Below are 1,048,017 nucleotides of genomic sequence, written 5' to 3'. Positions count from 1 at the left end.
ATTTAGGAGATCTTGGGTTCTCAGAACGTGTTGAGACACCTCATTTTTAATACTTATCTATAATTCCATTATATGAATAGACCATGATTTATTTAATATTCTTCTATTGATGGGTATTTAGTTCTTTTCTAGACTTTTGCTACTACAAATGGTACTGCAATGAACATCCTTTACTTAGGCACTATAGGATAATGGTTATGAGTTCAGATTCTTGGCCAGACTTCCTAGATTGGAGTCCCACTTTCATCACTTACCGATTGAATGGCCTCAGATAAGTTACTTAACCTCTCTGAATCCGTTTCCTCATAGGTAAAGTGACAACAATATTACTTAACCCTCCATGATGGTTATGAGGGATAAATAAAGTACTGAACACTATATTTCACTGGTAGTAAGCACTCAAATATTAGTAGTATTAAGTAGGAGTAGCAGCAGCAGTAGTCATTGTGAGCAATAACCAACTTTCACCCATCAGACTGGCAAAATGAAATCATTTGATAACATACAGTATTGGTAAATTTCTGGGGGAGCAGTCTCCCTCATACACTGCTAATGGAAGTGGAAATGGATATAATTTCTTTCTTTAAAAAAAAAAGACTTTATTTTTAAGTAATCTCTACACCCAACACAGGGCTCAAATCACAACCCCCAAGATCAAGAGTCACATGCTCTACTGACTGAGCCAGCCAGGCGCCTCCTGATATAATTTCTTTGAATGGCAATTTGGCAGTATCTGTCAACATTTTAAATGCTTATATTTGGTTATTTAGCATTTTTTCATTTGAAATTTATCCTGTAGACTAGTGAATTTTTTTATTCTTCTTTGAAATGATTGATACCATATTGATCATTTCAATATTTTTTTCTGACTTTTGGGTTTTAAATTCATGTGACCGAAAAATAATTTTTCATATTAATAGTTATTTTGTCATGCAGTATTATAGAATATATAATTTGTTCTTAAATAAAATATAAATTATCTCCCTCCATAATGGCTTAGGAATTGAACATACAAACATATTTAAGAAAGGCTTATCTAAATTCAAGGATTGTAAAATTTAGTAGCATAAGGGTAGGGGTCTTTGTTCACTGACTCCTAAGCTTCTAGAAGAATGCCTATAATTGAGTAAGAGCTTAATAAATATTTCTTGAATGCTGAAGGAATGGAGATCTGTCACTATCCCCTATGAAATCCTTTTCAGTGCCATGGTCAACCTTTTTCCTAAAGTGGGTTCTGGGGAAAAGTAATTCTGTAGGATGTTAATAGGGGTTTCATGATCAAATACATTTAGCGAGCAGTTAAAGTCAAATGGTTTCTTTACTGGAGGACTCTTCAGATCTTTTATAATAAATATGTGAACTATCAAGATTTAATAATAAACTTTTAAAAATGTTTTTTATTTGAGTATAGTTGACACAATAACTCTTTTAAGTGGCATATTTATTTATTTATTTGAGAGGGAGAGAGAGCACGCACACGAGCAGGAAGGGGCAGAGGGAGAAAGAATCTCAAGTAAATTCCGCACTGAGCATGGAGCCAGACTCGGGGCTCTATCTCATGACCATGAGATCATGACCTGAGCTGAAATCAAGATTTAGAAGTTTAACCGACTGAGCCACCCAGATGCCCCAACACAATAACTTTTAAAGCACAGGACATACTTTGGGAAACACTAGCCTGGACTATTGGCCTGACTCAGATTGACATTTCTTGTGTTTTCATAGATGATGTTTTTGCTCCATCATCATTAGGGCACAGCAAAAAATTTTCTAGGAGTGGTAATGGGGTCAGATGGAGCAGAACTATTACAAACACTTTCCAGATGTCAGTGTTACTAGTATAGTTTATGATCCAGCAGCCACATAACTTTATACACATTTGCATGCATGCACACACACACAAATTGAATTCACTACCATGGAATCTCATTCTTACCATATTGTAAACAACCAAACTTACCAGACACCGATCTTCTAGTATAAAGTAAGAGTGCCAGATAAGCCATCAATACCCTGAGTTCTTTAGGTTTAAAAGAGCTTCTTAGAAAATAGTTATGTCTGTGTGAATGTATATCTCTTAACACCATGAAAAACAAGCAATAGCAGTTAAAAAGTAGATTACTAACTCCTTAATACAAGTTCCAGACTTACAAAAGAAAAAATTTTTAAATGCAGAATTAATGTTTGAGCTTACTTTGTTTTTTTTAATAGTTTCACAATTTCTAAATGTTCTTTCTTTCTTTTTTTAATTTTATTATGTCATATTAGTCACCATACAATACATCATTAGTTTTTGATGTGGTGATCCACAATCCATTGTTTTCATATAACACCCAGTGCTCCATGCAGTATGTGCCCTCCTTAATACCCATCACCAGGCTAACCAATCCCCCGTCCCCCCTCCCCTCTAAAACCCTGTTTGTTTCTCAGAGTCCATAGCCTCTCATGGTTCATCTCTCCCTCTGAATTCCCCCCCCCTTCATTTTTCCCTTCTGTCTCCTAATGTCCTCCGTGCTATTCCTTATGTTCCACAAATAAGTGAAACCATATGATAATTGACTTTCTCTGATTGATTATTTCACTTAGCATAATCTCCTCCAGTCCCATCCATGTTGATGTAAAAGTTGCATATTCATCCTTTCTGATGGCTAGGTCATATTCCATTGTATATATGGACCACATCTTCTTTATCCATTCATCTGTTGAAGGGCATCTTGGCTCTTTCCACAGTTTGGATATTGCAGACATTGCTGCTATGAACATTGGGGTACATATGGCCCTTCTTTTCACTACATCTGTGTCTTTGGGTTAAATACCCAGGAGTGCAATTGCTGGGTCATATGGTAGCTCTATTTTTAATTTTTTGAGGAACATCCACATTGTTTTCCAAAGTGGCTGTACCAACTTGCATTCCCACCAACAGTGTAAGAGGGTTCCCCTTTCTCCACCACCTTTCCAACATTTGTTGTTTCTTTCCCTGTCCATTTTTGCCATTCTAACTGGTGTAAGGTGGTATCTCAATGTGGTTTTGATTTGAATTTCCCTGATGGCTAATGAATATGAACATTTTTTCATGTGTCTGTTAGCCATTTGTATGTCTTCTTCAGAGAAGTGCCTTTTCATATCTTCTGCCTATTTTTTTGACTAGATTATTTGTCTTGTGGGTATTGAGTTTGAGAAATTCTTCATAGATCTTGGAAGTCAGCGCTTTGTCTGTAGTGTCTTTTGCAAATATCTTCTCCCATTCTGTGGCTTGCCTCTTTGTTTTGTTGACTGTTTCCTTTGCTGTGCAGAAGCTTTTTATCTTGATGAAGTCCCAAAAGTTCATTTTTGCTTTTGTTTCACTAGCTTTTGGAGATGTATCTTGAAAGAAGTTGCTGTGGCCAATGTCAAAGAGGTTACTGCCTATGTTCTGCTCTAGGATTTTGATGGACTCCTGTCTCACATTGAGGTCATTCATCCATTTTGAGTTTATCTTTGTGTATGGTGTTAGAGAATGGTCGAGTTTCATTCTTTTGCATGTGGCTGTCCAATTTTCCCAGCACCATTTATTGAAGAGACTGTCTTTTTTCCATTGGACATTCTTTCCTGCTTTGTCAAAGATTTTTTGACCGTAGAGTTGAGGGTCCATATCTGGGTTCTCTATTCTGTTCCGTTGGTCGATATGTCTATTTTTGTGCCAGTACCATGATGTCTTGGAGATCACAGCTTTGTAATATAGCTTGAAATCGGGCAACGTGATGCCTCCAGCTTTGTTTTTCTTTTTCAATATTTCCTTGGAAATTCGGGGTCTTTTCTGATTCCATACAAATTTTAGGATTGTTTGTTCCAGCACTTTGAAAACTGTCATTGGAATTTTGATCAGGATGGCATTGAAGGTATATATTGCTCTGGGTAGCATAGACATTTAACAATGTTTATTCTTCCAATCCATGAGCATGGAATATTTTTCCATCTTTTTGTGTCTTCTTCAATTTCTTTCATGAGTGTTCTGTAGTTCCTAGAGTATAGATCCTTTACCTCTTTAGTTAGGTTTATTCCAAGGTATCTTATGGTTTTTGGTGCTATTGTAAATGGAATCGTTTCTCTAATTTATCTTTCTACAGTTGCATTGTTAGTGTATAAGAAAGCAACTGATTTCTATGCATTGATTTTGTATCCTGCCACATTACTAAATTGCTGGATTAGTTCTAGTAATTTGGGGGTAGAGCTTACTTTGAATTAAAATTTTTCTGTCTCTAAAGCTGTGGTGGTAGTGGTAATCAAAAGTCATGAGCACAAGTGTTCTGGACAGTAAAACATAGCTGGAATGGAGAAAATTGAGTCTACTGGAGAATAACCTGAAACTACCCAAAGTAGCCCTTTTGTGAGCATGCATACTCTTCAAGAAGTTTTACAGTATACCCACTTGAAGTCAACTTGGACTTTTCCATTTCAAATATATACAAATATTATCCCATCATACCATTTTCTGTTATATAAAATTCAGGTTGAATTCATGTTCATTTTTACCTTTAAAATATAATCAATATCATGACACCAATTATTTCCACTATATTAGAAATATGTTTTAAGTACTAGTTTTAGTAACAACATAATGATTTGTACTAACTGCTGTGTCTGTCAGCTTAGTCAATACAGAAATATTCAGAATACATTTGTATTTTTTCAAAGTCCTTGCAAAACAAAGCAAAAATCTATGAATAATTTTGTGGGAATTTCATGAATGTTTATAGATAGTCTTGCTGTTCTTTTAGCTGTTTAATTGTAATGTCATAGTAATAGAAAGCAGCATACCAAATTTTGCATGGATGGATAAGCACATTCAATAAGGAAGATTAAACAGAGTAAATCAAATAGTGTATTAAACATTTTCTGCATAACAGACCACAAAATGGGCATTTATCTGACCAATGGATCCTTGGCATTAGAAGCAAATAGAAGTACATACCAATATAATTTAACTGAATATTCAATGGCCTGATTGCAAAGTTTCCCTATATTTTATTATACCAAAATCCAGTTAATTAGAATTGTCTAAACATATTCAAGTACACATATTGAAAAGATTAAGTGTAAACACTATTCATTTGCATTTCATCATCCAATAAATTAATTTATTATCCCCTAAGTTTGAGCATAGTAAATTTTCTGTATGGTTGCACAAAGTAAAAAATTCAGACAACCACATGGAAATCTGCAATATGGGATGATTTCACATTTTAATTATACTTGATTTTTTCATTTTTGATAAGAAAAAAGTTCTTAATGTAAAGATATATTTAGGGGCACCTGGGTGGTTTAGTCGGTTAAGTATCTGACTCTTGATCTCAGCTCAGGTCGTCATCTCAGGGTCATGAGTTCAAGCCCCATATTGGGCTCCACACTGGGTATGGAGGCTACTTAAAAAAAATAAAATAAAGATATATTTAATCTCAGAAGGTGCACTATTCCCCCCAAATTTGCTGACAAAACCTCACATCAAAAAAAATTTTTAAGATTTTATTTGTTTATTCAAGAGAGACAGAGAGAGAGAGAGAGGCAGAGGCAGAGGGAGAAGCAGGCTTTTCACGGAGCAGGGAGCCTGATGCAGGACTTGCTCTCAGGACCCTGGGATCATGACCTGAGCCAAAGGCAGATGCTTAACTGACTGAGCCACCCAGGCACCCTCACATCAAAATTTTTAACATGGCTATTCATAGTAAAATTTTCAAATATCCTATAATTTATACTTATAGCCTCTCCTATTATTTGTATTTTATTAGTACAGTTCCTACTATAATGCATTCGTGTTGTATTTCAATGCAAAAGCATTTTCAATTAATTAGTTTTTATCAGGAAATGGTTGAATAACCTAAGGTTCAGAGCTTTTATTTATCCTAATCCTCAAGAATAATGTTTTATTAAGGCAATGTATGACTCAAAACATTAGGAATTGAAAGTCATTTCATGTTTGGACTAAGTTTATGACAAGATTGACTATAATGAGGTCATTTGAACTATATTTTGTATTCTATAAAGGTACAAAATGGAAGTGTGGCGAAGAATGCCTATTAAAAAGCAGGAATTGTCTCGCATTTTTGTAGTACTAATGTCTACCACTGCAACTGTACTTTCTCATGGAGGCTCCCCCTCCTACACACCTGCCAAAAGGCAGCAGTCATGTCTTAAATGCCACATGACTTCAAGCCTCCAGCCATAGTTGATTGGAGGACAAAGAATAAAGCTGACCCAAGGGAAACCATGGCTTGCAAATATTTATGCCTAAAATATTTAGGCCGGTGTTAAAAAGGTAACCTGAGCCAATCAGATTCCCTTTTCAGGAAATTCTAAATAAATGACATAGAAGATGCAGTATAACAAAATCTGAAACAAAATACTGATTTGTCTTGAAGTAAAGTGGGTTGAAGCAGCCATTATGTGAGGCACCCATCTTTTGTATATAGTCAAGATAAGTACCAGAGGAAGTCAACTGGTAGAGAGAAAGGAGAGTAGAGGAGATCTAGAGAGAGGAGTACAGGCACCATGAGAGCAAGAGCAAGTTCCTGCTCTTGTGAGAGAAGAGTTGTGATCTCTGTCCCATGAAGATCAATTGTGTTTTGTTTTTTATCCTTCAACTCCTGTAAACTCCAGTGTATCCTTACAGTAATACCCTGTTTTCTTTAGGTAGCCTGGATTAATATTGAGACCAAAAAGTTTGATTTTATTTTTTTTATTATTATGTTACGTTAATCACCATACATTACATCATTAGTTTTTGCTGTAGTGTTCCATGATTCATTGTTTGCGTATAACACCCAGTGTTCCATGCAGAACGTGCCCTTTTTAATACCCATCACCAGGCTAACCCATCCCCCCACACCCATCCCCTTTAGAACCCTCAGTTTGTTTTTCAGAGTCCACAGTCTCTCATGGTTCGTCTCCCCCTCCTGATTTCCGCCCCCTTCATTTTTCCCCTCCTATCTTCTTCTTTTTTTTTAACATGTAATGTATCATATGACCTCACTGATATTAGGAATTATTAATCTCAGGAAACAAACTGAGGGTTGCTGGAGTGGTGGGGGGTGGAAGGGATGGGGTGGCTGGGTGATAGACATTGGGGAGGGTATGTGCTATGGTGAGCGCTGTGAATTGTGTAACACTGTTGAATCACAGACCTGTACCTCTGAAACAAATAATACATTATATGTTAAAGAAAGTTTGATTTTAAATATTTAAAGATTTTAAAATGTCCATGTAGCCAAGAGCATATTAGCACACAGGCCCTACAAAATAAGAAGCAATTACAGACAGTTTTTTGTAAACTATTTCTCCACCTGAAAATTACAGCTGAAAGAGGTTTTTATTAGCACTATTCAAATACTAGAAATACTAATTCAAATCCAAATAGTGATTGAGCAATCATAGGATGAAAACAGATTTTAAGAAATGATCTGTCTATCCTTTGCCTTCAGCCCAGTTCATAGCCAAAATGTTCCAGGCAACTGGAAAAAGCTATTCTATTTTCAATACCTCTAGGGAAGCATATTTCAATTCTTTTTTGCCCATTTATTCATGGTTAGGAATCTCTATGACTGCAATATTGGTTTCTATATTTTTTAATATTAAATTTAGACTTCTATGTGATGTATTAGCATATTAATATGACATCATGAAATGGTTGAAAATGTATTAACATATTAATATGATATCATGAAATGGTTGAAAATGTACTAACATATTAATATGACATCATGAAGTGGTTGAAAATAAAACAATTCAGCCCAGCATTCAAAACCTCCATATAGTGGTCCCAATATAAGCATAGTATCATATGGAGTCTGAGAAATTTTATGTAACTATCAAAACACATGAAGTTAACAGCATTAATGGTGAAACCTCAGTTTCAGTCCTAATTACCCTACAGTAATATACAAATTACAAGTTTTCATCAAGATAGGAAAATCATAACTGTGGCAGCCAGCCAGCCTCTAAAAAGGTATCAGTAGGCCTCACATCCTGGCAGTCATGCCCTTGTGCAATCCCTTCTGTAAAATCAGCTGACCTAATTATAAATTAAGATTTTGTGGAAATGATGGAGTGTGACTTTAGAAGAGAGGTCATTTAAGACGTTGCAATTTCCGCCTTAATCTATCTAGGATCACTCACTTTGGGAAAAGCCAGTTGTCAGTTCATGAGGAATTCCAACAACTCTTTGGAGAGGTGTTTGTGGTAATAGCTTTTGCACACATGCGGCAAGGAACCAAGACCTCTTGCCAGCAGCCATGTGAGTGACTGAGCCATCTTGGAATTGGATCTTCCATCTCCAGTTAAGCCTTCAGATGACTATAGCCTCAGCTGCTATCCTGACTGCAACCTTATGAGAGACCCCAAAACAGAACCTCTCAGCCAAGCTGCTTATGAATTCCCGAATCTTAGAAACTGTGAGATAATAAAAGTTGGTATTTCCATCATGCTGTCTCATGGAGAGAACTGATACTACTACGTCCAAGAAACCTATGCCCACCCCATCCCAAATGTTTTAGTCAAATCAAGCCCTAATCTAAACTTCCTAGCATTATCTACCACTAATTCTACACTACCTATATTCTGGTTCAGCAAAACTGGTCAATTCACTCTTCCCTGAGCATTTTATATCTCCATGTCCTTCTTAAAATTGTTTCCTCTCACTGAAAAGCATTTGTTTACCTATCTTTGCTGTAAAATCACACATTTCCTTCAGAATCCCTCTAAGCTGCCATCTGCTTCTTGCAAACTTTACAGATCTCTGAAATTGGAAGACATATCTTCTTCGTTTTAAGCCCTGTGTTATTGGAGACTATTTTAATTGCAAGTGACAGAATTGCAACTCAGACTAGCTCAAGCAAAAAGGGCATTTGTTGGAGGGGAAGATAACAGTGGAATAGAAGAACACTAGGCTCATGTCATCCCATAAATACAACTAGACAACTATCAAATCATCCTAAATACCTCAGAAATTGGCCTGAAGACTAACAGAAAAAACTCCATAACTAAAGGTAGAGAAAGGCCACATCAAAGAAGGTAGGAAGTGCACAGATGTGGTTTGAGAGAGAAATTGATCATGGCCACCATAGTGGAGAGGGAGCCAGAGTTGAGAAGGGCTGGAGAAAGACTAGCACACAGGGGAGTGCATGGAGAAAATGAATTCCCATAGCAATTTTCTTGGAAAGCAAGAGGGGCTGAATTTTATGAGTTCTTGCAACCAGTGAAGCTTAAAACCTGAAGTTCTAAAAGTCAGCAGGTTTGGCTCAGATAGAGCTTGGAGGGCATTGGGGCTACTCTTGGAGAGAAGGCAGGGCCAACAGCCCATGGATGTACAGTATGGATACAGCAATCAAAAGGGTACCTGGGTCACACAGGAGAGAGGTTAGTTGCTCATCTCAGATCATGTCCCAGAGAGGCAGCATTCATGGAGAGACCCCTCTGGGAACAAAGGAACTGGCAAGTGCCATTTGCCTCCCCTGCTTCTTGGCATAAGCAGAGGACCACCTGTGGGAACCATCACAGAGCAGACCCTTACCACCTAACTTGCTTACACCAAGCCCTACCTCCCACACTCTAATGGAATTCCCCTTCTCAGTCACACTTGCCTCAGTCCCAGCATGGCAAGCCTCCTTCCCCAGAAAACAAACCCAAACACCTACCCACACGTCATCTCCTGACTCAGGAGATTTGCAGGGCCTTGGCTCCAGCAGCAGTGACAACTGGTCTCATTTCATAAGCAGACCATAGCACACCTAGTTAAAATTTACCATATTTAGGCCAGAGATCCAACACTGCCCATAATAATCAAAGAGAGCCTCTGTAAATGACTAGCCTGAAGGATAAAGCAGCCAGAAGTGTGCATGCAGCACACAATGGAGATATTCCTGGTGCAGCAGGACCTGGGGAAGAGGGGACACTACACAGCAGGGCACTATAGGACCTCTTCTCCATAAGGCCATTACCCTCAAGAACAGGAGACATAGCTGACTTTCCTAACACAGAGAAGCAGGCACAGAGACTCAGACAAAATGAGAAGACTGAGGAATTTGTCCCAAATGAAAGAACAGGACAAGTCCACAACCAGAGACCTAAGTGAAACAGATATAAGTAACATGTCAGAGAGACAATGTAAAATAATGATCATATACTAACTGAATATGAGAAAAAAGTGGAAGGCATCAGTGAGGCCTTTAACACAGTGATAAAGAATAACATAGCAGAGATAAAGGGCTCAATAAATGAAATAAGAAATATGCTTGATGGAAAGAACAGCAGTCTGGAAGAAGAAGAGGAATGTATTAATGACCTAGAAGACAGAGTAATGGAAAGTAATCAAGCTGAACAAAAGAGAAAAAAGAATTATGTAAAATGAGAATAGACTTAGGGAAATGAGTGACGCCATCAAACATAATAATATTCATCTTATAGGAGTCCCGAAAGAAAAAGAGAGAGAAAAGGGGACATTAATTTTTATTTGAAGCAATAATAGGTAAAAACTTCCTTAATCTGGTGAATGAAACAGATATTCCAGATCCAGGAGGCACAGAGAACCCACAACAAATTCAACAGAAGCAGATCCACACCAAGACATATTGTAATTAAATTGACAAAATATACTCATGTAGAAAAAAAATTAAAGATTTTATTTATTTGAGAGAGTGAGCGAGAGAGAGAGAGCAAGCATGAGCATGGGGAGGGGCAGAGGCAGAGGGAGAGGGAGAAGCAGGCTCCCAGCTGAGCAGGGAGCCCGACATGGGGCTCAATCCCAGGATCCTGGGATCATGACCTGAGCCAAAGGCAGACGTTTAACCAACTGAGCCATCCAGGTGCACCAAAGAAAAAATTTTATTTTTATTTTTATTTTTTTTAAAGAAAAAATTTTAAAAGGAGTAAGACAGAGGAAGACAATAACATACAAGGGAAACCTCATAAGGCTATCAGTGGATTTTTCAGCAGAAACTTTCCAAGTCAGTAGGGAGTGGAATGATATATTCAAAGTACCAAATGGGAAAAATCTGCACTCAGTACACTATCCAGCAAGGCTATCATTCAGAATATAATGAGAAGTAAAGAGTTTCCCAGACAAACAAAAAATGAGTTCATGACAGTAAACCAGCCCTGCAGAAATATTAGGGGACACTCTGAATGGAAAGGAAAGACCGAAAGTGACAGTACAAAGGTAGAAAACATAAAAGCCATAAAAATGAATATTTCTATAAAAAGTCAGTCAAGGAACTCACAAAGCAAAAGGTTGTAAAATATGACACCATATACCTAAAATGTGGGGAAGTGAGGAGTAAAGAATGGGTTCAAATTTAAATGACCATCAAATGAATATAGACTGCTATATGCAGAAGATGTCATATACAAACCTAATGGTCACCACAAATCAAAAATAACTAATAAATATGCAAAGAATAAAGAGAAAGAAATCCAAATATATCACTAAAGAAGACCAGCAAACCATGAAAGAGAGAAAGAGAAGAAAGGATCAAAGAAAATCTTCAGAAACACCCACAAAAGAAGTGATAAAATGGCAATAAATACACATCAATAATTACTTTGAACATAAATGGACTGAACACTCAAATCAAAAGACATAGGGTGACAGAATGGATAAAAAAATAAAACCCATCTATGTGCTGCCTACAAAAGACTCATTTTAGACCTAAAGACACCTGCATTTTGAAACGGAGGAGATGGAGAAACATATATCACACAATGAATGTCAAAACAAATCTGGAGTGGGAACACTTATATTGGACAAAATAGACTTCAAAACAGAGACTACAACAAGAAGCAAACAAGGACATTATATAATAATAAAGGAGACAATCCAACAAGAAGATATAATAATTGTAAATATTTATGCACCCAACATGTAAGCACTCAAATATATAAAAAGTTAATAACAAATGTATTGGATATAACGACTAATAATGCAGTAATAGTAGGGGACTTCAACACCCCACTTATATCAATGGACAAATCACCTAAACTGAAAATCAACAAGAATAGTGGCTTTGAATGACACACTAGACCAGATGGATTTAACAAATATATTCAGAACCTTCCATCCTAAAGCAAAATATATATTCATTTCAAGTACACACAGAACATTATCTACAATAGATCACATATTAGCCCATAAAACAAGCCTCAATGGGAGTGCCTGGATAGCTCAATTGGTGGAGCATGCAACTCCTGATCTCAGGGTTCTAAGTTCAAGCCCCACATGGGGTGAAGTGATTACTTAAAAATAAAATTTAAAAAGCCTAAACAAATTCAAGAAGACCAAAGTCATACCATGCACCTTTTCTGACCACAATCCTATAAAACAAGAAATCAACCACAAGAAAAAATCTGGAAAGACCACAAACACATGATGGTTAAATAACACACTACTGAACAATGAATGGATCAGTGAGGAAATAAAAGAAAAAAATCCATGGAAACAAATGAAAATGAAAACATAATGGTCTAAAACCTTTAGGATGCAACAAAAGTGTTCTAAGAGGGATGTTTTTAGTAATATGGACATACTTCAAGAAGCAAGAAAAATCTCAAATAAACAACCTAACCTTATGTGTAAAGAGGCTAGAAAAAGAACAACAAAACCTAAAACCAGCAGAATAAAGGAAATCATAAAGATTAGAGCAAAATAAATGATGTAAACACTAAAATACATTAGAACAGATCAATGAAACCAGGAACTGGTTCTTTGAAAAAGGCAACAAAATTGAGAAACATCTAGCCAGACTTATCAAGAAAAAAAAGGGGAAGGACTCAAATACATAAAATCACAAATGAGAGAGGAAAAATAGCAACCAAGTCCACAGAAATACAAACAATTATAAGAGAATTTTATGAAAAACCCTATGCCAACAAGTTGGAAAACCTAAAAGAAATGGGTGAATTCCTAGAAACATATAAACTACCAAAACTGAAACAGGAAAAAATAGAAAATATGAACAGACCTATACTAGCAAAGAAATTGAATCAGTAACCCCCCCCCCCTAAAAAAAACTAACAAACGGAAGTCCAGGACCAGATGGCCTCACAGGTGAATTCTACCAAACATTTAAAGAAGAGTTAATACTTATCCTTCTCAAACTATTCCAAAAAATAGAAAAGGAAGGAAAACTTCCTACTTCATTCTATGAGGCCAGCATTACCCTGATTCCAAAACCAGATAAAGATACCACAAAAAAAAAAAGAGAGAGAGAGAGAGCCACAGGCCAATATCTCTGATAAACATAGATGCAAACATCCTCAACAAAATACTAGCAAACCAAATCCAACAGTACATTAAAAATCATTCACCACAATCCAGTGGGATTGACTCTTGGGTAGCAAGGGTGATTCAATATCTGCAAATCAATCAACGTGATGCATCACACCAATAAGGGAAAGGATAAGAACCATATGATCCTGTCAATGGATGCAGAAAAAGCATTTGACAAAGTACAACATTAATTCATGGTAAAAATCCTCAACAAATTATGTTTAGAGGGAACATACTTCAATATAATAAAGGCCGTATATGAAAAACCCACAGCCCAACATCAACCTTAATGGAGAAAAACTCACTGAGATCTTCTCCTAAGGTCAGGAATGAGACAAGGATGTCCCCTCTTACCACCTTTATTCAACACAGTACTGGCAGTACTAGCCACAGCAATCAGAAAACAAAATTAAATAAAAGGCATCCAAATTCATAAGGAAGAAGTAAAACTTTTACTATTTGCAGATAACATGATACTATATATAGAAAACCCAAAAGACTCCACCAAAAAACTGCTAGAACTGATAAATGAATTCAGTAATGTTGCCAGATATAAAATCAATGTACAGAAATATGTTGCATTTCTATTCGCCAATAATGAAGCAGCAGAAAGAGAAATTAAGAAAATAATCCCAATTACAATTGCACCCCAAATAAGAAGATATCTAGGAATAAACCTAACCAAAGAGGTGAAAGACCTGTACTCTGAAAACTATACAACACTGATGAAAGAACTTGAAAATGACATAAATGGAAAGACATTCCATGCTCCTGGATTGGAAGAACAAATATTGTTTAAATGTCTATATACCCAAAGCAGTCTACACATTTAATGCAACCCTATCAAAATCCCAACAGCATTTTTCACAGAATTAGAACAAACAATTCTAAAATTTGTATGGAACCACAAAATACCCTGAATGGCCAGAGCAACCTTAAAAAAAGAAAAGCTGGAGACATCACAATTCTGGACTTCAAGTTATATTACAAAGCTGTAGTGAACAAGACAGTATGGTACTGGCCCAAAAATAGACACATAGATCAATGGAACAGAAAAGAAAACCCAGAAATAAACCCATAATTATATGGTTGACTTATCTTTGACAAAACAGGAAAGAATATCTAATGGGAAAAATTCTCTTTAGAAAATGGTTTTGGGGTGCCTGGGTGGCTCAGTTGGTTAAGTGTCCAATTCTTGATTTCAACTCAGGTCATGATCTCAGCGTTTTGAGGTCAAGCCCCACATCAGGTTCCACACTGAGCACAGAGCCTGCTTAAGATTCTCCCTATCCCTCTCCCCCTGTCCCTCCCCCACCTCTAAAATAAAAGAAAGAAAATGGTGTTGAGAAAACTGGACAGCAACATGCAAAAGAATGAAACTGGAGCACTTTATTACACCATACACAAAAGTAAATCCAAAATGGATTGAAGACCTAAATGTGAGATCTGAAACCATAAAAATCCTAGAAGAGAACATAGGCAGTAACTTCTCTGACATCAGCTGTAACAAGTTTTTTTCTAACCATAACAAGTTTGTCTCCTCAGTCAAGGGAAGCAAAAGCAAAAATAAACCATTGGGATTACATGAAAACAAAAAGCTTCTTCACAGCAAAGGAAAGAATCAACAAAATTAAAAGGCAGCTTACAGAATGGGAGAAGATATTAGCAAATGAATATTTGATAAAGGGTTAGTATCCAAAATATATGAAGAACTTATAACACTCAACATCCCAAAAACAAATAATCAAATTAAAAAATGAGCAGAAGACATGAACAGACGTTTTTCCAAAGAAATCATCCATATGGCCAACAGACGCATGAGAAGATATTCATCACTTATCATCAGGGAAATGCAAATGAGAACTACAGTAAGATATCATCTCACACCTGACATAATGGCTAAAATCAACACAAGAAACAACAGGTGTTGGTGAAAATGTGGAGAAAAACAAATCCTCTTGCACTGCTGGTGGGAATGCACACTGGTGCAGCCAATGTAGAAAACAATATGGAGGTTCCTTAAAAAGTTAAAAACAGAACTACCCTATGATCCAGCAATCGCTCTACTGGGTAGTTACCCAAAAATACAGAAAAATAATTCAAAGGGATACATGTGCTCTGATGTTTATAGCAGCATTACTATTGTTATACCAGCCAAGACATAGACGCAGCCCAAATGCCCATCAATTGATGAATGGCTAAAGAAGTTATGGTATATATATGCAATGGAATATTATTCAGCCATAAAAAGGAATGAAATCTTGACATTTGCTATGTCATGGGTGGAACTAGAGTGTATAATGCTAAGTGAAATAATTCGGAGAAAGAAAAATACCATATGATTTCACTCATGTGGAATTTAAGAAAGGAAACAATTGAGCAAAGGGAAAACAGAGAGAGAGAGAAAGAAATAGACTCTTGGGGAGCCGGGGTGGCTCAGTTGGCTTAAGTGTCTGACTTGATTTTGGCTTAGTTCATGATCTGAGTCCTGAGATCAAGCCCTGCATAGGGCTCAGTGCTCAGCATAGAGTCTGCTTGGGATTCTCTCCCTCTCCTCCTGCTCACACTCTCTCTCTCCCCCTCTCTCTTTCTCTCTCTCTCTCTCAAATAAATAAATAAAATCTTTAAAAAAAGAAATAGACTCTCAGGGGAGGGGGGTGGGGGGATGGGATAGCCTGGTAATGGGTATTAAAGAGGGCACATTCTGCGTGGAGCACTGGGTGTTATGCACAAACAATGAATCATCCCCAAAGGGATGTTTACCAGGGGAGAGGTGGTTGGGGTATGGTTTAAACAGGTGATGGACTTAAGGAGTGCACTTTTTGTGATGAGCACTGGGTGATGTATGGAAGTGTTGAATCACTATATTTTAAACATGAAACTAAAGCCATACATTGCTAGCTAACTGGAATTAAAATAAAAAAATGCATTTACTGATTCACATAACAAGGTATGAAGTTGGCTTAACTATGGATACTGAGACTCAAACAATGTCATTAATTCTCTGTCTCTGTCTCTCCATTTCTTGGTCCTGCTTCCCTAATTACCTGTGAAGATTTCCTTAATTCCATAGACAGTCTCCTTATTGGGGAAAATAGCTGTTAGAAAGATACATCTTAAATCCCTACATCAAAAACTAATGATGTAATGTATGGTGATTAACATAACATAATAAAATTTTAAAAAATGTAAAATAAAAAAAAATTCTTAGAGTTTGTTATTCCAAAGTAGAGAGTCTCTCCATCTCTCCCCAGGTCCATATATAAGAACAGTCCCTGATCCTGTCATCAGGGCCCCAACAGAAATCGAGGGCACACTCAACCTAGGTAGTTTGTTGTCAGAATTTGGGGAAACCTACGAAGAATCTTGCAGCAGTTACAACAGAGGAGAGCTGTTATCTGTGGACCAGAAGAGGTAAGAGGCAAGAAGAGTTAGCTGTGCTCAGAGAGGGTAGCTGTATGGAGAAGGCCACCTGGCAAGTGTTGTGAATTAAGTAGATGATTGTAGCCAATTCACAGCAACTTTGAGAGAAACAGAGACTAGACCTTTGTGGTTATAGTATGGATCATGGGGAATTGCTTAAAAATGAGATTTGCAAAGTGGGTTATGATGAGATCATGAGGGACTTTGAATGAAAGGCTAATTGTGGACTTTATATGTAACTGGAAACACTGAGCCTTTTGTATGGGGAAAGGCATATTTATATCTTCAGAAGAAAATTCTGCCCCTGGTATGAAGGCTATAATAGAAAGAACAGGAGGTAGAAAGACCAATTACGAGGCTATTGTAATATTTTAGGAAAGGAAAATGTGTGGTGAAACTAGAGCAGTGACAGTGAGAAGGGCATAAAAATGAATTTGGGAGACTTACCAGTAGAAATGACAAACCAGTCAATATATTATGGAGTGGATGTGATGATAAGTGAAGTCAAACTTAACCCTAGATAATTAGAGAATGGCAATGAAACCAAAGAAGATTTTATAAATTCTACCATATTGCTCCGTTTTAGGAGGCACCATTCACATTGTGATCTATGTAAATGGCATCCTCTGGAGTAGTGTTGCACATAGACTGCAGTCTGCCCAGATATAAACAGGGATCCTGGCTTCTGTTTCCTTCTTGTATTAAGAAAGTACCATTTTCTATTATTGACCAATGGAAATTTTAATGGCACTGATTGCTGAGATGACAAGTAACTTACATAGTAAAGGGGGAAAATGTGAGAGAATTAAATTTAGGAACAGCAAGTAAACAAGTAAAGTTGAATAACAAGTGAAGTTGAATCCAGTGAAGTGATTAGGGCTGTGTGTTTAAATATTATTTATGGGGATGCCTGGGTGGCTCAGTCAGTTAAGGGTCTGCCTTTGGCTCAGGTCATGATCCCAAGGTCCTGGAATTGAGTCCCGCATCCAACTCCTTCCTCAGCAGGGTGCCTGGTTCTTCCTCTGCCTGCCACTCCCCCTGCTTATGCTCGCTCTCTCTTTCTCTCTGTTAAGTGAATAAATAAAATCTTTTTTTAAGATTTTATTTATTTATGGGAGAGAGAGAATGAGAGAGAGAGAGCACATGAGAGGGGGGAGGGTCAGAGGGAGAAGCAGACTCCCTGTCGAGCAGGGATCCCAATGTGGGACTTGATCCAGGGACTCCAGGATCATGACCTGAGCCAAAGGCAGTCGTTTAACAAACTGAGCCACCCAGGTGCCCTGAATAAATAAAATCTTAAAAAAATAAATATTATTTATGTATTAGTTTACTATGTTGTTTCATTTGCATTGTTACAAGAAGCAGTTGTTTGGGAGAAATAGGTTTTCAAACTAGTGTTTCCAGGGTTTAGGATAAAACAGAGTTTAACAACTTTATTGAGAAATAATTCATATACTATAGAAGTCATCCATTTAAAGTGTACAATTTGGTGGGTTTTTAGTTTATTCACAAAGTTGGGCAGCCATCAACACAGTCAATTTCATCACCCCCTAAAGAAACCAACTACCCTTTAGCTTTACCCCCTTACCCTTTTTGGCACCACCCCCAGCCTACTTCCCAGCCTCTATAAACCACTAATCTACTTTTTTAAAAAATGTTTTTACTTATTTATTTACATGACACAGAGAGAGAGAGAGGGATCACAAGTAGGCAGAGTGGCAGGCAGAGGAAGAGGGAGAAGCAGGCTCCCTGTTGAGCAGAGAACCTGATGCGGGTCTCAATCCCAGGACCCTGGAATCATGACCTGAGCCAAAGGCAGATGCTTAACTGACTGAGCCACCCAGGTACCCCACTACTAATCTACTTTTTATCTCTATAGAGTTCCCTGTGCTGGGAATTTCATATGAATGGAATCATACAGTATGTGATATTTTGTGACTGATTTATTTCACTCAATATAACGTTTTCAAGGTTCACCCATGTCATATCATGTATCAGTACTTTATTCCTTTGTGGCTGAATAATTTTCCAGTGTATGGATATACAACAGTTTTTTTATCCACTCATCAGTTGAAGGACATTTGGCTTGTTTTTGTCCATTGGCTATTATGAATAATGCTAACATAAATATTCATATAAATATTCATATTGAATGGACATATGTTTTCATTTCTTTTAGGTATATATCTAGGAATGGAATTGATGGGTCATGTGGTAACTCCATGATTCATGACTTTAGGAACTACCAGACAGTTTTCCAAAGTGACTGAATCATTTTACATCCCCACCAGCATTGTATCAGGATTCTGACTTCTCCACATTTTACTAACACTTGTTTTTATCTGACTTTTATGCTAGCCATCCTAGTAGATGTGAAATAGCATCTTATGATGATTTTTATTTACATTTCTCTAAGTGTTTGGGTCTAATAGCAGAACTTCAAACTAATATCCTCACATTTTACATAAAGCAAAGGTTATTTAAAAATCTTGAGACCAGTTTATTTAAGATATGTTTACATCATTTCTTTGAGTATATATATTAGAATGAATCAAAAATTGTTAAAGTTTAAAGATATATAGAGTAGACCTACTAGGTTCAAGAAACTAGCAGAGTGTATAAAGAGACACATAAATGACTTATAATACCAACAATTAGATGATAAATGCCATAATAAAGGAATAAACAAAATGTCATAGACATGCAAAGGAAAGAACTCTTCCTTCTGCTCAGAGGGCTGGTAGAAATATTCAACGCGATTAAAGCATAGAAGTCAGGATATGGTTGAAGAATAGGGAAGAGGTCTGTGTGGCTATAGCTAAATAAAACTGTCTATACTTACTTCATCATGTAAAGATTTTTAAAGTAATAAAACATTCTGTATATCTTTATAATTGTTAGGTGATAAAGCCAAGTTTTTCCCTTTTTAAATTGTTTTAATTTTTAAAATTTTCTATGTACTTTTAAAAATTTCAATGATACTTTAATTGATAAGCGTGTCATGTTTATTGCTGCACATAGTTGAGCTTTCTTTTGGTTTTAGCTGGGGTAGAGAAATGGGGGAGGGGCGTTGGATGTGACCTGATTACAAAATACCTTCCACAGTCGATTTTTTTATTTTTTTATTGAAGTATAGTTCATACAATATTTTTTAAAGATTTTATTTATTTATTTGAGAGAGCAAGAATGAGAGAGAGAGAGAGCACATGAGGAGGGGACGGTCAGAGGGAGATGTAGACTCCCTGCTGAGCAGGGAGCCCGATGCGGGACTTGATCCCGGGACTCCAGGATCATGACCTGAGCCGAAGGCAGTCACTTAACCAACTGAGCCACCCAGGCGCCTAGTTCATACAATATTGTATCAGTTTCAGGTGAAAAACATAGTGATTCAACATTTATATACATTATGGAATGATCACCATAGTAAGTTTAGTTACCATCTATCACCAAACATACTTATTACAATAGTATTGACTATATTCCCTAAGCTGTGTATTACATCCCTGTGATATTTATTTTATAATTGGAAGTTTGCACCGTCTAATCCCCTTTACCTGTTTTGTCCATCCCCCCACCCATATCCCCTCTGGCAACCACCAGTTTGTTCTTTGTATTTATGAGTCTGTTTCTGTTTTGTTTTGTATATTCATTTTGTTTTTTACATTCTACAAATAAGTTAAATCAAACAGTATTTGTATTTCTCTGACTTATTTCACTTAGCATAATACCCACTGGGTCTATCCATATTGTCACAAATGGCAAGATTTCATTCTTTTTTATGGCTGAGTAACATTCCATTGTGTATACACACACCTACACACACACATATATGTATGTATATACACCATATTTTTTTCATACACACACACATATATATACAACATATTTTTTTATCCATTCATCAGTGAACACAGGTTGTTTCCATATCTTGGCTACCATACATAATGCTGCAGTAAACATAGGGGTGCTTATACCTTTTTCAATTAGTGTTTTCATTTTGTTCAAATATCCAGAAATGGAATTTGTAGATTGTATGGCATTTCTATTTTTAATCTTTTGAGGAATCTTCGTACTGTTTTCCACTGTGGCTGCTTCAATTTACATTGTCATCAGTAATGCACCAGAGTTCTCTTTGCTCCATGTCCTTACCAACACTCGTTATTTCTTGTATTTTTGATACTAGTCATTCTGACAGGTGTGAGCTGATGGTTTTTCCCCTTGATTTCATCAATATATGAATTTTTATGTGATTCATCAAAAATCTCTGCTGATTAAAGACATTGCAAAGGTAGATTGAAACAAGTTCTTTTACGTCAAAGGAGATAAAACTAGTTTTTATTGTTTTTATTTTTTAATTTTTAAAAAATTTTTTTACTTTCATTAGGTTCTGTTAGTCACCATACAATACATCATTAGTTATGGAAGTGGTGATCCACGATCCATTGTTTTCGTATAACACACAGTGCTCCATGCAGTACGGGCCCTCCTTAATAGCCATCACCAGGCTAACCCAACCCCCCCCACCCCCTCCCCTCAAAAACCCTGTTTGTTTCTCAGGGTCCATAGTCTCCCCCTCTGATTTCCCCCACTTCATTTTTCCCTTCCTTCTAATGTCCTCCATGCTATTCCTTATGTTCCACAAATAAGTGAAACCATATGATAATTGACTTTCTCTGCTTGACTTATTTCACTTAGCATAATCTCCTACAGACCCATCCATGTTGATGTAAAAGTTGGGTATTCATCCTTTCTAATGGCTGAGTCATATTCCATTGTATACATGGACAACATCTTTATCCATTCATCTGTTGAAGGGCATCTTGGCTCTTTCCAAAGTTTGGCTATTGCGGACATTGCTCTTATGAACATTGGGGTGCAAATGACCCTTCTTTTCACTACATCTGTGTCTTTGGAGTAAATACCCAGGAGTGCAATTGCTGGGTCATAGGGTAGCTCTATTTTTAAATTTTGAGGAACGTCCACATTGTTTTCCAAAGTGGCTGTACCAACTTGCATTCCCACCAAGAGTGTAAGAGGGTTCCCCTTTCTCCCCACCCTCTCCATCATTTGTTGTTTCTTGCCTTCTCAATTTTTGCCATTCTAACTGGTGTAAGGTGGTATCTCAATGTGGTTTTGATTTGAATTTCCCTGATGGCTAATGATGATGAACATTTGTTCATGTGTTTGTTAGCTATTTATATGTTGTTTTCAGAGAAGTGTCTGTTCATGTCTTCTGCCCATTTTTTGACTTGATTATTTGGTTTTGGGGTGTTGAGTTTGAGAGGTTCTTTATAGATCTTGGAAGTCAGCGCTTTGTCTGTAGTGTCATTTGCAAATATCTTCTCCCATTTTGTCAGTTGCCTCTTTGTTTTGTTGACTGTTTCCTTTGCTGTGCTGAAGCCTTTTATCTTGATGAAGTCCCAAACATTCATTCTTGCTTTTGTTTCACTAGCTTTTGGAGGTGTATCTTGAAAGAAGTTGCTGTGGCCGATGTCAAAGTGGTTACTGCCTATGTTCTCCACAAGGATTTTGATGGATTCCTGTCTCAAATTGAGGTCTTTCATCCATTTTGAGTTAATCTTTATGTATGGTGTTAGAGAATGGTCGAGTTTCATTCTTTTGCATGTGGCTGTCCAATTTTCGCAGCACCATTTATTGAAGAGACTGTCTTTTTTCCATTGCATATTTTCTCCTGCTTTGTCGAAGATTATTTGACCATAGAGTTGAGTGTCCATATCTAGGCTTTCTATTCTGTTCCATTGGTCTATATATCTGTTTTTTTTGCCAGTACCATGCTCTCTTGGTGATCATAGCTTTGTAATATAGCTTGAAATCGCACAATGTGATGCCCCCAGCTTTGTTTTTCTTTTTCAACATTTCCTTGGCGATTCGGGGTCTTTTCTGATTCCATACAAATTTTAGGATTGTTTGTTCCAGCACGTTGAAAAATGTCATTGGAATTTGGATCGGGATGGCATTGAAAGTATAGATCACTGAGGGTAGCGTAGACATTTTAACAATGTTTATTCTTCCGATCCATGAGCATGGAATGTTTTTCCATCTTTTTGTGTCTTCTTCAATTTATTTCATCAGTGTTCTGTACTTCCTAGAGTATAGAACTTTACCTCTTTGGTTAGGTTTATTCCGAGGTATCTTATGGTTTTTGGTGCTATTGTAAATGGAATCGTTTCTCTAATGTCTCATTCTACAGTTGGATTGTTAGTGTATAAGAAAGCAACTGATTTCTGTGCATTGATTTTGTATCCTGCCACATTACTGAATAGCTGTATGAGTTCTAGTAATTTGGGGGTGGAGTCTTTTGGGTTTTCCACTTAAAGTATCATGTCATCTGCAAAAAGAGAGAGTTTGACTTCTTGTTTGCCAATTTGTTTTCTTTTTTTTAAGATTTTATTTATTTTTTTGCCAGAGAGAGAGAGCACAAGCAGGGAGAGCAGCAGGCAGAGCAGGTAGAGGGAGAAGCAGGCTCTCCACCAAGCAAGGAGCCTGATGCGGGACTCGATCCCAGGACCCTGGGATCATGATCCAAGCCGAAGGCAGACACTCAACCGACAGAGCCACCCAGGCGTCCCTCTTTTTGCCAATTTGAATACCTTTTATTTCTTTTTGTTGTCTGATTGCTGTTGCCAGGACTTCTAGTACTATGTTGAACATAGTGGTGAGAGTGGGCATCCTTGACGTGTTCCTGATCTTAAGGGAAGGACTCTCAGCTTTTCCCCATTGAGGATGACATTCACTGTGGGTTTTTCATAAATGGATTTTATGAACTTGAGGAATGTTCCCTCTATCCCTTTACTCTGAATAGTATTAATCAGGAAAGGATGCTGTATTTTGTCAAATGCTTTTTCTACATCAATTGAGAGGCCCATATGGTTCTTCTCCCTCCTCTTTTTAATGTGTTTTATCACATTGATTGATTTGCAAATGTTGAACCACGCTTGCATCCCAGGGATAAATCCCACTTCGTCGTGGTGGATGATCCTTTTAAAGTATTGTTGGATCCTATTAGCTAGGATTTTGTTGAGGATTTTGGAATCCATATTCATCAGGGATATTGGTCTGAAATTCTCCTTTTTGATGGGGTCTTTGCCTGGTTTGGGGATCAAGGTAATGCTGGCCTCATAGAATGAGTTTGGAAGTTTTCCTTCTGTTTCTATTTTTTTAAACAGCTTCAGTAGAATAGGTATTATTTCTTCTTTGAAAGTTTGGTAGAATTCCCCCGGTAGTCCATCAGGCTCTGGACTCTTTGTTTTTTGGGAGGTTTTAGATCACTGCTTCAATCTCGTTACTGGTTATTGGCCTATTCAGGTTGTCAATTCCTTCCTGTTTCAGTCTTGGCAGCTTATAGGTTTCCAGGAAGGCTTCCATTTCATCCAGATTGCTCAGTTTATTGGCATATAGTTGTTGATAATCATTTCTAATAATTGTTTCTATTTCCTTGGTGTTAGTCGTGATCTCTCCCCTTTCATTCACAATTTTATTAATTTGGGTCCTTTCTCTTTTCTTTTGGGTAAGTCTGACCAATGGTTTTTCGATCTTATTAATTCTTTCAAAGAACGAACTTCTAGTTTCGTTGATCTGCTCTACTGAGTTTCTAGTTTCTAATTCACTGATTTCTGCTCTAATCTTAATTATGTCTCTTCTAATGCATGGCTTACGCATCGTTTATTGCTTTGTCTCTAGTTCTTTAAGGTGTAGAGTTAGTTGGTGAATTCGGGATTTTTCCTTTTTTGGAGTGAGGCTTGGATGGCCATGTATTTCTCCCTTAGGACCATCTTTGCAGTATCCCATAGGTTTTGGACCGATGTGTTTTCGTTTTCATTGATTTCCATGAATTGTTTAAGTTCTTCTTTGATTTCCTGGTTAACCCAAACATTCTTGACCTGAGTGGTCTTTAGGTTCCAAGTGTTTGAATTTCTGCCAATTTTTTCTTGTGATTGAGTTCTAGTTTTAAAGCACTGGGGTCTGAGAACATGCAGGGAATAATCTCCGTCTTTTGGTATCAGTTGAGACCTGATTTGTGACCCAGTATGTGGTATATTCTGGAGAAAGTTCCATGTGCACTCGAGAAGAATGAGTATTCTGTTTTTTAGGGTGAAATGTTCTCTCTCTATATATGAGGTCCATCTGGTCCAGTGTGCCATTCAAAGCTCTTGTTTCCTTGTTGATTTTCTGCTTAGATGATCTGTCCTTTGCTGAGAGTGGAGTATTGAGGTCTCCTACAATTAACGTATTGTTATCAATATGACTCTTTATTTTGGTGAGCAGTTGGCTTATGTAGATGGCTGCTCCCATGTTGGGGCATAGATATTTACAATTGTTAGATCTTCTTGTTGGATAGACCCTTTAAGAATGATATAGTGTCCTTCTGTGCCTCTAACTACAGACTTTTGTTTAAAATCTAATTTGTCTGATATAAGAATTGCTACCCCAGCTTTCTTTTGAGGTCCGCTGGCATGGAAGATAGATCTCCATCCCTTCACTTTCAGTCTGGATGTATCTTTAGGTTCAAAATGAGTCTCTTGTAGGCAGCATATGGATGGGTCTTGTCTTTTTATCCAATCTGCAACCCTGTGCCATTTTATGGGAGCGTTTAAGCCATTCACATTGAGAGTGATTACTGAAAGATATGAATTAATTGTCATCATGTTGCCAGTGATGACCTTGTTTTTATAGATTGTCCTTGTAAATTTCTGTTGTATATCACTCTTGGGGGCTTTTTCCTTTTATAGAAACCCCCCTTAATATTTGTGGCAGTGCCAGCTTAGTGTTCACATATTCTTTCAGTTTCTGCCGGTCTTGGAAGTTCTGCATCTCTCCATCCATTCTAAATGACAGTACAAGAATACAATAAAGTATTCTCGGCTGAATGTTCTTCTCTTTTAGTACCCTTAGTATGTCTTGCCAGGCCTTTCTGGCTTGTCAGGTCTCTGTGGATAGGTTTGACGTTATTCTGATGTTCTTCCCTCTGTATGTAAGGAATCTCTTCCCCCTAACTGCCCTTAAGATGTTTTCCTTGGTTCTAAGATTTGCGAGTTTTAATATTATATGCTGGGCTGTTGGCCTGTTTTCCTTGATCTTGGGAGTGGTCCTCTCTGCCTCTAGGACACGAATGTTTGTTCCATTCCCCAAATGAGGGAAGTTCTCAGCTATGATTTGCTCAAATACATCTTCTAGTCCTCTCTCTCTCTCCACTCCCTCCGGGATTCAAATAATTCTGACACTGCAATGCTTCATGGTGTCACTTATTTCTCTGATTCTATTTTCATGGATTCTGAGTTGTTTTTCCCTGGCCTCCTCTTTTCCCTTTTTATCTATTAAATTGTCTTCCAGGTCGCTAATTCATTCTTCTGCTTCACTTACCCTAAATTTTAGATTATGTAGATTAGGTGAGATCTCATTTATAGCATTTTTAAGTTCTGCCAATTCAGCTTTCATTTCTGCCCTTAGAGACTCTATGTTGCCATTAATTGATTTTTCCATTCTAGCTATTGTCTTCCCAATTGTAGTCTGACATCTTGGTTATATCTGCATCCATTTGTAAATCTGAGGCATAAGTCATACTCTGAGTCTTTCCTATTTTGGGGTTCCTCCTTCTAGTCATTCTGTTGATGGATGGTTGAGGGAATGTATGGAGTCCAGATTATTGACCACAACTGAAGCAAGATGCACCTGTTTTCTAGGAACCTTAGGGATGCTGGCCTCTTTTTCTCCCAACCTGTCTTCTGGGGGAGGGGTCTGCCACGCTGTTAGTCAGGCAACCGTTTATGGGCAGAGTTTCCCTGCCCCCCTGTGGTGGGGGATGGGCTCAGTGGGAACCAGTTTTTTGGGGCTTTTTTCTGGCGTCTTTCCCTGTTGGCTTTCCATGTCTCTTCCGAGAGTCAGAGCAGAAGAGACCGTTTCCAACCCTCTGCCTCAGAGCAGAGAGATCTCAGTCTGTTCTTCAGTGAGCTCTCCAGGCCACACTATCTCCGTTTCTGTCTGTGCTGCTATAAACTGCAGTGTCCTGGGTTGTGTGTCCCTCCACAGTGCTCCCAGTCCTGTCTCCGGGTCGGGGTACGTCTCTGCCCTTTGTGCTTCTAAAACCGCCAGCCACTCCCAGTTTGCATGTGCGGCCCTGCTGCTCCAGGTTTCCGTCCTGGGGGCTGCCCTAAAGTCCTTTCCCCACTGCTACCGGTCTGCAAGTCTGTGCCCTGTCCCCAGTGGGGGAGGCTGTTGCTCACCGGCAGTGTAGGATCCCCATGGCCGGGCTCCCTCCCACTGCTGTTTATCCTCCCATATCTGTCCGCGGATTCACGGCTCCCCACTTTGTACCTCGAAAGCAACCGCCTGTGATATTCTGTAGAGATCCAGATCTTCTTACATCTCAGGGTGATTTGGTGGGTGTTCACTGTGGTATGATAGATATCCAGCTTAATTCTGGGGACCAATTGGAATAGGGTCCCTACTCCTCCTCCATCTGTTCCCCCTTCTCCAAAACTAGTTTTTAAATGGCAGAATAAAGTCTTATTTTGAATAATGTATAAGGATTTTAACAATTAAATGCAGTGGGGTTTAATAATAATAATTGCCATTTTTTTTTGCTTTCAATATTTTATTTAAATTCTAGTTAGTTACCATACAGTGTAGTATTAGTTTATGGGTACAATTTAGTGATTCATCAGTTCTATATAACACCGAGTGCTCATCATATCAAGTGCCCTCCTTAATGCCCATTGGCCATTTATCCCATGCTACCATCCACCATCCCTCTTGCAACCTCAGTTTGTTGCATATTGTTAAGAGTCTCTTATGATTTGCCTCCCTCTCTGTTTTAGGGGAGTTCTATTTTTAACTTGTTGAGGAACCTCCATACTGGTTTCCAGAGTGGCTGCACCAGTTTGCATTCCACTAACAGCATAAAGGGGTTTCCCTTTCTCCACATCCTCACCAACATCTGTTGTTTCCTGAATTTTTAATTTTAGCCATTCTGACTGGTGTGAGGTGGTATCTCATTGTGGTTTTGATTTGTATTAGCCTGATGATGAGTGATGTTGAGCATTTTTTCATATGTTTGCTAGCCATTGGTATGTCTTCTTGGAGAAATGTCTTCAGCCTATTTCTTAACTGGATTTTTTATTTTGGGGGTGTTGAGATTGATGAGTTCTTTATAGATTTTGGATACTAGCCCTTTATCCAATATGTTATTTGCAAAAATCTTCTCCCATCCCATTGGTTTCCTTTTAGTTTTATTCATTGTTTCCTTTTCTGTGCAGAAGCATTTTGTCTTGATGAAGTCCCAATAGTTCATTTATGCCTTTGTTTCCCTTGCCTCTGGGCAAGTGTCTAGCAAGAAGTTGCTGTGGCCAAGGTCAAAGAGGTTGTTACCTGTGTTCTCCTCAGGGATTTTTATGTTTTCCTGTCTCACATTTAGGTCTTTCATCTATTTTGAATTTATCTTTTTGGTATGCTATAAGAAAGTGGTCTAGTTTCTTTCTTCTGCATGTGGCTGTCCAATTTTCCCAGCACCATTTGTTGAAGAGACTTTTTTCCATTGGATATTCTTTACTGCTTTGTCAAAGATTATTTGACCATAGAATTGAAGGTCCATTTCTGGAGTCTCTATTCTGTTCCATTCATCTATGTGTCTGTTTTTGTGCTAGTACCATTCTCTCTTGATGATTACAGTTTTGTAACACGGCTTGAATACTGGAATTGTCATGCCTCCAGCTAATATTTAGAGAAGCATTAATGTCGATTCTTCTCAAACTATTACAAAAAGTAGAAATTGAAGGAAAGCTTTGAAAGTCATTCTATGAGGCCAGTATTACCCTGATTCCAAAACCAGACAAAGATCCCACTAAAAAAGAGAACTATAGGCCAATATCCTTGATGATCATGGATTAAAAAATTCCCAACAAAATACTAGCAAACTGAATCCAACAGTACATTAAAAGAATCATTCACCATGATCAAGTACGAGATATTCCTGGTTTGTAAGGGTGGTTCAATATTTGCAAATCCATCAACATGATACACTACATTAATAGAAGAAAGGACAGGGGCGCCTGGTGGCTCAGTTGGTTAAGCAACTGCCTTCGACTCAGGTCATGATCCTGGAGTCCCAGGATCGAGTCCTGCATTGGGCTCCCTGCTCAGGGGGGAGTCTGCTTCTCCCTCTGACCACCCCCCTCATGCTCCCTCTCTCTATCTCATTCTCTCTCTCAAGTAAATAAATAAAATCTTTAAAAATAAAAATAAAGGACAAGAACCATATGATCCTCTTAATAGATGCAGAATAAGTATTTGACAAATTATAACACCCATTCATGTTAAAAACACTCAACAAGTAGGGTTAGAGGGAACATACTTCAACATTATAAGACCATATACAAAAATCCCACAGCTAATATCATCCCTCATGGGGAAAACCTGAGAGTTTCACTTCTATTGTCAGGAACAAGATGAGATATCCACTCTCACCAGTTATTTAATGTAGTACTGGAAGTGCAAGCCACGGCAATCAGATAACAAAAAGAAATAAAAGACATCCAAATCAGCAAGGAAGAAGTCAAACTTTCACTATTTGCAAATCACAGGATAATCTATGTAGAAAACCTGAAGGACTCCACCAAAAAATTGCTAGAACCGATACATGAATTCGGTAAAGTCACAGGTTAGAAAAGCAATGTACAGAAATCTGTTTCATTTCTATACATCAATAATGAAGCAGCAGAAAGAGAAACTAAAGAATCAATTCCATTTAAAATTTCACCAAAAACAATAAGATATCTAGGAATATACCTAACCAGAGATGTAAAAAATCTGCACTCTGAAAAATAAACAAACAAACAAAAACAAAACAAAAACCCAAACCGATAAAAGAAATTGAAGATGACACAAAGAAATGGAAAAGCATTCCATACTCATGGATTGGAAGAACAAATATTGTTAAAATGTCTATATTACCAAAAGCAATATACATATTTAATGTAATCCCTATCAAAACACCAACAGAATTTTTCACATAGTTAGAACAATCCAACCTCAAGTTTATAAGGAACCACAAAAGACCCCCGATAGCAAAGGCAACCTTGAAAAAGAAGAGAAAAGCTGGAGGCATCACAATTCTGGACTTCAAGTTATATTACAAAGCTGTAGTGATCAAGACAGTACGGTACTGGCAAAAAAATAAATAAATAAATAAAACCAGACATATTGATCAATGGAACAGAATAGAAACTCCAGAAATGAACTCACAACTATATGGTCAATTAATCAATTAACAAAGTAGAAAAGAATGTCTAATGGGAAAAAGATAGTCCTTCAACAAATGGTGTTAGAAAAACTGGATAGTAACATGTAAAACATGGACCACTTTCTTACCATACACAAAAATAAATTCAATAAGCACTGGATGTTATACACAACTAATGAATCATTGAACACTATATCAAAAATTAATGATGTACTCTATGGTGACTAATATAACATAATAAAAAAAAAACTAATGATGTACTATATGTTGGCTAACTGAACATAATAAAAAAATTTTTTTAAAAGAAAGACCTAATGTGAGACAAGAAACCGTTAAAATCTGAGAGGGGAACACATCTTTGACATTCGCCATGACAACTTCTTACTAGGTATGTCTCCTGAGGCAAGAGAAACAAAAGCAAAATAAATTTTGTAGCTTCGTCAAAATAAAAGGCTGGTGCATAGCAAATGAAACGATAAAATAAAAGCAATCTATGAAATGGGAGATGATATTTGCAAATGACATATCTGATGAAGGGTTAGTATCCAAAATATATGAAGAACTTATAAAACTCAACACCCAAAAAACAAAGAATCCAGTTAAAAAATGGGCAGAAGAAATGAATAGACATTTTTTCCAAAGAAGATACACAGATTCCAACAAAAGGAGTTTCTCAGCATCACTTACCATCAGGGAAATGCATGTCAAAACTACAATGAGATAGCAATTCATACCTATTAGAATGGCTAAAATTAACAATACAAGAAACAAGAGTTATTGGTGAGGATGCAGAGAAAGGGGAACTCTCTTGCACTGTGGGTGGGAATGCAAACTGGTGCAGCCACCCTAGAAAACTGCATGGAGACTCCCTAAAAAGTTATAAATAGAACTACCCTACAATCCAGCATTTGCACTAATGGGTATTTTCCCATAGAATACAAAAATACTAATTTGAAGCAATACATGCACCCTGATATTTATAGCAGCATTATCAACAATAGCCAAATTATGGAAAGAACTCAAATGTCCATTGACGATGAATGGATAAAGAATATGTGGCACACACACACACACACACACACACACACACACACACACACACACACAGTGGAATATTATTCATCCATAAAAAAGAATGGAATCTTGCCATTTGTAACAATGTGGATGCATCTAGAGTATTATACTAAGAGAAATAAATCAGCCAGAGAAAGACAAATGCCAGGTGATTTCACTCATATGTGGAATTTTAGAAACAAAAGAAATGAGCATGAACAGGGGGTGGGGAAGAGAGGAAAATCAAGAAACAGACTCTTAACTATAGAAGACAAAGTGATGTTTACCAGAGGGCCGGCTGGTGGGGTGGGGGGTAGGGTTAAATAGGTGATGGGTATTAAGGAGGGCACTTGTGATGAGCACCAGGTATTGTATGTAAGTACTGAATCAGTAAATTCTACACCTGAAACTAATATTATACTGTATGTCAACTAGCTGGAATTTAAATAAAAACATTAAAAAAAGAAGAAATGTATCATCAAAAAGTCTGTGAGGAGTAGTAATTTGTGAGCTTACATCTACCCCAGCCACCATAATGTTCTGAAGGTAGAATCCAGAAAACTTCAAGAAAACTTAATAAAGTATATGGTATCAAAGTATAAAGTATCAAAACAAGATGCCTCCACAGAACAAGTTGAACAAATAAACTGATGGATTTAGGAGCTGGAAGAAACTGGGGGCAGGTGAAAAATGACTCTTCTGAGGAAAATTGGGGGTATGAGTAGACATCCTGTTTTTCTTGAAGACTTCAGAAAACTAAGCCACTTGGGAAGGAATCAAATGATTAAAAAGTTCTATTGGTAAATAATGAAGAATGTTTTTGTGGATTTTTATAAACCTTAGATGGGAATCTTATTTTTACTTTTCTGAAATCAGTTTTATACCTAAAATTTTCAAAAATTATAGGTCAGAAAATGAATAAAATATATATTTCCTGATGGACTATTCATTTCATTCTGTCAAACAGTAGATAGGTATCTCAAAATAAAGTGACATATAGATCAATGGAACAGACTGTGTTTGTATGTGCATGCACATGTATGTGTGTGAAATGAATTAATAACTTTAAGGGATTACAAACATATCTATGGAAATCAGGCAGGTAATATAAATAAAGTGAGCTATTTAAGACAAAGGATCAGTAGGAACTGTGGTGAACTGGAAAGTAAATATGCTACTCAATTCAGTTTCCCTGTGGGACTATGGATCTACTATTGCCATATCCCCTGTGTTTTCAAGAAAGTCTCAAAACCTATATTTTTACATAAATACTCCAATTTTTAAATATTGGCAAATATTCTCTTATTGTTTTCAATACTGTGCATGCCAAACAAAATAAAATCCAGGTTATTAGCCATCAATTTAAATTCTAGCATTCATTCATGCAGGGAATATTTACTGAGATTCTAATATTAATTGACGTATACTAATCACCAAGGATAAAAACAGTGAAGAAAATGGACAACATATCTTCCGACATGGGACTTATACTAGGAGCAGAGTGAGCAACACAATTTATAGCAATGCTTCTCATGTTCCTTGTTCATAAAAGTTGACAAAAACAGAAGAGTTTCTGTGGAACACATAAGGAAATATACATGCATTTCCATGTATCATTTTTTTTCTTCCTCTTCTTCAGTAAATAATTATTAATTCAAGTTGTGTATAATATTATTGTTAATATAACAATAATTATATATTTTTTAATTTTCCATTGTTTTCTAGGGAGTGTAGATACTGATAAATTAAGGGACATTTATTTGTTGAGCTTCTGCGTGTGTGTATGTATAATAATATCCTGATCTAATATTCTGAGATGTTTAATTTCCACTGCCTCTATTCCTTGTATACATTATTCTTTCCCACTAATCTGGCAACAGAGATAGCTTTCTATATGTCTTGCCCTTGCTTGAAGGATGGACCTGAGTTAGAATAAATATGTTAATCAAGCTGCTGATTGGATTTTGAAACTTGCAGCACACATGATAATATAAAAGCCAATGCATTTTGATTTATAAGAGCCAAGTATGATTAATAAATAAAAATATTCCTGGAATTCTAAAATTTATTTATGGAATCAAAACTGAGAAAATGGAATTTATGTCATCAACCACTAAGTGAGATTTTTTGTTTTGTTTTTGTTTTTTGGTGGGTGGGACCCATACTACCAGAGACCATTGTCTAGCTTCCCAAAATATAGTATTCTAAAAGGTACAAGTCTCATAAGGATGTACCTTGGCAACAGACTAACAATGGCAGTAAGAGATGTTCAGGAAGATAGACTTCAAGGCAGCCTGTGTATATCATGTATACCTCAAAATGGTGCATGGAAAGCAACCATGTGCTCCAGAGTCCACAAGAAGAGATCAAGACAGTGCTGATAGAACCAGCTGTGAAGACACATACAATAAAAAGCAGGACATGAAAAATTCAAATTCTGCGCTGACCAAAGTTAAAACTAGACTTGACTGAAATACATTAAATTGGCAGGTTTAGGTTTTTCTGCCAGTTGTGAAAATGAGATTCATGAACTGACTTGAATTACAGTAAAATACAAGTTCTGAGGCTTCATATCTGACTTTTGAAACAGTGTTATTTATATCTGCTACATGAGTTTGGAAGAGCTGAGGCAAGCTTCAACAGTACCACTTAAGAAAGGAGCAAGATTTAAAGGTCCAGGCGGAAAGATCTTGGATCCAAAAACATCCAAGTCAGCAAAACTAGATAGTAAGGAGAAAGACTGAAAGTGAAAAGCAAGGAGGGGATGGAAGAATCACTATCCCCTACCCAACACACACACACATACGCACAAATATTAATGCAACTAGGGAAACTTGGAAGGAGACATATGTCTACTGACAATTTTTACCATTAAATTCTATGCAATGTGCAATCAATGTGCAATGTGATCCTTTCTGTGTTCCCACAAATGTTCAGTAAATCTCAATACAAAAAAGCAAACAAAAACAAAGAACAATAATGTGTTCAATAAAATTAGAATTCTTGTGAAAGCCAGTGAAAAGGTCACGTTTTCTGTCAAGGTTTGTGGGAAGCCAAATTATGGTCACACTATGCAAATGGGGTATGTAGCCAACGGGTGAGCTTTAAAAAGTTAGTTATTTGTGAGAGAGTTCAATATAGGTATTATGTCTCAAATGTCTTTGTACTTCTCTACACCTCAGCTATCTACTCTGCAAAATGAAGATGAAGATATCTACCTTTTAAAATTACTCAAAGGATTAGAGATAATGTATTTTAAATGCCTAAAATGAAAAAAAATACCTAAGATAGTGTCTGGCACAGCAACTTTATAAGAAATAATGGCAATTATAGGGAGGAGTTAGATGGCAGAGAAGTAGGGGGACTGGGCATTCCTGTCCCTTGAACACGGCTGTATTGAGCTCAGATCACTTGGAACACCCAAGAAATTGATCTGAGGACTGGGAGAAGGCTCTCCATGGTTGGAGGGAGACATCTTGGCAGGTGTGAGGTATATGGAAGTGAATTGGAGTAGAGAAAAACAGTGATTCCGCAGAGGGGAGGGAACCCTTTCCACAGAGAGAGAAAACGGAGAGAAAGAGAGAGGGGTTGAGAGAGTGCAGTGTTGGGTTCACACAGAATGAAAACCCCTCTGCACCATGGACTGGGGAGCAAAGGGTACAGAGTATCACAGGTTTTTTTGCAAACAGCATGTAGCTCAAACTTAGGTTTTGGAAGTGTGGGACTTTCACCAGAGCTGTTGCCTGCACTCCTGGAGAGAAGGAGGGTGCTTGCTAGGGAGCACACAAAGTGGTGTAGGGATCTCCTGGGTCGCACTGGGAATGTTCCCCTTCCTGAAGTACATTTGGAGGAGGGTAGAGTGCCTCTCCAAGGACAAAAGACCCTGCAGGTGCCAGCAAACAGCCTTTTATGGGAAGAGGACAGAAGTACATGCAGAGGGTGGATAACTGCGTTGCTGCTTTTCACAGTCCCACACCATAGATTTCATCCACTGAGCAGATGTGGGACTATTGTTCTGGGACAAAAGACACCAAAAACAATGTAGCAAGCCTCTTCTCTGTAGGAGAGGAGCAGGTCCATTCCATCCAGGTTCCTTTAAGATTTGGAGTTTTGAATCCCAGCCATGTGCCAAAGATAAAACACAGGAGAGCTGTGGAGCCAGGTGTGCTGATGTCCTTCACTTTTCTATGAGGGCTTCCTAAACAGAAGGCGGTGTGAGATCTCCTGTCCAGGGATGAAAGAGGGGGGTGGCGCCATTTCCCCCCTCACTGACAACATTGTGGGACTTCAGTGAGCAACACAGCAGCCCCCAGTGGAGACTGGTGCCACTCACACCAAACTCTGCCCCCCTGTGCCAGGGAAATGCATATTTACTGGGACAGATCTGACTCTGAGCCAGGGCAGCAGGCCTTTCCCCCAGAAGAGTAGGCAGCACCATGCATACACCAAGTCTAATGATCATAGAGTGCTTCAAAGTGTCACCTGCAGATGTGGTAGAAATAGGACCAGGCTTTACTTCTTTTTTTTTTTTCCTTTGGAATCAGGCTTATAGTTTCTTTCTTTATTTCTAGTTTGTTTTTTCATTTCCTTTTCTCTTTCTCTTTTGGATAAGGTGTCTTTCTTTTATTTTTCTTCTTCTTCTTCTTTTTTTTTTTTTTTTTTTTTTTTTTTGCTTTTCCTGTCTTCTTTGGAATCAGGCTTGTAGTGTTTTGATTGTCTGTTTGGTTTTTTTCATTCACTTTCCATTTCTATTTTTTTCTTTTTTTCCAGGCTTATTTTAACAAACAAATCAAAGCATATCTAGTTAAAGTTCTAAACACTCCCCACTGCAAGTGGGGAGGAGCTGTGCAGATGACTGAGCAGTGGGAAAGAGCACCCAAAATGCAACAGCAGCGTGCACACAACATACACCAGAAACACTTCCTTGAGTGCCAAGTCCTGGACAGTGTATGCCTCCTTTTTAATGTAGCATTACTCTCAGGTGCTCTCAGGAAACATAACAAGCTTTTAAAGCACACAAATGACAGAAACTTAGCCAAAATGACAACACAGAGGAATTCTCCCCAAAAGAAAGGTCAAGAAGAAATCACAGCCAGTGACTTGCTCAAAACAGACATAAGCAATATATCTGAACAAGAATTTAGAACAACAGTCCTAAGATTATTAGCTGGGCTTGAAAAAAAAAGCATACAAGGCACCAGAGAGGGGCGCCTGCATGGCTCAGTAGGTTAAGCATCTGCCTTCAGCTCAGGTCATGATCCCAGGGTTCTGGGATAGAGCCCCGCATCAGGTTCCCTGCTCAACATGGAGTCTGCTCCCTCTGCTCATGCTCTCTCTCACTCATTTTCTCTCTATCAAATAAATAAAATATTTTTTAAAAAACTATAAAAAAGAAGACACCTGAGAAATCCTTGCTGTAGAGATAAAAGACCTAAAAACTAGTCAGGCTGAAATAAAAAAATACTATAACTGAGGTGCAAAACTGACTGGATATAATCACAAGGACTGAAGAAACAGAGGAGAGAATAGGTGATACAGGAAAAAATTATAGAGAATAATGAAGCTGAAAAGAAGAAGGAAAGGAAACTATTAGATCATGAAGGTAGACTTAGGGAAATCAGCGAGTCCATAAAATGAAAAAAAATATCTGTTTTATAGAAGTCTCAGAAGAAGAGCCAGAAAAGGGGGCAGAAGATTTATTTAAACAAATTATAGCTGAGAACTTCCCGAATCTGGGGAAGGAAAGAGGCGTTCAGATCTAAGAGGCACAGAGACTCCTCTTGAAATCAACAAAAACACATCAACACCATGACATATATTAGTGAAACTTGCAAAATACAAAGAAAAAGAATTTTGAAAGTGGCTAGGAACAAAAGGTCCTTAACCTACAAAGGTAGACACATAAGATCAGAGGCAGACCACTGAAACTTTGCAATCCAGAAGACGTGGAAAGAAATATTCAAAGGGCTAAATGGGAAAAATATGCAGCCAATAATAATTTATTCAGCTAGGCTCTCATTTAGAATAGAAGGAGATCTAGAGTTTCCAAGACAAGCAAAAACTAAAGGAGTTCATGAACACTAAACCATCTCTGCAAGACATTAAAGGGAAAGTGTAACCAAAAGCAACAAAGAATAGAAAGGAACAGAGACAATCTATAGGAACAGTAATTTTACAAGTAGTACAATGGCACTAAATTCATCTCTATCAATTATTACTCTGAATGTAAATGGACAAATGCTCCAATCAAAAAGCATAGGTTATCAGAATGGATTAAAAAACAAGATCCATCAATATGCTGCTTACAAGAAACTCATTTTAGACCTAAAGACACATCCAGATTGAAAGTGAGGGGGTGGAGAACCATTTATCATGGTAAGAGACATTGAAAAAAGTTGGAGTAGACATACTTATATCAGACAAACTAAATTTTAAACCATAGACTGTAATAAGATGAAGAAGGGCACTATATTATAATAAAGGGGCCCATCCAATAAGAAGATCTAACAATTGCAAATATTTATGCCCCTAAATTGGGAGCACCCAAGTACATAAATCAATTAAAAACAAACAAACTCATTGATAATAATACAATAAGGTAGGAGACTTTAACATCCCACTCCCAGCAGTGGACAAATCACTGAAGCATGCTTAGAAGATCAACAAGGAACCAAGGGCTATGAATGACACACTGGAACAGATGGACTTCACCAATATATTCAGAGTATTTCATCCTAAAAAGAGCAGAATACACACTCTTTTTGAGTTCCCATGAAGCATTCTCCAGAATAGATCATATACTGGGTCACAAATAGGCATCAACTGCTACAAAAAGATTGAGATCATACCATGCATATTTTTACACCACAGTGCTATGAAACTTGAAGTAAATGAGAACAAAAAAATCTGGAAAGACCACAAATACATGGAGGTTAAAGAACATCCTACTAAGGAATGAATGGGTTAACCAGGAAGTTAAAGAAGAGATAAAAAAAAAAATACATGGAAGCAAATGAAAATGAAAACACAATAGTCCAGAGCCTTTGGGATGCAACAAAAGCAGTCCTAAGAGGGAAGTGTATAGTAATGCAAGTCTTCCTCCAGAAGCAAGAAAAATCTCAAATACACAATGAAACCTACACCTAAAGGAGCTGGGAAAAGAACAGCAAATAAAGCCTTATCCAGCAGGAGAAGGGAAATAATAAAGATTAGAGCAGAAATCAATGATATAGAAATAAAAAAAAATCAGTAGAACAGATCAATAAAATTAGGAGCTGGATCTTTGAAAGAATTAACAAACTTGATGAACCCCTAGCCAGGTGTACCAAATAGAAAAGAGAAAGGACGCAAATACATAAAACCATGAATGAAAGAGGAGAGATCACAACCAACACTACAGATATACAAACAATTATAAGAGAATATTATGAGCAATTATATACCAACAAATTAGGCATTTTGGAAGAAATGGATAAATTCCTAGAAACATACAAACTACCAAAATTAAATCAGGAAGAAATAGAAAATCTGAACAGACCCATAACCAGCAATGAAATGGGATCAGTCATCAAAAATCTCCCAACAAACAACAGTTCAGGGACGGATGTCTTCCCAGTGGAAGTCTACCAAACATTTAAAGAATTAATACTTATTCTTCTGAAGCTGTTTCAAAAAATAGAAATGAAAGGAAAACTTCCAAACTCCTCCTATGAAGCCAATATTACCTTGATTCCAAAACCAGACAAAGACACCACTAAAAAAGAGAATTACAGACTAATATCCCTGATGACTATGGATGCAAAAATTCTCAAGACGCTACTAGCTATTTGAATCCAACAGTACATTAGAAGGATTATTCACCACGATCAAGTGGGATTTATTCCTGGGCTGCAGGGTGGTATAATATCCACAAATCAATCAACATGATACACCACATTGATAAAAAAAAAGGATAAGAACCATATGATCCTGTTAATAGATGCAGAAAAGGCATTTGACAAAATTGAGTATCCTTTATTGACAAAAACCCTCACGAAAGTAGGGATAGAAGAAGCATACCTCAACATCATAAAGGCCCTATGTGAAAGACCCACAGCTAATATCATTCTCAATAGGAAAAAACTGAGGGCTTTCCTCCTAAGGTCGGGAACCCGACAGGGCTGTCCACTCTCACCACTATTATTTCACATAGCACTGGAAGTCCTAGGCTCAGCAATCAGACAAAAAAAAAAAAAAAAAGAAAAAGAAAAAGAAATAAAAGACATTCAAATAGGCAAGGGGGAAGAAGTAAAACTTCCACTATTTATGTAGAAAACCCGAGGGGGCACCTGGGTGGCTCAGTTGATTAAGCATCTAATTCTTGGTTTTGGCTCAGGTCATGACCTCAGGGTCATGAGATCGAGGCCCACGTCTGGTTCCATGTTCAGTGTAGTCTACTTGAGAATTTCTCTCTCCCTCTGTCCCTTCCCCTCCACTCTAACTCTCTCTAAAAATAAATAAAATCTTTTTAAAAAGAAAACCCAAAAGACTCCACAAATAATTGCTAGAACTGATTCATGAATTCAGCAAAGTTGCAGGATATAAAATCAATGCACAGAAGTCTATTGCATGTCTATACACCAATAGTGAAGCAGCAGAAAGAGAAATGAAGGAATCAGTCCCATTTACAATTGTGCCAAAAAACATAAGATGCCTAGGAATAAACCTAACCAAAGAGGTAAAAGATCTATAGTTTAAAAACTATAGAACACTTATGAAAGAAATTGAGGAAGACAGAAAAAGATGGAAAAACATTCCATGTTTATGGATTGGAAGAACAAATATTGTAAAAATGTCTATACTACCCAAAACAATCTACACATTCAATGCAATCCTTATCCAAATAACACCAGCTTTTCTCATAGAGTTAGAACAACTCTAAAATTTGTATGGAAACAGAAAAGACCCAGAATAGCCAACACAATCTTGGAAAAGCAAAACTGGCAGCATCACAATTCTGGACTTCAAACTGTATTACAAAGCTATATGACAGTATGGTACTGGCACAAAAATAGACACATAGATCAATGGAACAGAATAGAGACTCCAGAGATGGACCTTCAATTCTATGGTCAACAGTCTTCAACAAAGCAGGAAAGAATATCCAGTGGAAAAAAGACAGTCTCTTCCACAAATGTGCTGGGAAAATTGGACAGCCACATGCAGAAGAAAGAAACTGGACCACTTTCTTATACCATACAAAAAAATAAATTCAAAATAGATGAAAGACCTAGATGTGAGACAGGAAAACATAAAAATCCTTGAGGAGAACACAGATAACACCTCTTTGACCTTGGCCACAGCAACTTCTTGCTAGACACTTGTCCAGAGGCAAGGGAAACAAAGGCATAAATGAACTATTGGGACTTCATCAAGACAAAAAGCTTCTGCACAGAAAAGGAAACAATGAATAAAACTAAAAGGCAACCAGTGGGATGGGAGAAGATATTTGCAAACAACATATTGGACAAAGGGCTAGTATCCAAAATCTATAAAGAACTCATCAATCTCAACACCCCCAAAATAAAAAATCCAGTTAAGAAATAGGCTGAAGACATTTCTCCAAGAAGACATACCAATGGCTAGCAAACATATGAAAAAATGCTCAATATCACTCATCATCAGGCTAATACAAATCAAAACCACAATGAGATACCACCTCACACCAGTCAGAATGGCTAAAATTAAAAATTCAGGAAACAACAGATGTTGGTGAGGATGTGGAGAAAGGGAAACCCCCTTATGCTGTTAGTGGAATGCAAACTGGTGCAGCCACTCTGGAAACCAGTATGGAGGTTCCTCAACAAGTTAAAAATAGAACTCCCCTACAACCCAGGAATTTAACTACAGGTATTTATCCAGAGGATACAAAAATAGTGATTTGATGGGGCACGTGCACCCCAATGTTATAAGCAACAATGTCCACAGTAGGCAAAACATGGAAAGAGCCCAGATGTCCATCAACAGAAGAATGGATAAAGAACAGGTGGTATGTATGTATAATGGTATATTACTCAGACATCTAAAAGAATGAAGTCTTGCTATTTGCAATGATGTGGATGGAACTACAGTGTATTATGCTAAGTGAAATAAGTCAGAGAAAGACAAATACCATATGATTTCACTCATATGTGAAATTTAAGAACAAAACAGATGAACATAGAGAAGGGAAGGGAAAGTAAAATAAGATAAAAACAGAGAGGGAGGCAAATCATAAGAGACTCTTAAAAATATGCAACAAACTGAGGGTTGCAAGAGGGATGGTGGGTGGTGGCATGGGATAAATGGCCAATGGGCATTAAGGAGGGCACTTGATATGATGAGCACTGGGTGTTATATGGAACTGATGAATCACTAAATTATACCCATAAACTAATAATACACTCTATGTTAACTAAATTGGATTTAAAGAAAAAACTACAAAATAAAATAAAATATAAATATTTGGTAGAATTTGCCTTTGAAGCCATCTGGCCCTGGACTTTTGTTTGTTAGGAGATTTTTGATTAATGATTCAATTTCTTTGCTGGTTATTATTCTGTTCAAGTTTCTATTTGTTCCTGTTCCAGTTTTGGTAGTTGATATGTTTCTCGGCATTTATCCATTTCTTCCATGTTGGCCAATTTGTTTGCATAGTTTTTCATAATATTGTCTTATCCTTGTTTGTATTTCTGTGGTCTTGTTATTTCTCCTCTCATTTGTGATTTTATTTATTTAGGTCCTTTCTCTTTTCCTTTTCATAAGTCTGGCTAGGGTTTTATCAATTATATTAAGTATTTCAAAGAAACATCTCCTGGTTTCATTGATCTGTTCTACTGTTGTTGTTTCTTATTTTGTTTTGTTTTAGTTTCTATATAATTTATTTCTGCTCCAGTGTTTATTATTTCCATTCTTCTGCTGGTTTTAGGCTTTGCTTGTTATTCTTTATCTAGCTTCTTTAGGTGTAAGGTTATGTAGTTTATTTGAGATTTTTCTTGCTCCTTGAGGTAGGCCTGTATTGCTATATACTTCCCTCTTAGGACCACTTCCGCTGCATCCCAAAGGTTTTGGAGTATCATGTTTTCATTTTCAATTCTTCCATGTATTTTTAAATTTCTTCTTTAATTTCCTGGTTGACCTATTCATTCTTTAGTAGCATGTTCTTTAACCTCCATATATTTGTGGTCTTTCCAAATTTTTTTGTTATAATTGACCTCAAGTTTCCTAGTGTTGTGGTCAGAAAATATGCATCAGGGTTGCCTGGGTTGCTCAGTTGGTTGAGCATCTGCCTTCAGCTCAGGTCATGATCCTAGGGTCCTGGGATTGAGAGGAGTCTGAGTCGGGCTCCTCTTCTCCTCTCCCTGCCTATGCCTTCTCTCTCTCTCTCTTTCTCATGAATAAGTAAAATCTTAAAAAAAAGAAAATATGCATCTTATGATCAATCTTTTTCTACTTATTGAGGTCTGATTTGTGACCCAGTATGTGATCTGTTCAAGAGCAGTCCCATGTGCACTTGAAAAAATGTGTATTCTGCTGTTTTAGGATGAAGTGTTCTGAATATATCTGTTAAGTCCGTCTGGTCCAGTGTCATTCAAAACCATTGCTTCCTTGTTGAGTTTCTGCTTAGATGGTTTGTCCATTTATGTAACTGGGTGTTAAAGTCCCCTACGATTATTGTATTATTATCAAGGAGTTCCTTTATGTTTGTTATTAATTGTTTTACATATTTGTATTCTCTAAGTTGGGGCCATCAATGTTTACAATTGTTATTGGATTTTCTTGTTGGATACTCCCCTTTATTATGATATAGTGCCATTCATCTCTTATCATCTTGCATGATAAATATTTCTATATCACCTCACTTTCAATCTGCACGTGTCTTTGGGTCTAAAATGAATCCCCTGTAGGCAGCATATAGATAGGTCTTGTTTTCTTATCCATTCTGACACCCAGTGTCTTTTGATTGGAGCATTTAATCTGTTTAAATTCAGAATAATTATTGATAGATATGTATTTTGTGCCATTTTATTAATTGTTTTGTCATTGTTTCTGGAGATTTTCTATGTTCCTTTTTAGTCTTTTTTGCTTTTAGTCTTTCTTTCCCACTCAAGGAGTCCCCTTTAATATTTCTTGCAGGACTGATTTAGTGGTAAAGAACTCCCTTAATTTTCATTTGTCTGGGAAACTCTTTATCTCTCCTTCTATTCTGAATGATAGCGTGCTGGATAGAGTATTCTTGGCTGCATATTTTTCCTGCTCAGCATGTTGAATATATCATGCCACTTCTTTCTGGCTTGCCATGTTTCTGTAGAGAGATTTGCTGCTAGCCTTATGTGTCTTCCCTTGTAAGTTAGGGACTTCTTTTGTCTTGGTGATTTTAGGAGTTTTCTTTGTCACTATAGTTTGCAAAGTTAACTACAATATGTCTTGGTGTTGACCTGATTTTGTTAATTTTGATGGGATTTCTCTGTGCCCCCTGGATTTGGATGTATGTTTCATTCTCCAGATTAGGGAAGTTATCAGCCATAGTTTCCTCAAATAAACCTTCTTCCCCTTTTCTCTCTCTTCTTGTCCTGGGACTCCTATGATACAAATGATGTTGCATTTGATGGAATCACTGAGTTTCCTAAGTATACTCTCATGATCCAATATTTTCTTTTCTCTTTTGTTCAGCTTCATTATTTTCCATAATTGTTTATTGTATATCACTTATCTGTTCTACTTCTTCCTTCCCTGTGGTCTTTACATCCAGTTGGTTTTGAATCTTAGTTATTGCATTTTTCATTTCAGCCTGATTTTCTTTTTTAGTTCTTTTATATGTGCGGTAAGGGTCTCCCTGATGTCTTCCATGCTTTTCTCAAGCCCAATAGTATCCTTATGATTGTTGCTTTAAATTATGGATCAGGCATATTACTAATATCTGTTTTGATTATATCCCTGGTCATGACCTTTTCTTCTTTCTTTTGGGATGAATTCCTCAGTCTTGGCATTTTGTCTAGGTCTGTGTCTTTTTCTGTAAGAGAGTTATGGCTTTATTAAAAAGAGATCATATAGTGTCCAGGGCCTGGCTCTTCATGGAGTGTCTCTGGTGGGTCCCATGTGCACTCTCCTACTCTGTTTTGACTGCTGTATCCCTCAGGTCAGTCATCTGTAGAGGTTCTCATTGCCTGCATTGGGAAGTGTTTGGACCTTGGCCAGAGTGTAGTGATTTTTTAGATGTGTTCTGGTCTGCTCGTTAAAGGAGACTTTATGTTATTTCCACTAGAACTGAAGCTTTGCAGAATTCTGTGGTCAGTAGACATGGAACATGCAGGGTTCTTTTCTGGTCTCTGGGAAAAGCGCCCACTGCATGGGTTTTTAATCACACTTGCCCAAGAAAAGCAATACCAGCAGAACACAGGATGGTGGGACTTGGTGTAAGCAAGTTAGGCAGCAGTGTTGATTGTGTGCTGTTTACTAAGTTGGTTTATGCTGAGGTGTGGGTGAGGGAGATGGTGCCAGCCAGCTCCTTTGTTCCCAGGGAGGGGAATCTGTTTTTTTTTTTTTTTCAGGTTTCAGATATTTATTATTCAGTGTAAACCCCAACACAATACACCAACATGATTTCGTGCATTTAGAGGGGAAATATTTCCTGGTAAGTGGAAAATTGCACAGATGGCTTCTGAAAGACCTTCATTCTAAGCACCTTTATAGTGAAACATTTCATTTAGAAGTCTGGACCTTCTTTCTTCAGTTTGCTGTAATCTGCATTTACTGAGTAGAACTTGTATTGATCATTGGGACCCAGTTTGTTCCAGGGTTCTGGGTTATTCTTCCTATCCCAACTGACATCTGGAGTGAACAATGCTAGGCTCAAGACATACAGTGCTGCTCCAGTACCTCCTGTACCAATAAATACGAAGAAGGGGATCAAGCTCGGATGCTTCTTGGCCTGACCGATGATCTGGTGTGACATGTTTGTGGCAGAGGCCTCTTGTCCAGGAGAAGAAATAAACAAACGTGGAACTCCCGGGCTGGGGAGTCTGTTCTTAAAGCTCTCAGGGAACCACTTTTAGAGGAGCAAATAACTTCCCCTTGTGCATCCCAGGCATTTTTAGGATCATGGTTTTCACATTGTCTCTGGGTTCTTGCCTGCCTGGAGCAGCACAGTGCACCTTGGGCTCTATCTTAGCCACGCATTCTGATTTTTAAAATTCCAAACATCAGGGACCTGTTGTGGCAGGGACCTGCACTGGTCCTCTGGAAGGGTTTTGCTGCCCTGGAACTGATGCAGGTTTGATGCAGTCACCCCAGAGCACAGGAGCAGGGGATTTGGAGCATAGCTGGCTAAACAGCCTGTGTCCCATTTAGATGCCTTCAGCAGGTGTCTCTGCACCTATGCTGAGGGGCGGGGGAGGGAAATGACACCCAACTGTTCTTTTGTCCCTAGAGAGGCAATGTCACCTCTCACATATGCACTCCAAAAAGTATGAATAGTCTCTCCCTGTGCATCTTAGGCAATCTTCAGATTGTGCAGTCTGCCCTGTGGTGCTTGCCTGCTTCCTCCAGGAATAGGGTGGTGTCCTCTGATCTCTATCCCAGGCAAACCCAGGGACCTCTAAAACTCCAGTCTTTGTGCCCTGCTGGTTGTAAAAACTCTCAAAAATCAGCCCTTCTCATTTTCTCAGCCAATAGCTTTGGGGAAGTGTTCTTGTGTGTGTCCATGTTCACTCCACTCTCTCTCACTTTTCTCCATGTCCAGGGCTCCCTCCCCTACACAGCAGCGATGGTCAGTTTTTCCCCCAAACCACATCTCTGCACCTCCTACCTTCCTCAATATGGCCTCTTCTCTCCCCCTAATTGTGCAGTTTGTTCTATCAATTCTCAGGTCGATTTCTTGGGTATTCAAAATGGTCTGATAGCTATCTAGAGTGTTCAAGGGACCAGGCAAACCTAGGGTCCTCCTACAGTACTGCCATCTTAGCTCTTCTCTCCCAGCTTTTACTGATTTTGATGGGAGTTCTCTGAGCCTCAGGATCTGGATGCCTGTTTCCTTCCCCAGATTAGGGAAGTTTCCAGCTATTATTTCATCAAATAGATTTGCTGCCCTATTTTCTCTTCTTATTCTGGTACTCCTATAATATGAATATTATCATATTTGATCGAGTCACTGAGTTCCCTAAGTCTATTCTTGTGTTCCATACTTCTTTCTCTCTTTTGTTTAGTTTCATTGTTTTCCATTGTTTTGTCTTCTGTATCACTTACTTATTCCTCTGTGTCTTGCAGCCTTGTGTTCATTGCATCAAGTATGTTTCCAATTTCAGTTATTGCAGTTTTCATTTCAGACTCATTGTTTTTTAATTCTTTTATCTCTGGGGTAAGGGCCTCCCTGAAGTCTTCCATTCTTTTCTCAAGCCCAGTCAGCATCCTTATGATTGTTGCTTTAAATTTTCCATCAGGCATGTTACTTATATCTGTTTCACTTAGATTTCTGGCCATGGCCTTTTCTTGTTCTTTCATTTGGGATGAATTCCTTGATCTTGGCGTTTTGTCTAAGTTTCTGCCTTTTTCTGTGTGTTAGAGCAGCCTTTTTCTGTGTGTTAGACTTCTTTATGAAGAAGAGGTCATATAATGTCCAGAACTTGGTGCTTCTGGGAGTGTCTCTGGTGTGTATTGTGTGCACTCTGCTGCTGTGTTTTGGCTGCTCTATTTTTCACACCACTCATCTACAAAGGCTCTGTTTACCTGCAGTGGGCAGTGTTTGGTCCTTTGCCAGAATGTGGTGATTTTAACTAGGTGTGCTCTGGTCTGCTTGTTAAATGATACTATTTCCACTAGAACTGAAGCCCTGTAGAATAATCTGGTCAGGACATGTGGTGTCAGCAGGGATTACTGCTGGTCTTCTGGGAAAGGGACCCACCACACTGGAACTGAGGCTAGCTTGGCTGAGAAGGAGGTACTACCAGAGCACAGAGTTGTGGGACTTGATGTAAGCAGGTTAGGCAACCAATGTAGAAGCCATGCTGCTTACTCCAGGTTTATGCTAAGGGGTGAGGGAGGGAAATGGTGCCAGCAAGCTCCTTTGTAGGAGAGGAGAAGCGTCTGGAGAGACATCTCTGTGCACACTGCCTCTCAGGGAAGCACTCTGAGAAGAGGGAGTAATTTTCTGCACTGTGTGTCACAGGCATTTTTCAGATTGCTGTTTCAATACTGTCTGCCTCCAGTTGTTTGCTTGCGTTCTCTCCAGGAGCAGCATAGTGCCCCCCGGGCTCCAACCCAACCAAGCGTGTAGCCTTCTGAAACTCCAGGCTTTAGGGACATGGTGTGGGCAGGGGCCTGTGCTGGTCTTCTGGGGAGGGTCCCACCATGCTGGGACTGAGACAAGCTTGACCAAAATGGGCTGTCATGCCAGAGCACAGGGGTGTGGGACTTGGTGTAAGCAAGTCAGGCAGTCATTGTTGGAGATGAGCTGTGTTTATGCTGAGGGGTGGTTAAAGAAATGTCCCCACAGCAGTGTCTCTCTGAACTCTGCCTCTCAGGGACAAGCTCTTCTTCTTCTCCAAGAAGAGCAAAAAAAAATATCCCCTTTGTGCCCCAGGCGTTCTTCAAGTTGTTGTTTCCAGGCCTTCTGCCCTTGGGTTGTTTGCCTGTCTTCTCTCCAGGAATAGGGCAGCACCCACAGAGCTCTATCCCAGCCAAGCCTGCTGATCTTTAAAACTCCAGACTTTAAGCCCTGCTGGTTGCAAGAACTCATAAAAATCAGCCCCTCTTGTTTTCCCAGCCATTGGCTTTGGGGAAATGTTCTCCTTGTGCACTCCCCTCTGTGCTCCTGTCTTTCTCACCCTTCTCTGTGACTATGGCTCCTGTCCTCCTAAGCACCTGCAATCTCTCCTTTAATCCATGTCTCCACACTTCTTACTTTCTTCTATGTGTCTTCTTCTCTCCCTTTAGATGTGGAGTTTGCTCTGTCAGTCTTTAGGTTGATTTCTGGGGTATTTAGAATGATTTGATAGTTATCTAGTTGTGTTTGAGGGACGAGATGAGCCTAGAATCCTCCTACTATTCCACCATCTTAGATCCTTTACTGCCATTTTTAAACTTACATTAAAATTCAGTTTATTTTAATATACCCTTAATTTCTTTCACATCTCAGAACTGAAGGCTTTTACTAATTTATATTATTGTTTGTGGATTCTGGTGATTTAAGATACATCTTTATCTTATTTTAAATATCTTATTTTCTCTTTTTTTAGTGCTTTGTATTTATACATCCTGTTAGCATATATCCTGTACATCTATGGTAGACCTGGGCAGGATAAAGAAGAAGCTCCTGAGAAGTGCCTTCTCTAGGAAGATGTCCCAGGATTTAGTGCTTGAATAGTATGACAACTAATAAAATCATCATTGGAGACACAGCTTCATTATATTTTAATCTTTCTACAGCTGCTTTAGGGAATCCTTTTTAAGCCTACATTTTGTTTTAGAAGCTCTCAAAAATAAAATCATACCTAATTTACCTGTTTAGAGGATTTGTGAGAAAAAGTAGGCAACAGAAAAAAATACTATCATGTTTGTCTAAGTTTTCCAGACATTTCAACCTAGAGCCAAAATCTGTGGAGTGTAGAATAGAAGTTTACTGGAAGGATACAGGAGAAGGAGTTGCAACTGGGCTAAGAAGACTAACATTGTTGTCCTTGGTATAGGTAACTGTTTCCATTTCTGCTGGCATCTGTATGTAATTCTCAAGTGTTTTATTTGTGGTTCAGGCAAAAACACTAATCCTTTCAGATAAGAGGACTAAAGTTCATTGAAAGGGGCAGAAATTAAGTCAAAGTGACCAAAATTACATGTTGGTATTGGTAGGAAAGATTGCACCTGGTTGAAAATGCAGGTGCATGAGGAGCTTGTTTCCAGCCTATTAGATTAGGGCAGTTGTTCTCAAATTTGAATATCAGAATCACCTGGAGGGTTTAAAAGATGGATTTCACTAATCCCCAGAGTTCCTGATTAGATATATAGGCCTAGGGTGGGGACTAATAATTTGCCTTGGAATTTTGTTGAAAGTTCCCATGTAATACTGATGCTGCTGGTCTTGGGACTTTACTTTGAAAACTACTAGAATATAGCAACAATACTAATTACAGACTCCCATCTTCTAGTGGAAATAGAGCTCCTGGTAAAATGCCAGGCTTGCTCAGGATTGCTTTGGGAGGGGATAATATTAAATCTACGATTTGGAGGTTTCAATATCCAAAGCTTGATAGGGCAGAGTAAGTGGGGATTAACATCTCCTGGGCAGTGATATGCTGGAGCCAGTACTTACTGGCTCCTGAGAGACAACAAGCACATCTATTCCCAGCTCCATGTTCAGAAATATCAGGTTGATAGCTTGAAACCAACCTTGGTGGGAGATTTACACCACACATATTTACCAGCATTCTACTGCCTAAAAGTGATAGTGGGTGCTCATATGTGCATAAGGTTAGATACACTAGAGACCCTAAAAACCACAGACCCTGCTTTTAAAAAGTTACAATCTAAATACAAACAATTATAGCCATCCCATTAAAATTATGTGGTATTATTCATTTAACAAGCACTTATTGAACCCTTGCCATGTGTCAAGAACTGTAACAGATGCTGGAGATACAACAATGAACCAGGAAAACCACGGTCCTTACCTTCTTGGAGCTTACACAATTTTTTAAAAGATTTTATTTAATTTGACAGAGAGAGACACAGCGAGAGAGGGAACACAAGCAGGGGGAGTGGGAGAGGGAGAAGCAGGCTTCCCACCGAGCAGGGAGTCTGAGGCAGGGCTCGATCCCAGGACCTTGGGATCATGACCTGAGCCAAAGGCAGACACCAAACAACTGAGCCACCCAGGTGCCCCAGAGCTTACACAATTTTAAAGAAAAGATATAACTGTAATGTGAGTGGTTTAACTTAATTCTTTGTTCAAAAACGATTGCAAGTACATTAGCAGCAAAGAGCATAAACTCTTTAAAACTCAAAATAATGAAGAAAATTCCTAATAATTATCTTTACAAACACAGTCGTGTTTAAAAAACAAATTCAGCCAATTAAGTTTGATGATCTAATTGGCTTTATTAAGTGATTCATGAATAGGGCAGCATCCCATTTAGCCTATGGAAAGATGCTCTGAGGAGTTGTACAAAATGGAAGATTTTTATGAATAGGAGGCTGGGGTAAGAAGTTATTAGCAAAAGAAAAGAAAGGATCTTTCTTTCTGGCAAGGTCAGCTTCCCTTAGGGGGAAGAGCAGGGATCTTATCATGCAGATTACCTCATCTTCCCTAGGGGAGGTAGGGGATAGAGAAGGCCCAAGGTGGCAGATTAGCTCTTAGGTACTGACCTGTTGACACTACATTTCTGGGGGAAGTTGAAACTGCAATTAAGTTAAGTATTAAGCACTTGTTTGGTAACTTGGCCTAACATAAGTGACTCCATCTTGGGCCAATGGTTTTCTTTTTAACAGTGGAATATTGTGATTTTGAAAATTATATTTATCTATTGACATTTATTACATGTTTAATATATTTACTGAAAGTATTTAGTTTAGATATACTTACTGTCTACTTGGATCTCTCTAATACTAAATGTATTCAAATTTAGAAACAGTGTGGGTACTTTCTGCTTCTTAGGTAAATGTTCCCTCATTTCCAGTTGCAGAGTGCATTGGCTTCATTCTCTATATATTTTTAGAACAGAAAACTTGTGCCATATGGTAGAAAACAGAGTTGAAGGAAGGAGACTTAAGGGTATTAAAAATATTTACATTTTTGACAAAGAGTAAACACATTAATTTCAAGAAGAATGTTTTTAACATGGCTTATTAGTTTTGTCAGTTCTTCTAGTTTCTTTTATTTAGTGACAAATTTTTAAAAGGTAATTATTCAAGGTGGGTTCAGTATAGTAGGGCAATTTATGAGGTAGGTAATGGAGAAGAGGACAGAAGTGGGATTTTAAGGAAGCCCTCCCAAGAACATCAATGTTGCCTCTGGGTTATACCCACAGCACCTCTCTCCACTCCATCGCCAGCTAGAACTTGACAGGTTCCAAAAGGGGTGTGGAATGGGCAAGAGCCTACACTTTTTGGTTGGTGGGTGAATGAAGACATAAAAAAATATAGCCTTTACTCCCAACTCAGGGACTCAGTACTAATTTTTCAATTGCATAATTAACATTATATCTTTTAAGGGCTTCTCATCATATTCTTTTTGTTTCAGTTTTTATTTAAATTCAAGTAAGTTGGGGTGCCTGGGTGGCTCAGTCATTAAGCATCTGCCTTCGGCTCAGGTCATGATCCCAGGGTCCTGGGATTGAGCCCCACATCGGGCTCCCTGCTCCATGGAGAAGCCTGCTTCTCCCTCTCCCACTCCCCCTGCTTGTGTTCCCTCTCTGGCTGTGTCTCTCTCTGTCAAATAAATAAAATCTTAAAATAAATAAATAAATTCAAGTAAGTTGATATATAGTGTAATATTAGTTTCAGGAGTAGAATTTAGTGATTCATCACTTACATATAACCTCCAGTGCTCATCACAAGTACCCTCCTCAATACTCCTCACCCATTTAACCCATCCCTCTGCCCACCTTCCCTCCAACAACCCTCAGTTTTTTTCTCTATAGTTAAGAGTCTCTTTTTTGGTTTGCCTCTCTCTTTTTCTCCCCTATGTTCATCTGTTTTGTTTTTTAAATTCCACGTATGAGTGAAATTATATGGTATTTTTCTTTCTCTGACTGACTTATTTCACTTAGCATAATACACTCTAGCTCCACCCACATTGTTGCAAATGGCAAGATTTCATTCTTTCTATGGGTGTGTAATATTCCATTGTATATATATATATATATATAACACATCTTCTTTATCCATTCATTACTTGATGAACATGTGGACACTTTTCATAATTTGGCTACTAGTGATAATGGTGCTATAAACATCAGGGAGCATGTATTCCTTTGAATCGGTATTTTTGTATCCCTTGGATAAATACCTAGTAGTGCAATTGCTGGATCATAGGGTAATTCCAATTTTAACTTTTTGAAGAAACTCCATACTATTTTCCAGAGTGGCTGCACCAGTTTGCATTCCCATCAACAGTGTAAGAGGGTTCCCCTTTCACTGCAATTTCACCAACATCTTTTATTTCCTGTGTTCATTTTAGCCATCCTCACAGGTGTGAGATGATATCTCATTGTAATTTTGATTTGTATTTCTCTGATGATGAGTGATGTTGAGAATCTTTTCATGTGTCTGTTAACCATCTGTATGTCTTCTTTGGAAAAATGTCTATTCTTGTGTTCTGCCCATTTCTTAACTGGAGTATTTGTTTTTTGGGTGTTGAGTTTGATAAGTTCCTTATATATTTTGGATACTAACACTTTATCAGATAGGTTATTTGCAAATATCTTCTCACATTGTGAAGGTTGCCTTTTAGTTTTGTTTGTTTGCTTCACTGTGTGGAAGATTTTTTATCTTGATGAAGTCCCAGGAGTTCATTTTTGCTTTTGTTTCCCTTGCTTCCAGAGACATGTCTAAAAAGAAGTTGCTATGACCAGTGTCAAGGAAGTTGTTGTCTGTGTTCTGCTCTAGGATTTTCATGGTTTCCCTAGTTCACATTTAGGTCTTTCATCCATTTTGAATTTGTTTTTGTGTATGGTGTAAGAAAGTGGTCCAGTTTCTTTCTTCTGCATGTGGCAGTCCAGTTATCCCAGCACCATTTATTGAAGAGACTGCTTTGTTGAAGATTAGTTGACCATGTGGTTGTGGGTCCATTTCTGGGTTCTCTATTCTGTTCCATTGATCTATGTGTCAGTTTTTGTGCCAGTACCATATTATCTTGATCATTACAGCTTTGTAATTTAGTTTGAAGTCTGGAATTATGATACCTCCAGCTTTGCTTTTCTTTTTGAAGATTGCTTTGGCTACTCAGGGTCCTTTGTGGTTTCATATAAATTTGAGGATTATCTGAATGAATGGAGCACTGGGTGTTATATGCAAACAATGAATCATGGAACACTACATCAAAAACTAATGATGTAATGTATGGTGATTAACATAACATAATAAAAAAAAAGATTTTTGTCATCCAAAAAAATAAATAAATTTGAGAATTATTTGTTCTCACTCTGAGAAATGCAGGTGGTATTTTGATAGGGATTGCATTAAATGTGTAGATTGCTTTGGGTAGCATAGACATTTTAACAATATTTGTTCTTCCAATCCATGAGCATGCAATGTGTTTCCATTTCTTTGTGTCACCTTCAATTTCTTCCATAAGTGTTCTACTTTTCAGAGTATATATCTTTTGCCTCTTTAGTTAGGTTAATTCCTAGGTATCTTCTGTTTTTTGGTGCAGTTGTAAATGGGATCAATTCCTTGATTTCTGTTTCTTCTGTTTCATTACTAGTATATAGAAATGCAACAAATTTCTGTATACTTAATTCTGTATCCTACAACTTGACTGATTTTGTGAATCAGTTCTAGCAATTTTTTGGTGGAGTCTTTCAGGTTTTCTACATGGAGTATCATGTCATCTGCAAATAGTGAAAGTTTGATTTCTTCCTTGCCTATTTGGATGTTGTTTATTTCTTATTGTTGCCTGATTGTTGAGGCTAGGACTTCCAGTACTATGTTAAATAACAGTGGTGAGAGTGGACATCCCTGTCTTATTCCTGACCTTAGAGGAAAAGCTCTCAGTTTTTCCCCATTGAGGATGATATTAGCTGTGGGTCCTTTGTATATGACCTTTATGATGTTGAGATATGTTCCTTCTATCCCTACTTTGTTGAGGTTTTTAATCAAGAATGGATGCTTTGTACTTTGGCAAATACTTTTTCTGCATCTATTAAGAGGATCATATGGTTCTTATCCTTTCTTTTATTAATGTCATGTATCACATTGATTGATTTATGAATATTAAACCATACTTACAGCCCAGGAATAAATTCCACTTGATCGTGGTGAATGATTCTTTTAATGTACTGTTGGATTCGATTTGCTAGTATCTTGTTGAGAATTTTTGCACCCATATTCATCAGGGATATTTGCCTGTAATTCTTTTCTTTAGTGGAGTCTTTGTCTGATTTTGGAATCAAGATAATGCTGGCCTCATAGAAAGAATTTGGAAGTTTTCTTCAATTTCTAGTTTTTGAAACAGTTTGAGAATAGGTATTAACTCTTCTTTAAATGCTTGGTAGACGTCCTGAAGGCAGCCATCTGGCCCTGGGCTTTTGTTTGTTGGGAAATTTTTGATTACTGATTCAATTTCTTTGCTAGTTATCAGTCTGTTTCAGTTTTCTATTTATTCCTATTTCAGTTTTGATAGTTTGAATGTTTCTAGAAATTTATGTATTTCTTCCAGATTGCCGAATTTGTTGGCATATATTTTTTCATAACATTCTTTTATAATTGTTTCTATTTCTGTGGTGTTGGTTGTGATTTCTCCTCTCTCATTGGTGATTTTATTTATTTGGGTCCTTTCTCTTTTCTTTTTCTTAAGTTTGGCTAGGGGGTTATCAATTTTATTAATCTTTCGAAGAACCAACTCCTGGTTTCATTGATCTGTTCTACTGGGTTCTTTTGTTTGTTTTTTCTATGTCATTTATTTCTGCTCTAATCTTTATTATTTCTCTTCTTGTGCTGCCCCTAGGCTTAATTTGTTCTTCATCACTTTCTACTCTATCCTGGATATTTTGAATGTTGAATTGTGGAGATTTTGTATTCTGTTATTTTTCCATAATGAATGTTGTTTCCTTTGTTTTAGCAGGTGATTTTTTTTTTAAAGATTTTATTTATTTGACAGAGAGAGATAGCAAGAGCAGGAACACAAGCAGGGGGAGTGGGAGAGGGAGAAGCAGGCTTCCTGCCGAGCAGGGAGCCCAATGTGGCACTCCGATCCCAGGACCCTGGGATCATGACCTGAGCCGAAGGCAGATGCTTAACGACTGAGCCACCCAGGCGCCCGCAGGTGATTTTTTTTTTAAGTGAGGTTTAGGCTTGAACTTCAAACTTCAAAGTCAGTTCAGATTGGATTTAAATGTGTCTGTGTGTAGGGATTACCCATGAGTTGTCAGTTTGCAATCTCTCATCTAGAGTAAAGATGGTCTTTAGCTGAGATGGTTTTAGGCTCTCCCATACATGCCTAAATCTGAGTTCAGTCAGAAATGTGGGTGGACAGTTTGGGGATCTGCTATATGGTTCTTTTCCTTGTAGGATTCCTCCATTCTCTTCAGCACTCACATTTTCCTGGGTTCAGTTTTCATGTTTTATAGGCCAAAGAGGGATTGTTGTTTTGGTTTGGTTTGGTTTGGTTTGGTTTTTTTCTGCATGAATTCCAGTCAGTTGTAGACTGCAATTACCCTCAGGCTAAAAACCTCAGCTTAGGTATTTAGTTGTCACCCCTCCTCCAAGTGAACTTGTACTGCAAACCCAGCAGACACTTATCTTCACTCTCCAGTACATTCATGTTCTTTGTTGTATACCCAGGTTTTATAATTATTTTATGCAGTGGGGTGGAGGTGGAGAGTTGTTAGGTAGGATCTTAATTTATCATACCTAAAAGTGGAACTTTCTGTAGTTTTAAATTTTAAATGTCAAATTTCAAATAAAAAAATAGAAAATAGTACAATGGATCCTCATATGCCCATCACCAGACTCTATTATTTTTGCCTCACTTGTTTCATCTACCTCTTTTTTTGCTTTTCTCATTTTTCCTAAATATTTAAAGCAAATCCCAGACATCTCATTATTTCACCTCTACATTCTTCTGTATGCATCTCTAAATACCATGGATACTCTTATATAACCATAATGCCATTATTATGTCTAAAAAATTAACAATATTTTTGGTATTATCTAATATTTAGTCCATAAATAAATGTTCCTGATGATTTAAAAATGCATGTTTGCATTAGAATAAAAATAAGATCCACAATTGCATTGGATTGATACTTGTGTGGTCTCTTTGAATCTAGAGGAGTATATTCTCATCATCTTCATTTTCCCTGCCATTGGCTTGTTGGAGTAACCACCTTAGTTATTTGTATGCAATATTCCACACTGTAGATTTGTCTTTTTCCTTGAGGTGTCATTTTACTTGTTCCTCTATGCTTTATATTTCTATAAATGGAAGTTAACTCTAGAGATTTAATTAGGTTCAAGGTCAACTTCTTGGCAAGAGTACTTTGCAGATGGTGCTGTGTGCCTGATATCACAGTGTCTGGATAGCCTAACAATTTTCGTATTTCACTCTAAACCAGAAATCACAAACTAGTAATGCATAACCAAATCTTGCACATTAACACATTTGAATACAATTATTAGTTGCTACTTCTTGTTTTGTTTGCATTGTTATTTTTCCTAAAGTAATACAAAGGAAAACAAACATAAAAGCTATAGTTGTATCTTAATCAAAAGTAGTAAAATGGAAGAACACAATTGCTTCCTGTTTCAGTATAGTTTATTTTTATACTAGACATCTCCATTCATTGTTATTACCTGCCAGACCCCTGTAAACACAAGTTTGTGACTGCTGCTATATATATTCTCCAACCCATCATAGCAAGTACAGCAAAACTCTGATCACAAGTATTAAATCCACACTTAGTAGTGAACTAACATTTGCCTAAACCATATACAGTTAGTTTTGGTGTACTGAAAGCACTGTATCACTCACAGCTGAGCTCCAATTTGAAGTTTACATTGTCTGCTTTTTAAGAAATGAGAAAATTAGGGAAATTTTAAAAATATATTTAACCTTCCTATAATCCTGAAAAATAAAATTATCCAGGACCAAAAATAATCTTCATTATCCTTAAAGTTTTGAAACTGGTTAAATTCTTGAAAAATTTTTCCATGCATTTCATCACAAAATTAAAAGAATTTAAGGTGGTTCATAAAGCTAAAGCACTGATGTCTTCCGTATGAAATATCTTCACTTGGACTTTTTAAAGACAAACTATAAACAAAAGGCCATAAAGACATCATATGAAATGAGTTCTTGCAAACTCGGATTTGTTGAAGAAGACAATTATTTTAAACTCACAAGGGATATAAACAAATATGAAACTTTAGAACCCCAGGACATGCAAACCAGAATGTTGAAAACATAAGTTTCAAGTTGGACATCATGTTTCCAGTTCTTTCAGGAAAAACATTTATCTAGTGTCTAAATTGGGACACAGGAAGTCAGAGCAGGGAATTACCAAAATAGTGTATTATAAGTGTTCTCCTTGAGATTGTATCTGAATGCCTTTAAAAACTGGGTGTGTAAGTTAAAACTGCTTTTAGCACTTCCTCGACAGCTTACCTTAGATTTTGCTAAACTTGGCAGCATTATAAGGGTCATATTTTCACACAGATGCACTCTTCCTGAACAGAATGTATTTGACAGAAACAAGTTTTTCTTTCATGCCAGGCATTTATGTGTCTGCTTTCCATAACAAACAGCAAGACAAAGCTTACCATTCTGGACTCTCTCCCAATATTTCCAATTTAGCTATGAAAACAAGATTTTTTATTTCATGGTTTGGCGGAGTGCCCTTTAAAAGTTAACTCTTTAAGAGAACATAACTTTTTCCCTCAATAATCATCTTATGTCCTATGATTTGAATTTTGTTTGCATTTCTTCAGATGTCCCAAATTCTATCCTTATATCACCTGAGTTGGAGACATTTTCATAAGTTATCCTTTTTTCCCCCTCTCACATAATTTAGCACTTTATTATAGCTCTCATTTGCATTATTTTCTGTTTCTGATACTAAGTCTAATCAAATTGAAGTCAGCATTTGTTTTGTTTCTAGGTCTTTGACGGAGTCTTGGAAGAGTCTCTAGCTGCCAGAGTTTTGTCTGAAATGGACTCATTTCCAAGAGTTCAGCTGTTTTCATACTCTATCCTTTCATAATGAATGGTGTCTATCCAAATAAAAGGGCAAATTATTATGGTAGGTTAGGACCTGGTAAAGTAGGGAAAAAATCTTGCCAGGATATATCTAAAACCAAAATTGAAATACACCATAAGCCTAACTCCTGCAGTTCCAAGGATAACCATGCTATGCATCCAGCATTCTCAGTCTTTCAGAGAAGTCAAAGCATCCAATGCAAACTTTTTTTTTAAAGATTTTATTTATTAATTTATTTGACAGAGAGAGACACAGCGAGAGCAGGAACACAAGCAGGGGGAGTGGGAGAGGGAGAAGCAGGTCTCCCGCTAAGCAGGGAGCCTGATGTGGGACTCGATCCCAGGACCCTGAGATCATGACATGAGCCGAAGGCAGACGCTTAATGACTGAGCCACCCAGGCACCCAACGACTGAGCCACCCAGGCGCCCCCAATGCAAACTTTGATACTGAAAGGATGACTATTCAGTTTTTCATTCTGAAGCAGGTTATTAGAAGGAGACTGACAAGAAGACCTATTTTTAAAATTATTTTTTCTATTTGTAAAATAAATTGGATGAATTAAAATTGAATATAATTTTGCCATCATAATCATCATCATTACCTTTATGAACCTAAATGAATGATTTGGAATAGAATGTTAGTATATTTCACATGTCACCTTAATTCCTTTTTTTTTTCCTTAAGATTTTATTTTTAAGTAATCTCTACACCCAACGTGGGGCTTGAACTCACAACCCCAAGTTCAAGAGTCACATGCTGGGGTGCCTGGGTGCCTTAGCTGGTTAAACATCTAATTTTGGCTCAGGTCATGATCTCCGGGTCCTGGGATGGAGCCCGGCATCAGGCTCCCTGCTCAGCAGGAAGTCTGCTTGTTCTTCTCCCTCTTCCTCTGCCCCTCCTCCTGCTCATGCTCTCTCAAATAAATAAATAAAATCTTTAATAAAAAGAGTTACATGCTCTACCGACTGAGCCAGCAAGAAGCTCCTGTCAACTTAATTCTTTACTGTCATGCTTTCCTTTTAAAAATTTGTCTTCTTTAAGACCTAAATGTAAGATGCGAAACCATAAAAATCCTAGAAGAAAGCACAGGCTGTAATTTCTCTGACATTGGCTGTAGCAACATTTTTCTAGATATGTCTCCTGAGGCAAGGAAAACAAAAGCAAAAATAAACTATTGGGACTACAACAAAATAAAACACCTCTGGGATGCCTGGGTGGTTCAGTCGGTTGAGTGTCCAACTCTTGATTTCAGCTCAGGTCATGATCTCAGGGTGGTGAGATTGAGCACTGTGTTGGGCTCCACACTCAGCATGGAGTCTGCTTGTCCCTCTCCCTCTGCTCCTCCCGATCCCTCTCTCTCTCTCTCTCTCAAATAAATAAATAAAATATTAAAAAATAATAATAAAATAAAATAATAAAAATAAAATGCTTCTGCACAGCAAACAACAAAAAAACTAAAAGACAACCTACAGAATGGGAGAAGATATTTGCAAAGGACATATCCAATAAAGAGTTACTATACGAAATATATAAAGAACTTATACATCTCAACACAAAACCCCCCCCCAAATAATCCAATTAAAAATGGTCAGAGACATGAACAGACATTTCTCCAAAGAAGACAGAGATGGCCAACAGACACATGAAAATATGCTCAATATCACTCATCATCAGGGAAATGCAAACCAAAACCACAAAGAAATATCACCTCACACCTGTCTGAATTGCTAAAATCAATGACAAGAAACAACAAATGTTGGCAAGGATGTGGAGAAAAAGGAACCCTCTTGCACTGTTGTTGGGAATGCAAACTGGTGCAGTCATTGTGAAAAACAGTATGGAAGTTCCTCAAAACATTAAAAGTAGAATTACCATATGGAGGTTCCTCAAAACATTAAAAGTAGAATTACCGTATGATCCAGCAATTGCTCTGCTGGGTAGTTACCTAAAGAATACAAAAACACTAATTCAAAGGGATACATGCACTCCAACGTTTATAGCAGAATTATTTACAATAGCCAAGATATGGAAGTAACCCAAATGCCTATCAATAGATAGATGGATAAAGAAGATGTGATATAGATAGGTAGATAGATAGATAAAATAGAATAGTACTCAGCCATAAAAAGGATGAGATAGTGCCATTTGTGACAACATAGATGGGCCTCGAGGGCATTATGCTAAGTGAAATCAGTGAGACAGAGAAATACAAATACAAAATTATTTCACTCTTTGTGGAATTTAAGAAAAAAAAAAACACAACAGACTTAACTATACAGAACAAACAGATGGTTACAGGGGTGGGGGGTGAAATGGGTGAGGGGGATTAAAGAGTACATTTATCTTGATGAGCACTGAGTAATGCATAATATTGTTGAATCACTATATTGTACACCTGAAACTAATGTAATGCTGTATGTTGGCTGTAATGGAATTTAAAAAATAAATGAAATGAAAGTTGTGTTCTTTCACCTCTGAACTATTCAAAGATGCTGTTATTATTTTCAGCTCCTAGGCCTACATTATTCATTCTTTGGATATAATATAAAACTAGAACAACTATTTTGTGCTGAAATATATTTTGCCATTTTTGCTTGGAGAAAAAATACCAACCTTCTTATAGACAGAAAACTGACATATAGAGATACTAGTTGATTCTTTAGTACATAGGAGTGCTACTTGTACACAAAATAATGTTAATGCATATATTATTAAATGTTAATGCATATATTATTCAGTATGAATTCAGATCTCATCACTAAGACTATTTTGAATAGTGGCCGAATTAGATACAAATCAGATGCTGAAATCAAGAGGAGGATAAATGAACTCTTACATAGAGATTGGCAAAAGAACCATAAAAAATAATTTTATATCACTGGAATATTAGTTGAAATTTATTTTTAGTCTCTTTTTCTCAGGGTTCAATATAGTAATTATAAAGCAAGGATTACACTTCACAAACTGGGCCTTCTCAGCATCTACATATGTGTGTGGAGCTTTCAATTTTTAGTTTGAATAAAAATACTGAACTTTGCTGCACATGTGTAAAATCCCTGAATTTTCTAGGCCATTCCAGCCTGAGGATAAAATTCATAACATCAGAAGAGCAATAAAACTAAATTTTTCTGATATTTCCCTTATAACTATTACAGGACTTCCCTATGTAGTTCAAGGAGTTTGAGAAGAATGAGTAGGGGTGGTATATCTTAAATAGGAATGTTCTTCCTCTCTGTTTTTATCTAGCTAACTCCTATTCATGCATCAGTGCCTAATTCAAGAGACACATCCTTTGGAAAGCTTTTCCTGACCCATTCTGATTAGATGGCCTGCCTCTATACATCCATAAAACCTTATGCCTAACATTGTCCAAATTTTCATAGTGCTGATTATGGAATTATAATCATTGATTTGCATATTTACTGCCCTATGCTCTTTGCATCATCTCCTTCCTCTTCTCCTATTTTCCCACTTCCAAATGACCACACATACACAAGACTATTAGTTCCTCACCAGTAGAGACTATGTTTTGTTGGGCTTTGAATTTCTAGCACTTAGAATAATGTCTGATATATAGTAATGACCAACCAATATTTATTGAATGAATATAATATGAATGGATGAATGCCTAGGAACTGGTCATATCAGCTATCACCATTTATTTCTTTTCCTCTATCTTGCTAGCATGACGTATCCTGTTGCTGCCCATGCCCAGTGAATTAGTAATGTCTATAACAAAATACCACAGACTAGGTGACTTAAACAACAGAAGATTATTTTCTCATAATTCTGGGGGCTTTGAAGTCTGACAACAAGGCATCAGTGGGGTTGGCTCCTTCTGAGGGCTGTGAAGGAAAGATTTATTCCTGGCTTTTCTCCTTGGCTTATAGATCTTCTCCCTGTGTCTTTACATATCTACCCTTTGCATTTGTCTGTGTCCAAATTTCTTCTTTTTTTTTTAAAGATTTTTATTATTTATTGAGAGAGAGAGAATGGTAGAGAGAGAGCATGAGAAGGAGGAAGGTCAGAGGGAGAAGCAGACTCCCTGCTGAGCAGGGAGCCTGATGCGGGACTCGATCCCGGGACTCCAGGATCATGCCCTGAGCCGAACGAAGGCAGTCGCCCAACGAACTGAGCCACCCAGGCACCCCAAATTTCTTCTTCTCATAAGGATACCAGTCATATTAAATTAGGATCCACCCTAATGACCTCATTTTAAGTTAATTCTTTAAAGACCCTTTCTCCAAATACAATCAGATTCTGATGTGAATTTGGCCCTAACACTCACTGATTGTGCTGTTACTAGTAATAATCGTGTTATTAAACAACCATTTTCTGAGCATGTATTTTGGGTCAGAAACTGTGCTAAGTGCTTTATATGCACATCTGTGACACATAAAGTTATTTCAATGCCTACCACAGGCACCCATACCCACTGAAGCTCAGCAGAAGCACCAATATTTTGCCCATCCTGTGGTTTGGCAGTTAACTCCACTGGATAAAGTACCCTCTACTTCCATTGGTGTGAGATCCTACTAAGTAGGGTACAGAGAAATGCTGTTCAGCACGTTTAAGGATTTACAGAAGTAGCTCTTTTATTCTTTTATTGCACTCTCCATATATGAAAACTTGGCCATGGGTCCACAAGGAATTGAGCCAGGGGACCATGCTGAGACAATCTTAGGGCTATATTTAGAATTGTACCTCCCCATCCATTCCTTTGTACTGTCTTTGTGTGCTTTGATTCTTTCTTCTTTTGGTTTGAATTTTTCCCCAAGACTTACATGTAATAGATCCATAGCCAACTCACTTCCATCATATCTCCATACATGCCTAATTTCTAGAAAACACATAACCTAAATTCTCAATGGAGACCCCAACTAAATCTAGCTGTAAATTTAGTCTTTACTATGATTTTCTAAAAAAAAAACTTTAATGATGCCATTGTTTTTCCATTTTAAATATATTGCAAGAGGTGGTGGAGTAACTTTCTTAAATCTTTAAGCATTAGTTTAGTATGAGGACTGAGGAAATTTTGGACTGAGCTGAAAATTAAGGGAACTTAGGTATTTGGGAGGAAAAGGAGACTGTAGTGTAAAGAGGAGTAAACTTGTGAGTTCATGTAATTTACCTTTTTTGACCTAGGTTATATAAATGCCTATATTATAGCATTTAGAAGCATAATTAGCTCCTATTTATCTTTCTCGTGGGAAAAAGGGGTTTATACAGAGATAGGAGAAAAAGAAAGGAGTTGATGCATGAATGACAAAAAATCTATCTCATGATGTCTTTTAGAGGTGTTGGGAATAGCTACAACTGTGGCTGCTCCAAGGCTAAGCAAGGCCCTGTAGGTGAATATGTTTAACCTCAGCCTTTCATGGGCAGACGACATTATCCTGCATTCAGGGCCATGCAAAGTTGACTTATTCAGTCCTTCACCATGTGAGTAGAGAGAATTGTACAGAGATTTTATCCATCTAGCTAGATCCCTAATCTTTTAAAGATGATTTTGGAAATCCAATTACTCTAGAGTTTTAAAGATTTTATTATTATTTATTTGTTTGAGAGAGAGAGAGAGAAACTGAGCATGAGCAGGGGGAGGAGCAGAGGAAGAAGGAGAGGGACAAGCAGACTCCCCACTGAGCAAGGTGCCTGACGTGGGGCTCCATCCCAGGACCCTGGGATCATGACCTGAGCCAAAGGCAGATGCTTACCCAACTGAGCCACCCAGGTGCCCAAAAATTACTCTAGAGTTTTAAAAAAGGAATCCCAAGTATACTCTACAAGCTTTATTTTAAAAATCTGAGATCAGTAGGGGAAGAAGGAAGTTCAAAATTGTTTCTCATTCTACAAGTGCTCCTCCACATAATTCAATTAGCACCTTTGTATTTATCACAGTTTTAAATTTAATTAACAACATGTTTTATTATGCTTTAATATTATGACAACATTGCAGTACATTAATGGTATCAAAACTTTTCAAGCCAGATTACCAAAATAGTGGTGATTTTTATTGCTAGGATGTGATAGAGAGATTGTTTCCTCCAATCTTCAATTCTTTCCCTCTATATTTAGTTTACCAAAGCCTCTTATGATTGCTGTTCTTGTAATGTCAGGAAGAATTTCACATCTCTTTGCAGATTAAACTTATTGAGTTAGAGTTTCATATGCCCAACCTATAAATTTTTTTCTTATCCTTGGGGAATGCCTATTCACATTAGTGGGAGCTGAGGTAAACATATCAAGCAATTAGGAGCCCTCCCTTCACTTGAGAACCAGGTAACAAGGGTACAGTTATCAGTGTTAGTAATATTATATCTCCAGTAGAATGTAAAGGATCACTTTTAATTACAGGGAGATAACTAAACTTAATAGGGTATTACATAGCTGAACTATTTATAAAATTACAAATTCCTTCACAGAAGTTTTTGGAAAACTGACCTTTACATGTTAGCGTTATCATAAAAATATATTTTTAAATGTATACAATTAAAATTTTTGCCAATAATGTTAAAAACTTGAAGTCACTTGTGGAGAGCAAAATGGCCCTTAGTATATATTCCTTATGAGAAGGCAACACAGCACTTTTTCACCTGGAATTTTAATTTGCAGATCCAATATCTCTCTCCAATCAATGCAATTTAGTATAACTTGTATCAGTATGTAACATGCCAGTTAGGTGCTCCAAATAAGGCCAAGATTCATCTCAGTGACCCATAAGTAGGGCCGAAGGACTGACAGGATTTCTTTACAGCTTTAGGCTTGACACTGTTGGCACTTCTCATAGATTGAAAATGTTTCATTAGGTCTTATGTTCCTAACAGTATTATAGGATATCTATAGGTAAATCTTCATGTTTCCCAAGCAACAAAGAAAGGGGAGGGGCATTATTAAAGAGAAAACATCATTAAATTTTCTGTTTTAAATTGATACCATTTTTTATATAATACCTATTTCACAGTCTTAATTATTTTTCTTGAACAATAAGCCAGACCAAATTTATATAGCAGGTATAAAGCACGATTTGAACATTACACCTGTCGGTGCTTTTCCACATCATTATTGGAAACATCACACTCCTGGCTATAGAACATAAGACTAAAACTCAAGAAGGGTTACACTATGAGAGTATACTTAAAGGTTCTGATGGGGGTGGAAGTGACATGTAAAACCACATGTAAATAAAATAATCCTGTAATATTCTAATAGATGCTCCTTTGAGAAAACATGTTTAAAAGCTTTGTATAGAGATCTGTTTTTCCATGTATTGTCTGCCTGAATGGCTTTTCATGTTCCCACAAAGAAACAATAGATGGTCCTTTCTCTTAAGCATGCTATACACTTGCTTCTGTTGTACTGAGAGTGCACTGAGGAACAGTTACAACTGATGAGTTAAACTTAAAGGTCTTCCAACTAGTGAGGTCCTACTTTGACCATGTGATGAATACACATGAGGCAATTCAAAGAATCATCAATCTTGAAATAAAGGTGTTGTGCCTGCTTTCTTTCACCCCAACCTGATTTTTCTTAGGTTGAAAACAGGGACATTTAAAGCTGCAAATCCTTGTTTTTGTAGTGAACTGAATTTCTGCATCATTGTCCTTGACATATTTATTTTTAGTATTTCTTGTTATTTGATAAAGTCTGATAAATCCATTAAGTAGTCTAAAACATGTTTTCATTTATCAACTTTCTGTAATGAAAAGAACTAAAATTTAAAAATCCTGAAATGCTTAAAGGCAGATATCAAAAATAAACATTAGTAAGCTTTCTTATTAAGGTTTAAAGAAAATTACCAATCCACATTTGACGTGGAATTCAACAAATTCATTCTTCTTAGCAAGTGTAGAGAAAATAGTAATAGTAATAGAAATGTAGTCAAATTTCTAATTGGAAATGTAAAATTGATGACAATTATCAGTTCCCCTTATCTTCTGTATTTTTATCCAAATGGTTTTTTAAGGAATGTAGATGATTTTGGTTGACAAGGGCACTGAATACTGACCAACAATCCAATGTATTTTTTTATTATGTTAGATTACAAACTCAGCAATTTCTATTTTTATGAGTATTCTGATAAAATAGAAATTGTTGAGTTTGTAATCTATGTTCTCATCCAAGTCATTCTGACCCATTCCTACCCAAACTAGTGCTCTGTGATTCAATATAGAGCCATTACTTGTGGTTGATACTGATCCACTAATTAGTGTTCACCCAATTTTCCAGCTAATATTTATTTATTTTACTATAAAAATGTAACTAAATATAAAAATGTGAAAATTTTCTAATTCATTTGGTTATGAAAGTTCAGAGAAACTATGCCTTTAGGACTCCTTTCCCCACTGCTTGGTGGTTTCTTGTGTGTCCATCTAGAGTTATACTGTGCAAATAAAGTGTATATGTATATGTAAGTTTGTATTCCTTCTTTTTACACAAATAATAGCATACTGCATAAATGATAGCATACTATGAAACTGTTTTGCATGTTGCTTTTTGCACATAATATATCTTGGACATTTTTCCAATAAATGGCTACACTGTATTGTAACTGTAGTCAGTTCCCTTTGATAGACATTTAGGTTGTCACCAATCTTTTGCTATTGCAAATAATCTTCAGTAATTATCCTTGAACATAGTTCTTGGTACACACTACATACTACATTACAATAATACCTATTGAAAAAAGATCCTAAAAGTAGAATTGTTAAGTGAAAGAGTAGGTTACGGGTGCCTGGGTGGCTCAGTCGGTTAAGTGGCTGACTCTTGGTTTCAGCTCAGGTCATGATCTCATGGATTATAAGATCAAGCCCCACATCTGGTTCCTCACTCAGCTGGGAGTCTGCTTGAAAATTATCTCCCTCTGTCCATCTTCTCCCTCATGCTCTCTCTCTCTCTCTCAAATAAATACATCTTTTTTTTAAAAAAAGGAGTACTTTAAATTCTAATAGATTTTGTCAAAATGCTTTCCAACCAAAATTTTATGGGAGTGCTTGATTCCATGTATTTTAGCTCTTCTATTTTTGTGTGTCTCTAATTGTTAAAAGTTTTTTCTTATATTGAGCTGCAATCTATTTTTCTATAATTTCCTCCATCAGTGCTAGTACTGACTTCTGGATTCATACATAACATATGCAGTCTCTCTCCCATATAACTATCCTTTAAAAAGTTAAAGAACATTATCATGTTCTGCCCAAGTCTTTTTTCTCCAGATTTCACACTCCGCATTACACATTTACCTGTGGGGCTGTCATATTCATCCTTTGCCCTACTTTTGTTCTGCTCTGAATCACAAGGGGCTACCTTTGAAATTGTTTTCCCCAGACTCATATGTTGTCTGACTTCTGACTGTTCACCATTATGAGACAGGAGTTTGGAAGGAGGAAGGATCTTGTAATCTTGGTATCCATTTCAAGAAATTAGAGAAAGAACAGCAAATTAAACTCAATGGAAGTATGTGAAAAATAATAAAAGCAGAATTCAATTAAGTAGAAAGACATATACTAAATTCAAAAAGTCAGTTACTTCTTTGCAAAGACTAGTAAAATCAATAAACTTTTCGCAAAAGTGCCCAAGACAAAGGGGCATCTGCTTGTTCATTTGGTAGAACATATGACTCTTGATCTTGGGGTTGTGAATTCAAGACCCACATTGGGGGTATAGTTTACTTAAAAAAAAAAAAACTGCTCAGGACCAAAAAAAAGTAGGTAAGACACAAATCACCAGTATCAAAGGTGAGAAAAGGAATTCCGCTAAGGAATTTACAGATATTAAAAAGATAAGAGGTTATTTTAACCTTATGACAATAAATTTCAATTTTAGATAAAATAAAAACTTCCTTGAAAAATACAATTTACCAAAATCGACACAAGAAATAACACATTTGAATAGTATTATATCTATTAAAGAAATTGAATTTGTGGGGTTCCTGGGTTGCTCAGCTGTTAAGCGTCTGCCTTCAGCTCAGGTCATGGTCCCAGGGTCCTGAGATTGAGCCCCGCATCAGGCTCTCTGCTCAGCGAGAAGCCTGCTTCTCCCTCTCTCACTCCCCCTGTTTGTGTTCCCTCTCTCTCTGTCAAATAAACAAATAAAATCTTAAAAAAAAGAAAATTGAATTTGCAGTTAAAAACCTTTCCACAAAGAAAACTCCAGCCCCAAATGACAGTAAATTTTCAATACATGTAAGGAAGAAATAGCACTAATGTCACACAAACTCTTCCAGAGAATAGAAAATGAGGGAAGGTTTCTTAATTCACTCTATGAGATCAGAATAACATAACAAAATCTGACAAGGACATTATAAGAAAGAAAAATTATAGGCCAATTTCTCTGATACACATAAATGAAAATTTATTTATTTATTTATTTATTTGTTTATTATGTTCAGTTAGCCAACATACACTACATCAAAAACTAATGATGTACTGTATGTTGGCTAAATGAAAAATTCTTTTAAAGTATTATAAAATTGAATCCAGTGATATATAAAATTGATAATCATCATGGCCAATTTGGATTTATTTCAAGAATTCAGAGGTGAAATGATATTCAAAAAATTACTCAGTATATCAAAGTTTTGATGGCTCTAGTTTTAAGAGTACTATCTTTTCCTATGGTGCATTTAGTATTTTTTAAAAGATTTTATTTATTTGAGAGAGAGAGAGCACATGAGGGGGGGAGGGTTAGAGGGAGAAGCAGACTCCCTGCTGAGCACGGAGCCCAATGCGGGACTCGATCCAGGGACTCCAGGATCATGACCTGAGCCGGAGGCAGTCGCTTAACCAACTGAGCCACCCAGGCGCCCCCATTTAATATTTTTTTCAAAGTACTTTAACATGAGCTTATTGAATATTGAATCCACGTTAATGATAAAAATTAACTTTTTGTAAAGAAAAGTCATTCAAGGGATGCCTGGGTGGCTCAGTCGACTGCCTTCAGCTAAGGTCATGATCCCAGGGTCCTGGGATTGGGTCCCACATCGGGCTCCTTGCTCAGTGGGGAGCCTGCTTCTCCCTCTGCCTGCCACTCCCCCTGCTTGTACTCTCTCCCTCTCTCTTTGACAAATAAATAAATAAAATCTTAAAAAAAGAAAAACCATTCAATTTATTACTATAAATTAATTGAATTGATAAAAATTAATTAAGGAGAAATGAGAAAAGAAAGAGAAATTAGAAGAAACCTGTGATAATCTCAATAGATGGATTAGAGTTAAAATTCTATATCTATTTGTAGTAAAGAACCCACAAACTTTTAGCAAACCAGGAATAGAATAGCACTTCCTTAATTTGATAAATAGTATAAAACCTTACAGAAATGTCATGCTTGGTGGTAAAATATTGAAAGATTTCCTCCTGAGAGTGGCAATAAGATAAGAATACCTGCTCTCATCTCTTAACATTCAACATTGTACTGGACATCCTAATCTGTGCAATAAAGCAAGAAAAATAAGTAAAAGGTAAAAGAGTTAGAAATGAAAAAAAAAATAAAGGCATTATTATTTGTACATGACACTCTTCTGTATGGAGAAAATCCCAGAATACCTGCACACATATGTTAAAAGTAGTAAGTGAATTTAATAAGTTCTCTGGAAACAAGGTCAATATACAAGACTCAATGTTAGAATGTGGGGGAAATGATATCTTTTATAATAGCATCGAATGCCTAAGAAGAAATCTAACAAAGGATTGTTACACAGAAAGCTATAAAATATTATTGAAAAAAATTAAGGAAAACCAAAATTAATGGTGGGATATGCATGTTCATTAATTGAAAGACTCAAAATTGTAAAGATGCCAATTCATTGCAAATTGATATATGTGACCTTCATGAAAACCCCAGCAAGTTTTTTATAGAAACAGACAAATTGATTCTCAAAATTATATTGGAAGTGCAAAAGCTAAACAATAGCCAAGGATAGACAAGAAAAGCAACCTCAAAGAGGATTAATACAACAAAACTGCCAAATATTAAGACCTACCATTAGTATATATATTGATTAGGGTAGTATGGTATTGGTGCATGTATAGACAAATAGAGTAAGGAATGGAATAGAGAATCTAGAAACAGACTCATACATATCCGCTCACATGATTTATGACAATGTTGAAGTGCAATGGGTAAAGAATGTTAAATAAATAGATCATTTTGATAGCCACATAAAAAGACCCTTTTTTCACACCATAAAAAAAAATCACTTCTCAGAGGATTGAAAATAAAAATATGTGTGAAAGGTAAAACAATAAAACTTGTAGAATACAACATAGGAAAATATCTTCATGACCTCCTGAAGTAGGCAAAGATTTTTTAAACAGAACACAAAAGGCACAAACCATAAAGGAAAATATTAATAAATTAGACTCCATCAAAATTAAGATGTCTATTTTTCAAGAACTCTAAATACTGACATTTTAGGGATCTGCTTGTCTTACTGCTCAATCAGGTAACCTTGAAGCTTATGCATCTACAAACTCTACCCATGGACATAAAGAACAGAGAAGAGGTGTTAACAAGCTTTTCGAGGATGCTGAAATGACTGCTCAGAAATAGTCCACTGAAAAGTGAGCCTGTGTACGTCATTTTCTGCCATAGGCTAAGTAGTTTACCACACCTCTATCTACTTTACATCTTCCTTTATCTCTCTGAGGATAGTAATTATAATTTTTGTAGTTTTCTTCTGTTCCTAGCCTTGTCTTTATTTTTCTTCTATTTCCCTTCTGTGTTTTTGTCCCTGTCACAATTAAGGTTTAATTTTTTTTTCTCACTATTATTTTAACGGAATTTGGGGAGGGAAGAATGAATAAACTGTCTTTGTGCCTTCCACCATGTTCAACCTACAGTCTCCAGGTGATTTTCAGGTATACCTTGAGAACACTAGGCTATATCCAACAATGTAATATTAACCAACCAGAGAGGACTGATTCTCTTTTTGTCATATTTTAAATTTCCAGGATCTAAGTCTTGTGAGCTGATAACTATTTTTATAGTTATTTTGTTCTTGTTTCATAGCTGCAACATCTCTCACCTGTCTGAGCATATTACTTACATATTTTAAGTTTTATTTTGTTCCTAGCCTTGGCTCTCATTTTTTTCTTTTTAAATATTTTATTTATTTGACAGAGAGAGAGACAGCGAGAGAGGGAACACAAGCAGGGGGAGTGGGAGAGGGAGAAGTAGGCTTTCCATGGAGCAGGGAGCCCAACGAGGGACTCAATCCCAGGACCCTGGGACCATTACCTGAGCTGAAGGCAGATGCTTAACCAACTGAGCCACCCAGATGCCCCACTCTCATTTTTTTTCTTTCTCCAAGTTTTCATTGTTTATTTTGGCCTCTGTTTTTTACAATAAGGGTATTCCTTAAATATCTAGTAATACTTGGCTTACCATTTTAGTAATACTTGGCTTATCATTCATGTTAAAAATGAGACACGGCAAAGCTGATTGTTAGCTATAAGGATATTTTCAGACATGACAGGACTCAAAAAGTACCTTCTATGTAGCACTCAAAAAGCAACTAGAGGATATGGCCTACCAAAAGAAAGGAGTAAATCGGTGAAGATTAAAGGAACAGGGGATCCAACACAGGATAATGGCAAAGGAAATTCCTAGAATGATAGACATGCAACCCTGTAGAGAAACTACCTGAAGCAGAGCATAAAGGTAAAGAGCTCCAAGAGGGAAGACTTCTGGGAAAATAGGAATTGAGAAATTACCTGATGTGTTTGCTTATGTGGAAAATAGTACTGAGGCAATTTTGGAATGTTTGGGTAGAATTAGCAATCATTACATAAAATCCAAGCATATATGAGACAATTACTAATATTTGGAAAACAAGAAACTGTTAGAGAAAGGAGTGTAATCACAGTATACTAACTGGCTCAACTACAAATAAGATACATATGATCATGCCAATGTAAACACTGAATATTGTTTTTCCCCAAATTGTGATGTAACTATACAGAGTGTGGGGGAGGAGGAAGTATATAGGTGGAAGTGTAAGGGACTTAAATCTTTATCTACTATAAGAAGTCAAAGATAATATTTAAAAGTGATTAATCAAGAAATCGCAATATAGCATATTACTTAGAAATGTGGAGGTAGGGGCGCCTGGGTGGCTCAGTCATTAAGCGTCTGCCTTCCACTCAGGTCATGATCCCAGGGAGCCCGTTGGGCTCCCTGCTCCACAGGAAGCCTGCTTCTCCCTCTCCCACTCCCCCTGCTTGTGTTCCCTCTCTCGCTGTCTCTCTCTGTCAAATAAATAAATAAAATCTTAAAAAAGAATGTGGAGGTAAATGCCAGTAGAGATAACCAAAACATTTGAAAGTTGTTACCTTTGAGGAGGAATTTGAGGGTTTGAGAAAGGATTGGCTAAGGAAACTATTATTTACTGCATGTCTTTTAGCATTACTTGACTTTATTTTTTTTTTAAGATTTTATTTATTTATTTGACAGCGAGAGAGACAGCGAGAGAGGGAACACAAGAGGGAGAAGCAGGCTTCCTGCTGAGCAGAAAGCCTGATGTGGGGCTCGATCCCAGGACCCTGGGATCATGACCTGAGCCGAGGGTAGACACTTAACAACTGGCCCAGGCACACCACATTACTTGACTTTAAAAACAATATTCACTTTCTGCTTTGAAAAAATTAAACAAATTTACCTGGGGATTAAATTAAATTAATTAAAAATGGGAAATTTGGGTCCTGGGTCCATTCCTGGAAATTTGGAATCTGCATTTTAAATAAGCATCCCAACTCTGAGAAACATATTGGTGTAGCCCTTTTTTGTTTTTTGTTCTTACTCCAAATATAACTTTTTAAAAGACACTTCTGGTGGTTTTAAGTTTTTCTTCTAATTTATAATTCTCATCCCTTCCTTGGCTTCAGCCTTCCAGATAATGTATAAATAGGCATATATGTGCCATCTAAAAATATTTGTCGAGTATATTTATTTTTCCATTTTTTGTGTGCCTCCTTTTATAATTGGAGCTCATCTGAAAGCTCCCTATAAGGTCACATCATTTTAGATTCACTCTTCTTTTACGTGAGGATTGTTTTTAGTTATATAATGAAATTCATTTTTGAGACTTCCTATCCTCTTAATACAGTTTCTCTCTTAGGATCTCAGTCAAGTGGATTCTGAATAACATTTTCTCTGAGCTTAATTGCCTCAGATTACTTAGACAATCAGAGTTGCCTGATTTAAAATTTATTGTCTTTGTTTTAAATTTAAGAATTAACTCTCAGTCTAATTCTTGCCTTATGGTGCCCTAAGATACAATGATACAGGGTTTCACTAGGTTTTAAGAACACTACAACAAAATCTCCTACTCCAGAGTTAACACATGGGAGTTTCCTTCTGATATATTACTGTAGCCTAACCCCTGACCTACATGGCTGCTTTTAAATAAGAAATGCTGAATAGATTTGAAACATGCATTTTAAATTGAAAGCAAAATATCTAGTTCGGAACTGAAGAAACGAACATAAATATTTGGACAAATGAGTATTTCATTTTCCTTTAAATTGCTACTCTAACATTATCAGTGATGATTTTTGGACACCTGAAAAGAAATGATTTGTATCTATATATGTAAAGTAAAATGTTTCTTCTAATGATTCCTCTTGTTATATTAATATCTTATTTAGGAAATTTCACTTTTTTAAAAAAACTAAGGTTCTCATAATACAGATGAGGCAATGGTCTCTTAAAAAATCAAGGTGAGAAAAGGTACTTTTGATGTTTGAGATATCTGTGCTTATTCAATTTAATCATTTTAGTGCCCTATTTATTTTCACATTAAACATAAAAGATTTTGGATTTTCCTAATGTTGAAACCATTACATAATTCCTATCACATTCTTTATTTGCATACATTAAAGCAGTGTTATATAATATCCAGGGTACACCATGGGCACTCACTATTTTTCAATTTAGATTCCACTTAGGAGGTAAAATCACAAATATGAGAACAGAGAAAGATGCCCAGGAACAAAGACTATTTTATATTGCTTTGAATATTTTATATGATACAAATAGATTGCCTCTTAAATATGGGAAATAAATTTTTATAATTCTCAAATAGCAACGTAATTGAACCATATTGTATGTATTTAATTTGAAATCATTTAAAACAATCTAACCATAGACTAAATACTCCAATTAGTAGATGTCTATTTCTAAGGCATCAGCTAATTTTACATTTCTAATATTATGACTCAGTAATTTCATTATGATACTTCTTAAATTCAATTCTGATATTAAATTATGAAAGAGCTAAACCTCCGAAATCTACTGTTTACTTTTGTTTCCTTTTCTAGCCCAGATGGAGAAACTATTACATTACACACATTTTAATGTGACCTCTATAACTTTTTATAAGACATAGATTAATGAGCCTTGGTTCCAGTGACTCTGGGAAATAAAAAGTGGCTGCTAACCTAGAGACCCAGAACCTACCCATTCATATTTAAGGGTTTTCCATACAGGCAGAGACAAAAGAACTGGCCTAAGCACCCCAAGCAGTTCTTCAACTGGATGAAGTGATTAAATTCCCTTTTGGAGTGGTCAGTATCCATGGTAGATATTTTTATCCTGTTCGTCAGGGAAAAGTGAACTAACTGAATATATTATATATAATTCTTTATATTTTTAATTGTCAGGACAGATGATTTTTAAATAAGCACTATTTGACATTATAAACTAGTTCTTTATAAAATTTGGACATTTAATGGAAGTTACCATTTGTAGTCAATAGGACTGCATTTGATTCTTAAAAAGACTGAACTGAAATTCTGCAGTATCTCTGTGTTTCCTAGTTTAAACAAGAGGTCACTTTCCAGATTGAGGTTATTATGCATGTGGCTCTGAAAACTGATAGTAGGGCACTGTTTTAAAAAAGCTTTGTAACTCCTACGCAGCTAGATTTTACAGATATTTTTAGCTTAAGTTATTTAATACCCTATTTCTGAAAGAATTCTAAAGTATTTTGACCAAATGTTAACACTTTTTTCCTTCAAGGCAATATTTATGTAGTCATGAATGCAAGGAAATCATTTGTGACAACATCTCAGGAACCTGCACATACAAACTTCTCAAGATAAGAGCTGCAGATGAAAGCACCATTCTTTAGAAATAAAAAAATATTATTACTGAAAACAATTAGTCAATAAAAAGAAATATTATTTCAGCATACAATTTCAATAAGCTTAAGATGCAAAGGAATACATAATCTGTATAGTTTACATTTCGTCACAAAGTAAAATAGTAACATGTTAGAAACCTGGAAGAAATCCAATTTATTTGAAAACAAAAGTAATTACCTTCATTTACAGTCAAAGAATACTGTGGCAGTTATATTATAGACTAAAGAGTTCTTTCGGAGTATATATATTCATGTTCTTCTTTATTTCCACTTTATTTTACTTTTTTAAATGTTTGGCAATTTAGTTTTGAAAAATAAAAGGATTAAATACCCCTACTTGTCACTAGATGGCGGTAACTCCAGGATGGGTTTCTTTTCAGTAAGCAGTAAAATGGAAATTTTTGTTCGCTTTCACCAAAGATAAAGATACATAGTAACCCATGATCAAGTTTTTAATGGTAGCGGTAAAAAGAGTGTGTTTGTTGGGAAAGGGAGGATGGAGGAGTGTGTGTGTGTGTGTGTGTGTGTGTGTGTGTGTGTGTGTGTTTTTATTTGTATCAAAGATATAGTCCATGGTTTACAAGAGAATTGAAACTGTTTTAGATCCCCTTTTTTTGCATATGTATGAAATTAAAACTAAATAACAAATAGAAAAATATAAAAATATTATATGATAGAACAGAGAGCATTTTTACTTTCATACATCACCCTTGTATACAGATATTTAGATTTTGTATTCCAAACAGAATGATTTACAAGTCATCATTAATGATGATAGTAGCACATGTTGATTTTTATTTAAAAGCAGGTCCCATCTTCCACTTGATGTTTTCTTTCTTTTCAGACATTTTGGGCTCAAAATGCATGTATCCATGTGTCTCTATATTTTAAGTAAGGAGTTTAGATAAGCTATTTGTAAATGCATGTATTATTGAGTTCGGAATGAATTTTTGAGACTCCTCATGATGAATGATATCAATTGGAATGTATACTTTGTATGAAGAGTCTTCCCAGGACAATGGAGACAAGTGTGATCTGCCATAATAAAGGCCTCATATTGAGAGATTTTAGTGAGTAACATGATGAACAACAGTTCGTGCTCAGAGCAAAACTTTTCAGAAGGCGGTATGCAAGCAGGATACAAACATCGGTTTACATTAAAGGACATTTTGTTCTTTCATCAACCATCAGTTATTGGTGAAAATTTTCCTTCTGGAGCACTCAAATTTCCTACTCCAGCCATAAAATTACACTGAGACCTGACATCCTGACAGGTGGAAACAGTTGCATAGAATGTGGAATGTGACATGTTGAAAGACAAGAGAAGCAATAGGATTCCTTACTGGAGAGAATCAAAGGCTGATTAGCTCCCACAGAGCAAGGTGAAACCTCTCAAAGGTTCTGAAAGAAGAGAAAGAATTTTGGACAAGAGAAGCTTTGTATTCTTGTAAGCAATGTTTTTTTTTTTTTTTTTTTGCACAACTGCTGCTGTGTTTACACCTGCCAGACTTCTCTGTGAACTTGGAGAAAAGGGTTGGAGATTCAAATAAATAATGTCCCTTTTATCGGTTATCATTGTGGAGTTTGAAGTTAATTTTTTAAATAAACTGAAGGGCTCACCTCTACTTTTCATCACTCTCTCACACTCCTATTCTCAGCCATATTTACTAGTATTTTCATGCCTCTGACTCAACGCCTTGCCCCATCCTTCCTCCCACTTTTACCTAGCCAACCTCAAATGATCCTTCATGATGGCTCAAATATCACCACACCTGAGAAGACTTTCCTGATTCACCCTATGTAAGGGTTAGTAGATTTAGGAAACAAAGATACAGGAAACATAGTTAAATTTGAATTTCAGATCAGCAATGAACAAGTTTTTCTATAAGCATATTCCAAATATCACAGTGTGTTTTACTTGCTAAATCCAGCAACCCTACCTTAGTTAAGAGCTTTTTTAATTCACTTCCAAAATGTAATGCTTAATTGACCTTATCAAATAATCCCAGACGAACATTCCTTTCTCATTGTTTGCTTTGTATACTAACAATATAAATGAGTATGGCTTTTGTGAAAGGACTGATTACAAAATGTTACAAATTGGCTTTCAACATAAAATACTCCACTGTTCTTTTTTGGCTTGATTACACTGTACCTATATCTTTGCTCTGCAACTTCTAAGTGTGGCAGAGGAATAGCCTACCGTTACTAATTGATAAGCTTTCAAATTTATAGGGCAATGTAACAAAAGAATTCCTCAATTTACTTCCACAGAAACAAAGGGTTTATGCCTGAGTATTGTTACTCATAATTGATAGTGGATTAAAACGTAGTTATTGTAAGAGGTATAAATGCCTTTATTTGATCTCCTTGAAGATACTACCATAAATGCCAATTACTGAAAATATCTCTAGTAACTACTTCTTCTGCTTAAGATATCCTATCTTTAAAATATTAAAAACAGATGTCGCTGCATTACTTCACTGCTGATGTATGTAATAGAAATGACACACTAATTAATTTAATGCACTATAAGTGTACTGATTATTTATCATGGCTGACAATAAAATTATGGAAACATTCAATTACAATCAGTGGTAATTCATTATTTATTGATTTTACATTATGCACACATAAATACAATGCACTTAATTACACAGAAGATGGGATCATTTTTCTGTTGATATGCAGACATTTGAATTCATCAGTTTTATTTAAAAACAAAATTAAGTTTGAGTAATAAGAGTTGATCCAGACTGAAATAAGAATGCACTCAGAATATTAATATCAAACTGATTTTCAGTCTTCTTTAAAAGAATGCTTAAGAAATATGAGCTTTTGAGCAAGATTGCATTAATTCTAATATGCTGCTCAATTATATATCTCTGAGGCAGCCAATGATTCTTCGCTTCCTAGAATTGCACAGCTTTCAGCCCTTAAACACATACTCTGAATAATCCCTGACAGAAGGCTTTGTGCTTAGTAGGAATGAAACAAATATTTGCTGCCTAAATGTTGATCTTGAAGAAAATGTAAAAAATATTGTATGATTGAAATGTGTTCTAGGGTTTCTGGAGAAGATAGTGTCACCTTTCCCTGTGGCAGTCAGGGAAGACTTTAAGACAAACTAAATGTTTTGAAATGTGCATTTTCATAAGCTGAGAAATAAAATTTTAGGCCGAGAAACAGCATCTGCAAAGGATTGGAGGCATGGATGAGAAATGTGGGCTTAGAGGATATTGACTCCAACAGTTTGACTTGTAGGAGAGTCGTGAGAACAGCATGTAATGGTTCATTGGGGCCAGGCTGGGGAGCAGGATGGAGTGAGCAGGGTATCTAGAAGAGGGAAGTTCAGAGTGGAAACAAGTTCTATTACTTATGGCCACCCTAAGTAATTATTCTTCCTACTTTCCCATAGGCCCCAAGTAGTCCATTGGCTTGGTATCTGGCTCAACCTCGAATTGTATATATAAATGAATTCTAAAAAGTGAATCATTCTATTTGGTGTAGGTCGTTGGAGATGGTAGGGGGCTTATTTTTCTTACAATGTAAGACACTATTTCTTCTACCTTTAAGGTTTCCATTAAACTGAATTTGATTTTGATAATATTAGTAAAACCAAAACCGTGGTGAGACTGTTCCCACCACCATCACCTGAGTTCCACACCACAAGCAAGAATTTTCTTTTTAGTTCTGAGAGGAAATTATTTTCGTAATTATTTTTAGAATCAGAAAACAGATTGCATTAAGTATAAGCAAAGAAGAAATCATCATTCTAGTTGGCAAAAGTGGGGGAGGATGACAGCTTCATTTTCTTATGCTTTTGTTCACTTGTTTTTGGGGGTATAACTCTCACTTAATTGTAAAGGCATACTGTTTTGGTTTTCATTATTTGAACAACCTGCTTTCTAGAGGCCTGTTACCCATTAGTTTTTCCATATCTCTTGCAACCTATATAAATTACTGTCCACAAAAACATAGAATATGTATGCATTTAGAGAAAACTCTAATGAAGAATATCATGTATATACTTCAGGTTCTCCTTGACTTCAATCCACTGTCAGTATTATCAATTCGACTTCAGCACCCAGGCAAGTTAAGACATTAAAACAATATTCCATGTCTACATTTAACTTGGAATTTAGCTGAGAATTGAGTCTTTTATGGACAAGGCAAAGGTGTGGCTTGTTTGTATCTACCAATAAATTTATAGGCTTGATGGATATGATGGCAAAATTGGAACTGGGTTGAGGAGAAGCAGAATTATAGGCAAAAGCTGTCTCTGGCAAATATGTCTCCTATCTCCTTTGCCTGTATCTTGGGAGCTGTGAGGGTTAAGCATGACTATGAGAAGAAATGGTGGAGATAGGAACTGATGAAAACTAATGTATGAGTGGAGCTTCACAGATTAAATTGATCATTCAATTGCAACTATGAAATCAGCACAATTCTGGAATCCAGACAACATGGAGGAGTACAGCACCAGTTAAGGCTTCCTGTATATTTTCATGCATAGGACCCATTAAAACTAAGTAGTTGAAGGATAAGTGGACAAGATGAGGTCCAGTCAACAAATGAATGAAGAATATAAGTAGGTTCCCCTTTTCATATAATGTGATCCTGGAGAATATATTATTTACATTTTTTATCATAATTTAAAATCAAGCAGCATGTGTACTTTATTGTGAGTGCATATGCAGTGCTACCCTCATGTCTTCTGACAGCACTGGAAATCACAAGTAAGGAGTTAAAGTAGGCAAGAAGTATAACAGTTGGGTCCTCTACAATCATGAGGGCAAGGTCCCTCAAAATCTCTTTGGTAGAAGTCATGTTTGAGGAACTTAAAACTTTAGGTATCTAGGTTTAAAAGAATTGACCCCATGAGTGCACCTAAAAGCCCTTACAAATTAATTTTAAATGCACTAAACTGAGGCGATGACCCTGGCCCATTAAGAGACAGACTTACAAGGGCTATTTTTCCATATTATAAATGACCAATACGAGGACTGGACAATTAGTGTTCACTTGTCATACTTTGCTCATAAGAAACCGCTCAGGATTTCCTCATTTCTCCCCTCCACTCTTGTGGTTTCAAGGAGCAGCTTACCACTTTGTTTCACTTTAATGATGGTTGTATTCACATTAGTAGATGGTAATAGTGCTCCTTTGTGTCTAGTCCCCATTCAAGTGTTCAAGGCCTTTCAGGTGTCGTGGCTCCCTGTTGTTTTTTCAAGCTGCAGATACCAGAGAAGTATATACCCCTGGAAGTTTGAGATGAAAAGAATCTTTATGGGAGTCTTTTAAAAATGACCCCATTTAGCTGAGTTAGTTGTGTTTCATCTGTTCTTCCCACAAAATATGCTGTCAGATCTTGCCTATATCTCAATTCTCTCCTTCCTCAGATACCTGAATACAATTCTATGGCTTGGGTTACTTTCCCTCTGCTTCTTGTATCTCCCCCAGCCTGCACTGCAGAAATGTATACTTCGACTTTGCTTCCTACTCCTTTTCCTTTTCTATTACCACTTGTCCTCCTACCCCTTTCTTGCCTTTACTAATTATTCCAAGTTGAGGGAACCACAGCTTGTATATACTGAAACTGAAATTTTGAAAAAAAGAAGTTAAAAGATAAATGGTAATAGTTAACAGGAATAGCACTTATTCTGTGACAGGCACTATTTTAAGCACTTTATATACATTGTATACATTAACCCTTGTTATCTCACAAAACCCTGTGAAGAAGTACAATTATTATTGTTCCGACTTTACCGATCAGGGAACCAAGGTACAACCAGGTGAAGTAATTTGCCCCAAATTGCCCAGTTTACTTAATTGTGGAGCCGGAATTTGGACCGAGGCAGTCTGTGTGCAGATTCCACTTTCTTACCCACTTTCCTAGACTGCTTTCTCACAGAGGAATAACCAAGTTTTGACCCAAAGGGATCTTGCAGTTGTGGAGGGATTACTGTACTGTAGAGTCCTAATTAGGCAGCACTCAATGAATAAAGCACTGAACTGTAAAGTAACAACAAGTACAAGTACTCCTCCTACTGCAATGGGATGTCTTGGATTTATGTCCATTTTCACAAAGTATTCCTCTTCATTGGTTGAATGTAAGGCAAGTTTGGGACATGTTGAAAGTTTCTCAATAGTTTGGAATGTGTGTATACATTTTTGTGCCATTTTCTATCACCTCAGAACTTAGGGGTTTCAAATGTCAACTTTGAAAGTTGTTCTATTAACATTTCTAAAAAAGCTTAAAGCTGCAATTTATGGTTTGTGCCACCATATGGAGAATGGCTTAAACTCCGAGATAAAAGCTTTGTCTGAGATTCAGATAGGTAATTTTTCCAATGCTACACCCCCCCACTTCTTAAAATACTTTTGCTATCTTATTAAAGATGCAATTTTATATTTATAATATCTGAACTTTAAATTTAGTGTAGAGTAATATTTTTAAAGAAATAGTGCAGTGGTTATGAATTGGGTTTCTAGATCACATCTGAATTCTATTTTCAGCTCAACCACTTCATATCAGTGTGACCTTGGACAAGTTAATCATTTTAAGCCTCGGTTTCCTCATCTGAGAAATGGGGATAATGTCAGAATCTCCTTTGCAGAGCGGTCATGAAGATTAAATGAAAGGATGCATAAAAAGTTTTTAATACAAGGCCTGTACAAAGTAAGCATTCAATAAATGTTAATTATATAAATAGCAATATAGTAACTTTATTATGAATACTTTAAATTTTTACACAACTAACCCAACCCTTAGCTGGTATGTATATATATTATTGGGAGTTGATGGTCAACTTTACACTGGCTTGGTGATGAAGTGCCTAGAGCTGCTTAGCTATATGAATTCAGCCAAAAATGGTCCAGTCATATGTCTGGCTTGTTCCAGTAAAACCCAGGGAAGGCCTTTGCTATGTTCTCAGTAACAGCACTTAAGAGTTCTTGCTTTCTTTACTCATCTTTTCCAGAAGAAAAATAACAACAACAAAAGGCAACAATTGCCTGGTGTTCTGATGCTGCTGGGAGTATAAATACCCTCCTGTGAATATTTTTCCCACATAAGAGAAAGGTACTGATTTCTCTTCTACTCAAGAGGAAGATTTTTTTCTCAAGTTAGAGCTGGTTATTTGCATATAGTAGCAAATTCACATATTAGCCCTGTGTAGGCTTAACATCTCCCAGCAATGATTTGAAATAGTTATCTCAATGATATACCTCCTCTGTTAAGATATCCTTACATAGAACAAAACATATAGAATAAAAAAATAAATAAGGTTTCACACAGAGATTTAAATATGTTTTATTGAAATTTTGTTACGTGTTCATTACAAATGTATAACAAATAAATTGTTTAGAGTTCATAGAAGCAAACATAACATATAAATTTATCACACTTAGATGAAGCTTTTGTGAGGAAATTAATGCTTAGATAGATAAAAATTGAAAAAATTTTTAATACGAGAAACCAGCCATCACTAAAAAGATCCAGAAACTACTAATAAGCAAAATAATCAGTATTTTAACAAAAAACACAACTCTTTAATGCACACTAACCTCTTAGACTACTTCAGAATTGGTAATAAACATTTATATTACTTAACAGTTTATAGATGAGTATCACATACCCTTTCATTTAATAAACATGTATGGGCACCTCTGATGTGCCAGGCACCGTGGTTGGCACTTGAAATTTTGATTAAGACACATGTGATTCCTAACTTGACTGAACCTTATTCTAGGAGAAGACCCAAGACTGTAAGATACAACAAACCATGAAACAAGGCACAATGTTTTAATTGTGTTAAGGAAGACACAAAATGTTGTTAAGAGTTCAGAAAAGGAGAGACCATTTCTGGCTGGGAAAAAAGAATGAGGGAAGTCTTTGTGGAGGTGAATTTGAGTAGTCTTAAAGGAGGGTTCAGATTTGGATGAATGGAGATGAGGAGATGTGCAGCAACATATTCTACGTGGAAAGACTGACATAAGCATTAGCACCAAGGTGGGAAGGTATAAAATGTTCAAGAGTGGAGAAAAGTAATACCCATTTACTGGTGCAATGCAACATGTCAGAGTATTGGAAGAAAGGATGAAAGCTAAATCACAAAAGGAGTTAAATGTCACTTTAAAGAGTTTGGAATTTATCTGGTGGCCCGAGGGTAGTAATGAAGATTTTTAAACTGTAAAGTAAAACTTTAGACAAAATAACCTGGTATGCTAACTAGGTTGGAGGAGAAGGACCTGAAAGTAGAGAGATTAGGAAGTAACTGTTGTAATGGTACAAACAACAAATAATGGACAAAATTAAGGTGGCAACATTGAGAATGGAAAAGAATAGAAGAGATAGATATTGCTGAGAGGGAACTCACAAAACGTAGTGACTAATTGGATGGGGATATAATGGATACAGAGAAATCAAAGGTGTCTCCAGAGTAGGGGACTAGCATCATGCAGACAGCATTAAGAAATATGGGAAACGAAAAACAAAGAAAAGATTTAAAGGAAGTAAGATTATCAGTTTTGGGCATGCTGAGATTGAGGTGACCATGCGACATCCAAACAGAAATGCCCAATTCTCCAGGAGAGTTTTAAGAAAGCTAGAAATAGGGGCTCCTGGGTGGCTCAGTCTGTTAAGTGTCTGCCTTGGGCTCAGGTCATGATCCCAGAGTCCTGGGATCGAACCCCACATCGGGCTCCCTGCTCAGCGGTGAGTCTGTTTATTCCTCTCCCTCTGCCCCTCTGCCTGCTTGTGTGCTCGCTCTCTCTCTCTCAAATAAATAAAATCTTAAAAAAAAGAATGCTAGGAATAAGATTTGGGGTAATCTGTAAAGCGGTGGTTGTTGCAACTATAGAAAGTTGATGCAATTGCCACAAGTAAAAGTGTAGACATTGGGAATTTTAACATTTCTGGGTCAAGAGCAAGGACATGAAAAAGAAAAGGGGTGTAGGAAAGAGAAGAAACAGATTGTTGGAGAGTCATGAAAGCCAAGGGATAGGTGTTCAAGAATGATGCTGGTGGTGTAAAAAGCTATAGAATATCAAAGGATGAGGATTTAGAAAATAATTTTGGATTTGGCATTTAGACCAATAATTACCTCTGTTAAAATAGTTTCAGCCAAGTGGTGAGCAGAAATCAAATAGTAAAAGGTTAAAGCATGCAAGTTTGTTGTTAAGGAAGAAGAGAAACAATCGTAGATTTTCAAAAAGTGCTTGAATGTTTGGTAACTCCAGGGCAAGTCGGTCTCAAACTTTTACCTACATCAGAATCACCGAGGCTTGTAAAATGCAGAATGTCGGGCCCAACAAGTATCCCATTCTGGAGCTCTTGGGTAGAGTCCAACAATTTGTATTTCTATCTAGTACTCACTAATGCTGATGCTGGTGGTCCAGAGACCACTCTGAGAACCCTAGGGTTGAGGAAATTTTTTGTTTGTCTTAAGGTTCCTGGCCTTGCCCATTTTCAATAATAAATGGGGAAAGAAGTAGAGAGGGAGAGATATTGGAGATGCCAAAGAGAGAGGTAGGAATAAAATTGCCATATTAGTGACTTGGAGGAGGTAAGAGGGGTCAAGAGCATCAGCGAAGGGAGTAGAGATTTTATTCTCTGAAGGACGAAGGAAGTAGGAGAATATAAGAGAGAATATGGGAAAAAAAACTTTGTAGGGGGAGAGAAGGGAGGTTGAGGGATCTCCCACTGAATAATTTTGTGATAAAATCATCGAGAAGTAGGGAGGGATAGCTGATGAGTGAGGGGGAGGGGCATTTGCAAATAGTAGGAAAGGGTTGGAGTAGCTGTTGCAGGGAATTCAACAGGGAGTCAACAAAATGAATAAAAGGATACTAAGTAGCAGTGGGAATCCAGCTGAAATTAGAATGGCTTGAATTTGAACAGTTTGAAAGCCTAAAATTTAAAGGGGAACAATACAGTGAGAGACATAGGTGGAATTTAAAGGAGACACATCTCCTTCTCCCCAAGAGCAGTGCAGTTCCGGGTATGATATGTTAAAAGTTGGCAAGTCCTTATACTTTATAAGACCCTTTGAGAGTATCCTTTTTATATTTCAGTTAGTAAATGTCCATTTTTTCCTCTAAGCATCTGATTTTAACTGTTACTCCTTGGGTTTTGACCAGTTTCCTTCTTACTCCAGTGATTCCCCTTTTTCTATCTTTGCTTCCTTGGAACTCATCTTCAATTTAACACTGAACGGAATGAGAAAAAAGAATTTATGTTATAGAAGGTCATTTTATAGCCAGTTTCCTAAGGGAACATATATTCCATTGAATGGGGGTATATCTTAGCCTTAGCCAGTTAAGTTCTCAGTTATAGGAATGCTCTCATTTCACATTTTTGCCTTGCCTAATGAAATTTTTTAATTGAAGTATAGTTGACATACAAGATTATATTAGTTTCAGGTGTACAACATAGTGATTTGACAATTGTAATCAATTTCATTTTATTGTTTGCCTAAAGATGAACCTCAGAGGGCTCCTGAGAGGTTCTGATTGGAGCCCATATTAAAGCCTGCAATGTCAGTTGGCTGAGGGTTTCAAATAATTCCATTTATTACCTTGGGTTTTGCTTGAATGCTCATTGTGAAAACCAGCTCCTTTAAATGGTTCTGGGCATTTTGTAATCCTGCATAAGATTGCCAATATATTTATTTATTTTTAATTAAAATAGTATCTGCATCTCACTGACAATGTCAAAGTGGAATATTTGACCTAAAGTCATGAGGGAGCATCCTTCCCCTCCAAATTGAGTATGAATTAAGAGAACACGTAAATTGCTAATTAAATCTTGGAAGACTGCAGCATTTCAGAGTGTGGGAAGCTACACTTAGGCCCCAAATCATTCCACTGGAATGGTGCCATCTAGAATTTTTCTGATGAAATATGATATCTGTACTAATTTTGTTCTCTTTTTTGCTGGGGTGATCTGCTCTTGTTTGGAAATAATTCATACACCTTGAGTATTTTCTTAGTTTTGGTGCAGTGCCTCTCTCCATGGAGAGTCATCTCCCAAGGATACTCTGTTTACTGCAGCTTTTGTGATTTTATAGTGCTTCATGAAATTCCAACTTCCAGGGTGTTGATGCACAAGGATTCCTCTGGCCTTGTAGAAATCAAGCCTTATTTAGAAATGTGTTAGACTTATGGAAGACATGAAAGTCAGAAAGGGATAAAAACAAACTCTCCATGTGGAATTTATCTCAATCTCAAAGCATAGATAACAGGAGTTGTAGTAGCAGTAATAGAAAGAGAGTAATCAAAATATCAAGAAAATCCAAGGAGACAACATCTGGCTTCTTAGATCTAAATGACTAAATCTTTAAATTACAGGTATCCCTTAAGACAATTACCAAGTTTATTTTCTAGAGGACTGCTAATGGGAAGGAATTCAAATAATGAGGCCAAGGGTCTTTTGTGTATGGACAGGCTTCCAAGGGACTTTAACCCTTAAATGATCAATGACCAATTTTAGTCGTTAGTATTTTTACTAAAATTTGAACCTTAATCTCTGGTAATAATTAAAATATTACTACAGGGGCACCTGGGTAGCTCAGTCGGTTAAGCATCCGACTTTTGATTTCAGCTCAGGTCGTGATCTCAGGGTTGTGAGATTGAGCCCCACATTGGGCTCCATGCTGGGCATGGAGCCTGCTTAAGATTCTCTCTCTCTCTCTCTCTCTCTCTCTCTCTCTCTCTCTCTCTCTCTCGCTCCCTCTGCCCCTCCCCCCACTTGTGCTCTGTCTAAAAAATAAAATAAAATAAAATAAAATATTACTATGTATATGATAGATCACATTAAACATATAAGACATATCTAGTTTGAGTCTTTTCTAAAGTTGTCAAAGTGCATTTGTTTTTCAGTATTGCAAATAGTGATTGCAGCCTGAATGTTCTACTTTTCCTTTTTATATTTCAGCATTTCTTAAATTTGAAACAGTATAATATACGTGTAAATGTCCTATTGCTGAAAACTCCACATCACTTTGCAAATAAAAAGGATTTGATAATGTGAGTGCAGCCATGTATAGGAAGTAGCTTGGCCTTAGGATTATTAATGAATTTAGAGGAATTCCCCCTCAAAAAATAAGAGAAGGCAACTTTCTTTAAAGTCAAACTTACCTAAAATTTCAATTACAAGTTATCAGAGGTAAGTTATATTAACAAACAGCTTAATAGCCATTTCTGTCAAAACAACTGTTGAACACAATTTAGGATTTATCTTTTTAAAAACTGGTAAATAAAAACATTTCTGTCAGTGCTTTTCTATTACTTTTTGAAAACCCCTAGCTTTTTGTGGAAGCTTTTTCTGCCTCTGATATCCTTTCTCAATTGTCCTTTTTTGCTCTATATTTTCTTCCCACAATACCAAACTACCAAAATGATTTAATACCTTTTAAAAGTGTTTTGTGGTTGCATGCATTCTAGCCTATTATGTTAGAGTCACTTATTACTGTATTCTAAAAGCAACTATCACAACTTCTTAGCATTTTAACTCCATACAGTTAAAATTGTAGCAGTAGGGGCGCCTGGGTGGCACAGTCAGTTAAATGTCTGACTCTTCGTTTCAGCTCAGGTGGTAATCTCAGCATCATGAGATCAAGCTCGCATGGAGCCCCTCCTGGGGCTCCACCCTCAGCAGGGAGTCTGCTTGAGATTCTCTCTCTCCTCTCCCTCTGCCCCTCCTGCTGGTGCTCTCTTTCTCTCTCTCTCTCTTTCTCTTTCCCACTCTAAAATAAACAAAGCACTGGGTGTTATATGCAACTAATGAATCGTTGAACACTACATCAAAAACTAATGATGTACTACTATATGTTGGCTAATTGAACATAATAAAATAATAATAATATATAATAAAATAAATCTTTTAAAAATTGTAACACTATGAAGCGATTCAAAGAGTAGTTCTTTACTACTTGGTTGATGAAATGACAAAAGGTGAAATATGTTGAAGAGAGAGGCAGAAAAATCCAATTTAGGACATTTATGTCTTATTAAGGGGAGGGGGAAGCCCACCCACTCCTACTTTTTGATACTGCTAAGTACAAGGAGATCTAAATAGAATTAAGCAAGGATCTAAAATTATTTACATTTTGGAAAGATATTGGAGAAGTTGCCTTAGCTATATCATTGGTTAAAACCAAGCATGGATTTCACTTTCTGAATAACAGCCTGTAAAGGAAAGAAACAGAGGAAAGGAAATACCTTGATTTCAGAGAATCAAAAGCTGGAAAAGAAGTCTTAAAACAATTTTGCTACAGTGATCTAACTGCCAAATGCTGTGTGGGAAAGACCATGCCTTTTCCCTGGAATGTACCTTGCCTAGACATTTTGCTTATCACGAGCTCTAGTAGCGCAAACGTTTAGGGGCACTTGACATGTGGGGGAAGAGGAATCTTGAGCTTCAGTGCAGGACATGGAGCTCTAATTACCGGACCATCAAAGCCCATAGACAAGGGAAGAAAACGCAGTATTAAAGAATGCAAACCCTTGCTCTTCTCTCATATTTGTAATGACTGTTTTGAGTCACACGGGAACTTTTCCTATCAATTTTAGCCAGGGATGGGGCAGGACAATCTTGAAACTAAGGAATGGAGACAGAAAAAACTGAGTCTATTCCAGGACAGTGGTGGAAGTACTGTAAAATGAGGCATCCGTCCACCACTCGCAAACCAAAGTCCCTCAGCCTGTTTTTCCAGAGTGATCACAGGCTCCCTGCGCGTGCAGGAGCGGGTTAGCAACCTGCAACTCTGATTTGAATGCGGTTTTGGATGCTGGTTCCCGTGTGCGCTGGGTATTGGAGAACTCACACTAAGCGCTCTAGGTGGCCTGAACTGTTTACTTCGGAACTCACTAGAATCTTTCTCCTGGAAGCGGGGCGAAGCTATCTTAGCCCCGCAGAGTATGGGAGCAACGTGCAAATGGAATTGGAGCTGCCACCACCCTTTCTTGAATTGAACTCAGGTGCAGGGTGGCGCAGGGTTGCGGAGAGGCATGTTTTGGAGTCCTGCTTTGTGTTCCCACCTCAACACTGGTGGGGCATGGAGGGGGAGGCGCTTGTAGCCTAGGCCACTTTGAGAGCTCTGCGTGATAATTGGCCGTTCTCTCGTCTGCTAGGAAGAAGCGGAGGAACCATATCGCCCTCTTCTCGGGCTCCATCCTCCTTCGCCAGCGAACCCAGAAAGGCCTCAGGTAGTTGGGAGGCCGGCCAGGGAGTCTCCACCTCCTTGCGGGGAGCAGCCATTCGGTGCGCTTGGGAGCCGAAGAGGGTGGGGTCCATTGGCTGGGGCATGCTGCCAGTCTCGGAAGGGGGTGTGTTGGGGGTGGGTTCTTGGACCGCCGCGCGTCCCGGCTACTCGCTGTTCGTTGGGTGTTGGGTGAGCGTGAGTGTGTGAGCCGGGTTACTGTAGACTTGAGAACAGTTTGGAGAGAGCAGGGCGCGCCACAGAGAGCGCGAGAGAGTGAGGGAGCGAGTGCGAGCAGATCTAGAGGAGACAGGGCGAGAAAACAGGGCCCAAAGACCTACGGTTTGAGACTGAATGACCATGGCTGTCTCCGCACCTCCGGTGATCTCTGCAACTTCCAGCGGTGCCGGCGTCCCAGGGGGCTTATTTCGGGCAGAGACCTTGTACTCGACTCCCGGGGAGCCTCCCCGTCTCACCCCTAATATGATCAACAGTTTCATGGCCAATAACCACAGCGGCAGCGCCGGGGGTGGCGGGATCGGTGGACCCAGCGGAGGCAGCGGCAACACTAACACCGAGTGCAGGATGGTCGACATGCATGGTGTGAAGGTGGCTTCGTTCCTGATGGACGGTCAGGAACTGATTTGCCTGCCTCAAGTCTTTGATCTCTTCCTCAAGCACCTGGTGGGAGGGTTGCACACGGTGTACACCAAGCTGAAGAGACTGGACATATCCCCCGTAGTGTGTACTGTGGAGCAGGTCCGGATCCTCCGCGGTCTGGGGGCCATCCAGCCTGGGGTGAACCGCTGCAAACTTATCACCAGAAAAGACTTCGAAACTTTGTTCACCGATTGCACCAATGCCAGGTGAGATACTTATTTTTTAGCTTGTTCTCCCCCCGCCCTTTGCCCTCTTCTGTATGTTTCATCATTCTCATCCAACTTTGCAGAGTGTCTTAACTAGCTTGCCTCTACTCTTCACGTTCTAAGTCTGTGGGAAAAGAGGACTAGAAGGACTAATTGCCCATCCCTTCTAGTCCCCGCTCAGTGGCAGGGCTTGGGTCTAAGATAAGCCCCGCACAAACTTCAGTTTGCTGTCCTCTACTGAAACTTTACGGCCTTTCGCCCATATATTGCATGGCTTATTGGCTGCTTCTGGTTATTTGTTAATTTCTCTATGTGGTTTTCATTACTCTTTTGTGGCCGTACGGGTCGAATAGGTTTTCTCCTGAACACAGACACCAGGGACTTTCTAGGGCAGAAGGCTGGCAGAGCTGTAAACTGGGCTCCTAAGCTAGCTAAATCCACAACACAACATTTGGGGGTTGCAGAGGGTCGGAAGTTTAGAATCCATCCCAGAGGGTGATTCGTTCCCTATCCTGTGTGTTTGTTGTTAGACTACGTGGGGTGTGTGACGGTGGTGGTTGTGGTGTTGTGTGTATGAGTGTGCGTGTGTTTAGAGAGAGAGAGAGAGAGCAGAGGCAGAGACATAGAGACAGAGAGAGAGCAAGAACGAGCGTGTGAGGGAGCGCGAGCCTGTGAAGACATGTGCATATGCCTGCTGTGCAAAGCTCCCCCGGTTCACAATACAGTAAAGTCGATGGATCGACGACGGATGTCACTTTCCTGGGATAGTCCATTTTAGGTCATCTGCAGAGGGCAATGCGGGCATGAAACGCTGGGACTGGGAACTGGTTGAGGGTTGAAGTAGAAGTTGGAGATGATGCTTCCAGCTCTTCTCCCCAGGCAAACAGTTGGAAGGATCCTTTTCCCCCAAAGAGGGGACTTCTTAAATGATGATGACCAGCTTCTGTTGTAAGTGTTCTTCCTTCATATGACAGTAGAATAAATGTCCATTGGCTATGTCCATAAGCAAATTGTATTCAATGTTTCTAAGTTTTAAAAAGAAAGTAAAATAAACTATATTCAAGATTATTTGAGTTTTTAAAGACCTGTTAATTAGTCCCCATAGTGTTTATTCCATCTCCTGTCAGGTAGCATCTGTTAGGCATGTACACATTTGGCATACAAACCAAGAAATCATCATCAGTTTAAAGGGAGCAAAGGGTTTTGTTGTAAAACAGCATTACTGTTGATCATTTTGCAGAAAACTTCTGCAGAGGTTGACTTTCTCACAATGCAACTTTAAATCATAAGAACCCTGGATTTACCAACTAAAAGGAACTCAGTTGTCAACATCCCTTGTAAAATCTAAATTACCATGTATAGTTGAAGTATATGACACCTTGTAGACAAACTGTAGCTGACTGCTACAATAAGATAATGCTACAGAACTTACAAAGGAACCTTTCTTCCCCCACTTTGAGCAGTGTCCTGTGTTCTAGAAATTAAACAGAAACCTGTTTATATGAGAACCTCTAGGTGATTCGTATCTGGGGCTTACAGACCTGGTTTATTAGGTCAAATATTCTTAAGGTAGATAGGTGGTCTTAAAACACAAAGGATAACTGCTCCCTTGATAAAATAAGCAATTAAAAGTTGTAAGAGTAGGAAGGAAATCTTATTTTTACCACAAAGCACTTCACTAATGCACAAACTCAGAAAGTTACCAGGGACTTCAGATGAGGGCCATCTAGTTCATGTGTTGCCAGTTCAAAAAGATACATTTAAACAATTGCAGACCTGAAAACCTTTCTTTCCCCCTCACTCTCTCCCTCTCCTTCTCTCTCTCCTTCTCTCTCCCTTCCCCCTTCTCTCTTACAAACAGCCATTATTAAAGTGGAACAATTATTACACAGAGGAAATTTGTCCTACCTTAATAATTAATTTACACATCCTTGAGCAAAATCTATGACTTTCATTTAAAAATAAATAGATTAGTATTTTAATGTGACTTTGATGCTTTCCTCTAGGTAGAAAGTTTTCTTTAATTAATTTTTATGAGAGCTACTTACTGAAGGGAAAAATGATAAATTACTCTATATCAAGAGGCAGGTGTTCTTATACTATTTTTGGACCCTATTTTATGATATGTTTTAGGTTATTATTTTAATTCAGTTAAGTTTTATTTACTCCTATCACAGCATTTACAATGCTAACTTTTTGGGGTCTTAAATTGCTTTTGTGTATATGCATGTATAAAGATGATAGGGAAATCTTAAGAATATAAGAAGAAATATGTATGAGATATGATGCCTATTCTTCCTTTTGCATTTATTTCTTGATGGGTATGTTATTGATTAACATGCATTTTCTATAAGTGTGTTACAAGTGTTACAGTATATGATTGTAAAAATTTATGAAGTATATTCTATGAATGCAGTCCATCAATGGAGATGAGGAAAACTACTAGAAACACACCTGTATTGCAATTTCTAGAGAGTAAAAACAACAACAACAACAAACAGCCCACAATATCTGGGGGAAAGCTTGTTAATGATAAAATAACATTACTGAATTTCGTCACTGCAAAATGCCCTCATAACCATGTTGTTAAAACCTACAAAATATGATAATGCATATAATAGAGACTTTATGACTTTAGGTAACATTATTTACAGAAATGTGTGCCTTAAATCCCCAACATCTGAGTGATTTTACAAAATTGTGAAATTATTATTTAGATCAACATTATCTCTCTATGACTTTTCTAGTCAGTGAGAAGAAAGGTGAGGGATGTAAATAGGAATGAGACTCAAGAGAGACAAAATAAGGTAGATGAGACGTGAAGCCAGTAAGAGAAAAGAGATGTAGGGTATGAGCAGAATGATGCTATGAAAGGAGGTGAAAGGTGGATCAGAAGAGCCTGGAGAGATGCTCAAAGAAATGAGAGGTGAATCAATGGAGACTTGGCTAAGGAGGATTGTCACTGAGGACTCATGACTTCTTAGCTCTTCTGGCTAAAGGGGGATGCAAGGAAAAAGTATATGTATGTTCAGTGAGTGGAAACTCTTATATGCTATTCTGATTTGAGATAAGAGATTCATCTTCATCTCCTGATGAATAAATTTCCATAATGTATTGTTCAATGGAAGGCCTATTTCTAATGGTGTCATTGGCAATTTTATTTTCCTACATAATAAGCATTTCTTCCTCTCTCTGTCAGTTAACTAAGGGAGAGTACAAGTCCTGACTTAGGGTATTCTAATTTGAAATATTTCCTACACTATTCCAGAAGACGCAAAATGGACCATTTTCAAATTGGTCATTTTCGAAGACCTTAACGTATTGCCACCAAGTGGCATTTGGATTCATTCGGCTCAGGACATATTTTTATTAATGTGCACTGAAGAAAGCTGAATGAATAAAATACATATGTGATTGTTTCTTTGAAAGTACTGAGAGTCACCAGAACTCTAGCAGTGCTTTATATTAACTATTTTGTTATTAGCTAATTTTCAAAATATTCAAACTTGTCTTCCCATAAAAGAAGTTGGAAAATAATACCTGCCTTAGCTACTAAAGAATAGTAAGACTAAAAAAAATCTCGACTATACATTGTTCTATTAAAGAAATCAAGCTTTACATCACCGCAATTCCAAAGGGCTGTGCAATATTTTTCCTTGATGCTTTTTTACTTCAGAAACTAATTGTAGGGAGATTTTTCTGAGGATTATTAAGAAAATGATGATATAAAGACCCAAACCAAATGGGAAAAGTTATCTTGTTGTAGATCGTTTTTTTTTTCTAGCTAAAGCACTGTGATTTTTTTTTTTAATTTCTTGTGCAGCAAAACTTGGAATTTTTAACATCTGAGCAGGCAGATTCAGAAAGCAAATGTCTAAAAAATCTCACTCTCATACAATGGATTTTCCTTACTAAATTCTTCAAAGTTTAATGCAGCAGTAAAATATTTAATTAAAAAATTGGTATTCAGTAAATGTGAAAAATCAGCCAGCACATTTTAGTGTTAATTTTTTTTTATCTACCTAACTATATAAAAATAACATTGTTAGATTTCATGATCGGCATTTCATTTGAGGATCAACTGATTAAATGTTATTCAGTCATTTATGTATAGTTAAATGAATGCTTAGAGAAATAAGAATGTATGATTAAGAAAACATTTAAATGTATTTGGAGACATAATTCAACATATATTCAAATGAGTAAAATTCAGTTTTTTAAATTAAAAATTTAAATGATCTAATTGTGGTTAATTGTTATTTTGACCATATGAACAGAACATAAATGGGCATCCATGTTAGAATAACTTTATGTGAATTATGACTTTAAAACAATTTAAAACCACTTTCAAATACAAGAAATACAATTTTTGTAAGTACTCAATGATTTTGGCTTTGTATTCACACTCGATGACTATGGTTCATAACCACACAGAATAGCAATTTACTTTGAAAATTGATGTTTTTTTCCGTAGGAAAGTTACACAAAACCAAATTTTTGAAGAACTTGCATCACTTTCTTGGGCTAATATTTTGTATGACTTAACATTTGCAGAAACAATAAAAAGATTCTAAGAATTATTCTGGGCAGTAAAGGCAGACATTTTATTTCATAGGATAATGAGGGGATAGTTGGATTATCTATTAAAAGCAGTCACTTAGTCGTCATTGCTCTTTTATTAGAAGAATGATGTCAAGATTATAATTAAAGCGATTTAGTCATGTGCCAGTGCACAGAATGTCCACATACACATTCATTTAAAATGGACACTTCTGCATAACCAACAATTTTTGTATTTATCTAAATACCTGAGCTGGATTTAATATTTGTCCAAACACTCATTTATTAGGTGATGGATATTACATTAAAGAAATGATGCATGATATGATGGAGAATTTCTTTGGATATTTATGTGTAATATTACCCCCAATGTGTAAGTATGCCAATAATTAGGAAGTGATGGTCTTCAGACATTAATGTTTTAATGTTCTTTAAGAAACCCTTAATGCCTGTAGAAAATATTGTCTGAATTATTTGATGCTTTCTTAAGTAATCTTATTTTGTCTGAATGAAATCCCTATGTGCTTTAAAAGTGCTTCTAGCAGGCAAATATAATTGTGAGAAACCTTAATCACAATATATTAGGTTTCATTTGGCAATCTAGATCTTCAGGGTCACTTTATGTGGTGCTGGTGCACTAAGAGATACAAATGATTTAGGTTTATCCATTGTACACATTTCAAATATGTATTAAAATCACCCTAATTGACTGAAACTGAAAATATTGTTTTCGGAGAAAGGACATCAAACCTTTCCCCAAAAGCAAAACAATTAGGTATTAATGATATTCTTGTTGCATATTCAAAAGGTCTTTGGTAGCATTTTTTTCCTCCTTTTCTTCCCTTTTGCCATCTCAACCTGCAAAACTCTTCACTGTCACTTCAGATCACACAATTCTAAAAAAATAAAACAACATTTAAATACATTTGCTTTGGAAGGGAAATTGAGCATTTGCACCCAATAAGCCTGATTGTGGAACTGCATGCAAATTGTGTTTTGATTTATCTCTTTTACACTTTTTTCCATTTGAATTGATCTTGCATTAATTTCACCAAGCGGCTCTGTGAGGCTGCAGATGTTGCCCTGTGTTTAATAAATCAATGAGACAGATCTGAATGAATCACTTCAGATGGATTCTCTGCTCGGTTTGATGTCTAGATGTTATTCTTAGCTTGTTATCATGACAGATGCATTAATGTTCCCATACACTGCCAGCAATGTCAAAGAGATCGAAGCTTTTAAAGTGGCAGCATCCCTTTTTCCATTTTCTGCTAGAACAACTAAATTCATTTTATTTTATATAAGGATCAGAGAAAAATATCAAATCAATCATGAGTTTCTTTATGAAAAAGATTCTTCATTTTCATGCTATATTAACTATTCCAAAATGGTGGAAATCAATATATTAAAACCTAAATACAGTGTAGCTACTTAAAAGTGCCCCCGCATTAATATTTAATCATGGTAGGAAAAATGAGAATAAGTAATATATGATTGGGACACCCTGAAAATGTCACTATAAATAGAATAATGCTGTATCCAAATTGATTACAGAAGGGTGTTAGTTTTTAAATCCTTACTAATAAGCTTCTTGTTGGCTTAATGCAGCTGTAATATACTCTTACCAAGGGATTTAGAACTCCTTCAGGATTTAATATTTCTTTTTAGTAGGAAGAAGATAGCCTGTCCACTGTATATTCATCATTTCCTCACTTTGTAAAGCTGAAAATCTTAGAAAAGTTTATTTCATTTTAGTATATTTCAGTTATTTATATTCTGGGTAATTATTTGTAAATCATTCAGTAACAATAAATGCTACTTTTATAATTTAATTTCTCAAACTGTAGAAAAGCATAGGCACACCAAAAGGAACTTTATTATAACTCCGGTGAAATTTATTACCTGCCTGCATTGAATATCATGGCGACCATTCTTTGTATCATTTAACCCAAGGCTTCATTATCTTGGTTTTAGGAGAGAAACAGTTCTGTCAATTCTGTCAATTGTGAAATATTTTGAATTGAATGTTGTGGGTGTTATAACTTTTTAGTTAATCTCTGATATTTGAAAATACAAATTTTAAAAAGGAGATTCAATTTCTCTGAAGAATATATATTAAATATATATTAACTTTCTGAAGAATATATATTAAAATCAGCTTTTAGAGGTAGTTCCTTTTTGCAGCCTTTACAGTATTCTTTCATCATAATTTTGTTAACTTTATTGAATAGGAAAACAGGAAACACTGTTAATTGATACTGTTGAGGTCTCAAATTCTTCAGGAGAATTTTTATCTCCAAAGTTAGGCTAATTTTGGAAGCTTAGGATATATGCTATGATCTATAGTTTAGAGAGAAATTTATAATGAAGTTTAACAAAGTTATGTACAGGAGTTATTTTTCAAATTTTGCTTTAAACATGGAAATGTTTTCATGATAATTTTTTGCCACATCTTTCTTTAGAGCTAAATTTATATATTAGAATTGGTGAAATTATTATATTGAGAATGTGAATATAATATAGCTAAATTGAATATAATATAGCTAAAGAGCAAATTGACATATTTATCACTACCTATAATGATATCCTTAAAAGAGAACTGAATTTGTTACAAAAAAAAAAGCCCTTGAATTCATAATAATAATTTCTAAGGAGTAAATTTTAACTTTAGTAATATTCATTGCAAAACTTCATTCAGCCTAATATTGTGTATATTTTAGGCACTTAATTCACATTTGTTTAATGAATACAATCATGCGCACACACACACATTTATTCCTCATCAGAATTCTTTGCACAAATTGCCATTCCTTTGAAAAGCTAGGAAATAGTTATATAAGGTATGCAGTTATTAAAGACACTAATCTTGAAATTTTAATTCCATTATAAAACCATTTGTAATCATGCCATAAACTTTTCACAAATATACATATAAAGCTACCAAAATCTAATATAGGAAATTAGAATTTTGAACTGAAATATATCTTTAAAGAAAGGGTGACTTCTTGATATTTCCTTTTAGTGAAAACCCACAGAAGATACTCTAATATGAATAGGCAAGAATTAATAAATAAGACAAGCCTACCTCCATAAAATCATTCTCAGCTATTTAGACTTATACTATTTGATATCAGCACCATCCCTAGTGACAGTTTACTTTCGATCATTCAAACAGAAAATGCATGTTTATCCAAAATGAGTTGGTAAGAGGAGGGTTTTCCTCCCTTCTATCTAGAGCCTGTGAATAGAAACACAAATACCTAAGTATTATGATTTACTTTTCTCCTGGATAATCTCAAGACACATTCAGTGCAACATGAATTTACATGAAGTACCCCCCTCCATCCATTTAAAGGAATAACTTAGTTCTTTCAGGTATAATTAATTTTGAAGAGTAAAATTTCCTTTCATCTAGGATCCCTGAGGTTTAAATTACTCATATATATGTACTATTTTGATCCATTAAAATTATTTGTTTTATTAGGGCAAATCGTGGTGAAAACTTTGTAATTATGCTACTGGAATAATATATATAGTACAGGAAATTAAAAAAAATAATGAAACACGGTATTTTCATTGCTGTATCACCATTTTATTCTTAAACAAGTTGACTGCTTAATAGCATATAATGTAGTGTGTATGTTAAGGTATAAAACATTCAATCGCAATTGTGTCCAATGATCTTATCAGGTTGCTGGCAACTGTTAGCTGGTAACAGCATTTAGGCTACATTTAGTATAACTGCTATTTATGTGATGAGTTAAAAAGAAAAAAAGTAATATTGATCTGCCTCTGGATTAAAGTTTGAAATGGGCAACAGCCTGAACACAAAAGGCTTTTTTATGATTTCTCAGCTTGCCATTGATCTCCTAGTTTTATTGCATTCATTATTTATTAAAAGAATTTGCAAGCTAAACATAACGTTAAGCTAGTTTGCACACAGGGACCGCACTTAGGAAATTGAATGGAAATTGCATTAGAGATGAACATCTGTGCTATTTTTCCACTCATGTGTTTATGGGTTTGTATAAAAGGTGTATTGGATTAACAGTTATAACCATTATAGCTTACAGCAATATGTTAGATTCTGAGCTTTTAGTTATTTTGGAAGAAGTCTGTCTCTCACTTATTTGTCTAAAAAAGCATAGTAATAGCATCACAAACAATATTGTGATAAATTTATTTTTTATTATATTTGTTAAATGCATTATCTACATTATGTATCAATTGTGAGATACTCTTCTGTATTGAAGTAAAAACATTTAAAAAATACATACATAATTATCATTTAAGACTATTCTATCTCTTAATGGCTTTAGGTAGTAGGCTACATAGGTGCAATTTACATAGCACTTATTTTAAGAATGTTGAGTTCAGTGCCATATTAAAGCACACCAAATTCACAGAAACTATATAAAAACTTTAATGTGACCATCCATAAAATATTATTATATATGTATGTTAGATCTTGATCCTTCTAGAAGGATCATAACCAAATAGACACTGAAGACTTACTTTATTTAATACTATGAATAATAGGGTAGGATACTGTATGATATGGTTTCCCTCTTGAATTCAATCCAAGGAAATTTATTTACAAAAACTTGAGTACTTCAACTGAAACAGTTCTCCACAGGACATGTTAGACCCTCATGAATATCTTTTTTCCAGTGTTGTCTTTAATCTGTAGACATTTGGAAAACTCAATCTATCAATTTAATTATTGGAATTAAAATAAAATAAAAACCTCCTTACAATCATTTTGATCTTATGATTAGATTTGTCATACCTGTGTGTGTGTGTGTGTGTGTGTGTGTGTGTGTGTGTGTGTGTGTGTGTGTGTGGAGAGTATACTATGTGGTGCCAATGTTTTAGTTGCTACAAACAGAATGAACACAACAGTGTCTTCTGTCATGGAGCTTACATTCTAGAACCATGCTGTCTTTAGCTTAGGGTACTTAAACCATATATCCCCTTTGTTATATTTGCTAAATTGTGAAATCTTTGTGATTACAAATTTTTTGCCAGATATCCATTGTTGAATACTTCAATTTCCTTTCTCATATCTGTCTTGTGTTATATCAGGAAATGACAGCTTTTTTTTTAGTTTTTAGAATTATACCAGGAAGTTACAACTAAAAATAGTTATTGAGATATAAAACAAATTATTTTAGTTTTATGAATGTAGAGAATTACTCATGTTATAAATAAAATGCATATCAAGAGGAGATTGGAATAAAACATGTATTTCTACTTAATGGCTGTAGTTAATTGACTTTAGTATCTTTTCTCTGATATATATTTGCTGAGTCCTTATGATATGAGCCCTTAAAAATTCATAAAATTAGTCATTCTGTGAGACATGTTTTTGTAGTAAAATGTACAACTGTGGATTAAAAAACATGTTTTTCCCCATGTAAAAAAGCTTTCTTCCATTTGTGTTAGAGTTTTAAATAGATCCTCAAGCTTAGAGTTTGATTTGCTTTGCAAGATTATTTGCAAACATGTATAATTAAATGTTTAATATTAACATTAAGCCTGCTGCTTTGAAAATAGCCTGTGATCTGCTAAACTTCTAAATTTATTTTGTAAAAAAATTTATGAGTAGCCCCTAGGTTTTTATTTGAGGAAAACAAAAGGGGAATTTTTTAATAGAAAAAAATTTACTGCATAGTACATTTTATGCATAGTACACAAGTTTTAGGTTTCATTTTATAAACCAATTAGAATATTCAGTTTGAACATACACACACACTATGTATGTATATATATAATGTTAACTGATAATATATGAATATTATACATATTCATATATAATATAAACATGTATACATATATGTATAAAATATTTTCCAAGTCATTTCATTTGTCACTTCGTTTCAACAAATATTAAATAAGTACATACTACTCATCGGTACAAGCGTACTTATCAAGGGGAAAGTAGTGATCTTAAGAACTATCCAAATTCTTATTTTTCTTATTTCCAGATTACATAGGTAGAGTTTTATTGTTATGTGGTTAACTCTCAGCTAACCTACATTAATGCAAGGAACAGCAAATGATGTATGCAATTCAAAATTATGGAAAATTAAAGTAACATTAATTAGACTTTGCAGTGCATTTAAAAATGTTTATGGCATATTTACCTGTCTAAATATATTTTGCTTATTCTACTATTAAATTGTATTTATATTTTATGAGTATTCACTGGTGGGAAGGAGAAAGAGCTCAGAAACATGCTGAGGTTATCTAAAGTGCATAAAGTATAAGCAGACATAGAACTTATATGTTATAGGGCGCCTGGGTGGCTCAGTTGATTAAGCGACTGCCTTCGGCTCAGGTCATGATCCCGGAGTCCCGGGATCGAGTCCCACATCGGGCTCCCTGCTCAGTAAGGGAGCCTGCTTCTCCCTCTGACCCTCCCCCCTCTCATGTACTCTCTCTCTCTCATTCTCTCTCTCTCAAATAAATAAATAAATCTTTCAAAAAAAAAAAGAACATATGTTATAGCTAACAGCAGTGCACTGGGTCATGTTAGTGAGTAACTGAAGTAGTATATTTTGCTTGAATTTTTTATGTTGTCTATGGAAATATCTATATACTTGATGGATATAGTAGTCATTACAGCTATTAGCAGATCAAAACCTGGAAAACTGCATGAAGCCAGTTGTTGATTTTAGCATGCTTTCCTATATTTAGGTCCCCTAAATAACCATCTTCCACAAGCTAAACAAGCATTCATTGACAGAGAAAACATGGCTTTTGGGTTAAAACATTGATGAGTATAGCTCTAAGTCATTTTTGTGAAGTGTTTCTATTCTACGATGAGAATATTTAATCGATTTTCAGCTTGCAGTTTTAAAAAAATGGAACATTATAATCTTAATGCCAATCATGTCCTGCAAGAATGGTCATTTTGATGATGTGTACATGTTGAACACCTTGACCTCTGAAGACGGTAGTAACTGCTCCAGAGCTTAGTTGATATGAGTACATTTGGTATATCCACTTTCTTATGTTTGCAGTTGTTTTAGATTTGTCCTTGTCATACTAAAAGACTGACAGGTTTTTGTTATTTTAGGGACATGTTCTTTTTCATAAGGTTGTGTGATGTTTACATAATCTCCATGTTGCCAGAGTCTAAAGCTTTTCTTATTCTTTATAATTTATTCCCATTGAACTGAATGATTGCTCTTCTGTGTATTGTTTTTTTTTCAAGAGTACTTTCAGTTTTTAAATGTAAATAAAATTCAAGGAATTCCCCTTTTAGATATTTTTTCTAAAGATTTTATTATTTTTAAGTAATCACTACACCCAATGTGGGGCTTGAACCCACAACCTTGAGATCAAGAGTCTCATGTTCCACTGACTGAGCCAGCCAGGTGCCCCAATTAGGAAGGCTTTTGATTTAAGGATAGAAGGACCTTAATTTGGGTAATGTTAACATTGATACAGTTCCATTTGGGCATGGACAAAGGAATGAAGCTAAATAAGGGTGGAGAAAACTTGAGAAAATATTTCTCATGGAAATATTGAATGGATCAGGAACTAGCTGATAGATGAGAGGTAGGCAGTATAGTGTGGACTGATAAGGCCTTTCACGACACAGTTTTTAAATGAATTATCCCTTTTAATTGCATTCATTTTATTTTAGTGGTTATTTTAAGCAGATTCATGAACAGGCACAGAAAACATAAAAAATATTAGCTGTAAATAAAAATATAAACACTAAAGGCAAATGTGGAAATATTCCATTTGAGGTGAGCTGGTGGCATTTGAAACCATAACAGAATATTTGAATACATCTTTTCACTAAAATATTTGTTTTCTATGCTAGTAAATATTAATTTAATTTCTGAAATATTTTATATAGCCTCCATTTATATTTCTTCTGTAAGTTCCGTTACTATTACTGGTCTGTTAGCCTGATTTTAGCTTGCCATAGCACATTTTTAAAACACATGTTGACAGTGAACTTTTTTAAAAGGGTTACATTTTGCCTTTGGGTATGTGTGTGACGTTTTTATTGTATTCAATAGTAACTAAGTGTGCATTTTAGGAAGTAGTTTGAACCACTGCATTCAAGATTATTTAATGAACATTAAAATTTGAATTAAAGAACATCAAAGTGGCATTTTTGTTATTTTTGTATTTAATAAGTACAGTAAAGTTTAAATACTTCCTTCATGCCTTCTGCCTGAAAATATATCTGGAAGTTTAAAATTACTAGCTAAGTATAATAGTAAAAACTTTACATGTATATACTGGTACATAATTTATATAGTGCTTTCATATATGTTAGGTCATTTAATCTGATCATTAGAATAGTCTGCTTTTACAATTTTGTTTTGAAATTTCTAAATTTTTATAAACAGATGGCTGATCATGTTACAACATGGTATTTCTGGGGATCACTTAATCTCATTTAGATTTTTTTCACTCAATGCTAAATCAGCAACATCTATAGTTATAATGAAACTTACAATGCTTCCGGGGAACAATAGTACCTTATGTTTGTGCAGAAGTTCACAGGCTACAAAGCTTGTTCATACACTATCTGCATTTATCCTCACAGCAACTCAATGAGGCAGGTCACCTGATCGTGAATTTAGGTGAGAAAATTGAAATGTGGACAAGTAAAGTGAATTGCTGAAGGCCATATAATCTAGTACAGGCAGAACCAGTTCTTGAATCTAAGTCTTCTGTTGTACCCCCTCTGGTACGCTTTGCTCTGGCTGCTGTCTCTGAAATGGTTAAGTCTTGATAGATGGATATGAGCAAACAAGTTTAGTTAGGTGGTGGATTGTTCCAGGTATCTGCAGAATTATGGAAAAACGAGGAATGGAAATTAGAGATAAGCAAACTAGTAAGAGAGACAAGCACTACACAGGAGCTTCCCTAGAATGTCTTCAGGTTACATGCCCTGAGAGATGCTGCCTTTTAATGATGATGTTTTCAGAAATACAGTAACTAAACTCTCTGGGTGATGACTCAATTCCATATGTATGTACAGGAAGGTTTTGGGAACCAACAAAAACTTAACATTTTGAGTGGAAAAGTAAAAGGAATAATAATAAGTCAGGAAAGTGTATAGAGATGACAGTAGTTCATCAAAGCATAATATTGAAGGAATTTATGAAATTGGGACCTAGGGGCACCTGGGTGGCATCTGCCTTTGGCTCAGGTCATGATCCCAGGGTCCTGGGATCAAGTCCCACATCAGGCTCTCTGCTCGGTGGGGAGCCTGCTTCTCCCTCTCCCTCTGCCGCTCCCCCTGTTTGTGCTCTCTCTGTGTCAAATAAATAAATAAAATCTTTAAAGAAATTGGGACCCAGTTACTAAAAAATATGAATTGTCTCTTGTGTCCAGAATACTATGCTAGGATCTACGGATACCTTTAGAGAGCTTTAAATTTTGTTGTAGAGACAAGGCATACACACAAAGAAAAGATTATGTCATTCATTTATTCATTCATTCATCAAATAGCTATTGGCCACTCTGTTTACTTGTGCTCTCTCTCTCTCTGTCAAATTAATAAATAAAATCTTTAAAAAAATAAAGTTCCCTGCTCTTGGGAAGGGGGTCATATTCTAGGGTATGGTAGTGTGTATGGAGGAAGACAACAAACAATATGCATAATAAAGAAGTCATTTATATTGTACAAAGGTGGTGAGTGCTATGGAAAAAAATAGAGTAAGGCAAAGGTATGGGGGGAATTGGAGTTGGTTGCAGTTTTAAACAGAATGGGTATTATAGCCCTCATTGAAAATGTGAACTTTATTCCCAGACTTGAAAGAGAGGGAAGTTAGTTAAGCCACATCTGGGGAAAGAGTGTCCTAGGCTGAGAAAACAGTTTGATCAAAAGCCCTAAAACAGGAGCTTGCCTAGCAGTTTTGAGGAACAGTAAGGAGGCTAGTGAGGCTGGAGTGGAATGAGTTGAGGGGAAGAATAGTAGGAATAAGATTATAATGGTAATGTTGGTGGGGGTCATATAGGGCTTTTTAAGCCGTTTAAAAAATTTTTTTGAATGAAATGAGGAGTCACTGCAGAGTTTTGAGCAAGGCTGTAACAGGATTTGACTTAGGTTTTTAAAGGATCATTCTTGCTGCAGGTTGAGAAAAGGCTTAATTAAAGTGGGGCAAAGGTAGAAGCAGTCAGGTTGCTATTGCAGTGAACTGGGAGAGAGATGGTGGTGGTTTAGACCGTAGTGGTAGAGTAGGGGTAATAAGAATTAGATTCTGAGTAGATTTTGAAGGTAAAACCAATAGGACTTCCTGATGGATTAGACACTGAGTCTGAGAGAAAGAAAAAAGTCATGAATAACTCCAAGATTTTGGTATGAGCAACTGAGAAGATTAAGTTTCCATCATTTCAGAAGGGGAAGGCTGTAGGTAGAGCAGATTTGGGCAGAAAGTTCAGGAGTTCAGTTTTATATTTGTTAGTTTTTAGATATATTTTTGCCTTTTCAGCAGAGATGTAGAGTGGCCATTGGATAAAGAAGTTTGGTATTTGGAAGAGACATCTGGACAGGAGATATAAATTTAGGACAGGAGTGATTGTAAATAGAAAAGAGGAGAGTTTCAGAGACTGAGTCCTGAGTCACATCAACTCAAAGATGATGAAGAGGAGGAATCAGCAAAAGCCTGAGAAAGAAAATCCAGTGAAATAGGACCAAAAAAAAAAAAAAAAAAAAAAGAGAGAGAGAGAGAGAAAGAAAAAAAAAAAAAGAGAGAGAGAATGATGTCCTGAAGCTAAGCAAAGAAAATATATCAAAAAAGGAGTGATTAACCATATCAAATACTGCCAATCAGCAAAAAACCATGAGGACAAAAAATTGGCCATTAGATGTGACAATGGAAGTCACTGGTGATCTTGAGAGCAGTATGGTTGGTAAAATATGATGAAAAGTCTGGCTGACATGTTGTTTAAGAGAGAATAGAAGGAGAGGAATTGGAGATAGAGTATAGACAACTCTTTCCAGGGATTTGTGGCAAAGATAGCATAGAACTCAAGGTGGGAGGGAGTAGCTTGAAAGCAGGGATCAAGAGGTTATTATATTTTATTAAGATGAAAGACATAATAGCATTGTGCAGTCAGCAATTTTCCACTAGAAATGTTTATTTTTTTTTGTTTCTGTATTCGGTTTCTTTTTTCACATTTTTTAATTTTATTATGTTATGTTAATCACCATACATTACATCATTAATTTTTGATATAGTGTTCCATGATTCATTGTTTGCATATAACACCCAGTGCTCCATTCAATACGTGCCCTCTTTAATACCCATCACCAGGCTAACCCATCCCCCCTCCCCCCTCCCCTCCAGAACCCTCAGTTTTTTTCTCAGAGTCCATAGTCTCTCATGGTTCCTCTCTCCCTCCGACATCCCCCCCTTCATTTTTCCCTTCCTACTATCTTCTTCTTTTTTTTTTTTTTTAACACATAATGTATTATTTGTTTCAGAGGTACGGGTCTGTGATTCATCAGTCTTACACAATTCACAGCACACACCATAGTACATACCGTCCCCAATGTCTATCACCCAGCCACCCCATCCCTCCCACCCTTCCCACTCCAGCAACCCTCAGTTTGTTTCCTGAGGTTAAGAGTTCCTCATATCAGTGAAATCAGATGATACATGTGTTTCTCTGATGGACTTATTTCGTTCAGCATGATACTCTCCAGTTCCATCCATGGCATTGCAAATGGCAAGATTTCATTCTTTTTGATGGCTGCATAATATTCCATTGTATATCTATAACACATCTTCTTTATCCATTCATCTGTCGATGGACATCTTGGCTCTTTCCACAGTTTGGCTATTGTGGATATTGCTGCTATAAACATTGGGGTGCATGTACCCCTTCAGATCCCTATATTTGTATCTTTGGGGTCAATACCCAGTAGTGCAGTTGCTGGGTCGTATGGTAGCTCTATTTTCAACTTTTTGAGGAACCTTCATATTGTTTCCCAGAGTGGCTGCACCAGCTTGCATTCCCACCAACAGTGTAGGAGGGTTCCCCTTTCTCCGCATCCTTGCCAACATCTGTCGTTTCCTGACTTGTTAATTTTAGCCATTCTGACTGGTTAAAAATTTCTGTCGGAAAGAGAGAGGAGCATTGCTGAAGTGATATTCTTGAATTGGAGAGAGTATATAGGTTCCAGTGCACAAGTGAAGTCATCAGTTTTGGATAAGAGCGAAGTTAGTGTATCTCCAGATGGGAAGCCTGAGTATGTAAATGGAGATTCTGGTTGATCTGGTATTTGGACTCTATGGAAGTCCTCTTCTATTAGTTTGGGAGGACTGGAAAGGAAGCGTTGGAGGTTTGAAGAGAAAAAGAAAGTGTAAAATAGCCATCTAGTTGAGGAGAGTGAACTATTTAAAGAGGTTAATATGATTCCTAGGCAACATCAAACACCTTTTGATGTTTATGATCATAAATTCAAAAATGGTTAGTGTGGTTGTGTGTTTTAATTCCACTTATGCAGAGCTGCATCGGTACCGGTGCAAAGTAGGCAAAAATTGGATTTAATGAGATTTATGGCTTTGCTAAGTGGTATGAGTATAACAAAACCAGAGGGGGCAAGGGAGTTGAAGGTTTATGCAAAAAGCGATTATAATGGATGACAATGCATTTTGAACTGCTAAGGAAAAAAGAGGACATCAAGGATGTGAGAGACAATGAAAAGATAGTAGTGTCCATGAATTGGAGGTTCCAAGAAAAGGTCAAAGGATTGTTGCAGTGGGAGTACTACAAGGTGTGAACCAGAGAGAAGTAGTGAGGGTCAGAGAGTAGGATGCAAAAAATTAAAAATATGGAACTGTTGCAGTTAGAGGAGAGGAGGTCAAGAAATTAAAAGGCCAGCATGTTGGTCATATCATCTATGTATATACTATTCATTGAAATTGCTAAGGATTAAGAGAGGAGTCAATGTATTGCATTTCAAATTTTGTAGTACATACAGTAATGCTATCAGAGTTTGCTTTGTTAAAAAAACTATTTTTAACTTAATTTCTAAAATCTTAAAATTACAGTTGTTAGAATTAAGAACTCAGGGAACTCAACCTGATCAAATTATTTTAAAAGTATTCCTCATTCACTATATTATGAAAGTTTGAATATTTACTCTAACAATCCCCATTTTGCCATGAGAATGCTGTGCTTTAAACTGTCTTGAAGAATATGGGGAAAAATAACATTTTCTAAATAATTTAAATAATGTTTGGCTTATTTTATCTATTTTTAACATTTTTTACAATAGATAATGCACTTCATTTTAATATGAACAGAGTTTTCTCCCCAAGTTTTTATTTGAATCCCAGCTCGTTAACAAACAGAGCAATATTACTTTCAGGTGTAGAATTTAATGACTGATCACTTATATACATCACGCAGGGCTCATCACAACAAATGCCCTCCTTAATACCCATCACATATTTTTTTAAAGATTTTATTTATTTGAGAGAGAGAGAGAGAGAGCACAAGCATGGGGAGTGGCAGGCAGAGGGAGAGGGAGAAGCAGGCTCCCCGCCAAGCAAGGAGCCCGATGTGGGGCTCAATCCCAGGATTTCGGGACCATGACCTGAGCCGAAGGCAGTCACTTAACCAACTGAGCCACCCAGGCGCCCCTACCTATCACCTATTTAATCCATCCTCCCATGCACCTCCCCTCTGGTAACCAGTTTGTTCTCTCTAGTAAAGAGTCTGTTTCTTGGTTTGCCTCTTTTTTCCCCTATGTTCATCTCTTTTGTTTCCTAAATTCCACATATGAGTGAAATCATATGGTATTTGTCTTCCTTGGACTGACTTATTTTGCTTACCATAATACCTTCTAGTTCCATCCATCTCATTGCAAATGGCAAGATTTCATTCTTTTTGATGGCTGAGTAGTATTCCATGGTGTGTGTGTGTGTGTGTGTGTGTGTGTGTGTGTGTGTGTGTGTGTGTGTGTACACTCTTTATCCATTTATCAGTTGATGGACACTTGGGATCTTTCCATAATTTGGCTATTGTTGATAATGCTACTATAAACACCAGGGTGCATGTATCCCCTTGAATCGGTATTTTTGTATCCTTGGGGTAAATACCTAGTAGTGTAAGTGCTGGAACTTAGTGTAGTTCTATTTTTAACTTTATGAGGAACCTCCATACAGTATTCCAGAGTGGCTCTACCAGTTTGCATTCCCACCAACAGTGAAGGAGGGTTCCCCTTTCTCTGCATTTTTGCCAACACCTGTCGTTTCCTATGTTGTTAATTTTACCAATGAACTGAGGTTTTTTTTTTATTATTATGTTAGTCACCATACAATACATCATTAGTTTTTGATGTGATGATCCACGATCCACTGTTTTCATATAACACCCAGTGCTCCATGCAGTACGTGCCCTCCTTAATACTCATCACTGGGCTAACCCATTCCCCCACACCCCTCCCCTCTAAAACCCTGTTTCTTTCTCAGAGTCCATAGTCTCTCATGGTTCATCTCTCCCTCCGATTTCCCCCCCTTCATTTTTCCCTTCCTTCTCCTAATGTACTCCATGCTATTCCTTATGTTCCACAAAAAAGTGAAACCATATAATCGACTTTATCTGCTTGACTTATTTCACTTAGCATAATCTCCTCCAGTCCCATCCATGTTGATGAAAAGTTGGGTATTCATCCTTTCTGATGGCTGAGTAATAGTCCATTGTATATATGGACCACATCTTCTTTATCCATTCATCTGTTGAAGGGCATCTCGGCTCTTTCTACAGTTTGGATATTGCGGACATTGCTGCTATGAATATTGGGGTGCATATGGCCCTTCCATTCACTATATCTGTGTCTATGGGATAAATACACAGGAGTGCAATTGCTGGGTCATAGGGTAACTCTATTTTTAATTTTTTGAGGAAGCTCCACACTGTTTTCCAAAGTGGCTGTCCAACTTTCATTCACACCAAGAGTCTAAGAGGGTTCCCCTTTCTCCACAACCTCTCCAACATTTGTTGTTTCTTTCCCTGTCCATTTTTGCCATTCTAAATGGTGTAAGGTGGTATCTCAATTTGGCTTTGACTTGAATTTCCCTGATGGCTAATGATGATGAACATTTGTTCATGTGTCTGTTAGCCATTTGTATGTCTTCTTCAGAGAAGTGTCTTTCATATCTTCTGCCCATTTTTTGACTTGATTATTTGGCTTCTGGGTGTTGAGTTTGAGAAGTTCTTTATAGATCTTGGATACCAGCCCATTCTGTGGGTTGCTTCTTTGTTTTGTTGACTGTATCCTTTGCTGTGCAGAAGCCTTTTTTCTTGATGAAGTCCCAAAAGTTCATTTTTGCTTTTGTTTCACTAGCTTTTAGAGATGTATCTTGAAAGAAATTGCTGTGGCTGATGTCAAAGAGGTTACTGCCTCTGTTCTGCTCTAGGATTTTGATGGATTCCTGTCTCACATTGAGGTCTTTCATCCATTTTGAGTTTATCTTTGTGAATGGTACTAGAGAATGGTCGAGTTTCATTCTTCTGCATGTGGCTGTCCAATTTTCCCAGCACCATTTGTGGAAGAGAGAAAAATATATGTATTTTTCCATTGCATATTTTTTCTTGCTTTGTCAAAGATTATTTGACCATAGAGTTGAGGGTCCATATCTGGGCTCTCTATTCTGTTCCATTGGTCTATATGTCTTTTTTTGTGTGTGTGTGTGCCAGTACCATGCTGTCTTGGTGATCATAGCTTTGTAATATAGCTTGAAATCGGGCAATGTGATGCCCCCAGCTTTGTTTTTCTTTTTCAACAATTCCTTGGAGATTTGGGGTCTTTTCTGATTCCATACAAATTTTAGGATTGTTTGTTCCAGTACTTTGAAAAATGACGTTGGAATTTGGATCAGGATGGCATTGAAGGTATAGATTGCTGTGGGTTGCATAGACATTTTAACAATGTTTATTCTTCCAATCCATGAGCCTGGAATATTTTTCCATCTTTTTGTGTCTTCTTCAATTTCTTTCATGACTGTTCTGTAGTTCCTAGAGTATAGATCCTTTACCTCTTTGGTGTGGTTTATTCCGAGCTATCTTATGGTTTTTGGTGCTACTGTAAATGGAGTCGTTTCTCTAATTTCTCTTTCTACAGTTGCATTGTTAGTGTATAAGAAAGCAACTGATTTCTGTGCATTGATTTTATATCCTGCCACATTACTGAATTGCTGTATGAGTTCTAGCATTTTGGGGGTGGAGTCTTTTGGGTTTTCCACATAAAGTATCATGTCATCTGCGAAAAGAGTGAGTTTTACTTCTTTTTTTTTTTAAAGATTTTATTTATTTAAGAGACAGAAAGAGAGTGAGAGAGCACGAGGGGGGTAGGGGAGGCTCAGAGGGAGAAGCAGACTCCCCACTGAGCAGGCAGCCAGATGTTGGACTCGATCCTGGGCCTCCAGGATCATGACCTGACCCGAAGGCAGTCGCTTAACCAACTGCGCCACCCAGGCACCCCAGAGAGTTTTACTTCTTCTTTGCCAATTTGAATACATTTTATTTCTTTTTGTTTGATTGCAGTGGCTAGGACTTCTACTATTATGTTGAACAATAGTGGCGAGGGTGGGCATCCTTGACCTGTTCCTGATCTTAAGGGAAATGCTCTCAGCTTTTCTCCATTGAGAATGATATTCACTGTGGGTTTTTCATAGATGGATTTTATGAACTTGAGGAATGTTCCCTTTGTCCCTATACTCTGAAGAGTTTTAACCAGGAAAGGATGCTGTATTTTGTCAAATGCTTTTTCTTCATCAATTGAGAGGACCATATGGTTCTTCTTCCTCCTCTTATTAATGTGTCCTATCACATTGATTGATTTGCAAATGTTGAACTACTCTTGTATCCCAGGGATAAATCCCACTTGGTTGTGGTGTATGATCCTTTTGATGTATTGCTGGATCCTATTAGCTAGGATTTTGTTGAGGATTTTGGGATTCATATTCATCAGGGGCATCAGTCTGAAATTCTCCTTTTTGATGGGGTTTTTGCTTGGTTTGGGGATCAAGGTAATGCTGACCTCATAGAATGGGTCTGGATGCTTTCCTTCTGTTTCCATTTTTTAAAGCAGCTTTAGTAGAATAGGTATTATTTCTTCTTTGAATATTTGGTAGAATTCCTCAGGGAATCCATCAGGCCCTGGACTCGTTTTTGGGAGGTTTTTGATCACTGCTTCAATCTCGTTACTGGTTATTGGCCTATTCAGGTTGTCAATTTCTTCCTGTTTCAGTCTTGGGAGCTTATAGGTTTCCAGGAAGGCCTCCATTTTATCCAGATTGCTCAGTTTATTGGCATATAGTTGTTGATAATAATTTCTAATAATTGTTTCTATATCCTTGGTTAGTCGTGATCTCTCTCCTTTCATTCATAATTTTATTAATTTGGGTCCTTTCTCTTTTCTTTTGGATACGTCTGGCCAGTGGTTTATTGATCTTATTAATTCTTTCAACGAACCAGCTTCTAGTTTCGTTGATCTGCTCTACTGTGTTTCTGGTTTCTAATTCATTGATCTCTGCTCTAATCTGAATTATTTCTCTTCTAAAGCTTGGCTTAGGCATCTTTTGTTGCTTTTTCTCTAGTTCTTTAAGGTGTAGATTTAGTTGGTGAGTTTGGGATTTTTCAGTTTTTTAAAAAAATATTTTATGTATTTATTTGATAGAGACAGACATAGTGAGAGAGGGAACACAAGCAGGTGGAGTGGGAGAGGGAGAAGCAGGCTTCCCACTGAGCAGGGACCCTGATGCGGGGCTCAATCCCGGGACCTTGGGATCATGACCTGAGCCAAAGGCAGACGCTTAATGACTGAACAACCCAGGCGCCCCGGGATTTTTCTATTTTTTTGAGTTAGGCTTGGATGGCTATGTATTTCCCCCTTAGGACTGCCTTTGCAGTATCCCATAGGTTTTGGACTGAAGTGTTTTCGTTCTTATTGGTTTCCATGTATTGTTTAAGTTCTGTGATTTCCTTGTTGACCCAAACATTCTTGAGCAGAGTGGTATTTAGCTTCTAAGTGTGTGAATTTCTTCCAGATTTTTTCTTGTGATTGAGTTCCAGTTTTAAAGCATTGTGGTCTGAGAATATGCACGGAATAATCTCAGTCTTTTGGTATTGGAGGAGTCCTGATTTGTGACCCAGTATGTGGTCTGTTCTGGAGAAAGTTCCATGTGCACTCCAGAAGAAGAATGAGTATTATGTTGTTTTAGGGTGGAATGTTCTGTATATATCTATAAGGTCCATCTGGTCCAGTGTATCATTCAAAGGTCTTGTTTCTTTGTTGATTTTCTGGCTTAGATTATCTGTCCATTGCTGAGAGTGGGTTATTGAGATCTCCTACAATTAACGTATTGTTATCAATATGACTCTTTATTTTTGGTTAACAGTTGGCTTATGTAGATGGCTCTTCCCATGTTGGGGGCATAGATATTTACAATTGTTAGATCTTCTTGTTGGATTGACCTTTTAAGAATGATATAGCATCCTTCTGTGTCTCTAACTACAGTCTTTAGTTCAGAATCTGATTTGTCTTAATTAAGAATTGCTACCCCAGCTTTCTTTTGAGGTCCGCTGGCATGGAAGATGGATCTCCGTCCCTTCACTTTCAGTCTGGATGTATCTTTAGGTTCAAAATGAGTCTCTTGTAGATAGCATGTGGATGGGTCCTGTCTTTTTTTTTTTTTTTTAAAGATTCCATTTATTTATTTGAGAGAGAGAGTGCACGAGAGGGGGTAGGGTCAGAGGGAGAAGCAGACTCCCCGCCGAGCAGGGAGCCCGACGCGGGACTCGATCCTGGGACTCCAGGATCATGACCTGAGCCGAAGGCAGTCGCCTAACCAACTGAGCCACCCAGGCGCCCCGGGTCCTGTCTTTTTATCCAATCTGCAACCCTGTGCCATTTCATGAGAGCATTTAGGCTGTTCATGTTGAGAGTGATTATTGAAAGATATGAATTAATTGTCATTACGTTGCCTGTGAAGACCTGTTTTTATAGATTGTCACTGTAAATTTCTGTTGTATATCACTCTTGGGATCTTTCTCCCTTTATAGAACCCCCCTGAATATTTCTTGCAGGGTTGGCTTAGTGGTCACATATTCTTTCAGTTTCTGCCGGTCTTGGAAACTCTGCATCTCTTCATCCATTCTAAATGACAGCCTTGCTGGATAAAGTACTCTTGGCTGCATGTTCTTCTCATTTAGTACCCTGAATATGTCTTGCCAGGCCTTTCTGGCTTGCCAGGTCTCTGTGGATAGGTCTGACATTATTCTGATGTTCCTCCCTCTGTACATAAGGAATCTCTTCCCCCTAACTGCCTTTTAGATGGTTTCCTTGGTTCTAAGATTTGCGAGTTTTACTATTACATGCCGTGGTGTTGGCATGTTTCCCTTGATCTTGGGAGGGGTCCTCTCTGCCTCTAGGACGCGAATGTTTGTTTCATTCCCCCAATTGGGGAAGTTCTCAGCTATGATTTGCTCAAATATATCTTCTAGTCCTCTCTCTCTCTCCACCCCCTCCAGGATTCCAATAATTCTGACATTGGAATGCTTCATGGTGTCACTTATTTCTCTGATTCTATTTTCATGTTTTCTGAGTTGTTTTTCCCTGGCTTCCTCTTTTCCCTTTTTATCCATTAAATTGTCTTCCAGGTCACTAATTCATTGTGCCTCACTTACCCTAGCTGTTAGATTATCTAGATTAGATGGGATCTCATTGATAGCATTTTTAAATTCTGCCAATTCAGCTTTCATTTCTGCCCTTAGAGACTCTATGTTGTCATTAATTGATTTCTCCATTCTAGCTATTTTCTTCACAATTGCTAGCCTGAATTCTATCTCCAACATATTGGTTATATCTGCATCCATTTGTAAATCTGCAGCATAAGTCATAATCTCTGAGTCTTTCCTATTTTGGGGGTTCCTCCTCCTAGTCATTCTGTTGAGGGGTGTTTGAGGGAATGTATAGAGTCCAAATTATTGACCAGAACCCATGCAAGATGCACCTGTTTTCTAGGGACCTTAGTGTTGCTGACCTTTTATTTTCCCACCCTGTCTTCTGGGGTCGGGGCCTGCTGTGCTGTTACCCAGGCAACCCTGTTTGGGCAGATTTGCCCTGCCCCTGTGGGGAGAATGGGCTCAGTGGGAACTGGTGTTTTGGAGCTTTTGTTCTCTGGCGGCTTTCCCTGGTGGCTTTCTGTGTCTCTTCTGAGAGTCAGAACAGAAGAGGCCCTTTCCAACCCTCTGCTTCAGAGCAGAGAGATTGCAGTCTGTTCTTCAGTGAGCTCTCCAGGCCACACTGTCTCCATTTCTGTCTGTGCTGCTATAAACTGCAGTGTCCTCGGTTGTGTGCCCCTCCGCAGTGCTTCCAGTCCTCGCCTCCAGGTCTGGGTACGTCTCTGCCCTTTGTGCTTCTAAAATCTCCAGCTGTCCCCAGTTTGCAGGCATGGCCCTGCCACTCTGGTTTCCTTCTGGAGGGCTGCCCTAAAGTCCTTTCCCAGCTGCTACCAGTCTGCATGTCTGTGCCCCGTCCCCATCATGGGAGGCCTTCACTCACTGGTGGTGTAGGATCCCCATGGCCGGGCTCCCTCCTGCTGCTGTTTTTCCTCCAATATTTGCCTGTGGAATCACGGCTCCCTGCTCTGTACCTCGAAACCAACCACTTTTGATCTTCTGTTTGTAGAGATCCAGATCTTCTTACATCTCAGGCTGATTTCGTGGGTGCTCAGAGTGGTCTGGTAGATATCCAGTTCAATATTGTGGAGCAGTTGTAATAGGGTTCCCTACTCCTCCACCATCTTTTCCCAATCCCATCTGAACTGAGCTTCATATCAGGAACATTATCAGTCTCGGGATGTGTGTTTGTTAATATTATTATATCATATATTCATGAAGAGTAAATTTCCTACTTTCATTTCAGTACATTGGTATTTTATAAACAGAATACTAAAAATCTGGTAGGTACATCATAAAACTAGTAGTCATAGTTCTTTACGTATAGATGGTTCATAATGCATTCAAAGTTGCAGAAACCCAATCAATAAATATTTTTGACACCTGCTATTCTCTGATTCATGCATTATTTACCTCACATGAAAGCTACTTAAACAGCTCCTGCTGTAGTCACCACTTCTCCTAACTATTCTTTGACTACTGGTTAGATTTCTGTGACATTGCAGGTTTGCTGATGAAGACATAGTTAAGCTTTAAATCAGGTGCTCATGTGAAATCGTTGCAGAGTAAAGCTAAGAAGTTGGTGTTCTCAATAGCAATTCCTTGTTAATTACCTGGGAAATGAATTTTCTCTGGTAAAGTTTGCCCAAACATTCACTTGGCATTTTAATAAAGTGGTTGGGAAGAAGGGTTTGGTCAGCATTTGCAAACTCTCATTAGATTCTGTCACTGATTCTGAGTGAGTTTTAGTTTCTACAGCTGGAGAAAAGCAAGGGAAACCAGATGTAGTAACTTCTGCTATTAAGACTCTTGTTTAGGGAAAAAAACAGTTCCATTGTTAAAACTTGATTTTGGCTCTGTTGGGTTGATTTAAAATATCTTGTTTCCCTTCTTTATGTAGCACTGAGAAGAGACATGTACATACACTAGATACTGGATTATCTCAATCAGGATATGCTGTCCAAAGTGTTGTAGAAGGACTGTTTTAGGTACTATGACCCTAGGATCTATTATACAAAAGCAAAGCAGAGGAACAAGTTATAACTCATCCTGTCTGATATTTCAAATTTGAATAGATTAAACTTCAAAGGAACATTTTATCCAAGCATGAATCATTGACAGGTTTGTTAAAACTGAATGGAAGTGAACTGATGTCATTTAAACTGCCTAAGGAAAATGATAGCAGAAAATGTTAAGGTTGAGATTCCAAGAGGAATTGCCTCTACTCAAGAATTGAAAACGATCTTTAAAGATCTAGCTGAAGTCTTGCCTCCTCTATGAGGACTTCCCTTATCCCCTGCAGTGATCTCTTGCTTCTCTGAAATTTTATCTGCAGATAGCTTTCCTCCTGCTCCTGTTCTTCTTCTTTCTCCGAATTGTTAATTTTTAAGCCATATATGTTTTCTCTTTCTCCCAACTGATTTCTAAATTCCTCAAGTTCAGGAACAGTCTGATGTGTTTCATTTTATCTCTCATAGTGCCTAATATAGTACACAGATGTAAATGTGCAAAATGTTTTCAGTTTGTTAGACAGTGTAACTATGATTTATTATAATTAAATTATTTGCTTTGGGAAATATTCATATTTTAAGGAAAGTTATTGCTATACTTGAAGGGTGTATTATTCTGATTCTGACTGACAGATCCTCTTGAACAACAGAAACCTACGGAATTACTATTCTGTCTCAGATACCCACATTTGTTCTGATTCCAAAACTTTCTAAATGTATGACCATCCAAGCCTCAGTTTTTTCATCTAAAAATGGGGGTAATATTAGTTACATCACTTATGGGGTTGTTAAGAATAAATGAGATTATGTTCATGAAGTGCTTAGCACATAATGAGAATTCAGTAAATGTTAGCTTTTATTACTGAAAGTGGTATCACACCAATATGTGTGAACCCACATATATACCTACATTGAGAACAAGAAAAAGGGCAAATCTCAGCATAAAATGAACCAGTTTTCAAAAATTTTTGCAACCAGTTCTAAATTAACTGGTTGACTCTGAGTGACACTCTATGCACTTCATTTTCTAGGAAATTCTTATATGTTGACTTTCTGGGCTGATATGGCAGCTGGTAGGCCATTTATTACTAGTTCTATTTTGGTGGAAAATTCAGCCTTGTGTGTCATTTAGAGTTTGTGACACATGTACCCTCCCTAGGCTTAATGAGTTGTCTACAGATGGGCTGTTATTTATTACAATCATGTAGAATGAAATTGATTGTCTTCTAAAATTAATTTTTCATTTGCCTCCAGCCTTCCTTTAATAGAGGACACACAGTTGCCTGTTTGCAGAAATACTGTTTAATCACATTAATATCTCAGCCCCCCAGGCTGAAGAAGATAATTGTACAAACGAACAGCAAAATCTGTATCTTTAACTTCTTTTATGATTAAATTATGCAAATGACTTATCTCCTGCCCTTCCAAGCACTAATCATCTAATTAGGAATGATGTGTTAAAGGGATGGTTTTAAATCAGGAGACGGACGAAGGCAGGAAGCAGAAAATGGGAGCTGACAATGAAACCACTGAAGGTACAGTAGTGTGTACTACATGAATCTATGTATTTGGTATGAAAAGAGATGAGAAGGCTCATATATACTGTCCATAGACCTGACATGTGCCATCTTTTGACAGGAGATATAATTCCTTATCTCTGATGACATCTTTTTTGAGATTAACCTCAAATTCTTAGTGAGGCAAATGTTAAGTTTCCTTTATTCTTGAACACTCAAGGGATCTAGGGTTTTATTATTTCACCCAGTGAAGGAGTTGGCTTGCTCTTTTCATCCATGGAGGATAATCTGCGGCAAAGGAATGGGACTGCACCTGGACCAGGAGCATACATTAGGTTTTTCAGACTACTTTAGCAGAAGCAGTTCCCTTTTCCATGAAAAATTAAACAAAGTCAAGATACACAAACTCAGAGGGAATATAGTCTTCCTACTGGGGAATTCAGGTTTTAAATTCCAAGGTGCACTCTAGATATGTATTTGCAAGATCTGACCATGGCTTTGTGCTTCTGCTTCCAGACATTGATTGTATACAGTTTTTAGCACAATAGTCCTATTTAGTTGTGGCCATAGTTATTTTATACAATATAGATATTGTCTCTTTTTTGATAACAAACACTTATTATGTTAACAATAACTATGATAACAAATCATATTATTAATGTACCTTAGCAACCGTGTCAAACTTTATACATTGATATAGTTCTTATAATAATGTAAAAACATAATAAATCATGTTGTAGAAATGAAAGAAAATAAGTTTACTGTGTATATTTTAGTGCCCTCTAAAATTATTTCCTATAGGTCCATTTGTGGGAGTCAGGAATCATAACATTTATGTCCTTTTACTATGGTCTTTTATTGATTTGAATTCTGTGCTTTAACTGGTCATTATGGTGAACTCTAGGATATTTTCCTTATATAATGTAAACCATTTTCCAATGTGTTTGAGAACAAAATCTCAAGAAATGCATTCTAAATAGAACATAAACATTTGTGGATTGCACCTGATAATTTTTCTCAAGTTCCTGAGGCCAGTGCTGTCATTCTTTTACTATTTCTTGTGGAGCTTATTCTTCTGCATGTGCTAGGTTAGTTCACTGAGAAGACCCACTGATCACCAGCAGCTGCTATTGTCTGTTGGAGTGCAGGTCCTTACTATATTGACGACAACTGTATATAGGCATTTATTTAACATCATTGCTTTTTTTTTTTTAGAGAGGGAGAGAGTGGGCAAGGGGCAGAGGGAGAGAGAAAATTTTTTAAATTTAAATTCAAGTTAGTTAACATGTAGTGTAGTATTAGTTTCAGGGGTAGAATTTAGTGATTTATCAGTTGCAATATAGCACCCAGTGGTCATTACATCCAGTGCCCATCACCAAATTACCCCATCACCCCACCTGCCTCCCCTCCAGCAACCCTCAGTTCATTCCCTATAGTCAAGAGTCTCTTAAGGTTTGCCAAGAGAGAATCTTAAGCAAGCTCCATGCTGGGTGTGGAGCGTGATGTGGTGCTGGATCTCACAACCCTGAGATTGTGACCTGAGCCGAAATCAAGAGTTGGACGCTTAACTGACTGAGCCACCCAGGCGCCTCTAACATCATTGCTTGTTCACTTATTGCGAAAAAAAATGTTTAAGCTCTTTATTTTTTTTTTAAGATTTTATTTATTTATTTGAGAGAGCGAATGAGAGAGCGAGAGTACATGAGAGGGGGGAAGGTCAGAGGGAGAAACAGACTCCCTGCTGAGCAGGGAGCCCGATGTGGGACTCGATCCTGGGACTCCAGGATCATGATCTGAGCCGAAGGCAGTCGCCCAACCAACTGAGCCACCCAGGCGCCCCTAAGCTCTTTATTTAGGTAATTGAAGCCAATGAGTCTGACTTATCAGACATTCTAAGGTTGATTTTTTTTAACTTTGTTCTGGAGATTTGACATGTATTCCTGTAGAAGACAGGTATTTATAGATTTCTACAGTGAAGGGACTACTGCCTTCAGGATTGCACCAAATTCAGAAGGGCCAGGTTATCCTGCGGAAGTGAAGAGTGAGTCCTTTAGAACTTATTCCATTGCTATTCCAGGAAGCTTTATCTCTCTTTTCCCTTTGGAAACTAACATGATTATAACATCCCACCCACCCAGAAAAAGTGATGCATTACTATATTGTATGATATAAAAAACAACGAACTGAATATGTCCCTGTTAATACATTTTTTTTTCTGAGATTGAGTTAATCCTCAAAGTCATTGCTGTGGTTTTCCAAAAAATCTAAGTAAGTTGAACACACATTGCTTTCGTTTTAAAGGAGACCAAGAAGAATGGTTTGAATATTTGGGAATAGTAGTAATTGATTTTATAATCCCTTACTTCTTTTTTTTTAAAGATTTTATTTATTTATTTGAGAGAGAGAGAATGAGAGATAGAGAGCACAAGAGGGAAGAGGGTCAGAGGGAGAAGCAGACTCCCCACTGAGCCAGGGAGCCCGATGCGGGACTCGATCCCGGGACTCCAGGATCATGACCTGAGCCGAAGGCAGTCGCTTAACCAACTGAGGCACCCAGGCGCCCCAATAATCCCTTACTTCTTAAGTTTTCCACAACACGTCATTTGTATAACAATGATAGAATAGTTGTATTCACGGTCATTTTTATTATTTTATTACAATAAAATAAATACCTTTATGGTTTATCATTTTATCATTTACATGAAAGTTTAACAAGAGATCTGCTGTTATTGATTGAGTCTCCACATCTCCACTGACTCAGTCACATCATTAAGTGCTACCCACATCTTCTGGTTTTTTTTTTTCTTTAAGATTTTATTTATTTATTTGACAGAGAGAGACATAGTGAGAGCAGGAACACAAGCAGGGGGAGCGGGAGAGGGAGAAGCAGGCTTCCCGCAGAGCAGGGAGCCTGATGTGGGACTCGATCACAGGACCCTGGGATCATGACCTGAGCCGAAGGCAGACGGTTAACGACTGAGCCACCCAGGTGCCCAACATCTCCTGAGCTTTGAAAGCACTTCTACAGAATCTGAAGGTTATGAGAAATAGATTTTAAAACATAGTATTGAGCAATTAACTGGTTTTTAAATATTTTCAAGAAAGTTGGAAAATAATTTGAATTAAATCTCCACTATTATTTTTCATTCAAGGACTAGAATAAGAAGGCATAAAAAGCTGATTATTCACCAAATGGGAGATTAAGTACCCCCTATGTAGGAGGCTTATATTCTCTAAGAATTAAAAAAAAAAAACTCAGAGAAGTTTATCATCAACTGTTTTATTATAGTCAGAATTATGACATCACTTTCTTAAAATTCTGAACTGTAGAGCTAAGCTGGTAATATGTCTCAGAAGGACTCAGAGGAATAGGAAGTATGGAAGATTAATCTGCTACTGTTTTATTTCTCCTCCTCTTCAATAATTGGGAATGTTGAGTGATCTTTTGAAAAACCTAAGATTGCCACATGTACATGGCAACTTGGTATATGTCAAACCTTAATAAATGATCTGGCAGTATGGGGCGTCTGGGTGGCTCAGTTGGTTAAGCGGCTGCCTTCGGCTCGGATCATGATCCTGGGGTCTTGGGATCCAGCCCGGCATCGGGCTTCTTGCTTGACAGGGGGCCTGCTTCTCCCTCTCTCTCTCCCTCTGCTGCTCCCACTGCTTGTGCTCTCCTGCTCTTTCTCTCTGCCAAATAAATAAAATCTTTAAAAAAATGATCTGGCAAGAAAGAATATATGTCTCTGGTAAACCCTACCTGTAAGAGGCAAACCTCTCAGCTTTCTAAGAGTATAGGGAAGTACAGTCAATAGTTTTTCTCAATGCTTTTCTCATTGATCTGACTTTTCCTTTTTCTCCAGTCCTTTATTCTGTGTAGAGATAGGGAATCTTAATGAGATGGAACAGAGTCTAACCCCAGCCTGTAATTTCTAGGTAATTAGTTTAAGAGGCTGGGACAAAGAAGAATATGTCTTTTAGTTTTCTAAAGGGCCTGATTCCTTACCCAATACATGCTTCACTTTCTGGCATGCTCAGTTCTCTAGAATCTTGCTCTTAGTTGATACAAGTTTGGTAGTAGTGATTAATTTCTTTTTTTATGGGGGCTTTTGAAGTTTGCTCATTTAAACAGTTCTAATAAACTATCCAGGGTGACATTTGTTAAATATAGAGCATTATATAGCTTTCTTCCATACATATTCGGTATATAGCAGTTACTAAATAAATTTTGAATAACTTTCTAACTTCCAATAACATTATTTAAAAACCTGATTTAACAAATGGCATCCATTACCATGTATCTATACTCAAACATAGACATGGCTGCTATACTAATATTAAATGAAAATGTGTGGATTAAATTTTTTGGAAAAAAGGAAGCCTGCCATCTTTATAAAGGGTTTGATGTTATAATAATAATTTCTATTTATTGAGCGTCATCTGTGAGCCAGACACTGTCCTTGGATCTTTTTGTTCATTACCCAATTTAATCCTTATGGCTATCTTAGGAGTTTGCTATTGCTAGTCTCTTTTACAGTTAAGAAAACTGAAGCTAAGGGAAATTAGGTAAAAGAACTAGTCAATGCAGAGCCAGGAATTCATTGACACCAAACCCAGACTCTTTTGATTGTATAATCCTGTACTAACTAAAATAATACATTAATTAAACATCTTCAAATTATGACACCAACTGGATCAGGCTTGAGGAAAGGATATTTGAGATAAGGATATAAAATTAAAATATCTACTCTTGGTTGCTTAGAATATGGAACACATCTTGATCATTGGTATCTACTAGTACATTTTAAAGGGGTGCTAGTATTGGGAAACATGTTTTCTTCAGAAATATTCAAGCTCTGGTTACAGATGGGATAGAGGCTGTCATCTGTAAAATGAATATCTATTTATTTTGACAAGTCCCTTATTCACTGAACTTCTCAGTGGACATTCTAAATAATATAGAATATATTTCAGGGGGAAATAGAGTCATTGAACCTACCATTGTTCTGTTTCTCTTGTTCACTGCCTTTAAATTATAAAATGCTGTTTTTGAAGACAGGTGGTAACAATTCTCTAAAAAATAATTTAGGCTGTTGAATGTAAAGTAGGATATTTATAGGGAGCTATAAACCGGAAAAAGTCTTATGTCTCTACTGCACAGGATTTAGTTATGCAATTTGCTGTGACTTCAAGGAGAATGAAAGAATTGTTTCATACTGTATTGCAAAGGAAGCATATTGGGGAGAGGAGTAATGAGAATCCATACAAATTGGGGTCTAGACCCCACGCTGGGGTATAGAATAGGTAAGTCAATTAACATTTTCTTAATAATAGTGGTGGATCTAAGTTGTAGGGCATATATGGACTCTCTTCTTCACACATATATTTTCATGACACCTTTGTCAAGTTAGTACTATCTTATGGAGGAACCAAGTCTTGGAAAAATTAAGTGTTTTATCAAAACCAAACTGGCACTGGTAGAAAAGAAATGGCAATGTATTTACTTTGAGTCTTCTAATCACTGGACAATGTTTCCTATATCATTTTCATTGCTGTGTAACTCAATTTACTTAGGGATCTTGGAATAGCTTATTAACAATACTTAATGAAGTATCATGGTTATATAGGATAACAATAAAACTTATTGAGAAGTATTTCATGAGCAGAGTGAGATGTTTGACTGACTATTGGGAAAGCATGGTCAGAGGTGTCAACTACCTTGAGATTATAATTGATGCCATGAGAGGAAAATTTCTCCTAAATTTTTGACATAGCATAAACCAGTATAGGAGTGTATAGAAAAAGGTTTAGATATGGTCTCTACTTTCAAATCTTACAATATAGGAAGCTGCAAGATATTTTAGTTGATGTGTAATTCCTATTCAGTAGTAACTAATAAGGTAACTTACTGACTTAGATGGTTTTTGGGAACACTTTTAGAAAACTTTTCCAACTTAGACTAAAAGTCTACCAAAATGTATATGAAATTCCACTATGAGAAAGAAGGAAACTCTAGGACATAGAATATCAAAAGGGTAGTAGTAGGGTTAGAGACAAGATATACCAAAGAGATCAGATAAAATAAATAATGAGCTCCCATGTTTAATTTATTGTCATATACTTCTACAAAGGTTTCCAGATAGCTACTGACCTATCTTCCAGCAACTATGAGTAAGGATATGCTATGCCAGTAGTGAAGGAGCTTATTTTATTGGTTAGATAGCCTATTTTTTTCAAGATTTACTTATTTGTTTGACGGAGAGAGAGGGGCGGGGAGGGGCAGAGGGAGAGGGAGAGAAAGTCTTAATCAGACTCCATGCTGAGTGCGGAGCCCCATGTGGGGCAAGGAGCTTGATGAGGAGTGCAGAGCCTGATGCCTGCTCGATCTCACAACCCTGAGATCACGAACTGAGCCGAAACCAGGGTGAGTTGCTTAATGGACTGTACCACCCAGGCATCCCTGGTTAGATAGCTTATTTAACCCCAAAGAAAGGGAGCTTATAAAATTTTATGTGGTCTGATACATTTTAGGCTTTCTTATCTGTACGACTGGTAAAATGAAAGGGACTCAATAGTAAGTTCAGACCAGCCAGTTGTTCCTGAGAGTATAACTGGCATGAGTTGTTAAATCCATTCTCTTTTCTCTGGTCCACTGTATAATTGCTGAGAAGATAGTGATTGAAACTCAGGGTGAATCAGTAGGTGGAAAGAATTGTGTTGCCCTCTACTCTCAAACTTTGGTCTTAATTACAAGTAAGGAACTGTTCTTTGATGGTGCCTATGATAAAGTATTTATCTGTGTCTACACCACTGAGCTTACCAGATAAGGTAGTTGGCATCAGTTTCTATTTAATATGATGTGCCTTGTGATTGGCTGAATAATGGCTTCCCAAAGATGTCCACATCTAATCCCTGGAACCTGTGTATGTTACCTTACATGACAAAAAGAATCTTCCTGACGTGATTAGGGTTCAGGACTTTAAAATTAAAATGAAGAGATTATCTTGGATTATCTGAGGGGACCTGATATAATCACAAGGCTCCTTATAAAACTGAGGTTGGAGGATCAGAATCAATAGTAGGAGATGCAACAATGGAAACAAGAGCTTGGAGTAATGTGAGGAAGGAGCCATGAGCCAAGGAAAGCAGGTAGCCTCTAGAAACTGAAAAAGTCAAGGAAATGGATTCTCCCCTGAAGGAACCAGGGGAGATACCTTGAGTTTGTCCTCCAGAACTGTAAGAGAATATATTTGTGTTGTTTTAAGCCACTGAATTTGTGGTAGTTTATTATAGGCACAATAGGAGCCTAATATACACCCTAAGCTCTGTTGTTTCTCCCACAATATCCGTCATATGACTGAGTACTTGGCAGACGGTAAACATTTTTTGCTTGGCTATCTTACCAGAAAACCTAGGACATGATTAACTAGAAGTGATTCTGAGACTCTATATGATCAGTGGACAGTTGTTATAACGGACTTGGAAAATCTTCAACATTTCTATAAAATGCTAAATTTGCTCTGAGTAGATTAAGGATTAATGTAACTGAATTCTATGCAAAATACTATAGGTCTACATATTCATACACAAATATTTAGAAATTACACGAAGTTAGTAGTTAAGACATTTTGATTTTTTTGTCATTGAGCTCTAGCAGAAATGTCTAAGTGCAATAAACCATCCACATTGCTATTTTTGTCATTGGAATTAAAATCCAATCACATTAAGTAGGAAGAAAGATAACTTGACGTTTTAGGGGGCTTTGGTTGCATTCACCTTCATAAACCATGTCAATGAACAAATGTCATTTATTTAATTGCTTATTAATAGTCTATCATATTGGGGCACATGGGTGGCTCAATAGATTGGGCATCTGACCCTTGGTTTCAGCTAGGGTCATGACTTCGAGGTTGTAAGATCAAGCCCTGGCTTTGGGCTCCACTTGAGATTCTCTCTCTCTCTCCCTCTGCTCCTCCCCCCACTCAGGTGCACTCTCTGTCACTATAATAAATAAATAAATCTTTTTTAAAAAAGACTATCATATAGAGATAGGTTCAAATAATGGACAACCTAGAGGTAGGTTCAAATAATGGACAAGGGCACGTTGTAGCTAAGCATGTTTAAAATAACAGTAGCTTGACCTATTTCACTTAGCATAATCTCCTCCAGTCCCATCTATGTTGATGCAAAAGTTGGTTATTCATCCTTTCTGATGGCTGAGTAATATTCCATTGTATATATGGACCACATCTTCTTTATCCATTAGTCCGTTGAAGGGCATCTCAGCTCTTTCCACAGTTTGGCTATTGTGGCCATTGCTGCTATGAACATTGGGGTGCATATGGCCCTTCTTTTCACTACATCTGTGTCTTTGGGGTAAATACCCAATAGTGCAATTGCTGGGTCATAGGGTAGCTCTATTTTTAATTTTTTGAGGCACCTCCACAATGTTTTCCAAGGTGGCTGTACCAACTTGCATTCCCACCAACAGTGTAAGAGGGTTCCCCTTTCTCCACACCCTCTCCAACATTTGTTTTTTCTTGCCTTGTCCATTTTTGCCATTCTAACTGGTGTAAGGTGGTATCTCAATGTGGTTTTGATTTGAATTTCCCTGATAGCTAATGATGAACATTTTTTCATGTGTCTGTTAGCCATGTATATCTTCTTTGTAGAAGTGTCTGTTTATGTCTTCTGCCCAATTTTGACTTGATTATTTGTTTTTTGGGTGCTGAGTTTGAGAAGTTCTTTATAGATCTTGGACTTATGCTAAGTGAAATAAGTCAAGCAGAGAAAGTCAATTATCATATGGTTTCACTTATTTGTGGGACAGAAGGAACAGCATGGAGGATATTAGGAGAAGGAAGGGAAAAATGAAGAGGGGGAATAGGAGGGGGAGATGAACCATGAGAGACTATGGACTCAGAGAAACAAACTGAGGGTTTTAGAGGGGAGGGGCGGGGATGGGTTAGCCCGGTGATGGGTATTAAGGAGGGCACGTACTGCATGGAGCACTGGGTGTTATACGCAAAAAATGAATCATGGAACACTACATCAAAAACTAATGATGTACTGTATGGTGACTAATATAACATAATAATAAAGTAAAATAGCAGTAGCCTGTATGGCTCTATAACAGCTTTAGAATGAGTTATATAAAGTACTGTGTATGTTAGTTTAGTCTGAAGGCCCTTAAGTATGGTGCATTGATCATTAAGTAAGTGACAAAACCAAAAGAATGTAGATAAGAATTTTCTTAGGCTATAGTGCCAGAATTCTCAGTAAAAATATTATATAGGTTATAGTTGGATTAAGAATCTACAAAATATTAAAATAAAACATTCATATATTTTCATATTCATATTTTAATGTTCTTCTGGCATTGAAACATCTCACAAATGAAATTTATCATTTTCCCATTACCAGGTGGTCACTCTTTCTACTTTTTCCATCTTATTAATAGGGTCACCTAATCCCGTAGACTTTTGATCTTATAGTAATTAAAAAAAACAAACCCTTCACTTCTTTGTCTTTCATATCCAAACTACCAAATCCTGCTGATTCTTCTCATTATCTGAGATAACCATCTCCTCTCTGGACTCTTATGTAGATCTCTACATTTTGTTCTTTTATGTTCATAACATAAATCCCTAAAAGAACTCCTCCTTTTTTTCATCCTCTACATATTTGACCAATGTTATTACTCATTATTCTGAATCATGGAATCTATTCTGCAGACATTTTAATCTGCTTCAATTTCCCTGACTCAAGGTGTGTTCATTTCTGGAAAGTCCTCCCTGTTCTTTTGCACTAATACATGTCTCCTACCCTTTCAAAACTACTTCAAAACTTACGTTTTAAAATAATCTGTCTTCATTAGTTTTACTTAACTCTGATTCCTCTTTATTCTTACTGTGGTTTTCAACACTTGCTGACTTCCTGACTTGTGTTTTGTATGTGAGGCAATGTTGGCCCATACTCAAAATGGCACCCTTATTGCCAGGTGCTCATTTTGCCTTGCCTCTATCAGTATTCAGTATGCATGTAGTATCTGTTCATTGTAGTTTCAAATTTATACATAGGCAAGTTTCATAGAACAAGGGTCAAAAATATTACTCCATATCCTCACTATTATGAATAGTGTTGAAATAAACAATCATATTTGAAGAAAAATCCCCCCCCAAAAAAAACCATAGCCAAAGAAAAGAGTGCTTTGTGCATCTGATTGCTGCTTTCTAGGTTATCTTCTGGAAATCAGTATAAGCCTCGTGTGTTTTGATTTTTCCACAAAACAATGCCTTACATATAGGGGGTGCTTAGTATTAAGTTTAATTTAAACACTATAGTGAATAATTTATTAAAAATTAGATGATACAACTAGCTAGCTGCTTTTGGTGTTCACTATTCAAACTGTTTGCAACCAGCTTTAGTTTAACAGTGAGAAATATTGCCCAAATCATGTGATATAGTGAAAAATTCAGTATTTTGTATAAAGTGTATGTGTATATGTGTGTATTGTGTATGGCGTAGCACAAGACCTATCACATAGTGAATGTTCAGTTAATGGTACTTACCAAGAGTAATATTTGAAAAAGATCCAGTCTTCCTTTATGGGACAGGGAGTAGAGATTTTGTGGATTGCTGCTGAAAGTTGTTGTCCTAGTTAACTCCACCATGACCTTCTAAAATACATTTACCAAGTAGTGTTCACTAATATATTTAGTAAATGACCTGTTTCTGTGTCCTGCCTTCAAGGAATCCTATTTGGTAACAGCAATATGTGCACACATGAAACAAAAGGATATAATATATAATATATTTAATAAATATAATATATTTAGTAAATGACCTGTTCCTGTGTCCTGCCTTCAAGGAATCCTATTTGGTAACAGCAATATGTGCACACATGAAACAAAAGAATATAATTAATTTTCAAAACATGTAATATAGACTATTTTTTTCCATGTTTGAATCAGATTTATTTAAATTAAGAAAACATCATAGATTTGGTTTAAACATACTCTGTGTTCTGCTTTTTTTTTTTGATGTAGTGTTTCATGATTCATTGTTTGTGTGTAACACCCAGTGCTCCATTCAATTCCTACCCATCACCAGGCTAACCCATCCCCCCACCTCCCACCCCTCTAGAACCCTCAGTTTGTTTCTCAGAGTCCATAGTCTCTCATGGCTCTGAAACAAATAATACATTATATTAAAAAAAAAAAAGAAGAAGAAGAAGATAGCAGGAAGGGAAGAATGAAGGGGGGTGTGGGAAACCAGAGGGGGAGGCAAACCATGAATATAGACACTTTAGATTATGTGAAAGTTTAGAAAAGGAAAGGATCTTGATGTTTTAAGTTCTGTATGAAAAGTCTGCTTTTCATTTATTTTGGGATGGTGTGGAGAATCACAATCTCCTTATTTTTACACGTTTAAACTATACACTGCAAGAATTGGCTTATCTTTTTTTATGCAGTATAGTGCCCTCTGGTGAATGTTCATTTCAGAATAATAATTCTATTCCACTGACTTTTTTGTAAAATTAGTTATTCTATGAAACATTACTGGAAAATAAATTCTATTTGCTCATTAGTTTGCAGAAAATAATGATATGTTGAATAAGAGAAAGACAATATTCTGATTTATAATTAAACACTTAAAATGATTGTAACTTAAGCCCACATAGATTTCTTTTACTCAGTTACACTAAAAATTTGCCTGCCTTCTTTTTTCCATTACCCTCCTATGTGAAAAATAGATTAAAATCCCTGAATTTATTGATAGTGTTGCCAGTTGCTACTTTTGCATTTCTTAAAGACAAAGAGGTTGTACTAAATTTGATACTTCAATAAAATACAACAAAATAAATGGTGGTATTATTCTACAAGGGAAAGCATTTGATCTGTAGGCTCAAATATCATAGGTCAAAACTAGGTTGCATTATTTTTTCTCCTTATTTAAACAATGAATATTCTTAACGCTTTCTTTACAACATTCTTGCTTAGGAGGTAGATACTATTTTTTTCTGGATGTAACTGGAAGCTATCTGGTGTTTAAAGTGGTTTGTAAAAATATAGTAAGTTAGGGTGGATAGCTGTTTTAGATAGATATATTTGAAGAATTTTCAATATAGACCTCAATTTATAACCTCAGCCCAATTCTTGACTATTCGCAGGGAGTAAACCAAACTTCACCAGAACAAAGAAGGTGAATATATTAAAAGAACAGTAATGTCCTTATGAATTATTTTTTCTAGGTACTAAGAACTCCTTTAGACAGTTTATATGCTAAGAGGTATGTGAAGCTAGTCACAACTAACTGCAGATTCCATCTACCATTTGTGAATGACTCTATTGTTTTCTTTATTTTTTAAAAAAGATTTTATTTATTTATTTGAGAGAGAAAGCGCACGAACACAAGCAGGGGGAGAAGCAGGCAGAGGGAGAGGGAGAAGCAGGCTCCCCACTGAGCAAGGAGCCCGATGTGGGGCTTGATCCCAGGACCCTGGGATCATGACCTGAGCCAAAGGCAGCTGCTTAACTGACTGAGCCACCCAGGTGCACTGTTGTTTTCTTTAGATACCTGCATATGACATTCGTATTATAAAGATATTAATTTTGCTTTAGTTTTTTAAGTGAATATAGGTCAAAGGGAATATACTGTGAATTCTGCTAATTATTCATAACCAACTTTGTTGTTCACATCACTGTGAAGTGATCTTCTTGCCCCACTAGTAACCTCCATGGATATCACCTGAAACTGACAGATCAGTGGAATTGTTTAGAATTCTGTGTGACATAGAAAGAAACCAGACTGCCCCAATTCAGCAAATTTGACTGAGGGACACTAATTAGCATTGAGTTGTGTTTTATAAAGGTATCAAAGCCATGGTTAAACTTGGTTAGAGTGAATACCCATCTTATGTTGGGGAATTTAGTGCTTCTTGGGAAAAACCCTGTATATTCTTCATGAAGAAGTATATAAATTCACTAAAATGTAGTCTCCCTTTAAGATATAACTAAGTAGAAAAATTGGACAAATATTATTTTATGCACTTAGGTAAAGTTATTTATTTCAGTTGTTCATTCTAAAAGACTCTGCTATTGTAGTTTCTTAAGCTACTCTTCAAGGGAGCAACTATTAAATATGTAACGAGCAATTTTATAGAATGACAATGAGAAATTATTGACTAATAAATAAGATATATAACTTATTTAATAATATTTAGTTTTAATAGATTGAAGTATTTTTTATTTAGGCAGGCTGAGAGAGTAGTTCTAGCATGATGCCTACTAAAACCAGTCTAAATTCATACAACTTGGGCAAGTGCTTACTATGATTTTACCTTCTTCAGACTAGATATGTACTTACTCTGAGCCAACTGACTGAGGTTCTAGTTTGTCCTTTTCCCATTTTTTTTCATTTTTTCAGTTTTAAGAGGAATAATTGACAAAATTGTGTAAAGTGTACAAACATGATGATGGTATATATTGTGCATGTTGTGAAATTATTTCCACAATCAAGTTAATTAGCATCCATCACCTCATATGGTTGGCTTTTTCTTTTTTGATTCCACATAAAGTGGTACTATACAGCATTTGTCTTTCTCTGTCTGGTTTATTTCACTTCACATAATGTTCTCCAGCTTCATCCCCATTTTACTGTGTATGGCAGGATTTCCTTTGTTTTAAAGGCTCAATAATATTTCAGTGTGTGTATGTGTCTGTGTGGGTGTATAATCACAATTTCGTTATCCATTCATCTGTTGGTGGGTGCTTCAATTGATTCCATATCTCGGCAATTGTGACTTGATGCTGCAATGAAAATGGGACTGCAGCTATCTCTGTAGGTTGCTGATTTCGTTTCCTTAAGATCCACACTAAGAAGTGGGATTGATGGGTCACATGGTAGTTCTATTTTTAATTTTTTGAGGAAACTCTGTACTTCTTTCTATAATGCCTGTACCAATTTACATTTCCAGCAACAGTGTATAAGAATCTGAATAGACATTTTTTCCAAAGAAGACATACAAATAGCCAACAGATACATGAAAAATGTTCAACATCACTAACCATCAGGGAAATGCAAATCAAAGTCACAGTGGGATATCACCTCACACTTGTCAGAATGGCTGTAATCAAAAGGACAAGAAATAACAAATGTTGGTGGGGATGTGGAGAAAAGGGAACCCTGTCCCTCTCTAATTTGCTGTGTAGTGTGCGGCAAGCAACCTATCCTTTGTCAGCCCTGTTTATTTGTAAAAGAGGGATAATAACCATTTTACTCACTTCTCTGAGTGATTGGAAAAATTGAATTAAAAATGTGACTGTAGGTTTTCAAAACATCAATGTACATTTTTATATTTGTTTTATCCTTCTCTTCACTAAATTATAAGCTACTTGAAGACAGAAACTGCATCTTATTGTCTTATCCTAGTTTTCATTTACTAGGTACCAACTACATGTTCTGTTATAGCTACTTGGAATAAAAAGGTTAATAAAATATAATCCCTATGCAGAAGGAGCATATACTTTATTTTATGGAGGGAGAGAGGAGGAGGTTAAGTGGAAGCAGTAAACAAGTATTTAACTATGATGCCATAGAGTTATGCAATAGAGGCATATTAATGATACAGGAAGTGCCATGGCAATGGAGATGGGGAAGTTACTGATCCCAATTTGGGATCAGTACAATTTCCCAAAACAATTTCCCAAAAAAGGCTTTAGAACTGATTCCTAAAGCATGGGTAGGATTTTTTTTAAGGCAGATTTGGAAAGAGAGAACATTCTAAGGAGAAAGAAGAAGCCAGAGAAAGTACAGATGTATGGAAGTAGCTTATGTGTTTCAGAGAGACTGAGTAAGTTGGTATGGTTGAGGTGTAGTGTAAATGCATGGGGAAACTGGCTACAGATCCTAAAGAAGTTGGAAAAATGTATTCTAAGAAGAAAGATTGGAGTGAAGAGGAGACTAGAGGTTGGAAATGTATCTAGGAGCTTGCCATAGTGCTCTGAGAAAGAGATTTTGAAGACTTGGCTGTGGCAATGGGAATGGAGTAAGGATTTATTTGAGAGCCATCCCAGGAGTAACATTGACAGGATTTGGTGACTGAGTGAAAAACTGGAGAGCCTTTTTAGGTAAAGAAAATAAGCCTTTTTAGGTCTTGTGACTCAGAAGTATGCATAGTGCCTAGTACATAGAAGGGGGTCATTAAATTGATGTCTAATTGGATTGATTAAAGCTCCTGACTAGAAGATATTAATATCGTCATAAAGATAAGGCTTTAGTTTCTTATTTCCATTCTGTTTTTCAAGTAAAACCATAAAGAATTTATAGATTGGCTTCCTTGTTATTGAGAACAGGAAATAGGTAGAGATATTCAGAATTTTGCTATTTAATATCATGTGAACAGAACTGGATTGATGTTTATCTTTTCAATATGCCTGATAAAAGGATTTGCTAGACAGATTTATAGTATTCTTAATTAAAATATTACATTTGCAAAAACTTTTAATTACCCTAGGTAGTTCTCAAAAAAGCCCTCTGAATTTGACAGAAAATATATTATCACACTCATATTGTAGCTGAGGACACTGATACTTGAAGAAGAAAAATAACTTCTCTAAGGATGACAGCTAGTAAATCTTAGTGTCAGGAATTCCCTTCATTTCTGATTTCAATTTCTCAGCAAGACCCGGGAATATGTATTTTTATCAAGTTCCTCAGGTTATTCTTCAGCAGATAGTACTTAAGAATCATACATTTGTAAACCAAACTGGAGTTGGGAAATGAAAACGGACTGGGGAAGAGGGGTTATCTAAAAGAGAAGTAGGTGTCTAAGGGGTTATAATGGGATTATGAAGGAGCATGGGGTAGAGTCCAGGAAAGGTAGGGAAACAGTCACATTTCTAAGCCCTTAATCTATCCTGGCTTCAGAAATGAGAGTGGTTCTTGTGGTGATGGTTGTTGTTGCTGCTGTTTCTGCTAGTATTTAATGTTATTATTATTATTAGCGTCTTATTTAAGCAGATGTGGAGTTAAGCAGACGTGAAGCAAATTCAAGCTACTTCTTGAAAGTGTCTGCCTTGTCTTACCAAGACCTAACGGTGAAGATGTGTTCATGGCTCCTTTGGCTGAAAGAATGCATTTCTTGCATTAAAATATAAGTTCCAAGAAGGTAGGACTTTTGTTTGCTTTGTTCATTGTTCTCTCCCCAGAACCTAGAACTGTGTCTGCCACAGAGTAGATATTCCAAAAACCTTTGTTGAATCAATTTTCCTGTAGAAAGACATGTTGTAAATTCAAACCTCTGTTGTTGTTAAGCAATGATACTCTTTCTGTAATTGAAGTCTCAAGGGGTAAAGATCTGTGACATAAAAGTAATAGTGTTCGGTCGTGTTGTTCTTTGTAGGACTGCCACAAGTACTCCCCAGGACTGGGCCATGCAGGTTCTAAAGACTTGATCTCAGTATTAGTTGGGTCTATTAGAAAAATAACTATAACTTCAGGTGCATTATACATTAAATAGGCCTTTGTGGGCTGGCCTAGGGACATATTTTTTGAGTGAGTTAAGAATAACTTAAAATTTAAGAGAGTGGTAAATTGAAGTCCAGGGTATTATTGTGACATAATCTAAAAAAGTGTTCACATCTTGGCAATGGTTAATTTACACTAAAATTTCAAACCAGCAAAAATAAGTTTAGAAAAACTTTTCAGATTGAATTTAAAGCAATACATAAGAATACAGTTAGAACAATTTGCTGCCTAGCACGATTCCAACAATATAATAAAAGGTAACAAGAATGAGAAGTAACTAAAAATTAGGAATGATTTATAATTTCTAAGGCACTTTTACATGCCTTATTTCACTGGATTCCTGAAATAATGCCTATTTTATAGGCAAGGAAATCAAGGCTCACAGAAAATAAGTGACTTATCCAGGGGTACCTATCTGGCAAGAGTTGTGTTCCACGTCTGTAAAGTGTATTTCTCCAAGTGTGTCCACAAAAAAATGAGTTTTGAGGGTTTTTAAAAAAATTTTTTTTAAATGATCTTTTTTTTTAAGATTTTTTTTACTCATTTATTTGACAGAGAGAGACACAGCGAGAGAGGGAACACAAGCAGGGGGAGTGGGAGAGGGAGAAGCAGGCTTCCCGCCCAGCAGGGAGCCCAGTGCGGGGCTCTGTCCCAGGACCCTGGGATCATGACCTGGGCAGAAGGCAGATGCATAACGACTGAGCCACCCAGGCGCCCCAGTTTTGAGGGTTTAAAGAACTATTCCCTCCCACCACCCGCAAATGAGAGGAAGTTTCATTTTCAAATGTCTAGGAAACCTAAATAGGTTTCTTAATGGTAGTACTTATAATCGTTAGCCTGTAAAGTGTTAATTTGTATCATGTTTTCATGTATCTAAATGGAAAATACAATAGTCAGAGTTTTCTAATTTTTTCTGATTATAGAACGTTTTTCTTTTCATAGAGCCTTTCCTAAGATTGGTGTTTCTCAGTTTCCTTTGGGAAATGCTGTTTCAGGGCTTTGCTTTCAGCTGTCAAAGTCAAAAAGCATTGTCATAGTAGTTCAAGGTGTAACTTCTAGAGTTATTTGACTTTTACTATAGGAATCTTAAAGATAGAAGTTTTCAAGGTCCAAAAAAACGTCCTTAATGCAAGGATTGTTTTTAAACAAAACCAAGAAGCTGGGGGAGGCATCTGGGCAGGAGTTATATCCTAAGTGCCCCTCAAATTATATTATATAAACAACTACCTATTCCATATACTTGAAAGGAAGCCCTATGTAGCTGACCTTGATAAAGAAATGAGGCTTTTGCATGAGAATATGACACATATTATAGCATTTTCCCTTCCTTATTAACAAGGAAAGCAATTCATAAATGATTTATGCTTTTACTTATAATAAAAGCAGAACTATCTAGCCCTTGGATACTTTAAAACAATCATTTGAAAATGATTTGAAAGGTACTACATTTTTTAAATTTAATTTAATTTTATTATTTATTGTTAGTCACCATACAGTACATCATTAGTTTTTGATGTAGTGTTCCATGATTCATTGTTTTCATATAACATCCAGTGCTCCATGCAGTACGTGCCCTCCTTAATATCCATCACCGGGCTAACCCATCCCCCACCTCTCTCCCCTCTAAAACCGTCAGTTTGTTTCTTGGAGTCCATAGTCTCTCATCGTTCATCTCCCCCTCCAACTTCCCCCCCTTCATTTTTCCCTTCCTTCTCCTAATGTCCTCCATGCTCTTCCTTATGTTCCACAAATAAGTGAAACCGTATGATAATTGACTTTCTCTGCTTGACTTGTTTACTTAGCATAATCTCCTCCAGTCCCATCCATGTTGATCTAAAAGTTGGGTATTCATCCTTTCTGATGGCTGAGTAATAGTCCATTGTATATGTGGACCACATCTTCTTTATCCATTCATCTGTTGAAGGGCATCTTGGCTCTTTCCACAGTTTGGCTATTGTGGCCATTGCTGCTATGAACATTGGGGTGCATATGGCCCTTCTTTTCACTACATCTGTGTCTTTGGGGTAAATACCCAGGAGTGCAATTGCTGGGTCATAGGGTAGCTCTATTTTTAATTTTTTGAGGAACCAACTTGCATTCTCACCAACAGTGTAAGAGGGTTCCCCTTTCTCCACATCCTCTCCATTTGTTTCTTGCCTTGTCAATTTTTGCCATTCTAACTGGTGTGAGGTGGTATCTCAATGTGGTTTTGAACTGAATTTCCCTGATGGTTAATGATGATGAACATTTGTTCGTGTGTCTGTTAGCCATTTGTATGTCTTCTTTGGAGAAGTGTCTGTTCATGTCTTCTGCCCATTTTTTGACTTGGATTATTTGTTTTTTGGGTGTTGAGTTTGAGAAGTTCTTTATAGATCTTGGAAGTCAGCACTTTGTCTGTAGTGTCTTTTGCAAATATCTTCTCCCATTCTGTGGCTTGCCTCTTTGTTTTGTTGACTGTTTCCTTTGCTGTGCAGAAGCTTTTTATCTTGATGAAGTCCCAAAAGTTCATTTTTGCTTTTGTTTCACTAGCTTTCGGAGATGTATCTTGAAAGAAGTTGCTGTGGCTGATGTCAAAGAGGTTACTGCCTATGTTCTGCTCTAGGATTTTGATGGATTCCTGTCTCACATTGAGGTCTTTCATCCATTTTGAGTTTATCTTTGTGTATGGTGTTAGAGAATGGTCGAGTTTCATAGCCTTAGGGAATAGAGAATAAGTTTTCTTATTGTATTTTATTTCATTCAATTTAACAACTCAATAAATAGGTTTGTTGAGTGAATGAAAAAGTGCATGAATTAATAAATGCCAACTGTGTATAATGTTCCTTCTGAACAAGGAATTTTGAAATTTTGAAGATAACTAAGATGTGTTTCTTTATCCTCAAAAGTTTGTAATGGAGTTATGAGCTCTTACCTGCTGCCTACTCCAGATCAATAGCTTTCATGCTTTACAAAGTATTTTTACATCTATTCTCTCATTGAATCTTCATAAAACTCTTATGTAAAACAGACTTTTACTTCATTTTATAGGGAAGGAAAATTACCTGCCTGGGGTTCTACTGCTGATAAATGACAGAAAGACTAGTGTTATCTGTCTTATATGTGTAGAAAGCCAAACCCTAATCAATCCCTTGCTAGGTTCCTAATGAACCACACCCATTTTATCATTCTGTTAAGTCAACCTTACATATGAATTTGCACTCCTTGGTATATACATTCAACTTGTCTTAAGTTATTTTCACTGGGGCATGTTCCAAAAGGAAGAAACTAGACTTACTTGTTTTTTAAATCCTCTCCTAGTTAGTGTTGTGTTGGCACATGCTGAAGAATGCACTTCACTGAGAATCTTTGGCACCAAATGATGGTTTTGTCTGGGTCTGTCTGGTCCTTGTACTCCCTGTTTACATGAACACTGTTGGTAAAGTACACACTGCATTTGTAAAATATAAGATGATTTGCACCCTTGTCTTCTGAATGATTAAAATACAAATATATGCATTCTACTAACCAGGAAGGCATCGTGAAAGACACCAGAAGCTAGACAAGAGAAGACCCTGTTAAAGTTATGACTCCAGAATTTACAAACATGTAGCCATGGCAAAGTCATTTAGCCTTGCTAAATCTCTTTCCTCACTTACAAAAAGACAGGATTACTTCTCTTTGTCCATCTGTAGATTGGTATTTACAAAACTACTGGGCAGACGTGTCTTTGTGGAGGACTTTGAACTTCTACCGGGAAAAGCATTATAAAATGTACCTTTTATTATCATCATCACACAGCCATTATAACTGGTACAATTGATTGTGTTCAGCATTTAAGATCAGGGTTCATGGATTACATTGTCAATTTTGTCATAAACTTCCTATTTGACTGTGAATATCCAACTTCACACTTTTCTTCCTGGATTTACCTTCTGTAAAATGTAGATAATAATATTTAACTATATCATACAGGATGTTATTGAACTTTACTTTCCTTTTTTGAGATTCTCAAATATAAAGAACCATAATGATTATTAGTACTACTTTATTCTGATTGGCATCCTCGCGGACAGTCTTAGAATAGCTTGTATAAATAAATTAGGTAAAGTCTTCTCTCTAGTATGTAGTTAAAGAATTTTACGTATATCTTTCTCCTATATTCCCTCTTCCTTAAACAAATATTTATTGAACACCAACTGTGTGCCAGGAATTGGGTTTAGTGCTAAGAATTCAAAAGTGGTACTTCCCTGTCCCTTCTGTTAGAAGACTTAGAAGTATAGATCACAAGTTTCTTTAGCTGAGTCCTGCCGTTGCTTCAGGTACAGTGCAAGAAAGCAGGACGCTGATAGGGCCCAACTAAGCGTGACAGTTGAAGCTATTAATGATCACATCGACTATTTCATAGGAGTGAGGCTCCACGTGCTGGCTCTTTGTATCCATCATTCATCCTTTACCTAGCTGTGTGACCTTGGGCACATCAGTTCCACCCTTGGCATATCAGTTTTCTCATCTATAATTTTTAAGACCTAATTTAGTCCGGAGTTTCTGTGGTTTCTGTCTTCTAGCTGTAGGTAAGACAACAGTTTATAAAGACAAGGGAGTTTGTTTCTTTTGATTAGCTTCATTAGCCAGTCAAGATTAGAAAAGAATGGTCCCCTACCAGCCTTCAAATGAATAACCTTTCATGGTGTGTGTAAAAGGAAATGATGAGTTTGGTGACCTAATCTAGCCCACCATAAATACAAACAAACTCTCAAGCCAAGTTTGTTGTTTTCTTGGATAACATTTCCCTAATGGAGAGGATCGGTCAAAATTGGATTGTACTTTGAGGTTAATGCTATTTGCATGTTAAGTGAAGGCAGAAATTAAACATTTTATTTTTCAGAGGGCTTTATGTGATTTACTCTATCTTTGTAGTAGGCAGTTTTATCTTGCTCAGAGTATCCTTATTGTTTGTACTCCTTGGAGTCCTAACAAAACTCATGCATAATTTCCATTTTAGTGCAGATAACACAAGCTTCCTAAAAGTTTCAACCTAGAATTTGTGGAGTTTCTTTTCCCTGCTTGACTTAAGTGGCAGGAGGCTTAAGGGCTACTATCACTTGTGTATCATGGCCCAGCAACTTGATACTTTAGGTATTATTTAAAAATCCAATATATTCAAACTTTGGCATCTGAGAGCAGTAGAATCAGTACACACAGTTGGTAGAGTGATAAATATAGAATTTTCATTAAGGAAAAGACTATGTTTTGTCTTTTTAAATGTTCAGAAGGTAATCTCAATATTTACTACCTACTCTGTGCTTTAGCTTTGTGCTCATGAAGAAAAGGAAGGAACAGAAAAGTTGACAGTTCTTTCAAATATTATTGTGGCATAAAGAAATAAGTTTAACATATGCCAACAGTGAGCTCCACTAACATTGTGTCTAATGCGAGTCTCACTAATTTGATGCAAGTCTCAAAATTGCTGTCAAGAAAAGTAGTGCAGCTCAATGAAGAACAGTTTGTGTGGAGCCACCCAAAATTTGTGTAGCTGACTAGAGTAACACTACTGTTAAACTTCCTAGTTTTATTTTTCTTCACAGTATTGGTTCATTAGTGAAGATAAAAAAAGGGGGGCTCTATAAAAATTCCCATTTTGTTCAAAAGCATGATTACTATCTAGATTTTCCTTGAATTGCTTGTTATTTTATGTTCATAAAAGCTATTTGGTATTAAATGCATGAACTTTTGTATTTAGGATGTGTATAATTTTTCTGTGTGATCATATCCTTTTAAGAATAATAATTTAAAAACCTCCTTCTTTTAACCTTGTGATAGTTTAATTTAAAAAAAATCTCAAAAAGCAAAGGAATAAATTAATAGTAGCTTTATTGTTGTTAGTCTATGGACTTGGATTCTGCAAACTTCTGTTTAAGATTCCTTTGATAGAGACTTAATTTAAAAGAAAATAAAAGAAAGACAAGAAACACTGACATCAGCTCAAAAGTTTTTTGCTGACTTTTAGTTAACAAAGCTCTAAATGGCTACTAGCTTTCCACCTGCAATCAAGTGTAATAAACCTTCAGAGCAGAAGTCAAATTCTAGGGGAAAAAAGTTGGAAGCACATACTTACACCATAAAACCTTGTTTATTGCAACCATCAGTCTTCCAAGATACGCCCCACAATGGGATTTGGTAAAGCCATTACAAGGTGCCATATGAGTTCCATTTGCCTACAGTAAATAGAATGTCAGAAGTGTCAGGGGGAAATAAATATCGGGCTGGTTAAAAGGGAGCAGAGATGGCTCAAAGCATCATTGAGAGGATTGATTTATCTGGCATGCTGTAATGACTGCAGATGTGGATCTGTTATTCTAGATGAGCAATGAATTTGATGAGCTGATAACACAGGGCCAGAGAGGCCTGCTTTTAATTACTGATGAGGAATTTATTTGTGAAGCGCTGTGATTTACTGAGGGTTTGTTCTGTTATTGACAGGTGACCTTGGGGCTTTTCTCTTCCGATGAATCCCCAAAAAGGAGCTTTTAAAAGAAATAATCAAACAGAAAGTATTTTATCTGTACTTAGAACACAATGAAGTCATTTGAGATACATTGTTGGGGTGGAAGTTACATTCTTTCTACACACAAAGAGTTTGCTGTTCTGGTTATTTGCTGTTTATAAATTACTGCTGATTTTTACTCAAGTATATTTTTATATTTTTCCTTTTAAGTAAGTCTTGACTCTGAGACTAGATGTTGGCATTTATTAGCATGCTTCTGTCATTAGTATATACTATTGAGGCAGATTTCTTTGGAACCCTGGGATGCCTAGCATAGCTGCTTCATTAAATGATAGCTACTTTGTATAATATGAGGGGAGTTTATGCTTCTGACATAGTTCTGGTGGTGACCAGCAGTTTCTTGTTTTTATGAATGATACAGAAAATTAACATTAAAAAGAAGAAGTTCAAAAGAACAGTGATCATTTGTATTCATTGTATTAACTCCCCTCTTTAAAGTTACAGAATTTGCCTCAAGTTAACTAAATGACAAATTTTGAATATTTGTAGTGCCATTTGTATGCCTTTTATCTTGGCAAAGTAGGGTTGAGTATGGAAATTCTGTTTTTTTTTTGATAATTTTATTTTATTTTTTAAAGATTTTATTTATTTATTTGAGAGAGAGAGAGAATGAGAGATAGCATGAGAGGGAAGAGGGTCAGAGGGAGAAGCAGACTCCCCGCTGAGCAGGGAGCCCGATGTGGGACTCCATCCCGGGACTCCAGGATCATGACCTGAGCCGAAGGCAGTCGCTCAACCAACTGAGCCACCCAGGCGCCCTGTTTTTTTTTTTTTTTTTAGGAATTTAAATGTAGGACTTTTAGATTTTCATCTAAAGTATATAGTCAAAACTGTGAGTTCCAAAGCATCACTTACCTGTTTTATTTTATTTCAACCAGCAGTTTATAGAAGTGATTTTGTAGTGATTGTGTGGCAAACAGTAATTTCTGTTGCTAGACTTGTTTGCAAAAAACATTGACCCTCTCCAGTTTATAGATAGGGTTAATTGTTTACAAGCTATTTAAAAAATCACTAAAACAGGAAAACATCTGGATCTCAAAAGTTCCTAGAAGAGACCTAATGCTATTTATGTGTATAAACCTCTTACTAGTTTGGGAGAAAGTCAAGGATCAAGTCAGTTTGCGAGGTAGTCAACTAATTTTCTTTTGCAAATTTTGTATCTTATTGTTCTTATTTTACTTTATAAAAAAAGATTTATTTATTTATTAATTGAGAGAGAGAGAGCATGAGTGGGGGGGAGGGGCAAGGGGGAGGAAGAGAGAGAATCTCAAGTGGCTTCCCACCTGATACTGGGGTTCCATCCCATGACCCCAAGATCATGGCCTGAGCTGAAATCAAGAGTCAGATGCTTAACTGACTGAGGCACCCAGGTGCCCCTCTTATTTTACTTTTACTTCTGAAGAGCTAACAGGCAGTGGCAATGCAATTTTTTTGTGAGGATTGTAATGTTTTCTGTAAAAAGTATTAAACAGTCTACAGTGTTGAAAATCTTTGCATAAATAAATAAGCCAAGGCTTTTATATATGCATTTGTATGCATGTATAACTCAATAATTAATTAAACTATTTTATTTAGCAAATCAAAACCACAATGAGATACCACCTCACACCAGTCAGAATGGCTAAAATTAACAAGACAGGAAACAACAAATGTTGGTGAGGATGTGGAGAAAGGGGAACCCTCTTACACTTTTGGTGGGAATGCAAGCTGGTACAGCCACTCTGGAAGAGTGTATGGAGGTTCCTTCAAGGTGTTAAAAATAGAGCTACCTTATGACTCAGCAATTGCACTACTAGGTATTTACCCCAAAGATACAAAGGTAGTGATCTGAAGGGGTACCTGCACCCCAAGACACCCTCTTCGGGGTCTTTTCTGGTTCCATAAAAATTTTAGGATTATTTGTCCCAGTTCTGTAAAGAAAGATGATGATATTTTGATATGGATTGCATTGAATGTATAGATTGCTCTAGGTAGCATAGACATTTTATTATTTTTTTATTTTTATTTTTTTAAAGATTTTATTTATTTATTTGAGAGAGAGAGAATGAGAGATAGAGAACATGAGAGGGAAGAGGGTCAGAGGGGGAAGCAGACTCCCTGCTGAGCAGGGAGCCGGATGTGGGACTCCATCCCGGGACTCCAGGATCATGACCTGAGCCGAAGGCAGTCACTCAACCAACTGAGCCACCCAGGTGCCCCGGTAGCATAGACATTTTAAAAAATATTTGTTCTTCCAATCCATGAGCATGGAACATTTTTCCATTTTTTTGTGTCTTCCTCAATTTCTTTCATGAGTGTTTTATAGTTTTCTGAGTACAGATCCTTTGCCTCTTTGGTTAGGTTTATTCCTAGGTATCTTATGGTTTTTGGTGCAATTGTAAATGGGATGGATTCCTTGATTTTCTTCTGTTGCATTGTTAGTGTTTGGAAATGCAGCTGACTTTTGTACATTGATTTTATGCCCTGCCATGTTGCTGAATTCCTGTATGAGCTCTAGCAATTTTGGGGTGGAGTCTTTTAGGTTTTCCACATAGAGTATCATGTGATCTGCAAAGAATGAAAGTTTGACTTCTTCTTTGCCAATTCGGATGCCTTTTATTTCTTTTTGTTGTCTGATTGCTGAGGCTAGGACTTCTAGTACTATATTTGAACAGCAGTGGTGATAGTGAACATCCCTGCCGTGTTCCTGATTGTAGGGACAGCAGAGCTATCTACAGAGACCTGGCAGGCCAGAAAGAACTGGCATGATATAGTCACAGTGCTAAATGAGAAAAATAAGCAACCAAGAATACTTTATCGAGCTAGGATGTCATGCAAAATGGAAGGAGAGATAAAAACTTCCAGGACAAACAGAAACTAAAAGAATTTGTGATCACCAAACCAGCCCTACAAGAAAAATTAAAAGGGATCCTCTAAGCAAAGACAGAGCCCAGAATAACATAGACAAGAAAGGAACAGACAATATACAGTAATAGTCACTTTACAGGTAATACAATGGCACTAAATTCATATCTTTCAGTAGTTACTCAGAATGTAAATGGGGTAAATGCCCCAATCAAAAGACATAGGGTACTAGATTGGATAAAAAAGCAAGACCCTTTGATATGCTGTCTGCAAGATACTCATCTTATCTTATTTTATTTTGTTAAAATAATTTATTTATTTGTCAGAGAGAGAGAGAGAGACAGCACAAGCAGGGGGAGCAGCAGGCAGAGGGAGAGGGAGAAGCAGGCTGCCCGCCAAGCAGAGAGCCTGATATGAGACTTGATCCCAGGACCCTGGGATCATGACCTGAACTGAAAGCAGATGCTTAACTGACTGAGCCACCCAGCTGCCCCAAGAGATTTATTTTAGACCCAAAGACACCTCCAGATTGAAAGTGAGGGGGTAGAAAACCATTTATCATGTTAGTGGACATCAAAAGAAAGTTGGGCTCAAAATCCTTATATGAGACAAATTAGATTTTAAACCAAAGACTGTGGTAAGGGATGAAGAGGGACACTATATCATAGTTAAAGGGTCTATCCAACAACAAGATCTAAAATTTATAAATATTTATGTCCCTAACCCGGGAGTAGCCAATTATATAAGCTAATTAATAACAAAATCAAAGAAACACATTGAAAATAATGCAGTAATAGTAGGGGACTTTAACACCCCATTCATTGCAATGGACAAATCATCTAAGCAGAAGATCCACAAGGCAATAAGGGCTTTGAAGGACACACTGGACCAGATGGACTTCACAGATATATTCAGAACATTCCATCCTAAAGCAACAGAATACACATTCTTCTCTAGTACACATGGAATACTCTCTAGAATAGATCACATACTGGGTCACAAATCAGATCTCAACTGGTAACAAAAGATTTGGATCATTCCCTGCATATTTTCTGACCACAATGCTTTAAAACTGGAACTCAATCACCCGAGGAAATTTGGAAAGAACTCAAAGACATGGAGGTTAAAGAACATCCTACTGAAGAATGAATGGGTCAACCAGGAAATTAAAGCAGAATTGAAAAAATTCATGGAAACAAAATGAAATGAAAGCACAACTGTTCAAAATCTTTGGGATGCATCCAAGGCAGTCCTAAGAGGAAAGTATATAGCAATACAAGCCTTTCTCCAGAAACAAGAATGGCCTCAAATACACAAGCTAAGTTTACACCTAAATGAGCTGGAGAAAGAACAGCAAATAAAGCCTAAACCCAGCAGGAGAAGAGAAATTATAAAGATCAGAGCAGAAATCAATGAACTAGAAACCAAAAGAACAGTAGAACAGATCAACAAAACTAGGAGCTGGTTCTTTGAAAGAATTAAGAAAATTGATAAACCCCTTGCCAGACTTATCAAAAAGAAAAGAGAAAGGACCCAAATACATAAAATCATGAATGAAAGAGGAGAGATCACAACCAACACCAAAGAAATATAATTATAAGAACATATTATAAGCAACTATATGCCAACAAATTAGGCAATCTGGAAGAACTGGATGTATTTCAAGGAACTTATAAACTACCAAAACTGAAACAAGAAGAAATAGAAAACCAGAACAGACGCATAACCAGCAAGGACATTGAAGCGGTAATCAAAGATCTCCCAACAAACAAGAGTCCAGGGCCGGATAGCTTCCCAGGGGAATTCTACCAAACATTTAAAGAATTAATAACTATCCTTCTGAAGCTGTTTCAAAAAATAGAAATGGAAGGAAAACTTCCAGACTCTTTCTTTGAGGCCAGCATTACCTTGATCCCAAAACTAGACAAAGACCCCACCAAAAAAGGAGAATTACAGACCAGTATCCCTGATGAACTTGGATGCCAAAATTCTCACCAGGACACTAGCCAATAGCATCCAACAGTACATTAAAAGGATTTTTCACCAGGACCAAGTGGGATTTTTTCCTGGCTGCAAGGTGGTTCAACATCTGGAAATCAGTGTCATACACTGCATTAATAAAAGAAAAGGCAAGAACCATATGATCCTCTCAATAGATGCAGGAAAAACATTTGACAAAGTACGGCATCCTTTCTTGATTAAAACTCTTCTAAATGTTGTGATAGAGGGAATATACCTCAATATCATGACTTGAATTTTTAAAATTGGAAGTTAGTTGAGATTAAATAATAATTAAAGCAGGATTTAACTTTTTTGTGTTTTGTTTTGTGGTTTTGTCTTTTTAGGGGGAAACATTGTTTTTCCTTTGCTTTTTTCTCTTGTGGATTTACCATTAAAAACTATATATAGACTTCTATATTTTCCCATCAACTAGAAGATTCACGTCTCATCTTAATAATTTTAGGTAGGTTAAGAAATGTCAAGTGTATGTTTTCAGTAATGGGTAAATGCTCTCAGGGTAGGAAGATCTGTATTTTGGGAATCTTGAGCACATTCAAGGGTCAAATGTCTAAAATTACAGTTTTCTTACCACAGAATTTTACCAGGAGGCAATAGAGTTGTACCTACTGCAAAGTATGCGACTTACTTCCATAGAACAAAATTTATTTATATTCCTTTACACACTCTCTTTATATTCTTCACTGCAATCTCCTGACAGCATTTTATTAGTCTCCAAGGCCAATTTCTAAAGAAAATAGAAGTAAATGGCATAAATTCCATTTGCTGTGGTGAGACTGAGGAACCAAAATTAAATACTTTAAAAAAGTTGATTCAGAAAAGGAATGAGCCTAATTAAGAGGCTACTGCTCAACAAAGGAAAAAGGTAGAGTAGGTACTTGCCTATGAAGTTTGTCTACAATGTGATATTTAATCAACACATCAGAATTTATGTATCTAAACTAGTTATAAGTCTTTCCAAATAACATTGCTTCTGTGCATAACATTTTCAAATCACCCTTTTTGGAATTATATTCTTATATATTTCATTTTTCTAAATATAATCAGTAATGACAGTCATTATCCTTTACAATGAATTATTTTTCATTATAACATCATAAAATTTACATATTAGTGGAAAACTGAAAACCCAAATAATCTTTTTCTAGTCTCATTTTCCTTTTTCCTTCCTGCAGCTTTTGAAAAGCTTAAAAATCTTTCTTCTTTGCCTTCTGTGACAATATAATTTTCTAGTTTTCTTTTGCCTCTTTGATTAATCTTCATCACTTGCTGGTCCCACTGTACCTCTGTACCTAATTAATAAAAAAAAATTTTGTTGTTGGCTCTCTGTTTTTCTACCTCTATATTCACTGCCTTGAAGAGATCATGACTTAAACTATTACCTCTTTAAAAATGATCCTCAAACTCCAGAAATAAAAGCTTTTCTTCTTTCCTGTCTTAAAATCCTGGCTGCCTTTAGTCATGTTCTTATACCCCCAAACTGGGCTTAGAATTTTCATCTCTAAATCAGCTTTCATAATTGTCTATATTAATATTAGTTGTATATATAATAATAATATATATCTTTGTGTATAGCAGCTCTGTGATTCCATTTTATAAGCTTATGATTCTCATTCACACTTTACTGTCTTTTGACCCCCTTTACCCTCATTTTCCCCCTTCCCTACGTTCTAATTCCAGCCAACTCTAACACACAGTAACTATAATGGTAAAATGGCCTCTTGGCTTTTTGAGTCCCTTATTATTCTGGTGTACCCTTCGTATTGCTTCTAGGATAATCATTTCAAAAAACTGTATGGCATGCTCTTATTTTCCTTTAAAGTCTTTAGTGACTCTTTTAGTAATTTTCAAAATTACCTTTAGTATTAAATTTGAACTCCTGAGCTAAAAATTCAGTCTTTTCCCTTAATTGATTACCTCCTACCTATAAAACCTATCTGGTCTTGAGTTTTCATTCTAACAGCTTCAGCAATTACTCATGAGCATGTGGCTTACAAATTGATATCTTAAGTTTGACGTTGTAGAAGAAAGATGAAACTGGTAAATCAAGTCACTTAATTTTTCCTCTAGCCAAGTAAGTATGGATAAGTCAGTAATCTCTACAGTACATGCAGAAGACACTTAATAAATGTTGATAGAATTAAAATACTATCTTAAAGTGTTTTCTCTAAATATGACCATTTAAGAGTAGTTATCTTTATTTCCATGGATGAACATCTATATCACAAATAAAATGAAATCCAGAGAGTTTTCTGCATTTGTTCTAGACACCCCCTCTTTGTTTGTATTCAGTTTATTATAAAATTATCTTCTTTATGTAAGCTACACAATGTACTGCTCTTCCTCATCCTTATATACAAAGTTTTTTTTTGTTTTGTTTTTTCTTTTTTTTGGTTGTTGTTTTTGTTTTGTTTTGTTTTGCTTTTGTTTCTTTACCAAATAGGAAAAAAGTTAACTCCACACTATTCCTTTTTTCCTTAACCTCTCAGCAGACTTGGGCATTTGATGGCTCCTGGGCATTCTTATTTTGGTTTCTCTGAAATAATCTCAATTTTCTCCCTACCTGCTTGATCTCTTTTTAAAGATTTTTTTTTTAAATTTTTTATTGTTATGTTAATCACCATATATTACATCATTAGTTTTTGGTGCAGTATTCCATGATTCATTGTTTGTTCATAACACCCAGTGCTCCATGCAGAACGTGCCCTCCTCAATACCCATCACCAGGCTAACCCATCCCCCTACCCCCTCCCCTCTAGAACCCTCAGTTTGTTTTTCAGAGTCCATCATCTCTCATGATTCGTCTCCTCCTCTGACATACTCCCCTTTTCTTCCTCTCCTGTTATCTTCTTCTTTTTCTTTTTTCTTAAAATATGTTGCGTTATTTGTTTCAGAAGTACAGATCTGTGATTCAACAGTCTTGCACAATTCACAGCGCTCTTTTTTAACTTGTTGTTACATGGCGTGTATTTGGAAAGAGATCTTTATTTATTCTGATTTTCTTTTGGAGACAATATTCCTCTTACAGTGGCATAGAAAGATTTATTGAATTCAGAAATTTATTTGGGATTTTATTTCTTGCCTACGTGACATTCAAAATGATGCAAATTAGCAGTTTTCATGGTTTTTATAGAATCATTTGGGTTCACACTGAAGGACCATGTGGTTGAACTGAATGCTCTTACATCTACTTAGCTAAGTAGAGGGGAATACACAGTTATTTAGCACTTTTATCATGTAAAAAATAGATACCTAAAACTATTGTATCAAACATAAAATTTACTTAATTCAAGTTATTAACATTCTAAAAAACAAAGTCGACATTAACTCATGAAGAAAGCATTTGTGATGTCAGGATATGGAACAACGTGTAGAGCATGAGATAGTTTCCTTTCTTTTTCTCCCCTCTCTGTCTCATTTTTGGTTACAGTCCTTCCTAGTATGCCCATAATTACATTAACTTTTTAAATAATAACATTATTTTCTTCTTATTGGAGATATTTCTTTCTCTTTTTTTTTTCCCTCTACACTTTTTGGGAAATAAGTGACCCTTTGGAAAACACATAGTTGACAAATTGGATGCACATCTCTAGAATACGTGGTTCTAAGGAAAAAGTAGAGGTAAACCTCAACCTTTACCTTAAATTCTACCATTTAAGAATTCTTGATGGGGAGACAAACCATGAGAGGCTATGGATTCTGAGAAACAAACTGAGGGTTCTAGAGGGGAGGGGGGTGGGGGGATGGGTTAGCCTGGTGATGGGTACGAATTGAATGGAGCACTGGGTGTTACACACAAACAATGAATCATGGAACCCTACATCAAAAACTAATGATGTATGGTGATTAACATAATGTAATAAAATTTAAAAAATGGACAAAAAAATTTCTTGACAGCATATTACCCAGAACGAACTGAGGTTTTTTTGGTGTCCTCTGTGGGAAGAGTTTGCTAAGCAAAACAGTAATGGTAAGATTCAATATTTATTATTTTTAAAACTATGCAAGATAATTTTTAGATGTTTTAGTCATATTTAATCACATGTAAGCAATGGATTACTATCATATGTTGCAGAATATACATAGACATAAAATTGAGGTTCTTTTTGAATAGGTAATGAATGCATGCACTAAGAAAAATTACAAAAGGGTATGACATAAAAGGGAATCTTCCTTCCATAGACTCCTGTCTGCTAGTCATCTAGTTCCTTTTTATTGAGTTTGCATTTATTTGAGGTTGTGACAGTTTGTTTCTGAACACCTTCCCCTTGCTAATTAACTGAGTAGTTTGAGGAGCAGTTGGTAAGTATGTAAACACAAGTCCCAGGTGCTTGTGTCCTTGACAGCAGGTGAGGGAAGTTCTGCTATTTGAAGTTACTAGAGAAAAGTAAGGATAGATCATGATTCATATTCCTACAAAAAAGAATTCATGTTGACATGTGTTAGATAGACTCAAATAACAAAACAATTATGCATCAGAACTCCTATTCATGAAATTTAAAAATGCCCTTTTAACCCTTGCTCAGTGTTTGTGGGAATGCAAATTGGTGCAGTCACTGTGGAAAAGAGTATGTATGGAGTTTCCTCAAGAAAATAAAAATAGAATTGCCATATGATCCAGTAATTTCACTATTGGGTATTTATATACAGAAAATGAAAACACTAATTTGAAAAGATATATGTACCCCTATCTTTATTGCAACATTATTTATAATAGCCAAGATATGGAAGCAAGCCATGTCCATTCATATATATATATACATATATATATAGGAATATCACTCAGCCATAAAAAAAAAATGAAATCTTGCCATTTGCCACAACATGGATGGACCTAGAGGGTATAATGCTAAGTGAAATAAGTCAGAGAAAGATAAATACCTTATGATTTCACTCATATGTGGAATTTAAGAAACAAAACAAATGAACAAACAAAAAGAGACCAAAACACCAGAGAAAAAGGTTATTCTTAAATACAGAGAACAAACTGGTAGTTGACAGAGTGGAGGGGGGTGGGGGAATGGGCGAAATAAAGGAGATTAAGAGTACACTTATCTTAATGAGCACTGAGAAATGTAGAGAATTGTTGAATCATTACATATGTTTACTTCAGTAAAAAAGAAAACGAAGTTTAAAAAATTTTAAAAGCCCTTTTAATAAATTTTTTAAAAGTTTTAATTTAAATTCCTGTTAAAAATACAGTGTAATATTAGTTTCAGGTGTACAATATAGTGATTCAACACTTCCATACAACACCTGGTGCTCATCACAACAAGGGCACTTCCTAATCCCCATCCCTATTTAACCCATCCCCCCACCCACTTCCCCTCTGGTAACCATCAGTTTGTTCTCTATAGTTAAGAGCCTGTTTCTTGGTTTGCCTCTCTCTCTCTCATTTTTCTCCTCTGCTCATTTGATTTGTTTCTTAAATTCCACACATGAGTGAAATCATATGGTATTTAACTTTCTCTGACAGACTTATTTCACTTAGCATAATACTTTTTAGTTTCAGTCATGTCATTGCAAATGACAAGACTTCATTCTTTTTTTGTTTTTTGGGGTTTTTGTTTGTTTGTTTGTTTTTTGTTTTTTTAATTTTATTATGTTATGTTACCATACAATACATCATTAGTTTTTGATGTGGTGATCCACAATCCATTATTGTCGTATAACACCCAGTGCTCCATGCAGTACATGCCCTCCTTAATACCCGTCACCGGGCTAACCCATCCCCCCTCCCCGCCCTCTAAAACCCTGTTTGTTTCTCAGAGTCCATAGTCTCTCACGGTTCATCTCTCCCTCTGATTCCCCACTTCATTTTTCCCTTCCTTCTCCTAATGTCCTCCATGCTATTCCTTATGTTCCACAAATAAGTGAAACCATATAATTGCCTTTCTCTGCTTGACGTATTTCACTTAGCAAAACCTTCTCCAATCCCATCCATGTTGATGAAAAGTTGGGTATTCATCCTTTCTGATGGCTGAGTAATAGTCCATTGTATATACGGACCACATCTTCTTTATCCATTCATCTGTTGAAGAGCATCTGGGCTCTTTCCACAGTTTGGCTATTGCGGACATTGCTGCTATGAACATTGGGGTGCATATGGCCCTTCTTTTCACTACATCTGTGTCTTTGGGGTAAATACCCAGGAGTGCAATTGCTGGGTCATACAGTAGCTCTATTTTTAATTTTTTGAGGAACCTCCACACTGTTTTCCAAAGTGGCTGTACCAACTTGCATTCCTATCAATAGTGTAAGAGGTTCCTCTTTCTCCACAACCTCTCCAACATTTGTTTCTTTCCCTGTCCATTTTTGCCATTCTAACTGGTGTAAGGTGGTATCTCAATGTGGTTTTGACTTGAATTTCCCTGATGGCTAATGATGATGAACATTTGTTCATGTGTCTGTTAACCATTTGTAGGTCTTCTTCAGAGAAGTGTCTTTCATATCTTCTGCCCATTTTTTCACTTGATTATTTGTTTTTTGGGTGTTGAGTTTGAGAAGTTCTTTATAGATCTTGGAAGTCAGCGCTTTGTTTGTAGTGTCATTTCCAAATATCTTCTTCCATTCTGTGGCTTGCCTCTTTGTTTTGTTGACTGTTTACTTTGCTGTGCAGAAGCTTTTTATCTTGAAGTCCCAAAAGTTCATTTTTGCTTTTGTTTCACTAGCTTTTGGAGATGTATCTTGAAAGAAGTTGCTGTGGCCGATGTCAAAGAGGTTACTGCCTATGTTCAGCTCTAGGATTTTGATGGATTCCTGTCTTACATTGAGGTCTTTCATCCATTTTGAGTTTATCTTTGTGTATGGTGTTAGAGAAAGATCGAGTTTCATTCTTCTGCATGTGGCTGTCCAATTTTCCCAGCACCATTTATTGAAGAGATTGTCTTTTTTCCATTACATATTTTTTCCTGCTTTTTCGAAGATTATTTGACCATAGAGTTGAGGGTCCATATCTGGGTTCTCTATTCTGTTCCATTGGTCGATATGTCTGTTTTTGTGCCAGTACCATGCTGTCTTGGTGATCATAGCTTTGTAATATAGCTTGAAATCGCACAATGTGATGCCCCCAGCTTTGTTTTTCTTTTTCAACAATTCCTTGGCGATTCGGGGTCTTTTCTGATTCCATACAAATTTTTGGATTGTTTGTTCCAGCACTTTGAAAAATCTCATTGGAATTTGGATCAGGATGGCATTGAAGGTATAGATTTCTCTGGGTAGCATAGACATTTTAACAATGTTTATTCTTCCAATCCATGAATATTTTTCCATCTTTTTGTGTCTTCTTCAGTTTCTTTCATGAGTGTTCTGTAGTTCCTAGAGTATGGATCCTCTACCTCTTTGGTTAAGTTTATTCCGAGGTATCTTATGGTTTTTGGTGCTATTGTAAATGGAATCATTTGTCTAATATCTCTTTCTACAGTTGCGTTGTTACTGTAAAAGAAAGCAACTGATTTCTGTGCATTGATTCTGTATCCTGCCACATTACTGAATTGCTGTATGAGTTCTAGTAATTTGGGGGTGGAGTCTTTTGAGTTTTCCACATAAAGTATCATGTCATCTGTGAGAAGACAGAGTTTGACTTCTTCTTTGCCAATTTGAATACCTTTTATTTCTTTTTGTTGTCTGATTGCTGTTGCCAGGACTTCTAGTATTATGTTGAACAATAGTGGCAAGATTGGGCATCCTTGACGTGTTCCTGATCTTAAGGGAATGGCTCTCAGCTTTTCCCCATTGAGGATGATATTCGCTGTGGGTTTTTCATATATGGATTTTACGAACTTGAGGAATGTTCCCTCTATCCCTACACTCTGAAGAGTTTTCATCAGGAAAGGATATTGTATTTTGTCAAATGCTTTTTCTCCAGAGGACCATATCGTTCTTCTCCCTCCTCTTATTAATGTGTTCTTCACATTGATTGATTTTCGAATGTTGAACCCCATCCCGGGGATAAATCCCACTTGGTCATGGAGGATGATCCTTTTAATGTATTGTTGGATCCTATTAGCTAGGATTTTGTTGAGGATTTTGGAATCCATATTCATCAGGGATATTGTTCTGAAATTCTCCTTTTTGATGAGGTCTTTGCCTTGTTTGGGGATCAAGGTAATGCTGGCTTCATAAAATGAGTTTGGAAGTTTTCCTTCTGGAAAACTTTCTATTTTTTGAAACAGCTTCAGTGGAATAGGTATTATTTCTTCTTTGAATGTTTGGTAGAATTCCCTAGGGAGTCCATCAGGCCCTGGACTCTTGTTTTTTGGCAGGTTTTTGTTCACTGCTTCAATCTCGTTCCTGGTTATTGGCCTATTCATGTTGTCAATTTCTTCCTGTTTCAGTCTTGGCAGCTTATAGGTTTCTCGGAAGGCCTCCATTTCATCCAGATTGCTCAGTTTATTGGCATATAGTTGTTGATAATAATTTCTAGTAATTGTTTCTATATCCTTGGTTAGTCGTGATCTCTCCCCTTTCATTCATAATTTTATTAATTTGGTATCATGTCATCTGTGGTGACATGACATCTGTCCTTTCTCTTTTCTTTTGGATAAGTCTGGCCAGTGGTTTATCGATCTTATTAATTCTTTCAAAGAACCAACTTCTAGTTTCATTGATCTGATCTACTGTGTATCTGGTTTCTAATTCATTGTTCTCTGCTCTAAAATAATTATTTCTCTTCTAATGCATGGCTTATGCATTGTTTGTTGCTTTTTCTCTAGTTCTTTAAGCTGTAGAGTTAGTTGGTGAATTCGGGATTTTTCTATTTTTTGGAGTGAGGCTTGGATGGCTATGTATTTCCCCCTTATGACTGCCTTTGCAGCATCCCAGAGGTTTTGGACCAATGTGTTTTCATTCTCATTGGTTTCCATGAATTGTTTAAGTTCTTCTTTGATTTCCTGGTTGGCCCAAACTTTCTTGAGCAGAGTGGTCTTTAGCTTCCAAGTGTTTGAATTTCTGCCAAATTTTTTCTTGTCATTGAGTTCCAGTTTTAAAGCATTGTGGTTTGAGAATATGCAGGGAATAATCTCAGTCTTTCAGTATCGGTTGAAACCTGATTTGTGACCCAGCATGTGGTCTCTTTTGGAGAATGTTCCGTGTGCACTTGAGAAGAATGTGTATTCTGTTGTTTCAGGGTGGAATGATCTGTATATATCTATGAGGTCCATCTGGTCCCTGGTGTCATCCAATGCTCTTGTTTCCTTGTTGATTTTCTGCTTAGATGATCTGTCCATTGCTGAGAGTGGGTTATTGAGGTCTCCTACAATTAACGTATTGTTATCAATATGACTCTTTATTTTTGTTAACAGTTGGCTTATGTAGAAGGCTGCTCTCATGTTGGGGGCATAGATATTTACAATTGTTAGATCTTCTTGTTGGATCAACCCCTTAAGAATGATATAGTGTCCTGGGCGCCTGGGTGGCTCAGTTGGTTAAACGACTGCCTTCGGCTCAGGTCATGATCCTGGAGTCCCTGGATCGAGTCCCACATCAGGCTCCCTGCTCGGCAGGGAGTCTGCTTCTCCCTCTGACCCTCTTCCCTCTTGTGCTCTCTGTCTCTCATTCTCTCTCTCTCAAATAAATAAATAAAAAAAATCTAAAAAAAAAAAGAATGATATAGTGTCCTTCTGTGTCTCTAACTGCAGACTTTAGTTTAGAATCTAATTTGTCTTATTTAAGAATTCCTACCCCCACTTTCTTTTGAGGTCTGCTGGTATGGAAGATGGATTTCCATCCCTTCACTTTCAGTCTGGATGTATCTTTAGGTTCAAAATGAGTCTCTTGTAGACAGCATATGGATGAGTCCTGTCTTATTATCCAGTCTGCAACCCTGTGTCATTTTATGGGAGCATTTAGGCTGTTCATGTTGAGAGTGATTATTGAAAGATATGAATTAGTTGTCATCATGTTGCCTGTGAAGATATTGTTTTTATAGTTTGTCCCTGTAAATTTCTGTTGTATATCAGTCTTGGGGTATTTCTCCTTTTATAGAACCCCCCTTAATATTTCTTGCAGGGCTGGCTTAATGGTCACATATTCTTTCAGTTTCTGCCAGTGTTGGAAGCTCTGCATCTCTCCATCCATTCTAAATGACAGCCTTGCCGGATAATGTATTCTTGGCTGCATGTTCTTCTCGTTTAGTACCCTGAATATGTCTTGCCAGGCCTTTCTGGCTTGTCAGGTCTCTCTGGATAGGTCTGACGTTATTCTGATGTTCCTCCCTCTGTATGTAAGGAATCTCTTCCCCCTAACTGTCCTTAAGATGGTTTCCTTGGTTCTAAAATTTGTGAATTTTACTATTACATGCTGGGGTGTTGGCCTGTTTTCCTTGATCTCGGGAGGGGTCCTCTCTTCCTCTAGGACACGAATATTTGTTTCATTCCCCAGATTAGGGACGTTCTCAGCTACGATTTGCTCAAATATATCTTCTAGGCCTCTCTCTCTCTCCTCTCCCTCCAGGATTTAAATAATTCTGACATTGGAATTCTTCCTGGTGTCATTTATTTCTCTGATTCTATTTTCATGTTTTCTGAGTTGTTTTTCCCTGGCCTCCTCTTTCCCCTTTTTATCTATTAAATTATGTTCCAGGTCACTTATTCCTTCTTCTGCCTCACTTACCCTAGCTATTAGATTATCTAGATTAGATTGGATCTCATTGATAGCATTTTTAAGCTCTGCCAATTCAGCTTTTTTTTTCTACCCTTAGAGACTCTATGTTGCCATTAATTGATTTCTCCATTCTAGCTATTGTCTTCAGAATTTCTAGCCTGAATCCCATCTCCGACATCTTGGTTATACCTGCATCCATTTGTAGATCTGCTGCATAATTCATAATCTCTGAGTCTTTTCTATTTTGCGGGTTCCTCCTGCTAGTCATTCTCTTAATGTGTGGTTGAGGGAATGTATAGAGTCCAAATCATTGACCAGAACCCAAGCAAGATGCACCTGTTTTCTAGGACCTTAGGGTTGCTGACCTCTTGTTTTCCCAGCCTGTCTTCTGGGCAAGGGGCCTGCCGCACTGTTACTCAGGCAACCCTGTTTGGGCAGAGTGACCCTGTGGCTGGGGATGGACTCAGTGTGATCCAGTTTTGGGGGGCTTTTGTTCTTTGGTGGCTTTCTCTGGAGGTTTTCCATGTCTCTTCGAAGAGTCAGATCAGAGGAGACCATTTCCAACCCTCTGCCTCAGAGTAGAGAGGTTGCAGTCTGTTCTTCAGTGAGCTTTCCAGGCCACATTCTCTCCGTTTCTGTCTGTGCTGCTATAAACTGCTGTGTTTTGGGTTGTGCACCCTTTTACAGCACTCCCAGTCCTGCCTCCAGGTCGGGGCATGTCTCTGCCCTTTGTGCTTCTAAAACCGTCAGCCGTTCCCCGTTCTCACCCACGACCCTGCTGCTCTGGGTTTCCACCCCGGGTGCTGCCCTAAAGTCCTTTCCCTGCCACTACCAGTCTGCGAATCTGTGCCCTGTCCCCAGTGCGTGAGCCTGTCGCTCACCTTCAGTGTAGGATCCCCACGGCCAGGCTCCCTCCCGCTTCCCTTTATCCTTCTATATCTGCCCACTGACTCGTGGCTCCCTGCTTTGTACCTCAAAACCAACTGTCTGTAATATTCTGTTTGTAGAGATCCAGATCTATTTTCTTATATCTCAGGCTAATTTCGTGGGTACTCAAAGTAGTCTGGTAGATATCCAGCTCAATTCCGGGGACCAGTTGGAATAGGGTCCCCTACTCCTCCACCATCTTTTCTCTCCGAAGACTTCATTCTTTTTGATGGCTGAGTGATATTCCATTTTATTTATGTACCACATCCTCTGTATCTATTCAACAGGTGATGGATACTTGGGCTGTTTCCATAATTTGACTATTGTAGAGAATGTTGCTATAAATATTAGGATGCATGTATCCCTTTGAATTAGTGTTTTTGTATTCTTTGGGTAAATATGTAGTAGTGCATAAGTGATAAAGGGTTAGCATCCAAATTATATAAAGAATGTATAAAACTCAACACCCCCAAAATGAATAATCCAATAACAAATGGACGGAAAACATGAAGAGACGTTTTCAAAAAAGACATCCAGGTGGCCAACAGACAGAAGAAAAATTTTCAACATCACTCATGTTCAGGGAAATACAAATCTAAGTTACAATGAGATATCACCTCACACCTGTCAGAATGGCTAAAATCAACAACACAAGAAGCAACAGCTGTTAGTGGGGATGTGGAGAAAAAGGAACACTTGTGCACTGTTGGTGGGAATGCAGACCAATGCAGCCCCTCTGGAAAACAGTATGGAGGTTCCTCAAAAAGTTAAAAGTAGAACTACCTTATAACTCTTTTAGTAAATTAATGTGTAAGCTCTAAATTCATTATTAGTAACAAAACTACAGAAAATATGTCATTCATCATATCTAAATATTTACAATGGTAACTTGAGACAGTGATAATTATTTAGAGAATCAATTTATTAGACTAGTATACTAGTAGTTCAGAGAATGTATCAACACACATGTAAAATGCATAAAATAGTAGTTAAGTCAGTAATCAAACCTGGAAGTGAAATATGGGCCTGGATTTGACAATAATAGATAATATCAAAACTATAAATTATTAGAAATGTTGAGATCTTAGTACATATAAAACTAATATAAAATAAATATTAGTCCTTTAGAAAAAGAAAGAAAACATTTACTAACCTTATGAAGAAGAAGGGAAAATCATGTAGAAAGCAATAGAAACAAAATATTTAGGAATTATAAACAGAGTGAATACAGGTAACAAATATGATGTCATGAAATCTCTCAGGTTACATAGACCATAGGTGGACAGATCTAATGTTTTTCCAACTGTGGTTCTTGGAATTCCAAAATTATGTACATCAGGGGCCATCAACCAGGGTCTGACAGTTATAAAGCATATCGATTAGATAAATCCTATTACATGTTGGGCTTCCAGGTAGGATTATTTAAAGTATATAGTGGTGTATCTCTTCAATGTCTTTCTGTCTCTCTCCCTCTCTCTCTGTATATCTCTCTCTCTCTATGCTCTACACTTGCTCTGGTTTTTGCCCAAAGTCTCACAACTAGTATGAGGAGAAGGCATGAATATTATGCTGTGTGTTACACATAAGATAGTGTGTAAATAAAACATCCAAGAAGAATATATGAATTTATTACACCTCAAACACATTCAAATGTTAAGATTTTTGGTTTTAGTTTTTTTGATAATTGTATAGAAAAAAACTTTTTAAAAGTATTGTCTTGTTATACTAACATTTTGAATTATATTTAGTGATTATATAAATGGTTTCCTTAAAAGAACTGTTTATCAGCACCATCACATTTATTGCATGGTTAATGCTTTCTGGTTATTCTTGGTATTAAAGTGTGATGGTTGATCGTACAATTGAAATGTATAATTGCATGAATTTTAAAGAAGAATAAAGCACAATTCTGTGGATCATAAGCTGCAGTTTACTTGTGAAATTTAACATTTGTAAGGGCTTCCACTATCTCTCCCTTTTTATTCTTTTTGTGATTTCCCATTAGGATCTACATATTATATAAATTCTGAGATTTGAATAAGGACAAGTATTTTTATATTATTTGTAATCCATATAATATGGCTTAGAACTCCATTTTATTAAAAAATGTGCTTAAAGGGAAACACTTCTCCAGTCCCACAAAACTTCAGTCTTCATCCCTGGGTTGTAATTACTAGAAACGTGATAGTAGGATATTTAAAGAAATACATACGGGGTTGATTTGCTCTCATATCTTCTTTGTTATCCTGATAGAACTTGGGAAAATAGTAGAATGTCCATCAAATACACATTAATAGAAATAAGATGTCTGTTCCACTTTTATATTTTTTCCTTTAGTACATGATTTTAGTAATAACTGGCACTATGACAAACTACTTAATTCTAGTTTTCTAATGAAACATCTGTACAAACTCAGAATGTGAGTTAATGCATTTAGAATGTAAGGTCTGGGCTTATGCATCATTTTCAATGGGGAGCACTTCATATGAAATAGATTCCCCTGGTAGCAATTGCTGAAAGAGGATTTATGATCCCTATGGAATTTTCCACAGAATCATTTTTTTTTTATATTATGTTGTTTAATGCAAAAGGGCTTGTAACCAAACTACCTTTAAATAAAAATATTTGGTAAGTTGAAACATGAATAGTGGAAGTGATTATCTGTAACACATTAAATTTTATGTAATGGAATTTGTGGACAAAGTTCAGACGTAGAATGTCATTACATTAAAATAAAAATTAAATGAGAATATAGCACTGTAGTGAGTTCTAGTTCTTGTTTCTTGAGGGAAACAATTTATGATCCTTGCCATTTAATAGTTGGTGTATTTATATTAATATTTTTAAAATAAATATTTATTAGCATAAATAGCAAACTAGAGCCATACTTTGATCCATAAAGTCAGATGTATTTGTCTACCTAGGCTGCCATAACAAAGTACCACAGACTGGGTGTCATAAACAACAATAATTTATTTTCTCACAGTTCTGGAGGCTGAATGTCCAAGATCAAGGTGTCAGCAAGTCTGGATTCTCTTGAGGCCTCTCTCCTTGGCTTTCAGATGTCCAGTTTCTCCCTTTGTTGTCTAATGGCCTTTCCTTTGTGTATTTGCACAGCTAAAGAGTGAGATCTCTAGTGTCTCTTCCTCCTTTTATATGGACACCAGTTGTATTGGATTAGAATCCCACTTTTATGACCTCATTTAACCTTCATTACCTCTTTAAAGGCCCTATCACCAAAAACAGTTACAGTGGGGTTTAAGGCTTCAACATATGACCTTTAAGGGGCATAATTCCGTCCATAATATCAGGTAAACTCTGCTATATAAGAAATAATTTGTTGTACATGAAAATAATGCATTAAATTGTATTAAAATATAAGAAGAGGAATCTCTCAATCCTCTCAAATATTAACAGGATGGGTTGGGTCTCTAGAAATTATTGCTTCAAATTGTGAGAGGCTAGAGTAATAGGTCAGTTCTAGAAGATGAACTGTGATTCCTAAAAGCAAGGATCTGCACATATATTCAGAATACTATTCTGGAAATAAAAGATGGGCAAGATCTAGCTTAACAGCAGCACATAAACAAATGACCTAATAGCCAACAATACAAGAAGGGGATCAAGGTAAGTATCAGTAAGTAGTGAGTAGATTCCTTTGGCAATTGGATACAAAGCAAACATGTTGGGCCTAGATGTGGAAGAGTTCTGGCGCATGGGCTCAGTCATTGGGTGAGAGGGTTTAGGCCATCAGGGATAACACAAAGACACTGGAACTGATACTAGGAGTGAGAAGCTGGAAATAAAATGGTAGTTGAAGAGTCTCAAAATGCAGACTTAATTTCATGATTTCACCCAAGGATGCTAAAAGGAGAATGAATGCAGCACTAGTGAATGGGGACACAAAGCAAGCTACTTAACCAAGAGTGTTGGATCAAGGAAAATGGCCACCAACCAGGAGAGCATTGGAAAGAAAAGTCTGAGAACATGTCATGAAAGAAGGAAGGGAAATTACATCAGTTCTGTATGAAGGGAGGCCACTTTATAAGAGCCAAAGTTGAAAATGACAAACAGAAAAAGAAAATGCTTCAGAATGTACAATGAAAAAGTGGTATGTGTGGGACCAGGGATAAAAATTTAATGTCTAGGAAAGAGGGTACAAAATTTATGTTATGATACAATGTGAACTTGTCTCAAAAACCACACCACCAAATACCTACAGCTCTATTTGAAGGTGGGGGCGGGAGAGACCGTCCTCCCCATTGAAAAGGCAGTGGAGTCCAGAAAACCAAGCAGGCAACTCCATAGAGTTTATACAGCTTTATTCAGGGTAACTTACTGATGGAGGATTGGGCAGGCAATGATCCAGAGGTGTTCAGCTACTCTCTGCGAAGTTCAGACCTTACTCCACAGATTTTATAGATTGCGAGAATGTGCAGAAGGGCACTGTAATGAGATCAAAGGGTTCGCATGAACCTCAAAGGGCTTGCTTGCCCCTAATTGACAGCTAACCTTTAATTAAATCTCATGGAGTCATCTGTGTATCAGGAAGGAGAGAGAGTCTATGTCACCTTTAACAAATTTATGAAGAGCCAAAGTAAGGCTTCCCCCATCCTGGCCCTGGCAGGCATTTCTAAGGTATGAATATTAATCTCCTGGGGCCCAGAATACATAGCCTCAAGAGAGGACATGAACAAGATGGAGGGTTAAAGATGGAGTCAGTATTGTCAGCACTCCCACAAGCTCCTGCTTACTAAGTGGAGCCTATTCCAAAAGAAAGCACCTTATTAAATGTCATAATGTAACTCATGGATAAATTAGTTATTTATTGATTTGTAAACAGTAAGAATCAATAATACCTACCTGATAATCACAGGTCTTTGCACTATAGCCATTTATCCTGTACATAATAAGGGATTGAAGTATAACCACCTTGCTGAACTTCATACTTTTTCATGTCTAATGTACTGTCCTTATTAGAAAACTTTGTTTCTTTTTACATCAAACCTCAAAAAAGTGTTTGTTTTTTTACTTCTAGAGTGGTTTCTGTTGGTGCCTTTTAAAATTTTAACCTGATATCCTTTTTGTTAAATCTCCAACATTAACATGATGTTCCAGCAATGAATTCCCCTCCCAGAGCTCAAGTACACTCTGTATTTTGATGCCTATAATTAACCTTACATAATTATGTATATTGTGTAAGTAAGTGTATATTATTTTTGTATGTATATATAGTAAAGGACATCTTTTTTCTTTCCATCATTTATTTAATGCTAGATAAAACAAAAACCTTTTTCTTATACCAGAAAATAGAACTGAGAGGTCTTTATAATGACAAGCTTACTATCAGCTCATAGATCATTCTGACAACTTCTGTTTTCAAGGGAAGGTCCGACAGAAAGGGATATCACAGTTTGTCTCTCTGTCAAAGGGAAGGATAGACCTGAGCTTTAAGGAGAAATAGCCTTTTGCTGTTCATTTGACCGTTAGGGTTGTAGTTATTTATCTTTCATTGTGCACACTTTCTAAAGCATTGAATGCTGGACTGATGTTCCCATTTTCAGATGCTGACCATCTCTTGAGAAGTAGGGCCTTGGTGTATTACTGTGTAGCTTGTATGTTTTAATGACATGGTAAGCTGTGTCTTCATTTATCAAAGAGGGTTCTCTTTGAAATTCTAGTTTCATAGATTTCTCTGTCAGTCTCATCTGCATGTTTGGAGTATTGTTTCTTTTGTTTTAGCACTATTGATCTGGTTTTTCCCCTTTCCCATAGGAAAGAAAGCTGTCATTTAGAAATAATGTGAATTTCTATGTTTATTCTTTTTTTTTCCCTTTAGGAACTGTAAATGGGCTGAGGTACGCACATTTATCTAAGGATGAGTTATTTAAGAACATGTGCACTTTTTTGGTGAAGTTTTGGTCATTAAAAAAACAATCTTGAGAATTATCATGAGAATTAATTTGATTCTTGTGCCTGTATTTGTTGGTGTGCTCACTATATCTAGTCTGAAAAACATACTCCATACATATCTGGTGGTTAACACTGATATATGTGTATTCTGTAACTTATTAATCACAAACCAGCACCTTCCACATTGAATTGTACAAATACCAGTAGATGATACAAATTACCTAGAAATTTCAGAATAAAGTTAATAATCATCCTTATTTTTCTATTTGAAATGGTTGTTAATAACTTAACAAAATGAGGTGGCTCATGAAAAGTTGTATTAGTTAGGATTTTTCTTTTTGCGTTTGAGTGGCAAAATTTGCAAATATAGTTAATAAAGCATTTAAGAGTAAAAAATTTCCTCAAATGCTGAAAACAACTGAATTTTTCTCAACACATTCAGCATTCTGTTAATCATGTCTCTGAAATAATGATTTAATATGCAATCATTTTATACATTTCAAGAACAGGAAAATGCATGGTATTCAAGAAAGTCTAAAGAGTTCTCTTGTTACTGGCATTGCAAATAATGCATGTGCTTTAATCAACAAAGCAATCCCGAGCTCCATTTTCACCCCTATATTTGGAATCAGTTTGTGCATGTGGCAATAGCCTTCAGTGAGGTTCTAAATGATTGGTGAGAGCTGGCAGTCCTGACAGGGAATGGAAGTATTCTTTGTAAACAAAATCAGCGGTAACTTGCTCTTCACTTCCTAGCCTTAATATTTCTCCAGTAAAATTATGAATATTGCATGCACTCCATCAACACTCCAAAATGAGAGCCAGTTTGTATTTCCAAATATGTCGATCACCTGCTTCCCGAAGTATAGATATATAATTCTGGATTTAAGATCCAATAAAGAATTTTATTGTGATTTTGTTCCCATTCAATATTGCAAAATATTCACTCACCCCTCTTGGCGTTTTAGGAAGCTTGTGTTCTTTAAAGAAAATTCTTGAACTAGCTGATTTTCATGACTCTGGTAATTAGTGGCTTGGGATGTTTTTATTTTAGATTTTAGACTGGGAGTCACCTAGTTTTAGAATTTACCAAAGAGATTCCCCCATTCTTTTTTTTCTTTTTTTTTCCCATAAAGTGTGTGTGTGTGTGTGTCTTAATTTATAAAATGTGACACAAAATCAAAATTCTTCTTAGTGGATATTATTCTGAGGTTTTTGAATCTGGATCTGACTTTTGTCTATCCTTTGCTTCACAAGTTTTCTCCTTTGAAAAAACAAGTCTGGAGCTATAAAGTAACATATTTTGTGCCAAAACTTATGAAAAGGAGGGGGAGGGAGTGTTGGGACCCATCTTTTTTCTTAAGTTTTTATTTAAATTCTGATTGGTTAACATACAGTGTTGTATTTGTTTCAGGCGGGACCCATCTTGATAACAACAATAAGCCTTTGGAAATTTCATTCCAGGCTAATGGCTGGTGAAATTGTTCTGGGTAGTTGAAATGAAATGAATTAAAGAACATGAAGGAGAGCAAGCAGAATGGCTTATTGCTTTTCTTTGAAGGCACAATAGTTATACTCTCTTTTTGTTACTCATTATCTATGTGGCAGATATTTAAACCCAGGGTTTTGAATACCATGATGGCTGAATTAGAGCTATAAATCCAGGCTAACGTGCAAAATTCTATGGCTAGCAGGTACTAAAACAGGATACCGAAAACTCCAGTCCTTAAATTCTTTTAACTGATGAATATTCATAGTTGAAGAAAAGAGCAAGTACAATTTTCCCCCTCTCTGAAACACCATTATTAGAAGTGAAAACTAATGCCTGATTTAAAAAATACATGTAATGTATATGGACATAAGAAGGCCAAGCACCATCAAAGTCGGAATTGTTATTTGTTTCAGAAGGGTTCAGAAGTTTTCCTGAGAACTCTATAAAGATGAAGGCAGTTTTGAATGTATAAGACAGTCAAGTGACTTATAATTCAATTAAAAAAATAATCAGGTGAGTTGGATCTTGCAATGAAGAAAAATCGTACTTTTAAATGTCTGGAAGCTTACAGCTTTCTTTTTTTTTAAAGATTTTATTTATTTATTTGACAGAGAGAGAGATAGCGAGAGCAGGAACACAAGCAGGGGGAGTGGGAGTGGGAGAGGCAGGCTTCCTGCCGAGCAGGAAGCCTGATGTGGGACTCAATCCCAGGACCCTGGGATCATGACCTGAGCCAAAGGCAGATGCTTAATTACTGAGCCACCCAGGCGCCCCAGCTTGCAGCTTTCAATGCAAAAGTTTCATGAGTTGGTATAGTGCAGCTTAAAAATCACTAGGTTTTACGGTGTAGCACAGCTGAAAAAATAAAGTGTCATATCAGGTTGGGGTCACATTTGTCTAAGAAAAACTAACAGGATTTCTTTTGTCAACACAGGAGATGAGCTGTATGATAAGGGAAAGTTATACTCTCTGATCTGTCCTTCTTTTATGGAAGTGACTAGAGATTAAAGCCTCAGTCTGGAGTTGCATTACTTTTATACATTTTTCATGTAAGGCAATTTTTGCAAGAGAAAAATGAGGGCAAAAAGAGGTCAAAATTTCTTTACAAAACTCATAAGTCTGTTTGGGATACTCTTTTTTTTTTTCTTTTTTGTTATTCTTACAAATGGATATACAAGGAGAAAAAGCCTAGTATTCCAAATAAAGAAATTATGTGTATGCATACTATGTGTTTGTAAGATGTCTGTACTCATCATAAATGCTATATGAAAAACAATTTACTTATTTTTATTTCAATTAGTGGAATATGTATTACAGTGTCAATATAATTTGTTATTGCAAATTACACTATTTTTTATTTCAAGTATTTATTTCAATTCCAGTTAACATGCAGTGTTATATTAGCTTCAGGTGTACAATATAGTATTTCACTTCCATACATCCCCTGGTACTCATCAGGACAAATGCACTCTTTAAACCCCATCACCTAGTAAAGCCATCCCCCCACTACCTCTCATCTGGTAATCATCAGATTTTTCTCTATAATTAAGAATTTGTTTCATGCCTTGTCTCTTATTTTTCTTCCCCTTGCTTATTTGTTTTGTTTCTTAAATTCCACATACAAATGAAATCATATGGTATTTGTCTTTCTCTGACTGATTTATTTTGCTTAGCATTATACTCGGTAGCTCCATCCATGTCATTGCAAATGGTAAGATTTCATTCCACAGTATATATATAACATTCCACAGTATATATATATACACCACATATTTATCCATTCATCAGTCAGTGAACACTTGGGCTGCTTCCATATCTTGGCTATTGTAAATAATGCTGCTATAAACATATGGGTGCATGTATCTCTTTGAATTAATGTTCTTGTGTTCTTTGAGTAAATACCCAGTAGTGCAATTGCTGGATCATAAGGTAGTTCTATTTCTAATGTTTTGAGGAACCTCCACACTGTTTCCTAGAGTGGCTGCACCAGTTTTTCTCCCCACCAACAGTACATGTATGAGAGTTTCTTTATTTCCGCATCCTCACCAATACCTGTTGTTTCTTATGTTGTTGATTTTAATCATTCTGACAGGTATGAGGGGATTTCCTACTGTAGTTTTGATTTGTGTTTCTCTCATGATGAGAGATGATGAGCATCTTTTCATGTGTCTGTTGGCCATTTCTGTGTCTTCTTTGGAGAAATTTCTGTTCATATCTTCTGCCCATTTTTCAACTGGATTATTTTTTAGGGTGTGTTGAGTTTTATAAGTTCTATGTATACTTGGGATACTAACCCTTTATCAGATATGTCATTTGCAAATATCTTCTCCCATTCTATAGGTTCCCTTTTAGTTTTGTTGATTGTTTCCTTCACTGTGCAGAAGCTTTTTATTTTGATGTAGTCCCAATAGTTTATTTTTACTTTTGTTTCTCTTGCCTCAGGAGAACCATCTAGAAGGAAGTTGCTATGGCCATTGTCAAAGAAGTTACTGCCTGTGTTCTCTTGTAGGATTTTTATGGTTTGAGGTCTCACATTTAAGTCTTTAATCCATTTTGAATTTATTTTTCTGTATGATATAAGAATGTGGTACAGTTTCATTGTTTTGCATGTTACTGTCCAGTTTCCTCACCACCATTTATTGAAGATACTGTCTATTTCCTATTGGATATTCTTTCTGCTTTGATGCTATTAATTGACCATATACTTATGGGTTTATTTCTAGATTTTCTATTCTGTCCTGTTGATCTACATGTCTATTTTTGTGCCTGTACCATACTGTTTTGATTACTACAGCTTAGTAATATAACTTGAAGTCTGGAATTGTGATGCCTCCAGCTTTGCTTTGCTTTTTGAAGATTGTTTTGGCTATTGGGGTCTTTTATGGTCCCATACAAATTTTAGGAATGTTCTAGTTCTGTAAAAATGCTGTTGGTATTTTGATAGGGATTGCATTAACTGTGTAGCTTGCTTGGAGTAGTATAGACATTTTAGCAATATTTGTTCTTCCAATCCATCAATGTCTTTCCATTTCTTTGTGTTGGCTCTGATTTCCTTCATCAGTGTTGCATTGTTTTTAGAGTACAGGTTTTTTGTTTTTTTTACCACTTTGGTAAAGTTTATTCCTAGGTATCATGTTTTTTGGTGTAAGTGTAAATGGGCTCGTTTTCTTATTTTCTATTTCTGCTGCTTCATCATTGGTGTATGGAAATGCAACAGATATCTGTACACTGATTTTTGTATCCTACAAATTTACTGAATTCACTGATCTTTTCTAGTAGTTTTTTGGTGGAGTCTTTTGGGTTTTCTACATATAGTATCATATTATCTGCAAATCAGGAAAATTTTACTTCTTCCTTACAGATTTGAATTCCTTCTATTTCTTTTTTTGTACTATTGTCATGGCTAAGACTTCCAGTACTATGTTGAATACAAGTGGTGAGAGTGGACATCCTTGTCTTGTTTCTGACCTTAAGGGAAAAGCTCTCAGTGTTTCTCCATTGAGAATGATGTTAACTGTGGGTTTTTCATATGTGGCCTTTATTTTGTTGTGGTATATCCCATGTAAACCTACCTTGTTGAGGGTTTTTATCATGAATGGATGTTGTACTTTGTCAAATGCTTTTTCTGCATCTATTGAAATGATCATATGATTCTTATCCTTTCTCTTATTGATGTGGTGTATCATACTGATTACTAATTCAGTTTCTTTGCTGCAGATGGGTCTGTTCAAATTTTCTATTTCTCCCTATCTCATTTTTGGTCAATTATATGTTTCTAGGAATTTATTCATCTCTTCTATGTTGCTTAGTTTTTTAACTTTTCATAATATTTTTCATAATAGTTTTTTATAATATTCTCTTATGATTGTATTTCTGTGGTATTGGTTGTTATTTTTCCTCTCTCGTTTGTGATTTTATGTATTTGAATCCTTTCTCTTTTTTTCCTGATATGTCTGGCTAGAGGTTTATCAATTTTATTGATTTTTTTTTGAAGAACCAGCTCTTTGTTTCATCTGTTCTATCGTGTTTTCTTAGTTTCTGTATCATTTATTTCTGTTCTAATCTTTATTTCCTTCCCTCTGCTGGATTTATGTTTTGTTTGTTTTTTTCTAGCTCCTTTAGGTCTTTCCATAGTTTGGCTCTTACTGATAATGCTGCTATAAACATCGTGGTGCATGTACCCCTTCAAATCTGTGTTTTTGTATCCTTTGGGTAAGTACCTAGTAGTGTAATTGCTGGGTTGTAGGGTAGTTTTATTTATTTTTTTATTTTTCACATTTTTTGAGGAACCTCCATACTGTTTTCCAGAGTGGCTGCACCCTTTGCATTCCCATCAACAGCGTAAGAGGTTCCCCTTTCTCCACATCTTCACCAACATCTGTTTTTTCTTGTGTTGTTGATTTTAACCATTCTGACAGGGGTGAGGTGGTATCTCATCATCATTTTGATTTGTATTTCCCTGATGATGAGTAACGTTGACCTTCTTTTCATGTGTCTGTTAGCCATCTGTATGTCTTCTTTGGCAAATTGTCTATTTGTGTTTTCTTAACTGGATTATTTGTTTTTTAGGTCTTGAGTTTGATAAGTTCTTTATAGATTTTTGATACTAACCCTTTATCAAAAATGTCATTTGCAAATATCTTCTCCCATTCCATAGGTTGCCTTTTGGTTTGTTGATTGTTTCTTTTGCTAACAGAAGATTTTTATCTTGATGAAGTCCTGTTAGTTCATTTTTGCTTTTGTTTTTCTTGCCTCCAGAGATGTGTCTAGTAAGAAGTTGCCACAGCCAATGTCAAAGAGGTTGTTACCTGTGTTCTCTAGGATTTTGATGTTTTCTAGTCTCACTTTTAGGTTTTTCATCCTTTTTGGTTTTATTTTTGTGGCTGGTGTAATTAAGTGGTCCAGCTTGATTCTTCTGCATGTTGCTATCCAGTTTTCCCAACACTATTTCTTGAAGAGACTGTCTTTTTCCATCGGATATTCTCTATTTATTTATTTATTTATTTTTAAAGATTTTATTTCTTTATTAGAGAGAGCATGAGAGAGAGAGCACAAGCGGGGTAGGAGGGTAGAGGAAGAAGCAGACTCCACCATGAGCAGGGAGCCTGATGTGGGACTTGATCCCAGGACCCTGAGATCATGACCTGAACTGAAGGCAGATGCTTAACTGAGCCACCCACGCACCCTCCACTGGATATTCTTTCTTTTTTTTTCAAGGATTAGATGACCATATAATTGTAGGTTTATTTCTGGGTTTTCTATTCCATTCCATTGATCTATGTGTCTGTTTTTGTGCCAGTACCACATTGTCTTGATGACTACAGCTTTGTAATATAGCTTGAAGTCTGGAATTGTGATGCCCCCATCTTTGTTTTTCTTTTTCAAGATTGCTTTGGTTATTTTGGGTCTTTTTTGGTTCCATACAAATTTTAGGAATGTGTTAATTCTGTGAAAAATGTTGGTGGTGTTTTGATCAGGATTGCATTAAATATATAGATTGCTTTGTGCAATATATAGATATTTTAACAATATTTGTTCTTCCAATCCATGAGCATGGAATTTTTTTCCATTTCTTTGCGTTATCCTTAAATTGTTTCATAAGTGTTTTATAGTTTTCAGAGTACAGATCCTTTTGTTCTTTGGTTGGGTTTAGTCCTAAGTATCTTTTGGGTTTTGGTGCAATTGTAAATGTGATGTATTCCTTGATTTCTCTTTCTGCTGCTTCATCATTGGTGTGTAGAAATGCAACAAATTTCTGTACATGGATTTTATATCCTGTGACTTTGCTGAATTTGTGTAATATTTCTAGCAAATTTTTGGTGGAGTCTTTCAGATTATCTACATAGAGCATCATGTCATCAGCAAATAGTGAAAGTTTGAAGTCTTCCTTGCCTGTTTGGATGCCTTTTATTTATTTATTTATTTATTTATTTATTTATTGGTCTTATTGCTGAGGCTAGGACTTCCAGTAATATGTTAAATAATAATGGTGAAGGTGGACATCCCTGTCTTCTTCCTGACCGTAGAAGAAAAGCTCTCAGTTTTTCCCCATTGAGGATGAAATTACCTGTGGGTCCTTCATATATGTCCTTTATGATGTTGAGGTATGTTCCCTCTATCCCTACTTTGTTGAGGTTTTTTTTTTTTTTTTTATCACGAATGGATGCTGTATTTTGTCAAATGCTTTTTCTGCATCTATGGGGAGAATCACATGGTTCTTATCCTTTCTTTTATGAATTTTGTACCCTTTATTATTATATAGTGTCTGTCTTTTGTTACAGTTTTTGTGTTGAAGTCTATTTATTTGAAATAAATATTGCTCCTCTAGCTTTCTTTTGACATCGATTTGCATGATAGAATTTTTTCTATTCCCTCACTTTCAATCTGCAGGTGTCTTTAGGTCTATAATGTATCTCTTATAGGCAACATATAGATGGGTCTTGTCTTTTTTTATCCATTGTATCACCTTGTGTCTTTTGATTGGAGCAATTAGTCCATTTATATTCAAAGAAATTGATTGATGTATATTTATTGCCATTTTCTACTAGTTTTATATTTGTTTCTGAAGATTTTCTCAATCCTTTCTTGTTTTCTGTCTTTGATGTTTTCCTTATTTTTTATAGCAATATATTTGGATTTCTTTGTCTTTACTTTGCATGTTTCTTAGTGGTTTTTTTTTTTATAACCTCTGTATATCATAGTCTATATTAAGTTGATGGTCTTTTAAATTTGAACCCACTGTTTTCTTCTCTCCTCCCCACAATTTTGTTATATGTTATTAATTTTATATCCTTTTTTGGAGTTCCTTGACTGATATTTTAGAGAAATATTCATTTTCACTGCTTTTGTGTTTCCTACCTTTATACAGTTTTGGTGATTCCTTTCCACTTCCATTTCTTGTTGGTCTGGTTAATGGTCACGAACTTCTTTAGTTTTTGTTTGTCTTGGAAACTCTATCTCTCATTTTATTCTGAGTGGTAGCCTTGCTGGATAGAGTATTCTTGGCAGCAGATTTTTCCCATTCAGCACTTTGAATATATCATATGAGATCGGGCGCGTTCAGGGTGGTATGGCCGTAGACAGCACTTTGAATATATCATGCCACTCTCTTCTGACCTGCATAGTTTCTGTTGAAAAATTTCTTGCAACCCTTGTGGGTTTTCCCTTGTAAGTTAATATCTTATTTTGCCTTGCGACTTTGAAGGTTTTTGTCTTTTTCATTATATTTTGCAAGCTTAATTACAATATATCTTGGAGTGGGTCTGCTTTTGTTGATTTTGATGGGCGTTCTCTGTACCTCCTAGATCTGGATATCTGTTTCCTTCCCCGGATTAAGGAAGTTTTTATGCTATTATTTCTTCAAATAAATTTCCTGCCCCCTTTTCTCTCTCTTCTTCTGGGACTCCTATGATATGAATGCTATTACATTTCATGGAGTTCCTGAATTCCCTAAGTCTAATCTTGTTTTGTATAATTTTTTCTCTTTTGTTCAGTTTGATTACTTTCCATTAATCTGTCTTCTAGGTCACTAATTCGTTCCTCTGCTTCTTCCATCCTACCGTTCATTACATCAAGCATGTTTCTCATTTCATTTATTAAGCCCCTTATCTCTGTAATGTTATTTCTTATCTTGGTGTTAAGGGACTCACTCATGTTTTCCACTCTTTTCTCAAGTCCAGTGAGTATCTTTATGATCATTGCTTTAAATTCTCTATCAGGCATGTTACTTATATCTGTTTCACATAGATCTCTGACTGTGGCCTTGTCCTTTTCTTTCATTTAGGATAAATTATCTGTCTTTTCATTTTGTCTGTCTCAACAGTGTCTTTTGCTCTTGAATGTAGTGAATTTATGAAGAAATGTTCCTGGGGTTCCCTGCAGTGCAGTGCCCCATTTCCCAGAAACTGTTGCTTCAAGAGAATATCCTATGTGTGTTTCATAGGTCGTGCTGTTGTGTCTGAGTCACTTTTCCTTTCAGTGCAGTTGCCTGCCTGTTGTGGGGCTATTCTTGCTCTCTGTGGTGTTCGTTGGAGTCAGGCAGGCCAGGACTGAGCGGATGTGCCTTCTGAGGAATTTGGGAGTGTGGTGGCCATATAGCAATATTTGCACTGAGCCACTAGTTTTATGTTGGATATGCTGAAGCACTGCAGCAGTTGGGGGCTCTGTGCCAGGGCTGCTGGGGTTGGAGGCTGGGTGAGGTGCAGGAAGATGGCTGGATGCTCCTGCTCCTGCTGTGTGATCATGGCTGGATGCTTGCAGCTGTGACTGGTGGGTTGATTGGGCCCTGATGCAGCAGCTGGACAGAAAATGTTACAGTGGCTCGAGGTGCCCTATCAGGCACAGTGCAATGGATGTGTACCCACGGGCTGGTAGGAGTGAATGCATGACTTTAACAAAATTCACCCTAAACCCAGAGCCCAGGCCAGCAGGCTTGGAGTAGGCTAGTCCTCAGGAGATCTTGTGGTTGTGGCACACAGCCAGCGGGTTAGACAGCAAGTGTCTGTGCAACCCTGCCTCTGGCAGGTTGCTGTGTTTATGGTGCAGGGCAGGGTAGGGAAATGGTACATGCCAGCTCCCCCGTTTTTGGAGAAGTCCCCCAACAAACTCTGAAATCAAAATTAGTACGAGCAGATCTGTCTCCTGTTTGCCCCTGGCATTGTGCAAACTATTGGCTTTTTGTTGCATCTCCATGCAGACTGCTGTCTTTTTAATGGCGATGACCCAGTGATCATTCACCCTCCTGGCTCGCCCAGTTCTGAGTCAGCAGACTTTTAAAACTCCTAGCCTCCAAATACCACTGGCTTTATAAAATCACAGAATTCAGCCCCTCTGCTTTTCAAAGCCAGATGTTATAGGGATTAGTTTTCCCCTTGTGAGCTCCCTGGTGCATGGGCCTATTTCTCTGCAATCTCTGTTTGCAGAGCTCCCTCCCTCCTGTAAGTAGCCTCCCTCTGCTTTTCTGACCTTAACTTTTCAGCTGCAGCCTCTTTATATTTGTGGAGTTTGTTCTTCCAGTCTTTGGATTGTTCTCTGGTTTGTTGACTTGGATCTGGATGATATTTAGTTGAAAATGTAGAACAGGGTGAGCTCAGGGTCCTCCTACTTCACCATTTTCCCATGCTCCTCCAAAAATTTCCTATCAACTTTTAAATATATCTCTATTGCCTCCTTTGAAAGCCTTCAAATATTTCATGGCTCTCTGGTAGCACTAGATGCCTGTGATACATTCTTGCAAGGAAGTAATCAAGTCCTTCATAGCAAAGAAACAAATTCCAAACTAGCAGCTTTTTATGGTTATGAAACCTATTCTTAAACTTTGAAAATATGTATACTATATGTATACTATTAGTATACTACTAGTAAAATATATACATATTTTACTATGTAAAATATGTGTACTATATGTATACTATTAAAAATATAATGTTCCAGCAAAAGTCATTGCCTATTTATTAAACTACTATGACAGTACTGTATTTACATAATGAAAACTCGACATTTGGATACTGTTTACTTTAATAAAATTGCTCACTGTTTCTGATTTTATCTGTCTTTGGATAAAAGAGTAATTCAGATATAATAATAGTTTGCATGGCATAATGAATGTGTGTCCCTACCAGTACATAATGCAACAACATGAAATTAATCAAAATATACATTTTTGTAAAGTTTCCAATATTGGGTGTTTTCTTTCATCTTGTGTTCAGTTGATTAGTGGGATAACTGAATTTTATATTAAAATTCAATAAAGACGGTTTTCATTTGAAAAATATTAACATTGTTCTTTAAACAAAATAAGCAAATGTAAATCATGATAAGATAATCAGCTATGACAGGATGATTTTAGTGTGTGTATATTTATGAGGATTAATATGGTGACTGCTAAAAAATGAGAAGTACTAAAAATCAAAGGAAAGTAAAGAGGACTCTTTGGGATTTGCATTTTTTTTTAAGATTTTATTTATTTATTTGACAGAGAGAGAAAGCACACAAGCAGGAGTAGCGGCAGGCAGAGGCAGAGGGAGAAGCAGGCTTCCCTCTGAGCTGGGAGCCTGATGTGTGGCTCAATCCCAGGACCCTGGGATCATGACCTGAGCTGAAGGCAGTCGCTTAATCAACTGAGCCACACAGGCACCCTAGAATTTGCATTTTTGTTACCAGTGAGTCATTTCTCTTTTCTACAATAGAGAAAAGAGTAAGGTCGCAATTCCAAATCTTATCCATCATAGTTTATATCATAGTTAATGCGGTATTATTATACATCAGAGAAATGGGATAAAACAGTCATGGCTGCTGGTGTGAACTGTGAAGTAACTAATTCAGGTTGTTAATTTTCTTTTTCTTCCTCCTTCTTTTAATGTGATATATATACAGAGGAGTGCACAGATCATTGGTATACACTACAGGAACATACCTGTGTTTGTGAGGCCAGCACCCAGATCAAGAATTAGAGCATCGTTAGCACCCTTTTTTGCTCCATTTTGGAAAACACCATCCTGCCAAGGAATAACTTGTATTCTGACATTTATCATCATGTATTTGTTTGCCTATTATTGAGCTTCATCTAAGTAGAATCACAATGTGTATAGTCTTTGGTATCTGACTACTTTTATTCACTATTATGTCTGTAAGATCCATCCATATTTTTATGTGTAGCAGTAGTTTGTTCTCTTTTTTATTGGTGCATAATAGTCTATTATATGATCTATCAAAATTTATTCATTCTACTATTAATAGACTCGGGTTGTTTCCATTTTGGGGCTATAATGAATAGTGTTTATCTGAGCATTCATGTGTTTGTCTTCCTGTCTTTGGTGAACATAAGCACACATTACTATCATAGGAGATATATATATATATATATATATATATCCTATATATATAATATATATGTAATATCCTTATATATATATATGTATATATATATTAGAATATTCTGATTTTAAGCCTTATAGATACTGCCAGATAGCTTTGTGCTCTCACCAGCAAGCAGAGTGTGAGAGTTTTGGTTTCTTCACTTTATTGTTAACATTTGGTATTATCCATCTTTTCATTTTAGACATTCTTATGAGTGTGTAATGAAGTCTGTTGAAGTTATCAGAAGGGAAAAATATGTGTCTGGATAGGGGTTTTTAAATATAGAAAATTATATTCAGTGAACATCTGTAAGTGATAACCTGATATTAATTGTAGAGTCCCCTGGCTGGAAAGAGCCAGTGCTTGGTGTCATCATTTCCCCATGAGGTAACTCAATGCATTCACTTCATTTCAGTCTTTTCATCTGATTAATTACAAACAAAGCAAGCAACTTCCAAAACTGTTTCTATTTAAACTGTCATTTTAAACCAGCCCTGTAAGCTAGTGTGTGTCTTGGAAATGAATTCTTAATAGTCTTGAAAGATTAACCTGATTAAGCTCAATTCTGAATTTTAAGCATATACGCACCACACCGGAAAGTTTTTTTTTTAAAAGATTTTATTTATTTATTTGAGAGAGAGAATGAGATAGAGAGAGCATGAGAGGGGGGAGGGTCCGAGGGAGAAGCAGACTCACTGCTGAGCAGGGAGCCCGATGCGGGACTCGATCCTGGGACTCCAGGATCATGACCTGAGCTGAAGGCAGTTGCTTAACCAACTGAGCCACCCAGGCACCCACACACCGGAAAGTTTTGTTGTTTGTAAGTGCTCATCAAGTAGGCTATGAATTTGGAAAGTCTATGAAACTTTTAGGAAATGTTAAAGTTGGATATTCTTTTGTTTGGGCTACAGACATTTTGTAACTGAATGTACTGAGAGAATACATTCATCACTGTGGCTGCTGTGTCAGAGTATTGTTATTGTATTTCTTGTTCTTTATCCTTTCCCAAATGTTTTTTTTAAATTAATTAATTTATTTGAGAGAGAGAGGGAGAGAGCATGAGCAGGAGGGGCAGAGAATCTCAAGCAGACTGCACGCTGAGTGGAGTGGAAAGCGGGACTTGATCTCAAAACCCTGAGAGCAGGACCCGAGCTGAAACCGAGTCAGATGCCCAACCAACTGCATCACTGAGGCACCCTGTTTCCCAAATGGTTTTTAAACAAGGTGGCAGTGAAGAGATAGTTACTCTGTCAACCATCATTGTCTGATCAGTGCCTCTCTAGGACAGATAAGTTTTCATCTGCTTTAAACAGATTGTCTCAATATGATAAGTTGCCCACTACTCAAAGAAAGTGGATTTATGGAGGCAGAGACTATTTTCTTTGGTGTTGTCATCACTCAAGGATCCTTCCAAGAAAGGTATGCTTTCCACAGTGTCTGGTTATATCTTTTTCAGTTCATCATAATAAATCTGTATTTATAACATAGAAAGAGATGTTTTGAATTTATCTGGTCATTGTTTATGAAGGCTAATTGATAATAGAATACTCAATTAGGTCATAAATTAACTGTAGGGTGGCATTGTCATGGAATCAATTTATATTTTTCTGTCTGAAACCATGAGATTCTTTGCATTTCTACCCCATTACCCCAATTTTAAGCAATTGACAGTATTTTTGTAGATTATACTTAATATTTTAATATTTATTAGAATTGTTGCATTGATGGTGTAGAATTACTCATTTTTTATTTTACCATATGTCAATATCTGACTATATGGGAAATTCAATGAGTATTCTATATCCACAAAGCAATATTTGTAGGTCAGGTCTATACTGTAATGCATTTTAAGAATTGATTATCTTATATTAAGAGGTGGGGTTTATTCCTAAAAGGACTTAATCTGTCATTAGGTTGGAAGAGAGGCCACATTGCAAAGCCACTCAAGACCACTGGTTACATCAGTCTGGGTTTATTGCATGTCCACAAGGAATTTAAAAAAGGACAGAAGACTTTATATTGTGTAATCAACCCCTGAGTGAATTGATTATTGTAATACTACTACTACTACTTATAATACTGAATAAATATTTTGAAAAGAGAGTTATAACTAGATTATAGATGGAATAAGGAAATATATTGGATTAGACTGTTGCTGGGGCAGTGTGTTTTAGCAAAAAAATGGAATAGGTGGCAGAAAATTTCTAGTTCTTGGTTGGCAGAGTCAGTTACTATCTGTGTAGTATTATGCAAATCACTTAACTTTTCTTGATTTTAGCTTCTTTATTTGTAAAATGAGGAGAAATATTCACTGTTACCACTTTACATATTCATATAAGCATTAAAATCATTTGTAAATTTAAAGTGCTCTGTAAACATAGTACACTATTATTAAGATTTTACACATGTAGGATAGAGAGATTACCACTAAAAATTATTACAGGAAAAAAGGAAAACTTGGTTTCTGTTGGGTACACATTATATATGATAACCAGTGAATAACTGATCATAAAACAGAAATACATTCATATCTTGTGTTATATATATTATGCAATCTTATTTAATAAAGTTTTGCAGTATCTGTAAGATATAGTCTGATAAAGGATTTAAGGCAAACTATAAGAACAAAATTAATATAGTTATAGAAATAATATAAGATATAATGTGATAAAACCAGTAAAGCAAAGATATTAGTATAATTGTCTTACTTTGAGGAATCATTGAAAAAAAACCTCACTATGAACTCTCCACCTTTCATTCTTCTCTTCTATAGCAAAGTAATTAAAAAAAGTAAATGTGACTATTAAAGATTATCAAAGAAAAGCTGATTAAAATGTCAGCAGTGAGATCATGTATATGTACTGGCTAGGTATATTTGACAACTGAAAGTCTGTTACTTTGGTACTAGTTCAGGAGGAATATTAAATACTTGGCTATCACTTGGCTATTTCTAGCCCAGTGAGAGTATTGCTTTGTTCTTGGGTAATAGCTCCATATTCTTTAATGGATATACATAAGATTATTTGAAGTTATAAAAACAATAATATTGCATATTATTGCATACAGTACATGTTGTACTGTATCAAAGTTCTTTTTACATCTTTTTCTTATTTTCTTCATTTTAAGTCATTACAAGCTTTGAAAATGTTATCTAAGTGGTCAATATACATTCTTACTATAAGCTGCCTTTACAGGTAACCACTAAGTTCCAAGATCAGGAAAATTAGGATACACCATGCCAAATAAGACATATTTGGTTTTTAAGTTAATGTCACTGAAAAACCTCTGCAATATAATAATTCAATGAATCCACGGTAATTTAATACCAAATAAAGAGATTATAATATTGATCTTTCTGGGTTATTACATCTGCTTTTAAAGGTAAATGAGGCATTAACATCTGAGACTGCAGGATAAATCATAATAGCGTCACTGTGAAAGCCTCACTGCTGTCGGTTTACTTCTAAGATAAAGGACAGCCTACCTTCAAAATCAGGTGATTAACTTACTGGCTGCAATGTGAGGTTTCCAGTTAGTTTCAACAAAGCACATTTCCTGTAGGAGTTCTGACTCCTAACTGTAGATGCTGCAGGCATCAGATACTAGCTTGCATTGTTTTCACAGTAATACCATGTATCTACATCTGCTGTGTATTAAAAAATGTTATTAAAACAATTTATGTAAAGCATAGTTGTTCATTAAAAATAGACATATACATTAAATGAGTCTTGGAGATGGTCTGCCTTCACAGTCTCATGGAAATATCAAAGATGTAAAAGCAGATGTTATCTAAGTCTCATTAAATGAAGAACTACTTTAGCTTGTTTGAAATTTCTTGATTGTTATATCTCCTCTTAAATGACTACTTCCTAAATTCTCTTCTATTATCTTGTTATTGCCCAAAGGATCGACATGTATTGCCTTTTTGCATGTTGTTGTGCAAATCAAAGAATTTAGAAAAACCCTTCAAACAAGATTAGTGAATTCAAGTTTAACATGTAAATATCTCTAGAAAATAATGTTCTTAACCAATTTTGACACAAAGTCAATTTTGACACAATTTGACACAAATAATAGATTTTTATGGTGTCATTTTAAGAATTTTAGGGAATGGGCGCCTGGGTGGCTCAGTTGGTTAATTGTCTGACTCTTGATTTCTGCTCAGGTTGTGATCTCAGGGTCCTGAGATCAAGCCCTGCATTGGGCTCCACGCTCAGTGGGGAGTCTGCTTGAGATTCTCTCCCTCCCCCTCTCCCTCTGCTCATTCTCTCTCTCTCTCTCTAAAATAAATAAATAAATCTTTTTAAAAAAGAATTCTAAGGGAACTTTTTATAAACATGTGATTCTTAGAGAAATGTGCTACTTGTCTACAGAAAAATGTTTTGCTTTACTCTCTATTTGCATTCATCTTTAGTTTAAGAACCAGATGGGTTTTGAAATTCAGAAAGCTCTGAGATGGACAGAAAAATAAAGAAAAGATAAATCCTTAAGTGCCATGTAAGCCATCCAGAGGCCTGGTTGGATTCTTCATGTTTACTGTATTAGGGAGATGATACTAGAAGGGAGGGTGACATAGATAATTGCAAATTATGTTATCTGTATTTTTGACACTCCACTCAGTATGCTTCCAATATTTACAGAGAAATCCATTAAATCCTAATAAATATTTTGTGTGGTTTATTGGATTTTTAAATGTTCCCTATGAATATTATAAATAAGAGAATACTAAGTTAAAAGGAATTAGCTCCAAGAACAATCCCTGAGTATAAAGGGAACATCAAACCTACTGTTTAGTTGATCAGGTTTTATCAAAATATATTCTACTTTGAATATAGTATCTACATCTCAGAGTATGGGGAAATCGGAAGTTTCTGACAATTGATTTATTCTTTCTTACATGTTTAAATGATTTTTGAGCATATATTATAGATGATCATCATATAAACAGATATGTGTAACAGCATCATTTTAATATTCTTCCATTTATTTCAGAGTAAGGCAAATAAAATCTTCAGAATTATTTCTGGCTACCTAAACATGGATTGTATTTATTAATCTTTTCTTTCTGTTATTCATTACCTTTCCAGAAACTAAAGATTCTCATATGACACTCTCTCCCTCTTTTATGTTTGCTTTTAAATATTTTTTGCAAAGTCATTAAAAGGCTTGTCTCAGTAACTTACATTATGTGCCAAATTAAAAAATAATAGCTTAAAATAAAATTCAGCTCTAGCAAGGAGGCTTTTAAAGGAAGATCCTTGCATCTATTCCAGTGATTTCCTAATAGTAATTAAATCATTTCTTGATTCACTATTTCTGTCATATTCTGCAAATGAACTTCTCTACTTACTTTTTGTGATATTTCACAAGAACTAAAAGGGAACTCATAAAAAAGGGAAGGAAGAAAAGCAAGTACAACTTAAGTTATACTGCCAAGTATGTGGTATGTCATTCAAATATATATGTGAGGGAAGAGGTTTGTAAAACAAAAATTGTAGAAAATATATTTTCACACTTTGTTTAAAGAAGAATCCACACAAGAAGATTTTCTGCGATAAAGATGAAAAATGCATTTAGGAGCAGGTGTTGCTATTAGCCCTGCTGTTGGGACTGACGGATCAGTACTGAAGTGGCATCAGGGCAGGGAGGCATCAGCCTCAGTAATGGAGAAATGTCTGGGGGAAAAATTGCTCTATCACAGTGATGGGTTCCTAGCACGTTATAAATCAAAGATTGTTCTTTCCTGCCACTGAGATGAGCAGTTCTTTCTCCTTTTCCAAATGAAATGTTGGATAGAGACAAAGAACGATGAAAACAAAAAAGTAAGAGAAAATTTTATCTCTTTTACGTAAATCTCCAGAAGGGACAGAAAGACAGTGTAGTGCCAATCTCCAGCTTAAACATGAGGTAAAAAAATACTCCCTTTTAGCAATTCCTTCTCATCCCAGGATGCAGAATAGGTAAGTTATGGTAACAGTCTTCTTCTTTGCTTGGTGTAACTTGGTTCTTAATTTAAAAAATTGGAAAAGAATTTTTTTAATAGAGTCACACTTTTGGATTTGCCTGAAAGACATGTTGATCTGGGATGATAATTCAGTTAAAAGAAGGTACAGTAGGGAGTAAACTATGTAGAGCCCAGGTCTTGATTTCTGGCTAACCACAATTCTATGTAAGTAAACTTGCAATTCTAAGCAAGGTGCTTATCTCATCAGTAAATTTAGAATAATAATATTGATCTCATAAGTTACTGCAAATATACATGGGATGATATGTAAAAAAAACAACCTAGCACAGTGCCTTATGCATAATAAATTATTGAAAAGCGTTAGTCTCTTTCCCTTTCTACCATCTATTAACTTGTATAGCCAGCATTTATTTGCCTTTTTCTAGAAATTATTAAATGGGAACCAAAAAAATCCCTTTTTTCTGATTATTAAAGAAATCATCATTACAGTCATCAAGATGTTATCAACAAAGTTCTGTATATATATCACCAAGTTACCAAAATTGACTGAACTTTTAATAAACAATATAAAAGGAAACACACCTAATTTATGGAAGAAGAATTTTCAACCAAGTATCTAGGGTAAATTTGTAATGCGGGGAGGGTGACAACTTTATCATCAACATTTTAGCCACAGGTTAGTTAAGCCAGTTGCCTAAAATCCCATAGAGGATTACTAGCAGAGCTAGAAATGAGCAGCAAGTCTTCTTTCTTTCCATCTAGCATTATAGCTTTTGGTTCTTATAATTTGACACTGGGCAACCTGGATTCACATAGGTATTTTCTTTCCTTCTTTTTAATTTTTATTTAAATTCAACTTAGTTAACATAGAGTGCAATATTGGTTTCAGGAATAGAATTTAGTGATTCATCACTTACATACAACACCAAGTGCTCATCATAACAAGTGCCCTCCTTAATATCCATTACCCATCTAACCCATCCCCCACCCACCTCCCTTCATTAACCCTCAGTTTGTTTTCTACCTTTAAGAGTCTCTTATGGTTTGTTTCTCTCTCTCTTTCCCCCCTCCCTTATATTCACCTGTTTTGTTTTTTAGATTCCACATATGAGTGAAATCACATGGTATTTGTCTTTATCTGACTTATTTCAGTTAGCATTGTACATTCTAGCTCCATCCACATCATTGCAAATGGCAATATTTCACTCTTTTAGATAGCTGAGTAATATTCCATTGTGTATAACTATTATCTATCATCTACCTATCTATGATCTATCTATCAATCTATCATCTATCTATCATCTATCTACCTATCTATCATCTATCTATATCTATCATCTATCTATCTATATCACTTCTTTATCCATTCATCAGTCAAATAAGTCAATGGATATTTGGGCTCTCTCCATAGATTCACTATTGTAGATAATGCTGCTATAAACATCAGGGTGCCAGTATTCCTCTGAATCTGTAGTTTTGTATCCTTTCAGTAAATACTTAGTAGTACAATTGCTGATCATAAGGTAGTTCTATTTTAACTTTTTGAGGAACCTCCGTACAGTTTTCCAGAGTGGCTGCAAGAGTTTGCATTCCCAGCAACAGTATAAGAGGGTTCCCCTTTCTCCACATATTCCTCAACATCTGTTGTTCTGTGTTGTTAATTTTAGCCATTCTGTTAGATGCAAGGTGTTATCATCACTTTAATTTGTATTTTCCTGATGATGAGTATTGTTGAGCATCTTTTCATATGTCTGTTGACCATCTGGATGTCTTCTTTGGAAAAGCGTGTATTCATGTCTTCTGCCCATTTTTTAAGTGGAGTATTTTTTTGGGAGGAGTTTGAGTTTCATAAGTTCTATATAGCTTTTGGATACTAACCCTTTATCAGAAATGTCATTTGCAAATATCTTCTCCCATTCTGTAGGCTGTCTTTTAGTTTTGCTGATTGTTTCCTTTGCTGTGCAGAAGTTCTTTTTTGTCTTGATGAAGTCCCAATAGTTCATTTTTGCTTTTTTTCCTTTGCCTCCAGAGATGTGTCTAGTAAGAAGTTGCTACAGCTGAGGTCAAAGAGGTTGTTACCTGTGTTCTCTAGGATTTTGATGTTTTCTTGTCTCACATTAAGATTTTTCATCGATTTTGAATTTATTTTTGTGTATGGTGTAAGAAAGTGGTCCAGTTTCATTCTTCTGCATGTCCCTGTCCAGTTTTCCCAACACCATTTGTTGAAGAGAATGTCTTTTTCCATTGGATACTCTTTAGTGCTTTGTCAAAGATCACTTGACCACATAGCTGTGGGTCCATTTCCAGGCTTTTTGTTCTGTTCTGTTGATCTGTGTCTGTTTTTGTGATACTAGCATACAGTCTTGATGACTACAGTTTTTCAATATAGTTTGAAATCCACAGTCGTGATGCCTCCAGTTTTGTTTTTCTTTTTCAGGATTGACTTGGCTGTTTGGGGTCTTTTGTGGATTCATACAAATTTGAGGGTAGTTTGTTCTAGCTCTGTGAAGAATGCTGGTGGTATTTTGATAGGGATTGCATTAAATGTGTAGATTGCCTTGGGTAGTATAGACATTTTAACAATGTTTGTTCTTGAGCATGGAATGGTTTTCCATTTGTGTGTCTGTGTGTCCTCTTCAGTTTTGTCCATAAGTGTTCTATAGTTTTTAGAGTATAGATCTTTTATCTCTTCGGTTAGGTTTATTCCTATGTATCTTATGGTTTTTGGTGCAATTGCATGGGTAAGTTCCTTGATTTCTTTTTCTGCTACTTCATTACTGGAGTATAGAAATGCAACAGATCTCTGTACATTGATTTTATATCCTGTGACTTTGCTGAATTCATGTATTAGTTCTACCAGTTTTTTGGTGGAGTCTTTCAGGTTTTCTACATAGAGTATCATGTCCTTTGCAAATAATGAAAGTTTGACTTCTTCCTTGCTGATTTGGATGATTTTATTTATTTTTTCTTGTCTGATTGCTGAGGCTGACTTCCAGTACTATGTTAAATAGTGATGATGAGGGTGAACATCCTTGTCTTATTCCTGAACATAGAAGAAAGGCTCTCAGTTTCTCCCCATTGAGGATATTAGCTCTTGGTCTTTCATATATGACCTTTATGATGTTGAGGTATGTTCCATCTATCCCTACTTTGTTGAGAGTTACTATCAAGAATGGATGCTGTATTTTGTCCAGTGCTTTTCCTGCACCTATTGAGAGGATCATATGGTTCATTATCCTTTCTTTTAGTAATATGGTGTATCACATCGATTGATTTACAAATATTGAACCACCCCTGCACCCCAGGAATAAATCCCACTTGATCATGGTGCATAATTCATTTAATGTACTGTTGAATTTAATTTGCTAGTATTTTGTTGAGAATTTTTGCATCCATGTTCATCAGAGTTATTGGCCTGTAATTCTCCTTTTTAGTGGTGTCTTTGTCTTGTTTTGTAATCAAGGTAATGCTGGCCTTATGGCTGAGTTTGGAAGTTTTCCTTCCATTTCCATTTTCTGGAACAGTTTGAAAAGAATAGGTATTAACTCTTCTCTATTTATTTATTTGTTTTTATTTTTTAATGTTTAATTTTTTTTTTTAAACTCTTCTTTAAATATCTGGTAGAGTTCCCCTGGGGAGTCATCAGGCCCTGGACTTTTGTTAGTTGGAAGAATTTTGATTACTATTTCCATTTCTTTGCTGGTTATGGATCTGTTCAAATTTTCTATTTCTTCCTGTTTCAGTTTTGGTAGTTTGTATGTTTCTAGGAATTTGTCCATTTCTTTCAGATTGCCCAATTTGGTGGCATATAATTTTTCATAATATTCTCTTATAATTGTTTGTGTTTCTGTGGTCTTGGTTGTGATCTCTCCCCTTTCATTCTTGATTTTATTTACTTGGGTCCTTTCTCTTTCCCCTTTGAAAAGTCTGGCTAGGAATTTATCAATTTTATCAGTTCTTTCAAAGAACCGGCTCCTGGTTTCATTGATCTGTTCTACTGAGGGTTTTGTTGTTGTTGTTTTTGTTTGTTTCTGTATCATTTATTTCTGCTCTAATCTTTATTATTTCCATTCTGTTGGCTTTAGGCTTTATTTGCTGTTCCTTTTCTAGCCTCTTAAGTATAAGGTTAGTTTGTGTATTTGAGATATTCTTCCTTCTTGAGGTAGGCCTCATAGGGCCATCTTTACTGCATCTCAAAGGTCTTTGATGTGTTTTCATTTTCATTTGCTTCCATGTAGCTTTTTATTTTGTCTTTAATTTCCTGGTTAATCCATTCACTTTTTAGTAGGATGTTCTTTAACCTCCATGTATTTGTGATCTTTTCAAATTTTTTCTTGTGGTTGACTTCACGTTTCATAGCATTGAGGTCAGAAAATATGCATGGTGTGATTTCAGTCTTTTTAACAAAGGGCTGTTTTTTGGCCCAGTATGTGATCTCTTCTGAGGAATGTCCCATGTGCACTCAAAAAGAATGTGTATTCTGCTGCTTTAGCATTAAATGTTTTGAATATATCTGTTAAATCTATCCAGTCCAGTGTGTCATTCAAAGCCATTGTTTCCTTGGTGATTTTCTGCTTAGATGATCTGTCCATGTAAGTGGGGTGTTACTAAGTCCCTTACTATTATTGTATTTTTATCAATGTGTTTCTTTATGTTTGTTTTAATTGATTTTTATATTTGGGTGCTCCCATGTTGGGGACATAAATATTTACAATTGTCAGATCTTCTTGATGGATGGACCCCTTAATTATGATATAATGCCAATCTTGATCTCTTGTTACAGTCTTTGTTTTAACATTTAGTTTGTCTGATATAAGCATGGGTACTCCAGCTTCTTTTGATGTCCATTAGCATGAAAGATGTTTCTCCATCCCCTCACTTTCCATCTGGTCTAAAATGAGTCTCTTGTAGGCAGGATATAGATGGATCTTGTTTTTTATCCATTCTGATACCCTATGTCTTTTGATTGGAGCATTTAGTCAGTTTATATTCAGAGTGATTATTGAAAGATATGAATTTAGTGCCATTGTGTTACCTGTGAAGTTGGTGTTTCTGTTGATGTTCTCTGTTCTTTTCTAGTCTTTGTTGCTTTTGGTCTTTTTTTGTTCCCACTCAAAGAGTTCCCTTTAATATTTCTTTCAGATCTGGTTTAGTGGTCATGAACTCCTTTAGTTTTTGTTTGTCTGGGATACTATCTCTCTCCTTCTATTCTAAACGACAGCTTTGTTGGATAATGTATTCTTGGTGCATTTTTACCTCATTCAGCATGTTGAATATATCCTGCCACTTGCTTCTGGCCTGCCACATTTCTGTAGACAAATCTGTTATGAACCTGATCTGTCTTCCCTTGTAGGTTAAGGACTTTTTTTTCCCCTTTGTGCTTTCAGGATTCTTTCCTTGTCTGTGGGTTCCCCCCTCTTTGGTGAATTTGAGTATGATATGCTTTGGCAATGGCTGGTTTTTGTTGAATTTAATGGGAGTGCTCTGTGCTTCTTGGATTTTGATATTTATGTCCTTCCCCCAGATTAGGGAAGTTTTCAGCTATAATTTGCTCAAATAAACCTTCTGTCCCTTTTTCTCTCTCTTCAACTTCTGGGATTCCTATGATAAGAATGTTACTCTGTTTTAATAAGTTGCTGAGTTCCCTAAGTCCACCTTCATGATCCATTACCTTTGTTTCCCTCTTCTTTTCAGCTTTATTATTTTCCATAATTTTATCATCTATATCACAGATTGTTCCTCTGCTTCATCCATCTTTGTTGTTATGGCATCCATTTGGGATTGCATCTTGGTTGTAGCATTTTTAATTTTGACCTGACTAGGTTTTTGCTCTTTTATCTCTGTAGTAATGGATTCTCTAGTGTCGTCTATGCTTTATTCAACCCCATTTAGTATCCTCATAATTGTTTTAAATTCTAGTTCAGACATCTTACTTATATCTGCAGTGATTAAATCCCTGGCCTTCATTTCTTCCTGTTTCTTTTGGGGTGAATTCTTCTGTCTTCTGTGCGTCATTTTCTCTGTAGATGTACAGCTTTGTTCTTGAAGACTTCTGATCGATTTCTTGGGCATTCAGAATTATCGATATTTATCTAGTTGTGTTCGAGGAAGAAGGCAACCTTAGGGTCACCCTACTCTTCCACCATCTTAAGCCCCTCTCCCACATAGCGATTTTCTTAAAAAAAAAAAAGTAAAAGAGAAAAAAAAACTAGTAGGAAAAAGGCATATAATGCAGACTTATGTACCCCTTTAAGGGGAACAGGAAGAGCATCAATGTGGATACTAATTGATCTATATACGAATTAATCATCATACTTGTTAGCTGTAAAATGCCAAATTCTAACTCCTTGAAGAGGAGCATGTTGCTCCTTGACCTACTCTATTTTGACTAAAATCATAGATCATACCTTCCTCCTGAAGAGATATCACCGATCTCCAAAATGAGAATTATAGTAAAAGTATAGAAAAAATCTCACAAAATAACATGTTGAATTAAGGCAGCAGTTCTCAAAGTATGGTCTAAAGTATCTCGGGGGACCTGAAGATACTTCCAAGTGGTCACAGTGTCCCTTCCTTTTCCCATTACACATGTGTGTAAGACCAGATCTTCTCCCTGTACTTAAACAAAAATGACATTGTGCCACAGATTGATGTAGATAGAAAATCCAGATGTCTGCTAAATTTACAAAAATGTAAAACAATGCCATTCTTCTCACTAAATGCTTTTTGTTATTTTTTGCTTTGGAAAATAGTTACTTTTTCACAAAATGTATATGTATGTATGTACTTTAAGTAGGCTCCATGCCCAGCATGGAGTCCAATGCAGGGCTTGAACTTGTGACCCTGAGATCAAGAGTAGGATATATATATATATATATATATATATATATATATATAGAGAGAGAGAGAGAGAGAGAGAGAGAGAGAGAGTCTGATTAGAAAAGTAAAATACGCTTTAGAGAACATTTGGGAATCTATATATAAATGTAAATATAAACCCCTTATCTTCCCAACACCCAGAGTTACTGCATGATTTTTCTTTCTTTTGTGCATACATCTACATATTTATTTAAACAAAATTTGGATTTCAAAATATGCATATTTCTCCATTCGTTTTCTTTTTTAACTTTGTATTATGAATATTTTTGCAGAGTTTTTAATAATCTTCAGAAACATGCTATTTAATCATGATGTAATGAATCCTTATAGTCTTTAAGCATGTGATTAATAAGCATATAGATTATATTGTATTTTTAGATATTGTTATTATCTTATCATCATCACTTTTGTCATTATATCTAACATTTATTAGGTTCTAGTTATGTTCTAGCCACTGTGCTAAACTTAACATGCCTTAGCACATTTAATCCACTTTTGTGTTGTCTATTGTCTCTAAGAAATAGTCTTTCTTTTGTTCCTTCAATTCTTTCTCTTATGGCATCTAGTTGATAGATCATACTTGAAAGGGAATAGGATGTATTGGACCATCTCTTGCTTTTAATATATAAGAACCAAGGAAAACAACAACTAATTATTGCAGTCTAACTCATTCTTATGAACACTATCTATATTAGAAATGCTGTGGTTATTTTTTTTTCTGCTTGTTTGATATGATTAGCTATGATGTTCTCCTCCTCTCTCTTTCTCTCTCTCTGTCTTTTCTATTCAGGATTCCTGGGATGAGGGAATTTGCTTTACTTTGTTTGGTTAGAAATGGTGCAGATTTGGGTCCAGATCTGATAGGGCATAGGTAGCCTTAAACCCAGAGAAATTCTATCTCACAGATATGCAGTGTACTGCTAATTCCTGTTAACTGTTAAGAATGCATGCGAGTGGTGACAAGGAGAGTCAGGCAAGACAGAGTGGATAGCTCAGTACAAGCTATCTACAAGGATGGTGAAGTACTAATGACATTTCTTGTATATTGAACAAAAAATACTTGACAAGACAAGATGCCAACATAGGAATTCTGATTATTAATTGCCTCATTTTCATACAGTTCTGTTTAAATTATTTTATCAGAAATTTGTTCATAATTTTTAGCTTGACTTTGCACATTAGAGTTTTAAAAGTATTGTGGCATTCCAAACATCTCAGACATGAGGAAACAAAAGACACATTTATTGAAGTGTAAAACTCTAGAAAACAGTTTTCTTTAACTGAATTTTTTTCTATTTTGCCCTTTATAAATGTTACCAGTGAGTCTGATTTAATTAGATAAGAAAATCAGAGGCTAAACAGATTTTGTCTCTTATCTGCATGTGCATACCAATTGAAATAAGTGATTATTTTTCATTACAATCAAGATTATCTATTATGAGTACTTTAAATGCCATATCCTATAGTTTATGCATGTATCCTTTTTAAATATAGCACCTTGGGACCCCTGTGTGGCTCAGTTGGTTAAGCAGCTGCCTTCAGGTCAGGTCATGGTCCCAGCGCCCTAAGATCAAGTCCCCCATCAGGCTCCTTGCTCAGCAGGGAGCCTGCTTCTCCCTCAGCCTTCTTCTCCCCATGCTTGTGCTCTCTCTCTCTCTTTCTCTCTGACAACTAAATAAAATCTTAAAAAAAAATAAATATAGCACCTTAATAGAAACTCATGTTAGAAGTGTAGCAGCTAGCAATGAAAATATCTTCTTAAAATCAATGATCAAGGGACGCCTGGATGGCTCAGATGGTTAAGCATCTGCCTTCGGCTTAGGTCATGATCTCAGGGTGCTGGAATTGAGCCCTGCATCAGGCTCCCTGCTCTCGTGGAGCCTGCTTCTCCCTTTCCTTCTACTGCTCCTCCTGCTTGTGGGCTCTAAAAAAAAAAAAATCAATGATCAAAATGCATGAAGGGACAAGAATACTTAGTCTAATACATTTTCTTGTGTACATATTTATGTGCCATGTTTTAACTTCAAAGTTGTATTCTTTGAGTAACTTGTTATTTATAGAACAAAATACTTTTTCAGAAAGTAACCATGTTGGTTGTGACAAAACCCATTAAACATTTAAATAATGTTATTCAATATATCATTAAAATGCATGTAGAAATTGTTTATTTTAGGTTGTTTATCTGTGTATCAAATACAAAATGTTATTAATGTGCTGAGTTGAAGAGATTTTGGCTAATCTTTGAATGCGCTTATTGTCATCTAATCTTTTGGGAATCTTTCATTTCTTTAAGGAAACATATTAAAAGGAATTTTTATTTCTATGGGTGATTGTGACAAGCACATTTAAAAATGAGAAGTTTAATGGAATTATGAGTAAATGGAAATAAATTTGTCTGTCAAAAATTAAATAGCAGTATTCTTTGACTGTTATCAAAATCTAATCTAAAATAGTTTTAGCCATTTCATACAGGTGACATCTGTGCTTAAATATAATTTTCCATCCCTGTTCTGGTAATACTGTTAATTACTTACTCAGTGTAGTTCAACATTTAGTTAATAAATATGTCAAGCTTTTACCATGGTGTTCTTTTTGCAGAGTTGTGAATTTGCAATTAGTTTTAGATTTACAACATGGTGACAGACAGTGTTGTATAAATAGAGGTTAAACACACAATTTACATATTAATTTCATGATTCATTTATTCAACAATTTATGTGGGTATAGGTTGTATTTAATCTCTGTGCTGTAGTTGTTTCAGGCATGATGAACAGAATCACTATACTGGCAGAGAAGTAATGATGTCTGTAGTGAACTACAGGAAGTTTAAAGGAAAATAAGAAATGTTTGAAAACACAATGATTCATTATCTTTAATACTCTCTGAGAGGCAAGTGAAAAGCAATAATGGATTTTTAAAAGGACCACATCTGACAATACTAAGAGTAGAGGAGGAGGGAAGTTAACCAGCTAACACAGTGTCTTGCTCATAGTAAGCACTGCAACATTTGTTAAGTTCAAATGACTTGAAGTTGGGGATCATAATATATTTCTAAGTCTGGATAAAACCCAAGTTAAACCTTAAGAAGTTTAAAGCAATTTCTTTTAACTGACTTCAGAACCTTGTTTCCTCATGACAAACACCCTGATATTTAAATAATCCTCTTCTTATCCATTCATGTAGTTTTATTTGATATTCTTGACCATATTGATGCAATGTTAAATATAGATTATAGTAAATAAGATATTTTCTTTCTGTTCATTTTTATTTTTATTTTTTTAGAAGTTATATTTATTTATCTGAGAGAGAGAGGGAGTCGGCCAGGGGAGGCACAGAAGGAGAGGGAGAGAAGCAGACTCCCAGCTGAGCATGAAGCCAGATGTGGAGCTCACTCCCACGACCCTGAGATCATGACCTGAGCCAAAATCAAGAGGCAGACGCTTAACTGACTAAACCACCCAGGCACCCCCTGCTTATTTTTATTTGAAATACTGATATGTCTGAAGTATTGAAATAGATTATGTCACCTTATAAAAAAAACCTCTCAAGTCTGTAGTAGATATAGGTCAGCTTTAAATTGATCTACTTAAATTTTTCAACATATTACAAAAAAAAGATCTACTTAAGATAAGTAAATCTTGTATACACTGCTCTTTTTGCGGTATCAAACCTTATGATTAAGCAGTTTAAACTGGACAAAACTTAATAGTTATGGTAACATTTCTGGAACAGCTTATGGACTTTAAACTGACCTCATTTTTCTCCTTTTAAATGGGAATCACATTAGTGTGGAGAATCCTTAACTTAGTGATAAAAGATTGACCGTGTTTTGTTCTTGAGAAGGATATCATGCCCTACCAACCTCATATTCTCAAGACCTTCTCTTATATGAAGATACAGATGTAAAACCCATTAATGCTCAGCAAGGACTGTGGAATGCTTACACAGGTCACTGAGCTAGATTCTTCCAATAAGTAAACTCCTTTGGGCATCTTTGCATTAAGCATATTTTCAAGCCACTAAGGTTAATATTTAGTATAAGACTGGCAATTTTTGAAATGAAAATCTAAATAAACATGTACCATTTATTTAATTTAATAAAATAAATCTATTCAATATGAATTTATTTAGTTTTTATTTTATGCTGGGTCCTTTTACATATTCATAAAATCTCATTTAATCCTTGTATACCCCTGAATGAGGTATTATTAATTCAGTTTTGCAGATGAAAAATTCAAGCCTCTGAGAGAATAAATGGTTTGTTCCATGGCCAGTTTATGAAGATTTGAACCCATAACAGGGCTCCAAAGTCATTTCTTCTTTCACATTATGCTGTCTCCTATTAAGGGAAGGAGTTAATGAGTTTGCAAATGTACCTAAAATATTCCAGGAAGTAAAAATGGAGGATCTAATTCAGAGTGCTCAATCTTCATTCTTGGCAATATTGGTTCCACTCATACTTAAAGTCGCCTAACAGTGTCTATGATGATTCCAGTAATTTTAGCAGATTTACTTAGTAGACAAAATTGATTGCTTCTATTGTCTGTATTGCCTTTTGTTGGTTCAATTTCAACTATTTCTCCTGTTCAGAGCTCCTGTATTCTTCAGAAAAGTTCTAAGAGCCAAAGTGTTACATGATTACTAAGTAAATGTTCACACTTCTTCACTCTGTAGTGTCTCAGTGTTTTTCTTGAATGCAGTAGTTTCCAGTAGAGGTAATATACAAATCTGTGATGTGTTCAGTTACTGGGGTAATCTAATGATTTAATACGGGGCAATTTAGTGGAAAATAAATCAATTGCATCAAAACAATTGGTGTTAAAGCAAAAAAGAAAATTTCACAAACTAATTCTTTGGTTCTTTCCCTAATGGTTTTTTTTTTAAGATTTTATTTATTTATTTGACAGAGAGATAGAGAGAGAGCACAAGTAGGCAGAGAGAGAGAGAAGCAGGCTCCCCACCGAGCAAGAAGCCCAATGCGGGGCTCGATCCCAGGACCCTGGGATCATGACCTGAACCAAAGGCAGCCACTTAACCAACTAAGCCACCCAGGCGCCCCTCCCCTAATGGTTTTTATCCCCTTTCTTCTTCACTCAATTTTCTACTGCCATGCCACTTTCCATAGAGTGAGACAGGGATTAAGACTTGATCTCTTTTTTTAAAATTTTATTTATTTATTTGAGAGAGAGAATGAGAGAGAGAGAGAGAGAGAGAGAGAGAGTACATGAGAGGGGGGGAAGGTCAGAGGGAGAAGCAGACTCCCTGCCGAGCAGGGAGCCCGATGCGGGACTCGATCCTGGGACTCCAGGATCATGACCTGAGCCGAAGGCAGTCGCTTAACCAACTGAGCCACCCAGGCACCCAAGACTTGATTTCATCTGAAGACATTTTTTAACTACTTAAACTTCACAGCAAAAAAAAGTGCTGGATTTGAAATTGTCAAAAGTGATTGACTAGGAGTGGAAGATGGAGAGGAATTTCTGGGAGGATGATGCTTAGTGGAGTATGTTGCATTCTGGGGCCCAAACTTGAAATGATAACTATTCCCATTTGCTGAGTACTTAATAGGAACTTTTCAGCTTGAGCAAATGGAGATAAATAAAATAAGCCTATTCCCATTAAAGAAAGTTAGTTTATTATAGCCTTCTGCACTGTGGGTTTTCTTCTTAGCCAATGAGCAATGCCACCTAAAGTATGAAGGAAAGTTGAAGAAGTGGGGTGAGGAAAGTGGTCATTTTCAATAGTAGATCACTAGAAAAAGGCAATTTAATGAATGGACAAGTAGGTATTCTTGGCAATATTTCAAATATGATCTCAAAAATAAACACTTGAAAGCTAAGGGCAGGAAAGTGTGCCAAGGCTTAAATATTCTCCAACATAAACCCACAAAACTAAGTCGATTGCATTTCCATTTATTTAAATAATTTGCATACTATCAAGCAGCATAGTTTCGGTTTCTAGATGAGTTTCTTTTTTCTTACTAGATGTAGAGTTAAATCTCACTTTTAGGTCCCTTGAAATTATAATGTGATCAGTAGCTTACTATAGGGAGCAGGTGTCGAACAATATCTAAATGACATTCTCAACAAAATAAATATTGAACCACCCTGTCACTTTGGTGAGGGAATAATCTGCTCCAAAAAAAAAAAAGCCCCATTCATCGTGTACCACCTCTGACATTTGTTCTTCAGGAATTATCTGCAGTTTATCTTCTGAGCTGGAGCCTTTTATCTGCACAGCAGTTGAACTACAATGTTTAAAAAAAATGTTAATTGAGTATTTTATCAAGTGCTTCTAACAAAACGGACTTTGCAAGTTGTAAATGAAGATTAAAACCATTGCTTGCAGGGATGAACAAATTGGAATGATTTATTATCTGAAACATCAATATGTCACTGTTCAGAAATAAAATAGAAAGAAACAAACAACCCCTGCTCCCCTCCACATTAACATTCCCCTCCCCACCCCAGTCCCAGATATATGCACCCAAAGCACTCTTAGTTGCAGCCAAAACAGTGGAAGGTAAGTACATTTTAATTATTTGTGCTAGTGAAACCGATAAAGAAAAAGGAGAAAAAAAACATCACAATAGGCCAGCTTCTGTGGGGTACTATGTAAGAAAAAGAGACAGTAATAAAAGAATGGTGTCAAAGGGAAGCAAATATGCATGTGCACTTCAGTGCTCCTAATTACAGAAAGAAGGATTAAATATAATATATGGGGTGATTTAGAAAAGTGGATTTACTGCTTATGTTTAACATCTATGTAGCCAATGCTTTTAAAATGGGCTTTATCTCACTTATCTAAAATAGTTTTAAAGAATGATGTTAGAAGAATATGCATTGCAAGAGTATTTTGTCTTAATTATTTTAATTTTAGGATGATTTGGATTAAATGCAGCATGTCTGCTAATTCAGATTGCAGCCATGAAAGAGATTAACAATATGAAAATCATTTATAGGAGCTTGATTTTTTTTTCACATTTTATTAAAGTAAATACTAAGGTTTTTCTTTTTTAAGAATTAAGTTGAGTAAAAGAGAAACCCCCTTTTTGGGGATATTTCAAGCTACTAAAAATGGTGTCCTTACTTTGGGGGATGTCATTGAATAAAAATGTTTAGCTTCCTTCCAGGTTGCCAGCAGGATACCATTGTCTTTGCTGTTCATTCTCTGTGTGAATCTAAGATCTTACAACCCATGACTCCTCACTAAGTACAAATCATATGTGCTTGCATCAGGTAGAAACCAAGGCTGGGACCTTTTTAAGGCATGTGAAAAACAATTAGGTACAACTGTTTTGGTTTGGATAAAAGGAGCTTTATTCTCTTACTTCATTGCTGCAGAACTTCCATCTCTTTCAGATCTATTGGATACAGAATTAAAGAGACAGTTGACTGTAACACAGCAAGTGTAGCATAATTTTATAAAGTCATAAATGGTTGAATAATCTTTTAAAAAGCAAAAGAATATGCTTTTCTGTTTCTGTCACATGAAAACAAAACAATTTTCTGAATATGATTTATATGTAACATATGCTTAAAATATTTCTGTGATTTAGATGTTGGAAGCAACTTGAAAACCTAGATTCATCCAAGATAGATGCACATAGATTTGAGTAAACCTAGCAAAAATCTGTAGAAAAATGAAAAGATAAACTCAGAAGTACTAAACAAGCAAAGGGAAAAAAAAAGAGAGAGGGACAAAACAAGAACCACACTCTCAACTACAGACCAAACTGATAGTTACCAGAGGGGAGGTGGATGGGGGATGGTTGAAATAGGTGATGGGGATTAAGGAGTGCACTTGTGATGAGCACTGGGTGATGTATGGAAATGTTGAATCACTATATTGTACACCTGAAACTAATATAACACTGTATGTTAACTAACTGGGACTAAAATAAAACTTTAAAAAGTCAGATTACCAATTTGCCCCTGGGAGAGGATATTCTGAATTAATAAATTACAGGATATTTCTAAACATTGAAATTATTAAAAAACAACAAGAAAGGGACACAAAGAAACTTGGAGGTGATGGATAAGTTTGATTATGGTGATAGTAACATGGTATATATATGTCCAATCATATCAAACTGTATACATTAGTTATGTGCAGTTTTTGTATACCAATTACACCTCACATCTGGGGGAAAATAAATTATGTATTTCAAACAGAAGCAAACATTCATATGTAAATCTATTGCAACATAAGGATATAAATATAAATTATGCTATTCAATTCACCATATTTATTTGTGATGTTAACAAAAATTTTGATCTTTCCAAAGAAATTTTGGATATGATTTTTCTTATAAGCACAATATCAAAAATTAGTTCTATTTCTGTTGAGAAAAAAATTACTTTAAAATTTTGACGTTACCTGGTTGGAATTAGTAAGTCTGACTATAAGCTGCACTCCAAAAATATTGGTGATAATGTCAAATGTGTTTAAAAAATTAAATCTGAAGTGAAAATATGCATGGACACTGAACATTGTTAATTTATAGCAACATTTTTTTTAATAATAAAAAGCCAAAAATAAAACCTATTATAGAATAGTTAAGCAAAAAACTGCAATTCTTCATGCACACTCAGTAACTTGAATTGCTCTTTTCTGGCAGCTATCATCAACTATTCTAATGAATAGATATTTACACACATTTGTTGTGGGAATGTTCTTAAGTAGCTTGGTTTCTCAGGTGGGTTGTCAGCCCACCTACCTCTTTATATTCACCTTCCTTTAGTTTTACAAACTCCATTTTTACTAGATAGTACAAAGATATTCAGCATTTTATCTGTGAAACTGCAAGATTAAATCCTTGATATTAAAGGTCTAGTATCTCTACTAGTTCTTTCTAATCTAGGTTAAATAGTCAAACTCATGAACTTTTAAAAACCTGAAGATTCTAAAAAAAAAAATGTTCTCTTACATTTGAAACAGTGAATTACTATGTGTACCCGTTTGTGTAACAATGCAAAATCTTTTTCAAGATTTCTATTTTTATAGGAGTTGGGAATATTGTACATAGTATTATTGAAAGAAAGATATTATGGTGTTATAAAAAGGATTGATAGGCTAGCCATCAGGAGATGAGTTCTGCTGCTACTCTTGTGATTTGGCTACAGTAAGCTAACCTGCTTACTTCAGTTGTCTTATTTGTAATATGAGAGAGGCTTGATTATTTCCTTTAACTCTTAACAATCTGTGACTTGCCTGAAACTGGGACTAGAACATTGGTGTCCTGTTTTACAGTTCATGACACTATGCTATATAGACTTATCCTGCACTGTGAAGGCCAATTAATTAGTTTCTTTTGGACTGGAGAAAAAGAATTTCCAAGTTCTTGGTTCTCTGTGGGAAATATCCCTGTGATATTTATCATGATTTTTGCTGAAATACAAACCAGGGGATAGGGTAACAAGAGGGCTGTAAATAATATCTCTAATCATAAAGGTACATGGGGATTTGAGAAGGGGTGGGTAATCTCCATGGCCATTAGGTTCAAAGCCATCTTAAAAGTTTTAATATGTACAATGGAATATTACTCAGCCATAAAAAATGAATGAAGTCTTGCCATTTGCAATGACATGGATGGAGATAGAGAGTATTATGCTAAGTGAAATAATTCAGTTCTGAGAAAGACAGATACCATATGACTTCACTCATATGTGGAATTTAAGAAACAGAACAAATGAACAAAGGGGAGAAGAGAATGAGGCAAACCAAGAAACAGACTCTTAACTAGAGAACAAACCGATGGTTACCAGAGGGGATGGGGCGGGGGATGGGTTAAATAGGTGATGGGGATTAAGGAATGCACTTGCTGAGGTGAGCATTTGGTGTTGTATAGAGGTGTTGAATCACTATATTGTACACCTGAAACTAATATTACACTATAAACTGGAATTTAAATAAAAACTTAAATAGTTTTAAATGGGAAAAATAAATAAACATTTAGGTTAAAAAACTTTTTAATACGTAAGCTCAGCATTGAAATATACAGAAAATCAGTGCATTTTGGAGAGAGAGTGTAGCAGTTCCTCATATTCCTGTTTCAATAGAAGCAGTTCCTTTTATAAATGAATGTACATAGGCAACACTACTGTGGGACAGATGAGTGGTAAAACAAATTCTCTCAGTCTTCCTTGAGTGTAGAAATCTCCTTCTGTTAAGGAAACATTTATATTTACCTCCAATAATGCATATTGTTTTAACTTTCTAAATGACTAGGTTCACCCTTTGCGTTTTAAAAGACTTACCACTTTTTCCCTTTGTTAGTTGCTGACCGATTTTCAGAGAGCAAAGGCAAAAGGTAAAGTTTATTGAAAACAGAAAACATTAAGTTTTGTTTTTGGTAATTAGAGACTTTACACCCTTGAAACAGAATTCCAGTAACATTACTGTTTTGTCTGTTTAAGAAGTACTATCTGAATAAAGGTAATCTGATGGGCACACTCTGTCTTTGAATCAACATTTTGAATGTTGAGTCAGTACTTTTGTACCTAGTATAAATGAAAGAATAAACAGTTAAAGCATTAATCATGCATCCCTATTTCTTTAATTAGCACATTTCTTTTTTTAAGATTTATTTATTTTAGAGAGAAAGATAATGCAAGCAGGGGGAGGGAGGGGTAGAAGGAGAAGGGGAGAGAGAGAGGAGCAAACTCTTTGCTGAGCCTGACACAGGGTTTGATCCCATGACCCTGAAATCAAGACCTGAGCTGAAATCAAGAGTCAGACGCTTAACTGACTGAACCACCCAGGCACCCCTAGTTAGCATATTTCTAAGAGTCATTGCTATTTTAGCAACTTTGCATCTTATGAAAGAAATGGTCCCTATTACAGTGTAGTCCACAGATGCTGAGATCAGAGAGAAAAGAGGATGCATTTCACTGTCTTAAAGAGGAACTTTGATAGAGGGGAATGTTTTCTTTTTAAAGGTAGGTGAGCATGGACATTGGAATGAAAATATATCTGGGGTATGGCAGAACTATCTACTTAATATATATAAATAACATGATTATACAAATTTATGTGTATTATGTAGATAGTATTAATTATGTTAGTTATTATAATTATATTTGTAAGCATGATCAGGTTATCTATGTGTATATTGTAAACAGTATTTTACACATATCTATATACATAAAAATAAAATCTGTGTGTGGGGGAGTAGATGAAAGGGATAGTTTTTCAATCTGTCTGTAAAACTGAAGGGATTTCAACTAAGAGAATGAAGTTGTCCAAAGCTATAACTACAGTTTAGAGGAAAAGCAGGTTCTGGACTAATGGTTTTCAAATTTTGTCATGCATCAGAGACCCCTGGAAGTCTTGTTAAAACACAGATTGCTGGAACCCACCCCTAAGTTTCTGATTTGGTAGATATTCCATGGGTTTGAGAATTTGTATTTCTAAGAAGTTCCCAGGTGATGCTGAGGCCTCTGGTCTGGGAACCACACTGAGAAGCATTGTTCTAGAGTCAGTCTCCTAGATTTCACTTTCATATGCAGTATGTCTTAACTGGGTAGGAAACAAGGATGAGTGCTAGTGTCAGCTCATTCTTAGTTAATGTAATGATTTTAAACAATCAAATTTCAGAACCTACTTGAACCTTAGTTTCTTCATCCATAAAATGAAGAGATTACACTTGAATAATTTCGAAGTCCACTACAACACTGAAATTCTAAAAAAAAATAAGATAATGACAATTGATAATAACAAAGTACATAATTTTACTCTATTACATGACTTCATGCAGTGTTTCATGCAGTGTATTGCATGTAAATTTTTAGCATGATTTGGAGGCAGCATATCATAGTAGTTAATACTGTAGGTGCTGGAACAGACTGCCTGGATTTGAATCCTGGCTTCGCCACTAAGTTGGAGTGTGGGCTTGGATATGTTACTTAACTTCTCTGTGCTTCAGTTTTCTCAACATGTTACATGGTTTCTGCCTCATGGGATTATAAAGAATAAACTATATTATCCCTGTAAAAGTGCATAAAACATGTTCCTAACCCACAATATAACAATCAGTTATATTGCCATATAACAGTTACTAATATTATTTGCCAATTATATAAATTTATCTCTATAAAATGTTTTACAGAATATTGAACTAACTTTTCTTTTTTTGTCTTTGATATTCATATCTTCTATGGATGAAAAAATAGTAGTCTTAAATAATTATAATGATGCATCTCTGACTACTTTCTAAATTACATTTTCTAAATCTTTGAAGCCAAGTTTAAGTCAGTTCAATTGTTTAATTATGTTTATATTGATAAATGATCATGAGTTTATACTAATGATTAGCCTCATGTTGATTTGTAATTTTTGAAAGGAATATATCACTTATTACTGTGGATGAAACCTTCTGTATACATATACAGAGTATTCAGTATCTAAATGTTAGAGAGTATTACAATAAGTGCTAGAAAATTGAGATAAGTGAACCAACCTTATTCAGTAGAACATCTGCTGCTGAGACATGTGTCCATATAGAGATCTGCAAAGATAACAATCTATTTAAATATAAATAAGCATCTGAAGACTGTCTTGACTGACATCTGAAAATTATAAATCTGAACATTTCAAAAGCTATGGATTTTTTGAAAAAATTTTTTTAGTTTCTTAAAAATCAGTACCTGAATGAAGACTAATGATTGAATGCCTTCTCAAAGATTAATTAATATGTTTTTTCATGTCCCCACTATTTATGTGTCACTGGTCTATTCATTTAATCATTTTAGGCCTTAGTTACCTCAATTGTAAATGTGGTCAGAATCAGTGGTTTTAAGATCCCTTTCAGCCATAATGTTCTACAATTCTAACTATTAGTACTATAAGAAAGCCATCATAGTAGTGTGCCAAAATGATTATTCATATTCATTATCTCGATGTTTAAAAAGCATTCCTGGCTTAGTATGTTAAGTACCTTCCCCCATTTTCTGGCACTAAATGTTATAGTTCAATTCATTGTAGACTGAAATCTCACCATACATTGGCTTCATGGTTAATATAGGTAAAACACAAGTACTCATTTCATGAATGTCATAGACTTCACTCTGCCAGGTTAAATTCTGACACCCCAAATTTTGAGGTCAGCCACTATGTGCTAACTTTTCATTTGTATGTGTTTATAGTTGGGAGAACACTGGTGGATGAGAAAAATTGTCAGGGGAGAAAAATCACTAGAAAACGTAAGGAAATTTTTTCTTCAAAGAAAGTAATGATTCCAGCTCTGTGGATGAAAAGAGCCTGGTTAAGTTAATTTTATTACTATAGTGTAATAGACTTACTTCATTGCTTTATTCATGTAATGGAAATATAATAATCTCAAGTTTCTTAGTTCCTTGAGAAAAGCCAGTGTGCAAATTAAAAGTAATCATAATAAATAGTAGCTAACAGTGAATACTTAGTGAATATGTGCCAAGGATTCTTCTAAGGGCTTTATATGTATTGACTCATTTAATCTTCACAACAACCTTTGAGGAAGGTACTATCATTTTCCCTGTTTTTCAGCTGAGACACAAAGAAGCTAAACAACTTGACCAATGTCACATGGTAAGTAAAATGTGAAGCTTGATTGAGGTCTTAATACAATGCTAGTGGTAAGCAGTACTCCTTAGTGACTGTTATTACTAGATGCAACTTTACTTACCTGAGCCAAATATAGAGTAATTGTAGAGATCATTTTCTAAAGACTAAGTTTACAAACCAATGATGATTGCTTAAAATTAATATGTAGGCTTTATCCAGGAGGATAGTTGAAGGTGTGGTTAGGCTGTCTTATAGGTTTGTCTTGTGCACTCTACTGCTGCTGTCTTTGGAGAGTTGTAAGTGTTGGTGAGAGCTCTTTTTGTTACATTACCACATTGGCTTGAACTTTCAGCAGCTAAATTCTACTGCCATGTATTTTAGTGACTCAGACAGTAGTCTGCCAATTTTTTTAAAAAGTGCAAGCTCTTGACAATACAGATAATCAAATCTCATAATTCAGAGGATATACTGGTCTCCTCCTGCAAGGGCAGGGAGAAAATTTTCTGCCCTCAACAGTTCACTAGGTGCATTATGTTTTAAACCCCCATCCACAGGTCCTGGCATTTTCTTTTACCAAAGACAGGACTAAAACTTAGAAGTATATTACAGTGGGACAAAATTACATGTTAGGCACCAACCTGCTTAATAGAATAGAATGAGCTGAAACTACAGAATTTACTGTTACTCTCTAATGGGGTTCATTGACATTTGTCATTTTGTGTTAAAAATTACTCTGAGACTTTAGCGTTTTGCTGCTTGGTTTTATATATTCACTATTACTTTCTATTAGGTTTGAATCTTAATTAAATGGGATGGCTGATTCTAAATGTAAGGCTTTTCAGAAAAGTGAATAGGAAACAATTCTCCTACTCCTCAAAGTGGGAAACAAACCAAAATAAAATCCATCTGTTAGATTTTTTTCCCTCAAGATTAACCAACTTTCACATCAATTTTCTAATTTATGATAAGAAAATTCTTCAATTGGGGTAAAGTTGGGTTGAGAGTGGGGATGCATGCAGATTGCAGAAATTTATGTTTCCAAATGGGTGTATTTTGGTCAGTACAAAGTTGAATGATTGTTGAGTTTTTTCTAATTTTAATTCCAGTAGAGTTAACATACAGGGTTATATTAGTTTCAGGTGTGCAATATAATGGTTCAACAATTCCATACATTACCCAGTGCTCATCGCAACAAGTGCACTTCTTAATCCCCATCAACTGTTTCACCCATTTTCCCTCCCACATCCTCTCTGGTAACCATCAGTTTGTTCTCTAGGGTTAAGAGTGTTTCTTAGTTTGTTTCTCTCTCTCTTTTTCCTTCGCTCATTTGTTTCTTTAATTCCACATATGAGTGAATTCATATGGTTAAAAATAGATCTACCCTACAATCCAGTAATCACACTAGTGGGTATTGATCCAAAAAATACAAAAACAGTAATTCAAAAGGATACATGCACCCCTATATTTATTGCAACATTATTTGCAATAGACAAATTATGAAAGCAGACCAAGTGTCCATCAATAGATAAATGGAAAAAGATGTGGTATATATACACAATGAAATATTATTCAGTCATAAAAAATAATGAAATCTTGCCATTTGCAATGACATGGATAGAGGTATAGAATACAATACTAAGGGAAATAAGTCAGAGAAAGACAAATACCATATGATTTCACTCATATGTGGAATTTAAGAAACAAAACAAATGAACAAAGGACTTGTTGAGTTTTGAAGGCTGATATTGGAACCTAAGTCTCCTGATTCCTAATCTAATACTCTGTTTCTTAGACTTTAATACAAAATATGATTTTAAATATTAAAGCCATTTTATCTACACAGACATTAAAAATAGAAAAGAAACAACAGATACATTTCTTTCTGAGACTATAGAAGGGCCTTTGATAGTGGAGCAAGTTAGAAGGGAAATTGAGACAATGATCATTAAGTAAATTTCTCCATATATATGCTTGTGAATAACTCACTCTGTATAAAAGAGTTATGAGTTGAGTGTAATTTGCCAGCACCTCTAGAAATCATTTGGATTGTAAATAAATGGTTAGTTAGAAGTGAGATTAGTTTTGGGGCGCCTGGGTCCCTCAGTCAGTTAAGCAGCGGCCTTTGGCTTAGGTCATGATCCCAGGGTCCTGGGATCGAGCCACACATTGGGCTCCTTGGTCAACAGAGAGCGTGCTTCTCCCTCTCCCTCTGCTTGCCTGCCGCTACCCCACTGCTTGTGCTCTCTCTCCCTCTGTGTCAAATAAATAAATAAAATCTTTTAAAAAAAAAGAAGTGGGACTAGTTTCATGTTGTATTTTTCTATAAATTTATAAGGTTAATTCCTCAGTAGCCACTGATTTTGATACTTCAGAAGCATAAGCAAGTAATCAAATCCTTTCACTCTTTATACTTGCACATGTTTTAGCAGTTTTTCTTCTAACTCACTGATTATCACTTTTGCCAAATGCATTATTATATTTGAGTAGTAGGAACAGAGGGTGTAGACTCAATAGTACTTGAAATACAGTTTTCCATTTTATTTGAAAGTGTGCAGATTTCATCTGTGCTTCACTTTTAACATGAAAATGAATACATATATCCTTTTTGGGTGCTTATGGGTTCCCTAAAGAGGGAGAAATAATCTCTTTAAAAAAAGAATCAAATTAAATCAAATTAATATTTAGATATCTATAAAACCTTCCATTTGAATCAGTCAATAACTATTTCTTGGTTGTCTACTATGTGCCCATTCTATAATGGAAATTTATAAGAAATGTAAGATGTTTAGGCATTTGCAGAGCTTACGGTGTCTTGCATCAAGACATCCAAAAAGTAAGAGTACATGACAGCCCTACAGCAAATAAGTGCTGTAGGAGGTCAGAGAAGAGATTAATTTGAAATACTTCCATTAAGACACTTGAAGCTTGTTTGATTCTCTGACTTGTTAATGTTGTTCTTTCAGCTTTATAGTTCACCTTGTCAATGTTCACTGCCCCACCCCCTGCTAAGGGGTAAATCAAATGCTACCCTTTCCATGAGTCCTCACGGTTGGATTTGATTTTTCCCTTTTCTGTGCACAGAATATTGTATTGTAACGCAATATTTCTATTATTTTATTTACCTCTAGTGTCTATCATAGTTCTTTGCTCATAATAGGAACCTCGATATATGTTTATTCAATTTATTTGACAATGGAATTGTTATTAAAGATGGGAACTGTATAGAAGCTGAGCCATGAGAGATGAGTAGGAATTGGTTAGGCAGAGAAAAGTAAGGAACACAGCTCTGGGAGTACAAATGAATTTGTCAGTTTAGAAGGAGTACAAAAAGTGCATGATTTGAGTATAAAAAAGACATTTTTAAACTTTACATTCTATTTCCAAGAACCAATGGATTTTAATGCAAGAACTAATATATGCTACCTTAAATTTTATCATGCTTTTGTTAAAATAGTTTTATAAAAAGGCTTGGTATATTTCCAATTATTCTTAAAATAATGCCTACCATGTTAAATATATTGTTTTAAAAGAAGAGAAAATTTTGAGGAAGATATGAAAAAAGTAAAAGGTGAAAAAATTTAACTTGGATTCAGAGAGAACTGAAGATTAAACACTAAGAAGGTTATTAGATTTATTGTAGAGGTCACTCTGAAAGTAGATAGAAATTAAGTAATAACCAAAAAAAAAAAAAGAAGAAGAAAACAGCATTATGTGAGCATTACCAAGATAATTTGGACTGGCATGGATTGGACATCTAATTAAAGGGTTGGAGAGATCTCTAGATTTTTCTGAGGCAGTGTGAAAATGAACCGGTACCACAGAAGAGCAACTAGGTTTAGATTGCTGTTGAGTTGACTTGTGTGGATCAATTCAGAAGTCAACTCAAGTGAGCTGGTCCACATCAGAGAAAAGTCCCTGTAAAGATTTAATGATTCCATATCATAACATTAGTTGAAAATCTTTTCTGAATAAACAAAATCTTTCCCTAACATTGTACATACTGCCAGACTCTCAATGGAACAATGTGGCTTTTATCAGTATATCAAATCTGTGGCTCTCTTGGTTTGGTGTATGTGTTGACTGTGTTACAATCATTTTATGGGGTGGGGGACTAAAGATTTTTAATGCTGACAAGACCACAAAAGAGACCCCACAAGTGGTTGTCTCCCTCTGTAGCAAAGATGATGTCCCAATGGGAGACATGCAAATGACTCCATGCCACTCAACAGATAAACCAATATTTTGATAATAGCGATGTTTTTATTTTATTTTTTTTAAACTATGCATTCATGTCTCTGTTACCATTCATAGACCTTTTCATAGTGCCCCAGTTATCTGTATGTGTATTTTAGGAAAATGAAATTGTAGAAATAAAAAGTTATGTATTTTTTACCAATAGTATGTAGATTTGTTTGTTTTTGAGATCTAACTTCATGTTTACTTTCAATTAGCCCTATACATTAATTTCCTATTTGTTTATAAAAGAATGAGCATTTCCCTTTTTTTTCTGAAGTCCCCTACTTTATTTGAATAATATGGCCAGCCAATTCTCCTAGAATTTCCATTACTTACTAGATGTTAGTTACATTTTAATTTACTCTTTGTGGACTCTATTTAGCACACTTAAATTGTTATATATTAAGTATTTCCTCAGCCAGTGTCCTGAAAGAATCTACGTATTCCCAATGGTCCTTAATGAGAATGCACACTATGGCTAATAAGGGAAAAAAGTCTCCAAAACAAATATTCCATCAGATAAAATGGAAAATTACTAAAAATAGTTTTAATATATCACCATTTAAGTTTTCTCCAGATTAAAAAGTAAAGCATGCTTTTGATATAAATTTAGTCAATAAGGGATACAATGATTTGTACTGTGGGAAATAAAAGATCAGTTCACATGAAAACAAGCCAAGCTCTTGATATCAGTAACCTTTGGGAAAATCAGAAATAGTTGGCATTTCCCAATTTAATGATTCTGGTCTATTGGGGTCCCAACCAGACTCATATTTAGGAGAAACCCACCAGGTCATAGGAAAAATATGCTTATTGCTTTCAGCATTGATTTTAATGTTCAAAATACTTTCTTTTGATCTTTACAGAATGTGCATTTTAGATCTAAGTATCCTATTTTGGTATTTTTATATTTTTCCTTTAGGGAACATTATTCGTGTGCATCCTGTACTAGAAGTTTCAAGGTCAGCATTACTTGCCAGTTGTAATAGTCCCCACAGAAAGATGAATATATATTGACTGCAGCTGAAGTTCCAGTTCTTTCAGTTGCTGAAGGTCAACAGCCCCTTAGAGGTACTCTCCAACCTTCAAATGTCTATAGGTTAAATTACTGGTGAATTACTGCACTTTTCTAAACAGAGGAAACCTACATTGTACTGGGAAGAAACCCGATGTATTGTGTCTTTTGCCTTGATGTAATTTTGAACAAGATGCAAAGCCATTTCAATCCAGCCCCAGTTCCAAAACTTTATGGAAACAATTGTAAAACTGACCACTCAGGCTGAGTGTACTGGAAAAAAAAAAAAAAAGATTTAGGGGCAACCTTTCTTTTGCAAACCTGAGTTGTAACATTGTCTTAGGATGAATTTAAAATGAGCTGGCAGCACTCACTTTATATTAAATAACTAAAATTTAAATAAAAATTAAAAAAATAAAATGAGCTGGCACTTTAAATTCTCAATCATGTTAACATTTTAAATTATGCAGGTACTGAAGGCATATAGTATTGAAAAGGCTAGGGTGTTGGGGGAAGGATTAATAAAAATAATAAAGGACATCATAAAATAAGATAAATAGAAAAATCATTTTCAGTGAATACAAAATTATTTGAGGCTTGATGTAATCATGTAACAGAGTATTGAAAGCAGCACAGCAGAACATACTAAAACTAAATGAGACACTTAACTTTGCACGTTTCTACTGGCATATTTTAGACAATGTGTTCCTTGTGGGTCAGGGTTGAGAGAACTAAACAGGCAGAATAAAGAAGAATGCATTGCAGCTGCTGAATTTTTTCCTCCTGATTTACACATAATAAAGTAAAATACCATAAAGGGTTTATACAACAAACATTACTGTGTAACTTAAAACTTCTCTGTAGTTCAGTAAACTTTCCATTACAAAAAGTTAATATCATAACAATGTTTTGATATTGTCCTTTAAAAATGCTTTCATGTTTAATGACATAAATTTTAATTACAGTTTGACACTCATTTAGAATCATTTAATTACTCAGCTGTAAAAAAGAATGAAATCATGCCATTTGCAACAACATGGATAAATCTAGAGGGTATAATGCTAAGTGAAATAAGTCAAAGACAGATACCATATGATTTCACTCATATGTAGGGTTTAAGAAACAAAACAAATGAACAAAGGAAAAGAGACAAACACAAAAAACAGACTATTAAAAAAACAAAACAAAACTAGTGGTTGCCAGAGGGGAGATGGTTTGGGGGGATGGGTGAAACAGGTGAAGGGAATTAACAATACACTTATCGTGATGAGCGCTGAGTAATGTATGGAATTCTTGAATTACTACATTGTACACCTGAAATTAATATAACACTGTATGTTAATTATACTTGAATTAAAAAAAAGTAAATAAAATAAAAGATGCCCCCAAATTCTTAGGTGGAATAATAATTTAAAATAACTTTTTTAAACAAAAATTATTTGTGAAAGTTATATGTGAAATATCTTAATATATGATGTATTTGATAGAATTTGTTACAAATGTAACACCTCAATTATATGAGTCAAATTTAATAGTACATCATATGTCCAAGTTTGCCTATAAAATGTAAGAATCAATGGCAGTGTCTTCCATAAATTTATATTAGAATAATCTCACTTTTTATTATTAAACAATTTATTATTAGATCCTCACTATATTTTGATTTCTTTTGGTTTGTCTATAAGCTGAATAAAGTTGGAATCTTTTTTATTTCAAATGGGGATGTTGAGATTTACAATTATATATCACAGTGATTAAACACAGTTCTTAGGAACACACAGGGGAACACACAAGGAGAATATTTCCCCAGGCCATTTGGCTTGGAAAATGAGAGGGGCTGAATTTGTGAGTTCTTACAAACAGCAGGGTTTAAAGCCTGGAGTTTTAAAGATCAGCAGGATTCTCTGGGGGTACAGCCTGGAGGGCACTGCACTGCTCATTAAGATAAGGCAGGCAAACAGCCTGGGGGCAGATAGCTTGGAAACAGTGATCTGAAAAACACGTGAGGCACACTAGGGAGAGATTATTTGCTCTTCTCAGAGCATGTCCCTGAGATGCAGTGTTCCTATCCAGGAACTGTGCCATTTCTCCCCACTCCCACCTCTCAGCATTAACACAGAGCAACTTGCAGGAATTAGCACAGCACCAACACAGGCTCCCTAACTTGCTTTCACTAAGCCACACCCTTTAGTGCTCTGGCAGGACTGCTCTTATTAGTCAAGATGACCTCAGTCTCATTGTAACAAGCCCCTCCCCCAGAAGACCAGCACAAACCCCTGTCCAGACCATGTCTCCTGAACAGAGAGTTCTGCAGGGCTTCAGTTCTGGTGGAGTTGGTATCAGGGCTCATTTCACAAGCAGACCAGAATACACCTAGTTAAAATGTGCCCCATTCAGGCCAGGGACTAAATGCTGCACACTATGGGCAATGAGAGCCTCTGCAGATGATTGGCCTGATGGATGGAGAAGCCAAACACAACAGCACAGCACATGCAGGACATACCAGAGACATTCCCTGAAGTGCTATGCCCTTGGGCACTACATGGTTTTTTCATAAGGCCATTACTTTCAGAAGCAGGAGACAGAAATGGCTTTTCTAACACAGAAGAAGGCAGAGACTTAGAAAAATGCTGAGATGGAGGAATTTATCCCAAATGAAAGACTAAGATAAATCCACAGCCAGAGATCCAAGCAAAACAGATATAAGTAACATGCCTGAAGGAGAAGTTATTATTTATTTATTTATTTATTTATGATTTTATTTATTTGCGAGAGAGCACAAGCAGAGAGAGTAGCAGAGGCAGAGGTAGAAGCAGACTCTGCTGAACAGGGACCCGAATTTGGGGCTCAATCCCAGGACCCTGGGATCATGACCTGAGCTGAAGGCACATGCTTAACCAACTGAGCCACCCAGGCACCTCCTGAAGGAGAATTTAAAGCAAAGGATACTCAATGGGCTTGAGGAAAGAAGACATCAGGGCGATCCTTCCCACAGATATAAAGAGTTAAAAAGAATCAATCAGAAATGAAGAATGTAGTAAATGACATTGGAAACAAGCTTGAATAAATAAACAGCAGGTTGGAAGAATCAGAGGAATGAATTAGTGACCTAGGAGAAAAAATAATGGGAAATAGTGAAGCTGAACAACAGAGAGAAAGAAGAATTATGGAAAACGAGAATAGACTTAGAGAAAACAGTGACCCCATCAAATATTATAACATTCATATTATAAGAGTCCCAGAAGAAAGAGAGAAGAGTGGGCAGAAAATTTGTTTCAAAAAATAATAGCAGAAAACTTCCCTAATCTGTGGAAGGAAACAAACAGCCAGATCCAGGAGGCACAGAGAATTCCCATCAAAATCAACAAAAGCAGGACAACACCAAGACACATTGTAATTAAATTTGCAAAATATAATGATAAACAAAAAAATCTTAAAAGATTTTTAAGGCCACATTTTAAAGCCACATCCCTTTTAAAAAATGGACTTAAAAGAAGTCCTTAACTTAAAAGGGAAAACCCACAAGTCCAGCTGGAGATTTCTCAACAGCAACTTGGCCAGAAGGCTGTGGCATGATATACTCAAAGGGCTGAATGGGAAAATCTTCAGCCAAGAATATTCTATCACAGAAGGCTATCATTCAGAATAGAAAGAGGGATAAAGAGTTTCCCAGGAAAACAAATCTAAAGGAGTTCATGGCCGCTAAACTAGCCCTGCCAGGAATATTAAAGGGGACTCTTTGAATGGAAGGGAGATACTAAAAGTGACAAAGACAAGAAAAGATTAGAGAAAATTTTCAGAAAAAAAGACAAAACAAGTAATAAAATGGCACTAAATACAGATCTATCAATAATTATTCTGAAAGTAAATGGACTAAACACTCCAAAAGACATAGGGTGTCAGAAAGGAAAAGAAAACAAGATCCATCTATTTGCTGCCACCAGGAGACTGTTTTATTTATCTATCTATCCATCTATCTATTTATTTATTTAAGCTTTACTTTTTAAGTAATCTCCACACCCAATGTGGCCCACAAACTCACAACCATGAGATTAAGTGTTGCACAGTCCACTGGCTGAGCCAGCAAGGTGCCCCACCAGAGACATATTTTAGACCTAAAGACGCCTGCAGATTGAAAGTGAGGGGATGGAGAACAATTTATCACACAAATAGATGTCAGAAGAAAGCCGGAGTAGCAATACATACATTGGACAGACTAGACTTTAAAACAAAGACTGTAAAATGAGAAAAAGAAGGACATTATATTTAGTCATAAAGGGCAAAGTCCAACAAAACAAAATATACCAATTGTAAATACTTATGCATCCAACATGGGAGCACCCAAATATATAAAACAAATAACAAACATAAAGGAACTCTTTGATGATAACACATAGTAGTAGGGGTCATTATCACCTACACTTACATCAACAGACAGATCATCTAAGCAGAAAATCAAAAAGGACATAATGGCTTTGAATGGCACACTGGACCAGATGGTCTTAAGAAATATATTCAGAACATTCCATCCTAAAACAACAGAATACACATTCTTTTCAAGTGCACATGGAACATTCTCCAGAATAGTTCACACAGTAGGCCACAAAATAGGCCTAAACAATTACAAAAAGATTGAAATCATACCATTCAACTTTTCTGACCACAACACTATGAAAGTAGAAGTCAATTACAGGAACATATTTGTAAAAACCACAAATACATGGAGTCTAAACAACATGCTACTAAACAATGAATGGCTCAAGCAGGAAATTAAGTAAGAAATTTAAAAATACATAGAAAGAAAGGAAAATGAAAACAACGATCCAAAAACAGTGAGATGCAGAAAAAGTGGTCCAAAGAGGAAACTATATAGCAATACAGGTCTACCTCAAGAAACAAGAAAAACCTCAAATACATAACCTAACCTCACACCTAAAGGAGCTAGAAAAAGAACAACAAATGAAGGGTAACACCAGCATAAGAAGGGAAATAATAAAGATTAGAGCAGAAATAAATGATATAGAAGCTAAAAGAAAAAGAAACAAATAAAAAAAACCCAAAACAACAACAAAAAACTCAAAGAGATCAATGAAACCAGGAGCTGGATCTATTAAAAATTAATAAAGTTGATAAATCTCTAACCAGATTATCAAAAAGAAAAGAGAAAGGACCTAAATAAATAAAATTATAAATGAGAGAGGAGGAAATCAAAACCAACACCACAGAAATACAAAGAATTATAATATTTTGAAAAATTATTTGCCAATAAAATGCAATCTGGAAGAAATGGATAAATTCTGAGAAACATATAAACTACCAAAACTGAAACAGGAAGAAATAAAAACTCAAACAGGCTCATAACCAGCAAAGACATTGAATCAGTAGTCAAAATTCTCCCAACAAACAAAAGCCCAGGACCAGGGGGCTTCCCAGAGGAATTCTACCAAGGATTTATTCTTCTCAAACTATCCCAAAAAATAAAAATGGAAGGAATACTTCCAAACTCATTCTATATAAAGCCAGATTTATGAGACAAAGACTCCACTAAAAAATAGAACTACAGGCCAATATCCCTGATGAACATGGAGAAAAATTCTCACCGATAGAGTAACAAATCAAATCCAACAGTACATTAAAAGAATCATTCACCATGATCAAGTGGGATTTATTCCTGGGTTGCAAGGGTGGTTCAATATTCACAAACCAATCAACATGCCATGCTACATTAATAAAAGAAAGGATAAGAGCCAGATGAACCACAGAATAGTTGCAGAAAATGTATTTGACAAAGTAAATCCATTCTTGATAAAGCTCTCAACAAAATAGGAATAGAGGGAACATACCTCAACATCATAGAGGCCATATAGGAAAAATTCACAGCTAATACCATCCTCAATGGGGAAAAGCTGAGAGCTTTTGCTTCTATGGTCAGGAATAAGACAGGGATGTCGATTCTTACTACTGTCATTTAGCATACTGGATGTCCTAGGCACAGCAATCAGACAACAAAAAGAAATAAAAGGCATCCAAATTGACAAGGAAGAAGTCAAACTTTCACTATTTGCAGATGACGTGATAGTCTATTTAGAAAAGCCAAAAGACTGCATCAAAAAACTGCAAGAACTGATACATGAATTCAGTCAAGTCACAGGATACAAAATCAATGTACAGAAATCCGTTGCATTTCTATACACCAATAATGAAGCAGCAGAAAGAGAAATCAAGAAATTGATTCCATTTATAATTGCACCAAAGTCCATGAGATACCTAGGGATGAACCTAACCAAAGAGTTAAGAGTTCTATACTCTGAAAACCATAGAACACAAATGAAAGAAATTGGAGATGACACAAAAAAATGGAACAATATTACATGTTCATGAATTGGAAGAATAAGTAATGTTAAAATGTCTATATTACTCAAAGCAATCTACACATTTAATATAATCCCTATCAAAATACCACCAGTAATTTTCAGAGTTAGGAAAAAAACATCCATCCAAAACTTTCTATGAAATCAGAAAAGACTCTGAATAGCCAAAGCAATCTTAAACAAGAAAAGCAAAGATGGAGGCATCACTATTCTGGACTTCAAGGTATATCACAAAGCTGTAGTCATCAAGACATTATGGTACTGGCACAAAAACCAACACAGATCAATGGAACAGAATAAACCCAGAAATGGACCCACAAGTATATGGTCAACTAATCTTAACACAAAGCAAGAAAGCATATCAAATGAAAAAAGACAGTGTCTTCAACAAATGGTTTTGAGAAAACTGGACAGCCACATGAAGAAGAATGAAACTGAACCACTTTGTTATACCATGCGTGAAAATAAAATAAAAATGGATGAAAGACTAAAATGTGAGACAGGAAACCATGAAAATCATAGAGGAGAACAAAGGCAGTAACAGTTTGACAACGGCTCAGGCAACTTCTTACTAGATACATCTCCAGAGGCAGTATTAAAAAGCAAAATTAATTACTGGAAAATCATTAAGATAGAAACCTTCTGTGCAACGAAGGAAACAATCAACAAAACTAAAAGGCAACCTTCAGAATGGGAGAAGATACTTACAAATGACATACTCAATAAAGGGTTAGTCTCTAAAATATGTAAAGAACTTACCAAACTTAACATCCCCAAAATAAAAACCTCCAGTGAAGATATGGGCAGAAGACATGAACAGACATTTTCCCAAAGACATACAGATGGCTAACAGACATGTGAGAAGATGCTCAACATCACTCATCATCAGGGAAAGGCAAATCAAAACTACAATAAGATATCACCCACATCTGTCAAAATGGCTAAAATTAACACAGGAAACAACAGATGTTAGGGAAGATTCAGAGGAAGGGAAACACTCTTAACACTGTTGGTGGGAATGCAAACTGGTGCAGCCACTCTGGAAAACATTATGGAGATTCCTCAAAAAGTTAAAATTGAGATACCCTGGGCGCCTGGGTGGCTCAGTTGTTTAAGCATCTGCCTTTGGCTCAGGTCATGATCTCAGCGTCCTGGGATTGAGTCCTGCATTGGGCTCCTTGCTCAGCACAGAGTCTTCTTCTCCATCTCCCTCTGCCCCTCCCTTCTACTTGTGCTCTCTCTCTTTCAAATAAATAAATAAAATCTTTAAAAAATAGAAGTACCCTATGACCCAGCAATTGCACTACTAGGTATTTACACAAAGGATACAAAAATACTGTTTCGAGGAGACACATGCACCTCAATATTTATTGCAGCATTATCAACAATAGTGAAATTATGGAAAAAGCCCAAATGTCCATTGACTGATAAATGGATATGGGAGTTGTGGTATATATACAAAATAGAATATTACTCAACCATATAAAAGAATGAAATCTTTGAATGGAGCTAGAGTGTAATATAATAAATGAAATAAGTCAGTCAGAGAAAGACAAATTCTATATGATTTCACTCATATGTGGAATTTAAGAAACAGAACAGATGAACATAGGGGGGAAAAGAGGCAAACCATAAGATTCTTTTTCTTTTTTTTTAATTTAGATTCAATTATTCAACATATATTTTTTTCTTCTTGTCAGGGGTCATTTTAGGACACTGCAGCCTCCCAGTGGTGAGGGGGAGTGGTCACCTCCAAGGTGCTATAGACTCAATGTTTGTATCCCCCCATTCATATGTTGAAACTTAAACCCCACTGCAATGGTATGTGGAGGTGGGGCCTTTGGGAGGGATCCCCCCTCGTGAATGCGATTAGTGCCCTTATAAAGGAGACGTCGGAATGCTTCCTTGCCCCTTTCTCTGTATGGGAACAGAGCAAGAAGATGGTCAGCGAGGAGTCAGGTCCTCAGGAAACACTGAATCTGCCAGTGCCTTCATTTTGGACTGCCCAGCCTCCAGAACTTTCAGCTGGGACAGATCCAGGAAGCCACAGAGGTTCCAAGTGGCACTGTACTCCCTGACAATGTGCATTTGGACTCTGATTAAGGACAGCCCAACTGTAGGCAGGCCAGTAACCAGACAAGGCTGCATCAAGGATGTCACCAAGTCATCATTAGATTCAGAGGTAGTGTTCAATAATTCATCAGTTGTATATACACCCATTTCTCACCACATCACATGCCCTTCTTTATGCCCATCACCCATTTATCCCATCCCCCCACACACCTCGCATCCAGCAACCCTCTGTTTCTTATAGTTAAGAGTCTCTCATGGTTTTTCTCCCTCTCTGATGACTTCCCATTGAGTTTTCCCTCCCTTCCCAATGATCCTCTGTGCTGTTTCTTATATTCCACATATAAGTGAAACCATATGATAATTGTCTTTCACTGATTGACTTATTTCATTCAGCATAATACCATCCAGTTCCATCCATGTCGATGTAAATGGTAAGGATTCAACTTTTCTGATGGCTGAGTAATATTCCATTGTATATATGTACCACACCTTTATCCATTCCTCTGTCAATGGACATCTAGGCACTTTCTACAGTTTGGCTATTGTGGACATTGGTACTATAAACATTGGGGTGCAGGTGCCATTCAGATCACTACATTTGTAAATTTGGGGTAAATACCTAGTAGTACAATTGCTGGGTTGTAAGGAGCTCTATTTTTAATGTCTTGAGGAACCTCCATACTGTTTTTCAGAGTGGCTGTACCAGCTTGCATTCCCACCAACAGTGTAAGAGGGTTCCCCTTTCTCCGCACCCTCGCCAACATTTGTTGTTCCCTGTCTTATTAATTTTAGCCATTCTGACTGGTGTGATGTGGTAACTCATTGTGGCTTTGATTTGTATTTCCCTGATACCAAGTGATGAGGAGAATTTTTTCATGTCTGTTAGCCATTTGTATGTCTTCTTTGGAGAAATGTCTGTTCATGTCTTCTGCCCATTCTTGACTGGATTATTTGGTTTTTGGGTATTGAGTTTGATAAGTTATTTTTAGATCTTGGATATTAGACCTTTATCTGATATATCATTTGCAAATATCTTCTCCCATTCCATAGTTTGCCTTTTAGTTTTGTTGACTGTTTCTTTTGCTGTGCAGAAGCTTTTTATCCTGATGAAGTCTCCAAAGTGCATTTTGCTTTTGTTTCCCTTGCCTTTAGAGACATGTCTTGAAAGAAGTTGCTGTGTCCAGTGTCAAAGAGGGTACTGCCTGTGTTCTTCTATAGGATTTTAATAGATTCCTGTCTCACATGGAGGTCTTTCATCCATTTTGAGTTTATCGTTGTGTATGATGTAAGAAAATGGTCCAGTTTCATTCTTCTGCATGTGGCTGTCCAATTTCTCCAGCACCATTTATTGAAGAGACTGTCCTTTTTCCATTGGATATTCTTTCCTGCTTTGTCAAAGATTAATTGACCATAGAGTTCAGGGTCCATTTCTGAGTTCTCTGTTCTGTTCCATTAGTGTATATGTGTTTTTGCTCCAGTACCATACTGTCTTGATGATCACAGCTTTGTAATATAGCTTGAAGTTCAGCATTGTGATGTCACCAGCTTTGGTTTTCTATTTCAACATTCCTCTGGATATTCAGGGTCACTTCTGTTTCCATCCAAATTTTTGATGATTGCTTCAATTTCCTTGTTGGTTATCAATCTATTCAGGTTTTCTATTTCTTCCTGTTTCAGTTTTGGTAGTTTCTAAGTTCCTAAGAATGCATCCATTTTTTCTAGATTAATTTTGGTGCACAGTTGCTCATAATATATTCTTAAAATTGTTTGTATTTCCTTAGTCTTGGTGGTGATCTCTCCTTTTTCATTCAAGATTTTATTAATTTGGGTCCTTTCTCTCTCTCTCTCTCTCTCTCTCTCTCTCTCTCTCTCTTTTGATACGTTCGGTTAGGGGTTTATTGATCTTATTCATTCCTTCAATGATCCAGCTTCTAGTTTTGTTGATATGTTCTGTTCTTTTGGTTTCTATTTCATTGATTTCTACTCTAATCTTTATTATTTCTTTTCTCCTGCTTGGTTTAGGTTTTACTTGCTGTTCTTTCTCCACCTCCTTTAGGTGTAAGGTTAGCTTGTGTATTTGGGACTTTTCTAATTTTTTGAGAAAGGCTTGTATTGCTATGTACTTCCCTCTTCATACCACCATTGCTGTATTCCCAAAGGTTTTGTGTGTTTTCATTTTCATTTTTTCCCATGAATTATTTTAATTCTTTAATTTCCTGGTTGACCTATTCATTCTTTATAAAAATATTTTATGTATTTATTTGAGAGAGAGAGAGAGAGCCCAAGTGGGTGAAAGGCAGATAGAGAGAGAGAGGGAGAAGCATACCCCTCACCCAAACTGGGAGCCAAATGTGGGGCTTGATCCCAGGACCTGGATATCATGACCTGAGCCAAAGGCAGACACATAACCTTCTGAGCTCCCCGGGAGCCCCCCATTCATTCTTTAGTAGGATGTTCTTTAACCTCTAAGTATTTGAGTTCCTTCTAAATTTCCTTTTGTGATTGAGTTCAAGTTTCAAAGCACTGTGGTCTGAAAATATGCAGGCAATAATCCCAATCTTTTGGTATCTAAGAGATCTGATTTGTGACCCAGTATGTGATCTATTCTGGAGAATATTCCATGTGCACTTGAGAAGAATGTGTATTCTGTTGCTTTAGAATGAAATGCTCTGTATGTAACTGTGAAGTCTATCTGGTCCAGTGTGTCCCTCAAAGCCCTTGTTTCCTTGTTGATATTCTGCTTAGATGATGTGTCCATTTTTGTGAATGGGGTGTTGAAGTCCCCTACTGTAATTATATTATTATCAATGTGTTTCTTTAAGTTTGTTATTAATTGGTTTATATACTTTGCTGCTCTCAATGTAAGAGCATAAATATTTATCATTGTTAGATCTTCTTGTTGAATAGACCCTTTAATTATGATATAGTGTCCCTCTTCATCCCTTTCCACAGTCTTTGGTTTAAAATCTAATTTGTCTGACATGAGGATTGCTAACGCAGCTTTCTTTTAATGTCCATTGAATCTTGAGAGCTTGTTTAATGTCCATTGGCATGATAAATGGTTTTCCATCCCCTCACTTTCAATCAGGAGGTGTTTTGGGGTCTAAAATGAGTCTCTTGTAGACAGCATGTGGATGGGTCTTGCTTTGTTATCCAATCTGATACCCTGTGTCTTTTGATTGGAGCATTTAGCCCATTTACATTCAGAGTATCTATTGAAACATATTAATTTAACACCCTTGTATTATGTGTAAAGTCCCTGGTTTTGTAGATTGTCTCTGTTTTTTGTTTTTGTTTTCGTTTTGTCTTTTTGTGGTTTGTGTTGCTTTTGGGCTCTCGCTTTGCTTACAGGATCCCCTTTAATATTTCTTGCAGGGCTCATTTGGTGATCACAAATTCTTTAAGTTTTTGTTTGTCCTGGAAACTCTTAATTATTTTTCCATTCTGAATGAAAGCCTTGCTGGATAAAATATTCTTGGGTGCATGTTTTTCTCATTTAGTACCCTGAATATATCATGCCAGCACTTTCTGGTCTGCCAGATCTCTGTGCATAGGTCTGCTGCCTGTCTAGTCTTCCTACACCTGTATGTTAAGGAGCTCTTCCCTCAAGCTGCTTTCAGATTTTCTATCTTTGAAATTTGCAAGCTTCACTATTATATTTTGTGGTGTTAATCTATTTTTATTGATTTTGAGAAGGGTTCTCTTTACCTCCTGGACTTGAATGTCTGTTTCCTTCCCCAGATTAGGGAAGTTCTCAGCTATGATTTGCTCTGTCCCTCTGCCCCTTTCTCTTTCTTTTTCCTCTGCAATCCCAATAATTCTGTTTCACTTTATGGTATTGGTGATTTCTCAAAGCCTCCCCTTGTGATCCAAGAGTTGTTTTTCTCTCTTTTCCTCAACTTCCTTCCTTTACATCATCTTGTTTTTTATGTCTGACTCTCTCTTCTGCCTCATTTACCCTAGCTGTTAGAGCATACATTTTAGACTGCATCTCATTTAAAGGATTGTTAAATTTGGCCTGACTAGACTTTATTTATGCACTAAGAGATTCTCTAGTGTCTTTTATGCTTTATTCAAGCCCAGCTTGTATCTTTATAATCATTATCCTGAATTCCAACTCTGACATTTTACTTATATCTTTATTGATTAGATCTGTGGCAGAGAGTATTAGCTCTGGTTCTTTCTTTTGTTGTGAATTCCTCCCTCTAGTCATTTTGCCCTGAGAAGAATGGATGAACAAGAGAACAAAATAAAAATATCAACCATGACCTAAGCAAAATACACAGTAGATAAATCCAAAGATATCAGAAATGAAAAAAAAGAAAAGGAAAGGAAAAGGGAAAAAAGAATATAATCTCTCAGATGGACAAAACAGGGTGATCCACTTTGTCCTATTTGTACTTTGGTTTGTTTGTTAGAAGACACTAAATTCCAAAATTGTAAAGAAAGCAAAACATATAGATACAAAAATAAAATTGAATACAATGAACCAAAACCCAAAATGAAGAATATATCTATAAAATATAAATGTAAAAATGAAAGTTAAAAAAAGACTTAAAAACTAAGAGTTGAAAATATAAGAAACTCATTGAAAAGGAAAAAAAGAATAAAAGAAAAGGAAAAATTTAAACTGAATGTTAAAAGAATCATGAGAAAAAACTTCGAATTCTGTATACTATATTCCCCTAGTGCTGGAGTTTTGCAGTTTGCAGTGTTCTTTGTAAACTTTGTATTCACCTGATTTTCCAGCTGGTCTTCTAGGGGAGGGGCCTGCTGTGCAGAATCTCAGGTGTCTTTACTTGGGTGGAGTTGCACCACCCCTTGCCAGGGGGCCGGGCTCAGTGTCAGCTGCTTTGGGTTGCTCTATGTGGCTTTTGTTCCCTGAAGGCTTTCTGTGCCACTTTTGAGGATGAAAATAAAAATGGCAGAGCCCTGATCTCCAGCCCTGGAGCTGAAAACTCATGTCCCCCTCTCTTCAGTAAAGCCTCAGGGAGAAGCAGTCTTCACTTTTGTGTGCACCAACTATGTGGACTCCTGCAGCGCACATTGGCACCAATCCTCCTTGAGGAGGGAGGAAGGTCACCACAGGCTTGCCACTTGCAAGGCCCCTGCAAGGAGAGTGGTCACCCGATTGTGCCCCGGTTTGTGGTTTATGGCAAACTGAGCTGAGAGCTCACTCCCTGGCTCACTGACCACTGACCATTCCCTGCTACAATGCTTGGGAACTCTGCCAGTTCAGGCACCCCTGTTCTTTCTGTGACCCTGGGGACCTGAGACCACATTGTCCCACCTAGGAGTCTGCCCCACTTTGCCACCTGAGAATATTTCAGTCAGGGATGTCTCTCACTGTAGCAGGCTTCTAAAAGTTCCAATTTGGCACCCTGGGGCTATATCACTTTCTAGTAGCTGGTTTATGGAGGCTTCCTCCCACCACCGTTTATCTTCTGATATAGCCCCTTAGATTCATGTCTCTGCACCTTCTACCTTGCAAAATGCAGTCACTTTTCTATTTGTAGAATTCCAGCAATTCTTTTCTTATATCTCAGGTTGAGTTCATGGGTGTTCAGACTGATTTGATAAAAATCTAGCTAAATTCAAGGGACTAGATGAAATGAGGTCCCCTATTCTGCCTTCTTGCCTCCCTCCATAAAACAGATTCCTAACTATAGAGAACCAACTGAGGGTTGCTGGAGGGTAGGTGGGTGAAGGAGACAGGTTAAATGGGTGATAGGTATTAAGGAGGCCACTTATGAGCACTGGGTGTTGTATGTAAGTGATGAATCACTAAATCCTACACCTGAAGCTAATATTACACTGTAAGTTAACTAACTGGAATTTCAATAAAAAAATTAGAAAAGAAGAAAAGACCTATGAAAACAGAAAAAGGAAAAAAATGGAAAATTTGAACAGAATGATGAACAACAAAATATTGAATCAGTTATCATAAAACTCCCAACAAGCAAAAGTTCAGGGTCTGATGGTTTTGTACAAGAATTCTATCAAACATTTAAAGAAGAGTTAATACCTATTCTTCTCAAGGTATTCCACAAAATAGAAAAGGAAGGGAAGCTTCTAAATACATTCTATGAAGCCAGCCTTACCATGATACCAAAACTAGATAAAGATTACACTGAAAAAAGAACAATATACCAATATCCCTGATAAACATGGATATAAAAATTTTCAATAAAATACTAGCAAACTGAATCCAATAATACATTTAAAAAATCATTCACAATCAAGTGGGTTCATTTGTATTATGCAAGATGGCTTAATATTTGCACATCAATCAACATGTTACACCACATTAATATAAGAAAGAATAAGAACCATATTATCATTTCAATCAATGCAGAAAAGCATTTGACAAAGTACAGCATCCATTCTTGAGAAAAACCCTCAACAAAGTAGGTTTGGAGGGAATATGCCCTAACATAATAAAGCCTGTTTATGAAGAACCCACAGCTAATATCATCCTCATTGAGGAAAAAGTGAGAGCTTTTCCTCCATGGTCAGGAAGAAGACAGGGATGTCCACTCTCACCACTTGTATTCAGTATAGTACTGGAAGTGCTAGCCACAGGAATCAGACAACAAAAAGAAATATGTTGCATCCAAATTGACAAGGAAGAAGTCAAACTTTCATGATTTGCAGATGACATCATATTCTATATAGAAAATCTTAAAGACTCCACAAAAAACTGCTAGAATGATACATGAATTCAGTAAAAGTTGCAGGATACAAAATCAATGTACAAAAATCTGTTGCATTTCTATCTACCAGTAATGAAGCAGCAGAAAGAGAAAGTAAGGAATCTATCCCATTTATAATTGTACCCTAAACATTAAGATGCCTAGGAATAAACCTTACCAGAGAAGTGAAAGACCTACCCTGAAAACTATAAAACAGTGATAAAGGAAATTGAAGATTACACAAAGAAATGGGAAGATATTGCATGCTCATGGATTGGAAGAACAAATATTGTTAAAATGCCTATACTACCCAAAGCAATCTACACAGTTAATGCGATCCTTATCAAAATACCAACAGCATTGCTTACAGAGTTAGAATGAAAAATCCTGAGATTTGTATGGAACCACAAAAGACCCTGAATAGCCACAACAACGTTGAAAAAACAAAGCAAAGTTGGAGTCTTCAGAATTCCAAACTTCAAGTTATATTACAAAGCTGTAGTCATCAAGATATTATGGTAATCATACAAAATTAGAAACATAGGTCAATAGAACAGAATAGAAACCCCAGAAATTAACCCAGAAGTATATGCTCAATTATTCTTTGGCAAAGCAGAAAAGAATATCCAATGGGAAAAAGACAATCTCTTCAACAAATTGTTTTAGCCAATGTGCACAGCAACATTCAAAAGACTGAAACTGGAACACTTTCTTACATCATACACAAAAATAAGTTCAAAATGTATTAAAGACCTAAATTTGAGACAGGAAACCAACAAAATCCTAGAGGAGAACACTGGCAGTAACCTCTTTGACATCAGCCATAGCAACTTCTTTGTTGATATAACTCCTGATGCAAGGGAAACAAGAACAAAAATAATCTATTGGCACTTCATCAAAATAGAAAGCTTCTGCAGAGTGAAGGAAACAATCAAAAGAAGTATGACAACTTACAGAATGGGAGAAGGTAATTGCAAATGACATATTTGATAAAGGGTTAGTATTCAAAGTATATAAAGAACTTCCTTCTCCTAATGTCCTCCATGCTCTGCCTTATGTTCCACAAATAAGTGAAACCATATAATAATTGACTTTCTCTACCTGACTTATTTCACTTAGCATAATCTCCTTTGGTTCCATCCATGTTGATGCAAAAGTTGGATATTCATCCTTTCAGATGGCTGAGTAATATTCCATTGTATATATGGACCACAACTTCTTTATCCATTTGTCTGTTGAAGGGCAGCTTGGCTCTTTCCACAGTTTGGCTTATAAGACTCAACAGTGCAAAAACAAATAATCCCTTTAAAAAATGGACAGATGACATGAATTGCCATAGAAAGATTAAAGGTGCTCATTGATCATCAGGGAAATGCATGTGAAAACTACAATGAGGTATCACCTCACACTGGTCAGAATGGCTAAAATCAACAATACAAGAATCAACACTTCATGGTGAGGATGTGGAGAAGGGGGAACCCTCTTTCATTTTTGATGGAAATACAAAATGGTGCAGTCATTCTGGAAAACAGTATGGAGGTTCCTCGGTATGTTAAAAATCAGACCTACCCTATGATCCAACAATAGCACTTCTATGTGTTTACCCCCAAAATACAAAAATACTAATTCAATGGGATACATGTACCTGATGTTTAGAGCAGCATTTTCTACAATAGCTAAATTATGGAAACAACCTAAATGTCCACTGACTGACGAATGGATAAAAATGTGAAAAAAAAGAAAAAGAAAGAAAAAAAATATATATAGGTAATGGAATATTACTCAGCTATAAAAGAATGAAATCTTGCCATTTGTAATGAAATGATGGTGGTAGAGAGTGTTATGCTAAGCAAAATAAGGCAGTCTGAGAAAGATAAATACCACATGATTTCACTCATATGTGGAACTTGAGAAACAAAACAAGTAAATGGGGGAAAAAGGAGATAGGGAGGTAAACCAAGAAACAGACACTTAACTATAGAGAACAAACTGATGGTTACCAGAGGGGGCGGTCGTTTGAAATAGTAGATGGGGATTAAGTATATCATTTGTGATGAGCACTGGGTGTTGTATGGAAGTGTTGAATCACTATATTGTACAACTGAAACTTATATTATACTGTATGGTAACTAGAATTTAAATAAAAACTTTTTAATATATATAAAAAAGCTTTTAGAAGAATCTAGTAAAATTGATTACATATATATTGGAATTATCACAACATTTTACTGGGATTAGTAATTTTATTTTACTTGAGTTTATTCTTGAGAGTTCAGGTTGGGTTGTGAGGAATATGTAGAGACTGCACAAAGAAGATAAAATAGTTGTTACTGGCAGTATCATGTTGGAAGAGAGTAAACTAGGGAAAAGGGATATAGCCCATATATATGCATACATTGCATAATACACACACATTCACAAACTTACTGGCTTCAGAGTCTTATACAGAAACATATACAGTCATATATGGAAACATATAATTTGAGTAGTTAAGCCAATGAAAACCCTTCGATTCTACCCACACAACGTGTCAATCTGGTAACCTTATAATAGGGTGGTAAGTAGACTAATTTTCAGAATATTATAGAATTTTTTTAAAAAGAGCTTTGACCTTCTTAGATAAATACTTCTAAAGGCCATTCACAGTCTATGAGTCACATTTGGCTCCAATATGATTTGATATAACCTGTATTACTACCCAGTGATAGCAAGTGCCTTTCTGCTTTCTGGTGTAAAAAATTAATTTGTCAGTTGTATTGGTATATGAGCAGCTGCCTGAGCACTAAAGTATATAGCAACCTTATCATAGGAGGTTAGTTGTACCAGGAATAGGTGGCCCTGTGATTATATGATTTCATTTTATGTGGAAAATTTCAGAAGCCTTCTAAATGAAATCTTCTTCTGACAAGATTAATGACAAAAAGAGAATTTATTGGAATTCAGTCAGAATGTAGGAGGCTGTTAAATTACTCTGCTGCAAGTGAATCAGGCTAAGTGTGTGAAGTGGTGGTAGCTGAAATGTGAGTGATAATTCTCAGCGGTCATACCATATTATGGCCTAGAAAATGTTTCATACTCATACTGCTGTCTGAAGAGCAATCTCTGGATAAAGGAGGAAGTGAGGATATTTCTTGTAGTAGATAATTCTAGATATTTATTTTTGGTCAGTGGGATATTAATAGGGAGGTCATATAATTTATCTTCCTACCAGAATACTTTTGAGGGTGAAAGGGGTTACCATTAGTAAGTACATCAGTACAACTGGCATAAATCAGGAAGGACTATTTCAGATAAACTAGGATGTATAAGTGCCCTAAGAATGAGATATAAAATTTTACAAGATAGTTCCACAGGTAACCCAGGACTAGTCCATACTGAAACTCATTGTCATTAGCCTAGTACCAAAGTGATATTTGTTTAAACGAAATGTCCATATAATAAATATCCATTTTATAACAGGATATACTATGGCTCCTGAATATGTTATGTGTATGGATTTTCTTCTGAGCCCTACAAAAGTTTGAATATGGTAGGGCATTGCAGCATCATTAGATGGAAGTGCTTGATACAATGGCTGTCATCAAAAATGATATAATTCCATAATTTCCACTAGTGTTTTGACTTTTTGGCCTACTTCTAGTTTCTGTTTCTCTTTAGAATTTTCATTTGAGGCTTATTTACAGTCCAATGAAACATGGTATATTTTATTTGCTTCCCCTTTAAACCCTATTTTTTCTGAACACCTTATATATTGTAGTTAAAAGAGAGGCTTCAGAGAGACACTTTGATTCTCTTGTTGTGCAAGTGTTTTTTATGTCTTTATGAAGTTTTATAATAAAATAAAATGTGTGAGTGCATTTTATACAGCTTACTTAGGTTTTTAAATAAAGACAATATAGCTACATGGAGTAGTATTATCTCAATAGAACCACAAACTGAGCCCTTTGCAGATGAAGCATTCATCCAAAAGTCCTTAATTCCCTGTACAAAATGATGTTGTAAAGGTTTTTTCAATTTGAATATACCTAATTATATCAAATGTTCCAGTGTCTGTGAGTTATTTTCATAGGAAAGGTTTCAAAGTGGAGGTGCAACTTGTAAAATGATGGCAAAAATAATTTTAGCTGTGAACTGCTTGGCTAATTCATATTTTTTGTGTCTTTCTGCACCTCTGATGTATAACGAGATTTACTTAATTTTCATTATATTTTGAGGAAAAAACAGTTAAGCTTAAATGAAAGATAAGGACAATCCACCCTCTTCATTGGTCAAGAGGAAATGAAATGATCAATGTATTGTTATTTCAGTCCATTGTAAAGTTGCATGATTTCTTTTTTTTCTTTTGCTATGTATTTATTTATTTATCATAATAATTTAGTACAGTTTACAGAACAATGGCACAAATATATTTAACCCCCAGGTGCCAGTTGACCTTCTATGCCATGTCTGGGGAACTGGGTTTTACTACTAACTCCACTAGCTATGGGATCAAGAGCAAGGCACTCAATTTCCTGGGGAGCAACTTCCTAATTTTTAAAATAAGTGGTAAGACGAAAGATTTTCAATGGAGGAGCAAATGGCCCTGAGGCAGGACAATTCTTCCATGTGTGAGACTGCCTTGCACATTGCAGGATGCTTAAAACATCTGGCCTCAAACTAGTAGCAACTCCTCATCTTTATGACAACCCAAAATATCTCCAAATATTTCCAAACAATCTGACTTTTCAACACTCTGCTTCCAATTATAGAATTCCAAGATTGTTGTAATTTTTTGACAATTAAATATATGGCAAATGCCTCTTTATCTGAAATATAAGCTAATCAGAAAACTCAGATAACCAAGTGCATTATTTCTTAATTTGTATCTATAGGTACTGAGATCTGTTGAGTTTGGAAAGTTCCTTTTGGCTCTGTCAACGTCTTTCTTTATTTTTAAATAATTGTCCACTTTATACTCACATATTTTAGTGATTTCAAGCTTTACTTTTGTAAACTAGACAGCTGTTTTTCATGAATATACAGTACCTTTTATTAAAGGAGAATGGGCAATGTCACTTACATTTTATAATTAACTTACTCTGGATCACCTTTCCAACCATAAATAAGAGGCAGCTTTATTATGATTTTTTAAAAATTTAATGATGTTTATTTTAAAAGCAAATTGGAACTGATAATTATGTTATTTTTTTCTTCCAAGATTTTATTTAAATTCAAGTTAGTTAACATATATTGTAATATTGGTTTCAGGAGTAGAATTTAGTGATTATCACTTACATATAACACCCAGGGCTCATCACAACAAATGCTCTCCTTAATGTCCATTACCCATTTAACCCACCTCTTCACCCACTTCTCTCAGCAACACTCAGTTTGTTTTCTAGAGTTAAGGAGTTTCTTATGGTTTGCCTCACTCTCTTTTTTTATCCCCTTCTCCTATGTTATATATATATCCTACATCTTCTTTATCCATTCATCAGTCAATGGAGATTTGGGACCTTTCTATAATTTGCCTATTGTTGATAGTGCTGCTATAAACATTGGGGTGCATATGCCCCTTTGAGTCATATTTTGTATCCTTTGGGTAAATACTTAGTAGTGTAATTGCTGGGTTGCAAGGTAGTTCTATTTTTAACTTTTTGAGGAAGCTCCATACTGTTGTCCAGAGTGGCTGCACCAGTTTGCATTCCCACCAACAGTGTAAGAGGGTTCCCCTTTCTCCACAACCTCTCCAATATTTGTTGTTTCTTGCCTTGTCCATTTTTGCCATTCTAACTGGTGTAAGGTGGTATCTCAATGCGTTTTTTAAATTTTTATTGTTATGTTAATCACCACACATTACATCATTAGTTTTTTTAATTTTTTATTGTTATGTTAATCATCATATATTACATCATTAGTTTTTGATGTAGTGTTCCATGATTCATTGTGCGTAACACCCAGTGCTCCACGCAGAATGTGCCCTCTTTAATACCCATCACCAGCTAACCCATCCCCCCACTCCCTCCCCTCTAGAACCCTCAGTTTGTTTTTCAGAGTCCATCGTCTCTCATAGTTCATCTCCCCCTCTGTCTTACCCCCCTTCATTCTTCCCCTCCTGCTATCTTCTTCTTTTTTTTCTTAACATATATTGCATTATTTGTTTCAGAAGTACAGATCTGTGATTCAACAGTCTTGCACAATTCACAGCGCTCGCCATAACACATACCCTCCCCAATGTCTATCACCCAGCCACCCCATCCCTCCCACCCCCCCTCAGTTTGTTTCCTGAGTCAATGCGGTTTTGATTTCAATTTCCCTGATGGCTAATGATGATGAACCTTTTTTGGTGTCTATTAGCCATTTATATGTCTTCTTTGGAGAAATGTCTGTTCATGACTTCTGCCCATTTCTTAAGTGAATTATTTATTTTTTGGGTGTTGAGTTTGATAAGTTCTTTAAAGATTTTGGATACTAGCCCTTTATCCAATATGTCATTTGCAAATATCCTCCCATTTTGTAGATTTTCTTTTACTTTTGTTAAATGTTTCCTTTGCTGTGCAGAAGATTTTTGTCTTGATGATGTCCCAGTAGTTCACTTTTGCTTTTGTTTCCCTTGCCTCTGGAGATGTGTCTAGTAAGATGTTGCTATGGTCGGGGTCAAAGAGGTTGCTACCTGTGTTTGCCTCTAGGATTTTGATGGATTATTGTCTCACATTTAGGTCTTTCATCCATTTTGAATTTATTTTTGTATAGATGTAAGAAAGTGGTCTAGTTTCATTCTTTTGCGAGTAGCTGTCCAGTTTTTCCAACACTATTTGTTGAAGAGAATTTTTTCCATTGGATAATCTTTCCTGAGTTGTCAAAGATTAGTTGACCATAGAGTTGAGGGTTCATTTCTGGGTTGTCTATTCTGTTCCCTTGATTTATGTGTTTGTTTTTGTGCCAGCACCATACTATCTTGATGATTACAGCTTTGTAATAGAGCTTGAAGTCTGGAATTGTGATGCGTCCAGCTTTGGTTTTCTTTTTCAACATTCCCTTGTCTATTCAAGGTCTTTTCTGGTTCCATACAAATTTTAGAATTGTTTGATCTAACTTTGTGGAAAATGCTGGTGTTATGTTGATAGGGAATACATCAAATGTATAGATTGCTTTGGGTAGTATAGACATTGTTCTTCTAACCCATTAGTATGGAATGTTTTTCCATTTCTTTGTGTCATCTTCATCTTTCATCAGTATTCTATAGTTTTCAGAGTACAGATATTTTATTTCTTTGGTTAGGTTTATTCCTAGGTATCTTATGGTTTTTGATGCAATTGTAAATGTGATCAATACCTCAATTTTATAAAGGCCATATATGAAAGACCCACAGATAACATCATCCTTAATGGGGAAAAAATAAGAGTTTTGCCCCTAAGGTCAGGAACATGACAGAGATACCCACTCTCACCACTGTTGTTCAACATAGTACTGGAAGTCATTGTCCCACTAATCAGACAATAAAATGAAATAAAGACATCCAATCAGCAAGGAAGAAGTCAAAATTTCACTCTTCACAGACAACATAATACTCCATGTAGGAAACCTGAAAGACTGCATAAAAAATTGGTAGAAATAATATATGAATTCATCAAAGTAGCAGGATATAAAATCAATGTACAGAAATCTCTTGCATTTCCATTCACCAACAATGAAGCAGCAGAAAGAAGTCAGTGAATGAATCCCAATTACAATTGCTTTATTATGATTCTTATGTTACATTGCAATTGAGTTTGCCTCTCTCTACCTTTTTTCACCTCCCCACATGGGGATTTTCATTCTACTTCTGCTTTTTCAGGTTCAGTGATATGTACATATAATGATTAATGTGCATATATTAAACTCTGCAGGGACTATGAATGTGTTCAGCACAAAGTAGATGCTTAGTACTTTTTTGCTGAATATAATATTGGCATAAATGTAACTCTTGTAGCTCACAAAGATTTTTGTGCTATGATTACCAAAGGAATATTCAGGATAACTGGGAGTTGTGATGGTTGCTTTAGGCTAGGTTTTACATGTAGTAGGGGAAAAGGGTGATTGTCGCCCAAAAATTTGTTTCACATTCTGAAAAGTCAGGTTATCCCATAACTTGAAAAAGATGTCATTGCTCATTCAAAGGAAGAAGCAAATGTTTCCAAATAATGTGCATCCACATAGAGCTCAGATTAAAATCAGGGCCATTTGTAGCATTTATCCCCCTTTGACCTCCTCCATCTGTTAGCATTTTGAGAAGGGTGTATGTGTTTACATGCAAGTAGTCTTTTCTATTGAAATTTTCAGTTTGCTGAGAGCAACAACTTAAAACCTATTTTAAAGATTCTCATTTTAGGGGCACCTAGGTGGCTCAGTTGGTTGAGTGACTGCTTTCAGCTCAAGTCATGATCCTGGAATCCCGGGATTGAGTCCCGCGTTGGGATTGAGTCCTGCCATCGGGCTCCCTGCTCAGTGGAGAGTCTGCTTCTCCCTCTGACCCTCCCCTGTCTCTTGCTCTCTCTCTCTCATTCTCTCTCTCAAATAAATAAATAAAATCTTTAAATATTCTCATTCTATATTTTCTTAAAATACAGTAATCCTAAATAGAACACTTAATGAAGAAACTTGAAGGAACTAAAGTTTTCTTCTTTGTGAAATAAAATTGCATCTTGGTAATTGATAAAAGATATCTCTAATTCAGTACTGATAATGTTGAGTTTTAATGAGATTTCACTTTCCTGGTAGAATTTCCCATGTAATGTTACTTTTATTTCATTATGAGAAACCCTTATTTTTAAAAAGTTTTTTTATGAATATACCAGTTTTTAAATAAAAAAAGTTTTAGTAGTATAATGAAAATAACCAAAATCCAAGTGGCTGGTCTTAATTTAACTTCCCAGTGGCCTTGTACTTGGATTCCTAACTATACAATTTATAATTACTTGAGGGTGTGGTACACAAAAATTCTATTTTGATAGCTTTTCTGCTCATTTATTTTCTTATGATTTTAGAATTATTAAAATTGAGCAAATATTTAGCCTCATCTAGGAAAAGTTTTCTTTCAATCTGAAACAATGAAAATGTTAATGTTAGTATTGTGAGCAATGTAGTATGAAATGGATTCCTTTAGTGGTCCATAAATTAAGGAAGGTAACAGAAAAAAGGAAAAGGAATTCAATGTATGTGTTATATGTGATCTGTCTTGCCCTTAGCATATTGAACTAACACACTGGGCTTGAGAATGGTAAGAGGAATAATGATCATAAAGCATTTAGAAGCATCCATTGCTTGTGGCTTTCAATTATTTCAGTCATGGAAAAATTGGACATGGGAGAGAAAAGTAATGAAATTATTCTATATGTTCAATAATGTTAACAAAGAACACCATAAAAATTTCTTAATCAAAGTTTTCACTGCAACACAATGGATTGGGCAACAGATATACATAACACCATAATTTTCTTTGCTTTTACCAATGCTGGATATACATTAATAAATACATTATTGAAGGTATTTTAATTTTTAAAATCTTGTCTTCCTGCTTTAGTGCTAAAAATTATTCTTGAAATATAAAGAAAATTATTCTTGAAATATAAAGAAACTGCCCTGTGGACAATGATAGTCTTAACTACCTGTCAGTCAAAAGCAGAAGTTTGTTGAGACATTTAATTACAAGATAATGTAGTCATCAAAATGTCATTGTGGTAACTGACAGCTCATTTTGGACTGAAAGTGTGTAACTACCTCTCCTGAGGTCAGAGATTGTTGGAGGTTAAGTTAGTAATCACAAGTCCTTTATTATCACATTATGACATTGAAAAAAATTGCAATTATACTAATAAATTAATAACAGTAATAAAGTGACAGTCATAATTGCATAATATACAAGTTGTCAACTACATTTTTGTTACATGGTTGGAATTTTTATCTTATCAGTATACCTGCACTATGTTAATTGTTCCCAATATGGCATAGACAAAGAAGGATTTCTGAAATTTTTCAAAAGCTATGTCTATGCTTATGGGAGATCAATGTATCCATATTTTTTTGATCCCACCTATTGTCTACCCTCCTCTTTCTTCCCTGCTATTTTACAAAGCTTTAAAATAAATAAGAATCAGTAACTACCACCTGACCCAGTGTTAATATAGAGTTAACAACCTTATTACTTCACCAAGCTTTGTTTTCTTTTTTCTTTTTTTTTCTTTTTTTGGCTGAAATGTCTTCTATTTAATTCATTCAGATACATGAAGGGAAAAGGACCTGGTTTTACATTTTTGTTCTCATTTCTTTTATTCCATAAACCTCTTCATACTCTGGGAGAGCACACTGTATTTAATCAAACATTTTGCACAGATGTACTATAGAGTAGAGGCACTTTTTATGTTAAGATGAATGATAACACCAGTAACTACTTCCAAACAGCTGTAAATACAATTTTATTTTTTATTATTTTTTATTGTTTTTAAAGATTTATTTATTTATTTGAGAGAGCGAGAATGAGAGAGAGAGAGAGTACATGAGAGGGGGGAGGGTTAGAGGGAGAAGCAGGCTCCTCGCTGAGCAAGGAGCCCAATCCGGGACTCGATCCCAGGACTCCAGGATCATGACCTGAGCCGAAGGCAGTCGCTTAACCAACTGAGCCACCCAGGCGCCCCTGTAAATACAATTTTAGTATTTAGGTTAATCTAAATAGCTGTAGATAAAATCTTTGATTTCCTAATTTTGCATAAATTAGAAAGTAGACCTTCTTAGTATCTGACTTCTTTCTGCTGTGAAACTTCCCAGTTAATGTAATTTAAGAAAGGACAAACTTCTCTACAAGTAGATTATTAATAGATTTATGTGTGGAGTGATCTAGCCATGAGTTTGCATTTGGTAGTTGATATTTATTTATATAGAAAGCCTGTGAAAAAATGTTTAGATGCCTACTGCTTCCATTGACGTGAATTTCAGACAATTGTGTGCTTTTGCAAACTTCTCCTGGGATCTGAGCAAAACTTTTATAATGGTGATTTGTTTTTTTCTTTTTATATTTTCTTGCATCTCTTTCTTTCTTTTTTTTAAAGATTTTATTTATTTATTTGAGATAGAGAGAATGACAGATAGAGAGCACGAGAGAGAAGAGGGTCAGAGGGAGAAACAGACTCCCTGCCAAGCAGGGAGCCCAATGAGGGACTCAATCCCGGGACTCCAGGATCATGACCTGAGCCGAAGGCAGTCACTTAACCAACCGAGCCACCCAGGCGCCCCTTGCATCTCTTTCTTTATATCTTCTTTTGAGTGTGCTGAAAAACTCCTGAGTGTGCTGGGGAGAAAAATCTTTCTCTTTGGTTCCCAGAGTCAAAAAGTTTACCCAAGTTACTGTCCAGTCTATAACATTAATGAATTGATAAAAAATGAATTAGTCTGCTTTTGAAGCTCTCATAATCCCAGATTAGAAACCCCTGAACTTGACTCTGAAAAACAAACTGAGGTTTCTAGAGGGGAGGAGGGTAGGGGGATGGGTTAGTCTGGTGATGGGTATTAAAGAGGGCACATTCTGCATGGAGCACTGGGTGTTATGAACAAACAATGAATCATGGGACACTACACCAAAACAAATTATGTAATATATGGTGATTAACATAGCAATAAAAAATTTAAAAAAAAGAAACCCCTGAACTTGTCCATTTTTCAGGTGAGGAAACTTGGGACAAATGAATAATCTTGTAAAAGATCATAGGATTATTTAGTATCAATAAAATGATATTAGCAATCCAAGTCTCCTGATTCCCGTTCCAGTGCTCTTTAAAGTATATTGTCCAATGATATCCCTTACTGATTTAACAGCATGGACTCTAAAGACTGGCTGGATTTGAATCTCACCTTTACAACACACTAGTGTTTGTTCTCTATAGTTAAGAGTCTGTTTCTTGGTTTGTCTTTTTCTCTCTCACTCTCCCTCCCTCGCTCTTTCCTTTACTTTTTAAGTTCTTAAATTCCACATATGAGTGAAATCATATGATATTGGTCTTTCTCTGACTGACCTATTTCACTTAGCATTATACTCTCTAGCTCCATTCGTGTTGTTGCGAATGACAAGACTTCATTCTTTTTTATGGTTAAATAATATTCTATTGTATATATATACCACATCTTCCTTACCCATTCATCAGTTGATGAGCATTTTGGGCTCTTTCCATAATTTGGTTATTGTAAATAATGCTGCAATAAACATACAGGTGCATATAGCCCTTTGAATTAGTGTTTTTGTATTTCTTGTGTAAATATCCAGTAGTGCTTTTCTTCATCACAGGGTAGTTATATTTTTAACTTTTTGAAGAACCTCCATACTGTTTTCCACAGTGGCTGCACAAGTTTGCACTCCCACCAACAGTGCAGGAGGGTTCCTTTTTCTCAACATCCTCACCAACACTTGTTGTATCTTGTATTTCTTGTGTTAGCCATTCTGACAAGTGTGAGCTGGTATCTCGTAGTTTTGATTTGCATTTCCCTGATGACCAATGATGAGCATGTTTTCATGTGTTTGTTGGCCATCCATATGTCTTCTTTAGAGAAATTTCTGTTCATGTCTTCTGCCTGTTTTTTTTCTTTTGAGAGAGAGAGAGAGAGAGAGGATGAGGGAGAAGGAGAGAGAGAATCTTAAGCAGCCTCCATGCTCAGTGCAGAGCCTGATATGGGACTTGATCTCATGACCCTGAGATCACGACCTGAACTGAAATCAAAAGTCAGATGCTTAAATGACTGAGCCACCCAAGAACCCCAATCTTCTGGCCATTTTTTTTAATTGGATTGTTTTTTGTGTGTTGAGTTGTATCAGTTCTTTATATATTTTGGATACTAATCCTTTATGTTGCATATTATTTGCAAATATTTTCTCCCATTCAGTAGGCTGTCTTTTAGTTTTGTTGACTATTTTCTTTGTATGCAGAAGCTTTTATTTTGATTTAGTCCCAATAGTTTATTTTAGCTCTTATTTTCCTTGCCTCAGGAGACATGTCTAGAGCAATGTGGCTATGTCTAGTGTCAGAGAAAATTACTGTCTGTGCTTTCTTCCAGAATTTTTATAGTTTCAGGTCTCACATTTAGGTCTTTCATCCTGTTTTATTTTTAAGGTTTATTGAAGTATAAACACAACAAGATAAGATTATTATGAGAAAGAGAAGCCTGAATAAGACCTTTGATAGTTGACCAAAATCTTCCTCCAGTCCAGGAGTTTAACCAATTAAAAGAGGGAGAGAAATCATTTAAAGTGCCAGTTTGAGTATCTATGTCTTCTAGTAACCCTGTCACATTTCCGTGGTAATCTATATACATAACATTCTGTTTCAATAAAGTGTATGTTCCTCCTTGAGCTGTAGTCAGGATATCAGGGGCCATTCAGTTTTGGAGGTCCATCTTTTGAATTTGCGGGTGACTGCATTTTGGGCTTGATTAAAGGTGGCTGCTATATGCTTGGCTAAAGCCTCTATTTGCAATTTTATATCAATAGAGGCAACTCCTGGGACAAATATGGCTAAGGGATAAAACCATCAAGAAGTCCTCTTTGTTTGATATCTAGCCTTAACAATACCTTAATTATGAGGTATCACTGGCAAGTGGAAGAAGACTTGTCACAAGAGGTAAGGGTATCCCCAAGTGCATCATCCAATCCAATCACAAACAAAGTGGGGCCATCCATTATTCCATAAGTCCATAGTTATTCCCATAGAGTGGAGTATGCTCCAGCTTTTATGGAGCGATTTTGTCATCCCAGCCACACAGAATTGGTCAAGGTGATAGTTATAAAATTGTTGGGGAGTCCATTCCAGCTGTTCAAGTAATCATATGACCATGGGTCCTATTATTATGGCCACAGAGTAACAAGCATGAAGATGTCTATACATGACCTATTATAGCAACTTGTCTGAAGTACACCTAAAGTTGTCTAGCTTAGGCAAACAACAAACATTTGAAGACAATTAATCAAAACTAGAATTTAACACCCACAAAGGTATGTTATTGAAACATAATTTTTTCTCTAAATTCACCCTTATTTCCAGAGCTGGCTAAATCAAGACTAATTCATTTGTAAAACAGCTCCTGTTTTAACAAACTTGGCCCAGTTATTTACATAAGCTCATCAAAAATAGTGATTGATCATAAAGATCCTTTAAAATCTGCTTTCTTGGAACTTTTTATAAGGAATATCTAGGTTGAACTTTTGATAGACTCTTGAAGCCAAACCAAATAGTTGTCATCAGATATGCCTGCAATACCTCTAGATTTGGCTGAATTCCTCTTCTCAAGGTCCCCAAAATAAAATATCCCGAGATTGCTGCACCTGCCAGGAAGTGACTTAAAAAAAAAAAGATTTTATTGGTGTTTAAAAAAGATGGCAGAGGAGTAAGGGACGCTATTCCAACTGGTCGCTGGAATTGAGCTGGATATCTACCAGACCACTCTGAGCACCCACGAAATCAGCCTGAGATGTAAGAACATCTGGGTCTCTATAAACAGAATATCGCAGGTGGTTGGTTTTGAGATATGAAGCAGAGAGCCGTGATTCTGCGGGCAGATATTGGAGGATAAATGGCAGCGGGATGGAGCATGGCCATGGGGATCCTACACCGCCCATGAGCGATAACCTCCTGCGCTGGGGACCAGGCACAGACTTGCAGACCCGTAGGGACGGGGAAAGGATTTTGGACAGAAATCGGAGCTGTGGGGTTGCGCCTGTGAACTGTGGGTGGCTGGCGGTTTTAGAGGCACAAAGGGCAGAGACGTGCCCCAACGTGGAGACAGGACTGGGAGCACTGTGGAGGGGCGCACACCCAGGATGCTGCAGTTTATAGCAGCACAGACAGAAATGGAGATAGTGTGGCCTGGAGAGCTCACTGAAGAACAGACTGCAATCTCTCTGCTCTGAGGCAGAGGGTTGGAAATGATCTCTTCTGCTCTGACTCTCTGAGGGACACTGAAAGATGCCAGAGAACAAAAGCCCCCCAAAATGGTTCCCATTAAGCCCATTCCCTGCCACAGTGGGGCAGGGCAACTCTACCCAAACAGGGTTGCCTGAGTAAGAGTGAGGCGGGCTCCTCCCCCAGAAGACAGGCTGGGAGAACAAGAGGCAAGCAACCCTAAGGTCCCTAGAAAACAAGTGCATCTTGCTTGGGTTGTGGTCAATATTTTGAATTCTATACATCCCCTCAAACACCCATCAACAGACTGACTAGGAGGAGGATCCCCGAAAACAGGAAAGACTCAGAGATTATGACTTGTGCCTCAGATTTACAAGTATATGCAGATATAACCAAGATGTTGGAGATGGAATTCAGGTTAGCATATGTGAAGACAAAGCTAGAATGGAGAAATCAATTAATGGCAACATAGAGTCTCAAAGGGCAGAAATGAAAGCTGAATTGTCAGAACTTAAAAATGCTACCAATGAGATCCAATCTAATCTGGATAATCTAACAGCTAGGGTAAGTGAAACAGAAGAACGAATTAGTAACCTGGAAGACAATTTAATAGATAAAAAGGGAAAAGAGGAGGCCAGGGAAAAACAACTCAGAATCCATGAAAATAGAATCAGAGAATAAGTGACACCATGAAGCGTTCCAATGTCCGAATTATTGGAATCGGGGGGGGGGTGTAGAGAGAGAGAGAGTACTAGAAGATATATTTGAGAAAATCTTAGCTGAGAACTTCCTTAATCTGGGGAATGAAACAAACATTCATTTCCAGGAGGCAGAGAGGACCCCTCCCAAGATCAAGGAAAACAGGCCAACACTCCGGCATGTAATAGTAAAACTCGCAAATCTCAGAATCAAGGAAACCATCTTAAAGGCATTTAGGGGGAAGATATTCCTTACATACAGAGGGAGGAACATCAGAATAACATCAGACCTATCCACAGAGATCTGTCAAGCCAGAAAGGCCTGGTAAGACATATTCAGGATACTAAACGAGAAGAACATGCAGCCAAGAATACTTTATCCAGCAAGATTATCATTTAGAATGGATGGAGAGATGCAGAGTTTCCAAGACTAGCAGAAACTGAAAGAATATGTGACCACTAAGCCGACCCTCCAAGAAATATTAAGGGGGGTTCTATAAAAGGAGAAAGGCCCCAAGAGTGATATACAACAGAAATTTACAGGGACAATCTATAAAAACAACGTCTTCAAAGGCAACATGATGACAATTAATTCATATATTTCAATAATTACTCTCAAGGTGAATAGCCTAAATGCTCCCATAAAACAGAACAAGGTTGCAGACTGGAAAAAAGACAGGACCCATCCATATGCTGTCTACAAGAGACTCCTTTTGAACCTAAAGATACATCCAGACTGAAAGTGAAGGGATGGAGATCCATCTTCCATGCCAGTGGACCTCAAAAGAAAGCAGGGGTAGCAATTCTTATATCAGACAAATTAGATTTTAAACTAAAGACTGTAGTTAGAGACACAGAAAGACACTATATCATTCTTAAAGTGTCTATCCAACAAGAAGATCTAACAATTGTAAATATCTATGCCCCCAACATGGGAGCAGCCATCTACATAAGCCAAGTGTTAACCAAAATAAAGAGTAATATTGATAACAATACGTTAATTGTAGGAGACCTCAATACTCCACTCTCAGCAATGGACAGATCATCTAAGCAGAAAATCAACAAAGAAACAAGAGCTTTGAATGACACTCTGGACCAGATAGACTTCATATATATATAAACAGAACATTCCATCCTAAAACAACAGAATACTCATTCTTCTTGAGCGCACATGGAACTTTCTCCAGAATAGACCACATATTGGGTCACAAATGAGGACTCATCTGATACCAAAAGACTGAGATTATTCCCTGCATATTCTCAGACCACAATGCTTTAAAACTGGAACTCAATCACAAGAAAAAAATTGGCAGAAATACAAACACTTGGAAGCTAAAGACCACTCTGCTCAAGAATGTTTGGGTCAACCAGGAAACCAAAGAATTGAAGCAATTCATGGAAATCAATGAGAACGAAAACACATCAGTCCAAAACCTATGGGATACTGCAAAGACAGTCCTAAGGGGGAAATACATAGCCATCCAAGCCTCACTCCAAAAAATAGAAAAATTCCAAATTCACCAACTAACTCTACAGCTTAAAGAACTAGAGAAAAAGCAAGAAACAATGCGTAAGGCATGCAGTAGAAGAGAAATAAGATTAGAGCAGAAATCAATGAATTAGAAATCAGAAACACAGTAAATCAGATCAACGAAACTAGAAGCTGGTTCTTTGTAAGAATTAATAAGATCAATAAACCACTGGCCAGACTTACCCAAATGAAAAGAGAAAGGACCCAAATTAAGAAAATTATGAATGACAGGGGAGAGATCATGACTAACACCAAGGAAATAGAAACAATTATTATAAATTATTATCAACAACTATATGCCAATAAACTGAGCAATCTGGATGAAATGGATATCTTCCGAGAAACCTATAAGCTGCCAAGACTGAAACAGAAAGGAATTGACAACCTGAATAGGCCAAAAACCAGTAAGAAGATTGAAGCAGTGATCAAAAACCTCCCAAAAAACAAGAGTCCAGGGCCTGATGGATTCCATGGGGAATTCTACCAAACATTCAAAGAAGAAATAATACCTATTCCACTGAAGCTGTTTCAAAAAAATAGAAACAGAAGGAAAACTTCCAGACTCATTCTATGAGGCCAGTGCTACCTTGATCCCCAAACCAGGCAAAGACCCCATCAAAAAGGAGAATTTCAGACCGATATCCCTGATGAATATGGATTCCAAAATCCTCAACAAAATCCTAACTAATAGGATCCAACAATACATTAAAAGGATCATCCTTCACGACCAAGTGGGATTTATGCCCAGGATGCAAGGGTGGTTCAACATTTGCAAATCAATCAGTGTGGTAGCACACGTAAATAAGAGGAGAGAGAAGAACCATATGGTCCTCTCAATTGATGGAGAAAAAGCATTTGAAAAAATACAACATCCTTTCCTGATGAAAACTCTTCAGAGTATAGGGATAGAGGGAACATTCCTCAAGTTCATAAAATCCATCTATGAAAAACCCACAGTGAATATCATCCTCAATGGGGAAAAGCTGAGAGCCTTTCTCTTAAGATCAGGAACACGTCAAGGATGCCCACTCTCACCACTTTTCTTCACTATAGTACTAGAAGTCCTAGCAACTGCAATCAGACAACAAAAAGAAATAAAACATATTCAGATTGGCAAAGAAGAATTCAAACTCTCTCTTTTTGCAGATGACAGGATACTTTATGTGGAAAACCCAAAAGACTCCACCCCCAAATGACTAGAGCTCATACAGCAATTCAGTAATGTGGCAGGATACAAAATCAATGCACAGAAATCAGTTGCTTTCTTATACACTAACAATGCAACTGTAGAAAGAGAAAATAGAGAAATGATTCCATTTACAATAGCACCAAAAACTATAAGATACCTCGTAATAAACCTAACCAAAGAGGTAAAGGATCTATACTCTAGGAACTACAGAACACTCATGAAAGTAATTGAAGAAGACAGAAAAAGATGGAAAAACTTTCCATGCTCATGGATCAGAAGAATAAACATTGTTGAAATGTCTATGCTACCCAGAGCAATCTATACCTTCAATGCCATCCCGACCAAATTCCAATGACATTTTTCAAAGTGCTGGAAGAAACAATCCTAAAATTTGTATGGAATCAGAAAAGACCCAGAATCGCCAAGGAAATTTTGAAAAAGAAAACCAAAGCTGGGAGCATCTCATTGCCCGATTTCAAGCTCTATTAAAAAGCAGTCATCACCAAGACAGAATGGTACTGGCACAAAAACAGACATATAGACCAATGGAACAGAATAGAGAGGCCAGATATGGACACTCAACTCTATGGTCAAATAATCTTTAACAAAGCAGGAAAAAATATCCAGTGGAAAAAGACAGTCTCTTCAATTAATGGTGCTGGGAAAATTGGACAGCCACATGCAGAAGAATGAAACTCGACCATTCTCTAACACCATACACAACAATAAACTCAAAATGGATGAAAGACCTCAATGTGAGACAGGAATCCATCAAAATCCTAGTGGGGAACATAGGTAGTAACCTCTTTGACATCAACCACAGCAACTTCTTTCAAGATACATCTCCAAAAGCTAGTGAAACAAAAGCAAAAATGAACTTTTGGGACTTCATCAAGATAAAAGGCTTCTGCACAGCAAAGGAAACAGTCAACAAAACAAACAGTCAACCCACAAAATGGGAGAAGATATTTGCAAATGACACTACAGATCAAGGGCTGGTATCCAAGATCTACAAAGAACTTCTCAACCTCAACACCCATAAAACAAATAATCAAGTCAAAAAATGGGCAGAAGATATCAGAAGACACTTCTTTGAAGAAGACTTACAAGGGGCTAACAGACACATGAACAAATTTTCATCATTAGCCATCAGGGAAATTCAAATCAAAACCACATTGAGATACTACCTTACACCAGTTAGAATGGCAAAAATGATCAGGGAAAGAAACAACAAATGTTGGAGAGGTTGTGAAGAAAGGGGAACCCTCTTACACTTTTGGTGGGAATGCAAGTTGGTACAGATACTTTGAAAACAGTGTGGACATTCCTCAAAAAATTAAATATGGAGTTACCCTATGACCCAGCAATTGCACTTCTGGGTATTTACCCCAAAGACACAGATGTAGTGAAAAGAAGGGCCATATGCACCCCAATGTTCATAGCAGTAATGTCCATAATAGCCAAACTATGGAAAGAGTGAGATGTCCTTCAACAGACGAATGGATAAAGAAGATGTGGTCCATATATACAATGGAGTATTATTCAGCCATCAGAAAGGATGAATACCCAACTTTTTCATCAACATTGATGGGACTGGAGGAGATTACGCTAAGTGAAACAAATCAAGCAGAGAAAGTCAATTACCATATGGTTTAACTTATCTGTGGAACATAAGGAATAGCATGGAGGACATTAGGAGTAGAAAGGTAAAAATCAGAGGGAGAGATGAACCATGAGAGGCTGTGGAACTCTGAGAAACAAACAGAGTTTTAGAGGGGATGGGTGTGGGGGAATGTATTAGCCCGGTGATGGGTATAAGGAGGGCATGTACTGCATGGAACACTGGGTGTTATACAAAAGCAATGGATCGTGGATCACCACATCAAAAACTAAAAAAAAAAATGAATTATTATTTGAGACGGAGAGAAAGAGAACATGAGCAGGGGTAGAGGGATAAGCAGACACCCCACTGAGTGGGGAGCCCCACACAGGGCTTGATCCCATGACCCTGAGATTATGATGTGAGCCAAAGTCTGATGCTTAACTGACTGAGCCAACCAAGCACCCCAGGAAGTGACATTCTTTACACCCCTGATAAAGCTGCTGGCAACCCTGTAATCAAGGTATCAGGCCAATGTTTCCAAGGGGCTTTATTGGCTCTATAAAGTCATCCTTAATTCCTTAGAGCTGTGTAATCATATCTGAGTCTATGTGTGCTTCTCAAATATGACATTCCAGTCATAGCGTTGGTAATATAACCAGTTTCCAATGGTGTCTTGTTACAAGGAAAACAGTTTCTTATTGAACTTATATAAACAATTCCAATTGCCATGGAAGAAAGAATACTCATTGAGAGTTTCTGAATTTTGGAGGGTTCAGGTAGGGAGAAACGTTAAATGTTCCAATTTGTTCACGAAGGAATACTTTATCACATTTCTGTATATCCTAGATATCTTAAGAGAAAGTTTCCTTGGGCATCTGGGTGGCTCAGTGGGTTAAGTGGCTGCCTTCGGCTCAGGTCATGATCCCAGGTTCCTGGGATCAAGCCCTGCATTGAGGTCCCTGCTCGGCAGAGAGCCTGCTTCTCCCTCTCCCTCTGTCTGCCACTCTGCCTACTTGTTCTCTCTCTCATCTCTGTTAAATAAATAAAAATCTTTAAAAAAAAAAGAAAGTTTCCTTAATCTGGAGGAGCAAAACATTAGAGAACCAGCAATGTTTCAAACAAGAGTTCACAAAATGTATAATCATCTTTCTCAGTTAATTTAGTCCCATATTACCAATTGTAGTTGTTTGGATGCAGCTCTTTCATTAGTTCTGGATATTCTTACCCCGTTCAGTTTTATGTTCTTAAAGATATCAAATACCTGTATTTGTAAAAAAAAAAAAAAAAATCCTTTTCATGAATCTCCTTGAAGACAAATCTCACTTTGCAAGAGCATCAGAACAATAACTCTAAATGACAAAAAAAGAAACCCTCAGAAATGGACAAAGTTAAAGATCTGATATGAACGTTCATTATAATATAGCTGACAAGGAAATCCAGTTATTTCTGTGACATGTAATATTTCAATAATTTAAGTAGTGATCTTATACCAGAACATATTAAAACTTCAGGAATTTCATATAATTTCTATAATAGTTAACCAAGGTGGCAATAAGAGATTATACAGGAAGTTATATAGTTGTTAACAAAACTTAGCTTCTTTAATATTGAGAGGTTTTAACTTAAGAAATCAAAGATCTGATAAAGACAAAACATAGAAACTTTGGTTTTCTGGACAGATAAAGAAAAAAAACTTTTGGTACATTTTCTTATTAATAGCAGACCAACAATCCAAGAAAACTTTGTGTTTCTAACAGAGAGTAAAGCAGAATTTTAATTTCATACCAGTGTACTTTTAAAATCCATTCATTTCAATCTTAGTCCATTCTGACCACATAAAATTATTTTCTAAGACCTTCCCTTCACAAACCTTCAAACAACTTTCTTTTACATTCAGATTTTGTCCCAAGCCTTTTTTCTCCAAATAACCAGTCTAAATATTTTAGGACAAAATTACTTTCTTTTTCCCTCAACAAATATATTCTCATTTCTTATACCTTTCTTTTTTTTAAAGATTTATTTGTTTATTTCAGAGAGAGAGAAATTTTTTCTAGGTTTTTATTTTATTTTATTTTATTATGTTATGTTAATCATCATTAGTTTTTGATGTAGTGTTCCATGATTCATTGCGTATAACACCCAATGCTCCATTCAGTACATGCCCTTTTTAATACCCATCACCAGGCTAACCCATTCCCCCACACCCCTCCTCTCTAGAACCCCCAGTTTGTTTCTCAGAGTCCATAGTCTCTCGTGGTTTGTCTCCCCCTCCGATTCCCTCCCTTCATTTTTCCCTTCCTGTTATCTTCTTCTTCTTCTTTTTTTAACACATAATGTATTATTTGTTTCAGAGGTACAGGTCTATGATTCAACAGTCTTACACAATTCACAGTGCTCACCATAGCACATAACCTCCCCAATGTCTATCACCCAGCCACCCCATCCCTCCTACCCACCACCACTCCAGCAACCCTCAGTTTGTTTCCTGAGATTTAGAATTCCTCTTATCAGTGAGATCAGATGATACTTGTCTTTCCCTGACTTATTTCGCTCAGCATAATACCCTCCAGTTCCATCCATGTCATTCCAAATGGCAAGATTTCATTCCTTTTGATGGCTGCATGATATTCCATTGTATATATATACCACATCTTCTTTATCCATTCATCTGTTAATGAACATCTTGGCTCTTTCCATAGTTTGGCTGTTGTGGACATTGCTACTATAAACATCGGGGTGCACATATCCCTTCGGATCCCTACATTTGTATTCTTATACCTTTCTTACACATCTCCTACTTTCCTACATACAGAGTTGCTTTCCTTATCATTTCCATCAGTCTTAATTACATTTAGCAGAACGTTAACTCTTAGAAACCTTAGTCTCCAGTAAAAATTAAGTAGTAACCAATTGTGAGCTGTCTATTACATTAGGATTCTTTAGATTGGTAAATTTATGAATATAATTCATAATTTCTAGGAACATACATTTTTTCATAGTACAATTTTTTAATAAGGCAGAAAGCATGTTTTCCAACAGACCCAAGTATCTTTAATTTCTCTGCAGTAAGAAGTCAAAAGCAGATAAACTTTCTGTTTAGTAATCAATGCTTCAGTATTTTATCTTATTTGGAGTAGACTTAGATACTCAATGAATTAGACACAATTTTTCATTTAACTTAGCAAAATTTCCAAGTTTCAGGTTTGATAGCTATTCACAGGGTCAGATGGGCCATGGAACCAAGCAAGACACATTCTACAGTTTTTTGGAGGTTGGGATTTTTGGAACAATGTCATGAAGGCTTGCATATATGGGACTTCTGACCATTTGGAGGAGTTCCAGCAAAAGAAGTCAAGCTGGAAAAGTGTATTATAAAAAAGGGTTCCATGGAGGGGCCATAACTCCCGATCTTAGAGTTTGTACTGAGGCCAGGAAATATTGTATTAAAATATGACATGTATTTCCTTAGGCTTTGGGGGGTCAAATTAGTTCCAGTTTTTAAAAATACAGCCCAGGGTGCCTGGGTGGCTCAGTTGGTTAAGCGACTGCCTTCAGCTCAGGTCATGATCCTGGAGTCCCTGGATGGAGTCCCGCATCGGGCTCCCTGCTCGGCAGGGAGTCTGCTTCTCTCTCTGACCCTCCCCCCTCTCATGTGCTCTCTCTCTCATTCTCTCTCTCTCAAATAAATAAAAAAAAAATACAGCCCAAGCATGAGTCCAAAGGAATAGAAGGGATTTGTCCTGTAGCGGGAAAGGTCTGCTGCCAGTTCCCAAAGGGGTGTCCCACCAAAGGGAATGGTGCTCTGACTTGTGGTCACAATTTCAATCCAGGTGTCCCACTGAGCTGAAAAGAATGGACCTTATACAGGGCGACTGACTCTACTGGGGCATCCCACCAAGGAGAGAGTCATGGCAAATGACAATAGCAATCCCTTCTGGGACATCCCTTGCGACAAGGAAAGCTGGACACTGGTTAGCCAAACTGGGTCAGAAAAAGGAGGGGGAGAACTCACCACTCAGATCATAGGAACATGTTTTGCCTGTAGATCAAGATGGCAGCTGGATGCTGGGAGTAAGGAAAGTGGGGGCAGTACCAAAAGAAGCATATAGGGAATAGAAACCTCAGAGGAGACAAAGTGAGAGAGGAGAAGAAAGGGGTCCTTTACCTTCACAGGGACAGGCAGTCTGAATTGTTTTCCTTCAGACCACACCAGGGAGCCACACTGGACAGCGATCTTCTGTTGTCTGAAGAGTACTAGGGATAGACCACTGAAGGGCTGAAAAGATAAAGGAGAGGGAGGGAAGGATCCATCTGAAGGGCAAGAGTGGAAATCCTTCACCCTTTTAGGCAAGGGCTGCCCAGAGGACTTCCCATGGGGCTTTGGATCTTCGTCAAGGAGTAACCTCGGTGGACATTGTCAGTTCCATAAGGAGTACTAGAGTCAGTACACTGAGGGAAAGTCCCAAGAAATTTATGGAGAATCTGGGGAGAGTTCTGAGCCAAGAGGGCCCCATACCGGCAACAGAATATGGGGATAACCTAATTGGGTGGAGGCCAGTGCAGGGGCGGTGAAAGAATTCACACAAGGAAGAACAAAAGAGAGAAGTTTATTGAATACACAGCAACTGAAAAGTGGGCAAAACAACAAAGGAGAGTTTGTCTGCCTAATATGATTCAATGTTGACTTAAAAAATATGGTCGAAGATTGATGGTGTATTTAAAGCTCATATAATGTCAGTATTGCTGTGTGAATATCTGGTATCTAAAGGATATGGTTATCATGTCAATATACACTAGCTGTCTGCACTTTAAACATTGGCCAGAGACCTCATGCTCAATTGTGTGCTCTACAGCTTCCACCAAAATCTCAATAAAAATGGGTGAAATGAAGAGAGAGCAACAGTGAGAGTGAGAGAGAAAGATGTAATAACTAGATTCTTTCAATACCATTTTTATATCAAGTTAGATGACTCAAAAGTGTCCCATAATGTATTATCTGATTGTCCTTGGAAATGCTTTTACTGAATTGTGATTTAATATTGGAGGCTTAGCTTTTATTGAAGATTGAACTAAGTTTTAGTCACATGAACAATAATTTTGAATGTATTTTTAATGAAATCATCTTTTTATAAATGTTGATTTTTATTATTTTCATTAAACTTTCTTTATTGCCATTTGCTATAGTAAGGATGTTATATAATCAACTTGGTGCCATTTTAATATGGCCAATTACTACTTTTCAATATTTTGTCATTTGCAACTGGGCATGAGAAGTAAAATCTTTCACATGGCATTTCCAACTTGAGAAGAAGTACCATTAATTTGAACTGGTCATGGAAGTCCTAGGCTTAAAGAAAAAGAATGTTGTTGTGTTAGTTAAATTCTTTAATTAAAACAAGGTGAGCAGAGTTTTTTGTTTGTTTGTTTACCTTAATATAGAGACTATTACAGTACAGTAGAAAAATGGAAACTTTGGAGTAGATAGATGTGAATCTAATACTTAGAGTTGGAGGACTGCATTAAATAATTCACATAAAATATCTATTGAGTGTAAGTACATGAATGACTATTTCTGAGGAATTTAATTTCCCCACCTTGTCAGGCTGCTCCCTTGAACTTCTTTAAGATCATTGTTTACACAAAAGACAGTGTGAATGACACTCCCTCTAAGTTGTACAATCTTTGGCCCTTGTTTACATTTAAAAAATTTATTTCTTAAAGGACTTTTTTTTTCTGTATAACAAAGGGATAAATTTCAGGTTGGAAGTGTTCAGAAAAATTCTAATCTTTTGTGAGTAGTCAAGGAACGAAGTAATGGAAATAATGATCAGTCCATCCATATATCCATTTACCAGTCCATTCATCCATTCATTCATTTAACAGATATTTTTCAAGAGTGGGCTCTGTGCCAGGCGCCATCATAGCCACTCAAATTTGTGTAAGGGGGTGAAAATGAAATATGTGTTGGAACTTGAATAAGCAAACACCCTGAGGGATAAAATAACACAATTGCCTTTTTAAAATAAGGACTCTCTATTATTAGATACAAACTAGATAAGAGACCTGGTATTCTTTGTACTTCCCCTTAGCTCTAGACATCTGCCCAATATTCCTCCACTTGTCACTATGAAATATTGGGTATTTTAAAAACGGATGGTGAAACTTAAAGGAAATGTTAAATATAAATACCCTCTTTCTAATCACTTACATATTTTTGTGATTTCCCTACCTCTGGCCTTCCCTTCCTCCAACATGTATATTATTCTCAAGCCACTCTTTTACCCTACACTTTGAGAGAAAAGGAAATGTTACATTGAGATTCCTATTAATTTCCCACTGATTAGTAATTCTTGATGAATCAATGTTCTTTGCTAAGTGACAATATCAAATAGTGAAGTTGTTAAGAATGGATTATTTTTCCTCTGCTCCTGTTACAGAATGAAGCTATCATGAGTGTAAGAAGGAAAGAGTAAAAAATCAGTAATGAAAATATTAAAGCTTTTCAGTGGCTTCAGTTATCTCAGAATTTTCACTGTTTAAGGGACAGAAGGGACATCAGAGATCATTTAGTTTAACTTTTCATTTTGTAGATGAGGAAACAAATTCTAGAAAAATGAAGTGACTTGCCTTTGGTAGCTCAGATATTTGGCAATAGCCATTGGAACCTAGTTTCTGAGGTTTGTCCTACTGTACTTTCTGGTGTATCAAGGTTATTCTCAGTTTTCCTTTATTATTTCATTTATCTTCATGACTGTAAGGGTAACTGGAACAAATATTTCTTTTCAAAATCACATTAAATCAAGATTTCAGGATTTTTACTTTCTACATTTGTATAGTTTCCAGTTTTCCTTATAAATTCTGCCTTTTCCTATTCTTTCTTTTTAAAAAAAATTATTGTTATGTTAATCACCATACATTACATTATTAGTTTTTGATGTAGTGTTCCATGATTCATTGTTTGTGTATAACACCCAGTGCTCCATGCAGAGCGTGCCCGCTTTAATACCCATCACCAGGCTAACCCATCCTCCCACCCCCCTCCCCTCTAGAACCCTCAGTTTGTTTTTCAGAGTCCATTAACTCTCATGGTTCGTCTCCCCCTCCGATTTCCCCCCCTTCATTCTTCCCCTCCTGCTATCTTCTTCTTCTTTTCTTTTTTTTAAACATATATTGTATTATTTGTTACAGAGGTACAGATCTGTGATTCAACAGTCTTGCACAATTCACAGCGCTCACCGTTCTTACAATACTTGTTTTTTTCTTCCTCCTTCATGACTTTATCGGGCTTTCTTCCTTATTTTTTTCCTTCCTCATTGGAAATATTTACTGTAGCCACATACAAAAACACAAAAATAATTGCATTCACACCTAGCTATGTTAACTTTGTAGTTTTAATCTGCCTCTGTGCATAAAGTAGGGTACTCTTTTCCTTTTGGTAATGGATGTTGTACCAGACTGAAAGCGTAGATATCCTGGTCTAGTTTTAGACTAAGAGAAGGATGTATTTTACTTGTGAGACTATAATTATCTAATATGATATATGAGAATCTCGTTGGGAGAAATATTCACTTGAATCTTTATTTTTGTAGGTGACCATTAACCAACAAATGAAAATTGGAGATAAAATAAGGAGAAAAGTGCTCACTTAAAATTGAATTTTGAAGCAAAAATTCTAGGAAATTTATTAAATTAATTCCCTTGTAGCTTTGTTTTTAATTGGAAAAATCTTTTAACTTTTTCTCTCTATCTCCAAGCATGAACAAAGTGGTATGAGTATGTTTACTTCTGTAAAATGGGGGAAAACACTTCTCAGCTTTCTCTTCAGTCACTAAACAGCATGTTTTTTGGTTTGTTTCCATTTGGATTTTAGAAGATTATGCTTATACTTAAATTTCAAATCATTTGCCTTTAATTTTTTTAAAGATTTTATTTACTTATTTATTTGCCAGAGAGAGAGAGAGAGAGCACGTGAGAGTACAAGCAAGGGGAGAGGCAGGCAGAGGGAGAAGTAGGCTCCCTGTTGAGCAAGGACCCCGATGTGGGGCTTGATCATGACCTGAGCTGAAGCCAGCCGCTTAACTGACTGAGCCACCCAGGGGTCCCTGCCTTTAATTTTTGAACTGCAATTAGATGTAAACTTTTTTTCTCACCCTTATTTCTCTTCTTGCTTTTTAGGGCAGCAATTAGGACGGATTGGATGATTGGTTACTATTTTATCCATCTCTACTACTCTGACTGATAGAGCTATTAAATAAAAGCAAACTGTTATTTTTTATTATCTGTCTGCCACAGTTCTGCAGGAGAAGAGCTTCATTAAAGATCATAGTGTTATTGAAAACTCCTGAAAAATAATAATTTCGCCACTCAAACAATGACACAATTCCTTGGAAAAACAGAGTGTATGTGTGGATGGGGAAGGTTATTCATCTTTAAGTATTGAAGTGGTGTGATAGGGCTGGAGAAATTATACAGAAAGTATTGCTCTAGTATAGTTGAGAAACAGTGGTATTAATAACGAGAAACTGAGTATGTCTATATGATAAATATAATTAGTGAAATCATTAGCATGGACAAAGTGTACTTTAGTATTCACAAAGAAGTCTCTAAACTAGGCAGTTAGCTTCACTATGAAGGGAAAAAAAAAACAAAATGAGCTATATACAGCTGAATAGACGTTTCAGTCTCCAAGGAGGTAACTTGTCTGTCCATGGCCAGTGGTGGTGGACGAGTGAAATAATTACTTAACATTGTGTAAACAATGTGAGATGTAAAGTATGCTTTTCCCCCTTATCCCCACCCTTTTTCATTGAGAGAGTTTCTTGTTGTGATGGCTCCACTGGGACAGGCAGCAAAGAAATTTGATTAAATGGTTGCCTGGGGCCATGACCCTGTCTAAATGTAGTGCAGCTCTCAGCATTAATCAAATAATTTTTTTCTTAAAAAAAATTCTGACCTTGCTGTTTATGAGTATTAGTGAACTTTGGATTTGATTGTGGTGGAATAGAGGACTGTGCAAGTCTGTGTGAGCATTCTGTTTACAGAAAAATAACCAAAGAGAAGGCTGTCTTCAAGGACAATAGAGAACTATAACCTTATTTTGGATCACGTTAAGGGATTTTTATTTGATGATAACCTGTCAACAGCCAGTGGGATTTGGAGCTACATTAGAATTCACTAGGACTCATTTATTGCAAACTACCATTAACATTGATCTGCGTGTTTAGAAGATATTTATAGCATTGTAGTTGGTGTGGGATTCCTATGTTCAGGAACATTCTTGGGATGGCTTTATTTTGGTCTAGTGTTTGAAAGCTGATTGGAAGTGATTTTCTTGGAAAATCAAGAAAATTGTATGTTTTGTGAGAGAACAACTAGAATAGTGATCACTGGTGACTCAGATAAGAGCAAGAAAAATAGAACATCCCTGAGCAGGCACCTGCCATTGTATTAAGCAGATTATTTGGTTCGGGTGAGAAACTTCTTGTTATTAATCCTTATTTTAAGAAAGAGAACAAATATGATACAATGAAGTAGTTCTTCCCTCACAGGAATTGATTTAGCAGAGTGTACAATTTATATTTTTATTTTATTTTATTTTAATTCCAGTTAATTAACATACAGTGTTATATTAGTTTCAGGTGTACAATAAAGTAATTCAACACTTTCATATATCACCCTGTGCTCATCACAAGTGCACTCCTTAATCCCCATCACCTATTTAACCAATCCCCCCACTGACCTCCCCTCTGGTAACCATCAGTTTCTTCTCTACAATTAAGAGTCTGTTTCTTGGTTTGTCACTCTCTCTCTCTTTTTTCACTTTGCTTATTTGTTTTTTTTCTTAAATTCCACATATGAGTGAAATCATATGGTATTTCTCTCTCACTGACTTATTTCCCTTAGCATCCTTGTTGTTGTAAATGGCAAGATTCCATTGCTTTTTATGGCTGAATAATATTCCACAGTATATATATACCACATCTTCTTTATCCATTTGTCAACCAGTGGACACTGGGGCTACTTCCATATCTTGGTTATTGTAAATAATGCTGATATAGACATTGGGGTGCATGTATCTCTTTGAATTAGTGTTTTTGTATTCTTTGGGCAAATAGCTAGTAGTGGAATTATTGGATCATAAGGTAGTTCTATTTTTAACTGTTTCTTTTTAAAGATTTATTAGTTTATTTTAGAGAGAGAGAGCACAAGTGGTAGGGGTAGAGAGAGGGAAAGAGAATCTTAAGCAGACTCCATGCAGATTGTGGAGCCTGACACAGGGCTCAATCTCACAACCCTGAGATCATGTCCTGAGCTGAAACCAAGAGTCCAGTGCTGAACCAATTGAGCCACCCAGGGGCCCCCTATATTTTTAAATTTTGAGGAACCTCCATACTGTTTTCCAGAGTGGCTGAACCAGTTTGCATTCTCACCAACAGTGGAATAATTAGTCCATTTACATTCAAAGAAATTATCGATAGATGTGTATTTATTGCCATTTTATTGTTTTGTGGTTGTTTTGTAAGATTTTCTGTGATCCTTTCTTGCCTTTCTCTCTTTCGTGTTTTAAGTAATATATTTGGATTTCTTTCTCTTCATTTCTTACATGCTCATTAGTGTTTTTTCTTATATGGTTATGGTTAGGTGTGTATATAAACTTCTGTGCATATAGCAGTCTATATTAAGTTGATGGCCACTTAAGTTTGAACCCATTCTTTTCTCCTCTATTCCCCACTTTTTAGTATATATTATTATATTTTATATCTTTTCTTATGAGTTCCTTGACTTTTTTTACACAAATGTTTATTTTCACTGCTTTTGTGTTTCCTACTTTTTAACCTTTTAAAAATGTTGTATTATTATGTTTAATTAACCAACATATAGTAATTAGTTTTTGATGTAGTGTTCATCGATTCATTAGTTGCATATAACACTGAGTGCTCGTCACAACACCTGCTCCTCAATACCCATCACATGGTTACCCTATTCCCCCATCTCCCTCCCTTCTGTAACCCTCAGTCTGTTTACCGGGGTCCAGAGTCTCTCATTGTTTGTATCCCTCTCTGATTTCTTCCCAGTTTTTGTTCCCTTCCCCTGTGGTCCTCCACACTGTTCCTTATGTTCCACATATGAGTGAAACCATATGATAATTGTCTTTCTCTGCTTCACTTATTTCACTCAGCATAATCCCCTCCAGTTCAATCCATGTCGATGCAAATGGTGGGTATTCATCCTTTCTGATGGTTGAGTAATATTCTATTGTATATATGAACCACATCTTCTTTATCTGTTCATCTTTTGAAGGACATCTCAGCTCCTTCCACAGTTTGGCTATTGAGGACATTGCTGTTATGAACATTGGGGTGCACGTGCTCCTTCTTTTCACTACACCTGTATCTTTGGGGTAAATAGCTAGTAGTGCAATTGCTGGGTAATAGGGTAGCTCTATTTTTAACATCTTGAGGAACCTCCATACTGTTTTCCAGAGTGGCTGTACCAGCTTGCATTCCCACCAACAGTGTAAGAGAGTTCCCCTTTCTCCACATCCTCACCAACATTTGTTGTTTCCTGTCTTGTTAATTTTTGGCATTCTTTTTTTTTTAATTTAATTTTATTATGTTATGTTAGTCACCATACAATATATCATTAGTTTTTCACGTGGAGATCCACAATTCATTGTGTTTGTATAACACACAGTGTTCCATGCAGTACAAATTTTTGTCATTCTAACTGGTGTAAGGTGGTACTTCATTGTAGTTTTGATTTGTATTTCTCTGATGGCAAGGGATGTTGAACATTTTTTTCATGTGCCTGTTAGCCATTTGTATGTCTTCTTTTGAGAAGTGTCTGTTCATGTCTTCTGCCCATTTCTTGACTGGATTATTTGTTTTTTGGGTGTTGAGTTTAAGAAGTTCTTTATAGATCTTGGATACTAGACCTTTATCTGAAATGTCATTTGCAAATATCTTCTCCCATTCCGTGGGTTGCCTCTTAGTTTTGTCAACAAAACTTTGCTGTGCAAAAGCTTTTTATCTTGATGAAGTCCCAAATGTTCATTTTTGCTTTTTGTTTCCCTTGCCTTTAGAGACGTGTCTTGAAAGAAGTCACTGTGGCCAATGTCGAAGAGGTTACTTCCTATGTTCTTCTCTAGGATTTTGATGGATTCCTGTCTCACATTGAGGTCTTTCCTCCACTTTGAGTTTATCTTTTTGTACGGTGTAATAAGAGAATGGTCCAGCTTCATTCTTCTGCATGTGGCTGTCCAATTTCCCCAGCACCATTTTTTGAAGAGACTGTTTCCATTCAATATTCTTTCCTGCTTTGTTGAAGATTAGTTGACCACAGAGTTGAGGGACCATTTCTGGGGTCTCTATTCTGTTCCATTTATCTATGTGTCTGTTTTTGTGCCAATACAATGCTGTCCTGCTGTTGTGATGATCACAGCTTTGTAATATAGCTTGAAGTCAGGCAACGTGATGGCCCCAGCATTGGTTTTCTTTTTCAACATTCCCCTGGTGATTTGGAGTCTTTTCTGGTTCCATACAAATTTCAGGATTGTTTGTTCCAGCTTTGTGAAAAATGTTGATGCTATTTTGATAGGAATGACATTGAAAGTGTAGATTGCTCTTGGCAGCATAGACATTTTCACAATGTTTATTGTTCCAATTTGTGAGAATGGAAAGTTTTTCCAACTCTTTGTGTCTTCCTCAATTTCTTTCATAAGTGTTCTGTAATTTCTAGACTATAGGTCCTTTACTTCTTTGGTTAGGTTTATTCCTAGGTGTCTTATGGTTTTTGGTGCTATTGTAAATGGAATCAATTCCATAATTGCTCTTTCTTCAGTCACACTGTTAGTGTATAGAAATGCAACTGATTTCTGTGCATTGATTTTGTATCCTCCCACATTACTGAATTGCTCTGTGAGTTCTAGTAATTTGGGGGTGGAGTTATTTGGGTTTTCCACATAATGTATCATAAAATCTGCGAAAAGAGAGAGTTTGACTTCTTTTTTGCCAATTTGAATGCCTTTTATTTCTTTTTGTTGCCTGATTGCTGAGGCTAAGACTTCTAGTACTATGTTGAACAAAAGTGGTGAAAGTGGTCATCCTTGTCGTGTTCCTGACCTTAAGGGAAAAGCTCTCAGTTTTTCTTCATTGAGAATGATATTCGCTGTGGGCTTTTCATAGATGGCTTTTATGATATTGAGGTATGTTCCCTCTATCCCTATATTGTGAAGAGTTTTAATCAGGAAAGGATGTTGTATTTTGTCAAATGCTTTTTCTGCATCAATTCAGAAGATCATATGGTTCTTGTTTCTTTTTTGTTAATGTGATGTATCACATTGATTGATTTTCAAATGTTAAACCACCCTTGCACCCCAGGGATAAATACCACCTGGTCATGGTGAATAATCCTCTTAATGTACTGTTGGATCTTATTGGCTAGGATCTTGTTGAGTATTTTGGCATCCATGTTCATAAGGGATATTGTCTGTAATTCTCCTTTTTGATGGGGTCTTTATCTGCTTTTGGGATCAGGGTAATGTTGGCCCCAATAGTTTTCCTTCCATTTCTATCTTTTGGAACACCTTCAGTAGAATAGTTATTATAGGTATTATTAGGCTTTAAATGTTTGGTAAAATTCCCCTGGGAAGCCATCTGGCCCTAGACTTTTGTTTACTGGGAGGTTTTTGATTACTCTTTCAATTCCCTTGCTGGTTATTGGTCTGTTCAGATTGTCTGTTTCTTCCTGTTTCAGTCTGGGTAGTTTATAAGTATCTGGAATGCATCCATTTCTTCCAGATTGCCTAGTTTGTTGGCATATAGCTGCTGGTAATAAATTCTAATAATCGTCTCTATTTCCTTGGTATTGGTCATAATTTCTCCTCTTTCATTCATGATTTTATTAATTTGGTTCTTTTCTATTTTCTTCTGGGTAAGTCTGGCCAGAGGTTTATTGATCTTACTAATTCTTTCAAAGAACCAGCTTCTAGTTTCATTGATCTATTCTACTCTTCTTTTGGTTTCCATTTCATTGATTTCTGCTCTAATCTTTATTTCTCTTCTCCTTCTTGGTTTAGGCTTTATTTGCTGTTCTTTCTCCTGCTCCTTTAAGTGTGCATTTGCGATTTTTCTAATTTTTTGAGAGAAGCTTGGATGGCTATGTACTTCCTTGTAAGGACTGCGTTTGCAGTATCCCATAAGTTTTGAACCAATGTGTTTTCATTCTCATTGGTTTGCATGAATTGTTTAATTTCTTCTTTAATTTCCTGGTTGACCCATTCCTTCTTTAGCAGGATGCTCTTCAACCTGCAAGTGTTTGCATTCGTTCCAAATTTTTCCTTCCAGTTTTAAAGCACTGTGGTCTGAAAATATGCAGGGAATAATCTTAATCTTTTGGTATCAGTTGAGACCTGATTTGTGATCCAGAATGTCGTCTATTCCATGTGAACTCGAAAATAATGAGTTTTCTGTTGTTTTAGGATGGAATGTTCTGTATATATCTTTGAAGTCCATCTGGTCCAATGTGTCCTTCAAAGCTCTTGTTTCTTTCCTGATCTTCTGCTTAGATGGTCTATTGCTGTGAGTGGAGTGTTGATGTCTACTACTATTAATGTAGTATTATCAATATGTTTCTATTTTGGTTATTAGTTGGTTTATGTAATTGGATCCTCCCATGTTGGGGGCATAGATATTTTCAACTGTTACATTTTCTTGTTGGATGGACACTTTAAGTATTATATAGTGTCCTATATCTCTTACTAGAGTCTTTGGCTTAAAATCTAATTTGTCTGATATGAGGATTGCTACCCCCACTTTCTTTTGAGGTCCACTGGTGTGGTAAATTGTTCTCCATCCCCTCACTTTCAATCTGGAGGTGTCTTTAGGTTCAGAATGAGTCTCTTGTAGACAGCAAATGGATGGTTCTTGCTTTGTTATCCAATATGAAATCCTGTGTCTTTTGATGGGAGCATTCAGCCCATTCACATTGAGAGTAACTATTAAAAGATGTGAATTTAGTGCCATTGTATTTCCTGTAAAGTCCCTGTTTCTATAGATTGTCTCTGTTAATTTCTGGTCTATATTACTCTTTGGGTCTTACTTCGTTTATAGAATTCCCCTTAATATTTCTTGCAGGGCTGGCTTGGTGGTCACATATTCTTTCAGTTTCTGCCTGTCATGGAAGCTCTTTATCTCTCCATCCATTCTGAATGACAACCCTGAAGGACAAAGTATTCTTGGCTGCATGTTCTTCTCATTTATTACCCTGAATGTTTTACCAGCACTTTTTGACTTGCCAGGTCTCTGTGGATAGGTCTGATGTTATTCTGATGTTCCTTCCTCCATACGTACAAAATCTCTTCCCCCTAGCTGCTCTCAAGATAGCTTCCTTGGCTCTAAGATTTTGCAAGCTTCACTATTATACATTAGGGTGTTGATCTATTTTTATTGATTTTGGGAGTTGTCCTCTCTGTCTCTTGGACATGAATTTTTTTTCTTTCCCCAGATTAGGGAAGTTCTCAGCTATAATTTGCTCAAATATACCTTCTAGTTCTCTCTCTCCACCCCCTGGGGGATCCCAATAATTCTGATATTGGAATGTTGCATGACATCATTGATCCCTTTAACTCTATTTTCATGGGCTACTAGCTGTCTATCCCTATCTTCCTCACCTTCCTTCTATTCTATCAGCTTATCTTCTTGATCAGTGATTTCGCTTTTCTGCCTCATTTACCCTGGCTATTAGGGTACTCTGTTTAGACTGCATCTCCTTCATAGCATTTTTAAGTTCAGCATGATTAGATCTCATTTCTGTCTTTAGATATTCTATAGTGTCACGAATGCTTTTTTCAAGCCTAGCTATTGGTTTCATGATTGCTATCTCTGATCTTGCTTATATCCATATCCTTTAGATCTGTGGCAGAGGACATTGTCTCTGGTTCTTTTCTTTGTTGAGAGTTCCTCTTCCTAGTTATTCTGCTGAGGGATGGTTGAGTGAATGAACAGAGTCCAAAATATCAAACAAAAGCACCCTAGAAAAATTCTGAAGTGGTCAAAAGGTACCACAGATATGCTACCCAAGCCAAGATGATCCAAAACAATTAAAAAAGGGGGGTGGGGAGAGAGATTATAATCTCTCAGTGTGGACAAAGCAGGGTGATCTGCCTGTTCCTGATTGATTTTTGGTCTGTGTGTTAGAAGACACTATATCTCAAAATTGCAAAGAAATCAGAACTTATATATATATTTCACGATAAAATTGAATAAAGTGAAAAACAGGCTAGTAGGGGGCATAAATCTATAAAACGTAAATGTGAAAAAAAAGTTAAAAAGTGTCTTAAAAAGATAAATTGGGAAATAAGAATGTATTTGAAATGGGAACAGGGTAAAAAAAAAAGAAAGAATAAGGAAATATACAAAAAAGAAATGTAAAATTTTAGCCTGAGGTATAAAAGAGTCGTGAAGAAATACCTGGAGCTCCCTATATTATTTTCCCCTGGTGCTGGAATTTTAGTCCTGTGGGAAATAAGCTTATCAGTCACCTGTTCTTCCATTCTGTCTTTTGGGGGAGGGGCCTGCTCCTCAGCTTCTCAGGTGTCTTTGACTGGGTGGAGTTGCCCCCTCCTTTGTCAGAGGGATGGGCTTAATATGAGCTGGTCATGCCTGTGCACCTCTCTAGGGGGAGTTATGGGGACTGGTGAGTGTCTCTGCGTTTTGTGACTGCAATTGCTAGCAGCCTTGGGCTCCAATGTGCATTCTCTTCCACAGGTCTCAGGTCACGCTGGGTGCTGCCCCAGTGTCCTTTCGTGGCCACAGCACCCTGAGAGCTGTTGCCCTGTTAGTTTAGTTTATTTTGTTTTGTACTCAAAGTGACCTATTTAATATTTCTTACAAGGTTGGTTTAGGGGTCACAAAGTCCTTTAATTTTTGCTTGTCTGGGAAACTTATTATTATTTTTTTTAATCTCTCGGATTCTAAATAACAGCCTTGTTGGATAGAATGTTTTTGGGTGCAGATTCTTCCCATTCAGCACTTTGGATGTATCATGTCACTCCCTTGTGGCTTGCAAAGTTTCTGTTGAAAAATCTCTAGCTAGACTTACAGATTTTTCCTTGTAATTTACTGACTTCTTTTGCCTTGTTGCTTTCAGATTTTTTCTTTATTCCTATATTTTGCCAATTTAATTAATATATGTCTTGGTTTAGGTCTGCTTTTTAAAATTTTTGATTTGAGTTATCTGTGCCTCTTGAATCTGGATATTTGTTTCCTTCCCCAGCTTAGGGAAGTTTTCAGTATTATTTCTTCAGATAAATTTGCTGCCCCCTTTTCTCTCTTTCTTATTCTGGGACTCCTGTAATATGAATGTTATTATGTTTCATGGAGTCAGTGAGTTCCCTAAACTATTCTCATTTTGTGTAATTTTTTTCCCTCCTTTTTTCAGTTTGATCACCTTCCATTACTCTGTATTCTAGGTCACTAATTCATTCCTCTGCGTCTTCCATTTTGTTATTCATTCCAAGTGTTTTTCTCATTTCATTTATTGAGACTTTTATTTATATGTTATTCCTTATTTATTTGTTAGGGGTCTCTCTCTTGTGTTCCAGTCTTTTCTCAAGTCCAGTGAGTATTCTTTTGATCATTAATTTAAATTATCTATCAGGCATGTTACTTATATATATTTTTTTGCTTTAATATCTGGCTGTGGCCTTGTCTTGTTCTTTATTTGTGATAAATTTCTTTGTCTCATCATTTTTTCCTGCCTTTCTGTGTCTGTTTCTGTGTTAAAAAACTCAGTTGTATCTTCTGCTTTTGAAAGTAGTGACGTTATGGCAGGGTGGCCGGGGGAATGAGGTTGGGTGTGGCATGTGACAATGGCTGGGTGTGACTGGGCCCCATGTGTGATAGTGGCTGGGGGTGTGCAGCTGAGTGTGGTGCATGGTGGCAGCTGTGCATTGGGTTGCTAGGCAGGACAGTCACACAGCTTTAACAAATTTGCCCTGAGCCCTGGACAAGAGTACAAGTGTCTGTGCAGCCCTGACTCCTTTAGGTGGCTCTGTGTTCATGTTGGAGGGAATGGTGTCTGCCCGCTTCCTCATTTCCGGAAAAGTACCTCAAAGTGCTCCAAAATTATTATGAATAAGTTTGTCTCCTCTTTGCCCTTAGCATTTTGTAAACTGCTGTTTTTATGTTGTCTCTCCACACAAGCTGCCATCTCTTTAAGAGAGCCTTCCAGTTACCACTCTCCCCACTGGCCCTCCTGGCTCATCCAGTTCTTAGTCAGCTGACTATTAAAACTCTGGGCTCCAGGGCCCAGTGGTTTTATAAACTCATGGAACTTAGTCCTTTTGGTTTTTAAAACCAAACATTATGGGGATTAGACTTCCCTGTGTGGGCTACCTGGTGTGATGGTTCTTTTCTCTGCCCTCTCCATACATGCAGCTCCCTCCCTTCTGTTGGCAGCCTCTCTCCACTTTTTTGACTTTCCTTACCTTTCAGATGCAGCTTCTTCTCTATATTTAGTTGTGGAATTTTTTCTGCTAGTCTTCAGATCACTCTTGTTTATTGACTTGGATATAGTTGATATGTAGCTTTAAACATTCCGTGAGGTGAACTCAGGGTCCTCCTACTCCGCCATCTGCCCAAGCTCCTGGAAGATAGAGTATACAACTGGTTTTAGATCATCAAACTCTTATTTGTTCCAAATAGTATTTATTTTGTGGAATGTGGACTTGCTTACATTAAAAATCTTGATGGACTAGAAAGATCAGTTAAGGGGGTTCCAGCTAATTGAAGTTAATTATATGTTTATGTTGTCAATCCTTGTTGAAAATATTTTTAATAATATTGGTCCATTTTATTGCCTGCCTTAGCTAGCATAGTAGAGTTAACATAAATGCAACTTTATTTGGGTCATTGAATTCTTGGGGCCTCAGAAACATCATTCTACTCACCAATTTTGATTGTATAGTGATATAGCTATAGAAGCTATAGAGCTATCCATATAGAAGTTTGGTCTTACTGTGTCTTGGAATATAATTGGTATTTAGTGATGCTTCACAAGACAATCATAATTTTTATTTTTATTATTATTTTTTTAATTTAAATTCAAGCTAGTTAACATATAGTGTAGTATTGGTTTCAGGAGTAGAATTTAGTGATTCATCACTTACATATAATACCCAGTGCTCATCCCAACAAATGCCCTCCTTAATACCCATCACTCATTTAGCCCATCCCCCCACCCACCTCCCCTCCAACAACTCTCAGTTTGTTCTCTATAGTTAAGGGTCTCTTATCTCTCTGTTTTTATCTTATTTTATTTTTCCTTCCCTTCCTCTATGTTCATTTGTTTTGTTTCTTAAATGCCACATATGAGTGAAATTATATGATATTTGTCTTTCTCTGACTGCCTTATTTTGCTTGACATAATACACTGTAGTTCCATCCACATTGTTACAAATGGCAAGATTTAATTCTTTTTGATGGCTGAGTAATATTCCATTGTGTAAATGTACCACATCCCCCCATCCACCCATCAGTCGTTGGATGTTTGGGTTCTTTACATAATTTGGCTATTGTTGATAATGCTGCCATAAACATCAGGGGTATGTGTCCCTTCAAATCAATATTTTTGTATCCTTTGGGTATATATCTAGTGGTGCGATTGCTGGGTCATAGGGTAGTTCTATTTTAACTTTTTGAGGAAATTTCATGCTGTTTTCCAGAGTGGCTGCAGCAGTTTGCATTCCCACTAACAATGCAAAAGGGCTTCTCTTTCTCCACATCCTTGCCAACATCTGTTGTTTCCTGAGTTGTTAATTTTAGCCATTTTGACAAGTGTAAGGTGGTATTTCTTTGTGGCTTTTATTTGTATTTCCTTGATGATGAGTGATGTTGAGCATTTTTTCATGTGTCCGTTAGCCATTTGTATGTCTTCTTTGGAAAGCTGTCTGTTCATGTCTTCTGCCCATTTCTTATCTGGATTATTTATTTTTTGGGTGTTGATTTTGATGAGTTTTTTATAGATTCTGGATACTAGCCCTTTATCATATATGTCATTTGCAAATATCTTCTTCCATTCTGTCAGTTGCCTTTTAGTTTTGTTGATTGTTTCCTTTGCTCTGCAGAAGTTTTTTTTTATCTTAATGAGGTCCCAATAGTTCATTTTTGCTTTTGTTTCCCTTGCCTCTGGAGATGTGTCTAGTAAGAAGTTACTGCAGCCAAGGTCAAAGATGTTGTTGTCTGTTTTCTCCTCTAGGACTTTGATGGTTTCCTGTCTTACCAATCATAATTTTTAAATAACACTTCATGTTTAAAATTTTTTTTCTCTTAATAGTATAAATTTTAAAAATGGTGTTGTTTAGCAAATTGAGTTTTAGATAATCAAGGTATTTAATTTGGGTCTTTGGACGACAGTGTATGGAAGAGTATTAAGAAATACCCAAGTGGAATGCACCCTTCCCTTGAAGTGGAAGTTTAATTTAGTGACTGGAAGTGTATCATTTAGAATAGTTAAACCATGACCATGTGGATTTAGTCCCTAGTTCATGATTTCAACATTTATGGAAACATAATTTCAAATGTACAGAGACCATCTGAACTTAATATACTATTTACACATATATTTTTACTTGAAAACCAGAATCTCACTGTCACTCTGAGAATGGGAAAGGGAGAGTGCATTTTTCACTACAGAATTATGAAACAAACTGATTGTACTATAAGAAATAAAACACTAGCCTTGTATTTGAACTTGTAAAGCTACTTTAAAAGCCTTTCTGTTCACCATGGGTTTGCACATGTCAAAGCAAACATGTTTTTCTGTCATACATCATTGGATGAAAGGTTTAGCAAATTACTACTCTTGGGACAGTTACAACGGAGAGGCTGGTGGTATTGGTCAATGTAGGTTCCAACAACAAAAACTAACCAAATATGGTCAATTATACAGCTCCCTGACAGCTGCTTAAAATAACAATAAGGTCACTTGTATAACATTCCTGACAAGAGCCCTTTTCTAGATAGAACATTGATATTACCTCTATCTTTAGAATATTAAATACTCTAAATTACAATAGATGTCTGAAGAAAAAAACAAAAGTCTGCAGACAGTTTTTTTTTAGTTACTCACATTTTATTTATTTACTATTTATTTATTTATTAATTATTATGTGCAGCCTAATTGTTGTGACTAGTGCCTCTCCTCCAGGTTGACTTTGCTATCATATAGGGAATTTTATCTGCACTCTACTTTTACATAAGGGGTAAATGGCAGGAAAATGTTCATATTAGGGATTTATTATGGAAATCATCAACACTTCTATTGATTGTATGTGACTTTTTCCTATCAAATGTCTACTTTCCCTCACAACTGAAAAATCATAGAATAATATGAAAAATATACTATTACAGGTGTCAAACTTATAATTTCCTGTGCATGTAGTTGGTGTGGTTTAGAGGAGGTGGAGGAGTAGAAGTTTGATCCAATTCCAGGATCTAACCCTTCTCAAACCTGCAGGTTCTTATCTTAGTAATGATATATGTGCAGAGTGAGCACTCTGAGGCCCTTGGTGGTCTGAACCATCAGGGAAAAAGAGGAAATACATTCCTATTCCGAGCTTTTAAGAGTCCATTTAAGAAGATTTTCATTAACATAGACTTTCTGTTTAACGCCCAGTTTACCTGAAAATTAACCTTAAGTAAAAGCTCACATTTGTTTAAAGAATATGGTAGCTAAGATTTCCTTGTAAAATGTTGATGAATTGTTTTAAATTTATGTCTCCATAGTCACTGAGTGTGATATCTAAAAAAAACTATGCAAATAATAGGTAAAATTTTTATGACCTATTGGTATATGTGCCTTAGTGCTCTGGACGATTCATTTCTCACCATTATTTTTATAATAAATAATACGATTTTATTTTGAAAATGCCTTGATTCTTCAAGATCAGTAGTGTCCACTTAATAATACTACTTTCCAGGATACTAAATTTTATCTAAGGATCATAATTGTTGGTGTGGTCTCATACTACCAGCTATTCGTTCTATTTGTGTATGATCAGTCTAATACTTAGCAGTGTATTTCAATAAGTATTTTAATACCTAAAGAGTAAAATGAGACAATTTTGATTGCTGTTCCACCTTAACTACTGAACACAACTTCTGAGTGAGAGTTAGTTGATCTGCAAATTAATGATTATAGCATCTGTGTTTGCTATTATTTTTGTATATATATGTCTACTAAGATAATATATTGAAAGTCATTGTTAGTTCTCTAAAGAAATGTTATGAATAGACACATAACACTAACATCTCTAAAATGCAGGGACCTGAGAAACTACGGTACTGTTATCATTAGAGGATTAACTATGATAGTAGTGATTATGATGAACTGAACATTTTTTTTAAAAGACAGATTTAAATTCTGAATATTTCTTTGTCTTTTGTGTTTGGCTAAGAGAAGATTGCATAATGAAAATTTCTATCTGAGAATTCTATCAATACAACATACCATAACCTATTCGTTTCATCCTATCAAATTTATATGATTATATCACAGGAAAAAATACATAGAGAATAAGAAAAACATGTTTGTGTTTGTGCATGTGTTATATTTTGCTTAATGCTACAATTTTAAACAACCTTTTAGTAATTTATGCTTATTAGTTTTTCATTGATCTGTTGCTGACTAATAAGTTTATAAATTGATATTATAGTAACTCTTACAATAAAAAGAAAACATCATACAGAAAGTACTTTGTAATTTAAAATATTCAAGATCCAGAAATAAACCACTGTATGATTTAATATCTCCAGATGTAGACTCCTTATATTTTCACTTTCTCTTCTTTCATTCTGTTGATCTCTAATTTTTGAAGTGTTATATTTAGCAAATAATAATTTAATCTCATTCCCTGAATCTCAAATGAAGTAAAACTTAAAAGATGAAGTAGTTACATTTGTAAAAGTTATGCACACTTAAAAAAGAAGGTAAGCTTGCTGGATAATTTCAAAAGGCTGTGTCATCGAAAGAGTGCATTTTATTGAAGGGAAAATGCAATAGAGGCTTTATTTCATATCTTTGTGTGAATTCTCTAGTGAGTCTATGGGAAGGAATGACCTTGCTGACCTTCTCACACTCTTAACAGTAGCAAGTGTGATCATTTAGTCTGAATTGGAAGCAAGGGGGCCATGAAGAGAGCCTGAAAGCTAACAATGAGAATCCATAACAAGCAGACAAGTTTAAACATAGGCAACAGTACCCTGGATGACTTAAATCAAAAGCCTGACACTCCTTTATGTACCACTCTTTTACCAATACATATCAAAGAACAATAGGTATTTGGGAGAAAATGAGAAAAAAATTCTGTAAACTTAATCTTGATCAAATGTTAGCCCTTTGAGAAGTATTTTGAAATTAATTTGAAACAAGCATAAATATGAATTTCATTAGCTGGCACAATATGAAACTGGAAGTATCTTTAAATCTGGTACTATCTTTCAGAGCAATTAAGAACCTGATGGAGCAAGAACTTATTCCTTATTACATTGTTTCGAAAGAAATCAGAGCAAGGGAACTAACCGGTTCAAACTTTTAAATTTTGAAGTTTCATTTAGTAAGTAAAGTCGATTTTACAGACTTTTTATCCCCCAAAAGCAAATGAAACAAATTCCCTTTAATGTTATTGTAATGGTACTTGGTTTATGAGAATAATCATTTTAGCAGATGCTTATATTCCTTACTATTTGCCAGACATTAACCTGAGCACTTTAATAAATTTTGAACTCATGGAATATAGGCAACAGGCCTATGAAATAAATGCTATTATTATTCATATTTTACAGATGAGAAATCTGAGGCATAAGAAGGTACAATTATGTACTCAAAGTTACATGGTTAATAAGTAATGGAATTTCCTGAATGAAGTTTCCAATTCTGGCTTCATAGTCCATGCCCTTTATACCTGCACCACACTGCCTCATAGGTTTGGTGCAGGTTTGCCAGGAAATCAGAAAAAAGAAGGAAAGAGTTTGAAGATCTGCAATAATTTAAAAAAAATTCTCTCTGAAATTTTTTATAAAAAAATGCCAATATGATGCAGATTCACTATGTGTACCTGTTTTTCTTTCCTTCATGAGGTTAAATGAAACTCTAGAAAATAGTAAATGAAATACCCTGATACCACAACATTAAATTCTTTCCCCCACAGGGATTTCTTCATGTTATATCAAGAACTTGTTGGCAGCATAAAGTGTTTTAATAAACATTGTATATTATCTTTACATAATCCCTAGTCTTCATAGAAATCCTTTAAAAATGTTCTTGAAATGTTTTTATCATCTTGTCACCTGAACAGTTAATAAAAATCAGTAAAAACATTGTTTAACTTCTATCCAGCAAATGTTTTTGGCTTAGGTGATTTTTTTTTTTAGGATGCTTTAAACTGCTGGATTTGGGTACTGGTTCATTCTTTATCCAGGAAGGTAAATGTCAGGTATCCATTATTATTTTTAAAGTTTCTATTTAGGGGCACCTGGGTGGCTCAGTCATTAAGCGTCTGCCTTGGCTCAGGTCATGATCCCAGAGTCCTGGGATCGAGCCCCACATCGGGCTCCCTGCTCATTGGAGAGCCTGTTTCTCCCTCTCCTGCACTCCCTCTGCTTGTGTTCCTGCTCTTGCTATCTCTCTCTCTGTCAAATAAATAAATAAAATCTTAAAAAAAAGTTTCTATTTAAATTCTAGTTAGTTAACATATAGTGTAATATTGGTTTCAGGAGTAGAATTGAGTGGTTCACCACTTACATATAACATGCAGTGTTCACCACAACAAGTGCCCTCCTTAATTATCCATTACCCATTTAGTCCCTACCCCTACCCCCTCCCTTCCTAGCCACCCTCAGTTTGATCTCTATAGTTAAGTCTTTTATGGTTTGCCTCTTTTTCTGTTTTTTTTTCCTTACTCTGTGTTCATCTGTTTGTTTCTTAAATTGCGCATATGAGTGAAATCATATGGTATTTGTCTTTCTCTGACTGACACATTTAGCTTAGCAAAATACTCTCTAGCTCCATCCGTGTCATTGCAAATGGCAAGATTTCATTCTTTATTATGACTGTGTAATATTCCATTGTATATGTGTGTATATATATGTGTGTTTATATATATGTGTATATACATATACACACATACCACATCTTTATCCATTCATTAGTCAATAGACATTTGGGCTCTTTCTATAATTTGACTATTGTAGATAATGCTGCTGTAAATATCATGTGCCCCTTTGAATCTGTATTTTTGTATCTTTTGGGTAAATATTTAGTAGTGCAGTTGCTGGATCATAAAGTAGTCTTATTTTTAACTTTTTGAGGAACCTCCATACTGTTTTCCAGAGTGACTGCACCACTTTGCTTTCCCACCAACAGTACCCCTCTCCACATCCTCACCAGCATATGTTGTTTCCTCTGCTGTTAATTTTAGCTATCCTGACAGATATGAGGTGGTATCTCATCATGGTTTTTATTTGTATTTCCCTGCTGATGAGTGATGCTGAATATCTTTTCATGTGTCTGTTGACCATCTTGATGTCTTCTTAGGAAAAATGTCTAATGTCTATTCATATCTTCTGCCCATTTCTTAACTGAATTATTTGTTTTTTTGGGTGGTGAGTTTGATAAGTTCTTTATAGAATTTGGATACTAACCATTTATCAGATATGTCATTTGCAATGTCTTCTCCAATTCCGTGGGCTTTTTATCTTGAGGTCCCAGTAGTTCATTTTTACTTTTGTTTCCCTTGCGTCCAGAGATGTGTCTAGTAAGACATTGCTAGGGCCAAGGTCAAAGAGGTTGCTACCTGTGACTGCCTCTAGGATTTTAATGCTTTCCTGACTCAAATTTAGGTCTTTCATCCATTTTGAATTTGTTTTTGTGTATGGTGTAAGAACGTGGTCCAGTGTCATTCTTCTGCATGTTGCTGTCCACTTTTCCCAACACCATTAATTGAAGAGACTGTCTTTTTTTCCATTGGATATTCTTTCCTGGTTTGTAAAAGATTACTTGGCTATATATTTGTCAGTCCATTTCTTAGTTTTCTATTCTGTTCCATTGAACTATGTGTCTGTTTTTTTGCCAGTACCATACTGTCTTGATGATTACAGCTTTGTAATAGAGCTTGAAGTTTGGAATTGTGATGTCACCAGCTTTGCTTTTTCTTTTTCAAGATCGTTATGGCCATTTGGGGTCCTTTTTGGTTCCATGCAAATTTTAAGATTGTTTATTCTAGCTCTGTGGAAAATGTTGGTGTTATTTTGATTCCAGTACTATGTTAAATAAAAATGGTGAGAGTGGACATCCCTGTCTTATTCCTGACCTTAGAAGAAAAGCTCTCAGTTTTTCCCCATTGAGGATGATACTGGCTGTGGGTATTTCCTATATGGTCTTTATGATATTGAGGTATGTTCCCTCTATCCTTACTTTGTTTAAGGTTTTTATCAAGAATGGATGCTTTACTTTGCCAAATGATTTTTTCTGCATGTATTGAGAGGATCATATGGTCCTTATCCTTTCTTTTATTAATGTGTTGTATCACATTGATTGATTTGTGAGTATTCAACCACCCTTGCAGCCCAGGAATAAATCCCATTTGATCATGGTGAGTAATTCTTTTAATATACTATGGGTTCTATTTGTTAGCATCTTGTTGAGAATTTTTACATCCCTGTTTATGAGGGATATTGGCCTGTAATTCTCTTTTTTTAGTGAGGTCTTTATCTGGTTTTGGCATCAAGGTGATGCTGGTTTTGTAAAATGAGTTTGGAAATTTTCCTTTCATTTCTATTTTTTGGAACATTTTGAGAAGAATAAGTATTAACTCTTTAAATGTTTGCTAGAATTCCCCTGGGAAGTCATCGACCCTGTACTTTTGTTTGTTGATTTCTGATTATTGATTCAATTTTCTTGCTGATTATGGGTCAGTTCCAATTTTTTATTTCTTTCTGTTTCAGTTTTGGTAGTTTACATGTTTCTAGGAATTTATCCATTTTTTTTCAGATTGCCCTGTTTGTTGGCATATAATTTTTCATAATACTCCCTTTTAATTGTTTGCATTTCTTTGGTGTTGTTTGTGATATCTCCTCTTTCATTGATTATTTTATTTATTTGGATCCTTTTCTTTTTGATACGTCTGGCTAGGGGGTTATCAATTTTATTAATTCTTTCAAAAAACAAGCTCCTAGTTTCATTGATTTGTTCTACTGTTTTTTGGTTTTTTTTGTTTGTTTCTATATCATTTATTTCTGCTCTAATATTTATTATTTTCCTTCTGCTGTCCTTAGGCTTTATTTGTTGTTCCTTTTCTAACTCCTTTAGGTGTAAGGTTAAGTTGTGCATTTGAGACTTTTCTTGCTTCTTGAGGTACACCTGTATTGCTATGTAGTTCCATATTAGGACGGCTTTTGCTGCATCCCAGAGATTTTAGACTGTCATGTTTTCATTTTCATTTGCTTCCATGTATTCTTTTATTTCTTCTTTAACTTTTTGGTTGAACAATTCATTCTTTAGTAGGACGCTCTTTAACCTCCATGTATTTGTGGTCTTTACAAATTTTTTTTCTTGTGGTTGACTTTGAGTTTCATAGCATTATGGTCTGAAAATATGCATGGTGTGATCTCAATCTTTTGTACTCGTTGAGGCTTAATATGTGAACCAGTATGTTATCTATTCTGTAGATTGGTCCATGTGCTCTTGAAAAAAATTTGTAATTTGTTGCTTTAGGATGGAATGTTCTGAATACATCTGTTAAGTACAAAAACTGGTCCAATGTGTCATTCAAAGCCATTGTTTCCTTGTTGATTTTCTGCTTAGATGATCTGTCCATTGCTGTAAGTGGGGTGTTAAAGTCCCCTACTATTATTGTATTATTATTAATGAGTTTCTTTATTTGTTATTAATTGATTTACATATTTGGGCACTCCCAAGTTGTGTGCATAACTATTTACAATTGTTAGACCTTTCTGTTGGATAGACCCATTTATTATGATATAATGCCCTTCTTCATTTCTTCTTACAGTGTTTTGCTTGAAATCTTGTTTGTCTGATGTAACAATTGCTACTTTGGCTGTTGATGTCCATTTGCATGATAGTGTTTTTCCATTCCCTCACTTTCAATCTGCAGGTGTCTTTAGGTCTAAAATGAGTCTCTTGTAGGCAACATATAGATGGGTCTTTTTTTTTTTTATCCATTTTGCTTTTATCCCTCTGTCTTTTCTTTGGAGCATTTAGTCCATTTACATTCAGAATGCTTATTAATAGATATGAAGTTAGTGCCATTTTATTACCCATAAAGTCAGTATTTCTGGAAATTTTCTCTCTTCCTTTCTACTCTTTGTTGCTTTTGTTCTTTCTTTTCCACTCAAAGAGTCCCTTTTATTGTTTCTTGCAGAACTGGTTTAGTGCTCAATAACTCCTTTAGTTTTTGTTTGTCTGGGAAGCTCTTTATCTCTCCTATTCTGAATGAGAGCCTTGCTGGATAAAGTATTCTTGGCTGCATACTTTTCCCATTCAGCACCTTGAATATATCATACCACTGTCCTCCAAAATTTCTATGGATAGATCTGCTACTAAACTGATTGGTCTTCCCTTATTAGGATTTTCTTTTCCCTTTCTGTTTTCAGGATTCTTTTCTTATCTCTCTATTGTGCAGTTTTACTATGATATATCTTGGTGTTGCCCTGCTTTTGTTTATTTTGATGGGAGTTCTCTGTATCCTGGATTTTGGTGTCTGTGTCCTTCCCTGGATTAGGGAAATTTTCAGCTAAACTTAGCTCAAGTAAACCTTCTGCCCCCCTTTCCCTCTTTTCATCTTCTGTGACTCCTATGATATAAATGTTATTATACTTTATAGAATAGCTGCATTCCCTAAGTCTACCCTGGTGATCTAATATTTTTCCCTCTTCTTTTCAGCTTCATTCTTTTCCATAGTTTCCAATATTGCCTATTCATTCCACTGCTTCTTCCATCGTTGTGGTCATTACATCCAATTGGTTTGGCATCTCGGTTATAGCATTTTTTTAAATTTCAGGCTGACTAGTTTTTAGGTCTTTCATCTTTGCCCTAAGGGAATCCTTGGAGTCTTTTATGCTTTTCTGAAACCCAGATAGTATTCTTATGATTGTTTGTTTCAGTTTCTGGTTCAGGCATATTACTTATATCCGTTTTGATTAGCTCCTGGCTATGATCTCTACTTGTTCTTTTGGGGTGAATTATCCCATCTTTTCATTTTGTTTAGGCGGTCTGTCTTCTGTTTGTTACTAAAGCCTGTATGTTTCCTGATCCTTGAGAGTGATGGCTATATTAAGAAGAAGTCTTTTACTGTCCAGTGCCTGGAACCTCAGGAACTGTTTTTAATGTATGCTGTGTGCACTGTGCTGTTGTGTTTTTGTTCCTTTTTCCCTCAGATCGGTCCTCTGCACAGTTTCTCCTTGCCTGCAGTGGGAAGTATTTGGACCTTGTCCAGTGTGTAGCAAGTTTTAACTAGGTGTGCTTCGGTCTGCTTGTTATAAGAGGCTAGGTACTATTTCCCCGAGAACTGAAGTTTTGCAGCACTCTATGATCAGTAGACCGGTTGTGTGTGTGTGGGGGGTAGGGGTTGTGCTGGTCTTCTAGGGGATGGGCCTCCTGCTTCTTTGACTCTCAAGCACACTTGCCCTAGTTCAGAACCACCAGCACATGGGGATGGGGCTTGGTGAAAGCAGCTCAAGCCTCCATTGTGGGGTGATGTGCTGCTCACTGAAGTCTCTCTGTGCTGATTTGTTGGGGGGAAATGGTGTCAGCCAACTCTACTGTCTCCAGAGAGGGGAGTTTGCACCTGTTTTTATTCAGGAGTCTTTCATAGAAGAGTGAACAATTTCCCCTCATTTGTCCCAGACATCCCTCAGATCCCTGCCTTCACCCTGTCTGTGTCTGAGGTATCTGCCCACAGGACAGGGCAGTACTCCTGCATTTTATCTCTGGCATGCTGGCTGAGTTTCAAAACTCCACGTTTTAGGGACATGGTGTGGCACAGGCCCTTGCCAATACTCTGGGGGAGGGTCTTGCTGTCCTGGAACTGGTGCCATTTTGTTCAAGAAAGGCAATCACATGAAGGCACATGGGCTTGGACTTTATGGTAAAGTACAGCAAGGTGCTGGAGTCTAGGTTAGCTTTACTCAGCAGTCATCTCTGCTCATATGCTAATGAATGAGACAGCTCAATGGTGCCTGCCTGCTCTTTTGTCCCTGGAGAGGAAGCGCAACCTCTCCTAAATGCACTCCAGGAAAGGGAATTTTCTCCCAGTGTGACCCAGGGCATTGGGGCCTCTGCCCTCCTTCTCCACAGGAACAACTCTACACCCTCCAGGCTCCACACAGCAATGGTGTGGACTTCTAAAACTTTAGTCTTTGAGCTCTGCTGCTTGTAAAATCTTAAATAATCAGCCCCTCTTTTTCCCTATCAATGGTTTGGGGATGTGTTTTTCTTGTGCAATGCCCTGTGTTCCATTCACTCTTTCTCTCCTCTCTTCCTGATCAGGGCTCCCTCTCCTCTGCAGCACTGGCATATCTTGTCTCTCACATCATATCTCTGCATCTCCTACCTTCCACCATGTGGCCACTTTTCTCCCTGTAGTTGTGCAGTTTGTTCTCTCAGTCCTCAGATCAATTTCTTGGGTGTTCAGAATGATCTGGTATTTATCTAACAGTGTTTGAGGGATGAAGCAAGCATAGGATCCTCCTACTATTCCACCATTTTAACTCCTCAAGTATCCATTGCTGAATGGAAAAAGAATCTACTTCTGTTGGAGAGTTATTTAGTTTACAAGTAACTAAAAGTGGTTGTGTGTGGGGGAGTGATTGTGAAGGGAGTTGTGTGACATCCCTTCATGTAATTTATATACCAAGCTTCCAACAACAGTTCTTGTTTAGGAAATTGGAGACTTGGTCTTATCAACTGGTCTGAGTATGTTTTTAGTCTCAATTCCAATTTGTATCATCTGTGTTCAGGACTGTAGAATGATTCAAATCCTAGTAAACTACAATCATAGAGGCTTGTAATCATATTCAGTGAAAGAAGTATCCTTTTTTTAAAAGACAGCATTCTGCTGCAGTTGCTGATTGTCTAGAGGAAAAGAGAGAATGTAGTCCAAATAGTAAAGGTCAAGAATAACAACTAAATTGAATATTACCCTGAGCATTAATAATGCCCTAGGCATTAGAGTTTGGACTTAGAGACTTCAAGAAAACTGGTAAGTCTTTAAAGATTTAGCTGTAGATTAAAAGTTCATCACAGGGATTAGCAAGTGAAATTTGTGAAATAAGTTCATTATATTGATGTTCTTGGAAGCTATAATTTAAAAAAATTCTTCAATATATTATACAGAGGGCAGATAGTGAAAACTCAGATCACTATTTTTTTAAAATTCTAGAATTGGAAGAACACAGTGGAAAGAAGCAGCAAAAATCAAGCTTTTATTGATATTGACTTAATTAAAAAGTATTTTATGTTACTGATGCTGTCTTTTGGAGACTTAGTGTAGTTATGATTAGGAATCCTAGAGACCCACATGAGTGAGCAGTATTACAATGATATTACTATTCCTTTCATCTGACATCATTACGCTTTTCAAGCTGTTTCTTTTGCTCTAAAGTTTTGCTCCTCTTTCTGTCAAAAGGAGGTAATTCAGAGGCTGAATTGTACTTCAAGTGTCCAACCAGAATTAGTGGGTATTGATGTCTGTATCCTGATGAAGTTGATCCATCAGCTGTGGTTTCTTTACTCTTTTGGGCTCAGGAAACTAGAAGTGTTGTGGTTGTGTCACACTTATTCCATTGCCAATAATATTTTAATAGCTCTGTGAGTTCACTATTTCACACATGACAAATAGATTTCCTGACAAGGATTAGGTTGTGTTTTTCAACTTACTGCAGAAAGAAAAATGGAAGGAAGGGAAGGGAAAGAAAGGAAAGAAGAAAAAGAAAAGATAAAGGAAAGGAGGGAGCAAGGAGTGAAGGAAATAAGGAAGAAAATAAATAAAACAGTCACTTAGTAACAGAAAAAAGGAATACATTATTTAATCAAAATTGCAACTTTCTAGAGGTAAAAATAATTCTTCAGTATGATTCAAGGAATTAGCCTTGTTTATTAGGAAGCATAATGGACTATGCAGCCTCAACTCACACTAACTGCCTGACAAGACAAAGCTGGATTTATGCAAGTCTCCTGTTTACCCAGGAATGCAGACATTTCCCTTATGAAATGAGGCATCTTTGTCTTTATTAGTCTGGTGCATTTTAGTTTATGAGTTTCTTGTAAACTGTTTCAGAAGCATATTTCAAGATTTCTAAATACATGAACTGGAAAGAATAATGCTCAGTACTGGTAATCTACATTTCATGTATTGCATGATTGAAAGTATTGCTGAACAGGAAAAAAATATTGATAGTTGTGAGGAAGATGGTGGCAGAGTAGGAAGACCCTAGGCTTGCCTACTACCATTAACACAACTAGATAACTATCAAATCATCCTAAATACCACAGAAATAAATCTGAAGACTGACAGAACAAACTCCACAACTGAAGGAAAAGAAGAGGACACATCAAAGAAGGTAGGAAGTGTGGAGACATGGTTTAGGGGAGAAATGGATCATGGGTGCTGCAGAAGGGAGGGGGCCATGGACACAGAGAAGGATGAGAGAGACTGGAGCACACAGGGTAATTCACAAGGACATTTACCCTGAGCCATTGACATAGAAAACGAGAGGGGCTAAATTACGTGAGTTCTTGCCACCAGTGGGGCTTAAAGCCTAGAATTTTAAAGGTGAGTGGGCTTGGCTGGGCTAGAGCCTGGACGACACTGCACTGCTCCTGGAGAGAAGACAGACAAACAATCCAGGGGCAGACAGTGTGGAAACAGTTATCTGAAGAATACCTGGGACACACAGTGAGGAAATTATTCACTCTTCTCAGAGCACATACCTGAAAGGCAGTGTTTTGGAGACACCTCTCCAGTAACAAAGAAGACGGCAGTGCCATTTCCCTTCCCCACCCCTCGTCATAAACACAGAACCACCTGCTGAAAAAAGTGAAGTGCCAGCATTGGCTGCCTAACTTACATACACCAAGACCCACCCTCCTGCACTCTGATGGGACTTCCCTTCTCTGTCAAGCTTGCCTCAAACCCAGTGTGGTGGGTCCCTCCCCCAGAAGACCAGCAGAAACCCCTGCCCACATGACATCTTCTGACCAGAGATTTCTGCAGGGCCTCACTTCTGGTGGAAGTGGTGATGGGTCTCAATTTACATGTAGACAAGACCACACCTAGTTAAACTTGGGCACATTCAAGTTAGGGACCAAACACTACCCACTGCAGGGAAGGAAAGCCTGTGCAGACAATTGGACTGATGGATAAAGCAGTCAAAACACAACAGCAGAAGGCATGCAACATACACCAGAGACACTTTTGAAGCACCAGGCCCTAGTCACTACATTAACCTTTTCTTCATAAGGTCATTAGTTTCAGGAGCAGGTGACATAATTGGCCTTTCTAGCACACAGAAGAAGGCAGAGAATTCAACAGAATGCCAAGACAGAGGAATTCATCCATAATGAAAGAACAAGATAAGGCCATGGCTAGAGATCTAAGGGAAGCATATATAAGTAACATGCCTGATGAAGAATTTAAAGCAGTAATCATAAAAATACTCACTGGGCTTGAGAAAGGAATAGAAGACATCAGGGAGACCCTTACCACAGAGATGAAAGAGTTAAAAACGAATCAATCACAGATGAAGAATGCAATAAATGAGATTATAAATACGCTCGATACAATGAGAAGCAGGATGGAGAAGCAGAGGAATAAATTAATGACCTAGAAGATAAAGTAATGGAAAGTAAGGAACGTGAACAAAAGAGAGTACGAACATGAGAAGAGACTTAGGGAACTTAGTGACTCCATCAAACATAATAACATTCATATTATAAGAGTCACAGAAGAAGAGATAGAAAAAAGGAACAGTTTATTTGAAGAAATAACAGCTGAAAACTTCCCTGATATGGGGAAGGAAACAAATATCCAATCCAGGAAGCACAAAAGAAAACTCCATTCAAAATAAACAAAAGCTGATCAATAGCAAGACATATTGTAAATAAATTTGCAACATATAGTGATAAAGAAATTTTAAAAACAGAAAGAGAAAAGAAATCCTTAAATTATAAGGGAAAACCCATAAGTCTAGCTGGATATTTCTTAACAGAACCTTGGGAAGCCAGTACGGAATGGCATGATAAATTCAAAGTGCTGAATGGGGAAAAAATCTGCATCCAAGAAGACTTTACCCAGGAACGCTATCATTCAGAACAGAAGGAACTGTAGAGTTTTGTTGAGAAACAAAAACTAAAAGAGTTCATGGTCACTAAACCAGCCTGGCAGGAAATATTAAAGGGGACTCTTTGAGTGGAAAGGAGTGACCAAAAGTGAGAAAAACAAGATCAGAAAAAAATCTATAGAAACAATGACAAAACAATTAGAAAAATGGCATTAAACATATCTTTCAATAATTACTTTGAGTGTAAATGGATTAAATCCTCCATCAAAAGATATAGGGTGATACAATGTATAAAAAAACAAGACCCATTATATGCTGCTTACAACAGACTCATTTTAGACCTAAAGTCACCTGTAGATTGCAAGTGAAGGGATGGAGAAATATCTATTATGCAAATAGATGTCAAAAGAAAGGTGGAGTAGCCATACTTACTTCAGACAAACTGACTTTAAAACAAAGACTCTAACAAGAGACAAAGAAGGATACTATATATTAGTAAAGGGAACAGTCCAACAAAAAGATGTAACAATTGTAAATATTTATGAACCCAACATGGGAGCACCCAAATATATAAAACAATTAATAACAAACATAAAGGAACAAATTGATAATAATACAATAGTTGTAGGGAACTTCAACACCCCACTTACAGAAATTGAAATATCATCACACTGGACCAGATAGACTTAACAGACATATTCAGAATATTCCATCCTAAAACAGCAGAATACACATTCTTTTTGAGTGCACATGGAACAATCTCCAGAATAAATCACATAGTAGGTCACAAATCAGGCCTCAACAAATACAAAAAGATTGAAATCATACTATGCACCTTTCTGACCACAATGCTATGAAACTTGAAGTCAACCACAATAAAAAAAATTGGAAAGACTACAAATATATGGAGGCTAAAAAACATGCTAATAAACAATGAATGGCTCAACCAGGAAATCAAATAAGAAATAAAAGATAAATTGAAACAAAAGAAAATGAAAACACAATGGTTCAAAATCTTTTGGATGCAGCAAAAGCAGTCCTAAGAGGGAAGTATATAGCAATACAAGAACCAAGAAAAATCTCAAATGCTCAACCTAGCTTTCACCTAAAGGAGCTAGAAAAAGAACAACAATGCCTAAAGCCAGCAGAGGGAAGGAGATAATAACAATAAGACAGAAATAAATGATACAAAAACTAAAAAACAATAGAACAGTGTAATGAAAACAGTTCTTTGAAGAAATAAAGAAATTTAATAAACCTATAGCCAGACTTATCAAGAAAAAAAAAGGAAGAACCAAAATAAATAAAATCATAAATGATTTTATGGAGAAATAACAGGAGAAAGGAGATATATAATAAATAGGAGAAAGGAGAAATAACAACCAGTACCACAAAAATACAAACAAGTATAAAAGAATATTATGAAAAAGTATATGCCAGCAAATTGGACAACTTGGAAGAAATGAATTCCTAGAAACATGTACATTACCAGAACTGAAACAGGAAGAAATAGAAAACTTGAAGAGACCAATAACCAGAAAAGAAATTGTATCAGTAGTAAAAAACTCCCCCAAAAATGTCCAGGACAAATGGCTTCACAGGCAAATTTTACCAAACATTTATTTTTTAGCTTATTTTTTAAAAGATTTTATTTATTTATTTGAAAGTGAGAATGAGAGAGAGAGCATGAGTTGGAAGGAAGGGAGAGGGACAAGCAGGCTCCCTGCTGAGCAGGGAGCCTGATGCAGTGCTCCATCCCAGGACCCCAGGATCATGACCTGAGCTGAAGGCAGAAACTTAAATGATTGAGCCAAGGAGGTGCCCCTTTACCAAACATTTAAAGAGTTGATACCTATTCTTCACAAACTATTCAAAAATAGAAAAGGAAGGAAAACTTCCAAATTCATTCTATGAGATCGGCATCACCCTGATACCAAAACCAGATAAAGACTCCTACAAAAGAGGACTACAGGACAATATCCATTATGAACATAAATGCAAAAATCCTCAACAAAATACTAGTAAACCAAATCCAATAATACACTAAAAAATTCACCATAACCAAGTGGGATTTATTTTTTTCTTTTAAAGATTTTATTTATTTGACAGAGACACACAGCGAGAGAGGGAACACAAGAAGGGGGAGTGGGAGAGGGAGAAGCAGACTTCCCACAGAGCAGAGATTCCGATGCAGGGCTCGATCCCAGGACTCTGGGATCATGACCAGAGCCGAAGGCAGATGCTTAACAACTGAGCCACCCAGGCGCCCCTCCAAGTGGGATTTATTCCTGAGTTGCAAGAGTGGTTCAATATTCTTACATTAGTCTAGTGATACATCACATCAATAAGAGAAAGGATAAGAAACATATGATCATTTCAATAGATGCAGAAAAAACATTTGACAGAGTACATCATGCATTCATGATAAAAACCCTCAACAAAGTAGGTTTATTTTTTAATTCTTTAATTTTTGCAATTTTTAATTATGTTCAGTTAGCCATCATAATTAGTTCAACAATTCATCAGTTGTGTATAACACCCAGTGCTCATCACAACACATGCCCTCCTTAATACCCATCACCAGTCTACCCCATCCCCCCAACCCCTCCCTTCTGTAACCCTCAATTTATTTCCCAAAATCCAGAGTCTCTCATGATTTGTCTCCATCTCTGATTTCTTACCATTTAGTTTTTCCTTCCCTCTCCTATGGTCTTCCATGCTATTCCATATGTTCCTCATATGAGTGAAACCATATGATAGTTGTCTTTCTCTGCTTGACTTATTTCACTTAGCATAATCCCCCCCCAGTTCCATCCATTTCGATGCAAATGGTGGGTATTCATCCTTTCTGATAGCTGAGTAATATTCCATTGTATATATGAACCACATCCTCTTTACCCATTCATCTGTTGAAGGGCATCTTGGCTCCTCCCACAGTTTGGCTATTGTGGATATTGCTGCTATGAGTGTTGGGATGCATGTGCCCCTTCGTTTCACTGCACCTGTATCTTTAGGGTAAATACCTAGTAATGCAATTGCTGGGTCATAGGGTAGCTCTATTTTTAACATCTTGAGGAACCTTCATACTGTTTTCCAGAGTGGCTGTACCAGCTTGTTCCCACCAACAGTGTAAGAGAGTTCCCCCTTCTCCACATCCTTACCAACATTTGTTGTTTCCTGCCTTGTTAATTTTTGCCATTCTAACTGGTGTAAGGTGGTATCTCATTGTGGTTTTGATTTGTATTTCCCTGATGATTAGTGATGTTGAACATTTTTTCATGTGTCTGTTGGCCATCTGGATGTCTTCTTTGGAGAAGTGTCTGTTCATGTCTTCTGCCCTTTTTTTTGGACTGGATTTACAATAGCACCAAAACCCATAACATACCTAGGAATAAACCTAACCAAAGAGATAAAGGATCTATATTCTAGAAACTACAGAACACTTATGAAAGAAATTGAGGAAGACACAAAGAGATGGAAAAATATTCCATGCTCGTGGATTGGAACAATAAACATTGTGAAAATGTCTATGGTGCCCAGAGCAATCTACACTTTCAATGTTATCCCTATCAAAATACCATTGACATTATTCACAGAGCTGGAACAAATAATCCTAAAACTTGTATGGAACCAGAAAGACCCTGAATCACCAGGGAAATGTTGAAAAAGAAAATCAAACCTGGGGGCATCACAATGCCTGACTTCAAGCTATATTACAAAGCTGTGATCATCAAGACACCATGGCATTGGCACAAAAACAGACACACAGATCAATGGGACAGAATAAAGACTCCAGAAATGGACCCTCAACTCTATGGTCAACTAGTCTTCGACAAAGCAGGAAAAAATATCCAATGGAAAAATAAGACAGATTCTTCAGTAAATGGTGCTGGGAAATTTGGACAGCCACATGCAGAAGAATGAAACTGGATCATTCTCTTACACAATACACAAAGATAAAATGGATGAAAGACCTCAATGTGAGACAGGAATCCGTCAAAATCTTAGAGGAGAACATAGGCAGTAACCTCTTCAACATTGGCCACAGTGACTTCTTTCAAGACACATCTCCAAAGGCGAGGGAAACAAAAGCAAAAACGAACTTTTGGGACTTCACCAAGATAAAAACCTCTGTACAGCAAAGAATACAGTCAACAAAACAAAGAGGCAACCCACGGAATGGAGAAGATATTTGCAAATGACATTACAGACAAAGGACTGGTATCCAAGATTTATAAAGAACTTCTCAAACTCAACACCCAAAAAACAAAGTGGGTTTAGAGAAAACGTATGTTAACATAATAAAGGCCATATGTGAAAAACCCACAGTAAATATCATCCTAAATAAGGAAAAACTCAGTTTTTCTTCTATGGTCGGGAATAAGTCATGGATGTCCACTCTCACCACTTTTATTCAACATAGTACTGGAAGTCCTACCTACAGCAGTCAGACAACAAAAAGAAATAAAAGGTATCCAAATAAGCAAAGAAGAAGGAAAATGTTCACTCTTCACAGATGACATAATACTCTATGTAGAAAACCTGAAAGACACCACCAAAAATTGCTAGAACTGATACACAAATTCAGGAAATTCATAGCGTAGAAAGTCAACAAAAAGAAATGTGTTGCAATTTTACACACTGATAATGAAACAGCAGAATGAGAATTTAAGGAATCAATCCCATTTACACTTGCACCAAAAACAATAAGATACCTAAGAATAAATCTTATCAAGGAAGTGAAAGTCCTGTCTTCTGAAAACCATAAAACATTGATGAAAGACATTCAAAACAACACAGAAATGGGAAGATATTCCATTCTCATGGATTGTAAGAACAAATACTGTTACAATGCCTATACTACCCAAAGCAATCTACACATTTAAAGCAATCCTTATCAAAATATCACCATCATTTTTCACAGAAATAGAACAAATAATCTGAAAATTTGTATGGAATCACAGAGGATCCTGAATGGCCATAGCAACCTTGAAAAAGAAAAGAAATCCTAGGGGCATCACAATTCCACACTTCAAGTTATATTACAAAGCTGTTGTAATCAAAAACAGTATCGTCCTGGCACAAAAATAGACACCTAGTTGAATGGAGGAGAATAGAAAGCATAGAAATGAACCCACAACTATAGTCCAATTAATTTTCCACAAAGGAGGAAAGAATATCCAATGCGAAAAAGATCTCAACAAATGGTGTTGGGAAAACTGGGAAGCAACATGCAAAAGAATGAAACTGAAACACTTTCTTTTAAGCACACACAAAAATAAACTCAAAATGGGTTAAATACCTCAATGGGAGAACTGAAACCACACAAATCCTAGAAGAGAACAGAGGAAGTCACTTCTTTGACATCAGCCGTAGTACTTACTTTCTTGATATGTCTCCTGAGGGAAGGGACACAAAAAACCAAAATAAACTATTACGACTACATCAAAATAAAAAACTTCTGCACAGGAGGGAGGGGCAAGATAGCAGAGGAGTAGGAGATCTGGATTTCATCTAGTCCCAGGAATTCAGCTGGGTAGGGATAAAACCAATCTAAACACCTACAAACTCAACAGGAGATCGAAGAAAAGAACAGCAACTACTCTCTGAACAGAAAAACGACCACTTTCTGGAAGGCAGGACATGCGGAGAAGTGAATCTAAGGCAATATTCGGGAAGATAGACGGGGGGGAACAGGGCCTCCATCGCCCGCTTCTGGCAAGTGATAGACCAGCTGAGCACAAAATCGGAACTTTTAGAAGTTGGTTCCGCTAAGGGACGTCTCTCCAGTAGCTAAGCGGGGGGTGGGGATTGGGGTGGGGGGGTGGAAACCTCGCTGGGACAGTGTGGTCTCAGGACCCTTGGGGTCACAGAAAGACCGGGGGTACCTGAGTGCAGCAGAGTTCCATGGTATCAGAGCGGGGAATCTGGCTGCAGAAACGGAGCCGAGGCATGGGCTCTCAGCTCGGGGTTGCCATAAACCGTGATCTGCAGCACAGTCGGGCCACTGCTCTTCCAGCAGGGACCCAAAAAGCGGCAGATCTGGGGAGACTCCCCTTCCTTCCCTGGGGGGAGTGGTTCAGGAGTGCACTGCAGGGATCTGCTGGGTTTGGAGACTCCACATGGGGTCGGGTGCCAGAGATAGAAACACTCGGTCACAGGCCGGGTGAGGACGGAGTGCGGCCAGAGACTGGGGAGACGGGAGTGACTGACTGCTTTTCTCTGGGGACGCACTGAAGAGTGGGGCCCCGGGTTCTCAGCTCCTCCAGGGTGGAGATTGGGAGACCGCCATTTTCACTCTCCTCCAAAGCTGACGGAAATTTTGCAGGGAACAAAATCTCCCGAGAGCAAACCCGAGCGGATTACTTAGCCCAGACCCGGCAAGGGCGGGGCAATTCCACCTCCAGCAAAGACATTTATGAACCATGGCAACAGGCCCCTCCCCCAGAAGATCAGTAAGAACAGCCAGCCAAGACCAAGTTTACTGATCAATGACAACGGCAGAACTGCAGCACTAGGGGAATACTGCACATAGAATTCATGGCTTTTTTCCCATGATTCTTTAGTCTTTCAAAGTTAATTTTATTTACCTTTCTTTTTTTTTGAAATTTTCTTTTTCCTTTTTTCAAAGACCATCTTATCAATCCCTTTTTAAAAAAATCTTTTTTACTTTTCATTTTTAGAGTCATATTCTATACCTTCATAGTAGTTAACTTTATTTGGTATATATATATGTTGTTCTCGCTTTAAAATTTTGGGATACAGTTTCTTCTAACAGATCAAAATATACCCTAAATCTCTAATGTATGGCTTTTTTCTAGTCTCCTGCCCTATCACATTCTCTCCCATTTTTTTTAAATCAGCTTCTTCCTTTTTCAAGCAACTTCTTATCAATTCCTTTTATAAAATCTTTTATAATTTTCATCTTTACAGTCATATTCCATCCCTTCATCATATTAACCCTTATTTTTGTACACATATAAGTTTTTCTTTCTTTAAAGTTTTGAGAGGCACTTTCTTCTAACAGACCAAACTATGCCCAAAATCTAGTGTGTGGCACTGATCTATGCACCAGCCTGACCATATTTGATTATATTCTGTTGTTTTGTTTTTGTTTGTTTTTATCTTCTTCTTTTTCTTTTTCTTTTCTTTTTTCTTTTTTCTTTCTTACCCTTTCTTTTCCCCCGGTTTCAGGTCTCTTCTGACTTGTTTAGTGTATATTTTCTGGGGACGTTTTTACCCTGTTAGCATTTTATTCTTTCGTTCATCTATTCTCCTCTGGACAAAATGACAAGATGGAAAAAATCACCTCAAAAAAAAGAACAAGAAGCAGTACCAACTGCCAGGGACCTAATCAATATGGACATTAGTAAGATGTCGGAACTAGAGTTCAGAATGATGATTTTAAAGATACTAGCTGGGCTTGAAAAAAGCATGGTAGTTATTAGAGAAACCCTTTCTGGAGAAATAAAAGAACTAAAATCTAACCGAGTCGAAATCAAAAAGGCTATTAATCAGGTGCAATAAAAAATGGAGGCTCTAACTGCTAAGATAAATGAGGCAGAAGGGAGAATTAGTGATATAGAAGACCAAAAGATGGAAAATAAAGAAGCTGAGAAACAGAGAGATAAACAACTACAGGATCACGAGGGCAGAATTCCAGAGATAAGTGATACCATAAGATGAAACAACATTAGAATAACTGGGATCCCAGAAGAAGAAGAAAGAGAGAGGGGGGGCAGAAGGTATATTGGAGCAAATTATAGCAGAGAACGTCCCTAATGTGGGGAAGGAAACAGACATCAAAATCCAGGAAGCACAGAGAACCTCTCTCAAAATCATTAAAAATAGGTCAACACCCAGACTTCTAATAGTAAAACTTATGAGTCTCAGAGACAAAGAGTAAATCCTGAAAGCAGCTCGGGAGAAGAGATCAGTAACCTAAAATGGTAGAAATATTAGATTGGCAGCAGACCTATCCACGGAGACCTGGCAGGCCAGGAAAGACTCGCATAATATATTCAGAGCACTAAATGAGAAAAATATGCAGCCAAGAATACTATATCCAGCTAGGCTGTCCTTGAAAATAGAAGGAGAGATAAAAAGCTTCCAGGACAAACAAAAACTAAAGGAATTTGCAAACACAAAACAGCCCTACAAGAAATATTGAAAGGGGTCCTCTAAGCAAAGAGAGAGCATAAAAGTAACATAGACCATAAAGGAACACAGACAATACACAATAACAGTCACCTTGCAGGCAATACAATGGCACTAAATTCATATCTTTCCATAGTTACCCTGAATGTAAATGGGGTAAATGCCCCAATGAAAAGACTCAGGCTATCAGATTGGATAAAAAACAAGACCCATTGATATGCAGTCTGCAAGAGACTCATTTAAAGACAACCCCAGATTGAAGGTGAGAGGGTGGAAAACCATTTACCATGCTAAGGGACATCAAAAGAAAGCTGGGCTGGCAATCCTTATATCAGACAAATTAGATTTTAAATAAAAGAGTGAAATAACAGATGAGGAAGGACACTATATCTTACTTAAAGGGTCTATCCAACAAGAAGGTCTAACAATTGTAAATATCTATGTCCCTAACATGGGAGCAGCCAATTATATAAGCCAATTAATATCAAAAGCAAAGAAACACATTGACAAGAATATAATAATAGTGGGGGACTTTAACACCCACCTCACTGAAATGGACAGGTCATCTAAGCAAAAGATCAACAAGGAAATAAAGACTTTAAATGAAACACTGAACCAAATGGACTTCACAGATATATTCAGAACATTCCAACTCAAAGCAACTGAATACACATTCTTCTCTAGTGCCCATGGAATATTCTCCACAATAGATCACATCCTAGGTCACAAATCAAGTCTCAACTGGTACCAAAATATTGGGATCATTCCCTGCATGTTCAGACCACAATACTTTGAAACTAGAACTCAGTCACAAGAGGAATGTCAGAAAGTACTCAAATACATGGAGGCTAAAGAGCATCCTACTCAAGAATGAATGGGTCAACCAGGAAATTAAAGAAGAATTAAAATAATTCATGAAAACAAATGAAAATATAAACACAACTGTTCAAAATCTTTGGGATACAGCAAAGGCAGTCCTATGAGAAAGTATATACCAATACAAGCCTTTCTCAAGGAACAAGAAAGGTCTCAAATACACAGCCTAACGCTACACCTAAAGGAACTGGTGAAAGAACAGCAAATAAAGCCTAAACCCAGGAGAAGAAGAGAAATAATAAAGATCAGAGCAGAAATCAATGAAATAGAAACCAAAAGAACAGTAGAACACATCAACGAAACAAGGAGCTGGTTCTTTGAAAGAATTAACAAGATTGATAAACCCCTGGCCAGAATTATCAAAAAGAAAAGAGAAATGACCCAAATAAATAAAATCATGAATGAAATAGGAGAGATTACAACCAACACCAAAGAAATACAAACAATTATAAGAACATATTACGAGCAACTATATGCCAGCAAATTAGATAATCTGGAAGAAATGGATGCATTCCTAGGGATGTATCAACTACTAAAACTGAACCAGGAGGAAAGAAAAAACCTGAACAGACCCATAACTGCTAAGGAAATTGAAGCAGTCATCAAAAATCTCCCAAAAAACAAAAGTCCAGGGTCAGATGACTTCCCAGGGGAATTCTACCAAACATTTAAAGAAGAACTAATACCTATTCTTCTGAAACTGTTCCAAAAAATAGAAATGGAAGGAAAACTTCCAAACTCGTTTTATGAGGCCACCATTACTTTGATCCCCAAACCACACAAAGGCCCCATCAAAAAGGAGAATTACAGTCCAATATCCTTGATGAACATGGATGCAAAAATTCTCACCAAAATACTAGCCAATAGGATCCAACAGTATATTAAAAGTTTTATTCACCACGACCAAGGGGGATTTATCCCTGAACTGCAAGGTTGGTTCAACATCCACAAGTCAATCAGTGTGATACAATTCATTAATAAAAGAAAGAACAAGAACCGTATGATCCTCTCAATAGATACAGAAAAAGCATTTGACAAAGTACAGCATCCTTTCTTGATCAAAACTCTTCAGAGTATAGGGATAGAGGGTACATACCTCAATATCATAAAAGCCATCTATGAAAAACCCACAGCGAATATCATTTTCAATGGGGAAATACAGACAGCTTTCCCCCTAAGGTCAGGAACATGGCAGGGATGTCCACTATCACCACTGCTATTCAACATAGAATTAGAAGTCCTAGCCACAGCAATCAGACAACAAATAGAAATAAAAGGCATCCAAATCAGCAAAGAAGAAGTCAAACTCTCACTCTTTGCAGATGATATGATACTTTATGTGGAAAACCCAAAAGACTCCACCCCAAACCTGCTCGAACTCATACAGGAATTCCTTAATGTGGCCGGATATAATATCAATGCACAGAAATCAGTGGCATTCCTATACACCAACAACAAGACAGGAGAAAGAGAAATTAAGGAGTCAATCCCATTTACAATTGCACCCAAAACCATAAGATACCTAGGAATAAATCTAACCAAGGAGGCAAAGTATCTGTACTCAGAAAAGTATAAAATACTCATGAAAGAATTTGAGGAAGACACAAAGAAATGGAAAAACTTTCCATGCTCATAGATTGGAGGAACAAATATTGGGAAGATGTCAACTCTATCTAGAAAAATCTACACCTTCAATACAATCCCTATCAAAATACCATCCACTTTTTTCAAAGAAATGGAACAAATATTCATAAAATTCGTATGGAACCAGAAAAGACCCTGAATAGCCAGAGGAATGTTGTAAAAGCAAAGCAAAGCTGGCAACATCACAATTCTGGATTTCAATCTCTATTACAAACTGTCATCATCAATACAGTATGGTACTGGCAGAAAAACAGACGCATAGGTCAATGGAACAGAATAGAGAGCTCAGAAATGGACCCTCAACTCTACAGTCAACTAATCTTTGACAAAGCAGGAAAGAATGTCCAGTGGAAAAAGACAGTCTCTTCAACAGTGGTGCTGGGAAAATTGGACAGCCAGATGCTGAAGAATGAAACTGGACCATTTCTTTACTGCACACATAAAAATAGACTCAAAATGGTTGAATGACCTAAATGTGAGACAGGCGTCCATCAAAATCCTAAAGGAGAACACAGGCAGCAACCTCTTCAACCTCAGCCGCAGCAACTTCTTCCTAGAAACATCACGAAAAGCAAGGGAAGCAAGGGCAAAAATGAACTATGGGGACTTCATCAAGATAAAAAGCTTTTGCACAGCAAAGGAAAAGGTCAACAAAACCAAAGGACAACCTGCAGAATGGAGAAGATATTTGCAAATGACATATCAGATAAAGGGCTAGTGTCCAAAAATCTATAAAGAACTTCTTAAACTCAACACCCAAAGAACAAATGATCCAATCAAGAAATGGGCAGAAGACATGAACAGACTTTTTTTCCAACGAACACATCCAAATGGCCAACAGACACATGAAAAAGTGCTCAAAATCGCTCAGCATCAGGGAAATCCAAAGCAAAACTTCAATGAGATACCACCTCACACCAGTCAGAATGGCTAAAATTAACAAGTCAGGAAACATCAGATGTTGACGGGGATGTAGAGAAAGCGGAACCCTCTTACACTGTTGGTGGGAATGCAAGCTGGTGCAGCCACTCTGGAAAACAGTATGGAGGTTCCTCAAAAAGTTGAAATTAGAGCTACCATACGATCCAGCAATTCCACTACTGGGTATTTACCCCAAAGATACAAATGTAGGGATTGGAAGGGGTATGTGCACCCTGATGTTTATAGCAGCTATGTCCACAACAACCAAACTGTGGATAGAGCCAAGATGTCCATCAAGAGATGAATGGATAAAGATGACGTGGTGTATATATACAATGGAATATTATGCAGCCATCAAAAGGAATGAAATCGTGCCATTGGTAATGACGTGGATGGCACTGGAGTGTGTTATGTTGAGCAAAATAAGTCAATCAGAGAAGACATGTATCATATGACCTCAGTGATATGAGGAATTCTTAATCTCAGGAAACAAACTGAGAGTTGCTGGAGTCGTGGGGGGTGGGAGGGATGGGGTGGCTGAGTGATAGACATTGGGGAGTGTATGTGCTATGGTGAGCCCTGTGAATTGTGTAGAGACTGTTGAATCACAGACCTGTACCTCTGAAACAAATAATACATTATATCTTTAAAAAATAAAGAAGATAGCAGGAGGGGAAGAATTAAGGGGGGGAAATCGGAGGGGGAGACAAACCATGAGAGACTATGGACTCTGAGAAACAAACTGAGGGTTTTAGAGGGGAGGGGGTGGGGGTATGTGTTACCCTGGGGATGGGTATTAAAGAGGGCACGGTTTGCAAGGAGCACTGGGTGTTATACTCAAAGAATGAATCATGGAACACTACATCAAAAACTAATGATGTAATGTATGGTGATTAACATAACATAAAAAAAAAAACTTCTGCACAGTGAAGTAAACAATCAACAAACCAAAACACAATGTGTGGAATGGGAGAAAGTGTCTGCAAATGACATATTTGATAAAGGGTATGTATCCAAAATGTTTAAAGAACTCAACACCCAAAAAAGGAATAACTGAATTAAAAATGGGCAGAATATATGAATAGACATTTTTCCAAGAAGACATACACTTGGCCTACAGACACATGAAAAGATGCTCAACATGACTGATCATTGGGGAAATATAAATCAAACATGCAATGGAAAAAAAGATAGTCTCTTCATAAATGGTGCAGGGAAAATTGGACAACCACACGGAGAAGAATGAAACTTGACCATTCTCTAACAGCATACACAAAGATAAACTCAAAATGTTTGAAAGACCTCAATGTGAGACAGGAATCCATCAAAATGCTAGAGGAGAACATAGGCAGTAACGCCTTTGACATCAGCCACAGCAACTTCTTTCAAGATACTTCTCCAAAAGCTAGTGAAACTAAAGCAAAATGAACTTCTGGGCCTTCATTAGTATAAAAAGCTTCTGCACAGCAAAGGAAACAGTCAACAAAACAGAGTCAACCCACAAAATGGGAGAAGATATTTGCAAATGACACTACAGATAAAGGGCTGGTACCCAAGATCTATAAAGAACTTCTCAAACTCAGCACCCAAAAAACAAATAAGTCAAAAAATGGGCAGAAGACATGAAAAGACACTTCTCTGAAGAAGACATACAAATGGCTAACAGACTCATGAACAAATGTTCATCATCATTAGCCATCAGGGAAATTCAAATCAAAAACCGCATTGAGACACCACCTTACACCAGTTAGAATGGCAAAAATGGACAGGGAAAAAACAACAAATGTTGGAGAGGATGTCGAGAAAGGGGAACCCTCTTACACTGTTGGTGGGAATGCAAGTTGGTACAGCCACTTTGGAAAACAGTGTGGAGGTTCCTCAAAAATTTAAAAATAGAGCTACCCTTTGACCCAGCCATTGCACTACTTGGAGAGTATTTACCCTAAAGATACAAATGTAGTGAAAACAAAGGCCATATGCACCCCAATGTTCATAGCCGCAATGTCCGCAATAACCAAACTGTGGAAAGAGCCAAGATGCCCTTCAACAGATGAATGGATAAAGAAGATGTGGTCCATATATACAATGGAATATTACTCAGCCATCAGAAAGGATGAATACCCAACTTTTACATCAACATGGATGGGACTGGAGGAGATTATGCTAAGTGAAAAAAGTCAAGCAGAGAATGTCAATTATCATATGGTTTCACTTATTTGTGGAACATAAGGAATAGCATGGAGGACATTAGGAGAAGGAAGGGAAAAATTAAGGGGGAAATACGAGGTAGAGATGAACCAGGAGAGACTATGGACTCTGAGAAACAAACAGGGTTTTAGAGGGGAACGGGGAGGGGGGATTGTTTAGCCAAGTGATGGATATTAAGGAGGGCAAGTACTGCATGGAGCACTGAGTATTATACGAAAACAATGGATCCTGGATCTCCATATTAAAAACTAATGATGTATTGTATGGTGACTAACATAACATAATAAAATTAAAAACATTAACAAAAAAACTACAATGAGATATCACCTCACACCTGTCAGAATGGCTAAAATGAACAACACAAGAAACATCAGGTGTTGGCGAGATTGTGGAGGAAGGGAAACTCTCTTGCACTGTTGGTGGGAATGCAAAATTGTGCAGCCACTGTGGAATCGGTATGGGTTAAATATGTTATTTGGATGATGGAGTGTACTTGTTGTGATGAGCACTGGGTGTAGTTCGGAAGTGTAATCACTATATTGTATACTTGAAACTTATATTACACTGTATCATAACTAACTGGAATTTAAATAAAAACCTAGAAATAATGATAGTTGTGCTTTATTTATGTAGAATCTCTGTGAATAACAGAATTTAAACTGGGGTGCTGTAAAAACCTTGTTTACGTATATTTTTAAATGTAAACCAGACAGTGATGATTTTGAAACTCAAGTACAAGTAACATCAAAAAAGATATCCCTCTTTTAATCTAATCTATGTCAGAATTGCTATTATGGTAAAACATGTTTGCCTGAGTAGTAATATACAGTGCACAATAATGTACCCAACCCCTAGTTAGGTATAAATTCATCTTGTTTCCATCTCTTTTTTTGTGTGGGCTGAATGCCAAAGTTTTATTTACTATAGAAAACATTCCTTGGCCAAAACCAAATAATTTAACATGAATTCCATTGTCCTATCCCTGATTCCCACAGGAAGTGTCACTTCCATATCTCAGGACAAACTCAGAGTCTCTGTGTGCACAAGAGAACTATCCATTATTTGTCATAAAAATGAAGTAAGGTAGAACAGTGAGCATCATTAGTTTCTGAAGACAAACTCCTATAAAATAAAATATTTAGTGTAGGTTGAAGTGGTATGTACCACTTTCATCTTAAGGTAAAACCCAATGAGATAAAATGCTGACTGGAACAGGCTGTGCTATCTTTATACTACAAAGGTCTTTCTTATTTTCTGTCTATATATCTGAAACATCAGTTTGAAAAGTTTTACATTGTTTTTCCCTTTTCCCCATTCAAATAACATTTTTCTTTGGTAAATATAAATTAAAATTTAGATTCCCTATTGAGGTTTTTTTTTTTTTTTTTGGTGGTAGTTTTATGCCCTGAGACCTTGTGGGAGAAATTTGACTGCACACAATCAGTGGGAACATAGACTATTTCATGTTAGAGTTCAGGATATTCTCTGTGACTTCACAAATAATTATACTAGTTTTTCAGTATAATGCAGAGTTATAAACATGAATATACTTTTATTTATTTTCCTATCTTAATGTCATGTCCTAATTGTTTAGTGCTCTTCAGACATAAGGTTTTCAGGGAGAACTTGTTTGTAATTTAAAACACACAGCTCCATTTGCCATTTCCCTTAAATATTTAAGGATTATCAGTGTGAAAAGAATAAGAGAAACTTTTTGATAGTGATACTTCTGGTAGAAGTAGTTACTAACTAGTTTCAGAAGGATTCTGTGATGTACAGTGGGAATTTTTTAATTTAAGAAATGCTTTTGAAATTAGAAGACTAACAAGTGAGGGAAAACCATCAATATCCAAATCATCATTATCCCATTAGTATTGCTTATTCCATCTTTTGAATATTTTCCTCTGATTAAGTGTAATTTGGATTTCCTGAGACCATAAAATAAGCATTGAGTCACCCACAGCACTATAGCTGAAGTAGCTATAAAGGACAGTTATATCTCCATACTTCTTTCCACTCAGCACATGAGTACATTTGCACACACACACAATTTCTTTAGTTTTACGGACTCACTCCAGGAGGTTTGTTTCTTTCTAATTAGATACACACAGTGCATTCAGCCCATTTGTGAAGTTCATAAGTTCCCTCTCGCTTTCTCTTGTCTTCACTGTCTTCAACTAGACAATGAATACAAAGATACAGTAGAATTCATTTTCTCATTATTGATTTCATGCACCAGCTGCCAGCTGTTTTGGCTTGTTGGTTTATATAACCCTCTGGGCAACTTTTTGAAGGTACTTTTCTTTGACCATCTGCTAAATATGATTGGTACAATAACTAAAGACTCACCATCATCTTTCAAAGAAACATAAATATTCCTATTGCAGCTGAGACATCAACATTATTTATTTAAACACCCAGACAGGTTTCATTCTATGAATCAAACACTTTGAATACTGCCTGTTTCCCCTTCTCCCCCACCAGTTTATGCTATAGAGAAAAGTTCCTTAATATTTACAATTTAAGCTTTCTGTTCGAGATCTTATTTTCCTCCTCACCTTTTGCTTCCAAGTATAAAGCATTGATTCTTAAGCCTTTTGAAGTCTAATTTTTATAAATACACAGTTTCTGAGCACATATTCAGGAAGGCACTCCAGGCAGATACACTCATAAGACCATTCATTATAATGAATGCAGATATATTTCCAGAGAGAATTATGCTCATGGCATCTAATGTGGAAGCACAGTTTTCATGTCAGTGTGCCATTATTTGTCTTTATCTTAGTTGAAGGTTATCTCATTTATAGACAGAATCTGGGAGTAAACCTACTCAGACCTTTTCATCTTGGAATGTTGATAAAATTGACATGCTTTGCCATTAGGCTTATGAGTAATGTATTTCTTATTTTTCTTTACTTAGCATGATAGATCTACACTTTGTGATATTGACTCAGGATGTTTAGGTTTTTAACCTTGAGTATTAGAAGTGCATTTGTTGGGTAATAGGCATGAGACATCAAACCATTATTGTGAATGGTATCACCAGAGTTTAATTCAGATGTAAGATGGCTGCAACCCCAGTTTGAACTCTTCTTTAAGGCTCTCATTAGACCTAAACATTCCAATGATTTTTCATTGCTTAAAATGTTCCTTTGAAAACCATTGTTTATAAAAGTGTTTACCCTTTGTTTTCGGTGTACCTTGGAACTGCCAGTAAAATTACAGTCTTACAAGGGTAAAAAGGGGTATTTCATTTTTTATGCCACTTATATACTCTTATAAGTGAATTTAATTCTGTTTTTTACAAAATCATTTGTGCATCATGGCTGCAAAATTCGTGTTTGCTAAATGGGTTATGAGGGAAATTGTAGTATATTTTAGATTTTTTTAGGTGGATGTAACATTTTCTTTTTGTAAAATCTAACAAAACAGGTTTTTAAAAATGGAATAAAGGATTTGCTTACTAAGGTGAACATAACTTATATTAGCTCCTGTGAACCTGAGAATTTGGACTATTTCAAAAAAGCATTCCCATCTTTAACATTTTTATTATTATAAACATAGCTCTATTCTACTCAGCTTTGAATTCTGGTCCCTATTAATTTTCAAAATGGAAAAGAACAAAATTCCAAGAATTTGGTTAAATATTCGTACACATCAAATTGATCTCATTCAGATTAAGGTGTTAAAGTTTGAATAGGAAGCTACTTTTTTTACAGTAATCTTTGTTTTTCTGTGAATCTTCTCATTATGGTTCTTTTGCATCTCATACCCCACAATCATTTTTATAAATGTAACCAAGAACTAATGAACCATGGAAGCTAAGCTGAATGGTAGCCCTCTGAGTTGATTTTCTCAGTGCCTTTTCTTAGCTATATTAACTTGTCTTTATTATGTTTAATAAATAAATCTGTATTTATGAAACCTCTGCATTTACTATTTTTTTATGTACAAACAGTATTACAAATCATTTGGCACTTGGTTCTGTGCTTTAGTTTTAGGATAGAGTAAAAAGAAAAGTTCTTCCTTCCTTTTAGAGATTTAAATTGTCTGGGCACTCAATATTTTACACATGGGAAGCAACCTGAAGTCTCTATAAGGAAGCATATAGGTAAGTGTTCCTCTTATAATAGCCAGTATAACTTACAGGATCAGGTCCAAAAAGTAATGTTCCCGTTTTTTGAGTAAAATTTTATTATGTGACATTCTTCATATATTTAGATAAATTACAATGAAGCAATACCATTTTTACCAAACTTTTTCATGGCTTTTCCAAACACATAGCCTTACTGAGGTAATGCTTTAGTATTACATCTTTGTTTTTAAGCTCATTCTTATTTTTGCCTGTAAACCAGTGGATGAAATTGAATTTCTAGAGCTCTGTATTCTTGATTAAATGGAATGAACTGATTGAATGATAGCAATAGAGATCTTGTTTATGAATTTCCATTTTTTTTCTGCATACCCATCATGCAAAAGTATTGACAGCAATCTTCTCTCCTTCAGTCCAAAACAAAGGGCTTAGGTCAGTCCTGTAGGGACAGAGGAGGTAACACTTGACCTGAGTTTTTAAGGATGATTAAGAGTTTTCTGGACAGAAGGTGTTTGTGGGTGGGGTGATGGGAATTACAGGTAGTGAGGAGACTAGATTTATGGATTGCTTTCCCCTTCACACACCCTATTTTATATTTCTTCATCTTCCCTATCTCTTTTCCTTCCACCCTACTCCCCCGTCTTTCCCCTGCAGGATTTTGTTGAGTTCGAGTATAGTCTATTATTTAAAATTGGCTTAACACCAATATTTCTCTATATAAAACATATCATTAGAAACAATTCTATCTTTTAGTCAAATTGTAAGAGATAGAAAACATTCACTTTAGAAGATCTTTATTACTAGCTAACGTTCTCTGAGTATGTGTGTTTCTTCTAATCACTTTCTCCATTTGTTAAATGGGCTTATTTACAGTACTAGTCAGAATAGATTTAGTTGAGACAGAAATGTGTTTTCCAAATTAACCCTCTGAGCCTACACACACACACACACACACACACACACACACACACACACACACCAAATCTGAGTAGCAATTATGGAGTTGTGACAAGGTGCCTCCTACCCTGCTGTTAACTGATAATCCCCTTCTTTATGCCCTATTATCATTTGGCTACCTGCAAATGCTGCTGAACAGACTCATCATGAGAATCTCAGTCAGAAAGAGTACCCAGCAGCATGGTAGCAAAAGTGAATAGGGAAAAACCCCTCTTAGGAGCTCTTTCTTCCTCTCGGCTCATCTTTGATTATTCTTGATCATAAAAAGAAAACATATATAGTCTCAGTTTTGCAAATGACTGGTGATGGGATTCTACAAACATTCTGTTAAAATTGAAATTTAATGCAATTTGTGTAAGTCCAGTTTTTGCTGGCATATGCTAGTAACAATCTGATAAATGGAGGTTGGACGGAAACTTGAGTTCCTTTGATAAGAGTCTAGGTCTGCAGAATATCTTTGAAGTTTTCATTTTTAAAACATTCAGATCAGATTTAAAAATGATGAGCTAGTGTCACAGAACCAGGTTTCATAGCCAGTGGGAAGTGAGACATGTTAATGTATGTTATCTGTTGCTCAAGAACGTGCCATCAGAAAAAGGGAGAAAAGTAGGACCATTATATTTTGTCTTATGTATGTTTAACTAAAAAGCATACTTTTAGTTTCTTACAGGTAATTTAATTATAAGTAAGATTAATCTATTTTGATTCTGATGCTGAAAATAAATGCTATAACTTTTTAAATTTAAATTCAATTATCCAACATATAGTACATCATTAGTTTCAGCTGTAGAGTTCTATAATTCATCAGTTGCATATAATACCCAGTGCTCATCATATCCTGTGCCCTCCTTAATGCCCATCACCCAATTACCCCATCCCCCAACCATAAGCAACTCTCATTCTGTTTCCATAGTTGAGTCTCTAATGGTTTTTCTCCCTCTCTGATGACTTCCCATTCAGTTTTCCCTCCCTTCCCCTGTGATCCTCTGTACTGTTTCTTATATTCCACATATGAATGAAACCATATGACTGTGATTCTCTGATTGACTTATTTCACTCAGCATAATACCCTCCAGTTCCATCCACATCAGTGCAAATGGTGGGTATTCATCCTTTCTAATGGCTGAATAATATTCCATTGTATATATGTACCACATCTTCTTTATTCATTCATTTGTTGATGGACATCTCAGCTCTTTCCACAGTTTGGTTATTGTGGACATTGCTGCCATGAACACTGGGGTGCAGGTGCCTCTTCTTTTCACTACACCTGTATCTTTGGGGTAAATACCTAGTAGTGCGATTGCTGGGTCATAGGGTAGCTCTATTTTTAACTTCTTGAAGAACCTCCATGCTGTTTTCCAGAGTGGCTGTACCAGCTTGCATTCCCACCAACAGTGTAAGAGGGATCCCCTTTCTCTGCATCCTCACCACAATTTATTGTTTCCTCACATCTTAATTTTAGCCATTCTGACTGGAGTGAGTTGGTATCTCAATGTGGTTTTGATTTCTATTTCCCTGATGCCAAGTGATGAAGAGCATTTTTTCATGTGTCTGTTGACCATTTGGATGTCTTCATTGGAGAAATATCTGTTCATGCCTTCTGCCCATTTTTTTTGACTGGATTATTTGTTTTCTGGGTGTTGAGTGTGATAAGTTATTTATAGATCTTGGATACTAGCCCTTTATCTAATATGTCATTTGCAAATATTTTTCCCCTTCTTTAGGTTGCCTTTTAGTATTGTTGACTGTTTCCTTTGCTGTGCAGAAGCTTTTTATCTTGATGGAGTCCTAATAGTTCATTTGTTGTTTTGTTTCCCTTACCTTTGGACGTATGTCTACCATAAGTTGATGTGGCCAAGGTCAAAGAAGTTGCTGCCTGTGTTCTCCTCAAGGATTTTAAGGAACTCCTGTCTCACATTTATGTCTTTCATCCATTTTGAGTTTATTATTGGGTATGGTGTAAGAAAATGGTCCAGTTCCATTCTTCTTCAGGTGGCTGTCCAATTTTCCCAACACCATTTGTTGAAGAGACTGTCCTTTTTCCATTGGATATTTTTCCCTGCTTTGTCAAAGATTAGTTGACGGGTCCATTTCTGGGTTCTCTATTCTGTTCCATTGATCTGTTTGTCTGTTTTTGTGCCAGTACCATTCTGTCATGATGATTACAGCTTTGTAATATAGCTTGAAGTTCAGAATTGTGATGCCACCAGATTTGCTTCTTCTTTTTCAGCATTCCTCTGGCTATTCAGGGTCTTTTCTGGTTCCATCCAAATTTTATGATTATTTGGTCCAGCTCTGTGAAAATGTCGATGGTATTTTCATAGAGATTACATTGAATCTGTAGATTGCTCTGGGTAGCATAGACATTTTCACAATATTTGTCCTTCTCCATATCTTTGTGTCTTCCTCAATTTCTTTCATAAGTGTTCTCTAATTTTTAGAGTAGAGATCCTTTAACTCTATTGGTTAGGTTTATTCCTAAGTATCTTATGATTTTTGGTGCAATTATAATTGGGATAGATTCCTTAATTTTTCTTTCTCCTGTCTCATTGTTAGTGTGTAGAAATGCCATTGATTTCTGTGCATTGATTTTATATCCTGCCATGTTGCTGAATTCTTGTATGTGTTTTTGCATTTTTGGATGGAGGCTTTTGGATTTTCCCATAAAGTATCATGTCATTTGTGAAAAGTAAGAATTTGATTTCTTCTTTGTCATTTTGAATGCTTTTTATTTCTTTTTGTTCTCTGATTGTTGAAGTTAGGACTTCTAGTATTGAATGACAATGGTGAGAATGCGCATCCCTGTCATGTTCCTGACCTTAGGGGAAAAGATCTCTGTTTTTTCCCATTGAGAATGACATTCGCTTTGGGCTTTTCATAGATGGCTTTTATGATATTGAGATATGTTCCCTCTATCCCTACACTTTGAAGCGTTTTAATCCAAAAGGGTGTTGTATTTTGTCAAATGCGTTTTCTACATCAATTGAGAGGATCATATGGTTTTGTCTTTTCTTTTGTTAATGTGAAATATCACATTGATCGAGCTGTGAATGTTGAACCACCCTTGTAGCCCAGGAATAAATCCCAGTTGGTTGTGGTGAATAATATTTTTAATGTACTGTTGGATCTTATTGGCTAGGATCTTGGTGCAAATTTTGGCATCCATGTTCATCAGGGATATTGGTCTATAATTCTCTTTTTTGGTGGGGTCTTTGCCTGGTTTTGGGATCAAGGTAATGCTGGTCTCATAGAATGAGTTTGGAAGTTTTCCTTCCATTTTTATGTTTTTGAAACAGCTTCAGAAGAAAAGGTATTTGTTCTTTAAATGTTTGGTTGAATTCCCCTGGGAAGCCATCTGGTCCTGGAGTCTTGTTTGTTGGGAGATTTTTGATTACTGCTTCAATTTCCTTACTGGTTATGTGTCTGTTCAGGTTTTCCATTTCTTCCTGTTTCAGTTTTGGTAGTTTATAAGTTTCAAGAATGCATCCATTTCTTCCAGAATGCCTGACTTGTTGGCATATAGTTGCTCATAATATGTTCTTAAAATTGTATTTCCTTGGTGTTGGTCATGATCTCTCCTCTTTCTTTCATGAGTTTATTAATTCGGATCCTTTCTCTTTTCTTTTTGATAAGTCTGGCTAGGGGTTTATCAATCTTATTAATTCTTTCAAAGGACCAGCTTCTAGTCTCAGTGATTTGTTCTACTGTTTTTCTGGTTTCTATTTAATTGATTTCTACTCCAATCTTTATTATTTCTCTTCTCTTGCTTGGTTTAGGCTTTATTTGATATTCTTTCTCTGGTTCTGTTAGTTGTAAGTTTAGCGTGTGTATTTGAAATCTTTCTAATTTTTTGAGAAAATCTTGTACTACTATGTACTTTCCTCTTAGGGCCGCCTTTGCTGCATCCAAAAGGTTTTGAACAGTTGTGTTTTCTTTTTCATTTGTTTCCATGAATTATTTAAATTCTTCCTTAATTTCCTGGTTGGCCCATTTATTCTTAACAGGACGCTCTTTAACCTCCATATGTTTGAGTCCCTTCTAAATTTCCTCTTGTGATAGAGTTCAAGTTTCATATCATTGTGGCCTGAAAATATGCAGGGAATAATCCCAATCTTTGGTATCTATGAGACCTGATTTGTTACCCAGTAAGTGATTGTTACCCAGTAAGTGATTTATACCCAGTAAGTGAATGTTCCATGTGCACTCAAGAAAAATGTGTATTCTGTTGCATTAGAATGAAATGCTCTGTGTATATCTGTGAAGTCCATCTGGTCCAACATGTAATCCAAAGCAATTGTTTCCTTGTTGATCTTCTGCTTAGATGATCTGTCTGTTGCTGTTTGTGGGGTGTTGAAGTCCCCTACTATTATTGTATTATCAATATGTTTCTTTAAGTTTGTTATTAATTGGTTTATATAATTGGCTGATCCCATTTTAGGAGCATAAATATTTATAATTGTTAGATCTTCTTGTTGAATAGACCCTTTAATTATGATATAGTGTCCCTCTTCATCCTTTACTGCAGTCTTTGGTTTTAAATCTAATTTGTTTTATATAAGAATTGTCTCCCCAGCTTTCTTTTAATGTCCATTAACATGATAGATTGTTCTCCACCTCCTCACTTTCAATCTGGAGGTGTCTTGGGTCTAAAATGAGTCTCTTGTAGACAACATATGGATGGGTCTTACTTTGTTATCCAATCTGATACCCTGTGTCTTTTGATTGGAGCATTTAGCCTATTTACATTCAGAGTAACCATTGAAAGTTAATTTAGTGCCCTTTATTCCTTGTAAAGTCCCTATTTCTGTAGATTGTCTCTCTTTCTGGTTTATGTTATTTTGGGGCTCTCTCTTCGTTTATAGGATCCCTTTAATATTTCTTGGAGGGCTCATTTAGTCATCACAAATTCTTTTAGTTTCTGATTGTCCCAGAAGCTTTTTATCTCTCCTATTTTGTATGACAACCTTGCTGGATAAAGTATTCTCTGCTGCATGTTTTTCTCATTTAGTATCCTGAATACATCATGCCAGCCCTTTCTGGCCTGCCAAGTCTCTCTGGATAAGTCTGATGCCTGTCTAATATTTCTACATTTTTAGGTTAAGGCACTCTTTTCTTGAGCTGCTTTCAGTATTTTCTCTTTATCTCTGAAATTGGGAAGTTTCACTATTATATGTCAGAGTGTTGATCTGTTTTTATTGATTTTGAGGGGGGTTCTCTGTAGCTCCTGGACTTGAATGCCTGTTTCCTTCCCCAGATTAGGGAAGTTCTCAGGTATGATTTGCTCAAATATACCCTCTCTCCCTCTCTCTTTCTTCTCCCTCTGGGACCGCCAAAATTCTAATATTGTTTTGCTTTATGGTATCACTGATTTCTCAAAGCCTCCCGTCATGGTCCATTAGCTGCTTTTCTCCCTTTTTCTCAGCTTCCTTCCTTTCCATCATCTTGTCTTCTATGTCACTGACTCTCTCATCTGCTTCATTTACCCTAGCTGTTAGAGCATACATTTTAGACTGCATCTCAGTTAAAGGATTTTTAAATTTGGCCTGATTAGATTATATTTCTGCACTAAGAGATTCTATAGTGTCTTTTATACTTTTTAAAAATCCAGCTAATAATTTTATAATCATTATTCTGAATTCCATTTTTGACACATCCTTATTGATTAGATCTATGGCAGATGGCTATATTATCTCTGGTTCTTTCCTTTGCTGTGAATTTCTCCTCCTAGTCATTTTGTCCAGAGAAGAATAGATGAACCAGAAAACAAAAACAGAAATATCAACCACAACTGCAGTGAAATGCACACTAGAGAAATCTGAAGAGTCAGAAATCAAAAAATAAAAGAAAAAATGGGAAAAAAACCAGTATAATCTCACAAGTGGACAAAATAGGGTGATCCACTTGGTCCTGGTTATATTTTGGTATGTGTGTTAGAAGACACTAAATCCCAAATTTGTAGGGATAGAAAAACTTTATATATTATATATATGTATGTGGAATTAAATACAGTGAAAGGAAGCCCAAAATGAAGAATATACCTATAAAATGTAAATGTAAAAATGAAAATTGAAAACAGACTTAAAAGAGCAACTGGGTGGCTCAGGTGGTTAAGTGTTGGCCTTTGGCTCAGATCATGATCCCAGGGGCCTGGGATCAAGCCCTGCATTGGGTTTCTTGCTCAGTGGAGAGCCTGCTTCTTCCTCTCTCTCTGCTATTCCCTCTGCTTGTGCTCTATGGCTCTCTCTATCTCCCTGCCAAATAAATAAATAAAATCTTTTAAAAAACGGACTTAAAATCAAAGAGTTGATAAAATATGAAACTAGTTGAAAAGGAAAAAAGGGAAAAAGAAAAAGAAAATTTTAATATGAAAGACTAAAGCCTCATGAGAAAAATCCTCGAAATCAATATGCTATTTTTCCCTAGCACAAGAGTTTTTCAGTTCTGAGTAATCCATAAACTTGGTAGTCAACTGATGTTCCTGCTTGTATTCTGGGATAGGGGCCTGCTGCACTGATTCTCAGGTGTCTTTGCCTGGGTGGAGTTGCACCACCCTTTGCCAGAGGGCCAGGTTTAGTATACACTGCTTTGGGTTCCTCTATGTGGTTTTTTTTTTCCCTGAAGTCTTTTCATGTCACTTTAGAGGATGAACAAAAGGTAAAAAAGACAGCGCCCCAATCTCCAGCCCAGGAGCTGAATGATCGCTGCCTCCACTCTTTAGTGCAATCACTGATCCCACTCTTTAGTGCTGGGAAAGGCAATCAGTCCCTTTTCTGTGTGCCAAACTCTGTAGACTCCTGCAGTGCACACCTGCACCAATCCTCCCAGAGGGGAGGGGGGTTTCACTGCACCCCATGGCTCACTGGGCCCCTGCTTGGGGAGCAGTTGCCTGATTGTGTGTGCACCTCTGCTGCTCCTCCCAGGGAAAGAAACAGGGTCTCCCAGTGTTTGTGGCTTGATGGGCCTCTGCTTAGAGATTGATTGCCTGCCTGTGGGAGTTCAGAGTTTATGGCAATACCTAGTCGAGAAGCCACCTCAGGGCTCACTAATTGTAGCCAGAAAACTCCACGCCAATACTTGGGAACTCTGCCACACTCAGGCACCCCCACTCTTTCTGTGACCCTGAGGATCCTGAGACCACACTGTCCCACCTAGGATTCTGCCCTGCTTTGCCACCTGAGCACCTTTCAGGCAAGAATGTCCCTCACAGGAGCAGACTTCTAAAAGTTCTGCTCTGCCACTATATCACTTTCCAGTAGCAAGCTTATGGAGGCTCCCTCTCCTCACAGTTTATCTTCCAATATATCCCCTTAGATTCATGTCTCCACACCTCCTACCTTGCAAAAAGTGGTCACTTTTCTATTTGTAGAATTGCAAGAATTCTTTTCTTAGATTTCAGGTTGAATTCACAGGTGTTCAGAATGATCTGACAGATAACTAGCTAAATTCAAGGGGCCAGTTGAAACACGGGTTCCCTATTCTGCTGTCTTCTCTCTAGAAAAACTAAATGTTATTATCAACTTAAAAATATAAATGCAGGGCTCCCTGTTGGGTTAGTCAGTAGAACTTGTGACTCTTGATCTTGTGGTCTTGAGTTCAAGCCCCACATGGGGGTTTAAGTGGTACTTAAAGAATTGGCAAAGCTGAAATAAAAGTGAAGATGGAATCTATTGCAATTACTAGTTTCATATGGAAATGTCACCTGTGAGCTGAGCTACATTCCAATACTATACATTAAAAACATCCACCTTCTGTAATCTGTGACATTTTGTATTATCCTAGAACACAAAGTTTTCTGATATCCTCAGATCAGGGAAAGAAAGCATAAACTTGTATGGTCACATTGAAACTAAGAAGAAGGTAAGAAAGTGTTAAATTCCGGTTTTAGCTGACCAGAATGATTACTTCTGCCAGCCTAGTGAATACATTCGATTCTTCTGTTCATTTTTGATTTGTGGTTTCTTTAAGATTTTTTCCTCTAATTAAATATTCATTGTTTATATAACATCCATATAATGGCATCTAATGTGTTATATATCTTTATGTCTTCTGTTCCTTTAGACACTATAAACATTTATAGGATAATAATGTTCAATCAGATGTTTCAGTATCATGATCACTGTCACCCTTCAGAATGATCTCTTTCCCAAGGATGGTCCCCCTGTGCTGCACACTTCCATTCTGTTGACATCTTTCTATAAAACAATGAAGGAATGATAGATGGAATATAAGGGGGAAATACACACACACACACACACACACACGCACATGGATTAAAATGGACACTTCTTACCAACATGGTTTTCTTCTTTTCCCCAAGAATATAAGATCAACAAAATTTTCAGTGTTTCAAAACCTATAAGGAGGGACACCTGGGTGACTTAGTCGGTTAAGTGTCCAACTCTCGGTTTCGGCTCAGGTCATGACCTCAGGTTTGTGAGATCAAGGCCAAATTGGGCTCTCTGCTCAGTGTGGAGTCTGCTTAAGAGTTTCTCTCTCTTCCTCTACCCCTCCCCACTTTAATTTCCCCCTCTCTCTAAAATAAATAAATAAAAACTTGAAAAAACCTATAAGGTAAAAGCACATCTTTACATTTTATAGTATTAACAAAATGCTAACTCCCATGCTCTTGTTAATAGGTCTGCCCCTCCCCCTGCTCTCTCACTTTCTCTCAAATAAATAAATAAATCTTTAAAAAAATAGGCAGAAGACATGAATAGATATTTTCCCAAGTAAGACATCCAGATGGTCAACAGACACATGAAAATATGTTTAACATCAGTCCTCATAAAGGAAACACAAATCAAAACCACAATGAGATACCACCTGACACCTGTCAGAGTGGCTAAAAGCAACAACTCAAGAAACAACAGGTGCCAGCGAGTCTACTTAAGACTCTCTCCCTCTCCTTCTGTCCCTACACCCCTCAAATAAATAAATAAATAAATAAATAAGTCTTTTTTATAAAATGTACCTGCTTTTTAAACATTTTTGAGTAACAATATATATTTTATAAAATGGTACATAATTTTATTATTTTCTGTGTAGTCCCACTGCTTATCTTTTTTTTGTTACTGTCTTAATTGGAGTATTTAAGGTTCCCACAGACAAATTGGGAATATTACTTAATATTCATTTTTAAAAATGTGATTAATATCTAAGGGTGGTGCATACTGGAATAATGACACATTTTTTAGTTTACATATGAACTTTTGTTTTTGAAATTTTAATTTCATTATTTGTTTTCAATGTTTCAAAAGGAGAACTCCAATAGTTTTCTTGATATTTTATGACAGGATCACCCTTCAAGAGATTTAATGGTGTTTCAGTATGTATAACCATAGCAAAATTATTATTCATGTTGTTAACACTTCCTTTCTATAAAAGAAGATAATTTCATAATTAAGTACAGTGTTTAAGGGCTTTATTTGTAAGATGTTGAAATGCAGTGAACTTAACTGGTGTACTAAGGCCTTATAATTTTTTTATTCAAAAGATACAAGCATATTATGTATTATGAAAATACATAAATTTAATAAACTGTTCCTTTTTGTAAAATGTTCTAAACACAGTGCTTAACATATCATTTGACAGAATGATTAATAGTTTAAAATGAAAATTCAGTTGAACAGAAGAATACGGAATAAATTATATCCATTTTTCTCCTTTAGGTATTAAGTTAAATATGGCAGACACAAAAGAATTTATTTTGCAGAATTTAGAAAAAGACCTCATTTTAAATTCAAAAATAAGCAAATTAACTTATGAGATATTATTGTGATGGTTACAATTGTAATAATTATGAAAGAGTAAATAAACATCTTGTCCATATTAGTAAATCTCCTTCCCTACAAATGATTGTACTTATAGCAAAACATACTGAGATTATGTCATAAAAATCCTTGGGTTACTCTTGCTTTTCACTCAGCAAATATCTATTGTGTTTAAGATGTGCTACTTTTTAGAACAATGCTAGTTACTCTTTAAACCTAAATATTCAAATAAGAGTCCTGTTGGGAATCTTACAAAGAAGTCATTATGGCCCCAAAAAGATTAATGTAGAATTTAGAGTTCAGGATTTTAGCTATATTGTGAGGTATAAATTCAGAGATAGAAAGAGAACATCTTTATGGCATTAATTTTAATAACTGAAATTATTAAATTATAAATATATGTACAGAATTGACATAAAAATGTAGACAGGCAAGAAATAAACTAAAAAACTGGCTAAAGTGTAAAGTGTAAAAGTGATCATACTCAATGGTGAAAAACAGCATTTCCCCTAAGGTCAGGAACAAGACTGAGATGTCCACTCTCACCACTGTTATTTAACACAGTACTGGAAGTCCTAGCCACAGCAATTGGAAAAAGAAATAAAAGGCACCTAACTTGGCAAGGACGAGGTAAAACTTTAACTATTTGCAGATGACATGATACTATATATAGAAAACCCTAAAGACTTCTCCAAAGAAACTACTAAAACTGATGAATGAATTCAGTAAGGTTGTAGGATACAAAATCAATGTACATAAATTTGTAGCATTTTTATATACAAATAATGAAGCTACAAAAAGAGAAATTGAGAAAGCAATTCCGTTTACAATTACACCAAAGATAATAAAATACCTAGGAATAAACTTAACTAAGAAGATGAAAGACCTGTACTCTGAAAACACTGATGAAAGATATTGAAGATGACACAAACAAGTAGACGGAGGGGTGCCTGGGTGGCTCAGTCAGTGAAGTGTCCAACTCTTGGTTTTGGCTCAGGTCATGATCTCATGGGTCATGGGATCTAGCCCCAAGTCGGGCTCTGCACTCAGTGAGGAGTCCACTTGAAGATTCCCTCTGCCCCTTCCCACTCTCTCTATCTCTCTCTCAAATAAATAAATAAACAAATATTTTTATTTTTATTTTATTTTTATTTTTTTAAAGACTTTATTTATTTATTTGAGAGAGAGAGAATGAGAGATAGAGAGCACGAGAGGAAAGAGGGTCAGAGGGAGAAGCAGACTCCCTGCTGAGCAGGGAGCCTGATGTGGGACTTGATCCCGGGACTTCAGGATCATGACCTGAGCCAAAGGCAGTTGCTTAACCAACTGAGCCACCCAGGCGCCCTAAATAAACAAATATTTTTAAAAAGGAGAAGGATATGCCATGCTCATGAATTGGAAGAACAAATATTGTTAAAATGTCTATACTACCAAAAACAATCTACACAATTAATGCAATCCATATCAAAATACCAACATTTTCCACAGAACTAGAACAAAGAATCTGAAAATTTGTATGAAACCACAGAAGATCCTGAATGGCCATACAATCTTGAAAAAGAAAAACTGGGGCAACTAGGTAGCTCAATTCAGTTAAGAATCTGCCTTCAGCTCAGATCGTGATCCCAGGGTCCTTGGATCAAACCCCGATTTGAGCTCCCTGCTCAGTGTAGAGCCTGTTTCTCCCTTTCCCTCTGCTGCTCCCCCCTGCTTGTGATCTCTTTCTCTCTCCCTGTCAAATAAGTAAAATCTTTAAAAAAAGCAAAAGCAAAATAAAGCTGAAGGTATCACAATTCCAGATTTTAAGTTATACTACAAAGCTGTAGTCATCAAAGCAGTGTCGTACTGGCACAATAATAAGCACATAGTTCAATGGAACAGAATAGAAAGCCAGAAATAAACCCACTTTAAAACAAAAGATTTTACTTATTTATAAATAAATAAATGACTGAGCTGAGCAGAGAGCCTGACTTGGGGCTTGATCCCAGGACCCTGGAATCATGACCTGAGCCAAAAGCAGATGCTTAACCAACTAAGCCACCCAGGCATCCTGAAATATACCCACGTTTATATGGTCAATTAATTTTTGACAAGTAGGAAAGGATATGCAATGGGAAAAACACAGCCTTTTCAACAAATGATGCTGGGAAAACTGGATGGCTACACGCAAAAGAATGAAACTGGACCACTTTCTTACACCATACACAAAAATAAACTCAAAATAGGTTAAGTACCTCAATGTGAGACCTGAAACTACAAAAATCCTAGAAGAGAGCAGAGGCAGTAATTTTTCTGACATTGGACATAGCAACCTTTTTCTAGATATGTCTCCTGAGGCAAGGGAAACAAAAGCAAAAATAAACTATTGGTACTACATCAAAATAAATAGCTTCTGCACAGGAAAGGAAACAATCAACAAAAGGAAAAGACAACCTCTGGAATGGGAGAAGATATTTGCAAAGGGCATTTCTGATAAAGGGTTACTATTTAAAATATATAAAGAACTTATAAAACTCAACACCCGAAAAATAAATTATCCATTTAAAAAATAAAGATAAGACATGAACAGACATTTCTTCAAAGAAGACATCTACATGGCCAACAGACACTTGAAAAGATGCTCAACATTATTCATCAGCAGGGAAATACAAACCAAAACTACAATGAGATATCACCTCACACCTGTAAGAATGGCTAAAATCAACAACACAAGAAACAACAATGTGGGTGAGGATGTGGAAAAATAGGAACGCTTGTACACTTTTGGTAGGAGTGCAAATTGGTGTAGCCACTGTGGAAAACATTATGGAGGTTCCTCAAAAAGTTAAAAATGGAACTACCCTAAGATTCAGTAATCTCACTACTGGGTATTTACCTAAAAACTACAAAACACTACCTCAAAGGGATACATGCACTTCTATGTTTACTGTAGCATTTTTACAAGTATTTACAAATTATGGAAGCAACTCAAGTGTCCATTGATAGATGAATGGATAGGGAAGATGTGGTATATATATATATATGTATACCATGGAATATTATTCAAAAAGAATTAAAGAATTAAATTAAACCATAATTAAAGAATTAAATCTTGTCATTTGCAATGAAATGGGTAGAGCTAGTGAGTATAATGTTAAGCAAAGTAAGACAGTCAGAGAAAGACAAATACTATATAATTTCACCCATACGTGGAATTCTAAGAAAAACAAATGAACAAAGGGAAAAAAAGGCAAGAGAGACAAACCAAGAAACAAATTCTTAACTATAGAGAACAAATTGATGGTTACCAGAGGGGAAGTGGGTGGGGTAATGAGTGAAATAGTGAAGGGATTTAAGACTACACTTACCCTGATGGACACTGAGTAATATATAGAATTGTTCAATCACTATATTGTACAACAGAAACTAATATAACACTGTATGTTAACAATACTGAACTTAGGGGCGCCTGGGTGGCTCAGTTGTTTGAGCGGCTGCCTTCAGCTTGGGTCATGATCATGGAGTCCCGGGATCGAGTTCCGCATCGGGCTCCCTGCTCGGCGGGGAGTCTGCTTCTCCCTCTGACCTTCTTCCCTCTCGTGCTCTCTATCTCTCATTCTCTCTCTCTCAAATAAATAAATAAAATCTTTTAAAAAAAACAATACTGAACTTAAAATTAAAAAAAAATGTTAGCAAAAAGAAATTTCAATCAACCATACTGGAAAAAAAATAAAGTGTAAAAGTGATGAATTTTAACTAAAACCTTTAAAAGAAATTAAAATAAATTTAAGATGACATATTAAATAAAATAAAGAAGTTCAAATAAGAGGATTGTTTTGAAAAAACATTCATAAGAGATGCACAGTTAAAACATATGGATAATTTGAGGGAATTTGTTTGCAAAGGACAGAAAAGTCTTAATTCCCTGACATTTCCCCACTTCATTCTAATAATTTTCTTAAGTGAAAGGAAAACGTATACTTCCATGTTTTCTAAGACATGTAATCTCTCCCTTTTCTAGAGCCGGTACAAACAGAATTGCTTATCACTCTAACATGTCATGAAGTTGCTGAACTCTGAAAGGACAATGACTCTAAAATACTGTATATTTGCCAGTTACTAAATAGATGATTTTCAGCAGTATATTCTATATTTTACAGTTGGGTTTATTTTAAATTGTGATAATATTTGTATTCTAAAAATCACAACAATAGCTTAGTTGAGAGCAGTCCATCAGTATTTAGCAAAAATCCTTTGGTGATTTTTCCATAGTATATTCTATATTTTACAGTTGGACTTATTTTTAATTGTGATAATATTTGTATTCTAAAAATCATAATAATAGTTTAGTTGAGAGCAGTCCATCAGTATTTAGCAAAAATCCTTTGGTGAGATGGCATAGGCTTGACAGTTGGTGCTTCAATTTTTTTCTGGCTCTTTGGCTACTTCAAATATAGGAAAATAAGTCCAGAATCTAGTATATAAATATAATATTGATCAATTTTCAACCCAAAAGAAAATGGGTTCCAGAGAAAAATTATTTGTCAAGAAATTTAGTTTTTTAGAATTTATTCCTATTTCATTGCATATTTCCTTCATAAAAATTTTCCAACTAGACAAGTGTGTTTAGATTATATTTGAAGTCTATCATATAATCTAGGGCTTCAACATCAAATTTAAGTGCTTTATTCAGAATCAGATTTTCTTAATGACATGTTTTTTGGAAAGGTAGTAATTAGAAAAGAAGAAATTGACATCAAGCCTCATTTTTTTCTTTTTGAAGGAGTTCTTGGTGCTTTGAATATATTCCAAAGAAAATTTTCTGTCTCAAGATCCTTCTGACAGCTCCATATCGTTTAAAATTTTTCACTAGAATGTGATATGGTTAGCTTTAAAATATTTTGATCATATAAATGATCTTGTTGATAATGTCATATGACAAGGTGGTGAAGTAAATTTCCATATGTGGTGACAATGTGGCTTGCATAACCACCGTTTAATATTCTTATAACTGATTTTCAAAAGTTTTCTATGAAGACAGCTTGCTTTTATTTAATTGCATATACATATGATTGCTTTCACTAGTCTTTTTTTTCCTTTTTAAGAAGACATCAAAATTTAAATTGTAATAATGACAGTTAATTATAAAATTATATTTTTTCCATGAAAAATAGTTTGGAAAATTCATGTGGTCTGGTATTAAGATTTTGTTTCTCTGGATGGAACACACACACACACACACACACACACATATATGTGTGTATATACATATATATATATATATGTAAGTTTGAATTATACACACATATGTTTAGCAGATAAAATGTTTGGACCACAGTACTATTTGAATGATATGAAAAAGCTATTTGATTTGCAGGCTTTTTGTAACTTACAAATGAATTTTTTTCCTACAATTAAAAAACATTTATTCTTGCATTGCACATTGTTTCTATTTTATTTTAATACCCAAGATTATTAAAATAGGACATTAGTTTCCTTCCTACTAGGGCCTTTAAAGAAATAGACCTTTTTTTAATTTTTTAAATTTTATCATGTTATGTTAGTCACCATACAATATATCATCAGTTTTTGAAGTGGTGATCCATGATCCATTGTTTTCATATAACACCCAGTGCTCCATGCAGTACGTGCCCTCCTTAATACCCACCACCAGGCTAGCCCATCCCCCCACCCCCCTCCCCTCTAAAACTCTGTGTGTTTCCCAGAGTCCATAGTCTCTCATGGTACATCTCTCCCTCCAATTTCCTCCCCCTCATTTTTCCCTTCCTTCTCCTAATGTCCTCCATGCTATTCCTTATGTTCCACAAATAAGTGAAACCATATGATAATTGCCTTTCTCTCCGTAACTTATCTCACTTAGCATAACCTCCTCCAGGCCCATCCATGTTGATGTAAATTTGGGTATTCATCCTTTCTGATGGCTGAGTCATATTCCATTGTATATATGGACCACATCTTCTTTATCCATTCATCTGTTGAAGGGCATCTCGGGTCTTTCCAAAATTTGGCAATTGCAGACATTGCTGCTATGAACATTGGGGTGCATATGGCCCTTCTTTTCACTACATCTGTGTCTTTGGGGTAAACACCCAGGAGTGCAATTGCTGGGTCATAGGGTATCTCTATTTTAAAATTTTGGAGGAACCTCCACACTGTTCTCCAAAGTGGTTGTACCAACTTGCTTTCCCAACAGCAGTGTAAGAGGGTTCCCCTTTCTCCACAACCTCTCCAACATTTGTTGTTTCTTTCCCTGTCCATTTTTGCCACTCTAACTGGTGTAAGGTGATATCTCAATGTGGTTTTGATTTGAATTTCCCTAATGGCTAATGATGATGAACATTTGTTTACGTGTCTGTTAGCCATTTGTATGTCTTCTTCAGAGAAGTGTCTTCTCATATATTCTCCCCATTTTTTGACTTGATTATTTATTTTTTGGGTGTTGAGTTTGAGATGTTCTTTATAGATCTTGGATACCAGCGCTTTATCTGTAGTGTCATTTGCAAATATCTTTTCGCACTCTGTGGGTTGCCTCTTTGTTTTGTTGACTCTTTCCTTTGCTGTGCAGAAGCTCTTTATTTTGATGAAGTCCCAAAAGTTCATTTTTGCTTTTGTTTCACTAGTTTTGGAGATGTATCTTGAAAAAGTTGCTGTGGGTCAGGGCGCCTGGGTGGCTCACTTGGTTAACCGACTGCCTTCAGCCCAGGTCATGATCCTGGAGTCCTGGGATCGAGTCCCACATCGGGCTCCCTGCTCAGCAGGGAGTCTGCTTCTCCCTCTGACCCTCTTCCCTCTTGTGCTATCTCTCATTCTCTCTCTCTCTCAAATAAATAAATAAAATCTTTAAAAACATAAAAGAAAAAGTTGCTGTGGGTGATGTCAAAGATGTTACTGCCTATGTTCTCCTCTAGGATTTTGATGGATTCCTGTCTTACATTGAGGTCTTTCATCCATTTTGAGTTTATCTTTGTGTATGGTGTTAGAGAATGGTCGAATTTCATTCTTCCTCATGTGGCTGTCCAATTTTCCCAGCACCATTTTTGAAGAGACTGTCTCTTTTCCATTGCATGTTTTTTTTCCTGCTTTGTTGAAGATTATTTGACCATAGAGTTGAGCGTCCATATCTGGGTTCTCTATTCTGTTCCCTTGGTCGATATGTCTGTTTTTGTGCCAGTACCATGCTGTCTTGGTGATCACAGCTATGTAATGTAGCTTGAAATCGGGCAACGTGATGCCCCCAGCTTTGTTTTTCTTTTTCAACATTTCCTTGGCGATTCAGGGTCTTTTCGAATTCCATACAAATTTTAGGATTATTTTTTCCAGCACTTTGAAAAATGTCATTGGAATTTTGATCGGGATGGCATTGAAGATATAGATTGCTCTGGGTAGCATAGACATTTTAAAAATATTTATTCTTCTGATCCATGAGCATGGAATATTTTTCATCATTTTGTGTCTTCTTCAATTTCTTTCATGAGTGTTCTGCAGTTCCCAGGGTATAGATCCTTTACCTCTTTGGTTAGGTTTATTCTGAGGTATCTTATGGTTTTTGGTTATATTGTAAAGGGAATCGTTTCTCTAATTTCTCTTTCTATATTTGTGTTGTTAGTGTATAAGAAAGCAACTGATTTCTCTGCATTGATTTTGTATCCTGCCACATTACTGAGTTGCTGTATGAGTTCTAGTCATTTGGGGGTGGAGTCTTTTGGGTTTTCCACATAAAGTATCATGTCATCTGCAAATAGAGAGAGTTTGACTTCTTCTTTGCCAATTTGAATACCTTTTATTTCTTTTTGTTGTCTGATTGCTGTTGCTAAGACTTCTATTACTATGTTGAGCAAAAATGGCGAGAATGTTCATCCTTGACATGTTCCTGATCTTAAGGGAAAGGCTTTCAGCTTTTCCCCCTTGAGTATGATATTCACTGTGGGTTTTTCATCAATGGATTTTATGAAGTGGAAGATTGTTCCCTCTATCCCTATACTCTGAATAGTTTTAATCAGGAAAGGATGCTGTATTTTGTCAAATGCTTTTGTGCATCAATTGAGAGGACCATATGGTTTTTTTCCCTCCTCGTATTAATGTGTTCTATCACATTGATTGATTTGCGAATGTTGAACCACCTTGCATCCTGGGGATAAATCCCACTTCATCGTGGAGGATGATCCTTTTAATGTATTGTTAGATCCTATTACTTAGGATTTTGTTGAGGTTTTTGGAGTCCATATTCATCAGGGATATTGGTCTGAAATTCTCCTTTTTGATGGGGTCTTTGCCTGGTTTGGGGATCAAGGTAATGCTGGCCTCATAGAATGTGTTTTGAAGTTTTCCTTCTGTTTCTATTTTTTGAAACAGCTTCAGGAGAAGAGGTATTATTTCTTCTTTGAATGTTTGGTAGAATTCCCCAGGGAATCCATCAGGTCCTGGACTCTTGTTTTTTGGGAGGTTTTTGATCACTGTTTCAATCTCGTTCCTGGTTTTTGGCCTATTCAGTTTGTCAATTTCTTCCTGCTTCAGTCTTGGCAGCTCCTAGGTTTCCAGGAAGGCCTCCATTTCATCCAGATTGCTCAGTTTATTGGCATATAGTTGTTGATAATCATTTCTAATAATTGTTTCTATTTCCTTGGTGTTAGTCGTGATCTCTCCCCTTTCATTCATAATATTATTAATTTGTGTCCTTTCTCTTTTCTTTTGGGTAAGTCTGGCCAGTGGTTTATCGATCTTATTAATTCTTTCAAAGAACCAACTTCTAGTTTCGTTGATCTGATTTACTGTGTTTCTGGTTTCTAATTCATTGATCTCTGCTCTAATGTTAATTATTTCTCTTCTAATGCGTGGCTTAGGCATCGTTTGCTTTTCTCTAGTTCTTTAAGGTATAGATTTAGTTGGTGAATTCGGGATTTTTCTATTTTTTGGAGTGAGGCTTGAATGGCTATGTTTTTCCCCCTTAGGACCACCTTTGCAGTATCCCATAGGTTTTGGACCGATGTGTTTCCATTCTCATTGTTTTCCATCAGTTGTTTAAGTTCTTCTTTGATTTCCTGGTTGACCCAAACATTCTTTTTTTTTTTTTTTTTTTTTTTTTTTTTTAATTTTTTTATTGTTATGTTAATCACCATATATTACATCATTAGTTTTTGGTGCAGTGTTCCATGATTCATTGTTTGTTCATAACACCCAGTGCTCCATGCAGAACGTGCCCTCCTCAATACCCATCACCAGGCTAACCCACCCCCCTACCCCCCTCCCCTCTAAAACCCTCAGTTTGTTTTTCAGAGTCCATCATCTCTCATGGTTCGTCTCCCCCTCTGACATACTCCCCTTTTCTTCCTCTCCTGTTATCTTCTTCTTTTTCTTTTTTCTTAAAATATGTTGCGTTATTTGTTTCAGAAGTACAGAACTGTGATTCAACAGTCTTGCACAATTCACAGCGCTCACCGTAGCACATACCCTCCCCAATATCTATCACCCAGCCACCCCATCCCTCCCACCCCCAACCACTCCAGTAACACTCAGTTTCTTTCCTGAGATTAAGAATTCCTCATATCAGTGAGGTCATGTGATACATGTCTTTCTCTGATTGACTTATTTCACTCAGCATAACACCCTCCAGTTCCATCCATGTCGTTGCAAATGGCAAGATCTCATTCCTTTTGATGGCTGCATAATATTCCATTGTGTATATATACCACAGCTTCTTTATCCATTCATCTGTCGATGGGCATCTTGGCTCTTTCCACAGTTTGGCTATGGTGGACATTGCCGCTATAAACATTGGGGTACACGTACCCCTTCGGGTCCCTACATTTGTGTCTTTGTGGTAAATACCCAGTAGTGCAATTGCTGGATCGAACGGTAGCTCTAATTTCAACTGTTTGAGGAACCTCCATACTGTTTTCCAGAGGGGTTGCACCAGCTTGCATTCCCACCAACAGTGCAGGAGGGTTCCCCTTTCTCCACATCCCCGCCAACATCTGTCGTTCCCTGACTTGTTAATTTTAGCCATTCTAACGGGTGTGAGGTGGTATCTCATTGAGGTTTTGATTTGGATTTCCCTGATGCCGAGCGATGTTGAGCACTTTTTCATGTGCCTGTTGGCCATTTGGATGTCTTCTTTGGAGAAATGTCTGTTCATGTCTTCTGCCCATTTCTTGATTGGATTATTTGTTCTTTGGGTGTTGAGTTTGATAAGTTCTTTATAGATTTTGGATACTAGCCCTTTATCTGATATGTCATTTGCAAATATTTTCTCCCATTCTGTTGGTTGTCTTTTGGTTTTGTGGACTGTTTCTTTTGCTGTGCAAAAGCTTTTTATCTTGATGAAATCCCAATAGTTCATTTTTGCCCTGGCTTCCCGTGCCTTTGGCGATGTTTCTAGGAAGAAGTTGCTGCGGCTAAGGTCGAAAAGGTTGCTACCTGTGTTCTCTTTTAGGATTTTGATGGACTCCTGTCTCACGTTTAGGTCTTTCAACCATTTGGAGTCTATTTTTGTGTGTGGTGTAAGGAAATGGTCCAGTTTCATTCTTCTGCATGTGGCTGTCCAATTTTCCCAACACCATTTGTTGAAGAGACTGTTTTTTTGCCATTGGACATTCTTTCCTGCTTTGTCAAAGATAAGTTGACCATAGAGTTGAGGGTCCATTTCTGGGCTCTCGATTCTGTTCCATTGATCTATGTGTCTGTTTTTGTGCCAGTACCATACTGTCTTGATGATGACAGCTTTGTAATAGAGCTGGAAGTCCGGAATTGTGATGCCGCCAGCTTTGCTTTTCTTTTTCAGTATTCCTCTGGCTATTCTGGGTCTCTTCTGGTTCCATACAAATTTTAGGATTATTTGTTCCATTTCTTTGAAAAAAGTGGATGGTATTTTGATGGGGATTGCATTGAATGTGTAGATTGCTCTAGGTAGCATTGACATCTTCACAATGTTGATTCTCCCAATCCATGAGCATGGAACGTTTTTCCATTTCTTTGTGTCTTCTTCGATTTCTTTCATGAGTATTTTATAGTTTTCTGAGTACAGATCCTTTGCCTCTTTGGTTAGATTTATTCCTAGGTATCTAATGGTTTTGGGTGCAATTGTAAATGGGATCGACTCCTTGATTTGTCTCTCTTCTGTCTTGTTGTTGGTGTATAGGAATGCCACTGATTTCTGTGCATTGATTTTATATCCTGCTACTTTACTGAATTCCTGTATGAGTTCTAGCAGTTTTGGGGTGGAGTCTTTTGGGTTTTCCACATACAGTATCATATCATCTGCAAAGAGTGAGAGTTTGACTTCCTCTTTGCCGATTTGGATGCCTTTGATTTCTTTTTGTTGTCTGATTGCTGTGGCTAGGACTTCTAATACTATGTTGAATAGCAGTGGTGATAGTGGACATCCCTGCCGCGTTCCTGACCTTAGGGGAAAAGCTCTCAGCCTTTCCCCATTGAGAATGATATTCGCTGTAGGTTTTTCATAGATGGCTTTTATGATATTGAGGTATGTACCCTCTATCCCTATACTCTGAAGAGTTTTGATCAAGAAAGGATGTTGTACTTTGTCAAATGCTTTTTCTGCATCTATTGAGAGGATCATATGATTCTTGCTCTTTCTTTTGTTAATGTATTGTATCACATTGATTGATTTGCGGATGTTGAACCAGCCTTGCAGCCCAGGAATAAATCCCACTTGGTCCTGGTGAATAATCCTTTTAATGTACTGTTGGATCCTATTGGCTAGTATTTTGGTGAGAATTTTTGCATCCATGTTCATCAAGGATATTGGTCTGTAATTCTCTTTTTTGATGGGGTCTTTGTCTGGTTTTGGGATCAAGGTAATGCTGGCCTCATAAAATGAGTTTGGAAGTTTCCCTTCCATTTCTATTTTTTGGAACAGTTTCAGGAGAATAGGTATTAATTCTTCTTGAAATGTCTGATAGAATTCCCCTGGGAAGCCATCTGGCCCTGGGCTTTTGTTTCTTGGGAGATTTTTGATGACTGTTTCAATTTCCTTAGTGGTTATAGGTCTGTTCAGGTTTTCTATTTCTTCCTGGTTCAATTTTGGTAGTTGATACGTCTCTAGGAATGCACCCATTTCTTCCAGGTTATCTAATTTGTTGGCATAGAGTTGCTCATAATATGTTCTTATAATTGTTTGTATTTCTTTGGTGTTGGTTGTGATCTCTCCTCTTTCATTCATGATTTTGTTGATTTGGGTCATTTCTCTTTTCTTTTTGATCAGTCTGGCTAGGGGTTTATCAATCTTGTTAATTCTTTCAAAGAACCAGCTCCTAGTTTCGTTGATCTGTTCTACTGTTCTTTTGGTTTCTAGTTCATTGATTTCTGCTCTGATCTTTATGATTTCTCTTCTCCTGCTGGGTTTAGGTTTTATTTGCTGTTCTTTCTCCAGCTCCTTTAGGTGTAGGGTTAGGTTGTGTATTTGAGACCTCTCTTGTTTCTTGAGAAAGGCTTGTATTGCTATATACTTTCCTCTCAGAACTGCCTTTGCTGTATCCCAAAGATTTTGAACAGTTGTGTTTTCATTTTCATTGGTTTCCAGGAATTTTTTTAATTCTTCTTTGATTTCTTGGTTGACCCATTCATTCTTTAGTAGGATGGTCTTTAGCCTCCATGTATTTGAGTTCTTTCCGACTTTCCTCTTGTGGTTGAGTTCTAGTTTCAAAGCATTGTGGTCTGAAAATATGCAGGGAATGATCCCAATCTTTTGGTACCGATTGAGACCTGATTTGTGACCTAGGATGTGATCAATTCTGGAGAATGTTCCATGGGCACTAGAGAAGAATGTGTATTCCTTTGCTTTGGGATGGAATGTTCTGAATATGTCTGTGAAGTCCATTTGGTCCAGTGTGTCATTTAAAGTCTTTATTTCCTTGTTGATCTTTTGCTTAGATGATCTGTCCATTTCAGTGAGGGGGGTGTTAAAGTCCCCCACTATTATTGTATTGTTATCAATGTGTTTCTTTGCTTTTGTTATTAATTGCCTTATATAATTGGCTGCTCCCATGTTCGGGGCATAGATATTTACAATTGTTAGATCTTCTTGTTGGATAGACCCTTTAAGTAGGATATAGTGTCCTTCCTCATCTCTTATTACAGTCTTTGTTTTAAAATCTAGTTTGTCTGATATAAGGATTGCCACCCCAGCTTTCTTTTGGTGTCCATTAGCATGGTAAATGGTTTTCCACCCCCTCACTTTCAATCTGGGGGTGTCTTTGCGTCTAAAATGAGTCTCTTGCAGACAGCATATGGATGGGTCTTGTTTTTTAATCCAATCTGATAGCCTGTGTCTTTTGATTGGGGCATTTAGCCCATTTACATTCAGGGTAACTATTGAAAGGTATGAATTTAGTGTCATTGTATTACCTGTAAGGTGACTGTTAACTGTCTGTTGTCTGTGTTCGTTTCTGCTCTTTGCTGCTTTTAGGTTCTTTCTTTGCTTAGAGGACCCCTCTCAATATTTCTTGGAGGGCTGGTTTCGTGTTTGCAAATTCCTTTAGTTTTTGTTTGTTCTGGAAGCTTTTTATCTCTCCTTCTATTTTCAATGATAGCCTAGCTGGATATAGTATTCTTGGCTGCATATTTTTCTCGTTTAGTGCTCTGAAGATATCTTGCCAGTCCTTTCTGGCCTGCCAGGTCTCTGTGGATAGGTCTGTTGCCAATCTAATGTTTCTACCATTGTAGGTTACATATCTCTTCTCCCGAGCTGCTTTCAGGATCTTCTCTTTGTCTCTGAGACTCGTAAGTTTTACTATTAGATGTCGGGGTGTTGACCTATTATTATTGATTTTGAGAGGGGTTCTTTGTGCCTCCTGGATTTTAATGCCTGTTTCCTTCCTCACATTAGGGAAGTTCTCTGCTATAATTTGCTCCAATATACCTTCTGCCCCTCTCTCTCTCTCTTCTTCTTCTGGGATCCCAATTATTCTAATGTTGTTTCGTCTTATCGTATCACTTATCTCTCGAATTCTGCCCTCGTGATCCTGTAGTTGTTTCTCTCTCTTTTTCTCAGCCTCTTTATTTTCCATCATTTGGTCTTCTATATCGCTGATTCTCTCTTCTGCCTCATTTATCCTAGCATTTAGTGCCCCCATTTTTGATTGCACCTCATCAATAGCCTTTTTGATTTCGATTTGGTTAGATTTTAGTTCTTTTATTTCTCCAGAAAGGGTTTCTCTAATAACTTCCACGCTTTTTTCAAGCCCAGCTAGTATCTTTAAAATCATGATTCTGAACTCTAGGTCCGACATCGTACTAATATCGGTGTTGAGTAGGTCCCTGGCTGACGGTACTACCTCTTGTTCTTTTTGCTGAGGTGATTTCTTTCGTCTTGTCATTTTGTCCAGAGGAGAATAGATGAATGTGAGAACAAAATGCTAACAGGTTAACAACGTCCCCAGCAAATATACTGTATACAAATCAGAAAAGACTTGACACCAGGGGAAAAGAAAGGGAAAGAAAGAAAAAAGAAAGAGAAAAAGAAAAAAAAAAAAGATAAAAACTAAAACAAAACAATACAAAAAAGGCAGAATATGATCAAATATGATCAGGCTAGTGCATAGATCAGTGCCACACACTAGATTTTGGGCGTATTTTGGTCTGTTAGAAAAAAGTGCCTCCTAAAATTTTAAAGGAAGAAAGACATATATGTACAAAAGAAGGGTTGATACAATAAAGGGATGGAAGATGACTGTAAAGATGAAAATTATAAAAGATTTTATAAAAGGACTTGGTAAGATAAGTTGTTTGAAAAAAGAAAGAAGATATAAGAAAAAAAAAAAAAGGAAAAAGGGAGAGAATGTGATCAGGCAGGAGACTAGAACAAAGCCATACACTAGTGATTTAGGGTATATTTTGATCTGTTAGAAGAAACTGTACCTCAAAATTTTAAAGAGAGAACAACTTATATATATATGCCAAAAATAAGGGTAACTACTATGAAGGGATAAAATATGACTCTAAAAATGAAAAATAAAAAATGTTTTTTTTTTTTTTTAAAAAAGGGATTTATAAGATGTTGGTTGAAAAAGGGAAAAAGAAAAATAAAAAAAAACAGTCAACAAAAATTAACTTTGATGAAATAATGAATCATGGTAAAAAAAAAAAAAAAAAAGAAAAAGCCATGAATCTATGTGCAGTATTCCCCTAGCGCTGGAGTTCTCCTATTCTCCTTGATCGATCAACTTGGTCTTGGCTTGCTGGCTGTTTGTGCTGATCTTCTGGGGGGAGGGGCCTGTTGCCGTGGTTCCCAAATGTCTTTGCCGGAGGCGGAATTGCCCCGCCCTTGTCGGTCCGGGCTAAGGAAGCTGCTCCGGTTTGCTCTCAGGAGCTTTTGTTCCCTGCAAGCTCTCGGTACAGCTTTGGAGGCCCAGGGCAGAAATGGTGGCCTCCCAATCTCCACTTGAAGGAGCTGAGAACTCGGGGCCCCGCTCCTCAGTGTGCCCCCAGAGAAAAGCAGTCACTTCGGTGTCCCCGGTCTCTGGCCGCACTCCGTGCTCACCCGGCCTGTGACCGAGCGTTGCTCTCTCTGGCACCCGACCCCGCGCGGAGTCTCCAAACCCAGCAGATCCCTGCAGTGCGTTCCCGCACCGCTCCTCCCCGGGAAGGAAGGGGAGTCTCCCCGGATCTGCTGCTTGTTGGGTCCCTGCTGGGGGAGCCGTGCCCCGACTGGGCCGCAGATCACAGTTTATGGCAACCCCGAGCTGAGAACCCGCGACTCTGCTCCGTATCTGCAGCCGGTTTCCCTGCTCTGATACCTGGGAGCTCTGCTGCACTCAGGCACCCCGGTATCTCTGTGACCCCAAGGGTCCTGAGTCCACACTGTCCCGCGAGGGTTCCACCCCCCGTTTAGCCACTGCAGCGACGTCCCTCAGCGGAGCCGACTTCTAAAAGGTCCGATTTTGTGCTCCGCGGCTCTAGCACTTGCCAGAAGCGGCCGGCGGAGGCCCCTCCCCCGCCGTCTATCCTCCCGAATATCGCCTCGGATTCACTTCTCCGCAAGCCCTACCTTCCAGTAAGTGGTCGCTTCTCTGTTCAGAGAGTTGTTGCTACTCTCCTGTTCGATCTCCTGTTGAGTTCGTAGGTGTTCAGAATGGTTTGATCCCTATTCAGCTGAATTCCTGAGACCAGACGAAATCTAGGTCTCCTACTCCTCCGCCATCTTGCTCCGCCTCCCTCTGACCCAAACATTCTTGATCAGAATGGTTTTTAGCTTCCAAGTGTTTGAATTTCTGCCAAATTTTTCCCTGTGATTGAGTTCCAGTTTTAAAGCATTGTGGTCTGAGAATATGCAGGGAATAATCTCAATCTTTTGTTATCGGTTGAGACCTGATTTGTGACCCAGTATGTGGTCTATTCTGGAGAAAGTTCCATGTGTACTCGAGAAGAATGTGTATTCTGTTGTTTTAGATTGGAATGTTCTCTAAATATCTATGAGGTCCATCTGGTCCAGTTTATCATTCAAAACTCTTGTTTCCTTGTTGATTTTCTGCTTAAATCATCTGTCCATTGCTGAGAGTGGAGTATTGAGGTCTCCTATAATTAACGTATTGTTATCAATATGACTCTTTATTTTGGTTAACTGTTGGCTTATGTAGATTGTTGCTCCCATGTTCAGGGCATATATATTTACAATTGTTAGATCTGCTCATTGGATAGACCCTTTAAGGACTATATAGTGTCCTTCTGTGTCTCTAACTACAGTCTTTAGTTTAAAGTCTAATTTGTCTGATATAAGAATTGCTACCCCAACTTTGTTTTGAGGTCCACTGGCATGGAAGATGGATCTCCATCCCTTCACTTTCAGTCTGGATGTATCTTTAGGTTCAAAATGAGTCTCTTGTAGACAGCATATGGATGGGTCCTGTCTTTTTATCCAATCTGCAACCCTGTGTGTTTTTATGGGAGCATTTAGGCCTTTCACATTGAAAGTGATTATCGAAAGATATGAATTAATTGTCATCATTTTTCCTGTGAAGATGTTGTTTTTATAGATTGTCCCTGTAAATTTCTGTTGTATATCACTCTTGGGGTCTTTCTTCTTTTATAGAACCCCCCTTAATATTTCTTGCAGGGCCGGCTTAGTGGTCACGTATTCTTTCATTTTCTGCTGGTCTTGGAAGCTCTGCATCTCTCTATCCATTGTGAATCACAGCCTTGCCAGATAAGGTATTCTTGGCTACATGTTCTTCTCGTTTAGTACCCTCAATATGTCTTGCCAGGCCTTTCTGGCTTGCCAGGTCTCAGTGGATAGGTCTGATGTTTTCTGATGTTCCTTCCTCTCTACATAAGGAATCTCTTTCCCTCTAACTGCCTTTAAGGTGGTTTCCTTGGTTCTAAGATTTTGAGTTTTAATACTACATGCCGGGGTGTTGGGCTATTTTCCTTGATCTTGGGAAGGTTCCTCTCTGCCTCTAGGACAGAAATGATTGTTTCATCCCCCAGTTACGGAAGTTCTCAGCTATGATTTGCTCAAATATATCTTTTAGTCCTCTCTCTCTCTCCAATCCCTCCGGGTTTCCAATAATTCTGACATTGGAACGCTTCATGATGTCACTTATTTCTCTGATTCTATTTTCATGGATTCTGATTTGTTTTTCCCAGGCCTCTTCTTTTCCCTTTTTATCTATTATATTGTCTTCCAGGTCACTAATTCGTTCTTCTGCCTCCCTTACCCTAGCTGTTAGATTATCTAGATTAAATGGGATCTCATTGATAGCATTTTTAAGTTCTGCCAATTCAGCTTTCATTTCTTTCCTTAGAGACTCTATGTTGCCATTAATTGATTTCTCCATTCTAGCTTTGTCTTCACAATTGTTAGCCTGAATTCCATCTCTGACATCTTGATTATATCTGCATCCATTTGTAAATCTGCAGTCATAATCTCTGAGTCTTTCTTATTTTAGGGGTTCCTCCTCCTAGTCATTCTGTTGAGGGGTGGTTGAGGGAATGTATAGAGTCCAAATTATTGACCAGACCCCAAGCAAGTTGCACCTATTTTCTAGGGACCTTAGGGTTGCTGGCTTCTTGTTCCTCCAGCCTGTGTTTTGGGGGGCTGGCTTTCTCTGCTGTTATTCAGGCAACCCTGTTTGGGCAGAGTTGCCCTGCCCCCTGTGGAGTGGGAAAGACTCAGTGGGAACCAGTTTTGGAGGCTTTTTTTCTCTTGCGGTTGTCCCTGGTGGAATTCCCCGTCCCTTCCAAGAGTCAGAGCAGAAGAGACCTTTTCCAACCCTCTGCCTCAGAGCAGAGAGTTCGCAGCCAGTTCTTCAGTGAGCTCTGGAGGCCACACTGTCTCCGTTTCTGTCTGTGCTGCTATAAACTGCAGCGTCCTGGGTTGTGCGCCCCTCTGCAGCACCCCCAGTCCTGCCTCCAGGTTTGGGCACGTCTTGCCCTTTGTGTTTCTAAAACCACCAGCCACTCCTAGTTTGCACGGATGACCCCACCACTCCAGGTTTCCTTCCCGGGGGTGCCATAAAGTCCTTCCCCTGCCGGTACCAGTCTGTGAGTCTGTACCCGGTCCCCAGTGCAGGAGGCTATCACTCACCATCAGTGTAGGATCCCCATGGCCAGGCTCCCTCCCACTGCCATTTATCCTCTGATATCTGCCTGTGGAATCACGGCTCCCCGCTTCATACCTCAAAACCAACCGTCTGCGATATTCTGTTTGTAGAGATCCAGATCTTCTTACATCTCAGGCTGATTTTGTGGGTGCTCAGAATGGTCTGGTAGATATCCAGCTCAATTCCGGGGACCAGTTGGAATAGGGTCCCCTATTCCTCTGCCATTTTTTCTCCACCCCAGAAATAATGCTTTTAATAGAAAGTCAAGACTTTCAGCACCTTTGAGTTTTTCCCCATCCACTAATGCTCTATAATTTGTGTGTGAATAATTTAAGACCTCTTTGCCTATTTTGTGTGACATTGCTATTATTTTTTTTTATTTCCATTTGTTGCAGTTTGTAATGGATAAATGGTCAGTATCAGGGAATAAGGACATGCTTTTCATGAGCATGTATTGTTTCCTACTATGAATGCACCTTCAGAAATAACTGGGTGGTCTTTGCCACTTGATGTGACATTTAGGGGGAAGCATTCACAGATACAAAGACATTCTTCAAGATTTGATAAGTATAAGACCAAGAACCTTACAAGTAAGTAGAGTAAAAGTTTAAAGATCTCATATGGGATTGCTACAATGAATACAAGGGAAAAAAAGAAACCTAGTTGCCCTGGAGAGATGAAGATACAGTCTGAAATCCTTGATTTTCAATGTGAGGACTGCTATACTTTCTACATTGTGGAATAGAAAGAATGTAATGCTAAGGAGTCCTAAATGAGAGGTAACTTAGAGACATAAGGAGAAGCATGATGTGATGGTGGGAAGAACCCCAAATGCATGCAGGGTAGTATTGAATCATTTCCATTAGCAGTGGTTCATATTCACATAACTAAGAGGAGAGTGGAGTTCTTTTCTTTCTTTTATTCTTTCACTGTCTTTCATTTTTTTATTCTTTTAAAATTTGTTTGAATCAAGAGACAAAATGATTGGAAGAGTTTTCTCCAAAACCCTGTGGCAAGTTTGCTGATGAAACTAGGAAAAATGCATGCCTGGTGAAGTTTTAGACTTAAGGGGGAATATCTTCTAATAGGTGGAATATATATATATATGAGAGAGAGAGCTATGTTTGAATAAAGAAAATGATTATGCATTATTTGAGGAGATAGTTTATATGAGTAACCTCTAGTAATTGATAAAGTCAATTTACAAAAGGAATAATCTGAAAATATACAAAAGAAATAATCTGAGAAAGAGAAAAAAAAAAAACACTGGTCACTTAAACAAACATAATGACCAAAAGAAAATATTAGGGAGTGGAATAGCTAATAGCTTTCATAGGCACTCATTTAGTGCTAATCACATCACTTGATGTGAACTTAGGTACAAGAGTCATATTTGAATAAGCTGACTAGATACCCATATATTGGAAATTTTATTTAGAGACTTGGTGGACCCGTTTGATTTTGCCAAAATGTTAAAATTGGTGCCTAAAATAGAAGATAGTGTCAGTATATTGATTTTCACCAAGGGCAAATTATTCTTTTCTTTGTTTGGGATCAAGAGATAAAGGCAAAAAATATGCATAAAAATGGAGTGAGATGATATTGAACACTTATGAGGCAAGAGAAAACTATAAAAGGTGTGGAAGGAATACAATAATCCTCGGGGAAGGAAATTTCAGTTGTAGAAAACTTTGTGTAATTCAAAATTTATGGCATCGTAACAAGTATGAAAATCAGAGAATGACAAAAATTCAAACTCTCTGTTTATAAAGATTTTAATAGTATTCATTAAAATCTGAGGACTAATAAACATAAAGAAATAAAGATTAATTTTAAATTTCCATTAAAAGGCCATATAATAAACCATTAAGCTACAATATCCACTTCAAATTTGAATATGTTTTTGAAGCAATGAAGCAAAAATTTGATTTCCAGAAAAATGAAATTGATTTTTTTGGAAGAAAGAAACCCACTTGATTATTTATTTACAAAACAAGGAAAACACTCCAATGGGGTGCCTGGGTGGCTCAGTCATTAAGCGTCTGCCTTCGGCTCAGGTCATGATCCCAGGGTCCTGGGATCCAGCCCCGCATTGGGCTCCTTGCTCCGTGGGAAGCCTGCTTCTCCCTCTCCCACTCCCCCTGCTTGTATTTCCTCTCTTGCTGTGTTTATCTCTGTCAAATAAATAAATAAAAATCTTTTTTTTTAAAAAAAGAAAAACACTCCAGTGAAATTTATATATGTATATCTATGTGCATGGATTTCTCCAAATCTTAAAATAAATAAAAATATATATATATATCATATGCTTTACCTTTGCACTAGTGATTGTACCAACTGGAGAAAACTCTCTGCAGATGTTTATTATTAATACCATCATCAAGATTTTTTATATAAATGTTAACACCCTAAAAAAGAAAAGAAAAGTGTAGAAAAAGGACAAAGAAAACCACAGTGGTACTTACGCACACTTCCTAGTATTTATCCCATGTTTCTTCTCCTCCCCCCCTTTTTTTAAAGATTGATTGATTGATTGATTGATTGATTTGACAGAGAGGGACACAGCGAGAGAGGGAACCCAAGCAGGGGGAGTGGGAGAGGGAGAAGCAGGCTTCCCGCTGAGCAGAGAGCCTGATGTTGGGCTGATCCCAGGACTCTAAGATCATGACCTGAGCCAAAGGCAGATACTTAACGACTGAGCCATCCAGGCACCCCGCTTGCCCCCGCTTAAACCCTCCAGTTACCTGGCAGCAACTGAAGTGAACATAAAATAAGTTTCCGCATACCTGTCTTATTTTGCTTGTCAATTAAAAATGAATGTGGGTAAAAATAGCAATATTTCATTGCATCAAAGATTTGATATAAGGCCTGAAAAAAATAAACTTTATCTTGACATTCACATTTGAAATAAATACCATCATCTCAAATACTTTTTATTAAACATGTGTCTTCTAAAGACTTTAATAATGTTTTATAATGTTGGAGCTGATTAAGGGGGTGTTTAGTAGTTAGTTTTTGTTGCTCTCACAACCTACTGAGGGAGACGCATAATGACTGAATGCTATTAACAAAAGCATGCACAAAGTGCTATGTGAGCAGAGAGGAAGGAGCCATAGTTCAGTTTATGTACTTTAAAAATGACAAAAATGAGTCCACCAGGGATAATGTTAATATTAGCATATAGTATTTGACCTGATTTTACTAATAGAAAGGAATATAGTAACTTATTCACAGTAGATGTGAGGGTCAGAAAGTTTCACAGTCCTTTTAAATGTTCATTATAATCACTTTGTAATTAGGTGCTTTTGTCTGCATGATCTTTTGCTAGACATTACAGGGAGATATCCATTAATTATGGTTCTTGCTTTTAGTTGTTTGAATTTTAAGTGATAAAATCAACAGACACCCATGGGGTTGGGTGATGTGAACATATCAATAAATAAATGAAAATGTACATATGTCCTTTTACTTTTATCTGAGGAGGATGAAAAGGATGGTAGACAAAGTCAGTAAGAGTGCTGTGTTTTAATATTGCAACTGTTAGCCAAACTAGGTAATTTATTCTCTTTATAAGAATTTCCAGTCAGGAAATCCAAGATAAAACTAACTACCCAAAGGAGAACTGAAAATAACTTTGGCTTTCTTGATGAATGACAGCTTATTTTTACCTGCATACATGGTTATAAGAAAGATCTAAAAATTTAAAGGATATAGGATGAGATTACAGCATTCTTACAACCACACTTAAAATACTATGTTTAGTTCTGGTTACCATATTTAAAAAAAAAAAAGATGTAGCATTTGAAAAGGGGAATTAGATTGACCTTAGGGCTGCAAGGCACGAGCTGTGAAGACAAGACAGAATCCTGAGTTTCTGCAACCTTTAAAGAGCAAAGGTTGAAGAAGATTTAATTGAAAATAAACTCACTTCAATATACATATAGATAGATAATGTCAACTCTGTTTGTTATTACAACACAGATTATTGTAAAAGAGATGTATAAATTTTAGTAGAAGTGAAAATTTCTAAAACAAACATCCGTACTCCTCAGGTTTTTAAGTCCATCTTTCTGTAGCATGTTAGTAGAATAATGTTCTACTGATTTCTTCTATGAAGTAAAATGTCTGAAGAATTTTCAGTCAATGTTTCTCTGCAACATAGAAAGAAGATGCCCTTAACTGAATACCACTAACAGTCATTCTGATAACTGTTTATAAATCAAAGGAAAAATAGTATATCTTAGGAGTGGGAACTAAGCTGCAATTGCCACTAACTTCTTAGAGGAAATTCATTTTAATCTACCTGTATTTTAGCAAGATAGTCAGCAATTTAAGAATCAGAGAACCATAGGGTATTTGAGCTATGATGGGCCACTGTGGTCAATTTGTCTAACCCTGGCTTTACAAATTAGGATACTGGGATGTAAAGAAGGGAAGTCATTTGTTCATTGTTACACAGCTGTTAGTTGCATAGTTGAGACTAATACCCAACTCTCTTTATGCCTTGTTCAGTGTTCTTTCTGTTAACACTATTCTTCCAGAAGGTGGTTATTTGAAAATTCATTTATAACTTGGTTTCATGCAAGTTGGAAAATAACTTTTCATGGAAACAAAGTCATAAACTTAGAGTTCTCCTTTGCTCTATTCTATACACTGTTTCCATGTAAATTTAGGCTTCCAATCATATTAATGCTAGCTTTAGACTTTTTGTTGCACATGTCCCTTCTTTTTGATTCTCATATCTGTCAAAACTTGGTCATTTTATGTTGAGAACCCTGCAGTAACCTCCTATTTGGTCTCACCTCCAAACTCTTTTGTAACAATTCATTCTGCCCATCCTTTCAGTTGCAATTTCCTAAAGTGTTTTTGTCCTCTTTTTGTCTTTGGTTTTCAAAACCTATCTTCAAGACTCAAATCAAATTTCATCTCTTCTATAATGATTACCACTTCAGGTAAAAGAGATGCCTTCATTTAAATTCTTATAATGCTTAGTTTATATCACCCACGCATTCAACATTTGTTCATCAGATTTTCTTGAGTGCCTACTCTATGCCAGGAAATTGTGTGGTTTATCATTCACAGACTTTCAATGTAACAATTTGGGACTATGATTTATCACTTTTTTATATTGTAATATTCTTGATATTAGGAACCATGCTTGAAAATCCTTGTATTCTACATAGCCCATAGCAAAGAGCCTTCTGTACATGGTTGATGATTAGTAAGTATTTGTAGAATAAATACTGAACTAAGAGGCTGATATTCATAGTATGAAGAGATAAATGTGGCCTCCATGGGATCAGTAAAAAAATTGTGAGATATCAATTATAAGCATGTTTGATGAACTTCCTTTAACTCTTAAAGAAGTTGGTTCTTTACATATCATGAAAGTGACAAGATGATCAAAAATAATAGTATCAAAACAGTATTTCAGTCATATTCTGATAGATAAATATTGTCAACAAGAAAAAGTAGAAGGCATGGAATCATACATAAAACACTTCAGTTTCAGCTTCTAGATATTTAAAAGTGAGAAAATGTTTCAAATCCACTTTACAACAGAAGAGTTTACTCCATTAGTTAATAAAGAATAAATGCTCCATTAACTTTAAAACTATGTAACAGTAAGATGTTATTGTTTAACATATGATTTTAGACACAAAAAAGAGCTAGATCTAGTTTTTCAAAAGATAATCATTTTTAATTTTAAGTAACTGCTTCTGGTATCATAATTTGTGAAGAACATGCTATTTAATTTAATTTAATTTAATTTAATTTTTTAAAAATATTTTATTTATTCATTTGAGACACAGAGATACAGAGAGAGAAAGCATGAGCAGGGAGAGAGGCAGAGGGAGATGCAGGCTCCTCGCTGAGCCAGGAGGTCGATGTGGGGCTCGATTCCATGACCCTGGGATCATGACCTGAGCCGAAGGCAGACACAACTATCTGAGCCACCCAGGTGCCCCTAATTATTTAATTTTAGATAGTAGAGTAGCCCTTGTCAGGGATTACATTAAGGGGGATGAATATTAAGGGATTTAATAGACTTTAAAGTAAGTAATCCTCTTCATTCCCACTCCTGCCTTTTAGTAATACATTGAGAGTATGTCTAGGCCAAGATTCCTTTGCTTTAACCCTGCTTGATTGTCTTCATCTGCGCTAGACTAACCAGATAGGATTACCAAGAATGATCAATTGGCAAATAAACTCATTTTCTTAGAAACAGCTTAGCTGAGTTATACTTACAGAACTGTCAGCATTTTACATCCAATTTAAGCTTCACTAAACAAGACAAATGTTAAAAAAAAAGTTAAGGTATAATTAAAATAAAATTTTAGAATTTTTTTCTCTCTGAATAACTTTATAATGAATCTATATTTTTTATTCTTCAATAATTCAGCATATTTGTTGTCATCAACTAAGTTTGGGCTCATGATGTTTCTGATCAACTTTAGGTGCTCAGTGAAAGTTTACTCAGATTCTAAAGCACCATGGCTATCTTTATATAAATTAAGCATCATCATCAATGATTAAACTATGCTGCATAGTAGAAATAGGTTCTTAAAAGATGTTTTGTGAAAATGAGTTTGAAGACCCTACAGTGATAAATTTGAATGAGTAAAGTATCCCTTCACATAGCCATCCTCAGTTTATTCGGCAAATATTTACTGGATGCCCATTCTGTGCCAACATCTTTGTTAGGTTTTGGAGTGAAACAGTGGACAAGAAACCTAAACCCATTCTTACATGGAGATTGCATGTTCATAGGGAAGATAGATCTAAAACAACTAAATAGATAAAATATTTACACATTGTTATAAATGCTATGAAGGAAACACCATTTTAGCAATTCAGTATTGGAGGCTGCTACTAATTTCTCTACATAGGCAGCATATTATTTAGAAAGTGGGTCAACTTACTATTATCTCAGTGCGATATCAAACCATCAAACCTAAAGCTAACTAGAGGCTAGTAAAGAAGTAATTGTGTTCAATGCCTCAAGGGTTTTATTTATTTATTTATTTATTTTAAAGACTTTATTTATTTATCAGAGAGAGAGAGAGACAGAGGCAGGCAGAGGGAGAAGCAGGCTCCTTGCTGAGCAAGGAGCCCAATGTGGGATTCGATCCCAGGACCCTGGGATCATGACCTGAGCCGAAGGCAGACGCTTAACTGACTGAGCCACCCAGGCGTCCCTCAAGGGTTTTAATATATATCTACCATAAATTTTTTTTCTGGCTTCCAGAACATTTCCTTAGTGCTTTCTGTGAGTCATTCTGAACATAAAATAACAAGACATGATCCTCAACTAGAAGACATGAAATATAACTAGTATTCAGTGTTTTAAAATGCTTTTATAAAAGGCTGGCTAGAACCCCCATAGATCAAAGGACAAGATTCAAAGTGTCACTCTTTGTGTCTTTAGCCAAACCTACAAACATGGATAGCAAGACTATAAGGAAAAAAATTTACAACAGAATTATTGAGGACAAAGATGTCACAGCAATAAGAGATTTAAAATGTATGAAGATTCTGAGGGATGTTTATAGTTTTATACAATATAAATGATTTCAGGTAAGCTATTTAATAATCAGTTCATTTGTGTGACTGATATTTTTGAGTTTGAATATGTGAAATATATTATTGAAAAACCTATTTGAGATGCATTAATAGTACCACTAAAGATATTTAACTGTTCTCCTTGATGGGACATATACTCATATTGTGCATACTGAATATAATTATTACTGTATTGGGAAAAGAACATGTTATTTTTTATGATCATTGCTATGAAAAACACATTTGATGTTCTGAACTATAATTCTATTTCTGAGATTCTTTATTATTGTAGGACATATGAGAAATATCACTGAACCTACTGAGACTCTACAGACTGGATTGACAAAATTCTGTTTGTGTAAAAGATCATCTGTGAAACACAATTGGCATAGAGCCTTGCAGTCTTTAAATTATATTGTTAGCCTTTGTTAATACAATATATATCCTGAAGCTTCCTTTTGTACAAATTTTAAAAATGCTATAGGCTTATTTATTTTACTATTACCCCATCCCATATTAAATTTTTCTTTTCTCTTTTTTCTCTGGACTCTGATTTTAAATCTCACTGACTTTTAAAAGAGTCAAATTTATGCACCAAAGTCTTTCAGAAGAAGCAGATATTTAATATGACCAAGGGTTTTGTTATTCCCAAATAGTTGTAGGAAAAATAAATTCCTGAACTTACGAAAATGGTTGGTTGAGTCAGAAGAATGTGTCTTTGTAGAATTAAGTGATGCAAAGTTTGTTTGGATATCTTCTGGAAACTTAAGTAAGCTTAACATATCCAGGCCTTTATTTTTATACTTTTGTATTAAGAGATATTTTCAGTCCCTTTTTTTAACCTACATACTTATAAAACAAATTCTGGGATTCCCAAAGAGATTAAATAGCTTTATAACTGCCACTAGGGAGCAAGAGTTGACATATAAAATGAATAAAGTTATTAGCTAAGAGAGTGAGAAAAGCTCCCTAAAAGCTCCAACAGTGGAAATGCAACAGCTAATATGATTTAATCACATCTTCAAAGAGAACCTAAAAATGTTTTATCAATGCATATTTACTGGCCATTTGTACTCTACAGATGAAATTGGGGGAGGGACAGAGCATTGCTTGACTTATGTCCTATTTATTTGTTACATTTTTTCCCAATCAATATTTTGTTTATCATATTGGGCCAGAAAAAGAAGTAACATGACTAAAAGTTCTTGTATGTGTAAGGAACTGGTAAAGCCTAATTTGGTAGTCCCTAAAATATGGCAATACATGCCAGGTTAACAGGTGACTCCTATTTCAAAACATAAGAAACATTTTTTTCTAGCTTTATTGAGGTATAATTGACAAAAATTATATTTAAGGTATACAACCATTTCACAATGTATACATATATTGAAACATAGGAAACGTGTTATTGATTTGTTAGAATTTTAAATATAGCTACTACTCTGAAAGATAAGGTGACTCAGTATAATCAGAGTTTCTTATTGAATCTATTTTCATTTAACACAACTTGCTTTAGGTTTGTTGTTTTTTTTTTTTTTGTATGTGAAAAAATAGTAAAATGGTTCTACTTCAAGGGTTGAAGGCTTGCGTTTCCTTATTAAAGAAAGTGCATATGACCCTTTAGTTAGATAACAATCTAGCACTTTTAGTGTACCCTCAATCAATAGTGTACACATATATGGAAGTTTCCAGTTATCTCATATTTTCTATGAAGAAATTGACTAATGTTTGAGGTAAATTATATCCACAAACTTTAAAATAGTGGCCATAAAACTCAAATCCCTACTGGAACCAGGGAGATGACATATATTAATTTAGAGGGCCACATATAAGGTCATAGGACATTGTTGATCCTATTCTGATCCACAATTCTGTAGGGGACAGAAGAGTGCATGCTCTGTCTATGGATAGCCATTGCTTCTCTACTTCATCTAGTTGTGCTGAGCCAGTAAATATGTGGGACCAGAGCTTTTGGAAGATTTTTTTTTTTTTTTAGAGAATCTATTGGAAATTCAGATCTTATATAAAATTCTCAGATTTTCATATCTCTGGGCAGACCAAACAAAATATGTTTGGCAGCCTTGGTTTTCCAGTTTGCAACCTTTGCTTTAAAAGTAGTGTGGTGTAGAAAAAGCACTTGCTTAGAGATCAAGGGAGACACAGATCTTGTCTAAATGTATAGCACATCTGTCGACTTTATTATGTTCCCATGAGAATAAAACAGATATGATAATCTTTGGGGAGAGTTCAAAAAGTGCTTCCTTAATATATAGTAGAGGAAGCAGGGTGATGAATTCAGGTCAGGGGCAGTATCTTGAATTAGGAGTCAGACGACTTCTGACACTAATTTTCTATGTAACATTGGCCAAAACATTGAACATCTCAGGGGCTAATTTTTTCATCTGTCAAATGGTGGTGGTGGTGGTGGTGGGTAGTAAAGTAGAGCAGTTCAGACTCACAATATATCATGTAGAGAAAAGAAGGGCTTCACTACTAATTGAAGAGATGAAAAGGAATGACTCCCTCTTATCTTTCCTTCTACTAACCACCAGCACTTTAAATTTTCTTTAGAGTCCAGTTTCAAATTCACTGGAGAAGATCATCTCAAAGGATGTCCATATCTATAAAATGCTCTGTTTTAAGTAACTTTCCCTATTAGAATAATTAGTGAATGTAGCACTTTATTTAGTTACCCTCACATCAGAGGTAGGACTTACTATGTGATATTTGATAGTGAATTTTCAATTTATCTTCAAAAGGACTAAAAAACCTAAATCCAATGATTCTCTGAGTTCTTAACTGGTCTTCTCACTTTATGATATTTTGTTGCCTCTTGTCATGTGTTTTGTATGCTGTTTTTCAATTGTTAAATGTGATTCTGTGGTCTAAGTTTAGGTTTCAAAAGTAAGGATTCCATATCTCTGATTCTTCTACTAAACTGACTCCAATCAGAGAAGGGTACTGGGTAGCAATCATTGTCATTAACTTTGTTGCCTTGTATCCACACACTGCAAGTTAGAAGAATCAAAGTATGAACATGTATTTATCAGCAGTTCAGGGTAAAAATGATCCTGACAAATTCAAAACACAGCCTTCTCTCATTTATTTAATTCTTGGGTCTAAGCCAGTGCAGACTCAACTTCTAGTCATAACTTGTATGTGGGGGACAGTCTATCTAGAGTTGGGAAAATTGGTGTTCTGATGCTGTGCAGCAATGATGATGATTGGAGCTGGTAAGCTGTGTAGAGACCCTTACTACTTATCACCATATGTTGTAGGACCTTGGTTGGTAATAATTCTGTTGGTGGTAGTGATATATTGATTATAGTATCTGGTCCAGTGTTCTTGAACATGTGTAACACCATTTTGTCAGTATTTTCGTAAGAATGTGGTCATATGTATATTTCAGCCACAAAGATAAGTTCTAGTGAATTTCAGGCCCTTTATTCGTGGTTTACATTTTACAGCCAGATTAGAAGTGGGGAGAGGCTGCAGAAAGGTAATTTCAGGAGAATAAGAGATATTAGAGGGGGATATGAAACATTCTAGGTCAACTCCAGGAAATGCAGATGAGAGCTGTTTTATACTGATCTGATAATATTTTTAGCATCATCTGCTTGTTCAGTAAAATTTTCCAAAATGCTGATTACTTGGCAAAGTATAAGGAAATCTAAAATAAATTAAGTGACACACAGAATGAACAAATTCAGAAGTATAGAAGTCACATTTTATTTTGAATGTCAAAAATAAAGTATACGAATTTAACTTGTACTCCCTAAAGTCCTAGAGCCATAGCTAGTGTTAGGCAGTATTGTAAAATACATTCTCACACTTGACAAGGCAAACGAAACAATTTTTAAAGTCAAGTAAACTCCTAATTTCTAAGAAGGTTTTAAATCCTTAATAAAAGAACAGTTAATTCATGGACATTTATATATTTATTGGATAATTCTAACAAGAAAGTTTTAGTATTTGGCAATTTAAAGTCTAAACTTAAATAATCTATGAATCTCAGGTCACAGAAGATTTAAATGATTTTTTGGGGGACTTAGTATAATTATATATATATATACATATATATATATAGTAATAGCTGAAAAAGTTCTTTTGAGTTCAGGAAGTTTTCTACATATAGAAGAGAGGGGGAATCTCTGGTAAAAGGAAAAATAAGTCCTCCAATCCAATAATATACAGCTCATTGAATTAAGAAAGTACACATTATCATTGATTTGGTATGCATGAGTAAGTATATTTTACCTTAAGAAAGTGTCATTTTGGAGTGCCTAGGTGGCTCAGTTGGTTAAGCATCCAACTCTTGATTTCAGCTCAGGTCATGATCTCAGGGTCATGAGGTGGAGCCCCATGACAGCCTCCATCTGCTTGGGATTTTCTCTCTCTCCCTCTCCCTCTACCCCTCCCTCCCCCCCTGCCTTTCTCTCTCTCTCAAAAATAAAAAAAGAGAAAGTGTCATTTCAAAACAGTTTGGGTGAGTGAACTAGAAAGCAAAATCAAGTAGTTCTGACAGTCAAGCTGCAGAACACAAAAATAGGTGAAAAAAAGTTTCGCCTGGGTGGCTCAGTCGTTAAGCGTCTGCCTTCGGCTCAGGTCATGATCCCAGGGTCCTGGGATCGAGCCCCGCATCAGGCTCCCTGCTCAGCGGGAAGCCTGCTTCTCCTTCTCCCACTCCCCCTGCTTGTGTTCCCTCTCTCGCTGTGTCTCTCTCTGTCAAATAAATACATAAAATCTTAAAAAAAAATTTCACCTTCCTCCACTCCTGCCTCCCTTTCCCTAGCAACCCCAGGTACATGTTTGCATTTATGGTTTATTTAGAAATCTTTCTAGAGACCTTTAAGCAGAAAAGCAGTTGTCTTTCAAAACAAACAAGCAAACAACAAAAAGAGAGATGTTTTCCAATTTAATTTTTTTAACTCCAATAAAATTAACATACAGGGTTATATTAATTTCAGGTGTACAATATAGTGATTCAACAATTCTATACTCAGTGCTCATTAAGATAAGTGTACTCTTAATCCCCTTCACCTATTTCAACCATTCTCCAACCCACCTGCCCTCTGGTAACCATCTGTTTGTTCTCTTAGTTAAGAGTCTGTCTCTTTGTCTCTTTTTTTGTTTGTTCATTTGTTCTGTTTCTTAAATTCCACATGTGAGTGAAATCATATGGTATTGGTCTTTCCCTGACTGACTTACTAAAAGGAGACTTAACAAAAATGCTATTGCAAGAGATTACAGAGGGGTAATGAACAAACCATATGTATTTGTTGTGGGCATTATAGGGAGGTTCCTGTTTCTGTACCACTAAAAAGTGCACTAAAGCTCAAAAGAGCCAAATTAAAGTCCTTATAGATGTTAGCATGTTGTTTTATTTTTATGTACTTATTTTTTCATTTTTGATTTTAATTCCAGTACACTTAACATACAGTGTTATATTAGATTCAGGGGTGCAATATAGGATCCATCCATTCTATACATTATTCAGGGCTCATCAGGATAAATATATTCTTAAACCTCTTCACCTATTCCACCCATTCCCCACCCAACTCCCCTCTGGTAGCCATCAGTTTGTTCTCTATAGTTAAGAGTTTAGTTTTTTTGTTTCTCTTTTTTTCTTTGTTCGTTTGTTTCTAAAATTCCACATATGAATGAAATCATATGGTATCTGTCTTTCTCTGACTGACATATTTCACTTAGCCTTCTATCCTCTAGATCCATCCATGTTGTTGCAAATCCAAGAATTTATTATCTTTTATGACTGAGTACTATTCCAATATCTATATATATACCTTATCTTCTTTATCCATTTATCTGTGAATGGACACTGGGTTGCTTCCATAATTTGGCTGTTGTAAATAATGCTGCAGTATACATAGGGGTGCATATATGTTTTTGAATTAGTGTTTTTGTATTCTTGGGTAAATGCCAAGCAGTGGAATTACTGGATCATATGGCAATTCTATTTTTAAAAAATATTTTATTTATTTATTTATCAGAGAGAGGGAGAGAGAGAGAGAGAAAGAGGGCCCACAAGCAGGGGTAACAGCAGGCAGAGGGAGAAGCTGGCTCCCCACTGAGCAAGGAGCCCAATTCAGGACTCGATCCCAGGACCCTGGGATCATGACCTGAGCTGAAGGCAGATGCTTAACGGACTGAGCCACCCAGATGTCCCTCTATTTTTAATTTTTTGAGGAACCTCCATACTGTTTTCCACAGTGGCTGCACCAGTTTGCATTCCCAACAACATGAGTGTTCCTATTTCTCTTCACCAACACCTGTTTTTTTGTGTGTGTTTTTGATTTTAGTCATTCTGACAGGTATGAGATGATATGTCATGGTGGTTTTGATTTGCATTTCCCTGATGATGAGTGATTTTGAGCATCTTTTTATGTGTCTGTTGGCCATCTGGATGCCTTCTTTGGAAAAATGTCTTTCATGTCTTCTGTCCATTTTTTATTTGGATTGTTTGTTTTGGGGTGTTGAGTTTTATAAGTTCTTTATATATTTTGGATACAACCCTTTATTGGATATGTCATTGGCATATATTTTCTTCCATTTTGTAGGTTGCCTTTCAGTTTTGTTGAATGTTTCTTTTGCTGTGCAGAAGCTTTTTATTTTGATGTAGTCTCAATAGTTTATTTTTGCTTTTGGTTCCCTCGCCTCAGGAGACATATCTAGAAAAATGTTTTTATGACCAGTGTCAGGGAATTTATAACCTGTGCTCTCTTCTAGGAGTTTTATGGTTTCAGGTCTCCCACTGAGGTCTTTCGTCCATTTTGAGTTTATTTTTGTGTATGGTGTAGGAAAGTGATTCAGTTACATTCTTTTGCATGTTGCAGTCCAGTTTTCCCAACACCATTTGCCTTTTTCCATTGCATATTCTTGCCTCCTTTCTCAATGATTAATCAACCACATAATCGTGGGTTTATTTCTGAGCTCTCTATTCTGTTCTATTGATATATGTCTATTTTTGTGCCAGTACCATACTATTTCGATTACTACAGATTTGTAGTATATCTTGAAATCTGGGATTGTGATATTTCCAGTCTTGTTCTTCTTTTTCAAATTGCTTTGGCTATTCAGGGTCTTTTTTGGTTCCATACAATTTTAGGATTGTTCTAGTTCTGTGGAAAATGTTGTTGGTATTTTGATAGGGGTTGCATTAAATCTGTAGCTTGATTGGATATTATAGGCATTTTAATAATATTTGTTCTCCTAATTCATGCTCATGGAATATCTTTCCATTTTTGTTATCTTCAATTTCTATCATCAGCGTTTTATAGTTTTCAGATACAGGTTTTTCACCTCCTTGGTTAAGTTTAATTCTTGCTTTTTTATTCTTTTTGGTGCAAATGTAAATAGGATTGTTTTCTTAATTTCTCTTTCTGTTACTTCATTATTAGTGTACAGAAATGCAACGTATTTCTGTATATTCATTTTGTATCTTGCGACCTTACTGAATTTTTATCAGTTCTAGTAGTTTCTTGGGTGGAGTCTTTAGGGTTTTCTATATATAGTATCATGACATCTGCAATAGTGAAAGTTTTACTTCTTCCTTGCTGATTTCAATACCTTTTATTTCTTTTTGTTGTCTGATTGATGTGGCTAGGACTTCCAGTACTATGTTGAATAAATATGATGAGTGTGGACATCCTTGTCTTGTTCCTGACCTTAGAGGAAAAGGTCTCAGTTTTTCACCATTGTGTATGACGTTGGCTGTGTTTTTTTCATATAAGGCCTTTATTACATTGAGGTATGTTCTCTCCAAACATATTTTGTTGAATATTTTTATCATGAATGGATGTGAAATGCTTTTTCTGCATTTATGGAAATATCAAAGTGGTTTTTATCTTTACTTTTATTGATGTGACACATCATATTGATTGATTTGTGAATATTGAACCACCTTTGCATCCCAGGAACAAATCCTACTTGATCGAGTTAAATGATTTTTTAAATGTATTATTGGACTTGGTTTGGTAATATTTTTCTTAGGATTTTTTTCATCTATGTTCATTGGAGATACTGGCTTATAGTTTTCCTTATCTGGTTTTGGTATCAGAGTAAAGGTGACTTCATAGAATGAATTTGGAAGTGTATTTCCTTTTCTATGTTTTGGAATAATGAGAGAAGACTAGGTATTAACTCTTCTTTATATGTTTGGTAGAATCCATCTGTGAAGCCATCTGGTTCTGGACTTTTACTTGTTGAGAGTTTTTTGATTACTGACTCAATTTCATTACTAATAACTGTGTGTTCAAATTTTCTATTTTTTCCTGGTTCAGTTTTAGGAGGTCATATGTTTTTAGGAATTTGTTTCCTTTAGGTTGTCCAATTTGTCAGCATATAATTTTTCAAAATCTTATGATCCTTTGTGTCTCTGTGGTGTTGGTTGTTATTTATTTTTCCTCTTTCATTTCTGGTTTTATTTGAGTCCCTTCCTTTTTTTTTTTTTTTTGTTTCTGATGAATCTGGCTAAAGGTTTATCCACTTTGTTGATCTTCTCAAAAACCCAGCTCCTGGTTTCAATGATCTGTTCTATTTGTTTTTTTTTTTTTTTTGGTTTCTATTTCTTTCATTTCTGTTCTACTCTTTAATTTTTCTTTCTTTCTACTCTTTTGCGGTGTTGTTTGTTCTTTTTCTAGCTTCTTTAGGTGTAAGGTTAGATTCTTTGAGATTTTTCTTGCTTCTTGACGTAGGCTTCTATTGGTATAAACTTCCCTCTTAGAACCATTTTTGCTGCATCTAGAATTGTTCTGACCATCGTGTTTTCATTTTCATTTCTTTCCATGTATTTTTTTATTTTTCTTTGATTTCTTGTTGACCCATTCATTGTGCGGTAGCATGTTATTTAACCTCCATGTATTTGTGTTCTTTCCAGGTTTTTTCTCATGGTTGATTTCTAGTTTCATAGCATTGTCATTGGAAAAGATGCATAGTATGACTTTGATCGTTTTTAATTTGTTGAGACTTGTTTTGTGATCTGTTTTGGAAAATGTCCCATGTGCACTTGAAAAGGATATGTATTCTGCTGTTTTGGGATGGAATGTTCTGAATATATCTGTTAAATCCATTTGATTTAATGTATCATTCAAAGCCACTGTTCCCTTGTTGATTTTCTTGGATAATCTGTCCATTGATGTAATTGGGGCATTAAAATACCTTTTTATTGTATTACTATCAATTACTCCCTTTATGTTTATTATCAGCTGCTTTATGTATTTGGGTGCTCCCATGTTGGATCATAAATATTTACAACTGTTATATCTTCCTGTTGAATTCTTCTCTTTATGATGATGTAGTGTCCTTCTTTATCTTGTTAAAGTCTTTTTATAAAGTCTATTTTGTCTGATATAAGCATTACTACTCTCACTTTATTTTCACTTTCATTTGCATGGTAAATGTTTTTCCATCCCTTCACTTGCAGACTGCATGTGTCTTTAAGTCTGAAATGAATCTCTTGTTGGCAGCATATATATGGGTGTTGCTCTTTTATCCATTTTTTTTTTTTACCGTATATCTTTTGAATGGTGCATATAGTCAATTAACCTTCAAAGTCATTATGGATAGGTATATATTTATTGCGATTTTGTTACTTGTTTTTGTGGTTTTTCTCTCTTCCTTCTCTTGCTCTCTTCTCTCATGATTTGCTGTTTTTTTTGTTTTTGTTTTTGTTTTTTGGTGATATACATGGATTCCTTTCTCTTTTTTTTGCCTATCACCAGTTTTTGATTTGTGGTTATTACCATTAGGCTTGTATATATAACATCTCATGCATATAGCAGTCTGTATTGAGTTGATGGTTGCTTAAGTTTGAACCCATTCTAAAAGCACAACATTTTTACTCCTCTTCCCCGAGCATTTTAGATATATGGTATTGTACTCTATATCCTTTTATTTTGTGAATCCTTTGACTGATTTTTATAGCTATAATTAATTTTAGTGCTTTTGTGCTTCCTACTTTTATTACTCCTGCTTTCCACTCCGGCCTACACAGAGGTTTCCTTTCCACTCAGTGTCGTCTTTAACATTTCCTGAAGGCTGGTTTAGTGGTGTTGAATACCTTTAACTTTTGTTTGTCTGAGAAACTCTTTGTCTCTTCCTCTATTCTGAATGATAGCCTTGCTGGATAGAATATTCTTGGTTGCAGGTTTTGTTTTCTTTCAGCACTTGAATATATCATGCCACTCTTTTTAAGCCTGCACACTTTCTGCTGAAAAAACAGCTGATAGCCTTACAGAGTTTCCCTTGTATGTAATGTTTTCTTTTCTCCTTCTGCTTTTAAAATTCCCTCTTATCACCACATTTTGCCATTTTAATAAGTGTGTGTCCTGGTGTGGACCTCCTTGGGTTGATTTTATTGGGGGCTCTCTGTGTCTCCTGGATTTGGATTTCTGTTTCCTTCCCATATTCTGGAAATTTTCAGCTGTTATTTCTTCAAATACATTTTCTGCCCCCTTTTCTCTCTCTTATCTTTCTGGGATCCCTATAATGATAACATTTTTATGCCTTATGGTGTCATTGAGTTCCCTAAGTGTATTTTCATTTATTATTTTTATTTTTGCTCTTTCACATTCTGCTTGATTGCTTTCCTTTCCTCTGTCCACCATGTCACTGGTCTGTTCTGCTTCCTCTAGTCTAGTTTTTATTTCCTCTAGTGCATTTTAAATTTCAGTTATTGAGTTCTTCATTTCTTTTTTTAAAGATTTTATTTATTATTAATTAATTAATTAATTAATTTATTAACAGAGAGCAAACACAAGCATGGGGAGCAGCAGAGTTCTTCATTTCTGATTGGTTCTTTTTTATGTTTTCTATCTTTTTGTTAAGGGTCACTCTGAGGCTTTCCACTGTTTTTCCAAGTCCAGTGAATATCTTTATGGTCATTACTTTAAATTCTCTATTGGTCATGTTACTTATCTTTGTTTCATTTAGCTCTCTTGCTGTGATTTTGTCCCTTTTTTCATGTCACATTCCTTTGTCTCCTCATTTTGTCTAACTCTCTGTGTCTGTTTCTTTGTGTTAGGAAAGTCAGTTATGTCTCCTTCTCTTGAAAGTAGTGGCCGTATGAAGATGCCCTGTGGTGCTCTGCAATGCAATGTCCCTGGTTCACCATAACCTGGCACTTCTGGGGTGTCTTCTATGTTTGTTGCATGTACCCTGCTTTTGCATTCAGTATAGTTGTCTGCAGTGGCTCTCTTTGCCTCGTGGTCGGGGTTTGATCCCTGTGTTGTTAGGAGGCAAATCTGGGGCCACTTTAAGATTGATTTGAATCAGACCATGCATTTGCCAGAGCTGTGGCAGCACCAAAGTGCAGGGTGCTCTCCTTGTTTTGTCCCCTGAGAAGCTGTCATTGGTGGGTGGGTCCTTCAGTCAGACCAGATGTGTGCTCCCAGCCCACTGCTGGGTTTGCAGTCGGAATGGTGTTTGTGGTTATCTTCTTCTTTTCCTGGGGCAGGAGTCACTTTGGAGTACTTCTGACCTCTATCAGGTTTGCTTCACTCTATCAGGCTTGTGGCACTCCTTTGGATGGTCTCCTGCCAAGGGCATGTTGGAAGGGGCATGTCCACAGGAGAATGTGGGGTGGGGCACACAGTGCCAGGAAGATCTAGGCTATTCCACTGCAGAAGGAGACCCCCAGCCACCCTGGGAAAACTGCCCAGTCTGGGATGGAGGGGATGGTCTGTAAAAGAGCACAGGGGTCAGGCAAGCTTTGTGGAGAGTGCTCATCCTGCACTGGTTCCCACAGTTGTCTGGGTAGGTAGGCTGTAGGGAAGTGGAGGGAAATTGCACCAACAAGCTCTTTCATTCTAGGAGTCTTCCAAAGATCCCTCCCCCAGCACATGTTCTGAGATTAGTAAATAAATCTCCTTCCTGTATACCCTAGGCATTGTTCAAACCGTTGCTTCTATGCTGCGTTTCAGTGGGGCTGTTTATTGTGCTGTTTAAGGGCAGGGACTCAGGTTCCAATCACTCTCTGGCTTTCCCAGAGTGGAGCTGCTGAATTTTAAAGTTCCAGGTGTTAAGACTCACTGATTGTAAGAACTCACAAAACAGGTTCTCTTGGTTTTCAAAGCCAAATATTATGGGAATTCATCTTCCCAGTATGGGTCTCTAATGCCTTTGGTGTCTGGTATAGGGTCTGCTCCTCTCTTTTCCTAGCCCAAGATGTCCCTCCCTCCCATGGACAGTCCTATGGGTGAGTTTGGCTCCTGACCATATCTCTGCCCTCTCTACACTTTTTGATGTGGCTTCTCTACATTTAGCTATGGAGAGTCTGTTCTGCCAGTCTTTGGTTATTTTCTGGTTTATTTACTCTGATGTGGATATTATTTAGGTGTAACCACAAGATGAGGTGACAAGTAGGGTACAGGGATCCTCCTACTCTGCCATCTTCCCCAGAAGCAGCATGTTGTTTTAGATTTTATAGTTCCTCACTAAAGAGTTTGGAAACACTAGGAAATACTATACTATTAGAAAGAATGTTTGTTTTGTTAATTAAGCTAATTTTGTGGGTTTTTTATTAATCTCTTTTGTATGTGTTTATTTTGTATGGGTGTGTGTATGACTTTGTGTGTGTGTGTGTGTGTATGTGTGTGTAACCCTTTTCGGAAGGATGTAAGATAGTTTATTATTGCTCCAGAAATAAGTGTATAGTGAGCTGTGTGATTAATAGCTCCATGTTTAGAAAATTAAGGCATAACATTGATATTGGTTCACTTTCATCATCCTGTTGGCCAAATGAAAATGGGGGGCAAAACCCTAGAAAGAGATTTTTTTCCTCCTAAATATATTGGAATACCCATTGGGATGGGAAGAAGACTCTTGAGAGAAAGGAAGAAGACACAATATTGCAGAAACTTTCTTAGGAATTGTTACGACCCGAGGCCATTTTTTTTTTCAACAGAAATCTATAACCTTTTTTCCTTGCCTTCATATATGGAAAAGCCCTAAACAAGATGACATTTCACATTATTCTTTACTCAGTGGGGATTAGACCAGAACTACAATAGCATTGTCCATATATTTAAAACATTATCTTAACAATAACAATTCAGGCTTTCTTACCTTCTTTGTGCTCTTCCCTTCTGGTGTTTCATTGTGTGTAACCTATCTAAAGTTCCTGAAGAATTGAACAAGATTTTTTTTTTTGTGAAATATAATAAAGCCTTGACTAATTGGAAGCAAACTAACCAGAACTCTCAATTAACCAGTTTTATTTATTTATTTTTTGCTATACTCTCCTTTTAGAAGGAAGAGGCAAATGACAAGAAAACAAGCTGTTAACAGGTATTTATGTATTTATTTTTTAAAAATCAACTTCCTGGGAATGTCCTGGAGCCGGTATAGATTCAGCCCAACTTCAATAATTTTGTTCCCTGTACTGTAATTATTAAGGTAGGAAAGTAGAGCCATTTAAAATTTTCAGAGCAAATGCTGAATCTTTCTTAATCCTTAGTTAATAATAAGAAATATGAAATCCAAATAGCTAATTAGACCCTGTCTATCCATTTGAGGGTACTAGTTAATTGGGTCTTCACACTTTCATTATTGGCAGTAATCATTCATATGTATTAACTGGGAATGGATCCTAGGACCATGCAGTGGGGAGATGACTTCCAGTCACAGGGAACAACTCCTTTCCCGGGAACTAAAGCAGAAGCTAGGAAAAGGCTGCAAAGTTGATGTGGGTTGAGTGAGGGTCATTGACACAAAAACCATGACACCTGTGTAAAATAACGAGAAGGTAATTCACTCATCCCATGACTCTGGAATGCTTAGGAAGGTACATTCACTTTTGCAGGGCAGCGCAGGTTATTAAGTGTGCTGGTAAAGCAATAAAGGAAAAAAAATAAGCCATCTAATCTTGTGGAGCTGTTCTAAGCATTAGGCATGGATATATTCTGTAAGCATGCTAGTAGTTCTAAAATATTTGAAATTATTTTTTTCTAAAAATACATTTTTTTAAAAAAAATTGGAAGTCTAAGAAGATTTATGTTTGAAACTTCTTAAAATTATCTATGGCAATTTCAGTTGAATTGCAATGAGAGATACCATATTGCTCTAGACTTTATACCTTTTAGGTTGTAATGTGGAGAATAATGGACAGTAACTCAAAGAAGCAAGGGAAAAAGAGGGCAACCCATGGTAATAAAGTACAAAAGTACATTTTGATATTGCCTGACAATTGTGCCCCCTCTTCTCTTCCATATACCTTTCTCAGGTTAAATCACCCTTTGGTGACTTTTCCCCAATTTCTTCAGGGCTGCCCTTGATAATATGTTTTATCCATATTTTTTTCTACAACAAAAATGCCATAGGGTTATGGGGGAGATGGGGACCATGCCGTGTGGGTTTTCAATGTAGAAAATGAAAACCACTATGGTGATGTTTGTAATATCTGGGACATTTCCTATTCTAAATATTACTTTTAAATATCATGCACACTAAATAATACCCAAGTGACCTGAAGCAGTGGATGTGCCTCCTTAAGTGCCAAACTTTCTATTAGACTGTAACTTTCGTGTTGGGGGAGACTAGAACCCACTAGATTTCATTAATGAATGATTTTAACTGAAAAACTTTACATAGTTTGAGTTTTGAGTTTAGGTTTGGGATATTGAAAGTAAATGTTTTTGTATTTTAAATGAATGCAATTGAATTCAGACACTGAAATTGACTTTCATTTTATTTTAATTTTCCTGGTAAAATGACATGCAAATTAATATAATGTTCTCTTCATTAAATTAATTATATCAGTAGTTTATAACTGTATAGATTTATTTTAGATTAATCAGAGCACACATTACATATATACATATGTATGTAATGAGTTTTTACATTTGCTGTAATCTGAGAAAAACCATGAAATGTTCTTAAAAGTATATGCACTGATTCACTTACATAAACTACAGAGAAATAGGAGAGTCGCAAACTCTAATGCTTACTGATGCAAGGCTGGTAATGTAAATGAAAGGCCATAAGCAATAGGAAGTGGTGGGGACTAGGGTGACCTAGAGAGTATATATTCTTTCCAAAGGTGTCAGCTATTACTCAGTGTAGCTGATTGCCACCATGTGGGAATGTAGGCCAAATATTATTAAACTCTGAGTTTTTAAGAGAAGCCAGGAATGCAGATTTTTATATGAAATTCCCTAATTCTTAAATGTTGGTAACCAACTCAATAAAAGCAAAAACAAAACCAAAAAAATAAAGAAAGGAAAAGAAAGAATAACTATGTAGGCTGAAGAAAATCATCTATGGTCTGTATCTAGCCCATGGGCTGTCAGCTTGCGACCTATTTTAAATTGTAAATCCTCTAGGTACTGCAGTTTAAAAAAAAAAAATCACAGTATGTTATAAATACACCCGAAGATCTTGATCATGGAAAATTCATGTAAAGTGAATTAAAAATAAGTGGAGTGCTTGTAAATAATTCTCCTGGGACTCAAAGTGGTGAATCACGTCATGATTTTTTCCTTACTATATGGAAATAACCAAGATAGTTTTCCCTTAATTTGGTTTGAAAATTAAGATAAAATTATGATTTTGTTTTGCTTTCATATTTATCAATGAAATGCAGTATGAAAGATCATTAGTGCCATCTCCAAAGAGAACATTTAAATATAGGTTCTGTCACATAACATAATTATGGCTTCTATTTAAAACCTAATTCATGGTGCTTTAATAGGAAGAAAACTATATATAGTATGTGTTCTTTTAATTTTAAATTGACTTGCCTTTCAACAAATTTCCAATTTCTTCTAGCAAAATTCCTTTATTTTTACAAATGGTTAAAGAAATAAAAGAAATGTAAGTAGTTAACACAATAAAACTTCATCTGAACTTTTCATTGGCATTGGCAAAGATAAAACAAAAGTTGGTCATCTGAAATTTTTGTTTGAGGTAACTGATTGATCTGAAACTCCACTTGTTTGTCTGTCTTGCCATGGACCTTAGCACATAATCCCACTGTGCCACAATGCTTTTAACATTTGTATGCCCCTTTTATCACTGGCAATCCAAAAGTGTATTTGTCTAAAAAGGAAACAGTTAATTCCAATCTTTCTAGAAAAAAAGAAAGGAAAAAAAAAAAAACAAACTTCATTGTTTTAATGGCTCCTATGATGTGCACTATAAATCCTTAGTCAGGGTGGTCAGTTAAGGGGCACCTGGGTGATTCAGTCAGTTAAGCATCTGTCTTCGGCTCAGGTCATGATCCCGGCTTCTGAGATCAAGCCCCACGTCGGACTCCCTGCTCAACAGGGAACCTGCTTCTTCCTCTCCCTCTGCCTGCTGCTCCCCCCTGCTTGTGCTCTCTCGGTCAAATAAATAAATAAAATATTTTTAAAAAGGGTGATCAGTTAACATTATCATTTCTGATGAGAAACTTATCAGAGGACTAAAAAAAGAGAAAAGTGAAATTAGAGAAAGAAAGGAATGCACAGTCTCAAATTCTAAATTAACTTAAAAAAGCCTCCCATTTGTCAACAAATTATTCTAGTTGCAGATTTAACACAGACATATATGAAAGATGAGAAATTGTTGGACAACTTGTCAATATATATGATGTGCAAAATAGGTGATGTTTAACTAAATAGAATTTTTGTAGACAGTGCTTCCCTTTGTAGCTCATCAAATAGTTTTGACCACAAGTAATCTGTTGTGTGATAGGTTGAACAATGCTTAAATATACTAATTAATTATAATTGTTCTCTAAAAACTCTAACAACTGGAAATTCTTAGTTAATTGGTTAGCCTTCAGAGGTAGAGAATATAAGAAATGAGTGATTATTTGATACATTTAACCAGTGTAGACATATAAATAAGGTAATTCAGGAAAAAATTTGATGAACAACTGCTACTCTTATTTTTGCCAGAACATAATATCTAACATTTTTCAGACATGATATCCCAGGTTATTTTAGTTCATTTAATCTTCATAACAACCCTACAAGGTAGGTGATATTATTGTGATCCTTGTTTTACAGATGATGGTACTGAGGCACAGAGAAGGTTAAATGACTTATCTGAGACCACACAGCCTACAAATATCAGAGCCAGCATTTAAATCAAGGCAGTCTGATTACAAAGTTCATATACTTTGGATCAATATATTTTATAACCTGACAACTGGAATCAGACTAATTACCAAAACACCTCATTTCATTATATATATATATATATATATATATATATATATATATATATATATATATACATATATATATATTTCTGAAATCAATTTTGGTAGCATCATTTTGATTGTGTAATAAATTAGCAAGATTGATTATAAAATAGCTCAAATAAATCAAGAGATAATGAGAGACAGTTGTGGACCAATAACCAAGTCTACATTTTGTTACATTTGATTCAAAGCTCATTTTTTAAAAAAAGGTATCTGTAAAGCATTATTGATATAACTAATGCTAATCTCCTTTCTCCTCCACCCTTCATTAGAGTTAACCACCGTTTTAAAATTTGTGTGAATTATTGCTTGGTGTTTTTTTTATCATATGTGTATTTATGCACAAACAATATGCAGTATTAGTTTTTGTGTTTTTAAAATGTACCTAAATGGTTTGGTACTATACTATTCTTTTGTAATCATTGTTTTTACATTATGTTTTTGAGATTTATCTAAGTTGATACATGCTGATCTAGTTCATTCATTTATTTTTTAATTGTCCATTCTACTATCTAATTGCATGAGTACACCACAGTTTGATTATTCTTTACTATATTGATGGACATTTAGATTGTTTTCAATTTTTTGTTATTACATAGAGTGCTGTAAATGGACATCATGTTTTCTTGTGCCTTTGTGGGAGAATTTTTCTGGGGTATAAACCTAGAAGTGAAATCATTGAGTTGTGGACTATGCACATCTTCAAGTTTAATAGTTATTGTTGAATTGCTCTCCAAAATCGTTCTGACTTACATTCCCACTAGTGTTATACAATAATTCCTATTTTCCCAAATTTTACCAATGTAGTAGAGTGTTTTTAGAGATTTTATTTATTTGAGAAAGAGAGAGAGAGTGAGAGAGAGGGAGAGAATGAGTGTGGGGGAGGGCAGGGGGGGAGAGAGAGAGAGAGAGAGAGAGAGAGAGAGAGAGAGAGAAGCAGACTCCCCACTGAGCAGGGAGCCTGATTCAGGGCTCGATCACAAGACCCCAAAAATTATGATTGAGCCAAAGGCAGATGCTTAACTGACTGAGTCACCCAGGTGCCCCTGTGGTAGATATTTTTAACAAACAATTCCTTTGAAGAAAAAAATAATTATTTTTATTGATTCTCTTTCATGATTATACCCAGAGATTAAACACTGATTCTGATCACTTAGGGCACATAACAATGCTTACTGAAACTATTTGTGTCATTATTCTTCATTTTAAAACATATGTAGTTCGGATATGAATAAAAATACTATTTAAAATTTGTAAAGTATTTTCCAGGTTACAAAGCACTTTCCCATAAAGCCTCATTTGATGAGAGTGTGGTATAGCAGGAAGAGCTTTGGAAAGAGTCAGAAGTCCATGGACTTAAAACAACACTGAAAATAACTCTGTGGCTTGGGACCTCAGTTGCCATATCTGTAAAATTAGGATGTTGGACTAAACAGTCTCTTAGAGACATATTATATAACCTTTGATCTATAATGCATATGTTCCCTTTTCCCTGAAGCTATAATTTACTTATTGTGCATAAAACATAAAGACAAAATTGAATTTTATCAATTTGTGAAAAGTGTTATAACACTCTCTGGCATAGTTAAGATCATGTTTATCTTATTTATCCTATTTATCTTTGTGTTTCTCTTAATTTAAGGACAGTTGGGGTGGGAGTGGGATAGAAGATTGGAGCAGAATCTCAGCATTATGACTAGACAGTAGCCACACACCATCTTGAATTAATATTCAATGTTTCCCATTCTGAATCATCACATTACAAATGCTGAAATATAATGAAAGTCCAACTACAATTTATTATGGTTTTGCGTTTCTCCTCAAGTTCTTTTTAAATATGTTTCAGATTCAGAGAAGAGGTCTTTAATATTTTCAACTCATTTAAGATTTGATTCCAATAATGCTTTTATTGTGCTGCACATAGCTACTTAAAGTAGAGGGAGGACTCAGATTGACTATTCTGTCATATTTTCTTTTTGGATGGGGGGGTAACTAATTGAATTTTGTGTTTGGGGAGATTTTTTATTGGAATGAGCTGGATCTGTACCCTAGAGTTTAACAAAGAGCTTTTGGGGTTTCTTAGATTCCATGTGTACTGGTAAGAATGTCCAGTTAGAAAACTGTCTAATATTGTAAGAGATTAAATTATAAAAGGTATTCAGTTGGGGCACTCCTGGGTGGTTCAGTAGGTTAAGCGTGTGCCTTTGGCTCAGGTCATGATCCCAGGGTCCTGGGATTGAGCCCAGCATCGGGCTCTCTGCTCAGCGGGGAGCCTGCTTCTCCCTCTGCCTGCGGCTCCCCCTGCTTGTGCTCTCTCTCTCTTCCTATGACAAATAAATACAATCTTTAAATAAAATAAAAGGTAGTTAGTTGAAACTGATTTTACTTAAACTCCAAGAATTATCAGCCTACCACACACTCACATATCATCACACATTTACACACACAAATATATCCTATCTCTATCACAGAATACCTATTATTTTCAATTACTTTAAAAAAATCTTTGAAAACATGAATAGAGTTATGTTTTTAGTGAAATTTCTACTTATGGAAGATGGCAATTCTGGCAAACAAAATCTAAATCAGTTACTCTCCTGTGATGATGACATTTTTAGGGACTTCTCTATAAGTAGTCCTGGGAAAAATTTTTGATAATGGCATTCCTGGGGAGTGAACTGAGTTCCTACAGTGTTTCAAATCAGATATTACAAGAAAAATGTGGTTCATACACTTTGTTCAGATGATCTCCAGGTTCATACAATTCAAATATGTATACCTCATTGTTCAAATGTGACAATAAGCCTGGAGAATCCCATGTAACTTGTTTTTGAGGGTTTGTACCTACTCGCCTATTTGTGAACTGACTGTGGGACTCCTATTTAAGAAATTCCATTGCTATTTTTGCTAATTGGCACCCCATTTTATAGTTTAAGCAGATTCTGATAACCACTATTTGCCTTTCTCTGTTACTTCCACAAGTTCAGAGGAACTTGTGCCAAATTAATCTAGATTAATTTTGCCTAGATCCTACCTATCCTACAAGGAGATTTAATTAGGTTATCTAACTTTTTCAATAAGCACTAAATAAATCACTTAAAACACAAGATATTGCAAAACCTTTAAGCTAGTTTTATAAGTCAGAGCATTTTCACAACAGCACTTCTTGGACATAATACACTAAGTGGCTGACAAAACTATTGAAAAATCATTACTTTAAGAAAATAAATATTATGGCTACTGTTAAAATAAAAAAGCGGGGGCGAGGCGCCTGGGTGGCTCAGTCAGTTAAGCGTCTGCCTTTAGCTCAGGTCATGATCCCATGGTTCTGGGATTGAAACCCTCATCATGCTCCCTGCTCAGTTTCTTTCTCTGCCCCTCCCCTTGCTCATGCTCTTGAGTTCACCTTTATCTCTCCCAAATAAATAAATAAAATCTTAAAAAAAAAAACAGGAAAGGTGGAAATACAAGTATTGTTGTATTGCCTTTATCATCTGTGTTTCTAAAAAGTGCTCTTTATATTTGAGATGTTAATGGATCTTTACAAAATAATAAGGAATATGTAATATTCCTTTTTTAATGGAGTACTACATATTTGTTAGCCTAAACAAAGCCTTGGCAAACAACATTTATTTTTTGTCTACAAAACATTAAAACAATGGACATTTTTATTTTTACCTCTGTCTCCAAGAATTCCCATGTGTTTTGCCATGGATGGTATCTAAATAATAATACTATAATATAGTATGGTAAATACTCCTTTTTGCTATTATTGAAAACCCAGTTTGAACCTTGAGCAAGTCATTTACATGAAGTTTCCTTGGGATTACCTACATTCTTGTCCACTCTGACCTTGTAAGTTTGCTCACAGTTGGAAATATAATGCAGAGTGACTAAGATAATGTTGTTTACACAGACTTTAAGTGGATTGACATTATAGTCAAGCAAGTGTCACATCACCCAAAGTGAAGGAAGACTTAATTACCATAATCCTGTGAATACTAAAATTTCTTGGTCATGTGTAGAATAATAATGTGTAATGTTCTGCATGTTACATTTAATAATGTGAAGGTACAATATATTAGGTCTCAGACTGTGTGTTGCTTTAATATAAATGAAAGGAAAGTGGAATTATAGAAGGAAAATGTACTTTGTAGTAGGATGCTTGTCTGAATGTTCAGGTGAAGTCTGTCTTTTTTTTTTTTTTAACTTAGAAGAGTTGCCTAGTGATGTGAAAATGAAGGGACTGCTAAAATATCCCTAAGTCTAGACACCAGTGGGTAGGTGACAGACCATGAATTTCTCTGGAGGGGCAGGGTAGATTTAACTAAATGACTGAGACAGGATAAAAAGGAAAGGCTGATAACCACCTATTATTATGCAATGAGGAGCATATCATTATTTTACAAAGATAGTGGTGACATTTTCTAAAATTGTATAGCCCTAATCTTAAATTTGTCAGTGTAACCAACTAGTTGCTGAAACAGAGTTGATTCTAAGACCCAGTATGAATGTATTTAAAAAGGCAATGCATTGTTCCTAAATTGGTAGGGTTTGTAATACATCTTGATGAATGCTACAAAATAATGTTAAGAAATGGGACTACTATGCCAAAATGGCCGTTCTTTGGTTTGTAGTCCTTGAAGGAATTATGTTCCATGGCAATGTGCTCTACAGTCCTGCAGATAGATAATGTGAAGTACCCTGAAGACTAGTCGTGCTTAGTGTTTTTGATAACACTATGTTTTCAATACAAAAAATACATTTGCTGCAAGAGTTCTCCTTACAGCATATTTGGACTCCAAAGATCTGCTGTTACTTTAGATGATCATCTGGAATTTTTGTTTTTTAACTAATCCTAATGTTAAGAGGGGGCAAGTATAAAATGATTTAGCCATAAAACATAAAACATTGTTTTTAAATAAATCCATTAGAAAACTGAGATGTAAAAAATATGTAACTCAATCAACTGATTTATGTAAATGATATATTATTCATAATCCACAATACAAAGTGCTAGATCATCTGATATATACAGTGTTCTAGATTTTTAAAAAAATACATGAAAGCTGTTTAAAACATATAAAATACTGAAGGCTGTTAATAACAGCAGCCATGTTTTGATTTGTTACAAGTAGGAGAATTTAAAGCATTTTGAACTGATACATCATTATAAAATATTCTCCCCACAGACAATATTTTTATTTAAGTATTAAAATAAAATTATTTGATTTTTATTGATGAAAATCAAATTATTTGGGCATTTTCAGTTAATTAATTAATAAGATTTTATTTACTTATACTAGAAAGAGAGAGAGAGCTGGGGGAGGATCAGAGGGAGAGGGACAAGCAAACTCCACACTGAATGCAGAGCCTGAAGTGGGGCTCCATCTCAGGACGCTGAGATCATGACCTGAGGCAAAACCAAGAGTTGAACCCTTAAGCGACTGAGCCACCCAGGCGCCCCAGACATTTTCATTTTAAATGGCTAGTTCTAGCCAAATAATATATTACTGTAATACAATTGGTTAGCAGATCTGTACAGTTATGTTGCTTTAAGGTGAAATTAGCCTAAATAACAAAAATAGTGATTTTATATTCTTTATGCTGTAAGAGTTTTACAAATACCCATTAAATCACATATTGATATATCTAACATATTAAGTATAAAGTGGTTTTTATTTTTTGATCATGATTTACATTTGGCAGTAAAGCACCTACTGAACATTATATGAAAAGATTTGGGACATCTATTTGAGGCAGCCCATTAAAAAATAGTATATACATATTTTACTTTTGGTTGCATTAAAAACAAATTATGCTTTCCTTAATTTGTATTTGTCCAGTTTTCCTGCTTCAAAAATCACTGCTTGTGTTTTTGGAGTTAAGTTAAACTACGATTTGTATAGAGATAAAGGAATTTTTAATAAAGTTGGGCTTGGCACAAACAAGGTGGTTAGAGGCAGTGTTTTTTTTTCTTTTAATGAAATTTTTATTTTAGAACAGCTTTAAATTTATACAAAAATTGCAAAAATAGTACAGAAACTTTCCATTCACTCTGAACTCAGTTATCCTATTGTTAACATCTTATAATTAATGAATCAATTTGTCACAATTAATGAAGCACTACTGATACACCATTATTAACTAAAGTTCAGACTTTGTTCAGACTTCCTCAGTGTTTTCTTAATGTCGCTTTTCTGTTCCAGGAAGTAGGATACCACCTTACATTTAGTCATCATGTCTCCTTAGATGCCTCTTGGTTATGACAGTTTCTCAGACTTTCCTAGTTTTGGATGCCTTTGACAGTTTTGAGGAGTACAGGTCGGGTATTTGTAGAATGCCCTTCAATTGGGGTGTGTCTGGTGTTTTTCTCATTGTAAAATTGTGTTTGAGGGAAGAAGACCACAGAGGTAAAGTGGCATTTTCATCACATCATATCAAGGGTACACACTATCATTATAACTTATTACTGTGGCAGTTGACCTTGATCACCCGGCTCATGTAGTGTTTGTCAGGTTTCTCTACTGTGAAGTTACTTTTCTCCCTCTCCCTCTTTCTATTGCTCTGGAAGTTTTTGGAAGGAAATCACTATGTGCAGCCCACAGTTAAGGGATGGGGAGTTTTACTTCACTTTTGTTCTTTTAAAGATTTATTTATTTATTTGAGAGAGAGAGAAAGAGCACGAGTGTGGGAGGGGCAGAGGGTGAGAGAAAATCTCAAGCCGACTCCATGCTGAGTGAGGAGCCCGACCTGGGGCTCAGTCCCACCACTGTGAGATCATGACCTGAGCCGAAACCAGAAGTCAGAGGCTCAACTGACTGAGCTACTCAGGCGCCCCTGCTTCACTTTCTTAAGCACAGAGTATCAATATAATTTATTTGGAATTCTGCATGGGAGAGTTGTTCCTTCTCCATTATTTATTTGTAATTTATTATCTATTTATTTAATTATTTATTTAATCATTTATTTCAGTATGGACTTAGGTATTTATTTTATACTTTGGATATAATCCAATACTATGATATTTATTTTATTGCTTAAATTTTTCCAGGTTTGGCCAGTAAGAGCTCTTCTAGTTGCCCATATGTACTTTTTACATGCTCCAATCATTGTGTATTTTTTTTAAGCACTTTCTTACTTTCTACCACTACGTAATGCTTCAGGCTCATCTTGTATATTTTTTGCCCTAGTCCTAGATTCAGCCATTACAGGAAGTTTTGGTTAAGGGACAATTTGATCTTTCCAATTCTGAGCAATTACTGGAGGTGGCTAAGAAAGAAGGTTAAGGGAACTCTCTCAGTTCCATTTTCTTGCTGGTACCCTATATTTTCTATCATTTTGATAATGCATATAAGCTTCATTGTTTCACCACACACATCTGCCCTTTCTTTCATAATATTTAATAAGGAGAGAATAAAAAACCTTGTAGTCTTCAGTAGTCACAAACATTCATGGTCAAGTATAGATTTAGAAACTCTCCAACATACATGTCCTTTCTGCAACCTGCGCCTACTCTGCATCCAATATAGTAGTTTATCATCAGTTCCTGAGTCACCATGGATTCATTTTTTTTTTCCCTCAGAGAGGTTTTGTAGTCAAACAAGTTTGGAAAATATGGGGTTAAATACAAATAAAAATTTATCACAGGTCTTCTCAGAGCCTACAGTTCGTTAATTTGCTCAATGAACCTATAAGAGAAGATATAATATGCAAGACTTCTCAGTCTTTTTTGATTAAAGGAAACTTTTTATCCAGAGAACCAGCATTCTATGAAACACACTTTCAGAAATGCACTATAATGGTAAGACACCTGAATTTGTAGTCATACATCTTGTGTTTAATCCTTTCTATACCAACAACTAGCTCTATTATCACAGGCAAATCATTTAACATCTATAAGTCTCTGTTTTCTTGTCTATAAAATGGATCTATGAATGTCCCTCACAAGATTATTGTGAAGAGCAAAAAATGAGCAAACATATGTCAGAATGTTTTGGAAATGCTGAAATGCTGTGGAAATGTAATAAGCACCATGAAGGTAGGAACCATGCCTTTGTTTTGCTGACCACTTTTATATCCAGTATCTAGCATATTTTCCTGACATTTAGTCTTCAATATTAAATAAATATTTATTGAGCAATTAAATGGTATTACTATTTCTTACATTATTTTCTGTTTCCAAGTGCTGCATAGCAGCTTATGATATTTTATAAAGTGTTTTTCTTTTTTGAAATTAGGAGTCCATGTAACAAAATGCAGGTAGAAACGTACAGTTGAAGTGGCTATGTATATGCAAAAAATCCTTGTGATGCCAGCCTTTGTTTTGCTGAGCATGTGCTCACAGCCAATGACTGGCTGCATTCAGATTAGTTTTCATTGCTTCAAGCTGACCAGATTTTTTTTTTTTTAATAAGAACACTGGAGCTTTCACCTCAACACTGTGGTGATGTGAAATTCCTGCTGCAGAGTCACTGAGCTGGTGCTAGAAGAAGAGAAGTGCCTGTGAGCACAGGCTGTCAGAAGGCCTTCAGAGCCCTAGAGTTTGAGGCTACAGCTGCTTGGTTTAGAAGCAATTGGAAGTGCTTTGTCATTCCTTTGCAACCACAGGAGACCAACTAAAGAATTTTTACTTTCTTTGGATGTATAATTTGTGTTGATTAACAGTAGTTATTGGGTAGAGCTGCAGTGAGGTTGGTAGGGCAGGCCCTGTTAAGAAATATATTTTGGTGAGGATAGTAGTGTACAGATAGTAACAGGAACAGGGATCTCATATCATTCATTTTGCCTAATCCCCCACAAAACAATGCATTCTGTAGGTGTTTCCAGAGGTAAACTTTTTAGGTATCAGTTTCTCTTTTCAGAGAATCAATTGGAGCATGCTTATTATATTTGATTTTGAGAAATTGCCAGCCTTCCTAGAAATGCTAGGTGATTATTTGAAGTCCAGAAAGAACCCATTCAGCTTTGGAAATTGTAAAAATATTTAAATCAAATTCTAGGCTTGTGAGTTAGTGAGAAAATAGAAAAGATTAGTTTAGAAGTCTTTCTTCTCTTAATATATAAATCATGATACATATAGCAAAGATTTGTCTGTCATGAAATTCATGGATACTGAAAAATAGAAGTGCTTTACTTTCAAAATGCTATATAGGATAATGGTATCCTAAATTTTTACAGGTGTTGGTCAGAGGTAGAAATTCTCCAAAGATACTTTAACAATTTGTAGCACTGCTCTTATTCACATACTGAGATGGTTAGAAATTCTCTCCCCCCACCAAGTCTCCTTCCCTTTCAAAAGATGAAGTATAAATTTTAATTTAAGGCTTGTATAAAATAAGTGTGTAGGTGGAGAAGGGGGGACTTCATATTAGATTATATAGTGCTATGGGGGCACCTCGGTGGCTCAGTTTGTTAAGCATCCAACTCTTGATTTTAGCTTAGGTCATGATCAAGGTTGTGAGGTCAAGCCCCATGTGGGGCTCTGTGCTGAGCATGGAGCCTGCTTGTGATTCTTTCTCTCTCTCTCTCTGCCGCTCCCCTACCACTCATGCTTGTACATGTGCTCTCTCTCTCTCAAAGAAAAAAAAAAGATTATATGGTACTATGCATTTGCCTGATGGATTTTTCCTTTTTCCCCTGAACCTACTACTTTCTTTTTAAAAGTGAGATTTCCCATTCAGAGTATCAACTAGTACCTTCATAAAACTATTCATTGTAGGTTTTAGCCAAATATATTAGCTCTTCATTTAACTGAAATGAATAGATTGTGGGACAAGACACTCATGTGCTCTTCAAAATGTTGTAACTTTCATAAATCCAGTATAACCACCTTCTTTAAAATAGGCATTTACAGGAAGGAGTTTTAAGCAAACATTTCAACTTTAATTTTAGAAATCTTTACTTGCACTTTGAAAATCCACTGAGTTTACTGAATTTGTAGCAGCAGCACAGCTAAGTTCCAGCAACTGCAAAAATAATTAGTGAAATTAAGTTGAAAATTTTGTAAACAAGGGAAGTTATTATTTATTCTGTACCACACTACAAATGTGGGAGGACATTTTAAATGATAAATTGGGCATGGACTGCTTTAATCTGCAAACTGAACATGATAGCAAATGGCTTGCGTTTGTAATTAGTATTTATGGCCACAGAAGAGTGCCTCTTTTAAAACAGTGACAGGAAATTGATCAGTTTATGTTGTCATAGCAACCAAAGAGTTGCACTGCTTCTGTTGGATTTAGCCTATTATGCTATATACCCATGTTTAGAAATATATTTATGAACTATAAAGATAAACAACTCAATAATGCAAAAGAGGTTGGGATGCCAATATGCCAAACTGACTGAGTCCAAAAGAATGCTTGAACACTTCATAACAAGCTTAAGTGTTCTATGGTTGTCATGACATTTCTTTTACAAAGCAAATGATGTCTGGAAAAAATTCAAACTAGATGAAAATGCAAATCCTTTTATGACAGTATGTGGTTGTCACACTCATAATAACAGACAATAATTGATGATTTATGAGATGACACCAAGGCAACAAAGTCTTTCATCATTGGCACCCCTTGGTTACTTTCATATCAGGGGCTTGTGGGTTCCTATGAAAAGTTTCCAACATGACATACAAGAAAGTCTACTCATATCTTAATCAATTAGATCTTATTTGATGCAGGGTAGAAGTGTAGAGATTTTAAAATCATCTGACAAAGTGAAAGCTAGCAAAGTCTTTGGTAAAAAAAAACTCTGTTAAACTAGTAAGCATGTTCAGTAGCTGAAAATGGACAGATTTGTTTCTGTCACTTAAGCCTTCAAAGAAAATCTGTAATGCTCTTAAGTTTGAGTGCAAGCTGTTAGGTTGTTTAAAGTTACTGTGTCTTATAATACCCTTATATAGGAAGGTGAGAGAAGGAGAAAGGGAGGCACTATACATTGACTAGCTTTAAGCTCAGAAGAAAGATGATTTTTAAAATTTGATTTTAATGTTGAGGTCTTTATAAAAGTGGAATAAATATGTAATTGGATGTTATAAAATGACTTTCATGTGTTTGGTAGGCTGAGGAGTAACATGTTAGTATTACTTACAGGAGATCCTCTATCAGTTTTTCTGTTAAACAATCTGTAAATTATTTAAAATATTGGAAATACAATGAACTTCCTTCCTTGGTTTTATTGTCAATTTATCAAAAATGAAAATTTTTGATATTTGGACGTCTACAAAGTATCCTGGATTATTCAACCACCTACTTGATTGAAACAAAGGGTTAGATCAGATGATCATTCTGAGGTCCTTTCTGGTGGAATTGGTCCATGATTTATAAGGACTTGTAGAAACATTAACAATTGGAGGTATTGAATGTAGAATACTGAAACTATCCAACTTAAATGACACGAATATAACATAAACATGAACATCAAAATTAACCTAGCTTTTATACATGAGGTTTTAAAAAATATGGATGTAAGGAATTTTCCAAGCACTTATTTCTTATCAAATTTTAGTCTTTGTGAGGATAAAAATCCATAATACTCATTTCCAGGATAATCCAATTGTATAAAGTAGGATCTCTGGTATTTATGCATTAATACTTTTTATTTATACATTTTCTGAAGGGATACAAAATCCTTAATTAACTCTGACTATGCTCAGAGTTTATAATTTTGATCTCAATTAATAGCTAAGAAAATAAAGTCTACTATTCAATGTCGTAATGATTTACCTCAATTAATATAAAAAATTAGCTAATTTTGATTCTGAATCTTCTTCTAGGTGGTGGAGAAATCACACAAGAGAACATGATTCTTAATTCAATTAAAATGACACTTGCTTTTGGCTCAAGATTCTGCTCAATGATCTGGAATAGATATAAGATGGAGAACACATTGTCTCTATTTTCTAGGAGTTTATAATCCAGTTGACTAACTATAAACATGAGTCAACTGAGAATAAACCCAAAATATTAAATTAAGAAAGTGTGCAAGTGATGAATCATTAACTCCCAAAACCAGTACTACACTATATGTTAACTAACTTAAATTTAAATAAAAACTTGGAAGAAAAAAAGTATGATATGGCATTATATATAGACTTCAGGCATAAGAATTAAAGCTATTTATGATAAGGTAAATTTTTTGAAATGGTTGCATAGAGGACAATAAGTCAGGAGGTAAGAATATTCCAACTCAGACCTTAAATTAATTTAGGAAATTTGAATTGTCAAAAAAGTGCATTATTCTAGGTTTCGAGAGCCCACATGAAAAAAGGCACACAGATACAAATAATTACAGCCTATGATGGGAACACTGTAGAACTCTGCTTCACTTACATTGAAGTGATAACACTGGGGAATAATAAGAATAACATTTAGATATTGAATAGTCTCCTTATTTGCATCTTTATCTCCATTCTTAACTGATGGTGAGAATTAGTCCCTCCTCTACACTGTGGCACACCACTACGCCTCTTGATCTTGGAATAAAGTCCAAATATCTTAAATATGATTTTAAAGACCTTATATCAGTGGTTATCATCTGGAGATGATTTTGCTTCTACAAAACATTTGACAATGTTTGGACACATTTTTGTTTGTCATACTGGGGGTGGGTGGGTGGAGGTGCTACTGCCATCTAGTGGGTAGAAGCCAGGAATGCTGCTAAATCCTGTAATGTCCAGGGAAGTTCCCCAAAAGCAAAGAATTACCCAGCCTGGAACATCAATAGTGTTGAGGTGGAGAAATGAGAAATGCTACACTTTATGGATCTAACCACTGCCTACTTTTTAATCTCATCTCTGTTACTTGTTCCCTTAATATCAATTCAATTACTTTGGTGCCATTGAAGATTTCATTTTCTTTCTCACTTTCAGATTTTCATAAACACTGTTCTCTCTACCTGGAACACACTCTGTTCCCCTTTTTACCATACTTTTGACTTTAATTCTGCTACACCTGCTTACTCTTCTATATATGCCTATCACTTAGACTCTTTGAGTTTAAGAAGTATGTTTTATTCATCTTTGTATCCTTATTGCTCAGTATGTTACTTGAGATGCAATAAATGCTTGTTAAAGAAATACATAGACTAGAGGAGGGTTTGGATACTTAGCTAAGCAAAGATGGTAAGGATCTGGGTGATTATAATAGCTATGGGAATGAAGAGGAAGAAGTATATTTGAAGGTGACTGCAAAGGGAAAATTCTGATGGATAGGTAAATTATTTGATGTGGATTGTGATAGAAGATAATTTCTGCAAGCCAGGTAGACTGAGGGAATGGGGACAGAAATGATGGAGTTAGGAAGGAAGCTTAATCTTGAGTCAGAGCATGAGAACCTATATTCATTGACTTAGTAATGCCTATAAGCAGCTGGAAATAGACTTCAGTCTGGATGAATGTATTAATTCTGTGATCATTTAACCTCAATTTATCTGTAAAATGGGAAAAATAGGAGTATCTGCCTGAGTGGGTGGTTGTAAGGATAAATGAGTTTATACATGTTAAGCACTTATCTCAATGTTTGACATATAGTTAACACTTAATAAATTCAGCTATTATTATTATTATTAATTTCCACTGCTATGAGTGTCCTTTCATTCCTTGGCTTTTGAAATGAAACCTGTGATACATCTACCACCTTTTCCATGAAGACTTTTATGATGATTCCAGGGAAAAATGATCACCTTCCTCCTCTAAACCTTATAGCATTTTAGTTTATCCACTTTTTGGCAATTCTCACATACTACCATAACTGCATATGTATTTACGTTGTAAGTTCCTTGAGGGTAGGTCTATGACATCAACAGAGGTGTGGTAATTGACTCAGAATTAATGTGTTCTCCCACCTATATTCAGTATTAATGCTTTTAATGTTTTCAAAGAATATCAGTTATGTTTTATGAAATGGAACAGAGCATCATTTTAAACTGAGTAAGTGCTAAATAGTTTGAATAATTTAAAATATGTTTGAAGGAGGAGTTAAGATAGTGGAGTAGTAGGGGGACAATATGCTATCCTTGTCCCTCCAGCACAGCCATATAAATATCGAATCATTCTGAACACCCAAGAAATCAATCTGAGGACTGAGAGAACAAATGGCACATCTAGAGGGAGAAAAATGGCCACATGTGGAAGGTAGGAGCTGCAGAGAGTTGATGTGGGGGAGAACAGAATTACAGGTGCTGCAGAGGGGAGGGAGCCCTGATTATGGACAGAGAGGAGAGAGAGAGAGAGAGAGAGCAGTGTGCAGGGGATTGAACAAGAAAAACACTTCCCCCAAATCACTGACTGGGAAAGGGAATGGGGTTGACTATCACAAGATTTTATAAGCAGCAGAGCTCTAAGTCTGAAGTTTTAGAAGTCCATACCATCACCAGGGTCATGCCTGGAGGGCTTAGCGGTGTTCTGTGAGAAAAGAAAGCAGAGGCCCAGGAGTGGACAACATGGTCTGAGGATCCCCTGGATCCCATGGGGAGAAATAGTTCCCCTTCTTGGAGTGCATTTGGCAGAAGTGACACTGCCTCTCAGGGGACAAAATAGAAGGTGGGCACCATTGAACAGCCCCATTAAATAGCATAGCAGCAGAAGCACCAACTGAAGGCAGCTAACCTGGAAACCAGCTTTTGGCTGTGCTTTACCATAAACTCTTAGGCCTGTGCAGTCATGCAACTACTTTTCTGGGACAAACTAGCACTAGCCACAGTGCAGTGAGACCTTCCACCAGAGGATAAGCATGGGTCTGCACCATGCTGGGTTCCTAAAATTTGGAGCTTTGAATCCCAGCCACATTCCTGAGATAAAACAAAGGGATACTGTGCTGCCAGGTAGATGGATGGCTTGGACATAGATGAAAGCCTGGGATACAAAAGGGAAGATTGTTCACTCTTCTGTGAGGGCTTCCTGAACAGTGGTGGGCATGAACTCTCCTCTCTGGGGATGAGATAGTGGGGTGATGCCATTTTCCCCCTACCATCAGCACGGACAGCTTTCAGTGAGAAACATAATGCCTCCAGTGGAAGATGGAGCAGCTTAAACCAAGCTCCACCCCAATGAGCCCTGCAGGTGTATCTTTACAAGAGCAAGTTGGCCCAGGAAACAGCACCGCAGGCTGCTCCTCCAGAAGACTAGCACAGATGCCCTACATGCACCAAGGCTATTGATCATAGAGTGCTGCAAATCTTCTGCTCTAGGAGAAATAGGATCTAGCTTTTTTTAACAAGCAGACAAAAACACACTTAGTTAAAACTTGCCACACACTGGCCCAGGTCCAAACACTCCACACTGCAGGCAAGGAGAAATTCTGCAGAGGACTGATATGAGGGAAAGAGCAGCCAAAACACAACAGCAGAGTGCACACAACATACAACACAAAAACTTCCTGAAGTGCTAGGCCTAGGACAGTATATGACCTCTTATTAGTGTAGCCATTACTCTCAGGGCAGGAAATGGAACAGGTTTTCCTAACACACAGTAGACAGAGGTCTAGGCAAAATGCCAAGATCTGGAGACAATGAATCCCCCCCCCCAAAAAAAAAGAACTGGAAGAAGTCACAGCCAGGGATCTAATCAGAACAGATATAAGTAATATGTATGAACAGAATTGAAAGCAACAATTATAAGGATACTAGCAGGGCTTGAGAAAAGCATAGAAGACACTAGAGAATTCCTTTCTGCAGAGATGAAAGAATTAAAAAGTAGTCAGGCTGAAGTAAAAAAAAAATGCTATAACCGAGATGCAAAACTGAGTGGATGAAATGACAATGAGGATGGCTGAATTAGAGGAACGAATCAGTGATAGAAGATAGCATTGTGGAAAAAAATGAGGCTTAAAAGAAGAGGGAAAGAAAAGTATTGGATCATGAATGTAGACTTAGGGAACTCAGTGACTCCATAAAGCTTAATAACATTCATATCATAGGAGTTCCAGAAGAAGAGAGGGGGAAAAGGGGGAAGAAGGTTTACTTGAGGAAATTATAGCTGAAAACTTACCTAATCTGGGAAAGCATTATCCAAATCCAGGAAGCACAGAGAACTACTATCAAATTCAAAAAAAGTTGGCCAACACCAAGACATACTGTAGTACAATTTGCAAAATACAGAGAAAATGAAAGAATACTGAAAGCAGCAAGGGAAAAGAAATCCCTAACTTACAAAGGAAGATAAATAAAGTTAGCATTAGATCTCTCTACAAAAATGTGGCAGGCCAGAAGAAAGTGGCATGATTTATTCAACATACTCAAGGGGAAAAATATGCAGCCAAGAATACTTTATCCAGCAAGGCTGTCATTCAGTATAGAAGGAGAGATAAAGAGCTTCCAAAACAAACAAAAATTAAAGGAGTTCATGACCACTATCCTAGCCCTGCAAGAAATATTAAAGGGGATCCTATAAGTGGTAAAGAAAGACAAAAAGTAACAAAGACTAGAAAGGAACAGAGAATATTTCCAGAAACACCGAATTTAGAGGTAATACAATGGCACTAGATTCTTATTTATCAATAATTACTCTAATGTAAATGAACTAAATGCTTTAGTTAAAGATATAGGATATCAGAATGGATAAAAACAAGACCCATCTATATGCAGCTTACAAGAGACTCATTTTAGACCTAAAGACATATCCAGAATGAAAGTGAGGGAAGGAGAACCATCTATCATACTAATGGATGTAAGATGAAAGTTGGAATAGCCATACTTTTATCAGACAAACTAGATTTTAAACCAAAGATTGTAACAAGAGATGAAGAAGGGCATTATATCATCATAAAGGGGTTCATCCAACAAGAAGATCTAACAATTATAAATAGTTATGCTCCCAAATTAGAAGCACCAAATATATAAATCAATTAATAACAAACATAAACTTGTTGATAATAATACAATAATAGTAGGGGACGTTAACACCCCACTTAAAGCAATGGACAGATCATCTAAGCAGAAAATCACACAAGGAAATAATGGCTTTGAATGACACACTGGGCCAGATGGACTTAACAGATATATTCAGAACATTTCATCCTAAAGCAACAGAATATACATTATTTTAGAAGTCACATAGAACCTTCTCCAGAATAGATTGCATACTGGGTTACAAATCAGGCCTCAACAAATACAAAAAGGTTGAGATCATACCATGCATATTTTCTGACCCCAATGCCATGAAACTCGAAGTCAACCACAAGAAAAAATTGGAAAGACCACAACTACATGGAAGGTAAAGAACATCCTACTAAAGAATGAATGGGTTAACCAGGAAATTAAAGAAGAAATAAAAAAATACATGGAAATAAATGAAAATGGAAAAATGACCATCCAAAACCTCTAGGTTGTGTAAAGGCAGTCATAAGAGGGAAGTATATAGCAGTACAGGCCTACAGCAAAAAGCAAGAAAAGTCTCAAATACACAACCTACCTTACACCTAAAGGAGCTGGAAAAAGAATGGCAAATAAAGCCTAAATCCAGCAGAAGAGGAATAATAAAGATGAGAGCAGAAATAAATGATATATTAAAAAAAACCAACAACAACCCAGTAGAATAGATCAATGAAACCCAGAGCTGGTTCTTTGAAAGAATTAATAAAATTGATAAACTCCTAGCCAGACTCATCAAAAAGAAAGGAGGAAGGACCCAAATAAAATCATGAATGAAAAAGGAGAGATCACAACCAACATCACAGAAATGCAAACAATTATAAGAGAATATTATGAAAAATTATATGCCAAAAACAGGGCAATCTGGAAGAAGTGGACAAATTCCTGGAAACATACCAACTACCAAAACTGAAATAGGAAGAAATAGAAAATTTGAACAGACCCATAACCAGTAAAGAAATTGAATCTGTAATAAAAAATTTCCCAACAAAAAAAAGTCCAGGGCCAAATGGTTTCCACAGGAATTCTACCAGATATTTAAAGAATAGTTAATACTTATTCTTCTCAAACTGTTCCAAAAAATAAAGATGGAAGGAAAACTTCCAAACTCATTCTATGAGGTCAGCATTACCATGATTCCCAAATCAGACAAAGACCCCACAATAAAGGACAATTATAGGCTAATATCCCTAATGAATATGGATGCAAAAATTCCCACCTAGATACTAGCAAATTGAATCCAACTGTACATTAAAATAATTACTCACCATGGTCAAGTTGGATTTATTCCTATGCTGCAGGAATATGTATGGAGGTTCCTCAAAACATTAAAAATAGAGCTACCCTAGATCCAGCAATTGCATCATTAGATATTTTCCCAAGGATACAAAAATACTGTTTCGAAGGGGTACATGCACCCAATGTTTATAGCAGCATTATCAATAATAGCCAATTTATGGAAAGAGTCCAAATATCTATCAACTGATGAAAGGATAAAGAAGATGTGTTATATATATACAATATTACTCAGCCATCAAAAAGAATGAAATCTTGCCATTTGCAATGATGTCAGAGCTAGAATGTAGTAGGCTGTGAAATAAGCCAATCAGAGAAAGACACAGACCATATGCTTTCAGACATATGTAGAATTTAAGAAACAAAACAGATGAATATATGGGAAGGAAGAAAGAGAGGGAAGCAAACCATAAGAGACTCTTAACTATAGAGAGCAAACTGAGGGGTGATGGAGGGAGTTGGGTGAGGTATGCGTAAATGGGTGTTGAGAATTAAGGAGGGCACTTGTTTTGATGAGCACTGTGTTTTATATGTAAGTGATGAATCACTAAATTCTATAGCTATTCCAATTTTACCATGTATATTAAATAACTAGAATTTAAATAAAAACTTGAAGAAAGAAAAAAAGCCAATTCCACAAGGTTACATACTGTGATTGAAATGCCAAAATTATAGAAATAGAGAACAGATTAGAGGTTCCTAGAGATTAGGGATAGAGATTGAAGGGAGGTAAATCTGGCTATAATTGGGTACCAAGAATGTATCCTTGTGGTGATGGAATTGTTCTGTATCTTGACCGTATTAGTATCTGTATCCTGCTTGTGATATTTTTCTCTAGTTTTGCAAGCCATTGGGGGAAACTGTGTAAAAGTTAGACTGGGTGTCCCTGTATTATTTCCAATAATTGCATGAGAATTTATAGGTATCTCAAAATAAAGGTTGAATTTAAGTGAAAAATGTATTTAATTGATGCTAGTCAGATTTCATTATTATAGAAAAGTATACTTGATTAAAGGATGTGTTTTGAATAATTAGGTATTTTCAAGCTATTAAGTAACAGTGAAAAGTCTGTTCTTTATAATATATGAAAGAATATTTTCTTTTAATTCCAAACCTTTAAAGAAACATATGCAGTAAAACATCTCATAAAAGATGTTTTTAAAAAATAAAATAACCAACATCCATGAATTTCAAGAATGCATATTCCTTGTGGCTTCCCTTGAGATGTAAGATATAAAATATCATGTAGTTAAGTGTTCACAATTAAGTTCAGAAAATATAGCCCAAGAATGTTTGGAAAGGTTTGTAGTTGCATTATATGACTTAAGAACAACAGCATGAACTTCTACTTTGATTCAGTGATTCAATAAACTGCTTTGTTTTAGGAAAGTGTTTTATATTTGTCATTTATTTATTATATGTGGGCATGATCTCTGCTTGGACTAGCCTTATTTTACTATAGATGTGAGTGCAGCTACTATTGAATTCAATTGGGACTTCAAATGCACATCTTAAAGACATAATTTGGCTTTGGTCTACATGTGTAAGGAAGGCAGTATGATTTATTTATTTATCTATCTATCTATTTATTTATTTAAATATTATTATGTTATGTTAGTCACCGTACAATACATCATTAGTTTTTGATGGGGTGATCCACGATCCATTGTTTTCGTATAACACCCAGTGTTCCATGCAGTATGTGCCCTCCTTAATACCCATCACCAGGCTAACCCATCCCCGCTCCCCTCTCCCCTCTAAGACCTTGTTTGTTTCTCAGAGTCCATAGTCTCTCATGGTCCATCGCTCCCTCCCATTTCCCCCCTTCATTTTTCCCTTTCCTTCTCCTAATGTCCTCCATGCTATTCCTTATGTTCCACAAATTAGTGAAACCATATGATAATTGCCTTTCTCTGCTTGACTTATTTCACTTAGCATAACCTCCTCCAGTCCCATCCATGTTGATGTAAAAGTTGGGTATTCATCCTTTCTGATGGCTGAATAATATTCCATTGTATATATGGACCACATCTTTTTGTTTAAGATATTATTTATTTATTTGAGAGAGAGAGAATGAGAGATACAGAGCATGAGAGGGAAGAGGGTCAGAGGGAGAAGCAGACTCCCTGCTGAGCAGGGAGCCCGATGCCGGACTCGATCCCGGGACTCCAGGATCATGACCTGAGCCGAAGGCAGTCGCTTAACCAACTGAGCCACCCAGGCGCCCACGGACCACATCTTCTTTATCCATTCATCTGTTGAAGGATATCTCGGCTCTTTCCACAGTTTGGCTATTGCAGACATTGTTGCTATGAACATTGGGGTGCATATTGCCCTACTTTTCACTACATCTGTGTCTTTGGGGTAAATACCCAGGAGTATAATTGCTGGGTCATGGGGTAGCTTTATTTTTAATTTTTTGAGGAACCTCCACACTGTTTTCCAAAGTGGCTGTACCAACTTGCATTCCCACCAACAGTGTAAGAAGGTTCCCCATTCTCCACAACCTCTCCAACGTTTGTTGTTTCTTTCCCTGTCCAATTTGCCATTCTAACTGGTGTAAGGTGGTATCTCAATGTGGTTTTGATTTGAATTTCCCTGATGGCTAATGATGATGAATATTTGTTCATGTGTCTGTTAGCCATCTGTATGTCTTCTTCAGAGTAGTGTCTTTCATATCTTCTGCCCATTTTTTGACTTGATTATTTGTCTTTTGGATGTTGAGTTTGAGAAGTTCTTTATTGATCTTGGAAATCAGCACTATTTGTAGTGTCATTTGCAAATATCTTCTCCCATTCTGTCCCTTGCTTCTTTGTTTGGTTGATTGTTTCCTTAGATGTGCAGAAGCCTTTTATCTTGATGAAGTCCCAAAAGTTCATTTTTGCTTTTGTTTCACTAGCTTTTGGAGATGTGTTTTGAACCAAGTTGCTGTGGGTGATGTCAAAGATGTTACTGCCTATGTTCTCCTCTAGGATTTTGATGGATTCCTGTCTCACATTGAGGTCTTTCATCCGTTTTGAGTTTATCTTTGTGTATGGTGTTAGAGAATGATCAAGTTTCATTCTTCTGCATGTGGCTGTCCAATTTTTCCAGCACCATTTATTGAAGAGACTGTCTTTTTTTCATTGCATGTTTTTTCCTGCTTGGTCGAAGATTATTTGACTATAGAGGTGAGGGTCCATATCTGGGTTCTCTATTCTCTTCCATTGGTCTATATGTCTGTTTTTGTGCCAGTACCATGCTGTCTTGGAGATAGAGCTTTGTAATATAGCTTGAAATCAGGCAACGTGATGCCCCCAGCCTTGTTTTTCTTTTTCAACATTTCCTTGGTGATTCGGGGTCTTTTCTGATTCCATACAAATTTTAGGATTGTTTGTCCCAGCACTTTGAAAAATGTCATTGGAATTTTGATCGAGATGACATTGAAGGTGTAGATTGCTCTGGGTAGCATAGACATTTTAACAATGTTTATTCTTCCAATCCATGAGCATGGAATATTTTCCCATCTTTTTGTGTCTTCTTCAATTTTGTTCATGAGTGTTCTGTAGTTCCTAGAGTATAGATCCTTTACCTCTTTGGATAGGTTTATTCAGAGGTATCTTACGGTTTTTGGTGCTATTGTAAATGGAATCGTTTCTCTAACTTCTCTTTCTACAGTTGCATTGTTAGTGTATAAGAAAGCAACTGATGTCTGCGCATTGATTTTGTATCCTACCACATTACTGAATTGCTGTATGAGTTCTAGGAATTTTGGTGTGGAGTCTTTTGGGTTTTCCACATAGAGTATCCTGTCATCTGCAAAAAGAGAGAGTTTGACTTCTTCTTTGCCAATTTGAATACCTTTTATTTCTTTTTGTTTTCTGATTGCTGTTGCTAGGACTTCTAGTACTATGTTGAACAATAGTGGCAAGAGTGGGCATTCTTTTTTTTTTTTAATTTAATTTTTTTATTGTTATGTTAATCACCATATATTACATCATTAGTTTTTGGTGCAGTGTTCCATGATTCATTGTTTGTTCATAGCACCCAGTGCTCCATGCAGAACGTGCCCTCCTCAATACCCATCACCAGGCTAACCCATCCCCCTACCCCCCTCCCCTCTAGAACCCTCAGTTTGTTTTTCAGAGTCCATCATCTCTCATGGTTCGTCTCCCCCTCTGACATACTCCCCTTTTCTTCCTCTCCTGTTATCTTCTTCTTTTTCTTTTTTCTTAAAATATGTTGCGTTATTTGTTTCAGAAGTACAGAACTGTGATTCAACAGTCTTGCACAATTCATAGCGCTCACCGTAGCACATACCCTCCCCAATGCACATACCACTCCAGTAACACTCAGTTTGTTTCCTGAGATTAAGAATTCCTCATATCAGTGAGGTCATGTGATACATGTCTTTAAGAGTGGGCATTCTTGACGTGTTCCTGATCTTAAGGGAAAGGCTTTCAGCTTTTCCCCTTTGAGGATGATATTTGCTGTGGGTTTTTCATAGATGGATTTTATGAACTTGAAGAATGTTCCCTCTATCCCTATACTCTGTAGAGTTTTAAACAGGAAAGGATGTTGTATTTTGTCAAATGCTTTTTCTCCATCAATTGAGAGGACCATATCGTTCTTCTCCCTCTTATTAATGTGTTCTCTCACATTGATTGATTTTCAAATGTTGAACCACCCTTGCATCCCAGGGATAAATCCCAGTTCGTTGTGGAGGATGATCCTTTTAATGTATTGTTGGATCCTATTAGCTAGGATTTTGTTGAGGATTTTGGAATCCATATTCATCAGGGATATTGGTCTGAAATTCTCCTCTTTGATGGGGTCTTTGCCTGGTTTGGGGAACAAGATAATGCTGGCCTCATAGAATGAGTTTGGAAGTTTTCCTTCTGTTTCTATTTTTTGAAACAGCTCCTGGAGAATAGGTATTATTTCTTCTTTGAATGTTTGGTAGATTTCCCCAGGGAATCCATCAGGCCCTGGACTCTTGTTTTTTGGCAGGTTTTTGATCACTGCTTCAGTCTCGTTCCTGGTTTTTGGCTTATTCAGTTTGTCAGTTCCTTCCTGTTTCTGTCTTGGCACCTTATATGTTTCCAGGAAGGCCTCCATTTCATCCAGATTGCTCAGTTTATTGGCATATAGTTGTTGATAATAATTTCTACTAATTGTTTCTATTTCCTTGGTGTTAGTCGTGATCTCTCCCCTTTCATTCATAATTTTATTATTTTGGGTCCTTTCTCTTTTCTTTCGGATAGGTCTGGCCAGTGGTTTTCGGTCTTATTAATTCTTTCAAGGAACCAACTTCTAGTTTCGTTGATTTGATCTACTAGGTTTCTGGTTTCTAATTCATTGATCTCTGCTCTAATCTTAATTATTTCTCTTCTAATGCATGGCTTAGGCATCGTTTGTTGCTTTTTCTCTAGTTCTTTAAGGTGTAGAGTTAGTTGGTGAATTCGGAATTTTTCTATTTTTTGGAGTGAGGCTTGGATGGCTATGTATTTCCCCCTTAGGACTCTCTTTGCAGTATCCCATAGGTTTTGGACTGCTGTGTTTTCGTTCTCATTGATTTCCATGAATTGCTTCAGTTCTTTGATTTCCTGGTTGACCCAAACATTCTTGAGCAGAGTGATCTTTAGCTTCCAAGTGTTTGAATTTCTACCAAAGTTTTTCTTGTGATTGAGTTCCAGTTTTAAAGCATTGTAGTCTGAGAATATGCAGGGAATAATCTCACTCTTTTAGTATCAGTTGAGACCTGATTTGTGACCCAGTATCTGGTCTATTCTGGAGAAAGTTCCATGTGTGCTCGAGAAGAAGGAGTATTCTTTTGTTTTAGGGTGGAATGTTCTGTAAATATCTATGAGGTCAATCTGGTCTGGAATGTCATTCAAAACTCTTGCTTCCTTGTTGATTTTCTGCTTAGATGATCTGTCCATTGCTGAGAGTGGAGTATTGAGGTCTCCTACAAATAACATATTGTTATTAATATGATCCTTTATTTTGGTTAACAGTTGGCTTATATAGATGGCTGCTCCCATGTTGGGGGCATAGATATTTACAATTGTTAGATCTTCTTGTTGGATAGACCCTTCAAGAATGATATAGTGTCCTTTTATGTCTCTAACTACAGACTTCGGTTTAAAATCTAATTTGTCTGATATAAGTATTGCTACCCCAGTTTTCTTTTTAGGTCCGCTGGCATGGAAGATGGATCTCCATCCCTTTACTTTCAGTCTGGATGCATCTTTAGGTTCAAAATGAGTCTCTTGTAGGCAGCATATGGATGGGTCCTGTCTTTTTATCCAATCTGCAACCCTGTGCGGTTGTGGGAGCATTCAGGCCATTCACGTTGAGAGTGATTATTGAAAGATATGAATTAATTGTCATCATGTTTCCTTGTTTTTATAGATTGTCCCTGTAAATTTCTGTTATATATCACTCTTGCGGTTTTCTCCTTTTATAGAACCTCCCTTCATATTTCTTGCAGGGCCTGCTTAGTGGTCACATATTCTTTCAATTTCTGCCAGTCTGGGAAGCTCTGCATCTCCATCCATTCTAAATGACAGTCTTGCTGGATAAAGTATTTTTGGCTGCATGTTCTCGTTTAGTACACTGAATATGTCTTGCCAGGCTTTTCTGGCTCGCCAGGTCTCTGTGGATAGTTCTGACATTATTCTGATGTTCCTCCCTCTGTACTTAAGGAATCTCTTCCCCCTAACTGCCTAACTGATGGTTTCTTTGGTTCTAAGATTTGCGAGTTTTACTATTACATGCTGGGGTGTTGGCCTGTTTTCCTTGATTGGAAGGGGTCCTCTGTCTCTAGGACACAAATGTTTGTTTCCTTCCCCAGATTAAGGAAGTTCCCAGATATGATTTGCTCAAATACATCCTCTAGTCCTCTCTCTCTCTCCACTCCCTCTAGGATTCCAATTATTTTGACATTGGAAGCTTCATGGTGTCACTTATTTCTCTGATTCTGTTTTCATTGATTCTGAGTTGTTTTTCCCTGGCCTCCTTTTTTCCCTTTTTATCTATTAAAATGTCTTCCAGGTCACTTATTCATTCTTCTGCTTCACTTACCCTAGCTGTTAAATTATCTAGATTAGATTGGATCTCATTGATAGCATTTTTAAGTTCTGCCAATTCAGCTTTCATTTCTGCCCTTAGAGACTCTATGTTGTCATTAATTGATTTCTCCATTCTAGCTATTGTCTTCACAACTGCTAGCCTGAATTCATCTTGGTTATATCTGTATCCACTTGTAAATCTGCAGCATAAGTCATAATCTCTGAGTCTTTTCTAATTTGTGTGTTCTTCCTCCTAGTCATTCTGTTGAGGGGTGGTTGAGGGATTGTATAGATTCCAAATTATTGACCAGAACCCAATCAAGACGCACCTCTTTTCTAGGGACCTTAGGGTTGCTGGCCTCTTGTTCTCCCAGCCTGTCTTCTGGGGGAGGGCCCTCATGTGCTGTTACTCAGGGAACCGTGTTTGGGTAGAGTTGCCCTGCCCCCTGTGGTGGGGGATGGGCTCAGTGAGAGTCAGTTTATTGGGGCTTTCATTCTCTGCTGGCTTTCCCTGGTGGCTTTCTGCATTTCTTCCAAGAGTCAGAGCAGAAGACACAATTTCCAACCTCTGCCTCAGAGTAGAGAGATCGCAGTCTGTTCTTCAGTGATCTCTCCAGGTCACACTGTCTCCATTTCTGTCTGTGCTGCTACAAACTGCAGTGTCCTGGGTTGTGCGCCCCTCTGCAGCACTCCCAGTCCTGCCTCCAGGTTGGGGCACATCTCTGCCCTTTGTGCTTCTAAAACTGCCAGCAGCTCCTAGTTCGCCCGCATGAACCCCCCGCTCTGGGTTTCCGTCCCGAGGGCTGCCCTCCTACACCTACAGCCAGGCTCCCTCCTGTTGCCATTTATCCTCTGATATCTGCCTGCGGAATCATGGCTCCCCATTTTGAACCTCGAAACCAACTGCCCACGATATTCTGTTTGTAGAAATCCAGATCTATTTTCTTACATCTCAGGCTGATTTCATGAGTGCTCAAAGTGGTCTGGTAGATATCCAGCTCAATTCCGGGGACCAGTTGAAATAAGGTCCCCTAATCCTCCACCATCTTTTTCCCCAGCAGTATGATTTATAATGACTACCTCTAACATATAGCATCAAAGGACTAGGCGAATCTCCATTTGGAAGAAATAACTTGAATATATTACAGTATTTCTTTCTAAGCAATTTCACTCTAATCTTTTTTTTTTTTTTTTTTTAAGATTTTACTTATGGGTGCCTGGGTGGCTCAGTCCTTAAGTGTCTGCCTTTGGCTCAGGTCATGATCCCAGGGTCCTGGGATCGAGCCTCACATCGGGCTCCCTGCTCGGTGGGAGGCCTGCTTCTCCCTCTCCCACTCCCCCTGCTTGTGTTCCCTCTCTTGCTGTCTCTCTCTGTCAAATAAATAAAATATTAAAAAAAATAAGAGATTTTACTTATTTTGACACAGAGAGAGAGAGAGAGTACAAGTAGGGGGAGCAGCAGGACTGTCTGAGCCACCCAGGCACCCCTCACTTTAATCTTCTAAATGCATAGCTTTTCCAAGTGTTCAGCAGCCTTAGTTAAGGTATACATAATTAATCAAGTTATTTTTTGACATTTGAGATAATTTTTTAATGTGATTAGTTATTAAGCATGTGAACATTTTTCACATGAAGTTGAGAATTGCTTAATTTTTGGAAAGATTTTTTATTTATTCATATGAGAGAGAGAGAGAGCTAGAGCATGAGCAGGGGGGACGGTCAGAGGTGGAGGGAGAAGCAGACTCCCCACTGAGCAGGGTGCCCAATGCAGGGCTCAATCCCAGGATTCTGGCATCATGATCTGAGCTGAAGGCAGACACTTAACTGACTGAGCCACTCAGGCACCCCGATAGTTGCTTTAAAGAAGAGAAGGGGCAGAGTTACCTGGCTGTTGCATAAAGAGGGAAAAATAATATGAGAAAATATCAATATTTATTCATGAACATGCATCAACAAGCAGTGACATTTGGCTTGCTAAAAGCAACCAAAAAAGATAAACTAGTAAGGCAGTAGTATTCCATAAATATCAATATTTGGTTGACTTTCTCAGAACACGTAAGGGACAAAGGCTAAAAATAGATGTAATTTCATAAACATATAAAAACATCATAGAAAAGAAAACATCTTATTATTGAACCATTTATTTAAACAACTTGGTATTTAAACACAGTTAAATTCAATTTCTTGAAATATAAAGGGGAAAATGCCTTTTATTATAATTATCTATATTCTATGCTTCCCCCATGTTTTGAGGCCTAGAGTCACTTCCTCCATGGACCCTTCCTTGAAAGGAAGGGAACACCAGAAAATATTCTCTCTTTTTTGAATTCTTCTTACACTCTTTGTCGTGCATCACTCATATTTATTCTTTCTTTAAATTTATTTAAAAAAATCTGAGTACCTATACATGCCAAGTGCTGGTGTAGGTAACCAACAAACAGTATGAATAAAGCAGACAGAAGAAAATCCCTGTACACAAGGAACTTATGTTCTAGTGGGTGGAGACAGACAACAGACAAGATAAACTAGTAAAATATACATTATATTATATAGTAATAAGTGCTAAAGAGAAAAATAAAGGTGGAAAGGCAGATTTGAAATTTGAGAAAGGGAATGAATTGAAGTTTTGGATAAGGTGATTAGGGAAGACTTTACTGAGGTGACTTTTAAGGAAAGATCTGAAAGTTGGGAGGGAACCAGCCATGAGGACATCTAGGAGAAAACCCTCCAGGCATAGGGAATAATAAGCACAAATATCCTCAGGTAGGAGTTTTGACAGACTTCTTCAAAGAACAGCTAGAAGGGCAGTGTGACTGGAGCAAAGTGAATAAGGGATCCAGTGGTAGAAGATTACACAAAAGAGGTGACAAGGGGCCAGAACATATAGACTCTTGCTTTTACTTTTAAAGAAATGAGAAGCCATTGAAAGGTTTTGAAAAGAGTGATATGATGTTACTTCGTTTTAACAGAATTATATTGTAGAAGGACCTCATCTAGTAGGATATTTAAACAAGGATTATAGGGGATCCTGGGTGGCCCAGGTGGTTAAGGGTCTGACTTGATTTTGGCTCAGGTCATGATCTCAGGGTTGTGAGATCAAGCCCCATGAGATGGAGCCCTGTGTTGAGCCCAGCACTAGGTTTCATACTCAGTGGGGAGTCAGGCAGATTCTCTTCATCTCTCCATCTCTCTCTCCCTCTCCATCTGCCCTCCCCTCTCAAATAAATAAATCTTTAAAAAATAAATCAAGGATTAAAATAGGAATAGTTCTAAAATCAGAGAATGATCCAGGTGGCAAAATTTCAAAGAATTAGAAGGAATCACCTGTAAATCAGTAGATGACTTCTAAAAAGGAGGACTGTTTGAGGATATATTTTGATAATGTGGGATTCAAAGCTGACTATTTTATGGAGAAAGTGAAAATGATCTGGAATGAATAATGAGGAGCAAGGAAAACATCTACTTAGCCTCTAGTCTAGTAGTATGAGGGGTGTGGGGGAGTAAACAGATAACACTTGAGTAGGCTGATATATTTTAACCATGTAATAATGCCTTTAACTGTGGTTTTATTCATTCAAGTAGCAAGTCCTATAAATAAGATTGAATGAGAGTGTGGGGATGCATAGCTCTTCAGGTTTTGTATGTACTTGCCTCATTGTATTTGTAAGTTCCTGGGGCAAGGGTAAGGTCAATGTGCAGAAGTTCTTTGTATAGGAAGAAAAACTTCACAGTCACCTTTTAAAATGACGAATCAGGGGTGCCTGGGTGGCATACTTGGTTAAGTGGTGGACTCTTGGTTTTGGTTCAGGTCGTGATCTCAGGGTCATGAGATCAAACCCTGCATCAGGTTCTTCTCAGCATGGAGTCTGCTTAAGTTTCTCTCATCCTCTTCCTCTGCCCCTCCCCCACATTCTCTCTCTCTCTCTCTCTTTATCTCAAATAAATAAATAAATCTTTAAAAAAATGATGATTCATATCATCCCTGGTTTATTCTTCAGAGAAGCAAGGTTGCTTTTAAAAAGTTTTAGTAGTATAGGTTGCAAAAAAAAAAGAAAACAATTCTATTATAACAGAATGAACCCTAAAACCCTGAAAAAGCAGTTCTTTCACCCAGTGCACTAAATGACATAATGAAAATACTCAAAAGTATTACACTTAACTCTATTTTGACAACCTATGAGTATAGGACAAGTTGAGGTTGGTAATAAAAAGAATAGTTTTGCTGTGAGTTATTCAAACAATTAAAAATAAATGTAAAAATATCTTATGTTACTGAAGGCAATATGAGTTTTTAACAAGTTTAAGTAGTAAGACATATGTTAAATGTAGGGTTTATCATTTCTTCTTAAATAGGAAAATGCTTTATCCAAAGAACACTTTGGGTTTTTATAGCAAAGGAAAATAATAGAATTATAGGAATAAAAGATGTTCCTAGAACTTTCATTACTAAAAATAACAGTAAAATATGGTACTGACAAGACTGTAAATTTAATTAAGAAGTTTGTTAGATGTACTGCTCATGAAACTGGCATGGTTTTAGTTTACATCAACATGACTTAAGACATAGACATAATTTATGTTAGTTCAGAAATATTAAGATATGTCCAGAATATATGAGAGAATGACCACTCCTTATTATAAACTTTGGTCAAGTGCTGGGGAAAATATGTTCCAGATTTTTACTCATGTTCTAACACCAGAAACAGATCTATATCCCTATTTTCCATTTCTGCAGAGAATAGCATGTATATCTGGACCATGGGCAAAAGAAGAGTGTTAGATCCTAATTTTAAAAATCTTATTAAAATCATTTACTCTAGATTTTCTTTTTTTAATGAAAACTTCCCAACTTGAAATTCTTCCAAAGAATTTCAAAGACCCAGAAAGAAACTATAGAGGGAAAAAAATGCATGTGAATCAACTCATGAGACATAAACTTTAGAATTAGTGTCAGACTGAATTAACTTTTTTCTTCTTTTCTCGCCACCTAAAGTAAAACTACTTGAGCACAGAAACTTGAACTAACATGATTTAGCTTGAAAAGTTTTAGTTAATATACTAATGTGATAATCAAATAAGTGCATTTATCCATTCATTCATCAACAGTATTGAGAACTGATAATGCTGTGCTAGGTGCAGGGAATAAAGTTTGGAAGTTTGGAAATCTAGCTGGGAAAACAACATAGCAAACTTGAATGAGCATGATAGGTCTGGATCACTTGCTTTGTGATCTTTTGCCACTTACATAATCTTGATGAGCCTCAATTTTCTTATTTATAGAAAAGGATAATAATTATTCTCTAAATTATTGCCTTGTTGTGAGAAGATATAATGCATGCAAAGTGCCTATCCCTCAGTACTCAATCAACCAAGGGTGATTTTTCTTTTTTTCTTCTTTTTTCAAAAAAGATTTATTTATTTTAGAGAGAAAGGGAGAGAGGGAGAAAGTGAATGGGGAGTGGGGGGATGGGCAGAGGGAGAGAGAGAGAATCTCAAACAGACTCTCCACTGAGCATGGAGCCCCATGCAGGTCTTCATTCCAACACCCGTGAGATCATGACCTAAGCCGAAACCAAGAGTAGGAAGCTTAACTGACTGAGCCACCCAAGCCCCTGAGGGGTGGTTTTTCTTATTATTATAACACAAAATCTATAAATTTCAATTTATTGTCTGGGATTACAAATTTGACATAATTAGTACAGACAAAAGTTTTGAGGCAAGAGAGATCGTTGTGACCTATAACCCTCTGTAAAACCATGGATAAGAAAATGGCATTGAGCTTTTGTTGAATGTTGAACTGTATTCAATTGCTAATGAATGGGGAAGAGCTTCTAGATGAGGGTATACCATACCCAAAGATGCAGAGAAAGGAAGGGAGACAAGTGTGATAAGTCAATTGAGGCAGTTTTTTCTAGGGCCTTGAATTCCAAAGGTTTAAGAACAGGGGTATTACATATGAAAAGGATAGGCAGAATATTCCATCTCAAGGATGGATGTGGGTTTTGCACATCCAGATTTAAACAGTTCTTGAGCACTGGTTGAGCAATTGACAATGATGCTTCTTCTTTGACTTGCATTTTTTTTAATTTTATACAGCTTTCTGATATTCCCAATCCATTTATTTCTCAGGCCATCCATGTGAAAAGGGCAATAATAGATATTATTTTTCTCTTTTTTTTTCAGATGAGGAAACAAATTCTCTAAAAGTATTATTCTTATATAAATGTTTTTTTTACTAAAAGTAGCATATTAAATCATTTCACTGGGATTGTGATAGGTGCTTCAATTAAAAATTTGTTATGATAACCTCACAAGTAAACCAGCTGCATTTGTGTGAGGATCTTGGGACTTGAGAAATAGGAGTCTAATTGAAGTGGAATAGAAAAAATATATCTGGAAGGAGCTCTCCTGGGATGTGGACTTTCTAGCTATTCCTAATAGGACCTGGACACAAGACAGCCTTTGAACTGCGATTAGTCATAAACACCATATATGTTTTGTTTTCCTCACTATATTGTAAACTTCTGGAGGACAAGTGTCAAGAAATTTGTTTTGATACTCTAGATCCAATATTGTGCATATTAGTAGATGCCTAATAAATAACTAAAATAAATGAATGATTAAATAAATAAGAATTGAACAAAAGAAATGGTTGAACTAAGGCAGAAGGTGATATTAAATTAAATAGAAGTATATTGAGTCTTTACAGGTCCTTCAAGAGCCTACCTTCTTTTATCCTTCCAGGATGCTCCAGGGGAGTAGTTTAATTTTTGACATTAGTAAGGGAGAGGAATGTTTGGCTAATTATCTGTTGAATAGAGAGAACTGAACATCACTTTTCCTTGCTGAGGATTCATCAAGTTACTCATACAAGGCTGAATAATTTTAATTATTTTTACAGACCATTACATATTTTATCACCCATCTCAGATTACATAGGTATAATGTGTGATGCAGCTGATTAAAAGATTATTCATGATTAAGTGACCACTGATGACTGAAGCATTTGGAGTAGTAACTGGACAGAGTGGCACTTCATATGGATATACTAAGAGTAATATAGAAAATATAGGAAAGGGAGTAAAACTAATATTTTTCATATAGTTGATCTAAAGCTTGTTTCAATTTGATGAATACCCTCTGTCCAAACAAAAAACTAAACAAAAGAAACTGAAAACTTGCTCTGAAGTAAACAGGTAGTTCCCCAAGGCATTCTTGGTACATGGTCATTATTTAACCCCTGACTGAAAATGAACAAGGCTGACAGAGTGTGTTGGGGAGCTATGATATATGAACAGTGTCAGTGCTGTAGGCTGATAACCTACAGCTTGACATTCTTATCTATAAACTTTGACAGATACATCACTTTGTTATTGTCACTTTATTAACTTGCTTCTTTGATAGCCAAAGATAATCTTCCCACTGTCTAGTACAGCAGTACTTTACTAAATGAAATATTTGGGAAGCTGTCAATGAAGTTCAGTTTTTACTAAGGAACAATCCTTTATACTTGGATTCATATTAAATAGCTATTTCTCAATATGGGATGAAGTTGTTTGCATATCAACAGTAAACTGTTCTGTTACATTAAATTATTTATGCCAAATAATCACGAGAGCCTCCTTTTAAAAATAATGCTTTGTTAGAAAATGTTGTTTTGGTTGCCTAAATTAAACATTGTTGCCTAATAAATTAATATTTTGGTCTTGTGAATTTTAATTGAATAATAACAGCTGTTCCTAGTTGGAACTGACTACTTGCTTTTCTAATAGTTTTCTACTGTGTGGATATAGTGGGAATTACACAAACCTCTAGAAAAACATGGGAAACTAAATCGATTTCATCCTACTGTGTCTGGGAATTAGAAAAATAATCTTCTAGTACAGTTTTCCAAAAGTTAGGATTTTTAGCTTGATGGATTTCTTCCTATTGATATTAGATTAATTCCTGATATCAATTTGAAATTTATTGCCTCAAACCCCAAACCAAATGAGTTTGGAACTGGGATGCAGATCATGATTATGCTTATTTTTTTCACCTTTTCCTTTCCCAAAGAATGTTCTAATTTACCCTATTTTCCCTTACATCATCTTTGCTATTCTGACCTCCACAGTGTCCTTGTTTTGTCCTGTCTCTGAGAACCTTTAACTGATGGTTCAACCCATCTTTCCGCCACACTTGCTGGGTCTGTCCATTTATATTAATCATACAGTTTATTGTTAAAGTTGTGCTTAGGACACGAGAATGGTTTCATGAGCTATATAGCCTTGGTAAGTTTATTAAGTGTTAGTTTATAAGAAAACAATGTTCTCCTTGTTTAGATTAATTGCCAATATGTATTAAACACATGTGTCTTATTAAATAGATTAGCATTGGTGGAAAAGATGAGGCAAAGCAGATTGAGATTATCATAGCTGGGATTTTTATCTTCTTTTTTTTTCAACTCAGAGCTCATTTATGGAGAACCTGGTTAGAAATATTTAGTCAAGTTTATATAGTTTCCTCATTGCTCTCTATGATGTGCATCTGTCACTGGAGAACAGAACCCTTTTGGAAACAATCAGTTCATATTTGTTTTCATTTGGTGTAATTCTAAATTATCTTTTCTTTGATTTTTCCTGTGATAAGAAAAAGTGAACTATGTTTTCCCATTATATTTATATTCTATTTTAATAACATCGTAACTTTAGATAACAGGACATCATGAATTTTTAATTTTAGTTCAGGGGATCATTTTGCTTTTGAGTTTGGCTTGATGTAGTTTGTTCTTAAATTCCTTCCTCATTCACTGTCTCCCTTCCCCTTCATTCTTGGTACTGACATTCAATTTTATGTGTTATATGAAAATACTTATAAGAAGATTTCCCTCAAATTTATAAAAAATAAAATGTCACCAGAGTGATTTGTACTCAGCACAAAATTTTATCTGGAGAAAATGTGTGGCTGCCATTGTGCATTGGTTCTAGTTATATTTTCCAGCAAGGGGAATTTATAATATATTCTCTACCAGGAGGAAATTATTAGAGGTTGTTTGGGAGAGTTATCCACCTGATGCACTGAGAAACTTTACCAAAATGTTTGATATATATAAGGGTATTACTGCCTCTAGAAACCACCAGGAGAAGGAAGAAAATAAACTCATTAGTTTCATTCCTCTTTTAAAGTTTCTCAGTCTGTTTTTGCTTATATCCTTTGTTTGTAGTCAAACATGTTTGCTGGCCCTTATTGAGAAGCTGATGGACCAAAATGGGAGTCATAACCGGGAAACAGAGAAAAATCAATCAAAACGTGGGAGAGTGAAAGACAAAGGTTTAGGAATTTAACAAGATTGTACGTACAGAAAACTCTTTTTGTCTCAGAAATGAAATTCCGCAGAGGGATGAAGACAAATGTGTCTTTGAACTTATTTAAAGAAATGAGTGGTCAGTTTAAGTTCTTGAGATTGACTGGGTAGATTGACTAGGTAGGGTGAGAGGAGTACAGCTCAGACAATTGACTTTAACAGTGAATGGATTCAAGTCATTTATCCTCTGATTTTAAGGCATCTTCATTTAAGGCATCTTCAATGCCTTAATTGAATTTATTATAAACATATTTATTTATATTTGTTTATTCATTTATATGCTTATTATATATCAAATATATATGTACTATGTGTTTCTTGCTGCAGTTTATATATGATATTTTTTTAAAAAAAGAGACTGTCTGAGGGGTGTGTGTGTCCATTTATTATAAATGAGCTTTCTGTTACTTGACCGAAACTTGCGTCCCTTCAAGTTGCATTTCTAGTTATGATAGTGGCAAAAAGATGCACAAATATCTGTTCATCAGGAATGTGGGAATAAAGAGCTCTAGATTTACTTAATTGTTTAAAAAGGCAGCAATGCCCTTGTGCAATGTGGAATGGGAATTTCATGAAAGTGTAGTTGTTGGGGGTTTCAGAAAATCATGTGAGATGGTAACATCACTAAATACATAGTTGTTTTTGTAGGTAATCTCCTGATTCTTAGATTGAAGGGAGGCAACCATAAAAGCATGCAGGCAATACTCAGCTTCAGGAGATAATATGGTCTGTACATGGTCTGTACAAAGGGCACAGACTTTGGCATCAGAGAAATCTTGGTTTAAATCCTTGCACTAGGGACGCCTGGGTGGCTCAGTCGTTAAGCATCTGCCTTCGTCTCGGGTTGTGATCCCAGGATCCTGGGATCGAGTCCCTCATCAGGCTCCTAGCTCAGTGAGGAGCCTGCTTCTCCCTCTTCCTCTACTGCTCTCCCTGCTTGTGCTCTCTTTCTCTGACAAATAAATAAATAAAAATCTTAAAAAAAATCCTTGCACTATATCTTCTAGCTATTGTGACTTGGGGCAAGTTTCCTAAACTCTCTGAGCTCAGTGTCCTCAGCTGCAAAATTAAAATAGTATGTATCTTGAACTGTACTTGTGTGGAGATTAAGTGGGACCTGACATACATCAGTGCTCAATAAATGCAGTTTCACCTGCAATGAGCATCTTAGTTATACAGTTTTCCTACTGGCTCCAGTTCCTGATAGAGGACAAAAACATTTAAGGAATAAAGCAAAGTGGCTAGTCATTCATATTTATCTCAGTTAGAGGAAGGCATGCCAGTAAATGCATGGTACCAGTACCATATACCAGTTAAATAAGCAACAACAATTTTTGTGTCTATATTTTACTACGCTCTAGGTGTCTGAATAAGATACTTTTCTTTTGACCGGAAATAAACATCACTGATGACTTTATTGTCTTGTGATGCATAAATGAGGAGGAAGACTGTTAATAAATTTTTTTTAGATTTTATTTATTTATTTGAGAGAGAGAGATAGAGAGCACAAGCAGGGGGAGCAACAGAGGGAGAGGGAGAAGCAGGCTCCCCACTGAGGAGGAAGTCCAATGTGGGGGGCTCCATCCCAGGACCCTGAGATCATAACCTGAGCTGAAGGCAGATGCTTAACCGACTGAGCCACCCAGGAGACCCTGTTAATAAATGTTTTTTAAAGATTTTATTTATTTTATTTATTTGAGAGAGAGAGTATGTGCATGAGCAGAGGGAAGAGCAGTGGGAGAGATACAAGCAGACTCCACCCTGAGCATGGAGCCCAATGTGGGGCTCTATCCCATGACCCTGAGATCATGACCTGAGCTGTAATCAAGAGTCAGCTGCTTAACCGACTGAGCGACCCAGGTGCCCCGATTTTTGTAATAGACATAGACATGCACACTTTCTTTTCCTTATGGAAATATAAATTAGCATTTTTAGAGAAGACTTCCTTAAAATATTTTGTACGGTTTTTGACTTGCCCAATAAAATCACAAGTACTGTACATGTATTTGTGCCCAAGCATTTTCTTTTTGTAATAGGACACCTTTACATAAACAAAAAACAGAACTTGCCATTTTCCCAGCCACTTATTTTATGCTACAACTGCATTACAGAAAATTTACCCTCTGTCTAACCCGCAATCATATTCACATGCACCTAAAGTATATTCTTTCATATCGAAGTTAGTAATAATATTCCTTTTACATTTATGTAAAATTGAAAGAACATAGGAAATTGTAAATGTTTAGTCATTTGCTTCATTAAAACATACATTAATGAAAGTTTTGAGCCTATGAATTCTTAGATTTAAATAATCTTGATCATATTTTATTGTTTTTAATAATAAAATATCTTGAACAGTTTTAAAGAAGTTTAGTATATTGTATGCTGCCCTTAAATTTTTTCAAATGACTTTTTATATAATGAATCAAACCCAAGGAAAAATATAAATAATTATATATTATGTAGGAGTTTTTAGGAACCGATGGTGGAAACTAATTTTCATCCAATTATACAAGCATAAAATGTATGTTTCTTTTCTAGAGTTTCCCTTTCTCATAATTTATCATGTGCCAAAGCACACAGTACTTCATAATGTACACTTGGACCCAGACTTCCAATGCAAGTAAACTGTAAATTATGAATATAAACTTTATGGCATCTCCTCATAGAGCTTGAAGATTAAGAAAATATTTCATGGTTATAAGCAGATGCTTTCATTCATGTATCCAGCAAGTATTTTTAGAATGCTTGCAACTATAGTTTACAATTGTATAGTGCTTCATAATTTAGTAAGTGGTTTAACACGTGTTATCTCATAGATCTTTAAAGCAGGCCCAGGAATTAGGTGGTGCTCAGTAGAGTCCTTTTAGAGTGACAGATCAAGGATGCCAGGGTTATTAATGGCTGAGGGAAGATTTAAAACATAGTATTTGAGCATTACCTTGAAGGGTGATTGATTTGAATTGGGTGGAGATTAAAATTAAGGATATTCCAGATGGAGGGAATTGCACAAGAGTGAAGTGATGAGGAAGCATAGGATGTGTCTGAGAAATGAAGACCAATTCTGGGGCACCTGGTGGCTCAGAGGCTCAGAGAAGCCTCTGCCTTCAGCTCAGGTCATGATCCCAGGATCTTGTTATCAAGTCCCACATCGGGCTCCCTGCTCAGCGGGAAACCTGCTTGTCCCTCTCCCACTCCCCCTGCTTGTGTTCCTGCTCTCACTGTGTCTCTCTCTGTCAAATAAATAAATAAAATCTTTAAAAAAAAGAATGAAGACCAATTCTGTTTGTCTAGAAAGAGAAACAGGTTAAAAGTTTTTGAGTGAGGACCTGGTAAAAGAATTTTCTTTGCCTTGCTAACCTCTTTAAGGATAAACCCAAATTCCCAACACAAAAATTTATTATTTGGAAATGAGGGTTAGTTAGTGGAAGTTTTTTCATAAAGTATTAATTTATATAGCTAATTTCTAAATTAGTTTTAAAAAATCATTTGTAGTGTAAATGTATTGGTATCACCTTCTTTTGTCAAATCAATTTATATTATAAAATAATTCTATTTTTGAAAGCTATTTAGCTTTTAGCTGGAAGGGGAAAATTCTTAGACATGTGAAAGAATTGCTTATACTTTGTTTATTCCATCTGGAGGTACTGAAAACAAGACCTGCTTAGTCATATAGGATAACATTTATAATACTTAAATTCTTACCCCATTGACATTATAGCTATGTAAATGGCTTCATGGTTTAATGGAAAACACAAAATGAGGTAAACCTCCTGGGGAGGAGGGTTGAGGCAATGGGCCAGAATAAAGCTGAAAAACTTAAATTTATGACAATAATGTGCATGTAGGAACTACATTGAAAATTAGAGGAAAAAACTCTCACTGTGTAAGTATAGTTCATTATTTGTTAGTATTTAATAATATGACATCCTTAAAATTAAGAGACTTTATGTTAAGTTAGTGCAGAACAGAAGGGAACTGACACAGATAGCATAAATGGTAGAATGAGTCAAGTAAATAGTCTATGGGGAAAAAAGTTACAGATCCAAGTTTCTTTTTTTTATTTTACATTTTTAAAAAATTTTATTATGTTAATCACCATACATTACATCATTAGTTTTTGATGTAGTGTTCCATGATTCATTGTTTGCATATAACACCCAGTGCTCCATTCAGTACGTGCCCTCTTTAATACCCATCACCAGGCTAACCCATTCCCCCACCCCCCTCCCCTCTAGAACCCTCAGTTTGTTTCTCAGAGTCCATAGTCTCTCATGGTTTGTCTCCCCCTCCAATTTCCTCCCCTTCATTTTTCCATTCCTACTATCTTCTTTTATTTTCTTTTTAACATATAATGTATTATTTGTTGTAGAGGTACAGGTCTGTGATTCAACAGTCTTACACAATTTCTATTTAATCATTTTCTTTGTCTTTTCCCTGAATCAACTGACAGGATAGTTTTAAAAGACTATTTCCCCTTGGTTTGTTTTATATTTTGATTCCATTATTTACCTTCTTTGCCTATAGTTTTCCTTCCTCTTCTTGAGGAGGTTGATAGAATAGCATTGCCATATTTGGAAACTTTTGTGATACTTACAGGGAATGGCTACCCTGTAACTGATTGTCCCTCATACATTAAAATCACCCTTTTGAGTCATGCTTTTAATGTTTTTTAAAAATTATTTTGTTTTGCTTAACTCAGGCTATATTATCTCATCTTCTCCCCTTCATTTTTTCCCCCAATGGTGTGCCTTTGCAGAAACCTGACTGGTGTTAGGAAACAATCTGCAATTGCTGGCCTATACAGTGATCAAAACCTTTGCTTTCGGGCACCTGGCTGGCTCAGTTGGTTAAATGTCTGCTTTTGGCTCAGGTCATGATTCCAGGGTCCTTGCTCAGCAGGGAGCCTGCTCGTGCTCTCTCTCTCTCTCTCTCTCTCTCTCTCTCTCTCTCTCTCTCTGTTAAATAAATAAATAAATAAAATCTTAAACAAAACAAAACAAAAATCCTTTGCTTTGGCCTAACCCAGTATTCTAAAAAAACAGTCTATATTCATGATAAGTCAAATGCTAAATTGCTAATAACTTTTTTTCAAATCATCATCCAACCATTATTAGACTTGAGTAGTTACTTATTATACTGCCCTACTGGCCTCAAAGAGTTCATGCAACCCTCAAAAATAATGTCATACTGTTAAGAATGATATATAATAGAAAATAATTATAATGATTAGGTTCATCATCTTTATCATATCAAATGTCATCCAGTAGGCATGTATTTGCCATATTTCCATGCTAGCTAGAATTTGTGTAGATGATCTGAATACAGTGATGTCTTCCTGAAGGATTTTGAAATTGAAGACAAGTCTGATGTATGTCAACACCTAAAGGATATGTGAAAGGATAAAACATTGAAGAAATATACAGATAGGTAAAATGTTTACGTTACATACTTGGGAGGGATAAATGTATTTTAGGTATGAAGATAGTAGATAAATTCTTTTTGGGAGTAGAAAAAGGTACAATTAATTTTGAGAATTTATGTTGATTACATCTGGATATAAGAAAATGATCTCTCCTTTGATCTTTCTAGAAAGTTTCAAGAAGGGAAAGATATTTGGGAATTATTAGTAGGAATAGTGATGAAATGATTTGGCAATTTTTGGAATCCTAGCAATAGCTTTTCTTGTGCAATTTGAGTGAAGCCCTTGAAGGAGAGGAAAGGAATTTGCCATACTCAACCCAAGTTATATTTAAGGGTGCAGGGTTAAAAGATCAGCTTTAGTTAGTCTAAAGAGTTCTGATGAAGAACTATGAAGCACACATTATTAAATGAAGTGATAAATTAAGGTTAGTTAAGGTTTAAGGTACAGTGTGACCCAGATAATGGGCTAGGATGACAGCTTTCCTGACAGTGGCAAATAACTATGCTTAGCGTGCTAAAAGGTGAAAGAACAAGTTGGAGATTATAAGAACTGGGATGAGCAGGTGGTGGACTGGTTTAAGATAAAAAAATAAATTCATACAAAGGAATGATAATATTTTTGAAACTGCATGCTTAGGAGACTTGTATATTGGAACAATCATGTAATAGTGCCGTGATTTTAAAATAGCAAATACTTTAGTCATGAAATTGAATGATGAGTGTTGAGCTAATATTTCATCTTCCCTATATGGCTTGGTATGTGCATAAATTTAGCTAGGCAAAATCATATTTATCACAGTACTAAATTTGATGGTACTGCTGCAATTCCATCTGTTGATGGGGTGACATTACTTACATGTGTATGTATGTGGTGTGTGTGTATGCACATGCACCTAGCAGTTTTTTTCCCACTCCATGTGTGCTCTTTTTCTCCCTTGTTTGATAACTATAGTTATTTCCTTAAACTCTAATTTGCTTTCTCTCTCTACTTAAGAACAAGTCACACCAGTTCTGAGGGTTGATTTGGCTATATTGTCTAGGGTGTTTCTCTACAAACTTTTTTTAATCATCAGAAGGAATTTTTTTAGAAGCTATAATTACTACAGAAAAGCCTTTTGTAGAAGATTTATGAGATAACTTTGTAATGTAATGTATTCCTAACCCTGAACAACTTTGCTAAATTTATACAGTTATATAATCCCTCCCCCATTTCTAGATGCTTAATTGTAGAATTTTAAAGATTTTGCCTATATTTCTCTGTCTGCCTCCAGCTTTCTCTTTCAGAGAGAAGATAATTTCTTGTCATCATGGTTAAAATATTTTAATTCATTATGCTTATCAGAATGCTGGCTTGTAGAACTAGTATTATCAGTCTAACTGTCATTCCTCAGTCTAACCCCAAAAAGACAAGGTACAGGATCTCCCCAAGGTATTTATGCATTCTGAATATTTTCATTTGCTTTTATTTACAAAACAGGATAAAAATAAATGAAAACAAAGCAGAAATATGTAAATAAGAAACTAGAAAAACATTTAATAAGAATAAATTAAATCCAGTTTAGACCCTCTAGAAGAGCTGATACTGTATTTGCTTTTTCTATAGATTTCATTTAGAGAGTGCCTATCAGCAAAATGCAGAAGCAGTAGTAAAATATTTAGACTACATCCCTTTTTGTGAGGTTTCTTTTGTTATTTCTTTTGCCTGATGATTCCACTTATATCATTCAAAAGAATTCAATCCAGATGATAGGAACTCTTTGTTACATTTAATAACTTGCAAGAGCAATTTACTCTTACCTTAATGAGTCTGTCCTTTATCTTTATCTTTAAAGACAGGTTATGCTGTAGATTGAAGTCTAGGGTTGGTTGTATGTTGGACATGGATCATACCTCTTAGTTGGTTTACAAAGTACTGTTTTATGTTTGAGGGAGAGATGTAGGTTTTAGATTTTTTTCTAGAAATAAGGCTGGGAATTGGGTAAAATCTTTTATAAATTCAGGATCAATAGAAAATTGTTGAGGATTAGTTCTTCGACTCTAGGGAGAGTTTTGCTACTTCTTTTTATCAGTGATTTATTTCTGTGAAATAAATTTGGTTTCAGTATGTGATGGATTGTCTGTGGAAAAAAGTCCATTCTGGGACTATAACTGTTAGGAACAGCAGTTGTTCATAGTGTCTTGGAAATATTTCCACAAGTTCAGAGACCATGGCTGGCTTGTTACTTGGAAATGCTCTAAATTTTAGACTTTTCTTTGCTGAAACTAAAGTTGACTTTAGATCCCTAAGAACAATTTGTTTATAAAAAGAAGTGTTATTCTAACCATGTTTGTCATGAAATAATGATAAATCTTTCAAATATAAATTAAAAGTCTTAAATATATAATCTGTAAAAAGAAATACCATTAAATATTTACTAACTTGGTTCAAGAAATGGAAATTAAAAACAACCAAGGCTAGAAAAATCTGAATCAAATGGCCTAATTGACAATATAAGGGAAACTTTTGTGTACATGTTTGGACTTAAGTTTCCTTGTTCTATTTCAGGAAAGATAATAGTTGGAAGTTTATTTTAGAAGACAAAAGATTAAGGTTGTGTCAGTATTTCTTTAATTTCAGAAATGGATGTTGAAATCTTTTCAGGTTAAGCGATGAAAAAATTTAGAGGGTTCTTCAAATCCCAATTCACCTAAACAGAAGTTTGTACATTATTTAGAAGTTAGAAGACTACTTGTTTATTTCAAAACTACAGTGAAACTGTTAAATTCAGAAGATATAAACAATTTAGCAAGAGAGATGAAATAAAACTCTTAGTTCCCATATTATACAATTTAAAAATTAAAAAGACAATAGCTTAAATATAATGTAAACATACTGAATAAAATCCCAAATTAAACTAGAAAATTTAAGATTAAATAATAGCCACTGAAGTGGATATCATGCTTATTCTCTTCAAGAAATGTCATTACAAAAATTCAAATAAACAATGGACATAATACAGATTATTAAGTTTATGATAATTTATAGTTGCATATTTTCACAATATGCAACTGAATTCATGTGTTAAAGTGCTGTTTTGTTTTGTTTTTATTTTTACAAAAGCCACCACTGCTAATGCCTTTTTGATTGCTGGCCTGCTTGCAATGGGTGACTAATTATTATTGATGATGTTATGAGTTTATGGGCTGTTCTAATTCTGCAAATACAATTCCTGCAGCCAACTGAGAGTGTCTATTATTAGAACTGGGAAACAGTCAAATGAGTGGCCTAGAGTGAAAAGATATCTTATCAGTTTCTTCTTTAGTTATTTAACAAATGTTTTTTAACATTAAAAAATATTGATATAGAATTTTTGTGTCAGAGAAGAATATATAGTATATTCTTTAAATTTATATTCTTAAGTTCATTATTTACTTTTTTGGAAAAATCTGGACTTGTCTAGAAATTCATGTATCAATATTATTGGAGCTAGTCCCTAAACTTGTTATTTTTATTAATGTATTTTATAATTTGAAGGTAATATTAATTGGTAATTCTCCCCTTTTATATAAATGAAGGGTAGGTTGGAGGCCTGATCTACTTGCTTTTCATTGTATCCTTACCACCTGGCATGGTGCATTGCATATACAGCTTGTTGAATATATAAATAAAGGCCAGGTTAGATTGTCTCTCAATTTGTCCTCTATAAAATTTTAGATTTTATGAACTTGGAAAAATGCAGATGAAACTTTTATACTTTTTTCTGATGAACACTAAAATTGGGATATTAACAAAACTATATAAATAGTGTGAAGAATCTCTGTGAATTGACTTTCACTTGGCCCTATTATTTTTTTTCTTTTACCCATTGTATTTCCCCCCATACTTCCTATAAATTGTGTCCACTAAGATTCCAGGTAAGCAAAATCTTATTTGGATTTGGGAAAAGAAAAACATTTGGGGTATTGAAATAAACAATGATTTCTTTTAATTTTTTTAAAAAGATTTTTATTTATTTCTTTGTCAGAGAGAGAGAGAGAGAGCACAAGCAGGGGGAGCGGCAGGCAGAGCAGGCAGAGGGAGAAGCATTCTCCCTGCTGAGCAAGGAGCCCGATGTGGGACTCCATCCCAGGACCCTGGGCAGAGGGCAGATGCTTAGCCCAGGCATCCCATGAAATAAACGACTTCAAATGTAATCTACAGATGTTTTGGAGGATGAAGTTCTAATCTTTAAAAATATAATTCAAAGAAAAAAAGACAAGGCTTCTTAATGCCTTCATTGTTAATAAAATGACTTTTGAAGTGGATTTCTAAATTGATGCTGTTTCTTTTCTGAAACATATAACTTTTAGAATTTCATAAAGATAAATGAGACAAAGCAATAAAATAACCTTTGGAGATGAAAATGAGAATTTTCTTTTTGTCAGTACTGCAACAAAATGCAGAATATTTTCAAACAGGTTTCTATAGAATTCATCTGATTTCAATGAACTCTTGTGACAGATTCTTTTCAATTTATGCAATATTGTGGCAAGGTTTGAGGAAGTGTAGGCTAACTTATCTGGTATTACTAAACTTTGTTTATAGTTTACATTATATTTTGTGTAATGCATTTTATAGTTTGTGTGATAGTTTTATATTGTGTGGCTCTAAACCTGCTCTGTCTTATATGCTAGGTAGTAACTAACTTCATGTGGCTCTTCAGCACTTAAAGTGTGGCTAGTCCAAATTGAGATGTGCTGTAAGTGTGAAGTACACACTAGGTTTTGAAGACTTAATGTGAAAAAAAAAGAATATAAATATGTCATTAATAATTTTTAGTATTGATTATATGGTGGACTTTATACTGGGTTAACTAAAATATTAAAATTAATTTCACTGATTTCTTTCTTTTTAAAAATGTGGCTATTAGAAAATTTAAGATTACATATGTAACTCACATTGTATTTCTTTTTATCTAACAGTGCTTGTCCAAACTGTTTTAATTCAATTATATCTAAATCTGGCAATTATTCTGTGTGTGGTAGTTAGGGACTTGCTACCTAGAAGAGAACTGAGCATAAAGTGTCTAAGTCTTTAGTGCATTTCCTGGAGCCTGAGAAATGAAAATGCTTATTATTTTACTGGTCATATTTGATTGAAAGATTGTCTTGTCCTGATTCACCTTCTCTAAAAATGAAGCATGGAAGGCCAAGGACCAGAAAAACATTCTCTTGCTGTTTCTGATCTTTCAACCCCATTCCCACAGAGAATAGAAAATGTACCCATGTAACTTAAAAGCTATTCATCTATTCCAACCAATAATAAGAGACATACTAAAAGTCAATTTAGGTGATGTTGAAATCTTATAAAATTGTTGAAAATATGGTCTACTTTTTGTTACCTAGAAAACTTAGCTTATTATCCTATTCAAAGTTGCAGCCGCTGTGCATGCCCCCTTCTGTATAAACATTCATTCTGTTGTGAGGAACTAAACTCTACAGCTTGATGTCTTGAAGTTGTCTAGATTTTAACTATTGATTTCATTGAGTAAATTTCCTCTGTTCTTTAGGCTTGGGAGTGAATAATTTAGGCATAGCAATCATATATAGTAACTTTTTAATGGGTTGTTAGCTTCTCCAAGGGAAGACCAGAAGCTGCAGAAGGCAAAATTACATTCCTCCCATGATGGTTTTTTTAAAAAGTGTATAGCCAGACTTACATAAATTTGTGCACCTGAGAAAATTGGGGTCATTATTATTTAGCCAAATTTGTATTATTGAATTATTTAAGGATGAAATAATGGGTTATATAGTATACATAACCAGAATAATTTTTAAAACAAATTGAGGAAAAGAGGCAAAAAAGAAAAATGAGGCAAATAGTGTCTCATTTAGAATGTTGTGTTCAAATGGATTTAAATACCACAAAATTTTTCATAATATATAGTCATCAGTTACAAGGAAGAATAATGTGAGGTTTTGAAGACTTGTATCCAACTGAGAAGATGAAAGATCAGACAGAAAATGTGAATGTGATGATTGTCATAGGTAGTGTAGTGAATGAAATGATAGAATTATTTAAATGCATGAGTCTGAATGCCCTACACAGAGTGACTCAGAAACTGTTATAAAATCATTATATCACCATAAAATCATAACAAATATATTAAAAACAACATAAGAGCAGTATAATGAGAATAATACCAGCAGTCATTTCTACAGTCTCTTAAAATTTAAGATTCTTGATTAGATTATTTGCTTAAGACTAGTTGTATAATTAGTACCATAAGTAGACAGTGGCTGTTTTGAACATTTAAAAAAATATTTGAGAGAGAGAAATCAAGAGAGAAACAGTGAGCAGGAGTAGGTGCAGAAGGAGAGGAAGACAAGCAGATTCCCTGCTGAGTGCAGAGCCCAAAGAGGGGCTTGATTCCAGGACCCTGTGATCATGACCTGAGCTGAAATCAAGAGTCTGACATTTAACTGACAGAGCTGCACAGGTGCCTGAACAGGGGCTGTTTTGAATTTTGCAGAAGTCATACATTTGACTTATACTTTTTTAAACAACTCATAAAGTTGAACTTGTAAAGATACCATTTATTATTCTCTTTGTGATAAACCTAAGATGACATTGGGAAAACATGCAAAAGAATGAAACTGGATCACTTTCTTACATCATATACAAAAATAAATTAAAAATGGTTAAAGACCTAAATGTGAGACATGAAATAACAAAAATCTGAGAGGAGAACACAAGCAAGTAATATTTTTGACATTGGCCATAGCAAAGTCTTTCTAGATATGTCTCCTGAGGCAGGGAAAACAAAAGTAAAAAAGTTATCAGAGCTTCATCAAAATAAAAAGCTTCTACACAGCAAAGGAAACAATTAACAAAACTAAAAAGCAACCTACAGAATGGGAGAACGTATTTACAAATGACATATTTTATAAAGGGTTAGTATTCAAAATACATAAAGAACATATAAAATTCAACAACCCAAAAAAGGAATAATCCAATTTAAAATGGACAGAAGACATGAATAAACATTTTTTTCCAAAGAAGACATCCAAATGGCCAACAGACACAGAAATGATATTCAACATTACTCATCATCAGGGAAATACAAATCAAAAACGACGATGAGATATAGCCTCACATCTTTCACAATGGCTAAAATCAACAATACAAGAAACAACAGGTGTTGCAAGGCTGTGAAACAAAGGGAACACTCATGCACTGTTGGTGGGAATGCAAACTGGTGCAGCCATTCTGGAAAATAGTATGGAGATTCCTCAAAAATCTAAAAATAGATCAATTGCACTAATGGGTTTTACCCAAAGGATACAATAATACTAATTCAAATGGATATATGTACCCCAATGTTTATAGAAGCATTATCTACAATAGCTAAATGTTGGAAACAGCGTAGGTGTCCACCGAATGATGAATAGATAAGAAGTGGTATATATATACACAATGGAATATTACTCAGCCATAAAAATGAACTCTTGCCATTTGCAACGATGTGGATGGGGCTAGAGTGTAGTATGCTAAGGGAAATAAGTCAGTCAGAGAAAAACAAATAACACGATTTCACTCATATGTGGAATTTAAGAAATAAAAAAATTAGCAAAGGGAAAAAAAAAGAGAGAGAGTCAAACCAAGAAAGACTCCTAAGTATAGAGAACAAACTGATTAGCAGATGGGAGGTGGGTGGGGGGGGTGGGTAAAATATTTGATAGGAATTAAGGAGTGCACTTGTGATGAGCACAGAGTGATGTATGGAAGTGTTGAATCACTATATTGTACACCTGAAACTAATATAATGCTGTATATTAACTAACTGGAATTAAAGTAAAAACTTTTTAAAAAAGGTTTTGAATTATAACAAAGAATTTTCCATATTTAGTTTGAGTTTTTATGGTCTTGGTGAAAAAAAGTTTGTTCTTTCTGGATTGTCAAGTCTGTAGTAAAAAGTTTTAAGGTCCAGAGAAAACTCATTTTAACAAAAAAGAAATCTATCTTCCAGTTTTATTTGGATTGACAAGCATGCTGAGGGTACCCTGTTGGCTGCCACTGAAACATGCTCTATCAGGGAGGTCCACAAAGTCCCTAAAGTCAGCTGAAATGTTGAATAACAGAATAACTTGGAAAAGTTTGAGTGACAAGAAATGAAAGGGTTTTGTTTTCTATTTTGTTTGTAGGTACAAAAAAGAATTCAGTGAGTATTTACATCTTACCATGACCTTTTTTACTGCTACAGTTTTGAACAAATTAGAGTAGAATATTAAATAAAAAAACCACCAAATGAGCTCAGGGTTCTGTTTCCCCTGGTACTGAGTGACAGTAATCCTCTCTCAAAAAAGAGGGTTTCTGCCATTATTAAAAGCTGATATGTAGTTCCCTCTATAGCTGTAATGTATATTGAGAAAAATAAGAAGGATCAGAATATCAGACTGAGAAGAAATGTCATTCATGTGAAACTTGGAAGAACACTTAGGTGTTCCAGATGTCCCAGGTAAATGTCTATTCTTTCCATCTTTATTGCGATATAACTGACATATAACACTGTGTAAATTTAAGGTGTGAAATATGATGATTTAATACACATAGGTATTGGGAAATGTTTACCACAGTAAGATTAATTAACACATCCTTCAACTCACATAATTACTATCTTGTTATTTGTTATGGTGAGAACATTAAAGCTTTATTCTCACCATTTTCCAACTACATAATACAGTATTGTTAACTATAGTCACTATATGTTGCTATATGTTGCATCCCTAGAACTTATTCATCTTATAACTGAAAGTTTGCACCTTTTGACCATTTCTCCATATCTTCAATCCCTCAGCCTCTGGTAACCACCACTCTATCCTTTATTTCAATGAATTTATTTTTAGATTCCACATATAACTGAGACCATACAGTATTTGTCTTTCTCTGTCTGACTTATTTCACTTAGCACAATACAGGCAAATATCTTTTTTCTCAGGGAAATATCTTGATTACAGACATTTTAGTTGTGTATGACTTACATGTAACAGTGAATATTGGAGACTCAAAATGTTGCATCTCATTTACAGAATGAGATTTTGTATTAGGCAGACTTGTTTTTCTCCAGCCTATGGGTTTATTATTGTAAACATCTAAAGAAACTTATCTATGAAATTACTTTCCTCTGGAATTTTATTTTTAGATTTACAAAATTTTACACTTACATGACTAGATGAGAGCTTTACCCTAATTAAAAGTTTTCAAATTGTGATTAAATATGAGTCTTTCAGAAATTATCAGCAGCTTATATTGAAAACTTGTGTATTTCCAAGCTTAATTTGAACTTTTAAATTCGGTTTGTCTATTAGCAGAAACTTAAATAATAAAATATTAAAACTTAAATTTGACTTGAATCAGAGCAAACGTGACTAATATTCAATATTAAGTTCTCAAAAACCTGTGAAGCGTGATTTCAAAGAAATTTCCCAATAGCTTTTTTTTTTCTTTTTGGTTTGGCATACCCCAGTAGGGACTATTTTGGATTAATTATGAAAGGAATATGCAATCGCAGATTTAGATAGAAGGTTGAATTTACGTTATTTCTAAAGGCCTATGACCCTGTCTCAGTATACATAAATGTGTTTGCATTTAGTAGAATGTCAGTTTCTATACTCTTCTTACAGAAAACTGGCCAAAAATGTCAGAACAAAATTGTGTGGTCATTCTGAAAGAGGCTTAGCTACCTTTTTTGCAAATAAATGAAACTATGAATGTACAAAATAGCATGAAGTGGGTTATGCCTGTGTTTTAACAAGGGATTAGTGACCCAAAGAAGTGAAATCTGTCTCCACTAAATTTGTAGCATTTTGCATTTATGAATTTTTTATTCCATAATTTATGAGTATTGACTGATTTTTAAATGAATTTTGTATACTAGTAAATATATTTCAGAATACCTTGATATGATATCTTCTGTAATTGCCCCAAGGGAGATCTCTGGTTCACTAATCAACACTTAATTAGTTTATGATGTATTATGAAATTTGAGCAGTCCTTTGAATTATAGATTTTCCATAGGACTATACCATAATTCTAAAATTTCTGTTAATGTAATATTAAAAGTTCAGAAGTTATATTCATAAGAAAACTTTTATCAACTACTAATTTAAATTAAGGATATAAATGCAACCCTTCAGTAGTGTTCAACTTTTTCTAAAAAACAGCTAACTCTTGTTTTCATCTTGCTCAAGAATAAATTCCTGTGGCAAAATGGACCTGAGACCAGTTGCATTTTCCTCTGCCTAACTTTTTAAATAGAGAAAACATAAGCACAAATACAACACATGTAGTTTTCTTTTTTAGCTTGTTGATATGATGGAGTACATTAATTTTCAAAAGTTGAACCATACCTGGAATAAAACACAGTTGGTCTTGGTGTAAAATTCTTATTGTACATTGTTGAATTTGATTTGCTAATATTTTGCTGAGGTATCATGAGAGATTTAGTCTGTAGTTCTCTCGTAAAATTTTTGTCTAGTTTTTTTTTTTTAGATTTTATTTATTTGACAGAGAGAGACACAGCGAGAGAGGGAACACAAGCAGGGGGAGTGGGAGAGGGAGAAGCAGGCTCCCCACTGAGCAGGGAGCCCAATGCAGGGCTCGATCCCAGGACCCTGGGATCATCACCAGAGCCGAAGGCAGACGCTTAACAACTGAGCCACCCAGGTGCCCCAAGTTTTTGTGTTTTGATGTTAGGGTAATTTTGGTCTCTGAGAATAAGTTAGGAAGTATTTCCTTTGCTTCTACCCTCTGAAAGATATACTAGAGAAATGATATAACTTCTTAATGGTTTTGTTGGATCCACCAGTAAACCCACCTCAGGCCTGGTGCTATTTTCAAAGTTTAATAATTATTGATCAATTTCTTTAATAGATATATATTTTCAGATTGGCTATTTCTTCTTATAAGAGCATTGGCTGATTATGCTTTTCTTATATTTTTATTTATTATTTATTATTTTTATTTTTATATCATTTTATTTTTTAATGTTTTGAATTTTAATCTAAATTCTAGTTAGTTAACATATAGTGTAATATTCCTTTCAGGAGTAGAATTTAGTGATTCACCACTTACATATAACACCCAGCACTCATTACAACAATGCCCTCCTTAAAATCCATCATCTATTTAGCCCATCCACCAGCCCAACTCCCCTCCATCAACCCATAGTTTGTTCTCTTTTGTTAAGAGTCTCTTTTATGGTTTTCCTCTATTTTTTTTCTTCCTCTATGTTCATCTGTTTTGTTTCTTAAATTCCACATACAAGTGAAATCATGATACTTGTCTTTCTCTAACTGACTTATTTTGCTTAGCATAATACCCTCTAGTTCCATCCACATCATTGCAAGTGGCAAAATTTCATTCTTTTTGATGGCTGAGTAATATTCGTGTGTGTGTGTGTGTGTGTGTGTGTGTGTGTACACTACCTGTTCTTTATCCATTCATTTGTCAATGGACATCTGGGCTCTTTCCATATTTTGGATATTGTAGATATTGCTGCTATAAAAATTGGGGTTCATGTGCCCCTTTGAGTCACATTTATACCCTTTGGATAAATACATAGTAGTGCAATTTTTGCATTGTAGGGTATTCTATTTTCAACTTTTTGAGGAACCTTCATACTGTTTTCCAGAGTGACTGCACCAGTTTGCATTCCCACCAAGAATGTAAGAGGGTTACCCTTTCTCTGCATCCTGGACAGTATCAATTGTTTTCTATGTTGTTAACTTTAGCCACTCTGACAGATGTCAGGTGGTATCTCATCATGGTTTTGATTTGTATTTCCTTTATGATGAGTGATGCTAAGCATCTTTTCATGTGTCCGTTGCCCATCTGTATGTCTTCTTTGGAAAAATGTCTATTCATGTCTTCTGCATATTTTTAAAAAATATTTGTTTATTTGAGAGAGAGCAGGGGAGAGGGACAGAGGGATAGGGAGAGAGAGTCTTTTTTTTATTATGTTATACAGTTACCATACAGTACATCATTAGTTTTTGATGTAGCGTTCCATGATTCATTATTTGCATATAACACCCAGTGCTCCATGCAGTATGTACCCTCCTTAGTACCCATCACTGGGCTAACCCATCTCCCCACCCTCCTCCCCTCTAAAACCCTCAGTTTGTTTCTTGGAGTCCATAATCTCTCATGGTTTGTCTCCTGCTTCGATTTACCCCCTTCATATTTCCCTTCCTTCTAATGTCCTCCATGCTATTCCTTATGTTCCATAAACAAGGGAAACCATATGATAATTTACTTTCTCTGCTTGACTTATTTCACTTAGCATAGTCTCCTCCAGTCCCATCCATGTCAGTGCAAATGGTGGGTATTCATCCTTTCTGATGGCTCAGTCATATTCCATTGTATATATGGACCACATCTTTATCCATTCGTCTGTTGAAGGGTATCTCCACTTTTCCCACAGTTTGGCTATTGCGGACATTGCTGCTATGAACATTGGGGTGCATATGGCCCTTCTTTTCACTACATCTGTGTCTTTGGAGTAAATACCCAGGAATGCAATTGCTGGGTCATAGGGTAGCTCTATTTTTAATGTCTTGAGGAGCCTCCACACTGTTTTCCAAAGTAGCTGTATCAACTTGCATTCCCACCAACAGTGTAAGAAGGTTCCCCTTTCTCCACAACCTCTCCAATATTTATTGTTTCTTGCCTTGTCAATCTTTGCCATTCTAACTGGAGAGTTTTAAGCAGACTCCACTCTGAGTGCAGAGCCCAACACGTGGCTTGATCTCATAACCCCGAGATTACGACCTGAGCCAAAACCAAGAGTTGGACACTTAACCGACTGCACCACCCAGGCACCCCATCTTCTGGGGTACATTTCTTAACCGCATTATTTATTTTTTGGTGTTGAGTTTGATCAGTTATTTTTTTTAAGGTTTTAATTATTAATTTAAGAGGGAGAGAGAGCGAGCATGAGCAGGGGGAGGGGCAGAGGGAGCGGGACAAGCAGACTCCCCTAGCCCCCCACTGACTGGGGAGCCTGACCCAGGACTTGATCCTAGGACCATGAAATCATGACCTGAGCCAAAGTCAGATTCTTAACCAACTGAGCCACCCAGGTGACCTTGAGATTGATAAATTCTTTATACACTTTAGATACTAACCTTTTATCAGGCATGTCATTTGCAAATATCTTCTCTCATTCTATAGGCTGCCTTTTAGTTTTGTTGATTGTTTCCTTCACTGGGCAGAAGTTTTTTTTCTTGATGAAGTCCCAATAGTTCAGTTTTGTTTTTGTTTCCCTTGCCTCCAGAGACATATCTAGTAAGAAGTTACTATGGCCAAGATCAAAGAGGTTGCTGCCTGTGTTCTCCTCTAGGATTTTGATGGTTTGCTGTCTCACATATAGGTCTTTCATCCATTTTGAATTTATTTTTGTGTATGGTGTAAGAAAGTGGTCCAGTTTCACACTTCTGCATGTTGCTGTGCAGATTTCCCAAAACCATTTTTTGAAGAGACTCTTTTTTCCATTAGATATTCTTTCCTACTTTGCTGAAGATTAGTTGACCATACAGTTGTGGGTCAATTTCTGTGTTTTCTGTTCTGTTCCATTGATCTATGTGTCTGTTTTTGTGCCAGTGCCATGCTGTCTTGATGACTACAGCTTTGTAATACATCTTGCAGTCCAGAATTGTGATGCCTCCAGCTTTGCTTTTTTTTTTTTTTTTCAAGTTTGCTTTGGCTATTTGGGGTCATTTATGGCCCCATAGAAATTTTGGAGTATTTGTTATGCCTCTGTGAAAAATGCTGGTATTTTGATAAGGATTGCATTCATTGAGTAGATTGCTTTGGGTAGTATAGACAGTTTAATGATTTTTGTTATTCCAACTCATGAGCATGGAGTGAATGTCTTCCCATTTCTTTCTGTCCTCTTTAATTTCTTTCATAACTGTTCTATAGTTTTCAGAATACAGATGTTTCACCACTTTGGTTAGGTTTATTCCTAGGTATTTTATGGGTTTTGGTACAATTGTCGGTGGGATGAATTCCTTAATTTCTTTCTGCTGCTTCATTATTGGTGTACAGAAATGTGGCAGATTTCTATATATTGATTTTGTATCGTGTGACTTTACTGAATTCATATATCAGTTTTAGCAATTTTTTGGTAGAGTCTTTCAAGTTTTCTATTATCTTGTCATCTGCAAATAGTAAAAGTTTGACTTCTTGCTAATTTGGATGCCTTTAATTTTTTTTGTTGTCTGATTGTTGAGGCTAGGATTTCCAATACTATGTTAAATAACAGTGGTGAGAGTGAACATCCCTGTTTTGTTCCTGACTGGAGAGGAAAAGCTCTCACTTTTTCCACAATCAGGTTATATTTGCTGGGGGTTATTCCAGCCCAGGAATAAATTCCACTTAGTTGTGGTGAATTATTCTTTCCATGTATTGTTGGATTTGATTTGCTAGTATCTTGTTGAGAATTTTTGCATCCATTTTCATCAGGGATATTAGCCTGTACTTCTTTGAACCAAGGTAATGCTGGCCTTGTAGAATGAGTTTTGAAATTTTCCTTCCATTTCTATTTTTTTTTTTTTTGGAACAGTTTGAGAAGAATAAGTATTAACTCTTCTTTAAATATCTGGTAGAATTCCCTGGGAAGCCATCTGACTCTGGACTTTTGTTGCTGGGAGATTTTTGATTACTGATCTATTTTTTTTTTTTTTTTTTTTTGCTGTATATGGGTCTGTTCATATTTTCTATTTCTTCCTCTTTCACTTTTGTAGTTTTCATGTTTCTAGGAATTTATCCATTTCTTCCAGATTGCTTAATTTGTTGGCATTTAATTTTTCATAATATTCTCTCATAATTGATTGTATTTCTGTGGTGTTGGTTGTGATCTATCCTCTCTCATTCATGACTTTATTTATTTGGGTCCTTTCTCTTTTCTTTTTGATAAATCTGGCTAGGGATTCATCAATCTTATTAATTCTTTTAAAGAACCAGCTCCTAGTTTCATTGATCTGTTCTATTGTTTTTGTTTGTTTGTATATCATTTATTTCTGATCTAATCTTTATTATTTTCCTTTTTTGTTCGATTTAGGCTTCATTTGCTGTTGTTTTCTACTTCCTTGAGGTATAGGTTAGGTCGTGAATTTGAGATTTTTCTTTCTGAGGTAGGCTTGTATTGCTATATACTTCCCTCTTATGACAACTTTTGCTGCATCCCAAAGGTTTTGGACTGTCATGTTTTCATTTTTATTTGTTTCCATGTATTTTTTATTTCTTCTTTAATTTCCTTGTTAACCCATTAACTCCTTAGTAGGATGTTACTTTATTTCCATGTATCATGCTCTTTCCAATTTTTTTCTTCTGGTGTACTTCAAATTTCATAGTGCTGTGGTCAGAAAGTATGTATGGTATGGCTTCAATACTTTTGTATTTGTTGAGGATGGATTTGTGACTCAGTATGTGATCTATTCTGGAGAAGGTTCCATGTGCACTCAAAAAGATATGTATCCTGCTGCTTTAGGATAAATGTTCTGAATATATCTATTAGTCCATCTGGTCCAATATGCATTCAAAGCCATTGTTCCCTTGTTGATTTTCTGCTTAGAGAATCTGTCCATTGTTGTAAGTGGGTATTAAAGTCCCTTAATATTATTGTATTATTATCAGCGAGTTTATTTATTTTTGTTATTGTTTTATATATTTCAGTGCTTTCAATTTGGCGGCATAAATATTTACAATGATCAGATCTTCTTGTTGGATAGATCCCTTTATTATGATATAGTGCCCTTCTTCATGTCTTTGGTTTAAACTCTAGTTTATCTGATGTAAGTATGGCTACTCCAGCTTTCTTTTGGTGTCCATTTGCATGATAGATAGTTCTCCATCCCCTCATTTTCCATCTGCAGATGTCTTTAGGTCTGAAATGAGCCTCTTGCAGGCAGCATATAGATGGGTCTTGTATTTTTTCATCCATTCTGACACCCTATGTCTTCTGATTGGAGCTTTTAGTCCATTTATATTCAGAGTAATTATTGATAGATATGAATTTAGTGCCATAGTGTTACGTGTAAAGTCGTTTTTGGAGATTTTCTCTGTTCCTTTCTAGTCTTTGTCACTTTTGGTCTTTCTTTCCCACTCAGAGTCCCTTTTAATATTTCTTGCAGGGCTGATTTAGTGGTCATGAACGCCTTTAGTTTTTTTGGTCTGGGAAACTATCTCTCTTTCTATTCTGAATGACAGTCTTGCTGGATTAAGTGTTCTTGGCCACATATTTTTCCCATTGAGCACATTGTGTATATCATGCCACTTTTTTTTCTGGCCTGTCATGTTTCTGTGGATAGGTCTGTTACTAACCTTATTTGTATTCTCTTGAATGTTATGGGTTTCTTTTCCCTTGCTGCTTTTAGGGTTTTTTTTTCCCCTTATCTCTATATTTTGCAAATTTTACTATGTTAGGTTTTGGTGTTGGCCTGCTTTTGTTGATTTTGATAGAAGTTCTGTATGCCTCCTGGATGTGGATATCTGTTTCCTTCTGCAGATTAGGGAAGTTTTCAGCTATAATTTGCTCAAATAAACCTTCTGGCCCTTTTCCCCTCTCTTCTTCTGGAATTCCTATGGTACGAATGTTATTACACTTTATGAGGTCATTGCATTCTGTAGGTCCACATTCATATCCAATATTTTTCTTTCCCTCTTCTTTTCAGCCTCGTTGTTTTCCATAATTTTGTATTTTATATCACTTATTAGTTCTTCTTCTTTTTACATTCTTGTGGCAAGTACATCCAGTCAGTTTTGTATCTTGGCTATAGCATTTTTTATTTCAGGCTGACTAGTTTTTAGGTCTTTTATCTCTGTGGTCAGGGACTCCCCGTTGTCTTCTATGCTTTTCTCACACCCAGCTAGTATCCTTATGAATGTTGCTTTAAATTCTGGATCAAGCATATTACTTACATCTGTTTTGATTAGATACCCAGCCATGACCTATTCTATTTCTTTCTCTTGGGATGAATTCCTGCGCTGTGGCATTTTGTTTAGTTCTCTGTTTTATTCTCTGTGATAGGAAAGCCTGTTATGTTTCCTGCTCCTGAGAGTAATGGCTATATTAAAAATGGCCTGGGGCTTCAGGAAGTGTTTCTGGTGTATGCTGTGTGCACTCTGCTGCTGTATTTTGGCTGCTCTTTCCCTCAGGACAGTCCTCTGCAGAGTTTCTCCTTGCCTGCAGTGGGGAGTGTTCAGACCTTGGTCAGTGTGTGTTGAATTTCTTTTTCCTTTGTCAGTATTTCTTTTTTTAAATTTTTTATTGTTATGTTAATCACCATACATTACATCATTAGTTTTTGATGTAGTGTTCCATGATTCATTGTTTGTGCATAACACCCAGTGCTCCACGCAGAATGTGCCCTCTTTAATACCCATCACCAGGCTAACCCATTGCCCCAACCTCATCCCCTCTAGAACCCTCAGTTTGCTTTTCAGAGTCCATCGTCTCTCATGGTTCGTCTCCCCCTCCGACTTACTCCCCTTCATTCTTCCCCTCCTGCTATCTTCCTCTTTTTCTTTTTTCCTAACATATGTTGCATTATTTGTTTCAGAAGTACAGATCTGTGACTCAACAGTCTTGCACAATTCACAGCGCTCACCATAGCACATACCCTACCCAATGTCTATCACCCAGCCACCCCATCCCTCCCACAGTGTGTGTTGAATTTTAACTAGATGTGCTTGGGAATGTTTGTTAAAAGAGGCCAGATCCAATTTCCACTAGAGTTGAAGCTTTGTAGCACTCTATGGTCAGTAAACTTGGTGTGTGCTGGGTATTTTTCTGGTCTTGGGGAAGGACCTCCTGCTCTGGTTCTCAGCCACACTTACCCTAGTAAAGAAGCACCTGCAGAGAGCAGGTGGGTGGGGTTTGGTTTAAGTGTCTGAGGGCTCGCTCCACTGTTGGTGTTGTTCTCCTCACTGAAGTAGATCTGTGCTGATAGGTGGGAGGAAAATAGCACATGCCCTCTTCCTCATCCCTGGAGGGGGGAGGGTATGCCCACCACTCTCCAGGAAGACCTGAGAATGAATGAACAACCTCCCCTCATGTGTCCCAGCCATTCCTCAGATCTCTGCCTTCACCCTGTCTGGGTCCAGGCCATCTGCTCACCTGGCAATGCAGTACACATGTGTTTTATCTCAGACAGGCTATCTGAGCTTCAAAACTCCAAACTGTAGATACTTGGCATGGCACGTACCCACACTGGTCCTCTGGGAATGTGTCACAGTGCTGGGACTGATGCATGTTTGTCACAGAAGGGCAATCACACTAATGCACAGGAGATTGGAGCGTACAGTAAAGCACAGCAAAAAGCCAGTTGTCCAGGTTACCTGCCCTTAACAGGTGTCTCTGCACCTATGCTAAGAAATGAGAAGCTCAATATTGCCTGCTGGTTTTTTTGACCCCTGATAAGTAATGCCGCCTCCCCCAGATTCACTCCAAGAAGAGGGAAATATCTCTCCCAGTGCATCCCAGGGGATCTTGAGATAGATAGATAGTGCAATACACTTCTGGGCCTCTGTTCTTTTCCACAGGAGCAATGCCGTACTCACCAGGGTCCAGATTGACCATGGTACAGACTTCTAAAACTCCAGTTTTGGAGCTCTGATGATTGTAAAAACTCATGATAATCAGCCCCTCTTGTTTTTCCAGTCAATGGTTTTGGGCAAGTGTTTTTCATGTGATCCTCTGTGCAGTGTTTCCCCCCCCTCTTCTCTGTGATCAGTGCTCCCTCCCCTCTGAAACATCCACCATTCTTTTCTCCTCCAAATCATGTCTCTGCCCCTCCTACCTTCTACAATGTGACCTCTTCTATCCCTCTGGTTGTGCAGTTTATTCTCAGTCCTCAGATTGATTTCCTGGCTGTTCAGAATGATTTGATATTTATCTTGCTGTGTTCAAGGGATGAGGCAAGCATAGTGTCCTCCACCATTTTAACCTCCTTTGGCTGGTTGTGTTTTTAAAGAATTGGTCCATTTCATAAAAGTTATAAAATTGTGGGCATAGAGTTGTTCATAATATTCTATTACTATCCTTTAATATCCATGAGATCTGTAGTGATGTTCCTCTTTCATTTCTGATGTTAGCAACATTTGTGTCTTCTCTATTTTTTCATAGTTTGCATGGTTAGAGTATTACTGATTTTATTGAACTTTTCAAAGAATCAACTTTTGCTTTTGTTGATTTTTTTTCTATTGATTTCCTGTTTTCATTTTCTTTTTTTTTTAAAGATTTTATTTTTTATTTATTTATTTGAGAGAGAGAGAGAATGAGAGATAGAAAGCACGAGAGGGAAGAGGGTCAGAGGGAGAAGCAGACTCCCTGCTGAGCAGGAAGCCCGATGTGGGACTCGATCCCGAGACTCCAGGATCATGACCTGAGCCGAAGGCAGTTGCTTAACCAACTGAGCCACCCAGGCGCCCTCCTGTTTTCATTTTCATTAATTTCGATTTCACTTACTATCTCTTATGTTCTGCTTACTTTGGATTTAATTTGCTCCTTTTTCTGGTCATAAAATGGAAGCTTAGATTACTGATTTCAGATATTTACTGTTTTAAAATATACGCATTCAGTGCTCTACATTTCCCTCTGAATACTGCATTCAATGCATCCCACAACTTTTGAAAAGTTATATTTTCATTTTCATTTAGTTTGAAATATTTTTAAAATATTTTAAAAAATTTTTAGAGAGTTTGTTTTGTTGCTACATGTGTTTTTTGGAAGTGTGCTCTTTAGTCTTCAGGTATTTGGGATTTTCTGGCTTTGTTATCGATTTCTACTTTAAATCCATTATGGTCTGAGAGCTGACATTGTACAATTTCTCTTATTTTAAATTTGTTGAGGTGTATTTTATCGTCCTGAATGTGGTCTATCTTGGTGAATGCTACATGTTGGCTTGAGAAAAAAATACATATTTTGCTGTTTTTTTAAAGCAGTCTGTATATGCCAATTATATCCAGTTGGTTGATGATACTGTTGAGTTCAACTATGTCCTTACTGATTTTCTGCCTGTTGGATCCGTTGAAGTCTAAGACTATAATTGTAGATTCATTTATTTCTCCTTGCAGTTCTATCAGTTTTAGCCTTACATATTTTGATGCTCTGTTGTTTGGATCATACTCATTAACAAGTGTTGTGTCTTCTTGGATAATTGACCCTTTTATCTTTATGTAATGGCCCTCTTTAACCCTAATAATTTTCCTTGTTCTGATGTCTGCTCTGTCTGAAGTTAATATAGCTAATCAAGTTTTTTTTTTTTATTAGTGTTAGCATGGTATATCTTTCTCCATTCGTTTACTTTTAATCTACATGTGTCTTTATATTTAAAGTGGCTTGCCTGTAGACACATATATTCAGATCTTGTTTTTTGATCCATTCTGATAATCTCCATCTTTTTATTGGTACATTTTAGACCATTCACATTAAAAATGATAACTTACATAGTTGGATTAATATCTATCATATTTATTACTTTTTCCTATTTGTTGTCCTTGTTATTTGTTTCTATTTTTGTCTTCTACCCTTCTTCTGCCCTCTCTCATTTTAAATGAGCATTTTATATCATTCCATTTTCTCTTATTTCTTAGTATATTAATTATACTTGTTCTTTTTTTTCTACTTTTTTTAGTGATTGCCCTAATGTATACAATATGCATTTAAAACGAACCCAAATGTAATTTCAAATAACATTATACTACTTCCCAATTAGGGCAACTACCTTATAATAGCAAAATATTTCTAATTCTTCCCTCTTGTACTTTGTACCATTGCTATCATTCAATTTCACTTATATATAAGCTATAATCATTGAATACATTGTAATTATTTTGAACAAACTGTCATTTGTTAGGTAAATTAAGAAAAACAAAAGTTAAAGTATTTATTTTACCTTCACTTATTCTTTCTCTAATTCTCATGCTTTATGTGGACTGAATTTCTGACATATTTCTTTTTCTTTCTCTCTGAATAACTTATTTTGACATTTTTTTGCAAGGAAGATCTACTGGCAACAGATTCTTTCTTTCTTTCTTTCTTTCTTTCTTTCTTTCTTTCTTTCTTTCTTTCTTTCTTTCTTTCTTTCTTTCTTCTTGTCTGAGAAAGTCTATTTCCTCTTAACTTTTGAAGGATAATTTCACAGAATACAGAATTCTAGATTGGTGTTTTGTTTTGTTTTTTTCTCTCAACACACTCTCTTCTTGCTTGCATGGTTTCTGAGAAGTCAAATTTAGCTCTAATCTTTGCTCTTCTATAGGGAAGGTGTTTTTGAATCTGACTTCTATCAGGATTTTTTCTTTATCTTTAATTTTCTGCAGTTTGAATATGATATGGCTAGACATACTTAAATATAGTTGTAATACTGATGTCTTGTGGTACTCAAGGAATTCTCATTCGTGAAGACAGATAGCAGTTCTGTGAGTAACAACAATTGTAGGGGCCAGAGTACTACATGCTTTTTATATCAGCCAGACAGAGAAAAAGGATCATGAGGCATGGCCTTTTATATGTATTAACTGTGTTTATGACTGGTTGAGAGCAGCTAGGCATTCAGGGGCAAAGTCACCCACATGAAAGAATCTCATCAATCAATTTAACTTACACTGTTGTGTAAATATATATGTATTGTGTACCTAAATACAAGTTTATTAATTTATTAAATTGAAATTTATTGATTGATTGATTAAAAATATTTATTGAACACATTTGCTGGGTTTTGTTCTAGGCACAAAAATGTAATAATGAACAAAACATAATGACACCTCTGTTACAGTTGAGGCAGATAGATGATCGACAAGTAAAGAATAAATTGCAAGTCATAGGAAGTAAGTGTTACGAGGAAAAATAAAGCAGAGAAAACAAAATGAGAATGATTTGGGGTGTTCTTTCAATTAGGATTGTCAGGAAAGGTTTCTCTAATAAGGAGGCATTTGAGCCTGAATAAAATGAGTGACCATGCAACCTACATATTGGGCAGGAAATTTTTGGGCAGAGAGAGCAGAAGGTTCAAAGGCTCTGAAGCTAACATTTTAAGGCCTAGTCTGGTGAGAGAAGGGTGAAACTTTTTTATCCATTGGTATTTGTTTGGAGGATGGCAGATTCAAAAGTGGATTGTCCCTGGCAATACTTACCAATACATCCATGAAATATGACATAACACAGTGGTTGAGTTTGAATAAAACACCTCCCTTCATTTAGTAACTATATTTAGTCAATTGTTCTGGGAAATTTGATTGGCAAATTACATGAAAGGCAAATTTTGCTCTTTAAATCCTCTTACACATTGCTCTTTTTACCATCTCAGAGTCTAAGCTTTTAAATGAAACATCCAATCTCCTCCTCTTACTTTTAAAGATCTTTTATAGTTTATGCTATTTTTGTATTATATTTTACATAATTAAATTTTCATAAGAAAGCTAAACATTGGGAAGAGCTCCAAGTCAAAAAGAATTCTTCAATTTGACATTAATGATAATAATTATATATTATTATTTATTTATCACTTATGCATTTGTATATATTTTAAAAATATATTTACATATTTACTTTATATATAAATACATGTAATTTTAATTCTAGTATAGTTAATATACAGTGTTATATCAGTTTCAAGTGTACAATAATCAGTTACAATCAATTACTGTAGTAATTGAACAATTCTATATATTACTCAGTGCTCATCAAGATGAGTGTACTCTTAATCCCCTTCACTTATTTCACGCATCCCCCACCTACATCTCCTCTGGTAACCATCAATATGTTCTCTATAGTTAAGAGTCTGGTTTTTGGTTTGTCTCTTTTTTTCTTGTTTGTTTGTTTCTTAAATCCCACATATGATTGAAATTATATAGTATTTTTCTTTCTCTGAGTGGTTTATTTCTTTTAGCATTTTACCTTCTACATCCATTCATGTTGTCACAAATGGCAAGATTTCATTCTTTTTTATGGCTGAGTAATATTTCATTGTCTATGTATAATAGATCTTCTTTATCCTTTCATCTATCAATGGACCCTTGAGATGCTTCCATAAGTTGGCTATTGCAAATAAATAATACTGCAATAGACATAAGGATGCATATATCATTTCAAATTAGTGTTCTCATATTCTTTGGATAAATGCCCAGTAGTGGAATTACTGGATCATATGGTAATTCTATTTTTATTTTTTTGATGAACTTCTAAACTGTTTTCCACAGTAGCTGCACTGGTTTGCACTCCCACCAACATTGCAAAAAGGTTCCTTTTTCTCCACATCCTTGTCAACACTTGTTTCTTGTGTTTTTGATTTTAACCATTCTGACAGGTAGGGGTGATATCTCACTGTGGATTTGATTTGCATTTCCCTGATAATGCATGATGTTGAGCATCTTTTTATGTACCTGTTAGCTATCTGGATGTCTTCTTTGGAAAAATGTCAATTCATGTCTTCTGCCCATTTTTTGAATTGGGTTATTTGTTTTTTTGGAGTTGAATTGTGTAAGTTCTTTATATATTTTGGATACTAAACCTTTATCAGATATGCAGTTTGCAAATATTTTCTCTTATTTAGTAAGTGGTCTTTAGTTCTTTTAGTTTCCTTTGCTATGTGGAATGTTTTTATTTTGATGTAGTCCCAATAGTTGATTTTTGCTTTTGTTTCCTTGCCTAAGGAGACATATCTATAAAGATGTTGCTACAGCTGATGTCAAAGAAATTACTGCCTGAGCTCTCTTCTAGGATTTTTATAGTTTCAGGTCTCCCATTTAGGTCCTTAATCCATTCTGAGATTATTTTTGTGTATGGTGAAAGAAAGTGGTCCAGTTTCATTCTTTTGCATGTAGCCAACCTGTTCTCCCAGCATCATTTGTTGAAGAGGGATTTTCCCATTGCATATTCTTGTCTCCTTTGTCTAAGATTAATTGACCATATAATCATGGGTGTATTTCTGGGCTCTCTATTCTGTTCCATTGATATGTGTGTCTATTTTTATGCTAGAACCATACAGTTTTGATTAGTACAACATTTTAGTATATATCCTTTCTTTTTTCAACTGATGAGGTTCTTTATTGAGATGACATAATCAAACCTGGGACGTAGGATTTGCATAGGATGACATATTTTATTCACATCAATTCAGGTACAGGTGTAGAAAATATAATTTTGAATAATAATGCTTACTGTGTGCCATGTAGTCCAAATGCTTACCATGTAGTAATACACGTAATCACCCAAACGACCCTATTAGGAAGGTATTATGATTATCCCTGTTTTATTTATTTATTTTATTTTTATTATGTTAGTCATCATACAGTACATCATTAGTTTTTGATGTAGTATTAAATGATTAATTATTTGTGTATAACACCTGGTGCTCATTGCAAAACATGCCCTCCTTAATACCCGACACTGGGCTACCCCATCTCCCCACCCGCTCCCATCTGAAACCCTCAGATTGTTTCCCGGAGACCATAGTCTCATGGCTCATCTCCCCTTCTGATTTCCCTCCCTTCAGTTTTCCCTTCCTTCCCCTAATGTCCTCTGTGCTATTCTTTATGTTTCACAAATGAGTGAAACCATATGATAATTGTCTCTCTTTGCTTGACGTGTTTCACTTAGCATAATCCCCTCCAGTTCCATCCATGTTGATGCAAATGGTGGGCATTCATCCTTTCTGATGGCTGAGTAATATTCCATTGTATATATGGACCACATCTTCTTTATCCATTCATCTGCTGAAGGACATCTCATCTCCTTCCACAGTTTGGCTATTGAAGACATTGTTGCTACGAACATTGGGGTGCATATAACCCTTTTTTCCACTACATTTGGATCTTTGGGGTAAACAACTAGTAGTGCAATTGCTGGGTCATAGGGTAGCTCTATCGTTCACATCTTGAGGAACCTCCATACTGTTTTCAAGACTGGCTGTACCAACTTGCATTCCCACCAAAAGTGTAAGAGAGTTCCTCTTTCTCCACATCCTCGCCAACATTTGTTTTTTACTGCTTTGTTAATTTTTACCATTCTAACTGGTGTAAGGTGGTATCTCAATGTGGTTTTGATTTGAATTTCCCTAATGGCTAAGGATGTTGAATATTTTTTCATGTGTTTGTTAGCCATTTGTATATCATCTTTGGAGAAGTGTCTGTTCATGTCTTCTGCCCATTTTTTGACTTGATTATTTGTTTTTTGTGTGTTGAGTTTGAGAAGTTCTTTATAGATCTTGGAAGTCAGCACTTTGTCTATAGTGTCATTTGCAAATATCTTTTCCCATTCCGTGGGTTGCCTCTTAGTTTTGTTGACTCTTTCCTTTGCTGTGCAGAAGCTTTTTATCTTGATGAAGTCCCAATAGTTCATTTTTGCTTTTGTTTCCCTTACCTTTGAAGACGTGTCATGAGAGAAGTTGCAGTGGCCAATGTCGAAGAGGTAACTTCCTATGTTTTCCTCTAGGATTTTGATGGATTCCTGTCTCACTTTGAGGTCTTTCATCCATTTTGAGTTTATCTTTGTGAATGGTGTTAGAGAATGGTCGAGTTTCATTATTCTGCATGTGGCTGTCCAATTTTCCCAGTACCATTTATTGAAGAGACTGTCTTTTTTCCATTAGACACTCTTTCCTGCTTTGTCAAAGATTAGTTGACCATAGAGTTGAGGGTCCATTTCTGGGGTCTCTATTCTGTTCCATTTATCTATGTGTCTGTTTTTGTAGCAATACCATGCTGTCTTGGTGATCACAGCTTTTTAATGTAGCATGAAATCAGGCAACGTGATGCCCTCAGCTTTGGTTTTCTTTTTCAACATTCCTCTGGTGATTCAGGGTATTTTATGGTTCCATACAAATTTTAGGATTATTTGTTTCAGCTCTTTGAGAAATGCCAATGGTATTTTAATAGGGATGGCATGGAAAGTGTAGATTGCTCCGGGCAGCATAGACATTTTAACAATGTTTATTCTCCTAATCCATGAACATGGAATGTTTTTCTATCTCTTTGTGTCTTCCTCAATTTCTTGCATAAGAGTTCTGTAGTCTCTAGAGTATAGATCCTTTACCTCTTTGGTTAGGTTTATTCCTAGGTGTCTTATGGTTTTTGGTGCTATTGTAATTGGAATCGATTCCTTAATTTCTCTTTCTCAGTAACATTGTTAGTGTATAGAAAGGCAACTGATTTCTGTGCATTGATTTTGTATCCTACCACACTACTGAATTGCTGTATGAGTTCTAGGAATTCGGGGGTAGAGTCTTTTGGGTTTTCCACATAAAGTATCATGTCATCTGTGAAGAGAGAGAGTTTGACTTTGCCAATTTGAATACTGTTTATTTCTTTTTGTTGTCTGATTGCTGAAGCTAAGACTTCTAGTACTATGTTGAACAATAGTGGAGAGAGTGGGCATCCCTGTCATGTTCCTGATCTTAAGAGAAAAGCTCTCACCTTTTCCCCATTAAGAATGATATTTGCTGTGGGCTTTTCATAGATGGTTTTATGATATTGAGGAATGTTCCTTCTATCCCTACACTCTGAGGAGTTTTAATCAGGAAAGGATGCTGTATTTCATCAAATGTTTTTTCTGCATCAATTGAGAGGTTCACATGGTTCTTGTCTTTTCTTTCATTAATGTGTTTTATCACATTGATTGATTTGCGAATATTGAACCACCCTGGCATCCCAGGAATAAAACCCACCTGGTCGTGATAGATAATCTTTTTAATGTACTGTTGGATCCTATTGGCTATGATCCTGTTGAATATCTTGGCATCCATATTCATCAGGGATATTGGTCTGTAATTCTCCTTTATGACGGGGTCTTTGCCTGGTTTTGGGATCAAGGTAATCCTGGCCTCATAGAACTAGTTTGGAAGTTTTCCTTCCATTTCTATTTTTTGAAACAGTTTCAGAAGAATAAGTATTATTTCTTCTTTAAATGTTTGGTAGAATTCCCCTGGAAATCCATCTGCCCCTGGACTCTTGTTTTTTGGGAGTTTTTTGATTACTGCTTCAACTTCGTTACTGGTTATCGGTCTATTCAGATTGTCAATTTCTTCCTGTTTCAGTCTTGGTAGTTTATAAGTTTCCAGGAAAGCATCCATTTCTTCCAGGTTGTTCAGTTTATTGGCGTATAGTCGTTGATAATAATTTCTAATAACTGTTTCTATTTACTTGGTGTTAGTCGTGATCTCTCCCCTTTCATTCATAATTTTATTAATGTGGGTTCTTTCTCTTGTCTTTTGGATAAGTCCGGCCAGAGGTTTATCTATCTTATTAATTCTTTCAAAGAACCAGGTTCTAGTTTTGTTGATCTGCTTTACTGTTTTTCTGGTTTCTATTTCATTGATCTCTGCTCTAATCTTTATTATTTCTCTTCTCCTGCTTCGTTAGGTTTTATTTGCTGTTTTTTCTCCAGTTCCTTTAGGCATAAGGTTAGGTTGTGCATTTGGGATTTTTCTACTTTTTTGAGTGAGGCTTGGATGGCTATGTTTTTCCCCCTTAGGACCACCTTTGCAGTATTTCATAGGTTTTGGACCAATGTGTTTTCATTCTCATTGGTTTCCATGAATTGTTTAAGTTCTTTAATTTCCTGGTTGACCTAAACATTCTTGAGCAGAGTGGTCTTTAGCTTCCAAGTGTTTGAATTCCTTCTAAATTTTTTCTTGTGATTGAGTTCCAGTTTCAAAGAATTGTCGTCTGAAAATATGCAGGGGATAACTTCAATCTTTTGGTATTGGTTGAGACCTGATTTGTAACCCAGTATGTGGTCTATTCTGGAAAAAGTTCTGTGTGCATTCGAGAAGAATGAGTATTCTGTTGTTTTTAGGGTGGAATGTTCTGTATATCTCTGAAGTCCATCTGGTCCAATGTGACATTCAAAGCTCTTGTTTCTTTGTTGATCTTCTGCTTAGATCATCTGTCTATTGCTCAGAGTGGAGTGTTGAGGTCTCCTACTATTAAGGTGTTATTTTCAATATGATTCTTTATATTGGTTGACAGTTGGCTTATGTAGTTGGCTGCTCCCATGTTGGGGGCACAGATATTTACAATTATTAGATCCTCTTGTTGGATAGACACTTTAAGAATGATATAGTGTCCTGGGCGCCTGGGTGGCTCAGATGGTTAAGTGTCTGCCTTCGGCTCAGGTCATGATCCTAGGGTCCTGGGATTGAGCCCCGCATCAGGCTCCTTGCTCGGCGGGAAGCTTGCTTCTCCCTCTCCTTCTACTGCTCCCCCTGCTTGTGCTCTGTCGCTCTCTCTGTCAAATAAATAAATAAAATCTTTAAAAAAAATGATATAGTGTCCTTCTGTACCTCTTACTACTATCTTTAGCTTAGAATCTAATATTTCTGATATCAGAATTGCTACCCCAGCTTTCCTTTGAGTTCTGTTGGCATGAAAAATTATTCTCCATCCCCTCACTTTCAGTCTGGATGTATCTTTAGTTTCAAAATGAGTCTCTTGTAGACAGCCTATGGATGGGTCATGTCTTTTTATCCAATCTGCAACCCTGTGCCATTTCATGGGAGCATTTAGGCTGTTCACATTGAGAGTGACATTGAAAGATATGATTTCAGTGCCATCCTGTTGCCTGCGAAGTCCCTGTTTCTACAGATTGTCTTTGTAAATTTCTGGTCTATACTACTCTTAGGGTCTTTCTCCTTTTATAGACCCCCCTTAATGTTTCTTGCAGGGCCAGCTTGGTGGTCACATATTCTTTCATTTTCTGCAGGTCCTGGAAACTCCTTGTCTCTCCATCCATTCTGATTGACGGCCTTGCTGGATCAAGTATCCTTGGCTGCATGTTCTTTTCTTTTAGTACCCTGCATATATCTTGCCAGCCCTTTCTGGCTTGCCAGGTCTCTGTGGACAGGTCTGATATTATTCTGACATTCTTCCCTCAGTACGTAAGAAATCTCTTTCCCCTAGCTGCTTTCAGGATTGTTTCCTTGTTTCTAAGATTTGCAAGGTTTGCTGTTATAGGTCGAGGTGTTGATCTATTCTCATTGATCTTGGGAGGGGTCCTCTCTGCCTCTTGGACATGAATGCTTGTTTCCTTCCTTAGATTAGGGAAGTTCTCAGCTACGATTTGCTCAAATACATCTTCTAGTCCTCTCTCTCTCCACCCCCTCAGGGATCCCAATAATTCTGATATTGGAACGTTTCATGGTGTCATTAATCTCTTTCAGTCTGATCTCCTGGGCTTTAAATAGTTTATCCCAGGCCTCCTCAGCTTCCTTCTTTTCTATCATCTTATCTTCTACCTCACTAATTCATTCTTCAGCCTCATTTACCCTGGCTGTCAGAGTATCCAGTGTAGGCTGCATCTCATTCATAGCATTTTTAATTTTGGCCTCATTAGATCTTAAATCTGCCCTTAGAGATTCTATATTGTTGCTAATATTTTTCTCAAGCCTAGATATTGACTTCATAATTGCTACCCTGAAGTCTATCTCTGACATCTTGCTTATATCCATATCCATTAGGTCTGTGGGAGAGGCCATAGTCTCTCATTCTTTTCTTTGTTGGGGGGTCCTCCTCTTAGTCATTCTGTTGAGGGGTGGTTGAGGGAATGTACAGAGTCCAAAGTATTAACCACCATTGAAGCAAGATGCATCTGTCTTATAGGGACCTTAGGTTTGTTGTCTTCTTGTTCTTCCAGGCGCTCTTCTGGGGAAGCGGCCTGCTGTGCTGTTATTCAGGCAACCCTGTTTGGGCAGAGTTGCTCTGCCCCCTGTCGGAGGGGGGGGGTGGGCTCAGTGAAAACTGTTTTTTTTTTTTTTTTTTGAGCTTTTGTTCTCTGTTGGCTTTCCCTGGCAGGTTTCTGCATCTCTTCCAAATGTCAGAGCAGAAGTGACCGCCCTGAAACCTCTGTCCCAGAACAGAGAAATCACAGTCTGCTCTTCACTGAGGTCTCCAGAACACACAGTCTCCATTTGTGTCTGTGTTGCTAAAAACTGCAACCTTCCCTGTTGTGCGCCAGCAACTTTCTCAGAGATCCATCCCAGGGCCAGGCACATCTCCACCTTTGTGCTTGTAAAACCACGAGCAGCCCCTGGTTCGCGAGCACACACCCCCGGCTCCTGGATCCTGTCTTGGGGCTGGAATAAAGTCCTTTTCTCCACCGCCACTGGTGTGCGAGTCTGTGCCTGGTCCCCAGCACAGGACGCTTTTGCGCTCTGGTGTTATATCACCTTCCTGGTGTCAGCATATGGTGGCTCCCTCCCCCTTCTGTTTATTTTCCTATATCTGCCTGCAGAATCATGGCTCCACCCTTCGTACCTCCTAACCATGGGAGATATTCTGCTTGTAGAATTCCAGATATATATTTTTACATCTCAGGCTGATTTCGTGGGTGTTCAGAATGGTTTGCTAGATATCCAGCTAAATTCAGGGGACTGGTTGAAATAGGATGCCCTACTCCTCTGCCATCTTGCCTCCTATACTCGCTTTTTAGTATATCTTGAAATGTCAGATTGTGATACTTTCAGCTTTATTTTTCTTTTTCAAGATTATTTTGGCTCTTTGGGGTCTTTTATGGTTCCATAAAAATTTTAGGATTATTTTTTCTAGTTCTGTGAAACATGCTTTTGGTATTTTGATAGAGATTGCATTAAATCTGTAGATTGTTTTGGATAGTATTGACATTTTAACAATAGAAAATATTTTTAAATAAAAGCAATAAGAAATATGTTTTTATTTTTTATTTTTATTTTTTCAAGTTTTTATTTACATTCCAGTTCGTTAACATACAGTATAATATTAATTTCAGGTCTAGAATTTAGTGACTTACCACTTATATACCACACCCAGTGCTCATCATAAGTGCCTTCTTTTAGGGGTATTTTTAATCATAAGTAATTGGTTTCAAATCATGAAAGCATTCCAAAAATAATTTTTTCACTTCAAACATAAAAATAACATGTTCTTTTGTTCTTCTTTTATAACAAGTTTACCCATGTAAAACTGATTTTCATATGAAGTTTATGTGTAGATCAGAATAAAATATTTATAGAAGCTGTATTGAACTATTAACTATTAGAAGACATCTAGATGCCACTCAAAAAAATTTTAAGGGTTAATTATAGTTTTGCAAGAACTTTAACCCTGACTTTAGAATGCTTTCTGAGAAAGTTCTTTCAGTTATTTAAAAAAATTCTTTGAACCCCCACTATGTACCTGGCACCATGCTGTAAGCTTTATATGTTTGCTCATTTGAATTCATGAGGATTCAATTGTATTTTAATAACCTCTAAGTTTGTGTGACAAAGTAATGTAGAATGCAAATATATTTTTCTGACCTTTAACTTAGCAAACTTAACTTGTAAATATTAAAGATAATTTAAAGGTCCTAGTTCGTTCTTTGTCGTCTCACCTTTTTGAGATAATATTTAGTTTCACTTAGTGAATGAGAGGCCTTTAAATTTCAGTTTACCAAATCTAATGATTAGAATGGCAATTGTTTTGTAATGAAAACAGCTCTGATGTGATAGTAAATGTGCAGACCTGGTGCTATTAAGTAGAGTGCTTAGAATTTCTATTCCTAAAGTTAAATTTCTTTACTCAAATTCTCTTTGATAAAATGAAAATACCATTAACAGGATCTTGAAATTTTTTAATAAGCCTATAATAAGAAGTTGTCTTTGTATTATATTATTGATTTCTTCATTATTTACTGTTTAACTAGTATAAAATTGTCCAGTGATTCTCAAAATGTATTTCTACAATTGAATTGCTAGTTTAACCTTAATTTGAAAATCAGGTTTGCTCCCCTTAAATCTTAATAACTCAGAAACTTCTTTTTTGATTTCATAATAAGTGAAGAATTTGTTACTTAAAAATAAAAGAATAAAAAGCTAAAAACCTCAACCTGCTATCACTGGAATAAAGCATTATAGGGATCACTGTGTTTTCTTAAAGAAAGAAACTAAAAAAATTTTTCATATTAATAAGTGTAACAGCAATTTAATAAATATTATCAAGGGAGAAATTTTGCTTTTGAAATAGGAAAGGACTGTACATGTTAACTTTATATAGGAATATTATTTTTATTGCTATAAAATTACTAAATTTCAAACTCTTATGTGTCAATAAATTATGAATGTTATGTTTAAAGTGTAAGTTTGCTCTGGGCTTTCTTTCATTGAAGAATGGTTTGTGTACTCTAACCATTTGTAAAGTTGAATTCTGTTATATAGAGCTTATTTTTTAAAGCACATATTTGATTATACTACAGATCAAATCTCACCTTTAGAAACATAACCAATGCATACCTTAATGCTGAATAAGTAGTATGCACTTAACACATGCAAGATACTCTACTAAGCACTTACATTTTGGGGTTTTAGCATATATAAGTTGCTCTTTTAAACATGAGGATCTAAAATTTTAAAATTATTAATTATTCATTACTAGAATGTACCCTTCTTTTACAGACAACAAAACTCAATGATCTAAAAGGTTTTAAATTTTTCCTGAGAACTGATAACAAGGGAAATAATGCTTATCTGTCAGTAAGTAGAGCATTAAGCAAGGAAACTTACAAGGGGGACTAGAACAGTGCTTCAATATGGAATTATATTCTAAATTAACACTTTTCACCAAATTCACATGTAAAATGAAAAAAAAAGAGATCCATGATGTTACAAAATTTTTATTACCTATTCTCCCATCACAATGAGATATATAATTGCAAACATAATTGCAGTATAACATTATTATTTCTTTCCTTGCACAAATTGCTAGTTTTAGTGACTCCTTATAAATCTAGTTCAAATGAATACTGATTTTTAATTTAATGAAAAAAACAAACAAAAAAACTACCCAAATGTTTAATGCAGCTGCTAGCTTAAAATTGAATTAAATGGTCTTGAATTGTAATTATACTTATTAAAAAAAAATCTATGAATTCCAGCATAACTTCTTAGTAACACTCTTCCACTTGAATACCTTGATAATGTGTGAGGAATGACTTGTGTCATCTTTGTCATCCATATATATCCCAATTCAGAAAACAATGACTCAAGTGTTTGAGGGAAACATTGTTTGCATGAATGGATTAAAGATTCATTTATTCAATTGTTCTTTAGTGAATAAATTCCAAATACTGTTAACTTACACATAGTGTTTCTTAACATGGGATCAATGGACAACCATTACATCTAAGGAGTATTAAATTGAGGGTAAGGTTATCCTTCCTACTCCCACCTCCAGTGTTTGGAAGAAGAAGATTATGCAAATAAAATTGTGAAAGAAAATTTTTTTTATTGCTAGAAAAAGCTTAATGGTGTTTTAGAAGTGATATTGCACCTCAGAAAAGGAGCAATGCATCTTTAAAAGCTTAACTACAACTTCTTTACTTTTCTCAAATTCTCTATAAATATTTCATGACAATTTAACAAAGTGTCATTGAAACTGTATAGGTGATTGATGTGACTCATGTAAGATCAACATGAAATGTTTGTGAATGTCAGCAAAATGTGACCATCTATAAGCATATAAGGATGGAGTTTCCATGAAAGTGAAAAACAAACAGAAAAATGTTTATCTTATTCTTTGCTTTCCAGTATGCAATTACAAATTCATAGAAGAAATTTCCATTTGATTTTCCTTGGAGTTCATGTCATCAAAGGTCTAATTTACTTTTGACATTCACCCTTTCAAAGCCTTGGTCTCTTATTCACTGGATACGTTTCCTCTATCATCTATGGAAAAATAATAGAGTCAAAATTTCTTAGCAAAATGATAATAAGTTTGGAAAGTATGGGCAGAACCTTGACCAAAAACTTTCTGTAGAAATTATAGGAGGCTATCAACTTGCATTGTCACCAAAGAGTTCTTGTTTACTCACATAAAGAAAAAAGCATTGTTGGTTTCCCATTTAACTGAATAAAATACTGATATAAAAACAAATATAATAAGATAGAGAATAAAAAAGAAGGAAAAAATAACAGATTAAGCTATAAATATATAAGGAGAGTACACCAGTAGCTCACTCTAAATGAAATAGTTTCTTTTTTTCTTTTAAATTCCACTATAGTTAAAATACAGTGTTATTTTAGTTTCAGGTATACAATACAGTGTTTCAACAAATTCATACACAACCAGTACTCAACATGACAAGTACACTCCTTAATCCCCTTCACCTATTTTACCCATCCCCCCACCCACCTCCCCTCTGTTAACCATTAGCTTCTTTTCTACACTTAAGAGTCTGTTTCTTGGTTTGACTCTCTTCCCCACTGCGGTTTTTTTGTTTGTTTGTTTGTTTGTTTGTTTCTTAACTTCTACATATAAGTGAAATCATATGATATTTGTCTTTCTCTGACTGACTTACTTCACTTAATATTATACTGTCTAGCTCCATACATGTCTTTGCAAATGGCAAGATTTGATTCATTTTTATGTCTGAATAATATTAAATTGTGTAGGGGTGCCTGGGTGGCTGGATTGGCTAAGCACCCGACTCTTGATTTCTGCTCAGGTCATGATCTCAGTTTCATGAGTTCGAGCCCCATGTTGGGCTCCATGCTCAATGGGGAGTCTGCATGAGATTCTCTCTCTCTATCTCACTCTGCTCCTCTCCCCAATCACTTTCTCTCTAAAAAATATAAATATTTAAAAAATGTGTATCTATACCACATCTTCTTTATCCATTCATCAGTCGATGGACACATGGACTACTTCTATAATTTTATTGCAAATGCTGCAATAAACATAAGGTTGCATGTATACCTATAATTAGAATTTTTGTATTTTTTGGGTAAATACACAGTAGTATGATTACTAGATCATAGGGTAGTTCTATTTTTAACTTTTTGAGGAACCTCTATACAGGTTTCCACAGTCGATACACCAGTTTGCATTCTAACCAACAGTGCACAAGGGTTCCTTTTTCTCTACATCCTCAACAACACTTGTTTTTCTTGTTTTGTTGATGTTAGCAATTCTGACAGGTTTGAGGTGATATGACATTGTAGTTTTGATTTGCACTTTTCTGACGATGAGCGATATTGAGCATCTTTTTATGTGCCTATTGGCCATTTAGGTGTCTTCTTTGGAGATATGTCTGTTCATGTCTTCTGCCCATTTTTTAATTGAATTATTCATTTTTTGGGTGTTGAGTTTTATAAGCTCTTTATGTATTTTGGATACTAACCCATCACTGGATGTGTCATTTGCAAATATCTTCTCCAATTCCATAGGTTTTCTTTTAGTTGTGCAGAAGCTTTTTGCTTTGATGTAATCCCAATAGTTTATTTTTGCTTTTATTTATTTTTTTGCCTCAGGAGACATATCTAGAAAAATGTTGCTATGGCCAATGTCAGAAAACTTACTGCCTCTGCTCTTTTTTTTAAAAAAATATTTTATTTATTTATTTGACAGAGAGAGAGAGAAAGAGAGAGAGGACAAGCAGGGGGAGTGGCAGGCAGAGGGAGAGAGAGAAGTGGGCTGCCCACAGAGCAGGGGGAGCCTGATGTGGGGCTTGATCCCAGGACCCTGGAATCATGACCTGAGCCAAAGGCAATTGCTTAACCAACTGAGCCACCCAGGTGATTTCTATGGTTTCAGGTCTCACATTTAGGTCTTTAATCCATTTTAATTTTGTTTTTGTCTATGGAGAAAGAAAGTAGTCCAGTTTCACTCTTTTGTATGTAGCTGTCCAGTTTTCCCAACATCATTTTTGAAGAGACTATCTTTTTCCTATTGGATATTTTTCCTGTTTTGTCAAAGACTAATTAGCCATATAATTGTGGGTTTATTTCTGGGTTTTCTGTTCTGTCCATTGATCTATGTGTCTATTTTTATGCCTGTACCATACTGTTTTGATTATTACAGCTTTGTAATACAATTTGAAGTATGGAATTGTGATGACTCCAGCTTTGCTTTCTTTACCAAAGTTGATTTGTCTCTTCAGGGTCTTTTGTGGTTCCATATAAATTTTAAGATTGTTCTAGTTCTGTGAAAAATGTTGGTGGTATTTTGATAGGGTTTGCATTAAATGTGTAGATTGCTTTAGGTAGTATAGATATTTTAATAATATTTGTTCCACCAATCCATGAGCATGGGGTATCTATCCATTTCTTTATGTCATCTTCAATTTCTTTCATTCTTGTTTATAGATTTCAGAGTACAGGTCTTTGATCTCTTTGGTTAGGTTCACTCTTAAGTATCTTATTGTTTTTGGTGCAATTTTAAATGGGATTGTTTTCTTATTTTCTGTTTCCAGTACCTCATTATTGGTATACAGAATTGTAACAGAATTCTTTTTTTTTAAAGATTTTATTTATTTATTTGCTAAAGAGAAAGACAGTGAGAGAGGGAACACAAGCAGGGGGAGTGGGAGAGGGAGAAGCAGGCTTCCCGCTGAGCAGGGAGCCGGATGCGGGGCTCAATCCCAGGACCCTGGGATCATGACCTGAGCCGAAGGCCGGTGCTTAACAACTGAGCCACCCAGGCGCCCCTGTAACAGAATTCTTCACATTAATTTGTATCTTGCAACTTTTCTGAATTCATTTATCAGTTCTAGTAGCTTTTTGTTGGACTCTTTAGGGTTTTCTGTATATAGTATCTTGGCATCTGCAAATAGTGAAAATTTTACTTCTTCCTTACCAATTTAGATGCTTTTTATTTCTTTTTGTTGTTTGATTGTTGTGGCTAGTATTTCCAGAATTATGTTGAATAAAAGTGGTGAGAGTGGACACCCTTGACTACTTCCTGACCTTGGGGGGAAAGTTCTCAGTTTATCAGCGTTTAGTATGATGCTTACTGTGGGTTTTCATATATGGCCTTTATTATGTTGAGGTAAACATAAACCCTACTTTGTTTAGGGTTTTTATTCTAAATGGATGTTGTATTTTGTCAAATCATTTTTCTACATCTATTTAGATGATCATATGGTTTGTATCCTTTCTCTTATTGATGTGATGTTATCACAGTGAATGATTTGTGGATATCATTCTTGCATCCTTGGACTAAATCCTGCTTGAATGGGATGATTCAACTGGGAAGGTGAATGTTTTTTTTAAATATATTGTTGGTTTCTGTTTGCTAGTATTTTGTTGAGGATTTTTGCATCTATATTCATCAGGGATATTGGTCTGTAGTTCTCCTTTTTTTTGTGGTGTCTTTACCTAGTTTTGGTATCAGTGTGATACTTGCTTCATAGAATGATTTTGGAAGTTTTCTTTCCTTTTCTATTTTTTGGAATAGTTTGAGAAGAAGAGGTATTAACTCTTCTTTAAATATTTGGTATAATTCGCCTGTGAAACAATCTGGTCCTGGAATTTTGTTTGTGGGGAATTTTTTGATTACTGACTCAATTTCTTTCCTGATTATTGGTGTGTTTAAGTTTTCTATTTTTTTTTTGTTTCAATTTTGGTAATTTTTTTGAAGATTTTATTTATTTGACAGAGAGAGACACAGCGAGAGAGGGAACACAAGCAGGGGGAGTGGGAGAGGGAGAAGCAGGCTTCCCGCCGAGCAGGGAGCCTGATGTGGGGCTCGATCCCAGGACCCTGGGATCATGACCTGAGCCGAAGGCAGACGCTTAACGACTGAGCCACCCAGGTGCCCCTCAATTTTGGTAATTTATATGTTCCCAGGAATTTATCCATTTCTTCTTGTTTGTCCAATTTGTTGGCATATAGTTTTTCATAATATTCTCTTACATTTGTTCATATTTCTGTGGTGTTGGTTGTTATTTCTCCTCTCTCATGTGTGATTTTGTTTAGATGGTTCCTTTCTTTTTTCTTTTCTTTTTTTTTCTTTTTGATGAGTTTGGCTAGAGGATTATCCATTTTGTAGGTCCTTTCAGAGAACCAGATCCTGGTTTCATTGATCTGTTCTCTGTTGTTGTTTTTGTTTGTTTTTAATTTCTATGTCATTTATTTCTGTTCTAATCTTTATTATTTCCTTCCTCTACTGGCTTTAGGCTTCATTTGTTTTTCCTTTCCTAGTTCCTTTAGGTGTAAGGTCAGGTTGTTTTATTTGAGATTTTTCTTGCTTCTTAAGATAGGCCTCTGCTGCTTTATATTTCCCTCTTAGGACCGTGTTTGTTGTATCCCAAAGGTATTGGTTTCATTTTCATTTGTTCCTATGTATTTTTTAAATTTCTTCTTTGATTTCATGTTTGACCCATTCATTGTTAATAGTATGTTGCTTTACCTCCATGTTATTTGTGGTATTCCCCAATTTTTTCTTGTGGTTGACTTCAAGTTTCATAGTGTTGTGGTCAAAAATATGCATGGTATGATCTCAGTCTTTTTGTACTTGTTGAGGCCTAATTTGTCACCTAATATGTGATATATTCTGGAAAATGTTCCATGTGCACTTGTAAAGAATGTGTATTCTGCTGTTTTAGGATAGAATGATCTGCATATATCTGTTAAATTCATCTGTTCCAATGTATCATTCAAAGCCACTGTTTCCTTGTTTATTTTCTGTTCAGATGTTCTGTTCACCAAAGCAAGTGGGGTGTTAGAGGCCCTAGTATTGTTGTATTAGTATTGATTAGTTCCTTTATGTTTGTTATTAACTGTTTTATGTATTTGAGCACTGCATAAATATTAAAATTGTCATATCTTCTTGTTGGATTGTCTCCTGTATTAATATATAGTGTCTTTCTTTGTCTCTTGTTACAGACTTTGTTTTAAAGTCTATTTTGTGTGATATAAGTATTGATACTATAGCTTTCTTTCCATTCATATGATAAATATTTCTCCATCCCCTCACTTTCAATCTGCAGGTATCTTTAGGTCTAAGATGTGTAGGAATAATATAGATGAGTCTTGTTTTTTTTTAATCTGTTCTGTCACCCTATTTCTTTTGATTGAAACTTTTAGCCCATTTACATTCAAAGTAATTTTTTAAAATATTATATTTATTTATTTGAGAGAGAGTGAGAGAGAGCAAGAGTGCAGGGGAAGGAGCAGATGAAGAAAGATAAGCAGACTCTCTACTGAGCACAGAGCCCAAAATGTGGCTCGATTTCATAACCCTGAGATCATGACCTGAGCTGAAATCACAAGGTGTTCACTTAACTGACTGAGCCACTCAGGTGCCCCCCAAATAATTATTGATGGGTGTGTATTTATTGCCATTTTGCTACCTGATTTGTTGTTGTTTTTGTAGTTTTTCTGTCTCTCATGGTTTGCTGGGGATTTTTAGTGATATATTTTGGTATCTTACTCTTTATTTTTTCATACCTATTAGTGCTTTTGTTTAGAACAATAAACACCTTTATTACATGTTCAAAGATAGAAAGTAGGAAGATTTATTTGCCTTTCTGAGATTTTCTTTTCCTCGGATGGAAGTTTACCTCCTTGTCCTCTAGCATATAGCCATCTTCTTGGCCACATTGGCCTGTTTTTGAAATGAGGCATGCAAGAAGCTTGCCCTGCTGGCACTGCTCCTCTGGAAAACTGCTGATTTTGGCATTTTTTTCTTTCATTATATTTATTTTGAATTTTCTGAGTTTTTTTTTTAATTTCTTTCTCCCTTGGTGTCAGCTTGCCCCCCTTCTTGTGGCCAAGGGGCAGTGCATAGCAGGACTCATACCACTGTGGGTTGTCAATGAGCATGATACAGTTCTTCACCAGGATCTTTGTGTGGACTAGTTCCTTGTTGGATGCATTGTAGACAACACTTTAATCCTTGTTTTACACATACAACAATCAGAGCCCCAGACAAAGTTCCCCACATCCAGCCTCAAAGCATGGTTCTTCTTGTTGGCTCCCCACATGTGGACTGTATGAATGTGGCAGGGGCCAATCTTAGTGTTGAGAGTGGGGCATCCTTGCTCATACTTCTGCTTTTTATGGTAGGACTTTCTCTTGCCCCCAATATTGTGGTGCTTGTGCCAGTTGTCCTGAGAGATTCCCATCACTTGGCACTAGTTGTAAAAGAAGTATTACTGTTTTTTGATTTGTGGTTACCATTCACCTTACATATAACATCTCCTGCATATAGCAGTCTATATTAACTAGACAGTTGCTTATTTTTGAACTCACTCTTTACTCTTTTCCCCTCCATGGTTTAGATATTTGGTATCATATTTTACATCCTTTTACTTTGTGCTTCCAATTTTTCTTACTCTTACTTATTGTTTTTTGTTTTCCACTCACAGAATCCCACCTAACATTTCTTGCAGGGCTGTTTTAGTGGTCATGAATTCTTTTAAGTCTGTTTACCTGGGAAACTCTTTATCTCTCCTTCTATTCTGAATGACATCCTTGTTGAATAGAGTATTTTTGGCTGCAGATTTTTCTTTTCAGTACTTCAAATACATCATGCCACTCACTTCTGGCCTGCAAATCTGCTGAAACACCTGAAATAATTATGGGGTTTCTTCTGTATGTAAATGTGTTTTCTCTTACAATCTTTAAAATGATCTCTGTGCCTCCTGAATCTGGATCTGTTTCCCTCCCCAGATTTGGGAAATTTTCAGGTATTGTTTCTTCAAATATGTTTTCTGCCCACCTTCCTCTCTCCTCCTGGGATCCTTATAATGTGAATATTGCTATGCTTGATGGAGGAACCATTTCTTAAAGTTTATTCTCATTATGAAGTATTTGTTTATCTCTCACATGCTCAGCTTCATTATTTTCAATTACTCTGTCTTCCAGATCATTGTTATGTTCCTCGGTTTCCTGTTGCATATTATTTATTCCATCTATTATATTTTTAATTTCACTTATTGAGTTCTTCATCTCTGATATGTTATTTTTTATCTCTTTGTCAAGGGTCTCACTGATGTCCTCCACCCTTTACTGAAGTCCAGTGAGTATCTATTTTTCCATGTTTTCTTATAATTTAAATTCCAGTTAGTTAACATACAGTGAAATATTAGTTTTAGGCTTACAATATAGTGATTAACCCTTCCATAAAACACCCAGTGCTCATCACAGCAAGTGCGCTTCTTAATCCCCATCACCTATTTAACCTGTCTCTCTGCCCCCCTCCCCTTTGGCAACCATCACTTTGCTCTCTATACTTAAGAATCTGTTTGTTGTCTTGCCTCCTTCTCTTTATTTTCCCCTTATGCTTATTTGTTTTGTTCCTGAAATTCCACATATGAATGAAATCATATGGTATTAACATATGGTATTTGTCTTTCTCTGATTGATTTTTATCACTTAGCATATTATTCTGTCTCTACCCATGTCATTGCAAGTGGCAAGATTTCATTCTTTTTATGGCTAATATTCCATTATATATACCACTTCCTCTTTATCCATTCATCATGGGTGCACATTTGGGCTCTTTCTATAATTTGGTTATTGTTGATAATGATGCTATAAACATTAGGGTGCATGAGTCCCTTTGAATCAGTGTTTTTAAATCTTTGGGTAGATACCTGGTAGTGCAATCACTGGACCATAGGGTAGTTGTATTTTTAACTTTTTGAGGAAGTTGCATACTATTTTCCAGAGTGCCTGCAACAGTTTACATTCTCATTAACAAGGCAAGAGGGTTTCCCTTTCTCCCCATCCTCTCTGGCACCTGTTGTTTCTTGTGTTGTTGATTTTAGACATTCTGACAGGTGTGAGGTAATGTCTCATTATAGTTTTGACTTCTATTTCCTTGATGATGAGTGAGGTTGAGCATTTTTTCATGTGTCAGTTGGCCATCTGGGTATCTTGTTTGGAAAAAATGTCTATTCATGTCTTATGCCCATTTTTCATTGAATTATTCATTTTTAGGGTGTTGAGTTTTATAAGTTCTTTTTATATTTTGGATAATAACCCTTTATAAGATCTGCCGTTTGCAAATATCTTCTCCCATTTACAGGGTGCCTTAGAGTTTGGTTGATATTTTTCCCTTCATTGTGCAGAATCTTGTTATTTTGATGAAATCCCAATAATTTATTTTTGCCTTTTTTTCCCTTCCTCCAGAGACATATCTAGAAAGAAGTTATTTTGGCGTATGAAAAACGGTTACAGCCAGTGTTCTTCTCTTGGATTTTTAAGGTTTTAGGTCTCACATTTAGGTCATTCATCCATTTAGAATTTATTTTTATGAATCATGTAACAAAGTGGCCCAGTTTCATTCTTTGCATATTGCTGTCCAGTTTTCCCAACAGCATTTGTTGAAAAGACTCTTTTTCTCATTGGATATTCTTTCTTGTTTTGTTAAAGATTAATTTACTATATAGTTATAGGTTTATTTCTGGGTTTTCTATTCTCTTCCACTGAAATGTGTCTATTTTTATGCCAGTGCCATACTGTTTTGATCATTACAGCTTTTTAATATAACTTGAAGTTCGGATTGCAATGCCTCCAACTTCACTTTTCTTTTTCAAGCCTGCTTTGGCTGATTTGGGGTGTTTTGTAGTTCCATGTAAATTTTAAGACTGTTTGTTCTAGCTTTGTGAAAAATGTTGGTGGTATTTTGATAAGGATTGCATTAAATGTGTATATTGCTTTGAGTAGTACAGATATTTTACCAATATTGCTTTTTCCAATCCATGAGCATGGAATATTTTCCCATTTCTTTGTTTCATTTTCAATTTCTTTCATTAGCGTTTTATAGTTGTCAGAGTACAGTTCTTTCACCTCTTTAGTTAGGTTTATTCCTATTCCTAGGTATCTTATTGTTTTTGGTGCAATTGTAAATGGGATTGATTCCTTAATTTTCCTTCTGCTGTTTCATTATTGGTATATAGAAATGCAACAGATTTCTGTACATTGATTTTTTTTTTACTTAATCTTTTTCTTTATTAACATATAATGAACTATTTGTTTCAGAGGTACAAGTCTGTGATTCATCAGTCTTACACAATTCACAACACTCACCACAGTATATACCCTCCCCAAAGTCCATCACCCAGCCACTCCATCCCTCCCACTACCCTCCATTCCAGCAACTGTCAGTTTGTTTCCTGAGATTAAGAGTCTCTTATGGTTTGTCTCCCTCTTTGGATTCATCTTGTTTCATTTTTCTTTCCCTGCCCCTACGATCCTCTGTCTTGTTCTCAAATTATATCAGTGAGATCATATGATACTTATCTTTCTCTGATTGACTTATATATATCCTGTGAGTTTACTGAATTCATTCATCATTTCTAGCAGTTTCTCATGGTGTCTTTTGTGTTTTCTATATAGAATATCATGTGATCTGCAAATAGTGAAGGCTTTACTTTTGCTGTAGATTTCGAAGGCTTTTATTTCTTTTTGTCGTCTGATTGCTGTGGCTAGGACTTCCAGTATTATGTTGAACAATAGTGGTGACAGTGAACATCCTTGTCTTGTTCCTGACCTTGGAAGTAAAACTCTCAGATTTTCCCCACTGAAGATGATATTAGCTGTGGGTTTTTCACAAGTGGCTTTTATGATATTGAGATATGTTCCCTCTAACCCTATTTTGTATGAGGGTTTTTATCATGAATGGATGTTGTACATTGTCAAATGTTTTTTCTGCTTCTATCAAAAGAATCATAAGTTTCTTACCTTTCTTTTACTTATTTATTTTTTTAAAGATTTTATTTATTTATTTGACAGAGAGACATAGCAAGAGAGGGATCACAAGCAGGGACAGTGGGAGAGGGAGAAGCAGGCTTCCCACTGAGCAAGGAGCCCAATGCGGGGCTCAATCCTAGGACCCTGGGATCATGACCTGAGCCGAAGGCAGACGCTTAACGACTGAGCCACCCAGGCGCCCCTTACCTTTCTTTTATTAACATAAATTGATTGACTTGCAAATACTGAACTACACTTGGAGCCCAGGAATACATCGCACTTGATCACAGTGAACGTTTTTTAATTTACTGTAGGCTTCAGTTTGCTAGTATTTTATTGAGAATTTTTGCATCCATACTCATCAGGAATATTGGCTGGTAGTTCTCTTTTTTGATAGATTCTTTTTTTTTAATTATGTTATGTTAATCACCATACATTTCATCATTAGTTTTTTTTATTTTTATTTTTTATTGTTATGTTAATCACCATATATTACATCATTAGTTTTTGATGAAGTGTTCCATGATTCATTGTTTGCGTATAACACCCAGTGCTCCATTCACTACATGCCCTCTTTAATACCCATCACCAGGCTAACCCATCCACCCACGGCCCTCCCTTCTAGAACCCTCAGTTTGTTTCTCAGAGTCCATAGTCTCTCATGGATCGTCTCCCCCTCTAATTTCTCCTCCTTGCTTTTTCCCTTCCTGCTATATTCTTCTTTATTTTTTTTTTATTTTAACATACAATGTATTATTTGTTTCAGAGGTACATGTCTGTGATTCAACATTCTTACACAATTCACAGCACTCACCACAGGACATACCCACCCCAATGTCAATCACCCAACCACCCCATCCCTTCCACCCCCACCACTCCAGCAACCCTCAATTTGTTTCCTGAGGTTAAAAATTCCTCATATCAGTGAGATCATATGATATATGTCTTTCTCTGATTGACTTATTTTGCTCAGCATAATACCCTCCAGTTCCATCCACGTCCCTACAAATGGAAAGATTTCATTTCTTTTGATGGATGCATAAAATTCCATTGTGTATATATATACCACTTCATCTTTATCCATTCATCTGTCGATGGACATCTTGGCTCTTTACATAGTTTGGCTATTGTGGACATTGCTGCTATAAACATCGGGGTGCATGTACTCCTTTGGATCCCCACATTTCTATCCTTGGGGTAAATACCCAGTAGTGCAATTGCTGGGTTGTACGGAAACTCTATTTTCAACTTTTTGAGGAACCTCCATACTGTTTTCCAGAGTGGCTGCACCAGCTTGCATTCCCACCAAAAGTGTAGGAGCGTTCCCCTTTCTCCACATCCCCGCCAACATCTGTCGTTCCCTGACTTGTTAATTTTAGCCATTCTGACTGGTGTGAGGTGGTATCTCATTGAGGTTTTGATTTGGATTTCCCTGATACCAAGCGACGTTGAACGCTTTTTCATGTGTCTTTTGGCCATTTGGATGTCTTCTTTGGAAAAATGTCTATTCATGTCTTCTGCCCATTTCTTGTTTGGATCATTTGTTCTTTTGGTGTTGAGTTTAATAAGTTCTTTATAGATTTTGGATACTAGCCCTTTATTTGATATGTCATTTGCAAATATCTTCTCCCATTCTGTTGGTTGTCTTTTGGTTTCCTTGACTGTTTCTTTTACTGTGCAAAAGCTTTTTATCTTGATGAGGTCCCAATAGTTCATTTTTGCCCTTGCTTCCCTTGCCTTTGGTGATGTTTCTATGAAGATTTTGCTGCAGCTGAGGTCGAAGAGGTTGCTGCCTGTGTTCCTTAGGATTTTGATGGACTCCTGTCTCACATTTAGGTTTTTCACCATTTTGAGTCTATTTTTGTGTGTGGTGTAAGGAAATGGTCCAGTTTCATTCTTCAGCATGTGGCTGTCCAATTTTCCCAACACCATTTGTTGAAGAGACTGTCTTTTTTTCATTGGACATTCTTTCCTGCTTTGTCGAAGATTAGTTGACCATAGAGTTGAGGGTCCATTTCTGGGCTCTCTATTCTGTTTCATTGATCTATGTGTCTGTTTAGGTGCCAGTACCATACTGTATTGATGATGACAGCTTTGTAATAGAGCTCGAAGTCTGGAATTGTGATGTCACCAGCTTTGTTTTTCTTTTTCCACATTTCTCTGGCTATTCGGGGTCTTTTCTGGTTCCATACCAATTTTAGGATTATTTGTTCCATTTCTTTGAAAAAAGTGGATGGTATTTTGGTAGGGATTGCATTAAATGTGTAGATTGCTCTAGGTAGCATTGACATCTTCACAATATTTGTTCTTCCAATCCATGAACATGGAACGTTTTTCCATTTCTTTGTGTCTTCCTCAATTTCTTTCATGAGTATTCTATAGTTTTCTGAGTACAGATTCTTTGCCTCTTTGGTTAGATTTATTCCTAGGCATCTTATGTTTTGGGTGCAACTGTAAATGGGATTGACTCCTTAATTTCTCTTTCTTCTGTCTTGTTGGTGTAAAGGAATGCACTGATTTCTGGGCATTGATTTTATATCTTGTCAGTTTACTGAATTCCTGTACGGGTTCTAGAAGTTTTGGGGTGGAATACTTTGGGTTTTCCACATAAAGTATCATATCATCTGCAAAGAGTGAGAGTTTCACTTCTTTGCTGATTCAGATGTCTTTTATTTATTTTTGTTGTCTGATTGCTGTGGCTAGGACTTCTAATACTATGTTGAATAGCAGTGGTGATAGTGGACGTCCCTGCCATGTTCCTGACCTTAGGGGGAAAGCTCTCTGTTTTTCCCCATTGAGAATGATATTTGCTGTGGGTTTTTCATAGATGGCTTTTATGATATTGAGGTATGTAGCCTTTATCCATATACTCTTGGTATTGAAGTATTTATCCTCTATCCCTATACTTTGAAGAGTTTTGATCAAGAAAGGATGCTATACTTTGTCAAATGCTTTTTCTGCATCTATTGAGAGGATCATATGGTTCTTGTTCTTTCTTTTGTTAATGTATTGTATCACATTGATTGATTTGCAGATGTTGAACCAACCTTGCAGCCCAGGGATAAATCTCACTTGGTCTTGGTGAAAAATCTTTTTAATGTACTGTTGGATCCTATTGGCTGGTATTTTGGTGAGAATTTTTGCATCCATGTTCATCGAGGATATTGACCTGTAATTCTATTTTTTGATGGTGTCTTTGTCTGGTTTTGGGATCAAGGTAATGCTGGCCTCATAAAACGAGTTTGGAAGTTTTCCTTCCATTTCTATTTTTTGGAACAATTTCAGAAGAATAGGTATTAATTTTTCTTTAAATGTTTGGTAGAATTCCCCTGAAGCCATCTGGCCCTGAGCTCTTGATTCTTGGGAGATTTTTGATGACTGCTTCAATTTCCTTAGTGGTTATAGGTTTGCTCAGGTTTTCTATTTCTTCCTGGTTCAGTTTGGGTAGTTGATACATCTCTAAGAATGCATTCATTTCTTCCAGATTATCCAATTTGCTGGCATATAGCTCCTCAGAATATGTTCTTATAATTGTTTGTATTTCTTTGGTGTTCTTTGTGATCTCTTCTCTTTCATTCATGATTTTATTTATTTGGGTCCTTTCTCTTTTCTTTTTGATAAGTCTGGCCAGGGCTTTATCAGTGTTGTTAATTCTTTCAAAGAACCAGCTCCTAGTTTTGTTGATCTGTTCTACTGTTCTTTTGGTTCTATTTCATTGATTTCTCATCTGATCTTTATTATTTCTCTTCTCCTGCTCGGTTTAAGCTTTATTTGCTGTTCTTTCTCCATCTCTTTTAGGTGTAGGGTTTGTTTGTGTATTTGAGACCTTTCTTGTTTCTTGAGAAAGCCTTGTATTGCTATAATCTTTCCTCTTAGGACTGCCTTTGCTGCATGCCAAAGATGTTGAACAGTTGTGTTTTCATTTTCATTTGTTTCCATGAATTTTTAAAATTCTTCTTCAATTTCCTTGTTGACCAATTCATTCTTTAGTAGGATGCTATTTAGCCTCCATGTATTTGAGTTCTTTCCGACTTTCCTCTTGTGATCGAGTTCTAGTTTCAAAGCATTGTGGTCTAAAAATATGCAGGGAATGATCCCAGTCTTTTGGTACTGGTTGAGACCTGATTTGTGACCTAGGATGTGATCTATTCTAGAGAATGTTCCATGTGCCCTAGAGAAGAATATGTATTCTGTTGCTTTGGGATGGAATGTTCTGAATATTGCTGTAAAGTCCATTTGATCCACTATGTCATTTATAATCTTTATTTACTTGTTGATCTTTTGCTTAGATGATCTGTCCATTTCAGTAAGGGGGGTGTTAATGTCCCCCACTATTATTGTATTGTTGTCATTGTGTTTCTTTGCTTTTGTTATTAATTGGCTTATATAACTGGCTGCTCCCATGTTAGGGGCAGAGATATTTACAAGTGTTAAATCTTCTTGTTGGATAGACCCCAAGTAGGATATAGTGTCCTTCTTCATCTCTTATTATAGTCTTTGGTTTAAAATCTAATTTGTCTGATATAAGGATTGCCACCCCAGCTTTCTTTTGGTGTTCATTAGCATGGTAAGTATTTTTCCACCCCCTCACTTTCAATCTGGTGGTGTCTTTGGGTCTAAATTGAGTCTTTTGCAATGGGTCTTGTTTTTTTATCCATTCTGATAGGCTGTGTCTTTTGATTGGGGCATTTAGCCCATTTACATCCAGGTTCACTATGGAAAGGTATGAATTTAGTGCCATTTTATTGCCTGTAAGGTGACTGTTACTGTATATTTTCTGTGTTCCTTTCTGGTTTATGTTACTTTTAGGCTCTCTCTTTGCTTAGAGGACCCCTTTCACTATTTCTTTTATGGCTCGTTTGGTTTTGCAAATTCTTTTAATTATTTTTTGTTTTGGAAGCTTTTTATCTCTCCTTCTATTTTCAGTGACAGCCTAGCTGGATATACTATTCTTGCCTGCATATTTTTCTCATTTAGTGCTCTGAATATATCATACCAGTCCTTTCTAGCCTGCCAGGTCTCCATGGATAGGTGTGCTGCCAATCTAATGTTTCTACTATTGTAGATTACAGATCTCTTCTCCCTAGGTGCTTTCAGGATTTTCTCTTTGTCTCTGAGACTCGTAAGTTTTACTGTTAGATGTCAGGGTGTTGACCTATTTTTAATGATTTTGAGGGGGGTACTCTGTCTCTCCTGGATTTTGATGCTTGTTTCCTTGCCCAAATTAGGGAAGTTCTCTGCTATAATTTGCTCCAATATACCTTCTGCCCCCCTCTCTCTTTCTTCTTCTGGAATCCCAATTATTCTAATGTTGTTTCATCTCATGGTATCACTTATCTCTCCAATTCTGCCCTCGTGATCAGTAGTTGTTTATCTCTCTTTTTCTCCGCTTCTTTATTTTCTGTCATTTTGTCTTCTATATCACTAATTCTCTCTTCTGCCTCATTTATCCTAGTAGTTAGAGCCTCCATTTTTAATCGCACCTCATTAATAGCCTTTTTGATTTCGACTTGGTTAGATTTTAGTTCTTTTATTTCTCCAGAAATTGTTTCTCTAATATCTTCCATGCTTTTTTCAAGCCCAGCTAGTATCTTTAGAATCATCATTCTGAACTCTAGTTCCAACATCTTATGTCCCTGTTGATTAGGTCCCTGGCAGTCGGTACTGCTTCTTGTTCTTTTTTTTTTTTGAGATGATTTTTTCTGTCTTGTCATTTTGTCCAGAGGAGAATAAATGAATGAGAGAACATAATGCTAACAGGGTAACAATGACCCCAGAAAAATATACACTAAACAAATCAGAAGAGACCTGAAACCGGGGCAAAAGAAAGGGAAAGAAAGAAGAAAGAAAAAAATAATAAAATGATAAAAAACAAACAAACAAACAAAAACAGAATATGATCAAATATGATCAGGCTGGTGCATAGATCAGTGCCACACACTAGATTTTGGGTGTATTTTGGTCTGTTAGAAGAAAGTGCCTCCCAAAATTTTAAAGAAAAGAAAGCTTATATATGTACAAAAATAAGGGTAAATACGATGATGGGATGGAATATGACTCTGAAGATGAAAATAATAAAATATTTTATAAAAGGAATTGATAAGAAGTTGGTTGAAAAAAGAAAAAGAGGATTTTAAAAAAAGGGAGAGAATGTGATCAGGCAGGAGAGTAGAACAAAGCCATACACTAGAGATTTAGGGTATATTTTAGTCTGTTAGAAAAAACTGTATTCCAAATTTTAAAGAGAAAACAACTTATATATACTAAAACTAAGGTTAACTACTATGAAGGGATAGAATATGATTCTAAAAATGAAAAATGGAAAAGATTTCTTAAAAAAGGGATTGTAAGTTGTTGGTTGAAAAAGGGGAAAAGAAAAATAAAAAAAAGAAATTAAAACAATTAACTGTGAAAGACTAAAGAATCAGGTGAAAAAAGTCATGAATTCTATGTGCTGTATTCCCCTAGTGCTGGTTTTCTGCTGTTCTCATTGATTGGTAAATTTGGTCTTGGCTGGCTGTTCTTGCTGATATTCTCAGGGAGGGGACTGTTGCCATGGTTCTCAAATGTCTGCTGGTCGCCAAATTGCCCTGCCCTTGCCAGGGCCGGGCTAAGTAATCTGCTCTGGTTTGCTCTTGGGAGCTTTTGTTCCCTGCAAGCTTTCTGTACAGCTTTGGAGGATGAGAGTGAAAATGGCAGCCTCCCAATATCCACCCCAGAGGAGCGAGAACTTTGGGCCCCACTGCTCAGTGAGCCCCCAGAGAAAAGCAATCAATCACTCTCGTGTCCCTGGTCTCCGGCCGCACTCCGTGCTCACCCAGCCTGTGACAGATCGTTTCTATCTCTGGCACTGGTGGAGTCTCCTAACCCAGCTGATTCCTGTGGTGTGCTCCTGCACTGCTCCTCCTAGGGGGAGGAAGGGGAGTGTCCCCCGTTCTGCCACTTGTTGTGTCCCTGCTGGAAGAGCAGTGGCCTGACTGTGCAGCAGATCACAGTTTATGGCAACCCTGAGCTGAGACCCCACTCCTCAGCCCCGTCTCTGCAGCCAGCTTCCCTGCTCTGATACCTGGGTGCTCTGCCACACTCAGTCACCTCCAGACTTTCTGTGACCCTGAGGGTTTGAGACCACACTGTCCCAGTGAGGGTTCCACCCCCCATTTAGCCACTGGAGCAACGTCCCTCAGCAGAGCTGACTTCTAAAATTTCCAATTTTGTGTTCCTCAGCTCTATTACTTGCCGGGAGCTGGCTGATGGAGGACCCCTCCCCCGCCGCCTACCTTCCCGAATATCGCCTGGGATTCACTTCTCCGCCCGTCCTACCTTCCAGAAAGCGGTCGCTTTTCTGTTCAGAGAGTTGCTTCTATTCTTTTCTTCGATCTCCTGTTGAGTTTGTAGGTGTTCAGAATGGTTTGATCCCTATCTAGGTGAATTCCTGGGACCAGAGGAAATTTAGGTCTCCTACTCCTCCACCATCTTGCTCCTCCTCTTGATGGGCTCTTTATCTGGCTTTGGTATCAGGGTAATGATTACATCATAAGATGAGTTTGGAAATTTTACTTCCATTTCTATCTTTTGGATCATTTTGAGAAGAACAGGTATTAATTTTCTTTTAATGATTTGTAGAATTCTCCTTTGAAGCCATCTGGACTTTGACTTTTGTTTTTTGGGAGTTTTTTGATTATTGACTCAATTTCTTTGTTGGTTATCAGTCTGTTCAAATTTTCTATTTCTTCCTCTTTCAGCTTTGGTAGTTTTTATGTTTCTAGGAATTTATCCATTTGTTCCTTGTTGTCCAATTTGTTGGCATATGGTTTTTCATAATGTTTCCTTATAATCATATTTCTCTAGTGTTGGTTTTTATTTCTCCCCTCTCATTTGTGCTTTTATGTATCAATTTTATTAATTTTTTTCAAAAAACCAGCTCCTGGTTTTATTGATCTGTTTTATTTATTTATTTATTTATTTATTAGTTTCTATATCATTTATTTTTGCTCTGAACTTTATTATTTCCTTCCTTCCTCTGGTTTTGTGTTTCTTTTTGTAGTTCCTTTAGATACAATGTGAGAATGTTTATTTGAGATATTTCTTGCTTCTTGAGGTAGGCCTTTATTGCTCTATACTTCCCTCAGAGGACTGCTTTTGCTGTATCCCAAAGGTTTTGTATCATTGTGTTTTTATTTTCATTTCTGTCCATGTATTTTTAAATTTCATCTTTGATTTCCTGTTTGAGCTATTCATTGTTGAATAGCATGTTGTTTAACCTCTATGTATTTGTGATCTTTCTAATTTTTTTCTTGTGGTTGACTTATAGTTTCGTCATGTTGTGGTTAGAAAAGTTGCACGGTATGTATTTCGTCTTTTTGTGTTTGTTGAGTCCTGATTTGTGACCTCACATTTGATCTATTCTGGAGAACGTCCCATGCACACTTGAAAAGAATGTGTATTCTGCTGTTTTAGGCTGGAGCGTTCTGAATATATCTGTTAAGTCCATCTGATCCAGTGTGTCAGTCAAAGCCATGGTTTCCTTTCTGATTTTCTGTTTAGATGATGTGTCCATTGATGTAACTGGGTGTTAAACTCTCCTACTATTATTGTGTTATTCTCAATTAGTTCCCTAATGGTCATTATTGTTTTATATATTTGGGTGCTCCAATATTGGAGGCATAAATATTTACAATTGTTAAATCTCCTTGCTTGATTGTTCCCTTTATTATGATATAGTGCCCTCCTTTATCTCTTCTTACAGTCTTTGTTTTAAAGTCTAGTTTGTCCCACATAAGTATTGTTACTCTGGCTTTCTTTTTCTTTTCTTTCTTTTTTTTTTTTTTTTTGTTTTTTACTCTGGCTTTCTTTCGACATTCAATTGTGTGATAAAAATTTCTTCATCTCTTCACTTTCTATCTGCAGGTGTATGTAGGTCTGAAATGAATCTCTTATCAGCAGAATATAGATGGGTCTTGTTTTTTTTTTTGTTTTTTAATCCATTCTGACACCCTATGTCTTGATTGGAACATTTAGTTCACTTGTATTCAAAGTAATTATTGATAAATATGTATTTAGTGCCATTTTATTACTTGTTTTGTCATTGTTTCTGGAAATTTTCTCTGATCCTCTCTTGTCTTTGTCTACTTTGGTCTCTCCTTTTCACTCAGAGTCCCCTTTAATATTTTTTGCAGGGCTGTTGTAGTGGTCATGAATTCCTTTAGTTCTTATTTGTCTGGGAAACTTTTTATCTCACCTTCTTTCCTGAATGATAGTGTTGCTGGATAGGGTATTGTTGGCTGCATATTTTTCCCTTTCAGTACTTTGACTATATCGTGCCTTTTTCTTCTCTTTTTCCAAGTTTCTGTTGAGATATTTCCAGGCAGCCTTATGGGCTTTTCCTTATAAGTTAACGACCTCTTTTTTTTTTTTTTTTGCTTCTTTTATTTATTTATTTATTTTTTGTTTATCATTGTATTTTGTAAGTTTAATTACAATACGTCTTGATGTTGGCCTGCTTTCGTTGATTTTGATGGGAGTTCGTTGTTCCTTTTGACTCTGCATAACTTTTTGTTCCCCAGATTAGGGATGTTTTCAGCTATTTTTTCATCAAATATATTTTCTATCCCCTTTCTCTGTCTTCTTCATTTTGGACTCCTACAATACAAATGTTATTACATTTGATGTAGTTACTGATTTCCCTAAGTGTATTCTCATGTTGCATAATTTTCTCTTTTGTTTAGTTTCATTATTTCCCATTATTTTGTCTTTTATGTCACAATTTTCCCCCTGCTTCTTCCAGCCTCCTGTTAATTGCATCAAACTTGTTTCTAATCTCACTTATTGCATTCTTCATTTCTGATTGATTCTTTTTAAACTCTTTTTTCTCTGTGGTAAGGGTCTATTTCATGTCTTGTACTCTTTTTTCAAGTCCAGTTAGTATCCTTCTGATTATTGCTTTAAATTCTCCATCTTTCTTGTAATTTATATCTGTTTCACCTAGAACTCTGGCCATGACTTTACTTTGTTTTCATTTGGGATAAATTCTTCTGTCTTTGCATTTATCTAAGTCTCTGCCTTCTTCTCTGTGTTAAAAAAGCCAGTTATGTCTGCTGCTCTGGAAAGTAATGACCTTAGGAAGATGAGTTCCTGTAGTGCCCGGGATCTGGCACTTCAGGGAGTGCCTCTAGTGTGTGTTGCATGCACTGTGATGTTGTGATTTGGCTGCTCTATCCTTCAGGCCAGTTGTCTGCAGAGGTCCTTATTGCTAGCTGTCAATGATTTCTGATCCCTTGCATGAATGTGGTGTGTTTTAAATAGGTGAGCTTTGGTCTACTTGTTTAGTCTCATTATCACCTCTTCTACAAGAACTAAAGCCTTCAGACCTCTCTGGTTGGCTGTGGTGGTGTGGACAAGAGTTTTTGCTTGTCTTCTGGGGGAGGGTTCCTCTGGGCTGGGACTGAGGCAAGCTTGACTGAGAAGGGTAGTTCAGCTTGAGCTCAGGAAGGTAGGGCTTGGTCTAAACAAGTAGGCAGCCAGTGTTTGTGCTGGGTTGCTTCTTGCAGGTGGCTCTGTGTTTATGTTGAGGAGGAAGGGAGTTAAATTGTGCCAGCCAGCAGCTTTGGCTGGAGAGGCATCTCCATAAATGCTACCTCTCAGGGACATGTCCAGGAAGAGAGAATTATCTCCCCCTTGTGTGCCCCTGTTGTTCTTCAAATTGTTGTTTCCACACTGTCTGCTTCTGAGCTGTTTTCCTGCTTTCTCTCTAGAAGCAGGACAGTACGCTCCAGGTGTATCTCAGTCAAGCCTGCTGACCTTTATAATTCTAGACTTTAAGCCCTGCTGGTTGTAGGAACTCACAAAATTCATTCCTACTCACTTTCCAAGCCAATGGCTTTGAAGGCATGTTCCCTTTGTGTGTTCTCCTCTGTGCTACATCCCCCCACCCTTCTCGGTGACTATGGCTTCCTCCCCTCTGCAGCACCCAAGATTCCTTTCTCCCCTAAACCATGTCTCTGCACTTCCTAACCTCTTCAATGTGCCTCTTCTCTCCCTTTTATTGTGGAGTTTGTTCTGTGAGTCTTCAGGTTGATTTCTGGGGTATTTAGGATGGTTTGATAGTTATCTAGTGTTCATGGGCCCAGAGGATGCTAGAGTTCTCCTATTTTGCTGCCTTCTTCCTCCAATGTCCCAGTGAGTACCTTTATGATGATTACTTTAAATTCTGCATGAAGCATATTACTTATTTCTCTTTGGCTATATCTTCTGCTGTGATTTTTTGTGTTCTTTCATTTGGAAAATATTCCTCTGTCTCCTCATTCTGTTTACTTCTCTCTGTGTGTTTCCTTGTGTTAAGGAAGTTAGCTTTGTCTTCTGCTCTTGAAAGTATTGGCTTTATGAAGAGTTCCTGTAGTGCCCTGCAGTGCAGTATTCCTGTTCACTAGAACCTGCCACTTCATGAGTTTGCCATGTATGTTGCTTGTGTTGTGCTATTGTGTCTGAGTCACTTTTCCTTTCAGTCCAGATGTCTGCACTGACTTTGCCTGTTATGAGTTGTGTTTGCTCTCTGTGATGTTAGTGAGATCCAGGCACGCTGGCTTTGTTGGGGCATGACAGCAGAAGGGCTTGGGGTTGGGGTGACAGTGTTAGGAAAATTTGCAATGAGCTGCTAGTCCTAGGTGATTCCCTGAGCACAGCAGCTGGGGGCATGGTTCACAGTAGGCCAGGGGCCCATAGCCTTTTGTGCACAGTGGCTGGGCCCAGTGTCTGCACCTGGTGGCAGGTTGTGCCATGTGGCGTCTGTGTGCGTGGTGGTTGGGCATAGAGTGCAGTGGTTGAGGAAATCCACATCTGTGTGCAGCAGCTGGGTGAGATGTGCAGTATTAACAAAAATTATGCTGAGCCTAGGACCGAGTCCAGGAGGAGCCCTCAATAGAACTTGTGGGCATGGCACTCTGCCAGCAGTTTGGGTAGCAAGTGTCTCTGCAGTGCTGCATCTGCAGGTGGCTTTGTGATTTTGCTGTGGGTTGGGGGATAAAAATGGTGACTGACTGCCAGCTCCTTTGTTCCCAGAGAAGTTCCCCCAACATGCATTGAAATCTGTATAAACAGATCTCCCTCCCATTGTGCAAGCTGTCCCTTCTATGTTGTCTCTTCTTGAGCTGTTGTCTTTTTAATGACGGAGACCTGGCTAACACTTGTCCTCATTGCTCCTCCGGTGTTGATTCCACTGACTTTTAAAGCTCCAGCCTCTAAGTTCCACTGTTTATAAAAACTCACAGAATTCAGCTCCTCTGGTTTTCAAGGCTAGATGTTAAGGGGATTTGTGTTTCCTGGGTGGGCTCCCTGGTGCTTCTCCCTCTCTGGGACAGTAGTTCCCTCCTTCCTGCAGGCAGCTACCGACCACCATTTCTGTCCTTCCTAATCTCTCTGTTGTAGCTTCTTGTCTACATTTAGTTGTGGAGTTTGTTTTGCTAGTCTTTGGATTGCTGTCTGGTTTATTGACTTGGATATGAGTGATATCTAGTTGTAAATATAGGATGGGATGAACTTAGGGTCCTCTTACTCTGCCATCTTCCTGGCACCGCTCTGAGAATTTGAATAGTTTTTTACATTTCTGTTTGATGTATTTTTGTATAAAACAAATATTTTCCTTAGAACAGGGCACATTCTTTCCTTGAGAGTAATGTTTTGGTTGTCATATTTTTGCATTACATTGACACAAAAGAAGAATGCATATGGTGAAATCATTGCAGATGATGGACACAGAATACAAAACTGAAATTAGAAAGTCAGTTGGCATCATATGATTTTCATTGCAATGAGCATATTTTTGCAAGAGGGGATTTGCACACATATTGTTCACCTAATTAATACATTCTTTATTCTTTTTTGCAAATAAATACAGAAGTCTGCAATTTCCATGAAGAATTGTAGAATGCCTATGTATCATTGCAAACTGTTTATTATCACAATGGTTATATATACACACACATATATGTTTATGTATATATACACACATATGTATATTTACATAGTATATATTTTTAAATGGTATTTGGATGCCTTGTTCATTTATGGAGCTGGCAGGAAATGTTTGGTAATGGTGCAACAAAGCCATTATTAACTGAAAAATAACTACTTTAAATCCTCAATTAAACATATTTCTCTGTGAAATTCTATTTATCTTTAAGGAGGACATGGCATGATAATATAATTTAAGAAATACCTTGAAATCAGTACTCATTTCATTTCAATTTTATTTGCTCTCTGCATCTCTAGTATGGCACAATGGTTAATTATGTCCAGAGTAATGACTGTAAGCTATAGCAAGACTTCTGCTCATCTGAGAAAAATCCTATTTTGTTATAAGCTTGTATTTACAAAACTAAGAAATTGTTCAAACATATTTTGGAAGGATATTAAAACACAGGACTTTAAGAACTATTTAAATTGTCACTTTTGAGCAGATTCTGATGGTAAAGCTCAATTACAGACACTAACAACAATGTCCTATTCCTTGAACCATCCTGTTAATTATTGTACTTTGAGAAACATGCTAACTATCTTTCACCCCATTATATATCTATAATTATATTTTCATGTATATAATATTCAAAGAACTATACTGGGCATTGTAGGAATATATGTAGGCACAGAATCAGTTCCTCCTTGCCTCTTGATGAATCTAGTGGGAGAAATAACACATGATTTTATTTATTTATTACTTAAATAAAAAGGAAGAAGTGCAAATGCCTTAAGAGAGGTATAGATAAAGATTGGGGATAGCAGCAGAGAGGTCATAGAGGGACGAATAGCTTTTGGCTGTTAAGAATAGGAAGACCTACAATGAATTAAAATGACTGAAAGTCCAAGTCTCTTTTACAAAAAGAAATATATGCTATTTTTAAAAGGTTTTATTTATTTGAGAGAGAGAGAGCACACAAGTGGGGGGAGGGGCAGAAGGAGAGGGAGAAGCAGATTCCTCACAGAGCAAGGAGCCCAATGCGAGGCTCCCTCCCAGAACCCTGGGATCATGACTTGAGGCCAAAGGCAGCCACTTAACCAACTGAGCTACCCAGGTGCCCCAGAAATATATACTATTAAAAACAGAGCTGATATTTTCCTAAGTATCTACCAATCATAATTCAAAACTAAATAGTTTTTATAAATTTATATTGTTGTTTTTCTGTGTAAGAAATAATATGGATAGTTTTTTTTCGGGGATTTTTATGACAGTACTTGATTTTTACTCTAGTGAAAATATAAAACTTGAAATATAGCACAGTTTTAAGTTCACATAGACAGACAAATAGCAAAATATTTGATAATGTCATAAAATTCCACTAAATTAGAAACCACAAATGGGGAGTGTGAGTATACTTGGAATTCTTCTATCCTTTCAAGGAAAGAAGTAGGGACAGAGATTTGCATGCATATCCATGTCCAAAACAGAGAGTAGCTACATCTGCCTCCTTTGTGAACCCTCTGTCCTGATACTCACAGGGATACTTTCGTGTTCCTAGCAGCTCAGCTTTGAAGGGAGGCTGGGGTGTCCATCTTGTCATTTTTAGATGTTTGGAGCACCCAACACAATGGCTTTGAACTTGTGGCATTCCTAAGTAGTCCACATTCAGATACCATAGATTATGACAGATACCTATAGGCTCCTTGAAGTAAGAGGCACCAGATCCAATGAAATTGGCCATAATTTTGACAACATAGAAGAGCTATATATATAATATTGTAGGAAATCAAGTTGATGTCTTAAGCCTTCCCTGCCCTGACTTGATTCCTTCTGTTTTTTTTTTTAATTAACATATAATGTATTATTTGTTTCAGGGTTAGAGATTCATCAGTCTTACACAATTCACAGTGCTCACAGTAGCACATACCCTCCCCAATGTCTATCACCAGCCACCGCATCCCTCCCACGCCCTTCCACTCCAGCAACCCTCGGTTTGTTTCCTGAGATTAAGAGTCTCTTATGGTTTGCTTGCTCTCTGGTTTCATCTTGTTTCATTTTTCCCTCCCTTCCCCTATGATCCTCTGTCTTGTTTCTCAACTTCCTCATATCAGTGAGATCATATGATACTTGTCTTTCTCTGATTGACTTATTGCACTTAGCATAATACCCTCCAGTTCCATCCACGTCATTGTAAATGGCAAGATTTCATTTTTTGATGGCTGCATAATATTCCATTGTGTGTGTGTGTATGTGTGTGTGTATATAGATAGATAGATGATATAGATATATAGATATAGATATATACCACATCTTCTTTATCCATTCATCTGTTGATGGACATCTTGGCTCTTTCCACAGTTGGGCTATTGTGGACATTGCTGCTATAAACACTGGAGTGCACATACCCCTTTGGATCATGACATTTGTATCATTGGGGTAAATACCCAGTGCAATTGCTGGGTCATAGGGTAGCTCTATTTTCAACGTTTTGAGGAACCCCCGTACTGTTTTCCAGAGAGGCTGCACCAGCTTGCATTCCCACCAAAAGTGTAGGAGGGTTCCCCTTTCTCCACGTCCTCACCAACATCTGTCATTTCCTGACTTGTTAATTTTAGTCATTCTGACAGGTGTGAGGTGGTATTTCATTGAGGTTTTGGTTTGGATTTCCCTGATGCTGAGTGATGTTGAGCACTTTTTCATGTGTCTGATGGCCATTTGGATGTCTTCTTTGGAAAAATGTCTGCTCATGTCTTCTGCCCATTTCTTGATTGTATTATTTGTTCTTTGGATGTTGAGTTTGATAAGTTCTTTATAGATTTTGGATACTAGCCCTTTATCTGATATGTCATTTGAAAATATCTTCTCCCATTCTGTTGGTTGTCTCTTGGTTTTGATGACTGTTTCTTGTGCTGTGTAAAAGCTTTTTATCTTGATGGAGTCCCAATAGTTCATTTCTGCCCTGGCTTCCCTTGCCTTTGATGATGTTTCTAGGAAGATGTTGCTGTGGCTGAGGTCAAAGAGGTTGCTGCCTGTGTTCTCCTCAAGGATTTTAAGGGACTCCTGTCTCACCTTTAGGTCTTTCATCCATTTTGAGTTTATTTTTGTGTGTGGTGTAAGGAAATTGTCCAGTTTCATTCTTCTGCATGTGGCTGTCCAATATTCCCAACACCATTTGTTGAAGAGACTGTCTTTTTTCCAATGGACATTCTTTCTTGCTTTGTCAAAGATGAGTTGACCATAGAGTTGAGGGTCCATTCTGGGCTCTCTATTCTGTTCCATTGATCTATGTGTTGGTTTTTGTGCTAGTACCATACTGTCTTGATGATTACAGCTTTGTAATATAGCTTGAAATCAGGCAACGTGATGCCCCCAGCTTTGTTTTTCTTTTTCAACATTTCCTTGGCAATTCGGGGTCTTTTCTGGTTCCATACAAATTTTAGGATTGTTTGTTCCATTTCTGTGAGAAAAGTTGATGGTATTTTGATAAAGATTGCATTAAATGTGTAGAGTGCTGTAGGTAGCATAAACATTTTCACAATATTTGTTCTTCCAATCCATGAGCATGGAATGTTTTTCCATTTCTTTGTGTCTTCCTCAATTTCTTTCGTGAGTATTCTATAGTTTTCTGAGTACAGATTGTTTGCTTCTTTGGTTAGATTTATTCCTAGGTATCTTATGGTTTTGGGTGCAATTGTAAATGGGATCGACTCCTTAATTTCTCTTTCTTCTGTTTTGTTGTTGACGTATAGAAATGCAACTGATTTCTGTGCATTGATTTTATATCCTGCACTTTACTGAGTTCCTGTATGAGTTGTAGCAGTTGTGGGGTGGAGTCTTTTGGGTTTTCCACATAAAGTATCATACCATCTGCAAAGAGTGAGAGTTTGACTTCTTCTTTGCCAATTCGGATGCCTTTTATTTCTTTTTGTTGTCTGATTGCTGAAGCTAAGACTTCTAGTATTATGTTGAATAGCATTGGTGTTAGTGGACATCCCTGCCCTGTTCCTGACCTTAGGGGAAAAGCTCTCAATTTTTCCTCATGGAGAATATTCTCTATGGGCTTTTCATAGATGGCTTTTTATGATATTGAGATATGTACCCTCTATCCCTACACTGTGAAGAGTTTTAATCAAGAAAAATGCTCTACTTTGTCAAATGCTTTTTCTGCATGTATTGAGAGGATCATATGGTTCTTGTTCTTTCTTTTATTAATGTATTGTTTCACATTGATTGATTTGCAGATGTTGAACCAACCTTGCAGCCCAGGAATAAATCCCACTTGGTTGTGGTGAATAGTCCTTTTAATGTACTGTTGTATCCTACTGGCTACTATTTTGGTGAGAATTTTTGCATTCATGTTCATTGGGGATATTGGTCTGTAGTTCTCTTTTTTGGTGGGGTCTTTGTCTGGTTTTGGGATCAAGGTAATGCTGGCCTCATAAAATGAGTTTGGAAGTTTTCCTTCCATTTCTATTTTTTGGCACAGTTTCAGAAGAATTGGTATTAATTCTTTAAATGTTTGGTAAAATTCCTCTGGGAAGCCATCTAGCCCTGGGCTCTTGTTTGTTGGGAGATTTTTGATGACTGCTTCAATTTCCTTACTAGTTATGTGTCTGTTCAGGTTTTCTATTTCTTCCTGGTTCAGTTTTGGTAGTTTATATGTCCCTAGGAATGCATCCATTTCTTCCAGATTATCTAATTTGCTGGCATATAGTTGCTCATAATATGTTTTTATAATTGTTTGTATTTCTTTGGTGTTAATTGTGATCTCTCTTCTTTTATTCATGATTTTATTTATTTGGGTCCTGAAATGGACAGATCATCTAAGTAAAAGTTCAACAAGGAAATAAGGGCTTTAAATGACACACTGGACCAGATGGATTTCATAGATATAATCAGAACATTCCATCCCAAAACAGCAGAATACACATTCTTCTCTAGTGCACATGGAACATTCTCTAGAACAGATCAAGTCCTGGGTCACAAATCAAGTCTCAACCAGTACCAAAAGTTTGGGATCATTCCCTGCATATTTTTGGACCACAGTGCTTTGAAACCAGAACTCAATCACAAGAGGAAAGTTGGAAAGAACTTCAGATACATGGAGGCTAAAGAGCATGCTACTAAAGAATGAATGGGTCAACCAGGAAATTAAAGAATTTAAAAAAAAATCAATGAAGCAAATGAAAATGAAAACACAACTGTTCAAAATCTTTGGGATGCAGCAAAGAGGGTCCTAAGAGGAAAGTATATAGCAGTACAAGTCTTTCTCAAGAAACAAGAAAGGTCTCAAATACACAAGCAAACCCTACAACTAAAGGAGTTGGAAAAGGAACAGCAAATAAAACCTAAGTCCAGCAGGAGGAGAGAAATAATAAAGATCAGAGCAGAAATCAATGAACTAGAAACCAAAAGAACAGTAGAACAGGTCAACGGAACTAGGAGTTGGTTCTTTGAATAAGATTAATAAGATTGATAATCCCCTGGCCAGACGTACCAAAAGGAAAAGAGAAAGGACCCAAATAAATAAAATCCTTTTGTCTTTTTTTTTTAAGATTTTATTTATTTATCTGACAGAGACTGAGACAGCGAGAGAAGGAACACAAGCAGGGGGCGTGGGAGAGGGAGAAGCAGGCTTCCCTGCAGAGCAGATAGCCCGATGTGGGGCTTGATCCCAGGACCCTGGGATCATGACCTTAGCTGAAGGCAGCCGCTTAACAACTGAGCCACAAAGGCGCTCCAAAATCCTTTTGTCTTTTAAGAGATGGTTTAGAATATTTATTACTTCAGAAAGAGATTTCCATTTTTAATTTGAATAGAAGGTTTGCTTTAATATATTCCTTTTCAGTGTTTTTTTCAGGACAGACGACCTAAAGAGCTTGCAATTGGGGCTGTCTGTATAGTTGAATACAAATATGGGATAATATATTTGTTTTGCCTATATGTCATTGATTTCCTATATAGTGATCCTTGAAGGTAACCATGAAGACCTTGAGAAATACATTTCATTTTGCTAATTTAGGGGAAGAGGTTTGGAGAGGTTGAAGACTGTGCTGTGTGGTTCCACATAGCTGTGCAACCTAAATGCAAAGCTAACATTGCAGACAAAAGTACATGAGTGAATTGTTGGATGGTAGAAGTGGGGTAGGTACTTTACAATGATAGATTATAGTTAATGAACCTTCTTCAAGGTCATACAGCTGTTGTCATGTTACTTTTTACATGTTGGGGAAACTGGCATCAGATACCTAATATTGTTTCTTGTTATCAGCAACCAGAAGTGATTATAAAATTCCAAATCTGCTTAAGAATGAAAAATGTGGATTGTTTTGGGTAATATGACATTTTAATAATATTAATTCTTCCAATCCATGAGCATAAAATATCTTTACTTGTTTGTGTCATCTTCAATTTCTTTCATCAGTATTTTATGATTTTTGGACTACAGATAGTGGTCTTTCACCTCTTTGATTAAGTTTATTCTTAGGTATTTTATTCCTTTTGGTTCAATTGTAAATGATGTTTTTTAAATTTCTCTTTCTGCTACTTTGCTATTAGTGTATATAAATGTCAGTAATTTCTGGTTATTAATTTTGTATTCTGCCACTTTACTGAACTTGTTTATTATTTCTAGTAGTTTTCTGATGGACTCTTTAGGATTTTCTGTGTATAGTATCATGTCATCTGAAAGTAGTGACAGTTTAACTTCTTCTTTACCAATATGGATGCCTCTCATTTCTTTTTCTTGTCTTAGTGCTGTGGCTAGGACTTCTAGTACAATGTTGAATGAAAGTGGTGAGAATGGACATTCCTCTTTTGTTCCTGACCTTAGAGGGAATGCTTAGTTTTTCAGCATTGGGTATTATGTTAGCTGTGGGTTTTTCATATATAGTTTTTATTATGTTGAGGTTTGTTCCTTCTAACCCCACTTTGTTAAATTTTTTTTATCATAAATGGTTGTTGATTCTTGTCAAATGTTTTCTCTGCATCTATTGAAATAATCATATGATTTGTACCCTTCATTTTGTTGATGTGGTGTAAGATGTTGATTGATTTCCAAAGATTCAATGTAATCCCTATCAAAATGCCACAGCATTTTTCACAAAACTAGAATAATAGTAAAATTTGTATATAACCACAGAAGACCCCAAATAGCCAAAGCAATCCTGAGACAGAAGAACAAAGCTGGAGGTATCACAATACCAGATTTCAAGATATGCTACAAATCTGTAGTAATCAAAACAGCATGGTATTGGCACAAAAATGTACACATTCAATGGAACAGGATAGCCCATAAATAAACCTATGATTATACGGTCAATTGATCTATGACAAAGGAGGAAAGAATATGCAATGGGAAAAAAGCAGTCTCTTCAATAAATGGTGCTGAGAAAACTGGACAGCTATATGTTCAAGAATGAAACTGGGCCACTTTCTAACACTATACGCAAAAATAAAGTCAACATGGATTAAAGACCTACACATGAGACATGAACCCAAAATCCTGTAAGGCAGCACAGGTAGTAATTTCTCTGACTTTGGCCATGGCAATATTTTTCTAGATCTGTCTCCTACAGCAAGAAAATAAAATTAAAAAAATAAACTATTAGGAGAATTCAATATCAAAAACTAATGATGCTATCTTGATTAATTGAATTTAAATTTTAAAAAAAGCTTTCACACAGTGAAGCAAACCACCAACAAAACTATAAGGCAACATACTGAATGGGAGAAGATATTTGCAAATTATGTAACTGATAAGGGGTTCATGTCCAAATTATATAAAGAACTTATACAACTTAACACCAAGAAACAATCCAATTAAAAAATGAGCAGAGGACCTGAATAGACAGTTTCCCAAAGATTGAGAGATGACCAACAAACACATGAAAAACTGCTCAACATCACTAATCAGGAAAATGCAAATGAAAACCACAAAGGGATATAGCCTTACACCAGTTAGAATGACTAAAATCAAAATGACAAGAAATAACAAGTTTTGGTAATGATGTGGAGAAAAAGGAACACTTGTGCACTGTTAATAGGAATGTAAATTGGTATAGCCACTGTGGAAAACAGTATGGAGGTTCCTCAGAAAATTAAAAATAGAAACACCATATGATCCAATAATTCCACTACTGGGTATTTACCCATAGAAAATGAAAACCCTAATTCAAAAATATATATGCACTCCTATGCTTATTGCAACATTATTTACAATAGCCAATATATGGATGCAACCTCTGTCCATCAGTAGGTAAGTGGATAAAGAAAATGTGTAATATATATACAATGGAATATTATGTAGCCATAGAGAAGATGAGATTGTGCCATTGGGACAACATGAATGGACCTGGGGTGTTATGCCAAGTGAAATATATCAGACTGAGAAGTACAAACACCATATGATTGCACTCATATGTGAAATCTAAAAAAAAATAATGAAGAAAGGAAAAGCAGAATCAGACCTATAAGTACAGAGAACAAACTGATGGTTGGGGGTAAGTGTTGGACAGAATGGATGAAGGGGTGAGGGAGGTACAGGCTTTCAGTTATGGAATGAATAACTCACAGGAATAAGAAACACAGCATAAGGAATACAGTCAATGATATTTAATAGTGATGTAACAGGACAGATGGTAGCTACCCTTGTGTTAAACATAGTATAACGTATAAACTTGTCAAACCGCTAAGTTGTACCCCTGAAATGAATGTAACATTGTATGTAAATTATACTCAAAGGAAAAAAAAAGAAAAATGTGAAAGAATTAACAGAGCAATGCTTGGTTACTGCATTCTTGTTTGGACAGTAGCTTTAACCTAAAAATGTACAGTACCTGTTGAAAGGTTATGGGTCAAGTTTATCAGTGCTTGGATAAAGATATACAATAGAGTATAGGCAAAATACTAGGAAATACATAAAGTCACTAATTTAAATTTTGGTGTGGAGTATTGCTGACTACAGTAATGTTCTATATACTTAAATATGTAGGGCACTCTCCTTTTAATTTGGCTATATTTGAGACTTTGTAAAATATTCCTCATTTTATTTATCTTGTTATTTTCTTGTTATTATTTCTTGGCATACCATATACCATTTGTCTTTTTTCCATTTTTTTGGTTTTATTTAAATTCAAGTTAGTTAATATATGGTGTATTATTAATTTCAGGGTAGAATTTAGTGATTCATCAGTTGCATATACCACCCAGTGCTCATTACATCAAGTGCCTTCCTTATTGCCCATCATGCAATTACCCTACCCACCTCCCCTCCAGCAACCCTCAGTTTTCTCTATAGTTAAGAGTCTTTTATGGTTTGTCTCCCTTTCTGCTTTTATCTTATTTTATTTTTCCTTCCCTTTTTCTATGTTCATTTGTTTACCATGTGCCATGCATTCTACTAGGCTCTGATGATGTGGAAATGTGTATATATACATATTATTTGTGTGTGCATACAGTTTTCAAATTCTACTATATCTATACTGAGTGCTAATCAACAGCAAATATTAATAATTCAGTAAATATTTGCCATATCAAATAAATGAATTGAGATTTTTACTGTCTTATCTTCCACTTTTGACAATGGGAATTTAACAATATCTGTTTCCTACCTAATTTTTGTCTCTTTCTATCCTGACAGATGCTCTCAGTAAGTTAGAGATTAATAGATATTCTGATGTAACTCTTGCTCTTATTTTGATTGAAACAGGGTTGTGGACAGCAAAATTGATAGCTGCTTATGGTGAGACTGTTGCCATAAAAGTGGTAAAAAAGCTTCATATTTAGTTGTGCCTGGAGCAAGAATTATGGCCTTCCTTAAAGTTATAATTTAGAAAAATACTTTGATTATTGTGCTTCTTTTAGCACAGTGTGGATTATCAGTAGATGTATTTGAGCAATTTTAATATCTCTATATTTTGATTGACATACTTTTTGTCATTTTCAATTATCTTCTTGCCCAAACAACATATGATAGAGTTGCACCATGGATAGAGCATTTATCTTTCTTGTTAGGTGATGTCTTTTCCAACACAGAAGTTTTACAGCTAGTGATATATCATATAATGTCATCATATTCTGGAAGATAAATATTATACAGCATATTTATTGCATAAGTTAATTTTAGGGCACTTTTGCTAGATATAAAATATAGAGAGGAAATAAAATGAAAATACAGTGTGGAAGGATGTTCTGCTTAAAGTGCATGTTATATATCAAAAGACAAGATATTTTTGCACAGTGCTATAATTTTGTCATTAGTCTAACCTTTTGTTATTATCTAAAATAAGGATTTGAACTAAGCCAAATAATTATGTAAAAACTTAGTAAGCCTTACTAATTTGTAGAATCCAATCCCCCATATTATTATCATTATTATTTTTACTAAACCACAAGCTGAGCTAGTTTTTTTTTTAATCCAATGATGTGGTTAGAACTGGAATTGAATGTATAGATTTTTTCTATATCTATTGAACTGGAACAAAACTAATATATAAAATATTCTCTAAACTGAGCAGATATTTCATTCAGTTCATACATTCTCAGCATAAAATATTTTGCACTATCTCCATCCTTAAGATATGTTTAAAAATAGGGGCACCTGGGTGGCTCAGACGTGCCTTCAGCTCGGGTCATGATCCCAGGGTCCCGGAATCATGCCCAAGTCAGGCTTCCTGCTCAGCAAGAACAACAGTTTGTTCTCTATATCTGAGTCTGTTTTATGGTTTGCCTCTCTTTTTCCCACTATGGTCATCTGTTTTGTTTCTTAAATTCCACACACAAGTGAAATCATACAGTATTTGTCTTTCTGTGAATGACTTATTTCACTTAGTATAATACTATCTAGCTCCATCCACATTGTTGCAAATGGCAAGATTTCATTCTTTTTTATGGCTGAATAAATATGACTGAATCACAGATTCAGATTCTTTATCCATTCATCAGTTGGTGACATTTGGGCTCTTTCCATAATTTGGCTATTGTTGATAATGCTGCTATAAACATTGGGGTGCATGTGTCCCTTCAATTCAGTATTTTGTATCCTTTGGGTAAATACCTAGAAGTGCAATTGCTGGGTCATAGTGTTGTTCTATTTTTAACTTTTTGAGTAACCTCCATACTGTTTTTCTAGAATTTCTACTCCAGTTTGCATTCTCACAAAGAGTGCAAGAGGTTTCTCCTTTCTCCATATCCTCACCAACATCTGTTGTTTCCTGTGTTGTTAATTTTAGCCATTCTGACAAGTGTGAAGTGATAGCTCATTGTAGTTTTCATTTGTATTTCCCTGATGATGAGTGATATTGAGCTTCTTTTCACATGTCATTGGCTATCTGTACGTCTTTTTGGGAAAAGTGTCTATTTATGTCTTCTGTCCATTTGACTGGAATATTTGTTTTTGGATGTTGAGTTTTATAAATTCTTTATATATTTTGGATAATAACCCTTTATCAGATACATCATTTGCAAATATCTTATCCTATTCCAAAGGTTCTCTTTTAGTTTTGTTGATTGTTTTCTTTGTTGTGCAGCTTTTCATCTTGCTGAAATCTAATAGTTTATTTTTGCTTTTGCTTCCTTTGCCTCAGAAGACATATCTAGTAAGAAGTTGCTACAGCTGATGTCAAAGAAGTTACTGCCTGTGTTCCCCTCTAGGATTTTGATGTTTTTAATTAATGTTTAGAATAATGAATAACTTAGAATAGATTGATCTACATCTGGTAAAATGTCAGTCTTGTTATTTGGATTATGACGGTTTTATTTATTAACAGAATTTGAATTCCCTTTGGTTTGAATTCTGCTGTGGTTTTTCACCAAGGAAACATTTTCCTTTCTTTAAGAAATTAAGAATTTACAACAGTAAGCATAAGAAATTAAAAACTCTTTTATAATCATTCAATAATCATTCAATAAAACATTATTCAATATTAGGACTGTGTGCCTCTGAAACATAAAAAACAACAACAAAGTTATCGGGGGGTATAGCATTTAACTTTTTTTTTCCTGAAAGAAGGGAGAAATATGTTTTTTTTGAAGAGAGACATTTGGCAGGTATAATACATTACTCTTCACTTAAGGAAAGATATCATAAGACAATTTTTAGTTGTAAATAGCAATTATGATTTAAGACCTGTATTGTGTAAGGCAAAAGCATTATAGTGGTAAATGGTCACTAGCTGTTCAGGTATAGTAACCTTAAATCGTATGTGTCCCTATTACACTGCATTATTTAGAATAAAATATTTTAGATATTATTTGATCAGTTTAATTGTTATAATGAATAATTATTCTGAAAATGTGTCTATATACTTTTTTTCTGACTATAATACAACTACAGTTAGCTTCTCAATCATAATTAAAACACATAGGTTTAATAGGGTATAGAAGTGGAAGATTTGAGGAAGACTTGAAGAACTTAACACTGAATGCTGGAATATTGGACACATTGTTAATTGAAACTGATAACCTGTGAGAGAATCTTTTGTTCAGAACCAAGCTCTAATATTTTTTCTCAGGGTTAAATTATAGTCAAGAGAATAACATTATACATGCACACTTAATATTTTGTCCTATAATACTATTTTCTCCCATTCCAGATAGTAAAAATTCTGCCTCTTATAAGGTTTTGCATTAAATTTATATGACAAATGTAATATACATCTATTAGTATTATCTGTTAGGAGGAAAGCAGGATTTTGCAAGTTGCAATAAAAGGCAAATACTATTTTCTTATAGAATAAATCCACTTATTGCTATCTTAATATTCTAGCTAATGTTCAGCAACAAACTAATACTCAATAGACTTTAAGATTGGCTAATAGTCAATATTATATATGTATATATGTGCAGTTTATACTAAACTATCTGATCCGTATACCATAGAATATAATAGATAAGTAGAAATACAATGTTTATCTCACATATTCTTATTGGTCTTTTTTCTGCTTTGAACATTAGGAGATTCTCAAGCTAGTTTTGATTTTGTGTTTTTCCAGCAACACACATACTGAAATTGGAGTGAAACATACTGAAATTGCAGAGAAAGATTTGCATGGCCCCTCTACAAGGATGTACATTTATAAAACAGTCTTCATATTTATCCTACTCATCTTTAAAGACCAGATCAAATGCCACTTCCTTTGATCTCTTAAGGTTGAATAGTTCTCTTTTGTGCTCCAAAAGCATTTTTTTCTCATTAAACTTTTGTTTTAATGCATCTCAAAATCCTGTAACAGATTTTTGGTCAAGTTGTTTCCATTAAAAAATACTGATTTTAAAAGAGGGTACATATTGAATGGAGCACTGGATGTTATATGCAAACAATGAATCATGGAACACTACATCAAAAACTAATGATGTAATGTATGGTGATTAACATAACATAATAAAAAAATTAAAAAAGAAAACAAACAAAAAACAAAAGAAAGCAAAACTTGCCATGAATGCAAGAAGGCTGTTGAATTGCTATCACTATGCAGTTGCACCAAGATTAAGTAAAATGATTGTCTCTTTCAAACAAATTTAGCTCAGTAGAATCCATCAAATTGTAGTCATAGTTTTTTAAGCATGCTTGGAACTCTGTGGATGTGCAAATGAAAGGCCATATGGAAATGGCTTTCTCCAAGGTACCAGTTGGTATGGTTTTGTGGGTGCATGTGCCTGTTGGCACTGTTGGCAGTTCAGCACCCTGGGAAAGGCATTGCTTTCAAACATGAGTAATTGATGAATTGTATGTAATATGCAAATGTGAATGCATAAATCTCCTGAATGACAGCTTAATTTATGTGAGCTTTTAAGAATGTGGGATTAGATTTTAATTAAATATCCTCAAAGGCACCCTGACTTTTTCCAGTTTTTGGCTGCTATCTTTAGAAAGAAGTGGGGGAAGGTTTAAATCATAATTTTATGCAGATTATTCACATTTTTCTAAGAAGTGTTCATTATTTAATAGAAAAATCAACATATTTAAAGAAGAAAGGCATTTATCTTTAATTATAAAAATACTGCTGTTATATTACAATGTCTGCAGTTTGTCATATATGATAGAGAAAAATATATGTGGTTTGAAAATTAATGTCTTAAACTTCAAGCATAATTCTTAAACATATTTCAGATACTACCATATATTTTAGTATGCCAGGTTGAACAATGGTAACTGTGGATCACATTTCTTAGTGCGTGTTGTTGAGACATTAATATTGTATATGACATTCTACATATTATTACCTTCAAAATAGCTAAAATAAAGAGTTGATGGAGATAGAGCAAACCCCCTTTGCTCTTAAATATGTAGTGTGTATAGATGTAGCTGTGTATGTATATAGTTATAACCTCTGTTTGATAATAGTATTTTGAACCTTATGTAATATGCCAATTAGGATAAAAAGAGGCTAATTAAAAGTCTTTGAAATTTATGAGCACTTTTTCTACTTAATCTTTCTATGTGATCAGATTATAAATTAAAAACAAAAATTTAATAGATCTACTTAAAGTGTGATGTAAATACTGTTAATTCTTTTAAAATATATTTCACATTATTTATAATTTACAGTAGATCACATTGCCCATAAGTTATAAATATATAAAAATTTTGACCATTTATGGGCTTTGCCTAGTATTACTTGTATTTCCTATATATTTGCTTCCTCATAATTTATATTGAAAAGCTCAATTTTTGACTACATAAAAAACAACTACCTATATCTCTTCACTTGAATATATATTTCCCCTAATGTATCTTTTATGTATCTTCTAATGTATCATTGTAGTGTTTAATTGCATAAACTCTGGAATCATACTTCATAGGTTCTAAATCCCAGCCCTGTCACTACCTGTTGTGTGACTTTGGGTCGATTATTTAACTCTGCCTTAGCTTCAGGATTTTTGCCAGAATGAGATGACTTAATATAAAGCACTTAGAAGTGTGCCTGGCACTTGTAAGCCCTATGCAACTTATTGTTATTATTTATTTCCACTGTTCCCATTATAACCTCATTTTTAACAAACAGATTTATCTCTTCTCTGATCCCAAGACAGCTTCATTTCCATCTCCACGATTTAATCTGAAATGTGTCTATCATGTACTTTCTTGCCTGGGTCCCACCCAGTCTGAGACCTGGCTAAGGGCTCCTTTCCTCCATAAAGCCTTTAATGACTCCCTCTAAACCAGTTCCACTTTTCCTTAGTTTTCTTCTATTATAGCCTTTGCTGTTTAATCATTTCCTCTTTCCTTTCATTTGTGCTAAGCTTATAGTTGTGAAATTATAGTCCACTTATTTGGTATCTTTCATGTAACTTAAAAATTACTCCTAGTGTGAAGTCCTAGATCCCTTTGTCTGATTTGCCTTTATCGAAGTTTGGTAAATCATGGAGATACAAAATGTTCAAGCCCCAAGTGAGATGACCATGAACAATTCCCCCTTTAGTCCCTTGCTTATTTTGTTCTGTTATGGTTGAGTTTATTTATTCAACTCTGAGGTGGTGTTCTTCTATTTATAGAAATTAAGGAAGGGGGTGCCTGGGTGGCTCAGTCGTTAAGCATCTGCCTTCGCCTCAGGTCATGATCCCAGGGTCCTGGGATTGAGCCCCGCATCAGGCTCCCTTCTCAGTGAGGAGCCTGCTTCTCCCTCTCCTACTCCCTCTGGTGTTCCCTCTCTCGCTGTGTTTCTCTCTGTCAAATAAATAAATAAATAAAATCTTTAAAAAAAAGAAATTAAGGAAGGAAAAGTCATTTGTCTTAAACTAGGTTGAGAAATATATGCCTACTATAAAGTGGATTTAGAGTCAGACAGATGAGGGCTACTGTATGGATCTGCTGGCTGGCCTTCAGCAAACAATCCTTTCTAAGGCTTAATTTCTCATCTTAAAATAAGATAATAGTTATGGAATTATTTAGAGAATTAAATGAAGTTGATGTAAACCCTAGCATAATGCTTGACACATAGTAGGTGTTAATTTGTCTGTATTATTTCTTCCTTTTAATCATCCAACAACAGTAACAAAACTCATACAATTCCATACAATGGAATAAAGCTCTTCCTTAACTGAGATCTGAAATGAAAGGAATAGTGAAGAGTTTGTCCTGGAGAAGTGTGGGACTAAATTTTCTAATTTCTTTTCTGTAGGGACCAGAATGTATGGATACCAAATTTTAATGTTTACTTTTAAAAATTGAAGTATAATTAACATACAATGTTACATTAGTTTCAGGTATACAATATAATGATTCAACAACTATATATATTTCTCAGTGCTCATCAAGATAAGTATAATCTTAATCCCCTTTATCTACTTAAGCCATCCTCCCCTACCTCCCCTCTAGCAACCACCAGCTTGTTCTCTATATTTAAAAGTCTGGTATTTTGTTTGTTTGTTTGTCTCTCTTTTTCCTTGTTTATAACATTTGTTTTGATTCTTGATACATATGAGTGAAACCATATGGTATTTGTCTCTGGTTTACTTATTTTACTTAGTTTTATATCCTCTAGGTCCATCCATGTTGTGATAAATGGTAAGATTTCATTCTTTTTCATGGCTGAGCAATATTCCATTATATATATATATATATATATATATATATAATTCTTCTTCCTCCATCATCTATTGATGGACATTTGGGTGGCTTCCATGTTCCTTTTTTGGGTTAGTTTTTATTTAACTTCCTGTTTATTAACATATAGTGTAATATTGGTTTCAGGTATATAATATAGTGATAAAACCCTTCAATACAACACCTGGTCCTCATCACAAGTGTATTTTTTAATCCCCATCACTTATTTAAGCCATTCTCCCACCCACCTCTCATCTAGTAAACATCAGATTGTTTGCTATAATTAAGAGTCTGTTTGTTGTTTTCTCTCTCTTATTTTTCTTCCTTTGCTTGTTTGCTTCGTTTCTTAAATTCCACATATGAGTGAAATCACATTGTACTTGTTTCTCTGACTTATTTCACTTAGCATAATACTCTCTAGCTCCATCTATGTCATTACAAATGGCAAGATTTCATTCTTTTTTATGGCTGAGTAATATTCCATTATATATATATATATATATATATATATATATATATATATATATATATATATATATATATATATATATACACACCACTACTTCTTTATCCATTCTTCAGTTGGTGGACGTTTGGGCTCTTTCCATAATTTATCTATTGTAGATAATGCTGGTATAAGCATCAAAGTGCAGGTATCCCTTTGAATTAGTACTTCTGTATTCTCTGGGTAAATACCTATAATTGCAATTGTTGGATCATAAGGTAGTTCTATTTTTAACTTTCTGAGGAACTTCCATAACTATTTGCCCGAGTGACTGTACCAGTTTGCATTCCCACCGACAGTGCTAGAGGGTTCCCCTTTTTCCACATTCTCATTGGCACCTGTTGTTTCTCGTGTTATTGAATTTGGCCATTCTGACAGAAGTGAGGTGATATCTCATTGTAGTTTTCATTTGTATTTCCCTGATGATGAGTGATGTTGAGCATCTTTTCAAGGTCTGTTGGCTGTCTGTATTTCTTCTTTGGAAAAATGTCTATTCATGCTTTCTGCCCATTTTTAATTTCATTATTTGTTTTCTTGGTGTTGAGTTTTATAAGTTCTTTATATATTTTGGATATTAACCCTCTATCAGATATGTTATTTGTAAATATCTTCTCCCATTCCATAGGTTGTCTTTTACTTTTGTTGATTATTTCCTTTACTGTGCAAATCCTTTTTATTTTGGTGAAGTTCCAACAGTTTATTTTAGCTTTTGTTTCCCTTGTGTCAGGAGACATATCTAGAAGGAAGTTGCTATGGCCAATGTCAAAGAGGTTACTGCCTGTGTTCTCCTCTAGGATTTTAATGGTTTCAGGAATCATAGTTAGGTCTTTAATCCATTTTTAATTTATTTTTGTGTTTGGTGTCAAAAAGTGGTCTGATTTTATTCTTTCACATATTGCTTTGCAGTTTTCCCAACACTATTGTTCATGAGGCTCTTTTTCCCATTGCATATTCTTTCCTGCTTTGTTGAATATTAATTGGCCATATAGTTGTGAGTTCATTTCTGTTTTTTCTACTTTGTACTATTGATCTATGTGTCTATTTTTGTGCCAGTACCATAATGTTTGGATCACTACAGCTTTGTAATATAACTTGATATCTGGAATTCCAAGGCCTCCTGCTTTGCTTTTCTTCTTCAAGGTTGCTTTGGCTCTTCAGGGTCTTTAATGGCTCCATATAAATTTTAAGATTGTTCTACCTCTGTGAAAGATGCTGGTGGTGTTTTCATAGGGATTGCATTAACTGTGTAGCTTTTTCTTGCGTAGTATTGACATTTTTACAATATTTGTTCTATCAATCTATGAGCATGGAATGTCTTTCCATTTCTTTGTGCCCCTTCAATTTCTTTCATCGGTGTTTTTATACTTTTCAGAGTATAGGTCTTTGACCTATTTGGTTGGGTTCATACCTAGGTATTTTATTGTTTTTGGTGCAATTGTAAATGGAATTGTTATAACTTTTCTTTCTGCTGCTTCATTATTGGTGTATAGAAATGCAACAGATTTCTGTATGTTGATTTTGTATACTGCAACTTTACTGAGTTCATGTATCTGTTCTAGCAGTTTTGGGGTGGTCTTTTGGGTTTTCTATATAGAGTTTCATGTTATCTGCAAATACTGAAAGATTTAATTCTTCTTTACAGATTTGGTTGTCTTTTATTTCTTTTTGTTGTCTGATTGTTAAGGCTACGATTTCCAACAGTATGTTAAATAATCGCGATGAGAGTGGACGTCCCTGTCTTGTTCCTGACTATGGAGGGAAAGCTCTAAGTTTTTCCCCATTGAGGATTATATTAGCTGTGGGTCTTTGGTATATGGTCTTTGTGATGTTGAGTTATGTTCCCTCTATCCCTATTTTGTTGAGGGTCTTTATCAAGAATGGATGCTGTAGTTTGTCAAATGCTTTTTCTGCCTCTATTGAGAAGATAATATGGTTTTTATCCTTTCTTTTATTAATGTGGTGTATAAAGTTGATTGATTTCCAAATATTGAATCACTCTTGTAGCACATGATAAATCCCACTTGATTGAAATGAATGATTCTTTTAATGTACTGTTAGATTCAATTGGTTAGTATTTTGTTGAGAAATATTTGCATCCCTGTTTGGCTTGCAATTATCTTTTCTAGTGGGGTCTTTGTCTGGTTTTGGCACCAAGGTAATGCTGGTCTTGTAAAATGCATTTGGAAGTTTTCCTTCCATTTCTATTTTTTGGAACAGTTTGGGGAGAATCTTTATTAATTCTTTAACTGTTTGGTAGAATTCCCCTGGGTAGTCATCTGCCCCTGGACTTTTGTTTGTTGGGAGATTTTTGATTACTAATTCAGTTTCTTTACTTGTTATCAGTCTGTTTGGGTTTTCTATTTCTCCCTGTTCCAGTTTTGGTAGTTTGTATGTTTCCATAAATTTATCCATTTTTTCCAGATTGCCCAATTTGTTGGCATATAATTTTCATAATATTCTCTTATAATTGTTTATATTTTTCTGGTGTTGGTCACGATGTCTCCTCTCTCAGTGATGAGTTTATTTATTTGGGTCCTTTGTCTTTTTTTATTTTGATAAACCTGGCCATGGGTTTATTAACTTTATTAATTCTTTCAAAGAACCAGCTCTTTGTTATGTTCTACTTGTTTTTTGTTTGTCTTTTATTTCTGCTCTAATCTTTATTATTTCCTTTCTTCACTTTATTCTCATTTGTTGTTCTTTTTCTAGCTCCTTTAGGTATAGGGTTAGGTTGTCTATTTGAGACTTTTCTTGCTTTTTGAGGTAAGCCTGTATTGCCATATATTTTCCTCTTATGGCTGCTTTTGCTGCATCCCAAAGGTTTTGCAATGTCATATTTTCATTATCATTTTTCCATGTATTTTTTTCTTCTTTAATTTCCTGGTTAACCCATTCATCTTTGCTAGGATGTTCTTTAACTTCCATGTATTTGTGGTCTTTCCAAATTTTTTTGTGGTATACTTCAAGTTTTATAGCATTGGGGTCAGAAAATATGCATGGTATGATCTCAATCTTTTTGTATTTATTGAGTCCTGATTTGTGACCCAGTGTGTGATCTGTTATGGACAACATTCCATGTGCACCCTAAAAGAATGTGTATTCTCCTTCTTTAGGATGAAATGCTCTGATTATATCTGTTAAGTCCATCTGGTCTAGTATGTCATTCGAAGACATTGTTTCCTTGTTGGTTTTCTGCTTAGATGATCTGTCCATTTGCTGCAAGTGGGGTGTTGAAGTCCCCCACTGTTATTGTATTATTATCAATGAAACCCTTTATGTTTATTATTAATTGTTTTATATATTTGGGTGCTCTCAAGTTAACACCTTTATTATGATATAGTACCCTTCTTCATCTCTTGTTACAGTCTTTGGTTTAAAATCTAGTGTGTCTGAAATAAATATGGATACTCAGGCTTTCTTTTAATGTCCATTTGCATGATAAATTGTTCCCCACCCCCTCACTTTCAATCTGCAGGTGTTTTTAGATCTAAAATGAGTTTTTTGTTCTTAGCATATAGGTGGATTTAGTTCTTTTTATCCATTCTGACACCCTATGTCTTTTGATTGGAGCATTCACATTCAGAGTAATTATTGATAAAGATTAATTTAGTGCCACTTTATTGCTTGTTTTGTCATTGTTACTGAGATTTTCTGTTCATTTCCAGGCTTTTTTCCACTCAAAGAGTCCTTTTTAATATTTCTTGCAGGGTTTGTTTAGTTTCTGTTTGTCTGCAAAATTTTTTATCTCTTCTTCTGTTCTGAATGATAGCCTTGCTGGGTAAAATATTCTTGGCTGCATATTTTTCCCATTCAGCATGTTGAATATCTGTTGTCACTTTCTTCTGGCCAAGGTTCTGTGGAGAGATATGCTGCTAACTTTGTCTTATAAGTGAGGGACTTTTTGTCTTGCTGCCTTTAGGATGTTTTCTTTACCTGTATATTTTGCAAATTTAACTATGATATGTCTTGATGTTGACTGGCTTTTGTTGATTTTGATGGGAGTTCTCTGTGCTTCCTAGATTTGGAAATCTGTTTTCTCCCTCACAGTAGGGAATTTTTCAGCTATAATTTCCTGAAATAATCCTTCTGTCCCCTTTCCTCTATCTTCTTCTTCTGGGACTCCTATGATACAAATGTTATTATGTTTCATGGAATCATTGTATTCCCTAAGTCTACTTTTGTGATCTACCATTCTTCTTTCTCTATTTTATTCAGCTTCATATTTTTCATAATTTTATCTTCTATATCACTTATTTGTTTCTCTGCTTCTTCCATCCTTGTGGTAGTACATCCAGTTGGTTTTGAATCTCAGTTATTGCATTTTTCATTTCAAGCTGATCGGTTTTTAGCTCTTTGATCTCTGTGGTCAGGGACTCCCTGGTGTCTTCTATGCTTTTCTCACACCCAGCTAGTATCCTTATGATTGTTGCTTTAAATTCTGAGTCAGGCATATTGCTTATATCTGTTTTGATTAGATCTCTGTATGTGATCTTTTCTTGTTCTTTCTTTTGAGATGAATTCTTCTTTCTTGTCTTTTTTTTTTCTTGGTCTATGTCTTCTTCTGTGTTTTAAGAAAGCCAGTTACGTTTCCTGCTCCTGAGAGTAATGGTTTTATGAAGAATCAGTCGTATAATGTCCAGGCCTGGTGTTTTAGGAAGTTTCTCTGGTGTATGCTGCAGGCACTCTACTGCTGTGTTATGGCTGCTCTATTCCTGAGGTCAATCCTCTGCAGGGTTTCTCCTTACCTGGAGTGGGGAGTGTTTGGACCTTGGAGAGAGTGTGGCATGTTTTAATTGTGTTCTCTGAGCTGCTTGTTTAAAGTGACCTGATGTGGGCGCCTGGGTGGCTCAGTTGGTTGAGCGACTGCCTTCGGCTCAGGTCATGATCCTGGAGTCCCGGGATCGAGTCCCACATCGGACTCCCTGCTCGGCGGGGAGTCTGCTTCTCCCGCTGACCCTCTTCCCTCTCGTGCTCTCTCTCACTCTCTCTCAAATAAATAAATAAAATCTTAAAATAAAAATAAAGTGACCTGATGCTTTTTCCAGTAGAAGTGAAGTTTTGCAGAACTCTATAGTCAGCAGACCTGGTGCTTGTTGTCATTTTTGCTGGTCTTCAGGGGGTGGGGCCCACTGCACTGGCTCTCAGGCACATTTGCCCAATAAAAGCAGTACCAGCATGGTGCAGGGGGGTGGGTCTTGGTGAAAACAATTTAAGCAGCTAGTGTTGGCTCTGTGCTGCTTACTGAAGTTAGTTTATGCTAAATATGAGGGGAGAGAAATGGCACCAGACAGTTCTTTTGTCCCTGGAGAGGCGAGTTTGTGTTCCCTGCTGTCAGGAAGGCCCTCCCAGAAGAGCAAATAATTTCCATTCTGTGTTTTATGTGTTTTTCTGATCACTGTTTTTACACTGTATGTGTCTAGGTTGCTTGCTTGCTTGAACCAGCACAGTGCAATTTATGTTCAATCCCAGCCAGGCCTACTGAGTTTTAAAACTCAAAACTTTAGGGACCTGGTGTGGTGGGGATCTGTATTGGTCTTCTGGGACAGGGTCTCGCTGCACTGCAGTTGATGCAGGTTTGACCCAATAGGGTGGTTGCACTGGAAGGCAGGAATGTGGGGTTTGGAGCAAAGCACACTAAAGAGCCAGTGTCCAGGTTAGCCACCCTCAGCAGATGTCTCTCCACCTATGCTGAAGGGTAAGGGGTGAGGGAGGGAAATGGCATCCTCCAGCTACTTTGTCCCTGGGGAGGCAATGCCACCTCTCTCAGATGCACTCCATGAAGGGAAAATCATCTCTCCCAGTGCATCTCTGGTTATCCACAGATTGCACCCTCTGCCCCCAGATTACCTGTTTGCCTTCTCTACAGGAACACTGCAATGCCCGTAGAGCTTTATACCAGCCATGCTATGGACATCTAAAACTCTAGTTTTTGAGCCCTGATTGTTGCAAAGATAAAAATCAGCCCTCCTCTTTTTCCCAGTCAATGGCTTTGAGGATGTGTTTTCCTTGTGTGATCCCCTGTGCATTTCTTTCTTTCTTTTGCTTCTCTCTGTGATCAGGGACCCCTTCCCACAACAGTACCTATGATCCCTTTCTTCCCCAAAGCACATCTCTGCATTCCTACCTTCCACGATGTGGCTTCCTTTCTCCCTCTAGTTGTGCAGTTTGTTCTGTCAGTCCTTAGATCGATTTCTGGGGTATTCACAATGATTTGATAATTATCTAGCTGTGTCTAGAGACAAGGCAAGCCTAGGGTCTTCCTACTACTCTACCATCTTAACTCCTCAGTGGACTTTTGAAATAGAAAGTTGTAGCCCATCTTTTGTAGACATAGGCAGGTTTTTTCAATCAATGCATGTGTGGATTCATTAACATAATTGCATGTGACTGGATTTGGAGGATTAGAATTAAGTCTGTCAGCCAAAATGGTTACATAAAATACATTAAAATCAGGGCGCCTGGGTGGCTCAGTTGGTTAAGCGACTGCCTTCGGCTCAGGTCATGATCCTGGAGTCCCGGGATCGAGTCCCACGTCGGGCTCCCTGTTCAGTGGGGAGGGTGCTTCTCCCTCTGACCCTCTCCCCTCTCATGCTCTCTCTCACTTTCTCTCTCTCTCAAATAAATAAAATCTTAAAAAAAATACATTAAAATCAGCCTAGATATCAGAAATAAACTCCATGTAGAAGCAAACTGAGTTTCTTAATATGTCTTAGGCACTCATTTGATAGAAATCTTTAGAATAATTCCACAAGAAAATACCCAACTTTTACATCAACATGGAAGGGACTGGAGGAGATGATGCTAAGTGAATTAAGTCAAGCAGAGAAAGTCAACTATCATATGGTTTCACTTATTTGTGGAACATAAGGAATATCATGGAAGACATTAGGAGAAGGAAGGGAAAAATGAAGGGGGGAAATAGGAGGTAGAGATGAACTGTGAGAGACCATGGACTCTGAGAAACAAGCAGGGTTTTAGGGGGGGGAGGGGGTTTGGTTAGCCAAGTGATGGATATTAAGGAGGGCAAGTACTGCATGGAGCACTGAGTGTTATATGAAAACAGTGGATCATGGATCACCACATCAAAAACTAATGATGTATTGTGTGGTGACTAACATAACATAATAAAATTAAGAAAAAAGAAAAGAAAAGAAAATTGTAACCTAAAATGTGAAAAGGTCAGTCAGCCAGTCTATCTTCTGGCTATTTGGTGTGTACAATGCCTTTTACTCCAGATGTTTCGCTTGTGTGGACATAACCATTTTACAGGACAAGCTCCTTAACAGGGTGACTGAGTTTCTCATTACTCATGTATTTTTTTTCCAATATAGTTGCTACTTCAGAACATTAAATCTGTATAGGAAGGGAAGTTTTAGAGTACAAGGATCCCTAATTTATTTACAAAACAATCTCTGTATACAGTGATGTCACTAAGAGTGGTCATAATCAATATTCAAGTAATTTATACAAAAATACAAAACATTTTATTCAACAAAATATTTGCTTCTATATGAAAAAAGAAACTTTTATTTTGGCAGCAAGCATTTCCAAAGGAAGCAAATGTTTCAGTCACTATGGCCAAAATAAATGTTTTCTTTAAGGCTGTTAAGGCAGTCAAATGTTTTCACAGCACTTTCAAAATATTTCCACCCTTTATTTTCACTGAGTGTCTCTCCTTCTCACCGATCACCCTATGGAAATATTTTGAGAATGTGTTTTGACCTTGAAAACAGTGAAAACACTTTGAAAATATTGTCTTTATAAATGTTAAAACGATGCCCTCAAAGTTTAAAAAGGATTAATCAAAAATGACAGTATGATGCAATTGAAAGAACACTAGAAATAATAGAAATAGATTTTAGCTTTGACTCTATAGCTTACTTGTTGAGTGACCTTTAACTGATCATCTCATCTCTCTTGGCTTTCAGTTTATTAATCAACAAGATGAGAAAGTTTTACTAAATGCCATATAATCTACATTTTGCATTTCAGTAAAATATATATTGAATATATGTGTCTTCAAACATCAAAATGATGACCCATATCATATTATTTTTCTAATGGCAAATTCTCCTACCTTTGTGTTTTATGTAAATAAATAAAAGAAACAATTAAAACAATCAGTATTTTAACCTGAATTAAATATTGCCAAGTATGTGCATTGTATCCCCTAGCAGCTATGGATGTATTCAAATTTCTTCTGCTACAACACAATCATCTATAAAACCAGTTTAAATAATTTTCTTCTTTGCCTCAGTTTCACAGACTCTGCAAATAAAAATATTTGTATTTATCTTGAGTTAAGTTTGATAATGAGGGAAAAAGTGAATATAAACATTAAGTGAACCATGAGTAGTGTTTTTTTGTTTTGTTTTGTTTTTTGTTTTTTTTCCATGAGAGTAGTCATTTATTAACTGGCCAGATTACAAAAATAATCATGGCAGATACCTTAGTTCATCCTTCTAATAAGCCTATTGATCTGGTCTTCCCTGTTACCAGCATCTCCACCTTCTACAAAATAGGTGGTCTTTTTCTTCATTCCCCCTCGTGGAGCAGATAATTTGAAGGGCCATAAAAAGTTGTTTGCTTCTTTGAAACGTTTTCCAACAGTATAGATCTCGTGAATCAGATCCTCCATGCAGATGATGCCATATTTACCAAGAGATCGGGCAATCAATGTGTTATCTGTCAGGGCAATTCACTTCTTGTTGATTTTGCCATAACCACGCTTGTAGATCAATTCATTCACCGACTTCAGATTTGGGTACCCCCATGCTATATAAGGTTCCACAATCCTTAGCATGTTAACTGAAGCCTTGTTGAGCTTAACAAAGGTGCCATTGAAGATCTGGCGAAGGCGAAGAAGCTGCAACACCTTTCGAACCTTTGGGCTCACACCATTGATACCTCTGATCCTGATGACAAATGCCAATTTGGGTTCCGCAGGTACGTATAAGTTGCCAGCTTTTCTTGCCATCCTTGCCATTCGAATCTCAGTTCTGTACATCTGCCTATATTCCTTGTGGTAATGCTTAGCTTTTTCATAGATAAGCTTCCTTCTTGCCTTTCGAAGCATCTTCTGAGCAAACTTCTTCCTCAGACGCTTGATCTTCAACTCTGCGAAATTCCTTCGCTTCTTCTTAAGGGTTTCTGGAACAGCAGGAACCTTCTTTTTCTTCTCTTCTGCACCCTCCATGGTTCCAGCCGGAAAAGAGGAAGTCCATGAGTAGTGTTTTTTACCCCTTACTGTCATTTGTGGTTTAAAACTTTAGACTGCTTATGGAGTTCTGAGGAGTTTTACTTAAACATTATGGATAAGAAATTCAAAAGAAGCAAAATATGATATTCATTCCATATTATATTACAGTGAAAGAAAAATATTGTACCAATTAAATAAGCTATACCAATTAAACAATTCTAAGATTCTTCATTATACCACTACTGCTAATAATATCTGCCAAATTATTAAGCACTATCATTAAAGACTACATGCTAAGCATTACTCTGCAGGCATATTTTGTTCCTCTTGTGTGTGCTAGGATATGTGTATCTTTACGACAACTCTAGAGGTAGGTGTTAAAAGGTAAGTAAGGTGTTACTTCCAATTTGTTGATTAAGAATCTGAGATGTATAGAAGTTACATGACTTGCCTATTATCAAGTGACTTGCCTAGGTATAGCTGGTAACAGGCTCAAACCTGGTCTATCTGATATTAAAAGAATTTAAAACTTCTGTGTTTCTTTATCACACAATTACAGCGAATAACAGCCTTTATAATATTAATACAAAAGATAGGTGAAGAGTATAAGCTGGACAATTTCATCAGTTCCTAGAGACCTTTTCACTTGGACTTTAGAGTGAGAGTAAGATAGAAGCCATCTTGCCTTGACAAATGATCTGTCTAAAGCAAGGCCCCAAAGTCAAACTCTGGTTATAATTCTTGGAGGTCTATTTTGTGTCATTTGACTTAGAAAGATATAAGATACTTTAAGTCCATTAGTGTGACTTAAACAGAGAGAGTGCTGGCCCTGCTCTAGCCTGACCATGCACAGTTCTGAATGGCAGTGAAACCCATATGGGTGCAAGTGAGCACATAGTATAACAACATTACAGGAAGACATTGCTGTGACATTTTGAATACATGAAAAAAGGCTTTAGCAAATAAGGAAAAGTATCAGGGAGTAGAATTTTTTTTATTTGTTTGTTTGTGATTGCTCTTAAAGTAGATGTTTTCCTCTCTGGATCAACTCGCAAATAGTTAATGAATGCCTACTAAAAGCCCAACACTTTTTTAAAGCATTAGTGATATATGTAAGTAAGTATAAAGATGCAGGCAGTTAAGAAAATAAAACATTAAATAAATTTTAAATTGGAGAGCTACTTGAGAACATCAGACTAGGATATAAGAAATGTCACAATGAAGATGAGTGGAATGTAGAAAGTGTTGTAATAGTGCTGTGACTGGCACCTAACTTGATATCTTCTAATCAGTATGTTTAATTGTATCTTTTTTTCTGGTATAAACCATTATGCATATTTCTTTTCTACATCTGACTCATCAGTGATACCTTTATCTCTATTCATTTTATCTCATCCTTTTTGGTAACTCTTCTTTCATTTTATGTCAGTGAAGTGAGATTTAGAAAACAAGAGCATCATTTGATACACCAATATTTACAGATGTAAGAATATATATTCTAGACCAGTATAGTCCAATGGAAATATGTGAGCCACAAATGTGACCCCCATGTGTAATTTTCGGTTTTCTTTTTTTTTAAATATTTTATTTTAGAGTGAGAGTGAGCAAGCGAGCGAGAGAGAGAGTGTGTGCATGCACAAGTGGGGAGAAAGAGAAGGACTCCACACTGAGCATGGAGCCTGATGCAGGGCCGGATCCCATGACCACCGAGATCATGACCCCAACCAAATCCAAGGTCTGAAGCTCACTGAGCCACCCAAGTGTACCTAATTTTAAGTTTTCCAGTGGCAACTTTTAAAAAGAAAAAGAAGTAGGTGAAATAATTTTAGTAATATGTTTTATTGACCCCAATATATCCAAAGTAATATTGCAATATATAACATAAAATATTAATGATATATTGGCAGTATTATTTTTGTATCAAATTTTCAAAATCCAGTGTGTATTTTATTTACCCAATATCTCAGTTTGGACTCACCACATTTCAAGTGCTCAACAGCCACGTGAGGCTGGGGGTTACCTTACTTCGCTGCACAGCTCTAGACTTACATAGGCAAATAGAATTCAAGCTGTGTGACCTCATGTAAGATATTTAACCCATCTTTGCTTCATGTTTCTTTTTTGGAAAATGGGGCAATAATAGTACCTACCTCATAAAATTGGGGATAAATGAAGTGAATTTGTATAAAGATTCAAACAGTGCTTGGCAAATATGTTTTCAGTGTTAGAAATGATTTTTGATTATTGTCACTGTTGTATACTACATAATATTATAAAATAAGGCATATTTTGATGTATAGACTTCTATATTTTAGTTATAACTATTATAATAAAAGTACAATTTAAATAAAAGGAATGGAATTCTTAAAAATGTTAGAACTATGATAAACTATTTCTTTAATACCTACATCCATCTTTATTAAACAAGCAAAAGCCAGTGACCACAGTTCTAACATATGACTGAACAATGACATTGAAAATATATTTGCATCACAGGTAGATGATTTACAATAACATAGATGCCTAAGTACATGGTATAGACATAGTATTATCATGTTCATGTTTTCAAAATGCTTTTTATTTCTGCACACCACATCATCTGTACTTTATAACATGGGAATATAACATGCTGTAAACATTCCTCAGAATTAATCCCGCCTGGGAAACTGGCAGTTACTTAGCAGTCATCTTAACCCTATGTTTTTACTTTGTTTTCTTTTTGAAATTTTATTTTATTATGTTATGTTAGTCACCATACATTACATCATTAGTTTTTGATGTAGTGTTTCATGACTCATTGTTTGCATATAACACCCAGTGCTCCATGCAATATGTGCCCTCCTTAATACCCATCACCAGGCTAACCCATCCCCCCACCACCCTCCCCTATAAAATCCTCAGTTTGTTTCTCAGAGTCCATAGTCTCTCATGGTTTGTCTCCCTCTCCAATTCCCCCCCTTCATTTTTCCCTTTCTACTATCTTTTTTTGTTTTTAGACATATAATGCATTATTTGTTTCAGAGGTACAGGTCTGTGATTAATCAGTCTTACACAATTCACAACGCTCACCATATCACATACCTTCACCAATGTCCATCACACAGCCCCCCATCCTTCCCACCCCCCTGCACTCCAGCAACCTTCAGTTGGTTTCCTGAGATTAAGAGTTTCTTAGGGTTTATCTCCCTCTTCGGTTTCATCTTGTTTCATTTTTTACTCCCTTCCCCTATGATCCTCTGTCTTCATATCAGTGAGATAATATGATACTTGTCTTTCTCTGAGTGACTTATTTTGCTTAACATAATATGCTCTAATTCCATACACGTCATTGCAAATGGCAAGATTTTGGGTTTCTTTTTTGATGGCCGCATAATATTCCATTGTATGTATATATACCACATCTTCTTTACGCATTCATCTGTTGATGGATATCTTGGCTCTTTCCATAGTTTAGCTATTGTGGACATTGCTGCTAAAAATATTGAGGTGCACCTGCCGCTTTGGATCACTACATTTGTATTTTTGGGGTAAATACCCAGTAGTGCAATTGCTGGGTCATAAGGTAGCTCTATTTCCAGCTTTTTGAGGAACTTCCATATTGTTTCCCAGAGTGGCTACACCAGTTTGCATTCCCACCAACAGTGTGGGAGGGTTCCCCTTTCTCCTCATCCTCGCCAACATCTGTGGTTTCCTGACTTGTAAATTTTAGCCATTCTGGCTGGTGTGAGGTGGTATCTCACTGAGGTTTTGCTTTGGATTTCCCTGATGCCGATCAATGTTGAGCACTTTTTCATGTGTCTGTTGGGCATTTGGTTGTCTTTGCAGAAATGTCTGTTCATGTCTTTTGTCCATTTCTTGATTGGATCATTTGTCTTTTGGGTGTTGAGTTTGATAAGTTCTTTATAGATTTTGGATACTAGCCCTATATCTGATATGTCATTTGCAAATATTTCCCATTCTGTCAGTTGTCTTTTGGTTTTGTTGACTGTTTCCTTTCTTGTGCAAAAGATTTTATCGTGATGAAGTCCCGATAGTTCATTTTTGCCCTTGCTTCCCTTGCTTTTGATGATGTTTCCAGGAAGATGTTGCTGTGCCTGAGGTCAAAGAGTTTGCTGCCTGTGTTCTCCTCAAGGATATTAAGGGACTCCTGTCTCACATTTAGGTCTTTCATCCATTTTGAGTCTATTTTTGTGTGTGGTGTAAGGAAATGGTCCAGTTTCATTCTTCTGCATGTGGCTGCCCAATTTTCCCAACACCATTCATTGAAGAGACTGTCTTTTTTCCATTGGACATTCTTTCCTGCTTTGTCGAAGATTAGCTGACCACAGAGTTGCGGGTCTATTTCTGGGCTCTCTGTTCTGTTCCATTGATCTATGTGTCTGTTTTTGTGCCAATACCATACTGTCTTAATGATTACAGCTTTGTAATAGAGCTTGAAGTCCGAAATTGTGATGCCACCAGCTTGCTTTTCTTTTTCAACCTTCCTCAGGTTATTCGGGGTCTTTTCTGGTTCCATACAAATTTTAGGTTTATTTGTTCCATTGCTTTGAAAAAAGTGGATGGTATTTTGATAGGGATTGCATTAAATGTGTAGATTGCTCTAGGTAGCATAAATATTTTCACAATATTTGTTCTTCCAATCCATGAGCATGGAATGTTTTTCCATTTCTTTGTGTCTTCCTCAATTTCTTTCATGAGTATTTTATAGTTTTCTGAGTACAGATTCTTTGCCTCTTTGGTTAAATTTATTCCTAGTTATCTAATGGTTTTGGGTGCAATTATAAATGGGATTGACTCCTTAATTTCTCTTTTTTTTCTGTCTTGTTGTTGATGTATATAAATGCAACTGATTTCTGTGCATTGATTTTATATCCTGCCACTTTACTAAATTCCTGTATGAGTTCTAGCAGTTTTGGGGTGGAGTCTTTTGGGTTTTCCACATAAAGTATCATATCATCTGCAAAGAGTGAGAGTTTCACTTCTTTGCCAATTCGGATGCTTTTTATAGCTTTTTGTTGTCTGATTGCTGAGGCTAGGACTTCTAGTACTATGTTGAATATCAGTGATGATAGTGGACATCCCTGCCGTGTTCCTGAACTTAGAGGAAAAGCTCTCAGTTTTTCCCCATTGCATATGATATTCGCTGTGGGTTTTTCATAGATGGCTTTTATTATATTGAAGTATGTTCCCTATATCCCTATATTTTGAAGAGTTTCAATCGAAAGGATGTTACACTTTGTCAAATGCTTTTTCTGCATCTATTGAGAGGATCGGATGGTTCTTGTTCTTTCTTTTATTAATGTACTGTTATCACATTGATTGATTTGCAGATGGTGAACAAACCTTGAAACCCAGGAATTAATCCCACTTGGTCGTGGTGAATAATCCTTTTAATGTACTGTTGGATCCTATTGGCTAGTATTTTGGTGAGAACTTTTCATCCATGTTTATTGGGATATTGGTCTGTAATTCTTCCTTATGATGGGATCTTTGTCTGGTTTTGGGATCAAGGTAATGCTGGCCTCATAAAATGAGTTTTGAAGTTTTACTTCCCTTTCTATTTTTTTGGAACAGTTTCAGAAGAACAGGTATTAATTCTTCTTTAAATGTTTGGTAGAATTCCCCTGGGAAGCTATCTGGCCTTGGGCTTTTGTTTTTTGGGAGATTTTTGATTACTGCTTCCATTTCCTTGGTAGTTATGGGTCTGTTCAGGTTTTCTGTTTCTTCCTGGTTCAGTTTTGGTATTTATACTTCTCTAGGAATGCATCCATTTATTCCAGATTTGCTGGCATACAGTTGTTCATAGTATGTTCTTATAATTGTTTGTTTTGTTTTGGTGTTGGTTGTGATCCCTCCTCTTTCATTCATGATTTTATTTATTTGGTTTCTTTTTTCTTTTTGATAAGTCTGGCCAGGGTTTTATCAATCTTATTAATTCTTTCACAGAATCAGCTCCTAGTTTTTTTGATCTGTTCTACCGTCTTTTGGTTTCTATTTCATTGATTTCTCCTCTGATCTTTACTGTTTCTCTTCTGCTGGGTTTAGGCTTTATTTGCTGTTCTTTCTCCAGCTCCTTTAGGTGTAAGGATAGGTTGTGCATGTGAGACATTTCTTGTTTCTTGAGAAAGGCTTGTATTGCTATATACTTTCCTCTTAAGACTGCCTTTGCTGCATCCCAACGATTTTGAACAGTTGTGTTTTCATTTTCATTTGTTTCCATGATTTTTTTAAATTCTTCTTTAATTTCCTTATTGACCCATTCATTCTTTAGTAGGATGCTCTTTAGCTTCCATGTATTTGAGTTCTTTCCAACTTTCCTCTTGTGATTGAGTTCTAGTTTCAAAGCATTGTGGTCTGAAAATATGAAGGGAATGATCCCAGTCTTTTGGTACTGGTTGAGACCTGACATGTGACCTAGGATGTGATCCATTCTAGAGAATGTTCCATGGACACTAGAGAAGAATGTGTATTCTGTTGCTTTCTGATGGACTTTCTGAATATATCTGTGAAGTCCATTTGGTCCAGTGTGTCATTTAAGCCTTTCTTTCCTTGTTGATCTTTTGCTGAGATGATCTGTCCATTTCGGTGAGGGGGGTGTTAAAGTCTCCCACTATTATTGTATTGTTGTCGATGTGTTTCTTTGCTTTTGTTATTAATTAGCTTATATAATTAGCTGCTCCCATATTAGGGGAATAGATATTTGAAATTTTAGACCTTCTTGATGGATAGAATCTTTAAGTAGGATATTGTGTCCTTCCTCATCTCTTACCATAGTCTTTGGTTTAAAATCTAATTTCTCTGGTGTAAGGATTGCCACCCCAGCTTTCTTCTGGTGTCCAATAGCATGGTAAATGTTTTTCTATCCCTCACTTTCAATCTGGAAGTATCTTTGGGTGTAAAATGAGTCTCTTGGAGGCAGCATATCAATGGGTCTTTTTTTTTTTATCCAATCTGATAACCTGTGTCTATTGTTTGGGGCATTTAGCCCATTTACATTCAGGGTAACTATTGAAAGATATGAATTTGATGCCATTGTATTGCCTGTAAGGTAATAGTCACCTGTAAGGTGACTATTACTGTGTATTGTCTCTATTCCTTTCTGGTCTGTAATTTTTAGGCTCTCTCACTGCTTAGAGGAGGCCTTGCAATATTTCTTGTATGGCTGGTTTGGTTTTGAAAATTCTTTTAATTATTTTTTGTCCCAGAAGCTTTTTATCTCTCTTTCTATTTTCAATGAGATCCTAGTGGGGTATAGTATTCTTTTCTCCCTATTTTTCTCATTTAGTGCTTTGAAGATATCATGCCAGTCCTTTCTGGCCTGCCAGGTCTCTGTGGATAGGTCTGCTGCCAACCTAATGTTTCTATTGTTTTAGGTTACAGACCTTTTGTCCCGAGCTGCTTTCAGGATTTTCTCATGTTTATGAGACTTGTAAGTTTTACTATTAGATATTGGGGTGTTGACCTCTTTTAATGATTTTGAAGGGAGTTCTCTGTGCCTCCTGGATTTTGATGCCTGTTTCCTTCCCCAAATTAGGGAAGTACTCTGCTATAATTTCCTCCAATATGCCTCCTGTCCCCCCCTCTTTATTCTTCTTCTGGGATCCCAATTATTCTAATATTGTTTTGCCTTATGCCATCACTTATCTCTCGAATTCTGCCCTCGAGATCCAGTAGTTTATCTCTCTTTTTCTCAGCTTCTTTATTCCTCATCATTTGGTCTTCTATATCACCAATTCTCTCTTCTGCCTTATTTATCCAAGCAGTTAGAGCCTAAACTATCGATTGCCCCTCATTTTTTTAAATTTTAGATTATTATGTTATGTTAGACACGATACAATACATAATTAGTTTTTGATGTGGTGATCCTTGATTCATTGTTTTCGTATCACACCCAGTGCTCCGTGTAGTACTTGCCCTCCTTAATACCCATCACTGTGCTAAACAATCCCCCTACCCCCTCTGCTCTAAAACCCTCCGATTGTTTCTGAAAGAGCATAGTCTCTCATGTTTCAACTCTCCTGATTTCCCCCCATTCCTTTGTCCTTCCTTCTCCCAATGTCCTCCATGCTATTCCTTATGTTCCACAAATAAGTGAAACCATATGGTAATTGACTTTCTCCTCTTGACTTATATCTCTTAGCATAATCTCCTCCAGTCCCATCCATGTTGCTGTAAATTTGGGTATTCATCCTTTCTGATGGTTAATATTCCATTGTATATATGGACCACATCTTTATCCATTCATCTGTTGAAGGGCATCTCGTCTCTTTCCACACTTAGGCTATGGCAGATATTGCTGCTATGAATATTGGGGTGCATATGGCCCTTCTTTTCACTACATCTGTGTCTTTGGGGTAAATCCCAGTAGTGCAATTGTTGAGTCATAGGGTAGCTCTCTCTCTCTCTCTCTCTCTCTCTCTCTCTCTATATATATATATATATATATATATATATATATATATATATGTATGTATATATATATTTTTTGGGGGGGGCACCTCCAGACTGTTTTCCAAAGTGGTTGTACCAACTTGCATTCCCACCAACATTGTAAGAGGGTTCCCCTTGCTCCACAATCGTTCCAACATTTGTTATTTTTTACCCTGTCAATTTTTCCATTCTTACTGGTATAAGGTGGTATCTCAATGTGGTTTTGATTTGAATTTCCCTGATGGCTAATGATGATGAACATTTTTTCATGAGTCTGGTAGCCATTTGTATGTCTTCTTCAGAGAATTGTCTATTCATATCTTCTGCCCATTTTTCACTTGATTATTTGTTTTTTGGGTGTTGAGTTTGAGAAGTTCTTTATAAATCTTGGAAATCAGCCTTTTATCTCTAATGTCATTTCCAAATATCTTCTCCCATTCTGAGGGTTGCCTCTTTGTTTTGTTGACTGTTTCCTTTTCTGTGCAGAAGCTTTTTAACTTGATGAAGTCCCAAAAGTTCATTTTTCCTTTTGTTTCACTAGCTTTTGGAGATATACTTGAATGAAGTTGCTGTGGCCGATGTCAAAGAGGTTATTGCCTATGTTCTTCTCTAGGATTTTGATGGAATTGTGTCTCACATTGAGGTCTTTCATCCAATTTGAGTTTATCTTTGTGTATGGTGTTAGAGAATAGTCGAGTTTCATTCTTCTGCCTCTGGCTGTCCAATTTTCCCAGTACTATTTATTGAAGAGACTGTCTTTTTACCATTACATATTTTTCCTGCTTTGTCGAAGATTATATGACCATAGAGTTGAGGGTCCATATCTGAGCTCTTTATTCTGTTCCATTGTTCTATATATCAGTTTTTGTGCCATTACCATGCTGTCTTGGTGATCATTACTTTGTAATATAGCTTGAAATCAGGCAACGTGATGCCCCCAACTTTGTTTTTGTTTTTCAACATTTCCTTGGCAATTTGGGATCTTTTCTGATTCCATACAAATTTTAGGATTGTTTGTTCCACCACTTTGAAAAATATCATTGCAATTTTAATCCGGAAAGCAATGAAACTATAGATTGCTCTGGGTAGCATAGACATTTTATGTTTATTCTTCTGATCTATGAGCATAGAATGTTTTTCCATCTTTTTGTGTGTTCTTCAATTTCCTTCATGAGTGTTCTGTAGTTCCTAGAGTATAGATCCTTTACCTCTTTGGTTAGGTTTATTTCGAGATATCTTATGGTATTTGGTGCCATTGTAAATGAAATCATTTCTCTAATTTCTCTTTCTACAGTTGCATTGTTAGTTTATAAGAAAGCAACTGTTTTCTGTGCATTGATTTTGTATCCTGCCACATTACTGAATTGCTGTATGAGTTCTAGTAATTTGGCAGTGGAGTTTTTTGGGTTTTCCACATAAAGTATCATGTCATCTGTGAAAAGAGAGAATTTGATTTCTTCTTTGCCAATCTGAATACATTTTATTTGTTTTTGTTGTCCGATTGCTGTTGCTAGGACTTCTATTAATATATGGAACAATAGTGGCAAGAGTGAGCATCCTTGACGTGTTCCTGATCTTAAGGGGAAGGCTCTCAACGTTTCCCCCATTGAAGATGATATTCGCTGTGGGTTTTTCATAGATGGATTTTATGAACTTGAGGAATGTTCCCTCTATCCCTATACTCTGAAGAGTTTTAATCAGGTAAGGATGCTGTATTTTGTCAAATCCTTTTTCTGCATCAATTGAGAGTACCATATGGTTCTTCTCTCTCCTCTTATTAGTGTGTTCTATCACATTGATTGATTTGCAAATGTGAACCACCCTTGCATTCCAGGGATTAATCTCACTTGGTCATAGTGGACGATACTTTTAATGTATTGTTGGATCCTATTAGCTAGGATTTTGTTGAAGATTTTGGAATCCATATTCATCAGGGATATTGGTCTGAAACTCTCCTTTTTAATGGGGTCTTTGCCTGCTTTGAGGATTAAGGTAATTCTGGCACCATAGAATGAGTCTGGATGCTTTCCTTCTCTTTCTATATTTTGGAACAGCTTCAGGAGAATAGGTATTATTTCTTCTTTGAATGTTTGGTAGAATTCCCCAGGGAATCCATCAGACCCTGGACTCTTGTTTTTTGGGAGGTTTTTGATCACTGCTTCAATCTCATTACTGGGTATTGCCCTATTCAAGTTGTCAATTCCTTCCTGTTTCAGTCTTGGCAGCCTATAGGTTTCCTGGAAGGCATCCATTTCATCCAGATTGCTCAGTTTATTAGTGTATAGTTGTTAATAATAATTTCTAATAGTTGTTTCTATTTCCTTGGTGTTAATCATGATCTCTTCCCTTTCATTCATAATTTTATTAATTTTGGTTCTTTCTCTTTTCTTTGGATAAGTCTGGCCAGTGGCTTTTTGATCTTATTAATTCTTTCAAAGAACCAGCTTCTAGTTTCGTTGATCTGATTTACTGTGTTTCTGGTTTCTAATTCATTGATCTTTGCTCTAATCTTAATTATTTCTCTTCTAATTCATGGCTTAAGCATCACTTGTTGCTTTTTCTCTGGTTCTTTGAGGTGTATAGTTAGTTGGTGATTCTGTGCTTTTTCTATTTTTTCAGTGAGGTTTGATGGCTATGTATTTCCCTCTTAGGCCTGCCTTTGCAGTATCCCATAGGTTTTCGACCAAGTGTTTTTATTCTCATTGATTTCCATGAATTGTTTCAGTTCTTCTTTGATTTCCTGGTTGACCCAAACATTCTTGAGCAGTGTGGTCTTTAGCTTCCAAGTGTTTGAATATCCTCCAAATTTTTTCCTGTGATTGAGTTCCAGTTTTAAAGCATTATGGTCTGAGAATATGCAGTGAATAATCTCAATCTTTTGGTATCAGTGGAGACTTGATTTGTGACCCAGTGTGTGGTCTATTCTGGTGAAATTTCTGTGTGTCCTTGAGAAGAATGAGTATTCTGTTGTTTTAGGGTGGAATGTTCTGTATATATTTTTGAGGTCCATCTGGTCCATTGTATAATTCAAAGCTCTTGTTTCTTTGTTGATTTTCTGCTTAGATAATCTGTGCATTGCTGAGAGTGGAGTAATGAGGTCTCCTACAATCAACGTATTGTTATCAATGTGAGTCTTTATTTTGGTAACGGTTGGCTAATGTAGATGGCTGCTCCCATGTTGGGGGCATAGATATTTACAATTGTTAGATCTTCTTTTTGGATAGACGCTTTAAGAATGATATAGTGTGGTCTGTGTCTCTAACTACAGTCTTTAGTTTAAAATCTAATTTGTGTGATATAAGAATTGGTATCCCAGCTTTCTTTTGAGGTCCACTGTCATGGAAGATGGATCTCCATCCCTTCACTTTCAGTCTGGATGTATCTTTAGTTTCAAAACGAGTCTCTTGTAGACAGCATATGGATGGGTCCTGTCTTTTTATCCAGGTTGCCATCCTGTGCCATTTTATGGGCGCATTTAGGCAGTTCACGTTGAGAGTGATTATTGAAATATATGAATTTATTGTTCATGTTGCCTGTGAAGACCTTGATTTTATAGATTGTTCCTATAAATTTCTGTTTTATATCACTCTTGGGGTCTTTCTCCTTTTATAGAACCTCCCTTAATATTTCTTGCAGGGCTGGCTTAGGGGTCACATATTCTTTCATTTTCTGCCAGTTGTGGAAGCTCTGCATCTCTGCATCCATTCTAAATGACAGCCTTGCCAGATAAAGTATTCTTGGCTGCATATTCTTCTTGTCTAGTACCCTGAATATGTCTTGCCAGCCTTTTCTGGCTTGCCAGGTCTCTGTGGATAGGTCTGATATTATTCTGATGTTCCTCCTTCTGTATGTAAGTAATCTCTTCCCCCTAACTTCCTTTAAGATGTTTTCTTTGGGGGGGCGCCTGGGTGGCTCAGTTGGTTAAGCAACTGTCTTCGGCTCAGGTCATGATCCTGGAGTCCCGGGATCAAGTCCCACATTGGGCTCCCCGCTCGGCAGAGAGTCTGCTTCTCCTTCTTGCCCTCCTCCCTCTCATGCTCTCTGTCTCTCATTCTCTCTCTCAAATAAATTAATGAAATCTTTAAAAAAAAAGATGGTTTCTTTGGTTCTAAGATTTGCGAGTTTTACTATTATATGCTGGGGTGAATAGATGAATGAGAGAACCAAATGCTAACAGGATAACAACATCTCCAGAAAAATGTACACTAAACAAATCAGTAGAGACCTGATACCGTGGGCGGGGGGTCGTGGGGAAGAAATGGAAAGAAAAAAAAGAATATGATCAGGTTGGTGAATAGATCAGTACCACATCCTAGAACTTGTGAATATTTTGGTCTTTTAGAAGAAACTGCCTCCCAAAATTTTAAAGAAAGGAAAACTTATATATGTACAAAAATATGGGTAAATACTATGAAAGGATCGAATATGACTGTAAATATGGAAATATAAAAGATTTTATAAAAGGAATTGATAAGGTAAGAAGTTTGTTGCAAAAGGAAAGAAGAAAAATTTTTTAAAAAGCGGTGGGGTAGAGAATATGATCAGGCAGGAGACTAGAACAAAGCCATACACCAGAAATTTAGGGTATATTTTGGTCTGTTAGAAGAATTTATATCCCAAAATTTTAAAGAGAGAAAAACATATATATACAAAAAAATAAGGTTAACTACAATGAAGGGATAGAATATGACTCTAACAATGAAAATTAAAAATGATTTTAAAAAAGGAATTGATAAGATGGTGGTTGAAAAAGGGAAAAAGAAAAATTCAAAAAAAATAGAAAAAGAAAAAACAAATTAAAAAAAAAATAACTTTGAAAGACTAAAGAGTCATGGGGAAAAAAATCCATGAATTCTATGTGCTGTATTCCCCTAGTGCTGGAGTTTTGCCCTTCTCCTTGATTGGTAAACTTGGTCTTGGCTGGCTCTTCTTGCTGATCTTCTTGGGGTGGGGCCTGTTGCAGGGATTCTCAAATGTCCTTGCCTGAGGCAGAATTGCATGGTCCTTGTCAGGGGCCAGTTAAGTAATCTGCTTGGGCTTGCTCTCTGTAGCTTTTGTTCCCTAAAAGCTTTCTGTACAGCTTTGGAGGATGAGAATGAAAATAGCAGCCTCCCAATCTGTGCCCTCGAGTATCTGAGAACTTGGGGCCCCACTTCTCAGTGAGCCCCCCGAGAAAAGCAATCAATCACTCCTGTCTCCCTGGTCTCCGGCTGCACTCCGGCCGCACTCCATGCTCACCCGTCCTGTGACTGAACGTTTCTATCTCTGTCTCATGACCCTGTTTGGAGTCTCCAAACCCAGCAGATTCCTGTGGCAGCCTCCTGTGCAGCTCTTCCCAGGGGAGGAAGGGGAGTTTCCCCACTCTGCCCTGGATCATGGTTTATGGCAACCCCAAGCTGAGGGTCCACTCCTCGGCTCCATCTTTGCAGCCAGCTTCTCTGCTCCGATTCCTGGGAGCTCTGCCACACTCAGACACCCCCAGTCTTTCTGTGACCCTGAGGGTCCTGAGACCACACTCTCCCAGCGACAGTTACACCCCCCACTTCGCCATTGGAGTGACGTCCCTCAGTGGAGCTGACTTCTTAAAAGTTCCGATTTTGTACTCCGCTGCTCTATCACTTGCCAGTAGCCAGCTGACAGAGGCTTCCTCCCCCGGTGGTCTATTTTCCCGTATTTTCCCCTCCAATTCACTTCTCCGCAGGTGGTCGCTTTTTAGTTCATAGAGAGGCTGATATTCTTTTCTTCGATCTCCTGTTGCATTTGTAGGTGTTCAGAATGGTTTAATACCTATCTAACCGAATTTCTGGGAGCAGATGAAATTTAGGTCTATTCCTCCCCCATCTTGCTCCTTCCTCCTTCCTTTGTTTTTTTTTTTTTAATTTAAGAATCACACCTATTTTATAGTTATGAATTGTCATAAATTTTCATGAGTTATAGCAAATTATAAAGATGGCCTAAACCATTTTATTCATGTATGAATATTTTCTCTTTATTATTTGAATGTTTAATTTTTGCCTGTGTCAAATAACATTTCTCTCAAGTGTATGATCTCAGATTCTGAAATATTTAGATCAACTAATTTTGGGGGCACCTGGGTGGTTCAGTCAATTGAGCATCTGCCTTCTCCTCAGGTCATGATCCCAGAGTCCTGGGATTGAGCTCCTAATCAGGCTCCCTGTTAAGCGGGGAGTCTGCTTCTCCCTGTCCCTCTGCCTGCTGCTCTGCATACTTGTGCTTTCTCTCTCTCTGTCAAGTAAATAAAATCTTTAAAAATTTTAATTCTTGCTTTTGTCACTCCAAATGCAGACAGTTCTGATTTATATATTGCTTATAAATATTTGTTTCTGGTTCTAGAGGCTGATAACTTTCCTTGTATTTCTTTGGTGATACATAATCAGCTTTAAAAATTGAATAGCATATAGAAATGCAACTGATTTCCATGCATTGATTTTGTATCCTGCCACATTGCTGAATTGGTGTATGAGTTCTAGTAATTTGGGGGTGTGGTGTTTTGGGTTTTCCACATAGTATCGTATCATCTGCAAAGAGAGAGAGTTTGACTTCTTTGCCAATTTGAATGCTTTGTATTTTTGTTGTTGTTGTTGTTGTGTGATTGCTGAGGCTAGAACTTTTAGTACTATGTTGAATAAAAGTAGTGAGAGTGGGCATCGTTGTCATGTTCCTGACCTTAGGGGAAAAGCTCTGGTTTTCCCCATTGAGAATGATATTCGCTGTGGGCTTTTCATAGATGGCTTTTACGATATTGAAGTATGTTCCTTCTATCCCTATATTTTGAAGAGTTTTAGTCAGAAATGACGCTGTGTTTTGTCAAATGCTTTTTCTGCATCAATTGAGAGGATCATATGGTTCTTGTCTCTTCTTTTGTTAATGTGATGTATGACGTTGATTGATTTGCGAATGTTGAACCACCCTTGCATCCCAGGAATAAATCCCGCCTGGTCATGGTGAATAGTCCTTTTAATGTACTGTTGAATCCTATTGGCTAGGATCTTGTTGAGTATTTTGGCATCCTTGTTCATCAGGGATATTGATCTGTAAGTCTTCTTTTTGATGGAGTCTTTGTTTTTGGGATCAGTGTAATGCTGGCCTCATAAAATGAGTTTGAGTGTTTTCCTTCTGTTTGTATTTTTTGGAACAGCTTCAGTAGAATAAGTATAATTTCTTCTTTAAATGTTTGGTAGAATTCCCCTGGGAAGCCATCTGACCCTGGACTCTTGTTTTTGCATTACTGCTTCAATTTCCTTTTTGGTTATTGGTCTGTTCAGATTATCTATTTCTTCCTGTTTCAGTCTTGGTAGTTTATAAGTTTCTAGGAAGGCTTCCATTTCTTTCAGTTTGCTTAATTTGTTGGCATATAGCTGCTGGTAATAATTTTTAAAAATTGTTTCTATTTCCTTGGTGTTAGTCATGATCTCTTCCCTTTCATTTATGATTTTATTGATTTGGGTCCTTTCCCTTTTTCTTTTGGATGTGACTGAAGAAAGAGAAATTAAGGAATCAATTCCACTTACAATAGCACCAAAAACCATAAGATACCTAGGAATAAACCTAACCAAAGAGGTAAAGGAGCTATACTTTAGAAACTACAGAACACTTATGAAAGAAATTGAGGAAGACACAAAGAGACAGAAAAACATTCCACGCTCATGGTTTGGAAGAGTAAACACTGTGAAAATGTCTATGCTGCCCAGAGCAATCTACATTTTCAATGAAATCCCTATCAAAATACCATCAACATTTTCACAGAGCTGGAACAAACAATCCTAAAATTTGTATGGAACCAGAAAAGACCCTGAATCACCACGGGATTGTTGAAAAAGAAAACCAAAGCTGGAGGTATCACAATGCCTGACTTCAATCTCTATTACAAAGCTGTAATCATCAGGACAGCATGGTATTGGCACAGAAACAGACACATAGATCAGTGGAGCCGAATAGAGAGTCCAGGAATGGATCCTCAACTGTATGTTCAACTAATCTTCGACAAAATAGGAAAGAATATCCAATGGAGAAAAAGACAGTCTCTTCAATAAATGGTGCTGGAAAAATTGGACAGTGACATGAAGAGTGAAACTGGACCATTTTCTTACACCATACACAAAAATAGACTCAAAATGGATGAAAGACCTCAAAGTGAGACATGAATCCATCAAAATCCTAGAAGAGAACATAGGCAGTTATCTCTTCAACACTCGCCACAATGACCTCTTTCAAGACATGTCTCTAAGGCAAGGGAAATAAAAGCACAAATGAACATCTGGGACTTCATCAAGATAAAAAGCTTCTGCTCAGCAAAGGAAACAGTCAACAAAACAAAGAGGCAACCCTCAGAACGGAAGAAGATATTTGCAAATGACACTATAGATAAAAAGCTGATATCCAAGATCTATAAAGAACTTCTCAAACTCAACACCCAAAAAACAAATAATCAAGTCAAAAAAGGGCAGAAGACATGAACAGACATTTCTGCAAAGAAGACATACAAATGGCTAACAGACACATGAAAAAATGTTCAACATCACTAGCCATCAGGGAAATCCAAATCAAAACCACAATGAGATACCACCTTATACCAGTTAGAATTGCAAAAATTAATACAACAGGAAACAACAAATGTTGGAGAGGATGTGGAGAAAGGGGAATCCCCTTACACTGTTGGTGGGAATACAAGCTGGTACAGCCACTCTGGAAAACAGTATGGAGGTTCCTGAGAATGTTAAAAAAAGAGCTACTATACAACCTAGAAATTGCACTACTAGGTATTTACCCCAAAGATACAGATATAGGGAAAAGAAGGGGCACATGCACCCCAATGTTCACAGCAGCAATGTCCATGATAGCCAAACTGTAGAAGGAGCTGAGATGCCCTTCAACAGATGAATGGATAAAGAAGATGTGGTCCATATATACAATGGAATATTATTCAGCATCAGAAAGGTGAATACTCACCATTTGCATTGACATGGATGGAAGTAGAGGGGGTTATACTATGTGAAATAAGTCAAGCAGAGAAAGACAATTGTCATATGGTTTCACTGATATATGGAACATAAGGAATAGTGTGGAGGACCACAGGGGAAGGGAAGGAAATCTTAGTGGGAAGAAATCAGAGGGAGAAAACCACGAGAGGCACTGAACTCCAGGAACCAAACTGAGGGTTACAGAAGGGAGGGAGGTGGGGGAATGGGGTAATCTGATTATGGGTATTAAGGAGGACACGTGTGGTGATGAGCACTGGGTGTTATATGCAACTAATGAATCATTGAACGCTACCTAAAAATTAATGATGTACTATACACTGGCTAATTGAACATAATAAAAAATAAATATAAAAAAAGAAAAATTGAATAGCATTTTAAATGTTTGCATCATATAAAAAATCTTATTTAGTAACACTGTATTAACTATCAGGATATGCATAGGCAGCTTCTTTCTTTTTTTTTTTTGTTTTTTTAAATAGATTTATTTTTTATAGAGGGGCGAAAGAGAGGGCACATGAGTAGGGGGAGGGGCAGAGGAAGGCAGGGAGAGAAACCCAAGCAGACTCCCTGCTGAGCACAGAGCCCAACACGGGGTTTAATCCCAGGACCCCGAGATCATGACCTGAGCTGAAATCAAGAGTCAGACACTTAACTGACTGAACCACCCAGGTGCCCCACAGCTTATTTCTTTTGAAATATCCTACCCAGATTATAAAAAAATAATTTTAATTTGAAATAGCTAATCTTAACTGAAATTAAGGACATTGTTGCTCAGAATGCAATTTGTTCTGTATGCTGAACATTTACTCCATTTACTCTTATGGGTAGTTAATGTACAGAAAAGAATTCTTGATAATGTAAGATGATCAAAAGAAAAAAATCAAGACTCCAAATGGGTGGGAGTTGCTATTGAATTCACCATAAGCCATCCTGAGTGGTATCTTCTCCCATAAAATACAGGAGAACTATATCTGTATGGAGGCAAGTGAAAGTTCTATGTTATTATCACAAAGATCCTATAATATTAAACATAAGGAATGGGATTCATTTCAACTGTCATCTTCAGCTTACAAATATAGAGCCCAGGGCTTTAGGTGATTTGTCCAAGATTGGAGAGATAATAATGGCAGTTCCAAGTCTGATGTAATGCTTTCCTGCCTCTATGCTCATTTTCATGGCTACCAAATGTTGAGGAAAACAGCTTTCCATATGTTTTGGTACATTATATATGTTTCCCATACTTAAGGTACTTTAAAATGTCTTCATGATTTTTCATTGCAGATATAGTGGTTTTATCTTCAATTATATAAAAAACGAAAACAGAAAGTTCAAATAAATTGTTTGATTTAGAAAACATGACCACAATGCTTTCCTTTCGGATAGTTGTGTGCTGGTAAATGTTTAACACCTGGCTGGAGGTTAGCATGGGAGTAGAGCCCTGATTTGTAGTTTTTGCTGATTTCCACCTATTGGTGGCCTATTTCAAGCTACCAACATGAGATCCTCAATGAGAAATTAGGAAGTAACACACACATTTGATGCTTGCAAGCTAGTACATGTTGGCTTAAGCACATTTCTGCTTTCAGAGCACATGACAGACTGGGGACCTAATTCAGGATCTTTTTATCTCACTTAGGTCCTTATTTTCAGTTTATGTACATATATAGGCATACATACAGTCAAGACTCCTGGATTTCATGTTTTTATCTGTATTCCCTTTAAACCCAATATTCATTGCTTTGGTAATAGATACTATCTCTCCATATATTCAAAGTATTGTTTTGAGTTACAGATACTTATTTATAGGAGGATGTAAACCTTAACATTTATCAGTGCCTTTCAGGAGGAGAAAAACAACAACAAAAGAAAAGGAATTTCCCAACAATACAAGCAGCAAGACTTGGGCAAAATCCCAATGACTTTGATTTTGACTTGAGGTCCTAAATAATATGACATACTTCCTTTAGGAACATCCTTTATTCATATCCCACACTCCAGCTCACTCCTTCAAGGAATGAAATTGTAAAAATAAATCTGTTTAAAATAGAAATCTTGAAAAATAAACCATAATTCCAGTGTAATGTTTCAACAGAGAATGGAAACATCTTGGATTCATTGCAATTTATCTGGAACACAATTTACTTAGATTTTCTGTAGTACTCTTAGAGGTGATTAACTACCAGTTTTAGAGCACCAACAATTGCAGTTAATGTGTAATTAGCAAAAGGGAAACACCTGTAGTGTGGAGGAAGCCACTCCAAGATTAGACTATACACATTCAGGTTGTAACAAAGGACAAATTAAAAGAGCATACTAATTTATCTTCAGGGAAAATATAGTTGCTGAGTTGTTAGATAGCTCCAACTCATGGGAAGTACAAGCAGTAAGTAACCTTTTGCATGTGTATTTCATTGCTGGCTTTTTACCAATAAATTCCAATGAGGAATGTTTGTGCATTTTCCTGTTCTTTCAGCACAAAGGCAGGCTGGTTGTGCTTGGGACGGTAAGATTATTACACCTTCAGTTTAATATGCCATGCTTTGCACTTGATGTGTTACCTTTCAACCCAAAAATTGATTCACCACCTTCACCAAATTCTCTTCTTCATTGGCCTTCTTGTATTCAAATGGAGAGTATTTTAAGTGCTTTCTTAACACCTTTCTTTTGCTGTCACTTTCACATTTATAATTATCCTTTTACAAAAGGATAAAAAGATTTATAATGATTATTCTTGGCAACAGGCTTAAGGTGAAACCCTGTTGTATTTAATGTGTAAATTATAACGTGTGCAGTTGTAAAGATAGGTTTGTGAAATGCTCATGTACCTGCAGGAATTTAAAAGAAGCTGCCAGAGATTTTGTACTCTTTAGTGGCTAATATTCACTGAAAATCATCTCATAATATTTTATATCTGAAGGGTTAATGAATAGTTTAAACACAACCACTAACTTTCTGGAAGGCAGGAAGATAAAGAATACAATAGCCTCTCAGCAGGGGTTTAGGGAAATTCAAAACCTCTGCCTTTTTTACTATTACTTTGATGCTTATTTGGAATGATTAATTTTCCTGTGGCTTAATGTAAATTGAGAATTAAATAGAGACCGTGTTACCTTGCTGAACTTGCTTCCCCAGTTTTTAAGCTAAACTTGTGGATGGCTTTTATAACCAAGTACATTTGAAGCAGAATCAATCTTTTCATCAAAATAGGAAACTAAGGAAAAATATTTTTCAGTTTTTGTTCTGCCAATTTTGAAAAAAATTTCCTTTCTAAATTTCAATTGCAAAAATATTCAGTGTGCAGCTCTCTTGTTGCACTAATTAGTGACCCTGCCACCTGTTAATTTTGATATTTTAAACCAGTTCTGGGAGAGTTCAGGAGAAAATCAATGTATTTGGATCTTATTTCTACTTCCAAAGTTTCAAAGGAAACTCACAAAGTGCTTACATGGCACCGTACAAAGTATTCTGGTAAATTATTAAAAACAATTCTCTTATCCCTTCTTCCATCCCTCCCTTCATCCTTCCTTCCTTTCTTCCTTCCTTCCCTCCTAGTTGATGTTTACTTTGTACCAAGAACTATGTTAGGCACAAACATGCGATACCTATACAATAAGATACAGTCTCCATCAATAAGAAATTTAGAATCTAGATAAGTAGCTACAGTCTATTTACTTCTAAGTTTTTACAACAGGCAGAGTGGGACAAACTGCTCACTTAACTATGGTGCCACGATGAATTCAATTTACATTCCTGCAGTACCTAAAAGGATGAAATTGCTGTACACATGCAGGAAGTGTCTTGCTACTCTGATCATGGAAGGGGTGTTAGAGTGAGGGTCATCACTAGCTCTTTCAGGAGGTGGATGTTACAGCGCTCTCAGTATGCCTTATTAAATTTCCAAAAGTGTTTAAGAACTTTAATCTTACATGGTTTTGACCTTGATAATTTTTTTTTCTCAAAAAGGAGAAATAATCAGCAGGCTTTTACTGCTTAAGACAGTCTTTAAATTGTATTTAGCAATTATATAATGGGATCATGTTAGTTGAATTTATCTTAGAAAAAGTTATCAGTGATGAAAAACTTTTAATTTTAGGGTACAAAGGTCTATTTCTATGTTCTCCTGCCTTGAGAGGGTGTTATTCAACAGCATATTTGTTATTGTTTACCCTGCTAAGCCAGAAAATAGCATTTCCTCAAAGCATAGAATAAATAACACCCAGAAAGTCCGAAGACAATGAATACATACACTGTTAAATTCTTTCACACAAAGTATTTTCTAGTCAAATAATTATAATAATATAAGTAGAAGAGTAATGGACTAGATAAAGGCATGATACAAAGAAAAAGCAAAAACACAGAATAAATGCATACACTTATGTCTCATTTATAAATACAATTCCCACATCTAAACTTTGAAAAGGTTTCTAAAGTTTCTTACTCCCTTTCCATCCCTATATTTTGGGATACATTTTGTGATATCAAGTATTAAACAGTGAATATTAGAGTGAGTATATGTTTTCTTTCTCACAGTAAAACTATGGTTTTCCACATTGAGCTGTATCAGGACATTTTCTAACGTTGAGCTGTGCTGTGGGTTTAGCCATCAGAAGTGTGTCCATAACAGCATATCCTATTCTTAAAGGCTTGTACAGTATTTGAATCTAAAGATAACATATGGGTAAGCTTGTTTCTGTCCTGATTAATTTTCTACTGTCAATGTTTTGCTCATGGAACAAGCTTTGTTTGTGATTCAAGAACATACCATATGCTTTGAATTTTTTCCCACTGACACTAGGAATTAATGAAGAAGAAAAAAACCAGCAGCTGTAGCAGTAGGACAAATCCCTGCTTCAAAGAAAATGTAAGAAGAAAGGCCGACTTTCTGAGGTTCATCCTTCTGCAGGCTTGGTTTCCTCATCCACAAACCACACTGTCAATTCTACCTCTTGCTGGGAAGTCCTCCTGCCTCCCACTGCTCCCAACTCCTTTATAACAAAGAAGATGAATCCTTGAATCACAGTCTGCTGATTGGCACCCTGTTGCTAGGAAACTGAAATGAATGTATCATATTTCATAATAAAAATGCCTCCTACCCATCCTTGAAAAGACATGCACAATGAGTTGAGGCCCCGTGTGGAACAGGCCTGGGTTGACCTCCCACCTCTCCTTTCCTCTGCAACCTGCTGGGGTCATTATGAGATAACTAGTTGTCCTTAATAGAGGTCACTCTCTGGCCACACACAGGGCTGTCTGTGGCCTGACTTAGGGTTCTGTTCATGACTAAAGTTGGGAGAGTGGCCATCTATGGCCAGAATAGGGGGCTCAGTCTATGATCAGGATTGGCAGGATGTTCAGTTCACGACTAAGTTTCAATACTCAGTCTAGGACTGTGATTAGGGTTTAGGTTGTTGTGAAGTCCTATTAGGGAGAGAAAAGAAGAAAATGACCGTTAGGGTATTGACAGTTGAATTATATTATAATAAAAATGATCTACATCAAGAAAAAAAAGGATTACCCTTTTTCCAACCTTGACTTGTTGCTAGTAGGAACTATAGGATCAACTTGTCATCAGTAGTATCAAAGAGATTCTCACCTGAAATTGAGACTGACATTAGTTGTAGGTGCTATTAATTTCATTTTCCTCAGAAAGTGGTAAAACATTATAGTGGGAATCAAATGTACTCATGAGAGAATATTAAAAAGCATACTGCCAATTATGCAAATTACATCGATTTTAATTTTTTCTAGCACATAAGTTTTAGGTATAGGGGAAAATACCATGTTTTTAGGAAAAGGTTCTTTCTTACAGGGAAGAGGGGAAGCTAGAGGGAAACAGGAAAATAATCTTCGCCAGTGGTGGGATTTGGCAATTTTGTTTACTTGAAGACAGTGAGGTAAAAGGATATTTTTGAGGAATTAAATAATGAAAATGATAATGTTTTTGACTTAGAACAACTAAAAAAAGGATGCAACAGCTTCAGGGATACCCGTATAAAAACATTATCAAAGTAATTGTATGATGCAACACACCACTACTATATAAAATGAGAATCTATTTATTTTGGAAAATTCTACTCAAAGAAGCTCACGCATTGGCTGCTTCTTTTCCCTTCTTGCACATTACTTAATTATGGAGGATTTTAGAGAAAAGAATTTATAATTTCTCATAATTCCTTCAATCAAATCATTTTGGTACCCATTTAGCAGATGATGAAACTGAAGCATAGAGAGGTTGAGCTTCTTAGAGTCACAAACTGAATTCACAGACATTGTTGGCTTATCAAATTGTGTTGCCTTGTGGAAACCATGATTTAGGGAGAAAAATGACTTTTTGGAAAAGTGTGTTAATCTGTAAACAGGCAGCTGTGTCTCAAGACTTACTTGTTGCATTTGAAGGAAAAATAATGAGAAAAACATCTATGTGTAAACATGTATTACAGTTGCTTTAAGAAAAATTAGAATTGTGAAATTAAAATGTAAAGCTTGAACTCTTGAATTCTGCCTTAGAACTAAGGACTTCTTGGGATGTAACTTAAATATGTGGTAGGAGATGATTGGGAGAGTTGGTAATTCTTTTAGTACTAGCATTCAGATGAGAATACTACTTTTCTAATATGTGAACTGCAGGGTGTATTCTTTGTATAGAAATTTTTGGCATTCAAAATGATTTCCATGGAAATTTTAACTATAAATAACTGCAAGCATAGTAACAATACTCCCTTATATTTGCATAGCACTTTAAAAAATTGTGGTAAAATACATTTTAGTACCATCTTAACCATTTTTAAGTGTACAGTGCAATAGTGTTAACTATATTCACATTGTTGTCAAAAGATTTATAGAACTTTTTCATCTTGCAAAACTGAAACTCTATACCTATTGAACTCCCCATCCCCCGCTCCCACCCTTATCCTGGCCCCAGGAAAACACATTTCTACTTTCTATTTCTATAAGTTTACTACTATATATACCTCATATAAGTAGAATTATACAATATTTTTTGTGACTGCCTTATTTCTCATAGCATATGTCCTCAAGGTTCATTCATGTTGCATGTCTGTCAGAATTTTCTTCCTTTTAAGTTGTATAGCACTTATAACTTTTCAAACCAGTGTTCATATATATTGACTAATTACACACAACCATCAGGTGAGGATAATACTATGGCATTATGCACACATTTTGTTCTTTTTTGGGTCATTTTCCATAGAATCAATCCAGAAACTTAATGTAACTTAAAATATAAGCTAAAATAGATAGATGAGAAAGTGCAAAATTATGCATACTTTGGAGTTAATGAATTATCTGAACTAGACCAGAAATGTAACATGGTTCTAATGATCAGATTCATAGATTATTTAGCTTACATCTCTAATTTTAAAGTGACAAAGTACATCTAGAATAGTCATGTAATTTACCTGAGGTCACATGTCTCAATAATGGCAGAACTGGTGTACTAGTTTCCTGTTGTGTAACCAATTGCCTCAGATTTAGCAACTCAGAAAAACACCCATTTATTTTCTCACAGTTCTATGTATCAGAAGTCGGGAGAGGCTTGAGTGGGTTCTCAGAGTTTTGGAAGGCTGAAATCAAGGTGCTGACAGGCTGGGCTCTTAATCTGGAAGATTTTGGGAAGAATCTACTGACAAGCTCATTGAAGTTTTTGGCAGAATCTAGTTCAGTTGTAGGATTTGGATACCTATTTCCTTGCTGGTTGTCAGCCCAGGATTGCACTTGGTTTCTAGAGGCTACATACACATTCCTTTATACATGGCTTTTTCTATCTTCAAACCAGCAATGGTAAGTTCTCTGATTTCCTTTCTGTTTTTATTTTTTTTAATTTTTTATTGTTATGTTAATCACCATACATTACATCATTAGTTTTTGATGTAGTGTTCCACGATTCATTGTTTGTGTATAACACCCAGTGCTCCATGCAGAGCGTGCCCTCTTTAACACCAATCACAAGGCTAACCCATCCTCCCACCCCCCTCCCCTCTAGAACCCTCAGTTTGTTTTTCAGAGTCCATTGTCTCTCATGGTTCGTCTCCCCCTCTGATTTCCCCCTTCATTCTTCCCCTTCTGCTATCTTCTTTTTTTTTTTTTAAGATATAATGTATTATTTGTTTCAGAGGTACAGATCTGTGATTTAACAGTCTTGCACAATTCACAGCGCTCACCATAGCACATACCCTCCCCAATGTCCATTATGTGACATTAGGAGAAGGAAGGGAAAAATGAAAGGAGGGACATTGGAGGGAGAGATGAACCATGAGAGACTATGGAATCTGAGAAACAAACTGAGGGTTTTAGAGGGGAGGGGTTGGGGGGATGGTTTAGCCCAGTGATGGGTATTAAGGAGGGCACATACTGCATGGAGCACTGGGTGTTATATGAAAACAATGAATCGTGGATCACTACATCAAAAACTAATGATGTATTGTATGGTGATTAACATAACATAATAAAATTTAAAAGAAGAAAAAAAATAAAGGGTTTATGTGATTGGATTGGATCCATCAAAATAATCTCCTCTTTGATTAACTCAAAGTAAGCTGGTTAGTTCACTTAATCACATGAGCAAAATCCCTTTTGCCATGTAATTGTAATGACCTCAGGTGTAATTATTCACAGTTCTAGTGATTACAGCTAGAAATCTTGGGATGGAGGAGAATTTTAGAATTCTGCCTACCACAACTGGAGTTAGAACTCAAGATTTAACTTCTAGAGCTTTCCACTGCACCACACTGAATATCTAAGATTGTTTAAATTATTTTTATTTTAGTATGAGTTGCTAATATTTATCCATGCAAAATTAAGAAAAAATTGAATCAGCAAGGAAACACCCACTTGTGTTTATCAGTTGAATGTGTGCTTTCAGGCTATATCCCTAACCACAGAGACTAATGCAGTCAGGTTAATAGTGATTGCATTCCTAAAGGTCTTGCTCAACTTCCTAAGCTCTTCTGAATTGTGATATTAAGGTCATGCTCCTGTATTTTCTGATTGACATTCAAATATGAAATGTTAACTATTGAGATCATCATAGGATTATACACACACTGTGACAATAACCAATGGGACCTCATTTGCCAGACATGAAAAACAATATTTTGGCTATTTGGAACAGGTTCCCTAATGCTGGTATTGAAGTGCACTTTAAAAAAAATATATATATTATGTTATGTTATTCACCATACATTACATCATTAGTTTTTAATGTAGTGTTCCATGATTCATTGTTGGGTATAACACCCAGTGTTCTATTCAATACATGCCCTCTTTAATACCCATCACCAGGCTAACCCGTACCCCACCCCCCACCCCTCTAGAACACTCAGTTTGTTTCTCAGAGTCCATAGTCTCTCATGGTTCATCTACCCCTCTGATTACCCCTCCCTTCTTTTTTCCCTTCCTGCTATCTTCCTCTTTTTTTTTTTTTTAACATATCACTGTATTATTTGTTTCAGAGGTGCAGGTCTGTGATTCAACAGTCTTACACAATTCAGAGTACTCACCTTAGCACATACCCTCCCCAATGTCTATCACCCAGCCACCCCATCCATCCCACCCCCACCACTCCAGCAATCCTCAGTTACTTTCCTGAGATTAAGAATTCCTCATATCAGTGAGATCACATGATACATGTCTTTCTCTGATTGACTTATTTCACTCAGCATAATACCCTCCAGTTCCATCCACGTCATTGCAAATGGCAAGATTTCATTCCTTTTGATGGATGCATAATATTCCATTGTATATATATACCACATCTTCTTTATCCATTCATCTGTCACTGGACATCATGGCGCTTTCCATAGTCTGGCTATTGTGCACATTGCTGCTAAAAACATCGTGGTGCACATACCCCTTTGGATCCCTACATTTGTATCTTTGGTGTAAATACCCAGTAGTGCAATTGCTGGGTCGTATGATAGCTCTATTTTTAACTTTTTGAGGAACTTCCATACTGTTTTCTAGAGTGGCTGCAACAGCTTGCATTCCCACCAACACTGTAAAAGGGTTCCCCTTTCTCCACATCCCCGCCAAAATCTGTGGTTTCCTGACTTGTTAATTTTAGCCATTCTGACTGGTGTGAGGTGATATTTCATTGAGGTTTTGACTTGCATTTCCCTGATGCTCAGCAATGTTGAACACTTTTTCATGTGTCTGTTGACCCTTTGGATGTCTTCTTTGGAAAAATGTCTGTTCATGTCTTCTGCCCATTTCTTGATTGGATCATTTGTTCTTTGGGTGTTTTTTTTTTAATATTTTATTTTTCTGACAGATAGAGAGACAGCGAGAGAGGGAACACAAGCAAGGGGAATTGGAGAGGGAGAAGCAGGCTTCCCGCGGAGCAGGGAGCCTGATGCAGGGCTCGATCCCAGGACCCTGGGATCATGACCCAAGCCAAAGGCAGATGCTTAATGACTGAGCCACCCAGGCGCCCCTATTCTTTGGGTGTTGAGTTTGATAAGTTCTTTATATATTTTGGACACTAGCCCTTTATCTGATATGTCACTTGCAAATATCTTCTCCCATTCTGTTGGTTGTCTTTTGGTTTTGTTGACTGTTTCTTTTGCTGTGCAAAAGCTTTTTATCTTGATGAAGTCCCAATACTTCATTTTTGCCCTTGCTTCCCTTGCCTTTGGTGATGTTTCTAGGAAGAAGTTGCTGCGGCTGAGGTCAAAGAGGTTGCTGCCTGTGTTCTCCTTTAGGATTTTGATGGAATCCTGTCTCATATTAGGTCTTTCAACCATTTTGAGTCTATTTTGTGTGTGGTGTAAGGAAGTGGTCCAGTTTCATTCTTCTGCATGTGGCTGTCCAATTTTCCCAACACCATTTGTTGAAGAGACTGTCTTTTCCATTGGACATTCTTTCCTGCTTTGTCGAAGATTAGTTGACCATAGAGTTGAGGGTCCATTTCTGGGCTCTCTATTCTGTTCCATTGATCTATGTGTCTGTTTTTGTGCCAGTACCATACTGTCTTGATTACAACTTTGTAATAGAGCTTGAAGTCTGAAATTGTGATGCCACCAGTCTTGCTTTTCATTTTCAACATTCCTCTGGCTATTCGGGGTCTTTTCTGGTTCCATACAAATTTTAAAATTATTTGCTCCATTTCTTTGAAAAAAGTGGATGGTATTTTGATAGGGATTGCATTGAATGTGTACATTGCTCTAGGTAACATTGACATCTTCACAATATTTGTTCTTCCAATCCATGAACATGGAACATTTTTCCATTTCTTTGTGTCTTCCTCAATTACTTTCATGAGTATTTTATAGTTTTCTGAGTAGAGGTTCTTTGCCTCTTTGGTTAGATTTATTCCTAGGTATCTTATGGTTTTGGATGCAGTTGTAAATGGGATCGATTCCTTAATTTCTCTTTCTTCAGTCTTGTTGTTGGTGTTGTTGGCCACTGATTTCTGTGCATTGATTTTATATCCGGCCACTTTACTGAATTCCTGTATGAGTTCTAGCAGTTCTGGAGTGGAGTCTTTTGGGTTTTCCACATAAAGTATCCTATCATCTGCAAAGAGTGAGAGTTTCACTTCTTCTTTGCCGATTTGGATGCCTTTCATTTCTTTTTGTTGTCTGATTGCCTTGGCTAGGACTTCTAATACTATGTTGAATAGCAGTGGTGATAGTGGACATCCCTGTCATGTTCCTGACCTTAGGGGGAAAGGTCTCAGTTTTTCCCCACTGAGAATGATATTTGCTGTGGGTTTTTCATAGATGGCTTTTATGATCTTGAGGTATGTACCCTCTATCTCTATACTCTTGATATTGAGGTATTTACCCTCTATCCCTATACTCTGAAGAGTTTTGATCAAGAAAGGATGCTGTACTTTGTCAAATGCTTTTTCTGCATCTATTGAGAGGTTCATATGGTTCTTGTTCTTTCTTTTATTAATGTATTGTATCACATTGATTTGCAGATGTTGAACCAAACTTGCAGCCCAGGGATAAATCCCACCTGGTCGTGGTGAATAATCCTTTTAATGTATTGTTGGATCCTATTGGCTAGTATTTTGATGAGAATTTTTGCATCCATGTTCATCGAGGATATTAGCTTGTAATTCTCCTTTTGGTGGGGTCTTTGTCTGGTTTTGGGATCAAGGAAACGGTGGCCTCATAATACGACTTTGTAAGTTTTCCTTCCATTTCTATTTTTTGGAACAGTTTCAGAAGAATAGGTTTAATTCTTCTTTAAATGTTTGGTAGAATTCCCCTGGGAAGCCATCTGGCCCTGGGCTTTTGTTTGTTGGGAGATTTTTGATGACTGCTTCAATTTCCTTAGTGGTTATAGGTCTGCTCAGGTTTTCTATTTCTTCCTGCTTCAGTTTTGGTAGTTTATACATCTCTAGGAATGCATCCATTTCTTCCAGATTATCTAATTTGCTGGCATATATTTGCTCATAATTCTTTGGTGTTGGTTGTGATCTCTCCTCTTTCATTCATGATTTTATTTATTTGTCCTTTCTCTTTTCTTTTTGATAAGTCTGGCCAGGGGTTTATCAATCTTCTTAATTCTTTCAAAGAACCAGCTCCTACTTTTGTTGATCTGTTTGGTTTCTATTTCATTGATTTCTGTTCTGTTCTTTATTATTTCTCTTCTCCTGCTCGGTTTAGGCTTTATTTGCTCTTCTTTCTCCAGCTCCTTTAAGTGTAGGGTTTGGTTGTATATTTGAGACCTTTCTTGTTTCTTGAGAAAGGCTTGTATTGCTATATGTTTTCCTCTTAGGACTGCCTTTGCTGCATCCCAAAGATTTTGAACAGTTGTGTTTTTATTTTCATTTGTTTCCATGAATTTTTTAAATTCTTCTTCAATTTCCTTGTTGACCCATTCATTCTTTAGTAGGATGCTCTTTAGCCTCCATGTATTTGAGTTCTTTCCAACTTTCCTCTTATGATTGAGTTCTAGTTTCAAAGCATTGTGGTCTGAAAATATGCAGGGAATGGTCCCAGTCTTTTGGTACCAGTTGAGAACTGGTTTTTGACCTAGGATGTGATCTATTCTAGAGAATGTTCCATGTGCACTAGAGAAGAATGTGTATTCTGTTGCTTTGGGATAGAATCCTCTGAATATATCTGTGAAGTCCATTTGGCCCAGTGTGTCTTTTAAAGTCTTTATTTCCTTGTTGATTTTTTATTTAGTTGATTTGTCCATTTCAGTGAGGGGGGTGTTAAAGTCTCCCACTATTGTTGTTTTGTTGTCAATGTGTTTCTTTGCTTTTGTTATTAATTGGCTTATATAATTGGCTGCTCCCATATTAGGGGAATAGATATTTACAATTGTTAGATCTTCTTGTTGGATAGACCCTTTAAGTATGATTTGAAGTATGATTTGGTGTCCTTCTTCATTTCTTATTATTGTCTCTGGTTTAAAATCTAATTTGTCTGATATAAGGATTGCCACCCCAGCTTTCTTTTGGTGTCCATTAACATGGTAAATTGTTTTCCACCCCCTCACTTTCAATCTGGGGCTGTCTTTGGGTCTAAAATGAGTCTCTTGCCGACAGCATATCAACGGGTATTGTTTTTTTATCCAATCTGATAGCCTGTGTCTTTTGATTGGGACATTTAGCCCATTTACATTCAAGGTATCTATGGAAAGTTATGAATTTAGTGCCATTGTATTGCCTGTAAGTTTACTGTTACTGTGTATTGTCTGCATTCCTTTCTGGTCTATGCTACTTTTAGGCTCTCTCTTTGCTTAGACAACCCCTTTCAATATTTCTTGTATGGCTGCTTTCGTGTTTGCAAATTCCTTAATTTTTGTTTGTCCTGGAAGCTTTTTCTGTCTCCTTTTATTTTCAATGACAGCCTAGCTGGATATAGTATTCTTGGCTGCATATTTTTCTCATTTAGTGCTCTGAATATATCATGCCAGTCCTTTCTGTCTTGCCAGGTCTCTGTGGTTCGGTCTGTTGCCAATCTAATGTTTCTCCAATTGTAGGTTACAGATATCTTATCCCAAGCTGCTTTCAGGATTTTCTCTTTGTCTCTGAGACTCGTAGGTTTTACTATTAGATATCATGGTGTTGACCTATTTTTATTGATTTTGAGGGGCATTCTCTGTGCCTCCTCGATTTTGATGACTGTTTCCTTCCTGAAATTAAGGAAGTTCTCTGCTATAATTTGCTCCAATATACCTCCTGCTCCTCTCTCTCTTTCTTCTTCTGGGATCCCAATTATTCTAATATTGTTTTGTTTTATTGTATCACTTATCTCTCGAATTCTGCCCTTGTGATCCAGTAGTTTTCATCTCTCTTTTTCTCAGCTTCTTTATTTTCCATCATTTGGTCTTCTGTATCACTAATTCTCTCTTCTGCCTCATTTATTCTAGCAGTTAGAGCCTCATTTTTTATTGCACCTCATTAATAGCTTTTTGTTTTCAACTTGGTTAGATTTTAGTTCTTTTATTTCTCCAGAAAGAGTTTCTCTACTATCTTCCATGCTTTTTTCAATCCCAGCTAGTATCTTTAGAATCGTCATTCTGAACTCTAATTCTGACATCTTACTAATGTCCGTATTGATTAAGTCCCTGGCAGTCGGTATTGCCTCTTGTTCTTTTTTTTGAGGTGATATTTTCCATCTTGTCATTTTGTCTAGAGGAGAATGAATGAATGAGAGAACAAAATGCTAACAAGGGAACAACGACCACAGAAAAATATACACTAAACAAATCAGAAGAGACCTTCCAGAAAGTGGTCTCTTTTCTGTTCAGAGATTTGCTGCTATTCTTTTCTTCGATCTCTTGTTGAGTTCGTAGGTGTTCAGAATAGTTTGATCTCTATGTAGCTGAATTCCTGTGGCCTGATGAAATTTAGGTCTCCTACTCCTCCGCCATCTTGCTCCTCAGGCACTAAAGTGCCCTTTTTGATAAACATTTAAGAAAACCTATAAATGATGGTGCAAATAAAAGTCAGTGGCCTTTCAGAGAAGCAGCAGCAGTTACAGCAGGTTATACTGAAACCTTCCCAAGGCAGTGGAGCTTAAGAAAGCATGTCTCTAAGGACTCTGATACCTTGAAAATGTTTCACAATGAAAGTGTTCTAGGGTCAAATACTATGCTTAGCAGACAGTGAATCAATTTTTCCAGCTGGAATAGAAGACTCATTTAAGAAGTAATTGGAGAAAGGGAAGAAATATATTATTGGGGGAGATTGCCAGACTAAGACATTTAGACTTTGTTTTGTATGCAGTCAGGAAGTATTGAAGGTTCTAGAGCAAAAGATAACATAATGAAAGGGAAGTTTCACCAAAATTCACAGAACAGTTTACATAGAATGAATTGGAACAATGAAGCAAATTGTTAAAAATAGCCTGGGCTTGAAGTGATAAGGGCCTGAATTAGGGTGTTAGCAATAGATGGAGATGGAAATCTGCAACCCATATTACAATGAGCAAAAATATTGGAGACTGAAAACGAAAGGAGAGGAAGAGGGAGAATCAAAATTGCCCTCAAGTTTATAGTTTTGGAAATCAAGAGGAGAGCATGCCTGTACTGATGACAAAACAAGAGAAGGGAGGATTGGAGATTGGGATTTGGAGGCATATGTTGAATTTGAAATGCTAATAGAATGTATCCAAAAGTGAATGTTAACTTCTTATCCATTCTCTTAATATCAGAAGTTTTGCATAGTGATATACTCTGAATTCAATAATGCCTTAAAAAAAAAAAGACATTGTATCTGACAGTGATATGATACACTTTAGAAGGGGAAATGTTTATTTAATTTGATTTACTCTAAGATTTACCAAGGTGCATTGATTCCACTGAAGTTAATACTAATTACACAAGCAGAATAAAAAGAGGCCACTAAGAATTCAAGTCATATGCCAGCATTTTTGTTATACGATCTTTGTTAATTATATTAAAACCTTTATTAGAATTCAGTCAATTTATGACAAAAAGTAAACTTGTTTATAGGTGCTAACAACCAGGCCTGGAGCACATTTAATTTAAAAAAGGAGCAGAGTCAAGTAAATGAAGTATAAAATAGCTTCACAGTTATACTTTCTATCAAGTGGGTAGTCAACCCTTAAATTGTCTATTACATCAGATTTCTTTTTTTTTTAATTGAAGGAAAAACAGAAACTCAGCATTAACAAGGGAATTAACATTATAATTTAAGATAATAGATATAAATAATTCAATTTATCACAATTATAAGATTAATGCATAAACAAATTGCTCTACATGATCCTCGATATTGTAATGTGTGATCCATTAACAAGTGGAGGTTTTCTTCATCCCTTGAGCATCCTTATGTTAAAGATAATTTCCTTAACTTCCCTAACTCGAATGGAATGCTGGTGTTGATGATTTTAACATATCCAAATTTGAGTTTTGGATTGCCTATAAGAACTGGAAAAGGTATACCTGAAACTACTATGTATCAACTATACTAAGAAACAAAACAAAAAAACCTGACAAAAGAGTAAATGGTAATGGAATATAAATGGTCTTGCTTCTGGTGGTTTTTTTTTTTTGTTGTTGTTGTTGTTTTTTGAGTTGTTGTTCTTTATATTGATAGCTCCTAGAGACATGATGAGCGACACTTTAAGTTCCCGTGAACGAACCAAGGACCGATTGATGCCCAGCTTAACATAAGCACCTTTTTATAAGAGTTACCATAGTTACCAGGTTCTAGTTATCAGCTTGAAAAATTTCATATATGATTAAAGTTAATTGCCCATTTTTCATGGATGACTTTCTCCCAGTTGCTGAATTGGTTGCTGCTGCCTTTGATCTGGTTGGGAATATAATCCAGTGCAATAGTTAGACAAATTATCAGTTTGTCAACACTGAGAGAAGATGGATTCAGGTTGCTGTGAGGTCAGATTTTGTTTCTCTTCATAAATACTGATAGGTCAGGTAGAGTTTAACTACCACTGGCATCCCTGAAATGTAATAAATGTCAGGCCTAAGAGATTATTATTAATCCATGATGCAATTAAAAGTTTTACTGTTCTGACAAGAAGATTCTTATCTAATTTAAAAAGCACATTGAAAGTCAGAGCAGTACTCCCATAGTCAGGTAAACAACACCTTCAATATTAATGTCATTCTTGGCTTCTAATATGAGTGAGATCATGATGCATTCAGAGATTATCCCAAGGGATTTTAAATAACAATGATAGCTCTGAAAAGTGAATCCCAGGTCATTGCTAACAGGTCCCACTTCGGGAATCCAATTGCAGTGGTCTTACAAGTGGCTGCTAATGCCACCCTAACTGCCACTATATCTTCAGCAATTTACTCAGTTTGTCCCAGATTGTTACAAGTATTTCTTTAAAAGTAGTAAACCAAGCTTTCATTGAAGAGGATAACATGACTTGTGATTCCTCACTAAATCATGTACTGACTATATGATTCATATTAAATATCCTGAAGGCTCATGTCATCACTAACTAATTTATTAACAAGACTTTTATTCTTTGAAAAACAAAATCACTCATCTTACTCAGTTGATTATTCCTTGATTCATGTACAAACGGATGCTAACATGAGGTAAAAATAACTCTAACAGTGAAATTTCATAATCTTAATGAACAAAGTATTAGCTACTTTATCTATTACAACATGGAATAGCTATATCATAGAATGTGTCATATCTTATTGATACCAGAAGACCTACTGAATTCCCTAAGAGGGAACCACAAACTCTATAAAGTTTATAAACTGAGGTAATGCTCTGATGGTAATCCACTTCAACTGCAGAAATATGAAATACTATATATATATGTGTAGTATATATACTACACATATATATATAGTATATGTAATATGTAATGTAATGTAATATGTATATGTAATATGTAATACTATATCTATAGTATATATATAATATATATATATACTATAAATATGGTTTATTCTTTTACCTCAGGAAGCTGAATTATTTTATTTCTTCTAAAGAAGTTTACAGAATGAAGGAGGAAATATATATTAGGATAAATTATGTTAAAGAATGACCTGGACCCAGAGAAAATCTTGATTTTTTGGTATAATTTCCCTACAAACCACCCATTAATTAGGTGTAACCAACTAATGTTGATTCTATAAGCTGAAGCTCTTAAAGATTTAGCTGAGTTATTTAATAAAAGTTTTTCTATTACTTAGGTTGTTTGTCTTGTACCTTAACAACTTTTGTATGGTGTTCATGGATGATACATCCACTGAGTCATTTGGGTGGGAATTTTTTTTTAAAGCTGTTTTATTTTACAGAGTTCAAATAACTTTGTAATTAAGCAGAAAACAAATAATTGCCAACAAGCAATTATCATTCAATTAAAGAGTAATTACATGGTTATTTGTTCCCTGTAAAATAAAGCATTACTGAAATAAGTAACACAATCAATATTTCAGCAGAGATAGGATGATGCAATGATGGACCTTTCAACCTATGCTGATTAAATTGTCATCCAAATAACAGTTTTCTAGTTAAATCACCACATGTTTTTTTGTCTTGATTAATATGTAAATATCTGCCTGATGTTAATAAAGCTCTTAAAGATAAGAAGCTGCATCATCTGTTAATGATCTTTTCCAAATTTCTACAGTGTCCTCCATAGTCTTGCATCATGTTGTTAGGTTTGTGTTCTTTGAAAAGAAATGCAGGCATTAAGGAGAGCATGAGATGTGATGAACACTGGGTGTCATATGCAACTGATGAATTACTGAGCACTACATCTGAAACTAGTGATGTACTATATGTTAGCTAATTGAATTTAAAAAAAATGCAGGAACTTTAGTGCTAGGAGTGCCTTACTAGAGAGGGTAATTTAGTCTAAAGGTAAAAATAAAGCTATCTTCTATTAGTATGGAACTTTATTGAGTATAATGCACTTTTAGAAATTTGATTCTAATTAATTTATTCTAGGGGTCCAAGTATTCTTTCCAAAAATAGAAACAAAGGCATCTGAATATGATTTTTGCTCACTGAAAAATTTAAACAAGTTTGGATATCATACAATTATACCAACTAAAGAGTTAATCAAAACTTTAAACAATAGGTCAGACACACATCTCTATCACTAGACCATAAGCTCTTCAAAGATAGAAGCTGTTCTAGGTATTCATATTATATCAATAAACAAAGAGACCAAAACCATTTCCTTTGTTAAGCTTCAATTTTAACCTCTATAATTCTTATAGATAGTACCATGCCAGACACATACTGGTTGGGCACTTAGATCATGTTTGTTTACTGGATGATGAAGTGTTTACTGAATGATTGAATAAGTGATATTGTCACTGCAGATGCGTAACTCCAGGAACCTTTAGTCCTTGAGTGGTTCTTGAAGTGGCATAAGATAAGTGGCATCGACCCATCTTTAACCTTGTGCACAGTTGCATCTAACCTTCTTTAGCTTTGTACATATTCATATTCAAGTGGATCATATCTTGAAGCTCCTATAATTATTGTGGATTTCAAGATTTAAGAATGATTATCTGATGATTAAATGTTGCAACCAACTTGCTATTCATGTAGTCAAGGAGAATAGAGTGATTTAAGGAATATTTGGAAACTCTAGCAACACTGAAATATTTACAATTAACTGAGTTAATTAACAGTTTACTGGACCCTACTGTGTGTAGATACCATGAGAATTGCTCAGGATGCAGTGACAATATTAGAGATATATACAGCCTTCATAGAGTGTACATTCTTATTGGGGAGACTCAAACATACCAACGTATGATTTCAACCAACCAACTGAAAAAAATGTTAGGATTGAGAATATGGTCCTCTTGGTTTATAACATATGTAGTAAATACTACCAAGCCACTTATAACATAAGCCATGAATTCCCCAATATAGATATGATGGTGGGAAATTTTACCAATTTTTTTTCAAATCTTGGAATTTAAGGTAGAACCACCTGAGAAACCTCTAATGACTCTCAAATGTGAGTCAGCTCATTGGAAAAGAGCTACTTCAAATTGTGAGATTGACCAAGAAATTTGGAACAAATCTAGTTAAACCTTAAAGGTTTCAAAGTGCACTGGCTCATTATATGGAAATAGAAGGAACATCAGACTGCTTAATTCTGGGGGCAGTCTGAAAGTGATGGTGAGCATGAAGACAACACTGAAATGTTTACATTGGAAAAGTACAAAGTAATAGGGTAGACTTGAATAAAGTTAGTAGCCTTGTATTCTGACTAATGAAAAGACAAAGAAGCACTTAGAATGTACAGATTTGGTGAAGCTTATTCAACTTCTAATGACTGGATATACAGTGATGAACATTGTTCAGTGATCTTGGGACCCTTGACATTTGAAGTATATAGCTCTTCTCTTATCACTTCCTTAAAAGAGGAAGCCATAAAACAAGGTAAAGGCAAACAGGATAACAATACTGAATTAAATAAAATAAGTTATGGCTCAGAATCGAGTAGAAAGGAGGGGAGAGTCAGTTTATAAAATTGAAACATTTAATGAGAAAAGCAGAATCTCTCATGCTAAATTGATATACAATATTGATGTACAATGAAAGTAAATAACACCAGCACAGTGTATGAAAAATAAAATGGGCAATGGTACCCCTGTGTGAGGTTGCTAGGAGTTGTCTTCATTTAAAAAGCTGAGTTTGTCTTACATTGATGGAGCACTTTGCTACTGCAAAATTGATAGAATAAGGTTTAACTTAAACTTTTTTTTGTGAACCAAAAGTCATTTTTGGAAATGTTTTCTATCTGAACCTCATACATTTTTGTGGCTTGGGCTATTTAATATAGTTTCAGTATTTTGTCAAAAGCCCTATTATTCAGCTTTTAAACTGCATTTTTACTGAAAACCAATAGAAATATCTTAGGCAACATTAGAAACTAATATTTGGGATATATTGGATGACTTGAGAATAACTTGATCCTAATGTTCAATGGCTTAAAAATCTCTTCATTTTATTATTAAAGATTTTTATTTATTTATTTATTTAACAGTGAGAGAGAGAGCACAAGTAGGCAGAGCGGCAGACAGAGGGAGAGGGAGAAGCAGGCTCTCCGCTGAGCAGGGACCCCTATGCGGGGCTCAATCCCAGGACCCTGGGATCATGACCTGAGCCGAAGACAGCCGCTCAACTGACTGAGCCACCCAGGCGCCCTAAAAATCTCTTCATTTTGTGACAGCTTCCAAATGATGTAATCAGTACACTGACTGTATTAGAGTCATGGAAGCCAGATACTGACTTTCTATTTTATTACTTTATGGATTAACATTTGCAACTGCAATTCCTGAACTGCTCACACTAAGGTGAAGAATGTGCAAATGGAATAGATCAGGTTAATGCTATGAATTTAGCCTGAACTCATCACTTAAAAACACTAATATATCTGTGAGAAAAGACAGCCTAGATAGCAAAAGTGGCAGGTTTTGTTAGTACAGCCACTCCAAGAGAGTGCACTACTGGTTATATAGCCTGGTTTAAATAATAGGTAGATTTAAAAAATCTACTGAGAGTGAGGGTCCTTTGTTCCTGGTGGTCTCCTGGCATCTGTGGAAATGCTAAAAAGAAAATCACATCATATTCCCCATCTCTTAGCTCTTTACCCCTTTATCTCTCTGTGCAGAGACTTAATCACTTCACATTCTATACAATCTGAATTCTGTGAGTCACTATCTCAGTAGCATGTACTAATAATACTTGGGATCAAATGTAGCTTTAAACAGGAGGTAACTTTGGGTTTCTCACAAGTAAGCTGTATTTCAAAATGCTGGCTTGAAAATGTAATCTAAACTAAAAATTAGTCTTTTATAGTTTTAATTTTTGCCATAACTATGTTGGGAAATTGAGTAGAAAGAAAAGTATTGGTCTTTTGGTAATCAATGAAAATAGTCTTTAAAATAAAATTCTATCACTCTTGGTAATTAAAAAAGATTGAGGAGACAAATATAGCAAGTGATGGTATTTCCAAAAAGAGTACATATTTTTTAACCTGATCTTTGTTTTTGTCTGTTTTTTAACAGTTCCAGGCCTGGCAGGCCTCCTAAGCGTTCTTTGGGAGTTTTGCAGGACAATGCTCACCTTCTGCCCCATTCAGTCCCCGGCCTTTTATCACCAGGACTTATCACTCCAACAGGTAATAAAATCCATCTGATGATCAGCCTTGTCTGTTCATGCTGCCCAGAATTAGAAATAAACTAATATTGATCTAACTGTCTTGTCCTTCAGAGCTTTTCAAGCTGTACTAGAGGTTACATTATTGAATTTTTAAAGTATTCAACAAAACAGTTTTGTTATTCTAGTGACTCAAATAAAATGGACCTGACTCTTTAAAAAAAATTGTCATTTCCTCGTAGGAAATTCCTTTCAAGGCCTTATTGTATGTATTTTTTTGTGTGCTGGGGGCAGTGATGAGGGGCACTAGCCAAACCAGCCTTGTCTCAAAGCCTTCTGTAGAATGCAGCACATCTGCTCACTTATATGTCTCAATAATATATAGTTTTCTTTGTTTTTAAGGGTTTTGAGCATCTGTGTATCTTGTCCAGTTTTAATTTAGGTTAAAAAGTAGAAAGAAGATGTATCCTCGGTAGAGAAGCCTTATGATTACAAAAGAAGAACATCCAAATGGTCATTGTCTTAAATAATTCAGTGTTTATCAACACCATGATAAGCAGTGCTCCCTTAAAAATACCAGTTTCATACTTTAGCATTGAACTTTTTATTCACTATAAAAGAACTTAAAAGTGCATGAAACACTTAAAAATAAGCTTAACATTTCTCTAACTGAAACTTTAAAAATTATTAAAGTTATTATATGGTAGAAAATGAAAATGAATTTAATGACAGTGAGATTTTTATAGCTTTAGTCATATAAAATTTTATAAAGCACCTGCTGTATTGGGGTATTTTGTCTAAGGTAATGAAAAATTATATGAGTAGCAGTCCTTGTCAACAGTAGAACTAGAGAGAAGGACATGCAAACTAATAATTGCACAAAAGTGTGATACAGACTATAATAAAAGTACATACCAGGTGCTATAAGATCACAGAGATGGGAGCAACTAAGTCAATTTGGTAAGTTGGGTAATACACAGAAAGATGGAAACTTTGGAGCTATGTTTTGTAGACTGAATGTCAGACAGGAGGAGAATCAGTGAAAAACATTCTAGGCAGAGAGGACTACAGAAAGATAAACACTAATGAGAAAGAGCCTAGTGTGTTAGGGGGAATACCAATTAAGTTGAAGACCTAGAGCAGACGTTTGAGGTGGGAGACTCATAGGCAATAGGTTTAGTATAGAAAGGGTGGGGAAAACCAACCTGTGAAGCTAGTTTTTTATCAAGTTTCAAAACTTGGGATTTCCCCTATAGAACAGTGGTTTACAAAGTGTCTTTCAAGGACTTTCCTTACCTCCTGACATGGAATTGGGGAAGTATTTCCAGATTCCTCATTTTGCTTCAGAATTTTATATATCCTAGTTCACATGTTTAAATTTTAAAAAAAATGCTGTATCGGGTGCCTGGGTGGCTCAGTCAGTTAAGGATCTGCCTTCCGCTCATGTCATGATCTTGGGGTCCTGGGATTAAGCCCCACATCAGGGAGTGTGCTTCTCCCTCTCCCTCTGGCCCTCCACCTGTTTATGCTCTCTCTCTCTTTCTCTTTTTCACTATTTCAAACAAATAAATACAAGAATCTTTAAAAAATAAAAATAAAAAACCCTGCTGTAGGTAAAAAGAACCACTGTTAAGGCTCTGGGGGTTGGAAAAATGATTTTTTAGACTAAGTATCTATAAGCAAATTCTGATACAAGAATAAATTAGTCCTGTACATATAAAAGGATATTGAGGGGATAATAGTGCTGGAAAAATATCTTCGTACTCAATAGATGATAATCTATTTCTTTTTTTTTTGATGTAGGGTTCCATGATTCATTATTTGCATATAACACCCAGTGCTCCATTCAGTGTGTGCCCTCTTTAATACTCATCACCAGACTAACCCATCCCCTCATCACTCTCCCCTCTAGAATGCTCAGTTTGTTTCTCAGAGTCCGTAGTCTTTCATGGTTCGCCTCCTCCTCTGATTCCCCCCTTCATTTTTCCCTTCCTGTTATGTTCTTCTTTTTGGTTTTCTTTTTAACATATGAGGTACTAATTGTTTCAGAGATACAGGTCTGTGATTCAACAGTCTTACACAATTCACAGCGTTCACCATAGCACCCACCCTCCCCAATGTATATCATCCAAACCACCCCATCCTTCTCACCCCCCACCACTCCAGCAACCCTCAGATTCTTTCCTGAGATTAAGAATTCCTCATATCAGTGAGATCATATGATACATGTCTTTCTCTGATTGACTTATTTTGCTCAGCATAATACCCTCCAGTTCCATCCACATCATTGCAAAAGGCAAGATATCATTCCTTTTAATGGATGCATAATATTTCATTGTATATATATATACCACAACTTCTTTATCCATTCATCTGTCGATGGACATCTTGGCTCTTTCCATAGTTTGGCTATTGTGGACATTGCTGCTATAAACATTGGAGTGCACGTATGCCTTTGGATCCCTACATTTGTATCTTTGGGGTAAATACCCAGTAGTGCAATTGCTGGGTCATACGGTAGTTCTATTTTTAACTTTTTGAGGACCCTCCATATTGTTTTCCAGAGTGGCTGCACCAGCTTGCATTCCCACCAATAATATAGGAGGGTTCCTCTTTCTCCGCATCCCTGCCAACATCTGTCATTTCCTGACTTGCTAATTTTAGCCATTCTGACTGGTGTGAGGTGGTATCTCATTGAGGTTTTCTTTGGATTTCCCTGATGCCGAGCGTTGTTGAGACTTTTTCATGTGTTTGTTGGGCATTTGGAGGTCTTCACTGGAAAAATGTCTGTTCATGCCTTCTGCCCATTTCTTGACTGGATCATTTTTTCTTTGGGTGTTGAGTTTGATAAGTTCTTTATAGATTTTGGACACTAGCCCTTTATCTGATATGTCACTTGTAAATATCTTCTCCCATTCTGTTGTTTGTCTTGGTTTTGTTGACTGTTTCTTTTGCTGTGCAAAAGCTTTTTATCTTGATGAAGTCCCAATAGTTCATTTTTGGCCTAGCTTCCCTTGCCTTTGGCGATGTTTCTAGGAAAATTTGCTGCGACTGAGGTCGAAGAGGTTGCTGCCTGTGTTCTCCTTGAGGATTTTAATGGAATCTTGTCTCACATTAAGTCTTTCAACCATTTGGAGTCTATTTTTGTGTGTGGTGTAAGGAAATGGTCCAGTTTCATTCTTCTGCATGTGGCTGCCCAATTTTCCCAATACCATTTGTTGAAGAGACTGTCTTTTTTCCATTGGACATTCTTTCCTGCTTTGTCAAAGATTAGTTGACCATAGAGTTGAGGGTCCATTTCCGGGCTCTCTATTCTGTTCCATTGATCTATGTGTCTGTGTTTGTGCCAGTACCATACTGTCTTGATGATGACAGCTTTGTAATAGAGCTTAAAGTCTGGAATTGTGATGCCCCCAGCTTTGCTTTTCTTTTTCAACATTCCTCTGGCTATTCGGGGTCTTTTCTGGTTCCATACAAATTTTAAAATTATTTGTTCCATTTCTTTGAAAAAAGTGGAGGGTATTTTGATAAGGATTGCTTTGAATGTGTAGATTGCTCTAGGTAGCATTGACATCTTCACAATATTTGTTCTTCCAATCCATGAGCATGAAACATTTTTCCATTTCTTTGTGTCTTCCTCAATTTCTTTCATGAGAATTTTATAGTTTTCTGAGTAGAGATTCTTTGCCTCTTTGGTTAGATTTATTCCTAGGTATCTTATGGTTTTGGGTGCAATTGTAAATGGGATTGATTCTTAATTTCTCTTCCTTCTGTCTTGTTGTTGGTGTATATGAATGCCACTGATTTCTGTGCATTGATTTTATATCCTGACACTTACTGAATTCCTGTATGAGTTCGAGCAGTTTGGGGGTGGAGTCTTTTGGGTTTTCCACATAAAGTATCATATCATCTGCAAAGAGTGAGAATTTGACTTCTTTGCTGATTTGTATGACTTTTATTTCTTTCTGTTGTCTGATTGTGGTGGCTAGGTCTTCTAATACTATGTTGAATAGCATGGTGATAGTGGACATCCCTGCCGTGTTCCTGATGTTAGGGGGAAAGCTCTCAGTTTTTCCCAATTGAGAATGATATTCGCTGTGGGTATTTCATAGATGGTTTTTATGATATTGAGGTATGTACCCTCTATCTCTGTACTCTGAAGAATTTTGATCAAGAAAGGATGCTGTACTTTGTCAAATGCTTTTTCTGCATCTATTGAGAGGATCATATGGTTCTTGTTCTTTCTTTTATTAACGTATTGTATCACATTGATTGATTTGTGGATGTTGAACCAACTTGCAGCCCAGGGATAAATCCCACATGGTCGTGGTGAATAATCTTTTAATGTACTGTTGGATCCTATTGGCTAGTATTTTGGTGATAATTTTTGCATCCATGTTCATCAAGGATATTGATCTGTAGGGTCGCCTGAGTGGCTCAGTCGTTAAGCATCTGCATTTGGTTCAGGTCATGATCCCAGGGTCCTGGGATCGAGCCACGCATTGGGCACCCTGCTCTGCGGGGAGGCTGCTTCTCCTTCTCCCACTCCCCCTGCATGTGTTCCCTCTCTCGCTGTGTCTCTGTCAAATAAATAAATAAAATCCTAAAAAAAAATATATTGGACTGTAATTCTCCTTTTTGATGGGGTCTTTCTCTGGTTTTGGGGTCAAGGTAATGCTGGCCTCATAAAATGAGTTTGGAAGTTATCCTTCCATTTCTATTTTTTGGAACAGTTTCAGAAGAATGGGTATTAATTCTTCTTAGATGTTTGGTAGAATTCCCCTCAGAAACCATCTGGCCCTGGGCTCTTTTTTGTTGGGAGATTTTTGATGACTGCTTCAATTTCCTTAGTGGTTATAGGTCTGCTCAGGTTTTCTATTTCTTCCTGCTTCAGTTTTGGTAGTTTATACATCTCTAGGAATGCATCCATTTCTTCCAGATTATCTAATTTGCTGGCATATATTTGCTCATAATTCTTTGGTGTTGGTTGTGATCTCTCCTCTTTCATTCATGATTTTCTTTATTTGGGTCCTCTCTCTTTTCTTTTTGATAAGTCTGGCCAGGGGTTTATCAATCTTGTTAATTCTTTCAAAGAACCAGCTCCTACTTTCGTTGATCTGTTCTACTGTTCTTTTGGCTTCTATTTCATTGATTTCTGCTCTGTTCTTTATTATTTCTATTCCCCTGCTGGGTTTAGGCTTTATTTGCTCTTCTTTCTCCAGCTCCTTTAGGTGTAGGGTTAGGTTGTGTATTTGAGACCTTTCTTGTTTCTTGAGAAAGGCTTGTATTACTATAATCTTTCCTCTTAGGACTGCCTTTGCTGCATCCCAAAGAATGTGAACAGTTGTGTTTTAATTTTCATTTTTTTCCATGAATTTTTTTAATTCTTCTTTAATTTCCTTGTTGACCCATTCATTCTTTAGTAGGATGTTCTTTAGCCTCCATGTCTTTGAGTTCTTTTCGACTTTCCTCTTGTGATTGAGTTCCAGTTTCAAACATTGTGGTCTGAAAATATGCAGGGAATGATCCCAGTCTTTTGGTACCAGTTGAGACCTGATTTGTGATCTAGGATGTCATCTATTCTGGAGAATGTTCCATGTGCACTAGAGAAGAATGTGTATTCTGTTGCTTTTGAATGGAATATTCCGAATATATCCGTGAAGTCCATTTGGTCCATTGTGTCATTTAAAGTCTTTATTTCCTTGTTGATTTTTTGCTTAGATGATCTGTCCGTTTCAGTGAGGAGGGCATTAATGTCCCCCACTATTATTGTATTATTGTTGATGTGTTTCTTTGCTTTTGTTATTAATTGGCTTATATAATTGGCTGCTCCCATATTAGGGGCATAGATATTTACAATTGTTAGATCTTCTTTTTGGATAGACCCTTTTAGTATGATTTGATGTCCTTCCTCAACTCTTACTATAGCCTTTGTTTTAAAATCTAATTTGTCTGTTATAAGGATTGCCACTCTAGCTTTATTTTGGTGTCCATTAGCATGGTAAATTGTTTTCCGCCCCTTCACTTTCAATCTGGGGGTGTCTTTGGGTCTAAAATGTGTCTCTTGCAGACAATATATCGATGGGTCTTGTTTTTTTTTAAGATTTTATTTATTTATTCGAGAGAGAGAGAATGAGAGATAGAGAGCATGAGAGGGGGGAGGGTCAGAGGGAGAAGTAGACTCCCTGCTGAGCAGGGAGCCCGATGTGGTACTCGATCCCGGGACTCCAGGATCATGACCTGAGCCGAAGGCAGTCGCTTAACCAACTGAGCCACCCAGGTGCCCAATGGGTCTTGTTTTTTTATCCAATCTGATAGCCTGTGCCTTTTGATTGGGGCATTTAGCCCCTTACATTCAGGGTAACTATGGAAAGTTATGAATTTAGTGCCATTGTATTGCCTGTAAGTTTAATGTTACTGTGTATTGTCTGTGTTCCTTTCTGGTCTATGTTACTTTTAGGCTCTCTCTTTGCCCAGAGGACCCCTTTCAATATTTCTTGTAGGACTGGTTTCGTGTTTGCAAATTCCTTTTATTTTTTATTTGTCCTGGAAGCTTTTTCTCTCTCCCTCTATTTTCAATGACAGTCTAACTTGATATAGTATTCTTGGCTGTATATTTTTCTCATTTAGTTCTCTGAATATATCATGACAGTCCTTTCTGGCCTGCCAGGTCTCTTTGGATGTTTCTACCATTTTGGGTTACAGATCTCTTATCTGGAGCTGTTTTCAGGATTTTCTCTTTGTCTCTGAGACTCGTAAGTTTTACTACTAGATGTTGGGGTGTTGACCTGTTTCTTATTGATCTTGAGGTTGGTCTCTGCACCTCCTGGATTTTGATGCCTGTTTCCTTCCTGAAATTAAGGAAGTTCTCTGCTATAATTTGCTCCGGTATGCCTCCTGCCCCTCTCTCTCTTTCTTCTTCTGGGATCCCAATTATTCTAATGTTGTTTCATCTTATGGTATCTCTTATCTCTCGAATTCTGCCCTCATGATCCAGTAGTTGTTTACCTCTCTTTTTCTCAGCTTCTTTATTTTCCATCATTTGGTCTTCTATATCACTAATTCTCTCTTCTGCCTCATTTATCCTAGCAGTTTGAGCCTCCATTTTTGATTGCAACTCATTAATAGTCTTTTTGATTTTGACAGAGTTAGATTTTAGTTCTTTTATTTCTCCAGATTTTCTCTAATATCTTCCATGCTTTTTTCCATCCCAGCTAGTATCTTTAAAATCGTCATTCTGAACTCTAGTTCCGACATCTTACTAATGTCCGTATTTGATTAGGTCTCTGGCAGTCGGTATTGCCTCTTGTTCTTTTTTTTGGAATTGATTTTTTCCATCTTGTCATTTTGTCTAGAGGAGAATAGATGAATGAGTGAACAAAATGGTAACAGGGTATCAACGACCACAGAAAAATACACACTAAACCAATCAGAAGAGACCTGAAGCCAGGGGAAAAGAAAGGGAAAGAAAGAAAAAGAAAACGAAAAAGATAAAAAACAAACAAAAGACAGAATATGATCAAATATGATCAGGCTGCTGCATAGATCAGTACCACACACTAGGTTTTGGGCGTATTTTGTTCTTTAAAAAAAAGTGCCTCCCAAATTTTTAAAGAAAGAAAAGCTTATATATGTACAAAAATAACAGTAAATACGATGAAGGGATGGAATATGAGTGTAAAGATGAAAATTGTAAAGGGTTTTATAAAAGGAATTGATAAGATAAGAAGTTGGTAAAAAAGAAAGAAGGGGATTTTTTTTTTTTAAAGGTGAGAATGTGATCAGGCAGAAGACTAGAGCAAAGCCATACACGAGAGATTTAGGGTATATTTTGGTCTGTTAGAAGAAACTGTGACCCAAAATTTTAAAGAAAGAACAACTTATATATAAATATACCAAAAATAAAGTTAACTACTATGAAGAGATATAATATGACTCTAAAAATGAATAATAAAAAAGATTTTTTAAAAAAGGGATTGATATAGATGTTAGTTGAAAATGGGAAAAAGAAAAATTAAAAAAAAAGAAAAAAGAAAATTAAAAAAATTAACCTTGAAAGACTAAAGACTATTGGGGAAAAAAAGCCATGAATTCTATGTGCTGTGTTCCCCTAGTGCTGGTGTTCTGCCGTTTTCATTGATCGGTAAACTTGGTCTTGGCTGCTTGTTCTTGCTAATATTCTCAGGGAGGGGCCTGTTGCCATGGTTCTCAAATGTCTTTGCCAGACGCGGAATTGCCCCACCCTTGCCAGGGCTGGGCTAAGTAATCTGCTCTGGTTTGCTCTTGGGAGCTTTTGTTCCCTGCAAGCTTTCTGTACAGCTTTGGAGGATGGGAGTGAAAATGGCAGCTTCTCAATCTCCACCCCAGCGGAGCCAAGAACTTGGGGCCCCACTGCTCAGTGAGCCCCTGGAGAAAAGCAGTCAATCACTCCCATGTCCCCAGTCTCTGGCCGCACTCCATGCTCACCCGGCCTGTGACCGAGTGTTTCTATCTCTGCACATGACCCTGTGTGGAGTCTTCAAACTCAGCAGATTTCTGCAGTGCACTCCCCCACCACTCCTCCAGGGGAGGAAGGGGAGACTCCCCGGATCTGCTGCTTGTTGAGTCCCTGCTGGTAGAGCAGTGGCCCGACTGTGCTATGGATCACGGTTTATGGCAACCCCGAGGTGAGAGCCCACTGCTCGGCTCCGTCTCTGCTGCCGGCTTCCCTGCTCTGATACTTGGGAGCTCTGCCACAGTCAGGCACCCCTGGTCTTTCTGTGACCCTGAGGGTCCTGAGACCACACTGCCCCAGCGAGGTTTCCACCCCCCACTTAGCCACTGGAATGACGTTCCTCAGCAGAACCAACTTTTTTTAAAAGTTTTGATTTTGTGCTCTGCTGCTCTATCACTTGCAAGTAGGGGCTGACGGTGGCCCCCTCCCCCACCACCTATCTTGTCGAATATCGCCTCATGATTCACTTCTCCGCACGTCCTACCTTCCAGAAAGTGGTCGCTTTTCTGTTCAGAGACTTGCTGCTATTCATTTCTTTGATCTCCTGTTCAGTTCGTGTTGTTCAGAATGGTTTGATCCTTATCTAGCTGAATTCCTGGGACCAGAAGAAATTTAGGTCTCCTACTCCTCTGCCGTCTTGCTCCTCCCCCTGATAATCCATTTCTTAACTTACAAAATACATTGGTAGGGCCTAGAAATAGTACCATGTAAATAATTAGTTCTGATTTTGAGGGAATGTGTAGATGAAAGAAGAAAAGGATTTAAAGACTGCTTTGAAGTTAATGTACTCTTGAGTAAACTTTAGTACTTTATCTATTGAGGAAAATCTGTAATATATATTAAGTTTGTATTATATACCAAGACCTAAGTGTTGGTGTGTGTGTGTTTGTGTGTGTGTGTGTGTGTGTGTGTGTGTGTGTTTTAAAGATTTTATTTATTTATTTGAGAGAGAGAGAATGAGAGATAGCACGAGAGGGAAGAGGGTCAGAGGGAGAAGCAGACTCTCTGCTGAGCAGGGAGCCCGATGTGGGACTCGATCCTGGGGCTCCAGGATCATGACCTGAGCTGAAGGCAGTCGCTTAACCAACTGAGCCACCCAGGCGCCCTGTGTGTGTGTGTTTTAAGTTTCTATCAAGATTTTATTTAAATTCTAGTTAGTTAACATATAGTGTAGTGTTAGTTTCAGGATATGTAAATGGGCTGAATGTTCCAATAAAAAGACACGGTATCAGATTGTATAAAAAAGCAGGGTCCACAAGAGTCTACAAGAGACTCATTCTGAACCTAAAGACACTTCCAGATTGAAAGTGAGGAGATGGAGAAAAATTTACCATGCTTATTGACCTCAAAAATAGCTGGGGTAGCATTCCTCCTATCAGACAAATTAGATTTTAAACCAAAGACTGTAGTAAGAGATGTAGAGGGACACTATATCACACTTAAAAGGTCTATCCAACAAGAAGATCTAGCATTTCAGTATTTAGAAGTAATGAGTAACTAGTAGTTTAACAGTCTGATTTTGTTTCAGTAGTGTAAATAAACATTTGGACAGAAAAAATAGTCTATTTTATCTGATTTTTTTAAAGATTTTATTTATTTATTTGACAGAGAGAGAGACAGCGAGAGAGACAGCGAGAGAGGGAACATAAGCAGGGGGAATGGGAGAGGGTGAAGCAGGCTTCCAGCTGAGCAGGGAGCCTGATGCGGGGCTTGATCCCAGGACCCTGGGATCATGACCTGAGCTGAAGGCAGACGCTTAACGACTGAGCCACCCAGGCGCCCCGTATTTTATCTGATGTTAACACAGCTGTTCACTCTTGGATTTTATGATTAACGTTTGCATGGTATATTTTTCCCTATCTTTTGCATTTCAGTCTACCTATGCTACTGAATTTGAAGTGAGATGTTATAAACAGCATAAAATTGGGCTGTGTTTCTTTTACCCATCCTGCCAATATATCTAAATTTTACTTGGTATACTTATACCTAAGATAATTATTGCTATATTAGGGCTTATGTCTGTCATTTTATTATTTTCAATTTCTTCTGTTTTGCATTCTTGTGTTTCTTTTTTTTTTCTTTTCTTCCTGTGTGACCTGAACATTTCTAGGTTTCTATTTTGATTTATTTTAGGTGTTTTTTAGTGTATTATTTTTTATATAGTTTTTGAAGTGATCGTTCTGGCTATCAAATACACATAATGTGACTTGTCATAGTGTACTGGTATCAGTAACTTACCCCTTTAATGAAGTGCGGAAACCTTCTGCTTATGTGCCTTTACCTTCCCCAGTTTTAAGTACCATTGTCTTAAGTATCAGACAGATGGTACTATTACTTTTGTTTCAATCATCAAATATAATATAGAAAATTCATGAGGAGCAAGACAGGCATATTTCTGCATTTTCTGTTGTTATTTCTTCCTCCCTACTGCCCTCAAATTCCTCTTCTATCATTTTCCTTTTGTGTGAAGAACTTCCTTTAGTCATTGTTTTAGAGTAGGCAAGCTACCAACAAATTATTTTAATTCTTTTTCTTCTGAAAATGTCTGTTTGTTCCTTCATTCCCTGAAGGATAGTTTTGCCAAACATAGAATTATTGGTTGAAAGTTATCTTCTTCAATATGTGAAAAATATTGGCCTTCTGGTCTCTAAGGTTTCAGATAAGAAATCCACTGTCATTTGAATTGGTATTCTCCCATACGTAATGCATCATTTCTCTCTGGCAGCATTCAAGATTTTTTGCATTGTCTTTAGTCTTCAGAAGTTTAATTTTGATATGCCTAGGTGTGGATTTCTTTGCATCAGTCTTGCTTGTAATTCACTCAGTTTCTTGAATCTGTAGGTTTATGTTAAATTTTTCCCCAAACTTGGGATGCTTTTGCCATTATTTCTTTGAATATTCTTTAAGCCCTATTCTCTGTCTCCACTTATAGGACTTCAGTGATACAATATCGAATCTTTTGTTATTGCTCCACAGGATTTTAAGGCTCTATTATCTTATTATCACTTTTGTGTGTGCCAAACTCTGCATCCATATCGATCCTTCTGAGGGAAGGCAGAGGGTCCCATGTTACTGCAATTTGTAGGGTTTTGGCATGGAGAGAAGTCACTGAATCATGCATGCACCCACTCTGTCCCTCCCAGGGGGAGGTGGAGGTTCACCCCCTACCATCCTTTACAGGATTCCTGTCCTGCGAGCTGTTGCCAGGTCATGCATGCACCTGCTCCACCCCTCCCAGGGAAAGTGAAGGGACCCCGAGTTCCTGTCTTTGCCTGGTCTCCATGGGAAAGCACTCACCCAATAGAGCCGTGGCTCCTGGTTTATGGCAAACTAAGCTTAGCGCCCCCTCCCAGGCTCACTGAAGGTAACCAGTAGAAGCGCTCCAATGCTTGGGAACTCTACCGGCTCAGGCACCCCTGTTATTTCTGTGACTCCAGGGATCATGAGACCACAGTGTCCCATCTAGATTATTGCCCCTTTTCACTCCTTGAGCTCCTTTCAGGCAGGGATGTCTCTCACTGGAGCAGATTTCTAAGGGTTCAGATTTTGCCCTCTGGGGCTATATCACTTTCCAGTAGCCGGCATACTGAGGTTCCCTCCCCCAATAATTTATCTTCTGATATATCCTCTCAGATTCACTTCTCCACACCTCCTACCTTGCAGAAAGTGGTCACTTTTCTATGTGTAGAGTTCCAGATATTCTTTTCTTACATCTCAGGTTGAATTCCTGGGTATTCAGAATGATTTAATAATTTTCTAGGTAAATTCAAGGGACCAGATAAAATGAGGTCCCCTACTCTTCTGCCATCTTGCCTCTTCTCTACATTTGTTTGTATTATTTCTTTCCATTTATAACTTAAAAATGGGGTCTAAAGGTAAACAATAAAATGACCAGGGTGTCTCTTTTCAGATATTGTGATGTTTTGGCACAATATTTTTGTATTTAAGTTGATTTTCCCCCAGCAGTTCCAAGCAAAAAATGCAAGTGAAAAGGATTAGAAATGGTTACATCATTATCCTTTAATTTATTTAAGAAGAGTTCTTAAATTATTCATATTGCTTGACATGTATATCTTTATATAACAGAACCTGATTCATTCAAACTCCACTAATTCAGAATTTGAAATAATTCAGACAGTGGCTATGCTAAAGTCTCTAATATTAATAAAAATATCTTCCTTAGCAAAGCAAAACTATAAACAAGAAAGAAATGTACATGGGTATGACTGTGTGTATTGGCGTAGGGTTAAAATACTGGAGAGGTTTAAATTTACTTAGGTACCTAAAAAGTACTTTAGCAAGATCTGATTCTATACAAATAATCAAGATACTAATTATTGATGATAGGTCTTTATTCACTAAAATAAGACCCATAGGATCTATTCTTCAAAATATTGCCTGATATCCATTTAGATATTACACCTATGTAACTATAGATAGATATAGTATCTATCTTTATCTCTACTGATATCTCTATCTCTACTGATATAGTGTATATATATATATATATATATATATCATATGATATATATATAGAAAGAATATATATATTCTTTCTTTTCATTTAACATATATTTATTAAGAATTTATTCTGCACCAAACAATATGAGAGAACATTACACCTTAAAATACATAAAATTCATTTTGTGAGTCGGATTTTTCCCAAATTTCATCCAGCCTTCTCCTTAGTTCTTACAAAATGACGAAGTTTGGCTGCATTTTGCCTTCATATATTGAACTACTTGATATTTTGAACATTTCGTGTCTGTCTCTGTTCCTATTGTTCAATTCATATCTTAATTACTGATAGCATATTAATACATAATAATCCCATTTTCTGGTATTGTTTTGTAAGATCTTTTGGCCTGTAAGGAGAAAAAAAAAAGAGGAAATATTATCCCCATCTTTCTCTGCAGCTCTGTGGAAGTGCTACAATTCCTGATCACACTGAAGGGATGGATTAGCTTTATGTGCCTTTGGATTTCCCAAAAGATGATGGCTCCCCTTTCTTTAGCTTATGAAGCATTTCAAATAGACAGATGTAGAATTTGGCTTGAGAGAGATTTAAACTGACAGCTTACAAGGAAGCAATATAATGCTTCAGATGAAATTCATGTGGTGTTCATTTCTTAAAAGGTAGCAGATTCTTCAGCTGTTTTTTTTTATTATTATTCTAGCTCTATTGTGGCAAAATATTTTTAGGAATATTTAGGAATTTCATCCATCCTCCAAATCCCTGGTGAAGATACCAGTCCATGAACCAGTGAAGATACAATGCCATAATTGTGGCTACAATACTAAACTCAAAATTGGCAGAACCATAAGTAGAATCATGCCAAGTCTTGGCAGTGTGATGTCAACTTCATGATATGATAATAACGCCAATTAGCCTGATCACATTGCTGGAATCAGCGTCCCTTCTTTTTCATGATACATTTCATATTCTCACTCCGTTTAGATGCTAAGAAGTGGTCTTAAGGAGGACAGAGAGGTCTTAGGTTGTTCTTTTGTAAGTATAAACAGGAAAGATTAACCTAGGAAAAAAACAAGCCTTTTTGATGGTTGACTTAAAACATGTCTGTTTCTATGACTGTCTTTGGGTTTTTGAATGAGCAATATTGTAAAGCATACTTCATATCACACAAATGGTAACTGCTTTTATGTCATTACATTTTCATTATTTCTTGTGCGGTCAGGAAGACCATTGTCCTAATAAGAGCCAGAAGTTGAATTACTGCTATTTTCTAACATAGTGTGGAATTTAGACTTAATATGCAATTTTAGTTTCTCTACTAAATGAAAAACTTAACTACATCAGTTTGTTAATAAGAACCCCATTCATTCTCTTAGCTGAATCTGTTTTCCCAACTCTCAATTTCTGTGTTAAGGTTTTTTTTTTTTTCTGTATGTGTTATAAATATTTTAACATAAATTGTACCCAACGTTTTTAGACTCCTGTCAATTACTTTTGTACTGCATGAGTCTCTCATAGAGCAGAACCCATTGAAATTTCCAATGTAGGTAAAGGAGAAAACTTGGAATTTAAGCAAACTTTACAGGATGATAGTGGTGGTATGATGATGATGGTGATGAGAATGATGATGATGGTGATGATAATCTATATAGTGCTTTTATAAAGTACTTCTACATCTTTAAGATGTCTCTATGTGTATGCATGTTGCTAAACTTTAAGTTTAAAAAGAACGATTTTCCAATTTTTTTATTTGATCCTTTCAACAATCCTGTAAGCTTAGCATTAATATTTCTGACTAATGGATGAAGAAAATGAGTTTTCAGTAAGTTAACAGACTTGGCCCAAATCTCAGAGACAGTGAAGTGTGGAGCCAGGTTTCTTGACCATTAATTTCTTTTTTTCCCTTTTCAATATTTATTTTATTTTTTAAGTTTTAATTTAAATTCTAGTTAGTTAATATACAGTGTAATATTAGTTTCAGGTGTACAATATAGTGTATAGTATACAACACTTTCATATGATATCCCATGCTCATCACAAGGGCACTCCTCACTCCTCATCACCTATTTAACCCAACCCAACCCATCACTTATTTATATCCACCTCCCCTCTGGTAACCCACCCACCTCCCCTCTGGTAACCATCAGTCTGTTCTCTATAGTTAAGAGTCTTAACCATTAATTTCAAAACCCAGGTCTCTGGACCATTAATACCATAATTTTACAAACACCCTGAACTATATCTTTCATGAAAAAGCTTGGTATTGAAATTTTAAGCTAGAAATCTTCAGGGTTATATCAGAACTACTTAAGTATGAGAGATAATGGGTGGGGGGATGGGTTAGCCTGGTGATGGGTATTAAAGAGGGCACATTCTGCGTGGAGCACTGGGTGTTATGCACAAACAATGAATCATGGAACACTACATCAAAAACTAATGATGTAATGTATGGTGATTAACATAACAATAAAAATTATTTAAAAAAAGTATGAGAGATAAGATGTTTGTTGTTTCAGAAGTAGGAAATCCTAGAACAATCCATGTAATTAACTGTTGGTGACTACATAACTTCAATAAAATAAAACTTTAAAGTGTTCCTTTCCTTTTTTTTTTGTTCTTACAGTATTTTACAGTGTAGAGTAGCTAGTATAATTAGATGTGGCTATAATTTTTCTTTCCATGGAGCATAAAAGCAATCTTCTGAATGGTTGCAACCTACTTTTCCTATAGAGAAAGGTAAAAAAAAATGTTCCTTGTGACGATTCTTTAGTAAATTATTTTGATATATATGGATTGAATTAATATGATTAAGTTAATGAGAAATAGAAATATTGCCAAAGACCACTAGTCTGGCTGCAGTGTTGCTTCACATTTACAGTTCTAACTTCCCTCTGTGTTGAGAGGATCACTGATGACTACACACTGTTATTGTGATAAGTGATATATTCCACAGTGCCCTGCTTTCCAACTGGCCAATCCTTAAACTATCCCCAAATAAGAAATCTTATAAGATTCATATAGTCACAAGCCAAATCTAGTGGATTGTAGAAAGACACATTTGCATCTCCAGAGCTCATCCCCCAACCTCATTTTTCCCATCACACAGAACTTACATGAAATGAAATACACAACTCTTCACCTACTTCATTTGTTACTCCTTCAAGTGTCTGCCCTTTATGCTGACTTGCTTTTCCCAGGGGAGAAAATGTACATTTTAATAGCACAATAAATTTTTCCAATGTACAACATACCTGACAGATGATAAGCTGCCTTCTCACTACTTTATTTTATTGGAGGCAGTGGATGGCTGCATTGAAATAACCCATTAAACTAAAGCATATAGTTAGGAAAACACACTAAGTATCAATCATTCAAGGAATCCTACAAAACAAAAATAAATTTCCTATCATTTTCTATTAAAGCAATAAAGGGTAATAAGATTTAGAATCTACAGGCATCACCTTCATTTGTGACTAGAACTGAGTAACAAAACATAGCCTTGATAACTAGTCCTCAATGTTAAAAAAAACTATAGTTCATAAGATATCCTGCCTTTAATAACAACCAAAAGCTGGAGGTAGGGATTGGTTACTGTAGTGGTGGTGGTGGTGAAAATGTTTTGTGTGACCTCTTTCTTTCCCTTCTTGCAATGTATAAACTTTGGATCGTGGTTTCAAATCATTTTGTTTATATTCAATATAGGCAAAATCTTGAGAATTCTCAAAATGTCAAAAATTTTACTCTACATTTGTACACATGTCTGAGTCAATGTAGACAGTGCCAAAATATTGAGCTTAAAAATGTTATTAGTGTATGCTTTTCCTCTCTTGGGTTCTCTCACTGAGTCATTTTTAATGTACACATGAAAGTGCCAGGTAAGAATTTTTAAAAAATCTTTCTGTAAAATAAATGTGGGTTAGAAAATAATATAATGTACTTCTTACATAATCACTAGAAATAAAAATTAGCATTCTGAATTTAAATGACAACATAAAAGGGGTCAGTAAGTTACATTAACTCAATTTTCTCTTTTCTCTGAATGATTAAAAGTAATGATGTTTTCTTTTTTAATAGTGTTACTTGTATAACCCAAAGACCAATAGAGAAAAACTCTTTTTAATTATATAAAAGACCCTTTCTCCCTTGCACCTTATGTGAAGATAAATGAAATTGCTTAAATCACTGTAATAAAATTAAATATAGGGGCACCTGGGTGGCTCAGTCTTTGGGCATCTGCCTTTGGCTTAGGTCAAGATCCCAGGTTCCTGGGATCGAGCCCCGCATCGGGCTCCCTGCTCTGCCGGAAGCCTGCTTCTTCCTCTTCTACTCCCCCTGCTTGTGTTCCCTCTCTCGCTGTGTCTCTCTCTGTCAAATAAATAAATAAAATCTTTAAAAAATTTAAATTAAATTAAATTAAATTAAATGGGCCATACAGGATAGCAGTGAATATTAATAAATTGAAGTTAGAGTAAGAAAGAAGGGGGAGTTTATCATATAGGACTAACGTTGGATGAAAAAGGGCAATTGGTAATAATCAGGTGATGGATAGAGGGTCATCATATGCAACTATGGATTGCTGTCTGTGTATCATATTTGAAAAAGACTGAGAAAGTCTCTTGCTAAAGGTACATTAAAAAAAATCTCTTGTGGCATAACTGGCATAGAATAAACTTATATATTTAAATGTACAATTTGATGTTTTGACACATGTGCATAGCCACAAAACCGTCACCACAATCAAGATAGTGAGCATATTAATTTCCTTAAACTTTCCTAGAACCTGATCTTTCCTTCCCTGTCTGCTTCCCAGGCAACCACTGGTCTGCTTTCTGTCACTATAGTTTGTATTTTCTAAAGTTTTATATGATGAGAATCTTAGGATATGCATTATTTTTTGTCTGATTTATTTTACTTGGTGTAATTATTTTGAGAATCCGAATTGTGTGCATTAATACTTCTTTCATTTTTATTGCTGAGTAGTATTCCATGGTATAAATATACCATAATTTATTCATATATTTCTCTCTTGTAAACATTTGATATGTTTCCAAGTTTTTGGCTATAATGAATAACACTGCTTTAAGCCTTCATTTATACATATTTTTTCCTGCAGATATATTTTCATTTTTCTAGAATAACTATAGGAGTGGGATTACTTGGTTGTATTGTAACTGTATGTTTAAGTTTATAAGAAACTTTGAAACTGTTATACAAAGTTGTTTTATCCTTTTACATTCCCATCAATAGTATATAAGATTTCCAGGTGTTCCATATCATTGCTATCACTTGATGTGGTTGGTCTTAGAATGTAAAGAAATGCATTATTTAACAATCTATCCCTGAATCCTGAATTCAAGCATTTGCACCAAATACTGTTCCCTCTTTAAAGGTTAATCTTTGAATTAAAATAAGTCATACTTTGCTTAATCATGTGACCTTAATATAAATGGGTATCCATTTCTACATAAGTGTATGTTTATAGTCAATGAGGAATGGAGACTGAGCACCAGGGTGAAGGACACATCCTTTGGGGGTGATTAAAGGTTTGTTTCTGTGCAGCATTGTGGACCTTGACATTGTAAAGAGGAACGAAAGGGGCAGAGGAGACAACCAATAATAAAGAAGGTAGAAAAGTGATCCAAATGAATTCTTAGTTCACAATTTTTTCTACGGTCAGCCTAAGGTAGAAATAGATAAATATTTGCAAGCTGAAAGTTGGAACTGTACTTTTTATGATTTTGTTGTTTTACACAGTTGGCTTTTTGATCAAGGATCACACTTGAGGGGTGGCTCAGATGGCTGAGCGTCTGCCTTCGGCTCAGGTCATGATCCCAGGGCCCTGAGAGTGAGCCCTGCATCAGGCTCCTGGCTCAGTGGGGAGCCTTCTTCTCCCTCTCCCTCTGCTTCTCCCCCTGCTCATGCTCTCTCTCTGTATCTCTCTGTCTTAAATGAATAAGTAAAATCTTTAAAAAAAGATCACACTTGAAAGCTGAAGTAGATTTTTTTCTGGGGAAAGAAAGCAACTTCAATGGTTTTCTTTGAATTCATTTATGGGAAGGGCTTTATGAAAAGAACATACCCCCTTGGGCTTAGATACTTTGGTCACAATGGATAAAAGACCTAATCTACTTTTCCAGGAAAATTTCATAAGATATTACACCTTATTGTGAAAGTGTGAGTTGGATTAAAAGCTTAATTAAAATAATTAGATAAATAGATTAATAAATGACAAAGAATATTGTCCTTAAACTCTGAGAAATGCATGGTATTCCATCACACTATCAAAGTAAAAACTGAAGTTTCAATTTAAACAGTTCTGGTGTGCATTTTAGTGAAGAATGTATGATTTGTGGAAGTGGACTTTTCATTTTCATAACTTCTATGCTTATTCCCTTTTAAAAAAAATGTGTCACAGCCTGATGTTTGTTATATGTACATTTTATTATATTTTAGGACCAGAATATCTGTTGGGTGTTTTGAGAAAGATAATTAAAATGACCAAGGGCCTGGAGAGTCTTGCATATGAAGCAAGTTAAAAATGAATAGCACTCTTCAAGCAAGATAGATAAAATTTAAAAGGGAATATAATCTAAGTATATTAAACCATTCAAGACATGCACTGAGTAATTGAAGACCTGTCCATTTGTTTATAGACTATGAAATAAATATCTTGAAGATTAAGGGATAAAATAGGAGTAATCCTTGAAAATTTGGGCTGAAAGGAAGAGAGAGAAATTGCTTTTTGGTTTAAATATTTATTTGTCCCAATTATAGTCTAGTTCAACTCTTGTTAGAACTTATTGAGATAAATTCATAAGGAGTGATTAAGAAACCATAGGGGTGTTCATGATAGGCCCATTTTTTTTTGAAGGTGACATCTATTGGAGTTAGTGATCACAGTCTCCCACAAGTCATTCTTGGGTGTTCTTTTAGAGATAGAACAACAACAACAAAAAGGTCTATCTTCACATGACATTGCTTACATTGTTCATTTCTAAAGGGGTATGTAAAATAAAATTCTCTTTTTTTGTATGTTTTTTGAGGAATTCCAACTAAAACCATGTGTTTCCCTATATATTAGTTTTGTTCATTTGACCAGCAATGAACAGTCCTTTAATAACTTGCATTATTCGAATTTACTTTAATTTTATATTAGTAATTTGCAATCAACATTAACTGAAATTTTATATAACTTTTACTGATATATTGTGGTTTTCCAAAAATTAAACATAAAAATTAGCTGAAGAGAAAACACAATTTCCATAATTGCATCCTTGTTTAAAATCCAAAAAGGACATTACTTCAGCATTATTCCTGCTTGTAGTCAACAGACCAGACTTCTTCTAACACTGTTCTGATCTTCCAAAAATACAGATCTGTTATTATCCCTTGCCTGAAACTCTTCTATGCCTTTTCACTGACAGCAAAATAAAGTTCAAATTCCTTAAAATGGAAAGACTTTCTGACCTGCTTCAGCATAACTTTCTCTCATCACCTCCCACAAGTCCTTCCTCAAATACCATGCACTGTATAACTTCATTAAACTTCTCTCTATTCATCAGATACCCCATGCTCCTTCATACATCCATGACTTTGTGTATGCTCTTCCCTCTGGTTTGCTCTACTTATGAAGATGAGCAAAAACTTATTATAAATACAGAATCTCTTTTGACATGGGAACTTCTGAATTAGTATAGCAGAATATTAATTATATATAATTATTATATTCTCTTTAAAATAAAAATAAAATACTTGAATAGTACGAGTATGTCTGTCAATTTGCTATGAGTATCAAGTTCTTTCAACAATTATTTAATGAATAATTATTGAGCACCAATTACACTTTGAATCTTACAAACTCCTTGGTGTTACTAATTCTATGCCATTTTAGGGTTTTTGATTTCAGAATGGCAGGGTCAAGGATGTCAGATAAAGCAAATGATATCTCTGGCATGTCAAATGTACACAAAAACAAGAACTTCTATGATGACATCTCTATCAATTTGATTGCTTGAAAAAGCCACTGCCATCCTTTGTGGACTCCTAGGAATTATTACATGCATTCTTGCTACCCAGAAAAATGGACTGTCAACTTGAGACTGTTAAAATTACTCTAGTATAGTGTTCCATCTGTTAGTAGATTCCCTATAGCCTGATTATTTTTAATTTTTAATTTATTAATTTGAAGTCTCAGTCACTTGTTTGCAGTTTCTCATGAAGGAGTAGGGGAGTTATTGGAAAACAAGTAGAAATCAAAGATGGTGGAAAGAAAAGTACCCCAAGGTTAAGTTTCATCACAGTAAGGCTACAGTGTATGGAGTTTTGGGAGGGAGGAAAAAAGTTAATTGGCCATTCATATTTGTATAGTTAGGAAAAGTGTATTGTATGCAGTGTTTCTGTTCACAGGATAGAAAATTGAAAAATTATTTCTGAATTTTATCACCTGTATTGGGTATAGAAAGACAATAAATGAATAGGTAAGGAATTAACAATATTTTGAAAGGGACAATATATCTTCTCTTTCATTAATATTCTTCTATAACAATGAAACAAAAAAAATTAAAAGCCTATATGCATTGAGGACTGTACTGCTCAACGGTTTGCCATCTTGCCATAATGCTCAGACCATATCTTACCTGAGCTAAATCATACATTAGATTACACTTATCCTTCTTTCCAGACTCAGAAGTACTCCCTTTCCTTTCTATGGTTGATCCATCCAAGAATGACCTAAAACTGTATTTCATATAGCCCCATAACTTTATCAAAATTCTTTCTCTTTTTAAATTAAGTATTTATTTTCCTTTATGGATCTTCAGTAGTCATGCCTTTCTTCTTGAAAACCTTGTGTGCTTTTGGCTTTATGATTGTATACTTTTCCTAATTTTTCTCCTAATATGTCCCATTTTCTTTTTACTTCATTTTGTACCTTTTAAATGTTATTTCAAGCAACTTGATAATTACTTGTTAGTTTAAATGGAATTTGTCTTTTTTCAAAACACTTAGTCTTACATTTTTAATTTGTCTTATCAAATTTACATTGATCCTCAACTAAAATAAAACAAAGAAATCCAATTATGTGATTACATTGAGCATGTTTATAGTCTTCCCACCACATTCAAATTTCCTTAGTATACACAAAGAGATGGAAAGGACAGCCAATATGTAGATATTTCTCAATTAATTATGATATCCCAAACAATGCATAATTAAAAGTTATTCATAGTTCTCTTTTGAAAATGTTGTTTTAATTTTTATGTTTTTTTAAGGATGAAGTAGTACATTTATTTGTGTAATGTCTTGTTCATTCAACTCATTTATTAAGTATTCAGTGAGCATCTGTTATGTGCCTAGAAATGAGGATTCAAAATTTGATATGATATGACCCTATCCTCCAAAGAACTCATCCTTCAGATTGGGAGATTGTCCCAATAGGTAAGCAGTTATAACTTTATTTATCACTGTGCATATGTAAAACAGGACTCCAAGAAAGAGAGAGGCTGAGAATGTTTCAGACAAAAGAAATAATTATGTGGTAATTATTTTTGAATGTGTAGAGAGACAAAGGAGCGTACCATTAACAATAAAGTGGAGCATATTTCTTTGAGTATAATGAGTGCAAAATGGAAAGAGTGATAACATATCTTCTAAAAGAGGAGGAGAGAAAATATGGCAGAGGAGTGGGGACCCTATACCAACTGGTCCCTGGTCTTGAGCTGGATATCTACCAGACCATTCTGAGCACCCACGAAATCAGCCTGAGATGTAAGAAAATAGATCCAGATCTCTACAAACAGAATATCACAGGTGGTTGGTTTCGAGGTACGAAGCAGGGAGCTGTGATTACATGGGCAGGTTTCAGAGGAAAGATGGCAGCGGGAGGGAACCTCGCCGTGGGGATCCTACACCACCGGTGAGCGACAGCTTTGCCCGCTGGGGACCGGGCACAGGCTCGCAGACCGGTAGTGATGGGGAAAGGACTTTAGGGCAGCCCCAGGGACAGAAACCCAGAGCGGCAGGGTCGTGCCTGTGAACAGGGAGTGGCTGGCGGTTTTAGAAGCCCAAAGGGCAGAGACGTGCTCTGACCTGGAGGCAGGACTGGGAGCACTATGGAGGGGTGCACAACCTAGGACCCTGCAGTTTATAGCAGCAAAGAGAGAAACGAAGAGGCTATGGCTGGAGAGCTAACTGAAGAACAGACTGCGATCTCTCCGCTCTGAGGCAGAGGGTTGGAAACGGTCTCTTCTGCTCTGACTCACAGAAGAGACACAGAAAGCTGCCAGGGAACAAAAGCCCCCCAAAACTGGTTTCCATTGAGCCCATCTCCCACCACACAGGGCAGGGGAACTCTGCCCAAAAATGGTTGCCTGAGTAACAACACGGCAGACCCCTCTCCCAGAAGACAGGCTGGGAAAATAAGAGGCCAGCAATCCTAACTTCCCTAGAAAAAAGGTGCATCTTGCTTGGGTTCTGGTCAATAATTAGGACTCTATACATTCCCTCAACCACTCCTCAACGGAATGACTAGGAGGAGGAACCCCCAAAATAGAAAAGACTCAGAGATTATGATTCATGCAGCAGATTTACAAATGGATGCAGATATAACCAAGATGTCAGAGATGGAATTCAGGCTAGTAATTGTGAAGACAATAGCTAGAATGGAAAAATCAATTAATGGCAACATAGAGTCTCTAAGGGCAGAAATGAAAGCTGAATTGGCAGAACTTAAAAATGCTATCAGTGAGATCCAATCTAATCTAGATAATTTAACAGCTAGGGTAAGTGAGGCAGAAGAACAAATAAGTAACGTGGAAGACAACTTAATAGATAAAAGGGAAAAGAGGAGGCCAGGGAAAAACAACTCAGAATCCATGAAAATAGAATCAGAGAAATAAGTAACAGCATGAAGTGTTCCAATGTCAGAATTATTGGCATCCCAGAGGGATTGGAGAGAGAGAGGGGACTAGAAGATATATTTGAGCAAATCGTAGGTGAGAACTTCCTTAATCTGGGGAATGAAACAAACATTCATGTCCTAGAGGCAGAGAGGACCCCCCCCCCAAATCAAGGAAAACAGGCCAACACCCCGGCATGTAATAGTAAAACACGCAAATCTTAGAACCAAGGAAACCAACTTAAGGGCAGTTAGGGGGAAGAGATTCCTTATGTACAGAGGGAGGAACATCAGAATAACGTCAGACCTATCCACAGAGACCTGGCAAGCCAAAAAGGCCCGGCAAGACATATTCAGGGTACTAAATGAGAAGAACATGCAGCCAAGAAAAATTTATCCGGCAAGGCTGTCATTTAGAATGGGGGGAGAGATGCAGAGCTTCCAAGACTGGCAGAAACTGAAAGAACATGTGACCACTAAGCTGGCCCTGAAAGAAATATTAAGGGGGGTTATATAAAAGGAGAAAGACCACAAGAGTGATATAGAAAAGATATTTACAGGGACAATCTATAAAAACAAGGTCTTCACAGGCAACATGATGACAATTAATTCATATCTTTCAATAATCACTCTCCATGTGAACGGCCTAAATGCTCCCATAAAATGGCACAAGGTTGCAGACTGGATAAAAAGACAGGACCCATCCATATGCTGCCTACAAGAGACTCATTTTCAACCTAAAGATAGATCCAGACTGAAAGCGAAGGGATGAAGATCCATCTTCCATGCCAGTGGACCTCAAAAGATAGCTTGGGTAGCGATTCTTATATCGGACAAATTAGATTTTAAACTAAAGTCCATAGTTAGAGGCACAGAAGGACACTATATCATTCTTAAAGGGTCTATCCAACAAGAAGATCTAACAATTGTAAATATCTATGCCTCCAACATGGGAGCAGCCATCTACATAAGCCAGCTGTTAACCAAAATAAGGGGTCATATTGATAACAATATGATAATTGTAGGAGAACTCAATTCTCCACTCTCAGCAATAGACAGATCATCTAAGCAGAAAATCAATAAAGAAACAAGAGCTTTGAGTGATATATTGGACCAGATGGACTTCAGAGATATATACAGAACATTCCACCCTAAAACAACAGAATACTCATTCTTCTCAAGCACACATGGAACTTTCTCCAGAATAGACCACATACTGGGTCACAAATCAGTTCTCAACTGATACCAAATGACTGAGACTATTCCCTGCATATTCTTAGACCACAATGCTTTAAAACTGGAACTAAATCACAAGAAAAAATTTGGCAGAAATTCAAACACTTGGAGGCTAAAGACCACTCTGCTCAAGAATGTTTGGGTCAACCAGGAAATCAAAGAAGAACTTAAACAATTCATGGAAACCAATGAGAGCGAAAACACATCAGTCCAAAACCTATGGAATACTGCAAAGGTGGTCCTAAGGGGGAAACACATAGCCATCCAAGACTCACTCAAAAAAATAGAAAAATTCCGAATTCACCAACTAACTCTACACCTTAAAGAACTAGAGAAAAAGCAAAAACGATGCCTAAGCCATGCATTAGGAGAGAAATAATTAAGATTAGAGCAGAGATCAATGATATTAGAAACCAGAAACACAGTAGATCAGATCAACAAAAGTAGAAGTTGGTTCTCTGAAAGAATTAATAAGAATGATAAACCACTGGCCAGACTTATCCAAAAGAAAAGAGAAAGGACACAAATTAATAAAATTATGAATGAAAGGGGAGAGATCACGACTAACACCAAGGGAATAGAAAGAATTATTAGAAATTATTATCAACAGCTATATGCCAATAAACTGAGCAATCTGGATGAAATGGAGGCCTTCCTGGAAACCTATAAGCTGCCAAGACTGCAACAGGAAGAAATTGACAGCCCGAATAGGCCAATAACCAGTAACAAGATTGAAGCAGTGATCAAAAACTTCCAAAAAACAAGAGTCCAGGGCCTGATGGATTCCCTGGGGAATTCTACCAAACATTCAAAGAAAAAATAATACCTATTCTCCTGAAGCTGTTTCAAAAAATAGAAACAGAATGAAAACTTCCAAACTCATTCTATGAGGCCAGAATTACCTTAATCCCCAAATCAGGCAAAGACCCCATGAAAAAGGAGAATTACAGACAAATATTCCTGATGAATATGGATTCCAAAATCTTCAACAAAATCCTAGGTAATAGGATCCAACAATACATTAAAAAGATCATCCACCACGACCAAGTAGGTTTTATCCCTGGGATGCAAGTGTGGTTCAACATTTGCAAATCAATGAAAGTAATAGAAATCTTTAATAAGAGGAGGGAGAAACCATATGGTCCTCTCAATTGATGCAGAAAATGCATTTGACAAAATACAACATCCTTTCCTGATGAAAACTCTTCAGAGTATAGGGATGGAGGGAACATTCTTCAAGTTCATAAAATCCATCTATGAAAAACCCACAGCGAATATCATCGTCAATGGGGAAAACCTGAAAGCCTTTCCGTTAAGATCAGGAACACGTCAAGGATGTCCACTCTCCCCACTATTGTTCAACATAGTACTAGAAGTCCTAGCAACAGCAATCAGACAACAAAAAGAAATAAAAGGTATTCAAATTGGCAAAGAAGAAGTCAAACTCTCTCTTTTCGCAGATAACATGATACTTTATGCAGAAAACCCAAAAGACCCTAGCCCCAAATTACTAGAACTCATGCAGCAATTCAGTAATGAGGTAGGATAGAAAATCAATGCACAGAAATCAGTTGCTTTCTTATACACTAACAATGCAACTGTAGAAAGAGAAGTTAGAGAAACGATTCCATTTACAATAGCACCAATAACCATAAGATACCTCGGAATAAACCTAACCAAAGAGGTAAAGTATCTAACTCTAGGAACCACAAAACACTGATGAAAGAAATTGAAGAAGACAGAAAAAGATGGAAAAATATTCCATGCTCATGGATCAGAAGAATAAACGTTGTTAAAATGTCTATGGTGTCCAGAGCAATCTATATCTTCAAAGCCATCCCGATCAAAATTCCAATGACATTTTTCAAAGTGCTGAAACAAACAATCCTAAAATTTATATCGAATCAGAAAAGACCCTGAAAGACCAAGGAAATGTGTGAAAAAGAAAAACAAAGCTGGGGGCATTACATTTCCTGATTTCAATATTAAAAACCTGTGATCACCAAGACAGCATAGTACTGGCACAAAAACGGACATATAGACCAGTGGAACAGAATAGAGAACCCAGATATGGACCCTCAACTCTATGTTCAAATAATCTTCGACAAAGCAGGAGAAAACATGTAATGGATAAAAGACAATCTCTTCAAATAATGGTGCTGGGAAAATTGGACAGCCACATGTGGAAGAATGAAACTCGAGCATTCTCTAACACCATACACAACGATAAACTCAAAATGGATGAAAGACCTCAATGTGAGACAGGAATCCATTCAAATCCTAGAGGAGAACATAGGCAGTAACCTCTTTGACATAGGCCACAGCAATTTCTTTTAAGATACGTCTCCAAAAGCAAAAATGAACTTTTGGGACATTATCAAGATAAAAAGCCTCAGCACAGCAAAGGAAACGGTCATCAAAACAAAGAGTCAACCCACAAAATGGGAGAAGATATTTGCAAATGACACTACAGATAAAGGGCTGGTATCCAAGATCTATAAAGAACTTCTCAAACTCAACAGCCAAAAAACAAATAATCAAGTCAATAAATAGTCAGAAGTCTTGAACAGACACTTCTCCCAAGAAGACATCCAAATGGCTGACAGACACATGAACAAATGTTTATCATCATTAGCCATCAGGGAAATTCAAATCAAAACCACACTGAGATACCACCTTATACCAGTTAGAATGGCAAAAATGGACAGGGAAAGAAACAACAATTGTCGGAGAGGTTGTGGAGAAAGGGAACCCTCTTACAATGTTGGTGGGAATGCAAGTTGGTACACCACTTTGGAAAACATTGTGGAGGTTCCTCAGAAAATTAAAAATAGAGCTACCCTATGACGCAGCAATTGCATTCCTCGATATTTACCCCAAAGACACAGATGTAGTGAAAAGAAGGGCCATATGCACCCCAATGATCATAGCAGCAATGTCCACGATAGCCAAACTGTGGAAAGAGCCGAGATGCCCTTCTACAGATGAATGGATAAAGAAAATGTAGTCCATATATACCATGGAATATGACTCAGTCATCAGAAAGATAAATACCCAACTTTTACACCAACATGGATGGGACTGGAGGAGATTATGCTAAGTGAAATAAGTCAAGCAGAGAAAGTCAATTATCGTATGGTTTCACTTATTTGTGGAACATAAGGAATAGCATGAAGGCCATTAGGAGAAGGAAGGGAAAAATGAAGCAGGGGTGAATCGGAGGGAGAGTTGAACCATGAGAGACTATGGAGTCTGAGAAACAAACAGGGTTTTGAGTGAGGGGGATGGGGGATTGGATAGTCCAGTGATGGGTATTAAGGAGGGCACGTACCTCATGGAGCAGTGGGTGTTATACAAAAATAATGGATCGTCGATCACCACATCAAAAACTAATGATGTATTGTATAGTGACTAACATAACATAATAAAATAAAAAAAAACTAAGTTCTAAAATAAAATCAATATTCATCATAGGGAAGTGTCCTTTTGAGGAGAGTTCCAGAATGAATGTCTTGAGGGTCTCACCTTCCACTTTCATTTTATAATACCTTGAAACTGTTCATTTTGTTGTTGATGATGATTACTTAAGTGTTCATAGTACTTTAGAGATTTTCAGAACTTTGGTGACTATTACCACATTAAAGTCTCAAGGTGGACAGAGTGGAGTGTTTATCTTAACATTTTCCTGATGAGGAGATTGGGCATCAAAAGTTAAATGATTTGCTCAAGAATACACAATTAATAGCAGTAGAGTCAAAATAGAAATGAGAATGTGATTTTTTTCTGCTCCATATTTAGTGCTCTCATAATGGCAAAAAGATATCAAAACTGCTAGATTGAGAACTGAGTTAATACATTTAAATATGAGGCATACAAATATGTCATATAATTTTAGTTCTACAACTCTGAGCATATTACACTTTCTATTCTGTGCCTGACTTTCTTCATTTGTAAAATGCAGATAATTGTGTTGACCTTATAAGTGTGTTGTAAGAGTTAAGTGACATTATGCATGTAAATAACTTAGCATTGTGTCTGGCATAATAAGCATTCAATAATGGTCAGCTATTACTATATTTTTATTTTGGAAACCTAATTTAAAATCATGAAGCCATGACATACATATACTATATTAGAGTTGAACCATCTGAAAAAAGGTCTTTCAGAGCACAACTTGATTTGGGAAGTTTAAAAATCAGCAAAAATAACTTATTAAAAAAGTGAATGATTGCAAAATTATGGTCATAAAGCAGCCCAATTTTTCTCAACCTAAAAAAAGTTATGAAAAATGTTATAGTTAGCTGTTATAAACCCAATACATCTTTAAAAATCTATATTTGAACATAATATTATTTGATTTTTTTGTCTGGTGTTTTAGAGAATGTGTTTGATTAATCATTTTTCTGTGACTGGGTAGTTGCTACCTGCCAGTTTTCAGATAATTCTAAATGCCTCTCAATTGACCTCTTTTTAATTTGAAGAAAATTAGGAGCAGGCAGTACATGTAAATCATTTAGCAGTCTACACTGGACCTACTAACAGATAAAATGCCAGGAAGATCACAAACTGAGAAACAGGATGTTAAATGTGAAAGATTCTGATAACAAATGCTGTAACATTGATGTAAAAAAAATATGCATCACCTAACCTGTGTGAGAGCCAGTATTGGCTTCAGACCCATTTTTGTAACCACATTTGTATGTATAAAAAATAGCCCAATCGGCAGAATCATTGTCAAATATGAAGAACAACGACATGTGCCTTTATCTCTTCTGCTGTCACATTTAGTAGAGTCACATCTTTTGGTGAATATCCAAATTATTCCTGCTGATCTGGAAATTAAGTTGCTGGATGGATAGCTGCTCCTTAGTGGAACATGGCAAGAGTTTGTTAGTTTATTTAATGTAGCATAAAGCTGATTCACTTGGTCTCAAATTTACAAACTCCAAACTAGATAAATATTTGCTTTATGTTGTAATTTTTAGTGTTATGATTGCTATAATTTGTTGTTATTCTGACAGGTTGTGGAAAAGATGTGAGTCTTCAATACATAAAAATACAACAAATTCATGGTAACTACTCTGATAGAGAAGTAATAGTCCATATATTTATGAATGCTAATGGGATGCCTGGTTGACATCCAGGAATGTTAGGACTAAACAAAGATTCCATCCAACAATGAATATCATCTCTCACTTTTTTTCTTTGAGCCAAGGCACTGAAATATTCATGACCAAATGCTTACCTATGAACAAGACATGTATTGCAAAAATGTTTACAGTGTTTGGTTAAACCTAATGATGGGCAAAGCGAGCTTCTTTTCTTGCTTTATTTTTTTTAAGTTGTTATTTAAATTCCAGTTAGGTAGCATATAGTGTAATATTTGTTTCAGGTGTATAATATAGTGATTCAACACCCAGTGCTCATTATAAATTCACTTCTTAATCCCCATCACATATTTAACCCATTTCCCCACCCACTTCCCTTCTGGTAACAATCAGTTTGTTATCTATAGTTAAGAGTCTGTTTCTTGGTTTGCTTCTCTCTCTCTTTTTTCCCCCTTTGCTCATTTGTTTTGTTTCTTAAATTCCACATATGAGTGGAATCATATGGTATTTGTCTTTCTCTGAATGACTTATTTTGCTTATCATAATACTGTCTAGCTCCATCAATGTTGTTGCAAATGGCAAGATTTCATTCTTTTTGATGGCTGAGTAATATTCCATCATATATAGATAGATAGATATAGATATATATCTATATCTGTCTATATCTATACCTTTATCTATCTATCTATCTATCTATCTATCTATCTATCTATCTATCTATCTATCTATATCTTCTTTATCCATTCATCAGTTGATGGTCATTTAGGCTGTTTCTATAATTTGGCTATTGTACATAATGCTGCTATAAACATCGAGGTGCATGTATCCCTTTGAATTAGTATTTTTTTATTCCTTTGGTAATTACCCAGTAGTGTGATTGATGGATGGTATGGTACTTCTATTTGTGAATTGTGTGAGACTGTTGAACTGCAGACCTGTATCTCTGAAACAAATAATACATTATAGGTAAAAAAAAAAAAAGATGATAGCTGGAAGGGAAAAATGAAGGGGGAGAAATCGGAGGGGGAGAAAAGCCATGAGAGACTATGGACTCTGAGAAACAAACTGAGGGTTCTAGAGGGGAGGGGGGTGGGAGGATGGGTTAGCCTGGTAATGGGTATTAAAGAGGGCATGTACTGAATGGAGCACTGGGTGTTATATGCAAACAATGAATCATGGAACACTACATCAAAAACTAATGATGTAATGTATGGTGATTAACATAACATAATAAAATAAAAAAAATTAAAAAAAATAAAATGTATTCAAAATTTTCAAAATTAAATAAGCATGATGGAGGTTTAAAGAATTCCACTTTCAAGTGAAAAAATAAATATTTGAGGAACCTCCATACTGTTTTCCAGAGTGTCTGTACCAGCTTGCATTCCCACCAACAGTTCAAGAGAGTTTCTTTTGTTCCACAACCTCACCAACACCTGTTGTTTCTTGTATTGTTGATTTCAGCCATTGTGTGACAGGTGTGAGGTAGTATCTCATTATAGTTTTGATATGTATTTCCCTAATAATGAGTAATGTTGAGCATCATCATTACATATTACTGCTGGCCATCTAGATCTTTGGAAAAATGTCTATTCATGGCTTTTGCCCATTTTTTAATTGGATTATTCAGTTTTTGGGTGTTGAGTTTGGTAAGTTTTTATAGATTTTTTATACTAACTCATTTCTATACATGATGATAATGAAACAGCAGAAAGAGAAATTAAGGAATCAATTTCATTTACAATTGCACTTTTCTTGCTTTAAAATAAAATTTTGACTAAAGACATATCATGTTCTCATTCCTATTGTACTGAATTTGCAAAATGCATGAGAATATGTAATTGTTACTTGATGGTATTAGATTTTGTGCTCCATACCATGCAGTTTTGTCTTCTGTGATAGTGCTTCTTAACATCTATTCTGAATAATAGTTGCTTTCCTACCACCACAGTTTATACTCTCATTATAGTCAGAGTCCCTCCTGCTCCTCTTCACAGCCTCTAACAGTGTATTGCCTTTAATAGATTCTGAGTATGTGTTTGTTAAATTGAAATATGCATATAAAAATATGTTATTAAATAGGCTAGACTCAAAACAAAAGAGGTAAACTTGGTCACTTATTAATTCCTTGTCATTGATAGAAAGAGTCCAGGTCTTGCTGGGTTAAAATTTGTTCACCTTAGTTTGGAAAATGGCAAAAGAGAAAAGTCATTGTGGTCTAAAATTATTTTTAAAAATAAATCAAAGATGATACCAATAATACTAAATTTATTTGCAATTATATTTAGAAGAAAAAATTAATAGACTAAATTTACTGAATATTCTGTATGCCTGATAATGTGCTGTACATACATTATTTCATTTACTCTTTTTTTTAAACCACACACAGGTTAAGAGTACAAGCTCTGGAATCAGGACTCCCGAGCTGAAATTTAATGGACATCATTTATGGAGATAGGTACTCTTAATATTCTAATGTTAAAAATAAATGAATTGTGCCACAGGACTTAGAAGGTAATGTGACATTTTCAAGAATCAATCTACCATAAATGTTGGCCATCAGATTTCAGCTCAGGAGTTCTGAATCCAGAGCTTGTACTCTTAACCCCAGAGAGGTTAAAAAAAAAAAAGAGCTTATTTTTTTTCAGGGTTAGGGGATGATTAATCAATATCTGAAGAATTTGGAAGTGTTTTTAATTTTTATTTTATTTTCAAATGTTTATTTAAATTCAAATTAGATTACATATAGTGTAATATTGATTTCAGGAGTGGAATTGAATGATTCATCACTTAACATCATATAACACCCAGTGCTCAACATAACAAATGCCATCACCCATATAGCCCATCCCCTGCCCACCTCCACTCCATCAAACTTCAGTTTGTTCTCTATAGTTAAGAGTCTCTATTGTTTTCTTCTTCTCCATTTTTCCCTTCCCCTATGTTCATCTGTTTTGTTTCTTAAATTCCACATATGAGTGCAATCATATGGTATTTGTCTTCCTCTGACTGACTTATTTCACTTAGCATAATATACTCTAGCTCTATCTATGTCACCACAAACTGCAAGATTTCATTCTTTTTGGTGGCTGGGTAATATGTCATTGTGTGTGTGTGTATCATATTCTATATATACATAATACATAATGTCTTCTTCATTCATTCATCAGTCAATGGACGTTTGGGCTCTTGCCATATCTTGGCTATTGTTGATAATGCTACTATAATAATCTGGGTGCATGTGTCCTTTCGAATCTGTATTTTTCCAGCCTTTGGGTAAATACCTAGTAGTGCAATTCCTGGGTCATAAGGTAGTTCTATTTTTAACTTTTTAAGGAACCTCCAAAATGTTTTCCAGACTGCCTGCAACAGTTGGCATTCCCAACAATAGTGTGAGAGGATTCTCCTTTCTTGGCATCCTTGCCAACATCTATTGTTTGCTGGGTGGTTAATTTAGTTGTTCTAACAGGTGTGTGGTGCTATCTCATTGTACTTTTGATTTGGATTTCCCTGATGCTGAGTGATGTTGAGCATCTCCTCATGTGTCTATTGGCATTCTGGATGTCTTCTTTGGAAAAAATGTCTATCCATGTCTTCTGCCCAATTCTTTTATTTTTTATTATGTTATGTTAGTAACCATACAATACATCATTAGTTTATGATGTAGTGATCCGCGATCCATTGCTTTCGTATGAAACCCAGTGCTCCATACAATATGTGCCCTCCTTAATAACCATCACAGGGTTAACCCATCCCCCAAAACCCCTCCCCTCTAAAACCCTATTTGTTTCTCAGAGTCCATAGTCTCTCATGGTTCATCTCTCCCTCCGATTCCCCTCCCTTCATTTTTCCCTTCCTTCTCCTAATGTCCTCCATGCTATTCCGTCTGTTCCACAAATAAGTGAAACCATATGATAATTGACTTTCTCTGCTTGACTTATTTCACTTAGCATAATCTCCTCCAGTCCCATCCATGTTGATGTAAAAGTTGGGTATTCATCCTTTCTGATGGCTGAGTCATATTCCATTGTATATATGAACCACATCTTCTTTATGCGTTCATCTGTAGAAGGGCATCTCAGCACATTCTACAGTTTCGCTATTGTGGACATTGCGGCTATGAACATTGGGGTGTATATGGCCCTTTTTTTCACTACATCTGTGTCTTTGGGGTAAATACCCGGAAGTGCAATTGCTGGGTCATATGGTAGCTCTATTTTGAATTTTTTGAGGAACCTCCACACTGTTTTCCAAAGTGGCTGTACCAACTTGCTTTCCCACCAACATTGTAAAAGGGTTCCCTTTCTCCACAACCTCTCCAACAATTGTTTCTTTCCCTGTTCATTTTTGCCATTCTAACTGGTGTAAGGTGGTATCTCAGTGTGGTTTTGATTTGAATTTCCCTGATGGCTAATGATGATGAACATTTGTTCATGTGTCTGTCAGCCATTTGGTTGTCTTCTTGGGAGAAGTGTCTGTTCAAGTCTTCTGACCATTTTTTGACTTGATTATTTGTTTTTGGGGTGTTGATTTTGGGAAGTTCTTTATAGATCTTGGATACCAGCCCTTTATTTGTAGTGTCATTTGCAAATATCTTCTCCCAATCTGTGGGTTGCCTCTTTGTTTTGTTGACTATTTCCTTTGCTGTACAGAAGCTTTTTATCTTGATGAAGTCCCAAAAGTTCATTTTTGCTTTTGTTTCACTAGCTTTTGGAGATGTATCTTGAAAGAAGTTGCTGTGGCCGATGTCAAAGTGGTTACTGCCTATGTTCTCCTCTAGGATTTGGATGGATTCCTGTCTCACATTGAGATCTTTCATCCATTTTGAGTTTATTGTTGTGTATGGTGTTAGAGAATGGTCGAGCTTCATTCTTCTACATGTGACTGTCCAATTTTCCCAGCACCATTTATTGAAGAGATTTTCTTTTATCCATTGCATGTTTTTTCCTGCTTTGTCAAAGATTATTTGACCATAGAGTTGAGGGTCCATATCTCGGTTCTCTATTCTGTTCCATTGGTCTATATGTCTATTTTTGTCCCAGGACCATGCTGTCTTGGTGATCACAGCTTTGTAAAATAGCTTGAAATTGGGAAACGCGATGCCCCCAGCTTTGTTTTTCTTTTTCAACATTTCCTTGGCATTTCGTGGTCTTTTCTGATTCCATACAAATTTTAAGATTGTTTGTTCCAGCACCTTGAAAAATGTCATTGGTATTTTGATCGGGATGGCATTGAAGATATAGATTGCTCTGGGCACCATAGACATTTTAACAATGTTTATTCTTCTGATCCATGAGCATGGAATCTTTTTCCATCTTTTGTGTCTTCTTCAATTTCTTTCATGAGTGTTCTGTAGTTCCTGGAGTATAGATACTTTACCTCTTTGGTTAGGTTTATTCTGAGGTATCTTATGGTTTTTGGTGCTATTGTAAATGGAATCGTTTCTCTAATTTCTCTTTCTACAGTTGCGTTATTAGTGTATAAGAAAGCAACTGATTTCTGTGCATTGATTTTGTATCCTGCCACATTACTGAATTCCTGCATGAGTTCTAGTAATTTAGGGGTGGAGTCTTTTGGGTTTTCCCAAAAGTATCATGTCAGACATAAAGTATCATATCATCTGTGAAAAGAGAGAGTTTGACTTCTTCTTTGCCAATTTGAATACCTTTTATTTCTTTTTGTTTTCTGATTGCTGTTCCTAGGACTTCTAGTACTGTGTTGAACAATAGTGGCGAGAGTGGGCATCCTTGATGTGTTCCTGATCTTAAGGGAAAGGCTTTCAGCTTTTCCCCATTGAGGATGATATTCACTGTGGGTTTTTCATAGATGGATTTTATGAACTTGAGGAATGTTCCCTCTATCCCTATACTCTGAAGAGTTTTAATCAGGAAAAGATGTTGTGTCAAATGCATTTTCTGCATCAATTGAGGGGACCAAATGGTTCTTCTCCCTCCTCCTATTAATGTGTTCTATCACACTGATTGATTTGCGAATGTTGAACCATCCTTGCATCCTGGGGATAAATCCCACTTCATCGTGGTGGATGATCCTTTTAATGTATTGTTGGATCCTATTAGGTAGGATTTTGTCAAGGATTTTGGAATCCATATTCATCAGGGATATTCATCTGAAATTCTCCTTTTTGATGGGGTCTTTGCCTGATTTGGGGATTAAGGTAATGCTGGCCTCATAGAATGAGCTTGGAAGTTTTCCTTCTGTTTCTATTTTTTGAAACAGCTTCAGGAGAATAGGTATTATTTTTTCTTTGAATGATTGGTAGAATTCCCCTGGGAATCCATCAGGCCCTGAGCTCTTTTTTGGGGGGGAGGTTTTTGATCACTGCTTCAATCCCGTTACTGGTTATTGGACTCTTCAGGTTGTCCATTTCTTCCTGTTGCAGTCTTGGCAGCTTATAGGTTTCCAGGAAGGACTCCATTTCCTCCAGATTGCTCTGTTTATTGGCATATATTTGTTGACAATAATATCTAAAAATTGTTTCTATTTCCTTGGTGTTAGTCGTGACCTCTCCCCTTTCATTCATAATTTTATTAATTTGGGTCCTTTCTCATTTCTTTTGGATAAGTCTGGCCCATGTTTATCGATCTTATTAATTCTTTCAAAGAACCAACTTCTACTTTTGTTGATCTGATCTACTGTGTTTCTGGTTTCTAATATCATTGATCTCTGCTCTAATCTTAATTATTTCTCTCCTAATGCGTGGCTTAGGCATCGTTTGTTGCTTTTTCTCTAGTTCTTTAAGGTGTAGAGTTAGTTGGTGAATTCAGAATTTTTCAATTTTTTTTTTTTGAGTGATGCTTGGTTGGCTAAGTATTTCCCCCTTAAGACTGCCTTTGCAGTATCCCATAGGTTTTGGACCGATGTGTTTTCGTTCTCATTGGCTTCCATGAATTGTTTAAGTTCTTCTTTGATTTCCTGGTTGACCCAAACATTCTTGAGCAGAGTGGTCTTTAGCTTCCAAGTGTTTGAATTTCTGCCTCTTTTTTTCTTATGATTGAGTTCCCGTTTTAAAGCATTGTGGTCTGAGAATATACAGGGAATAATCTCAATCTTTTGGTATTGGTTGAGACCTGATTTGTGAACCAGTATGTGATCTATTCTGGAGAAAGTTCCATGTGCGCTCGAGAAGAATGTGTATTCTATTGTTTTAAGGTGGAATGTTCTGTATATAACTATGAGGTCCATCTGGTCCAGTGTGTCATTCAAAGCTCTTGTTTCCTTGTTGATTTTCTGCTTAGATGATCTGTCTATTGCTGAGAGTGGAGAATTGAGGTCTTCTACAATTAACATATTGTTATCATTATGACTATTTTTGTTAACAGTTGGCTTATGTAGATGGCTTCTCCCATGTTGGGGGCATAGATATTTACAACTGTTAGATCTTCTTGTTGGATAGACCTTTAAGAATGATATAGTGTCCTTCTCTGTCTCTAATTACAGAGTTTGGTTTAAAATCTAATTTGTCTGATATAAGAATTGCTACCCCAGCTATCTTTTGAGGTCCACTGGCATGGAAGATGGATCTCCATCCCTTCACTTTCAGTCTGGATGTATGTTTAGATTCAAAATGAGTCTCTTGTAGGCAACATATGGATGGGTCCTGTCTTTTTATCCAATCTGAAGCCTTGTGCCATTTTATGGGAGCTTTAAGCCATTCACATTGAGAGTGATTATTGAAAAATATGAATTAATTGTCATCATGTTGCCTGTGTAGACATTGTTTTTATAGATTGTCCCTGTAAATTTCTGTTTTATATCACTCTTTTGGTCTTTCTCCTTTTATAGAACACCCCTCAATATTTCTTGCAGGACCAGCTTAGTGGTCACATATTCTTTCATTTTCTGCTTGTCGTGGAAGGTCTCTATCTCTCCATCCATTCTAAATGATATCCTTGCCAGATAAAATATTCTTGGCTGCATGTTCTTCTCATTTAGTACCCTGAATATGTCTGCCAGGCGTTTCTGGCTTGCCAGATCTCTGTGGATAGGTGTGACGTTATTCTGATATTCCTCCCTCTGTACGTAAGGAATCTCTCCCCCCTAACTGCCCTTAGGATGGTTTCCTTGGTTCTAAGATTTGGAAGTTAACTATTACCTGCTGCGGTGTTGGCCTGTTTTCCTTGATCTTGGGAGGGGTCCTCTCTACCTCTAGGACACGAATGTTTTTTTCATTCCCCAGATTAAGGAAGTTCTCAGCTATGATTTGCTCAAATACATCTTCTAGTCCTCTCTCTCTCTCTCTCTCTCTCTCTCTCTCTCTCTACTCCCTCCGGGATTCCAATTATTCTGACACTGGAATCCTTCATGGTGTCACTTATTTCTCTGTTTCTATTTTCGTGGATTCTGAGTTGTTTTTCCCTGTCTTCCTCTTTTCCCTTTTTATCTATTATATTGTCTTTCAGGTCACTTTTTCGTTCTTCTGCCTCATTTACCCTAGCTGTTAGATTATCTAGATTGGATTGGATCTCATTGATAGCATTTTTGAGTTCTGCCAATTCAGATTTCATTTCTGCCCTTAGAGACTCTATATTGCCATTAGTTGATTTCTCCATTCTAGCTATTGTCTTCACAATTGTTAACCTGAATACATCTCCGACATCTTGGTTATAGCTGCATCCATTTGGAAATCTGCAGCATAGGTCATAATCTCTGAGTCTTTTCTATTTTGGGGGTTCCTCCTCCTAGTCATTCTGTTGAGTGGTGGTGAGGGAATGTATAGATTCCAAATTATTGACCAGAACCCAATCAAGATGCACCTGTTTTCTAGGGACCTTAGGGTTGCTGGACTCTTTTTTCCCAGCCTGTCTTCTAGGGGAGGGCCCTTCCGTGCTGTTACTCAGGCTACCTTGTTTGGACGGAGTTACCCTGCCCCCCTTTGGCAGGGGATGGACTCAGTGGGAATCAGTTTTGGGGGCTTTTGTTGTCTGGCATCTTTCCTTGGTGGCTTTTCGTGTCTCTTCCGTGATTCAGAGCAGAAGAGGCTGTTTCCAACCCTCTGCCTCAGAGCAGAGAGTTTGCAGTCTGTTCAGTGAGGTCTCCAGGCCACAGGTGTCTTGGTTTCTGTCCGTGCTGCTATAAACTGCAGCATCCTGGGTTTCTTTCTTCAAGTTTCATAGCATTGTGGTCTGAAAATATGCTTGGTATGATCTCAATTCTTTTTGTACTTGTTAAGGGTCCTGTTTTTGTGATTCAGTATGTGATCTATTCTGGAGAATATTCCATGTGCACTGAAAAAGAATGTGTATTCTCCTGCTTTAGGATGAATTGTTCTGAATGTCTCTGTTAAGCTCTTCTGGTCCAGTGTGTCATTCAAAGACTTTGTCTCCTTGTTGATTTTCTGCTTAGATTATCTGCCCATTGGTCTAAGTAGGGTGTTAAAGTCCCCTACTATTATTGTATTGTTATCAATGAGTTCCTTTATGTCTGTTATTAATTGATTTATATATTTGGCTGCTCCCAATTTAGGGGAATAAATACTTTCAATTGTTAGATGATCTTCTTATTGGGTAGACCCCTTTATTATGATATAATGTCATTCTTCATCACTTGCTACATTCTTTGTTTTAAAATTTAGTTTGTCTGATATAAGTATGGCTACTCTGGCTTTCTGTTGACATCCATTTGCTTGATAGATGGTTCTCCATCCTCTCCCTTTCAATATGGAGGTGTCTCTAGGTATAAAACGAGTCTCTTGTAGGCATCATATAGATATTTTTTTCCATTCTGTTACCCTATGTCTTTTGATTGGAGCATTGAGTCCATTTACATTCAGAATGATTTTTGATAGATATGAATTTAGTGCCATTGTATTACCTGTAAAGTCAGTGTTTCTGGAGATTTTGTCCATTCCTTCTTAATCTTTGATGCTTTTGGTCTTTCCTTCCCACTCAGAGTCCCCTTTTATATTTCTGGCAGGGTTTGTTTAGTGATCACTAATTCCTTTAATCTTTGTCTGGGAAACTGTTTATATCTCCTACTCTGAATAACAGCTTTGCTGATTAAAATATCCTTGCCTGCATATTCTTTTTGCATTCAGTATGTTGTATATATCATGCCAGTCCCTTCTGGCCTGCCTTGTTTCTGGCGATAGCTCTGCTGGCAACCTGATTTGTCTTCCCTTTTAGGTTAGGATTTCTTTTCCCTTGCTGCTTTTATAATTCTTTTCCATTCTCTGTATTTTGCAAATTTTACTACAATATATTTTGGTGTTGGCCGGCTTTTATTGATTTTGGTGAGAGTTCTCTGTGCCTCCTGGATTTGGATGTCTGTTTCCTTCCCCAAATTAGGGAAATTTTCAGCTATAATTTGTTCAAATAAACTTTCTTCCCTTTTCCCCCTCTTTTCTTCTTCTGGGACTCCTATGATGTGAACGTTATTACACTTTATGGAATTGCTCAGTTCCCTAAGTCTACAGTCATGATCCAGAATTTTTCTTTCCCTATTCTTTTCGGCTTCATTATTTCCATAAGTTTATCTTCAGTATCACTTATTCATTCCTGTGCTTCTTCCATCCTTGTGTTCATTACAATCAGTCGGTTTTGCATCTTTGCTAATTGTTTTAGTTCAGCCTGAATATATTTTAGGTGTTTTATTTCAGTGGTAAGAGACTTCTGGTTTCTTCTGTGCTTTTCTTAAGTCCAGCTAGTATCCTTAATGGTTGTTCTTTTAACATCTGGTTCAGGCATATTACTTATATCTGTTTTTTATTAGCTCCCTGGCTGTGACCTCTTGTTCTTTCTTTTGGGATGAATTCTTCCATATTGGCATTTTGCCTAGGTCCCTGTCTTTTTGTGTTAGAAAAGCCTGGGCCTGGTCCTATTTCCCCGAGAGTTTTGTACCACTCTCTGATCAATAGAACTGGTGCATGTGGGGTGTTTGTTCTGGTCTTCTTGGCAAAGGATCCTACTGCTGCTCTGGCTGTCTAGCACATTTGCACTTCTAATAAAAGCCCATGCAGATCACGGGGGTGGGGGGGTTGCTTAGTTTAAGCTGTTCAAGCCTCTAGTGAGGATGCTGTCCTGCTTGCTAAATTCCATTTGTGCTTCCAGGATTTGGCCTTTTTTCTACCTTTAATTGTGCTGTTTGTTCTCTCAGTCTTCAGATCAATTTCCTTGGTGTTCAGAATGATTTGATATTTATCTGTCTGTGTTGGAGGGACAAGGCAAAAATAAGGACCTCTTATTACTCTGTTATCTTAACTCCTATTCTGGAAGTATTTATATGTTAGAATAAAATCCTCATCTCCAGCCAATACTTGCTTCATTATTTCACTTTGAAAAATTTGTTTGCAGAGACAGTGATATAAAGATGTAGGACACTCTGTCACTCTACCTTTACTCTTATTTGTCTGTTTTTTGTCTCTTTCTCTGCTTGTTTGCTTCTATATCAGACATGTAAAAAGAAAAAGAAAGCCAAATTCCCTGGAGCAAGAATAAGGTATCAGATTTATCTTGGCATTTCAATAACCCTTCCACTCAACACAGATAATTTAGAATTTAATATAATCCCTCCAATCTTAAAAACATAACTAAGGACAAAGATTTCACATGATTTAGAGCCAATTTTTCTTTTTTTTGGTAAATATCAATATTCTCTTTCAAATCTCAGTCTGTTCTAGTAAGTTAGATTCATAATGTTTGTTATTTTGTACATCTATGATTTAAATTAGAAATGAGACACTTATTAGGAAAAATAAATTTTATTAAAAGCAGATCATATTGCATAACTTTTTTTTTGTAACTGAGAAGTGTGAGCAGATTGAAAAGCGAACCCTAAAAGGAAAGAGTAACCTCAATAAATGAAAGATATAATCTTTTATAAGTCTTATCATATTGAAAGAGTATTTCTACACTGTCTAATTACATTAGGTAAGATCACCATTTCATTTTACTAAAGAGATGGTTTGTAAGATTATGTACTTAATTCCTAGGGAAAAAAAGGATAAATCATATCATGGAATATGAAATAAAACATGGGCTAAAATAGTAGTAATCTAGGTGGAATTTAATAGTATGTGATATCTTTCAATTATTTTTGTTTTTTTTCCCCCTTGAATGGCTCAGTTAATGTGGGAATAAATCATATGCAGATTGATTTGCTATGCCTTTCAAATGCACTTTTTCCAGAATTCCTCCAGTAGGTGTATTCACCTAAGACAGTCAATATTCAGTGTCTAGCTTGGTGAACTGATCCTCTTGCATCTGAAATCTCTTTACCATCTCCCATTCAAACTGTAGATGATGGGAGAATATGCCTCTGAGCTATTCTTTGCCAATATCTACTTATTTACCCTTTATTTTCTTTTTCTCTTTCTCTCTCTTTTTTTTTTTACAAGTTTTTATTTTAATTCTAGTTAGTTGACATATAATATTAATTTCAGGAGTGGAATTTAGTAATTTATTACTTACATACAACAAGCAGTGCTCATCACCAATACCCTCTTTAATACCCATCATACATTTAACCCATCTACTTGCCTACCTCCCCTATAGCAGCCCTCAGTTTGTTCTCTATAGTTAAGAGTCTGTTTTATGATTTTCTTCTCTTCCCCCCATGTGCATCTGTTTCATTTCTTAAATTCCACATATGCGTGAAATCACATTGTCTTTGTTTTTCTCTGACTAAAATATTCCACTTAGTATAATAAACTCTAGTTCCATCCAAGTCTTTGCATTTGGCAAGATTACATTCTTTTTTATGACTGAGTACTATTCATAATATTCAGGAATTTTCATATTCAATATTCAGTATATATATATATAGCTTCCTTATCCATTCACCAATCAATGGATACCTGGGCTTTTTCCATAATTTGACCATTGTTGATAATGCTGCTATAAACATGCATCCCTTCAAATCAGTATTTTTGTATCTTTTATGTAAACACCTAGTAGTGCAATTGCTGGATTGTAGGGTAGTTCTATTTTTAACTTTTTGAGGAACATCCATACCGTTTTCCAGGGTGGCTACACCAGTTTGCATTCCCACCAACAGTGCAAGAGGGCTTCCCTTTCTCCCCATCCTCGCCAGCAATTATTTTTTTCCTTCATTGTTAATTTTAGCCATTCTGACATGTTTGAGTCAATATCTCCTTGTTCTGATTTGTATTTCCCTGATGATGAATGATGTTGAGCATCTCTAATGTGTCTGTTGGCCATATGGATGTCTTCTTTGGAGAAATGTCTATTCATGTCTTCTGTCCATTTCTTTTTTTTTAAGGTTTATTTATTATTATAGGCAGGTGGGGAGGGACAGAGGGAGAGGGAGAGAGAAAATGCCAAGTAGACTTCCCACTGAGCATGGAGCTTGATGTGGGGCTAAATCCCACAACCCTGAGATCATGACCTGCGGTGAAATCAAGAGTCAGACACTCAACTGACTGAACAACCCAGGCCCCCTGTCTTCTGCCCATTTCTTAACTGGATTATTTGTTTTTTGGGTGTTAAGTTTTTATGTATTTTTGATACTAACCCTTTATCAGATATGTCATTTGCAAATATCTTCTCCCATTCCGAAGGTTGCCTTTTAGTTTTGTTAATTGTTTCCTTTGCCGTGCAGAAAATTTTATATTTTTAAAGTCCCAATAGCTAATTTTTGCTTCTGTTTATCTTGCCTCCAGAGATGTATATAGTGAAAAGTTACTATGGCAGATGTCAAACTGGTTGCTGCCTGTGTTCTCTAGGATTTTTATGGTTTCCTGTCTCACATTTACATCTTTCATCCATTTTGAACTTTTTTTGTGTGTATGGTATAAGTCCAGTTTCTTCCTTTTGCATGTCGCAGTCCAAAATTCCTAACAACATTTGTTGAAGAGATGGTCTTTTTCCATTGGATATTCTTTCCTACTTTGTCGAAGATTAGTTGACCATATAATTGTGGATCTTAATCTGGGTTTTTTATTCTGTTTCATGGATTTATGTGTTTGTTTATGTGCCAATACCATATTTTCTTCATCACAACAGCTTTGTAATATTTTGAAGTTCAGAATTCTGATGTCTCCAGGTTTGTTTTTCTTTTTCATAATTGTTTTGGCTATTCAGTGTCTTTCGTGGCTCTGTACAAATTTTAGGATTGTTTGTTCTAGTTCTATAAAAAATGCTGATAGTATTTTGATAGGGATTTCATTAAATGTGTAGATAGCTTTGGGTGATATAGACATTTTTTTAAAAAATATTTATTTATTTATTTGAGAAAGAGAGAGAGAGACTGAGAGCGAGCAGGAGGGAGAGTTAGAGAGAATCTGAAGCAGACTCCATGCTAAGCATAGAGCCCCATGTGCGGCTCAATCTCCTGATCCAGAGATCATGACGTGAGGCAAAACCAAGAGTCAGACACTTAACCAAATGAGTCACCCAAGTGCCCCGATGTAATATAGACATTTTAACAATATTTGTTCTTTCGATTCATGAGCATGGAATGTTTTCCATTTCTTTGTATCATTTTCAATTTCTTTCATCAGTGTTCTATAGTTTTCAGAGTACAGATTATTACTCCTTTGGTTAGGTTTATTCCTCAGTATCTTATGATATTTGGTACAATTGTAAATGTGATCAATTCCTTGATTTCTCTTTCTGCTGTCTCATTATTGCTGTATAGAAATGCAACAAATCTGTACATTGATTTTTTTTTTCTCCTGCAACATTACTGAATTTGTGTATTAGTTCTAGAAATTTTTTGGTGGAGTCTTTCGGGTTTTCTACACAGAGTATCATGTCATCTGTGAATACTGAAAGGTTGACTTCTAGCCAGTTTCACTGCCTTTTATTTCTTTTTGTTGTCTGATTGCTGAGATTAGGACTTCCAGTACTATGTTACATAACAATGGTGAGAGTAGCCATCCCTTTTTCCTGACTTTAGAGGAAAAGCTCTCAGTTTTTCCCCATTGTGGATTATATTAGCTGTGAGTCTTTCATATACAGCCTTTATGATGTTGAGGTATGTTCCCTCTAAACATACTTTTTTGAGGGTTTTAATCAAGAATGGATGCTGTTTTTTGTCAAATGCTTTTTGTACATGTATTGAGAGGATCATATGGTTCCTATCCTTTTTTTATTAATGTGGTGTATTACATTGGTTCATTTCTGAATATTGAACCACACTTGCAAACCAAGGATAAATCCCACTTGATTTAAGGGAATGATTCTTTTAATGTACTGTTGGATTCAATTTCTTAGTATTGTATTGAAAATGTTTGCATCCATGTTCATGAGGGATATTGGCCTTTAATTCTCTTTTTTAGTGGAGTTGGTGTCTGGTTCTGGCATGAAGGTAATGCTGGTCCCATATAATGAATTTGGAACTTTTCCTTTCATTTCCATTTTTTGGGGGGAACAGTTTGAAAAGAATAGGCATTAACTCTTCTTTAAATGTCTTGTAGAATTCCCCTGGGAAAACATCTGGCCCTGGACATTTTTTTTTGTTGGGAGATTTTTGATTAACAATTCACTTTCTTTGTTGTTTATGGTCTGTTCAAATTTCCTATTTATTCCTGTTTCAGTTTTGGTAGTTTATGTTTTTAGTAATTTAACCATTTCTTCCAGACTGCCCAATTTGTTGTCATATAATTTTTCATAATTTTCTCTTTTAATTGTTTCTATTTCTGTGGTGTTTGTTGTGATCTCTCCTCTCTTATTCATGATTTTAATTATTTGGGTCCTTTCTCTTTTTCATAAGTCTGGCTAGCTATTTATCAATTATATTAATTATTTCAATGAACCAGCTCCTGATTTCATTAATCTGTTCTACTGTTGTTGTTTTTTTTGTTTGTTTCTGTATCATTTATTTCTGCTCTTATCTTTATTATTTCCTTTCTTCTGCTGTTTTAGGTTTCATTTGTACTTCTTTTTCTAGCTGCTTTAGGTATAAGGATAGTTTGTGTATTTGAGACCCTTCTTGCTTCTTGTGGTAGGCCTGTATTGCTATATACTTCCCTCTTATGATCACTTTTGCTGCAACCCAAATGTTTTGGACCATCCTGTTTTCATTTTCATTTGTTTCCCTGTAGTTTTTTATTTCTTCTTTAATTTCCTTGTTGACCCATTCATTCTTCACTAGGATATTCTTTAAACTGATGTATTTGTGGCATTTCTAAATTTTTCTTTTTGTTGACTTCAAGTTTCACAGTGTTGTGATCTGAATATATACATGGTATGATCTCAATCTTTTTGTACTTGTTGAGGCATGACTTGTGACCCACTATGCAATCTATTCTGGAGAATGCCCCATGTACACTTGAAAAGAATGTGTATTTTGCCACTTCGGAATGAAATGTCCTGAATATATCTTTTAAGTTCACATTTCAGTGTGTCATTAAAAGCCATTGTTTCTGGGGCGCCTGGGTGGCTCAGTTGGTTAAGCTACTGCCTTCGGCTCAGGTCATGATCCTGGAGTCCCGGGATCAAATCCCGCATCAGGGTCCCCGCTCAGTGGGGAGTCTGCTTCTCCCTCTGACCCTCCCCCTTCTCATGTACTCTCTGTCTCTCTCTCTCTCTCATTCTTGTTCTCTCAAGTAAATAAATAAATCTTTTTAAAAAAGCCATTGTTTCTTTGTTGATTTTGTGTTTGGCCATCTGTCTATTGTCATAAGTGGGGTTTTAATGTTAGCTAATATTATTATATTATTATCAATGATTTTATTTATATTTTTTGTTAGTTGTTTTATATATATATGTGCTCCCAAGTTGGGGACATAAGTATTTACAATTGTTACTTCTTCTTGTTGGATATATTCCTTTGTTGTCATATACTTACCTTCTTCATCTCTTGTTACAATCTGTGTTTTAAACCTAGTTTGTCTGATATAAATATGCCTAGTCTTGGTTTCTTGTGATGTCCATTAGCATGATAAATTTCTCTCCATCTTCTCACTTTCAATCTGCAGGTGTCTTTAGGTTTAAAATGAGTCTCTTGTAGGCAGCATATAGATGGGTCTTATATATTTTTTATCCATTCTAACACCTTATGTCTTTTGATTGGAGCATTTAGTCCATTTACATTCATATTGATAGATATGAATTTAGTGCCATTGTATTACTTGTTAAGTAGTTTTTTCTGTTCCTTTCTATTCTTCATTGCTTTTGGTCTTTCTCTCTCACTCAAAGCGTCGCCTTTACTTTTTCTAGGAGAGCTGGTTTAGTGGTCATGAACTCCTTTAGTTTTTGTTTGTTTTGGCAACTTTTTATCTTGTCTTCTCTTTTGAATAGCAGCCTTGTTAGATAAGTATTCTTGGCTGCATATTTTTCCCATTCAGCACGTTGAATATATCATGCCACTTTCTTTTGGCCTGTTATGTTTCTGTGGCAAGATCTGCTGCTAAGCTGATGTCTTTCCTTGTAAGTAAGGGTTTCTTTTCTCTTCTTTTAGGATTTTTTTTCCTTATCTATATATTTTGTAAATTTCACTATGATATGTCTTGTGTTGGCCTGTTGTGCCTCCTGAATTTGGATGTCTATTTCCTTACCCATATTGGGGAAGTGAAGTTTTCAGGTATAATTTCCTCAATAAACCTCCTGCCCCTTTTTCTCTCTCTTCCTCTGGGACTCCTATGATACAAATGTTATCACACGTTATGGAATCACTCAGTTCCCTAAGTCTATATTTGTGATCCAATATTTTTCTTTCTGTCTTCTTTTAAGCTTCATTCTTTTCCATAATTTTATCTTCTATATCAGTTATTCATTCCTCTGCTTCTTCCATTTTTGTAGTCATTATATCCAGTCAGTTTCACATCTTGGTGATAGCATTTTTTATTTTGATCTTACTTGTTTTTAAGTCTTTTGTCTCTGAAGTGAGGGAGTTCCTGGTGTCTTCTATGCTTTGCTCAAGCCCAGCTAGTATCCTTATGATTATTGTTTTAAATTCTGGATCAGGCTTATTACTTATATATGTTTCAGTTATATCCCTGGCCACCACCTTTTCTTGTTCTTTCTTCTTGGATGAATTCCTCGGTCTTGGCATTTATCTATGTGTCTGTGTTCCTCTGTGTGTTAGGAAAGCCTGTTATGTTTCCTGTTCCTGACTGTATTGGCTTTATGAGGAAGGGTTCATATACTGTCCAGGGTCTGGTGCTTCAGGAATTGTTTCTGATGTATGCTATGTGCACTCTTTTGCTGTGTTTTGACTGCTCTTTCCCTCAGGTCAGTCCTCTGCAAAGTTTCTTTTTGCCTGTAGTAGGGAGTGTTTGGCCCTTGGTGAGTGTGGCAAATTTTAACTAGGTGTGCTCTTGTCTTCTTGTTAAAAAAGACTTGATATTATTTCCACTAGAACTGAAGCTTTGCAGCACTCTATGGTCAGTAGACATGGTATGTGCAGGTGGTCTGTGCTTTTTTTCTGGGGGAAGGGCCTGATGCTCTGGTTCTCACACACATTTGCCCCAGTAAATCAGCACCTAGAGTGCCAGTGGGCGGGTCCTGGTGTAAGTGGTTTGGGCTGCTATTGTTGGTGCTGTGCTGTTAACTAAAGTTAGATTATGCTGAGGGGTAGTGGAGGGAAATAGCACCAACCCTCTTGCTCATCTCTGGAGAAGGGTGTTTGCACCTGCCACTGTACAGGAAGCCCTCACAGAACAACAGAACAACCAACAATCTCCCCTCATGTGTCCCAGATGTCTATCAGATCCTTGCCTTCACCCTGTTTGTGTCTGGGCCATCTGTCTGCTCTGCAGTGTAGTGTTGTGTTTTATCTCAGGCCCCTGTGTTTTACCTCAGGCATGCTGGCTGAGTTTCAAAACTCCAAACTTTAGGGACCTGGCACATTGCAAACCCATGCTGGTTTTCTGGGGGATTGTCTCACTCTGCCTGGGCTGGTGCTGCCTTCCCAGAAGGGCAGTTGCATCAACATGCAGGAGCTTGGAGTTCAGTGTAACGTGCAGCAAAAAGCCTGACTCCAGGTTAGTCGACCTCAACAAGTATTTCTGCCCCTGTGCTTAAGGGGCAGGGAATGCAATGGCTCCTGACTGCGCTTTTGTCCCCTAAGAGGCAATGCCGCCTCTCCCACATGTGCTGTAGCTAGGGGGAACTGTCTCTCCCTTTGCATTTCAGGGGATCTTCAGATCATATTGTGTGCTACTGCACTATCTGCCCTCCTTGTCCACAGGAACACTGCAGTGCTGTCAGACTCCACACCATTCATGCTGTGGACCTCTCAAACTCCAGTCTTTGAACCCCACCGGCTGCAAAGACTCATGTAAATCAACCCCTCTGTTTTTCCCAGTCAATGTCTTTGGGGAAATGTTTTCCTTGTCTGATCCCGTGTGCTCCTCTCTCTCTCATCTCTCTCTGTGACCAGGGATCCTTCCTCTCTACAGCACCCAGGATTCTTTTCTCCTCCAAATCACATTTCTGCACGAGGTGGTCTCTTCTCTCTGTCTAATTGTGCATTTTTTTCTGTCAGTCTTTTTATTATTTATTAAATATTCAAAATGATTTGATATTTATCTAGTTGTGTTTAAGGGATGAGGCAAGTCTAGAATGCTCCTACTTGTCTGCCATGTTACCTCTCTCTGTTACCTCTATTTATCTACTTTTTGGTAGGTTATAAACCAGTTGAACTGTCTCCGCTTTTACTTTGTGTTAATATTAGCAATGTAGGACTCGACCCTCTTCTCCCTTGTCCTTTTTGTGTGAACCTCACTCCTCAAGCCACTTTACCTGGACACTGGACCTATAAAGCTATCTTTTCCCTCAAGATTGAAAAATCTGGGCCATGTGCCTGTAGATTAGATGCACCTGTTTTTAATAGAATGAAAGCAATGTAGATTTCTCCAATACTCCAATCTAGTAGTTTTGTTTGATGCTCATTTGACATTCCAGAGAGAATCTCCAGTATGTAAAGACAAACAAACAAACAAACAAACAAAAAATGTCAACTCGTGGAAACAAATATATATGCATTCAATGAAACTTTATTTAAATGCAGCTTACTAAGTGCATGAAAATTAAAATAAACCAAGAGAGTTTCCTTAAATGGTACTTGTAATTTTATTGATCAGTGGGAATGTTTATTATTCATTGGTAACAAATGGAAATACATTTTGCAAAGGTCATCATTTATGAGTTAAAGTTTGTATTTTTAAGTCATTATTGTTTTATTGTTTCTAAGATCATTTCAATCTTGTGATTTGATGTATTGTCTTGCATTATATTGGGATGGTACCAGTTTAGTCAACTTTTAGAATAAATGAAACCTAAAGTGCCACAGTGTGCACACACACACACCATAGCTGCTTAGAGGTAAGTACATTATTGACATGAGTTAATTTTGAAAGATATATGGTGTTACAGTGTTTTCCTTTGAACTTTTTCTGGTTGATTTTATTTTTATTATTTTATTTTTTAAATGTAAATTTAAAATCTATTAGTGAAGGAAGCAAACCTACCATTAGCACTGATTGGAATGGGTGGTTTCTTGAGGAAGTAAGATGGCTAACTCCTTTTCACTTTACATATTATACAGAAAAGAAAGCACAATAATGCATTAGGAAGAGTTAATTGCTGCTATCATTAACGCTCAATAGTTCTGCACATATATGTAGAAAGCTGTTCTTCTTTTTACTCCCTGCACACTCTCAGTGCTTAGTGGAATGAAATTGACTTGGCCCTAGCAATGGCTGAGCAGGTGACTTGATTACACTGAAATCAGGCAGAAAATGTCCTCTTCTGGCCATGCAAGTGAATCAGTCAAATTATCAAGTGGCAAAACTAATTCTATGCCGTGGGCCATCAGAGCTGCCACTTCCTATAAGTCAAGCCATCACTTAGTGTGAAATTGTTTTTTATTTTATTCTCTTTCATTTATTATGCTTATTTCAGCTAATACATTTAGTGAATGTGAATCAGCAAGTGTGCTTGGGTGGGTTTAGATTTGCAACCTCTAGATCTAGTGGTTCTGGAGTTCTCAAATACTTTAAAGTTGCAATCCATTTAGGAAACATACAAAATACATTATGATCCATGTACTTAGCAGGTACAAAACAATGATTATGATTTAAAAAATGAGACACAAATGAAGAAAGATTAAATAAGATCAGCTTTAATGAAATTTTACTCCTATTAAATCTTTCCTAATAGAAGTACAAACACTAAAGCTTTATAAGTGGGACATATCTTTGGTTAAATGAAGATTCTTAAATGAGAGATAATTCACTTTTGTTTAAACAAATGGTTCCTCTGTCCATCTCTGAAACAAATCTCCATGCAGTTCCTTACATACTTTTGAATTTCTGAATCAGATTTAACTAGAATTAACAGAATCATTGTTATCATTGTGCATATATATGGACAGTGAATGTGCACAATAGAATCTTTATATGCACATTGACTTCTATTTGTCATTTGAATGGGACAAAATATTTTACCATCTTAAAATATTTAACAAAGAATTTATGTATTTGTGCAGCAATCAAAACCTGAAATTAAGACTGACATTTAAAAAAATAACTAATATTTGCATATATTACTGTGATTGGGGGCATCTTTTTAGTGAACTGGTAGGCTCCTTCAAGAGTTGTTCTCCTATTACAGAATGTCCCTTAAATTTTGTTAGGAAATGGCAGTTGAATTGTTGAGAATTGTTTGCCTACACACATTCATTTAATGAGATTAGATTGTACCTACAGAAGTGGATGAGCTATGGTGTAAGATGTTAGATGTCAGATATCAGATGTCACACACTTCCATTTCTTTATGTTGATAGTTGGAAATCAAAATCTCATGTTCTACATATTCTGTTAGACATCTCAAGAGGCATTTGAGTACTTTGTGATATGCAGGTATGAGTCTTTTTCTCTTGGAACAATATATCCAAATTATATGTGATATATTTGTAATAATCACATTAATCTTTTCCCTCAAGATAGCAAAGTTTAAATCCATAATATATGTAATGTTCCTGGTAGAAATGTTTTTAATTTCTGTAAGGCAGTTACTAGGAAATAGTCTTAGACATGTTTCATGTTTTCCACAATTTTGAAGTGTAGTTTTATGGAATTTTGATAACATGTAAAAGAAATATTTGAAACCTTACTTAAAATGTATGAATAGAGGAGAGAAAGATGGCAACAGAATATGAGGGCCCTAAGCTCATCTAATTCCATAAAAACAACTAGGTAACTATCAAATCATCCTAAATACCCAATAAGTCAGCCTAAAGCCAACAGAACAAACTGCAAAATTAAAGATATAGAAGAGTCCACATCAAAGAGGGTAGGAAGTGTGGGGACATGGTTTAGGGGAGAAACAGATTGTGGGTGCTGTTGAGGGGAAGGAGCCCTAGTCATGGAGAAGGGCAAGAGAAAGTAGAGCACTCAGGGGAGTGCACAAGGAGAATATTTCCTCAAAGCCATTGGCTTGGAAAATGAGAAGGGCTGAATTTCATGACTTGTGCAAATAGCAGGGCTTAAAGCTTAGAGTTTTAAAGGTCAGCTGGCTTGACTGGGATAGAGCATGGAGGCCACTGCACTTCTCCTAGAAAGAAGGCAGGCAAACAATCCTGGGGACTGAAAGCATAGAAAGAACAATCTGAAAAACAGTTGGGGCACACACTGGAGGTTATTCACTATTCTAGGAGCACTTCCCTGAAAAGGAGTGTTCAGGGAGTTGCCTCAAAGGTAACAAAGGAGCCAGTTCCATTTTCCTCCCCTACCCCTCAGCATAAACATAACCACAGGCAGGAAGCAACTCAGCACTGACACTGGCTGCCTAACTAGTTTATACTAAATCCTGTGCCCTTGTGCTCTGGCGGGACTTCCCTTTTCAGTCAAGTTTGCTTCACTCCCAACATGTTTGGTCCTTCCCCCAAAAAACCAGCACAAGCCTCTGTCCACACCATCTCTAAAGACTGGAGTTTTAAAGATCTGCAAGTTTGGGTAGGATAGAGCCCAGAAGCCACTATGTTGCTCCTGGAAAGAAAACAGAAATAAACCCAGAGACAGCATATAAACAGCAGTCTGAAAAATGCCTGGAACACACAGGATCGAAGATTATTCACTTTTCTAAGAGCACTTCCTGGAGAGGCAGTATTCACAGAAATGTCTCTCAAGGAACAAAGGAGTTGGCGGGCATCATTTTCCTCCCCTGCCCCTCAGCATACACCCAGAGCCACCTGAGGGAAGCAGCATAGCACCTACACTGTCTGCCTAACTTGCTTACAGTAAGCTGCACCCACACTGTGCTGTGTGTGTGGGGGACTGCCCTTCTCAGTCAAGCTTGCCTCATTCCCAGTGACAAGGCATTCCCCCAGAAGACAAGCACAAATCCTTGCCCAGTCCATGTCTCTGAACCAGAGTTTTGTAGGGCCTCAGTTCCAGTGGGGATGGTGTCAGGTCTCATTTCACAAGCACACCAGAGGTCACCTAGTTAAAACTTTCTACTTTCAGGCCAGGAACTAAACACTACCCACAGCAGCTAAGGAGACCCTCTGCAGATGACTGGCATGAAGGATAGAATAGCCACAAAACAATAGCAATAACAGAGTGCATGCAACACACACTGGAGGCACTCTGTAAAACACCAGGCCCTGGGCATTACATGACTTCATTTTCATAAAGCCATTACTTTGAGAAGCAGGAGACATAACTTGCTTTTCCAACACAGAGAAGAAGGCAGAGTCTTAGACAAAATGCAAAGACAGAGGAATTTATCCAAAATGAAATGACAAGATAAGGCCACAGTCAGAGGTCTAATTGAAACAGATATAATTAGTATGCCTGATGGAGAATTGAAAGCAGCAATCGTAAGGATATTCACTCAGCTTGGGAAAAGAATAGAAGACATCAGAGAGACACTTACACAGATATAAAAGAGTTAAAGAAGAATCAATCAGAAATAAAGAATACAATAAATGAGATTTGAAACAGGTTTGATGCAATGAAGAGCAGGCTGGAAGGAGTAGATAACTGAATTAGTGACATAACACAAAATAATGGAAAATAATGAAGCTGAATGAAAGATAGAAGAATATTGGAACACTAGAATAGACTTAGGGAACTCAGTGACTCTATCAAATGTAAGAACATTTGTATTATAAGAGTCCCAAAAGAAGAGAGAGAAAAAGGGGCAGAAAATTTATTTCAAGAAATAACAGAAAATTTCCCTAATATAGGGAAGGAAACAGACATCCAGATCCAGGAGGCATAGAGAACTCCCATCAAAATCAACAAAAGCAGGCCAACACCAAAACATATTGTAATTGAATTTACAAAATATAGTGATAAAGGGAAAATTATAAAAAGCAGCAAGAAAAAGAAGTCCTTAACTTACAAGGGAAAATCCATAGGCTAGCTGGAGATTTTTCAACAGAAACTTGGCAAGCCAGAAGGGAGCAGAATGATATATTCAAAGTGCTGAATGGAAAAAAATCTGCAGCTGTGATTACTCTATCCAGGAAAACTGTATTTCAGAATAGAAGGAGAGATAAAGAGTTTCCCAGACACACAAAAACTAAAGGAGTTCATGACCACTAAACCAGCCCTGTAAGGAATATTAAAGGGGACTTTCTGAATGCAAAGGAGAAATCAAAAGTGACAAAGATAAGAAAGGATCAGAGAAAATCTCCAGAAACTATGATAACACAAATAATAAAATGAGACTAAATCATATTTATCAAAAATTACTTTGAATGTGAATGTACTAAATGTTCCAATCAAAAGACATAGGGTGTCAAAATGGATGAAAAAACAAAACCCATTTATATACTGCCCACAAAAGACTCATTTTAGACCTAAAGACACCTGCACTTTGAAAGTGACAGTGTGGAGAAATGTTTATCATGCCAATGGATGTCAAAAGAAAGCCGGAGTAGCAATACTTACATCAACAAAACTAATCTTTAAAATAAAGTCTGTAATAAGAGATGAAGAAGGGTAGTATATCATATTAAAGTAGACAACCAACAAGAAGATCTAACAACTGTAAATATTTACGCACCCCACATGGGAGCACCCAAATATATAAAACAATTAATAATAAACATAAAGGAACAAATGGATAATAGCACAATAATAATAGGGAACTTCAATAACCCACTTACATCAATGGACAGATCATCTAAATGGAACATAAACAAGAAAACAATAGCTTTGAATGACACACTGGACCAGATGGGCTTAACATATACTCAGAATATTCCATCCTAAGACAAAAGAATACACATTCTTTCCTAGATGCATAAAAACTCTCCAGAGTAGATCACATAGTAGGTCACAAATCAGGCCTCAACAAATATAAAAAGATTGAAATCACCCTATGAACTTTTCTGATGACAACACTATAAAACTGGAAGTCAACCACATGAAAAAGTTTGGAAAGACCACAAATGAGGCTAAACAACATGCTACTAAACACTGAATGGGTCAACCAGGAAATCAAAGATGAAATAAAAAATACATGGAAACATGAAAATGAAAACACAACGGTTCAAAACCTTTTGGATGCAGCAGAAGCTGTTTAAGAAGGAATTATATACAATATAGGTCTATCTCAAGAAGCAAGAAAAATCTCAAATACACAACCTAATCTTACACCTAAAGCAGCTTGGAAAAGAACAGAAAATGAAGGCAAAAGCCAGAAAAAAAGGAAACAATAAAGATTAGAGGAGAAATAAATGGTATAGAAACTAAAACAAAACAAAACAATAGAACAGATAAATAAAACCAGGAGCTGGTTCTTTGAAAAAAATTCATAAAATTGGTATACCTCTAGTCAGACTTAACACAAAGAAAAGAGAAAGCACCCAAATAAATAAAATCACAAACTAGAGAAGAGAAATAACCAAAAATACAGAAATATAAACAGTTATAAGAGAATATTATGAAAAACTACACGGCAAATAAATGGACAACCAGGAAGAAATGGACAAATTCTTAGACACATATAAACTATCAAAAGTGAAATAGGAAGAAATAAGAAACTTGAACAGACTGACAACCAGCAAAGAAAATGAATTAGTAACCAAAAAAAAAAACCCCACAAAAAAACAAACAAACAAAAAAACAAAAAACCTCCCAAAAAACAAAAGTCCAGGGCCAGATGGCTTTACAGGTCAATTCTACCAAGCATTTAAAGAAGAATTAATACCTATTCTTCTTGAACTATTCCAAAAAAATAGAAAAAGAAAGAAAACCCAAATTTATTTTATGAGGCCAGCATTACTTGATGTCAAAACCAGAAAAAGACTCCGTGAGAAAAAAGAACCACAGGTTGATATCTCTGATGAAAATGGATGCAAAAATTATCAATAAAATACTAGGAAACTGAATCCAACAATACATTAAAAAAATCATTCACCATGATCAAATGGGATTTATTCCTGGTTTGCAAGTGTGTTTCTATATTTGCAAATCAGTCAACATGATACATCACCTTAATAAAAGAAAGGATAAAAACCGTAAGATCTTTTCAATAGATGCAGAGAAATTATTTGACAAAGTACAACATCTATTCATGATAAAAACACTCAACAAAGTAGGTTTAGAAGGAACATGCTTCACCATCATAAAAGCCATATACAAAAACCCACAGCTAATATTCTCAATGGGGAAACACTGAGAGGTTTTCCTCTCCAGTTAGGAATAGGACAAAGTTGTCCACTCTCATCATTGTTAGTTAACGTAGTACTAGAAAACTTAGCCACGACAATCCCACAACAAAAAGAAATAAAGGACATCTAAATCAGCAAGGAAGAAGTCAAACTTTCACTATTTGCAGGTGGCATGATAATCTATGTAGACAACCTGAAAGACTCCACCAAAAAACTGCTACAACTGATAAATTCAGAAAACTCTCAGGATAGAAAATCAACATACAGAAATCTGTTACATTTCTATACACCAATAATGAAGCAGCAGAAAGAGAAATTAAGGAATCAATGCCATTTACAATTGCATCAAAAACAATAAGATTCGTAGGTATAAGCCTAATCAAAGAAGTGAAAGATCAGTACAAAACACTGATGAAAGAAATTGAAGATGACACAAAAAAGTGGAAAGACATTCCGTGCTCATGGATTAGGACAAATATTGTTAAAATGTCTATACTACCCAAAGTAATCTACAGGTTTAATGCAGTCTTTATCAAAATACCAACAGCATTTTTCACAGAACCAGGAAAAACTATCCTAAAGCTTATATGGAATCATAAAAGACTCCAAATAGCCAAAGCAATCTTGAAGAAGGAAGGCATCACAATATATACCCATAAGTGGAATTGCTGGACTTATGGTATTTATATTTTTAATTGTTTGAGGAACCTTTATACAGTTCTCCACAGTGTCTACACCAATTTACATTCTTACCAACAGTGCACAAGTGTTTTCCTTTTGCCATATTCTTGTCAGAACTTATTTCTTGTCTTCTTGATACTAGCCATTCCAACAGGTGTGAGATGATATTTCATTGCAGTTTTGATTTGCATTTTCCTGATGATTAGTGATGTTAAACATCTTTCCATGTGTCTGTTGTCTATCTGTATGTCTTCTTTGGAAAAATGTTTATTCAGGTCTGCTGCCCATGTTTTAATTGGATTGTTTGGTGTTGAGTTGTATGAGTTCTTTATGTATTTTGGATATTAACCCTTTGTTAGATCTATCATTTGCAAACATCTTCTCATCCAGTAAGCTGCCATTTCATTGTTGATGATGTCCTTCTCTGTGTAAAACTTTCTAATTTGTGGTGGTCCCAATTATTTATTTTTGTTTTTGTTGCCCTTGCTTGAGGAGACAGATCGAAAAAAAATATTGCTAAGAAGAATGCCCATAGTTTACTTACTATATTTTCTTTTATGGGTTTTATGGTTTCAGGTCTTACATTTAAGTCTATTCCATTTTGAGTGTTTTCTTGTATATGGTGTATGCTCCAGTGTCTCTCTTTCTCATATAGCTGTTCAGTATTCCCAACACAACTTATTGAAGAGATTACCTTTTTCCTGTCATATATTCTTGCTTCTTTTTTTGGTAAATTAATTGATCAGAGAAGTGTAGTTTATTTCTGGGCTCTCTATTCTGTTTCACTGATCGATGTGCCAGTACTATACAGTTTTGATTACTATAGCTTTGTAGTATAATGTAGTATAGTTTGTAGTGTACTTTGAAATTTGGGCGTGTGATACCTCCAGCTTTGTTATTCTTTTTCTTTGTCTTTTAGCTTCCTGTTTACATTTATTTTCATTTCTTTATTTTTTCTTTTTTTAAATTTTATTTTATTATGTTGTTAGTCACCATACAATACATCATTAGTTTTTCATGTGGTGATCCACGATTCATTGTTTTCATATAACACCCAGTGCTCCATGCAGTACGTGCCTTCCTTAATACCCATCACCAGGCTAACCCATCCCCCCAACCCCCTCCCATCTAAAACCCTCAGTTTGTTTCTCAGAGTCCATAGTCTCTCATAGTTCATCTCTCCCTCCGATTTCCCCCCCATCATTTTTCCCTTCCTTCTCCTAATGTCCTCCATGCTATTCCTTATGTTTCACAAATAAGTGAAACCATATGATAACTGACTTTCTCTTCTTGACTTATTTCACTTAGCATAATCTCCTCCAGTCCCATCCATGTTGATGGAAAAGTTGGGTATTCATCCTTTCTGATGGCTGAGTCATATTCCATTGTATAAAGGGACCACATCTTCTCTATCCATTCATCTGTTGAAGGGCAACTCGGCTCTTTCCACAGTTTGGCTATTGCGGACATTGCTGCTATGAACATTGGGGTGCATGTGGCTCTTCTTTTCACTACATCTGTGTCTTTGGGGTAAATACCCAGGAGTGCAATTGCTGGGTCATAGGGTAGCTCTGTTTTTAATTTTTTGAGGCACTTCCACACTGTTTTCCAAAGTGGCTGTACTAACTTGCATTTCCACCAAGAGTGTAAGAGGGTTCCCCTTTTTCCACAACTTCTCCAACATTTGTTGTTTCTTACCCTGTCAATTTTTGCCATTCTAACTGGTGTAAGGTGGTATCTCAATGTGGTTTTAATTTGAATTTCCCTGATGGCTTATTGTTATTCTTTATTAAGACTGCTTTGGTTATTTGGGGTCTTTTATGGTTCCTCACAAATTTTAATATTATTTGTTCTAGTTTTATGAATAATGTGATTGGTATTTTGATAGGAATTGTACTGAATCTGTAGATTGCTTTGGGTAGTATGGACATTTTAATAATATTAATTCTCCTAGTCCATGAACAAGGTAAATATTTCCATTTCTTTATGTCGTCTTCAATTTCTTTCATCCATTTTTTATTGTTTCCAGAGTATAGGCCTCTCATTTCCTTAAGTTTAATTTTAGTAATTTTATTGTTTTGATGTAATTATAAATGAGATGTTTAAAAAATATTTCTTTTTGATAGTTTATTAGTTTATAGAAATGCAACAAATTTCTGTATATTAATTTTGTATCATGTAATTTTACTGAATTCATTTATTAGTTGTAATCATTTTTATGTGGAATATTTAGGGATTTCTATATATAGAGTCATATCATCTTCAAAAAGTGACGGTTTTGCTTCTTCTTTACCCATTTGGATGATTTTATTTCTTTTTCTTGTCTGATTGTTGTGGGTAAGACTTCCAGTACTATGTGGAATAGAAGTAGCAAAAGTGGGCATCCTTGGAGCACCTGGGTGGATCAGTTGATTGAGTGCCCAACTCTTAATTTTGGCTCAGGTCATGATCTCATGGTCATGGAACTGAGCCCTGTGTTGGGCTCTGTGCTCAGAGCAGAGTCGGCTTCAGATTCTCTCTCCCTGTCTATACCACTCTCTTTCTCTCTCAAGTAAATAAATAAAATCTTTAAAAAACAGTGGGTATTCTTGTCTTGTTCCTGATCTTAGAGGAAAATCTTTCAGCTATTACTTCTTCAAATAAGTTTTCTGCCCCCTTCTCTCTCTTCTCCTTCTGGGACCCCTATAATGCAAATGTTAGTACACTTGATATTGTCCCATATTCTTTGAAACTATTCTCATTTTTAAATTTTTTTTTTCCTTTTTGCTGACTGCTTGGGGGATTTCCCTTACCTTGTCTTCCAGACTGATGGTTTGTTCTGCATCAGCTAATCTGTTGCTAATTCCCTCTAGTGCATTTTTCATTTCAATTTTTCTATTCTTCAACTTCGATTGGTTATTGGGGCACCCTGGTGGCTCAGTCATTAAACGTCTGTCTTCATCTCAGGTCACGATCCCAGGGTCCTAGGATCAAGCCCTGCATCAGGCTCCCTGCTCAGTGAGAGGCCTGCTTCTCCCTCTCCCAATACCCCTGCTTGTGTTCCTGCTCTCGCTGTCTCTCACTCTGTGTCAAATAATAAATAAAATCTTTAAAAAACTTTGATTGGTTATTTTCTATCTCTTTGTTAAAGTTCCATGTGTTCATCCATTCTGATCAGCAGTTTAGTGAGCTTTGTTATGACCATTATTTTGAACTCTTTTTCAGGGAGATTGTTATCTCCATTTCATTTAGTTTTGTTGTTGTTATTGTTTGTTTATTTGTTTTTTTCTGAGGTAGTGTCTTGTTCTTTCATTTGGAGCAAGCATATTCCTTTCCTCATTTTGCCTCATTCTCTGTGTTTCTATATATTATCAACTACATCTCTGAGTGCTAAAGGAGTAGCCTTGAGTAGGAGGTGTCCTGTAGAGCTCAGAAGTGCATCACTGCTTAGTTACCAGGACCAGGCATTCAGGGATGTCCTTTTTGTGGACTGCTTGCAACCTCCTCTTTTGGCTGGGTTGATTGCTGTGGGTGTGCTGGTAGGCACTGCTAGCCCCCAGTGTGTCTGATTTTGAGACCTAGTTGTGACTGTCACAGGCACACTGGTGGGTAGGGCTGTTCCTCCCCACACCCCATGGTGGGAGTCACTTTGAGGGTGGTATGGATCCTGGCTGAGGCTGCCTACAGGGTGTAGCAGGGTGTGATTTAATAACCATTTAAAATTTTTATTGAATTCTGCTAAGTATACAGTGAATGAGTTAAAAAATATATGTATTTTTCCATTGCATGTTTTTTCCTGCTTTGTCAAAGATTATTTGACCATAGAGTTGAGGGTCCATTTCTGGGGTCTCTATTCTGTTCCATTGGTCTATATGTCTGGTTTTGTGCCAGTACCATGATGTCTTGGTGATCACTGCTTTGTAATATAGCTTGAAATTGGGCAACGTGATGCCCCCAGGTTTGTTTTCCTTTTCCAACATTTCCTTGGTGAATCGGGGTCTTTTCTGATTCCATAAAAATTTCAGGATTGTTTGTGCCAGCACTTTGAAAAATGTCACTGGAATTTTGATTGGGATGGCACTGAAGGTATAGATTGCTCTGGGTAGCATAGATATTTTAACAATGTTTATTCTTCTGATCCATGAGCACAGAATATTTTTCCATCTTTTTGTGTTTTCTTCAATTTCTTTCATGACTCAGTCTCTTCAATAAATGGTGCTGGGAAATTGGACAGCCACAGGCAGAAGAATGAAACTTGGCCATCCTCTAACACCATACACAAAGATAAACTCAAAATGGATGAACGATTTCAGTGTGAGACAGGATTCCATCAAAATCCTAGAGGAGAACATAGGCAGTAACCTCTTTGACATCAACCACAGCAACTTCTTTCAAAGTACATCTCCAAAGACTAGTGAAACAAAAGCAAAAATGAACTTTTGGGACTTCATCAAGATAAAAAGCTTCTGCACAGCAAAAGAAACAGTCCACAAAACAAAGAGGCAACCCACAGAATGGGAGAAGATATTTGCAAATGACACTACAGATAAAGGGCTGGTATCCAAGATCTATAAAGAACTTCTCAAACTCAACAACCAAAAAACAAATAATCAAGTCAAAAAATGGGCGGAAGACTTGAACAGACACTTCTCTGAAGAAGACATACAAATGGCTAACAGACACATGAAAAAATGTTCATCATCATTAGCCATCAGGAAAATCCAAATCAAAACCACATTAAAATTCTATCTTACATCAGTTAGAATGGCAAAAATTGACAAGGCAAGAAACAGCAATTGTTGGAGAGGTTGTGGAGAAAAGGGAACCCTCTTACACTGTTGGTGGGAATGCAAATTGGTACAACCACTTTGGAAAACAGTGTGGAGGTGCCTCAGAAAATTAGAAATAGAGCAATTGTACTGCTGGGTATTACCCCAGCAATTGCACTCCTGGGTATTTACCCCAAAGACACAGATGTAGTGAAAAGAAGGGCCATATGCACCCTAATGTTCATAGCACAATGTCTGCAATAGCCAAACTGTGGAAAGAGCCGAGTTGCCCTTCAACAGATAAATGGATAAAGAAGATGTGGTCCATATATACAATGGAATATGACTCAGCCATCAGAAATGTTGAATACCCAACTTTTCCATCAACATGGATGGGACTGGAGGAGATTATGCTAAGTGAAATAAGTCAGGAAGAGAAAGTCAATTATCATATGATTTCACTTATTTGTGAAACATAAGGAATAGCATGGAGGCCATTAGGAGAAGGAAGGGAAAAATGATGGCGGGGAAGTTGGAGGGAGAGATGAACCATGAGAGACTATGGACTCTGAGAAACAAACTGAGGGTTTTAGATGGGAGGGGGATGGGGGGATGGGTCAGCCTGGTGATGGGTATTAAGGAGGGCAGTACTGCATGGAGCACTGAGTGTTATACGAAAACAATGAATCATGGATCACCACATCAAAAACTAATGATGTAATGTATGGTGATTAACATAACATAATTAAAAAAAGCTAATGATGTATAGGTGACTAACATAACATAATAAAATAAAATTTAAAAATATATGTAAAAAAGATGAGTCAGGAGTAAAAGCTTTTTTCTCTTTTATATTCTTTCAGGTGTAAGTTAAAAACACAGCTTTTCTTCATATTTTTTGAGTTATGAAGGCTTTTTTTTAACTATGTGTAATCAGAACTAACACCTATGTTTTATTAAGTCTACATCTGACATTACTGGTATATTCTTAAGAAGAGTTAATTAGAGTAAAATGTACTTGCATATTAGGATGTTTAGGGGTGCCTGGGTGGCTCAGTTGGTTAAGCATCTGCCTTCAGCTCAGGTCATGATTCCAGGGTCCTGGGATTGAGCCCCGCATTGGGCTCTCTGCTCAGCAGAGCTTGCTTCTTCTACCTCTCCCTCTGCTGCTCCCCCTGCTTGTGCTCTCTCTCTGTCAGATAAATAAAATCTTTTTAAAAAAGATTTTTAATTTAAATTTTCACTTTGTAACTTAATTTCCATGTGTAATTTTTGGAGTAAAGAAATACATTAATTAAAAATAGTTATTAATCTATCAGCACTTACTTTTAATAAGTGACTAGATTTATACTGATATTGTAAATAGTCTTCTATCATTAGTTTCTTTGAAAACTATTATTTTTCAACAAAAGCTAAGCTTTATTTTCATGGCTCAATGAAAATAATTACCATAATATTTGTATTGAATATTGGAGTCTTTGGAATCTAATGGAGGTCACCTTTGAATGCAAAATTGTATACCTTGGTGATATTAGAACTTGAATGTTGCACATTTCTTAGGGATACTGAAAAAGTCATATTGAAATATCTATTTGGATCTTTTTAAATAAAACATTTGAGGACTACTGAAAAGCATTCAAGGCAATACAGAGAGGGTAATTTTCATTGATTTGATTTTAAAATTTTGGAATTTTTCAATATCTGATGAAAGAAAATTGATTTTAATCTATGGAAAATGAATCTGTTTTTTTTCCTTCATAACAGGTGGTAGAAATGTTTGTATAACCTAAATGTAGAAGTCAACGCTTCTAGGAGTAAACTATTAGATAGATGAAATGAAATATTCTGTAGAATAATTGATAATTTTTTCACAGTGTAACTTATCAGTGAAAACCCTGATTAAGTGCAAATGCAAAAAAAAAAAAAAAAAAAAAAGTCCTGTATTTTTCTTCTTCAACCAGGGCCATATTTTGATATCCTTGTGCCATTCTCAGGTATCAACAACCTGATGATGTTTTCCTTCCTGGAGGGAAAACGAATTCCTGGATCCAAAGACTTTTATGGATAAAAAGTTTGCTATGATTAATGCTGTCTGTTTTCAGTTTATCAGAATTCCAAGAGGAAAATACTTCATGAAAAGGTCAGTAGTGAATTCCCTCATTAAGTGTTTGCCACTAAAAGACTGGCTAAAACTTAGACCATTTTCACGAAAACTATTGGAAAATTATGTGGGAAAAATGATCCAGTTATTGTGTATCTGCTAAAATTAATTCTTAGAGGTTTTACATGGGAATTATTTCTTTTGCACCAAGTTTTTAAAAAGTGAAGGGGTGAATTGGGAAGTGGAAGTATGGTTTCAGTATCCTGAGGGGTAACAAATGAAAGATTTTTTCCTCATTAAACCATTTCTTGGTGTTTCCCAATAGATTTTGTGCTGAACACTTGTTAATCCCAAAGCTCTGACAAACAAGGCCTGCAGAAATAGACCAACCACTGCTACAAATAGCTAGTGTACATTAAATGGTAATCATTGCTTTCCAGTCTATTATTAGATTAACTTCATAGGGATTGCTTTTTTCTCCTGGGACTTGATGCATAAATGACATGCTCTACCCTCCAATAAATCTAATAGCAGAATGACTATAACATGATGTTCATAGCCCTTGGTCCCATGACAGAATATTTTTGATTGCTACAGGAATTTGGAGCAGCTTGAAACCATAAAAACTTAAAAGCATCATTGAAATGTTATGGCATACCTGACTCATACAGATTATTTTTGATTCTGAGTTATGTTCACAGTTTTTTGCCCAATGATCTAAAACATAACTCTGTAAGTAGCTTAGGAAACTGATTATAAATCATCAATTGAGTTGATAAACAATTTTACCACCAGGCATAAGAATGATGGCTCTGTGCCTTGAGGATTTCTAGCATTGCTAAATGTCACCAGGGAGAATTTTTGTCAATACTGTCTATCTAACTATGTTAAGACTTCCTTTTTCTCTTATGAGTTACATTAGAAAGGCATGCTATTAGATGCCAAGTCTCTTCTACAGGCAATTCTAAATACATGCTTTCTCTAGCACTTTTTTTTTTTTTTTTGGTGGGGGCTGGTTTCAGCAAATCGGTTAACTTGTGTTTTGTGTTGATATTTCCTCCTTGCCTGGATATATGAGCTTTGGGTTTTTTTTTTCCTGATGACCTAAATCCAATCTGTATATTATTTTTTATCTTGTGAAAATGGCTTAGATGAATGCTTAGTAGAAAATGGGATCTGAGCATGCTTTTTCCAGGTTTCAGAAACTTGAAGCTTTTGACTTTTGCAGGCCTGGTTCCAAGTGCTTCCTGATTCCTTTTCAGTTTAACTATGTGTTAAAACTAGGGTGAGTCTTTTTCCTGGGGTATTCTTGGTCTATGCCTGCCCCATTTAGTGTTTCATCACTTTCCAAAGTGCTCTTGTTTGAAAGATAAATTATAGTTACCTTGGTTATTAAACCATCTAATCTTTATGTGAATAAATTTATCTTAGTGTCTTTAGGAGCTCAACATGCATAGAAATGAATTCTAACATTATTGGTTCTCTTCCCTTTATAACCATGATTTATAATCAGTTTCCTGAGCTACTTACAGAGTTATATTTTAGATCATTGGGCAAACTGAAAAGGAATCAGGAAGCAATTGGAACCAGGCCTGCAAAAGTCAAAAGCTTCAAGTTTCTGAAACTTGGAAAAATTAACATTTTTTTTGACTGTAAGAGAATAAAGAGGCATATTATACATAGCAGGCCACCTCATTTCAGGTACTTTTATATGGAGACAATTGGAATGCCAAATTGGGTCTAAAAATTTTAAAATTGTTGTACCCACCATTGATCTTCACCCTTTTCAGACCCAACCTAGCTGTAAACTAGCACTTTAAGTACCCAAATTTTTCCCTATATTATCATAATGTGAAGTGTTAAGACATATTTAATGATATGTTTCTATTCATTGTATTAGGCACTAGCTTTATTGCAAAACACACCAGGCAGCACAACTAATGAGGGAGCTAGGATGGGTCTTTTCTTAGGAAAGATTAAAATGCAAACTAACTTTGAATTGCTTTAATCAGAAATTTTGAACATTTTAAGAATTTACAAGTAACAATGTAATCCATGGTATGAAAATGCATGGTGTGCTCGACTATGCCTTCAAATGAAGTAAAATGTGCTATTATTGATTGAGAAATGCCTTCATTAAACTTAAGGCAGGATTTGTTACACACAGAATCTAAAGCTAGTGTGTAAAGCTAATGTGTATCTAATGTAATCCAATGTTGTTGTTGTTGTTGTTTTATAATAAAATTTTCTGGCTTCTATATTCAATACATAGTAGCAGTTTGACAGCATTGAAAATCCCATAGGAAAATGAAAATGTTCCCAACAGAATGATGTTTATTGTTATTTATGTAATACATCTTAATAACTAAATATACATAAAATCTTACACTATATGGTATATAATCAGGGAGCAACAGACACATTTATGGAACAGAATTTATCTTAAAGAGAGAAAAAAATTAATTTACATAGAAATGGTAGATAAGTAGACATTTAGTAGATAGGTAGGAAAAGTTAGTAGGTAGGAAAGTTTAGTAGGTATGTAGGTAAGTTTGGAAGTCAAGTGAATATGGTTTGTTTCACACAGTCAACTGTAAAGGCCAATGTGATAAATGAACAACTGATTTTTATTTTCAGGTTGCTTAGATTTCTCTGGTGACAACAGCCTTTCCTGACCATCAGTTAAAAAATACTCTTTAACCATAATTGCCAAGCATAAATTATTCATGAATAACAATAAAGAGAAACAACACATGTCTGAGTACTGAGGTCAGAGTACCACATTCAGTGACTACTCAGGACAATTTTTTCATTTGACAATGTGATTTGAGATTGAAACAGGTTTCCTGATTGTGTGTGTGTGTGTGTGTATGTGTGAGTGTGTGTGTGTGATATTTGATTTCTGTAATGCATCTAATTTAGAAACATTTAATGATTGATATATTTTATATTACATAGAGGTTTTATAAACAAGAAGTTAATATAATTGTTTTGATGCTTTAGTTGCATTTGTTATTGTTTTCATAAGTGTAAGTGGAATGGTGTGACAGTATCACCCAGAGGCATTCTGTATATAATAATTAATAATAATAATATATTATACAAAGTATATCCATCTTCTTATTAGAATTGTATTTTCCGCTTTATTCAGGATTTTAAACAGTCAATTCATTTTATTATTAAAATTTTTGCCATGTACATATTCAAACACTATATCACATTGAAAGTTCTACTTCTGAACAGATTTTTAGAAGGGCATTGTTAGCATATAGTAATATCTCTTTTATGATAGAAATGATGGCATATATTATTTTACTTATGAATTATAGACAGGGGTACAGCTGGGCAAGAGGAAGTAGTTATAACTATATAACTATATAACTTATATAGTATACTTATAACTTAGTATCGTGATATTTCTTTTCTCTTGACATGGTTATGGTGGCATGATGCTATAGAATGAGCCTGGATTGGGTCCTAGATAATGACCAATTAAGTGTCACTTCTGGTAAATCATATTTATTTTCTCCAAGGAATATTTTTCTCATCTGAAAGATGTCATGCTTGCCCTGTTCATCTGTTAGGTTACTATGAGGTGCAAATTAATGCATGAATTGTATGTGAAAGTGCTTTGAATGATGCAAAATACTGTATGAAGTACTATTCTTATTGTACTTTGGTTTTCTTTACATTTTGGTCAATGTTTTGATATTAATTTATGTTATGTTATAGAACTAAGGCATAGATTCCTTGTAATGTGAGGGAAAATATTTTGACTTTGCGGATATTAGAAACTCATGAGCTGAATGTTTTTTTTTCTGACCTATTAAATATATTACATTACCGGGGCGCCTGGGAGGCTCAGTTGGTTCAGCGGCTGCCTTCAGCTCAGGTCATGGTCCTGGAGTCCAGGGATCGAGTCCCGCATTGGGCTCCCTGCTCAGCAGGAAGTCTGCTTCTCCCGCTGACCCTCCTCCTCTCATGCTCTCTCTCTATCTCATTCTCTCTCTCTCAAATAAAATAAAATCTTTAAAATATATATATATATTTATTACATTACCACCAAAAATGTCTTGTTCATCTAGTGTTTTTAACCCAGATGGCTAATAACACATGGAATAAATCTTCTACACACCTGCCATGTAACAGGTTCCTCATGCAATAGCATAATATCTTAATACCAAAACGTGTTTCTTTTTTTAATATTTTATTTATTTATTTGAGAGAGAGAGAGATTGAGAATGAGAGATAGAGAGCACGAGAGGGAAGAGGGTCAGAGGGAGAAGCAGACTCCCTGCTGAGCAGGGAGCCGGATGCGGGACTCAATCCCGGGACTCCAGGATCATGACCTGAGCCAAAGGCAGTCACTTAACCAACTGAGCCACCCAGGTGCCCCTCAAAACGTGTTTCTAATAACTTCAAAGCTATCCAAAAATACCATTCTTGCTGAAAACATTTTAGTATTTGTAATTTTGGGGTTTGTCTATATTAAGTATAAAATAAATGAGTTTTATAGAAAGATATGCTTTTCCGTATGTGAGAAATATGTTTTGAAGCTCACATATGCTCTCAGGAGTTAATATTTTCAATATTTACAAGATCAAATCATTCTGGAAACCATAAGTGGTATGTGTACTCTCAGTTGGGCACTCAGCTACCATTTGGAAAAAGTCTTCTGATTTCTATCATCCTATAATTTACTCCAGTAAAAATTAAAGCATAATTTGTATCTTTTAGAGGAGAAAACGATCACTGAAACCATGCAATAAAAGTGCGATTTAGCAAAACTATTAGTTTTAGGTTTTATCTTTTTCTTTCTTTTTTTTTTTTACTATTTTAAACCTATTATTTTTAAAATTACTTTAGTATTAAAAAGGCTATAAAATTGTGCTGGGTGTCAGCACATTGTGTCTTCAAACAAATTCTAATTCTCCTTTTCCTTTGCTTAAATAGTAAGAAAATTATAAATTAGAAAACAAAATTAATTGAATAAACTCCAATTGAATGTTTTTATCTTTCTGTACGCATTTTTTTGTTATGTTAATCACCATACATTACATCATTGGTTTTCGATGTAGTATTCCATGATTCATTGTCTGTATGCATTTTTAAACGTGCATTGTAAACTCTTCAGAGCTAGTGACAGTGGCTAATGTGTCCACCTCCCTTCTCAAAATTTAATGCAGTGCAAGGGAAAATAATGCTGATGTAGGGTGAAGCACGACTTATTTTCAGTTTTTAAAGCCAACATGTTTACTAAGTTAATGCAATTTTAATTCCAGCATCTATGATATCTAAATCTTATCTGACTAGCATGATTTCCCAACCAATACAGAAACTATGATTTTTGCAGTAGTTCTTTCATCCCACAGGCTCTCAAAATACCTTAAGTGTTAATGAATGAGTGAGGCATTTGCCAATTTAAAGGCATCGTTTCTATGTGCTTAGGGTGTCTTTATTCATTTTGACAATAGAACTTTTACAGAATCCTAGAAATCAAGAATTTGCAATCACTCATGTGGTACACAATGCAAAATTCCAGTAATGGAATATGGGGTGATGGAAGCCCACAACAGGGAAGACTCCTAAATTTTTTACACAAGTAAGCCACTCAACATGGGCAGGTAATGGTGGGGGAGAAGGCCGTCATTAATAGCCTGAAAGAAAATTGTTGCCTGCTCTGGAGTCAGAAATAAGCAGTTCTTTTTAATTTTCAAAAATATATTAGCATAGTCATTCTCTTAGTTATTTTAGGCTGCTGTAAAAAATACTATATAGATTGGGTGGCTTAAACAACAAACAGCTAACTTCTTACATTTTTGGATTATGGGAAGTCCAAGACCAAGGTTTCAGCAGATCAAGTTCTTTGTGAGGGCTCTGTTCCTGACTTGTACACAGCTACCTTCTCATTGTATCCTCAAATGGACAAAGGAGAGGAGAGTGAGAGAGAAAAAGAGACAGAGAGAGAGAGAGACAGAGAGAGGGATCTTTTCCTCTTCTTACAAGGGCATTAATCCCTTCATGGGCTCCACCCTCATGACCTAATTACCAAAAGAAACCTGCATCTCCAAATACCATCACTTTAGGGTTTCAGGGAATTTGAGGTGGACACATTCAGTCGATAGCAGTCATGTAACAATAATAGAAACTGTTTTTCAAGTGCTTACTATGTGCTGGACTGTGCTGGGTGCCTTACATTCATTATCTTATTTAACCTCCACAAGAATTTTATGAGGTAGGCATTGATTATCTTTGTTTTATAGATGAGGAAATAAAGATTTAGAGAAGTCACACTTCTGGTGAATCAATGCCAAGTCTATTTGGCATTTCCAAGACCATGCTCTTAACTACTGGACCAGATTACTTTTCTCAAGTTCTAAGTCCAAGACGTGGTATCTACTAGTCACTGTGGAATATTGAAATAGCAGAAAGAGCATGGACTCTTTCTAGTCCCTGCTGTGCCTATAGCCAAATTTTGAAACTGGGACAAATTGTTTAACTTCATTGTGCCTCATTTCCTCATCTATCAAGTGGGGATGATTGTCTGTATATAGGTCATTGGGAGAATGAAATTGTGAGAGATATTAATGGGCTTTCAAAAAATATTTTGAAGATGTTATATAAATGAATTTATATTCAGAAGGCAAATATTTCCACTAACACATACTTTCCATATTTTCTGTTCATGGGAGTGGCCAGGTAGTAGTAGTAATGATTATATTACTGCCTGACTGGAAGGTTCAGTTTTCAAGAAAACATTTCTTTGCCTGTAAGATTTGTTTTGGTTATTGTCTTTTTGTTCACTCTCAATTTATCTGTAACAGTGTCTGTTGGATTGTCTGTTTCACTATGAAGAGATGATACAATCTCACTTTGTTTGAAACAATTTAGGGTGCTTTCCATATGATGTGGTTCTTATGAATGGTGCATGGCTTTAAAAAAAGGGTTAAGAAGGGGGCACCTGGGTGGCTCAGTCAGTTAAGCACCTGCCTTCCACTCAGGTCATGATCCCAGGGTCCTGGGATCGAGCCCCGCATCAGGCTCCCTGCTCAGCAGGAGCCTGCTTCTCCATCTCCCTTTGCCTGCCATTCCCTCTGCTTGTGCTCTCTCTCTCTCTTTCAAATAAATAAATAAAATATTTAAAAAAAAGTGTTAAGAAGATTGCAGCAGCAAAGAGTTCTACCTTTTTTCCTTATAACCAGGTGCTATATCTAATTATATTAATAGTTTTGAGTCCTCTTAACATAAATGGCCTATATCTCATATTTAAGTTACCTATTAAATTTATGTAAAATTATATACATATATAATACACACACATCCACACCAAATTAATAAAATAGGCTTATATGTATATATAGATATACTTAAACTCTTTTAGATTAAAAATCAGAAAATAAATTATTAATAAATTAAAAAGTCAAATCAATAAAATAGTTTTCTATGTCTCTCTCTATATATATATGTCTCTCTTTATGTATATATATAGAGAGAGACATATATACATATATATAGAGAGAGAAAGATCACATTTTATTTATCCATTCATCAGTCAATAGACATTTGGGCTCTCTCCATAGTTTGGCTATTATTGATAATGCTGCTACTAACATCAGCATGCATGTACGCCTTCGAATCTATATTTTTAAATCTTTTGGGTAAATACCTAGTATTTCATTTTTTAAGGTAACGTTTTATTTATTTATTTATTTATATTATGTTCAGTTAACCACTGTACAGTACATCATTAGTTTTTGATGTAATGTTCAATGATTCATTAGTTGTGTATAACCTAGTACTTCAACTGCTAGGTCATAGGGTAGTTCTACTTTTAACTTTTTGAGGAAACTCCACAATGTTTTCCAGAGTGCGTGTACCAGTTTCCATTCCAACCAACAATGCAAAAGGGTTCCCCTTTCCCCACGCTCTCACCAACACCTGTTATTTTTGTGTTGTTAATTTTAGCCACTCTGACAGGTGTGAGGTGGTATTTCATTGTGGTTTTGATTTGTATTTCCCTGATGGTCAGTGATGTTGAGCATCTTTTCATGTCTGTTAGGCCATCTGGATATCTTTGGAAAAGTGTCTGTTCATTTCCTTTGCCCATTTCTTAACTAAATTATTTGTTTTTTTTGTTGTTTAGTTTGATATGTTCTTTATAGATTTTGGATAATAACCTTTATCAAATATGTCCTTTGCAGATATCTTTTCCCATGCTGAAGGTTGCCTTTTAATTTTGTTGATTATTTCCTTCACTTTGCAGGAGCTTTTTATTTTGATGAAGCCCTAATGGTTCATTTTTGCTTTTGTTTCCCTTGACTCCAGAGACATGTCTAGTGAGAAGTTGCTGGGGCCGAGGTCAAAAGAGGTTTCTACCTGTGTTCTCCTCTAGGACTTTGATGGCTTCCTGTATCATATTTAGGTCTTTCATCCATTTCGAATTTATTTATGGGTATGGTGTAAGAAAGGGGTCCAGTTTTATTCTTCTGCATGTTGGTGTCCAGTTTTCCCAACACCATTTGTTGAAGAGACTGTCTTTTTCCTATTGGATATTCTTTCCTGCTTTGTCGAAGATTAGTTTACCAAATAGTTGTGGGTCCATTTTTAGGTTTTCTACTCTGTTCCATTAATCTATGTGTCTGTTTTTGTGCCAGTACCATACGTCTTGATGACTAAAGCTTTGTAATACAGCATGAAATCTGGAATCATGATGCCTCCAGTTTTCTTTTTCTTTTTCAGAATTCCTTTGGCTATTCGGGGCCTTTTGTGGTTCCATACAAATTTTAGGATAGTTTGCTCTAGCTCTGTGAAAAATGCTGGTGGTATTTTGATAGGGATTGCATTAACTGTGTAGATTGCTTTGGGTGGTATAGACACATTAACAATATTTTTTTCTTCCAGTCCATGAGCATGGAATATTTTTCCATTTTTTTGTCCTCTTCATTTTCTTTCATAAGCATTCTATAGTTTTCAGTGTACAGATATTTTACCTCTTTAGTTTGGTTTTTCCTAGGTATCTTATTGGTTTTGGTGCAATTGCAAATGGGGTTGATTCCTTCATTTCTTTTTCTGCTGCTTCATTATTGGTGTATAGACATGCAACAGATTTGTGCACATTGATTTTATGTCCTGCAACTTTGTTGAATTCATGTATTAGTTCTAGCAGTTTTTTCATGGATTCTTTCAGGTTTTTTATATATAGTATCATGGTATTTGCAAATTTTGAAATTTGACTTCTTCCTTGCCAATCTAGATACATTTTATTTCATTTCATGGTCTGACTGCTGAGGCTAAGACTTCCAGTACTATGTTAAATAGTATTGGTAAGAGTGAACATCCTTGTCTTATTCACCATAAGGGAAAGACTCTATTTTTCCCCATTGAGGATGATATTAATTGTAGGTTTTTCATATATGGCCTATGATGTTGAAGTATGTTCCAGATGCTGTATTTTGTCCAATGCTTTTTCTGTATCTACTGAGATGATCATATGGTTCTTATCCTTTCTTTTATTAATGTGGTATATAATGTTGATCTATTTGTGAATAATGAACCACCCCTGCAGCTCAGGAATAAACCCCACTCGATCCTGGTGAATAATTCTTTCAATGTACTGTTGAATTTGATTTGCTAGTATTTTATTGAGAATTTTTGCATCCATGTTCTTCAGGGATATTGGATGGTAATTTTCCTTTTTACTGGGGTCTTTGTGTGGTTTTGGAATCAAAGTAATGCTGGCTTCTTAGAATAAGTTTGGAAGTTTTCCTTCCATTTCTGTTTTGTGGAACAGGTTGAGAAGAGTAGATTTTAACTCTTCTTTAAATATCTGGTAGAATTCCCCTGGGAAGCCATCTGGCCCTGAATTTTGTTTGCTGGGAGATTTTTGATTAATGATTCAATTTCTTTGCTCATTATGGGTGTGTTCATCTTTTCTATTTCTTCCTGTTTCAGTTTTGGTAGTTTGTTAGTTTCTAAAAATTTGTCCATTTCTTCCAGGTTGCCTGCCCAATTTATTGGCATATAATTTTTCATACTATTCTCTTATGATTATTTATATTTAAGTGGTGTTGGTTTTTATCTCTCATTTCATTTGTGATTTTATCTCTTTGGATCATTTCTCTTTCTTTTTGATAAGTCTGGCTAGGAGTTTATCAAATTTATTAATACTTTCAAAGAACCACCTCTTAGTTTTTTTAATCCATTCTATTGTTGTTTTATGTTTGTTTGTTTTGTTTCTATATCATTTATTTCAGCTCTTATCTTATTATTTCCTTTCTTTTGCTGGCTTTCGGACTTATTTGTTGTTCCTTCTCTAGCTCCTTCAGGTGTAAAATTAAGTTGTTTATTTGAGACTTTTTTGCTTCTTGAGGTAGGCCTGTATTACAAAATTCTTCCCTCTTAGGGCTGCCTTTGCTTCATCCCAAAGGTTCTGGACTGGGTGTTTTCATTTTCATTTCCTTCCATGTATTTTTTTTAAATTTATTCTTTAATTCCCTGGTTAACCCATTCATTCTTTAGTAGGATCTTCTTTAACCTCCATGTATTTGTGGTCTTTCTGAAATTTTTCTTGTTTTTTTCAAGTTTCATAGCATTGTGGTCTGAAATTATGTATGGTATTATCTCGATCTTTTTGTATTTGTTGAGGGCTGTTTTCTGACACAGTATGTGATCTATTATGGAGAATGTTCCATATACACTCAAAAAGAATGTGTATTGTGCTGCTTTTGGATGAAGTGTTCTGAATATATCTATTAAGTCCTTCTGGTACAGTATGTTATTCAAAGCCATCATTTCTTTATTAATTTTTTGCTCAGGTGATCTGTTCACTGCTGTAAGTGGAGTGTTAAAGTCCCCTACTACTATTGTATTATTATCAATGAATTTCTTTATGTTTATTTCTAATTGATTGTTTGATATGGGTGCTCCCAAGTTGGGGGCATAAATATTTACAATTGTTAGATCTTCTTCATGGATAGATTCCTTAATTATGATATATTGCCCTTCTTCATCTCTTTTTACAGTCTTTGGTTAAAAATCTACTTTGTCTGATATAAGTATGGCTATTCTGACTTTCTTTTGATGTCCATTAAAATGATAGATTGTTCTCCATTTCCTCACTTTCAATCAGCAGGTGTCTTTAGGTCTAAAGTGAATATATCGTAGGCAACATATAGATTGGTCTTGTCATTTTATCCATTCTGATATCCTATGTCTTTTGATTGGAGCATTTGGTCCATTTATATTCAGAGTGATTGTTGAAAGATATGAATTTAGTGCCATTGTAATACTTGTTAAGTAGTTGTTTCTGGAGATTTTGTCTGTTCCTTTCTATTCTTTGTTGCTTGTGGTCTTTTTTTGTTCCACTCAAAGAGTCCCCCATTACAATTTCTTTCAGGGCTGGTTTAATGGTCACAAACTCCTTTAGTTTTTGTTTGTCTTGGAAGCCCTTTTCTCTCCTTTTGTTCTGAATGGCAGCCTTGCTGGATAAAGAATTCTTTGCTGCGTATTTTTCCCATGCAGCATGTTGACTATATCATGCCACTCACTTCTTGCCTGCCAGATTTCTGTGGGTAGATCTGCTGTGAATCTGATCTGTCTTCCCGTGTAGGTTAAGGACTATTTTTCACTTGCTGCTTTCAAGATTCTTTCCTTTTCTGTTTATTTTGTGAATTTGGCTGTGATATGCCTTTGGCAATGGTCAACTTTTGTTGAATTTAATGGGAGTTCTCTGTGCTTCTTAGATTTTGATGTCTATGCCCTTCCCCAGATTTGGGAAATTTTCAGCTCTAATTTGTTTGAATTAACCTTTGCCCCTTTTCCTCTCTCATTTTCTGGGACTCCTATCATACAAATATTACATTTTAATAAGTCACCGAGTTCCCTAAATCTACCTTTTTGGTCCATTACCTTACTTTCCCTGTTCTTTTCACCTTCATTATTTTCCATAATTTTGTTTTCTATATCACTAATTCCTCCTCTGCTTTGTCCATCTTCATTTTTATGGCCTCCATTTCAGTTTTCATTTCTTTTGTAACATTTTTAATTTTGATCTGACTAGATTTTAGTTCTTTTATCTCTGCAGTAAGGGATTCTTTAGTGTCTTCTATCCTTTTTTCAAGCTTAGCTAATAACCTTATAATCAGTGTTTTAAATTCTATTTCAGACATCTTATGTATATCTGTATTGATTAAATCCCTGGCTGTGAGTTCTACTTCTTATTCTTTCTCTTAGAGTGAATTTAAAACCAGATAAAAAACTAGATCCTGGTGTGCTTTGGTCTGTTTGTTAAAAGAATCTAGATCCCAAAATGAAAATAAATGAAAGTAAACAAAAAAATTAAAAAAATACATATATGATTATTAAAATTTTTTTAAATTAATAATAATTTTTTTTTTAAAGGCAGCGCCTGGGTGGCTCAGTTGGTTGGGCGTCTAACTCTTGGTTTCTGCTTAGGTCATGATCTCAGGGTTGGGAGATAGAACCCTGTGTTGGGTTTTGCATTCCATGGGGAGTCCTTGGGAGATTCTTTCTTTCTTCCTCCCCCTTCTTCATCTTCCCCCGCTCGCACAGTCTCTCTCTCTCTCTCTAATAAATAAATAAATCTCTAAAAGATATAAATAAATAAAAAAGGAATTAAAAAATAAGAAAATAAATGAAAAAGTAATAAAAATAAAGAATGAAAGTAAAAAGGAAGCTAGATCCTATTTCCTTTAGAGCTGAAGGTTTTCAGCACTCTGTGATCAGTATACTTGGTGCAAATGAATTGTTTGTGCTGGTCTTCCAGAGGAGAGGCCTTCTGTGCTAATTCTCAGGTGACTTATTTCTGTGGAAATACACCTCTAGGGTGCAGGGGGGTGAGGTATAGTTTATGTGGCACTGGCCTTAACTTGGTGGCACTCTTTTGCTCCCTAAAGGCATTCATCACTGATGGGTGGGCTGAATATGGTAGTGCCCTGCTCTCTAGCCCTAGAGCTAAAAGTTTGCAACCTCCATTTTTCAGTGAGCCCTAAGAGCAATCAGTCACCCTTTTATGTCCCTGGTTTCCATCTGAGCCCTGCATTAGCCCTGCCTATGTCCAATCTTTTTTATCTCAGGTGCATACCTGAGTTTCAAAACTGCAAATTTTAGGGATTCACACAGCACGGATCTGTGCTGTTCCTTTGGGGGAGTGTCTTACCATGCTTTTGCCTTTTCCAGCCAGTTTCAAGAGAGCAGTTGCACAACCATGCAGTGGTTCACAGTTTATGGCAAAACAGAGCAGAAAGCCAGCACCAAGACCTGCTGTTCTCAGTTGGCTTCCTGCTCCTATACCAGGGAACAGTGAAGCACTTTGGTACCACCCATTCCTCTTGTGACCAAGGGGATCCTCAGGCCACATCATCACTCCTGGGATTCTGCCCTGCTTTGCCACCTGAGCACCTTTAAGCCAGGCACATCCACCAGGGTAGTAGACTTCTTACAATTTCAGATTTTGCACCCATTGTTTATAATACTTTGCAGTAGCCTCCATAAGCAGGCTCCCTCCCTGCCGCTGAACCCATAGCTATATCTTTCCCAAGTCAACTCTCCACACCTCCTATATTCCAAAAGGTGGTCCCTTTTCTACTTTTAGACTTGAAGTTTTTGTTCTCTCAGACCTCTGATTGATTTCATGGGTGTTCAGAATGGTTTAACTATATAGCTGTGTTTGAGGGAGAGACACACTTTAGGGTACACCTACTCCTCAAATCATCTTAACTCCTCCCCCCAAAATATTTCTTTTTTTATAAAGATTTTATGTATTTATTTGAGAGAGAGAGTGAGAGAGAGAGAGAGCATATGAGAGGGGGGAGGGTCAGAGGGAGAAGCAGACTCCCTGCTGAGCAGGGAGCCCAATGCAGGACTCGATCCTGGGACTCCAGGGTCTAAACGGGATCATGACCTGAGCCGAAGGCAGTCACTTAACCAACTGAGCCACCCAGGTGCCCTGGAACATTTCTTTTGAAAGTTATTTTCAATGACTACAGGATTTATTGGGGACATCATAACTGTATTTCAATATTAGTGCATTTTTCTCATTTTAAATTTCCTTATCAAAATTTAACATTTATTGGAAAGTAAGTAGATGAAAAGAATTCAATAAGAAAAAGTATGTTTGCATTCCTATTTCTCTTCTTTTATTTGCATACAAACTTGCCCATTTTATTTTATTTATTTTTTTATTATGTTATGTTAATCACCATACATTACATCATTAGTTTTTGATGTAGTGTTCCATGATTCATTGTTTGCGTATAACACCCAGTGCTCCATTCAGTACATGCCCTCTTTAATACCCATCACCAGGCTAACCCATCCCTTACCCACCTCCCCTCTAGAACCCTCAGTTTGTTTATCAGAGTTCATAGTCTCTCATGGTTCGTCTCCCCCTTCGATTCCCCCCCTTCATTTTTCCCTTCCTACTATCTTCTTCTTTTTTTTTTAACATATAATGTATTATTTGTTTCAGAGGTACAGGTCTGTGATTCAACAGTCCTACACAATTCACAGTGCTCACCATAGCACATACCCTCTCCAGTGTCTATCACCCAGCCACCCCATCCCTCCCACCCCCCAGGAATCTGCTGGGTTTAGTGACTCCAAGTGGGATCATGTGCCAGAGATAGAAACGCTCAGTCACAGGCTGGGTGAGCATGGATTGCATTCCTATTTCTCTTAATGTTAAAGATAGAAATTATAAATGGCTAAATAATAACTTGAAAGGCTTATACAGATGATTTGGACATTATGACTATATTTTGTTGCATAAGGTTTTAGATTCATCTGGGTTTCTGAAAGAGAGGAGTAAGGAAAATCTAGATTTGTTCCATGTTAGTCTTATGTAGGAGGATTATCTTTCTGGAGTAGATAGAATTTTATAATGTATTATATGGGTACTTAGGAAAGACTATTTAGTAGATTTTTGCAAAATAGTAGGTGGCTTTTATGCAGCCAAAGCTGCTGACCTAATTTTAGGCAAATTTGATTGTTTCATGTCTGCTTACTGCACCAATTTAGAAATATCACCACAATTATTTCTGGATTAAAAATAAATACCATATGATTTCACACATATGCGGAATCTAAAATAACAGAACAGACAAATAAAAAGCAGAATCGGATCTATAAATACAGAAAACAAACTGATTGCCAGAGGGGAAGGAGGGGGACAGGTAAAATGGGTGAAGTGGAATGGGAGATACCTACTTCCAGTTATGGAATGAATGTCATAGGAATAAAAGTTACAACATAGGGAATACAGTCAATAATATTGTAATATGACTGTATGTGACAGATGGTAGCTACCTTGTGGAGAGCATACCATAAGTTATAGTGTTGTCAAATCACTATGTTGGGGCGCCTGGGTGGCTCAGTTGGTTGAGCAACTGCCTTAGGCTCAGGCCGTGATCCTGGAGTCCCTGGATCGAGTCCCGCGTCGGGCTCCCTGCTCAGCGGGGAGTCTGCTTCTCCCTCTGACCCTCCCCCCTCTCGTGTGCTCTCTCTCTCTCTCAAATAAATAAAGTCTTTAAAAAAATCACTATGTTGTACACCTGAAACAAATGTAACACTGTGTCACATATACTCATAAAAATTTAAAAAAAATAAATATTAAAGGAAAAATATTTTATTAATTTTATAGTCTTGACCACTTAAGTGTGTATATTGTCATCTTTAAAGTTCTAATTATTATAAAGTTTAGATACAAAATAACAGTTGTGTATGAATCAGTCAAGTTTGTGATTGCAAACAGGTGTCATATTAATTTGAAAGTTAAAAGTATCAGAGGAAAATATTTCAGACTTCCTTGGTATATAAAATTTCACATACAATAAAATGTTTGTTAATTGCAAAGAGAGCCAACATTCATTTGAGAAAGAAATAGAATATAAATGTTGAACCAAGAGTTCATATGTAGTTGTGTATACAGCCCTATGTTTTGTCTTATTTCAGTCACTAGCTCTGTGTTCTCAGGCAAGTCTTTTATTCTCTTTAGATCTCAGTTTTCAGCATGCCCTGTTATGTCCCAATTCCTGCCTAAGTTCATTATCTATTGGTCCACTTCTGTAACACACAATACAAACATAACACATGATTATTATTGGTGTTATAAGACAAATAGTGTTGCCAGCATCATAACCAATATCAAAAATTATATTGATTATATAAATACATTTTCTTATTTCCATTTGTTTTACCTTAAAGGAATATACACCCCTTAAGTTTTAAATTTTCTCAGTTAGCCCTTCATGTGTATTATTACGTCATCTATAACTGTCACAGCAGACAGTGATATTCAGGAGCAGCCAATAAACCTTAAGATAATTGAAGGAAGAACACTTAGATAATTTCCCATTTTTCTTTCCTGAAATATAGTACAAAATCCAAGTCATTGTCACATTGACATAGCTTTCCTATTTGTTATCAGTTATAAATGCTGGGATTACCTGAGTGATTGTTTTCTCAGAAAGCCATAGTGTAATCTCAAACCTAATACTTCAACAACCATGTACTAATTAAAACTGCAATTATATTTTTGCTCAAACAAAATGACTTAATAAACATTATCACAAACTGTTTACCCTTTCCAAAAACAATTTATGCTCACTAATACAATTTCTCATTAAAACTGCTGCCAGGTAAATTAAAAACTCTTGAAATAGTAAGTAAGTGGGAAATTAATTCAACAGTTTAATCCAGACCTAATAACAGTTGCAAACTCAAAAAAAAAAAAAAAAGATTGCTACAGCAGGGAGTTAATTAACAGCTTATTCCCCATTTGATAAAAGTAATCCACTCTAATTCCAGTGTAATTTACCTCAATGTAATATAAAACCACAAGCTGCTTCTGGTGCTGGTAACTATTAGCTTTGTCCTGTGGCCACAATGACAATAAAAGTCAGCAATATCTTAATAATAAGAAGCTCTCTGCTAAATGCCCACAATTAAAGATGTAATATGAAATCTTCCAACAGCAGCAACCATGTATATTGCCACATAAGCAGGGGTTGTCATTTAGATTTCAACTACATTTAGTTGCTCCACCCAGTTCTAGGAAACTAGTGTGCCATGTAAAAAGTAAGCAGTTTATTGGTTTCATATATAGGGAAGCACAAGGAAATAGGTAATGAATTCATCTAATTCTTTCCATCCCTTCTACCACTGACTTAGCATAGCTGTCATCTTTCTATTTGGACTATAGCACAAATCTATGTAGTATTGCTGTCCCCATTCCCCACTCCAATCCATCCTCTGCATAGCCACCTGCATACATCCTGTAACTTTCTTGGATATAAACCTTCATTTACTACCTATTACTCAGAGAATAAAGTTGGAACTCTCTAGCATGATGTAAAATTCCTTTCATGTTCTGGTCCTAATCTATCATTGAAACCTTGTTTATCAACCTGGAAAATAAAAGAAGACAAATTTTGCTGCCTGTAGTAACTTTTCCTGGTTTATCCAACTTTCCTTGCTTATCTACTACCTCTTCTGTGAAGTTTTCTTTGACACTTCCCATGAAAATTTAGTCACTCCTTTTTTTCTATTCTGTTACAACACTTCAGATTCCTCTATCATTCTATCAGTTGAATTGCCTTTTATTTCTGTTAATATGATTATCTCTATCTATTAGACCAGCAGTTTTCAAAGTGGGGTCCCTGGACTAGCAGTTTCCACATCACCAGGGAACTTATTAGAAATGCAAATTTTCAGGCATCATCCCAGAACTACTGAATCAGAAACTCCATGGGTGGGGCCTGGCACTCTGTTTTAACGAGCCTCTAACATGATTCTGATGGATGGCAAACTTAGAATTATTTAGATTGTGAGCATCTAGGTAAAAGCTTATTAAATTTTTAAATCTTCACATGATGTATTATAGCACATAGTACTAAAAAGTACATTTTCCAAGAATGAGTTACAGGAAGATGAAATAAATGGTATGCAAAAATGGCAAAACTTTGAGAAGCTATGGAAATGAAAATAACTTCCATGTTTCCCTTTATCTAACTAAAATTCAAAATCCATGTTTCCCAAAGCGAGTAGATTCTTTATTTTAAATAACAAAAATTAAATAATGAAATAATGAAAAAGTCAAAGATCATAAATTGTCAATATGTTCATTCCTCTGTGCACTTCCCACAGAAGTATTTTTTGTATGTTACTGATATTCTCAAAAAGTTAATATAGTTAAACTTTCAATATAATTAATACAGTTGACAGATATTATTCTTATTTTACAGATGAAGAAACCAAGACCTAGGTAACTGAAATGATTTCAAAATAGATTTAGAACACAGGTTGCCTGGAAGCCATATGCTTCCACTTTATTATACTTCTCCCACACTTGTACAGATTCAATCACATTTACCAAACGTGTACTGACTTCTGTCCTTCAGACACTATGCTTGGGTATATTTGGAAATAACGCATTCCAGTGTCCTAAAGGATGGGTAGCATGGATAGTTGGTAAATAAAAGGCAAAAAAATCTAGGTTGGAGTGATAACATAATAAAAACAGATGTGGTTTAAGCCAAGGCATATTGAAGAATGAATAATTAATGAATAATTCACTTTGGAGAAGAGTGGGAGATGAGACTGGAAATATAGATTGGAATTGGTTGTAATAAGTATCCTATTCCAAAGTGGAATTTGAACTTTACTCTGTAGGAAGCCAGTGAATCTCTTTTGAATGGAGGATGCTGAAATAATTTTAAACAGATTTATTTGGCAGCTATAGGCAGTTATACTGGAGGAGAGAAGGAAGTGTAAAAAGTGTCTAGAATTTTGATTCTAGTTAGAGGTTGTAATAAGCTCAGTTTGAGGATGTAAGGGCTAAGCTGACATTCTAGCTTTTCTATTGACATTGACAATAGAAAAGAGTGATATATGAGTTCCTCATCTGTACATAATTGGAATGTGCTGACTCTCTCCCTTATTTATAAAATCCTTGCTAATCACTTTGTGCAGGTATTTTTAATTTTTTTTAAACCCCAGTTAGTGAACATGCAGTGCAATATTAGATTCAGGTATAAAATATAGTGATTCAGCACGTCCATCCAACACATGGTGCTCATGACAAGTGCCCTCCTTAATCCCCATCACCTATTTAACCCATCCCCCTACCTACTTCCCCTCTGGTAACCATCAGTTTGTTCTCTGCAGTTAAAGTCTTTTTTTGATTTGCCTCTCTCTTTTTCCTCCCCTTTGCTCATTTATTTTGTTTCTTAAATTCCACATGAGTGAAATCACGTGGTATTTGTCTTTCTCTGAATGACGTATTTCACTTTGCATAATACTCTCTAGCTTGATCTATGCCATTGCAAATAGCAAGAGTTCATTCTTTCCTTGGCTGAGTAATATTCCATTGTGTGTGTGTGTATATATATATATATATATATATATATATATATATATACATATGTATGTATCACTTCTTTATCCATTAATCAGTAGTTGGACACTTGGGCTGTTTCCATAATGTGGCCACTATAGATAAGGCTGCTATAAACATCAGGGTACATATATTCCTTTGAATTAGTATTTTTGAATTCTTTCATTAAATACCTAGTAGTACAATTGCTGAATCAGAGGGTAGTTCTATTTTTAACTTTTTGAGGGATCTCCATATTACTCTCCAGAGTGGCTGCACCAGTTTGTATTCCCACCAACAGTGCAAGAGAGCTCCCTTTCTCCACATGCTCACCAACACCTGTTGTTTCCTGTGTTATTTATTTTAGCCATTCTGAAGGTGTGAGATAATATCTGAGTAGTTTTGTTTTGTATTTCCCTGACATTGAGCAATGCTGAGTATCTTTTCATGTGTCTGTTGGCCATCTGGATGTCTTTGGAAAAATGTCAATTCATGTCCTCTGTCCATTTTTTAAATTGGATTATTCCTTTTTGGGGTGTTGAGTTTTATAAGTTCTTTATATATTTTGGATACTAACCCATTATCAAATTTGTCACTTGCAATTATTTTATCCAATTTTGTAGGTTGCCTTTTTAATATGGTTGATTTTTTCATTTGCTGTGTGTTTTTTTTTTATTTTGATGAAGTCCTAATAGTTTATTTTTGTTTTTGTTTCCCTTACATCAGGAGATATAGCTAGAAAGAAGTTGCCATAATCAATGTCAAAGAGGGTACTGCCTGTGTTCTCTTATAGGATTTTTATGCTTTCAAGTCCCACATTTAGGTCTTTAATCCATTTTGAATTTATTTTGGGGTATGGTTTAAGAAAGGGGTCCAGTTTGATTCTTTTGCATGTTGCTGTCCAGTTTTCCCAACTTTTGTTGAAGAGACTTTTTCCCATTGGATATTCTTTCTTGCTCTGTCAAAGATTAATTGACCATATAATTGTGGGTTCCTTTCTGGGTTTTCTGTTCTACTCCATTGAACTATGTGTCTATTTTTGTGCCAACAACATACTGTTTTGATCAATAGAGCTTTGTAATGTAACTTGAAGTCTGGAATTGCAATGCCTCCAGCTTTGCTTTGCTTTTTCAAGGTTGTTTTGGCTATTCGAAGTCTTTGGTGTTTCCATACAAATTTGAGGATTGGTTTGTTCCACCTCTATGAAAAAATGATGGTGGTGTTTTGATGGGGATTGCATTCAATGTGTAGATTGCTTTGGGTAATATAGACATTTTAATAATATTGTTTCTTCTAATACATGAGCATGGAATGTCTTTTTTTTTTGATTTTAAAGAAAGAGAGAGAGAGAGAGATCACAAGTAGGCAGACAGGCAGGCAGAGGGAGAGGGAGAAGCAGGCTCCCCGCTGAGCATGGATCCCGATGCAGGGCTTGATTCCAGGACCCTGCCATCATGACCTGAGCCAAAGGCAGATGCTTAACCGACTGAGCCACCCAGGTGCCCTGCATAGAAAGTCTTTCCATTTGACTGTGTCATCTTCAATTTCTTTCATTAGAATTTTATAGTTTTCAGAGTATAACTCTTTGTCCTCTTCGGTTGAATTTATTCCTAGGTATCTTACAGTTTTTTTGGTGCAACTGTAAATTGAATTGCTTCCTTGATTTCTCTTTCTGATGCTTCATTATTGGTGTATGGAAATGCAACAGATTTTGTATGTTAATTTTGTATCCTGCGACTTTTCTGAATTCATTTATCTGTTCTAGCAATTTTTTTTTTATGGAGGTCTTAGGGTTCTCTCTATATAGTAGCATGTCATCTGCATATAATAAAAGTTCTTCCTTGATGATTTGGATGCCTTTTATTTCCTTTTGTTGTGGGACTGCAGTGGCTAAGATTCCAGTACTATGGTAAATAACAGTGGTGAGAGTGACTATCCTTGTCTTGTTCTTGATCATAGAGGAAAACCTCTCAGTGTTTCTCCATTGAAGATTATATTAGCTGTGAGTTTTTCATATATGGCCTTTATGTTGTTAAGGTATGTTTACTCTAACCCTAGTTGTTGAGGGTTTGTATCATAAATGGATGTTTTACTTTGCCAAATGCTTTTCCTGCATCTACTGGAAGGGTGATATTTTATTTTTATTTTATTTTTATTAATGTGGTGTGTCACATTGATTGATTGGTGAATACTGAACCACTCGCGGTTCAGGAATAAATCCAACTTAATGGTGGTGAATGACTCTTTTAATGTACTGTTTAATTCAGTTTCCCAGTATTTTATTGAGAATTTTTGCCTCTATCTTCACCAGAGATTTTGGCCTGTAGTTCTCTTTTTTAGTGGAGTCTTTATCTGGTTTTGGTATCAGGTAATGCTGGCCTTATAGGATGAATTAGGAAGTTTTCCTTTTTTTTATTTTTTGGAACAGTTTTTAGAAGAATAGGCATGAATCCTTCTTTAAATCTTTGGTAGAATTCCCTTGGGAATCCATTTAGCCCTGGATATTTGTTTGTCGGGAGATTCTCTATTGCTAATTCAATTTCTTTACTGGCTATAAGTCTATTCAAATTTTCTATTTATTCTTGTTTTAGTTTTGGAAGTTTATACGTTGCTAGGAATTAATCCGTTTATTCCAGGTTGTCAAATTTGCTGGAATATAGTTTTCCATAATCTTTTATAATTGTATTTCTGTGATTTTGGTTGTTATTTTTCCTCTCATTTGTGATTTTATTTATTTGAGTCCTTTCTCTTTTCTTTTTGCTACTTCTAGCTTGAGGTTTATCAATTTTATTAATTTTTTCAAAGAACCAGCTCCTGGTTTCATTGATCTTTCTATTGTTTATTTAGTTTCTATATCATTCATTTCTGCTGTAATCTTTATTACTGCCTTCCTTTTGTTGGCTTTACACTTCATTTGTTGTTCTTTTTCTAGCTGCTTTAGGTATAAGGTTAGATTATTTATTTGAGATTTTTCTTGAGGTAGCCCTGTATTGCAATATATTTCCCTCTTAGGACTGCTTTTGCTGCATCCCAAAGGTTATAGACCATTGTGTTTACATTTCCTTTGTTTCCATGTACTTTGTTTTAATTTCTTGGTTGACCCATTTGTTGTTTAGTAACATGTTGTTTAATCTCCATGTATCTGAGGTCTTTCCATTTTTTTTCTTGTGGCTGATTTCTAGTTTCATAGTATTGTGGTCAGAAAATATGCAAGGTATGTTTTCAATCTTTTTGTATTTGTTGAGAGCTGATTTGTGACCTAGTATGTGATCTACTCTGGAGAATGTCCCATGTGCACTTGAAAAGAATATACATTCTGCTGTTTTGGGATGGAATGTTCTGAATATATCTGTTAAGTCTATTTGTTCCAGTGTGTCATTTAAAGCCCTTGTTTCCTTGTTGATTTTCTGTTTAGATGATGTATCCATTGATGTAGGCAGGGTGTTAAAGTCCCCTACTATTTGTATTATTATCAATGAGTTCCTTTATGTTTGTTTTTAATTGTTTTATGTATTTGGGTGCTTCCATTTTGTGTGCATAAACATTGATAATTGTTTTTCTTGTTTTATTTTATTTTATTAAAATATTTTATTTATTTATGTGAGAGAGAGTGCACACGAGTGTAGGGGGAGGTGCAGAGGGAGAGGGAGAAGCAGACTCCCTGCTGAGCAGGGAACCTGATGTGGGACTCAATCCCAGGACCTCAAGATGATGACCTGAGCTGAAGGCAGCTGCTTAACCAACTGAGCTACCCAGCTGCCCCTGTTTTTGTTTTTCATTGGCTCCACACCCAGCATGGTTCTCAACATGGGCTTGAACTCACAACCCTGAGATCAAGACCTGAGCTGAGATCAAGAGTCAGCTGCTTAACCAACTGAGCATCCAGGTGCCCCAACATTTACAATTGTTATATCTCCTGGTTAGATAGTTCCCTTTATTATGATATAGTGCTTCTTTCTCTCTTGTTCCACAGTTTTTGTCTAATATAAGTATCACTATTCTGGATAACTTTTGATTTCCATTTGCATGATAAGTTTTACTCCATCCCTCACTTTCAATGTGCAGATGTTTTTAGGTCTGAAATTTGTCTCTTGTAGGTAGCATATAGATGAGTCTTTTTTTTTTTTTATTCATTCTCTCACCCTAGGTCTTTGGTTGGTGGTGTCTAGTCCATTTACATTCAAAGTAATTATTCTAGATATGTATTTAGTGCCATTGTATTACTTGTTTTGTCATTGTTTCTTGGAGATTTTCTCTGATCCTTTCTTGGTTTCTCCTTTCCACTCAACAAGTCTCCTTGAATATTTCTTACAGGGCTGGTTTAGTGGTCATGAACTCCTTTAGTTTTTGTTCGTCTGGGAAATTATTTATCCCTCCTTCTATTCTGAGTCATAGCCTTGTTGAATAGAGTATTCTTGACTGAAGATTTTCCCATTCAGCCCTTTGAATACATCATGCTACTCCTTTCTGGTTTGCCATGATTCTGTTGAGAAGTCTCTGGCTAGCCTTCTGGGTCTTCCCTTATACATTAAAACTTATTTTGTCTTGCTGGTTTTAAGATTCTTTATTACTGTATTTTGCAAATTTAATTACAATATGTCTTGGTTTTGGCCTGCATTTGTTAATTTTGATCGGAGTTCTCTGTGCCTCCTGGATCTGGATGTCTGTTTCCATCTCCAGATTAGGGAAGTTTTCAGCTATTATTTCTTCACATAAATTGTCTGCCCCCTCATCTCTCTCTCTTTTTTTTCTGAGACTCCTATAATATGAATTTCATTACTTTTGATGGAGTCCCTGAGTTCCCTAAGTCTATTCTCATGTTGTGTATTTCTTTCTTTTGTTCAGCTTCATTGCTTTCTATTACTTTGTCTTCTAGGACATTAATTCATTCCTCTGCTTCTTCCTTGCTGTTCCTTCCATCAAATGTGTTTTTCATTTTTTTTTTTAACTATGGTATGTTACTCCTTATCTGTCTGTTAAAAGTTTCACCCATATCTTACCCTTTTCTCAAGTTTGGTGAGTATACTTATGATTATTGCTCATGTTACTAATATCTGTTTCATTTAGATCTCTGGCCATAGCCTTATCTTATTCTATCATTTGGGACATATTCATCTGTCAACACATTTTGTCTGAGTCTCTGCCTTCTTCTCTGTGTTAGAAAAGCCAATTATGTCTCCTGCTCCTGAATGTAATGGCCTTATGAAGAAGAGGTCATGCATTGCCCAGTGCCTGCTGCTTCAGGGAGTGTCTCCATTGTGTGCTGTATATGCATTGCTGTTGAGTTTTGCCTGCTTTATCCTTCATGCCTGTCATCTGTAGAGGTTCTCCTTGCCTTCTCTGGTAGTGCCTGATCTGAATGTGGTGAGTTTTAACTATGTGTGCTCTGGTCTGCTTGTGAAATGAGACATGATGCCATTTCTACCAGCACTGACAATCTGCAGAACTCTGGTTGGGAAAAGCGGTGTGGGCAGAGGTTTGTGCTGGTCTTCTGGTGGAGGTGCCCACCTCCATGGGACTGAGGCAAACTTGACTAAGAATAGCATTCCTGCAGATCTCCTTGGTGTAAGGAAGTTAGGCAGCCAGTGTCCACACTGTGCTACTTCCTGCTGGTGGCTCTGTGTTTATGCTGGGGAAGGAAATGGTGCCAGCCAGCAATTTGTTCCAAGAGAAGCATCTCTGTGAATGTTGCCCCTCAGGGACAAGCTCCAAGAAGAGTGAATAATCTCCCCACTTTGTGCCACAAGCATTCTTCAGAGGGCTGTTTCCATGCTGTCTGCACCTGGGTTGTTTGCTTGCCTTCTCTTCAGAAGCAGGGCAGTGCCCTTTAGGCTCTATCCCAGTCTAGCCCACTGACCTCTAGGGTGCCTGGGCTTTGGGGCACCTGGGTAACTTTAGGGCACCTGGGTGGCTCAGTTGGTTAAGCGTCTGCCTTCAGCTCAGGTCATGATCTCAGAGTCCTGGGATCGAGCCACACATGGGGCTTCCTGCTCAGCGGGGAGTCTGCTTCTCCCTCTCCCTCTGCCCCTCCCCTTGTTCTTTCTCTCTCACTCTCTCCCAAGTAAGTAAATAAAATCTTAAAAAAAACTCTAGGGTTTAAGTGCTACTGTGGTTGCAAGAATTCATGAAATTCAGCTACACTCGTTTTCCAAGCCAGTGGCTTTGGGGAACCTTGCTCCTTGTGCATTCTCCTGTGTGCTCCTATCTCTCATGCCCTTCTTTATCACCATGGCTCCCACACTTCTACAGCACCCGTGATCCATTTCTCTCCAAAATCATGTGTCATCACTTCCTACCTTTTTTGATGTCGCCTTTTCTCTCCCTTTAGGTGTGTTCTGTCAGCTTTCAGGCCTATTTCTGGGGTATCTAAGATGATTTTGTAGCTATCTAGTTGTGCTCATGGGAGGAGAGGAGCCTAGGGTCCCTCCTACTCCACTGCCATCTTCCCTTTCCTCATGTGCAGTTTAAAAGATTTCTATAGATCTCCTACAGAACTTGGTCAATAAAGTGCTTTGCTTATTGTGGGTGCTGGAAAAATATTAACTGATCAGCCATATGAAATGTTCATGGTGTTAAAATAGATGAGGTTCCAATGACATTTGTTTGTATAACTTTAGGTTTGGACTTTGTGGTTGAGTTTTTTTTTTAATTTCGTTTATTATTGAAAATTTCAGTGGTTAGTTTTAGTTAATATATGAATCAAGTGACAAGAAAGTTAGAGTAGAATGTTACACTGAGTGTGTAATTTGTTTCTAGAAAAATAATATTAAGCCTTTCTAGTTTTTTCATAATTTACATAGATAAATATGTGATGTATAAAATGTCACATTTTGCATGGGGCTCATGTTTCATACATATTTGATGCCTTTGCACTAAATTCCTGATGACGGAATGCTACTCTGTGTATCTATACTCTAGATACTGTTTGATTACTACTTAACAAATATAATAATTCTGTCTTTAACAAAAGTTGATATGTGGGCAGGAAAACAACTAGATAAATAAAATATAAAAAATCCAAAGGTATTGAGACATGGATTTGAGAAGTATTTAATTATGTCAGTCATGATCACTCCTAATTTCACCTTGTGGATCTTTTCTTCCAATGAGTTACTACCTTTGTTTCTATCTTCAGTAAAGAAGCTCTCATATATCTGAACAGATTTAAAGCTTATAAGATTTTAAATAAATGCATATGTTTTTAAGTCCAATGTGACAGAGAGGATTTAGCTCAGTCTTTGGATGCATTACTACCAAATGGTACTATGAGTTGGTCTTTAAAAACTTTGATCAGGGGCGCCTGGGTGGCTCAGTTGGTTAAGCGACTGCCTTCGGCTCAGGTCATGGTCCTGGAGTCCTGGGATCGAGTCCCACATTGGGCTCCCTGCGCAGCAGGGAGTCTGCTTCTCCCTCTGACTCTCTTCCCTCTCGTGCTCTCTATCTCTCATTCTCTCTCTCTCTCAAGTAAATAAATAAAAAATCTTTAAAAAAATAAAAATATTAAAAAAAACTTTGATCAGGCAGACTATACTTTTGTTGATATTCATTCCACCAGGCACACTTTTTGACAGTAGATTAGTTTTGGTTTATGATGACAGTTTGCTAAGGCAGGTAAGCCTCATCCTTGATGAGCTCCACAATTGTTCTATGGAAATTCTTAGCAACTCACTTTTATGTTGTACAGATCTAATAGGCTTTGAAATCATATGATCACCTATGGTTTGTGACAAAAGTGTAATTGGAGTACTTTCACCATGCTTACCCTTCAAGTTCTCAATCAATTGTACTACCCAAAACAAACTAATGAAACCAAAATAAAGTAAAAATTAATCATCCCTAAACAAGTAGGAAGAAGTGACTGAATACCAGCCCAAGTCTCTCACCTGAGCTTCAGACTATATATTCACACCCTTACTGGGTACCTAGATGTCCAAAAAGCTACTTAAACTCAACGCATATAAAATCAAGTCCACTGTCTTCATCCTCAATATTTTATCCTTCTCCCTGTGTTCTCTTTCTCAGAGAAAATGGTACAACCCTGACTGATCAAACTAGCAATCTGGACGTCATCATTAACTTGTCACGTAAACAATCAACTTATCCTACAGATTTTATCTTTTAACCCTGTTATATCTATTTCCTCCCTTCTGTTCTCACTGCCAATACCCTAAAAATGCTCTTCATTATTTTCACTGTCAACAACCGAAGCCTCTTTGGTGGATTTTAATTGCCCTTTATATAAGATACCTCCATCTCTATTGGGTTATAATTTACAAACAGTAAATCTTGCCAATTTTTTTATGTACCATGTGATGAGTTTTGGCAATTGTATGTGGCAATAAAACCACAATCAAGATATAGATTTCTTACTTCTTGTACACAGTTCCTTCCCCTAATCTCAGCTTTGGTCATCCACTGATTTGCTCTCCATTACTAAAGTCTTATTTTAGAATTATACATTTTGTAGTCTTTTGTTTATAGCTTCTTTCACTCAGCATAGTCTTTTTGAGATTTATCCATGACATCACCTGCATCAATAATTCATTAAGTTTTGTTGCACGAGTATACCAAAATTTGATTATGCATTCACTAGTTGATGATGATTGCCTTGTTTGCTAATATGAAGAATGGTGCTGAGTTTATGGTGTTATACTTACAAGCCTTTGGATATATATTTTCATTTCTCTTTAGTAAAAACTAGGAATAAGATTGCTGGGTTATACGGTAAGCATATGTAACTTTAGAAGAAAAGTGCCAAATTGATTAAGTGGCTCAACTAATTTGCATTTCCACCAACAACATAGGAGTTCCATTTGCTCTACTGGATTATTTCTTTTTTTAAATGTTTAATTAAATTCACCAGTGAAGCTATTTATGCTTGGCATTATGATATTGGTAAAGTTTTAAATTACGATTTAATTTATTTACTATAGAGCTATTCATGTTTTCTCCTTCTTCTTAGATTAGTTTTGGTAATTATAAGATGCTTCTTGATCTGACTTCTGCATGACTCTTCATCTCATTCATCACACTACTCCTTCCTCACAGTTCTATGCTTTAGTTGTTATATATATAAGTTTGTAGTTCTCCTGAACATGCCATACTGCTTTAAACCACCTTTACACAAATTCTTTGATCTGTTTGTTTGTAATGTTATGTCCTGAGCTTCATATAACTAATTATAATTTTTTTGGTGCTCATCTCAGGAAGCTCCCTTTTCCAGGGAAAGCTTCAGTGATTTCACTTGGTGTTTTCTTTTCCCACGTACCTCTCCATTCCCACTGTGAGCTGTCATAATTGTTCTTCCTTTGAACTTCCTGATTACCATGTGTATACCACAAGTGTAGCCTTTCTTATGTATGGTCACTGTCTTTTCCTTCTTCTCTTACTACAATTTTCTTATGACTGAGGTCAGGGACCTTGAGTTTTATCTCTGTATTTTTTGTGTGAAGCACAAAGAATATGTTCAACAATCAGAAAGAAAGGAAGACATGAGGAAGGAAGGAAGGAAGGAAACAAGGGAGGGGGAGAAAGAGAAAAGAAGGGAAGGAGAGAGATAAAGATATTTTCAGAAGAGATCACCATTGTTAATTTTAACTGGAGACAAGAGAGCAGGAAAGCATTTGTTCCTAAAATTGGCCTGGATCTGATTCACTTCCAACACTCATATCAGAAATCAGAAAACTAAGTCTTTGAAAACATCTGCCATCATCATTAATCCTCCAGGACACTCTTATGCATTATGAATATTTAGAAATAGAATTCGTGTGAAGGAATCCAGGAGCACAGCTTGTTGGATAGGAGTGTTACAACCTCTAGAAGCTATAAAGTTAATTGCTTGGCCTAGAACCAGGTTATGACATTCAGTCTAGGTGTGTATTGCCAATTCCTATAATGATAGAATCTATAAAATGGCCAGTATCTACCTGTGTGGTTATAGTAAGGGCCCTGAAGGTCTTTCCCTCACAGGTTTCATTGTTCTCAAGAATAACCATACTGCCAGAAGAAAAATATAAACATTATCTGTAGATATACAGGAAATATATGCCTACTATATACCAAGCTCCATGCCACTATTCAATGTGCTCCTGTTCAGCTTTATTTTATGCCATCACTCTTTCTTTTTTATACAATATTACTACTACTCAGATTGCAAATACTTTTATCACTTCACAGTACAGTAATGCAATTCATGCTTTAAACATCATGCTCTCCTTAAAGGATTTTTAGTAATTTCTCTCATTTTGCTCTACTTTATACCCTATTACCCTTACTCGGGTTGCAAAAATTTTATCACTTCTCGGTACAGTTATACAATAAGTACATGCTTTAAATATCACATTATCCTTAAAGGAGATTTTTATTTTATTTTATATTTGTTTTATATTTTTTTACTTAGTTTAGTTTTTATTTTAATTCCAGTTAGTTAACATAGAGTGTAATATTAGTTTCAGGTGTACACTAAAGTAATTCAACACTTCCATACATCACCCTGTACTCATCATGACAAGTGCACTCCTTAATCCCTATCATCTATTTAAAGCATCCTCCCACCCCCTTTCCTCTGATAACTATCAGTTTATTCTCTAGTTAAGAGTCTGTTTCTTGGCTCGACTCCCTCTCTCATTTCCCCCCCTTGGCTCATTTGTTTTGTTTCTTAAATTCCACATATAAGTGAAAATATATTGTATTTGTCTTTCTGTGACTGACTTATTTTGCTTAGCCTTATACTGTCTAGCTCCAACAATGTTGTTGCAAATTGCAAGATTTCATTCTTTTTTATGGCTAAATAATATTCCATTGTATATATATATACCACATCTTCTTTATCCATTCATCAATGGTTGGGCACCTGAGCTACTCCTATATCTTGGCTACTGTAAATAATGCTGCTATAAACACTGGGTTGCATGCATCCCTTCGAATTAGTGTTTTTGTATTCTTTGGGTAAGCACCCAGTAGTGCAATTGCTGGATCATGGGGTAGTTCTATTTTTCACTTTTTTTTTCCCATTGAGGCATTTTATTTGCATGTATATATTCATTCCTAGAAAAAAACTTCCAGGATTTTCCCTCCTGTGTGTTTTCATCTTCCTTCTTCATGGTCCATGATGCCAGCTGAGGTTGTCACTACATGAATCTAAACTGGTGGAACAGGGACAGATTATTCTGCCATCTCTCCAGATCTTTGAGTTGTACACCAGATCAGGGACTGATCACTACACATTTGTTTAACCAGTCCGTGAGGTTCACAATTTCCCCAGCTTAGTGATCATCAATGATTTTGAATTCACCAGTGTAACCATATTTCATCATCACAGTTAGAAACCAAATGATGACTTTGCAGCATGGTCTAATAAGAATTTTGTATTTGCCTCTCTTCAGTGTTGTTAATGCTCTTGAGAGCATCTAAAATGACATGCACACCATTATGGCAGCATAGAAAAATGGCAGAAAGAGTATTTTTAACTTTTTGAGGAACTTCCATACTGTTTTCCAGAGTGGCTGTAACAGTTTGTATTCTGGCCAATAGCGAATGAGGGTTTCTTTTTTTTCCACATCCTTGCCAACACCTGTTGTTTCTTGTGTTGTTGATTTTAGCCATTCTAACAGGTGTGATGGAATATCTCATTGTAGTTTTGATTTGCATTTTCCTGATAGTAATTGATGATGAACATCTTTTCATTTGTCTGTTGGTCATCTGTTTGTGTTCTTTAGAGAAATGTATGTTCATGTCTTCTGCTCATTTTTTAATTGGATAATTTGTTTATGGGGTATTGAGTTTTATAAGTTCTTCATATATTTTGGATACTAACCTTTTTTTTTAAGATTTTATTTATTTATTTGACAGAGAGAGAGAGACAGCAAGAGAGGGAACACAAGCAGGGGGAGTGGGAGAGGGAGAAACAGGCTTCCTGCTGAGCAGGGAGCCCAATGCGGGGCTCAATCCCAGGATACTGAGATCATGACCTGATTTGAAGGCAGATGCTTAACTGACTGAGCCACCCAGGCGCCCCTGGATACTAACCTTTTATCAGATGTCATTTGCAAATATCTTCTTCCATTCCATAGATTGCCTTTTAGTTTTGTTGACTGTTTCCTTTGCTGTGTAGAAGCTTTTTATTTTGATGTAGTCCTAATAGTTTATTTTTTATATTGTTTCCCTTGTCTCAGGAGACATATTTAGTAAGAATTTGCTATGGTCAATGTCAAAGAACTTACTGCGTGTGTCCTTTTCTAAGATTTTTATGGTTTCAGGTCTCACATTTGGGTCTCTCATCCATTTTGAATTTATTTTTGTGTGGTATAAGAAATTGGTCCAGTTTCATTCTTTTGCGTGTAGCTGTCCAGTTTACCCAACACCATTTGTTAGAGACTGTCTTTTTTTTCCCATTGGATATTATTTTCTGTTTTGTCAAAGATTAATTGTCCATATAATTGTGGGTTTATATTTGTGTTTTCTACTCTGTTCCATTGATTTATTTGTCTGTTTTTGTTCCAGTACCATTCTGTTTTTATTGCTACAGTTTGTAATATAACTTAAAGTCTGGAATTGTGATGTCTCCAGCTTTGCCTTTCTTTTTCATGATTGTTTTGGCTATTCAGGGTCTTTTGTGGTTATGTATAAATTTTAGGATTGTTTGATGTAGTTCTGTGAAAATGCTGGTGGTATTTTGATAGGGATTGCATTAAATGTGTAGATTGCATTGGATAATATAGACATTTTAAACATAATTGTTTTTCTTATCTATAAGCATGGAATGTCTTTCCATTTCTTTGTGTTATCTTCAATTTCTTTCATCAGTATTTTATACTTTTTAGAGTACATATCTTTTACTTCTTTAGTTAGGCTTATTCCTAGGTATCTTATTGTTTTTGGTGCAATTATGAATGGGATTGATTCTTTAATTTCTCTTCATGCTGCTTCATTATTGGTGTAGAGAAAAGCAATAGAATTCTGTACATTGATTTTGTATCTTGCAAATTTATTGAATTTATCAGTTCTAGCAGTTTTTTTTTGGTGGTGTCTTTTGGGTATTCTATATATAGTATCATGTTGTCTGCAAATAGTGACAGTTTTAATTCTTCCTTGTTGATGTAGATGTGCTTTATTTCTTTTTTTGTCTGATTGCTATAGCTAGGACTTCCAGTACTATGTAAAATATCAGTGGTGGGAGTGGACATCCCTGTCTTGTTCCTGATTGTAGAGGAAGAGCTTTCAGGTTTTCCCCATTGAGGAAGATATTATCTGTGGGCTTTACTTTTCTTTTTTTTTAATTATTATTTTTTATTATTATGTTCAATTAGCCAGCATATAGTACATCCTTAGTTTTTTAAGTAGTGTTCAATGATTCATTAGCTGTGTATAACACCCAGCACTCATCACCACACTTGCCCTCCTTAATACCCATCACCCAGTTATCCTATCCCCCTACCCCCCTCCCTTCTGTAACCCTCATTTTTGTTCCCAGAGCCCAGAGTCTCTCATGGTTTGTCTCCCTCTCTGATTTCTTTCCATTCAGTTTTCCCTCCTTTCCACTGTGGTCCTCAAGACAATTATCATATGGTTTCACTCAAATGTAGAACATAAGGAATAGTGTGGAGAGCTTTTCATATACGGCCTTTATTATGTTGAGGTTTGTTCCCTCTAAACCTACTTTGTTAAGGGTTTTTATCATGAATGAATATTGTACATTGTCAAATGCTTTTTCTTTTCCTTTTAAAAAATATTTATTTATTTATTTAAGAGAGAGTGCATATGAAGAGAGGGGCAGAGGGGGAGGGAGAGAAAGGGAGAGAATCCCAAGCAGACTTTATGCTGAGCAATGAGTCCAACCCAGGGTTCAATCTGACAACCCTGAGATCGTGATCTGAGCTGAAACCAAGTCAGATGCTTAACCAACTGAGCCACCCAGGCACCTTGTCAAATGCTTTTCTGCATCCATTGAAATGATCATTTGGTTTTTATCTTTCTTTTATTAATGTCATATATCACGTTGACTGATTTGCAAATACTGAACCACCCTTTTAACATAGGAAGAATTCTCACTTGATCATGGTCAATCATTTTTGTTCAATGTACTATTGGATTCAGTTTGCTAGTATTTTTTTTTGAGAATTTTTTCTTATTCATCCGGGATGTTGGCCTCTTTTTCTTAATGTCTTTATCTGTTTTTGGTATCATGGTAATACCAGCCTCATAGAATGAATATGGAAATTTACCTTCCTTTCCATTTTTTTTTGAATAGTTTGAGAATAGGTATTAACTCTTCTTTAAATATTTTATAGAATTGATCTGTGAAGCCACCTGGTCCTGGACTTTTGATTTTTGCAAGTTTTTATTTACTGATTCAATTTATTTGCTGGTTATCAGTCTATTGAAGTTTTCTATTTCTTCCTATTTCAGTTTGGTAGCTTATGTGTTTCTAGGTATTTATCCATTTCTTCTGGTTGTCTAATTTGTTGGCATATAATTTTTCATAATATTCTCTTATATTTGCTTGTATTTCTGTGGTGTTGGTCATGATTTCTCCTCTCTCACTTGTCATTTTATTTGGGTCCTTCTCTTTTCTTTTTGATAGGTCTGGCTGTGGATTTATCCATTTTATTAATTTTTTGAAAGAACTAGTTCCTCTTTTCATTGATCTGTTTTATTTTTTTTATTTTTGTATATCATTTATTTCTGCTCTAATCTATAATTTCCTTCATTCTGCTGGCTTTAGACTTTCTTTGTTGTTCCTTTCCTAGCTCCTTTAGATGTATGGTTAGTTTGCTTTGATATTGTTTTTGTTTCTCAAGGTAAGCCTGTATTGCTCTATATTTCTTTCTTTGGACCAATTTTGCTGCATCCCAAACGTTTTGGACAATTGTGTTTTCATTTTCACTTGTTTCCATGTATTTTTAATTTCTTCTTTGATTTCCTGGTTGACATATTCATTGTTTAGTACCATGTTGTTTAACCTCCATGTATTTGTGGTCTCTCCAGATTTTTTCTTGTGGTTGACTTCTAGTTTCATAGAATTGTGGTCAAAAAATGAGCATGGTGTGACTTCAATTTTTTTGTATTTGGTGAGGCTTGGTTTCTGGAGATTTGCTCTGATCCTTTCTTTGTCACTTTTGTTCTCTCCTTTCTAGTCAAAGAGTGAACTTTAATATTTCTTGCAGAGTTGGTTTAGTGGCCATGAATTCCTTTAGTTTTTGATTGGGAAACTCTTGATCTCTCCTTTTATTCTTTATGATAGCTTTGCTGGATAGAATATTCTTGCTGAAACATCAAAAATTAATGATGTAATGTATGGTGATTAACATAACATAATAAAAAAAATAATAAATAAATAAATAAAAGAATATTCTTGCTGAAGATTTTCCCATTCAGCACTTTGAATATACCATGCCACTCCTTTCTGGCTTACCAAGTTTCTTTTGAGAGTCTCCAGCTAGCCTTATGGGCCTTCCCTTGTAATTTAGGGACTTCTTTTGTCTTGCTGATTTTAAGATTATTTCTTTATCACTCTATTTGCAAATTTAATTACAACATGCCTTGGTGTGGGTCTGCTTTTGTTGATTTTGATGGGAGTTCTTTGTGCCTCCTGGATCTAGATGTCTGTTTCCTTCCCCAGATTAGAGAAGTTTTCAGCTATTATTTCCTCAAATAAATTGTCTGCCCCCTCTTATCTCTCTTCTCCTGTGACTCCTATAATATGAGTGTTATGTTTTTGATGGAGTCATTGAGTTCCCTGAGTCTCTTCTTGTGTTCCATAATTATTCTTTCTCTCCTATGTTTGGATTCATTGCTTTCAATTACTTTGTCTTCTAGGTCCTTAATTCATTCCTCTGCTTCTTCTAGCTTGTTCATTCCATCAAGCATGTTTCTCATTTTTTTTTATTGAGTCTTTTAACTCTGGTATGTTATTCCTTATCTTTGTGTTAAAGGTCTCACTGATGTCTTACACCATTTTCTCAAGTCCAGTGAGTATCTTTATGATCATTACTTTAAATTCTCTATCAGGCATGTTACTTATATCTGCTTCACTTATATCTGGCCATGGACTTGTCCTGTTCTTTCTTTTGGGTCTAATTCCTCTGTATTCTCATTTTGTCAAGTCTCTGTGCCTACTTTTGTTAGGAAAATTGGCTACTTTCCTGTTCTTGAGCATGATGGCCTTTGAAGAAGTGATCTTGTAGTGCCATACAGTGTAGTGTTCTCTGTTCCCCAGGGCCTGGTGCTTCAGGGAGTCTCTCCAGTGTGTGTTATAATGTGTCCTGGCCACTTTATCCTTTGGACCAGTCATCTTCAGAGGTTTGCTTGCTGTGGGCAGTGTTTTGTCCCTGGCCTGAATGTGGCAAATTTTTACTATGTGTTTTCTGGTCTGTTCATGAAATGGTACCGGCCACCAATGCCCCCAGAACCAAGGCCCTGCAGAATTTTGGGGTCAGGAGACACTGTGTGGGCAGTGGTTTGGACTGGTTTTGTAGGAGGGCACCCACTGTACTGGGACTGAGGAAAACATGAGTGGGAAAGGCGGTTCCACTGGAGCACAAGGATGCAGGATTTGTTGTGAACAAGTTAGGTAGCCAGTGTAGGCAGTGTGCTGCTTCATGCAAGTGGTGGGGGATGGAAGTAGTGCTTGCCAATTCCTTTGTTCCTGGAGGGGTATCTCTGTGAATTCTGCCTCCCTGGGACATCCTCTAAGATGGTAAGTAACGTTGCCATTATGTGCCTCAGGTGCTCTTCAGATGGGTGCTTTCATGATATATGTCTGTGGGCTATTTTCTCTGCTTTCTCTCCAAGAGCAGTCCCAATACCTCTGAGCTCTATCTGAGCCAAGCCTGCTGACACTTAGAACTCCAGACTTTAAACCCCACTGGCTGCAGGAACTCACAAAATTCAGCCCTTCTCATTTTCCAAGCCAATTGAAATGAGGAATCATCTTCCCTATGTGTTTTCCCATGTACTAGTCTGTCTCTCAACCTTCTCCTTGATCACAACTCCCTCCCTTCGACAGGGCCAAGATCTGTTTCTCTCCCAAACCATGTCTCCATACTTCCAATCTTCTTAATTTTGGTCTCTTTTGTACCTTTAGTTGTGGAGATTGTTCTGCCAATCTTCAGGTCAATTTCTGAGGTATTTAGGATGATTTGATAGTTATCTAGTTGTAGTCATGGGATGAGGTGAGGCCAGGGTCCTCCTAACCTGCCACCATCTTCCCCCACTCTCCTCCTTAAAGGAAATGTTAGTAATATCTCTTCTTCTTCTCCTCATCAAAGAACAAAATTCATTGTATTCTAAGCAAAGCAGAAAAAGTATTATTGAAAAGCCTTATTTTCTGTTTGCTCTTATGCTGTATATGTTCATATAACCCATATGTCTAGGAAGTGTGACTTGGTGCCTATTCTAATGCCATGTTTTTAATTAGGACACAATCCTGTATTCTGCCACGATGTGATTGAGTTCATTCCAAAGATTACAGTAGAATGATCCAATAGTCAAATTGGGATATACACATAATTTACATTACCCCTAATAGCCTCTAGTAATCTAAACCTATAAAAGCAGCTTTCAAGCAGCTGTGTCCAAAACAGATTTTTAGTAGCTACACAATCTCTCCCAGTTACCTCAATTTTTAGCAGCCAATTTAAGTATATGCATTGCTATTGCTGAGTGTCATGACATTTAATTGGTGAGGCCTGCCTATGCCATTACCATTATTACCATAACCCATTGATCTTTATAGTTTCCATCTGAAGAGATACACCTAAAAATATCTTTCATAATAGATGAATGGGTAAAGAAGATGTGGAATGTATATACCATGGAATATTACACAGCCATAAAAAGAATGAAATCTTGCCATTTGCTACAACATGGGTGGAGCTAGACTGTATAATGCTAAGCAAAAAGTCAGTCAGAGAAAGATGATGCCATATGATTTCATTCATAAGTCGAATTTAAGAAATAAAACAAACGAACAAAGGAAAAAAGAGACACACACACACAGAAACCACAACAGACTCTTAACTATAGAGAACAAACTGATGGTTACCACAGGAGAGATGGGTGTGTGGATGGGTGAAATAGGTGATAAGGGTTAAAGAACACACTTATCCTAATGAGCACTGAGCAATGTGTAAAATTGTTGAATCACTATTTTGTATACCTGACACTAACATAACACTGTATGTTAACTATACTGGAATTAAAATAAAAACCTTAATAAAATAAGAAAAGATTATCCCTCATATTAATAATGGCATGTGCCCAGGCGCCTGGGTGGCTCAGTTGGTTAAGCGACTGCCTTCAGCTCAGGTCATGATCCTGGAGTTCCAGGATCGAGTCCCACATTAGGCTCCCTGCTCAGCAGGGAGTCTGCTTCTCCCTCTTACCCTCCCCCCTCTCATGTGCTCTCTCTCTCTCAAATAAATAAATAAAATCTTAAAAAATAATGGCATGTGCCCAAGTATCCAGATACACTTATTGTCATTTTTGAGATTTTTCTATATATGCGTTCTTTTTTCATGCCCCTCTATATATGCATGGGCAGGCATTGAGAGCTAAGCTATACACATACATACTGTACCGTCTAAACTTGAAATAGGTATTTAGGGCGCCTGGGTGGCTCAGTTGGTTAAGCAACTGCCTTCGGCTCAGGTCATGATCCTGGAGTCCCGGGATCGGGTCCCGCATCGGGCTCCCTGCTCGGCGGGGAGTCTGCTTCTCTCTCTGACCCTCTCCCCTCTCATGCTCTCTCTCTCTCATTCTCTCTCTCAAATAAATAAATAAAATCTTTAAAAAAAAAGAAATAGGTATTTAAATATTAAAGTAAAAGAATGTGATATTACATATAGAAGTTACATATGCATTATTTATTTAATATGTATATCCAATCATTTTAGAAAATCTATTTTACCATGCTCTTATGCCACAACAATGTTCCAATACAGAATGTCAGAAGATTTTAGGTTCAATCCCTCAAACCTAAACTTTTTCTTATCAGGAAGAAATCAAATATTGATGAGGAAGTGTGCACAATGAAGCCTCCTAGGACAGAGCACACAATAAAGATCTGTTATACAATGATCTAGTGCAAACTGTTGGTCATCTGCAAAAGTGGATGAAAATCATAGCTTAGTTTCCTATGCCACAGTTACCTTATGTAAGTAAATGATTTGTGGGTGATACAGGCAGGGGAAATGTTATTTAATTTTAAAATTTGCTCACTTAATTGTGGAAGACCCTGAAGGTATAAAAGTTTGAAGGGTAAAATTATGATCAGATATTTGAACATTTTGCTTTTCCTTTGTCATTTTACATAGTTTCTCAGGACCTAATAAATATTTCTTCTTTTCTTAATGAAACTATCAAACAAGGGTTTGATAACCTAAATTAAATATCACAATTTCCAAAACTGTCCTGTACTTCAAAATATGAAGGAATGGAAGGTGACAATTAAGAGAGATAATCAAGGAGGCAGGGGAGGCTGAGCAGAAGCCTTCTGATAAACTCAGTTTTTTATTCTTTCTTTTTTAAAATATCTTTTTTTAGTAGCTGATGGAAGAATAAATAAGTTAAACTCTCACGATTTTTAACAAAAACAGCACATAAATATTTTTTCCCTAGTAATTATTTTGTGATTGTTTTATAGTTATTCTTATGTCAATATGAGAAATAAGTGAAAAATACATTTGTTTAATAGAGGGGAATTAATTGTCTTTATCTGAATATGGATCATTGTTTTACTGATGTGCCATGTTGGCTACTTGTTAGTAGGGAATGGTGTTTCCATTATAAACATCATTTTAGTGAGTTAAAAAAATAATCGATGAAGAGTAATGTCAACTTTAAACTCTTTCTATAATAGATTTGGCACTTGAGAATAATTTTTTTCTTCACAAATTTTAATGACCAAAAAATTTATCTGGCTTGCTCTTGTGTTACAGTGAATTAGAACAAATTGTGAATTATGTTCAGCTGCAATTTGGAGGGTGTTTAAAAAAACACAAAAAATGACTATGATTTCCATAAAAATTGGAAGTGATTAGTACAGCATTTTAGTTGAATTGTATTTGCCATTTAACAGAAGAGGCCTAAGGAGGAGATTTAACCCCGAAGAATATTCTACCTAATTTGCAAGTGACTTTTATGTGGTTCTCTTAAGCCTTTTCTTAAATTCCCTGGAACTCCACTATAACATAATTTTTCATCAGAGCAGAATTCACTAAATACTGAGTTTCTTTTATGCTTAGGAGGGGGTGGGTAATTATTGAAATAATAAAAGAAAAAACATTAGAACATATTAGAAATACAAGGCTGCTCACATAAGCAATTTCACAATAAGTAATTCTTGATTGAACTGAAATATTAAAAAGAAGCTCCAGTGCACTTTTGATATTAAGGAATGGCTGTTCAGTTCAGCTAGGTATTATACATACAAATAAGGCACAGGTTGGACAACCTCTGTGGCAGTTAGTTCCATAGACTGCAGCCCCCCTCAACTAGCTATTTTGCAACTATGTGGTACTGATCACAGAAAAATGGGCTATATGAACTATAGATGAAACAATTAAAATCTCTCCAGTAGTGTTGAAAATGACCTACTACTTGTACAGAAGCCCTTATAGAAACACAATGAACCTGAATGGTGTTATTTTTTGAAGTCTAATGTTCAAAATAAATATGATAACATTAATTTGTAATTATTTATTTATTCATTTATCCTTTTAGTTATTCAAGAAATATTTCATGCCTTTTATGGACCAAGCAAAGTATTAAACACAGAGCATTAAATGATAAAGAAGAGAGTGTTTGTCCTTAAAGAAGCTAAAATTTTTAGAGGTCTAAGGTCATTCACAAATAATCAATATTGAACATTAACACTATAAGAATGAGGCAAAGAAAAGTGATATATTTTTGTGAGATCAGGACATGCATTATAAAGGAGATTTGATAAAACTAGATTTAAGAAAATGGTATCTGATTTTGCTTAATATGCATTAAGATTTTACCCTAACTTTACAAAGGGATCTTTTTTAAACATACATTTTTTATTGGTATTTGTTAAAATAAAGTTTTTCCTAACTTCATGTGTAATATAGAATACAAAGTAAAATATATAGAATGGTTTTGGGTTAAGAAATTTTTACTTCAATTGATTATTTCTAATCTAGATATTATTTTCCCTTATCTGCATAATAGGTCTGTGATCTCAAAACAACATTTTAAAATTATTTTTCAAAAGTAAATTTGAAACTTCTATCAAATGCTAGACATTTACTTTAGTTATTATTATGCTAGTTATATACTATATGTCATGTACAGTAATGGATGCAACATCAAATTTAGGTGATATAATGCACCAAATGAGTGGCAGTTGTGAGTCTTTGTTTTCTAAAGATTTTTGAGGTTTGCATGTGTTTATTTCTGAGTGTTCATTTATATGTTTTAGAGCAGGAAAGTGGTTAGTCAAGGTGAAAAGAAGTAGGAATGGAATAGATGTCTGTCAGATTTTTTAATAGGCTACTGTAGTTAATTGAATTTTATAGCTTTTTTATAGCAAAATCTCTATTATTTAGAATCTCAATGTTCCTTAATCATTTTTAATTAAAATCTTATTTATAAATAATATGGCAAAATTAACTTTTTTGGTATAGTAATTTTAGGGATATTTTAAATATGGGATTTTTTAAAAGATTTATTTACTTATTTATTTGAGAGAAAGAGAGCACACAAGCAGTGGGGGAAGAGCAGAGGGAGAAGTAGACTCCCCACTGAACATGAAGCCTGATGCAGGGCTCAATCCCAGGACCCTGGGATCATGACCTGAGCCAAAGGCAGATGCTTAACTGACTGAGCCACCCAGGCACCCCAAAATATAGGATTAAAAAATATATCTTTAGATTTACAGAAATGCTGCAAAGATGGTAAGTGTTCTTTATACTCATACCCAGTTTTTCCTATTATTAACAATTTATATCACTATAGTATACTTATCAAAAATTTTTGAATGAATATTGATACATATTATAACTAAAATCCATCCTTTATTCATATTTTAATTCTGTTTTAATTCAGATTTACTTTGTCTTACCATTTCAGAATGTCATATAATTGGAATCATAGTGTCTAGTCTGTTCAAACCAGCTTCTTTTAGTTAACTATATGCATTTAGGATTTATCTATTTTGTTGTGTGGATTGGCAGCTTATTCCTTTTAATTTCCAAATAGTATTCCATTGTATGGATGTACCACAGTTTATCAAGTCACCTATTGAAGGACATCTTGGTTGCTTTCAATTTTTGGTAATTATGAATAAAATTTCTATAAACACTAATGTGCAGTTTTTCGGGGTTTTTTTTTTGTTTTTGTTTTTGTTTTTTGGTAAATAAGTTTTCACTTCACTTGGGTAAGTACCAAGGAACATGATTACTAGGTTGTATGGTATGTTTAGCCTTATAAGAAATTGCCATACTGTCTTCAAAGTAGATGTATCATTTTGCATTTGCACCAACGTTAGGGACTTCCAGCTGCTCTTCAGCTTTGCCAGCAGTTGGTATTGTCAAAATATATATTATTAAACATTTTAGTTTTTCAATATATATACTGGAGTCTCATCATAGATTTATTATGTCTAATTTGCATTTCTCTAATTGCTAATGATACTGATTATCTTTTCATCTGTTACTTGTTGAGTTTTTATCATGAACAGATGCTGAATTTTGTCAAATGTTTTTTCTGTGTCTAATGAGATGATCATATGAATTTTTTTATTCTATTTTATGGTATATCTTATTTATTGGTTTGCATGTGTTGAACTATCCTATCCAGGGATAAATCCGACTTGATCATGGTGAATGACCCTTTTAATGTGTTGCTCAATTTGGTTTGCTAGTATTTTCTTGAGAATTTTTGCATCTATATTCATCAACAATTTTAGCCTGTAGGTTTTTCTTTCTTTTTTTCTTGTAGTGTCTTTTCTGCCTTTGTTATCAGGGTATTGATGGCCTTTATTTATCTTTCTTGACTTATTTAACTGGCTAGCATCTCCAATACTATGTTGAATGGGAGTAGTGAGTGTGGGCCTCTGCATTGTTCTTGTTAGGGGAAGTATTCATTCTTTTGCTGCCAGGTGTGATGTTAATTGTAAGATTTTTGTAGTGCTCCTTATTAGACAGAGGAAATTACCTTCTATTCCTATTTGGCTGAGAATTTTACCATGTTTGAATATTGGTTTTGTCAAATTCTTGCAGCAATTAGTGAGATCATGTGGTTTTTCTTCTTTAGACTGCTGATATAATGGAGTACATTGATAGATTTTCAAATTTTGAACCAACTTTGTATCCCTGGAATAAACTCCACTTGGGTGTATACTTTTTTTTTTTATGTGGCTGAATTCTACTTGCCATTTTTTTTATTTGCCAATATTTTGTCAAGGGTTAATATGTCTGTATTGATGAGAGATATTCATTAGGATATTTTTTTGGTAAAATCTTTGTTTTGGTATTAGGTTAATGTTTGCCTTTCAGAATGAAACCGAAATGTTCCCTTCTCTTCTATAATAACTATGTAAAATTTCTGTTATTTCTTCTATAAACGCTTGATAAAATTCTCCATTGAACTCATATGGGCCTGGAAATTTCGTTTTGGGGAAATTATCTTCAAAGTTTAGAGGGGTATACTATCTACAAGCTATCTGTATCAATTTGGGTAAATTTGGGAAGTTTGTGGTTTTCAAAATATTGGTCAGTTTATTATGAATTGTTGAATTTATGTGCATAGAGTTAGTCACATTATTCCATTATTATTTTTTGAAGTCTTCAAGTGTGTACAATATTCTTTTCAATCCTAATATTTGTGTCTTCTCTCAGTTTTTTTCATTGTTTGATATTTTTCCATTTTATTCATCCTTTAAAAAAAGCTTTTGTTTTCATTGATTTTTTTTCTACTTTTCTGTTTCTACTTTTATTTTTATTTGATCCTTCCTTCTGGGCGCCTGGGTGGCCCAGTGGTTAAGCGTCTGCCTTCGGCTCAGGTCATGATCCCAGGGTCCTGGGATCGAGCTCTGCATCGGGCTCCCTGCTCAGTGGGGAGTCTGCTTCTCCCTCTCCTGCTCCCCCTGCTTGTGCTCTCTCTCTTGCTGTATCTCTGTCAAATAAATAAATAAAATCTTAAAAAAAAGAAAGATCCTTCCTTTTGCTTCCTTTTCCTCTTCTTTTCCTAGATTCTTAAGGTGAAAGCTTAATTATTAATTTGGAAACTTTTTTCTTTTCTAATATAAGCATTATTGCAATGATTTCCCTCTCAGCATTGTTTTAACAGAGTCCCACAAATTTTGGTGTCTTGTATTTTCATTTTTGTTTAGTTCAAAATATTTTACATTTTTTCTTGATATTTCATCTTTGATTTATAGATTGTTTAAAATGTGCTGTTTAATTTACAAGTGATTGGAGATTTTCCTATGAATTCTCTCTTATTTATTCCTAGTTTGATTCCATAATTGTGGCCCATATTTGTATGATTTAATCTTTTTAAATTTGTTGTTTGTTATATGACCCAGAATATGTTCTATAATGGCAAACACTCCATTGCACCTTAAAAGTATGTATTTTCTGCTGTTGCAGAGTGGGAGTTCTATGAATATCAATCAGATCCAATAGGTTGATGGCATTGTTTAGTTTTTCTGTATCCTTGACAATTTCTTTCTTCTTGTTCTATTAATTATTGAGAGAGGATTATTGAAGTCTTGAAATAGAGAAACTTTTTCACCACATGGTTTCCTTTATCTTTCCCCTTCACACACACACACACACACACACGCACACTGCATCTACATACACAGAAAAGCCCATGAGACAATGCTACAGTTTTTGTTCATTTGTCAAACCTACTTAAAAAGACTCAACACAAGAATAATTGTCTATTATATTTACCCAGATATTTAGCATTTGTTATTTTTCTTCATTTTTGATATTCTAAGTTTCCTTCTGTTAAAATTACTCTGAAAAATTTCCTTCAGCAATTTTTTGGAACAGGTCTACTGGCAATATTTTACTTAATTTTTCTTCATCTGAAAACATATTTATTTCACCTTTAGTGAAGAATATTTTCAGTGGATATAGAACTACGGGTTGAGAAGCTTTTTTTTTTTCCTTCTTTCAGTGCTTATAAATGTACCATTGCATTTAAGTTTTCAACAGTTTCTGATAAGAAATCCATGGTCATTCAAATAGTTATTCTCATTTAGGTAATGCATAGTTTTTGTTTACCTGCTTTTAAGATTTCTCATGGTCTTTCCTTTTCAGTAGTTTGATTATGTATCTGGCATGAATTTCTTTGGGTTTATCCTGTTTGAGGTTTACTAAGCTTCTTTAATCAGGAGGTTTATGTATTTTGACAAACTCAGGAAGTTTTCAGCATTATTTCTTCAGCACTGCTCACATTCTTTTCTCTGGGACTCAAATAATTTGAATATTGCACCTTTTTGTTATTATTCTGTGGGTCTCTTGGGTTCTACTCAATTTTTTTCAACTTCTTTCTCAGTAGTTCAGATTGGATAATTTCTATTATCTAGCTTGGAATTCTCCAACTCATTTCTCTGTAATCTCCATTCTCTTATTAAGGCTAGCCAATGAGTTTAAAACTTTTGTGATTATATTTTTAAATTCTAAAAATGTCCATTTTGTTTTTATATACATCTTTTATCTCTTTCCTAATGTTTTTATTTTTGAGTTGTTTCAAGAGTATTTATGATAATTTTGTTGGAGGGATTTTATAATAGCTGCTTTAACATCTTAAAGAATCCCAAGAACTCTGTGATCTCAGCATTTGTGTCTGTTGATTATTGTAGTTTTAAGAGCTTTATTGAAATATAATACAACTACCATACAACTCAGCCTTGCAAACTATACAATTCAATGACTTTTAGTATATTCACAGAGTTGTACATCCCTCAATACAATCTCACTTTAGGAAATTTTATTATTCCAAAAAGAATCCTGTGTCCATTAAGAGTCATTCCCCATTCCTTCACTTCCCCCATTGTGCTAAGCAAATATTAATATACTTTCTGTCACTATAGATTAGCCAGTTCTGTATATTCCATATAAATGGAATAATGTAATATGTGGTTTTTGTGAATTGTTCCTTTCACTTAGCATAATATTTTCACAAAACTTTTTCATGTTATAGCATATATAATTACTTTAATTCTTTTTTATTGCCAAATAATATTCCACTGCGTGGATATAACTTATTTTGTTTTCCATACATTAGTTGACAGAAATTAGGGTTTTAGTCCACTTTTTTGCTATTATGAATAAAGATTCCATGGACTTTCATGTACAAATTTGTTAAACATTGCTTTGATTATATCCATCCTAGTGGTTATATCTCACTGTTTTGCTTTTTTTTTTTTAAATCAATAAGCTATTTTGTTTTAGGCCAGTTTTAGGTTTACAGAAATGTTGAATAAAGAGAGTTGAATATAGAGAGTTCCTTTATACCCCTCTATCCTCACCCATAGTTTCCCCTATTATTAACTTCTTACATTAGTATGGTGCACTTGTTATAATTGACAAAACAATATTTATTTATTATTATTTATTTATTATTAAGTACAGTTCATAGTTTACAATAAGATTCACTCCTTGTGTTGTAGAATTCTATGATTTTCTGCAAATGTATAATATCATGTATCCATCATTACACTATCGTGCAGAACAGTTCACTATCCTAAAAGTCCTCTATGGTCCACCTATTCATCCCTAGTTTACTTTCTCCAAATTCTGACAACCACTGATCTTCACATCATCTCCATAGTTTTGCATTTTTCAGAATGTTATATAGCTGGAATTATACCCAGTGATTTAAACCCGAATTATTTTACCTAGCTGTATGCACTTAAAATGACTTTGTGGCTCTTCATAGTTTGATAGTTCATTTCTTTTTATTGGTGAATAATATTCCATTATATGGATGTACTGTGGATTGTTTATCCATACCTATTGAAGGACATCTTGGTAGCTTTCACGTTTCAGCAATTAATAATTAAGCTGCTATAAATATTCTCATGCAAGTTTATGTGTGGGCATTAATTTTTAACTCATTTGGGTAAACACCAAAGAGCACAATATTTGGATCATATGGTAAGAGTATGTTTAATTTTGTAAGAAACTACCAATCTGTCTTCCAGAGTCCCTGTACCATTTTGCATTCCTACCAGTAGTGAAGGTGAGTTCCTCTTACCTCACATCCTTGCCACTGTTTGGTGTTGTCAATATTTTGGATGTTGGTCACTCTAATAGATGTGAAGTGTATGTCATTATTGTTTTAATTTGCAGGTCCTGAATAATGTATGATATCAAACATGTTTTCCTATGCTTATTTACCATCTGTATATCTTTGATTAGTTGTCCAGGTCCTTTACCAAATTTTTATTTGGGTTGTTTATTTTCTTATCGTTGAGTTCTAGAAATACTTTGTATATTTTGGAACAAGCCCTTTGCAATATTTCCTCCCCAAATCTGGAAAAAATCCCCAAATTTGCCTTTTTAAAAGCCTTTGTTGCAAACAAGAAGTTTTTAATTTTAAATGAAGTCCAAATTATCAATTTTTTCTTTCACAGGTTGTGTTTTTAATACTGTGTCTAAAATGTCATCACCAAACCTAATGTAATTTAGATTTTCTCCTATGTGATCTTCTAGGAGTTTTATAATTTTATGTCTTCCATTTAGGATTATGATCTACTTTTAGTGAAATTTTTGTGAACAGTGCAAGATTTGGGTCTCAATTAATTTTTTTTTTTTGCATGTGGATGTCCAGCTGTTCCAGTACCATGGTTGAAAACCAGATCAGTTGACTATATATGTGTGAGTTTATTTTTGGGCACTCTACTCTGTTCCATTGATCTGCTTGTCTATTCTTTCACCAATACAAGACTATCTTAATTACTGTAGATTTACAGTAAGTTGTAGAGTTGGGTAGTGTCAGTCCTTTGACTTTGTTATGATTTTTGATATTGTATTGCATATTCTAGGGTTTTTTCATTTCCATATAATCCTTAGAATGTGTTTGTTGATTCCATAAATAATTTCCTGGGAGTTTCACAGGGGTTGTGTTGATTTTATAGATCAAGCTGGGAAGAACCAACGTTTTAATATTATTGAGTTTTAGATCCATCAATGTGCAATATTTCTTCATTTATTTAAACCTACTTTGATTTCTACCATCAAAGTTTTCTAGTTTCCCTCCTATATTTCTTACACATATGCTGTTAGATTTATACCTAAGTATTTTATTTTTTTGGTGGTAATATAAATGAAGTTTTGTTTTTAATTTCAAATTTCAATTGTTCTTTGCTAGTATGTAGGGAAGCAATTGACTTTTGTATATTAACTTTGTGTTTTTCAACCTTGCTATAATCACTTATTAGTTCACTGACTGCTTTTATTATTTGAGATTTTCTGCATAGACAAGCATGTCATTTACAAACAAAGAGTTTTATTTCTTCTTCCTAATCTGTGTACCTTGCATTTTCTTTTCTTACTGCTTTTTCTAAGACTTCAGGATGATGTTGAAGAAGAGTGGTGATAGGGGATGTTACTTCCTTATTCTTGATTTCAACAGAAAAACATTTAGTTTGTTACCATTAATTATAATGTTAGCTGTAGGATTTTTGTGGATGTTCTTTATCAATTTGAGAAAGTCCCCCATCTATTCGTACCTTATTGAGAGTTTCTATTATCAATGTGTTGAATTTCATCAAATGCTTTTTCTGCATTTATTTATATGATCATACAATTTTTCTTCTTTATCCTTAAGATGTGATGGATTACATTAACTGATTTTCCTATGTTAAGTCAAACTTGCATATCTGAAATAACTCTCACTTGATGTTGGTGTATAATTTTTTATACATTGTTGCACTCAACTTGCTAATATTTTGTTCATGACTTTTGCATCCATGTTTATGAGAGGTATTCATCTACAGTTTTTATTTCTTTTAATGTTTTTGTCTGGTTTTGGTATTAGTGCAATGCTGGCCTCATAGAATGAATTAGAAAAATATTCCTTCTGCTTTTATTTTCTGTAAGAGATTATAGAGAATGGTACAATTTCTTCCTTAAATGTTTGGTTGAATTCACAAGTGGACCCATCTGGTCCTGCTGCTTTCTGTTTTAGGAGGTTATTAATTATTGATTCGATGTTTTTAATAGATATGGGCCTATTTAGATTATTTTTTCTTGTGTGACTTGTAACAATTTCTGTCTTTCTAGGAGTTTTTCTATTTCACCTATGTTATCAAAGTTGTGAGTATAGTTATTTTTAATATTCATTTATTTTTTTAATGTTTATAAGCTTAGTAGTGATGGCCTCTCTTTCATTTCTGATGTTAGTAATTCGTGTCTTGTCTTTTTTTTTCTTAGCCTGGTTAGAAGTTTACAAATTTTATTTACTTATCAAGTAATCAAATTTGGTTTCATTGATTTTCTGTTTTCAATTTTATTGATTCCTGTTCTAATTTTGTTATTACTTTTCTTCTGCTTTCTTTGGATTTCATTTCATCTTCTTTACTTTCCAACGGTAGAAGTTTGGATAATTCATTTTATCTCTTTCTTCTCTGTAATATATTCATATAATTCTACGGATTTCCCTCTAAGCCTTCCTTACTGTATTCATCATATTCTACAAATTTTGATAAATTGTATTTTCATTTTTTTGTTTAAAATAAAAATTTTAAATTTATCTTGAACTACTTTGATCCATGTGTGATTGAGAAGTTTGCTATTTAAATTATATGTATTGGGGTGTTACAGGTATCTTTCTGTTACTGATTTCCTGTTCAATTTCATTGGGACCAGAGAACATACTTTATATGATGGCTATTCTTTTAGATTTGTTAAGGCATGTTTTATGGCTCAGAATGTGGTCTGTTTTGGAAAATGCTCAAAATAGTTTAAGAAGATATGGGGTGACTAGGTGCCTCAGTCAGTTAAGTGTTCAATTCTTGATTTTGGCCCAGGTCATGATCTCAGGGTCATGAGGTCAAGCCCTGTGTTGGGGTCCATGCTGGGCTTGGAGCTTGCTTAAGATTCTCCCTCTCCCACTGCCTCTACCTCTGCTGGCATGTGCTCTTCTCTCTCTCTCTCCCTCTAAAATAAATAAATAAATCTTAAAAAAGAAAGGTGTGTATTACATTGTTGTTGGGTGAAGAATTTGTAAATGTTAATTAGATCCAGTTGATTGATGCTGATATTCAGTTCAACTCTACCCTTGCTGATTTTCTGTCTGCTGGATTGATCTGTCAATTACTGATACATGGATCGTGAAGTCTCAAGACTTCAAGATTTGGATTTGTTTTTTTCCATGTGAAGTTCTTCCAGTTTTTGCCTTACATATGTTGATGCTTTGTTGTTAGGCACATTCTCCTTAAGTATTATTATGTATTCTTGGGGAATTGTCCCCTTTACCATTATGTAATGCCCTTCTTTATAACTGATAATTTTCCTTGTTCTGAAGTCTGATTTGTCTGAAATTAATGAAATGACTCCAGCTTTCTTTTGACTGGTTTTAGCATGGTATGTCTTCTTCTATCCCTTTTTAATCTCTCTGTGTTTTTACATTTAAAGTGTTTTCTAGTAATTAAGATATAATTGGATGTACTTTTTAAATTCATTTTGATAGTCTCTTTTAATTGGTTTATTTAGATCATCAATATTGAAAAGTTATTATTGATATAGTTGGGTTAATATCTATCATATTTGTAACTGTTTTCTATCCATTGCCCTTATTTTTTGACTCCAAACTTTTGACTCCCATTCATTTTCTGCCTCTCTGGTTTTAACTGAGCATTGTATATGATTCCATTTTATCTTCTCTTTTACACTCCAGTTATAACTCTTATTTTGCTATTTTTGTGGTTACTTTAGGGTTTGCAATATTATGACTAATCTAAGTCCATTTTCTAATACTATATTCAATCATTTACAGTTAGTGCAGTTACCTTATAACAGAGTATTCCCAATTCCTCTCTCGCCTCATAATATTCCTGCCATTCAATATGCTTATCCTCATAAGTCTCCAAATTCATTGTTGCTATTATTACTTTGAAAATACTGTTAAGGGCTAAATCAATTAAGAATAAGGAAAATACAAGATTCCATTTCACTTTCATTTATTCCTTGTCTAATACTCTTTATTTCTTTATGTAGATCCAGATTTTGGAGCTAACATTTTTTTTTTTTTTTTGCATGACTAGGCTTCTGTTAAAAAAAAAAATCCCTCAATTTGTGTTTGTCTGACAAAATCTTTGGTTTTCATTTACTTTTGAAGAATAATGTCACTGTACAAAGAATTATAGATTGGTGGTTTTTTTCTTCTTTCCACACAAAAATATTGTAATTCACTCTCTTCTATCTTGCATGGTTTTTGAAGAAAGACTTATGTAAATCTTGACCTGGCTACACTATAGGTATTTTACCCCCACCCCTCTTGTTTCCTTGCTTCTTTTATGCTTTTCTCTTTGTTTTTGATTTTCTGGATTTTGACTCTGCTGTGCCTGGTTGACTATATATAGTCAACAGATATAAATATATCATACTTATTGTTTTCTGAATTTCCTGAATCTGTAATTTGGTGTCTGCAATAATTTCATTAGTACCTCAAATATTTCTTCTCTTCCTTTCTTTCTTCTTTTAATATCCCCATTACACATATGTTGCTTCTTTCAGTTTTCCCACAGGTCTTAAATATATTTTCATCATTTTTTTCTCTTTATTTTAAGTTTGCAAAGTTCATAATGACCTCTCTTCATACTTACTCATTCTTTGTTCTTGTCCAGTCTATAGATGATCATATCAAAGGCTTTCATTATTTTTCTACAGCTTTTAAACAATATTTGTAGCATTTAATTTGCAAATTTCTTAAGATTTCTGTTTCTCTGCTTATATTATTTACCTTTCCTTGCATTTTATCTACTTTTTGTTAGTACCCTTAACATATTAATCATAGCTATTTTTGATTCTCAGTCTGATAATTCCAAAATCTCTGTCTTATCTGAGTCTGGTTTTGATGCTTGCTCTGTGTCTTTATTTAAAAAAAATAAAATTTTTATTTGAGTATAGTTGACACACAATGTTACATTAGTTTCAGATGTACAATTTAGTGATTTGACAAGTTTATACATTTTGCTATGTTCACCACAAGCATAGCTACCATCTGTCCCATTATATCACTCTTACAATACCATTGACTCTATTCCTTATGTTGTGACTTTTATTCCTGTGACTTATTCATTATATAACTAGAAACCTGTATCTCCCTCACCCTTTCAGCCATTTTGCTCAACCTTACACCCTTCCCCTCTGGCAACCATCAGTTTGTTTTCAGTATTTATAGATCTGATTCTGATTTTTGTTTGTTTATTCATTTTTTTTTTTAGATTCCACTTATGAGTGGAATCATATGGTATTTGTCTTTCTCAGTCTGACTTACTTCACTTAGCATGACACCCTCTAAGTCCATCCATGTTGTCTCAAATGGCACAGAATTGCATTCAACAATATGTTTAAAAGATCATTCACCAAAATCACATTGGATTTATCCCTGGGATGCAAAAATGGCTCAATATTTGCAAATCAATCAACATTACACACTACATCAACAAAACTAAGAATATAAATCATATGATTATCTCAAAAGTTGCATAAGCATTTGACAAGATTCAACATCCATTCATGATTAAAAAAATCAACAAAGTGTGGTTAGAAAGAACATACCTCACCATACTAAAGGTTATATATTAAAAACCTACAGCTAACATAATACTCAATGCTGAAAAACTGAGAGCCTTTCCTCTAATAATAGGAAAAAGAGAAGAATGTACAGTCTTGCCACTTTTATTCAACATAGTACTGGGAGTCTTAGCCACAGCAATCAGACAAGAAAAATAAATGAAAGGCATCTAAATTGGTAAAGATGAAGTAGAACTGTCACTCCTTGGAGACAAGATACTATACATAGAAAGCCCTAAAGATTCCCCCAAAAACCTACTAGAAATAAGAAAAAAATCAGTAAAATGCAGGACACAAAATTAATGCCCAGAAATCAGGTACATTTCTATACACTAATAATGAAGTAGGAGGAAGAGAAATAAAAAAAAAACATTTAGAATTTCACCAAAAATAAATAAGAATAAACTTAGCCAAAGTGGTGAAAGACATGTAGTCCAAAAACTATAAAATATTAATGAAAGAAATTGAAGATGACACAAACAAATGGAAAGATATTCCATGTTCATGGATTGTAAGAATAAATACTGTTAAAATGTCCATATTTCCAAAAGCAATCTACAGATTCAGTGCAATTCCTATAAAAATACCAATTAACAATTTTGAGAGAACTAGAATAATTGTAAAAGTTTTATGGAATCACAAAAGACCTGAAATAGCCAAACAATCTTGAAAAAGAAGAACAAAATTGGTTTCACAAGTCCAGATTTCAAGATACACTACAAAGCTGTAGTAATCAAAAACAGTATGGTATTCGCACAAAAGTAGATCGTCTGAAACAGAAGAGTCCCCAGAAATAAATCCATGCTTATATGGTCAATTAATTTATGATAAAGGAGACAAGAATGTTCAGTGGGGAAAATACAGTCTTTAATAAATGGTGCTGGGAAAACTGGACAGCTACATCTAAAAGAATGAAACTTGATGATTTTCTAGTGCCATACATAAAAATAAACTCAAAATAAATTAAAGACCTAATCTGAGACCTAAAACCATAAAATTCTTACAAGAGAATATACCAGTAATTTCTGTAGGAACATTTTTCTATACCTGTTTCCAAAGGCAAAGGAAACAAAAGCAAAAACAAACTATTAGAACTACACCAAAATAAAAAGCTTTTGCACTGTCTTAAAATGGTGGGCTTTTTTGTTTTGTTTTGTTTATCTTTTGTTTTTGTCTTCTAGTGTGCTTTGTAGCTTTTTGTTTAAGTTGAACAAGATGTACTTGATAAAGGAACTTAGGTAAATAGACCTTTTAGCATGAGGCTTTATTTTTATCTGGCTGGTGGTAGACTGTGCATAATGTTTGCTATTGCTGTAGGTGTCAGAATCTAAAATTGTCTCTATTTTCTTTTTTCTCCCTTGTGGAACTTGGGTATTTTTGGATACTACTTTTTTTAAAAGTTTTTATTAATTTATTTGAGAGAGAGAGAGAGTACAAGCAGGGGGAGCATCAGGCAGAGGGAGCAGGAGAATCAGGCTCCCCAGGGAGCCTGATGAAGGGCTCCATCCCAGGACCCAGGATCATGACCTGAGTCAAAGACAGATGCTTAAAGGACTGAGCCAGCCAGGTGCCCCTAGACACTACTTCTTAAATATATCTAGACATGGAATATTTTTTCAAGGGTAACTAGAGGTGGGTATTTCCCTTCCCCAGGTCAGTTAGTTTCTTGTAAAAGCTCAGTCAGTTAGGCTTTGGTAATATAGTTTCCCTGAAGGCATTCTTTATTAAAAGAATGAAATACCCTGGACATATTTCAGAATGGGTACTTTTCTCCTCTGCCTGCCTAAAGTGCTAGGGTATTTTTCTCTGATTTTCACTATGGGAACCTTGTAGGTCTCCTGGAGGTAAAACCCAGGAAAGTGTAAGCCCCCTCTAAGATTGGCTGTCATTGATGTTTAATTCCCAAGGTTGTCTTACTGAGCCTTTGGCAATTTGTCAAGTGCAGTTTAAGCTTTCTACCATGGTTATTGTCTCTAATGGTAGATTATTTTCCTAGATTTCTGGTCTCATAAGATGTCATTCTGTGTATTCATTTTTCTTTACAATTTTGAGGGCAAAGTTTCACCCTGGGACCTCAATTCTCTGATGGACTTAAGAAAAATCTTGATTTTCACTTTGTTGAGTTTGGTTTTTCCTATTGTGAAGATAGGAGTGACGACTTCCAGAAAACTGTAATTGTGGGATTGAATTGCATTTCCCTGATGAATAATGATGTTAAACATGTTTTCATGTGTTTACTGGCCATATTTATATGTCATTGGAGAATGGTCTATTCAAATCCTTTGTTTAATTTTTAAAATATTTTATTTATTTTATTTATTTAAAAGAGAGAGAGAAGGGGGGAACACAGGGACAGGGACAAGCAGATTCCATATAAAACACAGAGCCTGACACGGGGCTCAGTCCCAGGACACTTAAATCATGACCCAAGCCGAAACCAAGAACCAGATGCTTAACTGACAGAGCCACCCAGGCAACCCCTCTTTGTTAATGTTTTAATTGAGCTATTTGTATTTTAATTTATTGAGCTGCAACAGCTGTAATTTTTAGAGTATACAATTTTCATTTCTTTTATTAAATTTATTCCTAAGTATTGTATTTCTTTTGTTACTATTGTAAATGAAATATTCTTTCAATTTCATGAGTTGTTCTATTTAAGTGTTTATAGAAATACAATTATTTTATTTATTTATTTATTTATTTATTTATTTACTTATTTACTTATTTATTTAGAGAGGCAGAGGGAGAGGTAGTGAGAGAATCTTAAGAAGGCCCCATGCCCAGCGCATGAGTCCAGTGCAGAGATTGATCTCACAACCCTGAGATCATGACCTGAGCTGAAATTAAGAGTCAGATGCACACTCAGGCACACCAGAAATGCAATTATTTTATGTATTGATTTTTTATTCTACAACCTTGTCAATCTACTTTATTCAATAGATGTTTTTAATTGAATTCTTTAGGATTTTCTAAATACAAGAGTATGTCATCCACAGCTATCCAGATAGAGATAGTTTTATGTATTTATTTCCAACCTCATTGCATTTTATTTCATTTACTTGACTAATTCCTATAGCTAGACTTTCCAGTACATTTTTGAACAGAGGTGGCAATAGCAAACATCCTTTTCTTTTTCCTGATCTCCCAGGGAAAGCATTTACTTTTTCACCATTAATTATGTTGTTCTGTAAGATTTCAAATATGCCCTTTTTCATGTTAAGTTCCCTGTATTTCTAGCTGTGGAGTTTTTTTTGGTAAGAAATGGTGTTGTAATTTGTCAAATCCTTTTTTTTCTATTGATATGATAATGTGGTTTTGGTCTATTAATCTATTAATATGTTATGTTATATTAAGTCATTTTCTATGGTAAGCCATTCTTGCATTCCTGAGATAAATTTTAATTGGTCATGGTGTATAATATTTTTTATGTTTCTGGATTTGGTTTGCTAGTATTTTGTTGAGGATTTTTGCATCTAGATTTAGAAGATATATTTTTTGTAATTTTCTTATGATGTATTTGTTTGATTTTAGTATCAGAATAATACCTTCTTAGAATGAGCAGGAATATGTTCCCTCTTCTAATTTCGGAATGAGTTTGTGTAGAATTGGTGTTAGTTCATCTTTTAAATCTTGGCAGAATTCTTCAGGGAAGCTATCTTGTTCTGCACTTTTCTTTGTAGGATGTTTATTTCATGTTATGCTAACCTCACCCACAGGTGTAGGTAGCTACTACCTATTGTCATGCAATGTTATTACAATACCTTTGACAACATTTTCTCTGTTGTATCTTTTATTCCTGTGATTTATTCATTCCATAACTGGAAACCTGTATCTCACACTCACCTTCACCCATTTTGCCCAGCCCCCCAACCCCTCCTTTCTGGCAACCATCAGTTTGTATTCTGTATTTATAGGTCTGACTCTGCTTTCTGTTTGTTTATTCATTTGTTCTTTTTTTTAGATTTCACACATAACTGAAGTCATATGGTATTTATATTTCTTTGTCTTATTGCACTTAGCATAATACCCTCTAGGTCTATCCATGCTGTCTCAAGTGACAAGATCTCATCCTTTTAATGGTTGTGTAATGTTCCATTCTGTGTGTGTGTGTGTGTGTGTGTGTGTGTGTGTGTGTGTGTGTGTGTTTGTACCACATCTTCTTTATCCATTCATCTATTGATGGGCACTTGGGTTGCTTCCATATCTTAGCTATTGTAAATAATGTTTCAATAAACATAGGATGCATGTCTTTTTGAATTAGTGTTTTCATTTTTTGGGGGGATAAATACCCCTTAGTGGAATTTGGGGATCCTATGATATTTCTATTTTTAATTTTTTGAGGAATCTCCACACTGATTTCCATAACAACTGCACCAATTTACACTTCCACCAACAGTGTGCGTGGTTTCCTTTTTCTCCACATCTTTGCCAACATTTGTTGTTTCTAGTCTTTTTTAATACCAGCAATTCTGACAGGTGTAAGGTAATACCTCATTGTGGTTTTGATTTGCATTTCTGTGATGTTTAGTGATGTTGAGCATCTTTTCAGGTGTCAAATGGCCATCTGTATGTCTTCCTTGGAAAAATGTATATTCAGGCCCTCTGCCTCATTTTTCAATTGGATTATTTGTTTTTTGGGTGTTGCACTGTGTAAGTTCTTTCATGTATTTTGAATATTAACCCATATCAGATATATCATTTACAAATATCTTCTCCCATTCAGTAAGTTGCTTTTTTGTTTTCTTGATAGTTCCCTTCTCTGTGCTCAAGTTTTTATTTTGATGTAGTCCCAATAGTTTATTTTTGCTTTTGTTTCTCTTGCCTTAGGAGACAGATCTAGAAAAATGTTCCTAAAGCCGATGTTGAGGAAATTACTGCCTATATTTTCTTCTAAGAATTTTATGGTTTCATGTCTCACATTTAGGTCTTTAATCCATTTTGAATTCATTTTTTATGTATGGTGTAAGAAAATGGTCCAGTTTCATTCTTTTGCATTTAGCTGTCCAGTTTTCCTAGCGCCATTTATTGAAGAGACTATCTTTTCCTCATTGTACATTTTTGTCTCCTTTATCACAGATTAATTGACCATATAAGCATGGGTTTATTTATGGGTTTTCTGTTCTCTTCCATTGATCTATGGGTCTATTGTTGTGTGAGTTCCATACTGTTTTGATTATTACAGCTTTGTAGTATATCTTAAAATCTGAGATTGTTGTATCTCCAATTTTGTTCTTCTTTTTCAAGATTATTTTGACTACTTTGGGTCTTTTGTGCTTCCATAAATATTTTATGATTATTTGTTCTACTTCTGTGAAAAATCCTATTGGTATTTTGGTAGAGATTGCATTGAATCTGTGGATTGCTTTGAGTGGCGTGGACATTTAAATATATTAATTGCATCATTTTACAGTCCTACTAGCAATGTATACAAGTTCTAACTTCTTGACATCCTTGCTAACACATTTTTCTCTTCATGTGGCCATCCTTGTGGGTGTGAAGTGATATTTCATTGGGGATTTGGTTAAATTTTCACTAATGCCTAATGACATCGAGCATATTTTATGTGCTTAATGGCTATTTGCATATCGTTTTTTGAGAAATATCTACCCAACTCCTTTGTCCATTATTTGTTTGTTTTTCCATTGTAAGAGTTTACATATTCTGGATACTAGACTCACATCAATTTTGTGATTTGTAAATATTTTCTCCTGTTCCATGTAGTCTTTTCATTCTCTTGATAGTGTTGTTTGATGCACAAAATTGTTCAATATAATTATTTCAAATTTATCTATTTTTTACTTTCATTGCTGTGCTTTCAATGTTATGTCCATGAAACCATTGCTAAATCTAAGACCATCAAGGTTTATTTACCCTTATAATTTCTTCTAAAAGTTTTATAGATAGCTTCTATTTTCCCAGCTTTATTAATTGGACAAAATCTTTGTTTCCCCACTGAATAGTCTTGACACCCTTATCGAAAATCAACTCACCACAGTTGTATGGGTTATATCTGGGCTTCATTTCTATTCCATTGATGTAAATATCTATCCTCTTTGAAGTACCAAGATGTTATGATTACTACAGCACTGTAGTAAGTTTGAGACTTTCATATTTTTTATTCTTTTCCAAGATTGTTTTGACTATTTGGGGCCTCTTGCAAATCCATATAAATTTTAGAATTGTATTCTTCATTTCCACAGAAAAGGCTGTGTCATATTGGTAGGAGTTGTATTGAATCTGTAGATTGCTTTCGAGGGTATTGCTGTCTTAACAATATTAAGTCTTGAATTCATGAACACAGGATGTGGTTCCATCTTCATATTTAATATAGTTATTTACAACTATAAGTTTCCATTTAATCACTTCTTTAGATGTATTAAAAATATTTGGCGTGTTGTGTCTTCATTTTCAGTCATACCAAATGACTTTCTAATTTCCATTATGATCTTGTCTTTCACCATTGGTAATTTAGGAGCATGTTTTAAAATTTTTTTTAGTTTAATCATATTTATGAATTTCTCAATTTTTTTCTATTTTATTAATTGCTAACTTAATTATATTGTGGTCAGAAAATGCACTTTGCATAATTTCAGTTTATAAAAAAATTATTGACATTTGTTTTATTGCCCAGCACATGGTTTATTGTGGAGAATGTGTAGATTGCTTGGGAAGTATAGACATTTTAACAATATTTGTTCTTCAAATTCATGAGCATGGAATGTCTTTCCATTCCTTTGTGTCATCTTCAGTTCTTCAGTTCTTTCATCAGGGTTTTATAGTTTTCAGAATACATGACTTTCACCTCTTTGGTTAGGTTTATTCTTATATATCTTATTGGTTTTGGTGCAATTGTAGATGGGATTGTTTCCTTGATTTCTATTTCTACTGCCTCATTATTGGTGTATATAAATGAAACAGATTTATGTACATTGATTTTGTATCCTGTGACTTTACTGGGTTTATGTATCTGTTCTAGCAGTTTTTTGGTGGTGTTTTTTGGGTTTTCTATATAAAGAATCATGTCATCTGCATATAGTGAAAGTTTGACTTCTTTTTTGATGAGTTGATGAATTTTATTTCTTTTGTTTTCTGATTTCTGTGGCTAGGACTTCCAACACTATGTTAAATAACAGTAGTGAGAGTGGACACTTCTGTCTTGTTTCTGAATGTAGAGAAAAAGCTCTCAATTTTTCCCCATTGAGGATGATATTAGCTGTGTTTTTCTTAATATGGCCTTTATTATGATGAGATATTTTCCCTATAACCTTACTTTGTTGAGAGTTTTATCATGAATGGATGTTGTACTATGTCAATTGTTTTTTCTGCATCTATTGAAATGATCATTTGGTTCTGATCCATTCTTTTATTAAAGTGATGTATCACATTGATTGATTTGTGATTATAAAACCACACTTGCAACCCAGTAATAAATCCCACTTATTTGTGATGGATGATTTTTTTATTTTGTATATTTATTTTTAATTTTTTATTGTTATGTTAATCACCATACATTATATCATTTGTTCTTGATATAGTGTTCCATGATTCATTGTTTGTGCATAACACCCAGTGCTCCATGCAGAACATACCCTCCTTAATACTCATCACCAGGCTAACCCATCCCCCCACCCCCCTCCCCTCTAGAACCCTCAGTTTGTGTTTCAGAGTCCATCGTCTCTCATGGTTTCTCTCCCCCTCCGACTTACTCCCCTTCATTCTTCCCCTCCTGCTATCTTCTTCTTTTTCTTTTTTCTTAACATATCTTGCATTATTTGTTTCAGAAGTACAGATCTGTGATTCAACAGTCTTGCACAATTCACAGCGCTCACCATAGCACATACCCTACCCAATGTCTATCACCCAGCCACCCCATCCCTCCCAACCCCCACCACTCCAGCAACCCTCAGTTTGATCCCTGAGATTAAGAATTCCTCATATCAGTGAGGTCATATGATACATGTCTTTCTCTGATTGACTTATTTCACTCAGCATAACACCCTCCAGTTCTATCCACGTCATTGCAAATGGCAAGATCTCATTCTTTTGAAGGCTGCATAATATTCCATTGTGTATATATACCACCCCTTCTTTATCCATTCATCTGTCGATGGACATCTTGGCTCTTTCCACACTTTGGCTATTCTGGACAGTGCTGTGATAAACATTGGGGTGCACGTACCCCTTCGGATCCCTACATTTGTATCTTTGGGGTAAATACCCAGTAGTGCAATTGCTGGATTGTATGGTAGCTCTATTTTCAACTGTTTGAGGAACCTCCATACTGTTTTCTGGAGTGGCTGCACCAGCTTGCATTCCCACCAAGAGTGTAGGAGGGTTCCCCTTTCTCCACATCCCCGCCAACATCTGTCGTTTCCTGACTTGTTAATTTTAGCCATTCTGACTGGTGTGAGGTGGTATCTCATTGAGGTTTTGATTTGGATTTCCCTGATGCCGAGCGATGTTGAGCACTTTTTCATGTGTCTTTTGGCCATTTGGATGTCTTCTTTGGAAAAATGTCTGTTCATGTGTTCTGCCCATTTTTTGATTGGATTATTTGTTCTTTGGGTGTTGAGTTTGATAAGTTCTTTATAGATTTTGGATACTAACCCTTTATCTGATGTGTCATTTGCAAATATTTTCTCCCATTCTGTCGGTTGTCTTTTGGTTTTGTGGACTGTCTCTTTTGCTGTGCAAAAGCTTTTTATCTTAATGAAATCCCAAAAGTTCATTTTTGCCCTTGCTTCCCTTGCCTTTGGCGATGTTTCTAGGAAGAAGTTGCTGCGGCTGAGATCGAAGAGGTTGCTACCTGTGTTCTCCTTTAGGATTTTGATGGACTCCTGTCTCACGTTGAGGTCTTTCAACCATTTGAAGTTTATTTTTGTGTGTGGTGTAAGGAAATTGTCCAGTTTCATTCTTCTGCATGTGGCTGCCCAATTTTCCCAACAAAATTTGTTGAAGAGACTTTTTTTTCCATTGGACATTCTTTCATGCTTTGTCAAAGATTAGTTGACCATAGAGTTGAGGGTCCATTTCTGGGCTCTCGATTCTGTTCCATTGATCTATGTGTCTGTTTTTGTGCCAGTACCATACTGTCCTGATGATGACAGCTTTGTAATAGAGCTGGAAGTCTGGAATTGTGATGCCCCCAGCTTTGCTTTTCTTTTTCAATATTCCTCTGGCTATTTGGGGTCTCTTCTGGTTCCATACAAATTTTAGGATTATTTGTTCCATTTCTTTGAAAAAAAGTGGATGGTATTTTGATGGGGATTGCATTGAATGTGTAGATTGCTCTAGGTAGCATTGACATCTTCACAAAGATTTTTCTTCCAATCCATGAGCATGGAATGTTTTTCCATTTCTTTGTGTCTTCTTCAATTTCCTTCATGAGTATTTTTTAGTTTTCTGAGTACAGATCTTTGCCTCTTTGGTTAAATTTATTCCTAGGTATCTTACGGTTTTGGGTGCAATTGTAAATGGGATAGACTCCTTAATTTCTCTCTCTTCTGTCTTGTTGTTGGTGTATAGGAATGCCACTGATTTCTGTGCATTGATTTTATATCCTGCAACTTGACTGAATTCCTGTATGAGTTCTAGCAGTTTTGGGGTGGAGTCTTTTGGGTTTTCCACATACAGTATCATATCATCTGCAAAGAGTGAGAGTTTGACTTTCTCTTTGTCGATTTGGATGCCTTTGATTTTTTGTTGTCTGATTGCTGTGGCTAGGACTTTTAATACTATGTTGAATAGCAGTGGTGATAGTGGACATCCCTGCCATGTTCCTGACCTTAGGGGAAAAGCTCTCAGGTTTTCCCCATTGAGAATGATATTGGCTGTAGGTTTTTCATAGATGGCATTTATGATATTGAGGTGTGTACCCTCTATCCCTATACTCTGAAGAGTTTTGATCAAGAAAGGATGCTGTACTTTGTCAAATGCTTTTTCTGCATCTATTGAGAGGATCATATGATTCTTGTTCTTTCTTTTGTTAATGTATTTTATCACGTTGATAGATTTGCGGATGTTGAACCAACCTTGCAGCCCAGGGATAAATCCCACTTGGTCATGGTGAATAATTCTTTTACTGTACTGTTGGACCCTATTGGCTAGTATGTTGGTGAAAATTTTTGCATCCATGTTCATCAAGGATATTGGTCTGTAGTTCTCCTTTTTGATGGGGTCTTTGTCTGGTTTTGGGATCAAGGTAATGGTGGCCTCATAAAACGAGTTTGGAAGTTTTCCTTCCATTTCTATTTTTTGGAACAGTTTCGGGTGAATAAGTATTAATTCTTCTTTTAATGTGTGATAGAATTCCCCTGGGAAGCCATCTGGCCCTGGGCTTTTGTTTCTTGGGAGATTTTTGATGACTGTTTCAATTTCCTTAGTGGTTATAGGTCTGTTCAGGTTTTCTATTTCTTCCTGGTTCAATTTTGTAGTTGATACATCTCTAGGAATGCACCCATTTCTTCCAGGTTATCTAATTTGCTGGCATAGAGTTGCTCATAATGTTCTTATAATTGTTTGTATTTCTTTGGTGTTGGTTGTGATCTCTCCTCTTTCATTCATGATTTTGTTGATTTAGGTCATTTCTCTTTTCTTTTTGATAAGTCTGGCCAGGGGTTTATCAGTCATGTTAATTCTTTCAAAGAACCAGCTCCTAGTTTCGTTGATCTGTTCTACTGTTCTTTTGGTTTCTATTTCATTGATTTCTTCTCTGATCTTTATTATTTCTATTCTCTTGCTGGGTTTAGGCTTTATTTGCTGTTCTTTCTCCAGCTCCTTTAGGTGTAGGGTTAGGTTGTGTACTTGAGATCTTTCTTGTTTCTTAAGAAAGGCTTGTATTGCTATATACTTTCCTCTCAGGACTGCTCTTGCTGAATCCCAAAGATTTTGAACAGTTGTGTTTTCATTTTCATTGGTTTCCATGAATTTTTTTTTTAATTCTTCTTTAATTTCCTGGTTGACCCCTTCATTCCTTAGTAGGATGCTCTTTAGCTTCCATGTATTTGAGTTCTTTCCAACTTTCCTCCTGTGATTGAGTTCTAGTTTCAAAGCATTGTGGTCTGAAAATATGCAGGGAATAATCCCAATCTTTTGGTACCAGTTGAGACCTGATTTGTGACCTAGGATGTGATCAATTCTGGAGAATGTTCCATGGGCACTAGAGAAGAATTTGTATTCTGTTGCTTTGTGATGGAATGTTCTGAATATGTCTGTGAAGTCCATTTGGTCCAGTGTGTCATTTAAAGTCTTTATTTCCTTGTTGATCTTTTGTTTAGCTGATCTGTCCATTTCAGTCAGGGGGGTGTTAAAGTCCCCCACTATTATTGTATTGCTGTCAATGTGTTTCTTCGCTTTTGTTATTAATTGCCTTATATAATTGGCTGCTCCCATGTTCGGGGCATAGATATTTACAATTGTTAGATCTTCTTGTTGGATAGACCCTTTAAGTAGGATATAGTGTCCTTCCTCATCTCTTATTACAGTCTTTGGTTTAAAATCTAATTTGTCTGATATAAGGATTGCCACCCCAGCTTTCTTTTGGTGTCCATTAGCATGGTAAATAGTTTTCCACCCCCTCACTTTCAATCTGGGGGTGTTTTTGGGTCTAAAATGAGTCTCTTGCAGACAGCATATTGATGGGTCTTGTTTTTTAATCCTATCTGATAGCCTCTGTCTTTTGATTGGGGCATTTAGCCCATTTACATTCAGGGTAACTATTGAAAGGTATGAATTTAGTGCCATTATATTGCCTGTAAAGTGACTGTTACTGTATATTGTCTCTGTTCCTTTCTGATCTGTGCTGCTTTTTGTCTCTCTCTTTGCTTAGAGGACCCCTTTCAATATTTCTTGGAGGCCTGGTTTCGTGTTTGCAAATTCCTTTAGTTTTTCTTTGTCCTGGAAGCTTTTTATCTCTCCTTCAATTTTCAATGAGAGCCTAGCTGGATATAATATTCTTGGCTGCTTATTTTTCTCGTTTTGTGCTCTGAAGATATCATGCCAGTCCTTTCTGGCCTGCCAGGTCTCTGTGGATAGGTCTGTTGCCAATCTAATATTTTTACCATTGTAGGTTACATATCTCTTCTCCCGAGTTGCTTTCAGGATTTTCTCTTTGTGTCTGAGACTCGTAAGTTTTACTATTACATTTTGGTGTGTTGACCTATTTTTATTGATTTTGTGAGGGTTCTCTGTGCCTCTTGGATTTTGATGCCTTTTTCCTTCCTCACATTAGGGAAGTTCTCTGCTATTATTTGCTCCAGTATACCTTCTGCCCCACTCTCTCTTTCTTCTTCTTCTGGGATCCCAATTATTCTAATGTTGTTTTGTCTTATCATATCGCTTATCTCTCGAATTCTGCCCTCGTGATCCTGTAGTTGTTTCTCTCTCTTTTTCTCAGCCTCTTTATTTTCCATCATTTGGTCTTCTCTATCGCTGATTCTCTCTTCTGCCTCATTTATCCTAGCAGTTAGTGCTCCCATTTTTTATTGCACCTCATTAATAGCCTTTTTGATTTCGACTTGGTTAGATTTTAGTTCTTTTATTTCTCCAGAAAGGTTTTCTCTAATAACTTCCACGCTTTTTTCAAGCCTGGCTAGTATCTTTAAAGTAATGATTCTGAACTCTAGGTCCGACATCGTACTAATATCCGTATTGAGTAGGTCCATGGCTGACGGTACTTTCTCTTGTTCTTTTTGCTGAGGTGATTTTTTACGTCTTGTCATTTTGTCCAGAGGAGAATAGATGAATGAGAGAACAAAATGCTAACAGGTTAACAACGTCCCCAGCAAATATACTCTATACAATTCAGAAAAGACCTGAAACCAGGGGGAAAGAAAGGGAAAGAAAGAAAAAAGAAAGAGAAAACAAAGAAAGGAAAAAAAAGAAAAAGATTAAAAACAAAAACAGAACAATACAAAAAAAAACGAATATGATCAAATATGATCAGGCTGATGCATAGATCAGTGCCACACACTAGATTTTGGGCGTATTTTGGTCTGTTAGGAAAAAGTGCCTCCTAAAATTTTAAAGGAAGAAAGACTTATATACGTACAAAATAAGGGTTGATACAATGAAGGGATGGAAGATGACTGTAAAGATGAAAATTATAAAAGATTTTATAAAAGGAATTGATACGATAAGAAGTTGTTTGAAAAAAGAAAGAAGAAGATTTAAAAAAAAAAAAGGGAGAGAATGTGATCAGGCAGGAGACTAGAACAAAGCCATACACTAGTGATTTAGGGTATATTGTGATCTGTCAGAAGAAACTGTATCTCCAAATTTTAAAAAGAGGACAACTTATATATATATGCCACAAATAAGGGTAACTACTATGAAGGGATAAAATATGACTCTAAGAATGAAAAATAAAAAATGTTTTTTTTAAAAAAAGGGATTGATAAGATGTTGGTTGAAAAAGGGAAAAAGAGAAATTAAAAAAACAGTTAAAAAATTAACTTTGAAAAACTAATGAGTCCTGGTAAAAAAAAGCCATGAATTCTATGTGCAGTATTCCCCTAGCGCTGGAGTTCTCCTGTTCTCCTTGATCGGTAAACTTGGTCTTGGCTTGCTGGCTGTTCATGCTGATCTTCTGGGGGAGGGGCCTGTTGCCATGGTTCCCAAATATCTTTGCTGGAGGCGGAATTGCCCCACTCTTGTCGGTCCCAGCTAAGCAAGCTGCTCGGGTTTGCTCTCAGAGCTTTTGTTCCCTGCAAGCTTTCCGTATGGCTTTGGAGGACGACAGTGAAAATGGCGGCCTCCCAATCTCCGCCCCAGAGGAGGCAAGAACTCGGGGTTCTGCTCCTCAGTGGGCCCCCAGAGAAAAACAGCCAGTCACTCCCGTGTCCCTGGTCTCTTGCTGCACTCCGTGCTCACCCGGCCTGTGACCGAGCATTTCTGTCTGGCACCCGACCCCGTGTGGAGTCTCCAAACCCAGCAGATCCCCTCGGTGCGCTCCCGTGCCGCTCCTCCCGGGGGAGGAAGGGGTGTTTCCCCGGATCTGCTGCTTTTTGGGTCCCTGCTGGAGGAGCAGTGGCCCACCTGGGCCGCAGATCACAGTTTATGGCAACCCCGAGCTGAGAGCCCACGCCTCTGCTCCGTCTCTGCAGCCGGCTTCTCCGCTCCAATACCTGGGAGCTCTGCTGCACTCAGGCACCCCCGGTCTTTCTGTGACCCCGAGGGTCCTGAGACCACACTGTCCCGCGAGGGTTCCACCTCCCGCTTAGCCACTGGAGCGACGTCCCTCCGCAGAGCCGACTTCTAGAAGTTCTGATTTTGTGTTCCGTGGCTCTATCACTTGCCAGAAGCAGCTGACGGAGGCCCCCTCCCCCGCCATCTATCCTCCCAAGTATCGCCTCGGATTCACTTCTCCGCACGTCCTACCTTCCAGTAAGTGGTCGCTTCTCTGTTCAGAGAGTTGTTGCTACTCTCCTCTTCGATCTCCTGTTGAGTTTGTAGGTGTTCAGAACGGTTTGATCCCTATTCAGCTGAATTCCTGAGACCAGACAAAATCGAGGTCTCCTACTCCTCCGCCATCTTGCTCACAATGTCCCGATGATTTTTTTTAAATGTGTGGTTGGATTTGGTTTTATACAATCTTACTAAGAACTTTTGCATCTGTGTTCATCAGGAATATTAGCCTGTAGTTCTCTTTTTTAGTGGTGTCTTTATCTGGTTTTGGGATGAGGGTAATGCTGGCTTCATAAAATTAATTTGGAAGCTTTCCTTCTTTTTCTATTTTTTTGGAATTGTTTGAGAAAAACAGGTGATAACTCATTTTTAAATATTTTGTAGAATTGTCCTGTTAAGCCGTCTGGTCCTGGACTTTTGTTTATTGGGAGATTTTTTTATTACTAATTCAATTTCTTTGCTGGTTATTAATCTGTTCAAGCTTTCTATTCTTGTTTCAGTCTTGTTAATTTATATTTCTAGGAATTTATCATTTTCCTTCAGGATTTGTTGGCATATAGTTTTTCATAATATTCTATCTTTTTTTGTTTTACTTTTAAACTAATTTTATTCCTGCTTGCTTTGGGGTAGGAAATAGGTCATTCAGTAAAAACATACAGTAGGGAGAAAGGAGTTAAGATAGTGGAAGACTAGGGGACCCTAATTTTATATGGTCCATGGAATTCAGCTAGGTTGTTATCAAATCATTCTGAACACCTATGAAATCAACCAGAGTTCTGAGAAAAAGAACGGCTGCAATTATACAAATAGAAAAATTGACCACTCTTTGCAAGGTAGGCAGTGCAGAGATGGGAATCCAAGTTGATATATGGTAAGATAAACCACGGGGGTAGGGAGCTCAAAGCAGTGGAGTACAAAATTGGAATTTTTAGAAGTCTGCTCCAGTGGGGGAAGCTCCTGCATGAAAGGTGCTCAGGTGGCAAGGTGGGGCAGAATCACAGGTGGAAGAGCATAGTCTCAGGATCCCCAGGGTCACAAAAAGAATGGGGATGCCTGAGTGGGGCAGAGTTCTCAAGCATTGGAGCAGGGAAACAGGCTATAAACAGCGAATCTAGGCACCAGCTTTCTGCTTGGTGTTGCCATGAACCAGGAAATACTGCATGGTTGGGCGGCCACTCTTTGAGCAGGGGCACAGCAAAAAACAGAATAGTGAGATCCCCTCCCTCCCCCAGGAGGAAGGGTGCAGATCCACACTGCAGGAGTCTGTAAAGTTTGGAGACTTGAAAGGGGGGTCACATGCCTTAAAAATCCTTGGTCACAGGCTGGGTGAATAGAGAGTTCAGATGAAAACCAAGGAGATAAGAGTGATAGACTGCTTTTCTGTGAAGGCTCACTGAAGAATGAGGGCATGAACTTTTAGCTCTGGGGCTACAGATCGGGGCATCACCATTTTCATCCCCCCCATCAGTGCTGAAATCCTTTAGGGAGCAAAACAGGGCCACTTAGTGCAATCTGTAACTACTTACACTGAGCCCAACCCCGTCAAGGGGGATGCAATTCCACCCAGTCAAAGACACCTGAGAATCAGGGGCGCCTGGGTGGCTCAGTTGGTTAAGCGACTGCCTTCGGCTCAGGTCATGATCCTGGAGTCCCGGGTTCGAGTCCCACATCGGTCTGCTTCTCCCTCTGATCCTCTTCCCTCTCGTGCTCTCTCTCACTCTCTCTCAAATAAATAAATAAAATCTTTAAAAAAAAAAAGACACCTGAGAATCAGAGCAACAGGCCCCTCCCCCAGAAGACCAGAAGGAACATCCAGCTAATACCAAGTTTACTGATCATAGAGAACTGCAAAACGTCAGTTCTTGGGGAAAACATTATATAGCATTAGTGGGGTTTTTAAATTATTATTATTCTTTAGTCTTTCAGTTTTATTTTTAATTTTTATTTATTTCTTTTCCTTTTCACCTATTTTATCAATTCTTTTTAAAGTCTTTTATAGTTATTTTTATATTATGTATATTTATATTTCATTTGTGGTTTCCTTTCATTGTATCCAATTATATATATATATGTGTGTGTGTGTGTGTGTGTGTGTGTGTGTGTGTGTGTGTGTGTGTGTGTGTTTTTCTTTCTTTCTTATTTTGGAATCTAGTTGCTTTTAACAAACAACCAAAATACACCCAGGATATAGTTTATTGTTGTGTTCTGCTTTACTTCTTGTTTGAAGTAAGATATTCTTTTTTAGACATAATGACAAGGTGGAGATTCTCACCTCAAAAGAAAGAACAAGAGGCAGTACTCACTGCCAGGGATTTAATCAATATAGAAATAAGAAGATATCAGAACTAGAATTCAAAATGATGATTATAAAGATGATTATAAAGATACTAGCTGGGCTTGAAAAAAAGCATAGAAGACACTAGAGAATCCCTTACTGGAGAAATGAAAGAACTAAAATTTAATCAGGTCAAAATAAAAAAAAATAAAAAAGGCTATTGCTGAGATGCAGTAAAAAATGAAGGCTCTACTTGTTTCTCCTTCCCCTTCCTGGGGCAGCCACCACCATGATCCTGCTAAAGGTGAACAACTGCGTCATTGAGGAGAGGTTCACTTTCAAATTCAAGAACGTGGCTGCCAATAACAAATCAGAAGAAGTAGAAGTCACATTTGCAGATTTTGAAGGAATCCTTTATCATATTTCAAATCATTTTTAAATTTTATTTTATTATGTAATTTTAGTCACCATACATCATTATTTTTTGATGTAGTGATCCACACTTCATTGTTTTTGTATAACACCTAGTGCTCCATGCAGTAAGTGCCCTCTTTAATACCCATCACCAAGCTAACCCATCCCCCAACCCCCTCCCCTCTAAAATCCTCAGTTTGTTTCTCAGAGTCCATAGTTTCTCATGGTTCATCTCTCCCTCCGATTCCCCCACCTTCATTTTTCCCTTCCTTCTCCTAATGGCCTCCATGCTATTCCTTATGTTCCACAAATAAGTAAAACCGTATGATAATTAACTTTCTCTGCTTGATTTATTTCACTTAGCATAATCTCCAGTCCCATCCATGTTGATGTAAAAGTTGGGTATTCATCCTTTCTGATGGCTGAGCCACATTCCATTGTATATATGGACCACATCTTCTTTATCCATTCATCTGTTGAAGGGCATCTCGGCTCTTTCCACAGTTTGGCTATTGTGGTTATTGCTGCTATGAATATTGGGGTGCATATGGCCCTTCTTTTCACTACATCTGTGTCTCTGGGGTAAATACCCAGTAGTGCAATTCCTGGGTCATAGGGTAGCTCTATTTTTAATTTTTTGAGGACCCTCCACACTGTTTTCCAAAGTGGCTGTACCAACTTGCATTCCCACCAACAGTGTAAAAGGGTTCCCTTTTCTCCACAACCTCTCCAACATTTGTTGTTTCTTGCCTTGTCAAATCTTAATGGAGACAAAACAGAATTATGGTCAGTATTTCTTTGAAATTCTACAAGTAACTTCAAGTACATGGTGCTGATGAGTTATTAAAGAAGGTGTACGGGAGTTTCTTGGTAAATCTTGAATCAGGTTGCAATGGCTTTTTGCTATATGACCTTAAAAATCTGCCGGCATCCAAAGATTCTTTTGTGCATCAGGCTGCCATGTTGAAACGAAATTGCTTTACTTCGGTCTTTGAGAAATATTTTGAGTTCCAAGAAGAAGGCAAGGAAGGAGAGAACAGGGCAGTTATCCATTATAGGGATGATGAGACCATATATGTTGAATCTAAAAAGGACAGAGTCACAATAGTCTTCAGCACAGTGTTTAAGAATCATGATGATGTGGTCATTGGAAAAGTATTAATGCAGGAGTTCAAAGAAGGCTGTAGAATCAGTCACACAACCCTACAGGTCCTCTTTAGCCACAAGGAACCTCCTCTGGAACTGGAAGACACCAATGCTGCCATGGGTGACAACATGGGCTACATTACCTTCATGCTGTTCCCTTGCCACACCAATGCCAGTGCTCCAGGCACCATCAACCCGATCCACATGTTCTGGGACTATCTGCACTACCACATCAAATGTTCTAAGGCCTATATTCACACCCTACTGTGGGCAAAATCATCTGACTTCCTCAAGGTTCTGTATCGTGTATGTCCAGATGCTAAGAAGAAAGAAATGAAAATAATCACAAGGAAGACATTTCCATCCCACTAACTCTTAGGAACAGGAAGAGGAAGTGGGTGGCAGCTGAAGGCTGGAACATTTGCTACTGGATAATTGTAGCTTTTAATGTTGCACCTCTTCAGGTACTTAAGGGATTCTCCATTTTGGTTCCATTTTGTACACGTTTGAAAAATAATCTGCAGAAAGAAGCTTTGCTTACAAGGACTTCATAATTCTCAAGAATTAGAAAAAGAAAAAAAAAGAATTCCACTTGATCAACTTAATTCCTTTTCTTTACCTTCACTCCCTAACTCCCCTTGCCTTCCTCCCCCTTTTCCGAGCTGTTACACTTTGCAGTATGTTACTGGTAATGACTTGCAGGATAATGCAATCTTAACTTGTTTTCTTCTAAATATTTGAGTTCAAATTCCTGTATCAAAGAAATATCCTTGGGATCATTAATAAAGAAAAATCTTTCTATCTTAAAAAATGGAGGCTTTGACTGTTAAGATAAATGGGGCAGAAGGGAGAGTGAATGATATAGAAGAAAAAAAAATGATGGAGAATAAGCAAGCTGAGAAAAAGAGAAAAACAACTACTGGACCACAAAGGGAGGATTCGAGAGATCAGCAATACCATAAACTGAAATAATATTAGAATAATAGTGGTCCTAGAGGAAAAGGATAGAGAGATGGGCAGGTTTATTTGAATAAATAAACTGAAGCTGAGAACTTCAAACTTTATTTGAACAAATAAATAGCTGAGAACTTCCTTAATCTGGAGAAGGAAACAGGCATTCAAGTCCAGGGGGCACAAAAATCCGCCCTCAAAATCAGTAAAAATAGGTGAACATCTTGACACATGATAGTGAAGCTTGCAAATTTCAGAGATAAAGAGAAAATCCTGAAAGAGCTTAGGACAAGAGGTCCTTAACTGACAAAGGTAGACACAAAGACTGGCAGCAGACCTGTCCACAGAGACCTGGTAGGCCATAAAGGAGTGACATGATATATTCAGGGTGCTAAATGAGAAAAATATGTAGCCAATAATACGTTATCCAGCAAGGCTGTCATTCAGAATAGGAGAGATAGAGTTTCCAGGAAAAATAGAAACTAAAAGAATTGTGATCACTAAGCCAGCCCTGCAAGAAATATTAAGGGGATCCTTTGAGCAAGAATAGAGCATAAAAGTAACAAGGATGGGAATGGAATGGAGACAATCTACAAAAACAAACTCTACAGGTACTATAATGGCACTACATGCAGATCTTTCAATAACTACACTGAATGTAAATGGATTCAATGCTCTAATCAAACTACATAGTGTATCAGATTGGACAAAAAAATAAGACCCATCCATACTCTGTCTCCAAGAGACTCATTTTAGACCCAAAGTCACCTCCAGGTTGAACATGAGGAGGTGGAGTACCATTTATCATGCTAAAGGACATCAAAAGAAAAATGGAGTAGCAATCATTAGACAAATTAGATTTTAAACCAATCACTGTAATAAGAGATGAGGAAGGGCACTCTATCATAATAAAATGGTCTATCTAATAAGAAGATCTAACAATTGTAATATTTGTGCTCCTAACTTGGGATCAGCCAAATATATAAATCAACTAATAACCAAATTAAAGAAACACATTGCTAAAAATACATTAATAGTAGGGGACTTTAAAACCCTACTCACAGCAATGGACAGATCATCTAAGCAGAAGATCAACAAGGAAACAAAAGCTTTGAATGATACACTGGACATGATGGACTTCACAGATATATTCAGAGCATTTTATCCTAAAGCAAAAGAATACACATTCTTCTCGAGTGCACATGGAACATTCTCCAGAATAGATCACATACTGGGTCACAAATCAGATCTCAAACAGGAAAAGATTGGGATTATTCCTTGCACATTTTCTGACCACAATGCTCTAAAACGTGAACTCAATCACAAAAAATTTGGAAGGAACACAAATACATGATGGTTAAGAGCAACCTACTGAACAATAAATGGGTCAATTAAAGATGAATTATAAAAATTCATTGATTCATATTTTTTTCAAAAAATCAAAATGAAAACACAACAGCTCAGAATCTTTGGAATGCAGCAAAATGGTCCTAAGAGGGAAGTACAAAGCAATACAGGCCCTTCTCAAGAAACACGAAAAGTCTCAAATACACAACCTAACCTTGAACCTAAAGGAGTTGGAAAAAGAATAGTAAATAAAGCCTAAATCCAGCAGGAGAAGAGAAATGATAAAGATGAGAGCAGAAATCGATGAAATAGAAATAAAAAGAACAATAGAACAGATCAACAAAACTAGGAGATTGTTCTTTGAAAAAATTAATAAGATCAATAACCCCCACCCAGATTTATCAAAAAGAAAAGAGAAAGGACCCAAATAAATAAAATCATAAATGAAAGGGACAAGATCACAACTAAAACTGTAGAAATATAAGCAATTGTAAGAGCATATTAGCAACTATATGCCACCAAATTAAGCAATCTGGAAGAAATAGATGAATTCCTAGAAACAAAGAAACTACCAAAAACTGAAACAGCAAGAAGTAGAAAACCTGAATAGACCCATAACCAGCAAAGAAATCGAATCAGTAATCAAAAATCTCACAACAGACAAGAGTCCAGGACTAGATGGTTTCCCAGCAGAAATCCTACCAGGATTTTTGGTAGGAAATTGGGTAAGATTCCCAGCAAAATCCTACCAAATATTTAAAGAAGAATTAATACCTATTTTTGTGGGGTTTTTTTTTCAAAAAATAAAAATGGAAGAGAAACTTCCAAATTCATTCTATGAAGCTGGCATTACTTTGAATCCACCAAAAAGGAGAATTACAGACTAATATCCCTGATGTCTATGGATGCAAAAATTCTCATGAAGACACTAGCCAATAGGATTCAACAGTACATTAAAAGGATTATTCACCAGGACCAAGTGGGATTTATTCCTGGGATGCAAGTGTGGTTCAACATCTACAAATCAATGAATGTGATACACCATATAATAAAAGATAGGACAAGAATTGTATGATTCTCTTAATTGATGCAGAACAAACATTTGACAAAATATAGGATCCCTTCTTGATTAATACTCTCTGCAGTGTAGGGACGGAGGGAACAAACCTCAATGTAATAAAAGACATATATGAAAACCCCACAGCAAATATCATCCACAATCAAGAAAAACTAAGAGCTTTTCCCCTAAGGTCAGGAACACAACAGGGATGTCGACTCTCACCACTGTTGGTCAGCATAGTATTGGAAGTCCTAGCCTCAGCAATCAGACAACAAAAAGAAATAAAAGGCATCCAAATCAGCGAAGAAGTCAAACTTTCATTCTGCGCAGATGACATGATACTCTATGTGGAAATCCCAAAGAAACCCACCCATAGATTGCTAGAACTCATACAGGAATTCAGGAAAGTTACAGGATATGAAATTAATGCACAGAAGTCAGTTGCATTTCTATACACTAACGGTGCAACAGAAGAAAGAGAAATTAAGGAATCCATCCCATTTACAATTGCACCAAAACCCAGAAAATACCTAGGGATAAACCTAACCAAAGAAGTAAAGGACTTGTAGTCTGAAAATAGAACACTTATGAAAGAAATTGAGGAAGACACAAGAAAATGGCAAAAACATTCCCTGCTCATGGATTGGAAGAATAAATATTGTTAAAATGTCTATGCTGCCCAAAAGAATCTGCACATTCAATGCAATCCTTATTCAAAATACCATCAGCATTTTTCACAGAATTGAAATAAATGATCCTAAAATTTCTATGGAACCAGAAAAGACCCTGAATAGCCAAAGGAATATTGAAAAAGGAAACCAAAAGTAGTGGCATCATAATTCTGTACTTCAAGCTCTATTACAAAGCTGTGATCATCAAGACAGCATGGTACTGGCACAAAAACAGACATAGATTATTGGAACAGAATAGAGAATCCAGGAAAGGACCCTCAATTCTATGTTCAACTAATTTTCTACGGAGCACAAAGAATATCCAAGGGAAAAATGACAGTCTCTTCAACAAATGGTGTTGGGAAAATTGGACAGCCACATGTAGAAGAATGAAACTGGGCCATTTTCTTATACCATACACAAAAGTAAACTCAAAATGGTTAAAGGACCTAAATGTGAAAAAGAAATTCATCAAATTCCTAGAGAATACAGGCAGCAACCTCTGTGACCTCAGCTGCAACCACTTCTTGTTACACATGTCTCCAAAGACAATGGAAACAAAAGTGAAACTATTGGGACTTCATCAAGATATAAGGCTTTTGCACAGCAAAGGAAACAGTCAACCAAACCAAAACATAACCTACAGAATGGGAGAAGATATTTGCCAATATCTTATCAGATAAATGGCTTGTATCCAAGATCTATAAAGAACTTATCAAACTGTATGAATCATTGAACACTACATCAAAAACTAATGATGTACTATACAGTGGCTAACTGAACATAATAATAAAAAAATTAAAAAAATAAAGCAATGATAAAAATAAAAATACCACAATAAAAAAAAAAAACTTATCAAACTCAACACCCCAAAACCAAATAATCCAGTCAATAAATGGGCAGAAAACATGAACAGACATTTCTCCAAAGAAGACACAAAATGGCCAACAGATGCATGAATAAATGGTCAACATCACTCAGAATCAGGGAAATAAAAATAAAAAAACACGATGAGATACCACCTCACACCGATCAGAATGACTAAAATTAACAAGTCAGGAAATAACAGATGTCAGCAACGATGTGGAGAAAGGGGAATCCTTTTTCACTCTTGGTGGGAATGCAAACTGGGACAGATGCTCTGGAAAACAGTATGGAAATTTCTCAAAAAGTTAAAAATAGAGCTACCCTATGATCCAGCAATTGCACTACTAGGTATTTATCCAAAGGATAAAAACAGTGAATCAAAGGGACACCTGCACCCCAATGTTTATAGCAGCAATGTCCACAATAGCCACAATATGGAAAGAGCCCAGATATCCATCGACAGATGAATGGATAAAGAAGATGTGGTTTATATATACAATGGGATATTACTCACCCATCAAAAAAATAATTCTTACTATTCGCAATGATGTGGGCACAACTAGAGGGTGTTATGCTAAGTGAAATAAGACAGTCAGAGAAGGACAATTATCTTGTGATTTCACTCATATGTGGAATTTGAGAAACAAAACAGATGAACATATGGGAAAGGAGGGAAAAACAAAATAATATGAAATCAAAGAGGGAGACAAACCATAAGAGACTCTTAAGTATAGGAAACAAACTGAGGATTGCTAGAATGGAAGTGGGTGGGGGATGGGGTAACTGGGTGATAGGTATTAAGGAAGACACTTGATGAATGAGCCCTGGTTGTTATATGTAACTGATGAGTCACCAAACTCTACCTCTGAAACTAATAATACACTGCATGTTAATTAATTGTTTTTAAATAAAATTAAAAAACATACAGTAAATTAAAAATGTATCTTATCATGTACAACTTTTAAACTACAAATTTTTACCTTATTTACCTTCATGCACACAAGTCTAACATTACCATATTTTTAAAAATATGAACACAGGTAAGTCTTCTAGGTGCATTTTATAATAAAATAATTCCTAATGTTTCTTTATAGATTGATCAGTCACCTCCAAAATACAAATTCCTATACACAGTGATAGTTTTACTTAAAATGAATACTTAAGTAAATTAAGTACGTGGACAGCCTTTGGATGAGCTGATATTATATATTCAGCTAAGTGGGCAATAAGGCATAATGTCAAATGGGAAAAGTGTCCTTGCAAATAATTTTCAAAAACTAACCTAACTTTTATAATTAAATATAGAAAATACACTGATTTGCTATGATAAATAAAATGCGATGTAGTAACACTTCAGTCTACAAAATGCATACCAGAGAATTTATAAACAGCATATGAATCTTATTAAGGATAGTGTACTACAATAACCCTGGTTAAATAAAAGTGTGTATGTGAAGCTTTATATGTGGTATACGTTTTGCCACTTACTTTTGTTATCTTGAGGTGCTTAACACATGTCTACCAAATTGAGCATTCATTTTCGGTTGCTGCTGTTATCGTGTGTTTTGAAAAATATGTACAGTATTCAAAACTTAAAAATACTCATGAATGAAAAATGTTTTAGGAAAAAAATAAATGTTTTCATGCAATTATATTGTTTCACTATGTACATTTGAAGGCAAAATTTTTGTTTCCTGTAAAACAGATCATTGTTCTATAAGAGAATGTTATCCTAGTAAATTTGTTTTGTCTCCTCTTGCATTGCATTATTTTGCTCTATTCTTTATTTTTGTTTGTAAATGACATGCCAGTTAAAATGAAAACCATCTCACATGTAGAAAAGAAGTCTGGATTTTAAAAACCAAAAACTAATAAAATCCTTTCTAAATGACATCATCTGATTCAAGTAAAAAAATGACTTAACCAGTAGTAATAAAAAAGACAAAACACATTTCATGAAGAGTACAAAGAGTACTATCTGCTGAGTGTTTTAGTTAACATGTTTCAGAATGCTGATGTATGTCTCATGAGGAATCTGAAGGGAAGTTTTCATAGCAGAAGGTGTTAAGGTGGTCTGTATTGACTTAAGTGGGGACCCAACTGGACTGTGAAACTGTGGGATGCCTATGGATTCAAGCTGCTTTTTAAAAAGGAACTCCCCACTGTTCAGACATCCTTCCTCATTTCCTCTCCCTTGAAGCTTCTCCTTCTCTACTGACTTAGTTTCCAGAATTTCAGCATCTTTTCTCCCACTAAATAACTTTTCCATGTAATTGGTGTAAGTATTTTCCTTCTCAATCTGTGCATTCTTCCTTACCTCACAACAAAACTGATTTATGAGAAAGCAGTCCTCCCCTCCACCCATAAATCTCAAGAACATTGGTAGAAGGCTTCTAATTAGATAAATTTGGCATTCCTGTTTTTCTCAGCTTTCTGACTTTGATATCAAACTTTCAATTCTAATTGGGACACTGAGTTATTCAAGTCTTTTAATTTATCAACAGCATCAGTGGGGTCATGTTGTGAATTAAGTTGAATAGTTCCTGCAATAAAAGAATCAAAGTCAAATCCCTGATTCTTTCTCCCTTTCTTTTTCAGCCATTTGCTGTGATGCTTCCTTTGCAGCTATCTTGACTCTAACCAATCCATTCCTTTCACATTTTGTCTTGCTTTACTTATCAGATTTTTCTTTGCTTTGTTATTTCCGATTGGAAAGATACCTAATAAGTTTGGGTTCATAATAATGGTTAATTTCAGTATCTCTGAAAACTGTTATCTAAATATGATAATGACCTTGTTTTGTGGTTACAAATATGGCTACACTCCAGATCACAATATTTGTTTTCATGACGATCTGGGTACTGCCAACAAGGCTCAGTAGAGTAATTGGTATCAAAAGCAGGATCTGTCAAATACTTTTCATGATCTCCCTCCAAATATTTTTGAGGATTGACTTGTACTTCTTTATCAGTGACATCAGACAGAGCTCTTGGGTCAAGCTGAACTTCATCAATATCTAAGCTGTTATGTATAGGCCAATCATATTCTGAAAATTGACAATCATGGTACATTTCCCAGTTATAAATATGACCATGAGTTTCATCCATAAGCAAAATATCATTGACTTCATCTTTAATATGAAAAGGATGACTTGAAATTGGCTCATCCATTGGAAAAGAAAATAGGCTCATGTAAGGATGAGAAAGTGCTTCCCCTGTCAACTGATCTATGGGGCTAAATGTCAAAATTTGTTCCAGGAAATCCAGTGCTTCTTGACTAATTTCTTGACAAATTTGTTCCAGGAAATCCAGTGCTTCTTGACCTTGAGTTAAAGGTTTGTGTGGCTTAGTCACATCATTTCTAATGTGAACTAGAATTACACTGAGAATCTCCTGATTATCTATCTACCTCACATACAACAGGAATAGATTCTAAAATCAGCTGCATCTGTTCATGTTCACCTGCAAAGAGGGTTTTAACAGTCAGCATTTCAGCAAAGATGGAGCCTGCAGCCCACATATTGATAGCTTTAATACAATTATTAGGAGAAAGTAATAGATTTGGAGACCTATGCTTTTGGGTAATCAGCCCTTCAGAAAGATGACCCTTATAGGAATAATAGAGATCCATGGTCCATTCAAGACCAAAGTCACCTATCTTCAGTACCAAGTCTTCACTATTAACAATAAGTTTAGCTGGTTTGAGATCTCTGTGCTGTACATTTGCAGAATGAATATAACTGAGACCACATAACAGCTGATACATGAAAAGTCTGGCATGCTCTTCCAGTAAAGGGCCCTGCTCCAGCACATTAGACAAATCTGTTTCAATATACTCCTGAACAACATAAACACTATTCAGTTCGGTAGGAAAACCTGCATCATCTGTTAACTGGCTTCCACTGGGCCCAAGAATTTCAAACACATAATGTTATTATGGTTAAGTCTTCTAATAATTTTGATTTCACATAGAGCATGTTAGGCAATCTGGGGATCAGTAGGACGATTTTCTTCTTTTTTCTTTTTTCTTTTTCATTAACATATGTATTCTTTGTTTCAGGGGTACAGATGTGTGATTCATCAGTCTTACACAATTCACAGTGCTTACCATAGCACATACCCTCCTCAGTGTCCATTACCCAGCCAATCCATCCCTTTTCCCCAATCCACTCCAGCAACCCTCAGTTTGTTTCCTGAGATTAAGAGTCTCTCATGGTTTGTTTCCCTCTGTGATTTCATCTTGTTTCATTTTTTCCTCTCTTCCCCTATAATCTTCTGCCTTGTTTCTCAAATTCCACATATCAGTGGGATCAGATGATAATTGTCTTTCTCTGATTGACTTCTTTTACTTAGCATAATACCCACTAGTTCCATCCACACCGTTGCAAATGGCAAGATTTCAATTTTTGATGGCTGCATAATATTCCATTATGTATATATACCACCTCTTCTTTATCCATTAGTCTGTCGATGGACATCTGGGCTCTTTCCATATTGTGGCTATTGTGGACATTGCTGCTATAAACATTGGGGTACATGTGCCCCTTCGGATCCCTACATTTGTATCTTTGGGGTAAATACCCAGTAGTGCAATTGCTGGGTTATAGGGTAGCTCTATTTTCAACTTTCTGAGGAACCTCCATAATGTTTTCCAGTGTGGCTGCACCAGTTCGCATTTCCACCATAAGTGTAGGAGTGTTCCCCTTTCTTCACATCCTCATCAACATCTGTTGTTTCCTGAAATGTTAATTTTAGCCATTCTGACTAGTGTGAGGTGGTATCTCATTGTGGTTTTGATTTGTATTTCTCTGATGCCTAAAGATGTTGCACACATTTTCATGTGTCTCTTGGCCATTTGAAGAAATGTCTGTTCATGTCTTCTGCGCATTTCTTGATTGGATTATTTGTTCCTTGGGTGTTGAGATTGATAAGTTCTTTATAGATTTTGGATACTAACCCTTTATCTGATATGTCCTTTGCAAATATCTTCTCCCATTCTATCAGTTGTCTTTTTTTTTTAAGATTTTATTTATTCATGAGAGACAGAGACAGAGACAGAGAGGCAGAGGGAGAAGTAGGCTTCCTGCAGGGAGCCTGATGTGGGACTCGATCCCAGGACCCTGGGATCATGACCTGAGCCAAAGGCAGAAGCTTAACCATCTGAACCACCCAGGCGCCCTGTCTTTTGGTTTTGTTGACTGTTTCCTTTGCTGTGCAAAAGATTTTTATCTTGATGAAATCCCAATAGTTCATTTTTACCCTTGCTTCCCTTGACTTTGGCAAAGTGTCTAGGGAGAAGTTGCTGCGGCTGAGGTCAAAGAGGTTGCTGCCTGTGTTTTCCTCAAGGACTTTGATGGATTCCTGTCTCACATTTAGATCTTTCATCCATTTTGAACCTATTTTTGTGTGTGGTGTAAGGAAATGGTCCAGTTTCATTCTTCTGCATGTGGCTGTCCAATTTTTCCAACGCCATTTGTTGAAAAGACTGTCCTTTTTTCCACTGGATAATCTTTTGTGCTCTGTCAAAGATTAGTTGACCATAGAGTTGAGGGTCCATTTCTGGTTTCTCTATTCTGTTCCGTTGTTCTACCTGTCTGTTTTTGTGCCACTACCATACTGTCTTGATGATTACAGCTTTGTAGTAGAGCTTAAAGTCTGGAATTGTGATGCCACCAGCTTTGCTTTTCTTTTTCAACATTGCTGTGTCTATTCTGGGTCTTTTCTGCTTCCATACAAATTTTAGGATTATTTGTTCCATTTCTGTGAAAAAAGTTAATGGTATTTTGATAAGGATTGCATTAAATGTGTAGATTGCTCTAGGTAGCATAGATATTTTAACAATATTTGTACTTCCAATCCATGAGCATGGAATGTTTTTTCCATTTCTTTGTGTCTTCCTTAATTTCGTTCATGATAGTTCTATAGTTTTCTGAGTACAGGTTCTTTGCCTCTTTGGTTAGATTTATTCCCAGGTATCTTATAGTTTTGGGTGAAACTGTAAATGGGATCAACTCCTTAATTTCTCTTTCTTCTGTGTCGTTGTTGGTGTATAGAAATGCAACTGACTTCTGAGCACTGATTTTATATCCTGCACTTTACTGAGTTCCTGTATGAGTTGTAACAGTTTTGGGGTGGAGTGTTTTGGGTTTTCCACATAAAGTATCATATCATCTGCAAAGAGTGAGAGTTTGACTTCTTCTTTGCCAATTTGGATGCCTTTTATTTCTTTTTGTTGTCTGATTGCTGAGGCTAGGAGTTCTAGTACTATGTTAAACAGCAGTGATGATAGTAGACATCCCTGCCATGTTCCTGACTTAGGGGGAAAGCTCTCAGTTTTTCCCCATTGAGAATGATATTCGCTATGGGTTTTTCATAGATGACTTTCATGATATTGAGGTATGTACCCTCTATCCCTACCCTGTGAAGAATTTTAATCAAGAAAGGATGCTGTACTTTGTCAAATGCTTTTTCTGCATCTATTGATAGGATCATATGGTTCTTGTCCTTTCTTTTATTAATGTGATGTAATGTGTTGATTCACTTGCAAATGTTGAACCACCCTTGCAGGACAGGAATGACTCTCACGTGGTCGTGGTGAATAATCCTTTTAATGTACTGTTGGATCTTATTGGCTAGTATTTTGGTGAGAATTTTTGCATCCATTTTCATCATGGATATTGGTCTGTAATTCTTTTTGTTGGGGTCTTTGCCTGGTTTGGGGAACAAGCTAATGCTGGCTTCATAAAATGAGTTTGGAAGTTTTTCTTCCATTTCTTTTTCTTTTTTTTTTTTTTTGGAACAGTTTCAGAAGAATAGGTATTAATTCTTCTTTAAATGTTTGGTAAAATTCCCCTGGGAAGCCATCTGGCCCCGGGCTCTTGTTTCTTGGGAGATGTTTGATTACTGCTTCAATTTCCTTGCAGTTTATGGACCTGTTCAGGTTTTCTATTTCTTCCTGATTCAGTTTTGGGAGTTTATACATCTCTAGGAATGCATCCATTTCTTCCAGATCATCTAATTTGTTGGCATATAGTTGCTTATAATATGTCCTTATAATTGTTTGTATTTCTTCAGTGTTGGTTGTGATCTCTCCTCTTTCATTCATGATTTTATTTATTTGGGTCCTTTCTCTCTCTCTCTCTCTCTTTTTTGATAAGTATGGACAAGGGTTTATCAATTTTACTAATTCTTTCCAAGAACTAGCTCCTAGTTTCATTGATCTGTTCTACAGTTCTTTTGGTTTCTATTTCATTGATTTCTGTTGTGTTTTTTATTTTTTCTCTTTTCCTGCTGCGTTTAGGCTTTTTTGTTGTTGTTGTTCTTTCTCCAGCTCCTTTAGGAGTAGGTTAGGTTGTGTATTTGAGAACTTTCTTGTTTCTTGAGAAAGGCTTGTATTGTTATATACTTTCTTCTTAGGACTGACTTTGCTGCATCCCAAGGATTTTCAACAATGGCATTCTCATTTTCATTTTTTTCCATGATTTTTTTAAATTCTTCTTTAATTTCCTGGTTGACCCATTCATTCTTTAGTAGGATGTTTTTTAGCCTCCATGTACTTGAGTTCTTTCCAAATTTCCTCTTGTGATTGAATTCCAGTTTCAAAGCATTGTGGTCCAAAAATATGCAGGGAATGATCCCAATCTTTTGGTACTGGTTGAGACCTGATTTGTGACCTATGGTGTGATCTATTCTGGAGAATGCTCCATGGGCACTAGAGAAGAATGTGTATTCTGTTGCTATGGGATGGAATGTTCTGAATATATCTGTGAAGTCCATTTTGTTCAGTGTGTCATTTAAAGTCTCTATTTCCTTGTTGATTTTTTGCTTAGATGATCTGTCCATTTCAGTGAGAGTGGGTGTTAAAGTTCCCTACTATTGGGGGCGCCTGGGTGGCTCAGTTGGTTAAGCGACTGCCTTCGGCTCAGGTCATGGTCCTGGAGTCCCAGGATCGAGTCCCATATCGGGCTCCCTGCTCAGCAGGGAGTCTGCTTCTCCCTCTGACTATCTTCCCTCTCGTGCTCTCTCTCATTCTCTCTCTCTCTCTCAAGTAAATAAAATCTTAAAAAAAAAAAAGTCTCCTAAAGTTCCCTACTATTATTATCATTACCAGTGAGTTTCTTTAACTTTGTTATTAATTGGTTTTGGTAATTGGCTGCTCCCATGTTAGGGGAATAAATATTTACAATTGTTAGATCTTCTTGTTGGATAGACGCTTTAAGTATGATAACTATTGAAAGATAAGAATGTAGTGCCATTGTATTGCCTGTAAGGTGACTGTTACTCTATGTTGTCTCTATTCCTTTCTGGTCTATGTTACTTTTAGGCTCTCTCTTTGCTTAGAGGACCCCTTTCAATATTTCTTGTAGGTTTGGTTTGGTGATCACATTCTTTTAGTTTCTGTCTGTCCTGGAAGGCTTGATGGCTACTTTTTTGTCAATGTAATTGTCGATAGCACACACACACACAAAATCCATTGCCTCCATAACCCAGTGGTTTTAAGTCCATATACCTAGAGCCCAGATCAAAACCATGAATATTTATGAGACTTTCAAATTTATCTGCCATTTTGGAAACTTTACTATTGCCTTTTCTTTTTTAATTGAGCTTGTGTAAACAAGGAATAAAACTGACATGAAAAGGAAAGATCTTTCAAAAAAGTAAAAGAAAAATAATTTTGCTTCCACAGCATGATGATTTCTTGATGTTCATTGCATATGCCACCAGGCCCATTGGGTTCCCCTTAGATTTAAAGCTCACAAAGCTCTCCTCATATTGAGAGTTAAAAAGATTGCTGTACTCATAGATCAAGAAAGGGACAGCAACTCTGCAGACATTTAAAGAAAACACTCAAGAAATTCAAACAGAATGAAATGGCATGTTATGCATTCAGATTTGCTGTGCTAAATGATTTAACATTCCACAAAAATGTGAATAAATATGCACATAACAGTCTTCAATGAACATTCTCCTCACAGTGCTGATACATTTAATGTTGGACTTGTCCTGAGCAGCATCATTATAAGGTTCTGTAAGCACTATTTCTGTTTTGCAACTTTTCTTTCTTTGTTGTTATATATTTCAACAAAAAGCTCTGGTGGCTGATGGTTAACACAAGATGTCTTCTGTAGTGATCAGGTGGCTCCAGCTCAACACAATCACAACAATCACAATCAAAGCTACTGTCCATCTTATTCTGATACAACAGGGTTTCTCCAGCTCATTGAGGGAGTGCAAGGCTTGCAGACAGCCCACAGGTCTCTGGCTGTTCTGCCTGTAGCAGCCTCTCTGAAGCTCATTTTGCAATCACCACCATGTAACCCCAACCTAAGAGAGAGGGCCCATAATATCCTCTTAAAATTATTTGTATTTTTGAGGTTTTGGTTGTTATTTTCCTCTTATTTTTTATTTTATTTGTTTGGGTTCTTCACCTTTTCTTTTTGATAAGTCTGGCTAGAGGTTTATCAATTTTATTGATTTTTTTTTCAAAGAACCAGCTCTTGGTTTCATTAATCTGTTCTATTGTTTTTTTAGTTTCTATATAATTTATTTCTGCTCAAATCTTTATTATTTCCTTCCTTCTGCTGGCTTTAGACTTCATTTGTTGTTCATTTTCTAGTTCCTTTATGTATAAGTTTAGTTTGTGTTTTGAAATTTTTTTTGCCTCTTGAGGTAGATCTGTATTGCTATATGTCCCTCTTAGGACCATTTTACTGCACCCCAAGCTTTTGGACCATTGTGTTTTCATTTACATTTGTTTCCATGTATTTTTTTTTTTAATTTCTTCTTTGATTTCCTGGTTGAGCCATTCATTGTTTAGTAACATGTTGTTTAGTCTCCATGTATTTGTGGTCTTTCCGGATTTTTTCTCGTGGTTGACTTCAAGTTTCATAGCATGGTGGTCAGAAGAGGTACATGGTATGAATTCAATCTTTTTATATTTGTTGAGGCCTGTTTTGTGACCTCTTATGTGATCTCTTCAGGAGATTGTTCCATGTGTACTCAAAAAGAATGTGTATTTTGCTGTTTTAGGGTGGAATGTTCTGAATGTATCTGTTAAGACCATCTGGTCCAGTGAGTCATTCAAAGCCATTGTTTTGTTGTTTATTTTCTGTTTAGATGATCTGTGATTGATGTAAGTGGGGTGTTAAAGTCCCCTACTACTATTGTGTTATCATCCATTAATTCCTTTATGTTTGTTATTGTTTTATATATTTGGGTGTTCCAGGTTGGTTACATAAATATTTACAACTGTTATAACTTCTTGTTGGATTGTCTCCTTTATTAGTATACAGTGGCCTTCTTTGTCTCTGGTTAAATATTTGTTTTAAAGTCTATTCTTTTCTCAATTCCAGTGAGTATCCTTATGACAACTCTTTTAAATTCTCCTTCAGGCCTGTTACATATATCTGCTTCACTGAGATCTCTGGTTATGGCTTTATCTTTTTCTTTCATTTGGGATCAAATCCTTTGTTTTCCCATTTGTCTATGTCTCTGCCTTCTTCTCTGTGTTAGAAAAGCCAGTTATATCTCCTGCTCCTGAAATAATGGCCTTATGATAAAGAGGTAATATCTTGCTCAGGACCTGGCACTTCAGGAAGTATCTCTGGTGTGCGCTGCATATGCTCTCCTGTTGTGTTCTGGCTGCTCTTTCCTTCAGGCCAGTCATCTGCAGAAGCTCTCCTTTCCTGCTGTGTGCAGTGTTTAGTTCCTGGCCTGAATGTGGCAAGTTTTAACTAGGTGTTCTCTGGCCTGCTTGTGAAATGAGACTTGACACCACCTCCAATGGAACTGAGGCCCTGTAAAACTCTCTGGTTTGGAAATATGGAGTGAGCAGGGGTTTGTGCTGATCTTCTGGGAGAGGAACCCCCCCATACTGGGGCTGAGGCAAGCATGCTTGAAAAGGGCTGTCCCACAGGAGCACAAGGGGGTGGGGCTTCGTGTGATTAAGTTAAGCAGCCAGTGTCCATGCTGTGCCACTTCCCATAGGTGGTTCTGTTTCTGCTGAGGGGTGGGGGATGGATATGAGCCCCACCTACTCCTTTGTTCCTGGAGAGGTGTCTCTGTGAATGCTACCTCTCAGAGATGTGCTCTGAGGAGCAAATAATCTTCCCCCTTTGCGTTCCCCACACTCTTTAGATCACTGTTTCCATGCTGTCCCTAGGTTTTTTGCCAGACTTCTCTCAAGGAGCAGTACAGTGCCTTCTGGGCTCGATCCCAGCCAAGACCACTGACCTTTAAAATTCTAGGCTTTAATCCCCAATTGTTGCAAGAACTCACAAAATTCAGTCCCTCTCATTTTCCACATCAATGGCTTTGGGGAAACAGTCTCTTCCTGCAATCTCGTGTGTGTTCCTCTCTCTCATGCCATTTTTGTGACCACAGCTCCCTCCCTTACAGATCAGCTGCAGTCCATTTCTCCCCTAAATCATGTCTCCATACTTCTTGCCTTCTTTTATGTGGCCTCTTCTCTCCCTTTGGTTGTGGAGTTTGTTATGTCAGTCTTTAGGTCAATTTCTGGGGCATATAGGATGACTTGATAGTTATCTAGTTGTGTTGGTAGGATGAAGTTGTGTTGGTGGGATTTTCTGTTGCTTAGCAGTGGTTTAGTTTAGATCTCAAAGTCTTTGGTGTGCAGGTGAAGACCAGATCTCCATGCATGCATAGTTCAGAATTAATACTGGGGTTTCATAAGGAACTTATAGGCTCAATGTCTTGATTTCATCTCTCTTCCTAATCTCTCCTGTGATTTCCAGTTTTTGCATCTCTTCAGTAATTTGTACAGATACTTGAAACAGTCATTCCACTATATTGGGTATTTCCATTCCCATGCCTGTGTTTAAGTTCAAGTGGAGGGAAATTTTTTGCTATTGTTTTCAAACTGCAAATTGTGTGATAGCTAGGATGTGAGGGATGGAGAAAGGAAAATAAACAAAACACAAAAGCAAAAATTCAAGTGTTTCTATAATCTTTGAACAGTAAGAGTTCCCTTTCTTGCTCCTTGATCCAGAAGTAGAGGGCTTCTATTTTGCTCTCTGATGCACCAATGCCCATTTATATGTTTCAGGTTATGTTGAGTTCCACTGGGGAAATGCTGGAGGGAAAATTATTCGAAATTACTACTGGATCAGTAGTGAGTTTGAATTGTAATCTTCTTTCTCTATCTTCCTGCTGACATACTTTTTAAAATTCTCAAATATTTACATCATACATTCTGTCCAGGTATCATTGTGCTGTGTGAGAGAGAAAGTGTGGCATGTATTTACAATGTTTTATGTGGAACCACAATCAATTTTGTTACAGTAAGTATCTTGGCCTTTCCCTGTATTCTTAGGTACACCACTTCTATACCACTAATCACACAGGTAAATCATACTATAAGATGTAAATAGTTCTTTCTATCCTTGTAACAAAGGCCCTGAGTTTTGATGAACTTTGATTAGGATTACCCATCAACCTACTGATTTCTTATAGTAGTCCTAAGGGAGAAAGGAAATACATACTAAGATATTACTATGAAGCACAAGTAAATTCACAACCATATGCTTTACAGTTTAAGGTTTTAAAATTTATTTAATTTGCTTCTAATAATGTTTGCAAACTCTTAAAATTTTATAGCTCAAATGTTTATTTTAAAGCATATTTTTATTTAACTAGACACCATTATTACTGCATTAAAGTAAAGCACACAATATATTATTTCTACATTACTTCCATTACAGGGCTTTTCTACATTAAAGACCTGTAATGTGACTTTAATATTGTTATTAAATCTTAATGTCATATAATAATGCTCTGAAGATGAAATATTTCTCATTTACTTTTCAGTGTAATGAATAGTAGTGTGTCAAGTGATAGCAGACATTTTTGCCTTCTATTTATATTGACAAAATAGAAAATACAGGAATGCAGGGCAAAATGTAGTCATCTGTGAATGAATGCCATTGGAAGTTATGATACAGACTTCTCTCCTCAATTAAAAAAATCCTGACAAAACAAACAAACAAAAAACAAGAGCAGATAGTAATTGTCCAGGTTCCATGATTTCTGGCCGGAGCTCTTCATAATAGATTAGTTATTTTTTAAAAAGACTTATTGATTTATTTGAGAGAGAGAGAGAGAGAGAAAGAGAGAGAGAGAGGACATGATTGGGAGGGGCAGAGAGGGAGAGAGAATCTCAAACAGACTCCATGCTCAGTGCAGAGCCTGACACAGGGTTCAATCTCATGACCCTGAGATCATGACCTGAGCCAAACCAAGAGTCAAACGTTTAACTGACTGCACCACCCAGGCACCTCTAGTTTTGTTATTTTTACTGCAAAATACAATACAGTTTCCTTTTATTATTGAAGATCATCATATTAAGTTCTTTCAAATGCGAAAGATAGCTTATTTCCTTAAGACAGTGTACTGTTTTTGTTACTGATGTTCCTGTTTTTCAAGCTCAAGGATAGATTTTTTTTTTTTTTGTCTTTTGAACAAGCACTTAATATAGAGGACAAATTGAAGCAAGAGAAATATTAACATCTAGAGACCCAATGCTTATTTCAAAATGAATGGGTGGAATAAAATGTGCACTGGTTCTTTTTTTTTTCTTTAAAAATGCATTTAATGTTACAAATATGCTTCTGATTACATTGATTTCATACTTAAGATTGTAAAACATGATGTTCTCATCATTACTATTTTCTAAGTATTCTTTTTTAATTTTTTTATTAACATATAATGTATTATTTGTTTCAGGGGTACAGATCTGTGATTCATCAGTCTTACACAATTCACAGTTCTCACCATAGCACATACTCTCCCCATTGTCTATCCCCTAGCCACCCTATCCCTTCCACACACCCCTCCACTCCAGCAACCCTCGGTTTGTTTCCTGAGATTAAGAGTCCCTCATGGTTTGTCTCCCTCTCTGGTTTCATCTTGTTTCATTTTTCCCTCCCTTCCCCTATAATCTTCTGTCTTGTTTCTCAAATTCCTCATATCAGTGAGATCATATATTTGTCTTTTGCTGATTGACTTATTACGCTTAGCATAATACCCTCTAGTTCCATCCACATCATTGCAAATGGTAAGATTTCAATTTTTTGATTGCTGCATAATATTCCATTGTATATATATGCCACATCTTCTTTATCCATTCATCTGTTGATGGACATCTAGGCTCTTGCCATAGTTTGGCTATTGTGGACATTGTTGCTATAAACATTGGGGTGCATGTGCCCCTTGGGATCACTACCTTTGTATCTTTGAGGTAAATACCCAGTAGTGCAATTGCTGGGTTGTAGGGTAGCTCTATTTTTAACTTTTTGAGGAACCTCCCTACTGTTTTCCAGAGTGGCTGCACCATCTTGCATTCCACCAACAGTATAGGAGGGTTCCCCTTTCTCCACATCCTTACCAGCATCTGTCGTTTCCTGACTTGTTAATTTTAGCCATTATGACCAGTGTGAGGTGATATCTTACTGAAGTTTAGATTTGGATTTCCCTGATGCTGAGTGATGTTGAACACTTTTTCACGTGTCTGTTGGCCACTTGGATGTCTTCTTTGCAGAAATGTCTGTTCATGTCTTCTGCACACATTTCTTGATTGGATCATTTGTTCTTTGGGTGTTGAGTTTGGTAAGTTCTTTATAGATTTTGGATACTAGCCCTTTATCTGATATGTCATTTGCAAATATCTTCTCCCATTCCGTCGGTTGTCTTTTGGTTTTGTTGACTGTTACTTTGCTGTGCAGAAGCATTTTATATTGATGAAGTCCCAATAGTTCATTTTTACCCTTGCTTCCTTTGAGTTCGGTGATGGTTCTTTTGTATCAATAAAATTATAGGACCCTGCTGTCTTACTGTTATGAACATCCCTGGTCACCCTTTGTCTTGCTATTTTTTCCATTTTTTCCTCCTCTTTATTTATTCTATAACCTCTTCTTCCATGTGTTTCTTTTGTTCAGTAACACTTTTGATAATGACATTAAAAGGAACTTAGTGAGAATATTTATATATGTGTACATGTATTATTTATATACACAGTTAAAGTATATACACAGTTAATAAAATTGTATATATACAATACATATATAATATATATATATTGTATTATATATAACTATATATTTGTGTGTATATATAAAATATATGTATATATATATGTCCATATATGTGTCTCTCTCTATATAAAATTGTATATATAGCATATATATTTGTGTATTTTAAAAGTTAATTTTTCTTGATTATTTATTTATTTATTTATATCTTTATTTTAAAATAAATTTATTTTCTGCGATCTTAAGCTTGCTGTTTTCCTAAACATGGAATTAAAGCTGTCTGCATCTGGAAAAAATATGAATATAAGTATCTGCTTTGAATCATATTTGTAAAAAGGTGATTTATAGATAGATGGAAAAATAAAAGTATACCATTATGAGAAAATGCAAAGATGGTATTCTCTATATAGTTTTGAAAGTCTTATCAAAGAATATAATACACCCAAAACATACTTTTTATTCCTAAAATTTGAGGAAATTTTTAGATATTAGAGAAATGTTTCCTGGCTTTCTATTGAGACAAATATTGGCTTAAGAAATCTGAAAACACCTAACAAAACATATACTAAAATTTATCCAGAATTCTGTGGTATGTTGTTAAAAAAGTGTACAGTTGGTTACAAGAAAGAAAAATGTTGCTTTGATTTCAACTTTTACACTGTTCAACAAGCATACTTATTATTGTCAAATATTATTCCAGCCCAGCATTTTACACTGGAGCTTTTTTTTGTTGTTGTTGTTGATGGAGATGTTCTATATATGTGCTGGCCAATAACCACTAGTCGTGTGTGGCTATTGAGCACTTGAAATGTGGCAAAACAACTGAGAAACTAATTAGAAACTACATCATACAGTACAGTTGTAGACATTGTTGCAAACACAAATGTAACTGTCAATAAGTTAGTGTTTATTGTATATTGCATTGTATTAAAATTTTATATTTATCTCATTACTCATATTCATTCCAACCTCCTTATTATATTGTTTATGGTGGAAGAAACCATGGTTAAACTAAAGTAAGTTTTCCAAAGTCACACACTTGTTGAATGCCAAAAGTTGGCTTCATACCCAGGTATGTATTATTTGAGAGCCTATTTTGGAGCCTGCACTATATATATTTTTTTAAGTCAGGATTATTGAAGTATAGTTTACATATAGTAAATTCACCATTTAGAGTATACAGTTCTACAAATTTTAACATGTATGCAGTTATGTAGCCATCATCACAAAAATGAACATGTAGAAAATTTCCATCACTCATAAAGTTCATTCTTGCCCCTTTGTGAACAATCGCTCCACTCACTCTTAGCAATTACTGATCTGTTCTTCTGTACCTATGGTTTTACCCATTCAGGAATGTTATATAAACAGAAATATATGTTATATGTAGCTAATTTGTGGCTTCTTTATATTCATCAATGTTGTCTTTATCAGTAGTTGTTTCTTTTTTATTGCTGTGTAGTATTCCATTTTATGGACATGGCACTTATATCTACTCACAAACTGAAGGATATCTGTTGTTTCTAGTTTTTGCAAACTATGAATAAATTTTCTATAAACATCTTTGTACAAGTTTTTGTGTGATTATCCTTGTACAATTTAGAAAAACACCCATCAGTAAGATTCTGAATTAAATGGTGAATGGATATTTAATTTTATTAGACAATGCCAAACTGTTTTCATTAGTAGTTGTATCATTTTAAATCCCCATTAACAATGAGTGAGAGCTCCACTTGATTCATATCCTTGACAGAATTTGATACTGTTAGTTTTTAAAAAAATAATTATTTTGGGCATTCCAATGAGTGTGATTTGTTTTCTAGTTGTTAATTTGCATTTTCTGAATGACTAAGAATGCTGAGCATCTTTTTTATGTGCTTATTTGCCATCTTTATGTCTTTGGTGAACTCTCTTCTAGAGCTTTTGTCATTTCTTATTGGGTTATTTTTTTCTCATTATTCAGTTTATGTGTTCTTTATATAATTCCTTTATCAGATATGTCATTTTCAAATGTTTTCTTTCAGTTTTTGAATTATCTTTTCATATTTTAATGGTGCTTTATAAGAACCAAAGTTTTAAATTTTGGTGAAACCCAACCTATAAATTTTTAATTATGTTTTTTTCACTTTATCTAAGAAATCTTCACTTTATCCAAAGTCACAAGATTTGACTCCCCCAAAACTTAACTATTAATAGTGTACTATTGATGAGAAGCCTACCAATAAACAGTTGATTAACACATTTTGTATAAGTGTTGTATACTATATTTTTACAATAAAGAAAGCTAGAGAAAAGAAAATATTATTAAGGAAGGAAGTATGGTACTGTACTGTATTTATCTAAAGAAATCCATGTGTAAGTGAACCCACACAGTCCAAACCCATGTTGTTCAAGGATCAACTAACCGTATTAATTGGCTAGGGTGGTTACAACAAAGTACCACAAACTACTTGGGTTTAACAACAGAAATTAATTTGTTCACAGTTCTGGTGGCTGGAAGTCTAAAATCCAGGTGTCAGCACAGTTCTTTCCTTTTGAAGGCTATGAGGAAATGATTTTTTTCCATGCCTGTCTTCTTGGCTTATAGACAATCTTCTCTATATGTCTCTTCACATTTTCTTACCTTTATGCATTCCCCTGTGGCCAAATTTTCCCCTTTTGTAAGGATACCAGTCATATTGTGTTAGAACACACCATAATTGACCTCATTTAAACTTGATTACATCTATAAAGACCACATCTCCAAATGAGGTCATATTTTAAAGTACTGAAGATTAGGACTTCAACATATGAATTTGAGGGTGGGCACAATTCAACCCATAGCGCTCCACCTTCTGCCCTCCTAAATTCATATCCTTCTCACATGGAAAGTGCATTTACCCCATCCCAACCGCCCCCAGAGCCTTAACACATTTCAGCATCAACTGTAACTCTAAATACTTATCTAAACCCCATCTAAACTGGCTTAAGGGTGAGATCTGGGAATGATTCATCCTAAGGCAAAATTCCTATTCATCTATGACCCTGTGAAACCAGACGTTATCTGTTGCTGTAATATAATGGTGGAACAGGGTAAATATCCCCATTCTAAAAGGGAGATATCAGAAGGAAGAAAAGGGTCAATGGGGTTTTAAGCAAGTCAGAAACTTAATGGGAGAAATTTAATTAGATTTTAAGGCTTAAAAATCATCCTTTTTTTGCTCCAAGCTCTGTCTTCTGGGCCCACTTGGTGGCAAGCCCGCCCCTTGTTCCTGGATAGTGGCTTCACCCCCTCAGCCTGTACCCCCCTGGAATCAGGTGGCATTGGCAGCCTCACCAGACTCTGCATCTATGACTCTGTCCTCAGAGTCATTCTTCCTTCATTTTGTTCCATCTCTGTTTTCTTCAATTCAGGCTGGCTTTGTTTATTATGGTATAACATTCTCAAAAACTTTGTTAGCCACTCTTACAATTCATGACTTCAAGCCATCAAGCAAAATGGTCCTCCACATCTTTTCTGTATAACCAAATCTCTATTCCTTCTTATGCTAAGATGGTGTATTGTATCCATGACTCATAGCTTTTCTCTTTAGCAAACAGTTGTCCATTAGTACCATTGGCCTTGTTTCCAGAGCATACTATCTGGATAGGCTGAGAATTTTCCAGATCTTCAAGTTTTGGTTCCTATTTACTCAATAATTCCACCTTTAGTTACCTCTGCCATCTCTCATTTTTCTATAAGCAGCAAGGAGAAACCAGGCTGCCATCGTAGCACTTCTGTTTAGAAATCTCAACTAAATACCCAAGTTCATTGCTTAACAAAGTTCTACTTTCCATCCAATAGACCTCAATTCACACAATTTCTCTGTCACTCTATAACAAGGATCACAATTCCTCCCATTTCCAATAACATTTTCCTCATATTCATCTGTGACCTTACCAGAAGCACCTTTAACACCCATATTCCTAACAATATTCGGTATGACAAACTGTACTCTCAAATATGGTAGGATATTTCTTTATAGCTATCCTCTTTTCTTTTTGAGCTCTTACCTGAATCGCCTTTAACAACCAAATTTCAACCAACAGTCCCTTCATCACAACCCAGGCTTTTTCTAGTATGTGCTTTAAAATTCTTTCAGCCTCTACTAATTACCTAATTCCAAAGCGACTTCCACATTTTTGTATATTTGTTACAGCAGAGCCCCATGACCTGGTACCAAAGTCTATGTTAGTTTGTTATAGCTGCCATAACAAAGTACTACAGATTAAGAAGCTTAAACAACAAAAATTTATTATCTCACAGTTCTGGAGGCTAGAAATAAAAAAATCAAGGTGTTGGCATGAAAAGATGTTCAACATGCCTGATCATCAAGGAAATACAAATCAAAACCACAATGAGATATCACCTTACACTTGTCAGAATGGCTAAAATAAAAAAGCACAAGAAGTAACAAGTGTGGGAGAGAATGTGGTGAAAAAGGAATCCTCATGCAATATTGGTAGGAATGTAAGTTGGTATAGTCACTGTGGAAATCAATATGGATGTTTCTCAAAAAATAAAAATAGAAATACATATGATCTAACATTTACCCAAAGAAAATGAAAACACTAATTCAAGAAGGTATATGCACCTCTATGTTTATTGCAGCATTATTTATAATAGTCAGGATGTAGAAGCAACCCATGTCCACTGATAGATGAATGGGTAAGGAAGATGTACCATGTATATATAATGAAATATTACAAAAGCCTTTTAACTCTTAATATAGATATTTTGTGCTCATTTATCAGCTAAATTATAAACATTGTCCTTCAGTAAGTTTCCTTAGAATAATCTTAATTTATTTCTAGTAAAAAAAAAAAGTCTGTATCCCTTAGATGGAAGGCCTTCAGGGTCTTTTCTACTACTTCCTTGTCAGGTGTGGCATTATTTAACTCTGACCTTTCTATTTCTGTTTGATCTGCTTATCTCTTATTTCTATTTGGCAATGACTGACTATTACTTCTGTCACTTTTATATTTCAGTTTTTGAATGTGGTGTGTGTGTGTGTGTGTGTGTGTGTGTGTGTGTGTATAAAAGTTTCAACTTTTTTTACTTTGCAGCTTCAAGTTTTTATTTAAATTCCAGTAAGTTAGCATAAGTGTAATATTAGTTTCAGGAGTACAATTCAGAGATTCATAATTTACACGTAACACACAGTGCTTATTTCAACAAGTGCCCTCCTTAATACCCATCATCCATTTAGCCCATCCCTCTACCCACCTCCCCTCCAGCAACCCTCAGTTTCTTTTCTATAGTTAAGAATCTATTTTATGGCTTGCCTCTCTCTTTTTTTCCCACAATGTTCATCTGTTTCTTTCTTAAATTCCACATATGAGTGAAATCATATGGTATCTGTCTTTTTCTGACTGACTTTTTCGCTTAGCATAATACTCTCTTGCTTGATCCATGTTGTAGCAAATGTCAAGATTTCCTTTTTATGGTTGTGTAATATTCCATCAAATATATATACCACATCTTCTTTATCATTCATCAGTTGATGGAAATCTGAGCTCTTTCCATAATTAGGCCATTGTTGATAATACTACAATAAACATTGGGGTGCATACATCCCTTTGAATCAGTATTTTTTTATTCTTTGGGTAAATACCTAGTAGTACAATTGCTAGATCCTATGTTAGTTCTATTTCTAACTTTTTGAGGAACCTCCATACTCTTTCCCAGAGTGGCTGCACCAGTTTGCATTCCCACCAACAGTGTAAGAGGATTCCCCTTTCTCCACATCTTTGCCAACATCTGTTGTTCCCTGTGTTGTTAATTTTAGCCATTCTGACAGGTGTGAGGTGATACCTCATTGTAGTTTTGATTTGCATTTCCTGATGATGAGTAATGTTTAGCATTTTTTCATGTGTCTGTTAGCCATCTGTATGCCTTCTTTGAAAAATGCCTTTTCATGTCTTCTACCCATTTCTTAAGTGGATTATTTGTTTTTTGGGCATTGAGTTTGACAAGTTATAGATTTTGAATACTAACCCTTCATTAGATTTGTCATTGGCAAATATCTTCTCCTGTTCCATAGGCTACCCTTTTGTTGATTGTTTCCTTTGCTGTGCAGAAGCTTCTTATCTTGATGAAGTCCCATAGTTCATTTTTGCTTTTGTTTTCCTTGCCTCATGAGACACACTAATAAGAAGTTGCTATGGCCAATGCTGAAGTGTGAGGTGGTATCTCATTGTGGTTTTGATTTGTATTTCCCTGATGCCAAATGGTGTGGAACATTTTTTTGTGTGTCTATTGGCCATTTGTATGTCTTCCTTGGAGAAATGTCTGTTCATGTCTTTTGCCCATTTCTTTACTGGATTTTTTTTTTTTTTTTTTTTTGCGGGGGAGCTGGTCTTGAGTTTGACAAGGTCTTTATAGATTTTGGGTACTAGCCCTTTTTTTTCAAAGATTTTATTTATTTATTTGAGAGAGAGAGAGAATGAGAGAGAGAGAGCACGAGAGGGAAGAGGGTCAGAGGGAGAAACAGACTCCCCACTGAGCAGGGAGCCCGATGCGGGACTTGATCCTGGGACTCCAGGATCATGACCTGAGCCGAAGGCTGTCGCTTAACCAACTGAGCCAGCCAGGTGCCCCACTAGCCCTTTATTTGACAAGACATTTGCAAATATCTTCTCGCATTCTGTTGGTTGTCTTTTGGTTTTGTCAACTCTTTCCTTTGCTGTGCAAAGGATTTTTATCTTGATGAAGTCCCAATAGTTCATTTTTGCCTTTGTTTCTCTTGCCTTCGGAGATGTGTCTAGAAAAATTTGCTGTGGCCGAGGTCACAGAGGTTGCTGCCTGTGTTCACCTCTAGGATTTTTAAGGATTCTTGCCTCACATTTAGGTCTTTCATCCATTTTGAGCTTATTTTTGGGTATGGTGTAAGAAAATGGTCCAGTTTCATTCTTCTGCGTGTGGTAGTGCAATTTCCCAAACAGCATTTTTTGAAGAGACTGTGTTTTTTCCATTGGATATTCTTTCTTGCTTTTTCAAAGCTGAGTTGACCATAGACTTGAGGGTCCATTTCTGAGTTCTCTATTCTGTTCCATTGATCTATGTGTCTATTTTTTGCCAGTACCATACTTTCTTGATGACTACAGCATTGTAATATAGCTTGAAGTCTGGCATTATGATGCCACCAGCTTTGGTTTTCTTTTTCAACATTCCTCTGGCTATTCAGGATCTTTTCTGGTTACATACAAATTTTAGGATTGTTTGTTGTAGGTCTGTGGAAATAAAACTGGTCATATTTTGATAAGGATTGATTAAATGTGTAGATTGCTTTGGTCAGTAGAAGCATTTTAACAATATTTGTTCTTCTAATCCATGAGCATAGAAAGTTTTTCTTTTTTATTGTGTTATCTTCAATTTCTTTCATAAGTGGTCATATTTTGATAAAGATTGATTAAATATGTAGATTGCTTTGGTCAGTAGAGGCATTTTAACAATATTGTTCTTCCAATCCATGAGCATGGAATGTTTTTCCATTTTATTGTGTCATCTTCAATTTCTTTTATAAGTGTTCTATAGTTTTCAGAGTACAGATATTTAACAATTTGATTAAGTTTATTCCTAGGTATCTTACGGTTTTTGATACAATTGCAAATGGGATCAACTCCTTGATTTCTCTTTCTCCTGCTTCATTATTGCTGTATAGAAATGCAACACATTTCTTTCTGATTTTGTTTCCTGAAATCTTACTGAATTTATGTATCACTTCTAGGAATCATTTTTGGTGGTGTCTTTCAGGTTTTCTACATAGAGTATCATGTTTTTTGCAAATAGTGAAAGTTTGACTTCTTCTAGCTGCTTTGTCTGCCCTTTATTTATATTAGTTGTCTGATTGCTGAGGCTAGGACTTACAATACTATGTTAAATAACAGTGGTGAGAATGGACATCCCTGTATTGCTCCTGACTATAGAGGAAAAGCTGATTTTTCATTGAGGATGATATTATCTGTGGGTTTTTCATATATGGCCTTTATGATGAAGTATGTTCCCTCTATCTCATCATTGAAGGTTTTTATCAAGAATGGATGCTGTACTTTGTCAAATGCTTTTTCTGCATCTACTGAGAGGATCATATGATTCTTATCCTTTCTTTTATTAATGTGGTGTATCATGTTGATTTGTGAATATTAAACCACCTTTGCAGCCCATTTAAAATCCCACTTGATTGTGGTGAATGATTCTTTTAATGTACTGTGGATTCAGTTTGTTAGTATTTTGTAGAGAATTTTTGCATCCATGTTGATGAAGGATATTGGCCTGTTATTCTTTTTTTTAGTGGGGTCTGTCTTGTTCTGACATCAAGGTAATGCTGACCCTGTAGAATGAGTTTGAAAGTTCTCCTTCCATTTCTATTTTTCTAACAGTTTGAGAAGAATAAGTATTAAATCTCCTTTAAATGTTCAGCAGAACTTGGGCACCTGGATGGCTCAGTTGGTTTAGTGTCTGACTCTTGCTTTCAGCTCCGGTCAGATCTCAGTGTTGGGCTTTGTGCTCAGCAGGGAGTTGGCTTGGGATTCTCCTTCTCCTTCCTCCTCTGCCCTTGCCCCTGCTTTCTCTTTCAAATGAATGAATGAATGAATGCATGAGTGAATAAATGAGGGGCACCTGGGTAGCTCAGTTGGTTGGACAACTGCCTTTGGTTCAGGTCATGATCCTGGAGTCCCAGGATTAAGTCCCAAGTAGGGCTCCCTGCTCAGTGGGGTGTCTGCTTCTCCCTCTGACCCTCCCCTCTCTTATGCCTTCTCTCTCTCTTTCTCTCTGATTCTCTCTCTCAAATAAATAAATAAATAAAATTGTAATAAATAAATAAATAAATAAATAAATAAACAAATAAATACAATCTTTAAATGTTTGGTAGAATTCCCCTGGGAATCGATCTGGCCCTCGACCCTTTTTTTGGGAGAGTTTTGATTACTGAATGAATCTTTGCTGGTTATCAGTAGGTTCAAGTTTTCTATTTCTTCTTGTTCCATTTTTTTAAAATTTTTTATTTATTTATTTGATAGAGAAAGAGAGATAAAGCACAAGCAGGGAGAGCAGGAGAGGGAGAAGGAGAAGCAGGCTCCCCACCAAGCAGGGAGCCCGATATTTGGCTTGATCCCAGGACTCTGGGATCATAATCTGAGCCAAAAATCAGATGCTTAACCAACTGAGCCACCCAAGCACCCCATTCCTGTTCCATTTTTGATATTTGATATGTTTTTTAGTAGTTTATCCATTTCTTCCTGATTACCCAGTTTTTTTGGCATATAATTTTTCATAATGTTCTCTTATAATTGTTTGTACTTCTGTGGTGTTGGTTGTTATCTCTCCTCTTTCATTCGTGATTTTATTTATTTGGGTCCTATCTCTTTTCTTTTTGAAAAATATGACTAGAAGTTTATCATTTTATCAATTCTTCAAGGAACCAGGTCCTGGTTTCATTGATCCGTTCTACTCTCTTTTTATTGTTGTTGTTTCTATATCATTTATTTTTGTTCTAGTCTTCACTATTTCTTTCTTTCTGCTGGCTTTAGGCTTCATTTGCTGTTCTTTTTCTACCTCCCTTAGGTGTAAGGTTAGGTTGAGAATTCAAAATTTTCTTGCTTCTTGAGGTAGCCCTGTATTGCTATCTACTTCCCTCTTAGGACCACTTTCTGCATCCCAAAGATTTTGGACCATCTTGTTTTTACTTTCATTTGTTTCCATGTATTTTTAAATATTTTCTTTAATTACTTCCTTGACCTATTCATTCTTTAGTAGGATGTTCTTTTACCTCCAGTTATTTATGGTCTTTCCAAATTTTCTTTTGTTGTTAACTTCAAGTTTCATAGAATTGTGGTCAGAAAATATGCCTGGTATGATATTAATCTTTTCGTATTTGGTGAGGCCTGATTTGTGACACAGTATGTGATCTATTCTGGAGAATATTCCATGTTTACTCAAAAAGAATGTATATTCTGCTGCTTCATGATGAAATGTTCTGAATATGCTTGTTAAGTCCATTTAGTCTAATATGTCATTCAAAGCTATTGTTTCCTTGTTGATTTTCTGCTTAGGTGATCTGTCTATTGCTGTAAGTCAGGTCTTAAAGTCCCCTAGGATTATTGTATTAGTAACAGTGAGTTTCTTTACATTTGATATTGTTTTATATATTTGGGTGCTCCCAAGTTGGATGTATAAGTTTTTATATTTGTTAAATCTTTTTGTTGGATAGACCCCATTATTATGATATAGCAGCGTTTTCATCTCTTATTACAGTTTTTGGTTTAAAATCTAGTTTGTCTGATATAAGTATTGCTACTGGGGCTCTCATTTGATGTTCTTTTGTATGATAAATTGTTCTCCAGCCCTTCACTTTCAATCTACAGGTGATTTTAGGTCTAAACGGAGTCTCTTGTAGGCAGCATATAGATGGGTCTTGGTTTTTTGTTCATTCTGACACCCTGTGTCTTTTGATTAGAACATTTAGTCCATTTATATTCAGAATAATTATTGATAGATACTAATTTAATACCATTTTATTACTTGTTTTGTCATTGTTTCTGGAGATTTTCTCTGTTTCTAATCTTGCATTTGGTCCTTCTTTCCCACTCAAAGAGTTCCCTTTAATATTTCTTGCAGGGCTGGTGTAGTGGTCACAAACTCCTTTAGCTTGTGTTTGTCTGGGAAGCTCTTTATTTCTCCTTCTTTTCTGAATGACCGCCTTGCTGGATAGAGGATTCTTGGCTGCAAATTTTTCCCATTCAACACGTTGAAATTATCATGCCACTGTCTTCTGGCCTGCCAAGTTTCTGTGGATAGATGTGCTGCTAACCTTATTTGTTTTTTCTCGTAAGTTAGGGACTTCATCTGTTCTCCCTGCTTTTAGGATTTTTTTAACCTATTTTGCGAATTTAAATAAGATATGTTTTGGTGTTGGCCTGCTTTTGTTGATTTTGATGGGAGTTTTCTGTGTCTCCTGGATTTGGATATCTCTTTTTTTCCCAGAGTAAGGATATTGCCAGCTGTAATTTCCTCAAGTAAGTCTTCTGGCCCATTTCCCCTCTCTTCTTCTGAGACTCCTATGATATGAATATTACTATGCTTTATGGAGTCACTGAGTTCCCTAAGTCTACATTCATGATCCAATATTTTCTTTTCCCTGTTTTTTTCAGTTTCTTTATTTTCCATAATTTCATCTTCTATATCACTTATTCATTCCTCTGCTTCTTCCATCCTTTTGCATTATATCTAGTAGGTTTTGCACCTTGGTTATATAATTTTTATTTTGACTAGTTTTTAGCTCTCTTATGTCTGTGGTAAGTGACACCATAGTGCTTTATATGCTTTTCTCAAGCTCAGTTAGTATCCTTATGATTTTTGCTTTAAATTATGGATCAGACATATTACTTCTATCTGTTTTCTTAGATCCCTGGCTGTGACCTTTTCTTGTTCTTTCTTTTATAATGAATTCCTGTCTTTTTTTTTTTTTTAAGATTTTATGTATTTGACAGAGAGAGACACAGTGAGAGAGGGAACACCAGCAGGGGGAGTGGGAGAAGGAGAAGCAAGCTCCCTGCCGAGCAGGGAGCCCAATGCGGGGCTTGATCCCAGGACCCTCAGATCATGACCTAAGCTGAAGGCAGACGCCCAAAGACTGAGCCATCCAGGTACCCATGAATTCCTCTGTCTTGTCAGTTTTCTAGGTCTCGGTATTCTCCTGTGTCTTAGGAAAGCCTGTTATATTTTCTGCTTCTGAAAGTAATGGCTTTATGAAGAGGTCATCTACTGTTTAGGGCCTGACACTTCATGAAGTGTCTCTGGTGTATGCTGTGTGCACTCTGCTGCTGTGTTCTGGCTGCTCTTTCCCTCAGGTCAGTCCTCTGCAGAATTTCTCCTTGCCTGCAGTGAGGATATTTGGACCTTGTCCAGAGTGTGGCAAGTTTCGACTAGGTGCGCTCTGGTCTGCTTGTTGAAAGAGATCTGATACTATTTGCACTCAAGCTGAAGCTTTGCAGAATATTATGGTCAGTAGATTTGGTGCATGCAGGGATTTGTGCTGGTCTTTTGGGGTAGGGGTCTGCTGCTGTGGTTGTCAGGCACACTTGCCTGAGAAAAGCAACACCTGCAGAGTGTAAGGCTACAGGGCCTCGTTTAAGAGGTTTAGGTCACTACTGATAGCACTGTGCTGCTTATTGAAGTTAATTTTTTCTAGACAGAGGAAATGGCAGAGGAAAATGGCACCAGCCAGTTCCCTAGTCACTTGGGAAGAAAGTTCACACCTACTGTTGTCTGGGAAGCCCTCCCAGAAGAGCAAACAATTTCCCCTCATGTGTCCCCAACATCCTTCAGATGCTGCCTCATTCCTGTCTGTGTTCAGATCATCTGCCCACCCAGCAGCACAGTATTCCTTGGGGTGTATCCCAGGAAGGCAAGCTGAGTTTTCAAACTCCAAATTTTAGGGATCTGGCATGGTGGGGAGTAATTCTGGTCCTCTGGATGAGAGTCTCATCATGCTGGGACTGATGCAGGTTTTCCCAGAAGGGCAGTTGCACAAAAGCACAAAGACACAGGGTTTGGGGTAAAGCACAAGAAAGAGCCAGTGTCCAGGTTAGCTACCCTTGGCAGGTGTCTCTGCACTATGCTGAGGGGCAGGGGAGAGAAATGGCACCCACCAGCTCTTTTGCCCCTGAGAGGCAATGTCAGCTTTCCCAGATGTGCTCCAAGAAGGGGGAACTGTCTCTATCAGTGTGTCCCAGGGGATCCTCATTGGATATTCAGAATGATTTGATATTTATCTAGCTGTGTTCAAGGGACGAGGCAAGCCTAGAGTCCTCTTACTACACTGCCATCTTAGTTCCCTTCCCAAAACCTTCATCTTTATACAATATTCCTCTAAACCACTATCCTGTTACCATTAACTATAAAATTCATTATTATTTTTTTCACTTAAGAATAAAATGTTGTCAGGCACCTGGGTGGCTTAGTCAGTTGAACGTCTGACTTTGGCTTGGGGTGTGATCTCAGCCTGCTTCTCCCTCTGCCCCCCCCCCGGTCTCTCATAAATAAATAAATAATAAAATCTTTTAAAAAAAGAATAAAATGTTGTCTTGTTTGTTATAATCCATGGCCAGTGACTTCCCGGGGGGGTATGCTATAAATTGCTCAGTGGGTAACTTCTTTGGAAAGGTGATACAAATTATCTCCTTTTTAGTTTTTTTTTTTAAAGATTTTATTTATTTATTTGAGAGAGACTGAGAGATAGAGAGCACGAGAGGGAAGAGGGTCAGAGGGAGAAGCAGACTCCCTGCTGAGCAGGGAGCCCGATGTGGGACTCGATCCCGGGACTCCAGGATCATGACCTGAGCCGAAGGCAGTCGCTTAACCAACTGAGCCACCCAGGCGCCCATCTCCTTTTTAGTTTTGCCTACCTTGACAGAATCTCATATTAAAAAAAATGGTTTAATTATTGAGTTATCTGGATTCTAGTTTTTACCAAGAATAAGATATTATCATTGATGTTTTCTTACCAGATGGTGTGATCCCTTGATAACTCTTATACTATATAATAAATAAGCATATGCATCAATATTTCAGGTCTCATGACATAAATTAGTCACATGGTCTATTCCAGCAGATGAGGCAGGTCCTTCTAATTTTCATACTTAAGACTTATTTCATAAAACATTATTCAGCCTATTTCTACATAATTCTCATATACTTCATAGAGGAAAAGTGCAGAATATACTTTTTGGTATACGTTAATGTTGAGTGTTCTGATAAACTTATTATTGTGTACATATACAAATATTAAAAATGAGCTAACTGTATTAACAAATCAGCATTTTACTCAAAGACAAACTACCGTATAGTAACATTTTAAAAAAATCTCCTAATTTTTTCAAATGAGAATCTGTTGAAGAAAAAAATGGGTAATTGCTTTTTTTTCAAAGCCCTTGACCAAATAACTATATGACTTAGATGAATAGATGAAGATTCATCACTACTGAAGTGCAGTTATATATTTTTTTCTTTTTTCAAGTTTTTATTGGAATTCTAGTTAGAATACACTGTCATATTATTTCAGGTGAAGAATTTAGTGATTCATCACTTACATACAATATCCAGTGCTCACTTTTTGAGGAACCTCCATACCCTTTTCCATAGTGGCTGCACAGTTTCAGCTTTTAAAATCTCACACTTTCTATCATGTATTTTCTCCCATATAGTTCAACTATTCATATTGATTTGTGATTTTCTGTGAAAATATGCATGATAGTCTAAGATGAATTTCTTTCAATTGGAAATGTTTTGTCAATGCTAAGAAAGAAACTTGGTCATCAAATATAACCAAGATCTTAAAAATATTTTTGTAAAATAAGGAAGAGAAGATGAAATATTTACCTGTTGAATAGGTCTTTTAGGAACCCTATCACATGAAGGCATGGAGTAATTTGATGTAAAAATGTCTTTTGAAGATGCCACATCCATTGTATTTGAATATCTATTGTTTAGACTTTGGTAACTGACCTATGTAATATTCTGTCTTCTATACATTTAACCAAATATTCCTGAAAACCAGGACAACATTCTCAGGTAAATATTCTGTATGAATTTATTTTTACTGGAGTCAGAAGGGATGAGAAGATATGAAAGAATTTTTTTAATTGATGTATAGTTGGCACACAATGTTACATTAGTTTCAGATGTACAACCTAGTAACTCAACAACTCTATACATTACGCTATACTCACCATAAATGTAGCTATCATCTGTCACCATACCATGCTATTACAGTATCATTGACTATATTTACTATGCCATAATTTCCATACCCTTGACTTATTCATCCCATAACTGGAAGGCTGTATCTCCCATCCTCTTCACCCATTTTGCCCATCTCCCTCCCTTCTGGCAACCATCAATTTGTTCCCTGTGTTTATTGGCCCATTTCTGTTTTGTTTGTTTTGCTTTTTAGATTTCACATATAAGTGAAATCATATGGTATTTGTTTTTCCCTGTCTGACTTGTTTCACTTAGCATAATAATACCCTCTAAGTCCATTCATGTCATAAATGGCAAGGTCAGGGAAAAATAGTTTTAGCATGGTGTCCTTAATACCTGTAAAATACATCATCCTATTTGCTACAAGATTATTTACCTATAAAGAAGAAACTATTTTGAAAATCATCCTATGCTCCCTGTGGCATTAATAATAAACTTCTGAATTTTCTTCAAGCCATAGATCCTGACTGATACTGCTATTAAAACAAAAAACAAAACAAAACATAGTCCAAATAAACCATAGTCCTTAGGATTTGAGATGCTGTATAATACCCAACTATTATCTTTTACCCACATAAACTGTGCAAGTGAATGGCTGCATTAGCAGGAAGATACAGTATCAGTTGTGCTTGGGCTGGTAATACAATACTTTGCCTTAGTCATTGTACCATGAAAAGTTGCATTACAATTACTCTAAAAGTTTAATCACATTTTAAAAATGAAAATTATTAGAGTTCTGCTAATGTAGACATGTATTAAATACTTATAATACCAACTCACTATAAACAAAGAAGGTACAATGCAGTTGAAAGGTAGATATGAAGAGAAATAGTGTCCTATTTGTTAAAGCTCTAACAGCTGAAATATAAAATATCCCAAGTGTCAGTCAAAAAGATTGAAAAAATACTTTTTAATCACAATTTTAATATTAAGAAATATTTTAAATATTTAAGTTTATTAAGTAAATTTATTAAATATCATTTTAATATTTTAAATATGTAATACATATTTAATAGGTATTAATATATTTAATATTCCAATTGACAAAGATTAAAAATATAATTTTTTAAAAACATTTAAATGCAAAATTTTTAATCACAATTTTAATATTAAGAAAAGTTTTAAACTAAAATGAACTTATTTCAGTCTTTGATATATGTAGCTACTGAGTTTTCTAAAGACTAGTTTTTATTAGAAAAAATTATGACAAAATTTTAACATGTTTCTTTTTGTTCACTGACTTCTTTACATAGTGTGTGAACTTTAACTCTAATAGGTAGGTGAAACACACATGACTGAAGGATAATTTTTCAAATTTATTCTATTGCAAATATCCATAGAATTAATTAAATTGGTTCAATTTCACTTTATTTTGGCCTTCAGTGATTGAAATGTTCTTTTGCCCCTTCCCCCACTTTCACCCTTTGGTAATAAAGGTAAAATGATTTCTGTCAAAAGTTAAGTAATCCTTTATGGTCATAACTTCTAAAAAGGAAAAGCTGGTTACCTTTAAGTTTGTACATAGTCCAAGGACATGAAGTAAGATGGCATCTTTAATCAGATAACCACTGAGACTGTCAGTTGTGCTTGGTTCTTGCCATTTTTAGGATTGCAGTTGGCTGGTTGCTTTGTAATTTGGAGAATTCTTATTTCTCCATGGACAACATGGACAACAGCCTTGCCTAGCTTTCTCACTCTCATTCTTATGGGAAAAAAAAAACATCAGAGAACAAAACTACTACATATTAAAGGTATGCTTTCTGTATTTTACATATTTGCCTTACTAGAGCTTTTTTACCTTAAGGGATGGGGAAAAAAAATCCTCAATGTTACACAAACAATGAATCATGGAACACTACATCAAATCTAATGATGTAATGTATGATAATTAACATAAGATAATAAAAAAATGCAAGTCTCAACTTGTATGGAGAAAAAAAATCCTCAATGTTCCCCTGACATATTGGCCTGTTTTCCTTTGAAACTGGACTGCCAAACATATTGTAAATCCTCTGTCTCAAAAATGTTTTAATCTGAACCTTCTATCCTCAGGATGTTTAAATTTTGATTTGTTCCAGAGAACATTTACAAAGTATTTTTTACTATCTTCTCCACTGTGCCTTCTGTTTACAATTGAGACAGGCTGTGAAAGGTCTAGGGTGGAGGACCGAGGAGTGTGAGCAGTGAAAGAGGGAAAAAAATGACCCTGGATAATCTTTTCACAAGCAAAGAAAATAAAAGAAAAGAGAGAAAGAGGATATCTTAATCTACTCCATGTTTTTCAAAGACAAGTAGATTTGAGGGGATCTCCAATTCTGGGCAGCTGTCAGTTTTTAGTACAGAGAGTCGTTAATCTTTTTGATTGATATTCACTCTTTTTAGAAGCTAGTGTGGCATAATTACTATGGGTTTGTCTTTTAATACAGTTGAAATGTTTAAGGTCTGTTAAGAGGCTGTTACATATTATGTTTCCTTTGACCCTTTTCTTCTCTTCTAAAATCATTTGCTAATCTATTAATTTGGAAACTTAACTTTCTCATTACAGTCACTAATCTTTGTGGTGCTCATTTTCTTAAAAATTCCATTGGGTAAAGTCTTTTGATAGATGATGGGAAACTGTAACCTAGAAAGCTTTATATTTTTTAGGCAAACTAGAAAGCTCTTGTTCTATTTTTTTTAAAGCATTACAAGATGTAGATACTTATAGACAGCCTGTACCTCCTAAGAGAAGTGGCACATTCAAATAATTTTTAAGATAATTCAAGAAATAAAACACAATACACTAAACTTTCACAGTGATAATCTGTAAACATTTGATAAAAGTTAATTTGGGGAGGCATGAATTATCTAGACAAGTGCTTGATAAATTAAATAGTATAACTTTTCCCCCAGATCATATATATATATATGTATATATCATACAATTGCTAAAGTTTTGAGAGTCACTTAATTCATGAAACTAAAAAAAATGGAACTTTTTTGTACTATTCTAATAATCAAAAGGCAGCATGAAAAGAATAGAACTTTGGAATTAGATGAAACTTTGTTCAAAGCTCTGCCTTATTATTTATTCACCGTGTGATCTTGCCCAAGCTAATCAGTCTCTTCCACTCTCTCTTTCCTCATCTGTATCACTGGCATAATAGTCCTTGCATTTTTTAGAGTTGTTTTGAAGATTAAATGAGATAGTGTATATAACAGTCCTAAGTGGTGCTTGACCTATAGTTGTGGGTATTCAATAATAGTCTTTTTATTTTTTTTTTGCTCTTATATTTGGTCTATCCAATGCTGAGCTACAAGGAAGCAAACTGTTCTAGTACATGGAAAATGTAAATTGAAAATAATATAATTTAAAATTAAGAAGGCCCTTTGTACTTATAAATTTGTAGTCACTTCAATGATGATTTTCTTTGAAGAGCATTTCATAGGAAAATTTTATTTTTGAGCTCTTTATTTTTTAAAAATTTTTATGTGTTATTTATTCATTTATTATGTTATGCTATTCACCATACAGTATATCGTTAGTTTTTATGTAGTGTTCCATGATTCATTGTTTGCATGTAACACCCAGTGCTCCAAGCAATACTTGCCCTCCTTAATACCCATCACCTGGCTAACTCATTCCCTTACTTCCCTCCCCTCTGAAACCCTCAGTTTGTTTCCTGTAGTCCATAGTCTCTCTCTCTCTTTTTTTTACTATGTTATGTTATTCACCATACACTACATCATTAGTTTTTGATGTAGTGTTCTATGATTGATCGTTTGCCTATAACACCCAGTGCTCCATGAAATACATGCCCTCCTTAATACCCATCACTGGACTAACTCATCCCCCCAAACCCCTCCCCTCTAGTCTTTCATGGTTCTTCTTCGCCTCTGATCCCCCCCTTCATTTTTCCTTTCCTTCTCTTACTGTCCTTCATGCTATTCCTTATGTTTCACATATAAGTGAAACCATATGATAATTATCTTTCTCTGCTTGACTTATTTCACTTAGCATATTCTCCTCCAGTTCCATCCATGTTGATGCAAATGGTGGGTATTCATCCTTTCTGATTGCTGAGTAATATTCCATTGTTTATATGGACCACATCTTCCTTACCGTTCATCTGTTGAAGGGCATCTCGGCTCTTTCCACAGTTTGGCTATTGTGGAAATTGCTGCTATGAACATTGGGGTGCATGTGACCCTTCTTTTCACTACATCTGTATCTTTAAGGTAAATACTCACCCAGTAGTGCCATTGCTGGGTCATAAGGTAACTCTATTTTTAATTTTTTGAGGCAGGCACCTCCACACTGTTTTCCACAGCGGCTGTACCAACTTGCATTCCCACCAACAGTGTAAGAGGGTTCCCCTTTCTCCACAACCTCTCCAACATTTGTTGTTTCTTGCCTTGTCAATTTTTGCCATTCTAACTGGTGTAAGGTGGTATCTCAGTGTGGTTTTGATTTGAATTTCCCTGATGGCTAATGATGATGAACATTTTTTCATGTGTTTGTGAGTCACATGTATGTCTTCTTTGGAGAAATGTCTGTTCATGCCTTCTGCCCATTTTTTGACTCGATTATTTGTTTTTTGGGTGTTGAGTTTGAGAAGTTCTTTATAGATCTTGGATACCAGCCCTTTATCTGTAGTGTCATTTGCAAATATCTTCTCCCATTTTGTGGGTTGCCTCTTTGTTTTGTTGACTATTTCCTTTGTTGTGCAGGAATTTTTATCGGGAGGAATTCTCAAAAGTTCATTTTTGCTTTTGTTTCCCTTGGCTTTGGAGAATGTTTTGAAAGAAGTTGCTGTGGCCAGTGTCAAAGAGGTTACTGTCTATCTTCTCCTCTAGGATTTTGATGGATTCCTGTCTCACATTGAGGTCTTTCATCCATTTAGAGTTTATCTTTGTGTATGGTGTAAGAGAATGGTTAAGTTTCACTCATCTGTATATAGCTGTCCAATTTTTCCAGCACCATTTATTGAAGAGAGTTTTTTCCATTACATATTTTTTCCTGTTTGTCGAAGATTAGTTGACCATAGAGTTGAAGGTCTGTATCTGGGCTTTCTCTTCTGTTCCATTGTTCTATGTGTCTGTTTTTGTGCCAGTACCATGCTGTCTTGGTGATCACGGGTTTTGTAAATAGATTGAAATCAGGCAATGAGATGCCCCCAGCTTTTTTTTTTCTTCCAGTATTTCCTTGGTGATTCAGAGTCTTTTCTGGTTCCATACAAATTTTAGGATTGTTTGTTCCAGCACTTTGAAAAATGCCATTGGTATTTTGATCAGGATGGCATTGAAAGCATAAATTTCTCTGGGCAGCATAAACATTTTAACAATGTTTATTCTTCTGATCCATGAGCATGGAATGTTTTTCCATCTTTTTGTGTCTTCTTCAATTTCCTTCATAAGTGTTCTGTTGTTTCTAGAGTATAGATTCTTTACCTCTTTGGTTAGGTTTATTCCAAGGTATTTTATGGTTTTTGGTGCTGTTGTAAATGGGATCAATTCCTTAATTTATCTTTCTACAGTTATGTTGTTAGTGTATAGGAAAGCAACTGATTTCTGTGCATTGATTTTGTATCCTGCCACATTACTGAATTGCTGTATGAGTTCTTGATTTCTGTGCATTGATTTTGTATCCTGCCACATTACTGAATTGCTGTATGAGTTCTAGTAGTTTGGGTGTGGAGTCTTTTTATATTATTTGAAAATATATCATCGATATCATATGAAAGTGGTAGTTATAAATGAAGAAAACCTGTTTACACCTAGTATTTCAACATTAGCTAGCAAAGTAGGAATCTGTTTTACTAAACTTTGCTGAATGCTAAAGTAATAAAGAGCTATTAAAGCCTCAAGAAGAAAACCAATTCATTTTAGTTATGATATCACCTAAAACTGAAGTATTGTATAATAGCTAAACAATGCCAAATGGACTTGGCTGAGGTCAAAAGCCAAAAACCATTTCTTTTCTTTTATCTTTAACGTTACATTTCCTAAGAGTATGACATTAGTCAAACATCTATTAAAGTTAGCTTTTGATCTCAACCCCCTTTTGGGGTAAAAAAAATTTAATTTTTAAATTTTTCTTCTAAAGACAATCATTCTATTGTGTGTTAATATTCCAATAGTGTGTGAGTAAGTAGGATTCTCTGATATATGTGAAAGAAGACGGGTTAAATGGGACAATCATTTTTGTGTCGAGAAAAGAATCAAAAGAAAACATTTTTCTGAAGCTATTAATTGGAAAAAAAAAATCCCTCCAGGTCAGTGGAAATACTCTAACCGGTAAGTCTGCTGCTTTTTTGGAGTACTTTGATGAAAATGCCTTGCAATTTGGTAACAGGTAGCTGCTCATTTGTAATGTAATTTTATTTTCACCCATCATAGCTACTCCATGATTAATCAGGGAAATCACTTTTTCCTCCATAGATACTTAAAAAGATAAATCGATAAATCTTTGTTTGAAAAATATCTTAAAACCACTAGGAAGGATTATATATTTTTCATTCTTCTTTTCATCTATTAAGTAAACTATAGAGGAATTTTCATGATATATTAAAGACCCAAGAGAAATAACAAACACGGTATGTTTGATGTCAGTGTATGTATGTGCATGTGGCTATTGTTTACCCATATGTATGATTATATTTTAAGTATTCAAGGTCTTTATAACCTTTTTTAAACCTTTATTCTCTAGAACGGTAAGTTCATTAGACACACATTCATCACGTACTGCTTAATTGCAAGACATAATTCTAAATCCTGCTATGAGTGCAAAACCGAGTAAGACATGTCAGTGTCCTATAGCAGCCTTCACAGCCTTCATTTTAGGTGGGGAAGGGAGGCCTACTTGTAGGCATAATCATCATAAAAAGCAGAAAGTGATAAATATGTTAACATAAATATGTGTATGTAAAGTAATATAGGAAAGTTCTAAGAAAAGAATTATTTCCAGTTGTGAGAATTAAAGAAGGCTTTTTGGATTAATGGTATTTAAATTTTGTTTTAAAGATTGGTTAGGCTGTGGTTAGCAAGACAGTGATAAAAACATTCCGGCAGAAGAGACAATCTGTAAAGATGTGAAGATGAGATAGTAGTGGATTTGTCTGGGTGACAGAGTGTTTAGTCTGGTTAGAGTAGTTGTTGTATGCTAAAAAAAAAGAGTTGAAGCTTTGTCTATAAAGATGGGTGGGGCCAGATGTGGGAGGTTATAAATACCAAATTAAGAATTCTGGATTTGATTCTATAGGCAGTGGTGAACAACTAAATATTTTTGTGAAGGTGAGGAATATGAAAGTACTGTTGCTTATTAAATTATCACTAAGACAGTATGAGATAGACTGGAGGAGGGAAGAATGAGAGGCAGGGAGATCACTTAGAAAGTTCTTCAGTTAGTCTAGCTGAGAAGGAATGTCAACCTATTAAAATGGATTATGGAATTTTTAGTTCATTTTAGAGTCAAGATTTCAATTTTACTTTCATAATGTATGAGTTTGAAGTAATACTATTTAAAATTTGTTTTGCAAAATTAATGTTGTGTTTGAAATTACTAGCAGCAGGAATTCAAACTAAAAAAGGAAGATGCACTTTATCTATACAATCTGATTATTTCATGTGGAACTTTCTAAAGTTCCCATGCTCCCAAATCAATTGCAACGAGCCAGAGCAAATATCTTTTTTTTTTTTAAATGTGTCAATCATACTTGACATTCATGGCAATTATTAAAAACAATAGCACATATAACTAATCTAAGATCCTGTGAGGGGCGTTTGTGTGGCTCAGACGTTAAGTGTGTGCCTTCCGCTCGGGTCATGATCCCAGAGCCCTGGGATTGATCCCGCATTGGGCTCCCTGCTCCGTGGGAAGCCTGCTTCTCCCTCTCCCACTCCCCCTGTTTGTGTTCCCTCTCTCACTGTGTCTCTCTCTGTCAAATAAATAAAATCTTAAAAAAATAAACTAAGATCCTTTGTTAGTAGGCTGACAGAGTTTCATTTGATAGAGTTTAAGTGCTTCATTACTAAGATCACCAACAGGAGGAATGGTGATATAGATCACCTTGAAATTGCACTTTTTGACTCAGGAAAGCCCATGATTTATGCCAATCTATTTGTACAAATTACTACAGTCTTTATGGAAACACAGCCTTTCAAAAATATCAGAGACCTAGGAGGATAACAAAGTAAAAATAACAAATCAATTGAAATGAAAGGGAATATAAACAGAACATAGTTTAGTGAACTGGAAACTGGAATGATGTTTGTCCTTGTTTTATTGTTTCCGGACATACTATCTTATTTCCAGGAACAACAGCCATGGAAATTGACAAAACCACAAAAGGTGAAATTCCTTGTCTTATCATCAAGATGGTGTAGCATTCCTAACATTGTGCTGGGCCATTCCATCCTCATCTACTGCCCAGCTGTGTATGTTAGTTTATCTCTAGCTATAAGCAGTTTTGAAGTCAGACATATTATTACTAAGATGTTTGGAATTTTGACTGAAATAAAAGGTTAGAAGAGAGATAAATTTCTTTATGGCATCTGTTTCATTTGATCCATTTGAGGTAGTATGCCACTTTAGCAAGCTGAAGCTATTGGTTGCAAGTAGAAAAAAATGGTTTTTGCCTCTTTCTAAATTTATTGTTAATGGGACTGACACAATAGAGGAAACCGGAAAGAATGTGCTATCTTATAAATCATCCATAAGCCCTCAGCTCCATGTAGAATCTTTTTTAATGTGTATGCATGTAGGCATGTGTGTATGTGTGTATGTATCTCTTCTCTATTAATGATCTGGCCTAATTATTTAATTTAGAATTATTTTTCTGTTACACAAACACTAACTCATATATATGAGGTAGTAGCATTCTTTTAAAGATTTTATTTATTTATTTATTTATTTATTTATTTATTTATTTATTTATTTATTATTTATCTGAGAGAGAGACACAGAGAGAGAGATCACAAGCAGAGGAGGGGGAGAAGCAGGCTCCCCACCAAGCAGGGAGCCTGATGTGGGGCTTGATCCCATGACCCTGGGATCATGACCTGAGAGGAAGGCACCTGCTTATCTGACTGAGCCACCCAGGTGCCCCTCAAGATAAAAGCATTTTTCAGCAGGGATGAACAAGAGTCATAACACTCCTTTGCACCATCTATTCTACTGGGCCATAATGAAATAGTGGATGTCTGTAGTTCAAACATCTTAGTGTCTTAACAAGATAACATTCTCTACAGCAAGTTTAGAAGAAAATAATGTTCATTAGATACTTTTCAGTGTTAGAAGGCATGAGTACATAATTTCCTAAACCTTGCCCATCCTGGAAATGATATTACTGTCAGAAGAATGGCGGCTCTATTTAAAGTAAAACTGCTATGAAAAGATGCTCAACATCACTCATCATCAGGGAAATACATATCAACACTACAATGAGATATCAACTCACACCTGTCAGAATGGCTATAATTGACAACACATGAAACAACAAGTGTTGGCAAGGATGAAGAAAAAGGGGAACGCTCTTGCACTGTTGGTGGACTTTGTAAACTGGTGCAGCCACTCTGAAAAACAATATGTAGGTTTCTTAAAAAGGTAAAAATAGAACTACCTACTAGCCAGCAATTGCACTACTAGGTATTTATCCAAAGGATACAAAAATACTGATTTGAAGGGACACAGGTTCCCCAGTGTTTATAGTAGCATTGTCAACAATAACCAGATTATGGAAAAAGCCCAAATGTTCATCAACCAATAATGGTATATATAATAGACTATTACTCAGCCATAAAAAAGAATGGAATCCTGCCATTTGCATCCACGTGGGTGGAGCTAGAGTATACCATGCTAAGCTAAATAAGTCAGTCAGAGAAAGACAAATACTATATGATTTCACTCATATGTGGAATTAAGAAAGAAACAGATTAAAAAAAGAAAGAAAGAAACAGATGAACATGGGGGAAAGAGAAGCAAACCATAAAATAGATGCTTAACTATAGAGAAAAAAACTGAAGGTTCCCTTCTGGGTTAAATGGGCGATGGTTATTAAGGAGAGCACTTTGTATGATGAGTGCTGGGTTTATGTAATTGGTGAATCACTAAATTCTATTCCTGAAACTAATATTACAGTATATGTTAACTAACTGGAATTTGAATAAAAACTTGAAACAAAACAAAAAATAAAATAAATAAAATAACTTTGCGAAAATTGCACTCCCCATTAAGGTTCTTTAAGAAGATTATTTTAATTGCTACACAATATTTCATCCTATGAATATGCCATAATTTTGAATTAAATATTTGAGTTATTTCCAATTTTTGTTGATTCTATATGACTGTAATAAAATATTTTCTACTAAACAAATAAATACATAAATAAGTAAAACTGCATATTTGATGTAGAAGAATTTTTAGCCATACCACTATGGCAGCCAGGTTTTTCTTGTCTTAGAAATTTAGGTAGTTTACTTTTAATATGGAAATAACAACACCAGAAAATTTGCACTATATTCCATTATTTAAAATGCAATAGACTGGTGAGTTTCAAAAGTGACAAAGGTGGAGAAGGAAAGATGGCGGAAGAGTAGGTGACCCTATTTCTTTTTTTTTTTTTTAAAGATTTTATTTATTTATTTGAGAGAGAGAATGAGAGATAGAAAGCACGAGAGGGAAGAGAGTCAGAGGGAGAAGCAGACTCCCCGCTGAGCAGGGAGCCCGATGTGGGACTCGATCCCAGGACTCCAGGATCATGACCTGAGCCGAAGGCAGTCGCTTAACCAACTGAGCCACCCAGGCGCCCAGGTGACCCTATTTCAACTGGTCCCCGGAATTGAGCTGGATATCTACCAGACCACTCTGAGCACTCACAAAACCAGCCTGAGATGTAAGAAGATTTGGATCTCTACAAACAGAATATCGCAGGCGGTTGGTTTTGAGGTATGAAGAGGGGAGCCCTGATTCTGTAGGCAGATATCAGAGGATAAACAGCAACAGGAGGGTGCCTGGCCATGGGGATCCTACACCGCCGGTGAGTGACAGCCTCGCTCACTGGGGACGGGCACAGACATGCAGACCGATAGCAGGGAGGGGAGGGGACTTTGGGTAGCCCCCGGGGTGGAAAACCAGAGCAGCAGGGTCGCGTGGGTGAACTAAGAGTGGCTGGTGGTTTTAGAAGCACAAAGGGCAGAGACGTGCCCCAACCTGGAGTCAGGACTGGGAGCACTGTGGAGGGGCACACAACCCAGGACACTGCAGTTTATAGCAGCACGGACAGAAACGGAGAGAGTGTGGCCTGGAGAGCTCACTGAAGAACAGACTGTGGTCTCTCTGCTCTGAAGCAGAGGGTTGGAAACAGTATCTTCTGCTCTGACTCACGGAAGAGACATGGAAAGCCACCAGGGAAAGCCGCCAGAGGACAAAAGCTCCAAAAACTGATTCCCTCTGAGCCCATCCCCCGCCACAGGGGGGCAGGGCAACTCCGCCCAAACAAGGTTGCCTGAGTAATAGCACGGCAAGCCCCTTCCCCAGAAGACAGACTGGGAAAACAAGAGTCCAGCAACCCTAAGGTCCCAAAAAAACAGGTGCATTTTGCTTGGGTTCTGGTCAATAATTTGGACTTTATAAATTCCCTCAAACACCCATCAACAGAATGACTAGGAGGAGGAACCCCCCAAATAGGAAAGACTGAGATTATGACTTATGCTGCAGATTTCCAAATGGATGCAGATATAACCAAGATGTCGGAGATGGAATTCAGGCTAGCAATTGTGAAAACAATGGCTAGAATGGAGAAATCAATTAATGGCAACATAGAGTCTCTAAGGGCAGAAATGAAAGCTGAATTGGCAGAATTAGAAAAGCTATCAATGAGATCCAATCCAATCTAAATAATCTAACAGCTAGGGTAACTGAGGCAGAAGAGCGAATAAGCGACCTGGAAAACAATATAATAGATAAAAAGGGAAAAGAGGAGGCCAGGGAAAAACAATTCAGAATCCATGAAAATAGAATCAGAGAAATAAGTGACACCATGAAGCATTCTAATGTCAGAATAATTAGCATCCCAGAGGGAGTGGAGAGAGAGGATTAGAAGATGTATTTGAGCAAATTGTAGCTGAGAACTTCCCTAATCTGGGGAATGAAACAAACATTCACATCCTAGAGGTAGAGAGGAACCCTCGCAAGATCAAGGAAAACAGGCCAACCCCCCAGCATGTATCAGTAAAACTTGCAAATCTTAGAACCAAGGAAACCATCCTAAGGGCAGTTAGGGGGAAGAGATTCCTTACGTACAGAGAAAGGAACATCAGAATAACATCAGACCTATCCACAGAGACCTGGCAAGCCAGAAAGGCCTGGCAAGACATATTCAGGGTACTAAATGAGAAGAACATGCAGCCAAGAATACTTTCTCCGGCAAGGCTGTCATTTAGAATGGGTGGAGAGATGGAGAGCTTCCACGACTGGTAGAAACTGAAAGAATATGTGACCACTAACCTAGCCCTGCAAGAAATAATAAGGGGGTTCTATAAAAGGAGAAAGACCCCAAGAGTGATATACAGCAGAAATTTACAGGGACAATCTATAAAAACAACGCCTTCACAGGCAACGTGATGACAAATAATTCATATGTCTCAATAACCCCACTCTCCACTTGAATGGCCGAAATGCTCCCATAGAATGGCACAGGGTTGCAGATTGGATAAAAAGAACCCATCCACATGCTGCCTACAAGAGACTCATTTTGAACCTAAAGATACATCCAGAGTGAAAGTGAAGGGATAGAGATCCATCTTCCATGTCAGGGGACCTCAAAAGAAAGCTGGGGTAGCAATTCTTATATGAGACAAATTAGATTTTAAACTAAAGTCTGTAATTAGAGACACAGAAGGACGCTTTATCATTCTTAAAGGGTCTATGCAACAAGAAGGTATAACAAATGTAAATATCTATGCCCCCAACATAGGAGCAGCCATCTATATAAGCCAACTGTTAACCAAAATAAAGAATCATATTGATAGCAATATGTTAATTGTAGGAGACTTCAATACTCCACTCTCAGCAATGGACAAATCATCTCAGCAGAAAATCAACAAGGAAACAAGAGCTTTGAATGATACACTGGACCAGATGGACCTCATAGATATTTAAAGAACATTTCACCCTAAAACAACAAAATACTCATTCTTCTCTCTCTCTCTCTCTCTCTTTTTTAATACTCATTCTTCTCGAGCACACATGGAACTTTCTCCAGAATAGACGACATACTGGGTCACAAATCAGGTCTCAACCGATATCAAAAGATTGAGATTATTCCCTGCATATTCTCAGACCACAGTGCTTTAAAACTGGAACTCAATCACAAGAAAAAATTTGGCAGAATTTCAAACACTTGGAAGCTAAAAACCCCTCTGCTCAGGAATGCTTGGGTCAACCAGGAAATCAAAGAAGAACTTAAACAATTCATGGAAGCCAATGAGAACGAAAACACATCGGTCCAAAACCTATTGGATACTGCAAAGGCGGTCCTAAGGGGGAAATACATAGCCATCCAAGCCTCACTCAAAAAAAATAGAAAAATCCCGAATTCACCAACTAACTCTACACCTCAAAGAACTAGAGAAAAATCAACAAACAATGCCTAAGCAACACATTAGAAGAGAAATAATTAAAATTAGTGCAAAAATCAATGAATTAGAAACCAGAAACACAGTAGATCAGATCAACAAAAGTAGAAGTTGGTTCTTTGAAAGAATTAATAAGATCGATAAACCACTGGACAGACTTATCCAAAAGAAAAGAGAAATGACCCAAATTAATAAAATTATGAATGAAAGGGGAGAGATCACGACTGACACCAAGGAAATAGAAACAATTATTAGAAATGATTATCAAAAACTATATGCCAATAAACTGAGCAATCTGGATGAAATGGAGGCCTTCCTGGAAACCTATAAGCTTCCAAGACTGAAACAGGAAGAAATTGACAACCTGAATAGACCAATAACCAGTAACGAGATTGAAGCAGTGATCCAAAACCTCCCAAAAAACAAGAGTCCGGGGCCTGATGGATTCCCTGGGGAATTCTACCAAACATTCAAAGAAGAAATAATACCTATTCTCCTGAAGCTGTTTCAAAACAATAGAAACAGAATGAAAACTTCCAAACTCATTCTATGAGGCCAGCATTGCCTTGATCCCCAAACCAGGCAAAGACCCCATGAAAAAGGAGAATTTCAGACCAATATCCCTGATGAATATGGATTCCAAAATCCTCAACAAAATCCTAACTAATAGGATCCAACTATACATTAAAAGGATCATCCACTATGACCAAGTGGGATTTATCCCCAGGATGCAAGGATGGTTCAACATTCATAAATCAATCAATGTGATAGAAAACATTCATAAGAGGAGGGAGAAGAAACATATGGTCCTCTCAATTGATGAAAAAAAAGCATTTGACAAAATAGAACATCCTTTCCTGATTAAAACTCTTCAGAGTATTGGGTTAGAGGGAACATTCCTCAAGTTCATAAAATCCATCTATGAAAAACCCACAGCGAATATCATCCTCAATGGGGAAAAGCTGAGAGCCTTTCCCTTAAATCAGGAACACGTCAAGGATGTCCACTCTCGCTACTATTGTTCAACATAGTACTAGAAGTCCTAGCAACAGCAATCAGACAACAAAAAGAAATAAAAGTTATTCAAATTGGCAAAGAAGTCAAACTCTCTCTTTTCACAAATGACATGATACTTTATGTGGGAAACCCCAAAGACTCCACTGCCAAATTACTAGAACTCATGCAGGAATTCAGTAATGTGGCAGGATACAAAATCAATGCCCCAAATCAGTTGCTTTCTTATACACTAACAACGCAACTGTAGAAAGAGAAATTAGAGAAACGATTCCATTTACAATAGCACCAAAAACCATAAGATACCTCAGAGCAAACCTAACCAAAGAGGTAAAGGATCTATACTCTAGGAACTTCAGAACACTCATGAAAGAAATTGAAGAACACACAAAAAGATGGAAAAATATTCCATGCTCTTGGATCGGAAGAATAAATATTGTTAAAATGTCTATGCTACCCAGAGCAATCTATACCTTCAATGCCATCCCGATCAAAATTCCAATGACATTTTTCAAAGTGCTCGAACGGACAATCCTAAAATTTGTATGGAATCAGAAAAGACCCCGAATCACCACGGAAATGTTGAAAAAGGAAAACAAACCTGGGGGCATCACGTTGCCCACTTTCAAGCTATATTAAAAAGCTGTGATCCCCAAGACAGCATGGTACTGGCACAAAAACAGACATATAGACCAATGGAACAGAATAGAGAACCCAGATATGGACCCTCAACTATATGGTCATATGCTAATTATGTATTGTATGATGACTAACATAATAAAATTAAAAATAAATAAAAAATAAAGAACACATGAAATTAACCATATGTGTGTGGATATAAATGCATGAATAAATTTGTGGGCACGTCTCGGGGGCTTTCATTTGTATAATATTTAAGGAAATGTGAAGCTAATTCTTTTAAATCTAAGTAATTAGTTCTAACTCTCCAAAGATAAAGATATAAAAAAAGTCTAAATTATGCACACTATAATAATCATCATATGTAATTATTTCTATGTGTTGCTGTGTACTTAGACATAAATATTGATAACTATATCTCTATTAGTTATCTGAATTTACAGTTATTTGAAGCTACCTGACAAAACCAACAACATGAACATTTGTTATATGAGTTACAAGGGAAAGTAAATAGGTATCATGAGAAACTGGCTCTTATTCTTGGATCTTCAATGGACACAAGGTATCTGGCAAGATTATTCTTTAAAGCTTATGTTACTGTGCCTCATAAAAGGCAGTGCAGTAACTCAACACTTTTGTCACTTTTTTTAATTTAATTATGTTATGTTAGTCACCATACTATATATACATCATTAGTTTTTGATGTGGTGATCCACGATCCATTGTTTTCATGAAACACCCAGTGCTCCATGCAGTACATGCCCTCCTTAATACCCATTCCCGAGCTAACCAATCCCCCTGCCCCCTCCCCTCTGAAACCCTGTTTGTTTATCAGAGTCCATAGTCTCTCATGGTTCACCTCTCGCTCCAATCCCCCTCCATTTTTCCCTTCCTTCTCTTAATGTCCTCCATGCTATTATGTTCCACAAATAAGTGAAACCATATGATAATTGACTTTCTCTGCTTGACTTATTTCACTTAGCATCATCTCCTCCAGTCCCATCCATGTTGATGCAAAAGTTGGGTATTCATCCTTTCTGATGGCTGAGTCATATTCCATTGTATATATAGACCACATCTTCTTTATCCATTCATCTGTTGAAGGACATCTCAGCTCTTTCCACAGTTTGGCTTTTGTGGATATTGCTGCTATGAACATTAGGCAGCATATGGCCCTTCTTTTCACTACATCTGTGTTTTTGGGGTAAATACCCAAGAGTGCAATTGCTGGGTAATAGGGTAGCTCTATTTTTAAATTTTTGAGGAACCTCCACACTGTTTTCAAAACTGGCTGTAACAACTTGCATTCCCACCAACAGTGTAGGAATGTCCCTCTTTCTCCACATCCTCACCAACATTTGTTGTTTTTTCCCTGTCCATTTTTTGCCATTCTAACTGGTGTAAGGTGGTATCTCAATGTACTTTTAATTTGAATTCCCCAGATGGCTAATGATGATGAACATTTTTTCATGTGTCTGTTAGCCATTTGTATGTCTTCTTCAGAGAAGTGTCTTTTTATATCTTCTGCCCACTTTTTGACTCAATTACTTTTTAGGGGGTGTTGAGTTTGAGAAGTTCTTTATAGATCTTGGATACCAGCCCTTTATCTGTAGTGTCATTTGCAAATATCTTCTCCCATTCTGTGGGTTGCCTCTTTGTTTTATTGACTGTTTCCTTTGCTGTGCAGAAGCTTTTTTATCTTGATGAAGTCCCAAAAGTTCATTTTTGCTTTTGTTTCACTAACCTTTGGAGATGTATTTTGAAAGAAGTTGTTGTGGGCGATGTCAAAGAGGTTACTGCCTATGTTCTCCTCTAAGACTTTGATGGATATCTGTCTCACATTGAGGTCTTTCATCCATTTTGAGTTTATCTTTGTGAAAGGTGTTAGAGAATGCTCGAATTTCATTCTTCTGCATGTGGCTGTCCAATTTTCCCCGCACCATTTAGTGAAGAGACTGTCTTTTTTCCATTGCATGTTTTTCCTGCTTTGTCAAGGATTAGTTGACCATAGAGTTGAGGGTCCATTGGTCTATATGTCTGTTTTTGTGCCAGTACCATGCTGACTTTGTGATCACTGCTTTGAAATATAGCTTGAAATTGGGCAACGTGATGCCCCAGCTTTGTTTTTCTTCTTCAACATTTCCTTGGTGATTCGCAACCTTTTCTGGTTCCATACAAATTTTAGGATTGTTTGTTCCACCAATTTGAAAAATATCATTGGAATTTTGATCGGGATGGCATTGAAGGTATAGATTGCTCTGGGTGGAATAGACATTTTAACAGTGTTTATTCCTCTGATCCATGAGCATAGAATATTTTTCCATCTTTTTGTTTCTTCTTCAATTTCTTTCATGAGTGTTCTGTAGTTCCTAGAGTATAGATCCTTTGCCTCTTTGGTTAGGTTTATTCCGAGGTATCTTATTGTTTTGGGTGCTATTGTAAATGGAATCCTTTCTCCGATTTCTCTTTCTACAGTTGTGTTGTTAGTGTATAAAAAAGCAACTGATTTCTGTGCACTGATTTTGTATCCTGCCACATTACTGAATTGCTGTATGAGTTCTAGTAATTTGGGTTAGAATGTTTTGGGTTTTCCACATAAAGTACCATGTCATCTGCGAAAAGACAGATTTTGACTTCTTCTTTGCCAATCTGAATACCTTTTATTTCTTTTTGTTGTTTGATTGTGGTTGCTAGGAATTCTAGTACTATGTTGAACAATAGCGGTGAGAGTGGGCATCTTTGACATGTTCCTGATCTTAAGGGAAACGCTCTCAGCTTTTCCCCATTGAGGATGATATTCACTGTGGGCTTTTCATAGATGGATTTAATGAACTTGAGGAAGGTTCCTTTATCCCTATACTCGAACAGTTTTAATCAGGAAAGGATGTTGTATTTTGTCAAATGCTTTTTGTTTCTTGGCCTGGTTTGGGGATTAAGGTAATGCTGGCCTCATAGAATGAGTCTGGAAGTTTTCTTTGCTTCTAATTTTTGAAACAGTTTCAGGAGAATAGGTATTATTTCTTCTTTGAATGTTTGGTAGAATTCCCCAGGGAATCCATCAGGCCCCGGACTCTTGTTTTTTGGGAGGTTTTTGATCACTGCTTCAATCTCGTTACTGGTTATTGGCCTATTCCGGTTGTCAATTTCTTCCTGTTTCAGTCTTGGCAGTTTATAGGTTTCCAGGAAGGCCTCCATTTCATCCAGATTGCTCAGTTTATTGGCATATAGTTTTTGATAATCATTTCTAATAATTGTTTCTATTTCCTTGGTGTTAGTCGTTATCTCTCCCCTTTCATTCATAATTTTGTTAATTTGGGTCTTTCTCTTTTCTTTTGGATAAGTCTGAGGAGTGGTTTGTCTATCTTATTAATTCTTTCAAAGAACCAGCTTCCAGTTTCGTTAATCTGATCTACTATGTTTCTGGTTTCTAATTCATTCTGCCTCACTTACCCTAGCTGTTAGATTATCTAGATTAGATTGCATCTTATTGATAACATTGTTAAATTCTGCCAATTCAGTTTTCATTTCTGCCCTTAGAGACTATGTTGCCATTAATTGATTTCTCCATTCTAGCCATTGTCTTCACAATTCCTAGCCTGAATTCCATCTCTGACATCTTCGGTTATATCTGAATCTGTGGCATAAGTCATAATCTCTGAGTCTTTCCTATTTTGGCGGTTCCTCCTCCTAGTCATTCTGTTCATGGGGTTTGAGGGAATGTATAGAGTCCAGATTATTGACAACGACCCTAGCAAGATACACCTGTATTATAGGGACCTTCGGGTTGCTGGCTTCTTTTTTTCCCAGACTGCCTTCTGGGGGAGGGTTCTGCCATGCTGTTACTCAGGCAACCCTGTTTGGGCAGAGTTGCCCTGCCCCCTGTGGTGGGGGATGGTCTCAGTGAAAATCAGTTTTTTGGGATAACAGTAGAACAGATCAACAAAACTAGGAGCTGGTTCTTTGAAAGAATTAACAAGATTGATAAACCCCTGGCCAGACTGATCAAAAAGAAAAGAGAAATGACCCAAATCAACAAAATCATGAATGAAAGAGGAGAGATCACAACCAACACCAAAGAAATCCAAACAATTATAAGAACATATTATGAGCAACTATATGCCAGCAAATTAGATAACCTGGAAGAAATGGGTGCATTCCTAGAGATGTATCAACCACCAAAATTGAACCAGGAAGAAATAGAAAACCTGAACAGACCTATAACCACTAAGGAAATTGAAACAGTCATCAAAAATCTCCCAAGAAACAAAAGCCCAGGGCCAGATGGCTTCCCAGGGGAATTCTATCAGACATTCCAAGAAGAATTAATACCTATTCTTCTGAAACTGTTCCAAAAAATAGAAATGGAAGGGAAACTTCCAAACTCATTTTATGAGGCCAGCATTACCTTGATCCCAAAACCAGACAAAGACCCCATCAAAAAGGAGAATTACAGACCAATATCCCTGATGAACATGGATGCAAAAATTCTCACCAAAATACTAGCCAATAGGATCCAACAGTACATTAAAAGGATTATTCACCATGACCAAGTGGGATTTATTCCTGGGCTGCAAGGCTGGTTCAACATCTGCAAATCAATCAACGTGATACAATACATTAACAAAAGAAAGAGCAAGAATCATATGATCCTCTCAATAGATGCAGAAAAAGCATTTGACAAAGTACAACATCCTTTCTTGATCAAAACTCTTCAGAGTATAGGGATAGAGGGTACATACCTCAATATCATAAAAGCCATCTATGAAAAACCTACAGCGAATATCATTCTCAATGGGGAAAGGCTGAGAGCTTTTCCCCTAAGGTCAGGAACGCGGCAGGGATGTCCACTCTCACCACTGCTATTCAACATAGTATTAGAAGTCCTAGCCACAGCAATCAGACAACAAAAAGAAATCAAAGGCATCCAAATCGGCAAAGAGGAAGTCAAACTCTCACTCTTTGCAGATGATATGATACTGTATGTGGAAAACCCAAAAGACTCCACCCCAAAAGTGCTAGAACTCATACAGGAATTCAGTCAAGTAGCAGGATATAAAATCAATGCACAGAAATCAGTGGCATTCCTATACACTAACAACAAGACAGAAGAGAGACAAATCAAGGAGTCTATCCCATTTACAATTGCACCCAAAACCATTAGATACCTAGGAATAAATCTAACCAAAGAGGCAAAGGATCTGTACTCAGAAAACTATAAAATACTCATGAAAGAAATTGAAGAAGACACAAAGAAATGGAAAAACGTTCCATGCTCATGGATTGGGAGAATCAACATTGTGAAGATGTCAATGCTACCTAGAGCAATCTACACATTCAATGCAATCCCCATCAAAATACCATCCACTTTTTTCAAAGAAATGGAACAAATAATCCTAAAATTTGTATGGAACCAGAAGAGACCCAGAATAGCCAGAGGAATACTGAAAAAGAAAAGCAAAGCTGGCGGCATCACAATTCCGGACTTCCAGCTCTATTACAAAGCTGTCATCATCAAGACAGTATGGTACTGGCACAAAAACAGACACATAGATCAATGGAACAGAATCGAGAGCCCAGAAATGGACCCTCAACTCTATGGTCAACTTATTTTTGACAAAGCAGGAAAGAATGTTCAATGGCAAAAAGACAGTCTCTTCAACAAATGGTGTTGGGAAAATTGGACAGCCACATGCAGAAGAATGAAACTGGACCATTTCCTTACACCACACACAAAAATAGACTCCAAATGGTTGAAAGACCTAAACGTGAGACAGGAGTCCATCCAAATCCTAAAGGAGAACACAGGTAGCAACCTTTTCAACCTTAGCCGCAGCAACTTCTTCCTAGAAACATCGCCAAAGGCACGGGAAGCCAGGGCAAAAATGAACTATTGGGATTTCATCAAGATAAAAAGCTTTTGCACAGCAAAAGAAACAGTCCACAAAACCAAAAGACAACCGACAGAATGGGAGAAAATATTTGCAAACGACATATCAGATAAAGGGCTAGTATCCAAAATCTATAAAGAACTTATCAAACTCAACACCCAAAGAACAAATAATCCAATCAAGAAATGGGCAGAAGACATGAACAGACATTTCTCCAAAGAAGACATCCAAATGGCCAACAGGCACATGAAAAAGTGCTCAACATCGCTCGGCATCAGGGAAATCCAAATCAAAACCTCAATGAGATACCACCTCACACCCGTCAGAATGGCTAAAATTAACAAGTCAGGGAACGACAGATGTTGGCGGGGATGTGGAGAAAGGGGAACCCTCCTACACTGTTGGTGGGAATGCAAGCTGGTGCAACCACTCTGGAAAACAGTATGGAGGTTCCTCAAACAGTTGAAATTAGAGCTACCGTTCGATCCAGCAATTGCACTACTGGGTATTTACCACAAAGATACAAATGTAGGGACCCGAAGGGATACGTGTACCCCAATGTTTATAGCAGCAATGTCCACAATAGCCAAAGTGTGGAAAGAGCCAAGATGCCCATCGACAGATGAATGGATAAAGAAGAAGTGGTATATATACACAATGGAATATTATGCAGCCATCAAAAGGAATGAGATCTTGCCATTTGCAACGACGTGGATGGAACTGGAGGGTGTTATGCTGAGTGAAATAAGTCAATCAGAGAAAGACATGTATCACATGACCTCACTGATATGAGGAATTCTTAATCTCAGGAAACAAACTGAGTGTTACTGGAGTGGTTGGGGGTGGGAGGGATGGGGTTTCTGGGTGATAGACATTGGGGAGGCTATGTGCTATGGTGAGCGCTGTGAATTGTGCAAGACTGTTGAATCACAGATCTGTACTTCTGAAGCAAATAACGCAACATATTTTAAGAAAAAAAAAAGAAGAAGATAACAGGAGAGGAAGTAAAGGGGAGTATGTCAGAGGGGGAGACGAACCATGAGAGATGATGGACTCTGAAAAACAAACTGAGGGTTCTAGAGGGGAGAGGGGTAGGGGGAATGGGTTAGCCTGGTGATGGGTATTGAGGAGGGCACGTTCTGCATGGAGCACTGGGTGTTATGAACAAACAATGAATCATGGAACACTGCACCAAAAAACTAATGATGTAATATATGGTGATTAACATAACAATAAAAAATTTTAAAAAATCAGTTTTTGGGGGCTTTTGTTGTCTGGTGGCTTTCCCTGGTGGACTTTCTCATCTCTTCTGAGAGTCAGAGCAGAAGAGACCCTTTCCAATCCTCTGCCTCAGAGCAGAGAGATCGCAGTCTTTTCTTCAGTGAACTCTCCAGGCCACACTATCTCCGTTTCTGTCTGTGCTGCTATAAACTGCAGCGTCCTGGGTTGTGCACCCCTCAGCAGTGCTCACAGTCCTTGCCTTCATGTCAGGGGCATGTCTCTGCCCTTTGTGCTTGTAAAACCGCCAGCCACCTACAGTTTGCATGCGTGGCCCCGCCACTCCAGTTTCCATCTAAAGTCCTTTCCCCCGTGCTACCGTCTCCAGCGTGGGAGGCTATCGCTCACTGGTGGTGTAGGATCCCCATGGCCAGGCTCCCTCCTGCTGCCATTTATCCTCCAATATCTGCTCTTGGAATCAGGGCTCCCCGTTTCATACCTCAAAGCCAACCACCTGCGCTCTTCTGTTTGTAGAGATCCAGATCTATCTTCTTACATCTCAGGCTGATTTTGTGGGTGTTCAGAGTGGTCTGGTAGATATCTACCTCAATTCCGGGGACTGGTTGGAAGAGGGTCCCCTACTCCCCCACCATCTTTTCCCCCTGCTCTCATGTGTTCTTTAAATTTAGAATAAGACAAGTTCTGTCACAAAATTGTTCTAAAATTATGTTCAATGTAACACATTGCTTTGCTTTCTAGAACAGATATTTGACATATAGTGCTTCAGTAGGCACAAGCATAAGCTGATCATAAAGAATGGCATCATCAGACAGTGAATGAGTAAAATAAAGGCAGAGTTATTGCCACTTTCAGTGTTTGACAACCATCTCTGTCTTTGCTCACTACTCACATTTGTTATTACATCTTGGAGGAAGGTCAGGCAGAACGTGATTTTGGAGAGACTGAAGAATATACCTATTACTAGAGAATCACACACAATTGTTACTGTTGGGCAAGTAGCCCTTTTTCTTCCTCCTGGTCATGTCCCTTCACAACACCCATTTGGTTATTCTCCAGTCATTCACTGGACACCACCATGAACCCAATACAGTGTCTGGCATCAAGAAATGCGAAGGTAAGAATAATTCATTTTCTCCTAGTATGGAGCTTGCAGACTAGGTAAAGGAGACAGGATTTACATATAAAATTGATAAATGACAAGTCAATAAATTGTTATCTTGGAAGTAATGTATTCCACATAGACTCATTGAAAATTAACATTGGATTGAACCTCATTTTTAAATTTTTTATTTTACTTAAATGCTATTAGTTAACATATAATGTATCATTAGTTTCAGTGGTAGGGTTCAGTTTTGTTAGTTGCATATAACACCCAGTGCCCATTACATTACTTGTCCTCCTTAATGCCCATCACCCACTTACCCCATCGCCCCACCCATCTTCCCTCCAGCAACCCTCAGTTTGTTTCCTATAGTTAAGAGTCTCTTATGGTTTTTCTCCCTTTATGATTTTGTCTTACTTTATTTTTCCCTCACTTCCCCTATGATCCTCTGCATTGTTTCTTATATTCCACTTATGAGTGAAATAATATGATAATTGTCTTTTTCTGGCTGACTAATTTCATTTAGCATAATACCCTCTATTTCTATCCATGTCATTGCAAATGGTAAGATTTCTTTTTTGGATGGCTGCGTAATATTCCATTATATGTATATAATGTAAATGGTGAATGACTAAATTCTATTCCTGAAACTAATATTACACTATATGTTAACTAACTGGAATTTAAATAAAAACTTGAAAGAAAAATAAAATAAAATAAAATTAAATTAAATAATAACCTTGTCAAAATGTACCATCCATTAAGGTTCTTTAAGAAGATTATTTTAATAGCTACACAATATTTCATCATATGAATGTAGCATAACTTTGTATTAAATATTTGAGTTATTTCCCATTTTTGTTGATTGTATATGACTGTAATAAAATTTTTTCTACAAAAGAAAGAAAGAAAAGAAAGAAAGAAAAAGAAAGAAAGAAAGAAAGAAAGAAAGAAAGAAAGAAAGAAAGAAAGAAAGAAAGAAAGAAAGAAAGAAAAAGAAAAATTGCATATGATGTAGAAGAATTCTTAGCCATATGGTATATACATATATACCACATCTTCTTTATCCATTCATCTGTTGGACATCTGGGCTCTTTCCACAGTTTGGCTATTGTGGACATTGCTGCTATAAACATTGGGGTGCAGGTGTCACTTTGGATCACTACATTTGTGTCCTCTGGGTACCCAGTAGTGCAATTCCTGGGTCATAGGGTAGCTCTATTTTAATTTTTTGAGGAACGTCCATACTGTTTTCCAGAGTGGCTGTACCAGCTTGCATTCCCACAAACAGTGTAAGAGGGTTCCCCTTTCCCCATCTCTTTGCTAACATTTGTTGTTTTCTGACTTGTTAATTTTAGCCATTCTGAGTGGTGTGTGGTGGTATCTCATTGTGGTTGTGAGTTGTATTTCCCTGATGCTAAGTGATGCAGAGTGTTTTTTTCATGTGTCTGTTGGCTATTTATATGTCTTCCTTGGAGAAATGTCCATTCATGTTTTCTGCCCATTTCTTGTTTGGATTTTTTGTTTTTTGGGTGTTGAGTTTGATAAGTTCTTTATAGATTTTGGATACTAGCCCTTTATCTGATAAGACATTGGCAAATATCTTCTCCCGTTCTGTAGTTTGTCTTTTGGTTTGGTTGACTGTTTCCTTTGCTGTGCAAAACCTTTTTATCTTGATTAAGTCCCAATAGTTCATTTTTGCTTTTGTTTTTGTTGCCTATGAAGAAGTGTCTAGGAAGAAGTTGCTGTGGCTAAGGTTAAATAAGTTCCTGCCTGTGGATTTGGATGGAGTCCTGTCTCACATTTAGGTCTTTCACCCATTTTGAGTTTATCTTTGTGTATGGTGTAAGTGAATGGTCCAGTTTCATTCTTCTGCATATGGCGGTCCAATTTTCCCAACACCGTTTGTTGAAGAGACTGTCTTCTTTCCATTGGATATTCTTCCTTGCTTTGTCGAAGATTAGTTGACCGTAGAGTTGAGGGTCCATTTCTGGGTTTTCTATTCGGTTCCAGTGATCTATGTGTCTGTTTCTGTGCCAGTACTATACTGTCTTGATGATTACAGCTTTGTAATATAGCTTGAAGTACAGAATTATGATGCCACCAGCTTTGGTTTTCTTTTTCAACATTCCTCTGGCTATTTGAGGTCTTGTCTGGTTCCATATAAATTTTAGGATTATTTATTCTCTCTGTGAAAAATGTTGATGGTATTTTGACAGGGATTACATTGAAAGTGTAGATTGCTCTGGGTAGCATAGACATTTTAACAATATTTGTTCTTTCAATCCGTGAACATGGAATGTGTTTTCATTTCTTTATGTCTTCCTCAATTTCTTTTGTAAGTGTTCTATAGTTTTCATACTACAGATACTTTACCTCTTTACTTAGATTTATTCTAGGTAACTTATGGTTTTGGTGCAATTGTAAATGGGATTGATTCCTTAATTTTTTTCTTCCTTCTCATTGTTAGTGTATAGAAATGCAACAGATTTATATGCATTGGTTTTATATCCTGCAACTTTGCTGAATTCCTTTATGAGATCTAGCAATTTTTGGGTTTTCCACATAGAGTATCATGCCATCTGCTAAGAGTAAGGGTTTGACTTCTTCTTTGCCAATTTGGATGCCTTTTATTTCTTTTTATTGTCTGATTGCTGAGGCTAGGACTTCCAATACTATGCTGACCAACAGTGGTGTGAGTAGACATCCTTGTGTTCCTGACCTTAGGGGAAAAGCTCTCAGTTTTTCCCTATTGAGAATGATATTCACTGTGGACTCTTTATAGATAGCTTTTATGATTTTGATTTATGTTCCCCCTCTCCCTACTCTTTGAAGAGTTTTAATCAAGAAAGGATGCTGTATTTTGTCAAATGCTTTTTCTGCATCTATTGAGAAGATCATATGGTTCTTGTCCTTTCTTTTATTAATATGATATATCACATTGATTGATTTGTGGATGTTGAACCACCCTTGTAGCCCAGGAATAAATCCCACGTGGTCATGGTGAATAATCCTTTTTTTGTACAGTTGGAGCCTATTGGCTAGTGTCTTGGTGACAATTTTGACATCCATGTTCATCATAGATATTGGTCTGCAATTCTCCTTTTTGTGGCATCTTTGTCTGGCTTTGGTATCAAGGTAGTGTTAGCCTCGTATAATGAGTTTGAAAGTTTTCTTTCCATTTATATTTTTTGAAACAGCTTTAGAAGAATGGGTATTATTTCTTCTTTAAATGTTTGGTAGAGTTCCCTGAACGTCATTTTTTAAAGACAATATTTTTAGAGTAGATTTAGCTTTACAATAAAATTAAGATGAAAGTGAATAGATTTCCTTTATATCTCATACTTATCCATATGCATAGCCTTTCCTATTATCAATATCATTTAACAGAATGGTATATTTATCACCAATGATGAACTACATTGATACATCATTATCACCCAAAGTCCATAGTTTACTTTTGGGTTCACTCTTGGTTTTGTATATTTTATGAGTTTGGCAAATACATAATGACATATATCCATCATTATAATACATACAGAGTGTTTTCATTGCCTCCAAAATGCTGTGCTCTATTTATCTCCCCACACACACCCATCCCTGGCAACCATTGATCATTTTATTTTTTCCATTGCTTTATGATTTCCAAAATGCCATTTAATTGGAATCATACTGTATATAGCTTTCTCAGATTGGCTTCTTTCACTTTGTAATATGCATTTAAGGTTTCTTCATGTCTTTTCATGACATGCTGGATCATTTATTTTTAGCACTGAATAATATTCTATTGTTTACATATACCATATTTTACTTATCTATTCACCTACAAAGGACATCTTGTTTGCTTCCTTAAAACTCATTTTAAAGACAAGAAAATTGATTCCGAGAGGTCAAGTGACTCAGATAGGCTTATAACCAGCTATAGGTAAACCGAGTTTTAATATCTAGCCTTTCTGATCTCATACAGTATTCTTTACATCATTATTTGGGCTAGACAAGCACTATCCTTGCAGTTTTCTCAGGTCTTTCTTGATGTTATAATTTACACTTTTGATTATCATAAATATACTAATCATCTTAAAAATGCAGATTTTTTTAACAACCAACATTTCTATATGTTTTGCTGGATTTTTCAGTCTTTAAGTCATATCTAAGTGTTTAGAATGCAAAATGTCATAATGTTGAAAAAAAATCACAGGATCATTGTAGTAGCTTTCTGTGGCAATGTAGCATAGCAGTATTGTATAACTACTATTCAGAAGAGTGGAGAATTGATTGTACACGTCATTCTCTGGCATTTATATGGCATATCTGAGGGAAGACCAGGTACTTAAAAGTCACAAATGGCAGTGATCTTCAGGAAGTCAATTATGTTTTAGGAACGTGATTTGTTATTGAAGTTTAATATTCTTCGAATGGCAGTTTGATACCTTTTGAACAAACACAGAATACATTTGAATTTTCATTAGCTGCTACAAAGAAGTTAGCACTAGAGATTAAATTTAGGCCAAAATAGATTTTAATTTGAGGCTAATTTCCCATTTATTCTATTTCTAAAGAAAAATGAATAGGAAGTTCCCCTCCTGAATTTTCCATCTAAAAAAAAAAAATGTATTCATTTGCTCTAATTTTGAAGTGTGTTGCTGGTTTTCCACACAGGGAGAAACAACTTTCCAAACAGCAGCAAGGATACAAGTCTTATAGCTACAGTGGCCAAACAAACCATGTAGAGAGAATGAACCTCCATAGAAATAACCACTTTTTAAAATTAATATCCTAGGGGCACCTGGGTGGCTCAGTCGTTAAATGTCTGCCTTCGGCTCAGGTCATGATCCCAAGGTCCTGGGATCAAGTCCCACATAAGGCTCTCTGCTCAGCGGGAAGCCTGCTTCTCTCTCTCCCACGCCCCCTGCTTGTGTTCCCTCTCTCGCTGTGTCTCTCTCTGTTAAATAAATAAAATCTTAAAAAAATAAAAAATAAAATTAATATCCTAAGTGAAAATGCTTAAAGTATATCTTCCTAAACATCTTCTGATTTTCTCAAATGCATATTTCAAAATACATTTAGTGATTTGAATTTCCTTATCAATCTGGAAACTATCTTAAGGTAAACTTGGTTTTTGTTATATATTTGAACTTGGCCAGGTTTTTCTATCAATGCTGTTAATGTTAATTTACTCTATTCCTCTCTTTTCTATGTTTTGGTATTAACTGCTGCAGAGCCAAACCAAATTGTCCAAAATTAGGCTGCACTTCTGTCAATTACTGTTATTGTTGATTTGCAAATCAAAAGTGAATTGACAACGTATGAGTATTCTTTTCAACTTTCTTTTGTGAATGTAACTCTCTTCTGTGACTGTTTTTATAAATTAAACTTACAGTGAAGATGTTATATATCTTATTGCATATGTCCTTGTTGACTCTGTTGTTATAGTCAAACACATTTCAAAATGTGAGGGGCCAAGTCAGAGAGATGAACTGCAGGGAAATCTGAGAGAGGAGGCCTCACCACACTGAAAAATTGTAGAGGCCCAAATGCTGTGTCTCCACCAGCTTCCCCTCCATTCTCCCCACCAGCACACATCTGATTCCGCCCCTCCCATGCTTGAAGCCCATCCAAGCTTTCCCTCCGAGCTCAGAGCCAAACTGACCTGGTCCTCAGCCTGGCCTACAGGCTGCACACGCCCCTCCAGTGAGCGCTTCCTGCCTGAGAGCCTTCATAAGTCAGGCCCCCCTGGGTCACTTTTCTTGACTCTCCCTCTCTCTGTCTCAGAGGTCCCCCTAATTCAATGTGTGTTTCCCATCATGTTCTCAGGGAGCATCCTGTTTCTTCCCTTCCATCACTGTTGTATCATTTTAAATTATATACTTCATTTGTGTGGTTAAAAATATGTAAATTAACTTTGCTTAACATGTTTGAACTGAAACTTAAATACTTTATTTAAGCAACTACGGAAGAAAAATAGGCACAAATTTGGTAGTATACTAGAAACTAATAGTCTCTTCTTTTTTATAACTTTGTTATCAGTTTTTGATCGTAGGAGATTAGTGACTTGAACAAATATGTTCTTTTTTGTGGTAACAAAATATACATAGCATAAAATTTACCATTTTAGACCATTTTAGTATACAGTTCAGTAGTATTAGGTACATTCACATCATCATGCAATCATCACCTAAAATATGGAATGCTTTACAAATTTGCATTTTTATCCTTATCCAGGGGTCATGGTAATTTTCTCTGTATTGTTTTAATTTTAGCGTATGTGTTAATGAAGCAAAAATCCATATATGTATATACATGTATTTGTTACCTTTTTTGGCTAAATTGTCTCTTTTTTTATTATGATTATGTTATGTTAATTACCATACATTACATCATTCGTTTTTAATGTAGTGTTCCATGATTCATTATTTGCATATAATACCCAGTGCTCCATGCAGAACGTGCCCTCTTTAATACCCATCACCAGGCTAACCCAGCCTCCCACACCCCTCCCGTCTAGAACCCTCAGTTTGTTTTTCAGAGTCCATAGTCTCTCATGGTTCATCTCCCCCTCCAATTTCCCCCCCTTCATTCTTGCCCTCCTGCTATCTTCTTCTTCTTCTTCTTTTCTTAACATTATCATGTATTATTTGTTTCAGAGGTACAGATCTGTGATCCAACAGTCTTGCACAATTCACAGCACTCACCATAGCACATACCCTCCCCAATGTCTATCACCCAGGCACCCCATCCCTCCCACTCCAGCAACTTTCAGTTTGTTTCCTGAGATTAAGAATTCCTCACGTGAAGTCATATGTTACATGTCTTTCTCTGATTGACTTATTTCGCTCAGCATAACACTCTCCAGTTCCATCCACGTTGTTGCAAATGGCAAGATTTCATTCCTTTTGATGGCTGCCTAATATTCCATTGTGTATATATATATACACCACAACTTCTTTATTCATTCATCTGTTGATGGACATCTTGGCTCTTTCCACAATTTGGCTATTGTGGACATTGCTACTATAAACATTGGGGTGCACGTACCCTTCCAGATCCCTACATTTGTATCTTTGGTGTAAATACCCCGTAGTACAATTGCTGGATCCTATGGTAGCTCTATTTTCAACTTTTTGAAGAACCTCCATACTGTTTTCCAGATTGACCGCACCAGCTTGCATTGCCACCAACAGTGTAGGAGGGTTCTCTTTTTTCCGCATCCCTGCCAACATCTGTTGTTTCCTGACTTGTTAATTTTAGCCATTCTGATGGGTGTGAGGTGATATCTCATTGAGGTTTTCATTTGGATTTCCCTGATGCTGAGCGATGTGGAGCACTTTTTCATGTGTCTGTTGGCCATTTGGATGTCTTCTTTGGAAAAATGTCTGTTCATGTCTTCTGTATTTGTTACTTTTTTAAAAATTCTAATTCCAGTATAATTATATACAGTGTTATATTAATTTCAGGTGCACAGTATAATGATTCAACCGTTCTATGCATTAGTCAGTCCTCATCATAAGTGTACTCTTAATCACTTCACGTATTTCACCCACCCATCCCCCCCACCTCCCCTCTAGCAACTACCAGTTTCTTTTCTATTTTTAGCAGTCTGGGGTTTTTGTTTGTTTCTTTGTTCAGTTATTTTGTTTCTTAAATTGTACATATAAATTAAATCATATGGTATTTTTCTTTCTCTGACTGACTTATTTGGCTTAACATTGTATCCTCTAGATCCATCCATGTTGTTGCAAATGGCAAGATTTCATTTTTTATGGCTTATTAGTATTCTGTTATATATATACACCATTTTTTTTATTCATTCATATATGGATGGACACTTGGGTTCTTCCATATCTTGGCTATTGTAAATGATGCTACAATAAACATAAGGGTGCATATATCTTTTCAAATTAGTGTTTACATATTATTTAGGTAAATACCCAGTAGTGGAAACACTGGATCACATGTTAATTCTCTTTTTAGTGTTTTGAGGAATGTCTACACTGTTTTCCAGTGTGGCTGCATCATCCTGCATTCCCACAAACAGTGCATGAGGGTGTCTTTTTCTCTACAGGCTTGAAAACACTTGTTATTTCTTTTTATTTATTTATTTAAGTTTTTATTTAAATTCTAGTTAGTTAGCATACAGTGTAATATTAGTTTCAGGTGTACAATATAGTGATTCAACACTTCCATATAACACCTGGTGTTATTTCTTGTATTTTTGATTTTAGCCATTCTGACAGATATGATGTGATACCTCATTGTGGTTTTGATCTGTATTTCCCTGATGATGAGTGATGTCAAGCATCTTTTCATGTGTCTATTGGCCATCTGTATGTCCTCTATGAAAAATGTCTACTCATGTATAATGCCCAATTTTTAATTGGATTGTTTGTGGTTTGTTGGTGTTCAGTGTTATAAGTTCATTATATATTTTGGATCTTAACCTCTTATTGGATATGTCATTTGCAAGTGTCTTCTCCCAATTGGAGGGTTGTCTTTTTGTTTTATTGATTGTTTCCTTTGCTGTACATTTTTTTTTCTTTTTGGTATATCCCAGTAACTTCGTTTTGCTTTTCTTTCATTTGCCAAAGTAGATATATTCTAGGGAAAATGTGTCTATGGCTGATGTCAAAGAGATTACTGGTGAGGTTTTCTACTAAGAATTTCATGGTTTCGTGTCTCACATTTATATCTTTAATCAATTTTGAGTTGATTTTTGTATACGGTATAAGAAAGTGGTCCAGTTTCATTCTTTTGCATGTGGCTGTCCTGTTTTCCCAACACAGTTTGTTGAAGAGACTGTCATTTTTTTTTGCATATTCTTATTTCTTTTTTCATAGATTGACAGTATAAGCATGAATTTATTTCTGGGGTCTCTGTTCTGTTCCATTGATCTATATGTGTATTTTTGTGCTAGGACCATAATATTTGATGACAACAGCTTTGTAGCGTATCTTAAGATCTGGAATTGTGATACCTCAAGTTTCATTTTCTTTTTCAAGATTGCTTTGGCTATTTGGGGCCTTTTGTGGTTTCATACAAATTTTAGGATTGTTTGCTCTTGTTCTCTCAGAAATGTTGTTGGATTTTGATAAAGAATGCATTAAATCTTTGGATCACTTTTTTTTCCCCCTTTGGATCACTTTAGATAGTAAGGATATTTTAACAGTCTTGGTTCTCCCAATTGATGAACGTGGAATTTCTTTCATTTCTTTGTGTCATCTTCAATTTCTTCCAACAAAGTTTTATATTTTTCAGATATAGCTCTTTCACTTCCCTTGGTAAGTTTTTCCTAGGTATTATAATCTTTTTGGTGCAATTGTAAATAGAATTGTTTTCTTACTTTCTCTTTCTGCTGCTTCATTATTATTGTAAGAAATGAAACAGATTTCTGTACATTGATTTTATATCTAGTGAGTTAATTGAATTCATTTATCACTTCTATGGTATTTTGATGGAGGCTTTTGGGTTTACAACATACAATAAGTATCATGTTATCTACAAATAGTGACAATATAGTTTTTTTCTTACTAAGTTGAATGCCTTTTATTTATTTTTCTTGTCTAATTCCTGTGGCTAGTACTTCCAGTAACTGTTGAACAATAGTGGTGAGAGTGGACATCTTTCCTGATCTTGGGGGAAAAGCTCTCAGTTTTTCACTATCGAGTATGATGTTAGCTACGAGTTTTTCATATATGGCCTTTATTATGTTGAGGAATGTTCCCTCTAAGCCTACTTTGGTGAAGGTTTTTATCATGAATGGATGTTGTACTTATGCTTTTTCTTCATCAGTTAAAATGATCATGGGGGAATTAAGATGAAGACAGATTAGGAGGACCCTAGGTTCATTTCATCCTTGGAGCACAACTAAATAACTATCAAATCATTCTAAATATCACAGAAATCAACCTGAAGACTGACAGAACAAACTCCACAACAAAAAGGAGAGAAGAAGCCACATCAAATAAGTTAAGAAGTGTGGTAATGTGGTTTAAGGGATAAACAGATCACAGGTGCTACAGTGTGGCAGAAGCCATGGTTGCAGAGAAGGGTGAGCAATAAAGGAGCACACAGGGGAACACACAAGGAGAATATTTCCTCGAAGCCATTGGCTGGGGAAATGAGAGGGACTGATATTTTGAGTTCTTGCAACCACAACAAAATAGTTGGCTTGGCTGAGATAGAGCCCTGAGGGCACTGCCTTACTCCTGGAGACAAAGCAGACACACAACCCAGGGGCAGACAGCATGGAAACAGAGATCTGAAGAATGCCTGGGGCACACATTATTTGCTCTTCTTTGAGTGCTTCCCTGGTGATTCCCTGAGAGGAGCTTCTCTGGGGACAAAGGAGATGACTCCTGCCATTTCCCTCCCCCATCCTCAGCGTAAACAAGAGCCACCTGCTGGAAGCAGCTCAGCACTGACACTGGCTGCCTAACCTGCTTACAGCAAGTCCCACCCTTCTGTGCTCTGGTGTAATTACCCTTCTTGGTCAAGCTTGCATCAACCCCAGCACAGTAGTCCCCTCCTCCAGAAGACCAGAACAAGCCTCCACCCACACTATGTCTGTAAAGCCTGGAGTTTTAAAAGACAGCAGTCTTGTCTGGAATAGAAGACAGAGGGCACTGTGCTACTCCTGGCAAGGGGGCAGTCAAACAACACAGAGACATATAGTGTAGAAACAGAGATCTGAAAGATAACTGGGACACACAGGGAGGAGATTATTCACTCTTCTCAGAGTGCAACTTGAGAGGCAGCATGCAGGGAGATGCTTCTCTGGGGGAGCTGGCTGGTGCCACTTCCCTTCCCCAACCATCAGCATAAACAAAGAACCATCTTCCAGAACCAACACAGCACCCACACTGGTTGCCTTACTTGCTTACACCAAGTCCCACACTCCTGTGCTCTGGCTGGACTGCTTTTCTCAGTCAAACTTGCCTCAGTACCAGTGCAGTGGACCTCTACACAGAAACTGCTGTCCACACCACATCTCCTGACCAGATATTTCTGTAGGGATTCAGTTCTAGTGAAAGTAGTTTTAGTTCTTATTTCACAACTTGACTAGAGCTCACCTAGTTGAAACTAACCACATTCTGGCCAAGGACCAAACACTGCACACTGCAGGCAAGGAGAGCCTCTGCAGATAACTGGCCTGAAGAATAGAACAGCCAAAAAACAACAGCAGAGCACACACAACACACAACAGAGACACACTGAAGCTGGAGGCCCTGGACATTATGAAATCTCTTCTTCATAAAGCCATTACTCTCAGGAATGGGAAACATAATGGGTTTTTCTAACACAAAGAAGGCAGACACTTAGACAAAATGCCAAGCAGTCATTCCAAATGAAAGAACAGGAAACGATCTTTAAACCCAAGATCTAAGTTAAACAGATATAAGTAACATGCTTGATGGAGAAATTAAAGCAACAATCATAAGGAAACTCACTGGGATTGAGGAAAGAATGGTAGACTTCAGAGAGGCCCTTACTACAGAGATAAAAGTGTTAAAAATAATAAGTCAGAAATGACAAATGCAATAACAGAGATAGTCAACAAGCTCCATGCAATGAACACAAGGTTGGAAGAAGCAGAAGAATGAATATGTGATGTAGAAGATAAAATAATAGAAAATAATGAAGCTGAACAAAGGAGAGAAAGAATTATGGAATATGAAAATAAATTTAAGGAAATCAGTTACTCCATCAAATCTAATAACATTTGTAATATAGGAGTACCAGAGGAGAAAGTGAGAAAAAAGGGGCAGAAAACTTATTTGAGGAATAATACCTGAAAACGTCCCTAATAAGGGAAGGAAAAAAATATCCAATCCAGGAGGCACACAAAAAAACTCCCATCAAAATAAACAAAAACTGGCCAACACCAAGACATACTGTAATTAAATTTGCAAAATATAGTTATAAAGGAAAAATTCTTAAAAACAAGAAGAAAAAAGAAGTCCTTAACTTACAAGGGAAGACCCATAAGGCTGGCTGCAGATTTCTCAACAGAAATTTGGCAAGGCAGGAGAGAGTGGCATGATATATTCAAAGTGCTGAATGAAAAAAATAAGCAGCCAAGAATACTTTATCCTGGAAGGTAGTAATTCAGAAGAGAAGGAGAGACAAAGAGGGCCCCAGACACATAAAAACTAAAGGAGTTCATGACCACTAAACCAGCCCTGCAGGAAATATTAAAGGGAACTCTGAATGGAAAGGAGAGAACAAAAGTGAGAAAGAAAGGAAAAGAACATAGAAAAATCTCCAGAAACAATGACAAAACAAGTAATAAAATGGGAATAAATACATATCTATTGATAAAAACTCTGAATGTGAACGAAGTAAATGCTCCAAACCAAAGACATAGTGTGTCAGAATGGATAAAAACAACAACAACAACATACATCTATATGCTACTGAGAAAAGACACATTTTACTTTTTATATTTACTAACTTTTTTTCTGATAAGAAAACATTTATTGAGACCCAAGGGCAAGATGGCGGAGGAGTAGGAGACCTAAATTTTGTCTGGTCCCAGGAATTCAGGTAGATAGGGATCAAACCATACTGAACACCTACGAACTCAACAAGAGATCGAAGAAAAGAATAGCAGCAACTCTCTGAACAGAAAAGCGACCACTTTCTGGAAGGTAGGACATGTGGAGAAGTGAATCAGAGGTGATATTCGGGAAGATAAACAGCGGGGGAGGGGGCCTCCGTCAGCCACTACTGGCAAGTGATAAAGCACAGGAGCACAAAATCAGAACTTTTAGAAGTTGGCTTTGCTGAGGGATGTTGCTCCAGTGCCTAAGTGGGGGTGGAACCGTCGCTGGGACAGTGTGGTCTCAGGAACCTTGGGTTCACAGAAAGACCTGGGGTGCCTGAGTGTGGCAGAGCTTCCCGGTGTCAGAGCGGGGAAGCCCATTGCAGAGAGGGAGCCAAGAAGTGGGCTCTCAGCTCAGGTTTGCCATAAACCATGATTTGCGGCACAGTCAGGCCACTGCTCTTCCAGCAGGGACCTAACAAGAGGCAGATCCAGGGAGACTCCCCTTTCTTCCCAGGAGGAGCAGGGTGGGTGTGCACCACAAGAATCTGTTGGGTTTGGAGACTCTGCATGGGGTTGTGTGCTAGAGATAGAAACATTTGATCACAGGCCACATAAGCACGGAGTGTGCCCGGAGACAGAGACTGCTTTTCTCTGGGGGCTCACTGAGGAGTGGAGTCCCAAATTCTCAGCTCCTCTGGGGTGGAGACTGGGAGGCGACCATTTTCACTCTCATCCTCCAAAGCTGTACAGAAAGCTTGCAGGGAACAAAAGCTCCCGGGAGCAAACCCCAGCAGATTACTTAGCCCAGACCGGCAAGGGCGGGGCAATTCTGCCTCTGACAAAGACATTTGAGAACCACAGCAACAGGCCTCTCCCCCAGAAGATCAGCAATAACACCCAGCCAAGACCAAGTTTACCGATCAATGAGAAAGGCAGAACTCCAGCACTAGGGAAATACTGCACATAGAATTCATGGCTTTTTCCCCATGATTCTTCACCCTTTCAAGGTTAATTTTTTTAACTTATTCTTTCTTTTTTTTTGAATTTTTCTTTTTTCCTTTTTCAAACAACATCTTATCAATCCCTTTTTTAAAAAAAACTTTTTATTTTTCATTATGAGAGTCATATTCTATCCCTTCATAGTAGTTAACTTTATATATATATATGTAAGTTCTCTCTTTAAAATTTTGGGATACAGTTTCTTCTAACAGCCCAAAATATACCCTAAATATCTAGTGTGTGGCTTTGTTCTAGTCTCATGCCTGATCACATTCTCTCCTTTTCTTTTTTTTTTAAAAAAACTCTTCTTTCTTTTTCAACCAACTTCTTATAAATTCCTTTCATAAAATCTTCATAATATTCATCTTTACAGTCATATTCCATCCCTTCATTGTATTAACCCTTGTTTTTGTACATATATAAGTTTTTCTTTCCTTAATATTTTGGGATGCCTTTCTTCTAACAGACCAAAATGCACCAAAAATTTAGTGTGTGGCACTGATCTATGCACCAGCTTGATAATATTTGATCATATTCTGTTTTTTGTTTGTTTTATTTTTTGTTTGTTTTTATCTTTTTCTTTTGTCTTTTTTCTTTCTTTTCTCTTTCTTTCCCTTTCTTTTCCCCTGGTTTCAGGACTCTTCTGATTTGTTTAGTGTATATTTTTCTGGGGATGTTGTTACCCTGTTAGCATTTTGTTCTCTCATTCATCTATTCTCTGGACAAAATGACAAGATGGAAAAAATCAATTCAAAAAAAGAACAAGAGGCAGTACAGACTGCCAGGAACCTAATCAATATAGACATAAGTAAGATGTCAGGACTAGAGTTAAGAATGACGATTCTAAAGATACTAACTGGGCTTGAAAAAAGCATGGAAGATATTAGAGGAACCCTTTCTGGAGAAATAAAAGGACTGGCATGATATATTCAGAGCACTAAAGGAGAAAAATATGCAGCCAAGAATACCATATCCAGCTAAGCTGTCATTGAAAATAGAAGGAGAGATAAAAAGGTTCCAGGACAAACAAAAACTAAAGAATTTGCAAACACAAAACCAGCCCTACAAGAAATATTGAATGGGGTCCTCTAAGCAAAGAAAGAGCCTAAAAGTAACAGAGACCAGAAAGGAACACAGACAATATACAGTAAAAGTCACCTTACAGGCAATATAATGGCACTAAATTCATATCTTTCCATAGTTACCTTGAATGTAAATGGGCTAAATGCCCAATCAAAAGACAAACGGTATCAGATTGGATAAAAAAAAACGAGACCCATTGATATGCTGTCTGCAAGAGACTCAATTTAGACCCAAAGACACCCCCAGATTGAAAATGAGAGGGTGAAAAACCATTTACTATGCTAATGGACACCAAAAAAAAAAAAAAGCTGGTGTGGAAATCCTTATATCAGACAACTTACATTTTAAACCAAAGTCTATAACAAGAAGAGAGGAAGAACACTATATCTTACTTAAAGGGTCTATCCAGCAAGAAGTTCTAACAATTGTAAATATCTATGCCCCTAAAATGGGAGCAGCCAGTTATATAAGCCAATTAATAACAAAAGCAAGGAAACACAGCAACAACCATACAATAATAGTGAGGGACTTTAACACCCCCTTCACTGAAATGGACAGATCATCTTAGCAAAAGATTAACGAGGAAATAAAGACTTTCAGTGACACACTGGAACAAATGGACTTCACAGATATATTCAGAACATTCCATCCCAAAGGAACAGAATACATATTCTTCTCTAGTGCCATTGGAACATTCTCCAGGATAGATCACATCCTAGGTCACAAATCAGGTCTCAAGCAGTACCAAAAGTTTGAGATCATTCCCTGCATATTTTAAGACCACAATGCTTTGAAACTAGAAATCAATCACAAGAGGAAAGTCGGAAAGAACTCAAATACCTGGAGGCTAAAGAGCATCTTATTGAAGAATGAATGGATTAACCAGGAAATTTAAAAAAGATTTAAAAATATTCATGGAAAAAAATGAAAATGAAAACACAACTGTTCAATGTCTTTGGGATGCAGCAAAGGCAGTCCTAAGAGCAAAGTATATAGCAACACAAGCCTTTCTCAAGAAACAAGAAAGGTCTCAAATACACAACCTAACTCTACACCTAAAGGAGCTGGAGAAAGAACAGCAAATAAAGCCTAAACCCAGCAGGAGAAGAGAAATAATAAAGATCAGAACAGAAATCAATGAAATAGAAACCAAAGAACAGTAGAACAGATCAACGAAAGTAGGAGCTAGTTCTTTGAAAGAAATAGTAAGATTGATAAACCCCTGGCCAGACTTTTCAAAAAGAAAAGAGAAAGGACCCAAATAAATAAAATCATGAATGAAAGAGGAGAGATCCAAACCAACACCAAAGACATACAAACAATTATAAGGACATATTATGAGCAGCTACATGCCAGGAAATTAGATAATCTGGAAGAAATGGATGCATTTCTAGAGAGTATCAACTACCAAAACTGAACCAGGAAGGAATAGAAAACCTGAACAGACCTATAACCACTATGGTAATTGAATCAGTAATCAAAAATCTCCCAATAAACAATAGCCCAGGGCCAGATGGCTTCCTAGGGGAATTCTACCAAGCATTTAAAGAAGAATTAATACCTATTCTTCTGAAACTGTTCCAAAAAAGAAAAACTTCCAACTCGTTTTATGAGGCCACCATTACCTTGATCCCCAAACCAGAGAAATACCACATCAAAAAGGAGAATTACAGACCAATATCCTTGATGAACATGGATGCAAAAATTCTCACCAAAATACTAGCCAATAGGATCCAACACTACATTAAAAAGATTATTCACCACGGCCAGGTGGGATTTATCCCTGGGCTGCAAGTTTGGTTCAACATCCGCAAATCAATTAATGTGATACAATACATTAATAAAAGAAACAAGAAGCATATGATCCTCTAAATAGATGCAGAAAAAGCATTTGACAAAGTACAGCACCCTTTCTTGATCAAAACTCTTCAGTGTATAGTGATAGAGGGTACATACCTCAATATCATAAAAGCCATCTATGAAAAACCCACAGCAAATATCATTCTCAATGGGGAAAAACTGAGAGCTTTCCCCCTAAGGTCAGGAAGGCGACAGGGATGTCCACTATCACCACTGCTATTCAACATAGTACTAGAAGTCCTAGCCTCAGCAATCAGACAACAAAAAGAAATAAAAAGCATCCAAATCGGCAAAGAGGAAGTCAAACTCTCACTCTTTGCAAATGATAGGATACTTTATGAGGAAAACCAATAAGACTCCACCCCAAATCTGCTAGAACTCATACAGGAATTCAGTAAAGTGGCAGCATATAAAATCAATGCATAGAAATCAGTGGCATTCCTATACACCAACAGGAAGTCAGAAGAAAGAGAAATTAAGGAGTCGATACCATTTACAATTGCACCCAAAACCCTAAGATACCTAGAAACAAATCTAACCAAAGAGGCAAATAATCTGTACTCAGAAAACTATAAAATACTCATGAAAAAAAAATGAGGAAGACACAAAAGAAATGGAAAAACGTTCCATGCTCATGGATTGGAAGAAAAATATTGTGAAGATGTCAATGCTACCTAGAGCAATCTACACATTCAATGCAATCCCTATCAAAATACCATCTACTTTTTTTCAAAGTAATGGAACAAATAATCTGAAAACTTGACTGGAACTAGCCAGAGGAATGTTGAGAAAGCAAAGCAAAGCTGGTGGCATCACAATTCCGGACTTCAAGCTCTGCTACAATGCTTTAATCATCAAGACAGTATGATTCTGGCCCAAAAACAGACACATAGATCAATGGAACAGAATAGAGAGCCCAGAAATGGACCCTCAAATTTATGGTCAACTAATCTTCGACAAAGCAGGAAAGAAAGTCCAATGGCAAAAAGACAGTCTCTTCAACAAATTTTGTTGGGAAATTTGGACAGCCACATGCAGAAGAATGAAACTGGACCATTTCCTTATACCACACACAAAAATAGACTCAAAATGGTTGAACGACCTAAATGTGGGAGAGGAGTCCATCCACATCCTAAAGGAGAACACAGGCAGCAACCTCTTTGACCTCAGCTCCACTAACTTCTTCCTAGAACATCGCCAAAGGCAAGAGAAGCAAGGGCACAATGAACCATTGGGACTTCATCAAGATAAAAAGCTTTTGCACAGCAGAAGAAACAGTCAACAAAACCAAAAGACAACCAACAGAATGGGAGAAGATATTTGCAAATGACATATCAGATAAAGGGCTAGTATGCAAAATCTATAAAAACTTATTAAACTCAAGACCCAAAGAAAAATAATCCAATCAAAAAATGGGCAGAAGACATGAACATACATTTTTCCAAAGAGGACATGTACATGGCCAATAGACACATGAAAAAATGTTCAACATCGCTCGGCATCAGGGAAATCCAAATCAAAACCTCAATGAGATACCACCTCACACCTGTCAGAGTGGCTAAAATTAAAAAGCCAGGAAACGACAGATTTTGGCGGGGATGTGGAGAAAGGGGAACCGTCCTACACTGTTGGGGGGAATGCAAGCTGGTGCAGCTACTCTGGAAAACTGTATGGAGGTTCATCAAAAAATTGAAAATAGAGATACCATAAGATATAGCAATTGTACTACTGGGTATTTACTGCAAAGACAGAACTCTAGGGACCCAAAGGGGTACGTTTACTCTGATATTTATAGCAGCAATATCCACAATAGCCAAACTGTGGAAAGAGCCAAGATGTCCATCGACAGATGAATGGATAAAGAAGATGTGTTATGTATACACAATGGAATATTATGCAGCCATCAAAAGGAATGAGATCTTGCCATTTGCAATGACATGGATGGAACTGGAGGGTATTATGCTGAGCAAAATAAGTCAATCAGAGAAAGACATGTATTATATGACCTCACTGATATGAGGAATTCTTAATCTCAGGAAACAAACTGAAGGTTGCTGGAATGGAGGGGGATTGGGAGGGATGAGTTGGCTGAGTGATAGACATTGGGGAGGTTATGTGCTATGGTGAGTGCTCTGAATTGCGTAAGATTGTTGAATCACAGATCTGTACCTTTGAAAAAATAATATATTACATGTTAAAAAGAAGAAGAAGAAGAATATAGCAGGAAGGGAAGAATGAAGGGGGGAAATCGGAGGGGGAGATGAACCATGAGAGACTATAGACTCTGAGAAACAAACTGAGGGTTCTAGAGGAGAAGGGAGTAGGGGATGGTTTAGCCTCGTGGTGGGTATTAAAGAGGGCACATACTGCGTGGAGCACTGGGTGTTATACGCAAACAATGAATCATAGAACACTACATCAAAAACAAATGATGTAATGTATGGCGATTAACATAACATAATAAAAAAAGAAAACTTATTGAAAACCTATCACATCTTGTAGTTTTTTTTAATTTATTTAAATTCAATTAACATTTAGCATATTATTAGTTTTAGAGGTAAGTTTCAGTGATTCATTGGTCTTATATAACACCCAGTGCTCATTATAGCACATGCCCTCCTTAATGGCCATCACCCATTTACCCTATCCCCCCACTCACCTTCCAGCAACCCTCAGTATCCTATGATTAAGAGTAAGGGATTTATTTTAGACCTAAAAACACCTGCAGATTGAAATTGAGAGGATGGAGAAACATTTATCATTCAAATGGATGTCAAAAGAAAGCCAGAGTGGCAATACTTACATCCGACAAACTCTACTTTAAATGAAAGCCTATAACAAGAATTGAAGAAAGGCACTATATCATAACAAAGGGTAATATCCAAAAAGAAGATCTAACCATTGTAAATATTTATGCACCAAACATGGAACATCCAAATACATAAAACAATTAATATCAAACATAAAAGGACTCATTGATAATAATATAATAATAGAGGACTTTTACACCCCACTTACATTGATAGACATATCATCTAAAGAGAAAATCAATAAGGAAACAAGGGCTTGGAATGACACAGTGGACCATATCGACCTAACAGATATATTCAGAACATTCCATCCCAAAACAGCAGAATACACATTCTTTTGAGTGCAAATGGGACATTTTCCAGAATATATCACATAATGGATCACAAATCAGGCCTCAACAAATACAAAAAGATTGAGATCATACCATGCATATTTTCTGACACCATGAAACTTGAAGCCAATAAGAAGAAAAAAAAATGGAGAGAGCACAAATACATGGTGGTTAAACAACATGTTACTAAACAATGAATGGGTGAACCAGGAAGTCAAAGAACAGATTAAAAAAAATACTTGGAAACAAATGAAAATGCAAACACAATGGTCCAACCTTTTGGGATCAACAAAAACAGTCCTACGAAGAAAGTATACAGTAATACAAACCTACCTGAAAAAGAAGAAAAAAATCTCAGAAAAAAAAAAACAACTAACCTTGCACCTAAATGAGCTAGAAAAAGAAAAACAATCAAAACAAAACCAGCAGAAGGAAGAAAATAATAAAGATTACAGTAGAAATAAAAGAGAAACTAAAAAAAGTAGATTTGGTTGCTTTTTATTTCTTTTTGTTGTCTTACTGTGGCTAGGACTTCTAGTGCTATGTTGAATAGCAGTGGTGATAGTGGACATCCCTGCCGTGTTCCTAACCTTAGGGGGAAAGCTCTCAGGTTTTCCCCATTGAGAATGATATTCACTGTGGGTTTTTCATAGATGGCTTTTATGATATTGAGGTATGTACCCTCTATCGCTATACACTGAAGAGTTTTGATCAAGGAAGGGTGCTGTACTTTGTCAAATGCTTTTTCTCTATCTATTTAGAGGATCATATGCTTCTTGTTCTTTCTTTTATTAATGTATTGTATCACATTGATTGATTTGCGGTTGTTGAACCAACCTTGCAGCCCAGGGATAAATCCCACCTGGCTGTGGTGAATAATCCTTTTAATGTAGTGTTGGATCCTATTGGCTAGTATTTTGGTGAGAATTTTTGCATCCATGTTCATCAAGGATATTGGTCTGTAATTCTCCTTTTTGATGTGGTATTTCTCTGGTTTGGGGATCAAGGTAATGGTGGCCTCATAAAACGAGTTGGAAGTTTTCCTTCCATTTCTATTTTTTGGAACAGTTTCAGAAGAATAGGTATTAATTCTTCTTTAAATGCTTGGTAGAGGGGCGCCTGGGTGGCTCAGATGGTTAAGCGTCTGCCTTCAGCTCAGGTCATGATCCCAGAGTCCTGGGATCGGGTCCCGCATCGGGCTCCCTGCTCCTTGGGAGCCTGCTTCTCCCTTGCCTCTCTCTCTCTCTCTCTCTGTCTCTCATGAATAAATAAATAAAATCTTTAAAAAAAAATAAATAAATGCTTGGTAGAATTCCCCTCGGAAGCCATCTGGCCCTGGGCTCTTGTTTCTTGGGAGATGTTTGATTACTGCTTCAATTTCCTTGCTGTTTATGGACCTGTTCAGGTTTTCTATTTCTTCCTGATTCAGTTTTGGGAGTTTATACATCTCTAGGAATGCATCCATTTCTTCCAGATCCTCTAATTTGTTGGCATATAGTTGCTCATAATATGTCCTTATAATTGTTTGTATTTCTTCAGTGTTGGTTGTGATCTCTCCTCTTTCATTCATGATTTTATTTATTTGGGTCCTTTCTCTTTTCTTTTTGATATGTCTGCCCAGGAGTTTATCAATCTTGTTAATTCTTTCAAAGAATCAACTCCTAGTTTTGTTGATCTGTTCTACTGTTCTTTTGGTTTCTATTTCATTGATGTCTGCTCTGATCTTTATTATTTCTCTTCTCCTGCTGGGTTTAGGCTTTATTTGCTGTTCTTTCTCCAGCTCCCTTAGGTGTAGGTTTAGGTTGTGTATTTGAGACATTTATTGTTTCTTGAGAAAGCTTGTATTGGCATATACTTTCCTCTTAGGACTGCCTTTGCTGCATCCCAAAGATGTTGAACAGTTGTGTTTTCACTGATTTTTTTAATTCTTAAATTAAATTAAAAAAATTAAATTTAAAATTTCTTAATTTTTTAAATTCTTCTTTAATTTAATTTAAATTCTTCTTTAATTTCCTGGTTGACCCATTCATTCTTTAGTAGGATGCTCATAACATAATAATAAAAGTACTAATAAAAACAAAAACAAAAAAATAATAGAACAGATAAGTGAAACCAGGAACTGGTTCTTTGAAAAAAATAATATAAGTGAAAACCTTTATTTAGACATATCAGAAAGAAAAGAAAAAGGACTGAAATAAATAAAATCACAAGTGAGAAAGGTGAAATAACAAGCAACACCACAGAAATACAATTTTAAGAGAGTGTTATGAAAAACTGTATGTCAACAAATTGGACAGCCTGAAAGAAACAAATAAGTTCCTAGAAACATAAAAACTACCAAAGCTGAAACAGGAAGAAATAGAAAATTTGAACAGACTGATAACCAATAAAGAGATTAAGTCAGTAATCAAAAAATTCCCAATAAATAAAACTCCATGGCCAAATGGATTCAAAGGTGATTTCTACCAAACATTTAAAAAAATTTAATACCTATTCTTCTTAAACTGTTCCAAAATTAGGAAGGGAAGGAAATTTCCAAGTTCATTCTTGAGGCCAGAATTACCCTGATACCAAAATCAGATAGATATTCTACTGAAAAAGGGAACGAGAGGTCAATATCCCTGATGTATGTGGATGGAAAAGTTCTCAATAAAATACTAGCAAATTTAATCCAACAGTGCATGAAAAGAATCATTCATTACGATTAAATGGGATTTATTCCTGGGCTGCAAAGGTGGTTTAATATTCACAAATCAACTTGATACACTACATTAACAAAGAAAGGTTAAGAACCATACAATCCTTTCACTAGATGCAGAGGAAGCATTTGATAAAGTACAACATCCATTCATGATAAAAAAAAAAAAAACCTCAACAAAGTAGGGTTAGGGGTAACATATCTCATCACAATAAATGCCATATACAAAAAACCCACAACTAATATCTTCCTCAATGGAAAAAAAAAAAAAAACTTGAGAGTTTTTCCTCTATGGCCCGGATCAAGACAGAGTTCTCCACTCTCACCATTGCTATTTAACAGTGCTGGAAGTCCTAGCCACAGCAATTAGACAACAAAAACAACAAAAACAAACAGCATCCAAAACAGCAAGAGGAAGTAAAATGTTCACTATTTGGAGAAGACATGATAATCTATATAGAAACCCCAAAATAGTCCAACAAGAAATTGCTAGGACTAGATTCATTAATTCAGTAATGTCGCAGGATACAAAGTCAACATAGAGAAATCTGTTGCATTATAATGAAGCAGCAGAAAGAGAAATCAAGGAATCTATCCCATTCAAAATTACACCCCAAACCATAAGATACCAAAGAACAAATCTAACCAAAGAAGTGAAAGACTTATACCCTGAAAGTATAAAACACTGTTAAAAGAAATTGAAGATGAGACAAAGAAATGGAAAAACACTCCATGCTCCCATTTTGGAAGAACAAATATTGTTAAAATGTTTCTACTGCCCAAAGCAATCTATACATTTAATGCAATCCTTATGAAAATATGACCAGCATTTTTCACAGACATACAACAAGCAATCCTAAAATACATATGGAACCATAAAAGACCTTGAATAGCTAAAGCAACTTTGAAAAAGGAAAGCAAATGTGGAGGCATCACAATTCTGGACTTCAAGTTATATTATAAAGCTGTAGTAACCAAGACATTATGGTACTGGTCCAAAAATTGATAAATAGATCAATGGAACAGAATAGAAAACCCAGAAGTGAACCCACAACTATATGGTCAATTAATCATTGACAAAGCAGGAAAGAATATCCAAGGGGAAAAAGAATCTTTTCAGCAAATGGTGTTGAGAAAATTAGACAGCAACATGAAAAGGAATGAAAGTGGACAACTTTCTTTCACCATACACAAACATAAATTCAAAATGGGTCAAGGACCTAAATATGAGACAGGAAACCATTAAAATCCTAGAAAACACAGACAGTAACCCATTTGCCATTGGGCATAGCAATTTCTTACTACATATGTCTCCTGAGGCAAGGAAAAAAGGCAAAAATAAATTATTGGGACTTTATCTAAATAAAAACCTTCTGCATAGCAAAGGTAATAATCAACCAAACTAAAAAGCAACCTATGGAATGGATGAAGATACTTGCAAAAAAATATCTGTTAAAAGATTCACATGCAAAATTTATATTTATAAAGAACTTATAAAACTCAACACACAAAAAACCAACAATCCAATTAAAATTGGGCAGAGGACATGAATAGATATTTTTCCATGAAGACATACACATGGTCAACAGAGACATGAAAAGATGTTTAACATCACTTATCATCAGGGAAATATAAATCAAAACAATGATACATCACCTCACTCTTATCAGAATGCTAAACTCAACAACACCAGAAACAGCAGGTGTTGGTGATGATGCAGAGATGGGGAACCCTCTTACACTGTTGGTGGGGATGCAAACTGGTGCAGCCACTCAAGAGAACTGTATGGAGGTGTCTCAAAAAGTTAAAAATAGAACTACCTTATGATCAGGCAGTTGCGCTAAGTATTTACTGAAAGAATACAAAAATACTAATTCAAAGAGTGCATGCACCCTAATGTTTATAGCAGCATTATCAACCATAGTCAAATTATGGAAAAAAAAACCCACGTGTGGATTGTCAGATAAGTGGATAAAGAAGATTTGGTATATATATGCAATGGAAAAGTACTCAGCCACAAAAAAAGATTATATCTTGTCATTTGCAATGACATAGATGGAGCTAGAGTATTATGCTAAGTGAAATAAGTCATTTGGAGAAAGACAAATACCATATGTTTTCACTCGTATGTGGAATTTAAGAAACAAAACAAATGATCATAGGGAGAAAAAAAGAGAGGGAAACCAAGAAACAGATTCTTAACTATAGAGAACAAACTGATGGTTACTAGAGGGGAGGTGGGTGGGGATGGGTAAATATGTGATGGAGATTAAGCAGTGTGCTTTTTGTGATGAGCAACTTGTGTTGTATGTAAGTGATGAATCACTAAATAGTACACCTAAAACTAATATTACACTGTAGGATAACTTCCTGGGATTTAAAGAAAAATTTAAAAAATAAAAAAATAAAATAAAATGACCATATATATTTTTAAAATCTGTTCTCTTGTTGATATGTTGTATCATATTGTTTGATTTGTGAATATTGAACCACCTTGCATACCAGGAATAAATCCCATTTGACTGTGGTTAATGATTTTGTAATGCATTGTTGAATTCAGTTTGTTAATAGTTAGTTGATGACTTTTGCATCTATGTTCCTCGGAGATATTGGCTTGCAGTTTTCTTTCCTTTTTGTGTGTGTGTGTGTGTCATTAACTGGTTTTGTTATCAATGTAATATTGGACTCTGATAATGAATTTTAAAGCTTTCCTTCCTCTTCTGTTTCTTAGAATAGTTTGGGAAGAATAGCTATTACCTCTTCTTTAAATGTTGGTAGAATATCCTGCTGATATGTTCTGATCCTGGAATTTTGTTTCTTGTGAGTTTTTTGATTACTAATTCAATTTCATTGCTGGTAATTGGTTTGTTCAAATTTTCCATTTCTTTTTGATTCAGTTTTGGAAGGTTATATATTTCTAAGATCATTTTTCATGATATTCTCTTAAAATCCTTTGTATTTCTGTGGTGTTGGTTGTTCTTTGTCCTCTTTCATTTTTTATTTTATTTATTTGAGTCCACTCTTCTTTTATTTAATGATGAGTCTGGCTAAATGTTTATAAATTTTTTGATATTTTCAAAAAACATCTCCTAGTTTTACTGATGTGTTGTTCTTTAGTTTCTATTTCATTTATTTTTCTCTGATATTTATTATTCCTTTCCTTTTATGGGTTTTGGGCTTTCTTTGTTCTTTTTTTCTAGCTACTTTAGGTGTAAAATTAGGTTGTTTATTTGAGATTTCTCTTGCTTCTTGAGATAGACTTTTATTGCTATAATCTTCTTTCTTAGAACAGCTTTTGTTGCATGCCAAAATTCTGACCATTGTGTTTTAACTTTTGCCTCCATATAATTTTTTATTTCTTCTTTGATTTTTTTGGTTTACCTCCTCATTGCTTAGTAACATCTTATTCAAACTCCATGCATTTTTGTTCTTTCCAGATTTTTTCTTGTGATTGATTTCTAGTTTCATACCTTTGTATGAAGAGAAGACGCATGATATGATTTTAATCTTTTTGAATTTGTTGAGTCTTTTTTGTAGGCAAACATGTAATCTCCTAAGAAGAATGTTCCATGTGAACTTGAAGAGAATGTTTATTCTGCTATTTTTGGGTGGAATGTTCTAAATATATGTGTTAGTTCCATCTGGTCCAGTGTGTCATACAAAGCCACTCTTTCCTTGTTGATTTTCTGTCTGGATCATTTATCCATTAATATAAGTTGCGTGTTCAAGTCCTCTACTATAATTGTATGACTATTGTTTTCCTCTTTCATGTCTGCTAATAGTTGTATTATGAATTTGAGTGCTCCTATATTGGGTCCATAAATATTTAGAACCATTATTTCTTCTTCTTGGATTGTTCCCTTTGTCATTAGTGTCCTTTGTATCTTGCTACAGTCTCTGTTTTAAAGTCTATTTTCTCCAATATAAGTATTGCTACTTCAGCTTTCTTTTTGCTTCCATTTTAATAAATATTTTTCCATGTTTTTACTTTTAATCTGTATGCGACTTTAGGTCTGAAATGAATCTTTTGTATGCAGATGGGTCTTGCTTTTTCATCCATTCAGTGCCCTATAACTTTTTATTGCAGTACTTAGTCCATTTACATTCAAAGTAATTTTTGATTGTTATGTACTTATTGCCATTTTGTTATTTGTTTTACTGTACTTTTGTTATTCTTCTCTCTTCCTTTTTTCTTCTCCTTTCTTCCCTTGTGAATTGATGGCTTTATTTAGTGATATACTTGGCTTCCTTTCTCTTTATTTTGACATATCTATTAAAAGCTTTTGATTTGTGGTTATCATTTATTTTTTTAATTTTTAAATCTTTTTTAAGAAGGGCACTTGTGATAAATATGAAAGTGTTGATTCACTAAATTCTACACCTGAAACTAATATTACACTGTATGTTAACTAGTTGGAATTTAAATAAAAACTTGGGAAAAAAGAATTTATATTCTTTTATAAGATTCTCTGCACACAGCAGTCTGTATCAGTTTGATGGGGATATAAATTTGAACTTATTCTAAAAGCACAAAGTTTTTTACTCCCCTTCCATGTTTTATGTATATATCTTATTTATATCCTTTTATTTTATGAATCATTTAAATGATTTTTTAAAGATTTTTTTTAATTTTAATTCCAATATAGTTGACATACAGTGTTCTATTAGTTTCAGGTATACAGTATAGTGATTCAACAATTCTATACATTGCTCAGTCCTCTTCATGATAAGTCTACTCTTCAATACCTATCCCTTATTTAGCCCCTTCCCACACCTGCCTCCTTTCTGGTAAACATCAGTCTGTTCTCTATATTTAAGTGTCTGTTTCTTGGTTTGCCTCTCTCTTTTGCTTTTCTTTGTACATTTGTTTTATTTCTTAAATTCCATGTATGAGTGAAATCATATTTGTCATTCTCTGACTTACTGATTTTGCTTAACATCATACTCTCTAACTTTACCCATGTTTTTGCAAATAGCAAGATTTCATTCTTGTTTGTGGCTGAATGATATTCCATTGTATGTATATATACTTCTTTATCCATTCATCTGTTGATGGACACTTATGGAACTTCCATGACTTGGCTATTGGAATAATGCTGCTATAAACATAGGGGCAAATATATACTTTTGAATTAGCATTTTCATATTCTTTGGGTAAATACAGAAGCACAATTACTGAATTGCAGGTTAGTTTGATTTTTTTAAATAGAGGGTATAATTCAGTCAGTTAACATATACTATAATAGTTTCAGGCGTACAATATGGTGATTCAACAATTCCACACAACACCTGGTGCTCAACACAAGTGAACTCCTTAATCCCCATCACCTATTTAACCCATTCACCCACTCAACTCCTCTCTGGTAGCCATCAGTTTGTTCTCTATAATTAAGTCTGTTTCTTGGTTTGCCTCTCTTCTTTTCTCCCTATGATCATTTGTTTTGTTTCTTAAATTCCACATACAAGTGAAAACATATGGTGCTTGTCTTTCTCCAAATGACTTATTTCACTTAGCCTACTCTTTAGCTCCATCCATGTCGTTGCAAATGACAAGATATAATCTTTTTGTGGCTGAGTACTATTCCATTGCATATATATACCACATCGCCTTTATCCATTTAGCAGTCAATGCACACATGTTTTTGTCCCCCATAATTGGGCTATGGTTGATTATGCTGCTATAAACATTAGTGTGCATGCACCCTTTAAATTAGTATTTTTGTATTTGTGTAAATACCTAGTAGTGCAATTGCTGGATCACTGGGTAGTTCTATTTTTAACTTTTTGAAGAACTTCCAGACTGTTTTCCAGAGTAGCTGCACCAGTTTGCACTGCCACTAAAAGTGAAAGAGGTCTCCCCGTCCTCAACATCCTTGCCAACACCTGTTGTTTCTTCTGTTGCTGGTTTTAGTCATTCTGACAAGAAACTGCTAGAACTGATATATTTAGTAATTTGCAGGATACAAAATCAATGTACAGATATATGTTGCATTTCTATACACCAATAATGAAATAGCAGAAAGAGAAATGATGAAATCAATCCCATTTACAATTACACCAAAAACCATAAGATACCTAGGAATAAACTTAACCAAAGAGGTGAAAAATCTGTATTCTGAAAAGTATAAAACACCAATTAAAGAAATTGAAGATGATACAAACCAATGGAAAGTCACTCCATGCTCATGGATTGAAAGAACAAATATTGTTAAATTGTCTATACTACTCAAAGGAGTCAACACATTTAATCCAAACCCTATCAAACTACCACCAGTATTTTTCATAGTGCTAGAGCAAACAATCCTAAAATATGTAAGGAATCACAAAAAAAACCTAAATAGTCAAAGCAACCCTGGAAAAGTAAAGCAAAGATGGAAGCATCACAGTTCTAGACTTCAAGTTACATTACAAAGCTGTATTGATCAAAACAGTATGGTACTGGTCTAAAAATAGATACATAGATCAATGGTACAGAATAGAAAACCCAGTAATGAACCCACAGATATATGGTCAATCTTTGACAAAGCAGGAAAGAATATCCAAGGTGAAAAAGATAGTCTTTTCAAAAAATGGTGTAGGGAAAACTGAACAGCAACATGCAAAAGAATGAAACTGGACCACTTTCTTACACTATACACAAAAATAAATTCAAAATGGATTAAAGACCTAAATGTGAGAAAATAAACCATAAAATCCTAGAGGAGAACTCAGGCAGTAACCTCTTTGACACAGCTGTAGTGACTGTCTCTGAGGCAAGTGATAGAAAAGCAAAAATAAATATTTGGACTACATCAAAATAAACACTTCTGCACAGCAAAGGAAACAATCACCAAACTAAAAGGCAACCTATGGAATGGGAGAGTATATTTGCAAATGACATATCTGATAAAATGTTTGTATCCAAAAAATATAAAGAACTTATAAAGCTCTACAATGAAAAAATGAATAATCCAGTTAAAAAATGGGGAGAAGACATGAATAGACATTTTCCCAAAGAAGACACACAGATGGCAACAGGCCCATGAAGAGATGTTCAACATCACTTATCATCCAGGAAATACAAATCAAAACTACAGTCATCACCAAACACACATGAGAATAGCTAAAATCAACAATACAATGTTATTTCATTTTTTATCTTTTTGAGGATCTTCCATACTCTTTTCCAGAGTGGCTGTACCAGTTTGCATTCCCAAAAACAGTGCATGAGGGTTGCTTTTTCTCCACATTCTCACCATCAGTTGTTGATTCTTGTGCTTTTGATTTTGCCATTTTGACATGTGTGAGGTGATATCTCATTGTAATTTTGATTTGTATTTCCTTGACAATGAATGATTTGAACATTTTTTTCATGTGGTTTTGGTCATCTGGATGTCCTCTTTGGAAAAATGTCTGCTCATCTCTTCTGCCCAATTTTTAATTCAATTATTTTTTGGTGTTGAATTCTATAAGTTTTTAATATATTTTGGATGGTAGCCTTTTATCAGCTATGTCATATGCAAATATCTTATCCCATTCTGCAGTTTGTCTTTTAGTTATGTTGACTGTTTCCTTTGTTGTGCAGAAGCTTTTTATTTTGATATATTCTTAATATTTTATTTTTGCTTTTCTTTCATTTACCAAAAGAGACATATCAAAAAATGTCACTATGGCCAATGTCAGAGAAATTACTGCTAGTGTTCTCTTCTAGGATATTTATCATTTCAGGTCTCACATTTAGGTCTTTAATCCTTTATGAATTTATTTCTGTGTATGGTGTAAGAAAGTGATCCAGTTTCTTTCTTTTGTATGTAGCTGTCCAGTTTTCCCAATACCATTTGTAGAACAGGCTGTCTTTTTTCCATTTCATATTATTGTTTCTGTTGAAGATTAATTGACCATAGAAACATGGGCTTCTTTTTGGGATTTCTGTTTTTTTCTATTGATCTATATGTTTGTATTTGTGCCAGTACAATACTGTTTTGATTATCACAGCTTTATAATATAATTTGAAGTCTGGAATTGTGATACCTCCAGCTTTGTTTTTCTTTTTTTGTTTGTTTGTTTATTTTTCTTAAGCTTGCTTTGGGTATTCAGAATTTTTTGTGGTTTCATACACATTTTAGTATTGTTTGTTTTTGTTGTATGAGAAATGCTGTTGGTATTTTGAAAAGGATTGCCTTAATTCTTTGGATCATTTGGGTAATATGGACATTTTAACAGTCTGGGTTCTCCCAATCCATGAACATGGAATGTTTTTCATTTGTTTGTCATCTTTAGTTTCTTTCATCAGTTTTACATTTTTTGGAGTACATTTTTGTCTCTGGTTGTGTTTATTCCTAGCTATTTAATTCTTTTTGGTGGCATTGCAGATGGAATTACTTTCTTAAATTTATTTCTGTTGCTTCATTATTAGCGTATAGAAATGCAATGGATTTGTCTACATTGACTTTGTATCCTGCAACCTTCCTAAATTCATTTATTAGTTCTAGTAGGTTTTTGGTAGAATCTTTCGGGTTTTCTATGTATAGTATCATGTCATCTGCAAATAGCAAAAGTTTTACTTTTCTTTGCTGAGTTGGAGCCTTTTATTTCTTCTTGTTGTCTTATTGCTGTGCTTAGGACTACTAGTATTATGTTGAATAAAAGTCATGATTGTGGACATTCTTTTCTTGTCCCTGACATTAGAAGAAAAACAGTTTTTCTCCATTTAGGATGATACTAGCTGTGGGTTATTCATATATGGTCTTTTTTATGTTGAGGTACATTCCCTTTAAATATAATTTGTTAAGAGTTTTTATCACGAATTGATCTACTTTGTCAAATGATTTTTCTGGGTCTATTGAAATGATCATATAGTTCTTACTCTTTCTGTTATTTATGTGATGTATCACATGGATTTATTTACAAATATTGAACCACACTTGCAAGCCAGTAATAAATCCCACTTGTGGTGATTGATTCTTTTAATGTATTGTTGACTTTGGTTTGCTATTGTTTTACTGAGAATTTTTTGCATCTATGTTCGTCAGGGATATTAGCCTGTCCTCTTTTTTAGTGGAGTCTTTATCTTGTTTTGGTATCAGGGTAATGCTGGTCTCATAGAATGAATTTGGAATTTTTCCTTCCTTTTTTATTTTTTGGAATAGTTTGAAAAGTATGGGTAATATGTCTTCTTTAAATGTTTGGTAGAATTTGCCTTTGAATCCATCTGGTCCTGAACTTTTGTTTGTTGGGAGGTTTTTGATTATTGGTACAATTTCCTTGCTGGTTATTCATCTTTTCAAATTTCCTCATTCTTTCTGTTTCAGTTTGGTAGTTTATATGTTTCTAGGAATTCATCCATTTCTTCCAGGTTGTCCAATTTGTGGGTATATATTTTTTCATAATATTCTCTTATGATTGTTTGTATTTCTGTGGTATTGTTTGTTATTTCTCCTTTCTCGGTTGTGATTTTAAGTATTTGAGCTCTCTCTCTCGAAAAATCTGGCTGGATATTTATCAATTTTAATGGCTTATTCATAAAACGAGCTCCTTATTTCATTGATCTCTTCTGTTTTTTGTTTGTTTGTTTGTTTCTGTATCACTTATTTCTGCTGTAATTTTATTATTTCCTTCCTTCTGCAGGTTTTATGTTTTAATTGTTTTTTTTTTCTTTTTCTAACTCCTTTAGATGCAAGATTAGTTTGTTCATTTGAGATTTTTCTTGCTTCCTGAGGTAGGTTTGTATTGATATAAACTCCCTTCCTTTTTTTAAAGATCTTTTTTATTTATTTGAGAATGAGACAGAGAGTGAGAGAGAGAACACGAGCGGATGAGGGGCAGAGAGAGAAGAAGACTCCCTGCTGAGCAGGCAGCCCAATGTGGGGCTCAATCCTGGGACTCTGGGATGATGACCTAAGCCGAAGGCAGACGCTTAACTAACTGAGCCACCCAGATGTCCCTATAAACTCCCCTCTTATAAACACTTTTGCTACATCCCAGAGGTTTAAGACCATCATGGTTTCATTTTCATTTGTTTCTATGCACTTTTTTTTTCTCCTTTGATTTCCTCATTGACCCATTCATTGTTTAGTAGCATGTTACATAACCTCCATATGTTTGCGGTCTTTCCAGATTTTTTCTTATGGATGACTTGTAGTTTCATAGTGGTGTAGTCAGAAAAGATGGATGGTATAAACTATGATCTTCTTGAATTTGTTGAGGCTGGTTTTGTGGCCAAATATCAGCTGTCTTCTGGAAAGAATGTTTCATGTGCACTTGAAAAGAAGGTGTATTCTGTTTTTTTTTAGGACAGAATGTTCTGAATGTATCTGTTAATCCTTCTCATCCAGTTTGCCATTCAAAGCCATTGTTTCCTTGTTGATTTTCTGCATAGGTGATATGTCCATTGATCTAATTGAGGTCTTAAAATCCCCTATTATTATTGTGTTATTATCAAATGATTTCTTTTGTTTGCTATTTACTCTTTTATATATATGAGTTCTCCTATGCTGGGTGGATAAATATTTACAGTTGTTATATCCTCTTATTGGATTTTCCCTTTTATTATCATATAGTGTCCTTCTTTGGTTCTTGTTACTGTCTTCGTTTTAACGTCTATTTTGTCTGATGTTAAGTATTGCTACTCTGACTTTCTTTTGTCATCCATTTGGATGATAGATATTTCTCCTTCTACTCACTTTCAATCTGCTGATGTCTTTAGGTAAAATGAGTCTTTGTATATGGATTGATCTTGTTGTTTTTTTTTATCCATTCTGTCACACTCTGTCTTTTTATTAGAGCATTTATTGTTTCTGAAGATTTTCTCTGATCTTTTATTGTTTTTCTCTCATTTTGCTGATTTTCTTTAGTGATATATTTAGATTTCTTTCTCTTTATTCAGTGCATATTTATAAGTGGGTTTTGATATATGGTTACCATCATGTTTGTATATCTCTTTTTCAAATAGCAGTCCATATTAAGTTCATGGTTGTTTATATATGAATGCATGGTTTTCTCTTCTCCCCATTTTGTAGGTATATATTATATTTTCTGTCTATTTTTTTATGTGAATACCTTGGTGGAATTTTTTACAGAAATTTTAAGTTTTGCTCCTTTCTTACCTTTTTATGCTCTCATTTTTTTCTCTCCTTTCCACTCAGAGTCCCCTTTAATATTTCTTGCAGGGCTGGCTTAGTGGCTACAAACCACTTTAGTTTTTGTTTGTCTGGGAAATTCTTTACCTCTCCTACTATGAATGATAGTCTTTCTGGATAGAACATTCTTGGCTGCAAATTTTTCCCATTGAGCACTTTGAATGTGTCATGCCACTCTCCTCTGGCTTGCCAAGTTTATGTTGAGAAGTCACCAGCTACCCTTATGGCTTTTCTCTTGTAGGTTAAGGACTACTTTTGTCATGGTGCTTTTAAGATTTTTTTTTCTTTATCTCTCTATTTTGCAAATTTAACTACAATATATCTTGGTGTTGGCCTGATTTTGTTGATTTTGGTGGGAGTTATCTGTGCCTTCTGGATCTGGATGTCTGTTTCCTTTTCCAGTTTAGGGAAGTTTTCAGCTATTAATTATTTGAAAAAATTTTCTGCCCCTTCTCTCTCTCTTCTTTTGGGACTCCTATAAAGCTAATGTTATTACATTTGATGGAGTCACTGAGTTCCATATTTTTATTCTCACACTGTGTAATTTTTCTTTTCTCTCTCTTGTTCAGCGTAATTTACTTTCCATTACTCTGACTTCTAGATCATTAGTTCATTCCTCTGCTTCTTCCATCCTACTATTCACTCCTGCTATTCATCAAATGTGTTTCTCTTTTTGTTTACTGAGCTGTTTATCTCTGCTATGTTATTCCTTATCTCTGTGTTAATGCTCTCACTTATGTATTCCACTCTTTTGTCAAGTCTAGTGAGTATACTTATGATCATTGCTTTAAATTCTCCATCAGGCATGTTACTTATATCTGTTTTCCCTAGATCTCTGGCCATGGCCTTGTCCTGTTCTTTTATTTGGGATAATTTTCTCTGTCTCCTGAGTTTGTCTCCCTCTCTGTATTGATCCCTGTGTGTCAAGAAAGTCAGCTATGTCTTCTTCTCTTTAAGGTAGTGACTACATGAAGAGGAGATCCTGGATTCTCTTTCAATACAGTGCCCCCTGTTCACCAGAACCTGGCACTTTGGGAGAGTATAGTATGGGTGTTGCTTATGCCCTGTTGAATCTGAGTCACTTTTACTTTTACTAGTACAATCATCCGCACTAATTCTCTGCTTTTTGTAGGATAAGCTTGCTCTCTGTGGTGTCAGTGGGAACTAAGCTTGCTAGCTCTTAGTGAGTGTGCCCACTGGGGAACTTGGGAGCAGAATGGGTGTTAGCAAAATTTGTGTTGGGCAAGGTCTTATGCCAGATCCCCATAAGTGCTCTGGTGGCTGAAGGCTGAGTCCTGGGGCAGCTGGGAGTAGAAGGAGGGGCAGGGCATTGTCTTGGCACAGCTAAGGTGGAGACACAATGGTGGCCAGAGGTGTGAGGCTGGGCATTGCACCTAGGGTGCACAGGCCAGATGTACAGCCATAACAAAAGTTTTCCCTGAGCCCTGAATTGAGTGTAAATCTTTCTCTAAAGCCCTTCCATTCACAGGTGAGTCTGTGTTTATCGTGTGGGTGGTGGTGAGAAAAGTCACCTGCCACCTCTCTCATTTTCTCTTTTTCTAAATTTAGATTCAAATACCCACATATAGTACATCATTAGTTTCAGATATAATGTTCAATAATTCATCAGTTGTGTATAACACTGAGTGCTCATCACATCACATGCCCTCTTTAATGCCCATCACCCAGTTTCTCCATCCACCCACTCATCTCCCGTCCAGCAACCCTCAGTTTGTTTCCCAGTGTCAAGAATCTTTCATGGTTTGTCTCCCTCTCTGATTTCTTCCCATGCAATTTTCTGTTGCTTCCCCTATGATCCTCTGTGCTATTTCTTATATTCCACATATGAGTGAAACCATATAATTGTCTTTCTCTGATTGACTTATTTTATTTAGCATAATACCCTCCAGTTCTATTTGCGTCGATGTAAATGGTAGGTATTCATCCTTTCTGATGGCTGAGTAATATTCCATTGTATATATGAACCACCTCTTCTTTATCCATTCATCTGTTGAAAGATATCTTGGCTCCTTCCAGTTTGACTATTTGGACATTGCTGCTGAGAAAATTGGGTTGCATGTATCCCTTCTTTTCACTACATCTGTATCATTGGGGTAAATACCTAGGAGTGCAATTGCTGGGTCTTAGGGCAAATCTATTGTTAACTTCTTGAAGAACCTCCATACTGTTTTCCAGAGTGGCTAAACCAGCTTGCATTCCCACGAACAGTGTAGGAGTGTTCCCCTTTCTCCACATCCTCTCCAACATTTGTTGTTCCGTGTCTTGTTAATCTTAGCAATTCTGACTGGTGTGAGGTGATATCTCATTGTGGTTTTAATTTGTATTTCACTGATGCCGAGTGATATTGAGCATTTCTTTCAGATGTCTGTGGGTCATTTGGATGTCTTCTTTGGAGAAATATCTGTTCATATCTTCTGCCCATTTCTTTACTGGATTGTGTGTTTTTGGGTGTTGAATTTGATAAGTTCCTTACAGATCTTGGATACCAGCCTTTTATCTGATATGTCGTTTGAAAATATCTTCTCCCATTCCATAGGTTGCCTTTTAGTTTTGTTGATTCTTTCCTTTGCTGTGCAAAACCTTTTAATCTTGAAGAAGTCCCTATAGTTCATTTTTGCTTTTGTTTCCTTTGCCTTTAGAGACGTGTCTTGAAAGAAGTTGTTGCAGCCAAGGTTGAAAGGGTTGCTACCTGTTTTCTCCTCTAGGATTTTGATGGAGTCCTGTCTCACATTTAGGTCTTTCATCCATTTTGAGTTTATCTTTGTGTATGGTGTAAGATAATGATCCAGTTTCATTCTTCTGCATGTGGCTGTCCAAGTTTCCCAGCAAAATTTTTTGAAGACTGTCTTATTTCCATTGCATAGTCTTCCCTGCTTTGTCAAAGATTAGTTGACCATAGAGTTTAAGGTCCATTTCTGGGTTTTCCATTCTGTTTCATTGATCTTTGTTTCTGTTTTTGTGCCAATACCATGATGTCTTGATGATCACAGCTTTGTAATATAGCTTGAGTCAGGCATTATGATGCCCCCAGCTTTGGTTTTCATTTTCAACATTCCTCTGGCTATTCGGAGTCTTTTCTGGTTCCATGCACATTTTAGGATTGTTTGTTCCAGCTCTGTGAAAAATGTCAACGGTATTTTGATAGGGATTGATTGAATGTGCAGATTGCTTTGGGTAGCTTAGACATTTTAACAATATTTATTCTTCCAGTCCAAGAATATGGAATGCTTTTCCAACTCCTTGTGTCTTCCTCAATTTCTTTCATAAGTGTTCTGTAGTTTTTAGAGTACTGATCCTTTACCTCTTTGGTTAGGTTTATTCCTAGGTATCTTATGGTTTTTGGTGCTATTATAAGTGGGATTGATTCCTTAATTTATCTTTCTTCAGTCACATTGTGTATAGAAATGCAATGATTTATATCATTGATTTTATACCCTGCCACATTGCTGAATTGTTGTATGAGTTCTAACAATTTTGGGGTGGAGTCTTCTGGATTTGCCACATAAAGAATCATGTCATCAGTGAAGAGAGAGACTTTGATTTCTTCCTTGTCAATTTGAATGCCTTTTATTTCTTTTTGTTGTCTGATTGCTGAAGCTAGGACGTCTAATGATATGTTGAACAACACTGGTGAGAGTGGGCATCCCTGTCATGTTTGTGACCTTAGGGGAAATGCTCTCAGTTTTTCACTATTGAGAATGATATTTGCTGTGGGATCTTCGTAGATGGCTTTTATGGTTTTGAGGTATGTTCCCCCTATCCCTATACTTTACTGAGTTTTAATCAAGAAAGGATGCTGTATTTTTTCAAATGTTTTTTTCTGCATCAATTGAGAGGATCAGGTGATTCTTGTCTTTTCTTTTATTAATGTGATCTATCCCATTGATCAATTTGTGAATGTTGAACCACCCTTGCATCTCAGGAATAAATCCCACTTAGTCGTGGTGAATAATCCTTTTAATGTACAATTGGATCCTATTAGTTTGTATCTTGGTGAGTACTTTGGCATCCATCTTCATCAGGGATATTAGTCTGTAATTCTCCTTTTTGATGGGGTTTTTGTCTGGTTTTGGGATCAGGGTAATGCTGGCCTCATAGAATGAATTTGGAAGTTTTCCTTCCATTTCTATTTTTTGAAACAGCTTCAGTAGAATAGGTATTATTTCTTCTTTAAATGTTTGGTAGAATTCTCCTGGGAAACCATCTGGTCCTGGACTCTAGATTTTTGGGAGGTTTTATATTATTGCTTCAATTTCTTTGCTGTTTATTGGCTTATTCAGATTTTCTATTTCTTCTTATTTCAGTTTTGGTAACTTATAAGTTTCCAGGAGTTCATCCTTTTCTCCAGATTGCCTAATTTGTGGCTATATAGTTGCTCATAATATGTTCTTAAAATTGTCTGTGTGTCCTTGGTGTTGGTCACGATCTCTCCTCTTTCATTCATGATTTATTAATTTTGGTCCTTTCTCTTTTCTTTTGAATAAGTCTGGCTAGAAGTTTATCAATGTTACTAATTCTTTCAAAGAACAAACTTCTAGTTTTATTGATCCATTCTACTGTTTTTCTTTTTTCAATTTTATTGATTTCTGCTCTAATCTTTATTATTTCTCTTCTGCTTCATTTAAGCTTTATTTGTTGTTCTTTCTCCAGCTCCTTTAGGTGTAAGTTTAGCTTGTGTATTTGAAATCTTTCTAATTTTTTGGGATATGCTCTTATTACAGTGTACTTCTTTCTCAGGACCACCTTTGCTGTACCCCAAAAGTTTTGAACAAATGTATTTTCATTCTCATTAGTTTCCATGAATTTTTAAAATTCTTCTTTAATTTCCTGGTTGACCCTTTTATTCTTCCATAGGATGCTATTTAACCCCAAGTGTTTGAGAATCTTCCAAATTTCCTCTTGTGTCTGAGTTCAAGTTTTAATGCATTATGGTCTGAAAATATGCAGGGAATAATCACAATCTTTTGGTATCAGTTGAGACCTGATTTGGACCCAGTATGTGATCTATTTTGGAGAAAGTTCCATGTGTTCTTGGGAAGAATGAGCATTCTGTTCTTTTAGGATGGAATGTTCTGTATATATCTGTGAAGTCCATCTGGTCCATTGTGTTATTCAAAGCCCTTGTTTCTTCGTTGATTTTCTAGTTAGATGATCTGTCCATTGATGTGAGTGGGATGTTGAAGTCCCCTACCATTAATGTATTATTATCAATGTGTTTCTTTACTTTGTTTATTAATTGGTTTATATAATTGGCTTCTCCAATGTTGGGGACATACATATTTACAATTGTTAGATCTTGTTGGATAGACCCTTTAAGTATAGTGTCCCTCTTCATTTCTTACTACAGTCTTTGGTTTAATATCTAATTTCTATGATATGAGTATTGCAACCCCAGCTGTCTTTGAGGTGTATTATCATGGTAAATAATTCTCCATCCCCTCACTTTCAGTTTGGAGGTGTCTTTAGGTCTATGATGAGTCTCTTATAGACAGCATATGGATGGGTCTTGCTTTTTCTATCCAATCTGCTACCCTGTGTCTTTTGATTGAAGCATTTAGCCCATTTACATTCAGAGTAACTATCCCAAAAGATATGAATTAATGTCATTGTATTGCCTTAAAGTTCCTGTTTCTGTAGATTTTCTCTTTCTTTCTGGTCTATGTTACTTTTGGCTCTCTCCTCATTTATAGGATTCCCCCTTAATATTTTTTGCAGGACTCACTTAATGGTCACATATTCTTTCATTTTCTGTCTGTCCTGGAAGTCCTTTATCTCTCCTTCCATTCTGAATGACAGCCTTGCTTGATAAAATATTCTTGGCCTCATATTCTTCTCATTAAGTACCCTGAATATATTATTCCAGCCCTTTCTTGTCTGCCAGGTTTCTGTTTATAGGTCTGTTGTCGTTCTGGTGCTCTTCCCTCTGTAAGTAAGGAGGCTCTTGTTTTGAGCTTCTTTCAGGATTCTCTTTCTCTAAAATTTGTAAGCTTCAGTATTATATGTCGGGGTGTTGATGTATTTTTATTCTTTTTGGGAGTGGTTCCCTCTGCCTCGTGGACATGAATGCTTGTTTTCTTCCCCAGATTAAGGAAGCTCTTAGCTATGATTTACTCAAGTATAACTTCTGACCCCCCCTTCACCCTCAGGTCCCCAAATAATTCTGACATTGGTACGTTTCATGACATCAGTAATTTCTCAAAGCCTTTGTTCATGGGCTATTAGTTGTTTTTCTCTTTTTGCCTCAACTTCCTTCCACTAGCCTATCTTCTAGATCACTTACTCTCTCTTCTGCCTCATTCACCCTCATTGTTAGAGCATCCAAATTAGACTGTATCTCCATTATAACATTCTTAAATTTGGCCTGACTAGATGTCATTTATGCACTAAGAGATTCTCTAGTTTTTTTGTTGTTTTTTTTTTCAAACCCAGCTATTAACTTTATAATTGTTATCCTGGTTTCCATCTCTGACATCTAACTTATATCCTTATCAATTAGATCTGTGCAGAGAATATTACCTCTGGTTCTTCTTTTTGTTGTGAATTCTTCCTTCTAGTCATTTTGCCCAGAGAAGAATGGGTGAGCCATTGAGCAGAATCAAAATTATCAACCACAACCCAAACAAAATACACACTAGACAAATCCAAAGAGATCAGAAACCAAAACAGAAAAGCAAGTAAAAAAAAGAAAAGGCAGAGGAGAGAGAATATAATTTCATAGGGTGGACGAATCCTGATCCACTTGTTCCTGAGTGACTTTTGATCTCTGTGTTAGAAGACACTAAATCCCAAAATTGCAAAGAAAGCAAACCTTGTATATATACAAAACTAAAATTGAATAGAATGAAAAGATCAATAAATGAAGAATATGTCTATGAAATGTAGATGTAAAAATAAAAGTTAAATAGTGACTTAAAAACAGTGTTGATAAAATAAGAAACTAGTTGAAAGGGGGAAATAAAAAGAAAAAAGAAATGGAAAATTTTAGACTGAAAAATAAATGAATCATGCGAAAAATCCTCAAGTTCTATATACTACTTTCCCCCAGCGCCAGAGTTTTACAGTATTGTCGGATCTGTAAACTTGTGCACCTGTTCTGGGGGAGGGGCCTGCTGTGCTGTTTCTCAGGTGTCTTTGTCTGGGCAGAGTTGCACCACCCCTTGCCAGGGGGTTGAGCTCAGTGTATGCTGGTCCTCTGTGTGGCTTTTTTTCCTTTTAGGCTTTCTATGCCTCTTTAGAGGATCAAAATTAAAATGGCCATGCCGTGATATCCAACCCCAGACCCAAAAGATCGCAGTCCCCCCTCTTTAGTAAACACTCTGGGACAGTCTTCACTTTTGTTTATGCCAAACTCTGCACACTCCTGCAGTGCGTGCCCACAGCAATCTTCCCATGGGGAGTCTGAAAGTCTCGCATCACTGCCCTTTGTAGGGCCCTGGTGCTGAGACCTTTCGTGGGATGGTGCACATACCTGCTCTGCCACTCCCAGGGGATGGTGCACATACCTGCTCTGCCACTCCCAGGGGATGGTCCCTGTGTTCCATTCTGCTGCTTGGTGCCCATGCAGAGAGTGGTCACCCAATCGGGCCCGGCTCACAGTTTATGGTGACTGAGCTGAGAGCCCTTATACCCGCCCCCCTGCTTCACTGACAGTAACCAGTTTCCCCACTCCACTTCCTGGACACTTTACTGGCTCAGGCACCCCCATTAGTTCTGTGACCCCTGGGATGCTGACACCACACTGATCCACCTAGAATTCTGCCCCTTTCATTCCATAAGCCCCTTTCAAACAGGGATGTCTCTCACTGGAGGAGATTTCTAAGAGTTCTGATTTTGTCCTCTGGGGCTCTATTGTTTTCTGGTAGCCGGCTTATGGAGGCTTCCTCCCCTCTCCATTTATTTTCTGATATCTCCCCTCAGTTTCACTTTTCCAGCCCTCCTACCTTGCAAAATGCAGTCACTTTTCTACTTGTAGAGTTCCAAATATTTTTTTCTTACATCTCAGGCTGAATTCATGGGTGTGCAGAATGGTTTGATAGTTATCTAGCTAAATTCAAGGGACCAGATGAAATGAGGTCCCCTACTCTTCCACCATCTTGCGTCCTCCCCAGCTCTCTCATTTTCAAAAAAGTCACCCAATATGCTACAAAATCAGTATGAACAGATCTGTCTCCTGTTTCCCCCCAGCATTTTGTAAACTGCATTTTCATGTTGCCTTTCCACAAAGGCTACTGTCCCTTTATGGGCAGCAGCCCAGCTGTCATCTAGTGCTGAGGCACTGACTTTTTAAAGCTTCAGGCTCCAAGTCCCACTGGTTTTACAAACTCACAGAATTCAGTCTCTGGTTTTTACTGCTAAATGTTATGAGGATTAGTCTTCCCCATATCAGCTCTCTGGTGCAAGGGCCTATTTCTCTAACTTTTCTGCGTGTAGTTCACTTTCTTTTGTGGGCAGTCTCCCTCCATCTTTCTGACCTTCTTAACCTTTAAGATGCAGCATCTTTTATATATTTGGTTGTGGAGGGTTTTTGTTTGTTTGTTTCCTGCCAATCTCTGGATTGCTCTCCAATTTATTGACATGGAAATGGATGATATCTAGTTGTAAATGTGGGATGGGGTGAGCTCAATGTCCTCTTACTCTGCCATCTTTCCACACTGCTCTCTCCTCATTAACTCTTACTTAAACTAGTTCAGTACTTTAACAAATACATCCAGATCCCATCACAAAACTCGGATTTTTTTCATATCTTCCTCTAAATATCTGACCTATGACAGTTTTCTCTGAGACTATTTCTTCATTTTCAAAAAGAAGAGATTGAACTAGGTAGCTCCTAAATATCTTTGTAGTGCTTCATATTTTGATTCTTTACTACCTTAATATTGCTTTCTGAATTTGCTCACTGATTTTTTTTCTTCAATGATATTGTACAGATAGCATCTGGTTGAAAAAATGCATAAATATTGGAACTTTCTATTTTTTCTATGAATTAAAAATATGAGGGTACTCTTGCTCACTAATTGCCTTAGTGTCATTGTATGAGACACTTTTTTTCTGGAATTCCCTGTCTATAAGATATTTTGTTGACTTTTGTTTTTCACAGAGGACAAATCCATATATTATTACAAAATCCACTACTACACTTCCAGTAATTAAACAACTACCAGTTCAGTAATTATCATAGTCAGGATCCAGTTCTGGATTGCTGATCAGAATAGCTAAATAAATTCTTGAAACTTTTCCTGATACATTTTTTGTTATGAGGCACTCAGACCTGGCAGTCCTAATTAGGGTCCTTTGATTGGTTTAAATCACTGCCATCATATTTTCTGCCCAGAGTTACTGTTTGATGTTGGACAGGTCATTGGGGGACTGGAATTCTGTAAAGCTAAATGTAGCAAGAAAATTTCTGGGATCATCTATATTATATAATGTAAAAATGTATATCATCAATTCTGAGACTAAAGCAATTTCTTTCAGATTATTTTTTTGCCATGATTAATAGACAAGCTAATGTGGTGAAAATTTACTTCACTTGGAGTTTTCCATGCTTTGTAAAGAGTATAGAGTGGCAAAATAGAACCTTAGTTATTCTCTCAAACGTACACAATTACATGTTCTAGGCTGCACTTCCCCTTACACCTTTAATAAAGAATTCACCTTACCTCTTAGAATCAGATTCTTCTAATAATGGCACTTAAATTTTCTGTTTGCCACAACCAATATATGCCTTGTTTTCCTTGATTTGCATTTACATGGAAGGATAGATTTCACTGAATTTTAAAACGCTGTGTTTTAAATCTGCCAGTTTTTCCCCCCTTTTTGTCCATGGCATCACTGCACCAATATATGGCTATGAATTTAGACATTATATAAAAATAATCAAGGTGAATTCACTAGACATTTTGGAAAGAATTGTTGGAATATGGTTTGTGTTCTATTTTTAGTATCCATTTCCTTATATATCTTTATGGTACTGCCTGATATAGACTTCTTAAGAGAAATAATTTTAAACTTAAGCACTCACATTTTTTCTTTGAGTTTTTTAGTTCTACCTCTTTGTACCATTATACAGACTTTTAAAAAGTAATTGCCTTATATATTCTTTAAATATTTTATTTAAACTCAATTTAGTTAACATATAGTGTATTGTTGGTTTCAGGGGTAGAAGTTAGTGATTCATCAGTTGCATATAACATCCAATGCTCATTACATCAAATGCCCTCCTTAATACCTATCACCCAATACCTCATGCCCCCACCCACCTCCGCTCCAACAACCCTCAGTTTGTTTCCTATAGTTAAGAATCTCTTATGGTTTGCCTCTCTCTCTCTTTTTATCTTAATTTATTTTTCTTTCCCTTCCCCTATGTTCATCACTTTTTTTTTCTTAAATTCCACATATGGGTGAAATTATATGGTATTTGTCTTTCTCTGATTTATTTCACTTAGCATAATATCCTCTATTTCTATCCACATTGTTGTAAATGACAAGATCTCATTCTTTCTGATGGCTGAGTAATATTCTATTGTATATATATACCACATCTTCTTTATCCATTCATCTGTTGATGGAAATCTGGACTGTTTCCATATTTTGGCTATTGTGGACATTGCTGCTATAAACACTGGGGTGCATTATTTTATATTAATACAAAAAAAGTAATTATACTATAGGAGTTGGCATATTTTCAGGGGTTACATGCCCTGTTTTCATTTATTTGGTCCCTCAATGTATAAGCATGAGAAAGGTAAAATATAGAAAGACAATTTGAAATAATTTTTTCCCTCCTCTCTTCCCCTTCTTTCCAAGGTAATTCTGACAGGGAAGACAGCTCATCCTTTAGCAAAATCCCAACAATACATTCACTAGAATGTAATTGCTTCAAGTATTTCACAGTGTTTTCTCTGAAAATGTTATTTTCGATGGAATTTGACAACCATTTAATGAGTTTTCAGATTTTTAAACTGTCCATTGTAAGATGAAGTAAAAAACAGGAGTTGAAAATTACTTTGTTAAAGAATATTATACATAAATTAGACATAGGTTTCTTTTGGCTTGTTCTATGCAGCATAGATCTGTTAAAGAAATATATCCAGCTTTCAATTACATTAAGAAATCGCCCCCCTTTTAAAAGGGATGGTTCTGGTTTTAGGTATAACAGCTGCAGCAATGGCTGAGGCAATGAAACTGCAGAAGATGAAACTTATGGCAATGAACACTCTTTCGGGAAAAGGAAACCAAAATGGGACCGAATCGGAGCCTGATGATCTTAATTCTAATACTGGTGAGTGTCTTCAGGACTATAAGGCAGTGACTCTTACTAATGTACTCTGAGATTGGAGAGAGGAGGGATGAGGGGGAGGGGAGAGAATAATTTGTATACTTTGATTTTGAGCAGGTATTGCAGAAGGATGCTTAAACTTACTTCTAACTAGTATGGTGAAACTAGAAAACCATTACAAGTCAGAATTACATTTCAGGAAACAATCAGTTTATCTCCATTATTTTTTGTAATGGAATTAATTACTAATTTTTATAGTGTTAGCTATTTTACCTTCTGTCTGTAAAATGTTGTCCCCTTCAGTTTCACCCCCTCTTACTTCAACTTTCTCTCAACAACCTACCACTGAGAGGCAGTTCTGAAAATCCACCTTGGCTCCTCTGCAGTCACTTTAGGTGGACTACCATCTCTTTAGCTAAATAAGGTGCTAGCATACTCAGGTCATTGGCAGGGGCAAACAAAAAGAGGTAGAACAAGGAGAAAGCAAAGGAAAAAAAAAGACAGAATAAAGGAAGAGAAGAGAAAGATGCCTGTGGAGTGGAATATCCCCTACCTTCTTGCTACTTGTTTTTTCTCCTTTACCTCTGATAATTTTACTTTAGTTTTGATCATAAGACCACTCCTCAGATCTCTTTTGGAAGTAACTTGGATTATACATATCAACATACATTAATGGATGTATAAATAAATAAATAAATATGGTTTAATTTTATTGGGAAATAAGAAAGGGTAACCAAAGACAGTCTTAGGAGCTGTAAGTTTCTGATCTAATTCTGCAGCTGAATTTAATATAATGAGATAGGCAGATTGGTAGCAGTCTTATCTCTCTTCTTTTAGGCTCCTAGAAGTTCAAACATGGTGGGACCTTATTTTAGAGGAAAAAAAGGGGGGGTAATTAAAGAGGGAAATAACTGACTCAGATCAACATTATAAAATACCCTGACTTTAATACAGTATAGCTCTCCTCATCTAAAGCTGAAATGTTCACAGTGAATTATAGAGTAAGATTTGGGCTTCAACCCGTGCTCACAGCAGCAAATCAATGGAAAAATGCATTCGTTTATTGAATTTGTAGCAACTGTAAGCAACACATAGATAATACTAAAATTAATACTAAGCAAAAATAACAACAATAAGCAATTACCAGTTATTATGTACTAAGTTCCCATGTTTGTTCTTTAGTTTCAAACATTTGTTTATTTAGATATAATTGACATATAACATTGTGTAAGTTTAAAGTGTATAATGTGTTGATTTGTTACACTTATCTATTGCAATATGATACCACCATAGTGTTAAATAACACGACCATCACATCACATTATTATTTTTTGTGGTGAGAACCTGTAAGATCTAGTCTCTTAACAACTTTCAAGTGTATAATACAATATTGTTAACTATAATCTCAATGTTGTGCAGCATTTATTCATCTATCTCCTTTGTTAACCCATTTAATTCTTACCAAATTTCCAGAAAAAAAGGCATTTTCAATACTTCATTTTGCAGATAAGGAAACAGCGGCATAGTGTGGTTCAGCTTTGCTCATAGTCCCAAAGCTAGTAAATGGCAGAGGTATGTTTCAATCCCATGTCTGGTTAAGTCCAAAGTCTGTTTTATTCACATTCTTTCTCCTCTTTAATGCTCTTTTGTAGTAGAAATTTTATTTTATCAAACCCTTCAAATAAAAGTTGTTTTTATGATGAGAATACACTGATAAACTGATGATCAGTTTCCTAGTCCTAACAACTCTTACCTCATACTGGCTTTCAAATCTTAGAGTGTCTTAGAAGTGACCATCATTTAACAGGAAGCTTCTTGTATACCAAAATATTTTGTACCAATAACAATTAATAGGAGTTCAAGCAGCAATTTCTGTCATGTTTTTCTTAGATATACCAGTTTATGAAAAAACTGTACAAAATTTCTAAATTGTTACTTTATAACAAGACAATAAAGACATTTTGAGAGATGCACTGATGATGTAATTTCTAACTTAGTAGTAGTTAATTTTCCTGGCTAAATATAATCTGTCATAACTCCATCTATCCATCATTGTGATAAAATAAAGTATTAGGTTACATTTGTGTATAATGTTATACTTGGTGCTATAGAAATGAAATTAGAGTAGTCACAGTGTTTGACCTTGCAGATTGCAATCTATCCTTATCTTGATGTAATTAAGGTAAGCAGTTATAAAAAATAATTATAAAGATGATGATAATAATACATATTTATATGAAGTCCCTGAGATTTTCAAAGTCTATAAATGAGCACTGCTGCCATGTGTGTATATGCAAACTAGATTGTGTTATTGGGAGTGATCCCCTCAGCCATAACTTCCTCTCATGGGGTATTGGAGAACAGGTAGACTTCAGCAGTCTTTTCCACTGAGGAGTCCAACAGCTTCCACTGTCACCACAGACAACCACAGATTTGTCTGTCAAAGAACCTCACAGTCTTTGCCAATGGTGATGTCAGCTGATGGAATTGTACAAAGTCAACACTCCTGTGCCCTCCCCATTCCTAGATCTGGAGCTGCCATTGCACTCTCCTAGAACCAGAGCTGCCACACCCTACACAGCCAATATTTTTGAACCCACCTGCACGTGGTCTTTCCCTACTGAATTGAGTCCATAAAGTCTGAAAGAGGTACCTACTGCTTCAAATGTGCAGACAACAATGAAAAGTCATATAGAACATGAACAATCAATAAAACACCACCCAAAAGGAACAAAATATTTTTTTAATAAACTGACCCCAAAGAAATGGAGAATTCAAATAATAATTATATAATTCTATAACAATTGTTTTAAGAAAGCTGAATGAATTATAAGAGAACACAATTAAGTAACTCAAGGAAATCAGGAAAACAATATGAATTCAACAAAGAGAAGTCAATAAGAGAATGTGGCACAAATTCTGGAGTTGAAGAATACAATAAAAGAAACAGAAAATACAGTAGAAACTTCAGTATCAGACACAATCAATCAGGAGAAGAAACTGCGAACTTGAAGATAGGTCATTTGAAAATTTCCAGTCAGAGGAGAAACGAAAAAAATGAAATAAAAGAAAGTAAGCCTACAGGATTTACAGAATATCAGGATGTATTGTTTCTCTTGCACTGATACATGCATTATGGGAGTTCCATGGGGAGAAAAAAGAGAGAAAGGGGAAAAATGAGCTTATTTAAAGAAATAATTACTGAAAATTTTCCAAATCTAGGGAGGGAAATTCACATCCAGGTTAATGAAACTCAATAATCTTCAAATATGATCAATCCAAAGAAGACTACACTGAGACATATTATAATCAAATTGTCAGAGATCAAGGACAGAGAGATAATTTGAAAGTATCAAGGGAAAAATCAATCTGCTACATATGAAGAAATTACCATAAGACTATAAGCAGATTTCTTAGCAGAAATTTTTCAGGCCAGAAGAGAATGGGATGATATATTTAAAGTACTAAAAGAAACAAACTTCACACCAAAAATACAATAACTGGAAAAAATGTATTTCAAAAATATAAAAGAAGAGGGCGCCTGGGTGGCTCAGTCGGTTGAGCGACTGCCTTCGGCTCAGGTCATGATCCTGGAGTCCCAGGATCGAGTCCCGCATCGGGCTCCCTGCTCAGCGGGGAGTCTGCTTCTCCCTCTGACCCTCTTCCCTCTCGTGCTCTCTATCTCTCATTCTCTCTCTCTCTCAAATAAATAAATAAAATCTTTAAAAACAAAAAAAAACAAAAATATAAAAGAAGAAATAAAGTTTTCCCCAGATAAACAAAAGCTGAAGGAGTTCATCACCATTAGAATTCCCTTACAAGACATGCTTAAGGGGGTTCTTTAAATAAAATGAAAACACAATAAAAACAGCAGTGTTAAATCATAGGGATGCATAAATATCACTGGTAAAGGTAAATGTACAGATAAATACAGATTAATGTAACACTGTAATGGTGCATAAATAATTTTTAACTCTAATATAAAAATTAAAAGATAAAAATTTGTTAAATGAATACACAGTATAAAAGGAATCAATTTCTGACTACAAAAACAAAAAGGGTGTGTGGGCAAGTAAAAATGCAGAGTTTCTGTATGCAATAGAAGTTAAATTGTTCAACAATTCATTAGTTGAATGCTACATCAAAAATGTACTATATGCTGGCTAACTGAACATGAAAAAAGAAGTTAAATTGTTATCTAGTTAAAATAAAAATTTTATTGAAGTGCAAGGCGATTGAGTAGTTGCTAAACACTAGAGAGCTCTGTAAGTAATGTGAGACAATCAACCCAGGTAGTGAGAGAACAACTCAGGAAGGAAGGGACCAACTGAGTCTGGGTCCAGCATTCAGCATCTATGATTTGTTTTTAACTCACTTTTTCTTATGAATTGAATTGTGTCCCTTAAAAAGATATGTTGAAATCCTAACCCCCAGCACCTCAGAATGTGAACTTGTTTAGAAACAGCATCATTGCAGGGGCCTTCTGGGTGGCTCAGTCAGTTAAGGACCTGCCTTCAGCTCAGGTCATGATCAGAGGGTCTTGCATCAGGCTCCCTGCTCATCAGGGAGTCTGCTTCTCTCTAAAAATAAAATAAATGAAATAAAAATAAAATAAAAATTTTAAGTCCATATTGTATACAAGTCCAAGTTAAGCAGAAAGTAGAAAGCTATAATAGATATAAAAAAGATAAAGAGAAAAGAATCAAAGCAAATCACTATCAAAACAACTCGACAAATAACAAAGGAAGGCATCAATAGCAAAGAATGACAAAGCAAGTTTAAACCAAAAAAGTATTAACAAAATGGCAAGAATATGTCATTAGTTATTAATTACTTAAATGTAAATGGATTAAACTAACCAATTAAAATGCACCAAGTGGCTTAAAGGATTAAAAAAAAATCCCGTCACATGGGAATTTATTCTAGGGATGCAAGGGTGGTTCAATATAAACAAATCAACCAGTGTGATACATCACATTAACAAAAGAAAAGATAAAAACCATATAACCATTTCAATAGATGCACAAAAAGCATTTGGCAGAGTACAATATCCATTCATTGTATAGATCCTCAACAAAATAGGTTTAGAAGGAACACATCTCTACATAATAAAGGCCATATATGAAAACCCACAGCTAACACTTTACTCAATGGTGAAAAACAGAGCTTTTCCTTTAAGATCAGGAACAAGACAAGGATGTCCACTCTCCATTTTTATTCATTATAGTACTGTAAGTCTTAGCCACAGCAACAAGAAAAAGAAATAAAAGGCATCCAAATTGGTAAGGAATAAATAAAACTTTCACATGACAGATAACATGATTTTTTGCAGATGACATGACACCATATATAGAAAACCCTAAAGATACCACTTAACAACAACAAAAAAATCTACTAGAACATAAAAATGAATTTAGTAAAGTTGTAATACACAATAATAGAATTCTGTTGCATTTCCATACATTAATAATGAAATAGTAAAGAGATAAATTAAGAAATAATCTCATATAAAGTTGCACCAAAAATAATAAAGTATCTGGGGATAAACAACCTTCTTAGGTGAAAGATCTGTACTCCAAAAACTAGAAAACATTAATGAAAGATATTGAAGATAACACAAGCAAATGCAAAGATATTTCATGTTCATGGATAGCAAGAACCAATACTGTTAAAATGTCCATACTACCCAAGGCAATCTACACATTTACTGCAAACCCTATCTAAATGCCAACAACATTTTTGACAGAAGTAGAACATATAGACTTCTGGGGAAAATGGTGGAGAAGGAGGACCCTAAGTTCACCTTGTCCCATGAATACAACTAGACAACACCCAGATCAGTGTAAATAACCCAGAGAACAACATGAAGACTGACAGAACAAACTCTACAACCAAATGGAGAGAAGAGATCACATCAAAGAGGGTAGGAAGAGTGGAGACACAGTTGGAGCTAAATGAACTTGTGGGCCATTTCTGGGAAGGAGCCATGGATTCAGAGAAGGGAGAGAAACAGACCCTCACACTAGGGAGCTCACACAGGGAGGAAAATCCCCATAGCATTGGCTCTAAAAACCAGGGGGGCTGAATTTCATGAGTTCCTATGGCAGCAGGAATTAAAGCCTGGAATATTAAAAATTAACAGGCTCGGCTCTGGGAGAGCCAGAGGAAATTGAGTTCCTGCCTCTAAAGAGACAGCACAAAAAACTGCATGTGAGATACAGCATAGAAGTAGTAGTTTGAAAAACACCTAGAATATATAGGACAGATATTTACTAATATCAGAGCATGGTCCTAAATTGACAGTTTGCATTGGGAGACTCTTGCAGGAACAAAGGAGTTGGCAGGCTCCATTTCCCTCCCCTACCCCCAACATATACACACTTCTACCTGTGAGAACTAGCACTGCATAAGCATTCACATTGTAATTTAGTTACACTTCACCACACCCCCTACTAGGGCCTCAGTACCAGTGCTATGGGCCCCTCCCCCAGAAGACCTGTGCAAACATTTCCAACACCACATCTCCAAACTTCATGCTTTGTGGGGCCTCAGGCCCCCAGCAGTGGCCAGTCACCGTCTGCTGATGATGCCACAACTTGTTAAAATTGTGAGCCCCACTCATGAATTTTGTGAATCAGACCCCAGTTAACCCAGGGCTTAACAGTGGTGGCATGATCACTGTGGAACAAGACTGGTGCGCAAAACTTACAGGCATTGTGCAGCCCATCCACACTCAATTTACAGAGCATCCTTCAGCTGCCCCAGGCTCTGCAGCAGTTGTGCATTCTTTATGGAAGATTACAGGTGCACAAAATGTGTGGACACTATGTGCCCTGCCTGAGTGGCCCCAGCTGGCCCCAGTGTACATACACAGCAGCTGTGAGTACCCTGTGGAAGAGGACCAGTGCACAAAACTAGCTGACACAGTGAGTTCCATCTGTGTACACTTTGCAGAGCAGACCAGGCTGGCCCTGGTATCCACACCAAAGATATACCTTTTCTGACAAAGGACCAGCACCACCTTATTAAAAGTGTAAATCCTATCCACTACTTTCAAGAGCAGAAGATATAGCTGAATTTTCCTAACTCAGAGAAACAGACACACAGAGAAATAGATAAAATGAGGAGACAGAGGAATATTTCCCAAATGAAAGAACAGGACAAAACCACAGCAAGATCCCTAAGTGAAATTGAGATAAGTAATATGTCTGACAGAGAATTTAAAGTAATGATCATAAGAGGAGGGAAGAGAGAAGATAGTGCAGGTGTAAGGGGAACCTAAGCTCATCTTTTCCCATGAACACAATAAGATAACTATAAAATCATTCTAAATACCCCAGAAATTAACCTGAAGACTGACAGAATAAACTCAAAATCTAAAGGGAGAGAAGAAGACACACTGAAGAAAGTAGGAGGTGCAGAGACATAGTTTAGGGAGGAAACAGATAGCAGGTGCTGAGGAGGGGTGGGAGCCATGGTCACAGAGAAGGGTGAGAGATAGAGGAGCACACAGGAGAACACACAAGGAGAACATTTTCCCAAAGCCATTGGCTGGGAAAACAAGAGCGGTTGATTTTTTGAGTTCTTGCAACCCGCAGGGCTTAAATACTGGAGTTTTAAACGTCAGAGGGCATATCTGGGATAGAGCCCTGAGGGTATTGCCCTACTCCTGGAAAGAAAGCAGACAAATAACCTGGTTGTAGAAGCCATGGAAACAGTTATCAGAAGTATGCCTGGGGCACATACTGGGGAGACTATTCTCTCTGTTTGAGTGCATCCCTGAGAGGAAGTATTCTAGAAGTCTCTCTAGGGACAAAGGAGCTGGCCAGTATCATTTCCCTCCCCTGCCCCTCAGCATAAAGCAGGAGCCACCTACAGAACCAATGTAGCACCCTCAATGGTTGCCTAACTTGCGTAAGTACCACACCCCTGTGCTCTGGCTGGACTGCCTTTCTCAGTCAAGACTGCTTCATTCCCAGTGCAGTAGGTCCTGTTACCAAAAGTCCAGCAGAAACCCCTGCCTACACCATGTCTCCTGACCGGAGAGTCCTGCAGGACTTCAGTTCTAGTGAAAGTAGTATCAGTTCTCATTCCACAAGCAGACAAGAGCATACTTAATTAAAAGTCTCCACATTATAGCCAAGGATCAAACACTGCCTACTTCAGTAAATGAGAAACTCTGCAAACAACTGTCTTGAAGGATAGAACAGCCAAAACACAACAACAGTGTACATGCAACACATAACAAAGACAATTCCTGAAACACCAGGCCCTGGAAACTATATGACCTCTTTTTCATAAAGATATTACTCTCACAAAAAAGACACTTAATGGGTTTTTCTAACACACAGAAGAAGACAGAAACTTAGACCAAATGCCAAGATGGAGGAATTCATCCCAAATGACACAAGAGATCTAAGTGAAAGAGATATAAGTAACATGCCTGATGGAGAATTTAAAGCAACAATCATAAGGATACTCACCGGGATTGATAAAAGAATGGAGACTTCAGGGAGGTCTTTACCACAGAGATAAAAAGTGTTAAAAAATAAATATTCAGAAATGATAAATGTGATAAATGAGTTTGGAAACAGTCTTGATGCAAAGGACACAAGGCTGGTAGAAGCAGAGGAATAAAAAGTGATATAGAAGATAAAATAATAGAGGATAATAAAGCTGAACAATAGAGAGAAAGAAGAAATATGGAATACAAGAATAGCCTTAGGGAACTCAGTGACTTCATCAAACGTAGTAACATTCATATTATAGGAGTCCCAGTGGAAGAAGAGAGAGACAATGGGACACGAAATTTATTTGAGGAAAAAATACCTGAAAACTTCTTAATCTGGGGAAAGAAACACACATCCAAATCCAGGTGGCACAGAAAACTCCCATCAAAATCCACAAAAGCAGACCCAAAACAAGACATATGGTAATTAAATTTGCAAAATATATTGATAAAGAAAAAAATCTTAAAAGCTACAAGGCAAAGAAGTCCTTAACTTACAAGGGAAGACACATAAGGTTAGCTGGAGATTTCTCAACAGAAACTTGGAAAGCCAAATGGGAGGGGCATAATATATTCAAAGCACTGAATGGGAAAATCTGCAGGCAAGAATGCTCTATTCAGCAAGGTTATAATTTATAATAAAAGGAGAGATCAAGAGTTTCCCAGAAAACTAAACACGAAAACTAAAGGAGTCCATGCCCACTAAACCAGCCCTGCAGGAAATATTAAAAGGACACTTTGAGTGGAAAAGAAAGACCAAAAGTGACAAAGACAAGAAAGGAACAGAGAAAATCTCCAAAAACAATGACAAAACAAGTAAAAGGACACTAAATACATATCTATAAATACTTACTTTGAATGTTGGGACCCCTGGGTTGTTCAGTTTTTTAAGTGTCCAACTCTTGATTTCTGCTCAAGTTATGATCTCAGGGTCATGGGACTGAGCCCCATGTTGGGCTCTGTGCTGAGTGTGGAGCTGCTTAAGATGCTCTCTCCATCTCCCTCTGCCCCTCCCCAAATCACATTCTCTTTCTTAAAAAAAACTACTTTGAATATTAATGGAATTAGTGTTCCAATCAAAAGATATAAGGTATCAGAATGGATTAATGAAAAAAAGAACCATCTATATGCTGCCTACAAAAGACTCATTTTAGATCTAAAGACACTTGAAGATAGAAAGTGAAGTAATGGAGAAACATTTATCATGAAAATGGACATCAAAAGAAAGTTACAGTAGCCATAATTATATTAGAGAAACTAGACTTTTAACCAAAGACATAAAAAGAGATGAAGAAGGGTTACTATATTATAATAAAGGGGACTATCCAACAAGAAGATTTAACAATTATAAATATTTATGCACCAAACATGGGAGCATCCAAATATATAAATTAAGTAATAACAAACATAAAGGAATTCATTGATAATAATACAAAAATAGTAGGGGACATTAACACCACACTTACTTTGATAGACAGATCGCCTAAAGAGAAAATCAACAAGGAAACAATGGTTTTGAATAACACACTGGACCAGATGGACTTAACAGATATATTCAGAGCATTCCATCCTAAAGTAGCAGAATACAGATTCTTTTTCAGTGCATATAGGACATTCTCCAGAATAGATCACATACTAGGTCACAAATCAAGCCACAAAAAGTACAAAAAGATTGAAATCATACCAGGTATATTTTTTGTTCACAAAGCTATGTACTTGAGGTTAACTACAAAAAAAACTGGAAAGACCACAAATATATGGAGGTTAAATAGCATGCTATTAAACAATGAATGTGTCAACCAGGAAATGAGAGACAAAAATAAAACAAAAGAAAACATAGAAACAAATGAAAATGCAGACACCTTTGGGATGCAGCAAAAGTGGTCATAAGAAAGACATATATAGCAATACAGGCATATGTAAAAAGCAAGAAAAATCTCAAATATTTTACCTTTCACCTAAAGGAGCTAGAAAAAGAAAAACAAATGAAGCTTAAAGCCATCAGAGGGAAGAAATAATAAAATTTAGAGCATAAATAAATCCTCTAGAAACAAAAAATAAAAAAGATCAATGAAAAGAGGAGCTAGTTCCTTGTAAAAAGTAAAAAAAGAGATGATAAATCCCTTGCCAGGGTGCCTGGGTGGCTCAGTTGCTTAAGCGACTGCCTTTGGCTCAGGTCATGATCCTGGAGTCCCTGGATCGAGTCCCGCGTCGGGCTCCCTGCTCAGCGGGGAGTCTGCTTCTCCCTCTGACCCTCTCCCCTCTCATGTGCTCTCTCTCTCTCACTCTCTCTCTCTCTCTCAAATAAATAAATAAAATCTTAAAAAAAAATCCCTTGCCAGACTTGTGAAAAAGAGTAGAGAAAGGACCCAAAAAATAAAATCACTAATGGGAGAGTAGAAATAACAACCAATACCACAAAAATACAATTATAAGAGAATATTATGAAAAACTATATGCCAACAAATTGGACAACCTGGAAGAAACAGATAAACTCCTAGAAACATACAAACTACCAAACCTGAAATAGGAAGAAATAGAAAACTTGAACAGACCTATAACCAGCAACGAAATTGAATCAGTAATCAAAAACTCCCAAAAAATTAAATCCAGGGCCAGATGGCTTCAAGGGTTAATTCTACCAAACATTTAAGGCAGACTTAATACCTATTTCTCAAACTGTTCAAAAAAAAATCAGGAAAGGAAGGAAACTTCCAAATTCCTTCCATGAAACTAGCATTACTGTAATACAAAATCCAATAAAGACTCCACTAAAAAGAGAACTACAGGCCAATATCCCTGATGAACATAGGTGCAAAAATTCTCAATAACATACAAGCAAACTGAGTCCCATATTAAATTGAAATAATCACACACCACAATCAAGTGGGATTTATTCCTGGGCTGCAATTGTGGTTCAATATTTACAAATCAATCAGTGTGATACATCATATTAAGAAAAGAAAGGATAAGAACCATATGATCCTTTCAATAAATGCAGAAAAAGCATTTGACAAAGTACAACATCATTCATGATAAAGACCCTCAACAAAGTAGGGTTAGAGTGAACATATCTTAAAATTATAAAGGCCATAAACAACAACAACAACAACAAAAACACAGCTCATATCATCCTCAATGGGGAAAAACTGAGAGTTTTTCCTCTATGGTCAGGAACAAGAAAGGGATGTCTACTCTCACCACTGTTATTTACATAGTAGTGGAAGTCCTAGCCACAGCAATCCCACAACAAAAAGAAATAAAAGGCATTCAAATTGACAAGGAAGAAGGAAAATTTTTACTATTTGGAGGTGACCTGATACTCTATATAGAAACCCCAAAAGACTCCACCAAAAAATTGCTAGAACTGATACATGAATTCAGTCATGTTGTAGGATAAAAAATGATTTACAGAAATATGTTGCATTTCTATGTACTAAGATACCTCATTATTAGTATGAAATCAAGGAATCGATCCCATTTGCAATTGCATCAAAACAAAAAGATACTTAGGTATAAACCTTACCAAAGAGGTAAAAGACTTGTACTCTGAAATTTTAAAACACTGATGAAAAAAATTGAAGATGACACAAAGAAATGGAAAAATATTCCTTGCTTATGGATTGGAAGAAAGAATGTTGTTAAAATGTCTATATTATCCAAATAAATCTACACATTTAATGCAATCCCTATCAAAAGACCAACAGAATTTTTCACAGAGCTAGAACAAACAATCCTAAAATTTGTATGGATCCACAAAAGACCCTGAATAGCCAAAGCAACCTTGAAAAAGAAAAGCAAATGTGGAGGCATCACAATTCCAGACTTCAAGTGATATTACAAAGCTGTAGTGACCAAGACAGTATGGTACTGACAGAAAAATAGACATGTAGGTTAATGGAAGAGAATAGAAAACCCATAAATGAACACACAACTATATGTTCAATTAATATTCAAGAGGGCAGGAAAGAAGATCCAGTGGGAAAAAGTCTCTTCAACAAATGGTGTTGGGAAAACTGGACAGTTACATGCAAAAGAATGAAACTGGACCACCTTCTTACACCATACATAAAAATAAATTGAAAATGGATGAAAGACCTAAACTTGAAATAGGAAACCATTAAGATCTTAGAAGAGAACACTGGCAATAACGTCTTTGACATTGATTGTAGCAACTTCGTTCTTGATATGTCTCCTGAGGCAAGGGAAACAAAAGCAAAATGAACTATTGGGCTTCATTGAAATAAAGAGCTTCTGCACAGCAAAGGAAACAGTCAACAAAACTAAAAGGCAACTTATGGAATGGGAGAAGATATTTGCAAATGACATACCTGGTAAAGGGCTCTTATCTTAATCATATAAAGAAATTATAAATCTCAACACCTAAAATACAAATAATCCAATTAAAAATAGGCAGAAGACAATGAGATACCACCTTACACCAGTTAGAAGGGCTAAAATGAAGAAGACAGGAAACAAAAAATGTTGGCAAGGATGTGGATAAATGGGAACCCTCTTACACTGTTCATGGGAAAGCAAGCTGGTACAGCCATTATGGAAAACAGTGTGGAGATTCCTTAAAAAATTAAAAATAGATCTGCCTTATGACCCAGAATTTGCACTTATTGTATTTACCACAAAGATACAGATATAGTGAAAAGAAGGGACATATGCACCCCAATATTCATAGCAGCAATGTCTACAATAGCCAAACTGTGGAAGGAGCTGAGATGTCCTTCAACAGATGAATGGACAAAGAAGATATGGTTCATATATACAATGGAATATTACTCAGCCATCAGAAAGGATGAATACCTTCCATTTACATCAACATGGATGGAACTGGGGGGGTTTATGCTAAGTGAAGTAAGTCAATCAGAGAAAGACAATTATCATATGGTTTCACTTATATGTGGAATATAAGGAATAGCACAGAGGATCATAGGGAAAGGGAAGGAGACAATGAGAGATTCTTGACTCTGAGAAACAGAGGGTTGCAGAAAGGGACGTGGGTGGGTTGGTGGATGGGGCAACTGGGTAATGGGCATTAAAGAGGACATGTGCACTGGGTGTTATACACAACTAATGAATCATTGAACATTAAAAAATATATTTCCAAATTAAAAATAAATAAATAAAATAAAATAAAAATAGGCAGAAGACATCAGTAGATATTTTTCAAAAGAAGGCATACAGATGGCCACCAGATACATGAAAACATGTTCAACATCATTCATCATAAGGGAAATGCACATCAAAACTACAATGAGATATTACTTCACCCCTGTCACAATGGCTAAAATCAACATTCAGGAACACAAGAAACAATATGTACTAGTGGAGATGTGGAGAAAGGGGAACCCATTGCACTGTTGGTGGGAAATGAAACTGGTGCAGCCATTCTGGAAAGCAGTATGGATCTTGCTCAAAAAGTTAAATATAGAACTACCCTATGATCCAGCAATTGCACTGCTAGGTATTTATCCAAAGAATACAAAAATACAAAATTGAAGGAAGAGATGAACCATGATATTTATAGCAGCATTGTTTACAGTAGCCAAAATCTGGAAACAGCTCAAGTGTCCATCGACTAATGAATGAATAAAGAGGAAATGGTATATATAGACAATGGAATATTACTCAGCCACAAAAGATGATATTTTGTCATTTGCAATGACATAGATGGAGCTAGAGAGTATTATGCTAAACAAAGTAAGTCAGTAAGAGAAAGACAAATACAGTATGATATCACTCATATGTGGAATGTAAGACACAGAAAAAAACGAGCATATGGAAAAGAAGAGAGAGATGCAAACCAAGAAAAAGGCTCTTCACTATTGAGAACAAATTGATGGTTCCCAAATGGGGCCACACATGGGAGATGTGTTAAATATGTGTTGGGAATTAAGGAGGCCTTGTTATGATGATCACCAGGTGTTCTATAATTCAATTGTTAAATTTTATGTATGAAACTAATATTACACTGTATGTTAACTAACTGGAATCTTAATAAATAAAAAAAAAAGAAAGTAGGGGGCGGAGCAAGATGGCGGAGGAGTAGGAGACCTAGATTTTGTCTGGTCTCAGGAATTCAGCTGAATAGGGATCAAACCATTCTGAACACCTACGAACTCAACAGGAGATCGAACAGGAGAGTAGCAACAACTCTCTGAACAGAGAAGCGACCACTTACTGGAAGGTAGGGCGTACGGAGAAGTGAATCCGAGGCGATATTCGGGAGGATAGACGGCGGGGGAGGGGCCTCCGCCGGCCGCTTCTGGCAAGTGCTAGAGCCGCGGAGCACAAAATCGGACCTTTTAAAAGTTGGCTCGGCGGAGGGACGTCGCTGCAGTGGCTAAGCGGGGGGTGGAATCCTCCCGGGACAGTGTGGTCTCAGGACCCTTGGGGTCACAGAGAGACCGGGGGTGCCTGAGTGCAGCAGAGCTCCCAGGTATCAGAGCAGGGAAGCCGGCTGCAGAGACGGAGCAGAGTCGCGGGCTCTCAGCTCTGGGTTGCCACAAACTGTGATCTGCGGCCCAGTCGGGGCACGGCTCCCCCAGCAGGGACCCAACAAGCAGCAGATCCGGGGAGACTCCCCTTCCTTCCGGGGGAGGAGCGGTGCGGGAACGCACTGCAGGGATCTGCTGGGTTTGGAGACTCCGAGCGGGGTCGGGTGCCAGAGATAGCAACGCTCGATCACAGGCCGGGTGAGCACGGAGTGGGGCCAGAGACCGGGGACACGGGAGTGACTGCTTTTCTCTGGGGGCGCACTGAGGAGTGGGGCCCCGAGTTCTCGGCTCCTCCGGGCGGAGACTGGGAGGCCGCCATTTTCGCCCTGGTCCTCCAAAGCTGTACCGAGAGCTTGCAGGGAACAAAAGCTCCTGAGAGCAAACTGGAGCAGCTTCCTTAGCCCGGACCGACAAGGGCGGGGCAATTCCGCCTCCGGCAAAGACATTTGGAAACCACAGCAACAGGCCCCTCCCCCAGAAGATCAGCACAAACAGCCAGCAAGCCAAGACCAAGTTGATCGATCAAGGAGAATAGGAGAACTCCAGCGCTAGGGGAATACTGCACATAGATTCATGGCTTCATTTTTTTTTTTTTTTTTTACCATGATTCATTATTTCATCAAAGTTAATTTTTGTTGACTTTTTTTTATTTTTCTTTTTTCCTTTTCAACCAACATCTTATAAATCCCTTTTTTAAAAAAAAAAACATTTTTTATTTTTTTTTCATTTTTAGAGTCATATTTTATCCCTTCATAGTAGTTATCCTTGTTTTTGGCATATATATATAAGTTGTTCTCTCTTTAAAATTTTGAGGTACAGTTTCTTCTAACAGATCAAAATATACCCTAAACCACTAGTGTATGGCTTTGTTCTAGTCTCCTGCCTGATCACATTCTCTCCCATTTTCCTTTTTTTTTTTTCCTTAAATCTTCTTTCTTTTTTCAAACAACTTATCTTACCAAGTCCTTTTATAAAATCTTTTATAATTTTCATCTTTACAGTCATCTTCCATCCCTTCATTGTATCAACCCTTATTTTGTACATATATGTCTTTCTTCCTTTAAAATTTTAAGAGGCACTTTTTTCTAACAGACCAAAATACGCCCAAAATCTAGTGTGTGGCACTGATCTATGCACTAGCCTGATCATATTTGATCATATTCTGCCTTTTCTGAATTGTTTTGTTTTTGTTTTTATCTTTTTTTTTTCTTTTTTTTTCTTTTTCTCTTTCTTTTTTCTTTCTTTCCCTTTCTTTTCCCCTGGTTTCAGGTCTTTTCTGATTTGTATACAGTATATTTGCTGGGGACGTTGTAAACCTGTTAGCCTTTTGTTCTCTCATTCATCTATTCTCCTCTGGACAAAATGACAAGACGAAAGAAATCACCTCAGCAAAAAGAACAAGAGGTAGTACCGTCAGCCAGGGACCTACTCAATACGGACATTAGTACGATGTCGGACCTAGAGTTCAGAATCATGACTTTAAAGATACTAGCTGGGCTTGAAAAAAGCGTGGAAGTTATTAGAGAAACCCTTTCTGGAGAAATAAAAGAACTAAAATCTAACCAAATCGAAATCAAAAAGGCTATTGATGAGGTGCAATCAAAAATGGGGGCACTAAATGCTAGGATAAATGAGGCAGAAGAGAGAATCAGCGATATAGAAGACCAAATGATGGAAAATAAAGAGGCTGAGAAAAAGAGAGAGAAACAACTACAGGATCACGAGGGCAGAATTCGAGAGATAAGTGATACGATAAGACGAAACAACATTAGAATAATTGGGATCCCAGAAGAAGAAGAGAGAGAGAGAGGGGCAGAAGGTATATTGGAGCAAATTATAGCAGAGAACTTCCCTAATGTGAGGAAGGAAACAGGCATCAAAATCCAGGAGGCACAGAGAACCCCTCTCAAAATCAATAAAAATAGGTCAACACCCCGACATCTAATAGTAAAACTTACGAGTCTCAGAGACAAAGAGAAAATCCTGAAAGCAGCTCGGGACAAGAGATCTGTAACCTACAATGGTTGAAACATTAGATTGGCAACAGACCTATCCACAGAGACCTGGCAGACCAGAAAGGACTGGCAAGATATCTTCAGAGCACTAAACGAGAAAAATATGCAGCCAAGAATACTATATCCAGCTAGGCTATCATTGAAAATAGAAGGAGAGATAAAAAGCTTCCAGAACAAACAAAAACTAAAGGAATTTGCAAACATGAAACCAGCCCTCCAAGAAATATTGAGAGGTGTCCTCTAAGCAAAGAGAGAACCTAAAAGCAGCAAAGAGCAGAAACGAACACAGACAACAGACAGTTAACAGTCACCTTACAGGTAATACAATGGCACTAAATTCATACCTTTCAATAGTTACCCTGAATGTAAATGGGCTAAATGCCCCAATCAAAAGACACAGGCTATCAGATTGGATTAAAAAACAAGACCCATCAATATGCTGTCTGCAAGAGACTCATTTTACACCCAAAGACACCCCCAGATTGAAAGTGAGGGGGTGGAAAACCATTTACCATGCTAATGGACACCAAAAGAAAGCTGGGGTGGCAATCCTTATATCAGACAAACTAGATTTTAAAACAAAGACTGTACTAAGAGATGAGGAAGGACACTATATCCTACTTAAAGGGTCTATCCAACAAGAAGATCTAACAATTGTAAATATCTATGCCCCGAACATGGGAGCAGCGAATTATATAAGGCAATTAATAACAAAAGCAAAGAAACACATTGACAACAATACAATAATAGTGGGGGACTTTAACACCCCCCTGACTGAAATGGACAGATCATCTAAGCAAAAGATCAACAAGGAAATAAAGACTTTAAATGACACACTGGACCAAATGGACTTCACAGACATATTCAGAACATTCCATCCCAAAGCAACGGAATACACATTCTTCTCTAGTGCCCATGGAACATTCTCCAGAATTGATCAAATCCTAGGTCACAAATCAGGTCTCAATCGGTACCAAAAGATTGGGATCATTCCCTGCATATTTTCAGACCACAATGCTTTGAAACTAGAACTCAACCACAAGAGGAAAGTCAGAAAGAACTCAAATACATGGAGGCTAAAGAGCATCCTACTAAAGAATGAATGGGTCAACCAAGAAATTAAAGAAGAATTAAAAAAAATCATGGAAACCAATGAAAATGAAAACACAACTGTTCAAAATCTTTGGGATACAGCAAAGGCAGTCCTGAGAGGAAAGTATATAGCAATACAAGCCTTTCTCAAGAAGCAAGAAAGGTCTCAAATACACAACCTAACCCTACACCTAAAGGAGCTGGAGAAAGAACAGCAAAGAAAGCCTAAACCCAGCAGGAGAAGAGAAATCATAAAGATCAGAGCAGAAATCAATGAACTAGAAACCAAAAGAACAGTAGAACAGATCAATGAAACTAGGAGCTGGTTCTTTGAAAGAATTAACAAGATTGATAAACCCCTGGCCAGACTGATCAAAAAGAAAAGAGAAATGACCCAAATCAACAAAATCATGAATGAAAGAGGAGAGATCACAAGCAACACCAAAGAAATACAAACAATTATAAGAACATATTATGAGCAACTCTATGCCAGCAAATTAGATAACCTGGAAGAAATGGGTGCATTCCTAGAGATGTATCAACTACCAAAATTGAACCAGGAAGAAATAGAAAACCTGAACAGACCTATAACCACTAAGGAAATTGAAACAGTCATCAAAAATCTCCAAAGAAACAAAAGCCCAGGGCCAGATGGCTTCCCAGGGGAATTCTTTCAGACATTTCAAGAAGAATTAATACCTATTCTCCTGAAACTGTTCCAAAAAATAGAAATGGAAGGGAAACTTCCAAACTCATTTTATGAGGACAGCATTACCTTGATCCCAAAACCAGACAAAGACCCCATCAAAAAAGAGAATTACAGACCAATATCCTTGATGAACAGGGATGCAAAAATTCTCACCAAAATACTAGCCAATAGGATCCAACAGTACATTAAAAGGATTATTCACCACGACCAAGTGGGATTTATTCCTGGGCTGCAAGGCTGGTTCAGCATCTGCAAATCAATCAACGCGATACAATACATTAACAAAAGAAAGAACAAGAATCATATGATCCTCTCAATAGATGCAGAAAAAGCATTTGACAAAGTACAACATCCTTTCTTGATCAAAACTCTTCAGAGTATAGGGATAGAGGGTACATACCTCAATATCATAAAAGCCATCTATGAAAAACCTACAGCGAATATCATTCTCAATGGGGAAAGGCTGAGAGCTTTTCCCCTAAGGTCAGGAACGCGGCAGGGATGTCCACTCTCACCACTGCTATTCAACATAGTATTAGAAGTCCTAGCCACAGCAATCAGACAACAAAAAGAAATCAAAGGCATCCAAATCGGCAAAGAGGAAGTCAAACTCTCACTCTTTGCAGATGATATGATACTGTATGTGGAAAACCCAAAAGACTCCACCCCAAAAGTGCTAGAACTCATACAGGAATTCAGTCAAGTAGCAGGATATAAAATCAATGCACAGAAATCAGTGGCATTCCTATACACCAACAACAAGACAGAAGAGAGACAAATCAAGGAGTCTATCCCATTTACAATTGCACCCAAAACCATTAGATACCTAGGAATAAATCTAACCAAAGAGGCAAAGGATCTGTACTCAGAAAACTATAAAATACTCATGAAAGAAATTGAAGAAGACACAAAGAAATGGAAAAACGTTCCATGCTCATGGATTGGGAGAATCAACATTGTGAAGATGTCAATGCTACCTAGAGCAATCTACACATTCAATGCAATCCCCATCAAAATACCATCCACTTTTTTCAAAGCAATGGAACAAATAATCCTAAAATTTGTATGGAACCAGAAGAGACCCAGAATAGCCAGAGGAATACTGAAAAAGAAAAGCAAAGCTGGCGGCATCACAATTCCGGACTTCCAGCTCTATTACAAAGCTGTCATCATCAAGACAGTATGGTACTGGCACAAAAACAGACACATAGATCAATGGAACAGAATCGAGAGCCCAGAAATGGACCCTCAACTCTATGGTCAACTTATTTTTGACAAAGCAGGAAAGAATGTCCAATGGCAAAATGACAGTCTCTTCAACAAATGGTGTTGGGAAAATTGGACAGCCACATGCAGAAGAATGAAACTGGACCATTTCCTTACACCACACACAAAAATAGACTCCAAATGGTTGAAAGACCTAAACGTGAGACAGGAGTCCATCCAAATCCTAAAGGAGAACACAGGTAGCAACCTTTTCGACCTGAGCCGCAGCAACTTCTTCCTAGAAACATCGCCAAAGGCACGGGAAGCCAGGGCAAAAATGAACTATTGGGATTTCATCAAGATAAAAAGCTTCTGCACAGCAAAAGAAACAGTCCACAAAACCAAAAGACAACCGACAGAATGGGAGAAAATATTTGCAAATGACATATCAGATAAAGGGCTAGTATCCAAAATCTATAAAGAACTTATCAAACTCAACACCCAAAGAACAAATAATCCAATCAAGAAATGGGCAGAAGACATGAACAGACATTTCTCCAAAGAAGACATCCAAATGGCCAACAGGCACATGAAAAAGTGCTCAACATCGCTTGGCATCAGGGAAATCCAAATCAAAACCTCAATGAGATACCACCTCACACCCGTCAGAATGGCTAAAATTAACAAGTCAGGGAACGACAGATGTTGGCGGGGATGTGGAGAAAGGGGAACCCTCCTACACTGTTGGTGGGAATGCAAGCTGGTGCAACCCCTCTGGAAAACAGTATGGAGTTGAAATTAGAGCTACCGTTCGATCCAGCAATTGCACTACTGGGTATTTACCACAAAGATACAAATGTAGGGACCCGAAGGGGTACGTGTACCCCAATGTTTATAGCGGCAATGTCCACCATAGCCAAACTGTGGAAAGAGCCAAGATGCCCATCGACAGATGAATGGATAAAGAAGAAGTGGTATATATACACAATGGAATATTATGCAGCCATCAAAAGGAATGAGATCTTGCCATTTGCAACGACGTGGATGGAACTGGAGGGTGTTATGCTGAGTGAAATAAGTCAATCAGAGAAAGACATGTATCACATGACCCCACTGATATGAGGAATTCTTAATCTCAGGAAAGAAACTGAGTGTTACTGGAGTGGTTGGGGCTGGGAGCGATGGGGTGGCTGGGTGATAGATATTGGGGAGGGTATGTGCTATGGTGAGCGCTGTGAATTGTGCAAGACTGTTGAATCACAGATCTGTACTTCTGAAACAAATAACGCAACATATTTTAAGAAAAAAGAAAAAGAAGAAGATAACAGGAGAGGAAGAAAAGGGGAGTATGTCAGAGGGGGAGACGAACCATGAGAGATGATGGACTCTGAAAAACAAACTGAGGGTTCTAGAGGGGAGGGGGGTAGGGGGATGGGTTAGCCTGGTGATGGGTATTGAGGAGGGCACGTTCTGCATGGAGCACTGGGTTTTATGAACAAACAATGAATCACGGAACACTGCACCAAAAACTAATGATGTAATATATGGTGATTAACATAACAATAAAAAATTAAAAAAAAGAAAGTAATGATTCAAAAACTAATGATGGAATGTATGGTGATTAACATAACATAATAAAAAAATAAATGTAATGATTATAAGAATACCCACTGGACTAAAGATAAAAGTGGAGGACATAAATGAATCCCTTAACAAAGGGATAGAAAACGTATAGTAGAACAAACCAGAAATGGAGAACACAATAAATAAAAATAAAAATATACTATTTGGAATAAATAACAGGGTAGAGGAAACAGAGGAATGAATTAGCAACCTGAAGAACAGAGTAATGGAATGTAATCAAGTTGAGTAGGTGAGAGGAAAACAATTATGCAATATGAGAATAGATTTTGGGAACTCATCAAATTTATTAAGTGTAATAATATTCACATTATAGGTTTCCAAAAGAAGAATATAAAACATGGGGCAGAAAATTTATTCAAAAAGATAGAAGCTGAAAACTTCCCTAATCTGGTGAAAGAAAAAGAAATCAGGTTCCAGGAGGCACAGAGATCCCCCAAGAAATCAACCCAAGGAGTTCCACACCATGACACATAGTAATTAAAATGGAAAATGTAGTGATAAAGAGAGGATTTTAAAAGCAGCAGCAGAAGAGTTACAGAAAAGGGAAACACCATAAGGCTTTCAGGGGATTTTTCAACATATACTTTGCAGATCAGAAGGCAGTGGCGTGATATATTCAAGGTGCCAAATTAAAAAAAAAAATCTGCAGTCAAAAGAATGCTCCAGCAAGGCCATCATTCAGAATAAAAAGAGAGATAAAGAATATTCCAGACAAACAAACAAACAAAAAGGAGTACATGATCACTAAACCAACCCTGCAAGAAATATTAAAGAAGACTTTCAGTGGAAAGACCATAAATAAGAGTAAAGAAAGCAAGAAGCACAAAAACAGTAAAAATAAATATATCTCTTAAAATCAGTCAATGGACTCATATAATAAAATGATAAGGTATGACACCATATACCTAAAAGGTAGGGAGAAGAAAGCTAAAAAAAAAAAAGTTTCAAATTTAAGTGACCATCAGCATAATATAGACAGCTATATGCACATGCTATATACAAACCTAATGGTAACCCCAAATTAAAAACCAGTAATAGATATTGTAAAAATAAAGAGAAAGGAATCCAAGTATATCACTAAAGAAAGCCAACTTATAGTGAGAGGAAAGAACAAGGGAAGAAAGGAACAGGGAAGTTCTATGACAACCACAAAACAAATTTAAAAATTGAAATAAATACATACTTATAATTTCTTTGAATGTAACTGATTAAATGCTCCTATCAAAACACAAAGAGAGGGACGCCTGGGTGGCTCAGTTAGTTAAGCAGCTGCCTTCGGCCTGGGTCATGATCCCAGGGTCCTGGGATCGAGTCCCACATCGGGCTCCTTGCTCAGCAGGGAGCCTGCTTCTCCTTCTCTCTCCCTCTGCTTGTGCTCTCTCTGTCAAATAATAAAATCTTTAAAAAAAACACAAAGAGAGATGGAATGGATAAAAAAAATAGGACCCATCTATATGGCCTAGAAGAGCCTCATTTCAGATCTAAAGACACTTGCAGACAGAGGGCACAGTATAATAATAAAAGGAACAATCCAACAAGAAGATATAACAATTGTAAGTACTTATGCACCCAACATGGGAGCACCCAAATACATAAAACAGTTAATAACAAATATAAAGTAATTAACTAATTCAGTAGTAACTTTATCATAGTAGGGGACTTTACCACCCTACCTACATCAATGGATAGATCATCCAAACAGAAAACCAAGAAACAGTGGCTTTGAATAACACACTAGACCAGAAGGTCAGAACATTCCATATTAAAACAGCAGAATGCACATTCTTTTCAAGTGCACACAGAACATTCTCCAGAATAGATCACATATTAGGCCACAAAAGAAGTCTCGAAAATTAAAAACATCAAAGTTATACCATGCATCTTTCCTAACCTTAACTTTATGAAGGTAATAATCACCACCAGAAAAAAATCTAGAAAGAGCATAAATACATGAAGGTTAAATAACATGGTACTAAGCAATGAATGGGTCAATCATGTAATCAAGAATAAATTTTGAAAAATGGAGATAAATGAAAATGAAAACACAAAGGTCCAAAATCTTTGGGATACAACAAGAAGAGGGAAGTTTATAGCAATACAGGCCTACCACAAGGAACCAGAAAACTCTCAAAGAAACAAATAAACTTACACCTAAGGGAACAAGTAAAAGAAAAACAAACATACCCAAAACCAGCAGAAGGAAGAAAACAATAATTAGGGCAGAAATAAATGATATAGGAACTAAAATAACAATAAAACCTATCAATGAAACAAGCACCTAGTTCTTTGAAAAGATCCAGAAAATTGATAAACCTCTAGCAGACTCATAAAAATAAAGACTCAAATAAACAAAATCAGCAACAAAAGAGTAGAAATAAACTGGCGTCACAGAAAAACAGGATGGTAAGAGAATATTATGAAAAATTATATGCCTGTAAACTGGATAACCTAGAACAAATGGATAAATTCCTAGAAATATATAAACTACCAAAACTAAAGCAGGAAGAAATAGAAAAGTTAACAGACCAATAACCAACAATGAAATTGGATCAATAATCCAAAAATTCCAACAAACAAAAACTCAGGACCAGATGACTTCACAGGTCAATTCTACTAAACATTTAAAGAAGAGTTAATATTTATTTTTCTCAAATTTTTTTCCAAAAAATAAAAGAGGAAAGAAAACTGCCACATTCATTCTATGAAGCCAGTATTACCCTCATACCAAAATCAGGTAAAGATATCACAATAAAAAGAGCACTCAGGCCAATACCTCTAATGAACATAGATGCAAAAATCCTCACCAAAATACTAGCACACTGAATCCAACAAAACGTTAAAAAAATCGTTTGTCATGACCAAGTGAGATTTATTCCTGGGCTGCAAGGGTGGTTCAATATTCACAAATCAATTGACATGATACATTCCACCAATAAGAGAAAGGATAAAAACCATATGGTTATTTCAATAGATGCAGAAAAACATTTGACAAAGTACAACATCCATTCATGATAACCATCAACAAAGTAGGTCTAGAAAGAGCATATCTCAGAGTAATAAAGGTCTTATATGAAAAACCCACAGCATTTTTTCATGTGTCTGTTAGACATTTGTACGTCTTCTTTGGAAAAGTGTTTGTTCATGTCTTCTGCCCATTTTTTTACTGGGTTATTTATTTGTTTGTTTGTTTGTTTGTTTGTTTTTGAGTGTTGAGTTTGAGAAGTTCTTTATAGATCTTGGATATCAGCCTTTTATCTGTAATGTCATTTGCAAAAATCTTCTCCCATTCTGTGGGCTGCCTCTTTGTTTTGTTGACTGTTTCCTTTGCTGTGCAGAAGCTTTTTATCTTGATGAAGTCCCAAAAGTTCATTTCTGCTTTTGTTTCACTAGCTTTTGGAGATGTATCTTGAAAGAAGTTGCTGTGGGCTATGTCAAAGAGGTTACTGCCTATGTTGTCCTCCAGGATTTTGATGGATTCCTGTCTCACATTGAGGGCTTTCATCCACTTTGAGTTTATCTTTTTGAATGGTGTTAGAGAATGGTCGAGTTTCATTCTTCTGCATGTGGCTGTCCAATTTTCCCAGCACCATTTATTGAAGAGACTGTCTTTTTTCCATTGAATATTTTTTCCTGCTTTGTCAAAGATTAGTTGACCATAGAGTTAAGGGTCCATTTCTGGAGTCTCTACTCTGTTCCATTGGTGTATGTGTCTGTTTTTAGGCCAATACCATGCTGTCTTATTGACCATAGCTTTGTAATATAGTTTTAAGTCAAGCAACATGATGCCTCCAGCTTTGTTTTTCTTTTTCATCATTCCCTTGGTGATTCGGGGTCTTTTCTGGTTCCATACAAATTTTAGGATTGTTTGTTCCAGCTCTTTGAAAAATGCCAATGGTATTTTAATAGGGATGGCATTGAAAGTGTTAATTGCTCTGGGCAGGATAGACATTTAGTAGAAGAACCTGAGATACCCTTCAACAGATGAATGGATAAAGAAGATGTCATACATATGTACAATGGAATATTATTCAGCCATCAGAAAGGATGAATATCCACCATTTGCATCAACATGGATGGAACTGGAGGAGATAATTCTAAGTGAAGTAATTCAGGCAGAGAAAGACAATTATATGGTTTCACATGTGGAACATAAGCAATAGCATGGAGAACCATAGCAGAAGGGAGGGAAATCTGAAGGGGGAGAAATCAGAGAGGGAGTTGAACCACAAGAGACTATGGACCCTGGGACAGAAACTGAGGATTTCAGTGGGGAGTAACAAGGTGATGGTTATTAAGGAGGGCATGTGTTGTGATGTGCACTGGCTGTTATACAAAACTAATGAATCATTGAACACTACATCAAAAAACTAATGATGTACTATAGAGTGGCTAACTGAACATAAAAAAAAAAAGAACAACAAACCCACAGCTAACACACACAATGGTGAAAAACTAAGAGGTTTTCCTCATAGTCAGGAAAAGGGCAAGGATGTTCCCTTTCACTAATTTTATTCAACATATTATCAGAAGTCCTAACCACTGCAATTAGACAACAAAAAAATAAAGGACATCCGAATTGGTAAGAAAGAAGTAGAACTTTTGCTATTTGTAGATGACATGATACTTTATATAGAAAACCTGAAAGACTCTACTGAAAAACTGCTAGAACTGATAAATGAATTCGGTCAAGTCACAGGATACAGAATCAATGTACAGAAATCTGTTGCATTCCTATACATCAATAATGAAGCAGGAAAAAGAGAAATTAAGAAAATCTCATGTACAATTGCACCAAAAATAACAAAATGTCTAGGAATAAACATAAACAAAGAGGAGAAATACCTGTACTCTGAAATATATAAAACATTGATGAAAGTAATTGAAGATGACACAAAGAAATGGTGAGACATTCTATGATCATGTATTGGAAGAACAAATATTTTAAAGTGTTTATATTACCCAAAGCAATTTATAGATTTAATACAATCTTTACCATGATTCCAACAGCATTTTTCACAAAAGTAGAACAAACAATTCTAAAATTTGTATGGAACCACAAAAGACTCTGAAGAGCCAAAACAAATTTGAAAAAGAAAAGCAAAGCTGGAGGTACCACAATTCCAGACTTTAAGTTATATTACAAAGCTGTAGTAATCAAAACAGTAAGGTAGAGGCACAAAAATAGACACCTACATCAAAGGAACATAATAGAAAACCTAGAAACAAACCCATGATTATATGGTCAATTAATCTTTGACAAAAGAGTCAAGAATATCCAATGGGAAAAAGACTGTCTCTTCAACAAATGGTCTTGGGAAAACTGGACAGCAAAATGCAAAAGAATGAAACTAGACCACTTTTTTACACCATACATGAAAGTAAACTCAAAATGGATTAAAGACCTAAATGTGAGACCTGAAACCATAAAAATCCTTTAACAGAACACAGGCAATAATTTCTCTGACATCAGGTGTAACAACATATTTCTAGAGAATTCTCCTGAGGCAAGGGAAACCGAAAAAAAATAATAAACTATTGGGACTGTATCAAAAGAAAAAGCTTCTGTACAGTGAAATAAACAATCAACAAAACTAAAAGTCAACCTACAGAATGGGAGAAGTTATTTGCAAATAACATATCTGATAAGGATTAGTATCAAAATTATATAAAGAACGTGTATAACTCAACAAAAGGAAAACAAAAAATCCAATTTAAAAATGGGCAGGGGGCGCCTGGGTGGATCAGTTGGCTGGGCATCTGACTGTTGGTTTTGGCTCAGGTCATGATCTCATGGATCATGGGATCGAGCCCCATGAGGAGTTCTATACTTAGAGGGGAGTCTGCTTGAAGATTCTCTCCTTCTGCCCTTTCCCCCACTCATGTGTGCCCTTTCTGTCTCTCTCTCTAAAATGAATAATAAAAATATTTTAAAAAATAAAATAATGGGAAGAAGACATGAACAGATATTTTTCCAAAGGAGGCACCCAGATAGTCAACATACACATGGAAAGCATGGTTATAAACTATTGATTTACTTTAGTGCTTTCCAATAAGGGAAAGAAGCAGGTAGATATTGACAAGGGAGATATCAATTAACAGCATTTAGGGTCTGATTACAATTAATGGGCATGGTCTCCTGAACGTTTGTGGTTCAAGTAGAAATGGGAAGTCAAGACAGTCAAACCAAAGGTAAACTAGGTATTGGAGAATCACTAAAGCTCTACTTACAAGATAAGTACTAGATCCACTTAGGTCAAGGAAAATCAGTCAATGCCGTAATAATATTCAGTCAAGTGGGTTGTGAAGTATTATATGAGGAAAACATATTGAATGTTTTAATTGACTTGTGTGGTAACCTAGATGCTGAGCATTAGATTATGATCTATGTTGGTTATTTTCAGCTTTGGTTGCACATAATTCCAGTGATGTAATTGAAGTGACTAACAAGTGATAGACATTTCATAAAGGTCCAGTATGTGAGTGAAATGAACAGTGTGGATAATGACCATTAATAAGACAGTCTAGAAGAGTTTAGACTAATTCTTGAATATGATTCTTTACTAAATTCAGTTTTCATCCACAATGTATGATATTTCAATAATAAAAAAGATAATAGGCTGATACAGTTGGGAGAAAAGACAAAAATAACTGGCTTTCAAATGCTTATGATCTAGGAGAAGAAATATAAAAAGAAATTAATATATGAATGACTATATTCTGAAATGGACTGAATTAAAAGCAATGAGAGGAACAAAGTACTGTGTGAACATAGAGAAAGAGGAAATTTCTATGAATAAGAGAATCAGAAAGAAATTCAAGTGTAGGGTGTGACATTAGAAGTGGTCTTTGAAGGGTTGGAAAGTGAAAATGAGAAAATGGATGGCTTGAATGATGTAAGGAGATTGTAAAATGAATTCCCCAGGGCAGTCATTTTCAAATAGCGGTTCTCAGAACTCTCAGCCTGTCTCTAGGATTTGGGTAAGAGTTGAGGATTTGGCTTGAGGAAACATTATGTTTAATAACTGGAAAGTTTTGATTAATTGCATTCTTAAATTAACTATAAAGCACATGTTATTTACAATCTTACTGACAAGTATTTTTTTAAATTAAATTTTAGAGTACTAAGTGGTTTGAAATAATTAAGTGCCAGGCCTTCATACTACAGATGATGCTTGGAGGAGAAATTGGCTTATTTTTGGTCACATAGCTAGATAACAAAAGAGTTGACACTCATCTTTCTGTTATAACATTATGCTCTAATGTTTGAATTGATTTTACAGTATAGTCTAAGATATATAATAGAATTTCTTTCATTAATGTTGCGTGTCAATCAATAATCCCAGAGATAGAGATGCAGCTAATAAAGGGATTCTGTCCTTAATTTGGCCTGCCCAAAGTTCTATTTAAAATACTAGATCTCAGGTCAAACTTGACCTGACCTCAGGATCTACTGTGGTCATTACTATTTTGACTATATCTCTGATGGATTTTCTTTCTTGACAGTATCTTCTTTCTCCTACATTAAGTGTATTATAGAAAAGAAATGTTTGTAGTTCTGAAACTGGGTCCAATTAACCAAACCTTAAAATATGCTAGACCTTCAAATATTGCAAATGATGGAAAATGATTTAGAACTTTCTATCATTTTTTAAGTATAAGCTCAATGACTTAGATCTCAGCTCTCAAATCAATCTGACTGAATGTTTATTTTTCTCTAATGGGCAGCATTTGTTATTATAAGGTAAAATTTTAAACAGAAATTAATAATCTCTCTTCTTCCCATTTATCTGTGGTCATGTGAACATTTTATCTTAGAAAAAGGATTTTGGCACTTAGGAACCATTTTCACAGTGATCTACATTACCAGAATACTCAAAAAGAGGAGTTTTTTTTTTTTTAATTTCAGAAGGAGCATGCTCTTTTTTAAATGCCATATTGTGGCAAGCATGCTATTCAATTTTATCATTGTTCTTAGTTGCTAAATCCCCAGAGGGCAAAGTATGGCAGCTGTAAAAGTATATCAAATATTCAGTTAAAATTTTGTGTTGATGCTAATATGTTTATCTATCTTGTCATTTAAAAAAATCACAATTTATTTTCTTTGCACATTTCTCATAACTTGTTACTCTAATCCTCCCATTGCCTGCTTGACTTGTGCTGTTTAATTGAGGAATTCTTGGCTTTCATTTATTTGTAGTAGGTTTTATCAAAATGTGGAGCAAAATATTATCCTATTCATACTTATACTCAACAGTAAAATGTGCAGAAATGTAACATTTTCCTAGTGGATATGAGATCAGCCACTGCACATTATGCTCTTCAAAACAAAACTAAAGTAGTCATAGAGCACATATTCCATGACCCAAGGTAATTTCCAAATCTACATATCTTGAAATAAGCAGGACAGGAAGCCTGTATTTAGTTGAGGTGTTTGAATGTGAGTGAATAGGAATTTTCCTTCTGTTAATTCTTATATCTCCTCCTGTTTGGTTAAAATTGATATTTTTAGATGATTCAGTAAGAAGAGAAACAGGAAAGAATTAATAACATGAGACTTAAAAAGGAAAAGCAAGCATAGATGTTAGAAAGTTCTTAGGCAAAATATAGTATTTTCTCTTTTGAAGACAGACCTATAGTTTCTTTGATTTGAGATTTTGTTTAATAGCTTCTATAATGGATGCACCATGACTCTGCATCAAGATTTCAGCATGAATAACAACCTATTTGTGTTTCATTTAGCTCCAAATGAGAAATTCTGTCTTTTATTGCTTTAGGAAATTAGTTTGTATATTATTACTCCTGGAGCTTTATAATTAATCACTAAAGGTTATGGCTGTGGAGAGTTTGTGGGAAATAGATGCCTGAATGATTATGATTGTAGCTGTCAAATCAGAAATATAGTTATACAGCAGCAGGTCCTTTTTTTTTTTTTTTTTTTACTATAACAAAGACTTCAAGGGTTGCCCATTTAGAAATAAATGCAAGTATAAATAAGCAGGGTATTTTTCTTTTTTTAATTTTATTTTTAATTTTTTAAAATTTTATTATATTACATTAGTCACCATACAATACATCATTAGTTTTTGATGTGGTGATCCATGATCCATTGTTTTCATATAACACCCAGTGCTCCATGCACTTCGTGCCCTCCTTAGTACCCAACACCAGGCTAACCAATTCCCCCTCCCCCCTCCCCTCTAAAACCCTGTTTGTCTCTCAGAGTCCATAGTCTCTCATGGTTCACCACTCCCTCCATATCTCCCCCACCTCATTTTTCCCTTCCTTCTCCTAATGTCCTCCATGCTATTCTTATGTTCTACAAAAAAGTGAAACCATATGATAATTGACTTTCTCTGCTTGACTTATTTCACTTAGCATAATCTCCTCCAGTCCCATCCATGTTGATATAAAAGTTGGGTATTCATCCTTTCTGATGGCTGAGTCATATTCCATTATATATATGGACCACATCTTCTTTATCCATTCATCTGTTGAAGGGCATCTCGGCTCTTTCCACAGTTTGGCTATTGCGAACATTGCTGCTATGAACATTGGGGTGCTTGTGACCCTTCTTTTCACTACATCTGTGTCTTTGGAGTAAATAAACAGAAGTGCAATTCCTGGGTCATAGGGTAGCTCTATTTTTAAAATTTTGAGGAACCTCCACACTGTTGTCCAAAGTGGCTGTACCAACTTGCATTCCCACCAACAGTGTAAGAGGGTTCCCCTTTCTCCACACCCTCTCCAACATTTGTTGTTTCTTTCCCTGTCCATTTTTGCCATTCTAACTGGTGTAAGGTGGTATCCCAATGTGGTTTTGATTTGAATCTCCCTGATGGCTAATGATGATGAACATTTTTTCATGTATCTGTTAGCCATTTGTATGTCTTCTTCGGAGAAGTGTCTTTTCATATCTTCTGCCCACTTTTTGACTTGATTATTTGTTTTTTTGGGTGTTGAGTTTGAGAAGCTCTTTATAGATCTTGGACACCAGCACTTTATCTGTAGTGTCATTTGGAAATATCTTCTCCCATTCTATGGGTTGCGTCTTTGTTTTGTTGACTGTTTACTTTGCTGTGCAGAAGCTTTTTATGGTGATGAAGTCCCAAAAGTTCATTTTTGCTTTTGTTTCACTAGCTTTTGGAGATGTATCTCGAAAGAAGTTGCTGTGGTTGATGTCAAAGAGGTTACTGCCTATGTTGTCCTCTAGGATTTGGATGGATTCCTGTCTCACCTTGAGGTCTTTCTTCCACTTTGAGTTTATCTTTGTGAATGGTGTTAGAGAATGGTCGAGTTTCATTCTTCTGCATGTGGCTGTCCAATTTTCCCAGCACCAATTATTGAAGAGACAGTCTTCTGTCCGTTGCATGTTTTTTCCCGCTTTGTCAAAGATTATTTGACCTTAGAGTTGAGGGTCTATATCTGGGCTCTCTATTCTGTTCCATTGGTCTATATGTCTCTTTTTGTGCCAGTACCATGCTGTCTTGGGGATCATAACTTTGTAATATAGCTTGAAATCGGGCAACATGATGCTACCAGCTTTGTTTTTCTTCCTCAACATTTCCTTGGCAATTCAGGGTCTTTTTTGATTCCATACAAAATTTAGGATTGTTTGTTCCAGCACTTTGAAAAGTGTCATTGGTATTTTGATCGGGATAGCATTGAAGGTATAGAATGCTCTGGGTAGCATAGATATTTTAACAATGTTTATTCTTCGGATCCATGAGCATGGAATATTTTTCCATCTTTTTGTGTCTTCTTCAATTTCTTTCAAGAGTGTTCTGTAGTTCCTAGAGTATAGATCCTTTACCTCTTTGGTTAGGTTTATTCCAAGGCATCTTACGGTTTTTGGTGCTATTGTAAATGGAATTGTTTCTATAATTTCTGTTTCTACAGTTGCGTTGTTAGTGTATAAGAAAGCAACTGATTTCTGCGCATTGATTTTGTATCCTGCCACATTACTGAATTGCTGTATGAGTTCTAGTAATTGGGTGTTGGGTCTTTTGGGTTTTCCACATAAAGTATCATGTCGTCTGAGAAAAGAGAGAGTTTGACTTCTTCTTTGCCAATTTGAATACCTTTTATTTCTTTTTGCTGTCTGATTGCTGTTGTTAGGACTTCTAGTACTATGTTGAACAATAGTGGCGAGAGTGGGCATCCTTGACGTGTTCCTGATTTAAGGGAAAGGCTCTCAGCTTTTCCCCATTGAGGATGATATTTGCTGTGGGTTTTTCATAGATGGATTTTATGAACTTGAGGAATGTTCCCTCTATCCCTATACTCTGAAGAGTTTTAATCAGGAACAGATGTTGTATTTTGTCAAATGCTTTTTCTGCATCAAAGGGAGGACCATATGGTTCTTCTCCCTCCTCTTATTAATGTGTTTTGTCACGTTGATTGATTTGCGAATGTTGAACCACCCTTGCATCCCGGGGATAAATCCCACTCGTTCGTGGTGGATGATCTTTTAATGTAGTGTTGGATCCTATTAGCTAGGATTCTGGGATCTATATTCATCAGGGATATCGGTCTGAAATTCTCCTTTTTGATGGGGTCTTTTCCTGGCTTGGGGATTAAGGTAATGCTGGCCTCAGAATGAGTTTGGAAGTTTTCCTTCTGTTTCTATTTTTTGAAACAGTTTCAGTAGAATAGGTATTATTTCTTCTTTGAATATCTGGTAGAATTCCCCAAGGAATCCACCAGGTCCTGGACTCTTGTTTTTTGGGAGGTTTTCGATCACTGCTTCAATCTCGTTACTGGTTATTGGCCTATTCAGGTTGTCAATTTCTTCCTGTTTCAGTCTTGGCAGCTTATAGGTTTCCAGGAAGGCCTCCATTTCATCCATATTGCTCAGTTTATTGGCATATAATTGTTGATAATATTTTCTAATAATTGTTTCCATTTCCTTGGTGTTAATTTTGATCTCTCCCCTTTCATTTATAATTTTACTAATTTAGGTCCTTTCTCCTTTCTTTTGGATAAGTCTGACCACTGGTTTACCGATCTCATGAATTCTTTCAAAGAACCAACTTCTAGTTTTGTTGATCTGATCTACTGTGTTTCTGGTTTCTAATTCATTGATCTCTGCTCTAATTTTAATTATTTCTCTTCTAATGCGTGGCTTAGGCATCTTTTGTTGCTTTTTCTCTAGTTCTTTAAGGTGTAGAGTTAGTTGGTGAATTCGGGATTTTTCTATTTTTTTGAGTGAGGCTTGGATGGCTATGTATTTCCCCCTTAGGACCGCCTTTGCAGTATCCCATAGTTTTTGGCCAATGTGTTTTCATTCTCATTGAGTTCCATGAATCGTTTAAGTTCTTCTTTGATTTCCTGTTTGACCCAAACATTCTTGAGCAGAGTGGTCTTTAGCTTCCAAGTGTTTGAATTTCTGCCAATTTTTTTCTTGTGATTGATTTCCAGTTTTAAAGCATTGTGGTCTGAGAATATGCAGGGAATAATCTCAATCTTTTGATATCGGTTGAGACCTGATTTGTGACCCAGTATGTCGTCTATTCTGGAGAAAGTTCCATGTGTGCTCAGAAAGAATGAGTATTCTTTTGTTTATGGTGGAATGTTCTGTAAATATCTCTGAGGTCCATCTTGTCCAGTGTATCATTCAAAGCTCTGGTTTCCTTGTTGATTTTCTGCTTAGATGACCTGTCCATTGATGAGAGTGGAGTATTGAGGCCTCCTACAATTAATGTATTGTTATCAATATGACTATTTTGTTTAACAGTTGGCTTATGTAGATCACAGCTCCCATGTTGGGGGCATAGATATTTTCAATTGTTAGATCTTCTTGTTGGATAGACCCTTTAAGAATGATATAGTGTCCTTTTGTGTCTCTAATTACAGAGTTTAGTTTAAAATCTAATTTGTCTGATATAAGAATTGCTATCCCAGGTTTTTTTTGAGGTCTGCTGGCATGGAAGATGGATCTCCATCTTTTCACTTTCAGTCTGGATTTATCTTTAGGTTCAAGATGAGTCTCTGGTAGGCAGCATGTGGATGGGTCCTGTCTTTTTATCCAATCTGCAACTCTGTGTGGTTTTATGGAAGCATTTAGGCCATTCAAATTGAGAGTGATTATTTAAAGATATGAATTAATTGTCATCGTGTTGCCTGTGAAGACTATTTTTTTATAGATATTCCCTGTAAATTTCTGTTGTATATCACTCTTGGGGTCTTTCTCCTTTTATAGAACCCCCCTTCATATTTCTTGCAGGGCTGGCTTAGTGGTCACATATTCTTTCAGTTTCTGCTGGTCTTGGAAGCTCTGCATCTCTCCATCCATTCTAAATGACAGCCTTGCCAGATAAAGTATTCTTGGCTGCACGTTCTTCACATTTAATACCCTCAATATGTCTTGCCAGGCCTTTCTGGCTTGCCAGGTCTCTGTGGATAAATCTGATGTTATTCTGATGTTCCTCCCTTTGTATGTAACGAATCTCTTCCCCCTAACTGCCCTTAAGATGGTTTCTTTGGTCCCAAGATTTGCAAGTTTTACTATTACATGTCGGGGTGTTGGCCTGTTTTCCTTGATCTTGGGAGGGGTCCTCTCTGCCTCTAGGATGCGAATGTTTGTTTCATTCCCCATATTAGGGAAGTTCTCAGCTACGATTTGCTCAAATACATCTTCTATTCCTCTCTCTCCACTCCCTCTGGGATTCCAATTATTCTGACATTGGAATGCTTCATGGTGTCACTTATTTCTCTGATTCTATTTTCTTGGATTCTGAGTTATTTTTCCCTGGCCTCCTCTTTTCCCTTTTTATCTATTATATTGTCTTCCAGGTCGCTTATTCGTTCTTCTGCCTCAGTTACCATAGCTGTTAAATTATCTAGATTGGATTGGATCTCACTCATAGCGTTTTTAAGTTCTGCCAATTCAATTTTCATTTCTGCCCTTAGAGACTCTATGTTGCCATTAATTGATTTCCCCGTTCTAGCCATTGTCTTTACATTTGCTAACCTGAATTCCATCTCCGACATCTTTGTTATATCTGCATCCATGTGGAAATCTGCAGCATAAGTCTTGATCCCTGAGTCTTTTCTCTTTTAGGGTTCTTCCTCCTAGTTATTCTGTTGATGGGTGTTTGAGGGAATGTATAGAGTCCAAATTATTGACCAGAACCCAAGCAAAATGCACCTGTTTTCTTGGGACCTTAGGGTTGCTGGACTCTTGTTTTCCCAGCCTGTCTTCTGTGGGAGGGGCCTGCTGCGCTGTTACTCAGGCAACCCTGTTTGTCGGAGTTGCCCTGCCTCCCTGTGGCGGGCGATGGGCTCAGCCGGAATCAGTTTTGGGGCTTTTGTTCTCTGGTGGCTTTCCCTGGTGGCTTTCCATGTCTCTTCCCTGAGTCAGAGAAGAAGAGACCGTTTCCAACCCTCTACCTCAGAGTGGAGAGACCACAGTCTGTTCTTCAGTGAGCTCTCCAGGCTACAGCATCTCCGTTTCTGTCTGTGCCACTATAAACTGCAGCGTCCTGGTTTGTGCGCCCCTCCGCAGCACCCCCAGTCCTGCCTCCAGGTCAGAGCAAGTCTCTGCCCTTTGTGCTTCTAAAACCGCCAGCTGCTCCCAGTTCACACGCGCGACCCCACCGCTCTGGGTTTCTGCCCCAGGGGCTGCCTTAAAGTCCTTTCCCTGCAGCCACTGGTCTGCGAGTCTGTGCCCGTCCCCAGCGTTTGAGGCTGTTGCTCACAAGCGGTGTAGGATTCCCACGGACAGGCTCCCGCCTGCTGCCTTGTATCCTCTGATATCTGCCTGCGGAATCAGGGCTCCCTGCTCCGTACCTGAAAACCAACCACCTGCGATATTCTATTTGTAGAGATCCAGATCTTATATCTCAGGCTGATTTCGTGGGTGCTCAGAGTGGTCTGGTAGATATCCAGCTCAATCCTGTGGTCCAGTTGAAATAGGTTCCCCTACTCCTCATCCATCTTTCCTTCCCTCCAGAAACTACTCGCAGAGTATTTTTCAACTACATTGCTTTCTTCAGTAAGAACTGTGCACTGTGTCTTCCTATAGAGAATCCAATATGATAATCATGTAATTCTTTATCCTCTGAGTCCCTGCTTGTTCTGAATTTTGTGTTGGTTTAACTTCTGAGCAGATGTTGAATATTTTACCTTTTAGACAATATAGTTTATAGTGGAAAGAATCAAATTATATATGCTTGATTAACTTGCAAATTTGAAATAAAAAATCCCAAATTTACCTTCATTCTTTATGTTATCCAAACACCTTATTAGATATGGAGCAAGATGGTTCTAGAGAATCAAGTGAAGCATGCTTGTTTTTACTGGATCCTGATATCAAGAACCGGTTTTATTTTATTTTATTTATTTATTTTTAAATTATGTATTTTTTATTATGTTATGTTAATCACTATACAGTACATCATTAGTTTTTGATGTAGTGTTCCATGATTCATTGTTTGCATATAACACCCAATGCTCCATGCACTAGATGCATTTTCTCATAGAATTGTGAACTTAGGGGACTTTATCCATCTTACTTTCATGCCATGACCCCTTAAGAATGAATGTAACCAGAAGAACCCATTGTTTTGTTTTGTTTGTTTGTTTACTTGTTTTCCATTTTTTATTTAAATTCAATTAGCCAACATATAGTACATCATTAGTTTCAGATGTAGTGCTCAATAATTCATCAGTTGTGTATAACATCCAGTGTTAATCACATCATGTGCCCTCCTTAATGCCCATTACCCAATTACCCCATCCCCCCATCCATCTCCTCTCCAGCAACCCTCAGTTTATTTCCTATAGTTAAGAATCTCTACACCCAATGTGAGGCCCAGACTCACAATCCCTAAGATTAAGCGTTGCTTGCTTTACCGAATGAGGCAGCCAGGCACCCCCAGAACCCATCATGTTTTTAAAGACCCTTCTAAAACTCATTCTAGGCATAAACAGCTCTGACTAATGGAGAATTATTTATTATGTCTACTCTTAATTACTCATGTAGTGGATTAAGAACTTGTTCTGTCGGTGTTATTAAGGCACTTTGTATAAAAACACCTCCAAGTTAAGCCTAAGCATTATCTGTTTTTTACAATGAATAATTGGAAACAATGTGATCTTTCCTTATTGATCTTATTTGTCAGACTATAATCATTCTTTGTCCTTATTCTTAATACTTCTCTTTCCTCCTTCCCCCAGCTAGACCATTAATTAGAGCAAAGGGCAGAACTCCACTTCTGAGGAAGAATCTAGCCAGTGTTGGATCTACTGTCTTGATTCCTACATGTTATGCTTTTTAAGCATTTTTGTGTTTTTGTACATTAATTCTAAATATGTATTTCTACTACAGTTTTGCTCTGTTTGTGATTTGAACAAATCCCCTTCTATTTTTGTGCGTTAATTAAAGTGAAGGATTTTGTGATAATCATTATTGTTTTTGAATTCTAATCCTTATTTCTATGATACATGAACATCTTTCTGTCCCCATTATCTGTTTGTGTTGTTTTTATTTAATGGGTACTCTCCTGAATCTAGTGCTCTGAAACTCCATACCATTTATTTCTTATTGTGTCTTCCATTTAGCAATGTCACTTCACATTCTGAACCCATTGTCAAAAGGTTTAGTCTAGTGTCACCTGATCAGAATGTTCTATGTTTGTGTTTAAGACACTGATACAAATGTTTGACTACCCTTGGGATCTAGGAGATATTTTGTATCATCACACCAGATTGATACTAATTCCGGAGTGACCACTCTTTGAGTGCTCCTTTCCTGCCTTCTGGGAACTCTCTTTAGCCATGTGACTTGCCTGGATTTTCACACTTTATTGTTGAGCCAATTGTTTAGACTGGTCTCAAAAGCTTGATAAAGTCAAAATAAATTACATCTATTGCTTCCCCCCCTATCCTCAGGCTGTCATTCTGTCACAGAAGGAAATTAGATTCATCTGACAAGTCTTGATCTTTAGGAAGTTATGCTGGGTGTTACCCACCACACTGTTCTCTTCAAGGTACTTGCAAATCGATTTGCACTTTCGCCTAGAAAACACATATTTTCCTTACAGACTAAACACAAACAGGTGACAAACAACAGAAAATGAAAATATAAGCAATAGCTCTTAAACTAGACCAAGAAAAATAGAATTTTAATTCCTTTCTTTAAAATCTTTGGAGAAATTGCTGTAAATGAGTTGTCATGTATATATTACTTGGGAGATTGTGTTCATAAATGGGGTTTAAAATAGCTGACTAATGGTATATTTTATTTTATTTCTTTTTTAAAAAAGATTTTATTTATTTATTTGTCAGAGAGAGAGAGAGAAAGAGCACAAGCAGGGGGAGCAACAGGCAGAGGCAGAGGGAGAAGTAGGCTCTTTGCCAAGCAAGAAGCCTGATGCAGATCTTGATCTCAGGACCCTGGGATCATGACCTGAGCCGAAGGCAGATGCTTAACTGACTGAGCCACTTGACTTTGGCTCAGGTCATGATCCCAGGGTCCTGGGATTGAGCCCCACGTTGGGCTCCCTGCTCAGCGGGAAGCCTGCTTCTCCCTCTCCCACTCCCCCAGCTTGTGTTCCCTCTCTCACTGTATCTCTCTCTGTCAAATGAATAAATAAACAAATCTTTAAAAAAATAAAAAGTAAAATTTTGTAAATGAATTAAAACTTGAAAAATATTTCAATAGTTAATTTGCTTAGTTTATTACCGTGCCAGATTTCAGAAGCTGATTTACAGCAGATATCTACCGCTTAAGAGTATATGTGTGTGTAAAAAATTAAAATAATAGTCATCATACAATGTCATTTTTTATTTCTATTTCCTTTTTAAAGGACAGTTTAATATGCATAAAGTTTTAGAGTTGAGAACATTAAATAGGATTCCACATTTAATGAATGTTCACGTTTAGTGTACATATTAGTGTAAGGGACATGGAAATAATCACTATTTTTTTCTACATTGTAATTATCTATTGTTCTATGATACTTAGATATCGTTATTACTGCAGTATGAATATGACCAGTGTATGTGATGACCTATTGCATGCATTTAACTCAAGTTCAATAAATACTTATGTCTTTAATGGAAAGTTAAAAAGTTTTTAACCATCCAAAGTGAGGGTTTTTTTGTCTTGAAAAATCAGCTTTTATTATACAAAAAGCTTGAAAAGTAATTGTTCAGAATGTTTATTATTTTGTGTTTCAGATTAATGTTAGTCTATCAACTGCAAATATTCTTCCGTATATTGGAACTAGAAAACAATTATATAACATTTCTTTGTTGAAATATAATTGACATATAACATTATATTAGTTTTAACTACAGAGCGTAATGATTTGACATTTGTATATGTTGTGAGATCACCACAATAAATCTAGTTAACACCTGTTATCATACATAGTTACAATTTTTTTTCTTGAGATGAGAACATTTAAGATTTACTCACCTAGCAACTTTCAAATATGCAATATATTATTATCAGCTATAGGCAACACGTTGTACATTACATCACCATGACTTATTTTATAACTGGAAATTTGTACCTTTTGTACCCCTTCACCCATTTTTCACATCACACAAACCCTGCCTCTGGCAAACACCAATCTGTTTTTTCTATCTATGAGCTTAATTGTTTTGTTTTTCAGATTCCACATGAAGTGAAATCACACAGTATTTGTCTTTCTTTATCTGATTTATTTCACTTAGCATAATGCCATCAAAGTCCATCCATGTTGTCACAAAGTGAATTTTTTTAAGATTTTGTTTATTTATTTGACAGAGAGAGACACAGCAAGAAAGGGAACACAAGCAGGGGGAGTGGGAGAGGGAGAAGCAGGCTCCCGGCTGAGCAGGGAGCCCAATGTGGGGCTCGATCCCAGAACGCTGGGATCATGACCTGAGCTGAAGGCAGCCGCTTAATGACTGAGCCACCCAGGTGCCCCACAAAGTGAATTTTTTATTACGGTTTTAATGAAGTATAATTCACATGTAACAAAATTTACCCTTTTAAAGTGTACAGTTCGGTGGTTTTACTATATTCATAGACTTGTGTAATTATCACCATTATCTAATTCCAGACATTTTTCATTACCTTCAAAAGAAACCCTGTAACCATTAGGAGTCACTCCCTAATTCTCCTCCAACTCCCCCACCATATATAGTATGTGACCTCTTAGGTCTGGCTTCTTTAACTTGACATAATGTTTTCTTTTCTTTTCTTTCCTTTTGGTTTTGTAAATTTATATTTTAATTCCAGTCAGTTAACACACAGTGGTATATTAGTTTCAGGTGTGCAATATAGTGATTCAACAATTCCATACATCACCTGGTGCTCATCACAAGAGCACTCTTTAAATCCCATCACCTATTTAACCCATCCCACATCGCTGTCCCCTCTGGTAACCATCAGTTCTTTATAATTAGGAATCTGTTTCTTCATTTGCCTCTCTCTCTTTTTTCCCCCCTTTGCTTGTTTATCTTGTTTCTTAAATTCAAATATGAGTGAAATCATATGGTATTTGTCTTTTTCTGACTGACTTCTTTCTCTTAACATTATACTGTACAGCTCCAACCATGTTGTTGCAAATGGCAAGATTTCATGCTTTTTTGTAGCTGAATAATATTGCATTGTAAATATACATGATATATATATCACATCTTCCTTATCCATTCATCAATCAATGGACACTTAGGCTGCTTCCATATCTTGGCTAGTGTAAATAATCCTGCTATAAACATAGGGGTTCATGTATCCCTTTGAATTAGTGTTTTTGAATTCTTTGGGTAAATATCCAGTAATGCGATTGCTGGATCATAGGTGGTTGGTTCTATTTTTAACATTTTGAGGAACCTCCATACTGTTATCCAGAGTGGCTGCACCAGTTTATATTACCACCAACAGTGCAAGAGGATTCCCCTTACTCCACATCCTTGTCAACACCTTGTTTATTGTGTTACTGGTTGTTGATTTTAATCATTGTGACAGGGGTGAGGTGATATTTCACTGTAGTTTTGATTTGCATTTCCTTGATGGTAAGTGATGTAAATTTACATATACATATATATATATGTAAATTTAAATTCTAGTTAGTTGACATACATTTCAATATTGGTTCAGGAGTAGAGTTCAGTGGTTCATCATTTACATATAAAACCCAGTGCTCATCATAACAAGTGTCCTCCTTAATACCCATCACCCATCTATCCCATCCCCCACCCTTGTCCCTCCATCAACTTGCAGTTTGTTCTTTATAGTTAAGGGTCTTTCATGATTTGTTTCCTTCTCTTTCTTTTTCCCCCTACTGAATGTTGATCCATTTTGTTTCTTAAATCCCATATATGAGTGAAATCATACGCTATTATGCTAAGGGAAATAACTCAATCAGAGAAAGACAAATACCAGATGGTAAGTGAAGATGAATATCTTTTCCTGTGTTTGTTGACCATCTGGATATCTTCTTTGGAAAAGGTGTCTATGCCTTCTGCCCATTTCTTTTTTTTTTTTTAGATTTTATTTATTTATTTGACAGAGAGAATGAGAGAGCACAAGCAGGGGGAGCAGGAGGAGAGGGAGAAGCAGGGTCCCCACCGAACAGGGAGCCCGATGTGGGGCTCGATCCCAGGACCCTGGGATCATGACCTGAGCCAAAGGCAGACGCTTAACCATCTGAGCCACCCAGGCACCCCTATGCCTTCTGTCCATTTCTTAATTAGATTATTTGATTTTGGGTGTTGAATTTTATAAGTTCTTTGTATATTTTGAATACTAACTTTTTATTATATAAGTCATTTGCAACTATCTTCTCCCTTTCCTAGGTTGCCTTTTAGTTTTGTTGATTGTTTCCTTCACGATGCAGAAGTTTTTGTTGTTGTTGTTGTTGTTGTTGTTGTTGTTTTTGTTTTACTCCCAATAGTTTTTTACTTTTGTTTCCCTTGCCCCAGAAGACATATCTAGATAGAAGTTGCTATGGCCAATGTCAAAGAATTTAATACCTGTCTGTGTTCTAGGATTTCTACGGTTTCAGGTCTTACATTTAGCTTTTTCATCCATTTTTAATTTGTTTTTGTGTGTGGTGTAAGAAAGTGGTTGTTACTTTCTTTTGCATGTCGCTGTCCATTTTTCCCAACTCCATTTGTTGAAAAGGCATTCTTTTTTCCCATTGGATATTTTTCCTGCTTTGTCAAAGATTAATGACCATATAGTTGTGGGTTCATTTCTGGGTTTTCTATTCTGTTCCACTAATCTGTGTATCTATTTTTGTGCCACTAACATCGTGTTTTGATTAGTACAGTTTTGTAATATAACTTGAAGTCTAGAATTGTGATGTCTCCAGCTTTGGATTTCTTTTTCAAAATTTCTCTGGCTCACTGGGGTCTTTTAAAGTTCCATAAAAATTTTAGAATTTTGAATTGTTTGTTCTAGTTCTGTGAAAAATGCTGTTGGTGTTTTCATAGGAATTGGGTTAAATGTGTAGACTGCTTTGGGTAATATAGATATTTTAACAATATTTATTCTTCAAATGGTTTTCCATTTCTTTGTGTTGTCTTCAATTTCTTTCATCAGTGTTTATTAGTTTTCAGAGTACAGATCTTTTACCTCTTTGATTAAGATTATTCCTAGTATCCTATTATTTTTGGTGCCATTGTAAATGGGTTTTCTTAATTTGTCCTTCTGCTGCTTCATTATTGGTATATGGAAATGCAATAGATTTCTATACATTGATTTTGTGTCCTGGGACTTTACTGAATTCATTCATCAGTTCTAGCAGGTTTTTGGTGGAGTCCTTCAAGTTTTCTATATATAGTATCATGGCATCTGCAAATAGTGAAGGTTTTATTTCTTCCTTACCAATTTAGATGTCTTTTATTTCTTTTTGTAGTCTAATTGCTGTGACAGGGGCTTCCAGTACTATGTTGAATAAAAATTGTGAGAATGGACATCCTTGTCTTGTTCCTGACTTTAGGGGAAAATCTCTCAGGTTTTCCCCATACAGGATAATGTTAGCTGTGGGTTTTTCATATATGGCCTTTATGATGTTGAGATATTTTCCTCTAAACCTACTTTGTTGTTTTTTTTTATCATGAATAAATATTTTACTTTGTCAAATGCTTTTTCTGTATCTATTGAAATGATCATATAGTTCTTATCACTTCTCTTATTGATGTGATGTATCACATTGATGGATTTGTGAATATTGAACCACACTTGTAACCCAGGAATAAACCCCACTTGGTTGTGGTGAATGATTTTTTTTAAATGTATTGTTGAATTCTGTATACTAGATTTCATATGCTAGTATTTTGTTGAGGATTTTTGCATCTATGTTTATCAGGGATATTGGCCTGTAACTTGACATGTTTTCAAGCTTCACCCATATTGTAGCATTTATCAGTACTTCTCTGCTTCTAATGCCTGAATAATATTCCATCATATAAAAGAAGTATATTTTGTTTCATCATTCATCTGTTGCTGGACATTTAAATTGTTTCTACTTTTTGCCTATTATAAATAATGCTGCTATCAAAGTTCATGCGCAAGGTTTTAGGTGGACATAAATTTTCATGTCTCTTGGGTATATAACTAGAAGTGGAATTACTGGGTCAAATAGTAACTCTATGTTTACTATTTTGAAGAAATGCCAAACAATTTTTTGAAGTGGCTGCAACATTTTATATTCCCAAAGTGAAATTTGTGGATTATATATCCACAGATTGGTTTCAAAAATTAGATTGTAATTTATCATACATTTACTGGATACTCTGTACTTTGTACTTTGTTGTCCAGATTTCATGATATTCCAACATTATAATTCCCCTTTTTATGGAAAGCTGATCCTGCTGGATAGCAGAAACTCCAGTGTCCCCAAGAATGTGGAGAATAGCAAAGATTGTGACTTAAAGAGTTTTTAAGAAGTGATATATGATAGTTTAGTTGATGTAGGGAGAGAGGAACTGACCTCTGACTTTTTTTAAAGTTTATAGTATATCAATATGCAACAGAGAAATAAATCATACCACAAAGGGATCATTCTAGCAGCATTTCATCAAAACCAATGCTTTTGTACAATCTTTCTAGAATTAGCCTAGCATTTCAACCCTTGCCTCCTGGTCACAGGTGGAGGTAAGATTGTTTAAGGAACAAAAGATTAGCCCAAGAAGAGTGCAAAGAGTATTACTACCAAGGATAAACACATGGCTATTTGACTCCAGGAGTTGGGGGAGGGTTTCACAAGATTTTCCTGCTGAAATAACATGAACATGGGCACAAGATGAGAAGAAGTTACATATTGGGAAGTTTGTCAGTGGCTGAACTATCTTAAGATACATTGTTTATGGATTCAGGCATGTCCTTAAGGGAATTATTATCCTCTTAGGACTTTTCCATTCTCTCCTGGCTTACAATATGGAACGACAAAAGCCTCAATCTTAAACCTTAAAATAGTTAAATAAGAACCCTTTCAAGGAAATTATCACACCCAAAATTACACACACACATTTTTTTTTTTACTAGGAAAAAGACTTTATTAATCTTGTTTCAAACTTTATTCCCAGGCTTCTTCAGCTTGATTAGCTGCAAAGAATGAATTGTGCACAAGTAAAAAACTGAAGAGACCAGCAGTGTCCAAGGGGCTTGGGCTTAAAAAATATTAGAGATCTAGATTTTATCAGATCCATGAACAAGATTTTAAAAAGCAGTCATAAAATAGCAGCTCCCAGTAACTTTTTCAAGTTTTTTTTGTTCCAAAGTTGACTCAATTCAGTTTACTTCATTCTTGGAAGCTTCATCAAAATTCTCCACAAGATCTAGAACTTCATCATCATCCTCCTCTCTGGTAGCAGGTGGTGCTTTTCCATCTGCAAATTATTTGGGCAGAGCTTCAGCCAGTCTTCTTAAACTAGTCGGACTGTCTGTACCACATTGGCTTAAGATACTGGGTAGCATTTCTGTCAGCTGCTTTGTCTCAGCATGGCCTGTAACAGTGGAAGTGTTCACTGCCAGGGATGCCTGAACTGTAGGGTTGTTAAAGTGGATCACTGTTCCTTGGTTTGTGAACATATTCACTTCAACACCAGAGATATTGTTTACCCCTAACTTGCTTAAGAAGGACTGAAGTTTTTTTTTTTTTTTTTTCTAATCATCTGCTGTAGTCATTCTATGAACCACCTTCTTTTGGCGAGCAGTTCCATTCCCACCAATGCACATTTGTGCTTGCAGTTTGGCAAGTTTCTCCTGGTTCATGATAGTTCCTTTCATCTTGTTGGAGTGAAAATGGGACCATGTGGGCACTAGGATTGGTACTCAGGGGGTCTCAGGAGGACCAGTTGAGATGAGGTGCACACACACAGGGACACAAGATGGCAGCTAGAGGGCACACACACACATTTATAAATATGTGTTATACACATATACATATAAACATATATATTATGTTAATGATAAAAGGAAAATACTTAACCATAGGTAATTATTTATCAAAATACTCTGACTAGTCTGTGGCCATACCACCCTGAACATACCCGATCTCGTCAAAATACTCTGACTATATTTCTGCTTAAATTTTATTAATAAATAAGCAGTAAATACATATGGAAGAAAAATGAAAAAATAAAAACAAAAACAAAAACAAAAAACACCTGAGTACACCGAATGAAAATCAGTCACTCTCCAGGAATAAAAAAATAAAGTTGGAGAAACTTTCTAGAAATCTCAATTAAGGCCACTGACTCTTAGTGTAGAAACTCAATATAGAAACTTAATGTAGGTACTCACTGTAGGGAATATTTATTTCACTAATGTGTGAGAGTTTTGGTTTCTGACTTACTGAAGGAAGTTGATTGGGCATAGATTCTCAAAGAATATTTTTTCCTTTAGCAAAATCAGATTTAATTAATCAAGTAATATAAGACTTCACCAGAGCTGTTTTTTTCTGTAAGTAAGATGATTTCATGGTCTCTGGGAAATCACAATGTTTCTGGCATTTCCAACTCTCTTAGTACTTGTCTAATGCAAAGTACAAAGTTCATTTTAAATTTCCCTAGGTATTATAATTTTCACATTTATCAGTTGTTTACATATTAGTGTGAATGAAAGTATGAGAGTTGGTGCTGATGAAAGGAGGGAGTTCCCTGGGAAAGCCTAATGGACAGAGACTGTGTATAACTAGGAGAAAAGAGGAGGTTTGGGGGCCCAAATAATTAACTGCCTGTTTCACATTTTACCTCTTTTTTGAACCCAGAACATTTTCTAAGGAAAGGTATTTTTAAATTTTATTGAAGATGCTTGACCTCTCTTTCTTGCCAGCAAAATGAAAGTCACTTCACAAGGATTATTCTCCATGTGCAAATTGAATCCATGTCTGCTTTACCTGACGCATTCCCAGACCAGGTTTCTTTTTTGATTTGAATCAGATTGTCAAGCCTCTCTAGTTGGGTCATGAATAGTTACAATTTCCTCCTCTAGGAGATCATTATAAGATCCAAATATGTATCTTAAATGGCTTGCAGAAATTTGCAAAGAAACCTTTAGAACCCCCTAGGATGTATTTACATCTAAATCATTTTTAACCATGAGACAAAAGTTCTTTTCTCCAGATGCTCAAGGTTTACATTCTATGGGGCAACAGTTTCTCTGAAAAATATATACCTTATTCTAAAAATAGAGCACAAATTGCTCTTCTCTTCAGACTTTCTGACTTTAGACTATTTTATACTGCTGGGACATAATCAACGGAGGAGCATCAGTGCATTGTCCTGGTTTCATAAAGAACTTTCATAAAGTCCTGCTTTCATAAAGGACTGAGTAAGGAACAAAGCATTTATTTTCCTTGTGTAGGCTCTGCAGTTAACATGCATGATTTAATGAATGTGTTTTTGCTTTCCCAAAAGAGATACCAAGTAGTATTACATATTTCAGTGGTATTTTCTTAGAAGTTCAAGTTTTGAGTGTAGACCTTTTATCTTGGAGGGGGATGTAAGAAGGGTGACATTTGAGGAATCAAGAGAATCGGGAAAAATATCCTGTTATAAAGTTTTATTGTTTTGTAACTTTTTTTTTCCAACTGTATTTGCCATGGAGTTTTTCTTATAAATGCAATTCCTTCATAATCTGTTTAAAAAATCACAAATACATCACCCAGTGGGATATTTAAGGAACCATGAAGAAGGGGAAAGAAACTCATTGGTTTAATGGAATGCTGTCAAGTCAAATCAGCATCATGAATGACACTGGGGCAGAATTGATACTTTTGCACTGACATGTTAGAAGAAAAGCCCATGCATTATTTAGAAAACTCAGAAATCTGTCAGCTGTATGATTGCCAAGTTAGCAGAAGCAGGAGGATGCTGCTCAAGTTGAAAAGAAATGCATAGGTACAGATCCATATTGTAACCTTTCATGTTCTACACCCACCATGAATAGTCAGCTATTATGTGGTCAGCATTTTTTAGTTTTTTTCTGTTAAATTTTCAAGGTCTTCAAAAGGCAAAAGAGGTAGGTCTTTTATTCTAGAAAAGCAAAATGTCTAGGCTGTTATTTTAATGTTAAAGATGACAAGACCAAAGAAAGACTGTTTTTCATCTTTGTGAGTGCTGTGCAGATTTCCCAGGAGTGTTTTGGGGTTGTTAAAGTATGTATTATTTTTACATATTTATCGCATGAACAAAGTATTTTCTTAATTATTTTCTTTACAAGAAACAGGAGAAAACACTTTGTTTTAGTGCTTTAACCACACTAGCACATCATTTATAAACATGAAAGGTTTTATTCTCTACTAATATAAATATGATATATACACATCAGCATTTTAATTATTTTTAAATACATATTGCCAAAATATAATTATTGACCTCCTCATGACCTTATGTTACTCCTGTGAGGCAAGTAAAAAGTCAGTACTCTTCCTGTTATCATAGAAAAGAAAAGCACAAACAAATCCAGTGCCTCCCTTAAAGTTACACAGTTAAATAATAGGAGAAAATTACTGGTAATAGAAACATGACTTTTATGCTTTCAGTCTAGTGATTCCAGTGTTTTCTATGCTATGGTTATACCCTGACTTTTCACTGTAAGTCACTGTGCATTTATAAGTTTTATTGTCTCTACATCAGAACATGTAATAAAAATCTTCTATTCCATATTAGCTTAATAAAATCTTCTATTTTAATAAAAATAGTTTCTATTTCATGTTAGCTGCTAATTTATAGTCAATGAAAGAAAAAAAAAACATAACTAGCTAACCAGGAATAATGGCATAAAATTGGAAAATAAGATTTTTGGTGTCACTATATTTTGGAACTATCTCAAGACAGGTTGTAAAAGTTGAATTCCTAATGATGGTGGTCTAGTTTAAAATTGCACCTTACTTTGGTAGAAAATTATAAACTTTTTTATATTACTATTGGAAATAATGCATAACAGTAATTTTTTAAAAGATTTTATCTATTTATTTATTTTGGGGGGCAAAGAGAGAGGGAGAGAGAGAGAATCTCAAGCAGACTCTGCACTGAATGTGGAACATGGGGTTTGATCTCATGACCCTGAGACTATGACCTGAGCTGAAACCAAGAGTTGGGTGTTTAACTGACCGAGCCACCCAGGTGCCTCTAGGAGTAATTTATAGAACACATGTTATCCCCTGATTTCTGGGTCTTTAGCCTTTCTATGGAGAGACATGTGCATACTTTAGAATATTGATGGTTAAACTTTTTTTTTGTAAGCTCTTATGGGTTTTGTGTTCCATAAAGGACTTCTTTGGTAGGAGTATCGATTTACACTTTTTTTATTTTCAGAAAACTCATAATTGTCACCATTATCTGCAAGTTCTACTGACAAAATCACAGCAAGTGAAACACTCAGGGTGCTCAGCTGATATTTTCAGTCAACCTGTGGAATGGTCTGAAGCCTAAATCATCACTTGTACCTAGCTCTTGTGTTTCTTAATGTTGTTTCCAAGTCTATCCTCTCCTTTTTCTCTTCACCATCCTCTTTTTACTACATTTCTGAGCTGTGTCTACTTTTGGAATTAACTGCTGGATATATTAATAACATTTCATATACTGCAATAATGTTTCTGGAAGTATGTGGGACAGAGAAGAGAAAGGAAAGAGAAAAAGAAGAGAGACATGTCCCTCCTAGGCAAAATCTTCCTGACGATTTCTTTTTTTTATAAAGATTTTATTTATTTATTTGTGAGAGAGAGAATGAGAGATAGAGAGCACAAGAGGGAAGAGGGTCAGAGGGAGAAGCAGACTCCCTGCTGAGCAGGGAGTCCGATGTGGGACTCGATCCCAGGACTCCAGGATCATGACCTGAGCCGAAGGCAGTCGCTTAACCAACTGAGCCACCCAGGCGCCCTTCCTGAATATTTCTGGTTATTTCCCATTTTGGATTTATCAATACCTGTTATAGTTATTTATAAAAATGCATTTGGTACATACTTCACTTTATAGAGTATTTGTGTGGATTGTAGATACATTTACAATCTACATAAATTGTAGATTACATTTGATCAGGCTGAATTCCTGCCTTCAAGCAAGAAACAATAACTGTCAAGATGGTTTGGAAATGAGGAAAAATAAGAGGACGCATCTGAAACTAAGTTGCAAGTTTGCAGGGGAAGCCAAATGATTATTGGCTGTTGGGAGATCTGGGTTCTAGAACCATGTCTGCCAAGAAACAATTCTCTTCTTGTAGCTGACCCTCTGTTTTTTGTTTTTTGCTTTGTGCATGTGTGTGTGTGTGTATGTGTGTGTGTGTGTGTGTGTGTTTGATATATAAAAATAAGAAGTGGAAATAGATGACATTTAAGGTCAATAACAGCTATGGTAATTCTACCTTTGGGTATAGGATAACTGGTTATTCTGGCACTCTAATTTCAGAAGGGAGCAAGGGAATTGTTCTATACGTATGTAAGGGTGGCCATTTAGTTTAGAGACTGCCTATAAATAAATCTTAGAAAACTAATAATCCAGATATGGTTTGCTGTCAGCCTTCTGTTTCTTTTCTAGAATTCTAGTATAACTAGAATACATCTTCTTAATACACATTAAATAATGCTGAATTGCTATGTAATGTATCTCAATAACACATGGCAAAAAAAAAAAAAAAAAAAAAAAGCCCTGGTCCGAAGCCTCCTATCCCTACAATAAAAGGGTAAAATCATTAATATATGATGGAAGAAGAATTGGGCTTATCATTGTTCTTGAAAGAGTTAAAACTGAAATGAGAAGCTTTCTCTCTCCTTTACTTATAGAACCAGATCAATTATATTTATCTTCCTTCAGTTTAGAAAAGCTCTGATCTCCATGAACTATACGGCTTAACATACAATGAATAAGAAAACATTAAAGGTCTCATTGGACTATCTAAACAGACTTTCCATAAAAAAAGCTGTAACTAAATAAAATGCTATCGATTGTGTACTTCAGTCATTCAGCAATACTTCAGGGTATAATCCTCCCTGGAAGCATTAATGTTAATGGGCATGGCATACATTCATTGAAAGGAAATATATACCTCTTAGTGTGTATTTCAGCCATTTAGGCATATTGTATGATCTACTTTACTTGATTTATCTAGTCTATAACCTTTCTTGCATTCTAATAGCAGAAAAATATCTTTGTCTCATTGAATCAAAATTACCTACTTGCAAGTAATCCATTTTCATATGTAAGCTTTGTTGTACCAAATTTACTTTGAAGTATGTAGAACATGTCTTTGTAGAGTACAAGGACATACCTCCAGGCACCTGCCAAGTCATAGGGAAGGAACCTTTCAGTTTCTTGTTATTTTTACTATAAGAATTAAATGCAGTGGAACAAAATCTAATGACAAAATGCAAGTAGCACAGTTAAATTGTTTAGAATGAAGCATTTTTACATGTCTATCACCTTGTTGATCTTCCACAAATTTAGAGTACAGAGGTCTAAATATTCAAAGCTTGAAAAACAGAGGTGGAACATAAACTAATCTTCATTTTTTCTCTATCATCTTACAGCAGCACTAATGGAAATGTATTTTGTTTAATGACTCTGAAATCCTGTTTGTAATTAGATGTGGGAATTGGTCTTACTTTGTAACAGATGATACTGGAATAATAATATGAGAGATGCTACACTGAGACCGCTATTTTCCTAAATCTATATCATTTTTCATTTTATTGACAGGAGATGTGTGCTAGAACAAAGAAATTGATTTTAAAAAGGAAGAAAATAAGTTCTAATAAAAACTTCTAATCCAAATATTTTAGTGTTACTTTTAATATACTGACTGTAGTGGGAGCAGGAAAAGGCATGCACCTTGTGTTTAATTTTAGGAAACAAGGGTTTTAGATTTGTTGCTTTGTTCCTGATAATAATCTTTGAATGTTATTGCAAAGACTAAATAGAGAAGTTTAATTAAGTGCCAGAGACCATACTACTGAAGCATGTGTTTTATGTTAGTATGATCACACAATAATACCTTCTTTTAAAGAACAATTTTATCTTCAAATAAAGAATGTAAAGACTGGACAGACTGAGTGCAACAGCTATTCTGTACATCATGTTCTTCATTGTCAGTAAATGCTACCGTCACAAATAATTCTGGTCACTAAAGATTTAGCAATGTTTGTAGGTCTTAGATCTTTTTCCATTTAATGCTAATGGACTCCAGGAGCCACAAAAAGCCTTAGAAAGAAACATATTATAGATAAGTTTCATCTTCCCTTCAGATATTTATAGTAATGAGAATGCTTGGACACTTTCTTGGAAATTTTGATTAGTGCATACTTAATAGTATATGATGATCAGTTTAGTTATTACTGCATTCCTTTGCTTTCTAATTCATGTGTTAGACTCTTCTTAGTAGATCCAAGACTTGGCAAAAGAGAAAAAAATATTGTGAAGCACTTCCTTGGAAGCTCAAATTTGGTCAGCAATTTAGCTCACAAAGCAGTTTCACACTTATTCATTTCCTTTGATTATCACGAAAATTCTGTAAAGTAAGTAGAACAGGTATTATTATCTTTTTGGTAGTTGAAGAAACCAAAGCTTGAAGAGGCTCAGCAATTTGGCTAAGTTCAAATAGATAGTATATAGTCAAATACATTACTTTAAATTCCAAAGCCACCATTCTTCCATGGCAAAATAACTCATGGTGAAGAAATTAAAGCGAGAACACATATGGTTTCATCAATATACAGGTTAATAGATTCTGGTGACTTCATAATGGGTAGGAATACAATGTAATTAGAAAGGAAATTTCCCCAAACAGTGGGTTCATGACTCTGCCCGCATTGCAAAACAATGGAGTAGATTTCAGTTTGATGATGGTGAACATAATCTTTATTTGCTATGATGACTAGCATTTTTTCATGAAATTTTAGACCATCACTGGGTTCCCTGCTCTTTCCATGTAAAAGAAATCAAAGGTCACATCAGTGAAAAAGCAAAAATTATAAAATCCTTGTTTCTTAAGATTAAAAACAAGGGATGTGCAGTTTACTTCCCTTCTCGCAATATATTGCAAACACCAACATGTATATATTGGAGGTTATCATTAGATTTTCTTTTTTTACTTCTTAAAAATAATGTCTTTGTTATTGGCATGCATATGTTAGCTATAAGTGCTAATGAAATAACCTGAGTTCAAATGTACAAATTAACTCTAGGGATTCTAGCTGCTTAATTATGAAATACTAGAAAGTTCCTTATACTTATGCAGCAATGTGATAATCGTTCAGTTTTCCTGTTTATATTCATTAGCCTAGAGCAGTCTCATACATAAATTTGGTATGATAAATATGTAAAGGATAGATCAATTGTATCAACTTTGGTAGATGTTTCTGGAACACGCTTGGTAGCCAAATAAATACTTACTGGGTGCTGATTATGTAGTATGCCATTTCATGATATATATAATATTAAAAGTCCTATGGATTAATATACTGTAGGACATACTGTAATTCTAGCTCTGTCTTCATTATTGACAAAAATTCTTTTGCCAATTAGAAACAAAGAACCACATTCCCCTGCAACGTACAAAATAAATACATAAATGGAAATTTTATAACAACATTGTTTTGTCTTCTAAACAGCCTACAGGAAAGTATGCTTAAAGATAAAACAGCTAAAATGAACAATTCTGTAATAAGTTTTGATTTAGAAACTTCAAAGTAAAAGATTGAATTTGTTGCTGTGATTTACTACTGCAAGAAAAGTCAATCAGTCTATTACAGTAGTTTCTTAACAATGGGTTATTTTGGATAACTTCCAATTTGAAAGATAGGCTTTGTCTTAGGATGGGAGCATTAGTACAGGGAAATTTAGGTATTAGGCATGGCAAGTAATATAAAAGAGTGATCATAGAGAATTTGGAGAAAATTTAAAGAACTGAAAGTACTAGATTATAAGATCTAAACTTTTTTTCATGTTTATATTTAAATTCATAGTTAACAGTGTGATATCAGTTTAAGGAGTAGAATTTAGTGATTCTTTACTTACATAAAACATCCAGTGCTCATCACAACTACCCTCCTTAATACTGATCACACATTTAGCCCACCCCCCTCCCGCCCACCTCCCCACCAGCAACCCTCAGTTTGTTTTCTACACTCAAGAGACTCTTTTATGGTTTGCCTCCCTCTCTTTTTTTCCCTTTCCCTTATGTTCATCTGTTTGTTTCTTAAATTCCACATATAAGTGAAATCAGATGATATTTGTCTTTCTCTGACTGACTTATTTCACTTAGCATAATACACTCTAGCTCCATCCATGTCACTGCAAATGGCAAGACTTCATTCTTTTTGATGGCTGAGCAGTAATCCATTGTATATATATATACCACTTCTTCTTTATCCATTCATTTATCAATAAATGGGCACTTGGGCTCTTTTCATAATCTGACTATTGTTAATAATGCTATTAACACATTAACATCAGGGTGCATGTGCCCCTTCAAATCAGTATTTTTGTATCCTTTGGGTAAATACCTACCAGTACAATTGCTGGGTCATGGGGTAGTTCTATTTTTAAATTTTGAGGAATCTCCATACTGTTTTCCAGAGTGGCTGCACCAGTTTGCATTCCCACCAACAATACAAGAGGGTTTCCTTTTCTCCACATCCTCACCAACACCTCCTGTTTCCTGTGTTGTTGATTTTAGCTATTCTAACGGGTGTGAGGTGAAATATCATTATAGTTTTGACTTCTGATTCACTGATAATGAGTGATGTTGATAAACTTTTCATGTGTCAGTTGGCCATCTGGATGTCTTCTTTGAAAATATGTATTCATGGCTTCTGCCCATTTTTTATTGGATTATTTGTTGTATGGGTGTTGAATTTTATAAGTACTTCATATATTTTGGATACTAACTCTTTATAAAATATGTCATTTGCAATTATTTTCTCTAATTCATTAGGTTACTTTTAGTTTTCTTTATTGTTTCCTTTGCTGTGCAAAAGCTATTTATTTTGATGAACTTCCAATAGTTCATTTTTGCTTTTGTTTTCCTTACCTTCTGTGATGTGTCTAGTAACACATTGCCACAGTCCATGTCAAACTGGTTGCTGCCTCAAGGATTTTGATAGATTCCTTCTCATGTTTAGCTTTCATCCATATTGAATTTATTTTTGTGTATTGTGAAAGAAAGTGGTTCAGTTTCATTCTTCTGCATGTGGCTGCCCAGTTTTCCAAACACCATTTGTTAAAGAGACTTTTTCCATTGGATATTATTTCCTGGTTTGTCAAAGATTCGTTTACCATACAGCTCGTGGTCAATTTCTGGATTTTCTATTCTTTCCATTGATCTGTGTTTTTGTTTTTTGGTTTTTGTTTGTTTGTTTGTTTTTTGTGCCAGTACTATACTGTCTTGATGACTACAGCTTTGTAATATAACTTGTGCTGCCTCCAGATTGTTTCTTTTTTTCAAGATTGCTTTGGCTGTTTGGGGTCTTTTGTGGTTCTATACAAATTTTAGGATTATTTGTTATAGCTCTGTGAAAAATGCTGGTAGTATTCTGATAGGGATTACATTAAATGTGTACATTGCTTTGGGTATTACACACATTTTTTATATTTTTTTTCTTTAAAATTATTTATTTAAATTCCATTTAATTTTTTTAAATTTTATTACATTATGCTAGTCACCATACAATACATCATTAGTTTTTGATGTGGTGATCCATGATCCATTGTTTTCATATAACACCCAGTGCTCCATAAAGTAGGTGCCCTCCATAATACCCATCACTGGACTAACCAATGCCCCTTCTCCCCTCCCTTCTAAAACTCTGTTTGTTTCTCAGAGTCCATAGTCTCTCATGATTCATCTCTTCCTCCAATTTCTCCCGCCTAATTTTTCCCTTCCCTCTCCCAATGTCCTCCATGCTATTCTTTATGTTCCACAAATAAGTGAAACCATATGGTAATTGACTTTCTCTGCTTGACTTATTTCACTTAGCATAATCTCCTCCAGTCCCATCCATGTTGATGTAAAAGTTGGGTATTCATCCTTTCTGATGGCTGAGTAATATTCCATTGTATATATGGACCACATCTTCTTTTTCCATTCATCTGTTGAAGGGCATCTCGGCTCATTCCACAGTTCGGCTATTGTGGACATTGCTGCTATGAACATTGGGGTGCATATGGCCCTTCTTTTCACTACATCTGTGTCTTTGGGGTAAATACCTAGGAGTGCAATTGCTGGGTCATAGGGTAGCTCTATTTTTAAATTTTTGAGGAACTTCCACACTGTTGTCCAAAGTGGCTGTACCAACTTGCATTCCCAACAGTGTAAGAGGGTTCCCCTTTCTCCACACCCTCTCCAACATTTGTTGTTTCTTTCCCTGTCCATTTTTGCCATTCTAACTGGTGTAAGGTGGTATCTGAATGTGGTTTTGAGTTGAATTTCCCTGATGTCTAATAATAATGAACATTTTTCCATGTGTCTGTTAGCCATTTGTATGTCTTCTTCAGAGAAGTGTCTGTTCATGTCTTCTGCCCATTTTTTGACTTGGTTATTTGTTTTTTGGGTGTTAAGTTTGAGAAGTTCTTTATAGATCTTGAATACCAGCCCTTTATCTGTAGTGTCATTTGCAAATACCTTCTCCCATTCTGTGGGTTGCCTCTTTGTTTTGTTGACTGTTTACTTTGCTGTGCAGAAACTTTTTATCTTGATGAAGTCCAAAAAGTTCAATTTGCTTTTGTTTCACTAGGTTTTGGAGATGTATCTTGAAAGAAGTTGCTATGGGTGATGTCAAAGAGGTTACTGCTTATGTTCTCCTCTAGGATTTGGATGGATTCCTGTCTCACATTGGGGTCTTTCATCCATTTTGAGTTTATCTTTGTGAATGGTGTTAGAGAATGGTTGAGTTTCATTCTTCTGCATGTGGCTGTCCAATTTTCCCAACACTATTTATTGAAGAGACTGTCTTTTGTCCATTGCATGTTTTTTCCTGCTTTGTCAAAGATTATTTGACCATAGAGTTGAAGGTCTATATCTGGGCTCTCTATTCTGTTTCATTGGTTTGTATGGTCTATATGTCTGTTTTTGTGCCAGTAGCACAAAACAGCACCATGCTTTCTTGGGGATCACAGCTTTGTAATATAGATTGAAATCGGGCAACGTGATGCTCCCAGCTTTGTTTTTCTTTTTCAAAATTTCCATGGCAATTCGGGGTCTTTTCTGATTCCATACAAATTTTAGGATTGTTTGTTCCAGCACTTTGAAAAATGTCATTGTAATTTTGATTGGGATGGTGTTGAAGGTATAGATTGTTCTGGGTACCATAGACATTTTAACAATGTTTATTCTTCTGACCCATGAGCATCGAAAGTTTTTCCATCTTTTTGTGTCTTCTTCAATTTCTTTCATGAGGGTTCTGTAATTCCTAGAGTATAGATCCATTACCTCTTTCGTTAGGTTTATTCCAAGGTATCTTATGGTATCTTATGCTATTGTAAATGGAATCAATTCTCTAATTTCTCTTTCTTCAGTTGCGTTTTTAGTGTATAAGAAAGCAACTGATTTCTGTGCATTGATTTTGTATCCTGCCACATTACTCAATTGTTGTATGAGTTCTAGTAATTTGGGGGTGGAGTCTTTTGAGTTTTCCACATGAAGTATCATGTCGTCTGCAAAAAGAGAGTTTGACTTCTTTGCAAATTTGAATAACTTTTATTTTTTGTTGTTGTCTGATTGCTGTTGCTAGGACTTCTAGTACTATGTTTTTTATTTTTTTTAAAGATTTATTTATTTATTTATTTATTTGACAGAGAGAGAGACAGCAAGAGCAGGAACACAAGCAGGGGAGAGGGTCAGATTGAGAAGCAGGCTTCCCGCCGTGCAGGCAGCCTGATGCGGGACTCATTCCCAGGACCCCGGGATCATGACCTGAGCTGAAGGCAGACACCCAAAGACTGAGCCACCCAGGCGCCATCTAGTACTATGTTGAACAATAGTGGTGAGAGTGCACATCTTTGACATGTTCCTGATTTAAGGGAAAGGCTCTCAGCTATTCCCCATTGAGGATGATATTTGCTGTGGGTTTTTCATAGATGGATTTTATGAACTTGAGGATTCTCTCTATCCCTATACTATGAAGAGTTTTAATCAGAAAAGGATGTTGTATTTTGTCAAATGCTTTTTCTGCATCAACTGAGAGGACCATATGGTTCTTCTCCCTCCTCTTATTAATGTGTTCTATGGCATTGATTGATTTGTGAATGTTGAACCACCCTTGCATCCCGGGGATAAATCCCATTTGGTCACGGTGGATGATCTTTTAATGTATTGTTGGATCCAATTAGCTAGGATTTTGTTGAGGATTCTGGGATCCATATTCGTCAGGGATATCGGTCTGAAATTCTCCTTTGTGATGGGGTCTTTGCCTGGTTTCGGGATTAAGGTAATGCTGGCCTCATAGAATGAGATTGGAGGTTTTCCTTCTGTTTCTATTTTTTGAAACAGCTTCAGGAGAATAGGTATTATTTCTTCTTTGAATGTTTGGTAGAATTCCCCAGGGAATCCATCAGGTCCTGGACTCTTGTTTTTTGGGAGGTTTTTGATCACTGCTTCAATCTTGTTACTGGTTATTGGCCTATTCAGGTTGTCAATTTCTTCCTGTTTCAGTCTTGACAGCTTATAGGTTTCCAGGAAGGCCTCTGTTTCATCCAGATTGCTCAGTTTATTGGCATATAGTTGTTGATAATAATTTCTAATAATTGTTTCCATTTCCTTGGTGTTAGTCGTGATCTCCCCCTTTCATTCATAATTTTATTAATTTGGGTCATTTCTCTTTGCTTTTGGATAAGTCTGTCCAGTGGTTTATCGATCTTATTAGGTCTTTCAAAGAACCAACTTCTAGTTTTGTTGATCTGATCTACTGTGTTTCTGTTTTCTAATTCATTGATTTCTGCTCTAATTTTAATTATTTCTCTTCTAATGCAAGGCTTATGCATCGTTTGTTGCTTTTTCTATAGTTTTTTAAAGTGTAGAGTTAGTTGGTGAATTCAGAATTTTTCTTTTTTTTTTTGAGTGAGCCTTGAATGGCTATGTACTTCCCCTTTAGGACCGCCTTTGCAGTATCCCATAGGTTTTGGACTGATGTGTTTTCGTTCTCATTGATTTCCATGAATTGTTTAAGTTCTTCTTTGATTTCCTGGTTGACCCAAACATTCTTGAGCAGAGTGGTCTTTAGCTTCCAAGTTTTTGAAATTCTGCCAATTTTTTTCTTGTGATTGAGTTCCAGTTTTAAAGCATTGTGGTCTGAGAATATGCAGGGAATAATCTCAATCTTTTGAAATCGGTTGAGACCTGATTTGTGACCCAGTATTTGGTCTATTCTTGAGAAAGTTCCATGTGCACTTGAGCAGAATGAGTATTCTGTTGTTTTAGGGTGGAATGTTTTGTAAATATCTTAGAGGTCCATCTGGTCCAGTGTATCATTCAAAACTTGTTTCCTTGTTGATTTTCTGCTTAGATGATCTGTCCATTGCTGAGAGTGGAGTATTGAGGTCTCCTACAATTAACATATTGTTATGAATATGACTATTTTGGTGAACAGTTGGTTTATGTAGATAGCTGCTCCCATGTTGGGGGCATATATATTTACAATTGTTAGATCTTCTTGTTGGATAGACCCTTTAAGAATGATATAGTGACCTTCTGTGTCTCTAATTACAGACTTTAGTTTAAAATCTAATTTTTCTGATATAACAATTGCTACCCCAGCTTTCTTTTGAGGGCCGCTGGCATGGAAGATGGATCTCCATCCCTTCACTTTCAGTCTGGATTTATCTTTAGGTTCAAAATGAGTCTCTTGTAGGGAGCATGTGGATCGGCCTCTCTTTTTATCCAATCTGCAACCCTGTGTAGTTTTATGGGAGCATTTAGGCCATTCACGTTGAGAGTGATTATTGAATGATATGAATTAATTGTCATCATGTTGCCTGTGAAGACGTTGTTTTATAGATTGTCCCTGTAAATTTCTGTTGTATTTCACTCTTGGGGTCTTTCTCCTTTTATAGAACCTCCCTTTATATTTCTTGCAGGGCCAGCTTAGTGGTCACATATTCTTTCAATTTCTGTCAGTCATGGAAGCTCTGCATCTCTCCATCCATTCGAAATGACAGCCTTGCCAGATAAAGTATTCTTGGCTGCATGTTCTTCTCATTTAGTACCCTGAATATGCATTGCCAGGCCTTTCTGGCTTGCCAGATCTCTGTGGATAGGTCTGACGTTATTCTGATGTTCCTCCCTTTGTATATAAGGAATCTCTTCCCCCTAACTGCCCTTAAGATTGTTTCCTTGGTTCTAAGATTTGCAAGTTTTACTAATACATGCCGGGGTGTTGGCCTGTTTTCCTTGATCTTGGGAGGGGTCCTCTCTGCCTCTAGGACGTGAATGTTTTGTTTCATTCCCCAGGTTAGGGAATTTCTCAGCTATGATTTCCTCAAATACATCTTCTAGTCCTCTCTCTCTCTCTCTCTCTCTCTCCATTCCCTCCGGGATTCCAATTACTCTGATATTGGAACTCTTCATGGTGTCACTTATTTCTCTGATTCTATTTTCACGGATTCTGAGTTGTTTTTCCCTGGCCTCCTCTTTTCCCTTTTTATCTATTATATTGTGTTCCAGGTCACTTATTCGTTCTTCTGCCTCAGTTACCCTAGCTGTTAGATTACTAGATTGGATTGAATCTCATTGATATCTTTTTGAAGTTCTGCCAATTCAGCTTTCATTTCTGCACTTAGAGACTCTATGTTGCCATTAATTGATTTCTCCATTCTAGCCATTGTCTTCACAATTGCTATCCTGAATTCCATCTCCGACATCGTGGTTATATCTGCATCCATTTGGCAATCTGCAGCATAAGTCATGATCTCTGAGTCTTTTCTCTTTTGGGGGTTCCTTCTCTTAGTCATTCTGTTGAAGGGTGTTTGAGGGAATGTATAGAGTCCAAATTATTGACCAGAACCCAAGCAAGATGCACCTGTTTTCTTGGGACCTTAGAGTTGCTGGCCTCTCGTTTTCCCAGCCTGTCTTCTGTGGGAGTGGCTTGCCGCACTGTTACTCAGGCAACCCTGTTTGTTGGAGTTGCCCTGCCCCCCTGTGGTGGGGGATGCCCTCAGTGGGATTCAGTTTTGGGGGCTTTTGTTCTCTGGTGGCTTTCCCTGGTGGCTTTCCACATCTCCTCTGCAAATCCAAGCAGAAGTGACCATTTCCAACCCTTTGCCTCAGAGCAGAGAGACTGCAGTCTGTTCTTCAGTGAGCTCTCCAGGCCACACCATCTCCGTTTCTGTCCGTGCGGTTATAAACTGCAGCGTCCTGTGTTGTGCGCCCCTCCACAGTGCCCCCACTCCTGCCTCCAGGTCGGAGCACATCTTTGCCTTTTGTGCTTCTAAAACCGCCAGGCGCTCCCAGGTCATGTGTGCTACCCTGCAGCTCTGGGTTTCTGCCCCGGGGGCTGCCCTAAAGTCCTTTCTCTGCCGCCACTGTTCTGCGAGTCTGTGCCCCGTCCCCAGCGTGCGAAGTTGTCACTCAGCGGCGGTGTAGGATCCCCACAGACAGGCTCGCTCCTGGTGCCGTTTATCCTCTGATATCTGCTTGCAGAATCAGGGCTCCCCACTTCGTACCTCAAAACCCACCACCTGCGATATTCTGTTTGTAGAGATCCAGATCTTCTTACATCTCAGGCTGGTTTTGTGGGTGCTCAGAGTGGTCTGGTAGATATCCCACTCAATTCCAGGGACCAGTTGAAATAGTATCCCCTACTCCTCTGCCATCTTTCCTCTCAATATTCTGGGTATTATAGACTTTTTAACAATATTCCTCCACTCCATGAGCATGGGATGTTTTTCCCTTTCTTTGGGTCTTTTCCAGTTTCTTTCATAAGTGTTCTATAGTTTTTAGAGTACAGATCTTTTACCTCTTTGGTTAGGTTTATTCCCAAGTATCTTATGTATTTTGGTGCAATTGTACATGGGATGGATTCCTTGAACTCTCTTTCTGCTGCTTCATTATAGGTGTATAAAGTGCAATAGATTCTTGTACACTGATTTTGTATCCTGTGACTTTGCTGAATTCATGTATCAGTTATAGCAATTTCTTGGTACAGTACCATGTTGTCTGAAATTAATTAAGTTTGAGGGGCTCATGGATGGCTAAGTCAGTTAAGTGACCAACTCTTGATTTCAGCTTAGGCCATGATCTCAGGGTAGTGAGATTGAGCCTTGCATCAGGCTCTGCACTCAGTAGGGAACTCAAGCACTACTTGGGTTTCTCTCTCCCTCTCCCTCATCCTCTCCTGCGTGTGCTCTCTCTCTCTAAAATAAATAAATAAGGAAGGAAGGAAGGAAGGGAGGAAAGAAGGAAAAGAAAGAAAGAAAGGAAGAAGGAAATTATATAGAAAGAAAGAAAGAAAGAAAGAAAGAAAGAAAGAAAGAAAGAAAGAAAGAAAGAAAGAAAGAAAGAAAAACTTTGACTTCTTCCTTGCTGATTTGGATGCCTTTTACTTCTTTTTGTTATCTGATTGCTGAGGCTAGGACTTCCTGTACTTTGTTAAATAACAGTGGTGAGAGTGGACATGACTGTCTTGTTCCTGACCATAGAGGAGAAGCTCTCAGTGTTTCCCCATTAAGGGTATTAGCTGTGGGTCTTTTGTATATGGTCTTTATGGTGTTGCATATGTTCCCTCTATCCCTACTTGTTTGGGGGCTTTCATTAAGAATGGATGTTGTATGTTTTCAAATGCTTCTTCTGCATCTATTGAGAAGATCATACGGTTTTTATCCTATCTTTTATTAATGTGGTATATCATATTGATTGATTTGCAAATATTGAACCACCCTTGCAGCCCAAGAATAAATCCCACTTGGTCATGGTGAATGATTCTTTTAATGTACTGTTGGATTCGATTTGCTAGTATTTTGTTGAGAAATTTGCATTCAAGTTCATCCAAGATATTGGTCTCTACTTCTCCTTTTTAGTGGGGTCTTTTCTGGTTTTGGAATAACAGTAATGCTGGCCATGTAGAATGAGTTTGGAAGTTTTCCTTCCATTTCTATTTTTGGAATTGTTTGAGAATAATATGTATTAACTTTTCTTGAAATGTTTGGTAGAATTCCCCTGGGAAGCCATCTGTTCCTGGACTTTGTTGGGAGATTTGTGATTACTGATTCAATTTCTTTGCTTGTTATGGGTCTGTTCAATTTTTCTATTTGTTCCTGCTTCAGATTTGGTAGCTTGTATATTTATAGGAATTTGTCCATTTCTTCCAGATTGCCCCATTTGATGGCATATACTTTTTCATAATATTTTCTTATAGTTGTTTGTATTTCTGTGGTGTTGGTTGTGATGTCTCCTCTCTCATGTGTGATTTTATTTGTGTCCTTTCTCTGTTCTTTTTGACAAGTCTGGTTATGGGTTAATAAATTTTATTAATTCTTTCAAAATGCCAGCTCCTAGTTTCATTGATCTGTTCTACTGTTGTTTTTTGTTTTCTATATCATTTATTTCTGCTCTAATCTTTATTGTTTCCCTCCTTCTGCTGGCTTTAGGGTTCATTTGTTGTTCTTTTTCTAACTCCTTTAAGTGTAAGGCTGTATTTTTGGGACTTTTCTTGCTTCTTGAGGTAGGCCTGTATTGCTATATCCTTCCTCTTAGGGCCACTTTTGCTGCATCCCAAAGGCTTTGTACCATCGTATTTTCATTTTAATTTGTTTCTATGTCTTTCTTAAATTTCTTCTTTAATTCCTAGTCAACCCATTCATTCTTTAGGAGGATGTTCCCTACCTTCCATGTATTTGGTTATTTCCAATTTTTTTCTTGTGGCTGACTTCATATTCATAGCATTGTGGTTGGAAATATGCATGGCATGATCTTAATCCTTTTGTATATGTTGAGGCCTGATTTGTGACACAGTATGTGATTTATTCTGGATAATGTTTCATGTGCACTCTAAAATAATGTGTATTCTGCTGTTTTAGGATAGGATTCTTAATAGAGCTGTTAAGTCCATCTGGTCAAGCATGTGATTCCAAACCTTTGTTTCCTTATTGATTTTCTCTTTAGATGATCTGTCCATTGAAGTAAGTGGGGTGTTAAAGTCCCCTACTATTATTGTATTATTATCAATTAGTTTCTTTATGTTTGTTATTAATTATTTTATATATTTGGGTGCTCCAAGTTGGGGACATAAACACAATTGTTAGATCTTGTTGGATAGACCCCTTTATTTTGATATAGTGCCCTTCTCCATCTCCTGTTAGTCTTTGGTTTAAAATCTAGTTCGTCTGATATAAGTATTGGTACTTTATGTTTCTTTTGAGGTCCATTTACATGATAAATTGTTCTCCATTCCCTCACTTTCATTCTGTAGGTATCTTTGGGTTTAATATGAATCTCTTGTAGCATATAGATTATTCTTGTTTTGTTTTGTTTTGTTTTCCATTCTGATACCCTATGTCTTTTTTTCTTGTTTAAAATAGCTAAAGTTGCTTCTTTTATTGCAATTTAACTGACTGATATGTCAGTCAAAAATTAATAAGGGAAAATATGGTTGCTAGTATTTTTTATACTCTTTTTTATTATTATGTTCAATTCCCTATGTCTTTTGATTGGAGCATTTAGTCCATTTACTCTTGGAGTGATTATTGATAGATATGAATTTATTGCCACTGTATTACCTGTAAAGTCAGTGTTTCTGAAGATTTTCTCTGTTCCTTTCTTGTTTTTGTTGCTTTTGGTCTTTCTTTACCACTCAAAGAGCTACCTTTAATATTTCTTGCAGGGCTAGTTTAGTAGTCACAAACTCATTTAGATTTTGTTTGTCTATGAAACTCTTTATCTGCCAGGAATGGACAGCAATCCCTGTACCAATGGATGAAAGATTACTCCAAACTTTGCTGTGAAAGAGAGAAGGCAAGAGGGTCAATGCTCAGAGACAAGACCCTTTGCTTTACTTTGTTCCCGCTTTTATTGGTCCTTCAGGATAATCACAAATCCTTATCACTGTTTCTCAAACACCTGATGTATGACAATGGGTTTTACTGGAACTGGGAGGATCTGTTTACAGGAAAGATATGATATGCTAATGTGCATGTTCTATGAGTTCTGCTAAACATAGCCTAAGGGACAATGCATATATCTCTTAGATCATAGGGCGGCTATTTGAGCTAAGAAAGCTTCCGGGAAGGCAACTCCCCGCAGCATTCCAAGGATAGAGTGGTTGCACAAGCCTCGGCCTCAGCATTCCAAAGGCCTATGCCTTTCTCCAAAACCTTCCCTTGCCCTCAGCAGCCTCCATGCTACATTTTAGCAAGCCAGGTATTATGGCTGATTTCATGCTCTACATTAACCCCAACATTTATCTCTTCTTTTATTATGAATGGCAGTCTTTTTGGATATAATATTCTTGTCTGCATATTTTCCCATTCAGCGTGTTGAATATATCATGCCACTTTCTTCTTGCCTGCCAAGTTTCTGTGGAGAGATCTACTGGTAACTTAATTGCATTCCCTTATAATTTAGGGATTTCTTTTCTTTTGCTGCTTTTAAGAGTTTTTCCTTATCTCTGTATTTTGCAAATTTTACTATGATATTCTTGGTGTTGTCCTGCTTTTCTAGATTTTGATGTGAATTCTGATGGGAGTTTTGATGGGAGTTCTCTCTGCCTCCAGGATTTGGATGTCTGTTTCCTTCCCCAGATTAGGAAAATCTTTTGCTATAATTTGCTCAACTAAGCCTTCTACTTCTTTTTCCCTCTCTTCTACTTCTGGGATTCCTATGGTCTAAATTTTTTTAAGCTTTCTGGAATCCCTGAGTTCCCCAAGTCTACATTCATAATCCAATACTTTGCTTTCCCTCTTTTTTTCAGTTTCATTATTTTCTATAATTTTATCTTCTATATCAGTTATTCATTTCTCTGCTTCTTCCATCCTTGTGGTCATTACATCCAGTCAGTTTCACATTTCAGTTATAGCACTTTTAATTTCATCCTGACTAATTTTTAGGTCTTTTATTTATATAGTATGGGGCTCCCTGGTGTCTTCTATGCTTTTCTCAAGCCCAGCTAGTAACCTTAAGATTGCTGCTTTAAATTCTGGGTCAGGAATATTTCTTATATCTGTTTTGATTAGATCCCTGGTCATGAACTTTTCTTGGTCCTTCTTTTAGTATGATTCCTCCATCTTGGCATTTTGTCTAGGTCTCCATCTTCTTTTGTGTGTTAGGAAAGCCTGTCATGTTTTGTGCTCCTGAGAGTAATGGCTTTATTAAGAAGAGATCATATACTGTCCAGTGCTTCAAGAAGTTTCTCTGATGTATGCTGTGTGCCCTCTGCTGCTGTGTTTTGACTTCCCTTTCTTTCAGGTCATTTCTCTATATGGTTCCTCTTTACCTACCATGGAGAGTGTTTGGACCTTGTCCAGAGTGTGGTAAGTTTTAAATAGGTGTGTTCTGGTCTGCTTGTTAAAAGAGGCCTGATCCTATTTCCATTAGAACTGAAGCTTTGCAGTGCTCTATGGTCAGTTTACTTTGTGTGCACAGGGTGTTTGTGCTGTTCTTCTGGGGGAGGGGCCTGCTGCTCTGGTTCTCAGGCACACTTACCCTAGTAAAGAAGCACCTGCAGTGCACAGGTGGAGCATAGCTTGGTGTAAATGGCTCAGACCTCCACTGTTGGCTCTGTTCTGCTCACTGAAGTCAGTCCATGCTGATGGGTGGGGGAGAAAAATGGCACCAGCCCTCTCCTTTGCCTTTTGCTTCTGTCCACTGTCCAGAAAGCCCTCACAGAAGATCAAATAATCTTTCTTCATGTGTCCCAGGTGTCCCTCAGATCCCTGCCTTCACCCTTTCTATGTCCAGGCCATCTGTACACCTGGCATCACTGTGCACCTATGCTGTATCTCATAAACACAGGCTGAGTTCCAAAATGCCAAACTTTAAGGACCTGGTGCAGTGAGGATCCATGCTAGCCTTCTAGGGGAGGGACTTGCCACACTGGGGCTGGAGCCAGTTTGTCCCAGAAGGGCAGTTGCACCAATGTGCAGGAGGTGAGTTTAGAGTAAAGCACAGCAAAAGGCCTGAGTCCAGGTTATCTGCCCTCGGCAGGTGTCTCTACCCTTAAACTAAAGGGGTGTGGTAGCACAAAGGCACCCACCAGCTCTTTTGTCCTCTGAGAAGCAATACCACCTTTCCCAGATGCACTCCAAGAAGAGGGGACTATCTTTCCCAGTGCATCCCAGGGGAGTCTCTAATGGCACCATCTGCTCCTGGGACTCTGCTGTCCTCCACAGGAGCATCATTGCAGTGCCCATCAGGCTCACTACCAGCCATGGTGCAGACTTCTAAAACTGCAGTTTTTGTGGTCCACTGGTTTTAAAAACTCACGATAATCAGCCCCTCCCGTTTTCCCAGTCAATGGTTTTGGTGAAATGTTTTCCCTGTGCGATCCCCTGTGTACTACTGTCTCTCTCCCTTTCTCTGTCTCTTTTTATCTCTTGTCTCTTTCTGTGACCAGGACTTCCTCCCCTCTGCAGCACCTGAGATCCTTTTCTCCCCCAAATCATGTCTCCACACCTACTATCTTCCACGATGTGATCTCTTCTCTCCCTCTAGTTGTGCAGTTCATTCTGTCAGTCCTCAGATCGATTTATTGGATGTTCAGAGTGACTTAATATTTACCTAGCTGTGTTCAAGGGATGAGGCAAAGGATAGGGTCCTCCTCCTACTCTGCCATCTTAACTCTCCCTTTTGAGTATAAGATATTTTGATATTTTGCTAATCATTTTGATAACATGTGTCAGGATAAATGAAAGAGGGCAGTGGTGGGTGTTGGTTAGTAGATATAAAGCTAAAAGAAATTGGAAAACATAAACTAAATCAGTGGGGGCCTAGATATCCCAAAAGCAAAAGTCAAGTAATGGTTGGAATGGAGTCATTGGAAATCTGTAAAAAGTCATGATAGCAAATAGAAAAGAGGCTCAAATAAAATAAAATCCAGAAATGCCAGATTAGAATGGTCAGTAAAATAAGCAATTAAAAAATATACAAGAATAAGCTTAAACATATCTACATTTTTTCCACCTAATTGTGGAAATACTCAGGGAATCTCATCATGCTTAGTTGAATTAGTTATACAAACTATACTGAATTAGGAAATTCCTAAAGATAAGAATGCAATGTAAGTCAGAAAGAAAAAAACCTTAAAACTCTAATACCGAGGAAGCATAAGTGTGAGATTATATTTTTAGTCACCTAAGACAGCAGTACAAATATAGATTTTGAAAGACATTATAGATATATTGCCAAAAATACCCTAAAGATAATAACAGAATTATTATTTTTACTCATGTATAGATCCACCCAATCCATCTATTCTTCTTTCCTTTAATTCATATATTCATTCAATAAACATTTATTGATTGCCTACTCTGTGGTACTGATATTAAGGACAATAAGATACAGTCTTTTCCCTGGAGATACTCATAGAACTGTTGTGAAGATAAAATGAAATAATGGTTCAAAAGTGCTTTCAAAAGTTAAAAGTGCTTTACAAATGTTAGGCATTTAGGCATTTTTATTGTAAGCTCCCAGTATGTGTGATGATTATTTAATAAGCTTGGATAATGTATACAGATAATTCATTTGAGTGAATTAGGCCTTGTGACCATCTTTTTCTTAATTTTTAAGTTAATTCAGCAAAATATGTGTGGGAGGAAAAGGGGTTAGCAAGATTTTCTGTATAATTGCAATAATATATTTATACAGATTATATGGAAATTTTTGTTTCAAAGCAGTTTTATATCCTTATCTCATGATTTCATGCTGTGAAAATCAAATGTGAAGGGTGATTATTTACTTATTTTAAGAATGGAGATTGTTTTTCTCTCAGAGGAGAGGTGTCTCCTTCATATACCCTGTAAAATCTACCCTAGTTTCCAATTGGAGTTTGATCCCTATCCTGGCCCTGTGCCCTAGTGTGGACACAAATCTCTACCTATTTTTTTGACTGAAGAATAGAAACAGGTTTTAGCAGTTCAGCCACTAAGTGAGAGCATGACCTTCATTCTCATCTGTGTGAATATCAGTTTTGTCCATCTAAAAAATGATCATTTAACATGATGTGATGAGCACAGGTTGTTATACGCAACTGATGAATTATTGAACACTACATCTGAAACTAATGATGTACTATATGTTGACTAATTGAATTTAAATAAAAAAGAAAACAACAAAAAAAGACAAAAAAAACAAAAAATAATTAAAAATGATCATTTAGTTGATGATAACACCTCGGTAATGCTGTAAACTCCTGAGTGTGCAATGGGGGAAGCCAACCTTGGAGAGCTGAGCATGTAGGGGAAAAAAGATAATTTAAGAATTTTCAGCTAAAATATACTGCTACTATAAGTACAAATTAGAATTTGCTTCTCTTCTTATCTATGACATGAAGGAGTAGGGTATGGACATTGTTATGATGACCAAACTAACCAGCATATTTTCATGCACCTCTTATTGTGGCTAAGTTCTCTTTTCTGTGGAGTGAGTGCTATCTAGCCAGCCATTTGGTGCAGACAGAATTACTGGTAACAGAAATAAATAGGAATAAGGTGTTTTCAAAAATATATATATTAAAGATGTCAATAGTAACAGCCTCACAATCCAAATGCTTAATAGATATTCACTTGCATTGAATGTTTAATTTTTAGTCACATAATTAAATTTTATTTAGTACAGTGACAAAAAACTATCTCATATATGCTATATGAGTATATAATGGACTGGATAAAGCTAGAAATAAATGTAATTCTTTTCTAGCACTACAATTCTCAGTGATCTTAATTGTATATATGTGATAGCTTCTAATTCAATTAAGATCAGCTATATTCCACATTAGCATGTTTGTTAAAATCCATGCATTGTACTAGATAAAAATGCATTAACTTAGTAATATCAATTTAACTAGTTTTAGCTTATTTAACATTGACACCAAAAGTGTTATAGAGGAAGAATCTTTGGATAATTTTTTCCTTGCATAATTTCCCAGAAGTGTAAAGGCATCTTGCAACCTTCTGCTCTTTTCTTTGCACTCTCAGGGACAGCCAAAATTCATCATACGTTCATCTTTACATGTGCATTCAGAGGGCATCATTTATTACTGTTGTTTGAAAGTCAACTTTACAGACTCTCAAAAAAGAAATCACTTGTCCCTACCTAGCCACAATCTCTCATCTGACTACTTTGAAAGTCACAGTTCACTGTAAATGTCCAAGTGTTCTACCAGAAAAGAAGGTTGTAAAGGCTTCACCATTGAGCTTATTCCATCTTGAACTGATTTTTACTGGTGTATATATATGGTTGTTGTTGTTGTTTTTTTTAAGATTTAATTATTTATTTGAGTGAGAGTGTGTGTGAGTGGAGAAAGGGGCAGATGGAGAGTATTTTCAAGCAGACTCCTCCCTGAGCATGGAGCCAGTTGTGGGCCTCAGTCCCACAATCCATAGATCATGACCTGAGCCAAAGCCCAGTACTTAACAGAGTGAGCCACCCAGGTGCCCCTGTATGGTTGTTTACATCTTTTATAGCTGAATGGCCAAAAGAGCAGACTAGAATGATGTTCAGTATAAATCAAGACTATAGTGATGGTCAATATAAATCAAGACTGCTCAGTCTTGATTTGAGCTTATTAAGGATAAATAACATCATTGTGGATAGAAATATTTTGGGTATCCAGTGTTTATCTTTTCTGGCTTAGGAACGACATTGCACAAATTACAAATCAGCTACTTTTTTGGATTTTGGTTTGTTTTATTTGAAAATACAAGATTTCTATCTCATAAAGAAATAACAGTTCCAAACTACTTTTGTACACTCTGGGAATCTGGACACATCATTTACTCCTATATCATCAGTATTGGCTTAAATGAAGTCTCGCCCTACCCACCCATGTAACACAACCTACTGTTAAATAATTTGCTTCTTAGAAACAAATGGGGTATCCAAAGGTTATTGTGTGCATTTTTCCCCTTATTTTATTTTTAAATTATTTCAACTATAAAAAATATGTAATATATATGTAAATTATAAATTATAATAATATAATTGTCAGTGAACCCACCATGCAACTCAAGAACTAAAACATTATCAAAAACTTGCATCTATTTATGTGCCTGTCCATTTCCCTATACTTCTGCTTCCCCACCAAAGGTAAATACTCCCCCAGATTTTGCGTTTAACTTCTTGCCTTTTCACACTGCTTATTTGAAAAGAAATATTTATTTTTAGAAACAACTTATATAAAAATTATGTAATAACATATTTATAGAAAAACTGCCTATAAATCAACATTATATATATTGTATCTTAGTCTCTGAATTCTATTATAAACCCAGAACATCAAGCCCATTAAAAACTTAAAATGTGCAGTAAATTCTTTTAAAAGATACATCTCAATTAAAAAAATTCTGATGAAAATAGTAATCTGCTCTGATTTTCTTTAGAATTATATTACTGCATACATTAAATAGTATGATGAACTCGTGTACTAATACATTTAATATTTTCAGAGCTGCTAGGCAGATTATTAATTTCTAAAACAGTCCTTAGAAATTGTAGCATATTATTCTTTTGATATCACAGTCATCGCCTTACAGAATTTATAACCTAAGACTTCTTTCTGATGGCTTGTCATTGTCACACTGCATATGTTGGTTAATGGATTCATTTGAGGGGAATTGTGGATAAAATGGCAGTGATTTAGCTAAGGAATATTACAATGGAATATAACACAATCATAAAAAGAATGAGATCTTGCCATTTGTGGCAACATGGATGAACCTAGAGGGTATTATGTTAAGTGAAATAAGTCATACTGAGAAAAACAAATACCATATGATTTCACTCATATGTAGAATCTAAAAAACCAAAAAAACAAATGAATAAACAAATAAACAAAAAGCAGAATCAGACCTATAAAAATAACAAACTAATGATTGTGGGAAGGATGGGCAAAATGTGTGAAGGAGAAAGAGAAAGGCTTCTAGTAATGGAATAAATAAATCATGGTAATAAAAGGCACAGCATAAGGAAAAAAACAATAACCTTTGCTAAAATTTTCTAAAGTCTTAAAAAGACATTTGTGCTTTGTAAACACACCATAATGTGTTTCTAATTGTTTATCAACTGAGGCTATTTAAAATGGAGCATCTTACTCTCCTACTGGGGAAATTAAAGGAATTCTGAACTCTTTTTTTAAAGATTTTATTTATTTATTTGAGGGGGGGAGGAGAAGAGGGAGAGGAACAAGCAGACTTTATGCCTAGTGTGGAGCCCATCACAGGACCCAATCCCATGACCCTGAGGTCATGACCTGAGCCAAAACCAAGAATCAGATGCTAAACCAACTGAGCCTCTTGAACTCTTTTGTAAATTGAAGATTCAGTATTTGATTTATTTATTCTTGAATTCATAGTTTTGCCCACAGTTCAATCTCACTAACTTGTGTTAATGGGGAGATAGTAAGTCTGAAATATAGACCAGCAGTGACCAACAGAACTTTCTGTAATGATGAAAATGATTTTCCATGCTGTCCAATATGATAACCACTATTCACATGTGAATAATATAACACTTGAAATGTGGCTAGTGTGATTGAGGAATTTAATTATTAATTTTATTTATTTAAATAACAACATTTGGCTAATGGCTAGAAACCATCAAAAGGTTAATTTGGTAATATTCAAGAAATAAGGACATAACTGTAAAGAGTTATCCTACTAAACACGTGTGCCTGAGTTGATAAGCATTTATAATTTGTATACTGTTTTGACATAAATAATTTTAGGCTAGTTTCTTATGTGAGTGAAACAAATCAAAATTGAGGAAGTGTTTATTTTCTTGATACATCCTTTTTTGTAATATGGGGAGAAATCCATCACTCTACACTCTATTAGTACAGTTACATATTCTAAATCTTTTTTTTTAATCTATTAGTACAGATTTATTGTTTTCTCACAAGGACTAACAATAGAGAGGCACACAGTGATATGAATTTTTATTAAACACAAGAAATAATAAGAATAATTTCAATGACAAAATAGAGGAAAAACTATCAATCAAAATACCAGACATAAAAATATTTATTTCCTATGATAGCGTCTTAACTAAATACCTGGTATAGCCATTTCTGTGCTTAGGAAAAGGGATCTTAGAATTAAGTTAATCAGTGCCTAAACATTTTTGTGGTTAATTTTTTACAGAGTTGTCATTTTCTTTTAGGAAGCATAATAATAATGACCTTAATATGAATATGTAAATTTCATCTGTGAAAATATAGGTTTTGCCAGTCTCTAAAGATCCATTAGAGCTGGTTTGTAAAGCAGACCCTACCTTTTCATTGAAAACTCTCAAAACAAATGCTATTTGCAGACTATATTCCTAAAATTAAAAGAGAAGTTTCTTTTCTTTGATTCTTGGCTTCTAATCATGTAAAAAAGAAAACATTGCCATTCTGTCCTAAACACTGGACCACAATTAAGGAAAAATAGGCTTTAAATCCTCAGTGTAACTGACATTGTAAACAGTAGCCTGACATCAACTGAAAACAAGGAAATAGGGAGGGTGTAGGGTGGATTATTCCTAAAGTATAGCATGTTCAGTAGTCCTGTGTGATGTGGACATTAAAAGACCATGTTAAAACAACTTTACCAAACAACTAACTCAGTTATCAGAAGTGAAAACTGAATTCTCAAGTTTTAGAAAGTACAAGAGCTTTGGGAAGTGTGTATTTGTCATTATGGTTAATTTGCACATACCTCACTGAAGAAAAGGCCAGGGGAGATAGGCTGAGAACACAGCTGTACAGATGGCTCAACTAATTGCCTCTCCATCCTCAACCTCATTTATCTTCATTTCTTCCCAATTATACCAAATTATCAATAGTCTCTGTTGTATCAGAGTCTTAATCCCCTTTATTCAGGCAGCATTAGATAGTGGCAGATGAATTCTTGGAGGGAGTCAGAGTAAATAGCCATGAAATGCCACCTCTGGCAGATGGCACTGTTCACAAGAAATGTGACAAAACATTTGGAATTTGTAACTGGGCATTGGTATGTGGATGCAAGCTGTTAATATTTTTTTAAAGATAATCAAGGTGGTACATAGTAAAAGTGTAATGCATATTTTAAAGAAAAAATACAAAAGTGCAGGTGTTCACATCTCAAAAGATTAATACATTTTTAGATAGTATATTCCCACTGAGCACTGTAGCCAGGAAATCCTTTCATGCCATGATATTTTATGATAATAAATGTCCTATTTTCATTTGAAGCAAGGGACACACATTCTGTATTCAAAGATATAATATCATTTATTTTTCTTTCCTGTCAAATAACAGACTGTGCAATATTTATTGTGTCTATATCCAAATTGAAAATATGCTTTAAAATTGGAAAACAAAGTGAACGTAAAAAAAAAAATGTCAATGAGGAAACAGTGTTTTAAAACATTTAAATTCTTTATTTGGAAAAATAAGACTGAATAAAAGCCATTTTTGCATTATTTACAAAATATCAGTAATAGAAATCTAAAAAAATTATTTTCATTTGATCAACAAATTTGATTTGCCAAAATAATTACATAACAGGTATATTTTTATGAATTTAAACTTCAGAACCATATGATCTATAGATATTATTACAAAGATGCAATGGGTGAAATAAACAAAAAATAAATAACCACCTTTAAGTGAAATACAAAATAATAAAATAGGCCACTTTAGTGTATCTTATTATCAAGCCAAAGATATTTTAACAAGAGCTAGTGGATTTATCTTTGACTTTTTCTATGACACAGCCCTGCTTAGGGGGTGGGTATCTCTGCCATATACACATTAGATGCTGAATTCAATGGAATGACCACAAATTTGATCCCTTTAGTCAGTGACAGAGAAGGCAAAAAGTGGACAAAACTATGAAGCTGCCTGCTTCCATGGCAATCCAAGGTTCCAGATCTCTATGTCCTTTTATCTTTCTCTTCTTAGGCTACTCCTGGGTAACTGTATCTTATATCATAATCTATCTCCTACACTGTCCTAACCAAATCACATCCCAGAAATATTCCTTCCCATCTCAGTTTCTTCAATAGGTTAAATTTTGCATATTTACTTTTTAAAATGTATCTAGACTGCATGAAGTAAACATTTATGAATTGAATTAATCAATTGAGCTTGGAAAATAATAATATCTAGCTTTTTCTTCCCAAACATACTCTTGAGGCTCCTTAATTTGAACCCCATATTCTGAGTCTACTTTGTATTGTGCACCATTATGTTGGGCCAGTTTAGGAAATTTGTGTGAAAGCATAGCATAAATTGTCCCCACACTGATGTATCAACAGTTCTTCCCACTTTTAGAGTTCGGATTTGTACTGTTTTCTGTTCTACAAGCTGGGAAAAAAACATATTATTACTGTTGACAGCTTAAAGCAAAAAAAGTATTATAGACAAATCCAAACATTTAAGATGTCTATAGTATTACAATGTCAATAACTCTGGAGCTACTATTATTTTATAAAACTTTGAAAAGTTACTATTAAAATGTAACATAAATACTTTGCTTTCAGTGTGAGGCATAAGTGATATTTTTTTCTATATGTATTCATTATGCCAGATTGTCAACTTGGAAACAAAAGTTTGTAAATTGGCCAAAAGTACCAGACATCTTTTGCTGCCTTTAAAGGCTGCACTGCCAGCCCTAAAAAACTGAGCTGTGTGTTGTGTCAGTGCATATTTAACCTTTCATCCTTACAGGAATGAGTCTGAGCTTAATGGTGGTTATGTGTTGGGATTTAGTAGGCTGAGAAAAATAAGTAGAGAATCCCACTGTAAATATAAATTGAATTATGCAACTGAACAGGCAAAATGGACTCATTTGTTTAAATTCTATTCCTCTTTTCTGAGCATACCATACATGCTATGAAGAGACCAATTCGAATAATTAAATAAGGTAAAAAATCAATTTTAATTAAAAATTCCATACATTAAACTGTATTATTTTTAAGATCAATTTTGTACTTCCATATATTGCTGAATTTTGAAAATGAATATTGAAACATAACTAAAAGTTTCTAAAACATTTTTTAACTATGGCACTGCTCCTGATAAAATAAAACTTATTAAAGATAGCTAAGGATCATCTAGCTCTTATTGCAGAATATATAATCTTGGTCAAGTGAGATCACAGGGGCAAAGTTCATGGACTGACTAGCAAGGAAAATAGCTTGGATTGAATTATGTGGCTTTTACGATGGTTGTGAAAGCAATTTTGTAGTTTCGGAGAGTGTCTTGCATGATATCCACGTTGTGGTAGTAACACTATAGCTTGACTCCTTGGAGGATATTATTAATTTGGATGTGGAAAAGAAATCTGTCCTGTTACTTTCTGGTCCTCCCAGGTTCTGACCTTACCAGGGGCCAAAAAAAAAAGAGAAGAGGGAGATAAATCCCATCTGTGAATTTGTCTTATTGGTGCCTTTTCCCCAAGCTGTCTTCCAAGTATTATTTTTACTGTTAAGAAAACTTTTAAAAATGTGAAATGTAATATTTTTACAGCAACAATATGAAATATATTTTATAAGGAATAAAATGGTACATTGTCGGGCGCCTGGGTGGCTCAGTTGGTTAAGCGACTGCCTTCGGCTCAGGTCATGATCCTGGAGTCCTGGGATCGAGTCCCACATCGGGCTCCCTGCTCAGCAGGGAGTCTGCTTCTCCCTCTGACCCTCTTCCCTCATGCTCTCTATCTCAAATAAATAAATAAAATCTTTAAAAAAATAGTACATTGTCTCAAAAAAAAGAAACATTTGCCTGATATATATATTACTATATATATGTATATATAGTAAAAAATTGTGGCTAAATGATTAACATTAAGTATTTTTTACACAATATTTTATTTTTCTTTGAGAAATGCATTCAAAAGAATAATTTGGAGTCCAACTATCAGACACTTTTTTTTTTTTTTACTATCCTGCTTATGGTTCATCGAATGGCCATTTGGAGAGCAAATAAAAAGTCTTTCTCCTTGATCACTTAAAAAATTAGTGGATATCTTAGCTATATTCCTCATTTTCTTTTAAAAACCTTAGTGGTTTTCCCAAGTAAATTTATTTTAATTATTTAATTCATAGTGATTCATTTCTCTTGGTTTTAAAACAGGATATTTCTTTATCTAGGACTCAGTTCATAGACAGTTGAGATCATATGTTTCACACTCAAATCTGTATGTATGTCTGACTCCATTCCATTCATGCTTTATATGATTTTCATGAATTTGTTTCTTTATGATATGGTAAGTGTATAATATCAAAAAAATGCAGCTATGAAAAGGATTTTTTTAAAAATCTATAGCACTATCTATATAGTTCTCTTAAAGTATTTTTATTGTATTTTGAATTAGAAATATTTTCATAACTTTAAGCTCATGGATTTTAACATCTTTTTCTGAAGATGAAACAAGTGTTTTAACAGCTATATTGGATGCAGTAATGCTGCCTTATCCAACTGAATGATTCTTTTCAACTGTGGCATTAGGCCTTCTATGGGTTATTCTATTTTAATTCTGGTTTTTTTTTTTGTATATATTTCTTGTATTGAGAATCTGCGGAGTAAAAAATCTTTGTGGAAATATTTTCAGTGAATTTATAATAAATGTAATTGTTATAGGGAAAAGTTAAGGTTGTTCTACTCAAAAGAGTGAGAACTAGGATCATCATTCCCTAAGGACACTTACATAAAATTTCAAGTGATAGGTTATTATATCACATTCTAATTTGTAAAGGGATTCAGGTAGATGTAACAAGCCTGAAACATTATAAAATAACTACCCAAGTTCTTTTTTCCATTCAAAATTCTTGTTCTTATAAATACTATTTAAGATTATTCATAATAAACTTGTCTTAAAAATAATTGTGTTTCTGTTGTTAGGTAAACCATAGAGATTTTTTTCCCTTACTAAACTTATAAGTAAACAATTAAGACTAAGCAAAAGGTAGAGCATAAGCTTTTCCAGTTTGATTAATCTAAATGCTCATAAATAGGACTTAAATTACAAATATCAAAGATATACTAGATCTGAATGAAACTTCCCACAACAAGCAATATTCTATGCTATTTTTTTATTATGTTATATTAATCATCATACATTACTTCATTAGTTTTTGATGTAGTGTTCTATGATTCATTGTTTGCATATAACACCCAGTGCTCCATTCAGTACGTGCCCTCTTTAATACCCATCACCGGGCTAACCCATCCCCCCAACCCCCTACGTCTAAAACTCTCAGTTTGTTTCTGAGAGTCCGTAGTCTCTCACGGTTCGTCTCCCCCTCCAATTCCCCCCCTTCATTTTTCCCTTCCTAATATCATCTTCCTTTTTTTTAAAATATATAATGTATTATTTGTTTCAGAGGTACAGGTCTGTGATTCAACAGTCTTACACTATTTACAGTGCTCACCATAGCACATACCCTCCCCAATGTCTATCACCCAGCCCCCCCATCCCTCCCACCCCCCACCACAGCAACAACATTCAGTTTGGTTCCTGAGATTAAGAATTTGTCATATCAGTAAGATCATATGATACATGTCTTTCTCTGATTGACTTATTTCGCTCAGCATAATACCTTCCAATTCCATCCACGTTGTTGCAAATGGCAAGATTTCATTCCTTTTGATGGCTGCATAATATTCCATTGAATATATATACTACTTCTTCTTTATCCATTCATCTGTCGATGGACATCTTGGCTCTTTCCATAGTTTGGCTGTTGTGGACATTGCTGCTATAAACATCAGGGTTCACATACCCTTCAGATCACTACATTTGTATCTTTTGGGTAGACAACCAGTAGTGCAAATGCTGGGTTGTATGGTAGCTCTATTTTCAAATTTTGAGGAACCTCCATACTGTTTTCTAGAGTGGCTGCACCAGCTTGCATTCCCACCAACAGTGTAGGAGGGTTCTGCATTCTCTGCATCCTGGCCAACATCTGTCGTTTCCTGACTTGTTAATTTTAGCCAATCTGACTGGTGTGAGGTGGTATCTCATTGGATTTGGATTTCCCTGATGCTGAGTGATGTTGAGCTTTTTTTCATGTGTCTATTGGCCATGTAGATGTTTTCTTTGGATAAATGTCTGTTCATGTCTTCTGCACATATCTTAATTGGATCATTTGTTCTTTGGGTGTTGAGTTTGATAAGTTCTTTAAAGATTTTTGACACTAGCCCTTTATCTGATATATCATTTGAAAATATCTTCTCCCATTCTGTTGGTTGTCTTTTGGTTTTGTTGACTGTTTCTTTTGCTGTGCAAAAGCTTTTTATCTTGATGAGGTCCCAATAGTTCATTTTTGCCCTTGCTTCCCTTGCCTTCAGCAATGTTTCTAGGAAGAAGTTGCTGCGGCTGAGGTCAAAGAGGTTGCTGCCTGTGTTCTCATTTAGGATTTTGATGGAATCCTGTCTCACATTTAGGTCTTTCAACCATTTTGAGTCTATTTTTGTGTGTGGTGTAAGGAAATGGTCCAGTTTCATTCTTCTGCATGTGGCTGTCCAATTTTCCCAGCACCATTTGTTGAAGAGATTCTCTTTTTTCCATTGGACAGTCTGTCCTGCTTTGTCGAAGACTAGCTGACCATAGAGTTGAGGGTCCATTTCTGGGCTCTCTATTCTGTTCCATGATCTATGTGTCTGTATTTGTGCCAGTACCATACTGTCTTGATGATTACAGCTTTGTAGTAGAGCTTGAAGTCCGGAACTGTGATGCCACCAGCCTTGCTTTTCTTTTTCAACATTCCTCTGGCTATCCAGGGTCTTTTCTTGTTCCATACAAATTTTAGGATTATTTGTTCCATTACTTTGAAAAAAGTGGATGGTATTTTGATAGGGATTGCATTAACTGTATAGATTGCTCTAGGTGGCACTGACATCTTCACAGTATTTGTCCTTCCAATCCATGAGCATGGAAAGGTTTTCCATTTCTTTGTGTCTTCCTCAATTTCTTTCATGAGTATTGTATAGTTTTCTGAGTACAGATTCTTTGCCTCTTTGGTTAGATTTATTCCTGGGTATCTTACGGTTTTGTGTGCAATTGTAAATGGGATCCACTCCTTAATTTCTCTTTCTTCTGTCTTGTTGTTGGTGTATAGGAATGCCACTGATTTCTGTGCATTGATTTTATATCCTGCCACTTTACTGAATTCCTGTATGAGTTCTAGCAGTTTTGGGGTGGAGTCTTTTGGGTTTTCCACATAAAGTATCATATCATCTGCAAAGAGTGAGAATTGGACTTCTTATTTGACAATTCGGATGCCTTTTATTTCTTTTTGTTTTCTGATTGCTGTGGCTAGGACTTCTACTACTATGTTGAATAGCAGTGATGATAGTGGAAATCCCTGTCATGTTCCTGACCTTAGGGGGAAGGCTCTCAGTTTTTCCCCATTGAGAATGATATTTGCTGTGGGTGTTTTATAGATGCCTTTCATGATATTGAGGTATGTACTCTCTATCCCTATACTCTGAAGAGTTTTGATCAAGAAAGGATACTATACTTTGTCAAATGCTTTTTCTGCATCTATTGAGAGGATCATATGGTACTTGTTCTTTCTTTTATTAATGTATTGTATCACATTGATTGATTTGTGGATGTTGAACCAACCTTGCAGCCCAGGGATAAATCCCACATGGTCGTGGTGAATAATCCTTTTAATGTACTGTTAGATCCAAATGACTAGTATTTTGGTGAGAAGTTTTGCATCCATGTTCGTCAAGGATATTGGTCTGTAATTCTCCTTTCGCTGGGGTCTTTGTCTGGTTTTGGGATCAAGGTAATGCTGGCCTCATAAAATGAATTTGGAAGTTTTCCTTGCATTTGTATTTTTTGGAACAATTTCAATAGAATAGGTATTAATTCTTCTTTAAATGTTTGGTAGAATTCCCCTGGGAAGCCATCTGGCCCTGGGCTCTTGTTTTTTGGGAGATTTTTGATTACTGTTTCAATTTCCTTAGTGGTTATAGGTCTGTTCAGGTTTTCTATTTCTTCCTGGTTCAGTTTTGGTAGTTGATACATCTCTAGGAATGCATCCATTTCTTCCAGATTATCTAATTTGCTGGCATATAACTGCTCATAATATGTTCTTATAATTGTTTGTATTTCTTTGGTGTTGATTGTGATCTCTCCTCTTCCATTCATGATTTTATTTATTTGGGTCATTTCTGTTTTCTTTTTGATAAGTCTGGCCAGGGGTTTATCAATCTTGTTAATTCTTTCAAAGATCCAGCTTCGAGTTTTGTTGATGTGTTCTACTGTTCTTTGGTTTCTATTTCATTGATTTCTGCTCTGATCTTTATTATTTCTCTTCTCCTGCTGGGTTTAGGCTTTATTTGCTGTTCTTTCTTCAACTCCTTTAGACGTAGTTTTAGGTTGTGTATTTGAGACCTTTCTTGTTTCTTGAGAAAGGCTTGTATTGGTATATATTTTCCTCTTAGGACTGCCTTTGTTTTATACCAAAGATTTTCAACAGTTGTGTTTTCATTTTCATTTGTTTCCTTGAATTTTTTAAATTCTTCTTTAATTTCCTGGTTGACACATTCATTCTTTAGTAGGATGCTCTTTAGCCTCCATTTATTTGAGTTCTTTCCAACTTTCCTCTTGTAATTGAGTTCTAGTTTCTTAGATGATCTGTCCATTTCAGTGAGGGGTGTGTTAAAATCCCCCACTACTATTGTATTATTGTCGCTCTGTTTCTTTGCTTTTGTTATTAATTGGCTCATATAATTGGCTGCTCCCATGTTAAAGCATAGAAATTTACATTTGTTAGATCTTCTTGTTGGATAGACCCTTTAAGTAGATTTTGGTGTCCTTCCTCATTTCTTATTATAGTCTTTGGTTTAAAATCTAATTTGTCTGATATAAGGATTGCTACCCCATCTTTCTTTTGGTGTCCATTAACATGGGAAGTGGTTTTCCACCCCTTCACTTTCAATCTGTCTTTGGGTCTAAAATGAGTCTCTTGCAGACTGCATATCGATGGATCTTGTTTTTTTTATCCAGTCTGATACCCTGTGTCTTTTGATTGGGGCATTTAGCCCATTTACATTCAGGGTAACTATTGAAAGTTATTAATTTAATGCCATTGTATTGCCTGTAAGGTTAATGTTACTGTATATTATCTGTGTTCCTTTCTGGTCTCTGTTACTTTTAGGCTCTCTCTTTGCTTAGAGGATCCCTTTCAACCTTTCTTGAAGGGCTTGTTTCATGTTTGCAAATTCCTTTAGTTTTTGTTTGTCCTGGAAGCTTCTTCTCTCTCCTTCTATTTTCAAGGACAGCCTAGCTGGATATAGTATTCTTGGCTGCATATTTTTCTCATTTAGTGCTCTGAATATATCATGCCAGTCCTTTCTGGTCTGTCAGGTCTCTGTGGATAGGTCTGTTGCCAGTCTAATGTTTCTACCATTGTAGGTTACAGATCTCTTCTCCTGGGCTGCTTTCAGGATTTTGCTTTGTCTCTGAGACTCATAAGTTTTACTAATAGATGTCGGCATGTTGACCTCTTTTTATTGATTTTGATGGGGGTTCTCTGTGCCTCCTGGATTTTGATGCCTGTTTCCTTCCCTAAATTAAGGAAGTTCTCTGCTATAATTGCTTCAATATACCTTCTGCCCCTCTCTCTCTTTCTTCTTCTTCTGGGATCCCAATTTTTCTAATACAGTTTCGTCTTATGGCATCACTTATCTCTCGAACTATGCCTTCGTGAGCCAGTAGTTGTTTATCTCTCTTTTTCTCACCTCCTTTATTTTCCATCATTTGGTCTTCTATATCACTAATTCTCTCTTCTGCCTCATTTATCCTAGCAGTTAGAGTCTCCATTTTTTATTGCATCTCATTAATAGCCTTTTTGATTTTGAGTTGTTCAGATTTTAGTTCTTTTATTTCTCCAGAAAGGATTTCTCTACTATCTTCCATGCTTTTTTCAAGTCCAGCTAGTATTTTTAAAATCATCATTCATCTCTAGTTCCGACATCTTACTAATGTCCATATTGATTAGGTCCCTGGTAGTCGGTACTGCCTCTTGTTCTTTTTTTTGAGGTGATTTTTTCTGTCTTGTCATTTTGTCCAGAGGAGAATAGATGAATGAGAGAACAAAATCCTAACAGGGTAACAACAACCCCAGAAAAATATATACTAAACAAATCAGAAGAAACCTGAAACCGGGGGAAAAGGAAGGGAGAGAAAGAAGAAGGAAAAAAAAGAAAAAGATAAAATAAAAACAAAAAAACAAATACAGAATATGATCATATATGATCAGGCTGGTGCATAGATCAGTGCCACACACTAGATTTTGGGCGTATTTTGGTCTGTTAGAAGAAAGTGCCTCCCAAAATTTTAAAGAAAAAAAAGCTTATATATGTACAAAAGTAAGGGTAAATACAATGAAGGGATGGAATATGATTGTAAAGCTGAAAATTATAAAAGATTTTATAAAAGGAATTGATAAGATAATAAGTTAGTTGAAAAAAGAAAGAAGAGGATTAAAAAAAGGGAAAAATGTGAAAGTCAGGAGACTAGAACAAAGCCATACACTAGAGATTTAGGATAAATTTTGGTCTGTTAGAAGAAACTGTATCCCAAAATTTTAAAGAGAGAACCATATATATATATATATATATATATATATATATATATATATATATATATATATGGTTAACTACTACAAAGGGATAGAATATGACTCTAAAAATGAAAAATAAAAAAAAAATTTAAAGGGATTGATAAGATGTTGGTTGAAAAAGGGAAAAAGAAAAATTAAAAGAAAAGAAACAATAAAAAATATAAAAAAATTAACTTTGAAGGACTGAAGAATTATGGGGGAAAAACCATGAATTCTATGTGCGGTATTCCCCAAGTTCTGGAGTTTTGCCATTCTCATTGATCGTTAAACTTGGTCTTGGCTGGCTGTTCTTACTGATCTTCTGAGGGAGAAGCCTGTTGCAGTGGTTCTCAAATGTCTTTGCTGGAGGTGGAATTGCCCTGCCTTTGTCCGGGGCCGGGCTAAGTAATCTGCTCGGGTTTGCTCTTGGGAGCTTTTGTTCCCTGTAAGCTTTCTGTACAGCTTTGGAGGACAAGAGTTAAAATGGTGGCATCCCGGGGCGCTTGGGTGGCTCAGTCAGTTAACTCTCTGCCTTCAGCTCAGGTCATCATCCCAGGGTCCTGGGATCGAGCCCCACATCAGGCTCCCTGCTCCATGGGAAGCTTGCTTCTTCCTCTTCCACTCCCTCTGCTTCTGTTCCTTCTCTCACTGTCTCTCTCTCTCTCTGTCAAATAATAAATAAAATCTTTCTAAAAAATAAAAATAAAAAAATAAAATGGTGGCCTCCCAATCTCCACCCCAGAGGAACTGAGAACTTGGGGCCCCACTCCTCTGTGAGCCCCCAGAGAAAAGTAATCAATCACTCTTTGCTCCCCAGTCTCTGGCTGCACTCCGTGTTCACCCGGCCTGTGACCGAGTGTTTTTACCTCTGGCACCTGACCCTGTTTAGAGTCTCCAAACCCAGCAGATTCTTGTGGTGTGCTCCTGCGCCGCTCCTCCCCGGGGAGGAAGGGGAATCTCCCCAGATCTGTCGCTTGTTGGGTTCCTGCTGGAAGAAAAGTGGCCTGACTGTGCCACGGATCACAGTTTATGGCAAACCTGAGCTGAGAGCCCACTCCTCAGCTCTGTCTTTGCAGCCGGCTTCCCTGCTCTGATACCTGGGAGCTCTGCTGCACTCAGGTACCCCTGGTCTTTCTGTGACCCTGAGGGTCCTGAGACCACACTGTCCCAGCAAGGATTCCATCCCCCCGCTTAGCCACTGGAGCTTTGTCCCTCAGCAGGACCAACTTCTAAAATTTCCGATTTGTGCTCCGCTGCTCTATCACTTGCCGGTAGCGGCTGACGGAGGCCCCCTCCCCCGCCATCTATCTTCCCAAATATCACCCCAGATTCACTTCTCCATACGTCCTACCTTCCAGAAAGTGGTTGCTTTTCCATTCAGGGAGTTGCTGCTATTCTTTTCTTTGATCTCCTGTTGAGTTTTTAGGTGTTCAGAATGGTTTGATCCCTATCTAGCTGAATTCCTGGGACCAGAGGAAATTTAGGTCTCCTGCTCCTCTGCCATCTTGCTCCTCCCCTCCAGATTTTTTCTTGTGGTTGACTTATAGTTTTATAGCGTTGTGGTCAGAAAAGACATATGGTATGATTTCAATCATCTTGAATGTATTGAGGATTGTTTTGTGGCCTAATATGTGTTCTATTCTGGAGAATGTTCATAGGCACTTGAAAAAATGTGTATTCTGCCGTTTTAGGATGGAATGCTCTGAATATATCTGTTCAATCCATCTGTCCAGTGACATTTTTTCTTTGTTAATTTTCTGTTGGGATGATCTATCCCTTGATATGAGTGGGCTGTTAAAGTCCCATATTATTATTGTATTATTATTGATTAGTTCCTTATGTTTGTTATTAACTCTTTTATGCATGGGTTGCTACTATGTGGGTGCATAAATATTTACAATTGTTAGATTTTCTTGTTGGATTGTTCCTTTTTTACTATATAGTGTCTTCCTTTATCTCATGTTATAGGTTTTGTTTTTACATCTGAAATGAGTCTCTTGAGGGCAGCACATATATCCTCTTGCTTTTTTTAATCCATTATGACATCTTATGCCTTTTTATTGGAGCATTTATCCCATTTCTATTCAAAGTAATTATTGATAGATACATGTTTATGTCATTTTAATATTTGTTTTGTCATTTTTCTGAAGATTTTCTCTGATCCTTTCTTCTTTCTCTGTTATGTGGTTAGCTGATTTTCCTTAGTAATATATTTACATTTCTTTCTCTTTATTCTTTGCATATTATTAGTGGTTTTTGATATATGGTTACCATTAGGTTTGTATTTAACCTCTTCTACATATAGGAGTCTATTTTAAGTTGATGGTCATTCAAGTTAAAATCCATTCTTTACCCTCTCCTCCCCATGTTTTAGGTGTATGTTGTTATATTTTATATATTTTATATTTTGTGAGTTCCTTAACTGATTTTTTACATAAATATTCATTTTTACTACTTTTGTGTTTCCTAGCTTTACACTGTCACTTTTGGTCTCTCCTTTCCACTCAGTCAGCTTTAATATTTCTTGCAGGTCTGGTTTAGTGCTCATGAATTCCTTGAGTTTTTGTTTGGGAAACTATCATTTTCTATTCTGAATGATAACCTTGCTGGATCGAGTATTCTTGGCTGCAGATTTTTCCCATTCAGCACGCTGACTATATCATGCCACTCCCTTCTGTCTTGCCAAGTTTCTACTGAAAAATCTCCTGCTAGCCTTATGGGCTTTCCCTAGTAAGTTACTGTCTTCATTTGTCTTGCTGTTTTTAAATTTTTTTTCTTTATCACTATATTTTTAGAATTTAATTACAATGTCTTGGTGTGGGGTCTGCTTTTGTTTATTTTGTTGGGAGGTCTCTGCTTCCTGGATCTGGATGTCTGTTTCCTTCCCCAGATTAGGGAATTTTCAGCTATTGTTTCTTCAAATAAATTTTCTGCCCCCTTTACTCTCTCTTCTTCTGGTATTCCTATTATATGAATGTTATTATATTTGATGGAGTCACTGAGTTCCTTAAATCTGTTCTCATTTTGTATAATGTTTTTTTTTGTTTCTTTTGTTCAGTTGGTTACTTTCCATTGCTCTGTCTGTATGTCATTAATCCATTCCTCTCCTTTGTCCAGCCTGCCATTCACTCCAAGAAATATGTTTTTCATTTTGTTTATTGAGACCTTTATCTCTGCTATGTTATTCCTGATCTTTGTGCTAAGGTCTCACTCATGTTTTCCACACTTTTCTCAAGTTCAGCGAGTATTCTTATTATCATTGCTTTAAATTCTCAGACATGTTATTTAAATCTGTTTCACTTAGATATCTGGCCATGCCTTATCTTGTTCTTTCTTTTTTTCTTCTTTTTTTAAAAGATTTTATTTATTTGAGAAAGAGAGGAATGAGAGACAGAGAGCACGAGAGGGAAGAGGGCCAGAGGGAAAAGCAGACTCCCTGCTGAGCAGGGAGCCCGATGCGGGACTCGATCCAGGGACTCCAGGATCATGACCTGAGCCGAAGGCAGTCGCTTAACCAACTGAGCCACCCAGGCGCCCTATCTTGTTCTTTCATTTGGGATAAATTTCTCTGTCTCCTCATTTAGTTTGTTTCTCTGTTTATCTGTGTTAAGAAAGGCAATTATGGAGGTGCTTGGTTGGCTCAGTCATTAAGCATCTGCCTTTGGCTGAAGTCATGATCCCGGGGTCCAGGTATTGGGCCCCATGTTGGGCTCCCTGCTCCATGAAAGGCCTGCTTATCCTTCTCCCACTCCCCCTGCTTGTGTTCTCTCTCTCACTGTGTCTCTCTATCAAATAAATAAAAAAAATCTTTTTTTTTTGAAGAAAGGCAATTATGTCTGCTGCTCTTGAAATTAGAGACTTTATGAAGAAGAGGTCTTGGGATGCCCTGCAGTGCAGTGTCCCCTGTTCACCAGAATGTGACACTTCAGAAGAGTATCATATGCATATGGCTTATGTACTGCTCTTGTGTCTGAATCAGTTTTCTTTCCAGTGCAATCATCTGCACTGACTCTTTGCCTATTGTAGGGCTGTGCTTTCTGTCTGTATGTTAGTGGGACCCAAGGAGCCCAACTTTGAGAGGGCATGCCTACTGGGGGACTTGGGATTGAGGCAGCATTATTAGAAAAAAAATTGTGCTGAGCTATTAGTCCTATGCTGATATCCCAAGCACTGTGACTGCTGGGGTCTGCACACCAGTGTGGCTGTGGGTATGAGGCTGGGCAATGAGCTTGGCAATGGTTGGATGTACCTGGACATGGTGCAGTGATGTGGGTTGGTGCTGCAAGTTGTTTGGCATATCACATTGTGGCAGCTGTGTACCTAGCAGCTGCATGTGATGCATGTGCAGCTTAACAAAAATTTCTGTGAGCCTAGAGCTGAAGTTAGCAGGCTTGGACTGGGTGAGTCCTCAAGAGAATTTGTGGGCATGGTGCACTGCTAGTGTGTTAGGTAGAAAGTGTCTATGTTGCTCAGCCACCCACAGGTGGCCCTTTGTTTATACTAGGGGACAGGTGAAGTGAATGGTGCCTGCCAGCTCCCTCATTTTCAAAGAAGTCCCCCAACACACTCCAAAATCAGTATGAACAAGTCTGTCTCCCATTTGCCCCCAATGATGTGTAACTTCTCTTTTTATGTTGCCTTTTTGTGCAAGCTGCTGTGTCTTTAAGGTTGGTAACCCTGCTATCACTCACCCTCCCAGGTAGCCCAATGCTCAGTCAGCTGACTTTTAAAGCTCCAGGGTCCAAGTCCCAGTGGTTATACAAACTCATGGAATTCAGCCCTTCTGGTTTTCAAAGCCAAACTTTATGGGGGTTAATCTTCCCCATGTGAGTTACCTGGTATGAAGGCCCATTTCCCTGCCTTCTCCCTGTAAGCAGCTCGCTCCCTTTTGCCGGCAACCTTCCTCTACCTTTCTGACTGTCCTAAACTTTCAGATGCAGCTTCTTCTCTGTATTTAGTTGTGGAGTTTGTTCTATCAGTCTTTGAATCACTCTCTGGTTTATTGACTTGGATATGGATGATACCTAGTTGTAAACATGAGACTGGGTTAGCTCAGGATTTTCCTCCTTTGCCATCTTCCCACTATCACATCAGATTTGCTGCATTTCCTGCGTTATCTTTCTCTACTTAAGACTGTGTTGGTTTGGGTTTATAATTAACACAAACCTTCTTGAAGTAAGGGTGAAGGCTTTGATGAGACTTCCCTTTCCTACGCCATGGCCTACTTGGTTTCTTAGACATGCTTTGTTGAAATGCTATCCAATTTTTCTCCTCTTTACCAGAGCAATTACCTCACAAAGCTAGTATGATCTGGTTCAGTAAAGGGTGCATACTCTAGTATTATGGGTTGAATTGTGTTTCTCCAACATTCATATGTTAAAGTACTAACTCTCAGTACCTCAGAATGTGACTGTGTTGGGAGATATCATCTTTAAAAATGTGTTTAAGTCAAAATGAGGCCATTAGAGTGGGCCCTAATCCAATCTGACTGGTGTTCTTTTTAGAAGAAATTTTAACATACAAAGAGGTACCAGAGATATGTGCACACAGTTGAAAGACCATATAATGACACAAGGAGAAGGGTGGCTACTTGCAAGCCAAGAAGAGAGGCCTCAGGAGAATCCACACCTGCTGACATTTTGATTTTGGACTTCTGCCTTCAAAACTGTGTGACTATAAATTTGTGTTATTTAACTGATCATTCTGTATTGTCTTTTAGGCTGCCATAGCAAAAACAACATAATAAAAATATCATAGACTGGTAGATTCAGTGTATGTTGAGGACCCACTTTCTGGTTCATAGATAGCTAAATTCTCCCTGTGTCCTCCCATGACATAAGGGATCTCAGGAGTTCTTTGGGGTCTATTTTATGAAGGCATTTATCCCGTTCATGACCTCTTAAAGGCCTGACTTACAAATACTATTACATTGGAGATTAAGATTTAACATATGAGGAGCACCTGGGTGGCTCAGTTGGTTAAGTGTCTGACTCTTAGTTTTGGCTCAGGTCATGATCTCAGGGTCATGAGATGGAGCCCCACATTGGGCTCCATGTTGGACATGAAGTCTGCTTAAGATTCTCTCTTTCTATCTCCCTCTGCCCCTCTCCAATGCTCATGCATGCTCTCTCTCTCTCTTAAAAAAAAGAAAGAAAAGATCTAACTAATGAATTCTGGGGAACACAGCATTCTGTCTATAATATATCATATTTTTTATGATACCCCTAGTACACTAATATATTTAGAGATAGATAGATAGATGATAGATAGATAGATAGATAGATAGATAGATAGATAGATAGATAGAAAAAGGCAAGTGGATATCCAAGCCCTCCACACAATGGTAAAAAAAAAAAAAGTTTGGCCCTAGATTAGATTGATAAAAATAATTTTTTTGCTTTAAGGGCAGTGGATGTTAAAATCAGATGTACTAAATAAGCAAAGGGGAAGAGAGAGAGGTAGGGAGGGAGAGGAGAGAAAAAGCAAGAAACAGACTCTCAGTTATAGAGACCAAACTGATCATTACCAGAAGGGAGATGGGTAGGAGAAAGGGGGAAATAGGGGATAGGGATTACAGAATACACTTACCATGATGAAAATGAAATAAAATGAAAATAAAATAAAATAATTAAATGGTATATTAGGTATTATCCTAAAGTTTTATACATTACATATTTCAAATTATCAAGGTGCCCTACACTCCTTGGTCACTCCCTTCATCTACAGTTGCCTTCAGGGTGCTGGGTAATTTCTTATGCCTATATTCAGTGAAGATGGGAATAGCTGGTAACTACCCTCCTTTTATCATTTTTAACAAAGCAGTTAAAAAGAAGAGAGCTGTTGGAAAATATTCATCTAAAACTCTCAACAAAGCATACATAAAACACCTTGGAATCCTTTAGTAAGATTTTAAAAAATATTCCTATTCAAGTTTATTTGAAATATGTGCTCATCACAAGAGCACTCCTTAACCCCCATCACTTATTTTACCTATGCTTCCACCCCTCTCCCTTCTGGTAACCACCAATTTGTTGTCTATAAATAAGAGTCTCTTTCTTGGTCTGTCTGTCTGTCTCTCTCTCTCTCTTTTTTTTTCCCCATTGCTCGCTTGTTTTGTTTCTTAAATTCCATATATGAGTGAAATCATATGGTATTTGTCTTTCTCTGACTCATTTTGCTTAACATTATACTCTCTAGCTCCATTCCCATTATGACAAATGGCAAGATTTCATTCCTTTTGATGGCTGAATAATATTTCATTCTGTGTGTGTGTGTGTGTGTGTGTGTGTGTGTGTGTGTGTGTGTGTGTGTGTGTGTACCACATCTTCTTTATCCATTCATCAATGACAGTTGAGCTGTTTTTATAATTTGGCTATTGTAGATAATGCTGCTATAAACATCAGGTACATGTATCACTTTGAAATAGTGTTTGTATTCTTTGGGGTAAATACCCCATAGTGTCTTTTCTAGATTATAGGGTAGTTCTATTTTTAATTTTTTGAGGACACTTCATATTGTTTTCCACAGTGACTGCCCCAATTTGCAGTCCTACCAACAGTGCAAGAGAATTCATTTTTATCCACATCCTCACCAACACTTATAGTTTCCTGTGATTTTTATTTCAGCCATTCTGACAGGTACATAGTGAAATCTCATTGTGGTTTTGATTTACATTTCCCTGATGATGAGTGATGGTGAGCATCTTTTCATGTGTTTATTGGCCAAATGAATGTCTTCTTTGGAGGAATGTCTATTCATGTCTTTTGCCTATTTTTTAATTGCATTATTTGCATAATTTGATTTTTAGGTATTGAGTTGTAACATACCATTTAATATTAAATGTGGATTAAAGATTTTTAGTTTATAAAATATTGACATAATGTTAGCTCTAACATTGCTGTGTGCTGTTGCTGCTGTGATTGTACAATACCATATTAGTATCAATGATATAATATAGTGCCTTCTATATGTACCTTTCTTGGTCAATGTTTTGCTCATCATTTTATAATGTACAGTTCTGGAATGGTAAGGTAATTCATATCTTGGCCATAGTGTTAAAAATATAGAGAAGTTCTGTCTTTGCTCAGCAATTGGTCTTTCAGATTTTTCCACTTTCTAGTATTAATCATGTTTATTGGCCCAATGTTATTATAAAGAATTGACAGTGTTGCAATGTGGTTTCTTCAGTTATTAAAATTTCTCCCTTCACCTCACCATTCCTGTTCATTACAGCATTATAATTTCTTATTGATTTTAATTGTAATTTCAAATTTCTTAATGCAAAATTATGTCAATGCATCAACATAAATTACCTCCCTGCTCCTAGGCAGGAACTATACAACAGCCAGTATTTGGACGAAAAGAGAGAAAGATTGGTGCAATCAGAATAGTGTGGTTTTCAATGAATATACCAAGCTTCAATGTGGTCAAGAGAATATTTTCTGGTCCATTAAGCCAGTCTATGATATTCAACCTAATTTCCTACCTTCTAAGCTTCCATGCATGTAAACTGAATGGTTTATATAAAAAACAGAAAAATTTAGCTACATATTTCTTCCCCATTTGATTGGAAAAGCTTTGTTCATATAGGCAAGGCCGGGTACCCCTCAGGCTTTATATACACTGCTAAAGAATCTGGCGTTTTTTGTTTTTTTGTTGGTTAGTTGGTTGTTGTTTTGTTTTGTTTTGGTGTGTGTGTGTGTGTGTGTGTGTGTGTGTGTGTGTGTGTGTGTGTTGTTGTTGTTGTTTGTTTTGTTTTGCATTATTTTGGTCTAGAACTCCTCTAGTTGGAAACTGGCCAAGCCTCTCACCTTAGGATTAAAGATTGACTTCAGCCACAAGGGGGTTTGAGTCCTGAGGAGGAGATAGATTCCCAGAGTTGGGGTAAGAGTAGATGAATGCATAGAAAGGTTAAAAAAGATGGGGTGCCTGTGTGGTTCAGTCAGTTAAACATTTGCCTTCAGCTCAGGTCATGATCCCGGGATCCTGGGATCAAGCCCCACACCAGGCTCCCTGCTCAGCAGAGAGCCTACTTCTCCCTCTCTCTCTGCTACTCCCCCTGCTTGTACTCTCTCTCTGTCAAATAAATAAATAGTCTTTTAAAAAAAGAAACCTCTCAGAGATTCTAGCAGACAGTTTGCTTAAATAAATTTTTAAATCTTCAGAGAGAATGCCAATTGACCCTGAAAACATTTCTGTAAAAAGTCTACAACTCTACAAATAGCTTTTGCAAATGTGGTGCATGAAAGCAAAAGTATAAAGAAAATATTCAACCCCTTTGGCCCAGAAATTCCACTCCAGGGAATTAATTGTTTCTAAGGAAAAAGTTCAAATGAATGCTGTTGTTACTGTGTAATTCAGAATAGTGACAAATTTACAGCAAATTCAAAATCCGATCTTTAATAAATTATAGAGCAATAACTCAGTAGACTGCTATATAGCCTTTACATTTAGCCATTACATATTTACTTTGAAAATGTGATACCTGAAGCAACATGGCAGAGTGTTTCAGAAGTAAAAATTGGTATCCATATGAGCAAAGCACCAGAAAAATCTCAAAGATGTGAAAATGTTTATGATGTTGAATGTTAAGAATATGAGCATGTGATTTCTATCTTTTTTATAAATGAGTAAATGCACATATTTTACAGAGTGTCCAAGATTCCCAGACCCATACCCCTTCACAAAATAGAGTCAGTGTTTTAGGCAACATATGAGATAGAGTAATCCAGGTGGAGATGGTAATATCACATTTCCAGAAAGGGAATGGGAGCAAGATCACTGACCGCTGAATGAATGAATGGACCACATCAAGCAAATAGATGGGGCAGACCACACAGCCATTTTCTTTTCTTTTTTTTTTCAAATTTTATTTAAATTCTAATCTGTTAAAATATAGTATAATATTGGTTTCAGGAGTAAAATTTACTGATTCATCAATTACATATAACACCCAGCTTATCACATGTGCCCTCCTTTATTCCCATCACCTATTTAACCCAACACCCACCCACCATATTCCATCAACCCTCAGTTCGTTCTCTATCATTAAGAGTCTCTGATTCTAAATGGTTTGTTTCCCTCTCTTTTTTCCCCTCTTCCCATATGTTCATATAATTTCTTTCTTAAATTCCACATATGAATGGAATCTTATGGTATTTGTCCTTCTCTGACTGACTTATTTGCTTAGGATAATATACTCTAGTTCATTCATGTCATTGCAAATGGCAAGACTTCATTCTTTTTGATGGCTGAGTAATATTCCATAGTATATATATCCCACATCTACTTTATCCATTCATCAGACAATGGACATTTGGGCTCTTCCCATAATTTTGTTATTGTTGATCGTGCTACTATAAACATTGGGGTGCAGGCGCCCCTTTGAATTATTATTTTTGTATCCCTTGGATAAATACCTAGTAGTGCAATTGCTGGGTCATAGGGTGGTTCTATTTTTAACATTTTGAGGAACCTCCCTACTGTTTTCCAGAGTGGCTGCACCAGTTTGGATTCCCACCAACAGTACAAGAGAGTTCCCCTTTCTCCACATCCTTGCCAGCACCTGTTGTTTCTTGTGTTGTTGATTTTAGCCATTCTGACACTGTGAGGTGGTAACTCATCATGGTTTTGATTTCTGTTTCCCTGATGATGAGTGAGGTTGAGCATTTTTTCATGTGTCTATTAGCCTTCCGTATGTCTTCTATGGAGAAATATCTATTCATGCTTTCTGCCCATTTCTTAACTGGATTATTTATTTTGGGGGTATTGACATTGATAAATTATTTATAGATTTTGGATTCTAGCCCTTTATCAGATGTGTCATTTACAAATATCTTCTCCCATTTTGTAGATTGCCTTTTAGTTTTGTTGATTGTTTCCTTTGCTGTCCAAAGGTATTTATTTTGATAAGTCCCAATAATTCATTTTTACTTTTGTTTCCCTTGTGTTCTGTGATGTGTCTAGTAAGAGGTTGCTATAGCCCATGTCAAACAGGTTGCTGCCTATGTTCTCTAGAATTTTGATAGATTCCTGTCTCACATTTAAGTCTTTCATCCATATTGGTTTTTTTTTTTTTTTGTGTATGGTGTAAGAAAGTGGTCCAATTTCATTCTTTTGCATGAGGGTCTCCAGTCTTCCCAAGACCATTTGTTGAAGAGACTGTCATTTTCCCTTTGTATATTCGTTCCTGCTTTGTCAAAATGAGTTGACCATATAGGTGTGGGCCAATTTCTGGGTTCTCCATTCTGTTCCATTGATCTATGTGTCTGCTTTTGTGCCAGTACCATAGTGTCTTCATAACTACAGCTTTGTAATATAGCTTGAAATCCAGAATAAGATGCCTCCAGGTTTGCTGTTCTTTTTCAGGATTGCTTTGGCTATTCGGGGATTTTTGTGGTTCCATACAAATTTTAGGATTGTTTTTTCTAGCTCTGAAAAATGTTGGTGTTATTTTCATAGGGATTGTGTTCAATGTGTTGATTGCTTTGGGTAGTATAGAGATTTCAACAATATTTGTTCCTTTAATCCATGAGCATGGAAATTTTCCCAATTCCTTGTGTCTTCTTCAACTTATTTCATTGGTGTTCTATTGTCTTCAGGGTACAGATACTTTAACTATTTAGATAGGTTTATTCTTTTGGTGCAGTTTTAAATGGGATTGATTCCTTGGTTTCTTTTTCTGGTACTTCATTATTGGTGTGTAGATATGCAACAGATTTCTATGAATTGATTTTATATACTACAACTTTGCTGAATTCATGTATCGATTCTAGAAATTTATTGGTGGAGTCTTTTGGGTTTTCTACAGAGAGTATCATGTCGTCTGCAAATAGTAAAAGTTTAACTTCTTCCTTGCAGATTTGGATGCCTTTTATTTCTCTTGTTGTCTGATTGCTGAGGCTAAGATTTCAAGTATTATGTTAAATAGCAATGATGAGAGTGGACATCCTCTTTTGTTCCTGACCAAAGAGGAAAAGCTCTCAGTTTTCACCATTGCAGATTATATTTTCTGTGTGTTCCTTGTACATGGCTTTTATGATGTTGAAGTATTTTTCTATCTAAATCTACATTTTTGAGGGTTTTTATCAAGAATGAATATTGTATTTGTTAAATTTTTTCTGCATCTATTAAGAGGATCATATGATTATTTTTTAACTCTTTTTTAAATTTTTTAATTAATTAATTAATTAATTAATTTGAGAGAGAGAGAGAAAATATGAGTGGGGTGGAGGGGCAGAGGGAGAGGGAGGAGGAGACTCCCCCCTGAGCAGGGAGCTTGATGTGGGGTTCGATCCCAGGACCCCGGGGTCATGAACTGAGCTGAAGGCAGATGCTTAACCAGCTGAGCCACTCAGGCGCCGAGAATATCATATGATTCTTATCCTTTCCTTTATTAATGTGGTGTATCACATTGATTGGTTCATGAATATTGAACCACCCTGCAGCCCAGGAATAAATCCCACTTAATCCTTTTGAATAATTCTTTTAATGTACTGTTGGATTTGATTTGCTAGGGTGTTGTTGAGAATTTTTGCAACCATGTTCATCAGGGATATTGGCCAGTAATTTTTTCTTTTTAGTGGGATCTTTGTCTGGTTTTAGAATCAAGGTATTTCTGGCCTCCTTGAATGAGTTTGGAAGTTTTCCTTCCATTTTTATTTTTTTTGGAACTGTTTGAGAAGAAAAGGTATTAACTCTTCTTTAAAAGTTTAGTAGAATTCCCCTGGGAAGCCATCTGGCCCTGGACTTTTGTTTGGTGGGAGATTTTTGATTATTGATTCAATTTCTTTGCTTGTTAAGGATCTGTTTAAATTTTCTATTTCTTCCTATTTCAGTTTTGGTACGTTGTATGTTTCTAGGAATTTGTTCATTTCTTCCTGACTGCCTAGTTTTTTTGGCATATATATATATATTTTAATATTCTTTTATAATTATTTGTATTTTTTGGTGTTGGTTGTGATCTCTTTCCTTAATGATTTATTTGTTTCCTTTCTCTTTTCTTTTTTGATGTCTGGCTAGGAGATTATCAATTTTATTAATTTTTTTGAAGACCCAGCTCTTAGTTTTGTTGATCTGTTATACTGTTTTGTTTCTATATTGTTTCTTTCTGCTCTAATCTTTAATATTTCCATTCTTGCTCACTTTAGGCTTTATATGCTGTTCCTTTTCTAGTTCCTCTAGGTATAAGGTTTTGTTCTTTATCTGAGACTTTTCTTATTTATTGAAGTGGGCCTTTTTGTTATATATTTCCCTGTTTGGACCTACTTTCCTGCTCCCAAATGTTTTGGACTGTCATGTTTTCACTTTCATTTGTTTTCATGTATTTTTTATTTCTTATTTAATTTCCTAGTTAACCTATTCATTCTTTAGAAGGATGTTCTTTAACCTCCATGTATTTGTGGTCCTTCCAAATTTTTTCTTGTGGTTGACTTCATGTCCATAGTACTGTGGGCTGAAAATACACATGGTATTATCTCAATCATTTTGCACTGGTTGAGGCCTGACTTGTGATCCAGTATGTGATCTATTTTGGAGAATGTCCCATGTGCACTCAAAAAGAATGTGTATTCTGCTGCATTAGGATGAAATGCTCTGAATATACCTGTTAAGACCATCTGATCCAGTGTGACATTCAAAGCCATTGTTTCCTTGATGATTTTCTGCTTAGATGATCTTTCCATTGCTGTAAGTGGGGTGTTAAATTTCTTTATTCCAATTGTATTATTATCAATGAGTTCCTTTATGTTTGTTATTAATTGATTTATATTTTGGGTAATCCCAATTTGGGGGCATAAACATTTACAAATGTTAGATCTTCTTGATAGATAGATCCTTTAATAATGATACAATGTTTTCCTTCAGCTCTTGTTACAGTTTTGTGGGGTCTTTAGGGTTTTCTACCAAGGGTATCATGTCATCTGTATATAGTGAACATATGACTTCTTCCTTGCCAACTTGGAAGCATTTTATTTCTTTTTGTTGTCTGATTGCTAAGGCTAGGGCTTCCAGTATTGTGCTGAACAACAGTGGTAAGAGTGGATATCCTTGTCATGTCCCTGATCGTAGAGGAAAAGCTTTCAGTTTTTCCCCATTGAGGATGATATTAGCTGTGGATGTTTTTGTATATGGTCTTTATTATGTTGAGGTATATTTCTTCTATGGTTTTTATCAAAAAAAGTTGCTGTATTTTATCAAATCATTTTCTTCATCTTTTGAGAGGTTCATATGGTTCTTATCATTTCTCTTATTAATGTGGTATATCACGTTGATTGATTTGCTAGTATTGAACCACTCCTGTAGCCCAGGAATAAATCCTACCTGATCATGGTGCATAATCCTTTTGATGTACTGTTGGATTCGATTATCTAGTAACCTGTTGAGAATTTTTGAATCTATGTTCATGAGGGATATTGGCCTGTACTTCTTTTTAGTGGGGTCTTCATTTGGTTTTGGAATCAAGGTAGTGCTGACCTCATAGAATGAATATGGAAGTTTTCCTTCCATTTCTATTTTTTGAAACAGTTTGAGAAGAAAAGGTATTAACTCTTCTTTAAATGTCTGGTAAAATTCCCCTGGGAAGCCATATGTCCCTGGACTCCTGTTTGTTCAAAGATCTTTGATTATTGATTTCTTTGCTTTTTATGGGTCTGTTCAAATTTTCTCTTCCTGTTTCAGTTTTGGTAGTTTATATGTTTATAGGAATGTATCCATTTCTTCCAGATTGCCCAGATTGTTGGCATATCGTTTTCATATTTTCTTATTATTGTTTGTATTTCTGTTGTGTTGCTAGTGATCTCCTCTCTTTAATTCCTGATTTTATTTATTTGGGTCATTTCTCCTTTATTTTTGGTAAGTCTGCCTAGGGTTAAATCAATTTTGTTAATTCTTTTAAACAAACAGCCCCTAGTTTCATTGATCTGTTCTACTGTATTTTTTTAATTATTATTTCTGTATCATTAATTTCTGTTCTAATCTTAAGTATTTCCCTTCTTCTGCTGGGTTTAGGCTTTATTTGTTGTCTTTTCCCAGCTTCTTTCAATGTGAGGTTAATTTGCATATTTGAGATTTTTTCTTGCTTCTTGAAGATGGCCTGTAGTGCTATGTACTTCCATCTTATGACTGCCTTTGCTGAGTCCCAAATGTTTTGGACTCTTGTATTTTCATTTTCTTTTGTTGCCATGTATTTTTAAAATTTCTTCTTTAATTTTCTGGTTAACCCATTCATTCTTTAGTAAGATGTACTTTAGTCTCCAGGTGTTTATGGTCTTTCCAAATTTTTTCTTGTGGTTGACTTCCAGTTTCGTAGCACTGTGGTCTGAAAATATGCATGGTGTGATCTCAATCTTTTTGTACTTGTTGAGGCCTGATTTGTGACCCAGTATGTGATCTGGAGAATGTTCCATGTGCACTGTAAAAGAATGTGTATTCTGCTGCTTTAGAATCAAATTTTCTGAATCTGTTAAGTCCATATTGTCCAGTGTGTCACTCAAAGCCACTTTTTCCTTGTTGATCTTCTGCTTAGATGATCTTTCCATTCTTGTGAGGGGGGTGTTAATTTCCTCTACTACTATTGTATTATTATCAGTGAGTTCCTTTATTTGTTATTAATTGCTCCCAAGTTGGGGGCATAAATATTTACATGTTTTAGATCTTCCTGTTGGATGCTTTATTATGATGGCCCTTCTTCATGTCTTGTTACAGTCTTTGGTTTAAAATCTATTTTGTCTGCTATAAGTATGGCTACTTCAGCTTTCTTTTGATGTCCATTATCATAATGTATGGTTCTCCACCCTCTCACTCTCAATCTGGAAGTGACCTTGGGTTTAAAATGAGAGTCTTGTAAGCAACATATCGATGGGGCTTGTTTTTTTTTTTTTTTTTTCTTTTATATCCTTTCTGTTATCCTATGTCTTTTGTTTGGAGCATTTAGTCCACTTACATTCAGAGTAATTACTGATGGATATGAATTTAGTACCATTGTATTACATATAAAGTCACTGTTCCTGTAGATTGTCTGTGTTCCTTTCTAGTCTTTGTTGTTTTTGGTGTCTCTTTCCTGCTCAGAGGGTCCCCTTTAATATATGCAGAGCTGGTTTAGTCTTCATGAACTCATTTAGGTTTTGCTTCTCTGGGAAACTTTTTATCTCTTCTTATATTCTGAATGACAGTCTTGCTGGATATAGTATTCTTGGCCACATATTTTTCCCATTTAGCATGTAGAATATCTCATGCTACTTTTTTTCTGGCCTGCCAATTTTCTATGGACAGGTCTGCTGCTAACCTTTTGTATCTACCTTTGTAGGTTAAGGACCTTTTGTCCCTAGCTGCTTTCCGAATTCTTTTTTTATCTATTTATTTTGCTAATTTCACTATGTTATCTCTTGGTGTTCATCTATTTTTGTTTATTTTGAGGGGAGTTCTCTGTGCCTTTTGGACTTAAATGCCTGTTTCCTTCACCAGATTAGGGAAATTCTATGCTATATGCTATAATTTGTTCAAATAAACCTTCTGCACCTTTTTCCTGCTCTTCTGCTTCTAGGACTCCTATGATATGGATATTCTTGTGCTTTGTGGGATCGCTGAGTTCCCTAAGTATATTTGTGATCTAATTGTTTTCTTTCCATCTTCTTTTCAGATTCATTATTTTCCGTAATTTTATCTTCCATATCACCTATTCATTCCTCTTTATTCCATCTTAATTGTGATTACATCTAGATGGTTTTCCATCTCACTTATAGCATTTTATTTCAGCTCTGACTAGATTTCAGGTTTTTTAATCCCTGAATCCTGGGGTTCTCTTGTACCTCTATGCTGTTTTCAAGCCCAGCTATTATTGTTTTGACTGTTGTTCTAAATTCTTGTTCAGGTATATTGCTTATAACTGTTTTGAGCAAGTCCCTGGTTGTGATTTCTTGTTGATCTTTCTTCTGGGGAGAATTCCTCCATTTTGTCATCATGTCTAGGTTTCTGTCTTTTGTGTATTATGAAAGCTTGTTATGTTTCGTGCTCCTGAGAGTAATACTATATTAATAAGGGGTCATACACTGTCCAGTCCTGGCACTTCAGGAAGTGTTTCTGGTGCATGCTGTGTGTACTCTGCTTTTGTGTTTTGGCTGGTCTTTCCTACAGGTTCAGTCCTCTGCAGAATTCCTCCTTGCTTGCAGTGGGAAGTGTTTGGACTTTTAACTAGGGGTGCTTTGATTTGTTTGTTTGTTAATATAAGCCTTAAAAAAAAGCCTGATCCAAGAAAAGTGAAAAGGGAGGGGGAAAAAAACAAGCAAACAAAAAACTATAAGCCTGATTCCAAAGAAAAACAAAGACAGAAGAAGAGGGAAGAAAAAGAATCTTATTCCAAAAAGAGAGGTTTAAACAAACAAACCAAGAAATGAACAAACAACCTATAAGCCTGATTCTAAAAAGAAAAAAGAAAAAAGAAAAAAATAAATTAAAAAAATTTAAAAATTAAAAAATGAATTAAAAAGAATTAAAAATAAAAAGTCTGGTCCTATGTCTACCATAACTGAAACTGATGCTTTGGAGCACTCTCTGATCAGTAGACTTGGTATATGTGGGTGCCCTGGATTTGTCTTCTGGGGGAGAGGCTTGCTGCCCTGGCTTACAGTTAGACCTGCCCTAGTAAAGATACCCCTGCCAGGCACGGGGGGCGTGGTTTGGTGTATGTGACTACAGCTTCCACTGGGGGTGCTGTTTTTTTTTTTTATCTGAAGTCTGACCACACTTTTGGCCTGATTGAGGGGATGGGGGTGAAAAATCTTGTCAACCTGCACTCACCTCCAGGGAGGGGAACTTGGGGCCACCACTGTTCAGGAGGCCCTTAAAGACAGCAAGCAATCTTCCCTCCTATGCCCCAGGCTTTTGTCAGATCCCTGCCCTCAACCTGTCTGTGCCTGGGTCATCAGCTTGCCCAGTGTCACAGTTTTGTGTTTTATCTCTGTTTGGTGGCTGGGATTCAAAATTCCAAATCATAAAGACTTGGCAAGGTGCAGACCCACTCCCCTCCCCTGTGAGAGTCTCACAACATGCACTTGACACCATTCGGTCCCAGAAAAGCAATTGCATGGCTGTGCAGGTCCCTGGAGTCTATTGTGAACCATAGTGAAATGCTGCAACTAGGTTATCTGCCCTTTGAGTATGCCTTTGTCCCCTGCTGTTGAACACTTGCTCGATGGCACTGGATGGGTCTTTTGTCCTTGGAGAAGCAATATACCCTCTTCCAAATGTAATTCAGGAAAGGGAATATTCTCTTTCACTGTGACCGAGGGGATCCCCACACCACAGTGTCTTTCATGAGCCCTATGCCCTGCTCTTTCTCCCACTCTCTCCCTCTCTTCCTGACTTCTCTCCCCCAAAAAGGGCTCTGTCCCCTCCACAGCACCATGGTTTTTCCCCTCCCCCAATTCATGTCTCTGAACCGTGCATCTGCCACATTCTCTCTCTCCCTCCATTTGTGCAAAATGTTTTCTGAATCCTCAGATTGATATCCTAGTTGTTCAAAATAATTTGATGTTGATCTACCTGTATTTGTGGGAAGAGGCAAGCCCAGGGTCTCCCTACTCCTCTGCCATCTTACTTCCCTCTCCTATCTGAACTCTCCATTCCCTAACCTTCACTCTGCAGGTGTCTTTAGGTCTAAAATGAGTCTTTTATAAACAGCATATAGATGGTTCTGTTTTTTTTTAATCCATTTTGATGCCCTGTGTCTTTTGATTGTAGCATTGAGTCCATCTACATTCAGAGTGATTGTTGATATGAATTTAGTGCCATTGTGTTACCTGTATAGCTGGTGATTTTGGTGATGTTTTCTGTTCTTTCTATTCTTTGTTGCTTTTGGTCTTTTTTCCCCACTCAATGAGACCCCTTCAATGTTTCTTGAAGGGCTCGTTTAGTGCTCATAAACTCCTTTACTTTTTGTTTGTCTGGGAAACCCTTTATCGCTCCTTCTATTCTGAATGACAGGATTGCTGGATAAAGTATTCTTGGCTGCATATCTTCCCATTCAGTACATTAAATATATTATGCATTTCTCTTACAGACTGCCAGGTTTCTGTGGACAGATCTGTTGCAAAACTGATCTGTCTTCCTTGTATGTTAAGGACTTTTCTTCCCTTGTTGCTTTCAGGATTCTTTCCTTTTCTGTGTATTTTGTGTATTTGACTATGACATGTCTTGGTGATGGTTGGCTTCTGTTGAATTTAATGGGAGTTCTCTGTGCTTCTTGGATTTTGCTGTGTTTCCTTCCCCATATTAGGCAAAATTTCATCTATAATTTGCTCAAATAAAACTTCTTCCCCTTTTTCTTTCTCTTCTTCTGGAACTCCTATGATATGAATGTTATTATGCATTAAGAAGTTGCTGAGTTTCCTAAATCTACATTTGTGATCCAATACCTTTCCTTCCCTCTTCTTTTAAGCTTCATTATTTTCCATAATTTTATCTTCTAAATCAGTGATTCATTTCTCTGCTTCCTCCATCCTTATTGTCCTGGCATCCAGTTGGGTTTGCATCTCAGTTATAGAATTTTTAACTTTGGCCTGACTAGTTTTTAGGGTTTTCTTTTTAATCTCTGCAGTAAAGGATTCTTTAGTGTTCTCTATGCTTTTTTTTCATGCCCAGCTACTATCCTTATAATTGTTGTTTTAACATTTGTTTCATATATTTAATATCTGTATTGATTAAATTCTTGGCCATTACTTCTTCCTGTACTTTCTTTAAGGGTGAATTCCTACATCTTCTTATTTTGTCTAGGTCACGGTTTTGTGTGTGTGTGTGTGTGTGTGTGTGTGTGTGTGTGTGTGTGTGTGATTGTTAGAAAAGCCTGTTGTTTTCCTGCTCCTGAGAGTAATGGCTATGTTAAGAAGAGGTCCAAAAAATAGGGTGGAGGTCTTATATGAACTCTGCAGTTGTGTTTTGGTTGCTCCTATCCTCAGGTAAGTCCTCTATAGAGTTTCCCCTTGCCTGTAATGGGAGGTGTTACCTTGTCCACTGTGTGGCAAGTTTTAACTAGGTGTGTTTGGTCCACTTGTCAAAAGAAGAAGCTGGATTCTATTTCCCCAAAACTGAAGCTTGCATCACTCTATGATCAGTAGACTTGATGTGTGTGAGAAGTTTGTGCTGGTCTTCTGGGGAAGGGGCCTGTTGGGTTGATTTTCATGCCAATCTGTCCTGGTAGACATATACTTGTAGGGCATGGGGGGCAGGGCTTAAAGTAAGCAGGTCCAATCTCCACTACAGGGCACTGTGTTGTTCACCAAAGTTGGTCTGTGCTGCGGTGCAGGGGAGGGGAATGGCTTTGTTCCCCTCTCTCCTCCCTGAAGCGGGGAGTTTGAACCCATCACTCTTCAGGAAGCCCTCACAGGAGAGTGAATAATCACCCCTCTTGTGTCCCTAGCTTCCATCAGATCCTTGTCTTCAGCTTATCTATGTCTGAGTTGTCTGCTTGCCAGGTGGCATAGTACTCTTGTGTTTTATCTCACGCATGCAACTGGGTTTCAAAACTCCAAAGTTTAGGGACACACATGGTGCAGACCTGCAGTGATCCTCTAGGGGAGGGTCATTGCCCTTTTGCCATTTGCTGGTTTGTCCCAGGAAAGCAGCTGCATGACCATGCAGTCGTTCGGAGTTTATGGTAAATCACAGCAAAAAGCCAGCACCAAGGTTTGCTGCCCTCAGCCAGTGTCTTTGTTCTTTTGCTAGCGAACAGGGCAGCACATTGGTGCTGCCAGAATGGGAGGCAGTAGTAGTCATTTAATGTTCTCAACAAGTTAGTGCTTTCAAAAACTATTCGTTATGATTCCTGATTTGTTTAGACTACTTGTAACTATATCATTAGAGTTGTTTAGTTTTTTCAGAAGCAGCTTAAATCCAAGGCTATTGAAAGTTTTTGAAACCATTGTAAAATGAGTTACTTATGTTTAATAATAATTTTCTAAGATGTAAGCTTAATAATTTCACCCCTGAAAGAGAATTTTCAAAAAGCTTTCTCATGGAAACTTGCCAAATTGCAATCTGTTCATACGAATGTTTTTCAGGTGGAAGTGAATCCTCCTGGGATAAGGATAAGATGCAATCTTCTCTTGCTGCTCCTGGACCCCAACATGGACTTGCTCATGCAACCCTTGCTAGCCAGCCAAGTCTTGGGGGTGCTCCTACCCTCAATCCACTGCAGCAGAACCATTTACTGACCAATAGTATGTATACTGCCCTTTCAAATCTTGGTGTGTTGAGAAAAATACTACACAAGACCCACTGGATGCCGTGGGCGAGCAGGGCTAGTGTATTTTTCTTCCATAAGGTTTAACAATTTGAAGTCATAAGGGTAGATTGAGAGGGATTCATTTAAGAGTGTAGGTTTTAGAGAGTAAAGATAGATTGAGAAGAGTGATAGGCAGATAGAGAGTCAGAGCTTATAGGGAGCAGAAGCCACAGCTAGAGTCTGGTAGAAACATTTAAATTACTGGAGACTCAGTGTGGACCCAGCTTGAGAGATAAAAACCCCTAGAGGCCTTACACAATTCACAGTGCTCACCATAGTGTAAGACTGTTGAATCTGTACCTTTGTACCTCTGAAACAAATAATACATTATATGTTAAAAAAAAAAGAAGAGAGTAGGAAGGGAAAAATGAAGGGGGGAAATTGATGGGGGAGATAAACCATGAAAGACTATGACTCTGAGAAACAAACTGAGGGTTCTAGAAGGGAAGGGAGTGGGGGGATGGTTTAGCCTGGTGATGGGTATTAAAGAGGGCACGTATTGAATGGAGCACTGGGTGTTATACACAAACAATGAATCATGGAACACTACATCAAAAACTAATGATGTAATGTGTGCTGATTAACATAACATAATCAAAATGCAAAAAATAATAATGAATATTTTATAATAATTTAAATAAATTCTTAATTATTCATGGAAAAAAAAAAACCTAGAGGCCAATTCTTAGTACGTCTCTGCACATTCATGAGTCAACTCCAGGAGCACTTTTAGGTTCTCAGGATGAAGACCTGAGAAAATTCCCTTCATGTTTCTGGGACAAGAAAATTACCCATTTCAATATATGCCCAGAGTGTTCTGTTTTCCTTAACAAAAGCCTACCCTCGAAGGAAACTACTTTACCAGAGTTAAACTACTTTGTTTTACCAGAGCCTAACTGATGTGTGGGAAAGTATATATTAAAATCCAGCACCCTGTAATCATTGCTGTGAAGTAAGGGAAACACACCCTTCCCCAGCCTCTTTAACATTTCCTGTGGGGAAAGAGAAATACTCAACTCTAGCTCCCTCTAGCCTTCCTCTCTCATGTAAGAGGGAAAAAAGCTAAAAATCACTTGTGAAAGTCACAGCCCAAGGACACAGGCTCACTAAGACACTGAAATCCAATAATATATTTCTCCTCCTTACATATTTTACCACCACCACAATAAGACTCTGTATCAGAATAGTGGACTACAACTGAGAAAACTGAAGTCCTCAGACCCAATTGAATTTGGATTCTTTAGGATACACAGATAATAGGGGGACAAGAAATTACCAGCACTAATACAACAGCTACAGCAAACAGTAAATATAACCTAACTCCCGGTAAGATAAAAGTAAAGCTTCTTACTAAAAACCTGTTTACCTGAGTTCCTTTTAGCCAATGCATAATGTCTGGCTTCAAAACAAAAATTACAAGGCATGAAAAAGGCAAAAAACACAGTCCAAAGATATAAAGCAAGCATCACAACCAGAATTAGATATAACATATATTTTAGAATTATCAGATGGGAATTTAAAATAACTATAATTTGTATACTAAGAAAATGGAAAACGTACAAGAATACATGGGAATATTAACACTGTATGTTAATTATACTTGAATAAAAAATACATGGGAAATATAAGCAGAGAGATGAAAATTTTAAGAAGCAAAAGTAAATGCTAAAAATCAAAAACACTTCAACAAAATGAATAGCTTTGATGGGCTCACCAGTAGTCCAGACAAAGTCAACTAAGTCACTGGATCACCTTCCCAGGAGGAGGAAGCATCCATCAACCTCAATACCATCAACAAGTGCCCCCTGCTGAAGACGTGGGCCCTGACCTTCTCCTGTGGCTGAGCCCTGCAAGCTTCTGCCCTGAAGGCCTATGATGGAAAGAAAGAGAACCTGAAGGCTGCCCAGGAGGAGCACATCAAGTGAGCCCTGGTCAACAGCTTCGTCTGCCAATCAAAGTACACCCCATGTAGTCAGGCCAGGGCTGCAGCCAACGAGACCCTCTTCATCTTTAACCATGCTGACTAAGCGGAGGTGTCCTAAAGCTGCCCCCTCAACACTCCAGCCCCCGCCCCCTCCCACACTCACTCTTGAAGAGGGGGCATCACCAGGGCTCCAGGCTGCTCTTTCCTATCACTTTTGCACTTTCATGAGTCACATATTGAAGCATATCAATAGAAACTTCCCAGAATGGAAGAAAAGTGAAAAAAAAAAAGATTAAAAAAAAAAAACAAGAACAGAATATTGAAGAATTGTGTAACAATTACAAAAGGTGTAGAATAAATGTAATGGGAATACCAAAATAACAAGAACAAGGAAAAGGAACAGAAGAAATATTTAAAGTAACAATGACTGAAAATTTTCCCAAATTGAGAGACATCAAACAAAAGATTCAGGAAGTTCAGAGATTACTAAGAAGAATAAGTATTTAAAAAATACTACACTTATGCATATTATACTAAAGCTGCAAAATCAAAAACAAAGAGAAAATCTTTTTAAAAAATCAGAGAGTGGGGCACCTGGGTGGCTCAGTTGGTTAAGCGACTGCCTTCGGCTCAGATCATGACCCTGGAGTCCTGGGATGAAGTCCCACATCAGGTTCCCTGCTCAGCGGGGATTTTGCTTCTCCCCCTGACCCTCCCCCGTCTCATGCTCTCTCGCTGTCTCTCTCTCAAATAAATAAATCTTTAAAAAAATAAAAAATCAGAGAGAAATAAATCCTCCTCACCCATACAGGAACAAAGATAAGAATTACACTGAACTTCTCTTCAGAAACCACGCAAGCAAGAATAAAGTGGTGTGAAATAGTTACAGTGTTGAAAGAAAAACAAAAACAAAAAACACCAACTTAGAATTCTGAATCCAGTGAAATTTCCTTTTAGTAGTGAAGAGGGAAATAAAGACTTTCTCAAACAAAAGTTGAGGGAATTTGTTATCATACCAGAGATCTGCATTATACAAAATGTTAAAAGAAGGTCTATAGAGAGAAGGAAAATAATTTAGGTCAGAAACTTGGATATACGTTAGGGAAGGAATACATTAAGGTAAATGTATTTTTTTCTTATTCTTAATCAGTCTTACAAATAATACTCTATTCAAAATAATAATAACAATGTATTGGTAAATAATATAAATGGCAATAATGTTATAAGGGATAAGAGGGAGGGATTGAAAATATTCTGCTGAAAGATACTTGCACTACACATGAAATGGTATAGACTTATTTGCAAGTGAATTTATAAGTTGTAAATGCATATTGCAAACTCCAGGACAACCACGTAAATTTTTTAAATAAATAAAATTAATATACTAAGAGAAGAGAGGAAAGAGAATCATATAAAATAGTCAGTTAATACCAGAGAATACAAGAGTGGAAGAGATTTTTTTAAAAAAGGTCAATGAATAGATAACACTTATAAATATTATAAGTAATTATCCAATTATTAATAATCACTTTAAATATGATTGGTCTAAATACACCAATTACAGACATAGATTGCCCCATGTACTCTAGTGACTAAGAATGTTGATGTCTTGGCCATTACTTGCAATATACCTCTTATGTAATCATGTATCAAGCAAAATAACCAAAATGAAACAACAGCAATAAAAGAATGAAGACTGTCAGAGCAGATAACAAAAGAATATCAAACTATTTGGTGTCTATAAGAAACTCACTTTAAATTTAAAGACATAATTCAAAGTAAAGGAATGGAGAAATATTTACTATGCTAACACTAATCAAAAGTAGGAATAGCTATATTAATTTCAGACAAAGCAGATTTCAGAGCAAGAAAAATTGTCAAGAATAAGAGGGGTATTACATAATGATAAAGAGGCCAATTCTCCAAGGAGACATTAATAAACCTTAATGTGTTTGCTCCTATTAACAGAGTGTCAAAATATGTGAGGTAAAAACTGGTAGAACTGCCAGAGAAAATAGATGAATCCACTATTATAATTGGAGACCTCAATACTCTTCTCTCAGAAATGGATATATTAAATTGACAGAAATTCAGGAAGATCATAATTGAACTGAAAAGCACCATCAATCAACTGGATCTAATGGACTTTTACATTTTATCCAACAACAGAAGGACATACAATCTTTCAAAACTGAACCATGAAGAAACAGAAATCTGAACAGACTGATAACAAGTAATGAAATTAAATCAGTAACGAAAACACTCCCCAAAATAAAAAAAAAAAAAGTCCTGGACCAGATCGCTTCAGAGGTGAACTCTACCAAATATTTAAAGAAGAGTTAATACTTATTCTCCTCAAATTAGTCCAAAAAATAGAAAAGGAAGGAAAATTTTCAAATACATTATACAAGGTCAGCATTACCCTGATACCAAAACCAGGCAGACACCATTAAAAAAAGAAAACTACAGGTAGATATCCTTGGTGAGCATACATGCAAAAATCATCAACAAAATACTAGCAAACTACATTCAACAATACATTAAAAGGATTATTCAGCACAATCAAGTAGGATTTATTCTGGCGATGCAAGGATGGTTCAATATTCACAAATCAATCCACGTCATACACCACATCAACAAAACTAAGGATAAAAATCATATGATCATTTCAATACACCAGAAAAATTTTGAAAAAATTTAACATCTGTTCATTATAAAAATTCTCAGTAAAAGTGGTATTGTAAAGGGAACATAGCTCAAAATACTAAAAGCCATATATGAAAAACCCACAGGTAACTTCTTAATGAAGAAAAGCTGAGAGCTTTTCCTCTAAGATTAGGAACAAAAAAAGAATGTCTAATCTTATCACTTTTATCAACTTAGTACTGGAAATCCTAGCCACAATAATCAGACAAGAAAAATAAATATCCAAATATGTAAGGAAGAAGTAAAACTTTCATTATTTGCAGATGACATGATACTATGCATAGGAAACCCTAAAGACTCCACCAAAAAACTACTAGAAGTAATAAATTAATTCAGTAAATTTGCAGGTTACAAAAATAAAGCCCAGAAATTGATAGCATTTCCTTATACAAATAACAAAGAAGCAGAAAGAAATTTTATGAAAATTCCATTTACAATTGCACCAAGTAGAATAAAATACCTAGGAATAAACTTAACCAAAGAGGTAAAGGGCCTGTACTTTGAAAACCACAAAACACCGAGGAAAGAAATTGAAGATGACATAAACAACTGGAAAGACCTTCCATGCTCATGGATTAGAAGAACCAATGCTGTTAAAATGTCCATGCTACACAAAGCAATCTAGAGATTCAATGAAATCTCTATCAAAATACCAACAGCACTTTTCACAAATCTAGGACAAATAATACAAAAATCTTTGTGGCACTACAGAAGACACCAAATACTCAAAGCAATCATGAGACAAAGAAAACAAAGCTGGAGGTACCACAATTCCAGGTTTCAAGATACACTACAAAGCTGTAGTAATCAAAATAGAATGGCACTGGAACAAAAATAGATATGTAGATCAAAGGACCAGAATAGAAAAACTAGAAATAAATCCCTGATTATCTGGTCAATTAATCTATGACAAAGAAGGCAAGAATGTGCAATGGGGAAGACAACCTCTTCAATAAATGGTGTTGGGAAAACTGGACAGCTACATGTAAAGAATGAAACTGGACCACTTTCTAACACCATGCATAAAAGTAAACTCAAAATGGATTAAAGAACTAAATGTGAGACCTGAAACTATACAAATCTTTGAAGAGAACACAAGTAGCAATTTCTCTGCCATAAGTTGTAACATTTTTCTATGTGTGTCTCCTAAGGCAAGGGAAAAAAAAATAAATGACTGGGACTATATCAAAATAAAAAGCTTTTGCACAACAAAAACATCAACAAGACAAAAGGCAACCTACTGAATGGAAGAATATATTTGGAAATGATATGCCCAATAAGGCGTAAATATCCAAAAATATAAAGAACTTACATAGAGCTTAGAAGATGATGACAAAACCTTAGTTTCACCTCATCCCACAAACACAACTGTATAACTATCAAATCATCTTAAATACCCCAGAAATCACCTGAAAACTGACAAAACAAACTACATAACAAAAAGGAAGAGGGCACATCAAAGAAGGTAAGAAGTGCAGAGCTGAGGGTTAGGAGAGAAAGAGATCACAGCTGCTGCAGAGGTGAGGGAGCCATGGTCCTGTAGAAAGGCACAAGACAGTGGAGCATACAGGGAAACAACACAAGGGAAGCATGCTATTGGCATGGGAAAGAAAGAGGGACTGAATTTTGTGAGTTCTTGCAACCAGCCGAGCTTAAAGCCTGGAGTTTGAAAGGTCAGGGGCTGTGCCTGGGATAGAGCCTGGAGGGCACTCCTCTGCTCCTAGAGAGAAGACTGGCAAATGACCCAGGGCCAGACAGCATGGAAACAGTGACCTGAAGAGCACCTGGGGCACACCCTAGAGAGATTATTCACTGTTCTCTGAGCAGTTCCCTGATTGGCATCATTCATTAAGATATGTGTCTGGGAACAAAGGAACTGGCTGGCACCATTCCCCCCCCCCAAGTCTCTCAGCATAAACACAGAGCCACCTGTAGGAAGCAGTATAGTGATAACACTGGCTACCTAACTTGCTTACACAAAGTCCCATCCCCTGTGCTCTGGTGGATCTGCCCTACCAAGTCACACTTAACTCATTCAAGCCCAGAGGGCTCCTTCCCCCAAAGACCAGAACAAACCACAGCCCATACCACCTCTACCCTACAAGAGAGTTTACAGGGGCTCAGTTCTGGTGGGGGTACTGTTAGGTCTCATTTCAAAGCTAACCAGAACACACCTAGTTAAAACTGACCATATTCAAGTCAGGAACAAAACACTGCCCATAGCAGGCAAGGAAAGCCTCTGCAGATGAATGGCCTGAAAGAAAGAGCAGCCAAAACACAACAGCAGAGCACATGCAGCACAGACCAGAGTCACTCCTTATTATACCAAGCCCATCATACTACATGACCTCTTCTTCATAAGGCCATTAAGTTCAGGAGAGGGAAACGTAACTTCATTTTCTAACACAGAAGAAGGCAGAGATTTAAATGAAATGCCAAGACAGAGGAATGAAAGAACAAGATAAAGCCACAGCCAAAGATCTAAGTAAAAAAAAAAAATATATATATATATATATATATATATATATATTTTTAATAGTATATATATATATTTTTAATAGTAAAACCTCTTTATATATATATATATATAAAGAGAGAGAGACTTTCTGAATTCCTTGGCTGCCAGATCAGGAAACAAAGACACAGAAGGTGAAAAAATTTGACCCAGGTCCCACTGCTTCTGAGTGGCAGAGCAAGAATTCAGCCCAGGCTTTCTAGATCTAGAGTCTGCTCTCTCAATCACAATGATACCTATTGCTAGATTGACCTTCCAAAAGAACACCAAGCTGCTATTTTACACATGAAGAGGGAACACAAGAAGAAATTGAAAACCTGCAGGTCTCTTCTGATTTGTTAAGTGTATATTTATCTGGAGTCATTGTTACCCTGCTCACATTTTGTTCTTTCATTCATCTATTCTCCTCTGAACAAAATGTCAAGATGGAAAATATCACCTAAAAAAAAGAACAAGAGTGAGTACCGACTGCCAGGGACCAAATCAATACAGACCTTAGTAAGATGTCGGAACTAGACTTCATAATGACGATTCTAAAGATACTAGCTAGGCTTAAAAAAAGGATGGAAACATTAGAGGAACCCTTTCCGGAGAAATAAAAGAACTAAAATCTAACAAAGTTGAAATCGAAAAGGCTATTAATGAGGTGCAATCAAAGTGGAGGCTCTAACTGCTAGAATAAATGAAGCGGAAGAGAGAATTAGTGACATAGAAGACCAAATGATGTAAAATAAAGAAGTTGAGAAGAAGAGATAAACAACTACTGGACCACGAGGGCAGAATTTGAGATACAAGTGATACCATAAGACAAAACAATATTAGAATAATTGGGATCCCAGAAGAAGAAGAAAGAGAGAAAGGGGCAGAAGGCATATTGGAGCAAATTATAGCAGAGAACTTCCCTAATTTGGGGAAGGAAACAGACATCAAAATCTACGAGCACAGAGAAGCCCCCTCAAAATCATTAAAAATAGGTCAACACCTGACACCTAATAGTAAAACCTATGTGTGTCAGAGACAAAGAGAAAATCCTGAAAGCAGCTCGGGACAAGAGATCAGTAACCAACAATGGTAGAAACATTAGATTGGACGGGGAACCTGGCTGGCTCAGTCGTTAAGAGTCTGTCTTCGGCTCAAGTCACAGTCCCAGGGTCCTGGGATCGAGCCCCACATTGGGCTCTTAGCTCGGCGGGAAGCCTGCTTCTCCCTCTCCTACTGCCCCCGCTTGTGTTCCTTCTCTCACTGTGTCTTTCTCTGTCAAACAAATAAAATCTTAAAAAAAAAAGAAACATTCGATTGGAAACAGACCTATCCACAGAGACCTGGCAGGCCAGAAAGGATTGGCATGATATATTCAGAGCACTAAATGTGAAAAATATTCAGCCAAGAATACTATATCCCGCTAGGCAGTCACTGAAAACAGAAGGAGAGATAAAAATCTTCCAGGACAAACAAAAACTAAAGGAATTTGCAAACATGAAACCAGCCCTACAAGAAATATTGAATGGGGTCCTTTAAGTGAGAGAGCTTAAAAGTAACAGAAATCAGAAAGGAAAAGAGCAAATATACAGTAACAATCATCTTACAGGCAATACAATGGCACTAAATTCATATATTTCCATAGTTACCCTGAATGTAAATGGGCTAAATGCCCAATCAAAAGACACAGGGTATCAGATTGGACAAAAAAACAAGGCCCATCAATATGCTGTCTGCAAGAGACCCATTTTAGACCCAAAAGACACCTCCAGATTGAAAGTGAGGGGTGGCAAACAATTTACCATGCTAATGGACACCAAAAGAAAGTTGGGGTGGTGATCCTTATATCAGACAAATTAGATTTTAAACCAAAGACTATAATAAGAGATGAGGAAGGACACTATATCATACTTAAAGGGTCTATCCAAAAAGAAGGTCTAACAATTGTAAATATCTATGCCCCTAACATGGGAACAGCCAATTATGGGAGCCAATTAATAACAAAAGCAAAGAAACACATTGACAACAATAAAATAATAGTAGTGGACTTTAATACCCTCCTCACTAATATGGACAGATCATCTGAGCAAAAAATCAACAAGGAAATAAAGACTTTAAATGACACACTGGACCAAATGGACTTCACAGATATATTCAAAACATTCCATCCCAAAGCAACAGAATAGACATTCTTCTCTAGTGCCCATGGAACATTCTCCAGAATACATCACATCCTAGGTCACAAATCAGGTCTCAACTGGTACCAAAAGATTGGGACCATTCCCTGCATATTTTCAGACCAGAATGCTTTGAAACTGGAACTCAATCACAAGAGGAAAATTGGAAAGAACTCAAATACATGGAGGCTAAATAGCATCCTACTAAAAAATGAATGGGTCAACCAGGAAATTAAAGAAGAATTTTAAAAATTCATGGAAACAAATGAAAATGAAAGCACAACTGTTGAAAATCTTTGGGATGCAGCAAAGGCAGTCCTAAGAGGAAAGTATATAGCAATATAGGCCAACACCAAAGAAATACAAACAATTATAAGAACATTATGAGCAACTGTATGCCAGCAAATTAGAGAATCTGGAAGAAATGGATGCATTCCTAAAGATGTATCAACTACCAAAACTGAACCAGGAAGAAATAGAAAACCTGAACAGACCTACAACCACTAAGGAAATTGAAGCAGTCTTCAAAAATCTCCCAACAAACAAAAGCCCAGGGCCAGATGGCTTCCCAGGGGAATTCTACCAAACATTTAAAGAAAAATTAATACCTATTCTTCTGAAACTGTTCCAAAAAATAGAAATGGAAGGAAAATTTCCAAACTTGTTTTATGAGGCCAGCATTACCTTGATCCCCAAACCAGACAAAGACCCCAACAAAAGGAGAATTACAGACCAATATCCTTGATGAATATGGATGCAAAACTTCTCACCAAAATACTAGCCAGTAGGATCCAACAGTACATTAAAAATATTATTCACCACGACCAGGTGGGATTTATCCCTGGGCTGCAAGGTTGGTTCAACATTCACAAATCAATCAATGTTATACAATACATTAATAAAAGAAAGAACAAGAACTATATGATCCTCTCAATAGATGCACAAAAATCATTTGACAAATTACAGCATCCTTTTTTTTTAAAGATTTTATTTATTTATTTGACAGAGAGAGACACAGTGAGAGAAGGAACACAAGCAGGGGGAGGGGCAGAGGGAGAAGCAGGCTTCCCGCTGAGCAGGGACCCCGATGTGGGGCTCGATCCCAGGACCCTGGGATCATGACCCGAGCCGAAGGCAGATGCTTAATGACTGAGCCACCCAGGCACCCCATACAGCATCCTTTCTTGAACAAAACTCTTCAGAGTATGGGGATAGAGTGTACATACCTAAATATAATAAAAACTATTTGTGAAAAACCCACAGCAAATATCATTCTTAATGGGGAAAAACTGGGAGCTTTCCCCCTAAGGTCAAGAATGCGGCAGGGATGTCCACTATCACCACTGCTATTCAACATAGTACTAGAAGTCCTAACCACAGCAATCAGACAACAAAAAGAAATAAAATGCATCCGAATCGCCAGAGAAGAAGTCAAAGTCTCACTCTTTGCAGATGATATGAGACTTTATGTGGAAAACCCAAAAGACTCGACCCCAAAACTGCTAGAACGCATACAGGAATTCAGTAAAGTGGCAGGATATAAAATCAATGCACAGAAAACAGTGGCATTCGTATACACCAACAGCAAGACAGAAGAAAGGGAAATTAAGGAGTGGATCCCATTTATAATTGCACCCAAAACCATAAGATACCTAGGAATAAATCTAACCAAAGAGGCAAGGAATCTATACTCAGAAAAGTATAAAATGCTCATGAAAGAAATTGTAGTAGACACAAAGAAATGGAAAAGCGTTCCATGCTCATGGATTGGAAGAACAAATATTGTGAAGATTTCAATGTTACCTAGAGCAATCTACACATTTAATGCAATCCTTATCAAAATACCATCCACTTTTTTCAGAGAAATGGAACAAATAATCCTAAAATTTGTATGGAACCAGAAAAGACCCAGAATAGCCAAGGGAATGTTGAAAAAGAAAAGCAAGGCTTGTGGCACCACAATTCTGGACTTCAAGCTCTATTACAAAGCTGTCATCATCAAAACAGTCTGGTACTGGCACAAAAACAGACATAGATCAATGAAACAGAATCGAGAGCCCAGAAATGGACCCTCAACTCTATGGTCACCTAATTTTCGACAAAGCAAGAAAGAATGTCCACTGGAAAAAAGAGAATCTCTTCAACAAATGGTGCTGGGAAAATTGGACAGCTACATGCAGAAGAATGAAACTGGACCATTTCCTTACACCACACACAAAAATAGACTCAAAATGGTTGAAAGACCTAAATGTGAGACAAGAGTCCATCCACATCCTGAAGGAGAACACAGGCAGCAACCTCTTCGACCTTAGCCGCAGCAACCTCGTCCTAGAAACATCACCAAAGGCAAGGGAAACAAGGGCAAAAATGGACTACTGAGACTTTATCAAGATAAAAACCTTTTGCACAGCAAAAGAAACATTCAACAAAACCAAAAGACAACTGACAGAATGGGAGAAGATATTTGCAAATGACATATCAGATAAATGGCTAGTATCCAAAATCTATAAAGAACTTATCCAATTCAACACCCAAAGAACAAATAATCCAATCAAGAAATGGGCAGAAGTCATGAAAGAAGACATCCAAATGGCTAACAGACACATGAAAAATTGCTCAAAATCACTTGGCATCAGGGAACTCCAAATCAAAACCTCAATGAGGTACCACCTCACAACAGTCAGAATGGTTAAAGTTAACAAGTCAGGAAATGACAGATGTTGGCAGGGATGCAGAGAAAGGGGAACCCTCTGACACTTTTGGTTGGAATGCAAGGTGGGGCAGCCACTCTGGAAAACAGTATGGAGGTTCCTGAAAAAGTTGAAAATAGAGCTACCATACAACCCAGCAATTGAACTACTGGGTATTTACCCCAATGATACAAATGTAGTGATCCGAAGGGGTATGTGCACCACGATGTTTATAGCAGCAATGTCCACAATAGCCAAACTATGGAAAGAGTCAAGCTGTCCATCGACAGATGAATGGATAAAGAAGAAGTGGTATATATATATAATGGAATATTATGCAGCCATCAAAAGGAATGAAGTCTTGCCATTTGCAATGACATGGATGGAACTGGAGGGTATTATGCTGAGCGACATAAGTCAATCAGAGAAAGACCTGTATCATATGACTTCAGTGATATGAGGAATTCTTAATCTCAGGAAACAAACTGAGGTTTCCTGGAGTGGTGGGGGTGGGAGGGATGGGGTGGCTGGGTGATAGACATTGGGGAGAGTATGTGCTATATTGAGTGCTGTGAATTTTGTAAGACTGTTGAATCACAGACCTGTACCTCTGAAAAAAATAATACATTATATGTTAAAAAAAAAGAAGAAGAAGATAGTAGTAAGGGAAAAATGAAGGGGGGGAAATCTAAGGGGGGGATGAACTATGAGAGACTATGGACTCTGAGAAACAAACTGAGGGTTCTAGAGGGGAGGGGGTTGGGGGGATGGGTTAGCCTGATGATGGGTATTAAAGAGGGCATGTATTGAATGGAGCACTGGGTGTTATTCTTAAATAATGAATCATGGAACACTACATCAAAAACTAATGATGTAATATATGTTTATTAACATAACATAATAAAAAATAAAGAAGAATTGAATACCTATTCTTCTCACACTATTCCAAAAAATAGAAAAGGCAGGAAAAATTCCAAATTCATTCTTTGAGGCCAGCATTACCCTAATACAAAACCAGATAAAGACACCCTAGCATCATCCTTAATGAGGAGAAACTGAGGGCTTTTCCTCTATGGTCAGGAAGAAAGAAAGAAGGTCCATTCTCATCACTGTTATTTAACATAGTACTGGAATGTCTAGTCACAGCAATCAGAAAACAACAACAACAACAACAAATAAAAGACATCCAATTTGACAAAGAAGAAGTAAAATTTCCACTATTTTCAGAGGACATGAACTATATATAGAAAACCTAAAAAGCTCCACTAAAAATCTGCTAGAAGTGATAATCAAATTTAGTAAGGTCTCAGGATAAAAAAATCAACATACAGAAATCTGCTGCATTTCTATACACCAATAATGATGCAGCAGAAAGATAAATTAAGTAATTATTCCATTTATAATAGCACCAAAAATAGTAAGAGACCTAGATATATACCTTACCAACGTAAGGTGGTGAAAAACCTGTATTCTGAAAAGTATAAAACATTTATGAAAAAAATTGAAGAGGACACAAAGAAATGGAAATATATTCCATGCTCATGGATTGGAAAGACAAGTATTGTTAAAATGTCTATATTACCCAAAGCAATCTACACATTTAAAACAATCTCTATCAAAATATCACCAGCACTTCTCACAGAGCTCAGACAAATAATCCTAAAATTTATATGGAACTACAAAAGACTCCAGATAGCCAAAGCAATCTTGAAGAAGAAAAGCATAGCTTGAGGCATTACAGTTCTGGACATCAAATTATATTACAAGTTATATTACTACTACAAAGGTGTAGTAATCAAAATGGTATGGTATTGCCACAAAAATAGACATAGAGATCAATAGATCAGAAAAGAAAACGATGAAATGAACCCACAAATATATAGTCAATTAATCTTTGACAAAGCAAGAAAGAATATCCACTGGGAAAACTCTTTTTAACAAATGGTTTTAGGAAAACTGGACAGCCACATGCAAAAGAAAGAAATGTGAATACTTTCTTATACCATACCCAAAAGTAAATTCAAAATATATTAAAGGTCTAAATGTGAAACCTGAAACCACAAAAATCCTAGAACAGAACACAGGCAGTAACTTCTTTGACATTGACCTTAGCAACTTATTTCTAAGTATGTCTCCTGAGGCAAGGGAAAAAATAAAGTATTGGGACTTCATCATAATAAAAAGCTTCTGCACAGCAAAGGAAACAATCACTAAAAGACAACATATGGAATGGGAAAGGATATTTGCAAATAACATATCTGATAATGTGTTAGTATCCAAAATATGTAAAGAAATTATAAAACTCAAAACTGAAAAAACTAATAATAAAATGAAAAAATGAGCAGAAGACATGAATAGACATTTTTTCAAAGAAGACATTTTGAAGGCTAACAGATATATGAAAAGATGCTCATCATCATTTATCAACAGGGAAATGCAAATAGAAACTACCATGAGATATCACCTCACACTGGTCAGAATAGCTAAAATCAACAACACAAGAAACAACAGTTGTTGGCAAAGATGTCAAGAAAGGGGAACCCTCTTGTACTGTTGGTGGGAATTGTAAACTCGTGCAGCCACTCTGGATAACAGTATGGAAGTTCCTCAAAAGATTAAAAATAGAATTTCTGTAGGATCCAGCAATTGCACTACTAGGTATTTACCCAAAGAATACAAAATTACTACTTCAAAGGGATACATTCACCCTGTTATGTAAAGCAGCATTATCTACAATAGCCAAATTATGGAAACAGCCCAGTATCCATGACAGAAGAATGGATAAAGAAGATGTGATTATATATATATATATACATATATATATATATAATGGAATATTAATCGTAAAAAGAATGAAATCTTTCCATTTTGCAACAACATGGGTGGAGGTAGACAGTATTATGCTAAGTGAAATCAGTCAGAGAATGACAAATACCATGTGATTTCACTCATATGTGGAATTTAAGAAACAAAACAAAGGGGAAAAAAGAGAGAGGCAAACCAAGAAACAGATTCTTAACTATACAGAACAAATTGATTATTGCCAGAAGGGAGTTTGGTGGTGGGATGGGTTCAGTGGGTGATGGGGATTAAGGAGTACAGTAATTGTGATGAATACCAGGTGATGTATGGAAGTGCTGAAGCACTTTATTGTACATCTGAAACTAATATTACCCTGTATGTTAATTAACTGGAATTTAAATAAAAACTAAAAAAAAGTTATACTACTCAACACCAAAACACAAACAAGCAAACAATCTTATTAAAAAATGGGCAGAGGGTGCCTGTGTGGCTCAGTTGGTTGAGCGTCTGCCTTTGGCTCAGGTCATGATCCCGGGGTCCTGGGATCGAGTCCCGCATCAGGCTCCTTGTTCTGTGGGGAGCCTGCTTCTCCCTCTCTTCCCGACTTGTGCTCTCTCTCACTATCCCTGTCTCTCTCTCTCAAATAAATAAATAAAATCTAAAAAACAAATTAAAAAAAATGGGCAGAGATACTGATTAGGTATTTTTCCAAAGACACATACAGTGGTCAATATAAACATGAAAAGATACTCAACATCACTAATCATCAGAGAAATGCAGATCAAAACTATAACCTTACACCTGTCAGAATGGCCAGTATCAAAAGACAAGAAATAAGTTGGGTGATGATATGGAGAAAAAGGAACCCCTGTGCACTGTTGGTGGGAGTGTAAATTTGTGCACCAATTTGGAAAACAGTATAGACGTTCTTCAAAAAATTAAAAATATAATATTATATCCAATAATTCCACTACTCAGTATTTATCCCCAAAAATGAAAACATTAAGTCAAAAGATATATTCATCCCTACATTTATTGCAATTATTTTTTATAATTTTTTAGTTATGTTAGTCACCATACAGTACATCATTAGTTTTTAATGTTGTGTTATTTACAGTAGCCAAGATATGGAAGCAATCTGAGTCTATTGATAATATATATACATATATTATGAATATATATATATTCAGTCATCTTAGTCATCTTATTCAGTCATAAAAATGGATGAGATCTTACCATTTGCAAAGCAGGGAGGGACCTAAAATGTATTATGCTAAGTGAAAAAATCAGACAAAGATAAATACCATATGATTTTACTCATTTGTGGAATCTTAAAAAAAATGAAATAAACAAATGAAAAAACAGAATCATTCTTGTTAGACAACAAGTCGGTGGTTGCCGGTGGGGGGATGGGCAAAATGGGTGAGGGTGCTGGGAGATATAGCCCTCCAGTTATGGAATGAATACATCACAGGAATAAAAGGTACAGCATAAGGAATGTAGTCAATGATATTGTAATAGTGTTGTATGGTGACAGATGGTAGCTATACTTGTGGTGAGCATAACATAATGTATATACTCATGAAATCACTGTCTTGCACACCTGAAACTAATATTCATTGATTGTCAACTACACTTGAATAGAAAAAAAATTTCAAAAATAAGTCTTGGAAGAACTGTAAGTGCATATTTCTAAGTGAAACAAAGCCAGTCTGAAAAAAAAATAGTGTATGATTCCACCTATGGCATTGAGGGAAAGACATATCTATAGAGACAGTAAAATCCAAGGGTAATAATGAAAGGATAAATCTGTAGAATGCAAGGGATTTTCAGGGCAGTGGAACTGATCTGTATGATACCTAAAAGATTGATACATGATATTTTGCATTTGTGAAAATCCATACAATGTGCAACACAAAGAATGAACACTAATACAAACTATGTACTGTAGTTAGTAAGCATGTATCAATATTGATTCATTAGTCATAGCAAACATACCACACTAATACAACGATACTAATAAGCAGAGAACCTGCTGGTGGAGAGGAGATATATGGAAATTCTGAGTAATTTCTGCTTATTTTTTTCAGTAAACCTAAAACTTTTCTAAAAGTGAAGTCTATTGATTTAAAAAGGAAGGACTTTTACCATACCCAAATAAATAGGGTTAAAGAGGTAGATTCCAGATAGAGGCATGAATAAGAGTAAGCTAAGGTGAATTCAAATTGTAGAATGCTGCAACTAGAGAACTAGAGTAGAGCATACATAGAGGAATATTCTGAGATAACAAAGCTAGAAAAGTAACTTCACATGGAACCAAAGAGCTTATATTTTATTTTGGAGACATTAAGTAGCCACTAAAGTCCTAAAATTGGAGTGGAAAAGCAAATGAAATGGCATAGGAGAACCAATCAGAAGACAGGGTACCAAACAAGTATAATAGGATTGGTACCTGATTAGAAATGGCAAGATGTTACAGAGGTCAACATGACTTGGTAATCAAATGAGTATGGGATTTTAGGAGAGTTAGAGTATTACTGAAGTTTGTAGCCTTAATAGTTAGGAAGAGGTTGTGCCATTCACTTACATAAAAGTTATAAGAGTTGCTGGCATACCAAGATGCTTTAGAAATAATGCTTACAGTAGCTAGCATGATGACCTTGGGGTTAACAGGAAGGAGAGACTCATTTTAGTGATTTTAAAAAATAATTTAATTACCATACTATTAAAAGTCTATACATTTCAGGCATATTATTAAATGAGCCAGATTGTTAGAGCGTGGTATAGTTTTGATGGCTCTTAATTTAAGGTTTTCAACTCTGGTAAAAGGTTGACTTACATAATTCAATATCTGCATATGCTTTGCATGTGCAGCTCATATGGGGTCACTGTTAAACTAGCCAGTGATGTAAATATTAGCTTAGAGTCTAGGGTATTATAGTCAATTGACAGTTATTGCAGGTCATGATCTGAAAGTGTAATTTTTAAGTCCTTCAGGGTCTTTTGAAATGTTTGATGAATTGTATTTTAAAAACTGTCAATAGGCTGTTAAATTCTGTTTGTAATCTGTGTTTAATTTGCACATCAATTGGACTTTAAGTAGGCATATGACTTGATATGGCCAGTTGGTGTCTGAATGATGCTGAAAATCTTTGGAGAATGAGGACAGATTATTACACTATTAAGGGAAATGTAAATTGAACAAAGGCGTATTTAAGCATTTGTGTGGTAAAGGGAGACACTGATGGCTACTTTTCATCTGCAGTTTGACCAATTTTTCTACTAAAACTCTGAGTATGCAAAGATGAATTGAGATCTATAATTATCTTGGGTAAATGAGAGCCTTATATAGAAACCTATTTACATCATTGATGGTTACTATTATGTTGAGCATAAAGTGAAGGTTTAGGGAAAAGATAAACAGCAATTAATTTAATATGTGTTATGTAATATCATTATAGCAAAGTCATATGATGAGTATAGTATAAAAATGCATATACATCAAAGTAATTTTGGAAGGCTAACTGAAAAACTTGTAGTTTAAAAGGGGATGCAGAGGCCATTTAATTTTTATGATTTTGTTTATTTGAGAGAGAGAGAATGAGAGATAGAGAGCATGAGAGGGAAGAGGGTCAGAGGGAGAAGCAGACTCCCTGCTGAGCAGGGAGCCTGATATGGGACTCGATCCCAGGACCCTGGGATCATGACCTGAGCCGAAGGCAGTCGCTTAACCAACTGAGCCACCCAGGCGCCCCAGAGGCCATTTTTTAATTCAGTGTTTACTCTGTATTGAGGCTTCTCTAATAAATTAATAATCACAGAAGGAAATTTCATAACTGAAAAGTTGGGTTTGACAAATTGCTCCTTGAAAGGATTTAGAGGTAGTGAGCCATAAGTAAATTGATAGGGGGAAAGTTTAAAATATTTTTTTAATATTCTATGGGGATCTGCAGTCATAGGAAGTAGACTATATTCTCCTTCTTGGTTTCCATGCAGAATTTAAGTTTCTAACATTTTTTAAACCCTTGTGTAGGGCGCCTGGCTGGCTCAGTTGGTTGAGCGACTGCCTTCGGCTCCGGTCATGATCCTGGAGTCCCGGGATCGAGTCCCACATCGGGCTCCCTGCTCAGCATGGAGTCTGCTTCTCCTTCTGACCCTCTTCCCTCTCGTGCTCTCTATCTCAAATAAATAAATAAAATCTTAAAAAAAATAAACCCTTGTGTAATTCTATTAACAGTACATTTTATGGTTGTTTTTATCATGAATATTGGTGACTGTTGTGTTATTTATATAGGAGCTCCTTCAATTGAGATGACCACTTTAGTGTTGCATGAGACCTGTTAAGTGTGTTTTATTATATCACACAATTTTGGTGTGTTTTTTTTTTTTGTTGTTGTTGTTGTTGTTGTTGTTAATTGCTTTAATTCAACTATCATTGTTGAGCCCAGGTGACAGATCTTAAGTCAACTAATAGCATTTTTTTCTAGCCTGCTTTTTGCACTAAAAGTATGTGTTTTGAAAGTTTGTATTACTGTTACTGTTGTTTTAAGGAATAAGATTTAGGGGGACTCTGAATATATTTCCAATTGATTCATTGTTGTCTACTAGCTGTTGTGATCTTTGAAGCAAGAAAAAATGAGGGGATGGCAAAGAAGATAAAAGGATATTATTAATAGTGGATAATTGTATGTGGGATCAACATAAACACTATCCATTGTAGATTTCTATAATATGTAATAATTTAGGAAAATTATAGGCAAGGGTGTTTCAGAACATCTGTTAAATATTACTGGTTTCTGGGCTTCTGTCCAAATGAAGGCAAGATTACTGTTGAGGCAATAGTTTAAAATACATTGTAAAGTACTATGGTTTACTTATCATAGTGATGTTAATATCTGTAATATTAGGCTAACCCCCCCCAGCCTCTGCTCAAAGATGTTCACTCACAAATCCCAACCTCATAAGGGGTAAGTAGACAACAATTTTAATTTGTTACATTTTTCATGATGACATATCTGCGGCTACCACAAGTGTAATGTGGATAATACTTGAAAGATATTAATTAAGAAATTTAAAATGTGTGAAAACTATTTCACCTTACATAAGAAAACAAACAGAATTCTAGATACTACTCAATGATGTTGATATTTGTTATTAAACTGAAAATAGTTTGAATATTTTGATAGGGGAGTTACTCCTTATTGATAAAGAATTCAAATTAGAGCCACAGCATTCATCTTAGAGATTATAACTAAAAGGGTAGAATATATTCCAAGGGGCACCTGGGTGGCTTAGTTGGTTAAGCATCAGACTCTTGGTTTTGGTTCAGGTAGTGATCTCGAGAATATGAGATTGAGCCCTGCATTCGGCTCCGCATTCAGTGCAGAGTCTGCTTCAGATTCTCTCTCCCTCTGCTTCTGCCCTCACTCGCACACTCTCTCTCTAAAATAAATAAATAAATTAAATATTTTTTTTAAAGAACATATTCCAAGTCTTATTTTCTTTTTCTTTTTTTTCCAAGTCTTATTTTCTTTAATAATTCTGAAGCTTAGTGAATGTACATCCCGTCTTAACAGGACCACTGTTAAGTTAGATGCTACTAACACATCAGTATATTATAATAATTAAAAAGAAAGTTACTTATTAAACAAAATGATGTTTTGCATAAAGATTTTTATTTATTTTTATGGGTAAAACAAATTGCATCTTATAAATATTTTGAGAGTGAGAGCAAGAACAAGGAATAGATAAAGTTTATGGATATAGGAATATTTTAAAAAGTATAAAGCAATACTAAATCCTAGGTACCATTAATTGCCCAAAGAGATACTAGGATATAATAAAACTTGATTTAAAAAAAAAGCCAACAAGAAAGAATTCAGATAATTATTTTTTTACTATTTCATAGCATCAATTTTGATGTGATTTTCCTTTTCCAGATGTAGCAATTTAACATGCACTGTCTCTTTTAGGACTGGATCTGCCATTTATGATGATGCCTCATCCCCTACTTCCAGTCAGCTTACCTCCTGCATCAGTTGCCATGGCAATGAATCAGATGAACCATCTTAATACTATTGCCAACATGGCTGCTGCAGCCCAGATTCACAGTCCACTCTCCAGAGCTGGGGCCTCTGTTATAAAGGTAAGAACCATGATTTGGAAGAGGACACAGGTTTTAATTACATGTAAATTTTGAGAAAATATTAGCAATACCACTGAATCTTCAGTATAAACACACAGCTCATTGACTCAGTTGATTAGCATATAGTATTGATTTTATTCCTGACTAGGCCTGCTAAAGTGTTTTGCTGTTGTTTGTTTGTTTTTATTCCATTACCACAGATCTCACCTTTAATTCTAGCTTCATGTCTTGTAATCATGAACAGAACACAGTGTGTGGGAGGCATAGCAAGACTAATGACACAGAATAGTGTACAGAAATCATTACCACTGCTAGGGTGAAATAAAGTAAGCACTGTGTTCTTTTTGGTGTTTGGGAGGCAGTTCTGGGGTAGTATATACCATGCAGGACTTGTAGTCAGAAAGAACTACATTTTGATTCTGATCCTGCCACTTTAGCTCAATAACCTTGGATATGACATTTAACCTGCATGAACTTGTTTCCTCAACTGTTAACTAAATGTTATAGTAATGATCTATCCCACTTACTTCATTGGCTGTCCAGAGATAATGTGAGTAAAACATAGGTTAAAAACTGTGAAACATTAATAGCATTATCATAATTAGAATACTATTTTTTTTCAAAACTTCATGACCATTGGGTAATGAAACACAAATAATATTTTATAATCTGTCCTGATGTCTTCTTTTAGTTTGGCATGGTGCCTCTCTGCCTTCTCTCCAAGTATGATGTAAACTTGGTTTTTAATATTTTTTTCTTTTGGCAAGGAGGTGATATAAGGGTACATAGGATCAAAAGAGTATAGTTAATAAGAGCAACCCATTAACTTGTCCCTTTGTTCTTTTATTTCTTCCACAAATATTATACTCTTGATGTTTACATATTGTATTGGGCAATATGGGATATAGGTAAAGAATACATAATCCCTGACTTCTAGTACTCACAAACTAAATGTGATAGAAACAACAAGTACCCATTTAGCTTGCAATAACAAGACAGACTGTGATGAATGGCATAGAATATCATCACGTGTTACGGGAATTAGAGGAGGGACTTATTATACCTAGCTTGGCAAAAAGAGGGGGAAAAGATCACAAAAAGCATTGCAGTTGTTGGATTTGACCTGGACCTTGGCAATATTGATATGATTGTAATAGATGTACATGGGGGAATGTAAAAGAAAGAGGAAATGTGAAATTCTGGATTTTTTTTCATTTTAAATTAGCTTCCAGCTTTGGGGATTTTTAAAATAATGAGGAAAATCTGTGACCTAAACTTTGTAAGAAAGGACAAGAAAAATTGATAATTTTTATTAAGCTCCATATATATTTATATAGCCAGGTAGAAGTATGCTTCCCACAAAGATTGTAGCCCACAATAGATCAGTCTATCGTAACTAATCAAAACTTTGTTGTTTGAATATTTGATCAGAGGCTAAACTAGGAAACAGAATTATCTTTGAGAAAAAAACTCATCCATGAACATATTTAAAAGATGGAATAAGTTTCCCATGATTTTGAAATTGGGTGACCTACTAAGTAAATGACCTCACACAAAATTAGAAAACTATTAAGAAAGAAAGCATGTTTTAAAGTACTTGCTTTGAAATGATGGAAAACCACTTTCAGTAGAGGTATGTTTATGGCTTTTCAAAAATACATTTATTTAGCTTTCTTATTGATGATTATTCAAACTGAATCAGCTACATTTTGGTTGAATGCTTGGGACATTTGGTAGCTTCACCATTATTTGGAGTGAAGAGGCATTTGGGGAGGAGTTCATGACTAGCATTTGGTTATTGGTGGTGATGATGATGGAAATGGAAAGAATAATTATCTTCTCCTTAAATAATCCAAATATTGTTAACATAGTAAAGCAATAAAACTATATTTTCTACTGCTGATTTATTTCCTATGCAACTTTAGAAAAAGTCAGAACTTTTACAGACATAAAATTGGATATTGCTTTTTAAAAGTTGATATTAGATAACATGCTTATTTAAGTCTTAACAAATATGAAAATTAGATCTACTTTCATATAATTGTTTTGACCAAAGTCAGTTGAAAACAATACATTTATTTTGAATGCTCTTTGATAAAATTTTTCTACAGATCTATAGAAGTAGATTTCCATCAGAGGATGGTAGGGAAATGAAGAAAATAAAGTTTTATTTTGTTTTGTTTTTAAAGAGTTGATTTCCGTGAATAGTGAGAAGCTTTTGACATTGTTTCCACGTTGTGTTTATTTTTTGCAAAGATATTATTATATAATTGTAACTATTAGTTTTAAAAATAATTCACAGGAAATAGCATAATAAAAACTTTCTAATTAATTGTCAAATGGGTGTTAATATATTGAAATTTTTAGCACTCCTTTCAAGAATAGTTATCAATATGATACTAAGCTATAAGGACAGAAATTTCACACTTCAGTTGATGTATATTTTAATAGAAATATGTTTTCAATATGCTTCTTGGTGAAGAACACTTTCAAGTTCAATCTATTATAATCCTACTGGCAGTGTGCAAACCTATGTAATTGAGACCTTTTCATATACTACTATTTGGAGGCTATGGGGACTATTTAAACAAAACGTTTTCTCTATTTACATTTACAGATTTTTAAGTTTTTATTTGACTTTCAGTTAGTTAATAGACAATATAATATTAGTTTCCAAATCTATAACATTGAGATTCAACACTTCCATACGACACCCAGTGCTTATCACAGCAAGTGCACTCCTTAATCCCTACCACCTATTTAATTCATCCCTCCACCACTCTCCCATCTGGTAACCATAAGTGTTTTCTATAGTTAAGAGTCTGTTTCTTGGTTTGCCTTGCTCTCTTTTTCCAATATGCTTATTTGTATTGTTTCATAAATTCCATATATGAGTGAAATCATATGTTTTTTGTCTTTCTCCAAATGGCATTTCACTAAGCATAATACTCTCTGCTCATCCGTGTCATTGCAAATGACAAGATATCATCTTTTTTATAGCGGAATAATATACCACTCTATACATATATACCACTTAATTATCCATTCATCAGTTGATGGACACTTGGGCTCTTTCCATAATTTGGCTATTATAGATAATGCTTCTATAAACACCTGGGTACAGGTATCCCTTTGAATTAGTATTTTTGTATTCCTTGGGTAAATACTTGGTAGTGCAATTGCTGGATTGTAGGATGGTTCTATTTTTAACTTTTTGAGGAACCTCCATACTGTTTTCCAGAGTGACTGTACCAGTTTGCATTCCTACCAACAGCACAAGAGTGTTCTTCTTCCTCCACATGCTCACCAACACCTGTTGTTTCTTGTGTTGTTGATTTTAGCCTTGCTGACAGGTTTGAGGAGGTATCTCATTGTACTTTTGATTTGCATTTCCCTGGTGATTGATGTTGAGCAGTTTTTCATTTTTCTGTTAGCAATTTGTATGTCTTCTTTGGAAAAATATCTATTCATGTCTTCTTTCTATATTTAATTGGATTATTCCTTTTGGTGGTGTTGAGTTTTATAAGCTCTTTGTATATTTTGGATACTAATCTTTTATCAGATATGTCAATTGCATATATCTTCTCCAATTCCTTAGGTTTCCTTTTAGTTCTATTCATTGTTTCCTTCACTGTGTAGAAGTATTTTTTATTTTGATTTAGTCCCAATAGTTTATTTTTACTTTTGTTTCCCCTGCCTCAGGAGCAAACCTAGAAAACCAATGTCAAAGTTACTGCCAGTGTTTGCCTCTAAGATTTTAAAGGTTTTATGTCTCACATTTAGGTCTTTAATTCATTCAGAATTTATTTTATGTTTGGTCTAAGAAAGTGGTCCAGTTTCATTCTTTCCCAAGTTGTTGTCCAGTTTTCCCAACACCATTTGTTGAAGAGACTGCCTTTTTCCCATTATGTATTTTTCCCTCTTTATCAGAGATTAATTGACCATATTATTGTAGCTTCATTTTTGTGATTTGTCTTCTGTTCCTTTGATCTATGTACTTGTTTTTGTGCCAGTACCATCCTGCTTTGATCACTACAGCTTTGTAATATCACTTGAAGTCTGGAATTGCGATGCCTCCACCTTTGCTTTTCTTTTTCAAGATTGCTTTGGCTATTCAGGGTCTTTTGGGGTTCCATACAAATTTTAGTATTGTTTGTTCTAGCTCTGTGAAAATCGCTGTTGGTATGTTGATAGGGATTGCATTAAATGTGTAGCTTGCTTTGGGTAGTATAGACATTTTAACAATATTTATTCTTCTAATCTATGAGCATGGAATATCTTTCCATTTCTACGTGTCATCTTCATCAATGTTTTATTGTTTTCACAGTACAAGTCTTACATATTTTGGGTAGGTTTGTTCGTAAGTACCTTATGGATTTTGGTGCAATTATAATTGGGATTGATTCCTTAATTTCTCTTTCTGCTACTTCTTTTTTGTTGTATAGAAATGCAAGAGATTTCTGTACATTGATTTTGTATCCTGTGACTGTACTGAATTTGTTTATCACTTCTAGCAGGATTTTTCTTTTCTTTTCTTTTCTTTTTTGTGGAGCCTTTTCAGTTTTCTACACATAGTATCATGTCATCTGCAAATAGTGTAAGTTTTACCTCTCCTTTGCCAAGTTAGATACCTTTTATTTCTTTTTGTTTTCCAATTGCTGTGGCTAGGACTTCCAGTACTGTGTTAAATAACAGTGGTAATAGTGACATCCCAGTCTTTCTACTGACCGTAGAGGAAAATCTATCAGTTTCACCCCATTGAGGATGATAATATCTGTGGGTTTTCATATATGGCCTTTATTATGTTAAGGTATGTTCTTTTTTTTCTTTTAAATATTCATTTCTTTAAGAGAGAGGGAGAGAGAGAGCATGAGAATGGGGGAAGAATCAGAATCCTCAAGCAGACTTCCCGTTGAGTGCAGAGCCCGACTCAGGGCTTGATCTCAGGACCAGTGAGATCATGACCTGAGCCAAAAGCAAGAGTCAGACACAGTCAACTAAGCCATCCAGGTGCCTCAAGGTTTATTCCTTTTAAACCTATATTTTTTTAGTTTAATTTTTTATCATGAATAGATGTTGTGCTTTGTCAATTTTTTTCATCTATTGAAATGATAATATGGTTCTTATCCTTTCTACTATTGATGTGATATATTACATTGATTGATTTGTGAATATTGAACCACACTTGCAACCCAGGAATAAATTCCACTTGATCATGATGAAAGATTTTTTTAATGTATTGTCAGATTCAATGATCTATTCTGGAGAATATCCCATGTGCACTTGAAAAGAATATGTACTTTGTGTTTTAGGAGTGGATGTTCTGAAAATATCTGTTCAGTCCATCTGTTCCAATGTCATGCAAAGCCATTGTTTCCTTGTTAATTTTCTGTTTAGATGATCTGTGCATTGATGTAAGTGGGGTGTTAAAGTCCCCTACTATTATTGTATTATTATCAATGCATTCCTTTTTGTTTGTTATTGTTTTATATAATTGCATCCTTTCAAGTTGAGGGCATAAATATTTACAATTGTTAGATCTTTAGTTATTGCTTGTCTGGGTAACTTTATCTCTCCTTCTATTCTGAATGATAGTTTTCTTAAATACAGCATTCTTGGCTGCAGATTTTTCCCATTTAGCACTTTGAATATATTATGCCACTCCCTTCTGGCTTGCCAAGCTTCTGTTGAGAAATCTCCAGCTAGGCTTCTGGGTCTTCCTTTGCATGTAAAAGACTTCTTTTGCCCTGCTGGTTTTAAGATTATTTATCATTAAGGTTATTTATCACTGTTTATCAATTTGCAAATTTAACTAAAATATGTGTTGGTGTGGGTCTACTTTTGTTGATTTTGATGGGAGCTCTCTGTGCCTCCTGGATCTGGGTATCTCTTTTCTTCCCCAGATTAGGGAAGTGTTCAGTTAGTATTTCTTTAAAAATTTTTATGTCCCCTTTACTTTCTGTTCTTCTTACGGAACTCCTATAATACAAATGTTTTTACGTTTGATGGAGTCACTGAATTCTCTAAGTCTATTCTCATGTTTCATAATTCTTTCTCTCTCTTGTTCAGCATCATTGTGCTCCATTATTTTCTCTTCTAGATCACTAATTCATTCTGCTTCTTCCAGGTTCCTGTTCATTGTATCAAGCTTGTTTCTAACGTTTACTGCATTCTTCATCTCTGATTGATTCATTTTTAACTCTTTTATCTCTGTGGTAAGGGTATCAGTGATGCCTTCTACTTTTTTCTCAAGACCAGTGAGTATCCTTATGATTGTTACTTTAAATTCTCAATCAGGGGCACCTGGGTGGCTCATTTGGCTAAGCATCTGCCTTTGGCTCAGGTCATGACCCCTGGGATCAAGTCCCATATGGGGTTCCCTGCCCAATGGGGAGCCTGCTTCTCCCTCTTCCCTTGCTCCTCCCCCTGCTCATTCTCTCTCTCTCTCTCTGTTAAATAAATAAATAAATAAATAAATAATAAATAAATAAAAACTTTGAAAAAAATAAATTCTCAATCAGACTTGTCACTCTTACTTTTTTGCTTATATCTCTCACCATGGCCTTATCTTGTTCTTTCATTCTGGATAAGTTCCCCCATCTTCACATTTTATCTAAGTTTCTGTGTTATTCTGTGTTAGAAAAGGCAGTTATGTCTTCTGCTCCTGAAAGTAATGGCCTTATGAAGAAGAGGTCATGTAGTGCCCAGCCTAGTGCTTCAGGGAGTGTCTCCTGTGTGTGCTATGTGTGCTCTGCTATTGTGTTTTGGCTGCTCTTTCCTTCAGACCAGTTGTCTGTACAGTCTTTACTTGCCTGCTGTTGACAGTGTTTCGTCCCTGGCCTGAATGTGTCAAGTTTTAACAAGGTGAGCCCTGGTCTGCTTGTTAAATGAGACCTGACACCACTTCCACCAGAGCTGAGGCCCCGCAGAATTCTCAGGTCAAGAGACTTGATGTGGGTGGGTGTTCACACTCATCTTTTTTGGGAGGGGCACTCTGTGCTGAAACTGAGGCAAGCTTGACTGAGAAGGGAAGACCTTGCCAAAGCAGGGGAGTAGGGCTTGGTCTAAGCAAATTAGGAACCCAGGGTTGGTTCTGGGCTACTTCCTGCTGGTAGCTTTGTGTTTATGCTGAGGTGCAGGGGAGGGAGATGGCACCAGCCATCTCCATTGTTCCAAAAGAGGCTTGTCTGTGAATGTTGACTCTCTGGACATGCTCCAATAAGAGCAAATAATCTCCCACTGTGCTCCCAGGCATTCTTCAGATCACTCTTTCCATGACATCTGCCCCTGGATTCTTTGCCTGCCTTCTCTCCAGGAAAAGGGCAGTGCCCTCAGGACTCTACCCCAGCTAAGCCCACTGACCTTTAAAACTCCTGGCTTTAAGCCCTGCTAGTTTCAAGAACTCACTGAATTCAGCCCACCTCATTTTCCAAACCAGTGGCTATGGGGAAATGTTCTTGTTGTGCATTCCCCTGTTGGTCTTCTTTCATGGTCCTTTCTTGTGATCACAGCTCCCTCCCCTCTGTAACACCCAGGATCCATTTCTCCCCTAAACCACATCTCTGCACCTTACTTTTTTGACGTGTCCACTTCTCTACCTTTAGTTGTGGAATTTGTTCTGTTAGTCTTAATGTCAATTTCTGAGGTATTTAGTATGATTTGATAATTATCTAGTTGTGTTCATGGAATGAAAGGCGCCTAGGGTTCACTTATTCCACCACCATCTTCCTCCCTCTCCCATTTACAGAATTGTTTTTTTTTAAAGATTTTATTTATTTATTTGAGAGAGAGAATGAGAGAGAGAGAGAGAGAGAGAGAGCATGAGAGGGGGGAGGGTCAGAGGGAGAAGCAGACTCCCCGCTGAGCAGGGAGTCCAATGTGGGACTTGATCCCGGGACTCCAGGATCATGACCTGAGCCGAAGGCAGTCGCTTAACCAACTGAGCCACCCAGGCGCCCTTACAGATTTGTTTATAATCCCAGCTTTTTGGCACAAAAAACTGAAATTTTAATTAGTATTGCTCATTGTTTTGCAAAATATTTGAATTGAGGTCACCATACCTTTTATATGATATTGACCATTTAGAGTCAGTTGACCTTCCAAAGTATTATCAGAAAATATAACACTGAACATTTTGAAAGAAATGTCATAATTATGAAATTTGATTTCTTTCTGGCAAATCCACTGTGAATTAGGGAAAGCCACAATAACCTGGTTCACCATCTTTGCTGTGTATTATATTGTCTTAACTCAGTGGTTTGCTGTAACAAAATAGTATAGACCAGGTAGCTTAAACGTAGTAAATTTATTTATCATAGTTCTAGAGACTGGAAACTCCAAGATCAAAGTGCCTTCTGATTCCTGGTGAGAGCTTTCTTTCTGGTTTGCAGATGATCACCTTCTCACTGTGTTCTCACATGGCAAAGATAGACAGGAAGCAAACTTTCTCATATCTCTTCTTAAAAGGGCATTAATCCCATCATGAGAGCTCCCCCAACTTCATTCCCTCCAAAAAAGTCCCATTTCCAAATACTTTCACATTAAGGATAGAGTTTCAACATATGAATTTAGGGGAGATATTCAGTCCACAGAATATACAATCTAATGTGATTATAGTGTCACCTTTGCTAGCTTCTCTACAATTAATGATCTGCTGGTATTTCCATTATATCTTTATTTTCAGCATTTTTAAAAATATTTTATTCATTGATTGGAGAGAGAGAGAGAGAGAGCAGGAGCAGTGGGGAGAGGCAGAGGGTGCGGGAGAAGCAGACTCTGCTGAGCCGGGAGCCCAAAAAGGTGGGGCTCGATCCCAGGACCCAGAGAGCATGAGCGGAGCTGAAGGCAGATTTTTAACCATCTGAGCCACCCAGGTACTCCTATGTTCAGCATTTTAAACCTTGGCTGCACAAAAATAATTTGTATCAGAAACATGTACAGAAAAAGATTAGGACACATTACACCAAAAGTCCAAAATACATGTTTAGTTATATTAAAATTTATGAAAGTTCACAAAAAGAGCTACCAAATTTATTCATATGTTTAAATTATTCTTAATTACATATCTTTTTTTTTTTTTACTTTCAAGTAAAACTTTACCTTTTTTCCATATCATTTAAAAATGTCCCTGGAAAAAAAAACAACAACATGCTGTGATATTAAAAGAAGTTTTCATATCCTTCTAAACACCTCCTCCTCTTCTTCAGCATAGTCTGTGTTAAGCTGATGCCTATGCTTTGCCACTGATGATCATGAGACTGTGATCCAAATTTCCTTTGGAAGCTGGTCTTACAGCATGTGATTTAAATATTAGGACTATACGATAGAGGTTATCAAGTTAGTGAATTGACTGGCCTACAAATTGCATTTAATTTCTAGCACTTAACATTTCTGGTTAAAGGTCGGGAAGCAACTATTTTAATATTTCTGCACTTCAATTTTCCTCCCTGTACTATAGATCTCTCTTTACACTTGTTTCGGTGTTTGCATTTCTTCTGATTGAGTCTATATCAGAAAACAGTTTATGTTAATGTATAAGTCATGTTAGCTCCTCATTTTAATTCAGGTAGACTCAATTGTCATTTGTTAACAAGCCCATTTGTTAACTAATTGAATCAGAATAAGCCACTGATACTTAGTTTAAAAAGTTTGTGGGTCCATCCGTATTTTTTGTTTTCCAATGATTGAGTCCCTATTATGCATCAGGTGGTTTTTAAGGTTTATAATCTAATGGGAAGAGACAAACAATAAACAGAATTAATAGTTTTATAATTTTTATTAAGCACTTAAATAGATAAAATGAACTCATGTACTATTTTGAAAACATGGTTTTGCAGATTTTGTTTTATACTCTGTATGACCCGGGCTCCTGAGTCATAGGAAGAATGGAAACTATATATAATGATTTGAATTTCCCTACATTCTCTGTTTAATATTTTAATAGTAGATGTTTTGTTACTGCAATATGTTTGTTTCTAATTTTAGGTTCTTTAGAAGAACTATGTGGGATGCAGACAACAGTAATTGAGTGTATTTTACCTAATATGTATTTTTATCATACAGCACTCTACTTGTGTTTCTTTGAATGCTCATAAACTCAAATAAATATAGCATTTAGTGTACTTATTCATATACTTAATATTTGCCTTGTCAGATAATGTTGAACATTAGAAAGAAATAAAAACCTCAAATTCCTATAATAGACTTAAACATTCAATGTTTTTTATTTGGGCCAGAATCCAATGGTGTGCTTGTAAACCAGATCTCCAAAAAAAAAAAAAAAAAAATCCAAAACAAGGCAAAATAAAAGAAAAACTCTGACTTATACCATTTTCCAATTTCTGTGTTGTAAATATTTCCATCATGGCTGATTTCAAGTTACCATCATTTTAACACCTGGCTCACAAAATTACTGAATATTTAGCAATTGGCCCTAGTTTGAACAGGCCCCCAAATAACACTTTCCTTTTAAAGCATTATATGAAATATGAAATGTTTATCAAATCAAACACTTCACGCCAATCTCCCTTCATAACCATTAAACAAAACAGAAATTTTCAAACTAGTTTACCACTAATTTCTATTTCTTCTTTTTAAGTTTTATTTATTTATTTATTTGAGAGAGAGTGCAAGAGAGCACAAGCAGGGGGAGCAGCAAAGGGAGAGGGAGATGCAGACTCCCAGCTGAGCAGGGAGCCTGATGCTGGGCTCAATCCCATGGCCCTGGGACCACGACCTAAGCAGAAAGCAGACACTTAACCAACTGGGCCACCCAGAACCAGGTGCCCCTTCAGAATAACATAATATGTTAACAAAAAGTTTGAGAAAACTCTATAAAAATTAATGAATAAGTAGTTTGTTTCTCAATGGAAATTATACCACCTTAACATAGACTGATGTCAAATTGAAAGGAACATGATTTCATTTGGGCCTTTTTCTTCTACCAATGTATAAATATTTCTACCTCAGTGTGAGAAATGTTTGGTAATCGAGGTGTGGATTCCTGCAAATGCCCTCAAATAGTGAAAACTAACACAAAGAAGAATAGACATGGCTGTCTATTCACCACAGCTGTCATCTTTTTTAAATTTTCTTTTCACAGGTAGGAGAGAAAACCATAGCTTTTTAGGGATCTGAGAAGTGATAGTATATATATATATATATATATATATATATATATATGTATGTATGTATGTATATTTATATATATATATATATATAGCTTATAGTTTAGTAAATTTCCCTATCTCCATGGATGTAAACTATGTAACCATTGTAATTAACAATGAGTTTTATTTTTTAAGATTTTATTTATTTATTTGAGAGAGTGTGAGAGAGCAAGCATGAGTGGGGGGAGGGGAAGAAGGAGAGGGAGAAACAGACTCACTGCTGAGCAGGGAGCCCAAGCATGGCTTGATCCCAGGACCCCCAGGATCATGACCTGAGCTGGGGGCAGACATTTAGTAGACTGAGCCACCCAGGCACCCGAACCATGAGTTTTAGATGCATAGAATATATTTACTATAACAACACTGTTCACTACAGTAACCACCAGCCACATGTGGCTATTTCAATTTAAATGAATTAAAGAAATGAAAACTTCAGTTGTTCTGTTGCAACTAACCACATTTCAAGTGCTCAATAGTCACATATCACTTGTGGCTACTACAAGTATAGAACATTGCATTATTGCAGAAAATTTTTTGGATAACACTGTTTTAGAGCATTAAGTAGGGTGGACAAAAAGTCATGAATCACTGGTAATCTTTGGGAAAAAAAGGTAATACAGACTAAAAAATCAGTAAGTATATTGCAATTAGCCTTGCAATTAGCCAAAAAAGATAGTTATTGCCGAATATTGGCTTATTAAGTTATTATTGTCATCATTTTTTGTTGGAAAAAGGGCAAGAACACAGAATTCACTGATTTCACAAGATTTAGTATGTGCAAAGGACTGTGTCACATTGCTTTGTCAAAAACACAAAAGTGAAACAGACATAAGATCCACCACCAAAAATGTTATAGAATTATATACTGTTTCTGGCTAGAACCATCATAGTTTGTTAGTGAAGTTAAATGAATTAAGAAGCAGATTTCACTGCTTGACTCATTTAGCAAAATCCCCTCCAGTTCTATCCGTGTTAATGCAAATGGTGAGTATTCATCCTTTCTGATGGCTGAGTAATATTCCATTGTATATATGCACCACATCTTCTTTATCCAATCCATCCATTGAAGGGCATTTCAGGTCCTTTCACAATTTGGCTATTGTGGCCATTGCTGCTATGAACATTGGCGTTCATGTGCCTCTTTTTTTCACTACATCTGTATCTTTGGAGTAAATACCCAGTAGGGCAATTGCTGGGGCATAGAGTAGCTCTATTTTTAACTTTTTGAGGAACCTCCATACTGTTTTCCAAAGTGGCTGTACCAACTTGCTTTCCCACCAATAGTGTAAGATGGTTCCCCTTTCTCCATATCCTCTCCAACATTTGTTGTTTCCTGCCTTGTTAATTTTTGCCATTCTAACTGGTGTAAGGTGGTATCTCAATGTGGTTTTGATTTGAATTTTCCTGATGGCTAATGATGATGAACATTTTTTTATGTGTCTGTTAGCCATTTGTATGTCTTTGATTATCATATGGTTTCTTTTTTTTTCTAAAGATTTTATTTATTCACTTGAGACACAGAGATACAGAGAGAGAACATGAGCAAGGGGAGAGGGAGAAGCAGGCTCCCCGCTGAGCCAGGAGCCCAATGTGGGGCTCGATCCCAAGACCCTGGGATCATGAAATGAGCCAAAGGCAGATGCTCAACCATCTGAGCTACCCAGGCATCCCTATGGTTTCACTTATATGTGGAACATAAGGAATAGCATGGAGGACATTAGGAGAAGGATGGGAAAATGAAGGGGGGAATTGGAGGGGGAGACGAACCATTAGAGACTATGGACTTCAAGAAACAAACTGAGGATTTCAGAGGGGAAGGGGGTGGAGGACGGGTTAACTTGATGATGGGTATTAAGGAGGGCACATATTGCAATGAGCACTGGGTATTATATGCAAGCAATGAATCATGGAACACTACATCAAAAAATAATGAAGTACTGTATGGTTATTAACATAACATAATTTTAAAAAAAGATGTTATGTGTTATCTGAAGCTACAGTCATCTCAAGGCTCAAATTGGGAAGAATCCACTTCACTCACATGGCTGTTGCTGGCCTCAAAGATTGACTTTTAAAGATCTCTTGATAGGACATCCTCTCTAGATGGTAGCCAGCTTCTCCCAGAATGAACAATCCAAGAGATAGTAAGGGAGAACACACAAGACAGAAATCACTATTTTATAACTTAATCTCAAAAAGAATATGCCATTGTTTCTGCCATATTCATTTTCTTAGAAACAATTCAGTAAGCCAAGCCCACACTCAAGGGGAAAGGATTACACAAAGGCAGGAGTACTAGCAGGCAGTGACCACTGAGCATCATCTTGGAAACTGCCTACCACACGTGCTATCTACTAAAACTGAACAAAAGGCGTACCCTATAACTCAACAACTTCATTTCTAGGTATGACATTACAAAAATGCATGCATTTGTATACCAGAAAATATGTACAAAAATGTTCACAGCAGCATTATGCATAGTGGACAAAAACTACTAACAACCCAATGTCTATTGGAATGAATAAATCAATCATGATCTATTCATGCAGTGGAATACTTCACATTAAAGAAAATGAAGGAACTACTGTTATATGCAACATAATGTATAAAATAGCAAGTCCTGGCACATAAGAGTGCATAACACATATAAAAGTTCAAATAGAAAACTAGTCTATGATGTTAGAAGTCAAAATAAGTGATTATGGTTGGAGAGGAAAGGGGCTAGCGACTGGAAGTAGGCATGTGGGAGCCTTCTGGAGTGCTGGTAGTATTTAAGTTTCTTAATCTGGATAGTGTTATATGGGTGAGTTCACTTTGTGAAAGTTTGTACATTAGTGTTTTGTGTACTTTTTTGTATATATTTTATATTCAATTACACAGTATTAATAAAAGACGAAGCATGTCAAAAAAAGAAAAAAAAAGAAGCAGATTTCGTTGGAGGCAGTATGGCCTAATGGGTAGGAGCATGGGCTCTGAAGTCAGACTGCCTTCCTGTATTTAAGTTCTGGTTCCACTATTCCTTGTTATGTGACTTTAGGCAAATTAATCTACCTGTATCTCAGTTAGCCTCATCTTCCAGTGAATTGGTGAGAGTACTTATATCTACCTCATAGTGTTAACATGAGACTAAATGAGACAAAGCTTGTCAACACACTTAGAGCACTGTTTAGCATTTAGTAGTCAGTATATATTAGCAAATATTATTCTATTTTATTATGTTTTATACTCAAGGATCCATACAGAGATACTAATAAGTAGAAACCAATATTATGGCCAAGAGTTAGCCTGAGAAAGAAGTAACTTCCCTTATATACATTCTTCTGTATAACTCTTATCAGTACCAGAACCAAGGGTTCCCCCACCATTAGATGCATATACAGGTATTGAGCCCTCCCTCTACAGAGCATTTGTTCACCTGTCACGGCTGATTTGATCTCCATGCAGAAAAAAAAAAGAGTCAGGAATCTGGTGGGGACTGGAGAGGGGTGTCTATTCTAATACCAAAATTGATCTGATTTGTATTTTATTTTAAATCATCTTTGAATGTTTATGTGTGGATTATTTAGTCTTTAGTTTGAACTATGAATATTTACATCCCATGTGAAAATACTGATAGACCTTCTTTCCATCCCCAATAGGTACATTAGACACTAAAAAATGTTTGTTGCATTGAGTTAAAAAAATAATGATTCATTGGATATTAAACTTTGGGGAGTATTTCTAACATAAATGATCATTAGTGATACAGAGTTTGATTTCAAAACTGGAAAAGACATTACAGGTTGCAAACAAATGTTTTGTTGTTGTTTTGTTTTGTTTTTGGGGGGTTTTTGTTTTGTTTTGTTTTGTTTTGTTTTTGTTTTTGTTTAGTCAAAAATTAGTTTGGGAATATTGTTACTCCAAGTACGTATTCTTTAGTTCCATCCCAGATTCCTTTACTATTGGCTCAGCTAGAAGCATTTTTTTAAAAGATTTTATTTATTTATTTGAGAGAAAGAATGAGAGAGAGAGAGCACGTGAGAGGGGGGAGGGTCATAGGGAGAAGCAGACTCCCCGCTGAGCAGGGAGCCGATGCAGGACTCGATCCCGGGACTCCAGGATCATGACCTGAGCCGAAGGCAGTCGACTAACCAGCTGAGCCACCCAGGTGCCCTCAGCTAGTAGCATTTGTATCTAATAACTAATATAGGTATAGCAGGAACTGGAAATTGCATTATGATCATTACGCTTGCAAGGCTATTCATCCTTCAGTTATATTACTGAGTGTGGCAAAATCCTGAGACCAAAAGAGGTAAAATACCTGACTGGTATGAAAATCTATTTCCTATTTGACAGTTAAGTACCTTATTTTTTTGTGGGAAGCTTTTTTTTAAGTTTTTATTTTAATTCCAGTTAATTAACATACAGTGTTATATTAATTTCAGGTGTTCAGTATAGTGATTCAACAATTCCATACATCATAAGATACTTTGTAATATGAGTGTGCCATAGTTTTTTCTGATAACAAATTTGAGAAATTTAAGTAGGAAGCTGTTATTTGGCTGTTTACCAGTACCATCTGATTAGCTCTGCTTTTTGTTTGGCCGAGCAGCTGGCAATTAATGAATTGATAGGAAATGGTCACAAGGCAGTGGCATTAACATGTGAACATCTGGTATTAAAGTTAATCGACACAGAGAGGGTTTTTATGATAATTTAAATTCACTGAAAAAAATCACTATTTGTGTCTTTATTTTAAATTCTATACTTGAAACTAATATTCCACTTTATTTTAACTAACTAGAATTTAAATAAAACTTGAAAAAGAAAAACAATGCTCTATGGAAAGACAAAGCAATTACTGTCTTTTAGAACATAAGGTGAAGATGCATTGAGTGAGAACTGAGGTGTGTGTGTGTGTGTGTGTGTGTGTGTGTGTGTGTGTGTGTTTGGGTGGGTGGCAGAGGTCCAAGCCCAAAACATAATTTGGAAGCCTTGTATTTTCCCACTGAACTACCCATTTTCCCAATCGAGGGCATTTGCAAGCTATGAACAGATATTATGACTGATTCTCTTAAGCTGTCAGCCTCTTCCAGAACAAGTTGATCTCATTGAAGATGTGAAAGGGTCCTTTGCCCTAATATAACATAGATCACATGTAGGGTATGCCTATGATTTTGGACTGTTTCATGGTTACATGTTCCAGATGCATCCCCAATCTGCCTATTTTTTTTAATTCAAGAAAAACCTGCCATATTCACTTATGTTAACTTTAATAAAATTGTAAATTGGTGATTGTGGAAAACAGACTAATTCTTTTTTTCATAATAAGGATTTATTTGTTTATTCAGTTTAGAGAGAGAGCATGAGCAGGGGTAGGGCCAGAAGGAGAGGGAGAGAGAATCCACAGGTTCCCTGCTAAGCACAGAGCCTAATGTCGGGCTTGATCCCAGGACCCCAAGATCATGATCTGAGCCAAAACCAAGAGTTGGCCACTTAACTGTCCGAGCCACCCAGGCACCCCCACAGACTAATTCTTAAACTGATTTGTAATGATCCATAAGTTGTCATGTTTCCAATATTATTCAGAAACCAAATTTGGGCCTCGTATTCTTCCTCAGGAATAGTAGTAACCCAAATTAGCAGCAACAATGAATAAACTTTTCATTTCCCTGTCCCTGATTTTATTATTAAAATCTGTCAAGTTACAATCTGTTCTGTTTCTGCAGGAACTCTGGCGACAGTACAGAAGAAGCACATCAATTTAATATAAAATATCAAGACAAATGCCTGGATAAAATATTTAGCACTCAGACAAACTTCCAAAAGCCACTCCTCAGCAGTGAACTGCCATTAAATCCTTTAGGAACTCATTAATAGATTAACATTTGGAAGTATAATTACAGTGAGAGTTGAATTCCAATTAAAAATAAAAAGACAAATTATATAATACATAATCACACTGAATACTTGATAATAATATAATAAAATGTCAGAGGTAACAATTTAACATTGATTGATACAGTTGTTAGTAAAGGGCAACTACACACATGTACACATACATATAAATACATGTTTAATATGCATTTATTAGTACTTCATACATTCCATGTATACCACCATATTTCCAAGGACATAAAGGAATATATTGAGATGAAATAAAGGATCTGCATGAAAATGGGCAGATTTGATACTTTACTGCCAATAAACTAAATCCTAAACCAAACTGACTGTGTTAAACCTTGTATAAAACTGAATTTTCTAAGCGTTGACCCTATTTTTTATTAAGGTTCAAGTGTACTTTCAAATGATTTAATATGATGAATGTCTCCTTTGACCATTTGTGATATATACCTCCCAAAAGGGGAAAAGTATGATAAAAGAGGGGATAGCATGTACTAATTAATAACATTTTCTGTAATGTTTCTTTCATTTTAGGCGTAAGCCTTGAACTATACATATATGCTAAAATCTGAGTTGTTATTACAGATAATTTTACTAATTGCAGGGGAAATGGGGATTTGATTGGGTAAGGATGTATCAATTTTGGAAATGTTTCCCCTTTGCTACTTTGAATCTGGAGAAGACCTGTAGTGTTTCAGAAGAGCTACAGCTGTTGTCAATGGGCCCAAATGAAATACATGAAGTGTAACAAGGTTGTAAAATCATAAATGCCAAATAAAATTAAGTCATCAATGACTAAAAATGATTGGGGTTTTAGAGTTGCAATTTTCGTTTTTAAATACCCCTATTGATTTGTTGCAAATACTGTTAACCCTGTATTTGGCAAATGATGAGTACATTATCACTTGTGTTCTCATTTGTAATAAAACAGATTAACTTGCTGTGAAATTTTAACTAGGCTGAGACACAACAGTAGCCACCTAATGAACCAAAGCACATTTCAGTTAAGTAGCTAAATAGATGCATACTGATTATAGGGATGAAAAATGGATCTGTTTACTTGCAAAGAAGAAATTGTTCATAGAACTATTAATTATTTAAGAGAAATTAAACATTTCCAGCTCTACACAGATATATATATATATTTTTAAACCCACCTAAATCTTAATCAATATAAGGCACTGAGCTTATATAATACAGTTTACATGGTGAAAAAAGTCTGACCTCTGTGATGCCATAGGAAAACAATAACAATGTACTGAACCTTGATTGAATTTGGAAAGTGCAGGCAATGAAATCTTAAAGCAGATATATTACTTTATGCAAAATGTTACTGTCACTCTAAATCATGTTTTTTTAAATTATGTTGTTAGTCACCATACAGTACTTCATTATAAATCATTTTTTCAAAGTTAGTTTATTGTTTCACCTAATATGGTGTTGAAAATGTCAAAGACAGAGTTGAAGAGTAAGTTATTTGAGTTAATATTATTTGATCTTTTACTAATTTTAAGCATTTGGGGGGATCTTCCTTTATAGTATTGTATTTTTTCTCATTTTCATAGCATTTTTCTATTTGTGTAGATGTCCTTTCAACTTTTAAAAAAAATTCAAAATGAGCTTTCATTTTTTATTAGGCAGAGTGGCCAAGAGCAAGTATCATTGTCAGTTGGATTCTCTTGTTTTTCCAAACAATCAATTTTATGAAACAACTTAAAAATTTTCCATTTTTATTATGGTGGCATATATTGCTGTGTGTATGACTCCTGTTTGTCACCATACAGTGATTTTGTTTGCTCAGTTCTATTTTTGTCTAGTAACTGCTGTACTTTGTCCCTGTCCATTTATTCAGATGCCCATGAAACTTAAATGTAGTTCATTGAATTACATATTTTTTCAACAAATTTTCAATGTTACAACTCAAAGACAAATACTGAATGTTCTACACTTTATATATGTATTTTGGCAGAGAATCGTTGAGGACAGTGAAAGCCAAAAAAACAAAAAACAAAAACAAAACAATTTTGACCTTATATATAAAAATCCTTGCATTGGTGTGTGTTTGTGTTCATATACTATTTAAAGAACATATTTTTGACCATGACAGTTTAAGTTGAATTTCACAATCAATGAACTACTAGTCTTCTCAGAAAGTAAAAGAATGTAGTACAAAGGATATATATATATCTTGCTGTCTATCCCCATTCCATCACTCTGGAATACAAGTGTAATTATTTAGAAAATAAAATCTTGATTCTTTTCTTCTGCTTTGCTTATATGTTTCTTTTTATTTTGTGCTGTACATGTAGTGTTACAACTAGATATTTATCTGTATAGTAAATATAAATGAAATGTATATTTCTATGTCTTAAAACATTTGTTTTTGAGGTATGACAACAGTTATAGAGCCTTTGAAGTGTAACATAAATTTATTATAATTATCAGTATTTAATTAGGATATAATATTGCAGCTAATATACTCAAAGTCTACTATTCATTTTATTAAAAATATCAGATGTTAATTATATGCTAAACAATAATATAAAACACCATTTAAAAACAAAACTACATTGATGATTGTATTAGTGTTTTATTTCTGCTATAACAAAATATGACAAATTTAGTGGCTTGTAACAATGCACATTTATTTTCTTATGGTTCTGTAAGTCGGATGTCTAACATAGACGCCACTGAGCTAAAATCAAGGTGTTGGCAGGGCTGCATTTCTTTCTGTAGCTTCCAGCAATGAATCCATTTCCTTGCTTTTCCACCTTCTAGAAGCCACCCACATTTCTTGCCTCCTGGTTCCCTTCATCCATCTTCAAAGCCAGAAAGGTTACATTTCTCTCATTATTCTTCCATAATATCTTCCTCTGACCTTCCCTTTCTGCCTCTAAGTGTAATTTATCTACCTCAATATTCTCAATCACATCTGAAAAATCCATTTACCATGTGATGTAACATATTCACATGTGATGCAACATATTTATAGGTCTCAGTCATTAGGATGTGGAGTGGCCATTTTGGGGGCCACTATTCTGCCTGCTACTATTCTGCCTGCTACAATGATAGACATTGCAAAATGTTAACTTCTGCTAATGAAATAATAAGCTTTAACTCTCGTGCTATTACTTTTGTATTTAAACAAACAACAGTTTTCTTTAGGGAATTTATAAATTTTAGGCCTCTCATGCAAAATCAATGTGAAAGTGTACAAGTACTTATTTGAAAAACAAATTCTTAATGTTATGATGATTAGAATACTGATGTAATTACAGATAATTATAACATTTAAGAAATTTATTATGGATGAACTAAATACTTTATAGAACAAACATTCTCTGTCCCAGCATGTCTATTACCCTGTCACATTTATTGCATATATGCATAAACATAGCAATTTGGTTCTTCTAGTGATTGAATTAATTGAATGATTGTCAGATTTATTCATCAAGTTGTGATGTATAAACATAGTGAATAATTTCAGAGTTTTATAGCAATATTCATAATCACAAAAGTCTTGAGAACTATAACAGTTACTGTAGAGGTATGTAAAATAAATGTTTTATTTTTATTCAAATTCATTATTTAAAACTATAAAAATCTAAATAATACTAAGCAATTGATATTGACAGGTTTTAGTGTTAGTTTGGAAAACCTATCATTGTGTCCTGTGACTACCAAACCATTTTGCTGGCAGAATTCAACATAAATTCTTAAGTTCTGATAGAGTGCATGTATATTGTTTCCGTAGTTTCCATAATTTTTATTTGTGCAAAAAGACTCAATATGTACCAGATGCCACTATTTGTGAGTTTTATTCCTAGGTTCTTAAGTTTTTACTTTTGGAAGATCTTCTTAGAGAGTAGGATCACCCTCCAGGCTTTGGCATATACTTTATATAAATTTAAGAGTTTACAATAATAGTAATCTTCACTGCATACCTATGTTCATAATTCTTCATGAATTTTCTAGGAAAGTAAATGGAAACTAACCTTTCTTGAACCTCTAACATATATCCAGCATGGCACTGAGCCCTTTCACGTTCTCTTATTTAGCCCTCATAATATCCCATTAATTTTACAAGAACAAAAAATATGTATTTGTCTAAAGATACACGTTTAAGATAAAGTATCATGAACATGCATGCTTTTGGGATAACTGAGAGGTCAACATTTCAAATATTATGGACTCAACCAACATGAAAAACTTGGTGAACAGATGGCATTTCCTGTTGTGTTTCCTTGTGTCAGGAAAGGATCCCAGAGAGTCCTTCTCCTGTTCCCTCTCTGGAAGAGAATCATCATCCTGGGAGTCAGACTTCCTCCCACCCCAGCAGCAGTGTGTCCAGCTCTCCCTCTCAGATGGATCACCATTCAGAGAGGATGGGTAAGTATCTCATCTAAAACAAAAAATTAAAAGATATCCTTTTGGGAATTTCTTCATTAGTCAATAGAAAGGGGAGAGCTGGGGGGGTTGATGCCTCCTTAATAAAAATAACTTTTTGAAGTGGTCACTTTTTTAGTGTTGAAGCAATATGAACAACAAAATGAAACTTAAAGTGTTAGAAATTTCCTCTCTGAAAGGGCCTTCATTTACTGTGTCACTGGATTCCATGGGAACAATATGATGGGATTTTTGTAGACTATTATGTTGGTTCAACATATTGATATTTAACAGATCACATGATACAATACACTTGTTACATTCACAGCATCTTTGAATAATGAAAGATAAAATATCTTTTAAACAGTTGATCTTTTAAGAGTGATTAAAAAGTGAATCAAGATATAATTTGCTACAATCTCAATAATTTGGATCAAAAATATTTAACATATTTTTCCCTTTGTTTATTTTTTATTATCTCAGAAGCCTTACATCATAGACACTATTCCAGAAATACTATAATGGTATTGTCAGTGATGTGGCATATTGGAGACTTGAATCTAGCCATAGTTCTGGCACTGAATAGCTATGAGACCTTGGGTATGTCACTTAAACATCATGAGTTTCTTTACCTAATATATGGAAATAATTACTGCCATGCCTAATGCACTGGATTTTTGTGAGGTCAAATGAAATAATATGTGGAAAAACACTTCAGAAGTTTAAAGTGCTAAGGAAATGTGAGGGATAAGCACTCTTATTTTCTGTGTGGCTTTACCTTGATTGTTTATCATCCCTTGCTGTCTGATTTTACTTAGGTACACAGATGTTACCAAGTGCATTCAGTCGTAACAAATTCTCATTTAGTATATAATAATTATGAACTAAATGAAATAGGTAAAATATTTATTAATCTTTTGTATCTATACAATCCAATTTCTTAAATATACAGTTCCTTTAGGAAAAATGATTTCTGTTCCTCTTTTAGTCTTACTCTATAAAGATGTTCTTTATATGAACTCTAAGTTTTTATACAGCATAATAGTGATTGCTTTAAGCCTCTCCAAAATAATGTTTTTTTTTTTTTTTTTTTTGTGGGTAGGAGAGGAATTTGAGGGATTAGCAGAGGTGTTAATTTCTGAATTTGTGCTGAGGAAGGATGAAGATTATTTCTCCCTTCTGGAAATTCATCCAAGTCTCATTTAGCCTGTCAATATTATATATTGTTTGTGGCTCATAGTAAGCGCAATGAGTCTCAAATCTGGTACCCCATTATAATCAATCATGGAACATTTACAGATCTGAATGCCCAGGTTACATCATCAGAGTCTGATTTACCTCGTCTGGAATAGAGCCTGGCAGCACTGCTTTGTTTTGATTTTCAGTGTCTCCTCATGATATTCTAATGTGCAACCAGAGTTAAGAACCACTGAGCTAGAACGTGAGGTTAGTGGCCCTAAGGGAGTAAGTTAAATTCCTGGAAAAGGTGATGGGTCTTCTAGCTTTACTTTATCACAGCTTTTGGGACACAGACTACCTGGTTGTTACAACTGTGTGCAACTGATTTAAGGGAGTCTGAGCAAGAAAAGCAGATAGAGCCAGATACCATTAATGAATCAAGAAACCAAAACACACATTATTCTGTCAGGATAATCTTTGTATTAATGAGGGGTGGGGGAGAGGGAAAAGGGAGAGAGAGAATTATTTGAGGGCTGGCTAAGAGCAAAACACATAGGGAAATATACTATGTGATAGATATATTGTAAGGGAATAGTATCTTACACTTAGAAATAAAATCAAATATTTCTAAAACAATATAATATTCTAAAAAATATATTAACCACATAAAACATTTCTAATTCCACTGGCAGTAATTAGGCTGTCTATGCACATTCCCAGGTGTCCAAGCATGATTGTGAGATTGTCTATAAACAAAAAAAGAAAAAAAAGTTTGAGGATTTTTGGTTTAAAGTGACCATATTTTATTTATAGAGCAATAAAATGTTTTTGTTATTTTATTTTATTTTATTTTATTATTATTATGTTATGTTAATCACCATACATTACATCATTAGTTTTTGATATAGTGTTCCATGATTCATTGTTTGCATATAACACCCAGTGCTCCATACAGAACGTGCCCTCTTTAACACCCATCAGACTAACCCATCCACCCACCCCCCTCCCCTAGAGAACCCTCAGTTTGTTTCTCAGAGTCCATAGTCTCTCATGGTTCATCTCCCCCTCCGATTTCCCCCCTTCATTCTTCCCCTCCTACTATCTTCTTTTTTTTAAAAAAACATATAATGTATTATTTGTTTCAGAGATACAGGTCTGTGAATATAATGTTTTTAAAAAGATTTTATTAATTTATTTGAGAGAGAGAGACAGAGATAGCAAGAGAGAGCATGAGCAGGGAGGAGAGGGAAAGCAGGCTCCCCACTGAGTAGGGAGCTCGACGTGGGGCTCGGCCCCAGGACCCTGGGATCATGACCTGAGCCAAAGGCAGACACTTAACTGACTGAGCCACCCAGGAGCCCCTAGCAATATAATGATTTAAAAAAATATAACAAATGAGAATTAAATGATAAACTATGAAAATTGGCATGCTTTTCCTTTTTCAATATAAATGGTTTGTGAAGAAGCATCTATAATAATTACCAGAAAGTTATACTTTACCTATTAATTTTGATATATGTAATTGTAAAAAAATCTCAATAAAGTGAGTTATCGGTAATGATTTTAAACTCATGAAATTAAGTGATAAATTCTTTCTAGAAACATTTTGGGAACTATATTATTAATTATGCAGGTAAATAGTGAATTTGCATATGAATTTAAAAGAGCAAACATTTAAAATGATTTAAAAATATGTGGGCAATTTTATATGCACTATATATTAATTCCACTTTAAAAATTCACATGACTGAGCAGTTTATTGATTTTTAAATTACATAATCATCAAACCAACACAAATGATTCCACTGTTTCAGATAGAGATATATGCAATTCTTGTTAGTTGTTATTGGAGTAAAATAGTTATTTATATAATACTTTTCTACCTTTCTTTTGGGTGTTTTGCAAGAAAATTACTCATTTTTTTCTTTTATTTATAGCTATGATGCCCAACAATAGAGAGGAACTTACTGTTGATCAGGATAATGGACCAAACATCAAAAAATTCCAAAGGGATAATAAAGGTAAAATGATTTTTGCTTATTTGTTGCACATATAAATATTAGATAGTAACTGAATTAACATGCCAGTGCTGTATCTTGCAACCACATTTCCTAAACAGAATAGATTTATACTGGCTTCAGATAAATTATTTTAGTAGTAAAAAAAAAATACACTTACCTGAAGCTTGTTTATTTAATGTTAATAAATTACATATCAGCCTGAAGTTTTTCTGTGCTTGTGGTTGGAAACTTCACTTTATGCTCTTTCATTATGCCTGATCAGAAACATCTGACATATATATGCACTTTGTTAACTATGTTTAAATGACTCACCATTTGATAGTTACATTTGAAAAACTGAGTTGCTGTAATGGAGAAAAGATATTACCCCAACAATCAAAAGAGATTTTTAAAATATATGCTTATTTGGGCATTTCAAATGAAAGCTTAGGAAGTTACTCCAACCAAGTATTTACCTAGAATATTGATAGCTATGATGTAAATCTAGATTTTGATCCACTGAGGTACATGTATCATCTCTGCCCAGTATATAGTTTTGTTTCTTAGGATATCAGTTTAAAGGTAAGGAGAGTAAGAATTTCAAAGTCATGCTATCTTTTTTTAATTTAATTTAATTTTATTATGTTATGTTAGTCACCATACAATACATCATTAGTTTTTGATGTAGTGATCCATGATTCACTGTTTTCGTATAACACCCAGGGCTCCATGCAGTATGTGCCCTTCTTAATACCCATCACCGGGCTAACCCATCACCCCACCCCCCTCCCTATAAAACTCATAGTTTGTTTCATGGAGTCCATAGTCTCTCATGGTTCATCTCTCCCTCCGATTCCCTCCCCCCTTCATTTTTCCCTTCCTCCTCCTAATGTCCACCATGCTATTCCTTATGTTCCACAAACAAGTGAAACCATATAATAATTGACTTTCTCTGCTTACTTATTTCACTTAGCATAATCTCCTCCAATCCCACCCATGTTGATGTAAAAGTTGGGTATTCATTCTTTCTGATGGCTGAGTAGTATTCCATTGTACATATGAACCACATCTTCTTTATCCATTCGTCTGTTGAAGGGCATCTCGGCTCTTTCCACAGTGTGGCTATTGCAGACATTGCTGCTATGAACATTGGGGTGCATATGGCCCTTCTTTTCACTACATCTGTGTCTTTGAGGTAAATACCCAGGAGTGCAATTGCTGGGTCATAGGGTAGCTCTATTTTTAATTTTTTGAGTAACTTCCACACTGTTTTCAAAAGTGGCTGTACCAACTTGCATTCCCACCAACAGTGGAAGAGGGTTCCCCTTTCTCCGCAAACTCTCCAACATTTGTTGTTTCTTGTCTTGTCCATTTTTACCATTCTAACTGGTATGAGGTGGTATCTCATTGTGGTTTTGATTTGAATTTCCCAGATGGCTAATGATGATGAGCATTTTTTCATGTTTGTTAGTAATTTGTATGTCTTCTTTGGAGAAGTGTCTGTTCATGTCTTCTGAGCATTTTTTTGATCTGATTATTTAGTTTTTGGGTGTTGAATTTGAGAAGTTCTTCATAAATCTTGGAAATCAGCACTTTGTCTGTAGTGTCATTTGCAAATATCTTCTCCCATTCTGTGGGTTGCCTGTTTGTTTTGTTGACTGTTTCCTTTGCTGTGCAGAAGCTTTTAATCTTGATGAAGTCCCAAAAGTTCAATTTTGCTTTTGCTTCACTAGCCTTTGGAGTTATATCTTGAAGAATTTACCATAGCTGATGTCGAAGAGGTTACTGCCTATGTTCTCCTCTAGGATTTTGATGGATTCCTGTCTCACATTGAGGTCTTTCATCCACTTTGAGTTTATCTTTGTGTATGGTGTTAGAGAATGTTCGAGTTTCATTCTTTTGTATATAGCTGTCCAATGTTTCCAGCAGCATTTATTGAAGAGACTGTCTTTTTTCCATTGCATATTTTTTTCCTGCTTTGTTGAAGATTATGTGACCATAGAGTTGAGGGTCCATATCTGGGCTCTCTATTCTGTTCCATTGGTCTATATGTCTCTTTTTGTGCCAGTACCATGCTGTCTTGGTGATCATTGCTTTGGATTATTGCTTGAAATCAGGCAACATGATGCCCCCAGCTTTGTTTTTCCTTTTCAACATTTCCTTGGCGATTTGGGGTCTTTTCTGATTCCATACAAGTTTTTGGATTGCTTGTTCTAGCACTTTGAAAAATGTCACTGAAATTTTGATCAGGATAGCCTTGAAGGTATAGATTTCTCTGGGTAGCATAGACATTCTAACAATGTTTATTCTTCTAATCCATGAGCATGGAATGTTTTTCCATCTTTTTGTGTCTTCTACAATTTCTTTCATGAGTGCTCTGTAGTTCCTAGAGTATAGATCCTTTACCTCTTTGGTTAGGTTTATTGTGAGGTATCTTATGTTTTTGGGTGCTATTGTAAATGGAATCAATTCTCTAATTTCTCTTTCTACAGTTGCGTTGTTAGTGTATAAGAAAGCAACTGATTTCTGTGCATTGATTTTTGTATCCTGTCACATTACTGAATTGCTGTATGAGTTCTAGTAATTTGGGGGTGGAGTCTTTGGGTTTTCTACATAAAGTATCCTGTCTTCTGCGAAGAGAGAGAGTGACTTCCTCCTTACCAATTTGAATACTTTATTTCTTTCTGTTGTCTGACTGCTGTGGCTAAGACTTCTAGTACTATGTTGAACAATAGTGGTGAGAGTGGGCATCCTTGACATTTTCCTGATCTTAAGGGAAAAGCTCTCATCTTTTCCCCATTGAGGACGCTATTCACTGTGGGTTTTTCACAGATGGGTTTTATGAACTTGAGGAATGTTCCCTCTAACTCTATACTCTGAAGAGTTTTAATCAGGAAAGGATGTTGTATGTTGTCAAATGCTATTTCTGCATCAATTGAGAGGACCATATGGTTCTTCTCTCTCCTCTTATTAATGTGTTCTCTCACATTGATTGATTTGTGAATGTTGAACCACCCTTGCATCCCAGGGATAAATCCCACTTGGTTGTTGTGGATGATTCTTTTAATGTATTGTTGGATCCTATTAGCTAAGATTTTGTTGAGCATTTTGGAATCCATATTCATCAGGGATATCAGTCTGAAATTATCCTTTTTGATGGGCTCTTTGCCTGGTTTAGGGATCAAGGTCATGCTGGCCTCATAGAATGAGTCTGGAAGCTTTCCTTCCATCTCTATATTTTGAAACAGCTTCAGGAAAATAAATATCATTTCTTCTTTGAATGTTTGGTAGAGTTCCCCAGGGAATCCATCAGGCCGTGGACTCTTGTTTTTTGGGAGGTTTTGGATCACTGCTTCAATGTCGTTACTGGTTATTGGCCTATTCAAGTTGTTGGTTTCTTCCTGTTTCAGTCTTGGCAGTTTATAGGTTTCCCAGAAAGCATCCATTTCTTCCATGTTGCTTAATTTATTGGCATAGAGTTGTTAATAATAATTTCTAATAATTGTTTCTATTTCTTTGGTGTTAGTTGTGATCTCTCCCCATTCATTCATAATTTTATCGATTTGGGTCCTTTCTGTTTTTTTTTTTTTTTTTGGATAAGTCTGGCCAGTGGTTTATTGATCTTATTAATGCTTCCAAAGAACCAAATTCTAGTTTGTTGATCTGATCTACTGTGTTTCTGGTTTCTAATTCATTGGTCTCTACTCTAATCTTAATTATTTCTCTTCTAAAGCATGGCTTAGGCATCATTTGTTGCTTTTTCTCTAGTTCTTTAAGGTGTAAAGTTAGTTGGTGAATTCAGGATTTTTCTTTTCTTTTCTTTTTTTTTTTTTTGGTGAGGCTTGGATAGCTATGTGTTTCCCCCTTAGGACTGCCTTTGCGGTATCCCATAGATTTTGGACTGATGTGTTTTCATTCTCATTGGTGTCCGTGAATTGTTTAAGTTCTTCTTTGATTTCCTGGTTGACCCAAACATTCTTGAGCAGAGTGGTCTTTAGCTTCCAAGTGTTTGAATTTCTGCCAAAGTTTTTCTTATGATTGAGTTCCAGTTTTAAAGCATTGTGGTCTGAGAGTATGCAGGTAATAATCTCAATCTTTTGGTATCAGTTGAGACCTGATTTGTGACCCAGTATGTGGTCTATTCTGGAGAAAGTTCCATGTGCACTCGAGAAGAATGAGTATTCTGTTGTTTTAAGGTGTAATGTTCTGTATATATCTATGAGGTCCATTTGGACCAGTGTGTCATTCAAAGTTCTTGTTTCTTTGTTGATTTTCTGCTTAGATGATCTGTCTATTGCTGAGAGTGGAGTATTGAGGTCTCCTACACTTAACTTATTTTTATCAATATGACTCTTTATTTTGGTTAACAGTTGGCTTATGTAGATGGCTGCTCCCATGTTGGGGGCATAGATATTTACAATTGTTAGATCTTCTTTTTGGATAGACCCCTAAGAATGATATAGTGTCCTTCTGTGTTTCTAACTACAGTATTTAGCTTAAAATCTAATTTGTATGATATAAGAATTGTTACCTCAGCTTTCTTTTGATGTCCCTTGGCATGGAAGATGGACCTCCATCACTTCACTTTCAGTCTGCATGTATCTTTAGGTTCAAAATGATTCTCTTTTAGACAGCATATGGTTGGGTCTTATCTTTTTATCCAATCTGCCACCCTGTGCCATTTTATGGGAGCATTTAGGCCATTCATGTTGAGAGTGATTATTGAGAGATATGAACTTATTGTCATCTTGTTGCCTGTGAAGTCCTTGTTTTTATAGATTGTCTCTCTAAATTTCTGTTCTATATCACTCTTGGGGTCTTTCTCCTTTTATAGAATCCCCCTTAACATTTGTTTCAGGGCCGGCTTAGTGGTCACATATTTTTTCATTTTGTGCTGGTCTTGGAAGCTCTGTATCTCTCCATCCATTCTACATGACAGCCTTGCTAGATAAAGTATTCTTGGCTGCATATTCTTCTCGTTTAGTACCCTGAATATGTCTTCCCAGGCCTTTCTGGCTTGCCAGGTCTCTACAGATAGGTCTGACGTTATTGTGATGTTCTTCCCTCTTTACATAAGGAATCTCTTCCCCCTAACTTCCCTTAAGATGGTTTCCTTGCTTCTAAGATTTGTGAGTTTTATCATTACATGCTGGGGCATTGGCGTGTTTTCCTTGATCTTGGGAGGGGGTCCTCTGCCTCTAAGACACGAATGTTTCTTTCTTTCCCCAGATTAGGGAAGTTCTCAGCTATGATTTGCTCAAATATATCTTCTAGTCCTCTCTCTCTCTTCACCCACTCAGGGATCCCAATATTTTGACGTTGGAATGTTTCATGGTGTCACTTATTTCTCTGATTTTCTTTTCATGGATTTTAAGTTGTTTCTTCTGGCCTCCTCTTTATCCTTCTTTTCTATCAGTTGGTCTTCTAGATCACTAGTTCATTCTGCCTCGTTTACCCCAGCTGTTAGATTATCTAGATTAGATTGGATTTCATTGATAGAATTTTTAAATTCTGCCAGTTCAACTTTCATTTCTGTCCTTAGAAACTCTATAGTGCCATTAATCAATTTCTCCTTTCTAGCTATTGTCTTCACAACTGCTACCCTGAATTCCATTTCCGACCTCTTGGTTATATCTGTATCCATTTGTAAATCTGGCAGATGTCACAGTCTCTGATTCTTTCCTATTTTGGGGGTTCCTCCTCCCAGTCATTCTGTTAAGGGGTGTTTGAGGGAATGTACAGAGTCCAAATTATTGACCATAACCCAAGCAAGGTGCACCTGTTTTATAGGGACCTTAGGGTTGCTGGCCTCTTGTTCTCCCAGCCTGTCTTCTGGGAAAGTGGCCTGCTGCACTGTTACTCAGGCAACCCTGTTTGGGCAGAGTTGCCCTGCCCCCTGTGGGGGCAGGATGGGATCAGTGAAAACTGGTTATGGGGGCTTTTTTTCTCTGGTGGCTTTCCACGTCTCTTCCTAGTGTCAGAGTAGAGGAGATCATTTCCAACCCTCTGCCTCAGAACAGAGAGATCACAGTCTGTTCTTCAGTGAACTCTCCAAGCCACACTATCTCTATTTCTGTCTATGCTGCTAAAAACTGCAGTGTCCTGGGTTGTGCACCCCTCAGCAGTACTCCCAATCTTCACTTCCAGGTGAGGGGATGTCTTTGCCCTTTGTTCTCCTAAAACCACCAGCCACCCCCTGTTCACATGGGCGGCCCCCCTGCTCCAGGTTTCAGTCCAGAGGGGTTGCCCTAAAGGTCTTTCCCCACTGGTACTGGTCTGCAAGTCTGTGCCCTGTCCCCATCTCGGGAGGCCATCGCTCACCAGCAGTGCAGGATTCCAATGGCTGGGCTCCCTCACTCTTCCTTTTATCTTAAGTTATGTGCCCTTGGAATTACATCTCCTCACTTCATACTTCGAAACCAACTGCCTGCGATATTCTGTTTGTAGAGATCCAGATCTATCTTCTTACATATCAGGCTGATTTCATGGGTGTTCAGAGTGGTCTGGTGGATATCCAGCTCAGTTCCAGGGACTGGTTGGAATAGGGTCCCCTACTCATCTGCCATCTTTTCTTCTTCAAAGTCATGCTATCTTGATATGAAAACTGAGTACAATTTTGTTTAAAAAGCTAAAAGTAAGAGAAAAAGAAAACATATTGGCATATACTATAAGCTATATATTATGTCTGTCATTGTGAATTAAACAGTAACTTTAAGCTAAAGAGCATAAGCTAACACATAATTTATCAGTTCACCAAATGGTTTGTTTGCACTTCAGTATAAGGTGTATTTTTCTATCTCTATTAAAGTTACACATAATATATAGAAAAAAGACTCCAGGAACTGAAGAGTTAATGGAGAAATTTATTTTTCTTCTCTAGACTGAACTTGCTTCCTAATTACATAGATGAGCATTTTAGTTAGAATGTGGAATAATGTATGATTTTAATTTCATTGATCCATGGTTGGTTTCCTTGCCATATGTTTAGTCATTTCTTATCCAAATGCTGAAAGGCTATACCCTCTGGGGCTTCAAGATGTAAATGATTGATTTCAGAATACTTGCCAGAATGGAAGAATCCAGTTTTAGTATATTAGAATACCCAAGCTCTTATACAGGTAATGGAATTCTAGTTAAAGATGCAATTTCATTCTTAACCCAGCAAAATTTGTTCCTGAGACCTCTTTACCACCAAGTCATGATTATTTGGAGGACAGTGTGGTAGTAAAATAACTTTTCTAGGAAAATCTCAAGCTGTACATGGTACATGTGATTCTATCAGAAATGCAAAACCCATTAGTTAAAATGGCATTTAGGGCTGGCCTGTGTGCTACAGTGCTCAAATGCACACTACTGTGTCTTATGAAAAATAAACTCGAGCGCTAGTACAGATGTACAGTAACTTATTTTCATAAAATACACAGTAGTATGTACAGGAATTTCTGAATCATTTGCTGTGGAATGGCAGTTTTACTCATTACAATCAAATACGTTGGTCAGACATTCTGATAAGGACATTAATAGTTAGGAGTGGCATATTAAACTGCACCCAGGTTATAGTGGAAAGCTTTCTTTTAAATGAGATTTTTGGGGCGCCTGGGTGGCTCAGTTGATTAAGCGACTGCCTTCAGCTCAGGTCATGATCCTGGAGTCCCGGGATCGAGTCCCACATCGGGCTCCCTGCTCAGCAGGGGTCTGTTTCTCCTTCTGATCCTCTTCCCTCTGACCCTCTTCCCTCTCGTGCTCTCTATCTCTCATTCTCTCTCTCTCAAATAAATAAATAAAATCTTTTAAAATAAATAAATAAATAAATGAGATTTTTGGTGTCAAACTCTACCGGTTATATATGTGATACTAAGATAAAATATATTTTCTTCAAAAGATTTGAGTTATTAAAAGAAAATGAAGTTAAAGTAGAAGTCTCAACATTATTAAATTTGACAAGAAAGCAGTTTATACAACTGTGGCAAACATATGTTTTCACATCTGCTTTGAGTAATATCATCATGATTTAAAAAATGATTTATAATTCTGGAAATTCTAAAATACCACTTTGCTATTATGTGGAAATTTCAGAAAAATGAAGAAATACCATTAGAGAAAGCTTCATGTAACCCACCTCTTGCTGTACCTTGTAAAACTGGGTGACAGTGCAATACATGTCTCTATAATTTACATTTCCCCTTGAATTTTCATATGTAGACATTTCCATCTCTGTATAGTCTGGGCTTTCCTGGAAATGATGTCCATTTAGAGTGTGTCCAAAATGACTTACCAAAATTGGTATTTTAGTTTTGACTCAAGTATTTTGACTAAACTGACTGATCAGTTAAGAAAAACCTTTAATTTTATTTTTTTCACAGACTTTGTCAAACAAATTGAGCAAATCAAGTGTATGTTATAACATTCTGTTACACGGCTTTTAACAGTCAGTTCTGGAATTCTTTAGAGCAGTTGTGACTATTCACTGTAGTTTAAACCATGTGGAAGCAAAAGCACAAAGCAAGATCATGTTCCCATGGCAGCCCAAGCCACTAGCAGGAATGGAGGTCTTTGATATTTTGCATTTTGTATTGAATTTATTTATTGATAACTTCACATGTGCAAGAAGTACTGATGATCAAGTCTAGAATTCTATAGAAACAGTGGAAAAATAAATTTATCATCTAGCTCAAGATCTGAGTCCACTGGATCATTACATTTTAAAATCAGTCCACAGGCTACAGATTAGAAGCTAATAATTTTAACTTCCTTTGATCATAAGAATCTAAAGTATATTTCATCTAGGATAAAAGTATTAGCATGTTTGTTTTTATGCAAATGGACTAATTTCAGTTTAGAGCAGGATTTGGGCTAAATATTGACACTATAATATTTTAAATGTTCTCTATTCAATCAAATGTTTTTCTCTTTTCATTACTGAGACAATGTTAGATACTACACTAAAACTTTCAGACCAAGTGGCACTATTTAGGTGTTGAGAAATGAATATTGACTCTTTCTAAAATAGAAAATATATTTTCTGAATATCATATTATCTTGAATAAGAGAGACAAATGTATTGAGCCAACTAAAATACAAACATCATTACAAATAAACTTTGTGATGAAGCTAAAATACATAAAGGAAGGTGGAATATATAGTTTCACGCATTTTATGTGATTTTTTTCAGTGATCCTAAATAGAAATGAGAGGATAAAAGGACTTATCTCACTGGAAATTTTCTTAGCAAGAATTTTGCCTTGGTTAAACCTCATTGGCTATGATACTTGCACTACACAAAGTTTGGAAATTTTCTTTGAATTAACTTCATTTAATTTTTTTTATTTAGAAACAATTGTAGATTGACAATAAGTTTCAAAAAGAATACAGAAAGATCTTGTGTTTCCTTCAAATATTTCTCCCAATAGCAATATCTTACATAATTATAACATGAAAGTCAGAAAATTTACATTGCTATAACCACATACTTTATTCATATTTCACCAGTTTTACCTACAATCATTGGTGTGTATGTCTGTGTGTGTATCTTTCTATGGAATTATACCACATGTATAGATTTGTGTAACCACCACCACAAATCTATACATGTTCCATCACCACAGAGTTCTCTCCTGCTATTCCCTTATTGTCTATCCCTACCCCATGATCCTTAACTTCTGAGAACCACTAATCTGTTTTCTGTCTCTATAATTCCATCATTCTAAAATGTTCTAAAAATGGAATCATACATTATATGACTTTTTGAGATTAGCTTGTATTTCACTCAGCATAATTCTCTTAATATTCATCCAAAGTGTTGCACGTGTCAATAATTTTTCCATTTTGTTGCTGAGTAGTTGTGTAACCATTCATCCATTGTAGGATATCTTGTTTCCAATTTTTCCATGTTATTAATAAGGCTCCTATGAACATTTATGTATAAGTGTTTTTGTAATATAACTTTCATTTCTCTGGGACAAATGCCCAAAAGTGCAATTGCTGGGTCACATAGTAAGTGTATATAGATTACAACAAACTGCCAAATTGTCATTCAGAGTAGCTGGGCCATATTTATACTCCCAACAGCAATATATGAGTGTTCCAAGTTTTCCACATCCTTGCCAGCATTTTGTGTTGTCCTTTTTTTGTTTTTTAAAGTTAGCTGTTCTCATAGGTGTGTGTATTGATATCATTGTGATTTTAATTTGCATTTCTCTAATGACTAGTGATATTGAGCCCCTTTGTCTGTATATCCTTTTTGTTGAAACATCTCGTCATGTCTTATCCCCATTTTCTAACTGGGTTTCTTGTTTTCATATTGCTGAAATTTGAGAGTTCTTTTTTTTCTTACATATTTTTTTTATGTTATGTTAATCACCCTGTATCACATCACAAGTTTTTGATGTACTGTTCCATGATTCATTGTTTGTGTATAACACCCAATGCTCCATTCAGTACGTGCCTTCTTTAAGGCTAACCCATCCCCCCATCCCCCTCACCCCCCTCCCCTCTAGAACCTTCAGTTTGTTTCTCAGAGTCCATAGTCTCTCATGGTTTGTCTCCCCCTCCAATTTCCCCCCGTTTATTTTTCCCTTCCTGCTATCTTTTTTTTTTAACATATAATGTATTATTTGTTTCAGAGGTACAGGTCTGTGATTCAACAGTCTTACACAATTCACAGCACTCACCATAGCACATACCCTCCCCAATGTCTATCACCCAGCCACCTGATCCCTCCCACCCCCCCACTCCAGCAACCCTCAATTTGTTTCCTGAGATTAAGAATTCCTCATATCAGTGAGATCATATGATACATGTTTGTCTCTGATTTACTTATTTTTCTCAGCATAATACCCTCCAGTTACATCTACGTCATTGCAAATGGCAAGATTTCATTCCTTTGGATAGCTGCATAATATTCTATTATATATATATATATATATATATATATATATATATATATATATATATCACATCTTCTTTATCCATTCATCTGTCTATGGACATCTTGAAATTTGAGAGTTCTAACATATTCTAGATACAAGTCCAGTAGGCAAAGATAACTCCCATCAAAATCAAGAAAACAGGCCAACACCAAAATATATTGTAGTAAAATATGCAAAATACAGAGATAAGGAAAAACTAATGAAAGCAGAAAGGGAAAAGAAATCCCTAAATTATAAGGGAAGACAAATAAGATTAGCAGCAGATATCTCCACAGAAACTTATAGGCCAGAACACAGTTGCATTGTATATTCAATGTGCTGAATGGGAAAAATCTGCAGCCAAGAATACTATCCAGCAAGGCTGTCCCTCAGAATACAAGCAGAGATAGTTTCCCAGACAAACAAAAAACAAGATAAAATAAAAGAGTTCATGATCACTAAACCAGCCCTGTAAGAACCGTTAAAGGTAAATCTTTGAGTGGTAAAGAAAGACAAAAACAACAAAGACTAGAAAGAATCAGAGAAAATCTCCAGAAACACTGACTTTACAGGTAATACAGTAACACTAAATTCATATCTATCAACAATCACTCTGAATGTAAATGGACTAAATGAACCAATCAAAAGACATAGGGTATCAGAATGAATTTTTTAAAAAGACCCATCTATATACTGCTTACAAAAGATTCATTTTAGACCAAAGACACCTCCAGAATGAAAGTGAGGGGATGGAGAACCATTTATCATGCTAATGGACATCAAAAGAAACTCAGATTATCAACATTTATATCAGGGAAACTAGATTTTAAACCGAAGACTGTAACAAGAGTTGAAGAAGGGCACTATGTCATAATAAAGGGGTCTATCCAATGAGAAGATCTAAAAATTGTAAATAATTATGCCCCCAACTTGGGAGCACCCAAATACATAAATCAATTAATAACAAATATAAAGGAACTCATTGATAATAATACAATAATAGTAGGGGATTTTAACACCCCACTTACAGCAATGGACAGATTAAGCAGAAAATCAACAAGGAAAAATGACTTTGAATGACCCACTGGAACAGATCACCTTAACAGATATATTCAGAATATTTCATCTTAAAACAGCAGAATACACATTATTTTTGAGTGCACATTGGTATTCTCCAGAATAGATCACACACAGAGTCACAAATCAGGCCTTAACAAATACAAAAAGATTGAAGTCATACTATGCTTATTTTTGGGCCACAGTGCTATGAAACTTGAAGTCAACCACAAGAAAAAAATTGGAAAGACCATAAATATATGCAGGGTAAGGAACGTTCTACTAAAGAATAAATTGGTTTACCAGGATGTTAAAGAAAAAATAAAAAAGTACATGGAAACAAATGAAAATAAAAATATGATGGTCCGAAACATTGGGGATGCAGCAAAAGTGGTCCAAAGATGGAAGTATATAGCAATACATGTTTACCTCGGGAAGCAAAAAATATTTCAAACACACAACCTTTCACCTAAAGAAGCTAGAAAAGGAAAGCAAATGAAGCCTAAAGCCAGCAGAAGAAGGTAAATAATAAATATTAGAGCAGAAATAAACATTATGAAAAAACTCCAGCAAAACAGATCAGTGAAACTAGGAGCTGGTTTTCTGAAAAAAATAACAACATTGATAAGCCCCTGGCCAGACTTACCAAAAGGAAAAGAGAAAGGATCCAAATAAATAAAATCACAAATGAGAGAGGAGAGATCACAACCAACAGCACAGAAATACAAACAATTATAAAGGAATATTGTGAAAAATTAGATGCTAACAAATTGAATAACTGGGAAGAAATGGATAAGTTCCTAGAAACATATAAACTACAAAAGCTTAAACAGGAAGAAATACAAAACCTGAACAGACCCATAACCAGCAAAGAAATTGAAACAGTAATCAAAAATCTGCCAGCAAACAAAAGTCCAGGGCCAGATGGCTTCCCAATAGAATTCTTCCAAACATTTAAAAAGATTAATACATATTCTTCTCAAACAATTCCAAAAAAAATAGAAAGGGAAGGAAAACCTCCAAAGTCATTCTATGAGGCCAGCATTAGATTGATTCCAAAACCAGACAAAGACCTCACTAAAAAGGAGAATTACAGGCCAGTATCCCTGAATGAACATGGAAGCAAAAATTCTCAACAAGATACTAGGGCATTAAATCCAACCATACATTAAAAGAATTATTCACAGCAACCAAGTGGGATTTATTCTTGGGCAGTGAGGGTGGTTCAATATTCACAAATCAATCAATGTGAAACACATAAATAAAAAAAGATAAGAACCATATGATCCTCTTGTTGGATGCAGAAAAAGCATTTGACAAAGTACAGCATCCATGCTTGATTAAAACCTTCAAGAAAGTAGCACTGGGTGTTATGAACAAACAATGAATCATGGAACACTGCACCAAAAACTAATGATGTAATATATGGTGATTAACATAACAATAAAAAATTAAAAGAAAAAGAAAAAGAAATAAAACCTTCAAGAAAGTAAGGATACAGGGAACATAATTCAACCTCATAAAGGGCATATACAAAAAACACACATGTAATATCATCCTCAACAGGGAAAAACTGAGAGCTTTTCCTCTATGGATGTCCACTCTCATCACAGTTATTAAACATAGTACTGGAAGTCCTAGCCTCAGTAATCAGACAACAAAAAGAAATAAAAAGTATCCAAATCAGCAAGGAAGAAGTCAAACATTCACTATTCATAGATGGCTTGATACTCTACATAGAAAACACAAAAGACTCCACCAAAAAGTTGCTGCAAATGATATACAGATTCAGAAAAGTCACAGGATACAAAATCAATGTACAGAAAACTGTTGCATTTTATACACCAATAATGAAGCACCAGAAAGAGAAATTGATGAATCAATCCCATTTACAATTGCACCAAGACTATACGATACCTAGGAATAAACTGAACCAAAGAGGTAAAAGATCTGTATTCTGAAAACTATACAAACTTATGAAAGAAATTGGACATGACACAAAGAAATGGAAAAAAAATATTCCATGCTTATGGATTGGAAGAACAAGTATTGTTAAAATGTCTATACTACCCAAAGCAATCCATTTAATGCAATCCCTGTCAAAGTACCACCAACATTTTTCACAGAGCTAGAACAAATAATCCTAAATTTTTTATGGGACCATAAAATTTCTTGAATAGCCAAAGCAGTCTTGAAAAAGAAAAGCAAAGCTGGAGGCATCAGAATTCTGGACTTCAAACTATATTACAAAGCTGTAAGTCATCAGCTGCAGTATGGTACTGACACAAAAACAGATACATAGATCAATGGAACAGAATAGAAAACCCAGTAATGCACTCACAGCTATATGGTCAACTAATCTTTGACAAATCAGGGAAGAGTATCCAATGGAAAAAAGTCTCTTCAACAAATGGTGTTGGGAAAACTGGACAGCAACATGCAGAAGAATGAAACCAGACCACTTTGTTACACCACACACAAAAATAAATTCAATAAGGATGAAAGACCTAGATGTGAGGCCTAAATTATAAAATTCTAGAAAAGACTACAGGCAATAACTTCTCTGACATCTACTGAAGCATTTTTTTTTCTAGATAAGTCCCCTGTGGCAAGGGAAACAAAAGCAAAAATGAACTATTGGGACTTTTTCAAGATAAAAAGCTTCTGCAGAAGTGAAGGAAACAATCAACAAAACTAAAAGGCAGCCTACAGAATTGGAGACAATATTTGCAAATGGCATATCTGGTAAAGGGTTAGTATTCAAAATCCATAAAGAACTTATCAAACTCAACACCCAAAAAACAAATAATCCAGTTAAGAAATGGCAGAGGACATGAATAGATATTTTTCTAAAGAAGACATACAAACAGCTAACAGACACATATAAAGATGCTCAATATCACTCATCATCAAGGAAATGAAATCAAAACCATGATGAAGGGCGCTTGGGTGACTCACTTGGTTAAATGCCTGGCTTCAGCTCAGGTCATGATCTCAGGGTCTTGGGACAGAGCCCTGCATCAGGCTTCCTGTTCAGCAGGGAGTCTGCTTCTCCCTCTCCCTCTCCCTCTATGCCTGCGCTCTCTCTCTCTCTCTCTCTCACTCTCACTCTCTCAAATAAATAAATAAAATCTTAAAAGAAAAACACAATGAGATAGCACTTCACATCTGTCAGAATGACTAAAACTAACCACACAGGAAACAACAGACATTGGTGAGGATGCAGAGAAAGGGGAACCCTCTTACACTGTTGTTGGGAATGCAAGCTAGTGCATCCACTCTGGGAAACAATATGGAGGTTCCTTAAAAAGTTAAAAATAGAACTACCCTAAGACCCAACAATTGCTCTACTATGTATTTACCCAAAGGATACAAAAATACATATGCACCCTGGTGTATTGTATACATATACACAATATGTGTGTGTGTGTGAATATATATATATATATTACACACACAAAAATACATATGCACCTTGGTGTATTGTATACATATACACAATATGTGTGTGTGTAAATATATATATATTACACACACACACACACACACATATAATGGGTTATTACTCAGCCATAAAAAGGAATGGGATCTTGCCATGTGCAATGACATTGATGGAGATTAGGATGTATCATGCTAAGTGAAATAAGTCAGTCAGGGAAAGACAAATACCATTTTATTTCACTCATATGTGGAATTTAAGAAACAAAACAGATGAATATAAGGAAATTAAAAGAGAGAGAGAGAGGCAAACCAGTTGCTAGAGGAAAGTAAGTGGAGGATGGGCTAAATTGATGATGGGTATTAAGGAGGGTACATGTGATGATCACTAGTTGTTATATGTAAGTGATGAACCACTAAATTCTCCTGAAACTAATATTACACTACACGTTAACTAAAATTTAAATAAAAACTTGAAACATTTAAATAAATAAATAAATTGCTTTCCCTCCAATAAGTAATGGGTTGTTATCCTCTGGCTACTCTCAAGATTTTCTTTGTCGTTAATTTTAAAATTTGACTATGATGTGTCTGGTGAAGATTTCTTTGGATATATCCTTTTTGGAATTTACTCAGAGTCTTGAATCTGTTGGTTTATCTTTTGAGAAATTTGGGAAGTTTTCAGACCTTATTTCTTTGAGTAGCTTTTTGGCCTTGCCTTCTTTCTTCTTTCCTGAGACCCCAGTGACACAAATGTTGGATCCTTGATATAGTCCACATACTTCTGTAGCTTGTTCTCTCGCTGTTTTGTTTTTTTTTTTAAGTGCATTTTTTCTCTTTTCCAGATTAGGTAATTTGTATTTTTCTGTCTTGAAATTCACTGATTCTTTCCTCTAACCTCTCCTTTCTTTCCATTGAGCCTACCCATTGAGTTTTGAAATTCTGGTTATTGTGATTTTAGTAGTGAAATAGTCATTTGCTGCCTCTTGAAAATTTTATTTAATTTTTTCCCTGTAATTTTCCATTTCTTTACTGATATTTTCTATTCTTCCATTTGTTACATGTATCTTTGTAATTGTTTATTGAAGCATTTTTATAGTGACTGTTTTAAAATCCTTTTCAGGGCGCCTGGGTGGCTCAGTTGGTTAAGCGACTGCCTTCGGCTCAGGTCATGATCCTGGAGTCCCGGGATCGAGTCCCGCATTGGGCTCCCTGCTCAGCGGAGAGTCTGCTTCTCCCTCTGACCCTACCCCCTCTCATGCTCTCTCTCTCTCATTCTCTCTCTCTCAAATAAATAAATAAAATCTTTAATAAATAAATAAATATTAAATCCTTTTCAGAAAGATATAATATCTGTGAAATCTTAGTGTTAATGGTTGTTCATTGTCTTTTGTCATTAAAGTTGAGATATTCTGGGTTTCGTGGTTTAAGTTATTTTTTTTAATTGTCACCTGGAAAATGTAAGTATTATGAGACTATGGATCTTATTTAAATCTTGCATTTTCTTTGACCTCTGGTGACATAGATCCAGTGAAGTAATGGAGGCAAGACCACTTAATTTTTACCAAGTGTGGATGGGAGTCTAGATTCTCCACTCTGTTTCCATTGATATTCTGGGGTGAAGTGGTACTAAGCTAGTGTTGGGTGGGAGTAGGAGTTCAGGCTCTTAATTCTGCTGATACCACTCTGTCTGGAAGGGGTTACCACTCTCACATATGGCCTTGCCTCAGACTGCTGGAGCAGATAGCCTCATTCCCACTTAGCAGTGGGTGACAGTCTTGACTTTCCAGTGTCTTTTGTCTGATACCACCCCAGGTAGGAAGGTGAAAGTTACTAGTTAGAAGATGGAAGTCTAAGCTTTCCATGTCGTCTCCACTGACACTGTGTGTTTGTGGGGGCTGGGTGGTCTCATTACTGCTAATCATGCCTGAATCTCCACTGAGCCTTCTTCTCTAACACCATCCTTGCTGGGTGAAGGGGGGAGAGAGTTTGATAGGCATTGGCACATCTCATTACAGCCTGGCAAGGGTGAAGATTAGGTTTTCCACTTGGCCTTTGCTGGTACGGTGGGAGTGGGACTGTAGATTTTTCTGGGATATTTGTTTGAAGTAGAGTAGTTGTCTAAAATTTTTAGTATTGCTAAACTACCTGTTCCTGATATTTTGGCTAGAGAGAGCTTGCTTTTCTTGGGGATTATGTGTGTGTGTGTGTGTGTGTGTGTGTGTGTGTGTGTGTACATGCACACGTGAATGCCAATCAGTGTTTCTGAATTGCTATATTTTCTATTATTCAGGGATATATGAGACAAAAGGAAAGGCCAGGGACATCACTTCCATGTTATTCTCTAGGTTGTGAAGTCACTAACTGATCTTCCTTTCTCTGTACATTTTCAGAGTATCCTTATGTTTTATATAGAAAATGCCCAGAGGTTTTAGTGGTACTTAAAGGGAGGAATAGGAAAAATGTATATATCTACTCAATCTTTTGCAGGCAGAAATCTCTCTTCATTGCCTTCATTTTTTTAAAAACAAAATTGAGATGCATTCCATATATAACAAAACTCACCCACTTAAAGTGTGAAATTTAGTGTTTTTAATTATATTATCAAGGTTGTGCAAACATCCCTACTATCTAACTCAAGAACATATTCATAAACCAAAACAAACAAACGAACAAACCAATCCTGTACCTGTTAGTTGTTACTACCCATTCCCCTTCCCTCAGCCTCTGGAAACCACTAATCTGATTTTATCTCTATGGATTAGCCTAATCTGGATATTTAAAATGGAATGATACAAAATATATCCTTTTGTGTCTTGTTTCTTTCACTTATATGATTTCAAGCTTCATCCATGATGTAGAATGAATCATTATTTTTTGTCTTAATATTATTGTATTCTGTGGATATACTACATTTTGTTTATCCATTCATCAGTAGATGGACATTTGGAATGTTTCCACATTTTGGCTATTATATATAATACTACTATAAATGTTTGTATATTTTTGTATATATTTATATTTTTATTTCTCTTGTGTATATATCTAAGAGTAGAATTCGTGGGTCATATGGTAATCTTACATTTAACCACTTCAGGAGCTGCCACACTGTTTTCTGAAGTGGATACAGAATTTTATATTCCTACCAGCAATGTAGGGGTTCCAGTTTCTCCCCATCCTTTCCAATACTTATTATTTTCCTTTTTGGTTATAGCCATTCTAGTGGATATGAACTGTTAACTTGTGGTTTTCATTTTCATTCCCTGATGAATAATGACTTGGGGCATCCTTTGAGGAATTTATTATCCATTTGCATATCTTTTCTGGAGAAATATCTATTTAAGTCCTTTTTCTATTTTTAAATTGAAATGTTTGCCTTTTTTGTTTCCAACTTTTAAAAATTCTTTATATATTCTGGAGATATATAAGGCACTTTTCAGACACATGATTTGCAAATATTTTGTCCCATTCTATGGATTGTCTTTTCACTTTCTTCACAGTATTTGTCAATGAACAAAAGGTTTTGATGTTCAGTTTATTTTTTTCTTTTACCACATATGTTTTTGTTGTCATATCTATGAATCCTTTGCAAAAACCAAAGGGTACTCCTTGAAGGTACAGTCCTGTTCTTTGATTCTTGAAGAAAAAAACACACTGCCTGAAGATATACTCCTAGTCTTTGATCTAAGAGTGTTATAATTTTAACTCTTATACTTAAATCTATGAACACTTTTGAGTGTGTTTGGTATTATATAGGGAACCAATTTCATTCTTTTGCATGTGGATATCCAATTGTACCAGCACAATTTATTGAAAACACTCATTTCCTCAATGGATTATGTTGGTGCCCTTGTCAAAAATCACATAACTATAAAAGTAAGGGTTTATTTCTGGACTCTCAATTATATTCTATTATCTATATGTCTATCCTTATGCCAGTAATGCAAAGGCTGGATTACTATAAGCTTATAGTAATGTTATGGAACCTGGACTAGATCGCCCAATGGAAGAACCAAGCTTCACTCAGAGATCTTGGAGGATAGGAGGTTTATTTAATGCCAGCGGGCTCAGAGGACAGTGATCTCCAAAGGTCTGAGCCCCGAGCACAAACAAAGGGGGCAATTTATACACTTCTACTTCCATATACTTGGCACTTTTGGCATGTGGGCGAAGCGGGGCAGGGAGAAGAACCCAGATTGGTGCACACAGGAAGCAGAGCAGGGAGAAGAACCCAGAAGAGCTCCGGGACAAGGACTGGGACTCTCTCGCTGGCTTGGTCGGCCATCTTAGGGGACATATTTTCCTTATCATTCCCCCCTTTGAACACCTAGTTTAGAGGGCATCATTTTCATCTTCTAAGGGGTGATAGTGAGTAAAGAGCAACTGGAGTCTGCTTTTAGCAATTTGAGTAGTGATAAACCTAGTAAGGGCATTAAGAATACAAGGACCAGAAGATAGTAAAAAGGGAAAAATGAACGGGGGGGAATCGGAGGGGGAGATGAACCATGAGAGACTATGGACTCTGAGAAATAAACTGAGGGTTCTAGAGGGGAGGGGGTGGGGGGATGGATTAGCCTGGTGATGGGTATTAAAGAGGGCACGTATTGAATGGAGCACTGGGTGTTATACACAAACAATGAATCATGGAACACTACATCAAAAACTAATGATGTAATGTATGATGATTAACATAACATAATAAAAAAATTAAAAAAAAGAACACAAGGACCAAATGCTACTATGAGGAGAAGCAATAGGAGGGGGCCAAAGAGGGGGGTGAACCAAGGGATCCATTGTGAGAGGGTATCCCACCAAGTGGTCCACTAGAGTGTTTCCCACCAGTGATGTACTCATTCCTGTAATTGGGTCAGAGTTTCTTGGACCACCCCCGACTCATTAGCATAGAAACAACATTCCTCCTGTAAAAAGAGGCAGAGCCCCCCCTTGCACGGCTGTGAACAAGTCAAACCTGGACCTGTTCTGGAACACCACTGAGGCCAGTGAATCAAGTTGGTACTGCAGGGCCAGGGCCAACTGAGTGAGGGTGGAAAAATCCTCCCTGAGTTGTTGAGTTAACCCCTGGTACTGAACCTGAGATATCCTGACCCCAGTGGCACTGAGGGCAACACCTGATGCGGCCAGCAGGCTCACGAAAAGAGGGATGGCTGTGGGGGTGCATCGAGGGCAGCTAGGAAATCTCCATATGAGTGGGGCATCGCTCCTGGGGAGGGCTGAAAGATCAGGTAAGAGACTGACAAGTGGCATGATTGATCACGCGGGGTGATGCAGATGTATACACCTTGATCACAGGTCAGAAGAGTGTTGTTAGGCACACAGACCTGACTGTGGCCCATGATGGGAGAGGAAGAGTTGCCATACAGCTGTACCAGAGCCAGAAAGGGATAATCTGAGGTCCCCGGTGCCAAGGTGGGAGGTGACACGGTAGATTGGTTGAGGATGACACCTAGGTATTGGACTGGACCAGGCTTCATACAGATCCAGCAGTCAGATGCTAGGGGTGGATTTGAGTAGTTAAGCACTTGGTGGGAGGTGTTAATCATACCTAACAGTTGTGCTATAGATGCTTGCTGTGTGTGGATGGGGGACCCAGTAATATGCCAGGGCGAGTTATTTTCTGTCTGGCTTTGGGGGCTGACTGTAAGGTTTGGAGTGAACATGGACTTAATCATAAATTTGGCCATGGGGTCAGTCCCCATAGGGTGATATTGGCCCAATAGGAGAATGATTCCTGTAGCCCATGATGTGGCATTGGGTTCTAAGACTGAAAGGATGAACAGTATACAGGGATTATTAGGGCAAGAGAATGGGGTGGCATTGCATGACAAGGAAATCCGGATGTCACCGTGCTGTTTGAGGTGCCACCTGGTGGACCATCTTTCCATCCCCAGCCAAGTCACCACCCATGACTCACATCCCCAGACTCACGAGCAGAACTGAGAGCAGGTGTTTGGCTGTTGAGGTGTAGGGCCCCCACAGATGTAGATATCTACCAGCCAGTAACCAGAGTGAGGGCCATGGTAGGAACACTGTCTATGAGGTTCCCAGGAGGTATCAAGAGGCTGGCATCCATCAAAATGGAGGTTAACCTTTGGTGTGTGTCCATCCCAGGTGGAAGAAGTCAGTGGGGGCACTGGTGCAAGATTGAGGGGGATAAGCTGGAAAGTTCATTTGCCAGTAACAGTGATACGAGAGTTTGTCCCCCTTGCCTAGTTGGGCAAGCTAGAGGCAGTGAGGAGGAATAGCACACCAGATAGCAGAAAACTGGGACTGACTGGGGCCAGGAAAACATGGTGAAATGCACTAAGGAGTAGACAGCAGAGGGCCAATAAAAGTGGGATCTATGACCTTAGGTAGAGGGAGCCATCATGGCTAACCCGTCAGCAGATGAAAGCTGTGGACAAGGAAGTGCAGTAATACACCTTAGGGACACCTAATAAGCAATGACAATAGTAAGCCTCTGGGGGAAAGTCCAGTCAGGAGGGGCAACAGGGTAGAGTCCAATTCCCAAGATGAGGGAAATCACACCAATGAGAGCCAGGGGCCACAGTGAGCAGGTGTCCATCAGTCAGTGGGGTCTTGTCGAAGGTGAAGCTGGAGTGGGTTCGTGAAATCTGGCTGGACTCTCCATTGGCATGGCTCCTCATTCAAATGATGAGCTTTCTTCACTCTGGAGTGGTGGACCCATGGGGTAACACCTGAGACCTTGAGGGCAGTAGGGGTGGTTAGAACAACAGTGTGGGGCCCTGTCCACTGTGGTTTGAGGGGGACTTTCTTCCAATCTTTGATCCAAACTGAGTCCACTGTCTGGAAGGAGTATACCTGAGACCCTAAGGAGATTGGGGCCCTCTTGATGGTGTACTTTTGTAATTTATTTAGGGTGGCCCCCAGGGCCTGAAGCTGCTCCTGTATCCCTTTATCTCCAACTTGATGCAAGGTTCCTGGAAGGCTTTGCAAACACAGGGGAGGCCGTCCATATATTAATTCGAATGGGGAGAAACCTGATGTCCCAGGCGTGCAGCTGGCAGGCAGGATAGCTAGGGGTAGCAGATCCAGCCATGGGAGGTTAGTCTCCTGACAAAACTTTTCTGAGGTTCCCTTGAGGGTGAGATTCATTTGCTCTACTTTCCCTGAACTTTGGAGTTGGTAAGCGGTGTAGAGTCTCCAGGTGATGTTGAGAGATTTGGTCAAGACCTGTACAATATCTGCCACAAATACAGGTCCATTGTCACTATGGATTGTTAATGGCAGGCCAAACCGGAGCACAATCTCCTGCAAGAGGACTTTAGTTACTTCTCGGCTTTGTTCTCTCCTAGTCGGGAAGGCTTTGACCCACCCAGAGTATGTGCATACTATTACTAGGAGATATCTGAACCATCTGCTTGGCTGCATATCTGTGAATTCTACCTCTAGATCTTCGAAGGGGGTTGCTCCCATCCTCTGGACACCTGGCAGGGGCTGTGGTGCAGACCAAGCATTATTTTTAGCACATGTTATGTATCGTTCACTTGTTGCTCGGCATAGTGCTGGCAGCTGACTGATGTAGTAATGCTTCTTGAGAAAGGCCTCTAATGCAGTTTTTCCTGATGAATGAGTTGGTGGTATTCCTTGACTAGATGCCCTCTGGTTGCTGTTGGAACAAAGATGTGCCCATCTGGCATCATCCACCATCCCTTTTCAGTCAGGGTGGCTCCCTCAGCATGGCCCATTCCTTTTCCTTTTTAGTGTAACTGGATGGAAGGACTTCTTCCAGGGGTGTTAGGGCCATGGTGAGGGAGGGGGCTCTGTCCATGTCCTCACTGGCTAGGTCTTGGCTGCCTCATCTGCCAGACGATTTCCCCAAGCTATGGGGTTGTTTCCTTTCTGATGTCTCTTACAGTGCAGGATTGCTACTTCTTTTGGAAACCAGATGGCTTCGAGGAGTCTCAGTATCTCCTCCTTGTTCTTGATAGCTTTTCCTGTGGCAGTGAGGAGGCAGTTTTCCTTGTAGATGGCTCCATGTATATATACAGTAGCAAATGTGTACCAAGAGTCAGTATAGATGTTGACTTGCTTGCCTTCACTGAGGGTGAGGGTTCAGACTAAGGCATATAATTCAGCCCGTTGAGCTGACCATCCAGCTGGTAATGACTTAGCTTCTAGGACTTCAGTGGTTGTGGTTACTGAATAACCTGCTTTCTGGGCACCCTCTTGTAGGTAACTGCTGCAATCGCTGAACAGCATGAGCTCTGGATTCTTTATGGTTTGATCCCGCAGATCTGGACGGCTTGCGTAGACTTCATCAGTCACCTCGGAGCAGTCATTGTCTGATTCCCCCTCTTCCGTGGGGAGAAAGGTTGCTGGATTTAATGTCTTTACTGTTTCGTGGGTGACCCGTGGGTTTTCACAGAGGAGCCCTTGGTATTGTGCTAGCCAAGAGTTGGAAAGGAAGCTGTGTCCCTGTGCGTTCCTGAGGGACACAACTGCATGAGGGAAGTTGATGTTAAGTTCTTGCCCCAGGGTAAGTTTTTCTGCCTCCTTGATGAGTAGGACTGTGGCTGCCAGCGCCCTGAGGCAAGGTGGCCATCCCATTGCCATGGGGTCCAGCTTCTTTGACAAGTAAGCAACTGGCTGTTGCCAGGGTCCAACAGTCTGGGTGAGTACCCTGAGCGTAATTTTTTCCTTTTCATGCACAAAGAGATTGAAGGGTTTTTCTACATCTGGTAGGCCCAGGGCTGGAGCCCGCCCCAGGGTGGTCTTTATCTCTGTGAAACCAGCTTCTGCTTCCTCAGTCCAGGCAGGGGGCTCTCGATCTGGTCCCCTAAGAGATCATAAAGGGGTCTTGCTATTGCCAAGAACCCAGGGATCCAGATGTGGCAGAATCCTTCAGCCCCCAGGAATTCTTGTAGGCCCCTTTTTGTCTGGGGCTGTGGTAAGAAGATGATGACCCTTTTCCTCTCTGGCCCTAGTTCTCTTTTCCCTTGGCTGAAACCAAGGTATCAGACCTGTTGTTGGCAGATTTGTGCTTTCTTCCATGAGTCTCGGTATCCTGAGTCTGACAGGAACTATAGGAGGGCCTTTGTGCCTTTTGTGCAGTCTTTTTCTGTGTCACTGGTGAGGAGGAGGTCATCCACATACTGGAGGAGGGTGCATCATGTGGCCCCTCTTGGGAGGATGGAGAGGTCAACAGCCAGACCTTCCCCAAAGAGGGTTGGTGAGTTTTAAACCCCTGTGGGAGGTGCGTCCAAGTCAATCGCATCTGGCATCCTATATCAGGTTCAGACCATTCAAAGGCAAATAGTGGCTGGCTCTGGGGAGCTAAGCGGAGGAAGAAGAAGGCATCCTTCAAATCTAGGCAAGTGAACCATCTGGCCGACCCCAGGATTTGGCCAAGGAGGGTGTATCGATTCGCGACCACTGTGTGCAGAGAGATGGTCACCTTGTTGATGGCCCGCAGGTCTTGAACTGGTCAGTATCCCCTTCCTGGCTTCTTGACTGGCAGCAGTGTGGTATCCAGGACGACTGGCACTCGACTAGAATACCTGCTTCTTAGAGTTTGGTCAGATGTTCTTGGATGCCGATCTTAGCTTCTTGTGGAAGGGGGTATTGCCTTTGCCTCTGAGGTTGGGCTCCTGGGATCAGTTCAACAATGACAGGGGCCCGATTATGGGCTAGTCCAGGTGGGTTGTTTTCAGCCCATACTGAAGGGAAGGTGAGTCTGAACTCCGGCAGGTTTCTCCGTTGGGCCTGGGCACAGAATAGCCTCCATTCTTCTTCCCTTGGCATGGTAATTGCTAGTATTAGAGACCCCATCTCCTTTTGCCTTGGGTATACTTGGAAGCTAGTGTGTCCAGTGGGCTCAAAGGTTATCTGAACCCTAAGCTTGGAGAGTATGTCTTGGCCCAGGAGAGGGATGGGTCAATCAGGCAGATAAAGGAATTCATGTCGGACCTTGTGGCACCCGAGTTTGCACTGGTGAGCCTGGCAAAAGGGCTGTAGTATCATTTGTGTCCTGGTGGCCCCAAGGATGGTTGCAGGCCTTTTGCTGAAAAGTGCCACTGGGGAGGTGACAACAGAGTGCTTGGCCCCAGTATCAACGATAAAAGTCACTGGTTGGCCCCCTACCTTCATTTTGACCATGGGCTCATGAGGGCCAAGGAGGAAAGATCCTAGTCCCTCTCAGTCTGAGTCCATTCCCGCAAGACCTATGAGGTCCTCCTCTTGGGGTTTTTCCTTGTAGCAGCTGGGCTTTTGAGTCTTGCCCCAGTTGGGATATTCGTTTTCCCAATGCCCTTTCTCTTTACAGTAGGCACATTGATCACTTGCCAAGGGGGTTCTGGGTTTCCCCCTTTTTGGTGGTTGGGGTCTCCCCTTCTTTGTGTTGTCCTTTTCTTTCAGGGTCGTGGTGTGGAGGCTGACTTTCTTTTTCATCTTTTCATCAGCTTCCTGTTTCGCTGTGACCTCCTTTTTCATGTAGACCTTACTGGCAATCTCTATTAGTTGGGTGATGTTCATCCTAGTGAAACCCTCTAGTTTCTGAAGTTTTTCTCTGATGTCTGGGGCAGCCTGAGCCACAAAGGAGGTGTTTACCATCTGTTGGCTTTCCTGTGCCTCGGGGTCAAATGGAGTGTATATCCTGTAGGCTTTACATAGTCTTTCATAGTAGTCCCCAGGGGACATTCCTGGTTGTTGAGTGACCGAGGATACCTTAGTCATGTTCATGGGTTTTTAGCTCCTGCCTGGATTCCCTGGAGGAGGGCTTCCTGGTACTGGTGTATGTGGGCCTGTCCCTAGGTTGTGGTGAAGTCCAATGCTAAGTGCTCTTTGGGTGCGGCCGTATTAGCCCAGGCAGCAGGGTTGATGACTCCCACTGGTGCATGCTCTTCCAGGTACTGCCGTGCATCTTTCATTATTCTTCTCCTTTCCCTGTGTTAAACAGGGTATGGAGTAACTGTTGGCAGTCTTCCCAGGTTGGCCAATGAGTCTGGAAGAGGGATTCTATGAGGTCTACCAAAGCCTGTGGTTTCTCAGAGTAGGCTGGGGTATTATGTTTCCAGTTGAGGAGGTTGGTAGTGGAGAAGGGCTGATAATACATCATGGAATGGTTGTGTTGGACTGTCCTGTCTTTATCATGCCTCTTGTGTTCCCGTGTTTCTCATACTGGCATTTGGAGGATGCTTGTGCCTGGCCTGGGGCACAGCCTGGCTGCTGGTCCTAGAGAAAGTGGATCTTTTGGGCCTGGGGATGCCGGTGGATCCTCTGGGCCTGGGGGCACCAGTGAAACTGATGGTGGTGGAGTGTCCAGAGCTGAAGGGCTAGGTGTAGACAGTCTTGGGGATACGTATGGTGAGAGCAGGGTCAGTTCATCCTTGGGATCTCCGGCTAGGATTTCTGGAGACTGGGGCTTTTGCTGATTTTCTTTAGGTCGCTTGGATGAGGCAATTAAGACCCTGGCCTGTCCCTGCCTATTGCAAGAGAATCGCACCCAGGGGGGAAGGGTCTGAGCAATTCCTAGCCAGGGGTCAATGTACAGAAACTGGTCAGGGAGTCCTGGTTCTCCTGTTATGACTTGCCATACTCGATGAATTGTTGGGACATCCAATGTCCCTTCTGAAGGCCACCTGACATCAAAGGTGGGCCATTCCAATTCACATAGGGTTATCAACTTGCCAGGGTTCATCCTGACTCCATAGTCTCCTGAAAACCCCTTTTTGAAATTTTTGATCATGGTCTCTAAAACCGTAGTTTTACTCTACCCTGACCCCATGGTGATGTCCCCGTGTGCAGTGGCACAGAGACAGACAAAGGGGGGTGCCTCCTGAGGTGAGGAGACCAATCAGATGCCTGTCTGGCCATGTCCCAAAGGAGCTTAGGTGAGGCTTAGCTGCATCAGTCTCAGTGTTGTGACTTATGATTGGAGACTATTCCGATGCCACCATAGACTGTATGCCGTTCACCACGGAATCACAGATGGGCCCACCCAGACTCTGTAGGCTTCTGGGGACCTTAAGGGTGCCTGCCCGTGGAGTCACAGAATCTGTCCACTTGAGCAAGCCAGGTCGGACTGCACATTCACTCACACATTCACACTCCAGAGGTTATTACATTCCCTCCCTGGGAATCCCTACCTGTGAGACCTCTAAGAGGTTTCTGGGAAGTGATCAGGCTCCTCTTTCACCCCAATGGGTGGGCTTATCTGCATCCTGGGGCCCCAGGCCTTACCATAATCTGACGTTGGGACCAGGTCCTCACCTGCCAAGTCTCCTCGAGTCTGGCGGGAACAGTGGAGCAGGGCTGGCCCAAGGTGACCGGAATGGGAGAGTGCTGAAAATTAAGCAGGGCGTGCCTTCTCCGTTACGTTCTCTCATTCTGTCACCGCCCTGCCATTGCCCCCAAACTGGTGACAACAATGGGCCAGCACAGTTGGGTTTCCCAGCCAGGGAACCAAATGTTACAGAACCTGGACTGGATCGCCTGACAGAAGAACCAAGTGGCACCTGGAGATCTTGGAGGATAGGAGGTTTATTTAATGCAGGTGGGCTCAGAGGAGAGTGATCGTCAAAAGTCTGAGCTCCGAGCACAAAAAAAGGGGGCAATTTATACACTTCTACTTCCACATACTTGGCACTTTTGGCATGTGTGCAAAGTGGGGCAGGGAGAAGAACCTGGAAAAGCCCCAGGGCAGGGACTGGGACTCTCGCTGGCTTGGTTGGCCATCTTCAGGCACAGATTTTCCTTTGAAATTTCAGAATATGAGTCCTCTAATCTTGTTCTTTTATTTTTTTTTCAAGATTATTTTGGAAATTCTGAGTCCTTTACATTTCTGTAAGAACTTCAGAATCAATTTATGCTAAAAAGGCAACTGGAATTCCATTAGAAATTATACTGAATCTATTGATCAAATTTGGGCAATATTGCCATTTAACAGTACCAAGTATTTTGATCCATGAACATGAAATATCTTTCCATTTATTTAGGTTCTCTTTAATTTCTCACAATAATATTTTGTATTTTTCAGAGGATATGTTTTACACTTATTTTTTAAGTTTATTCCCAGGTATTTTATTTTTCAATATTTTTATTCAATTGTAAATGGGATTGTTTTCTTAATTTCAATTTTGTATAGAAATGCAATTGATTTTCCTATATTGATTTTGTATTCTTCAACCTTGTTGATCTTGGTTATTAGTTATAATATCTTTTTTCTGTAGATTCCTTAAGGTTTTCTGCATATAAAATCATGACTTCTAAAAATGTAGTTTTACTTCTTTTCCAATCTGTATGTGTTTCTTTTTCCTATCTAATTCCTCTGGTTACAGCCTTTAGTATAATGTTGAACAATAGTGGTGAGAGTGGAAATTCTTGTCTTATTCCTGAAATTAAGGGGGAAAGAATTCAGTCTTTCATCAGTAAATATGATGTTAGTAGTGAGTTTTTCATAGATGCCTTTTATCTGGTTGAGGAAGTTTCCTTCTAGGCCTAGTTTTGTTGCATGAAAATTTGTTAGAGTTGTGATGTTATTTTTCTGCTTTTATTGAGATGATCATGTGGTTTTTGCCTTTTATTCTATTAATAAATGTATTATATTGTGGTTTTTTATTTTTAAAGAAAATTTTACTTATAAGAATAAAAAATAATTTTATCATTTTATCATGATAAGAACATTTAACATGACATCTATCCTCAATAAAATCTAAGTGCACAATACATTATTTTTCACTATAACACTATACGCACAATGTTGTACACCATCTCTTCAGAATTTATTTATCTTGCATAACTGAAACTTTGTATCCATTGAACAACTTTCCATTCCCCCCTCCAGTCCCACACAACCATGATTCTTCTCTTTGTTTCTATGAGTTTGACTATTCTGGATACTTCACATTGTGGAATCATACAGCCTTTATGTTTCTGACTGGTTTATTTCACTTAGCATAACGTCCTTTAGTTTCATCCATGTTGCATATGTCAGGATTTTCTTGTTTTTAAGGCTGAATAATATTCTATCATGGATATATACTACATTTTCTTTATCCATTCATCCACTGATGGAGATTTATGTTGTTTCCATATCTATGCTATCGTGAATAATGCTGCAATGAATTTGGGAGTACAGATATCACTTCAAATTCCTGATTTCAATTTTGGATATATACCCAGACATGGGATTTCTGCATTATATGGTACTTATATTTTACATTTTTTAAGGAACCTCCATACTGTTTTCCATAGTGACTGCTCAATTTTATGTTCCCACCAATAGTGTAGAAAGGTTCCAATTTCTCCATATCCACACAAACACTTGTTATCTTTTCTTTTTAAGTTTTTATTTAAATTCCAGTTAGTTAACAGACAATGTGATGTTATTTTCCAGTGTACAATATAGTGATTCAACACTTCCATACAACACCCCGTGCTCATCACAATAAGTACACTCCTTAATCCCCATCACTTATTTAACCTATCCCCCATCCACCTCCCCTCTGGTAACCATCAGTTTGTTCTCTATAGTTAAGAGTCTGTTTCTTGGTTTGCCTCACTATCCTTTTTTCCCCCTTTGCTCATTTGTTTTTCTTAAATTCTACATATAAGTGAAATCATATGGTATTTGTCTTTTTCTGCCTGAATTATTTCATTTAGTATAATACTCTCTAGCTCCATCCATCTTGTTGCAAATGGCAAAATTTCATTCTTTTTTATGGCTGAGGAATATTCCACTGTGTGTGTGTGTGTGTGTGTGTGTGTGTGTGTGTGTGTGTATCACTTCTTTATCCATTTATCAGTCAATGGACATTTGGGCTGTTTCCATAATTTGGCTATTGTAGATAATGCTGCTATAAACATCGGGATGCATGTATCCCTTTCAATTAGTATTTTTGTATTCTTTGTGTAAATACCTAGTAGTGAAGTTGCTGGATCATAGGGTAGTTCTATTTTTAACATTTTGAGGAAACTCCATACTGTTTTACAGCATGGTTGCACCAGTTTGCATTCCTATAAACCGCGCAAGAGGGTTCCCCTTTTCCTGCATGCTTGCCAACATCTTTGGTTCCTGTGTTGTTAATTTTAGCAATTCTGACAGGTGTGAGGTGATAGCTCATTGTAATTTTGATTTTCACTTCCATGATGATGAGTGATGTTGAGCATCTTTTCATATTTCTGTTGGTCATCCATGTCTTCTTTGGAAAAATGTTTATTAATGTCTTCTGCCCATTTTTAATTAGATTATTTTGGGGAGGCGTTGAGGTTTATAGGTTCTTTATATATTTTGGATACTAACACTTTATCAGATAAACACTTGTTATGTTTTTAAATAACAATCCTAACAGGTGTAAGGTTAAATCTCATAGTGGTTTTGATTTGAATTTTCTTGATTAGTGATGTTGACTGTATTACTATATACCTGTTAGCCAATTGTATGTCTTTTTTGAAGAAATGTCTATTTAAATAACTTTTACTTAAACAAACAAGTTATTTGTTTTACTTTTTTATTGAGTTGTAGGAGTTCCTTATATATTTTGAATATCAACTTTATCAGATGTATAGTTTGCAAATATTTTCTTCAGTTGTGTGGGTTGCTGTTTTACTATGTTGTTTTCCTTTTACGGCATGCAAGCTTTTTAGTTTGATGTGTTCACACTTGTCTTTTTTGCTTTTGTTGCTTGTGCTTCTGGTGGTATATCCAAGAAATTATTGCCTAGATTGTTGTCATGAAGCTTTTCCCCTATGTTTTCATCTAAGAGTTTTACAATCTCAGGTTTTATGTTTAAGTGTTTAATCCATTTGGAGTTTATGTAAGATGTAAGATAAGGGTCTAATTTCATTATTTTTCATGTGGATATCCAGTTTTCACAGCACCATTTGTTGAAGAGATTATCCTTTGTCCATTATGTATTCTTGGCACCTTTGTCAAAGATCATTCGACCATACATGAGTGGATTTATTTCGGGCCTTCTATTCTGTTCCACTCATTTGTGTGTCTGTTTTTATGCCAGTACCATACTCTTTTGATTACTGTAGCTTTGTAATATAATTTTAAGCCAAGAAGTATGCTTCAAGCTTTGTTCTTTTTATTTACTTATTTTTATCTAGATTGCTGTAGACATTTGGGATCCTTTGTGGTTCCATATGAATTTTAGAATTTTTTTTCTATTTCTGTAAAAAACTGTCATTGGGGCTTTAATAGAGACTGCATTGAATTTATAGATTACTTTGGGAAATATGAACATTCTAACAATGTCACATGTCCAATTCACGAACATGAGTTGTCTTTCCATTTATTTGTGTCTTTTTTAATTTCTTTCAACAACATTATGTAGTTTTCAGTGTACAATGTTTACTTAACCATCTTGATTAAATTTATTCCTAGATATGTTATTCTTTTCGATGCAACTGTAATTAAGATTTTTTCTTAATTTCTCTGTGTGATAGTTCTTTATTAGTATATAGAAACACAGTGGATTTTTGTACATTGATTTTTTTATCTTACAAACTTAATGAATTTGTTTATTAGTTCTCACAGGGTTTTGTGGAGTTTTTAGGATTTTCTACATATCAGATCATGTCATCTGCAAAAAGAGATAGTTTTACTATTTTTTGTATGTTGAACTTTTTGTCTTTAGATAAAACATTCTTGGCTATGGCGTATAATCATCCTTACATGCTGCTCAATTTCAATTGCTCATACTTTGTTGAGCATTTTTTGCACTAATATTCACAACTGGTTTTGTCTACAGCTTTTTTTTTCTTGTGATGTCTTTGTCTGGTTTTAGTATCAGGGAATTACTGCCTCATGGAATGAGTTGGAAAACTAGTCTTTTATAATGAGTTGGGAATGTTCTCTACCTTTATTTTAACCTCACAGATTTCTTAGTGGAAAAATATATTGTACAATTTGAGGTACTTGTTTGAAAAAAATAATTAATTTTTTTACAGTGATGAAAGTAGGATAGATAAAACAGGTACACAACACCCGAAATATCAATAGGCAAGTGCGATATGAACATTAATATTCCAGAAGCTTTTTTTTAAGGATTAAACTGAAAGCATCCAGATAGGGTGAACAAGGTACAAACAATGAGCTGAGAAACCAACGTATACATTAAATTTAAGCTGTGACCTATGAGCTGGAGACTATTTTCATGCTATTTTTGAGGTAAATAGTTCAAGACATGATTTTATATTTGCCCTCAAGGTTGTTTTTGAGGGTGAATATATGTCTTTATATCTATTTCTACTATAATCAAATCTCCAGATTAAAGATCAGCTACTCCTCTTCCACATTTTGTAAGATCATGGCAAACAAAGCCTTTAACGTTAATAATTTAACATTGAAGATTAAAATGACAAGGAGTTTTGAAGTAAACTAACTTTATCTCAATTCATATTACCCATATCTGAAAATCACATTAGAACAGAGTCTAATGCTATTTATAAGGATGTGGTTACCATGAAGGCCACTTCTGGGAATAATTTGACAATCTCAAACAAGGCAGATCAAGCTAGTAGTTTTTACCTTTTAGAAATCCCCTTTTGTGTCTTTCTTCCTTTGTATCAAGGTCTATCAGGGTCAGCTGCAACACTTTTGACACTATCTGACCTGTTTTGAGAAATATGACAGGATTTAACTTTTAAAAATTTATTTATACCTGGGCGCCTGGGTGGCTCAGTTGGTTAAGCGACTGCCTTCGGCTCAGGTCATGATCCTGGAGTCCCGGGATCAAGTCCCACATCGGGCTCCCCACTCAGTGGGGAGTCTGCTTCTCCCTCTGACCCTCTTCCCTCTCGTGCTCTCTATCTCTCATTCTCTCTCTCTCTCTCTCTCAAATAAATAAATAAAATCTTAAAAAAAATTTATTTATACCTGATATACAGATTTGTTATAGTTCTCAAAGCATACTTATTTAAACCATCAGCTTAAAAACCAGTAATAACACACAAAACAAACTGGACATAATCAGTGTATTTCTGTTCTCTTTAACCTAGAGCCTTTCTTAAATGATGAATAAGCCATGGAGTGTGTGTGTGTGTGTGTGTGTGTGTGTGTGTGTGTGTGTGAGCATGTGTGTGCGTGCACACACATGCATGCATGTCTTTTTATGGAAGCTAAATTCTAAAAGCAATATTTGAGATTGTATTGCATTAAAATATTAGAGCTTCTTCAAGATGTTAAAAAGAGAGCTACACTATGACCCAGCAATTGCACTACTAGGTATTTACCCCAAAGATACAGATGTAGTGAAAAGAAGGGGCACATGCACCCCAATGTTCATAGCAGCAGTGTTCACAATAGCCAAACTGTGGAAGGAGCCAAGATGCCCTTCAACAGATGAATAGATAAAGATGTGGTCCATATATACAATGGAATGTTACTCAGCCATCAGAAAGGATGAATACCCACCATTTTCATGGACATGGATGGAACTGGAGGGGATTATGCTAAGTGAAATAAGTCAATCAGAGAAAGACAATTATCATATGGTTTCACTCATATGTGGAACATAAAGAATAGCACAGAGGACCATAGGGAAAGGGTGGGAAAACTGAAGGGGGAGAAATCAGAGTGGGAGATGAACCATGAGAGACTATGGACTCTGGGAAACAATCTGAGGGTGTCAGAGGGGAAGGGGTGGGGGCATGCGGTTGCTGGGTGATTGGTATTAAGGAGGGCATGTGTTGTGATGAGCACTGGGTGTTATATGCAACTAATGAATCATTGAACACTACATCAAAAACTAATGTACTACCTAACTGAACATAATAAAAAAATAAAATAAAATATGTGAGCTCAAATAATATAAACTTACTTGTTATTACTAATTTTACATTAATAGTCTCATACTCATATTCATAAAGCTCTGGCCTAAGAGACTTCCTATGGTATTATTAGAGTTGTATTATTAAGTTACATGTCTTTATTCAAGTTTAAACTAATTAAAAATGTAGTCATTTGAGTACAAAAGTAAAAAAGAAATAGATCAGTTTACTTGATTCTTCCCTATTATAAAATATAACGCTTCTAAGTACATTTTAGTCTCTTTTCTTTTTTCAAGACTTCCATAGTTAGCTATCATTCTAAGGGTACCTGGGTGGCTTAGTCGGTTAAGTGTCTGACTTTGGCTCACTTCATGATCTCAAGGTCCTAGGATCAAGCCCCACGTTGGGCTCCCTGGTCAGCAGAAAGTCTGCTTCTCCCTCTCCCCCAGCCCCTCCCCACCACTCATGCTCTCTCTCTCTCTCAAATAAATAAATAAAATCTTAAAAGTAAAAGGCTTCCATAATTACCTATTGTTCTAGCAATATATGTTATGCAAGGATAATATCTGCTTTTAATATTTGTAAAACTGGTATATTCTGATCCCAAACAATTTATTTATAATTTCAGTGACAAATCAAGTAGTCATAGTAACGTATTTTTGTTTATTCTAATTTAGTTATTCTTGTCATTTAAACAAGAATTTATTTGTTGAGATAAGAGCACCATATGTTAAATACTATCTTTATAGAATGATCATGTGTATTTTTAAAACTAAAAATGTCAATTTTTAGGTTTAATCTCCTAATAATAAATATTTAGTCAAGGTTTTCATTTACTTATTATGGGTGCATTTGTTTGCATGATCATATTTTACAGGTCTCCCGGTAAATTTTTTTAAGTATTTAAAAGGTTTTTGTTTTTTATTTTATTTTTATGAATGAAAGTGTAGTTAGGTACATTAGTTACTGTGTAGATTTTCATAAAAAGAAAAATCTTGATGATTTCAATGGTGACAAAAGATCAGAGCTGATCTTGTTAAGTATTATAATACTGAATATTATAGAAATCTCATTAACATTTGATATGGCAATGACAGAATAAGAAAAGCAGTACACATGCATACGTTTCTCAGGGTTCTAATTTGGGTCCTTACCATGATTTCAATTATTTTTGTAATTGTTTTTTGTGATTCACATTAATTCAGGTGTTGGAAATGTTATGACGAAGGATATACTTGTCCTGTAGTAATTCACAGGTATTCTTATAATTCTATAGAAATAAGTGATATATTCTTTAAATAAAGGTTGTTTTCTGTGAGCTTATTTAGCATAAAAGTCTCTACATTTACATGAATATTTTTAATAGATATATTTAATATTATTTTTTCAGAATATTTAAAACTTCTTCTAGCAGATTGGTAGGTGTATTCCCAAGTAACATTTGCATAAATGTGTTATAATATGAAGGGAGCTTAAACACACAGTGACACACATTAATTCATTTATTGTAAACATATATTGAGAGTTCAGCTTTCAACAATATCAAGTTAGATACACTGAAGAGCTACAATATAATTAAATCTTCATTAAAAGAACATAATTTTTAATGCATTGTTAGACTCTCAAGGGGTAATTCCTAGTGAACCAGAAAAAAGGGAGAGAAAAAGACAGAGAAAAGAGAAGAAGGGAGAAAAGAATGATGAAAGGAAATAAGAAAATATACATGGAATTGAAACCAAGAGTTCAAGAAAGTTGCTCTAAACAGTAATAGATTTAAAGGATAGCTGGGTCGCCATCAAGATAAAGTAAGGTGAGGATGCTGAGCTGGAGACTTCTACATTAAGCCAGGATGCCCATATCAGTAGCACCACTAACTTCTAACATAAACAAACATAGTTATTCTCTGAAGAAAAGCATCTTCATTTTAGGCCCTTGAAATTCTCACAGTTTAAATTTAACCAGATATGAGCTCACAAGAAAAATAGCTTTCAAATTCCCAAAGAATCAAACCACCATAATAGAGTCAGAGAAACAACAAACCATAGATTTAGATCCTAAAGACTTCAGATATAGTTATCTTATACTTTATATGAACTCCCTAAAGAAAGGAAAAGTGAGATTAAATTAATAAGCAAGAAACTAGAGTTTATCCAAAATTGCTCCTCATGTGTTTTTTTAATTTAATTTAATTTTATTTTATTATGTTATGTCAGTCACGATGCAATACATCATTAGTTTTTGATGTAGTGATCCATGATTCATTGTTTCTTGACTGAAGGTTAGAAGCCACTCTGAAGAAATCATTTATCAAATCATCTAGCTAATGTAAATGTGCCCAGTAAATGTTTATGGAACCCAAATCCTGGGTAGAAAAGAAATCCCACATCTTATTAATAGCCTAGCTGGATTGGGCTATATTAAATGAAGATGCAGCAAATGATACATGTCTTTCCCTGATTGACTTATTTCACTCAGCATAACATCCTCCAGTTCCATCCATGTCGTTGCAAATGGGAAGATCTCATTCATTTTGATGGCTGCATAATATTGCATTGTAGCACATCTTTATCCTTTCATCTGTCGATGGACATCTTGGCTCTTTCCACAGTTTGGCTATTGTGGACGTTGCTGCTATAAACATTGGGGTGCACGTACCCCTTCGGATCCCTACATTTGTATCTTTGTGGTATATACCCAGTAGTGCAATTGCTGGATCGTATGGTAGCTCAATTTTCAACTGTTTCAGGAACCTCCATACTGTTTTCCAGAGTGGTTGCAACAGCTTGTATTCCCACCAAAAGTGTAGGAGGGTTCCCCTTTCTCTGCATCCCTGCCAACATCTGTCGTTTCCTGACTTGTTAATTTTAGCCATTCTGACTGGTGTGAGGTGGTATCTCATTGAGGTTTTGATTTGGATTTCCCTGATGCCGAGCGATGTTGAGCACTTTTTCATGTGTCTGTTGGCCATTTGGATGTTTTCTTTGGAAAAATGTCTGTTCATGTCTTCTGCCCATTTCTTGATTGGATTATTTGTTCTTTGGGTGTTGAGTTTGATAAGTTCTTTATAGATTTTGGATACTAGCCCTTTCTCTGATATGTCATTTGCAAATATTTTCTCCCATTCTGTTGGTTGTCTTTTGGTTTTGTGGACTATTTCTTTTGCTGTGCAAAAGCTTTTTATCTTGATGAAATCCCAATAGTTCATTTTTGCCCTTACTTCCCTTGCCTTTGGCGATGTTTCTAGGAAGAAGTTGCTGCGGCTGAGGTCGAAGAGGTTACTACCTGTGTTCTCCTTTAGGGTTTTGATGGACTCCTCTCTCATGTTTAGGTCTTTCAACCATTTGGAGTCTATTTTTGTGTGTGGTGTAAGGAAATGGTCCAGTTTCATTCTTCTGCATGTGGCTGTCCAATTTTCCCAATACAATTTGTTGAAGAGACTGTCTTTTTTTCCACTGGAGAATCTTTCCTGCTTTGTCAAAGATGAGTTGACCATAGAGTTGAGGGTCCATTTCTGGGCTCTCGATTCTGTTCCATTGATCTATGTGTCTGTTTTTGTGCCAGTACCATACTGTCTTGATGATGACAGCTTTGTAATAGAGCTGGAAGTCCGGAATTGTGATGCCGCTAGCTTTGCTTTTCTTTTTCAATATTCCTCTGGCTATTCGGGGTCTCTTCTGGTTCCATACAAATTTTAGGATTATTTGTTCCATTTCTTTGAAAAAAGTGGATGGTATTTTGATGGGGATTGCATTGAATGTGTAGATTGCTCTAGGTAGCATTGACATCTTCACAATATTTGTTCTTCCAATCCATGAGCATGGAACGTTTTTCCATTTCTTTGTGTCTTCTTCAATTTCTTTCATGAGTATTTTATAGTTTTCTCAGTACAGATCCTTTGCCTCTTTGGTTAAATTTATTCCTAGGTATCTTATGGTTTTGGGTGCAATTGTAAATGGGATTGACTCCTTGATTTGTTTCTCTTCTGTCTTGTTGTTGGTGTATAGGAATGCCACTGATTTCTGTGCATTGATTTTATATCCTGCTACTTTACTGAATTCCTGTATGAGTTCCAGCAGTTTTGGGGTGGAGTCTTTTGGGTTTTCCACATACAGTATCATCATCTGCAAAGAGTGAGAGTTTGACTTCCTCTTTGCCGATTTGGATGCCTTTGATTTCTTTTTGTTGTCTGATTGCTGTGGCTAGGACTTCTAATACTATGTTGAATAGCAGTGGTGATAGTGGACATCCCTGTCGCTTTCCTGAACTTAGCGGAAAAATTCTCAGCTTTTCCCCATTGAGAATGATATTTGCTGTAGGTTTTTCATAGATGGCATTTATCATATTGAGGTATGTACCCTCTATCCATATACTCTGAAGAGTTTTGATCAAGAAAGGATGCTGTACTTTGTCAAATGCTTTTTCTGCATCTATTGAGAGGATCATATGATTCTTGTTCTTTCTTTTGTTAATGTATTGTATCACATTGATTGAATTGCGGATGTTGAACCAACCTTGCAGCCCAGGGATAAATCCCACTTGGTCGTGGTGAATAAACCTTTTAATGAACTGTTGGATCCTATTGGCTAGTATTTTGGTGAGAATTTTTGCATCCATGTTCATCAAGGATATTGGTCTGTAAGTCTCCTTTTTGATGGGCTCTTTGTCTGGTTTGGAGATCAAGGTAATGGTGGCCTCATAAAATACGTTTGGAAATTTTCCTTCCATTTCTATTTTTTGGAACAGTTTCAGGAAAATAGGTATTAATTCTTTAAATGTTTGGTAGAATTCCCCTGGGAAGCCATCTGGCCCTGGGCTTTTGTTTGTTGGGAGATTTTTGATGACTGCTTCAATTTCCTTAGTGGTTATAGGTCTGTTCAGGTTTTCTATTTCATCCTGGTTCAATTTTGGTAGTTGATACATCTCTAGGAATGCACCCATTTCTTCCAGGTTATCTAATTTGCTGGCATGAAGTTGCTCATAATATGTTCTTATAATTGTTTGTATTTCTTTGGTGTTGGTTGTGACCTCTCTTCTTTCAATAATGACTTTGTTGATTTGGGTCATTTCTCTTTTCTTTTTGATAAGTCTGGCCAGGGATTTATCAATCTTCTTAATTCTTTCAAAGACCCAGCTCCTAGTTTCGTTGATCTGTTCTACTGTTCTTTTGGTTTCTATTTCATTGATTTCTCCTCTGGTCTTTATCATTTCTCTTCTCCTGCTGGGTTTAGACTTTATTTGCCGTTCTTTCTCCAGCTCCTTTAGGTGTAGGGTTAGGTTGTGTATTTGAGACCTTTCTTGTTTCTTGAAAAAGGCTTGTATTGCTATATACTTTCCTCTTAGGACTTCCTTTGCTGTATCCCAAAGATTTTGAACGGTTGTGTTTTCATTTTCATTGGTTTCCATGAATTGTTTTAATTCGTCTTTAATTTCCTGGTTGACCCGTTCATTCTTTAGTAGGATGCTCTTTAGCCTCCATGTATTTGAGTTCTTTCCGACTTTCCTCTTGTGATTGAGTTCTCGTTTCAAAGCATTGTGGTCTGAAAATATGCAGGGAATAATCTCAATCTTTTGGTACCGGTTGAGACCTGATTTGTGACCTAGGATGTGATCAATTCTGGAGAATGTTCCAATGGCACTAGAGAAGAATGTGTATTCTGCTGCTTTGGGATGGACTGTTCTGAATATGTCTGTGAGGTCCATTTGGTCCAATGTGTCATTTAAAGTCTTTATTTCCTTGTTGATCTTTTGCTTAGATGATCTGTCCATTTCAGTGAGGGAGGTGTTAAAGTCCCCCACTATTATTGTATTGTTGTCAATGTGTTTCTTTGCTTTTGTTATTAATTGCCTTATATAATTGGCTGCTCCCATGTTAGGGGCATAGATATTTACAATTGTTAGATCTTCTTGTTGGATAGACCCTTTAAGTAGGATATAGTGTCCTTCTTCATCTCTTATTACAGTCTTTGTTTTAAAATCTAATTTGTCTGATATAAGGATTGCCACCCCAGCTTTCTTTTGGTGTCCATTACCATGGTAAATGGTTTTCCACCCCCTCACTTTCAATGTGGGGGTGTCTTTGGGTCTAAAATGAGTCTCTTGCACACAGGGTAATGATTGGTCTTCTTTTTTAATCCAATCTGATAGCCTGTATCTTTTGATTGGGGCATTTAGCCCATTTACATTCAGGGTAACTTTTGAAAGATATGAATTCAGTGCAATTGTATCACCTGTAAGGTGACTGTTACTGTATATTGTCTGTGTTCCTTTCTGGTCTACACTGCTTTTAGGCTCTCTCTTTGCTTAGAGGACCCACTTTCAATATTTCTTGTAGGGCTGGTTTCGTGTTTGCAAATTCCTTTAGTTTTTGTTTGTCCTGGAAGCTTTTTATCTCTCCTTCTATTTTCAATGACAGCCTAGCTGGGTATAGTATTCTTGGCTGCATATTCTTCTCATTTAGTGCTGTGAATATATCATGCCAGTCCTTTCTGGCCTGCCAGGTCTCTGTGGATAGGTCTGTTGCCAATCTAATGTTTCTCCCATTTTAGGTTACATATCTCTTCTCCCGAGATGCTTTCAGGATTTTCTCTTTGTCTCTGAGATTTGTAAGTTTTACTATTAGATGTCGGGGTGTTGACCTATTTTTATTGATTTTGAGAGGGGTTCTCTGTGCCTCCTGGATTTTGATGCTTGTTTCCTTCTCCACATTAGGGAAGTTCTCTGCTATAATTGGCTCCAATATACCTTCTGCCCCACTCTCTCTTTCTTCTTCTTCTGGGAACCCAATTATTCTAATGTTGTTTTGTCTTATCTTATCACTTATCTCTCGAATTCTGCCCTCGTGATCCTGTAGTTGTTTATCTCTCTTTTTCTCAGCCTCTTTATTTTCCATCATTTGGTCTTCTCTATCGCTGATTCTCTCTTCTGCCTCATTTATCCTAGCAGTTAGTACCCCCATTTTTTATTGCACCTCATTAATAGCCTTTTTGATTTTGACTTGGTTAGATTTTAGTTCTTTTATTTCTCCAGAAAGGGTTTCTCTAATAACTTCCACGCTTTTTTCAAGCCCAGCTAATAACTTTAAAGTCATGATTCTGAACTCTAGGTCCGATATCGTACTAATGTCCATATTGAGTAAGTCCCTGGCAGACGGTACTACCTCTTGTTCTTTTTGCTGAGGTGATTTCTTTCGTCTTTTCATTTTGTCCAGAGGACAATAGATGAATGAGAGAACAAAATGCTAACAGGTTAACAACGTCCCCAGCAAATATACTCTATACAAATCAGAAAAGACCTGAAACCAGGGAAAAAGAAAGGGAAAGAAAGGAAAAAGAAAGAGAAAGAAAAAAAAAAGGAAAAAGATAAAAACAAACAAAAACAGAACAAAAGAAAACAAAACAAAAAAACAACAGAATATGATCAGATATGATCAAGCTAGTGCATAGATCAGTGCCACACACTAGATTTTGGGCGTATTTTGGTCTGTTAGAAGAAAATGCCTCATAAAATTTTAAAGGAAGAAAGACTTATATATGTACAAAATAAGGGTTGATACAATGAAGGGATGGAAGATGACTGTAAAGATGAAAATTAGAAAAGATTTTATAAAAGGAATTGATAAGAAGTTGTTTGAAAAAAGAAAGAAGATTTAAAAAAAAAGAAAAAGAAAAAGAAAAAAAAAACGGGAGAGAATGTGATCAGGCAGGAGACTAGAACAAAGCCTTACACAAGTGATTTAAGGTATATTTTGATCTGTTAGAAGAAACTGTATCTCAAAATTTTAAAGAGAGAACCACTTATATATATATGCCAAAAATAAGGGTAACTACTAGGAAGGTATAAAATATGATTCTAAAAATGAAAAATAAAAAATGTTTTTTTTTTTAAAAGGGACTGATAAGATGTTGGTTGAAAAAGGGAAAAAGAAAAATTCAAAAAAAAGTTAAAAATAATTAACTTTGAAAAACTAATGAATCATGGTAAAAAAGCCATGAATTCTATGTGCAGTAATCCCCTAGCGCTGGAGTTCTCCCATTCTCCTTGATCGGTAAACTTGGTCTTGGCTTGCTGGCTGTTCATGCTGATCTTTTGGGGGAGGGCCCTGTTGCCGTGGTTCCCAAATGTCTTTGCCAGAGGTGGAATTACCCCACCCTTGTCGTTCCGGGCTAAGCAATGTGCTCGGGTTTGCTCTCAGGAGCCTTTGTTCCCTGCAAGCTCTCGGCGCAGCTTTGGAGGATGAGAGTGAAAATGGTGGCTTCCCATTCTCTGCCCAGAGGAGCTGAGTAATTGGGGCCCTGCTCCGCAGAGCGCCCCCAGAGAAAAGCAGTCACTCCTGTGTCCCCAGTCTCTGGCCGCACCCCGTGCTCACCCGGCCTGTGACCGAGTGTTTCTATCTCTGGCACCCGACCCCATGTGGAGTCAACAAACCCAGCAGATCCCTGCGGTGCGCTCCCGCGCCGCTCCTTCCAGGGGAGGAAGGGGAGTCTCCCTGGCTCTGCCACTTGTTGGGTCCCTGTTGCAGGAGCAGTGGCCCAACTGGGCCACGGATCACAGTTTATGGCCACCCCGAGCTGAGAGCCCGCACCTCGGCTCCGTCTCTGCAGCCGGCTTCCCCGCTCTGATACCTGGGAGCTCTGCCACACTCAGGCACCCCCGGTCTTCCTGTGACCCCGAAGGTCCTGACCACACTGTCCCGCGAGGGTTCCACACCCCGCTTAGCCACTGGAGCAATGTCCCTCAGCGGAGCCGACTTCTAAAAGTTCTGAGTTTGTGCTCCGCGGCTCTATCGCTTGCCAGAATCGGCTGATGGAGGCCCCCTCCCCCGCCATCTATCCTCCGAATATCACCTCGGATTCACTTCTCTGCACGTCCTACCTTCCAGTAAGTGGTTGCTTTTCTGTTCAGAGAGTTGTTGCTATTCTTTTCTTTGATCTCCTCTTGATTTCATAGGTGTTCAGAATGGTTTGATCCCTATTGAGCTGAATTCCTGAGACCGGACTAAATCCAGGTCTCCTACTCCTCCGCCATCTTGCTCTGCCCATCACTAAAAATAATTTTAAAAAAGTATCATTTTTTGGTTTCTTACAATGGCTAGATTCAATTTATTGAAAATGTATTATGTGCATGTAAAAAGAACTCTGCTTGCATTTGTAAAATAGTTTTTTTTAAGATTTATTTGTTTATTTATTTGTTTATTTTATTTTTTTAAAGATTTTATTTATTTATTTGACAGAGAGAGAGACAGCAAGAGCAGGAACACAAGCAGGGGGAGTGGGAGAGGGAGAAGCAGGCTTCCCGCAGAGCAGGGAGCCCGATGCGGTGCTCGATCCCAGGACTCTGGGATCATGACTTGAGCCAAAGGCAGACGCTTAATGACTGAGCCACCCAGGCACCCCGAAAGATTTATTTATTTATTTGAGAGAGAGAGAGAGAGCACAACAGGAGGAGCAGGAGAGGGGGAAGCAGGCTCCCCACTGAGCAGGGAGCCCAATGTGGGGCTCAATCCCTGGACCCTGAGATCATGACCTGAGCCAAAGGCGGATGCTTAACCGAGTAAGCCACCCAGGTGTCCCTGTAAAACAGATTTTAAATCATTCTAAAGTACAGGCATCCACACACACACACAGAAAAAAAAAACCTCTTAATTTTATTATGAATTCTAATTGTAATTTTGACTTTAATAGTTATTTCAAAAACTTGTGAATACTACTTTTTAAATGATAAGTCTTTGTAAGGAGGGGCTATTTACATTTAGTTAGTCAAAGTCTGTATAATGAGTGCAGATCACTGATTTATTCGTAAAACATACTGATCCACCTTACATGGAACAGTTTTAGTAAATTCTAGCACTTATTTATCAAAGTATCATCAATCCAGAAAGATCTCAGCCCTGCACTACAAACACACTTAAAACTGTTGAGTATCAGTAAATGGCCTTTTCTTTCCACAGTGTGATAGTCAAAGTAGGTAGTATTTATTAAGAACTTACTATGTCCCATGCATTGTTCTAAGTGCTTTGCATGGATTATCTCATTAAATCCTCACATTAAATTTCTCATTTACATATGAAAAAACTGAGGCCTAGAGAGGTAAAATTTCTTGCTCAAAGTCATACACAAGAAGAACTAAGGATCTTCTAGTCTAAGATGACAGTGTAAGAAGACCCTGAACTCAGCTCCTCCATGGACACATCAAATCTATACCTATTTATAGAGCAATTCCTCTTGAAGAAGAGCTGCGAGCTGACTGAACAGCTTCTGCACAACAAAATATAGAGAGACCACATAAAGAAAGGCAAAAGGGAGGGAGATACAGTAACAAAGGGAACCTTCACACCCAACGCTGTGAACTGCAGTAGGGAAGGATAGAACTGAGGGACAATGAGCAGATTTGTCTGCCCTGGAGCACAGAAAAATAAAAGCTGCAGTTGAAAAAAGCAGCTAGAATAGAAAGGAAACAGCTTTAGAACCCTACCAAATACTGGGGGTGCTGCTAGAACTCTATGTTGGAGGGGCTGGCAAGCTCCACAATTTATGTACCCCCTCCACCTTGATAGCATGGACAGGAGCAGGATTTGGGCACCCTAATAAAGTGACCCCAATGTAATGCATACTGCAACACCCTTGGTCAGTGCTCACTACAGCTCCAGATATCTTGCCAAGGAGACACAGGTGCAAAGCACCGCAGAATATTTCAGGTCCACACCACTCCAACTGCAGCTGACTTGCTAGGGTACCCCATGTACAGAGAGCTCTAAGACCACCTGGCTCACACCTGCTTTGGCTCCTACTGCCCCACTAGAACACCCTTTGTGCTGAGCACCCCAAGACATCACAGCTTGCACCCATTTCAGCTTCAGGTATCCTGCTATGGCACTGTCTGTGCAATGAGCTTAGGGAATGCCTCAGCCTGTGCCCACTTCAGGTGTAACTCTCCTGCTAGGGTGTCCTCTGTGTGAAGCTCTAAGACCCTCTAGCTTGCATCCACTTCAGCATCAGCTACCTTGCTAAGATGCCATCTGAACAGAAAGCCCTGGGACCCCCCCACTCTCCAGTTTGCACCCACTTCACCTTCAGTTGTTCTGCCAGGGCACTCTGCACAGAAAGTCCCATGAACTCCCCAGCCCATGCCCACTTAATCTCCACACATCCAACCACAGCAACCCCAGCATGGAGTGCCTGGAGACACCCAGCCCACACCAGACACAGCCCCAGACAGCCAGGTAAGGTAAACAGACAGTCTACACAGGGGATTACCATACAGAAGATCATTCCTTCAGGTTTAGAAGTAACTGTTCCAACTAATTCATAGAAACAAACACAGAAAGTCAAGCAAACTGAGAAGATAGAAGAATATGCTCCAAACACAAGAAAAAGACAAAACTTTTGAAAAAGAACTAAGTGAAAGGGTGGTAAACAATATGCTTATAAAGACTTTAAAGTAATGGTCATAAAGATGCTTAGCAGGATGGACAGAAGAGTGAAAGAACATAGTGAGAACTTCACCAAAGAGATAGAAAATATAAAAAGGAACCACAGCTGAAGAATACAAAAAGTGAAGTGAAAAGTACACTAGAGGAAATCAACAGTAGATTAGCAGACACAAAAGAATTGATCAACAATCTGGAAGACAGGATAATGAAAAGCACCCAAGCTGGAGAGCAAAAAGAAAAAAAAATAATTTTTAAAAAATTGGGATAGGTTAAGGGATCTCTTGCACAAAATCAAGCAACCAAAAATTTGCATTATAAGGGTCCCACAAGGAGAAAAAAGAGAGAAAGGGGCAGAAAGTTACTTGAAGAAATAATAGCTAAAAACTTCCTTAATCTGGGGAAGGAAAGAGACATCTAGGTTCAAGTACCACAGACAGTTCTAAACAAGATGCACCCAAAGAGGTCATTATAACATAACATAATAATAGCACATAATAATTAAAATGTGAAGTTAAAGACAAAGAGAGAATTTTAAAAGCAACAAAAGGAAAGCAAAAAGGTAACTACAAGGGAAAGCCTATTAGGCTATCAGCTGAATTTTCAGCAGAAACTTTGCATACCAGAAAAAGGTGGCATGATATATTCAAAGTACTGAAATTAAAAAAAAAAAAACTTACAACCAAAAATACTTTACCTGGCAAAGTTATTACTAAGATTTGAAGGACAGATAAAGAGGTTCCAGACAAACAAAAGTTAAAGGAGTTCATTACCACTAAGCCAGTCTTATAAGAACTGTTAAAGGGACTTCTTTAAAAAAATATATATATTTATTTATTTATTTATTCATTTGAGAGAGAGAGAGAGAGCATGAGTAAGGGGAGGGGCAGAAGGAGAGGGAGAGAGAATCTTAAGCGGATCCTATGCCAAGCATGGAGCTTGACCTGAGGCTCTCTCCCAGGACCCTTAGATCATTACCTGAGCCAAAATCAAGAGTCAGGCACTTAACCTACTAAGCCACCAAGGTGCTCCTAAAGGGACTTCTTAAAGTGAAAAAATAAAGGTCATATTTAGAAGCAAGAAAATTCAGAATAAAGAGATGTAACATGAAAATATATACAAAATCATGGAAGGGGAGAATAAAGAAGTTCTTTTAGAATGTGTTTGAACTTAAATGACCATGAATTTAATATAGAGTGCTATATACTTAAGATATTATATATGAATCTCATGGTAACCACAAATCCAAGACCTATAAAGATACACAAAAAAATAAAGAGAAAGAAATCCAAGCATAACAGTAAAGAAAGTCACCAATCACAAAGAAAGAGGGCAATAGAAAATGAAAGGAACAGAAAAACTACAAAAACAACCAGAAAACAGTTAACAAAATGGCAATAAGTACATACTTATAAGTAGCTTAAATGTAAATGGTATAACTGCTTCAATCAAAAGACATAGGGTGGTGAAATGGGTAAAAAAAGACCCGGGGTGCCTGGGTGGCTCAGTCAGTTAAGCAGCTGCCTTTGGATCAGGTCATGATCCTGGGGCCCTGGGATTAAGCCCCACGTCTAGCTCCCTGCTCAGTGGACAGCCTGCTTCTCCCTCTCCCTCTGCCTGCCACTCTGCCTATTTGTGCTCTCTCTCTATCTCTCTGTCAAATAAATAAATAAAATCTTTAAAAATAAGACCCATTTATATGACTCACTTCAGACCTAAAGACATACACACTGAAGGTGAAAGGATGGAAAGAGATATTCCATTCAAATAGAAGCACAAAAGAAGCCAGAGGAAAAATACTTGCAACAGACAAAATAGACTTTAAAACAAAGACTGTAACAAGTGACAAAGAAGGGCATTATAGAATGAAAAAGGGAGCAATCCAATAGGAGAATATAACAATTATAAATATCTATGCACCCAACTTTGGAACATTTAAATACATAAATATTGGGGTGCCTGGGTGGCTCAGTTATTAAGCGTCTGCTTTAGGCTCAGGTCATGATCCCAGGGTCCTGGGATCCAGCCCCACATTGGGCTCCCTGCTCTGTGGGAAGCCTGCTTCTCCCTCTACCAGTCCCTCTGCTTGTGTTCCCTCTCTCTCTATGTCTCTCTCTGTCAAATAAATAAATACAATCTTTAAATAAATAAATAAATATTAACATACATAAAGAGAGAAATTGATGGTAACACATTAATAGTTGGGGACTTTAACACCCAACTTACATCAATGAATATATCATTCAGGCAGAAAAATCAATAAGGAAATAAGAGTATTTGAACAAAACATTAGATCAGATGGACTTAATATGTACAGAAAATTCCATCTAAAAACAGCAGAATATGAATTCTTTCAAGTACACATAGAACATTATCCAAGATAGATCACATGTTTGAACACAAAACAAGCCTCAACAAATTTAAGAAGATTGAATTCATGCCATGCATAATTTCTGACAACTCTAGGGAACTAGAAATCAAACACACACACACACACACACACACACACACACACACACACACACACACACAGAAAACCCTAGAAACACAAACACCTGGAGGCTAAACAACATGATACTAAACAACCAATTGGTCAAAGAAGCAATCAAAAGGGAAATAAAAAATACATGGAGACAAATGAAACTGAAAAGAGAACAATCAAAAATCTTTGTTATGCAGTGAAATGACTTATAAAAGGTAATTTATAGCAATACAGGCCTGCTTAAAAATATAAAATATCTCAAATAAACAGTCTAGAATTACACCTGAAGGAACTAAAAAAGAAGAAAAAACCCAGCAACTGCACTACTAGGTACTAGGTATTTAAACAAAAGATAGAAAAATAGAGACTTGAAAGGGCAAATCCACCCTGATGTTTATAGCAGCATTATATATATATGGAATATTACTCAACCATCAAAAAGAATGGAATCTTGCCATTTGCAACAACATGGATAAATGGAGTATACTACGCTAAGCAAAATAAGTAAGTCAGAGAAAGGCAAATACCATATGATTTCACTCATGTGGAATTTAGGAAACAAAACAGAGGAACATATGGGAAGGAGAAAAAAAAGAGAGAGGGAAGCAAACCATAAGAGATTCTTAAATATGGAGAATAAACTGAGGGTTGATGGAAGGAGGTGGGTGGGGGATGGGGTAAATGAATGATGAATATTATGGAGGGCACTTGTTATGATGAGTACTGGGTGTTACATGTAAGTGATGAATCACTAAATTCTACTCCTGAAACTAATATTACACCATATGTTAACTAACTAGTATATAAATAAAAAATTTGGAAAAGGAAGACAAAGATCAATGAAACTAAGAGCTGACTCTTTGATAAAATCAACAAAATTGATAAACTCTTCACCATACTCAAATAAAAAAGATAAAGGACCACAAAAACAAAATCATAAATGAAAGACAATTAACAACCAACACCACAGAAATACAAAGGATTATGAGACTACTATAAAAAGTTATATGCCAACAACTTGGACAACCTAGAAGAACTAGATAAATATCTAGAAACTTTAAATCTTCCAAAACTGAGTAAGGAAGAAATAAAAAATCTGAATAAAAAATAACTAGTAATGAGATTGAATTGGTAATCAAAAAGAAAAAAAAAACCCTCAACAAATAAAAATCCAGGACCAGATAGCTTCACAGATGAATTCTACCTAACATTTAGAGAAAATTTAATACCTATTCTACTCAAACTATTCCAAAAAATAGAAGAGGAAAGAAAGCTCCCAAATACATTCTACAAGGCTAGCATGACCCTGATATAAAACTGAGACAAAGACACCACACACAAAAAAAGAAAACTACAGGCCAATATCAGTGATGAACGTACATGCAAAATTCTTCAACAAAATATTAGCAAACTGTATTCAACAATATATTGAAAAGATCATTCACCATGATCAAGTAGGATTTATTCCATGGATACAAGGATGGTGCAATATTCACAAATCCATCAACATGACACACCATGTTATCAAAATGAAGGATAAAAATCATAGGATCATCTAAATAGATGCAGAAAAATCATCTGACAATATTCAATATCCATTCATAATAAAAACTCTCAACGAAATGGGTTTAGAGTGTACGTGCCTGAACATAATAAAGTCTATGTATGAAAAACCCATAGCCAACACCATCTTCAATGGTGAAAACCTGAGAACTTTTTCTCTAAGATCAGGTAAAAGACAACATTGTCCACTCTCATCACTTTTATTCAACATAGTATTGGAAGTCCTAGCCACAGCAATCAGACAAGAAAAAGAAATAAAAGGCGTCCAAATTGGTTAAGAAGACATTAAACTGTCACTATTTGCAGATAACATGTTAGTATATAGAGAAAACCCTAAATAGAGAAAACCCTAAATAGATTTCTGTATATTAATTTTGTATCCTGAAACTTTACCAAAAAAGTGTTAGAAATAATAAATAAACTGTAAAAGCTTTGGGATACAAAATTAATATACAGAAATCAGTTGTATTTGTGTACACTAATACCAAAGTAGGAGAAAGAGAAATTAAGAAGACTATCACATTTATAAATTGCACCAAAAGTAATAAAATATCTAGGAATAAACCTAACCAAAGAAGTGAAAGAACTGTACTCTGTAAATGACTAAACTTTGATGAAAGAAATTGGAAACAACACAAACAAATGGAAAGATATTCCATCCTCATTGTTTGGAAGAATTAATATTGTTAAAATGTTCATATACCCAAAGCAATCTACGGATCAATGCAATCCTTGTCAAAATACCAGCACCATTTTTAACAGAACCATGATCATTTAACAGAAAAATTATGCCAAAATTTGTATAGAACCACAAAATACTCTAAATAGCCAAAGCATTCTTGAGAAAGAGAGACAAAGCAGGAGGTATCACAATTCCAGATTTCAAAAGATATACTACTAAGCTGTAGTATGTTACTGGCACAAAAATAGACTCATAGATCAATAAGACAGAATAGAAAGCCTAGAAATAAACCCATGGTTATATGGTAAATTAATCTGTGACAAAGGAAGCTAGAATATACAATATAGAAAAGACAGTCTCTTTAATACATGGTGCTGGAAAACTGGACAGCTATATGCAAAATAATGAAACTGGACCACTTACACCATACACAAAACTAAACTTAAAATAAATTAAAAACCTAAATGTGAGACCTTAAACCATAAAATTCTTGGAAGAAAACATAGGCAGTAATCTCTTTGACATTAGCCTTAGAGACACATTTCTGGATATGTCTCCTCAGAAAAGGGAAATGAAAGCAAAAATAAATTATTGGAACTACACCAAAATAAAAGGATTTCTCACAGTGAAGGAAACCATCAACAAAACAAAAAGGAAACCTACTGAATGGAAGAAGATATTTGCAAATGATATATCTAGTAAGGCATTGATATTCAATACATATAAAGAATTTGCACAATCAACACCACAAAACCCAAAATAATCCAGTTAAAAGATGGACCAAAGACATGAAGAGACATCTTTTCAAATAAGACATACAGATAGCCAACAGACACAGGACAAGATGCTCAACATCACTAATCATCAGGGAAATGCAAATGAAACCACAATGAGATATCACCTCACAGCATTCAGAAAGGCTAGAATCAAAAAGAGAAAGATTAACAAGTGTTAGGATGTGTAGAAAAAGGTAAACAGTATGGAGGTTCTTCAGAAAATTAAAAAGTATCATTATGATCCAGTAATTCCACTTTTGGGTATTTACCCAAAGAAAATGAAAACGCCACTTTGAAATGATATATGCACCCCTATGTTTATTGAATCATTATTTACAATAGCTGAGATATGGAAGTAACCCAAGTGTCCATAAATAGATGAATGGATAAAGAAGAAGGGGTATATACATACAAGGGAATATTACCCAGCCATAAAAATGAATGAGATCTTGCCATTTGAGATAACATGGGTGGACCTAGAGAATATTATGCTATGTGAAATAAGTCAGAGAAAGACAAATACCATTTGATTTCATTTATATGTGGAATCTAAAACACAAACAAAAATCAGAAATAGACCCATAAATACAAAGAATAAACTGATGACTGTCAGAGGATAGGGCTATGGGGGAATATGCAAAATGGGTGAAGGGGAGTTGGAGATACAAAGTCTCAGTTATGGAGTGAATAAATCATTTGGATAAAAAGTACAGCATAGGGAATATAGTCAATGGTATGCTATGATATCAGTGTTGTATGATAACAGATGGTAGCTACATTTGTGGTGACCATAGCATAACTCAGAGATATTAATCACTATGTTGTATACCTGAAGATAATGTAACAAAAATTAAAAATAAAATTTAAAAAAAATTTACACAATGGAATATTATGCAGCCATCAAAAGGAATGAGATCTTGCCATTTGCAACGACATGGATGGAACTGGAAGGTGTTATGCTGAGTGAAATAAGTCTATCAAAGAAAGACATGTATCATATGACCTCACTGATATGAGGAATTCTTAATCTCAGGAAATAAACTGAGGTTTGCTGCGGGGATAGGGGGTGGGAGGGATGGGGTGGCTGGGTGACAGACATTGGGGAGGGTATGTGCTATGGTGAGCGCTGTGAATTGTGCAAGACTGTTGAATCACAGATCTGTACCTCTGAAACAAATAATGCAATATATGTTAAGAAAAAAATAAAGAAGAAGAAGAAGATAGCAGGAGGGGAAGAATGAAGGGGAGTAAATCGGAGGAGGAGACAAACCATGAGAGACGATAGACTCTGAAAAACAAACTGAGGGTTCTAGAGGGGAGGCGGGTGGGGGGATTGGTTAGCCTGGTGATGGGTATTAAAGAGGGCAAATTCTGCGTGGAACACTGGGTGTTATGCACAAACAATGAATCATGGAACACTACATCAAAAACTAACAATGTAATGTATGGTGATTAACATAACAATAAAAAAATTTAAAGTAAAAAAAAATTTTAAATTAAAGAAAGAAACATGTGATGAGCACTGGAGTTTATACTCAACTAATGAATCATTGAACACTACATCAAAAACTAATGATGTATTATATGTTGGTTAATTGAACATAATAAAAAAATAAAATAAAATAAAATAAAGGAGTAGGTTTTATCCCCAGATCACAAGAGATGTTCTTATCTAGTCAGTCTCAGTCACTCTTCACATATTAAGAAAGTGTACCAAGTCATTAATTTTATGTTTAATTACATTAAAGAGCATGGCCTTGCAGTTAAACAAGTACTAAGACAAAGAGAAGATGTAACACAACATATTGCAGGAAAAATGTTTCTGGGGTTGGAATGAGAAGGCCTGGGCGGTGCCTGGTAGCTCAGTAGGTTCAGCATCCAACTCTTGATTTTGGCGTAGGTCATGATCTCAGGGTCCACACTGGGTTTGGAGCCTGCTTAAGATTCTCCCTCTCCCTCTCCGTCTACCTCTCCCAACCCCCCATTCATGTTCTCTCTCAAAAAAGAAAAAAAAGAAAGAAAGAAAGAAAAGAAAGGGAGGAAAGAAGGAAGGAAGGAAGAGAAGGCATGGGTTATGGTTCCACACTCTTCCTTGTCAGATGTTTGATGTTGGATAAATCACTTAGTTTTTCTCAGCCTTGGTTACATCATAGGTAAAATGGGAGTTATACTTAATTCATTGTGTTAGGAAGGTTAAATGAAATAATGTACATGAAAGTGCTTTGTACTATACACATGTTAGATATCAATTTTAAGTCTTTAAAAAGGTTGGTGAGGGATCATTGTCAGTAATAGAACATGTGATAGTAAGAACTATTCCAGGGTAAAACCACAGCAACACCATATTTAATGCATAGTATTTAACATGATGGCACTGAATCTTGAAATTTTTACTCTCTCCTGTTTCTTTTATGTATGAATTGCTATTTTAAAAAAAGATTATTCTAGGGCGCCTGGGTGGCTCAGTTGGTTAAGGGACTGCCTTCGGCTCAGGTCATGATCCTGGAGTCCCAGGATCAGGTCCTGCATTGGGCTCCCTGCTCAGTGGGAAGCCTGCTTCTCCCTCTGACCCTACCCCCCTCTCGTGCTCTCTCTCTCTTTCTCTCAAATAAATAAACAAGATCTTCAAAAAAAATAAGATTATTCTAGATCTTAATCACATTCTAGGAAAACACCTTTTACACTTGATCCATAGTGATCTTTTATTTCATATGATGTAATATACTCGTATAACTATCTGTTATGTCGTAAATGTACAGTAATAGTCTATGTGACCCTTAGCATGTCATTTTGCTTATTTTCTTTTCCCCAATGCCTTTTTTAAATCTTAAGGATGCTTGAAAGTTAGTATCTTTTACAAGTTAATGTCTTTTTATTCTTGAAACATTTCTTTTATGAATTGGCTTTATTTTTATCTTCCTGTTTAATTTCTGGCTACATTTTTTATGTATTTCATTGGTAAGCTCCTTTTCCTCCTTTAATTTAGGTATTTCCAAACATTCTTTCCTCAGAATCCTTCTTTCTCTAAACACTCTCTTGGAAATCCTGTCCATGTCTGTGGTTTTAACTTACAGCTCTAGGGAAACGACTCTCAAAACATATCATTTCTCTACTAAAATTCTTCAGTATCTCACACAGGTCTTCTAAGATAAATATTTTCCTGACCCTAGCATTCAAATTCTTAAATACAGTAGTATCTTGAAAAGTGGTTATCAACGAATCAATCAGCAAATAGCCCTGATTTGCAGTATTTGACAAAATGGTGTAAATTCTCCCACTGTGGCCAATTTCAAGCTAACAACATGATGTCACTGAATACAGACATGATAAGAGATGTTAATAGTCACCTTCAGAAGCTGGTTATGAGGCCAGTTCTAGTATATGACTGCCTTTGCCACCTGTCTTCAAATTCTATCTCCAGCCTTGTCTTTTTGCACCAAATTAGATTAAAAAAATATTTGCTGAATGTGCACCACACATTTCTACCTGTATGACTTATACATTATTATTTTGTTCATGCCATTGACTAAATTTGGAAAAACCTCACACTTCACCTTTATCTATTGAAATGTTAATAAGCTTTTCTAGGCCCAATTCTTTGAAGATTTTGCTGGTATTCACATGAACTTACTCTATATTATATTCTTCTGTGAGTTGTGTTTACTAATTGCAAACCTCCGTATCTTTGTTTTAACCACCAAGATTCTAAATACCTTGAGTCCAGGGATTTGTTCTTCCTCCCAGTAGTTCTTTCTCCCAGTGTCTTGGTTGCACTTAATACCTACACTTGAAATAAATTAATTGCTGATGGGCAGATCAATCTCTAAATCACAACTGGTCAATATGATTTAATGTATTCTAGTGGTACATTTAAGCTCTCTTTGTTAAGTAGCAGAAACAAGCTTCCTGAAATATATCACCCATTCCCCCAAAAAACAGTTTAATCTTGTAAAGACTTGACCTATATCCAATGAATCATTGCTGTAGACAATTGTCTTTAAATATTAACTTAACATTAGGGATTTAATTGACCACAGAACGTCATTATTGTGGGAAAATTAATACCACCGAACTCCTGTGCTTTATCTAATTTTGGGCTACATAAGATGTGAACAGGAGTTAATTAATTGGCTAGAACCTCACAAGCAATATTTTTATCCTATAATGACACTACTTTGTAGTTTACCTGTGGCATTGTTTAAACGTATATTTCTCTCCCCCTCCCTAGCTTAAGCAAAATACCACAAAGAAAGGAATGTCCCTTAAGTATTCAAATGATATTTGCATTTTCCCTAGAAGGCATCAGAGGAGGAAGTCACCTGCCAGAAATGTGGGTGAGTGCATACTCTGAGAATCTATTTGTATAAATAATTAGAGTACAGGCTTTTAGAGAGTTTTCCCCTCAGGTATTATTAATTGAAATATAGGGTAGCACACTGATGTTAAATCTTAATTTAACCTTTTCTGTTATTTGCCACTCTGTGAATTCTCTTTGGCAAATTTAAATCTGAGACCACTCAGGTGATCTAGGCCATATGTATCTTTTTTTTTTTCATTCCAGTGTATTTACCATACAGTGTTATATTCATTTCAAGTGTATAATATAGTGATTCAAAAATTCCATATATTACTGACTGCTCATAAAGCTAACTCTACTTTTAAACCCCTTCACCTATTTCACACACGGCCCCACCCACCTCTCCTCTGATAACCTTCTCTTTGTTCTCTATATTTAAGAGTCTATTTTTTGGTTTGTCTCCTTTTTTTCTTTTGATCATTTGTTTTCTTTCTTAAATTCCACATATGAGTGAGATTATATGGTATTTGTCTTTCTCTGATTGGCTAACTTTACTTAATATTATACTCTTTAGATCCATCCATGTCAATGGAATGGAAAGATTTTGTTATTTTTTATGGCTGAATAGTATCCATATATTACATATACATATGTATATCTATACATATATATATAGTTATATGCACACTACATATTGTTTATCCATTCATCTACCAATAGATACTTATGTTGCTTCCATAATTTGGCTATTATAAATAACACTGTAATAAACATAAGGGTGCATGTATTCATTTGAATTAGTGTTTTTGTGTTTTTTGGATAAATACCCAGTAGTGCAATTGCTGGATCATAGAGTAGTTTTATTTTTAACCTTTTGAGGAAGTTCCATGTTGTTTTCCAAATTGGCTGTACCAACTTGTTGCACCAGTTTGCATTCTGACCAACAGACCAAGAGGGTTCCCCTTCCTCAACATCCTCACCAACACCTGTTGCTTCTTGTGTTGTTGATTTTAGCCATTTCGACAGGTGTGAGGTGATACCTCTTTGTGGTTTTGATTTGCATTTCCCTGATGCTGAGTGATGTTGAGCATCCTTTCATGTGTCTGTTGACCATCTATATGTCTTCTTGGAAAGATGTCTGTTCATGTCTTCTGCTATTTTTAATTGAATTTTTTTTGGTGTTGAGTTATATAAGTTTTTTATATATTTGGCATAATAACTTTATCAGATAGGTCATTTGCAAATATTTTCTCCCATTCACTAGGTCTTATTTTCATTTTGTTGATTGTTTCCTTTACTTATTTTTATGTGGTCCAAATAGTTTATTTTTATTTTGCTTTCCATGTCGAGGAGACATATTTAGAAAGATGTTGCAAGGGTTGACGTAAGAGAAATTACTGCCTATGCTCTTTTCTAGGATTTTTATGGTTTCAAGTATCACATTTAAATCTTTAATCCATTTTGAGTTTATTTTTGTGATTGATGTAAAAAGGTGTTTCAGTTTCATTCTTTTGCATGTAGCTGATCAATATTCCCCACACCATTTGTTAAAGAGACTTTTTCACATTGCATATTCTTGCTCCTTTGTTGAATATTAACCATAACATTATGGGTTTATTTCTGGGCTCTTTATTCTGTTCTGCAGACATATGTGTCTATTTCTGTGTCAGTACTCTACTCATTTGATTACTACAATTTTGTAATATAACTTGAAGTCAGGAATTGTGATGCCTCCAGCTATGCTTTTCTTTTTCAAGATTGCTTTGGCTATTCAGGATCTTTTGTGGTTCCATACAAATTTTAGGATTGTTTATTGTAGCTCTATGAAAAATGCTGTTGGTATTTTCATAGGGATTGCATTAAATGTGTAGATTGCTTTAGGTAGTATGGATATTTTAACAATATTTGTTCTTCCAATTCATGAGCATGGAATATTTTTCCATTTCTTTGTGTCCTTTCTTTTCTAGAGTTTTCAAAGTACAAATATTTTACCTATTTGATTACGTTTATGCCAAGGTATCTCATGTTTTTGGTACAATTGTAAATGGGATTGATTCCTTGAGTTCTCTTTCTGCTATTTCATTATTGGTGTATAGAAATGCAACATATTTCTGTACATTGATTTTATATCCCGTGACTTTGCTGAATTCGTATATCACTTCCAGTAATTTTTTTGGTGCAGTCTTGTGGGCTTTCTACATAGAGTATCATGTAGTCTGCATATAGTGAATGTTTGGCTTTTTCCTTGCTGATTTGTATGCCTTTCATTTCTTTTTGTTGTCTTATTGCTGAGGCTAGGACTTCTAGTATTATATTAAATAACAATAGTGAGAGTGGACATATCTGTCTTGTTCTTGACCTTGGAGGAAAAGCTCTCCATTTTTGCCTGTTGATGATATTAGCTGTGGGTCTCTTGTATATGGCCTTTATGATGTTGAGGTTTGTTTCATCTATCCCTACTTTGTTGAGGGTTTTTGTCAAGAAGGGATATTGTATTTTGTTAAATGCTTTTTTCTGTATCTATTGAGAGGCTCATATGATTTTTAACCTTTCACTTATTAATGTGGTTTATCACATTGATTGATTTATGAATATTGAACCACCCCGGCAGCCCAGGAATAAATCCCACTTGATTGTGGTGAATGATTCTTTTAATGTACTATTGAATTCAATGTTAGTATCTTGTTGAGAATTTTTGCATCCATGCTCATCAGGGGTATTGGCCTATAATTCTCCTTTATAGAGAGGTCTTTGTCTGGTTTATGAATCAAGGTAATGCTGGCCTATTAGAATGAGTTTGAAAGTTTTCCTTCCATTTCTATTTCTTAGAACAGTTTGAGGAAAATATGTACTAACTCTTTAGATGTCTGATAGAATTCCACTGGGAATCCATTTAGCCCTGGACTTTTGTTTGTCGGAAGATTTTTGATTATTGATTCAATTTTTTGCTAGTTATGAATCTGTTCATATTTTCTATTTCTTCCTGTTCAGTTTTGGTATTTTGTATGTTTCTAGGAATTTGTGCTCTAGATGAAGTATGCCCGACTATGACTCTGAAGTGTATGGATGTGTGTCTTAGGAGAGCATGTTAAATTTTCTGCTCCTGAGAGTAATAGCTATATTAAGAAGAGGTCATATAATGTCCAGGAGCTGATGCTTCAGAAAGTGTTTCAGAGTGTGTACTTTGCTGTTGTATTTTGGTTGTTCTTTTCCTCTGGTCTGTCTTCTGCAGAGTTTCTCCTTGCCTGCCATGGGAAACTTTGGACTTTGTCCAGTGTGTGGCATTTTAACTAGGTGTCCTTTGGTATACTTGTTAAAATAAACCTAATCCTATTTGCACTAGAGTTGAAGCTTTGCAGTACTCTGTGATCAGTAGACTTAGTGTGTGCTTGTCTTCTGGGGGAGGTGCCTCCTGTGCTGGTACTAAGGCTGACTTCCCCCAGTAAATATATACCTGTAGGGCACAGTGGGGTGGGGGTTGGTGTAAGTGGCTCCGGCCTCCACTAGGGTGTGCTGTGTTTCTCATTGAACTCTGTCCCTGCTGATTGGCAGGGGAGAAAAATGGCATCATCATGCTCTCTTGTCCCTAGAAAGTAGAGTTTGCACCTGCCACTATTCAGAAAGCCATCACAGAGGAGCAAACAATCTCCCTTCTTTTGTCTCAGGCTTCCTGCAGAACCCTGCTTTCACCCTGTCTGTGTCCAAGCCATGTGCCTGCCTAATGGCTCGGTACTCCTGTGTTTTATTTCAGGCATGCAGCTGGGTATCAAAAACTCCAAATTTTAGGGACTCAGTGCAGCACAGACCTGTGCTGGTCCTCTGCAGGAGGGTCTTCCCCTACCGTGGCTGTTGCCTGTTTGTCCCAGAAAAGTAGTTGCATGACTGCACAGTACCTGGGAATTTATAGTAAAGAGTAAGCAAAATCTGGCTTCCAAGTTAGCTGCCTTCAGTAGTTGCTTCTGCTGTTAGGCTAATTAATGGGCCTGCTCAATGGTGTCCACCTTCTCTTTTGTCCCCTGAGAGGCAGTGGCACCTTTCCCAAATGCACTCTTAGAAGGGGAACTGTTTCTCCAAGTGTGACCTAGGCAATCCTTAGACCATGCTGTCTGCTCCCAGGCTTATGTCCTCTTTCTCCACAGGAGCACTGCTAATCCCACCAGGCACAATACATCAATGGCACAGACTTTATAACTTCAGTCTTTGAGCTCCCCTCTTGTAAAAACTTGCAATAATCAGCTCTTTTCCTTTTCCCAGTCAGTGGTTTTGGGGAAGAGTTTTTCTTGTGCAATCCCCTGTGTGCTACTTTCTCTCTTTATCTCTCATTCCTTCTTTCCTCTCTCCATGATCATTGTTCCCTCCACTTCACAGCACCCAAAGTTCTTTTCTCCCCTTAATCAACTCTCCACAGCTTCTACCTTCCACAACGTGGCTGTTTTTCTCTCCTTAGACGTGCAGTTTGTTCTTTTAGTCTTCAGATTGATTTCTTAGGTGTTCAGAATGATTTTATATTTATTATAAATATATATAATATTTTATTTTATTTTTATATTTTATATTTATCATAAATATATATATTATATTTATATTTATTATATTATCTAGCTGTGTTTGAGGTAAGCATTGAGTCCCCCTACTACTCCACCATCTTAACTCCAAGCTGCTATAAACTTTTCTGTTAGAAATGCTTTTGCTGTATCCCAAAGATTTTAGATCCTTATATTTTCATTTTCATTTGTTTTCATGTATTTTTTTCTTTGATTTCTTGATTAACCCATTCATTGTTTTGTGACCTAATATGTCATCTATTTTGGAGAATGATCCTTGTGCACTTGGAAGGAATGTATATTCTGCTATTTAGGATGGAATGTTCTGAATAGATCTGTTAAATCAATCTGGTCCAGTGTGTCATGAAAGCCACTGTTTTCTTCTTGATTTTCTTTTCTTTTTTTTTTTCATTTGAATTCCAATATAGTTAACATACAGTTTTACATTAGTTTCAGTTGTACAATAGAGGGATTCAACAATTCCATACATAACTCAAGTCTCATCACAAATACACTCTTTGTTGATTTTCTGTTTGGTTTATTTGTCCATTGATGTAAGAGGAGTGTTAAAATCCCCTACTATTATTGTGTTACTGTGGATTAGTTCCTTTATATTTGTTATTAACTGTTCTACACATTTTGGTTCTTCCATGTTGGGTTCATAAATATTTACAATGTTATGTCTTCTTGTTGGATTGCCCTGTTAATGATCATATAGTGTTCTTCTTTATCTGTTGTTATAGTCTTTGTTTTAAAGTAAATTTTGTCTGAAATAAGTATTGCTACCCTGGCTTTCTTTTCACATGTATTTACATTATAAATGTTTCCCCATCTCCTCACTTTCAATCTGCATGTGTGTTTATGTCTGAAGTGAGACTCTTGTAGGCAGCATAGAGCTGGATCTTTTTATTATTATTATTATTGTTCATTCCATCACCCTATGTCTTTTGATGTGAGCATTTAGTCCATTTACATTCAAAGTAATTGTTAATAAGTATGTATTCATTGACATTTTGTTATTTGTTTTGTGTTTGTTTTTTGTTAAACTTTTCTGTTCCATTCTTCCCTTACTTTTTTTCTTTCGCTATAAGTTGACTTTCTTTAGTGATATACTTCAATTTCTTTCTCTTTATTCTTTGCATATCTATTATTGGCTTTTGATTTGGGGTGCCATTAGGTTTGTATACATCTTCTGCATATGGTAGTTTACTTTAAGTTGATGGTTGTTTAAGTTTGAACCCATTCTTTCCTCCTTTCCTCCTCACATTTTAGGTTATGTGGTGTCATACTTATTTCCTTTTATTTTGTGAGTCCCTTGACTGATTTTTAAAGATATACTTATTTTAAAGCTTTGTCCTCCTACTTTTCTTAATCTTACTTATGTTCTTTCCTTTCCATTCACAGATTCCCCTTTAACATTTCTTGTAGGCTGCTTTAGTATTCATGAACTCCTTTAGCCTTTGTCTGGGAAACTCTTTAAATGTCCTTCTATTCTGAAGGATACCCTTGCTGGATAGAGTATTCTTGGCTGCAGATTTTTTTCCTTTCTGCACTTGGAATATATCATGCCATTCTCTTCTGGCCTCTAATGTTTCTGTTGAAAACTACGCTCATAACCTCATGGGGTTTCTTTTGTATGTAACTGTCTTCTTTTCTCTTGCTGCTTTTAGAATTCTTTATTACTGCTTTTTGCCATTTTAATCGCTATGCATCTTTTTGTGTGCCTCCTTGGATTGATTTTGTTGGGGGATCTCTGTGCTTCCTCAGTCTGAATATCTGTTTCCTCACCCAAGTTTAGGAAGTTTTATGTTATTATTTCTTCAAATAAATTTTCTGCCTCCCCCTTTTCTCTCTTCTTCTTTTGGATCCCCACAGTGCATATGTTGTTACGCTTGATGGTGTCACTGAGGAGTTCCCTAAGTGTATTCTCCTTTTGCGTATTTTTTTCTCTCACCTGCTCAGCTTGATTACTTTTCATCAGTCTGTTCCCTCAGGTCACTGATTCGTTCTCCTGTGTAGTCTAACCTGCTATTTATTCCATCTGGTGTATTTCTAATTTCAGTTATTATATTCTTCTCTGACTGGTTCTTTTTTTTTTTCTGTATTAAGTGTCTCACTGATGTCCTCTACTTTTTTTCACACATCCAGTGAGTATCTTTATGATGATTACTTTAAATTCTCTATCAGGCACATTACTTATCTCCATTCTGCTTAGGTTTCTTGCTATGATTTTGTCCTTTTCTTTCATTTATGACATATTCCTCTGTCTCCTCATTTTACCTAACTCTGTATGTCTGTTTCTCTGTGTTAGGAAAGTCACCGATATCTCTTGGTCTTGAAAGAAGTAGTCAGGGTATGCACTTTTAACAAGATGGTGGTGGTCCTTTTCCATAGGACACATAGCTGTCCAGACCAGGGCTCGCTATGGTTGCTCCATAACATAGGTGTGGGCAGGGGTGTGGTGCCCATAAATTGTGCATGCAGGTCCTCTTCCACAGGGGATACACCTCCACTACAGACACCCGGGTTGGCCAGGACACTCCAGAAAGCACATGTTGGCATGGTGTGTAGTTTTAACAAGGTGCACAAGTCCTCACTCGGAGGTGACCAGCTGCTGCTGCTAGGACCAAGGCCCAGCAAAGCATGCAGTTGGGAGATACATTGTTGGCTAGTTTTGTACCAGTCTTCTGGTGGAGAGTACCTTTAATGCTGGGACTGAGTCAGACCCAGCTGGAGGGAGCAGGGGATGATGTAAGCAAGTTAGTTAGTGAATAATATGTATCTATACTGAATGAATTAAATAATCAACAAATACACACAAAACATTTAATAGATGGGTTTTGTTTAAAGAACTAGTTAAGAATATTGGTGAACAGAAAGATTAGGCAATTTGGCCACTTTGACACAGGTGATAAGGATTACACCAGAATTTGAACTCAGGGATGTGATTGCCCTATAGCGTACTTCTGGTCTATAAGATATCTTTAGGGCAATGACCCTACCTTTTTTCCCAATGAAAAAGGGTTTATCCTTTAGAGACTTGTAGATGAATTGGCAGGAAAAGTCAGTGGGATCCAGTTGTTGAGTGTCAGGATTTTCAGGGTAAAGGGTTAATATTTTATTTTACAGGTCTTAGGGTAATGTGATCAAAACACTGTTTTTGAGTGGTAAGTCTATTGGTCATTTGCAGGATGGATTATAAGGGGGAAAAACTAAACCCATGTTTGCTCAGAAAATTGAGGTTTGGGAGCATGCTATAGTTTAAGCAAACAATTAGAAAGGAAAATTTTCTTAAGATCTTATAATATATTTCACAATCAAAAGAAGGAGCTACTTTGGATTATTCCCTGTATTGGATTTTCCTTCTCCTTTTATGAATAATTAAGAATTGGCTCTGTTATTACTATAACATGTAACAAATATTTTCCCTGTAGGATAGTATATGGAATAGTATTTCTACATGACAGATCATTCAAAACTTTAAGTCAAACTTAAACATGAAATCTCTCATCATGTTTGATATTTCTAAAATAATTAATGAATTTTTTTGTAACACCAATAAATTATCAATATAAACAGCAAAGAGAAAGATATTGTGTTAGGCAGAATTTCATGATTAGTAATGACAGTTTCCAAAAAGTTATATATTTACCTTTCCTATTTAAAGACACAGATTTTTCAAAATCATTCTAGGTAAAACACTGAAAATTGTCAGTTGTGCTTATAGTCCATGTTTTTCTAATTGTCTCTTCCTGTGTGGAAGCAAATTTCAGTAGAATCTAGAATTTGCTTGCAATTATTTCAAAATAATCTTGCAGAAGTTTCATAGACTTATGATAAAATGGAATTAAATAATAAATCAAACATCTTACGATAAGATTATTTGTAATATTTTCCAAGTAATTTTTAGAAAAATTTGAGGATATGTATATTACTAACTCATTTGAGATAACTTGGAGTGTTATAATATTACTTTATTTTTTTTCTCATATTCTTGGCAGTATCAGAGTAGATTGAGATAGTCATTTCATTTTAAGGGTCATAATTATTATTTTAATGACAAGATGCTATTATTGATTTTGATACCCAAAATGATACCAGAAGCTCTGTGAGATTCCCCAGGTATTCTAATAGTGGAAAACTGCAGTTAAAATGCCCTTTAGTCTGCTTTCATTTTATATGGGGAATGCTCAGTGAAATCACCTGGAATCTTAAAGCACATGTAAATACAACAAGCACATACAAACATACACTCACCAGTAATTATATATTAGAATTCACTTATTGTTTCCAGTCAAGCACTAATATGCCCGTATATTCATGTGAATGGCTACATTTTCACAGCAAAATTATGGTGAGTCATTCTTGGCTCTATGGAAACTGTGGAACCCTAAAAGAAGAATCCTAAGTTCAAGGTGTCCAAGAATTCTCCAATGCTCGTCCCTTAGTTTTAGAACATCTTTTGAAGAAACATGAACTCGGCTTTTTTTGACTTGAGGTACTTGTAAGTAATTCACTTGAATTGCCTCTGGCTTTCCCCAATCAGATTAGCCTATTTTTCCCAGTCAATTGCAAACATAAAACAAAATTCTTCCTTTTCTCCCTGTCCAACTCTCACCCTCAAATGGTAAATAAAGATGAATAGTACATTTATAAATCCATTAATTCCTTTTTGGCCAGAGAGTGTATCTCACCTGACAGTTTCTATCACTAGGTCAGGTGACAAGGTCAAACTATCCAATGTGGCCAAACACCTTACTTTTCAGAGGAAAATAGCATATTTTGATGCATAATTTAATTATATCCAAATAATTGATAGAGTATTTTTTTTAAGTTCTGAGATGTTCTTGGGCCCTAATAATTAAAAGCAAATAAAATACAAAACAGTCCATGAAGACTATGTTCTTATTTTCTGTTGAAGTGTTAGTGCCTGATACAGTCATATCCCCTGATTGTACTCACCAATATAGAGAACTTTGTAAAGTGTTCAGTGCATAATTCCTTGGAAAAGGCTATTGCCCTCAAGCATTGAAACCTTAATATATAGCATTGGTGCAGGTTTACATCCCATATATTAGCTATTTTATTTTTGTGTTTATAGTGACATTTACTAGGTAACACTTTTGAAAAACAAAACAAAAATTGTCATGGTCTTTTTATATGAACATTATAGAAATGTTATGTGGCTTGCTTAAAACTGAGGCTTGTAGTGACATATTATCTAGCACTTGAGTTCAGTTTTGTTTACAAGTCAACTTGATGCTGAGGCTGCTAATGTACTTACACTGCTCTTGTTTGCTGAATTGATTTGCTTATTAAATTGATTTTTGGATACCTTTCATTTGTGATTGATCTAAAGTGAGAATGAAAATAATATTTCATGTTTAACTGCATTACCTTTTATTGCTAAACAAAATATACAAAAAATTAAAGGTAAACACTTAAAAGTCTTTCTACATTACAATTTCTTAAAAATATAAATTCAAGCAAATATTTCACAAATATCTGAAGCAGCTCTAGAAATTATGCTTTCTGTGGACAAACTAGTGCCATTACGTTTGCTTTGAAAGAAATTTTGAAGTTAATAATGATGCCATAGCATGAAAGTGTTTAAGTGGGAGGATAATGTTAACTCAGCAGTATCATTGCTTTGATATTTGTTTAAAGTCCAATAAAACCAGACTGCCATTGGATTGACAACCTTGTCATAGAGTGAATGAAGACTGACACTACAATATTGAAAATGCAACATTTACAAAACTTGTAAGCCAAGTTTTTTCACGACATTTCTTCTTTTGTGGAGACTGCCTTTTACTTTTTTTTCTTAATGTGAATGCTGCTAGATACCGTTAAATGTGATGTTTTTTGTATGTTGGCTTCCTGGATCCCATTCACCTACTTAAACATGTAGTTTAGGTATATCCCTATTAGCCATCATGACTGGGAATCTTTGTTGTAAGGTAATTCAGAAATCTTATTGTCAGAGTGTCTGTTCTTTTTCACAATATGACTTTATGGGTTTGTAAAATGTTGATATATTAGTGCAGTGTACAACAAGCCAGGCATTATGCTGTGTAGTTAAAAGACAGTTTTTAAGAGCTCAGAATCTAGATCAAACAGAACTGAATTTACTTCTGAGCTTTGCTGTGTAGTTTGGGCAAGTGTTTTCAATCTCTCAAAGTCTATTTCTTCAGCTAGAAAATGAGGAAATAATAGTACCAATCTTATGCTGTTGTTAAGAGGAATAAATGAGATAATGAATATAAATTGTTTAGGATAGTACTTGGCACTTGTATAATAATTATGAATATCATAGTGCTTAGTATGATATTGTGCTCACCTAAACAACCGAGAATGCTTGATGATTGAGTTAGTAGCACAACTGTTCATCTTAGAGTATTTAGTTGTCCTGCTAACAAGACTGACTGGAAATCAGTTTCAGTTATCTCTTCTGGGTTTACAAACCTAGTTTTTATTTTGTTGATCCTAATTTCAACCTTATAGAAGTATTCATGCTATACAAGCAGACTGTAAATCTAAAGTGGAATTGTGAAATTATTATAAAAATGAGGACTGGGTGCTTTGTTTTTCTCTTCATCTGGGAATACTGGTGATAGAATATTATATTTGGAAAGGGTAGGAGATATAGAGGAAGAGACATTGCCAGAGTTCCAGATCCTTTTTTAATTGCTAGAAATATACCAGGTTGTTTTTCTACTCCTATTGCATAGAACTAGTGTTCTGATATGGCTTCACTCAATACACATTGTGAGATAAAATTCTGGGCGGAATTACCTTAAGGGAGTCACATCACCATCAGTAAAAGACATTTATAGAATTCCTAAGGACAGATTTTCTTCCCTGCTATGTGGAACAGTCATATTTCTCATATTGTTGTCTTAAGGAAATCATCATATAAGCCCACACACATTGAACATTTGATCAGGTGCTTCTATGGAAATACAAGAACTACACAAGGGTATCTCCTACTGTCCAGGAAAGATCTTAAAATATTAGAATATTAACATTTCTGTCACAAATCTAATCTTAAAATATTTCAAATATGGTAATGATTCTTTCTAATCCAAAAGACCAATTTATAGGGGTAACCAGCTCACCTCATGTTTATTTTTTTAAGCCTCAAGAACCATTTTAATGCTCTGAGAAGGGTTCCTTTTTTTTTTTAAGATTTTGTTTGACAGAGAGAGAGAGCACAAGCAGGGAGAGCGGCACAGGGAGAGGGAGAAGCAGAAGTCCCACTGAACAGGGAACCCAATGCAGGGTTCAATCTCAGGACCCTGGGATCATGAGCTGAAAACAGCCACTTAACCAACCGAGCTACCCAGACGCCCCAGGGTGCCAGTTTTTATTCTAACTCTGTAGGACCTGAAAAAGTTTATTATAATGTTTAAGAACCTTGACTAGAAATATGAATATCTGGGATACAAGAACATGTAGGTCATTAACTTAATTATCATTGTTTGCATTCTTTATGGAATTATCTGAGTAAGATTTAAATATTCGTTTTAGTACAACAAAATTGCATTTTTCCTGAAGGAAAACTCTGATAGAATGAAGTGCTGAAAATTATTTTGTTTTGTATATAATGAATATGCTTTAGGCTTGGTTTACCACAAATCTGATTTTAGATCAGTATATTTTATTAACAAATAATTGATCATTTTTTTAAGTAATTTTCAATATCATGATTTCACTATTTCGACACTTTCATGATTGAAATTTACAGCTTGAACTATCTCCTTGTAAATATCATCATAGCAATAATGAGAACAATTCCAAGACTATGGTATTTTTTCAATATTTATGTTCTTGTCTATTTGTTTACTATTTCAACACATTCTCAGAGTCACCTATTGGTGTCACTGGGAAGAGGCAATGAAACTCATTAGACTTATCTCACTGTCAGCATCTTTACCATCATGCCACCACCACATATGAGAGCCTTTTAACATCAGCTTTTGTAATTTTCTGTTTCCTTTCTGATCATGTTCATTTATCTTTTTGTGATTTATTCCTATTTTTCATCATTGAGGACAATGTCTAAATTTGGCATTTATAAACTAGTTAAGTTCTACTTGGAAAATAAATATTCCTATGTTATTTCAATTAATAACTCAAGCTTAGAAAAGCTATTAATTTTTCCCTGAGAATTGTATTTGCAAATGAAAATAATTCCTATATAAATAACACTTTAATTACCTCCATGGTGCTTTGAGCTTAAGATAGTTCCTTAAAAAGAAATAAGTTACTGCCACACTTTTAAAACATGAGCCTTCATTTACTGTTTCCTTTCATCTGTTGAAATAATTACTCTTCTTTTGTCTTCAATAGTTTGTTCTGGTCATTAACATTTCTATAAAATTAAGTTTGAAAGGTGCTTTGAGTATTCAGATAGACTGCAGTGAACATTTGGCTATTAAAATCGACCTACTTAAGGCTGAACTAATGTTTAACACTCACAGCTATTTGAAGTAGTTTACTGACCAGTTTAATGGTGCTGCCAAAGGCAATGTTCATACTGCATGCTATTATATTTTGGGGGGCTTGTTATTCCAGTAATAGAGACAATCAGTGACATTTCTGAACACAGTGGTTTGAATCCTTTACTTAGTGTTTTCCCACTAACAAGCTACAAATTGTAATTTCAACGGAAATGGTAAGTGGGAGTCATTATGTGAGATCTATTCTAAGGAAATTCATTGAAAAAAGAAATTATATTCATGACACTATTATTTATAAGTGTGTTTATGTGCATGCTTATATGTCCACAAATTAGATGTATTTATGTACACATGATGATTATAAACACATGAGACAGGTTTTTTATATGAAATTTAGAGAAATCAACCTTATTATATTATTACCTTATGCAAAACAGAATGGAATAAAACATAATCAACAAGTAATCATTGTGAATCTACAATGTCTGCAAAGCAGTGTTCTAGGTGCTCTAGGAATGTAAAAGAGTGATTAAAGAGAGGAGGCCTAAGGACTGAGCCTTCAGGCACTCAAAGTAGGTCTTGGAGTTATGAGGAATTTGTGGAGGAAACTCAGAAGGAACAGTGAATGAAGTAGGAAGAAAATTCGTAGAAGGCTATCTCAGAATTCAAATACTGTACATACTTAAATGGCATGGTTAACTGTGTCAGTAGCTGCTAAGTCAAGTAAGATTGGGGCTAATAATTGACCCCTGGATCTAGCAATGTAAATAAATGGCCACTTTTATAAGAGTAGTGTCTGGGACAAGTGGGTACAAAAGCTTAATTGAAGTAAGTTTACAAGAGAATTGGCTACCATAAACATAGACAACTCTTTCAGTAATTTTTTTTTCTATATAAGTAAGAAGATAAGTGGTGTCATAAGAAGCATACCTTTATAGGAATATATAGGAGGAGCCATGGATAGAAGTTTGAACTCCCCTCCTTTCTATAACCAAAATAGACCATTAACTACTCCGTACTGCCAGACTGCCACATACACTTAGGTCATGGGTTTTGGGGAAGCATAGGAGAGAAGAGGCAGAAAGGAAGAGAGGCAGATAAATAATCACTTGGAAGTGGGGTGACAGATTTGAAATAAACAAAATATGCATCTTGGCTCTTTCCTCTCCCTTCAAACTAGAGCAGAGAGCAGTACCAGAAGTTTCTGGAGTGGTAAGTAGGAGAATGGAGATGCACAAGCACATATGGACCTAAAGAGCAAGTTGCTGCCCATTAGGTTTTGAGTGCTTGGTAATGATAATACCACAGCTGATACATCAGCAACCTTCAGGGACCAAGCCAGGAACAGTTAGTGTTGGTGTCATAGTTATCATTGTAATAAGGAGGAAGCCAAACTAATTACTCTAAGTGATGGATGAGGATACGGATGGAAACAGCATGTCCAAATTAGTGTGATGAAAATTCTTACTGATTATGTGATAAAAAGATGGCATCTCAGATGTTCATAGTAGTCTTGGTTAATTGTTTATAAACTACTTATATAAATACCTGTAACATTTTTGTATTAGTATTTCATGTGCCAATTCTGACACAACATTGTTGCTATTGGATTTGGAAACCTTTTTTATTTAATGAACAGGAACTGGAACAAATTTAATACTAATGTAGTAAACAATATTTTCCTGCAGAAATAATTTTCTTTCATCATCATTGCCTTTAATGAGGGATTGAAAAATAAATCTTCAAACAATACCACTAAAATCTCCTGCCAACATAGAAACATCTCTTTAGAGATTTAAATGGAAAAAAATAATTTTGTGCTTTGACACTTTTGAATGAAAATTAAAAGTTTTATTTTGTTCTGCTAAGGCTAGAAAAGGAGTTAGAGTTTATTTTACAAAATAAAATAAATAGAGATACACTGGCTAGGATATGATACATAATGAACAGTATTTAGGGGGTTTTGTTGTTGTTTTTCAAGCATGTAGCTGTTATGGAACATATTATTTGAGACCCCACTCAACGGAATTGAATTTAATTTTACATGTCATATGCCTTGGCACAATTGTTGAACTACAATGATATGCAAATTTTTAAATTACACCACTTTCCCATTTCCATTTTCTCCATGATGATTTCTTTGTTTTAATTAATAATGTCCACACATCAAGCTAATGGGGATTTCTCTTTTACTTAAGGGAGATTTCCCTCTTTGACCAAGGCCTGTATTACAGAGGAAAGGGGAGAAAAATAGCTCAGAAACAATCAGAGAGTAAAAGGAAATGTATTTATATTTGTATCACACAGAAGGCACCTTTAAGTCACTGGAGAATCACTTTAAGTTTTTCCTTTTTTTTTTCTTCTTGATAAAGCACCTACTTAATTAAAGTTGAATAATATTCAAGAATATGTAAGAGTTACTCATTTTTTAACATAGGCTGGCTCTACTCTAAGGTACATCTAATTACACTTTCCCCTCTCTGATTTGTCCTTTCATGTGGGGCTAGCTTTCCAACTTGTGAGAATTTCAAGATGTCTTCTTAAAAAGATTCCATGTATCTACATTTGAGGGTTTATATTTACTTTTTTTTTTCTAGGCCAAATCTTTATTCTCAATTTATATAACTCTAGATATTTTATTTTTATTTTTTTTAAATTTTATTTTATTATGTTATGTTAGTCACCATACAATACATCATTAGTTTTTGATGTAGTGATCCATGATTCATTGTTTTCGTATAACACCCAGTGCTCCATGTAGTACATGCCCTCTTTAACACCCATCACCAGGCTAACCTATCCCCCTACCCTCTTCCCCTCCAAAACCCTCTGTTTGTTTCTCAGAGTCCATAGTCCTCCAAAGTTCATCTATCCCTCTGATTCCCCCCCTTCATCTTTCCCTTCCTTCTCCTAATGTTCTCCATGCTATTCCTTATGTTCCACAAATAAGTGAAACCATATGATAATTGACTTTCTCTGCTTGACTTGTTTCACTTAGCATAATCTCTTCCAGTCCCATCCATGTTGATGTAAAATTTGGATATTCATCCTTTCTGAGGGCTGAGTCATATTCCATTGTATATATGGACCACATCTTCTTCATCCATTCATCTGTTGAAAGGCATCTCGGCTCTTTCCACAGTTTGGCTGTTGAGAAAAACGCTGCTATGAACATTGGGGTGCATATGGCCTTTCTTTTCACTACATCTGTGCCTTTGGGGAAATACTCAGGAGTGCAATTGCTGGGTCATAGGGTACCCCTATTTTTAAATTTTTAAGGAACCTCCACACTGTTTTCCAAAGTGGCTCTAACAACTTGTATTCCCACCAAGAGTGTAAGAGGGTTCCCCTTTCTCCACAACCTCTCCAACAATTGTTGTTTCTTGCCTTGTCAATTTTTGCCATTCTAACTAGTGTAAGGTGGTATCTCAGTGTGGTTTTGATTTGAATTTCCCTGATGGCTAATGATGATGAACATTTTTTCCTGTGTCTGTTAGCCATTTGTATGTCTTATTTAGAGAAGTGTCTGTTCATGTCTTCTGCCCATGTTTTGACTTGATTATTTGTTTTTTGGGTGTTGAGTTTGAGAAATTCTTTATAAATCTTGGATACTAGCCCTTCATCTATAGTGTCATTTGCAAATTCATTTTTATCATGCATGCAAAAATGTGTGTAACCATTATTAATGTTTCACAAAACAAGAACAAAGTTGTTATTGTTATTTATTACAAATTGTTAAATTTTAGAGTTTTCTTTGTGGTTTGAATAATAGAAAAGAACAGTGGCTCCCGTGAGGCAATTTTATCTTCCTCATGAAAGGAGACCCTTATCTCTGATGGATATTTTTGTGAGGCTTTCCATCTTCAAGTACTGCATGGTAGGTTAGGTCTTTAAAGGGTATTTGACAATTTTGATTTTGTCTTGTTTGCATGGTTAACACAGGCACATTTCCCCTAACTTTTAGGTAGTAACAACATTTTGAAAAGTACAGAAGCCCAAAAGCTTATGTCTGGTATTAATAATTTTTTTAATTGAAAAACAATGGAGCCAATTTCAAATGCTATGTACAATTTGGAAAACATATCCCTGTTTTTAAATTATCTTCAATTACAATTTTTCTTTTTTTAAATTTTATTTATGTTATGTCAATCACCATACATTCATTACATCATTAGTTTTTGAGGTAGTGTTCCATGATTCATTGTTTGAGTATTCAATTACAATTTTTAAAAATATTGTGCTTATTCCAAAAATATAAAAAAACAGTCTAATACCTATTAAACCTCAAATAACAGTGTACAGCTCTATTTTTCCTGGTTCTTCTAAATGAATTTGAACAGGTTTAAGATATTGCTTGCTATATGCACAACACTGAATGGAGATGAGAGACAAAAGGCAGTAAAATATTATACGTTTATGTGTAAATGCTTTGTTTGTATACAGAGATACTGCAGCATAGAATTAATATTTTCTTCTGCATATAAGATAGAATGCCAAAAGGATTTATAAACCTACTTTTTTCTTAAGGTATTAGAAATAGATGTCACAAATTTCACAAATGATGTACAATTTGACAAAAATAGAGGGGTGAAATCAACTGAAGGAAAATAATAATTGAATTAATTTCTCAATGGTAGTTCAGTTTAGAATAATATTAAGTGCTACAGAAATTGTTTTATTTGTGTAGAAAGAATATTTCACACATGTACCTTATTTCTAGGTAGAAATCAAGAAGATGGCTTTAAGTTTTATATGCACTTGATTGTATCACCCACACAGTTGGGTCACTGAAATTGAATTGGACATATCAATCTGAAAATAAGTCAACTCTGTAAGATAATTAATTGGTTTCCTTTTCTCTCAATTTACTAAATGTTTTATAATAAATTGGTTCAGTGAAAAGGATCAAAATAGTTGTATGTGTAGACACAGCTTAAGTTGCATACTACTATGGTTCATCTCTTTTAAAAGTATTCAAGATTAAATTGTATTTTGTATATAATAAAGAACAAGTACACAAAAGCTTAGAAACCACAAACTGAAATTTCACTTTTTCAAATTGTTAGAAGTTAAAGAATAACTGTAGTCTAAATTGTAAATAGCATGTTGTTATTAAAGGTGAAAAACACTTATGTAGTCAACTGTCAGAGAACAAGAACCTAGTTCCTATCAAGCATAGAATGTTGCTTAAAGAAATATTAAGTGATGCTAGGAAAATCATACATTTACTTTTCCACCTACAAAAACCTTTTCAGTTTGGACTTAGGAAATTGAGATTTGTTCAGGATTGAATTGATTCCTCAAAATCTTATCCTCATTAATGACTTTCTGACCACTAGACATGTCCACAAGCTGTAAAAATCTCATTCCACCCACAAAATAGATGTTATCCTCTTGAGTGCTCTTTCCTTAAATTGGGGATAATGGGAAGTTTCCAAAGATTCAGAGTCTAGGGATCTATTTACTTTTATGCTTCTGTGTTCTAAGTCTTCATGTGTGCTCTGTAAATATCCCTAAGCTCTTTAAAACATTCTTGTTTTTTCCCATCCTATGTAATTTAGAAATCAAACTACAAATACATATTAAATGAACAGTGTGTATAGCAAAGTAGTAGTCTGTGGAGAAGAAAAAGAGAACAATAAGTAGACAATATTCTCTACTCTCAAATTATTTAATGTCTAAATGTCTAATTAGGGAACTTAGGCATTAACATATAAATATTTAATTACTAATAAAAGTTGTAAATAACACTGTGAGAGACATATTTTTGTAGATAATATGTTTCTATATGTGTGGTTCAGAAAATTAACTATAGGATTTAAGAGAAGTGGAAGGTTATTATGGGTTGAGATAGGAAAAGGTTCAATGGAAGACATTAATTTAAGATCTTAAATGACAGATAATATTTAGAAATGTGGAGGGTATGGGCTAATATTCTAGATATGTGTATTGAAGAAAAATTATAGAAATGAGAAAACTTTGTGAGTAGTAAGCAACAAGATGTCAAACAGGTTGATTACAACTGAAATTTTTGTAGGGGAGTATTTGTGGATGAAGTACAAAAAGTAGGGTAAAATTATGGAGGTCCTTAAGGGACTATTGGTTTGTTCAAGAGAAGAAAATTTATCTTGGGCATTTTAATCTAGTGTTAGTGTCCAAAATGGCATGGAATAAGGAAAAACCAACGCTATGGACTCCAGCTAACTATCCAGGTGTGAGGTGGTTGGAATAGGAGTTATTTTAAAGGTAGTATTAAGAAGGCCTGTTTACAGATTAGATATGATGAGATAGGCAAAAGAGAGAGAAGAGTCTAAGTGATTAGGAGGATTCCAACCATGGCAAGAGATGGTGAAAATGACTAAGAATCATGTTGTGAAGTCATATTTAGTTGAGGCTTGTTGTTGGATGATAAGTAATCTTAATAAAGTGATGGGTTTGCTTTCTAAGTAGTTATATGTCATGATAAAATATCTTGGTGAAAGTGTCCAGTGGAAAGAAGAAAGTGAAAAACTGGAGCTAAGAGTAAAAGTAATTGCTAAAAACACAAATTGGAATAGATTCTAGTTATTCCTTCCCATTCAAAGAAAAACAAAAAATGGTACTATACCTTTTCTTTCTTCAGCAGTGGGGACATCTTTAAGAGGCAGGGGGAATGATTGTTTACAAGATGTTTGAGATGCTTCAATATTTTGTCAGACATAACGTAATTGAAAAAAAAGATAGCTGGATACAAAAGTAATTGGTGGAGATATTACATTTCATCATTATATCAGCATTCATTTGGGAGAAAAATTGGGAACCACTAGTAAATTTTGATGAAAGGTGTCAGTTAATAAAATTGGTTATTGAAATGTATATAAGAGAATAAACTCTTTGGTATAAAACAAGGAAGTGGAAAGTACCCTTTTACTCACACACAGACACACACACACAGTTCCCATTCACAAATATGGAAATGAAATTTATGAGGAATGAGTAGAACACAATATACAATAGTGAGGAACTTCATTTTTAATAAATTCCTAAGATTTTCTTTTTTAAGATTTTATTTATTTATTTGAGAGAGAGCACAAGAGGGGGTAAGGTCAGAAGGAGAAGCAGACTCCCTGCTAAGTAGGGAGCCTGATGCGGGACTCGATTCCGGGACTCCAAGATCATGACCTGAGCCAAATGCAGTCGCTTAACCAATTGAGCCACTCAGGCACCCAAAACTCCTTTCTACTCTCAGAAAAATGCACCAACACTTATAGACACTGACCTACAATAGCATGAATTTTAATAAATCACAGAATGGTGTTTTAGGAGAAAAAAGTAAAATTTTTTCTTCCATGTATATTTTATTATCATTTCTATTTTTTAGGATAGAATAGATTATTTCATTACTAGTACAATTTAGGAGTCATGTGATTTTTTAAAATTTTTTATTGTTATGTTAATCACCATATATTACATCATGGTTGAAAGACCTAAACGTGAAACAGGAGTCTATTAAATCCTAAAGGAGAACACAGGTAGCAACCTCTTCGACCTCAGCCGCAGCAACTTCTTCCTAGAAACATCACCAAAGGCAAGGAAAGCAAGGGCAAAAATGAACTATTGGGATTTCATTAAGATAAAAAGCTTTCGCACAGGAAAAGAAACAGTCAAGAAAACCAAAAGACAACCGACAGAATGGGAGAAAATATTTGCAAATGACATATCAGATAAAGGGCTAGTATCCAAAATCTATAAAGAACTTATCAAACTCAACACCCAAAGAACAAATAATCCAATCAAGAAATGGGCAGAAGACATGAACAGACATTTTTCCAAAGAAGACATCCAAATGGCCAACAGACACATGAAAAAGTGCTCAACATCACTTGGCATCAGGGAAATCCAAATCAAAACCTCAATGAGATACCACCTCACACCAGTCAGAATGGCTAAAATTAACAAGTCAGGAAACAACAGATGTTGGCGGGGATGTGGAGAAAGGGGAACCCTCCTACACTGTTGGTGGGAATGCAAGCTGGTGCAACCCCTCTGGAAAACAGTATGGAGGTTCCTCAAACAGTTGAAAATAGAGCTACCATACGATCCAGCAATTGCACTACTGGGTATTTACCCCAAAGATACAAATGTAGGGATCCGAAAGGGTATGTGCACCCCAATGCTTATAGCAGCAATGTCCACAATAGCCAAACTGTGGAAAGAGCCAAGATGTCCATCGACAGATGAATGGATAAAGAAGAGGTGGTATATATACACAATGCAATATTATGCAGCCATCAAAAGGAATGAGATCTTGCCATTTGCAACAACGTGGTTGGAACTGGAGGGTGTCATGCTGAGTGAAATAAGTCAATGAGAGAAAGACATGTATCATATGACCTCACTGATATGAGGAATTCTTAATCTCAGGAAACAAACTGAGTGTTGCTGGAGTGGTGGGGGGTGGGAGGGATGGGGTGGCTGGGTGATAGACATTGGGGTGGGTATGTGCTATGGTGAGTGCTGTGAATTGTGCAAGACTGTTGAATCACAGATCTGTACTTCTGAAACAAATAATGCAACATATGTTAAGAAAAAAGAAAAAGAAGAAGATAGCAGGAGGGGAAGAATGAAGGGGAGTAAGTCAGAGGGGGAGACGAACCATGAGAGACGATGGACTCTGAAAAACAAACTGAGGGTTCTAGAGGGGAGGAGGGTAGGGGGATGGGTTAGCCTGGTGATGGGTATTAAAGAGGGCACATTCTGCATGGAGCACTGGTTGTTATGCACAAACAATGAATCATGGAACACTACATCAAAAACTAATGATGTAATTCCTAAGATTTTCTAAAAAATAAAAAAAATTTGACTAGATGACTTGATTTTTGGGTGTTGAGTTTGAGAAGTTCTTTATAGATCTTGGATACCAGCCCTTTATATGTAATGTCATTTGCAAATATCTTCTCCCATTCTGTGGGTTGCCTCTTTGTTTTGTTGACTGTTTCCTTTGCTGTGCAGAAGCTTTTTATCTGGATGAAGTCCCAAAAGTTCATTTTCGCTTTTGTTTTCCTTGCTTTTGGAGACGTGTCTTGAAATAAGTTGCTGTGGCCAATGTCAAAGAGGTTACTGCCTGTGTTCTCCTCTATAATTGTGATGGATTCCTGTCTCACATTGAGGTCTTTCATCCATTTTGAGTTTATCTTTGTGTATGGTGTGAGAGAATGGTCCAGTTTCATTCTTCTGCATGTGGATGTCCAATTTTCCCAGCACCATTTATTGAAGAGACTCCTTTTTCCATTGGATATTCTTTCCCTCTTTGTCGAAGATTATTTGACCATAGAGTTGAGGGTCCATTTCTGGGTTCTCTATTCTGTTCCATTGGTCTATGTGTCTGTTTTTGTGCCAATACCATCTTGTCTTGATTATCACAGCTTTTTAATATAGCTTGAAGTCAGTTATTGTGATGCCCCCAGCCCTGGTTGTCTTTTTCACAATCTTCTGGCCATTCGGGGTCTTTTTTGGTTCCATACAAACTTTAGGATTGTTTATTCCAGTTCTGTGGGAAAATGTCAGTGGTATTTTGATAGGGATTGCATTGAAAGTATAGATTGCTCTGGGCAGCATAGACATTTTCATTATGTTTATTATTCCAATCCATAAGCATGGAATGTTTTTACATCTCTTTGTGTCTTCCTCATTGTTAGTGTATAGAAAAGCAACTGATTTCTGTGCATTGATTTTGTATCCTGCCACGTTGCTGAAGTGCTGTATGAGTTCTAATAATTTGGGTTGGAGTCTTTTGGGTTTTCCCCATAAAATATCTTGTCATCTGAGAAGAGAGAGAGTTTGACTTCTTTGCCAATTTGAAAGCCTTTTATTTCTTTTTGTTGTCTGATTGCTGAGGCTAGTACTTCTAGTACTATGTTGAACAAAAGTGGTGAGAGTGGGCATCCGTGTCATGTTCCTGACCTTGAGGGAAAAACTGAGTTTTTCCTCCATTGAGAATGATATTCACTGTGGGCAGGAGACATGAACAGACACTTCTCTAAAGAAGACATGCAAAAAAAGATTTTGAAGTACCAGTTAATAAATAAATAAAATAAATAAAAAAACATAAAAACTGAATCAAATATCCCCAAATTTCAACTCCAGTAATCCTGAATTTAGGATTTGACTGTCTTTGCTTCTAATTTAAATTCTAATCTACTTTACCATGAGGAACACATAGGGCATTTTTCCCTACTCTGGGTTATTTGGAACTTACTTAAACATATACAGCATGTTAAGTATGTATAATGTCATTTTTCTTTACTAAGCTAATCATCAAACAATATCTTGTACATAAGAGTAAAACCTATGTTGAAGGGAAAATGCATTTGCTGGTTTCATTTTGGTAAACACTGTAACATTGCAAATTTTGTTCAGATTATTAATTATCATACTTGCATACAGATTACATTGCCCCTAAAATCTTTTTAAATTTCAAGAACAAAGCCTGTGAAAAATCAAGGAAATTGAAAGAATTTGAGCTTTGTTATATAAGACCTACTCTATTCTAGCTCTTAAAATTTTTAAACAAGTTTTGTGGGAAGCCATTGCCTTTATAAGGCTTTTAAGGTGTTTATAGCAAAACATTTTTCCCTGTGATTGAATTTTTCATAGTACTAAAATACTGTGGAGAAATATGTTTTCCACCAGTTTTATGGCTCCCTAGATGCATTTTTTACAAACCTTGCATCTGCTTGGACACAAGCAGTATTGCAAAACACATCATGCCATTTGAACAGGGTATATAGCTTTGAAACGGTATGCACAAAGTACAAATGGGAATGTCAATATCATAAGAGTAATACAGTTTAAATGCTACTCTTTTATTAAAGTGGACCTGAGTAATTTGTTCCTATTTTATATCTCTATTTTATTAAGATTATTTTACATATGTGAAAATACTACTGTTGTGTCTATACTTTTGGCTTCAGTGGGTGGCAGGGAATATAATATTTCTGAAGTTTATGCAGGGGAAGACATAATAGCATAATTGTCCTTTACAATATGTTTTATTCCATTGGAAAGTAAATTAAAAATAATTATCTGGCACCTAAAAAGCAGCTCCTGTATATTTTAAATGTTGGAAGAGCTGACAAAGTTTAAGAGCTATGAAGTGTGTTTAATAATAGAATTTTGCTAATCCCAGAACCCACATTTTAAGCAAATGGGGGAATATAACATGTATTATAGGTATCCAGATAAGAAAGTATCCTCTGAGAAATTGTAGCTGAGGCAATAAAGCAATATACACCATTATCCAAACTTAAATAGCATTATTTCATTGCTTTTACGCTCTGTTTTTCTTAAAACATCAGACTGTCTCAGAGACAGTGTTAGGTAAAGTTGTATGGTTTCTTAGGTTATTAGTAAATTCTCTCAAGATTCTGTGATAAGATTGTACTTGAGAAACTATGGCACGTTTCACTATCTGTTATACAGGTATTTTAACTGAAAGTAAGACAGAATCCATTGTCAGTAACCAAGAACAGGAGGTAATTTCAATGTGTAAAAAACATGGTATTTTCACACTGGAAAAATGCCAAGTAGGAACCAAATAATGGTTGGGAGGTGACAGTGGACACAGAGGCAATAAGCAAAGTGATTTTCCCTAGTGATCAATTCAGATTAGGAAAATGACAATCTCTAAGGGAACTGGATAGATATAGCTGCTCAGGGGGTGGAGGCGTGTTCCATATCCTCATCCAAAGTGAACATGAAGACAAGTACAGGTCAAATACAGAAATGAATAACATATGGTACTAAACTGAATATAACTGCACTGGAATCAAATGTTATAATATTGATCCTTAAAGCACTTATTCAAATAACTGAATTATTAAAATAGAACAATTTCATAAAATTGGAACCTGGGAAAGCAAGTTTGAATGATTTGTTCAAGTCTGTTTACAAGATATTAGTATTATAAGATATTAGATATTAGTTCTTAATTTCCTCTTTATTTCCATTCCTTCACATTACAAGTGTCCTCTGGCTGAGTTTGCAATATTTAAACATTCATACAATTAGAAAATTTTAAATAACTGCATTTAATATTAATTGTTGATTTTTGTTGGGCTTTGTGCAAAGTGAATCTTAAAAATAATTTTTCCTCTAAAGAAATATAATTGACTATGAGTATGTATGGGATAGGATCAGATAGGGAAAGAAAAGAGGAGAAAATCAGAGTGACCTGAATTCTCACTGGAAGGTGAGAGTGGAGAAATTACCCATGCAGTTCTGATCAGTTTGTGCAGTTTTAGGGTAATTTGGATTACCGAAATAATTTTTCCCTTTATATTTCAAGCTTTGAAATACATAAATATATATCTGCTTGCAAGCTAATAAAAACATCAAACTCTATTTTGTTTACATAGACCCACACTCAGTAAAGACATAATCTTATAATAAATCTAAATTTTATATTCATTAAACATTTTATTTTCTTCTTTCAAACTAAGACCCTTATGATAGAAGATGAAAATAAAATCCTCAAGTACTAGTATTATTAGCAAAAGAGAAAAATATCTGCAGTGTTTTTGCTTCAACACCTGCCATTCCATATGGATCCATAAATACTTGTAACAAATAATGGATAAAGGAATTTCAACATTAATAAAATAAGGCTGAATTTACCAGGAAAATTTAAGATACATTTTTCCTGTTTTTTTTTTTTTTTTTTTTTTTCAGTAGAAGGTATACTCTCCTTAAATTTGCATTTCCCCATGTGGATAAAAATGTAGCATAAATTAAATTTAAGGGAAAAAATGTGACTTAAATAATGTGAACCTGGGCACCTGGGTGGCTCAGATGGTTAAGCGTCTGCCTTTGGCTCAGGTCATGATCCCAGGATCCTGGGATCGAGTCCCGCATCGGGCTCCCTGCTCCTTAGGAGCCTGCTTCTCCCTCTGCTTCTCTCTCTCTCTCTCTGTCTCTCATGAATAAATAAATAAAATCTTTTAAAAAAATAATGTGAACCTGAAGTCTTCCAACTACCTTGGAACTAATCTGAGGAATTTTAGTTACAAAATTTCATGTTTGTTTTTGTCTGATTATTAGGAAGACAAAATACTATAAAACCTCAATGAATGATTCTTACATTAACTAAGTTCTTTAATCAATTTACTAGAAGAAATTAAAGAAAAGTAAATTTCATGGGCAAATCTTGGAATCAGTTTATACTCGATGCAGTTTTTCTCCCCTTAAACATTCCATATCTAGAAGGCTAGCATAGCTTCAGATCCAGCGAATTTTTACTGAGGATCTACTATATGCTAAGTACAATACTAGGTACTTCCACTTTAGTTTTCTCATTTAAACCTCCCACAAACACTCTGAGGTGGTTCTTCCTATTCTAAAATAGGGACATTGAAGTTTATAGATGTAACATGCCAAGATAAAGAGAGATCCAGTCATAGTCATTGCATTATGAGTAGAATAGCAGAGTCATACATTTTAGGGGAAAGAAGATTTAAAACAAGATAGTGGGGTTATTTGGTGATTGACCTTTGAATAACCATTGAAGTTAAACTGAATGATACATTTGTGAAAACTTTTTAATTGATTAAGATTTTTGGAATTATTTCTCTTTGTCGTACAGGCAACCTATAATTGTCTACTGTAGTTATTAGAAGAAATCACTACCACACTTTTCAATTTACAAGTTTGTGAACTCATTTTAATTTACAGCACAACACCATGCACACCAGGTACTCACTAAATGTTTCTGATAAAAGTCATTGAGTTAGGGGTGCCTAGGTGGCTCAGATAGTTAGGCATCTACCTTTGGCTCAGGTCATGATCTCTGGGTCCTCAGACTGAGCCCCACATCAGGCTCCTGGCTGGCTCAACGGGGAGCCTGCTTCTCCCTCTCCCTCTGCCTCTCCCTCTGCTTGTGTGCTCTCTCTGTCTCTCTCTCTCTCAAATGAATAAATAAAATCTTAGAAGTTACTAAGTTATTGCATTTAGAAACTCAGTAATTTGAAGCAGCATTATAACTAGTCTGGTTGGTATTCTTTGCTCTGGCTAGCAAAAATAATATCTATTTTTACCAAAGCACTCCTGTGGCTTTAGAAGCAATTATGGAGACAAATGAGAAATTGAAACACAGTTCCGTTTTTTAATTTAAATTCAAGCAGCCAACATATAGTAAATCATTAGTGATACACAGTTCTTACCCTATAGCAACTTACAGCAGAATAGGGAAATAAAGACACAACCAAATACATAGTAATACATAATAATAAGTAGAAAATGCCATAAAAGAGTACCCAAAATGTGCTTTGAATGTTCAGAGATTAAGACAAATGGATTAAGAATTTATGGGTTACATTGTAGGATTGAATACAATGAAATCACTAAAAAGAATACTGTGTACTATGAATGTATGTTTACAACAAAAGTATTTCCATGATATACTGTCAAATAAAATAGTTTCAAGAATAAGAAAAAGTCATTTAGATATGAATATTGAAATAGAAGAGAGTAAACTTGAAAGAAGCCCTCCAAACTAACTAGAAATGAAGATGAGGAAGAGCAATGTTAAAACATGAAATAAAATGGCACATTAATATGTTCTATTAATGATGTTTATCCCTCCCGCCCCCCAGCTGTATCTTATAAATTATTATCATTTTAAGGAAAAAGCTTTTTCAATGGACAATGTAAGTTCTCATGGCAATAAACAACATCTAAAAGTAGGATTGTTCATTTGGTGAAAGTTGTTGAATGGAACATTACTGATAGATGCCTACCTCATTGATAAAACTTTTGAGATTTTCAGAGGAAAAGCAATCGTTTTGGTGTCTTAATGCCTCCAATACACGAGAAAGAAAAATGTGAAAATTGCAGTGTTTTGCCCTAATAATTAAAATTTATTTTAAAAATTCAGCTTTGTAAAATATTAAATTATTTGTATCAATTTGAACTAACTAGGTTTACAACAGTGTTGCTCATCTATTAGGAAATCACTTCATAATTTTTATCATAAAAATATGGTCCCTTAGTGTCTCAATTTTGTATTTCTTAGCTAAAACAAAAAAATCAGCATATAGTCTCATCAATGTTTGTGTGTGGGAATTCATGCATGCATGTGCATGTTTGTGTGTCTGTGAGACAGAGGAGAGAGAGATAACTAATGACAAAAGAATGTTCTTTTTTCTAAAATAAAAAGATTTTATTTAGTTATTTCACAGAAAGAGAGAGAGAGCACAAGCAGGGAGAATAGCAGAGGAAGAGGGAGAAGCAGGCTCCCTACTGAGCAAGGAGCCCGATGCGGGTCTCGATCTCAGGACCCTGGGATCATGACCTGAGCCAAAGGCAGACGCTTAACCTACTGAGCCACCCAGGTGCCCCAATAAAAGAATGTTTTGAATTTTCTTCATTGGTATGGTGGTAAAATAAAAAAAAAAATATATATGACTATGCACAGATTATAAATAGGTATAATTGCAGTTATTAGTGAGGATATCTATATATATGTCACATCTCTATATCTATTAATTTCTTATTAGTTTATAAGAGGTGACAAATTATATACTGCTGTATAGATTATTCTTGTCAGGTTTTCCATTACAGTGTCATTCTGATTTTGAATCATCTTTATTTTTTAATCTTTTTTTCCTTATTTAAAAAAATTATTATTATGCTATGTAAATCACCATACATTACATCATTAGTTTTTGATGTAGTGTTCCATGATTCATTGTTTGCGTATAACACCCAGTGCTCCATGCAGTACATGCCCTCTTTAATACCCATCACCAGGCTAACCCATCCCCCCAACCCCCTCCCCTCTAGAACCCTCAGTTTGTTTCTCAGAGTCCATAGTCTCTCATGGTTAGTCTCCCCCTCTGATATCCCCCCTTCATTTTTCATTACATTACATTACATATAATGTATTATTTGTTTCAGAGATACAGGTCTGTGATTCAACAGTCTTACACAATTCACAGCACTCACCATAGCACATACCCACCCCAATGTCTATCACCCAGCCACCCCATCCCTCCCACCCCCTATCACTCCAGCAACCCTCAGTTTGTTTCCTGAGATTAAGAATTCCTCATATCAGTGAGATCATATGATACATGTCTTTCTCTGATTGACTTATTTCTCTCAGCATAATACCCTCCAGTTCCATCCACGTTGTTGCAAATGGCAAGATTTCATTCCTTTTGATGGCTGCAAAATATTCTATTGTATATATATATACACCACATCTTCTTTATCCATTCATCTGTCGATGGACATCTTGGCTCTTTCCACAGTTTGGCTATTGTGGACATTGCTGCCAGAATACCCACTTTCCACCTTTTTTGAATACAGGGAAATAATATCTAAGGATTGATGCATAGAACTGTGATTTTCCTTATTAAACAATTGCTTATGTTAAATCGTACTTGGAAAAGAATTTTGTTTTTATCTGTGTAGACTCACATTTTTAACTATAGTTTCCTGATTCTATGTTTACAAATAGGTCCCATTATACACTTCTTTTCAGTGAAATGTAAATTGATATTTAGAATCCCTAGATCTATAGAAGAGGCTAGTTGATGTGTCTTTAATTTCATGCAATTCTTTTTTTATTTATTTTTTGATGTAATGTTCTATGATTCATTATTTGCATATAACACCCAGTGCTCATTGCAATACGTGCCCTCCTTAATACAGTTCTTAAAGCTGTGAAGATATATACTTAAATTTAGTTATAATTTTGAAGTGATTTATTAAAATTGTACAGGCTAGTTTAAAAAGATATTGTGATAGGAGGCAATATTAATCATCTTTAAATATAGCAAACTTTGACCTTTATATAGTCCAGTGGTTTCTCAAGCTGTGGTCCCCAAACCAGCAACATCAACTATCAATTGGGCACTTAGAAGTTCTAGTAGCCAGGTCCTACCCTAGGCCTACTGAATCAGAAACTTTAGGAATTGGGAAGTTTTTAAAAAACATCTTCAGGACATTCTGATACATGATAAGGTTTAAGAACTATTGCTGTTATAGTGCTAGATACTAGTATCTTGTTCCCTTGTGCCTTCCACCAAACCACTCTAGTCAGATATGCTAAGTCAAAACAAAACAAAACAAAACAACAACAGCAGCAGTGATTTTAAAGTTAGCACCTGAATTTCCAGGTCAGAACAATAAATTTCTCTTCCTTATTTGTGCCAGATTAAGAAGAGAGGTTTCTTCTCTAGTTGATTGAAAGGCTTGCACATTTCCTGGCAGAGAAACAAAATGAGAAATCTGCTTTACAGCCTCTGCAATCAGCCAGATGACTGAACCCTTAGTAAGGGTAAAAGTAGGATTATATTGAAACCCTGAGGCCATTTTAAAGTTAAGTCAACATAATTAAACATTATCACCTGGAAAAGTCAGCTAATTGATGGAAATGTGTGCCCTCCCCACAATCTTTCCTAAACACATCTCTTTAAAACATCAGCTTCCTAAAAGAAAAGAAAACAAAACAAAACAAAAAACATCAGCTTCCCTCCCACTTTACTTCTATGCCCACTTTTGCTTCTTGTTTGTCAATTTCTGATGCAGAGTGTTACATTATTATTCCCCATTCAGTTAATGTTATCTCTGCAGCCTTTTTCACAGAAGTAGCCAAGGTGGTTTTCTGGAGAAGGGATTTGTACATGCCTCTGGTACTGTTTAGTTTTTTATATTAGAAATCTTTGTCTGTCTTGCAGTGTTCAGGGCAAATTTTGGTCTATGTATAAAATTTCTTTCCATTCTGGATCCTTACCTTTTTATTTTTTTTTCTAAATTTCTAGGCTCTAGTAAATATAGATCTACTTTAAAAAAATCAGTCAATTTTGCTTTATCTTTGATGCAGTAATACATCATCTCAAAGATGATGGGAAAGTATGTGTGTGAGTCAGAAAGAGTTATATTTTACTATTTTTTTGTTCAAAGGACTATGATATGTAGACAAGTTCAATAAATATACAATAGGCATGTTATGACAACTATATCAACTATTTTTCAAAATTGCAAAATTCTAGTTTGTCCCATTATCTGTATAGTAATCATTGATTTTATTGAAAAGGCTAAGATTTGACCAGAAACTCTGTACCTCTACCCCTTTCTTCCTTCCTCTGACCATATACTTATAAAAAATATTTTTAAATTACATATTCATGTACAATCTTGTCTTTTTGAATAGAAAGAATGGAATCAATCTGATGACTGGAAATCTTACCTCAAGTTTTAAGGTTACCAGTATGCATATCCAAAGTCATTATAAGTGTTGTAAACCCAGGATAGTTACAATTGTAGATACTGAGAGGACACTAGTAAGAAAAATTTTGAAAAGACAAAGTTCCCACTTTCAAGAAGAGTATATTGTAGTGAGATAAAATACATAACAAAAATAGTAAACAAATAAGTTACATTATGTATTATTGGTGATAAATTTTCTAGGAAAAAAGAAAACATGTTAAGTGAGTAAAAATAAGGGTACATGTTGCAATATTAAGTAGGATGTTGTGGTGAGCACTGTGTATTGTGTTAAGACTGATGAATCACAGACCCCTACCACTGAAACAAATAATACATTATATGTTAATAATAAAAAAAAAGAAATACAAAACTAAAGAAAGTTAAATAGGATGTTCAGTATAGATTTCAATAATAAGGTGCCATTTGAGCAAAGAACTAAATTTGGGGACCCAAAATTAAATGCATGAGAACTATAAAACAAACATTGTAAATTATTGTGTTAGTTCTAAATCACAAGCTTATTAAATTCTTTATTAGAAGTTCAGTGCAGAAAGATGCCAGTAGCACACACTCCCACCCCCTCAATTCTGACAGTCAAAAATGTCTCTAGCCATTACAAAATGTCCTTTGGACTGCAAAGTTACCCCCAGTTGAGAAACACTGACCTTGACTTATGAAGTCTCCTCAGACCTTTGATAACTGAAAAACTAATATTGGCTTAATTGAGGGTGAAGCCAGGCTTATCCCATTACTACCTAAAAAAGAATCTTGCCACATGTTTTATGAGGTGTTAATGGATGCTTAGGTGGCCAAATATTTTACTATAGGCTCCTCTCCCACTCCTGGGAATGTTCAATTGCCATTTAATTTATTTAACATACAATTATTTTGCATTTCCTTTGGGTCAGGCATTGTTGTACAAACTTTACAAATAGTAGCTTATTAGTCTTTATAACAACCTTATGAGATAGGTATTATTATTATCTGAAATTTACAGATAAGGAAATTGAGGCAGAGAAAAATTAAGTAACTTTCCCAGGGCTAGCAAATCACAGAGCAGAGTTTCCAACCTACACAATCAGGCTTTGGCATCTTTTGATCTTCATTACTATGCTCTCAGCTGTCTAAATTAATATGTAACATATGCTTATATTTAGCACTAGCTTTTTAAAGGCTCTGAGTTGTTCTGCTTTAATAGATTTAGCAAATAAAAAAAAGAAAACATAATCCCCAGTGATATTTGAATCAAATAAACAAGAAATTATTATTATCATTAAAGATTTATTTATTTGTTTGAGGGAGAGAGAGCATGTGCATGCACAGGGGTGTAGGGGCAGAGGGAGAGGGAGAAAGAGAGTCTAAAGCAGATTCCCCGCTGAGTGAGGAACCTGACATGGGGCTGTGTCTCACGACCCTGAGATCATGACCTGAGCTGAAATTGACTGAGCCACCTAGGCACCCCAACAACAAATTATTTTTTTATTTTTTTAAAGATTTATTTATTTATTTATTTATTTGACAGAGAGACACACAGTGAGAGAAGGAACACAAGCAGGGGGAGTGGGAGAGGGAGAAGCAGGCTTCTCGCCGAGCAGAGAGCCCGATGTGGGGCTCGATCCCAGGACCCTGGGATCATGACCTGAACCGAAGGCAGACGCTTAATGACTGAGCCACCCAGGCGCCCCAACAAATTATTCATTTAGTATAACGATGTCCCATGGAGTATTTTGGACACACTTACATTGAAAAGTCATTTGCTGTTTATCAGAAATTCAAATTCACTAAACACTCTGTAATTTATCTGCTAACCCTTGCTTTAATTAAAACTGTTTATCGTTGTTTAACCCAGTTTTTTCAATGCTATTTTGATCAAGGCACCTTATTGGTATACCTAATATCTTGGGGAAATCCATGGGGTTTATTTTAATGATAGTGGGAACACTTTTCAGCTAGAGTGAATGGATTAGTTTAAATGCTTACTCCAGACTGCAGTGATCTCTCCTTTGAGAGGCACTTAATAACATATGTCACATGATTTCACACTTAATTGTCCACTTCTATAACTTGTTGACTTTTATTCAAGATGTGTCAGCTCCTTAACAGCAAAGACTGGGTATCATGCTTCTTCCAAACCTTCACTGGATATAATATTTGTTATCAGCATAATATTTTTTTCTGAAAGATGACTTATTTCTAATTCATAATTTATAAAGGAACCTGTTATGCCAAATTGCTAATCTAAGGATCCAGAGCAAAACAGGGCCATACTAGTTTTAGTAGTATTGTATCTCACTTTCTCAGGCTGGTGACCCTTCACCCTTTTGCTACTAGTTTTTGGTTTTCATTTGTCAGCACTATTTCTTTTTACATCTCCCTAAAGAAATGTAACAATTTGGGGATCAAGTTTTCTTTTCCACATTTGGTAAGGGCAACATTTGAGTCGTTGTTAACTCAGACCATGAACGCTTCCTTATATTCATGAAAGTCACATCATTACACAGTAGTTGGTCATTTTGTTGTTATTATTCCTCAGTTTGGAAGAGGGAAGCAGGTGTCTTGCTTGTGCCAAATGTAATATTGACAGCACCAACAAAAGAAAGTCTCTTGAACAGCAGTACATAGGGGAAAGCATTCAAATCAAATAGTGAAATATGATTTATTTGTAAAGAATAAAAACTGATGACTGATGGCAAGTGGCTGCACTTTCCTACTGCTAAATGAGTCAGTGGTGTTCATTTTCCAATCCTGTATTACAATCCTCAAAGCCCAGAGGAAAGAGGAAACACTGAACTCCATGAAAAAGTGGGAAAATAAGCACTGCGTTCATATAGAAAGTCTCTAGCAGTCTTGATTTTCATTTTTGGGGGACTTTTTCATTCTGAGCATTTCCATATGTTTATCTTTCTTATACAACTAAAGTTATTGTCAACCTTTCCATCTATTCATCTGGGCCCTAAAGAAGAAATCAAAATTAAGAGCTTGTTCTGCAAATGGATTTCCAAGTATAGCAACTATACTTACCAAGTATAGCAAGTTTAACAAACAGGCTCAATAAAAGCATTCTCCACTTCTCTACAATAAATGAAGAGGTTGCTCATATCCTCAGCTAGATTTAGCATTTGTCCTATCTTTATCTTTTAGCTTATACCATTGCATTTTGTGTGTTGATAAAGATTTTAATATACACATTTTGAACACCAGCCTTTTAAATCAAAGTGCTCAGTCAAAACCCTTTCTTCCTGGTTTACAAAGAGATGAATTTAACCGACAGTCTATGGTTCTAGTACTTGTCCATATTTAATTTCACTGCCAATTAGGATTTCTCAAGCCTCCTGAATAAATTCCTACATAACAGTGAATGTCTTTAAACTCTGAGCAAAATGTCGATGTCATTCAGATGTGAAGACCTATTACAAGATTGAAATAGATTTCTAATGCATTTATTATACATTTTTCATAGCATGTGATTTAAATCAGAAAAAAAATGACAAACGGTTTGACACTTTTCACTCATGTACACCAAAATATAATATGCTTCGACTAGCTTTTGGCTATTATGGACCTTAACATACAATGTGACCTTGGTCTGAAAAAGCATGTTTGGTTAGCACAGAAACTTAATCATAAGAAGTCATAAGTAGAATCCTTCTTCTTTACTGCCCTTTTCTAGGTCTAGGAAATTTATTGCTTGTGGGACAGATAGGATATGAACAATGGGCCAAATAGAGTCCAGGGTTATCTCATCTGTGTGAAAACTGCTGCTGAAAATCGATGTGACCTCTGCTACACTGTCATCCCAGTTCCCACCCTCTGTGTACTATTTGTCTTTTGGTAGAAGCTTAGATCTGTGTGCTGTCTCTATGTATCTCTCTTGGGCCAGATTATCAAAATGAATCATAGCCTGCATACCTCTTATATTTCGATTTATTTTCCTGGTGTTGACTAGGTCCGATGAAATATGATTCTTTTTGCATTTGATCCTCACTGCGGCAAGCAACACCTAATTCAACTGTGTCCATCTCTTTAAAGAAGAGTAATGCTATTTTGAAACTTCAATCTACTGTACAGCAACATTACAAACCATAGACCATGCAACCTGTCTTCATAGTCAATAGTAATGTTCCTTTCAGCCCATTCAATGGCATTTACTTCATCTCCAAATAGAAGACTTCTGGGAATTTTAATGTAGTTTTAATTTTGTTTTATGCACACCGAAAATATTGCTTTCGTTTTGGGTACCTTGTTTGTAGAATACCCCTCAGATTCTTACCAGTGAGATTACTTGTGTATAGAGTGATATATAACAAATAATCCATTAATTTTAAGAACTCTGCCCTGATACAAAATGTTTATTCAGGGGAAACATTATATTACCTCTGAATCAGCAGGATGTCAATGTTCTAACTTTGTAGCAGTTCATTTTGTAAAAATAGATCTTCCAGGCTACATAAATTCATACTTTAAGATTTATAAACATCAATACAAAGGTGTAAAACCTCCCCACTTATTATCAATAAATCAGTATTCTATACATTTGTCATGTGCAGAAAACAAAATACTAGCTAAATACAGACTTCAAACAATATAAATAGGACATAATATTGCTTGGTTAGGTGTTAAGAAATGTGCTTTATAAGCATTAGAGATGATGCCTAAAATATTTTAGAATTTAGGGGTTTTTTTAGAATTTAGTTTTTTAATGACATATTTCAAATGTTCCAACTTTGTAATTAAAATAGATCATAGAATTTCTGATAATGTGTTCATTCCCACTGGAATACTTCACCTCTTCCAAAAATACCACTGGCAAAGAAGAAAGGAAGGAAGGAAGGAAGGAAAGAAGGAAGGAGGGAAGGAAGGAAAAAGTTTAGGGTTAATTTTACAAGGGAATTGTACAAAACACATGCATCATGCGTTTATACTCAAAATTTTTTTTAAATTTTTTTAAAGATTTTATTTATTTATTTATTTGACAGAGAGAGAGAGAGAGAGAGAGAGAGATAGTGAGAGCAGGAACACAAGTAGGGGGAGTGGGAGATGGAGAAGCAGGCTTCCCGCCGAACAGGGAGCCCGATGCGGGGCTCAATCCCAGGACCTTGGGATCATGACCTGAGCCAAAGGCAGACGCTTAATGACTGAGCCACCCAGGCGCCCCTCAAAAATTGTTTTTAAAGTTTTATGAAAAAAACAATTCCTAAGAATACGTTCATTATAGCTTCTTGTGCTAAAAGAAAATTAACAGATTAATTTATACATTTTATTGAATTCTTTAAGACAAACAATGCTTTTTATAACATTTTGGATTCAAATAATATGAAACTGTTCATTCTATAAAATAATTGTTCAGCATTTTTTATCCATATAGATTTTGGAGAATTGGAATTTGTAAAAAAAAGAAATTGAAAATGGTGATCTTTATTAAAAACATTTTATGCTGTCCCATTAAAAATCTCACAGAAAGTTCTCACAATTCTATGCCAAAGCTTCCCATTCAGTAAATGGAGCATACCATTTGCTATGGAGCAAACCATGACTATGAAATCTGTGTGATTCAAGACTCTGCATACTACATGTATAGGCTGCTTGTAATTGAAAAATTAGCGCTAACTATATGATAAATCCATATTCCTATCCCTACTGGAACCAGAACCAATAGCTAAATTTTTGTGAAAATTAGTTAGGTCCAGATTCAAGCCTAGGTTTTTTTGTTTTTTTCTTGAATGACTCTCACAATATATAGGGTCACTGAAAAGTTTTTTGACTAAGGAGATGCATATTTTCAAACTTTGCTTGTGCCCAGTTACAGAAATGAAGAGACTCTAGTGAATAGAGTAATTTTGTTTGAGGTGCTATGCTTCACCCCATCACGCACTGCTGTTGAAGCCATTTAAGAATACCAGGGTTTGAAAGATAAAGATATAGTAAGATGAAGGGGCACCTGCACCCCAACATTCATAGCAGCAATGTCCACAATAGCCAAACTGTGGAAGGAGCTGAGATGCCCTTCAACAAATGAATGGATAAAGAAGTGGTACATATATACAATGGAATGTTACTCAACCATCAGGAAGGATGAATACTTACCATTTACATCGACATGGATGGAACTGGAGGTTATTATGCTAAGTGAAAAAGTCAATAAGAGAATGACAATTATCATATAGTTTCACTCATATGTGGAATATAAGAAACAGTGCAGAGGACCTTAAGGGAAGGGAGGGAAAACTGAATGGGAAGAAACCAGAGAGGGAGACAAACCATGAGAGACTCCTAATTATGGGAAAGAAATTGAGAATTGCTAAAGGGAGGTGGGTGGGAGGATAAGGTAACTCGGTGATGGGCACTAAGGAGGGCATGTGATGTGATGAGCACTGGGTGTTATACACAACTGATGATTTGTTGAACACTACATCTGAAACTAATGAAATGTTGGCTAATTAAAGTTAAACTAAAAAAAATTACCAGGTTTTGGGGGTGCCTGGGTACCTCAGTTAAGTATCCAACTCTTGATTCAGCTATGGTCATGATCTCAAGGTCGTGGGATTGAGCCCTCTGTTGGGCTCTGTGCTAGTTGGGAGTATGCTTGAGATTCTCTCTGTCACTCTTTCTTTGCCCCTTCCCTCCATTCTCTCTCTTTTTCAAATAAATAGATGAATTAAAAAAAAAAGAATACCAGGATTTGTTTTGCTACCTTCCAATATTATTTCTTTGTAGCAGTTTATTTTTACCTATGTCAAAAACGTCCCAGTTTATAATTGCAGGGAATAATTTGCTGTCTGGTTCATACATCTAACATAAAAAATGTCCAGTCAGAATTCAAGTACACAGTCAAGTAGTTAGCTTCTCAGTGTAAGAGATGATTATTTTGTAATTAGATATATCTGTTTAAAGCATCTTATTAAACAAAAATTCTATTGGTGTCTCTTTATCTGAAACTAAGAGAGAATCTTGTTAAAGTAATGAGAATGTGGGAGAAGATAATATAAAAATAAAAGGGCAGAAATGATACAACTTGTGTTTTTACACCACAGGTAATATTTTTTCATAAGTAGTATTCTTCAAAATAAAATTTAACATTGGAAATAATCTAAATGCCTGTCAGCTAGTGAATAATTAAACAAAAAGCAATGTATCCATGTAATGGAATACTTTTCAGCAATAAAAAGAAGAAACCACTGATACATGCTACCACATGGATGAAAGTCAAAAACATTATGCTAAGTAAAAGAAGCCAGACATAAAAGACCACATATTGTATCTATCTGTGTAAAATATCCAGAAAAGTTAGTCCTATAGAGGCAGAAAGTAGATTAGTTATTACCACGGACTGGAGGGTGGGAGAAGGACACTAACTGTAAATGGGCATGAGGGGTAATTTGAGGGTGATCAAGATGTTCTAAGATAGATTTGCGATGATGGTTGCACAACTCTGTAAATTTACTAAAAAACATTGAAATGTACACTTAAAATAGGTGAATTTTATTGTGTATGAATTATATTTTGATAAAGCTATTAAAGAATGGAGGTGATAGATGATAGATAGATGATAGAGAGATAGATAATTGATGATAAATGACAGATTTGAAAAGGAAAACAAACAGTGTATGCTTTACAAGGAGGGGATCTGACTAATTTATAGGTATTCATAAACATATCATAAATGTATTTCTCCAAGTCTCATGCCTCTTTAGCAATAAATGTTGTTTCATTTTTCACTGATTATTTACTGATACATTTATTTTAAGAAACTAGAAGCAGCTGGGGAATAACTATAACTTCCAATTAAGACTGTTCCATCATCTAGTTTTACAAACAAAATATTTATAGATGTTATTAGAGGTAAAGGAAACACAGTGAAAATTTTGACCTGTTAATTGTGAACATTCTGATATTAATTTTGTTTTTTCCAGAAGAAGTATCATTTCAAATTCCAATGATGAAGTCACCCTTGGACAAGATCCAACTGACTCCTGGGCAGGCATTGCCTCCTGGATTCCCTGGACCGTTCATTTTTGCTGATAGTCTGTCCTCCGTGGAGACTCTGTTGACCAACATTCAGGTCAACAATATTTCTATAAACAAAATAAATGTAATACAAGACATTAGCATCTACATTAATTATTTCAGATTTGAGAAACTAAAACAGATAAGATGAACTGCATGTCATTTGCTGTACTTTGACAGGGCCTACTGAAAGTGGCTTTGGATAATGCTCACATCCAGGAGAAGCAGATTCAACAAGAAAAAAAGGAACTGCGAATGGAGCTCTATAGAGAGAGAGAAATTAGAGAAAACCTTGAAAGACAGCTCGCAGTTGAGCTTCAAAGCAGAAGTAAGTTTAACAAGTTCAATTACAGAATAAATATTTTGTTGTAGATATTCTCAATAGTAGTAGAAATATTCTCAGGGATAGCTTGGAACTACTGAAAAAATGACAAGCTAAGAATCAAATACTGTGTGTAATCCACATAGTAAGATATTTATACTATTTCTCTTATAAAAGATAATGAAATAGATCTGGACTTCAGGCCACTTGCAGATTTGGAAAATATGAATATTCTTAGTTTTCTCACAATTTTATAAAATACCCTGGATATAAACAATCTAATAATTTCTTGTAGATGAAATGCTTAATCTTTGCCCAGAACAGTGCTAGATTCTGGGGATTTAAGATAAATAAAACTCAGTCCCTGTCCTGGAGAGATTTACATTTTAGAGGGCTAGCACAATCAACCAGTTAATTTCAAGACAAAGTGGAAAGAACAATGATGCGCAGTATTTATGTTTATATAGAGAATGGGTAGTTAGTTCAGCTTGGTGGGGGAGTGAATGATTGAGAAAAGGTTTCTGATGCTAATACTTGAATCTGAAGATCAGTAGGCTAAGAAAGGGCATGAGAGTATCTGAGTGATTTGGACATTCTAGATAGAGGTTTCAGTGAGCATAAATATGAAGGCAAGAAGCCTCATACATTGACAACTATAAAGTTTGTTATTACTGTGGCTCTGAATTTTATGAAGTGAACTGTGAGAGAGGATGGAGAAAGATGAGGGTAAAAGCTAAACTGTAAAAGACATTTTTAACCATGTAGAAGATTAGCTTGGATTTTGTCTTATAGGTGATGGGAAGTAGTCAAAGATAAGCAGGGGGATGATCTGGTCTGATTTAAATTAGACCACTTTGGTATTGGGAATAGATTAAAGAGGGCTTGGAGTAAGACTAAAAACAAGGAAATTATGTAAAATGAGTTTGCTCTTGGCAGTGGGGGTGAGGACTGAACTAAGATTCCATAAGTAAGGATGGAGACAAAAGAGAGAGAATGGAGAATTAATGTTCACAAATAGAATAACTTTCCAACCATGGGGAGACATGAGATTATGTACAGATATGGATAAAGAGACTAGTTCATATCAACACCAGAGAAAATTTAAAACTTCACTTCAGCTAATAATTTCCACCTTTTCGTTACATTTACCATAAATTACTAAACAGCAAGGAAAGTGATGATTGTGAATTTCAATCTCTTCTCTTCTCTGCTTACTTTTCTATGGAAGGGTCACTAAGTAAAAATTCAAAAAAATAATTAAAAGAGTGGGAAGGAGAGGCAAAGAAAGGGAGAGAAAATCCACAAGGTAGATAATGTCTCCTTAAACAAGGAAGAATAATTCCAGTTGAGTGAAATCCACTAACTTTTCATTATTTCAGAGTAGTATATTATATTCCAAAAATTTTGGCAAGTAATTGAAAACTTACTGTATATTTTCCTTAAGGCCTGGGAACCACTGTTAGTCTGGTTCAAAATATAAATTCAGTCATTGCATTTAAAAATAATTAAACCTGTTTAAAAAATAAAATCTTTTTTAAATTTAATTTAATTTTATTGTGTTATGTTAGTCACCATACAATACATCATTAGTTTTTGATGTAGTGATCCATGATTCATTGTTTTCGTATAACACTCAAAAATAAAATCTTAAAAAAATGGGGGGTACCTGGTTGGCTCAGTTGGTAGAACATGTGACTCCTGATCTCAAGGTTGTAAGTTCAAGCCATACATTGGTTGTAGAGTTTACATAAATAAACAAATAATAAAATCTTAAAAACAAAAGAATTAAACCTCTCCTTATCTTGCCAAAGTCATTAAATACTATTAAGCAAAAGCTAATTTGTCTTTTAGAGTTTAGAAAAAAATCATTTATTTCTGGGATTTGTTATACAAAATAGATTATTATGATTAGCAGTCATAAAAACATATTTTTAGTAAGATAATTTTTATACTAAAGAACCTAATAATCATATGTTAAATATAATAACATTCTGATTGACTTCTACATATCTACTACATAGAATAAAAATGGCTTCTAAGTTTTGTGCTCATACCGGTTTCTGTTTATTAACTTCTCATAGACTCTTCAGGTCTATCTTTATAATTATTATGACATCAATTGTCTTTTAAAGAGGACTAGACATGGTAGGGAGCCTGGGTGGCTCAGTTGGTTGAGCATCTGCCATTGGCTCAGGTTGTGATCCTGGGGTCCTGGGATCGAGCCCAGAGTTGGACTCCCTGCTCAGTGGAGAGCCTGCTTCAACCTCTTTCTCCCTCTCCCGCTGCCCCTCCCCCCATCTCAAGCTTTTACCCTCTCCCTTGCTTATGGCTCATGCTCTCCCCCCCTCATGCTTTCCACAACCCCTCTCATGCTCTCAAATAAATAAATAAAATCTTTAAGAAAAATAAAAATAAAAATGGCCTAGACATGGTAGATGCAGTATTTTATCTACTATCAAACTTATTCTGAAGTATTTGTATTTAATAAATGTAGCATATTATGATCTAATAATAATACCACTGCTACTACCATAACATATCCCATCATCACTACTACTATCATTACTGCCACTACTACTAGTACTACTACTACTGGCTAATGTGCTAAGCACTGTTTTTAACATTTATATACAATGACTAGCATAATTATAGGAACCTACTCTGTTAACCTCATTGAGTTAGAAAAAAATTATGTACTTCATCTCTATAAACCTCAGTATCCTCATCTATTCCAATAGTTGAACTGGATAATCACTTAAAATTCTTTCTAGTTCCCTAAATATCTCATATCCAGTATAACTAACTTTTTATGACAAAGGGTGAACTCTATCTGAAGTCATATGATTGAAAAGAAAGAGGGGGGACAAAGATACAATGTAGGGATCTGAAGGGGTACATGCACCCCGATGTTTATAGCAGCAATGTGCACAATAGCCAAACTATGGAAATAGCCAAGATGTCCATTGACAGATGAATGGATAAAGAAGATGTGGTATATATATATACAATGGAATATTATGCAGCCATCAGAAGGAATGAAATCTTGCCATTTGCAAGAGGGTATTATGCTGAGCAAAATAAGTCAGTCAGAGAAAGACATGTATCATATGATCTCACTGATATGAGGAATTCTTAATCTCAGGAAACAAACTGAGGGTTGCTGGAGTGGTGTGGGGTGAGAGGGATGGGGTGGCTGAGTGATAGACACTGGGGAGGGTATGTGCTATGGTGAGTGCTGTGAATTGTGTAAGACTGTTGAATCACAGACCTGTACCTCTGAAACAAATAATATATTATATGTTTAAAAAAAAAACAAAAGAATAAGATAGCAGGAGGGGAAGAATGAAGGGGGAAAATCGGAGGGGGACACCAACCATGAGAGATTATGGACTCTGAGAAACAAACTGAGGTTTCTAGAAGGGAGGCGGTTGGAGGGATGGGTTAGCCTGGTGATGGGTATTAAAGAGGGCACGTTCTGCATGGAGCACTGGGTGTTATATGCAAACAATGAATCATGGAGCACTATATCAAAAACTAATGATGTAATGTATGGTGATTAATATAACATAATAAAATTTAAAAAAAGAAAAAGAAAGAGGGGGAAATTGATGTTATGGTTAAAAGTAACAACTCTCCAAGTATATAGAAAGAATAGTAATTATATATATGTAAATATTATATAAAAAACATAGTTTTGTATATATATGTATATTTAGAATTCCTATTATTTTTTTTCCAATTAAAAAAGTAACTAGATATAGTCCCAGAAAAAATGCTCAGTACATAGTAGGTCCTAAATAAATGATAGTTATTTATTTATATAATTTAAAGTAATATGTTGATGCTGTGGGATTGTTGAGCACGACAGTCAAAAGAGAATTCTTGAGATGTTTTACAGTGCAACTTAGTAAGTTTATTTAAGTAGCATGGCGACAGGACCCATGGGCAGAAAGAGCTGTACTTTTTGCTGTATGAAGCTGGTGGTTATATGCTTAGTGCTCAAAGGAGAGGGATGTGCAGGGAGTATTACATCATAAATGTCTTCTTCAAATAACTACTCATAAAACTGCTTTCACAATATTTCTCTGGTGCTTATCATTCAGTTCATGGTAACTATCAGCGAGGTTTACAGGCAGTCATAAGGCCCTTTAAGAATGTAGCAATTAGGGCGCCAATGTATGGCTTGAACTTACAACCTTGAGATCAGGAGTCACATGTTCTACCAACTGAGCCAACCAGGTACCTACCATTTTTTTAAGATTTTATTTCCTTCCTTCCTTCTTTAAAAAAAAAAAGAATGTAGCAATTAGCACATAAGTGATCCTTATTGAAACAATGCAGGCTACTTAGGTCAGTTTTTTGAACTAAAGGTAGACATTTTTTTGCTTCTCTCCTCACTGTGACATTGTTTGTAATATATGTAATCATAAATTTCAAGGGAATCAACATATAGAATATTTTTGAGCCAATGATTTTACAGGAAGCAAAATTTTGTATTATTAAGGACATTAAGTTATACATTAATTTGAATAATATAGATTTCTGATTTAAATAATTTGTTAAATGCTTTATATGAATGGTGATAATTAGGTATAATTAAAATAGTAAAATATTTTTATGTTGAACCTCATTTAATAATCTTTCATCAAAAAATGACAGAACCCAAGAGTACCTGGATGGCTCAGTCAGCTAAGCATCAGATTCCTGGTTTTGGCTCAGGTCATGATCTTGTGGGTTGTGAGATAGATCCTGCACTGGGTCTCCACACTTAGTGGGGAGTCTTCCTGAAGATTCTCTCACTCTGCCCCTCTCCCCTCTCAAAATAAATAAATATTTTAAAAAGTAACAGAAACCATATTTTCTCAGTGTCTTTTTTTCAAGTTTTCCAATTTTGTTATTACCTCAGACTTCTTAATTTTTGTTTCACATAAACATAAATTTACCTGGGTAAATTATTCTTTTCAAGTTGCTGAAGGTCATTTATGTGAAAGACCTTGAACTGTGAAATAAATACAAATGAAACTTAAATTAGCATCATAAGTAGTTCAATAAAATATTTTAATTATATGTAAACACTTTTAACATGTTTAAAATGTCATAAAATTTTTAATTTTACGTGTTTCTTGAATGTTTTTCTATTGTCACAATGAAAATATTTCAATTTTTAAAAACTGATTCAGAAAGACTATGAAGATTGGTGTACTTAAAACCCTGCTATGAACCAATATATTGAAGGTGTCCAATAAGTCTATCTAAGAAATTATCAAATATTTAATGCTATCATTACAAGCATGTAGTTAAAGTAGAAAATAATTTTCTACCACTACTACCACTGCCATACAAATGTATGTTTATAATAAAGCATATGCACTGGAAAGGTGAAAGCAAAAAGAAGCAAATTGTATGATTGAACACTCTGAATCTAATGAGAACTGGAACCCAAAGAAGCTAATGATATGATTTGTGTCTCTTTGTATCTGTATCTATGGTTTATAATCTACCAAAACTGGCAACTGTTGGCCGAAGTTTTGCCAACCATTTACCTTTTCATGTTTTAGCTACCATGCAAAAGCGTCTGAAGAAGGAGAAAAAAGCCAAGAGAAAATTGCAGGAAGCCTTGGAATTTGAATCAAAGCGCCGGGAACAAGTGGAACAAGCACTTAGGCAAGCCACTACTAGTGACAGTGGCCTGAGGATGTTGAAAGGTAATGTCAGATTTGGACTTTCACACTCAAGGTACACAAAGAAAAAAACCCGTTTTAAAAAAGAGAGAGAGGGAGAAGAAAGAAAAAAAAGAAAAAAGAAAGAAAAAGAGAAAGAAAGAAAAGAAAAAGAAAGAGAGAGAGAGAGAGAAAGAAAGAAAGAAAGAAAGAAAGAAAGAAAGAAAGAAAGAAAGAAGAAAGAAAGAAGAAAGAAAGAAAGAAAAAGAAAGAAAGAAAGAAAGAAAGAAAGAAAGAAAGAAAGAAAGAAAGAAAGAAAGAAAGAAAGAAAGAAAGAAAGAAAGAAAGAAAGAAAGAAAGAAAGAAAGATAGAAAGAAAGAAAGAAAGAAGGAAGGGAGGGGCAAGCTCTGTTCAAGAATAAAAAATCAATTTGAGGCCAAGTGCTTTAGTTATTAATTAAATGTATCAAAATAATCCCTCTTCTGGGAGATACAAAAAGCCTAGGAATAACAGGAAATCCTGCTGACTTTTGCAGTAGCAGCAGTAATACTGATAACTCCTTGCACCTAAAATGTAAGTAATTTATGTCCATTCATATTAAAATATGCTGATGATTGGTGTACTCTATTTTAATGAGTTATAGGATGCTGGTTTCTTTAATGTAGATTGCATCAGTGTTGAGGGTTTAAGGAGGGCCTGGATGAAAAAAAAATTTGTTCTAAGTACATTCCTGGAGATTCTATGAGAAGAGATGCTTCTGTCATGAAATATCTTAATTCCAAATTTTTCTTATTACATTTTCGATTATGAAACCGCACAACATCAGTTCATCTCATAGAATATTCAGGTTCTTCTTTCATAGCACATTGACAGCTTATATTTTTAACTGACATGTTAAATATACATATGTATATTAATATGTGTGTATAGCAAGTATAAGCCTAAGAATTTTACACACACGTACACATACCCCATACACATAAAACTAAGAGGGTGCTGCAGTGTCCTATACTAAGAATGAGTAGAAAATTTTTTATAAATGTGAGTCATATTCTTTCTTTCCAAAAGTTCAGTTCCCTTTTTACTGTGACTGTCTTGGATCATTGTGCTCACAATCAATAGAAATACAATGCTAGATTATTAGCTCATGCTAACCATGCCTCGTTGAGACACAGAATAAAAAAGAGTAAGTAATTATACATTAACATTTTACACAATGGGACATCTTAGTGGGAGCCAGCATCCTTGCTTATTAAAGGTTTTAAAAATAACATTTCTCGAGTAGCAATGGGACATATGTTCTGTGCACTCATTATTGTTATTTGAGGCCCTGAACTTGTCATTCTGAAGTGGTTTGACTTTTTTTTTACATATTTAAAATCCGCCCATAATTGAACCCCATCTAGGTCTAGCTTTTCTATCATGAAGGAAAAACAGCTGTTTCTACAGCATGATGGGTAGCTTGTATTCAAATCGTTTTCTTATCTTAATCTTTGATGGCATTGGGTGATACATTGGCATCTATTATCACATTACCCAAGAGTGTCCAAGTGAACGTGTATATACAGAAATGCTCATATAACGCTGTGCTTCATGGATATGGATAGCTTTTAGATAATCACATCTCATATTTAAAATTGAAAATAAAAACCTAACTACTTCTTTTTTCTCAAATTTTTTTCAAAAACAATTTGTGTATCTTTTTGTCCTTATAGCCAGTACTGCATAAAGACCACAAACCATAACTTGTGCTTTGGTGTTCAGTGTGCTTAGCATAGAGATAACCTCATCATCTATCACATTTTACAATTTACAATGAAAATTTTACATTTACATTTTACATTTACATTTACAATGAAAATTATAGCATAACAATGGGGAACTTCCATTTATGCAATTGTATCGATCATTTTCTTATTTTACAGTCAGGTCATGTTACCTGATAGTCTGAGGGGATTATTTTCCTGAGAATTATATCTAGAGAATGAAGTAAATAAGTATTTACTATATACTTGAAACTCTATGCCAAATTGTAGAATTCAGCTATAGTTTATAATCCTCCCCCTTACCATTAAAAACAGATATACAAAAACAAAAATTCCATCCAAGGTCTTGTGTTATCTATAGGACCAAATTACTGGTTTCATTTTAAGTAGAATCAGGAAAAAAAATAGAATTGTACCTTAATCTTTTTTTATTTTTTTTAAAGATTTTTATTTATTTATTTGAGAGAGAGAGAGAATGAGAGAGAAAGCACATGAGATGGGGGGAGGGTCAGAGGGAGAAGCAGACTCCCTGGCGAGCAGGGAGCCCGATGCGGGACTCCATCCAGGGACTCCAGGATCATGACCTGAGCCGAAGGCAGTCGCTTAACCAACTGAGCCACCCAGGCGCCCCCTTAATCTTTTTTTTTTAAAGATTTTATTTATTTATTTGAGAGAGAGAGAGAGAGAGAGAGAGAGAGACAGCATGAGAGGGGAGAGGGTCAGAGGGAGAAGCAGGCTCCCCGCTGAGCCGGGAGCCCGATCCCAGGACTCCGGGATCATGACCTGAGCTGATGGCAGTCGCTTAACCAACTGAGCCACCCAGGTGCCCAGAATTGTACCTTAATCTTGAATGTCACTTCTTTCAGATACTGGAATTCCAGACATTGAAATAGACAACAATGGGACTCCTCATGAGAGTACTGCTATGCAAGGTACAGTAAACAGCATACGCCTCTCTATAACTGTCGGATATGGGGTGGGCATGAGCTCTTATGTTGATATTCTTTATATAAATAAAAGAAATAAGTTTAATTCTTCTTACTTTATGGCAGAGGCAGAAGTCTTCAATGTTTTTTGAGATTATATACATAGGGACTAATAATTTTACATATACAATGTGGGCAAATTTCTTGTATGTTTAGCTGTTAAAAGGATGTTATTTATGTGTTAGACATATTCTAAAAATGCATAAATGTGAATATAATTTACCTTTCCAAAGTTTTTCAATAATATACTTTTAAAAATCTCACTAATGTTTGTAAAAGGCACAGGTAGAATAATCATAACTTATCAATATGTTTGATGAGTTTTAGACAATACTTTTTATCAACTTCTAAATTCCAATGCCAAATTTAGATAACTTGAGAAACCATATAAATATGGAAATAAGACCACAACTTATTCATGATTCTCAGGATTCCCATAAATGCTTAGATCCTTTAAAATATTTAAAAATACTTAGTAGTAAGAGAATAGATGAAACAAATCAATATAGAATTTCACTGGAGTGCAAAACAACCTGAAAAGAGAAATTGAATTTAACCACTGGAGTTTTTCTAGTCTGATTCTAATGCAGTTTTCTAGCCCTTTGTATGCAGATTACCTTTATTTTTTTGTTTAATATGAAAAAATGTCTCACTCTAATAAAAAAGAAAAAGTAACTCCATGAGAAAATGATCTCCTAAATTCAGAAAGCAAGACAATCGTGGATATCTTGCTTGCTAGAGGATTAACTGATCAATGCCTTTCCATTGTGTGATGACTGGATCTGCATGAAGGCAACAAAACTAGATGTGACTGAAAGATCCATTTGGGTTCTTTAGTGTGTCACCATTTATGTGTCAGTTTCAGAAAATTTAGAAACCCTCATTCATGTAGATTTGTCCATCATTTTTACAAAACAAGGAATGCAGAGCTCATAGATCTTCTGATAATGCCTGTTTCTGCTGCAGTTGAGTAGACCTAATTAATGCGTTAATTTTGCGAAGTGTGAAAGCATGTATGTTTAGTTCATTCAGTGAAGCTTTTGATATTTCTTATCCCTCTTTTGCTTGCCTGCTTTCTTCCCTCAATTTAAAAGCTTTGTCAATGTGGCCAAAGTCAATATGGACGAGACTCAGTGTTTGTCCAATCAATTCACCACAGTTAAATTTATGAGGAAAGTCCTACTAGTTGTGGGCTACCACTAGTTGAGTTTGCTATCACATAGTGGGCCAAGGTAGGGTTGAATAAGCCTGAAGCTTTTGATGACTTCTTAATTTGTGGCACACAAATATAGACCCAGTCTTTTATGGAACATTGAGTTTGATTGTGCCCCTCCTTTGATGGGATATAAGGTCAGCTTTGGAACTGGAGAGGTTAAAGCAAACGCACCATCAGTGGGTTGTATCTTTATTATCCTTTAATCTTATACTTTCAATTCATTGCTCTTTGTTTAATGTATATGGTGACTTTAAGTTGCAGCAGTAACATCTTTTCCAACTCTGAAATAAATACAAGCTTTTTTACTGTCTTAAAGTTATTTAATTTCCATGCAACAAAAAACAGATATCTTATTCATGGGAGGTTAGATATAAATCAAAAGCCTTCTATTTGGTTTAAATTTCCTTATTTTAACAAAACCTGCAAAGAATAGCTTTTGCATATTAATTTGTGATCAGGGTAGGACACATTTAATATATATTTTCATTGAGCATACTTTTAATAAGTTCTATTTTTTGCTGGCTAAACATGAGGGAATTAGTACACTTTTAAAAGGATCAAGACAGAATTTATTTTGAAGCAAGGGAATTAACTTTTACTACTTTTTTCAAATTACAGATCGAATTGTCTAATATTTGTTAGTCTCAATACATGGTAAAGTATGGTGTGTTAATAATTACTTATTGAATATCTGCCTTTTAGGTTATGTTAAATAATCTTGATAAATGTAATGAAAATGGAAAAGTACACATTCTCATCTCTCTTAGCATAGCATTTAAGCACTATAAATGATAAAGTTCCCATCATCAATTTATGGAAAACTAGAGTTAATCCTTTGTGTTAATATGACAGTAGAATCACAATTTAATATCTAAAATAAGTTTATTTTTTGAGCAAAAAAATTTTATTAGCCCATAGGATAAGTGCCTGAAAATATTATCAGAACTATTTTGCATATAGTTCACAAAATCAATCAATTCAAATAATTACCTGAAAATCCCAGTAATATTACTTATTATTTAAGATGTTCAGTATTGAAAAATTACTTTTATATGCATTTATGAACTTCAGAAAATGTATAATGCCTGGAAAACATAAAATGCAAACTTAGCCATTATTTTTTCATTCTTCCTAATACTTTTGTTCTTGTGTGTTATAGCTTTTATCTTTTGGGACTTATTTTGATACTGACTTCATCTTTCCATTTCCCTCAATTACCCATTTTTTATCTTGGAAAAGTATTTGCTAGCATTGTTTATGAGGGTCAATTCAAGCATGCCAATCCAGTGCCATTTCCAAAACTCATCTTTATCACAGCAAACAATTCCAGCATCAGTGAAGCGTTTTCTCTTCCTATTGTCAATAGCTCTGCTGGATAGAAATCTATCAATCACCCAGTGTTCTTGCTTTTGAAATTAAATCAGTTCCAATGGGATATCTCCTTAAAAGTTTTAAAGAGGACTTGGAAGAATGTTGCTTGGCCCCCTTTAAAAGTAATAAAGTCATATACAGATTTATGATAATTATCACATGCTACTAAGATTCTTATATGTATTCTAAATCTCTTGACCTTAGTTATTTCATGTCTTTTATGCTTCGAATGTTGTTTGACAGACAAGGTATGCATAAGCCACCTTTTGTAACCCTTATTTTAGCGGTCTATTATAGCAGCTTCCTCTGAATATTTTAAGGTGATCAAACAATGAATACATATTCATTCTAATGGCTCTGTCCACTATTGATGGAGGTGAAGGATTTGGTGGAGCATATACAATAATATTGTCCCACCTAGATTCACAGAACTCAGTTGAGGACCTGCAAGACAGCACATTAACCATCTTATCATCCAATCTCTGTTTCACATAAAATAAACATACTGGGTGTCATAAGTGCACCTTCAGATCAATGATTTCTGCAAATGACGTTCAAGTACCATTTGTGTAGTGCATTTCTGCTGATAAAAGCAAATTAAATTAGCACAGCTACAAGTGCACTGATAAAAACTAAAACTGAACAGCAGTACCATTAGCTAACAAAGTAATATTTTCTCTTTACTGTGTTCTGCCATTTAGTTATTATCCTATCGGAAATCTAATTATAATCCTTTTACTCCCTAGTCAAACTTCAGTTTTTGCAAGCTTAGCATTGACAAGTGATTTCATTACATTTGATTGCCCGCGCCCAGATTGACTTAACTTCACTTGGAGACCTAAAAACCCTCTCAGTTTCTTAGATTCCCTATTTGCACGTTAGAGCAACAGCTCCTTTAATTAATTAGCACGACAGCAGTAACATGAACTGCTGAACAGAAAATAACATCATTTTATGATCACAGGGAGACTTCTTTTGCATGTTTATACCTTAGTTAACTCTTGTAAGACTATATTTCATTGTTAGGGGTTACTGGTACAGTTGACAGTGCATGTTCTTAAATTTTTGAAAATTGACCTCATCATATTAATAATAACAGATAAAACAAGCCCAAACTCTTAAGTTTTAGAAAACACACAACAGCCTTCATGAACTGACTTTCTAGGAATGAAATAAAATAAAAAAAAAATTCAAGGGAGATAACATCATAAATTGCAAGGGCACAGTGACACATTGCTCCTGTTCTTGCCACTGTATTTGTTTGGGGAAAACGAAACAAAACAAAATTTAAAAAACAAACAAATTAGAAACTGTTTTTGCAAGAAGAATGTCAATCTGTGAGAATAATTTTTACATTTGCTTTTTTTTGTCTACATGTTTGACCATGACACAAAATGATTTAACACTAGAATATATTTTTCCATAAATATGGTGGAATCTTAAATAATTTTCTTTCCTTTTGCTACTAACACTCTGGAAATAGATATTAAATCTAACCTACATGTTAAAAGTAAACCAAAATTTGATGCAAAAGATAAACCTACTAAAAATTTTTCTCTTCTGAGCCATTTTTGTTCAGAAAAATGTGAAAGCTTATTCAGAGAATATAGACTAGCCATTCTAAAATATAAAAAACATGATCTCATCTATGCAGCACTTGGTGAAGATGCCCCTGAAGAATTAAAAGAAGGTGACTAAAGTGTCATTTGACTCTAAAAGTAACAGACACAATTTTAACATTTCTATGCTAAAAAACACACTTATATCTTACAACATAATTTAATATATGTGTTTATAGTATAGAAATTTTAATCTATATTTATACTATGAAATATATATGAATATGTATATTCTCATCTACTCTCTCAAAATCAATTTGAACAATATCTAGCCTTCCTTGACCTTTGAAACTTCCTTTTATTCCATCTTTGCTGCTCACTTGTTACCCAGAATAACATTCCTCCAATGAGCTTCAGATGGCATGCCAATATTTATTGGAAACAATTACCCTTGGGCTAAAATTATTATTGCAGAATCTGGTAGAATAGCAATGAAAGTGCTGGTGGGAGCAAATAAGGAGACTAGAAAAACTAATCGTATATGATTACTTGCCAGGTATGTGATTTAACAAGAAAAACTAAAAGGAGAGCAGATAGAATTTCTCTGTAAGCTTTTCTACTAATTCCTACCACATTGTGCTCTACATCTTTCTCTTGGGGTATCACAGACTACTTCCTGCCCTATCCTCAACAATCATTAATTGTCCTCCCCTTTTATGTCTCATACTATGCTGGAAGGTATACATAAGCACTTTAATATTCCCATTGTAAAGTGGAAATGTTCTTTTCTAAAGTGTATAGTGTGTCAGAGATTAGAAAGATTGTGGGAAGTGGGTCTTCTTTCCTCTTAAATGCTTCCTTTAAGAGTAGGAGCCTTTTACTACTCAGAGAAACTTTACTGCAACTGCCATCACAGAGTGAAAAAAGACTGTAGCACACACCCTACAGAGAAGATTTTAGCATCTTCCTCTAAAGCAGCAGTATTTTTTCCCTGTAAGATTCATTAGATGGTCCGAGTCTTTTTATTTTCTCCCCCAGGAAGTATTTCTCTCTCATTTTCTTCATCCTTCACAGGATTTTTATCTTGATTGATGGTACCTCCCAGACCATATCATACCTTTTTCTGTGAAATACCTGTCAGATTATAGCACACATTATGCTTTTAGTTCTTTCTAAGGAGGATGTAAAGAGCTTACATTACTTGATGATTTAGGGCTTGGTTGTCAAGGGGTGGTTTGCACCACCTACCACTATATTGTTAACAGAATATTTGCAATGACTGAAATGCTGTCACACTAATGATGATAACATAAAGTCCCATCTGCAGATCTAAGACATACAATTCCAGTTACATCTCACTTACAAAATAGATGAAATTGTAATTGTAGTGATAGCAAGATAGTGAGACTTATAATCCAAAATAGGTTGCTCTGTTATTCAGCATTTTGGAAGTCTATAGAACTAATTCATTAATCAAAAGATCTTTCTGACTCTTACCTAGGAAGGGTTGTTTAACTCAACTCTATAACTGCTTAACCAGTTACTTTATGCTCCATCCTCTGTACTTATACATTTTTAAGCTTAAAATTCACTCTATCCCTCCCCAAACCCAGATAAGCTTGAGGAAAATGCAAAAGGAAAACTTTCTCTGATGAAAAGTCCCTCGTTAGCATAAAGTCTTATTTGTTTGCCATAGGGAACTTCTTTCGCATTTATAATAACCATGTAACAATCAATTTTGGAAATTAAAGTGAATTTAAAGAAAAACATTCTTTAGATTTTATACAGACCTACTTGAAGTCCCCTAATCTGTTGACCCCTACACTTTATAATTTACTTGTTTAATGTTTGAAAATTAACATTAGTAATAATCTGCTTACTTAAACTGCAATCTACTTATCTCAGTAATGCAAATGGTTATTTGGACAACATTTCACCAATTCCTCTTTTAACTTTAAAGGAAACAGCATTTTTATAAACATTTCTTCACTATTTCCCTGTTGCCCCATAAATTTTTAAGTGCTTATATTTACTTTTAAAAAAATACAGATGAATATCATGTTGATCTCAGCATTGGTGAGTAGCCATTTACAATGGGTGAGGCATAACCTGCAACTCAAATTCTACAATCTCCTGGTAACTGCATTTCAACCTTCCATGGAAAATATCGGATGTGGTCATTTTTAATGTTCAAGTAAACATTTAATGTTTTCCCATTACTTTCATTTTCATTTTCCTCCATATTTTGATCACACATTTTAATTACTTTGAAATGTAGGATTATGGTGTTTTTCTATTATTTTAACATACAAAAAGAGTAGCTAAAAGTTGTAAAAAATAACTTAATTGTACTTTTAAATATTACATAAAATATTTACAATATGCTTCCTAAATAAAACTCAAATAAATTTGACCTTTACAAAATATTTTTAAAATATATGCTTATGGAAGGTGGCTAATACAACCTTAGATATTTAGAGGAAAGACATAAGCAACTTACTACTTTTCACCATGGCATTACCTATAAGAAGTAGTGAAAGAATATGACATTCCACATGTGACACAAGTGCTTAGAATGGCTTAGTATGGCTCCTAACAAAGTCAGTGTTCCATAAATACTAGTTTTTATTTATTCTTCTTTCTTTTCCTTTCTTTTCTCTGTAGGAAAGTAGAATTCAAGTACATCTAGAGCCCTTATTGTGGCTCAAAAATTGCAGGTCTGCGTACGGGACACATGCACTTTTATTGACATTTATAAATGTGGTCTGTGGGAGACACAATGTAGGAAGAGCCCTGGTCTAGTAGTCAGAATTTTTCAGTCACTAACTGGCTAACTCATTTACTAAGCTTGAGAAGTAACTCAACCTATATCTTCCTTAATTTTAGTAAAATAGTAATTATTATATTTGCCTAATCATCCTCTTCAATAAGTTAGATCCATACTTTCTGACAAGTATGACAAATACAAGATTTCATTATTACTATTTCCAATAAAATACATATGAAGTTAGCATTTGTGTTTCCATGTGTAGATTTTAGTAGGAGTGAAATATTTGGCATATAATTGATGTATAAAACTTCCTTTAAAACATATTCTCTTCAGAAAAAAAACATATTCTCTTCAGTATACAGTTATGGCAAATATATTTTTTATAATTTATCCTCATATGAGAATAGAAGGGTATATGCCACCTGTTTAGGGTGAGTCTTTCAAAGACTAGAGATTAAATAAAGGGGAAAAGGGGAAATTAAAGAATTATTTCACAAAAACAAAGTGAGTTAAAAGTGACAAGAGAGATTGATGTTCTATTGTGATACCATTTGCAAAGAAAAGGCAATCTGTACTGATCTTTGTTTTGATTAAAATATAAATCAGAAATTTGGGGTCTAATAAAGTCAACTGGTTATTATTTTCAAGAAATTTCCATTTTTTAAAAAAGATGCCACATCAGACCCTGTCAAAAAATGACTCTAAAACAATGTTTTCTCTAGAAGAGTAATCGAAAGCTATACTATTTTATTATCTACCCCTTTCTTGCATTAGTCTACTTTTCCTATTTTCAAATTAGTAGCTCCATATTTATACTACTGTACTATCACTTATTTGATTTGAGAATGGCACATTCAGAACATGTTTCCACAATGAAGTAGAACTCATACAATTGACTGAATATTTAATTTGGATTGAACCTAAGACTGAATAGGAGCATTAACCAGCACATTGTTTTATCTCTCTCTTATTCAGGTTAGGAAAACATGGCCTTTCAGATATGATCTTATTTAGTTCCAGATAATACAGTGCCCATTTGAAGATTAGAAACACATCACTAGTTAAGCAACTTAAAGAAAACATAAAACTTACTACTTAGATGGAGAAATCGTTTATAAAATATTGCCATTAGTTCATGAATAAGGTAGCTACTGCAAAAGAAAGGTTTGATAGCCCCAAATATGCCTATGATGAAGCCTATCAGTTCTTAAGGAAATCTCATTGTCTTTTTAAAAGTTTTTATTTTAAATTCCAGTTAGTTAACATCCGTGTAATATTAATTTCGTGTGTACAATTTAGTGATTCAACATTTACATACAACACCCGGTGCTTATCAAAACAAGTGCACTCCTTTTTTTTTTCCAAATTTTTATTTAAATTATAGTTGGTTAAAATACAGTACAATGTTGGTTTTAGGAGTAGAATTCAGTGAATCATCACTTACATACAATACCCAGTGCTCATCATATCAAGTGCACTCTCTAATCACATTGTTTATATAAGTGAATAAGTGGTGAGGAAACACTTGAAAGAAAACATGAGCTCTGGGTAGGAAAAATAACTTTTTCTAAACATAAATTGAACCTTCAAAAACATAATAGACAAATTTCTTTGCAGCTTTTTTTTTTTTAAATACAGTCTTTCCGTTATGGAATGAACAAGTTGTAGGAATAAAAGGCACAGCATAGAGAATACAGTCAATGATATTGTAATAGCCTTGTCTGGTGACAGATGGTAGCTACACTTGTGGTGAGCATAAAATAACATATAGGGATGTTGAATTACTATGTTGTACACCTGGAGCTAATGTAACACTGTGTGTCAACTACTCAAAAAATTAAAAATATAAATACACAGTGAGAAGTTACTTTTAAATAACCATTCTGTGAGGGAAGGAAATCTCATCCAGAGGGGAAATTGCAATCATTAACAAAGATTTTGACTCAGGGAAAATGGTGTGGATCTTTATTCATGTTTTAGATTATGAAGGGGGAGAAACCTTTCTTAATGCCTTGCTTATTAAGCTAGTCATGCATTTCACTGCAGATTGTAAAACAGTAGAACATGCACAAGGGGCTCATAAGCATATTTTAGAGTTAGGAAATATCATTTACACTATTTTTATATTGTCAATATCACCCTGAGAGAATAAGATTAAGCTTTAAACTACTGTAAATCTACAGTTTTGCTCACCTTTGTATAATTTCATTTTTAATAGACTGAAACTCACACCAATGAATATATGTTAAAGGGATAAGTCTAATAAAATAATACATTTATTACACAGAGATTCATTCAAATCTTGAACATATATAGCACAGCAAAATACTATTAAGCCATTTTGTGGTTTCCAGCGAAGTTCATTGAGTAGATTTTGGATTTTCTTTGTCATAATGAAATTTTGACCAGGTCTTATTGTTTTTTCTGTGCAGCCTGAACACTGATGCCGGAACTCCAACTGATCATAGGCACGAATAGAGTGCTGTAGCAGTTACCTGCTTATCTAGTGCTGTAATTCTTTAGAATTAATACTCAAATTCTTAAAATATGGAACCTTCGATTACTATTTGTTCATTACTGATAAATAGAACCTTGCACGTACAGGGAAAATGTGCTAGAGAATAGGCTTCACCAATTTTTAGGAGATAATCATAATGATGATTGAACATGATACTTTACACTTCTATAACCCCTTTCTTCCATGGAGTTCATAGTGTTTCATAAATGTTATCACATGAATCCACACAGCATCCTAGTGGGATAAGTAGGTGCAAGCATTTTTGAGACAGAGAAAATGCTATTTCTAAATGGTGTGACAGAAACTTAAATGTAGGCACACCCACTTTAAGCTGTGATTACTGTGAAATAGCTTTATATTTGCCTGACCTAGGATTTAACAGGAAATATGTGAGGAAGTAACTCATTTGTGCAAATGACCAATATTATCACTGCTTTGGAGCTCACTTTTCTAAAAAACAAAAAACAAAAAAACAAAAACAAACAAAAAACATGTCTGTAGTATTCTCTAAGGGAATTACAGACAGATCTAGTTTGCAGATTTTGCCATACCTAGTTGTCCCTTTGATCTGTTGATGGTAAAGCAAGTTATTTAATCCCTTTCTACTAGCACATTCCTTATTTATAAAGAAGGCAATGATAAAAACACATACCCAAGCTACTAAAAATACCCCTTTTATTCTTTTCTGCTCTCCTCCCATCTCCAATCCTACTTCTTCTTTATTAAACTATCAACAACTAAACAGACTGAAAAATCTATAGACATAGGAAAGAGAGGCAGATATGATGGATCAGTCACGTCATGGTTATTTTCCATTGTTCACCCTCTGATCTAAACATGACCAGATGCCTAAGATGTTCCAGTAATTAGAACCAAATGGGTCATTTGGCTTGAATTGTCCAGGAAATAGCCTCAGATATCTTTAACTGTTTACTTAATGGAGGCCTGGCCAAAGGCTGGGGGGAAATACCTGTCATCATTACTTTCATGCCTCCTGAAAATCTAATAGAGCAGTATTCCAATGTGTTAAGTGACACTCTAGTGATCAAAAAATTTTAATGTCTCATTCTAATGTGCCCTCCTTACACCAAGCAAAATCTAATTTATTACATTATTTTTACATCTGCCCTAGAATTAATTGCTGATGTGACAAAAGCACCACTCATCTTACACAAAAGGCCAACTAAGTTTTTAATCGATTCTCCAATAATCAGTTCCCTTTGACAGTACATGCAATTTCGACTGTAATGGCCACCTACTCTACACATTTTAAAATGTTACATTAATTCATATCAATGTGACATTCCAGTCATTCCATGCTCTGAAGGAATTTCTTCTAAGGCACAAGAATTTGATTTCTTGTGCTCTTGACAGACTGTAGAAGTTCTGCTTGTGTAGAGTAGGTGTGCTGACTTTAACCTAATTCAGTGAATAATGTCAAATTAGAAATAAATCATGGATAAAAAAAGAAATAAATCATGGATTGAGAGAAATGCAATTTTTAAAAATTGTACTAATATCATCTGAACTGAATAACAAAGAGGTGTGACTAAAAATATAGCATCCAGAAATGTCTCATTTGATAGTCAAACAGCATGTATTAAACTATAGGGGAAATTGAAAGCATATTCAAATTAACTAAATCACTTAAAAACAAACTAGTGTCTTTTTACAGATAGATATGTTTAATTGATTTTGATTGAACTATAAGCAATCCTCATATGTTCTCTTATGGTCTTTTCCCACATATCTGCCTTTTTCGTGGCACCTGATTTTAGCTTTTTCCTTTCATAAGCTTCAGATTATGCCACAGAAGGCAAGTCTCACACTTTCTTGAGTTTGGAACAACCAGGTGTGGTTCTTTAAAGATTACTCAACTGATCAGCAGAGGCTCATCTCCTGTATGAAGGGGGCCACACCAGACTCCTGTGCCATGGTGTATGCCTATATCAGGCAGTACTGTGCTAAGAGAAGGACTATATGGGCCTTCGTTTTTATTTTTTACATGGTCACATCTGTGTATATCACCCCCCCCCTTTTACTTATCTGGTAAATCTTAAAGCAATAAACTGCATCAGCTCTTCCCAAATGTTAATGTGTATTGCTCCTTATAAATTCCCAAGCTCCCTAACATTTTTCTAGAGAGGTTTTGTTGGTGGCTCTTCCTGATCTTTAGTCTTATTTATATCTAGAATGCATATTACATCATCTCTTTTGGAACTCAAGTACAAACACTCTTAAAACCATGAAACGTTTAATTACTAATTAGATGTTTCTTATTCCTAATGAAGTGAGCACACTGGGTTTGGATTGAAATTCAGCTACTGTTCTCCTCTATTTATGGCTCCAGATGTTTTTGTTTTATCTAGTTTACCTTGACAGCTACTACTAAATGATAAATCACTCATAGCTGAAATGTATTTTGAAATTGAAATGTTGCAAACATTGAGATTGCTCCAAGGATCAGTGTCAATTACCAGGTCAATACTGGCTCCTTCCTTATGATCACTCTGTATTGGTATATGTAAAACAGTAACAGAATCTGTGTCAACATTATACAGCTTGTTGCACGAGAGTCTATTTTGCTACTATCCTCTAAATTAGGACAAAAAGGTTTACTACTATGAAATTTCAATTTATTGTATTCTGGGTAGAAAACATTGATTCATATTAATACTGTCTTCTTGTTAGCCTAGTTTTTCTTAGGATTTTTGAGCTGCTATGGAATAGCTCCTGATAGGTCTTGTAAACCAGCACATTTAATGAAGGGTGTGGACAGATATGTTTGTCCTTTTTTTTTAAGGCAGTAATTAAACATAATAAAGAAGGGAAATTTTTCAGAAACCATTTTTCTAAAGGGCAAATGGTGATTGCTTTTTAGCATTTGTTACTGTGCTTATGGACCTTTTTTAGAAGACATTATTTTGTTTTGCCATTGCTTTCAAGTTTGTGATGTTCACAATTTATATTGCATGACTTAAGCTTTAGCTACATTGTATAAAATTCAATCTTGTTTTCCATTTGATGCTGAAGAGCTTTCGATTGACATTTAAGCTGTGTATACAGAAGATGAGATAGACTGGAAAACTGAGCAACTATCTGGTGAATTTTATCAGAATGACTATTCTTAGGTGCCACAAAGGAATCTGAGCAATTCACTGGGGTGACAGACTACTAAACAGTTCCCCCAAATTCAAACTTTGTTTTCTTCTGGTCTTAGGTAAAGTTCAAGTTAATTACACAGGCTCTTTGGCAAAATATCTTTGGCAAAAATTGCCCTCTAAGTTTGACCCTCTAGGTCATCTGACTAACACAGACTTTTATTCTTCTATTACCTTACCATATCTTCATTTTTGTTTCTGAATTATTATCCAGAAAATTCCACTGAACTCACCACAATACATCTATAGAGAAAGAAAAAGTATTTAAAGATTTTATACACAAAGCTTAAAAAGGGTATATCTTCCTCTTGACAATGTTAAATTTTGACCAGACTGAATTAATATTTTAGACTAGGCATATCAGTTCAACAATGATAATATACTCTCCTTCATGTTTGAAGTTGATACATTTGACTTACAAATAAAGACTTTGTTTCTTAAGCATAGGTGATGGATTGGTACATCCACACTTTCTTTTCTGGTTCTTCTTTTGTGACCAAAGGCAAATTTTATGAAGTAGCTGGATAGAGACTCAAGTCATAAGCCTGGCTATGGAAAAAAGCAAGGTTAGACAAAAAGAAGTAGAATTTATTTTGAAAATTGTTTCCAAGTATAATTTTTATCCACACAAACAAATATGGATGGTATGGATTCTTTTCATTGCCAACATTTAAGTAGATTGCCGACATTTAAGTTTGACCAAACACATGGTTAAACTGATACTCAGAACTAGTCTCCCTTCATGCAGTATACACTGTCAGGGTTAATCTGGGGAGGCGAAATTCTAAATGTACAAAGCTATCATTACCTTAGATGATAACCAGACACTCTTTTTTCTTTGTTGTGGTAAATTATAGGGTTCTTGAACATATCATTATGTACAAAAAGCAAAATAATGTGGATAACTATAGACATCACATCTTATGAAATGGGTCTTATCAGTCTTCAGGGTCTTCAGTGCTGTGGGAAGAACAGATGCTGTAGCAAAAAAAAAAAACAAAAAACTTGAAAGACCTTTGAAAACTGACACAATAACTATAGAAATGTTAAGAAATTTAAAATTTTACCAATACTAAATCAAGCCTATTACATCAGATCATTTGGTTTCCTGAAAGTAGAAGTTCAGTATTTTTAAGCACATATCAGAATTATTCCTCAGAAGAACTAACTTGTTTTCTTTTTTTTAAAGGAGGTAACTATTACTGTTTAGCAATGGCACAACAGTTTTATTCAGCCTGAAAGGTCCCCGCTGGCTTTACATAAATGAAGATGCTTGTGATTCCAGTTTATCTCTGAAACTATTCAACATGGAATAATTTCAATTGTGTTTATCAGCAAAGCTTTGTTTACTGAAGCATCTATTCAGTCTATATTACGTTAAAATAGGAACATGTGTACAGCTTAAATGCAATGATGTAAACTTTGTCCTTGCATTTGATTGATCAGTTTAAGAATATGAGCTAAATCCTAATGGGTAAAGTAACCTGACCATATGTGATGCTTTTCTACACTCCCTTCAGCTTGGTTTTTTGTCTTTTAAGGAAGAAAATGCAGTAGTGTGTTAGAGACTCGAAACACATGTATGGTTTCTCTGTTCTGACATATATTAAGTTAAAGTGCACCTTCTTTGTTAAAAATGTACTTGCTAAATTTCAGTATAAATAAAAACATTTTGACTTTGTCAATTGTCACTGAGTTTTTATTTTCAAATTGCCAACTGCAGTCATTGAAGTAAAGTCATAGCGCAAATCAAAATTCAGGAACTAGGTCAGTATTTGTAAAGCTTCCTCTGGTTTGGTTATTTCCAAACAAATATGAACATACATCTTGTTTCAGGTCACTTGTTTAAACAGTCCAATATTCTTGTCCTCAGTTGTTCTATTGAATCACACCAGATTGCCTTTTCCTGGCTTTGTGTACTTAGTGAACTTGCTTTTAGGCAGAAGGGTTGTGCTGGGAAACAGAAAGATTGTGGTGAATCAAAAACTGGAAAATCATTTCTGAACATCTGTTATTTCTAAAAAGTTTCTTCTTGAGAAATACCTTCAGTAGAGAACAAGAAAATAGAAAGGGCATTTATCTGGCCCAAAGAAATGTCTGTACATCCAAATATTCATTGTAGCTTAATGAAAAACCAAGGCCAGATTTTTTTAAAAGCCTAATGAAAAACCAAAACCCAAACTGTGGCCCTGCCCTAGTTTATTTAAAATGTCTCCACTTTCTCTTTGGTTCATTCCCACTAAAAATCCTTGAGTCCATCTAAAATCTGGTTCACCAAGGAACCTCTAAGTTATTCCTACACATTTCCACTTCTACTCCTCACCCTGTCTTATAAAAGGTGTTTGTATTCCACAGCTGGCTAACCGCAGTCTGTGGGTCTTCTATTTGGAACCATGTTGCTCATTTCCAAATGTTTCCTCTCTCCATCACCTCCTCACCATCTTTATTTATGGAAGTTTTAAGAGTCCTGAGAAGACTGTAAGTTCTTTCCCTGCTCTAGAGGAGAAAGATCCCTATGGGTTTTTGTTGACTAAGCAGGCCTGCTCTGGTAGTATGACTTTCTTCCACCATAACACAATAAGAAGGGTACCAAATAATCAATCACATGATATGCAGAGTTGTATTATTCAAAGCTTAGTGTAATGACCAGAGGAAGCCTGTGCCCTTTGCTGCCCAATTCTCAAGGGTCCAGGTGCCCAATACTGTCTGTGGCTTAATCTCATCTGATAGCAGTTATCCACACTGGCTTAGCATTGTTGGGGCAATTTGGTTCTGAATCTGGTGGATAGCTGGGACTTCTTAGGAAGTAGAAGCAACTATAGGAAACTTTTGATTATTTGAAGCTCACCTCATTGACCCATCTGGGGAGAAAGGGAGAGGAAAATACCGGGATTGAAGCCTACTCTGCACCTTCATGTTTCCTGGGATAAGACTGCTTGCCATTTCAATGCAAACCCTTGACCACTCTTCCACAACCTCCTCCTCACCACTACTTCCCTCCTCCAAAAACATGAGAACCTTAGCCTTGAGAAAAGAGCTGGCGCAAGACAGGAATTCCTTCATTGCAGGACAGTGGTTTCATTGTATATCAATTCTTTCTTAGGTATAAGCTATCTTCTAGGGTTGGGAGGATCAGTGTCACGTCATTCCCTTCTCTTTGGAGATTGTATAATTTACATTTATCCTGAGACTGGTGAGAGGAGCTAGATTAGCTGCTTGCAAACTTCAGGGACTCTGACCTCAGGTTCACTGTTTATGCAGTAGTGGTGGGGGAACACAACTGCTCCTATCTCTGGACATAATCATAGGACCTTCATCTATAATTATAATTTTAGTATAAGGGTCTTCCATATCTTTTAAAGGACCTAACATTTTTGGAGATCCAATTGTTGTCACTCTTCCCAACTGATACATGTATAAATTAATGCTAAGGTATTTAGTCATGAAGTCCCTCTTCCACCAACAAATACCAACATTGTGCCTTCTCACTCAGGGAAAAGTGTCTCTGTGGATGATGATCCAAAAATAACTTATAATAGAATCTTAGATTAAGGGGTGGGTGGGAAGATCTTTGAAAACCATCAATAGCCTGGTATCTCAAAGGTAGGCACATAATTAGGATTTGAACAATTATAATGCCAAGAAGCTACTTCTTTTGTTGGGCAGCTTTTAGTTATTAGAAAGGTGAAAACTGATAGTGAACCAAAATTTTGCCACTTCAACTTGAACTTGATAGAGAAAAACTACCCCCAATCATACACATAGATAAGTGATTCCTCATTAAAAATTATAGAAATCCATCAGGTGTTGCAGGTAATGCAAAACGAGTCAGAATGGTTTCATTCCTGTTTGCATTCATGTTCATGCATGTATGCACACACACAATATATACATATAAAACACATCTGTGGGCACCTCGGTGGCTCAATTGTTAAGTGTCTGCCTTCGGCTCGGATCATGATCCCAGAGTCCTGGGATCGAGTCCCCCATCGGGCTCCCTGCTCAGCGGGAAGCCTGCTTCTCCCTCTCCTACTCCCCCTGCTTGTGTTCCCTCTCTCGCTGTCTCTCTCTCTGTCAAATAAATAAATAAAATCTTTAAAAAAAAACACAACACATCTGCTTTTCTTTCTTGATGAGTTATTGAAATAAAATCTGAACATTTTTAAAATGTCACATGATTTAATTGTCTCTTGAATAATATGAGCAGCTAAATTATGAGATATAAAAAGAAAGTTAGATATAAAGGTAGTTAGCTATCATTGGAAAGGGTGGAAGTAATTTCATATATAAAATGCCTAGATGTTGATGATAATTCTGAAGCTCAGTTCTTTAATGTTTTAAACAAAGTCCCTTCCCTTGACCTCATACTGACCATGTGAGATTTCCCCTTTTATGCCTTATCTCAGTTACATTGCAATCTTTCTCTAAAATTTCTAGTTTTAAACTAAATGATAATAGAAGTGAGAACACAGACCTAAGACCATGTTTTAAGTCCTGATACATTAGAAATATGGGACACAGAAATTTCAGGAAAGCAAATGTACTGATTTAGTAATAGTAAGGTTGCCTAGGATATCCAGGCATATTTATTAAAATTTTTGGAATTGATTTATGCCCCATCAACAATTTCCCTTACCTACTTGGGTTTTTTTTTTTTTTCATTTTAATTTTTTAAAAGATTTTATTTGTTTATCTGAGAGAGAGTGTGCACAGGAGAGTCATGAAGGAGGGTGGGTAGATAAGGGGGAAAGGGAGAGGAGGAAAAGGAGGGAAAGGGGAGGGAGACAGACAAGCAGATACCCCACTGAGCGGGGAACCCTGAGATCATGACCTGAGTCTAAGTCAAACACTCAATAAAATGAGCCACCCAAGAGCCTCTTCCCTTACCTATTTGAATCGGAGAACTGTGGTGACCAGGATGCACTACAATAATTACAAATGCAGTTAAACTCAACTAATGAACTTTTCAGACCGTGTCATGGTAATTCATTATGTTATGATAGGGGGAATATTTCTTCATCTTTGGATGACTTTTTTTTTTAGATTTTTTTATTTATTTATTTGAGAGAGAGAATGAGATAGAATGAGCATGAGAGGGGGGAGGGTCAGAGGGAAAAGCAGACTCCCTGCTGAGCAGGGAGCCCGATGCTGGATTCCATCCTGGGACTCCAGGATCATGACCCTAGCTGAAGGCAGTCGCTTAACGAACTGAGCCACCCAGGCGTCCCTGGATGACTTTTTTTGAAGCAAGTTAAACCCATCATACTCTTAGTTAATTTTATGCTAAAAAGTATACAATATGTAGCAATAAACACATAACAGGAACCCATTTGGGAGATTAATCTGAGAGCAATGTGGGATGGATTGAATGGGTATTGTACAGGAAGAGAGAGTTACATGTCATAAAATAACACTTTTACTTTTTCCTCTACATATTTCTAATTTAAAAGCAGTTTTCCTTGTAATTAGGGATGGCACACTTGTTATCAATTTTATAGATGTTTAAAATCTTAGTTAATTATGAAAATGTGAGTTATTCTGGGGGTTGATCAAATGAAGAAAAGCTTCTTAGCAAGGTTTGATATTTAGATTCAAGCTTCTACAAACATCAGTAAAATCATTTGCCATAGAAAGTTTTATTTGAAATAAAACATTTCACCTGAAGCCTCAGTTACTTAATTCTTTCACCTTTACTAATACAGACAATCCTTGAATGCTAAATGGCATAAAAAAGAATCATCCTTACTTATGAACTGTGGCTCCAACTTCGCCTCACCTTCTTTCTTACCTTCTAGTTTCACTCCTTTTGCTGCTTTTAGGTGTAGGCTGTTCTGCTATCTGAGAAGGTATGTTCCCACTGAACCAGCACCCACCCTCTGCCACCTATACTTCCTTGTCCAGGTTAACCCCAGAGTCAGAACTTCTACAACATTCACAGCGCCATGAAACTCCTTGCTCTCATCACTCAATACACTGAAATGGAGATGAAATAATTCCATCTTGCTACTAAGGATACCCTGGTTGGTATATCCTTTGGGTTTATTACAGAACTCACAGTAGTTGGGAGTTTTATTTATTTTTTAAGATTTTTTAATTTTTTATTTATTTACTTGAGAGAGAGAAAGAGTGAGATAGAGAAAGAGCAGGAGCAGGGGGACGGTTAGAGAGAGAAGCAGACTCCCCACTGAGCAGGGAGTCTGATGTGGGACTCGATCCCAGGACCCTGAAATCATGACCTGAGCCGAAGGCAGATGCTTAACCGACTGAACCACCCAGGTGCCCAGTAGCTGGGAGTTTTAAAGCACTGATGGTTCTATTTATAGAACGGCTATTCTAGTAGTTTATTGTATTTTTTGTTGGTTTAAGAAGGTAAACATTACAAATGACAAGACATATTAAAATGTATTTTTTATTCTGAAGAACAGAATCATCATTGAAACTCTTGAACACATTCCAGTTGGAAATCAGAAGTTGCCTAGCAGTAATAGCACATAATTAGATTGTAACAGGGAAGAAGGTGAGGTACATAAATTTTCCTAATGACTAAAATTATATTTTTATTTAATAATCACCATACTGTACATTATATCTTAGAACTTATTTATAACTGGAAGTTTTTACCTTCTGACCTCCTTCACCCATTTTGTCCACCCCTACTCCCATCTCTGGCAATGACCAATATGTTCTCTGAAGCTATCATTTTAGGTTTTTAAGGATTCCATATCTAAGTGAGATTATACAGTATTTTTCTTTCTATGTTTGACTTTTATTACTTAACATAATGCTCTCAAGGACCATCCAAATTTTTGTAAATGATAAGATTTCCTTCTTTTTTATTTCTGAATAATATTCATATATATATATGAATTTATATATTTTCCCATTCATCCATTGATGGACACTTAGGTTGCTTCCATGTCTTGGCTATTGTAAATAATGCTGCATAAACAGGGGGATGCAGATATCTTTTCATGATAGTGATTTCATTTCTTTTGGATAAATACTTTTAATTTTTTGAGGAACCTCCATTCTGGTTTCCATAATGGCTGCACTAATTTACATTCCCACCAACAGTGCACAAGGGTTCCCTTTTCTCCACATCCTCCCCAACACTTGTAATTTCTTATCTTTTTGATAATAGCTATCCTACAAGATATGAGACAATAGCTCATTATGATTTTGATTTGCATTTCCCTGATGATTAGTGATGTTGGGCACCTTTTCGTGTACCTGCTGGCCATTAAGATACCTTCTTTGGAAAAATGTCTATTCAGTTCCTCTGTCCATTTTTAAATTGGATTATTTTTCTGCTATTGAGTTGTGTGGGTTCTTTCTATACTTTGGATATGAATCCCTTATCAGATATATGCTTTGCAAGTATTCTCTCCTGTTCTGTAGGTTTCCTTTTCATTTTGTTGATGGTTTCTTTTACTATACAAAAGCTTTTAATTTGATGTAGTCTCACTTGCTTATTTTTGCTTTTGGTGTGAAATACAAAAAATAATAATAATTTCTAAGACCGTATGTTTTCTTCTAAAAATCCTATGGTTTCAAGTCTTATGTTCAAGTCTTTAATTGATTTAAAGTTGGATTTTGTGCATGGTGTAAGATAATGGTCCAATTTCATTCTTTTGTGTATGGCTGCCCAGTTTTCCCCACACCATTTATTGAAGAAACTATCCTTTCCCCATTATATATTCTGACTTCTTTGTTGTAAATTAATTGACCATATATGCATGGGTTTATTTCTGGGCTATCTGTTCTGTTCCATTCATTGATGTGTCTGTTTATATGCCAATACTGTTTTGATTACTAAAATTATTATTTTAAACTTTTAAATATAGGAAGGGGGCTATTTGAGGTAAAAATCAATCACATAGGGTCACCTGGGTGGCTCAGTCATTAAGCGTCTGCTTTTGGCTTGGGTCATGATCCCAAAATCCTGGGATCGAGCCCCGCATCAGGCTCCCTTCTCTGCGGGAAGCCTGCTTCTCCCTCTCCCACTCCCCCCTGCTTGTGTTCCCTCTCTCACTGTGTCTCTCTCTGTCAAATAAATAAATAAAATCTTTAAAAAAATCAACCACATATATACCATATATGCTCTACTTTCACAATTTCTGAAGCCTGATTTATATTTTCTTTATGATTCAGGATGATAATTTTAATGTTTTCTTATGGACATGCTGGGAGGTCTGCTTTTCAACCTTCTTAACTCCTTTTATATCCAGCAGATAACTGTAACTTCTTCCATCCTTGTGACTGCTTCTAATAAGGTCCATTCTCTCCCACCTACTTCTTTGCTATTTGCAATCTCCTACTGCATTCAGAATTATCTGATGCAGATCTCTATCTCTCGAAAATGCCTTCATGCCTAAAATGTCTTCATGCAAAGACTCAGATTCTTCCAAAATATATCATCTATGCATTCATTTCTTCCATTCATCTATTCATTCTTTCATGCAACAAATATTTATTGAGCACTATGCTATATGTTGGGATATTGTAATGGATATGACAGAAAAAGATTCTGTCTTCAGGGACTTCACGGTCCTTACAAATAATCGCATTATTTTGTGTGATATCATGGAGGAAATCAAAGTTTTTGTGGGACCATAGAGGGACAAAACTTAACTAAGACCTGGGGGTCAAGGAAGACTTCCTGGAGAAAATGGCATCTCACTTGCAACTTGAAAGATGAGCATAGCTAGTTAGGGGAACAGAGGTAAAGCTACCTTCAAGCAAAGATACAATTCATTTAAGGAAAACCTACCTTTGTCCCTTAAAATCCTTTTTCTTTAGTACCTTGGTACTCTAGGAAGAAATAAATCTAAAGTTTTTTCTTATCTCTTTTACTCCTTTGATTTTCCTTTTTTGGTGATCCATTATTTCTTAAAAATTAGAAGTGGCCCCACATACAAGGTGTTCACTCCATAGTTTATAGGGCTTGAGGGTATTTGAAGCCCCTAAAAACGCCCAGTGCCTCATGGGCTCAGATATCTCACCAAGGTTAAGCCACCCATCCTTAGTTCTTAAGACATTTGCAACTACGAGAAGAGAAAAAGTGTTTTTTATTCTCTTGGTCATTAAAGATGACCAGTTTTATCTTGAGTAATTAAAACATGTAGATATTTGTGTAGACATTTGACAGATTGTCTTTGCATACATCATTTCACTTAATGTTAATTACTCAGCGTGTTTCTAAGGGAATATACTTTATTGTATTTTCTTCATTGTACATCCTTGATGCTTTCCAGAACTCTTCTCTAATAGATGTTTCATGGGTGACATGGGTCTCAAGGATACTGAAGCTGGTTAAGTGTTAATAAGAATAATGTTTTGGGTCAGAGGCTAGAAGAATACATTCTATGATTTTAGTCCAGGGACTTTGTGAATAATCATTTAGTTTCTCAGACTGCCTTACTTATTTCTAGAATTAGAAGCTACTTCTGAAGAACATGAATGGCCAGAAATTAGAGAGCCAGATAACTCAAAATTATTGCTGAAGTAGCAAAATATTGTCTTACTGAAACACAAATATTTCTGGACTTACATTTCCCAGTGTCTTCTGGACATATCCATTTGTTTATAACATATACAGGGCATAAAATATATTCAAAACAAAAATTTTGATCTTTACTTTCAAACATGCTCCTTTCAGTAAAAAAAAGTTTTTTTTTTAAGTTAAGAAATAACCATCATGGTGGCTCTGTCGTTAAGCGTCTGCCTTCGGCTCAGGTCTTGATCCCAGGGTCCTGGGATCGAGCCCCACATCGGGCTCCCTGCTCTGCAGGAAGCCTGCTTCTCCCTCTCCCACTCCCCTCTCTCGCTGTGTCTGTCTCTGTCAAATAAATAAATAAAATCTTTAAAAAAAAAAAAGAAATAACCATCATGGGTCTCTCAAACTAGAAACATCAGAGATCTCCTGAATCTTTCTTTTCTTTATTACCAACATTTAATCAGCCACCAAATATAGTCAGTTCTATCTCAGAAATACCTTTCAAAGTCATTTCCTTACCAAATTGCCATCATATTAGTTCAGACCCCTATTGTCTCCTATTTGGAGTGTTTCAGATCCTCACTGGTCTTTCAGGTATTAGACTTTCTCAATCCATTCCATCATAAACCTAGAGAGAGATTTTCAGGATTTTATCTGGACCATGCTAATATTAACCTTAATCCTTCAGTTCCTCTTCAATTGGGGATGGCATACAAAAGTCTTACTTCTTCCTCCGCAATTCCTACTACATTCCCTCATATACCAAACATACACCCAACAACTTAAGGAAGACACAGTATTTAATGCTTCCATTTCCTTATAGCTCATGTTCTCTCTGTCTAAAACAATCAGCACCTACGGCTTAGCTACATAATTTGTGGGGCCAAGTGAAAAATAAAAATGTGTGACTTCTTGTTCAAAAAGCAGAAAAGAAGTGCCAATATAGTACATATGAAGGCTTTTCCTTTATTCCATAGCCTCTCTTATCTTGACATTTTTTTTAATTTGCTGTTTAATATTATTCTATGAAAAAATTAAAATTATTAGCATATATTTTTATTCAGTTTTATTATGTGTGTTACTAATTTTAAATGCAAAAGCCAGCCTTGCCAGTACCTTTTTCTCTACCTGGTTGACTTTTACTTCATCCTTTGAAATTCAAAACAATTATTTTCCTCTCTGTGAATTCTTCCCAAACCTACTTTTTTCTTTGCTTCATAACTTTTGCAGTTCTCTCTGTCAATGTACACCTTTTGCAGTTCTCTCTGTCAATGTACACAAATTTTGGAACAGGTTTGAATCATGAATCTATCTCTGTGACATCAGAATATATATATATATATATATATAGAGAGAGAGAGAGAGAGAGAGAGAGAGAAAGAGAGAGAGTCATGCTGAGCCTTAATTTCCTTGTCTAAAATATAGATAATAGTACCCACTTCATAGGATTGGTATGTGGCTTGAAAGTATTTAAATAAATCGAACAGTGCCTAGCACAGAGGAAGTGACCAACAAATTGTAGATTTTATTATCATTATTAGCAGGTGACAGTATACTAGCATTCTTTTTTGTTATATTTATCTTCCCACTAGACTAGTTTATCTACACTCTCTAACTCCCCCAATATCTACCATAGCTCTCAGCATACTCAAAACTGAATGAATGAACTCATGCTTTGTTTTTAAGATTTTATTTATTTGAGAGAAAGAGAGAGAGAGAGAAAGAGAGAGTGAGAGTGAGCACGAGCAGGGGGGGAAAGCCAGAGGGAGAGGAAGAAGCAGGGTCCCAAGACCCTGGGATTATGACCTGAGTGGAAGGCAGACACTTAACAGACTGAGCTACCCAGGTGCCACTGAAATCATGCTTTTTTGAGCACTTAGCACTGCGCCTGACACACAATGCTCATTCTTTTAATGTTTACTGTATTACTTATGAAAGAATGATTGTTTTAACCACCTTGACATACATTCCAGTTTAAGCTGATACTGACTTCTACAAATACACAGTAAACTCCAAATGAGTCTCCTTCTGCTCAAAACAATTTTTCCAGAACTCATTCAAATAATTATTCATTTACCTCTTAGATTTAGCTATAATCAGAGTTCCCAGTTGCAGCCAAAATTAAGAAGCAAGAGGTGTAGGTGGAGGTTTTTAGAGTAAAAAATTTTCCTTTATACCCCATTATTGAGAAGATTCTCTATCCAATGTTTGCTATCATTCCTGTCTCAGACCCTGAGGATGGTGAAATTTTAAAAGAATATCTGACTTGGGTCAAGATTTTTTTTTAAATACCATAGCACAAGATGCCCTAAGGAAGGCTTTGTTTTTCTCTACTTCTTGAGGCTAGTGCTTAGAGTTCAACAGCATTAAAAAAAAAAAGAATAGAAAGTATAAATCAGCCTTCTGAATTTCAAGTTGACAGTGTCTCCGTTATGCTCAAGTAAAAAAGAAAATGTTGATGGAATGATATCTAATGTTCAGTCACAGTGCAGTCATTTTTTCAACATGCCTAAAATGTCAGTTCAGGCCCATCTGTTTCATTAAACTCTGTAAACTGTTAGCATAAAGCCTCTGGGCATTAAATCTATCAATTCTCACAGTGGTGATTGGTAAAAGGAGCAGTACCATTTTCTCTTATGACTAAACTCCCTGTGAATTTATGCTAGCATAATCTAAGGATTAAAAGTAAAATTTAATGGCAGACATTTCATAGAGAACTTTGTGAACCAACTACCTACATCTTCTTTAACATCCCATAACTGTAATCTTATTACTTCTCCTCAAATAATCGCTTAAATTTCTCTAAACTGCACTGATATTAGGTTGGTAAGTATGTCATTGATTTCTAATTTACCTTTCCAAGAATTTTAAACATCAAACTACTGTCAAATGACATTTAGGGAATTAATAAGCTTTATAGAAGAAAACTGTTGTTAAGTTCTTACTACTGGTAAATATTGACAGGCCAGGATATGAAGTACAAATATCTCTGCCTTACCTAATCAAATGGCTTGTAACTAATACTCTGTTTTGCTGAGTTTTTTATGCTTTGATAATGAGCAAATTAGAATTATCAGTGAGCAACTGCTAGTTCTTAAATATGCCATTCAAATTAACTAATCAGTACACATATATTGCCTTTGTGTAACTACCATGTGAATCAGGCTGCCAAGAAAACATGATGAATAATATTTCCATTTCAAGGATGACAAAGAACTCCATAATAGTAACGTTTCTCAGTGGGATTTACTTTCAGCGTGAATATCCCCCTATATCTTGAGGGAGCCCCCAGTGATAAAGTAAAGTGTAAAAAATGAAGTCTATATGGATGACTGTGGTCCAGAGATATCATTTGTAGAGGACCTAAAGCACTACAGCAACATTCATGCTATTAAAGCATAACTCCAATAGCCATCTGCACAGAATTTCTTATTATGCAATTTAATATTTAAACTATTTATTTGTAACATGGTCTGTCTCACAATGCCTAATGACAAATTGCAGTAATGGGTTGTTCCTGAATGCATTTAGATTTATTTTTCTATAAAAAAGGAGTATCTTCACAGAACATGTCTAGTGAAAAACTAAAGGCAAAGTAAATTACCTTTAGTCAGTACTGTTTCCATTTTGAAAATTAAAACAGCTCCAGGTACGCCATAAGCATCTACTTAATATTAGTTTTCTCTAACTAAAATGCTAAAAGTCATCAGCATTATTACCATCAGGATAGGCTTATTGGAGCTACATTATCTAAAATAGTTACTAAAGGAAATTTTGGTTGATAAATGGTGTAAAAGATGTATGGCAACTAGTAAGAATGTACCTCAAATTACATGGTCTAGTTTGACTGCATGGAATATAACTATATATAAAAATGTTATGATTTTACATCAACATTCCTCAAATGTATGCAAGTGAATTAATGTCATACTGAATTTGTACATACAGCAATGCTTTGAAAAATTTCTGCTGTAAGATGTTTTAAGATATAGCCATAGCAATATAGTGAAAAATTATGGCTAAAGCATCAATTATCTGATAAAGACCCCCATCATTAACATGTATGTACACATATCCCTGTACAGACAATACAGATGCTTCAGAAGGAGAGAAAAAAGTGTTAATTTGCCCAAATATATACAAATGTACATGCATACCTGTATCTATGCAAAACCTTATGCTTGTAGTTATAGAATATTAAAAATATATACTAGTAAATATTCTTCTTAATATTGAAAATCATTTGCTCTTATTACAAGATGTATTTAAATATGTCTACATGGAATTTGCATGTAATGACTGCTAAATTTGAAAGTCTAGTTTTTGAAAGAAACCATATAAGTAATTAAGGTAATATAGATTAATATCTATATTGTGTTGTGAAAAATAAAGGCCTCTCTAAGCATAACTCCTAAGACAGAAACCATATAAAGGAAAAGATTGAGGAATCTGAATCTTAGCAATCAACCATATCTGCATATTAAACATACTATAAGATGGAAGTTAAGGAATACAACAGGTAAAAGTAAAAAAGAAAACAGGCAATACATTTACAATACAGACTGACAAAAGGTTAGTAACTTTTTATCATATAAAAAGTTATTGCCAATTAATAAGAAAAGGTCAAATGAAAAATGGACAGATCAATCACTTTATTAATTAAAAAATTCAAACTTGAAGCATATTCAACCTCACTTGTAATAAAATGCAAATTGAAATGAGAAACCCTCTTTTACATATAATATTAACAGAAAATAATAATTATGTTTAGGAAACATAATAATTATTTTTAGTGTTAATGAATCTGTGTGGAAAAATTCACTCATACATTGCAATAGATAGTGTTTCCTTTTAAACTTTTTGGAGGAAAAATTATCAATATGTTTCAGAAGCTTCATAAATTCACATATCTTTGACTTAGTATTTAATTTTTATAAATTTATTCTATAAAATCCTTGCCACAACTATATAAAAATAGATATACAAGACTATTCACATTATCACTTTTTTTTATCAAGAGAAAATGAAATAAACTTTAAATGTCCAGAAATAGGTATTAGTTAAAAAAATCATGGTACCTCTATGAGGGGACTTCTCTGCATCCATGGATATTTTGTATATATAATGGGCCTAAGAAAAAGTTTACAATTCATAAATAAGTGGGAAAAAAAGTCAAACTACAAAACTATGGGTACCATAATCACACAGAAACACACAGACATACCTATAAGTCTGTAAGTGCTACACTGTAAGGTTGGAAGTGTTATTATATATAAAGATTTTTTTCTGTTTCTAAAATTTTTAACAGTGCTACAGTGAATGTGGAATATTATTATATGTGTTTATTTTTTAAATAAAAATATGTATTAATAAGCATTGCACTAAGAAAATCCAGAACAAGGGTCAGCCATATTTTATTATTCAGGTTGGGTCCTAACTTTCTCTATAAAAGTTAGACACTGATTTATAAAATGCACAAACTTTTCCAATTGCATTGTTATTTTCATAAAATTTATTGTTCTTTTCTCATTACAAAAATAATATAATTTCATTGTAGATGATTTTCAAAATATGTAAAGAGACAAATCAAATAAATTCTCCCTACAATTTTACTACCAATATATAATCACTTTTATAATAATTTTTGAGTTACACCTTTTTCATCTTGTTTTTTTTTGTTATTAAAATAAAGATATGGATATGGATCTAAAGTTTTAAATTTGGAGTTGTACATTTTGTTATTGTACATTGTACGTATTTTGAATACAGCACATGTTTGGTTCTTGTTATCCACTCTGGCAATTTATGACTTTTAAATAGTGTATTTAGACCATATTTAATGTTATTATTAATATATTTGGTTTAATCTACTACATATTTATCTATGTTCAATTCATTGTTTTATTTTTTAATTTTATTTTATTATGTTATGTTAATTTTTTTCTCTTGTTATTTTGTCTTCTACTCTTTTTCTGCTTTCCTTGGCTTTAATTAAGCATTTTTTATGATTAAATTTTTGTCTTCATGCTTAGCATTTCAAATAAATTTATTTTTAAAAATTCTAAGTGGATGCCCTAGAGATTGCAGTATACATTTACAACTACTCTAAATCAATTTTCAAATAACACTGTACTTCTTCATGGGTAGTGTGAATACTTCATAACATATTATTCCAAATTCCTCCCTCCTATCTCTTATCATATTGTTATTATTCATTTCAGTTATCCATAAACTATAATCAATGAACACACTGTTGCAATGATTATTTTGAATAAATAGCTATCTTAGATTGTCAAATCATTCTTTTTATCTTTGCATTTATGTTTTAGAAGTATCTATGAACATATTTTCAAGCTCTTTCCATAACCATGTTTACTCTACTGAGGAGCCCGTTGAAATTCTTTGCTACTTTTTAAAGTATTGTTGATTTCTAGCATATCCTTTTGATTCTTTTTTATCATGTCTATCTCTGCTCACATTACCTGTGTGCTTTCCCTTGTTGTCTACTTTTTCTATTGGAATCATTAGTATATTTATCATAATTATTTTAAATCCAGGTGATAATTTGAAAATTTCTGTCATGTCTTAGTCTAATTTTGGTACTTGTTTGTCTTTTCAACTGTGTTTCTTTTTGCCTTTTAACATGTCTTGTAATTTTTTGTTCAAAGTCAGACCTGATGTATTGGTTAGAGGTTTTGTTTTTTGGGCTGAGAGATAGTCTGTGTTTTCTGTTTCCTATAGCTGCAGTTAGAAGAGGCTAAATTTTTCTCTAGTGTACTTGTTTTTATTTACTTTGTTGTCTTTGGATTTTCCTAAGAGAGTCCTTTTTAAATATGGTCTGAATCTTGTAGTTCTTTAAGTTGTAATCCACTATTATCATACAGTAACCAGACTGATATGGTGGTATGGTGTGAGGGAAAAGAAGAATTCTATACTCCTATGACTAGTCCTCAGTCATGTAGGAACATATGTCCCTGGACTGTGATTTTCACAAGTGCTTCTTAGATTTTTGTATTCCTTAGGTGAGTCAGAACTACCAGAGGGGATTGAAGTTGGGTATTTCCTTTCCCCTAGGTTAGTTAGGCCCTGGTAAAAAAAATAAAAATAAGTGGGTTAGTCTCTAATGAATAGTTTCTTCTGAGGATGTGCCATGGTTAGGGAGAATATGTTTTTCAAAACGGGTATTTTTTCCCTCCCTGTGCCAGAAGCATGAGAGGATTTTTCTCCAATCTTCATCCAGTGGACTTGGTAAGGCTCCTGGAGATAAAATTTATAAAGTTTTGAGAGCTCCACTAAGCCTGAACATGCCAAGTTTTGAATTCTCAAGTTAGTCCACCTTGAACCTCCAGCAATTCATTAATTAGAGTTTAAGTGTTCCAACCAGTACTAGCTTTAGTGGTGGACTTCTGCTACTGGTAAGTTATAATTTTATTTTTTTAAAGATTTTATTTATTTATTTGAGAGAGAGAATGAGAGATAGAGAGCATGAGAGGGAAGAGGGTCAGAGGGAGAGGCAGACTCCCTGCTGAGCAGGGAGCCCGACACGGGACTCGACCCCGGGACTCCAGGATCATGACCTGAGCCGAAGGCAGTCACCCAACCAACTGAGCCACCCAGGCGCCCAAGCTATAATTTTCAGTATCAATTTCTCCAATTTTCCTGGCAATTGTTTGCCCTCTGACCTCAATTTTCTAATGAATATAAAAAAAGTTGCTGATTTTCAGTTCACCTTCTTCTTGTTCTGAAGACAATAGTGACAACTTGTAAGTTCTTAACACATCAGGCCAAAACCCAGAAGTCTCTTTGTACATACTATTTTGGAACTTGCTTTGTTCATGTAACAATACATGACATCATTTTTTACAACATGATTTTTAATGACTTCATTCTATTGCACAATTCAGAGGTACAGTAATTCCACTTATCTCATACTGTTAGACATTTAGGTTGTGTAAAATAATACATTTTGAGCAAGATGGCAGAATAGAAAGTCCCTTATTCATATCTCCCCACAACAGTAATTTGACATCTATTCATGGAATAAAGTGCCTTTGTGGGAGCTTTGAGACCCATGTAGGAGATTGTGAAACACTGATCCAGCCCAAGACCAAGCAAGGCTATTTTAGAAAGCAGGTTCATGTCCAGGTCACAGGACATTTTTTTGTGACCCTGGATAAAGACCCAGAAACCCTGTGTACTTAGTTACAGCCCCATTTGGTTTTGGTCCTGCCACCAGCACAATCTGCCGTGGGACCTAGGAGGAGCCACGCTTGCCCATGCTTCAGGTAACAGACCAACTGAATTTGGTCCTGGCTATGGACACTGAAGTGGCCTGTGTCTTGGCTCCAGCCTCACTCAGCTGTGGTCTAGGAGCAGTCCTGACCATCCAGGGACTCAGCAATAGACATGCCCATCCATGCTCCAGTAGGCAGGCCTGCTGACCATGGTCTTACTGCTGATCCTGAAGCAGACCTGTGACCTTGCTCCAGCCCATTTTAGACACAATCCAGGAAGAGTTTTACCTGCCCAGGAACTTGACAGAAGACATGTCTCTCTGTAACCCTGGAGAGAAGACTGAAAGCTTCAGTCCCAAGTGTTGACCCTGATGTTGCACTGTGATTTGTTTCTAGTCTTTCTCACCTGTGGTCTGGGTCCAGTTCTGTCACCCAGAGATCTTGCCCAGTGACTTAGTGGGGTTACTCCCAGGGATCTGATGAGAGCCACACCCACTTGGTAACAAGCCCACCAGCTGTGGACCCAAATTTCCTGAAGCAGACTTATGTACAGCACTAACCCTATGGACCAAGGTCCTGGAGGCAGTCCTGTTCATCTATCAATGAGGCAGAATTGGATCCAAGACCACCTAAGTTCCAAGTAACAGTTGCACAAACTATAGATTCCACAACAGACATAGTGACCTGACTTAAGCCCTGCTTAACTGTGAACCTGGAGGGAAGCCCATCAGTCCAGGGACCTGACAGGAGGAAGTCTTTACCTGCTGAAACCAGTCGGTAAATATGGGAAGGGGCATTTGCTGTTTCAAATGCACAAACAACACAAGGCTACATGGATCAAGAAGATTCAGGCAAATACATCACCACCAAAGAAAACTAATAAAGTTCCAGTAATTGACTCCAAGGAAGTGGAGATCTACAAATTACTTGACAAAAAAATCAAAATAATTATCTTAAAGAGTCTCCATGAGGTACGAAAAAAGAAAAAAAAGAAAAAAGCACAGATAGACAACTAAATGAAATAAAAAAACAATGCATGGACAAAACAAGAAGCCTAATAAGGAAGTGAAAACCATAAAAAAGAACCAAACGGAAATCCTGGAACTGAAAAATATAATGACTGAGACTTAAAAGTTCAATAAAAATCAACAACAGACTCAATCATTCAGAAGAAAGAAACAGTGAATTCAAAGGAAGTTATTTGAAATTAGAGGAACAAAAAGAAAAAAGAATGAAAATGTGAAGAAAACATATAGCCTATGGGACACAACCAAATGAATTAATATATTCTATGTGAGTGTCCCAGAAGTATAAGATAGAAAGGGACAGAAAGCTTATTAAAAAAATAACGACTGAAAAATTTATAAATCTTGGAAGAGATATGGATACTCAGATTCATGGAGCTTAAAAAACTCCAAAGAAGATCAACTCAAAGAAGATCACTCCAAGATACATTATAATGAAATTGTCAAAATTCAAAGATAAAGGGATAAGTTGGAAAGCAGCAAGGAAGAGCTGTACAAGGGAACCCCCCATATGGCTATCAGCAATTTTCTAAGCAGAAATCTTGCAAGCCAGTATGGAGTGGAATGATATATTCAAAGTCTTGAAAGAAAGAAAACAGGGCGCCTGGGTGGCTCAGTTGTTTAAGCGAGTGCCTTCAGCCCAGGTCATGATCCTGGAGTCCCGGGATCGAGTCCTGCATCAGGCTCCCTGCACGGCGGGGAGTCTGCTTCTCCCTCTGACCCTCCTCCTTCTCATGCGCTCTCTCTCATTCTCTCTCTTAAATAAATAAAAAATTTTTTAAAAAAGAAAGAAAGAAAACAACCCTGCCAATTAAGAATACTATACCTAGCAAAGAGAAACAAGACATTACCAGACAAACAAATGCTGAGAGACTTTATAATTACTACTTTTTGCCTTATTAAAAAGAAGCTAAAGGGAGTTTTTCAAATTGAAATAAACGGATGCTAAGTAACAACATGAAAACATATGAAAGCATAAAAATCACCAGTAAAGGTCCAAGTGCATAGCCAAATTCAGAATACCCTACTACTGTGATGCTGGAGTGTAAATCACTCTTAACTCTGGCATAAAACTTAAAAATCAAAAGCATCAAGGTGCCTGGGTGGCTCAGTCAGTTAGCCTTCCAATTCTTGATTTCAGCTAGGGTCATGATCTCAGGGTCATGGGATCAAGCCCTGCATCGGGCTCTGCACTCAGCAGGGAGTCTGCTTCTCTCTTTCTCCCTTGCCCTCTGCCCCCTCCCTGCTCATGTGTTCTCTCTCTCTCTCTCTCAAAATAAATAAATAAATCTTTTTAAAAAACCAAAAGTATCAAAAATAACTACATCTACAATAAATTATTAATGGATACACATTGAAAAGAGAAATTCTTATGTCAATCACATAAAAAGTAGGGGAGGGAGAAGTTAAAGTGTGGAATTTTTGTATGGGATTAAAAAAAAGTTGTTATCACCATAAAATAGACTGTTATAATTATGTTTTATGTAAGCCTCATGGTAACCACAAAGAAAAGAAAAAACTTCTAATAGATACACAAAAGATAAAAGAGAAAGGAACCAAAGTATACCACTACAAAAATATCAACAAATCACAAAAGCAACACAACAAAAGAAGAAGAAAAAAAAGAACTACAATACAGTAGGAAAACAATTTAAATAATAACAGTAGTAAATCCTTACCTACCAATAATTATTTACCTAATCATACTAAATTTTCCACTCAAAAGACAGAGTGCCTGAATGGATTAAAAAAAAAAAAAACACACGATCCATCAATGTGCTGCTTACAAGAGATTTACCTTTTTTTACATTTTTTTCCTTTTTTATTTTTTAATTTAAAAAATTATTTAAATTCTAGTTAGTTAATATATAGTGCAATATTAGTTTCAGGAGTAGAATTCAGTTGTTCATCACTTACATACAACATCCAGGGCTCATCACAACAAGTGCCCTCCTAAATACCCATCACCCATCAAGCCTACCCCCATCCCCCACCCACCACCTTCCATCAACCCTTTGTTCTCTATGGTCTCTTATGGTTTATTTCTCTCTCTCGCTCTCTCTCTCTCTTTATCTTCTACACATTCCCATATGTTCATCTGTTTTGTTTCTTAAATTCCACATATGACTGAAATCATATGGTATTTGCCTTTCTCCGACTGACTTATTTCACTTAGCATAATACATCTAGCTCCATTCACATCCTTGCAAATGGCAAGATTTCATTCTTTTTGATGTCTGAGTAATATTCCATTGTATGTATATATACACCAATTCTTCTTTATTCATTCATCAGTCAATGGGTATTTGGGGTCACTCCATAGTTTGGCTATTGTTGATAATGCTGCTATAAACATGGGGCTGCATGTACCCCTTCAAATCTGTATTTTTGTAACAGTTGGGTAAATACCTAGTAGTGCAATTGCTGGGTCATAGAGTAGTTCTATTTTGAACTTTTTGAGGAACCTGCTTACTGTTTTCCAGAATGGCTTTGCCAGTTTGAATTCCCCCAAGAGTGGAAGAGGGTTCCCGTTTCTCCACATCCTTGACAACACCTGTTGTTTTTTGTGTTGTTAATTTTAGCCATTCTGCAGGTATGTGGTAGTATCTCATCATGGTTTTGATTTGTATTTCTCTAATGATGAGTGATGTTGAACATCTTTTCATCTGTCTCTTAATCAACTGGATGTATTCTTTGGGAAAATGTCTATTCATGCTTTCTGCCCATTTCTTAATTGGATTATTTGTTTTTTGGGTGTTGAGTTTGATAAGCTCTTTATATAGATTTTGGATACTAACCCTTTATCAGATATGTCATCTGTGAATATCTTCTCCCATTCCATAGGCTACCTTTTTGTTGATTATTTCCTTCGCTGTGCAGAAGCTTTTTATCTTGATGGAGTTGCAATAGTTCATTTTTGCTTCTTTTTTCCCTTGCCTCCAGTGACATGGCTAGTAAGAATTTGCTACAGCTGAGGTCAAAGAGGTGGCTGCCTATATTGTCCTCTAGGATTTTGATGGTTTCCTGTCTTACATTTAGGTCTTTCATCCATTTTGAATTTATTTTTGTGTATGGTATAAGAAAGTGGTCCAGTTTCATTCTTCTACATGTGGCTGTCCAGTTTTCCAAACACCATTTTTAAAGAGACTATCTTTTTTTTCCATTGGATATTCTTTCCTGGTTTATCAAAGATTAATTGACCATATACTTGTGGGTCAATTTCTGGATTTTCTATTCCGTTCCATTGATTTGTGTGTCTGTTTTTGTACCAGCACCATACTGTCTTGATGACTATAGCTTTGTAATATAGTTTGAAATCTGGAATAATGATGCCTGTTTTGTTTTCTTTTTCATGTTTTCTTTGGCTATTTGGGGAATAATTTTCTTTTTCATGGTTGCTTTAGCTATTCGGAGATTTTTGTGGTTCCATACAAATTTGAGGATGATTTGTTATAGCTCTTGTATTTTTATAGGGATTGCATTAAATGATTAAATATGTAGATTGCTTTGGGTACTATAAACATTTTAACAATTATTGTTCTTCCAATCCATGAGCATGGGATGCTTTTCCATTTCTTTGTGTCCTCTTCAATGTCTTTCATAAGTGTTAATTGTTTCCAGAGTATATTTATTTTACCTCTTTGGTTGGGTTTATACCTAGGTATCTTATTGGTTTTGGTGCAATTGTAATTGTGATTGTTTCCTTGATTTCCTTCTGAAGACCACCTTTGCTGTATCCTGAAGGTTTTGGATTGTTGTGTTTTCATTTTCCTTTGCTTCCATGTAGTTTTTTTTTTTTAATTTTGTCTTTAATTTCCTGGTTAACCTATTCATTCTTTAGTAGGTTGTTATTTAACCTCCATGTATTTGTGGTCTTTCCAAATTTTGTGTTGTGATTGACTTCAAGGTTCATAACATTGTGCTCTGAAAATATGGATGGCATAATCTCAACCTTTTTGTACTAGTTGAAAGCAGATTTGTGACCTAGTATGTGATCCATTCTGGAGAATGTTCCATGTGCACTCAAAAAGAATGTGTATTCTGCTGCTTTAGGATGAAGTGTTCTGAATATATCTGCAAAGGCCATCTTGTCCAGTATGTGATTCAAAGCCATTGTTTCCTTGTTGATTTTCTGGTTAGATCTCTCTATTGCTGTAAGTGGGGTGTTAAAATCCCCTACTATTGTATTATTATCAATGAGTTTATATATATTTGTTATTAACTGATTTATATATTTGGGTGTTCCCAAGTTGGGGGCATAAATATTTACAGTTGTTAGATCTTCTTGATGTATAGACCCCTTAAGTATGATATAATGCCCTTCTTCATCTTTTGTTACAGTCTTTGGTTTAAAATCTAGTTTGATATAAGTATGGCTACTCTGGCTTTCTTTTGATGTCCATTTGCATAATAAATGGTTCTCTATCCCCTGACTTTCAATATGTAGGTGCCTTTAGGTCTAAAATGAGTCTCTTGTAGGCAGAATTTGGATGGATCTTGTTTTTAATTTTTATCCATTCTGATACCCTTTTTCTTTTGATTGGAGTATGTAGTCCATTTACATTCAGAATAATTATAGAAAGATATGAATTTAGTGCCATTGTTTTACCTATAAAGTTGATGTTTCTGGTGATGTTCTCTGTTCTTTTATTGTCTTTGTTGCTTTTGGTCTTCTTTTTTTTTTTTCACTCAAAGGGTCCCCTTTAATATTTCTTGCAGGGTTCCTTTAATGTTCCTGAACTCCCCTGGAAAACTCTTTATTGTTCCTTCTATTCTGAATGATAGCCTTGCTGGATCAAGTATCCTTGGCTGCATATCTTTCCCATTCAGCATGTTGAATATATCCTGTGACTTTCTCGTGACTGCCAAGTTTCTGAGGACAGATCTGTTGTGAACCTGATCTGTCTTCCCTTATAAGTTAAGGACATTTTTTTTCCCTTTCTGCTTTCAGGATTCTTTTCTTCTCTGTGTATTTTGTAAATCTGACTATGATATGCCTTGGTGATGGCCATTTTTTTTTTAATTTAATGAGAATTCTCTGTGCTTCTTGATTTTGATGTCTGTGTCCTTCTCCAGGTTAGGGAATTTTTCAGCTCTAATTTGTTCACATAAATTTTCTGCCCCTTTTCCTCTCGCTTCATCTTCTGGGACTCCTATGATATGAATGCTATTACATTTTAATAAGTCATTGAGTCCTCTAAGATTCCCTTCCTAATTCATTACCTTTGTTTGCCTCTTGTTTTCAGATTTATTATTTTCCATAATTTTACCTTCTGTATCACTGATTCATTCCTCTATTTAGTCCATCCTCATTGTTATGGCATCCATTTGTGTTTGTATCTCAATTATAGCATTTTCAATTTTGGTCTAACAAGATTTTAGCTCTTTTATCTCTGTAATAAGGCATTCTCTAGTATCTAGTATTTTTTTTTGAAGCCCAGCTACTATCCTTATAATTGTTGTTTTAAATTATAGTACAGACATGCTACTTATATCTGTATTGATTAAATCCCTGGCCATAATTTCTTCCTGTTCTTTCTTTTTAGGTGAATTCCTCCCTCTTGTCATTTTAGAGGTCAAAATAAATAAATAAATAAAAACTAAAATTAAATTAAGTTAAATTAGAATTTAAATAAATTAAAAATAAATAAATAAAGAAGCTAGATCCTAGGTGTGTTTTTGTCTGCTTGTTAAGAGAAGCTTGATAGGGAAAAAAAAGGGAAATGATAAATTTAAAATAAAAATTAAAATAAAAAAGAAGAAAAATTGTTCTTTCTGTATCCAAAACAAAAGCAAAAACAAAAGCTAAAAAGACAAATAAAATAAAACAAAAGAAATTAGATCCTGTTTCCCCTAGTGCTGAAGCTTTGTAGCACTCTATGATCAGTAGACTTGGTGCTAGAGAGGGCTTTGTGCTGGTTTTCTGTGGGCTTGCTGCTCTGATTCTCAGGTGACCTTGTTTAGTGGAGATGTGCCTACAGGGTGCAGGGGCGGGACTTGGTGTTAGCAGCTCTAGTCTCCATTTGGTGGCTCTGTTTAGCTCACTGGGGTAGGTCAGTGCTGATGGGTGCCAAGCAACATGGCTTCATGCTGCTCTCTTATCCCTGGAACAGAGCTCGAGTCTGCCACTCTTCAGGAAGCCCTCACAGAAGAGCAAACAATCACCCCTCTTGTGTCCCTGGCTTCTGTCTGATCCTTGCCTTCACCCTTTCTGTGTCTGAGCTGTTTTATCTCAGGTGCGTGGCTGGTTTTCTAACATCCAAATTTTAGGGACTTTTATGGTGCAGCCCTATGCTGAACCTCTGAAGGAGGTTCATACCATGCTTTTGCTATTTGCTGCCCATCCCAGGAAAGTCATCACATGACTGCATAGCCGTTCAGAGTTTATGGCAAAATGGAGAAGAAAACTGGCACCAAGACTCACTGCCCTCAGTATGGGTCCCTGCTTCTATCCCTGAGAACAGTTCAGCACATTGCTACCACCCTTTCTTCTGTTCCAAGAGAGGCCTTGACACCATTATCAAATGCACTCCAAGCGGGGGAAACATTTCTCCCCATGTGACCCAGGGGATTCTCAGACCATGCTGTCCACTTCCAGGTCTCCACTCTCCTTTCACACAGGAGCATCACAGAACCAAGCATTACTCCAGGGGTGGTGGATTCTAAAACTTCAGATTTTGTGCTCCATTGCTTATAATACCTTGAGGTAGTCTCTGCAAGCAGGGCTCCCTCCTCTCCACAGCTCCCATACCAACCACAGTTCTTATCTCCCCCAAATCAACCCTCCACAGCTCCTACCTTCTACATTTCTACTTATATTGTTGCAGTTTGTTCTCTCATCCTCAGATTGATTTCTTGGGTGTTTAGAATGATTTGATATTTGTCTGTGTTTGAGGGATGAAGCAGCTTAACACCCCCTAATCCTCCACTATCTTAACTCTTACCCTCACAAGAGATTTACTTTAGCTTTAAGGGTACATCTAGGCTGACAGTGAGGAGATGGGAAAAGATTTTACATGCAAAGGGTAACCAAAAGTAACCAGGGGTGACAATACTTATATCAACAAAATGGACATTCAGTTAAAATGGCATGATGAAAGGAAGGTCATTATATTATATTAAAGGAGTCAATTCATCAAGAGGATATAACAAGTATAGATAAATGATAGATGATAGATGATAGATAGATGATAGATAGATGATAGATAGATAGATAGATAGATAGATAGATAGATGATAGATAGATAGTAGTCCTCCATGGTTTTCTTTACACAGTTCAGTCACCTGTGATCAACCATTGATCTGAAGCAAATGATCCTTCTTCTGAAATATGGTCAGAAGATCAATAGTAGCCAAATGCTACATCACCGTGCCTACATCATTCACCTCAGTTCATCTCATTATGTAGGCATTTTATCACCTTATATCATCACAAGAAGGGTGAATACAGTACAATAATATATTTTGAGAGAGAGAAAGAGACCACATTCACGTAAGTTTTGTTACAGTTCATTGTTATAATTGTCCTACTTTATTATTATTTATTGCTGATAAACTCTTACTGTGCCTAGTTTATAAACTAAACTTTATCATAGGTATGTATGTGTAAGAAAAACACATAGTATATATAGGGTTTGGTACTATTCATGGTTTCAGGCATCCACTGGGGGTCCTGGGACATATCCCCTATAGATAAGGGGTAATACTGTACATGTATCCAACATTGGAACACCTAAACATATACAGCAAATATTAACAGAACTGAAGGGGAAAAGGAAAGAGAAATACAATAATAGAAGTACTTCAATACCACACTTTCATCTATCTATAGATCATATGGACAGAAATTCAATAAGGAAATAGTGAACTTCAAGGATATTATACACCAAATGGACTTAACAATATATACAGAACATTCCATCCAACAGTGGCAGAATACATATTTTTCTCATATGCACATGGAACATTTACTAGGATAGATCATATGTTAAGCCATAAAACAAGTCTTAACAAGCTTAAGAAGACTGAAATAATAGCCAGTATTTTACCCAACCACAATGGTATGAAACTAGAAAACTAAACAACATAATTCTGAAAAACCAAAGTCAAAGACAAATCAAAAATGAAATAAAAACTATCTTGAGACAAATGTCAATGGAAAGACAGCATACCAAAATTTATGTGATTTAGCAAAAGCAGTTCTAAGAGGAAAGTTTATGATGATAAATACCTACCTTAAGAAAACAGAGATATCTTAAATAAACAACTAAACTTTACACCTCAAGAAATTAGAAAAACAAATTTTCAGAAGGAGGAAGTAAAAATAACTACAGCAGAAAATTTAAAAACAACAGAAATGAAAAGCAATAGAAAAAATCAACAAAACTAAGAGAAAAAAATGACAAATCTTTAGCTAAACGAAACATGCAAAAAAGATTTACATAAATAAAATTATAAATTAAAGAGGAGACATTACAACTGATATCAAGCAATACAAAGATCCATGGAGATTACTATCAACAATTATATATCAATAAATTGGATAAGCTAGAAGAATTAGATAAATTCTTAGAAATATACAACCTATTAATATTGAATCATTGAAGAAATGGGAAGTCTAAAGTGCTCAATCATGAGTAAGGAGTTTGAGGAGTAATAAAAAAAAGAAAAAGAAAAGCATAGGACTAGGTGGTTTCATGGGTGAATTATACTACTTAAAGAACAATTACCACTAATCTTCAATCTCTTCCAAAAAATTGAGAAGAAACATTTCTAAACTAATGTTACAAGGCCAGCATTACTCTTATATCAAGTCCTAGAAGACATGACATAAAAGAAAATTATAGGCTAATATCCCAGATGAACATGGATGCAAAAATCCTCAAAAAATACTAGCAAACTGAATTCAACAGCACGTTAAAAAAAAACACACATAAAGCATGATCAGTTGTAATGTCTGCTCTTTGACATCTGAATCTGACTACACACTTACCTTTATCAGTGTCTTTTATATTTCTATATTACTAACTAGCACCATTTTGTTTTACCTTGAAGAATTTTCAGCATTTTGTAAAATTCATTTTATTTATTTTCTAATTCAAGTATAATCAACACACAGTGTGATATTACTTTCAGGTCTGCAATATAATTATTCAACAATTCTATACATTACTTAGTGTTTACCAAGTTAAGTGTACTCTTAATCCCCTTCACCTATTTCACCCGTCCACCCACCTAAGTCCTTTTGCAACCAACAGTTTGTTCTCTGTTTTTAAGAGTCTGGTTTTATTTGTCTCTTATTTTTCTTTGTTTTATTTCTTAAATTCCATATATGAGTGAAATCATGTGATATTTGTCTTTCCATCCATCTTATCTCAAATGGCACAATCTCATTTTTTTGTGGCTATGTAATATTCCATTGTGCATATATGCCATATTTTCCTTATTCATTTGTCTTGGTTATTATAAATAATGCTGCAATAAACAAAGGGGTACATATATCTTTTTGAATTAGTGTTTTTGCTTTCCCTTAGTAAAGTGGAATTACTGAGTCATATGGTATTAATATTTTAAAATTTTTTTAAAGAATGTCCATGCTGTTTTCCACAGTGGCTGTACAAATTTACGTTCCTATCAACAGTGCATGAGGATTCCTTTTCCTCCATAACCTTGCCAACACTTGTTGTTTCTTGTCTTCTTGATTTTATCCATTTTAACAGGCATGAGGTGATAACTCATTGTGATTTTGATTTGCATTTCTGTAATGATTAGTGATGTTGAGCATTCTTTCATGTGTCTGTTGGCCATGTCTTCTTTGGAAAAAAAAATACCTATTCACATTCTTTGCCCATTTCTTTTTAAAGATTTTATTTATTTATTTGACAGAGAGAGAGATAGCGAGAGCAGGAACACAAGCAGGGGGAGTGGGAGATGGAGAAGCAGGCTTCCCATGGAGCAAGGAGCCCAATGCGGAGCTCAATCCCAGGACACTGGGATCATGACCTGAGCCAAAGGCAGATGCTTAACGACTGAGCCACCCAGGCACCCCAGGTCCTTTGCCCATTTTTAATCGCATTTTGTGTGTGTGTGTGTGTGTGTGTGTGTGTTGAGTTGTTTGAGTAGTTTATATATTTTAGTTATTAACCCCTTATTGGATATATAATTTGCAAATATCTCCTCTCTTTCCATAGGTTGCTTTCTTGTTTTGTTCATGGCTTCCTTCACTGTGCAGATGCATTTTATTTTGATGTAGTCCCAATAGTTTAAATTTGCTTTTGTTTCCCTTGTCTTAGGAGACAAATCCAGAAAAATATTGATATGGTTGATGGCAGAGAAAATACTGCCTATGTTCTCTTCTAGGAATTTTATGGTTTTAGGTCTCAGGTTTAGATCTTTAATTCATTTTGAGTTTATTTTGTGTATGGTGCTATACGTAGTCCTATTTCATTCTTTTACATGTACTTGTCTGGTTTTCCTGGCAGAATTTTTTGAAAAGACTGTTTTTCCCCCATTGTATATTCTTGCCTCCTTTGTCTTAGATTAATTGACCATATAATTGTGGGTTTATTTCTGGGGTTTATATCCTGTCCCATTGATCTACATGTCTTTTTGTGCCAGTACCATACTGTTTTGATTACTACAGCTTTGTAGTATTTTTTGAATTCTGAAATTGTGAAACCTTCAGCTTTGTTCTTTCTCAGGTTCGTTTGGCTACTGGGGGTCTTCTACAGTTACATACAAATTTTACTATTTTTTATTCTGGTTTTGTGAAAAATGTTGGTATTTTGAGGGATTGCACTGAATGTGTAGATTGCTTTGGATAATACAGACATTTTGACAATTTTAATTCTTCCAATTCATGAGCATGGAATATCTTTCCATTTGTATGTGTCATCTTGAATTTCTTTAATCAGTGTTGTATAGCTTTCTGAGTACAGGTCTTTCACCTCTTTGGTTAAGTTTATTCCTAGGTAATTTATTATTTTTGGTGTAATTGTAAATAGTGTTGTTTTTAAAATTTTTCTTTCTGCTATTTCATTATTAGTGCATAAAAACAGTACTGATTTCTGGTTAATTTTGTATCCTGCCACACTAATGAATTTGTTTATTGATTCTAGTACTTTTTTGGTAGAATTTTTAGGATTTTCTATGTATAGTATCATGTCATCTGTGAATAGTGATAGTTTTCCTTCTCTTTACTAATATGGATTACACATTTCTTTTTGTTGTCTGGCTGCTGTGTCTAGGACTTTCAATACTATGTTGAATAAAAGTGAAGAGAGTGTCCATCCTTGTCTTGTACCTAACCCTAGAGAGAAATTTCTTAGTTTTTCTCCATTGAGGATGATGTTAACTGTAGGTTTTTCATATATAGCCTTTATTATCTTGAGGTATATCCCTCAAACCTCATGTTTTGAGAGATTTTTTTTATCATGAATGAATGTTGAGTCATGTCAAAGGCTTTTTCTGCATATATTGAGATGACCATATGATTTTTATCCTTTGATTCGTTGTTGTGGTTTATGATGTTGATGGATTTGCAAATACTGAACCATCCTTACATCCCAGGAATAAAACCCTCCTGATTGTGGTGAATGATCTTTTTAATGTTTCACTCTATGTGGTTTACTAATATTTTTTGAGTATTTTTGCATCTGTGTTTATCAGGGATATTGCCTGTAGTTGTCTTGTTTTGTTTTTGTGGTGTCTTTGTCTGGTTTTGGTATTGGGGAAATGTTGGCCTTGTAGAATAAATTTGGAAGTTTTCCTTTGTTTTCTGTTTTGGAATAGTTTGAGAGGAATAGGTATTAACTCTTCTTAAAATGTTTGGTAGAATTCACTTGTGAATCATTCTGGTCCTGGACTTTTATTTTTTGATAATTTTTTAAATTACTGATTCAATTTTACTATTTGTAATTGGTCTATTCAGATTTTCTATTTCTTCCCGGTTTAGTTTTCAGATATGGTATGTTTCTAGGAATTTATCCATTTCTTCTAGGCTGTCCAGTGTTTCGGCCTATAATTTTCCATAATATCCTTTTTTTTTAAGATTATTTATTTTAGAGAGATAGAAAGGGAGAGAATGTGAGTGGGGGGACGGGCAGAGGGAGAAAGAGAGAGTCTCAAGTAGAATCCCTACCAAGCACAGAGCCTGATACGGGGTTTGATCCCAGGGCCCGGAGATCATAACCCAAGCCAAAACAAAAGTCGGCCACTTAACTGACTGAGCCATCCAGGTGCCCCTCATAGTATTCTCTTATCATCCTTTGTATTTCTGTGGTTTCAGCTATTTCTTCTCCTCTCTTATTTCTGATTTTACTTATTTGAGTCTTTTCTTGGTGAGTCTGGCTAAGGGTTTGTCAATTTTGTTTATCTTTTTAAAGAACCAGATTTTGGTTTCATTATTTTTTTCTATTGTTCTTTTAGTCTCTACATCATTTATTTCTGCTGTGACCTTTATTATTTCCTTTCTTCTACTCACCTTGGGGTTTGTTAATTTTTCTAGTTCCTTTTGGTGTAAGATTAAATTGTTCATTTGAGCTTTTTCTTGTTTTTTGAGGTAGGCCTATATTAGTATATATTTCCATCTTAGAACTGCTTTATTTATGTCCCACAAATTTTTGACTACTGTGTTTTCATTATTATTTGTTTCCATATATTTATTGATTTCTTCTCTGATTGCTTCATTGAACCATTGGTTATTTAGTATCATGGTGTGTAGTCTCCAGGTATTTGTGTTTTATCCAGTTTTGTCTTACGATTTTTTTTCTAGTTTCAAAATGCTGTGGTCAGAAAAGATGCATCATCATATGATTTCATCTTAAATTTATTGAGACTTCAATGTACACGTGAAAAGAATGTTTATTCTGTTATTTTTGTATGGAATGTTCTGTATATGTCTGTTATGTCCATTGGGTCCAATGAGTCATTCAAAGACATTATTTCCTTATTGTTTTTCTGTCTGTCTGATTTATCCATTGATGTAAGTGGGATGCTAATGTCTCTACTATTATTGTGTTACCATCAATTTCTCTTTTTATGTCTGTTGTTATTTGCTTTATGTATTTAGGTGTTCCAGTGTTGGGTGCATTGATATTTATAATTGTTATATCTTCTTGTTGGACTAATACTATTATCATTATGTAATGCCCTTCTTTGTGTTTCGTTAGGGTCTTTGTTTTCAGATTGTTTTTCAAATAAGCTCCATGCCCATCATGGGGCCAAACAGGGGGCTTGAACTCATGACCCTGAGATCAAGACTGGAGCTGAGATCAAGAGTTGGATGCTTAACCAACTAAGGTGCACAAGCACTCCATTACAGTAATTTTTTTAACATTTATTTTGTCATATAAATATTTCTACCTTGGCTTTTTTTCCCTTCTATTTGCCGGTAAATGCTTTTCCATCCCTTCACTTTCAGTCTGTATACATCTTTACATCTGAGGTGATCTGTTGTAAGCAGCATATAAATGCATCTCTTATTATATCCTTATTAAAAATATTTTTTCTCTTTTGCTGTTTAGCTTGTGTGTTTTCCATTACTTTGCTTTCCAAGTCATGGATACATTCTTCTGCATCCTCTAATCTATGGTTGATTCCCTCTTGTGTGTTTTTTATTTCAGTTATTGTTTTCTTCAGCTCTGATTGGCTCTTTTAAATATTTTCTATCTCTTTTCTTGAAGGTCTTGCTGAGTTCTTCCATTCTTTTCTCCAGCCCAGTGGTATCTTTACAATTATTACTTTCAATTCTTTATCAGGCATATTGGTCATCTCTGTTCCATTTAATTCTTTTACTGTGTGTTTTTCTTGTTCTTTCTTTTGTAGTATATTCTTCTGTCTCTCCAATTTGCTTGACTTTCTGTGTTTGTTTCTGTGGATTGGGCAAAATATTTACTTCTAAACTTGAAGGAGTGATATGAAGGAAGGTATGGTGACCTCTATGCAGACTCTGTGCACTTGGTGACTTTTGCTGTCTGGCTGGAGCTCTGGCTGTACATGCTACTTAATCCTTTAAACAATAGTCATCTCTGTCTCTTGCTGTTCTCTTGTCATTCTCTTTGTCTTTGGTTGTTCAGTAGCTATTCAATCAGCCCTTAGTTCTTCTTCAGGAAAAATTGTTCTATTAACAGATATAATTTGGTGTGGTCTATGAAGAGGTGAGTTCAGAGTCTCCCTATGTTGCCACATTGAACCAGAACACCTGCCTA

At 36.2% G+C, this 1,048,017-nt stretch overlaps 3 protein-coding genes, 2 non-coding genes and 4 pseudogenes across 5 annotated transcripts; 3 read left to right on the top strand and 6 right to left on the bottom strand.

Moving 5' to 3' along the window:
* Nucleotides 1-44,615: 44,615 nt before the first annotated feature.
* LOC113931398 (cytochrome c oxidase subunit NDUFA4-like) lies at nucleotides 44,616-44,997 on the bottom strand. The gene has a single exon (XM_035725767.1). It carries the CDS (start codon nucleotides 44,992-44,994, stop codon nucleotides 44,746-44,748), a length of 249 nt encoding a protein of 82 aa, XP_035581660.1. The 5' UTR covers nucleotides 44,995-44,997; the 3' UTR covers nucleotides 44,616-44,745.
* A 44,645-nt stretch (nucleotides 44,998-89,642) lies between these two features.
* On the top strand, nucleotides 89,643-1,016,726 carry DACH2 (dachshund family transcription factor 2). Its single transcript, XM_027608947.1, has 12 exons — nucleotides 89,643-90,148; nucleotides 344,692-344,730; nucleotides 510,671-510,783; nucleotides 748,286-748,417; nucleotides 853,307-853,465; nucleotides 874,296-874,468; nucleotides 895,773-895,908; nucleotides 993,632-993,780; nucleotides 993,906-994,053; nucleotides 999,606-999,752; nucleotides 1,002,341-1,002,406; nucleotides 1,016,245-1,016,726. Exons 1-12 carry the CDS (start codon nucleotides 89,643-89,645, stop codon nucleotides 1,016,292-1,016,294), a joined length of 1,818 nt encoding a protein of 605 aa, XP_027464748.1. The 3' UTR covers nucleotides 1,016,295-1,016,726.
* LOC113931159 lies at nucleotides 427,873-428,481 on the bottom strand (annotated as a pseudogene).
* Nucleotides 470,439-471,269, bottom strand: LOC113931158 (60S ribosomal protein L7-like). The gene has a single exon (XM_035725788.1). It carries the CDS (start codon nucleotides 471,249-471,251, stop codon nucleotides 470,754-470,756), a length of 498 nt encoding a protein of 165 aa, XP_035581681.1. The 5' UTR covers nucleotides 471,252-471,269; the 3' UTR covers nucleotides 470,439-470,753.
* On the top strand, nucleotides 644,188-645,830 carry LOC113931172 (annotated as a pseudogene).
* On the bottom strand, nucleotides 652,345-658,918 carry LOC113931156 (annotated as a pseudogene).
* On the bottom strand, nucleotides 709,852-709,955 carry LOC113931643. Its single transcript, XR_003522804.1, has one exon. It is a non-coding gene; the product is annotated as a U6 spliceosomal RNA (small nuclear RNA).
* Nucleotides 793,830-794,330, bottom strand: LOC118356577 (annotated as a pseudogene).
* Nucleotides 817,832-817,912, top strand: LOC113931666. Its single transcript, XR_003522818.1, has one exon. It is a non-coding gene; the product is annotated as a small nucleolar RNA SNORD55/SNORD39 (small nucleolar RNA).
* Nucleotides 1,016,727-1,048,017: the final 31,291 nt, after the last annotated feature.

This window comes from Zalophus californianus, chromosome X, assembly GCF_009762305.2.
Source record: "Zalophus californianus isolate mZalCal1 chromosome X, mZalCal1.pri.v2, whole genome shotgun sequence".
Lineage (NCBI taxonomy): Eukaryota > Metazoa > Chordata > Mammalia > Carnivora > Otariidae > Zalophus > Zalophus californianus.
This window is presented reverse-complemented; position numbering and strand designations above follow the sequence as displayed.

What these genes read in the sequence shown, in the direction of transcription:
- DACH2 (XM_027608947.1), top strand. Translation starts at nt 89,643, where the DNA reads ATGGCTGTCTCCGCACCTCCGGTGATCTCTGCAACTTCCAGCGGTGCC. An exon ending in GAACCATTTACTGACCAATA is followed by an intron (nt 853,466 to 874,295) that starts GTATGTATACTG and finishes TGTCTCTTTTAG; the next exon opens with GACTGGATCTGCCATTTATG. An exon ending in TCACCATTCAGAGAGGATGG is followed by an intron (nt 895,909 to 993,631) that starts GTAAGTATCTCA and finishes TGTTTTTTCCAG; the next exon opens with AAGAAGTATCATTTCAAATT.
- LOC113931398 (XM_035725767.1), bottom strand. Translation starts at nt 44,994, where the DNA reads ATGTCACACCAGATCATCGGTCAGGCCAAGAAGCATCCGAGCTTGATC.
- LOC113931158 (XM_035725788.1), bottom strand. Translation starts at nt 471,251, where the DNA reads ATGGAGGGTGCAGAAGAGAAGAAAAAGAAGGTTCCTGCTGTTCCAGAA.